Raw genomic sequence first — 1,153,433 nt, forward strand, 5'->3', positions numbered from 1 at the left:
GAAAATACAAATGTGGCCAGTGTAATTTGGAAAAAGGTGTGTTGCCAGGGGAGTCAGAAAGGAGGTTCAAGTTCTCATTCAGGTAGTAATTCTGGTTTCATCATGGGCATGCCATCCCTCTCTGAGCCTATTATTTCTCAAACTAAGGAGTTTGATGAGCTGATACCCAAAATTACTTAGTGTCCTGTGACTATGTGAATGTCTGCCCTCCTAATCCCACCTACTAGCCAGATTCCATTAGTATTAGTGTATTCTGAAAGAAATAAGCCACATGGGTAAGATAGCATTGTCACTGTATCTCCACCCCTGTGTGAGGAAGAGTCAAAAAGAAGAGAAACACACACACACACACACACACACACACACACACAAGGAATTAAGCATAAAGAGGAAAGAAATCTTAACCGAAGAAATATCTTCTTTATCTATGTCCATTTCCTCCAAAAAGGAAAAATGGCAGTGTCAGTTGTACATTACATATATCTCTCTTTCTCTTTAGTGTTTTTAATCTTAGCACCTGCACAGCAGAGATCTTTACAATTCATTGCATATGCTTTCTCCCTTCTCCCCCCCATACAGCACCTGAGGCCTAAGAAGCAACTCCCTCAAAGCTCCATAGAAGGCTGAGACCCTTCTTCATGACATAGTATAGAAATAACAAACATGCCCAACGGTTTTATACAGTTGCTAGAACATTTTCATTTCCAACAAATGAAGATTTTTCCTCCTTTTCTTGGAATATTAATTACATTTTACAAATTTGTGTGGTTTTTTTGTTTTGTTCTGTTTTGCTTCATTTTGTTCTGTTGCGTTTGCACAACAGGAAAGTCCATGGCAAGGAGTCCCGGGTTAGCAGAGTTTGGCTGTCATCTGGTCCGACTGTTTGAGGATCTCCGTGTTGTACAGGTCCAAGGCGTGGTTCACCCTGATGATCTCGCTGTTGGTCAGTTTCAGGCGGTGTTTCAGCATACAGGAGAACAAGTCCAGCTGGGGTTTCCCTGGGGCCACAGGAGGGGCCAGGCGATTAATTCGGTCCCGAATATCCAACAAGAGGAGCATCACCGACGAAGAGGAATAGAACTGGCCGCCCTGTGTGTAGGACTGGTTGACCTGCTGCACCGCGCTGCGCAGGAGGTCTGCATTGAACCTCAGGCTGTACCCGAACACCTGCACATCCGAGATCTTGATGTAGAACTGCCTCTTGGAGGGATCGGACAGGTCCACGGGGCCCTGGCCGGTCTCATTTCGTAGCAGGGTAGGTAGCCGAGTCCGACTACGTAGGTAGATGTGGACCGTCTCGAAAAATGTTTTCCACCGATTGCCCAGCAAGAGAGTCCAGTTGTAGCACTGGCTGTTTTGGAGACGGATCTTCTCCCAGCGTGGGTAGCCAAATTCCCCGAAGGGCATGTTCCAGCCCTCCGAATGGCTGCCGCTGAAGGGGTTGACATAGACAAAGAACATGGGGTCCAGGCTGCTGTTGCGCATCTGGCAGATGCGCATGGACATGCCGATCACCATGTGGATAAAGTCCATACGGTTCTTGTTGCTCTTGAGAGTGAGGGACATGCGCTTGCGCCACCGAGGGTCAAAGAAGGTGTCGAGGCGGATCTCGTTGCTGATGAAGGTGGTGTGGACGTAGAGGCGTGAGTCCATCTTCTGCAGCAGGTACTTCAGCTCCAGGTCCTGGAAGTCCAGGTCGGTCTCAAAGCTGATGAACTGCTCGCTCCGCTCCGAGTCCACATTCTGTGGTTCGCAGCGGCCTCGGTACAGCTTGTAGCCCTTGTTGCAGGAGCCGCAGAGGGAGATGTTGGCCAGGCTGCACATGGCGCAGCTGTTGTTCCCGCCGATCACGCAGGGGATGGGGCGCTGGCACAGCGTGGTGCTGCCGTGGCACACGCAGCTCCGCTGGCTCTCCAGGAAGGTCCCCCAAAACCCATTCTCATTACAGTAGAGGAGTGACTGGACCCTTGCAAGCCACTGCTGAATTGTCCTGGGAGATAGAGGAAAAATGGAAAAGGTTAACCACCACGGGTGGGTCTGTGAATTACAGTTATCCAACTGATAATGCAAACCAGAGCTGCCCAAAGGATGAAAGGACTGGATGGAGCAGTGACATTTACAGGAAGAATATCGAATAGAAACTAAGAACTACACTGTAGCTCTCTGGAATGCCACAAACCAGCTGCATGACATTGTACTTTACCTTTCTAATGCTCAATGTCCTCATCTGCAAAGCGAAGGGGTTGGTGTACCTGTTCCTTGGGGTCCTTGCAGCTCTGTGATTCCATCATACACTAGTCGCAAAAAAGTGATTCAGGAAATGAAAGTGTCTAGACTCAAATACCCCTTCTGGATGGCAACATATTGTAAACAGTCAGCAATGAAAAGGACCTAGAGGTTATCCCATTTAACTTAAAACACAAATCCCTCCCATGAAGGTGTATAACATCTAACAACTTCAATGAAAATATATTTTATCATACTCTAGAAATCATGTAGTGCTTCCCTGTTGATGATCTTATATGATCCTCTTACATGATCCTCTTTTTACAACCTGTTAGAAACTGGTTACTTCTCTGCATTTTTTTCAGAGCTCCGAACTCTCCATTCAGCTGCATTTCTGTTGCAACCTCTGGGCTCCCTCCCCAGGCCCCCAACACTATAAATGATACCAAAGTCTCTCACCAGATTTCAGCCACTGAAACATTCTAATGAAGACAGATACTCCATCAGATAAGTGGCATCAGAGGAGGAACAAATACGCAAGTCAGTCAGCTTAGAGGCCTCTCATCTTGCCTTTTTTCTGTGCAAGTCACCTCTTGGCTGAGTTCCATGCTACCAATAATCCCTTACGTGTGTCTAGCACTTTTTACCCTGCACCGGTTATATTCTTTCCCATTTTCTCACTGGAGCCTCACAGCAACACTCTAAAAATACCCTGGGACTTGAGGTCTGTCAGAGATAGATGAAAATCTCCTGGCTCCTCCATCTGCAAGCTAAGGTAATACTGGGCAGTTTTCTTCAACTTCCTCATCATGCCTGCCACACAATGCTATGTGAAGATTATATACATTTTTATGTGAAGGCTTAGCCCCAAACTTGGTAGTTATTAAGAGCTCAATAAAAGTTAGCTTTTGTTATTTCTGCAAAGAGACCCTCAGCAATATTTTATAGGCATGGCAATGGAAGCCCGGAGGTGACCTGATGCACTCAAAGTCGAACAATCAGAGAGTAGTCTCCTGGCTGAGAGCCATGGCTTTTTGCATTGTCTGTCAAGTGAGAGTCAAGAGCACCCCTCTTAAGGCTGTCGTGTGCTGTGGTGGTGATGATGATGATGCTCTCAGTGGTTCCTGATCTCCATTTTATAAAGCTAGAAACAGAAGCTAATTCGCATTGTACTCTCTGTGGTAGGAAGTGTTAACAATCCATCTATTATTCTGTCACTTGCACTGATGAAGCGCAATCCCCAGACCACAAACACCAAGAGCCTAATTAGGCAGTAAAGCCTAATGTTGAAAAGCATAGGTGTTGGCTCAAAAGAGCTGAGTTCAAAGCTGCATTCTATAACCAGGATCAAGTCACTTCATCTCTTTAAGCCACAGTATCCATTATCTAAAATGAGGATATTAAAGCCCATCCTATGAAGCTGGTGAGAGGATTCAGTGAGATAATATATTTAAAGGGCTTAAAAGAGCCTGGCACAGAGCAATTATGAAAAAGGTAATAATAAAAAGTACTCTTATCCCAGAGAATAAGCTCTTCCTTTGAAGGTATTGAGACACTCTCGGGGATTTCCCTATCGCTCTGGAGTTTGAGGAAAACCATTTTGTTATAGCCATTTGAAAATGGATACTGTTGAAATGGCTTCCCAGCATGCTTTGCTTTCAATGAGTTGCTTATCGGCTGGAAGAAAATGGCGGAATAATTAGTGGGCTCCTTGAAACCCTCACCTTTTTAAATCCACAGAACCACCGGCCCTGGCAATAAAACCTCCCTCACAGCATCCAAAACATTGTATTGAAACCCCTCGTTTCCCTGTCAGTTTCCCCTCCAGGCTCTTAGGCTTGAGAGGGGAGATCCCTCCTTTTCCCAGCACCTAGCCCAGAGCCTGGCTCTATAAACTACTTACTGAGTGAATCTATGTTTGCTGAATGAATGCATAAAGAATATTCATATGTTTCTCATTATTTTTTCATTTAAAAAAAGAAAAACAAACTTCTCCCTCTCCCCTTAGGACTGCAGTATTTGTTTTCCATACCATCCACCCACACAGCTCCAGGCCTCCCCAGTTTCTGCTTCGTGCGACCAATCCTATTACAGCCTGGAGAACAGCAGCAGGCCCAGCCTTCAGGAAACGGAGCTGGAATAATGATGAGCTATGCGGCTCCCACCTCCCAAACCAGAACATTGACTGAATATTGGGTATGAGTCATCTGATATTTCTGTGAGCTGCAGGGGCCCTCCACACGGCCCTGATTGCGTGGTTCCATCTGACGAGAGCGTCATTTCAAAATGCCTCTTTCACATGGCCCACACTTGCCCCTGTCACTCCCTCTCCAAGTGACAGGACAGTACCCCATTTAGAGCTCCTCTGTTCCCATCTGCAAGGCATTCTATAACCCCGTAGAGCGCCCCCTTTCTCGTGTCTCATCATTGGGACCCTTTGTAAGAACCACAGCCCCCACTCCTTGAATCAATGCTTCATTGTGGCTGAACTCTCAGAATCCTTGGTGAGGGAAATAAAAAGATGAAAGTTCCTGGTGATACTGCAATAAGCAATGGGGCTAGTGGCAAATTAGGATTCCGGCCCTGTCGGGCAGGAGGGATTGGGGACAGAGGGCCTCTGAGACACATTCCCGAGCTGCATGGCACCTGCATCTCCTGACCTCAGAATAATCATGAGGTTGTGGGCTGTATCAAAGAAGGCATTAATGATACAGCAAGAGGACTTGGAAAGCAGGTGGTGTTGGGGAGCAGGGAGCACAAGGCCGAGGGAAAGAGGAAAGAAGACAGAGGGGAAAGGTGGAGAGTGGGGAAGGGTGATAAGTGGGAAAAAGGACTTGGTGTTGGAGATGGAGAAATATGGAACAAATGAGTAGGCAGAGGCTACGGAGGAGATACTGGGCAGGGAGGATGAGATGGAATGAAGTTAGAGTGGGTAGGACAGAAACAAAGAGACGAAGCCAAGGCATCATCCATGTTAATGCACAGATTTGGGGAAGGTGGACATTGGATAGGCCATTTGAGGGCGGGCTAGTTGTTCATTCTCCTCCTTTTCTAGAGAGGCCAATTACGGGTATAGTAGGGGCATAGAGGGAAAGCAATTGTTTCCAGTGAGTCCTGATGCACAAGGTCAATGAACTTTCTTTTGCTTTTCAGTATTTCATTCTGAGATTAGAACCAAAGAAAGCTCATTTCATTTTGTGTGTGTGTTTCTTTTGAATACAAGCAAATTGCAATAATGAGGAAGAAGCCTCAATCAAATCAATCCCCTATGCCTTCTCCATCGCCAGCCAGTTCTCTGACTAGTTGTCATGGATAGTCATAAACTCTACAAGGTTCAATTGTAGGCAGCGCCCTAAACCAGCCAAAAGCATCTGTGACTTACAACTATGGAGTACTCACTGTACACCAGGCATAGTGCTGGAGGCTCTTCATACTGTCTTCCTGAACAGCACATGAAACCACCTCCGTGTTACAAAGAAAAAGGAGTCCTTGAGAAATGAGAGAACTTGTCTGAGATCACAAAGGTACTCCACATTCAAACACCAAACTCTCTACCTCTGGCATCAGTGCATCTTCTTTTAGGTACCATAATGTAATGATGAGGTGAGGAATAAGAAGAAAGCAAGAGACGAGAAGAGAAGAGAAATAAATGGAAATAATGGAAAAATACTGAAAGTTTGAGCTTGTCAAGGGCCTATTATCACATTCCTTGCTTCCTCTGGACCTGCCAGGGTCCCTCTCCACCACTCACAGATAATTGGGGCTCCAGACAAGTGCATAGGGAGATGCTGGGGATCAGGGATAGGAGGGAATGCAATCTATAAATACCATTTCCCAGGCTAGTTGGTGACAGCCTGCCTCAACCCTGGCAACAGAGAAGCAGCTTAATAGGCTGCTCCAGAGGGGAGGGTCTCACAAAGGCTGACACAGCCCTGCTGAAAGCCAGTCAGTGTGAGGCAGGGAGGAGCAGGTTTTAAAGTGCTTTTCTCTGTCCCTAAGGACCCAAAGCATCTTCCATCTGCAGCCAAAGCTGAGATGCAATACATCCAAATCAGCATCTTTCTGTTGGATGGGATTTCAATTCATTCTGATAGGGGGCTGAGAGGAAGGAGGGAAGGAAGAAGGAGGAGAGAGAAGTTTCACTTCTAAACTGGAACACCCTGGAGCCGGATTGACAGGTACCCACGCTGGCTCCAAATGAAGCAGTTTGGACCATTAGAAGCAGGGAACCTTCAAGAAGAAACCTTGGAAATGTTCATCTTCCTCAAGTTTAGGCCTGAACACAGAGATGGTTGCTGAGGTCAAAAAAAATCACTGTTTCTTAAGTGTTTTCTACATCATAGCAGTTACCACTTTATCCTCACATCAGCCCCACGAGATAGGATTCCCTTGTGATTTTTATCCCACCGATGAGGGCATTGAAGGCCACAGAGAGACTGTGCCTCATCTTGGTCACACAGCATGGGCATAGCAGAGCAAAGTTCAGGGTTCCTGGGTCCAAATCCAATACTCCCTCAATGCCCATGCTCTGCATTTCCTCCCCTCTAAACCCCAGACTGGAGGAGAAAGAGGCTTTGGACCATGGAAACACCTCAGCTGCCCCCCTGCAGGCTCTGTCTTTGCCTCAGGCAGGATTTTCTGGCGACCTGACAGGTCTCCTTGTGACACAGCGTGGAGTCGCTCGTCATTTCGAGGACAGTCTCTGCCACCCAGGGCTTCCCATCAGTGCTTTCAAAGGTACACATCTCCCTTTCAGAACCCCCTGGCTGGGGAGCCCAGGCTGGGTTTCCTAAATCAAGCAAACTCCCTGCTGATTTTAATTGGAGGTTTTGCCTAAGATGGGAATACAGTGTGGGGCCAGTGGCATTTTAGGGGAGATCATACAAATTGAGTGCCAAGGAGAGAGGGAGAAAAACAGATCTAGGCTAAAATAGAAATCCATAACTCCCATTTGCCGACCAGGAGCGTATATTTAAAAGTGCCGAGGAAATGAAAAAAAGATGAAATTGGAGTTCTGTATTATTCTTTTATTTATGCCCCTTGCTTTTTCCTTGGCATTTATTTGACATTGTAATGGGTGTCTGAGTAATTCTGTGACTCCACAAAATGCGTATTCCACAGACTAAACTGAGAAGACAGGTTTTTTTTTTTTTTAGAATTCTGATGATGTAGCACATCTCTAGTTATGTGATAGCACAACTGTTCTTTAGTTGTGCTGTGTACGACGCTGTGTGTGTGTGTGTGTGTGTGTGTGTGTAAAGAAGTGGCATTTATAAGAGATGAATACATCAAGTCAATGGTGTCAGAATGCTTGAGGTTCCACTGAAAGCAGCCTTCAGAAATGCTATAGATGTGCTAGTATGAATTATAACTGGCCATCAGACCCACTCTGTTCACTATTTCTCCCAGATAAATATTTAGCTTTTAATCATTACCCTGTTTGAGTTTCTGACATTGCTTTAATAACCTGTTTTTCCTTCTCTCAGTTCTTCACATGGTGTCACAGCCTTACTGAGTAGCTCATAATAATAAGAAAGAAAGACCAAAAGAAAATGTTATGGTCCCTTGTCAGGCTGAAGCCATTTTCTAATTTTCAGTTGTGGAGTGAAGGTAATAGGCCTTGCTGGAGATGGCAGAGGCAGAGGGAAGAAGGACGAAGGAGAAGAGCATCAGTGTAAAAAAATCCAATAGGGTCTTTAAAATTAGGTTGTCAGGAGCCTAATTGGGGAGGATCATGAATCAATTTTTGCAATTAGACAGTTCGGTGTCTCGAAGGCGACAGGCAACATCAGCTGCATATTCAAATTCAGCATTTTGCTCTGGGGCATGGATGTGCTGAAGACAGGTGAAGGAAGGTGCCTGGAGCCTCTCAAGAGTGACAGAAAGGCTAAAAACAGCCCTGGAGGAGGGCTACGAGAGTAGTTTATTCTTCCCAGGCAGTAGGCAGGCTGGATAATAACAGACTCCAACCAAAAAGCTATGAAATAGTAGGGGAGGAACAGGGTCTAATGGGCCTGAAGTACAATAATGGTCATGTAGATCTATGATCTTGGCAGTGAGTAAGGGTGATCATAGGTGAGGGAGTAAGTTAAATAAGTGCTGGGCCCTGCTCTACCACTATTTGACCTTGGATATTTGGTCTTGCAATTTGACCTTAAAGAAGTTGCCTGACCTCTTTGACCTTCAGTATTCTTAACTGTTAAATAGGGAAGGTAATATCTACTTTACACTTTGTCTTAAGAGCTAGAATGGAACGTGCAAACCTACGGAGAGACTTCCAGAGAAAAGAAGTAACGACTGGCCATTACTAACCACAATCATTACTGAGGGCAAGGAATAACTAGGCCTTATAAATGTCTCCAGTAAAACTATTCCTCTTGGTTACTAAAACAGCCCAGTTGATTATAGCCTAGTTTCTTCAACTCACTGGTTATTCAGTCTCCGCAGTTCTAATGAATGTTGTCACCATGATACTCAAAGAAGAAAGAGCCAACATGAGTTTTGGAATCAAAAAAAAAAAGGAAGAAAGAAATTGAGTCATAGCTCTGCTACTCATTATTTAACCTTGAGTTAATTGCTTGTTCTTTCTAAGCTTCAGTTTTCTCAACTATAGAATGGAATAATAATACAGTCCTGGCAAGGCTGTTCCGAGGCTCAGGTAAGATGAAGTGCATAAAGTTTCTAACATATAGTAGGTACATACTGTCTCTCATACAAACAAACTGTTTCTCTTGAGCTCACATAGTGAATGATCCCTCTGAAATCAGTAATTATAATTTAAAAACTCAGAGAGGGAAAGAATTCAACAAATGCTGCTAAATCGGTTGATTATCCATATTAAACAAAATGAATCTTGACACTTAACTTCCTCTGTACTCCTAAATCAAAACAGATGGTTTGCGGATCTAAATGAAAAAAGTAAAACAACAACAGCAACGAAACAACTTTTAGGAGAAAATGTAGGGGAGCATCTTGATGACAGTAGGCAAAGATTTCTTAAAAGTCTTCACCATAAAAGAAGATAATTGATTAATAGGACTGTACAAATATTAAAACAAATTCCTCAAAAGATACCATAGACTGAAAAGACAACTTTCAATGACAGAATATACTTGTAATACTTTTAGTCCACAAGAGATTGTATTTATAAGACATGCTAAGGTCTGAAAGTTTGTGTATCTTCTTCCTCAAATTTGTATGTTGAAATTTCTATTTCCAAGGTGATGATATTAGAAGGTGGTGCCTTTGGGAGCTAATTAGTTCATGAAAGTGGAGCTGTCATGAATGGAATTAGTGTTCTCATAAATGAGACATAAGTGACACTCCTTGTCTCTTCCAACATGTGAAGACACAGGTAGAAGGTGAACCCAACAGCCCTACTCTACCAAATCTACCAATGCCTTGATCTCAGACTTCCCAACTTTCAGAGCTGTGAGAAATAAATTTATGTTACTTACATGCTAGCCAGTCTTTGGTATTTCTTTATAGCAGCCTGAACAGACTAAGATAATACATAAACAACTACAAATCAATGAGAAATATTCAGATAACCAAAAGAGAAAATAGGTGAATGATATGGACAGGCACTTCATCAAAAAGAATATTCAAAAGGCCAATATGTAATGAATCTCCCCTTCATTTACTATTAGAAAAATGCAAATTAAAATTGCAATGATATACTACTCAGCAGAATGGTAAAATAAAATTAGAATATAAAATAAAAAAGAAGGTAAGTGCTAAATCATCAAGGCTGTGAAACCATAGAAACTCTCCTAGGCCACTGCTAGGAACAAAGCTTGCTTCAACAAATTTAGAAAACTGGAAGTATGTATTAAAGTATCCAGTAAGCTGAACATATGAATATAGTATACAGTATGTTCTAACAATTCCACACCTAATATGTACCCAACAAAAAGGCATATATAAGTCCACCAAAAGACAGGAAAGGCAGGTATAATATTGCAGTACTGCTTGGAATAATGCCAAACGAGTCAGATGACCATCAGCAGTAGAAGAGAATTCTACACAGATAATGAAATATTTTTGAGGATGAATGAGCCACAACTATACAAAACAAAACAAAATGGAGGAATATCTCATAGAAAGATGAAAAGGTGAAAGAAACCAGACACAAAGAGTTCATTTCATATATAAAGCAAAGCTGACCTACACTGGATAAATCAGTGAAAAAAGTAATTCCCTTGGGGAGAAGGTTGATGAGGCTCAGAAGACACGGGGGGTCTGTACAGTGCAGAGAATACCTTAGTTTTTGATCTTGTGGTGGTTATATGTGTGAATTCACTTTGTGAAGAATCATCTTATAGTACATTTATGTAGTTTCCACTTTCTGTATCTACGTAAAACTTCAGTAAAACATTTACCGAAAAGACTGTCCTTTGAAACAATCAGAGTGATACTAATAAGGCAGCGAAACATGACATTTTTATATCACTTTCAAACTTTCTAAAGCTCTTTTGTTTGTTCTCTAATTTTGATCCTCACAATATATCTGTGTCCCAGGCTGGGTTGAGAGAGTATAATTAATCTGATTTTAATGATATGAAAAAACTGAGGCTCAGAGAAGAGAAATCACTTCTTGATGGTTACTAGTGATTTGTCACATAAAAAGACAATTTTCAATGACAGAATATATTTTCAATACCTCTAGCCCACAAGAGATTGTATTTATAAGACAGGCTAAGGTCTGAAAGTTTGTGTACCCTCTCCCCCAAATTTGTATGTTGAAATTTCAAATGGGACTGGGATTAAAACTCATCCATGCATGAGTTTGCTGACAGCACGTGGAGGGTGGAGGTAGGGAGGAGAATTTGGTGATGGCTTTGACAGAGGATTAAAAAGAGCCATCCATAGAAATTATTAAGACTTATGTCTATTTTTGACTTAATCCCCCAAGCTTACAGATTCTATTCCAAACAGGAAGCTACTTCTGAGCCACAGGGGGAAAGAAAAAAAAAAAAGAAAGAAAAAACCAAAAACAACGGAAAGGAACTGGAGATGCTTATTTTCTTGCCTTGCGTCAGCCAAGTGAGTCAATTGCCCTACTTGCTACAAACTCAGAATGACAAGCACAGATGAAAATGGAGAGATTCCTACTAGTGTTGTCTTAAACCCAGGACACTTGCAGTGAAGCTCAGCCACTGCCACACATCTCCCTGCCCCTCATCTAGATTGTACACTCTCGGTTGCCATCATTTTGGACCTCATTACCTTTTTTCCTGCCCATAAATAGAAAAAAAATTCCAAAGATATTCTCAGCTAAAAGATATTCTTCACTGCCACTGTTAATCCTGGTCAACATGGTGAAACCCTGTCTCTACTAAAAAAAAAAAAAAAATACAAAAAATTAGCTGGGCATGGTGGCGCGGGCCTGTAATCCCAGCTACTCAGGAGGCTGAGGCAGGAGAATTGCCTGAACCCAGGAGGCGGAGGTTGCAGTGAGCCAAGATCGCGCCATAGCACTCTAGCCTGGGTAACAAGAGCGAAACTCTGTCTGCCCCCCCAAAAAAGAAAGATACTTGTAAGTACTTGTGATTGACAGCAAGATGCCTTGGGCTAGCTTGACTTCACATGAGGGCTCGTACCTCTTATTTATAGGACAATTTAATACATACTTAGAATAAGTCTTTGTTGCCCAAATTATGCCCCCTGCCCCCCACTCCCCACATGCATGCACACAAAAATCAGTAGTCAGGGACTATCAAAGTAGCAACTTCTCCTGGGGGGAGCTGCCTATGAGTTTATAGTGACAATTCCAGAACCTCAAAGCTAAATAATACTTAGCCAAGGCCTGGTCCATGTGGCAGATGAGAAACAGAGTCCAGAGTCATTAAGTAACTTGCTTGTGGTCACACAAGTAGTACCTGAAAGCCCAGAATCAGAATTTCCCCTTGAGGAAGGAGCCTGCACACTTCCCAAAATTTATGGTGTTAATCTCCCTCCTAGCCACAAAGAGACCCACAATGTGTTACCTGGGTGACTGTTCATTGAGTGATAAAAGGAAATAATAATGCTTTCCAAAGACTTTCGCACACTGGCTCTAATTCCGGGAGATGCAAAATATCACTGTGGTCTATCAGTCAGAATAAGAGTTTAAGGATGTCAGGTGAGGAATGGAGCTTTAGCTCAGGTCCATCTCACAGTGGGTCCAGTGAATACCTGTGGTAGTTCCTCAGTCCTAGAATTAACTGACATTAATTACAGGAGATGCAAAATATCACTGTGGTCTACCAGTTAGAATAAGAGTTTACGGATGCCAGGTGAGGAATGGAGTTTTAGCTCAGGTCCACGTCACAGTGGGTCCAGTGGATACTTCCTGTGGTAGTTTCTCAGTCCTAGAACGCACACTGGGAATTATATCGTAAATGGAATACTCCCCTCCCTTCCCTTATTTGGTACCCACACTATCTATACACCTCTCCAAATAATAGAATAATAGTATTTTATGGGACATTTGCCCCCCATTTAAACCAGCTTTCAAGAAGACCAAAAAAACAATAACAAAAACAATGGCAACACGCAAAAACAAAATACGCACCTAAAGAGAAACATGCAGCAAGGGGCTGAAACCTTAAGATAAATCCACTAAACAGCAATCTTGATTCACTGGATTGGAGTTGGGGAGAGACAGCATGGGGAGAAATGCCAGGTATAGGTGATGGGGAGGAAGGCAGCACATCACACTGCCATGTGTGTACCTATGCAACAAACTTGCATGTTCTTCACATGTACCCCAAAACCTAAAATGCAATGAAAAAAATAAAATAAAAATAAAGGACAATCTTGCATCACAAAATGTTTCCTCGGGACATCCTGAAGAGTGTACTCCCGTTCGTACTAAAACGTATCATAGGCTTGTGGTCAGCAAAATGACTGCCTAGAGGTGGCTAACACTCATTGCCAGACACAATAAAGGACCAAAACAATGAACAAACAACTACATTTTAACCGCAGTGACTAATGGAGAGCACTGAAGTACAGCAGCAGGTGGTGAAAACCCTGTGAGGCACAGAAAAGTAGGATGACTATATAGAGAAGGAAAGAAAACACCTTGTCCCTGCTACCTCCTCTCCCTAGTCAGGATTAGCTCAGAACCAAGTGAGTCCTCTCCCTGCAGGGAAACGTCTTCATGGGCCCTGAGCCCGGTTTAGGGAACTGCCTGGAGTTCGCACAGCTGTACCACTCCAGAAAAGAAGCCCACGTTGTATCCCACCCCCGACCCTTTTAGTCAACCTGCTACTGCATTGTGCCATTTTTAAACCAGAGCTCCTGCTGGAGTGTGTTTTTCCCCAGTGGCCAGTAGCCACTGCCCTTCTCCATCGTGAGGTGCTGACATCATTGCACTGTGATCATACACAGTAGTGTACCATTCCCCAACCAAGCTGCTGCAGTTCCTTACCCACAGGGAACAAGCTGCCTGGGAGTCACTCCATCTCCCCCATTTCATTTGCTGCTGTGCTGTGCTCCTGCCACCTGAGCCTAGGGCACCACATGGGCTCTGATGCCAGGGTCACAGCTTAGGTTCAGTGGAGCAGCTGTGACCCTGGCACCCAAGCTGTGAACAGGGCACCCAAGTGACCTACCCCCTGAGGAAGAGACAGTCTGTCCCAACAGAGAAGCTATGTCTGGGAAGGTGAGGCAGCTGTTTCCCCTTACTGTCTAAACCAGCCTGCTGCCCAGCTGCAGGGAAATGAAGCTTTGCCCAGGTAACAACTGCAATTTGGCACCCTGCCCCTCCACAACCAGGTCCTCTGGCCCAGGAGAGAAGCTACACCCAAGTCAGGAGAGAAGCCTCACTTTCTAGATGTCTGAATCAACCTGTACCTCAGCCCCAGGAAACTGAAGCTGTGACACATGGGAACAGCCAGAACCCCAGTGCCTAAGCCCTGGTTATGGTCTATCCCTTGGAGATCAGGTGCTCCAGCCCAGCCGAAAAGCCATGCCCAAGCTGGCAAAGCAGCCTTGCACACTTAGCACCTGAACCAACTAGTCTCAGGTAATTGGAGCTTTGGCCCAGGGAGTAGCCACAACCCTCATGCTTGAGTCCACATGGCAACGTACCCCCAGGGAAGCACCGCCTTGGCTGATCTGTATCACCTTTTCCACTATGTCAAACTGCCGCAGCGCCCCCACTTCCCTGGATCTGGATTAGCCCTCTGGAGCATGCACTACTGAGGTGCCCTGCCTCCAATGCATAGTAAAACCAACACTGCACTGCTATTTGAACCCTAGAGCCCAAGTCATAGCCATGCCCTGCCATTCCCAGTTCTTGCTTCTACAGCACCCAGCCTCACAGGATTTGAGTAACTGCTACATCCCACCATTCTAGGGTCCAGAGTCACCACTAAGCAGTACCCTCTTTCCTGATGCCTGAGTTGTCTTTATGCCCTGTTGGCTCTACAACCCAAATTGCAATTGTATCCTGCTCCCCAGAGCCTGAGACACTGGAACATCCCTTCCTTCCTGGAGTCATATCAGTGCTGTGTCCTGACATCCAGGATCAGAGTCACAGTGACATCCCTGCCACCTGGGCCTGAGCTACTGAAGTGCCTTGGAATCACAATGCTATGCTTGATGGGAGAGCTAAGAAAGCAAACCTGTACCCATGTCACATGGGCCACAGTATTCAACAAGACTCTATTCCTAGGACCCCAGTTCCACTGCCACTCTAAGCACCTGTGCCCTGGAACACAGTGCCACTATGGCTGCCTGTTACCTATATTATACCCAACTCCAAAAGGAGTTCCATTCAGCTAAGTCTTTGCACTGTGGGGAAAATGAGAACTGGATCCCTGAAGCCCTTGTTGCCAACAACCTTAACAATCTACCTTGCTGCCACCACTGCCACAAAGTCTTGTAGACTAGGCTATTAAGGTACTCACAGAAATTGCTGACACTGATTACAACTGAAGAAGTTGCATGAAGGCTACACCAGTGGGCACGTTATAATCAAAATATCTAAGACACCATAGAAACAATTTTAAAAGGCCAGAAAACAATATGATGATATAGTTGAAGTGCTGAAAAAAAAAAATCTTTCAATCAAGAATATTATACCTAGCAAAGAAATAAAGAGGAAATAAAGTATTTTCCAGACAAAGAAAAGCTGAGAAATTTCATTGCCACTAGAACAGCCTAACAAAAAATGTTTACAGCCAGGCATAGTGTAAAATAACCAATAACCCCTGGAGACTGTGGAGGCTGAGAGGGGAGGATCACTTGAGGCCAAGAATTTAAGACCAGCCTGGCCAATATAGTGAGACCCCATCTCTACAAAAATTTTAAAAGTAATAATAATAAAAATGATTAGCCAAGCATTGTGATAAGTGCCTGTCATCCTACCAACTTGAGAGGCTGAGATGGGAGTATCAGTTGAACCCAGGAGTTTGAGGCTGTAATGAGCTATGATCATGCCACTGCACTTCAGCCAGGGAAACAGAGTAAGATCCCCATCTTTTAAAAAAAGTAAAATGGGGAGTGCTTCAACTGAAAGTAAAAGGATGATAATTACTACCAAGAAAATATATGAAAGCATAAAACTCACTGGTAGAGGTAAATTCATAATTAAATTCAGACTATCCCATTACTGTAACGGTGATGTATAAATCTATCAAATCTCTAGTATAAAAGTTAAAAGTTAAAATGACAAAAAATGACTGTAACCACCGTAAGTTCTTAAGGAATGCACAAAAATGACCCAAAATGACTGTAACCACCGTAAGTTCTTAAGGAATGCACAGTATGAAAGATATAAATTGTGGCAACAAAAATGTAAGTTGTTGAGGGGAGGGTAAAGGTCTAGAGTATTTATATGCAACCAAACTTAAGTTCTTATCAGCTTAAAATGGTCTATTATAATCATAAAATACTTTATGTAAGCTTCACAGCAACAACAAAGCCAAAAGAAACAAACAAAAAACGCTACAGAGATACACAAAAGAAACTAAAGATCAGCACTACAGAAAATCACCAAACTACAAATGTAAGCAGGAAAGAAAGAAAAAAAGGATCTACTAAACCACCAGAAAACAATTAAGGAATAGCAGGAGTAAATCCTTCTCTATCAATAATAACATTGACTGTAAGTATCCAATCAAAAGACATAAAGGGGCTGAGCAGATGGACAAAAGAAAAGATTCAACTATAGGCTATCTATAAGCAACCCATTTTAGCTTAAAGGACACACAGCTGAAAGTGAAGGGATGTAAGAAGATATTTCTTGCAAATAGTAGTTAAAAGAGAACAGGGGTTGTTATGCTTACATTAGACAAAATAGACTTCAGGTCAAAATTTCTTTCAAGAGACAAAATTGGTCATTGTATAACAGTAAAAGCATCAGTTCATCAAGAGGACGTAACAAATAGAAATATATATGCACCCAACATTGGAGCACTTAAATATATAAAGTAAATACTGATGAACCTGAAGGAATAAATAAATATCTATATAATAACAGTAGAGGACTTCAATACCCTGCTGTCAGCAACGACTAGATCAAGACAGAAAAATAACCAAAATATACTGGACATGAACTGCACTTTAGACCAAATGGACCTAACAGACGTATATAAAAGATTTCATTCAACATCAGGAGACTATACATTCATTTCTAGAGCACATAGTACATTCTCCAGGATAGATCAGATGTTAGGCCACAAAACAAGTTTTAGCAAATTCAATAATATTAAAATCATATCCAGTATTATTTCCAACCTCAATGGTATGAAACCAGAAATCAGTAACAAGAGAAATCTCAGAACATTCACAAGTATGTGGAAATAAGACAGAGTGCTCCTCAACGACCAATGAGTCAAAGAAGAAATCAAAAGGAAAACTGAAAAATATCTTGAGACAAATAACAGAAACATGACATATGAAAACCTATGGGATACATCAAAAGAAGTGATCAGAGGGAAGTTTATAGCAATAAATAATAAACAAGAAGAAGATCTTGAATAAATTAAGGAGTTAGAAAAAGAAGAGCAAACTAAGCCTTAAATTAGCAGAAGGAAGAAAATAATGATGCTCAGATAGAAATAAATAAAGAACACAAAATTCATGGAAAACAATCAATAAAACCAAGAGTTGGTTCATTGAAAAACTACACAAAATCAACAAACCCCTAGCTAGAATTAAAAAAAAAAAAAAAAAAATGAAACTCAAATAAAATCAGAAATGAAAGTGGAGACATTACAACAGATGTCTCAGAAATAAAAAAGATCGTAAGGGACCATTACAAACGATTATATGCCAACATATTGGATAACATAGAGGAAATTGATAAATTCCTGGAAAATACGACCTATGAAGGTTGGATCCAGAAGAAAAAGAAAACCTGAACAGATCATTAACAAAGAGATTGAAGTGAAGTAGTCATTTAAAACCTTCTAACAAGGAAAAGCCCAGAACCAGATGGATTCATGGCTGAATTCCATCAAATATTCAAAAATAATTGTTACCAATACTTCTTAAACTTTCCAGAAAAATAGAGCTAGAGGGAATACTTCCAAACACATTATGAGACTAATATTACCTTGATACCTAAGCAAGGCAAAGACACTGCAAAAGAGAAAACTACAGGCCAATGTCTCTAATGAACATTGATGCAAAAATCCTCAATAAAACATCAGCAAGCTGAATTTAACAACACACTTAAAAGATTATTCATCATGACCAAGTGGAATTTATCCCAGGAGCACAAGGCTGGTTTAACATATACAAATCAATAAATGTCATATGTCACATTAACAGAATAAAAGATTAAAATCATAAGATCACCTCCATTGGTGCAGAAAACATTATTTGACAAAGTTAAAAATTTTTTCTTGTTAAAACTCATAAGTTTAGCTATAGAATAAGTTTATCAATATAATAAAGGTCATTTATGAAAATCCCACAGCTAACATCATAATCAACAGGAAACAATTGAAAGCTTTTCCACTAACATTTGGTTCAAGGCAAGAATGTCCACTCTTACCACTTCTATTCAATACAGTACTGGAAATACTAGCAAGAGCAACCAGACAATAAAAGGAAATTAAAAAGCGACCAAATCAGAAAGGAAGAAAATAAAATCTATTTGCAAGTGTCATCATTCTATATGCAGAAAACCCCAAAGATCCTCCCCACAGAAAAAACTATTAGAACTAATAAATGAATTAAGTAAAGTTAAATAATACAAAATTAAGATACAAAAATGAGTAGCATTTCTACACACAAATAACTTAGTTGAAAAAGAAATTTTAAAAAGAATCTCATTTACAAAAAAGTACTTAGGAATAAATTTGCCAAGGAAATTAAAGATTTGTACAATGAAAACTATAAAACATTAAAGAAAGGAATTAAAGAAGACACAAATAAATGAAAGAATACTCTGTGTTCATGGATGGGGAAAATTAATATTATCAATATAGTCACATTATTCAAAGCAATATAATGATTTAACATAATCCCTATAAAAATGTCAATGTCAATCTTCACAGAAATAGAAAAAGCAATCCAAAAAAAAAAACAAAAAACAAAAACAAAACCCACATAGCCAAAGCAATACTGAGAACAAAGTAGGAGGCATCATGCTTCCTGATTTAAAATTATACTACAAAATTATAGTAATCAAAACAATACAGAACTGGCATCAAAAACAGAAACATAGACCAATTCAACAGAATAGATCACCCAGAAATAAATCCAATCATAAACGGTGAACTAATTTTCAACAAGGGCACTGAGAGGATACTATGGGAAAAGGATAGTCTCTTCAGTACATGGTGCTGAGAGAACTAGATTTCCATATGCAGAATAACGAAATTGAAGTCTTATCTTACACCATACACAAAAATCAATTCAAAAGGGATAAAAGCCCTCATTGGAAGACCTGAAACCTGAAAATTTCCTGGAAGAGAACATAGGTGGAAAGCTCCTCAACATTGGCCTTAGCAATGATTTTTTTTTTTTTTTTACATCATACCAAAAGCTCAGGCTACAAAAACAGACATAAATGAGACCATAGTAAACTAAAAAGCTTCTTCAAACCAGAGGAAATATTTAACAAACTGAAAAGGCAACCTACAGACTGGGAAAAAGTATTTGCAAACCACATATTTGATAAGAGATTAATATTCAAAATTTATAAAGAACTCTTACAACTCAATAGCAGAAAAACAAACAATCCAATTTAAAAAAAGGACCTGAATAGACATTTCTCCAAAGAAGACATAAAAATGGCTAACAGGAATATGGAAAATTACTCAACATCATTAATCATCAGAGAAGTACAAATCAAAACCACTTACACAGTATCACCTTGCTCCCATAAAGATGGCTATTATAAAAAACACAAGAGATAGCAAATGTTGGTGAGCTTGTGAAGAAAAGGAAACCTTTGTATACTGTTGGTGGGAATGTAGATTGGTAAAGCCATTATGGAAAATAGTATAGAGATTCCTAAAGAAATTAAAAATAGAACTACCATACAACACAGAAATCCCTCTTCTGGGTGTATTTCCCAAGGAGATAAAATCAGCACAGATAAAAATATCTGCACTCCCATATTAACTGCAGTATTATTCACAATAGCCAAGATATGGAAAGAATCTAAATACCTATCAACAAATAAATGTATAAAGAAAATGTGGTATGCAGTTGTTTCTCAGAATCTATTGAGAACTGGTTCCTCAACTCCCCCAAGATACTAAAATCTGGTGATGTACAAGTCTCTTTATAACATAGTATTTGCATACAACCTGCACACATCTTCCTGAAGACTTTAAATCTTTTATAGATTACCTATATTACCTAATGCAATGTAAATACTATGAAATGCTTATAATGCTATATTTTTAAAAATTGTATTATATAAAAAAGAAAATGTGATACATATACACCATGGAATACTATATAGCCATAAAAAGAATGAAACCATATCCTTTGCAGCGACAGGGATGGAACTGGAAGCCATGATGCTAAGCAAATAAATACCAGAACAGAAAAACAAACATTGCATCTTCTCAATAATAATCGGGAGCTAAACGTGGAGCACACGTGGACATAAATATGGAAAAAATAGACTCCAGGACTATTAGAGGATGGAAGGAAAGGAAGAGTGGGTTAAAAACTATTTCTTGGGTACTATGCTTACTACCTGGGTCATGAGATCTGTACTTTAAACCTCAGCATTACACACTATTCCCATGTAACAAATCTGCACATGAATCTCCTGTATCTAAAATCAATGCTAAAGTTTTTCAAAATTAAAAATTGTATTATTCGTATTATTGCATTATTTTATTTTTTTAATTTTTTATCCATAGTTTGTTGAATTCATGGTTGTGGAACCCACAGATATGGAAAGCTGACTATATATACACACACGTGTGCGCGTGCACACACACACACACACACAATATATATTTTTCAGCTTCAAAAGAATGATATTCTACTGTTTGTTACAACATAGATAGATCTACACAACATCATTCTAAGCAAAATAATCCAGACACAGAAATAAAAACATTACATGATTTCACTCAAATCCAGAAGGAAAAAGAGCTCAAATACACAGAGATAGAGAAATAGAGAATGGAAACAGTGATTACTGTGCTTGTGGTGGGTAGAAGAAATGCAGAAATGTAGGTCAAAGTATACAAAATAGCAGATAAGTAGGATGAACAAATTTACAGAATTAATACAGTATTGGGGATTGCTGTTAAATAGATTTTAGCTGCTCTTGTAACAAAAAAGTAACAGGGTGAAATGATAGCCATGTTAATCTGCTTCACTATAGTAACCATTTTTCTGTCTATATGTATGTCCTAACAGCATGTTGTAAACCTCAAATATACACAATAAAATTGTTTTCAAAAAATAAAGTGCTTGCAAAATATTTAATGTTTTACGCTGGAAAAATGAACAAGTGGAAAACCTACTATATGTGTCAGGTGGCCACAAATTCTGTAATATTCCTCCCATAAAGACAGGAGGTCTATGTACTCTCCCCTTGAATCTGGAAAGACCCTACCATGGCTTTGGCCAATGTAATAAGGCAGAAGTGATTCACACAGTTTATAGGTGCAGACCTGAAGAAACTGGTAGCTTTCACCTTGGAAAACTCCCTCTTGTACCTCTGAGATCCATTCTAAGCAATCTGGCCACTCTATTGTAGGACTACACAGAGAGACCTTGGAAAGGAAGAACTGCCCAGCTGAGGCCAGCCTTCTGACCATCTCTGCTTCAGACATGTGCAGGAAGCCTTCTGGGAACCTCCAGCCCAGCCTCACTGATGGCTAAACACCAATATGACTGCAATCAACTTCACATAGAACATAATTGCCCAGCAACTTCCAGCATAAATTTCTGACCCACAGATCATGGGCAAAATATAACAATTGGTATTTTAAGCCCCTAAATTTGCATCAATTTGTTATACAGCAATATATATTCAGAACATTATATTTTATGAGCTCCAAAGAGAACCCAGGTTATCTCTTTTTCATTCTATGATTCCTGAACTGTGCTACTGTACTAGGGAGCATTCTAAAAATGCCTCTTCTTTCCTGTGGTTCCAGGCTCTAATCCCCAGGACCAGTAACTGTGATAAGATAGCACTCTGGTGATTGTGTTCTTTTACATAACACAGTTGACCTACAGAGGAAGATTATCTTAATGGACCTGATCCAATCAGATGTGTTCCTTTAGAAGCAGAGAGTTTTCTCTGGCTGTTGGCAAAATTCAGAAGTCTGAAATGTGAGAAGGATTCCATGCACCTTTATTCTTTTGAAGATGAAGAAGACCTTGTGCAAGGCCTGAAGAAGGGCCCTAGGCATTCACAGAGAATCCCGCCCAACAACCAGCAAGGTAACAGTGACCTCAGTCCTACAACCACAAGGAACTGAATTCTGCCAACACCTTAAAGGAGCTTGGGCTTGTTTCTTCCCCAGAGCCCACGGGTAAGAGGCTGGTCTGTCCAACACCTTGATTTCAGCCTGTGAAGCATAAAGTGAAGACCCAGCTATACCATACCTAAACTCCTGAACCCTGGAAACTATGACATAATAAATCTGCATTGTTTTCAGTTTCTTAATTCATGGTAATTTGCTATATAGCAATATAAAAATTAATAGTTATTCTGGACAAAACTGTTTCATTTTACTCCTTAATAAAATGATAAAGTAGATTAGACAATATTTTAAGTTTCTGTCAGGCACAAAATTTTCTAATTTCATAATATTTATTAAGTCATTTAGCCTTCCCAAGCCTCAGGTTTCTAAAGTAAAATATGGATGCAAAACCAATTCTGAGCCAGTTTTATCTTCTAGATAGTCTATCTTGTAGATCTCAAGCACTCTGTGAACAGGGGCACTTACTATCTTGCTTGTGTACTGCCTGGCACTTAGTGGGTATTCACTAAATATTTGTTGAATGAATTAATGAATGAATTAATAAGTGAAGATTTAGTATAAATGGTGGCAAGAAAAAAGGTCTATGCCTACATAGGATGACAACAGAATAATGAGTATTACTTTATAATCTTGGGCAAGTCATTCATTTCTGTGAGTCTTAGTTTTCTCACCTGTAAATGGGGAGAGGGATCCTCACTCCTCACTCTACCTCACCCACTGGTTATTCCGATCACATAGCATCATCAGTGTGAAAGCCCTTTACAGACTTTAAAATAACCTATACATAAGGTATTTGTTTTGGTAATAGTTTACTTTTTAAGGTTAGGACTGTCTCTAAACCACATGGGGTAAATTTATTTTCTAATTGTACCAGAAAAGAAGCACCTTCCTGCTGTTACTTGTGCAGCTGCTGGTTAGCAGTGGTGCCACCTCTCAGCAGGGGCAGTACCTGCAGGGAGACAAAGCCATTAGCATCTGCTTAAGCAGAAGGTGTTGGAAACTCAACTCAAAGAAGACTTACTGAAAGATCTCTACTAACAAGAAGGGAATGACAACCTGTGGTATCACACCAAATAATCTGAGTAATTGCTTCTTAATCTGGTGTAAACTTTTTCTCCAAAGCTGTGTTTTGAGGAGCCCAATCTCTTGAAAAACTTCAAAAAGAAAGATTCTATGGCCAAATAAATTGAAAAATATGCAAATCTGACCTCTGTTTTATTTAGCTTTTTTTTCTTAATTCAACATTTTCTAAACTCATTCAAACACAGACACGACTTACTTATTTTCCTCTTTTTCAAAGTCCTATAGGATTCACTTAGTGGAACTCATTTTTGCTTAGTTTTTACCAAGTGCATAGAAAGAGGTGCGACCATATTCAAGGCAGTGAAGAGAGACTTAATCCAAGTCTGGTGTGGCCCTTAGACTAGTGGCATCAGTATCACCCAGGACACAGGACCCACCTCAGTTCTACTGAATCAAAAACCCTAGACACAAGGCCCAGAAATCTATGTTCAGAAAGCCTTCTGGCTGACTGTGATGCTAATTCCAGTTTGGAAAGCAGTGCTTTCATCCACAGATCATGTCAGCACAGGGAAGAAATACTGAATTCTCTTATACCCAACAGAGAGATCCCATTGATTCTCCAGTTCATCTTTCTAATGGCTACCAGAAAACCTTTACTAAGCCACAGCGTCCCTTCTATTATTTTTCCTGCTGGCTTCACATCACCTTAATGATAAGATATAAACTCCATCACTAGGTATTCAATCCCTCCATAATTTCCCAACATACAGGCCTAACCTTATCCAATAACAATATGGACAACTGCACTAAGTGCTAATATTTATTGACCACTTATTACATGCTAGGAATAGTGAATATGTATCTTGGGTGATCCTCACAACAACCCTGTGGAGGAGACATTATCCTCATTTTACAGATGAGGACACTTAAGGCCAGAGGACACTGAGCACATTGCTTGCCAAGATTTGACCTCAGTCTTCTCTGTTTCCAAAGCCCAGGTACTGAATCCTGACTTATATCCTGTTTCTGATTTGACATTTCTGGATAAAATTAATCCCACCCTCTATTCTTCATAGGTACATATTGTTTTAGTGAATGGAAAATCATTCTTTTCACTGCAAGTACAAAGCATAATCATCCCTCAGCTCCCATGTGAAATGTCCCCTCACTTCAGCGCACCAAAGGCTATGCTGTGGTGTTCCGGGCACTTTACCGATCACTGAGGATACACTGGTTAGCAAGGAAAACACATTACCTGCCTTCACCGAATTTGTGGTCAAGGAGGGGAAGTCTGGGCTTAAACACAGCATTGGAAATATGGCAAGTGCTAGAAAAAAATGAAGCACAAGCTGCAGTAAAGGCATATAATAGAAGGGCGTAACTTTGTCCACTGAGTCAGGCCAAATATTCCTAAGAAATCAGGGACCAACCTGAAAATTCAAGGATGAATAAGTAATCCAGACAGAGGAAAGCATTTTTTCCAGTCTCCCCAGCAGGAATGCATTTCTCTCACTCTCCTCTTCTCTTGCAGCATTTCCCTTTGCTACTCAAACTCTCTGTCTATAATATGGGAAGCATAGTAGAACCTTTTTTATGGGGTTGGTATAAAGATTACATACATTAATATATATAAGGCACTGACAACTGTGTCTGGTACATAATAAATGGTCAGTGTGTGTCAACCATTATCATCATTTTTTTCTTACTATAATATGTGATCTTGAGCAGGTCATTTCAGTAAGAGTGGCAAGTTACTAGGAATCAGAGTTTCTCTGTCAAGTGGGATAAGCTCTCATAATTGACCTTGTGAAGTAATTGTGGGAAAACGACTCTTCCTCCCACTGGATAGATGTGGTGTGTGAAGCTGATGGTGCATTAAATGCTCCTGTCTGGTTGGTTACACATCCACATGCTTCTATTTCCACTAAGTAACAGGTATACGAGCTGAAAGTCAGTTTTCTATATTCCCAAACTGTTTACGCCCATTGTATTTGCTACTATTATATCTTAGAGCTAGAAAGTTATAAAATAAATAAATTAAAACTAAAACAAATCAATGAAATGTGAACTGCTCTTTTTCTCTGGAAACTAATTTGAATTCTATAAAGACCAGTTATTGACAAAAATGACCATCGATTTAAATAAAGGGGAAGTAACAAAAAATCTACAAACATTTAAGTAGTTTTTTAAGAATCTAAGCTGTTGCTCCACTTTATGCAATTATGGTATGGTTTATGGAAGAACACCAGTAAAACGTTAAGTAGAATATATCACTACCTTCAAAAAAGATTTTGGCTTTACTTCAAGAGGCTGGCCAAGAAATGAGCATTTATATGTTTTTAAGTTAAAATAAAATGGTTCAGATATGCATAGCATGTATACATTTTAGGATTTCCTAGTTTAACTTCACTTTTTAAATTAACCAATAAACTATCGATCTCCAGTTTTGTCCAATAAAAAGCCATATTTTACTATGTGCTAACCCTCACATCTATGTTTTTTTAATTGCATTTTAGATTTTGGGGTACATGTGAAGAACATACAAGATAGTTGCATAGGTACACACATGGCAGTGTGATTTGCTGCCTTCCTCCCCTTCACCTACATCTGGCATTTCTACCCATGCTATCTCTCCCCAACTCCCCACCCCCCACTGTCCCTCCCCTATTGCCCCCAACAGACCCCAGTGTGTAGTGCTCCCCTCCCTGTGTCCATGTGTTCTCATTGTTCAACACCCGCCTATGAGTGAGAATATGCGGTATTTCATTTTCTGTTCTTGTGTCAGTTTGCTGAGAATGATGTTCTCCAGGTTCATCCAAATCCCTACAAAGGACACAAACTCATGGTTTTTGATTGCTGCATAATATTCCATGGTGTATATGTGCCACATTTTCCCTGTCCAGTCTATCATCGATCTCCAGGTTCATCCAAGTCCCTACAAAGGACACAAACTCATGGTTTCTGATTGCTGCATAATATTCCATGGTGTATGTGCCACATTTTCCCTGTCCAGTCTATCATCAATGGGCATTTGGGTTGATTCTAGGCCTTTGCTATTGTAAACAGTGCTGCAATGAACATTCGTGTGCATGTGTCCTTATAGTAGAACCATTTATAGTCCTTTGGATATATACCCAGTAATGGGATTGCTGGGTCAAATGGAATTTCTATTTCTAGGTCCTTGAGGAATTGCCACACTGTCTTCCACAATGGTTGAACTAGTTTACACTGCCACCAGCAGTGTAAAATTATTGGCTCTCCAAGGCTGGCTACTATTTTTCTCTCCATCACGCTAAGTAGAAAAACTGAAGCTTGAATGCCTTAATACTATGCCAAGTATTATCAGTAGTAAATGATAGTCACACGTTTTGGTCTGTCAGACTATAGAGTCTGAAGTCCTGAGCTTCTTATTTCGTTTATTATACGATGACATTTTGTTTGTTAGGCTCATGCTCTATTTTACTCAACAGGAGCATCCATTTCTTGGAAATAGAAAGTGTTGGGTCAAATATCTAGGGTCTACTACTGCTGTGCTCTTGAATATATTAAGTTTTTTTTTTTTTTTGAGAAAACGTCTTGCTCTGTTGCCCAGGCTCAAGTGTAGCAATGTGTTCTTGGTTCATTGTAACCTCCGCCTCCAAGGCTCAAGCAACTCTCATGCCTCAGCCTCCCAAGTAGCTAGGATTACGGGAGTGCACCAACATGCTGGGCTAATTTTCATATTTTTTTTAGTAGAGACAGGGTTTCTCCATGTTGCCCAGGCTGGTTTTTAACTCCTAGCCTCAAGTGATCCACCTCCCTTGGCCTCCCAAAGTGTTGGGATTATAGGCATGAGACACTGCACCCGGCTTTGAATATATTAATATTATATCTGTGTATTTCTTTACAAGTTACGAAGAATTTTCACATATACACTACAAATTGACTATGGCAACAACTCTGTGGGGTAGCCGTTCTTATTATCCTAACCATACAGTTGGGGAAACAGGGCTCTGGTAGGTTTGGAGACTTTTGGAGGTCAGACATCTAATGAATGACAAAGACGGGACTGTCAGTCTAATAAACTGAAACTGACTTGAGTTCAATAAAGTATAGGAAGCCATATCCCTCTGCCCCACTGCAGGAGCCTATGGAGATTAAATCCAGAGGCAAGTAAGTACAGGGTTCAGAGAGAAGAATCAAAGTCAGTGTGAATATTGAGGGTCGTCAGAATAGAGATAATGATTATCTTGGTAGCCAGAGTCTTTCTATAGACACCAATTAAACACCGTATGGAGAAGGAAATATGTTAAAAGCTGACATGGGTTCAGAAGCTACGGCCCCAGCTTCGGAGCCTGAGGTTGATGCCCTCAAGAGATTTTCATCTCAACAATGCATAATTACATTGTACTTGGCTAAGGCTCAGACTGCTGGGTCAAGGCCATGTGAATTTGAGAAGTAAAAATAAATCAAAGACCAAGCATCATCAGAATAATTCTACTGTCTGCCCTCAAGTTAAGCTTCTATGGATCTTGTTTGCCTCACAATACTCTAATCTTTAAAAAAAAAAAAAAACAAAAACAGACGATAGCCAGATGTAAGGAAGAAATATTAAATCACACTGACCTTAAGTACCTACTTGATGCTAGGAGTTTTACTTCATTTCATTACATTGATTAGTATCTGTTTTTCTTTCTTTCTTTTTTTTTTTTCCAGTAGAGAACATTTCCCAAAGTAATAGAATTAACAAGTAGTAACTTTAGGTTTTGGATTCAGGTCAGTTGAAGACAATTGCCATTTGCAGTTTCGATTTTACCAAACTGTCCGGACTGTCAGTCTACTGGCCTGAAGTTTAATTATGGTCTGTTCATGAATTCACTGAGTGACCCTGGAAAAGCCACTTAACTCCCTTTGACCTTAGTTTCTTCATTTGTGAATGAGGACGATAATCTAAATATATTCAACATATATAGAAAGTACATATACTTTATATATAATCGGGAAACTCAATTTGCAGGAGATTACGTCAACATACCTTGTGGCACATTCTAAGAAGCAAATAAGGTATGCGTCTGTTCACTGAACAAAGTTTTTTGAATAGCTACTGTGTGTCAGGTAGTGTGGTAGAAAGTTATAAGAACAAAGTTATGAAGAATATAAAAAAGTATGAATGAGCTAATAGTCTCATGGGAGAGATAGGCACTAATAGATAGATTTAAAAAGGGAAAAGGGTAGTCAGGTGCAGTAGCTCAGAGAGACTAAGGAGGGAATATTGCTTGAGTCCAGAAGTTCGAGACAAACATGGACAACATAGTGAGGTTTTGCCTATACAAAAAATTAGAAAAACTAGCCAGGTATGGTTGTGTGCACCTGTAGTCCCCGATTCCTGGGAGGTTGAGGCAGAGGATCATTTAAGCCCAGGAGTTTGAGGCTACAGTGAGCTATGATCGTACCACTGTGCTTCAGCCTGGGTGACAAGGCATGACTCTGTATAAAAAAAAAAAAAAAAGATATACTTGTAAACTAAAATTTGGGTTCAATTAGAAAATTAGAATAATAAGGAAGCATATAAACAAGTCCTAAAACAGCCTTTCAATGTGGGGACTATGTTCTTGAGGAATATTTGAGCTGAGGTCTGAAGGGCAGGTAGGTAAAAGCTACCACAGTGAAGAACAAAAAACAAAAAAGGAAGGCACGTTCAAGCAGAAGGAACAGCCCAGGTGAAGCCTTTGAAATGAAAGGCTGAGGGGAGAGGTGGAATTAGGCATTTAGAGAACTCAAAGAAAAAAAGCAGAACCGTCCTGTCACTGAGAGAGCCAGGAAATGCTGTGGAACCCAGCCAAGGGCGAGGCAGGAAGCAGAGCATAGCAGATCTGTTGGATTTTGTTTTTTCTCCTAAAAGCAGTAAGCAGTAACCAAGGAGTTTTGAACAGGGATGTGATAAGACTGAATTTGCTTCTTAAGTGATAATTCTGACTGCCATGGAACACAGATTGCAAAGTGACCAAACAGACTTAGTCAAAAGGCCACTATAATTTCAGGCAAAAGAAGATTTGAGTTTGAACTTTAGCCTACTTATTAAAATGGACTAATTAGCATCATCTGAAAGCAATGCTGCTCAAAGACTGAATTACTGACCTATCAACATTCTTGAATTGAACTATTACTCTCTTTCTCTGTAACTGTTATGTCTCTTAGAGTTGGGAAGAACCTCAGAGATAATTCAGCCTTGTTGTTTTTATTTTAGCAAAAAAGAAATAAAGAAAGAAAAAAATCACCTTGGGTTCTCGAATGAATTTTAATTCAGAATTTTCCATAAAGAAAACCACTGAAGAGCTGCCCCAGTTAAAGGTGAGGTACAATTGTTCATTATTCAACTTGCACCCCACCTCTGCAAGGCAGGATTTCTATACCCAGTGCTCTCACAGGGCAGAATAAGACTTGAACTCAGGTCTCTGTCTTCACAAAACAATGCCTTTTCACTTTTCAGCACACCCAGAGGCTAGATAATGATGGTTTGAGGACCAAGGCACAGTGGTTTGTATCTTTAAATGCCTTCCAGCGGCTGACACCAGACTGGAAGATCAGGTGGTTAGTAAACATTCAGGTTATTGCACAGGAAGCAGCTAAATTCAGCTTTGCCCAAGATGACTTTGTGCTTCTTTTCTACCTCCCTCCCTTCCTTTCTACCTTATTCCCTCTCTATTCTTTTTTTTCTTCCTCTTCTCTCCTGCCTCCCTCCCTTCCTTCATCTCCCTTTTGCAATGACAGGCAATTTCCACCACTATGCAATGCAGTTTTTAGTCTTGGCAGGTCATCTAAACCCCTTGGATCATCTTGCCTTGGGGATAGGTAGAATAGCAGAGGAGTAACAAGAAGGGATTCTGCTGGGCTTGAACCTGTCTTCTACCTGCTATTCAATCATCAGCAAGTCATTTAACATCTCTATACCTTAATTTCTCTATTCATAAAGTGGGATAAATTAGTGGTACCTCACAGAGTTGTTATAGTGATTAAATAAGATGAAAGCCATATGACAGTGGCCGGTGCATGGTAAATGTTTTAGAAGTGTTAACTATGAAATGTCGCCATGAACCTGAACTCAGCCCCATTCCCTTCTTGATGAGTTTGGCTTCAAGTTCACCTCGATTGCATAGTTCCCTTTCTAGAGCTCACATTCAGAGTTCACAAATGTATACACCACCCCTGGTGAGCCCCCTAGTGGCCCTCTGAGGCAGGCAGTCAGAAATTATTATACCCATTTTATAGGTGGTAAAGCCAAGGCTTAAAAAGTCTCAGTGTACAGTAACAGCTGAGACCAAACTTAAAGTCCATCTTTCCCTTTGAAACTCTACATAGTGTAAGGATCTCCTGGTGACAAGACAATCCACAGGAATCTTACTGTGGGTCCCTGCCTTCCTTTGATATGTCCAGCTGCAGTCTGACACTAAGGCCAGCTCTCCTGTGGGCTAACAGAAATCCATCACAGTATCCCCAGACCCTCAAACAGAACCTAATACATAATGATTACCCAATAAACATTTGGTAGAGTGTTGAACTCCCATCTATGGATATGGTCTGGAGTTATCGTGCTGCTCTCCTCTCAGCAAGCACTGGGCCTTGGAGTGGGATGAATCTTACTTATGTTTGTGCTTCTAAAGCCTGCCACATAGTACGCTCTCAGGAAATGTATGCTGAGTTGGACTGCACTGAACCAGGCCTCTTCTAGTTACCTACAGGGAATATGTCCTCCTGGGTTTCTGCTTGGGCTTGAGAGAGTTAATTCAGGGCTCCATGTTCAGGGACATTTCCTGCATCTCAGCACACTACAGTCTATTTATTTCAATCCTCATCTACTACCCTCAACCTTGATGAGCAAACTCTGCCTTTTACCACACATTCAACCAGGTGCCCCAAACACAACACAGCCACCTCTCTGCCACCTTGTACTGCTTAAATAACACGGGTTCTTTCTGCTCTGCACAGTGATCGTGACCATCAAGCCCAACAGTAAAATCAGCAAAATAAGTCTAATCCATCGTGACCTGTCCATGTGACCTTGGATGAATTAATCACACCTGCCTCATCAGTTCCCTAATCTATAAATGATCCAATAGCATCTACTTCACAGAGATGGGATGAGTATTAGATTAAAAAATACATGTGACCAATGCTCAGTCTCACTGGGTAACTAACTACTGAGTGCCAAAAAATTTATGTGCCAAATATCAGTGCTTGGGGGAAAAAACTAAGAACAATACCTAACATGTATTGAGTGCTGTCCATGTGCTAATCACTGTCCTAAGGACGTATGTTAAAGCATTTAATCCTGAACACAACCTTCTGATGTAGGCACTATTATCAGCTCCATTTTACAGCTAGGAAAATTGAGGCCCAAAGCTTTCAGTAACTTCCTCCAGACTTACAACGTAACCAGGTGACAAAAGTGGGATTTGAACCAAGGTGGTGTAACGCCAGAATCTTTAGCCGACTTATTGCTTGTTAGACTAGCTGCTCAGTAAGTAGCTGTTACTGCTTCATTATTGTTATTATTAATCTTATGTCCCCTATGTCCAAGATGGTCACCTCTAGCTCTAATTCTACTCAATTTCTATTGAACCTCATCTCCAAAAGATATATCCCCAGCCCCCATAATGAACTGCACCTCCAAATATTCACACCCTTGAACCTAGGTTAGGCTTTTGGCCAACAGAACGTGGTGGAAATGACGCTCTGCACCTTCCAAGGCTAAGCTGTTGAACAAGTCTTACGGCTTGCTTTCATCTCTGAACACTCCCTCTCTGAACCCGGCTGCCATGCTGCGAGAAGTCCAGTCCTCGTGGAGAGGTCCTGTGTGGGCACTCCAGCCACAGCCCCAGCTGAGCCCCCAGCTGACAGCCAACATCAATTGGCTCTAAGAGCTTGTCATTTTGGAGATGCAGTCCAGTCAAGCCCCCAGATGACAAGAGACCCAGCCAGCTTGAGACAGCTCAGCTGTACCAAGTCAAGATACACATTCATAAGAGAAAATAACATAGTGTTATTTTGAGCCACTACATTTTGGGGTGAATTGTTTTACACCAATAGATAGCCAAAATACCACTTTTGCCTTCCAGCCAATATTACGTTTTTAGCAAGCATTGAAGCCAAGTTTTAATTAGCAATAGTTGACCTCTCAATAAATCTAAATCTTAACATTTCTTTGAAGTAACAATAAATTAATTAACATTCATTGACCCTGTGTACATTATTAACCTTTCTGTGCCTCAGTTCCTTTATCTGTAAAATAGGAATAGTAACAGGACCACTTCATAAGACTGTAGTGAGGAGGAAATTAGTTAATCTCATATAAGATGCTAAAGAACAGTGCCTGACCTTTAGAATACATATACTAAGTGACAGCTCCTTCCCTTCTGTCTCTTACTGTCTCCCTTCCTCCCTTCCTTTTAACTGATTCGGGTACTTTACCGAGGCTATTTAAATTTTAAAATCTTAATCATCATACTTAACCTGAAGGCAAGTGTTATTATTCCCTTTCACAAATGAGGTGCAGGGCCTTACATAAAGCTCCGTGTCTGGGAAGTGATGGAGCCAGGAGTTGGACCAGTCCATGTGTGGCTAAGGCCCTGTGCTTGTTCCCTCTTTCTCTCTCCCACCTTACTTTAACAATGCCACCTGTTCATGAGACAAGTAAACATCTCTGTGGTATCTGCTGCAGTAACAGCACCTGCTCAGCATGCACATCTTCCACAGACTTCAGCAAGCAGACATATTGAAACCAAGCAATCAGTTCATTTGCAAATACCAGCTTGCTCAGCTAGAGGTGGCCCAAGGTTCCCAGTGTTAGCACCTCTGTCTGACACTGCTCCATGGCAGAGAGGTGCCCTGCGGTGTGAGAAATGCTCATTAAAGCCTCAGATTCAGATGTCAGGAAGCAGCCCACAGCCAGGCCAAGGCAGTTCATCTCTCCTGGGAAGGCTTCAGAGGAATTGGCCATAGAGCCTAGTGTCTGTGTGCTCCTACCCCTCAGTACCTAGCATTCAATACTCTTCAAACTAGTATAATTGAGTGACCTGCCAATGGTGGAATGCCTGACATCCTCTCCAAGTGAGAATAACATTAAGATTAGGGCAGGTTTTCTCCTCTTAGGAGGAGAGAGGGCAGCACTGTGAGCTCTGTCCTTGAAGGTCCCAGTGATGGTAGAGCATTTTTAGCTATCTACACCTGACAGTTTGCAAAAGGAGAACAGAGACTTATTCAAAGATGCAGACACCTACACTGAGCATGGTGAAGTGACTTGCCCAAGGCCACACAGCTTACTAATGGTGGGATGTAAATCCAGACTCCTTGACTTTTCCCAATCTTACTCCTATTATCCAGTGCTGCCCTCCTTCCTTCCTCATAATGCCTATCCAGCTACCCTCCTTTGAAAATCCTCTTGAGTCTTCCCTGAACCTGGCATATCTGATGTTGCTCAGTCCCTGAGTTTACTCATCTTTAACAAATATGCCTTCCCAGTGTCTTCGGAACTTGGATCTTACTCTCCATTGTCTGAGGTGACAATCATCACCATAACGGAAAGAGGTATTTGTTTGAATTCTTATAATGGTTAAGCGTTGCCCTCCTCAACCAGGTTTGCATGGAGCTTGGTTGCTCCTTAGGAGGCACAGTTTCTTCACCTAAAGATCTGATCAAAAGCTACCTCCTATAATATTATGGGCTGAAGTATATACCCCTCCAAACTTATGTGTTAAAGTCCTAGACCCTAGGACATCAAAATGTGACTGTGTTTGGAGATAAGTCTTTAAAGTGGTAATTAAGTTAACATGAGATCATCGAGATCAGCTCTAATTCAACATGACTGGCATCCTCTTAAGAGAGGATATTAGGGCAGGGTGTGGTGGCTCATGCCTATAATTCCAGCACTTTGGGAGGCTGAGGTGGGTGGATCACCTGAGGTCAAGAGTTCAAGATCAGCTTGGCCAACACTGCAAAACCCTGTCTCTACTAAAATACAAAAATTAGCTGAGTGTGTGGTACACACCTGTAATCCGAGCTACTCCAGAGGCTGAGGCAGGAGAATAGCTTGAACCTGGGAGGCAGAGGTTGCAGTGAGCCAAGACAGTGCCACTGCACCCAGCCTGGGCCACAAAGTGAGACTCTGTCTCAAAATAAATTTATAAAAAGAAAAAAGAGAGAGAAGCTATTAGGACGCAGACGCACACAGAGGAAAGACCGCGTGGAGACACAGGAAGAAAACAGCCATTCACAAGCCAGAAAGAGGGGCCTCAGAAGAAAACAAGCCTGCTGACAGCTTGATCTTGGGCTTCCAGCCTCCAGAACAACGAGAAAATAAATTTCCATTGTTGAAGCAACTGGGTCCATGGTACTTAGTTACGGCAACTCCCACACACTAATACATATGGGGTCTGATTGACAGAAGAACCCCTCCCCACTTCTGCTGTACAAGACATCTTTCACAGCATTGTTCCCTGGGTGTGTTTCTGAATTTCCCACAGTGCTCGATGTGGGTCTTATGGCAGACGTGCGATGGATCTAAAAGGAAGCTTCTTCAGAGACTTGCTCGTGGTAGCAGTCTGTGCATCTGTTGCACTTGACAAGAAAGCAAGTTTGTGACCTTTTCTAGTCCTTGGTTCAGCAGCATTGCAACAAGAAACTGGCATAAGAAATTATATTTAATCCACAAAGTAATAAAATTATTACAAGCTAGATGCAAAGCAGTGGGCTCAAATTTAGAAGGAATGGGGAAAACTGAGATAAGCATGAATGTCTATGCAAGGAGGATGTTTCATAAGGGAGGTAAAGAAAGAAATACACTGACTAAGGAAAGGATTTTAGATTAGTGGGAATCTAGAATAGGAAGCTTTCTATATTGGCTAGTACAATCGGGAAAGACTTTATGGAGGGAAGAGCAGCATTAGCTCTGACTCAAGAAAAATGAGAGAAAAAAGAATGCACCAATGGGCTAATTAGGTGGAGGGACTGCTTTAGAAGACTGCAGTTGTTAAATCTTGAGTGCCAGTAGAACGGGCTGGTTAGGGGGAGAAGATTTTGCTTTATAGATTTATTTAGGTTGGTGTAAAAGTCATCGTGATTTTTGCCATTAGCAAAACCAGTAATTTTAAATTTAAATGGTAATTTTAAAGTTAAATAGAAATTTTAAAAATTAAATAGAAATTTAATTAAATAGGATTTAATTTAAATTTAATTAGAAATTTCAGTAATTTAAAAATTAAACAGTAAATATATTTTAAACAGCTAGGATGATGGCACATAGCTATCTGAGCTAGTGCTAATTCCCCACCTCAATCAGGTGAATCAGACAGAATACAGAGGCTGAATGAACCATTAGCAAAAAACATGATGACTTTTGCACCAACCTAAAACAGGTGGCATCTTGTGTCTCTTACATCAGAATTGCTAAGCCTGAACACCACTAACTTTTGAAGTCAGATATTTCTTTGTTGTGAGAACTGCCTGGGCAATAATACCCCTTACCCCTGTTATAATAAAAAATTGTCTTCAGATATTTTCAAATGTCCCCTGGGGAAAACACTGCCTGCAAGCCAGAACCACTGATTTACATTGTAGGTTTGGACCAACTACTTGACCTCTCTCAGCTTCCATTTCCTGATTTGTACGACAGAGTAACAACCATATATATATATAAATATGTGACTGACACAGAGCATGCTACGGGAACGTGAATGGGCTTATTCTTTTTAAGAGCAGATTTTTCTTAGAACAAAATAGAAGATAGAACCCCCAAACACGCAAGAAATAATAGCAGAGCTGCTCTGTCTGAAGCAGGATGGAGAGTCCCACCCTGCCCGTTTAGCTGTCCTGTGATGCCCTTTCAGAAACTCTAGAGGCACCTCTAAAGATCAGCTTCAGATCAGAAACGCCCTGGAAAAGTAGAGTCCGAAAAACCTGGATTCAAATTCTGGCTCCTTCCCTGTGTGCCCCTGAGAGAGTTAGGAAACCCTAACTCTGTGGCGGTGTGGGCCCTGTCTGTCTTGTCCATCTCTGTATTCTCTGCCATCTGGCAGATACCCAGTACATCCAGGGCAGGGCTGGGACTAAAGGAAGACTTTACGGAGGAAACAGCAGCATTAGCTCTGACTCAGCAGCAGCAAGATAGCCTGGCACTGAAGGTGACACTCTCAGGTGAGGACCCTGCACTCAATGACCTGGCAAGTGAGTGTCTCCTGACATTTTGTACTAAGGTAACTTTTGTGTGTCACTCACTCCAGGCTCCGATCAAGGGACCTCAATAAATAAGGCAGTGATTGATTAATTAGTTAATCCAGTTTCTTCACCATTAAGGTGGAGATGCTAAAATCGGCTTTGCTCAGTAATTTAAAAATTAAATAGAAAATATATTTTAAACAGCAGGTTAATGCCATATAGCTATCAGAGCTAGTGTTAATTCCCCTCCTCAGTAAGATGAATCAGACCGAACACAAAGGCTGAAAATTTATGGTATATTCAGGAAAGAGTGTGGAGTCTGTTGCAGCCAGAGCCAGTAGGTGAGAAGCCAGACACGATCCAGAAACTTGTTGGTCTGGACCATGCAAGGTCCTGCTTGCCACCCCGCAAATGCACCATCTGCACTGCATTTCACTCGGCATCAAGATAATCTACACTAATGCCAGGGCGGGGCCTGTAGATGTGGAGGTGGTGGCAGCACTTACCTCTCTCTAGGCAGCTGGTGGTTGGGATTGTGGCGACAGCGTACACTGAGGCCGAAAAGCTTGCGGGCAGTGCGTTGGATCTTTTGTCTCTGTGCCTCTGTGGCACTCTGCAGGAGCTTGTAGCGGTTCTGCAGGTCCCAGTCATTGCCCCAGTGCTGATGGATGCTCCCGATGGTCAGGAAGTGGTTGCTGGGGAGGCGCTTCATAAACGATTTAAACTCATCTAGTGAGAGACAAAGGCCGAGAGAGAAGGGCTAAGCATGACAGTAGCCATGTGATCTTGCCTGGAATGCTTAGACTCACCTTCCAATAAGCCAGGCCTGCAAACATAATTTTTCTTTCTGCGGGCCATAGAACATGGGATTAGCCTGTCCTTCCCCTACTAGAAAGGGCGAAAGCCACTATGCTTTCTTATGAAGGAAATCTGCATAGTGCATCCTTGCTTAAGACAGGGCTTCCCACAATTCTGACATCAGAAAACCAACTTTATAGTAATATTCATATATTATTATATCTACTTAACATGTTATTTGAATGAAATTGTTATTTTTAACTGAAAAACAGAAAACAAGCCTGGGTGTGGTGGCTCACATCTGTAATGCCAGCACTTTGGGAGGTTGAGGCAGGTGGATTACAGGTCAGGAGTTTGAAACCAGCCTGGCCAACATGGCGAAACCCCATCTCTGCTAAAAATACAAAAATTAGCTGAGTGTGGTGGTGGGTGCCTGTAATCCCAGCTATTCAGGAGGATGAGGCAGAAGAATTGCTTGAACCCAGGAGACGAAGGTTGCAGTGAGCCGAGATTACACCACTGCACTGCAGCCTGGGCAACAGAGGGAGATTCCATCTCAAAAAAAAAAAAAAAAAAGAAATTGAAAACTAAATGTTTCTCAAATTCTCCAGAGAAAATCACTATTGCATGCCTCCAGAAGAATGGTAGCTGTAAAAATAAATATGAAAAAAACATTGTTAATAAATTCTAGTCAGACACTGTTGCCTGCTAAATGATCAAACCTCCATGCCTGCTCTCATGTTGAAATACAAGAAATTAGCAAATGTTAGAGAGGTGTAAAAGGCATGCTAGCACCAAACTGAAACTTTCTCTTTGATGTAATCTGCAGGTTTGACAGAGAACTGAAATGGATCAACTTCCCCACTCCGTGATCCAGTGTGCTTTGAAGTTGTACATGTGTCCCATCTGGCATCATCTCACATTTCGAAAAACTTCAGCTTAAGAGAGGGTGACAAACTCTTGAGTCTCTGGGGTAAAGGTTTCTGCCTCAGTTTGTGATGCTGAGTTTCAGAGTGTCAACTTGGCACAGCCATTAAAATTATCTCGTTCAGCTTTCTTGTTCTACAAGTAGGAAAACCGAAGCCCAAAATGGGAAAATGATTTTCTAAAGAGAATGTGGCTGATAAATGACAAGATCCAGGTCTGTGTCCAAAGTTTTTATTTTCTAATTTAATAATCCAATCTGTTGTAATTCTAATCCCTATCACCCCATCCCTGGAAAATTAAAAATCAAGGGGTTGATCATTTTGTAGGGGAAAAAAAAGGTAATGGTTGGATTTATATAAATATCATAAATCTTCAGCCTAACACTTTCACTTCATATGATAAAACCTCCAAGGACATTTTAGGTATACTATGCATTTATGCTTTCATTTTATTTTTAAAAATGCTTACATAGCTCTTGATGGGCACCAGGCACAGTCATAATCACCTAACATATATAACCACATTTTACAGCAAACCTATGAGGTAGGTATTTTAGAGCCTCATTCTAAAACTAGGGCACAGAGTAGTTAGCTAACTTGCCCAAGGTCAAATGGCCAGTAGATAGGAGAATTAAGACCCGAGTCTAGCTCCAAATCCTGTGTTCTTAGTATATTTCCTCTCAACACATAAAAAAAGGGCAATCCCTAGGCTCAGTACATTAGGAGAAAACAGTAAATAAAAGACAATAAAAAAACAGAAGCTCTGACTCCTAGAAAAACCTCAGGCACTTCATTACAGAGAGACAGGCAAGAGTTGGAGTCACATCTGAGTCACTGCACAGCTGTGGGACCCTTATTCTCTCAAGACCTCGGTTTCCCCATCTGCTAACAGGAATAATAGTATCTAATCCAAATGTTGAGAGTGACATAGTGGCCCAGGACTACATCTACCTAACTAGTTTCTGATACCTAGAAAGCACTCCATTGATGGTAGCGTAAGACTGAAAGGATGACACAAGCCTCTACACTGATTGATTGATTCGGTGAGCTGGCTGAAGGCAGGAGACGGGCCCTGATGACTCTGTTTTGCTTGGGGCAGCTGGGCTCTCCCGCCATGGAAAACATAAAGCTTATCTTGCAGACGGCTCTGTTGGTGTCAAAGGGAAACACAGGCCTTCCAGTGACCCAAATTTGGGTCTTAAAAGAAAATGGAATTTAAGGGTTAAATGCATTAAGTTCCTTGAATAAAAGTAGAAGTCCTTCAACCAATCCACCAGCAAGGAGATGCAGATCACCACTCATGTATAGAAACTAGGTCCTATTTGCCACCTACACTCTGGAGCCATCAAGGAACCAATGCCTTTTACTTTGGGCTGGTCATTAATCCCTCCAAATCACCTGGGCTGAGTAGTGAAGGTTAGAGGCTAAAAATGAACCAAAGGAAAACTCATATGCACAAGCCTCTGATGCACATATGGATGAATGCATTTATCTTAAAGGGTAAAACCATTTCAAATACAGATGCACAGGAAATCTAGAGGGAGTGTATGCCTCATGGAGAGAAAGCGTGACATAAATCATTTTCTTGGCCTGTTCAGCTTATTCAGTGACATCTCAGTTTTCTGTGTTTCCTCACCCACCCACTCAAAGTGGTTTCTTTTCCTTGGAAATAAGGATTGTATACTAAGGAGTCTTATTCCTTATACATATAGCCTAAATTCCCTCTGTTTTTTTTAGCAATCGGTGAAATCTTTTTGCAAAAGCATTTTATCAAATGCTTTCTTTGTTCAAGGCCAAATAATCATCATGGTACATTTTCATCATGAACTTCTCTTTTATGGGTTCCCAGGATGGTCAATGGACTAATGGGTGTCGTTAAAAGGCATCCACAGCTCCATTTGAGCTGCACAGCATGACAGGAGCAGAATCCCTGATGCATTCTGGGCTCCCAGAGCTGGTTTACAGCTTAGAGTTCATGGAAACCAGTTATTTTCAAATACTGTTCCATAGAACTCTGCTTTTATCTGTGGTACACGGTGGTTCCAAGGTAAGATTTTGCTTGATCAAAGAATGTCTTGTCTAAAGACTTGAATAAATTCAAATATTAAAAACACAAACATGTCCTCTCATTTATCAGATGAGGGAACCTCAGGCCTGGAGGGCAAGTAAAATTAAGTAACCAAAGCTGCTGTGAGCACTAACTTTGGAATCAGGAATTCCATTACCAATCCTGCCATTTACTAACTATGCAACCCCAGGGAAAACACTAGGTCTTAAAGGAGGATTATAGAGGAGGCGTTCCCTTCTCTGTAATACAGAAATGTTACTACTTCCTTTAAGGTGGCTATCATAACAGATTTAAGAAGTATAATGTTTTAAAGACAGTAATGCCCTATGCATAAGCCCATTTATTTAACAGGTACTCGAGTACATATTAAATGCTAAGTGCTTGCTTGGCATCTGGGAAGTCTCCAGGATTCTCAGGCTTACCCTATATAAAAGTGAGCACATGGTGTTCTTCCCAAATCTTTCAGGGTGCCCCAGCTCAATGAAGAGTACCAGCATCTATCCAGTTGTCTAACATGCCTATGAAGGAGGTTCATGAATATCACCTCAATACCCCCTTTCTCTTCAACTCTTGTAGGCAATCCAACATCAAGCTCTGCCATTGCTTCCTTCTAAATATCTTGGCATCACGGCCCATTTCCTGTTTTTACAACTTGTACCACCTCCCTAACCCACCTCATGGTCATCTCCCTCCTAGGCCCCTTGTGCCTCCCATTGGTCTACCTGCACCCACCTTCTGATACCTGCACCATAGTCAGATACTTCAATTTCTGCTCTTTTTTAAGGTAGCCTTACTTGACCACATTGACCTCCAGCTCTACATCATTTTTTCACAGCAGCTCATCCTTCTTTGCAGTTGTATCCTTGCCATTTCCTAATCACTAGCATGGTTGCATAATTAATGCCTGACTTTCCAACAAAACTCAAAAGTCCACGAAGCCAGAGATCCTACTTTGGACTTCATCTGCTTTAGTAGCTTGGGTGACTCTCTTTCCTCCCCTGAAACTCATTTTTCTGAACTATGATATGCATAAAATAACTAAGTTACCAGAAAAGTGACTTTGAGCTTTGATAATCTGTAGATTCTTTGGATATCTATATATCTATGTATGTGCACACACATATATACACATAGAGATATGTGTTTATTTATAGAGACAGACAGAAGCATCCAAATACACACACACACACACACACACACACACACACACACACACACACACACAGTCCAAGGAATCGATACAACTACCTCTGTCTCTTCCCTCTCCAGAGGTTTCCTATTCAGATTTATTCTTCCTGTCTTCTGGGTACAACAGAAACAATACATCATATGACCACAAACTGGATTATGCTATTCATTAATTTTCTTCAGTGGAGATTTATTGAGTGTCTGCTCTGTGACAGCTATTATACTTGCATCTGGACCCTCGAAAGTGGAAGAGTCAGGGTCACTGAACTTTGCCTCGCAGCGGTCCTAATTCCAGTTAGATTAGCTCCCTTTCAGACTTGGCTCAAGGCCACTTATGCAGTGGCACTGAGTTAGACCCTCTACCTGAATTCTCCAGGTCCTTATAAGCTTCGGCCCAAGACTTGGCCATGTTGGCCAGCGTGTACTCCATGATCTGGATGTCCGTGATGGGGCAGTTGCACTGCGGATACTCCTCGGCACATTGGCATTGACACTGGCTGTTCTGGCACAGGTACTCCCCCTCCCCATTGCACATGATGTAGCTCAAGGCCGACTGGACAAACTTCTCTTGGAGATACTGAGGAAAGATTATCTGAAGACCTGTTTGAGAATAGCAACAAGGGAAAACAGAAAGGTTAAAAAAAGGTGTTTCATTAACAGTTTCCAGAGGTGACACATAGGAATCTGAAGCTGTTACATTTCTCCCTGGGTACTGGAACCAATATCTTTCTGGGCCAACCTAGATCCAGACAGGGCATTATCGGTGAGCCTTCTAGTCGCATCAGTTTTACTTAAACTTCCCAGGTCATGGCCTTGGCCGTCTCTGAAAGGCATAGTCTATTCTGTGGTGGTAGGACTGACGCTAGAGCCACATATGGCATATACCTTTTCCATTTGTGGTGAAAACTCATATTGAAAATATAACATCATTGTTTATCATTATTTCCTTAATTGCTTTCCTTAAATATTTGTAAACCCTATTTATGAGACACAAGACCTGAGGTAGGCACTAGGCCCACAGAGATTTAAAAAAAAAAATACAATCCTTGCCCTTGGGGAGTTTATAATGTAATCAGCAGGCACAGACATGGACACACATCATCATAACATGGCTTTATAGACCTATAGCAGAGACCGTCATAATAGCATTATTTAGATAGCAGAGAAACCTTCATAGAGGGGATAGAATTTGGGCTGGTTGAAAACCACGTAAGAGATCATCAGGTTAAAAGAAGAATAGGAAGGACATTCTTGAGAGGAAACACATCGTTTGTCTGAAAATTCCTACTGAAGGAATGAACTTGGATGAATGGAGTTGCTCATGCTGTAGAAAGGGTCACAGGCCAGTGTGCAAAGGGCTTTATTATATGCTAGGGAATTTGAAGATTATTCTGTGGATCACAGGTACACATTGGTAGTTTTGAAGTGTATGAGTAACACAATTAGAGTGATATAACCTAATAGGATCACTGTAATATAAAAACTAACACATCACTAGACATAAGCATCACTAGGTAATTAATTTTCTCTTCTTTGCTCTAACAATGAAAAAGCCATAGTCCACCAATAGGAAGTGACCAGCCCATGGTGGTAGGATGAGCACTCTGGACTACATTTTATGATCTTCTCTCTAGACTAAGTCTTAATACAGTGGGCCAACGACAGAGAAGGATTTACCTGTGTATGAGCACTACTCTGGTACCTATGAAAAGTCAGCAGACTAGTCTATTGTCTACAGTGCCCAGAGAGAAGGAGAGATCTGGGCTACCTTAAGCTTAGGACATTTCTCTCCACCTCATTTGGAGCTGCAAACAGTTTCAGCTTCCAATATAAAGTAATGGTTCTACTACTCACTGTGTAAAACAGAACTGTATTCTAATTTGGATTTTTTTTTTTCTCATTTATGCTTCACGGACACTTTTTAATCCTACTCATCAGGGATTTGCTGAATGAGGTCAGTATTTCTTCCCCTTTCTATTTCACAGTTGTTTCTAGATTTTTATCTTTTTTCTATTTTCTTCAAGTTTTGTATACATTTAAATAAGCCCCGTCCTTTCAACCTGTCTTCATACGGCAGCTAAAGAAGAATATTCTCAGAGGGACGTTGTGGGAAAGAAGATGGTTCCTCCACCATTATGCCAGGAAATCACACACTGCAGTCAAAACCCTGGGCAGGGCTGCTGCACTGGCTCCTCTACTTACCATCTAAGTCATTTCAAAAAAAAAATTCAGTCTGTCTCCAAGGTTCCAGTTAGTACCTACATGCAAGGATCACTGAGAAGACTACGTGAAAGAATGCCTGCAAATCATCTGGAAAGGTTCCTGGCACATAGCAAGCAAACAACAAATGTTGTCTATTCTTATTTTTGACGTGATGATGATGATGATATTGCCACTCCTCTGATTAAAGTGGTTAAAGGTTTAACAGAACCATCAGGATTCATGAAGGAAAAACAGGTGTGGGTGTATCATCAGAAGGCAGTCTTCAGATATTTGCAGAGCTCTGATAAGGAGGAGGGTTTAGAATTCTGTGTCTGTTGAAGCAGCATTGAGGGCAGGGCTGTTGAGGAAGGTGTATACATCAATATGCATGGACAGGATTCTAGCAGATTAAGCTATACAGTTGAATTACAGGCTTCTGTGAGACTGAGTGAGTGAGCTCTACATTGATGAGCAAGGGGTCCATATGGGTTTGAGTGACTGTTTGGGAAGGATACTGTACAAGGGCATAACATACACATCAAAACATGAGGTAAAACAAATTAAGTGATGAAGCCCCTCCTGCACTGAGTCTACAATTCTTTCAGAGTGTGCATTATTGAGTCGTTTTATCTATATCACCATTTTCTCTTCCAGAGCCAAATTTATTTTTAGCTGATCCCAATCCCCCATAGGCAACTGGGTATATGGATCGGGGTTAAGTTTCTGTTGCTTAAAGGAACTCTACAGACTATATTCTCAGTTCTAGTTTTCTAGCTTGCTCATCATTTTCTTTCTCCCTTCTGTAGGGGATAAAATATTCTATTCTTGGTCCCAGCCCAAAAGGAATTTGGGGAGAACATTTTTAGAAAATTGCGTCAAATCATTTTTCCATTTGGCAAGGATACAAAAGGCAGTATTACCTACCCAACTTAATGCAACTGACAACAGATGAAGTTTGGGGTTGGGGGTTTTCTGGGAGCAGCTAAAACACAAAACTGGCTGCTTTTTAAAAATGGAAACTCAGAACATGCCAAGCTGTCTTGGAGGCAGAATCTCCTGGGCAAATTCGAAAGAGAATAATGAAGACGTAGCAATTAAAAAGCACTTTTCTGCAAAATGTCATTACTGTTTAAAGTTACATAACCATTTCTACGGCAGCAGAGGTTCACACAGCAGTCACAGCCAGAGTCGTCTCCTGATGGCCTGCGTCCAACAAAGAGGCCCAGTGCTGACCTCCTACGTGGGCTCCTGAATCCTGCCTGCTTCAATGGGAGCCATAAATAATTTGGAGGGGGATTTGGCCTGTGAAACCACTGTTTGAAAGATATACAGCTGCCGGCTGGGGTGAAAGATTCTGTCCCCACAGTTCTCAAAGACACAACACACACACACACACATACACAAATACACACACACAGAGAAAAGAAAACTGAGAAAATCAGAGAGAAAAGGGCTACTGTTATTGCCAAGCATATAAACTTTGCCTCAAAAAACCCAGGCAGGCAATAGTTGAGAGTTTTATTTGAATGTCAGCTCACCCACACTGAACATATGGAATATTTTTCCCCAATCTTTTTATATATTTTTAAAAATCTTGTTATAATTTGAAACGGAATGTTTCAGCATTCTGCAGAGCGAGTGGGCAATGTATATGTGGGAACACCCAAGATGTCTTCCTTCTCTTTTCCTGATTTCTACCTCATTCTTTTTCCTTTCAATTCACCTTCGACACGTGCATCTCACAATATTTTTGGTAGTTTGTATACAGTCTTTGTGTGCTGAGATATTATTTCTCTGTGTCACATGATGGGATGTCTCTATTTCCTTGCCTCCCTCCTTCCTCTTACCTCCTAACATTCTCTTCCATACTCAGAACACATCAGAAAAATGATGCCCTTTTTTCAGTACCTGCAATACATCAATATTGTTCCACCCGTAATCTTTGCATTTGCCTTTCCCTGTGCACCAAATATTCTCTCTTCTGATCTCTGCTTGATCTCTTGTCCTGTAATCCAGACCTTCCCAGGCCCACGTTAAAAGGCATCTTCAATTTTCTTCATAGGATTAATTCCTGGCTGAAATGATCTTTTGCATTTGTTTTATTTTTAATATTCCCTAGAGTGGGCTCTAGGGAAGAAAGGGCCTATCTGCCCTCTATGGGCACCCAGAGTATAAATTAAGGTCAAGCCCAGGGTAGGCTCCAGGCACTCATTTGTGGATCAAAGGAACTTTGAACTTTGAGCACTTCCTCCTCCAAGATGAAAAGAAAGATGGCTCATGAAGCTTGTGGAGTGTTAGAATGTAAAAATCAGATGACCTGGGAAAAGTCTCACAACTAAGGTAACAGAATCAGGACTCTAATCTAGGAATTCAACTTGAGTTCTGAAACACTCAAGGGTGACCTGGCTTAGAACTGCTGTGGTGGCTGTAGTACAGAGCAACCTCTGGCAATGTTTTATCTTCCCTGAAACTCAGGGGTTCTTTGCCGGTGACGCTGAAACCCCAAACTCCTAGTATACTAACAAAGAGAGAAAAGGCAAAACTTAAGCCATAACCCAGCTGCCACGGACGGAATGTTTGTGCTCTCTAACTCCCATACACACATTCATATGCTGAAAACCTCACTTGCAATGCCATGGTATAAGGAGGTGGAAACTCTGGAAGGTTTAGATGAGGCCATATGTGTGGTACCCTTGTGATGGGACTAGTGCCCTTATAAGTAGAGGAAGAGACAGGACAAGAGACAGCTTGTAGCTATCTACAAGCCAGAAAGCAGTCCGTCCCTCCCTCACCAGACACCATATCTGCTGGCACTTGATCTTGGACTTCCCAGCATCCAGACCTGTGACAAATAATTTCCTTTTGTGTAAGCCACCCAGTCTAGGGTATTTTGTTACAGCAGCCTGAGCAGACCAAGACACTGTCATAATTAAGTGTTCAACAAATGTTAAGTTCCCTCCATTTAACCAGATATCAGATCATATTCATTACCTGGACCAAACTTGAACCCTTCTAGAAAAATCCTCCTTGAATAGCATCATTTGAGCCAGTATAAAACATGCCAAGAATGCATTTTCTCATATCAGCATTAAAATAATTATTACTGGCCTTTGTTTTTAATCACTTTATAAATTTACCTTCCTTCCTTCCTTCCTTCCTTCCTTCCTTCCTTCCTTCCTTCCTTCCTTTCTTCCTTCCTCCCTCCCTCCTTTTCTTCTCTCCTTCCTTCTTCCAATTTATCTTTTCTTCTTTTCTTCCCATCTTCCTGCTTCCCTTCTTTGACATACATTCCTGAAGCCCTACTATGTGCCAGGCACCTGTGCTGTGGATACTAGGGGGAATGAGGCAGACAACTCCCTCTTGCTGTAGGTCTTATAATTTAGTGAGTGAGTGAAAGAGAAAGAGAGAGAAAAGTGTAAACTAGCTCTTGGGATGCAATAAAACCAGTATTGTATGAGAAGTACATGTTTTTCAGGGAACACAGGGAAGGAACAACTAACCCAGCATGGAATGGATTAAGAGTGTTAAAGGCACTCTCTTCTCTCCTAGGGGATAGCATTTAAGCTCAGACCTCATGGATACATGGGCACTAGGCAATGAGGGATCCACGGAAAGAGTAGTCTATTCAGCGGGAAGGGCATGGAAAAGGCTTCAGGCATAAAACTCCTCCCAACTGAGAATCAACTTGGCCCTCACATTTTTTCTGATTAAGATTTGCCTTCTTTTGCTTGTTTGTTTTCTTTTAAGTTCCCTAGAAAAGAAGAGAAACGGTTCTTGCGACCGAGAGATCAAAATTCTGAAGGGAAGAGTGACACAGAGCAGAGATCTGTGGGTTCTTTAGAGGAAACAGCATTTCTTATAGTATAAGAAAGATCTTTATTCAACACAGGAAGGAATTCTGAGGCTCATGAAAAAAATGGGGCTCACTGTGTTGTTGAGTTTCAACCACTAGGAGTACCCAAGTAACAGAAGAACTTTCAGGGGACCCTCAGATTGGATCCCTGGAGACCCTCAACAACATTGATGATATTGCTAGCACAAGCACTTGGTTCAATTGACCATGCTCTGTGAGGCTGGGGAACATTTAATATCTGGAAAAGAAGATCCAATCAACAGAAGCTGAAGGTGAACCTAAGACATGAAGATTATAGCCCAGTCTTCATCACTGGCTTTGATTCTGCTCTTTTATTGATAGGAACTCAGCCTCTTTCTCCTTCTTTTAACAAGTAGTACACTAGGAATTGTTGGAGGAAATCAAGAAGAGGTTTAATGCATGCTTCCCACCTCCTAAGGAAACAGAGGGGTTACTTGAATATTCAAAACTAAAGCAAATAAAATACAATTCAAGAACAAGAAAGAAAGATCTTGATTGATGGTTAAAACCTTAAAAGTAGTATTGTGTCTGGCACATAGTAGGTGCTCATAAACATATTTCAAGTATTGAATAAGTCAGTGATCTATTATGAAGATGAAAGAAAACAGGCCTGGAAACAATGAATATGGAAGACTTTGTAATGACTGTGGGATGTAGGTTGAATCTTGAAACATGAGCACGGTATGAATAGATAAAGAAAGGCAATGCAGTATGCCGTAGCAGAGGGCATAATTTGGGTCAATCTAAGCCTTTCTTATTCAAGGCAAAGACCATGCATTGTCATAGGATGTTTTTGCTAAGCTTTATTTTATTTTATTCTATATCATAATTACCTAATACAGTGGTATTTTTGATGGATTTGCTCTTTTTTGACCTATTTCATTAGGTATTAAATACACGATTCCTTAGAGTGCCAAAGGAAGACAGAAAGAACACAGGTTATACTTTGGTTGAATATAAATATTTTTCTGTCCTGTTCTTTTATCCGAATATGCCCCCTGTAGATATCTCTGAGCTTTATAGGAGCCCCAGCTGTTGTCTTGTACCGCTAAGTTCTGCTTGTCAAATTCTGTTCATTTCTGAAATGCACAAGGTGGGAAGAACAATAACAAGGACTGTACCTTTTGCAAAAAGTCAGCCTGATCCCCTTCCTTGTGAAAGCCCAGGGATTTCAGACTGGCAGATAAAGGACTTTATGGCTCCAACAGCCATGCTGAACTCCAGTGTAATGAAGGCATACAGGTCAATTACCCATCTGTTTGTGTTTCTATTGCTGTGAATTACAGTATCCATCGCTGACAGCTCATTGGAGTGGAATGAAAATAAGACAATAATTCACCGGGTGAAACTGTGCAGAAAGGGCGAAAAGGCTATGATCTCATTCAGAAGTTCAGCCCTGTCTCCATGATGGGTCATTTACACTCTGGAAAATGAAGAAAGGCAGCTACCTGGGGGTTGAGGTGTGGGTTCCTGCTTCCTTGATATAAGAATTAGGAAATGGCTCCTCCTGGTTAGAGTAATCTTTTGTGTTTGTAAATAAAATCATCTGCTCTGCAGGATCTTAAGAAGATTTGGAATCCTTAGGTGAAAGACATGGGTATATGGAATTCAGCACAATAAAGTCACCCTTTTTAGCAATCAGACTTTTTAAAGGATGAAGCAGGTTGCTTTGGTAGCAGAAGACTCCCCATCACTGGAAGTGTGGAAGTGAAGTTTGAAAGGTAACGTGGCATAAACTAATATTTGTTTTAACAAAGATTCAAATGACAGGTTGTAGGATGGATTATCATTAACCCACATTCAGTGCTCCTTCTTGTAATATATCCTTTTAGAGATAACTATCCACCCCACTCTCCAAACTTAAACAGGTTCATATGACATGTTTCAGCCAATGAAATGTGGGTGTGAGTGATGTGTATCTTTTCCAAACAAAGCCATAGAAAACAACATACAAGCTCATCAATCTCTCTTTGTATTAGTCCAAGAATATTCCAGATGGGGAGCCACCAGAGGAGCATAATCACAGTAGAACTGTGACCACCATGTAGCATAAGGAAGAAATAAGCATTCACTTTGGCAAACCACTGAGATTCAGGAATTGCTTGCTAGCACAACATAACCTAGCTTATCCTAACAGATACAGGAGTTGACAAACTATGGCCAATGGGCCAGATTGACCTGCACTCTATTTTTATGAACAAATTTCACTGGAACCCAGCCATGCAGATAAGAGTTGAGTAGTTGCGACAGAGAACATGTGGCCCACGATGCATAAAATATGTATTATCTGCCTTCTAACAGAAAAAGTTTGCCAACCCTTTTACTAGATGACCATCAAGATTTTTCTAACCTTGACTTTTCTATGATTCTGCTCTGTGCTGTTGTTTATTCATTTGTCAGGCAGAGATCAATAAGGCATATATCATATGCAGACACTATTATAGGTTCTAAAGAAAAGGCAAGGAACTAGCAAAGGCAAGGACACAATCCTTGCTATCATGGAACCTACCTTGTAGTGAGGGTGATAGGCAACAAATAAATAAATAAAAACAGAAAATAATTCATACCAATTACAGGGGTTGGGGCAGGGTGACTTCTAAATGAGAATTTTAACTTGAAAAAACATAATGTCTGTTAATTTATGAAATCACCAAGGATAAGGAGGCCGGCATACTTTTTTTTTTCAATCTCATAAAACTTCAACATGAACATGTTCTTGAAGCTTTAAGAAGAGGTTGGTTCAATTTAAATATAAGCTTCTTCACAGAATTATGATAGAAACCAAATTTGATACCTGTAAGACTCTGTGCTATCTGATCCTTGGATCAGTTGATGTCTCCAAATTCCTGTCTTACCCAGCTCCCTTCTTTTTCTTGCTACATTCAGCCATATCATTGTCTCTGTTCTCTAAGTATGCCAAGTTCTCTCCTATTCACATTTTGCCTTCAGCTCTCACTGACAGTTTGACCTTGGAGAAGCTAAGAGACTTAACTTCTTTGAGCCTCAGTTTTCTTATCAAAGCTTCCTTCATAGGGCTACTCTAAGAATTAAATGAACTATTTGATATCTTGATTGTGGTAGTAGTTATATAACTGAATATGCTTGTCAATTTCATGGAAGAGGCCACCTCAAAAGGGTATCTTTGGCTGTATGTAAATTATAGGTCAATGACTCTGAAAATAAAAATCACATAAATAACACATGTGTTCTTAGTACAGGGTAGTTGTTTAAGTGACATCATTTTCTGACCTTGCCGTGCTTTCTATTGCTTCCTCTGAAGTCTTATGTAGTCAGGTAGCCCCTCTGCTGGCAACCACAAACATCTTGCACATATTTCAAATCTCAGTGGGACACTTATAGTATCACATGCGTGCTCATGTTCACGTCTCCCCTACTCTATAAGCTTCTCAAATGCAAAACACAGCTCATTCCTCTACTATTTACCCGTCATCTAGCACATTATTGAGTACCCAGAGTACGTGTTTGAATGAAGACAAATTTAGACAGAATGTGTTTCAGAGAGGACTGTGGTTCTGTATTCTATGTTTAGCATGCCCATCTCTACAGCCACCCCTCATGAGCAAAACCTGTATCTTCTTTCACAATATTATAGCTTGAGATCTGAGGCTTTTTTAACTTCATCTCAGTAGTTACAGACATGTGCTCAGAAAGATCTGAGTAAAAAAGTACACAGACACAAAAATATTCTTAAGGGAACAATAGAGCTAAAAGACTTGGACACTCCTGACTGTTAGAAGGAAAACTAAGAAGCAGAAAGAAATAGTTTCAACATCAACAAAAAGGATGTGCACACAGAGACCCCATCCGAAAGTTACCAACTACAAAGACCACAGGTACATAAAGCCACTAAGATGGGAAGAAACCAGCACAAAAAGGATGAAAACACCAAAACCAGAACGCCTCTCCTCCTCCAAGGGATCACAACGCCTCACCAGCTAGGAATCAAAGATGGATGGAGAATGAATATGATGAATTGACAGAAACAGGCTTCATAAGGTGGGTAATAACAAACTTTTCAGAGCTAAAAGAACGTGTTCTAACCCAATGCAAAGAAACTAAGAACCTAGAAAAAGGTTAGATGAGATGCTAACTAGAATAAATAGCTTAGAGAAGAATATAAATTACTTGATGGAGCTGGAAAACACAGCATGAGAACTTCACGAAACATACACAAGTTTCAATAGCCAAATTGACCAAGCAGAAGAAAGGATATCAGAGATTGAAGATCAACTCAATGAAATAAAATGAGAAGGCAAGAATAGAGAAAAAAGAGTGAAAAGAAATGAACAAATCCTCCAAGAAATATGGGATTATGTGAAAAGACCTAACCTACATTTGATAGGTGTACCTGAATGTGACGGAGAAAATGAATCCAAGCTGGAAAACCCCCTTCAGGATATTATCCAGGAGAACTTCCCCAATCTAGCAAGGCAGGCTAACATTCAAGTCCAGGAAATACAGAGAACACCACAAAGATATTCCTCAACAAGAGCAACCCCAAGGCACATAATAGTCAGACTCACCAGGGTTGAAATGAAGGAAAAAATGCTAAGGGCAACCAGAGGGAAAGGTTGGGTTATCCACAAAGGGAAGCCCATCAGACTCACAGCAGACCTCTCAGCAGAAACCCTGCAAGCCAGAAGAGAGTGGGGGCCAATATTCAACATCCTTAAAGAAAAGAACTTTCAACTTTCAACCTAGAATTTCATATCCATCCAAACTAAGCTTCATAAGCGAAGGAGAAAGAAAATTCATTATGGACAGGCAATTGCTGTGAGATTTTGTCACCAGCAGGCCAACTTACAAGAAGAGCTCCTGAAAGAAGCACTAAACAAGGAAAGGAACAACCAGTACCAGCCACTCCAAAAACGTACCAACTGGTAAAGACCATCAACACAATGTAGAAAATGTGTCAACTAACGGGCAAAAGATCCAGCTAGCATCAAATGGCAGGATCAAATTTAAACATAACAATATTAAGCTTAAATGTAAATAGGCTAAATGCCCCAATCAAAAGACACAGACTGGCAAATTGGATAAAAAGTAAAAATCCATTGGTGTGCTGTATTCAGGAAACCCGTCTCACGTGCAAGGACACACATATGTGAAAAATAAAGGGATGGAGGAAGATTTATCAAGCAATTGGAGAGCAAAAAAAAAGCAGGAGTTGCAATCCTAGTCTCTGACAAAATGGACTTTAAACCAACAAAGATAAAAAGAGACAAAGAAGGGCATTACATAATGATAAAAGAATCAAGGCATCAAGAAAAACTAACAATCCTAAATACATATGCACCCAATACAGGAGTACCAAGATACATAAAGCAAGTTTTTAACCACCTACAAAGAGACTTAGACTCCCACACAATAATAGCAGGAGACTTTAACACTCCACTGTCAATATTAGACAGATCAGTAAGAGAGAAAATTAACAAGGATATCCAGGACTTGAACTCAGATCTCGACCAAGCAGACCTAATGGACATCTGCAGAACTCTCCACCCCAAATCCACAGAATATACATTCTTCTCATCACCACATCACACCTACTCTAAAATTGACCACATAATTGGAAGTAAATCACTCCTCAGCAAATGCAAAAGAATGGAAATTATAACAGTCTCTCAGACCACAGTACAATCATATCAGAACTCAGAATTAAGAAACTAACTCAGAACCGTACAACTTCATGGAAACTGAACAACTGGCTCCTGAATACCAGCTGGATAAACAATGAAATGAGGGCAGAAATAAAGATGTTCTTTGAAACCAATGAGAATGAAGACACAATGTACCAGAATCTCTGGAACACATTTAAAGTAGTGTCTATATGGAAATTTATAGCAATAAACCCACAAAAGAAGGGAGGAAAGATCTAAAACTGACACCCTATTGTCAAAATTGAAAGAGCTAGAGAAGCAAGATCAGAAAAAAACAAAAGCTAGCAGAAGACAAGAAATAACTAAGATCAGATCAGAACTGAGGGTGATAGAGACAAAAATTCCCTCAAAAAATCAATAAATCCAGGGGCTGGTTTTTTGAAAAGATCAACAAAATAGACAGACAGCTAGCCAGATTAATAAAGAAGAAAAAGGGAGAAGAATCAGATAGATGCCATAAAAAACAATAAAGGCGATATCACCACTGATGCCACAGAAATGCAAACTACAATCAGAGATTACTACAAACAACTCTATGCACATAAACCAGTAAACTTGGTAAGAAATGGATAAATTCCTGGACACTTGCACCCTCCCAAGTCTAAACCAGGAAGAAGTTGAAAACTTGAATATACCAATAACAAGGTCTGAAGTTGAGGCAGCAATTAAGAGCTTACCACACAAAAAAAGCCCAGGTCCAGATGGGTTCACAGCCTAATTCTACCAGACGTACAAAGAGGAGCTGGTACCATTCCTTCTGAGACTATTCCAAACAATACAAAAAGAGGGACTCCTTCCCAAATCATTTTATGAGACCAATATCATCTTGATACCAAAACCCAGCAGAGACTCAACAAGAAAATAAAACTTCAGGCCAATATCCATGATGAACACAGATGCAAAAATCTTCAATAAAATTCTGGCAAACCAGTTGCAACAGCACATCAAAAAGCTTATGCATCATGATCAAGTAGGCCTCATTCCACGGATGCAAGGCTGGTTTAACATATGCAAGTCTATAAACGTAATCCACCACATAAACAGAACCAAAGACAAAAACCACATGATTATCCAATAGATGGCAGAGAAGGTTTTTGATAAAATTCAACAGGCCTTTATGCTAAAAACTGTCAATAAACTAGGTATCAAAGGAACATATCTCAAAACAATAAAAGCTATTTACAACAAACCTACAGCCAATATCATACTGAAAGGGCAAAAACTGGAAGCATTTCCTCTGAAATCTGGCACTAGACAAGGATGCCCTCTGTCACCACACCTATTCTATAGTATTGGAAATTCTAGCCAGAGCAATTAGGCAAGAAAAAAAAAAATAAAGGGTATTCAATTAGAAAAAGAGGATGTCAAATTGTCTCTATATGCAGACGACACGATTGTATATTTAGAAGACCCTATCATCTCAGCGCAAAATCTCCTTAAACTGATAAGCAACTTCAGCAGTCTCAGGATACAAAATCAATGTGCAAAAATCACAAGCATTCCTATACCAATAACAGACTAACAGAGAGCCAAATCATGAGCCAACTCCCATTCACAATTGCTACAAAGAGAATAAAATACCTAGGAATACAACTAACAAATGATATAAAGCACCTCTTCAAGGAGAACTACAAACCACTGATCAAGGAAATGGGAGAGGACACAAACAAATGGAAAAACATTCCATGCTCATGGTCAGGAAGAATCAATATCGTGAAAATGGCCATACTGCCCAAAGTAATTTATAGATTCAACACTATTCCCAATAAGCTACCAATGACCTTCTTCACAGAACTGGAAAAAGTCACCTTAAACTTCATATGGAACCAAAAGAGAGCCCACATAGCCAAGACAATCCTAAACCAAAAGAACAAAGCTGGAGGCATCATACTACCTGATTTCAAACTATACTACAAGGCTACAGTAATCAAAACAGCATAGTACTGATACCAAAACAGAGAATATAGACCAATGGAACAGAACAGAGGCCTTGGAGACAATGTCATACATTTACAACCATCTGATCTTTGACAAACCTGACAAAAACAATAATGGGGAAAGGATTCCATTTAATAAACAGTGTTGGGAAAACTGGCTAGCAGTGTGCAGAAAGCAGAAACTGGACCCTTTCCTGACACTGTACACTAAAATTAACTACAGATGGATTAAAGACTTAAACATAAGACCTAACACTGTAAAAACCCTAGAATAAAACCTAGGCAAAACCATTCAGGACATAGGCATAGGCAAGGACTTCATGACTAAAACACCAAAAGCATTGGCAACAAAAGCCAAAATAGACAAATAGGACCTAATTAAACTCCAGAGCTTCTGTACAGCAAAAGAAACAATCATTAGTGTGAACCAGCAACAAACAGAATGGAAAAAATTTTTTGCAATCCACACATCTGACAAAGGGCTAACATCCAGAATCTACAAAGAACTAAACCAGATTTACAAGAAAAAAAAAAACAAAGAAACCCATTCAAAAGTGAGTGAAGGATATGAATAGACAGTTTTCAAAAGAAGATATATATGAGGCCAAGAAACATAAAAAAATGCTCATCATCACTGATTATTAGAGAAATGCAAATCAAACCCACATTGAGATACCATCTCATGCCAGTTAGAATGGCAATCATTAAAAATTCTGGAGACAACAGATGCTGGAGAGGATGTGGAGAAATAGGAACACTTTTACACTGTTGGTGGGAGTGTAAACTAGTTCAACCATTGTGGAAGACAGTGTGGAACTTCCTCAAGAACCTAGAAATAGAAATTCCATTTGACCCATCAATCCCATTACTGGGTATATACCTAAAGGATTATAAATCATTCTATTATAAAGACACATGCACACATATGCTCATAGCGGCACCACTGTTTACAATAGCAAAGACGTGGAACCAACCCAAATGTCCATGGACCATAGACTGGAGAAGGAAAATGTGGCACATATACACCATGGAATACTATGCAGCCATAAAAATGATGAGTTCATGTCCTTTGTAGGGACATGGATGAATCTGGAAACCACCATTCTCACTCAGCAAACCGACACAAGAACAGAAAATCAAACACCACATGTTCTCACTCATAGGCAGGTGTGAAACAATGAGAACACATGGACACAGGGAGGGGAGCATCACACACTGGGGTCTGTTGAGGGGTGCCAAGGGAGGGACAGTGGGGGGCTGAGGAGGTCAGGGAGGGATAACATGGTGAGAAATGCCAGATAAGGTGACTTGGGGATGGAGACAGCAAACTGCATTGCCATATGTGTACCTATGCAACAATCCTGCATGATCTGCAGATGTGTACCTCAGAACCTAAAGTACAATAAAAAAATAAAAATGAAAGACTTGGCCACTAACTTCAGCATATAATCTGTTTTGGATCCATTACTATAAATTACGATTCTTGAGGATGTATCTTTATTTTTATTTTTTTTTTTTTTGCATTCTTTCCAAGGTAACAAGCCCAGTGCTAGATCATACTAGGTATGCAAAATAAAAGTACTAAATTCAGCATCCATTAATAAACTCCTTTCTTTTACCAGTTTATTGAATCAGTTCTATACTGAATGCTAGAGACATATATATTTATATATCTATATATCTATATATATATTTATATATCTAAAATGCTATAATACCAAAAATAACGATGACATGGTTTATGGCCTCTTGGGGCTCTACTTGGGAGCTACAAAAAGATTTATAAATGTACAATGACAATCAAACATATGCATACATATACACGAGTTTGCATAGGAACAGAAAAGAAAAAGAAGACCTCCCTAACTTTTATAAGAGTAGAGGCATTTGGGAAAGTTATTTTGTACAGGATTGAACCTGAATAGTATATATGGTCCAGCATTTGCCAAGTTGTATGCCACAGAATCACAAATCTGCAAGTATGTCCACACCCAAATACAATCAGAAAACTGTGTAATTAATTGACCTCTTTAGACTCGTAATACACATTAGCACAGTCAAGGCACTGAGAAGTCTTGCAGTAAACAAATGTGGTTTATGTTATTTAATCCAGTGTTTTAATATTACGGAGCTTTTGCTAAATTACTGTGCGGTAACAAATAACCTCAAAATCCCAGTGGCTTATAACCACAAAGGTTGATTTGTTGCTCACATTTCGTGTGAGCTGTGCTTTGGCTCTGCTCCAGATGTCTTCTTCATTTCAAATCTAGGCTAAAGGAACAGCCTTTTTTCAGGAATATGCCATCCTCATGATAAAAAGAAAAGAGCAAAAGTCAGGCCAGACAATGTTTCCTAAAGTGTCTTGCCCAAATATGGCATGTAACATGTCCTCTCACATTCCATTGTCCAAAGTAAATCACATGACCAAGGCCAATGTCACTAAAATGGAAAGTCATCAAGCCTCCCGCAGTGCAGTGCTGCCAGTCACATGGTAACACATCATATGTGTATAATCCTCTTAGAGGAAGTGAACAATCATGTAATAATGAAATCTGCCACAAAATACACTTATTTTTACACCAAGCATTTTTTTAATTTAATTACCATATGATTCAGCAATTTTACACCTAGGTATACAGTCAAAAGAACTGTAGACAAGGATTCAAACAAAAACTCGTAAAGGAATGTTCACAGCACTATTCATAGTAGTCAAAGGTGGACTGATGAATGAAAAACCAAAATGTATATTCCTCCAATGGAATATTAATTCTGCCATAAAACCAAATGACATATTCATACATGCCACAACATGGATGAACCTTGAAAATGTGAAATGGAAGAAGCCAGACACAAAATACCACATATTGTATGATGCCATTGATTGAAATACAGTTATCCCTTGGTATCTGCAGGGGATTGGTCCTAGATCCCACCCTCCCACCACCCACTGATACCAAAATCCATGAATACTCAAGTCCCTTTTACAAAATGGCATAGTGTTTGCATATACCCTCCACATATCCTTTTTTATGCTTTAAATAATCCCTAGAATACTTATGTGAACTGCTATGTAACTGTGGTTACACTATACTTATTTTTTGTACTTTTTATTGTTGTATTATTATTAATTTTTGAAATTTTCTCTATGTGGTTGGTCAAAGCAGAGATCCAGAGCCCACAGAACTCAAGAGTATAAAGGGCAAACTGCACCCAGAATAGGCAAATCTATAGAGGCAGAAAGCAGATTAGTAGTTATCAGGGGGTGAAGGGAAGGGGAAGAGAGAATAACTGCCTAGGGAGTATAGAATTTGTTTTGGGGGTTGTAAAAAAGTAGAAATAGTAATAATAGTTGCACAACATTGTGAATATGCTGTCACTAAACTGTATATATTAAAATGATTAAAGTGTTAGATTTTATGTTGTGTATACTTTGCAACAATAAACAAATAAGATTCAAAAGAAATTGAGTTGACAGTATAAATAACTGTAAGCCAGTAAACATTTATTGAGCACCTACTCTGAGCTAAACACTATAGGAAAGAGAAGCAAATAATGAACAAATGAAAAAGCATATGGTTTCTCCTCTCAGGGATCTTAGTTACAATTTAGTGGCAGATGACAGAAGGTATCTGGAATATAATAGAGGCACATTAAAAATGCTTTGTTAGCCATGCAAAAGGAGAGCTTAATTCTAAGGTTGTTAGGAAAAAGTTAAGTATTGACCCAACCGTCTTAAAAAATAAACAGGCACCATATCTCCATAGAGTCAATAAACTAATTATCATGGATGACTTATTTAGGTTTTGGCCATCCTGATGCCTCATTTCTGTACAATCAATGACATTGACAAGGAATCTAATGGGACATGGTGGTTAAATAGACCAAATTGCCACATTGACCATTTATCTGTCATGATTTCCATGCAGCATACTTGGCCAGAAGTTCATTGGAAAGGTATCGCCTCACGTGGCTACATACCAAAATGTAACCCCCTCATACTCCTTCTCTCAGGATCTGTCTATAACCCATCAGTTTGCACTTGCTTAGAGTTCTTTGCTCCTTCCTGCACAAGTCTGAGCCTTTAAGTTTCCTCCAGATTCCATGTTTCTGTAGGTCAGAAGCAGCTCTTTTCATAGTCATATATTTCTGGACAGCTGCAAGGCCTAGTATCATCTATTCTAGGGGGTTTTGGTCTTTTCTGGTTATAGATCCATTTGAGACTACAAGAATAATTATAGAAATCAGTCACACCTACACAAGTTGGCAAGTAATTTTAGGAAAATCACAGACTGTCTAAAGTAAACAGCAGAACGTAGAAAGGTTATGGTGCTAGCACATGGAAAGGGATACATAAATTCTGTCTCTAGTAAAAACCACGACTATTATAAATATGCCCCAGCTTGGGAAGCAATATAACGTAGAGTTTAAGAGTACCAGCATTGAGTGTATATGGCTTCAAATTCCTGCTCTACAAGAAAGTTACTTAACTTTTGTGAGCTTCAACTGTCAAATCTGAAAAATGGGACTGTGATGAGGTTTACATGAAATATTGATATAAAGAAATGAGCTCTATACCTGGCACATAATAATCATTCACAAATAATAGCCTTGATTAATAGTATTCTTATTTTATGAGCCTTCTTGTTTTTTAGGTCAGATGCTTTCTATATGTTTTTCAAATACATGAAGAACAATAGCTCTGAGGTAGATGTGTTCTTATTCCCATTTTACAGATGAAAAGACCTAAGGAAAAGTTCAGAGGCCTAATTAACTAGTCCAAGGTCTTTAAAACTAGCAAATCTTCTCTGCCCATCCTCCTCATTCTCTTCGATTTCTGATTGAGTCTTTGATTGACATCTTCAATTTCTTTCTTCTTGTGAAGAATCCTTCTTCTCCTCTGACAAGCATAGAACAAGGTACTCCTATGTTCGTAAAGTAAAACCAGTATTTGGATACAGCTAGCTCGGTAGAAATCTGTAATCTCATTTGTCATGAAGACACTGAAGGCACTGCTCTTTCACTGAAAGGTCCTCATTGGCAGAGCCGCCTCCAGGTCCCTGCTAACTGGACAAGAGAGGCTGTAGGCATAAGCCACTGCTTGTGACTCTAAATGAGTTCTTAACGAAGACCATTCACCCTAAAGCTGCTGCTGAGACCAAGTACTGGCAACAATTACTTAGTGTATCACCCTGAGGTTATAAGTCCACACAAGTTAATGGGTGTGTGGGAAAGGAGAGGGCTTTAGAAAAAGGAGACCTATTCACTCTCTGACTCCTCATCCTTTTTAAGCCTCAATTTCTTCATCTGTATAATGGGGAGCATGACCCCTAACTCTTAGTTGATGGGATGGATAAATGAGCTAATGGTTATAAGCTCAATGTCTAAGAAGGATAGCATCTAAACAAAATGTTATTTTATTTTCTGTGTTTTTGTCATACATGGCCCTAACAATGGAGATGCTTCTACAAAATGTTATTTTTAAACATTGATCTTACATTTTCTTTTTATACTACTTGTTGAAAGTTGATTGAAAATACCTATCTTTACTCCATCTGTGATGTCTGGCTACTGAGAAATAGGATTATCGACACTACTCTTCATCGGACTGCTCCTCTTGCTCTGCCCTCTCCTCTCCCTCTACCCGCTTCTTTATTTCCCCTCCTCTTTTCTCTCTTTTTAATCTTCTTTCTCTTCTCTTCCTTTCCTCTTCCTCATAATCTTCATTCTATTATCTTCCACTGTCACTCTAGCACAAATCATATTCAAAAATTCAATTCAGCAATACATGTACGTAAATCATGTATACACACACACAGATATATATACATAATTCCTATGCCTATGGCACTACATTAAATACTAAAAAATACAAAGTTAGCAAGGAAAAATATTTGCCTTTAAAGAGGTCTATATTCTAATCTAACAGAAAAGATAAAAACCTAAACATAAATGAGTATGTTGCAAGGTGAGTAAAAAAAAGAGTAAAATGAGTAAATGAGTAAAAATGAGTAAAATGAACAAATGAGCAAAAAAAAATTATGCTGTAAATGAGGGGTAATCAAAGAGCTATAAAGGGGTGAGAGGAGGGAAATTTTTATCCAGTCCTATGTATGTGCATGGGAGCATGAAGAATACCAAGTTAAATGGTTCCTAAAGACTAAGTAGAATGGCAGTGGGTTGAGATGGGAAAGCAAGGCATCCATGACAGAAGATACGGCTGAGCAAAGACAAATGGGAAAGAAGAGGGTGAGTTGGAGGAAAGATGATCTGCATGATTGGGCATGTTGGTTATTATCATTGCTTCTTACAGGAAACTCCACCTCCATTCTTCCAATGGGCATTAGGACCGAAGCTAGAAAGGGAATTTGGGACCCCATGAATATGGGGGAACCATTGAGTGATTTCAGGCAAGTGTCATCTCCTAATAGGCTGTGACTTAGGATGATTAATACAAAGGGATGAATTAATATATACTGAATAAAGATCCATTGAGAAAAAATATTAATTACTTGATTGATTCATAAATAAACTGATTCAAACTGAGATTGTCTTTAAAGTTACCAAGTACGTGTTTTTTGTATATGTATTTGGTTTAATCCCCTAGACTGTGATCCTCCACTGTGACTCACACTGTGGTTCTTCTTAATATTTGGCACACCATAAATACTTGCTGTGGTTTTTGTAGATGGATTTGCTGAGTTCCTAACTATGTAAGGAACACTGCATTTATTCATTCAGCATGTATTTAATGAGCACTTGATATTGGCCAAGCACATATGCCATGGAGGATGCAAATATAAATAAAGCCAATATTTTGCAAATAACACAGTGATAGAGGTGGTAAAAATAATACCTAACATTTTTTGAATGCTTAAGCTAAGCCAGGAATAATGTATATTCTTATATGCATAATACAACAACCTGAGGAAGTAAGTGAGTAATAGAGGCTCAGAGGCTGCTGTCACTTACCTGAGACCTCTCCGTCAGCAAATGGTAGAACTAGTACTGGAACTAAGGTCTCTTTGACTCCAGGGCCTTTTCTTGAAATCACTATTCTACATTGTATCTCCTTATATAAGAAAGAGAATAACAGTGGTCATAATGTAGGTCAGAGAAGCAAAAGAAGCCAGGAGGCTTCTCAGAAGAGGTGGCATTTGGAAGATTCAATGGTATGACCCCTGCCTGGAAGATGTAACATCTAAAGCAATAGCAAAAGCACATACCTTTTTGAAGAATGCTGTGAAACACAGCACAGAGAATGGCATGGAAATAGGCCCTCGGGTCATTAGGTTGAACTAAAGTCAGTATCATGTGGGATAAGAAGTATAAGGGTTCAAAGAAAACAACAGAAGTCACTATGGGCTGGGTGATTCATTCACACATTCATTCATACAGTTGTACAGCAAATATCTTTTGAGCAGTGTCTATGTATCAGTTTCTATGTATTGTGACGGAGAGAGAGGTGGTTCTTACCAAACAAGAATCTAGGCCAATTGGAGATTCAGATTAATAACAGAACGGTGATACTATTGTGTGGCAACTCCTAGAGAAGAAGTGTGCAGACCATCTAAAAGCCTGAGGAGGGGTTTAAAAAGATGCCTGCAGTGAAATATAAGAAATGCATTGGCCTGGAGCATGGATGTGGTATATGCTGGGTGATAGCATAAGGCAAAGCCAAGAAGACCGGCAAGGCATTTGAACAGCCTGATGTTAAGAAATCTAAACTGTATACTAAAATCTTCATGGAGGTTGTGAAGGGCTATGAGCAGGGAAGCAAGAATCTGATTTGGTTTTAAGAAGACCACACCAGCTGCTGTGAGGCAACAGATCAGCAGGAGTGAGATCTGAACAAGAAGGCTGCTTTGGCTGTCATTGTACAGATTTGGGGAAGGTAGAAATGATGAGAAGAGGAGCTGAACCAATGCAGAGAGTGGAGAAGAAATGATTCTGATGAGGGGACATTTGTGCTTGGCATTGAGAGATGGGCCTCACTCAGTAGAAGAGAGTGAGGATGCCATTTTAGGCATGAGGAGAGTCTGGGTGCATGAGAGATGGGAAATACAGCCTAGTCTAGAAAGAGCTGAGGTTTCAAGCAAAGACACAAGAAAAAAAAAGGTCAAAGAGGAGGAAGAAGGTTGGGAGAAGAAGGAAAAAAGAGGTGAATGAAGAGAAGGCACAGGATGATTTAAGACGAAATCAGACCATTTGAATGTGAAGATCTGAAGAAGGCTCTCAGCATACAAGTCTCAGTGGCCCTGCTGGAGGTTCAGACAGAGGGTAGATGATTCCTCAGGTTAATGGTCTTTGATCCCGTCTCCCTTCCCTGACCTCGCCTCCCATCTCCCAGTGATCTTCATCCTCCTTGCATTCATCTTTACCTTTTGGAAATTGGGAATAAGCTAATAACTTCACTCAATATTTCGGGAAAAATACCTTACGACATTGAGTCTAACAATCTAAGATGATATTTACTGTAAAACATAACACTGTTTTGTATATACTAAGAAAATGATACCTTGCCAATTAAACTACAACACATCATCAATTACAAAAAGCATTCTAATTTCAGAGGTATGAAAATCCAAAAAATGATACAATTTAAAATCTATATTAGGTAATCAAGAAATAAAGATAAAGAAAATGTCCCTATTACCACATCTATAAATTGTACTAGCCTCTCTGGTCTCAGATAGTCTCCTTTCCTTCTCTGCCAAGGATACATGCATCCATCTAAGGCAAATAATTTCCATTATACACAAGACCCTATTTACTCTTACCTGCCCACTTTGATTGTAAAACCACCCCACCCTTGCTTGTAGTATCAATTTTTGCCTCTCTACAGAAAAATTCTCAAGGTTGGACAAAAGTTTTGTTGTTGCTATGTTAAAAAAGAAAATTAAAAAGTCACTTTACTCCTGGTCACCTTAAGCTGTTGTGCCATTTACTGTAATACTACTCTGTAGTGTTTGCTCTTCAATGTATTCTACATTCTACCCAGAATTTCACCCCTAGAATTCCAATGAAAACATCCTTTGTCATCAGTGACCCACGTGTTGCTAAATATCATATTCAGTTTTCAGTCCTCACTTTAATTATACTATCCACAGTATTTGATGTAGTTACTGCTATCTCTGTTTTGAAAAACATTCTTTATCTAACATCCAAGATACTAGACTCTCTTTTCTCTCTTCCTACTTCTCTGGACACTCTCCAGCTTCCTTTTCCTGTTCTTCATCATCATTCTATCATCAGGACCTTTTAATATTAATTTCTCCATGACTCAATAACTGAATTTTTTTCTCATCTACACTCTCTCCCAAAGTAATCTTGTTCAATCTCAGATGATTGAAGTTTTTCTATCCTAATTTATATTTTCAGTTTTCTCTTCTTACCTTTCAAATGTCTTCCACTCAACATCTACATTTGGATATCAAACAGATTTGGTCAAACTTAGGTTCAAACTGAACTAGGTTCAAACCCAATTCCACATGTCCCATCAAAGCTGGTCCTTACCAGTATCATCATAGCAATGTGACAATTGTATCATTGCAGTTGCTCAGGCAAAACCTTAGGGTCATCCTTGACTTCTCTCTCACACAAACATTTTTGAGTTCATTACCAAATCATGGCAGGACAACCTTAAAAATACATCCATAAATTCAGGCACCTCTCACCACCTTCATTGCAACTATCATGATCTAAGCCATGATGTTCTCTCACCTGGATAAACATGACAGCCTCCTAACAACTGATATCCTATAATTGTTCTTGCCCTCTATAGTCCTTCTTACTCAATCACCATAGTGATCTATTTAAAATATGTTAGGTCAAGTTACTTCTCTGCCCAAATTTTCACTTGCTTCTCATTGCATCCAGAGTAAAATCCAATCTAAAGTCTTTGCCATGGTTTACAAGTTTCTGCATAACCTGCTTCTTCATTATTTCTCTGATTATAAAGAAATTTTATTTATTATCTGCTTTTGCCATATGCACACATCAATTATAAGCTCCAAAATGATTCAGTTATCTGATTCACTGCTGTATATCTGGCTTTAAAAACATACTGACCATAGAGTTGGTGCTCAGTAAATATTGCTAAACAAATAAATGAGTAAATGTATGAAAGAATACATTTCTGTATCATCCATAGATTTCAGGAAAATATTCTCTCTGCATCCCTTTCCACATCAGTGAGCTACTGAGGCACAGCTTTGCTCCCTGTATACCTCGCCATATGGATACTAGATTAAATTACATGACAATGTCGGTAAAACATTCAATGGGCTTCTTGGAAAGAGAAGTATGAAAATAAGTTATCATTATGCCATTAGTGTTATTACTACTATTTGAGCTGTTGCTGCTATGACTACTAATAGCCTCTGATCATTCTCATGATGCTTTCTTTCTCATTTCTAATCTCCAACAATCCTCTTCTCTTTTTCTATTTTGTTTTACCTTTGCCTTGTTTTAATAAACATTTCATAAAACATCACAAGGTGAAAGTCATTAGAGTGCCATTGATATTGTTCTTAATCCACCAAAATAACCTCCTGCAGAATCTGCCCTCCCAGCCTCATTCAAAGGAATGAGAAGAGGAATAGAGAAATATAGAACAAACTCATTTGAAGAAGACTGAAGTTAGGCTGAGTTAAAATTCCAGCTCAACCACTTATTAAATAACCTCTCTTGGCCCTGGTTTCTTCACCTGCAAAATGGGAATGTTATTTATTCCTTCCTCATGGGAATCATGTTGAGGATTAAAAATATAATAAAAACAATTAAACAATTTAAAAGTTAAAATAAACATATAAATAAATAAGCCAAAATAAATCTAACAAAAATAAATTAGCACAATCTCGGCATTTAGGGATGCACTGAAAAAATAGTATCTACTGTCATTTCTGGCTTCTCCAACCTCAGTTTATGCAGCCTGTCCTCCAGCTTGGCTGAACCACATCCCATTTTCCCATGCCTCTCTGCTTTATTCACGTTCTCACTTTGCAGAGGATGTCAACATAGGACATGTTATTAAATAAAGCTTTAATAGATACGTATTGCATATACAGAAATGCACACATAAAAATAAAGCATGTACAGCTTTTTGAATTTTCACAAAGCAAACACAGCCATGTGCTGCCACCCAGATTAAAACAAACCAAAAAAAGAAAAAAAAATAACAGAACATTACCAATATCCCCAGAAATAGCTCTCACCCCTTCAGCCACTGCCTCATTCCTCTCCCTAAAGGTTAACACTCTCTGGACTTCTAAAACCATACATTTGTTTTTACTTTTTTTTCACTCATCTAGATATAGAATCCCACAGGCTGCCCTTGTTTATGTCTGACTTATTTCACTCAATGCTGTGTTTGTTGCATGAAACAGTGGTTTATTCTTTCTTATTTCTGTATGATAGCTCGTTGTATGAGTGTATGACAATTTATTTATCCATTGTCTTGTTGATGGACATTTAAGTTGTTTCCGATTGGAGTTATTTGAAATAGAGCTGCCGTGAACATTTATGTCTTCTGGTAAGCATGTTTTCATAGAAGTTGGAATTGATGGGTCATAGGACAAGAACATGTACAGTCTTTTCTAGATACTGCCAAGAGTTTTCTGAAATGGTTGTACCAATTTGTGTTCCTAGAAGCTATGTGCCTAAGATGCCATTGCTTCACATTGTCCCCCCTTGACATTGTTAGTCTTTTTTCACCCGAGTCATGCTCATTGCTGTATTATGATAGTAAATTGTGACCTTAATTTACACAGGTTTTTTTTTTTTTTGACTAGGAGAGTTGAACATCTAAGTGTTGGCATTTTGACATCCTTATTTGTGAAGTGCTTGTTCATGTCGTTCATTTTCTTTTCTTACCAGACCATTTGCTTTTTTCTTATTAACTTCAGGAGTTTAAAAATATATATATTCTATAAGTGTTCTTTTTCAGGCACATGTATTACAAATATTTTCTTCCACTCTATGGCTTGTATTCTTATAGTATTAATACTATTTCGATAAACACAAATTTTAATTTTAATGTATCCAATGTATCAGCCTTTTTTTGCCTTATATGTAGTGTATCTTTGCATCCTGCTAAATAAATATGAGCTTACTCCAAAATCATGACATAATCTGTCTTATATTTTAGAAGCCCTTTTGTTTTGTCTTCCACTAGGAGAATATGATACTTCCCCAGAACTTTTTTTCCTATGACTACTCTACCTGAACAGACAGAATGAATCACTCCCTTTTCTGAATCCCCATAATTCTATGCCTTATTTTATTATTGCTATTAGGTTATGTCTTATCTTGAAACATAGATACTTGCCCATCTATCCTTTCTATCTCATCCCCATACTCCAGTCACTCAATCATCTAAATTCTTTAGTCTTTTCACTAAATCCTCATCATAATACCTCCTAAGAGGCTGGGCATGGTGGCTCATGCCTATAATCTCAACACTTTGGGAGGCCTAGGTGGGTGGATCACGAAGTCAGGAGTTCAAGACCAGCCTGACCAACATGGTAAAACCCCATCTCCACCAAAAATACAAAAAAAAAAAAAAAATAGCTGGGTGTGGTGGCTCATGCCTTTAATCCCAGCTACTCAGGAGGCTGAGGCAGAAGAATTGCTTGAACACGGGAGGCAGTGAACTGAGGTCATGCCTCTGCACTCCAGTCTGGGCAACAGAGCAAGACTCTGTCTAAAAATAATAATAATAATAATGCCTCCTAAGTAACTCTGGAATTGCTCCTAACTGTCACCAACCTCTAATCCACTGCCCCTAATTAACTGCCCACATAAGAGTCAGAATGGTCTTCTAAATCAATCTCTTCATGCTACTTCTATTTAAAAACAATTGCATTGTATCTACTGCTCTCAAATTAACTTTCAACTCAGTAATGTGCTGCAGGAGCCTTCTAGGACTTGAAGGATTATCTTGTCTTTCTCACCATTGATGTCCTGGTTTAATCTCACAAGAGTTTCTTATTTCTTTGAATATCCCTTCATAAAGATCCTCTGTATGCCTCTCGATCCATGCCTTTGTCCTCCTATTTATCCTTTAGGTCTTATCCTATATATCTTTTTGGCAGAAAACTTTCCTGACTCCCTGATATGTTAAGTCCCCATACTGTCTAATGCCATATAAACCTTATTCTTTTTCTCCATTAAAATTTATGACACCTACTATTATTTGTTTGAAGTTCATCTTCTCTAATAGAATTTATGTTTCCTTGGGGCAGAAACAATGTCTGCCTTGTTCACCACTTTATTTTTTTGTCTATCTCATTACCAACATGACTTCTTTAAAAATACATTTGTTGAATTGAACTGATTTATGATGATATGCCTGGGGTCTAGTGTATTGGTTTTGGCATGTAGTTAGTCTCAATAAAGGTTATGTAATTCATCATTTTCATAATATCCTAGAATCAGTGTTGAGAAGAACTTAAAACTACCTACTTCAATCACCCAAACTGACACTTAAATAATCTCTATTATAACATTTGTACCAAAATATAACCTACTTATAGTCACCTGGTAATAGAGAGTCACTGCATCCTTTAGCAGATCATTCCCGGTTTGGTCATAAATGTGTACTAGAAAGATCCATCTTACGCTGAGTTAAAAACTGGGATCCTTGTAATTTCCCCCTTCCTACTAGATTGGGATTGGTCCATTTTATTAATATTACTGGGGCTGATTCTCTTTTCTGCAAGATAGCCTTTTAGGTATCTGCAGCAAGTCATTTTGTTTCAATTTAACCTTCTATTACTATTTATCATAGTAAAACACTTTCTCAAGAAAAACTGCAGTTTCTCAACGTCCCTCCTGGGGCATGCATGATGCTCAAACACAGATCCAATCCTCCAGGTGTACTCTTACCCATCTAGGGCAGGGCAGTAGGCCTTCCACCACCCTTTCTATTCATAGCATACTTATAATGTTCTCATGGAAGATCTAGATTTTGGAGAACATAAGTCTTATACAATAGTTGTTGTTTTAAAAAAAATATGAATTCAAAATTAGATATAAACCAAGTATGTATTTAGAAGGAGAAAAGGTGGACACTTGGAAGGTGTGAAATCCTTGAACCTTAAGCTGCATTGGCTTCAGGTAAATCAACCTCTAAATGTCCCTAAGATCTCAATAATTTCCTTGGTAGGAATATCTCATTAACCCCTTCTATTTTTGTTCCATTTATAACTCACAGATCTTTCCACCCTCAGTATGCACAGCAGGGTGATTAAACACAGACTGGAGCTCCATTGTCTGGATTCAAATCCTGGCTCACACTTCACAAGGTCTCTATAGGTATCCCATGAACTAACACATTGAAAATCCTGGCACACACAAGGAAAATCTGTCTGTCTTGTCTACTTTCTTAACAGGCATTAGCAAATCTTTCTGTCTACTCTTTTTTCTACTAAAGATGGTAGGGTTATGCTCCATGTATTTAAGATTCTAGTGTGTTGTGTTTTGTTATTTAATAGTAAATCACTTTCTTGGCCTGAATTTTCCTGAGGGATTTTTATTTACTGGTATCAAGTGACTCTACCAAGCCCCCCATGCAGGTTAGAAAACAGAAGATGTAGCCAGGTACGGTGGTTCATGCCTGTAATCCCAGCACTTTGGGATGAGTGCTGAGGCAGACTGATTACTGAGAACAGGAGTTCGAAACCAGTCTGGCCAACAAGATGAAATCCTGTCTCTACTAAAAGTACAAAAATTAGCCAGGCCTGTTGGTGTGCTCCTGTAATCCTAGCTACTCAGGAAGCTGAGGCAGGAGAATCACTTGAACCTGGGTGGTGGAAGTTACAGTGAGCCAAGATTGCGCTACTGCACTCCAGCCTGGGTGATACAGTGAGACTCCATTTCAAAATAAATAAATAAGAAAGAAAAAGAAAACAGATGATGTTTTCTAACCATCTTATGTAACAGGAGCATGAATCAAAGAGTTGCCAAGGAACCCAAATACAAAAATCATATTAGCTCTTCACAGCTTTACCTGCCAATCTCAACCCAACTTTCTCCCACTGACATTCAGAATCACCTTTATCATGCACCTTTATAGAAGGTCACATTTTTAGTCTGTTCAAAGTTAAAGCATGCCATTTTTTTTCTGACTATAAAGTTAATATATGATCATTGTAGAGAAGTTAGAAAAGAAACTAGATGCCTAAAATACACCATCTATAACCTAGCGATCCAGAGGTAAGCTCTTCTAATACCTGGGCTTATTTCCTTGCTACATTATTTTTATTTGTCTCTTTAAATTATTAAGATCATGCCATCCATTCAATCAGAAACCTTTCATTTAATAAATAACAATATATCAAATTATTTTCACATATTATTGGAAATTCTTTATAAACATCAGTACCAGCTTAATATTATGTTGTATTAACATAATATAATTCACTTAGTCTTCTCATGTAAAAATTAAAATCCTAAATTTTTTGATATAATACATAATGGTTTTTAAAAACAGTGCTCTGTGTACTTAAAGCCTTCTCCAACTCTTCACTGCAATCTCCTCTCCTCTTTATAATGTGAATTAATAAAGACACAATTACTATTTTAAAGAATATATTTTCTTTAAAATAATAAATATATATGAATAACCTAACAAAAACTTGACATATACAGACACCAAAGAAATACAGATATTTATAAACATCAACAGATTAATCCCTATACTGGTTGCATTTTCACTAGTCACGTCTGAAAGTATCTTTCTCTCTAGAGCCCAGCAAGCATTGAAAATGATTATTTGTAATCTCTGCAAAAGCATGTGAGTGTATGTATATATTTAAGACTATGAATGATTAGCAAACAAAAGAAAAAAAATTACAGAGAATCAAAAATTTCCATAAATGTCCTATTTTGTGAGGATTAAAATAATACCCATTGAAAATCAAAAACAATAATGCAGAAAATTCAGACAATGTGATATGAAACTTTAATAATATATTAGGTCTGAGGCATCTATAAATAAAACCATTTAGACATTTTCATGAAAATGATCAGATACATACAGCTTACATTTCCTTACTTTCTATCTGAAAACTAATTAATAATCATAAATTTAATGCCCTGCATATGTTAAAATTCTAAATGTATATGTATATACCATATCATAGTGGTCTAATTTCCATATTTGCAGTTTTTATTAGATTTTCTATGCTCCATCTTCTTTATTCTCCCTTCACACCATCCCTCCTGATCCCCTCCCCACCATATCACGTCCATGCTGCCTCTTCCAACACTGACCCCACTTTTTCCACTGGCTTCCTACCTTGAAGGTGCAGTTTGCTCTCCGTGCTTTGCAGAAGGACAGAACTCACAGAGTCCAGATTGTCATAGCTGTTACAGCCCAGAGGCCCAGTGCGTGTCTCTGTGACCTGCAGCAGATATCAAATGAGACAGGTGTGAGACAGGAGTCCTTGTCTAGGACATACCCCGAAGAGTCATATCCAAGCAGAGTAAAGCAAGCAGAGAAGGCCTCCTGGTTCGAGTCAATGGTTTGAGTCCTGAGCTCTGTGCCTGTGTCTGGGACCAAGCACAGCTATGACTGAGTAGACAGGCTAGCAGGGTGGTCAAGCACACAGACTGCATGGCTGTTTCTACCAGTGGTTCTCAATTCACATGGTGACTGGAACCCTGTGACCTAGGGAAGCCAATTGACTTCTCTGAGCATCTGCAAACCAAAGCTAGTAACTCTCTTCCAGAAAGGTTGTGAGACCAGGTATGATGGGTCTAAATGACTGGCACATGGCATGTGTTCTGTAATGGGTAACTTATTATCAAATGGCTCTATAAATTGTAACGAGTACATATACACCATTATTAGGCAAGAACAAGAAAATGATACCTATTTTCCTAAAGAAGTTTTAGCAAGAAACATAATTGTGCTGCCACTGGAGAAACTGACCCAATCCTGTGGCTGTGCATTTCCAGAATATTGTCTTAGAAAGACTTAAGGTAGTGGATAAGAGAGGAGTAGCTCTTCGAAAAGATAACCTTGAAACAAGAATGGCTTAGTATGAAAAGAAGCCTCTTCATTTATTTAGCCTTTGCTTCCCATTCTTTAGGGTTATTTTGAAGTTTTCATCCAACTAAAAAAACACAGCATCCACTGTAGGGAATAATGACTGGGGAGGCAGTCACAAGCACCTTCTCTGCCCTTTTCTAGCTGTGAAACCTTGGATCAGTAACTTTCTCTTTCTAAGCCTCACCTTCCCCATCTATAAAATGTCAGTAATGCTCTTAATAGCAAAATAAGTTTAAGAGATTATATTTTTGAAGTATTTAGTGGGTAGGGTGCAGTAATATTTAGTAAATGGCAAATAATTAGGTTTGGTTGTGTTTTCTAAATAACTTATTTTTATATACAAAATAATAACGTATTTATTATTAAGTGAGAGTTAAACTTACCTATTTATTTTCCTAAAGATACCTATGGTGGGAAGAAGGGTGAATGAGCAAAACTTCTCCACCCGGGTTAGTGGCTGGTCTTAATCAAACCCACCAGTGAGACAAGTTTTAGACAGCTTGGTCTTGAGGTAGTGGTAATAAATGGCATGAAAAATCCAAGGGCCAAATTAAGTGCAGAAGACAGTGCCTACTCTAAGAAATGGTTTCTTGAGTGGCCTCTGTGCAATTTCTCTGAGAAATTCCTCCTACATAGGCAGACTGCACTTCCAGGATACACAAAAGAGGATTATTTTCTGACAGAGCTTCAATATCTCAATTTCACATCCCATCCAGGGTGGAGAGAAACATTTGGTGATAATGAAAACCAGGCCTTTGAGGCACTCTGACTCCAATGGCTTCATAAAGATTCATCTCTCTGCACCAAGTTCCCTAACAACATAATCCCCCAAATATAGGCAATTCTTCTCAGATAAACCGGCCCTTTGTTTGTCAGTCTGATTTATTTCTCTCCTTACTGCCTCCCTCCTCAGTACCTCTCCTCTTCCACATTTTTCTCTCTCCTTAGTCAATTTCTGACTCATCTGCCAGCCTTGACAGGGTAAGACCCCTTGGCCTTATCCTCACCCTTTTTCCCTACAGATATCTTGGAAAGGCTTAATATAAAGCTAGGTCCGCATTTTATTTCAAAGAAATTAAAGACTGAGATGTAAAATGCAGGCATAATCTGGTAAAAGAACATTTGAGATGGAAACATCTGCACTAAAACCCTCAGAAGAACAAACACTTTATGTGGAGAACGTCCTCCCACACTCTCTTTATGGAGGCTGTCTCTGAATCTGCTGCGTGTAAAATGAAATCTTGTTATAAAATTCCTGTGCTCTAAGGCACTCAATTGAAAGTCCATGGCTGCTTTTCTCAATGTGACCATTTAATTTTTAATTAGCTAGAACTGAATAAACTTAAACAATGAGCTCCTCAGTAGCCACATTTTAGGTGTGTTCAATAACCCCATGTGACTAGGGGCTACTATCTCGGCTAACACAGATACAGGGCCTTTCCATCACCTTAGAAGGTTCTACTGGACAGCACTGGTGTAGACAGGCATAGGTCAGCAAACAACAGAGCACCTGTTTTGATAACCTCATATTGGAACACAACCATGCCCATTTGTTTATATATCATCTATGGCTGCTTTTACACTACAACAGCACAGATGAGTAATAGCAACACAGGCCATGCAGTCCACCAACCCCCAAATAATTACTGTTTGGTCCTCTACAGAAAAGTTTTGCTGACCCCTGGTCTAAAGAGCAGAGTTCTAGTCCCTGTTAAGTTATTCTCTAACTGTGTAACCCTCAGAATAAGGCTTTAAACTTTTAACCTCAGTTTTTCCATCTGTAAAATGGGAGTGGAAAGGAAAGAATAAAAAACATAGATGTTTCAAATATTGCTGAGCTAGGCGTCAGTAATGTCATTGTTGCTAGCTCTGAAACCTCAGGAAAATCATTCACCTCTTCATAGTCTGTGTTTCTTCTTCTAGAAAGGAGATTTGATAATCTCCATACACAAGACTGAATGAGAGAACTGTTGATAATTCTGCCATGACTATAGCCAGGATACTCTAGCAAATCAGTCCCTATGGCTACTGGAATGACAATGCACATTGATATTACAGGGCATGTGAGAATATCAGTCAGAGCAGCTGGCAGAGGGCACCATGAGCTACATGGTTATGAACCTAGAAATTGTATTTGCCCATCCACTCTCAGAATGCCTGTATTGCAGTGCTGTTGTATTGAGAGCCTGCCACCCAAATCCACCCTCAAGCTGTACCTTGATTGCTCCAGTTGATATCTGGATCTCATGAAGCCTCCTCATGGTGCCATCGCGGTCAACAAAGTAGGATGATGCGAGCTGGTGCAGAGCTTCAACGCTTTGAGTGGCATTCCCTGACTTCCTGTCGAGGCGGCTTTTGTCCATGTACATGGTCAAAGCCTCCTCTCCTGGATGGGAAAGAAAAGTAGGTAAGAAGTTTGTCAAGCTTTCATGTGGGAGGACAGGCATGGCAACCTGGATATTGAAAACAGCCTTAAATCTCCAACCAGTTTGGCCCACATTTCCTTCTGCCTCTAAAAATCAAGAGCACGATGAAAATAAACTGTCCAGACGTGGCTGTAAACACCAGGCTCCATTAGGACAAGGATCATTAAAAATCCCCCAGCAACAAAGTCCAACCCCTAATAATTGACTTCATGCTTCTCACCAGCATCATCTTACAACCAAAGCCTCTTCTCCTCTTCCAAGAAAGTTCAGCCTCTTCTATACGATGGCAAATGTGGCATAGATACTCTTCTTCTTTTTTCCTCCTCCTCTGGCTCCTCATTGTCATTCAGTTCCTCCTTTCCTTCTGCTCTCCCATCTCCCCTTATTTCATTTCTTCCTTCTTTCCTTTTCTCTTTACCCTTCCCCTCCCCTGATCTTTTCTTAATAGATAAATGAATAGATGGATAAACAGATATTTGGTTGGATGCAAATGGATGAATGGTAGACATGTTAAAATAAATGTAGATGTAAATTTAAAAATATACATTTTCTTCTGTGAATTTTTTCTTAGATATGCTCACGTAGAATAAAACACTGTTAAACTAGTTGACTTATAATTTGGATAAAAAACTGTTTATTCAGAACTCCAGAAAGAAAGTTACAGGAAGCTACCTCTACTCTCTATCAACTTCATGAACAAGGGCATGTTTCTCTTTTTATTCATTCTAAGATGCTTTCTTTGGTAAATAGTTGAAAACCTAAAACCACATTATCACAAACTAGTGCAAATTTTTTTTTCAGTTTTAGGGTACATATGCAGAATGTGCAGTTTTGTTACATAAACAAACGTGTGCCATGGTGGTTTACTGCACCCGTTAGCTATTTTTCCTAATGCTCTCCCTCCCTCATCCCAACCCCCAATAGTCCCAGTGTGTGTTTTTGCCCTCACTGTGTTCCCATCGTTCAGCAATAAGTGAGAACATGTGGTGTTTGGTTCTCTGTTCCTGCCTTAGTTTGCTGAGGATAATGGCTTCCAGCTCCATATATGTCCCTGCAAAGGATATAATCTCATTCCTTTTTATGGCTGTATAGTATTCCATGGTGTATATGTACCATATTATCTTTATCCAGTCTATGATTGCTAGGCATTTGAGTTGATTCCATGTCTTTGTTATAGTGAATAGTGCTACAATGAACATATGCATGCATGGATCTTTGTAATAGGATTTATATTCCTTTTGGAATGGGATTCCCATTCCCAATCCCAGTAATGGGATTGCTGGTATAAATGGTATTTCTGGTTCTAGATCTTTGAGGAATCACCACACTTTCTTCCACAATGGTTGAACAAATTTACACTCCCACCAACAGTGTAAAGGTGTTTGTTCAATTGATTGATCCTTTTTTTTTCTCAATTGATTTCTCCTTTTTGTCTTTTTCAACGTAGTTGCCAGAAGATTTAAAAGAGGCCTATGTGGCTCACACTTGAGGCCATATCATATATCTGTTGGCGAATGCTAGTCTAGAGATAGAGAGTCATAGGACATTATTTCAATATACCAGGTGAACAGCCAAGGCAGAGGAATACACAGAATGCAACACAGACCAGAGAAAGGGTAGGCAGCTGTATCCTGCAGATAATGCAGACTACAAGGCCTGGACCATACGGCAGGATACAGCATCAGTTTTAAGCCAAATCTATTCAGGGTCCTGGGGTGGCCAATCTGTACAGCAACCTGAATAGATTATACTTTGAATTCCAGGGGCCATGGGAAGTGCGGCCGAGGAACAAGGACTCCATCCAATATATCTTTCTATTGTTCCAATGCTTATCTTAGGGTCTCATAAAGAATAGACGTTCAGTTATCAGATATAATATGGGCTCTCTAGCTATATCTTTTGCTGCTCTCTGGGTTTGCTCTACCCTGTACAAATGTGTCCCATTATCCCTCATTGTTAGGACTTCTATTTTTCTGTTTTACTACTGGCTAACATATATACATCCCTCAGGTATCACCTAAGACACATCACTTCTCCTAAGATGCCTTCCCTCAGTACTTCACTCCTTACCTGAACTAGATTAGTAACTCTCAGGTTTCACAGGCCAAGGCTTGAGTTGAGTTCATGGTAAAGTGCTCATGTTTGCAGTTTCCCCAGAAACTTTACTATTATGTAGTAACATGTGATTGTCTATCCTTTGGCCCCCACAGCAACCTGAATAGATTTAACTTAAAACTGATGCTACATCTAATTATTGAGTTCTGGGGCCATGGGAAGTGGGGCAGGGGAACAAGGCCTCCATCCAATTCATCTTTTGAATGTTCCAAAGCTTATCCTAGGGTCTGATGAAGAACAGATGTTCAGTTATCAGTTGATGGATAAATGGATAGATAGTTGAATGGATGGGTATATAGATGAACAGGCAGCTGGGTGGAAAGGTAAAAGTTAAATAAGTGAATATGCTAAGAATTTGAGCCATGAAGCAGAAGAAATAAATGTTCCAAGTATCAGCTCAGGCTCTCTTAGGCACCCGTGAAAAAGAAGGTGAATCAAGCCCAGTTCCCTCTGGACTGAGAACTGGCAGGAGCAAACCTTAGATCAAGAGGGGTTAATGGGCTTCTTGCTGCATTATTAAGGCTTAACTTCTTGTTTATTAAGAGAATGTTCTGTTTAGAGTTGCTTTCCCCCTTGGGCATTCCTGCAAATTGCCTCTTCACCCCACATAGGCCTTTCCTGAGTATTTCTGTTCTCCAGGAGACTTGGCCTCACTCTCTGCAGCACCTTGTCTCAGAGGTGAAGAAAATGGAGCTCTCAGAGGAAATGAGGAAGAGTGGGAGCTGATCCTGTTATCTTTTGAGTCAATAGGATATTTTGTTCCCAGATAGAGGTTGAGGTGTATGGATTTTAGACCTCTGGGACATAACTCTCCCTTTCCTTCAGAGCCCCTGTGATTTTATTCTCAGTCTTCCTGTAGGTCAAGGGAGCCTCTCCAAAAATGCAGGCAGGAAAATAATAAATACACACATAAACAGAAAAGATGAGCCTTCCTGTATAAAAAGACATCCATGCAACACACACACTCACATGCATGGGCCATCTCACATTCACACACACATATATCCATGTTGCAACCATATATATGTGAGCAATGTGTACACATGTGTGCAGTATGCATGAATACATGCTCATGGATAAATTAACTCAATTCTAAGCAGGAATAGGCTTGGTGGACATCGTCTATACATGTAGGCATTTGTGCACATCTGTTTACACAGATGTACTTTCATGCATGCATAGTCATACATGCAAGTTTAATTACACGTGTCATACAGGCACCCAGTCTCCAAGGTGGTTCCATCAGCCCAAGACATGGTCATCAGGGGGACTAAGAAAAATTTCTATGCCTGTTTTCTTGTGTGTCCTTCCAGATGCACACTTTTTCCCTTTGCCACCCTTCATAAGAAAACATGTTGTGTTTTATGACTTTAATACATTCACCAAAAATCTGAAGGTCCCATGGAAATCTCTTATTTGTTGGCCCTCCTATCAGCTCTACTTCTCCATTCTCATAGCCTTTTCTTCCTCTCCCCCTCCCTAAAGAGCCAAACAAACACATGTATTTGTCTTATAGGTGACAGGTTAAGAAGCATCTTTTAGTATTTGATTATGCCCTTGTGAACTTACCTGACATGTCAAAGAGCTAATAAAGCTCAATGAATACAGTGGTCTTAGAAAAAAATTATAGTAAATAAAATTGTTTTCACCTCCTTGTTTATAGATAAAGAAATTGATATTCAGACAGAAAAGTGAGTTTCTCAGTATCTCCCACTCATCTAGTAAGTAGCAGAATTGGGCCTTAATCTGGATTTGCAAGTTTCTTAGCCCCATTAAGTAATAATAGTAATAGTAAGAACAAGAATAGTAACGTAGCAACAATTTGTTAAGTGTCAGACAGTGTGCTAAGCACTTTAAATTGATCATTTTATTTAATTTTTGCAATATGTATGAAGGACTATTATTGTTACTTACAAAAGAGGAAACTGAGACTTTGAGGATTGAACTACTTGCCAAGGTGACTGTGATGGTTAATAATGTCAACTTGATTGGAATGAGGGACGCAAAGTATTGTTCCTGGGTGTGTCTCTGAGGGTGTTGCCAAAGGAGATTAACATTTGAGTCAGTGGGCTGGGAAAGGCAGACCCACCCTCAGTCTGGGTGGGCACCATCTAATCAGCTGCCACTGTGGCTAGAGTAAAAGCACACAGAACGTGAAAAGACTAGACTGGCTTAGCCTGCCAGCCTACATCTTTCCACCATGCTAGATGCTTCCTGTCCTTGAGGTCTTCAGCTTTGGGACTTGGACTGGCTTCCTTGCTCCTCGGCTAGCAGACGGCCTATTGTGGGACCTTGTGATCATGTGAGTCAATAATCCTTCATAAAATCTCTTTTATCTGTACATCTACCTTATTAGTTCTGTCACTCTGGATAACCCTGACTAATGCAGTGACCCTAAGCTGGTGAACAGCAAGAGTCAGGACTGGAAGCCAGGGGATCAAACTCCAGAGCCTGCCCTTTCATTCCCTGCAATCCCCCCCCTCCCTTCTCTCACATTGCAGAGGAGGCTCTTAAAAAATATGTTTTCCGTAAGTGAATGAATGAAGTGATGATGTAAGAAAAGCTTCACATCATTTCTGGCACACACTGTTCCATCAACAGTAAATCTCTTTGCCTTCCCTCTCTCTACTCCTCCACACTGAGGGCTGAGGGAACATTTAGGGCCTGCTGTCCAACACTAGATCTCCATCCAAAGCTTTGCATATTTTAAAATGTTGTGTTGTAAAAACAGGAGAGGAATAACTCACCACCTCGCCTTAGAGAAATTAAAAATATATTTCATTGTGGAAGAAAAATCTTAGTTACTTGGGGTTTCCAGGAACTCAGACGAGAGCACAGCTTTTAATTTAAGAATTGAATTGGTCTCAATGCTTTTCTTTTCCCCCCAAGTGAAATGGGAGGCGAGAGATGTCCAAAGAAAAGGGCTCAGGTAATGCTATACTTAATGTAGAAATGAAGTCACTTTCACTTTAACATTTGAGTCAATGGATTGGGAAAGGCAGGCCCACCCTTCCTCTGGGTGGGTACCATCTAATCAGCTGTCAGCATGGCTAGAATAAAAGCAGATAGATCGTGAAAAGACTGGACCAGCTTAGCCTCCCAGTCTACATCTTTTCCCAGTGCTGGATGCTTCCTGTCCTTGCACACTGGGCTCCAAGTTCTTTAGCTTTGGAACTCAGACTGGCTTAGTGGATAATATCATTCTAAGAATGAATAAATTTACCTAACCAATCTCCCCACCACATTCCCCACATTATCACATTATGAATTGGGTCTCCCTCAAATTGTACACAGTATGCCAAGCCTAGAAAGCTTTGCCACCTCCCTTTACTTAATCAGCTCCTTGTAAGCAAAACTGTCACTTCCTCCAAGAAATCTACTGACCAGTTCAGTTGGTAGTGCTCAACACTTCTCTGAAGGAGAAGATCCCCTGTTACAAGTATACCTCAGTCTACTGTGCTTGTATCAATATGCCAATCTCTCTTAGCGGGGCATGGGCCATACCTAAATGCAGCTGGCAGCTTTGTAAGTAAGTTGCACAGTGATCTATCACTAAAGGGGCTTTCTCAAAGTTCAGTGAACCCAGTCACTGTGGCAAAACTGGTACCTAAGGGATTGCTCATAATATGAAATGATCCTTTCAGACAAGACCCACAAGCATCTGAAGGCACTAGTCTGTACCGTTTTCCATTCATCGTCTTTGCATTTATTTCCTTCCTCTTACCCTTGCTCTCTCAAACACGGACTGGCCCTGATGGGGAGGGATGGGTAAGGCTGAGCAAGGTGGAACAATTAGTCTGCTTTCCTATAAAACCTACTTTAAGCCCACAGGAGATACAAATTATAGCCTGTTTGTAAAATGATAACCTCGAGTTATCAGTCTCTGAAGTAGACTTAAATAAACAAAGCAGATTCCCTAAACAATACCTGAAATTTAATTATTTTCCCCGATTAAACCAAAGGAACCGAGACAATTATCAGATTTGGCATTTCTAATAAATGGAGCCAATTCCAAGGGTAAGCCATATTTTCAGAAAATTTAGTAAACTCTCAAATTAGACTGTCCCATAGAACTGAATCATCTCCTCCTAGGATATGATCACAACAGCCAAGACCATTTGGCTTATCTGGGTGTATATGCTTTTGTTTGATGTCTAATGGCAGAAAGGCTAAGAAGGCTTTGCTGTCAAGACATCCCACTCTCCCTTCCATCCCAGACCCAAAGTCATGGCAAGGCTCTGGCCCAGTGGCTGTGGACCTACCTCCCAATGTGGCTGAGATGAGCAGGTGGGTGCCGTACTTTTTGATGATGGTATCGATGAACTGCTGAGTGGTGGGTCTCCTGCCAAGCAGGCGGATGCTCCTTTGAAACTCCGGCATGAGGGGCACTGGATGGCGGACCAGATCTCTCCTCTCGATGGCTGTGTTTCTCACCTTCCAACGGGCAAACTCCCTGGGCAGGAGAAATGAGCAACACTCCTCAACTTACCACCACTGCCCTCAAGCCAAAGTCCACCCAACCATCCATCCAAGCATCTCTCCTTAAGTGGGAAAATGGCTACAATTTTAATATGTATCCAGTGATGCTTTGGTCTGCAGTTTCCAATCATCTTCAACCAACAAATATTTATTGAGTACTACTCTCGTCACAGGAATATTGAACCAGATAGACAACATCCTTGTCCTCAAGTTGCTTACAGAGCACCAGGGAGATAAATACCAGGAGTTACTTTTATTAGCGGATAGGTGGAGAAATGAGGAAAAAGAAAAGATAATAAAAATAATAATCTGATGATATGGATGATGATGATATTCTGATAAAAATTTTCATGGTATTTTACAGTCCCCAGGAAAATCATGTCTAAGCTCTCATATAATAATCATGCTAGCCCTGTTCCAGAGAATTATTATCCATTTCTGATACCTATCACAAGACCGAGTCCTCCATTGTCCTCTAGTTGCTTGTCCATCTCTCTCACTAGACTGTAAATGACACCACAAGAATAGAATCTTCTTAGGCACTCCCTAACCCAGCCCTGTAAATAGCTCAGTGCCTGTTACATGCCAGGATTCAAGATAAAGCCAGATGGAGAAATGAATAAGCAAATGGAAATCAAGAGGGAGGGAGGGAGGGAGGGAGGGAGGGAGGGAGGGAGGGGGGGAGGGGAGGGGAGGGGAGGGGAGGGGAGGGGAGGGGAGGGGAGGGGAGGGGAGGGGAGGGGAGGGGAGGGGAGGGGAGGGGAGGGGAGGGGAGGGGAGGGAGGGAAGGGAAGGGAAGGGAAGGGAAGGGAAGGGAAGGGAAGGGAAGGGAAGGGAAGGGAAGGGAAGGGAAGGGAAGGGAAGGGAAGGGAAGGAAAGGAAAGGAAAGGAAAGGAAAGGAAAGGAAAGGAAAGGAAAGGAGGAAGAAAGGAAGGGAAGGGGAGGAAAGAGGGGAGGAGGAAAGGGGGGAAGAAAACATGGAAGGATATATAACAGTAGACAGGACCTAAGGCACAAAGCAACCTGAGGCCTGTTCTAAAATAATCCAAAAATCAAATACTGAGCCCAGAGCTCACTTTAATCCAAAATGTTAACATGTATTCATTGAGCACCTAGTACTTGAAAGCAATTAAGCTATGTTCCAAAGACATTGTGGGAAAATTTCCATTTTTGCCTTCTCTAATAACGAAGTATCTCAAGACCAAACAGCACCAAATTTGGAAGCCAAGACTCACTCTGCCTCTTGCAAATTATGTGTTGTGATCTTGTCCCCTCTCTAGACCTACATTTCTTCATCTGTAAAATTCAATTAATGGCATCTATTTGCTACTGCTGACGCAGGAATTACATGAAACATAGAGTGCAAAACACCTTTGGAAACTGCAAGGTGATGATGCAATGTGAAACATTGTTTTATAACTTTATTTTCTCACAAGTTCCCAGACATGTACACGTAAATCATTAGCATGAAAACTGAGTACAGGCAAAAACTTAAAGGGACTCAGTTGAGGTTGCTCTTGCTCAGTAACACTCGCAGCTCCTACCAGAGACTGAGCTCCCCAAGAATTACCAGCTCTCCAACCTGCCTGAGTTACATGCTTTCGGTCCTTGAGGAAAACAGACTAGACAAGAGGACTGTAAGGTCAGTGGAGATAAATGATGGGAACCAGAGTTTAATGAAAAGGTCTCTCTCTCCTGCCACAAGATGGGAGAGATGAATGAGGAAAGGGACACAGGGCAAGAAGAAAGAGAACGGCGAGGGGATGTCCAGCCAGAATGTGCCCTGGTAATTTAGCGGTGGTGTCTTGACCCCTGATTCACAAAAAACTAAGTCCAAAAAAAGCTTTCACATTAGAATATGTTTCCAGGATTCAGAGCTCATGGTCTGTGTCTGCTGAATAAATCTCTGTCCATAATTCATGACATAGTTCAAATTTGGAGTCAACTGAGTCCCTTGTACGTTGTTGTAAGTACTTAAGTCAATCAAGTGCACTCAATGAACTCTGCAAGACACCTACTAAGGGCAACATATCATGTCCATAGAAGGGGGATGCATGTGTCACAGTCCCTGTCCTTAAGAAGCTCACAGTCTGGAAGACTTTTCAGTTTATTATAAATCAAGGACTACAGGACACAGGAGGAGGAACCTGAACTTCTCGGGCCTCTAGGGAAAGCTTCAGAGAGGAGGTCAGGTTTGAACTATAGTTTTTAAGTGTGCAGGGAATTTAGGTCAATGAAATGTGGTTAAAAACAAAAATGGCTGGAATGCTAGTGCACGCCTGTAGTCCCAGCCACTCAGGTGGCCAAGGCAGGAGGATCACTTGAACTCAGGAGTTTGAAACCAGCCTGAGCAACATAGCAAGACCTTGTCTCTAAAAGCAAAGTAGACACAAACACCACCACCACAACAACAACAACAACATAACCACAGGGAAGAAAAGTCAGGAGCAGTGAGCAGGGTCACAATATGTTATGCGAATGGGCAGAATTAAATAGGAGGAGTATAAAAAGAGGGTGTCAGAGGCAACAAGATGGAACAAGTAGCTGATGGGATGTTGAGAGGAGGGAAAGAACTTGACAGCCAGCTGAGACAAATGCTACAGGTGTGACAGGCAGCTTGAGTCCTAATGACCTCAGGCCCAGGGACTTGTTTCTAATAGGATATGAAAGCGATGGAGTGTCACTTTCATGATTCAGTTACAAGATTTTTCGATGTCTATTTTGTGTTCTCTCTCTGTCTCTGGTTCTCTAAGTCCCTCTATGTCTCTCTCTGTCTCTTTCTGTCCCACTCACTGGCTCTCTGTTCCCTTTCTCTTTCTCACATTGGCTCTCCTGCTCTCTCCATCACTGCGTCCGTCTTTCGTCTTTCCCCACTCCCCTGCTGCCATGCTGTGAGATGCTCTAGAGAGACACACACACCGGAAGGAGCCGAGGGAATCCTTTGGCCAACAGCTGCCAAGGAAATGAGGCCTCACAAGGAACTGAATCCTGGCAGTAACCATGGGTGTAAACGAGGAAACAGACCCTTCCCAAGCCAGCCTGACAAGAAACCCAGAGACAGGGTGTCCAGATTCCTGACTCACAGAAACTGTCAGATAATATTGTTTCAAGTCACTACGTTGTGAGGTAATTTGCTAACCAGAAATTGATCAATGCACAGTAATGAGAAATGCCAAATATCTCTGAGGAAAAGAGTATTTCCTCTTGAGCTAATCCAAGAAATTTATAAAATTATAAATACATAAAATTATGAGGTTATATATATGCATATAAACATACTCATATATCAGTATATAGAAATATATATAGAAAAAAGAATATATAGAGAGATATACATATGTGTGTGTCTATATATATATATATATATCAGTTTTATTCATGACTTACTGTCTTCGGTTGCTTTTTTTCATATGAACATGCCCATATTCCTTAAAATTAATATTTATTTACACACAGAGAAGTTAAGTAACTTGTTAAAGATCATGTAGCTCATGGGTGGTAGAACTGAGTGTAGAAAACTGGCATCCTGACTCTTAAATCACCCTTTTAATGTAATATTGAGAGGCAGACTATAAGCATAGTAGAACCAGTACCAATACAGAAGAATAATGCCACCCCCACCACCAAATTACAAGGCATGACTCGATTCCTTTTTTTGAAACAGCCATCACAGTCTGTGATGTTCACCAGCAACAGACCAGGGCCTGACATCTGTGTTGCTTCCTGTAAAAGAAACTCAGAAAGAAGCCAATGCCAAGTACCCAGTCCATCACTCACTGGGTGGACGTAAGGCTTAAGTATGTGACCTGCTGAGCACAGTCAGGCACTGGGGAGAGCTTACTAACTGGGGATGTTACCCTAAAGCACCACCCACCTCCTCAGCACCACGGATAGAGTTTCTCATCCCAAGGAATTGGTCCATTGGAGGAAGGGGGACAAATGGTTGTTTAGGGAAGGTATTAAACTATAATGTACAATATGCAAGTTCCTCCAAAAACTTAAAATAGGACTACCATATGATTCAGCAATTCCACTACTAGGCATATACTCAAAAGCAAGGAAATATATATTAAAGAGATATCTATATGCCCATGTTTTATCACAGCACTATTACAACAGGCAAAATGTGGAATGAACCCACATGCCCATCAATGGATGATTGGATAAATAAAATGTGGTATACATATACAATGGAGTATTATTCAGCCATAAAAGAGAATAAAATCCTGTCATTTGCAGCAGCATGGACGGAATTGGAGGCCATTATGTTAAGTGAAATAGTCCAAGCACAGAAAGATAAATATCACATATCCCACTCATTTGTGGGAAATGAAAAATGGATCTCATGAAGACAGAGTGAAATGATCATTACCAGAGACTGGGAAGGATAGGGAGGAACAAAGGGAAAAACAAAACAATATAAATGCATTTATTACCACAGAACTGAACACTTAAAAATGGTAAAGAACAATGAGCTCTGTGTAAAAAAATGGAGGTGAATGAGAGGAGACAGGACAGTTAGAAAGAAAGGGATGAGTGTGTCTCTGTGCATGTGTAATATATAAATGATAAGAGCTAAAGGCAGAGAGGTTGTCAGGGACCACAGGATGAATGACTGTGTCAAACTATGTTACTACATTTCAGTCTATAAACTCTGTTCTCACTGGCCAACAATCCAGGCTAAAAGCATTTTGAGGATGGGTTTATGTGACTCTGTAACCATTACAGCCACGTTGGAGCAAAGACTGTAATAATTGCAGGATTCTGTGATTTTTACAGTCTTTACTAAAATACACTTAAGTAAAAGGACTCAGTAGCACCTAGATCTATTCAGAGCTAGATTTAAGCAACATTGGAGATGAAAAGTTTGATTACATATTCAAAATTTGAACATCCACCATTTTTCCAGCTCTAAAGATAGCACAGTAAACAAAACTAATGAAAGTCTTGCTCTCAAGGGGCATACATGCTGGTGACAGTGGACAGATAACAAAGAAACAAATATGTAAGGTGTCAGGAGAGATAAGTGTTACAAAAACAAATAAATCACGGGGAGAAGGCTGGGATGTCCAGAAGTTGGTGAGGCTATCTCTTGTTATAAGTCTTCAGAAAAGGCCTTCCTGATTTAATGACATTTGAGGACACACCTGAGGGAAATGAAAGCGAGATCATCAGGCCACCTGGTGAAATAATGTTCTAGGAAAAAGTAACAGCAAATGCAAAGGTCCTGGGGTGGAAATGTATTTGCCACATTTGAGGAACATCAAAGGGCAGGTCTAGATGAGTCAAGGGGTGATATGGGAAGAAAAATAAGATCAAAAGATGGAGTAGGGTGAACCTAGACCTCAAAAGGCTTTGTCAACCTTAGTAAAACTTTTAAAAATATTCCAAGTAACATGAAAAGTCAAAAGAAGGTTTCGAGTCTACCCAATCTGATTTATGTTCTAAAGGAAGGGTAGGCAAACATTTTCTGTAAAGGTCCATGTAGTAAATATTTTAGACTTTTCAACCACAAGGTACTTGCTGCAACCACTCAACTGTGTCCTTGTAGAGTGAAATAGTCATAGACAATACAGCTGAGTGTGGATGTGCTCCAATAAAACCTTATTTACAAAAGCAAGTGCCAGGCTATATTTGGCCCATGGGTAACATGTCCTAAAAGCTTCACTCTTAACTCCATTCATAGAAGTCATCAAATCCAACTCATAGAATCCACTGATGGGAAAATTGAACGTCAAAAAGATGAAGTTATTTGATCAAGATCCCACAGCAAATGACCGGGAAGGATAAAATCAGAGCCTAGGGCTCATGACTTCAAGTGCAGTGTCCTTTCCACAGCAACATGCCACCTTAAAAAAACAAAGTAAAAGAAAATACATAAGAAAGCAAGCCTTGCTTGCCATGTTATCTAACTGCTTTGCTGGCCCAGGAACAATTTCATGTCAGTTCTCAGGGAATTGAACACAACATAAAATATATCTTTCCTTCTGAGTGCACAGAACAAGCAAATTCCCCTTGGAGGAGAAGGCAGAACTCACAATGGCATAGGTTCTGCAGAATATGCTTATGCCCAATTAAGCATCCCAGCAGGGTGGGCAAACCAATTAGACTGAGATTAAAAAAGGATCCTGGATGGAAGTCATGGGGTGTCTGCAGCAAGGCCCATCCCACTAGGGGAGCTGGAGGTGGGAGGGCAGATGATGACAGGGCCTGGGGACAGATGAAGACTGCAGCCAGGGTTGCTAGATTTAAGATGAGGCTAGAGAGAAAATTGTAAGTCCAAATGTTTCTTTTAGAGCAAAACGTTTCCTGTATAGGAATCCTCCTTCATCCTCTGTTAGTCCTCTGCTTTCTTATGTATGTGCACACAGATACACATACATACACCCAGTGACACATTGCACAGAAGGAGACATGATTTACGAGACAGGAAGGAGAAGGCCAAGTGTGGTGGCTCACACCTGTAATCCCAGCACTTTGGGAAGCTGAGGCAGGTGGATTGCCTGAGCTCAAGAGTTCAAGACCAGCCTGGGCAACACGGTAATACCCCTTCTCTACTACAAATACAAAAAAAAAATTAGCTGGGTATTACTGGCATACACCTGTAGTCCCAGCTACTTGGGAGGCTGAGGTAGGAGAATTGCTTGAGCCTGGGAGGCAGAGGCTGCAGTGAGCTGGGATCATACCACTGCACTCCAGCCTAGGCAACAGAGCAAGACTTCAGCAATAAATAAAATAAAATAAAAACGAGACAGGAAGGAGAACTGGCTCTGTGCTCTTGGGAAGGTGTATCCTTTCCTGAATATCTGTGTCTTCACCTGTGAAATAAATTGGTGGAATTGGATCATCTTTAACCCCTGTATCCTCCATTCTGGGCTCTAGGGGTAAAAATGTGAGTTATGATTCTACCACCTATTGGTTAATACTTTGTAAAATGTAAATAGTAGTACCTCACAAGGACAGGCTTAGGATTATCCATACACTATTCATACAATAAAGCAACTCCATGAAACCATCAATCAAATATGAAAGTTATTATCAATATTATCCTTGTTGTTATGATTACATGAGCAGCTACATTGGAAAGTTGGGTGGTCATGGATAGATCGGTGGGGGAGAAGGGAAAGGACACAGTCATGTTCTTTTAAAATTACTAGTAGATAAATTTAGGGAAAGGTGGGATCTGATTCTTATGAAGTATACTGAAAGTAGCAAGGGTGAGTTTAAGAAATAGACCAATAGTTTATAAACTCCATCTAAGTCTATTTTTTCACATATGTGATGAGGACTAAAAGCATCTCCTCAAATTGTGCTGGGAGAGTTAAACGAAATAATCGATGACTTCTTTACAGTTGGCAGCAGGGTATGAACAAATGTTAGCTGCTGCTGGCATAAGCATTATTTTTTACAACTATTTGTACCGGACACCCTTATGATGTTTCTATTGCTTAAAAGGTCCTATTTTAGTTTCTTCATCTGTAAAATGGGGGCGGGGAGTGACAATTTCTACCTCTAAGAGTTGTAAGGGGAATGCCTCTAGCAGTTTTGTGTCTTTAGGGAGCGCTGGATAAATGTGTTTCCTCTGTTGTTTTTAGGTAATCGAGCTCCCTCCTAATGACCTCTGAATAAGTGAAGGGTTCTTCTTCTCTTTGCAGGCATGCTTCATGACTTCTTCGTTTACATGAATCTGATCTCAGATGTAGCTGGAGGTTACTTTAAAAAACATACACATCTTACAGGCTTTAAAATATACATAAAATAAGAAAAATAAAAGGGAGAATAGAAAATAAAGTTTGGATTAAAATAAAACATGAAGTTTGGAAAGTTAATTCTATGAAGCCCTGAACGCTTGATGTAAGTGAACTGTAAGCGTCTCCGAGCTTCCTTGCAGCTAAAGGAAAAAGGGTAATGATAGCCAAAAGCCATACAGTCAGAAAGACAGCAGAGTAGTTGTTCAAAGTTGTTTGAGAAATAGATTCCCTGGATGCTACAATAAGACACAAACATTTCCCATAGTTTCCCATAAAGAGATCAATATAGTTGACTCTGGTGGGTGATGTTCTCAACAATATTCCTGTGAGTTTTATGGGCTCAAGGTAGCCTACTGCATACAATAAAGCACTATTCATACACTATTCATGCAATAAAGCAACTCCACGAGAGACAAACATATTACAATCTAAATATAGAGCTTTCTGGTGGTCTGGCTTAATCCAAGAATACATTTTGGAATACCGTAATGACATTGTACCCCGAATAAATGTTTGTTGAAAGCATGATTGATCACAGTGATGGGATATTTGCATCTGTTTATTACTGGGTGGCTTATCCCATTGGTCACGTTAACTAATCATTTGGAAATGGATAAAGAGAAGCTTCTGAGTATGGGAGTGATAGACGAGAACTCTGGGACAGCTTCTACTATTGTTAGCAGCAAATTATCCCCAGAGAGGAACAAGGGGAATCACAAAGGAGAAGAGTGAGATGAAATCATTGAGCTGGGAGAGGTAAGAGGGCATTTCTCTTGCCTGCTGCTCCCAGCCGCTCCCCACACAATCCTCAGCCAGCTCAGGGAAAGGTGAACCCAAGGGCATATGTGAGGCAGAAATGATGCATCTTAACGAGAGGGTGTCAGCTCCAAATCCCCTGCCTGCCTTCATGCCCCAGAACACAACCAGCAAAGCAGCCGAGAAACAGCCGCATCCATGCGGATCTCGCAGAGCATTTTGGCCCCAGAGGGTTGAAGTGAGGAAAAGCAGAAAAAGGAGGAGGAGGAGAAAAGAACTATCTCTGAATATGTAATTACAAATAGTACTATTTTAATTACAAGTAAAGATATCAACTTAACTTCAGAGAATAAAGTAATCCTTGCTTACAATCCGTATAGAGGTTTATTTTCCAAAGGTGTTCACTTAAGTAATGACGTTTTCACTCTAATGCCAGCCCCATAGCAGTTCTGAAGGCTCTTATGGGGCTAACGTCAGAGCAATGGGGGAAAATAATCTAAGGGGAGAGCACTGTAAGGGCACTGTGTTTCTCATTGCATAGAAACTTGAGAGGGAAAAATAGAAAACACAAGCACACTCGGAATGGCCCAACTTTTATATAAATGGACCATTTCCAGAAAAGCAAGTGGAATTCTTCCTGAAGCACCGTTATTGAGTTCAGGGAGTCACAATGGTGGTTATGAGAATTAATCATGGGAAAGAAGCTTAGAATCCACTTGTTTTATTTTACTCCAAAGGGCCCAGTGTTTCCTAGACATACTCCATGCACTGGAACTCACTGCCTTGTCATACTAATCTAAAACGTCAGGATAGAGGGGCATTAGGTGCTCATGGCCATCACTGCCATTTCACAGGTGAGAAAACGGAGGCCCGTAGAGAGAAAGGGACTTTCTAAGGCCACAGCATCACTGGTGGCAAGTGGGACTAGGAAATAAGTTCCTCATCTTAGATTCAGGGTTCTCAACGTGGATCCACTGTCTTATTCCATTTTCTTGACTTTGTGGAGTCTGCAGTGCACTTGGTCGTTTACAAATCTGTCACCACATACATTATTCTCCCAATAACCTGAAAATAGAGAGTATCACCATCCCCATCACAAGTGGAGAGAACTGAGGCCCAGGGCAGTAAAGACTGTGTGGAAAATCTGCACCAGAGCTGGGACAGAAACTCAGATTCTGTGGTTCTCAATCTGGCTTCTTCTTTGTTTCTTCCTATTCTCTACTCCCCTGTCCCTTCTGGTGTCCCATGTGAATAGGGAAAGTCACTGACTCTCCCAACCCACCTTGCCAGGAGTCCCTGCAATGCCCCACAGAAAAGCAAAATAGAGGATATCGAGGAAGGCAAATGCTCATTCCTTTGAGCACCTGGAAAGAGGGTGCAAAACAGGTCCTTTCCCAAAAACATTCTGGCATCGTGGGATGAGCACAGACTGTACGGTCAGACTGGTCTGGCTCTGAATCCTACAATAAACCCACTCATTAGCCGAGTGAACATTTGCAAATCCCTCAGCATCTCTGAGCTTTTTTGTCAGTGCAATAGGAATATTAGTATTTACCTTTCAGCATTGCTGGAAGGATTAAATGTAATGAATGCAATTAATCTGGCAGTAGTAGCTACTCAATAAATGTTAGCTACGTATCCTTCGGCAAGGCATTCTAAAAGGAGAGTTTGTTTTGTAACACATAACTTTTAATGGGTATTTTAAATGTTCTTAATACGCCTGTGGGCTCCAGAGATTATACAAACTGCATATAAATAAAATATTTAAAATTCTGTTGACTCAATTTGTCTCTTTGTTTATTTCCAAAGCATCTATTGTGAAAGCATGACTCATAACTAAATATAGATTAATAAAACTTTGGAATGGCAATTATTTTCCAATTATCATAAATCCTATTAAACATTGCAATTATGTGAGTTTTTTTCTTTCAGATCACAAAATCTGAAAGCTCCAAGGAACCACAAAGAGTGTCTTTGTCATTGCCTTAAATTTTAGATGGAAACACAGGGACTCTGAGAGAGGAAATGATTCTCTCAAAGACACACAGTTGTCAGCACGAGAGCTGGTTTTTAAATCCAGGTCTTGCACACCAGGTCTCTGCTGAATTCCCTCTGCCACAGTGCACTGTTTAAGAAGAAAAATGAACTATTTTTTTCCCGGCAAGTAATACTGCATTTAATTGCCAATTTCTTTCTTGTTAAGATATTTTAGGATTAGTGAGCATGCTGCCATCTCTGAGCCACCCCCAATACACGTTATCAGCTAGACCTTTCATCATTTTCCTGTAAAGAAATATTCCCTGTCCCTGTTTTCAACTGGTTAAGAAATATTTTTTCCTTCTGCTAATTCATTCAGTTATATTAATTGAATGTCTGGCTTTATATCAAGAACCAGGGACCTAAAACCATACTTAACCAAAATGCACTAAAATCATTAAAGATTAACTCACAAGGCATCAGACTACAGGCCAAAGATGAAATGTGTCCCACTGTCTGTTTTGCAAATAAATTTTTATTGGAAAACTATCACAATCATCTATTTATGTGCTGTATATTCTGTGGCCTCTCTTGTACTACAGCGGCAGAGTTGAGTAGCTGCAACAGAGACCAGAAGTCCCACAAAGTCTAAAATATTTACTATCTGACTCTTTTTTTTTCTTGAGACAGAGTCTTGCTCTGTTGCCAGGCACCAGGCTGGAGTGCAGTGGTGCGATCTCGGCTCACTGTAACCTCCGCCTCCCTGGTTCAAGCAATTCTCCTGCCCCAACCTCCCAAGTAGCTGGGACCACAGGTGCGTGCCACCACTCCCAGCTAATTTTTGCATTTTTTAGTAGAAATGGGGTTTCACCGTGGCCTCAATCTCTTGACCTCATCATCTGCCTGCCTCAGCCTCCCAAAGTGCTGGGAGTACAGGCGTGAGCCACCATGCCTGGCCTATCTGACTCTTTATGGAAAGTTTGCTGATCCTGTTAAACTCATTGACCTGGACATCAAATAATATATTTTATGGAAATAATCAAGGATGATCAAAGATTTCTATATTATTCTACCACTGACAGAGATAGATAGATCTGTAATCTGTTTGTTTTGCTTTGACAGAAGTATTCTCTTGCTCCCAACATGTTTGAAAATGACTGGGCTGAAGCAACTTAGAAAACAGAGATGTTTTCCCACATAGCCTTCTTGGAGAACTTTTAAATCTGAATAACACACTCATTATTTAAATATACATCAGAAGAAACTAATAAAAACTACCCAGATCACATCTGAGGTAAGAAAATAAACGTTTTAAGTGGAGTTTATGATTTTATGATTAAACAAGGTAACTGAGTTAGTACAATCAATGATAATAGAAAAATGATAGGTGTAGGGGGGATGTGTAAAGTATTCTTAGAGATATTTGATTTGATTACCAAAGCATAAGAAGAAGGAAGACATCACCAATTTTCCTTGTTGGTAGGATCTGATGAGTTGTGAATGTCATGGAAACATGGCTCTGAGAGGTAAAACTGGAATGACTAGGAATAATTGACAGCAATTATTAAATAATAATTTAATTTATTCTCAAATTCTCAAAATTACACTCAATAAAGCAAGTCCTTGCTGACTGTCAGAACTGACCACAATAGAACAAGCTGCTCTGGGAAGCAGAGAGGTTCCGGTTCTTGAAGAAACTGAAGGAGAGTTTGTATAACTGATTGACAGGGAAGTTTATGGGAAGGATTCAGAATCCAGCAGGTGGTTGGAAAATGTTATTGTTGTCCTTACTTACTAGAAAATGCTATGAATCTCAGAGAAGTAAAAATGTATATGGAACATTAGGAACTGTCTTCTGGATACCCAGGTGAATAGGGACTGTCTTCTGGATACCCCGGTGAATTGGGCATGTTTCAGTCAAAAATTAGTCATTGCTGTGGCCACAGACATGTGTCAGTGTCACATAGGCATCAAGATGATAAATAAGTTATCGTAGGGATTGCCTACTTAGGGTTTCTCCACTCTGAGTTAGTTGGACAGTACTCCAAAACACACTGAGAAATGCCAGTTTCCTGTTTTACCCCAGAGCTACCCCCAAAGTCCAAATTTTAATTCTGTTCATTCTTCTAAACCACACAAAAATAGGTGTTTCTCTCCACCAAATTGTCTTCAGTTTCTCTTTCTTCATGTCTCCACACATGACTGCCATTCTTCTTGAGCATAAAGGTATTTGATGGCCATATCTTACAAAAGCTACTGCAGACAACCAACACGATACCTCTGCAAGCTCACATGGTATTTTCCAGGGGAAGAATAGTACTCTTTCTTTTCTACTTTCTTTTCTTTCTTTCTTTTCCTTCCTTCCTCCCTTCATTCCTTTCCTTCCTTTCCTTTCCCATTCCTTCCTTCTTCCCTCCCTTCCTCCCTCCCTACCCCTCTCCCTCGCTCTCTTCCTTCCTTTCCTTTCTCTTCCCCTTCCTTCCTTCCTTTCTCCCTCTCCCACTTCCTTCCTTCCTTCTGTCTTTCCCTCCTCTTTTCTCTTTTTCTCCTCTCTCTCCCTTCTCCTTCTCTTCCTCTCTCTCTCTTTATCTCTCTCTCCCTTCTGCATGTACTTACTACCTAAAACCCTATAGACTCAGAGATAAACAAAATCTCTTTTCCCATATTGGACATGTTTGATTTTCCAGATCCATATGCTTAAGCATAAATAAATGTTGGTCACCTATTTATGGGCCAGGCACTTTGTATGAATACTCACAAGCACGCTGGAAGCTGGTTGTGATTATTTTCATTTTATAGATGAAGAAACTCAGGCTCTAAGATTCTGGGTTTAAGTATCTCTATGACGCTATGAGCATGCCAGATGTGGTTTAGGATTGCTTTCAACCCAAGACTATCTCTAGCAAGCTAATTGCCCACTATAAGCCTCAAGTCTATGAATTTATACAAATTGTTCTTAAACTGCATCATCTTTCTTACTTCCTCTACTTTCAGCAAGATTCTGCCAATATTTTGTCCTCCTTGAAAGCTTAGGCCAGGCGCAATGGCTCAAGCCTGCAATTTCAGCACTTTTGGAGGTCGAGGTGGGCAGATCAGGAGGTCAGGAGTTTGAGGCCAGCCTGGACAATATGGTGTAAGTTCTCTCTGCTAAAAATACCAAAAAAAAAAAAAATTTAGCCGGGCTTGGTGGCAGATGCCTATAATCACAGCTACTTGGGAGGCTGATGTAGGAGAATTGCTTGAACCCAAGAGGTGGAGGTTGCAGTGAGCCACGATAGTGCCATTGCACTCCATCTTGGGCAACAGAGCAAGACTCTGACTAAAAATAAATAAATAAAAGCTGAAATTGGACCTGGAAGAACCAACACTGGGCTCTGGGCACAGGCATTGTAAGTCAGCCCTCTACTCTAACATAATAAGCTGGACAACCTTAGACAAGTAATAATTCCTCTTTGAGTTTCAGTTTACTCATTTATAGGTGAATAGTTGGACTGAATTAGTGGCCTTCATGCTTTTACTTACACTTGAAACATTTGACTTATTAATATACTCTTTCAAATAATTTTGGGGGAAGATTTTGTCTCTGTATTAGGTGCTAGGACTAAACATGATACACAAAGACTGTTTTTTTTGCTGGAGGAAGTACAAATACTAACATTCCAATCAATATTTTGCAAAATAAGTAAACCTCATATAAGTAGAATTTCTCAGGGGATAGGGATGCGGCAGACCCCTGTCTCTCCTCTCACGATCCTACCCTTCGGGCCAGGGGCACAATTTGAAAACTATCAAACACAGATTCCATCTGTGTTACTTTGAAGTGAGGTCAGCCACCTGCATCAGACTTTGGTGAGAATCCATGTTAAAATACACAGACGAGAACTTAGTCAACACTTAGCAGGCCAGAGTCTTTGCCTCTGCCTTTTTAACAAGCTCCCAAGTGACTCATCTATGGAATGGAACCAAGAACTTCAGGTCTGAAGTGCTTCTGAGGTCTCCTCTACTTTGGACAACCTTCTCCGCATTCTCACCTGATAAACTCCTTCTCAAAGTACTGGGCCTGGGCCTGGAGGTCACTTCTACAGGGCACTTTAGTTGACTCCCCCAACTAGCTCAGGCTCAGGATCCCCAGACCAGCTGGCAATGATTTTACTGTCCTCACTCTCCACTAGAAGGTAACCTCCATTGGACAGGAACTGTATCTACTTTTCTCAGCTCTCAATACATTGCCTGGAACTTATAAAATACCCAGTAAACAATTCTTAAATGAATGAAGGCAGTGCAAACAGGCTTATGAATGGATCTTCTCTCTTTCCAACACTAAGAAACTCATGTTCTTAGGCACTTCCCGCAATCAGATTGTTTCACTGCCAGTACGGAGCCCCTGGAATCTGGCAGCTTACCTTAGGACTCTGTTTCCAAATTGCCTAAGTCTTCATTGACTTCCTGTTTCTATTTATTAGTTCACCCTGTTTCATGCATAGGTAGAGATGGCAATTAAATCCTCAGAAGTGAGGAATTTTGGAATTAATCCTTAACACCTTAGTGCATTCATTTTTTCCCCTTTCCAGTCAGCAGCATGCCTGGTAAGACCAGAGAGCTTCAGGAAAGAAGCCTTAATGGGATTAAACAAAACCAGGTTCTTTGCCAAGACACACAGAAGTACAAATGCCACCCACCTGGTCGCCCTGCTTCTACCTTGACAACCTTACAATTCTTCTTAAATATGACAGCCAGAATTATCTTCTCAAAGTGTGAATCAGCTCATGCCACCTCCTCCACCTTTTTGGGAAGCAGTCAATGAACCCTACTGTCTAGGAGACAAATAGGAAACTCTCTCGATTTATATTCGAGACGCCTTATGTTCAAATTCCCAGCTCCTTCCTCATTGCCCTGTCCTCCTCCCAGTCACTTTATGCTGCTCCGTGAAACTATTCACAATTAGCCTTACCCACATTCATTTTTTCCTTACATTTATATAAACTTTCAGAAACTAACCACTATCTGAAATGTAGCCCCGCTATCTTAACACTGACTAGGACACTGTCTGTCCAGTCTCCTTTTTTTTTTGTTTTGTGTCCATGTTTCATCCAAGTGTACAAACACACTGTAACTTCCAAGCTGTCTCACTTACATGCAGTTTTCTGGACTGGAAAAACTCATTCCCTACTCTCTCAGCTTCATGCTTACTCACCAATATCACCTTGCACTTCCTCAAAGTGTGTTTCATCCTGAACTAAAATTGCCCATTAACTTCTCTCTGTCACTGCTACAGGTTGTGTTCTGTATGAGAATGGGAAAGGGGTAGCTTCTTTGGGATATTCTTAACATCTCACTCAGGACTTGCATAATAGTCAGTCCTCAAGGCCAGGCATGGTGGCTCACTCCCGTAATCCCAACGCTTCAGGAGGCCACGCGGGGTGCGGGGGATCACTTGAGGTCAGCAGTTCGAGACCAGCCTGGTCAATATGGTGAAACCCGGTCTCTACTAAAAACAAATTTTAAAAAATTTAGCTGGGTGTGGTGGGGGGTAGGGACACCTGTAATCCTAGCTACTCAGGAGGCTGAGGTGGAAGAATTGCTTGAACCCAGGAGGTGGAGGTTGCAGTGAGCCGAGATTGTGCCATTACACTCCAGCCTGGGCAACAGGGCGAGACTCCATCTCAATTACAAAAAAAAAAAAAAATTCAGTCCTCAAATTATTGAGGAAAAAATAACCATGTCTCTCTCAAACTCAATTGACTAGTTGACTTCCTATTCATTCTTTTAATCAGTACTTTTTTTTTAACTTTTTAGCTTTTATTTTAGGTTCAAGGGTACCTGCACAGGTTTGTTTATATAGGCAAATTGTGTGTCACAAGCGTTTGGTGTACAGATTATTTTGCCACTCAGATAATAAGCATACTAGTACCCCACAGGCAGTTTTCAATCCTTACCCTGCTCCCTCCCTACCTCCTCCTTCAAGTAGAGCCCAGTGTCTGCTGTTCCCTTCTTTTCAACCAGTATTTTTTGAGCTAGTTTATGAGACTCTTCTAAATGCGGGCGATCAGACAGTGAAAAGGATAGACAAACTGTTGTTCTTTTTGAATATACCTTCTAGTGAGAGAACCAGATGATATACATGTCAATGCAGATATAATGAAATGCCAGACATGGTAAGTCTCATGGTAAAAACAGAGCAAACTCAGGAGACAGACAGTGGTAGGGAAGAGTGGTCCCATGTTCTTCAAGGAGGAGAAATATAACCAGAGACCTGACGGAGGTAACGGAAACTTGGAGGCAGACATCTGTTCCAGGCAAAGGGAGGAGCAATTGTAACATGTCCCATACTGTGAGTGAACTTCGAATGTTTAACAAATGACAAGAAGGCCAGTTTGCAGAGGTAGAGAGAGGGAGCAGAAGCCATGTAAAGGAGGTCCTGGTAGGCCACGATGAGGACTTTTTTGCTATTATCATATATTGACAAATTATAGGGTACAAATGATAGGACAGAAAGTGAAGTTATGATTATTTAATACAAAGTGAAATGCTCAAATCAAGCTAATGAACACACCCAAACCTCGAATATTTAACTTTCTTTTTGTGATAAGAACATTTTAAGTTTACTCCCTTAGCAGTATTAAAATATAGAGTACTCAACCATTAATGATATTCACCACACTGTGAAACAGATTTCAACATTTAAGCCTTAGATCTAAAGCTTTGCATCCTTTGCCCATCATCTCATTTCTCCTGCCCTCAGCCTCTGGGAACCACCATTCAACACTCCGCTTCCATGAGTTCCATTGTTCTAGCTTCCACATGTAAGTGAAAATATGCAATACTCGTCATCCTGTGCCCGGCTTATTTCACTTAGCATAACATTCTCCAGTTCCATCCACATTGTTGCAAATGAAAGAATCTCTTTCTCTTTTAAGGCTGAATTGGAGGACTTTAGATTTTATATTAAGTGAGATAAAAAGTCACTAGAGAGGTTGGACACAAGTGCCAGGATCTGAGTTGGGTTTCGGAAAGGTCCCTCTGGCTGCTGTGTAGAGAAGACCCAAAGGCTGGGGAGGACAGAATCAGAAGCGGGGATGCCACTAGGTGGTCACTGCAGTGATCTAGATAAAAGCAGGGAGTGGCCTGGATGAAGGCCTTAAGTAGATATACCAGAAATGCATTTTATTCTCTTTTGTTTTTCAGTGACACATAATAATTGTGCATATTTATGGGGTACAGTATAATGTTTCTAAGGAGAGTTTATAGGATGCGCTGCTGTGGGAGATGAAAGAAAAAGAATCATGGATACTACTTGCTAGGGGTTCAAATATCTGTATCAACATCCTATTTCCTAATGCTGTTCAATGAAAATGGAAACATTAGTAGAGCAGCACATTTGAAAAAAGCTGCCAAGAATCTAGACTTTGACATGACACATTTAAGAAGGCTCTTAAAGGCCGGGCGCAGTGGCTCATGCCTGTAATTCCAGAACTTTGGGAGGCCGAGGCAGGTGGATCACCTGAAATCAGGAGTTTGAGACAAGCCTGGTCAACATAGTAAAAACCTGTCTTTACTGAAAATACAAAAATTAGGCCAGGCACAGTGGCTGGTCTGGCACAGTGACTCATGCCTGTAATCTCAACACTTTGGGTGGCCACAGCAGGTGGATCACCTGAGGTCAGGAGTTCGAGACTAGCCTGACCAACATGGTGAAACCCCGTCTCTACTAAAAAAAACAAAAATTAGCTGGGTGTGGTGGCACATGCCTGTAATCCCAGCTACTCAGGAGGCTGAGACAGGAGAATCACTTGAACCCTGGAGGCGGAGGTTGCAGTGAGCCAAGATTGCAACACTGTACTCCAGCCTGGGCAACAGAGTATACTCTGTCTCAAAAATAGAGAGAGGGAGAGAGAGAGAGAGAGAGAGAGAGAGAGAGAGAGAGAGAGAGAGAGAGACAGACAGACAAAAGTGCTTTAGTCTCAATGAGGCAGGATTCAGTTGGCCCTCATACCTCGGAAGCCTGCAGGGAACACACAGCACTAAGACCTCTACCATGCTGCCTTGCACCATGAACACTCAAGGCAACCAGCTTAGAGAAGCAGTCTTTGGACACCAAAGTTAAACTAGACATCATCCTATTACCTAATTTTTACTTATCTATGGCAATTGTGTCACTGCCTAGAATTATTTTATTCATTTGTTTATACCTTATTTCTTTTCTTCACCCATTCTCCAGGCCTCAGCCCTTTTTTCCACTATAATACAAATCCCAGTAGGACAAGGATGTTGTTGTATTTATTGCACTGTTCATGACAAAAACCTATTAACTGTGCCCAGCACTTAGTAGGTGCTCGATAAATATTTGTTGAACACATAAAAAAAGAAATTACCTGTCCAACTCCCATCCAACAAGACCAAAATAAAATCCTACTTCATGTACGGAAACTACCATAAGACTTCCATCTCAACACAAAACATGAAAGGCACTAAAAGAAAGTCAGAAAAGGGTATGCCTGGAAATCAAGTCAGAATTAGGTTCAAGTCCTAAATCTGCTTCTCACAGCTGTGTGACTTGGCAGTGGTGACATAAATTCTCTGAACTTGTTTCCTGCAGAGTGAGGACTCTAAAGATTCTTTCTCCACAGGCTTCCTGTTAGAGATAATGTGTAAAGTGCTGGTTACATAGAGGTGCTCAAAAATGGTGAGACCTACTTTATAATCATTATCCCTCCCTCCTTGGCAGTCCCGAAGCAGGCATCTGAACTTCTCACGACCCTGAATTACTATTATTTTTACACATGGGCTTTGTCCTCTTCAAACACTGTGAAATTATCAATACCAGTTCAACTCTCTCTGAGTAAAGGAACTTGCAATTTCCAGATTCCTTGTAGATGCTCATAGAATGAGTCACCCTCCCCTTCCTCAGGGACATGCAGCATTTTTAGCCTGAATTTCTTCCACTTCATTTTTACCAATGTCTTATCCCCTCCAGTGCTTGCACTGGGATTGTGAGAGTTTGCCCATTTAATCCCCAGCTGGTCACTCTCACTCCATGGTTTCTTTCTTTTCTTTCTGTCTTCCTTCCCCCGCCCCTGTTTAAAACTAACATTTATTCAGTGCCTTCTGGTTTACAAAGCACATGTCAAATACCTTAGTTTAATCCTCAAGGATGCCTTCTGTGGTAGAGATTGTTATTTATCTGTTTTTAAAATGTAGAAACTAAAGCTCCACAGGTGACATGACTTGAACAAGGACACAGAGCCAAAAATCAGAGAAGCCAGGAGGGAACTCCAGGTTTATATAAATTTTGATCTTGCTTTCACATGATTCATTCATTCATTCATTCATTCATTCAATATTTCATTCCTTCCTTCATTCATGCACATGTTCTTCAGCAAATATTTATTTAGCACTGGACACTATTCTAAACATGAGATATATTAATAAACAAAACATTTGCAGATCCTTCTTTATGAGACTTCTAGCAGAAAGTGATAATAAGTATTTTAAGCAAGTAATTTAGAAAATGATACATATTATGGCAAAAAGAAAAGATGGAACAGAGAAGAGGAGATTGGAAGTACTGGCAGAAGGGGATGCAGTTTTAAGTGGGATAGTCAGGGTTGGTCTCATGGAGAAGGTGACATTTGAGCAGACACCCGGAGGAGATAGGGGAGCTGTGTTGACAATTGGGAGGAGAGTGAGCTATGTTAACACTTGGTGAAAGAGGTTTCTAAGCAGAGGAGACACCAGGAGACCAGACAACTAGAGAGTAGTGAGGGAGGGGCAGGGACTAGTAGTGGGTAATGTCAGAGAGAAAACAAGTGACTGACCATGTTGGACCTCACTGACTACTGTAAAGAGATGGGTTTTGCTATGAAATAAATGGAAGCCATTTGCAGGGCATCTAGTTAAATGAGACAGTCTGATGTTTATAAAGGTCACCCTGTGTGGAGACTAGAATGTGGACAGGCATGCTTAAAAGCAGTAAGATTATACAAGAGGCTATTCTGGTAATCCAAGAGAGAAAGGACAGTACCTTGAATGAGGGGAGTACCAAGAGAGGAGAAACGAGGTGGTCAGATTCTGGGTTTGCATTTTCAAGGGAGTAAAATTAGAGTTTTCTAATGAATTAAACATGAAGTATGAGGGAAAAATGGGGAATCAAGGAAGAGTAAAAGATTTTGACTTGAGCTACTGGAAATAAGAATCTTCCATTAGCAGAGATGGGGAAGGCAGTAGATAAGATAGAATTGGCTGATAATGTAAAGGATAGTCAGATATACAGGTTTATACACAACATACTTGAGAAGTCAGACAGCCAAGTGGACATGTCCAGTATGCAGCTGAATTTACAAATCTAGATTTGGGAAGAAAGATGTAAAGAAGAAATATTATTGACATTCCCATTCACTTTCCAAAAAGATTTGTTCATCCAATGAATATAATATACCTACTATTCACCAGAATCTGAACCAGAGACCGTGTTGATATGGATGGGGGAAAATGGACATAGTTTCTGCCTCAGCGTATTTACAGTCTAGCAGGAAAACAGAGTAAGTATAAAAAATAAGTAATTATGAGAAATAGATTATATTACAATATAATAAGGTTTTTGATTCCAAAATATAGAGGGAAACGGGAGTACACAGCTGTAGCATCTGCCCTAAACTGATGAAATGGTTAAGCCAGGAGCACAGAAGGAAAGAAAATATTTTAGGCAAAGGGAATATCTCATAGGTGAAAGGAAGCTTGAGGGAATAAGAAAAATTCCAAAACCATCAAGATGAGTACAGGGTAAAAGAATGAGTGTAAATTGTGAGAGGGAATGCTGGAAAGAGGGACACTTGGCAGAAGAGACCAGAAGGACAAAAAAAAAAAAAAAACCTATATGTGACCTTTGATCTGACCCTGGAAAGGAAAAACAGTAATGAAAGAGTTTTAGAGAATATTGAGGATACTAAGTACTAGATCATCTTATGCAACTATTATTAATTATTTTTCTTAGGGATTTTAATGGTTTGATTATGTATTTATTGTGAAATGTATTTATAATTTATAGGATAATGTATTATTTATATTAATAAATTCATTTATTTATTGTTTATACATGTCCTCATTCTTAGAAGAAACATGCCAAAATATTACAGGGAAAGTGACAGGATTCTGCAACACATTTTTCATTTTTTTTCCAGAAAAAGACAGAAAAAAGGAGAGATGGAAAAAAGAGAGAAAGAGGGAGAACGCAGATGTGGCAAAACATTCATGATTGGCAAATCTAGGTAAAAAGTACATAAGTATGAATTTGCCACTTCTTTGTCTTTTTCCCTTTTTTTTGAAAACACACAAATATGTGCAAATTTATTTCTGGAGAGACTTTGAGAGGATACTGAAATGACCTTTTTTTTTTCTTTTTAATACATAGAGACAAGGGTCTTGCCATGTTGCCCAGCTGGACCCAAGCTCCTAGCCTCAAGCAACCTTCCTGTTCCAGCCTCCCAAAGTGGTAGGATGACAGGCGTAAGCCTTTTTCTCCTTTTTAAAGTTGTTTGAAAATATTTTGAAATGCTTTTCAGCAAAAAGTGAGAGAAAATTATTTTTTAAAGATGATGAACTTCAAAATGCCTGGTTGAGGTAGGTTACCTGCACATCCATATTGAAATGAAAGCAACAGAGACCCAAGCTGAATGTATAAGAGCATACCAAACTGCTATCCCACAGAATGCTGGGAAGAATGCCTCAGGGGCACCAACTGCAAGTCCTGACAAGCTAGCTCCAAAGAGAAGGAAAGCCAGCTACCCAGGTACAACCTGGACAGTAGGGGCAGGAGAAGGGGAACGTGGACTCTGTGTGTTGAACTTGCTACTTCCAGGCATTTTCTTTCCACACCATTTCCTGCTGCTGCAGCAAACATGAAAGACCAGTTTCCCTGGTGGCCAGCAGCCACATCGTGGGGGCTGACACTTTTCCAGGAAACTTTTTCCTGTACTAGTCTCACTGTCATCCATTCGATAACTCAGGGAGCCTGCCTTTGTGTTCTATATTGATTGAAAGTAATTTGACCTAAGTCTTGTGTAGATCCTTGTCCTTAGAGATAGTTCTTAGACCAGAGAATGTGAGCCTGGGAGAAAGTACACATGGAATTCCTGCAGAGCTAAAAGCTGTTCTCCTGGTCCCCTCCAATAAGCAGGTGCTGAAATCAGGCCAGCAGCCAGAGCTTCAGAGCCCTGATGTTTCCAGCGCACAGTTCCGGGCGCTGCCATAACCCACTGCACAGGAATAAGAAACCAATAGCACTGAATTCTAAAATGTATTATCTGCATCAGGAGACAAAACTCGAAAAAAAACAGGAAACAGAATAAACCCGGGTCCTATTTCTGGCTCTGTCACCAAAGTGGTTTTTTTTTTTCAATTTGGTCAAGCTGTTTCACCTCCCTGGGCCTTGGATTCTCCATCTATATAATCAAAAGTTCGAATATCCCTGAAGTCCTTTACAGGACACACTATAATTTTGGGAAGAATTAGAGAACAACTGACTGTGAACCCTGAGTGATTCTCAGTCTGAATCCAAAATAACGCCAGAGGCCCTCAGATGGGCAGAATCCTGGCTGGGTTTTAGGAGTTGTGAGGATATGAGTCAGTAAAGAAAAAGGATTTTAAAGAATTCTTTAGGTGAGAGCAATGTGAGCAAGAGAGGGAGGCTGGCTCAAAACCCCATGGAGTAGGGGTGAGGAGGGGTGAAGAAAGCATGCAACCATCAGCTCACTCAGTCCAATTCAAACTGCAAAGCCCAGCACAATGCTACTTCCCTCCTGGAAGCCTTCCAGATTTCCAATATTTACACTGCCTCTGTAGCCCGAATCATTCCTTTATGATGATATCATTAGTAGACACCAATTGTTGAGTACCTACTCTGAGCCACGGGTTTTTATTACTATCTCACTCAACCATTTCAACCATAAGGGTTGGGACAGGTATGAGTAAAGCCAAGATAAAGATGCAAAAATTTTCAGGCTCAGAGAGGTTATGTTCCTTGTCCACTTTCACCCAGCTACACCAACTCTCTTTACAACTACTTCATTCTGTTTAGCCTTGGCTGATTTTCCTAGTAAATATTGAGCTTCTCAAGGACAGGTCACCTCTACCTCTGTATTTTCAGAGCCTGGCATAGAGTTGAAGCTGATTATAAAAATGCAAACTCAAATGATAGGATACTGAATGCCTAGACCAAGATACAGATTGTAGCAGGTTAGGAGGCTAAACCTGGAGAGGAAATGCAATTGGCAGCCTTACCCCCACTGACTCAATCCTATTTTGTTTATCCTGAGTCATTCTCCAGGTTGCCCAGCCAAGGAAACCTTTGTTCTCCTCCTCTCCTCCCACCCACCAGCTGTGCCCTCTAAATGACAGTTGTTTCCTAGCTCAGTGAAATAGTGTCCATCACAGGAATGGAGAGTAGGGCAGAACCCAGCATCCCTCTGCTGGCCTTCAGTTATCCAACCCTGGAAAACAGGACCCTGGGGTTTGAGGACCTATGAGGGAGAAGCAAACTGTAGTAGAAAAAAAAAATTAAGAGTGAACAGAGTTACATGATTCCCCTAGGATGACTAACAAACGGATTTGATTGAGATTACAGAGAACCTTTGAGAGCCTGTACACTTCTGCCAGTGAATCTGAATTCATTACTGGACTAAACCCTGGTTGGCCCTGATTTGTAAGAGACCATCAGAAGAGCTGGAGGAATGCACATTCTTTTGCTGGGCAACCCTCGGAAAGTCTCTCTAACGTGCTGTGTAGCAGTGTCCTCTTCTGTAGAATGAAAGTGACTCTAACAGCTCTGTTTACTTCACAGGTCAGCCCCAGAGACAAAATAAGAAAATATGGAGCCAGGCATGATGGCTCACACTTGTAATCCCAGCACTTTGGGAGGCTGAGGACGGTGAAACATGAACTCAGGAGTTTGAGACCAGCCTGACCAACATGATGAAACCCCGTCTCTACTAAAAATACAAAAATTAAGCCTGGCATGGTGGTATGTGCCTATAATCACAGCTACTCAGGAGGACGAGGCAGGAGAATTGCTTGAACCTGGGAGGTGGAGACTGCAGTGAGCTGAGATCGCACCACTGCACTCCAGCCTGGGCAACAGAGTGAGACTCCATCAAGAAAGAAAAGAAAAAGAGAGAAAGAGAAAGAAAGAGAGAGAGAGAAGGAGGGAAGGAGGGAGGGAGGGAGGAAGGGAGGGAGGGAGGAAGGGAGGGAGGGAAAGAAAATGTACACAGAATCAGTTTCATGCCCATTCTAAAAATTAGAAAACTGAGGCTCAAAGAGATAAGTGACATTATCAGAATCCTAAAGCATCAGGGGATGGTTTCAAGTCACAGCGAGTAAATGCAGCACTTAGCTTGGAAGATCTTCTAAGATATTGTTATATGTGTATATACACGTACATGATATACACAATAGATATATCCAATATATATACTATATATGTAGAGTGTGTGTGTATATATGCATTATTTACTGTACAATGTTAACATTATTTAATGCTTGTAATAACCCTGTGGACTAAATCACATCTCCATTTATAAATTAAGAAACTGAGGCTTACCTAGGAATGTGACTTGCCACAGGTCAACTGTAAGTAAAACGAGAGCTTGGATTTAAGCCCAATTCTGTCTGACTCTAGACTTTAGGTACCTAAACTATTAACTTACTTGATTCCCAATGGTTGGAGTTCATAATGTATATCTAAGAGAGAAAATTGATCTATTTTTCTTTTAATATATATTTAGGCTTATAAAAGCCCATCTTCAAATGAATAAGAATCTTTGTAATCAACAAGGAAGCACTGCAGTTTCTTAACATCAAATCCTCTCTAAATTCCTTGCTATTTTGCCCCACCTTGTACATATATATTCCCAACTCCCACAACACTATGAGCTTGAACCTTTAGGGTTATAACCTTATCCTGTTTATCTCTTCCCTTTTGACACTGTCCATCACAGTGACCAGCACACAGTAGATGCTCATGAAATGTGTGCTGAGTCCAATAGGACCGTATGGGTCCTCTGTCCTAACTGATTACCTTCAGTGACTTCAAGGTTCTAAGGAGACAGCTGAGGAGGTTTCATGTACACTCTTAACACGATAGACTCTCCAAGATTAATCCTGAAATGGACACACTGTTGGGTAACTCCAATTCAACTGGATGCTTGGGACCAACTTCATTCATACTATAAGCTCTCCTACAACCTCAAAAGGAGAAAGTCTCCAGTCATCCCTATGGTGCTGTTTTCACTAGTTTCTGCTGGACACATTAATCCCAAAGCATGAGGTATGAGTCTCTGGTAGCTATTATCTTGACAAAACATGCTCTACTAATGGCTCATATGCTATATGATATAGGCATATCAAATCAAGCCTATTAACTGGGAAAGGGTGCCAGGTAACCCTGGATTCCTTAAAAGAGAACCCCCACAGAGCAGAAAAGAGTGGTATCTTCCCTCTGTCCTCCCCATCTGATCACTCACTCACTTCTGCCCTTTGTTCCTCTCCTCTCCCATCCTTTCCTCGCTCCTCCAGTTTCTCTGTTCTTTTCATTGTTTCCTTTCTTCCTTGTCTCCTTCATTTTCTTTTCTTCTTCACTCTCTTCCCCTTTCCTTCTCTTTCACGCTTTTGCCCTTCATGGCAACCAGACAAAACATCTTTACTTGACAACTCGCTTTCCTGAAATATTTATAACAGCCATCTGAATTGGATACCTTCTTAAGTATTTAATACATCCAAAATAAAGTCCATAAGTGAGTATCATAACGTTTCCCAATGACAATTTATGTTTAACTATCCGAGCAATACATGAATACAGTGCCTTGTGGGTTTTTTTTTAATCTAAATGATAGGTAATTGCCATTATAATGAGAACACTGTCGAGATTTTTCTTTTCACATTTATATGTGTATAAATGTACTCTTAGAAAATATAAACTATTTTTGTGGGTATGTTTCATATATATGTGAAATGCTACCATATGGATCTTTTTGTATTTTTTAACAAAATCTTTTAGAGAAACTTTAAGATCAATACAATGAGTTGTTTTATTATTTTTAATTACTGCACAGGGTTCTACACTATCAATAAACCACAACTTACTTATGCATTAACCCACTGGCAGGTATGCAAGCTGCTTCCAATATTTTCACTCTTGTGTTACAAATCATCTGGCAATGAGAACCTTTATCCACACTTCCCACCATACAGGTGCATGTTTTCTCCAGGGTAGATACTGAGAGATGGCATAGCTGAGTCAAAAGATTTGTTCATTTTAAATGATGTAGATAATCCATGATTTCCTTTCAAAGCAGATTTAAATTCTTTGTCTTAATTTCCTTTATCTTCCCTCTACTTCTAGTAGTAGTATATTATTGTTATTATTATTCACATACAATGAAACTGACTTAAATTTTTAGTGTACAGGTCCATGAGTTTTTGACAAATGCGTAGTGTTATTAACAACCATCAGACTAAATAACTGTTCGATCATCCCCAAATCTACTTTTTCACTAAAACCCTCCTCCTTAGTCTTGGAAACCACGATTCTGTTCTCCATCCTTATAGTTTTGCCTTTTTCAGCAAGTCATATAAATGAAATCATAGAGTTTGTAGCCTTTTGAGTCTGGCTTCTTTCACCTACCATAATGCCTTTGAGATTCACTCAAGCTGTTGAATGTATCATTAGTTCTCTCACTTTGTAATAGTCTATGCGTAGATGCATCACAGTTGTTTTATCCAGTCACTTGTTGAAGGATATTTGAAGTTTCTGTCTTTATTTTTCCCTTCTGTCCATATCCTTTTATCCACTTCTCCTTCCCTCTTTCGTCCAATGAATTAGCTTTGAAATCTCCATGAAGGAAGCAGAGAACACAACTCCAGGTTTATCAAAGTCAGCTTCCAGGGATTCACAGAAGTTTAATGTATTCCTCACTTCCTAATTCTACATGTAGGAACATCAAGTTGGTAGCTTGACAGTGGGAATGTTTACACCATGGAAATCAGCAAACACTAACAATCAGAGCTTTATTTGGGGGAGGGAGGGTGAACATCATTAATGATTATTAAATATTGGAAATAGTTGCTAAGCATATACCAGCATACTACTGATTACAAGAGAGAAGCCTACTAGGACAGAATTAGAAATAAACTCCAAAGCTATTTATGAGGGCTTGATTAAGTAACGCAGATTAATACAGGTGAACACCGAGGGAAAACGTGCCTGTTGATGAAAAGTTAGTGCCTAACGTCTTGAACTAGCACAAAATATGACATAACATTTTAGAAAAAGAAAAGACTCCTTGAGATGTAACCATGTCTAGTAATCTCTCCAGGCAGTAAGTATGGCATCTAGGAAGAAGGAATTGAGGAATGTTGGGAAGGCAATCCTATCTTCTACTCTTTTCTTATTCCTCATGAAAAAGTGGTTACCCTACCACTGCTTAAAAACTTTCCATTAGCTGGCAACTCTCTACAGCATCAGAATTTTTCTTTATCTATATTGAATCATATTCTTTATATGGATTATTCCGTATATTGAATATTATATAGATATTCCTTATCTATACTGAATCAAGCTCCACCCTATATCTTTGGCGCACTGTTTTTCTTTCCAGCTCTTGGATGAAGCAGAAAAATCTTGTTTCTTGTTTTTTCCCTTCTCTGGGACTCTTCTGTATTTACAACTCAGCATTTGTGCTGGATGATATCTCAGGTGCCTTTCAGAACCTCTGATTTCCTGGTGTCTCCACTCCAGCCCTCCCATGGATCCCCTCTTCGCCTCCCTGCGTCTCTCCCACAGCCCTGCTGCACTGAGGGCACTGGCAGCATTTGGAGCCTTAATCTTTCTGAGCAGTGAACCATTCCCTACACAGTCAGAGGCAGGGCTGCCTCGCTGACTGATTGTTGGCTGATTTTATTTGGCACTGTTTTTCTGGCCTCATATAGAGCTTATTAGAGAACCATTTTCATGTTCCATAGATTCTATTTGTGATTCTGCTCCAATGAAGAGCTTCAAACAAAGAGACGGATTAGGGGGCCTCAGGAACTAAGGGATGTCCTGTAAGAAGTGAGTAAATAAGACAAATTCATTATCTTGCATCTTTTTGAAAACAACTTAAAGCGATTTTCTATCAGTTGATTTTTATACCCAAAATACATCCCAACAAAGAAAGCAGATATAATGCATTACTTCCATTTTATTGGTAAGAAAACTGAAGTACATACAGAGATGAGATATACATTGATTTACCAGTGCTCAGAGCAAAAAAGTACAGAGGCAAGTTCAGAACTCTGATATCCTCAGGTACTTCCCAGTGCTCTGTGCAGAGGAGAGAAAGAAAACAACATGAACTCAGCTATTTGGAGAAAGTTCAGTCTGAATAAATTAAAAGGATGAGTAATTTAATATTTAAAAACAAATATCACCTAATGGATGTATTAACTGAAAACTGTGTCCCTATCTAAACTGTGTGTTTGGTAAACTTCCACTCCTTTAGAACTCAGTTCAGCTATATTATTAACCATGGGGACTTTGCCAGGGCACCTGCCCATGCAGGGTTCCCCTCTGAGGTGCCTCCAGATCATCCTGACCATCCATCCACCATCTCCCTGATGCACATATTCACAGACCAGTCTCCCTTAAGAGAGTTGAGCTCCTTGAGAGAAAGGGTTGAATCTTATTTACCTCTGTATCCTTAGCACCTAAAATAATACCCAGCAAATAATAAGTGCTTCAAACATGTGTCTCAAATGAAACCCATGAAAAACCCTTCAGAGGTAGCCAAAGCCTCATTCACGTTAATTGCGTAGAAAAAGGTGGAAATTAGTTGAACAAGTGTTGATCACTGAAGGCCTGCACTAATGAACTGATGAAAATAAATCATAATTAGCATATCAATTCTGTATGCAAGAAAAAGATGCCTACAAAAAATGCTTTAAATGTTTGCATGAAATATTGTCAGAGGAACCCTGGAAATTGCATTCATGCCAATTTATTATTTAACAATTTCCTTTCATAGAGAGAGCAAATAAAGCTCACTACCTCCCAAATCAGTGTACATTCTGAATTACTGGGGTCAAAATTAATGAGGCTTATAAGAATGATCATATACTTTGACCTAATAACCTTCTCCTGGAATCTATCCTAAGGAAATACCTCAAAAGAAAAAAAATGCTATATGCATAAAAGCATAACATATTTTGTTATAATTTGAAAAAAATGGGAACAAAATAAAATGTTCAGCATAAGAAAAATTGTAGATGATTTTGGGAGAAGCTTTCTGGGACACAGATACCTGTTTACAGAATTAGCTTTCATGAGAAATGCAGGAAATTAATGTTAGATATATGGATGTATGGTAACATACAAAGAAATGATGTAGTTGGTTTTAGAAATGAGAACAGAAGTGAAATATCTAGGTTTTTTTAAATGCTATTGAATCAAATCGAATTGAGATGCAACAATCATTATTTAATAGGGCTAACTGAACCAGGAATCTACTCAGTTTGTCACCTAATAATGTCACCCCTCATTCATCCTTTATTTCATTCATTGAACATCTACTGTATATGAGACACTTGGAATACAAAGGAAAAGATATGATCCCTGCCTTCAATAACACTCTAGTGTGAAGAACTGCCCCCGGGTCAGTTCAATACAAAGCAACATTAAATAATTGCTCTAGTAATAGAGCAAGTGAGATGTATTTAATTTGGAAAGAGCAGGGTTGTATGAAAGAAGACTTCTGAGAGAAGGAACCTTAAGGACTGCTTAGAACTTGGACAGTTGGAGGAACAATGGTTAAAGCCACAGAGGTTTGACTGTACTCAATGTGCCCAGGAAATGGAAACATTCTCTGCACCACCCAGAGGTGCAGGAAAGGCAGGTGCTGGAGATAATGAAGGTTTTAGGCTGGATGGTGGAGGAACCTGGAGGGCAAAGCCAAGGAGTCCAGCCAACACTACTGACACTGGCTCCGAGAGTGTAGAAATGTGACAGGCTGTGGATGGGTCAGGAATTACACACAGTTCTCACTGCTCACTGCCTTTCATTCCTGGCCTGGTAGAGACACTTCTCTGAATATGGGATATTTTATTCTGCTTTTAAGAGCTCTTCATTTGTCATTTGGGACAGAAAGTTGGACCTGGTTGCAATCTGCAATCAATCAGCCTGCTTTGCGGAAGAACTACCAGGAAACCCGTTTTCTTCCTCTGTGGATTTTTTTAGAATTGATGTAAGCATTCAAAAATCGCTTAGGCAGTGTGTATGAGAAAGAAGAGAGGGAGGGTGGGAGAGACAGAGAGAGTAAAAGTAAAACGGGAAGCAGGGAGAGGGAGGGAAGAGCAGGGAAGGAAGCAAGAGAGGTGTCACAGGGTAGTATGGGATCCTCTATGGGTGAGTGAGAACAAGCCAGCATTATCAGGGAATATGAAGGGTGTGTTCGCTTTGGAAAAATATTCAAAATTACTCATTATTCTGCTAGTTCATAAAACATCCTTATACATTTACTTATGCTTATATAAATCTAGCACTTATGCATATATATCTATAAACATTTTTAAGCAAAAAAAGGTCACTATGTTTGTTTATGTGTATGCAACTTGCTTTATTTTTCATTTCAACAATATATCATGGTTTTTTTCCAGATCAGTACACATAGATTGTTTTTTTTTTTTAAATGGCTTTGTGGTAACACAAGAATGCACCGTAATTTCTTTGAGCAATCCCTTATTGATAGGTATTCAGGTTGTTTCCATATTTTGTTCCTCTTGGCTAGTTACAAACGGTATTGCATTAAATATTGTTAAGTACACCTCTGCACACACTGTGTGTCTTTCTTGGAAATGATTCCTAAAGTGGAATTATGGAGTCACAGCTCATAGGCATCTTGAATTTTCAAAAACACAAATTTATACTTCCATCAACAAAGTCTGAAAATACTGATTTCTCCACACCCTCCGAGGGTTTGGATAGTTTTGACAAGGCCCTTCACCCTACCTAAGTGATTTTTGTCTCACACCCACCCCCATCATTTCCCTGTGAATTACTGTGTGTAGATGAGATGTCACTGCTGGGGAGAGTGCTGAACTTGAGAATAGTGCTTAGACAGAAAGTAGATGAAATCCACAGAAGAAAAGAGCTGAGGTACTGGTACTTGGGTTGTAGCTGTGGCCCTGCAACTGAGTATCACAAAGTCCCTTTCGTAAGATCCAGCAAAATGCGTAAGGCTTTCTGGACCTTGTTTTCCCGTCTGGAAAACAGTAAGTTGCGTCTGATCATTGAAGGTCTCTTTTGGCTCCAACATCCAGTGATGAAAGGAGAACTGAAGGAGAAGAAGGATAGAGGGAGGAGAAGAAGAACATAAAAGAGAAGAGTAATAAGGAAGAAAACCAAAAATGAGTGATAAAAGAAATTAAAGAAGAGTAGCAATGAAAAATAAGCCCATCTCCACTGTTACTGTTACAGAAGGGTACTTAAAAATTTCAATATGCAGCAATGCCAGGAGCTATAACCTTTGAAAGAAAGAGAAAGGGATTCTGAAAGGGGACTGGGGAACAAGAATGTTGTTCTTTTATTTTCAAAAAACCCCAAATTTAATTTTGCCCAGAACTAATGTTTTTCATGTTGAGTGAAACCAAGGGGAGAGTAATAGCTGGTCTCGGTGGAGAGAGAGCGGTGATAGATTACCTCTCACGGTCGCGCTTTTCCGTGTGTACCACAAACACAAAAGCTCTCTGCCCCTGGGAGGAAGGTAGGTTCTTTTTCTCTTCAATGTTATATTAATCACAGCTGCCAAAGTTATCGCCCTCACTGACCACCACTTCTTAGATTCCTTTTAAACCTTTTCAGAGCAGAAACTGATGACAGGACTTGACCAAGGATACAGAGCCATGGAGAGGCAGAAAGAGGACTAGACTAGCAGTTTACAGAGCTTGGAGCCTGGATCTGCATTCTCACCTGTTCTGTGGTTGTAAACGAGATCACTCTTCCTTGCTGGGTTTCCTTGGGTGTTTCTTTAAAAGGAAGGGATGGAAACACACAGTGGTCCTCGATGTCCCTGGAATTGAAGCCTCAGGTGCCTCAGTATCACCTGGGAACTTGGTAGAAATGCAAAATCTCTGGCCCAGCCCAGTGACACAGACCCAGTGACTCAGATATTGTGGGTGGGGTCCCACGGTCTGCTTTAGCAAGCTCTCTAGATGATTATGATGCAGGTTAAAGTTTGAGAATGACTGACCCAAAAGATCACTAAAATCCTTGCCACTTTCACAGGACACAGTTTTGCCCTAAGGATTTTTTAAAGCGGTGGGAGTGCGAGGGTGAAATTAAACAACATTAAACAACCTTTTCTACTCTCAGATCTTTTTGACATGAGTCTCCTTCTGTCGCCCAGGCTGGAGCACAGTGGCATGATCTCGGCTCACGGCAACCTCCGCCTTCCAGGTTCAAGCAATTCTCCTGCCTCAGCCTCCCCAGTAGTTGGTATTACAGGCACCCACCACCACACCCGGCTAATTTTTGTATTTGTAGTAGAGATGAGGTTTCACCATGTTGGCCAGACTAATCTTGAACTCCTGGCAGGGGGGTGATCCGCCTGCCTCGGCCTCACAAAGTGCTGGGACGACAGGCATGAGCCACCGTACCTGGCCTACTCTCAGATCTTTTAAGACAAGTACCACAGGGTCACCTGATGCTATCATTTCTTATTTTTCTCCTTAGGCCTGTTTCATATCACCCTGCTCCTTGAATTACAGCTCTTGGACCACCACCAGCTGCATGTGGTGAGTTTCAGAATCCTCTGGGGAATTGCACGATCCCAGGTCCCAGCCGAGACCGAATGAATCCAAATCTATAGGTTTGATGAGATCCTCAGCTGATTCAAATACACATTAACTTTGAAGGGACCTGCCACCAGTCCTCTGACTTTTCTCTACTCCTCTCCCATCTAGGTTTCTCTTTTTGCTCCTTTCTGTACCACTTTCTTTTCACTTTAGTTCTCTCTGGGAAAGCCCATGCTTTCTAGGAGCATGGCATACACCAAGGTGGATGCTCAGATTTTACAAATTGCATAATATCCAGAGACTTGAATATCCAATTTCACACTCAGAGCCAGAATCTGATAAAGCTGCACTTTTCTCTTGCCCCTGTGGGAGGCAATGTGGTACAGGCAAGAGGCCCTAACTTAGCCAACTTCTGAGTTACAATACCAGCTGTGCCCTAGCTCTGTGTTTGGCAAAGATGTTGAAGCTTTAGGAGCCTCGTTTTAAAAATGGAAATAGTTTCGCATTTGGGGGAGGGGTGGCTGTCAGGCTCAAATGAGATGATAGAAATGGCTGTAAAAGCCCCAATTTAAATACAAGGAATTATAATGACTCTTATCAAAGCAACTCTTTCTCTCCCCCTTTTCTTAGGGCTTTTCCAAGAGCAGATCTCAATCACTTGCCTCCTCACCCCGTGCTGCTGAAAATGGGGACCAATTTCCATTCTTTCAAGCCTGTCCCCGGGGTTTTTATTAGGGAAGCAAATAAATGATTGCTCCACTCCCTCTTTCTCAATAAATGTGTTTATCGCCCTGTAAATTCCAACATATCAGTAGCTTGTTACAGAGAGGAAAGGTCGCTGCCAAGAAAGATGTGTCATTCCACAGGAAATTTGGGTTTAATATATACAAGGGAGCCGGCTCATGGAAATCTCTTTGGAAATGATAAAGTCCTATAATGAAAAATACCACTACAATACTGGGCTTATTTCAGCAGATAAATATTTAATATAGATCAGCCAAGATTAATTGCCTACTGAAACACGCCTGTCCTCTGGCTGGTGAGGAAAAAGAGCATCTTTACGTTAATTTATGACTGAGGTTTTGAAACAAGCAAAGCTTAGCTCGTCCCGGGTTCATTTTGCCTGCCACTGAGAAATGCATCGCACGGTTCTCAAGGCCTTCTGCTCAGCTCTGGGCTCCTGCTGCAGTGTGGAGTGGACTGGCCACTCCTTCGCATACTAATCAAGTTCTTGCAGGCATCAAAAAAAAAAAAAAAAAGGTTGTAGAGAATCGCTGAAATCAGGACATGGAACAAGCCAGTGAGAAAGGCCATCCTGGGCTCAGGGGGCTGGTGCAGAATGGATTGGCACATTCAAAAGGGATGGCAGAGGTGGATCAAGAAAATGAGGGATTTACATGCATGTGTCAGCAGTGAGTAATTTGATTCAATCATTTCTATCCATTTCACTCTTACCATCAAAACAATTAAGTAGATGTGTTCCCATTTTATAGACGAGAGCACACTGAAGCTGAGGGTAGTTGACTGACCGGCTAAAGGTCCACATAAATAATAAGAGTTAGAATGTGATTTCAGTTTAAGCATTTCTGACTCCAGAGTCTATCATCATAACCCTTCATCTAATTACTTATCTAATTGTCAAAGTCTCGTACTTAGGGATTAATAGCAAAGAGGGAACTTCGAGTTCAGCCCTTTCGGCTCCCAGATAACTTTGTAGCTCCTCATTCTTTCTCTTTTCCCATTTTCTTTCTTTCCCTTCTCATCTAATTATCCGTTAGGTTTTCTTGTATCCCCAGAGGATTTCTGGTGCCTCAGTAATGGTACGTATCTAGTATCAGTCAGGAAGAAACACACTTTATCAGAGACTCCACTGGGGCTCTTTTCCTGGTTTGCAGTTGTTACATGCTACTAACTCATTCTTTTCTTAGGAGAACAACTGTGCAACCTGGAAATCGATTCATACTCATCATTCTCCCCCAGTTATCAGCATCTTCAAAATCATCATGGCTGTCAACTTTATCATCATTAATATGAACATCAGCATTGATACCAGTTGGAGATATTATAATTATCCCCATAAAAATTGTCTCCACCAATCTCTGTCATTGCCAACATCAATATTACCAGCAACTTTTTCCACCGTGAACCATACATGCTCTGCATAGCTGAGGGCATCAAGAGTGTTATCACCATCATCATCAGAATGGATGGAGTGCAGTGGCACGATCTCGGCAACATAATTTAAATCCACGATTTTGGTCAAGTTGCCTGACCACCTGACTTCAGTTATTCAATAAAAAATGATAAGCAACTGCTAGATAGACTTTAAACGCTTTTCCAGACCTAAAGATCCTTGGAACACTTGAATTGAACAGCATGTAGTTGGCTGCATTTGTATTTTCCAAATCCCCAAATAGTCTAGTTGATTTCACCTTGAGGAATCAAAGGTAGAGAGAAATTTGAGAAAGGAGGAGAGTAAAAACAAAAACCAGCAGACCTCAGAGATGTCATCTGATTTCTCTCTTCTCTAAAGGTGTCCCATCTTGGATTACCCCAGACACTTAGTTTGCAGGACACACAGCACTTTGGTTTTAAATAATCCACATGGTGCTTTAAGCCCTCCCTTCTTAGAGTGCACCATCATAGGAGAGAACTGGTTCCAAGGAACAGTTCTTGAATAACTTCTTAAATATATCACTGCAAGATGAAATGTCCTCATTATCTCTGCTCCAAGATGGTTCACATTTTTAACTTTTATTCCACATACTCTCCTGGGAATAGACAGTGCAAGTTTGAATCCAGCTCTTCTCATACCGGCTGTGTTATCTGGAACAGATTTATTAATGTCTCTGAACCTCAAATCGGTAGGAACAGTATAATCACATCTCTACAGTAGAGTACTTAGGATAACTCAATTGGTGAGATATATCAGAATACAGAGCCTACTACATTGGACTTGCTCCCCGATGAACAAAGAAACAAACACAGAAGTAAGACAATATAAAGGACCCATGGAACCAAGATTTCAAAGGCTTCCAGGTTCATGAATAGTCAACTGCAAATGTAGCTACACCACCATCTGAATGGTCAAGCCTGACAGTATTCACATCTGAAGGTAGCATCCCTGACACAGATCCAGCCCATTGTTGATCTCACAAATAATGGCTAAGCTTTAGCAGACATAAATTTTACAATATAAAAACCTCAGATAGGCCGGGTGCAGTTGCTCACTCCTGTAATCCCAGTACTTTGGGAGGCTGAGGCAGGCGGATCACCTGAAGTCAGGAGTTTGAGACCGACCTGATCAACATGGAGAAATCCCATCTCTACTGAAAATACAAGAAGTTAGCTGGGTGTGGTGGCACATGCCTGTAATCCCAGATACTTGGGAGGCTGAGGCAGGAGAATCAGTTGAACCCAGGAGGCGGAGGCTGCCGTAAGCCAAGATCAGGCCATTGCAATCCAGCCTGGGCAACAAGAGTGAAACTTTGTCTCAAAAAATAAAATAGAATAAAATAAATAAAAAACCTCAGATATCTGGATTTTTTCTTGAAATATCCCTTTCTAAAAAATCAAAGACCTGGGTGGTAGGAGTAAGAGGATCAGAAAAAAATCTTTAACGGGTACTAGGCTTAATACCTGGATGATAAAATAATCTGTACAACAAGCCCCCATAAGACATGTTTATCTATATAACAAAACTGCATATGTACCACTGAACTTAAAAGTCTAAAAAAAAAACCCAAAAACTCAGAAACACACAGTTACTTTTAAAAACTTTTTGTGGGTCAAGCAAAAACATGCCTTTGGAGGAAGGTTTAGATATCATATTATAGGATGGGAACAGATGGGTGGGAAGCTGTTAAATGTCTGGTTTATTTGCATGTAAAAGGATTCCTTTCCATTGTCCTTCTTTTTAATCCCTTCATCTGAAGAGACTCATTTAAGGAGGACAAATAATTTCAACCTCACAGTAGCTTTCTGTAAATAATTCACTGTGAATGATGTTGTCAGTATGTGACTCTTGGAAGCCAGATATGTAAACAGCAACAGTCACAACTTGGTACTTATTTTTTCTTTTTAAATTTTTTTTAACCATATTCTAAAGATAGGTTTATGGTGTAATGTATGCAAGATACAATGCTAGGTGATTTTGGGAAACAATGGACGACTAGACCTGGGCCTTGACCTCATTAGCCAACAGACTCCTTGTGGTAATGAGAAAAAGTGGGAAAGAGTAGCAAAAATACAATACAGAAAGCAAAATGAGGTCTTTCAGCAGTCAGTTAATTAATAAACAACCACTGAGTGTCTACTATGTTTAAAACAAAAGCTAGAAGTAATGGGCTTTGCTAAATCTTAAAAAAGGGCCACATCATTTAGGGGTGATCCTTTTAGCAAGAGGTGGGAAAATGCTTCTTACTCAACTTCATAGCCTTTGGATATAGTGACTGGCACATAGTAGTTACTCAATAAAAATATCTGAATTAAATGGAAATAGGTGAATGCACCTAAGAAGAGGTATCATTTAAGCCAATTCCTTTTTTTTTTTTTTTTTGAGATGGAATTTTGCTTTTGTTGCCCAGGTTGGAGGGCAATAGCGAAATCTCAGCCCACTACAACTTCCGCCTCCTGGGTTCAAAGGTTTCTCCTGCCTCAGCCTCCCAAGTAGCTGGGATTATAGGCATGCATCACCACACCCGGCTAATTGTTTGTATTTAGTAGAGATAGGATTTCACCATGTTGGTCAGGCTGGTCTTGAACTTCTGACCTCAGATAATCTGCCTGCCTCAGCCTCCCAAAGTGCTGTGATTACAGGCATGAGCCACCTGGCCCGGCCCATTTAAGCCAATTCTTGAAGTCTGAGAATACTGTTTTAAAAGGAGAGCATGGAGGTCAAGGAGAAAAAGCATTCTAAGCAAAAGAACAGAATGAGAAAAATCACAGAGGCAGGGCAAAGTGAATGAAATTCTGGAATTGAAAAGTAATTGGGTGTGGCCTTGCCAACCTAAAGAAATGCAATAGTCAGAAAATGACTGGAATACTAAGCTAGAGGATTGATATTCTCTACCCATAAGCCCTGGGAACCAATGAAGATGATGGAAAAGAGGCAAAGCATGGTCTCCTTTTTATTTTAGGAGATAAGTTAACTCTGGCTGTTCTGTGTAAGGAGGAGGCCTGATTGGGAAACTACTGCAATTATGGGATTGAATGAAGCTGATGGCATGAGACAGAGGTAGAAAATGAAAAGAAGGTAGAAAGGTAAGTTAGAAGCAATAGGGTTGATGACTCATTTATATGCAGAAAGTGAGAAAACACATGTCTAAGGTTCTTCCATTAATCTCTCTGAGAAATATCCCAAAGGATATAACCTCACGCAGAACCCCAGCTACTACAGAAAGCATTTTAAGCATGCTGCAGGTCCCACCAGTTACTCATTCTGAGTTCTCCTCAACTCAGCAATCTAGAACCCATGCATTGATCAATAATTCGTTGACGTAAGTCAGAAGGCTAGGCTGTTTTGATTCTGAACTGATCACATGGATTGATACAATCCTGACATCTTAAGCCTCTTGAATGTGATAATTTCTCAGAAGATCCATGACAGCCTCTAGTCCAAGCCATTATTATCTCTTGACTGGGCAATTCTGCCAACTTATTGATTGGTTCGAGCTTACACTCTTGCTCCCCCTACTGGCTGATTGACCTGGAGTGATCCTTCAATAATTAAATCCGGAACTGGTCAGATCTGCAGGATCAAGTGGTCAAGCAAAATCTTTCATGGTAAGTAATTATAAATACTGAATACATTTAAAAGAACAACAACAACAATTTAAAGACTATGGAAAGAACCTAAAAGAGACAGAAGCCATAGGAGAGTTTATTCTTGAAAAACTGCAACTGAAAAAGGTTAAGAATTGCATGTCTATGGCTTCCTGGCCTAAGGGTGCTTCCCAACCCTAAGACAATAAACAGTGGTGAATTATGCAATTTTTCACAGGCTCAGAGCAATGGAGAGGTCAGGAACAAACAGACATAGAGGGTGAAATATGGTAAACATTCAATAAATGTTAGTGGTTACTATAAAATTTATGATTATTAAATGAGCAAGAAAAATCATGAAGAATAGTGGCTAATCTTCTGGTTTAACCCCCTGACCAATGATTGTGTCACTACTGGGAACAGAGAACTCAGAAGGAGAAATAAACTGGTAGGGGAGGACAATGAGGATTCTGAGCTGTCATTAAAAATCCCAGCACTTTGGGAGGCCGAGGTGGGTGGAGCACAAGGTCAAGAGATCGAGACCACCCTGGTCAACATGGTGAAACACCGTCTCTACTAAAAATACAAAAAATTAGCTGGGCACAGTGGCGCGTGCCTGTAATCCCAGCTACTCAGGAGGCTGAGGCAGGAGAATTGCCTGAAACCCAGGAGGTGGAGTTTGCGGTGAGCCGAGATTGCGCCATTGCACTCCAGCCTGGGTAACAAGAGCGAAACTCCATCTCAAAAAAAAAAAAAAGAAGCCTAATGGAAATGCATTTGGCAGTTAGGTGTAAAAATTCTGGAGTTTGAAGGAGAGATGAAAACTGAATACAGATATTTGGGAGTTGTTGGAATGTAGATGATAATGGAAGAGAAGGGAGCAAGTGTGATTACCCAGGGAAAATGGAGGGAAGGGCAGCAGCATTTGATTGATATCCAGAAGAGAAGCCCATATGGAAGACTTCAATAAATTATCTCGAAACAGTTAGTGTATACACTGCATTGTAATCAGACTGTCAGGGCCTCCATTCATACACAGATGCCATATAAAAATTAGAAAAAATTGCTCCCTCTAGGCAGACAAATTGCAAAAACAGTGCTCCTTTCAGATATAAGTATGCATTCCCATGCCAGGATGGGGCCTCCATTGGGCTTCTCCATCAGGATTCCCTGTGCAGCAGACAAACTGTGCAATGCTACTTGGCTACCCAGAAAACTAACTTTAGGTTGTGAAGGGTATCTGACAAGGTCACTGAAGCCAACTTCCCACTTGTGCTTACATACTTACTTGGTCAGACTATGCTAATTAGAATCCCTTCGGTGACAGAACAGTGACCGCCCACTCAGTTCTATTCAGGTGTTTCCTCTGTCTTCTGACAAATCTGACTATTAAATACTTTGTCTTACTTTGAAGACTGTCTTCCAGTAACCACCATCAATTTTCTCTCTGGAGCTACCCCATTAGAAACTTTCCATTCCCCAGTACAGGTTCTGTATACATGTTTACAAGTTTCCCGCACATAATAGATACTGGTCCAGTGTCAGTGGCTACTTTTTCTAGTTCTCTTTGAGAAACAAGCTCCCAAGTCACTGCTGAAAATCCAGCACCCAGTGGCAGATGGACGAGGAAGCAGATGAGGCGTCTGAGGATGTCTTTCACACAGCCTTGTCTCCCAGAAGTAGGTGGGTGGTACTCAGCAAAAGAATAGGATTCAAAAAAAAAAAAAAGAAAAGCAGAGAATTATAGAGTAGGCTGAAATAGAACAGCATAATAGGTACAGCCATGACCTTCTCTCTAACATCCTCCACGAGCAACAGACAAAAGAATCTCTACTCTGAAGCCTGGTGAGTTGGTTGTTTTTAATAATACAACATCAGTCTTCTAATTTTAAGAAAACAATCTTAGAAAAAAAAAATACTTTATTCCCAGAGTCAGAAAATGACACTCAATGAGAGTTAATTTTCTGAAATCTTTGAGAAGGCGAAGGATTCACAGAACCGTAGCATGTAAGAGCTGAAAAGAAGCTCAGAAAATATTCGGCCCTAATACCTATTTTTAGAGATGGAAAAACAAAGGCCCACAAAGGTCACTGGACTTGACCAAGTCCACTTAACAAGTGAGATATAAAGCTAGAATTAGAACTGAGATCCACTCCATGTTTTTCTACCCAGTGTTCACACACTAACCTCTGTTCAAGTTGACTGCTTAAACGGAGTAAAAAATATGATGGACATAGGATAGACACAAAAGAGAAATAATGACCTAAGTTATATATGATTTTATTATAGCTTTATAGCATTATCTTATCTTGGTTCGCTTGTCTGTCATTAATACCACACAATTAGCCCCTTCATTTAGAACGTTATGTCACTATTCATATTTATATTCACTAGTGGAGTGCTTGGTACAAAATAGAGGTTAAATATCTACATGATAATGAAATATGTAAATGAACGAATAAAAAAATAGGGACTAAGACAGTGTCCTTCATCTATCGTTTACTTAAGTTCAGCCTTTCATAGACTCTGCCAATGCAGAAAAATCCAACTTCCACTATGAAACGTATGTATATTGGTGTCTTTCATACAATAACTGAAGTCCCAGAAAAACAGTACTTATCATATGAAGTGATACCAGAGGCAATGGACGAAAGTCTTACACTCAAAGGTCTGAACGATGTACCCTCAATGGTGAGGGTTTTCTGTTGTTGTTACTGCTCCTGCTTGGATGTTTGTATTTTACAATGGTGACTAGATGAAAGATCAGGTGTTTAGATGAGGTCAAGGACCATAGGAATGGGAGTTTAGAACCAAGGTTAATAGCAAGAGTTCTCCCTGAGAAGATTAAGTGTATTTATTGATTTAGTCACAGATTCCACAGAGACCTGTTGAATGGCTGCTATATATCAGGCACTTTTTCTGACTCTGAGTACACAACAGTGATTAAAATGAACAAAAATCCATGACTCAATAGAATGTACATTCTGAATTAAAGTTTACCAAAAGGTGATATGGCTTCTTATGAAAGCTCCCACTGTGTGGCATAAATGATCAGTAAATTGAGAAAGTAAATTCTTCCCAGGAATATTACATGTTATAAGAATGCTCGGTGGGGTAAAGGTGCTAAAATATATATTTATTGGGATTATGTTCTGCTCCAAGAATTAGTACATGGAAAAAATCTAAGTTTCTTTTTCCTTTTTTTTTCCCTAGAGGCTAACTATTCCTCATTCTTTCTTCTTGTAAATGTCACTTCTAGAATCCTTATGCATGGATAAGGATTATCCTTATCCATGAATAAGGTGAGATATATTTGCATATTTGCAAGACTCTTCTTCATTCTCTTTTGAAAAGTGTTGCAGAAAGCACCAGCGATGTCCCTAAACCGAGAACCAATGCTAAGAACGGACCCATGAAACAAAAAGGCAGTTGTAGAAAGTTACAATGAATAACAAAAGTCACATTAGAAGACCTAGATAGATGCCAATGCTTCATTACTTACCAGGTATATCATACTGGACAAATACCAGAATCTTCACTACCTCATCTGTAAAATGAGATATTATTACCTACCTCATATGAGAAATCATCTTGTGAATTTTAAGGTATTGCATATAGATAGCATATTTGAAAAGGAGGTAGAAGAGTGAGAAAAGGAAAAAAAAAGAGAAAATGAAGAAGATGGAAAAATAAGAAGTGTGGAGTATTGTAAACAGAAACTAAAAGCTTTTCCTCTAAGATTCAGTACAAGGCTAGGATGCCTTCTCATCACTTCTAATCAACATAGTACTGGAAGTCATAGCCAGAACAATTAGACAAAAATAGGATAAATACATACATACATACATACATACATAAGTGGAATTCAAATTTTAAAAAAGTAAAATTATCTCTGTTTGCAGATGATATGATGATATAGAAAATCCTAAAGACTCAGCAACAACAAAAATGTTACAACTTATAAATTTAATAAAGTTGAAGATGCAAAATAAACATACAAAAGTCTGTGAACTATCCAAAAAATAATGCTAACAATGAAATATCTTTAAAATGATAAAAAACAATCCCATTTACAATAGTAAGAAAAAGTATAAAACACTTAGGAATAAAGTTAAGAAGCTGAAAGTTATAAAACAGTTATGAGGCCAGGCACCATGGCTCATGCCTGTAATCCCAGTACTTTGGGAGGCCAATGTGGGCAGATCATCTGAGGTCAGAAGTTTGAGACCAGCCTGGCCAACATAGTGAAATCCCATCTCTACAAAAAACACAAAAATTAAAAAATTAGCCGGGCATGGTGGCACATGCTTGTAATCTCAGCTACCTGGGAGGTTGAGACAGGAGAATCACTTGAACCTCAGAGGTAGAGGCTGCAGTGAGCCAAGATCACACCACTGTACTCTAGCCTAAGCAACAGAGCAAGACTATATCTCAAAAAAAAAAAAAAAAAGACACAGAGAAAATGGAAAGGTAGCACATGTTCATAAATTGGATTAATATTAAAATGTCCATAATACCCAACCGATCTACATATCCAATGCAATCTCTATCAAAACTTTTCATTCTTTATAGAAACAGAAAAAAAAATCTTAAAATATATGTGGAACTACAAAAGACCCCAAATAGCCAAAGAAATCTTGTATAGGAACAAAAATAAATGCATCCCACTTCCTGATTTTAAAATATACTGGCATGTATCACTTAATGATAGGAATGCATTCTTTTTTATTGCTTTTAATTTTAATTATTATTTTTTAATTATTTATTTTTTAAGACTGAGTAATGAGACCGGCTAATTTTTGTATTTTTGGTAGAAACAGGATTGCATTTATATTTCCTAGGCTGGTCTCGAGCTCCTGGCTCAAGCAATCCACCCACCTCGGCCTCTGAAAGTGGACAGGAAAAGGCTGGGCAAGGTGGCTCACACCTGTAATTCTAGCACTTTGGAAGGCTGAGGCAGGTGAATCACAAGGTCAAGAGATCAAGACCATCCTGGCCAACATGGTGAAACCCCATCTCTACTACAAATATAGAAATTAGCTGGGCATGGTGGTACACACCTGTAGTCCCAGCTACTCAGGAGGCTGAGGCAAGAGAATTGCTTGAACCCAGGAGGTGGAGGTTACAGTGAGCCAAGATTGTGCCACCACTGCACCCCAGCCTGGCAACAGAGTGAGACTTCATCACCGAAAAAAAAAAAAAGAAAGAAAGAAAACAGAAAATGGACAGGAACACTTTTTGAGAAATACATCAGTACATCATTTTGTCATTGTGTAAATATCACAGAGTGTACTTGCACAAACCTAGATGGTATACCCTACTACATACCTAGGCTCTATAGCATAGCTTATTGCTCTTCAGCTACAAATCTGTACAACATGTTACTTTACTGACTACTGTAAGCAATTGTAATAGAATGGTAAATATTCATGTATCAAATATATCTGAACATAGAAAAGACACAGTAAAACTGAGTTATTATAATCATGTAGGACCACTGTCACATACAGTCTGTTTTTGACTGAAACATCATCATGCAGTACGTCATTGCATTGCAAAGGTACAAAATTCAAGAGTATGGAACTGGCATAAAGATGAACATACAGACAGATAGAAAAGAATAGACCAGAAATAAACCTAGGCATGTACTGTCAACTGATCTTCAACAAGGGTTCCAACAACACACAATGAGGGAAGGATTCTCTCTTCAATAAATGTAGTTAGAAAAACAAGAGTCCAGCCAGGCAAGGTTCCTCATGCTTGTAATCCCAGCACTTTGGAAGGCCGAGGAGGGTGGATCATGAGGTCAGGAGTTTAAGACCAGCCTGGCCAATATGGGGCAACCCTGGCTCTACTAAAAATACAGAAATTATCCATGTATGATGGGCACCTGTAGTCCCAGCTACTCGGGAAGGTGAAGCAGGAGAAACGTTTGAACCCTGGAGGCAGTGGTTGCAGTGAGCCGAGATTGCACCACTGCATTCCAGACTGGGTGACAGAGTGAAACTCCATCTCAAAAAAAAAAAAAAAAAAAGAACTTAAAGGTAAAACCAGGAACCATAAACCCACTCAAGAAAACAGGGATAAATAAACCTTCTTAACATTGGTCTGGGCAATGATTTTTTTTGGATATGACCCTCAAAGTAGAGGAAACCAAAGCAAAAATAGACAAATGGGATTCCATCAGACTAAACAGTATCTCAGTATCTGTATGTCAAAAGAAACTATCGACAAAGTGAAGAAAACAACCAGTTAGAGAAAGTCTTTGCAAACCATATATCTAACGAGTGATTAATGTTCAAAATATATAAAAAATTCAAATAAATGAACAGCAAAAGAAACAAATAATTCAATTTAAAAGTGGGCTAACGACCTGAATAGGCATTTTTCTCAAGAAGACATACACATGGCCAACAAGTACCCAAAAGAGTACTCAATATCACTAATCATCAGGAAAACATAAATCAAAACCACAATGAGGCATTACCTTGCGCCAGTTAGAATAGTTATTATAAAAATATGAAAATAACAAGTGTTAGCAACAATGTGGAGAAAAGGGAATGTTCATACACTATTGGCGGGAATACAAATTTATACAGCCATTTTAAAAAGCAGTATGGAGGTTCTTCAAAAAATTACAGCTAGAACTAGTATATGATCAGCAGTCCCACTTAGGTATTTATCCAAAGGAAATGAAATCAGCATGTTGAAGAGCTACCTGCGTTCCCATGTCTACTGCAGAGTTATTCACAATAACCAAGATATGGTATCCACATAACAGATGAATGGATAAAGAAGACAAAATACACACACACACTCACCCACTCACAAAGTGAAATATTAGCCTTTAAAAAGAAAGGAATACTGCCATTTGTAACATGTATGGGCCTTTATGGCCAAATGCAACATGCCAGACACAGACAAAAATACTGCATGCTCTCTCTTGTCTGTGGAATCAAAAAGAATCAAACTTACAGAAGCAGACAGTAGAATGATGGTTGCCAGAAATGAGGGGAAGGGAGAAATAGGGGGACTTTGGTTAAAGGGTACAGAGTTTCTGTTATGCAAAATAAGTAAGTTCTGGAGAGCTAATATGCAGCATGGTGACTATAATTAACCATGCTGTATTGTATTCTTGAAATTTGCTAAGTGAATAATCTCAAGTGTTCTCATCACAAAAAAAAGAGACAGAAAATAGTCACTGTGTGGGCGATGGATACCTTAATTAGCTTGATTGTGGTGGTAATTTCACAATGTATACATATGTCAAAACATCTAGTTGCATACCTTAAGCATATACAATTCCTATTTGTCAATTACACCTCAATAAGGCTTTTTAAAAAGTGGATAATACTTTAGCAATCATTCTGTCCAAAACACGAATGTTATAGAGGAAATCGAGGTTCAGGTCACAGGATGGATGATACAGTGTTAAAGACAGAGGAGGACATGGGCTCTTTGATTCCCAAAAGTGCTCTCCTTTCACTTTCTCAGCACCCTGTGTAGCCAGTGGTAACAAGCACAGACTGTGGAACCAGATTGCCTGGATTCAGATCACAGTCATGTGACTTCCCAGCTGTGTGACCCTGGCCATATTACTTCTCCGAGTCTCAATTTCCTCATCTGTAAAATGGGGTTAAAGGCTATAGCTGTCACAAGGGTTGCACTCAAGTATAAGTGACTTAATAGGGCTATATATGCTTTCGCAATTAATAGCATATTCTGTATCATATCAGACAAGTGTATTCATTCCATTCTTTTTGTTTTATTTTTCAACTTCCTTCTTGGTTCTGAAATGAACTCTAACTGGATTCTATTTTGGACTTTGTCTCATTATCATGCTCATTTAGGCTCAGCTGGCAGGATCAGGGGTGGGCCAATTACATGATAAGACACTTCTGCTTCCTGAAATCCTTGGTCTTTAGTAGTTTTCTTTTTCCTTTTTTTTTTTTTTTCTGAGACAAGAGTTTTGCTCTTGTTGCCCAGGCTGGAGAGTACAATGGCGCCATCTCAGCTAATTGCAACCTCTGCCTCCCCGATTCAAGTGATTCTCCTGCCTCAGCCTCTCTAGTAGCTGGGATTACAGGCATGCATCACCATGCCCAGCTACCTTTGTACTTTCAGTAGAGACAGGGTTTTTCCATGTTGGTAGGGACTGGTCTTGAACTCCAGACCTCAGGTGACTGGCCTGCCTCCACCTCCTAAAGTGCTGGGATTACAGGCGTGAGCAACTGTGCCCAGCATCCTTTGCCTTTCTAATAATTAATAATAATAATATAAATGCAGGTTGAGCTGAAATGGAGAAAGAATTTTGTTCTGTCTGCAGGAAGTGCAATGCAATCTCCATTTTCTTTTTGCTGACAAGCGGGTCTGGGTGCCCCAGTGCCTTTTTGTAAATCAAAAGAATATTGAATTAATTATATTGAAGCACAAGTTATCCTTTCATTGGTCAATTTGTCGGGGTCAACTATTCTCACACATTTATTCTGGACATCTAAAAGATAGGACGTCTAAAAGTCTATCTCTAATAATACAGCTGCGGCTCATTTTGTTACCCTAAAGTGATAATCTGAAATCAGGCCATTTGAATGCAATTATTAGGTACCAAAGCACTATCTTCCATCAGAGCCCTGAAAGGAATCGAAACTCCGTCCCTCAAGTAAACAGGAACAATGGGTCCCATATTTACATGACAGTGCATGGTTTATCAAGCACATTTACTTTCACTTCTTATTTTGAGTATCACATTCTACAGCTCTGTTGGGTGTGAGGGGGGCAGGTAAAGATAAATTCCTCTTTTAGGAGAAGGAATTTGAGGCTCAGATCACTACTCAAAGATCTAACATAGAACGAAACAAGACTTGAATGCTTAAATTCTTTTATAGATTGAAATCTCCCCCACCCCTTCCCTTCTTCCTTGTGTTCGATAACCAACTTTCAGAGTATCCTCTCAAGTTATTTGAATGTGTCAGCACATGACTCAGACTTCGTCTTCACTCCAAGTTCTATCTTTATTCCATGTACCTAGTGTCAAATACCCACAGCCTCTCAGCCCCTTGATCTATTCCATCTCAATGACCTTCACTCCATCCTCTTCCAGGCCCCTGCTTCCTCCCACGATTATTCTAGAACTTGCCATCTCCCAAAGCCCTTCTAACTTTGACATATTGAATTAAAACATTCCAGTCCTAACTAGTCTTTCACAACACCAGCTTTTCCACCTTTTTAAGACCTCTAGGCCCATAACCCTCTCCTTTCCCTTTATGTACTATCTACTACCTGCTTTCTTTTGTATCCAACTTAGTTCTAGTGATCCACCTATGCACTTACTTTGAGTCAGTACTCTTTTTTTGAGGTTAAGTATTTATTTTAACTGAGAAGTAAAAATTGTATGTATTTTTGGTATACAATCTGATGTTTTGACTTATGTATACATTGAGGAATGGCTCAATCAAATTTACATATGCCTTACCTCACATACTTCTTTCTGGTGGTAAGAACACTTAAAATCCATTATCACATTGATTTTTGAGTATACAATCCATTATTATTAATTATAGTTGTTAATTATAGTTATCATATTGAACAATAGATCTCAAATTTGTTCCTCCTATCTAACTGAAATTTTGTATCCTTTGACAAACATCTTTCCAATTCCCCCACTCCTCATCCCTAGATCCTGGTAACCACCAAACTACTCTTTGCTTCTATGAATTTCACTTATTTAAATTCCACATGTAAGTGAGTACATGTTGTTATATATCTTTCTGTGCCTGGCTTATTTCTTTAACATAATGTCATCTAAGTTCATTCATGTTGTTGCAAATGACAAGATTTCCTTTTTTTAAAAAGACTAAACAGTATTCCATCATGCATGTATACCACATTTTCTTTTTTTCCTCTTTTAATTTATTTATTATACTTTAAGTTCTGGGGTACATGTGCAGAACGTGCAAGTTTGTTACATAGGTATACATGTGCCATGGTGGTTTGTTGCATCCATCACCCTGTTATCTACATTAGGTATTTCTCCTAATGCTATCCCTCCCCAATTCCCCCACCCCCTGCTGTCTCTCCCCTAACCCTCCACCCGCTGACAGGCCCCAGTGCGTGATGTTTCCCTCCATGTGTCCCTGTGTTCTCATTGTTCAATACCCACTTATGAATGAGAACATGTGGTGTTTGGTTTTCTGTTCTTGTGTCAGTTTGCTGAGAATGAGGTTTCCAGCTTCATCCATGTCCCTGCAAAGGACATGAACTCATCCTTTTAATGGCTGCATAGTATTCCATGGTGCCACATTTTCTTTTTCCAGTCTATCATTGATGGCATTTGGGTTGGTTCCAAGTCTTTGCTACTGTAAACAGTGCCACAATAAACATATGTGTGCATGTGTCTTTATAAATAATTCTAGTATACTACATTTTCTTTATTCAATTGTCCACTGATGGACTCAAGTTGATTCCATCTCTTGGCCATTGTGAAAAATATTTCCATGAATATGGGAATACAGATATCCCAACTGCATTATAGCCATTATAAATCAATCATCACCAATCTTATCAAAGTGCTGTTTCTTAATGACCCTTCTCTATTTCCTTAATCATATCCTTCTAAAATTCTTTAATTATTTCTAAGTTTTCCCACACACTATAAAAACTTTTGACACTCCACAGTACCCCCTTGCTCAGCAACTGGCTTTACACCCCACTTCACAAAGAGAAGAGAAGCCATCAGAAGTCCTTTCAAATCTTCACAAGTGAAATCAATAGACATATCTGCACCCGACATTTCTTTCCCTTCTTTCCTCCTATTTTGACAAAAGGTATCTCTCCTTTACCACCACCTATGCTCTTATTCTTTCCCTTCCTGCTACTTCAGGAATTGCTTCATGAAAAATAACCCAATTGTGATGGTTCATGAGTATAAAAAATAAAAAATAAATAAAAAGACCTACTATTTGTTAACACAATGAGACTATAGTAAAAAATAATTTAATTGTATCTATAAAAATAACGAAAACAGAAAACCTGAACTCTTCAAAACACAAAGGATAAATGCTGGAGGTGATGGAAACCCCATTTACCCTGAATGATGTAATTACTACACATTGAATGCCTGTATCAAAATATCTCATGTAACTCATAAGTATATACCTACTATATGTACACACAAGAATTAAAAACAAAATTGTAATAAATAAAAAACAATAACCCCACTGTGTCCCACAGTGTCAGCAGTGTCAGTCTCTTCCCTCTCTTAAATGTCCCCTCCCTCTTGAGGCCAATGAACATAAATAAAACTTCATTTCACATCTCTGCTTCTTTTCATAGCCGTGCTTCTTTAAAAATAAAACTAAATAAATAATAAAATGTCTACTCCCTTTTTACTCACTTCTCAACCCAATGCACTCTGGTTTATATCCCTAACCCTTTGCTTAAACAGCTCCTGCCAAGGTCAAGACTTTATAAAAGACTATTTGCGGTTCTCGCCTTATGTGCTATATCAGAAACTACAGCTATTGATTACCTATATCTTCCTTCTTAAGACATTCATTTATTTCTGCTTCCATGGTACCCGTCATCCCTGATTTTCATCCTGTACCAGCAGCCATTCCTCCATTTCTCTCTGCTTTCCTCAGCACCTACAAAACAGTTTCCTTTGTGAGTGAGCACAGCCCCGAGGGTTATCATCGGTAACCTGATAACCCCAAATACTATAACTTTTTATTCCAGCTGTCTCTCTTAAGGGTTGGAACCATTTGTACAACTGCCTACCAAGTCTCTATTTGAATGTTCCAGGAAGTTTCAATTCAACATTTTCAAAGCTGGCTCATCATCTTCAAACATAGATAACCTCAAAAAGTCCCCTTGTCTTCCAGGGCTCCCTACATTAATGAAAAGCACTATCACCCACCCAGTTGACCAAGTTAAAAATGCTCCCCCGCTCTTTTCCTTACTTAACCTAGACCCAGTGGATTTATTACTTAAGGTATGGTTTTGCCAGTCCCCTTACTTCTTGAGTATTTCTTCCCTGTCAACTTTCATATTCAAACATTCACCAAATACTGAGTCTTCTGTATTTTTTTAAGTATCTCAGGTTATGACCATTTACATAATATTTTGAAAGAATAAAATCATAGAGATGGAGAACAAGCAAATTAGTGATTGCCAAGGGTTAGAGATCATGGATGTCAGAGGATGAGAGAGAGGTTTGACTGTAAAGAGCTAGCACAAGAAACATCTTTGTGGTGAGAGAGCTGTTCTGTCTCTTGATTGCAGTGGTGGTTACATGAATCCACACATAGGGTAAAATGGCATAGAACTATACATACACATTAGACCCATGTCAGTCTCTTGGTTCTGATATTGTGCTACAGTCACATAAGATGTAACCATTGAAGAAAACCATGTAAAGGGTACATAAGACCTTTCTGTACTATCTATCTTAGCAACTTCTTGGGAGTCCATAATTATTTCAAAATTACAGCCTAAATAAATATATGTCTCAAATATCCACCGATGCTACTTTAGTCTGAGAGTTTCCTCTCTCACCTGGATGACATACTTTGCACCCTCTCCCATCTTTTCCCCATTAATCTATTCTTTCAATTATAACAGAAGTAATCTTTCTAAGATGACAACCTGATCATGTTCTACCACTGGGCAAAACTCCTAGAGCTCCCTATTGTCATTAGGATGTAGTTCGCAAATTGCAGGCTGAGAAGCCACGGAGTGCCACAGCAAACTCACAGGAGCACAGCAGGATATTTTAAGTTTTCAAGGGAAATGAAGGATACTTGACATTTATTGGGCATCACGAGAACTTCTAACTCGAGGTCGTTCACAGTTTTAACCTTAGAACACAAAACCTTCCTTTCAATGTTAGTGTATCTTTGGGAAGCTGGGTTTTTGGCAGTTGGTACAATTTCAAAGTACTGCAAAAATTAATGAGGAACAGAAAATGAGAATGATTTTATCTAACTGCAAAGTTTGAGAAGTAGTCACTGATGATTTAAGAATAAAATAAAAATATTGCCTTTTGTTTAGATTTTCATGTACTGCTTTTTTCAAACAGCTACTAAATGTGTTACAACAAAAATACTTCACTAATTTGTTTAGATCTAACTACTTAATAAACAGTGGTGTTAGTATTTTTTTTCAACTATGGGAATCATAAAAAAAAATCATTAAAACCTTAAGAACATCTTGAAATGAGAAAGCGTAGGATCCACCACCTTAGAATAAAGTCTGACGTCCTTTATAAAACATGCACAGAGCTTCGTGACCCGACCTCCCTACTGAATTTTCTGGCCTGCATGCTAGCATCTTCTCTGCCCACTACTTACGGTGAATTACTTGCAAGCTCCAGAACAAGTATGCCTTCCTCTAAACACTGCTTCAAAACACACACACAAACCTACTTAAAGTATTTTATTGGAATCTTCCTTAATATTGCAAGACCAATTCAATGACCTTTTTTGCACTAGTACTCAATTTTTCTTTCTTTTTTTTTTTTTTTTTTTTTTGAAACAGAGTTTCACTGTTGTTGCCCAGGCTGGAGAGCAATGGTGCAATCTTGGCTTGGCTCACTGCAACCTCTGCCTCCTAGGTTCAAGTGATTTTCCTGCCTCAGCCTCCCGAGTAGCTGGGATTACAGGCATGCGCCTCCACGCCCAGCTAATTTTGTATTTGTAGTAGAGATGGGGTTTCTCCACATTGGTCAGGCTGGTCTCGAACCCCAGACCTCAGGTGATCTACCCGCCTTGACTGCTGGGATTACAGGTGTAAACCACCATGCCCGGCCTATTACTCCATTTTATACTTGTTTTTTTCCAGCACTCCTCATACTAGATGTCAATTCGACCTTTTTTTGTCTGTCCCTCCCCCACTACCCTACGAGTGCTCCTGCAGGGCAAAGGTGAACAATCCCTTGGCGTCATCAGAGGTTAACACAGTGCATGCACATTAGTAGGGACTCAATAAATACTTGTTGAATTAATGCCCAGGTGAGCACTTTTATCTCAAACTGTTTACCAGCAAGGAGACATATTTTTTTCATATCATTTGTATTTATCTCCTTCTTTCTCATACAAACCATACTCCCCCACGAATGTGATATAGAACTAGGTGAGCTGGGTGTCAAGCTAGAGTTGCAGAGAGACCGTCACAGTGTTCAGCGATGAATGCTGCCCCTTGCTGACTTCCTATGAACAACAAACCAGCAATTTGAGAAAAAGCAAAGTTACCTGCACCCCCCCACCACACACATACACACACACACACACACACACACACACACACACACACAGAGCCTGCCTTAAAATGCTGCTGATTGCCATGGAGGTGCTTATGTAAGAATCAATCCCTGAGGGACCAATGTCCCCTGAGCATTACACATCAAAGACACCCTGGTGAGCACGGTGCAGTAGGAACTAGAAAATGAGATGTCACAGACTGCTCCCATCACCTGGGCTGATGAATAAATTAGACTCTTGCTAATCATGGGACGTGTACTGTGTATATGAATCAATGTATGCTGATAGCTTAAAGAGATCGTGCCAGTATGATGGTAGTGTGTGCCTCAGGTCATCAAAAATCTTTTTCTCTGGTCTTCTTTCTCTGGCTTCCTCCTAAAAAGCATCCTCCTTGGGAGGCCGAAGCAGGCGGATCAGGAGGTCAGGAGTTCAAGACCAGCCTGGCCAACACAGTGAAACCCTGTCTCTACTAAAAATTCAAAAATTAGCCAGGTGTAATGGCACATCCCTATAGTCCTAGCTACTCGGGAGGCTGAAGCGGGAGAATCACTTGAACCCAGGAGGAAGAGGCTGCAGTGAGCGGAGACCACACCATTGCACTCTAGCCTCAAAACAAAACAAAACAAACAAAGGGTCTTCCTAGTTTAAGAATAGAGCAAACGCTACTTTTATAGCGTACCTATGTCAAAAGCACATCCACCAATCATCCACACAGCAGTTGTTGGAATTCCAGTAAGACATCTCAGAGTCCCTGTTGCTGAATTTACAGGGGTGAATACTTCAGATATTTGTTTTAGCTACTAGTCCTGGAGCATTTGCTCTGTGCTAAAGGCTTTTTTTTTTTTTGAGATAGAGTCTTGCTCTGTCAACCAGGCTGGAGTGCAGTGGCTTGATTTCAGCTCACTGCAACCTCTGCCTCCTGGTTCAAGGGATTCTCCTGTCTCAGCCTCCAAAGTAGCTGGAATGACAGGTGCCCACCATCGCAACAGGCTAATTTTTGTACTTAAAACTAGTAGAGACAAGGTTTCACCATGTTGGCCAGTCTGGTCTCAGACTCCTGACCTCAAGTGATCTGCCCGCCTCAGCCTCCCCAAGTGCTGGGATTACAGGTGTGAGCCACAGCATCTGGCCACTAATGGCTATCTTATATTCTCTTCTTAAATCTTCACAACAATCTTGGAATTTATCCTCATTTTGCAGATGGAGAAATTGAGGCTCATATGGCTTAAGTAATGTGACTAAGATTTCATGGGCAGGAAGTAACAGAGTCAGGATTCAAATTAAGGTCTCCCAGAGTCCAAAGACTTGCCAAGCTATAGCAACCATTGTAGGGTTCGCATAAGCTTAGACACTAACTTGCTGCTGGAAGTTTCCATCCAGGTGAGTGGGGAAGAGTCAGGTACAGATAAAGGGTGTAATGGTGTAATGCAAAGCCTTCCTCCAAGCCAGTCTGGGAATCCATAGCTAATGAGACCCAGTAATTCTTGTGCCCAGGAGGAAGGCCTTGAAAGATAAAGAAATTGACCACAGGCAGAAGTCTGAGCCTCCTGGCTCCTTTTATTAGAGACACAAAGGTATCCAGTAGCTGTAGAACTCTGCTTACAAGAATGCATCCTGCCACAGGGTGCTGAGGATGGAACTGGAATAGGTAAGCCTGGATGCTGCACAGAAAAAGGCTGCCTGGCCAGTAGGTCTGCAGCAGCTGTTGGTGGCACTGATTGGTACTTGAGGGTTAATGAACCCCACCTTCACTGCCTTTGTCTTGGTTCTAGCACTCCCTTTCTCTCTTTAAAATTGCTGCCACAATTTTCTAACCCATCTCTCTTTCTCCCTTTCTCTCATTCCTCAGGCTGCTGCCAGGGCAATTCTAGATGTATATCTGTGCACGTTAGCCTCATGTTTCAAAGACTTCATTGTTTTCTTTTTGCCCCCATCAGGCAAGGCACAGGTTCTAACCTGCTTAACACGAACCCATGGCAATCTCTGCTAATCACACATGGTACAATTTTCCTGTGGGCCAAAACATGACCACATTAGTGCATCAGCATTTTAAAAAAAATGAATTGTAAAGGAGCACATTACATTTGAAAGAAATAGCATAGAAGATATATTGATATTTAAGATGCATCACATGTAATAAGGTTAAGTTTTTTTATGGATTCTTATTTCATTCATATATTTTTATTTATATTTCTGGCTAGGTTTATTGAGTGAGTGTCAAACTAAAATGTATTTGTTCAGGTGCATTAAGGTCGAAAATGTAAAAAAAACAACAAAGAAAAAACACTATTCTAAATGGCTAGCTAATAATATTCTGCCAATTAACTAGACTTTAAAAATTGGTTGAAATCCATGTGCTATCTCAAATTTTTTTCATTGTTGGATTGAAGCTGCTCTCCAAACTTCTGCCCTACTATCAGTACTATTCAAAATACACCCAGCCAGGCGTATTTGGTGGCTCACACCTGTAATACCAGCATTTGGGGAGGCTGAGGCAGGTGGATTGCCTGAGGTCAGGAGTTCAAGACCTGATTGGCTAACACGGTGAAACTCATCTCTACTAAAAGTACAAAAATTAGCCAGGCCTGGTTGTGCACACCTGTAGTCACAGCTGCTAGGGAGGCTGAGGCAGGAGAATCGCTTGAACCCAGGAGGAGGAAGAATTGCAATGAGCCAAGATCATGCCACTGCCCTCCAGCCTCAGCAACAGAGTGAGACTCCATTTCAAAGAAAAAAAAAGAAAAAGCCACCCAAAACACATGAAGATGTCTAGTTCCAGGCTTTCTCCTGTCTTCTGACTTCGCAGGTGCTACTCCGTCTGCCTAAGGTGCTTCGCTCCTTCCTGCCTTCTCATGAATCCTCCTTGAAGCCTATGTTCAACACCTCTTCCTCCAGCATGCCTTTCCAAGCATGGCTTTTCCTCCTCTCCTTTCCCACCTTGGCCAGGTCAATGTAATGTAAGCTCCCCTTCCCTACACTCATGGAGCACCCGTGGCATTTCTTAAGGCACACGTCACTGTGGTTATTTGCCTTTCGGTCAGTCTCCCTCAAAGATACTGTGAATTCCTTGAGGGAAGGGATCAATACTGCCCTCCCTCTATCCCCAGGAAACAGTGCAGGGCCTAACTGGTAGGAGTTTAGAGATCAGTAAACATTTTTTTGAATGAATAAGCTGCAGGTGCCCCAGATCACAGATCCAGTCTCCCTTTCTTCCCTGGCCAAGATTTGGAGCACAATATTTGAAGTCCTAAAGGCTTTTTCTCCATTTATCCTTCTAATCTACCCAGTCATAACAATTGCTATCTTTACATCAGTTGAAAGATACTGTGTCAGTCTGTCCATAGGAGTGGGTGAGCAAGTAGGCCCATTTTCAGACACTGCTCCTGACAAAAGCTGGACAATTGCTCTGTAGAAATGGTTTGTAACTCACAGAAGTCAGTTCAGTAATGGCATGGGAGCAAAGAGGTAAAATACTGTAAACGTACCAGTTTGATAGCAATAAAGCTATCATTTTTAGAATTGGAAGATCAATTTTAAGTAATCAACACTAAAGATGATATTTGAATTGGCACCAAATGGCCTAGAAAAAAAAAAATAGTTTGCTGAATATCCTTCCCCACTTCTATCTATTCAGGGAGACCTTGATCAAAAATTTGGATTAAGCAAGTAATGTACGTGGGCTGGGGGGTAAGGGGAGGTGCAGGTTCATGCCTCTCACCAATGCTTTCAGCCTTTAAATGGTTGAAACTGACAAACATGAATATGGGGCATCATCCTATTCTCATCTTTTGAGCCAACCAGGAATGTTCTGAAAGGAAGAAAAGCTATCTTTTAACACACTTGGTCTAAGCTGGTTTTTAATAACCTTAGGTCATGTATATCTGGACCTAACAATGAAGGGTGAATATCTTACTTCATAAGGAATACTGTAGGCAGAGTAAAAAGCCACTAGAATTCCCAGAAGAAAAATTTTTTTTGACTGGAGAACTAGTTTGCCTTAACCACTCCCTCTGTGCAGCAGAAAGCAAAAACGGATCCACCTCTCTTCATGCATTGAACTGCCATCCTGGTCTCTGGCCATGTCTAAAACCATGGATGAGGCCGGATGTGGTGGCTCATGCCTGAAATCCCAGCATTTTGAGAGGGCGAGGAGGGCAGATCTCGATGTCAAGAGATCGAGATCATCCTGGCCAACATGGTGAAATCCCATCTCTACTAAAAATACAAAAATTAGCTGGGCATGGTGGTGCATGCCTGTAGTCCTAGCTACTTGGGAGGCTGAAGCAGGAGAATCACTTTAAACCCAGGAAGCAGGTTGCAGTGAGCCAAGAACCTGCCACTGCCCTCACTCCAGCCTGGGCAACAGAGAGAGACTCTGTCTCAAAAATAAATTAATTGATTAATTAAAATAAAAACATGGACGATTCTTTCCCCATTTTATCCCCCACACTCTGGGAATGCAGTCATTACAGTGGTACCTATATTTAAGCCAACCCAATTCAAATTCATGAAGACCAAAATCTAAGACCATTTATTTAAATATTCTTCCCATCACCTTTTTTTTTTCTTCTTCCCCAGAAATACTAGAGCAGGATTTCTCAACCTCTACACAACTGAAAGTACACTGGATAATTATTTATTGGAGAAGGCTGTCCTAATCATCGTAAGGTATTTAACAGCATCTCAGATCCCTGGCTACCACCCACTAGATGCCAGAAACACCCCCAATAAACACCACCACCAGTTGGACACCAAAAATCTCCCCAAACATAACGGCTATGTGTCCCCTTAGGAAGCAATATTATCCTTGACTGAAAATAATTTTTCTAGCCCCTGTCTATCCTAGACCAACTAAATCTAAATACCTGGAGAAACATCCAAGCATTGGTATTTTTTTTTAACTCTGCATGTAATTCTAATATCCAGCCATGTCTTTGCATATTGGAGCAGCACTGTACCTAACTCAACTGCGGTTCTGCTCTCTGTTGAGATTTGTATATCTATGCCACAGGGTGGAATGCCAAACTTGGGAATTGGAAATAAAAAGGGGAAAGAAAAATAAGAGGTTTGTGATGAGAAAACTGAAACTGCTAATTTTTTCCACCATAAACCAGGAGGTAGATTTAGACCAAATAACTAAAAGCAAAAGCTTAACAGGAAGGCTGGCTTCCTCAGCCAGTTACCCAGTTACTCAAAACGAAGTGGTATCCCTTTAGAGTGCTCTGACGTAGGCTGGAATCCAAAGAAGCAATCCCCAAGCTGTCAAATTTAGGCAAAGCCCCCAATTTCCGGAGCCTGTTCACCAGAATTCCAATTCCTCTAAGAAAAAGAGGTTGTATGGTTAAAAAGGTATGGTTAAATAGTGTAATATTAATAAAGGTCTGTGGTAAGGAGTCCTGTGTAACTTCGGACTTTCCATACGCAGGTCTATATCATTTGGGAAGCAGGTGGGCAAAGTCAAGGACACAGCCTCTAGAATCACACTTGCCTGTGACAGGTCCTACTCTATTACAAATTAACTCTTTCATCATGCACAAGCTGTGTAAATGGAGAGATAATAGCAATGCCTACTGCACAGGATTCCTGTAAGGATCAGTTGGAAGAACTTCTATAACAGATACAATGCAATGCTAATCATTTAAGATTTCAATGTTAGCAATTAACTTATCACTGTTGTGATTATTATTGCTTCTTTGACTGTGGGAGTCATCATAGGAAAAAAAATAGGCTTTCTTTTTTTCCAGACAACTTCTTTTAATATTACATTGAACTAGAGTTCTCTGTAATATACATTTAAAAATGCTGATTTAGGCCTGGCGCAGTGGCTCACACCTGTAATCCCAGCAGTTTGGGAGGCCGAGGCAGGTAGATCACAAGGTCAAGAGATAGAGACAATCCTAGCCAGCATGGTGAAACCCCGTCTCTACTAAAAAATACAAAAATTAGCTCAGCGTGGTGGCGCACGCCTGTAGTACCAGATACTCAGGAGGCTGAGGCAGGAGAATTGCTTGACTCTGGGAGGCGGAGGTTGCAGTGAGCCGAGATCGTGCCACTGTGCTTCCAGCCTGACACATGGCGATGGGGCAAGACTCTGTCTCAAAAAAAAAAAAAAAAATGCTGATTTATACTAATTTATGCCATACTAATAGAAATCTAGTCCTTGTATGGCACGATGTCAAGATTATACCTGGAATCAAAAGGCTGAAGGCTTCTCTCAAGTTCAAACACAAGCCCCTGGGGTGGGGCAAGGGTGGGCTTCTCTCTAAACTCCACTTGTCTGTAAGCTCCTTGAGGGCAGGAATGTTGTTCATCACAAGATAAACTTCCCATGTACAATATCTGGCACATCTAGATGCCTAATACATACTCTTGAATGACTGCTGCATAAAGACCACGTCTCATTCATCCTCGTGGAACCATTCACCCATCTCCAGCACCATCCATTTAGCCAAGTAGCTTTACCACAAAACTTATTATTTGTGTGAAACACATAGAGGAATTATCGGGACAGCAGAGGAGGGCTGAGATCTCTACAGCTCTCAAATAAATATGCAAGGCAGCCAGGCAATTAGACTTGGCTTACCAAGATTTGATTTACACTCAACTTTCAGGTACATATTTAGAGCTCAAAGGGAGATGCAACGTAAGCCACAAACCACGTGTTCTGCAACCAGCAGGGAAAACCACTCAATATGGAACCACCTCTTGTGACATAGTGACCACCGTTACCAGAATTTCCCCTTTGGCCTTACTCTTCAGATCCAACAAATACCATAATTATCCTATTAAAAGCACCTTTGAAGTAACTGCTAAATTTACTTACAGCAGCTCCTGATGATCTCACAATTAGGAAAAAATAAACAGAAAATAAAACACAAAAAAGGCATGGAAAACACAGGAAAAACCTTTGGACTAACTGGCTTTGAAATTACCATGAGAATAAAAAAAATAATTCCTAGTAAACAACCAGCATCTGAAGTGGAGGAGGCAACCAACATTCTGAAGTGCCTTTAGGAAGCTCCTGCAACATTCTAAGCTCTATATACTTGATATCTAAGTTATTTCTCACAACAATTGCATGAGGCGTTTAATGTCATCTCAGTTTTACAGATGAGAAAACTGAGTCTCAAAGAGATTGAAACCTGCCCATGGTCAAAGGAAGTCCGTTGGCATTTGGTAATAAATCAGGTAACTAGGCTGGGCACGGTCGCTCGCACCTGTTATCCCAGCACTTTGGGAGGCCAAGGCAGGTGGATCACAAGGTCAGGGGATCTAGACCATCCGGGCTAACATGGTGAAACCTTATCTCTACTAAAAACGCAAAAAATTAGCCGGGTGTGGTGGCGCACGCCTAGATACTTGGGAGGCTGAGGCAGGAGACTTGCTTGAACCTGGGAGGCAGAGGTTACAGTGAGCCACTGCACTCCAGCCTGGGTGACAGGGCAAGACTCTGTCTCAAAAAAGAAAGAGAGAGAGATCTTAAAAAAAAAAGAAAAAAATCAGGTAACTAAGAACCAGGGAGAGTCAGGACAACATAGAGTTAGGGCTCAGGTTAGGAAGTCCCAGAGACCAGCTTTTGAATCCCAGCTGTGCCACTTCCCAGTCCTGTAATGCGAACAATATGGGCTTAGTGCCCTTCTCATTTGTGACATGGGACAATAATATTTCCCCTAAGAGTGTAGCTATGACTAGTTAATGACTAATATATGTATAGTCTTAACAGAAAGTGAAAATAAATTACTTTGTTAGAATGATGATTTAGACCTCTAATGAAAAAAATTCAAGCCTAAGATAACTTAAATTTTACAAGGCATTCTCACAAAAACTGTATCTCATTGACCTAGTAGGTAGGGCAGACATCATTATCCCTTTCTACAGAGGAGGAAATTGAATATCTGAGAGGTCATTTCTATACATGGAAAGATCACTGATTATTCACTTTTTACACCCTCTATCCTTCACCCCTAACTCTGAGCGGGGTGGAGGAGAGGGTGTGGGTTATATGGGAGCAGGAGGATTTATGTGTGCAATCTATTGGGGTTTTTGGTCATCTCTATATCACCAAATAATTGTACAGTTTATGGATAATGATTGGTATTAAATTCTTTTTGTTCTTTTCCTTTTTTTTTTTTTTTTGTTGAGATGGAGTTTCACTCTTGTTGCCCAGGCTGGAGTGCAATGGTGCAATCTCAGCTCACCACAACCTCCACCTCCTGGCTTCAAGTGATTCTCACGCCTCAGCCTCCTGGATAGCTGGGATTACAGACATGTGCTACCATGCCCAGCTAATTTTTGTATTATTAGTAGAGACAGGGTTTCTCCATGTTGGCCAGGCTGGTCTCGAACTCTTGACCTCAGGTAATCAGACCACCTCAGCCTCCCAAAGTGCTGGGATTACAGGCATGAGCCACAGCACCCAGCCATGATTGGTGTTAAATTCTAAACCAATAAATGTATGAGTGACTGAATGTGGCGTACATGAATTTGCCCAAAATGAGAAAGCTAGAAAGAAGTTCCAGAACAAACAAAACCTGAATCTCTAGACTCCAGACCCCAAATCCTTTCCACTACCGCATGCCGTATTTTCAAATGACAATATTTCACAGAATCATAGAATTTCAGAGGTAAGAAGGATCTTGGACCACTTCAGGCAGCACTCCCATTTCACAGATGAAGAACCAAAGGTTCAAAGAAGTTCCATTAGTTGACCAAAGTCACACAATTAGATAAGAGAGCTGGGTCAGCACCTGAGTTCCCTGACTCTGAGGTCAAAAGTGCTCCCACTGCACCCTGGCAGATTCAAGAGTGGAAAACTCCCCCAAGCCTTCAGGTGGCAACTGAAGTTTGTGAGTGACAGAGTGTTCATGTCATGCACCCAAACCATTGCATGTGCACACACTTGCTTGGCTTATAAACCAACATAAGAAGAGGCATCAGCTGGGTTTTAATTAAAAAGGTTATCACTGTTGTCACTAGCAGTGACTTGACCATGACTCTGTGAGCAGAAGCCAGCCTCTGTGTGCAAATGCATGAGAAAAAAGATGGCCTTAACCTAGTAAAGTAAGGAGAGAACACTTTGGGAGGCCCAGGTAGGAGGATCACGAGGTCAAGAGTTCGAGACAAGCCTGACCAATATGGTGAAACCCTGTTGCTACTAAAAATACAAAAATTAGTCGGGTGTGGTGCTGTGCACCTGTAGTCCCAAATACTCTGGAGGCTGGGGCAGGAGAATCACTTGGACCCAGCAGGCAGAGGATGCAGTGAACTGAGATTGTGCCACTGCACTCCAGCCTGGGCAACAGAGCAAGACTCTGTCTCAAAAAAAAAAAAAAAAAAAAAAAAGGAGAGAACCGGTTTCTTTCGGAAGCTTCCAAATCATCCTGGGTTCCAGCCAGGAGGAGGAAACTGGTAGAAACTTGAGGTCTGGGCAGATCAGTAAGGCTGGCTCTCCAGCATCAAAAAAAAAAATGTAGCACTATGGTAGTCAGGCTTTTTTTAATGATGAAAATGTCAAGTTTGTAATGTGCTGTGTCCATGTTAGCATAGAGGAAGACAGGCACACTGGAAATTGGCTATGGACATGCTTTGTTGAAACATCAGTGTTTCAACCAAGTGACATACAGGAATGAAAAAGAATCAATTCACAACTGCCCCAGTGAGCATGTCCTAGTTGGCGTTTGCTCTGATTAGCATCTGGATGAGAACACGTCTCTGGATGCATATTTGTATATGGGTTCATATGCACATTATGACAAGAGTGCCACCTAATTCTTATATATTATAGGTGCCAAATCAATGCTTGTGGTATTTATGATTTCTCAGTTATACCCATCCTGCACATTTTTCTTTATAGCACTTATTATACATGGAAATGTGCATGTGTTTAATTAATGTCAGTCTCTCCGATGACAGCAACTACTATATTTATTTTACTCATGATTGTATAACATAGTGTTTATCTGTAGTTGGTGCTTAATAATTATTTGAGGATTAAATAAAAGAAGGAAGGAATAATTAGATGACAGGGGCCTGACTTCTGGGTTGAACTCCATCGCTTAATTAACCATTTGACTTTGGTTAACTCTTAAATGTAATTTTGGAGCTAGAAAGGATCTTAGAAGTCAACTTATTAGATGATTGCAAACTTTGTTTTAGGAGTAGAATCCAAGGTAAAACATACATGAAATCTAACCTTCTCTAGTGTAAGGGAGGTGTAGGGCTCAGAATCCTGCACAATCACCTCTTTGCTACTCCCCCCACATTGCAATCGTTTCTATGGCTACTTAATTAATCCTCAGGTTTTCAAATAACACAGGCTGAAAATTGCTGATCTACACCAACTCTATCATTTGATAAATGAGGAAAGTAGAAAGCAAAAGACGAGGGAGCCTACCTAAGGTCACAAGACTAGTGCATGAAGAACTAAAATCAGTATCTAGAGGTCGTAATCCCCCATCCTCATTAGCAACCTTTTACTTCTCAACATGTCTAAAACAACCTCCCAGATGTTTACAAATGACTGTAAGGAAAAATGTTTGGAAAAACGTTTTTAGAGCTCTGCAACACTCTACATTTGGAAGCTATACCAGGGAAGGCATCCAACAGACTGTTTGGAAGGAAAGCACTGGGGTCAGGTAAATCAGTGTGTGGACTCCAGCTCCACTCCTTACTGGATGGATGAGTTATAGAAATGCATTCAACTTCCAGATTTTCCCATCTGTAGAAGCTACTGTCCATCTCAGGGAGGAGGTTATGAGGATTGAACATCCTCCCTTTGTGGCACATGATAAGTGCTCACTAAAAGGATGCTACTGTTGTATATTCTCAATCTGTGGTTCCACTGATGGTACCTGATATTTCAACAGCAATAGCAAACAAATACGGATTATCTAACATGAACCAGAGATGTCAAACTGCATTATTGCCACCACCCTGTGGTATTATGACAGGCTATCCTCCAAAGACTACACCTGACTATACCTGAGAGTTTTTTGCGTTCTCCAATTCATTTAAGTCCACAAATTCATTGTGTGTTTATGATAACAAGGCAGAGCAAAAATCACTCTAGGGATCTAGAAATGAATTCTGTATGTCATTCCCTGAAAGAGTTTCCAGTTAGGTGAGAAAAATATGCAAGAATGCATTCTACTTCCAAATGATTTTAAATTAAAGAGGTGTTAGTGTAGAGAGCTGTGGCTATATCAAGGACATAAGACCTTAAGATAGTTTCAAAGAGGAAAGATTTGGACTAAGTCTTTTTTCCGATGAGCAGAATGTCAATAGTCCAAGAACCAGTATGGACCTGCTCAAGAAAAGGTTACTTTTTTGCCCAAATGTTTGAATGTATTTGAGTAGGATATTGGGTACATTTGCAGCATTTTCAAAACAATGTTACTTATACTTGTGGTTAATTAAAATTATGACTATGGATGCAGATAAACCAGATTTTGAATCCCAGTCTAACTACTTCTAATTGTATGACATGGACAAGTAACTCAACCTAGCTGAGGCTTGATTACCTAACTGGTAAAGTGGGAAAAACAATCAAAACCTATATCTGATGGTTATCAGAAGGTTTAAATGAGATAATTAATGCATAGTAAGTATTAAGCCCCATGACCAGCGTATAAATAAGTACTCAATAAATATTATTTGATCCTCTCCTTCACATTGCTAATCTCTTGTGCAAAGAAAAAAAAAATAAAGTCAAAAACAACTTGTGGAATGAATACAGACTCTTGACTCAGACACTTTTGCATATAGCAAGGGTTGTACCAACCAATGCCTGACTCCACAAAGCACAATGTGAACGAAAGGCAAGGACTATTTAGCCCAGATCTTACCTGTATATTTTATATCTGGTTGTAAATCCTTGACGGTGTCTTTCCACAAAGGATAGGTAGCTCCTGGAGTGGTGGAAAGGCCCCCTGTCTGAAATAAGCCAATCAAATTCCTTGGAGACATGTTGGTCTGTCCCAGCTGGTTCCTGGTGGGAGGGCTGCACTGAGATACGGCCCCATATAAACAGGAAGTAGAGGAGCTCAACAAACCTCCAGTTCATGCTTTTCTGCCGGCCTTTTTCCTCTCATTCTTGCTCCATTCTGTGGAGTCCTATAGAAGAAATAATAAAAGAGAGAGAGAGGGAAAAAAAAGAGAGAAAGCAAAAGAGAGAGGAGGAGGTGGGAGAGGAGTAAAAGAAAGAAACACAGGAAAAGACAAAATGTTATTAACACATCTTCACAATAATACCTTATATCAGTAGCATGCTTTAAGTTTACAAAACTCAGTACAGTTTGGGGTAAAAACATAGAATCTATGGATATCTGGGCCCACGTTCCTGTTTTGCTGCTTACATGTTGTCTAAACACGGACAAACTGTTTGGTCTATTACAGATGCAGTTTCCTCATATATAAAACTGAGGGAGCGCTTTCATGCCTATATCTTGGCAATTAGCACACTATAGATGCTCAAGGAAGATGTGTTGAAAAAATGAATAAAATGAATTAATGCAGAACCAGAGCCTCATACACCCAGTAAGAGACATGGAGACACAATTCAAGTAACTGTACCATGTACTGTCTTTACTAACAACTTGCCTCTCATAAAGAGGAATCAATAAACAAGAGTTCCTTTTTCTTCTCTCACCAGGCATGTATCCACTGAGCACAAACTTTGCTTTTTCATGATCAGATGAATGCACAAAGTCTTATAATGGATTATTATCATGACGATCTAGGTTGAATACTTTAGAGATGAAGAGTTCATGGAGATTGTTTACAGTTCAGTTCTGCAATGCTCAGTGGCATATCTCCCAAACCCAAAGAAACGTGGCCAGAGAATTTGTCTCTTGATAACTCAGTCTCACATGTGGCCAGGGTTCAGAAGGAAAACTGAAGGTGATCAGGTTGGCAGGGGGTTTTGCATGCTTCTTTCATTAGGTGGTATCATGGTGCAGTGTTGCTGCAATGGCAATATGCTTAGGACTGAGGGGTAGCTTAGGTAGAAGGTCCTTGCGGAGAGGATAGACCAGAAATCACAAAGCCATGCCAATTTTGTACATAAAATTTACACTCTGTCACCCAGGCTGGAGTACAGTGGTATGACCTCGACTCACTGCAACCTCCGCCTCCTGGGTTGAAGGGATTCTTCTGCCTCAGCCTTCCGAGTAGCTGGGACTAGAAGCACATGCTATCAAACCTGGCTAATTTTTGTACTTTTTGTAAAGACTGGGTTTCACTATGTTGGCCAGGCTGGTCTCGAACGCCTGACCTTGTGATCTGCCCTCATTGTCAATCTACTTAACTCACTTAACTGTTTATGACCCCACCCTACTTATTCTAAGGCAGCTTTAAATCTAGTTTGCATCTGTAAGAAACAGTATTATTTCAGGTCCTGTATTTAACTTCTCTGACTTTGTTTCCTCATCTGCAAAATGCGGTTAACAATAGCACCTACACTCAAAACCAGGGTGACAATTAAATGACATAATTCATGTACAGTGCTCCCTCTTGTGCCTGGCATACAGTAAGTGCTCAATAAGTGGCATGTACGATGATGAGAATAATGATGATGAATGTTGATACTGGTGTCAACTTATTCCCTAGGAGAGAGTGTTTTTGTTCACCTTGTCCTCACTTCCTGGCCAAATCCTATTTATCCTTCAGTAGCCAGCTGAGGTCTTGTCCTCAAAGGTCATTTTCTTTTTTTATTCATTTAAAAAAGTGTTAGTTGTTTATTCCTCTGAGCTCTGGTTGGTCATTTTCTGTAACTGCATTTTAGCCCTGACCACCTCGTATTACACTTAACAGGCGTACTTCATTTATTGTACTTTGCTTTACTGAGATTTGCAAATATTAAAGTTTTTACAAACTGAAGGCTTGTGGCAACCCTCAGCCTAGCAAGTCTGTTAGCGCCAATTTTCCAACAGTATGTGCTTACTTCATGTCTTGGTGTCACATTTGGTAATTATCAAAATATTTCAAACTTTTTTTTTATCATTCTATCTGTTATGGTGGTCTGTGGTCAGTAAACTTTGATGTTGTTATTGTAATTATGTGGGGGTACCATGAACTGCACGCATATAAGATAACAAACTTAATCTATAAACATGTGTGTTCTGACTGCTCCACTGACTAGCTATTCCCTTTCTTTCCCTTTCCTCAGGCCTCTCTACGCCCTGAGAAATAATAATGCTGAAATTAGGCCAATTAATAACCCTACAATGACCTCTGATTGTTTAAGTGAAAGGAAGATTCCCACGTCTCTCACTTTAAATCAAAAGCTAGAAAGCACAGCAAAAGGCAAGACAGGCTGAAAACTAGGCCTCTTGCACCAGTTAGCCACGTTGTGAATGCAGAGGAAAAGTTCTTCAAGGAAATTCAATGCGCTGTTCCAGTGAACACATGAATGATAAGAAAGCAAAACAGCCTGGTGCTGAATGAAGAGAGTTTTAGTGGTCTGGATAGCAGATCGAACCAGCCACGATGTTCCGTTAAGCCAAAGCCTAATCCAAGGTAATGTCCTAACTCTCTTTAATTCCATGAAGGATGAGAGAGGTGAGAATGCTGCAGAAGGAAAGTCTGAAGCTAGCAGGGGTTGCATCCTGAGGTTTAAAGAAACATGCAAGTACAAGGTGAAGAAGCTAGTGCTGATGGAGAAGATGCAGCAAGTTACTCAGAACATTTAGCTAAGATTATTGATGAAGATGGCCACCCTAAACAACCTATTTTCTTTCTTGTTTTGGTGACAGAGTCTTGATCTGTCGCCCAGGCTAGAGTGCAGTGGTGTGACCTCAGCTCACTGTAATCTCCCCATCTCAGATTCAAGTGATTCTCATGCCTCAGCCTCCCCAGTAGCTGAGATTACAGGTGTATGTCACCATGCCCAACTCATTTTTTGTTTATTTAGTAGAAACAGGGTTTTGCCATGTTGGTCAGGCTGGTCTCGAACTCCTGGCCTCAAGTGCCTGTCTTCCTCAGTCTCCCAGCATGCTGGGATTACAGGCATAAGTCTCCATGCCTGGCCAACAACCTATTATCAGTGTATACAAAATAGCTTTATATTGGAAGAAGTCAATAATTTTCATAGCTAGAGAGAAGTCAATGCCTGGCTTCAAAGCTTCAAAGGACAGACTGACTGACTCTCTCTCATTAGGGGCTAATGCAGCTGGTGACTAAGTTGATGCCAATGCTCACCTACCATTCCAAAAATCCTAGGGCCCTTAAGATTAGGCTTAGTCTACTCTGCTTCTGCTCCAAAGCCTGAATAACAGCTCATTTGTTTACAATATAGTTTACTGAATATTTTAAGGTCATTATCAAGAACTACTGTACAAAAAAAAAATTCCTTTCAAAATATTATTGCTGTTGACAATGCATTTAGTCACCTAAAAGCTGTGATGGAGATATACAATGAGATTAATGGTGTTTTCATGCCTGCTGAAGCAACATGCATTCTGCAGCCAATAGATCAAGGCATGATTTTGACTTTCAAGACTTATTAAGAAATACATTTTATATTGCTATAGCCGCCATAAAGAGGGATTCCTCTGATGGATCTGGGCATTGTAAATTGGAAACCATCTGGAAAGGAGTCACCATTCTAGATGCCATTAACAACATTTGTGATTCATGGGAAGAAGTCAAAATATCAACAGTAACAAGAATTTGGAAGAAGCTGATTTCAAACCTCATGAATGATCATAAGGGGTTCAAGACTTCAGTGGAGTAAATCACTGTAGATGTGACAGAAATAGCAAGAGAACTAGAATTACAAGTAGAGCCTGACGATGTGACTGAATTGCTGCAATTTCATGATAAAATTTGAATGGATGAGGAGTTGCTTCTTATGGGTGAGCAAAGAAAGCAGTTTCTTGAGATGGAGTCTACTCTTGATGAAGATGCTTTAACACTGTTGAAATGACAACCAAGGATTTAGAATACTACATAAACCTTGATAAAACAGTGGCAGGATCTGAGAGTATTGACTCTGGTGTTTAAAGCAGTTCTATCTTATATAAAATACTATCAAACAGCATCACGTACTACAAAATTATTTCATGAAAGGAAGAGTCAATTGAGGTGGCAAACCTCATTGTTGTGTTATTTTAAGAAATGGCCACAGTCACCCAGCCTTCGGCAACCACCACCCTGATCAGTCAGCAGCCAACAACATTGAAGCAAGACCTTCCACCAGCAAAAAGATTCTAACTCGCTGAAAGTTCAGATGATCATTAGCACTTTTTTAGTAATCAAGTGTTTTTAATAACGGCATACACATTATTTTCTGAGACACACTGCTATCATACACTTAATAGACTACAGGATATTGTAAACATCAGAATATCAGTTTATTTTGCACTGGAAGGCCCAAAAATTGAGGTGATTCCATTTATTGCAATATTTGCTTTATTGCGGTCGTCTAGAACCCAATCTATGATATCTCTGAGAGACGCCTGTATTTGTTTCTATGTCTGTCTTGTTCATTGGGCTGTGAGCCTTTAATTGGAAATAATCTTTAGAAAACTGTGGCTACTCTCACTCAGCTGTATGACCCTGGACAGTTATGTCTCCTCTCTAGACCTCAGATTTTTATGCCTTCCACATGAAAATATGGTGAGGACACAATTTGTCAACTGTAAACCCATCTCTATACAGGATTAAATATGACACCTCATTTGTCTACTTTTCCAGCTGAATATGAAAGATAAAGCAAAGCTAAGAAAGAGAAAAAAAATTAAAAGAGATGTGAAATTTCTTGTCCAATTGGTTTTTTCTCTCTGTTGCCCATTGCACCGGTTTTTCATGAGTTGCTACGAAAACGCGCTTGGCACTGCAAGTCTCAGCTGTCAGGGGCAAAGGAGAGAGACACGTGAGCAGAGGAGTGAGCTGGCCAAAGCTGTGGCCTGTGGTCTCGTTCAGAGCCTAAAACAAAGCCGTACATATTGAGTGCAGAACGGTAACGACAGCTGCCAAACTGTCTGCCAGAGCCCCCAAGTGGCAAGCAGAGGATGGAAGCGATTGTTGGGAGATCCTGATAGTGACACAACACAGTGAGGTCACAGTGTGTCACCTACAAAGCCCTTCTACATGGCTGCTATTGTAAGTTGGTGCAGGGTAGGAGCCTGTGAGAGAATACTTAAATGTTAGACTGCAAAGAAACATGGCTCAGAACACTGAAGCTCTCAAAAGTGGAATGAGGTCACACTCGGAAGAGCCATGTGGAGTGTGTGTGTGTGTGTGTGTGTGTGTGTAGGAGAGTGAGACCTGAACCATGTGGATGTGTGTGTGTGTATAGGAGAGTGAGATCTCAGCTCATAGTCCCAGAATTAGCTGCAATTTGAAAGATTTAATTCAGTATTTCCCAAGTGTGGATTTTTTGCCCCCCAGGGAACATCTTTGATTGTCATGACTGAGGGGATGCTGCTGGTAGCTGGTAGGTGGAGGTCAGGGATGCTGCTGCTCAACATCTTACACTGCACAAGACAGCCCCCACAACAAAGAATATGGGACCCCACATGTCAATGATGCAAAAGTTGAGAAACCCTGCTCTAATTGAACTCCTTTTTACAGATGACAACCTGAGTGGCAAATTGGGCTAGACTCCTGTCTTCTAGCTCTCAGTTACAAGTCCTCCTCATTCTGCCACATTATCTTGGCCAGGCCCTGGGCATGCATAGCTGTGTTTCAACCTGCTTTGTTATTGGGGTCTGTGATACAATCTACACTTCCTCAAGTAGAGATGAATACTTCATGGAAAATGTCAGAATATATCTCTGTTGATTTAGAAAATCACAATGATCTGCAGAGCACCAGAAATGAAAATGAAAGGTTCTATGCAGTCCTTGACTCTATTAATAAAAATGGTTATTTTTTGGGCTTGAACAAGGATGGATACATATGTTGTCCAAATATATATATATAAGTTATGATGCAAGGCAATGACTCCCATTGTGTAAATAAGACCATATCAGCACCAACTGTGCTGGAGACTCGAGATAATACGAGCGTCACATTACTGGTATTTATTGGGCATCTACTATATGCTGGCCTTAAAATGGATTTTCTTGGTAGTTGCCAAAGCATACAGTCTAGAGCAGTTATTAATAAAGATGTATTCCACAAGATGGGTACGGTTATCCCATTTAACAAATGAGCACCTTAGGACATGGAGACATTGAATAGCTTTCTCAAACTCACAATTCCCAAGTGTTGGACTCAGGATTCTAACCTGCATATATCTCATTACACAATCTGTACAATTTCCAGGATTCCCCAGCCCCACCTCGCTCCAGCTGAAATAAGATGCTGCCCTCCAGAGATTCGAAATATAATGGGGGAGTCACAGCCATGTGTGAACAATCCTAATATGAAATATGCTGCCATAAATACTATAATAAAGAAATGAAGTCCAATGGAGGAATGGAGGCCAGAGAAATTGTTTTTAGCAAGAGGTCTGGAAGAGCCCTGTAGAAGAGGAAGGTAGTACTTGAGAAGCGTTTCAAATAGCATGTAAGGTTTTAGTGAGCACAGATGGGGAAAAGAAAATTTCAGCCGAACAAATAGCCCACACAAAGCCTTGGGTGGGTGGGAGAAGGCAGCAGAGTGAGGAGATGTGCGCTGGGGATAGCACACCGGGTGGCAGAGGGCTTAGGGTGAACCGGGCCCCTGAGGCAGCTGATCACCCATCTCTCACTCTCTCACTCTCTCCCCGTCATCAAATGAACAGTGGATTTCACTTCTGTACTGCCCACTAAGTTCAAAAAGTATTGTGGATGTTCACTAAAATTATCTATTCATTCATTGCCATACTGAACAACTATTATATGTCAGGTACTCTTCCAGAAGACAGAAATGTAATAGTGCACAGAACAGCCAGGGCCCTCAAAGAGCTTATTTTCGGTTAGCGGGGAGAGAGGAAGAAACAAATGAGCACCGACTCTATGTATGGTGGTTGCGGAGTGCTCTGAACAAAATCAAAGCAGGTCAGACGGATGAGAGTGCAGGTGCTGCTTTCTATGCAGCAGTGCTCAGGGAAAGCATCTCTGAGAAAGGGGCCTCCAGGTGGAGACCTAAAGAAAGGAAAGGGATGAGTGGTGCAGACTCCCCAGGGAAAAGCAATGTCAGTGGAAAAAAGGAAAAGAGACAGGGACAGGGCAGGTTCATGTTCAGCCATAATCAGAAGTCAGGTTGCATTTCAGTCTCCCACAGAGAGCTTATACTTTAGTTGCTATAAAAGTCATTTAGAGGAAGGGACCACATGTTAAATGAACATTTACTATGTGCCAGAAACTGCACTTGTTTCTTTAACGTGACCTGTGGAAATAACAGGAGGGCGAGGGGTGATGGTCCCCATTTTATACATGGTGGAGACAGAAGACCAAGGTTCAGAAAGATGAAGTAATTGGCCTCATACCACAAAGCTGGCAAACAGCAGATTTAGAACTGTAGGCTGTGCTGTTCTCTGAATTTGGAAGCCCCTGAACATGTGTGTTTATCAAGAGCTTTCAATGTGGCTAGTCCAAATGCAGGTGTGCTATTGATAAAAATAAATACTAGCATTTCAGAGACTTAGCAAGAATAATCGAATTTATTTATTTTTTTGAGACAGGGCCTCGTTCTTATTTCCCAGGCTGGAGTGCAGTGGCACAAATACAACTCACTGCAGCACTGACCTCCAGGGCTCAAGTGATCCTCCTGCATCAGCCTCCCCTGTAGCTGGGACTACAAGCACATGTCGCCATGCCAGCTACTTTTGTTATTTTTTATAGAGAATAATTTTATTCTGGGGGGGGCTCAAGCCAAGCCATCCTCCCACCTTGGCCTTCCAAAGTGCTGTGATTATAGGTGTGAGCCACCATGCCTGGCCAACAGAATTTTAAATAGCTCACTAATGTTTCATACTGATTACATGTTGAAATATTATGATCTGCGAAATACTGTATTAAATAAAAAATTAAGGTGGCTGCTAGAGACTTTAAAATTACACATGTGGCTGGTATTCTACTTCTATTGGGCAGCGGGGGCCAGGATGAACCCTCATACTCTCTGACACTGCTCCAGAAGGTCATTCATCCAGCTCTACATTTTTTGTTTTAGAAGGAGTTTCACTCTTGTTGCCCAGCCTGGGATGCAATGGCGCAGTCTTGGCTCACTGCAACCTCTGCCTACCGGGGTTAAGCAATTCTCCTGCCTCAGCCTCCCGAGTAGCTAGGATTACAGGCATGTGCCACCACACCTGGCTAATTTTGTATTTTTTTAGTAGAGATGGGGTTTCTCCATGTTGATCAGGCTGGTCTCGAACTCCCAACCTCAGGCGATCCACCCACCTTGGCCTCCCAAAGTGCTGGGATTCCAGGCCTGAGCCACCATGCCTGGCTTCATCTCCACATTTTTATCAACAGCATAGAACCCAACTTACTCTCCCTTAGAGCCTTGGGGTTGAACCACTCCCACTTGCCTCTTCCCTCTAAAATCACCAAACTAACAAACAATAAATATACTGGAAATATAAATTCCCATTCACAAGGGCCACATCTCCCCAATCCCCATGCCCTAGCAACAGTCTAGAATATCTACCACTATGCATTTCAGAACTGTTCTTCTTCCAAAAGATTCACAAAGGGAATTTCCTAGCACTGGAGTTTAGAGCCTGTGAAATGAGACTGGTTCTATTCTGAGTGCTGCCCTTGACCTCCTGTGACCTCCGGTGAGTCACAGGCCCATTGCTGCACAGGGCTCTGGTCCACCCAGAGCTGCCAACACTGGGCTGTGGTGTGGCGAGCACGTGGGGGCCTTGGTTGAACTGTGCTATATATAAGCCTGCAGTGTTATTAAGGGAATCGGGTTCATCCCACACAGACTGCATTCTCTAATTGTTGCTATTGTAAATTATTTACATCCGAGGCACGCACTCAGGAGGAGGAGATGAGAGAGAATGACCTTCCAGTAGCGCTGTTACCAAGCTCATCCTCTGGAGATTTCCGCATGGATTGCTGGGCCATGACCCATATTCTGGGCCAGAGGTAGAAGAGAATGCCTCCTCCCTCTCTCCGCCCAGGTCCCTGAGAAACTGGGCTGATGATGGGATCTGGCAAGTTAACCCACAATACCTCCTCTTAAATCTGAGTCAACTGGATAATCTCATATAGGCTTAACTCCCAAATCTGCTTCTCCAGAGAAGACTTCCCACCAGCAATACAGACCTTCAAAGTTGAGTGACCTTGGGCATATCATTAACCCCCTCTGTGCCTCAGTTTCCTCATCTGTAAAATGTGGCCAGTAATGGGAGATGCACATCTCTCAGAGTTCAGATCCAAATTAAACATAATTTTAAAATGTAACTATTTGTCTTGGTTTAAACTGAAGCCTGAAACTATAGCTACCATATTCCAAACACAGGTGCATGACTGTCATATAGAACTTATAAAATCAGGCAACCAAAATGCACTTTTCGGGGGTTCTTAACTTCTTACCCACATCATAGCATTAAAAAGTAAGATTCCAGGACTAGGAGTGGAGTTTAAGTGGCCTCTGACAGTGTTAAGACCTCCTTTCTACCCTTTAAACTTCCCAGGGGCAGAACTGGGTATAGAGGTCCCTCACCTCAGGCTTCCATGGGACAACTCAAAGAGCATGGCAAATGTCTCCTGGAGCTTGGGGGAGCAGGGATGATTGGTGTCTAACTCACATCAGAGAAATCTCAATCAAAAATTCCAGAGAGAGAAATCTAAAGAGAGGCAGGCTGAACCCCAGCAGCAAAGAACGGGCTGCAATTTGGGAAGTAACCACCTAATTCAAGGGTGAAAGGAATGTATCCCCTCCCCTCCCCATAGATCAGAGTTGGGCAACCTGCAAGGGAAAACCAGGTGATGATGCCTTCAATCCTAATGCAGAGGGAGAGGTGATGCCAGAGACAGGAAACTGGAATCTCCCTGCCATGTGCCAAGAGTCCAAAGGATGAGTGACAGGCAAGCAGCTGAAGATGCATTTTCCTACCTCAAAGGAATCATAAGTAAGAAATCCCAGAGAAAAAGGAAAACTCCAAAAATACCCAGAAAGAAATGTTGCCAGTAGGAAAAGGTTAGCATTAAACATCTGCCAAGGCTGCAAAACACCGATACCAAATCATCGGAAAATACTCATCAAGGAAGATTCCTTCTATCTCCTTACTTCTCCATTGTTGGCCAAGACTTGTGACTTGAAGAAGTCAGAGGTCAAGGTTAGCAAGATGGAGGAGGCATGATAAAATTGTAACTTAGAGAAAGAGGCAAATCTGGAGCAAGAGGGAAGTTTTCATTTTAAATATTTGTTGTAATAGAGTGAACTAGACGCATTGATTACTGAGCAGAGACTATGTATAGAGAATAGAGGCGAACCCCCGAAATTTTAGAAATCACCTGAAAAAAAATCATAATTTTTTACAATGCTCAATCAAAAGTGAGATTTAATCAGATTTCTCAAGAATTGAGATATTCAGGATAATCATGAAGACTGAAGGATGGATTTATGTCTAGTATCATTAATGCTGACCCTTGCTCTAAGTGGATTTTGAACACTGGGGAATTGAGATATTACCTAGTAAAGCTAATGTGTGTAAATAATTTATACACATACAATCATAGGAAGGAATATTGCCAAAAATGTGTACTGATTGTTCCATGTGTATTTTATGAAAACATTCAAGAAAACCCTGGAATGAGTGTTCATTATAATTTGTATATTTTACATTATTATTTTTAATCATGTAATCAACATCTGTAGGAAATTCCACAGGCTTCTCAAACTCAAAATATCACCAACTAAACTCATCATGACCCTCTCAAACTTTCCTTTCTCCTAATATTCCCCATCCAAGTTAACCACATAATCTCCCAAATCATGCCTGTGAGAAGCATGGGACTTTTCCTAACTTTCTCCTCCGTCCTATTCAGCCATTGTCGCTGCCGCCACCACCATCTCCACATCCTTTCGGTTTCCTTTGCTTTCACATCCGTCTGCTTCCTTTGCCAGTCTTATCCTTCTCCCTTCTCTGTAAACCTCAGAACAATCTTACATCTTCCCTTTGCCTTTCACACTTCTCTTTTCTAAGCCTATCCTTGCTTGACACCTGTCATTCCACTTGGAACATGGCTAAGTCTCACTTGGATTATCACAACCATCTTCCTACTGGTCTTCTCGCTTCACGTCTCTCCACCACCTCCATCCTAAGCACTTGTTGTCAAAGTGATCTTTCAAAATACAGACATGACACTCATTTAATTTAACAGATCCAACCATTCCCTATTGATTGTTTTATGCCTTAGTCTTGCATTCAACAATAAGCTGAATCATTTTCCTACTTCCATGATTCCATACCACATTCTCAACTCATCCTGTTCTCCAGATTCTCTCCCCAATTACACCAACTGAACACACTGTAAATCTTCATGCCTCAGTGCCTTTGTTTAGGCTGTTCTCTCTCCCTGCAAATGCCCATCCCTGTTTCCCAACTTCATCATAGGAAATTCATGGTTAGGAGTGAATGAAAGATTATTGAGCATGTATTACTTGCTACACACTATGCCAGACTCTCATGCCCCACAGCATTAAATCAACAGAACCATCTGATAAGATTAAATTGCATTATTTCAATTTTTGCAGACAATAAAGCTAAGGCCCTTTTAAAAAGCTGATTATTTTTCCAGTGTCTTCATATCTAAAAATGGCAGAATTGATCTTAAACCTAAACCAATTCTAAGTGCTATGACTCAGGGTTTTAAAACAGCAAGCTAAGAAACCACATCATCCCCAATTGTAGTAGTTTTTCTTATTTTGACCAGTGTGAACTACCACAAATAAACAGTAAAAATGTTAATAAAGAGAATTTCTGTTATGTCATCTTGAAGCATGAACCTCCTGGAAACAGTGAATCTAGAGAAGTTCATAGAAATCTGGATAAAAATTAAAATATATAGAATAATTTTTTTGAATTTTTTTCTGTGATCCTATTATTTTTTATTAACAATATAAACATAAGTCATGTCTAGTATCTTTTTCTCTTTAAATATTTCATTTGGACCCACATTTAGGAATGTGAAGATCTAAGTTCAGGGAAACTGCCTTTGGAATTTTCTCCCCAAATTATCAGCAGTCGATGCAAGAGATCTTTCAAAAGGGAAGTGAAATAAACATCTTAGAGTGTTTACTCTAGGCCAGTTTACTGAAATTCAATAGATATTTATTGAGCTTCTATTTTAATTGGCTCTCACAGTCCAGAATGCAAGACAGACACAGAAAAAGGTAATCACGATGTAGTGTAATAACAGAGCAAAGACAGGATACGTCCAGGGTTCTGTGGAACATAGACCTGTAAACTAGGGTTTCTGGCAATGCTTCCTGGAGACGACATCTACATGAGGCCTTAGAAGACAGAGAGACATTTGTGAGATAACAAAAAGTTTGGCCTGCATTTTAGGCCAAAAGAGACACGTGAAATAGCATGAAGCAGTATGTTGTGAACATAGAATCTACAAATATTTCCCAGTTGCTGCAGTGGAAATTTTGAGGCAGTGAGTAGTGGAGGATGAAGCAAAACCTCAATGGGATCACTTATTACATAATCATATCATTACCCACAAGTGGTAGTTTCTTGGGGACCAAGATTCTTTTATATTTTTATTTTAGTGCTAGAGTACATGTGCAGAATGTGCAGGTTTGTTACATAGGTAAACATGTGCCATGGTGGTTGGCTATACCTACTGACTCATCACCTAAGTATTAAGCCCAGTATGGATTAGTTATTTTTCCTGATGCTCTCTCCCACCCTGCCTTTCCCTGGCAGGCCCCAGCGCATGTTGTTCCCCTCCCTGTGAAGGATTGAGATTCCTTTTTCCCCTTCTATGTATGTCCAGCATCTGCAACCAATTATTGGGTAGTTACTGAATCAATATTTATTGAATGGGTGAACTATACAAATTGAGATCTAGGATTCACTCCACAGGATCACAGGGAACAATGGGAGGCTTCTAAACAAAGTAGCTCTATATCAGAGTTTCATTTTAGGTGAATTACTCCAACTGCAGCGGTTAGTGGATAGATTTAAGGTAGGATAAGGAAGCAATTGAGGACACTATAGATTATATATGGTCTGAACAAGACATCTTGCATTAGATGGAAAGCAAAAATAGAGAAGCAAAATTAGCAAGATTTGGTGACTAGGTGGGTGAAGTGAGAAAAGGAAGGTGTATACAATGACTTCTAGGTCTGTTTTGGTAACCAGGTTAATAATGGTGCTATTAATGATAATAAACAATACTGAAAAAACAATGTGTTTTGAGTAAATGATGACAAGTTTCCTCTTAGATCTGTTGAATTTGAGGTGTCTGTTGACATTCAAGTTAGGATTTCTGGTAGGTTAAGAATCCTTGAGCCAAAAATAAAAGGAAGGAAGAGGAGGAGGAAGAGGAGGAGGAGAAGAAGAGGAGGAAAAGGAGGAAGAGAGGCCAGGGCTAGAGTTAAATGTTTGTAAATCACTATGAACCAGTGGTGATGAGAACTCCTGGTGGCGAGAACTCAGTGAACACATGAGTCAAGAGCAATGCACATAAACAATAATCAATGCTCCTTTTTAATCAACATGAAGAGGAAGAGACTCCACGAAGTAGACTGAGAAGAGATAGTACAATGAGAGAAGGGGAATTATGACAGAAGAATGACAACAAAGCAAGGGGAGCAGGGGTGTGTAGGAAGAAAAAGGGTCTCAAATTTCAAAAGCTGCAGAGTGCTACAATGAGATAAAGATGCAAGATATCTACTAGACTTAAGAATACAGAGATACCTGACAGTTGTCAACAGCTTGATGGTAACAGAAGATTCACTGAAAGGGATTAAGACATGAATGGGGTGTGAGTCAATGGAGACATGGAGTGTGGAGTACTTGGCTAAGATGGAAAAAGCAGAGGAGCAATATCCAATGTCTCTTCTTTCTCCTTACCAGAGAGGGAAGCCAATAGTCAATGGAAGATTTTTTTTTTCTTTAGGGAAAGGCTTTAGTATATTTAATCATAGGATAGACCTAAAAGTAAAGAATAAAATATGGGAGAGAAAGATAATTAGCACTTACTGAGAGAGCAGAATGGAGTCTGGGATAGGGTGGTCAAAACTCTGGACCAGCCAGTCGGTAATTAAATAGAAATTGTCTATGGCTTTAGGGAGACATAAGCTGATAAGGGAGATAAATCTTTTTTTGTAATTTGTAAAACCCAAATTACAAACAATAGATTAAGTATCAGAGATCTGAACAATATTGTTGGAACAAAGGAAGGGAGAAGTAACTCAAACAGAGCCAGTTTAAAAAGACTTCTCAGGGGAGCTGAGATTTGACTTGAGCTCTAATGGTTCAAATAGGGATGTGCTAGCTGAAAGGAAAAAAAAAAAAACCTAAGAGAAAGTTTTCCAGGTCATGAGACCAGTGTGAGCAAAAGCATGAAATCATAACCCACCTACTATGTGCAAAAAAAAAAAAAAAAAAACAAAACCAACACTCTAAGAGAAGTTTTTTCAGGTCATGAGACTAGTGTGAGAAAATGCATGGAATCATAAAAACCCACCACTAAGATGAATAAGAAAAAATCAGTAAGAAATATAAAGAGTAAGAGGTTTGCCCTTCCCACAGAGGCAAACTGAAGAGCTCGGAGGCAGAAACAGATGTCAAAGATAGAATCTGGCACTACACGGGTGCTCAAGATACAGTGGATCAATAAAGGAAACAGACGGTTCTGGTGAATTAATGGCTCTGAATTCTTCCCTGGGGTTAATTATTCTTAATATTCAGTGAAGAAAATAGATTAAACACTTAACTTTCGTGTTTGAATCCAACTTCCAATATTTACTCATCCAAAGTTCTCACCCTTGGCTGATATTTTCAGTAGGTCCCTATTGAAATCATCTGAAAAGTTCTTGGTAGATTCATTGGTATAGAAGCTACCTGGGTTCAGCTAATTCTTCTGCAATGTTGTCTTTCTTTTATAAAATAACTAATAAATGATGTACTAAAAGTACAGCAATAGCTAACACTTGTCCATGACAATCATAGAATCCAAGAAAGAAGGCGGGGGGGATGCATGAGTATTTAAGCAGGTGCTGGATGTGCCTGGGTCAGCAATCACAGGTTCGGTTTGGAGACTGGGCACTCTCTGCTTCTTCCCACTTTCTCAAGGCTCTCTCCTCACACCACCCTTGCATTCCAGTAAAACTTCATGCTGCGAAGGGATTAAGCTCCCATTTGATCCCTCGGCCACTTTTAACATACACAGGGCAAAGACTTATACTCCTTATTCCAGTGATGAAAAAATGAACAGTCAGGGAGGTAATGCCAGTAAATAATTTTTAATAAAATATGCATAATTAACTTAGCCCTAAAAACAAGGAACTGAAGAAGATGTGATTATCATTCTCATTTCATAGGTGAGAAAAAAGCTGGAAAGTTTTAGAAATTTACCCATGATCTCAAAGCTAGCATAAGGCAGCAGCAGGATCCACATCTATGTAATCTGGTTTCTGAATCCACTAGCCATTGATACCCATTTAATATTCTACTTGGAAGAGAAGTAGACTTGGATTTAAACTCTTGTCATAGGCCCTGAGCTGGGCTTCCAGTCTTATACTTTCTCATAATTCTTCCCTTTGATAAAGAACAAATTATTTCCCACACAGACGCACATCCAGGATCCACCAGTGAGGGATGCGAACATATTACAGTTCGCATTGTAACCTTTTTTTAACCTTTCCACATGTCTCGGAATCAGAGAAGACACTAGGAATCCTCAGCATTTTTTTTCTCTGCCTTTTGCTAAACCAGAGCTATTTGATTTTCCTGTTAAGATGGATCTTTGCCTCCTCATCACCTGCAGGATACAGTCCAAATTCTTGAACAAGCATTTTATCTCTACCCTGCCTACTTTCCAGACTCACCTCACCACCTTCCACTCCCCCATGCTCTTTCCTACAGTATACCAAACACTTGTTACCTCAAGGTTTTGCAAATTCTATGAAACGCCTCCACATCTCTAGGAACTAAAGAGCAAATTCTCACTGTCCCTTGACAATTCATCTCCAGCATCTCCTCTGGAGGCCTTTATTAATGGAAAAGGACACTGGCAGGAGTAAACTCTCCCATATTTGGGACCTTGCTGGCACTTGTTCCTTCTTTGTGTTTCTATCTCATTCCATGGTTGACATTTATGTTTCTGAGTCTGAATGATGAGCATCCTAAAGGTAAGGCCCAGGTTCTAATACAAACCTATATCCTTACATTTAACATAAAAACTGGCAATGCAATAAATGTGATTGACCTTTTCTATTTGCCTCTCAGGGCCTGTTTTCCCTTCTTAACAGTCATCAATTTTTACTCGGAGTTCTATTGCTTTCCCACATTCAGTTCTTCTAGTGTGATGGATAGTTTCAAAATCAGTCCATGATTTGACTTAAAGAAGTAAAATGTAAAAGACCCTCAGGACTAAGAAAGCAAGGCTTTGCTACCAGACCTGATCCTAAAGGGATGAGAAGCTGGAGTGTTGGTGGCCATTTTATCCCTATGAAGAGGAGCCTTGGAAAGGCAGGACCAAGACTTGTTCTCAGATGAGACTAGAGGAACTAGCAACCTGCTTCCCAGCTTTGCTCACAAGCTTTAGTTACATAAGATAATCACGTGGTTTTGCTGTTTTGGGTTTTGGATTTTTCTTACTTTCAAACAATTTCAGTTTGGTTCTCTATTGCTAGCAACACACAGAGTCCAAACAAATAGCAATTTGTCAACAACATCTGCATCCATATGTAAAATTGGGGGATTCCAATGTAATTTAAATGGCTCCCTCTATGGTACTGGTTTGGAGGTGTTTCTGCCACCATGAGTGTTTCTTGGTAAATATGGAACATAATGAAGTCTGTCTTAATCATTTACCGCTCTCTCTTCCTAGTTTTTTCTAGGCCTCCACTGATTGCATAGCTGCCATTCTGCCCAAGACCTCCAGCTTTACTCATGTGAATCAACCAAAGATGCAGAGATACAAGGAATTCACTATTTCCATCACCTTGACACTATCTGAGGTTTCACAAAGAGTAGTCCACAGACCACCTTGGTCAAAATAACCAGGGATGCTTAATAAATGCTCAACCTCTTAGGCCCTTCACCAGACCTACTGAATCTCAATCTCTCTAGTAAGAAGGGTACAGGGATCTGCATTTTTAGTAAATTTTCCAGGCGAATGCTGTACACTAAAGGGTAAGAGCCACTATCCTAGCTGAGGAGGAAGGGTCAGCTGAGGCCATTGCTGAACTCTAAGAACTACCTTACTATATTGCTGCAGGGCTGAGCCTCCTGATGAGCTAGAACCAGTGTCCTTCCTGTTATCCTCAAACCTGAATAAAAAAGCCCTGCCCTATCTAATATCTAAGTCCCAACCAGCCATCTGTGTGATTTTCAGAAGCCTATGTCACCACTACAAGGATCTATCTTCCTATCTGTGTTTCTAGATTCAGAAACTCTGGATGTAATAATTCTAACCACCATTTTTAGTCCTCACTATATTATTAAAAATGTACTAATGACAAAAATAAATTGCAAACATTTAATGTATAGACAGGAGCTGTGTCAAGAGCTTTGAAGACATTAGTTCAATTGATCTCCACAACAACCTATGGGATAGTTGTGGTAGATTACTTTAATGGCTCCAACACGTCACCCCTCCCTAACATTGGGCATTCTGTCATGCACTTTTTCAGCCCTTCTACTAAGGAGGTGGGGCCTATTCCCCTTTCCTTGAATTTGGGCTCATCTTCATAACTCTCTTTGGTCAGTAAGATGAGGCAGAAGTGATGGTGTGTCAGTTCTGAGCCTGTACGAAAGAGAACTTGTGAGTTTCCACTTCACCTCTGTGCTCCTGCTACTGACACAAGGATATGCCTGATGTTTGAGAGAGAGGATAAAAGACATGCAGAGCAGACTGTCCAGCTAACATGCCTCAGCCAAGCCAAGCTGAGCGTAGAGCCCCCCGACCCCCACTGGACTGCAGGAGCTAGAACAGCCCAGCCTAGATCAGTGAGCCTGGGTTAGGTCAGCTGGCCCTAGCTGCCCCACGGATGCATGAGCTTCAACTGCCAGCTGTTTAAAGCCCGTGAGTTGGGTGGGATGGTGGGAAAAGAGAGGTTGTTATATAACAAGTCTGTGGTACTAGCTAACAGATCCACTAGGTAATATTATTATTCCCATTTTATAGATAAGAAAACTGGGGGTCTGTGAAGCAAAGTCACTTGTTCAAAGTCACATCATTAATAGTAAGAGCCAAAGTTGGGATTTGATGCTAGATCTATCCAAAGCATAGGCTCTTAACTCATTGAACTGTCAGCTACTGGGTTGAGGACTCTGGTCCTCAAGCAACGTGCCTTTAATCTATTGTGGCTTCTGAGTCTCAAGCAGTCTCTGACTTTAAAGTGAATTTCTCATAGGGCATGGTGACTCATGCCTGTAATCCCAGGACTTTAGGAGGCTGAGGCAGGTGGATTGTCTGAACTCAGGAATTTGAGACCAGCCTGGGCAACATGACAAAACCCTGTCTCTACCAAAAATACAAAAAAATTAGCCAGGCATGGTGGCACATGCCTGTGGTCCCAGCTACTTGGGAGGCTGAGGTGGGAGGATCATTTGACCCTGGGAGGCAGCGGTTGCAGTGAGTTGAGATCATGCCCCTGCACTCCAACCTGGGTGACTGAGTGAGACCCCAGTCTCAAAAAAAAGTTCTTGAAATGTTTTTAATCTTAAAATGAAATAAAATAAATTTCTTCCTCCAGATTTCATTCAGAATTCCGGAGGTGAGGTCCCAAAATCTGTAGTCTTAAAACGTTCCTGTATTATTTTAATGCATTCATGGGGATGAATGGCCTATATTTGGAGGAGGAGAGAAGGACTTGTCCTAAACAAGGGGGCACTGAGTATTCACTGAAGTTCTTTCCATCTCAAAGGCTATGAATGTGCAGTCCAACTTAATCCATCTATGCATAAGAAAGGAAGCTTGCAGGTTTTAAGCCAGAAAGGAACAAGGTGTTTCACTGGGAGCCTAAGGAAAGAAAAAAATACATATTGCATCTTTTGGATGAAAGGACCCTTAATCTTCAAAACACAAACCATTTTCCATACCAAAGCCCCTTCAAGTCTAGGAAGTCTGCTGAGGCCTCAAGTCAGGCAAACAGCTTGTGTTTTGCAGATTAAGGGGCCTTTGACCCAAAGGATCCATTTTTGTGAAACTCCAAAGGAAATGCCTGGTCTATTTCTAGCCCATACACTCTCTGACAGAGGCAGCTCTAAATGCAGTCTGAGAAGAAGGCTGCTTCCCTGCTGGGAGTGGGGCCCAGCACACAGTAGGTAGTCAGATGAATAGAAGGTTTCCTGAAAGAAATCCTTTGCCTCAAAATATCATACCTGCTTCCTTGCCAGGATGCCCCAAATGCTTTATAGAATAAACACAACTCTGAAATAATGAAAATTCCTGCTCAAGGAAGAAGGCCAATCGTGCCAACCAGCAGGCGCAGGCATAGTTCTGGCACCTTCGAACTGAGGAGCGCATCACCTCATTCGAGTCTCACAACACTGTGTCGCTGGCATAATGGGAAAATGGAGTCATCACTCCACAGGCCAGGAACCTGAGAGCCGAAGCAGTGTTCCTAAGTTGACCCAAACAGGCTCTCGTGCTCCTTCCTCATCAGACCCCAGCCCTAGGAATTCAACAAGGGCAAGATAAAGTTGGAAGCAGGGTTATTTGTGGAGGATAAACTGGAGCATGCCATGAGGGTTAGCTGACACTGAACTAAGCTAAGTGAAAATACCCCAGTTCTAGCCTCCTCTACCACTACAGAGGCAAGACTTGGAGCAACTGATATCCCTCACTCTGTCAAACTTCATCTCTGCATCTGCTCAACCAGGAAGGTCGACTTCAGTGTTTTCTTATTTTCCTTCCAAGAATCACAGTATTTATCTTGGACTATAATTCTGTACTGTTGAAATAAGGAATAGGCCGGGTGCTGTCGCTCACACCTGTAATCCCAGCACTTTGGGAGGCCAAGGCAGACAGATCACGAGGTCAGGAGATTGAGACTATCCTGGCCAATGTGGTAAAATCTGGCCTCTACTAAAACACAAAAAATCAGCTGAGTGTTGTGGTGTGTGCCTGTAATCCCAGCTACTCAGGAGGCTGAGGCAGGAGAAAGGCTTGAACCTGGGAGGTGGAGATTGCAGTGAGATGAGATCATGCCACTGTACTCCAGCCTGGTGACAGAGCAAGACACTGTCTCAAAGAGAAAAAAAAATAAGGAAGAAACTTACACTTTATGGAGGGGTGGGGAAAGGAGAATAGAGAGAGAAAGAATCATGCTCCATCTTGGCTTGCCTTGGATGAGGGGACATTGTGCCAGACAAGAGAGATGGAGTCTGAGGAAGTGAATGGATTTGATTTGTCTAAGCCTTAGGAAAGCAAATATTATTGAAATGTTGGCTGACCGCCACTGACTTCCAAACAGAAAATGGCTTCCAGATATACTGTGGGAGCTCAGCAGGGTCTGTTAGAGTGAGTGATGGGGTGGCCGTGCGCCGCTGGAGAGCAGGGAGAAACATCATAATATTCTCCTGACTGAGACCAACAGAACAGCCAGCTCAGGAGGAGGAGAGAAGGCACCAACTAAGTGTCCCCTAAAAGGCTCAGATAATTTACAGAAAACCCAAAACGGCCTTTGAAAACCATTAACCTAAGGCTACTCGAGTCAAGTTACGTGGTTAGATGCCAAGAGAGTTGGTGAGTGCAGCAAGCACTGACCTGGGAGTCAGGAGGCCTGAGCTCAGGGCCTAGCTAGGTTTCTAATTCATCATGTGATCTGAGTCAAGGCTCATCCCATCCACAGGCCTCAGTTAGTCTGTGCAGAAAGTTGGAAGTTTTAAATTATCTCTAAGGGCCCTTCTAACTCAGGCATTCTATGACGCACTCTATCAGTGACTTTCACTCAACAGGTCCTTAATGGATAACTTTCCAGTATCAGTGATTGGTTCAACAGGACTTAATGGACACCTTTCAAGTGCCAGGCAGTGTGCTCAGACTTCTCTAAACCTAAAATCTGCTTTCTGTGATATTATCAACACTTTCCTCGGGGGAGCACTGGCCTAAAGTTATCATCCAAACCAGGCTTCTACCTTCAGGAGGTCCAGAATCAGAGCATGGTTTGATGTTCCTCTTATTCTTGATGACCCATAGAGAAGAGAAAGGGCTTTCCTTAAGAACACTAAGATTTGATGTAGTCAGGATGTTCTTCTTTTGGGTCTTCCCTGAGACTTGCTTGCTCTCCAGGGAGGTAGTTCTTGCTAAGGCTGACATAGATGGGTACAAGTCTCTTGGTCTGCACAATTTCTATGTGCTATCGGCATCACCATATACATGTCAGGCATATATTGAAAAGAAAACCCATCAGGAATATCAGGATGATGTTTCCCTCTAGTGCTCTGGAATATCTTAAATTAAGTGGTCCTTAAAGAGAATAAAATGCAGCTGCTTTATTTTATAAAAAAAGGAAATCAAGGCTTGCCCAAGGTCCCACAGCTAGTTAATGACAGCAAACCAAAAGTATAAACCCCATCTTCACGCTTCCTCCTGTATACTGTTTTTACTACTCGAAGCATCCTCTCCTGTTCCTATAGACATTGATTTTTTGTGTGTGTGTGTGTTTCGTTTTCCTTTGTTTTAATGTAAGAACCATTTTCCTGGGAAGTCAACTTCCCAAATTCAGCTTCTCATTACTTTGAGAGCAATCACGCTGTAATGTGTGTGTGAAGGATGGAGAGACATGTGGGAACACACTGGAGAGGTGATAGAGGGTGGTAGTGAAACACGGGAGAGAGAGAGTGTGCTGGGGAGCAGAGGGAGCAAGAATGCTGCAGTCAAATGCAGAGATGGAAACAAAGCTGTCGTATTGATTTGAAAAGGCGGTTCACTGAGCTGACGCTGCCAGCCCAGCTCTTCCTGGTCTGCTCTCAGCAAGTCTGTGAAGGCACACACCCACCCTCAGAGGTTCAGAACCACCCATTCTGTATGCAGAGGGTGAATTGTGGGGAATGGGGACCAGATGGGGTGTGTTCGCTTGACAGAATGGGAGAGAGAAGAGAAAAAAAGATAAAATAGGGTAATGAAAGAGGACAGATCCCGTTTAGATGAATACAGTATAAAAGCAACCAGGTGAATGGGTCTAAAAGGACAGGCATCTGATTCTACAGAAATGGGATAGGGAAGCCTTTTCTTTAAGAAAAGAATTAATGGGAGAGTGGGAGATGGGGCCAACCTCTTCTCCATCTTGATGGTTCTATTTCTAAGCAGATTTCATCCTCTCTCATCCGACTGGGTCAGCCTCCTAATTCAGCTCCTGAACTCAAATCTCCCCTTTCTAAAACCTTGCAAGAAAGAGATGCTCAATAAATGTTTAATGAGCAAATAAACAGCCCCGAATATTGATTTCATCTTGTCAATGATGACGAATTTTTAGCACATCACCACTTCTGCAGGCAATGCAAACTCAAAAACCCACTGAGTCCAGGCAGTAAACAAAAAGGAATGACGTGGCCAGAAACAGAGTTTAAAAAGGGAGTATAGTGACAAATGGTAGGACAGGTCCCAGTCTGGAAGGAGAGCAGACAGCTTCCATGTAGGAATGAGATCTTTAGGCTGCTGGGTCACTTGGTTTCTCAGGATAAGCCAGGAGGAAATACAGCTATATGAAATCTCTCCTATTTAAAGCACTGGCCAACTTTCTTTCCTCCACCCCAGCCCTGTGAAGGTCCAATACAAGAAATATCCATGTGTTGGCAGGCACACCTGTTTTTGACTATAGGTTTACAGGATCAAGTCGAAACATCTTAATTAAAAGCCCAAGATTCTACTTTAACTAGATCTAACCTATTTCCCTAGTATTGTTTTTGCTTTCTATCCAGAATTAAAACTGTGATCACAGTCAGTCCTATTTTGACAGGTTGGGAAACTTAAGGCTGTCTTTACAGACACAGAGCAGTTTCTCTGTCTGTTTCTGCCTCTTGAACTTAGTTCAAGTCCCTCCTAAGCCCTGCCTCTTCTAGGAAGCTTTTCCTGATGACATCAGCCTCCTCTCAAATCCTATAGCTTGGAGGGAATACAAGTATCTTTTGTCCTTCAAAAAGATATGCCACATTTCCATGGTTACCAGAGTCTTTGACTGGGAACCTAGGATGCCTGGGTTCTAATCCTGGCTTCCCCACATCTTCCCCTGTCCTTGCTGGGTAGGTAGTCTTGGGCAAGTTGCGTCTTCTCTGGGACTCAATTTCTACCACATTTGAAATGAAGATACTGGCTTAAGTCAGCAGTTTTTAAAGTGGGCTCAGAGGTAGCTATGATGCAGGGAAGGGTGCTGAGTTACAGGACAGGTTACCTAGGCCAGTGCTGCTGCTTCCTTGAAAAACACCAATCTCCAATTGCTAAGGCTCTGATTAGTTTCTGGTATTCAGATTATGAGGTTTTTTGTGTTTTGTTTTGTTTTGTTGAGATGGAGTCTCGTGGCTCTATCACCCAGGCTGGAGTGCAGTGGGGCGATCTTGGCTCACTGCAGCCTCTGCCTCCCGGGTTCAAGCGATTCTCCTGCCTCAGCCTCCCGGGTAGCTGGGATTGCAGGCCTGTGCCACCACTCCCGGCTAACATATTTTTGGATTTTTAGTAGAGACAGGGTTTCTCCATGTTGGTCAGGCTGGTCTTGAACTCCTGACCTTGTGACCCGCCCACCTCAGCCTCCCAAAGTGACTGGGATTGATTACAGGCAAGAGCCAATGTGCCCAGCGGAGTATCTCATTTTTGGGGGGCCAAGGGGGCTCTGCAACTAGATTGGGCTTTTTCTTTTTTTAAACTCAGCTAAATTTCATTGACCATTTATTATGTGCCAGGCACTGTACTAGATGTTCTTCCTGTTTTTCTTATCTCTTGTCTACTCTTATCCCCTAACAACGTGCTAGGTACTTGGTGAAAACTGCAGGGAGAGAAACACCAACTAGAAGGTGGTTTTTCCCTCACGGCCACTTCCAGGCCACCTTATTCTGGCAGTCCCTTGCAGTTTCTGGAATTCAGTATTCTCCCCGTAAGTGGAAAAGACTGAAATAGAAGGAATCTTTCAGATCAAAACACAGGGGAGCGGGGAGAAAGAAGGAAGGGAGAAAGAGAGGAGAGTAGAAGGAAGAAGAAATAAGAGAGCGAAAAAATGAGGCACTAAACCAAGGCGGAAGATAAAGAAAACCTTAGCTTCTCTTTCACCTGGACCGCAGCTCCTCCTAGCCCTGTTTTCCTCTAGATCAAGAGTAGAATATGTTTTCTATAAAACTCTGGGTAGTAAATATTTTAGGCTTTATGGGCCACAGTGTCTTTATTGCAATTACTCAGCTCTATCACTGTAGCCAGAAAGTAGCCATGGACAATCGATAAACAAACGAGCACGGTTTTGTGCCAATGAAACTTCATTTGCAAAAACTGGGAGTGGGCCAGATTTGGCCCACAGATCGTAGTTTGCCAACTTCTGAGCTAGACATTAATATACTTTCTTTTCTCCCTATAAACTTGCAACTACTTCATGTTATATTTTATGTTTCATTTGATTAATTATTGTTAGTCTTCTCAATTGGAATATCAGCAGCAAGAGGTCAGGTGGAAACTTATCTGTTTGGGTTAACCATGTATCAATTCCTAGAACAATGCCTAGCACATAGTGTAAGCTCAATACATATCTCTAGAATGAATGTATGAATGAATAAATGAATTTAATCACTTATCCCCTAGCAAGTGCCAGGCACTGGACTTTGCTGTCTTTTTAAATTTTCTACAGAAATTATTTCTTCTATTTTACAGATGAGGAAACAAGCTCAGAGAGGTTAAGTGATTCACCCAGAGTCACATAAGTCATTCATTATTTAAAAGGAAAGGATTCAAATCTGGGGCTCTCCCACTATAGCACAGCAGATGTAACTTTCTTTGCAACCTCTTCCTTTAGAATATAGGCCATTCTACATGGTCCCAGAATCCTGGGTGGGTTCTGGCTCCCCAGTGAGTTCTTATGAACAGTTTTATTCCACTATTGGACTATACGCATTAACCCATATGGATAGGGTCTGTCTGCCCAGCTAATCCCACACTTATTCCCTCTCCCTGACCCTCCCCAAGTGCCCCTTGTGTTTCAGTAAGGATTCACCTTCCCAAAACACTGTCTCAGGAATAACCTCAGCTTCCATCCAGAGGAGGATCCACAAGCTGTTCTTTCTCTCCAGAGATGACACCTAAAGTGATTTCACTTATTTATTTAGAATTCATACCCCACCTACCCCCATGACACAGTTAAAGTGATATTACAAAGTTAAATAAGATAAATCAGGACAATTAAAAATAAAAATGGAACAAAGAATGGTTAAAATGAGTGAAGGGACAGAAATTACCAGGCACCTGGGATAAGCTAATTGATCTGGATTTAGTTGTGAGGTTCCTGGCAGCTGAAGTAAAGTAAAGTTAATTGGCCCCCAAAAGGCTAAAATCCATGAGTAGGGTCTCATTAGCATCATATTCCAACCTCTAAAGAAAAAAAAAAAAGGCTGAGCCAAAAGGTATGACAGTGAGCCCCACCCCCAGGATGCAGGGACAGATCCAGGAGCTGCCCCCATCTAAGAACTTACTCTTTGCTAGTCCAGCTAATCTTCAGTGTATCACAACTACTGAAAGAGGATACAGGATTTAGAGACAGTCCCATTCTATAAAGGGCCCAGAAGTCATGCTACTCAAAAGAGTCACTGATACTTTCCAAACCTCATTTTCTGATGTGTAAAGTAAGACCCTAACTCATTTTTACATCACTGAGTTGTTGGGAGAAGTGAAATGCCAAATGCTCAACCTATGATGGGGAGAGTAAACTTAGGATTCATGTTCATTCCTCCTAAAGAACTGTCACAAGGCAAATCCTCCTTAGACACAGCTTTTTAAATTTATCAGTCCTTGGAGAACAAAGGAAGGGCAACTAGGAAAGAATCATATGAAGGTCTGCAGAGTAGGGAGCTAGTGGGCATTAACAACAAAAGGGAAAGAACGGAAAGGCAAGAATAGGAAGATGTGTCACTGGACACAAATGTCCAGCACTGGGTATTTCATCAGTTCCAATCCCTGCCTCTCTTCTAGGTTTTAAGATAGCTGAGCACAGCAACAACTCTCTTTTGGCCTCCTTCTTCCATATCACAGTCTAGACTCATATCTTCACTTTTATCTCTCAACAAGTCTACTTCTGTCAAACTGGATCTCTAAGTATGTGGAGGCCCCTAAAAGGTTCTTAAAGTTAAGGAATGCAAAAGCAGAGAAGACACAAAAGATCCCCGCATCCAGCATTTCAAAAACACGACAGCTGCCTACACTGGGAAAAGCAGACATGGCCTTAAATGGAGACTCAATTTTTCATAACGTAACTTTAACCCACATAATGAGAAAGAAAAATCCCTTTCCAATTCTCTCTTAATCCTGAGTATATCAAGGAAAAAGGTTCATTTGGGTGTTATAATGTCTTGAGCTTTTCTCTAACATTTAACCAAGTGGTTTGACTTGGAGACTTTAGGATGGTGTATAAAGGATACGCATTCAGTAGAAAGCAGGATTCTCTCCTGCAATGCCCAGCAACAGCAGCAGTGAGCCGCAGCTCCCAATCAGCCACGACTTATGAGAATAAACAACTGACACTCTGCAGTGTGTGGTGATGTCAGATAATTTTGCCCAACTATAGGCAAAGGTAAGTGTTCTAAGCACGTGAAAGGTAGGCTAGGCTAAACTATGATGTTTGGTAGATTAGGTGTATTGAATGCATTTTTGGCTTATGATAGGTTTATTGGTAGGTAACCCCATTATAAGTCCACGAGTATCTGTTTTTGTTTTTTTTTTTTTTTGAGACAGAGTCTCACTCTATTGCCCAGGCTGGAGTGCAATGGCATGATCTTGACTCACTGTAACCTCCACCTCCCAGGTTCAAGTGATGCTCCTGCCTCAGCCTCTGGAGTAGCTGGGATTACAAGCACAGACCACCACGCCTGGCTAATTTTTGTATTTTTAGTAGAGACAGGTTTCACCATGTTGGCCAGACTGGTCTTGAACTCCTGACCTCATGATCCACGTACTTTGGCCTCCCAAAGTCCTGGTATTACAGGCATGAGCTACTGCATCTGGCCTGCATCTGTATTTTTTTTTTTTTTAACACAAAGAAGTAATTTGTGAAGATCAGAGGCTTGGATAGGCAAGAATATAGCTAAATATGCGTGCTAGACTATAAATAAAAATGTGATTGTATTATCTTTTGGTTTTCACTGAATTTATTCATATGGTTACCATCTATTTAGTGTAAATAATACTTTTTCAGTTGTGGTAATGGTATGTAACTTCCTATGGAAATACGTGAATTTAAGTAAGAAGTGGACTGATTTAAAGAGAAATATTAAGTAGTGCAGATGGATTGAAAAGACAATAGAAATTGCAAAATGGTGCCTGAAAGACTAACATTTCAGAAACATAGATCTAATCCAATCTGTTTGTTTCATGGAAAAAGAAACAGACAAAAAGAAGGAAAACGGCCTTCAGAAAGTCTCATATAAGAACAAGAAATCTGGAGCCACAGATTAGCCTCAATTTTAATTCCAAACCTGCCAATTACATACAAGTACCTTCTGACTATGACCTCATCTGCCTAAGCCTCCATTTATGTCTCCACAAAAATGGGAGCCTTCATGCATTTGCATCATGGTTTGGAGCTAGACCCAAGGTTTATATATCCAGCACCTGGCAGACAGGTGTGCCTGGTCCTGAGTATGTAGGACCTGTAGGACTACCCCCGTGAAAGGGGTGATTTGTAAGCAAAATTAACTCAGTGGCATTTGTGATGGCCAGATATTACTTTCATTCCTGTTCTTAAGACATAATTACTATTTTTAACACTGCCCCAACTGAGCTTACACTTGTGCTAGAAAATCCACGCACAGCATAAAGCAAGCAACCGTGCTAGAGAGGTTAAGCACAGGCTCTGGAAATGAGGCATCTCCCAGTTTAAATCCTAGGCGTTCTGCTGTAATATTAAAGAACTGTTCAACCTTGGCAAGTTGCTTTATTTCTCTCTGCCTCAGTTTATAGATTTATAAAATAGAGATGAGTTTAATACACTGGGTGAATGCCTGGGTAAAGTCAAGTAACACATGTAAAGCAGTCAGCAGAGTCCCTGCAACATGGGAAGCACGCACTAAATGCTTCCATCGTTATTAGAACACAGTGTCAAGCTGAGCTTCCTCCAGGTCATTCAGCAGAATGGTACTTTGGCTGCTGTGCTCTGTCCAAGATGTGACCCACCAGGTGTGACGGGAGAAGGACCCACAGCTGTATAAAGTGCAGATGCAAACAGATTGCTCCGCACCGCCTACGGGGAATGAGATACGGAGTCAGCGAAGGGTGATTTTTAGAAGAACAACCGATTAAAAACACATCAGTAAAAGAAATCTGGCTATATGGGTCACGTTCTTCAAGTCATAAACCTTGAACTTAACAACTGCTCCATTCCCCACCTGGCACCACGCAACACTTCTCCCCTACTCACCACTTGAATTTACTACTTTAACTACATTTACATTTCGCTTTATGAAACTGACTTCTTCAACAGGTTTGCTCTTCCTGCACGGCACCAGGACCCTGTTTGAAAGCCCATTCCTGCCTCCCAAAGGAGTTCTTATACCTAGAAGCCTATTTTTCTACATGTAATACCTGCTTCTTCATTCTTTGTCTACATCTCTGTAGGGTGTTTCCTAATCAGGTCAGTGAATCATTCCTCCCTCACTCAGTCCCCAAGAAGTAAGTGATCCTTGACAGACACTGAAATCTGAGATGTACTATCTGCCTGAGGCTGCGCTATACAGAGGAAATAGAATGTCCCTCTCCCACCTCAACTCCCTGGCTGACCCCAACACACCTCCTCAGAGTTCATTGAGCCACTCAAAAACATATGATTGTTCAGACCCCCACGTGTTTTCATATGTTGTTCTCAAGGCCTGAAATGCTCTTCCCATGATGTCCTCCTGATGATCTCTTACTAGACCTAAGGTACCCAATTTACACCTTTCCCTCCTCTGTCTTCATCCTTCCCCATCCTCATTTGCAATCCTTTTAGTTGTTAATTCCTCCAGAGCCCCTACATCGTGTTGGGGAGATGGTACAGATGGCAAGAAGCTCAGGGGAGGATGCTGGAGTCAGGGGACCTCAGGTTGTCTCCCACTCTGCTGTGATTCTTTTAGTTTCTCTAAGTAATTGGTTTAACAGCTCTTAATCTGTTTCTTGATTGGTAAAATCTGGATAATGACTGCATGCTGCCTACTTCAGAAGACAGCAGGGAGAATTCTTTGGGACAGAGCATATAAAATGTTTTAGTGCAGTGGTAAACGCTCAATAAATATACATTATGATTATTATTTGGGAAAATACATATAAATAAATATGTGTATACACATACACATAGTCTAGCACTCTCATGTTATATTCCATTTGCCTACTATTACTTTCTCCCAAATTGTAAGCTCCTTAAAAGTAAAGGTCATACTGTCTCACTCACTCTTATGTTAACAGCATTTAGAACACAATCGGTGAACAACATATTTATCAACTAATTAAACTCTTCTGGAGCAGGAACAGATCTACTTTCTCATTTTAACCACAGCTTCTAGTACAAGGAAGAGCATTTCCACACAATCTCATTGCATGAATAGATGAATGTCTGGGTGGATAGATGGATTTCCAAGATGCTCTAGTTGAAATGCTTATCTGATACCCATGGCTGAAGTTACCAACCTACCTCCACTTCCCAGTTTCTGACACCACACATTCAATCTCAAATGCCACAGCCACCACCTAAATATGCAAATAGCTTTATTTCACTATTTCAAGTATAAAGAGGTACTCATTCAGATTATCCATTTACCATCCTCTACTCGTGCCTGATATCTTTTTTAACGTAGCCCCTGCAATGGCTTAGAAAAATCCCATAAGCACATAAAAAAATACAGCCCCAGACTCCCTGCTCTCCTCCCAACATGAACAGTTCTCTCTCTCATAACTTTAATGCTCCAGCGCTTACTTCTTCTCTGCACGAAGACAAATAAAAGACATTGTTGACAAACTTCTGAAAATCAGCAAGAATGCATGTAACATCTTGGATGCAGGTAGCATCCAGATGGCAGCCTAATCTCTGGGAACAAGCAAAATCCAGAGAGCCGGAAGCACTCACAACCCCTGTCTCATTGAATATTCACACACACATCTGATTCCACCCACGTCGTGTAGAAACCCTTTCCTGATTAATCTCGTCTTAAGTACATTTGATAACAATTCCAGATTCTGAACAACAACACTCTAACAACTTATGTTCTCTTAATTCCATGTTAAACTTCAGTTTCATTTTTTCATCAACTCCCTTATGATAAAAAGGTCTTCATCATGGTAGCGAATTTCTCAGAAGAAAAAAAAAAATCTATTTCTGAATGTCTCTACGGAAAAGAAAGCTCTATTAGCTGTAATAGTTTCAATCTCTTCCATCCCAAAAGAAATGACTGAGCTCACTAATTCCTCAAAGAACATTTCAGAAAGAGGAAAGTAAGTGGCTCCAAATATTTTCTACAAGTGATTTCACTTCTTTGCTCCCTATCTTACTGTCTGTTTCATAGCAATACCCTACTCATCCTTTAAGGTTCCATCTCATGGTAGCTTTTTCAACTTCCCCATTCCATGCACATCAGCCTTCTCTAAAGTTGTACTATTAGTTCTAAATGCAGGTTTATACTAGGAGGTCAAGTGACTCTTCCAAGTTTACTCAACTAGTAAGTAACAGAGCAGAAACTTGCACCCAGGTCTTCTGACCAAAATCAACATGGACTCCCTACTACACCATTTCTAATGTGTAAGCTTTGAGGAGGAGAGTTTATAACTACTGAGTACATAGCATGTGTCAAGCACTGATCTAACATGTTTAAATTCATGCAATCTTCACAGCAACTCTATGTTGTTTTTTTAATCACACCTACTTTACAAACAGTGGTGAGATGCTATATTTCTAAATGACCTGTTTGAGATTGCACAGCTAGTAAGAGGGGAAGCCTGAGCTCACACCCAGGCAGTCTAGTTCTAGACCTTGAGCTTTTATCCACAAAACATACTCAACTCGGATACTTTGACAGTAGGCTTTATATCAGATTAAAATTTACTTATTAAATACATGCTTTACCACATTGACCAGGCCAGAATATAAAAAAGGTACTCTGTGTTTTTGATTACCTGGAGACTCATTTACATATAACATATTTAATGATGACCTACTATGGGCAAGACATTACCAAGGGATTACAGGAGACAATAACGTACAAAGATACAACAGCAGTCTGCAGTCAAATGTAAAACGTGAAACAGACTGCTTCTGGTCTATAACATCAACATGAACCTTTTTTATCTCAAGGCCAAATCAAATTTGTAAACCCAATTTTTTGGACTAAGGTGAAATTATCAGCATTTTCTAGTTCTAGGAAAGGTCATTTAATAAAGCAGAAGTTGCTGTTACCATTACCAGAATTTTATAAGTGAAAGTACATTTTAATCACCCACATGAAGCACGGAGGGCATAATATCAAAATAAAATATTATCTTCAAATTTTGACACCAAATTTTAGACCAGCTCTTAAGAGCCACCAACCTGCCAGAGTTGGCAAAAGGTGGATGATGACACAGAGAGGTACATACATGAAAAAACACTCCCAACAGACAGAGATTGCAACAATAGAATCGCAACGTAGAATTGAGGGGTTCTGACAGTGATATTCACACATTTAAAAAGAGAATGAAAATCTCAAAGGCATTTCAGACCACAGAGCTTGTGATTCTATGGCTCTTTTTTCAAGGAATGTAAAACACTACCAAAATATACTTATACAAGGAATAAAATAGAGGCTTTGGATTGGTTTATGGTCTTTTCACTTTGGAGTTCTGCCTCTGGTGGATTGTCAAGAAAGGCAGCTTCCATGATATTCACCAGACATGTGAGACATCTCTACAGAACTCACAAAACCGAATGTGGAGGTTGTTAACTAGCAAAAGCCAGAAAGCCCAGCTCCTTCACAGATTCCCACCTCTTCCTCAGGTACAGCAGAGAGTTGCCCATATAGACTTACTTCTTGGAAGCTCTCTCTCTTGCCCCAAAACATCAATCACTGTGAAAAGGCTTGGAATTTTGCCTGCAAGTCTACCAGCAGAGTGACTTCATTTTTACAATTCCAAGGATTTTCTTACCCTCAAGAATAACCGCAATCTGCTACTTGCACAGGCTCTCCCTTTACTAGCTCCTTCCCCAAGCTATCCAGTTATTCCTGAAATGCTAATGTGGGCAGTGAGGAGATTAAGAGCAGAGTCTTTAAACAGACAGACTTGCCTTTGGCTCAAGCTATGGGGCCCACCATCTATGTGGGCAAGCCACATAAACACGTGTAACCTCAGTTCCCACACCAGTTAAATCATACCTCTTTCACAGGGTCTTACTTTCTTTGTGCTTTCAATGAAATGAATATAAATCATTAACACCATGTCCTACACATACCATTCAGTAAAAGGCAACTATCATTATTATTATTGGGCTACTTCCTTGATTTCACCTTGATCAATGGCTTCCTCCTACGTCTAAATGTAAACAATTATTCATTGTCACTTCACCCCCTTATTCCCCACATCTCACTGTCCACTCCCTCCCCAATATCTCTGCCTCTGCTTCCTAGATTCCCTGCAGATATTTTCTGCAAGCCCCAATCTGTTTTACCCAGTAGCCACTTTTTCCCAAGCTGTTCCTTCTGCCTAGAATGTTCTCCTGACCCTATCCTCATTCCCATCCCTAAAAAACCTTTTATTTTTCTCTAAGACATTATTTAAGAAAAATGTTAGGTTCACAGCGAAACTGAGAAGACACAGAGCTATCCCATATACATTTATCCAGTCATATGCATAGCATCCTCCATTATCAACACATCCTATCAGAATTGTACATTTACTACAAACCATGAACCTACATTGATGTATCATCACCCGAAGTCCACAGTTTACATTAGAGGTCAACCCCTGGTGTTGTACATTCTATGGATTTGGACAAATGGGTGATGATATGCATTCATCATTATATATTATACATATTATACAGAATAGATACACCACCCTAAAAATCCTCCATGTTCTGCCTACTTATCTCCCCTGCCTCATTCTCTCTTGATAACTGCTGATCTTATTAATATCTCCGTAGTTTTGCCTTTTCTAGCATATGTTGGAATCCTACAGTAGATGTCCTTTTCAGATTTACTTCTTTCACTTAGTAACACACATTTAAGTTTCCTCCATGTCTTCTCATGGCTTGATAGCTCATTTCTTCTTAGCTCTGAATAATACCCCCTTGTTTAGATATTGCAGTTTATCGGTTCACCTACTGAAGGATATCTTGGTCGCTTCCAAGTTGTGGCAACTATGAATAAAGCTGCTATAAACATTTGTGTGCAGGTATTTGTGTGGACATAAGTTTTAAACATCTTTGGTAAATGTCATGGACCCTGATGGCTGGATTCTATGGCAAAAGTATGTTTCGTTTTGTAGCTGTGGCTGTATCATTTTGCATTTCCATTACAATCAGTGAGAATTACCATTGCTCCTTATTTTTGCCAGCATTTGGCTTTGTCACTGTTCTGGATTTGAGAACCTTTTATTCTTTAATATTCAGTTCAAGGTCATTCACTCTTTAAAGAATCTCCTGATCCCACAGGAAGAGGAAACAACAGCCTATTTACGACGCTAGGTCAACACGTACTATGCTGTCATACGTGTTGATTTTTTGAGGATTTGGACTTTGCCTTATTCATCCTGGTATCACGCACAGTGAAGCCAGGCCTGGTGCGTAGCATCCATCCAGCAAATGACCCATTAATAAATAAAGAAGCAAACAAATCAAATGAACTGACAAATGAATGCTCTGGCTGCGTATGTGTGGTATAAGTGTAGCATTTCACAATTTGCAAATCATTTGTGCTTCAATTAAACCATATGATCCTCACAGGCTCCTAGGGCTTTTGCAGAAAATCCAGGCTCAAAGAGTTTGCATGATTTGCCAGGTTGAAACATGGCAAAGAAAAGACTTGAACCCAAGTCTTCTAAGGTCCCTCACACACAAAAATATGGTCCTTACTGATTAAAACTAAGGACAGTTTATTAGGGAAAAAATCCCATGTAGGAGCTTGCTAAGGATAGGGGCAGGCAAAAATAAGAACAAAATTGTTTGCTCCATTGTAAGGGAGAGTGTAAAAACCTAAATGTGTGGTGCCTGGAGTCCTCCTAGATACACACAGGGCAACACAATTGCACTAGCTACATACATGAGACAACTGTTAGTGTGAAGAAACAATTATCAAAAACATACTGGAAACAGATTTTACCAGTCTCCCGACTTCACCAGTGGCCAGCCCCACTCCCTGCACTGCATTCCTTGCTACAACTTAAGTTTCAGCTCTTGGAGAAAAGCCGAGAGATTTCTGCAAATGTTTTCTCTTCAGCAGATGGAGCAGAAACCGAGAAGCATTACAAGGAAGATGGATCGGTGCGGCACACTTGCAACAATAAAAATACAGCAACGGTTAAAAGCAGTCTCAGTTAAATAGAACTGGGAACCCAGGGTTGGCCTAAATCTTTTTTTAATTAAAAGTGAAGGAGCATTTCAAAGTTCTATTTCAGCCCCTCCAAGCATCAGTGCAGCGAATGTGGAATGTTTCTGTGCTTGGCTGGGTGTCAGACTGCTTGAGATTGATTTGGTTTGGGGTTGTAGTCAGAGAAAAGCCCCCAGCAGAGGAATCTCTGAAGGGGAAGTGCAGAGGGGAAAACACGTAGGCAGGAAAATTCGGATCCCAGCTGTGTTCCTGCGTGACACTGAGAAAATTATTTTCCTCTTCCTTCGCACTTCTCTACTCCCAGTTCCACACTTCTTTCTCCTCCTTAAGCTTCTGTATCGTGAATACCCTCTGGCATTTGCTTCCTTTTTCTCCCTCTTCTTCCATCTTTGAAGTCTGCTTTCACGTCTAGATGCACAGTTCACAAACTGCAGTCTCAGGATCACTCAAAACATACATGGTTGGGGGCTTTCTAGACGATTTGGGGTCCTGACCACGGACTTACTGAGTAAGGTTTCAGGACTGTGAAGTCTGGAATCCTGCCTGTCAATCAATATCCAATGTGTGGTGGAAACAAAACACACCAGCGTTTGGGAACAGCTGCTCTGGATGAAGGCTGCTAGAGCAGAGGATCTTAGGCTGAGATGCTTTTTAGAACAGGGGAACTTTCACAAAACACTCAAGTCAGAGCCCTAACTGAGAAAATCTGACTCATTGGGTCTGGACAGGGCCTAGATGTACCTTGAAAACAAGCTCTTGAGGATGAATAACTTACGGTATAGAACCCCTGAAAAACACACAGCCACATCACTGACATGGATGAATTTATAAAAAGTTGCCACTCCCTGTCTCTTGGATACGTTCCACTACAGCTCACACAGTTCACGTTCTCCTGGTCCCGAAGATCAGACACATGCGTTTGATTGCTGGATGACTCCGGTTTCAGATGGTGCATACATATTTATGACATGCACATTCATATAATATCTAGAGATATATCTTTCCACATGTATTAAGAAATAGACATGGAAAAAGATTACACACACTCACATGTCCACACACACACCCCTGCTCTCACACACCAGCACATTCAAACACAGAAACTCCATTTCAAGTACCAGCCCTGGCCGGCTCGGTTCTAAGAGTGTTAGTTGACACGTCTTCAAAATAAAACTGTAATACTTGCTTCAGGGTTGTGAAACCAAGTATATATATATAGATGCACATGCTTTATTATCAGAAACACAGTAGCTGTTCAACAAATGTATGTCAAGAACCACTCACGTATTGTCTTTTTTTTCTTTTTACTTTAAGTTCTGGGACCTGTGTACAGAACTTGCAAGTTTGATACAAAGATACACATGTGCCTTGGTGGTTTGCTGCACCTATCAACCCATCATCTCTGTTTTAAGCCCTGCATGCATTAGGTATTTGTCCTAATACTCTCTCTCCCCAACCCCCTACAGGCCCAGGCATGTGATGTCTCCCTCCCTGTGTCCAGGTGTTCTCATCTTTCATAAACACATTATTTCCACAAAAGTTTATCCACTTATGAACGCACTTAGAAATCCATGAACACATTCAAACTCAATTGCACGTGAAAAGCATCCAAGCTAACATTTTTATGTGAGTAGCACACACACTTGGACACACACTCACACACAGAGCTGCCCTGATATAAAACAAAGAGCTCTACTCACTCTAAACACTTCATTAAGCCAGGTTCTTCCTGTATCTATCAAGCTATGCTGTTGGATCTGAGGTCCTATGGAAGAAGGTGGAATGTGAATCAAACAACGACCACACACGAAATGGATACCAGGTTTAAAAAGGAAAAACCAGTCTTGGCAATACAAGCCAATGCTTTTAAGGAAGCACAGGGATGGAGATCAACAATAGTTCATCATGTGTACACAAGAGGAAGTGCTGAAGGAGAGCTAGACTGAATGCCCAAAGCTTCTAACTATGCAAAGCACTTTTCTACAGATCCCATAGAAAACAGGCACATATCATTCCTGCCTTCCTGAAGCTTACGGTCCTAGGAAAGACCGATGTTTAGGGGATTATTTTCTGATATGACAGCAATAATAAGATTGGACAACATGAATAATTATAGTGGGATAGTCAGTGAGCAAAGTCATTATTCCTATTTTACTTCCAGTTTTTTTTTCTTTTTCTTTTTCTTTTTTTTTGAGACAGAGTCTCACTCCATCAACTAGGCTGAAGTACAGTGGTGCAATCTCAGCTCACTGAAACCTCTACCTCCTGAGTTCAAGCAATTCCCCTGCCTCAGCCTCCTGAGTAGCTGAGATTACAGGTACCCACCACCACGTCTGGCTAATTTTTTGTTGAGATGAGGTTTCACCATGTTGGCCAGACTGGTCTCAAACTCCCACCCTCAGGTGATCCTTTTGCCTCGGCCTCCCAAAGTGCTGGGATTACAGGCCTGAGCCATGGCTCCCAGCCTGCCTCAAGTTTTCTATTACTCAAGACAAATGTTTGTCTTAGGTGTCAGTAAAGTCAACAACCATCCCAACGAGATCTTCTACGATGTTCAGAAGTTCCATCTATCTTTACTATCAGTGCCCTCGGTCAGTATGATTAATATCGTGTTATAAGCATGATAGCTCCTTCATAGACATTTTTCTAATATAATTATAATCAAGAATATTTATATTTTAGTGCTATATGTGTAGTTTTTTGAATTGGGAAAGAGGGTGGGCCAGATAACCTCGAAATGCTGTTATCTTTTTAAAGGCTCTCATTTCATGATTCTATAATGTCTTTTCTGTTGTTTGTTTGTTGGTTTTTGTTTCTGAGACAGAGTCTCACACTGTCAGGTGCAGTGGCATGATCTCATCTCACTAAAACTTCCGCCTCCCGGGATCAAGGGATTCTCCTGCTTCAGCCTCCTGAGTAGCTGGGATTACAGGCACATGTCACCACACCAAGCTAATTTTTGTATTTTTAGTAGAGATAGGGTTTTACCATGTTGGTCAGGCTGGTCTTGAACTCCTAACCTCATGATCCACACACCTTAGCCTCCCAAAGTGCTGGGATTACAGTCGTAAGCCACCGCACCTGGAGATTCTATGATTTCTAAAATGTGACTTTTATTAAGATGGAGTCTCACTATGTCACCCAGGCTGGAGTACAGTGGCACGATCTCAGGTCACTTCAACCTCCCAAGTAGCTGTGATTACATATGTGCTCCACCATGCCCGGCTACTTTTTGTATTTTTTGTAGAGATGTGGTTTCACCATGTTGGTCAGGCTGTTCTCTAATTCCTGACCTCAGGTGATCTACCTGCTTTGGCCTCCCCAAGTGCTGGGATTATAGGTGTAAGCCACCATACCTAGCCAGATTTGATTTTTATATTCCATAAATATTATACTTTATGAGTCTATTCTGACCCTGAATTTTTATTGTTCTAAGATTCTCTGATTCCAACATTTGACAGCTTATGAAAGTCTACAACTTATGATTCAAAGATGCCAATAGTCTAAGAGTCTAACACTGTAACTTAAATTCTAAATCACTATCAACTTCGTACAAATGAGGTTTCCAGACTCTTTTCTATGAAACATAGGCACCTTAGTCAAGGCCAAAGTGTCTGTATTTGAATGGGGAAGGCAGAGTCCGCATGCAAATAAAGAATGATCACTAAAAAGAAGAGCTCTTAAAGCATGCCTCAAGGCTACTCAAACACCTCCTGTAGCTCCAGTTTCCTCCTTGACTTCATTTTACGGCCTAAAGATTCAGAATGCTTATTGGTAGAATTTAGATGCACTGAGGCAAGCCTTGGCTATTTCCTGTCCTTTTATTCTCAGCATCTAGCACAGGCCTGGAACATAGAAGACTCTCAATAAATGTTGAGCTTAAATGAGTTAGTTGAACTCATTACGGTGCCCTCTTTCTTATTTTTCATTGCCTCCCTCTAACCTTCCTCCACTCTTCCCTCCTTTTCCTCTTTATCCTCCTCTATCACCTCTTAACAGTACTGTAAAGCTTCCATGTGTATTAACTATTCCATCATCATAGGAATCCATGAATTATTATCCCCATTTTACAGATGAGGAACCTGAGGCTAAGAAACAACACTTACCAAAGATCACATAACACCAGTATTGGAAAAAGACAGAATCTCCAACACTCTGGCTTCATGCTGGAGCTCCTTCCTTTATCCCACAACTGCTTTACAGTGTTCTTAATAATAATAAAAATATCATGAGAAATTAAGAAAACTGTTGCTTGGAGGAGGCCCACATTTTCTGTTCCTGAATTTAACTCTGAATTTATTTTCTCAATCAATACCAGTTCCCATTTCAGAGTATTCAACAATTAAGGGCCTTCTACACCCAACTGTTCATTTCATTTTCTAGCCCTTTCTCCTTCTATTGAGAGTGCTGTACATGGCATGTGTTTATTTTTCAATTAAAGCAAATTAAACTTAATTTTGTTTTGAGAACTTTTTTTTTTTAGAATTTCACAGCCCACGGTGAGATAATTGAGACCCTGCTGTTCCTGGAAGCACTATTTAGAAAGAGCAGGCCTCGGTAGATCTGGAACAATCTTGGAGGAAGTCATCTTTAACAGCTTCGTCTCCCTTGACCCACCAGTGAGAGAGTGAGGGAGAGAGAAAGAGGTGAAACTTACATTAAACTTCCCTTCTTACCATTGGGAAACTTCCCTTCCTATTATTCTTTGGTAATTTTCTAAAAAATCATTATCATTTCTGAAATAATATGGATCATCAGAATTGCTTATATACATTTTTTGACATGCATAATATTCTGATTTTTATAGAAAATAAATCTATCTAGTGGAGAGTTTCCTAAAGAATACTACATAGAATATTAGGAAAAATTAAATGGAAAATCTGGGACAAAATGTGTCACTCATAATCCACTTTAGAGATGATTTAAAGTTTAAACCAATGATTTCAAGTCATGTTTTAAAGCCTGGGAACCCCTTATTCAAAGCTTATACAAAAATGTGATGAAGCTAAGTGGAAAACATGGAGCTGCTCTGGTGCAGGTGGTGAGGTGGGGATGATCTCCGATCCCGGCTCACCTGCTCAAAGCCTCCCTGCTTTCGTGGTGGGCTTCAGCGGTTTTCTCCAGGCTCACCTGCTCAAAGCCTCCCTGCTTTTGTGGTAGGCTTCAGCGGTTTTCTTAGAACCTCTGCTGAACCTCAGGCTTCATTTTGCAGTTGAGAAAACTTAGGGGATGTGAGGGTCCAGAGAAGGGATGTGATTTACCCAAAATTAAATATTAAGATTGCATGAAAGCAAAAGCATTAAGCCACCAAAGTAGCAGTTGCAAATCCAAAGTTTCCAGCGTGTGGTACACAAAGTACTACCAGGACATGAAATGATTCCAAGTGAAACAAAGGTAGTACAGCTTTTCTTTTCTGGATTTGATAGCTATTTTAGTAAGCCTTAGAAAGTATACATCAGGCCAGGCACAGTGGCTCACACCTGTAATCCCAGCACTTTGGGAGGTCAAAGCAGGAGGATCGCTTGAGGCCAGCAGTTCAAGATCAGCCTGGGCAACACAGCAAAACCCCCATCTCTCAAAAAAGAAAAAACCTTCCCAGGTGTGATGGCATGTGCCTTTAGTCACATCTACTTGGGTGGCTGAAGCAGGAGGATTGCTTGAGCCCAGGAATCCAAGGCTACAGTGAACTATGATCATGTTACTGCACTCCAGCATGGACAAAAGAGTGAGACCCTGTCTCAGAGAAAAAAAGTAAGTATAAATCATTTAACAAATCTCCAGTTTTTATGAGCATTACTGTTCAGGCCGAGGTGGAGCAAAACAGAGGAAAAAAAAACTGAGTCTATTTAAATTTTATTTAGGATGGATGAATGGCTTAGAAATTGAGAAAACAGAATTAAAGCTTTCTCCTCTGCTTTGGGTCCTGTTCCTACCACACATTGCTCACTGATCCCCCACATCCCACTAATTAAAATGTTAATTATACAAGTAATACACATTTATTAAAGAAATATTAGAAAATACAGGTAAGAAAGAATGAAATTCACTATACCTCATCACCCAAAGATGACTATTCAAATACTAGGATACATCTTAAAAAATAATCATGCTCTATATGATATTTTTCACCCTATGCTTTTTAAAATTGGTAATTCACAAAAAAACATGTCGATGTTGATAAATGTCATAAGCGCCATTTATTACTGTATGCGAGGCATGTTGCTAAGTGCTTTGTACATGCGACATTCATTCTCAACAGCATAACTAGAAGGAAGGTACTATTGTTGTCAGCCCTGTTTAAAAATGAAACACGCTACCTTCATCCCACCTTCTAATGTACAAGTGTGCTTGCCTAATACCATTCTTAACGACCACAGAGTATTCCATTCTATGCTTTGTTTTCCTTCTTTTCTCCAAACATTCTGATAACGTTTCCTCTTCACAGACTTGTACACATCTAATTAACTGACTTCTTAGAAGGGGACTTTTTTTTCCCACAGAAATATTTGCACCTTTTTTTCTTTTTACAAAATAGGTGTAGAGATAAAGATAGAGACAGAAATCGAGAAAGAAATTATAAAGATCAAGATAGAGATCAAACCCATGCTTTCTCAACAGTGTATTTCTTCTTTCTCCCCCTACTTCCTATTGGGTACTCCACTTCAGTCACACTGGTCTCCGTATACACTGAAAATCCCATCTCAAAAATGTAATGCTTGCTGTCTCCACCTGGAAAGATCTTCCCCCAGATATCCACCTGACTCTATCCCTGACTTCCTAGAGATCTCTGCTCCAATGTCAGCATCACAGTGACGGCTTTTCTTAGCCACCTACATGAAACAGCAAGTCCTCTCTCACCAAGCCATCTGTTCCATGTGTGTTACCTCTCTATGTTCTGTTTTTCTCCATCACACTTTACTATCTAATACACCGTATGTTTACTTCTTTATTTATAAATTATCTTCTTTCTCAATTAAATGTTAGCTCGAAGATGGTGAGGACTTGGTCAGTTTGACTCCCTCCTGTATTCATAGCACATAGAAAAGCATCTGGCAAAGAATAAGTGCTCAATAACAATGTTTGGCCGAACATGGTGGCCTATAATACTAGCACTTTGGGAGGCTGAGACAGGTGGATAACCTGAGGTCAAGAGTTCAAGACCAGCCTGGGCAACATGATGAAACCCTAACTCCACTAAAAGTACAAAAATTATTCAGGCATGGTGGCGCATGCCTGTAATCCCAGCTACACGGGAGGTCAGCACTAGAATCGCTTGTAAACCCAGAAGGCAGAGGTTGCACCATTGCACTCCAGCCTGGGCAACAGAGTGAGACTCTGTCTCAAAAACCAAAACAAAACAAAACAAAAACACATAATGTCTGTCTGTTTATGAAAGAATGATGAAAGTCATATTTCATAAAAGGCTATATTCAATATAGATTTCCACCAGTGCTGTGTGAGAGTGTTCTTTTCCCTGCATTGTTGCCAATACTAGATGCTGCCATTAAATTAAAAAGCCATTTCGATGATAGCATCACATTGCTATTTTCATTTATTTGATTACCGGAGAACTAAATATCCTGTATTGTATACATTTATTGGCCACATGAGTTCCTCATTCCATTTTTAGATAGAAGTCCCACCCCAAGATTATCTTCTGATAGTAGGTGATCTTAATACCATATCTGGGCTTACCTTCTATTACTAGAGAAGGAGAAATCTGCTTTGGACATTTTCTGGAGTATCAACTGCTCTTCTTCCTACCTATTCTCAACTATGCTCAATATTCCTTTCTTTATACATGTGTGTGTGTGTGTGTGTGTGTGTGTGTGTGTGTGTGTACGTGAAGCAGAGAAAAAGAAACAGAGACAGACAGAGAGATTGCAACATCTGGCTGTCACAATTCATGCTAACTCCACCCTGCTATTTACTGGCTTGAAAAACTGTTACTGTTATCACTGGTGGCTTTGGTGGTTCTACTCCTAGGAAATGTAAGATCCTGGCTCTTGGCTCCAGCCCAGAGTTAGAAAGTAGCTCATTCTATAACTACTGGTCCTGGTGTCAGCAGCATTTGAACTAAGGATACAGATAAACATGCTAAGCTAAGGTTTCCTGCCGAGGCATTGTGAAGTTAAATTACTATTTTAAGAGGTTATGAAGTTGGCAGCCAGAAAGCACTGGAAGAGTGGAAGATATTCATGATGCTGACAGATAAAGGAGAGAAAGCAAAATGCAGAATGTTAAGGAGATTTAAGAAAGCTCCTTCCAGTGGCACCATTTATAACATCTCCTGCAACATGAAAGATGGATGCATTTCACATTTAGGCATGTACAGGATCAGGATTGAGGGCAGAGTCTGCATGACAGAGAGGCTGAAGATTTGCAATGATCAACCTAGACCAAGACTGTAGAGATTAGGCAGCAATATTCAACCTTGTCTTTGAGAGGCCACCAAGCTGCTGAAAGCTGGACAATGCCTTCAGCTGTGGATGAAGGAATGGCAATTCAAAGACAAAATATCACATACAGTTGCTGATATCATACACTGAGCTTGGAAACTTATGCTGTCACCTATTGTAGATCTTGGGGTAAATCCTTTTACCTCTGACCTACAATGTTCTCATCTGGAAAATGGGGAGACTAGTTACAACTTCAGAGTGCTACTGTAAAGGTTAAATGAGAGATCATGTGTGACAACATGCAAGCACTCAATAAAATAAATGAGAATAAAGATGAAGAGGGGAATCATAAGAAGGAGGATGATAAACACAGTTCACACAAGAGCATCTAGCATACTGTCAATCATCTACTTTCTCATATGCATCTGATGAATACCCTGTCTTATAGATTAGAAAAACAAAGCAAAAGTGATGCTGCATATAGTAGCTCATGCCTGTAATCCCAGCACATTGGGAGGCTAAGGCGGCAGATCATGAGGTCAGGAGTTTGAGACCAGCCTGGACAACATAGCAAAACCCCATCTCTACTAAAAATACAAAAAATTAGCCAGGTGTGGTGGCGGGCATCTATAATCCCAGCTGAGGCAGGAGAATTGCCTGAACCCAGGAGGCGGAGGTTGCAGCGAGCTGAGATCACAGGCCACTGAACACCAGCCAGGGTAACAGTGTGAAACTCCATCTCAAAAAAAGAAAGTGAGATGGGCTGCACAAGGCTAGGGTTCTAAAACCAACTCAGATACTAATTGATCTGTTTTTTGTTTTTTTTTTGTTTGTTTTTTATTGAGACAGAGTCTTGTTCTGTCACCAGGCATCAGACTGGAGTACAGTGGTGCAATCTCGGCTCACTGCAATCTCCGCCTCCTGGGTTCAAGCAATTCTCCTACCTCAGCTGGGACTACAGGTGCATGCCACCATGCCCAGCTAATTTTTGTATTTTTTAGAGATGGGGTTTCACCATGTTGGCCAGGATGGTCTTGATCTCTTTGACCTCATGATCTGCCTGCCTCAGCCTCCAAAAGTGCTGGGATTATAGGCATGAGCCACCATGCCCAGCTACGAATTGATCTGAAAAAGAGTTTACATGTATAAAAAAAGAAGTGAGACTGGAATTTGAGCTGGAGTATTTTGAGGATGACTTCCTGCCTTGATGGTGGATGATCCTATGTCTTTATCTGGTCTTTACATCTATATTTCGTTTCTGGTCTGTTGTAACAGAGAGAATTAAAAAATCTGCCTCTATCATTTTGCATTCTCCAATGCCTTTTCCTACTTTCTTTCTCTCTCCTCTAATCACTGCTATCCCCCTGCCACATGGTGGGGAGGTTAGTAGTACCTTGAACCTAATGATACTTTTTCCCCTACATGTTATTTCCAGTTTGAGCACATACCTGAGCGTATGAGCAATGCTTAATCTAAGAGGGTGTGGGAACCATACAAAGCAGTAACAGTTAATGTTTATATAGTGTTGATGACCTGCCGGGCACTGTCTGAGGCACCTATCACATCAACTAATGAAATTCACACATACCTCTATGAAGTTACTATTATTGTTGTTATTTTTGAGATATAATCTCACTCTGCCACCCACACTGAATTGCAGTGGCATGATCACAGCTCACTGCAGCCTTGAACTTCTTGGCTTAAGTGACCCTCCTGCCTCAGCACCCCTGAAGTAGCTAGAACTACAGGCACAGGTCACCACACCTAATTAAATTTTAAAAATTTTTTGTAGAGACAGGGTCTTGCTAAATATTCTCAAGACTAGTCTCAAACAGCCAGCCTCAAGCAATCTTCCTCCCTTAGCCTCTCAGAGTGCTGGGATTACAGGTATGAGCGAGCCATCATGCCCAACCAGGAGTTACTATTATTATAATACTCATCTTACAGATGAGAAAACTAGTGCAGAAACATCAGGTAATCTGTCCCATGTCAAATAGGTAGTGAGTGGCAGAGCAGGTATTCAAACTTCAGCATACCCATGCTTTCAACCTTGATACTTTCAAGTCAGAAGGACATAGATTCAAATCCACAACAAAACACAACCGACTCAGTATACAGCCTTGGGCAAGTGGTATTACTGCTCTAAGCTCAGTGTCATCATCTCTAGAATGGGGCACAATACTACCTATGCATGAGCTTGTTGAGAATATTCAGTAGGATATCTAAATCAAGTATCCATTGCAGCACAAAGAATATGTCATGTGCCTGGCACATCCACTTTTCCACTTCAAGAATGGCTTTATGGCAGTGACTTTTCAGCGATCTCTAAACGTTATAGATCAAGATCCTTCCAGAGACCCCTCAAATTCCAGTCCATGCTGTGCCTACATGTATCATTCCCACTGTCAGGGAAGAGAGAGAGGTAAGCAACACTGGAGCTGACTTGGTAATATTTTCAGGAATCATTTGCAAGCCTTCACTGGACTTTCAATGTTGCTGTCCTATGGATATACATTCAGAATAAAATTCTTTATAACCCCTCTCAGCCCTCCCCAGCCTTGGTTACTCTGGCAATGGCATTGGATGTGCACCACTTCACCTATAAGAACTATATCTCCAAAATGTGTCCCAGCAGCAAAACCATATTACCAACCCCTGCCAAGTAATCTATTTTTCAATCTCTCCTAAACATACCAAAGTGCTGATTTTCTTTTTTGATGGCCCCTGTGCTTGTGAAAATGTTATTATCGTGCCAGCCAAGGCTTCCTGTAGGTCCTTCCTTTATCATGTCCCTATAAACTCAGAACCCATCAAATTCCATAAGAAATTTAGCTTAGCCACTACCATGTAAAGGGAAATGTACTTACAGAGGCGGCTGTCTCTGTCACAGTTCTCTGTTTGCTCTTCTAGGTTTATCTTGGAGCTCCTGGGGACTCGAGGACATCCACAGCCTACTAGAGTTTCATCTACTTTCGCGGATTGCTAAATCTTAGAATGGAGACTTGAGAATTCACCACTTTTTCCCCAAAAAAGCAATCATATCCTGGATGTCTGCCTCTCCTCTATTTGAATCAGCTTGTAATCTGTAACGCGACTGTTCTCTATTATCCCCAAGATCCATTATTTCTCACAGAGGTTCCCACTGGCTCATTTGCAGGACCTTTGCAAGGCTAGATAAATTATATCTTAGAAACCTCTGAGGGCCAGTACTGGGTTAACCCTTACAAAGGGTTCTAGCTGTTCACATAGGCCATTTACTCGGAGCCCTGCCGCTCTGACCTTTGCAGTTTACACAAAAATGGTTGCATGTTGCTTTTGTTAATTGCCTTATCAATCTACCTCCCACCCTTGGGGGAATACAGTCTCCCAGCTATCCCAAGATGGCCTCAACTTCCTTGTATACAACTCTGCACCCTGTGAGAAAACCCCTGCAAACTGCGAACAAAATTTGTTCAGAATGATGTATTTTGTGTCCTCACCAGGCTCTCCACTCCTGTGTAGGGATAGCAGGAAGCCCAGGTAATTTATGACTCTTAACTTTCTCATACCCAGTCTTATTCAGGCTATTCTCCTTAAGGCCACTTGCAATCTCCAAAAGATAGTTCCCTCAGGAGACAAAGATCCCCTTCACCCTCATATGAAAAAAAAAATTAATTTCACTTTTTCTCAGCCTCATTATCTCCTTAATTGTCTTCTTTGCCCCCTCAGTAGCAAGGACTGTTGAGGGATCTCTAGGCAGTCTTTCCAGGCTGCTGTGTTCCATGAGGACAGTGGATTTCATGTTAACACTTAATCACTTTGATATCAGGAGTTGCCACCACGGCACAGAATTGCTATCTCACCACCATTCAGCCACACTGTCTCGAAACAGAGTCTGTGTATGACCTGCTTTAAATTTGCTTTTTTTTTAGAATACATCTAAATCTTATGAGGAAGCACAGGTACTCTGTGTGTGTCTCTCTACTTGTACAAGATCTTTGTCATGCAATATATTATTATTCTTTTTGTCAGAGTCTCACTCTGTCACCCAGGCTGGAGTGCAGTGGTACAATCTTGGCTCACTGCAACTTCTACTTCCCAGTCTCAAGTGATCCTCCCACTTCAGCCTCCCAGGTAGCTGGGACCATAGGTGTGCACCATGATGCCCGGCTACATTTTTTGCATTTTTTTTTCTGAGATGGAGTCTCACTCTGTCACCCAGGCTGGAGTCCAGAGGCATAATCTCAGCTCACTGCAACCTATGGGTCCTGGGTTCAAGCAATTCTCCTGCCTCAGCCTCCTGCGTAGCTGGATTACAGATGCATGCCACCACCCCCAGCTAATTTTTGTATTTTTAGTAGAGACAGGATTGTACCATGTCAGTCAGGCTGGTCTCAAACTCCTGACATTGTGATGTGCCCACCTCAGCCTCCCAAAGTGCTAGGATTACAGGTATAAGCCACTGCACCTGACCGCAACATTTTCATAGAGTCAGGCAATATACTTTCAATGAAGAAGGACCACAGCCGGGTCCTTCTAAATTTACAGAAGGCAAGCCTGGAGAGAGAAAGATATGCTCTTAAGGAGGTCTAGATACATAGTGATATGAGCCAGAACTGGAATCAAGTACCCTGAGTCCCTGTGCTCTAATTGTATGAAATTCTGAATTAATGGGGATATACAACAAAAAGATACAGCCTGTGAGCTTGAGACTTATAGTTACCGTCGACATTCTCCTCACCACTATCACTACTGGTGTGTCTTCCTTTAGACTTTCCCTTACCCAAAATTCTCCCCAACCTTCTGAAGTGGCAATTATCAATTTATCATGAATAATTATTTATAAATTTGCAGATCTGTACTATTAGATTGCCAGCCCCTAGCAAGATTGATCTCCATACCGCCCAAGTCACTTTGTCCAAAGCCTTTCCAAGACAAGAGATTGCAATAACTATTTGCCAATTCAAAGTGAACACTTCCAGCTTTCATCCTTTTTCACAAGACGCCATTTAAATTACTTTATCCCCACATATTCATTCTCTTCTTCCTTTTCTATCCATTTCCCCTACTCTTGTTTCTCTTCCACCCTTTACACTGATGTATCTCGAGGGTATGACATTCAGAGTAGGACTAGAAATTAAAATGAGAACACTTGTTGAAATTTCTGATTTAAAATGGACATCATAAAAACCCACCAAGAGTACCTGATAATGACCTTCTGTCAATTGTCAAACTCTCCTTAGTCCTCAAACTACCTTCCTTACAACCAGAGACAACAAGGAAAAGATGTCAAAACTTCTCACTCTCTTGTACAGGCCATTGTGATCTGCCCTGCCCACCTTCCTAATTCCCTTTCGTGTCAATTTCCCAATTTGAAAGCTTCGGCCACACTGGCAGCTAGTCCATCTCTTAGACTTCCTCAGCTTGTCCCAATGAGGTGACACTGTGGTTTTGTTTTGTTTTTTGAAACAGGGTCTTACTTTGCTGCCCAGCTGCAGTGTGGCAGTGTAGTCACAGATCACTGCAGCCTCAATCTCTCAGGCTCAAGTGATCTCAACCTCAGCCTACTGAATAGCTATGACTATAGGTGCCCAGCTGGTTTTATTATTATTACTATGTTTGTAGAAATGGGGTCTTGCTATGTTTCCCAGGCTGGTCTCAAACACCTGGGCTCAAGTGATCCTCCCACCTCAGCCCCCTAAAGTGCTGGGCTTACAGGCATGAGCTACCAAACCTGGCCAACCCCATTTTATTCTTCTCTCTGCCTCTAATGCTCCTTACCCACAAAAATCACATAGCTGGTTCCTTCTCATTTAAACCTCAGTTCCAATATCACTTTCTCAGAGAAGGTTTCTTCTGGCTACTCTATCTAAAATTATACCATCCACATTCCTTTCTAGCATATTACCATAATCGGTGGTGCGACATTTAATATTATATAAAATTATTTTGCTTATCTATTTGTTTACTCATTGATTATCCATCTCTCTCCACTAGAGTGGGAGCTTAATGGAAACGACCACATTTGTGCTATATTTCCAAAGTCCAGATCTATGCTATTTGATACAGTAGCCATGAACCACATATAGCTATATAAATCAAAATAAAAATTAATATAAGTTAAATACAATTAAATATTCAGTTCATCAGCAACACTGGCGACATTCCAAGTGTTCAGTAATCATACATGGTTAGTGGCTACCATATTGGACAGACCAGAAAACATGTCCATCATCACTGACAGTTCTATTTGACAGCTTGTCTACAGCAATGTTTGGCAAACAGCAAGCACCTAATAAATATTTGTTGAATAAATCCTCACTCAATTTCAGGTCATCCTTCCCTTTTGTAGTGGCATGTAAGCCCTAAAAGTGAGGTAAACTAGACAATTCCCCTAGGAGAGTATTGAGGGTGCCAAGAGGCCTCCAAGCAGAGGCTACGGAAGACAGGGCTGTGAAGACAATCCCCTCTATTCTCAAAGAAAATAGTTGTGAAATAATTATGTTTTCATAATAATTGAAGAACTGATAACTGGAAGTGAATTACACTTGCACAATTTCAGAGACACATTGATAGAAGGATGATTTAGGGGCAAAGTAAGAAAATATTCCAACAAATCTCTTCAAATATGACATAGGCTGGTTTGTGTGGTAATGAACTTGCTGTCACTAAAAGTACTAAAACTAAGACTGAACGGTCATGCATTATTGGTATCACAAAAAGGACTTGTCATTCCTGAAAATGAAGAAAAGTTTGGTTATTGAGAAACCTTCAGAGGTGTTCTTTGATCCAGTGGCTCCATGACACCTTCCTACCATCAATTTCAAAGAGTTCATAATACGTCCCAGCTATTCCTAGCATCTATTGAACAACCCGATGTTGCCGGTCATTCATAAGAGTTACCATTAACTCAGTGGTCCAGTGAAAACAGCAGAGATGATGCAGGGAAGAGGACAGATTCAAATGCTAGCTGTGATGGTTGTGTGACCTTGGTCAAGGAGTCTGTCCAGCCGGGGCTTCATTTTCCTCTTCTGTGGAAAGGAAAGGACTTGGTGGAAAGAAGGACTTGGTGGAAACCACTTGGTGGAAAGAAGGACTATGTGAGAGAACAAAATTAAAGACCCTGGATTACAGGAAGTCAATGTTCACTTCCAAGTAGGGTCTAATTTTTGTGTGTCTGTATTATCATTGGAATCGCCATATTCTTGATATAGGCAAAAATGCCACAACAGCATTGCTTTAAATGAATATGAAGCAATTGTCAGCTAGAAAGTGTGAGAGACAGAGAGAGGACAGCTGCTATTGAGATGTGACATGAAATGTAAGGGCAAATATTTACAAAGCAACTACTCTGTGTCAGTCCCTGGAATACAAAGATGCTTCTTAGATCATCCAGAAGAGGGTAAGATAGACCTATACCCCAGGCGCTATAAAGCAGGGCAAACGGAGACACAAGCTAAAATAGAGTTTCAGATAAAATGGTACACAAACATCAAGTGATAAAGAGATTAATTCCAAAATAAGGTATTGAGACGATTTCTTAGAAGGGTCATTTGAGCTAGATGTTGAAATATGGGTAGAATTTTGTTAAAAGTCATGGCCAAATGTGGGGCATGGAGGAAAAAATAATAAAGATGGTCTTTGCAGAAGGGAGCACTACTAGAGAAATTATTTGAAGAATGACATTTAAGGACTTGTCTTTTTCACATGACCTCCATCTTGTCTTTAACATGGTTTCCAGTAGTTCAGTAGCCAATTTGTGAAGCTTTGTATTTCAGCAAGGGAAAAGCAGGAAAAAGGGTAGGGCATGTCTAACCTTGATGGTCTGTTCAAGTGATAATGTACTATGATTTCCTCTAAGGAATTGGGAGGGGGAAAGAAAGAGGTTGCAAAGCAAAAGATGTCTCCTTGCACAACTGAAGGGCCTTTGGGCAAAGACCTTTACAGAAAAAATAGAGGACTTTATGATCAATAACATAAACTCTTGCACGCACTAAGAAAGAGATGTTGAATTTGAACTGATCAGGGGCGGGTATTTTTACAGTCCCTGCCTGTACCAGCAGCGAAGACATTCATTGCAGCCAGAGCTGGGTCTTCTAAACTCAACGGGGGCCCAACAGCTGATTTGGAATCTCTGAGCTGTTTCTCCTTGGTTGAAATGGAGTCACAGCTCCCCCTTCTGGGAGCTAAAGTGCCATCTAGCCCCGGAAAATCCTGCATGGAAAAGGCTCTATTGCGGATGGGCCTAAAACCCCCATGTTTTTCACTACTTGCCAGCACCCAGAAAGAGGCATCTAGACGTCTAAGAGCACACTTTTGAGTGAACTCAATTCTGACTTCTCCAGGGTCTCTCTTTCATAGGGTTTTACATTTCTCCTTCCCTGGAGTTCATGAGTCCTAGTCTTCACATGGGAGATGCTTTATATGAGAGAACACAATTTGGTGCGGAGGTTCTCTTTTTTGGAAATGTAGTAAGTAGAAAAGGTTTCTGGATCTTTGTGTGCACATGTGTGTGTAAGCACACCTATGCATGTGTGCTTTTCTGTGCTCTTGTGCCTATAACATGTAGAAATGTATAGGGGTGAGATTCTAATTAATATAAAGAAATTAATTTGCCTGAAGTATTTGCATTGGTGGATGGGTGTACATTTTGCTCTCTGGAAAGCAGTGCATTCCTTAATAAAAAGCTCAGATACAGACCAGACACTTTGCTGGGTTCTGCCAACTAGTCATAGTCAGTAATGAGTCCTCACCTGGGTAATTCTCTAAAGATATTGGAGAAGGAATCTCTCTCTCTCTCTCTCTCTCTCTCTCTCTCTCTCTCTCGCTTGCTTTCTCTCTTTCCCCCTCCCCACCCAGCCCATGTGTCTGCGTGTGTGTGTGTGTGTGTGTGTGTGTATGTGTGTGTGTGTGCATGCACATTGGACCTTTTCTCTTTGGGGTCATGTTTCCAGATAGAAAAACCTTGAACTCCATCTCTGAAATGTGAAGTTTAATGAGGGAAGACAAGCGATTGTCTGGCTTGGGATCATGGTGGCAGGGTGGCAGGACAGGGTTGTGAGCAGTATATGGTCCCAGGCAGTATGGGAAGTGTTGTAAGGGTATTGATCTAGCTGATAAGCCTAGAATCTAGTCCTGGGCATGCCACTAACTCACTACAAATGTTGGGGAATTCTCATTCCCTCTTTAGGCCCCAGAGTCCTGCCTTTCTGCTCTTTATTATTCCTTCCAGCTTCAATTGTCTACGAATTTGGAAAGAGAGAAAAGGAGGCAGTTCTTCAAAAGGGGTCTCCTCCTTGGCCCTAATAACTCCTACCCAAGAGAATCAAGGGAGCTCTGCTCTGACATGAGTTTCCTAAAGGAGATTTTCTGTGGCTGTGTGAAGGCTTCAGCCTGAGGTATCAGCCTTTGGACAGAGAATGGTATGTCTGCAAGTGCCTGCAGGTAGAGCCCACCCTCCAGGGCAGGTTCCTACAAACGTGTTTGCTTTTATCTCTCCCAGAAAATATATATACATATATATGTTGTGTATATATGTAGATATATAGATTTTTTGCTAGAATATATATGTGTAAATTTTTACTCCAAGTGTATTTCTACTTTTTCCCCCTAAGGTTTTCAGTGGCCCCTCCAAGCTGTGCTAAATGCGAAGCTGTGTCCCAGCGTCACAGCCTCGTCTTCTCCTAGCCTCCCTGCCTGAGAGCAGAACGGCTGCCGCTTACCTTGAGAAAGTAACAGCTGCCGAGTCTGGAAGCCATGCTAACAGCAGTAAAACTCAGCATTTTTGCTGAGTAGGGCAAGCCTTTAAGAGGCAGCTGGGAATCAAATCAATGGCTGGCCCCAGAGCCCAAGCCCAACAGTACCAAGGCAGGGTGGCCAAGGGACCTACCTAGAGAGTCTCCCAGGAGGTGGAGGAAACAAGAAAGAAGGCCTTGACCCAAACTGCTTTTCTGGCTGAGATTCTTCCACCGCCCCCCTGCCCTTGGCAGTATTTTGGTGCCAAGTGAGAGATGCAATGTGCAAACCGACAGCAGTTTAAGTCAATTACTGCCACATTCTGTTGTGGGTTCCCCACTCACAGCCCCTTTTCAAATTGTAGATCTCCCTCAGTACTGAAATAATTCATTCTCTCTCTCTCTCCCTCCCCCCCTCCCACCGTCTCCCCCGACCTCTCTCCACCTCTCTCCACCTCTCTGCCTTCTCCCAATATCCTTCTAACTCCAGTGGAGCCATGGAGAGGCATATGTAGACAGAGATTCTCTGGGGGCTTCCCTGACTGAAATGGGGGAAGATGAATCTATCTTAGGAAAGTGCCCCATCCATCTCCTTCCATATCATCCAGAGCTGCCCCCAAATGAAATTTCCTCTGAGACCCTTTGCAACTGTGATGGATAAGCAAGTCCCTGAGGATGCTTTCTCCTTTTCCCTAAGGGGGATCCATGCAAACTTGCCCAGATCCTCCCCCAAAGCACCAGAAGCCTAAGGGGCTGTATTGATTGCCAACAGGGAGGCAGGGTAGATCCCTATCCCAGACTTGCCAAGCCCCAGATGAGGAGCCCACCGCCTACTTCCCCCTTTCTCTGTCACCCACTATCCAGTGTCTCCAAATTCCCATCAGAATCCTGGAGTCTGCCCAGTGTGGAATTTAAAGTGGTAGCGTCTCATTTGTCTCCGGGCTTGGCCATGTCTCTTTCATACTAAGCGGTGGGTCCCAGTGTAGCAGGATTCCACCGTTTGGAGGAATTTTCCTTCAAGGGTACCAACACCGGGCTAAATAAGGTGCCATCTATATACAGCCCCATAATTCTCCCTAAACCCCAAGCCCAGAGCCCCTAGAGGAAGTCCACAGTGGGTTTCCCGATGACTACGTGATCTTATAGTAAAGGGGTCCCATTCCGTGTAAGCTGGAGAGATCTCATTAAAAAGACACACGAGTGCACACATACAAACACATACGTACAAACATGCACACACACATCGCGCCGTAAGTAGGTTATAGGACATCTCTCTCTTCACCCCTCCCATACACACACACACAGACACACGCACACCACAAACACACGCATCAAACGCAAACGACGCCGCACACGCACACTCACAGTAGCACCACACCAAGTTCCCACCATGGTGCACACGTCGGGAGCGCGCGGGGACACACACGCCACTCACTCCAACCCGCAGTTAACCCTTTCAGCCCTGGGCGCAGGAACCCCCTCCCTAGAGCCGGAGAAGACTTGGAGGCAGCGGGGAGGCCAGGTGACTAGCAAACGAGGGTGCCGGGAGGGGGAGGGGTGGGGCGCACGGGAGGTGCCCCGAATGCGGTCCAGGGACGGGTCCAAGGGCAGTGGGGCTGCGGGGCGCTGTACCCCGGTGCCGCCTTACCTGGAGTCAATGTCCGTCTTTGGCGGAGAGCTGCGGGCGGACGCTTTTTATTCGGCTCGGTGGGAACTTGGGAGAGCCCTGCGTCCAGCTCGCATTCCGGGGACGGCGCGGGGACTGCAGGCGTGGGGGTACCTGGCTCCTAGCAGCCTGGCTCATACTCAGCCGTCAAGTCCCCTTCGCTGGTCCCGAGGACAGGCATGAATCCCGGCTCCGGAAGGCGGTCCCCACTCCCTCTGCCTCCCGGCTCTGGCGCTCTCTCTCTGGCTCGCTCTTGCTAGCTCTCTCCCTCTATCGCTGTTCGCTCGCCTGCGCTCTCCTCCTCCCCCCCCACACCGGATCAGTTTGCAGCCGTGGGGACCCGGAGCGCGGCGGCTGGCGAATGGAGAGGGAAGTCCAAGTGCGCCGCGGTCTCCGGGCGGGGAGCAGCAGAGGCCGGGCTACGCGGGGGGAGGGACTTAGCCAGCGACGGCTGAAAATGAATGGGGGAGCGGCGGCCGGGGGGGCGGGGAGGGAGGAGCCGAGCGCAGGCTTGCTTCCCAGTAGTGTTTTGTACATCTTTAGGCGGAGGAGGAGGATAAGCGAGAGGAGGAGAGTCGCAAGGCCGCCTCGAGGGAAGGGCGGCCCGGGGGGGGGGGGGGGGGTGTGGAGGCTGAGGGCTGAGCCGTGGGGAGTTTCGTGGGTCTGGGGGGTGTCGGGTGTTGTGTCTATGTGCACGAGCATCCGAAGGGATGTGTATCTGCGCAACCCCGGGATCCTGGTGCTCTTGAGCGTGACTGTACTGTGTGCGCCGCGAGTACCTGAGTGTTTCTGGGGCCCGGGGTGTTCCCATGGCCTCGTGTATCCATCGAGTGTGGGTTTTGTCTCGGGAGGTGCCCGTGTGGGTCCGCTTGTGTCTGCGCGTCTCTCTGTGAGTGTTTGGCACTGTTTGTTTCCCTCGGTGTGTAGGCGAGAGCCCACGTAACCTCCCAGAATGAAGCAAGAGCTTCTCTACGTAGGCAGGATGTAGGAGTGAGAAGCTGAGGGGACGCGAAGTTCTCTGGAGACCACCAAAGGCGGAGAAGGGGCGAGGGTACAGGGACTGAGACAAGAAAAAAAAAAAAAAGACTCCGCAATCAGCGTGAGAGGTCCCTAACGTGGGGCCTCTCCCTGAAGCGGAAAATAAAGCCCTCGTATGATCTAAATTCCCACACAGTGCACATTCTGTATGTTTGTTTACTTTGCTTCCCTTCTGATTTAAACCAAATCAGCAATGCAGATTCCTAGTCCCTTGAAAATGAGGCAAGAATAGAAAGCATTAAAGCGACCACACAGAAGGGCAGGAAGGCATAGGAAAAGATGATGGAAAATATAAAGAGCCAGATTCAGTAGACGTGCAGGCTGGAGAGAGGTTGGAATCTTTGACTGTGTGGTCTTGGCCAAAATACTTTACCTTAAGCCTCAATTCCTTGTCTGTTTAATAGAGTAATAATATATCTACCTATCTAACAGGGTTGATGTGGAATTGTAATCAGTTAATGTTTGCAAAGGCACTTAGACTGCTCAAGAGTTAATATATGCAAAGGCACTCAGACTGCTCCCTGACACCTAGTGAGTACTCAGTGAATGTTGTCTGCTTTTATGATTGCCATCGTATGTTTTTTTTTGTTTGTTTGTTTATTAATTGAAAGGATGGTAGGAGGGAGATGTGATCACCAGGGAGGCCTAGAACAATCTAGGAGCCAGTGAACTAATTGGAAGAAGAGGAGTCTTGAAACAAAATAGAAGAGAAATGTTTGAGTGATGAACTGGGAACCTGAGAAAAATTATTTATTAGACAAAGAGGAATGGAGAAAGAGAGAAGACATAGGTCTAGCAAGAATGATCCTGGGTCTCAGGAGGTCAGGACTGAGACTAGAGGAAAGAGAGGAGCAGCAGATGGTGCAGAGCTCCTCTAAGTCTCCACTGGAATCCAAATGAGGAGGAGTCAGCACCACGGACAGCTCTCTAGCCACTGACCCACCTAGCGATTTCTCTTTCTGCCTGGTGGAAACTTCTCCCTTTTTGCTTGGGCAACTTTCTTTCCCTTGGCTTCTGGCCCAGGTTCAGGTCTTGCAAACAGGTTCCCCAGGGGAGGTCTGAATTTGGTTCTGACCACGAAGAAATATGCCCACCACACGCACTGCTTCTCCCACCCACCGCAGTATGAAATACCAGATCACCATCTCTCGCCTCTCCCTGCTCTTTCTTTTTTCTCCCTCTCTTTCTGCCTCCTTGTGCCCCAATCCTTCCTTTATTCGTACCTATCTTTCTACTTGTCTCCCCATCATCCCCCAGCTGAGGTCTGCTTCCATGACCGTTAGTAAGCAACAACAGCCCTGCTGATAATGCAGTTCTGAAATCAACCTGAGACACGGTAGTCTGGCAACTTCCGATGAAGACCAAAGTTCTGATTATTATTCTTTCTTCTTTCTTTCTTCTTCCTCCTCCTCTTCCTCCTTCCTTCTTCTTCCTCTTCTTTCTTCTTCTTCCTCTTCGTCCTTTTTCTTTCCCCTCCTCCTTCTTCCTTTCTTCTTAAACTTCTTTCTTTTCCTCATTTCAAGTTTTAATTAAAGCTTGTATATAAGATTACTTTATTCCTGCATGTTCTCAATTGTTTCTTTCTCGTATTTGCCCTTTTCTATAACTACTTGGTGAGATTTGGCTTTCCATTCAAGGATCTTTTTGCAGTCTTTGTCCAGTTTTAGTCCAGTGATAGCCACCTTGCTGGGGTGAATGCCTACGTGGATAGTTGTGCCATTAGCCTTTTCGTGCTGCACACATTCAATGTAGATAACATATTTCTTCCTATAAACCTGGACTACTTTGCCAATTTGTAGACCTTTATAGTGTCCTCATACAAAATGAACTTCATCATCCTTTCGGATGGGCATGGACGCACGTTGTACTTCTGTCTCAGCTCTTTGGAAAGAGGGGAAGACATAATCTTCCTGCGAATGTGGGAAGGGGCATTGAAACACCTTTTGTGGTTCTTGCTTTGGTAGGAATCACAACGGGATTGAACTTTATTTTGGCTGCTCCTGCTTCAGTGATGGCCACAAAAGGGCCTGACTCATTCTTCTTAACCCTTTCTTTGTAATCAGTTTCCCAAGATGGGCTGTGGTCTATATACCTTAGGAAGAGAGGACTTAATGCTTTGGAACACTGTCCAGTCTTTCTCTTTCTCACCCACACCGTCAATATTTCCCTAAAGAAACAAAGAACTCTTCCTAGTTCCAACTGCTATTACACAGAGAGAAAGAGGAAAGATAATTTTTGAACTTTGACCATGCACCAAGCATCTTATGTGCAATGTTCTGAATATTATTGCTTACAATTCTGAAAATTCTTTGCAGTGTAAGATAGATAATACTACTCTATCTTTATGTGATAGGAAATTGAACCTTGAAAAACTTGAGTAGCATGCCAAAATATAGCTAGTAGGTGATGGAGTGAGAAATTCTACACCCAAGTCCAAGTCCAAAATCTTTACCCACTGGGAATAATGAGGAAGCCCTGGGATGATTGGAAGTTCTTGGAATTTTATGGGGTCACTGAACCATATCCTAAATATAAACTTCAATGTCTGAAGCCATTGCATTATCTGTGCCAATGGATGATTTAGTGTATCTTGTCCCTGGAGAAGGAGGTGATGACTTAGCATGGACAGATTTCAGGCTCACTTGAGCCTTATGGTTTCTGAGTTTTGAATAAAACTCCAACCTTCCCAGGTCTTAGTTCATTTGCATTTGGCTCTGTTTAGCTTTCCCGTTTCTATGAAGAAAGGCTAAGAGGGCCATTTTAAAATGTCTCCAAAGACTCCTTGGTCATCAGAAAAGTTCTCAGTGCAAAGCATTTCTAATGACTTATGGAGAATGCAATCAAAACCATATGGATAACATTTTTGCAGAAATACACACGGGTGGGAAAAGGTTTAGGGGCCAAAAATATACTCCTTTTTTTCTTCTTTGCCAAAGAAAGAACATTTAAGGCAGCTTGAGATATGTGAGAAATGTCTTGTTCTTTCTTTGGGGTGGGTGTTGGTGAGCAGCTGTTTGCTATTTCCACTGAACTTACTAAGGGCTTCCATGGGGAGGCGTTGCCAACCGATTAGGGTAGACTTAAGAAAGAACTTCCTATCTGTAGATTTTGGGGTGATGCTAAAATAGGACCTTTTGTACAAGGACATTTAATAAGAAAATGGAATGTTTCCCAGAGTGTCATTCATAGTGTGATAGATTTGAAAAACAATGGACAACATTTTTAATATCACAGACTGTTTTAAGAACCTCACAATTGCTATAGTCCCTGTATGTTGTGGAAAAATGTACTTATAAAAAAGCCCACAAAATTTTACATGGAGTTTGGCTGTATTTGTCTCTGATAATCTCATTTGTGAATGTCTGTCCCTGGATACCAGCTTCAGGACTCTAGAGTAGGTGACTTTTCTGGTATGTAATCTGACCTTAGATTTTATAGGTTGCTTTATTTAGATTTAAGCTTAAGAAATCAGAAAGGGAAATCCAGTGAATAAATTAACAAAAAGGTAAGCAGCATTTTTTTTCTAGAAATAGACAATAAATATAGATAAATGTTCAGTGATGAAATGGAGGTTTCACTTCTCCCTCTTTAAATAAAGATAAGATTTTGTCCTGTTTGTGCAGGACTCTCAGCCACCTGCTGCTGTCTCAAAAGCTTAAATTCACTACTCCTGTCAAATCTCAAAGGAGTTAAAATCCCTTAATCTGGGGTACTTTGGGTTCAGAATAGGCGAACAACTGCCAAAAGAAGTCTGTATTTCTTAAGTGCCTAGTGACTGTGAGGTAGTATAAATGATTTCAAGATAAATGTCTTGCCTGGTCTCTGTCTTCTAGGAGTCTGCAATCCATTGCAGAGCCGTACTCACGCCTAAATAATCCCAACACCCCATGGAATGTAGCAGGCTGCTCAGCGTCGATGGGAACTATTGAAAAGCTAAAAGAAGGAAAATTTTGCCTTCATATTAGGTATAATATTCTACACTTACAAACAGCTATTTTTCATTTTTAAAACCATTGAATTAACAATAACTGATATTTATTGAGGGGTTAATATGTGTGAGCAACATTTAAGCCTTCCATGTCGGTCATCTAGGCTGTTATGAGCATGTCTTCACTGAATAAAAATGTTATGCTGGACTGGCACAGTGGCTTATGCCTGTAATCCTAGCACTTCAGGAGAACAAAGCAGGTAGATTACTTGAGCTCAGGAATTTGAGACCAGCCTGGGCACCACGGAGAAACACTCTCTCTACAAATAAACAAATGAATGAATGAATAAATAGCTGGGCATGATGGTGTGCCCTAGGGAGGCTGAGGTGAAAGGACACCTTGAGCTCGGGAGGCAGAGATTGCAGTGAGCCAAGATTGCACCACTGCACTCCAGGCTAAGCTACAGACCCAGACTGTGTTTCAAAATAAAAAATGCTATGCTTCTTAATGTCAGTGTCTGTCTGTCTGTCTCTCTCTCTCTCTCTCTCTCTCTCTCTCTCTCTCTCTCTCTCTCACTCTGTGTCTCTCTCTCCCTATCTCTCTTCCTCCCTCCCTCCCTCCCTCCTTCTCTATCTTTCTGCTTGGGCAATGTGCTTAGAACACAATTCTTATCCATCATTCTGCTTATCTAAAACCTGGTAGACTTTTAACTGTATACCAAAGTCAAAACCATTTTATCCAGAATTTAATGCCCTCTGTCATTTGGTCCCGGTGCTTTTTGCAAACTTAGTTATAACCTAGTTAACCGCCGGTACCTTCTATGCCAGCGAAAATGAACTGCTCACTGGTTCTTCATTCCCAACTTCCTTTTTTCTGTGCAGGCTGGTCCCTTTATTCCCAGGTCTTCTTCTCCCTAGCAACCCATCATTTCTGCATGACCAAATCTTAACCTTCCTTAAACATTTAGTTCATATGCCTTATCCTTTACCATCTCAGTTAGGATAAAACACATTTTTCCACGAAGTATACAAAGCTGTGCATGATCTGGCCTTAACTTCCCCTCTAAAATCATGTCCCCCTCTCTCCACTCCAGTCACACTAGCTCTCTTCCAGTTACTAGAATTTACCAAGTTCCTTTTCTGCCTCTAGGCTTTTGTGCTTGCTTTCCCCTCCTAGCCAAGTCCTACTTACCCTTTGAGTATCTGTGTAAATGTCACTTCTCTGACCTCCAGACCAAGGCTATCATCTCTCTTACAACCCTGGATGTCTCTGTCACAACATATATCATCATTGTAATTAAACATTTATCAATGATGTTATTTGTTTTATATATGTTACCCCAGCTAGAACTAAAACTAAAAGGCATAAAAAGTTTCTTCATGGTGAGAGCTTGAACTAAAACTGAAAGACATAAAACATATTTTCATGGTGAGAGCTTGGTACATAAAGACACAGTGTATTTGTATTAACTATGCCCTATGTTCCAGGAACTGCTCTATGTACTTCATAAATGTTAATTCACCTAATCCTTTTAACACACCTATGATGTTGGTATTGTCATTATGACTATTACCCCCATATTCAGATGAAGAAAGCTGAGGCACAGAGAGGCTGAACAAATTACCCACTATCACATATCAGAACCAAAATTAGAACTGAGGCCAACCTGCCGTAGAAGACAAATGTTGCCGCTAAGCTACGTAGCCCTTTACATGGGAAAAGCCCCATACAAATTTATTCAATAAACAGAAGTTCTTTCTCAAGTCTTCAGTCTTTAAGCATATCCATTCTCCTCTGACTCTGTGGCATTCTTCACTTTCTTTCATGGTGATTATTTGCGTATGTGAACCTTGCTCTTGGTATTCCCAGCTATTGGCTCTGATTCCTCAGCAAACATAGTGAACCTCTGGAGGCATGCTATTACTTACTGACTCCTTGATCAGAATTTGGACCCTTCTTAGTCTCCTGTCAGTTTCTCCCAGCTGTGGAAATGGATGTGTTTGGACACAAGAGTATGCAAAATGATTTTGCTAGACACGTCCAGCTTTCTCTCTCCTCCCTCTCCTTTCCATGTTGCTAAACTTCCAGGTTCCTTAAGCCTAAGCCTGCCCAGGCCTCTGCCTTGGTGACACACAACTTCTAAAAGAAGTTTTAGGAAAGGTGTTTAGAAAAATATCCTGCTGGCTGAAGCTCAAGGAACATCCCTATTGCAAATTCCTTCAACATTCTACATGAATTACTAGTTCAGTATATCAGTATATGCAAGTTCTCTTGAAATCTCACAGAGTATCTTCTTTGTTTTGCTGTTTTTTGGTGGTTTCGAGTTTTTTTTTTCAATCTCACTTTTTGTGATGACTGAAAGATGAGGTAGGCACACCAGGTAGCCCCATTTTACAGAAAAAAAATAGAAGCTTGGTGACATAGAATGACTCATAGAAGGATTGTTATCTTGGATGGGGCAGCTAAACCATGTTTGCTTTGAAAAGCAGTATGCTTTCACTGGCTATAAGAAAGGAAGTCTGAGAGTTGTGATCCAGATAGCCTAAAAGGAAGCCGACAACTAGACTGTAAACTCTCTATGGAGGATATGTAGCAAGGCTCCATGAGTGACTTCTAGACACTGACAGGTGTCCCTGCTGACAGCTAGCAGGAAAACAGAAACCCCAGTTCTAGGACCACAAGAAAATAAATTCTACCAACAACCAATGAGCTTAGAAAAAGACACTAAGCCCCAAATGACAACCACAGCCCTAGATGACCCCTTAATTTCAGTCTGATGAGATCCTGAGTGAAGTATCCAGTCACTCCATTCCTGGACATCTACAGAAACAGTGAGACAATAAATATGTATATTTTAAGCTACTAAATGTGTGGGAATTTGTTGCATAGCAATAGAAAATTAATATACTCTATAAATAAAATATTTTCATCAAAATGTCTCTATAGTCTTCCCTTTCAAATCTAATATCACTTTCTCAGGTGGCCATAACTGCTAGTGCTAAGTTATCTGGGGATTCCTATTATACATCCCAATCCCTGATAATCTACCTCATGTCTATTCATAAACACCTTCTGAGCTAGAGAGGGAAAGAAACACCTTCCCACTCGACTTGCAAAGCTATTCCATCCAGCGACTTATTTTCTATATAAAGCCTTATCCTGTTGATGCAGTACATTCCATCTGGATAAACATAATTATTGGGGGTGGGGATATGAAAATGAGTTTCCTTTGCCCCCACAGCTTGCTCCCAGTAAAATGGTCTTCTGATCCAGTGACATCATTTTTTGAGGTGTGAATATACATTAATTATTTTCAAGTCAGTGATCTTAGTGGATGTGAAAAATAAACTTTGGAGTCAAGTAAATTAGAGCCCAAACCTGATATCACACATTCCAGGAAGACATCCAGTAAGCCTTACCAGGAACCTCACATGGACCATTCTCAGTGTCTGAGCCTCAGTGTCCTCATTTGGCAAATGGGGATCCAACAGTTTATTCAGAACTCATGTTTTGAGCATCTTCTCTGAACCAAATATCTGGTCTAATGACAGTGAGTCGGTCACTCTCTTTCGGAACACATAATCTCATTAGGAAGTAATACTTACACTAATAAGATTTTTGCAATGATTAAATGAGATAAGCATTTAGAATGGAGCCTGACATGTAGTTAGCCTCATTCAGTGGGAGCCATGCTTAGAGGAGGGTTATGCCTCCCAAAAGGAGTTATATAATTATTAATAACAATATTTATTGAGTACTTACATCAGGTCAGGCATTTATCAAAATTATTTCCCATGTATTAATTCATGTAACCATCACAAAACATCCTAAAAGGTAGATACGATTATCATCCCCAATGAGAAAAGAATTAGTAAGTATCAGACTGAGCTATAAATACAGATTGTTAGGCTCACAGGTCAATGCATTTTACTACGATTTCTTACTAATTCTCTTCAGATGCCTTTAAAGCAAAAGGGATGACATGATATAGAGAGTTTTTGGAATGTAAAAGTTTCCCAACATACCAAATGCATAAGCCACTCCATACCGTGAATACCCCACAGACAACAAATTCTATTCAAGTTACCACTGTTGATCAAGGGTTAGACAAACTGACATTAGTGGTAGTGCTTTTTGTTTTCATTTCAATTTTTCATGCTTATAGTGTTCTAGAAAGTTTGCTAAATATGTCACAATTGGTATTTAGTTTAATAAATTAATTAAAATAAACTTTAGAAAAGTCCATGAGTTACAGCATATGTCTTTATTATCATGGATGAAAAAACTGAGGATCTAAGGGGTAAAATAATTTGCTTAAGAACACACAGCTTTTATGTGATGTGATCATTATGCATTGCATGTCTGTATCAAACCATCTCATGAGCCTCATAAATATATACACCTACTATGTACCCACAAAAAATAAAATAAAATAAAGCTTAAGAGCACAAAGCTAGACCAGACTTGGTGACTCATGCCTATACTACTAACACTTTGGAAGGCCAAGAATTGCTTGAGGCTAGAAGTTCCAGACCAGTTTGCCCAGCATAGTAAAACCCCTATCTCTACAAAAACAATTTGTTTTAATTGGCTAGCCATGGTGATGTGTACTGTAGTCCCAGGAAGACTGCTTGAGCCCAGGACTTCTAGGTTGCAATGAGCCATGATCACACCACTGCACTCTAGCTTGGGTAACAGAGCAAGACTGTATCTTTAAAATAAAGAAAAAAATCACAGATAGCAAGATAGCAAGAGCTCGAAACCCAACCCTGTAATCTGTGTTCTTAATTGTTATGCTAGTCTGTGCTCAGCTAGGTTGCACTCTCTTAAACTATCCTAAGTAACACAGAGACTGCAGTCTCTTCTACTTGAGTGCTAAGTGATACCACACTGGCATATAATCACATTTTCTTTACAGTTTCATTTTCAGGCTTCCTATTTTGAGGAGGTATGATTGACTTGTTATTTTATAACAAATATACGTTTTAATCAGTGTTCTAATTTACATCGATTATAGTTAGCTTGAATTCATCAAGCTAGCCTTTATTTTGTTTCAAACTCTCACATATTTGTTAGTTTTCAACATCTCTTGGTTGCTTTCTCCCTGGTATTGCCTCTTGCCCACCTCTTGCCTGGACCATTACTAATCCATCATGGAACTCTCCGTTGCAAAACCCAAAACAGAAATCTCAAGCAAAAACTACCAATCAATTAGATGTGGCAAAGGGGATGAAAGCTAAGTGTCAGTCCAGCATGTTCTCCACATAACATAGTTGAAGGCCTTCTGTAGATTTTAGAGATAAAAGCATGTCTGTCCAATGGCAAGATGAAATTGAAAAAAATATCCAAATTGTGAATTAAGGATATCTTTACCTTTCTACCCTGAAGGTCAAGTGCTGCATAGCCTGTATCATTTTCTGTGTTTTATAACAGATGTCAGCAAAGAATATTATGTACAGAGTCTGAGTCCCTGCTGCTGCCTGTGTGAAATACATTTATGCAATTCCCGCATTGTAGATATCAAATCCTCTTATGTTAATATGTGGTCACTGAAAGCATTACTAGGGACAGGTTATACCAAGAATGTCTGTTTGATTTAACAATGAGAGGGTAAACAAAGCCATAGTTAATGAATTTAGTCATTGTTCTATACTAGGACATGTGCTTGTATTAGATTTTGCTTATAATGACACTATTAAATAATCAGACTGGCGGGGTATGGTGGCTCATGCCTATAATCCCAGCATTTTGGGGGGCCAAGGTGGGTAAATCACAAGGTCAGTAATTCAAGACCAGCGTGACCAATATGGTGAAACCCTGTCAAAAATTAGCCAGGTGCGGTAGCGCAAGCCTGTAATCCTAGCTACTTGGGAGGCTGAGGCAGGAGAATCGCTTCAACTCAGGGGGTGGAGTTTGCAGTGAGCCAAGATTATGCCACTGCACTCCAACCAGGGTGACAGAGTGAGACTCCATCATCATCATCATCATAATTAGACCATGGTACAACCAAGCCATATACTTTTTCATGCTAATAATCTTTCAGGATCACTACACACTCCAGGAGACAACAGCAACTTCAGACAGACTTTGAGAGGGAGTAATCAAACTTGCCATATCAATTAGCACTCTCTTGCCTGTAAATGACAGAAATCTCTTATGAAACTGAATGGAGCAATACAAACAAACAAAAAAGGCATGTCTTGGTTGATGTAAGTGAAAAGTCAAAAGACGGAACATTCTTCAGGTTTGGCTCCATGTCACCAGGATACATCCTGCCTCTCTCGGCTCTTTCTCTCCTGGGGTGGCTGGTTCTCGGGTTGATTTTCTCCATATGTAGCTGAAATGCCAATATTAACTGCTCCTAGTAGTCCCAAACAAAATCTTAAAAATTCATCCTACAGGCTGTGATAATGCTGTGTTCCCATCACTGATTCCCCATCATGTTCCTCTCACACTTCAAATCCAGGGAATATCTCAACATTATTTCAACCAGACTAAGAAAAAAAAGTGACTCTTCCAAAGAAGTGTGGTGCTATTACCAAAAATATGGAAAAGAGATAATTGCTATACATGTCAATGTCAATGACAAGCAACAAATGTCAACACCACTGGCTTCTTTGACCCTAATCAAATCTTTCCACTAGTTGTTCCTAGGGAAAGATATAAACAAATAATTTTAAATTTTAAATATGTTCCTTAAAACTTTCACCTTAAAAACATTAGGTGAAGGTTGGGACAGTCGCCTTCACTCCTAGTTGCTGACTCTCCGCAATGTCGTAAACCAGTATCTTCATCTTCAACATGGAGATAATATTTTTCTTACATCTTTCTCAAGGTTGTTTCAGAATCCCAGACACTTTATCAAAAAGATTCTTAAATACTGCTGAACCTTACACATTTTACAATTCAATGGTCACAGTTAATATTGAAATATTTTAATGATGTTATTAAACACTACCAAAGATAGTGAAAAACTGATTCTACTTTTTTTAACTTTACATGTCTAAACTCACAAGCATCACAAAGAACAGGAGAAAGTGAATGTGATTAGGAAGGGAATGCTTAAATGTTTTTTAATTGCCTCTTTTTCCTGGCTCAAGTAGACTACAGAGCATATTTCAGGTATCTATCTATTAAAAATACCAATAAAACACTTAGCAGTAATCTGTATATGCCATTTCCCCACTCCTTGATCTAGAAAGCAATTGGTTTTGTTAATGTACCCAAGTGGCTATTTTTAATCAATACGTCATGAGATCTATGATATCAGTGTGTAAAAGAAAAGAATCCAAAAATTTAATCCAAAGGCTTGTGTTCTCTTCATGGCTTTTTCCTTCATTCAACAGTGTGACTCCAGGATGGTTAGTTTTATGCATCAACTTGACTGGGCTATGGGGTGCCCAGATATTTGTTCAGACATTACTCTGGGTATTTCTCTGAGAGTATTTTTGAACAAGATTAACACTAAAAATTATTAGACTGAATAAAACAAACTCTTGTTCCTAAGATGGATACCTTCAATCAAGGCATTCAACTGGTATTCTGTCAGTTCAATACCAAAATACAACAAAAAGGCTGACCCTCTTCCCTGCTCTTTCCTCAACAGGAAAGGATTTTTCCTGCCTGAATGCTTTACAACAGAAACATTGCTTCTTTCTGCCTTCAGAGTTGAACTGAAACATCAGCTCTCCTAGTTCTCAACCTTTAGACTCAGACTGCAGCTACATTTTCAGCCCTTCTGGGTCCCAAGTTTGTCAATTTATTCTGCAGAATCTTGGGACTTCTTAGCATCCATAATCACATGAGCCAATTTTTTATGAAATCTCTCTATCCATCTGTCAATCAGTAATATCTCTAGCCATCTTATTAACTCTGTTTCTCTGGAGAATTCTCACCCAGACCTAAGAAAGCTATTTAATCTCTGTAGGCCTCTGTTTTGAGAAAATTCAGTGAAAGTGTCTTGAAAGTACATTTTATCTCAGATGGCTGGTGAGTCCATGAGCTCTAGTGTGTGCTTAGGACCTAATTGCAGGATAGCTTTCTGCTCTATTACATCCATGAGGTATAGATTCAGGACTGAGTCCAGCACCAACTCTGCTGCTCAGGTCTCAGCTAAAGCAGCAAAATCCCAGCTGAAATGTTGGTCTATCTGATGCACTGGACCTAAGAAGCACAGTGATCTACTTTCTGTCCTGCCAGATTATCTCCCATCTTCTAAAAGCTGACAGGTAAAAGCAATCACAAAGCTCCTAAGATTCTACAGAGATATTTGGGATTTGTACATGAAATTAGCTATATCAAAACATTACAAAATAGCTCTATGTGATTATAAGACTTCCATATTTATGAAAAGTATAACTAAGAGCATAATTTTTGAAGCCAGATGAACTTGGATTTAAATCCCTCCTCTACCATTAGTTCAATTGGTCTAGGTTATTTCATTTCTCCGAGTTGCATATGTAAAATCAGCCTCTTATATAAAATTGTCCCAATGATACTTAGAGAATTGAGTAAGGATTAAAAATATTACTGCTTGGCATAGCAACTGACACACTTCATTCTTCATTCAGTGTATGACTAAAGCAGGTCGTGTATTATCTCATTGTCAAGGAGATTACGGTTCTTGTCAAGGAAAGTACCCTAGACTTCATGGTTTATATGTGGTAGATTTAGGATTAACACCTAGAACCTAAGGCATCATCTAGCATGGGGCATGGATTCAGTCAATGTCTGCTGAGTGAAGGAATGAAAACCATCAACACACCTAAGCTCACAAACACCTAATCTAGTTTTTTAAAACTCTCTTTCTTTCTGCATGCAGAGATACTAGAAAAAACTAACACATAGTGAGCAACTAGAATACACTTTCAGCTTGCTGCATTAACATGTATTATGACAACAACTCAAACAATGAAAAATACTCACCGATTATATACAATGTTGTAATTATTGTAATTTTTTTTTCAAGAGATGGAGTCTTGCTCCATTGCCCAGGCTGGAGTGCAGTGGCACAATCTTGGCTCACTTATCATACACTATACCAGCTAATTTTTATCACATGCTATAAAGAAGGTCAAGGAGTCACTTTTTAAAAATTCACTCTAAAAACCACAACAACAAACCTGGTAGGTGAAATGCACATAGGAGCTAGAAAATGGCCCAGCAAGTGCTTTCTCCCTGGCTCATTTCCGAAATCCTTAAAAAATTACCCAGGATGAGGCAACATAGATCCCACTTGCTCTTCAAAGCCAAGGAGTTTCCTAAGCAAGGGATCCTTCATTTCTTCCCATTGATATTCTATAGACAAGACTTGCTACAAAGTCCCATGATCAATGAGTTAGGATCAGACCTGGTTCCTTGCTCCTCTTACTGTGCTCACAAAATGCAGCTTGTCAGCTGGGAAAAGGCAGAGAGATGGGTTTTTTATCAACCCATTTTCAGGCACTAGCAGCATGTATTATTACCAAGTGAGAACAGTTATTCCTGTTCGTCGCTAGTTTAAACCTGGTTGAATATGCTCCTGGAGAGCTATGTTGATATTCTGCAGCTCTCTAGGTCTCTTGTGGAATGCGAATGCATTTCTCTTCTGCAAACAAATACCCCTCAAGCCGTGAGCCTATTTAACTCTGCCCAAAATTCCTTGCACAAACGTCTGTCTCCTGGGAAGGTGCCATCTACCTTAGATAAGACCAATAGGTCTCAACTGCCTAATAAATGATCATAGGTCTAGACCTCTCCCACAGACCTCTACCGAAATGTAGGGAAACCTAAACCCCTTCCAGGGCATCTGAGCTTTTACAAATATAAGAAAACCTTTCCACATAATTGCCTTAAAATTTCAGGATTAACAGATTCAGTTGGGACTATCTGGTTCTAGGAGATCTTTTGTCTAGTCTAAAGACTTGGGATAAAATGTTATTTTATTAGTGAATGAGGGGGTCTCCATTTTAGTTTTGTTTTTGATTTGTGTTGTTGTTGACATTAATTTTTAACAACCATCACCATTCTCATTCAATTTAAACTGAATAATCCTCCATGCTTTAGTGAGCTTGACAAATTTATGATATGGTAGACTGAGCAAGGGTCTTATACACTTGGGCACATCTGCATTCATGCTGCACAAACAGAATCCCTTGAAATCCAACGGCATTCTCACTCAAACGTTGATGATAGGAAAAGAAGGGCACTGGGATTTTAATCTGGTCTGGCCAAGTCTTTTCTCAGCTTTATTTATCTGAACAACAGGAGACGCCTTTAGAAGTTCATGGGGCACTGAATCAGGAATCAGAGCTAAAATGATCTTTAAAGGTCAGGTTCTAAAATACACTCCATCCCAATTTCAACCTGATGTTTGAATCTCAAATATCAGAAATAAAACGGTTAAACTGATTAAAACTCTAAAATTTAGCCAGTATTACAGAGTATTCCCCAGGTCACTGACATGGTTCTTTGCCAGCCAAGAGTAACCTTAGGAAAATAACTCATCCACAAAAATGGAGAAAGCTGTCTCCTCTTGGACCAGCTCTTAGAAGTGGCGGCATCTAGCCCCATGTGGCTATTGAGCAACTGAAATGTGGTGAGTCTGAATTCAAATATGCTGTATATGTGAAACCACAACTGGTACTGAAGACAGAGTATGGAAAAGGAATGTTAAATGTCTATAATAATTTTCATATTGGTGATATGTTGTCATGATGGTATTTTTGATATATGGGCTTTAATAAAATGTAATTATAATTAATTTTATCCATTTCATTTTACTTTTCTTAATGGGCTAAGACAAGCTCTTCCAACATTTTCAGGAAGAGGAATAGCCACATAGATGAAAGTTGTGGAGAGTAGAAGGAAAGAGTCTTAGTCGTGATGCTAGAGAATGAGTAGAAGGTAAATGATAAACACTAAATAAACACTCTCATGTTTACTCTCACATTAATATCCAGAATGACTCTATGTTGACATCAAAAACTGCATTCCCATTTGCAATGTCATCTCACTGAGGCCAGCAATGTAGATGTGCTGTGCTATAAATCCAGCCACAGGAGACGGTAAAATGGGGAGCGTAAACACAGTTATTTCCACTGTCAAGCTATGTTCTTTCTCCACTACCGAGCTGCACCTGTCTAAAACGTATTTACTTTACTATAGCCAGTGGGCTGAAGATTTTCAGTTCTGATTCTTCATCTTCTCTTCTTATCTTCTTTTACCTATCACTCCCAGGACTGCAAACAGGATTTAATATTGTTATTTTATTTGCAACAACTATTTCTGGTCCCTGCACTCTGCTTGATGCAGTACAAAAATAGTTTGCCCTTTGGGAAGAGAATGCTTGGGTTTGTTCACCTCCATGCCTATATCTGTGTTTATGAACCAGGCAGGGTGGAGGGAGATAGCAAGTTGGCTAAATATGGCTCCAGGGGGAGTAAATTTCTGGCTGAGTTGATAATGGAAAATGGAGAATTTCATCTCCAGGTCAGTGACTGAATCTGGTCCAGTCTTTCACTTTCTGCTGTATGTGATTACTTGGTGGATAACAGTTGGGATTTGGGACTTCCCCCAAAGATTCCTTTATTCTCCAAGTGCTCTGCCTCCCTCCTTCTAGCCCATTTCCATGCCATTTTTTAGGCCTACTTTAAACCAAAAATCTCACCTCATTAATTGGAAATGAAAAGTTAATTCCCACTGACCTCACTTCTTCCCATACCTGAAATAAGAGAAAGAATGAAGTGCAAATCATGTAGAAACGTGGGATTAAATGTCATCTCCTCTATATTATATTCTAATATGATTACTAATGTCATCATTAAATTGTATTAATTTAAAAACGTATCTTTTGTGATTTGTTTTGCAAACTAAGATTTTATCATATCTTGAAACATTTTTGTTGTTGTTGTTTGAGATGGAGTCTCACTCTGTCGCCAGGCTGGAGTGCAGTGGTGCAATCTCGGCTCACTGCAACCTCCGCCTCCTGGGTTCAAGCAATTCTCCTGCCTCAGCCTCCTGAGAGAAGTTGGAACTACAGAGGAGGGCCACCATGACCAGCAATTAGCTAAATTTTGTATTTTTAATAGAAACGGGGTTTCACTACATTGGCCAGGATGGTCTCCATCTCTTGACCTGGTGATCTGCCTGCCTTAGCCTCCCAAAATGCTGGGATTACAGGCATGAGCCACTGCGCCTGGCCTATCTTGAAAGTTATTTTACTTAATAGTAGTAGGCTGCTTGGACATATTGTTCTTATATATCAGTTATGAAGTATCATTTTTCAAAGGGTGAGACACAGTTGTAAAAAGGCAAGTTAATTGAATTCAGAATGAGGAGACTTGCATTTAAATTGAACACTCCTGTTTACCTTATATAAAATTTTAGGTGTTTTTAACCCATCTCAACCTGAGGTTCCTTATGTATAAAATGTGAATAATAACTTGTGCTTTATTGAGATGTCATATGTCAACTTAAGAAGTCAGTAACCTATCCTGGCATTCGTTTATTTTATTCCATTTTATATTTGAGGAAAAAGGGTCTCCAAGATGGGTAAACACATATCATAGAGATGGAAATTTGATCTACTACGGGTTTTGAGGAGAAAATATTAGAATTCTATTTCTGTATACTTTTCACCCTTCAAAGTTTATTTTTCTTATATATGTATGTGATGACAAACATACTGTATGTATACAATAATGTCTAACATTTATGAATAAGTTACATATATAGAGAATATAGACTTAGGATATTTTTAGTTCTATGGATGTGCTATCAGGAGTACCACCAAGACTACTGTTTTAAAATGACCCTTCACAATTTTTCCAACTTATAATAGTTGAAGATGAGGAAGGTGAAGAAAACCAAACTAAATTAATTATAATGCAAGGGCCCACCTTAGAAGATAAATTTGAAAATTAATCATACAATTTTTATATATCTCTTTCTTATAGCAAGAAAGACAGAAGTATCTTTGCTCAAGATTCTGATCGAAAGAGGCCAGTAGATAAAATTCCAACTTCGCTGGCATTTTTGCAACTGTGTATTAAATATCTCTGTTCCAAATCTCTTGATCAAGTTGGTCAAATAATCTAGGTTTTGGTAAACAATGCTCTGATGAAGCTTTCTTTTTTTTTTTTTTTTTTTTAACTAGTTCTGTACTCTGACTAGAGGCAGTAAAAGTTTAGTTTTTTTAATTTTTAAATTTTGTTTTTAAGGTACACAAATATCAATGATACTGTTTTTGGTAATGAAATGACTTATATGTACAACTATAAACTATTGATTAAATGAACTCATACACTACTCAACAGCTTTTAAAATTGAGTTGCTGAAGAACATTTAGTGTTTTAGGAAAAGCGTTCATAGTAAGTGGATAAACAAAATAATCTATAAGACAGCAGGTGTAATATGATCCCTTTCACAATGTATGTATGAGATCTCCACTCTGCCCATGAGGGATTAACTGCTATGGGAATTCACTTTTATAACTAGAAGTCTAAACAAAATTAAAGAAAAACAAATTGAATACAAGACTGAACAACAGGCAGTACAGGATTATGAGGTGTGCACTGACTAACTCTGGTTACTCTGAGAGGCACTTTTGAGGTAGTAGCACAAGGAGATGGAACAGAATTGAAACCCAGAAGTATCCCAACTTGGGATGAAGGTTGTAGTTTAGGGAGGCCAAGATAACTAGAGTTTTTAGGGCAGAGTACTAGAGATAAAGGGGCCACAAAAAGAAAGATCTCTAGAGATCTGTATAGGACTCCTCACAGGTGTGCAGCTGAGTATGACCTATATAAGTGTGAGATAAAATTAACTAAGACCAAAGAAAGGATTTCCAGTAGCAGTAGGCTGATCAATTTCTAGAGCTCATAGAGGGCTAGAAATAGTGCCTGTTCTCACAAGCTACAGCATAAAGGACTTCTAATATGTGAAGCAGTGGGCCAAATTCTGAGAATGGTATTGCCCTTAGAGTAAGATTAAATTAGTCTCAGCATAAATGCTGCTCTGGACCAGTCATAACAAAACGTTTAAAAGCCAATATTGAAATAAACTGTTTCCCAAGTATAGTAATTTGGGCCAAAACAAAGAAACATAAGACTGATATGTTATACAGAATGTTCAGCATATAATGATACATATTTATAATATCTAACATCCAATAAAAAAATTACTAGCATCCAAAAAAGCTAGCAACTATGATAATAACCAGAAAATAAATTAATAGAATCAGATTTATAATGTAGATAAGGAAATTTGAATGCAAGGAAACTTAACTCCTATAAATATATTCAATATGTTCAAAAAAATAGAAGAAATATGCACATGATGAGAGGAGAAATGCAATTTTCAAAGATGAAAACAGAAGTTATAGATACAAAAATACAGTCTCTAAAATAAAAAATAGATAGTATTAGTTACTGCCAAAGAAAAGATCAATGAACTTGAGACATAGTAATGAGAATGCTCCAAAATGAAGCAGAGGGGGAAAAAAAAGGCAGAAGAAAAGTTAAATAGACTTCAGTAAGATCTGGAAAAAAATCAAGCAGACGAATGTGTGCATAATCAGAATATAAGGAACAGGGTGATAGAAAAGAAAAAGAAATTTAAAAAAAAATAGCTCATTTTTTCCAAATATGAATAAAACAGCACACTCAAAGACCCCAAATGATCAACAAACCCAAAGCAGAAAAAATTAAAGAACACTGCACCTAGGCACACCATAATGCAACTGCGGAAAACCAGTATAAGAAAATGTATTAAAAACGTTTAGAGAAAGTCACATTTCTTGTAAAGGAACAAAGGTAAAAATTACAGCATATAGCTTGTGAGAAATCATGAGGATCAGAAGACAATGGAATCACATTTTTAAAGTGCTAGAGTAGAAATCACCTTCAAGTAGGAATTCTATACCCAATAATAATATACTTTAAAATTTTAAGACAAATTAAGTATTTTCAAATCAAGGAAAACTGACATAATTTGTTGTCAAGAGACCTGCATTATGAAGAATGTTAAAGGAAATCTTTCTGATGTAAGGAACGCAATACCAAATATAAATTTGGGTCCCCACAAAGGAATTAAGAGTATCCAAAAAAAATATGGCTAGCCCCCTGAAAATATAAATAAAGTTAAAATGATTGAATGTGTACAGAATATGTTCTCTGATACAAATTGAATTAAAATTAGAAGCCAGAAAACACCAATGTACTTGAGAAAACTCCAATATTTGATATTAAACAACACACTTCTTAATAAGTCATGGGTATAATAAGAAATAACAAAGGAGCATAGAAAACTATTTGAATTGAATGAAGATAAAAACACAGCATGAAAAAACAATAAAATGCAGGTAAACCAGTGCTGAAAGTGAAATTTATAGTATTACATACAGACACTTAAATCTATGTTCTAAGTTCTATATGAAAAGTAGAAAAAGAAAAAAAAGTGAAATCTAATGTAAGTAGTCAAAGACACTAATGATAAAAATGGAGACTGAAAAGCTGAAAGCAAGAAAAAAACTGAGAAAATCAATGAAATAAAATCTGAATCTTGGAAATGATCAATAAAACTCGAGAAAGCTCTAAACAGATTTAGCAAGGGGAAAAAGACACCATCATGAATAATAAAGACACTCTTATCAATCAAGAAATTACAAGAGTTTAGAAGATCCAGGGGTAATGATGACACAAAGTTTTTATTACATAAAAATATTCAAAAATCTATTAATGTTATTGACCATATTTTTAGACTAACAAGACAGCCCATGTGAATATATCAATCAATATAGAACATACATTTGAAAAAATTCAATACTTGTTCATAAAAAACTTTCAGTAAACTAAAAAAAAAAGAAAAGGAAGAAGAAACTTTAATCTGATAAAGAACATTTATTTGAAAAATCTATTAGCTTAATTAATGGTAAAAAAAAAAAAAAACAAAAACAGAAAAGATTTTTCATAAGGCCAAAAATAAGGCAATGATTTGTTTTACAGGTCATTATTGCGCAGGCAATCTTACAATAATCAGACGAGAGCAATAGTAATAAGAAAAGAACAAACCAAAACAGAAAAAAAAAGATATACAGATTAAAAAAAAGTACAATTGCCTTTGTTTGTGGATAACATGATTACCTATGTCCCAATTTTTCCCAAAATTTATTTCAAAGTTACTAGAACTAAGAGGTGAGTTTAGCAAGATTGTATAATACCAGATCAATGTATAAAAATAGTTTCCCCATATACCGTCATTGAACAATTACTAGTTAAAATTTTTTAAAATATTATTTACCATGGCATCAAAAAGCATGAACACTTAAAGACAATATAATAAAACATCTGATTACTGAACATTAAAAAATATTGCTGAAAAAAAAGGATGAATAAATGGAGATACATACCACATTCATGATTCACAAAACTTAATAGTTTAAGTTATCAATTCTCCCCAAACTAATCTATACATTCACATAAATACCAGTCAACATTCTTCTAACCGTTTTTCGTGGAAATTTAAAAGCTGATTGTAAAATGTATATAAAAATTCAAAGAACCTAAAATAACCAAAATAATTTTTATAAAGAATAAGTTGGAGGATTCAAATTACCTGACTGGAAGACTTATTTATTATATAAAGCTGTGGAATTATGAAACAGTTATTTTGGCTTAAGAATAACATACAGATCAATGAAACAGACTGTTAGAAATGGATTTAACTTTGGGAGGCCGAGGCGGGTGGATCCCGAGGTCAAGAGCTCGAGACCATCCTGGTCAACATGGTGAAACCACGTCTCTACTAAAAATACAGAAATTAGCTGGGCATGGTGGTGCGTGCCTGTAATCCCAGCTACTCAGGAGGCTGAGGCAGGAGAATTGCCTGACCCCAGGAGGCGGAGGTTGTGGTGAGCCGAGATCGCGCCATTGCACTCCAGCCTGGATAACAAGAGTGAAACTCTGTCCCAAAAAATAAAAGGATTTAAACATAACTGATCAATTTATTTGTGGCAAAGGAGCCAAGATAACATAAGGCAGAAAGGTATTGTTCTTTTGAACAAATGGTGCTGGCAGAATGAAATAGCCATATATGTATAAATGAATTTCAATCTTTACCTTACACCAGCCACCAAATTAAACTCCAGGTGGATTATATAATTAAATATAAAAGCTACAAACAACTCTAGACAATAATATATAAGAAAGTCCTTGGGTTAGGGAAAGAAGATTCCATTCCTAGGATACCTAAAGCACCAATTATAAAGAATTTTCAAATAGGACCTCATCAACATTAAAATCCTTCCTTTGTCAAAGGCATTGTAATGAAAATAAAAAGGCAAATTACAGATTAGGGAAATATACATGATAAGTATATATCTGATAAAGATCTTGTAAATAGTACATACAAATAACCCATTATAAACTCCCCAACAAAAAATTAAACAACTAGATTATTTTAAAACAAAAAAAGAGGAACAAATAAAGGAAGAATTCAAACAGACACATCCCCAGAGATGAGTATATAGATGGCAAATCAATAGAGGAAAAGCAGGTCAACATCATTAATCATTAAGTAAATACTAATTACAACCACCACGATGTACTTTACTCACCCATTTAGAATGACTGCAGTTGAAAAGAATGACAACAGCAAGTGTTGTTGAGAATATGGAGCAAACAGAACTTTCCTACATTGCTAGTAGGAATGCAAAATGATATAATCACTTTGGAAAACAACTGGCAATTTCTTATATAGTTAAAATTTAACTCAGCATTTCTACTCCTATTTACTCGACAGAAAGAAAAACATAGGTCCACAGAAAGCCTTGTACAGGCATGTCAGTAATAGCTTCATAACAATAACCAAAATTGGAGACAACTGAAATATCTAACTGGTGAATGCATAAACAAATTGTATAACCATAAAGAAATGATCAGGAACCGACTACTGACATGTAATGACATAAACATACCTTAAAAGCTTTTTGCTATATGAAAGAAGCCAGGCACAAATAAGAATATACTGTTTGATTTCATTAACTCAAAATTCAGGAAACAGCAAACTTACGATGAGAGAAATCAGATTAGTGATTAATTTGGGTAAGGGATGCGGAGAGACTTACTACAAAGGGTCACGGGAATATTGGGGCAAAAAAAATGTTCTATATCTTGACTGTGGTTGTTATGTGTACATATATTTGTCAAAACTCATCGAACTGCATACTTAAAACTGATGACAATTATTGTATATAAATTACACCTCAATAAAGCTGGTTTTAAAAGATAAGCATGTATATGTTTGCCCCATTGAAAAGTCTAGGTGGAAATATGCTACTTGTTAATACTAGTTATCTCTGTGTTTCAGAATTAGCTGTGATTTTTTTTTTACTTCTTGTTATTATTCATTTACTTATTCATACATTCAGAATATATTTTTAATTAGTTCCAGACACTCTACAAATCATTGACAACACAATGGTTGGTAAGATAAACATAATTCCTGCTATCAAATACTATAAACACAAGCTATTTCCTCCTCTCCATTCCCTAATCTTTCTATAATGAACATGTTTTATTTTGTCATAGAAAGGAAGAAAATTCTTCATGACTATATAAATTACAGTGTCTTTTGATCCTCTTTTCCTACAAGTTTGCTTCTGTGGTTCTCTACTCAGTGACTTTCATGATCATCAGCATATGTTCAGTAAACAGAGTGCATTGTGTAGGTCAAGTGCTGTCACCATGAAAAATAAGAAGAAATGAGAACCTGACTGCTTCCCAATATGTGCTAGAATAAACATATGACATACTTCAGATTTAACACTAAATGAGTTGATGTGGATATTTTAAATAGTTACATTATTTACATAAGTAAACATCCTGTATTCATAATCTACTTGAGTGAAAAAGAGAAGAAAAAAATGTGCTGGTATATCAGAATGGAGTGTGGCACTATATGAGTATGCTTGTTCTAATAATACAGTCATTATAAACCTCTTATAAAATCATAGACTATTTCATCTAGAAAGCCTTATCAATCATCTACTCCAATGTTCTGATTTTATAGACTCATAATAATGTTTGAGAAGTTAGTGACCTTTGAAGACCACTCTACTCATTATTGGAGAAGTCAGAAATAGAATTCAGGTATCTCAGTAACTCAAAATTTAGACTGCATTGATGGCTCAGACTTTGGAACTTTGGATTTATCAAGGTTCTAAATTACATGGCATGCCCACTACCCTATAACCACAACTGCTCCCATGTCTCTGACAGACATGATTAATCAATAAGCCTACTTTCTGGCCAAATTTTGACACAGCTTTAGAATCCTTCCTAGCATTTCTTCTTCCACATACTACCAAGAGAGCTCAAATACCTGAATTGAAACCCAAGTGAAACACATAAACACACAAGGGAACACACTCTTTATGATACTTATACAACACATCAGTTCGCCCAAGCAAGTTGTCCCTTTCCTGTCTGCATCTTGGGAGCCGCAGTGGCTCCAGCCAGTTGTCCTGGCATCTCAGTCTTTATATGGAAAATGCAGATGATAACTCCTATTCTAGCTTTAGTTAAATACTAAATGAAACAATACATGTGAAAGGACTTTGGAAGTTCTGACATTAAACAAGGGTAAGTTTTCTCCTCTTTTCCCTGTCCTCCATCTCCCTCTGTTCCAAAATGTGTGTGGCTGTAGTGTAGTACAAACTCATTTCTTTTGCTAAAATTCAGCTTGAGATTTGATTTAGGATTAAAGAATAACAAAAGGAATTTATCTTGGTTCCTTTTCATTTTAGGGTTCCCTTCCATTACATACCATTAAAAAAATTACCTATAAATATGAGAGCTGAATAAGATGCTCTCAAAGAGAATAGTAACTGGAAAAAAATAATGTCAGGTAGCTGGATGAAAAAGGTAATAATTCAAAATCCCCCTGGCCATATCCCCCTTGCCAATCTGACCAGGTAAACAATAATTTCATCCAGCCACGAGCTGGAAGACACATGGATAGAGTTGCTGCTCTTTAAGTTGCTCTCCTCCAACATGGATGATAGATTTTAAAATCACTCTTGGATCCTACACACAGATATTTGTTGTAATTAAAGACTATCAAGTGAGCATACTCCAACCCCCTTTTTTGCAAAGGTGAAGCATCTGAGAACGGTCTTCTGGGGCTACCACTACACACACAGTTTTATGGCTAAAATAGAACTTTGATGGGGAGGACCACACACTAAACAATTAAACAAATTCACAAAACAACATAAGAGGCATATAGTGAGGAGTTGCAAGAGGAACAATACTGCTGTAAAATATGACAAAAATTGGCAGGTGGGCAGAGCAGGCCCATTTGAGAAGATGCTGTTGAGCCAGGACAGAGGAGATTTGAAGGAGTCAGCTGATAGAAGAGCATAAGAAGAGGTTCTGGAAGCTGGAAGGAGCTTCATCTAGACAAAATCCCCAGTGTGGCCTCAGGCAGAAAGCACAGGCAGCAAAGGGGGTTAGGTTGGGCAGTGTGGGTGAGAGATACTCACTATTTGAGATGAGGCAGGGCCTCACACAAGATGGCAGGCATTTGGGTTTTATTCTTCTAAATTGTTAAAGGCAGATTTCACACAATATGTAAAAGAAACATGGACTTCACCACCTTGGAAAGAAGGGATAGGAGAGGTGAGCTTTACAATAGTTGCAAACTCTTGGTTTGTCTGGGAAACTGCAGTGAGAGTACAAACTCCTCTTCCAACATTGCACGTTTGAACCCAGAAGATCTGTGTGGGCTCCCAGTAATCACATGGAAATGTAGACACATAAATAAACATCATTCCCCTTCTCTTAAGGTCTATGCTACCTTTAGCAAAAGGCCTGGCTTAGCTTGGCGACGATTAATTGTAGCTGTTCAGAGGACGGGGCATGTTGTGAGTGAATTAATGTGCTTCGAGGGCCCTGTGTGTCTGACTTTTCATGTTGTCTAAATTTGTAACCTGTTAGACTGCATTTCCATAAGTTTTGAAATGCAATGTGTTCTCTGGTGCTCGGAATTCGATCAGGATGAAAAGAGCTTTAGAAAGTAAGATGTTATTATTGTATTTGCCTTCACATGAGAAAATAGTCAAAGGAAGACAAACAGAAGAGGGAGAAAAAAAAAGATCCTATATAGATTAGCACTCCCACACACCCTGCAACCTGGGGCAGGGGAGCCGGTGGGAGAGAAAAGAGAAGAAAACCCAGAAAAGCTGGCATAAGAATAAACCTTATCAAAGACTGAACATGACAATCAGGCCTCTATGTGGGAAAAGTTTTACCTTTATGAACCCCAGAGAAGAAAATTATACTCACTAGAGGAAGAAAAAGAGTTATTAACAAATCAGTTATCTGATGCTTAAATAATACAGCTGCTAAAATGAGCCTTCTAAGTAAACCTACAGCGGAGCTAATTAGTTCAGCATTTTGCCAATAACCTTGTCTCCCTTCCTTTCAAGTTTAAAAAAATGATGGGCTCAAACTATTAACGCGTAACACTAAGTGTGTGATGAAATGAGTATTTTAAAGGAATAAATCTGATGGATTAGTCTTCAAATCTAACTGCTCTTTAAATGGTAGGCAAGCTAAAAATTTTCACTAAGGATGCTGAGCAAAGGCTTGTTCAAGAAATAGCAACCCCGAGTTCTGGCCTGCCTCTACCATTTCCTACCTGTGTGACCCTAGACTAGTCATTTAACTTCCCTAAGCACTAGTTTTGCCATCTCTATTAGGAGAATATTAATTTCTATCCAGCTTGTCTTATGGTATCTTGTGATGATCAGATAAACCAGCACAAGCACAAATATTTTAAAGATGTTTCAGTTCAACATACGTTCAATAACTATTTTACAAGACAGGAAATACAAAAACAAACAAGGTTAATGCCAGAATTACGTTGTCATATATGGTAGCTGCAAGAATCATGCGGTTATTGCGAGCTTCAAATATGACCAGTATGATAAGGAATTTGATGTTTAATTTTATTTGATTTTAGATGCAGTTGCTCCTCAGTATCTGAAGGGGATTGTACTCTGAGGATACCAAAATCCTCGGATGCTCAAGTCACTTAAATGTAATGGTGCAGTATTTGCATATAACCTACATACATCCTCCTGTATACTTTAAATCACCTCCAGATTCCTTATACCTAATACAATGCAAATGCTGTGTAGTCATTGTACTGTATTATGTCTGTACTTTTATTGTTGCATTTTTATGCTATTGTTTTTCAAATATTTTGATCTGAATATTTTTAAAGTTAAAAGCTGATAATTCAGTTAATGGAACAATTTTAAATATGTTTGGAAATCTCAGGTGTATGAATCTACATTTTCAATTGTATAAATTTTATGAAATCTAAATTCTGGTCAAGTTATTTCATGAAAAACCAGTTTGAATTGAGATATGCTTTAAGTATAAAATACACACCAGGTTTTGCAAATTTAATGTTACAAAAGGAAACTGTTTTATTCATAATTTTTATATTGATTTCATATTGAAATAAGACTCTTTGGGATATAATGGGTTAAATAAAATATTGTGTAATAATTTCACCTGTTTTTTACTCATTTTTAAAATGTCACAATAAAATTTAAATGACCTATGTGGCTTATTTCATATTTCTATTGGACAGCGGCTGGCAAGTCTATGGAATGAAAACCTTAGTGAGCCAGGCTAAAATTGTAAATGTTTCCACAAGTCCAGATAATACATTATCCTTACTGCCTAAAGGGAAATAGACTGGAGAGGATTAACCATAAACTTGGCAGAAACTTGTGTAGTGACAACGTACAGCTGGAATTCGAACCTATGACTTGAAAGCCCCTCTTTTCTTGTAACATCAGACTGATGCACGGAGCACACGATTGGCTGCTGCAACTGGAGAAGAATATGCTGATAGAGTTGTGGTCTGAGAACCAGCAGGACTGAGTGCCAAACCAGCCTTCCACCAAACCACTATTAATACCAGCCTGGGGACAGAGCCTGCCTCCCCCTGAGCTTCAGTTCCAGGCTCTGTCTAATGAAGGTGATGCCCTGGAAAAATTTTTTAAATTTTTGTATTTTTTTATATTTTTTAAAAGATATATGTATCACTGGTAGAAGCATAGTTGGTTTTAGGAGGTGCACAGAGAGGCTGTTTAGCTATATATAGCTATAAATAATAAGTATATTATGATTATAGCAGAATAGCTATATGTTTCTTTTATACGGAGACAATATATAACATACGTCTTAGGCTCATGTTTTCAAAGATATTGCTTTCCTTCAAAAATACACTGATTTAACCATAGAAAGCAGAACGATGGAAAGAAAATGATTCACTACGAATGTAACAATAGCTATGACAAAGACTGTGAATAGGGTGTGGTGGCTCATGCCTGTAATCCCAGCAATTTAGGAGGCCAAGGCAGGAGGATGGCTTGAGCTCAGCCATTCAAGACCAGCCTGGGCACCACGGCAAGACCCCATCTCCACAAAAATTAAAAATTAGCTGGGTGTGGTGGCATGAACCTGTAGTCTCAGTTACTCGGGAGTCTGAGGTGGGAGGATCACTTGAGTCCAGGAGGAGGTAGAGGCTGCAGTGAACTGTGTTCAAGCCACTGCACTTCAGCCTGGATGACATAGTGAGACCTGTCTCCAAAAACAAAGAAAAGAGATTGTGAGATAGTATGCAAGTACCTGAAGTTTGGGAAACTGCTTTGGCAGATGTACAATATTTCCTTAAGCTCAGATATTTTATAGTTACTTGGTTCTGAGAGACAACTTCTCCCTTGGAAACAGTCACTATTAGACAAGGTGAAAAGCAATGGAACCTTTGCTTTGTCAGCCAAAGGAGCAAAAAGGTGTTCCTGGATGCACCAGCTGATGCAAGCAGGCATCCTGGATGTTACTTTTGGCTGGACCCTGAAGAACAGGGAGAACATAGATCATTACAAAGCAGGAGAGAATGTTGGAAGTATGCTGTCCCAGCTCTGACACCCTGTGGCTTAAGAGTGAAGGTTCTGGAGTCCAGCGAGCCCCAGGCACATCTGAAAGCATATGTTTGTTTAAAAAGAACCAGGGTAGCCGGTGCTGGTCTTCTGCTATGTTAATGACATCCAGCATTCCTACTGCAAGCAGATTCAGATCCCGATACAATGAGTTCCAACTGTGACTACTGGACACCTATTCACAAAGAAATTTAAATAGTAATCAGTGCCTCAGCATATGCACCCTACTAGCATGTCCTTGATGATCCAATTGTTATGTACTCTTCCAGGTCCTGAATATAAATCAATTTTCATGACAGCAGGATATAGTGAAAAGAGCCCTGAGCAGGAGGCAGGAATACCAGGTCTTCTTACCCTGCTTTCTTACCAATTAGTGAAGTGACCTTTCCCTTCACAGACATTCACTGGGCACATGTTACATGTCAGGTGTTATACTGAGCCCTGGATTAACCCTGATCAAGGGTGGGCTGGGCCTGCTCCCTGGCTGGGTGCTACGCTTAATTTCTAATCTGGAAGGAAAACAATTTAATGGACCACTACAGAGTCAGTCACTGTCATATTCTGGCCTTATTTCCCTTCCTCTGATACTGATAGGCTGTATTAGGTATTCTATGAAGTAGATTCTGTTAGTTCAGTCATTCATTCATAAATACTTTTTTTGAGGTCCTACTATGAGCTAGACATTTTTCCAAGTTCTAGAGTTGAATTGTCCAATATGATAGCCACTAGCCACTGTAGCCACAGTTTGATACACTGAAATAGAGCTACCTTATACTGAATTGTACTGTAAATATGAAACTAACACTGGATTTCAAAAACTTTGTATGAACAATGTCATATAAAATAGTTTATTAATACTATTTACTATTGATTGGATGTTGAAATGTTCATTTAAATAAAATGTTCAAAATTATGTACATGTGTTTCTGTTTTTTAAATGTGGCTACTAGAAAACTTAAAATTAAATGTGTGAATCACATTCTATGTCTATTGGACAGAGATGCTATAGAGTTGTAGCAGTGAACAAAAAAGACAGAAATTCCTCAAGGATGGAAGCTCATATATGCAGATGAGAAAAAGTACCAGAAATCATAGCCCCGATTATGCTTATAAAGTCAGGCTGAATTTAATCCCTTTGAAGCCAAAAGCAGTGCTTTGCTTATTTTGATGTGTCTGGCCCATTGAGACAAACTGAAGTTGTCCCTGGCAGGGCCTCTTGTCAATAAGCACACAGTTGCATCTGAGGGTCATGAGAAGATGTGGGAGTCAGAAACTTGATTTTTGTTCCCTCTGAGGCACTGACTGCCTTTGTGGTCTTAACCAAGTCACCCCAGCTCTGGGCAATACCCTCTATCCATACAATAAAGGAATTCAACAACAGTGACTTCTAAGACACTTCATAGATCTGGAATTTTATGACAGGTCAGGAGTTCAAGACCAGCCTAGCCAACATGGTGAAGCCTCATCTCTACTAAAAATACAAAAATTAGCCAGGTATGGTGGCACACACCTCTAGTCCCAGCTACTTGGGAGGCTAAGGCAGAAGGATCCCTTGAACCTAGGAGCTGGAGGTTACAGTGGCCTAAGATCATGCAGCTGCCCTCCAGCCTGGGCTAGAGTGAGACTCTATCTCAAAAAATGAAAACTAAATACCAGCCTTGAATTATCTTCTGATTTATTAGACATTATTAGGCAACATTTCAACAAACTCCTCCTCCTACCCAGAAGGGTATTTTAGGGAAAATTAGAATAATTGAGAATTATCTAAATCTATTGTGTCAGCCTTTAAAATATGAGCTCCCAGAGAAGAGGGAAAGAGACATTCTTCAAGTAAAGACAAGAATTGCTGGTCTGCCATCAAAGCTGCCTGGTGGTCTCCTACTGACATTCCTTACGATATTGTAATTAGGATGATCTCTCAGAGATCACAGATAAAAGACAAGCAAAAGTTCAGTCCTCAAGAAAATAATTTTGGGTATAAACTGCAACCAAAGTATGGCTTTGGGAAACCAGGTGGCAGCCTGCAAGGCATGGTGTAAGGACTCCAAGGCAGGGCAGGTTCCTGGGGCCAAATGGGCCATTCAGCAAGTAGCTTCATGTTCATGGAAGGCCTCATGTTTTGACATTTTCTATGAATAAAATTATATATAAAGGTGTGTGTGTGTGTGTGTGTGTGTGTGTGAGAAAAACTAATTTTGCCAGCCAGTAAGTAAGTTTACACTTACTAGATAGGTTTCTATTTTGGTTTAGCACCATGTGAACCTTTATTACTTTGGAATATGGTCTCAGCCCCCTAGTATATCTCAGAGGTGCTAGTCCTTGAAGGATGACTTTTTCTACTCTTTGGGGTACCCACAGGCTTATAGAGTCCTTCCAGGTATGATCAAGACAATTACATTCAAATACCATTGAAGGAGGAGCACAATGGTGAGCCTGCGTGATTGACATTCACGGTAGGCTGCAAAGAAGAGACAGAAATGGTGAGACTCCAGGAACCTGGGTTGTTTTTTTGTGACCCTAAATGAATTTCTGACTCTAAGCCTTGGTTTAGTCATTTAAAAAATAAGGGTTGGATTAAGTCTAAATTCCTTTTTGTGTATTCAACCTTGAATACACATTAGAATCACTGTAGGTAAAGTATTTAAAGCAGAACCAATTAGGGTTAGGTCACCAGTTCCTCTGGTGATTCAAATGTTAGGAACCCCTGCTCCAGGCAAACCAACATTTTCTGATGGATTAGTTGACTAATATTAATAGCCAGGAGGTCATTCTAAGAAGAGGAAGCAGGGAACATAGGTTTCAGAGTAGAAAAGTGCACTGTCTTAAAGAAACAGTGAGCAAATTAAGCAGAGAGACAGTTCAGGGCAGTGTAATTTGGTAAAGAGATAATGAGAGTCACATAGGTAATTTTACATTTTCTAGCACCCACACTTTTAAAAGTAAAAACAAGCAGGTAGAATTAATTATAATAATATATTTCATTTAAACCAATATACAGGTAAGCCCATAATCAATAGATGTGATTGAATTTTGTAGGCATATTCAAAAAGTAAAAGCAGGTTAATTTCATTTTAATGCTCTATTGTATTTAATCTAATATATACAAAATATTATTTCAATGTAAAAACAATTTAATAGAAATTTTTACATTTTCTTTTCTATTTAGGTCTTCAGAATCGAATTTGGACTTAATACTTACATTACATTTCAATTGGAAACAACCACATATCAATTGCTCAATTAGCCACATGCATTCGGTGGTGAGCACGCTGGACAGCACGGGTCTAGATCTTGTTATTGCAGTGTGGTGCATGGACCACGCCTTGGGTATCACCTGAGAGCTTGTTAGAAAGGCAAAATCTCAGTCTCCATCCCAGGCTTACTGAATCTGAATCTGCATTTTAACAAGATCTCTAGGTAATTTGTTTACACATTCAATCTTGACAAAGTCCTATTCTTTCCCATAGCCACTGTCAACTTTCACCTGTATTAGCATAACAGCCTCTTAACTCCGTGCCTTAACCCCTTGGAGATCTGGCCACTGCCTACTTTGCTGGCCAATTTACAACCAATTTACCCTCCAGTCATAATAACCCGCTCTCATGTCCTTTTTTCCTTCTGAGCACTTGTACATGTGGTTTCTTCAAGGAATTCCCTCCATCTGCACACTCCACCCACCTTGTCATGATTGAGCCCTGCTCGAATTTCAGCTTTGATGTCATTGTCTGAGGGCAATTTACATAACCCATCCTTCCAGATACCCTCAAGTTTTCCATCCCTTTGTATTTTTCTGTTTCATCATTTTCTGTTATGATTTAGAAATGTTAGTCCATTTGTTCTGCTAGAGGGAATATCCATTATGATAGGGACATCATATGTCTTAGTCACTGCTCCATTCCAAGCACTTGGCACAGAGCTGGCACATAGGAGGTGGTGGGGTTCAATATGGTTTTGTTGGAAGGGACTGACAAAAGAAGAAAGGCAGGAGGGCAAGAAGTGAGCAAAGGAAGGAAAGTAGTTTCTTTCCCAATGTGAAGCTGAAATCATAATTTCCCTTTAGGAAATTCTCTACTTAACACTGAGCATCTGAGTCAGAGGATGTGGAAGAAAAGGGAACCAAGATGGATTAAAGACTACTGCACTATGTACTCGCAGACCACATCTGCTTGGGAGTCAGACCAGGCAGATTTAAGTGCCAATCATCTGGACAAGTCACGTCACACCTCTAAGCTTCAGTTCTCTCTCCTACAAACAGGGATGATAATGCCTACATCAGGTAGCATTTGTGAAAATTAAGCGAAAGAGACATCTACAAGGCATAGTAAACCTAAATTGCTATAACACAAGAAAGAACTGCGGTTCCGTTCCCAGACATTGCAGCCCCTCACCATCTTCTCTCCAGGCACTGAGTTTCATTTTCCACTTGAGTTTAGAAGTCAAATATTTAGCTGTGCTAATGGGGTATTGGATCTTTTTATTACGGCCCCACCACTCAGTGTGTGCAGCTTTGCCGAGATAATAAAAGATGTTAGACCTGGTCTCGCAGCTGCTTAATGCAGAAATGCTACGGGAACACACCTGGGGTGCAACTTCGAATGGAATCAATGGCGAAGTCAGCCATGTACCCAGCAGAGATAAAAGCATTAATATGCTATTTCACCCTCAGCCCACACTAGCATGACGTTGATTAAAATTATTTTCTGCAGTTTGACTTCTTGTTTTACAGAGAAAATTTGTAAAGGTGTGTAGGGGTGTGTGTGTGTGTGTGTGTCTGTGTGTCTGTGTGTCTGGCTGGGAGAGAGAGATTTTAATAGGAGTTAGAGTTCATACTTCTGCTTGATGTCTGGTCTCAGATCTAGTTTTGATGGTACACATTTTAGAGTCCCATGGCTAGGATGCGTCACAGGGAGGTAAAGTGCACGGCCCCTACCTCCCCACATCATTTTCTGTACTAGCATGTGTGTGTATTTGTGTGTGTGCATGCCTGTTGGTTTCAGCCTGTTTTATGTGAGATAAAACAGAAAGCCTCTGCTGCCTAGTTGATGTGTGTGACAGGAAGAGGTGCAGGTACAAGTGAGTGTGCCAGACCTCTATGTGGGTACACCTACATACAAAAACATATGTAGGAGGGTGCTGGATGCAAACGGACATAGGTGGTAACTGCTAAGGAGCCTTACTTGATGAGGAAGAGGTGAATTACACATTAGGTTGTAGGAGGTGGGTGCATATATGGCATACTTTAGGTATGAATCACAGTACTAAGGTGAGAGATCCCATATGTGAAAAAAGTGATCATTGAAAGGGATGCATAAGCATGGATTTAAGCATAAGACCATGACCAGATTCTTATCTAACATCATCTACAAATCAGTCAAGGCGCTTGTGGCCCAATGCAGGATATAAGGTTATGAACAAGACAGCCAAGGTCTCTATCCACATAAAGCTTACAATCTATGACAGGGTTTTTCAACAGTGGCACTATTGAATTTTGGATCGAATAATTCTTTATTGAGGGGACTGTTCTGTGCACCATAGGACATTCAGCAACATCCTTGGTCTCTCCTAGGGATAGCATCTCTCAGTTGTGACAACGAAAAATGTCTCCAGTCATTGCCAAATGTCCCTTGGGAGCAAAATAACACCATATGTTGACAATCACTGGTCCATGGGGAAAGATAGAAATTAAACAAAAACAATCACACAATATATTATATAAGCAACTTTGTGTGGTGAGAGAGGTGTGCAGGGAACTAACAGTGTATAACTGGGATAAGCTGGTCAGACCATTGCGGGTGAGGGGTTAGGAAAGGCCTCTGGAAGTATGGGATGAATACATGGGGCATAAAAAATGAGTGTGACTCAGCCGGGTGAAGTGAACGGGAACAAATGTTCTGGAGAGAGAGAGCAGTAAGTGAAGAAAGGCCCTGATGGAGGAAGGAAGGAGCATGTCATTCAAAACAAAACCAGGCAAAACACTAGGGGAGCCCTGCAGGGGTGGAGTGAATAGGAGCAGCCAAGGGGGATGAGACAGGCTCTTGCGGTGGGATGTGAGCTCCCTGTCACCAGAATAAGCCAGCAGGAAGTGGGTCAGAGGATGTGGGCATTGGATGGTGGCATGCTGCAAATCATGGCAGTTCTGAGGAGACTCTGAATCTCTGAAAGAATGTGCGATTATGGAAACAGAAATGCCAATGAAGCCTACAGGCCCTGCTTACATCTGAGGGGAAGTTAAGGCAGAATGGAGTCAGCCCCAGCTGGTCTACAAGATCTTTTTAAGAGAGCAGGTGGTTGCAGTTTTACGGCAGAGAATATTTCCACTTACCTTTGAGATACACCTGGGGCTCCAACCATTTCTCAGGCTCAGCCAGAGAAGTGCACAACTCCCCCACCACCTACATATGCACGCTCAGTTACCCAACTTCACCTGCTTACAATTAACCAATAAATAATGGACAGCATAAAATACGTCAAGTTTTGCAGTTGATATTCCCAAGGCTGCTTCTTTGACTTACAGGTGAGGCAGTGGAAGCTCTGAGACGTGACAAAGCCTGCCCATAGCCACAGGGTCAGGCCATGGCAAGGTGGGGATTTTAGCCAAGGACTGGCTGTCCTCAAGGTCACATGAGGTCACATGCCTCTGCCTCCCTGGGAAGAAGTGTACATAAGCCAACTGCCATCGAGTCAGTCCCCTCTTTGTAAACTTGCGGCCATGTCACAGAGCTTTACCAGGGTCCTGGCTATGAAGTGTCCTTCACCCCAATCCAGGCTCCATGACATCACCAGATTAGCCAGCTGCCTCCGTGCTTAAAGATCAGCCCTCCTTCAATCGTGCTCAGGAAAATAAGGTTCCCTGAGGCTCTCTTCTGCCATCTTTGCAGCCTCATTTCTGCAGCCCCCTCTTGGCTGCTCTCAGAGCAACCACACTCCCTTGCAACTTCCAGTCTTTGTATATGCTGTTTTCATCTCTATGAATGTGCTGGCCCCCTTTCCTTTTCTTCTTTTGCCTTGAAAACCCCTTTTTCTTTTAAAAATTTAGCTCATCTATCACCTCCTGCAGAACTTTCATTGACCAACCCTGAGACATGCACACACACAGACTATCCTTCCTCTCCAGGTCAAGTGAGTCGACTCTCACTGCCTGCCCAGTACCTAGTGCTTGCTCCACCCAAGCCCCTTGCATCCCAGATTCTAACTGTGCATTTACAAGGCTGCTTCTCTCATAACCCTAGGACGTTCCCCAGGGCAGCCGTTTTTTTCTCCGTATCCATAGCCCACAGTAGATGTTCAAGAGATTTTGTGTTCTGCTGCTACACATCCCTCTGAAAAGTGTCCTGTCTTTATAATCATGAACCTCCAAAGTAAATCATGCCAGGCCAATCCCTTGCTGAAATCATTAGGCCCAATTCAACAGAAAGCATGGCATGGTGGTTGAGGGTTGGGGCAGCAGCAGAAGGTATAAAGTGCGTGTTGTGTCGGGGGGGGACAGCATTCAGCAACACGTGATCAACAAAGCTTATCAGGAGGAGTCTGTTGACATTTGCCTCCTTTGATTTGTCCCCACACACTAGAACTGAAAGGGGTGTAAGCCCGTTCATCAATTATGATTTACAGGGAGAGGTAGCCACTGAAGCTTGTGCAAGTCTGGGGAATATCTTCAGGAATCCACAGTGGGAGCCCAGGGACTGTCAAATATCCCAGCTCAGAGACGGCAGAAAATACGGTGATGCAGACTACTCAGCCTTCTGAGGGGCACTCAAGTACTCTTCTATTAAATTGTTTATTTAGTATGTTTCTCTGTTTGCTTCCAACAAACCAAATTCTTTCTGTCCTTCTGGTTTTAGTTCTCAGAGAAGAAATCTGATGGATTCAGCTGACCCTACCAGGACAAGCTATTTCATGCTTCACTACCAGCCAACGAATTGATTCTTCCTATATCAAGTGACTATGCATGGTCCAATTAGTAAGTACATCTACCCACAAACAGTAGGGCACTGTTTGTAGCACAGTTTCATTTAGAAGGGGAGATTGGGCATAGCAGATACCATAACCAATCTATTCCACAGAAGCCTGGTTAACCACATCAGTTAAGGCAACTTCAGTGAGTTGGAGCCTGGAATAGTCTCAACCATTGGAGTAGACCAGACACTGAGGACCGAAATCCTCATTTGGAAGGACATTTCTTCTAAAAGATACAGTAACTAGGGGCTGTGGTAATATGCAGTGGGATCAACACAGTGGGCTTTGGGTTTATATTGTGAGGAATTTAGTGTTAAAAGATCATGTGGCATTTGGTATGTTTGTTACAAAACTGACTATGGCCTGATACTCTGTGAGTATCTTGAAAGTCTGAATCATGTCTTACCCATTTTTATTTACCAAGGGCCTGGAACAGAATCAATGGTAAAAAAGAGTCTATTAAATGGAACTAAATTCCTTAATATCTATTTAGGTCTACCCCTCCTCCTTTTCTCCCCGTCACCCACGCTGGAATGCAGTGGTGCAATCTTGGCTCACTGCAACCTCTACCTCCTGGGTTCAAGTGATTCCTGTGCCTCAGCTTCCTGAGTAGCTAGAATTACAGGCATGCACTGCCATGGCCAGCTAATTTTTGTATTTTTAGTAGAAACGGAGTTTTACCATGTTGGCCAGGCTGGTCTTGAATTCCTGAACTCAAATGACCTGCCCGCCTCAGCCTCCCAAAGCACCAGGATTATAGACATGAGCCACGGTGCCCAGCCTTGGTCTACCCATTTTTCCCAGCTGGCAAGCTCCTTGAAAGGAGGGCTATGCCCTATTTATCCTGTTGTCACCCAGTTGACCTAGCACAGGGTGTGACAAGTAGTGGGTGCTCAATAAATGCCCGTTGAATATGTTTTTATAAAGCACACCAAACACACCTCTCTCAGTTATTTATTTTCTTTGAAGCTCAGTATCCTTGTCTCTCTCTTTTTAACTTTTATTTTAAGTTCAAGGGTACAAGTGCAGATTTGTTACACAGGTCAACTTTTATCCTGGGGGTCTGTTGCAGAGATTATTTCATCACATAGGTATTAAGCCTGGTACCCATTACTTTTCCTGATCCTCTCCCTCTGCCAACCCTATACCCTCTGAAAGGCCCAGTATGTTTTCAGTTATTTTGAATACCCCAAGACCTCTTACATACTCATGAGAATATCAATTCTGGAGTCAACTACCCAGATACAAATCCAGGTCTACTACTTACTAGCCATGTGACCTTTAACAAGTTATTCACTGTACCTGAGTCTCATTTTTAAAGTAGGAATAATAATATCTACCTTATAGGGCTGTGGTGTCTACTAAGGGAGTCAATACACAGTAAAGTGTTTACCCCAGTGCCTGACAGATAATAAATGCACACCTAAATTTATATTGTGCATATTTTCTCTCATGTACAAACATACTCTACAAATAGTTCCAAATATGCATGCACCAATTCAATAATTATTTTTAACTCCTGATTTGTTTATCTGGAGTGGCTGCAAAACGTTTTTTGTTTCAAAACTCTCCTTTGTTTCAAAACTCTAATGATAATTTCCTCAGAAGAACCAGCAGGTCCCAAGACAACTGCTCATGAGCTGACGCAGACCCTCTTTTCTCATGAGTAAAGGTCTTCTTTGTTTTCTTATTTCTTTAACAGCTTCTGAATGTTACTGTCTGTGGCAGCCAGTGGACAATCTTCCAGAGACTCCTGCCATACTCTGCAATTATATATGTCATTTGGGCACTAAATCTGACCACATGACTGCTCCTGCATCTGGCATGCCCCTGTACATCCTGACCCTAGTGATATCCAAATATTGGCCACGCTAGGCATGGCTATAATGAAGAGAAGAAAGAAAATGATGACAGAGAAGAAAAATAACCTGTTCTGAATTTTAACCTGAGTTCCAGGTCCTGTGCTAATGGCTTCATAGAGATGAATGAGACATGGAGCCTCCTGTGCGGAGCTCACAACACGATCATGATGTGGTAAGGGTTTTGGAAAAGAGCCACAACACAGAAGCCGAGACATTTTGTTCTACTGATAGGATCAGCTAAGACTTCACGGGACAGATGGCAGTTGATCTGGGCCTTCAAGGGTGACCCATGCATGTGACCAGTCATTCACTTTGTCATTCATTCATTCATCCATAGTTCAAGTACCAATTTTGTGTTGGGCTTTTGTCTAAGCACTGGGCATACAGAGATAATTAAACTTTATATATCCATTCACACAGCCTGATGGTGGGGAGGGGAACACACAAATGACTATTATAAACAGTATCACATAATGATGGCAGAAATTAGTTATATTCAAGGTGCAATTGGATCATTCATGGAAAACATATCCAAGTCTGCATGTGAGGATTAAGAGACTTGTCATGGTAAAACATGAGTTAAATTAATATTAAAATAAGTCATTCACCAATGTGCCAGGCATTGTGCTCCATGCTTTACATGTATTAACTGACTGAATCTCCATAATAACCGGAAAAGGTAGGGAACACTCTCTCCTCCGTAAAGAGAAAACAACTGGAAACTAACAAAGGAGTTAAGTAATTTGTCAAAGACTGTGGGCAGATGGGAAAAGTCAGTATTCAGTGTATCGAGAAGCCAGTATCAGGTCTATTTGATGCCAAAATTTTCACTCTTAGCTGTTGTCGATACTGACTGTGTTTCCCTGAAACCTGGGGGAGACCCAGAGTAAAGAGAATTCTAGGCAGAAGGAATGTCACATACAAAGGCAGAGAGAGGTGGAGAAGCCCATGGATTTGGAAACCAACCAATGAATGCTGCTGGTGGAGAAGGGTTTGGGTGGGAATGAAAGCTGAAGGACATAATGCAGGAGATGACGCGGGTAATCTGGTAGAGGGTAATTTTTGCTACACTTAAGAGTTTAGGTTTTATACTGTATACAGGGTGGTAGGGAAAGGTTTCCAGCAAGAACAAGCTAAAACCAGATCTGACCATGGAAAGATGCACTGGGGCAGAGGCTAGGACCTTTGAATGCCAAGCACAGGAGTGTTTGCAGTTAGGCGTAAAAGTATTGGCAAGAGTTAAAAGAAACCCTCTTTTGCCTCCCTCTCTCTGCCTGTCAATCTAACCTGCTGAAATGGAAGTTTTTTGAGTTTATTTGATTTTGGGAAATGATATATTCTTTATTTTTTTTTTTTTCCTCTCTATCTTCATTTTCCCCCTGGACTGCATATCAGTGCATGCAGTGGCCTGCAGGTTCTCAGTTTTCACTGAGAAATGTACGTTTGGGGTTGTTGGGCCTGTAAAACATGAAATTAACCAGTGTCGTATCTTTCACGCCCTCCTCCCTGCTCACCCAGGAGCCCAAATTAAATTTCACACTGAACAATCTGAGCAGCTGCCATACTCCACCAGCACACAGTTTTGATGGCCACAAGGTGGACAACCAGCACACAGTTTTGATGGCCACAAGGTGGATGTCTCTGTCACCAGGCTCTATGTCAACTCTGGAGCCTCCGTTATGGTGGCAACATATAGCTGATACTGCACTTAGTTTAAAGCTGCCATAAACTCCCCAGGACCAACACAATTTGTCCCTGAGTGCCTGAGTGTTTGCATAGACATTCACAGCTTGCAAAGCAGCATCCGTGCAAGCCCGTAGAGCAGGGAATGTTTTATACACATCTTGAAGCCTGGGAAACCAAGGCTTGGAGAAGTAGTGAAGGCCACACAGTGAGGTCAACACACTCTCCACCAGGCCAGTGGTCTTTCAGGCACATGGCAACTCACTGTGACATGTTCAAACAGGAGGCTTGTAAAGCTAGCAAGGAAAAACCCTAATAAAAAGTCTGTGACTTGGTAATTTCCTAAAAATGAAAATTGTCACTATTTTCTCTTTCAACTTCCCCCTTGTTTTGGTCCCCATCTTCTTTTTCAAATTTTTAAGAGTCCTAAAATTATTAATCCCATGGCCTTTATAGTATCTTTGTCCTTCACTGTCTCTAGGTCTGACTCAGCAACACTTCTGAGACCCTGACTCTACCAACCTGTACTCTTCATCCATAATTTGTTTATCCAGAACATCCATCTGTTCAAGTCTTTTCCATCTCAGCCCCTGCTAAAATTTCTCATCTACAAAAATGTGTTTTCTTGTCCTCATCATAATCTCTCCCTATGCCACAGTCCTATAATCTTCTTATAATACGTCTGCTAAAGGTTTCCATGTATCTCACTCTGTAACAGCAGCCCAAGGCCAGGGGCTTTCCTAGTTCATGTTGGATCTCTATGCACAGCAATGTTCTGCATACAGCAGTTATGGGTGTATGCTTTACTTGACATACTAAATCAAATAATATTACTGTGCTTCATCTTTCAGTGTCTGAGTGAGAGCATCTAAACTGGTTTAAGAGATTACCTTGGTATGGACAGTTAATCTCATAAAGCACCCCGGAAAATGCATCTGATAGGTGCTAATTAGTAATGTTTCTCCCAGGCTTTGTTTACATTTTATGTTGCCTACAGCACAGTAAGTTGACAAACTTTGGGTGAAGGGAGGTTCCAGAGGAAGAAAAGAAGAAAAGCCTTTCCAGCAGTGAAGAATAATGGCATCGAAAGGCATTTTTTTTTAGTTTATCTAGTACAAAATGTAATGCCTTCTACATTTTTCTCCGCCAAATAAATGTGTTTTCAATTGCTGTTTGAGCATCTTCTGAGGCAAAGCAGTCAGTACATAATAAAGCATGCCCTCTCATGATGGAATCTCATTGTGAGACAAACTTCTTTAATCAAGCTTAAATTTGCTTGCTTGCTTGCTTTCTCTCTCTCTCTCTCTCTCTTTTATTAAGAGGAGGTCTCATTCTGTTGCCTAGGCTGGAGTGCAACCTCTGCCCCCCAGGTTCAAGCGATCTCTTCCCTCACCCTCCCGAGTAGCTGAGATTACAAGCACCTGCCACCACACCTGGCTAGTTTTTGTATTTTTTTAGTAGAGACGGGGTTCCGTCATGTTGACCAGGTTGGTCTCCAACTCCTGACCTCAAGTGATCCACTTGCCTCAGCCTCCCAAAGTGCTGAGATTACAGGCATGAGCCACCACACCCAGCTTGCATTTATTCTTCCAAACAATTGTCCAGGTTCTTCCCTTAGATATTCCACAGAACAAGCCTACGTAGTCCTTCCAGGACACACGCTTTTAAATATCTAAAGACAACTCTCATGTTTTTCTTATTTTTTTAACTTTCTTTAACTATTCTACAGAACTTTATACTGACTTTCAGAAAGAAGAAGGAACTCCCCCAAGTGCTGTGGTCTGAATGTCAGTGGCTCCCCCAAATTCATATGTTGGAACCTAATATCCAATGTGATAGAGTTAGGAGGTGGGACCTTTGGGAAAAGATTAAGTCATCATGACTCTCCCCCAATGAATAGGCTTAGTGCCCTTATGAAATAAGATGAAGTGAACTCCCTTGCTCTCCTATCACATGAGGACTCAGTGAAAAGGTGCCATCTCTGAGGAATAGGCCCTCACCAGATGCTGAGTCTATGGATATCTTGATGTTGGACTTCTCAGTTTCTGAATTGTGAGCAATAAAGTTACATTGTTTTTAAACTTCCCAGTCTAAAGTATATTGTTATAGCCATAGAAACAAACTAAGACACCAAGATAACAGAAAGTTAGAGCCAGAACCATTATTCTGGTAGCCTTTCCATTATACTATGAAGAGTGTGATGTTTTATGTGCCACGTGCTCACATGGCTAGGCTATATTACTCAGTTATAAAATTAAACATTAATGTAAGTGCTTCTATGAATCCAGGTATTTAGTAGACATGGTTAACATGTGCTATCAATTGATTTCAAATGCGAGTATTCTCCAAAACCTGAGCCTCATGCAATTAGTTGAGAACCTTAAGAGCAAGACTAAGGTTTTTTCAGAGAAAGAAGAAACCCCAACAATGGACTGTAATTTCTGTACAAGACTTTCCAGTCTGCTGGCTTTTCCAATAGTGAGAGAGAAAGAGAGATTTGTGTGTGTGAGAGAGAGAGTGTGTGTGTCCTACCGACTCTGCTTCTTTAGTTTGCTTTTGCTGCTTCTGTACTTGAACCCTGGTCGATACAAGGAGCTTCACTGAAAGACTTTAGTCTATGGGGGGAGGATTTCAGACCCCAAGACAGGACTGAAAGTGGAGACATTTACAGAAAGAGAGCCTTTGACTCCTCTTACCTGCTGCTATGGAAGAAGCTGCTCCCTCTAAGCCCAAGGCCGACCATAGCCACATGGCTGGGATAGTGGCTGCCTTGCCTCAGAACTGAGTCCATGCACTCATAAGAGTGTGAGCATAGGAGGAGCCATGCCCTTCCCATGCTCTCAGGAGAGAAGCCACTCTAGCGCCCGCACAGCAGGCTTTTGGCTCTTCCTTCTGGTGCCCCAGACTGCATCTGGGAGAAAGAGAAGGCCAGACTGCGTTTCTCCCCTAGGCTAATGAGATATATCAGATGCAGGTGACACTTGGATCAGGCAAGCACCTGCTCTTCTGTGCCCTGAGGCTTCCTACTAACCTGGGAAGGAATTTGCTGCTGCAGCTCATGCTGGAAAGGTTAGCTGAGAATTCCTTATAGTGGTTAAGAGTTGGAATGCTTTTTAAACTGCCCCAGGACACCAGTAAGTGCAGAATTCACTGGGGATGGGGATGAAGAGAGGAGGATATCAGGATTCTGAAACCAGCTCTCTTGTGGCTGGGAGGCAGTTGAGTGGAGTAATAAGAGCATTTTTGTGTGTGTGTTGGGCTTCATAAGATATAATTCTGGATCTCTTACTCATTACTTTTGTGACTTCTCTAAGACTCAGTTTCCTTATTTGTGAAACAGGGATAAAACGTGCAATTTCTTCATATGATTTCTGTAAGGGTTAATTAACACATGCAAACATGCATAATACCAGTAAACACATATAACATATAAATTTCCTGAAACATAAGTGCTCAATAAATGAGTATTATTGTTACTGCTGTTTTTTCATTCCTAAAACATTTGACTGAGGTTTCATTTGTTCTCAGCCATGATTAGAAATTACTGCCTTTAGCAGATAGGATAGTGATGAAGAGCTGAAGTGTTATCTTCAAGCAAAATAGGGTCTCTCCCTCTGTATTAGGCCATTTGTGCACTGCTATAAAGAAATACCTGAGGCTGTGTCATTTATAAGAAAAAAGGCTTATTGGGCTCATGGTTCTGCAGGCTGCACAGAAAGCATAGCAGCAACTGCTTCTGGGGAGGCCTTAGGCATCTTCCCTTTGTGGTAGAAGGCAAAGAGGGAGCAGACATGTCAGTCACATGGTGAAAGCAGGGGCAAGAGAGAGTGGGGGAGATGCCATGCACTTAGAAACAACCAGATCTCACAGGGACTCACTCTCTTGACAGCATCAAGGGGCTGGTGCTTGTGATGGTTAATACTGAGTGTCAACTTGATTGGACTGAAAGATGCAAAGCATTGATCCTGAGTGTGTCTGTGAGGGTGTTGCCAGAGGAGATTAACATTTGAGTCAGTGGGCTGGGAAAGGGAGACTCACCCTCAATCTGGGTAGGCACCATCTAATCAGCTGCCAGCATGGCCAGAATAAAAAGCCAGCAGAGCATGGAAAGACTAGACTGGCTTAGCCTCGCAGCATACATCTTTCTCCTGTGCTGGATGCTCCCTGCTCTCAAACATCAGACTCCAAGTTCTTCAGCTTTGGGATTCAGACCGGCTTCCTTTCTTCTCAGCTTGCAGATGGCCTATTGTGGGACGCTGTGATCATGTGAGTTAATACTCCTTAATAAATTCCCCATTATATATACATCCATCCTATTAGTTCTGTCCCTCTAGGGAACCCTGACTAATACAATGTTAAACGATTCAGGAGAAATCCACCCCCAAAATCCAATCACCTTCCACTAGGTCCCACCTCAACTTTGGGGATTATAATTCAACATGAGATGTGGGTGGGGAAAATAGCCCAACTATATCACCCTCTTTGTGACTTTGAGCAAGTAATTTGACTGTTGTTTCTGTTAGTTCATAAGAATATAAGCATAATAATACCTAGGATGTTGACATAACATAATGTGTATAAGGATGGGCACTAGAGTTGAGCTGCCAGAGTTTGAATCCCAGCTTTGTTTCTCGATAGCAGTATGGCCTCTCTTTGCTGCAGTATCTTCATTTATGAACTGGAGATAATGATAGTACCTATCTCACTGGGCTGTCATAGCAACTAAATGCATTAATATGTATAAAATGCTTAGAAGAGTACCTAGAACTTAGTAAGAACCTAGTAAATGTCAACTATTGCCCTTGTCCTTTATGTAAGGATTAGATGAGACAGTACCTTTAAATATCTGGTACCCAGCAGATGCATAAATAATAGTGATTGCAATGGTTGTTATTGCTTATAATATTGATAATAATAATAGGAACATCACCATATTCTGACTTCTGCAGACCTGAGACACTTTCTATAGGTAAAGTTACCTCCAAGTCTTCTGTCTGTAAAAGAACTTTCAACCCAGAATCTCTTTTAACTTTGTAGAAGACTGATCTGGCTGAGTTTCAGCTTCATGTGACTTCTCTGTTAAAATATAAAGTCCTCAGCACCAAGATGGCTGAATAGGAACAACTCCAGAGCACAGTTTCCAGTGAGAGTGATGCAGAAGGCAAGTGATCTCTGCACTTCCAACCAAGATACCCAGGTTTTCTCAATGGGACTGGTTGGACATGGGGTGTAGCCCAAGGAGGGCAAACTGAGGCAGGGTGGGCACTGCCTCACCCAGGAAGTGCAACTGGCCAGAATACTCCCCTCCTACCAATCCTTCAAGGGATCACAACTCCCCACCAGCAAAGAAACAAAACAGGATGGGGAATGAGTTAGACAAATTGACAGAAACAGATTTCAGAAGGTGGGTAATAACAAACTTCTCTGAGCTAAAAGAACAAGTTCTAATGCAATGCAAAGAAATGAAATACCTTGAAAAACAGGTTAGACAAAATGCTAACTAGAATAGCCAACTTAGAGAAGTACATAAACTACTTAATGGAGCTGAAAAACACAGCATGAGAACTTCATGAAGCATACACAAGTTTCAATAGCCTAATTGATCAAGACAAAGAAAGGATATCAGAGATTGAAGATCAACTCAATGAAATAAAACAAGAAGGCAAGATAAGAGAAAAAAGAATAAAAATAAATGAACAAAGCCTCCAAGAAATATGGGATTATGTGAAAAGACCTAATCTCCATTTGATCGGCATACCTGAATGTGACCAGGAGAATGAATCCAAGCTGGAAAACACTCTTTGGTATATTACCCAGGAGAATGTCCCCAACCTAGCAAGACAGGCCAACATTCGAATCCAGGAAATACAGAGAACACCACAAGATATTTCTCAAGAACAGCAACCCCAAGGTACATAATCATCAGATTCACCAGGGTTGAAATGAAGGAAAAATTGCTAAGGGCAGCAAGAGAGAACGGTCAGGTTACCCACAAAGGGAAGTCCATCAGACTCACAGTGGATCTCTTGACAGAAACCCTACAAGCCAGAAGAGAGTGGGGGCCAACATTCAACATCCTTAGAGAAAAGAACTTTGAACCCAGAATTTCACATCCAGCCAAACTGAGCTTCATAAGTGAAGGATAAATAAAATCCTTTATGGACAAGCAATTGCTGAGAGATTTCTCCACCTCCAGATCTGCATTACAAGAGCTCCTGAAGAAAGCACTAAACACTAAGTGCTGTATTCAGGAAACCCATCTCTCATGCGAAGACACACATAGACTCAAAATAATAGGATGGAAGATTTACCAAGCCAATGGAAAGCAAAAGAAACCGGGGTTGCAATCCTAGTCTCTCATAAAACAGATGTTAAACCAACAAAGATCAAAAGAGACAAAGAAGGGCATCACTTAATGGTAAAAGAATCATTACAACAAGAAGAGCTAACTATCCTAAATATATATGTACCCAATACAAGAGCACCCCGATACATAAAGCAAGTTCTTAATGACCTACAAAGAGCCTTAGACTCCCACACAATAATAGTGGGAGACTTTAACAACCCACCGTCAATATTAGACAGATCAATGATACAGAAAATCAACGAGGATATCCAGGACTTGAACACAGATCTGTACCAAGCACACCTATACACATCTACAGAACTCTCCCCCGCAAATCCACAGAATATACATTCTTCTCAGCACCACATCGCACGTACTCTAAAATTGACCACATAATTGAAAATAAATCACTCCTCAGCAAAAGAACAGAAATCATAACAAACAGTCTCTCAGACCACAGTGCAATCAAATTAGAACTGAGGATTAAGATACTTACTCAAAACTACACAAGTACATGGAGACTGAACAACCTGCTCCCGAATGACAACTGGATAAGCAATGAAATGAAGGCAGAAATGAAGATGTTCTTCAAAATCAATGAGAATGAAGACACAATGTACCAGAATCTCTGGGACACATTTAAAGCAGTGTCTAGAGGGAAATTTACAGCACTAAATGCCCACAGAAGTGAGGAGAGACCTAAAATTGATACTCTAGTATCAAAATTTAAAGAGCTAGAGGAGCAAGATCAAACAAATTCAAAAGCTATAAGAAAAAAAGAAATAACTAATATAAGAGCAGAACTGAAGGAGATAGAGACAGAAAAAAACCTTCAAAAATAAATAATTCCAGCAGCTGTTTTTTCTGAAAAGATCAACAAAACAGACTGCTAGCCAGAAATAAAAAAAAAGAGAGAAGAATCAAATAGATGCAATAAAAAATGATAAAGGGGAGATCACCACTGATTCCACAGAAGGACAAACTACCATCTGAGATTAATACAAACCACTCTATACACATAAACCAGTAAATCTAGAAGAAATGGATAAATTCCTGGACATTTACACCTTCCCAAGACTAAACCAGGAAGAAGTTGAGTCCCTGAATAGATCAATAACAAGATCTGAAGTTGAGGCAGCAATTAATAGCCTACCAACCATAAAAAGTCCAGGTCCAGACTGGTTCACAGACAAATTCTAGCAGATGTGCAAAGAGAAGCTGGTACCACTCCTTCTGAAACTATTCCAAACAATACATAAAAAAGGAAATCCTCCCTAACTCATTTTATGAGACCAACATCATCCTGATACCAAAACCTGACAGAGACACAACTAAAAAAGAAAACTTCAGGCCAATATCCATGATGAACATAGATGCAAAAAATCTTCAATAAAATACTAGAAAACCAATTGCAACAGCACATCAAAAAGCTTATCCATCATGATCAAGTAGGTTTCATCCCAGGGATGCAAGGTTGTTTCAACATATGCAAATCTACAAATGTAATCCATCACAGAAACAGAACCAAAGACAAAAAACACATGATCATCTCAATAGATGCAGAGAAGGCCTTTGACAAAATTCAACAGCTCTTTATGCTAAAAACTCTCAATAAACTAGGTATCAATAGAACATATCTCAAAATAATAAAAGCTATTTATGACAAACCCACAGCCAATATCATATTGAATAGGCAAAAACTGGAAGCATTCCCTTTAAAAACTGCCACTAGACAAGGATGCCCTCTCTCACCATTCCTAGTCACCATAGTATTGGAAGTTCTAGCCAGAGAAATCAAGCAAGAAAAATAAATAAAGGGTATTCAATTAGGAAAAGAGAAAGTCAAATTGTCTCCATTTATAGATAACACGATTGTATATTTAGAAGACCCCATCGTCTCAGCCCAAAATCTCCTTAGGATGATAAGAAACTTCAGCAAAGTCTCAGGATGCATAATAAATGTGCAAAAATCACAAGCATTCCTATACACCAATAACAGACAAACAGAGCCAAATCAAGAGTGAACTCTCATTCACAATTGCTACAAGAAGAATAGAATACTTAGGAATACAACTAACAAAGGATGTAAAGGACCTCTTCGAGAGGAACTGCAAACCACTGCTCAAGGAAATAAGAGAGGATGCAAACACATGGAAAAACATTCCATGTTCATGGTTAGGAATAATCAATATTATGAAAATGGCCATACTGCCCAAAACATTTCATAGATTCAAGGCTATCCCCATCAAGCTACCACTGAGCTTCTTCACAGAACTGGAAGAAACTACCTTCAACTTCATATGGAACCAAAAAAGAGCCCACATAGCCAAGATAATCCTCAGAAAAAAGAATAAAGCTGGAGGCATCACACTATCTTGCTATCTGACTTCAAACTATACTACAAGGCTACAGTAATCAAAACAGCATGGTACTGGTACCAAAACAGAGATATAGATCAGTGGAACAGAACAGAGGCCTTGGAAGTAATGCCCCACATCTACAACCATCTGATCTTTGACAAACCTGACAAAAACAAGCAATGAGGAAAGGATTCCCTGTTTAATAAATGATGTTGGGAAAACTGGCTAGCCATGTGCAGAAAACTGAAACTAGGCCCCTTCCATTCACCTTACACAAAAATTAACTCCAGATAGATTAAAGATTTAAACATAAGACATAACACCATAAAAACCCTAGAAGAAAACCTTGGCAATACCATTCAGGACATAGGCATAGCCAAGGACTTCATGACTAAAACACCAAAAGCATTGGCAACAAAAGCCAAAATAGACAAATCATATCTTAAGAGCTTCTGCACAACAAAAGAAACAATCATTAGAGTGAACTGGCAACCAACAGAATGGGAAAAAATTTTTGCAAGCTGCCCATCTGAAAAAGGGCCAAAATCCAGAATTTACAAAGAACTAAAGCAGATTTACAAGAAAAAAAAAAAAAAAAAAGAAAACAGAAAATCCCATCCAAAACTGGGCAAAGGATGTGAACAGACACTTTTCAAAAGAAGACATTTATGCAGCCAATAAACGTATGAAAAAATGCTTATCACTGGTCACTAGAGAAATACAAATCAAAACCACATTGAGATACCATCTCATGCCAGCTAGAATGGCAATCATTAAAAAATCTGGAGACAAAAGATGCTGAAGAGGATGTGGAGAAATAGGAATGCTTTTACACTGCTGGTGGGAGTATAAATTAGTTCAACCATTGTAGAAGACAGTGTGGCAATTCCTCAAGGATCTAGAAATAGAAATACCAGTTGACCCAGTAATCCCATTACTTGGTATATACCCAGAGGATTGTAAATTGTTCTATTATAAAGACACATGCACATGTAGGTTTATTGCAGCACTGTTTACATTAGCAAAGACTTGGAACCAACCCAAATGCCCATCAATGATAGACTGGATAAAGAAAATGTGGCACATATACACCATGGAATACTATGCAGCCATAAAAAAGAGGAGTTCATGTCCTTTGTAGGAACTTGGATGAATCTGGAAACCATCATTCTCAGCAAACTGACACAAGAACAGAAAACCAAACACCACATGTTCTCACTCATAGGTGGATGTTGAACAGTGAGGACACATGGACACAGGGAGGAGAACATCACATATGGAGGTCTGTTGGGGGGTAGGGGGGGTTGGGGAGGGATAGTAGGGGGTGGGGAGGTTAAGGAGAGATAACATTGGAAGAAATACCTCAGGTAGGTGATGGGGAGATGGAGGCAGCAAATCACCATAGCAGGTATGTACCTATGCAACAATCCTGCAAGATCTGCACATGTACTCCAGAATTTAAAGTGTCATATGTGCAAATACATATAAATATATTTATATATAAATACATATGCATATATAAATATATATTTATATGTTTATTTATATATATTTATACATACAAATATATATACATATACAAATATTTATACATATATAAAATATATATACATTTCTGTTTATATATAAATATATATTTCCATTTATATATAAATATAAATTTATATTTATACTTATATATATATATAAAGTCCATATATTTATACATATATATATATATATAAAGTCCTCAGTAACTCCCATCTACAGAATAAAATCCAACTTCTGTGCTTTTTAAACCTCAATGGTCTCTTTCTCAATGAGCTTCTCCAGCTCTGTTTTCTGGTCTTATGCTGCTCCTCATCTCTTCTCTGCTTTCATTGCACAGTCTGGGTGCCCCGTCTGCACCCAGGAAGTGTGTGTCTTTTGTTGGACCCGAGACTACAATCGACATCAGACCATCCAGTCTGAAATGGTGCAAGCCTGGAGAATATAAGAATCATAATCATAACAGCAGCCAGGCATTAGGTGCCTGCTGTGTACCAGACACTATGCTAAGTACTTTACATGTAATCATTCCTTTCAATATAATAGTCATAGTGACTCCAAGAGGCAAGGATCATTAGGGTCTTTTTACAGATGAGGCATCCAACACTCAGCCTCCTAAAATGACTTGCCCAAGGTGCTATGATTAGTTTGGGGCTAAGTTGCTTATTAGTTTTATTGTCTTATATCCCTTGCTCCATCTGCATTTAAAAAATTTTAATGTAAATATTGCATACATAGACAAGTGGAAATTTCATAAATGCATAGCTTGATAGATTTTTATAAACTGAATATATCTGTGCACTGAAATCAAGAAAGAGAACATGAATGGCACCCTAAAAATCTGTGTTATGATCCCTTCTAGTTACTACTTTTATGATGGTAACCACATTTGCAATGTCTAATGATGAATTATTTTTTCTGTTTTTGTACATTTCTGTATTTTTTTCTGTTTTTGTACATTACATATATGTAATGAAATCATTCTGCATGCATTATTTTCTGCCTAAATTCTTTAGCTAAACATATATGTGTAAGACTTATCCATACTTTTGCTTTCAGTTGTAGGTCATTTATTCTCAATCTTGCAAAGTGTTTCACATACAGGGACTACAAATTCAGTGTTGGATAGGTCTGACTATGTACAAAGTATCGACAGAGAAAACCTATGAATGTGAACATCGTAATACTTTACAAATGAAAAAACAGGATTGATACTATGAGTATAAGCAAGTTATAGAGGTGTTAATAAGTAAAAAGGGAAGGGACAAGCTAAAACCCTTTAAGTTCAATACTTGATACATGTAGCATCACTTTTAAATTTTACTATAACCCTTGATGTGAGATCTGTGATCTTAACGAATTTTAAGTGCACAATACATTAGTGTTAACATTTTGAGCTACTGAGTTGTGCAGCAGATCTCCAGAGCTTATGCATCTTGCTTAACTGAAGCTTTGTATCCATCAGTTGGTAACTCCCATTTCTCTAGAAACCACCACTTCACTCTTTGATTCTATGAGTTTCACTATTTTAAATACATTGTATAAATGTATTATATTAAAGACTGTCTCTAATTTGGAGCCCAGCAGCTCCTGCACATGAATATGAATCCTGAACTATTTCAGAGAACTTCCTTAGAAAGATATGGACCCCAAATTAGGCATGGAGTCTAAGAGTCAAAGATCACCACCCCTGCTTTCTAACCTCCATGATCTGAACACTACCTATTTCCTTCTGAGCTGTACAGAAGACCATGGGCTTCTGAACACTACCTATTTCTTTCTGAGCTGGACATGAGACCATGGGCTTCTGAACGCTACCTATTTCCTTCTGAGCTCGACATAAGACCATGGGCTTCTGAACACTACCTATTTCCTTCTGAGCTGGACATGAGACCATGGGCTGCCTAACCACTAGCTCATTTTACAAACATCGTGTTCCATGGACTTTAAGTATCCATTAAACTCTTTTGGTGTATTAGTGCAGTTTCCAATGTTCCAGATCGCGCTGCTAAAAGCATCCTAGTACCCACGAATGTATTTCTGGCCTTACACCAACTATAGCTCTGTATTCCATTTGATCTAAATGTTGGGGCTTATGGAGACTAGGCTACCTGCACATTCTCCTTCTAGCAAGCAGGAAAATGGGCATACACTTGCATACAATTTGTATTCCTTTATTGCCTCTGGCAAGGAACAATCTCCTGAAGAAGTTAAACCTGGTGGCTAGTTACCGTCAGTCACTAGGACCCCCTCAGAGTCAATTAGATTAAGCAGAAAGAGTCTGTTTTGGCAAGCATTTGCCTACCTCTTAGAGTCCTAAATTATTCCCATTCAACAGGTTAATTTAAGGGACCTTTTTTTCTCTGTTTACTCAACTGCAGGCCTATCCAAATGTACTTTGATTCAATAATAATGATAACATTTCTCTTTTACAGAGTAGTTTACATTTAGTAGGTACTTGCACAAGTGTTTATAAATGTAATATGCATATTTTTAGCAGTACTCCCATGCTGATTTTTACAGACCAGAAAACATGCTTAGAGGTGCAGCTATTGTCCAAGATTACAAGGTAGCCATTTTACATAGCTCCATTGGCCATAAGTGTCCTTTTAAACACTAAAGCAAGGTATTTTGGGGTGCCTTTTGCAGATAATAAGATATTTATCTGGGCACCTAGATAATTCTCTGGACAAAGAGATTATCTGGTAACTCTCACCCTAAAGAAAAAAATGGGGCTCAAGTCATCTCTCTCATGCTACACAGAAATGTGGGTTCTTCATCAGCCACCCAATTATCTCTCAGTAGCTATCTGTATGCCAGGATTGCCTAATGACACCCTTTAAGAGCAAGTTAAGTGAAAACTCCAAGTAGACAAGCTATAGTACATCAAAAATAGGCTGGATTAGCTTATCCTACATCCTTCATTCCCCAAGTCTCATTACTTCTGGTTTCTAGTTTTAGAAACCACATTTCTCAACTTGAGCTTTCTTTCTTTTCTAAATCTTAGTAATTGATCCAGCTTCACTCTTCACCGTGCCTATGTCTCCCAAGGGATATCCCACTTCTCTGGTAAATATCCAGAGTTTTGCTATCCTCTACTTTTCTGCCTGTTCAAAGGCTGGGAAAGATTTATGTCTCTTCCATGTGAGAGCATTTTGGTTCTGCTTACATCTATCCCTTCCGTCTACACCTTTGATGAAGTGAGTTGCCTTTCTGTTTGATGAGAGTAAAAGTTCAATTTTCTACTTTTTCCAATGGAATGACTGTGGTCTCCTTTCCATCTGGTATCTAAAACACAAGACATTCTTTTTGACCAAAAACTGGATTATTGGTATCAAGACTGGCAACGTTTTAAAATAAAAGACACAAATAGCAAATGTTTTAGGTTTTTTTTTTTGAGCCATTTGGTGTCTGTTACAACTCTGCCATTGTATCATAAAAGCAATTACATACAATATGTAAATGAATGAGTATGTCTGTGTCCCAATGAGATTTACAAAAACAGGGAATGGGCCAGTCTTGGCTTGCAGGCCATTGTTTTCAGACCCCTACTCTACAGGTCCAACTCTGGTTAGAGAGTCTTCTTACCAATTTGCTGAAAGCCAGAATATTTCAACGATTAGTTAGGACGTCTGACATTTGACAGCAGTGTCAAATGGCCATACTAATTTCCCTTCCTCTCACTCTCTCACATGATAGGTAGCAGGCTGGGTCAATAAAGCTTCAGCATGATTTTTCTACATTGATTTTAAAGGGGAAGAAATGCTTCAGGGCAAAAGAGGGTAAGGAGAAAGTTAAGATGCTTTGAGCTGGAATGAGAGATCTTGACTAAGTGACTTACCCAAAAAGACTTTTATGATTCATATAATCAGACTAGGATCAGTTGACCTCAGGACTGGTCGAGTAGCTCTAAACTTGTCTTCAAGGACACAGGAATTTGTTTGCTCTGCCACCCTCACCATACTGGCTTCTCATTGGCTTCTCATCTGTCACCTCCTAGTTGCAGGATTGAGGTAGATCCTCCAAGTGTCATATACTCACATATCTAGGTCCAAAGTATAAAGGGAGGCAATTTACCAAGGGACCATTCCCCTATATAGATTTATCTTTTATGAGAAATTAAAAATTTTCCCCAAAAGACTTTTTCTAATATTAGCCAGAATTAAGTGATATTCTTACCTCTAACCAGTCACTGGAAGAAAGAAGAGAGATGGCTCAATGGTCTTGAACAATCATGATTCATCCTTTATGGCGAAGTACATTCTCCTGAATGAAACTGGGAGTTGTATTCAAGGAAGTAGGAGAAGAGCAGGAAGGGGTGTGGGGATGGCTGATGTGTAGACACCTAAGAGTTCAGACTACAAAGAATGAGGAAAATACCAAAACCCTCTGTGAGGGTTGTGGCATGCAGAGCCCACTGGGTGGTGTGAGGGTGAGGTATTACCTTGAATTTGTGCTCTGTATAAAACATGATTCTTTCTCACAGTGGTTCTCAAATACTGGTAACCCCAAGAGTCACCAGGAGCCCTTGTTGAAATGCAGTGTCCTGGGCCCCTTCTCTAAGAATTCAGATTAAATAGTGCTGGAGTGGGCCAGAAATATGTTTTTGAACAAGTCCTCCAGGGGACGTTGATCTCCAGGAGATGAAGCAAGTAGTCTGCTGCTCACATTGTGGGAATCAATCACTGAATCTTGAACCTTGAATGTGATGCACAAGACAGAAACAGCAGTCATTTTAAACTTCCAGTTTTTCTTAAGAGCAAAGATGCACATATGTAAGTACTAGGGGCACAGAGCTTCCCTCTGTGCTGAAACAAATAGCATTTGGCCTCTTTGACCACAAGACTAGTAAGCAAAGATGCCTTGTATCTCCTGGTATTCATATATAGAGCTACAAGGCTTAATAAGAAATCAAGAGATTCTATGTAAACGTAGTTTCTAAGCTATCTGATATTTCACATAGACTCCAGAGAAGCTTGAGTTTGATCCTTAATATTATGAATTTGCACAATAGCCTAAACTTCTTAGCTTCAGTGTCTACTTAAGTGAAATAGAGAAAAATATTTTCTGTGTCATACCATAGGGTGATATATTAAAAATGATTAAGAAAAAAATTATTCATGTAAATCATTTATCATGGTGCTTGGAACCCCTATATATTCAATAAATGCCAGCAGTCATTACCATCTGTGTCCCACTACCATTATGTTGGTAGTAGTGGTGATGGTTTTATTAATATGTGTACATGTTTATGGCTATTAAGGTTGCCTTAGCAATTTTCTCATTTACAGATGTGAAATGGGTCCCAACTATGCAAAATAACTTGCCAAATTTACTAAATTAGTTGGATCAATTGGGTCTTGAGCCCAACTTGATTCTTGATTTTGTAATCAAGTTTTCTAATAATCTAGATGATAAATTCATAATGAGCAAATGTGAATCAGTTTCCTGACACAAGTTAAAAGTACCCCACTCTAGGGAAGGCTGTTTTATTTCAGTCCCCACATGTTCCTTCTCTCTCTCTCTCTCTCTCTCTCTCTCTCTCTCTCTGTCTCTCTCTCTTTCTCTGCTTGTCTCTCTCATCAACTTGTGCCCTGGCCATTATGCGGAAGGCCTACTAGGTTAATTAAAAAGGGGAGTCAAGGTGCTTATTGGTGGGACCAGAAGACAAGTCGATGTGGCTCAATCTGCTGGGAATTGACTGCAATCAGTTTCTCCAATGGCTTGTCCAAAGCTGTAGCTGTAAAGCATTCAGTGGGCTGATCAATGGCAGCCTTGAGTGCAGCTGGAGGGAAGACAAAGCAGTGGCGGCAGCCAGGGCAGTCTTGCAATCAGCAGGCCAGCCCAAGACCAAGGTCAGCCCCAGATCCCCTTCCCCTCTCTATACAGCTCATGGGCAGAAGTGTCAAAACAAGATGCAGCAGCTGAAAACACATGGGAAACATTCCTGGAAGCTCTGGAGAAAAGAAAGAAAACTCATTTGCTAAAGATAATAAAAATAATAATAATCTCATATTCATCATCATAACCATAATGGCCGTGGTTGTAATAATGAAAGGGCACCTGATTTTATCTTCTGCTCTCTGAATGTGAAAGTACATCTCTATATCCAAATGAAAGTCATTTAAGGGCCATAGTTTTGTAGCAAATGGAATTCATCACATTTAATAAAGTGCTAATTAATGTGGAGGAAGGAAGCCTGATCCTTCCAGTTTTGTACATTTGTTCATTCAATAAAGAAATAGTCAAGCATTATGATATTATAGCTATTAGTATGAATAGCATCTTGCATATAGTAGGTCCTATTTTTTTAAATGTGCGAGGCACTGTGTAATATATAGTTTATAAATGAGGAATAAATAAAATATGCCCTTTGCTCTCAAGAGATTCTTATTCTAAAAGTAGCATGTGTTTAAATTGGGGGTTATGATGATAAAGATATGAACCAAATTATTAAGGAGCAAGAGGAAGTATGGATTAATTCTTATGGAGCCAGGAAGTGAAATGGATGAGGAGGTACCTTGAGCTCTGATTTGAAAATTAGATATAATTTCTCTTGGTAGAAAAGAAGCATTCAAAGAAGAGAGAAAAGCACAAAGCTAAGAGAGTATACAGCAAGTTTTCTGGGTGGCAAGTAACCTGGTGTGCTTAGAATATTGGGTGCTTAAAGAAAAAGGTACCAAGAAATCTGGAAATGTGGGTAGGAGCTTAAAAGAGAGGGTTTCTTATTTTATGAAAAAAAATTATGTCTTATCTTGGTTCATGCACTAACCAATGGAAACAGCTAAATGTTCTTAATAGACTAATGTCAAGTTCTTATCTGAAGTTGTATCTTTGTAACAAAAGAGAAAGAAGTGAACACATTATAAAGAACAGACAGTAAGACTGAGGCTCAAAGACCTTAACTAAAATGCTTAGAACCCAGCAGGAAATGGTAGGTCTTGTACCCAAGTGTATTGACTCAAATTCCATTGTTCTTTCTAATACCTTATACCAGATTAGCAGGTAAGAGCACTGATTTTGGAATCAGAGAGATCTGGCTTAAATCCTTGTTCTGTCACGTTCAAGCTAAGTGACAATGGCAGGTCAATTAACTTTCTTGAGGCTCAATTTCTTCCTCTATAAAATGGGGACAAAATGCCTGTCTCCGGGGTAGTTGTGAGAGTTCAATACAATAGTATATATAAGGATTTTAGCAGAGTTCTTGGCATAGTATAAGACTTTGATAGATGTTACATGCCATTATTATTAATATTAACTTCAAATGCCTTCTCCATGTTTCCTTTCTGAACCTTTCTTCCACTTCTTTTGACATCTCTTTCAATACTTTAGCACCTTGAATTAATTTTAGACATAATGATGGACTATTATAAGAGCTATTTTGGTTTGGAGGGACTTTCCCCTCACCTTTCTGAATACACCACCAGCTGAATATCATATATCATATGAAGAAAGGTTAAGGGAGATGAGAAAATGTGGAAGAGCATGCAAACTATCTTCGTGTATTTTAAAAGCTGCCATTCTTCAAACAAATGAAACTTAATCCTGTTTGGCTTTTACTTGTAAGTGTTTGGCCAGTAGGAAAAGTCACAGAGAAGTTTGCTTTATTTTAATAAAGATGAGTCTAATGACTGAGGCTATCTGCCAATCAAATGAGAGTGAGTTTCCCATCACTGGAAGAATTCAAGTTGATATTGATGACTGCAAATGGTACTTTTTTAGCTGGAGACTAAGTTAAAGTCTCCCGGCCTCTTCTATTTAAACCATGAAGTCATTTACTCAATATAAATAATGTAGCCCATCTTTAAATGTGTTGGAGTTTCTAAATGAGAGGTTTGATATAGTAGGGTATGCATACGGAAAGCTAGGGGACAAATCCTGTCTGAAGATGTATGTGTCTTTTCCAGAAGAGTGGCAGACCATGTTATTTCCAGTTCATTCCAGTCAAGTCATTCCCTATTGTCTTACCCTGGTGAATATTATCTATTTGCTTTAACTGCCTAATCTTGTATGATAAGACCCTCAAGTCAAGAGACTCAGTTCTGTTCCCTGGCTCTGCTAGTGTTTTGCTCTGTTACTTTGGGTTAACAACTTCCCATCTAAGCATGAGTGCCTTGTCTGTATAATAAGGGAGTTGGACTCAGTATCTATATTTTTCCTTCTCTACATTCTAAATTTTATTATTATTAGAAGAAAAACTCACTCTGAAGACCTTTTTTTCTTCTGAAAAAGCAATAACTTTCTCTGAACTCCATAGAGAGCTGTGAATGCATATGTTGTCATTTCTAAGAAATGTAATTTGTAATCATTAATAAAAACTGATGAATCGGCCATCAGTCTTCTTGGCTTTTCCTGTTTCCCAAGTTATTCCAAATAATTAAAATGAGATGAAAACATCCAAAAATTGCAAATTGTGTTCTCTGATGAGATGAACGCTTTGTGAGGTTTGGACTCAAAATAGCAAGTCTCCCTCGCCCCCAACCCCCACTTTTTTTTAACTAAACAAATTTAATCAGTCAAGGTTGGTTTGTTGGCTGTTACCACTTTTGTTACTGTTGTTCCCCTAGAGATACTAATTGTTAAAAAATATGAGGGAAATTACCAAAAAAAGAGACAAATCTCTCTGGGAACATGGGGCATAGTCATTGTGAAGCTTTATGTGTGAGGTTATGTTGCTTTGAAGAGCAACTTCATGAACTGTGTATATGGAGTCTGTTTACTAATGGTTTGACATTGGGTGCTCACCCTGCCCTCATTACAGTGAAGTCCTTCTTATCTGATGAGATCGAGATCTGTAATTGTAGGTTAATGAAAATTCAGTTAAAGCAGAAGTGGGCCGGAACACTCAAGGCCAGTATATCAACTAAGAGTCTAACTTACAGCGGACGTTATTTATGTTTCCGAAGGAAATGGAAAGCATCCTCAACGAATCAGTTTCTGAAGTCAGAGATGATCATGTTAAAACAATTTTAAAAAATAGAAAATCAAATAAATAAAGACATATGCCTAAATCCATTCAGAGACAAATAGTATTTTGGTATAAATCTATACATTTTGGTATAAGTACTTGTGGTACAAATACTTCTAAACCTTTCTCTTTGCAAATACTTTTACATATACAATTTACATATGTAGTATATGTAAAGTAATGTAACATATATAATACAGTTGATATTTGAACAACATGGGGGTTGGGGTACATCACCACTGTGAAATCAAAAGTTAATGTATAACTTTGACTTCACCAAAACTTAACTACTAATAGCCTACTGTTTACCAGAGGCCTTAGCAATAACAAAAACAATCAACTAACATGTTTTGTATGTTATATGTGTTATATACTGTATTGTTACAATACAGTAAGCTACAGAAAAGCAATGTTATTAAGAAAATCAAAAGGAAGAGAAAATATGTTTACTACGCCCTACATGGAAGTAGATCATCATAAAAATCTTCATTTTTATAGTTTCACATTAAGTAGGCTAAGGAGGAGGAAGAGACGAAGTTGATCTTGCTGTCTCAGTGGTGGCAGAGATGGAATAGGTAGAGGAGTTGTAAGGGGAAGCAGGAGAGGCAAGCACACTCAATGTAACTTTTATTGAAAAAAATCCACATAAAAGTGGACCTGCACAGTTCAAACTCATGATGTTCCAGGATCAACTGTATATATAATGAGCTAATACAATTCAATTGCTTTATAACCTACATTTTACTATGTCATAAGCATCCTTTAATAGTATTAAATATAAATACATGCTAAAATTTTATCAGCAATGTTATTTCCCCATTTCAGACCCCTGGTTATTCCCAGTGTCACCTATGGCACGCTTTTATTTTTTCAGGATTTCTACAAAAGACCTGCATTCATTTTATACTTTTAAGTACACAATTAGTTACATAATGATGTACTTAAAATATAAAAACAGAAAAACTAAAAATGCAAATGTACTAGTAAATAAAAAGCATAATTAGAGATTAACAGTGTGTATTTGGAAATCAGCCATTCCTGGCTTTCAAATTTCAGACTGCCCCTATGGACTGTGTGATACTGGACAAGTTAACTAACCCATCTGACTGAGCTTCAGTCACTCCATCAAAAATAAGGAAAACAAAATAAATCTGAGGGTTATTGGAAAGAGTACAGAAACTAATATTGTGCAGTGCTTTGCCTAGACTGGTTACATAATAAGTAGTTAACATATGGTAATATCATCATCATCATCATCAAGTTCAATGCTTTATCTGATTTTGAAAAAATATATATGTTAAAGCAGAAAAGCAGGCAAAAAAATTTCACTATGCATTCGGAAATTCCTGATAACAATATTTAAGAATGTCCCTTCACTCTTAGATATCATGTGTAGGGATGTTCCCTACCATTTAGAGAATACAATTCTTTACGAATATTAGTACCTATGACACTTTGAGTCCACGGTTGCTTAAGAACTATTAAGGATGATGTACAACAATAACACGAATTCAAACAAATAGCTGCACACCCAATTTTGCTAATGGTCCTGCAAGAGAAGAATTGTTTCCCCTGTATTTTTTGAAAAATAAAAAAAAAACACATTTATTGAGATATCATTAACAATATTATTCCACCATTCACCCAATTTAAGTACAAACTTTAATGGTTTTCAGTATATCCACAGGGTTGTGCAACCATTATCATGATCAATTTAAGAACATTTTCATCACCCCTAAAGAAAGACTATCCCTATTAGAAGTCACTCCTCATTTTGTCCATCATTTCACGGAACTGTCAGACTGTTTCCCAAAGTGTGACTGGACTATGGTACATTTTCAAAAGCAGGGCATGACGATTTCAATTTCTCCACATATTTGCTGGCATTTATTATCCTTTTTTTACTATAACTATCCTAGAGTATGTAAAATGATATCTCATTTTGGTTTTAATTTGCATTTATTTAATGGTTAATGATGCCGAGCATCTTTCTTGTGCTCATTGGCCATTTGTAAATATCCATTAGAGAAGTGTTGATTTATATCTTTCTCTCACAATTGGGTTGTCTTTTAATAATTGAGTTGTAAGAGTTCTTTATGTATTACAGATACAAATCCCTTATCAAATGTATGATTTGCAAATATTTTCTCCAGTCTGCCAATTGTCTTTTCGAATTCTTCATGGTGTCCTTGGAGGCATAAAATGTTTTGGTTTTGATGAAGTACACTTTACATTGTCACTTGTGCCTTTGATGTTGGGTTTAAGAAATTATTGACTAAAGTCGCGAAGATTTGCTACTATGTTTTTTTTTCTATGAGTTTTGTGGTTTTAGTGCTTATATTATGGCTATGACCTATTTTGATAATTTTTTGTTTACGGTGAGAGGAAGGGGTTCAACATTTTTTTTTTTTTTTTTTTTGAGATCGAGTTTTGCTCTTGTTACCCAGGCTGGAGTGCCATGGTGTGATCTCGGCTCACTGCAGCCTCCTGGGGTCAGGCAATTCTCTTGCCTCAGCCTCCTGAGTAGCTGGGACTACAGGCACACGCCACCATGCCCAGCTGATTTTTTGTATTTTTAGTAGAGACGGGGTTTCACCATGTTGACCAGGATAATCTCGATCTCTTGACCTCGTGATCCACCCACCTTGGCCCCTCAAGTCCTGGGATTACAGGCGTGAGCCACCGCACCCGGCCGGGGTCCAACTTTATTTGAAAGGAATAAAGTTGTAGATACCCAGTCGTCTTAGCATCATTTGTTGAAAGAACTATTGTTTTCCCCCATTGAGTTGTCCTTTCACCTTTGTCAAACATCAACTTTCCAAAACCCGAGGGTTTATTTCTGGGCTCTCTATCCTTTTATCTATATTCGTATACTTACACCAGTACTAGGCTATCCTGATTACTGTCAGTTTGTGTTAAGTTTTAAAATTTAGAACATTGAGTTCTCTAGATTTTTTTCTTTCAAGATTATTTTGCTATGCTGAGTCCCTTGCATTTTGATATGAATTTTAAGATCAGCTTGTCAATTTCTGTAAAAAAAGTCCTATGAAAGTTTGATAAGGATTGCCTTAAATCTTCATCTACAGATCAGTCTTAACAATACTAAATCTTTGAACTGAAAGCATATTGTGTCTTTTCATTTGTTTTTAATTTTTCCATTTGTTAATGTGTCATCATTTACTTATTTATGTCCATATGAGTTTTGTTTTCATATCTCATTTTGGTCTTTTTATCCTCCCATTTAAATATAAGATCTATGAGATCAGAAAATGTACCCATCTTGTTCATTGTCTTATTCTCAGCTTTCTTCATAGATCCTGGTTCATAAAGCATGTTCAATAGGCATTTGTAAATTCAATTATTCAGTAAGACAAGAGATACGTAAAGTTTAGTCAGATAAAAAGTTATATAATTCTCTTGCAGTTGCTTTCCAGGAATAAAATTTTACTCAGAGAAATTCCAGAAAATGGAAGGCAGAAACTCTCATGAACTCAACTTCCAGACCTCACAGGAACTAGAATATTATCAGATGTCTGCTTCCTCTCTCCTGCTCTTTGGGGTTGCCTGGCTTCCCATTCCTGCTTCTATGTATCCTATCCATATGTGCTAGTATCTTGTCTAAGACCCGGTTTCTTTAGATTAACATCACAACTACTCCAAAATGGTCGTTTTGACCCTTGAGATCATTGGCTCTTACAGCTTCAGTGCCCACAGCTGAGTCCCTTTTCCTGGTTAGTGATTTTAAATTCTAGAGGAGGAAGTTTGATTGCTCCAAATAGTCAGTGGTACTTCTCTGGGCCAGTTCTGACCAACAGGGCAGGGCTAGATAATACATAGAGAAGCTCTTTGTCTACTCTTGGTCTATAAACAGCCAAAGTTGGGAGATGATTGGCAGTTCTGTGACATGTTTTAAATTTGGGGTTTGAAATGTAAAGTTTTTTATTTAATAATCCATGTGAGTGAATGAACTCCCATCCGTAATTGCTACACAGAGAATAAAATACCTAGGAACACAGCTAACAAGGAAGTAAAGGACCTCTTCAAGGGAAATTATAAACCACTGCTCAAGGAAATAAGAGAGAAACAAACAAATGGAAAAACATTCCATCCTCATGGATAGGAAGAATCAATATTGCAAAAATGGCCATACTGTTCAAAGTAATTTATAGATTCAATGCTATCCCCATTAGACTACCATTGACACTCTTCACAGAATTAGAAAAAAACACTTTAAAATTTATATGGAACCAAAAAAGAGCCCACATAGCCGAGACAATGCTAAGCAAAAAGAAGAAAGCGGGAGGCATCACACTACCTGACTTCAACCTATACTGTAAGGCTACAGTAACCAATACAGCATGGTACTGGTATCATAACCGACATATAGACCAATGGAACAGAACAGAGGCCTCAGAAATAAGACCACATGTCTACAGCCATATGATGTTTGACAAACCTGACAAAGACAAGCAATAGGGAAAGGATTCCCTATTGAATAAACAGTGCAGAAAACAAAAACTGAAGCTCTTTCTTAAACCTTACACAAAAATTAAGATAAATTAAATAATTAAATATAAAACCCCAAACCATAAAAAGCCTAGAAGAAAACCTACCATTCAGGACATAGACATGGGCAAAGATTTTATGATGAAATCACCCACCAAAAGTAATTGCAACAAAAGCTAAAATTGACAAATGGGATCTAATTAAACTAAAGTGCTTCTGCACAGCAAAAGAAACTGTAATTGAAGTGAACAGGCAACCTACAGAAAGGGAGAAAAGTTTTGCAATCTCCCTATCTGACAAAAGTCTTATATCCAGATTTTACAAGGGATTTAAACAAATTTACAAGAAAAAAAGAAAGAACCCCATCAAAAAGTGGCAAAGGATATGAACAGACACTTCTCAAAAGAAGAAATTTATACAGCCAACAAACATATTTAAAAAACTCAACATCATTGATGATTAGACAAATGTAAATCACAACCATACCAGTCAGAATGGCAATTATTAAAAAGTCAAGAAACAACAGAGGCTGGTGAGGCTGTGGAGAAATAGGAACACTTTTACATTGTTGGTGAGAATGTAAATTAGTTCAACTATGGTGGAAGATGATGTAGCGACTTCTCAAGGATCTAGAATCAGAAATACTATTTGACCCAGCAATTCCATTACAGTTATCTACCCAAAGGAATATAAATCATTCTATCATAAAGATACATGCACACATATGTTTATTGCAGCACCATTCACAGTAGGAAAGACATGGGACCAACCCAAATACCATCAATTATAGACTGGATAAAGAAAATGGGAGATATATCTATATATCTATATCTATATATCTCATGGAATACTAGGCAGCCACAAAAAGGGATAAGAGCCTGTCCTTTGCAGGGACATGGATGAAGCCACCATCCTCAGCAATCTAACAGAGGAACAGAAAACCAAACATTCCATGTTCTTACTCACAAGTGGGGGTTGAAGAATTAGAACACATGAACACAGGAGGGAAACAACACATACCAGGACCTGTTGGGGGATGGTGAGGGAAGGGGGAGCATCAGGACAAACAGCTAATGCATGTGGGGCTTAAAACCTAGGTGACGAGTTGATAGATGCAGCAAACCACCATGGCCCATGTCTACCTATGTAACGAACCAGCACATTCTGCACATGTATCCTGGGACTTACAGTAAAAAATAGTTAAATAAATAAACAAATAAATAATCCATGTGAATGGCCAAGTTCACATGGATAGCAAGTGAGATTACATTGCCAGGTTTTCTTGCTCCCAATACACGTAGTTACTTTGGGCAGAAAGGGCATTCAGAATATCCTGTCCTGGGCCCTCAAGGTAGCACCCCTTTTATAAAGGAGTTTAATGTACTGGGAATGTATTTGTTTCATGAACTTCTGTTTCATGTACTGGGAATCTGGCTACCATCCAGTTATGGGACATTCAGCTTAGAGAAGGTCTCTTGTCTCCTGCTGCTAAGGAAATTGCATTATTGGATTTTTAAATAAACCATTGGCCAGAATATCTAAGAGCCTTTCATGCAGACCTTGACAGGTTTATTTATTTATTTTTTTTAAATTAAAAATCCTGGCCTAGGGCTAAATGAAAATGTCTTCAGATTTGCAATCAGTGCTTATGTTTCATATTTGAAATGCACATTGGAAGAGTTTAATATGACCCGATCCTGGGACTCCATTCAGCAGATTGCTGACTTCTTTTGATTTAGGTGTTTTTGATGGGAACTGTCCTTGGTCATCACCAGGAGGCTGGGAAGACACCCAATTACCCCAGTGTGATGATCATGGTCATTTTCTTTCTTCTTTCTCACACACTGATTGCAGCTAGTCAGTCAAAATGCCCTACATAATTAAGAACACAAAAGGCATATGAAATATCCATAACTGTGTGTAAAACCTGCTTGCCAACTGATCTATATCAGAAGAGAATATGAATGGGTACACACACACTCCTATCACCAGGGTCACCAAGAAATGTCAGCACCAAGCAGCATCTTCAGAAAATGCATGAATTAGGAGTCCAGTTTACATTTTCAAATGTGATAAATTATTAGAATAAGGCTGTTAGTTCACATTAAAATAACAGGCACACACAGGAATGCTTTGTTAGGATTTTTCACAAAAATGTTTCGATTTCACACATGTACCTCACAAGCTGTCAAGAAGGTAATGCCTCAGGGCTTGAACTAACAAATGATTATCTTCCACTGTAAGATGGAAATAAAACCTAATGCATGTATTTACTTTATTTACTTGTTTATTAATACCAACAAGGATTAACACAGGATTCTGAACAGTATTTTTTTTTCTTTCCAGGTAAAAATGCAGACTTTTTTATTTAAGCTTAAATTAGAATATTAAAACATGATAAAGGTTTTGGAGGTTCCTCTCCACATATCCAATCCCAAACTTCATCACTATACAAATTTAAGAAGCGAAATATAGAATGAAACAACTTACCTAAATCCCTCCAATTAGTAAATAATGAAGTGAATACTCAAACTCTCATCCTCTACCTCCATATCCATCCTTGTTTTTATTGTCTCTGCCATCTCTGATTTCCATCATTTCAACTCAATACAACTTAAGGGCTTGCTCAAGGCCAGGCCCAGGGCTGGAAACTGGGCACAAAAAGATACATAAAACATGGTTCTGGCTGTCCAGCAGATCATGAACTAGCAAAGAAATAGAGAAATACTCATGCCCTGACTGGAGCAATAACTATGGGAGAAATTGAAAGGGTTGTCAAAGAATTACTTGCCTGAAAACTGCTGGTTTCAAACAGGTTTCTTTTTCCTTCTAGGTAATGTCTTTCCAACTTTCAAGGAAAAGATAATTCTTATATTTTATAAACTCCTGCAAGAACAGAGAAGAAGTGGAACAGCTATTTCATTCATGGTATGAAACCGTCAACACTTGCCAAAAACACTAGCAACAGACCTGAGGAGAAAGCCTTTACAGGCTGTGTTTTTATCACACAAGCCAGCCCCAATCTGGGCAGTGCTGAACAGACAAGATGTGGAGCCCTGAACCAAGGTCAGCCAATCTATTGCCTGGCAATAATGCTCAGTCTCTCTTGAGCAGTTAGACATAAAACCAGAGAGAAGGCAGTGGGTGTAATGTTGGATGTTAGCACTGAGAAGACAGGTATATGTTTACCAGCTATTTGGCAGAAGAAAAATTCTTCCAAGAAAAAGAGGACAGAGACAAGGAGAGATTAGAGACTGAAGAAATGGAGGGAAACAAAATATCATAGAGTATCATATAGCTCCTAAGAGCCAGAGAGAGGGGCTTTGATTTGTAGTGGCTCCCTAGCTCCAGTTCTCATGAAACTACACTGTATCAGATTCCCGCTTCTATAGCATTGCCTGACTGTGTGCTTTCAGCAACAGCCCCTCTGCCACCCCCACCAGATGCAATTGTTTTTCCTGTGCTGTATTACAGAGGTCTCTATTCTTTGCAACAAAGATGGCTTTGCTTGAATGATAATGGCTGAAAATGAGAAGACAAAATTATCATTCTTTATAAAATATATATTTTGATACCTAGAACACTCAAGAGAATCAAATGAAAAACTATTAAAATTAATAAGTGAGTGCAGCAAAGAGACTGGTTACAGAATAAATACACCAAAATAATAGCATTTTTCTTCACTGGCAATAAGTAGTTGGGAAGTATGATTTTAAAATATCTTATTCACAACAGCAACAGAAAACATAAAATGCCTATGAATAGCTTTAACAAGAAATATGTAAGATGCTTATGAAGAAAACCACAAAACTTTACAGTGAAATATAAAAAATACTTGACTAGGAAGATAAGCAGTGTTCCTGGGCAGAAGGCCCAATTATGTAAAGAGAATAGTTTCTTCTACATTAACTTATAGATTTATCTTATTTTCCAACCATCTTAACAGGACATTTTTAAAACATAACAAGGCAATTCTGAAATTCATCCACAATAATGATAGGTAAAAATAGCTGTCAGTTATAAAAATAAGTATTAGAAAGATTTACCCTCACGTATTACACAGCATAAATAATTTTAAAATAACATGATGTTTTTGGTATAAAAATAGAAATTTAATACAACTTTGAGATAATATCACAAATCTGTTGAAGAAATATTATTATACTGTTTTATTTATTTTTTTGAGACAGAATTTTGCCATGTTGCACAGGCTGGAGTGCAGAGGTATAATCTTAGCTCACTGCAACCTCTGCTTCCTGGGCTCAAGCAATCCTCCCACATCAGCCTCCTGAGTAGCTGAAACTACAGGCACCATCACCCTGCCTGGCTAATTTCTGTGTTTTTCCTAGAGACAGGGTTTCGCCATTCTGCCCAGGCTAAAAATATTATTTTTAATATGTGGTTATGAGCCCTTTTACCCAAAGGTTAAGCCTTGGGTTGCTGGAAAACATTCCCCAATACTGTCTACTTAAAAGAATTACAGATTTATTAAAGAATTAAATGTAATATTTAAATGCAAGAAGTAATACTGATAATTGATGATATTGATGGGCAATTGGAAAGAGGGTATTTTTAATTTTAAAAAGTAAGAAATTATATAAAAAAGAAAGATTAGATATTACTGTATGAAAAAATAAAGTAGCTTTACCTAAACGTCAAAGGTAAGATAGAAATACTTTGGAGAAAAACTGGAAAATTTTTAAACAAATGTAACAGAATAGGAGTTATTCTTAACATATGAAGAAAATTTATGCAACACATTCAGATTCCAACTGATAAACGGGCTATAAAATGCCATGAAGAGGCATTCACAAAAGAGGAAATACAAATGCTGAATAAACATATGCTTTAAAAAGGCAACCTAGCTAGCAATTAAATAAATGCAAATTAAAACAATGAGCTATTATTCTCACCTCTCAAATTAGCAAAACTAGGGGAAAAAAATCTCCAAATAGGGATCTGTGAGATAAGCACTTCTCTCTGCTGCTGGAAATATAAATTTCTGTATCATTTGAGATAGCAACTTAACAATTGCATCTAAAGACAAATGCATTCAACTATTTTAAAACAGCATTTCTATTTATAAGATGCAAAGAGGCCAGGTGCGGTGGCTCACACCTGTAATCCCAGCACTTTGGGAGGCCGAGGTGGGTGGATCACCTGAGTCTAGGAGTTGGAGACCAACCTGGTGAACACAACGAAACCCCATCTCTCATAAAAACACAAAAATTAGCTGGGCATGGTGGCACATGCCTATAATCCCAGTTATTCAGGAGGCTGAGGCAGGAGAATCACTTGAACCCAGGAGGGCGGAGGTTGCAGTGAGCTGAGATGCTGTTATGCCACTGCACTGCAGCCTGAGCAACAAACAGTGAGTCTCCATCTCAAAAAATAAATAAACAAATAAAATATGCAAAGAAAATAACTTATAACATAGATAAAATACTCAAATATATACACTGCAGAGGTGTGTGCACCACATGTGCACATGTTTTAATAACAGCATAATCAGAAGAAAAACTATACTCAAATAGAGGATTAATTAATTAAAATGGTGGTACATTTATATGACGGATATTAGAGTACTCATTGTAAATTAGATTTGGGGAGTTTTTTAATTATAATACCTTTATTGAGGTAAATTTTTGTAACATAAAATCTACCCATTATAAGTGTGAAATTCAATATTTTCAGTAAATTTATGGAGTTGAGCTACCACCAACACGATCTAGTTTTATCATATTTATATCAACCGAAATATTTTCTTGTGAACTTTTGCAGTTAATCCCTCTTGGACCCTCAACCAACTGATTTGTTTCTTGTTTCTGTAGAGTTGCCACTCTGGATATTTCATACAAATGGAATTATATTCTATATGGTCTTGAAGAATTCTTAGTTTTAAAAGATGTCGGCATCAATACTGTATTTCCAAAATTATGAATATTCCTCCATATAAGTTATGATCTCAACTAAGTTAACACAGCAACAAAAATTGCTCAAACACTAAACCATCATCAGTGACTTTTGTCTGGGAGACAGAATTACGAAGGATTTTCAGTTTTATTTAAAACACCTATTTCTTATTTTGAAATGTAGAAATTATCTGTGTAAGAAAATACATACATATTACTTTTATGATAAGAAACAAGTGAGAGAGAAATAGGAAAAATCGTTTTGCTGTAATGGAATAAGTGCTTTGACAGAGGTCACTGCTTTGAGAGAACCAAATCTGTCCTGAGAAGTCAGGAAGGAAACAGACTGGAGCTTGCCGAAGCTGGTTTTGTGGACGAAGAGTGTGGAAGGGCATTCTGAGCAGCGCCAACTTCTCTAACAAGAATGCAAATTTAGAGAATTAAACACTACTATGAAAGTTGCAAAGATAAATTATTTTCTAACTGGGGAGAGAAATATGCAAGAAAACAAACAAAAACCTGGTAGTTCATGCTAAGGGAGAAATGAGTAATTAAGCAGTAAGCCATGAGATCTGGGGATAGATTTGAGACTCTGGAGGAACACAGCAAAACCAGACTCAGGAAATAACACCGACCTCTTACTTTAATACTCCCCTCCCAGACTTCCAATCTATCCATTCGTGTAATACCATCCATATTTTAATGTGTGTTCCTTTGTCTGACCCCTTCTCCAGTTCCTCTGTATTTCTCATTCTCCACAAGCCGTTCCAACAGGGAAAACAAGAATAAAATCACCATCTATCCAACTCTAGTTAACTCTGGGATCACCTGTTCTCTCAACAGAACACCCAACGACTACATTTAGGATAAAAATGCTACTATGATTTCATGGCATGTGCCTTTGTTGAAACCTTGTTATCTGAGAAGGGAAGGCGATTTTATATAAAAGGTACCTGAGAAACTCATCAGCTCAGTTAGATGCTGCTTTAATTCACCAGCAATCATGTACCGAACCTGTTTCCCTATGTAAGACATTGTGCTTGATGATACAGGTTAAAGGAATGGATGGATAACAGAGAATCATCACTTTAATAAATTTATAATATAAATGACTGGGTCTCAAATTTGCCTGCCTGTGTAATCATCAGGGAAGCTTTAAAAAATACTGATGCTCAGATCATACTTCCTGGTGATTATGATTAATTTGGTTAAGGGTGTGGTCTGGGCATCAGGAATTTTTAAAAATCCCCAGGTGGTTCTAATGGACAGTCAAGTTTGGAAACTCCTATATAAAGGAAGTGGAAGACAAAACGTTTAATTATAAAATAGCCTTGATCACATCACTTTCTGGATCAAATCCCTAAGAGCTTCTCTATTGCCTATGGACATGAGTCCAAACTCCTATTTGGCATTCAAGGCCCTATTCAAGCCTATGTAATCTAGCACCTTCTAAATCTTATTCCCCTAAGACAACTCCACTGGAAGGTCAGAGCATTCCCAACTCAGCTCCAGAGACAGGAAATAGGCTGATTTCTGCCAACAAGCTGATTGCTACCAGCTACCTGGGTAAGTGTGTTTTAAAAGATCCTCAGACTCCTACAATGTTTAACAGAAAAAAAGAAACTGCCATGATCTATTAGTAATGTCTGCCATGGTTAGGGAATGGAAAAGGGCAGTCTGAGTGTTAGACATTGACCATGTTGGCATTATTCCTTTGCTTCTCTGTGTGCTGGGTCTAGGAGTATCCTCTAGTTCATCCTTTAAAGCATTGCACAACAACCTTCCTCCTTGAAGCCTTCCTGCTGTCCTCCAAATTCTCCCTAGCTTGGCTGAGAGGGTTCATCAAGCATTCCTCTGAACTTCCGTTAGCACTCTGTTGTCACATTTTCTGTAGAAATCAATATCAGCTTTTGTGTATGTGTCTCAAATACTTTAGAATATGGTTTTCAAACTATCATTTGCATTTGACTCACCTGAGAATTTTGTTAAAAGACCTCCAGAGTTCCTGATTCAGTACCATGGGGAAGGGCTCAAAACTTTGCATCCCTAACAAGATCTCAGATGATGCTGAAGCTGCTGGCCTGAGTACCACACTTTGAGAACGACCATTCTTTTAAACTGTAATATTTCAGAAGGCCTGATGCAAATTTATCTTTATCTATACATTCCCTTTAGCAACATTGAATTAAACCACAGTAATCTAAGACAGATGATAAGTGTGAAGTGATTGGTGTGGACACACAATAGAAGTCATGCTGGTTTGGAATAACAATACAAAAATTATCGTAGATGACATTGTGTGTTGGACAGGAGTGGAATAGGGATTATTCCTGGCTCAGTATCTGGACCTGGGGTCACAGAGAAGAGAGAGCATTTTAGAAAGATGCCAGAGCTAATCACCTAGAGACACACTTAGTTATTGTCTTCATCATTATCAAGCAAGCAGTCCCTGAACTGACGGTGAATTTAGTAAGCAGGAAGAGAGCCCTGAAATTGTGATCAAAGGTGAAAGGAGGCAAATGGGTAGCCAAAGGCAGGAGAAGCAATGAAGGCAGGCTCCAGGAGGATATTTTTATTTCATGTCTCTAGAAATATGTCTCCATTGGCTTTACTGAAAGCCACCCCAAGGCTGGAGGGGGAGGTGGGAACTGCTAGAAGATGAATGAGAGATAGCTCACTGGGAAAATTTCCCCAGCTCTCACCGGCCAGCTGGGTTTTAAAAGCCATTTCAGCAATTGTTCGGAGCTGTCAGATGTCTCTGTCAGATCGATAGGTTACTGTGGAATTTGCCCAGACCGTTGGCCAATCAAAATGTAAATTCCAGATAAATTTAATACATAAACCAACTTGTCTTCTTCAAGCCATTTTGAAAGTCATGAAAAGTAATTTGACTTTTCCTCATGACTGTCATACAGGAGACACATTTTCTGCCAGTGTTAAGCATTTATTTTGCTTCAAAACTCATTGTGAGTCCAGTGGAGGTAAGGAAGGTGTGGCGTATATATGCGAGTATAGTCTCATCATTCATGTGCTTCATGGAGAGCTGGAAAGCTCAATTATTTGGGTGTCCTTTATGAGAAGTGTATTAATTAATATGAAGATGTATAGTGTCTATAGGTGCATGAAGCTGATAGATTTGCTAGTGGAATGTGTGATTGAAAAGTCATGAACTCCATATTTATGTCTCTCACGGGCAGTCTCATTTTCTAGAACATGCAAGATGTGTCTAGATGCATGACTGTGTATGTGCATGTTGCAACTGATCTTTCCCACAAGAACCATAAATCTTTACATTGAAAGAAAAGATTTATAGCTCAGCCAGGATAGCCCTGGGCCGCATGGGGAAGTATGCTTTAGAGTCATGTCCTAATTTTTCACATTGAAAATAGTCATAATGGGCAAAAGCATGTAGGCAAGAGGTAAGTCTTTGAACTCAGGAATGTCTAAAGTGGGGATTTTTCATTGAATCATTTATCCTGTGGTCATTATATTGCAGATGTCTCAGATGCCTTACCTCTATGCAATGTTAGTTTATAAAACACTTTCACATCCATCCTGTCATTTAATCCCCACAGTGATTCATTAAAGTGGCTGGATGGCCCTCATTTTACAGATGAAGAAACTAAGGCCCCACAAGCAAAGTGTCTTGACCAAAGCCATAGAGTAAGGACAGACCCAAGACTTGAACTCAGGTAAATACTCTCCATTGTACCAAAGATATCTTCTATTTTTTTTTTCTTTTCAGACAGAGTCTTGCTCTGTCACCCAGGCTGGAGTACAGTGGCACCATCTCAGCTCACTGCAATCTCTATCTCCCAGGTTCAAGCAATTTCTTGCCTCAGCCTCCCGAATAGCTGGGACTACAGATATGCACCAGCATGCTTGGCTAATCTTTTTGTATTTTTAGTAGAGATGGGGTTTCACCATATTGGCCAGGCTGGTCTCAAAGTCCTGACCTTGTGATCCACCTGCCTCAGCCTCCCAAAGTGCTGGGATTATAGGCGTGAGTCACCGTGCCTAGCACAAAGATACCTTTTCTACTCTTCTCCACTATACTTTGTACTTTTATGGAATGTATTAACTGGGATTTGTATTAGCTTTCTATGGCTGCCGTAACAAAGTACAAACTTGGCAGCTGAAAACAAAAGTGTATTCCCTTACAGTTCTGGAGGATGGAATTCTGATATGAGTCTCACCACGCTGAAGTCAAGATGTTGATAGGGCTTTGTTCCTTCTGGAGGCCCTAGGGTAGAATCTGTTTCTTTGCTTCTAGTTTCCAGAGGCTACTTGCATTCCCTGATTTGTGGCCCCCTTCCAAGCCTACAATGTCAGGTAGTCTTTCTCATGTGGTCATCTCTTTAGTTTTCTTCTGCCTCCTCAATTTGAATGGGTACTTCAGATTACAAGGTGGCCTGTCAGATAATATATGATCATCTTCTTATCTTATGCCGATCATCAACCTGAATTCCATGTTCTGCCCTAGTTCCCTTTTGCTATTTAACCCAAGTATTCAAAAATTCTGGAGATTAAGATGTAGGCACCTTTGAAGACCTGGTATTCTACCTACCACAGAGATATTGTTTCCTAGCATTTAGTAGGTTCAGCAATGAAAGACTGGCAGAAGATCAAAACGAGAAGAGACAGAGACTCAGGTGTTCATTCCCCCCACCCCTGGTTCTCTCCTTGTTGATCTGCATTTGTGCAGAAGCTTCATCATTCTGTTAAAGCCACAGCTCTGTTAAGGGCCCTTTCCTACAGAGATGTTTCTTGAAGGCTCCCTGCAATCACTCCCTCCCTTGTCCCATCAGGCCTGGAATGGCAACAGCATCCCTTTGTCTTTATCCTTAAGTTGCTTTATCATCTCTTGGTGGTTCCTTAGTTCTCTCCACACTTTTGTCAACAGCTCTTCCACATTGACATCTCTAGTCACTCCTTTAAGTATGGCATCAGTTGCTAGCCAGGCCCCTGGCTGACGAATGAAAGAAACATCTCCCTAGTCCAGGTCTTTTCCCTACACCACAGTTGGCTAAATCAATGAGCCTCCATTGCTACAGAGCAATGAAGGTCATGGTTATGCTTGAGTGATAATTTCTATTTTTCTCCCCTGTCCAGAGTACAAAATAAGGGCAAAACTGACCTCACTGGTTACGAATATTCTCACTTTTATTAGTAAAAGGGGCCCATTTTGGAAAGCAAAAGATACCTCCTGGTCCAAAGTCGCCCAAAAAATAATTAGGAAAATACATTCCCTCCTCAGGTCTGGTAAATTTTTAAACTCAGAAATAGCCAAGCCTTCTGTTGTTCACTTCAATTCTCATTTCTCATTCAACTCTGCAACTAGCTGACTGTGTGATGTGTAAGAAATGCCAAATCCCTTACTCTATGGTGCAGGTTGTACCTCATACGCTCTCATCATCCTCTTCGATCTAATCTCTGACCGGTCTCCCTACCCCCAACCACTCCGCCTCAACCAGCCTGGCCTCTTTTCCATTCCTCTACCTGGAAGGACCGTCCTCACCCGAGGCCTTTGCCCTTGCTGTCTCTCTTCCTAGAAATTTCTGTATCTAGATCTTCAAATGGCTAATCCTTCTCAATGTTGGAGTCTCAGCTCAAATACCACCTCTACAACAAGGCTGTTCCAGACCATGCTAAACAACCACTCCAACACAGCACGAATATTCAACATCATCTGAAATCACCTTTAAATATTTTCTTCATTTTCTATGTTTCCCCAATAGAACACGTATTCCAAAAGATCGGTGGCCTTGTGGGTCTTGTTCATTGTGATATCTCCAGCCCCTAGAACTGTGCCTGGCACATAGTCAGAGTTGTTATTAAATTCTTAAATTTAATGATGTTGGCTAACATTTATTCAAAACTTATATGCCAGATATTCCTTTAACTGCTTTATGTGTGTGCACTCATTTTTATTCTCTGTGGCAACATGATGAGGTTGATATCATAATTTTCCCCCTCTTGCAGATTAAAAAACTGCAGCTTTCAAGAATCATGGGTTTGGACATCCCCAGTTATAGATTACACAGCTGGTAAATAGCAGAGGAGGGTTTTGAACGCAGACAGTTGGCTGTAGGGCCTGTGTATTAATCAGTATACTCCACTCTCTGTCCCCTGTACAAGGATGTGCCTTGGGTTTTCTGTGTATGTTTTCTTGTCATTCTCAATCGCTCTCCACCCTTTGAGGTCAAATCAAATGTGACCTCTTGCGTAAATTTCTGTATCAACTTCCCTTTGCTTTCTTCTGATTTCACACTATACGCATGCCTGTTAAGTATCAAATCATGCTATAAACATGAGCTAATTTTCTATCTAATTGTTGACATTTTTTTTTTGAGATGCAGTTTCACTCTTGTTGCCCAGGCTAGAGTGCAATGGCACAATCTCAGCTCACTGCAACCTCCATGACCCAGGTTCAAGCGATTCTCCTGCCTCGGCCTCCCGAGTAGCTGGGATTACAGGTGCCCACCACCACACCCATCTAATTTTTATATTTTTAATGGACAGGGTTTTACCATGTTGGCCAGGCTGTTCTTCAACTCCTGACCTTAGGTGACCCACCTACCTCGGCTTCCCAAAGGACTGGGATTACAGGCATGAGCCACTGCACCTAGACTAATTGTTGATTCTTAAAGCCAGAAACTCCCATTTCATACCTCTAGTATTCAACAGAGTGCACATTAGGCACTCCATAACTGGTGTGTGTTAGACATGCTATATAAAAATGTATGGTTTCATCCAAAGTTTTAGCCCCTTTGTCCCAAAATTCTAAAGAATATTGAAATCCATTCATTTAACAAGAAAAAGACGAGATGCCACAGGAGCTCCATCAGGAAGACTGACTCTGACGTCAGAACCCACAGGAGTAAGGGAGACGAACATAGGTCCAGAAAATCAGCTGCACTGGGATCTCTTGGCAGAGAGGAGAGTCATGGTATGCAAGCAGTGAAAGGGATTGAGATGTTGCTATGAACTCAACAGCTGCTCAAAGCCAAGAGGTGATCCCAAGCTGCAGCGGCAAGACGCACCCACCACTTCATCCTGGCTTTCTGAAGCCCATTGTGTGTGTGTCCATTCCCCACCTCCCAGCATTTGCTCCTACTGCTCCCACTGCCTGGTGTACCCTTTCTTCTCCAGGTCACCTAACCAAATACAGTTATTAATCTTTTGGGTTTTTCAAAAAGAAAATCAAATGTGTTCTGGATTAATTAGTGCAATTCAGAAATAATAGAGATGAAGAATAAGAACATTAGAAAGAAAAAAGAGGAAGCCGCTAAATTGGGTGGTTCACATCGCTTCTTAGTGAGAGGGAGTTTATTTTGTTTATCTAAGCAGTGTGTGATAAAAGCAACAGGGACAAGAAACCTGCAGGAGTCATAGGGTTTGAGGTGCTACTACAAACAAGTGAATCAAATCAAACACAGGATTTGCTCAGAGATATTTAGGTTTTATAACCATTTTAATCATCTAATTTAATAACAATAATCCTAATCATAACTATATGCAACACATGTTATTGAAATTATTGCAAGAAAAATATCTGTTATTTTGAGCATAAAACTATCTAGTCCTAGGAATGGGATTTCCCCATCACTGATAAATAAGTGTTTATTTGAAACTAGGAGGTTTCTCAAGAGCCCAATTGCCTTGTTTTTGCAGATCAGGCTGAGGTACTCATTCTGCACGGTTCAGCTAAAATTCTTCCTTCGGCAGGCTATTCCCATTCTTTTCCACCACTTTCCTGTCTCCAGAGGAGGCAACTTTGGCATCGAACATCTAAATTACTGATTTGGAGTATTTTCTAAATATTTACTGTGCACTTTTCTTTTCCACCAAGATTATAAACTTGCAGAAAGGCAGAACAACTTCTCTTGCCAGCCCTGGAAGTCCAGCAGCCATAGGGATAGGTACAGACCTGACCTTCAATGAATGTAGGTTGAGTTGAATTAGAATGAACTTTGCCAAAAGGCTTTGCAGAATGTTGACAGATGTTGTGCAGGTGTGTGAGGCAGGAGAGAAGGGGTGGTGGGTCTCTCTGGTCAAATCCGTTTGGAAAACACTGGGTTAAACAAAGTTTAACAGGTTTTCTCCCCGGAAGGCTCCTCTGTCCCTTTAACATGTAAATGTGCATTGTATAGCTCAAAAAGGGGGCTTTCTTGGGCAGTATTTCCAAAACATGTTTGCAGCAGGAAGTCTTTATTTTACAGGGAAACTTACAAAATTAGTGTTCCACTGAACACACTTGGAAAACACTGAATTTAATTAAATAAATTATAGATTGAGAAGAAACCTTCAAGATTAATTTTTGTTTGTTTTGTGGGTTTTTTTTTTTTTTTTTTTTTTGATAGAGTTTTGCTGTTGTAACCCAGACTGGAGTGCAATGGCACGATCTCGGCTCACCACAACCTCCACCTTCTTGGTTCTAGCAATTCTCCTGCCTCAGCCTCCCGAGTAGCTGGGACTACAAGCACATGCCACCGTGCCCAGCTAATTTTTGTATTTTTAGTAGAGACGGGGTTTTACCATGTTGACCAGGGTGGTCTCGATCTCTTGACCTCGTGATCCACCCGCCTCGGCCTCCCAAAGTGCTGGGATTACAGGCGTGAGCCATCGCACCCGGCCGGATTAATTTTGTTAATACCCTCAGTTTCCTCATATGAAAAATTGTGATGATAAAGCCACCTGCCCCAGAAAGTTGCTATGAAGATTAAATACATGCATATATTTAGAGTACTTAACATATCAATAGATGTTTACTGTCATCATTCTATAGATGAAAATATAAGTTCCCACTGCATGGGGGTTCAGGGCTTCAGAGTCAAGGCTTTGGAGTAAGACCAGGGTGAAGCTGGTTTGCATGACCTTGGGCAGGTGATACAACTCTTACCTTATCCTCCACTTTCTCATCTGTAAAATGGGCTGATGATAACTAACTTTATGGTATTGTTATGAGGAGTAAAGGGGACATTGCAGATAAAAGGCTTGGCTTGGGAACTGGTACCAAGGCCTACCCAGTAGGCATAGCTCTTAGTTATAACAAGCAATATTCATGCAGAGTTTCCTTAAATGCAAGAGCTGCTAGGCCTTGATATACATTAATGTGTGATTGCGATCTTATTAAACATAACAGGTAGGCGCATTTTGAATTCCATTTAACAGAAGGTAAATTGAGGCTCCAAAAGGTAAAACAACTCACGAAGCTCACCTAGTTAAGACATGAGGATGTCAAAATTCAAACCTCAGCAGGCTGACTCCAGAGCCAGTGTTCTCAAACACTGTCATTCTTCCTCTGTTGCATCCCACCCTGCTCATCATTTATGGTAAACAACACTGGTTGAACCTAGAACTTTTTCCCTGCTTATTACTGCTGGCATGCTAAAGACAGGATGTGTTCTGTCAGGTGGCACCTTAAATACTCAGGGGTTTTGATTATGGTTTCCCCATGTCTGTGCAGCTCAGATCCTGGCCCTGCCCCAGTCTAAGAAGGTGACAGGCAAATACTAAGGCCCTGTCTTTATTACTGTCTCTGAGCCTAACCAGGCAGGTAGAATCCAAAGTTAGGGATTCTGCAGTTCCTCTCTGGAAGGGACCAGTGATGCAGTGAGGGTTGGAGATCTGGAGGACAGTGATCTCCTTTCCCTGCCCAGGGAGGTTTGAGAGCCTGGACATTCACAGAGTCGAGCCAACTTTGGTACCTTCAAGAAAAAGACACACAAGAGGGAGAACAGCATATTTATCATCTCTTCTAAAGGAGGCTTGAGGCTGATTCTGACTTAAACCCATGACAAAAGCAATCATTCTGCCTCTCTGGATAAACTGAGGCTGAATTTGCCTTTAGGGTAATTTGTCTTTGGTCACTGAACCAGCAAGTGGCAAAGCAAGACTCGAACTTGAATATCTTCACTCCAAACCCTGCTCTTTCCACCTATCTCTGAACATGCCCAACATACAAAGAGGGGAGAGATGGAAAGAACTACAGGTGGACCGAAGGGCATATCCATGCAGAACAAGCTTTTATCTGCAGATGGGATGTCATGTACCTTAGGTTTAACTAACACCTGTGAGTCCAGAGATGCCCAGGTATGAAGCTGGGCTTGTGGCCAGTTCTCTCTAGAGTTATAGACTGAGACCAAAACATCCATTTCTTTTCCTCCAAATGTGTAATCTGATGGTAACTGGGGTCATGTCAGCATTTCCAGGAGTCATATTTATGTAGTGCTTTTATCAAGCAAGGCCAGTGGCCACGATCCCACAGCAGGCCTGGGTCAGGCAATTGAAGCATTACATCATCTCAGTTGAGTTGTTTTGGAAAGTAGAGCCAGAAGAAAAGGAGAAAGGGGCCAGGATGGTGGGAAGGAAAAAGCTCATGTATTGAGCCAGCCAGTAGATGCTAGATTCTGGGCCAAGTGCCGCACAGACATTATCTGATTTAATCTTTACAAGTGTACTAAAAAGCAGGCATTAAGCTCTAATTGTACAGATGAGGAAACCAGTCAGAAGAGCTTTGTCTGAGGCCTGTGGTTCTGCATGTGTATGATACAGATACAGATCCCTCTGACTTTGGAATCTGACCTCACTGCCCTATTTCTCTCTGCCTCTGTGTTTTCAGAGTCTAGTCTTGATCCTCGCATTTCACATATATAGGCAAGCTTCTTCTTTTCTCCGAGCCTCTTATTTCTTATCCTAGAACAAGGATAGTGCTTTCCTATGCTCGAGACTGGCAGGACATAAGGATAAGACATTTGAAAAACATTTTCATCAATTAAACATGAGTATATACTATTTTTATAAGTATAAATAAAAGCAGTTAAAAGGCGGAATATATACACACATACACATACATATGCACATATACAAACATATATATATACACACATAAATATATAAATAAAATTATTACAGCCAATTCTTTCCTGAAGTTATTTATAAAACCCACATCATTGCATGGTCTTTTTTTTCCTGCCATATTGGTGCTCCCTGTGTTTGCCTTTTTAGGGAAAATAATATAACTTTAGTCATGTAAAACTTTACCTTGAAAAAAACCTATTTAACATCTCTTTCAGCATTCCAGTCTCTAATTGCATAATTGAAAGATTTATCTTCATAGTTTTGTGCAAAATGTAGAGTATTTCATGTGCTTTTTGAGTTTTCTTCTTCCAAAATCAAAGCCAAGGTCCTTAAGACCGTAGTTCTCTACTGGCAGGGGTAGGAACATGGCCATTAGAGGAAGCCTGGGTTGAAATTCTGGCTCTACCACTTACCTGCTTTGAGACCTTAGTTTCTTACTTATAGTTCCTTCCAGATGTAAAATGGAACAATGTCAAAACTTACCTCTCAAGTAATAAGAATGTGTATGCAAAATGCTTAGAAAAGGTCCTGGAACATAGTAAGTGCCCAGTAAATATTTTCATGATTATTTCATTTCAGCTCATGGCACATAGAAGAGATTATATTAACGTATCTGTGACCATAGTCTGTTTGAACTTGCTTTCCAGTATCACTAACAGGGTCAGTTTGGACATGCAGCTGACCTGGTAAATCATTATTAAGGGACTGTTCAGGTGAAGACAAATATGCATATGGTTACAAACTGTAAATAATGCATTGAGGGAAAATTAGCAGGGCATTCTGAGAGAGTAAAACAGATGAGCATATTTTATAGAGCAGGTTTAAGAGGACCTCCTTAATGAAGCAACATTTAAGGGGAAGCCTGAAGGACAGTGAAAGGCTGGCCAGACTAAGGGTAATGTAAGGGGCAGATTTCCAAGCAGATAGGACCACATTATGAATGCCCTGCTCCATAGAAGAGCCTGGGATTCTTGAGCAGAAACAGTGTGGCTAGATTGAGGGAAGCAAGAGGGAGAGAGAGAAGGGATTAAAGTGCAGAGAAAGACAGGAGCACATTCCCATGGAGGCTCTGAAGCATGATGAAGAGTTTCCATGTTAGTCTAAGAAATGAGATGCTATTGAAGAGCCATTCACAGACACATTACGTGATCATGTTAGCTTTTGTATCAGACCAGTCAGGTGGCCATGTGCCAGAGGCAGATGTAGAAGCCGATTAGGAGACTCTTGCTATAACCAGGGCTAAAGGGGATCAGGGCTTAACCAGGACGGCGGTGTTGAAAATAGAGAAGAGAAAATGGTTTCAAGACATTTCAAAGGTAGAATCAATGCAACTTGAATGGCTTGGATTTGGGGATGACTGGTGTCCCAGGGAACATGCTCTGGTATTGAAAAAATTTGCATGATTACAGGGATAGAACCTAGTCATTTCATGGGATTCACTGGAAGTTTCATTTAGATTAAACATGAAGAGACCCCCAATAATTAAAGCCATCCATGGTGAAATAATCCGTCTAGGTAGGTAATTGATTATTTGACTTTGGAAATGTTCAAAAAGGGTCTAAGTCACCATTTCTATGAAATCTTACGAAGATGGATTGAGTATCATCTTTAAGAAAAACATGTTTCAACATTTTAGGGAAGAATATGCATAATAATTACAGCTGATTCATCAACATAATAACTAACACTTATGAGGTGTCTATTATGTGCCAGTTTCAAATGCTTAACATGGGTAAATTTGTTTAATGTTCATATCTACTGTATATGGTGATACGCATATTATACCCATTTTACCAAAAAGGAAGTTGAGAAACAGAAACATTAAGGTACTTATTCAAGGTCATATTGCTGATAAGTGGGTAGACACAAGATTGTAACTTAGGCAGTGGCTCCACCAGACACAACTTAAAATCTCAATAGCTGAAGGAAAAGAGTTCAGCTTGTTGTAGCACAGTCATTTTCTTTCTCTTTCTTTTTCTTTTTCTTTTCTTTTCTTTTTTTTTTTTTTTTTTTTTGAGACAGGGTCTTGCTCTGTCACCCAGGCTGGAGTGCAGTGGGACAATCTCAGTTCACTGTGGCCTCCACCTCCCATCCTGGTTTCAAGGAATTCTCATGCCTCAGCCTCCTGAGTACCTGGGTCACAGATGCACACCACCACACCTGGCTATTTTTTGTATTTTTAGTAGAGACAGGGTTTTGCCATATTGGCCAGGCTGGTCTCAAACTCCTGACCTCAAGTGATTTGCCTACATCAGACTCCCAAAATGCTGAGATTACAGGCGTGAGCCACCATGCCCAGCCAGCACAGACATTTTCTAGAACAGTATTATGTTATTAAGCCTGGCAATCATGAAAATTATGTAGCCACAATGAAGAAGAAGGTTTAGAAATAACTTACCCAAATACCACAATTACCACTAAGTACAAAACTCACAGATACACAGAAAACGAAATGGAAGGGAATGTTATAGTGAAAGGAATATAGATAATCTGTTTTCTTTTTGGAATTTTCCTCAAAATGGTAACACTACATTTATTCAGAAAATATAGTTGCGATTCAAAGTAGATGAATGCAGTTACACAAACAAATGCTGGAAGGAGATTGGACTTCTAAGAACTTTTCCAACATAGAAATTCTATGATTCTGTTAGAGTGGGCTTTTTTTTATGGGCAAATTGGGTATCCAATATGAGTATATGGATGAAGACAAATCTGTCATGAATGAAATGTGAAACCTCAAGTGAAAACTTTATTCTGATTTAACAGTCAATAATCCAAACTAAACACCAGTCGATTAAAACAAATATGTTTGGAGGCCTCACAATTCTGTATTATTAGTCACACATCCTCAACAAAATTGCTAAACTTCCATAAATATGTTTTTAATGATCAGACGATATTTATCTAATGCATGCTATCTCTCACATTAAGTTGAAATTAAATGCACCGTTTACTGTGTCATGTGCCTTCATGGTTTCAACAGTCCTCTATTTTCTTCCCATTTGAGCTCAGATAACAATTTGCAATGCAGCTGTGTAACATCTGGTAGCCAAGAAATGCTGCCAGAGAGGTTTTCAGTCTCAGAGTTTGATAGGTCCTGATACATAAGCCATTTTTCATCAACTTTTCCTGGATGCCAAAATGCATCTCAAGAAAATGTGTTTGGGAAATATTCACATGTCTGACATTTTCCCCACATCTTAGCTGAGGAATACCCAACAATAAGTCTATATACTTCATTGCAGAAGAAAATAAGAGACTACATCAAGGTCTCATCGACTTTTTTCACTTATCAGCAACTACCAGACCCCAGAATAGTTCATCCAGGAGGGTCTATTCAATTATGGTGAGATGAATAATAATATCATTCTGCCTTGATTTGAAAACATTTCCAATTATAAGACATGCTACTGATTTAATAAGAGCTCCTTGGGAAAAAGCGAGAAGCACTACATTAATGTACATGTCAATTGTAAGATATCCCAATTTTGGAAATGTTAAATAATAAAAAAGTATATGTCAAAATTTAGAAAATATCATAGCTGATATATCTAAATTGGCAAAATGTGTTTGTGTTTTTTTTTAAGTTTCTTTAACATTTTGATCTTTCTTTTTTAGATGAGGAAATTGAGTCTCAGAGGCTGAGTTGGTGGCAGAGGAGGCACTCAAACTAGCTCTTCCCAAGAATGTCTTTGCATCAAAGAGAAATTCTTCCTTTCGAGCACTAGAACCTGGGGGGAGGTGGAAGGACACTAAACTTGGAGGTACAACAAGCTGAGTTTCCTCTCAAGATTTGCCCCTAAAAGAGGCAGTGTTTGGGCTAGAAGCTAGCGTGCATGATTCCATAGTTATCCACAGGGGCTGATATTTAAATTACATCCAGTGTTCAAAGTTCATAAATCACTGATAAAAACAACCTGTTGAAGAAATTTTATTGAATAATTGTCAGCTTAGTTCTCTGTCACTGCTCTCAAAGACTCATGAAAGCCACCAAGTGCCTAACATGTCCTGTGTGCTACATTCTTACACTTTATACACATTGTAGCAGGTTACCGTCACAGTGGACCCATGGGTCAGTTGAAATGTTATAAGGATGAGGAACTTGAGGCACAAAGAAACTTTGCACAAGATTCAGAATTCAAATCCAGATTTTTCTAATGCCACAGCTGGGTTTTTAATGACGAAATTAGTCCACTTTCAGGACACAGAAGGAAAAAAAAATATCAAGGGCAAAAACCTCTACTCCTAGAGATTTGAAATCTATTTCATGGGGTAAGATTAAAACATATATAACAATGATAAGAAAATGCCACTCATAAATGTGATTACCCCATTTTGCAGATGAGTAAATAGAACCTAAGGCTATAACATTCACTGAGATAGAATTCGGATCCAGGATTTTCAAGCCCTGCTCCAATTCTATTTCTACCTGTACATTGCATCAGCCATCCCATTTCATTTTTGAGAAGGAAGCCAGGTCCAAATGATATTCAGTAACTGTCCCAGTATGAAAGATTTATCAAACTTTGATGATGTGACTGCGCCCTGTGATTTATGTCTGAAATTCCCAGGATGAGTTCTGACAACTGAACGGCTCTGTCCTTTAGATCCTCATCTTTCCTCCGTCCTCATTGCTTCCTGTCTGGCACTCACTCACCCCTGATCATAAATATTGCCTGCCACTTTTATGATTATTGGTGGTTAGATATGATGAATTCTGATACTAGTCAACTGTGGAGGAGATATTAAATACATTAGCTAAATTTCCCTTAATGCCTCATCCAATATGAATCAATATTGGTTTAATAATTAACATGTTTAAACATTTTTATGTATATTTCATGATGAGATGATGTATGTTTATTTTATGAAGATGAAATATTTAGCTCCCTGCCACCGATAGTAAAGCCATTCCAACTTAGAGCTTTCTCTTTAGCTTGCTCTGGGGCCATCTTTTCACATTCTGGGAGAACCGGCTGGTTCTCTCCAACTGTGACCCTGTAGAGGATGCTGAGTTTTTAATGAGAAGTTGAGAGCATTTGGAAAAAGGAACGGCTTAATGCTGAATAGGGAGCTCCAAGAGGAGCCTCCTGGAATGGTGGTAGCAGCTCTGACCCCTGCCTCAGCTCTGTCTCAATCCTACTGCCCCAGCTTTGCCTCAATCCTCCTCTCCAGTCGGAAGGCATATATTGAGTGTTGACTGTAAATAGGATTCCACTCCCTCACTCAAGGAGAGGCAGTATTGGAAGGTGGAGTAGAAATCATGATTTAGAACAGTGGTTCTCAATCAGGGGCCATTTCTGGTCTCTCCCACCAGTCCTTGGAGACATTTGGCAATGTCTGGAGATACTTTAGTTGTTACAACTGGAAGATTGTTACTGAGTTCCAGTGAGCAGAGGCCAAGGATGCTGCTAAACATCTTACACTGCACAAGACAGTCCCCCACAGCAAAGAACAATCTAGTTTAAAATGCTGGTAGTGCCAAGGCTGAGAAACTCTGATTTACAAACTGACATCAGTAGGCTTGACCCCTAGTTCTGCCATGTGTTGTGTAAACTTGAAAAGTTCCTGGTCCTTGCTTTTCGCATCTCTAAATTGGAGATAATATTTATCAAAGTGCCTTTTTATGAAATTAGGTAAAAACTAAGTGAAAGACAAATATTAGAAGTCTAGCAAGTCAGCACTATTATGGACTGAAGGTTGTATCAGCCCAAAATTCAGGTTGAAACCTAAGCCTCAATGTGATAAGGTTAGGAGCTTGGGCCTTTGTGGGGCTGTTAGGTCATGAGAGTACAGCCTCATGAATGAGATTAGTGCCTTAAAAATAATAATAATAATACAAAAGAGGATTGCTCTCTCATCCTCTTTTCTGCCTCATGTGAATACAAGGAGGAGACAACTGTCTGTAATCTGGAAGGGGGTTCTCACTAGCACCCAACCATACTGGCATTGTGATCTCAGACTCCCAGCATCCAAAACCGTGAGAAATAAATTTCTGTTGTTTATAAGACACCTAGTCCATGGCACTTTGTTATGTCAGCCTGAACTAAGACAGGCACATAGATTCAACTACAGGATACTGGTAAACTACAATAGGTGAAAAGTAGATTTTTAGAAACATTCACAATTTTTTTTTATTTCTTCCTGTATTTTATCTTGATTATGTAGTTTTGAAGTTCCTTAGAATCTCAGTTCGAGACTAAGTAAGCTTCAAGAGGCCTTGGGAGCTTTCATGTGTTCTCCTGGGAATCTGCAACCAGTACATGAACAAAGTGGCCTGCTGGGGAATGAGAGACCATGTAGGGCAGAGATGAATTATCCTAGCTGAGATCATTTTAACCGGCCCACTAATAGACAAGAGACACGTGACTGTTCCCAGGAAAGGCCAGAAGAACTATCTGCTGAGCCCACCCCAAACTGCCAAATGGCAGAAATATCACTGGTTATTGTTTTGAACTGCTGAGTTTAGAGGTAATTTCTTATACAGCAAAGACTAACAGATGCAGGAAGCCAGCACCAAGCATTAAGAGGTCAGAAAAAAGTTTACCCAGAAAGAAGGAGTGCATGAAATAACTGAAGGAAAGAGAGAGCAGAATTCCTATCAATCTCTAGCTGAGACACTAATTTCCTTTAAGAAGACTATGGGTTTTCTCCTTAGAGGATTAATAGCTTCTTTATATTTGCATTCAAAACACTTTCCCCCTTCTTTTCATATCAATTGGACACCCTGTTGTGGTCCCCATGTTTTAGAGCTGTGCTACTTAATATAGGAGTCACTAGCCACATATGGATATTTAAATTTAAATTAACTAATTAAAATACAATACAAAAAAATCAATTCTGAAGTTAACTAGCCACGTTTGAAGTGCTCCATAGTTAGAAATGCCAGGTCAGATAGAGAGTACTCCCATCATCACAGAAAGATTTACTCATTGAGCTGCTTTAGAGAACCTCTCTGTGGTTCTTCTTCAGGGGAAGGAGGTGAGAACTATATGGGAATAAAGGGATAGCCAAACTTCCAGCCCCTGCAGCATGCCCAGTACTATCCACTTAGACTGCTCCGAGTCCATTTGCAGGGTCCCATCCATGGATCTGTCCCCTTGAGAATGGGCTCAGATGCTGATGTACACATCTCTAGGTCTGAAGGGTGCCTGAAGGGCATGTCTTAGATGGAAGGGTGAATTTGAGGCCTGGTGTTTCCACACATACACACATGAAGGTCCTCTTGATAGAAGAAACAGCTGGAGAGAAAAGATAAGGTAGGTGGACTGCAGGCCAGGAACTTCTATTTCTAATCGTCTATTTCCATGTCTCACAAATGTGAGGAGCAGGTCTGTTATCATCTGTATTATAGGCATTGATTAGTGATTATCTTTGTTTGCTGTTGCTGTTTTAGCAAATTACCGCAATCTTAATGGCTTCAACAATACAAATTATTATCTTAACATTCTGGAAGTCAGAAGTCTGAAATGGGTGTCATTGGGCTAAAATCAAGGAGTCAGCAGGGTTACATTTCTTTCTAGACATTCTAGAGAACAGTCTCTTTCTTTGATCTTTCTAATTTCTAAAGGCCACCCACATACCTTGGTTTATGGCCCCTTCCTCTACCTTTAAAGACAGCAATGCCAGGTGAGTCTTTCTCATGCTATCATCTCTCTGGTTCTTTGCTTTTGCCTTTCTGTTCCTTTTAAGGACATTTGGGATTACACTGGCACCATCCAAGAATCCAGGATAATTTCTCTATTTTAAAGTAAGCAGATTAGCAACCTGAAGTCCTCTTTGCCATATAACCTAACTATTCACAAGTTTTGGAGACTAGGATGAAGTCTTTCTGAGGGCCATTGTTCTTCCTGCCAGTGATTTAAGAGTGGCCTATACTGTCAAGCACTTGTGGGTCAAGAATATATTTTCCTGACTTTAGCAATTCTACCCTCTGTGCCAAGCACTTTTATATGCAGACCTCATTTGAGCCTCACAGTATTGCATCTCTATCAAGCACCTGTGATATGTCAGCATGATTTTATTACCTGTGCAAGTAGGATACTATTATTTTTATTCTACAGATGAAAAATCTGAAACCAAGAAGAGGTTAAGTAACTTGTCTGAAGTCCATTTCCTTGTAAAGTACAGAATTGAAATTTGAACTCAGTTGTACAACCAAAAACTTGGACTGTTGCCAGTATGCCAAGACCTCTGCATACATTATTCCAGTTAATCCACACAATATTAATAATAACACATGCTCTTCATCGTACTCTTGCTACATGCCATGCATTTCATATATCTTATCTTTGATCTTTATGGCAATTTTACAAAATAGGCAATATTACCTTAATTTCTAGAATTAAAGCTAGACTTAGCAAAGTTGAATGAATTATCTGAAGCTATTGATTCACTTATTTACCCCATAATTTTTGAGTTTCTATGATATGGCAGGTACTATTCTAGGGGCTGGGGATACAACAAAGTAGTATGCTTTCATCCTCCTAGGAAAGATAGATCATAATCCAATCAATAAATAAAGAAATTGATTATATGAGAGGTAATGAGTGCCATGGGAAAATTATAAACTATGGTTGAAAGACTGTGCATTTGGAATGTGCTGCTTTTATATAGGATGGTTGACAAAGACCTCTCTGAAAGTCATTGTTGAGAAGAGGCCTAGAAGAAATAAAAAACCAATATATACTAAGCCATCCAGATGACAGCATGGTAAGCAGAGAGAATGGTACAAGCAAAAGTTCTAAAGAGAGAATGAGCTTGGTGGGATCAAGGAACAGCAAGAAAGTGAATCTGGTGTGAGCTTCATGCAAGTGGGGAAAATATTTTTCCCCAATGAAGCCCCAAGGAGTCTAGATGACACAGGCCGCCTAAGTTAATGTTCAGAGTCACTTGTACTCTGAATAAGATGGGAAGCTACTAATCAGAGGAAGGTTTTGAGTAGGGAATGACAATGATGGTTCATATTGTAAAAGAATTACTAGGGTGCTAGGAGAGGACACTAGACTGAGGGGGCAAGGGTGGTGGCAGGGAGACCAGAGAGGAGGCTGCTGCTATTTGCCTGGAGAACTAATGACAGAAGTAGTCAAGAGAAGTGTGAGAGAAAGAGAAAAAAGAGCCAAAGACGAGCCCAGAGTTCTGGTCTGAGGAACTGGAAGAATAGAGCTGGTATTTACTGCAAATGGGGCTGTCTCCATGAGCCTGGAGTCTAGGGTACATTTTTTTTTAACCATGGGAGGCACTGCATTATGTTTCTATGCTAATTGAGAAGTTATCTGGAGAGGGAAAAAATATGATTTAGGCAAGCCAGTATGATTTCTAGATTACCAAAGCAGTGACCTTGAGAGGAGGTTTGGCTGGAACGGAAAAAGGTAGAGATATCTATGGGCATGAAGAATAATCTATAGAAACAGAAGGGAAAGAAAGTATAGAGGCCCCAATCCCAGAAGTCTGGCAATAGTGACAGTGTTTGTAGATGTTCTCAGTAATTTTCTTGTGAAATAGGTAGCAATGTCTGAGCAAATAGTGAGAGGTGGAGGAGAGGTATTGGTTAGGTGAGTGAAACACAGAAGAAATGAAATAGTCATGGTGAAGGGATGATGAAAATGTGGTAGAATTTGAATCCAGGTTCTTTAGGCTCCAACATCAGCAAACTCCTCATATATCACATGGTTTTAAATTTTCCTGTAAATATATATGCTACTTCCAATCTGACAGATGAACAAAATGATTATTTCAAGACTTTACATGGCCTAAGTCTACTCAGCTTGTTAAATTGCAACATCAGATTTCAAGCTAAAGGTTCAGATCATTAATTCACAGCCTAATGAACCTATTCACAATTCCTGCTACAGGGAAATGGAAAACCATGGCAGATGATTCTTTGAAGGGGTGATGAGGTACTGGGTCCCTATCCCAAGCAGCCCCGAAAAGTGGCAAATGAAAATCATTTTGGGCGGGTTTCCTTGGATTTTCTCAGCTGCATTTTCCCCTAATGCCATTGCCTGATCTCTTGTGTATTCAGCTCTCCTCTATGCTCAGGTTAAGTGAAAGCAACAAATATAAGACTAGTTTTGACCTGCCCCTGTGAGTCAGTGACATAAGGCAGAATATTTTTTTGCTGAGGGCTTTTGAAAAAAGGCTGAACTTTCCTGGAAAAGATCAGTTCAAGATAGGACATCTGCTTTTACTTTTTTTTTCTTGCTCAGGATTCTATCCTTCCCTTTCTTTCCTTTCTTGATCCTGTGGTTATGCTTCATAGCTAAATGTGCCACTTAATAAAAATTTGGGGGCTGGGCACAGTGACTCATGCCTGTAATCACAACACTTTGGGAGGCCAAGGCAGGAGGATCACTTGAGCCTAGGAGTTTGAGACCAGCCTGGGAAACATAGTGAGATCCCCATTTCTAATAAAAATTTGAAAATTAGCTGGATGTGGTGGCAGTTGTAGCTTCTAGGGAGACTGAGGCAGGAGGAGGATTGCTTGAGCCCAGGAAGTTGAGGCTGCAGTGAATCATAATCATGCCACTACCCTCCAGTCTGGGTAACCCTATCTAAAACCCCTATCTAAAGCCCCCACCTACCCCCACCAAAAACAACTTTGGGTTCTGTGTTGGGCTGTTCTTGCATTGCTATAAAGAAATACCTGAGGTTGCGTAACTCATAAAGAAAAGAAATTTAATTCGCTCACAGTTCTGCAGGCTGTACAAGCATGGCACCAATATCTGCTGTTTCTGGGAGGCCTCAGAGAGGTCATGGCGGAAGGTAAAGCAGGAACAGGCGTATCATGTGGCAAAAGCTGGAGCAAGAGGGGATGAGGGAGGTGCCACACACTTCTACACAACCAGATCTCCTGTAAATTTAGAGTGAGAGCTCATTCATCACCAAGGGGATGGACCAAGCCATTCAGGAGTGATTCGCCTCCTTGATCGAAACACTTCCTACCAGGCCCCACCTCCAACACTGGGGATTTCAACATGAGAAATGGGCACGGACACTATCCAAGCTATATCAGGTTCCAAGCAATTTTCTCAAGTAAGAATCTTTCTCAGGGTTGAAAGAGACCTTGCATATCACCATGCCCAGAACCACTTTCTTCAAATGAAGAGACCGAGACTAAAGAAAGGAAGTGACAGCAACTGCAGAACAGAAATCGTTTTTTTTTTTTACTTCCAACAAGGTCTGAAAGAAGGTTCTAGAATGTTGTATATTATTCAGACTCCAGAGTAACCCACAGAAAATGATACAGGATTCACGGTTTCCCAACCAGACTCGTCGACCCTAAAATGACATTTGCAAATAACATCAGAAAAAACATTTTTCCCCTTGTTTTTGATGTCTAATGTTTAAACTTTCTTTAAAGGTTGTATTCTAAAAAGGTTAAGTTCATGGAGAGCCAGTGAGTCAGAGACAGACTTCAGCGCTATTTAAAACCAGACCTGTGGCTGTTAGGGCTTCTACAAAGAGAATGGAGGGGTGGGCCCCACAGGAAACTGGCTGCAGTGCAGAGGACAGAACCTCCAGATATTTGGAAAACCTCAGGATTTCAGGTATAGCCCCTGAACTCACTGCCTCCATGACCCACCTACCAACTTAACTGCATCTACATTTGTTTCCTGCTTTCTCTCCTTACAGACTGTGCGCTACCTAAGATTCTTTCTTCTGCTCCATGTCTTTGAACTCACCTCTCTACGTCTCCTGTAAAACTTCATTTTTATCAAGAGGGTCTTTTATTTCTGAGATGTGTAACTCTTCTTTTCTACCTCTGCCTTCCTATCAATAATCATATCTGTCTCCCATCGCAGCTCCCCTGGTATGCTATGTTCGCCCTGCACCTTACTTTTCCTTAGCCCTTCGGTGCTAAGCATGCTGAAGGCTTTCTCTGCCTTGACCATCTCCATATCCTTACTTTCCATTCATTCCCCGAGCCAATGAAATTGGAACTCCTCTTCCAAAATTTCACTCAATCTTCTCTTGCTGAGGTCACCATTAATATCCTGTTTCTTACTTTCTTATTTTCTAAATAGGATATCTGTGCTATTTGATATTGGTTACTTCTTTCAAAATGGATTTCTTCCTAGGATTCTCAGGCTCCTACAAAAATTCTGACTTTGTAAATACTAAGATTTCCCAGAATTCTCCTTAATTCTTTTGAATTATATCTTTTCCTTCAACTTACTTTTATTTCCCCTCCCTTCTTTCTTTCCCTTCTCTGTCCTTCTTTTTCCTCCTTTTTCCTTTCCCCCTACTCTCTTTTCTTCTTATTCTACATTCTCTCCTGTGGCAATGTCACTCAAACTTAAGGCTTAATCTACACTCACAGTCTACCAATTCTAAGCTTATCATCTTCTTAACCTTCTTCAGAGTAATAAGCACAATTTTATGACCATCTATTAACAATCTCCACTGTGCACCAGGAGATTTTTATCAATCTCCTTAGGCCTTCAACGTCACTGCTAACCTCATCTTTAGCACATGATATGGTCTGGCTCTGTGTCCCCATCCAAATCTCACCTTGAGTTGTAATCTGAAATGTAATCCCACATGTTGCAGGGAGGACCTTGTGTGAAGTGATTAGATCACAAAAGCAGTTCCCCCATGCTGCTCTTGTAATAGTGAGTGAGTTTTCATGAGATCTGATGGTTTCGTAAGGGGCTTTTCCTCCCTTCCGTCTGCACTTCTCCTTCCTGCTGCCATGTGAAGAAGGATGTATTTGCTTTTTTTCTGCCATGATTGTAAGTTTCCTGAGGCCTCCCCAGCCATGCTGAAGTATGAATCAATTAAACTTCTTTCCTTTATAAATTACCTAGTCTCGGGTATGTCTTTATTAGCAGTGTGAGAATGAACTAGTACAGCACACGTGATTGTTTACCAAGCACAGCTCTTGCAACCTCCTGATAGCAGTGTAGGCTGGTGGAACTATTAGGGAACTGCTCTGGAGACAGCTTTCCAGGCTTCTAGATTGCAGGGAAGATATCCGATATGGAGAGTACCCACTGGAAATGATCCAAAAGAAAGGAGAACTAGGAGTAAATAAAGTCACCTAAGAAAGACACAGAACAAGAATTCAAAATCTAGGGGTCCATGGATGGTTCCTCAAATTATAAATTGTACATATTGGGTACATATGTACATTGTTTTAGATAATTCATAACTTTCATCAGATTTTCAAAGGTATCAGTGGACCACAGAATTCCTAATAAGCCCTACTTTAGGGCAAAGTTAATTTTTGTTTAATTACATATGTGTATATAAATATATATATTTGCAGTAATTAAATTATTTAAGTTACATGAAGTGAAAAAGTATATATGTATATATTTGCACTTTGTGTATTGGGGATCTGCATAACTGATTCAATGTCTGTCATCTCCACTACGTGGCAAGCTCCAAGAGGGCAGGGTCTACATTACCCACTATCGTACACTGCAACAGTGCACACAAAAAGGTGCTTTTCCCTAATTTCCTTCAGACCATCAATTCTCTTTCCTAAAATTCAGTGACTCCATCTATAATGTCAGGGATTCATTTTTCACATTTCATTTTTCTAAGCTTGAACACTCTGGTATGGTATTGGTCTTCACCACCATTATATATCCACAGAGTATTCTGAGCCTGAGTGCTGGATCTTCTGGTCACACAGAACAGGTGGGAAAAGATGGGTGTAATTATAATCAATTTTGATGTGTGTTGCAATAATGGCATTAGATGATGCTAAGGGAGCAGGGTGGGGGAACAACCACATCTGGAGATGCAGGCATAAACTATCTCTAGAAAAGTCCTTTGCCAAGTTCACATTGGCTCATCAGAGCAGAATGGACATTGCCTCCTCCAGGTAACCCCCAGAAATAATCACAGTGGCCATATTCAGGCAAGCTCATAGAACTCCTTTCTAATCATTTTAGATGCCCTTTTTTCCCTCTCAGTTTCAACTCAGGTCTCACAATTTATAAAAAAATAAATTACCTGCCACCATAGTGTGTAATTTTCAAAACTACCTGTTCACCACAGCAAAGCAATAATGCCCAGCTCCCAAAGGAACCATCATTCTCTCCTACATCCCGTTCCTTCCAGCTTCATTGTGTGCCATGCTGCATCAAGGCCAGGAAGAAACAAACACACCAGAATTCAGCCCGCCTTGTGACTTTACTACCTCGTCTGAACAGCAGCCATTTGAATGTCTATAAACTTCTTTCATTTCTCCTCCTCATGGCTTCTCAGCTTTTCTTTCTTGAAATGATACTTTTTCATTTTTATTAAAAACAAGACTTGCAACTTCTTATATTTTTGCCTGCACTGCATTTAAAGTAATAACGTCTCTACTTCTCCAGCTTATTCCCTTCCTTTGTCCCCTATTAGTGTGATGTAGTTAAAACAAAAACAAAATCAAAACAAAGAATTTGTAATAAAAAACCTGGCCTTTGAAACCTGGCTCTATATCCTGGCCAATCCATTTTTTGATCTGTACCTTAGTTACCTCACAGGAGTGCTAATATATCTTTTCCTTCCTTCCTCCCTCACTCCCTCCTTCCCTCCCTCCCTCCCTCTCTCTTTCTCTCTCTCTCTTTCTCTTTCTCTCTTTCTCTCTCTCTCTCTTTCCCTTTCTCTCTTTCTCTCTTTCTTTCTCAGAGTCTTGTTCTGTTGCTAGGCTGGAGAGCAGTGGCACGATCTTGGCTCACTGCAACTTCTGCTTCCTGGGTTCAAGCAATTCTCGTGCCTCAGCCTCCCGAGTAGCTGGGATTACAGGCATGCACCACCACACCCAGCTAATTTTTGTATCTTTTTTTTTTTTTTTTTTCTTTTTTGAGACAGAGTTTCCCTCTTGTTACCCAGGCTGGAGTGCAATGGCGCGATCTCGGCTCACTGCAACCTCCGCCTCCTGGGTTCAGGCAATTCTCCTGTCTCAGCCTCCTGAGTAGCTGGGACTACAGGCACGTGCCACCATGCCCAGCTAATTTTTTGTATCTTTAGTAGAGACAGGGTTTCACCGTTTTGACCAGGATGGTCTTGATCTGTTGACCTCGTGATCCACCCGCCTCAGCCTCCCAAAGTGCTGGGATTACAGGCTTGAGCCAACGTACCCGGCCCAATTTTTGTATCTTTAAAAGAGATGAGGTTTCACCATGTTGGCCAGGCTAGTCTCAAACTCCTGACCTCATGATCTTCCCACCTCAGCCTCCCAAAGTGCTGGGATTACAGGCGTGAGCCACCATGCCTGGCCTCAGATTTTCATATCACTTTTTTTTGGGTGAGATTTAGATAAAAAATCATGGGGCCAAGTGTTCTATAAACTCAGATTCTTTATGTGAGTCAGTAATAAGTATTATTTCTTTTAAATTTTATGGTACATTTTATACCTTCAACTTTGGTGAGCACCTACCTTTTTTAAGTCTTCATACCTTTTCCAATTTTAGAATTTTAATCAAGCTTCTCAAAATTTATTTCTCATATATGTCTTCTTTCGAATCATATGAAAAAATGCTCATCGTCACTGGTCATCAGAGAGATGCAAATCAAAACCACATTGAGATACCCTCTCACGCCAGTTAGAATGGCGATCATTAAAAAATCTGGAGACAACAGATGCTGGAGAGGATGTGGAGAAAAAGGAACACTTTTACACTGTTGGTGGGAGTGTAAATTAGTTCAACCATTGTGGAAGACAGTATGGCGATTCCTCAAGGCCTTAGAAATAGAAATTCCATTTGACCCAGCAATCCCATTACTGGGTATATATCCAAAAGACTATAAATCATTCTACTATAAGGACACATGTACACGAATGTTCATTGCAGCACTGTTTACAATAGCAAAGACCTGGAATCAACCCAAATGCCCATTGATAATAGACTGGATTGGAAAAATGCGGCACATATACACCATGGAATATTATGCAGCAATCAGAAATGATGAGTTTGTGTCATTTGTAGGGACATGGATGAATCTGGAGAACGTCATCCTCAGCAAACTGACACAAGAACAGAAAATGAAACACCGCATATTCTCACTCATAGGCGGGTGATGAAAAATGAGAACACATGGACACAGAAAGGGGAGTACTAAACATTGGGGTCTATTGGGGGGAAAAGGGGAGGGCCAGTGGGAGGGGGAGGTGGGGAGGGATAGCCTGGGGAGAAATGCCAAATGTGGGTGAAGGGGAGAAGGAAAGAAAAGCACACTGCCATGTGTGTTCCTACGCAACTGTCTTGCATGCTCTGCTCATGTACCCCAAAACCTAAAATCCAATAAAAAATTAAAAAAATAAAAATAAAAAAATAAAATAAAATTAATTTCTAAAATTCAAAGTTAAAAAAAAATTTATTTCTCCATGTAGTGAAAATTTGTTTTTTAGTTAATCACATTTGTTATTCAAGGAAGCAATTCTATCCAGCTAACTCTTTATTCAACAAATATTTATTGTGCATATAAAATGTGTAAGTTATGATCTTTGACTTGATACAATGCAGTTCCACCTCTTTCTATAACAGCGCCACCTGATGGTTATGATGGTTACCCCACCTGTGAGTGCTCAAAGTAGTGGGTAAACCTACACGTCAGCTAATTTCTTGAGGAGGCAGTTTTAATTTTTAGGAAGCGATTCTTCATGTTGAGCTAATCCATATCTTCCTGCAATTTCAATCTATTGCACTAGTTTAACATTCCATGTTTACCTCTACAAGTGTTTGGATGTTTGCAGATACCGAGACACTTCTCCCAATATTTTCTTTCCCCAGGCTAGGAATAAGAAGCTTCCCAACCATTCTTTGTTTCTGATTTGCTCTTCTTTTTCTTCTAGCCTCATGATGGTTTGTCCTCATCACGCTTACATTGTGTTTGAACCCTGAATTGTAGATGTGGTTGGACCAAGATGAACTAGAGTAGGGTTACGATTTCCCCCCACAGAGCATGAAGCAACTTAGTTCAGCCTGTGATAGCATTAGCACTTTTTGTTCCAGTCAGAGTTCATTGTTGACTCATGCTACTGCCACACTTAAATAGAAATACAACCTCAGAGTGTAAACCTGTCTTTTCTCCAAACCATATTTTCCTCATCTTTTATTTATAGAGTTGGGGTTTTAAATCCAAGTGAACACTTGATATTTGTCCATATTCAATTTTATCTTTTTAGATTTGATCCAGTGTTCTTATTAGTCAAAAGGTTGTTGAATCCTGATTACTATTCAGTGTACTGGCTATTTTCTGAACTTCATGTCCTAGAAAATGTAATTAATAAACCGTCCGTGTACTCCTACTGTTAGTTAGCATGTTGCAAATTATGGTTCAGAATGAAGTTTATATACAATGTAGCTGCACCCTGGGTTATTTTGTTACCTTTGTTACTTCTTTTTTAATCTTCAAAAATCACTACAGTGTATGAAGATTTAGTACTATGAAATATACAAAAGATATCACATCTAGCACATAACAGGTGTTCAATAAATGCCTCTCAGGTGAAGAAAACCAAGGAAGAGGTTTACCAAACCTAATTTAGAAAAAATATCAAAGAAACTACACACACACACACATACACACACACACACACACACACACACACACACACACACACACACACACACTAGAGTATCCTCCATATAAAAGTTGATGAAAGGGAACACAAAGTTGTAAAGGTAAATTGAATTCTGAATGGAAGTCAAAAACCAGAAGGTGTAGCTGTATTCAAAATGAGACTAAGCACTTTAAACTGAGAAGGTACATAAAGCACTTTCCCTGAAGACAGGCGCAAGCTGATGGCTGATACTGATGGTCTTCTGAGGATGTTTTCATGAGCATGAGGAAGCAGCACACAGAAATAAAGCATCCATCCCCTGAACATACCCATGCATGCGCGCGCACACACACACACACACACACACACACACACACACACACAGAGAGAGAGAGAGAGAGAGAGATTAACTAATTCCCCAGAGAACATCCACTGTGGGGCAGGCATTATGCTAAGTATCAGTAAAGTCTCCCAAAAACCTGTAAGAATGCTGGGGGAAAAACAAGAAAATAAAGAAAAGATAAAAATAAAAAATAAAGTCTCCCCCAAACTCATTGAGGTTGATACTATGGTCATGTCCACTACATAAATGATAAAACTGAAACTTATACAGATTACATAAATTGCTCTAGGACATACCCACAGTAAAAACCAGATGTAGGACTTAAGCTTTGTTCTGTCACTGCTATGACTATACGCCAATGTCTGCAGGTACTCTTACATAGTTTGAACAACTGGCTACAGTTAATCCATAGTCATTATAAGAGAAAGTACTGTCAGAGTAAGACTCAAAGTACAATTTCTTAAAGACCAATAAAGAACCCCTGTGGGGGCTGGGTCTAGAGTCCTCAGATCCCTCTCCAAAGAGCCTATATACGTTTTCCATATACATAAAGTATCTAGTTCCCCTCATCATGTTTGTTTTTTCTTGATGGCCAATTCTGGCATTTTCATCTGTAGTCTCTACACCAATGTTTAAATTGAAAAATTAGGTTGACAACATCAAGTACATACCCTTAGTCCTCCCCCAATCCCATGTTCATTCAACTCTTAGCCAAGTTAAGTGATACACTTATGACCTTTCATCTCACTGCCTTATCTCCTTTGGTTCTCTTCAGTGTTCAGGTCAGAGTCTAACGTCTGTATCACAGAAAGGATGCTAGAATTGGGAGAAATAAAGAAGCAATGGGCTGGCAGGACTGGAAAGCAAGCATTCAAGCAATGAGAATCTAAACATTCAATTCCCAGGCAATCAATAACCTCAGGCACCTTGAGGAAAAAGAAAGTGATAGCTTTCCAGGAGGATGTTCCTGAAAGCCCTGCAGACACATCGTTTATTCACAGAGCATTAATGGAGGACCCACTATGTGTCCAGCACTGTGCTAATTACTGAGGGTACAAGAGTGTGCAAGTCAGAACCAATAGTTTACTATGAATGAAAGGGAAACCTAGACACCTAAATCTTAGCACTAACTTTGCTATTAACACATGTTATTGAGACATCTCACCTTCTTGCAACCTAGTTTCCCATCTACATAAAGTGTGGGTAAAAAAATGCTGGGCAATGCAACAGTTAAGGTCCCTTTCAAGTGTGGTGACTGTTTTCCTGAAACATTCAGTATCCTTTGTTGGTGGCTTTTCTCATTTGCCACTTGGAGAGGGGGTGGGGAGGCTTCCTGCTGGAAAAGTTCTTTACCATTTTCATAATTGAGTTATGCACTCCCCTCTGTGGGTCTTTAATCTTCCAGCATTTATCCCATCAGTTCTGTCTCTAGTGAGCCCTTATCCCAAGATGTTTGTCTATTAAATTAAGAGTTTTGCAGAGGGGTAGAGCCATTTAAAGGCTGTAAATCACTGGGCAGTCTTTCAGCTTCTCTCTGCTCAGAGCCCCACTGCATCATCCAGCACTCATCCTGCCACTGCCTCCCCTCAGGCCTTGGCTCTCAGAGACAGACAGCTCTGGAGCGTGCAACTGGCACAGACCTGCCTACTCCAAAACCTGCTCCAGTCTATGAGGCCAGCCTGTCCTAGAGGTGAGTTGATGGGGGAATTTACATGAGTCATTGATTAACCCTCAGGAACCTCAAGGGCAACTCTACACGCTCACTGGTTTTTCTTACACTTTTTTCCCTTGTGTTTTTCATGCAGCCAGATCTCTGCTTGATATCCTAGTTTTAATAACTGTATCCCTTGATTATGTTCCTGATCCTGACTTGAGAATCAAACCAGTAAAACAGAAAACTAACAGTCCTGGGACCCTGATTTATTAGGAGCTAGATTCTGTATATAGCTTCTGTCATTTATATTTTTACTTTTTACCTGAAAGGTAAATGATATTATTATTCCCATTTTACTGATACAGAGACTGAGGCCAAGGCAGATTACATCAAGTGCTAAGTTTTTATGATGTCTTAATGATGTAGATGACACTTTGAATCTTTGAATCTGAAGTTCTTTTACACCAAAGCCTGGAATATGCATTCGTGCATTCACAGGGGCTTTTTGTTTGTTTGTTTTATTTTTCAGATGTAGTCTCGCTCTGTTGCCCAGGCTGGAATTCAGTGGCCTGATCTCGGCTTGCTGCAACCTCCGCCTCCTGGGTTCAAGCAATTCTCCTGCCTCAGCCTCCCGAGTAGCTGGGATCAAAGGAGCCCACTGACAAGCCCAGCTAATTTTTGTATTTTTAGTAGAGACATGGTTTCACCATGTTGGGCAGGCTGGTTTTGAACTTGTGACCTCAGGTGATTTGCCCGCCTGGGCCTCCCGAAGTGCTGGGATTATAGATGTGAGCCACCACGCCCGGCCCATAGGTGCTTTTTGAATGACTACTGTCATGTGTCATGCAGGGTGCCAGGCTAGTGTTGTCATGGTAACCAGAATACTTAAGATATCCACATCCTCTTGGAGGATACAGTCTGCCCTGCAGTGGTAAGCATCCCCTCCAGGACATCAGAAGTGCTGGTACCAGTTCTTTCTTCCTCTCTCTCCACTTGGTGATGAAATTCTATTCTGGAACCTTCATGCTGTTGCCAGAAAGTTCCGAAATCTTCATTTTCTAACTCTTGTCCTGTCCATCAATCTGGCTCTCAAGAAATTACCATAGACTCCCCAAGCCACATTCTTTGGGAGCACTTGTTAAGGCATTTTGCAGGCTTGTGGTAGACTGCCCAGTGTCTGCTGTGCACTGTCTCTTTCCTGTTGCTCCAGATTGTCCTCTTTTGTCCTTCCTCTCTAGTGCTTCCCCACTCTTAGGGAGGTCTCCAGGTCTTACCCCAACATCTGCCTGATTGTTTCAGTCTGTGGCATTCCACCTGCCTGCCTGTTTCACAAGGTTTATCAGGCAAAATAAATGAAACCGCACACAGTAATGAAACACAGGAACAAACCCAAGGGTGTTTTCTCCATATATATGTCAGGACCTCCTGATCTCAGGCTGTCCCATGACACCTGCTTTCCTGGATTTCACCTACGTTGACCTTTCTTTAAATGCCTCATGCCTCTCAATGACCCTTCCCTGCTCCCACTTATGATGAATCTCTCCAGCTTCAGGAGAAGCTGTCATCATAGGTAAAAAATAACATGAAAGATGTATTTATAATATATAGAAAGGGGAATCACACAGGGGCCAGAAATCAGACAGCTTGATTTAAGTTCCAATTCTACCAGTTACCAGCTATGAGATATTGGTTATGTCCCACGTGGTCTCTGGGGATACTTTTTCTTTACCTATTAAATTGGAATATTAGAAGCTATAATGACTTTATAACGAGGCTCCATAGGTAGGTTGAACTACATTTCCCAGAACTCCCTATTTTTTTTAAATGTTTTTTTGTTAGGTTGCACCACAAGGGATAGCCCTGCAAAGTTCTGGAGGGTGGATCAGCAGCCATTTAATAGCTCACATATGTTATTACTGACCTGCTGGCTCACCTCATTGACTTGAAGTAGCAACTGGGCCTGAAATTGCTCTATTTTCCCCTGGGTCCTCCTTCAGCTTATACCACTGCTAGGCCAGGTGGCCAGGTGCTATGTTTACCTCTATGACAAGGGATACATATGGTGTCTGTAGAATACCTATATCACCAAGGCCAGAAGCAACAGGTTTCAGTCCATCCTCATGGGATTCCAGATGATGCCTGTGGGTTGAGTTTGCCCTCAATCTCCCAACTTTACATCTATCTTACCTTTCCAACTTCCATCCTTTTGAGCTTTGAGCTCCATCTAGCATTTGATGCCAAGGCAATGGCTTTACAGACACACCTAAGCAGCTCTCATAATTGCAAAAGGCCAAAAACAGTAACAGGAACTTGCATTTATAGGCAAATGTTTGTGTGATTAGCCTGTATTTGTTTGTGTACATCTGTGTAATCAGTAGTTCTGCTTCTCTGGTTGAACCCTGACTACTGAAAAGGGCATTTATAAAACTTTCAAGAAAAGTACAAAATTCAGGAGCATAAAAGAATCACCATCAGCTCATGGACCTGCAGTTCAGCTGAGGGACTCTTCTTCAGGCAGCAAGTCTGTGATTAATTGAAGTGCCTCTGTTCCACTCATGTTTATTCTGGAGCCCAGGGACAGCAGTTACTTGAGGAAAACTCTGCTCCAAAAGATAATAGAAGCTTAAGGGAACAAAACCCATTGAACAAGCATATTTTAAGCCCCTGCTTATAACATGTTTACTGACATCCCATTGGCCAAATCAAATCACATGGCCAAGTTCAAGGTCAAGAGGCAGAGATGTACACTTGTCTTTTGTGAGAGAAAGTGCAAATGTGTATGGGGAAGGACACAGTTACAAAATGAAGAACTGGGGGCTACACTTACAAGACAGTGGTTCAGAAAAGTATCCAGAAACCTGCTTCTGCCCCTTACCGGCTATGCTATAACTAGATATGGCTATAAATGAACTGAGAGATGGCTCTTCCAATTCTGATTTTGCTACTAAGTAGCTGTGGGTTATTTAAAAAGCTAATTCGTAACACTTTGTCTGAAAAATTGGAATAATAATGCTTATCCCTGGAGTAAGATCAACTGGATTCAATCTTTTGATGATTCATTGATTTAGGAAGAATATGTAATTATAGAGTTGTCAAATGAATGGGAATAAATGGGTTTATTTTTCTTTTATTCAGTCATTTTAAATTATTTCACTTTAAATACATTTTATGATACAATTTTAAAATTATAAGTAAAAATAAAAGACAACCTTCAAAGCCCTCACACCCAAGTCTATATCAATGACCAATCATTGTTAAAATTTTTCTTATATTTTTCCAAATATTTTTATGACTTTATATATAGGCATGATCAGGTTCTTTTGTACTGTAGCTTGCTCTTTTACTTTGCTATGTCTTCGTTATCTTCTTATTTTAGTCTATGTAGATCTACGTCATCCTTTTAAAATCTGTCTCATATTCCAAAGTGTGAATCTACCAGAATATGTTTAACATTTGCTCTGCTAATGATCATGGAAATTCTTCCAAATATGCCTTAACACACCCAGTGTTGAAGTTTGTACCTGTCTTCGTGCAATGTGAGAACGCTTTCTGTAGGATAGACACCTAAGACATTGCTGGCTTGAAGAGTATTCATGTTTTTGAAATTTTGATAGATAACTGCCACGCTGCCTTCAAAAACATTAAAAAGAAGAAAGAAAAAAGTCAATCCAAATTACAAGCTCACCAACATTACAGAGAAGTACCATGCCTTCACATCTTTCACAATACACAATGTCATCAATTTTTGAGATTGTTTTCTTTTCTTTTCTTTTCTTTTTTTTTTTTTTCAGAGATGGAGTTTTGCTCGTTACCCAGGCTGGAGTGCAATGGCGCGATTTCAGCTCACCGCAACCTCCACCTCCTGGGTTCAGGCAATTCTCCTGCCTCAGCCTCCCGAGTAGCTGGGATTACAGGCACACGTCACCATGCCCAGCTAATTTTTTGTATTTTTAGTAGAGATGGGGTTTCGCCATGTTGACCAGGATGGTCTCGATCTCTTGACCTCATGATCCACCCGCCTTGGCCTCCCAAAGTGCTGGGATTACAGGCTTGAGCCACTGCGCCCAGCTGATTTGTTTTTTCTAATTTAATGGATTGGATGGTTGTCACAGGACTATTATGATGAATGATGCCAGTAGGCACCAGCAAAGAATATGAGTTCTTTTAATTTAGTAAAGAATACCATATTAGTCTGTTCTCACACTGCTATAAAGACATACCTGAGACTCAGCAATTTATGAAGAAAAGAGGCTTAATTTACTTACAATTCCATAGGCCAAGCAGGAAGTATGGGTGGGAGGCCTTAGGAAACTTACCATAGTGGTAGAAAGCAACGGGTAAAAACGGATGCATTTTCTCATGGCCAAGAGGTGCGAGTGAGCAAAGGAAGAAGTGCTACACACTTTTAAACTACCAGATCTGCTGAGAACTCACTCACTATCACGAGAACAACAAAGGGGACGTCCACATCCCTGATCCACTCACTTCCCACTAGGAATATCCTCCAATGATGGGAATGACAGTTTTCCATGAGATTTAGGCGGGGATACAGAACCAAACCATATCAAATAATAAACTTATTTTTGTGAAGACTTAACAGTGTTCTCTTCACTACAGGGGCAAATTTTGCTGGTCTTAAATCCTTCACAAAGAAGTCTTTTCGTAGGTGATACCACCCAAACAGAGTAGAAACCCTACTGAGCCTGCAGGTAGCTCAGCTGTGGTAGGCAGAATGATGGTTCCCAGACTGTTTAAAGCAAAATTTATGATGCTGCTATGTGGAGATTGTAATATATGTTGCTTAATGTATGTGATGACTGCAGTACAAAAGATGGAAGGGGAAATAATAAAGACAGATCTTTAGAATTTCAAGTTTTCTGTATTTTATGTAAAGCGGTACAACATTAGTACTATGTAGACTGTGAAAAGTTTAGAAAAAATATTTTAATCCCTAGAGCTACCATTAGAAAAAAATTAATGCAAAGAAGTATAGCTGGAAACACAATGGATAAATTAAAATGAAGGTCTGCAAACCTTCAAATGATTCAATAAAGATCAGGGAAAGAGATAGAGAATCAAAATCATAGGGGACAAACAAAAACAAATAATAAAAGTGACAGATTTAAATCTCACATTATTCCTCTTAAATGTTAATGGAACAATTACTTCCACTAAAAGATGGAGATTACCAAAATGGCTAAAAAAGGTAAGACTCAATTATACATTACCTATAAGAGATATACAACAAATATAAATATATAGATAACTTGAAAGTAAGTGGATTAAAACGTTATACCATGCAAACAGTAACCATCAGAAAATGAGTAAGTTTTCATGAATGTCAGGTAGAAATAAACTTCAGGAAAAAAATACTTCCAGAGGTAAATAGGAACATTTCAGAAGGACAAAAAGATCAATTCATCAGAAAGACATCACGATCACAAATGACTATTTGCCCTATAATAGATATTCATATTACATGAAGCAAAAATTAACAGAAATCAAGAGAGAAATAAAAAAATTCACAATCATAGCTGGAAATTGTAATACACTTCTGTCACCAATGCTAGAACAACTAGTCAAAATACCACCAGTAAGGGTATAGATGATCTGAAGAACAGTATCATCTTTCTTGACCTACTTGATATTTAAACAACATTATACCCAACAGTTGTAGAACACACAGCTGTCATATTCTTTCCCAGTGCACAAGACAAACCACATGCTTGGCCCAAAAGCAGACTTAATACATTTAAAAGAGTTAAATAATACAGAGAATATTCTCTATAGGCGATGGAATTAGTTTATACATTAGTAACAATTAAGTTATCTAGAAGAAAAATGGAAACCACAAAATAGAATAGTAAATAAGCTATGGATCATAAAAAAAGTCAAAAGGCAAATTAGAAAACATTTTCTACTGAATAAAAAGAAGACTACATATCAAAATTTGTAAGATGCAGCTAAAGCAATACTCAGAGGATAATTTATAGTTTTAAACACTTATACCAAAAAGGGACAAATGTCTAAAATTAATGATCTAAAGTACCATCTTAAAAAGCCAGAAAAAAAAACAGCAGTATAAATCCAATGTAAACGGAAGAAAGAAAATATTAAATAGTAGAAGAAAATGAAATACAAAAATAAAGAAAATTAACAAAGCCAAAAGTTGGTTCTTTTAAAAGATTTAAAAAATTGATAAACTCTCAACTAGACTGAGTAAAAAAAAAAACTCCAAATCAAAAAAGAACAAGAGCACAAATCACTAACATGAAGAATGAAGAAGAGACTATTTGTCACAGATAAAATATAAAAATATTATATTTTAAAATTATTTAATAAAGATATTTTTTAAAATAACAGAATATTATAAATCACTTAATACCAACAAATTTGACAATTTCAAATATATGGACAAATTCTTTTAATAATACAAGAGACCTAAACTGACAGAGATAAAACAGAAATATAAACTTTCCAATTTTCAAGATTAAATCTGTTAACGGAGAACTTGCCACAAAGAAACCCTTGCCTCAGAAATGTTTCCTTGGGGAATTCAGCCAAATATTTAAGAAAGAAAGAACAACAATATTACACAAAATATTCAAAAGTATAAAGGAAGAAGAAATATATCCCAATGCATTTTATAAGACCAACATACATCTTATACCAAAATTCACAGTGACATTATCAAAAGAGAAAATTTTACACCAATTTCTTTCATAAGCATTTACATTAAAATATTTCACAAAGTATTAGCAAATCAAATGCAGTATCTTAAAAGATTATTTATTTATTTATTTATTTTTGAGACAGAGTCTTACATTGTCACCCAGGCTGGAGTGCAGTGGTGCCAACTTGGCTCACAGCAGCCACCACCTCCTGGTTCAAGTGAATCTCCCACCTCAGCCTCCAAAGTAGCTTGGACTATAGCCATACATCACCATATCTGGCTTAGTTTTGTATTTTTAGTAGAGATGGGGTTTCACAATGATAGCCAGGCTAACTCCTTGAACTCCTAACCTCAGGTGATCCACTCATCTCTGCCTCTTAAATTGCTGGGATTACAGGCATGAGCCACTGTGCCTGGCCTTAAAAGACAGCTTATTACTGAAATGGGAGACATTCCCTTACCTCAGTGCATGTGACAGGGGTGTGGCTCACTTCTTTAATGCCCTCCTGCTCAAATCCCTATGGGGAGCATGTAGGTTGGGGGAGTGTTTTTGGGCTCTGATGCCACAGAAGCATCTAGAATTGAGTCTTTATAGCTCCTGAAGCCCCAGTGGGCATGTGTTGCAGTGCCATTTTTCAGCTTTGCCATCTGTAGGTAGTTTGTGTTAATCAGTTCAATTAGAACCTAGGCCTTATTTTAAGGACAGAAAGATTTCTGTATCTCAGGTTCTTGCCCTAGTATACCAGAAGATCAGATCACATGTAGGCTTAGAGGATGAGTGCAAGATTTTACTGAGTGGTGGAGGTAGCTCCCAATGAAATGGATGGGGAGTCAGAAGGGGAATGGAGTGGGAAGGTGGTCTTTCTCTAGAGAGGGGGTACCCAGTGGCTGGACTCTCCTCTGACTGCTCTCAGTTGAATCCCCCTCAGAGTCCATGTTATTCTGCTGTTGATGACCTGCCAGTGTCTGCTAGTGTCTGTTGGTGTGTTCTGCTCCTCTCTACATCCAGCTGCTTGTGTGTGGTCCACTACAGTCCCGGGTTTTTATGGGCACAGGACAGGGGACACTGCAGACCAAAAGGAAACTTTTGGGCATAAAAACAGATATGCCTGTTCTCATTTAGGTTCGGGGGCACAGGCCCGACGTGGAGCCTTCACCGAGGACCCCCCACTTCTCTACCAAGCACTTCCCTACCCCCCTCTTATATCATTATGACCATATAAGAGCTCATCCCATGAATGCAATTTGGTTTTATATTCTCTGACTGTTCATTTTAAAATGTTAATTTTATAGTATGCAAATTTTACTTCAACAAAAAATGCATGTAATTTATCATATTAACAAAATTAAAACAATATAATTATCTCAATAGATGCAGAAAAAACATTTACACAAAATCCAGCACCAAATAATGATAAAACTTCTCAGCAAATGTGGAATACAGGGAAATATTTTCAAACCAATAAGGGGAATCTGTAAAACTTACAGATAACATCATCCTTTGTGGTATCATATTGAACACTTTTCTCCTAAGATCACGAACAAGGCAAGGATTCCCACTTTCATCACTTCTACTCAACATCATACTGAAAATCCTAACCATTTGCAGTAATAAGAAAAAGTTGTTAGTGGCATAAAAATCAGAAAAAAAAGGAAGCAAGGCTGTCTATGTGAAAATGATGTAATTCTTTACAAAAAAAATCATGGATAATCTAAAAAGCTACACAAGATTTTGTTTGAAAAATCAACCACAACCACTGCATATCTATTAGCATGGCCAAAATCCAGAGCATAAACAGCACCAAATGTTGGCAAGGATATGGAGCAATGGGAGCTCTCATTTACTTCTGATGGGAATAAAATGATATAGCCACTTTGGAGGAAAATTTGGTGTTTTGTTTCAAAAATAAACATACTATTATTACACTATCCAGCAGTTATACTCCTTTGTATTTACTCAAAGTTAAAAACTTATGTCTGGGGGATCCTAAGATGGCTGAAGAAGAGGCAGCTCCAGAAAGCAGCTCCCAGAGAGAGAGAGACACACAGAAGCCGAGTGGTCTCCACAATTCCAAATGAGGTACCAGGTTCATTTTGTGGGTCTGGTTGGACAGTGGGTATAAACCAAATAGGACAAGCTGAGGCAAGGCAGGGCACTGCCCCACCCAGGAGGTGCATGCAACTGACTGGAGGACCAGGGGATCTCCCCCTCTGGGACTTCAGTTCGGATACAGTCCTCCACCTAAGCCCTCTACAACCCACAGAACAGGAGATCTTCACCAGTCTGAAAAGCCTCAGTGAGCTGCCTGAATAGGGCAGAACAGCAACTTCAGTGCCAGGGCTGTCAGCATATATCTAGACAGAAGCACTGGCTGACGGGAAAGCCAGAAAGCTGGCTGGCTGGAGCTACCTGCCCCCAAGAAAGAAGGGGAAATGAAAGCAGGGAAACAACCCATACAGCAGGACGGGTCTCCCCCTGAAACTGGCACAAAGCCCAACAGGCTAAAAACCTCTAACTCCAGAGTTTTCCACCCAGAACATCAGTTAGAGAGTGACCAGGAATGATTGAGCTTGGTGGGGGTAAGAGCAGTCACCATTGCAGAAGCCAGCCCAATTTTCCTGAGTAAATAAAAGACGCAGCTCCACTGAATTGGTGGCAGCCCAGCAGCACCTCTGCCAGCAGACAAAGGAAAGGCCACCTCCCCAAGCAGCTACCTGAGATCAAAACTATATAAATACAACAAGATGAGAAGAAACCAGAGCAGGAAGAATGAAACTATCAAAAACCAGAATGCCTCTCCCCTACCATGAGATCACAACTCCTCACCAGCAAGGGAACAAAGCTGGATAGAGAACGAATTTGACGAACTGACCGAGGCAGGCTTCAGAAGGTGGGTAATAACAAACTTCTCTGACTTAAAGGAACATGTTCTACCCCAATGCAAAGAAACTAAAAACCTTGAAAAAAGGTTAAACAAAATGCTAACTAGAATAACCAGCTTAGAGAAGAACATAAACTACTTGATGGAGCTAAAAAACACAGCAGAAGAACTTTGTGAAACATATACAAGTTTATATAGCTGAACAGATCAAGCAGAAGAAAGGATATCAGAGATTGAAGATCAACTCAATGAAATCAAATGAGAAGGCAAGAAAAGAGAACGAAGAGTGTAAAGAAACAAACAAAACCTTCAAGAAATACGGTATTATGTGAAAAGACCTAATCTGCGCTTGATCAGTGTACCAGAAGGTGACAAGGAGAATGAATCCAAGCTGGAAAACACTCTTCAGGATATTATCCAGGAGAACTTCTCCAACCTAGCAAGGCAGACCAACATTCAAATACGGGAAATATAGAGAACACCACAACTATACTACTCTAGAAGAGCACATAATCAACCCCAAGGCACATAATCGGCAGAATTCACCAGGGGTGAAACGAAGGAAAAAATGCTAAGGGCAGCCAGAGAGAAAGGTCAGGTCACCCAAAAAGGGAAGCACATCAGACTAACAGCATATCTGTTGGCAAAAACCCTACAAGCCAGAAAAGAGTAGGGGGCAATATTCAACAACCTTAAAGAAAAGAACTTTCAACCTAGAATTTCACATCCAGCCAAACCAAGCTTCATAAGTGATGGAGAAATAAAATCCTTTACAGACAAGCAATTGCTGAGAGATTTTGTCACCACCAGACCTGCCCTACAAGAGCTTCTGAAGGGAGCACTAAACACAGAAGGGAAAAACCAGTACTAGCCACTGCAAAAAAGAACCAAATGGAAAGACCTATGACACAAAGAAGAAATTACACCAACCAAAGGGCAAAACAACTAACAAGTAATAAAATGGCAGGATCAAATTCATACATAACAATATTAACATTAAACATAAATGGACTAAATGCCCCTATCAAAAGACACAGACTGGCATAGTGGATAAAAAGCCAAGAACGATCGGTGTGCAGTATTCAGGAGACCCATCTCATTTGCAAAGACATGCATAGACTCAAAATAAAGGGATGGAAGAAGATTTACCAAACAAATGGAGAGCAGAAAAAAGCAGGGGTGGTGATCCTAGTCTTTGATAAAATGGACTTTAAACCAACAAAGATAAAAATAGACAAAGAAGGGCATTACATAATGGTAAAAGGATCAATATACCAAGAAGAGCTAACTATTCTAAATATATATTCACCCAATACAGGGGCACCTAGATACATAAAGCAAGTCCTTAATGACCTACAAAGAGACTTAGACTCCTGCACAATAATAGTGGGAGACTTTAACACTCCACTGTCAATATTAGACAGATCAACGAGACAGAAAATCAACAAGGATATTCAGGACTTGAATGCAGATCTGGACAAGGGAACTTAATAGACATTTACAGAACTCTCAACCCCCAGTCCACAGAATATACATTCTTCTCAGCACCACATTACACTTACTCTAAAATCGACCACATAATTGGAAGTAAATCACTCCTAAGCAAATGCAAAAGAACAGAAATCATAACAAACAGTCTCACAGACAACAGTGCAATCAAGTTAGAATTCAGGATTAAGAAACTAACTCAAAACCATACAACTACATGGAAAATGAACAACTGGCTCCTGAATGTCAGCTGGATAAACAATGAAATGAAGGCAGAAATAAAGATGTTCTTCAAAACCAACAAGAACGAAGACACAATATTACCAGAATCTCTGGAACACATTTAAAGCAGTGTCCAGAGGGAAATTCATAGAAATAAATGCCCACAATGAGGAGCAAGGAAAGGTCTAAAATCGACACCCTATCATCAAAATTGAAAGAGTTAGAGGAGCAACATCAAAAAAACTCAAAAGCTAGCAGAAAACAAGAAATAACTAAGATCAGAGCAGAACTGAAGGAGATAGAGACACAAAAAACCCTTCAAAAAATCAATAAATCCAGAAGCTGTTTTTTGAAAAGAACAACAAAATACACTGCTAGCCAGACTAATAAAAATGAAACGAGAGAATAATCAAATAGATGCAATAAAAAGCAGTAATGGTTTTTTATTGCACCAACCCCACAGAAATACATACTACCATCAGAGATTACTTCAAGCAACTCTATGCACATAAACCAGTAAAATTGGAAGAAATGAATAAATTCCTGACAACTTGTACTCTCCCAAGACTAAACCAGGAAGAAGTTGAAGCCCTGAATAGACCAATAACAAGGGCTGAAGTTGAAGCAGCAATTAATAGCCTACCAACCAAAAAAAGCCCAGGTCCAGATGTGTTTACAGCCAAATTCTACCAGACTTACAAAGAGGAGCTGGTACCATTCCTTCTGAAACTATTCCAAACAATTATAAAAAAAGGGAATCCTCCTCAACTCATTTTATGAGACCAACATCATCCTAATACCAAAACTGGGCAGAGACACAATTAAAGAAGAAAACTTCAGGCCAATATCCATGATGAACATCGATGCAAAAATCTTCAATAAAATACTGGCAAACAGAATGCAACAGCAAATCAAAAAGCTTATTTATTACGATCAAGTAGGCTTCATCCTGGGGATGCAAGGCTGGTTCAACATATACAAGTCTATAAATGTAATCCATCACATAAACAGAACCAAAGACAAAAACCACAGGATCATCTCAATAGATGCAGAGAAAGCCTCTGACAACAATCAACAGCCCTTTCTGCTAAAAACCTTCAATAAACTAGGTATCAATGGAACATATCACAAAATAATAAAAGCTATTTATGACAAACACACAGCCAATATCATACTGAACAGGCAAAAACTGGAAGCATTCCCTTTGAAATCTGACACAAGACAAGGATGCCCTCTTTCACCACTCCTATTCAATATAGTATTGGAAGTTCTAGCCAGAGCAATCAGGCAAGAAAAGGAAATAAAGGGTATTCAATTAGGAAAAGAGGAAGCCAAATTGTCTCTATTTGCAGATGACATGATTGTATATTTAGAAGACCCCATTGTCTCAGCCCAAAATCTCCTGAAACTGGTAAGCAACTTCAGCAAAGTCTCAGGATACAAAATCAATGTGCAGAGATCACAAGCATTCCTATATACCAATAACAGACAAACAAAGAGCCAAATCAAAAGTGAACTCCCATTCACAATTGCTACAAAGAGAATAAAATACCTAGGAATACAACTAACAAAGGATATAAAGCACCTCTTCAAGGAGAACTAGGAACCACTGCTCAATGAAATAAGAGACGACACAAATAGATGGAAAAACATTCCATGCTGATGGTTGCGAAGAATCAACATCATGAAAATGGCCATACTGCCCAAAGTAATTTATAGATTCAAAGCTATCCTCATCAAACTACCAATGCCCCTCTTCACAGAACTGGTAAAAACCACTTTGAACTTCATATGGAACCAAAAGAGAGGCTGCATAGCCAAAGCAATCCTAAGCAAAAAGAATAAAGCTGGAGGCATCATGCTGCCTGACTTCAAACTACACTACAAGGCCACAGTAATCAAAACAGCATGGTACTAGTACCAAAACAGGATATAGACCAATGGAACAGAACAAAGGCCTCAGAAGCAACACCACACATCTACAATCATATGATCTTTGAAAAACCTGAGAAAAACAAGCAATGGGGAAAGGATTCCCTGTTTAATAAACCATTGATGGTGTTGGAAAAACTGGCTAACAATGTGCAGAGAGCAGAAACTGGATGCCTTCCTGACACCTTACACTAAAATTAACTACACATGGATTAAAGATCTAAACGTAAGATCCAACACCATAAAAACCCTAGAACAAAACCTAGGCAAAACCATTCAGGACATAGGCATAGTCAAGGACTTCATGGTTAAAACATCAAAAGCAATGGCAGCAAAAGCCTAAATAGACAAATGGGATCTAATTAAACTCCAGAGCTTCTGTAGAGCACAGGAAACAATCATTAGAGTGAACCAGCAACCAACAGAATGCGAAAAAATTTTTGCAATCTACCCATCTGACAAAGGGCTAATATCCAGAATCTACAAGGAACTAAAACAGAATTACAAGAAAAAAACAAAACTATTAAAAAGTGGGCAAAGGATACAAACTGACACTTTACAAAAGAAGACATCGATGAGGCCAACAAACATAAGAAAAAATGCTCATTATCACTGGTCATTAGAGAAATGCAAATCAAAACCACACTGAGATACCATCTTATACCAGTTATAATGGTGATCATTAAAAAATCAGGGCATAACAGATTCTGGGGAGGATGAGGAGAAATAGGAACACTTTTACACTGTTGGTGGGAGTGCAAATAATTGCAACCATTGTGGAAGACCGTGTGGCAATTCCTCAAGGACCTAGAAATAGAAATACCATTCGACCCAGCAATCCCATTACTGGGTATATACCCAAAAAATTATAAATTGCTCTATTATAAAGACACATGCACACATATGTCCATTGTGGCACTGTTTATCATAGCAAAGACCTGGTACCAAACCAAATGTCCATCAACGATAGACTGGGTAAAGAAAATGTGGCACATATACACCATGGAATGCTACACAGACATAAAAAACAATGAGTTTGTGACCGGTGTAGGGACATGGATGAATCTGGAAACCATCATTCTCAGCAAACTGACACAAGAACAGAAAAACCAAATACCGCATGTTCTCACTCATAGATGGTGTTGAACAATTAGAACATGTGGACAGAGGGAGGGGAGCATCACACACTGTGGTCAGTTGAGGGGGCTAGGGAAGGGACAGTGGTAGGTGGGGAGGGATAATGTGGGGAGAAATACCAGATATAGGTGATAGGAGGTGAAGGCAGCAAACCACTTTGCCATGTATGTACCTATGTAACAATCCTGCATAATCTACACATGTACCCCAGAACCTAAAGTACAATTTAAAAAAAACCCATTATGTTTGCACAAAAACCAACACACGGAATAAAGCTGTTTATAGCAGCTTTATTCACAATTGTCCAAACTTAGAAGTGACCAAGATGTTCTTCAGTAGGTGAAAGGATAAAAAAACTGGTACTTCTAAACACTGGAATATCACTCAGTGTAAAGAAAACCAGAGCTATCAAGCCATGGAAAGACATGGAGGAATCTTAAATGCATATAAGTAAGTGAAAGAAGGCAATCTGAAAAGGCTGCATACTGTATTATTCTAACTGACATTCTGGAAAAGACAGAGCTATGGTGACAGCATAAAGATCAGTGGTTGTCAGGGATGAAGAGGTGAAACATAGAGAATTTTTGCGCAGTGAAAAAACTCTGTATGATACTATAATTGTAGATACATGCCCTTATACATTTGTCTATACCCATAAAATGTACAACACCAAGAATGAACCTAAGTAAACTATGAACTCTGTGTGATAATAGTCAATACAGATTCATGAATTGCCACAAATGTATCACTATGTTTGGGAATGTTGATAATGGAAAAGGCTTTCCAAGTATGAGGCCAAGGGGTATATGGGAAGTCTCTGTACCATTTGCTCAATTTTGCTGTGAACATAAGACTGCTCTAAAAAATAGAATCTACTTTTAAAAGTAGTTTATATGTTGTGAAAATTTATAGAGCTATACATTTATAATTTTTGCAGTTTCCATACATGTATACTTCATTTTAGAAATCAATTATATTGTTATACACACAATTATGCAAACAATAAAGAAATGAAATTCAAAGCAATTCCCTTTATAGTAGCATCAGTGTGTAAAATACTTAGAAAAAGTTTTCAATATGTATGCAAGACTTCTACACTCAAAATTACAAAATATTGCTGAGAAAAAATTTAGAAAATCGAAATTATCCAGACCCTGTGACATTGACACTGTAATTGACAAATAGATCAATACAATAGAGAGTTCAGAAATAGACCCATACTTAAAAGTGCCCTTTGTTTTTTTTTTTTTTTAACAAAAGCATCAGAGCAATTTAATGTTACCCCCCAAAAGCTTTTTCTACAAAAGGTGGTGAAGTAACTGGATGTTCATATGGAAAAAAAAAATGAACTTCAACCCTTACCCAAAATTCATTTGAGATGAATTATAGACTTAAATACAGAAGCTAAAACCATAAAACTTTTATGATTTAGAAGCATAGCTGATGATCTTCATTATTGGGGATAAATATAGAGAACTTAAACAGCTCATAGAAAGCATAACTATAAAATACAAAACCTGTTAATATGGCCTCCTCAAAATTAAAAAAAAAACTATTTTCATCAAAAGACACCGTTAAGAAAATGAATAGACATGTTATAGGCTGTGAGAAAATATTAATAAATATTCAATAAAGTACTATTTACCTTGGGTATATAAATAATTCCTATAACTCAAACATAAAAAGTCAAACAACTCAATAAATAGAAGGCAAAATATTTGTACACTCTTCACAAAAGAAATATACAAATGATCCATGAGCAAATCATAAAGTGCTTAATATTATTAGTAATCATATAAGTGCAAATTAAAACATAATAAGACATAACTACATGCCTAAGAAAATGGCCAAAATTAAATATACTGGTAACATTATAAGTTGACAAGGATGTGGAACTACTGCAGGGAAAGTTCTGACAGATTATGATAAATATAAATAAATACCTACTTTGATCCAGCAAATCCAATCATATGAGAAATAAAAATATACATCCACGCAACAATTTGTACATGAATGTTCATGGAGGTCTCCTCCTCCTTCTTCTTCTCTTCTTTCTTCTTCTTACTAATAACAACAGACATTTATTGCTCACAGTTTTGGAGGCTGGGAAGTGGAAACGACCTACATGTCCACCAATTGATAACTGAAAAAATACAATGTTGGCTGGGTGTGGTGGTGGCTCATGACTGTAATTACAGCAGTTTGGGAGGCCCAGGTGGGTGGATCACTTGAGATCAGGAGTTCAAGACCAGCCTGGCCAACATAGCAAAACTATTAGTTTATGCTAAATAGATATATTTAAAAAATTAGCTGGGCCTGGTTGTGGGCACCTGTAATCCCAGATACTCAGGAGGTTGAGGCAGGAGAATTCCTTGAACCCAGTAGGTGAAGGTTGCAGTGAGATGAGATCATGCTGCTGTACTCCAGCCTGGGTGACAGAGTGAGACTCCATCTCAAAAAAAAAAAAAAGGAAGTGTATGCATGGACATATTTCTGGGGTTTCTGATACATGCTACAACATGGATGAACCTTGAAGATATTATGCTAGGTGAAAGAAGACCCAGTAATAAAAGGTCACATATTGTATGATTTCATTTGTATGAAATGTCTAGAATAGGCAAGTCTGTACAGACAGAAAGTAGATCATTGGTTTCCTAGCACTAGGGCATGGTGGAAAGAACATGGGGAGTGAGGGTGGGAAGGAAAGTGACTGATAATGGGAATGGTTCAATCAGTTTGGAGGAGTGGCAAAAATATATAATCAATTATGGTGATGGTTTCACAGTTCTGTGAGTACAACATTCTGGAAAAACAATGAATTGGGCACCTTAAATAGTTGAATTTTATGGCAAATCTCAATAAAGTTGCAATTATAAAAGCTGTCAAGGATAACATCTATGTGGTGGGCATATGGTGCTTACTGCAGTTATTTCAATTTTACTGTATATTTGAAAACTTTTAAAATAAAGAAAATCCTACAGTAAATGTTGATTGCAATTATGTGAATTTTAGAGATTAATATGCAGAAAACTGATATCTGTAGTGAGTCTTTGCACTTAGAAATAGATTACTCACTGTCTGAGCACCTCTTCAGCATCATCAATAGCTATCTCAGGCTACTTCTGCTGAGTGTGTGCCAGGATCCACAATGCCCTCGTTGCACAGCTCTGGAATTTCTAACGGTCTTCCTTACAAACAATTGAGACAAAAATCCTCATGATGGCCTCACTAGAACTGATTGAAACTTTCTTCAGGTTTCATTCCATCATATGGGAGGATAACAGTCATAAGTCTATCAGTTTCCAGTTTTTCAAGCTTTAAATGCCTGATCCTTCCAGCTGTGTTTTTATTATTATTATAATTTGAATGATTCTGAGACCCTTCGCAATCTGGATGACCTCTCTTTGAAAGTCTTTGATTTCTCCTAAACCCCCAAGTACAACAGGAATGGAACAGTATGGTCCAGGTAAGTTCTGATCAGCATGAGAGATAAATTGTCTCCTTCCTTATCCGCTATCTTTTACTTCTGTTAACACAATCTAGAATTACAATAGCTTTTCTAGGCAACCATAGCTTACTGCTATTGAACTTAAAGCCTTTCAGTCTGTTTCTCTGCATTACTGAGTACAGTATGCTTCTTCTGTCTATACCTAAAATGACCTTTTGTTTAAAACTCAAGGACATTCCTCAGCAAGTGTTTTCAGAATGCTAAGTGTCTCAATGCCTGGTTTAGTGGCCACCTACCTTTGAGAGAGCTGCTTTTCTGAATTTGCGTCATTTTCACGATGAATAAAGCATGGAGAATCACTCTCAGCTGGTAGTGATATTCATAGACTTCCCAGATTGGAAGAGACCTTAAAAGACTGTCTCATCCCTCCTCCTGTCACCAAGCATGATGACATCTACACTAATTCTTTTCAGAGAGAGGGCAGCAGCTGCCACTAGTCTACTCAGATCTCTAGGCTGTCCCTCTATGACCCAGTCTCAGGGTAGCATATTCCTGTTGATTAAGAGTTTTGAGAGCCTTGGATGAATGCAGTACTGAAATTAGCAGGAAGTAGTGGAAATAATTCGCCTGCACTCAGCGTCTTCTGCCGACAGCATCTGCCAAACGAGGGGAATTGCGGGCAGGCAGAGATGCTGTGCACTCCATGGGTGATGAGGGGACTTGGAGCTCCCTGCACCATGGGCAGATAATTACTTACTCCCAGCCATCCACTAGGAGATAATTCTATGTATAGAACTCCACCTCACCACGTGGTGTCCATAGCCTACAGAGGAAAAGATTTTTCAAGGAAAGTAGGTCAGTGCAGTTCCTGGATAGAGGGTCACTTCACCTATTGTCTGGGTCAGTTCCAAGTCCTAGAGTCTCTTACTGATAAGAGGCTGAGATCTACAGTGCAGGGAGATTTAACGTGCCCTCGTGCCCTTAGTATTATACTCATGTTAAGTTCTAAGGTTTTGTAGCATTTTTGCCAGACACAGGATAACAGAACCGAAGGTAAGATGTGGGTCATGAAATTCTGAAATTGGCCCATGAGTTACAAGATTCAAAATGCATTAGCGACCCCAAAATGTATATTAATAACTGCGATCATTTTAACATAGCCCCACCAATTTTTTGAGACTCCTCCCTCTAGGACATGAGGTTTCATTCGCCTCGTCTTGAGTATAGGCTGGAATCAGCAATCTGCTTCTTACAAATGGAGTGTGGCAAGAGAAAACTGGGAACTTTATGATGGAGGAACCTGGCAGACACTGCCTTGACCAAACAATTAAGGTTAACAGCAACGGTAACATTGATACCTTGTACACAGCACTGTCTTCACAAATGTGTCACCTGTGCAGCCAGATGGCTCCAACCTTGGTAGGGCCTTTACACTTGGTACAATGCTCTGCTTTTGGCATCTTGAAATTCTTAATAGTTTTATCTTTGGATTTATGTTCTATGCGTGAAGTGTGATGGGAAAATGAAGCTTGTCTATGAGCAGACAGGATAATGTACAATTCGAATGTCTACTAATCTTTGCCACTGATTTACAAATAGGTAGGATGCCCATGAGCACAGGACTTCAGGGAGCCCATGGTGCATGGAAGTTCAGCCTGGAGCAAGCACCAGGCAAATGTTAATACATCTGCTAACGTCTATGACTTCGGAAGCGGGGGCACGGACAGCACTTAGAAACCATACTTCCTGTAAAGCAAGAACTCGCTTTGAACAGAGAAGGAAAGCAGGGGTGTTCTCTGAAACATGAATCCCCATGAAATCCTATCATATCCTTTTTTGCCCACGTTACTTCCATGTTTCAGCTAATTATGCTGAAAATGATAACAAAAGGAAAGTGAAATGTAGGGTAACCAATATTTCTTTGCTTTTCAGTCCTTTGCTATTCATCAATCAACTGCAGGCGGAGTGTTGGTAGAACATGTGCGTATCAAGGTGCAAAATAAAAACGGTTCAGTTGGTTTTGTGCATGGTCTCTGTTGTTTGGGTAAAAATGAAACACATGCATGTGCAAGCTTCAAAATACTAACTGTGCAGTTTTGGTGATTCTACATATGAGTCAAATGCTCTTATATGTGTACTTAAGTCTGGCATTGCATTATATAAAGACAAATAATAAAATGTTAATAATTTAAAATGTTATTTTTATTTAGAATGATATTAATAGCAAATAAGAAACATCATGACAAGTTGAGAGATAAAGGCTTTATATGTTATTATCTTTAATACAGTTTTCCTGCTTTTTTAAACAAATTGCTTTACATTTTTGCTTTTACTGGTCCCTGCAAATTATGCAGCCTGCCCTACCTATACACCTAACAGGATGCCATCTCCTCTCTGACAGACATCCTCAAAATACTTAACTCTAGTATAACCATAAATGTCTGACGAACCCAAATTGAGGGACAGTCTCAAAATACCTGAACAATATCCTTCAAATGTGTTATGGTCATGAGAGGCAAAGGAAATACCAAAAAACCATCACAGATTGTAGGAGTTTAAGGAGATAAAATGAACTACTATACCAGGGCATTAGATTATGAAACAGAAAAGTGACATTAGTAAAAGAAAAACTTGAAATCCAAATAAAAGTCTTTGTTTTAGTTAATAGTATTGTACTCATGTTAGTTTCTTAGTTTTAATAAATGAATCATGTTAACATGGGAAGAAGTTGAGTGGCAAGCATACAGAAACTCTATGTACTATCATCACAACTCCTCTGTAAATCTAAAGCTATTTTTAAAATAACTTTTTTAAAATGTTATTTTTGGGTCTACTGTGTGCAGAAAACCACTATAAATGTGTTCGTGTGTGTATTCTCTTTTTATCCTGGGAACAGCACTATGCTGTATATGCATAAGCTCCATTTCACAGTCAGGAGGAAACAAACTCAGAATGTCAAAGGAACCATCGGAAACTGTCACTATCTAAAGCAATGCGGTCTTAATCCCAAGTCTAATGAGCTCTTTGTGCTCTGAACTTATTATTTATTCCTCATTGTCTCCCAAGCAAAATCTAAAGTCATGGGTCTTGTAAACTCAGGTTTCTTTTATCTTGCTTTAGTTCCAGACTTAAATTATTTTCCACTGTATTGCTTCACACATGCAGCTTCCCAGCAAATTTAGCTTCTCTCTGATCAGTAGACACAGCCTGTATTTTCCCTGCTTTATGTTTACATTCACATTCTTCCTTCCGTCTGTCTTTCCCTTTCTTCTCTACCTGAAATGTCCACAAGTCCAAATCTCACTTGACCTTTATGATGCAGCTCTAGAGCTTCTTTCTCCCTTAAATCTTCCTTTCTCTTTCCTCTGGAATTGGTCTCTCTCTCTCTCTCCTTAAATTTAATACCATGGTGTGAATTCCAGATGATTAAGAATAACAAAAACGATCACAACACGTGACATTATTAAGCATTTACTAAGATCCTGTGTGTATAATCTCACTGAATCCTCACAACTGTCCTCAAAAGTAGATGTTATGGTTATATCTACTTTACAGATTAAAAACAGAGGTTTGTAGAATTGAAGTAAATTTCACAAGACCACAGAGCTACCAATGATAACACAAAATTGTATAATTTATGGATGAAATATTTTTATTTAAAAAAATATATTTGACAAATAAAAACCGTATAGTCAAGGTGTATAGTTATGATTAGGCATACATGTATATTGTGTAATCGTGACCACAATGAAATTAATTAACACATCCATTGATACCCATAGTTACCATTTTTATTTTCTATGTGTTTGTGGTAAGGATACTTAAAATCTTCCCTTATCAAATTTCAAATAAACAATACATCATTATTATTAACAATAATCACCAAGTTTTACATTAAATCCTTATAACTTATTCATGTTACAATTGAATCTTTGTATCCTTTGACCAACATTTCACCAGTTTCCTCACCTTCTAGCAACTACTTTTTTTTTTTTTTTTTTTTTTTTTTTTGGAGATGGAGCCTCTAATTGTCTTTCAGGCTAGAGTGCAATGGTGCGACCGAAGCTCGCTGCAATCTCCACCTCCCGGGTTCAAGCAATTCTCCTGCCTCAGCCTCCTGAGTAGCTGGGACTACAGGCATACACACTATGCCTGGCTAATTTTTGTATTTTTCGTAGAAACAGGGTTTCACCATGTTGATCAGGCTGGTCTCGAACTTCTGACCTCATGATCCACCTGCCTCAACCTCCCAAAGTGCTGGGATTACAGGCATGAGCCACTGCTCTGACCCTTGGCAACTACTGTTCAACTCTCTGTTTCTATTAGTTCAACGTTTTGAGATTCCTTAAAGGCCAACTCATTGAACAGCCAGCTAATGCTTGGATTTTTGTTTGTTTGTTTGAGACTTGTCTCCCTCTGTTGCCAGGCTGGAGTGCAGTGGCGTGATCTCGGCTTACTGCAGCCTCTGTGTCCCGAGTTCAAGTGATTCTCCTGTCTCAGCCTCCTGAGTAGCTGGGACTACAGGCAGGCACCAACATGCCCAGCTACTTTTTGTATTTTTAATAGAGACAGGGTTTCACCATGTTGACCTTGTGATCCACCTGCCTCAGCCCTGCAAAGTGCTGGGATTACAGGTGTGAGCTACCATGCTTGGATTTTCTTTAGGGTATCAGAAGTCTGAGACCCTGACTGATGAAAATGGCTTCTCCAAAGTTGCAAGGCAAGTCAATAGTAAAGATGAATTAGAACCCAACAATTCCAATGCAGGGCTCTCTCTGACATACCAGGCTGCAGTTTCATTCACAGACATTTTTGTCTATGAATATCTTGAGCCCATAAGAAGTGCTAGCAGATTATCACAGCAATTCAACAATGAAGGCTTCCCACTATCCTCAGGAGAGGGGAAACTGTCTGCGCTTTAGAGAATTTGTGACCTATGGCAATGGTCTTCAGTTGTAGTACACAGGCCGGCAGCAGAAGCATCACCTGGGCACTTGTTTGAAATGCCAATTATTGAGTCCCACCCAAGACTCACTAAATTACAAACTCTGGGATTTAGGGCCTGGGACTCTGCTTAATAAGCTTTCTGGGTAATTACATTATTTGCTAAAGTTTGAGAACTACTGTACTAGGGCAGATTCCATGGCACAAATAGAGACGTATGTTACTAACAGCAACAATTCTGTGAGCTGTCTGAGCTACTGTAGTTGCATTGTTAGTTTCATGAGGCACCTGGTTTTCCTTTTTCTTAATAGACTCACTTGTCTATTAGCATCCGAATTGAGAGAAACAGGTGAGAGGAACATTTCCAGCTGGAGCAGGGTCAGCATCTTGGCTTTAGCTGCCTCAAATCTATTCTTTCCCTTCCTCCCGGGTGAGACTTGCCATATGGGTGCTCAGTATAAAGAGGTTAATGCAGAAAATGTAAAGGATTCTTTTTATAGGTATGAGAAACAGTGCATTTTTTTAAGGATCTTGTTAATGCAGTCATACCTTGATCTTCCTATCCTGAAAGGGAAGACTGAATTATGTTTTTAAATACTTTCTTCTTCTGTAATAAAATTACATCCATACTTTGCTTTTGCAGTGTCTCCCTCTGTTGGTGGAGTCTCCTTCCTGCCCCACTGATGTTGACATTGTCTTAATAAATTGTCTCAACTGATGGGATGTAACATGAGCAGAGGCTTTAAATTTGTTTGTATATCATTTTTGTCTTCTTCAGTTTAGGCTGCTATGACAAATATAGTATAGGTGGCTTAACTAACAGACCTTTATTTTTCATAGTTCTGGAAGCTGGAAAGCTCAAGATCAAGGTACCAGCACATCTGGTGTTTGGTAATGCACTCTTCCTGGTTTTCAGATGCTGTCTTCTTGTATGCTCACATGACAGAGATAACAGAGAAGAAGCAAGGACTCTCATGCCTATTCTTATAAGGGCACTAATTTTATCATGCGGTTCCACCCTCATTCTGTAATTACTTCTTAAAGGCCCCATCTTTAGACACCCTCACATTAGAGATTAGAGTTAAACATATGAATTTTAGAAGAACACAAACATTCAGTCCATAAGGTATATCATAATCCTATTAATCTCATAGAGCCATCATAAGAAGAGTATGTCCTAGATAGCCAAAGAGAGGTATGGGGCATGTGGATCATAACTGAACCCAACTCTTGTTATAAAGCTAAGCCCAAATGATCCCAGGGCCAACTCAAATCTTCATGAGCAAGAAAATAAATGTTTGTTGCAAGCCATTGAGATTTTTACCAGCAGAAACTAGTACGCTGAGTTAGTCTCAGGACCTACCAAAGAAATCTACTGCAGCCAACCCTCACAAAAGAAGACAAACATAAGCAGTTCCAGGCCCTCCATAAGGAAGTCTTAGAATATGATCATAATGATTACCAAAGAGAATTCTGCTTCTGCTTAGGATGTGCAAGACAGATCACTGTGCCTACAACTAAAGCTATCAGAAAATAGACCAAGTGCGGTGGCTCATTTCTGTAATCCCAGCACTTTGGAAGGGTGAGGCGGGCAGATCACTGGAGGTCAGGAGTTCAAGACCAGCCTGGCCAACAGGGCAGAACCCCATCTCCATCAAAAACTACAAAAATTAGCCAGGTGTGGTGGTACATGCCTGTAATCCCAGCTCCTCGGGAGGCTGAGGCATGAGAATTCCCTGAATCTGGGAGGCAGAGGTTGCAGTGAGCTGACATTGTGCCACCGCACTCCAGCCTGGGAAAAAAAGCAAGACCCTGTCTAAGCAAACAAACAAATAAAGCCAAAAAAAAAAAAAAACCTAACAGAAAATAGTATATATGTTTCAAAGACATTAGTCATTACAGAAAGAAGTCTAAAAGAAGTAAATTCATGTGAGAGTTGAGCCTTTCTATGTGAACAGAGAATAGTGTCTGCTTTCTTCTCTGGCAGTTTCTACCATGTCTACTCCTGAAAGGGTGGAAGACTATACTTTCCTTCTGCAGACAGTCCTGTAGGGGTTAAGGATAAGCCAGCAAATCTTTTCAATCCACTGTGCCATGCCACATGAAAATGAAATCTGTGAGACTCCAACTCCAACAACACAACACTATTTCTCACCACCCGCTCATTCTTCCCCACTGGACTTTGGCTGAGTGCATGGTCAAATTTTGGGAGGTAGAGGGCTGGGATGGAAAGAGAGCAATTTCCCTTTATCTTAGGGTCCTCAGAGCTCAAAGTCCTCCTAAAGATGGGGGCTGGTAATAATTGTAAGACCTTATCCCGACCATTTACATTTGAAACAACAGGTGAACTAAAAGTAAATAAAGCTGCAATCCAGATGTGACCTAACTCAGCCCATGATTGAATCTAATTGAAGTCATCATTCCTTTACTCTGGTTTTCTGACTTAGTAAAGAGTCTGCCCCTCTGGGATAAAGTAATATTTTCTCCATTCCCTGGAGTTGTTTAAATCATAATATATGGCATGCAATAAAATTTCAAGTTATGCAAAGGAGCAGGAAAATGTTACCCATAAACAAGAGGAGAAAATAGCCAAAACAGCAGACCCAAGCATGTCTCAGATATTAGAATTAGCAGATAATAGCCTCCAAAAAGCTATTATAAATATTAAAAGAACTTAAAAGAATGAAAAATGGATTTAAAAATATATTTTAAATCTAAAAAGTAAATTTAAAAGTATATTTTAAATCTAAAAAAAATTTAAAAATATATTTTAAATCTAAAAAATAGATTAAAAAATTAAAAATAAATTTAAAATATCTTTATTTGATAGAGAAAGAGAATCTCTTATAACAGATCCAAATAAACACACTAAAACTGAAAGGTGCAACATCTAAAACTAAGAATTATATTGGATATGTCTAACAGCAGACCTGACACAGCTAAATAAAGGAACAATGAATTCAAAGAGAAATAGATAGAAATTATTCAACCTGAAGCACACAGAGAAATAATAATGAAAAAGACACATGTATGACAATAACAGATGGTATAATTGGAGTCCCAGAAGGAGAGAATAGAACAGAAGAAATATTAAAAGAGATAATGGCAAATTATTTCCCAAACTTTAGGAAGCAGGCCAAACTATAGGTTCAAGAATATTTTGGAAACTAAATCAAATTGACAAAAATCCTAGCCAATCTCAAGGTGCCAGAGATGATCACTGGGTATGTTAATTTCCCCTTGCATTGGAATCTGTCTTCCCTCCAGTAATTCTTGTGGTCTGGCATCCAGACTTCGCTGCCTACTCTAGTGGAACCCTCACTGTACTGAAGAGATTCAGCGTGGGAGGTACCAGTGCCTCTGTGTTAGTTCATTTTGCATTGTTATAAAGGAATACCAGAGGCTGAGTAATTTATAAAGCAAAGAGATTTATTTGGCTCATGGTTCTGCATGTACCAGTGATGTACAAGCATGACACCAGCATCTGATCCTGGTGAGGCCTCAGGAAGTTGCCAGTCATAATGGAAGATGAAGAGGGAGCCAGCATATCACATAGAGAGGGAGCAAGAGAGAGAGGGAAGAGGTGCTGGGCTCTTTTAAACAATCAGATCCTTTGTGAACTCATAGAGTAAGAACTCATTCATTACCATGAGGATAGCACCAAGCCATTCATGGGGAATCAACCCCCATGACTCAAACACATCCCACTAGGCCCCACCTCCAGCATTGGAGGTCACAATTCAACAAGAAATTTGAAGGAGACAAAGCATCCAAAACATAGCAGCCTCTATCGCTGTCTAAATCAGACTAATCTGAGCCCACATAAAGTCATCAAAGGAAGCCGTGTTTGGTTTTTCTTTGCATAAAAATGCCACTTGTGTAGTAAACTGGATTCAAAGGCAATCCCTTCATAAATGGCCAATGACACCTAATTGGCCATGAAGCCAAGTTTTTGCCCAGTAGGAATACTTTTAATTAGCTAACTAAACTACCAAGTTTTTTTTTTTTTTAAATGAAAGACTAGTAGTTAATTCAAAACAAGGGAAAAATAAAGCATTAGATTTAGAGATGAAAAAACTACATGATAAAGAGACCATTTAAGAAAAGCCTAGAAGAAAAAGCTCATGGAGACATCCCAGATTATTAATTCATTGAATCTGTGCAAGATATAGAGCATGCAAGTCTGTGCAAGACAGAGAGCATGGAAGTTACATTTGCAAGCCTACAACAAATGCTTCTTGAGTTTCTCTTGTCTTTGCCACCATAAGCAAAGCTATGGTCTGGCTGGAACAAGTCCTTCTGTTGGCCCCATGGATAGTCTCTTTCTGGGACCCAATTCTGCCATACATAGTCCACTGCAATGATCCTAAGGTTTCTATACCATCAGGAAACTGCCCTGGAGTACTCTTCTTCCCTTAGCCCATGCTGCAGTCCCTAACGACTGTGGAGACACACACACACACACACACACACACACACACACACCCCCAACCTCCTAGGCCCTTTTTAAGCATTCCTGTTAGGCATTAATTCAAATAAACAAATATTAACTGAACACCCATGCTGCACAAAGCACTGTACTACTTGAGGTAAGTAGATACAACAAATAAATACTTTTTGTATGAAAATTTAGATTAGTCAATAGAGAAAGTCCAGGGGGCTTTGTTATAAAGGATTCTGAGGTCTTTTCCAAACATTTTGGTAAGAAATGCTGTGATTGATTATCAATGTCTGCCTGGAGCAAGAAATGAGGGAGAGGCAAGCAGAACATTGCATACTTGCCATCCTAACTAAAGGAGAAATAAATGCATAGTAAGGGATTTCTTATCCCAAAGAATCTCTCAGTCTAGTGGGAAAGACAGACAAATACATAAATAGCTAAACCACAAGGCACACAAGCCCATGGTGAAATATTAACAAACTTCTATGATGATATTTTAAAGAGAAAAAAATGTACTTGACAGTGAGAATTGAGAAAAGTCTTGGAGAAGCAGTGAAATTTGAGCTGAGCTTTAAGTGGAATTAAATCATCTGTGAATTGAAGTGAAAGTTACAACTGCAAGTGGTTTTTGGATGTTTGGTTTTGTGATTTTTTTTCTGTTTCAAATCTAGCATTTCATTTTGGACTTTATGTGCTTTACACCCTTGTGTTATTAGAGTTGAAGAAGCTAATGTAAGTGTCACTCCTGACTTCCTTCTCTAATTATTTTAGGACATTTTGTGGCCCTCCAGCCATGCCAGTGTTTCCACTTTCAACCTATCCTTGAGCACATTGAGGGTCTGAGATCCATTTCCAGGATTCATGGACAGAAGAAGATTCCCACTGACTCACAGTGTAGCCACCACTCACACCATTGTATGTCAATCACCTTCCTTCAAACGTTAAGATTTTACTTCCTACAAAACACATGAATACTTTTGAACTAAAATGGTATTTATGAATTTAATTTGTCATTTTTTTGCATCAGAGGCTGTCTTTCTCATGGGATACAGGTGTGGGAGCCAAAACAAGTTAAACTGTCCACTGTGTGCACAGGAGCAGGTCATCCTTGAAACTGCGTAGGGTAAAGAGACTAAGAGGATCTGTGTTCAGATTCTGTCTTCACTTTGATCTGAGACATTCAGAAAAATCACGAGTTATTATTTTATCATGTGCCAATTGAAAAGATTAGAGAAGATGATCTATATGTGCTGCTCTGACATACATTTATGTGATGTCTATAAAAGGAATAATTCTATCAGATAGTGAAGGGTATGGATAGGGGTTAAAATCACTCATTGCGAAGCTGCTTCAAGTCCCCTTCCTTGTGATGGTCAGGAATTCTCTTATTCCTGTTAGAACGGTTGAAGACCTAAGCCATTCGTTCTGTTCTGATCAGGGAACCCAAGATCTGCAGAGTGTGTGCCACCCAACTACTCATCCGGTTGTAGGCAGGAGGGAGATGAAATAGAAAGATGTGGCTGGCTCTGCACAGATGGCAGTCCCTGAATTAGCCACCTGTGATGGTAAGCATATGACTGACCGTACAACAAAGAAAGGGCAAAAGGGAGCACTGTGCCCAAGCACAGAATAAGTGACACGGTAACCCTTCTCACTGGTAAAAAAAAGTATTGCAATGAATGTTCCGGGCAGAGCTAGCAAAGAAGTGAGCAGATGGGCAGAGGCACAGGAAGTCAGTTTTAAAACTTTCCCCCAAACTCATGAGATCCAGCCAGCAACTGCCTGAGAACTTGGCATGTCAGGGCAACACTGAGCAGTCATTTTCATTTTGAAAGCACAGAATAAAATATAAGAAAAGCAATAACAACAACCAAAGCAAAGTAATATATGAATCATTTGAGAATAATTAAGTAGTCGTTTTCTTTTGACTAATTATAAATGTATTTAGAGTTTAGAGAAGAAAGGCCAAATGCACTGGAGAGATTAATGAAAGCCTCCTGGATGAGAGTGGATTTAAAGTGATCTTGAAGAATAGGAGGGGATATTAGAAAAAGTGGTAATAAACTTTACGAGAGTAGGGGATAAGATCTGAAAACATATATACGCTACAACAACGGGCACATACCAAGAGAACGCATTTCAGGAAAGGTAAGAACATAAGCAAAAGCACAGAACTGGGGCTCAACCTGACTTGTTTGAGATGAGAAAAATAATTCTGAGGTGACTGGCGAGCAGGGGACAGAGGGAGGCGTCCGGATGGGTGGGGTAAAGTTAGATTTTGGAGAGCCTTTCAATTAGACAGTGAAGTTTGGACTTACCTAGAAGCCAATAGTATGATTTATTGATAGGCAATAGGAAACAGGGGAGTGACAGTGTAAGAGCAGGATTTTAAGAAAATAATGCTTATGGCTCATGAAAGAGGAATTGGCATTGAGGGGCTGGCTTGGAGACTGCTGCAGAAATCCAGCCAGAGGTATTGAAGACCTACAACACATGGTTAGATGCTCAAAAAATATCCATAAACTGAATAGTTGAAGCCTGGATTGAGGAATGGCTGCAGAAATGGAAATAAAATGTCAACTCAGAGAGGCAATTTAAACAAATAGGTGTCACGTCTCAATGACTAATTGGATACACAAGTGAATAATTTCAAGAAATATCTCTCTAGATGTATATGTGTACCTTAAATGACTTCCTATATACTTTTCTCAAGGAAATGATGTATAATTCCAATTTGGATCTAGATTTCACTTTAGGTCTAATTCAGGCAGCAAGGATCAAAAGACTGACTTCCTAATGCAAATTTTTGCTCCAACCAATGGCAGGAACTCCAACATAACCAGTGAGGAAATTGTTTATAATAGGTCTCATCCAGTTTGGCAGGCTCCATAACCTCAAAGTTTCCCAAGGAACTCACCAAATCTGAGTTATGTGAGAAGAGAATTTGGAAAGGGGCTGACCTTTTCAAGGGCCTCCTAGATATTGTATTGTCACACTGAAACCTCATATCAACCCTATTGATATGGCACACAGATCTTCCTGTTTAATGGAAAAGAAACAGTCACAGAAAGAAAGTGAGAATGAAGCAGAGCCAGCCAGCCAGGTTGTGGATGCACAGAGGCTCCAGTCTGCCTTTCTCTAAACACATACTTTTCCCTCTATTCAATTCAGGGACTATGCTTTCAAACCCAGGGGCGTATTCATTCTTTGATTCAAAGGGGTATGCTGTAAATAACTCTCTTTCCAAGTGCCCAGACGCTAGTCTTTATAAATAAAAAGAAAAAAAAAGACATGACTAGGGAGTTCCCTATAGGACAAAAGTCCTCTCTCTAGTGTGACTTGATCCAAAAAGTCTAAAAAGGAGCTTTTGTTCCAAAGGATGCTGTTCGGAATATTGCATCTTTTTTCTTCCAAGCTGCATATGTACCTGTTCCGTAGTCACCTTTGTGCATTTATTTCCTCAATGGATGCATGTTCTGAACTTTGCCTTGATTGATTCCAGAGGATTTTATGTTTAGACTCAGCTCATGGCTGGGTTCAGGGGACCTTGTCTTACTTCTTTTCTAGGGCATCATCTATTGACCTGTATCACCTGAAAGGCAGCAAATATGGTGATGTTTTGAATGCAGGAGACCATCTTTGCTTTCTCCATAATTTGCTTCAGCTGCCTATTTCCCCTTCCAATGAATCCTAGGATGTAATTGCCATGATGCGGAGGGAGGAAGCAGACAAAGTGGGCACAGAGACGTGGGCTACAGCACATGGCCAGTGCACTGACGAAGAGTGGAGCTGAATAAGAAAGCATATCTAAGTTCCCCAGGACTTATGAATGCTGAGCTTCTAACAGAACATGTGTCAGCTACAGTTTGCAGGCTGAGGGGCAAAATTGCAATGACTACTCTCTAAATGTAGATTCAAAAGGAAAATGTACACACCTTTGCTGGTGAGTGTGCGTGGTGTGGGGGCTTGAATGAGAACAGGGTTTGGGGAAAAGTTAGGATTTCACCAACAAATAGTCATCAATACGTTTGTTTTTGTCAGGATAATATGCTAGTTGGAAAGGATATAGCAAAGAAGACAGAATCCATGTTGGAGACTGGCACTAATCGTGTGATCACACAAATATCATAAACTGTATTTAATGAAGGAAAAAAATTCTATGAAGCTATGAGTGTATAAAAGGAAGTTCTGATTTAGCTTGAGTAGGGAGCCATTGCAGGCAGGAGGCAGGGGCAAGGCATGTGAAGTCCTGAGGAGAAAGTGAGTGTTCCCATGTGTCCTAAGCCCAATGTGCAGAATAAGGCCAGTGTGGCTGGGGGGCAGAGGGGAATAAGCCAGGTCTGGAGAGGTGGGTGAGAATCAACTCGGGCAGGAATCGGTGGGCTACACTGAGTGTTCTGATACCTGATAGATGGAAAATTTGCTTAGATCACTAATTGCTGGGATCCTTGATGGGTTTTAATGAATAGGTAAAGTGACCAGATTTGTAGTCTTTAAAGATTATCCTGGTCATACGTAAGGAATTAGAAAGCTGAAAGCTCACAAATGGATAATCAGTACCTAGTAAGATATAGTGAAGTTGTCACCTTGTGGGCAAGATGGATAGACAAAGGAGAGGGGTCAGTTTTTGTTCAGCATCTGTCATATACCAAGGACTGTGACAAGGATTTAGAGATTCTCATTATATTTCATCTCCATAACCTCTCTATGATGTAGGTGGTATTTCTGTCCGTTGACAGATTGGGGAGTGTTATTTTTGTCCTTTGATAGATTAGAGAATATTTACTTTAGACAAATTCACCCATTTATGCATCTATCTAAGCATCCATGTATCCATGCATCCATGCATCCATCCATCCATCAATTCATCTATCCATCCATCCATCCATCCATCCATCAATCCATGTATCTACCAGCTTGTTAAGTCACCCACCTAATACTTTACTGAGCACTACAGTGAAGGTATATTGTTAGGCACTGAGATTACATTGGTAAACAAGGCATGGTCCATGCCCTCAATGAGCTCATTGTCTAATGGAGATGGAAATAAGTAAATGGATAATTACAGTTCAGTGGAGACAGTTCCATAATGTGGGTAAGCCCATAGTGCTTGGAAGAGCAAGGTCAAAGCACCCAGCCCCATGATGGTGGGGCAGAAATCTTGCCCAAGGTCTCACAACCAGTGCCTGTCAGAACCAAATCTCAAATCCATGAGGGGCTGCTTAATCTGAAACCAAAATGGCTTTCATTTTACCATATTATGCAAAGAATTACTTTGGATTTTTTGTAAACTCTCTGAAAACATGTGACCCATTTTGACTAAATCCCACTGGAGTTTGGCTGTTATGAGCAGTGTGAATAAGTGCCACCAAGGCTGGCAGACCTTGGCTACCCTCACCCCACCAATGGATTTGGCTGGAGCCAGACCACTCTGGAAGCCTTGAGCACTCAGGCCTCCATAAGCACCTGCCCAGGACAGGCCGTGCGTTTAATGAGCTCTGCTATGGCAGAGGGGCACCTGGCACCTCAGCCGATGGAAATGGCCCCTCTGGCCACACAAAAATGAAGTGCACAGGCTGCCAGGGTTTTGGAGCATGAGAGAAAGAAATCTGGGTTGAGTGAGGAAGAGCTATTAATTATAATCTCAGCTCGGGCCTTAGAGTAGTGAGAAGTGCTTCTGGAAATCACTTGTCTCAGAGAGATTGAGAGTGCTATCCCTTATTCTGTTCCAACCGAAGGGGCCACGGGACCTTGCAGGGCTTCATGAACACACACACACACACACACACACACACACACACACACACACACACACACACACAAATGTTTTACTGAGCACTAATTACATGCCAAGTATGACACTCAGTGTTTGCCTACGTTATCTTAGCTCCTTCCTGCAACAGCTCCATATTATTTCTTACTCATTATATGTTCCTGGAGTAAAAATACAGACTCCCCCCACTTTTCACACCACTTAGCTTTTCCAAACTGTGTTTTTTAATTTTCATGGATATATAATAAGTGTACATATTTAGGGGCTATATGTGATATTTTCATATGTATACAATGTGTAATGATTAAATCTGGGTGATTGTGATATTCATCACCTCAGACGTTCATCATTTCTTTGGTTGGGAATATTCTAAATCTTCTCTTCTAGCTATTTTGAAATGTACAATAAATCAGTGTTAACTATAGTTGCCCTATTGCGTTTTTGAACACTAGAACTTGTTTTTTCTATCTAACCACATTTTTGTACCTATTAACCGACACTTCTCCATCCGCCATCTTCCCACTACCCTTCCTTGCTTCTATTAGATCAATTTTTCCAGCTCCAGACTCTTTTCTGACTTTCAACAAGTTTATGAGAAAGGGCGAGTTACTTAGAAAATATATTCTTTTGCATTGACATCTTTTTTCCTTCTGTAATCCAAGGAAGGGAGCCAATATTTATGACTTGGGCCTTTGAAGAGAATTATGCGGCACTATCCCAGATGACCATAGGAAGGAGAAACATGGTCTTTTATTTTGTTTGTTTTTTGAGGGAGTGATAGAGTTTTACATGAGTGGAAGAGATTGAGGGTCCTCTGCCTAGAGAGGAGATGTATCTGAGGAGTAGACACTGGCCTGGGAAATGAGAGTGCACTGCCACATCTGTGTACAGTGAGAAAACCACAATACAAAGCATCTCAGTGCCTTATGGGGTAGCTGCGACTTGAAAGGGCAGGATGGATCAACATCTCTCATGTAGTCAAAGGACTAAGCATATAGGGGGAAATTGTATTCACTGCCATGAAATAAGGACCTGTTTTCTATCTTATTCCTAAAATTTACGCCACCTTCAAGGAATAGAGAGGCAGTACTAGAAGAAGGAAGCTCACATACTTCATAAATATTCCCATAGATACTGCTCATAAACCCGCAAAACAAGCCCTTCCCTCATATACACAAATTCCCAATCATATGAACTCAGTAATATACACAGTGCTTCTATCATTCACTTTTTTTAGTGACTGCAAATGTATGCATATATGGGTGTATGTGCATGTATGTATGTGCAGGTACATGTGTGCATCTATGTGTGTGCATTAATTCAGGAGCAGGGATGCCAGGGGCCATTTGAATGAGCGATTTAGAGTTGCACATGAAAGTAATAGACTTCTTAAAGACACACATTAACATTATTGAGTGGCATAGAAAAAGGGAGTGAGAGGGTGAGAAAGAGAGATGGCCAGTAAGAGAAGCCTCCTTGATTAAAGGACAGGATGTCTTTCATCATATGCAAAATCAAGGCCAGGCAAAAGGGTGGCTGCCTGCCTGGCATGCTGGAAATCTCTTCTCCACCCCAAAGTCTCCCATTAGTAATTCTTCAGCACCCTGGATCATCTCCCACAACTCACTCTTTGAGCTTAAGGAAAAGTGCTTACGTTATGTCAGGGGAGGGAGGGGAAATGTTTATGTATTAATTATGTATTCATATAGTGAGTTAGTTATGATCTTGGCCTAGAGATAAGGTTGAATCCTGTTTGCACTACTAATGATCTTAATGACTTTGGCAACCTCTTGTACCTCTCTTGGCTGCCATCTTCTCATGTACAAAATGTGTTTTTTCTTTTTTGTTTGTTTTTATTATTGGTATCATTTTTAAACTATAGCATGGTGGAAAGGATTAAATGAGGAGAGGCAAATGAGGTGGATGACTCATTGTCTTCACAAGCCACTGATACCTTAGGTAAGATGTAGTGGCAGATTGACCAGCTCTGTGACTGAAAATCACAGAGGATGAGCAATAGGATGAATATCTTTTGATGTGGAAGATGGAGTAAGGAACTGCCAAGGGTGAGGGGATGTACATCAGGAAGAGCAGAGCTGAGTAGGGTCCAGTTGATGGTGATGGGAGGGCAAACTCTCATGCGTGTGTAGATGTGGGATGATGGCCCTGTCATAGCAACAGTTCCTTTAGTCTCTTCAAGCTTGGTAGGAGGACAGTTAAATGTCCTCTGTCACCAGGACTTCCCTATTCTAAGCTCCTGCCAGAGTCCTGTGTCCTGCAACCAGGGAGTGTGAACAGACATGAGACATTTGCTAGACCAATCGTCTCATAATCCAGAAGAAAGCAGTGCAGGTCAGAGAGGAAGGAAATTTGTCCAAAGTCACACAGCAGGCCAGCTCTAGAGTTAGGACTGCAACTCAGGTCACTGGATGCCCATTAGAGCACCTTCCAATGCTTGCACCATCTCAAATCAAATTCCAAGACCAGTCTGTGAGAGAGGTATTTATCACCCCCGCTCCCTTGTAGGTCACCCTACCTGCCCCTGCCCCTAGCTAACTATGGCCTCAAGGGCACCTTTTACTCAATCTGTTTGTAAATTGGGTGCTGATCTGGATGGCTTCTAAGGTCCCTTTAGCTTTAATGGTCTATGCTTCCCTTGCTCACGTGTTGTGGAAGCTGTCAGATGTCCGAGTAGGAGGAGGACGCAGCATGACAGGTGGTGTCCCTGACTCTGGAGGGGGACTTGGCAGAGCTGCCTTCTCTGATGGGGATGGGGAGGGTGGGAGTTGGCAGGAGGATTCACCCACTTTGGACAAAAGCTATGATTCACCAAGTGGAGGAAGGAAAGAGGGAGGCACATCAACCAGTAGCATGGGACTCTACAAAAGGTGTCTGTGATCTTCTAAGCACTGAACCCCCAGGGCTTTACTGTGCACAAAAGGCTTGGAGCTGACTCAGGCAAACCCCAAAACTTTAATCCACAATGTTCTCATTGAGATTCAAAGAGAACACTATTTTTGTGATAAAGATATTTCAGGATTACTCAGCGAAATTTTCGTGACTCAGTTCTCCATGGCCTAGCCAGAGAAGTCTTTCTAAAATAAAAATTGGGTCATGGCATTTTCTCACTGAAAGCCTTACAGGGACTTCCTCAATCCTTGCTGTGGCCTCCAGAGTCTGGTGAGATGTGGCCTTTGCCCGCCTCTCTGGACTCCTTGCCCACACCTTCCCACTCATTGGCACAGCCCACTCAGTCATCCCATTCTTTTCTCAAAGGACCTAACTCATTCCCACCTCACTGCTTTTGTATGGCAGGAGCCACCAGGAATTTTGTTCTCCCCACTCTTTGACCATCTACCACTGATTTTTCTTCAGTCTTTGATTATATATCACTTTATCAGGAGAGCTCTTCTTACCTTTTCCCACTCCAAATGATGATCCTGTCTGTTATTCTCGTTCACACTATTTTAAGATCATCTTTGTCCTCTTAACACTTACCTCAATTTGTAATTCTATATATATTTGGGCTTATTTATTACACGCTCTCTATCTCCCTCCCTAGTATTGCCAAGCCTTCTAAGACCAAGAATCATGTTTATTCTTCTCATCCCTGAAATGTCAGTCCCTAGCACAGTGCCTGGAAAGTAGTGAACACTGTGGAAGAGTTTTTTTGTTCATTTTTTAAAAAATGTACCATCATTGAGTCCAAACATCAGGAATGACTGCCATAAAGTGCAGAATGTGCATGGTCTTTTTTAAAGGACCTTCAGGGAAACTTGTGAATTTAAGTAAGTCAGTGCTTTTGTCACCCCTCCTGGGGAAGAGTCACTTTAGAACCATGCAATGTCCAGACTGGGCAGAGTGCTAAAAAAGCATCCAACTTAGTGGTTTCAATTTCTCTTTTAGTCATGAGCCTGTTCCTCAGCCAAAGCTGTGTCCAAACCCCAGTATATAAACCACATGAAATCAAAGGTCTCTGGCCAATGTAGGGGCTGGGGCAGACGGGAAGGAATTCTTACAATCTTTATTCTTGCCTAGCAGTGTATCAGGGTGGAGCAGGAGGGTGGTTCATTTTTGGGTGTAGGCAATGGGGTTATATTGTCTAGAGAATTTTAAAACAATAATGCAATCAATAAACAACAACAACAAAATAAATAACTGAAATTTGGTCTGTTTTTCAATAGGCAATCCTAGGCAGTATCAATGATAAAATGCTCTTCCCTGTCCCCCATCCCCTCCCAACACACATAGATTATTTGCATGCTTCAGATCCCCTGGCTTTTCTCCATGAAATTCTTATCCAAAGCCCTCATTATAGAAGAAACTGACTTGGTCAGACTGTAGGAACTCCCATGTGGGGCAAGCCCAGAATGAGGGCATGCAAAGGGAAGTAAGTCAACATGTGCTAAGCATGAGTTCAAAGGGTCTTAGTGTTACCTTCGGGGTGTTCCCAGGACAGAGGATTGTGTCTTTGAAAGACAAGATTGGATTGAGGTTAAGGGCAAGGACTGTGCAGCCAGCCAGCCTGGATTCAAATCTTGGCGGTGTCCTTTACTAGTTTATTGCACTTAGGTAACTTACTTGAGCTCTTTAAGCTTAAGTCTTTATTTAGAAAACATAGACAGAAAAGTGACCTACCTCCGAGTATTACTTTGAGGATCAGAAGAGGTAATCAAGGTTAATTGTTTAGCAAAAGAGTAATCACTAGTATATGTGAACTATAGTCCTTGCTTGGGATTTACATATCCGGTGTCCTCTTTATCCTGATGCCTGGTAGCTAGCTGTTGTATAAAACTCACATGGTACCAGGGTATCTTGGATTCCAATATTTTAGAAGAACCTCTCTCCATATGGAGATACTACTTGGAAGGGGATGAATATACAAGATGTTGAGATCCACATGAATCCCAGAAACATCTGATGCAAACCCTAAAAAAAATGAAAATGTTCATCTTTCTGCCTAGACTTGATGATCTAATGACTGAGTTGAAGGAGAATTGGGACTGTTGCTATGCTCTTGACAGAGCCAGAAGTGCTATCATTAAAATAATAGTAATGAAAAGTAGCTCTCTAGATTCCTACTCTCTGGGCAGGGCATCTCTGAAAGAAAGGCAGCAGCCCCAGTCAGGGGCTTATAGATAAAACTCCAATCTCCCTTGAACAGAGCACCTGGGTTAAGGGGTGGCTCTGGGTGCAGCTTCAGTAGACTTAAATGTTCTTGCCTGCCAGCTCTGAGGAGAACAGCAGATCTCCCAGCAGAGCTTGAGCTCTGCTAAAAGATAGACTGTCCCCTCAAGTGGGTCCGTGAGCCCCATGCCCCCTGATGGGGAGACACCTCCCAACAGGGATTGACAAACACCTCATACAGGAGAGCTCCAGTTGGCATCTGGTGGGTGCCCCTCTGGGACAAATCTTCCAGAGGAAGGAAAAGACAGCAATCTTTGGTGTTCTGTAGCCCCATCTGCTGATACCCAGGCAAACAGTGTCTGGAGTGGACCTCCAGCAAACTCCAGCAGAACTGCAGCAAAGGGGCCTGACTGTTGGAAGGAAAACTAACAAACAGAAAGGAATAGCAACAATATCAACAAAAAGGACATCCCACACAAAAATCCCACCTGAAGGTCACCAACATCAAAGACCAAAGGAAGATAAATCCACAAAGATGAGGAAAAACTAGTGCAAAAATGCTGAAAATTCAAAAAACCAGAACACCTCTTATCCTCCAAAGGATCACAACTCCTCAACAGCAAAGGAACAAAACTCAACAGAGAATGAGTTTGATGAATTGACAGAAGTAGGCTTCAGAAGGTGGGCAATAACAAAGTATTCTGAGCCGAAGGAGCATGTTCTAACCCAATGCAAAGAAGCTAAGAACCATGAAAAATGGTTATAGGAATTGCTAACTAGAATAACCAGTTTAGAGAAGAACATAAACGACCTAATGGAGGTGAAAAACATAGCATGAGAACTTCTTGAAGCATACACAAGTATCAGTAGCCAAATTGATCAAGCAGAAGAAAGGATATCAGAGATTGAAGATCAACTAACGAAATAAAATATGAAGACAAGATTAGAAAAAAAAAAAGAGAATGAAAAGAAATGAACAAAGCTTCCAAGAAATATGGGACTATGTGAAAAGACCAAACCTACATTTGATTGGTATACCTGAAAGTGATCAGGAGAAAGGAACCAAGTTGGAAAACGTTCTTCATAATATTATCCAGGAGAACTTCCCCAACATAGCAAAACAGGTCAACACAGAAAAGACCACAAAGATACTTCTCAAGAAGAGCAACCCCAAGACACATAATTATCAGATTTACCAAGGTTGAAATTAAGGAAAAAATGTTAAGGGTAGCCAGAGAGAAAGGTTAGCTTACCCACAAAGGGAAGCCCATGAGACTAACAGCAGATCTCTGCAGAAACCCTACAAGCCAGAAGAGAGTGGGGGGCAATATTCAACATTCTTAAAGAATTTTCAACCCAGAATTATATATCCAGCCAAACTAAGCTTCGTAAGAGAGGGGAAATAAAAACATTTATAGACAAGGAAATGCTGAGAGATTTTGTCTTTACCAGGCCTGCCTCACAAGAGCTCCTGAAGGAATCACTCAATATGGAAAGGAAAAGCCAGTACCAGCCACTACAAAAACATACCAAATTGTAAAGACCATTGACACTATGAAGAAACTGCATCAACGAATGTGCAAAATAACCAATTAACATCATAATGACAGAATCAAATTTACACATAACTATATTAACCTTAAATGTAAATGGCCTAAATGTCTGAATTAAAAGACACAGAGTGGCAAATTGGATAAAGAGTTAAGACCCATTGGTGTGCTGTATTCAGGAGACTCATCTCACATGCAAAGACACAAATAGGCTCAAAATACAGGGAGAGAGAAATATTTACCAAGCAAATGGAAAGCAAAAAAAGCAGGGGTTGAAATCCTAGTCTCCAATAAAACAGACTTTAAACCAATAAAGATCAATAAAGACAAAGAAAGACATTACATAATGGTAAAGGGATCAATGCAATGAGAAGAGCTAACTATTCTAAATATATATATATATATATATATATATATATATATATATATACACCCAATACAGAAGCACCCAGATTCATAAAGCAAGTCCTTAGAGACCTACAAAGAAACTTAATCTCACACACAATAACAGTGGGAGATTTTAACATCCCACTGTCAATATTAGACAGATCAACTATACAGAAAACTAAAAAGGATATTCAGGACTTGAACTCAGCTCTGGACCAAGCAGACATAATAGACATCTACAGAACTCTCCACCCAAATCAACAGAATATAAATTCTTCTCAGCACCACATCATATTTACTCTAAAATTGACCACATAATTGGAAGTAGAACGCTCCTCAGCAAATGCAAAAGAATGGAAATCATAACAAACAGTCTCTCAGACCACAGTGCAATCAAATTAGAACTCAAGATTAAGAAACTCACTCAAAATGGCACGACTACATGGAAACTGAACAATCTGCTTCTGAATGACTACTGGGTAAATAACAAAACTAAGGCAGAAATAAATATGTTCTTTGAAACCAATGAGAACAAAGACACAGCATACCAGAATCTCTGGGACACAGCTAAAGCAGTGTGCAGAGTGAAATGTATAGCACTAAATGCCCACAGGAGAAGCAGAAAGACCTAAAATTGACACCCTAACATCACAATTAAAAGAACTAGAGAAGCAAGAGCAAACAAATTCAACAGCTAACAGGAGACAAGAAATAACTAAGATCAGAGTAGAACTGAAGGAGACACAGACACAAAAAGTCCTTCAGAAAAAAATCAATGAATCCAGCAGCTGTATTTTTTTAAAGATTAACAAAATAGATAGACTGCTAGCCAGACTAATGAAGAAGAAAAGAGAGAAGAATCAAATAGACACAATTAAAAAAATGATAAAGGGGAGATAACCACTAATCCCACAGAAATACATGCTACCATCAGAGAATACTATAAACACCTCCATATAAATAAACTAAAAATCTAGAAGAAATGGATAAATTCCTGGACATATACACCCTCCCAAGACTAAACCAGGAGGAAGTCAAATCTCTGAATGTACCAATAACAAATACTAAAATTGAGGCAGTAATTAATAGCCTAGCAACCAAAAAGAGCCCAGGACCAGATGGATTCATAGCCGAATTCTATCAGAGGTACAAAGATGAGCTGGTACCATTCCTTCTGAAACTATACCAAACAATAGAGGGGGAGTGGCTCCTCCCTAACTCATTTTATGAGGCCAGTATCATCCTGATATCATAACTTGGCAAAGACAAAACCAAAAAAGAAAAATTCAGGCCAATATCCCTGATGATGAACATCAATGCAAAAATCCTCAATAAAATACTGGCAAACTGAATCCCGCAGCACATTGAAAAGCTTATCCACCACAATCAAGTTGGCTTCATCCCTGGGATGCAAGGCTGGTTCAACATATGCAAATCAATAAACCTAATCCATCACATAAAGAGAACCAACGACAAAAACCACATAATTATCTCAAAAGATGCAGAAAAGGCCTAAATTTCATTAAAATGAAATTTAACACTCCTTCATGCTGAAAACTCTCAATAAACTAGTTAGTGATAGAATGAACATATCTCAAAATGATATGAGCTAGTTATGCCAAACCCACAGCCAATATCCTACTGAATGGGCAAAAGCTGGAAACATTTCCTTTGAAAACTGGCACAAGGCAAGATACCCTCTCTTGCTACTCCTATTCAACATAGTATTGAAAGTTCTGGCCAGGGCAATCAGGTAAGAGAAAGAAATAAAGGGCATTTGAATAGGAAGACCGGAGGTCAAATTGTCTCTGTTTACAGATGACATGATTGTATATTTAGAAAACCCCATCATCTCAGCCCAAATCTCCTTAAGCTGATAAGCAACTTCAACAAAGTCTCAGTATACAAAATCAATGTGCAAACATCACAAGCATTTCTATACACCAATAATAGACAGAGAGCCAAATCATGAGTGAACTCCCATTTACAATTGCTACAAAAAGAATAAAATACCTAGGAATACAATCCACAAGGGATGTGAAGAACCTCTTCAAGGAGAACTACAAATCACTGCTCAAGGAAATAAGAGAGGACACAAACACATGGAATGGTTAGGGAGAATCAATATCATGAAAATGGCCTTGCTGCCCAAAGTAATTTACAGATTCAATGCTATCCCCATCAAGCTACCATTGACTTCCGCCACAGAATTAGAATGAAATACTTTAAATTTCATACAGAACCAAAAAAGAGTCCATATAGCCAAAGACAATCCTAAGCAAAAGGAACAAAGCTGGAGGCATCACCCTACCTGACTTCAAACTATACTACAAGGTTATGGTAACCAAAACAGCATGGTACTACTGGTACCAAAACAGATATATAGACCAGTGGAACAGAACAGAGGTCTCAGAAATAATACCACACATCTACAACCATCTAATCTTTGACAAACCTGACAAAAACAAGCAGTGAGAAAAGGATTCCCTATTTAATAAATGGTATTGGGAAAACTGACTAGCCACATGTAGAAAACTAAAACTGGACCCCTTCCTTACACCTTATACAAAAATTAACCCAAGATGGATTAAAGAAGTAAAGATAAGACCTAAAACTATACCATTCAGGACATAGGCATGGGCAAAGACTTCATGACTAAAACATCAAAAGCAATGGCAAAAAAGGCCAAAATTGACAAATGAAATCTAATTAAACTAAAGAACTTCTGCACAACAAAAGAAACTATCATCAGAGTGAATAGGCATCCTACAGAATGGGAGAAAATTTTTACAATCTATCCATCTGATAAAGGGCTAATATTCAGAATCTACAAGGAACTTAAATAAATTTACAAGAGAAAAACAATCCTATCAAAAACTGAGTGAAGAATATGAATAGACACTTCTAGAAAGAAGACATTTATATAGCCAACAAACATATGAAACAAGCTCATCATCACTGGTCATTAGCAAAATGCAAATCAAAACCACAATGAGTTACCATTTCATGGCAGTTAGAATGGTGATCACTAAAAAGTCAGGAAACAACAGATGCTGAAGAGGATGTGGAGAAATAGGAATGCTTTTACACCATTGGTGGGAGTGTAAATTAGTTCAACCATTGTGGAAGACAGTGTGACAATTCCTTAAGGATCTAGAAATAGAAATACCATTTGACCTAGCAACCCCATTTCTGGGTATATATCCAAAGGATTTTAAATCATTCTACTATAATGACACATGCACATATATGTTTCCTGCAGCACTATTCACAATACCAAAAACTTGGAACTAACCCAAATGCCCATCAATGATAGACTGGATAAAGAAAATGTGGCACATATACACCATGGAATACTATGCAGCCACAAAAAAGATGAGTTCATGTCCTTTGTAAGGACATGGAAGAAGCTGGAAATGATAATTCTCAACAAACTAACACAGAAACAGAAACCAAACATCTCATGTTCTCACTCATAAGTGGGAGTTGAACAATGAGAACAAAGGGATAGAAACATCACACACTGGGGCCTGTTGGCAGGTGGGGGTTAGGGGAAAGATAGTATTAGGGGAAATACCTAATGTAGATGATGGGTTGATGGGTGCAGCAAACCACCCTGGCATGTGTATACCTAGGTAACAAACCTGCATGTCCTGCACATGTATCTCAGAACTTAAAGTGTAATTTTAAAAAGTGCCCAACAAAACCCTTATTCAAATCTATGTCACTAGTTCTTGAAATGTGGTGACTGCTGATTTCAATAAAGGCATTTTATCCATCCTGAAAAAAATAATAATGAAAAGTGAAAGTTTTTTTAGAGTTAGGCTTGAGATACTGGTTTCTCTTCTTCCACAATCCTGGCAGGCCTCATGGGTTCCCTTGGATAAGACTAATTTCCTCTTGTCTGTCTTACTTTAAAACTCCCAGTAAAGCCAGAGCACACTCAACCTTTTAGAAGGAGAAACACTACATTGCACAGTACATCTTACTGATACATTTATGAGTTATATTTGAAAGAGAGAAAAGGAGCCAGAAAACATTTACTGAATACTACCATGTGCTTGGTGCACTTGTAAGATACTTCTTGTAGGGCATCTCATTTAATCCCTATAATAATCTTTCAAGATATTTTCATTTGTCCAATTGGAAAATTGATGCTCAAAAAGTAAAATAACGTGTCCAGGGTTATGCAGCTCAGAGGGAATAGAGCAAGTATCAGAACCCAGGTCCAAGAGACTCTGAAGTCTACTGTTTCCTCTATTTTACTCTGTTGTCCTTTTCAAATTTTCTCAAGAATTAATTTACTCATTATTAAAACAGTTTTGGGAGGTAGATGGCATTGTGTCCATTTTAGAGAAGAAATCAGAACTTGAAAAGGATAACGAGGGTCCCTTGTCACATAACAGTTCTGAGGGCACAGCTGAGTAGAAGAGATGCAGTGTTTGTTGATGAAAACCTCCCTCCACTGTGCCTGGGAGGATCTCAAATCCTCTATAACCCCCTAGCATCTTTTCTAAGGGACATAGAGAAAGGACCAGGGAAGGTAAATAATTTTGAGAAGACCATACAGTAAAATGTTTCTCAGTCTTGCATCTGTAGGGCTTCGGAGAACCTCCTCCCAAGGGCTCTGCCTCAATGTTTTTAGAAACAAAAGATTTGTTCTGGATCCCTGTGGCATCAGACCTTGGATGTAATGGAATTTTCCACTGATCGAGTGAAATCAACTTCTTTTTTTTTTTTATTGAGATGGAGTTTTGCTCTTGTTACCCAGGCTGGAGGGCAATGGCGCGATCTCGGCTCACCGCAACCTCCACCTCCTGGGTTCAGGCAATTCTCCTGCCTCAGCCTCCTGAGTAGCTGGGATTACAGGCACGCGCCACCATGCCCAGCTAATTTTTTTGTATTTTTAGTAGAGACGGGGTTTCACCATGTTGACCAGGATGGTCTCGATCTCTTGACCTCATGATCCACCCACCTCAGCCTCCCAAAGTGCTGGGATTACAGGCTTGAGCCGCCACCCCCGGCCAACATCCTCCTACCTCCTACCTGAATCCAGTCCAGTATTCATGTTCCAGGCACTGCCATGAAATTCATGAGCCCTTGTCTCTGGGGACCAGACTGTCCACACAGTGTGGGCACCTGCCCACACTGAAGCCCATCTCTGAGAGCTGAAGGGTGCTTTCTGCTCTGATAGCACAAAGGCGCACATAGAGAAACCCATCCATTCTGCAGGTCCTAGAACATATTAGTCATGGTGTTGACTTCTGATGACTCTAAGCAATGCAAGATATAGCACAAAATGGTGGAGGGAAGAGAGCCTCTGAGATAGTCCAGGACAGCTTCAAAAGTTTCCTGATGGGAAAACTGAGGCCCAGAAGGCAGTAGTATCTCTTGGAGCTGAGTGGTGTACCTCTGACTTGTGCATGTGTGGGTGTAGCTGTTTTACAACAAAGCCAGCCTTGCTCCTAACTGTCGCATGTACTTGTCACCTGGCCATTGCAATTGTATTTATTCATTCATTAGACAAATATGTAGAAAGTGCTTACACAGGCCAACACTGTCCTGAATTCAGGTATGCAATAGCAAATTTAAAAAAAGACCCTGCTTTCCTGGAGCCTGGGCTTCACAGATTCTTCTCAAATATCACCTCCTTAGTGAAGCCAATTCAGGTCACTCCAGACATCAATGGTCCATCTTCCCATAATTTTTTACAGCATAGAACACCAGAAACTTAGTAATGCCTGACAAATATTTCTTGAATTATTTAATTAACTCAGCTAGTTAGCCATCCACAAACACTTCTTCAGCATTTTCTATGTGCAAGGTCCTACTTTGGGGTTTATCATATGCTGATTAGTATTACGATTCTCTGTATGTATGACTTGTCTTCTCAAATCTAACGCAGACTCCTTGACAATGTTGGAGACCGTCACATGTCTATGTCTATTGTACCTGAAGTTTACTGGGAGTGAAATATCTACTTAGTATATTTTATTAGAAGGAGAAAGGAAGATGGCCAGCCCTGTCAATTTTTTAAAGCTCGGTAATTAGAGAACATATTATCATGGCCATTTCAAAGGCAAAGAAACCATAGATTTTGTAGGTAGGTCATACTAAGAACCAGAATTAGAACCAGGGACTTCTGAATATGGATCTGAGACCTTTATTCTCTTTAGGTAAGACATAGGTTGTTAGGGTAAATTCAGGAGAAACAGCTTTCAAATATTACCTGTAGAGTGAGGAAGCCTAGCCACCTTCTGCGAGGGTCATGGCAATCTTCCCTTTATGCATCAATGCTCTTAGCAACCCATTCTAGAACTGAAAAACCTTAATTTCCAGGAAGTCCCTCTTTACAGCCAGCCAGAATCTCCCCTTCTTGCTTTGAATTAGTTCTGACCTCCAGAGAAATGGAGGGTAATGATCTTAGAGAATTTGTCTAACATAATAGTTGAGAGCACAGACTTTGGTATTAGACTGAACATGGTTAGCGTTCTTACCTTTTTAAGTTTTTTTAAGTTTTTTTCCTCTGTAAATTGCATCAGTGACAGCACCGACTCCTAGGTTGTTGTGAAGATTAAATAACATAATCGGCGTAAGTTTCCTACCCCAGGACTAAGCCCATGGGAATCCTCAACAAATGTTAGTTCCTGTAACTGTTTGCTGACATGATGATAATCTGTTACTTAGCAAACCTTTTCTGAGGGCTGGTCCTATGCCAGGCCGTGCACAGTGCTGGAGATTTGAGAATAACTAAGATCAAAATCCCTGTTCCCCAAAACCTGATGCTGTCACTGGGACCTGACATGCTCACAAGTTATACTCATCGAGGCAGAATTAAACACAGCATAAATGGAACCCTGGTGTTGAACACAGGGAAGGGCAGATTTGAAGAGGGTGTGGCATTAGAGCTTCATTCTGAAGAATGAACAATGAAGAAGAGGAAGAAGATCGAGGGAATGGGATGGGCAATGCTGAAGAAGAGCCGAAGAGCTGAGCATTTTCGAGGAACGCCATGTTATCTGATGCAGCTAGAGCGCAGGAAGGGTAAACAGGTGTAACACAGTAGGACTGGAAAACATAGGCTTCTATCTGCTACTAGGATGTTTCACTACCATGAAGAGTAACCTGAACTTAGTTTTTTGAGTATCAGGCAGACAGCCATTGTGCAGTCTGAAAATGGATATGGTATAATCTGACCCCAAAATTGGATGGAGATTTCAAAGTCAGATACACAAGGATGACTGAAGAGAAAAGACCCTGGCAGCAGGAAGGGCAGTGAAAAGCTCTGCAGGTACTCTAGACAGGAGTTGTCAATTTATCACAGGGAACACCCACCATTCCTTACCTGGGCCAGCAGTGCCCTGAATAATTTAACCTCTGACTACCTTCTCACCTCCTTTCCTGCTGCTGTACCCCTTACTCACTGTCCTCTAGACAGACTGGCCTCTGCTCTGATCCTATTAGGATGGTGCAAAAGTAATCTTTTTTGCCGAAAGGCAAAAACCTAATAGAATGCCTCAGAGTACCTAAATCTCAGGGTCTTTGCACTCACTTTTCTTTCTGCCTGCAATATTTCTCTCCTAATCACTCATATGGCTCAGTTCCTTATTACAACACAAGAGAGGTGTCCCAGTGTGGTGAAATTAAGCACATGCAGCCAGAGCTTCTTAGGGCCAAAGGAAAGGTTGAGAATAAGATTTGTGGACAGAGACCACACCAACCTACATGGGACCTAGCATACTACTGGCAAATATTAGGTATTCAATCAACATTTGATGCATTAGTACATGAATGGCACATTTTGTTGAGTTATTTCTAATGTTTTCATGCCTATTTTAAGAGGCAAGATGGAAAACAAGGAAAAATACTGGACCAGAGGCCAGAGCAGAGCTGGGGGCAGTGAGAGGAGGAGTGAAGCAAGCACACGCTATTATTTATGAAGCCTCATGTAGACCATTTTCCTCTCGCAATGAGTAGTGCTCATATTATGTGGTGTTACAAATGCTGGAACAATACCTTGTATTTATAGAGTGGCTGCCTCTGAGGGGCTCAGACCGTTTTATAGACAGGATCTCATTCATGCTGTCTCAGGTCTTCTATTCAATTACAGAATGGTTCATTGTTCCAAACGATGCAAACTATTTCTTTCAGATGCACTCTTAGAATTATCCATTCTCCTGTTACAGGTTCAAAGATTTACAAATCATCACCAAATGGCTCCAGAATTGCTACCGCAGGAAAGGAGGTGGGTGGAAATGGGAATGTTCTGAATTTGCAATTTATGAACCCTTCAAATATTAGGAAGTCACTTTCTGCATACCCATCTTAAAAACAAGGGAAAAGATACGCTATGGCTTTGTGGCCGCCATATAATGTGATAATAAAGGGAGGGGGAAAAGGATATTAATTTTTTATAATAGTAGCTAAAACTATAAAAATAAGAGTTAACCAGTGTGGCTAAGAGGCAGAATAATCATAATCATAATAAGCACAAAAGCCGAAAGTAATGTGGACATATTCCTGAGCTAAGGGTCACAAGAAGCAGGATCTTCATTTGCTCTGCTGTGAATTACTCTGTGACTTTAAACAAACGCTTAACTTCTCTGTGCCTTGGTTACCTTATCTGACAATGAGAATTGTTGAATTAGGTGCTCTCCAAGTTCCATTAAGGAGATTCCATGAGTCTGTGTGGTTCTGTTACCACCACAATCACCAGTACCCACATTACTGCTGCCTGATGTTTAACGTGGAACATAATGGATACCCAAAGTATTTACTGCATAGTAGATGGGTTTGTGTCTGTTAGTTTGCAAACTGAATTTGACTTAGTAAGCATTTGTTGAGTGTCTACTATGTCCTAGGCATAGACGTGATGCTGGGATATAGAAAAATATGAAAAACATAATCATCAAAATGTATGAAAAGCATGAAAGAAGTCAAAATGCTTGGCTCTGTGTCTTCCAGAGGCTTCCTGGAAGAGACGATATGATCTGAGTTTAAATGGATAACGTTCACCAGACCAGCTAGGAAAGGAAATAAGGGAAAGCCATTACAATCAGAGGGAAGAACATGTGAAAAGACACATAAGAATGAAAGAGACAGAGGAAATGTGGATAAATGTGAGGATGGATCAGTAAGAAGCCAGGATGGGAAAACAAATATAAATCACATGATTAAGATCAAAACCTGGCTTTGGGTCTCAGGTTTTGTCTTGCAGGCTATAGTTGCAGAGTTGATAGTATCAGACACTCGTGTTTGATTTTCAAAAGGAACATTGTAAGTTACCATATTTTTCGCTTCAAAAAAATGTGAATTACATGTTATTCTTGTTTCACAAATGGAGAAGTTGAGGTTCAGGCAAGATAAGGAACCTGTGCAGAACCAAATCGGTCTTATGCACTTCTAACAAACTCTTGAAATACAAGTTCACCAAAATCTACTCTCTTCTACCTATGTTATTTAACTTATTTTTTCTCTTTACACAGACCCCTTGTTCCAGCTGGTAAGTCACTTACCTATTCCTTGAGCACACAATGACATATTCCTTTTCTGCTCTTCCATCCATGCTGTTATTTTGATCTAGGATGTGCTACTCCTGTTCTTGTCCAGTTCGAATCCTACACATACTTTAACTCAAGCTCCACCTGCACTGGGAAACCATCCCTGGCTCTTTCAGAAGGACTACTGAACGGTATATTCAACAACCTCAAATGGAACACAGCTTCCATGTACTTTACATCATGCCAGGCAGTGGTCATTGTATGGTGAGCAAAAGACAATTCTTACCCTCAAATATATTTAGTCTAGTTTGAAAAGTGCTGTGTTTGAAATGTGTTTAGTTTAGTTTGAAATGTCTGCATTCTCCCAAAATTTATGTGTTGGAATGAATCCCCAATGCAATAGTATTAAGAGGTGGGGCCTTTCAAAGGTGACTAGGTCATAGGGGAGTCTTCTCTCATGAATGGTGTTAATGCCTTCATAAAAATGGTCTGAGGGAGCTTATTTATCACTTTCACTATGTGAAGACACAGCCAGAAGGCACCAGCGCTCAGCAATCAACAAACTGGCTGGTATGTTAGTCTTCAATTTTCCAGCCTCTGGAACTGTGAGTAATAATTTATTATTTATAAATTACCCAGTCTAAGGTATTTTGTTATAGTAACCCAAATGAACTAAGACAAGAAGATAGAAAGCAATCAATAGTCAGGTGTTAACCGAGTACCATGGCTCACACCTATAATCCCAGCAGCTCAGGAAGCTGAGGCAGGAGGCTCACTTGAGACTAGGAGGTCAAGAGCAGCCTGAGAAACAGAACAAGGCTTGATTTCTATTTTTTTTTATTAGCCAGATGTGGCATGCACCTGTAGCCCCAGCTACTCAGGAAACTGAGAGGGAAGAATCACTTAAACTCAGGAGTTTGAGGCTGCAGAGAGCTATGATTGCACCACTGCATTCTAGCCTAGGCAACAGAGAAAGACCCTAACTCACACAGCAAAAAAAAAAAAAAAAAAGTCATGTGTTCACAAATATGGGAACTGTTTTGAAAGAAGAGTTCAGGGTGGCAAGAATGGATAAGGAGAAAAGCACCCCAATGGCTCAAGTAAGGCTGCTGCTATGTGGAAATGATGTCCAAGCTAGGATCTGAAGGGTTAGAGAGTGAGTAGGGGTTAACTACATGGAGAGAGAGAGACAGAGAGAGAGAGAGAGAGAGAAGAGAGAGAGAGAGAGAGAGAAAGGGTAAAAGAGTGGCTTAGGCAGAGGACATACTCTGCCCAAAGCTCTCAGTGGAAGAGAACAGGATACTGAGGTTCTGTTCATCCATCAGGACACACAGGGGCAAGCAACCAGAAACTGACTCTGATTAAGTTTAAGCCACATGGAAAACCATTGGAAATATTTAGTTTCCAGCATCACTAGACAGGCCCAGCAAAGAAGGGTGCTCACAGCCAAAACCCATCAAGCCACATAAACGATCTGGTGAGGATACTACTGGCTCCATTGTTTTAACTTTGAACTCTATAGTTAGCACCATCGGTGCCCTCAGCACAGGGCTTGTGGTGCCACCTCCAACTTCTGTGTCACTAGCGCCCTGGAAAATAGGCAAATGTCATTGATGCCGTCATATTGGATTTTTTTTTTTCAGTTTTCTTTTCTTCTGTTCCTTGTACCATCAATCCTGGTCAGGTAATTCTAATTGGCCAAGAATTCTCTCATTCTTTGGATACCTGGGAAAGTTTATATGTGTTTTTTATTATTATTTGTTTTCAGCTTCTATAGTGGGAAGTGGGCTGTTTCCTATCAAGATTCATAAGGTGGAAAACTCCCGAGACATAGAAAGAGGATTCAGATGTGGGCACATGGCAACGCTGCTGGAGGATGAGAGTGCCCGTAAAATTCTCTAACTGTTTTAGTTGTGTTCATCTCATCCACTTCATTGACTTGTGATCTCCTTTGGGGAAGTGTTCGTGCTTTCTTCCTTCCTCGTAAGCTCAGCCATGACTGACGGTCCTGGCCACACACTCCCTGCTCAATAAATTCTTGTTGACTTCCATCTAGTTCATTCTGCAAAGGTCATTTCATTTGGCCTTAGCTGGGAGATGATTTTCAAATGTATAATATGAATAACTTGGCCCTGGAGTCAGTAACATCTGCAGATAATCATGTCATCTGGCCATGCAGAACCTCTGGGCATGGGGAAGTTTTCTGGGATATGAGCAGATATGAAATGGAAACTGCCACCTGATGTATCCTCATCACTTCTCAGGGGCTGATTCCCTCTAGGGCAGTAGAGGAGCTTGTGTCTTGAAAATACATTTGGACAATCTGCTATTAGGTAATGGTTACTTATGTGGAAAAGTTCCTTGAAAAATGTACAGTCTACACAGTCAGGTACAATGCCTTGCAGAAGGTAGTTTCTTCTCTCATTTTATTTTACAATGCTCTAGTGGAAGGAGTGCTGGATTAGAAACCAGAATATCTGAATTCAAGACCTGGTTTTGGGATAATAAGACATTAAACCTTGGTCTAGTCCCATTATATTGCAGATCCTCAGATTCCCTATCTATAAAGTGAGCAGGCTGATTTATTAGGTGTAAGCTGTGGTAAGCATCTGTTGTTTCCATTTTCTCAACTTTTCTATTTTTCTGGAAATAGTTCGTGCCTCTTCCTCTAGAATGATTTTTCTCAAACTTAAGCATATATCACAATTACATGGAGGGCTTGTTAAACCAGATTCCTGTATCCTCTTCCAAGGGTTTCTGATTTTGTAGGTTTGGGATAGGTCTTGAGAATTTGTACTTCAAGCTATTTCCCAGGGGATGTTGATATTACTGACTAGGGCCCACACTTTGAGAACCACTGCACTAGAAATCCACCCCTTCTTATTCTCAGTCCATGAGGTTCAGAGGCTAATTTCAGCCCTTGGCTTCAAGAGTGAGAACATGGCTGGGCATGGTGGCTCATACCTGTAATCTCAACACTTTGGAAGGCCAAGGCAGGTGGATCAGTTAAGATCAGGAGTTTGAGACCAGCCTGGCCAACATGGTGAAACCCTGACTCTATCAAAAATACAAAATTAGCCAGGCATGGTCACAGCACCTCTAATCTCAGCCTCTGTAGGCTGAGGAAGGAGAATCACTTGAACGCAGGAGGTGGAGGTTGCAGTGATTGCACCACTGTACTCCAGCCTGGGTGACAGAGCAGAACTCCATCTCAAAAACAAACAAACAAAAATACAAGAGTGAGAACATGAACCAGGCCCAGCTAATTAGTTTATTTCAACCACCCCTGGTCACCTGGTCACAGAGGATTACTGGGGAGGGTAGAAGACTCATATCAGACCCATTAACTTCAATATTTTAGCTGAAACATATCTTCCTGCTTGGGTTGCTTGGTGGGTAGAATGAAAACATGAAGCCACTGTGGACCAATCTACATCTACTGATGATTATACCAACAGAAGAAAACAGAGCTGAGACATTCAAGGCAGAAATTCCTGAAACTCCACTTGATCTCCTCCAGTCATCTTGAAGCATGTTCTGTGGGATCACACATTCTCTTTTTCACTTGAACTACTTGAGTTTCTTGTCACTGGTCACTTGCAACCAGATAATCCTAAATAATATGTATGCTTTTCAAAAACAGAGTCTGAATTTACTTCTTGAAAAAAAAAAAAAAACAAAACAAAAACTTCCGGCCGGGCGCGGTGGCTCACGCCTTTAATCCCAGCACTTTGGGAGGCCGAGGCGGGTGGATCACGAGGTCAGGAGATTGAGACCATCTTGGTCAACATGCTGAAACCCCATCTCTACTAAAAATACAAAAAATTAGCTGGACATGGTGGTGCGTGCCTGTAATCCCAGCTACCCAGGAGGCTGAGGCAGGAGAATTGCCTGAACCCAGGAGGCAGAGGTTGCAGTGAGCCGAGATCGCGCCATTGCACTCCAGTCTGGGTAACAAGAGCTAAACTCCGTCTCAAAAAAAAACCTTCCAAGAAGTTATACTCTGAGGCAATGAGCAGATAGAAAAATTTTGAAATAGAAATATAGTTCTTTCAAGAACTAGCTGGCTAGACAAGTTGAGAACAGCATTCCAAGAATGACCATGACAATTAGAGAAAGAATAGTAACTTTTACTGAGTATTTAATGAATACCAGAGCCTCTAATTAATTATTCACATTAATTATTTAACTTAATCCACGTAATGACCCTTGGAGGCAAATACAATCATAATCTCAGCTCATGATGAGGATACTCACCCTCACAGAAACTTGTCCATGGTTATTCAGTGAGTAACAGGCCAAGAAAGAGAGAGAGAGACAGAGAGAGTCAGAGAGCAGAGAGTCAGAGAGGAGAGAGAGAGGGGAGGGGAGAGAGAGAGAGAGAGAGAGAGAGAGAGAGAGAGAGAGAGAGTCAATCCAAAAGGCCTGACTTTAGAAGCCATATTCTGTCATCCTTGTGAGATCAGAAACCTTGATCTTTCATTTAAATTCAGACACTACACCATCTTGAGGACATGAGGATGATTCTTAGTTTAAACTAAGGAACAAATATAAAAGTGGGGGGCTCCTTTGAAAAAAAAAAGAATAAGACACCATTTTCCTTGGTCTCAGAGGATTGCAAAAGCCTCTAGTTGACTCCAAAATGGTAGAATAGTGCCAGAATAGTGCCAGTAGAGCTGTCGAGGGTCTAGCAGCAACTGTGTCTGTCTCTATGACTGACTGACTGTCTCCTCCTGCCTTAAACTCGGTGCAGCACCAGCTTTAGAAACTTCTGACGAGGGCACCCAATGGCAGCATGCCTGGGTCCTTGCCTGCCCTGATCTCAACAAACCCTGAAACTGCCCATTCATTGCAGTCCTCTTGTTATACTGAGAGCTGCCCCAGTGAATGCCTACCCAACTATCAGTATCCCTGGCAAGCCGGCCTTAAAGTTCCTGTGTCCCAAACAGAATTTTGTACGTCCTTCAAAGACATACCCAATGAATATTTTATTGGTTACCAATTTTTCAATCTCAAAAATATAGACTTAGATGGGTTGATTATATAGAAATTGATTTGTTTTGGTTTTTATAGCTTTTAGATCTTTTTAGTAATTCCCTTCAACTGCTCTACTCTTCCATTTTTATTCATTTGTATTTGCTCCAAGGTACAATGACATGTTAGTTTTCCTGTGTGCATGCATTGCAGGTGGTGGGGTTCAATCTGATATTGTCTGATCAATTCTTCTTTATTGCCTGATAGAAGAATCTCACTAACTTCCTAACTTGAATTTTTACCTCCATTCTACCCCACACACCTATACCATGTTTCATTCAGCTGCACTATCTTTCTGAAGCAAAGATTCCTATTATTCATTTGCTAAAATCCTGTCATCTACTCAGTTTCTTGAGTGTGACATATACATGCCCTTGCAAACTCTTTCTAAACTGCTCTTCCAGATTTGCTTCCTTGAAGCCACACCCTAACTGCACATTCAGCCTCAACTACACCATCCCTGGCCCATCCTGGGTAGACCACTGTTCTCTAGATTCAGTCTCTGTACCTCTGCTGAGGATTATTCCCTTAAGCCATTACAACCATCCTCCTAAATCTTTTCTTATCCAAACATGACCAATCCTTCAAGTTCCAGCCAAAAATCTTCTTCCTCCATGACATGTCCTCACATCCCCTTGGCTGGAGACAATACCACCTCCTCTGGACTTCCATAGCACTTTATTGCTCCTATCTTACAGCTCTGAGTCCTGTCTCTATTATAGTTATTTATAGATAGAAATCTTATCTCCTCCACTAGTCTATAAAACCTCTGAGTGCAGAATCCCTTTGTCATTCGTCAATATATTCCACACTGGACCTGGCTTAGTACCTTGTACATATTGGAAATTCATGTATCTAATAAGTAAGTAAAATGGGGAGTTCTGGAATGGGATCCTACCCCAAAGTGTCCCTCTCATTAGTTTGTCATATTGATGGAACTCTTACAGTGGGATCCTACCCCAAAGTGTCCCTCTCATTAGTTTGTCATATTGATGGAACTCTTACAGTGTAAGAACAGTTACCCTGGGAAGGCACCATGTGCCCATAGGGGGAGTATTTCATTAGATCATATTTATCAAATATCTCCATGGATGTGGCCAGTGACCAGGTGCTCTTGGAACAGTTAGGGACCCAGGCTGAAGCAGCCTCACATAGCAAGATTTCTTTTTAAACATAATGATTTATCTTTTAAAATCCATGTGCATTTTGAATTCTCTTCCACAAGATATAAATATTTAGTTTACGTATTTTATCCCAATGGTTAAATAAAATTGAACCTCATGCGTCTGCACCAGATCATATCCTGTGGCACTGAGCACCCTCTGGCTCCCCAATATAGATGATGTTATTCCTGACTGCAAGACACAGCTTTAAAGGATCTTTGTCATTAATGTATTTGTGTGAAGTAATGATTCAGCTCTTTTCTAGCTGAGGGAAGTGGGAAGACAATATGAGGCATGGGGGAAATAATAGAGGACAACTAGCATTGTGTTTCCTTGTGGGACAGAGTAAAACAGGTCTGGGGGAGACAAGCAGAGAAAATGCCCTTGGCATTTAAGACTAGCCATGGGGCCCTGAGATTGAAGGAGAGGAAAAGTGTCTGATTTGGTCAACAGTTATTCAGGGAAGGGTCCAGTTCTGTCTGCTTCTCTCCCTGTTGAAGTTGGCGGCACGATATAGGGAGGTCATCAATTCACTTTCTTATTGGAAGCTGAGCTAGCTTATCCAGAGCCTGGGGGCTGTCAGCACAAGATTGTTAATGAACATGTTTCCTGTAGATAATTATAGGAAAGGGAATATTGAAAGCACTTAAAACATTTCATTCTTTTTAATTCATTAATTATATTGCAATTATCCCATGCTCAGGAGCTGTTCAGGAGGCTGGATTCCAGCTATTCCTACAAGACTCCATGGGCAGAAAAGAGGGCTGAGGGCTTGGGGAGTGAGAGCCTGAAGAGAAAAGCTCAGAAAAGGTTAACTGTGCAAATACAGGAAGCTAATTGGAAACCTTGTAAACAAAATCCAGGTTAATAAGAGTTGAAAAGAACAACACATCTCTTTTATAATGATTATTACAATTATAATTGTTTTCCCACCTCCATCAAAATTGCTTGCATTTTGATAGTTTCACCATAAGCAACACACCATCTCCTGAAAACACCTGGCCTTGAAGTTGAATCAGAGGATTAGATTCAAGATGTGTCACATCTTATGGATGATTGTGGAATAATGGGGGCACAGGTCTAAATACCCCATCCTGTTCTGTCATATCCTAAACCTGCTATTGTTAGTAAGTAAATTGACATACCAGACCCCTACTGTGTGCCAGGAGTACAAGAATGACAGTGGTACAGATGAGGTCTCTGCCCTCATAGAACTTTCCATAAAAAATATGGTCCACTGAATAGGGAATAAAGATACAGGTGATGGGGAAAGTACAAGGAGCAGAGGAGTTCCCAGCATGGTCAGGAGGAGAGACAGTTAGAAGGGTCTCTGTGTGCTCTCTCTTCTGTACACAGACATCATATAAGTTGCAATACCCCCATGGACACAGGGAGGGGAGTACTAAACACTGGGGTCTATTGGGGGGAAAAGGGGAGGGCCAGTGGGAGGGGAGGGGGGGAGGGATAGCCAGGGGAGAAATGCCAAATGTGGGTGAAGGGGAGAAAGGAAGCAAAGCACACTGCCATGTGTGTACCTACGCAACTGTCTTGCATGTTCTGCTCATGTACCCCAAAACCTAAAATGCAATAAAAAATTTAAAAAAAAAAAGTTGCAATACCTCAAATCTTGATACTGTCAGACTTCATCCTCTGGCTTTTGGGAATATCAAGCTGCTTTTTCCCCAGTGATTCCATCTAGAAAATACTGATGGTGAGAGTGGAGAGGGGGGAAAGTTGCCCTCACATATAATTGAAGATATAGCCTGAACACTTTTTTAATCAGTTCACTATTTTTCCACCCTCTATTCCTGTCCCTCTGCTATTCATTGGTTCCTTCTTGTTCCAGTGGCCAATACCACTGCTAACTTCTTCCAAATTGCTAACCTCCATGCCACCCATTGATAATATGACCTCTGAATGCAAGGCATAGTATGAAAGGATCTGAGTCATTAATATATTTGTGTGAATTAATGACTCAGCTCTTTTCTAGCTGAGAGGAAAGGAAAGGCAATATGAGACATGGGGGACTTAACGGGGCCAATGAGTATTTCATTTCCATGTAGGACAGAGGAAGACAGGCAGACAAAGTATCCTTGGCATTTGAAACTAACCAGATTGCCCTAAGCCTGAAAGTATGTTTCTCACTGTCTCTATCATAGGACCTAGCTCACGGCACCCTTATGGTAGATGATAGACAATGTGGACCAGAGATGAGTCCATTCACTTATCTAGGCAAGGCCTGAAATGTGTTAGAAAGTCCAGCCAATATCAGCAAAAACACTTACAGCTGGCTCACAGTTGACGACAGTCACATGATAGAACCCAGCTGAGACCAAAGAAACCACGCAGCAAACCCTAGTTTAAATTGCTAATTTGTATAACCAGAAGCTAAATAAATGGCTGTTGTTTAGGCCATTACATGTTGGGGTGGTTTGTTATGCAGCAATAGCTAACTCATACAACACTTAACTATATTATAGATCAGTTCTATTTGAGCAAATCACTTTGAATACCTACTATGTTCCAAGTTACTGGAGACATCATAATAAGACACAGTACCTGTTTAGGGAAACTTATAAGCCAATACTTCTTAAGTGTACCTAAGCAATTAAAAAAAACACATAAGATTTTAACCTTTAATCTATGCAACACTACGGTGTCTACATTTAGGTCTCGGCATGGTCTCTAGAGTCCCTGAAAAATGTATTAAAATTTTGCATGTATGCGCCTACGTACATTTTTTGAAGAAAGAGCCCTTGGTTTTACATCATGTTCTCAAAAAGAATGAGGGCCCCAGAAGATGTTGAGACCCACTGTATGACAATGCTATCTAAACCTATTCACACTGCCCAAGACTCACACAGGAGTTCAATCTATTAAGGGGTACATTTCCTTGCTGACTCATCCTATCAGGAAGATGTCCTCAAAATGACATGCTGCCAGAGGCCACTGAGGTTTATATGTTGGATGATCAGAGTGCTATAAAAAGCTTACAACAGATAATGTTATCACTTTTTGTCTTATGGAGCAGAACCTTTGTATGATCCAAAGCACATTTGCTTTGAAAAATGACAAGCTTATCTGTGTCCTTCTTTTGCTCAGACCTACCTTAGGTTTGGTAAATCTTTTTCCCAGGGCAAGCATACACGTCCATCATTCCCCTAAGCCTCCTGCTTCTGATAACAAATGCCTCTCGCTTTAGCCAACAATGTAGAATATCTACACCACACCTTCTTGTTCAAGGATTTTATTGAAATCTATTTGACATTAAGAATCATACTAAACTTTGATATAACAGCTGATGTTTGGGGGGACAGTCCAATTGGTAGATGAATCCTCCCTTTCTCTAAATTATTGAAGTTTTCTGCATCATTATGTTAGATAAACAGAAGGAAAGAAAGAAATAGAGTGAAGGACAGCAGGTACCTTGGATATCTAGAACCATCTCTCATTCCCAGTTCTTTCATAATCTTGCAACTTTGATCAAAGCAATTCTCTCTCTGAGCTTAGGTTTTCTTATTTGTAAAGTTGCAACTCTAACTCATCTCCTGCTGTCATCACAAAGGTGCAGCTTAAGCAAAAAAATATGTGTGAAAATCCTTTAAAAATTTTAAAGTACCCCCAAATTTAAGGTTGGTCTCTTCTATACTGGGTTTCCGTGATTCACTTCAAGTCTTAGGCCTGATCCTATGTAATTCTACCAAAGTTTCACCTCCAGAGTGAATGATACCATATGTCATTTTAAATATCCTGTGGACAACATCACTTATAAAACCAACTCGTCTGAAGCCTTCCTTGACTGTCACTTAACAAATGGGGCGGCCCAGTGTTCAACTCCCACCACTCCCGTGCTTCTTTAGATTGTTGTGCTATAATCATCAGTTTTATTTCTACATTAATAGATTATATGAATTAGTGGTTCACAGTGTGACTTTGGAAAAACACTGCATGGGGTCAAATCCTGTAACAACCACTTCCTGACGATGTACATTTGTGCAAATCTTTTAACCTCCCTGTGCTTCAGTTTTTCTCATAGTAAAACTGGGAAGGTAATAGTATCAGTATTTCACACGGTTTGTAGAGGATTAAATAATTTAGTATGTAAAATAGTTAAAGTAGTTCCTAACACTTGGTGGAATGTGAATAGACCTCAATAATGAGTATTATTAGTTTTTAGATAGCTAATATTATTAGCTCATGCTGTGCCAACATGGGACCACCTTTGGTTGTGATAGTGGTGGAGATATTTGCTTGTTCGTTTCCATATCTTCAATACCTGCTGTTCGATAGGTTCTCAACAAATATTAAAAACAGGCATAGATAGTATGAATGAATGAATGATGTTGAGAAAAACCCTGGTTTAAGGCAGTATACATATTCCTAAGTTGGACTTTATTCAATCTCTAACTTCACCTGACACCTCTGAAACACACTGTTTACCTCTGTAATTCTCAATTTCCTCATCTATTAAATGACAGCAGTGGACTAGATAATAAGTAATAACCATTTCACATCCATAGACCTATAAAATGAGACTACAGGGTGAGAAGAAGATAGTTATTTTACCCAAAGTCTACTGATGGGACAGACAATTTACATATAGTATCATGTCAGATCTTTTCAGTGCATTATCAGATAAATGAGATTGCCTTTATTTTACAAACAGAAAAACTGATGAGGCCAGAGAGGTTAAGTAACTTTCCCAAGATCACATAGTCAGTAAGTTGTGAAGTAAGAACTCAACCCAGTTCTGACTAAAGTTAAAGGTCAATCATTTCCACTATTATCTTGAGATGCAAAATATAGAAGCAAAAATCTAGATATGTGTAACTCACACACATACTCCTCTTCCTGTCAAAGGGAAGCGGAGGCAGTATATGAGTACCTGCAGCGGACAGGTATCCTCAGAACAGGTGTCAGGAGAGCTGTCACTTGACAGACACATTTAGACATGTCAGCATCTGTGTTGGGATCCAGATGGGGAGACATTAAGCAGGAGAGACAGTAGCAGCTATAACATTAGGCTTGAGTTAATTGCTATTTTGGTGTCCTTATGGAAAGAAACAACCACTGTACATATTCATGCAGCAAATAGAATTTATAACAATTTCTTTGAGTTGGGAACCACTTGTCCCCTCCTCCCTGGAGCGAAGCCAATGTCTATATTTAACCCAGTGGGCTGGGTGGCATTGCATTTGGGTGATTATTTATAGATACCCTCATGCACAGTCTGCTGAAAAGCCACAGGGATTCTGCCGAGGCAAGGGAAAAGAATAGCTCCAGATGTGTGTGACTGCACGTGAATTCACGTCTGGTCCTTTGTTGGATAGGGATGTGTGGGAGCTCAAACATGCATGAGATCTTGGATGTCTCTGCCTGTCATTTTTATTCATAACTCTCAATATGAGGGATTTTATTTGAACATGTGGGTAGCTAGATCATAAAATCTTACAGTTGGAAGGAAATTTGGAGTCATTAGTCCAATCTCTAATCTGATATTTGAAGCTTCTGTATAGTATTCCCATTCAATAAATACTTATTGATTCCAATTCTAATTTTACTGTTCATCATTTCAGCAGAGTGATTAGAAACTTACACTGAGATCCACTCTAGGACTGCAAAGAGGACTGAACATCATTTCTGCCCTTACGTCCTGATTTTTAGTTGCAAAGATGACAAGTAGATAGAGATTTATAAGATAAAACAACTTAGAAGACAAATGATGTAATGGAAGAAATCACAGACCATGCATGATTGCTTGGCATACAGTATTTGGCACAGATAAGAGCTAACTAGTAGTCAATAGCAGCCAAGGTTAACATTCCCATTTTATTGATGTGGTTGATGAAAGCCTTACACCTGAGTCTTGAATATTAAGTTGGATTTCTCAAGACAGAAAAGAAGGTAAATAGAATAGCATGGAAGAATGAAACAATAGAATATTGTCAGGAAATGGTGAGAAAACCAGAGTAACTGAAATGTATTCTTCATGATTTAGATGCGACTAGAAAGCTAGATGAGGATTGTATTTGAGGGCCTTAAATATCATACTAAATAGTAATAAATTATTCACAATGATTTGATGAGCAAGGGAGTAATGACCTTTTTGTGTCTTAAAATATGCAAAAATGTCTTTATCAGTTGATATTATTCAAATTTTAGGATTTCATGGGGATGGTAAAGTTGCAGTCTGGAGCATTAGTGTGTCTGAGCCTCAGTTTTCATAACTGCAATGTAATTTGGGGCAGATATGCCCCCAAACAGTTTATAGTTTAGAAAGGATAAGACTACTAATATGGTTATAATGAAAGGCAAGTTAAAATTAATACAGTTAGATGCTGTAGAGGTCTTGTTTCACTAACATGTTGGTTAAATACTATAATTACAAAGGTATCTGCTATTATTATTAGCTACTTTTTATTGATCACTATATGAAAATTACTTGTCCAAAACACTTTACTAAGTGTTCACCGTTAATTTAATGTTAAAAACAATCCTATCATGCAAGTGTAGTTAATATTCATTTTGCAAATGAGATACAGTTCAGAAGAGCTAATTAACTGGCTCAAAGTTATACAGCTAGTAGAGTAGAGCCCAAGTGTTTCTGATTCCAAAGCCAGTATTTGCCACCAGTCACTATGCATATGGTGCACCTTTAAAGAGCAGAATGTTTCTCTGTATGGGCTGGGCAAGTTAGGAAAGGTGATAGGGATTGCTTACCTGTTCTCCTGTGGTCTCAAGTCTAAAGGTTCTTCACCCTTCCTGGAGCCTACCCTCCAGGTCATCAAAAGACTCAATTTTTCTCACTATGTCCCAGTCACTTTTTATTTATGCTGCTTGGGGAAGTTGTAGCCATGAATTTTATAGCCTATTTTTTTGAGTAAAGCAATGTTTACATGGTCACAGTAAAATATATACATATACCAACCTAATATTCAGGTTTATCGTAATGAAATCGAGTTAGCACACTTTTCAGTTACCTTAAAGTCACAAATGTGAAACATATCCGTCTCTGATGCCCATTGTTTTCTTTTTTAATATCTGAGGCTATATAGTTTTTCTTAGAACTCCATCTTCAAGTAACTGTGCAATTTTAAACCATTAACTTTAGTGAAATTAGTAGGTTTAATCGTTCTCTCTTTAAGCATTAAAGCATTACAATTTTAAGCATTTAAGCATTAATTTAAATTTCAGTAATTCTATATTCTGGCCCTGGACTAGGTGCCAGAAAGCATGGAAACCTGGAGAGATCATAGTCTCACTTTTCAAGGAATGCAGAAGCTACAGCAATAAACAAAATCTATCTGAGTTAAAATTTTAAGCAAACAATAACACAATACTGCACAAGTTAAATTCTCCAAAAATTCCTTAGTCAGCAGTTGCTGACCATGTGGAAGAAAGGATATCATTTAGCTAGGGTGGGTAGTTCAGAATGAGGTCAGGGAGGAGTTAGGGCTATGACCCTGATAAAAAACTTTGACCAACTTCATGGTTCTCTAGAATTATCCTTGATGATAAATCTATGTGCATAATAGTTGTTATATTTGCATACATTTCTATGGCCTCTGAAATTATATAGTATATATCAACACTTGCAGAAATACATAAACACATTAACAAGAAGTCAGAAGAATTTGATTCTATCACCAACATTGCCATTAATTCTGGTGACCATGAGCAAACAGCTAGACCTCTTTCTAAATTTCCTCACCTATAAGATAAAGACATCAAAGTGGAAATTCTCAAGTTTCCTTCTAGTTCAATATAATCATATGATTCTATATTTGAATAGCAAAGAAGGAAAATTGCACAAGAAAAAAATTCTACACCTCTACTAGCTGTATCTTTCTAGTGTAAAACCTTTTTGCTATAGCACAAACACAATGTTTTCATTCTGTCAAAAAAGAAAATCAATTTTTGAAATATGTCCTAAATGTTCATTAGGTTTCAATGAAAATATTATAAACGAATATCTAATGACAGTCTTGTCACCTATAAATAGCTTATAATTTCAGACAGGTGGAATTCTGGGATTTATGCAAATGAAAGGTAGGATCCTCTGTTATACTTTCTTGGTAAACCTCCAATATGCTGACTTAATAGCTACGTTGTACTGGAAAAAAAGAGAAGACACTCACATATATTATAAGAGATAATGAATTATTATTCTAAAAGGAGACTTGTTGTACTCATTTGCATATAATGTTTAATTTTTACCCAATGCTTCATTTTAATACATGAAAAAAGTGATCAAAAACTATCAAAATATGCTAATGAACTTTCTATCGCAAATATATTGTTGCCCTTGATTCTGGAGGTTTATTATTTAAAAAATTGAAATTTTTAATGATTAAGTGATTATTTTAATTAAAATAATATTGAAAATATTTATATACTTCTGAATTGGAAAAGACCTTAGGGATCATCTATCTAGTTAAAACTCCTTATTGCATAAAGGGCTATTGGGCCTCAGAGAGATGGATCAATTTACTAAGGGCCACAGCTAACTAGAAGCAAATACCAGAAGAGAACTCAGGATTCCTGCTATACAGTGTAGTGTATTTTTTTACTGGGCCACATTATCTCAGACAACCAGGTTTAGTGCTTATGTTTCAAATACTCAGAACTCTATTCAGTTTGGTGGTAGTTAACTACTTATAAGTTATTATAGGAATAATATAAAGGTTGAGGAATAGGGGATAAGACAGAGGCTACCAGATATGTAGACTAAAATAAAATGCAAAACTCTTTCATAAAAGAGTATTTCATAAACAACTATCATTCAATGATCATCTTCATGATTTGTGCTATTTTTAAATTATACTATTTGTTTTTCTTAGTTAAGTATATGCATGTTATAGAAGTACTTGACCATAGTAAGTGGAAACCCAAAAATAAAACACAATGGAAAAAAGTAATAATAATGAAAACATATTTGTTCATAATGGACCTTGCTGTGTCTTTGTTTTTAAAAAGAGTGGAGAAGTGGGGAGATTAGCTAGTATTAGAAATCGTAAAGATGTTAGCACCCAACTAAGATTTTTTTCCCTTGACATTTAAAAATAATTGAAAAGGAAATGACTTTCTCACAATATGATTCAGTGTCTTCAGTGTCCTGTCCCATCTAAATCACCTCCTAGCCCATCGGTGGTATGCATCTCACACTTTGGGAAATGCTGAGCTAGAATAAGACATCTCAGTTATTGAGGCCTCTAACATATTTCCGACCAAGGAACCATGCACCAGGGAAACTGAAAGAAATTTCAGCAATCATCCAAATAACATAATACAGTAATAAAGTTACAAATGCTGGAAATAGCAGCCTGGTCTGTACCTTGCCATTTAACTGTAAGGAAAGTGAATTAATTGCTCTGAGTCTCAGTTTCCTTATCTGTAAAATAGTGATAATAATGTAACCTGTCTCAAAGCGTTGCTGTAAAATTATCCGAGAAAACATGTAACAAAAATGTAAACATTTACTGAATATATTGTGTCAAGGTTTACATTTATGATATACTGAATCCTTGCAAAGTCTGTTAAAGATAGACATTATTAATCTCATTTTACACTTTAGAAAACTGCAGCATAGGACATTTTGATTACCCCAAGCTGGTATGTGGCTGAACAGGAATTAAATCTTATGTTTTCTTATCTCTAGTTTATACTTTCTTAGCAATTATGCTTTAGACATGCAGATACAATGGTTAGGGAAAAAGAGGATATCTCAGATGGATGGGACACCACAAGCAAAAATGTCTACATATAAGACTGAGAGAGGTAGCAGAGGTTCTTTAGTTTGATCATTGCATTAGTTAGCTACTGCTGCAAACATAATGCATAGCAAAACATTTCGAAATTCAGTGTCTTACAACAACAGCTTTTTCCTTTCCATTCACACTCCAGATTTTGTGTTTGGTGCATGTCAATGCTACATGTGTTGGCATTCTCCTTGGGTTACCAGCTACTCAGATCTGTTCTCAGGGTGGGTGACAGAAGCTCGAGAACAAACCAAATTGCACGTGCACATTTAAGATCTCACCTTCCACTAGCTACAGCAAAGCACACAGCCAACCTCAAAATGGAGCTGGATATGATACTTTACCCCATTGGGAAAAGAGAGGAGAATAAATATTTTGGAAAATATTTTAGTCTATCACCCTTATGATGGAGACTCTATCAAGAGGAGTAATGAAAAAGATCCCTCAAAAAACAAATTGGTGTCTGATTGTGGAGTACCTACATGCCAAAACATATGAATATAATTCTATAAGCCACACGGAGCCACTGAAGTTTTCAGCAGGAAGTTTGACTCTCACATATTCTATTTCATTTCCTTAGAGATCCTTTGTTAACCTGTGTTAATACAGTGTTAGTAATGGCAATTGTAAACTAATGGTAATGCATAGACAGAGAACATTGGAACCTGAAGCACCTTAACTGGAAATGTTCAACAATGGTGGAGAGGTCAAATATGGTAGCAAGTTTTCAGGGTATAAATAGAAAGGGAGATACCTCTCAAAGTTCATGGGCTGGTGACTATCTGTCTATGCAGTTAGGTAACAGAACTATGAGACTAGGGAATGGGGAAGGGGATATGTTTTTTACTATATAAGACCATTGAGAGCCTTTGAATGTTGCGCCACATGCATACATTGCTCAATAAAAGATGAATTTAAAGTGATTTCCCCAAAAGTAGAATTTTTTAAAAAGATTCAATAGCCTACCATGGAATACATGATTGGGCTGCTTAATCTTTTTTCCCATATGTCAGGTATTGTAAGCAGGGTAAAGAAATGCTTTTCTTCCTTCTGCTTAGAAAGAGAAAGGTAGAACCCCCCATTTACATGTTATGGTATCTTCCCTTTCCACATGAGAAGAGTCTCTGGATACATAGCAGCTACAAGAGATTTTATTAGTATCCCCAATTAGTCACCTTCCTTGAATACATACCTTTTGCCAAATGATTTTTTTTCTTACATCTTTCCACTAAAGGCAGAGTACACTCTGCCACCCCTTAAATTTGGGCCAAGCCTTATGACTGGTTTGGACAATGGACTAGGGGTGGAAACGACAGGGTGCCAGCTCTGAGTCTAGGCTTTAAGATTTGTCTCATGTTTCCATTTGCTTTGCAGCACCCCTGCCAGTTTCATGAGAAGAATACACCTACACCTGGCTAACCTGTTGGTCCAAGGCAAGAAGTACATGGAGCCGACCTTACCCAACTTGTAGCTTTGAACCACCTAGATGGGCCCAGCTGAGATCAGCAGAGCTATTAATATATGATAAATAAGTGGTTATTGCATGGTTTCTGAAATGTGTGGTTTCTTGAAATGCAGCAATTGGTGACTGTTACAACAATAAAATTGGATACATATTTGATGCAGGTACTGCTTTCCAAATTGTATGGCCTGGGTGACTTCTTGTCCTCTCCTAAAGGAAGAAAACATGCTGACCCCTACTACGATCCTATACTATGTCACACACAGAGCTAAAGGCTTGATATGTATTTTATCTTTTGATGCTCACAAAATCCTATAAGAGAAGCACCAATATGTCCCCTTTTACAAGAGAGGAAATAGAGACTCAAACAAATAAACAATTTTCTGAAGTTTATAAAGATGGTGAATGTCAAAATTTGGATTTTAAACTATACTGAATGCCCCTCTCTCACAGAAAACAAAATGCTATTTTTTTCTTCTAGCAGACGCAGTCTAAAACATACCTCTTACCAGGAGCTCTTGTCCTTCTCTAGCCAAGTCACATGGTTTACTTTAGGACTATCCTAGGGCAGAGCTAAAAATGGAGCTTCTGGGAGAGTGTCAGGGGACAAACAGAGTTTTCATATTCATCTCTGGAGAGTCCTTCCCAGGAGAGGCAAGAATCTCTTCTGGAGACAGGGGCCTGGGCAGTGTGCAAACTTGGAGCTCAGAGCAGCCCCAGCTAATAAATCATTTGTGAGACAATAGCCTGTGGTATCAAGTTAGTCCAAGCCCAATTTTGCCATCTCTGGATAAAAAATTGTGCTCTGCACTGCAGGCTGAGAGCGGGGAACAACCTGCTGCTTTAAAGTGCTCAGGCTTCTTGTGATACCCTTTGTTTCCAAAGCTCTGTATCAGGCTTCTTTTGGGAAGGATAATAGGACCCACTCCCGTTTGGCAGAAGAGGTTTATACGCCTGCTTACTTCAAATGGTTAGGAAGAAGCATCATCCATCCGGGAGTCATTTTGAAATTCATGACTGGCTCTCCCAATGATAGTCTCACTTGTTCCTCCCTATACCTCAGTCAGCTTTATCATCCCTCCTTTTGGATAAGGAAATGGAGGCCCTAAGACTGTGAGGGAGTAGCCCCTGATTCTACATCTGACAAGGAGCAAACACAGATTTGACATTCAGACTTCTACAACCAAGTCTGGGGCTTGTTCCTGACGACTGGCTCACCTAGTGTCACCAAGCCTGAGTTGCCATCAGAATGTGGCTTTCTTCGGGGAAAAGCTTTGTCCTCTCCTACTGACTCTCTATGAAAAGGCAAATTATTTGCCAAAAATAATTTTGATTCAGCCTTTTATACCTTGGTGTAGGTGAGTTGATCAAGAAATAATATGGAAATGATACACCTTTCTTAGAGGCATATCTGGCCTAACTGCTTCATTTTGTACCTGGAGAAACAGATCCAGAAAATGAGACCCACATTCCCAAGACCATGGAGGTAAGTGTCAGTATTACAAATCCAAAAAATATTTCACATCCTGAAAGTAGACCACTGTTCTCCTTTCAGAGCCAGTATGAAACAAAAAGCACTAAAAAGAGTTTGTTGGCAGGCGTGGTAGTCTGTCATCCCAGCACTTTGGTAGGCTGAGGTGGGCAGATCACAAGTTCAGGAGTTCAAGACCAGCCTGGCCAAGATAGTGAAACCCCGTTTCTACTAAAAATGCAAAAAATTAGCCAGGCATGGTGGTGGGGCACCTATAATCCCAGATACTTACGAGGCTGATGCAGGAGCATTGCTTGAACCCAGGAGGCAGAGGTTGCAGTGAGCCGATATGGCACCATTGTACTCGAGCTCAGCAACAGTGCAAGACTCTGTCTCAAAAGGACAAAACAAACAAAAGAGTTTGTTACATGTTTACAGAGCTTCACCAAGCCCTTTTTGGCCCACTCTCTCATCAGGCCCCCTCTGTGAAATAAGCAAGGCAGATTTTTATTTTCTCATTTCTCAGGCAGGGCTGTGGGCATCCAAAGAGATGCAGTACCTTGGTTGAAATACTCTAGAGCTGAGTGGGTTGCTAGAGATCATGGAGAAAACAACTTCTTCATTTTCCAAGGAAGCTTAGCTAGATTGATTTATTTTTATTCCACGCACACTTACTGCAGAGGGATTATGCTGTATGCCGACTCTGGTGCTAGTGCTAGAATGGTAAGGCACACAAGACTTGATGCCTGCCCTCATGGAGGTCACACTCTAATCATGAAAGCAGACATGAAGTCAGTAATTGCACAAATAATTATATCTTTTAAATGTTGATGAATGGAATAAAAGAAACATAGGCAGTCATACGTGAGTTTTTAGTGTTCTTGGTGGGAAGGAGGATTTGTTTGAACTAATAGGTGAGGAGAGGGTTCTCTTAGGGGGGCACTGGTAAGACACGGGCATTCCCAAAAGGGAAGAAGAGACCAGAAGGTGCAGAGATCCCAAGATGGGAAGGAGCATGTTGTGTTAGATTAACGTTCAAAATGCCAGAGTGAGCTGAGCACGGAGAATAAGAGGAGAGTGAAGGGAGTGAGATGGGAGGCTCCAGAGGGTCAGAGTATGCAGTCTTTGCAGGCTAAGAGAAGGATTGTGACTTTTAAACTAGGAGTAAAGGGAAGCCACTGAAAATTTGAAGCGATGGAGCAAAATGATCAGATCTGTGATTTAAAATGGAAACAAAACATGCTGCCTACAGTGTTGGGAACAGATAAGAGAGGCGCCATATGAAGGCATGGCTGCCTCTGACTATTATGGTGGCTGTGAGAAGTGAAAAGTGGATAGATTTGTCCAACATTTGGGACATAAACTTAGTAAGATTTGGAGACTGATGGTTTATGATAGCAGAAGAAAGAGAGAATGAAAGCGATCAAAAATGATCCCTAAGTTTTTGGGGTAAGAAATTAGGCAATTAACAGAGATGGAAAACACCAGAGTATAATACATAGAAGGGAATGTGTCTGAGGCTGGGCAAAGAGTGAAAATTTCAGATTGGGACATGTGGCAATGTTAGGTCAATGACTGTTCATGAGCTCAGACCTCAGAAGACAATTCAGGCTGAGGAGTATATTTGGGAACCATTGCATACAGAGAATAGTCAACATAGTGGAAATGGTTGGGATTCTTCATTTCTCAAGGAGAAAGTGGCCAGTGAAAAGGGCAGAGCACAATAGAGCCATACAGAGAACTCAGGAAAAAAGGAGACCCACTATCCAGCTCTGGAAATGTTTCAATCCAATATTTTAGGTCAAAAAGGAGGGACTCACATTAGAAACTGGGAATAAGTGAGCAGCCTAGTGGGAGGAGAATCAAGACAGGATTTCAATAATGGCTAATGTTGTCCTTGTGGCACAGACATCAAATAAACTGAATACTTCAGAATGTAGCTTCCCTTTGGTAACATGAAAATAGCTGGGGTGGGATGGGGTGATGAGGGAGAAATTTGTTTGAAGTGAGTTGAAGACTGAATGATGTAGAGAGGAATAGAAACTCTATGACCATGTTCTCACTGGTAAGTGGGAGTTGAACAATGAGAACACATGTACACAGGGAGGGGAATATCACACACTGGGGCCAGTTGGGGGGTGGGGTGTAGGGGAGGGATAGCATTAGGAGAAATACCTAATGTTGATGACAGGTTGATGCATGCAGCAAACCACCATGGCATGTATATACCCATGTAACAAACCTGGATGTTCTGCACATGTATCCCAGAACTTAAAGTATAATAAATTTTAAAAAAAGAAACTCCATGCCCAGCAATGTTTTTGAGAAGTATGGATGTGAAGAAAAGCAGAAAAATTTGTCAGTAGCTGGAGGGAAATAATTTGCTGCCTAATTGTTATGGATATATATGCTGTGTTACCTTAGACAAGTTAATTAACAATTAACTTCTCTGTTTATACAATATAAAAGGAAAATAAGACATATTTGTCAACTGCTGAGAAAACCAAAATGGAGAAGGAGATTTTGATGATGAAGAACAGAGGTCGGATGACAAACAGAGCTGGCTGGAGGGAATGGGAGTACAGAGCACAGGCAGAGGGAGTGGTCACTGGCAAGGTGAGAGGCTACCTCTGCTGCACTGGAGGGAAGAAGTGATACACTGAAGCAGGCACAGGTAAGGCGCCCATGTAAGCTAGAGGAAACCTGACCTGAAGGCCAGTTGTGATTCAAAACCCAGTGAATATGAGGAATCAAGAAATGAGGTATGGAAGGACTGAAGACAAATGGGACTGATGTGAGTGACTTCTGAGTCACTCCTCTGGTCTATGTGGTGGGTAAGACCATACTCTTTGTGAGTGGAAGCCCCAGGTCAGACCCCAAAGGTTTGAGACACAGGTGAGAGCACTGTCAGTTCACTGAGATCGGAGACAAGATTGCATCAAATCAGGTTCAGATGGGTCACAGTGCACAGTGGGGCCTCAGAGGCAAGGCACATCAGTGTTCAAGTGATTAATCTCTTGTCTCCGTTACTCTAAATGAACTAAACAAATCCCTTGCTGGGCTTGTCACACTGATGTTCCGCATGAAAATTATTCCTAATGAGCAGGGCATGGGTCTGGTCCCCTGGTTGGTAAATCCATTCATTTCACAACATATTGTCTTGTTCACATATTTCTGTGACATGATCCACTGGCAGATGAGCTGTGAAGTGAAACACTGGCCACTCAGAACTGCTTTAGAAATGTGCTGTCTTATTCATAAGGAAGATGCCTTTAGTGCAGTGGACTCAGGATTAGAGTACCTTGGGTGCTTGTTCTGATTTTGACAGTTTTCCCTTCTCTGAGTTTCTAATTCTTACATGCACAAAATGAGGCATTTGGGCTAGATTTGGTGTTTCCAAAGTGCTTGCTGACATATTTGTAGTTTACAAAACACATTTTAAAAGGGTTCCATAATGAAGTATAGTGGGAAAAGAGAGGGTTGAGGAACTCAACAAGTTTTGTTTTGTTTTCTATCATGAGACATCTCAGAACCATCAATATGTTAACTTGAATTGTGAGTATTTGATCAACAAGCGTGTCTTAAAACAGATCTTTTTGATCAAATCTGGGAACTGCTGGACAGGACGAATACTGGAGATCCCTTCAAATCTATAACTGCTAGAGCAGTTAGAAACCAGTGGAGATTAGAGACACAGGGAAAACTGCAAAAAGCTGAATGAGGGGTCGGATTAACTGATTTCAGGGACCATGGCTGGGCCTCTGCTCTATGCCAGCCATTGTCTCTCTAGTTTCTCCTTCACTTTTCCTGGACTCAAAGCAAGTAAACCTGGAAAAGAAAGGATATTCAAACCACGTAATTAATTTTATTGTACTTGGCTCTATTGTGAATTAGATTTGTGGTATTGTATTGTGTTTCTCTCAGTGTTGGCACCAGATCTTAGGGAAATCCACATGATCCCTAAGTCTCCTCACCCATCTCTCTATTATCTGATGTTCAGACTCTGCTAGAATACTTCCCGGTGTGTGGAACTCTAGACCTTCCAAAATTTCCCACTTCCTCTCTGGGCATCATTTCCTTAGGGAGTGCCAAAAGTTTCTCCCCAATGTTCCTAAGTTGACCAACTGTGACCAGGATGTCATTTTCTCTTTCTGCATCTTAATAGAAAACGGAATCTACCTAACTTGCCTCTAAGTAACCTCATCACTTGGCCTTTTTGGGTTCCAGAGGTGGGACAAGTCATAGGGTATAAAATTGGGGACATTGTTGCACAGTAACTGTCCCAGTATAGGAACTATTGAAAAACACAGTCTACCTTTATCCATTGAGGCTGATCAGACAATACCGTATCCAAAAGGAGCTGGAAATTCTCATGATAATAAGGAAACTAAAAGAAGGGCAGTCATTCTAGATTTTAAGCTCTTCTCTCACCAATTAACTGTGTGACTCGTAGCAAACCAGTCTTCCTTTCTGAGCTTGTTCACACACTGTAAAATGACGGTGTTACACCAAAGAACCACTAAAGGTTCCTTTTTTTTTTGTGAGGCAGAGTCTCACTCTGTCACCCAGGCTTTAGTGCAGTGGCATGATCTCAGCTCACTACAACTTCCACCTCCTGGGTTCATGTAATTCTCCTGCCTCAGCCTCCTGAATAGTTGGGACTACAGGTGAATGCCACTGTGCCTGGCTGATTTTTTGGTATTTTTAGTAGAGATGGGGGTTCACTGTGTTAGCTAGGACAGTCTCAACCTCCTGACCTTGTGATCTGCCCACCTTGGCCTCCTAAAATTCTGGGATTACAAGCAGGAGCCACACTGCCCCTGGCCAATATTCCTTTTAGCATTCACATGATATATATCCCTAACATGAGTCCAGCACTCCTTCTTGAAGGAATTTGGCAAAGAAGGAGAAAGAGAAATGTTTTTACAAGCAAAACAAACATCAGAAGTCTCCAGAATTGTCACATGAGCAACCCTTTATGATGGACAGTAGAAAAACCTGTTATGAAATATTAAGAGTGAGATCTAATAACAGTTAATGATTTATTCCATGATTACTGTAGATCATTTACCCTCACTTATTTGATGAATATATTTAAGACTTTGCTTTCTGACAAGCACTGCACTGAACTCTCTGGATATTGCAGTAAACAAGACAGAAACAATTTCTGTTCTCATAGAACTTACATTTGTGCAAGTGTGTTGGAGAAGTGGGAATAGACATTAATCAAGTAAATAAACAAGCGAGATGACTTCAGATAGGATATCGGTGAGCAAATGGACTTGATGGTGGTAATAGCAACTGCATTTAACATTAGCTCATACATGATAAAAAGTTTGTTTTTAATCATATAAAAGCCTAGACATAACAAATCCAGGGCTTGTATAATGATTCCATAATATCAGGAAAGCTGGTTCCTCCTCATTGCTTTATCAACTCAAAGATGCTTCCCTTACCTGCTTAAAGATGTAACCATTATGTTTACCTTCTAGCCAGTAGGGAGGAAAGAGAATATCTTTCTTTACCAGAGTCATGGTGAGAAGTGCCAAATTTTACTTCTGCTTGCATCTCCTTGGCTGGAGCTTGTCGCATGGTTATACCACCAGCCAGAGGTCTGGAAAATGTGCCCTTTACTCTGTGTAACCATTCCTTAGCTAAAAATTAAGGGTTCTGTAATGACTGAAGAAAGAAATACTAGATATTATGGAAAAACAATCATTTTAATAGATAATAATAAGTAATGACAAGAGCATATCAGCCAGATTAGGCTAGGTGATGCTGCAATAACAAATAATGCCAGAGTCTTAGTGGCTTAAGATTCAGTGTTACTTATCTTAAGTCATAGGGGTGGGGCAAAGGAATCTCTTCTCATCTTAATCACTTAGGGACCCAACTCCAGAGCTGCCAGTCATCCTGCCAAAGCAAAGAGAGATCTCTGGAAGTTCTTGTACTGGAAATACAATGCTCAGCATAATTAATGTTATTTTCCCTCATAATTCATTGACCAAAACTGGGCATACATTCCCACCTAACGACAAGAAACCAAGCCAGTAATCCTACTTAGTCTACGGAAAAAGATAGAACTGAGAATATTTGGTAAACAACACTGCCTACTACCCCCAAGAGGTAATGGGACAGAGTGGCTTGGATAGAGAGTGGGTGTATGTAAAATGGCATGACTGCTGGAAGCGTTTCTGAGCAGTTAGTGGAGCTGAGATTTGAATGATGAGGAAGAGGTCGTAAGCAAGTGAAAAATCTCTGGAAAGAACACTGTTGTTGTTGTTCAACTCACTGTGGTTGCGATTATACATAGATGGATACAAGGATAAGCAAGGAGATGAATTGGCAGTTATTGTCAACTTAAGGCAATGTTCGTAGGTAAGCATTATTACTATCTCAGCTTTAGAGATGAGTAAACAGAGGCATCAAAGGGTTAAATAATTTGCTGCAAATCATATAACTAGGGTAGCTAGGAAATGACAGCCCCAGAATTTGAACTGGAGCAGCATAACTCTGCAGCCAAATTTCAAACCACTAAGTTACTCAGCCAATCCAAGCCCTTTAGGTAAACAGACCCACTCTAGTGAGGATGAAAAGTTTAGGATTAGTCAATTGGGGTATCACATAAATTCAGAGAAGAGGCACAGGAGTCAAAGGAGCCCACCAGAGGCCAGCGTGCCTGCCTGAGGAATATCAGGAGGCTTCTCCAAAAAAGCTCTCTTGTGAGTAGATATTTGTTAAGTGGAGAGGGAGTAGGGAATACATAATCCCAGCAAAGGAAACAGGATCTGCAAGTGCTCAGAGACTTCAAATGTGGTTGGGGAGAAAGGGCTACAGAGAGAAAGTGGCAGGGAATGAGCTTGAAAGGTTAGTAGGGGCCAGTTTCCCCCACCAAGAATAATGAAGAAAATGCATCAATTATTCAAACTTCTTTATAGTTACAATCTCATTACGAAGTGCTTTTGTTTTACTATAGGAAAGCCAGCTCCCCACATACTTCTGGGGCTTATCAGTGAAAACAACAATCGTCGCACAGACCCACCGAGGAAAAAAGAGTCATAAGCAGGGACCCGACTAGAGCTAAAATGGAATTGGGCTCAGTATAGGGGGAAAGAAATAAATCCAGGAGTAAAATACAGGGCTCTGTGAGTCTACATTGTGACACTCAGCCTTATTAACTGTCACTCCTGGCTTGCACAGTGAGGCCTGGAGAAAGAAGTTCACAGTTGGAGCCAGACAACATCGAGACCACTGAGCAAGAGCACAGAAGGAACCATCATCAGGCCACAGGCAGCTGTCACATCAGGAGGCCACCAACATCAGAGGGATCTGACAGAATACAGGCAGGACCAAGGACTCCAACATGCTTACCCTGGCCTCCGGGGCTCTATCACAGGGCCAGCCCAGCTCCCTAATGGATTTAATGTCTCACCCCTCTTCTCTGCCCTCATTGCACTGCAGCCTTGCTGGTCTTCTAGTGACACCCACATGCCCCATCTTGGTGCCTGGAACACACTGCCCCTACCAGACAGGCAGAGGACTGACTTTTCCACTGCACAGGTCTCTGTTCAAGTGCCACATCTTCTGAGAGGCCCTATCTGACACCCTTGTTAATCTAAATTGGCACCTTTGATGCTTTTCCTTTGTGTATTTGTCTTGTTAATATTCACCACTGCATACTGCAGTGCACTTTCATTGCTGTTTTGCTTGCTTGCCTCCCTGTGGAAGACAATCTCTATGAAGTCATGGTCTACCTTTTTCACCACTGTATCCCTAGTTAGAACACTACCTGGTATGTAAACAGTGCTTGTTAAATACTCGTGAAATAAATTGATGACTGGACTCAAGCGGCAGAAACTGGTACACAATGCAGGGGCTTGATCACATGGACATTATAAAAAAAGAAAGAAAAAACACACACAAAAAAACAAGAAAACCCAGTTACTAGAACTAGGGTAAAAACAGAAACTAGAATTAAGTCAAAGCAATGGAAACTCACTTAGCGGCTAGCCTGAAGCTCCTTCCACAGATTTTACTAGGATATCAGGGCAGGGTCAAGCCCAGAGTGGGCCCTATTGAATGCAGGATTGGAGATGCGTGAGTCTAAGGTGGGTGACTAGGACTCTCCTTTGCTGTCTTTCCTGATTCCAGTTCACTTTCATCTAGAATGTCTGGGGAGTCGAGTGAGAACCTACTGAGCCCAAAATTGTGGTGCAAACCTCTAGTGCCCTATCCATGTATTCCTAAACAGCCCTTACTTCTGGTTTTAGGGCCTGATGGTAAGAAGAGGTGGCCATGATCATAAACATTAGAGGAATTTGGAGTCAGCACAGCTGGCAGCATCCCTCACTGTGTCATTTTGCCTGGCCTGCAGTTTGCTAAGAGCCTGTCGGCCAGTTTGCCATTCCTGTGGCAGGGCCAATTATCTCCATATCACAGCAACAAGCATCCGGACCACATACCTTGACAAGCGCCACGGCTCATTAGGACGATTACACACTCCGGAGGCTGCCCCCATCAGCGGCTCAAGTCTGTGAAATGGACTAGAGCCACCTTTAGCTTTCTGAGGCCCCCACCCCATGATTTCTACCACCCCCACGCTGCACAAACAAGGGACGAGGGTGTGAAAATCGATTTCAGTTGTAAAGTTGTCAGCATATAATACCAAAAGAGTTCTGGATTTGGTGAGCTGAGAATAGAGATCTGCTCCTTGCTTTGCTTCTGATTTACTGCACAACCTAAGGTGAATTGTTGAAGTTCTCTGGGCTCAGTTCCTCCTCTGTAAAATGAGGTCAAGGGTGCCTGCCTTACTTTCCAGAGTTGTTGTGAAGATTATTTATGAAACTGTGTGTTCTCCTGAGCAATGGTTATCATTTGTGACCATTCGTGGGGAGGGAAGGGCAAGAGAGGTCAATGGGCTACCATTTGCCTTTTTGTTAGGAATCCAGACTCTCATTAATACCCAACACTTTCATTGTAAGAATAATGCCTGTTCATTATAGAGACTTGCAGATTTAAATCTCTGGGTAAAGCAATTTATACCAACTTTTAAAAATAACATTGGCCACAGATCCAACTTTTCTCTTTCAAGCTATTTCTTTCCACTATGCCCCACCACAAGCCTTCACTAAGGTGTTACATAGGCTGTTGGATAAGATTATCATATTATTAGGTGGATATTAAACATGCTATCTCTCCCAGTTAGCATATGTGTGGTTTTTTGTTTGTTTGTTTGTTTGTTTGAGATGGAGTCTTGCTCTCTCACCCAGGCTGGAGTGCAGTAGCTTAATCTCGGCTCACTGCAACTCTGCCTCCTGGGTTCTAACAATTCCCTGCCTCAGTCTCCTGAGTAGCTAAGATTACAGGTACCTGCCACCAATGCCCGGCTAATTTTTGTATTTTTAGTAGAGATGGGGTTTACCACCTTGGCCAGGCTGGTCTTAAACTCCTGACCTTATGATCCAACTGCCTCATCCTCCCAAAGTGCTGGGATTACAGACGTGAGCCACTGCACCTGGCCAGCGCATGTATGTTTTAATACTTTTTTTAAACATTACCCAAGGAATGGCATTAACATAGACTTTCAGGCACAATGATCTTATAATTGAGAATTCAAGAAGTGTCATCAGCTACATTATATCCTTGTTCCTTGAAGTAAATGCACAGAGGATCAGCTCACAGACTTTTCTTTTATCCTTCTGCCACCACTAGGCTCAGAGTCTTCAGGTATCTTATTCTTCATGTACCCACCACAGCCCAGGGCCTGATGGCAAAGGATATTTAAAAAAAAAAAAAAAAACAGTTACTGGAACAAGGCTAAAAATGGAAACTGAGATTAAGCCAAAGTAATGGAAAGTCACTTAGTGGCTGGCCTGAAGCTGCTTCCATGGATCCATGGATTTCACCAGGACATCAGGGTAGGCTCAAGCCTGGAGTGGGCAGAAAGAATGCAATGGAAAGGCAAACTCAGAGGACAGAAGACAGGCTGGGTTGCTTATTAGCAGGTCAAGAATATTATTAAAGTTGGATGTTAATTATTTCCTCAAGTCTTCTTCACCTGCTGATTTCTATCAATCATCTCCTGGCCTTTTGTTTGGAAATGTAATCTTAGACCCCGCCAATTCTGGAAGTATACATGGTGGGCTAGGTGCTAGCCTGGGAGGCAGATAGCCTGGCTTTGAGGCCTGGCTCTGTCACTATCTTGACCTTGTCAAAGTCATTGACCCTCCATTATACCCTTCCCCACCCTTCCTGAGCTTTAGTTGCCTCACTGTGCAATGATTAGGGTTGAGGAGGCAACATCTAAACCTTTTCCAGTACCATGATTCAATACATTTTCAATTGATTTCATTTCAATTAATCTCGATTCAATCCAATTTGCTATATTTCAATTCAATTATTTTCATTTAGTTTAGTAATTCCATTTCATTCAGTTGAAGTCAATTCAAATAAACTAAATTCCACTGACTCCAATCAGATCCCTGTTTTCCTGGTGTCTGAAGCAATTTCTAGGGCTTGAGAATCCAGGACTGATCAATCCCTCTCAGCACATCACAGCCCTGCAATCAGGGCTCCACCTGCTCACCTGCTGCTCTATTCTTGGGGAAGCCACCAGAGCCAGTCGTGGGGAGGAAAAGGGCAGAAGGAACTCCTCCATGACCCCATCTGGATTTGAGTAAGTTACCACTGGAATCCTTGCATCTGTAAAGGAGAAAGCCTGATGCATTGGAAAGAGTACAGGATGAAGAATTAAATGTGGCTGCATGTGGCGTTAGAGGTCTTGAACCCATAATAGGCAATGAATAAATACTATTGAATAAATAGATGAATAAATGAATAAATTTAAATACTAAGTGAATGAATTTAAATACAGTACGTATTGAGTCTATTGAAATACTTATTGAGCCAATGAATAAATTTAAATGGGCTAATTCCTAATGGTGATTGTCCCCTCCCTCCACTCTGGCTTTCTAGGTGTCCTTGGTCAAGTCATATCAGCTCCTTATTGTCACAAGAGAACTGAAGGGGTTGCACTAGGCAGTCAAGCTCTAAAACCCCAGGTCTGGGATTCTGTGAATCCTCTTCTTCTGCTCCCTTTTTCCCTGTCCAGGCTGTTCCTGTGGGCCAGAGAGCTCCTCTAAGGAGCAGAGCTGGAAGAACAATGCCCTATGATTGGCTCTGGTGGCTTCCCCAAGAATAGGGCAGCAGGTGATGAGCAGGTGGAGCCCTGATTGCAAGACCCATGACGAGCTGAGAGGGATTGATTAGTTCAAGCCTCTTAAGTCAAGTGGTTCTGAAATTTCCCAGTGAGCATGTCTCTCCCCTCAGCTCCTGGCCCTGGAGCTGCATGTTTGCCTCCCACAGCAGCCACCCTCCTCCATTTGATGATTTCCTTTGTGTTCTGTTAAACTTCTTAGAATTTAAAGAGTTAAAAACAAAGAAGAAAATATCTAGTGCTTACTATATGCCAGATGGAGTGCTCTGATCTCCACAAAATCCTTAGGATGGCCTCTGTGAGATGATGTCATTACCACTTCCAGTTTACTAATGAAATAACAGAAGCAGCTCAGAAAGGGAAATCACTGCACAAAGTCACACAGCCAGTAACTGGTGAAACTTCAAAGCCAAAAGGGATGATATGCAAGCAACAGGGTAATAAGCATGCTGTTCACATCAGCTCCCTGCCCTGCCTTCCTCAGGCCCTGGTGTGCCCTGTGAGACCTGAACCCACCATCTATTTCCATGGCCTTTAGATGCTGGTAAGCCTGATGCCCTAGGCTCCCTCCCAGGTTTGGAAGCTGGATCTTTCATCCCAACCCAGAGCCAATTGGCTCACAAAGCAAACTCCAGTTTTGAACCTTCATCATCCTCCTGGCATTGAGGCTATGCCTCCTTTGGTCAAGAGCTAGGCCACCTTCCAAGGGTGAGAGTCAGTCAGGCCAGGCCAAAGTCAAATTGAACAGAAGGTGGAGTCTGTAGGCAGGTTGCTTTGATTCCTACACCGCAGGCACCCAGTTTTGAGATGTCAATGTCTAAGAGACTCCTTGTATCAGAGCATACCAGCCAAGAGCCTATCCCCCATGGCCTTTCTATCTCTGTAACAGAGGGTGGGGGCTAATGGTAAGCCAGACACATGTGTCCATCCTAGAGCTGCTCACTCTATTATCTCCCCTAGGTAATTTGGTTCTTTAAGCAAATTTAACAAAAAAACAAAAAGTCTAATAAATAGAAACATTGAACCATGGTTATCAGAGGTGGGGAGAAGGGAAGGAAATAGGTGAAAGGGTACAAATTTACAGTTGGATAAAACAAATACATCTAGTGATCAAACGCATGGCATGAGGACTATAGTTAGTAATGGGTAATTATGGAAGGTGATGGATATGTTCATTTGTTTGCCTGTAGTAATTTCACTGTGTATATCAATACATCAGGTTGCATACCTAAATATATACAATAAACAATAAATTTTGAGAAAAGACCCTGAAGGAGGAAGGAAGGGGCAGAAACAACCAAAGTTGGTTAAGGTGGTTCTCAAACTGGGAGGTGTATAAGAATCCCCTGTCGTGACTATGATAAGATTAATCTGAAGAATCACTTTCAGAGATCCTCACTCACTCATTTATTCATTCATTTGTTATTTTATTCCTATCGAGTACTGTTCTAGAGACTGGAGACACAGCAGCAGTAAAGTTCCTACCTTCCTGGAGTTCACGGGACAGAAGCAGAAAAACCAGAAAATAAAAAATAAGTAAATATCAGATAGTAATTGCTCTGGGAAATTTTGAAGCAAAATAAAGGAGTGGAGAGGCCCTAACAGGAGCAGATCTGGGGTTTCTATTTTTTATAAGTACATCAGGGGATTCTAACACAGGAATCCCTAGACACGTTTAAAAAAAAAGGGTGGCTGGGTTGAATGGTAATTCTGTTTTTGGGTCTTTGAAGAATGGACATAGAGAGGAACAACAGACACTGGGGCCTATCAGAGAATGGAGGTTTGGAGGAAGGAGAGGATCAGGAAAAATAACTAGTGGGTACTAGGCTTAATAGCTGGGTGACAAAATAATTTGTACCAAAAAACCCCTGCAATATGGTTTGACTATGTCCCCACCCAAATCTCACCTTGAATGGTAATAATCCCCATATGCCAAAGGTGGGGCCAGGTGGAGGTAATTGAATCATGGGGGCAGGTCTTTCCTGTGCTGTTCTTGTGATAGTGAATAAGTCTCACGAGAGCTGATGGTTTTATAGAGAGGAGTTCCTCTGCACATGCTCTCTCTCTTGCCTGCTGCCATCAAAGAGGTGCCTTGCTCTTTTGCCATGATTGTGGGACCTCCCCCGCCATGTGGAGCTGTGAGTCAGTTAAATCTCCTTCCTTTATAAATCACCCAGTCTCGGATATGTCTTTATTAGCAGCATGAGAACAGACTAATACACCCTGTGATATGAGCTTACTTATATAACAAACCTGCGTATTATCTCTAAACTTAAAAGTTAAAAAAAAAAAGGTGGCTTACTCTATGTCAGAGTAAGTGCAGTTTCATAGAGGATCAGCCCAGAGAACTTTCTTTCCATTGTTCTTCCACTAGGCTTAGAGTCTTCTGGTTTCTCTTTTTTGTGAGTGTACAGACAGAGAATACAATGGAAAGCCAGCATCAGAGGTGAGAGGACAAGCTGGGTTGTTTATGGAAGATCCAGAAGGTTATCAAAGCTGGGTGCCTAATTGTTTACCCAAGCCCTCTTCATCCATTGATTTCTATTGACTCCTGGCCTCCTTTTGAGAAATCCAGCCTCACACACTACCAATTCTGGAAGATTTATGTGGCAATTTTATTTAAGGCTTATACCAGTGAAGGTAGTTATTGTTATCATTATTCACATCTAATAGATGGAAAATCCAAAGCTTAGAGAAAATAAAAATTTTCCAAAGTTATCACAGCTAATAGAAAGCAACATCTGACTTCAGAGCCTGCTTATTTCCCTATGTAACACATTAAGGAACAGTGAAAACTACCACTAGCATATAGCTGGCTTCAGAGCCTTTGTGTCTTTCCCATTGCCCTTCTAATGCTGTCAAAACCTTCCCTGTTCGCAAAGCTCATGCTAACACTTTGTTTCATTTGAGGTTCACAACTCTGAGGAGGAAAGCTTGCCCCTGTCCCCTGCCTCCCTACCTATCAGTCACACAGTGGTAGGCAATGACAACTGTCACTACAGATACACGAAAACCACAATCCAAGTCCATCCAGATTAGGTCCATCTACCCCAGAATTGGGAAATGGTCTTGCTGATACACTTGAGGAGACTCCTGGGCACCCATGTGCCCAAACAGAGCTTTGGGCTTTCCCTACCTCACAGGGTTACCAGTCTATAAAACTGGCTGTCAGTCTTGGTTCCCTGAACCTCAGCCTCTTTTTCCTACTTCCGTTTCAGCGTAACCTTTCTTCTGAACTCTCAACTTCTGTCTAAAGAACTGCTCCAAACATTCTTTCAGACAATGGCTGAGACAATAACAACAGCCACGATAATAATAAGCACTTGGTTGACATATAGTAAGTCCTCAACACGTATTTGTGTAACAAGGGGTTGAATGAATGACTAATTGCAACTAATATTTTTAAGTGCTTACGATGGTACAGGTGCCATGTTAAGCACTTTTGCACTTAATTCTCACAAGAGCCCTATGAGACGGGTACTCTTTTCATTACTCTATTTCACACAAAAGGTGACCGAAACTTGGAAAGGTCAAGTTATTCGCTCAGGTTCACAAAGCTAGGAAATAGTCACACTTGCATTTGCACCTGTGTCTGTCTGCTTCCAAAGCTCACGCTCTCAACCATGATCTATAATCAGAAAACAAGATTATATCATAATCTTCTTCCTGGTTAGCTTTGCCCATCACCACTGCCTGGAAACTGCCACGACATTATAGGATCCACTGGGTTAGGTCATCACAAATAACAGCCCAGACCAAGACTGAGTTTTCTCCACTTTTTTGGCCACTATACTTCGGACTCTCAGAAAGCTCATATTTAGGCCAACCTGATACCTAATGATTTCTCTTTAGCCTTGGTCCCATCAGCTTCTTCAGTCTTCAGCAACCTACCCTGATGCCCCAGCATAGCTCACAGCTGGTCTAACTGATGGTGCTTTGGTAACATGGCCAAAGCAATTAAAAATAAAAACAAAAACTCAGTCCATTGAGAAGTAAGTCTATCTCCCTACCTGTGGACTTCTAGCTGCTTTGACCAACAGAGTAGAAAGATGTGTTACCATGTGACTCCTGAGACTAGCTCATTAAAGTTCATGTGGCTACTATTTTATTTTTTAACTGGAATTCTCACTCTTAGAGTTTCTGAATAAACATGTAAAACGTTAGAATACCTGGGAGGTCATCATGCTGTGGGGAAGCCTAATTCCTATATAGAGGACAGGGCAGGCACTCTGGTCAACCTTTCTAGAAGGAGCCCATCCTTAGAGTCATCCCAGCCCTGCTGTCAGAGAAAAGGCCTCCAAATGCTTTGAATCCTCCCAGCTGAGGCTCCAGGCATTGTAAGGTAGAGATAAGACATCCGCACCATGCGACATCTGACTTCTTTATCTACAGAATCCACAAGCATAATATAATGGTTGTTGTCGATGTTACAAAGTTTTGGGATGATGTGTTTCATAGCAATAGATAACTGAAACATCATCTACCCAGTATAAGTCAGTAGTATAGTGTAATTGTTAAGTGTAAAGGCTCTAGGGTCACATAGAACTCTGTTTGTATTACAGATTATGACATTTCCTAGATTGGGCAAATAATTTCATTTTTCTGACCTTCGCTTTTCTCATCTCTAAAATATTAGTAACAATATTTCAATCCAGGAACAATGATAAGGATTAAATGAGATGATGCATAAAGATCTACTCACCTAGTGTCTTGTATATAGTAAGCACTCAGTATATACTGGCAGAGATTATAACTTAATATCTTAGTAAGTACAGTTACTACTTTACTTTACGAAAGAGGCAATCAAAGCTCTGAGAAGAGAAATGAATTCACCAAGGGCATATGGCCAATCAGATTTTCTAACCCCTTGTCCTGAATGTCAAGGCCTCTCCAACATGGACATGGCTAGGCTCTGGAGGGAGCCAAATCATTTTCAAGGGGCACAGAAGATGACAAAATACTTCTCAAGCATTAGGCAACCACCAAAGGAGACAGAAGAAATACTGCAACTTCTTTCCCTCTGTCCCCACATTCATGGAGTTCCAAGCACCAAATTAGGGACATCTTCCAAACACATTCCCAGATCAGCTTCCCTTTAAAGCAAAGCTAAAAAAAGACATGGCACTCTAAATGCCATCCATTCCTATGCTGGTAAGCAGCTTATTGAGCCCAGTGTGTGGCCATCTTACGAGCCCAGAGAAGAGAGCCTACTGCTGGGAATTATCTCTAAGAGTGTTGGGGGTGAGTGAGTCACCGTGATGATGAGGAGAGAGACGCAGAGGAGTGGCAGGGAACAGTTCAGGTGACTGTACAGGGACAGGAAATCCCAAAGGAGTAGGGTGAGGGATAACGTGGGAAAGGCAATTGTTGAACATGAATTTTCATGGACATAGAAACTAGAGGCTTGGCACGTGCAGTGGCTTGCAATAATCCCAGCAACTTGGGAGGCCAAGGCAGGATGATCACTTGAGGTGATGAGTTTGAGACCAGCCTGGATAACATAGCAAGACTCCATTTACACACACACACACACACACACACACACACATACACTTTTTTAAAAATTAGCTGTCCATGCTGGTTCATACCTGTAGTCCCAGCTACTAAGGAGGCTGAGGTGGGAGGGTCACTTGGGCCAGGAGTCAGAGCTCCAGTAAGCTATGATGACACGACTGCATTCCAGCCTGAGTGACAGAACAAGCTTCCATTTCTTAAAAAATAAAATAGAAATAAAATTAAAATAAAATAAAGAAACTAGAGGCTTAGAATTTGAGAGGTGGAAGGAGGCCAAAGGAGGAAGGAGGCAAAGTTTAGTCCAACTTCTATCATTTCACAGATAAGAAAACCAAGGACTTGGAAGAACATGGAAGGGGGAAGCATTTAAATCTGAAAGTTCACTTATATGAACAGTTTTTTACAAATATTCCTCAGCTGCCAAACTACAGAGTCCATGGAGCTATGAAGTAAGGTAGTATTTTGTTTTCAGTAGATGAGGATACTGAGGAAGACGAGAAGAGAAGAGGAAGCCGCTTACCAACATTTACACAAGAGATTAACCTGGGAGCTACACTAGGAGCCTGGTCTTTAGATCCTGTTTTTTTTTTTTTTTTTTTTTTTTTTTTTTTACATCAGACCCATACTCCTTCTAACCCCCATAAACCCAGAGTTGAGAGATTAGCCCACTACCCCCACCCCCAGAAATTCACAGGACAAGAATACACTTCCTCTGTAATAATAGGGAATGTGTCCATTAACAGAGAGTTAAAGTCATAGATGTCTTCTGAGACTGGGGGGAAAAAAAGTGTGAAAACTAAATTAGGAAAGATGAATTTTTAAATTGGAAAAGATCTAATTTCATAGAAGGAGCCAGTGCCCAAAAGGGTAAAGCCACTTTCTAGCTTTTGGAAGGTTACATCGTGTAAAGAAAGGAGCAAGGACTCAGGAGCCCAGATGACCCAGATTCTCATTTCTCTTCCCAGGCTAGACCTTCACCAGCCATGCATCCTTGGGTAGGTTAGTTAACCTCGCTAAACCTCTATTTCTTTGCGTGTAAGATGGGAGTAAAAATAACCACTTCATATGGTTGCTTTGAGAATTAAATATAAAACAACTAGCCTGTAGGAGGTCTCCCATAATTTTGCTTCCTAAAAGGAGGACCCAAGACTCGAAACAGGCTTCCTTAGTCCCAGATTCTATTAAAAAATTTTGATATTTCTGGGTGGGGAGCATGTAACAACCTCCCTGGGCCCCATTTCTCATCTTTTTCAGTGGATACCACCTGAAGGAGCCACAAACCTCACTACCTCTCTCTCACTTTGGGAATGTCCTCGGTACACAGAGGTGGGATGCTGGTGGTTGTGCTTGGCCCTAGCCTCAAGCCATAGCTAACTGGCCCAGAAGTAAGCATTGTACATAAGCCAGGTCACTCAGAGTTCTTCCCTGGGATTTTCTTAACAGAACTAAAGGAAGAGAAAGAAAGAGTCTCAGTGTCTCTCAGGTGGTAGTTATGAAATATGAATGGTAGGAACCACAGCCTTAACGAGAAAGCCAGAAGTTTTTCTAACAGAACTGTCATGCAGAAATGAAAGACACAAAGAGAGGTACAATTCTGTTAAGTGAAGTCCCTGATTCCAAGTGTCCCTACAACCCAGATACACCGTTTACACAAGGCTTGCAAGATGCTCCAGTGTTTTCTAGTGAATGAATCTCTTCTTGCTTAAGGTAATATTTTGTCTAAGGATTTCTCTCCATTGGGTTGAACTGGATGATCATTAAGGCTTTTTCATCCCTTAATCGTCTGTGGTTCTTAAATGTGGACCGAAATACCTACCTTACTCTTATCCTGGGATGCTAAGACTTAAGGAAGAAGAGATTTTCAAGACTCCAGGATAGTAACTCAGGGATAAAAAATTTCTAATATATTCTTCCTATACACCTTCCTATGATTTATCCCCACTAGGAAAGCTAGCAGCATAAATTATATACATATGTATATATCATCTCTATATATGTGTGTGTGTGTATGTGTGTATATATATATATATATATATATATGCAATTAAATAGCATTTCATATCTTACAGTGTTCTTTATCATATAGGAAACTTATAACACTCCTACATAGAGATGTCACTGTTTTTGCTATTGTTATAGAAACTGGTCTCTTGGTCTTTCCTGGTTTAAACCTCCAGTCTTCTCAGGGAGCCCGACCCTGGAAAACCCTGTCACATTTCCACCACTCCTTGGTCAACCAAGCCTTCGAGTAAGAGTTTTCAATTCTGAGGTCCCGACACATCCTTTGCTCCTGAGTCAATGTATTAGTCTTTTCTCACAAAGCTATAAAATTCCCTGAGACTGGGTAGTTTATGAAGAAAAGATGTTTAATTGACTCACCATGCTACAGGCTATACAGAAAGCGTGGCTGGCAGATCTCAGGAAACTTACAATCGTGGCAGAAGAATGAAGGGAAAGCAAGGCACATAGTCACATCATGGCAGGAGAGAGAGCAAAGGAGGAAGTGCCACACACTTTTAAGCCATCACATCTTGTGAGACTCACTATCGTGAGAACAGCAAACGGAAAATCTCCCCCCGTGATCCAATCACCTCCCACCAGGTTCCTCCTCCAACACTGGGAATTACAATTCAACATGAGATTTGGGTGGGGACACAGAACCAAACAATATTAGTCAACAACCCCTATTGTAGGCTCACACTGTCAACGTATTCCTAAAATAGTCACTAGGGTCACCTCCAAGAAGCCCTGCAAATTGATTAACTTCAATGGTGTTTTCAGCACCCATAGCACTGGGTCCTGGGGATATGTGCTGGGGAGCATGTCAGAAATGCAAAATATAGGACTCCTAGCTCCAGCAGGTCACCACCTGGGTGGGAAGGAGGCCACTGACACAGACAGTGGCAATTTTCTAGGAATTACATTATAATCCAGGTAGGTACTACATTATTAAAGGAAAGAAAATAGCAAACCACCTCCAGAAGTTCTGAGAAGGCTTTCCAGGAAACAGCATAGTTGGGTCTTAAATCATCTCAGCCACTTCACAATTCTGTAACTTTGGGCAAGTAACCTTATCTCTGGCATGTTAGGTTTTTTTGTTTTCTGTAAAACAGAAATAATAATTACGCTCCCTCATAGGCTTATTGAATGGATTAAATGAATTAACGCATGTAAGGTACTTAAAACAGTGACTGGCACACAGTAAGTATTTAACACTCGTTATCAATTGTCATCATCATTATCAACATTATTAAAAAGTAAGAGTTTATCACAGAGGCAGGCGGGGTCAGGTGTCAGTCAGAGGGAATGACAGAGGTGTGTAGTAGCATGTTATACTTGGAGTTTGGCAAAGTGTGCCAACTGGATGCAAAGTCAAGTGTGTAGGGATGTTAGGAGCTGATTCTCCAGGTGTCACCAAACTTTTTCAGTAGAGTCAGGTAGTAAACGTTTTAGGTTTTGTGGGCCAAGAGGCAGTGTCCTTAACTTTATAAGCAACCATTCTCTCCAAAAGTATAATGGTTTGTTTAGCATTTTAGGATTAAAAATGTGAAAACCATTTTTTTAGTTGTTCATGCAACATATAGGTTGTGGGTTTTATTTGGCTCAGGAGCCACAGTCTGCCAGCCTCTGCAGCAGAAGGCAGCCAGGGGCTGAGCCATTAAAGATATCATAGACCTTGCTAAGGAGGATGAGCTTCTCTAGTCAGGGGAAAGGCAAAACGTTTAAACGGAACTTCAAGATCAGATTGTGACAAAGTAACAGAGATAGTAGATTGGGGTGAAGAGGGAGGGGCAAGCTAAAGCTAGCAGTCTAATTAGAAAATGACTATAATTGCAATGGAAGTGATATTTGTACAGGGGCAGTACTGATGAGGATGCTGAGACATATTTAGGGGTGAAATTAACATAACTGGTTGTCTGAATTTAGGCAGTAAGAGGGAAAAAGAGACAGAACACTCAATGTATCTGCTTATCTAATGACAGATTGACCTCTGCTTAGGGTGGAAGTGAGTGCCCCATCCCCAGAAGCATTCAAATAGAGCACAGATTCCCACTGACAGGTATTCTGCAGACAGGTATGGATGGAAGTAGGAGAAGATAAAGTCTCTCCTAGCTCTGAGGGCTAGAACAATGCTATGGTTCTGTGATCGTCTTTATCCATCTAAGAGGCACAAACGATTTGTTTAGTCAATGAGAGATATAGACAAACTTCACCCCTCAATACAAATCACCTTAATTTTGCAGAAAGCTGTCTATTTTCTAAAGTGCTCACATCCATTATCTCTCTGAGGATCCTGAAAAAGGACTCAGACCTGAAACACACTGGACAAACATGAGATGGTTATCATTATTATTTTTAAAATATGCTTCATTTGAATATAAAACTTCTTTACATTATTTCAAATTTAGTGCAGTTATTCTGACTTGGGAACAGCAAATTACTCACTTCTATATCCCTCTCATTTTTTGGACAACACTTGGCACATTGCAATATTACACAAATATTTGTTAAATCCTAGCAATCCATCAGAAGCCAGCTTGGAAAGCATTTCCTCCATGTGGCCTTCCACCACGATGCTGTAGAGAAGACCCACTCATGTCATCGCTGGCCCCCACCGCAATGAGAACAGCATCACTGTTGATAATAACAGACACCTCTTTTGGGGGGTATTTCTTGTGTGGCAGGCACTGGGTGAGGCTCTTTACAGGCATTCTCCACTAAGCCTCTCCAGAACCTAACGTGTTTCCTTTCTTTTTTCTTTCTTTTTTTTTTTTTCTTTCTGAGACAGAGTCTCACTCTGTCACCCAGGCTGAATTGCAGTGGCATGATCACAGCCTACTGCAGCCTTGACCTCCTGGGCTCAAGCAACCCTCCCATTTCAGCCTCCCAAGACTTCAGGCACACCACCTGGGACTTCAGGTACACCATCCCACCAGTTCATGTTTTTGCTTTGTTTTGTTTTGTATTGTTTTGTTTTGAGATGGAGTCTCGCCCTGTGGACCAAACTGGGGTGCAGTGGTGCTGTCTTGGCTCACTGACACCTCCGCCTCCTAGGTTCAAGGGGTTGTCTGTAATCCCGGCTACTCCTGCCTCAGCCTCTGGAGTAGCTGGGATTACAGGCACTGGCCACCACACCCAGATAATTTTTTTATTTTTAGTAGAGACAGGGTTTCGCCATGCTGGCCAGGCTGGTCTAGATCTCCTGACCTCAGGTGATCTGCCCACTTTGGCCTCCCAAAGTGCTGGGATTACAGGCACGAGCCACTGTGCCTGGTTAAGGACCTAATGTGATAGATGCCATTGCACTGCCCATTTTACAGATGATCAAGTTGCAGCCCAGAGAAGTGAAAGGCTTATTTTATTTTATTTTATTTTTTAGATACGAGGTCTTGCTATGTTGCCCAAGCTGGCCTTGAACTCCTGGTCTCCTGCGATCCTCCTGTTTCAGCCTCCAGAGTAGCTGGAATTACAGGCACCTGTCACCGCACCCAGTTCACACAGGCTAATCATTGTGTCTGCTGCCTTCCCAGCAGACACAATGAGGTCATTTTTGTATCTATTTATTCAAGGAGGAAGAAAGTGGGGCCGATAGGCGTGCCAGGACTGGTAACAAGGTTTTTTCTCATAACGGTACCAAAGTCTCAGGGCGGCTCTTGCCAACACGGGCCTCCAGGCCCCCAGGCTCTGAGGCGGAAACCACAGCTCCAGGTCCCCAGGCTCCAGCCGCCAATGCAGCTACCGACCAGCAGAGGGCAGCTGCGGGAAGCCGTCCAAGGGCGGCCTCCGCCCCCATTAGCGCTAATTAAGCCGCGAGAGGCCAGAGGCGAGCGCGCGGTGAAAGAAAACACGTCTGCTTCTGGGTTGAGCGACGCTGGAGGATCTGCGGGGAGGGCTGGATGGTGCCGTGGTGGCTGCCTGCAAAGGAACACCGGCCTATGGGAACCAGAACCGGTGGGGGCTTCCCGCGAGCTTCTCCTCCACCAGCCAGCAAAACAGGAAAAGCCTGGCCCTGGGTGGAGATGCTGTGGAGCACACGAACTGGCTGGAGCCAAAGGGCAGCCTGTTTGGCGCAGATAAACAAACCCAGGCACACCAAGAGATGCGCAGGAGGTCCACAAAGCGCGTGCTCACGAAAGAGGGTGAAACACACACACACACATTTAGAGTGACCACCAGTCCCAGCCTGACTGATAAAATCCGGACAACCTCAAGCAAAGTGTGGTAGTTGGTTACAGATCAGTTGAATACACATGCATGTTGTGCCCACCCACAGGCACGACTGTATAGTTGCAGCACAAACATCCTCCTCCCCAAATAAATGCAAATGTTTATCCACTCAGGCATAGATATATCGAGGCAGGAGGCTGCATTGGTTTGAATTCAGGTCTGGATTCCAGTCCCAGCTCTGCCCCAAATCTGCACCACCTTGAACAAGTTACCAAACCATTTTGAGCCTCAGTTTCCTCATCTGTATCATGAAGGAGTCAAACCCCATCAGGTTTCTTAAAATTATGCAGCTTAAAAAATCTGGAGACAACAGATGCTGGGGAGGATTTGGAGAAATAGGAACACTTTTACACTGTTGGTGGGAGTGTAAATTAGCTTAACCATTGTGGAAGACAGTGCAGCGATTCCTCATGGACCTAGAAATAGAAATTCCATTTGACAAAGCAATCCCTGGGTATATATGCAAAGGATTATAAATCGTTCTATTATAAAGACACCTCATACATATGTTCATTGTAGCACTGTTTACAATAGCAAAGACCTGGAACCAACCCAAATGTGCATCGATGATAGACTGGACAAGGAAAATGTGGCATATATACACCATGGAATACTATGCAGCCACAAAAAATTACGAGTTTGTGTCTTTTGTAAGGACATGGATGAATCTGGAAACCAACATTCTCAGCAAACTGACACAAGAAGAGAAAAACAAACACCACATGTTCTCACTCATAGGCGGGTGTTAAACAATAACACATGGACACAGGGAGGGGAGCATCACACACTGGGATCTGTTGTGGGGGAATAGTGGAGGGACAGCAGAGGTGTAGGGAGGTTGGGGAGGGATAACATGGCGAGAAATGCCAGATATAGGTGACGGGGGATGGAGGCAGCAAACCACATTGCCATGTATGCACCTATGCAACAATTCTGCATGTTTTGCACATGTACCCCAGAACCTAAAATACAGTAAGATATATATATATAAGATATATCTTACTGTATTTATATATATATTTATTTATATATATATTTGTATATATATAATGTATATATAAAATAAAAAATATATATAGCTTAAAGGCATTAAGTTCTCACACTGAAGTCAGGGAATAAGCCGAGTTCCCCAAGGAAACTTCTCATTTCTTCACTAAATCTCCAACCTTAGGGGAGGAACCAGCAAGATGGCCCAGTCCAAGTCCCTGTCCCCAAACCAGTTAGTTCATGCAACACCACTAGGGATGTTCCTATCTGACAACCTGGACATCTTTAAGTCAATGTGCGTATGATCATCTCCCTGTGAACAGGATCGTACTGAATATGCAATTTCTTTTTCTGTCCTCCTTTTTTGCTTAACTTTAGTACAGAGCATAAGAATTTCACAAACATGTTTTTAAGTGGCCATGGAATGTTTCCTTATATGGGTAACTGTACCCCTCAGCTCGCTTTTTTGTGGTGCACCCCCCCACAAACCCTGCTTTGGCTTCTATAAATAATACTCTAGAAAAAAAAATCTTCATGCATATATCTTTTTTTTTCTATTTTTGGAATTTTTCTTTAGGAAAAAAAAGTTCCAGAAATTAAATTACTAAAATTAAATTATATTTTAAGACTCTTCATGCACATTGCCAAATTGTTTTCCAAAACGGGCGCCCTAGTTGACATGTCTACCAGAAATCCACGAGATTCTTCATATCATCTCATTCTCAAAAGCATTGACATCTTCTTGTTTTTGTTTAAACTGTGCTAATTCAATAGGCAAAAAAAAAAAAAAGGTTATCTCATGGTTTTAATAAGCCTTTCTTTGATTATTAAAGAGTGAACATTTATTTTTCTTGTGTTTGTGAACCAGTTGTATGTATTTCCTCTTTTGAGAATTGTCTGTTCTTGCCCTCTGCTGACTTATCTGCTGGGGTCTTAGTGAATTTAATTGATTCGCATGTGCTCTTTACATAATAAAGATAGTAATCCTTTGTCATATTTGCTGTGGGTATTTTTCCAGTTTGCTTTATGTCTTTTCCTTTGTGATTTCTTCTATCACTTCTAAGCTTATACAGCCACCCCATCCTCCAGAGACGTGATAAATATTCATTTCTAATTCCTAGTAGTTTTTTTCTTCTGGGATGATTTGATTCTATAAGCTTAAGATTCCATGAGACCATACATGTATGATTTTGTGCTTCCAAGATGAGCACTTTAAGTGTCGATTTTCTATCAAGACATAGAATCCCCAATTTATTTCATATTTCCTTTTTACACCTCCTCAACCCTTTGGATTATAAACTCCACGAAGGCAGGGACTATGTCTGCCTTGTTCCACCTGTATCCTAGGAGCCCAGCACAGTGCCAGGCACACAGTAGGAGCACACAAAATACCTATGGCTTGCTTATCTTCCTGACCTGTTTCAATCCCTTGAGAAAGCCCCCAGTTCTGGCCCCACATCCCAGCATGTAGCCTGGGTGGTCAGATGCATGATGTGACAGCCCCTGGGCAGCAGGAGGGCATTACCAGAAGAGAAGACAGCCACAGTTGAATTAAAAAGCGTGCAGGAGCACGGCATGTAGAAAACAATATTGAGTTGAACATGTCAACAGCACAGTGTCTTTGCTTGTGATGGGAGATACAGCTGGATATGTAAAGTTGGACGCAACTGGTGAAAGGCTCCGAGACAGTTTTGAAATTTCAGCCACAAAAATTCCCATTTTCCACAGTGCACCCAGAGTGATCTTTTTAAGAAGTAAATCTGATCACAGCATTTTCCTGCCTCACACCTGGCAAAAACTTCCCTTTGCAGTTAGGACACAGTTGAGAATCTTATTACAGTCTTCAGCGTCCTAGCTTTCCCATTCACCATGCCTCTTGCCACTCTCCCTTTGCTCATCTCACAATTCGTTGCTGTTCTTCGGCTCTGCCAGGCCTATCCTGTAACCAAGCTTCTGTGACTGCTGATTTCTTCCCGTTAACCCTCTCACCCCGGGGCCTACACGTCTGCTGCTTCTATTATTAGAATCGAGTTCAAACATGCAAGGCTTCCCACTTTCCTACCACCCTTCTCCTTGTTTTACTATCTTCATCCAATGTCTCACTATCTAAAGGGACTTCTTTATCTGTTTATTTTTTCTATCTTCTTCTTGAATGTAAACTTCAGGAGGGCAGAGGCCTTCCCTGTTTTATTTACTGCTATAGTTCCATCACCTACAACAGTGCCTGGCAGGCATAGTAGGAGATGGCTAAATTTTGCTTGAATGCATCAGATAAACCCATGGGCAGCTGGAGCCACAGGGAAAGGCGGGGTGTGAGTAGGATGGTGTGTCTGTTTCACAGAGATAATCCTGCTGGTACGATGGAGAATGGTTTGGAGCTGGAGACACCAGAGACAGGAAGAAGGAATCATGTTACCCGTAAATGACTGATTTCAGAAACTTTTCTGAGAGGAGGATTTGATCCAGGGAGAGCTACATATGGAAGAATGTTGTGTACTGGGTACTAGACAGGATTTTTTAAAGTGCAGAATGAGCAATGTGCTGGCAACCAATCTAAAAAAGATCCATACTTACAACAAATAATTATGTGGTGTTTTAGCCCCCAAAGGATTTGATACTATCTCATGATATCCTCACTATCACCATTCGAAGTAGGCAAGGCATAGGCTGCTGTCTTCATTTTATAGATGGGAAAAATGAGGCCCTGGAAAGTGAACCCAAAGTCACACAGCTTGTAAGCAGTGGCTGTAGAAAGAAACTGAGGTTCTGAGGCTCAGCCCCGCCTGAGCTCTGCCTGGCATCACAGTTTTCCCACAGTAGCTGCCCTCTACGGAATGCTGCTGTGGGTAAAATCATATTTTAGGGTTAATGATCCAGATGAATAATGTTCCCCTGCCTTTGGGCCAGGCAGGAGAAGAGAACTGCAGTGCTACTCTTTTCCTTAAGAGAGTTCAAATATCACAAGTCAGAGAGGAGGCCATTTGCCGCCACATTAACAGTAAATGCCATTTGTTCCCAGTGATATCTCCACATCTGACTTTTTTCTCCCTCCCCCGTGGCTGAAATTACAACAAAATGAAGCAAGGGCCAAGAGAAGGAAAAGATAAACAAGGGTTGGAAAAAGACAAGGAGTGACGCCTCTGTTTGACTAGGCAGACAGGCTGAGAGCCCCAGATCTCCTTATCCTTTCTAAACTGGAGCCAGTAACATCTTTATTGAGGTAGTAATTACTGGTGGCTCAGCAGGAAGCCGGGGGCAAGTCTGGTGGAGAAGTCTCTGGATACATGAGCTGGAAAGGGAGAAAGAAGAGCTTGGAATGTCCTATGACTCTCCAGAATAGAATATCTCCCCACCCTCCGATTTGGCATGCCAGACCCCTACCTATTGTTCAAATGTCATCTGCTTCATGGAGCTTACATAGGTCACACAAATCATCTTAATTCAGAGCTTGCACATATCAGTCATGTTTCTTTAGACTGCAAGAAAGATGTGGAAAGAAACAGGGTTGTAGAGAACTGCACCCATCCTTGAGCCTGAGAAAAAAGCATGAGGTGAGGGCACAGCACAGACATGGGTTCTCATCTGGACAGTTCCAGAAGGTGCTAGAGCAGCACCTCTCATGTTTTTAAGTCTTTCCAGCAATGTGCACCCAAATGCAAGAGGGACCATTTGAAAAGCCTTATCCCTAGATGCCGACAGTGGCTCAAGAATCCTGTGGCTAAAAGCAGAGATGGTGTTTATAGGGAAGTATGCTCTGGTTGAGGAATGAGGTCCCGTAGCCCATGTTCTCAGAGCCCACCAAGCAAGTAATCTGTCTTGACAGGAGCAAATCAATGAATGCCTTTTTTTTTCCCTTTCTTCCTCCTTTCCTTTTTTCCCTCCACTGTTTCTTTCTTCTTTCTTGTTTCAAATTTTTAACATCACTCATTCCTTTCTCATCTTTTCTTTCTTGAGCACTCTCTCTTCTGTTTCCTTGAACCCAAATTCATATTTTCAGATATCTTTCCTGTGTTATTAAAACAATTTTCTTCTTTACCACTCAGTTCAAGACATACTGCCTACAAATTATTAGAAGGAAACTGATTTTTTTTTTGCATAGTTCAGTGTATTTTTGTCCACAGATAAACAGAGACATCATTGTCAGGTAAAAAGCAGTTTGTGTGTGCGCATGTGTGTGTGCGTGTGTATGTGTGTGCACAGGTGTGTATGTCTGTGTGTGTCTGTATGTGTATGTGTGTGTGCATCTGATGATCTGATGGCTCCTGGGAAAACAAGGAATAAAAGGCAGAAAACATAAATCAGATTCATTCATTCGTTCACTCGATCAAGAAGTATTTGTTGAGAGCTTACAGTAATCCAGGTCCTGTACTCATCCCAGCCTCATGGAGTCCCCAGCCTGGGACAGGAGTGAAGAGAAACCAGGAACTTGTAAGCCAGTGAGCTCAGCCTGTGGTAGTGGGCATATGAGGAGTGCAGATGAAGGACACAATGGAAGCAGTGGCCTTGGGATCATTTCTTGGAACAACTGAAGCAGCTCAGGCAAAAGAAAGAATATGTGTAAGCTATGTCTAAGAAGGAAAGCAGAGGGTAAAATTCAAAAAGCTTTGCTAGCCAGTACATATGAGAAGGGTGTACAGGGTCCAGCCTAGGGGCAAAAACTAAGAGCTAGGGCAGTAAATGAGGAACAGGAGCAGGATATGTGTTCGTGTGTGCTGGGGGAGGGGGGATGTGAGAGTACATGCTTATAGCTTTAGTTGAAAAAAAAAAAAAAGTGTTAGCTATTCAAAATGTGTATGTCCACACCCTTCTCAGGCTCTCCTAGGAGAACAAATCCTAGGAAGCAGGTCAGGTTTCGGTTTTGTTGAATGCAATAATTGTTGAAAATGCAGAGAGGCTAAACTCTGAGAAAGCAATGGCTTTTAAAAATATGTTTTCCTATTGTTCAGGTGTGCTGAGGCTAACAGATCAGGAGATGATTGTCATTGGATAATTCATTAAACTCACAAGTCTGAAGAGGAGGGGACACACCATACCGTAGTGGTCTATGGGGGAAGCCCCAGGACTGGTCAGGAGGCAGAAGCGGGCAGAGGAAAACATGGACTAAAGTCTTTATTGTTGTTTCCGTGGGAAGAAATGGGCAAGGCCCTGGGCAAGGCAGGCTAATCAGGTTTACGATTGGGCAGTTTAAGTAATTTCAGTGCATAGGGGCTGTCCCGAGTGCGATTAGAGCAGGAGAATAGTGGCCCCGAGTATAAGAGCCAAGTAAAGGAAGTGCTTTGGGGTATGGGCTCTGGATTGACTGGTTTGTACATGAAAGAAACACTTACGGGGGGTCCTTTATTATCTCTAGGAGTTGGCTAGCCCTCGGAGGGTCAGTCCCTTCAGGATCAGCAAGGCCCAAAGATGTCAAAATATTAAAAATATAGAAAATGAAAAAGCATGATTAATACAGACACCTAGCTCATTAGGGTGAGAAACAGAGGAGAGAGGCAGGGAGTAGGGAAGAAGCAAAGGTTTAGAGGCAGGTGAGAGGAACACAGACAGACAGGAAGGAGAACTGTATTTCCAAGTGGAAGTGTGTGTTTTTATGTTTCAAAGAAAGAGAGAGGCCAGACACAGTGGCTCATGCCTGTAATCCCAGCACTTTGAGAGGCTGAGGTGAGCAGATCACCTGAGCTCAAGGGTGTGAGACCAGCCTGGCCAATATGGAGAAACACCATCTCTACTGAAAATACAAGAATTAGCCAGGTGTGGTGGTGCACCTGTAATGCCAGCTACTTAGGAGGCTGAGGTAGGAGAATCACTCGAACCTGGGAGGTAGAGGTGGCGGTGAATCAAGATTGCGCCATTGCACTCCCAGCTGAGTGACAGAGTGAAACTCTGTCTCAAAAAAAAAAAAAAAAAAAAAAAAAAGAAGAAGAAAAAGAGAGAGACAGAGAGATGGCAGCTGCAACAAGGAAGGAAACACTGGAGAAAGAACCTGGACATGTTGAGGAAACAGGACACATTGCTTCATGACTGACATGTAAGCTCCTCCTTTATTAAATCAATATTGTTCATTAACGCTTTCAATGTTGAACTTGGGAAAAGCTGGTATTACGTTAGACTGATCTATTATATCAGATAGCCCATTCATATTTAGATTTTTATCTTGATATTCTAATCCAGTGCCATAATTTTCAAACTTTTATGAGCTATGGAATCTTTTCTCCAATTGAGAGCTTATACCAAAGTCCAGTACATTTATATATAGAAAAGTACTCTGGCTGATGTCGGGGTTTTCAGGCTCTACCAGTAGCCCCTGGGAACCTTCTAACCAAAGTGCAAAGCTCCTCTGAACATATTTTGAAAATCTTTGCTCTTGGGCAGTGACAACCCTATGAACTGAAGTCAAACATGAGGGCAGATTTGAGCCAAGCCTGGGGGACTGGTTTGAGATGGAATACAGGTCTAAAGTTTGAGATGAAATACAGATCTAAGGAGGTCCCACTCTGGAGAGGACCCCCATACATGCATATATGCACTAGAAGGAAGAAGGTAAGAGAATGCACTTTTTCAATTATATGAATCTAGGTTTGGAACCCACCTCCAATCTTTGGGCAAATCACTGGAACTTTCTGGGTCTCAGTTTCCTAATCCATAAAATGGGATGCATAACATGTATTCTAAAGCACAATAATCAGAATTAAGCCAGAACATGTACTTAATAGACTGTTTAATTGGTAGTCAGTGCTCAGGAAACATAGACTATTGTGAGCATCCTTATTACTATAATTCCCCAACGAAACTAGGCAAATTATACTAGCTTGGCCTCAATAAGGCCTTTATACCTCTCAAAGTTGTACAAAAATAGAATGGGATATCTACTGGTGGTGAGCTGCCCAATTTGAGAGATGTTTAAAAGGAAGCTCAAGACTATATACAGGGATACTGCCAGGTGAATTAACTGATTGAGTGAGGAAAGGACTATATGACTTTCCGAGGTCTATTCCAATCTTGCAAATCCAAGCGTTGTGGCTACATAACTCTAATCTCACTTGGTTATAAGATCCTCAGACATCGAGATTCCATCAGTGTTCAATTTTGTTAAACCAGTTCTGCCTTAGTCCAGAACAGACCAAGGCTCAGACTCAGATTCCTTGAAGAGATGTGGAAAGAGAGGAAGGCTGGGCAATGGGGGTGTCAGTTTGGGAGCCTATCAGCCTGGCCCTTTGCAATGCTGCCAGCTCTCACAGCACTCAGGTGGAGGAAACTTCCTGAAATATTAACAGGTCACAGGCAATCGCTGGTTCCCAACCCAATTAGAACCTAATTTGGGGGAGTTTGCTTTTCTGAAGAGGTTCATTAGCCACATGCCACCCCACCTCAATTCTGTCATGCCAAAAAGATGAATGGGCCCAATATGTTGGCACTTGGCTGATGCCTGGGGTGAAAAGACAGATGCATTAAACTTGATGGGAACACAAATCACTTTCCATCTTTGGAGCAGCTAGTCATCATTAACTCCGCCCATCACCTAGCACATGAGGGCCTTCAGGACACCTTTGGGAATTGCACCTCCTCTCCCTCCACATAATCCTATAACATTCAAAAAGACCTTAGAGGTCATTAGTCCAAGTAACCTCTCAACTTAGAAAGTAGTCCCCTTGGCAAAGACCCCAACCATGAAGGCTGAGCATAGGAAGGGGTAAGAACTACCTCCTTCCCTACAAAACCCATACCCCTCTAATAATAAAAAATGGTTTTTAAGACATACTCTCTCCATCTCTCTGTCCACTCCTAAATGAAGCTTTGCTTTGTGCAGTCAGGACAAAACAGCTTTCTTGTATTTGCCTTTCAGTTCCTTTGATGTTGTCTTTCAGCTTCTCTTCTCAAGAGAAAACGCTCTCAGTTTCTTCAAACACATTTAACTGTACTTCAAAGCCACTCACCCTCCTGCTCCTACGTGCCTCTATTCACCTTTGAACACATTCCCTTTGGTCTACAAGTCTCCTAAAGTATGGTGCCCAGAACTGGAGACAATTCTTCAAGTGTCAGCTAGAAATTACAGAATATGACTGACCTAGGTTCCTTTATTCTGGATACTATATAATGATACTTCAAACAATAGATGCCTTTCACTGCATATCACCATGTGCCAGGCATATGCTAAATGTTTTCATCATTAATACAAAGCTGTGAGGACAGTATTATCCCCATATGCAGAAGCCAATGCATGATATGATTAAATAATTTGCTCAAGATCACACAACTATCTGCTGTAACGTCAGGACTAGAATCTGGGACTCTCAGACTTGGAACTACTGTTCTGTTCTGCCTCTGCTTGAGATCACCTGTAGCATCATTCTCACTTTACAGTAACTCTTACATTTAACAGTTGATACAAAGTGTTTTCATATAAAACTTATTTTATTCTCAAAAAGATGCTGTTTCTCTAGTTCCCTAAAACCTCAATGTCTATGCCTCATGAGTGGTTCTCAGGTTAGGTTTACCCCATCTGGTACCATATTAATTGTTTTTAAATATAAATAAAGTGAAAGAATTTAAGTCTCCCTTTAAATTTCACTGTGGTTTTTTTCTCCTGACGTTTCCACCCATCAAGATAATTTTTAGCTTTTATTTTGTTTTCCAGTGTGTCTGCAACATCTATACACCTGACCAGCATCCCTTCCATGTCTTCAGCCAAATCATGCAGACGTGTCGACAAACACAGTCCAGGGACACAAACCTGCATCTTACCCTGGTAAGTAACCCTGATAATTACCACTGACTGATCCATTTGGTTATTCTAGCCCACTGGTTTCCAAAACAAGATGATCTTCAGAATCAGCTAGAAGTTGTTATGATTACCAGATACTACCCGGGACTATCTCAATCAAAATTTCTGAGAAATATACATGTTGAAATAACTTCCTGGGAATTCTGGTTGTCTCTCAAGAACACATACTTAACACTGATCTAGTCTGTGTGTTTCCAACTTGTCCAGAGTGGTGTAACGGAAAACGTGATCAAGTCATCTGCTGAAATTGAAACATTTCAATTTCAATTTCAGTTTACCTGAAAACATTTCAATTTCAATTTTCAGTTTATCTGATACACCCATAAGAGAAAATTAGGTTACTTTAACATGTAACTTAATCTTGATAAAATGCAGAATTACTTTATAACACTTAATGAGGTTGAGGATAACTTTTTTAGGTTCACCAATGAGAATTATAATATGTTTACTGAATTAGTGATTAATTTCTGATTACCAGGCACTATAACTAACTTTATCAAAGAAAAAACAGAAACCTATGGGAACAAAGTGACTTTCCCAAGGTCATGCAGTGAGTCAGGAGTCGAGTCTAAACTAGACTCCAAATTGCCTGATTTGAGCTCATTGCTCCTTCCTGCACATCATGCTGTGTCTTAAAATTTATACTTGGCTTTGAAATTCATTGTGGTTTTGTTTGATTTACTACATATCAGATGGCCTTCCTTATTCAATTTTGCTTTTGCTGATATAAAAATGAATTTGCATTCACAGAGCACATGCCAACTAATAGCAGAACTAAGGGGAGGGGAAAGAAAGGAAGCATTTCAACCATCTTCCAAAGGATATGAAGTGAGATTCAAATGCAAATATGTTTGAAGAAAATACACGGAGACCACGTTAAGTTCGAAAAATTGAGAGGACAGTGGAAAGTGATCTTGATTGAAGATCTTGCTTGGTACTTTGGATAAATTGATAAACTTTTGACAGAATCCAGGAGTCTTGAGAACCTCACTTTGCTAGAGAAAAGTGCAGTTCTAATAAGATAGGTGATTTTATTCATTTGTTTATTCTAGATCTAAACATTAGTTATTCTATGGCATATTTTTGAAGAGAAACTAGAGCAGAGCCACTTTACAAGGACACAATATTAAAACAGATCCATTTACATTGTTTAGAGAAATATTTCAATAAAAAATCAGAAAAATATTTGAAAAGGATAAAGAAAACACTTTATTTACTCATTATTATAATAATGAGGACAGTCACAATAATTAGTCACTGAATCTTTGCTCTGTGTTGGACACTAAGCTAAGCCCTTTTCAAACATTTCCTTATTTAGTGTTTATACCACACCTAGTAAACAGGCTGCAGCTGAATGTTGCATGGCACTATGGTTTGGGACCGCATTTATTTTGACTTGAGACCTAACTTAAAAAAGAGACCATCTTGGCCAATATGGTGAAACCCATCTCTACTAAAAATTCAAAAATTAGCTAGGCATGGTGATGCCCGCCTGTAGTTCCAGCTACTCAGAAGGCTGAGGCAGGAGAATCACTTGAACTCAAAAGGTGGAGGTTACAGTGAGCTGAGATGTGTCACTTCACTCCAGCCTGGTGACAGAGCATGACTCTGTCTCAAAACAAACAAACAAACAAACAAAAAACATACCTTAAAGGGATAATTAAGTTGAATAACCCAGAAATAATAAAAGCTAAATATATATAGAAATTTTTTAAATCTAAATTTAGGACCATAACACACAATGATTGGGTACTACACCTCTGAAATTATCAGAAGAGACATTGATGGCAAGGTATTATTTTATTTATTTATTTACCTACTTAGAGATTGAGTCTCACTCTGTGGCCCAAGCTGGAGTGCAGTGGCATGATCTCAGCTCGCTGTAATCTCTGCCTCCCAGGCTCAAGCAATTCTCCTGCCTCAGCCTCCCAAGTAGCTGTGACTACAGGCATGCACCACCACACCCGGCTAATTTTTGTATTTTAGTAGGGACGAGGTTTCAAACTCCTGAGCTCAGGTGATCCACCTGTCTTGACCTTCCAAAGTGCCGGAATTACAGGCATGAGCCACTGTGCTCAGCCACAAACTATTATTTTTAACTACACCATTCCAAACCTTACTAAGACAAACACAAACATTCTCATATTTGGCATTACAATGAGATTGAATGACTCCATCTCACAGAAATACAAAACTATAAAATTACTACAAAATTAGTCATTGTATCAGTATATATTGGCATGCAGTTTCACTTAGTTTTTACCAGCTTTAAAAAAAAAATGACAGTTCACTCTTATTGGCACTTAAAAAAAATATTACCCGATTCTATTAACCACAGCAAGGAGGGGAGGACTAACATGCATTGAAAACCTGCTAAGTTTGAAGCACTTGCCTTCTATCCCCATCACCACCCTACAAGGAAGGACATCATTTTCCTTCTTTGACAGGAAGAGAAGGCCTGTGTAGTTAGGAACGGCTAAACAACTTGCCCAAGGTCACACCACTGGTGAATAGCAAGATCGTGCTTTAAATCCCATAGCTCGGGCTCCCTCCCTACTGCAAGCTCCCTCCCAAAGGTAAGCCTGAAGCACAGAAAAACCATACAGTTTATTCAAGTCCACACAGCAAGTCCATGATAGTTTCAAGCTGAAAGCCAAATCTGAATCCTCCTGGGTTGGGTACTATGCAATATTGATATTTCTCTTTCATAGGAGGCCTAGATGAGTTTTAATTGAAATGATGGATTCCTGAGCTCATAGCTTTTTGAAATATAAATACCACAGGAGACAGTGTCAATAACACAGTCCTTCTCTAGATCATTTCAGAAAGTGAATATTTCGGCCCACCTCTGGGAACATATATGCGGGGAACAATGAGTATGATATTCGACGTATTGGTCTCTGGGGAACTAATTTATGTAGGGGCTGGGAAAATGCCCAGAAGGTCTGCAAATAAATCAGGGCACATCCATGTAGTTGGAATCCTAGTTATTGAAGCTAAAAAGCCTGCCTCCTGTTCTCTGTCCCTCCCTGCTCTTTTCCTACAAGACATACTAAGTTCAACAGAGAAAAGAAAGCAGAGAAGAACCAAGAAGTAAAGGTAAAGGAAAAGCTACTCCCTCCAAGCACGTGAAGTCAGTCCATTTCCATCGCACTGGCTGTGGTTTCTATCTCCCTGTTCTCTATACTAGCCTTCCTCCGTGGTCTTCTTGCCTCAGTCACAGTCCTTCCAACAAGTTCTCTATAGCACAGCTAGTAGTCAGAGTATTGCTCTCTAACACTCAAAGCATAATCTGTTTCCTCTCTTGCTCAAAACCTCTCCATTCCCCTTCGTTCACTGGAAAAACTGAACCCTCAGCATGGTACTTAGGACCCTGTATATCTGACTCATGGCTCTCTCTCCACTGTATCTTCCCTTCCAAAGGCTAGCTCCCACTTATAAGGGAGAACATGTGATGCTTGGCTTTCTGTTCCTGTGTTAGTTTGCTGAGGATAATTGCTTCCAGCTCCATCAAAAGACTTGATCGTGTTCCTTTTTATGGCTGCATAGTATTCAATGGTGTATATCTTGGAGCTGAGCAATGAGAACCCATGGATACAGGGAGGGGAACAACACACGCTGTGACCTCTTGGGGGCAGGGGGAGAGGGAGCATCAGAATAAATAGCTATGGCATGCATGCATGTCTGGCTTAATACCTACGTGATGGGTTGACAGATGCAGCAAACATCCATGGCACGCCTTTACCTATGTAACCAACCTGCATGTCCTGCACATGTATCCCAGAACTTAAAACAAAATAAAACAAAAATTTTTTGAAAAGCTCGCGGCTCTGATCAGGGCTGGGACTAGTGTGGGGTGAATGAGACACTTGCATTGGGAGCAAAATGGAAGGGGATGCCACAATACCCAGTAATCAAGATACATAACATGCTAATTCAGTATTTTAAGAAATCACAGTCAATGCAAGTAAACCTAGGATGAGCAAAATATCAAAAATTTAAATAAAAATTGCTGTGCCAAAGCATACTGAAGCCTGAGGCAAAAAGAAAAATCAGTAATACTGATTCTGTTTTTATTTAAACTTTTGGCATTTTGTTCATCATGGATTTTTGGCATTGATTTTGATTTTTTTAAATATTCATATTAAATATCAGCCCCAGTCCTGCCTGTTAGATCTGTTACATCCAAAATGTGACAGTCACAGATTACAAAAGACCCAGAAGAACATGCAAAATAAAGGGGGGGGTATTTTTAAGTTCTTTTTATGGCCAGGAAAGAGAGTCAGAATTTGGAGGAGGAGAATGGAGTCATTTAGCCAGTCAGATAATTCTGGAAACAGAGGGCTGGCCTTGAGATGACAATGGAAAACAGGATCATTAGTTATTCTTTGCTTTATCATTAGTAAAGTTAGCACCTTACTAGGAAAAAGAGCATATTGGAAAATAGAATATACCCAATCACTGTACTCCTGGAACTTAAAATGACTGAGGCAGACATTAATAAAAAAAACACTGCATAGATAATTTTAACAGTATATTGTAATAATTTCTTATGAAGGCAAAGTACAGGGTATAATAGCAGGAACTAACTTGATCTGGAACATTAGTGAAACCTTCCCTGGGAAAGGTATACTTGAGCTGAGATCTGAGGGTTAGGTAGGATTTAATTAGATAAATAGAGTGAAAAGAGGACTTTTTTTTTGGGACAGGATTAATATGCATGAAATGATCCTGAGGTAGGAGGAGATACGGTCGGCTAGAAGGGAGGGGAGAAAGCACTGTTACTGAAACTTAGAGAAGGAGGATGGGAATGACAAAGGCTGGGGGCATGGGCTGGGGCCAAGACAAATGAAGCCTTGTAGTTCATTTTCAGAATGTTGGGCTTTGTTCTAGAAAAAGGGAAAATCGCTGAGGGGTTTTAGATGAGATTGAAATGACTAAAGCTGACTTGTCAACAGATTGCCCAGTGAGGGGTGGAGAGTTTAAGACCCAGGAGGAAGCAGCAAATCTGTTAGGGACCTCTGCAGTAGTGCAGGTGGGAATGATAGAGCCTTGGACCAAGGTGCTAGCCGAGGGTTAGGTGAGAGAACATTTGAATGCATTGTCCTTCCCATTACCTCAGTCCATAAGGCAAGAGATGACATTAGTGATCATGAAAACGGAAAGGAAAGGATCAATGCAAGATGACCATAAAAGTTAAATTGACAGGGCTAGTTCAATAAGTGCTTCTTGAGTGACTGACTAGAAATTAATGTCTGACGCCTTCTGTGGAAAGAAAAAAAAAGCACGCACATTACGCAACTGTTTAAAAATTGCTCCTTTCTGTTCTCTTAGCTCTTTTAATGTCATCAAATGTCACCTCTTCTGATTGTGTGCATGTAATACGACATGTAATTAATCCTGCAGGTAGCAGGATGTGTAATTAAGCATACATGCATGGTGACTTGTAATTAAGCACACATTTATTGTGATGTGTGCATTGGTGGATGCTTCCTGGTGTGTATAATTATGCATATGTCAGATGACATGAAATCACAACTCGTTCGGTGAACTGGCTGAGGTCTCAACTCCTATCTCGACCTGTTAATTGGTATTAATCTACCTCTTTTAGAAAAGCATCTTTGGTAATTGAACCTGCTCTACTCTGAAGCATAAGCTATGGAAACATTCATGGATGCCAAAATGAGGGCTCTATTTTCTTTCAATGTGTATGCAATTGATATACATCAATAATTCAAAAGAGAATATTAGGGGCAATTGCCAAACATTCTATGTATAATAAAATATTCTTACAAAGTCAACAAAACAATACAAGTTCCTCAATCATCTCTCCTGTCAAAGAAGACAGGCTGAAATGGTGAAAGAGCATATTCTGTAGCCCTTAGTAATCTTCAGAGAGCACTTAAGCCATCCTATCTACCAACGAGGCCTACTTAGGATTAGTTTTTGGGGTCAGACTGAACTTAGTTCAAGTCCTACACAATTATTTATTAGTGTGTCCAATTTCATTGGACAAACTACTTGACCACTTTAAGCCTCAGGTTTCTAACTTGTAAAATAAGAATAATAATGATAGCAACTTGCTCAAGGTTATTAGGATCAAGTGAGAGTACATCAAAAGGCTTAGCATGAAGACACAACACTTGTTAACTATGTATACTTTTATATAGTATCATTTTCAGCCCTCACCATAATTCCACAACACAGATATTATTCCATGTTATAAATGGGGATGTTGAAGTTCAGAGGAGTTTATAGTCTCACACAGCTATTAGGAAAGGAAGAAGTTCAAATCCAGCCTATCAGTGCTATATATTGTGCTTCTTCCCTTTGGTTATAATAAGACTTTGTTTTATTATGGGCTCTCTATATAAGGGTGGCATATATATAATTTTCCAGCCTGCTGGACTCGTTGGAGAAAATAGAACATAGATGTAGAAGTGCTGGAACCAAAGAAACCTAAATAAAAGTTCCATATCTACTACTCATCAGTGGTGGGAGCTTAGCAAACTATTTCCCCTCTCAGATCTTCAGCTTCTTTATCTGTAATATGGAGCTATTAATAGCTTGCTGATAGTATTACTAAGATGATTAAATGTAAATTTGTATGCTGTAGTAACCAGAGAACCTGGCACATAATGTGTGCTCAAGGGGAGCTGCCATTATATATTTTTTCTTTCTCTCCTTTTTCTTGTTCTTCTCCCTTTTTTTGGCCTCTCAGCATCAAACCCTGTTGCATGGCACCAAGTAAGATCTCAGGAAATGTGTGTTCAAGTGAGTTGAACCAGATGTTTTACTGGAAACCCTTAGGTCTGGAGATGAAACTATGTACCTTGAGACTCTTTGAACAATGGAATGAGGTTCTCCTAGACCAAGAGGGCTTGTTGCTGCTGCGGCAGCCTGGTAAGCAGGAGATGGGCAGAGAGGCTAGATCTTCCCAGGGCCTCAGCTTCCCAGGTTTCCCAGCCCTAACCTGCCTCCTTCATCTCAGCCTTGTGATTCCACTACAAAGCCTTCAGCATCAGACAAACACTGTCCATCTCACATACTCAGTTATCATGTCAGCAGTGAGACACAGGGTGTCAGAGTGACAGGGGTTTGTCATGAGGCTGAAATGTCTGTTGTCTGTACAGGAGAATGGTTTTGCTGGACATAAGGAGAGCAAGAACACAGATGCCTGATGGGGCTTGGCAGCTGATTTTATTTCTTTGTCAGAAATAATCTTCACTCTTATGCTAAGGATAGAGCAGCTTAGGGAACTGTGGAGGGAAAGAAAGCTTAGATATCCCACCCAGATGGCACGGCAGACCCCCTGAGATGGATGAGAACAGGAGCCAATGAGAGGCAGATTAGCTCAAGCCAAGGTCCCCCTCACCCATCAACTCAGAACATCATGACTTTCTGTGAGTTCTAGACTTGCCAATGACCTTGATATACTGGTTTGAAAGATGACAAGGCAAATTTGACTGCTGATTGTAGCAAATACCTAGAACCTTCTCTTCCTTACTCACCAGCTACCATTTTATTCCAAGACTACATGTCTTCTGATTCTTAGCTTGATTTCCTTACCTTAACACTTAATATGCCCATCAAGAAACTTTATCTCAGACCATTGCTCTGGAATTCTTTACTCTTAAGAGTCACTTTAAATGTATTCAAGTGAGAGAAGAAACTTTCTTCTCTCTGCCTAGTATTTCAACCAGAAAAGAATACCCCACCTTATAGGTGTGTGCACACACTCGCAAACACACACCCTCCAGAAGAGAAGTTGCTAGTCTGGATAGGACACACTGACATTCACTGGGCTTTATTTTACTAGTGGGCAGGGTTACTGCTTTAAAGAAGCTGCCTCTACATTACTGACTACCATCCTGCTGAATGACAGTCCTTTTTGTCCCAGAGCCTGTAGACTCAAAGTCTGTTCCCTACTGTTTAAATTTAATAGAATATAGAACACTTAAGTTTGTGATCACAGGCCTTGTATACCAGCATCTCTTATGAAAGATGATTGGCCATCTGGAAAGTGCTTTGTGGGCCCAGATATTTTAGTCAAAAAATCTGTACTTTAGTTCTCCCATTTTACCATTTCCAGTATGAGCATTATTTCCTCTTCAGTGAGTTTCAGAGATTAGCGATGAAATACCAGACCCTTACCCAGAACACTTTGGAGATGCAGCACCTTGGCTTTGAAGTCCCAGGACTCACCTGGTCAGTCCTTGAACAATTCAGACAGAAACACATTACTTTTACCTTTATCTAACAGAGATTTAATTTGATTTGACATCTTAGTTAGTTCGCTCTTGATTTGGTTCTCTTTTAGTCTGTTAGTGGTGTATAGGAATGTTTGTGATTTCTGCACATTGACTTTGTATCCTGAGACTTTGCTGAAGTTGCTTATCAGTGTCAGGAGATTTTGGGCTGAGACGATGGGTTCTTCTAAATATACAATCATGTCATCTGCAAATAGAGACAATTTGACTTACTCTCTTCCTATCTGAATATGCTTTATTTCTTTTTCTTGCCTAATTGCTCTAGCTAGACCTTCCAATACTATATTGAATAGGAGTGGTGAGAGAGGGCATCCTCTTCTAGTGCCAGATTTGACTTCCTCCTTTCCTATTTGAATATCCTTTATTTCTTTTTCTTGCCTGATTGCTCTGGCTAGAACTTTCAATACTATATTGAATAGCAGTAGTGAGAGAGGGCATCCTTGTCTAGTGCCAGATTTCAAAGGGAATGCTTCCAGGTTTTGCCCATTCAGTATGACATTGCCTGTGGGTTTATCGTAAATAGCTTTTACATTACGTCCACACCTAGTTTTTTGAGAGTTTTTAGCAAAAAGAGCTGTTGAGTTTTGTCAAAGGCCTCTGCATCTATTGAGATAATCATGTGGTTTTTGTCTTTGGTTCTGTTTATGTGATGGATTACATTTATAGACTTGTGTATGTTGAACCAGCCTTGCATCCCTGCGATGAAGCCTACTTACCATGATGGATAAACTTTTTGATGTGCTGTTACAATTGGTTTGCCAGTATTTTATTGAGGATTTTTGCATCTATGTGCAATCATGGATATTGGCCTGAAGTTTTCTTTTCTGGTCAAGTCTCTGCCAGGTTTTGGTATCAGGATGATGTTGGTCTCATAAAATGATTTGGGAAGCATTCCCTCTTTTTGGGTTGTTTGGAATATTTTCAGGAGTGGTAGCAGCTCCTCTTCATATGTCTAGTAGAATTCAGCCATAAACCCATCTAGATCTGGGCTTTTTTGGGTTGGTAGGCTATTAATTGCTATCTCAACTTCAGCCCTTGTTATTGGTCTATTCAGGGTCTCAACTTCTTCCTGGTTTAGGCTTGGGGGGGTACAAGTGTCCAGGAATTTATCCATTTCTTCCAGATTTACTGGTTTCTGTGCATAGAGTTGTTTGTAGTAATCTCTGATGGTAGTTTGTATTTCTGTGGAATTGGTGGTGATATCTCCTTTATCATTTTTTATTGCATCTATTTGATTCTCTGCTATTTTCTTTTTCATTAGTGTGGCTAGCAGTCTATTTTGTTGATTTTTTTCAAAAAACCAGCTGCTGGATGTATTGATTTTTTGAAGTGTTTTTTGTGTCTCTGTCTCCTTCAGTTCTGCTCTGATCTTAGTTATTTCTTCTCTTCTGCTAGCTTTTGAGATTTTTTTTATCTTACTCCTCTAGCTCTTTCAGTTTTGAGGATAGGGTGTCATTTTTAGATATTTCCTGGCTTCTCATGTGGGCCTTTATTGGTATTAATTTTCCTCTAGACACTGCTATAAATGTGTCCCAGAGATTCTAGTACATTGTGTATTCATTCTCGTTGGTTTCAAAGAACATCTTTATTTCTGTCTTCATTTCATTGTTTATTCAGTCAACATTCAAGAGCTAATTGTTCAGTTTCCATGAAGTTGTGCAGTTCTAAGTTAGTTTTTCAATCCTAAGTTCTAATTTGATTGCACTGTGGTCTAAGAGACTGTTATGATTTCCATTCTTTTGCATTTGCTGAGGAGTGATTTACTTCCAATTACGTGGTCATTTTTATAGTAGGTGTGATGTGGTGCTGAGAAGAATGTATATTCTGTGGATTTGGGGTGAAGTATTCTGTAGATGTCTATTAGGTTGGCTTGGTCCCGATCTCAGTTCAAGTCCTGGATATCCCTGTTAATTTTCTGTCTTGTTGATCTATCTAATATTGACAGTGGAGTGTTAAAATCTCTCAGTATTATTGTGTAGGAGTCTAAGTCTCTTTGTAGGTCATTAAGAACTTGCTTTATGTATCTGGGTCTCATGTATTGGGTGCATATATATTTAGGATCATTAGCTCTTCTTGTTGCATTGATCCTTTTACCATTATGTAATGTCCTTCTTTGTCTCTTCTGATCTTTGTTGATTTAAACTCTATTTTATCAGAGACTAGGATTGCAACTCCTGCTTTTTTTTGCTTTCCATTTATTTGTTAAATCTTCCTCCATCCCTTTATTTTGAGCCTATGTTGTCCTTGCATGTGAGATTTCCTGGATACGGCACACCAATGGGTTTTGACTTTTTATCCAATTTGCCAGTCTGTGTCTTTTGATTGGGACATTTAGTTCATTTACATTTAAGGTTAATATTTTTATGTGTGAATTTGATCCTGCCATTTTGATGCTAGCTGGTTGTTTTGCCCATTAGTTGTCACAGTTTTTTCACTGTGTCAAAGCTATTTACCATTTGGTACTTTTTGGGAGTGGCTGGTTCTGGTTGTTCCTTTCTACGTTTAGTGCTTCTTTCAGGAGCTCTTGTAAAGCAGGCCTGGTGGTGATGAAATCTCTGAGCAATTGCTTGCTTGTAAAGGATTTTATTTCTCCTTCACTTAAGAAGCTTAGTTTGGCTGGATATGAAATTCTAGGTTGAAAGTTCTTTTCTTTAAGGATATTGATTTTTGGCCCCCACTCTCTTCTGGCTTATAGGGTTTCTGCCAGGAGATCTTCTGTGAGTCTTATGGGCTTCCCTTTGTGGGTAACCTGAACTTTCTCTCTGGCTGCCCTTAGCATTTTTTTCTTCATTTCAACCCTGGTGAATCTGACGATTATGTGCCTTGGGGTTGCTCCTCTTGAGGAATATCTTTGTGGTGTTTTCTGTATTTCCTGGACTTGAATGTTAGCCTGCCTTGCTAGGTTGGGGAAGTTCTCCTGGATAATATCCTGAAGAGTGTTTTCCAGCTTGGATTCATTTTCTCCATCACATTCAGGTACACCTATCAAATGTAGATTAGGTCTTTTCACATAATCCCATATTTCTTGGAGGCTTTATTCATTTCTTTTCACTCTTTTTTTCTCTATTCTTGCCTTGTCATTTTATTTCATTGAGTTGATCTTCAATCACTGATATCCTTTCTTCAGCTTGGTCAATTCAGCTATTGAAACCTGTGTATGATTTGTGAAGTTCTCGTGTTGTGTTTTTCAGTTCCATCAAGTCACTTTTATTCTTCTCTAAGCTCTTTATTCTCATTAGCTTTCAGTCAAACCTTTTGTCAAGGTTCTTAGTTTCTTTGCATTGGGTTAGAACATGGTTTTTTAGCTCAGAGAAGTTTGTTATTACCCAGCTTCTGAAGCCTGTTTCTGTCAATGCATCAGACTCATTCTCCATCCAGCTTTGTTCCCTTCCTCATGTGGAGTTATGATCCATTGGAGGTGGAGAGGCCTTCACTTTTTGGTGTATTCATCCTTTTTGTGCTGGTTTCTTCCCATCTTTGTGGATTTATCTACCTGTGGTCTTTATAGTTGGTGATTTTTGGATGGTGTCTCTGAGTGGATGTCCTTTTTGTTGATGTTGAAGTTATTTCTTTCTGTTTTTTAGTTTTCCTTCTAACCATTAGGATCCTCTGCTGTAGGCCTGTTGGAGGTCCACTCAAGATCCTGCTTGCCTGGAGATCATGCAGATGGACTGAAGAATAGTAAGGGTTGCTGCCAGTCTCTTCTTCTGTTATCTTCATCCCAGAAGGGTACCCGCTACATGTCAGCCTGAGCTCTCCTTTATGAAGTATCTCTTTGGCTATATGGGGGTGAGGGAGCTGCTTGAGGAGACAGTCTGTCCCTTACGGGAGCTCAAGTGCTGAGCTGGGAGCTCCATTGTTCAGTTCAGAGCTTCTGCACAGTATGTTTAAGTCTGCTGCAGCAGAACTAATAACTGCCTTTTCCCCCAGGTGCTCTGTCCTAGGAAGGTAGGGCTTTATTTATAAGTTTCTGATGTGTCACTGCCTTTTTTTCAGAGATGCCCTGCCCAGAAAGGTGGTAGTCTAGCCACAGTCTGTCAGCAGAGGCGTTCCTGAGCTGCTGTGGGCTCTACCGAGCTGCTGTCTGAACTCCTGTTAGAACTTCCTTGGTAATGTTGGTCTACCTCAGTAATGGTAGACTGCCTCAGTAATGGCAGACTGCCTCGGTAAAGGCAGACTGCCTCGGTAATGCCGGACTGCCTCGGTAATGCCGGACAGCCTCAGTAATGGCAGACTGCCTCTGTAGTGGTGGACTGCCTCGGTAATAGCTGACACACTTCCACCCACCGAGTGGGACTGTTCTAGGTCCAGCTGCACTTGCTGCAAAACTCTCAATCCAGAGTGTTTCAGATTGCTGGTCTTTGTGGAGGGTGGGACCCGCTGAGCCAGATCACTTGGCTCCCTGTTTCAGCCCGCTTTTTTTTCAGTTGAATGGGCAGCTCTGTATCCCAGGCATTCCAGGTGCCTGTTGAAACAGCTGTCTGGATTTACGTGTTTTTGTGCGAGACCCACAGTGCTAGCTGAAACAGCCATGCTGGAGACTCACGACGCTTTTCAGCCTGGGAGTCTCCTGGTCTGTGGGCAGTAAAAACTCATTTGAAAATGCAGTGATCACTCACCCTCTACGTTCCTCTCTGGGAACTGCACTCCAGAGGTGTTCCTGTTCAGCCATCTTGAATCTCTCTGTTAGAGCATTTCTTAGATGCTAAGAAATAAGATCTGAACTCTACCCTTAAAGAGTTTGACAGGCCAGTTGCAGAAGCTCATACCTGTAATCATAGCACTTTGGGAGTCTGAGATAGAAGGATTGTTTGAGCCCAGCAGTTCCAGATCAGCCTGGGGAACATAGGGAGACCCCTATTTCTACAAAAAATACAAAACTTAGCTGGGTATGGTGGCACACACCTGTGGTACCAGCTACTTGGGAGGCTGAGGTGGGAGGATGATTTGAGCCTGGGAGGTCAAGGCTGCAGTAAGCCGTGATTTCACCACTGCACTCCAGTCTAGGTGACAGAGCAAGGCCCTGTTTCAAAAAAAAAGTTTGTTATCCATAAAGAAAAGACAGTTACAACAGAGGGGGATTAATGTGGCCATGTGGCAAGAGAGTGGGTGGTGATGAGGAAGCTCAGAGAAAGGCTGGGAGCTGGAAGGACTAAGGGAGATTTTCCAGAGGAGATGAGGGTAGGGAGAAGTCCTGAAGGAAGTGACCCAGCTGCAATGTGGGGTTCGGGAAAAAGGACAAGCTGTGAAGGGAGGGAAGCGAAGCACTGCTCAGGCATATGGTGCAGGTAGAAACCATTTCTAGTATATCAGGACAGGAAGAACTGCCATGTTCTAGCCAAAAGTTCTAGATACCTAGGAAGTGGGTAGAGAAAAGCATCATGGTTTTGTTATCTTCCCCTTGCTGTGCAGGTTCTTTGGGAAGCATTTTCATATATTCTCTCACTTAAACTTTCTTATTCCCTGAAAGGTATGAAATCCCCCTTTTATAGAGGTGGCTCCATGAGATCAAATGATTTACCCAAGATAATAAAGGTAAGTGGTGGAACAGGGCTGTGAAGCCCAAGTTCATCTGATTTCAATGCCTGGACAGGCAAGCATTAATTTCAGATATCCAACCTTCAGGTAAGATGCATTCGTGAATATGTTTTTCTGGAAGACAAGGAAGCAAATGCTCTAGATGAGAACCCAAGGGAAGTCCATAGAGCCAGAGAGTCCTCTTAAAACTTGAGTTCAGTTAAGTGACACTAGGACATGAAGCAATTCTTAGTGTACTAGCATGTGTGTATGGATGTGTGCACACACATGTTGGTGCATGTACAGGTACATTACCAAGGATATGACCCTTTTGCTATTGGTTAGTTTTCTTTGCTCAATATACATACATTGGAGATAGGTTGGTAGAGAGACAAACAGACTTACATATATGCAGATGGACAGATTAAGGGGGAAGGGGTAAAAAAGCCATCTCAACAACCCTGGTGGTTGACTCTAATAAAACAGCTCTGTTGGAATAATGCAGTGCCTGAGAGATGGGGTGTAATATGGTTAAATGCTTTTATAGTTCCCCATTAAAGTAAGTGGATGGAAATTCATAAAATATTGATAGCATTTGAAATGTGTTCATTCACAGCTCTGCCCAGAATATCAAGTGGTGGCAGGGTGGTTGGCCCAGGCAGATGGCATAACTGAACCAGCACAGCCCCCCGATGCTCAAATATCTAGGATGTCATCTAGCCACCTGAGCCTAGAATGAGAGTACATTTAGCGGGAAGGTGGTGGGGTGGGGAAGGAGGGCTCATTGTTTAGTTCCTATGCCCAGCAAAAAAAGAATAGACAGAAGAGGTATATCCACCACTTATGCAAAGTTGTAAAGTCAGTTCTGCAAAGTCAACAGGTCTCCAAGTAAATTCATCATTTTTGTAATGCTTCTTCTATCACTCCAACTATGAGAAAGAATGAGGATTTGATTCCACTCTCCACCCACTGGATGCAATTGAGTGTGCCAGGAGTGAATGCCTGGACACAAGGGACTGACTAGAATCTTTTCCTGGAAAATCTTCAATGGTGCTCCAGGGAACCTGTGTTAGTTGGTAAAGCTGAAGGCCCAGCCATAAACTACTTGTAACCCTACTCCTCATCATGAAGACCAAACCTTCCAAGAGGACAAAACTTGAACAAAGAGAAAAGCCATTTTAAATGTTTAAATGCTACTAGCTTGCTAGATAATCTTCAGAGAAAACACATTTCAAAGCAAAGATGGAAACAGGCATTATGACACTCAGAACCTTGGTTTAGTCATGCCAGGGGAGGAACCGAAACACTGTTTTCATTGAAAAAAAACAAAATAAAAAAATGTTCTAGTTTTATCTAAGCAAATTTGACTTCTGTAAAATGTTACCTTCAAATCCATTTTACTTTATGTCATCCATATGTTATCGGTAATTAATAATGATATGTAATGCTGACTGACCATTTTCCATGCACTGATCATTTTCCTAAATTTCTTTGTGAATTTTCCTATGGAATCCTCCAAGCAATCCTATGAAGTTGCTGTTTTGTCTTTACCATTTTATAGATAAAGAAACAGACAATGAGAGGAGGCATCGCTTCATAATTTTGTATGTTTATTAAACAGCAGATCCAATAGTCAAATGAGATCAAGTTTTATGCCAACCTTGAGTTATTAACCAGTATCCTCTACTTCCTCCTAAAGTACTCCTGAAAATCTAGACTGACCATCTCAGAGTAGCGTTTAACTGCTCCCTGGCTCTTGTTTCCTCCAGACAATCTCGCCATAGTCTATGTGTTCTCACAACCAAACGTGTTGATACTGTCCCTGTCCTAAGTCAGGATCTCATCACCCCTCACCTGGCCTAGAGCCTTCTACTTGATCTCTTAGGCCCTAGTCTTTGTCAAAGAAAATCTGTCCTTTGGAAGTGCCCTTTTTCTTTTTATCAATTGCTACTTTGATCATGCTACTAGTTTGCTAGAGACTCTTCAGAGAAAAACATTTTAAACTAGACTAAGGTCAAATTCTTTTTTTTTTTTAATTGCATTTTAGGTTTTGGGGTACATGTGCAGAACATGCAAGATAGTTGCATAGGTACACACATGGCAGTGTGATTTTCTGCCTTCCTCCCCTTCACCCACATTTGGCATTTCTCCCCAGGCTATCCCTCCCCCATCTCCCTGCCCTGCTGTCCCTCCCCTATTCCCCCCAATAGACCCCAGTGTGTAGTGCTCCCCTCCCTGTGTCCATGTGTTCTCATTGTTCATCTCGCCTATGAGTGAGAACATGTGGTATTTCATTTTCTGTTCTTGTGTCAGTTTCCTGAGAATGATGTTCTCCAGATTCATCCATGTCCCTACAAAGTACATGAACTCATCGTTTTTGATTGCTGCATAATATTTCATGGTGTATATGTGCCACATTTTCCCAGTCCAGTCTATCATCGATGGGCATTTGGGTTGGTTCCAGGTCTTTGCTATTGTAAACAGTGCTGCAATGATCATTCATGTGCATGTGTCCTTATAGTAGAACAATTTATAGTCCTTTGGATATATACCCAGTAATGGGATTGCTGGGTCAAATGGAATTTCTATTTCTAGGTCCTTGAGGAATCGCCACACTGTCTTCCACAATGGTTGAACTAATTTACACTCCCACCAGCAGTGTAAAAGTGCTCCTATTTCCCACATCCTCTCCAGCATCTGTTGTCTCCAGATTTTTTAATGATCACCATTCTAACTGGCATGAGATGGTATCTCAACATAGTTTTGAGTTGCATTTCTCTAATGACCAGTGATGATGAGCATTTTTTCATATGTTTGTTGGCCTCATGTATGTCTTCTTTTGTAAAGTGTCTGTTCATATCCTTTGCCCATTTTTGAATGGGTTTGTTTTTTTCTTGTAAATCTGTTTGAGTTCTTTGTAAATTCTGGATATCAGCCCTTTGTCAGATGGGTAAACTGCAAAAAATTTTTCCCATTCTGTTGGTTGCCGATTAACTCTAATGACTGTTTCTTTTGCCATGCAGAAGCTGTGGAGTTTCATTAGGTCCCATTTGTCTATTTTGGCTTTTGTTGCCAATGCTTTTGGTGTTTTGGTCATGTTTAGGTCATGCCTACTCCTATGTCCTGAATGGTTTTGCCTAGATTTTCTTCTAGGGTTTTTATGGTGCCAGGTCTTATGTTTAAGTCTTTAATCCATCTGGAGTTAATTTTAGTGTAAGGTGTCAGGAAGGGGTCCAGTTTCTGCTTTCTGCACATGGCTAGCCAGTTTTCCCAACACCATTTATTAAACAGGGAATCCTTTCCCCATTCCTTGTTTTTGTCAGGTTTATCAAAGATTGTATGGTTGTAGATATGTTGTATTGCCTCCGATGCCTCTGTTCTGTTCCATTGGTCTATATCTCTGTTTTGGTACCAGTGCCGTGCTGTTTTGATTACTGTAGCCTTATAGTATAGTTTGAAGTCCAGTAGTGTGATGCCTCCTGCTGTGTTCTTTTTGCTTAGAATTGACTTGGCTATGTGGGTTCTCTTTTGGCTCCATATGAAGTTTAGGATAGTTTTTTCCAGTTCTGTGAAGGTCATTGGTAGCTTGATGGGGATAGTGTTTAGTCTGTAAATTACTTTGGGCAGTATGGCCATTTTCACGATATTGATTCTTCCTAACCATGAACATGGAATGCTCCTCCATCTATTTATGTCCTCTCTTATTTCGTTGAGCAGTGGTTTGTAGTTCTCCTTAAAGAGGTCCTTTACGTTCCTTGTTAGTTGTATTCCTAGGTATTTTATGCTCTTTGTAGCAATTGTGAATGGCAGTTCGGTCTTGATTTTGCTCTCTTTCAGTCTGTTATTGGTGTATTCTTTATGAAACATTTAAGATTTTTTACAGGCTGCCGCAAACCGCCTAGCAGGTCTCCACACACCTCTTATTCTCCATCCACACTGGAAGGATTTCTCATTTCTAACATAATGCTTGTGTGTATGTTTGTGTGTGTGTGTGTGTGTGTGTGTGTGTGTGTCTTCCTGTCCTTTTCCTGTTCTTTGGCAGATCTGGTCTCTTCACAAGATGACACAGTTTCTGAGATGGAGATCTAGAGCTGAAACCTAGGTTTCCTTTCTCACTCCCGGTGTCTACTTGCTGTGATAATTCACTTAATGTTTTTTTCCCATGTCTTCAATGAGGACATTGAGCCATTCAAATTCTAAAATTACGTGCTTCTGTCTTTAGCAATGAAGTCATTAAAGATCTCTGTTATCATACAATCCCTGGGAAAAAAATATTATCCTTATTTTTGATTTATGAGATCATAATTTGTCATACACTAGTGCATTTAAAGACTTTCAGGTGATGTGGCATAGGATATACACATTCTAATACATAAAAGAGAAATGTCTAAAGTCTATGATCATTTCTAGAATTACAGGAATTTATGAAACACATTCTAATTGTGAAAGGTCCTAGGCTGGATCCAGGAAACTCTGGATAAAGATCAGAATGAGACTATTTGGAGGGAAGACAAAATGGATAAGAGACAACAAAAATATAGCTGTTTTTGTCTTTTGGCCAGTCAGTCCAAAAATAAAATAATTATTAGGATAGAAATTTTTCAAAAGGACTTTTAGTCCTTAACTTCCTAACTAGTATAAAACTTCCCTGAACAACATATTTGACAGCTGAGAATCCAGTCGCTCCTACAACTCCTCTAGAACAGACAGGAATTGGTCTGTTTGGACTTTGTCTCTACTGAGGTCAGTTTTGCTGAGTTTTGATTGTCTTTAAAAACTATCAGTTTCCATGTGCTTTTCAAATGCATTCCATAGGATCATGCAAAGCAGTCTCTTAAATTGTTTTCATTTTAGTAGTTATTTCTACCTTATTTTAAGTTTTATATGTCTATATTTTCCTCACTTCTGTTTTTTTTTTTTTTTTTATTCTTGGTTTGCTATTAGCTTATTTTATTGATTTTTTTTTCCAAAGTACCACTTTGGGATTTATTTATTAGTTCTTTTTTTCTTCTATTTAATTAATATCTATCATTGTTAATGGCTTCTTTATACTTTCTTTTAATTTACTTTCTTGCAGTTTTACTAGCTTTCCTGAGTTACGTGTTTTTATTTTTATTTTTTAAAATGTACAAGTATAGGAATTTCATGGTATGATATTTTTCTCTATAAAATGCTTTGGCTTTATTCCATGGATTTTGTGTTATATTTTCATCATTATTAACTTTTTCAAATAATTTTATAATTTTGTTTTTCTTTCCTGAATGTTTGTTTAGTAAGCATGTTGCTAAATTTTTGGTAGAGAAATATTTTTTAAAAAATGTATGTATTTCTACTTGTTTTGAATATCATCATAAATTTTTACTATATTTTATGAAATTTATGGGGGTGCATTTGTGTGTGTGGACATGAATATAAGTATCCTAAAATATACATATGCATGGATGCTCTATGCACATTAGAAAATAACTTTTATTCTGGGTTGTTAACATTTGGATACTTATTTTGTTGATTATCTGGTTTAGGCCTTCTAAATATTAGCAAATATTGTCCACTTGAGTCTTGGCTTGAGCTAGATATGTTGGATACTGCTCTGAATTTAATTCCATCTAGCAGTTTTTGTAGTTGGATTTTCAGTGGTAAAACCAGGGAAACTGGACAAGTTAGCCATCCTATCTAAATTCTACCTTTTCTCAGATTATGAACCCTGATTTATTTAATTTATTTTTTTGGTTACAGCTTCACTAAGTTATAATACGCCCAGTTAATGTATGGAATTCAATGCTTTTAGTATATTCACAGAATTGTACAACCAATGAATGAAATAAATTATCCACACAATGGAATATTATTTGACAATAAAAAGTACTGAGGCATTAATACACATTATAACATGGATAAATCTTGGAAGCATTATGCTAACTGCAAAAAAGGCAGTCACAAAAGAGCTCACATTATATGCTTCTGCTGCTGTGAATTGTGCAGAATAGGCAAATCCATAGAAACAAAAAGATTGGTGGTTGCTTAGGACTGGGAGTTGGAGGGAAATTCAAGTTGGCTGCAAATGGGTGTAGGTTTCCAAGTTATAAAATGATGAAATAACATCCATGTCCCTGCAAACAAAATGAACCCATCCTTTTTTATGGCTGCATAATTTTCCATGGTGTATATATGCCACATTTTCTGTATCCAGTCTATCATTGATGGGTATTTGGGTTAGTTCCAAGTCTTTGCTATCGTGGATAGTGCTGCTATAAACATACATGTGCATGTATCTTTGTAGTAGAATGATTTATAATTCTTTGGGTATATAACCAGTAATGGAATTGCTGGGTCAAATGGTAATTCTGTTTCTAGTTCCTTGAGGAATTGCCACACTGTCTTCCACAGTGGTTGAACTAATTTACACTCCCACCAACAGTGTGAAAGTGTTCCTGTTTCTCCGCATCCTATCCAGGATCTGTTGTTTCCTGACTTTTAAATCATCACCATTCTCACTGGTGTGAGATGGCATATCATTGTGGGTATAACTTGCATTTCTCTAATGACCAGTGATGATGAGCTTGTTTTCATGTCTTTTGGCCACATAAATGTCTTCTTTGGAGATGTGTCTGTTCATCTCCGTCACTCACTTTTTGATGTTTTTTTTTTTCTTGTAAATTTGTTTAAGTTCCTTCAGATTCTGGATGTTAGCCCTTTGTCAGATGGATAATTGCAAAAAATGTTCTTTCATTACGTAGGTTGCCTGTTCACTCTGATGATAGTTTCTTTTGCTGTGCAGAATCTCTTTAGTTTAATTGGATCCCATTTGTCAATTTTGGCTTTTGTTGCCAGTGCTTTTGGTGTTTTAGTCATGAAGTCTTTGCCCATGCCTATTTCATAAATGGTATTGCCTAGGTTTTTCTCTAGGATTTTTGTGATTTTAGGTCTTATGTTTAAGTCTTTAATCCATCTTGAGTTAATTTTTGTATAAGGTGTAAGGAAAGGGTCCAGTTTTAGTTTTCTGCACATGACTAGCCCATTTTCCTAACACCATTTATTAAATAGGTAATCCTTTCCCCATTGCCTGTTTTGGTCAGGTTTGCTATTTATGACAAACCCACAGGCAATATACTGAATGGGCAAAAGCTGGAAGCTTTCCCTTTAAAAACCAGCACAAGACAAGGATGCCCTATCTCACCACCCTTATTCAACATAGTATTGGAAGCTCTGGCCAGGACAGTCAGGGAAGAAAAAGAAATAAAAGATATTCAAATAGGAAGAGAAGAAGTTCAATTGTCTGTGTTTGTAGATGACATGATTGTATATTTAGAAAACCCCATTGTCTCAGCCCAAAATCTCCCTAAGCTGACAAGCAACTTCAGCAAAGTCTCAGAATACAAAATCAATGTGCAAAAATTATAAGCATTCCTATATACCAATAATAGACAAACAGAGAGTCAAATCATAAGTAAACTTTCATTCACAATTGCTACAAAGAGAATAAAATACCTAGGATTACAACTCACAAGGAATATGAAGGACCTTTTCAAAGAGAACTACCAACTACTGCTCAGGGAAATAAAAAAGGACACAAATGAATGGAAAAATATTCCATGTTTATGGATAGGAAGAATCAATATCATAAAAATGGTTATACTGTCCAAAGTAATGTATAGATTCAATGCTATCCCCATCAAGCTACCATTGACTTTCTTCACAGAATAATAAAAACTACTTTAAATTTCATATGGAACCAAAAAAGCGCCCATAGAGCCAAGACAATCCTAAGCCAAAAGAACAAAGCTAGAGGCATCACAATACCTGACCTCAAACTATATTGCAAGGCTACAGTAACAAAAAGCATGGTACTGGTGCCAAAACAGACATATAGACCAATGGAACAGAACAGAGGCCTCAGAAATAATGCCACACATCTACAACCATCTGATCTTTGATTTACTTTATTTTCATTTGGCTTATATTCTTTTCTTTTTATTTTAATTTTAAAACTATTTTTGACTTGTCTATATCTCTTAGTCTTAGGTTGCTATATCTCTTGTTCATAGTATAAAATTTGTTTTTGTTAGAGAAGCTAGATTTTTTTTTTTTTGAAACAGAGTTTTGCTCTTGTTACACAGGCTGGAGTGCAATGGCACGATCTCGGCTCACCACAACCTCTGCTTCCTGGGTTCAGGCAATTCTCCTGCCTCAGCCTCCTGAGTAGCTGGGATTACAGGCACACACCACCATGCCCAGCTAATTTTTTGTATTTTTAGTAGAGACGGGGTTTCACCATGTTAACCAGGATGGCCTCGATCTCTTGACCGTGTGATCCACCCACCTTGGCCTCCCAAAGTGCTGGGATTACAGGTGTGAAGCTAGATTTTTTTAAGTAGGTGAATTAAGCCCTGACATTTATTGATATGGTTATATTTTTCCTCTGCTGTGTCATATTATCTAGTGTTATGAGTATACTGTGTTTCAGGAAACTGGTTTTTTACAATGCAAATATATTTATATATTTTTAAGGCTTTTTGGGGGGAGGGAGTGGAGCACTTAGGAAGGTTTATATTTTTTTCCTAATTACCTTTATACCTTTATATAACACTTTATATACCTTTCCTGTATACCTTCATATAACACTTCTTTTCTCCCCCATTGCCAATTTACAATTTACTACTATGAATAATATTGAAATTTGCTAGAAACCTCTTCTTCACCTTTTTGTATTCCAGCAACTAATTTGAAACAAGATCCTTTTACTTATTTACTTATCGTGAATAACTATAAAGACCTCATAAGCTTCATATATTTTTCATATGCTCTATTCTTTATCTCCCTTTTAAAAATGCATGCACTGTTCCTACAGTTTCAGGGCATATAGCTGTTATAGTTTATACTTTCTTCCTTGTAACCATTATTTATACTCAGTTCTACAGGCAGGCATATACTTAATGCTTACCACCAGGCCTTCTGTCAGTGTCTCTCTAGTCATTTTCATTCTCTGGTAGTTTGTTCGGGAAAGGCTCCTGGGAATAATATTTCCTAAGTTCTTGCTTGTTGACAGCAGTTTGTCTGCAGTCTTTTTACTTGAAGGTAAGTTTGGCTGGCTTTATAATATATGGCTCATATTTTCCTTCCTTGAGTATCTTAAAAATGTCACTCCATTGTTTCCTGGCATAAAGCGTTGCTGTCAAAAAGTCTGATGACAATCGAATTTTCTTCCCTTTTCAAAGCAACTTACTTCTTTTGCCTCAGAGCCCAGAATATGTTTTAGGTTGTTTTAGTATTGGTCATTCTGGATCATTTTTCTCAAGTACTTTATGGTGTTCCTTTTTGTTTGTTATTAATTTTAGGAAAGTTGCTTTAAACTGATATTTTTATTCATTCTTCTTCGCTTTTCTTCTCTTTGAACTCTTATTACATATATGTGTGTGTGTGTGTTGCTCTTTACCTATTTCTGTCACTTTCAAATATTTTCAAATCTCATCTCTCATCTGTTTTGATATTTAAAATTTTACTCCTTCTCACTTTCATTTCATGAAGCATTGTCTGCTGTATTTATTCACTTGTGTTTTTTCTAGTTTAATATTTATTTCAGAAATGACATTTTTATTTCCAATTATTTCTTGAATTCTGTAACTTCATACTAACTTTGTTTTTCTGATATATGTTTTTTCATCTCTTCATAATTTTCTTCATTTTGAAGTTTTAGGCTACAGTTTTCATCTGCTTTGTAGGAATTTTTGTGGTGTTTAATTGTTAGTACATTGCCAATAGAGATTTTATTCTCAATCTTCTTTATTAATACATTTGTATGGGACTCCAACCTGGTCCTTTTCTGCTGCCTGTTCTTATGTGAAACTAATTTTCTTGAGCTCTTGCAAGGAAGAAGTGGGTCAACACAGATTTTCTAGCTTTGCAGTACTAGAACATTCTCTTCTCTTGTTTCCTAATACAGTCTTGTGCTTTGTGAGCTCTCCCACTGTGATCTTCTCTTTCTTTTGTCCTTTTGTCTCTATCCAGCTTAATTTGGATTCTGTTTCCTGAAGTTTCTCATCTATGTGGGAGTTTGTCCTAGAATGGAGCTTAGGTAGATCCTTTTGAGAGCTCATTGAACTCAGGCTAGTCCAGCCCCTTTAGACCTTTTTGGGGTTGTCTGCCGTGCAATGCATATGAGAGTGTCCAAAACCCCAGCAGATAAAGATGCTGCTCGCAAATTCTTCTGCCTGCTTTCCATTGAATACCCAATGGAGATTTGGCTCTTCTGCTTTTAGAGCCATCAGAGACTCTGCTTCTGTGTTTCCCCTTGCAGATTCTAACACTATATGGATCTGAAAGTGATGTCATGCTGTCCTCAACCCATCACTTTCAGATCTGCATAGTATCAGAATAATTTTAATGTTTAGAAGCTACATTGATAATGTGGTTATTTTACATAGGTATTATCAGTAGGGTTTTGGATTTGACACTCCAGTTCTGATTTTAGTAGTGATTTAAGGAGATGCAAAAGTCATCTCATCAATGTCATCTTCCCAGAATTTGCTGTATTGCCTTTGGAGTGATCTTTAAAAGACTCGTTTACATGACATCCAACATGTGCAACTGCCAACTCACCATGAATAATCACTGAATCCATGTTAAAGGTCTTTGCCTCATTTGTTACTGATTCTGTCACATGGCCTCTCTAAACCTCTACAAACATGTACAATTCAAGTTACTTGAGGTTATTTTAGACAAATGTGTCTTACTCAAACGTTAATTCATTATTCAAAATAAACGATTGAGAGAATCTTTGTAAAGACAAAGAAATAAGTAGACTTCCTCTTTTGGGGGTATCTCACTTAGAAAAATAAAAGTCTTACCCTGTATGCATTGTACTTACTGAAAACAAGGCTGGGATGTTAGACTGAAGTTAGGACAGAGAGGGAGACAACAGAGTATTAGCTCCATGACAGTCAGATGGGTTATCTAAAAACCATCAGTTCTGTAGCTGCTTAGAGAACTGAAACCTTGGTGAGAGCTTTGTATCTAAGACATCCTTTATGGGGAAGGGACTTTAAAGAAGTTCTGAGAAATTGAATATATTTAGATAGACAGGGCATTATGGCTACATAGGTATATTGTATATTGTTGGCAGTAGATGGAGAAGTTCATGCCAATTTTAGGGTCTCTGAAAAGCATAAATCCCTTCCTTTACCTCCTGCCTGGCTTATAAGAGAAGTCAAGTCTGATTTGGAGCTCCAGAAGCAAAAGTAATATTTCCAACCTCTTCTTTGTTTACCAGCTCTAGAGATACTAGGTTTAATAAAATAGTAAAATGTAGCAGAGATACAGGTTTTGCTGAGCTGTGGGCAGAGGACTCTGCTGCCACCAACATGGTTATCTCTCTTAGTTCCTTTTCTTGTCACTGCTGGATGAGACTCACACTTTCAGAGTCCCTCCAGGTAAGTTGTCAAAGGCTAGAGTTCTGCCGATCTAGTAGTATGTGCCTCTAAACCAACTGCAATCCAAATTCCTGCGGTCCAGTCTCTGCAGTTCTCATATCCAGACACACACTTGCAACCCCATTTTCCCAAGGATTGATGACAAAATAGACTTTGCTGATTATGGAGAGGAAGAGGTGGTGGTTACACTGCATACTGCACATCAAAACTTCCTAATCTGTTTCCTGGTGATTTTCTCAGTAGCAGTTGTCACCTCCCCTTTCCTTCCAGCTATTAGCACCATCACCCTTCCATTCAGCCTATCCCCCGTAGCTTTTCTGGCTGCCTTCTCCCTCCCTGTGTGTGTTCCCCTCCAGTCTCACCACTTCTTCCTTATGAGAATGTATTTAGTCCTCCCTCATCTTGACTTCTCTATTTTGCAGTCCTACCTGTAATGGTTTGTATTTGTCCACTCGATTGGGCCAAGGGATGTCCCAGATAGCTACTTAAACATTACTTCTGGGTGTGCCTGTAAGAGTGTTTCCAGAAGAGATTAGCATTTGAATTGGTGGACTGAGTAAAACAGATGGCCCTCCCCAGCAAGTTGGGCATCATCAAATCCATGGATGAACTGAATATAAAAAGAAGGGGGAATTAACCCAGCCTGACCTGACCACTTGCACTTGAACATAGTTCTTCTCTTGTCCCCAGTGCTTCTGGTTCTTGGGCTTTCAGATCCACAACCTATATCATTGCTTCTCTTACTTTCAGCCTTCCAAACTATGCTACCCCTGAACATTCCTGGGTCTTCAGCTTGCAACAGAGTGGTACTTTTCAGCCTTCATAAATGAGTGAGCCAATACCTTATAACGAACCTCTTCTTATTTATACAGATTTATTCTACTGGTTCTATTTCTTTGTAGAGCCCTAACTAATATACTGCTGACACCTCTAATTAGACTATTAGAGGCTCTTGCCTGGAATCTATTTTGCTTATTTAAAAAAGAGAGAGAGAGAGAGAGAGAAAGGGATGATTATGAACACGTAAATAGCACTCAAAAATAGTCCCAACTTGGTGAGTTCGTAGTTTCTTTCTGATTCAGTTTTAGAGTTCTTGTAAAACTAAGACTTTGCTTCATGATACTTGCTATTTTTTCCTTCTGAGCCAATCAGAACAAATGCAACAAATAAAATCGATTATCTAATTGCTATTAATGCTGTTGGCTTTTCACTGCACTGAAGGCAGGGGATAAAACATGCTGTTAATTGCTGTCATTGCAACCTTGGCATTGTGACCAGATGGTCATGGAAACATGGGGTGCCAGGAGACATAAGGAATCAGGAATATCACAGTACCCTTATTTGGAATTATAATTCTGAGAATCAGAGCTACTTTACTGGTTTAAAGAATGGATAGACATGCCACAAGTGGTAATCAGAAGAAAAATACTATTTTCTGTGTGTGTGTGCACATGTGTGTGCATGTGTGTGTGCATGTGTGTGTGTGTGCATGTGTGTGTGCGCGCATGTGTGTGTGTGTGCATGTGTGTGTGTGTGTATGAATGTGTCTGAGAAACAGAGAAAGAGAGAAAAGAGAGAAAGAGAGAGAACATGTACTAATGAGGATATGCCAGTGAACACTGGATACGTTTATTATACAGGCATTTGTGACCCCACTACAACAAAGCATAGTATAGTGCAGTGATGTAAGTCAAAACTTAAGTGTCAGACAGAATAGTCTAATCAAGAAAGAAAAAGCAGCATTTATTAAGACACATTTAACTATGTCTATAATGACTTCCTCCAACAATCCATTATCAGCTCCTTTGTGCAGATGACTAAAACGGGGCTCAGAGAAATTAGATAATCTGCCCAAGGTTATACAACTAATAAAATCCCCTTGACCCTTCACCTCATGCTCTTCTGCTTTCCAGCACTACCAGAAGTCCTCCCTATCCACTGACAGCTTTGAATTTCTTTAAGGGTATCAGCTTGGGAATGAGAAGGGAGTAGACATTGACACTAGCTTCCCTGCAAATCTTTCCCCTAACCAGGGGTCCACCAGTCTTCACCTCTCAGAGTTGATAGATCCAAGGCTGGCGACATTGGCTCAGCCCAACCAGTTGGAAGGGGCAAGCAAAAGGCCAGCTCATACTTTCTCTTGAGCCAGCCTCTGCAGCCTAATCCTCTTCCGTCCTTCTAATGCTGGGATCAAGGCCCTCCCTTTTCCCCCGCCAGCCTTGCTGCTGAGGAAAGCAGCACAGCTGGAAAAATAGATAGGTCTTTCTAACCCTCTCATGCATGTGCCGTGGGGCCAGGTAGCTCTATAAATATGGTAATGGCTTCTCAAGCATGCCCAGACTGGAAATGAGAGGTTGGAGAGAAGCTGTTCCCACCGATAACCGCTGTGGCAGCTTTGCTGGAGGAGACAGTACATATGAGCTTCAGGTCAAATTAACTCTCCCCCCTACAACCTTGAGTAGATCCTCTCTCCTCCTCCCCCTTCCTACCCTATTAATCGCCTGACCCACCTGTTCCCTGATTACATTGATGAAATCCACAGAGGGAAGGAGGCAAGCAGCAGCTCATGTTTCGTCTATTACCAGGAGGCCCAGACTTGTGATTAAAAAAAAATACACCAGCAACAACACAGCTACATTGATGTGTACAATAGGGAACCAGCTTGACAGTTCCCTGCCGCGGCCCCACTGAGAAAAACGACAGCTACAATAAAAAGCCAAACGCCTGCTCAGCCTAAACAACCACATGCTCAAAGATGCTCTGTCTATAGCCAGCCTCTCCCCAGCTTTCCCTTCTGCTAAGAGTGGACAGTGACACCACCACCCCCCCCCTCACACACACACCAAATGCCCTGGAAATACTGTCTATGGGAAATGGTGACTGGGGTTCTAGAGTGACTTCAGACAAAGCTCCTAACATTGCTCTAAAACTCAGTCCCTTCCTTTTCTGTCAGATGAAAATGATAATGCCTTACTTCAGGTGGTTAGATAAGGATTTTGAAGTCTTACCAATGCTTCTCCTTCTTCTACCTGCCCCAAGCTCCCTCCCCTGCCCACCCCCGTTCTATTTCTTCCCAGTGTGACCATTCCCTCTCACAAGAAGTAACAGGACCATGTGGCTTGCATTGCTTTGGCAAAGGGATAGTAGTACTGCAGAAGAAAAGAAAAGGTTTTTGAATGTCCTAAGTCTAGGGTCCAGATGGTACTCAGGGGGACTAAAATCTGGGTGACTTAGATTTTCTTTGTTCCATGAACCCCTCTGGCTTTGCAGTGATGCCTATGGATACCTTCTCAGAATAATGTTTTTACATGCGTAAACCATCTTAAAATAATTTTAAGGGTTAAAATCATGACTCTTATACAAATATAAAGTGAACATGTTTCAAAGATTTTATTTAACTTGTTAATGAATGAAGAAACTCAGTTAGGTGTTACAAACCGGTTCAAAGGGGAATTCAAAGGGCAGAAACGTAGGCATTCAGTGATGCTGAAATGAACGCATTAATACATGCAAAATTTGCTTGTAAGTGGGAAAGTTCATAAGTGGAGAGGTTGGGGAAATCAATTGTACCTCTAACAAGCAAATTTCACCTCTATGGAAAAGAATTATTTGCATTGCTCTCAGTTTTTCTCAAGTTCAGAGTTATAAAATAGCTCAAAGGCAATGAAAGATGAACACCACTATAGAGTTAGACAATCAACGGAGGCACTAGAGGTTGTCCAGCATCTGATAGGAAACTAATATTCATTTTGTTGCCATTTCAAAGTTCTGTGCTTTTCTTACAATTTTTTCCTGACAAAATAAATACAGAGAAGAAACTAATTATTCTGCAATACGCTCATTATAATGATGTAAAATTCTGTGATATAGTAATATATCTACTTATTTACTAACATATAAAAACAGTATCACAATAAATACTATAATTTTAGTGGAATAATGTAAATCAACTGTATCTCAGAATATTGGCAATGACTATAATTGGATATGAAAATATGTGCCATTTCTCTGTGTGACAAAGCCACAGGTATTCCCAAAACCAACATGCTGTGTTGCCTACATTTATAATGGAAGGAAGGAAATAACACATTTCCATTCAAAATTAGTAAAGATAAAGGGGAATTTTTTTTCATTTAAGTTCTTGGATATTCAGAATCTCTAAGACTTCATATTAGGAACCTCTAAGTTAGAAAGATTTCCCTCTAACTCCTAATGATGAAATTAACAATGATAACCCAAGTGGAAGAAAGAGGAAAGATGAAAATTGAAACAAATTAAATGACTTGGATATTACTGAAGAAGCTGTGCTTGGCTCTGTCTTCTCGGAGGTAACCAAGGAATTAGAGGAACCCATCATAGGCATAGGGACTCTGAAAACAGAGGGAAAACATCTAAGCTTCTACGCAAAATCCTAGAAGCTTACAAGACCCCAGAGCCTAGGGAAATGGCACCAAGACAGTCTAACAGAGTTGCCCAAAAATCATGACAGTGCTTCTGGGTGGTGACACAGGTATGAAGTGAGAAGATGATCAACCCAAAGAGACCTGTGGTCAAAAAGATGGGGGGATTCAGCAGGGATGTGATAAACTCTTGTCCTGTAGTAGAGTGGTGGATTGAAGTAGAATTTACATCCACTTATAAGAGGGAAAAAAATCCTATTCCTTGCACACTCAGGTTTGTGAACTAAATACTGCCTACTGCTTATTCCTCTTGAAAATATCTTCTAAATCTAACTCTTCCTATCCCACCTGGCCACATCATTGATTCAAACGCCTTACACTGGGTTTCAAGGCCCTTCACAACATAGTCCCATATTTTTATCTGTCTCCTCTTTCCCCACATGTCCCAGCACCCCCAGCTGCTAACTGCTTTACAAGTAACTCTGTTCTCTGTCAGGTCTATGGTTTGAACTGCACTGTATTCTTGGCATTGAATGCCGCCCCAACTATTATCAACCCTTAAAACTCTTCCCTGAGGAAGGCTTCATTTTCCTTTGCATACACCATTTGCTTTCACCCAAAATACTCTCTATTCCCTAAATGCCCCTCCTCATCTACTAAATTTCTATTTATTCTTCAGGACCATACCCCTTCAGCACAAATGCCTCTTTATGTTATGAAAATATCTGTCATTTCTCTGTGTGACAAAGCCACAGGTATTCCCCAAACCAATTGATTTGTTGCTTATATTTATAATGGAAGGAAGAAAATAATAAATTTCCATTCACAATTAGTAAAGATAAAGGATGTCAGGATTCTGTACAGTGCTTAGTAAAGTAAACCAGTCGAGACTGCAGCTCCTCCATCATCAAGACAAAGCTCAGGTCAAGATGATGTAAAGACCTCCAGAGCATCTTCTCTCAAGGTGTTTATCTCCCTCTGGGTCCTACAATAAACATTATCCAATAGATAAAAAGGATAGGGCCAAAGAAGAGGGGAAGGAGATGAAATAATCTTATTAGGTCCTATCATGCATTAAGTACCAACTTGCTCAGGTCTCAGTGCTATTAGTGAGCAGTGCCAGAATTCAACCTTGGGCTATGATTTTAAAGCCCCATGTTGTTGATGATGATGTGACAATGACCCCTCCTTTATAGCACTTACCTAATATACCTACCTACCTATTCATCTCTTATTTAGCATCAAGAGCAGAGACAGTGTCTTTTGTATAGTTAGTGTCTAATAACATTTCTAAACAGTCACAGAACTTTTAACAGCAAAATTCACCAATCACCTATGAATCCCTACTGGGTGGTCCAGTTTTGACTTGGCATCTCAAATAGCTCAGAATGATCCCTGCCCTCCTGAAATGTATATTATAATGAGGATAGAGACACCAATCAAATGAAGACAAAAATAAACATGTAATTACAGATTGTGATATGTTTTGTTAAGTAATAGAACAGACAAAAAAAATGGGATGGCCCAATTTCTATGTGGAGAGATGTGTCTAGGCCTGGCCTCTTTGAGAAAGTTACATTTTGGTTGAGGCATAAGGAGGAGCAGGAGCCACTGACCGAAAGACAAGTCCAGCAATAGCATTTTAGATGGAGTGGACAGGCTATGCAAAGTCCCTGAGCTAAGAAGGCATTTGCAGATAGAGAAAAGAAAAGACCTGTACATCTGCAGTAGGGTAAGAGAGTGATGAGGCTGAGGGGGTAGGCAATATCCAGATAATGTGAGCTCTGCATTCATTCATTTATTCCAGATATATTTATAAAATGCCTACTGGGCATCTCCACTCTTACAGAGCTATAATGGCTATCTAAACAGGCATAACTCCTGCCTCATAATCTTGCAGTCTAGAGGAGAGGCAGACATTACACTAATAATAACACAGGTTAATATATAAGTAGATGTGATGAGTCTATGGGGAGAGAGGAGGCCACAAAAAGTGTGTGGGTTAGATTGTACCCCCAAAAAAGATATGTTAAAGTCCTAACCTCCCAGTTCTTGTGAATGTGACCTTATTTGGGCAGATGCAATCACGTTAAGATGAGTTTATTAGGTGAATTCATATCTGATATGACTGGTATCCTTGTGGGAAGAGGAGAAGAGACACGGGAACACAGACATACAAGAGGAGAACTTCATGTGAAAACAGAGGCAGAGATTAAATCAATGAGGCTACAAGCTGAGGATTGCTGCAGATCATCAGTGAATTACCAGAATCTAGGAAGAGGCAAGGGAGGATTCCTCTACAGGTGTCAAAAGGAACACGGCCCTACCAATACCTTCATTTTAGACTTTGAGTCTCCAGAACTATGAGAGAATAAATTTTTGTTCTTTTAAGTCTCTCTATTGGTGGTAGCTCTAGCAAACTAATCTCAAAGACTTCCTGGAAGAAGTGACATTTGAATAAATTCTGTATTTCCAACCAAAAACACTAGGGACTTATTTGGCCAAGAGATGTTGGGTTGTCTTGACCAGAGGGCTTTTTTTCTGTATTTCTGATTTTTTAATATTTCTAAATCTGCAAATTTCATGAAAACATCCTGACATCCAGCTTCTACAAAATGATGAAAAGAACCATACATAACCATGAGCTTAAGTGGAGACTACCCCTTCAGAAAGAGCATGTGTTCTCAGGTTGCCCCACTTTCCTGTACTCTCATACCTGGCCCACTTTATAGAACTCTCGTACCTGGCCTCTGCACTCCTTACATTGCCTGCCTGACACCTGTGGCATAATAAATGCATGAATAGGGTCTAAAGTTTTAGCCAGAAAAGAGTTCAGACAAGAAGTTTCTGCAAATCTCTCCAGTAGCCCTAGTGACTAGCACTGCATTGTCACCTGTCCTCCAGATCCCTGGCCACTTTCCTGTGTCAGGAACAGAGTGGGAATGAAGCCTATCCCACTATCTGTAATTAAATCACCACTATTCAGACAGTCCCTTGGTCTGCAACTTATTACCACACCCTGGATCTCTTACCCTTACTGCTGAATTCCAATGTGATGGATCTCAAGTCCCCTATGTGCTCCACATTTGCTATTTAAGTGGAAACGTTTACATTTTAATTGCCTAATATGTTCCTATCATATTCCATCCAGTAGGATGTCAGGACTCTGCACAGTGCTTAGTAAAGTAAACCAGTCTAGACTGCAGCTCCTCCATCATCAAGATGAAGCTCAGGTCAAACCCAATGTATCCAAGAAAACTTCCAGGACAATATAATGTGAATATTCCTATTAACTAAGGAACCCAAATCAGAAAAGCCTGGATATGAATTTTAGTTTTACTGCTTCTTAGCTGTTTGACCATGGGAAAATTACTTGACCTCTCTGAGTTTTATTTTTTATTTTTTCAATATTTTATTTTTTATTAACAAATAATTTTACATATTCATGTTGTACATATTTTGATATGCACAATGTATAGTGATCAGATAAAGGTAATTAGATCAGATAAAGGTAATGTCCATCATCTCAAACATTTGGTACATAAAAATGGTCTGTTGCACAGGGTATAATGATTAAGTGAGATAATCATATAGCCATTTCTTAATACAATAATTGGTAGGCATGTAACATGCACACTTTAAAGCTGACTGTTGCTGTTACTATAATCTTTTTTTTTTTTTTGAAGACAGTCTCACTCTGTCACCTAGGCTGGAGTGCAGTGTCAGTGCAACCTCCACTTCACAGGTTCAAGCGATTCTCCTGCCTCATCCTCCCGAGTAGCTGGGACTACAGGCACACACCACTGCATCCAGCTAATTTCTGTATTTTTTTTCTTTAGAGACAGGATTTCCCCATGTTGGCCAGGCTGATCTCAAACTCCTGACCCTGTAATCCGCCCACCTCAGGTGTGACCCACTGCACCCAGACTATAATCTTTATTATTATCAGTTTCATTGCCGTTTTTATTGTTACTATTATTATTATTGTTAGTAATATTCCACTATAGCACTTCATGTGGAATCTAAAAATTTAATGGCATAAAATGTGGGATCATATTATTGAAATATTTAAGAAAAAATTAGAATAAAGCTGTTATGGAAGGAGGTGAAATTGCCTATTATGTTACATCTGAATTAGTGTCATCCCGATATGTGCTGTTTACAGAGTTCTTCTGCAGTGCATTTATGCTATGGAGAAACTAGACTTGTTTGGCACCAGTTAGAGTCACAAAGAAGATCAAATAGCACAGAAGAGTTCTCCATGGCCAGAGTGTGTTTGGAGAAGCCAAGAGCTGTGCAGAGCTATGATCAATAACTTGAATCAAAGATTATAAGGAAACAACAAGCCAAATGGAGTCTACAAGACAACATGATAGGCAGTCTGCATTTGGGATGCCACTGTAAGCTGATGGAGATACAGAGAGATAGCATATCTGAATAATAACAAAGTTGGCGATACCCTCCCCCTGGGAGTTTGGGCAACCTATCTTCTCATTTAGTTGGAAAGAAAACAAAGTAGTTTTGTTTTTACGTTCTTTTACAGTCAAAATTTTCAAACAAGGATTGCACTTTATCCATGCAAAAGATGAGGTCATGTAACCACAGTGAAGAGTCTTAGACATGAACAGACCAAAATGACACAAGGCAGAGTCATCTGTTTTACTTCACTACGAACTATGTAATCTTCCTAAGGAACAATTTGTTTCATGTCACTCCTCTGATCAATAAGCTTCAAGGGCCCCCTGTTACTGAAAGAGCAATGTCTAAATTTCTAGGATGCCTGCATGCTGCCCACATATGGGGAAGACAAGTGTTTAACGAAACGCTGCAGTGGCTAAGAGAACCTAAATTTTGTATTTTCTCTGTCAGTGAAAACACCACCATCCAATCAGTCACTCTAGTCAACAACATGGGAATATTCTTGATCTATCTCTTTCCTTTTTCTTATACATACATTTCATTAAATGATTAATTTTCACAATCAATCAGTAAGTTAGCTCTTATCAGTGTAACTGCTAAAAGCTCTTGAATTGTCCAGTTTGTCCATTCCCACAACTTCTATCACCATTCAGGCCTGAATTATTGCAATATCCCAAATTGGAATACCCCATTTTTTCCCCAAATTCATCCTTCATATGCATTTTCATGAGTGAGGGAAAAAACCTCTGATATATGTGTATTAGGGAGAGAGAGAGAGGAGGGGCAGAAGAGGTAATGGCCACGAGGAAGGTTTGGCTAGAGAAAAGACAACTAGTAATTACAGCTAACCTTTTATTGACTGATTATTACATATCAAGTGTTATGCTAATTGCTTTCTGTTCATTCTCTCATTTAGTTCTCCAAAAGTTCCAAGAGGTACACAGTGAAGGCTTAAAGGGTGTGGTGAGTTAGATATGGTTACAAATTCCTTGCTGTTCCTCCCATTGAGACCTTGAATCTAATTCCAATCCTGGAATCTGGGCGATCTTAATGACTTGTTCAGTGAGAAGAATGCAGCATAAGGGATATAACTTTTGATGAAATTTGAAGGTAAGTCATAAGAAGTCTTTCCTGGAACAGTTTCTATTTTAAAACCTTGAAAAACTGCATAAAAATCCCACAACTCTGAAGGTGTCATTTTGTAAGAAGCCCAGACCATGGGGTCTGGAGGCCCTGAAGCATAAGCTGCCATATGAAGATACATACAGGTTAAGGAGCACTGAGACACCAGGCATGTGCATGAACAAGTCCTCTTGGAAGCTACTCCTCCACCCCAGGCACTCCAGTTGATGCCATGTGGATTCAGGATGAACTGCCCAGTGACTCCTGAGTACTTTATCCACAAAATTGTGATCAAAATTAAATGGTTATTACAAACTGCTAAATCTGGGGAGTTTCTAATGCCACAACAGATAAACAGAGAGGTTAACTCACTTGATCAAAGTCACATAATAGATGTTAGAATAGAGGTTCAAATCCAGGCAACATGATTTCAGAGTCTACACTCTTAAGCATGGGTCCATACTCTGTCCTTGAGTGGACAATGTTGGTTAATAAGGTTAGGAATGTCAGATGTTTGCAAAGAACATGGTGTATGAGACAGGGTGAGGGTGGGAGGAGGAGAAGAGGGTCAAGCTTCATCGAGGAGTTTCTATGCTAGAAATACTTTATCTGATTTAATTTTTGAAAAAAACTTTGAAAACAGGCAAGATTACCTTCATTTTATTAAAAAAGAAAACTGTCTGGGAACAACTGGCCAAACCCCAACATGAACAAAGTCATAGATTTGGGTTTTAAACTCAAGTCAGGATCCAAAGCCATTGTAACCATTACCCTGGGTGTCCTGCCAATGGAGTGAATTTAGGGAGCAGGTCTCAAGGCTAGATTTCCCAGAAGGATGACATCTGAGTCCACAATGGCAGTCTTCAGCTCCAGGTAGGGCCTGAGCTTGCTAAGGTCGGGAGTGATTTATTCCACTTCTACATCAGAAGACAAAAACTTTTAATTAAAAGAAGGGAGAAAAAACTGCCAGAGACTGAGCAGGGAGTCCACACCATCTGACAGTTTCAATTTTCACTTACAGCTTACTTTCACCGATTGATATCCTTCTTGTGCCTGCTGATGAGAACCATGGGCTTCTATAAATCACCTTCTGGAGTTACAGGCAACTGCCTTTTTAACCCTCACTTTGACAGAAACATTGGCAACAACAATAATAACAATTACTTTTCATTGATCACTACCTGTGTGTCAGAATTTATGAAAAGTGCTTGCATCTATACCTTCATTTAACTCCCACAAAACCCTATGAAGAATGGACTGTTAGTATCCTTAATTAAAAGATGACTGAATTGAGTCTTGGGAAGTTAGCTTGACTTAAAATCACAAGGCAAATATGTGTCAGAGTTGGGATTAGAATCTCTAGTTAACATCTGAACCCAAACTCATTTTTGTAGACTAAACATCCTTGTTGGAACAGACGTACGTTCTGTACGTTTTACTTTCCTATCTTTTTTAAAACTTGTATAGCCCAGTGTGGTGGCCGGTACCTATAATCTCAGCTACTCAGGAGGCTGAGGCAGGAGAATCACTTGAACCTGGGAGGCAGAGGTTGCAATGAGCCAAGATCACGCCACTGCATTCCATCCTGGGTGACAATGGGACTCTGCCTCAAAATGATAATAACAATAATAAATAAAATAAATTTTTAGATACATCATAATACTATAAATTTTGGACATGAGTATTTTCCCCTCTATTTTATAAAAACAACAAAAAAGACATTAGCACAGAATCATGAAGCAAGTCAAGCAACCATAATAACAACTAACATTTATATTATGCTTCTATGAGCTCATGTTTTAACTACTTTAAATATTAGTTAACTTTTACAACATAATATGATAACAATAATACATAATTATGACTCCTGTTTTAGAGATGATGAAATTGACACACAATGGAATTGATGTCCCTGAAATCACACTATTAAAAGGAAGCACAGAAATAAAATTCATTTTTTCTTGCCTCCTAGTCTAGAGTTTTTCCCCACTGTATCTATCACATATTTTCAGATATTTATCCTTTCCTTAAGGAAATGGAAGAATGCAGCCATTTCAGTGGTTGGAATATTAGGCTGAGGCTCTTGAGAATTTGATATCAAAGCTCTGGGACATAGAATAGTTTAATTAACAAGAGAGCCTATCAAGGCAGGGACTAAAGCACTGAATTTAAGGAAATACTCAAGGGTAGCACTTGCACCACTCAGAGCATGAGAGTGAGCATCTCCTTAAATTTTGCCTCCCAGAGTGCCTTACTGCCTTCATTCTACTCCTGGCTTTAGAGCGTATTAGTGTTGGTCTTATTAGAATTGTGGAACGTCTTCTGCGGGGACTGTGATGGGAGATAAAGTTAAATATATTAATTTATCATTTCTTAGCATCTAATACATGCATAACTCTATGGGAGACTCTGAAGAGGAGTCTTTCATTCAGCCATTCAAAACTGATTAATTGAGTACCACTAATTTCCCCAGCACCAAGAGAAACCTAGTCCTTTCTCTTGAAGTGGAAGGTGGAGAAGCTCTTCACAGAATCACACGCAGATCACCATGTGAGTGCCAGAGTAGAGGTGCATATGCAAAGTGTCTGGGGCACAGAGGAGTGCCTACCTACCTCCTGGAGGCTGGAGAGACTTTGGAAAGCACAGACAATTTGAGCTGGGGCCTGCATGTTGTTTGGGTTCTTTGGTTGCAAACAACAGAAATAGGCTCTAGCTAACTCAAAAAGATAACAAACAAAACAAGGAAACAAAAATTATTGAAAGGATGGTTTCTCCGGAAACAGAGGCTGCTCCAGGGACCTAGGGAGAAGGAACACATGAGCAGTCTCTTCAGAACAAAGCCAAAATGAGAACTTAGCTCCAGTTATTCATCCATTGGGTGTCACTCTGCTTTTAAGATTCAGATTTCCAAGAGGGAGTGCCTGAATGATGTCACAGGTCACTAATCTACTCTTTGGCTGAAATAGGGCAGGGTCAGTTTCACAAAGGGAATTTAGGCACTTTGATCCCCAGGATAAAAGGAGATGCTGAGCAGACAAAAAATGACAGCTGTCCACTAGGGAGAAAAAGAAAAGCAACTATAATAGTTTCCTGGGGCTGCTGATACAAAATACCACAAACCAGGTGGCTTAATACAACAGAAATTTATTCTCCCACAGTTCTGACGGCTAGACATCTGAAATCAAGGTGTTAGCAAGGCCATGCCCCCTTCAAAGGCTCTAGGGAAGAATCCTCCCTTGTCTCTTCCTAGCAGCTAATGGCTGCAAGCAATTCTTGGTGTTCCTTGGCTTTTAGCTGCATCACTCTAATTAAGCTCTGCCTCCATCACTGCATGGCTTTCTTCCCTGTGAATGTGTCTCCTCTTTTCTCTCTCCTTATAAGAATGCCAGCCATTGCTGTAGCCTATACTAATCCAGTATGTCCTCATCTTGACTTTATTACATCTTCCAATAGTCTATTTCTGAATAAGACCACATCCACAGACACCGTGGGTTAGGACCTCAACATATCTTTTTAAGGGGCATGGTCAAGCCATAACAGCAACCAAGTAGAGAAATAGGATTATTTGTCCAGAAAGAAAACTTCAGGGGTATTGGAAGATGCAAAATGTTCAGGAAGCATCCAGGTACACTATGTGGTCAGGGACAACTATCACAGGGAGATGAGACAGCTAGAGGCCAGATCATAAAGCATCTTTGGTGCCCAACTAAGGGAATGTAGACCTTATGTTTTAGACAGTAGGGAGCCTACATGTGTCCAAGAATCACCCCTCTGGCTGCATGGTGGAGATGGATAAGAGGGAGTCCAGGAGAAGGAAGACTTCCAGGAGCAGCTCCCATTCCAGGTGGTTATCTCTCCTGATGAACTTTGAGGACCTGTATCTAATCACTCCAGCTCCTCCCATCTACCTCTTTACAACTCCCCACCCTGTCCCCATTAACCTATCCCTCTTCTATCTCCCTAGTTGTAATTTGATTTTCCAGGTTAACCTTCTTTTGTCTGCTCACATTAACCTTAAAAGTAACATGGATCGTTTTTTTTTCTCTAATCTAATCTCTCTGGCCATCTGTTCAGCCTCTTCCTCTCAATGGTTCTACTCATCACATTTTTTTGAAATATACTTGGGAAAATTGGATGGGCAAGGCAAGAAGGACAAAGAGAAAAATTTCTCCCAGAGTACACATCTAATCATCTTTGCCTTTTTTCACCCAGATGGGTATCTGATTGAACTCAAATCAAGATTGAGTCTTCAGTGCCCAAAGATGACAGAGTGTGTAAAGATCAAACATATGCAGCATATTGAAAATAATCAGAGAGAGGCTTCCACCAAACCAGAGAACTAAAGGGGCACTAGTACTTAGAGAAAATGTTCTTCATTTTATAGGTGAGGAAATAGGAGCTTGGAGAGATTTGAAAGGTTGACCCAGGTTTACTCTGTGAGCTCATGGCTGAACTGAACTTGAGGTGCTGGTCATTTGTTTCCTGAGATGCATTCCTCAGCAAAGGCAAAAGAACAGAATTCATAAGAAACAGTCTGTCAGACCACAGCACAATTGGACTAGAACTCAGGATTAAGAAACACACTCAAACCCATACAACCACTTGGAAACTGAACAACTAGCTTTTTCAGCATCAGTGCTCCAGCCACACTGAACCTCTCTCAGTCCCTGGAGCACATTCTGCTCTCTCTCTCCCATGTTTCTCCCAACTATCCGGTACCTGACAGCTCCTCATCCTTCAGATTTCAGGTTGGAGGTGACATCCTCTAAGAAGCCCACCTGAACTCATCATGCAGGAAGAGAGAGGCCTCCCTCCTCTGGGCAGCCCAGGGCTGCTCCTCTCCCAGCCCTTCTAGTAACTCTTACCAGTCCAGGGTTTCAGCTGCCTCAGCCAGAGATACACAGGCACACTAGTACTGCTGTGGCCCTATGAGCAAAACCTAAGACACAATCACCTTTGTCAACCTAAGACACAATCACCTTTCCCTTCCTGGGCCTCAGTTTTTCCATCTCTAAAATGAGTGGCTTGGGTTTGAACATTTTCTGAGGTATTGACAGATACTGGAAAAGAGAAAAAAATTCCAATTTGAGAATGCTGATTGGGCTTCTGTGTCATAAAGGGTCTCACTGCACTTCTGGGTCTCACTGCACTTCTGAAAACTTGGACCATGCTACTACCTCGGAAGCTCTAAGAGGGAGTTTTTATTATTGTCGTCATTATTGGTCTTAGTATTAGTAGTAGCAGCAGTATTTTCCTTTTTCCATCACATCATATGAACTTTCACTTTCTTGTCACTTACTGTGCACCAGACACTATTCTAAGTGTCTTGCAAGCATTGATTCACTTAATGACATTAACAACTTGAATTATGGATATAGTTTTATAGATGAGGATTTTAAGGCATGGAGAGGTTAAGAGAGCTGCCTAAGGCCACACAACTGGGAAGTGGGAGAAACAGAATTCAAATGCAGGCAGGATGAGTTTTAAGATGGTGCTTTTAACCACTCGGTTATTAGAGGCATCTCAAAGGATTAGGGCTCCACAAGCCCATACAGTAGAAAAAGGTTTTCAGAATCCATGAAGTTCCTTGAGATTTCACCCAAAGTTCTCCATCACTGACGTGGGAACTGCTGTATTCGCCTGATCAGCCAGCATCACCCACCCATTGCCACTCCTCCTACCAGCCTCCTACCCCACCTCTAAGACTGGACCCCCTTGGTAGCAAAAAGCTGCCAAAACAAAGCACTAATCAATAGTAGGCTGACCACCACAAAAAGCTCCTCTCTGGAAAGGCCAGTTCAGCCGGATTTTGCCCTATCCACTGGTCTCCCAAGTCCGCTACACCACGGGTTGTTGTCTCCTGCCTGATCACATCACCTGGGTTAGGACACAGAGATGTGATGCCAGGATGGTCTCAGTGAGGGAAAGGAGATGCCTGTTATCTGCCTCGAACATTTTCATGCTCAGCTTGTGAGAGCAGAAGACAGATATCACCATCCCCAGCAGGATGCCGATCATCCCAGGAAATGGCGGCCAACAGCTGAGGCTTCCAGGAGCTCCATCTTTGTGTCTTCCGTCAGTGTCTTCCTCTGAATGTTTGCTCAGCTGCCACTGTGGCGTCACTGACCCTAAGAGAAGGAGCTGAGTAGTTTTATAAACTTCAGGGTTCCAAGCTGCAAGAATCTTGGGGATTATTTTAATCTGTTTCATCATGCATACACAGAGAAACTCAGGCACACCAGGTGGAAAGGGCCTTTTCAGGTTCACACTGTTAACTGGTGGCAGAGTTAGGACAACAATTGGAATTTTCTGCTTTCTAGTTCAGCATTCTTTTTAACAGCACTGTTGTTTATTAGATAGCTAGAGGAGGGAGACATTTCTAGGGGCAATTGTTACAATTGTCTCATATTGTAGATGGGGAACTGAGGTCCAGAAAGAGGAAAAGATTTGCCCCAGATCACAAAATACTGTGGTTATTTGGAGTTCTTTGTGTTTATATCATACTTCCCACCTAAGCCTGTGAGTATCATGAAAACTGAGTCCCTCCTGGATTCAACTCTGTACCTAGGAAATGCCAGGCACGGAGCAAGTGCTCAATAAATAATGGTTAAATGGATGCTAGATCTAAGAACAAATGAATAAACACAAATGGATGAATTAATGAATTAATTTATCTAGCTTAAGGTTTTGGTCGCTCTTGGGAAGAAACTCCTAAGGAAGTAATGCTTGGAGTTATCACTCATGGATACCAGAATTTTAATCAGCCTTGTATGTTTTTCTGAGCATGCAATTTGATGAACAGGGAACAAGCAATCCATATCAGCCAGGAAAGTTGCTGGGTGGGAGGAAAAGCTTAGATCTGGTAGGGTGAGACTGCCAGACAGATAACATGTTTACATTTCTCTCCAGGTTATAAAATTTTCTTCATACCCATTATCTCATTAATCTTCAAGACAGCTCAGTATGGCAGATAAATTGTGCCTGTTTCACAGATGAAGAGACTGAGGGTCATGGATAGAAAAGAACTAGCCCATGGCCCTTCTGATCTTGGGTGCAGAGTCAGGCTTGGAATCCAAGCCCTCCCATTCCCTTCTCTGTCTGGCTATTTTGGAGATTTTGTTGAGAGGGCTAGATGGGGTTCTAAGGGTATCTCCTATACTTTTAAACCAAAAACAACTTGGCTTTTCCAGAAAGGAATCTGAAAACAGCTGGTCTCACTGCACTGGGACCCTGTGGGCTCAGGAAGGATTAAATTCCAGCTCCACAGATCAAGCTCATTTCTCACTCTGTCTCATTAGGAGTGGCCGTCAGCGCCTACAGCAGGGAGCTTGCCCATCATCCACTCACACTTCCTGCTCACAGGTGACAGCCCTACCCGCTGCTCCAGCCCACATCAGATGTCAATTTCTTGGAGAAAAATGGTGAGGCTTTTTCTAAGAAACTAAAATGTGTTCTTTGTTCAATCTGTGTTTATTGAGCACCCTACTATGTGTATCCCTATGTGCTACGTGTTCTAGGGAAAAAGAATGAACAGTCCCACTAATTGTTAAGCATGATACTAGATATTATATATACTTGTCTTATTAATTATTATTATTGTTGTTATTGTTGTTATTAAAGGCTACTTCTTATTGAGCACTTATGCTTTGCTAGAATTTATGAGGCACTTTTTATTTCATCTTCTATAATGATGATGATGATGACAATAATGATAATGCTGATGATTATACAGGGCTGAAAATATCCTCCCAAAGTTAAGGCCCGCTTGGAATCTCAGATGTGCTCTTATTTGGAAATAGGGTCTTTGTAGGTATAATCAAGTTAACATGAAGACATACTGGGTTAAGGTGGTCATGCCTGCCCTCAACGAGCATAACATCTTGGAAGGGTGATAAATTATTTAGAAAGAAAAGTATACTACAAGATAACATCTCAAGTTGCCTTAAAATTAGATGTAGACTGGATTATAGTAATGGTTGCATAATTCTATAAATTTACTAAAAATCATTGAATTGTACAATTCAATGTCAAATCTGTAAAATCATTGACTTTTATGGCATGTAAATTATGCCTCAGTGAAGCTATTAAAAACAATAGAATTGAGAGAATAAAAGGAAAGGGTGACATTTAAGTTGCTAGGAGCCAGCCTATTTTGTCTACAAGGGCCTATAGATATAAGCAAGAAGCCTGTGAGACGGAAATAGTAGGTTCAAAACACACACACGAATGCAAGCTATAAAATAAAAATCAAGCGTTGAATGAAGTATCTCTAAAATGTAACACTATGTTAACTATGTCAACTGTAGTCCATTTTAAGTCTTAAGGAAACATATGTAATGTGAGATGTAAAGGTATTTCACAAGGTTTCCCAAAATAAGATTGTCCAGGGTCTAGAAAACCTTTAAAGTGACCTTAGTTATGAACACTATTCCTGTCCTCCTGTACCATGAACTTGTTGGGCTTAATGCAGAAGTCACCAAACTTTTCTGAAAATATTCAGCTTGTACATATTTTGGGCTTTGTGAGTCATCTCATCTTTGGAGCAGTTACCCAACTCTGCCACTGTAGCCTGAAAACAGCTATCGGCAATGTATCAACAAAAGAGTGTAGTTATGCTATCATAAAAATTTATTTACAAATGGAGCAGCTAGTTAGATTTGGTCTGTGGGCTGCAGTTTGCTGACCTGAACCCAGCTTGGTGGTGGGGCACTGGGCTGGTTTCAGAAAATTGGAGTCCTCGTGGCTCCACAATGGACCCATTCTTCGATTTTAGCCAAGTCACTTCTTTGAACATGGCTTCTTAAACCCAATTCTATCAGGAAGTAGAGAATAAGGTTACTTTCAAAGGGTGCATCTCCTTAGACCTGCAGGAAATGCTGAAACACTAGGTTTCAGGAGGAACAGCTGGGAGCTGCAGCTGCAGGCTGGCCACCTCTCTCTCTCCTCTCTCCTCTCTCTTCTCCTCCCCTCTCCCATCCCCTCTCTTCCCCTCTCCCCTCTCCTCTCTCCTCTATTCTGTCTTTCTCTTTCACCTAGATCCCCCTACCACATAGGCATGGACAACCTTTTTCTCTCTTTTTTGCTCACTCTATCTCCTCCTCCTTCATTCTCCAAGCTTTTTATTTCTTCTAAAAAAAGGGTGTGGGTGAAATACATGTACAGAACATGCAGGCTTATTATATAGGTATATGTGTGCCATGATGGTTTTCTGTACCTATTAAACTATCTTCTAAGTCCTCTCCCTTCACGCCTCACCCCGCAACAAGCCCTGGTGCATGTTGTTCCTCTGTCTGTGTCCATGTGTTCTCAATGTTCAACTCCCACTTATGAGTGAGAACACGAGGTGTTTGGTTTTCTGTTCCTGTGTTAGTTTGTGAGGATAATTGCTTCCAGCTTCATCCATGTCCCTGCAAAGAACATGATCTTATTCCTTTCTGTGGCTGCATAGTATTCCGTGGGGGGTATATGTACCACATTTTCTTTATCCAGTCTATCACTGATGGGGACATTTGGGTTGGTTCCACTTCTTTGCTATTGTAAAGAGTGCAGCAATAAACATACATGTGCATTTGTCTTCATAGTAGAATGATTTATACTCCTTTGGGTATATACTCAGTAGTGGGATTGCTGGGTCAAATGGTATTTCTGGTTCTAGATCCTTGAGAAATCTCCATACTGTCTTCCACAATGGTTGAACTAATTTACATTCCCACCAGCATTGTAAAAGTACTCCTATTTCTCCACAGCCTCACCAGCATCCAGTGTTTACTGACTTTTTAATAATTGCCATTCTGACTGGCATGAGATGGTATCTCATTGTGGTTTTGATTTGCATTTCTCTGATGGTCAGTGATGTTGAGCATTTTTTCATGTTTGCTGGTTGAGTAAATGTCATCCTTTGAGAAGTGTCTGTCCATATCCTTTACTCACTTTTTGATTTTTTTTGTAAATATGTTTAAGTTCCTTGTAAATTCTGTATTAGACCTTCATCAGATGGGTAGATTGCAATAATTTCCCCCCCATTCTTTAGGTTGCCTATTTACACTGATGATAGTTTCTTTTGCTGTGCAGAAGCTCTTTATTTTAATTAGACCCAATTTGCCCATTTTGGCTTTTGTTGGCATTGCTTTGGATGTTTTTGTCATGAAGTCTTTGCCCATGCCTATGTCCTGAATGGTATTGCCTAGGTTTTCTTCTAGGGTTTTAATGGTTTGGGGTTTTACAATTAAGTTTTTAAACTATCTTGAATTAATTTTTGTATAAGGTGTAAGGAAGGGGTCCAGTTTCAATTTTCTGCATGGGGCTAGCCAGTTTTCCCAGCACCGTTTACTGAATAGGAGAGCCTTTATTCATTGCTTGTTTTTGTCAGGTTTGTCAAAATTCAGATGGTTGCAGATGTGTGGTATTATTTCTGAGGTCTCTGTTCTGCTCCATTCGTCTAAATGTTTGTTTTGGTACCAGTACCATGCTGTTTTGGTTACTGCAGCCTTGTAGTATAATTTGAAGTCAGGTAAGGTGATGCCTTTAGCTTTGTTCTTTTTGCTCAGGATTGTTTTGGTTATACAGTGTCTTCTTTGATTCCATATGAAATTTTAAATAGTTTTTTCGAATTTTGTGAAGAATGTCAATGGTAGTTTGACGGGAAGAGCATTGAATATATAAATTACTCTGGGTAGTATCTCCAAACTGTTTCTGTCTTATCCTAAGCATTGACAATGAGGGCTATCCCAGCCACAGTGTTTGTAAGACTTTCTAGCACCTGAAGTGGCTACCAACTTGTTCATTCCCTGTGTTTCCCAAGTCCAAACTCTTAAGGAAGGAACCCAGTGGCCTGCTGTATCTTGAGTTGGAGCACAGCTCATGGGCCACTGTAGAGCCTAAGAGTTTGTGGCCCTCCATTGAAGGGTGCACACTGCTTAATCCAGTCTTTGTTGTCTGGTGCTATGGTCTGAATGTTTGTGCTCCCCCAAAATGTAAGCACCCAAATCTAATCACTAATGTGATGGTAATAGGAGGGACCTTCAGGAGGTAATTAGGTCACGAGGGCAAGCCCCTTATGAATAGAATTAGTGCCCTTATAAAAAAGGCTCCAGAGAGCTGCCTTGCCTCCTCCACCAGGCGGAAATACAATTAGAAGGCCATATCTATGAAACAGAAAGCAGACCCTCACTAGATGCTGAATCATCCTTGATCATGGACTTCCTAATCTCCAGAATTGCAAGAAATAAATTTGTGTTGTTTATAAGCTAATCAGTTTATGGTATTTTGTTACAGCAGCCCAAATGGACTAAGACATCTGAGAATGGGGAAAGAACAAGGGAAAAGATCTAAAGCATGGCTGTGTAGGAGATCAGCACTAAGTCCCTCTGGATTATATCATTCCCTAAGACAAGAGAGCCTGACAGTTAGTAGGGAAAATGTGGGCTTTATCCAGAAAAGGGGACGCTTCTATACCAATTGTGCTTCCACAGTGACCTTGGGCAAGTCATACCAACTCTGAGCTTCAGTTTATCTATAAAATGGGGTGATAATTATTTCCTTAGATAAATATTCTGAAAAAATGACAAAACTAGTATTAATACTGAGAAACACAGTAGACAATGCATAGCAGCTTCTTTTACTATTATAGGGATAATGGTGTTTACTCTCTTTGGGTGCTGCATTTAACAATTTGAAGCAATTTAGTTGACCATTTATTGGGTATAACTATGTATGAGTGTCATTATGCATGAAAGGCCTCTGAGAAATACTCAGTCATGGACACGTGAGTGGGTTCTGCTCCTAATATTATTATTATTATCATTCTGCATCTGGTGGATTGGCTCCAGAGAGCTGGGCCGACGCTGCACAAGACAATCTGAGTTAGGGATTCTTGGCAGGCAGGCAGGCAGAGACAGAGTCCTGCAATGAAGGCAATATAGCTCTAAACAGATAGCCAGGGGACTTTTTTTTTCTATATTAAACTATTGATTTTTCATAAACTAAGAGCACAAAAGGTCAGTGAAAACAATTGAATCCCAAAGCAGGACGCCAAAAAAATTAGAGAGCTCTTTGTCCCTTGTTGACCACTTTCATGAAGTGACTTCCTTTAGAGAAAAGATAAAACTTCTTTATTTCTAGGAAACAAATAGAAGAAAGGAACAAAGGAAGAGAAGGAAAGAGGGGGAAACAAGGAAGGGAGGGAGGGCACAGTGTGAGAAAGGCATTCTGGACAGAGTACAGGAAACTTCAGCTCTAGCCTGACCCAGCCACTGGGCAAATTTCATTCTCCTTTCTTTCTTTCCTTCTTTCTTTCTCTTTTTTCTCTCTCCTTTCTTTCCTCCTTTCTTCCTTCCTTCCCTTCCTTTCTTTCCTTTCCTTTCTCTCTTTTTCATTTCTCTTTCTTCTATTTCCTTTCTTCCTTCCTTTTCCCCTTTCTTCCCTCCTTTTTCTTCCTTTTCTTTCTTTTTCTCTCTCTTCTTTATTTCCTTTCTTCCCTCTTTTTTCCTCCCTTCCCTCTCCTTCCCTTCCCTTCTCTCTCTCTCTCTATTTCTTCCTTCCTTCCAACAGAGAAGTAAAATTTACTGCTCTCTCTGCTTGAACATTCTGTGACTCTGTTATGCAAGAATGGTATGGAGGAGAAAATGATGAAGGAAGAGGAGACCAAAAGAAACCCCAGTGGACCTATGAGGATGATTCTGGTGGGATTCACTCTTTAGTTTCACCTGCACTCCAAGGTGAGCCCAGAGAATGCCCCCATCAAGAACCTTTGCTCCCAGTCAGAAGTGAATTCAGGTAGTAGAGACCAAATCTTTTCCAGCAGGAAGAGGGAACACTAACAACAACAAAAAAAAAGGTATCAATACAAAATTCTGGGCTTTGTGGAGCCCTGAAGTGCAAGTTAATTAGCTTCAGGACTAATCTTCCTTCACCCTGGAGCTGTGTCCTTGGGTAAAATGAGTAGGGAGAGGTGACTCAGAAAAAGATGTGGTCAATTTCTCTCCAAGTCTGGTCCTCCCCACATGTCTTTAGGCTGTGATTTAATGGTACTTACTGAGCATCAGTTCGGCACTCCACATGTGTCAGCTCATAAAACTCTTTACCTTAAGAAGTAGAGATCATGAGATCATGGTCTCCATTTTATGGTTTTGACATAGCGGGGCAGGTCATTCCTCCAAGATCCAAGCCTAGGGACCAAGTACAAGATCACCCTTCTGCCACTACCCACAGCAGTCCCGTGATGTAGGTATTATTACTCACAAGCAACGGCTGCTCACAAAGGTAGTCATATTTGGTGCATCATCAATCCAGTTTATCTCTTTGGAATCGGCATAAAGAAATTGCTCCTGGAGCCACTATATTTTCCAGACAGTACTGCCCACCCTGGCCCTGGCAAGGAGCTTAGAGACACTCAGGAATCTGGGTCTGCCTGTCAGTTATCATCAGAAGAGCTGGCCACACAATTTATTTGATTTCTTTCAAGTTCTTGAAAGGAGGAGGCCTGGCTTGTAGAGTCGTGGTATTGTGAAAAGAAGCTAAGTTTCCAGGCAGATTCAATCTGTCCACCTTGGGCCATGGCTTACATCCTGGACCTGCTCGCCTTGACCAGCGTCCCGACTGTGTTCCTTCTGCAACCATAACAATTCAGCCACAGCTTTGTGCTATGCAACTAAAGGGACACCACCTCAACTCTAACTCATGGTTAAATCCTGAACTCAATTCTCACCACTTCTAGAAAGCCTTTCCTCTGCACTGCAACTCTCCATGAACTCTCTTCCTTTTGACATTTAGGACATTATTCCTAGGTTTTAAAGAATTTAATTCAATCCCACATGAGGTCTCTGAGCTTCCTTTGAGAACAGGTTCTCATGATTCTTACTACAGTAACTCTTCAAGGTGCCATTGTGGCTCCCAGTTTGGGTTACTTTAGATGCAGACCACAGGAGGTAAGGATTGGAGTATAAGTAGTTTATAGGGGGAAGCAACCACCACATTATAATACAAGGGAGGTTAGAAAGATGAAAGGAAGGCAGCTAGTAAAGGGTGGGTGTTTGAGGAGTAAACTCCCTATGGGAATTCTGGAAGCTGGTCGAGAGTATAGATTTCAGAGTTATCTCACCCATAAGGCCAGGGAGCTGGGAGATTTGCATACCTGCTTCTGTTAATCATTGCACAATGGGGCTACTTTCATTATGCTGCATATTTGGGAAAAGTAGGTTTTAACAGAGGAAGAGCTCAGGAAGCTGGAAGTCAGGCCAAGAGCACTGAAGTGGTCAGAGTGAAAGGAAAGGGGAAGGATACCAACCACATCTACTGTGTGCCAGCCTCTCTAGCACATGGGGTTGTCTAGGAAATGGAACAGGCACTCATCACACCTGTGAATTGTTAGCACAGTAGGTGGCACATGATAAGCATCTTTAAAATATTGACAATTATTACATCTCTTAAAACAAACACTGAATATGATTCTGGGGAACCAAGGCTCTCGTACTTCCTAGGGGTGGGGAGACTGAAGCCCAGAAATATGCAGTGTCACATTTGGAGAAATTAGACAGTGTAGCAGTGACATGTATGTGACTTCTCCAAGGGTAGAATGCAAGGTCACAGAGTTTCTCAAATGAAAATGCCTTTCTCCTCCCAGAGGTCTGGCCCTATCCAGATCACAGTTTGCAAGACTGTCACCAGTGCACAAACTCTGAAGGGTGGTGGTGTCATCATTGGATTCTCATAATTATTGTTCCTTCTCAGAAACAGTGGCTAATGAGGTTTCTTTGCTTCTAGGGTAGGACAATTTTTTTTTTCCTTAGCATCTGAATAAACAACGATTATACTAAGAACAGGGTGCTAAGTGCAAGTTAAATCTGTATAAATAACTTCCTGGGAGATTTTTAGCAGGCTCACAAGCCTCTGGTCCATAATCAGTTTCTCACTTTTTCTTTTAAAGTGTGATTTTAAAGTATGATTTGATTAAATATAATTTATATTCAGTAGAATTTACCATTTGCGGGTGTACGGTTCGGTGAGTCTTGACAAACAAAAAGTCATGAAAACACCACACCATTAAGGTACAGACATTTCCATCATCATCCACCGGAGCTCCCTTATGTACCTCTGCATCCACTCCCCTCCCCTAGCCCCAGTGCCAGGCAACCACTGATCTCATTTCTGTTCCCATAGTTTTGCTTTTTCCAGAATGTTATATAAATGGAATCATACAGCATGTAGCTTGTTGTGTCTAACTTCTTTGACTTAACATAATGCTTTCAAGATTCATTTATGTCGTTCCTTACATTAATCGTTTTTCTTTTCATGATTGAGTAGAATTTCATATTATAGGTGCATTGCATCTTGTTTATCCATTCGTTACTTGATGGACACCAGGGTTGTTTCCAGTTTTTGATGATGGATGAAGGCACTATAATCATTCTGATACACGTCTTTGTATGAACATACGTTTTTATTCATGTAGGATAAATACCCAAGTCAAGTATCTGGATCGTATGGTGTTAGAGGCCCACTTGCGTTCCCACTAGGAGTTAGGCTGAAGCCCTAACCCCTAGTGCCTCATAATGTGAACGTATTTATAGATAGAATTTGTATTGAAGATGTATTTTGAAAGAGGCCACAGGAAAAATCAAACCTGCTAATGCCTTGATCTTGGATTTCTAAACTCCAGAATTATGAGAAAAATTAATTTTTGTTGTTTAAGCCAATGACATACCAATCTGTAGTATTTTATTAAGGCCACCCTAGCAAACTAAGACATATAATAAGTGCATGTTTAACTTTATAAAAATCAAAACGTTTTCCAAATTTCTGGTACCATTTTATATTCCAATAAACAATGTAAGAAATGTCTCCATTTCCCCATCTCCCCTACTATTGATATCATTAGACCCCCAACCATTTTAATTGGTATACGGTAACAACTCATTGTAATTTTAATTTGTATTTCTTTAATGACTAATGACGTTGAGCATTTATTCAAGTGCTTATTTGCTACCATCTCTTCTTTGGTGAAATATCTGTTGAAAATTTTTGCCCATTTCTTAACTAGTTTGTTTATTTTCTTATTAATGAGTTGTGAGAGTTCTTTTTATAGTCTAGTATAAACTATCAGCTGTATCTTTGCAACTATTGTCTCCTGTCTATGCCTTGCTTTTTCATTTTTTACTGGTGTTTTTTTGAAGAGTGGTAGTTCTATGAAGTACAACTTATTATTTATTTTCTTTTATGACTTGTGCTTTTTGTGTCCAATCGAAGAAATTGTTGCCTACCCACAGATTTCAAAGATTTTCTGCTCTGCTCCTCCATGCCCTAGCTTTCAAAGGGAAAATTCCCCATTGTGGAAGACACGTGGTCACTCAGTTCTACCGAGAATGTGAGTGGATGACTCCACGTAATTTAGGGGTGAAGAATTAGAAGCCCCTTTGGCAAATGGGGTCCTAATGTCACATGTTTCTTTTACAGCATCATTAGTTAGAAGGGTGATATTCTAATAGCCTATGTCGATTTCATCTTCCTCCAGAGCCAGGCACGAAATAAAGGAATAAAATGTACTGAATTCCCTCAACCACCACCATTAGAGAGAGTTGGGAGGGATTGGAAGAACTAGGTGAAATTTAAAGCGTCCGACACAGAGAATGAGGAGGGGTGGAGTGAGAGAGAAGAAAATGCCCAGCTTTGAATACATACAAAGTCTGGTCTTTATTCTAACATGATCGAAGGGCTACTGAAGGCCTTGAAGAGAACATATCTGATTTGTATTTTGGAGAGATTATTCTGGCTGCAGTGAAGAGAATAAATTAAAGGGAGCAGGACTGGAGGGAGGGAGACCAGTTAATTGCTCTTAATAAGAGATGGATTGATGGCTGAGACTAGGCACTCTCGATGGGAGTGGAGAAAAGTGGATTAGTTATCTGTAAGTCTCCTTAATATTTGAGAATTCTCTGAGTGCCTCTTTAAGTCTTTAGCAAAACAAGAAAAATACTAATTGTTTCTTTTATTGTTAAACCATCCTGGATTCTTCCTTCTTCAACATGTTTACCACAATAGCCACTTACACTCCAAATAATACTGCTCCCAAAGAGAGATGCAGGGGTGAATGGTCAACAAACAGCGCATTTCTACTCCCACTGTAACCACTTTGGACAGAGGTTGGTCTTTCCACTTTGAAGAGTTGCAAATTGAGCAGAGGCTGTGTAAAGTGTAATATATTATAACTTTCAACAGTGACTGAGGCCTTTGTGCCAAACATGTTTCCACATCTCAGTTCATTTAGTCCCCACAGCAACCCTGTCAATATAGCTATGATTGTCCCAACATAGAGGCTAAGTAAACCAAGGGGCAGAGGTGGAGATACATGCTTCCTACCAAACTGCCATACTCACATAGAGGCAAATAATATTTCAGAGTCAGAAAACTGAAATAGCTTAACAGAATTCACATTCTTAATGTGTCTTGGTGTTTGGATTTTTTAAAATGTCTTTATTAGAATCACTCTTTTTAGGGAAATGTTATTTTTAAACTGATAAAGAAAATGCATGGGTATAAAGAAATAGCGTCTTGTCTGAAAGTCACCAAAAATTAATCCATAAAGTTTTTAAAAAGATTTGAGAAATGACTTGGGTCTGGGAATTATGTTTCTTCAATGAACTATACCATTCCCTGGACTAAGAAGGGAAGAATATGATTTCCATTATTATCAGTGTTTCGTAAACAGGTAGAATGTTATGAATCCCTTTTAAAATATGAGGAACCATTATAGATTATGTCTTCCACAAAATGCACAAAACATAAAACTTAGTACATAATTTCAACTATTTTAAAGAATTCCTTCCTGATTCTTCTCTGTAAATTCCACATTCTAACTCCAGATCCTGAAGTATTATGCAAATATAAATACCAGCCTTTAGTTTCTGTTGCTTTGCACTAAAATATGGTGCAGGTGAAAATTCACTGGCTAAGAGTCAGAAGACTGCCAGATACCCATTGAATCACACTGATCCACATTCAGTGGCATACAACAATAATAGCATATGTATCTCGAATATCTGCAGGTCCATTGGGAAATGACCAGTCTAGGATGGACTTATGGGAAATATCTCTCCATGTTTCTCTACCTCTTTCTGAAACCAGTGAGTTAGCCTAGCATGTGTTTCTCCCAACAAAGACAAAAACTTATGACAGTGAGCAAAAACAGATGAAACCTCTTAATGGTCATGCATGGGACTGGCACAATGGTATTTCTGCCAAATTCTATGAGACAAAGCAGAACCCAAAGTGAAGAGTAAGAAAATATGCCACATTAGTTTTCTAATCTGTATAGCATAAGACCACAAACAGCAACTTATACCAAAACACACTTGTCATCTCATAGCTTTTGCAGGTCAAGTGTTTGGACAAGGCTTTGTTGCATTCTCTGCAAGACTGCAATTCAGGTGTCAGCCAAGGCTCTGTTCTCATCTGGAGACTCAACTGGCGATGGACCTACCTCCAGACTCACTCAGATTATTGGCCAAATTAATTTCCTCCTGGCTGTAAATCCAAGGACGTCAGTTTCTTGCTTGGCTTCTAGATGCTGCTGGTAGTCCTTGCACATGGGCTTTTCCCACAAGGTCATGCTTCATAGCAGCTTGCTTCTTCACTGCCAGCAATGGAGAGTGAGTCTGACAGCAAGATGGTGTCTTCCGACAAAATGTAGTCACATAATTGCATTCACATTGTAATCCTGCCCTATCACCTTTGCCATCTTCTATTGGTTGGAAACAAGATGCAGGTCCTGCCCACATTCCAAGGGAGAAAATTACACACAGGCATGATACCAGGAGGTGGGGTCTTGGGAATAATACCTTACAACCTTACAGTCTGTCTGCCACATCCCCTTTAGAGTGAGAAAATGCCAGATGACATGGCAAAGGATATAGATACAAAAAGAGGTTAGGACTTGAGGCCAGTAGTCAGTCCACCACCATATTGCAGAGTCACAGGAAGCAACGGAGGTCCACAAAAAACAAGACCATCAAGAAGACCTCTCTGCAGAGGTAATGCTTGGACACAGACATGTACACACGAAGGGACCAGTGGTGCCACAACAATTTAGAAGAGTTTGGGAACTGTGAAAAATATGCAGAAACTGAAAGCTGGAATATGCTTTAAAATGGACCATTGCTCAGTCTATTCTCAAATGATTGCCGAGACACCAGGTCTTTCCTAATCTTCCAATTAAACTGACTGCTTAAATTGCCGTCAGAAACCCATCTTCCAGACAAAGGGTACCAAGTGGCTAATGAGGTGAGGGGGCAATCATAAGTGGAAATGGCAAGACTTTACACCCAACAGAACCTTTCTCTGTGATGTACACTGGGGCAGAGGAGAGAACACATGAAAGACATAGAGCCTGAGGAAGCCTTCTGAGAGACACCAAGGGCTGGAGATCAGGGCAGGTCATGCTATGAAGGAGGAGGCTTTGCTCAGCCTGTGGTGGATGACTTGGTGGAAGGCTGAGGCACCAGGTTAATTGACTGAACTGGAGAATGTGATGGCTGCTAAATGGAAGAGGTGATTTTATATAAAAGCCGGGGCACTCAGACAGATGCAAGGAGTATCCGTAAGCCATGTCACCTTTCTGAGCATCAGATTCTTAATCTGTGAAATGGGAAGGTTGAGCTTAAGTCAGAGGCTCAAGCAGCTGACAGTGGGGTCTGCCGTCAATCTTTTGTGAGACAATAAAGATTACGATTTTTCTATTTCTATTAAATTTGTCTTATTCTTAGTTGCACTGACTCTTAAAATATGATTAAGGTTAAAAAAAATGATCAAATATGCATTGATTTGTGGCCTCTTATAAGCAGTCTTATAAACAAAAGTTATTTTCAGCTCTAGGTAAAGCGCTTAGCCCAGCACTTGGCACACTGTAAAATTTTCATAAAATGATTGCTATTATTATTATCAATTATATTATTTCATGATTTTCTTCAAGATGTTAAATGCAAATCTACTTGGAGAGGTACTACATTAAAATGTCATCAGCCACTAATTTTACAGCCAGTTTAGTGAATCCCTATCCAGAGTCCAAGAGAGATAAAGGACTCTAACTTTTGGACGGTAGGTGCTCCAGTAATGTATTTTTAAATTAGTAAGTCCTAAATACTGGTTAATACCTAATAACAATGATTTATAATTTGTATAGAGAAATGTAAAGTATACCAAGCACACGACTATTGATTCTCTCATATTCTTCTCACATCAGCCCTTGGAGATAGGAAGGAGAGACATATTTCTCACTTTGTAGATGAACAAACTGAGGGTCAGGTAGGTTGAGAGACTTCCCCCAGGTCCCAAAGTAAGTTATAGAATTGGGAATCATACATATGTCATTCCCTCTGACATAACTCTGTGATTCATCCAAAGGGGCAGTCCCAGAATCACACAGGAGTACTTGCTACTCCCCAGTCCCCATTATGAATACTTATTAATCAATAGGATAGAAATGTGGTCCTGGGAGTAATATTTTTTTAAAGTTCCCATGGTAAATCTGGTGGAGGAGCTATGACATTAGATTGTAAGCTTTGAGAGAGAAGGAACCATGTCTATCTTTCTCACTTGGGTGCAATATCTAGCATGACCAGCTAATACCAATTAAATTAATGAATGAATGACCACATTGCTTTAGCATCCCCTGAGAAATCAAAATTAATTAAAGTTAGTCAGCTTTGTGGGGAGGTACAAAAACTGTACAGCCACAGAGACAAACACTGAGTTTAAATTTAAATTCGGCGTTAAGCCATACACTTACTATGTAAGATTGCACTAGGCTTTGGGATTATATGGTGAATAAAAAGCACTCCTTCTCTCAAGGTGCTCTCACCTGGTAGGGAGATAAGTCCAGTAGGAAGGAAACCAATACCCAGAATGTAAGGCAAGCAACACCAATAATGATGAGTGGTTTTAGCTGAGCACCCGCTAACTACCAGAGCCTTGTGTATGTAATCTTATTTAAAAGTTCCAAATAAGAGGGAAAAAAGCTGTAGACTTGCAGAGAGGAGGAGATATACTTCACTTCCTTCTCAGATTTGCTTTGCTCACCTGCATAAATAGCCACTTCCTCTGGGAGTGGATGGCTGTTTGCAGATGTGAGAGGGAGGGGCTCCCTTGATCTCTTTCAGAGAAGCTTGTGATGGAAACATCAGAGGTTGAGGCAATGTGTGTCTTCAGGCAGAGAAACCGAGGCAAGGAATTTACAATATGCCTGTCTTTCAAATTTTCTAGTGCCGAAGAAAGGGAATTTCTTGGATCTGTAATTCTTTACTTAATCATACAAATCTTCTGAGGACACCACCCCCATTCTACTTCCTACACTTTTTATAGGTCCCTGAAATCCAGCAAAAACATTTCTTTATCCCTAAAGACTCTATGACCCAAATCCTGTTTTGTCACAATAGTTTCCTAAATGCAGTTAGTATCTCCTTCCTACCTTTACAACTCTCTATTGACTAGTGGACTAATAAAGTACAAAGTGAAAATGTCAAATACCTAGAGGACAACTTTCCATGATTCCATCAGGCCCAGAGGATTAAACCAGGAGTTTATTACCTGACCCCTGCTCCACCTGGCCCCCTCATATTTAGCTCTTCTTCTTTCCAATAGACATTAAAATTTCTATTTATTTAAACTTTTATTATTTATTTATTTTGAGACAGAGTCTTGCTCTGTCTCCAGGTGCCAGGCTGGAGTGCAGTGGTGTGATCTCAGCTCACTGCAACCTCTGCCTCCCAAGTTCAAGCAATTCTCCTGCCTCAGCCTCCCAAGTAGCTAGGACCACAGGCACGCACCAACACAACCAGCTAATTTTTGTATTTTTTAGTAGAGACAGGGTTTCACCATGGTCTCGATCTCTTGACCTCGTCATCCACCTGGCTCAGCCTCCCAAAGTGCTGGGATTACAGGTGTCAGCCACCGCACCTGGCCATAACCTTTATTTTAAGTTCAAAGGTACACGTGCAGGTTTATAATATAGGTAAACCCATGTCATGGGGGTTTATTGTACAGATTATTTTGACACCCAGGTATTAAGTCTAGTGCTCATTAGTTATTTTTCCTGATCCTCTCCCTCCTCCCACCCTCCACCCTTTTGTTGGCCCCAGTGAGTGGAAAGAACATGATCTTATTTTTTAATGGCTGCATATTATTTCATCGTACAAAAATGTATCACAATTTTTTATCCAGTCTATCATTGAAGGACATTTAGGTTGATTCCATGTTTTTGCTATTGTGAACTGTGCTGCAGTGAACATTTGCATGTATGTGTCTTTATTATAGAATAATTTCTATTACTTTGGGTATTTGAATAGTTCTTGCTGGGTCAAATCGTAGGTCTGCTTTTAGCTCCTTGAGGAATTGCTACACTGCTTTCCACAATGGTTGAACTGACTTACACTCCTAGCAACAGTGTATAAGTTCTTTCCTTTTTCTCCAAAAACTTGCAAGCATCTGTTATTTTTAAATTTTTTAATAATAGCCATTCTGACTGGTGTGAGATGGTATCACATTGTGGCTTTGATTTGCATTTTTCTAATGATCAATAATGTTGAGCTTTTGTTCATATGCTTGTTGGCTGCATGTACGTCTTCTTTTGAGAAGTGTCAGTTCATCTATTTTGACCATTTTTTAATGGGCTTGTTTGGGATTTTTTTTTGTAAATTTGTTGAAGTTCGTATAGATGCTGGGTATTAGAACTTTGTCAGACACACAGTTCACAAAAATTTTCTTCCATTCTGTAGCTTGTCTGTTTACTCTATTGATAGCTTCTTTTGCTGTGCAGAAGCTCTTTAGTCTAATTAGATTCCATTTGTTAATGATAAACAACTTCAGTGAAGTCTCAGGATACAAAATCAACACACAAAGATCACTAGCATTTCTATACAACAGTCAAGCCGAGAGCCAAATCAGGAATGCAATCCCATTCACAACTGTCCAAAAAGAATAAAATATCTAGGAATCCAGCTATCCAGAGAAATTAAAGACCTCTACAAGAAGAATTACAAAATGGTGCTCAAAGAAATCAGAGACAACACAAACAAATGAAAATATAGTCCATGCTCTTGGATAGGAAGAACCAATGTCATTAAAATGACCATACTGCCCAAAGCAATTCATAGATTCAACACTATTCCTATTAAACTACTGCTGCAATTCTAGAAACTAGAAGCTAGAACTAGAGAAAACTATTTTAAATTTCATGTGGAACCAAATAAAAGTCCAACAGACAAGGCAATCTAAGCATAAAGAACAAAGCTGGAGGCATTACATTAACCAACTTCAAACTATACTACAGGGCTACAGTAACCAAAACCGCATAGTATTGGTACAAAAACAGACATACAAACCAATAGAACAGAACAGAGAGCCTAGAAATAAGGCCACATACCTACAACGATCTGATCTTCAACAAAGGTGACAAAAACAAGCAATGGGGAAAAGACTCCCTATTCAATAAATGGCGCTGAAATAACTGGCTAGCCACATGCAGAAGAATGAAACTCTACCCCTTTCTTACACCATTGTAGTCTCCCTGCCTGCACTCTTGTGCCCATGTTTGATTGTCTATTCTGTAGTCTGCATGATATTTTTAAAACCTAATACTGCCTCTATAAGCAAAACAAACAAAAACAAAATCAAATCAAGATAAATTAAAGACTTAAGGGTAAAACAAAAAACTATATAAACCCTGGAAGACAACCTAGGCAATACCCATTTTGGACATAAAAACAGGCAAATATTTCATGACCAAGACCCCAAAAGCATTGCAACAAAAGCAAAAATTGACACTTAGATTCTTAACTTTCAGTCCAAGGCAGGTTTTTCATAACTACAGTTCTCCAAGGGTGAAGATTCAGGTGCCATTAATAAATCAGTTGATATGGAGGAGATTCACAAAATGAAGATCACCACATAAACTTGACAGATGAGGGACAAATAGTTGTGGTTACATTTATTTTCTTATAGCATAGAAAAGAAGACCTAGCAAAATATGCTTTGGGGTTAATGAATTTATAAGTGTATCTGCAAGACAGTTTGTTATTCCTAAGTTTAGCAACAATCTTCACTATGCCAAATTCAGGGCTTAGTTTTTAGCTCCTCTTACTAAAACACTCTCATCCAGTTATTCACTCTTGCTTCTTTAAGCCCTTTCTTACCATGGCTCCTAGAACTGTGAACTCTCCTGATTTTCTTCCTACCTCCCTGGATATTCCTTCTCAGTCTTCATGCATGGCTCCTCTTCCTCTTACTGATCTCTAAATATGGCATTCTTTAACCTTCAAATCTGCCCCTACTACCACCAGTGGTCAACAATACCACTGTTGACCCTTACCTCCACAAAAGACATCTTTTCCTCCCAGTTTCTGATATTTAAAAAAAAAAAAACCTTGAATTCACCTTGGCTTTTTACTTTCTCAAATGTCACACCCAACCTATCAGAAAATTCCATTGATTGAACCATTCAAACAGAGCCTGAAAGACCACGCTACTATCACATTTTACATGGATAAACCACATAGATACCTAACAGGTCTCCCTGCCTGTGCTCTTGTGTCCACGTTTGGTTGTCTATTCAGTGGTCTAGATGATATTTTAAAAACATAATGCTGCCTCTGTGAGCAAAATCCTTGAATGATTTTCCATCAGTTCAGAATAAATTCAAATTCCTTATCAAAAAGTACAAGCTGTATATGATATTAACACATGCTCCCTCTCTAACCTAATTCTCAGCATTCCTCCAAAGCTCACTTTCTTCTAGACTCACCGCCTGCCTGTACTTACCATCCATTGCTACATAACAAATTATTGCAAAACTTAGTGAATCAAAACAGTAAATATTTAGAATCTCTCACGGTTTCTGTGGGTCAGGAGTTTGGAGGCAGCTTAGCTGAACTGTTCTAATTCAAGATCTCTCTTGAATGAGGTTGCAGTCAAGTTGTCCACTGAGGCTGCTTTCATCTGAAGTGTTGATGGGAGGTGGCATATCCACTCGTAGGGTGCCTCACTCACATGATCAGCAAGCTGATACAAGCTGTTGGAAAAAGGCCTCAGTTATTCTCCATAAGGACCCCTCTTCAGAACTCCTGTGTGTTCTCATGAACAGCACTGACTACTCCCAAAATGAGTGATCTAAGAGACCTAGGCAGAATCACCAATGCCTCTTCTCACCTATCAGAGGAAGTTACGCTGTCACCTCTGCTATACTCTATTGATCACACAGACTAACTCTGTATCAAGGTGGATGGGAAGAGACTATACAGGGGAATACATGCCCTGAAGCAAGGAACACTGGGGGCCCTGTCAGAGCCTGGCTATCACACATCTTACTGTCTTGCAGACCTGTATGTGGTAGCTCATCATACTTACTGCTTATTCCTTCTGAATGAAAAGCTCTCTCCTTTGATTTGACCAAGTCTTGTTCCCCACTTTCATTCAATTAATTACTTAAGGTTATTTCTTCAAACTAGGCTTTTCACACCACCTTATCTAAAATAGTCTCCCTCTGTTGTCCAAAGGGTAGAAAGTTTCAGCTATACAGCAAGAACAAGTTCTGGAGATCCAATTTACATCATGGTGACTATAGTTGAAAAGACTGTATTGCATACTTATAATTTACTAAAAGAGTAGATGTTAAATACACACACACACACACACACACACAAATGTAACTATGTAAGGTAATGAATATGCTAATTAGCTTGACTGTAGTAATCATTTCACAATGTGAATGTGTGTGTGTATACAGGATAAAGAGGGCCCTGTCAAGACCCCCAGTGGAATAGAGGTTGGTTCGGTGGGCCTGCCACTAGAGGCATGGAAGAGCGAATCCCCCAAGGGTCCCTGAGCAGGCAGAACTGCCCTTAGAATGCAACTGAGAGGGGCTGGAGCCAACAAGCCCATGTTCGTTGCTTCACTATTCACAATAGCCAAGATAAAGAATCAACCTTAGTGTCCATTGACAAACAAGTAGGTAAAGTGTGGTATATACATAAAATGAAATATTATTCAACTTTAAAAAAGAAGAAAATTCTGCTGTTTGTGACAACATGGATGAATCTGAAACATTATGCTAACGGAAATAAAGGCAGACACAGAAAGACAAATACTGTATGATCTTATGTATCTGTGGATTCTAAAAATGTTACACTCATAGAAGCAGAGAATAGAATGGTGGTTGTCAGGGAACGGGGGTGAGGAAAATGGGGAGATGTTGGTCACAGGTTACAAACTTTTGCAGTTATAACATGAGTAAGTTCTGGGTATCTAATGTACAGCATGGTGACTCTAGTTAATACTGTATTGTTTATTTGAAATATGCTAAGAGAGCAGATCTTAGGTGTCCTTCCCCCACCACATACCCACACACAATGATAATTACATGTAGGGAGGATGTGTTAATCAATTTAATTGTGGTAATTAGTACATATTGCATATGTATGTCAAACTATCATATTGTATGCCTTGAACATACATAATTTTCTTATTTGTATAAAATAGCCGGGAAAAGCCACATTGCATGCCTTAAATGTATATAATTTTTGTCAATTATACCTCAATAAAGTTGAAAATAAACAAACAAATAATTCTCCTCATCACTATCCATTACCTTACTCTATCATTTTTCTTAGTAGTTACTAATATGCTCCATGAAGGAAGAGTTTTAGCCTACTTTATCCACTGCTAAATCTCAAGTGTATAAAATAGTGTGCCGTACAAAGTAGATGCTCAGTAAATATCTGTTGAATAAATAAGTGAAAGAACAAAACCCAAGTCTTGAGACATGAAGAGAAGCAGCACTTATCCAAGAGGCAGAGTACAGAGAAGTAAACTAATTCATTTCAAAAATATTTATTGAGCCTAATGAGCAAATTGCTGAATATTCAAAAAGGTCAAAAACTAAATTTCTGCCTTTCAGGAGCCCCTGGCCAAGCGAGTTTTAAATGTTAAGACTCTGAAGGTCAACAAGTTTTTAAGTTGTGTTTCATTGCCTATTGCACTCAACATCTTTACACACATTGCCCGTCTTATAGCTGCACAGTTTGTATATCAGATGAAGAAACCCTCTTCTAGCTACAGCAGATTGTGCTGGAGTTAGGCCCCTAACACAGAGGATACCCTCCCATATGCCAGTGATTCAGTCTGTGATTCAAGTGGCTAGCACTAAACAATTAATTGAGCCAATAAGATGCGCTGGGAAGTTGGAACGAAGAGTATCAGAAGAAAATTGCAAATATATAGAGACACTAGAATTCCAGAAACCCTCAGATTAGATTGAGATAGATTTAAGGACATGGCAAGCCAAAGGCCTGTGGGAGCTGAAGTTCCAAGGTAGAGACTGTGAGTACAGAGAGAAATCTGGAAAAGAGAGGGAAGCAAGGAGCAGCAGCATCAACAGATAAAGAGGACCCATGACATACAGAGAATGTGAGAGAGGTGGAGAGAGACAAAAAGATAGATGGTCAGAGCCGAAAGCAAACACAGATATCAAAGGACCAAAGAGATGGACCCATTCACTCCTTGAGTCAGAGGCTTGGTGATGGGTTTTCCCCTGGGCTCCTGAGCTCGCAGAAATGTTCAACCAAAATATTGTCTACCCTTGTCTTCCTGAACCAAATTGAGTTATTCTTTTATTTAAGACTAGAAGCAATCTGATGAAAGCGGGAGGTTTCTGAGTGAGCAGATCTATGTATGCAGATTCCTTCAGGCATGAAAGAAAACTCACGGCCCATGCTTAGCAGGTATTCATTTTTCCACATTCCAGGATCAGTGGGGAAAAACTTCCTCTGAATCATCTATCATTTTAAGCATGCTTCTCTACCACATAGGGCACCCATGGACAGAATGAGCTGAGATGCAGTTCAAGACAAGAAGTAGAGTGAAATCAAGTTGGAGTTGACTCTCTCCTTCTAGACAATGGTAGGCCATGAGGCACCTTCAAGACAGGTTGGTTGCTTCCTCCCTGAATTCATGGTGCCATATGCAGATTCTGGTATTCGTGTGAGTATTCAGAAATGACTGAGCACGTCTGCTTCATGAAGAAAAACCACAGCTCTGGCATATTTTCACTTCTGTGGCTGCTACTGATAATAGCAATAATCATAATCATAATTACAACACCATTTACTGAATGCCAGCCTCTGTATTAAGCACTTTGTGTGTTTATTATCTCTTCTAACACCATTGGTTCCTTTCATGGGTCTTCAATGACTAAGATTTTTGTGCCAAAATGATACTATTAGATTTATGCTCTCCTTTGCAATGGCAAAAGTCTTCTTTTTTCCAAGAATAAAAGGCACAAGCTTCCAGTCCCTTTTTCTTCCAGGACTAGCCAAGCTTGGTGGCTTAGACATTAAAAAGTTAGGAAGCCCTGGTTCAGGGATATGAGACTTAGGATTAGAGTGAGCAGAAGGACCTCTCTTTAGTAAGATAATACAATGTTCTATCCAGAACTTTAGTATGACTTTATTATGTTGTTCCAGAAAGCAACGCCAGTTAAATTCTAAATAAAGGAACTGGTACAGGCTTATGCATGATTTTTTCAACCCTCACTGTGCATTAGAATTACCTGGGAACTTTTGAAAGAACACTCTCCTGGATTCACTAAGGCTGAACATAATTTTATCACTTGTGACCCAACAATTCCAATCCTAGATAGACACTCAACAGAAAAGAAAACACTTTTGATAACCAAAATATTGATACAAGAATGTTAGTAGAAGCATAATTTATAATAGTATTTATAATAGTCAAGAATGGGAAAGATGTCCATCAACAGCAGACTGGCTAAATGCATTGTAACAGATTCACACAATGAAATGTTCTACAGCAACAAGAAGGAACAAATCCCTAATATAGTCCATGATACTGATGAATTCCATAAATACATGAAGCTAGACACTGAAGCATGCTGATCATATGACTTCATTTATATAAAGTTCAAAAACAGGAAAAATAAAGCTTTGCTATTTTTTTTTCTACTTTCAACTCTTTAATCATTGTTGTTGATATTTTGGCCACCCCTTTGGCTCCACCCATTGGTAGTCTCAAGTAGGACCAGGATAAAGGAATAACTTTAAGGCGTATGATTCGATAATTCTGAAATCCTTTGACCCGTCATTCAGCTACTTGTGGGAATCATTTCCTAGAAGCGGTGAGGAGAGAGCAGCACCTCTGGCCCAGAAGGAACAGCTTCTGCTCATTCTTGGGCTCTGAGACCCTTGTCTCTCACACCTGTAATTCCAGAACTTTGGGAGGCCAAGGTGGGTGGATCACTTGAGGCCGAGGGTTTGAGACCAGCCTGGCCAACATGGCAAAAACCCATCTCTACTAAAAACACAGCAAAAAAATTAGCAGGACATCATGGTGTAATTCCAGCTATTGGAAGACTGAGGCAGGAGAATCACTTGAAACCAAGAAGCAGAGGTTGCAGTGAGCCAGGATCGGGCCACTGCACCCCAGCCAGGGCAACAGAGTGAGACTCTGTCTCAAAAATAATAATCATCGTCATAATAATAATCTCTGCTGTTTTAAGTCAGGATGATTATCCTTGGGGCAGAATGGGGTGGTAGTAAGTGGAAAAGGGTACAAGAGGCCCCCAGCATGCTTTTGGTGCTGATGATGTTGTTTCTTCAACTGTGTGCTACATACATGGGTGTGTGTTCACTTTGGGACAATATGCTGTGCCACATATCATTGTGCACTTTTCTCTATGTCTGCCACAACTTATCAAAATGTTTGCTTAAAATAATACATGCTGAATCCCCACCCTCAAAGGGTTATGATTCAGGTGTTGTAAGGTAGGTGGAGACCAGATAGTGGTTATTTAAAAAATCTCCCCAGGTGATTCTAATGTCCAACCAACATAAAAACTGCTAAAGCTTTGGTAAGACAGAACTGGATTTGAGTACTGGTTCTGTCAATTGCTGTGAATGTCACCTTAAGTAACTAAGCCCATCTCTGAGATTTGGTTTCCTCATTGTAAAGAAGATATACTGATGCATACCCCACACATATGTTATTGGAATTAAATGCAACAGAATAGATGAAGTTCTTAGCATACTGCAGGCTACCAAGAAAAAGTGTACAGTGAGTGTTAATTATTATTTATTATATAATTATGTTCAATATTGAGAGAAAGTGTTTATAGTGCCATACCCAGGCTTACTTAACACTAAACCCTATTTTTTTTATGTTTGTTTCTGCATTTTGTACAATCTCAAGGACTCCAGGCCAACCCTTTCAAGGGATTATGACACTGTGAGCAAAGAAAAGAGGCCCTGCTCTTTCATCACAGGGTGTTGATTAGTTTGATTTCATGTTCCATGGTTATTATTGATCTGGGGAATGACTGATGGTCACTGGTTGTCACTGTCTCATCTTTGCTATAATTGCATGAAATATTTGCTGGGGTTGAGCACCTCTTACTCAGATGCATTAACAATAATTTCCTCAAATGTGTTTCCTTAAAAGAGATTGAATTATTTCCAAAGGTCCTGTGCATCCCCTTTGCAGTGCAGGAAAAAGTGCATCCATAAATTACTCAATTGACACAGATGGGGACCTGAATGGCAGAGCAGTCGGCTGCAAATTCTTCTTCCCAGACACGTCCTGTCTGATGGCGGGGCTGGCAGAGGCTCTGGGGGTGCTACCCTGGTCACGCACAAGCATGACTGGTAGTTCCTCTCAGAGGAGGAAGTGGACAGGCTGCTAATCCATGTCAGGGCTTTCGAGTTTGACAGCAATGACTAAGGCAACTTGAAATTAATTTCTCTGCTGTGATAGCGCTCTATTGCTTTGCCTATCTCCTCATAGCTGGAAAAAACCTGTGAAAAGAGTCAGAGGAGAAAGAGCACCTCCTAATGCTCACACAAAATGGGATACAAATTCTTGCTGCACTATTTACTGCTCGTCTGCTGTTTTCTCTCTGACCCTCAGTTTCCTCATCCCTAAAATGGGAACATGCTTGCAGGTCATGTATGTAAAGTCCCTGGCATGTGTGTAATAAACTCCTGTCTGTGGAGTCTGATGCAACCTAAATCACTGGTGCTGGAAGATTTTTTAGAGTTCTGCCTCTGCTATTTCCAAACAGCTTAGGTTTCCTAAACAGCACTTATTTCCAAAATATATTATATTCCCTTCAAATAAGGAAACCCCTTTCAAAATGTTTTCTTTGTTGTTCTACCTCCCAATGATTAAAAAAAACTGAGTGAATGAATAAGTTAATAGCTGAAATAGCCATAGAAAACTATTTTAAATTTTTTTTGAGTTAATAAATCAATTATGCTGATTTTACTAGAAGTCAATTTGAATTTTTAAAGTGTTTAATAGTGAAATACTTCCTGGTTACTTTAACAAGCACACTAAAATCAGACCAAAGACGAAATACCATGTATAAGCAAAAATTATATCATCCAGTGCCAATAGACTGTATCACGGAAAAAAAGTAAGGCATTATGCTAAAGCCTGCATTTTCAATCATTTGTATAACGTTTAAATTTGGGGGTGATTATTGGATCAAGCATTATGTTAACCATTATGCAGTTATTATGTAACACAGTCTTTAAGAAGACTCCATAAGCTATATATTATCATTCCTACTTTACAGACAGAGAAATTAGGAAGGTCAAAAATGTTAAATAAATCCCCTAAATTCACACTGTAAGTAAACATAGAAATTTAAGCCCAAGTCTTCCAGAAGACAAAGTCAAGGCCATTTTCACTCTATTAGACTGACCTGGAGCCTTTAGCATGCTTGGTCAATATGCAGGAGGGAATAAATGAGAACAACAATTGCTGAAAAATCTTTACATTTTGACATCATTAAGCAAGTGCAATTTCCCCATGAACTGACTTCTTCAATAGGCTCAACTCCCTAACAACAAGTTCGGGCACTGATTTATTTAACAAAAATGTATTAATCACCTACTATGTGCCAAGAACTGTACTTGGCACTGGGGAAAAATATTGAGAAACAGAAGCTCAGACCCTGCTCCCCTGAAGCTTACATCCACACATGGGGAAGAGAAGAAATGGAGATTAACTCAGGAATAGTACAAGATCATAATTTGAAACTTTGACAAATACTGTTAGGAAAGAAAACTGAGGAGATCTGATTTAGTTTCTGTGTGTAGGTTTGAAAGGGGGGTATCAAGAAATATTTCCCCTGAGGACATGAAAGGAGTGATATTGTGGCGAAAACTTGCAGTGGAATTTAAATATAACTAGACAAGGATTTGGAAAGAAGCCATTCCAGGCAGAAGTAACAGTGTTTGCAAAGATCCTGAACATCATGTATTTGTGATAACAAAGTCATACTAGTGTAGCTGGAAAACAGAAAGGAAGGGGAAACATGACAGATTGTATTTTCAAAGACGGCCACAGCAATATCTCCCATCCCACATGCTCTTCCATAATACAATGTTGCCCCCTCCTCATTAAGAGATGGAGACTATTGTCACACATCTCTAAAATCCCAGTGGGTCCCATGATTGATCTGACTAATTAAATGTGATGGATATGGCTGTGGACCATTTTAGATGTAGCTCTTAGCTGGCTTGGCAGCATATGCTTCTTGTTGCTTGGAAGCCAGCTTCCATGCAGGAAGTGTGGCAGCCTTAGAATATCACATGTTAGGGACCTGAAGAATGAGACATCATGGAGTGAGACAAAAGACAAAGTGCACTGAATTACCAGACATGCCTCTACCCATGACCAAGAAGAAGCCACAGTGGAAATTGATCCTTCAGGCCCAGCTTGTCCCACTGATATCAGATGGCTCAGAGAGAAGCCACCTAGCTGACCTCTTCTTAAATTCTTGACATCAAAATTATGAGCAAAATGAGTATTTTAAGCTGCTACATTTGGGGATGGTTGGTTGCTGCAGTAGATACCTAGACCATACATGTGGAAATAAATGATGACAACCCAGATGAGAATAGGCAGGGGTTCTTTACTCGGAACTTTCTAGAGCAAGGAAGTCAGTCAACCTCATTAGTGTTTGACAGACTCAAAGCAGGCAGGGGAGGGGGAGAGGCTTATAACAGAAAAAATGAAGGGTTCAGGTGCTCTGAGTGGAAGTTGTTGGCTCAAGAAGGTGGAAACAGGCACGCTATATGATTGGTTTATGAAGAGTGCTTGACTTTTTCCAGTTGGTCTTGACTTAGAAGTGGGGGCAAAGATTAAGGAAGTGGCAAGGATTAACCAAGTTCTGACCATTTTGGGCCGATTGCTGCAGAGGTTGTGGGTCAGAGTTCTACTGCTGATACGGTTTGGTTGTGTCCCCAGCCAAATCTCATCTCAAATTGTAGCTCCTATAATTCCCATGTGTTGTGGGAAGGACCTTATGGGAGATTATTGAATCATGGGGCGGTTTCACCCCATACAGTTCTTGTGGTACTAAATAAGTCTCATGAGATCTGATGGTTTTATGAGTTTTCTTCTTTAGTTTGGCTCTCATTCTCTCTCTTGGCTGCCACTATGCAAGACATGCCTTTCATCTTCCACCATGATTGTGAGGCCTCCTCAGCCACATGGAACTGTGAGTATCTTAAAACTCTTTTTCTTTATAAATTACCCAGTCTCAGGTATGTCTTTATCAGTAGCATGAAAATGGACTAATACAATTGCCAAATGTAATCTGGCCACTTGCCATTTATATATTCAGTATCTAAGGCATCATGAGGCAGGGTGAGGCTACAGGGGTAAACAAGAAGCAAATACCTTTTCCTTCAGAATTTTAGGCTTCATTAAGAACATTGTTCCAGGCGTGCCGATTGGAATTGACTTTGTGTTTGGCATACAGACACTTATGTGCAAAAGAGGTGAAGAAGTTAAAGAGAGCGCACAAAACATGGTATTCAGGAACCATGATGCCAAATACCTGGAAATTAATTAGTGAGGTGGTAGGGACTTGGAAGATCCAAAAAGAAGTGGGATGTGTCTGAGCCAAGCAGGCAACATGGGATCCAGAAGTGAAGAACAATGTATGACCCAAGAAAATGTCATCAGAAAAAGGCATCAGGCCCTAGGCTTGGGCCTGTTAATTTATTCATTTGACAAATGCTAAATTTCCCTTTTGTACAGGTGGGGGGCTTTTTTAGTGCTGGAGACAGACCGTAAAACAGAACTAACCAAGTCTCTCCTCTCATGAAGTCTGTAATTTAATGGCGAGGGAACAGATAATAAATATGTAACAAATCAATAACAAGTGAACTATGAAGAAAATAGTGAGTCTGAATAGAGAGTGACTGGAGGGTGGGGTGGCAGCTGCAAATTAATTTAGGAAGGGTAATCCAGGAAGGCTTTCCAAGGAGATGGCACTAAATGGTGAGAGAGAGCTATGGATGCTAAGGTCTAGGGGAAGACCCAGGGAAAGAGCACCCCAGGCAGACAAAACAGCAGTGCAAAAGTCCTGAGGCTGGAAGAATCTGAGTATATTTAAGGGCCTGAAAATAAAGCTGTTGTGTCCTGAGAATTGTGAGGCAGAAGTCAATAAATACAAAATGAGGTTAGGTGAGGGCCAGATCATAGTGGGCATTTCAGTCTACCGTGAGGAGTCTGGATTTTATTTAAATACTATGGAAGGCCATTGGAGAGCTTTATGCTTGGGAATAAATTGGATTAAGGAATGTGATTAGATCTAACTTACAATTTTAAAAGCCCACTTTCCTAGTCTTCCAAGAATAACCTTTAAAACATGCTACAGTGGTAGTGAAATTCGGAGAAGACCATAGATTCCAACAAGAGAACAGACAGGGCATAATCCTAGAGGTGGTGTGGCACTTACAGATATTATCAAGGTAAGGGAAGATGGTGCCTCAGTGTCTAGATATAGGACACAGGTGTTAGAGGAGAAATTTAAAGACCCAGTGGATGGACACTATGACTCACACCTGTAATCTGAGCACTTTGGGAGGCTAAAGTGGGAGAACTGTTTGAGGCCAGAAGTTGGAGACCAGCCTGAAAAATGCAGTGAGACCCCCATCTCAACTAAAAAATTAAAAATAACTGAGCATGGTGGCACATGTCTATAGTCCTAGCTACTGGGGCAGCTGAGGCAGGAGGATCCCTTGAGCCCAGGGAATGAAGACTGCAGTAAGCCATGGCCATGTCACTGCACACCAGCCTGGGTGTCTTAAAAAAAAAGGAAAAAGGTCCAGCCACCAAACCACAGCCTAAATTCAAAGTGACTCTCGATTATATCATTAGAAACATAGCTATTATTCATTCAATACACTATGAGCCAGAAAATGAAATATGCTGCCTTGTTGAATCTTCACAATGAGGTTAATACTATTATCTCCATTTTACAGATGAGAAAACTGAAGAGTTATAAAGACATGTTCAAGTTTTCAGTTTGTACATTGCTGTGCTGAGATGCAGATACAACGTCTGCAGCCCATATTCTTAACTACTGTGCATATTATTTTCTTAATCAAGTTAGGCTTTCATATTAGTTACCTGAATACTGAAAACAGCTTCAGTAAATGCCCCTAGTCACAGGACTAAGGCCATGCTCTGCCCTCAAACCTGAGACAGGTCCATGGTGCTGGTCAGAAGACCCAGCTATAAAGGGAGGATGCATGTGGTGAACAGGAATTGGGCAGGTCCCAACTATCCGGCTCTTGTCTAACTTAAAAAATCATCACCAACAATACATAAAGAATCCAAATTTGGAAACGATTGAATTTCTCAGCTGCAGCCATTGCCCGTCTGTAGCCCCCGCATGTGCACATGCATACAGATATGCACATATCCGCCTCTGCATATGCCCAGAGATAGGTACGGCACGTGTGCATTCTTTTCAGTTTTGCAGAAGCAGCAGATGGATAATTGCAGCCCCTAAGTGCCTAATCTGCTCTCCGGGACACGGGCAGATTTCTGAGCCAACAAACTTAATTGAACTTTCTATTCCAGCTGGAAAAGGTTACAGAGTTGCTGTGCACACAGCACAGGCAGAATGAAAAGGTCAGCAGCTCAGTCCTCTTTGTAATGGATTGACCAAAGGCATATTGTTTTCTTTTTCTTTCTTTTTTTGCTTTCTTTCTATTTTTTTTTTCAAAAATATTTCTCACAACCACTGGATTGTAAAACTTAATTAGCCACGTGGTGTTTCCCTTCCCCAGCATTTAATGATGTTCATATAATGCTGGCACTGTCTCTGGTCCTCAGAAAGGTTGCTTAAGCCTGTATTTGAGAGAAAGCAAAGCATTTATTTAAAGGTAAGTACCTGGTCTTTTAAAAGCTCCTTAAACACATGCTCAAAGACCCTCTACAGCAGTACATCTCAAACTTTAGCATGTGTAAGAATTACTCAAACTTTAGCATGTGTAAGAATTACACAGAGTCCTGGGCCCATCCCCCAGAGATTCTGAATCAGATCAGGGAAGAGCCTGAGAATTTGCATTTTTAATAAGCTCTGAGATGATGCTGATGCTGCTGGTTCCAGCACCAGATGTGAGCACTCCTGCTCTACAATCCTATCTCAACTGAACCTTCTGGCCTTTTGTATCATTAAGTGCATTAGTAACAGCACTGTATCCTAAAAGATGGAAGAGAAGAGAGCCTGTTCAAATAAATGTGTGCTGGTTAGACCACTCAGAAAATGAGGTTCCATGGTGAGTGCTACATTTTAAGAAGCCCATTGGAAGTTGGAGTCTGTCCACAGATACATGACACAGAGGCAATGTGGTGACATTGAAGACAGACTTTAAACAATGGGTGCCATTTGAACATGTTGTGTTCTGGAGGCAGGTGGAGGATGCATTGAATTCTGCAAAAAAAAATAAATAAATAACTTTTTTAGCTAAAAAGGAGAGAAATTTTGAGAAACATGATTCCTGTCATCAAATACCTGCAATGCTGTTATGCAAAACAGGGATTAAGTTTTGTCACTGCAACTTGAGGACAAAAACAGAAACTTGGGGGAGAGGAGGGATACATTTTCATTCAATGTAAGGAAGCAATATAAGAAAGCAATTCATAATAACTAAAGTTGAGAATTGACTATGGCACAAGAGAGTTAGCTCCCTGCCACTGGGAGTATCCAATCAGAGACTGAGGAACCACATACTGGGAATTGAGGCATTACGTAGAAAGTTGTACTAGACAGTTAATTTCTCCCATAGTATTCCACACACAATTAGTGTTCGATAAATGTCCAAATAATATATCTCTTGATTTGCTGGTCTTGCTTCCTATAGTATTTCTCAAATGAGTCCCTCATGACCTCTTACTTGGATTCTTGCAGTAACTTTTGATATGGTTTCCTTGCTTCCAGTTTTGCCTGCCATTAAATTCAGCCTTTACATAGCTGCCAGATAATCTATTAAAAATGCAAACATGACCATGTCATCTTGTGGATAAATTCATCCTCTGCTTAATACCCATAGCTGTTTAGCTGTTTGGATAAATTCATCTTCTGCTTAATATCCTTAACTGTTTTTCCATTGTCTATAAAATAATTGTCACTTTTCCTCACATGACATACAGGGCCTCTGTGACCTAGACACCATTTATGTGCCAGCTCTCAATTCTTGCTACTTTTTCCTCAGGTGAAAGTAGCTGACTTGGATTTCATCTTATACACAGTCTGTTGCTAGTCACTCTGCTTTTTCTTAGCATATATTGTCTGCCTGGAATGTCTTTGCCTTTTGTTCTTCACACAGCTAACTCTTATGTACCTCCCAAGACCTAGTTCAGGAGGTGTCCTGATATGGTTTGGCTGTGTGTCCCCATCCAAACCTCATGTTGAAGTGTAATTCCCAATGCTGGGGGAGGGAACTGGTGGGAGGTGACTGGATCATGGGGGTGGATTTCCCTTTTGCTGTTCTTGTTGAGAGTGACTGAGTTCTTACAAGATCTGATGGTTGAAAAGTGTCTGGCACTTCCCTCTTCACTCTCTTTCTCTCCTGCTTCATCATGATAAGATGTGCTTGCTTCCCCTTTGCCTTCTGCCATGATTGTAAGCTTCCTGAGGCCTCCCAGCCATGCTTCCTGTAACAGCCTGGAGAACTGCAAGTCAATTAAACCTCTTTTCTTCATAAATTACCTGGCATCGGGTAGTTTTTTGGGTTTTTGTTTTGTTTCTGAGATGGAGTCTCACTGTTGCCGGTGTGGTGTGACATGATCTCGGTATGCAGTGGCACTATCTCAGCTCACTGCAACCTCTGCCTCCTGGGTTCAAGTGATCCTTATGCCTCAGCCTCCCAAGTAGCTGGGACTAGAAGCATGTGCCACCACACCTGGCTAATTTTTGTATTATCAGTAGAGGTGGGGTTTCACCATGTTAGCTAGGCTGGTCTCAAACTTTTGACCTCAAGTGATCCACCCACCATGGCCTCCCAAAGTGCCACTGTTACAGGCATCAGCCACCATGCCCAGCCTCAGGTAGTACTTTATAGCAATGCAAGAACAGACTAATATGTGTCTCTTAGAGGAAGCCTTCCAAATACCTGAGATTGGAATCAAAATTAGGAAGCATGCAGCCTGTGATTCAGAGGTGAGTTAATTTGCTCTGATAATTATCATATTAAGGTGGAAGGAAAAGTTCTCAACTGCAGAATAAGGAAATATATTCCTACAAAAATATAATGGAATTTCAAGAGGTGATTTTGTGTGTGCGTGTGTGTGTGTGCGCGTGTGTGTGTGTATGTGTAAGTATCACTTGCTAAAGTGGCTGTAAATATAAATGCCTATGGGGAACAGGGTGAACCTGGCCAGATGGAGATTGTGGGAATTACAGAAGGAATGGCCATCCCAAAGTCTGCCTTTTCTGCACTCTGATGTGTTGTTACCATACATATAGGAATGTGAGTGAGCCCAGTATTTCTAGATTTCATCTTTCAAAAGAATACAAAATCCAGGTTTTTATAGAAAACCTCGTAATTTTAAAATGCTTTTAAAGTATTTGTTTTTCAGCACTGCATGATTCAGATACACTATCAGCAGGGAAGGTATGGCTCATAGATTGCTATTTTGCAACCTCTCGTTTGAAGGCTTTTCTATGCGGGTGTTTTAACCTGCCTGTTATTCACCTGGCTGCCTCCACAGGCACAAGAACAAGTGAGAACTGGTCATTTTTTCTATCCCCAGGTGATGTGGGTCAGAGAAAAAAAAACAAACTAGTTTTTAAATTCACAAGTTGCTTCTATTCAGATCATCTCTAACCTACAATATTGGGACTCTCCTTTCTTTTTCCATGTCTCAGTTTCCTTGACTGTTGAGGGGAATCTTAATTTCCATTCTGTGTATATTGAAGAGTGTTTGTAAAATTAAATGAGATCAGTGAAGTGAAATTGTCTTTATAAAAACAAAACATCTGCATACGAGGCACCAAAACCCTGTGTTTCCCATGGCAGAGGCACCTATGCTTCTCACACTGTACTTCCTAATGGCTAGTTGCACCGTAAGAAAAGAATGAGGCCACTTTCCAGCAATAGTGTCTTCTGTTTCTCTTAAATACTTTGGTGTAAGACAGGCTGGTTCACCAGGTGAAGTTAAAGATTGATTGGTAATTGGAATCCCAATTCAGAGATCAACTGAAAGGACACATGTACCTTTGCTTCCCACGCTGATGACTGAATCCTGCTTTAATATGTCACATGTCCTCCCACACAGAGCCCTGCCAGACTACAGGGATTCTTGTCAATTGTTTTTGTTTTTGTTTTCTTACTTTGGAAAAATAAAGACACAGAGGAGACTCTATCAGTGTAAGCAAGTTGCTTATACTAGAGTAGCTGCAGCTGACAGTTAACCCCCTCCTCCATGGTTGAAATAAAAAACTGAGACAAAGCCTCCCTAGAAAACAGGGCTGCCAGCAATTCCAATACTAATTACAAATGTGTTGAATCTACACAGCTGATTGGTTAAAAGCATGGGCTCTGAAGTAACGTTAGTCAGGGATTAATTCTTACTTTCTTTTTTTTTTTTTTTTGAGACGGAGTTTCGCTCTTGTTACCCAGGCTGGAGTGCAATGGCGCGATCTCGGCTCACTGCAACCTCCGCCTCCTGGGTTCAGGCAATTCTCCTGCCTCAGCCTCCTGAGTAGCTGGGATTACAGGCACGCACCACCATGAACTCTTACTTTCTTGATAGAAACTTGTGTTTGACAGATTACCAAAACAAACAAACAAACAAAAAGGCTGCAAGTCTTCACTTCTCACTATATTCATGCCCTTGTAATGTGACTTTATAGCTCCTCTCATCAATAGGAAGCGTCTGTTTCCCCACTTGCTTGAATCTGGACTTACCAATAGAATGTGGTAGAAGTGACACTGCACCAGTTCCAAGCCTAGGGCTCAGGAGAACTTGAAGGGGATGATGGCTGCTCTCCTGCCGCTCCTCCTCCTCCTCCTCTTTTTCCTTCTCCTTTTCCTCTGTCCAGCTTTCTCTCTGCACACAGGTGCACTGAATCCTGCTACTGCCATAAGGACAAGCCTAGGCTCACCTGCTAGGTAATGACAGCTGTGAGACGGTCACCTTCATCACCCAGCTGACAGCGAGACAATAAAAGACATGTGAGTGGGATCATCCTAGACCAGCCAGTTCCCAGCTGACTTGCCATCTTACTGAAGAGGCATGAGTGAGTGCAGCCAAGATTAGTAGAGCCTTGCTTGGAGCAGCAGAGCCACCCAACTGAGAAGACTTAGGAGAGATAATAAATGTGTATTGCTTAAGCCATTGAGATCTGGAGGTGGTTTTACATGCAGCAATATGTAGCTAACACGGACCCTAAGTAAGTTAGAGATTTTCCTGAGTCTTGATTCCTTTGCTCGCACCACAAAGAACTATAATAAGTATTCCGTTAATGGTTATTCTCACTATGGAATTTTATTTGGAAAAATTTTATTGAAGTTGCATGTTTAAAAGCATCGCACCTTCTGAATCCCTCCTCCAAAAACTACACTCCCCATACTACACACACAAGACCAAATTAGTGAAGCGTCACTGTAAATGTAAAGTTTCATCAAGTACTTAGGAATAACTGTACTTAAGTTAACTCTAACACCATCAGCAAGTGACAAATAAGAATTATAATTCCCATTTCCTTGAAAGAAAATGGGACAAAATAAAACACACCACTGTTCCTGCCGCAGAACTAGGATTGGAGTTTTAAGCTCTACACTGTAACCAGTTTGGTAATTAGTGACTTGAGAGGCTAAATCTTTTCAATCTTTGGGATATAAAAAGGCTTTGTCAAAAACAAGGCCTTGTAGTGGGCTCCAATATAGTTTTGAAATTTCCAGAAAGGCCTGTGGATGCAACCATTTCTACCATATTGTCTGCTCCAAAAGGTTTCTCTCTGTGCAGCCCTGCCTTGCATGCCATATATTCCCACGTGTAATTCAAGACCACTGAAGGAAGGAAGGAAGGAAGGAAGGAAGGAAGGAAGGAAGGAAGGAAGGAGTATAGGGGAAGAAAGAAGGAAGGCAGGAAGGAAGGCAGGAAGGCAGGAAGGCAGGAAGGAAGGAAGGAAGGAAGGAAGGAAGGAAGGAAGGAAGAAGGAAGGAAGGAAGGAAGGAAGGAAGGAAGGAAGGAAGGAAGGAAGGACCTCCTTCTCTGCCTCTCCCTCATGAGTCTGATTCCAATCTCTCAACTGATTCTAATCTCCTCCAATGAAGCCAGATTTTTGCATAGCAGGTTACAATGTTTCTTCTCCAGAGATAATAACCTACCCAATGACCTACTGGTAACACTTTCCTGTTTCAATTACATATGTAGCCATTTTCTCTTCCAGGTCTTTGTTAGACATAGCTAGCCAATCACAGTGTTTCCTTCTCTTCAATTCAGAATTGACCTCAGAATCCTTCAAAATAGAAGAAGCAGCAACAACAATGTAATAACAAACAAACACTTCCATAGCACTCACTCCTTGTGAGACACCTGGGGCTTTTAATAGATTAATTTGGTTAGTCCTCACAGCAATCTTATGAGGTAAGTATTCATATTATTCGTATTTTGCAGATAAGGAAACTTAAGCACAACAAGATTGAGTAAGTTGCTTAAGGCCATACGTGGTAAATAAACTAGAAAACTGGGATGAAGACTTAAGCAATTTGGATGCAGAATCTGTGCTTTTAGTCATTATGCTGTTCTAAGAAAACATCCCAGAAAACTGACTTATCAATTGTTGGTGTTTACAGAAGTGATGAATGCAATGAAACCCCTTTGCTTTCATGAGTATAGAACACTTTTCCTAAAAGGTGTACTTTTGGAGAACACTTCATTTATCTCCTCATTTTTACAGATGGAGGAACAGAAATCTAGAAGAGTAAAATGGTTTGTCTCAGATAAACATATTTTGAAACTATATTTAGTAGGAAAAGAGTCATTCTGGTGACTTGTGAATCTGATGCTATTGGCTATTAACTCTTATAATACCTGTCATTTATTGCGAGCCAGCATTGTGCTAAATGCTTTACATTCACTTTCTCATTTAATTCATAAAAACTCTAGGCTGAGAAAACTGGAGCTCAGAGAGGTAAAGGAATGGCCCAAGGTCATGTAGCTAGTAATGAGAGGCATATAGATTGTGGTCTTCTTCTGGCTGACTCCAAACCTCCTGGATTTAACTACTTTGCAAGGTTAGATAATAAGGTTATCTGATGGAAATAATGCTACTACTTCTGATGGAGACAAAACCAGATGTTTGTTGTTACGTTATAAATTATTTTATTATTGTTGATACCCTGAAAAGTCTAAGGGTTCACCCACTGATCTTTACAGAATGGAATAGAATATCATTTTAAATCATGCGTAATTAGATGTCATGTGCAGGAAAACATTCATAGAAATGTATCAATTGCATATCTCAAAAGAATTGCAGAGGATTAGAGGAGAATAATTTCCAGGCAATCCAGAAATATGGAAATAGAATTCAAGGTCAAATAAAATCCTTTTGAATCCCATAGGCAGAAATCAATGGACAGAAATGTTCCCGGGAAATTAAAGTACAACTCCATGAAGTCAAGAATCCTGTTCTTAAGTTCTGTTTTCTGACTTCCTGTCAGACAACTGGTACACTATAGGTGCTAACAAAGTTCAGAACTTAAAGAGCCTCATTGGTATCAAAGCCAACACTCTCATTCTACAGTTACAGGAATAAGTCCTAGAAAGATAAAGTGACATTCCAAACAAACATCTCTATATTCCAAGCTCGAAGCACAGCCACTAGAATGAAGGTGAGATAAAAGAGGAAACAAGAAGGAACTATTTCCAATCATAATAATTGGGTTAGGGTGCATTAGAGGTCATCTTATCTGACTCCTCAACTGATGCTTAATTCCTTGTCATATTTTCAGCCAAAAAGTTATCCAAACTCTAGATAAACTCTGGGAATTGTTGGGGATGGTTCTAGGTAAACTTGGGTAAAAGTAAACAGTGAATAGCAAAACCTCTCAAAAGCATTAGTTTTTTTCTCAACTATGGCTCTCACTTTTATTTTGTGAAGCAATTAAAATATATTCTCTATTACAATAGGCTGAGCTGATTTTAAAATATATCCTGTAAAATGCCTAATTCTTTAGTTTGAGTTCTTTCACATCGATGGTTCAGTGTTTTCCACCCAGTATTCTTCTCCTAGCTGGAGACCATTATTGTTGATGGAAGAAAAGCTTACGAGAGAAGTTCATTCCAGATTCCACAGACCATTGAGTCCTTGGCTTCTACCATAAGCCTGCTAATTTCAGAGCTAAGAATTGCTCAGGAGGCATTGAGCCATGACTACCTAGTATCTTTAGAATTACAAGAACATAGCCAGTTAGTGTTGGAATGAACCTTGGAGATAATTTGGTTCTGGCCTCTCATCTTGCAGATGGGGAGACAGAGGGTTAAGTGCGTTGCCCAAGGTCACACAGCTGGTTAATGGCAGAGTTGGACTAAGATCTTAGCTCTCCAGACTCCTGGTTACATTGTCTGTACACTCCCTCCTGCTGCCTCCTCAGGCTGCTCAGCTGTCACCAAAGCAGCTGTAGCATTTGCTGCTCCCTAACCAGCTCCTGGAAACAGAAAGGGAAGCCTTTCTTCCTTGTCTCTCATAGCTCTAATTTGTCATTCCCTTCCATCTACTGCATGGGGTTCTTTCTGGTCTGATTGCATCTGTGAAACCAAGGATAGCTTTTGATTATTCCTCTGTAACAGTTGCTTATACCTAGTTGGGTTTTTTGTATAATGCAGTAGGCAGATCTTTCCTATTTAAGAACAATTTTAACAGATAAAGTCATGAGTTTCACATAAATATGAAATGTACACATGTCAAATTTTTATTTAACTCATGAATTAATGAGGGAACCAATAAGATGTTGCAAACCACTAAAAGGAGAATTTGAGAAACACACATAGGCAACCAGGAGGCTGACACAGATTTGCAAATAGATGCAAAAGTGATCGATATCCAGAGAACAATAATCAATTGCATTTTCCACTGGACAAATTTACATTCCTAGGGGATAACAATCATTTGCATTAATATTAGTTTTCCTCAATTTATGAAGTGGTAAAATAGCTCAAAGACAATGAAATATGACCCAACATAAAGACAATATCTATAACCCAGAATAGACCAGGAAAAACCTTCAATAACCTTTTTGCTCTTTGAAAAGTATTTCACAAATTTTCTGACAGTCCCAAATGATGATAACTTTTCCCTTGATTACGATATCACTGAATCTCTCCAAGTAGAAAATAAAGTGGGCCACTGTCATTCTTACATGTCCTATTCCCGTGCCTCATTCACTCACTCCTCTGGAAGCACATCACATGGCCGGATCTCATGAGTCTTCCAGTTTTTCTCTCAATCAGCTGTCAAGATGGTAAAGGGTCTGAACAACTGGACATAAGCCTTCCTTTCAGCTTTCTATGGCTGAAAGACCTTAGAGTGACCTTAGAGAAGTCACTCGACCGCTTTGAGTCTCAAATTCCTTGTCTGTAAAATGGTTATGGTTTTGGCTTCACATGATTCTAATGGAGTTATGGAATTAGACCATGTTTTCTTAAGCTGGGTTTTCAGGGACATATGGTAGACATGTCCTTGAAACATATGAGTAACATATTTGTTATTTATAGATAAATAACATTTATTAAAATGAAAGTTTATTAGAAGAAATATAAAAGCATATGTGAATATTTATTAAAAAGAGAACATCTTAGCAGCACAATAACTAGCATAAGTAAAACAAGAAAGCAATGGAAGGTGTTGGAAAGATTGGTAGGGTTCTTTCCTTTGCTCAGGAACATGAATTGCATCTGACTCTCAAAAAACCAGAGCCAGAAACTAGGACATGTATTTTCTCTTTTTCTATCCAAGGCCACACGCTTCTTCATGTCTGTTTCTTCCTGCTTGTTTGCTCCACACTTCTCTCCATTAGTCCATATTCCTTGGCCAAATCTTTCACTTATGCCACATTCGTCATGAACTTAGCACAGATGGTGGTCTGAGTTGCTCAGGGGACAAGAGCCTGCTGATCCTTATCTTATTGGCTCACTTGTATCCCAGTTTCAAATTTCCAGGAGAGAGAATTGCAATGGCACAGCCCACCCTTTGGGTTGGTTTTCTCATTGTATTCCTATGAGGTCCAATCAGCTTTGACCACAGGCTGCCAGGTCATATAGTACTAGCTAGGTAGAGAAGACAACTTCTGTGCGAGAAGAGAACGTTTCAGGTACTCCAAGTAAGGTAAAGTACCGTATATTTTCATATGCCAACTTAGACCACTCGATATTCTTCAAATCACCATAAAAGAAATGGTTTTGAGGTGGAGAACAAGGTGGGGGGCAGTCCCCACAAGAAAAGTAAATTCTCTTTGTAATTCTTTAATATCCCAATTATTTATAGCATGTCCATTTTAGAGCTCAGGGGGATTTCTCCAGGTAAATGATTATGTTCTTCCATCCAGGAAACAGAATTTACATGTACTGTTGCCAACAGCTGTCTAGCTGAGATGCTCTACCCAGCCACTGCCTTGGAGGCTTTGGGGTGAATTTTTATATATCAGGATTTGATTATGTCTGGGCTACACCCTCTGACATCACTGTAAACCAGTGAGTAATCTTGGTTTAATAGCATTTGACTGGAGGCTGGACACAAAGGAGATTTGTGATATAAATATCTAGGGGCATCACTATTAACTCCATCCACTGAATGGTATTGAAAAAAATATATACTATAACTCTTCTCCCAGAGCATATGCACTGGAGAAGCATTCTGTGTGAAGTCATGCGAGTGCCTTTATTTAGCTTATACCAAGCTAACTTGAAGGTTGGTGCTGTATGCTGAGTTTAAGAGGGTCATTGGCAGTTTAAAAATAATTTAGGAGATAATTTAGTATTCAGACTTTTCCAAAAATGATTGCATGGGATGGTAGATTAAACATGGCAAAAATCTTGTGGGGGAAGAGCTTCTGTTTGGAGTGGTGGGGAAAGCGCTGAGCTAGTTAACAGAAGACCTGTGCTCAAGTGTTGGCTCTGACACTTCCCAGACTCAGGGCCTTGAGAAAGTCACTTCTCTAAGTCTGAGTTCTATTATGTGTAAAATGAAGGCAATGCTTCTTGTGGATTATTGGATTATTATGGATTATTGTGGGAATCAAAGCCAACAGGTCAACAGGTGTAAAAGAACAAACAGACAAGTTCTATAAAAACATAAAAGTTTTAAATTCATCATCTAATTGTACTGTCGGGACAAGTGAAGACCTAGAGAAATCAAGTGACTTGAAGAATGTCAAATAACCAGTTGGTGCTGTCTGGTTGTATAATTCACATCTCTTGGCTCTCAAGTCAAAGTCAACAAAGTGCTACCTTTGTGACCCTCAAGACCTGCCAGCTACCTAATCCCATTTATGGTAGCATAAAGTAGTGCCTAAATGACTTGAAATCATACCTTGACTTGGGTGTTAGTACTTACTAGTTGAGGTAATAGTAGGTCAGCTGGATTATCTTTATGAACATCTATCTGAAAATAGGTACAATGATAACAGAAAACTCATACAGATTTTCCCCAATCTCTAATCTTTCCCTGTACTTTGCTGAATCAAACTTGGTCCAGATTATCTCTTAACCTGGAACCCTTTCCCAATATTTTTGCCTATCAAAACCTTACTTTCCCCTAACTCATAGAGTCATCTATTATTCACATGTGAATAGTTAAGTACAGTGTTTCAAATAAAGTTAATGCTCAATAAATGTTAATTATTATGATGGAGGAGAAAGAAGAAAGAGAAGTTTTGGAGAGAGAAAAAAAGAAACTTTTTTTGTAACTTTAAGTTAACATATTTTCTTCTGGGAAGCAAGAGGAAAGTAAGGTTGCCACATCTTTCTAAGCTGAGTCTGCTGATGTAGAGAGAGCATTAGGGATTATGTAGCATCTTGTGTCCTCGAGCCTAAGTCAGCCCAGAAACAAGTATTGAAGAGGTCAGGACATGGACTAGTTTTCTTAAAAACAATTTTTTTAACTTCCTACGGAGTTTTGTTAAAACTCTCTTGCCTGTATTTCTCACCTGCCAGAATGATTTCACTCTGATCAATGCAGCATCATGGATGTCACAGGCCTCCCCTTCTCTTTCCAAATCAACAAACTCATTCTACAATCACAATAGATTTCTCCCGTTCTCTAATCCTCCCCTGTACTTTGTTGAATCTAAATTTGGTCCAGATTATTTCCCAACTTGAAACCCTTTCTCAGTATTTTTTGCCTATAAAAATCTTATTTTTCCCCCAAGGCTAAGTTTGCATGTCACTGTTTCATTAAAATCCACCCTAACCAAGACAATTGAATCCTTGTCTTGTATTACCATCCATCATATTCCTTTATTTAGAATGTCTTATTATGCATACTTGTCTTTCCCTATAATGCTACAAGATCCTTAAGGACAAAACCTACCTATACTTCATCTCTGTGTTACTTGAAATGCGCAATATGAGGTTTTGCACCTAATAGATGTTAAATATAAATTAAATTGAGTTAAAATTTATTTCTGAGTGTTTCAAAGAAATGTGAGTTGTAGGAAAGTTACATGCATATGACTTAGTCTCTGCCCAAACTTCAGATGATATCACCCGAGAAAAACAAAGCTCTACACTAGTTGCTCAAAAGTGAGTATTTTTTCTAGCAATTAAGTTAGCTACTACCTGTTGACGACTTATCAAGCACCAGTTGCCATTCCACCATCTCTCAGTTAGCTCTAAAAGCAATTCAGGGAGGTAGTTTCTACTATTGCCTCATATTCCTTTATTTAGAATGTCTTATTATACATACTTGTCTTTCCCTATAATGCTACAAGTCTTATTCTAGACTAATAAACTGAGATCTGGATAGGTTGTATAACTTTCCCGAAGTCCCATGAGTGATATAAAATGGAGTCTGGATTTGTTTCCAGATTTCACATTTTAAAACACTATTAATACTAATTTGGAGCCAGACTACCCATCATCCCACCTCAAATGTCTAAGGAGGATTCAGAACCAAGGAAGGCACAGATCAGACACTTTCCTTCCTTCTTGTTGGAATGTACCCTTCCCTGGCTTGCTTTCTAATCTCTATGTCCACCATCCCATAATCCCTAGCGAATCAGCCAAAAACTGCATAGACCAGCCTGAGGGGAGCTTAATCAGGAGTGCCAGGTCTAGAACAATATGAATGGTGATGCTACGCCGAAATTTCCCTGCTATTTTGTCCTCATGCTAGAGCATTAAGAAGGGCTGCAGAGACAGTAAAACAGTTCCCACTGCCCATTTTCTCCCTCTCTGTAATGTAGCCAGAGACTTAAATATGATTGAGTTAATCTTTGAAGAAAACAGAAAATACTGTAACAATAAAGGCTGTAACATGGTTACAAATGAGAGCTACTGCTCCCTTCTGCATTCTAAATTCCGAGGATAATTCTGCAGAGCTTCATTACCAGAGTATAATTGTGTTATAGAACTCTAAATCACCCTGCTACACTTAACTGGCAATAACATTAAGATAGCGCAGATATTCATTTTAATTAAAACATAGCCTCAAACTATTTCCCTGCTATAAGAGGCAAAACTTTCTTTTTTCCCCTTATACAGAAACTTTCATTTGTTAGCACATCTATGACCAGCAGTAGATAGGAGATTTAAACACAATTAGGAAATCCCACCTTATAAGCCAGAAGCAGTTAATGCGCGACTGAGGAAAATGAATAACAGGAAAGCTGGATTTGGTTTTAATTTTTTCTGATATGTGACACACTGGCAGTAGTTGTTTCAGAAAGAATTGGATTCCTAGATGATCAATACAAGAGCCATGCAAAAAATTAAAACATTAAATTATAGTAGTCTCAATTTTTTTTTTAGAAAAATACCTTAGTAGCTCAGCAGTCTTCAAGAGTTCCTAATTGCCTGAAACACAGACATTCATCTATTTAACAAATACTATATTTATTTAACATATATTTTGTGCTGACTGCTGAGAATGCATATGTAAGTAGAACTTGGCTTTTTCCCTCAAATATAGAGCAATCCAGTGGCGGGGTGGGGGACTGACATGTGAATAAGAAATTGCATTACAAAATGTTTTCTATGGAAGATGTGGCCCATATTCCTGTATTCCCTCAGAGATAGAAAATTTAGTGTGAATTTGGGAGTGCATGCAATAGATTTCCATACAGACAGGTGAATGACAAAAGTAGAGGAATGGCATGTCCCAAAGCAGAGTTGTATGAAATAGTATAGGCTATTCAAGAGATTCTAAGTGGTTCAAGATGGCTAGACTGTAGTATGTGAAGTGTTATGGGAAAATGATGTTGGTGAAGTCCAAGATGTGGAGAGTCTTAAGTTGACTGGGAAGTAGTTTAGGTTTTAATCAACAGTTGAGGTGGAGTTGATGAAGGGTTGAGGAGCAGTTTAGCATTGATAGAAACATGACTGTGGAAGCGTTAGCACATGAAGACCAGAACCTGCAGCTTCACACTGAAGGCTTCAGACTCCCCTTTCATTCACATAGTAACATTAGTAAAATAACAATGACAGTTGGATCAGCAACGTGGTTAACATTGCTAAATCCATGCTATATGTTGAATGCTTTGCCTGTGATAGCTTCTTTAATCCTTAAATGTTTAAAGATTAACATTTTTTATTTTATACATAAGAAAACTCAGGCACAGACAGATTGAATACATTGCCCACCAAGACCACACAGATGGAGTTGGGATTCAAACTTAGACCTGATTCCAAATTCCCTGCTCAGAATGACAATCATTCAGCAAAATTTTCCATGTCAATCAATTACAAGCAGCTAATTATAGATAAATGTAAAGCATCCTGCCCATACATCCTCATACAAAAGATGATCCTATATATTGTTTTTTAAATATGAACAAGGTCATTTGTCATTAATCTTGCTCATGCCCCTTAAACTTCTAAATCTGCCCTCTGCCTCCTCTATGCATGTCTGAATCTAACTCACACTTCAAGATTAGGCTGAAAGCTTACCTGTTCCAGGATGCTCACCATGAGCATTGGTTGTAATTGATATCTTCCACTGCACTGGCTGTCACTGTTACAGAGGTGTTTGGGTTACAGAGTTATATAAAGCAGATGAGGTCCCTTTTCTAGTGGAGCTTAATTTCTAGGTTAAATACTTAGTGAGGATCAGAGATAGGATGAAAGCCAGGCAGTCTTACTCTGTAGCTGGACTGTCAATGTGATAGCTACTGACTACATCTGACTATACTTCGCTAATGGCTAGTCCAAATGGATGTATGATTTAAGTGTCAAATCATACAACATTCTTAAGGCTTAGCATGAAAAAGATGTACATTTCATATTGATTTTCTGTATATATTGATTACATGTTGAAATAATACTATTTTGTATTTAAGGAGTTTTTTTAAATTACATTATCAAAATTAATTTTACCTATTTTTACTTTTTAAAAATATGAGCACAAGAAAATTTTAAGTTGCATGTAACTTGCATTACATGTCTATTAGACAGCACTGGTCTATACTTTGCACTCCTAAAGATTATATTACCCTCTAATAAAGGGGAAAATGTAAAAAGAAAATTGAGAAGAGTGCTGGACATTCGGGTATTAAAAACACAGTGATATAATAGGACATGTGAATAAGTGGGTGGGGGTGGACCTGACATTAGCTATGGTGGGCTGGAAGTTCTGCCTGAGAATGTGATATTTCAACAGAAAGCTGGAAAACAGCCATGCAAGCTGCAAGCCAGGCATATAGTGCAAGATAGGCAGAGAGTGTCTTGCTTTTAACACTGATTTGATAGTTAAAATCTATGGTTAAATATTTTTGCTTATATATTTTTTTAACTTACAGAGGACACTGAATATAGCAGGAAGCATATGGCTTTAAAAATTACTCTAATTTTTAATTTGAACTTCAAGCTTAGACATTCACTTAATATCTGTTGACTTTATTTGCATCTTTAAAATAGAAAAAAATCCCTAATTTATTACAACGTTTATGTGAAGTTTAGTATGAAGAACATCTACCACAGTTCAAGCATTTAAATATGACCTTACCTTCTCTTCTTCTCCAATTTGATTCTGAACTTGCACAGAACATGAAACATCAACATTCCGTATTTTACCAGCTATCATGGGCACTATCATAAAGACTTGCACATGGTAGATTTGCAATAAAAGAGTTGAGTCAACATTCTTTATTGAGTGCATGTATTTACAATACCAGAGGATTCTGGGATATATTTGGGCCAGTCCTCATAAATTCAACATTGTCTTTAAGAAGTCTCTGCTACCGGATTCTTTTGACTTATTTAATTACAATTCTGGAGTGCTTTTCCAATCATCCCCTTTAGTTACATTGGTAAAGCTTTCAACAGTTGACAAAGTGCCTCAACATTTATTTCATCTTCACAATTACACCTCAAAGTTAGAAGAGCAGGAATCATTAGAAAACTGAATCAAGAGACAAAGTGGCCTGTCTGCCACTGGACAACGAGAAGCTGACCCTCTAAGTCTGGGCTCAGGACTTTTTACCACATTCTGTTGATCCCTCTAAGAAAGAGTTTTTGGTAAGATGTTGCAATTTGAGATGCTTTTTACAATTTTTCTATAGTGTCAGCCTGAACTATGTTCCTATGTTAGCTTCCCTATGTCGAGATATTTTCTTGTGGCATCTGCTGGCAGTATAGCACTCAAACATGCACTGAGTGATTGGACACATTCCTTCAACCTTTGGGCAGTTCAGGGGCTTTTTACTCCCTTTTGATTGCTTTACTCAATCTAAGTTCTAAAGTGCTGGTAGGGTTTGAAACTCTTCGACTTGCAAGAAAAGTACTTGCTATCTTCCTAGAGCTTGCCTGTGGATGCTCTAAAAAAAAAAATAGGCAAGGTTACAATGCCTCCAGGCTTCCAACTAGAGATTTCAAATATTTCTAATTTCTTCAATTTAGCTTCATTTAAATTTTACTGAGAGGTAATTGCACTGAATTAATATAGTTACAATTATGCTGAAATCAATCCATTAACATCTTGAAAATTCTTATTAATCTGGCAGCAATGTTACGGATAAAAACAGAAATACATCCTCTATTTGGAGTGTAGATTAATATAATAAGAATGCTGGAGTTAATTTCTCCGGGATACGAGTTCCTTGAGACAAGAGACCGTGACTTAATTTTTTGTTTTCTGGTTTTAAAGTGCTGCTTTTAGTACATGAAGATAATATTTGCATGCCAAAGTACCTGGATCCACTTGTCCTCATTTCTATTTCATCAAAGGGAACCTGATTTAAAGTCCAACTCACAGAGACACATTTCTGTATGTACTTGTGTGGCTTTTAATGCCTCTCTATTTTCTCTTTCATAAATGTTCTCGAGACAAGGAATGTGTCACTCCTTTTATTCAACTTTATACCTAGCATCATTCTTAGAATTCAGTAAATATGCTCCATAAACTGCTGATGATTGTGATGGTAACCACAACAATGACAGTGATGATGATTATACTAAACCACCAGTAATCATGTTTGTCCTTTTAATATGTTAGGTGGCTTAAAGTATGTGTGTGGCATGAAACTTAGATTAACTCAAAATATGTTTTGAGGTTACACAAAGTACAGTCTAAACATTGATTTTTCTGGGCATCAAATTTGTCACTTATCTACTTCTATATCTTATTATTATTCTCCATCAACAGTTTACTCACTCAATGATTATTTATAAAATAGCAACTGCCCCTCTGCTGGGACGTCTTAGTGACAAAAATAAACATAAACCCTGCAGTCATGGAGCTTACAATTTAATGAGAGGGAAAACCTGAAGGAGATAAACAAATGTTTAATTTGATATTGTAACTTGCAAGTACTATGATGAAAATGAACAAAGATTAATGAAGAGGAATAACAAAATAGTTCACCTTTGCCAGATAGGCACCCTACAGTTTATTCTGGGGCCCAGGCCTTTCTCTGTGGTCTTGAAGTGAGAGGAAATGCACAAGATTATGTGAGATAAGTCAGTGAAGGCCAGAATACGTAGGGTAAGGTGCTGAGCTTTATTTTAAGTATGAAGAGAGGCCACTGGAGCATTAGTAGAAGACTGACTTTGTATGCTTCTGTATCTAAAGCATTCCTCTGACCATTCTATGAGGAAGATACTATGTAAAGGTCAAAGTAGGAGGGTCCATTGCAGTGGTTCGAGAGCAAGCTGATGGAGGCCTGGGATAGCATGGGGGAAAGATCTGAAATCCTTTTATAAGTAGAAATGACAGAAAACTTGGTACGTATTTGAGTGTTAAGGAGAAAGCAGAGTCAAGCATAACTTTAAGGTTCTGGCTTTCAGCAACTGAATGGTGGTAGTGACATTTAATGAAATGGGAGGACAGAGAAAGAACAAGATTTTTCAGTTTGGGGGTATGTACAAAAGACACATCAGGTAAACAGATAAATAAATCTGGAGTTAAAGAGGCAATTTGTGTTGGCAGTTTATGTTTAGGAGTTATTAGCATACAGATGGCATTTAAAGCAATGAAAATGGATAGCTTTTTCAAAGGCAGGTATATGGAGAAGGAAGGAGGATGGACCGTGAGAAGTTCCAGCATTTACATATCAGGTAGAAGGAATAAACCATATAAAGAAAATCAAGAATGAACAGTCAGAAAGAAAGAAAAGGCATTATTTTGAGGACAAAGTGAACAACTTTGATTAAAGCTGCTAAGACATTGAATGAGATGTGACAGAAAAAAATGACCATTGGATTTGACAAAATTGAGGTCTTTATTATTGACCTTGATGAGAGCAGGTTTGGCAGAGTGCTGGGGAAATCCCAGATTGGAGTGGATTGAGGAATGCCTGGGAGTGCAAGGAGAGTTCACATGAGTAGAAACGTTTGTATCAAGTTGGCTGTAATGGTCAGATATGAAGTAAGGTGGTAAGTGGTGAGAGATACAGAATTCAGGAAGAATGTGAACTGAGAGAGGAAATGGCAGAGTACGTTTGTGTGGAGAGAGAAACGATCTCTAGGAAGGAGAGGCTGTTAATATAGGAACGAAGTGGGTAAAGGGACAGCAGAAAGTGTGGAAATGAGAGGAGATTGAATCAGAGACCTTTGTGGAAGGATGTGCCTTTGACGTGAAAAAAGAAAAGCCTTCCTTGGTTGTAGCAGGAGGCAAGGAGGAAAAGACAAATGTAGGCTTGTATATTTGGTGGAGGTTGTGTACTTAATTAATGAAGCATTGATGAAGTTGAGATACAGTGGAGAGTGACCATATCTCAAAGAATAGAAGGTTGAATATAGTGATCTCCATGTCTTCAGAAGCAAGACACCCAGAGAAACATAGAAGGGTTGTGATATAGGATTTGTGGCATCTTTGAGGTTTGAGGACTGTGGTTTATTTTAGAATTTGTCAGATGTCTGTGCACAAGCACTGAAGAGGTATCTATGATCAGTTCCATCTAGATGTGAAATAGTACAAAGGAATGAGGAGCACCAGCATTGAGTAATTTTATGATATGTTGGGTATAACAATGACCTGCAGAATCCAAGTGGGATGAGAAAGGAGCAAAGGTGGAAGTGTTGGTAGAAAATTAAAGTGGTGGGGTCGATGAATTGAGAGTCATAGAAACTGGATGTTTGCATGGGAGGGTGTGAGGATGGTGTGGTTTTAAATGACGTGGATCTAAAATATGGCCATGGAAGTAAGTGGCTGAGGTGGAATGGAAGAAAAGTTCATGTGAAGTAAGGAGGTCAAGAAACAGAGATCATTGTGAATGCTGGATGAGTTGACCATGTGGCTTTTTGACATTTCCAAGAATGAGGATAGACAAGGGCATAGACAGCTAGACTGTTACCCAAGAACTAAGTTGAAGAATGATGAGAATGTTGGTGGACAGCAACAATAAGAAAGCAGAAAGCAGTTTGTGTATCTTGAACACAAACTGTTGCAAAAGGCAGGGAAAGAGCAATAGGTGGAAGGAATCAAGCTGCTCCAACTACTGGTCTGGGAGTATGTGACACAGAAGAGAAAACCTGTGCTCCCCATAGGGCTCTAAGACATACAACATCTTCAGGACAGACACGTTTCAGGTAAGGCAAGGGGGTGAAAGCAATATGCTTCAAAATGAAATAATAGATATATCACCACAAATAAATGGTAAATGCATGCAATGATAGATATACTAAATATCCTAATTTGATCATGATACAATATGCATATGCTTTGAAACATCAAGTTATACCCAATAAACATGTATAATTACAGAGTGTCAGTAAAATAGATAATATATATAAAGGAGATTGTGAAGCATAGGTAAGGAATACTAGATGGCCTTGGGGAGGAATTTGAAAGGGCAATTTTGGGGGCAAGAGGATTAGATCAGCTTGAGACACATAAAGAATTCAAGAGGAGTGACTGGCACAAAATAAATACCCTGCATGTGTCATCTATTGTTCCTATTGAATGGGCATAGGATCTGCTGGTAATGGGATTACTAGATGGGATTGGAATGCTGGTAGTCACGGCTAGACCACGAACGATGTGACTCCCTAAAGTATCTACTTCCAATCTACTAACTCCGTTTCCCTGGACAGAAACAGATTAGAAGTTAATATCATAAATATAAAGGACTATTTGATCTTCACAAATAAAGCATGGAGAAAATTTACCCTGCTGCTAATTCCCAAGAACAAGGTATTCAAAACTGAAATACCAGTGTCATTACACATTTGTATTCACATTGGCATTGCCTATCGATTTGTTGATATTTGAAGCTTATTAGGATAGTGTTTATTATTCTCATTATTTGCATCCCTTTTGAATGGTTACTTCATCTCTATGAGCCTTGGTTTCTTTGTGCATAAAATAAAAATACTATATTATAATCATTGTGAAAGAGAGCAATGCCTGAAAAAAAATCATCCAAAAATACTACACTGATATGAAGGATAGTTGATTAATATTATTATACATCTCCCTCATATCCAGAGTATTGCCTGAAGAGAAAGCCTGCCTTTTTAATGTTATTCATAGATAAATTATCCATATCTGTGTTTCCAGCAGTAGTTGGCAGTAGCTAAATGTCAGCACTTTTCCGTTTCTACTCTTACGTGAGGTGGGACAGTCACTATGTATGCTATGTGACAGATACGTTTGAGGGATGCTCCAATTCAAAATCCCTTTTCTGAGAAGTAGTCCCTTCCCTATATCACTGAGAAAGGCTCCTGATGCCAATTTTGGTCCCATGTGACTCCACTGTTCTGAAATGAGAATGCTGCAGATGAGTTGGTGGAAGTTTGTAGAAGAAGCAGGCATGATACCAAGGTAGCCCACGAAAACTATGAAGATAAATTTCCACTGGCCTTCACAAAGGATTGTACTCACAGATTGAAAACAGGAATTAGGGCTGCTTCTCTCCCTGAGGTCACGGCTTCAGATTAGCTTTACTTTCCTCTTTTATTGCAGACTACTTTCATCTCCTTGGCTTCTCAATGACCCCTGCACAGCCATCCAGCCCCAGCTTCACAAGATTGTCCATTTATTACTGTAAGCTCATCGAAGTCAACTATTCCAAAAGCAGAAACATGAGCGATAATAAATATTGTTCTCATAAGCTTCTAAAATCAAGAAATTAGCTGGCAACGCAAATGTTAATACAAATGTGTGATGAGATGTCGTTGCCATTTCGGTTTTAAATGTTTTGTTGCATAGTGGTTATCAGCACTGTAGTGTGGTGTGAAGAGTGAATAAGGCTGGATTATTCCAACTACCTAGGTGCAAATTCTGGCACCACCATGTAGTCACAGTTTCACATTGGGCAGATTGGTAATGCCTTAGTATCCACATTAGAAAGTGGGTAAATAATAATATCTACTTCATAGGTGGTTATGGGAATTATATGCGTTAATCTCAGCTAAAAGTAGTTCAGTGACTGGAACATTTAAAGCACTACAAAATATTGATGATCATTGTTACTTCCCAAGGACTCTGCTCATACTCTCCCCAAAGGGTTCGGTGGCTCATCTAAAACTTCCCCACACAAGAAAGTAGAGAATAGTTTGAAAGCTATGTACTTTGAGCTTAAAGGTGGGTGACAAAGTAGAGTGGCAGTAAATTTCCCAAAGATTATTTAGCCAGAATTATTATTCCATGGTCCCAGATAGACGAAGGATGGACAGCTGTCCCAAGTGGGGCCTACCACACATTGCCTTTCCCAGGAATTGTGGCTGGGAGGAAGACTCAAGTGAATCTTACCTGAGCCTCCATAGTTGCATTTGCCTGCACCAATCGTGTCAAGACTCTGAACCCCAACTATAAAATAAAGAGATTGGACTAGACTGTTCTCAGTGATCACCTGCAGCTCCGACACTCTGTAATCCCACGTTGAGTGCTCTGTTACGCAGTGATACAATACGGAAATTGCCAGTTTGGGTAAGTGAAACCTCAACATGAACTGTGCAGATAGCTGGTGATTACACAATGGGAAATGTCGAGAAAATAACCTTATGGAGTGGAAAGTATTGGATTGTCTGATGATGACTTACTCTCCAATATGAAGATATAACTATGCTTGGCCGCTCAAGGGTGAAAATGTGGTAATGTGTTAAAATGCTAATGAAATTGGAATCCTATAATAGATGTTTGGAACAGTTTAGGTTACCAAGACATAGGAAGTTAGGGAGCATAGCTCATAAATCCTGATGATAAGGCCAAACTTCTCAGAACACTCAAAGCCTTTTATAGTCTGATTCTAACTTGCCTTTGCAAGCTCCTCTCCCCTCACACACCCGCATAGACCCTGTGCTCAATCCATAATGAGCCATTTGACATTCTCCATACACAGCAGGCTCTTCTGTGCCATATGCACACAAATTCTGTTGCTTTCACCTCCATATTTCATGTTGTTCCTTCTCACTGTTGTCATCTATTCCATTTCCCCATCACTCACCTCATAGGATTACTCAGAGGATTTCTTGCCGGGTCAACCCACCCCTAGTTTCTATTCACTCTGATCCATTGTCCTTACAACCACAGTATTTTTCTTAATCATGTATCTTTGATCATATCTGTCTTGCTTAAAATTCTTTAATGATTTTTAATTGCCTTTAACACAAAATCCAAACTATTCAATACGGTTTGCAAGACCTTTCATGATCTAGCATTTAGCTACTGTTCTCAGCTCATCCTACATCATTCACTTTCCTGCACAGCATACTTCAGGCTAGCTGACAGAATTTCTCTTCCTTAGACAAGATGACTTCTCCTTTATCCTTGAGACCCCATCTGCTGCTTCCTCTGACTGCAATCTAACTTTCCCTCCACTCCTTGCCTGACTTACTTTTACAAAGGAAGGTCTCCCCTTACCACCAAGATGAGATTAAGTTTCTTAACTGTGTTCACTCAGGTTCTTTTCCTATTGTAACACCCTCATCTTTTTGCAACTGTCTGTTAGATAATGCTATTTCCTTTACTTAAATGTCTTTTAGTCCCCTTTGCTGGGCAAACTTCTACTTGTTGTCAAAGCCCAGCTCCAATGTTACCACCTTGGGGAAAGTCCTCCTAATTCCACCAGGTTACTTCTCCCTCCCTCCTCAGGGCTGTCATGGAAATTCCTGCAGAGTCCTGCTGGTCACAACACTTTTTATTGCTAAAACTTAGAACTTTGTTCCAGAAAGCATTTCACAATGTACCCCAGGCAGATATACTATTTTTGTGGTGATGCAGAGAATGATAGAAAAACTCAGGTTCCAGAATAATTTGGTACTAAAATAAATGTCAAGCTCTAACTCCAGAGTAGGGCAGAATGGGACTACTTTATACACACGCTCATAGGCATGTACACACTCACATATCTCTCTTAAGATTCCTGATCATTCTTGAAGATGGCTATTTCATTCTTCTAAATGCATGTGAGCATTTGAACTATCATTCTTCTTATCAAGTAGCAATAATTCTACATGTTCTGTGTTTAAAGCCCTCAGTAAGATGTGGCCAAGAACATAAATGTTACTTCCCTTTCTTTCATAACCTAATGATCTTCTTGTTGCAATATTAGTCAATAACTAATTTCATAGTTGGACAACTGTTTTTAATGACCTACTAATTTGGAGGGATTGTTACACAAGTCTTTAGATCACTCCTTGAAGGATTTGTCACCAAAAGGGCAGATTCACTTTACTTGTCATAAAGCAGAAGCTAAAAGCCTCATTATACTAACCAGGGAAAGACAGATCTTTGTTGGTTAAAGCTCAAAAGATTCATGTCTGGGCGTGAAAATGGAATCAAATGGACTCATCCCATCAAAGACATCTGCAATAATATTAAAAGGGCCACAGATCATGTTCATTGTGGAGTCATGAGCCCTTGGGTGCCAGCCTAATTTTGGTTATTTCAAAAAGAACTATACCTGCCTGCTTAGTCTTGGCTGTGTAGACATAACCAAGATATTTGCCAGGCCTCTTCTTCCCATTAGTTTATTTGCTTTCAGTAACTCTATCTTCCTTTAGGTGGTCTTTTTGATGGAATATTTTCAGTCTCTGAAGAATTAAAATCAACACTTCATCTTCAATTAGTTTGCAGAGAATAAATGGAATGAATGTGATGCTGAATAATTCTTGTGTAACTGTTATTAATGCTGACATTCTTGATGTCTAAACTTTAAGCATCTAATATTTAAACTGGGATTAAGCAAAATGTATTAATTACCTATTATGGGTTTCATCCTTTAACTTATACCAAAATTCTCAAAATAACCCTAAGAAATCATTTTTTTTTAAATCCTTATTTTGTTAATGAGAAAACGAAACCTCAAGAAGTTAAAGTGAACTGTAATTTTATACATAAGTTTCCTCAAGTCACAGCTTTTTCTGCTACACTATAGCAAAGCATTTTTCTCAATATTCTACCTCTCCATGTTGTAATTGACTATCTGTATATCTATGAATCTATCTATTCATCATCTCCTCATTATCTGAAGTAATTCACTTAGATTCATCTTGGTTTCCAGATGCATATGTTGGCTGGAGCTAAAGAAGACTTTCCAACATACAGTTCTTATCCTGTCACTCTTCTGAGAAAAAAGTCATTCAGAATAGCTTCTGCCCTTCAAACAGTCATATTACAACATTTTAAACATATTTTACACTTTTCATAGTTCATGCATTAGCTCGTGCTGTTGCCTTCACCTAGAATGCCCTTTTCACCAATAATCACTTATTTCAATCTCTTTTACTCCCCTAAGTCTATTTAAATGCTTCCTTTCTGAACTCCCTTCTCAATATCCCTCTCTACCCTCTGAAGATTTGAGGCCCCTCTTCCCCTTCTTGGAATCTCCGTAGTAGACTATTTCAGTTTTTTTCTATGACTCTTATCTCTTCCTACCTTGAATTACATATGTGCCTGGCTACTTTTCTGCTAAACTTTAAACTATTTAAGCACAAATCCAGCCTCTAAATTTCCCGTCTCTTCACTGTGAGATCCCTGAATTTTCTCCCCCATTTGCTTCATTATTAATGACTCTACAAGTGAATTCTGCCTATTTGCAGCTCCACAACAATGTGCCATTCCCATGTCCCCGCAAAGCAAACAGATTAACTGGACTCTACAGGGCCAGGTTTGTGGTGCAGTGTCCCTTCAACAGTCTCTCATTTAGCCCTGCATGGAAGGGGGTGCATTGCCAACCTAAAAATGAGGTATCTGGGCCAGTCCATGTTAGCCAAGGGCTATGATGTTGAAAATATTATTTGGGAAAAAACACTACCTTGTAACAGACCGAAAACCTCCTAGATTCTGAGAGGAATACCAATATTCTGTCTCTCGGAGAAAACAAGATTTATTTTTTCCCCACTACAAATTTTATTGTTTTCCAAAATCAGACTTGGCTTAGTGACTGTTCGAACACTCTCAGATGGCATCCGCATTTCAGTCTGTTCATGAGATCACGCCTGACAGATGACTTCCTTCTTCAACCTTTCTTTTCCTTCCTATTTTCCTTCCTTCCTTTCTTTCTTTGTTTCTTTAATATATATTATTCTGTGTCAGATACTGGGGTAATTTTGGGTGCTATTAAGGTAGTGTGAAACTGGTATTATGACCAGGTAACTTGAGAACCTTCAATGCAGTACCAAATCCACGATCACAAAATGTTTGATAAAATATAAAGCAAAGTGACACTATTGCTAACTCTGGGTCTGGCCCAAAACATCAATGTTAAAAACTGTAGGAATCTAAACCCAGTAATTTCTTTTTTTCTAATCTTGTCAGTCTTAAAGAGTTTTAGATAAAAGCAGTTTATGGGGTCCACTCTATTTCATTACCTGTAACAGCCAAAGCTAATCCTTGGATCTTACCACTAAGAGGTAAGGAAAAATTGGTCCAACCCACCCCTGCCAGGACTAGGAAGATGAATTAAACAGTAAGCTATCACTATAATAACTCATTTAAAAAAATCATATTGGCTGGGTGTGATGGCTCATGCCTGTAATCCCAGCACTTTGGAAGGCTGAGGCAGGTAGATCACCTCAGGAGTTCGAGACCAGCCTGGCCAACATGGTGAAACCCCGTCTGTACTAAAAATACAAAAATTAGCCAGACAAGGTGGTTCATGCCTGTAGTTCCAGCTACTCTGGAGTGTGAGGCAGGATAATCTCTTGAACCCAGGAGGTGGAAGTTGCAGTGAGCCAAGATAGTGCCACTGTACTCCAGTCTGGGTGACAGAGTGAGACCCTGTCTCAAAAAAAAAGAAAAAAAATCATAGCAAAACAAAAGTCTACTCAACACAAAACAAAACAAACAACAACAAAAACAATTTCAGCACAATCAGTGAGTTTATATATGACCAATAGTGTTCAGGGCTCCTTCCCTGCTGGGGTGGAGGGTAATGCTTTTTCTCTTAACTCATTAGGGAAAGCCTTTAAGTTCTTCTCCGAGATCAATAGGGCTGCTCCATGCCAGGCGCCATGCTAGGCTCTAGAGACACAAAGATAAATAAGACACAAAGTTTCTGTCCTGGCCTAATGGGGAAGGCAGACAAGTAAATAATTCTAAATCTATGTGATGAGTAACAGCAGAAGCAGAGCTGATATTGAGCTAGTGAGCACTGGTATGACCATAAAAGTTGATAAAATACTGCAACGCTTTTATAAATACCTGCCTTCTGGAGCCCATCAGTAGCCTCCAGCCTCACCCCTACTGTCCCTGCCAACCCTGCCCTCTCCCCACCTCAGACTTCAGGGTCCAGCAGAGGTCACCAGGACCCTTTTCTAGATCAACAGTTGGTAACCATTCCGATTAGTCAGAGCTTGGGATGACCTCTGAGTGGAAATATGTACAAAGTACTGTAGTGGGATGAAGAAGAGAAAATCCCCTGTAGCTGGAAGAGTATGAGTCTCACAAAATACATATAACTTCAAGAAAGAGGAGGGGCACTTGAGCAAAGTCTTCAAGACTGAGGAGGAGTTTGCCAGATGAGCTGTATTAGTCATGGTTCTCTAGAGGGACAGGACTAATAGGTTAGATGTACATATGAAAAGGAGTTTATTAAGGAGTATTGACTCACACAGCCACGAGGTGAGGTTACATAATAGGCCATCTGCAAGCCGAGGAACAAGAAAGCCAGTCCAAGTCCCAAAACCTCAAAAGTAGGGCAGCTGACCGTGCAGCCTTCAGTCTGAGGCTGAAGGCCCTAGATCACCTAGCAAACCATTGGTGTAAGTCCAAGAGTCTAAAAGCTGAAGAACTTGAAGTCCAAAGCCTCCAGCACAAGAGAAAGATGGAGGCCAGTCTTATCCAGTGTAGTCCTTACACTTTCCTCTGCCAGCTTTTATCCTAGCTGTGCTGGGGGCTGATAAGATGGTGCCCATCCAGATTGAGGGTGGGTCTGCCTCTCCTAGTCCACTGACTCAAATGTTAATCTCCTCTGACAACATGCTCACAGACACACCCAGGAACAATACTTTGCATCCTTCAAGCCAAGTGGACACTCAATATTAACTATCACATGGGCTTTACAGGCAAAGCATACACCATTCATTAAGACAAAGAAGAGATCCCCTTGTAATGAAAATAAAGTTAACTCAATGCATCTTGGATGCACAGAGAGTTGCAAAAAGCAGAGGAGACAGGAGGTGGTTCCGAGAATTAAGTGAGGAGTCTTGCATGTGTTTTACTTATGGGTAACAGGAAGTTTTAATGAGGGTATATCATTACAATTGCTTACATTGTTAAACAAATAGTGGGAAGAACATACATCTTGTTCCATGTTTTCTTTATTTTAGGATTCGTTTTTGAGGAGTCCACAAAGAGAGAATAATAGGTTAGTTCTGATATGATTGCAAAATATCAGAACTCTTTTCCCAAATCCTATCTGCTGTGAACTGCCAGTGAACTCCTTTTTTCTCAGTCTATTTGTTGGGAAATAAAGTCAATGTGTGTATTACACATGTTGGCAGTTATTTCTTTTATTAAATCAAAGCTTTTGTTTCAGGCAAATTTATGCGGGTACTATAAGATAAGATTTGGAGCATGATTCTCTGTTCATCTTGACAGTCTTATAGACACTGGGCAGCACATGAGATAGAGAATGGAGGAACTCAAACATTCATCTAGTTATTGCTCCCCATGCTTCACACAAAGGAGGCACTCAGTGCTGTCCAAATTCATTAATGATTATTTCCTATAAATCTTTACCTTTCTGAAACAAAGTGTTATTCTCCCTCCAGAAGATGTAATTAATTCCTTCCTTCCCTTTGACCATTTTAATCACTGTTCTCTAAAATAAATCCATTTTGCTATTGTTTGAGGAGAAGCAGCCAGAGCTCAGGAAACACACCTACCCCCTGGGCTGAAGAGGACTTCACGGTCTCTGTCTCATGACCAGTGCTTACCAGACTCATCTCAAGTTCTATTGTATACCTATGGTTTATCAGGTGCTGTGAGCTAGATTCTGCAATTCCCAACATAAAGAGGATAGCGTGCAGCCCTGGCTCTATGGGAAGAATACAAACAGGTGAAACTGCCATTCTATCACTTTTCCAGGTACAAGTGGCTGTTTCCTAAGGGTATTAATTTAGATCAATGACTCCAGGATATAGTTTGTTTGCCAAAGTGTGTTCAGTGGATTTAACCAGTTCTGCAGATTATTAATAGGTGGTAAATACGCAAAGGGTTTCACTGACTGATCACGTTTGAAAATCACTGGGTAGGGAAAAGTCTTAACTGCAGTACTTCTATAAGCTTCTATTAAGCACGCGCACATGTTGTGGTTATCCAATGTGAGGAGGGTCTCCCAAGTACGATCAACCCGAGATTCCTTTGCTGCAGATTATTTCAAGAATGAGCTTCTCTCAGGAATATACTTAGGGACAATACCGATCTGCTCTGTCCTGGGTAAAGAGTGAGCCCATCACCTCAAGAATGTCCCTGGGAGGGTTTCCTCTAGTTTTATTTATTTACTTATACTTACACTGGTGCCTGTCTGACTTCTAGAGCAAATTCTTCTCATCTCATAGGGCCTTCCTGCAGTGGGTCCCAAAACCTTGGTATCTCACTAACTAGAAGGGCTCGGTGGCATCACAACTGGAGACTCCACTATGAATGGACATAATTTCTAAGTTGTTCAACAAGATCAATTCCAGCAGCTATCTCTTCTAAAAAAAAAAAAAAAAAAAAAAAAAAAAAAAAAAAAAAGGGGTGTGTGTGTGTGTGTGTGTGTGTGTTGGATACTTTATTTTAAACTCCTTAAGCTATGAAAGTTTCAATTTATTTCTACTCATTTCCTCTCTTTAAAGTATGAGAGATTACATTTTCTAAACAATTGTGCTCCTGGTGAACCAAAAAATCATTCTGATAACAGAACCTATAGTTCTTTGTTAAATTCTTCATTTTGATAAAATTACAGCTATCACTATGAAAGTACTAAAGTAAAACATTGGGAAAGCTCTCCAGAACATTGGCCTAGGCAAAGATTTCTTGAGTAAAACCTCAAAAGCACAAGCAACCAAAGCAAAAAAGCACAAATATTTTTTGTCTATCACATCAAATTAAATTACATCAAGTTAAAAAGCTTCTACACAGAAAGAAAACAATCAGCAGAGTTAAGAGACAACCCACAGAATGGGAGAAAATATTTGCAAACTATCCATCTGACAAGGGATTAAAAACCAGAATATATAAGGAGCTCAAACATCTCAAAAGGAAAAAAAAATCTAATATTCAATTTAAAAATGAATAAAAGATCTGAGTAGACATTTCTCAAAAGAGAATTGCCAACAAGTATATGAAAAAATGTTCAAAGTCACTAACCATTAGGGAAATGCAATCAAAACCACAGTGAGATATTATCTTATCCCAGTTAGAATGGCTTTTATCCAAAAGACAGGCAATGACAAATGCTGATGAGGATGTGGAGAAAGGGGAACCCTCATACACTGTTGTTGGGAATTCAAATTAGTACAACTACTATGAAGAACAGTCTGGAAGTCTTCAAAAAACTAAAAGTAGAGCTACCATATGATCCAGCACTACCTCTACTGGCTACATACCCAAAAGATGGGAAATCAGTATAGCAAAGATAGATCTGCACTCCCATGTTTATTGCAGCATGATTTACAATAGTCAGGATTTGGAATCAACCTAAGTGCTTATCAACAGACTGATGAATAAGCAAAATGGGGTACACATACACAATGGAATATTAGCCATAAAATGAATAAAACTCTGTCATTTGCAACAACATGGATAGAAATGGATAACATTATGTTAAGTGAAATAAGTCAAGCACAAAAAGACAAATGTCATGTATTCTCATACATTCATGGGATCTAAACTTTTTAAAAATTAATCCATGGAAATAGGGAATAGAAGTGTGGTTTACCAGAGGCTGGGAAGGGTGACGTGGAGGAGAGGGAAAGATGAAGATGGTTAATGGGTACAAAAATATAGTTAGACAATATTTAATAGCACAACAGAGTGATTAAATGAACAATAATTGATTTTATATATATATATAAAATTGCACTTTAGGTTATGGAGTACATGTGCAGAACATGCAGGATTGTTGCATAGGTACCTATATGGTAATGTGGTTTGCTGCTTCCTATACATGGCATTGCTCCCCATGTCATCCATTCCCCAACCTCCCTACCCCCTGCTGTCCCTCTCCTATTCCCCCCAACAGACCCCAATGTGTGATGCTCCCCTCCCTGTGTCCATGTGTTCTCATTGTTCAATACCCACCAACAGTGTAAAAGTGTTCCTATTTCTCCACATCCTCTCCAGCATCTGTTGTCTCCATATTTTTTAATGATTGCCAGTATAACTGGTGTGAGATGGTATCTCAATGTGGTTCTGATTTGCATTTCTCTAATGACCAGTGATGATGAGCATCTTTTCATGTTTGTTGGCCTCGTAAATGTCTTCTCTTGCAGTGTCTGTTCATATCCTTTGCCCACTTTTTAATGGGTTTGCTTGCTTTTTTCTTGTAAATCTGTTTTAGTTTTTTGTAGATTCTGGATATTAGCCCTGTGTCAGATGGGTAGACTGCAAAAGTTTTTTCCCATTCTGTTAGTTGCTGGGTCACTCTAATGATTGTTTCTTTTGCTGTACAGAAGCTCTGAAGTTTAATTAGCTCACATTTGTCTATTTTGGCTTTTGTTGCCAATGCTTTTGGTGTTTTAGTCATGAAGTCCTTGCCTATGCCTATGTCCTGAATGGTTTTCCCTAGGTTTTCTTCTAGGGCTTTCATGGTGTTAGGTCTTATGGTTAAGTCTTTAATCCATGTGGAGTTAATTTTAGTGTAAGGTCCAGATCTGAGTTCAAGTCCTGGGTATCCTTGTTAATTTTGTCTTGTTAATCTGTCTAATATTCACAGTGGAGTGTTAAAGTCTCCCACTATTATTGTGTGGGAGTCTAAGTCTCTTTGTAAGTTGTTAAGAACTTGCTTTATGTGTCTGGGTGCTCTTGTATTGGGTGTGTATATATTTAGGTTCGTTAGCTCTTCTTGTTGCATTGATCCTTTTACCATTATGTAATGCCCTTCTTTGTCTCTTTTGATCTTTGTTGGTTTATAGTCTATTTTACCAGAGACTAGGATTGCAACTACTTCATTTTTTTGCTCTCCATTTACTCAGTAAATCTTCCTCCATCCCTTTTTTTTGAGCCTATGTGTGTCCTTGCATGTGAGATGGGTTTTTTGGATACAGCACATCAATGGGTTTTGACTTTTTATCCAATTTGCCAGTCTGTGCCTTTTGACTGGGGCATTTAGCCCATTTATATTTAAGGTTAATATTGTTATGTGTGAGTTTGATCCTGCCATTTTGATGCTAGCTGGTTGTTTTGCCCATTAGTTGACACAGTTTTTTCATTGTGTCAATGCTATTTACCATTTGGTACATTTTTGGAGTGCCTGGTACTGATTGTTCCTTTCTATGTTTAGTGCTTCTTTTAGGAGCTCTTGTAAGGCAGGCCTGGTGGTGATGAAATCTCTGAGCAATTGCTTGTTTGTAAAGGATTTTATTTCTCCTTCACTTATGAAGCTTAGTTTGGCTAGATATGAAATTCCAAGTTGACAGTTCTTTTCTTTAAGGATGTTGAATATTGGCCCCCACTCTCTTCTGGCTTGCAGGGTTTCTGCTAAGAGATCTGCCATGAATCTGATGGGCTTCCCTTTGTGGGTGACCTGACCTTTCTCTCTGGCTGCACTTAACATTTTTTCCTTCATTTCAACCCTGGTGAATCTGATGATTATGTGCCTTGGGGTTGCTCTTCTTGAGGAGTATCTTTGTGGTGTTTTCTGTATTTCCTAGACTTGAATGTTAGCCTGCCTTGCTAGGTTGGAGAATTTCTCCTGCATAATATCCTGAAGAGTGTTTTCCAGCTTGGATTCATTATCTCTGTCATCTTCTGGTACACCAATCAAGCATAGATTAGGTCTTTCCACATAATCCCATATTTCTTGGAGGCTTTGTTCATTTCTTTTCACTCTTTTTTCTCTATTCTTGCCTTCTCATTTTATTTCATTGAGTGGATCTTCAGTCTCTGATATCCTTTCTTCTGCTTGGTCGATTTGGCTATTGAAACTTGTGTATGCTTCACAAAGTTCTTGTGTTGTGTTTTTCAGCTCCATCAGGTCATTTATATTCTTCTCTAAGCTGTTTATTCTTGTTAGCATTTCATCAAACCTTTTTTCAAAGTTCTTAGTTTCTTTGCATTGGGTTAGAACATGTTCTTTTAGCAGAGAAGTTTGTTATTACCCACCTTCTAAAGCCTGTTTCTGTCAATTCATCAGACTCATTCTTCATCCAGCTTTGTTTCCTTGCTGATAAGGAGTTGTGATCCCTTGGAAGAGGAGAGTCATTCTAGTTTTTGGTGTTTTCATCCTTTTTGCGCTGGTTTCTTCCCATCTTTGTGGGTTTATCTTCCTGTAGTCTTCTTAGTTGGTGACTTTTGGATGGTGAATTTCGGATGGATGTCCTTTTTGTTGATGATGAAGTTATTTCTTTCTGTTTTTTAGTTTTCCTTCTAACAGTCAGGCCCCTCTGTTGTAGGCCTGTTGGAGGTCCACTCCAGACCCTGCTTGCCTGGGGATCACCTGCAGTGGCTGCAGAACAGTAAGGGTTTCTGCCACTTTCTTCTTCTGTTATCTTTGTCCCAGAAGGATATCCGCCAGATGTCAGCCTGAGCTCTGCTTTATGAGGTGTTTCTTTGGATATACAGGGGTCAGGGAGCTGCTTTTGGAGATAGTCTCACCTTTATAGGAGCTCAAGTGCTGAGCTGTGAGCTTCATTGTTCTGTTCAGAGCTGCTGGGCTGGTACATATAAGTCTCCTGCAGCAGAACTCATAATGCCTTTTTCCCCAGGTGCTCTGTCCTGGGAAGGTGGGGCTTTATTTGTAAGTTCCTGATGTGCTGCTGCCTTTTTTCAGAGATGTCATACCCAGCTAAGAGGTAGCCTAGTCACAGTCTGCCAACAGAGGCATTGCTGAGCAGTGATGGGCTCTGCCCAGCTGCCATGTGAATTTCCTTGCAGTTTTGTTTATAGAGGTGTAGTCAGAACTGCCTCGGTAATGGCGGTCTGCCTCAGTAATGGTGATTTGCCTCTGTAATGGTGGACTGCCTTGGTAATGGCAGATGCTGTTCCCCTTGCAGAGCTGGACCGTCCGGGATCCAGCTGCACTTGTGAAACTCTCAAACCAGAGTGTTTCAGATTGCTAGTCTTTGTGGGGGTGGGACTTGCTGAGCCAGATCATCTGGCTCCCTGTTTCAGCCCCCTTTTTCTCAGTTGAATGGGCAACTCTGTCTTCCAGGCATTCGAGGTGCCAGTTGAAATGGCCACCCAGATTTGTGTGAGTTTTTGTGTGCAGAGACCCGCTGTGCCGGCTGAAACAGCCATGCTGGAAACTCGTGGTGCTTTTCAGCCTGGGAATCTCCTGGTCTGTGGGCAGTAATAACTCATTTGGAAATGTGGTGATCACTCACCCTCTGTGTTGTTCTCACTGGGAACTGCACTTTAAAGCTATTCCTATTTGGCTATGTTGGATCCCTCCTGATTATATATTTTAAAGTAACTAAAAGTAGAATTGGAGTGATCTTAACATAAGGAAATGATAAATGAGGTGACAGACACCCCATTTACCCTGATGTGATGGCTACTCATTGTATGCTTGTATCAGAATATCACATGTACTCCATATACACCTACTATGTACCCCTAAAAATAATAATAAAAATAATATATTTTTAAAAAGATTGCCCCTATCAGAATGAAGGTACACTAAGTTATATAAATCAACATTTGGCAAATGGAATTCTATGCTGACATTTCTGTTCAGGAATTGGTATTTTATTTGGAGGATAGACATCTGCTCGATTTATTAAAAGCAATTGACTTGTTTTAAGAGGTCAGCTACTGGTGATGAATTTCTCTGTTCTCAAAAGATTATAGGCAGTGGCTTGCACCTGCAATCCCAGCACCTTGAGAGGCCGAAGTGAGGGAATCACTTGAGTCCAAAAGTTTGAGACCAGCCTAGGCAACATAGTGAGCCCCCGACTTTCCCTACCAAAAAATAAATTAGCCAGGCATGGTGGCACATTCTTGTAGTCTCAACTACTCAGGAGGCTGAGGAGGAAGGATCATTTGAGCTTGGGAGGTCAAGAATGCAGTGAGTTGGGATCATGCCATTGCACTCCAGCCTGGGTGACACAGTAAAACCTTGTCTGAGAAATAAAAAATAAAAAATAAATTTTCCAGCTTCTTGATGTGCTTCTGGTCTTTTCTTGAAGACAATTAAAAAGTATAGCATAATTCATTTATTCGAAAGTATTTATTGAGCACTGACTATGTGCCTGACACCATGCTAGAGGCAAGGGGTACAAATGGCAATCAGGACAATGCATAGATATCTGTGTGTTGAGATGAGAGGGTTATTTATAATGAAACATGGCTGAAGAGTGTGCCTGAGGAGTTACCCAAATTTGACTGCATACAAAGAGGCTCTTTCTCTGACTTCTCCTCTCCTCGTCTCCTGACTCCAAGTCCCAAGAAAAGTAAATAGTATTAAAATTGCAGTTCATATTTTTGTGGGGTCAGAGGAGCTAATGAAAACACTATAGGTCTGAGTGATAACTGCCTCCTTAGAAGACTGTAGGAGAGAAAAGAACAATGGGTTGACAGGTGGTCCTGAATGCTATGAACTGCTCTCTTACATGTAATCATGGAGAAGCAGCCTTCATGACTTCAGTGCCTTCTAGCAGCCTCTGCAGAGCACAGTAACGTTACTGCCAGTTTGTTTTTAAGGTGTTTTAGTAGTTGACATGGGAAGGGGGAAAAAGGGTGCACTAAAAAGACCCATTTTTAAAGGGGCACAGTGTACATTATCTGAGTGATGGCTACACTAAAAGCCCAGACATTACCACTACCCAATATATCAATGTAACAAAACTGTACCTGTATCCCATAATTTTTACAACTTTTTAAGTTTGGGGTACATGTGCAAGATGTGCAGGTTTGTCACATAGGTAAACATGTGCCATGGTAGTTTGGGGACTACCATGCCCCTGTCAACCCATCACATAGGTAGTAAGCCCATTATGCATTAACTATTTTTCCTAATGCTCTCCCTTCCCCAACCCCACCCCCCAACAGGCCCCAGCATGTGTTGTTCCCCTCCCTGTGTCCATGTGTTCTCATTGTTCAGCCCCCTCTTCTAAGTGAGAACATGCAGTGTTTGACTAACATATCCTATAACTTTAAAATATATACAAAAGAAAGAACGGGTTTCTCATAATGTAGATCAGTAGTTGCCTACCTTGAATATGCACCAAAATTTCCTGGCAGGCTTATTATAACAGTTTCCTGGGCTGCTTCACCCTCAGAGTTTCTGATTCAGTAAGTCTGGAGTTGGGCCCTAAAATTTACATTTTTAATAAGGTCCCAGGTGTTTCTAATGCTGATCCAAGGACATGTCTTCTCCCTGGATGTGAAAGTTCTCAGTTTCTCAAGTTGCTCCAACTTCAGGGCAACTAGAAAGTAAAAATATTTAGGACATGGATTTCAGGGTGGGAGGATGGAGGTGTTGGCTAGATTAAATAGAACTTGTATTTTTGAGAACTTACTCATAGTGCCAGGAGTTTTATATACATCCTCTCATTTATCCCACTGTGCACCTGGCAGGTTAGCATGTGTCAAAGTAAAAATCAACTCATTTACCAAGGAACCAAAAAAAATGTTTTCTTCTCTAAAGAGTTAAATATCATATGCTCACTATCCATTTATGCAAGAATACATAATATCCTCCTGTTTATAACGCAGGTATATATTAAATGCTTCCTGAGATTTAACACTAAGTAGTGAAAGGAGGCTGGGTTTCCTCTCTTGCGAGATAAGTCACCACATACAACTTTGCTTTTGAATGAGGATTAATACTTCTGAAGTTCCTCTACAGATTCCTACTCACAGTGGATGCCATGATTATTACAATCTAAGATTCCACAACTAAAAACTTTTTTATACTATAACTTTACATGTGATTTGATAGGAATCACATGTGATTTTGTAGCCTCAACTGTACACACTCAATAAATTTTCCTGAGTAAATTAATCCTTCACATACTCAAAGTAGGGCAAAGATCCCCCACACAAAAGATTATCTTTATGCTTAAGCAGCCCTCTTTAAAACCTAACATAGCACTGGTGAGGAATCCTGCTACTTCCTCAATATCCTTATAGCAATTACTCTAAAATCAGATGGGCTTCAGGGTACAGGATCTATTTCTGTCTGGAAGGGCTTTGCCTTATTAGAAATGGGGGTGTGAGGGTAGATTCCTGGATAAGGAATGCTAGGGAAGGTAGAGCTAGTTAGGACAGAAAAGGACAGTCCTGGGTCAGAAAAGGGCAACTTTAATGCTCAGATGAGCCTTAGTGGAAGAGGAGGAGAAGAGGTCTCTGGAGCCAGACTTCCTCCTTGGAGTACTGCCTTTGCTGGAGGAGACCCAAGGTAAAATGACTTACATGCTATTTTACTTTCCTAGGGCTTCATTCTTAGAATCAGAGAGCTATGAGCCTGAGGGATCTTAAAGTTCCCCTGATTAATACTTAAGTATCTTTTACCAAACTTCCATCAATTACTGTGACTAGCTTGATTGTAGCCTTCCCGAACAAGTTCAAAGCTCGGGAATCCATTTCATCAAGGGGCAAATCACTCAATTAAAACACTATTATTATACCAGTGATGATTTATACTACTAGCACCAGCAAGCATTTCTTGGGAACTCTGCCTCAGCTGTGGGGTGAACTGTGGCAAGTACAACATCTCATTCAACCCTCACAACCATAAGGTGGGTATGAGTTCCTCGACTTTCAGATCAGCAGACTCAGGCTCAGAGTTTGGTTGACATGGGAGATCTGGAATCAGAGTGCGTTAGATTCAAACTTCAGCTCTGCCTCTGATGAACTGCTTGGCCTTGGGGAGAGTCCTATAAATTCTAAGTATCTGCTTTGTCATCTGTGAAACAGAGATAAGAGACATCTCATTGTGAAGATTCCACAAGATAATATAAGTGAAGTGATCATTGGAGTGCCCAGCACATAGTAAGCCCCCAATCTGTAGGTCAGAGAATGTCAATAGCATGACAGAGGTCACAGGGTCAGTAAAGCAGAAAAGTAGGTTCCCAACCCAGCATCTTTGACCCTGAATGCAGACTACAAATGTCCTCATGATCCTACCTCCGTTCCCAATGCACAGCCCACAGTGCTATTGTGGTACACACAGAAGAGGATTTTGTCCAGGTCACCTCTTTCCATGTAACCTAGAAGGGCTTTATGAAGTAACAAAGGCTTGGGAGAAAAGGTGATGTGAAGATTGAGTCCCTTAACCCTCTAATTGGAATAATGACTTCCCGTCCATTCTGGTCCTTATAGAGACTCAAAAGCCTTCTGTTGAGAGAAATTCTTTTTGTTTCCCAGTAATGTCCATCCATGGACATACCAATATTTTACTTTCTTGGGCTACTCTCCCCCCAAAAAAGTCCCCTCTGCCTTTGGATTCTGTCCTTAAATGTCACAGAATTCAGTGCATGCTCAGATCATATATCTCACTTAAAAAGGGAGCTCACCCCCAGCCTTTCCCAGAGGACACCTGGGATCGCACTGTAGGCTATCTGCCCATTCCAACACTCCACCTTGGAGAAGAAACCAATCTGCCTTTGTTGAAGAATCCACAGGTGGCAGGAATCACCTGGCAAAGAGGAACAGCAGGGACAGGTAGTCAAATGGCTTTGTGAATGACAGGTCAGATTTCTGAAGATAGGACAGAAAGAAAACAAAATAGGCTGCCTTGAAACTCTTGGACTTCAGATTTTATTATCAGAAAATTGCTGGAGAAGGAAATATATATTGCCTGATACAGGTTCACAAGCTGATAAATATTTAATGGACAAATAATGAATCTTGGCATAAATATTTAATGGGGCAATATCAATGTATACAGGGTGAGGGCTGTGCTGAGAGAAGGAGGCTTTAGACAATAAGGCAATTGAGTTGGAACCTTAGTGGAGAGAAGTCCAAGAATAACAGTTTCTCTAAGGTGTACTGGATCGCCTTCGAAACCAGGTTGGTTGCTTCAAAAACAGAATAGATGAGCTTCTTCTAAAAATGTGAACTGCTGTGGAAATGATTGGAGGTAGTATTTTATTATCACTTTAATTATCTATTTGAGAGATAGCATTAGATTATTTACTTGGAAGATGATAACCATTGAGGGAATTAATACAAACAAAATGAAAACGTAAGAAGGATCAGATGAACATTCTTTGGAGAGGTCAGTTATTTTTGTAGGTATTCTGACTTGGGAGAGGGGTGACTAAAAAGAGAAGTAGTTGGTGCAGCTCTTGGGAGAGTTCTCTTTTTTTTTTTTTTTTTGGAAACAGGGTCTCACTCTGTTGCCTAGGCTGAAATTCAGTGGCACAATCATGGCTCCCTGCAGTCTTGACATGCCCAGGCTCAAGTGATCCTTCCACCTTACCCTCCTGAGTATCTGGGACTATAGGTATGTGCTACCACACCCAGTTAAGTTTTTTAGAGGCAGAATTTTGCCATGTTGCCAAAACTGGTCTCAAATTCCTGGGCTCAAACGATCACTTGCCTTGGCCTCCCAAAATGCTACAATTGCAGGGATCAGCCACTGTGCTCAGCAGGATAGCCTAAGAACAGATTTCATTTATCTAGAACCCATGATGTGACCAAGATTATATCAATGCTAGGACCACGAAGTGAATAAGGATAGATGTGGCCCTGCAATTACAGAGCTTACCATTGGCCAGTAGAGATTATAACAAATTACCGTACAGCATAGTATCAGTATCACAGGGCCAGGAGAGAGCTATGGAAACATGAAGATAAACCACAGATGACTTCCTGGAGGGAACGGCTTCTGGGTCATGTCCTGAAGAGTGGTTTGCCAGTATTGTCATCACTTATTTATTTGTCTGGCTCTTCTCATTCAATGGAAAGCCTTATGAATAGAGAGACCCAGGGGCATTAGGAAGAAATCCACAAGGTGACAATTCAAAGGGTCTTGAATGTCAAGATAACAGATTTTAATCTGAATTAATAATGATAATTAGAGCCAACATACACGTGTGTTGGGAAATGCTATGGGTGAATGTATGTGCACATGTGTTTCTAGCACTTGGGAATGTACATCTTTGAAGTTGTGTGAAATATAGAGCAAGTAGAAAGCAGAGCAGAGAGTGCTGTTCCTGAAGTTCCTTGAAGAACTTAAAATGAGGAACCAAAAATAGACTTAAGCCCCCTTTGCTCCCTATTTCTTTCCACCATCTGTCAGTCCCACTCCCCTAGAGAGAAGTTAAGGCTGACAGTGGCAGAGTGAGGAAACAGGGATGTGGGTGGGAGAGTTTTATTTTTTCTACCAGGCTGAGTTATTAATTAGCTTCCTGGAAGGTAGAGGAACACCGTGCTTTAGTCTTCTCGGTTGACAAATATTGCATCAGAGAAGGATAACAGCCCACCCAAGGTCACCTAGCACCTTCATAACAGAGGCAGAGGCAGATTCCAAGACCATCTGGAATTCTCTGCACAGACTCTAACAATACCACTGTCCAACACTCCTCTCCCGAAGGGATGAGATGATGTCTGTCTTGGAGAGGTAAACTAGGGAAGATCTTTGTGGTGGGTATCCCCAGCTTCTCGGTAAGCCACATATTTCCTAACCTCCTTCCCAAGGACGAGCTACAGTCCTCACACGAACTCGGCAACAGATGCTGTTTACTTCAAGCATTACAATTCCTTCCAACCTCTCATGCATAATAGGCAACTGAGCCTTTCATCTCTGGGACCTCAGGACCCCAGAGAAGCAGGTGGACAGATGGATGCCCTGCCTCATCCTCTGGAGGCCCATTATCATCTAATTGTTTTCACCCAGTCTTGAGCCTGAGCTAGAACATGGTGAGAGGTGGTGTGGATCAGTTTCAGGGGTACTCTCCCTGGACCAGAACCCTGATCCTCTCACCCCACCCCTGAGGACTGTCAGCACCAGCACCACAGGCTATGTCTGGGTTCCACTCACTTCCTTCATCTGGTGAGGATGGAGTGAAGCTCCCAGTTTTTCCTTCGATGTTGTTTAGCTTCACTCCAACTTAACAGTGTCAATAAAACACCCAAGACTTATCCATACTCACTAGAGTCCACACTGTCCTGGAGGATTTGAAGCTGAGAAGGACCCCACACATCATGGCAAAACCCCTCCTTTTACATGAATCCTCAACCAATACCGATTGAGCAGCTAAGTGTGGGCCCTGCACAGGATGACAGGACAGCCAGGCCGCCCTCCCCCTCATGGGACTTAACGTCTAGGAGAGGAAGAGATGCATTAAATGGAACTACTATAATAACTAATTAAATGTGATGTTGCTGAAACCCAAAGTGACAGCATGATGTCTTTGGTGTCCTCGAGTAAATTTGTAACAGAGCCAGGATTCAGGGCTGTTGTCTGCGACTACATCTTTGATAATTTAGGCTAATATCTGGAGGAAGACTTCTATGCCAACGGCAGGAATTCCCTGAGTCCAGCCCTCCTCCATCTGCAGTGCAGTACTATGAAACAGTTCAAAATCCACTCCCTGCTTACCTACCATTTTTTAAACAATGAAACCACAGATGTTAGGTGTTTCTCCCCTGCCACCTCTCAGAGAGGAACAATGACCTAGGGAGCTGGTGCTGATGAAGAGGCCCAAGAAATGTTTATGGACTCTCAGCAGTGAAGAGCTTACAGGGACCTGAATCAGTTGAAATGTTCATACATTTTTCTTCTTTTAACAACAGCAAGCTGTTTTTCAAGGGAAGTCATAAATAAAACACTAATATGTAAAGTTGAAAAAAGTTGAGCTGCCCTGACTTACTTGAAGAATGGGGATTTTAAGGGACACATGTATCCAGCCCTCTTTCCCTGGGGGCAACTCTTTAATGTACTTTAGGACCTAAGAATCACAGTTTGAAAATAGCTGATCTGATCTAACACCTCATTTTACAGAAGCAGTTGTGCCATGTGTCTAGGCCTCTTGCAAATGTCTTTTCTTCTCTGGGCCTACAGATCCATCTGTGAAATGATGATGGATATACTCACACCCATTCTACAGGATTCTTGTTGAGGGCCCTGAAGTCCCAAATACCAAAGCACTCAAACTACCATGCATATTTGTGAGAGAGCACACTGGTGTTTAAACCTCAGTTCTGCTGCTCTGTAGCTAAGTGAATGCATCTCTCTAGGCCAGTTTCCGTATTTATAAAATGAGAATAGAAATGGCACCTATCTCCCAGCCTTATTGTGAGGCTTAGGTCAGATAACATGTATAACACATTTCATCTAATTGCCTGGCTGTAGGAAGTGCTCAAAAATGATTGCTTTAATCTCATCTTCTCCATTGTCTCCATCACCACCATCATATGTATTTCAATTGTTATTCATTTTGAGAAAACAGACCTAGCTCCTCACCCTTCCCCTGGACATGAACCTGCAATAAAGCAGCCCCAAAATGTAATGGAAGCCACCTGTGAATACAAGGGGACATTCAATCTGTAAAGGAAGTCAACACAAAATAAGCCTAGTTGAGCGATAAAGAGAGAGATTCTGATGATATTTTGGAGACAACTGTACTACCCACATAAAAAAATGTTTAGCTTCTAGATGTTTCCATTATCCATCCCCTCAGTTTTTTGTGTTTACACAAACACACACACACAAACACACAAAGAGGCCCAGAGAGGGGAGGTACTTGCTGCGACCTCATACGCTGTTAGAGGAGAGCTCAGAGAGCCTGCCTCTCATGGCGATGGTTTTCTTCAATGCCTCACAGACTGCATCCTCCAAACAGCCCCCTTCTTCCTCAGTCCCACTCAGAGAAGCCAGCAATCTCATGTGTGGCCATTTCTTCTTTCTCCAAACCCAGGGCATAAAACCAATTCCATGGGAAGGGGCTTTGGAGAGGGAAACAGTCCAATTACTAATCTAATGAGCCACTTTTCCTCTCATCTTCTCAAAAAGGCATGTGTGGCCCCAGTGTTCCCCTGCCCTGCTCCGATGATGACAGCGAGATGGAGAAAGAGCTCTGTTAGGCAGTTCAAACCCACTTACTGCACAGGCTAGAAAATGAAATGACTGATACCATGTAATTAGGCCTTAATTATTTATCATTTTTGGTTAATTACTGCCACTTGCAAGTTAACAGGTTGTAAAACTCTTGGGCTGTGTTTATTAAATGTTAGGCAATCATTAGCAAGGAAGTGCCATCTTCCAGTGTTAATGAAATATCGGTAAAAATCCATGACTGCGAGCAATGCAGGACTGGAGGCCACTTGGGAGACAGTTACATAGATTTATGGCTAATTATATATTTTTTGCAATCAGTATTGCCATGTTTGAGAAGATGGCTTGAATAAAAGGCTTCAAAGCCTCTGTGGACTCTCCTATCACTCCTTTGGTGCACAAGGGAGGCGAATGGAGGGTGGGGGATAGAAAAGAGTAGAAACAGAAGAAAAAGTGGTAAAGGACAACTGCTGCCTAAAAATGCCTCTCCTCAGGGTCACAGGGTCTAGCTGGCTGCCATTAGAAAGCCATTCCTTGGAGGAAAATGTTAGCCAAACAATGCAGATGTCCCTCTGAAAGCAAACAACCCTGGGAGAAGTTCCTACAGCGAAATGGAAAAATTCAACTTTGTAATAGCCTTATGAAAAAGAGCTGGCAGTTTTAGCCACCAGTTCAACATGAGTTCATAGACGAACAAAGTGTGGGCAGCAGGCAGTAATAATATGTCATAAGGACCAGAACGAAGGAAGTAAAACCACAGGCACATCTCAACTGTAGTCAGTTCTGGTGATCATACTTCGAAAGGAACATTGAAAGGGTAGACTGAGCTCTGGAAACGTACACTGGATCATGAAAGGTTAGAACCCATGTCACTGGAAGATCTTTTGAAAGAAATGTGTTGAGCCTGGAAAAGCGACAACTAAGTAGCTTGACAGTTGTCTTCAAATACTGTGAAAGTTTCCATGTGGATAGGAAGCAAATTTATTTTGTGTGTCCAATAGAAAGAAGCCTTTTGGTGAATTTCAACTTTAAAATTTTTTGTTTTTTTAAGTTCAGAGGTAGAAGTGCAGGTTTTTTACAAAGGTAAACTTGTATCATGGGTGGTGGTGGTGTTGTTTTGAGATGGAGTCTCACTCTGTCACCCAGGCTGGAGTGCAGTGGTGCAACTCGGCTCACTGCAACCTCCACCTCCCCAGTTCAAATGATTCTTCTGCCTCCCCAGTAGCTGGGACTACAAGTGTGGGCCATCACGTCCAGCTAATTTTGTATTTTTTTTAGTAGAGACAGGGTTTCACCATGTTGTCCAGGCTGGTCTCGAACTCATGACCTCAGGTGATCTGTCTACCTCGCTCTCCCAAAGTGCTGGGATTATAGATGTGAGCCGTCATGGCCTCATGGGAGTTTATTGTACAGATTATTTCATCGCCCAGGAATTAAGCCTAGTACTCATTGTTATTTTGCCTGATCCTCTCCCTCCTCCTAACCTCCACCCTCTGAAAGGCCTCAGTTTCTGTTGTTCCCCCCATGTGTCCATCAAAAGATAAAAGTTGACCATGAATGAAATGGGCTGACTCAAAAGGTAGTGAGTTCACCATCTTAGAGGTAAGCAAGCAGAATCTGGATGATCACCTGTTAAAGATATAGTGAATAAATCCCTTCACTAGGTGCAAGGCTGAGTGAAAGAGTTTGAGATGTTTAAAGTCTATAAATTTGAAGTCATTCACACTTTAATATCAATCACTCAATTCCATGTCTTTCCCTGGCACTAGAAACTGGGCCAATCAGAGACCCCATGGGACCTGGAAGTGAGGAGAAGGATAAATACCTGTACAGAAAGTAGAGGTGTAGGTAACTAAAACCATGGGCAAATAAAGTGACTAACTTCTGGTTGTTGAGTGGGAAGGGTGTGGAGTGAGATTTTCTTGATGACCGGGAAAGAAGAAACAGCTTCAGTCCTAAACCTTTTACTAACTCACTCTGGATATTGAGTTATTTTATCATCCTGGCCCTAGTTTCCCAATCTGTAAATAGGGAGCTATGCTTGATGGTCTTTCAGGACCTTTCTAGATCTACCATGAAATAATTCTGGATTCTAAAGCAAAAGTAGCTCTGTGACCTCAGTCCACTACCAGATCTACCTGCACTTCTGTTTCTTCACTTAGGAAGCATAGAAAATGATGCCTGTCTCTAAACCTCCTCTCCAAGATGCCATAAGGAATAATGAGGCTATTTGTCGCTCCTCCGAGCTCAGCGTTGAATGTTCAATCACCATTGAGAGGTACTTGTATGCAGACATTTCAGGTACATAATATAATATTATAGGCATAGAAAAGCATAAAAAGATTTGTAATTAAGATAAAGAATCAATCAACCTACCCTTTCTGTTTTATAAGCTCAGCTCAAGCAAGTGGCAAGTGGCTGCATTCAAGGTCACAGAGTATATATTTGTGCATTTATATGTTTAATGTGAAATAAAACCCTCAATTGAAATAAAAAGGCCTTGCTATTAGTCATTTATTTAGTCCATACATAAGGAGTTGACACTGTGCTTGGGGCACTGTGGAAGGCACCAAGAGACACCAAGGGTTTGAGGCAGGTATATGGTTTCTCTCTTCAAAGATCTTACAGTCTAGAGTGAGAGGATGAAGTTGTATAAAAGCAGCTTTAGGACATTAGCAAAGGTTGGCCAGTCAACTCTGGATCCCCAGCACCCAGTACTTTGTAGGGTACACAGTAAGAATTTGCTAATTGTTTCATGAATAAATTTGTGAATGAAAGTTTTCTGGACCCTATGAAAAGCTGTGCAGTTAAAACACCAGGAGTCCAGAGGAGGAAGAAACGTATGTTAGCTGAGAAACTCAGAGAATTCTTCATGGATAAGGTTGACCCATAGAGTTTTGGAAGGGGGAGAAGATAAGAATAGGACATTCCAGCAAGGCCAATGCCACAGAGGAAGGAAGGTGTAAGTCAAGTGCACAGACCTCTTCCTGATAGCCTCATCCTTTCTTCCAGCCTGTTTACCTAAGCTAGACTCACTCATAACTAATGTCACTGCCTTTGGTTTCCCCTGAGCTGATCTGTTCTACCCACTACCACTGGCCTTACCTTCCTACAGCACAGTTATAATCCTGGCATTGCTCTTGTCAGAAGCATATGCTGACTCTTCAATATCAGCTGAATAAAGTTCAAGCCCCAAAGCTAAGCCACCTAAGCCTTTGTGATCTGGCTACAATGTTTCTGAATGAATGAACTTATCACTGTTCTGTATCACTAAGCTCCTGCTAGGTAGACTTCGCCTCCCTCCATCATGAGTAATTCTTTGCTGCTTCCATGTCTAGCTTGTGGTCATCTTTCCATACAAAAATCCTTCTCCTAATATCTTCATATACAAATTATACCTGTACCTCAAGGTATTTTGTTTGTTTTTATGACAGTCTCACTCTGTTACCCTGGCTGGAGTACAGTGGTGCAATCTTGGCTCACTGCAGCCAGTGCCTCCTGGGTTCAAGAAATTCTTGTGCCTCAGCCTCCCCAGTATCTGGGGCTACAGGTATGCACCATCATGCCTGGTTAATTTTTGTATTTTTAGGAAAGACTGGGTTTTGCTGTGTTGGCCAGGATGGTCTCAAACTCCTGATGTTAAGTGATCCACCCACCTTGGCCTCCCAAAGTGCTGGGATTACAGGTGTGAGCCACAGCAACCGGCCCCAAGGTCTTAATTTGGTACCATTTCTTTTTTTTTTTTTTTTTTTTTTTTTGAGACAGAGTTTTGCTCTTGTTACCCAGGCTGGAGTGCAATGGCACGACCTCAGCTCACCGCAACCTCCGCCTCCTGGGTTCAGGCAATTCTCATGCCTCAGCCTCCTGAGTAGCTGGGATTACAGGAACACGTCACCGTGCCCAGCTAATTTTTTTTGCATTTTTAGTAGAGACGGGGTTTCACCATGTTGACCAGGATGGTCTTGATCTCTTGACTTCGTGATCCACCTGCCTCGGCCTCCCAAAGTGCTGGGATTATAGGCTTGAGCCACCGCGCCCAGCCCGGTACCATTTCTTAATAAAACTTTGACTTGAACTCCTGTAAAAGTCATCTGTGAACTCCTCTTCCTATGCCTGCATCACGTATAGATGATAGTTCCATTACTATCTAGTTACATGTATACATATTTTGTCTCTTCCTTCAGACACAGACAAAAGAAAATTTCCTTGAGAACAGTTTTCCTAGAACTCAGCTCAGACCTAGGCTGTGTGTGTGCCACTCCATCCTGTACTGGCCAAGGTTAATTGATACAAAAGCAGAGACCCTGGACTAAAGTTAGGCCCTTCAGGATTTTACTGTGGGGATAACAGTGAAGACACATAAAGACAGAAGACAGTGGGAGCTGAGTCCTTTCATGGTGAGCTCTGCAAGTAAGAGCTCCATGAGCTCTATAAGGAAGATCAGAGGCCTAATTGCTGAGGTTCCTGGAGGTGTCCTGTTTGTTTCATGGGTTTGGGGTTTGTTTGCTTGCTTTTGCTAATTCTTATACATGTGGCATTTGGTTGCTTTGCTAAGGATTCCGTAACAAAGTTCCACAAAGTAGGTAGCTCAAACAACAGAAGTTTATTGATTGTGGTACTTCCAAGATCAAGGTGTTGGCAGTGTTGTTTTCTTCTGAGGATTGTGAGGAAAGGATATGATCTGGACCTCTCCTGTGCTTATAGATGACCCTCTTATTCCTGTGTCTCTTCACATAACTTCTCTCTATGCATATCCTAATTTCCCCCTTGTTCAAAGGACAGCAGTCATAATTGATTAGGGGCCCAGCAGACTTCAGTATAACTGCATCTTAACTAATCACATCTGCAATGATACTCTTTCCAAATAAGATTGCATAAATGTGGAGCAAGGGGGACAAAATCCAACCCATATCCATCATTTTAGCTTTTACAGACTATGAGCTGTTTCAGCATCCCTTCAATAGACCCCCTTTAGTCTTCTTAAATTATTCAAAGTGGGGTTGCTTGTAACCAAAGCACCTTGACAGATAAAGTGAGTGACTAAATGAGTAAATAAATGAATAGGTGAGTTTGTAAAACAAAACAAAAGAATGATGAATAAGCAGGTGGATAGGTGAGTGATGGGTGGGTGAGAAAGTGAGTGAGTGAATGAACAAGGCCACAGCCTGGCTTCCCTCCCCATCCATCTTCTTTCCTTCATTTACCCTCTCTAACTAGGAGCTTCCAGTGTTGGAAGTTCAGGCTTGGTAAGCATAAGGTACACTGGGCCCCATCCTAACCACTCTTCCTTTAAAAGTCATCAGCCTATCTGGGGATATTTTGTTAGAGCCAATAGCAAGGAAGATGAGACACCATCTCCCTTGCTAAGCCTGCACTGCTTTGGAGATTGAGACAGAACATCAGTTAGTTAGGAGAAAAGTCACATTTTATTCAGCCATGGAACATGATGGGGTGGGGGGGTGGGTAGAGAGATGAATGCAGATGTGAGATTCTCATGGTCTCTATTGGGAAAAAGAAGGCTGCCCATCGGCTAATTTTAACAAATGCCACCAAGTAATGACAGTTTCCCCAGAGGAGTGTGTCTATTTTCTCTTCCTAGCATATTAATTGGAAACCAGAATCATTGTTAGAGGAAATTAGAGTCTCCCCCTCACAACTTTGTCTGTAGACTATAAAACCACAGATAATTTAAGGTGACAGAGGAGACAACACTTAACCTCTTCACCTCCCCTGCAGCATTCCCTTTGGGCCTCCCATCACCCATGTGCAATCCGGGTTCCCCGTGGAACACAGGAAGAACACTTCTATGGGGACACACTGAAAACCTGCTCCCTAGCTCCATTCACAGGGACTCTATTGCATCCCACTGTCACTCCGCTGCAGAAACACATTTTGTAGAAGCAGAAATAGGACATCCTTGCTTGACAATATGTGCTCTCAAAGATACCTCTGGCACTGATATAGCACTTGTTTCCCACCCCCCCTCTCTCTCCCCTTCTTTTCTTCCCTCTACCACTACCTGTTATGGTTTCCCCTCTCATTCAGATTCTAGTAACATTTATTAATCACATACTATTCACAAAAAAATATAGATGAAGAACTTTCATGTGGCCTGTTGCATTCAATGCAATCTTGTATTATTTTTATTAAACAGATACGAAACCTGGGCAGACATAGACCTTACTTGATCAATCTATCTAAAGTATTCTTACAGGAACTCCCTTTCATGGCACACTCCACCTCCCTGATGTATCACTGTCTGATATTATCTAGCTTATTTGTTTGCATATTAATGATCAGTTTTATAATAAATTCTCTGGGGGCAGCAATGATGTCTGTTTCCTTCACTGCTAAATCTCGAGCACATAAAACATGGCACCATGCAGGCACTTGATATATAATGAAGTGGCTGTGGGCCCTGATGATTGCAAAACCCACCCCTAAAGATGCACAATTTATTTTATCTGAGCTTTGAAGTATAAGCAGAATTAGAATAAACATCCTGGGCAGTGAAACCAGCATGATCAAAGGTATAATAATGGTGATACTCCCCTTCATTCATATCCCACTTACAGAAAACACATAAGAGGACTCAAAAATATATTCATGATTTTTTTTCTAAAACAGTGGGTTTTTTTCCTAAAATATCAGTTACAACTTGGTAACAAGAATCCCCCTGTATGGCTTAGGATAGGTAAGAGGGTGAAATTAGCTCATCAGAACCATATCTGGTTTATTGGAAGGGAAAGCACATGAGACCACAATGCAAAATAACTGAATTTCAATCCTTGCTTGATCATGTATTGCTTGTGAAAACATAGAGAAATTTAGGACTTGCAGGGACCACAACTCTTATTATTCACATAGGCTCAATCCTTTATACAGGCACAGCCTCTGAAGACTGTTTCTTTCAAGAGCTATCACTCTTACCCCTTTACAATGAATGTCCCACTATCCAACAGCAGCCAGAGTGGTGTTTCTAAAAGCTGTATCTGATCATGTCACCCCCTTCTCAAATCCCTCTGATGGCTTCCTATCACCCTAGTGCATAATCCAACCCTAGCCTGCTAGACTTACATGATCTCCTCTGCCACACTGATCTCCTTGCTGTTTGAAGAGCATGTCAAGCACATGCCTACCTCAGGACCTTTGAACTTGTGGTTTATTGAGGCTGAAATTATTTTCATTGGGTCTATGTATGGCTCATCCATTGTCTTGATTCAGTTCTCTGTTAAAAATTATCTCTTCAGAGACACAACTTCTTATCACTATATCAAAGATAGAGCTCTCTAGTTTAATGTCTTATGACCATGCTTTATGATTTCCATTGTACCTATATGTCTGTGTTGTGTACTTACTTTTTTAATTTATTCCTTGTCTAACTCCCTTGCTAAAATGTATGCTCCATGGGGATAGTTCTTTTTCTTTTACTTCTGTTTATAACAATTTCTGGCACAAAGAGGGTACTCAATAAATTGATGTTAAATGAATGAATAAAATGAAAGTCCTTTATTTTGCAGTCTTAGAATAAATGTATGCTCTCATTTTAACAATATTTCTCAGTTAGTTGATATCTAAGTCAGGACAGGAACTTAGGTACCCTTTTTCCCAATCCAGTCCTCTTTCTGTTGTCTCCAGTGACCACATATGTTTGTTTTCTTCATTTATTAAATTGGTATTCCTAAATTGCCTTCCCTGAGAAGCTATTTAATATGGATAAGAAAGTTTCTTGTAAAATGAACAAATTCCAATGTTTATATAAGAATTTAAAGATGCAATGATGGTGATAGTTTTAATTGATTAGCTGGAGGGATGATTGCATTCATGCTTAAGGAAAAAAATCCTATATATTTCATCATATAATGCATCTCAAATTCCTGAGACTGTAATGCATCTATCAAGGAAACTCTGATGGAACAGCTAACTAGGGCGCTGCTTGTGGAAACCAGAATAAATTCAATTTGAATGAGACATATAGCACATTTTGGGAAACATCTCAAGAATAGTTTTCAAGTGGGATGGTGACCAGCTGTTCTCCCTTTCTACCCAGAAAGGGGGAGAACTACCATGGGGATTTAGGGACTAGGTATAGGAGAGATTATATCAATGCTAAGGAGATGTGACTTTTAAGAGGCATGGAAGAAAGAAAGAGACATGCGCTTAGCACCAGGATGACTCTCTAGTTACCTTTATAAAACCAATCTGGCCAAGTATCCCTGTGCTTACAACCCTTCAGTGGCTTCTCATTACCTTTGTTATAAATTACAAACTAATTAGCTTAATTGTAAAGACCCTTTATGAAATGACTCCCAGCATCCTCTTCAAACTCATTTCTTGCCATTTCTGAACTATATAGTAGTGTCCAATATGACAGAGCTCTTTGTATTTTGCACAGACACTCACATACAACATATACCTCACTGCTCCCTTCCTCTGTCACTTTACTTTTGTACTTCCTGCTTCGTGAAGCAACTTTGACCCCCTCTTCACCTGTATGACTTTTTATCCCTTAAGATTCAGCTCTGCCTTCACTTCCCAGCAAGGCTTTTCTGCAAACATGTACTCCTACACATAAAATTGACACATGCTTCATGATGTCTTGTGCAGAACTCAGAATTCTCATAAAATTGTTTTACTTTAATGATAATATTATATGTGGTAGAAATTAGATCTCTTTGGCTTTTGAGCTTCCTGTATATAGTCCCTGGCCCAGAATATGGTCTGGAGATGCTAAATAAATGACAGGTGACACTAAAAATGCTGACTCTCGATTACTGTAAGAATCATCTTTTTCAAAGTCACTGAGATCTGGGGTGCCTTTGGGATTCCCTTTCATAGCCAGGAGCTGTTCTGTCCATCAGACTTTCAGAAGCATGAAATAAAACCATCTTTTGAAAACCCTGGCTGTAACTTCCAACATTGATCCCTTTTCCCAGACCTTCTCCTATGCCCATTCAACAGCCTAGAGAACTGAAATACACCATAGGCATACAATAATGTAGGCAGCACAGAATGTCCAAATGCCAAAACAATATTTGGTACCAGGATGAAGTGGAAGGACTGACTCTGTGTATCTGAACATTGCAGGAGCGGGGATGCTCAGAATAAAACTAAGCAACTAGGAAGTGGGAGTTTCAGCCATTTAGAGATAAACATTGCATCCTTGGAGTGTAGAAGGAATCTCATAAAAACATATATAACCTCATAAGAAAACGTGGATTACAGAAATAAAAGCTGTAGATGGGGATCAATGCAAACATTACTATAGGAACCTCAGCTCTTCTGCATAGTCCATTAAAGAATGCAATGTCGGAGATCAATTTAAGATGGTACGGTAAGAACAACTCAAGATTACAGCTCTCAGTGAAGGCACAGAGGGTGAGTCAAAGCTGCTTTTCCAGATGGATCTTTGTTGCCCACAGAACAGGGAAATTCCCAGGTGTAGGAGAGACACGGGATGCCAGCACAGCTGTTTTGGCTGGCAGGGCCACTTCAGCCGGTGCCACAGCGCAGCAGCACTCTGCCCACACCGCACAAAATGCACTGGTCTGGGTGTCCTGTTAAACCAGCCATCTGAGACTTGGGAGGGCAGATTAGCATATCCATCTGATTAAACGGGACTTGGACAGTGAGCCAGACCAGGAGATTCCTGGGAAGTGGCGTTTGAGCCAGTGCAGTGGGTTGCTGCACGGGAAATCACACAGATCCTGGTGCCCTATCAGCAGGTGATTGAAACACCTGGGAGAGAGTCAACCGTACAACTTAAAAAAGAAAAGTGCCTGAGGCATGGAGCCAGGTGATCAGGCTCGGAGGGTTTCACCCCCACAGGGACAAACAAAATGGTGATTCAAAACACTCGGGGTTGAAAGTTTCACTGCAGGCACAGCTGAACCCAGGACGGTGCAGCTCAGTGGGGGAGGGGTGTCCGCCATTACCAAGGCAATCCGCCCCTACTGAGGTACACTCCCATTGCTGACGCAGCCTGCCATTGCTGAGGCAACCCGCCATAACAGAGAGACTCCACCACAGGGTGGAGCCCACAGCAGCAGAGCAGAACCACGCCAGCAGGGCAGAGCCTCGGCAGGCAAATAGTGACTAGACTGCCTTCTAGCTGGGCAGAACAGTGCAATGGATACTCATAATGATAGCCCTAACCCCCCAAGACAGAGCATCTGAGGAAAAAAATGGGTTTTATGAGTTCTGCTGCAGCAGACTTAAACGTATCAGCCTAACAGCCCTGAATGAACAACAGAGCTCACAGCTCAGCACTTGAGCTCCTATAAAGTTCAGACCATCTCCTCAAGCAGCTCCCTGAACCCTGTACATCCAAAGAGTCACCTCAAAAAGGACTGATCAGACTGACATTTGGACAAAAATAGCAAAAGAAGAAACTGGTAGCATCCCTCACTGTTCTGCAGCTGCTACAGGTGTGCCCCAGACAAGCAGGGCCTGGAGGGAACATCAGCAGTCATACAGCAGAGGGGCTAGACCGGTAGAAGGAAAACCAAGAAACAGAAATACTTCATCATCAACATTCTGGGCATCCACTCAGAGACCCAATCGAAGTCAGCAACTAATCAGACAACAGGGGGATAAATCCACAGAGATGGGAAGAAACCAGCACAAAAATTAGGAAAACACCCAAAACAAAAACACCTCGCCTCCTACAAAGGACCAAAACTCCTCACCAGCAAGGGAACAAAGCTGGACGGAGAATGAGTGTGACAAAATGATGGAATCAAACTTCAGAAGGTGGGTAATGAGAAACTTCCATGAGCTAAAAGAACATGTTCTAAATCAATTCAAAAAAACTAAGAAACTAGAAAAAAGATTTGAAAAAGATTTGAGGAAATGATAACAAGAAAGAACAATTTAGAGAGGAATATGAATGAATTGAAGGAGCTGAAAAACACAACACTAGAATTTTGCGAAGCATGCACAAGTTTCAACAGCTGAATTGACCAAGCAGAAGACAGAATATCAGAAGTCGAAGATGAAATAAAACAAGAAACCAAGATTAGAAAAAAAAAACGCAAAAAGGAATAAACAAAGTCTCCAAGAAATGTGGGACTATGTGAAGAGACCTAACCTACGTTTGATAGGTGTACCAGAATGTGATGAAGAGAATCAATCCAAGCTGGAAAATACTCTTCAGGAAATTATCCAGGAAAATTTCCCCCACCTAGCAAGACAGGCCAATATTCAAGTCCAGGAAATATAGAGAACACCACAAAGATATTCCGCAAGAAGAACAACCACACGGCACATAATCGTCAGATTCACCAGGGTTGAAATGAAGGAGAAAATACTAAGGGCAGCCAGAAAGAATGGTCGGGTCACCCACAAAGGGAAGCCCATCAGACTCACAGCAGATCTCTTGGCAGAAACCCTACAACCCAGAAGATAGTGGGGGCCAATATTCAACATCCTTAAAGAAAAGCACTTTCAACCCAGAATTTCATATCCAGCCAAACTGAGCTTCATAAGTGAAGGAAAAATAAAATCCTTTGCGAACAAGCAAGTACTCAGAGATTTTGTCACCACCAGGCCTGCTTTACAAGAGCTCCTGAAAGAGGCACTATACATAGAAAGGAACAAGCAGTACCGGCCATTCCAAAAACACACCAAATGCTAAAGAGCATCAACAAAATGAAGAATCTGCATCAACTAATGGGCAAAATAGCCAGCTAGCATCAAAATGGCAGTATCAAATTCACACATAACAATATTAACTCTAAATGTAAATGGGCTAAATACACCAATCAAAAGACACAGACTGGCAAATTGGATAAAAAGCCAAAACCCATCAGTGTGCTGTATCCAGGAAACCCATCTCACATGCAAGGATACACAAAGGCTCAAAATAAAGGGATGGAGGAAGATTTACCAAGCAAATGGAGAGCAAAAAAAAAAAGCAGGAGTTGCAATTCTTGGCTTTGATAAAATAGACATTAAAGCAACAAAGATCAAAAGAGACAAAGAAGGCCATTACATAATGGTAAAAGGATCGATACAACAAGAAGAGCTAACGAAACTAAATATATATGGACCCAATACAGGAGCACCCAGATATATAAGGCAAGTTCTTAACGACTTACAAAGAGACTTAGACTCCCACACAATAGTAGTGGGAGACTTTAACACTCAACTGTCAATATTAGACAGATCAACCAGACAGAAAATGAACAAGGATATCCAGGGCTTGAACTCAGACATGGAACAAGCAAACCTGATAGACATTTACAGAACTCTCCACCCCAAATCCACAGAATACACATTCTTCTCAGCATCATATCACACCTACTCAAAAATTGACCACATAATTGGAAGTAAAGCACTCCTCAGCAAATGCAAAACAACTGACATAATAACAAACAGTCTCTCAGATCATAGTGCAATCAAGTTAGAACTCAGAATTCAGAAACTAAACCAGGACCACACAGCTTCATGGAAACTGAACAACTGGCTCCTGAATGATGATTGGATAAACAGTAAAATGAAAGCAGAAATAAAGAAGTTCTTCGAAACCAACGAAAATTATGACACAACATTCCAGAATCTCTGGGACACATTTAAAGCAGTCTCTAGAGGAAAATATATAGCAATAAGTGCCCACATGAGAAGAGTGGAGAGATCCAAAATTGACACCCTATCATCAAAATTGAAAGAGCTAGAGGAGCAAGATCAAAAAAAAAACTCAAAACCTAGCAGAAGACAAGAAATGACTAAGATCAGAGCAGAACTGAAGGAGATAGAGACACAAAAAAACCCTTCAAAAAATCAATAAATCCAAGAGCTGGTTTTTTGAAAAGGTCAACAAAATAGACAGACCACTAACCAGACTGACAAAAAAGAAAAGAGAGAACAACCAAATAGATGCAATAAAAAACGATAAAGGGGAAATCACCACAGATTCCACAGAAATTCAAACCATCATCAGAGAATATTACAAACAACTCTATGCACATAAACTAGTAAACCTGGAAGAAATGGATAAATTCCTGGACACCTGTGTCCTCCCAAGCCTAAACCAGGAGGAAGCTGAAACTATGAATAGACCAATAACAAGGTCTGAAGTTGAGGCAGCAATTAAGAGCCTACCACACAAAAAAAGCCCAGGTCCAGATGGGTTCACAGCCAAATTCTACCAGACACACAAAGAGGAGCTGGTACCATTCCTTCTGAAACTATTCAAAATAATCCAAAAAGAGGGAATCCTTTCCAAATCATTTTATGAGACCAACATCATCCTGATACCAAAACCCGGCAGAGACTCAACAAGAAAAGAAAACTTCAGGCCAATATCCATGATGAACATAGATGCAAACATCTTCAATAAAATACTGGCAAGCGAATTGCAACAGCACATCAAAAAACTTATCCATTATGATCAAGTAGGATTCATCCCCGAGATGCAAGGCTGGTTCAACATATGCAAGTCTATAAAAGCAAATCTATACACTGCAAAATTTTTGCAGTTTACCCATCTGACAAAGGGCTGATATCCAGAATTTACAAGAACTCAAACAGAACTAAAAACAAAAACCACATGATTATCTTAATTGACGCAGAGAAGGCATTTGACAAAATTCAACAGCCCTTTATGCTAAAAATCCTCAATAAACTCGGTATTGATAGAACGTATCTCAAAGTAATAAAAGCTATTTACAACAAACCAACAGCCAATATCATACTGAATGGGCAAAAACTGGAAGCATTCCCTTTGAAATCCGGCACTAGACAAGGATGCCCTCTTTCACCACTCCTATTCAATATAGTACTGGAAGTTCTAGCCAGAGCAATCAGGCAAGAAAAATAAATAAAGGGTATTCAAATAGGAAAGGAGGAAGCCAAATTGTCCCCATTTGCAGACGACATCATAGCATACCTAGAAGACCCCATCACCTCGGCCCAAAAACTCCTGAAACTGATAAGCAACTTCAGCAAAGTCTCAGGATATAAAATCAATGTGCAAAAATCACAGGCATTTCTATACACCAATAACAGACTTAAAGAGAGCCAAATCAAGAATGAACTGCCATTCACAATTGCTACAAAAAGAATAAAATACCTAGGAATACAACTCACAAGGAACGTAAGGAACCTCTTCAAGGAAAACTACAAATCACTGCTCAATGAAATTAAGAGAGGACACAAACAGATGGAGAAACATTCCATGTTCATGGTTAGGAAGAATTAATATCATGAAAATGGCTATACTGCCCAAAGTAATTTACAGAATCAATGCTATCCTCATCAAGCTACCATTGACTTTCTTCACAGAATTGGAAAAAAACACCATGAACTTCATATGGAACCAAAAGAGAGCCCACATAGCCAAGTCATTTCTAAGCAAAAAGAACACAGCGGGGGGTATCACACTACCAGACTTCAGACTATACTACAAGGCTACAGTAATCAAAATAGCATGGTACTGGTACCAAAACAGAGATATAGACCAATGGAACAGAACAGAGGCATTGGAGGCAACACAACATATCTACAACCATACAATCTTTGATAAACCTGACAAAACATGCAATGGGGAAAGGATTCCCTGTTTAATAAATGGTGTTGGGAAAACTGGCTAGCCATGTGCAGAAAGCAGAAGCTGGACCCCTTCCTGACACCTTACACTACAATTAAATCCAGATGGATTAAAGACATAAACATAAGACCTGGCACCATAAAAACCCTAGAAGAAAATCTAGGCAAAACCATTCAGGACATAGGAGTAGGCAAGGACTTCATGACCAAAACACCAAAAGCATTGGCAACAAAAGCCAGAATAGACAAATGGGACCTAATGAAACTCCACAGCTTCTGCGCGGCAAAAGAAACAGTGACTAGAGTGAATCAGCAACCAACAGAATGGGAAAAAATTTTTGCAGTCTACCCATCTGACAAAGGGCTGATATCCAGAATTTACAAAGAACTCAAACAGATTTATAGGAAAAAAACAAACAAGCCCATTCAAAAATGGGCAAAGGATATGAACAGACACTTTACAAAAGAAGACATACATGAGGCCAACAAACATAGGAAAAAATGCTCATCATCACTGGTCATTAGAGAGATGCAAATCAAAACCACACTGAGATACCATCTCACGCCAGTTAGAATGGCAATCATTAAAAAATCTGGAGACAACAGATGCTGGAGAGGATGCGGAGAAATAAGAACACTTTTACACTGCTGGTGGGAGTGTAAATTAGTTCAAACATTGTGGAATACAGTGTGGCAATTCCTCAAGGCCTTAGAAACAAAAATTCCATTTGACCCAGCAATCCCATTACTGGGTATATATCCAAAAGTCTATAAATCGTTCTACTGTAAGGACACATGCACACGAATGTTCATTGCAGCACTGTTTACAATAGCAAAGACCTGGAACCAACCCAAATGCCCATCGATGATAGACTGGATTGGGAAAACGTGGCACATATATACACCGTGGAATATTATGCAGCAATCAAAAATGATGAGTTCGTGTCCTTTGTAGGGACATGGTTGAATCTGGAGAACACCATTCTCAGAAAACTGACACAAGAACAGAAAATGAAATACCGCATATTCTCACTCATAGGCGGGCGAGGAAAAATGAGAACACATGGACACAGGGAAGGGAGTACTACACACTGGGGTCTATTGGGGGGAATAAGGGAGGGACAGCGAGGGGGAGCTGGGGAGGGATAGCCTGGGGAGAAATGCCAAATGTTGGTGAAGGGGAGGAAGGCAGCAAAACACACTGCCATGTATGTACCTATGTAACTATCTTGCATGTTCTGCACATGCACCCCAAAACCTAAAATGCAATTAAGAAAAAAAAAGTCACTTGTAGCAAAGAAGCCACAAAGGAAAAAAAAAAAAAAAAAAAAAAAAAGCAATGATGTCGCTGTTCGTGGTGCTGAATTTTCGTCCTGAGCTGAAACACAACCCACTCACCATTCTCCTTCTCCTTCCTGAGAAGCTGCCAGGTACATGCTGGCCTTCAATTTATTTAGGCTCCATTGTAGCACTTATCACAATGTATTATAATTATCCTGCTTAAATTCTGCTTCTCCCACTAGATATGAACTTCCTAAAGCAGAGGATATGTCTTATCATATTTGCTTTGTTAGGATAGCACAGAAACCCCTATTCATCTGTTAAGTAAATGTTTTAAGCACATACTATTTACAGGTAGGGTATTCAATCTAAGCATACCAGGAAAAAACAAAAATTGATTACTATCCTTATGAATCTGGCAGTCTAATGGGAGAGAATAGCAAGCAAACAGAAATTATAATATTTTGTGGTTGTTATAAAACAAAGAAAAATAACTGGGGCTATATGAATACAAAGGAGGAGCCACTACCCCAGTTAATGGACTCAGTAAAGGCTTTGTAAAGGATTTGTCAGATAGGTTGAAAGAAAAGTGTAGGATTCAGCCATAAGAATGGTGAAACTGGAGAGAGATGGGGTGAAAATAATTGGGGGAAGGAGAAATGTCAGATGCATTAGCTTACAGTCAAGAAGATATGAGAGTAGAGAGTTGTCTATGGTGAATTATAGTGAAGGCAATGTGTCTACTATTGGAGAGGTGGCAAGAAAAAGAAATTTTAATTTCATCCTGGAGACAATCCAAAGATACCAAATGGCTTTATTCAGAAAAATGCAGGGTAAAATATTTAATAATCACACGGTATGTGTTCAATTAATATTTACTGAATGTAAGAATAAGTAAATGAATCTCTAAGAATTGAGGGTCCAGGAATTTTTTTCTTCTAATAAAGTATGTTTGATGTTATTATCTACTTACTGGGACAGGAAGGAAAGGGGAGAATGGATGGCGCTGCTTAAGTTCTAGAAGGTAAATAGGACTGGGCCATTTTTCAGGGATAGCTTTATTGCTGCTTAGGCTAGAGGCCAGAGGATAAATTAAAAAGCCTCATGTGCTACCTTATAATTCAATCATTAGGAAGCAGTATTCTAGGTATATGGCACACAAAAATGGTAAAAAAAAAAAAAATGGGGTGTAAAACCCCTACAGGATAGTTCATTTGGGATCTGCCAAAAAAGTCCCAGACAATTTGATGATTCATATTAAATTATCCTGTAAAAACTGGAAAGATCTTGAATCTATTTCAACCCTTTAATGTGGTGATCCTAAAAAAAAAAATACATACTTTTTACAGCTAGTTGTTAGAGTAGACCTGGCATGGACTATCTTATAGATTAGGTCCCTATGAGAGCAGAGAATGGCATTTAACTTAAGTATTTCCTGAACACCTCAAAGATTCCATGTTAGGCACCATGGAGGAGAGAGATAAATAAGAAGTGGTTCTATTTGAGGAGTTTACAATCCAATAATGATAGACTTTTAAGAAATACAATTATACAAGTACAAGTCCAGGTTGAACAGGATAAGAGAAAAAATAATAACAGGGAATTACTTTCTATTAGAGGAAATGAGAATGTTTTATAGTGAGGACATGACATTTTCCTGAGTCTTTTATGTAGGATTTTGATAGACTTAAATGGTAAGGTCTAGGGAGGGCATTCTGAGTTGAGGAAATTAGGTTTGCAAAGGCATGTGGTCGAGAACGCAAAGGGCACATGTTAGTGTAAGAAAGGGGTCTGATTTGACTATAACATAGGAAGAACAGAAGCTAAAGGCAAATGAGGTTGGAAGAAAAGTTTGCAGTCAAACACGAAGGTTCTTGCAGCTTATGCTCCATAGTGCAGATTTTATTCTTTGGAGAGTATGAGGAGCCACCATATTTTTTTTGTTTCTTTTTTATTTCAATAGCTTTAAAGGTACAAGTGGTTTTTAGTGACATAAATGAATAGTAAAGTGGCAAAGTCTAGGCTTTTAGTGTACCTGTCACCCAGGTAGTGTACATTATATGCAATAGGTAATTTTTTTCCTTCACTCCCTACTTACCCTATCCTTTTCTGAATCCCTGGTTTTCATTATACTATTGTGTATACCTTTGCATACCCATAGCTCAGCTCCCACATATAATTGAGAACACGCAACATTTGGTTTTCCATTCTTGAGTTATTTCACCTAGGATAATGGCCTCCACTTTTATCCAAGTTGGTGCAGAGGACAATATTTCATTCTTTTTTATGGCTGGGTAGTATTCCATGACATGTGTGCATATGTGTGTGCATGTGTGTATGTATATATGTACGTGTGTGTGTATATATATACATATACCACATTTTTATGACAGATACAATATATATATGTGTACATATATATATATGTGTGTGTGTATGTATATATATACATACACACATACACACACACACACATATATTTCCATTATCCACTCACTGCTCACTGGTTGGTGGTCACTCTTTACAGTTGTGAAAATTGTGCCATGATAAACATGTGCATGAAAGTATATTTTTGATATAACTACTACTTTTCCTTCTAGGTAGATACTCAGCAGCAGAATTGCTGAAGATCCACCAGATGTTTCCAAGTATTGGACTGACATGTTAGAGAAAAGCATGGTGGAAGTATCCACTTCTGGAAGTCTAGTGTACATAATTCTGAGAAAGGTGGTGTTTGGACCCTTCAGTTCAATCTCCATTTCACTGAGACAGCTAAACCTTGAGGAGTGGAGGGAGGTTCTGTCTATTCTCTGTTCTTTGCCTAGGTATTATGAGACCTCAAAGATTCACCCTTAATTGTGGAATGGCTAATGCACCAAATGAAACATCGTCTAATGATGGTCTGGCTGCATCTGGCATTTGCCATCAAGCAAATTAATGAGCAGATGTAGTGGGGGCTTTTGGCTCTACTGCCTCACACATTTGGGCAACAGATACGCAGCAGTGGCAGCTAGAAACCAGGAGGCTGCAGTGAAGATAGAGGTGGGAAGAGAGGAAAAGGCCCAAAGGGAGACATCCTGCAGAGTTTATGATGTGGTGAGGTTTCTGCAAAATGAGAAGAAAAGGGAGGGAGAAGAGAACACTTGATGTACTTCCATCCTTCAGTCCTCATTTGGGAAAAACCACACACATTATGGGTGAACCCATGAGACTTTATTGGGCAAGAGTGGCCTGAACATTCAGCTGGGAACAATTTTCTCCAGAATAGGGATGCAGGCCAGGTGCTGTTTGTCATTCTTACTTCCCTGACTCCACTTCTTTTTCCAAAGACCCAAGGGGAAAAGTGAAAATAGGTGACAGATGATCTCTTTCTCTGGGAGTAATTCAGGGTTTGGCCACTATTTCCTACACAGACTGTTTCCTCTGAGGCTTAAAGATGGGACAAAAATAAAAGAATGCAAAGCAGTCTCCTTCTTGAAGGGAATGGTCATCCAATCCTGCTAACGTTCCACTCCATTTCAACTAACGTTTTATATTTGAGGACCTATCATATGCCAGCTATCAAGCTAGACATCATCACATACCTTCTCATCCATAAAGAAAAAGATAACCAAGTACAAGGAACTTAGAAAAAGATCCCGAGATCTCAGCGAATCTGAAGTTGAGCTCAAATAGAATAAGTTCCAATTCTAGAATATATTAATTTAAAACATTATAAAATGCAATGAAAATAACTTTACATGCTGATAGACCCTGTTAGACTATCGGGATCTGTTTCAGTCCTTTTATTTTAATAAAGAACCTGGGCCAGTTTCTAATCACAGAGTACAAGAGTCAAGAATTCTTTATCCAAAAGATGCAAAGAGCTTGTGGTTTAACTGGAACAAAGAAAGATCAAGAGCTGACAATATTTTCCCACACATGATAATACATTTTCTCAATGGTAGAATACGAAATAAGCAATGAAAACCAATAGCTTCTAATTTTTTTACCTGGTCCATAAAAGTCTCTACACTAGTACTGTGAGCCAACCCTATGGATTTCATTATGCCTCAGCCCATATCAGAATTCCTTATTCATGGTAGTAAAGAGGGTTTGAGGGGGCCTTTAACTTCTGGGATATTTTACTTTGTTTCAGAATAATCTGAGGATTTTACAGAATACATATTCCTGGGACCCAGCTTTAGATGTTATAAAACATATAGGAAGTTGGTAGCAGAGTCACCTAGGACCCCTTGTCCCAGTTCTCCACTATCCAGCACTTCCTGCAGCCCAGACCTGGCCATCCTGCATCTTTGTTCTCTGGGTGTGCATCCCAATGACTCCTCTCTCCTTTACCTTCTCATTTCTCTCAACAAGCCAGCTTAGAAAGTGAAATCGGCTCCTAGAAATCAAGCCAGGGAATAACCTGACTATTTCTTGCCGAGAAGTAATAATTATGGCCCTGGAAGGATGCAATCTGCATACATTATTGCAAGTTATGCCAACAGAATGTCAACATTTGTGTCAGGAGGAATCTTGAGCGGCAATTACTTCAGGTCCTGGCCTGGCTTTTAAGACAGAGTTGGCGGTGCTAATTGCAGGGGACGCAAACTGGTGGGTGGGCAGGTTACAGGGAAGGAAAGCAGACAGGGAATCACAACCTTAAAGGTCAGTGTGTAGTGGGATAGAAATGAACTTAGGGCTGGATAGGTCCTGGGAATAGTGAGGGTGGAATTGTTCTTTACTAAGATGACAGGGAGGCAAGTCACAGGCACATTCACTTTTTAGTCTCAGTTTTTCCCCTACTGTTAAGGGTCTATTTCCTCATAGGCACTGAGGAGAAGTTGACTTTAATTTCTCCCTTGAAGGGAACAAAGTGATAAACTCTGTTAATTTATCTGTTCATGCATTCATCTGTTTATTGGGCACCTACACACCCCAAACACAATGCTGGGGCAGAGATTCAGAAGAAAAGTGGGCTCCGTCCCTGCTCTTTGCAAGCTCATAGTCAGGTGGGGAGATAGACCCAGAAGGTATCACTACAACACAACGTGTTAAAGCAGACAAACTTACAAAATGCTCTGAGAAGGAGTGTGATGATCGGAAGTTGGGGCAGGGGAGAAAGAGGAGGTACATTTTGTAAGGAAGTTAGAATGTGAGCTGCAATTTAAAGGATGAACGAGCAGAAGTCTACCAGTGTTAGAATTCTTAGGAGGGAATTAGTTTATGTGGAAAATCAAAATGGAAACTCTACCACCTCTGACAATCAGTAAAACTAAATGTAAGAATAAGCAGTAATATGTAAAAATATAGAAAAATGTATCCAGTAAGTTGACTTATTGAAAGAAAAAGTAAGACTTAAAGAGCTCAGTTGTAGTCTTGCCTCTGCCACACAGGGAAGGTATCTAGCATTTATTGGGAAACTTCTAAGTGTTAGATATTGTACATGCAATATCTTTTTTTTTTTAATTTTTTATTGGATTTTAGGTTTTGGGGTACATGAGCAGAGCATGCAAGACAGTTGCGTAGGAACACACATGGCAGTGTGCTTTTCTTTCCTTCTCCCCTTCACCCACATTTGGCATTTCTCCCCAGGCTATCCCTCCCCAACTCCCCCTCCCACTGGCCCTCCCCTTTCCCCCCCAATAGACCCCAGTGTTTAGTACTCCCCTTTCTGTGTCCATGTGTTCTCATTTTTCATCACCCGCCTATGAGTGAGAATATGCGGTGTTTCATTTTCTGTTCTTGTGTCAGTTTGCTGAGGATGATGTTCTCCAGATTCATCCATGTCCCTACAAACGACACAAACTCATCATTTCTGATTGCTGCATAATATTCCATGGTGTATATGTGCCATATTTTTCCAATCCAGTCTATTATCAATGGGCATTTTGGTTGATTCCAGGTCTTTGCTATTGTAAACAGTGCTGCAATGAACATACATGCAATATCTTAATCAGTATCTACACTATCTTGTCTTAAGCCATGCATGCAATATCTTAATCAATATCTACACTATCTTGTCTTAAGCCATTTTATAGTTTCAGAATCTATCTAGAAGAGGTTTCAAACTTTGCCCAGTCACTCAGTAGAAAAAGGCACAAGTTAAAAGCATTCTTCTGGATCCCCAAACCCAAGCTTTCCCCAGTATCTGATGCAGCTTCCAAGACAAGTCAACTAAACTGCAAGTCTCTGGTTCCTCATCTGTAAACAGAATGACTATATCAGTCTAAGGATTTCACTTTTTTCCTGCAGAGCAGCTGAACTGCAGAGAATAAGTGAATTGGAGCTCTGAGGAGGGGCTTAGCAAACAAAGTGGCCTGCCACAGATACTTCTTTGAAGTCACATGTTTTATGTTTAAAATTCTTGCAGTCTTCTTTGTACTATATTCTTGCTTTAATATACAAGTCTTAAATTGCATGTTAGCTAAATTATTTACTTTTTCTTCCTAAAGCACTGAATAAAATTAATGTTTCAGGCAGGAAGTAGTAACCAGGATCTATAAAGGTGAGGAGAAGGAACAGCAAAATCATTTCATGTTTGACTTCAAGTTCCAGGGAGCCTCAAATTGTGGTTACAGGGTAGAAGCAAATTTGTGTAAGGGAGTCAGGTGACTCCTCATCTCAAGAGTGTCTTCTAAAGGAAATTCATCAATCCTTGGAACCACTTGAATCATAGCATGGAAGACTAGGACGGCCCCAAGAGAGGGCTTTAAAAAACACAAATCCTTATAAGTGAGAAGATGGAACACTTGACTTTCTGTGTCTGTCTTGTTTCATTTAAGATAGTGGCCTCCAATCTCACCACATGCTGCAAAATGTATCATTTCATTCTTTTTATGGCTAAATAGTATTTCATTGTGTATATATGCCACATTTTCTTTATCCAATCATCTATTTACCTAAATAATGTGTACACAGGGACATGAAGTATGGAATGATAGGCAATGGAGACTCAAAAGAATGAAGAGGTGGGAGAAGGGCAGAAGATAAATTACTTAATGGGTACAGTAGATCTTATTTAGGTGATGGATGGCCTAAAAGCCTTGACTTCATCACTACACGATCTATGCATGCAGTAAAACTGTATTGTACCCCATACATTTATACAAATTTTGAAAATTAAAAAGTAAAAACATGCACTTTGGGAGGCCAAGGTGGGCAGATTGCAAAGTCAAGAGATCGAGGACATCCTGGCCAACATGGTGAAACCCCATCTCTACTAAAAGTACAAAAATTAGCTGGACATGGTGGCGCACACCTGTAGTCCCAGCTACTTGGGAGGCTGAGGCAAGAGAAATCGCTTAAATCTGGGAGGCTGACATTGTAGTGAGCCAAGATCGCACCACTGTACTCCAGCCTGATGACAGAGCAGGACTCTGTCTCAATGAAAAAAAAAAGTAAAAATATAAAACCTTTTCAGGTCTCACTGAAGCTCCCAGAAGCCCAAGCAGAAGGTGAACATCCTATGGCTCTGCTTATACCCTGGGGCATCACATGGACTCCTACTGGGAGCACACCTCCTGGCTGGAGGAGCTTGACCCCAGATGTTCTTAAACATTCCTTAAAGTGTTTGGATTGCCCATCACTGTGAAAGCCTTTCACTCTTCAAAATCCCCAAGCTAACAAAAACTGTCTTATTCCTGGGGGAGCAGTTACACTTCAGCTTACTGGGATAAAGAAGCATAAAAAAGGAGACAAATGATTTCACCACTGACTGGCTGTGTGACCTTCGTTCTCAGAGTTTCAGCCTCTCTCCTACAAGGAACTCAAGCCACCTTGTATGTGTATTAGTCCGTTCTCACACTGCTATAAGGATACTACCTGAGACTGGATAACTTATAAACAAAAGTGGTGTAATTGACTCACAGTTCGACATAGCTGGAGTAGCCTCAGGAAACTTACAATCATGGCAGACGGTGACGAGGAAACAAGGCACGTCTTCATGGCAGCAGGAGAGGAAGAGAGCATGCAAGGAAGTGCCACACTTTAAAACTATCAGCTCTTGTGAGAACTCACTCACTGTCAGGAGAACAGCATGGGGGAAACTGCCCCCATGATCCAATCATCTCCCACCAGGTCCCTTCCTCAACACATGGGGACTGCAATTCAAGATGAGATTTGTGGGAGACATAAATGGAGCCAAACCATATCAATATGGAATGTTCTTTTCCAGCTATGGAAACAGATGATCAGACATCAAATCTACCAACTAAGCTCTGATTCTAAGCTAGAAAAGTGGATTTGTATGGGAGGTGGGGGCATTTAGGAGGCTAAAGTGATTTCACATGGGTGGCTATGCCTGTCAAAGTTTATCTCTGGAGTCACAGCTCAGAGTCGGCATCAGATAATGCTGCCACACCTGTCTCAGATTCGGGATTGTGTGAAGTTTATGGGAGAGAATGAACAGCAGGACACAAGGGGATCCACAGGACAAACAATCATGCCCTTGAAACCAGTGGGAGGTAAAGAAAGGAGGCTTAATTAATGACCCATCAGCACTGATGAGCAGAGGAGCTAAAGGGGCAGCTGCAGCTTCCTGGCTGTGACATGCTCACACCAGGCAGGGGCCAACAGCCTCTGAACTGGCAGTAGATGTCTGTGACACAGTGTGCCTCCTGCCTCCGCTGACACATCTTGATTAGTTTCTGTCCCTTGGATTTGGGTACTTTTCTCCCTGAGATGTGTGTCTTACTCCTTCAAAGGAGCTGCAAGTGGTGAGGAAAGGCTTTATCATGATCAGTAGCTGACTCAAGTGGGGTCAGGATGTTGACTTAGAAAATTACTGTTTTCCTAGAGTCTGAATAAATCCTGTACCAGACCCAGACCTTTCAGGTTTAGAGAATTTAATTTAGAGCAATTGATTTATCCATTGTGGACAGATGGACTCTATAAAATATTTTTGGACAGGATTTACAGCAGGTTTTCCCCACCTAACATAGTTTAAAAAAAAAATCAGCAGTTGCTGACAAACTCCCCTGATCTTTGCAGGATCCATTCCCCATTAGACGGTGCTCATGTCAAGAGATAAAAAGATGGAAAGTGGCATCCTAATTGTAGTGTGAAACTGATGTCATGGATAAAGAAGAAACAGGGAGTGGCAGCTATCAGCAGCTACCCCCATGGGGGATCAGAGATTTGATGCTGGAGGAAGTTTGCTGTTTAGCTTTCAATGCTCACATCATAGCCAGCGCCATTGAAAAGAGAAGAAAACTGAGAACTACAGGATGAATTTGAGCTCCTCACTGATTTCTTTCTCTTTTAATTACACAGGGAGACAACATGAAAATACAGTTAGGATTAAGACAAGGGTGTGGACTGCAGGTTAAAACATTATATTATGTTTAATTAAGGAGAGAATTAAAAGTATTTCAGAAAAGGGAAGTTTGAATGATGCATAGGTTTGGGGATGGGGCAGGGGAGGCAATTAGAAAAATCATCTAATGCAGCAGTCAGCAACATTTCTCAGTAAAGGACCTGATAGTAAATATCTTGTATTTTGCAGGCCAAATGGCCTCTGCTGGATATACTCAGTTCTGCCATTGTGTGTGAAAAGTAGGTACAGATAATACATAAATGAATGGTCATGAATGTGTTCCAATAAAACTTCAGTTACAGAAACAAGTACCAGCCAGGTCCGGCCTACAGGGCAATGATTTGTTGATCCCTGATCTAAAGTGTGTGATGACTCCATCCCTCCCTCCTACCATGCTAGGCTGTTCCATCATATTTAGACCATCACAGTACCCAATATGAAGCTCTCTGGAAGAGATCCCACAGAGGAACAGCACCAGGAATTCAATCATAACGATTCATTGAGCATAAATTACGTCAGACGTGGCATAGGCATTTTGCACATATCACCTTTGCCACCCTATGGGTTAAAAATGTATCATGGTCACTATTTCATGAAATCTGGAACTCCTTGTCTTCCAGTGAATAAGAAGCCTCTACCCAGTCCCTCGGTTAGGAGTGGCCATGTGACTTGCCTTACAACATAGAATGTGAGCACATGTGATGGATTTCATTCCTGGGAGGAAAGTTTTCATCATGGTGACAAACTGCACAGCTAGTAGTGGGAGCACATACTGAACTGGAGGTGCCACAGGTGGAAGCATCTGGAACGCTGGGCCAATACACAGAGGAGCCTGCCCTGAATAGCTGTGTGAAGTCTGCAGAAGACTTTAAGCAAAAATGGATTTCGGTTGTATTAAACCATTGAGATGCTTGGAATTTGCTTGCTGTTGGCACTTCAGCCTTACTTAGCCTGACCTCCCTAATGAGAAAACTGAGGCTCAGCAGGGAATGAGTAACTCACCAAGGATCTATAGCTAATAAGTGGCTAAGGCAGGATGAAACCCAGATCGTTCTGACTCCAAAGTCCAGTATTTTCTCCACTTTGAAATTTAAAATATAAAGAAATTTATATTCATCCTGAGAAAAGGAGCCAGAGTAATCTTTTTTCAAAATGTAATTTACATTTACTTTGAAGTAGAATCCCAGTCCTTGTCATGTTCTCCGGGACCCTACATCACTTTCTCCTTGCACGTCTTTCCACCCTCCCTCATCTCATCCCACTCAGTCCTTCTCTTACTGAGCCTCAGCCACCATGGCCTCATTTCAGTTCCTTGAACTTTGCAAATTCTTCCTCTTCTTGGGAAATTCACATATACAGTTCTGTAAGTCTGGCATGTTTTAACCTCCAATCTCTGCTAGGCTGGCTCCTCTTATGTGTTATGTCTCAGCTTAAATGTTCTTTTACTTAGAAATGTTTTCTCCAACTGTACGTAAGAAAACCTCCCCCATTATTCCCTGCACCCTCCTTTGTTGCTTCTCAGTCTTGATTTCAACTTGGATTTGTATATGTGTTTGGTTCCTTGCTTTTTGTTTATCTTTCCAAGCAGGGTCCAAACTCTGCCAAATTCCTTTAGGGCTGTATACCAAACTCTGGCATGGTGCCTGACATACAACAGACTCTCTACAACTACTTATTGACTGAGTGAAGGTCAACATGGAGTCTTATATTTATTTCAGATATAGGTAAGTGGAAATATAATTGATTCGGGTGCCCCACTTGGCCATTTGCTATGTGTGTGGTTCTGAACAAGTAGGTTTATGTCAACAGATAATGATTCACTCATGGCAAAGGAGAAGTAACTTTTCTGATGAGTTAGAGATGACCACGGGCTGACCTCTACACCAGGAATCAGGTAACAGGGTTTCGTGTACAAAAAGCGTACATGTTGGATACAGCCAGTGTTACTGGGAGGGGAACAAATAAAATATCACTTCTGTGATAAATAATGTAAGACTTGTACTCATTCAATATCTATTAAAGGCATCACTAACCATTTATTGATTTTTTTAAAAAACTGTACTAGTTGAATAAAAATTCTAGGCCAAGGGAAACAGCAAGCCATGGTGGAAAAAAACAAACAAACAAAACTAGGCTTGGAAGCATTGTCCACCACTCTCTGGAATTATGAACAGGGAAAAGGGGTGGGGCCTGTCTGAATCTGGAGTGTGTATGTGTGCAGTGGCACATGTATGGGTGTTTAGTCTACAAAACGGAGGTAATATCCATCCACATCATAAGATTATATACAGTAAGTACTGGTGAAGACACTAGGTAATTGGTGAACTTCAGACAGCATTGTGGTGTGGTGGACCACTCATGGGCCTTGCAATTCCACATATTTTGGGTGGAAAAATAAACTACCCCACTCACTAGTTGTATGACACTGATTAAATTACCTATCTTTTCTAAACCTTATTTTTCTTATCTGTAAAATGGAAATAATAGTCCCTACCTCATCTGGCTCTCATAAAAGTTAAAGGTTATGGACATAACGTATATAGCAATTATAGAAAACTTGACAGAAGGTTGTCCCGATAATGCAAGACACTCATTATACAAGGACTGCTGAATAACATGGCATTGAGTTAGGTTCAGGCTCTGGATTTGTTGGGACCCACAAGGAACCCACTTTCTAGATGCTTTGGAGGCCTGTCTGATGCTTATCTGGATCTGCAGTGCTTCCTCCCTTGCTGCATATGAGGCGGTTCAATGTGGCGGAGACATATGCTACCTCCAAGCCTCTCCTCCAGGTCTCCAGAGAAGCAGCAACACAGCAGTGCGGGGAGCTGGACAGCTTCTTCGACAGAGCCCTGGAAAAGAGCTCTGTGTTCCTTCTGCCTGAGAGGTGTTATGTAAATAGGAAGCTTTAATTACTATAATTAGCTCAGGCTCTGGCTCTGGCTCCTTAACAAGAGTGGTCACACCTGACTCTCTGTGGCAACTGACTCTAATTCTGGCCATCTGAGCCTTGGAGAAAAAAATAGGGTGGTGGAGGGGGGAAGTGGGTTGGTCAGAGCATGTCAACCAAGTGGGCAAGGAAGCAAAATAGCTGCCTCCAGCTGGGGTAGGCACAATAGGGTGGAAAGTCAAAGCCCACCACTCAGTGGTTGTTGATAGTTCCTCATGGCAGGGAACACCTGATAATTTGTAAGACATCTGGATGATGGGCATCACAATTTTCATGCCACAGGAAATGCCCAGAAGTAGTTAAAGGCTTTGCTCCAGATTTGAGTACAAAGTGCTGCCACTTACTAGCTGTGTTTCCTTGAACACATGCTGTCACCTCTCTGAACATGTTTCCACTGCATAAGAGCAGCGTGAAGATTTAATGAAATGTAATTAAGAATGAGTGTAAAGTGCTGAGCATGGCACCTGGTATCTGGAAACCATTCGTGCATCACCTTACTTAATCCTCACAGCAACCCTCTCAGTAGGAATGCTCATCCCATTTTACAGACTAGGAAGCAGGCTCAGAGAAAGTTGTAAATTCCCTTGCCTTGGTTTGGGCAAGGTTCTAGGCTACAGAATAAAGGCAGAGCATGCTGAAGGCTGGGGAGGAAAAGGACTGAACAATGACTGCAACAGAAACATTAATGATGACAGTAGTTATAAAAACCACCACTTCTGGAGAACCCTCTCTGTACCAGCCTGTCATGGATGCTATACATAACTGTAACATTTTACCTTTCCAACCACTCTATGAGAATCTAAGAATTAGAGAGCTTAAGCCAATGCTCCTCAAACTTCAATGTGCAAATGTCTCCCTCTGTTGCCCAGGCTGGAGTGCAATGGCACAATCTTGGCTCACTGCAACCTGCGCCTCCTGGGCTCAAGCAATTATCCTGCCTCAGTCTCCCAAGTAGCTGGGATTATAGGCATGCACTATGTGCCCAGCTAATTTTTATATTAGAGATGGGGTTTCACCATGTTGCCCAGATTGGTCTTGAACTCCTGACCTCAGGTGATCCACCTGCTTCAGCCTCCCAAAGTGCTGGGATTACAGGCATGAGCCACCATGCCCAACCAGGATCTTTTTTTAAATGCAGCCGGTCTATGGGACCTAAGGCTCAAAGTCTCTCACAATCTTCCAGACGATGCTAATGGTCTGAGGTCCATATTTTGGGTAAAAAGGGCTTAAATAATTTACCCAAACTCACTCAATTATCAAGGAGGAGAGAGGGGATTTAACCCAGTTCTGATTCCAGAGTCTGCGTTCTGTTCTGTACTCTTAATTCTTGGGGTAGATTTTACAGAGGAGGTGGCATTAGAGAAAGCCCTTGAAGGATTGCCTGAGAAGACAGCATCCCTAGCCCCACGTCTGTTTTAATGAATAGATGTAGCTCATTTTTCAGAAAGAGCATCTGCTTACTTTCCAACCGTGTATTCAATTTCTTAAAAGCTATTGGTTTAGGTAAATAGGTAAACTGTCTCCCTTGCTGCTGCTTTATACATTTGTTTAGCAAGTCCTTTCACTCATAAGGAGTGTAAGGAAATTATAAATTCTGAGTTACCAATGTGAAAACTAAAGAAACTGTATCATATCAATGGCAAGCCTGTTGTTTGTAACACTGATATTGGATCCCCTGCCCTACTTGAGGATTGCAGGTAAGATCTAAAGGTCCAACCTAAAATAAGGAATTTTATACCTAATAAATGCAGATGACTATATTCTCAGTCAAATTCAGGGTGATTCTGCATACAGAATGAATCTCCGTCATACTTCAGCACTTGTGATTGTATGCCCAGCAGGCCTGCTGCTTCTAGTCTTAAAATAAGAGAATGTTAAACCAAGAAAGGGCTTTAAAAAATAGGCCATCTATCAGATATATATGGTAAGCCCTAGAGCAAACACTAAAAAAAAAAAAAAAAAAACAGAAATATACATCAGGAAAAAAATTAAAGGAGCTAAAATGTTACACTAGAAAATATCCACTTACTATGAAAGAACGTAGTAAAGGAGGCATAGAGAAAAAAGACGTGAGGCATATAAGAAGTGAATTTGACTATGGCAGTGCCTGCATGAGTCTTGTTTTGCAGCAACTAGTTGAAAACGCTATCATGGTTTGTTTTCTTTTGATTTTTCAAGGAAAGTTTAAGTATGCATGCAAGTCCTACTGAGATAGCGAATGTTACACTTCATGATGAAACTGTAAGAATCACAGTTCTTAAGCTTAGGGGCACCCCGAATGTTCAACATTATCATAAAAGATATGAACCAATGCACAAATATAAGAAATAGAATAAGAGTCATATATTGGAAAGGCAACAAAATAGTAATGGAGAGGCCAGTGACTTCATGGCAAAGAGAACAGATGATGAAGCCACGCACAGGTTTAAACTCTGGCTTTCACACTATCTGAGAAATCCTGGGCAAGTTTCTTAATCGCTATGCTTCCATTGCTCCACCTACAAAATTAAGATTTCAGTGATTATAATGATAATAGTAATAAGCTATTGTTGTGAAGATTATATGAGTTAATATCTGCAAAATGCTTTGAAAATGTAAGTTCTACATAATCATTTGCTGTTACTCAGACAATATAATTTTTCATGAAGTTATCATAATTTATGTGAAAAACTCAAAGATTTAATAGTCTAGCCACTGGAACTAATAACAAAACAACTCTGCAAAGTTTCTTAACACATCAACCTAGAGGGATAAACAGTGTTTCTTCATTCTTGCAGTAATGGATGTGATCACGTAACAAAAAGGAGAAAAGAAGAGAAACTGGCCTGTCCATGTCAGAAAGATGCTGGAAGACTCTCTGTCTACAAAGTTAGAGAAGGAGTCGAACTTGGAGGTGGAGAGAGAGAAAGGATAATGTCTGAAAGCTAGCTGCTCTACCTTACTCAGTAGAGATAGAAAAGGGAGGTTCAGACGGGCTCACATGGCACCTCACTCCCAAGGTTGTTTTCAGGCAAGCAGAGTCTGCAAGCCCCACCCCTGATAGGGAAACTGTCCTGACCATCCCCAGTGCAGAAATCATTAAAAAAAAAAAAAGTACACATTTTATCCCAATGCTTTTTCTATCCTCTAATCTCATCCTGTCCATCCTACACATATCCAATGTCCCCTTTCATACCATGATTTTTTTTTTCTCTGAAAGGAATACCTTTACTTCTCCACTATATGGGAAAATCTTCTTTATCTTTCAAGCTCTATCTCAAATGACACCTTCTCTGCAAAGCCTTCCCTGGCTCCATCATGCAGAGTCAAAAACTGCCTGCCTTGTTCTTTGTCCATATTATGTTTATATTTAGCTGAAAGGGGAATTATAGACTGAAAAACTCAAACAGACATTTCTATTCACCAACTAATTGCTCGATTTACTCCCTGACTTTCTTTTTTCAGATTAAGCCAAAGAGATGCAGAGTGCTTCTCCTATTTCTTCCAGAGAAGGCATAAGTATTTGGGATGAGGCCAAACTCTCAACACCCCAGACAGATTTTTTTACCCTGAACTCCTTCTACAACCAACTCCCAGACGAGGATTTGCAGAATGTTTGTAGCTTCATGGGAACTCAAGGGAAAAAGTCTTCAGAGAGGAAATGAGATAAACACAGAAATAGAGACACAATGTTGTCTTAAATCCTGTTTCCCTAGGAATTTGGACTCAGAGCAGATGTTTGCAAAGCAATGTTCAACTATGAGAGCAGGAAAATGATGAACTATTCCTGGGCAATCCAAGGAAGATATGAAATGCCGAGCGATGTGCTTAGTTTATTCTGATGCTGCAGACGCTTAGACTGTGTTTGGTAGATCCAAAATAAAAACTGCTTTGGCTTCAATAGAGAGAGATGAAGGGAGTACAAGATGATGTTTTCAGCATCAAAAGCTGGTATCACCTTTCCCCTTAAATTAAATAACTAATATATAAAGATAGTGGTCCCAGTATTTCACTGTTCAAAAAGTCTATCTTGTTCCTTCATTTACTCATTCAAAAAATTCCTAACAACCCTAAAATGTCATGTGAGGTGATGGAGATGTAGCACTTGACCTCGCTTTTCTTACAGTTTAGTGTAAGGAAACTGTTGATCTTAAAAATAACTATGGAATGAAATAGTGGGATGAAATAGAGGTATAGGGGGCAATAATATTATATAACTAGGGGGTTAACCTAGTTCAGAGGAGGGGAGAGAGAAACAGGAACAGCCTCCCTGGGAAACGATATTGAAACAGATTGAACCATGAATAGATTCATGCAGATAAAGAGCAAGGCAAGAGCATTTTGGGCCACAACAGACACTTCCAGACAAACTCTAAGGTAGAAAGGAGTTTGATAACTTCAAGAAATAAGAGAAAGTCAGCATAGCAATAACAGCAGGTGTTGGTAGAGTGATGCGAGCTGAGGTTGGTAGTGGGGTAGAGACCATATCCCTCAAGGCCTTATGGACCATGTTCATGATTATGGACTTTATCCTGAGAGCACTTAGAGCAATGAAGCTGGAAGATGATGTGCTCATAATTTGCATTTCAGATTTTCTACCTAACAAGGTCCTATCGATACACAAATGCTCAACTTGAATTCCACCTCCTTACTGAATCCCTGAAGCTTGTGTCATACACATAGCTCAGCTCTCTCACTTTCCATGGTATCTACCTCTTCTCTTTTTTTTTGCTTCACAGCCCAACGCTTTAAATTATTCTATATTTTTTCAATGTGATAGCCTTACTTGTTTGTGAGATGTGAAATTGCCTTAAGAACAGGAATCACGGGCTCAAAGTTAGAAATCAACCTAGCAATCACTTAGCCCAAATATCCATGCAACTAAAAAATGACCTTGAAGCATCTGTGAGAGGACGTTATCTTTTTTATGCTTGAATACCTCTCAGTGATGGGACACTTCCTATCTCTGATACCTCTGACTGAAACACTCCACCTAAGACTATTTCTGCCATATGACAGAATAGAAGACTACTGTCACACAATGCCATTCTAATTCCTTGTCCCATTGGAAGATGAAGATACCCACTTTTGACTCATTCTGACCCTTTCTTCATACTGTCCATAGTGTAATCTTTCTTACAGTAAGCTCTGATAACAACATACTTCTTTTTAAACCAAGCTTGTCCAACCCATGGCCTGCAGACTGCATGTGGCTCAGAATGGCTTTGTAGCCCAACAGAAATTTGAATACTTTCTTAAAACATTCTGAGATTTTTTTGCAATTTTTTCTTTTTTTAATTTATCAGCTATACTTAGTGTTAATGTATTTTACGTGTAGTCTAAGACAATTCTTCTTCTTCCAATGTGGCCCAGGCAAGCCAAAGATTGGACACCTCTGTGTTAAGCCCTTTAGTAGCACATGCATATTATACCAGCTTAACTGGCAAATTGGCACTATAGTTTCCAGAATATGTTTTACTGAATACTTTAGAATGAGTAGAGCCCGAAGATGTGTTTTGTACAGTTTGGAAGGCAGAACTGAAGCAGCATTCATATTCATTTTACATTTGGAAGGTGATTACAGGGCCCAAGGTACTCTTGCAGCTTATGGTGCTTAATTTTATGCGTTGACTTGACTTGGAGCATAGGTCGTCCAGACATTTGGCCAAACATTATTCTAGATGATTCTGTGAGGGTGACTCTGGGTGAGATTAACATTTTAATCAGTAGACTAAGTAAAGCCGATGGTCCGCTTTAATGTGGGTGGGCTCCACCGAATCAGTTGAAGGCCTGAATAGAACAGACAGGCTGACCCTCCCTCTAGTAACAGGAAACTCCTCCTACCCAAATGCCTTCAGGCTGGGGCATTTTTTCTTTCCTGCTATCAGACTCTAACTGATGCTTCAGCTATTCCTGGATCTCCAGCTTGCCAGCCTTCAGATTGAAACTACACCATCAGCTCCCTCAGTCTCCAGCTTTCTCACTGCAGATCCTGGCCCTTGTCAGCCTCCATAATCACATGAGCCAATTTCTTATAATAAATCTCTTTCTATATATACATATTCATCTTGTTGGTTCTGTTTCCTTAAAGAAGTTGGACCAAAACACAGCTCATGTATGTTGTGCTTGTCTGTTGACTCACTTAGTTGTTGCGGGGTCACAGCCAGGCCTACAAGCTCCTCCAGCTTTCATAAATCTCCTCCTTTAGCTTCTCCCATGCCTGGGACAGGTGTGCTTGGCCAGAACAAAGGATGCCAGCTTTTCTTGTCAGACACTCGCTTGTCAAAGTTGAAGACTGGAGGTAGTGAGAGACGGATATGATTCTCAGCCAGTACTCATGGATGGCAGTTCATCCTCACAGGTTCCAGTTTATTCTTGCTTTCTCCATCCTATCTCCATCTTCCCTTCCCACCTGCCCACCCTCCTGACTCCAGGCTTCATCTGTAGTCACAGAAGCAAGACCTCACTGTATATGGCTATATAACTCGCTCCCACAATTGTATAAGGTCAAGTCCCTATAATAAATACTCTGCTTCTCTGACCAAACCATGAGCGACGTACTCTTCAATGGTTTCCTTTAATGCATAAAGACCAATGCCTTATGTGCATAAATGTGGTCTAGAGAAGGGGCTGCGTGGCAGGATCCACTTGTCCTTTTTGAATTATTACAGACTTCTCTCCTTCTCACACTCTCCTCTCAGCCACAATGACATTTTATTTTCTTTTTCCTTAAGTGTATGTAAGCTTCCATATTTACACATGTGATTTTCTTTCTGTCCAAAATATTATTTTTGTCAGTTTGTGAATTCTTCAGGTCTTAATGTAGACATTACTTCTCAGAGAAGTCTCCCAGTAATCTGTGGAATTAGGTAATTATCTCTTCATATGCTCCCATAGCACCCCATAGTATACCACCTTATCATTATAATGATTTATATAAACATTTACAATATTAAGTACTTATCTTTCTAAATGGCCATGTCTAGTTTTTCTTACTGTAGTTCTTCACAGCATCTAAACACCCAATTCCCAGTACTTACTGAACAACTGTAGATGATTAAACCATCCCTAAAAGTCTTCTCATTTCCTGAACAAACCAAAATGCATCACTCAGCTCTTCATAGTGAGTTCTATTTATCCTTTCTCTATTGTGATACATTGTGGACTTACTGATTCCATTTGGTTGAATACTAATTTCATGATGAGAGCCCGACCTTTTGTTTCCTAATTAATTTGGTCTTTCAATCAGTCAAGTTACTAAATATTTGAGCACAAAAATCATGTTTTGGTAATTTACTCAGTCCAAGCTCACAAATTCATTGGCCACTCTCCCAAGTTCTTCCTACCTATGTGACCTTGAATAGAAGCTATGCTGTCTTCATCGGGAGTGTTATGGAAATAATATTGCTGTATTGCCTTTTTTCCTGATGATTTAAAAATGCATTTTCACGAGGAATATGAAAGAAATACGACTGTGGCTCCCTTATCAACCGCTTTAGTACTTTATAATTATTCATAGCATCCATACTTTATTTCTTCTATTTCACTTTTTAATTGTGATCTTCAATAGAATGCCTAAATTCCAAATAGCTTTAGTTAGAGCATTTCTGGGAGGGGTAGAATTGAGTAGAGAGTTCATGATTTCAGATATTTTGAAAGAAATTGTATAACCTTTTCAACATGTCTTCTATTTTCTGTTTTTCTCTCTTCTCGACTTCTTAAATTCATGTTTCAAGGGATTTCTTTAAAAAAGAAAAAAAAAAGCAATTGCTTTCTAGATGTTAACCATTGGGGAATTTGAAAAAACCTTCCAGATGGGATATATATATGAAAAATCTCATCTCAATGAAAAATAAATCCCCCAAATAGAGGCATGTAATGAAACACCTAATTCACTCCAACTATACTGGTCATATTGCTGCAATATTATAATGCCAGATGACTTTTTAGCACCATGGACAACAGCTGGCCTTCCATCAGGAATGTCTAAAAATGAATGCAATGCTATCTCTTTCCAATAGAAATTTGGCTAGTATTTGAGGTCCATTGAATGGCACACTCCTCATATTTGTGCTAAGCAATTAGGGATTTTTAATAAGAAGTTTTAAAAAGTATTTTATTCTGTTTACCCTCCAGAAATCTGGATTGCTACATTGCTACATGATGTCATTGAACAATGAAAATGATCTTTCAAGCATCATCCAATTGCAACACCAACAATCAATTTCTCAGTCTTTAGGTTCTGCGACTTCTCTGAAAATTTGTATCTAGTAATTATGTCCCATAGGGCAGAATTTTTTCCCTTTTTCTTTTTTCCCCCACTGTCATAACATATTGTTATTAATCCATAGCCTCTTCCCAACTTTTCCTCTTATCCTTTAATTCCCTTTTGCTTGCTTACCTTCCTTCCTTCCTTCCTTCCTTCCTTTTCTTTTCTCTCTCTCTCTCTTTCTTTCATTTATTTATTTATTTTGAGACAAGATCTCACTCTGTTGCCCAGGCTGGAGTGGAGTGGCATGATCTCAGCTCTCTGCAAGCTCTGCCTCCCAGGCTCAAGTAATTCTTCTACCTCAGCCTTCCAAGTAGCTGAGTTTACAGACATGTACCACCATACCTAGCTAATTTTTGCATTTTTAGTGGAAGGGGTTTCACCATGTTGGTCAGGCTGGTCTCAAACCCCTGAACCCAAGTGATCCACCTGCCTCAGCCTCTCAGAGTGCTGGAATTACAGGCATGAGCCACCGTGCTCAGCCCTGTTTTGCTTCTTTTTATCTTTTAAATGCATTTGTCTTCCAGAAAGCACACCATTTTCATTAATTTCTTCAAATTACACTAATAGTATATTCTTTGAAACTACCTTCATTATGTTAAGTGAAATAAGCCAGGCACAGAATGACAAACATCACATGCTCTCACTTATCCATGAGAGCTAAAAATCATAACAATTGAATTCATGGAGATAGAGAGTAGCAGCGTGGTTATCTGAAGCTGGGAAGCATAGTTAGGGATGGGAGAGCATGGGAAAGAGGGGATAGTTAATGGGTACAAAAATAGTAAAAGAATAAATAAGACACAGCATTTGTTGGCACAACAGGGTAACTACAGTAAAAAAAAGAATTTAATTGTTCATTTTTAAAAAAGTATAATTGGATTATTTGAAACACAAAGAATAAATTCTTGAGGTGATAGGTACCCTATTTTCCCTGATACAATTATTATGCATTGCATGCCTGTATCAAAATATCTCATGTAACCTACAAATATATACACCTACTATGTACTCACACACACAGAAAAAATTTTTTTAGGAAAATCCCTTTCAGGATGTTACCTCTATAGACATGACACTGAAATCTCTTTTTCTATTTCTGACAATCCTCCTAAGCTAGAAGTTTTCATATTTCCAACAACCTGCTACATCCTTTAAATCATGTGTGGCTGATACCTCAAATATGTCTGAAATGAAACTTATTCATATTCCCTTTAACATTCTGCACCTTTTTGTCTCTTAAATTTTTTGGTGCTTTTCTCCTTTATATAGACTCATTTTAGCACCTAGAAGTTATTCTTGACTTCTTTCTCTCACAACTAAACAAATGTCAAGTCCTTTTCATATGACCCCATAACAAGACTGTCTGTGCTAACCAAAACAATTCATTACTTACCCAGATTTTAGTTGCCATAACCACACTGTTGTATCTGGCTCCAAGGCTGGAAAACATCTCTATTTCACAAAAGAAGTTCCATACACCCATTTCAGTGCTTCTACCCTAGCAGGTAGGTAGTGGCACTACCTAGTCAGGGTTCAGTTTCTCTCACCTTTTGCCTGGTCTCTTGAAGTAAATCAGCATAATAGAAAGAACTCAAGCCAAGAAGCCCCGCAAGCACGAGTTTTAACTTTGCCTCTTACAGTAACTACCACTGTGTGAATTCTGATGACATCTAAGTTGTCCTAGATATAAAAATGAGGGTGAGTATAAAACTGTCACAGATTTGCTGTGAGAATACAATGACACGTGCAAAGTAATTAGGCATGCTCCTAGCACAGAGTAGGACTTCAACAAATATTAGTTACCTCCTTTTTGCATCCTAACATGGATCTCTATTTCCAGTCCTTTATTCTAATCCATATTAAATAGTATTGCTTAATTGATCTTTTCATACTGCTCATCTAATAGTTCTCTTATTGTCCTACTGACTGCAGAAAGCTCAAATTCCTTAACTCAGCACTCAAAGCTGTCATTTAACTGCCCTCAATCTACACTTCCACCATAATTTCCCATTCTACTTTATTCAAACTACAGGGAATACTACCCTAAACATTGCATTTCCTGACAGCAGGCCTGTTCAAGCTGTTTTGGTCTGTTTCTCTGTTTGTTTTTTAAGGAAGGATACCTTTCACATCTCCAAACACATGTTTTAAGTTCTAGCTAAAAACTACCTCTTTTATCATTATATCGATGATTCCTCAGCTAAATGAGATTTCCTTTAATTCCAAATTTCCCCGAGTGACTTAAATATATCTTTCATACAGTATCAATTACACTTTAGTTTGTTAACTGCATATTTACAGTATTTGTTTTATATTCCTTGCTGAACTGTTTTTTTTAAATAGGAAGCACATGAAAGCCATATTCATATTACCAACAGTACCTAACATGTTTTCTGCATTATAAGCATTCAATAAATATTTGTTTTAACATGAATATTCTGTCAGCTATCATCACATTTGCATAGCTACCTCATTAGCAAGAAACCCTTGCAATCAAGAAATGATCCAAACGGTGACACATTTGAGGTATAATATCTGTTATACCTGTAAAGACTCATATTCATATAAAGAAGTTCAGTAATGAAAGCACTGAAGTTTTGACTGCTGCCATTCTGAAGTCAGGATGGTCCTGACTCTGACTGGTTTTACGTTTGTATATATGAAAATATGCATGTATATGACCTTCCTTCTGCTCCTTCCTTTCCCCAGCAATTGAATTAGACTTATTATGTTAAATAGATATGTTCCCTAATCTAGGAGCCAGATGTAAACCCTAGTGCATGATTAAAATGTCATAAAGGGGAAGCATGTTTACTTTCCCCTATGCAGAATGAAATATAGGTAAATAATGAATTGCTTTGCTTAGCATGGGCAGTCTTATTATTGCTTTTATTTTTGAAATGTCATCAGACACAATGGAATCAAAAGCTCCATAGATGGAAGTATCAAGTTATTAAACTCATAATTCCAACTCTCCTAGTAATATTCCTTCTCCACACGTATCCCCTTGTCATAAAGGTGGTGATAGTATTTTGTGGGAAGAAGATTGAATTGAGAAAGGGGACTGGTAAGTTTTATTTATGAAATTTTCGTAAGGCAATCTCTCTTGAGACAAAGTTGGACTGAAACTTGGTCTGGCTCTATAGAAAGGCTCTATTCTATAAGCAATAAATCTCCTAGGATTTTGGTTGGTCCATATTCATGTAACTCCATGACATCCAAAGGTCCACAGGCATGGACATGAGGGTTTAGTTGCTATAGCAGAAGGTACTAAGAAAGGTACAAGTATATATTAAGTCAGTGCAGTGTGTGGTTTAAAGTTGGAGAAAGAGAAGGAAGAGAAAATTACCTCACCCTTGAAATAAGGCTTGGCCAATCTTGTTTTCCTTTCTGCTGATGTACAGATCACAATGACTAATAGTCAAGGCCTATGGGACAGTGACTGACAGCATGAGAAATTCAGAAGTGTGTGAGAAGTTTGAAAACACTTTTGTTGAGACATTTTTCACTTTTTATTTTAATTTTTATTTAACTTTTATTAGGTCTGGGGGTATGTGTGAAGGTTTGTTACATAGGTAAACATGTGTCACAGGAATCTGTTGTACAGATTATTTCATCACCAATGTATTAAGCTCCTCTCCCTCCTCCCACCCTCCTGCTTCAAGTAGATCTCAGTGTCCTTCTTTGCATAAGTTCTTAGCATTTAGCTCTTATGTGTAAACAGGAGCCAGCTCAATATTCCATGGCTCCTACAGGTCGCTGGACTATCAAACAAGTCTTTTCTTTTTCTTTGTGGTGCCTTATTTTGGTCCAGAAAGTATCTTCCGTTTAGGATACGCATTTAACTCAGTCATGGGTAGAGACTATACAGGCTTGGTTAGAGAAGATCTGCACACTGGACTTCAGTGGGCCAAAGATAGAGAAGACCACGTTATTAGACTTTTTCTAGGTGGCCCAGGCCTATCCATAGGGCAGGAAATGAAGCCAGAATTAAGGCAGATCCTCCGACAAGAACTATCAATGTTTCATTTTTCTAGAAGTTACCTATCAGTATAGATTAATGGTTAATAGATAGGTTCAAAAGAAGTCCTACCATGTGTTTTGAATCCTGAGTCTTCCACTAAATAGTTGTGTGGCCTTAAGTCATTTAACCTCTCCGAGCTTCAGTTTCTTCAGCTGAAGCATGGAAATAATACTAGCCATCTACTTCTGTGAGTTATTGTGAGGATTAAATCAGTTAATTCATACAAATTACCAGGAACAATGTCTAATTCTCAGGAAGTTCCACTAAATGTTTACTTTTTGGGTTATTTCCTTGCTCATTGGTCCTTAATAGTAGTTGGCTGGAGTGCACAAGGACAAGGGTACCTGATTTCCAAACGTATTATAAAGCAATTATAATCAAAACAGCATGATACTGGTGTAAAAACAGATACATTGACCAATAGGATAGAATAGATTGCCCAGAAATAAATCTTTGATCAGTTGATTTTCAACAAAGGTGCCAAGAACACACAATTTGGAAAAGATAGTCTCTTCAATAAATGACGCTGGGAAAACTGGATATCTACATGTATAATAATGAAATTCAATCCTCTCTCACAGCAAGCAAAATAATCACCTCAAAATGGATTAAAGAATTCAATGTAAGGTCTGAAACTGTGAAATTACTAGAAATAAAAATAGGGAAAAGATTCACAACATTGATTTGGGCAAAATTTTTTTCTGATATGAGCACAAGCAACAAAGGCAAAAATAGACAAATGGGATGGCATTAAACTAAAAGGCTTCTGCACAACAAAGGAAACAATTAGCAAAGTGGAGAGACAGCCCATGGAATGGGAGGAAATATCTGCAAAACAGAAACCTGATAAGGAGTTAATATTCAAAATATAAAAAGCCCAGACAACTCAATGGCAAGAAAACAAATTACCCTAGCAAAGAACTTGAATAGATATTTTTCCAAAACAGGTATACGAGAGTGCAGCAGGTACATGAACAAATGCTCAGCACCACCAATCATTAGAGAAATGCAAATGAAAACCACAATGAGATATCCTACATCTGCTAAAGTGGCATTTATAAAAAAGATGAGGCTGGGCACAGTGGCTCATGCCTGTAATCCCAACACTTTAAGAGGCCAAGGCAGGAGGATTGCTTGAGGGTAGGAGTTCAAGACCAGCCTGGGCACCATAGCAAGACCCCACCTCTACAAAAAAATTTGTAAAAAGAGCTTGACATCATGATGTGTGCCTGTAGTCTTAGCTACTCAGAAGGCTGAGGCAGAAGAATTACTTGAGCCAAGAGGGCAAGGCTGCAGTGAGCCATCATCATCCCATTGTACTTTAGCCTGGGTGACAGAGTGAGACCTTGTCTCAAAAATTAAAATTAAAAAAAGGAAGTTATAACTTTTTGGCAGTAATGTAAACTAGTATAGCCATTATGGAAAATGGTATGGAAGCTTCTCAGAAAACCAAAAACAGAACTATCACATGATTCCATAATCCCACTTCTTGGTGTATATTTAAAGGAATTGAAATCTGTATGTCAAAGAGATACCTGCACTCCCATATTTATTGAAGCATTTTTCTCAATAACCAAGACATACAATAAACCTATGTCTACCAACAGATGAATGGATGAAGAAAATGTGGTAAACATGCCCAGTGAAATACTATTCAGCCTTTAAAAAGAAGGAAGTTTTTTACTTTGGGACAATGTGGATGAACCTGGAGGACATTACGCTAAGTAAAATAACCCAGGCACAGAAAGATGAATTTCACATGATCTCACGTACATGCGGAGTCTAAAAGAAGTTGCAATCATGGAAGTAGAAAGGAGAATGACATGTACCAGAGGCAGGGCTGGTGGGGAGGGAGGGAAAGGAGATTTGTTGGGCAAAGAGTACAACATTTCAGGCTAAGAAAAACCAAGTTTTGAGTTTGATTGTATAGGACGGTGACTACAGTCAATAATAGTGGATTATATATTCCAGAATAACTAAGAGTAAATTTCAAATGTCTCACCATAAAAATTTATGTAAATGACATAATGGATATGTTAATTAGCCTGAGTTAATCACTCCATATCATATACATGTATCAAAATACCACATTGTACTCCATATATGTATACAATTATGATCTGTCAATTAAAAATAGTAGTAATTTTAAGAATTGTAAAAAGACCAGAGAACATAATCCTCCAGCAAAAATCTTTATTACACTTGAATTATTCTTACTACCCTTTGTGTGAATATGAATTTCCTATAGGTTTCTTAAATCAGAAAATCAAGATCTATAAAGCAGGATCTGATTTTTTTTTTTTTAGATGGAGTTTCACTCAGTCACCCAGGCTGAAGTACAGGGGTGCGATCTCAGCTCACTGCAACCTCTGCCTCTTGACTTCAAGTGATTCTGCTGCCTCAGCCTTCTAAGTAGCTAGGACTACAGGTGGGCATCACCACACCCAGCTAATTTTTTGCATTTTTTCCGTAGAGATGAGATTTCACCATGTTGGCCAGGGTGGTCTAGAACTCCTGATATCAAGTAACCCACCCACCTCAGCCTCCCAAAGTACTGGGATGATAGGCATGAGCCACTGTGCCCAGCCTAGTTGCTAATTTTAGACTCCTCATATCTTGCTTTTTACTCAAGGGACATGTTGATGTGCTCTCCCTTGTAATCAACACCAGCTAAATGAAGATCCTTGGAAACAGAAGCATAAACAGGACACTAATGCATAAATTGGTAACAGTCCATTCATTCTGTGGACATATGGGCTTTAGTTGCAATCTAGCTCTTGGAAAGTGATTTATAATTAAACCATTTTACTTTCCTAGAAAATACTTCAACTAGTGTTGACTCAAGTCACAATATTTGGAAAACACTACTGAAAAATTGTGTGCAAGTGAAACTAAGTCTACCTGGCATTAAAACAACAGAGGGACAGACAATTGATCAAAGCGTGTGGTCAGCTGTAGCCTTAGTATGGCCTTTGAGGTACCTGAATCCACATTTCCTTAATTATCATGATAATTAGGCTAGTCTCTGGATTTAGGCTGAATGACGTGGGTAATGGTGGCGGAAGCCGTTTCCTGAGGGCAGATTTACACTCTCATCTTGGCAGAATAAACTATTTGCTTTGTGATTGTGGAAACATTTGGAGAGAAACATTAATTTTCCATCCATTAACTTTGGTGGATATGAACACCCCAGAGGGAAAAATGTGTGAAGCTGCTTAACAACCTTTTGGCTGTAAGGAAGGTAAAAATGTTTTGAAAATATTTTCCTTTGTAATGAAAAAAGATAGAGAAAAACCTCAACTATTCAATCAGGGAATATTCTGTCTTTCAGAGGTTTTGTAAATGTTTGCACCTTCTCAATATGCAGCACTTTTCTGGAGGCATGACCTATTTGATTTATTCCCTACCTAGGCATAAATTAACCTGATAGTCAGTCCAGATACTTACTAACAGGACTGCTTTTCTTTTTTAATCATACATTGTTTTTTCTCCATAGGCCAGATACATTATACTAACGGTGATTCAGTAAAGGAGAATATTGTGGATTGAAAATGGAGAAAGAAAGTAAGTGGATGAAAAACTAAAAGTGATTATACTTTTGCATTGCCACCTTTAGGAGAACTAAAGCTAAGTTCAAATCAATAGAGTCTTGGAACTGAATGTGTATATACTGGAAAAGAAGAAGCTATGGTGAGCAAAGATGGGGCAATAGAGGCAGGTCAGATGATCTCTGTGTGCTGGGATGGAATTAATCAACTCGAAGGTAAAGCTGCATAATCCTGAGTCCTTGTTTATTCCGCCAACAGATAAATGCAGCATCATCAAATAGCTAGTGTATGCTAAGCCCTGTGCCAGACACACAAAGGATACCTAGCTGAAGAAGAAAAATGTGGTCCCTTGTTGCCCTAGAACTTATAGTTTAGAGAGGATCACAGAAATTAAACAAGTAACTAAATACACAATAAAATAATTAAATGTATGATGAATGATTCAGAGAAGAAAGAAACTGTATAAGAACCTAGATCAGAGTGGTCTGGTCCAATCATGGAGATTAGGAATAACTCCTTGATGAAGGGATGTGAAATTTGAGCTTGAGAGGTTCTTAGGTATGACTGAGTGAATGGGTATATGCGTGGAGGTTGAAGGTTAAAAGCATTGGAAAGGGTTGTGGTTAAAAAGGGAAAGAGAATCTGAAAGCTCCAGGGAGAGAGAGATCCATGCAATGGCACTGGGGCAGAAAGGAACTTTGAATATGGAAAATTCAGAAGATGGAAAAAAGAAAGTGAAGGGAGAGAGTGGGATGAGAAGTGGTCTAACAGGGAGGTAGGGCTGAAGATTGCAAGTCCCTATAGGTCAGTCATAAATAAGGATTTGGGCCAGCATTGGGGAGATTTGGAGGGATTTAAGCAGGAGATAGAGGAGATCATGTTTGTATTTTGAAAAGAGCTCTTTGGTTACAGTGAAAATAATGCATCAAAGGGGGCAATAGCTGCTATAGAAAAGCTGATTAGGAGGCTGTTGCATGGTTCAGGAAAGAGACAATGGGGACCTGGCCAGAGAAGATGGCAGTGGGGAAGGAAACAAGTAGAAGGATGGGAGAGAGTGATGTGGGGCCTGATGCTAGAGAAGGCGACTAAATCCCCTACCTCCACACCTGCTCCATTCTCCCAAAAATACAAGTAAGTTTTCCTTCCAATTTGGCTAAACTAAGTGTATTCATGAATTTTACCCAAGCTTTTCCCTAACTTATTCTGCATGTCTGGAACCACAACATACCAGTAGGCAGACACTCAACACACTGAATACTAATGCACTTTCAATTTTCTTTTGCCTTTACCCATTGTTACAAAATTAAAAGTAAGCTCTCTGCTATCAGGAACGGCCAAGAAACAAAAAATGTTCTGGTTATTAGAGAAATGTAAAGCACGCCATATGACTCTTACTGCTTTTCGAAGACTTAGCACACAATATGTAAGAGAGAGCACAATGTGTTAACTAAGATGGCAAACAGTAAGAACAGACAGAGTAACTGGGTTTGAATTTAACTTCTGCCATGGTACTGGATGTGAAGCCTCGGATAAGTCACCAGACAGGGTAAGAAAGTAGTTAAGAACATGAATTAACAGAATCAAAGGATGCCTCATGCGAAACCCTGCTCTGATATTAGTAAACTGTAAACTGTGAGCTTGAGCCTTCTTCTTAACCCCTTTGAGACTTTCCAGCCTCATCTGTGAAACTGAGATAAAAATGCCAACTTCACCCGATCATGATAGCAATTAAATGAAATCACACATGTAAAGTGTCAAACAACTTACCTCTAGCAATTGTTTTACTCTAAAGTTTTGTTTCCTCATTTGCATGTTAAAGATAGTAATGCTTTTCCCACTTCAGGGAGTCGTTATAACAGTCCCCAAAGTGAATATACATAAATTATTTAAAAATAATTTTTAAAGAAATGATGAAATCTTGACCCTAATTTTTATGTTATTATTTTGTGGATACACACTAGAGCTGAGCCTTTTTACTTTTTCATGGTGAATAAACAGCCCTCCAGAATTTTCTAGTTCTTTTAGTCAATTTCTATAGCATTGCTATACTATAGAAGTGACTAGTGAAAGTGTACAGAATTGAATTAAATATATACTGACCCCAGGACATATCAAGGAATATATTTTCTCAAGATAAATTCAGGATATCAGCTTGGTGACTCATAATTTTTTCTTTTCACTTTTGCATGAAAGCAAAATGTAGACAGGGCATATTCAAACTTTCCAGATAATAAAGGGTTTTAGTAATAGAATGGCAGGTGAACTAGCTTTTACCATATTGCCCATGTGCAATTATGGTCTATAAAACATCTCTATTTAATATGTACCTCTGGATATGGACCTGTCTAATTTATGATTCAGTCTATTCAAAGACTGGTTGAAGGGCCCTTCTTGACAATTAGGCAGAGTTGGTGGTCACCAAGTAGACTGATTTGAAAGGCACTGACCATGCCCCCAATTATCCCTCCCACAGCCACACAGTGCCTGAAATTCAATTGTTAAAATTAATTCCTTTAGGCCTTGACAGGATTTCAGCAATACAAGTAATAAAATGCAAGTGCTGAAAGTACCTTAAAGATTGTTTGATTCAACAACATTATTTTGTAGGTGCCCAACAGGAAGACCCTGTTTCCTCCAAGGTCAAATGCTAAATTAGCCTAAACATCCAGGCACTTGGCAACCTGTCTAGCCAGCATCCTCCTGACTAGACAACTTTCCTGATGTTCAGAAGTCTCAGGAAACAGGAGTCCTCCTCCTGCCTTCACCCCTGGAAAGTCAGAACTTCAGCTTATTCCTTGACTATTTTTGGTGCTCCAACTGTCCTCAGGACTGAGATGCTGATGTTTTATGTTTCTTTAAAAGAGAGAGCCCAACTTGCTGAAACATAAAAATTAAAAAATCACAAATATAACAGCTTTTATAAAAGAGACTATCTGGCAGAAAATGCATTCCCCTGAAGGGGAAATGGGATTAAACAAGTGATGAGGCAAAGGCATGAATCAGCAGTGATCATTTTTAAACTGGGAAGTGGATGGGTTTATGCTCTGCAGAACGAAACGGCAGGTTAACTGCTCTCAAATGTAAAAACACATTCCTCTGTGAGTGCAGAAATGTAGTCTTGTCTGCCTGTCTAAGATGAAGTGGAGAAATACAGAGAATCTGTCAGTAATTGAGTGGGGAAGTAAGGTCTACCAAATAATAACAGCTAAGGTATTGAACACCTACTATGTGCTAAGAACTCTGTGTACAGGACCTTTAATTGTTGCAACAATTCTATGAAGCCTACATTCTTATTATTTCCATTTCAAAGATGAGGAAACTAGGTCAGAAGCTTGACCAAAGTCACTAATAGATGCCAGAAAAGGATCTGAAACCAGATCAATTTCCAAAACCCAGTAATTTGAATGGCTTCCATATCAAGTCATGCACTCTCTGGTCTTCTAGCTCTAAGTCTTATTTGAACAAATTATTCCATTCTTGGCTATGCCTCACAAACTCTGTGTCTCAGTTTCTTCATCTCTTAAATGGATATTATAAAGATAAAATGAGACCATGGGTGTTAAAACATTTATAGGTAGATGGAGTGTGGTACATATATGACCTTTAATAACTATTGTTTTCATAACTGCAATATTTGTGGGCATAGCTCATTAAGAAAATGATTGGCATATGAAAAGTGTGTGTGTGTGTATATACATTTTGAGGATAAATTAGAAAGCACCTTGAAAAGGTTTTTATAATAATCATTAAGTAATATGAGTGAGTAATGGCTTCTGTAAGAAGAGAAGCATTTAGGTGTTTAATAAATAATATTTTTCTGGGTGCTGATTTTCTATTAGTCTTATAAGTAAAACTACGTAATATTCAGTGTTTATCCAAAGAATATCTCTTGGAAAGTCTATCATCATTTAATAAAAACAGGTTTCGAATAGTGAGGAAAACAGAAATAACATTTATTGAGAACCTATGCTATGACAATGACACCAGTAACTAGCAAGGGACAGAAATGTGACTAAAGTCAGTTTAAGCCAAAGAGGAAATACATGGATTCACGTAACTGAGAAATCCAGTGACAGTTATGAGTGACTTCAGGAACAACTGCATCCAGGGCCTTGGTGATGCCATCAGGACTTCATCTTGCTCCTTCACTCGCTTAAAACAGCAGACATGTTTGCCAGCTAGTGCAGAAGACTCACAATGCATTGACTCAGTGATTCTGGGGTGGAGGAACTTTGTCAACGGTTGCTGACAAAGGAAAGAACAAACGGTAGACACCAATCACTTAGCTTGGTCGCATGCTTGTGTCCCAGTGAATTGATGTTGCTAATGAGATGGCATCCTCTGATTATCAAGACTGGGTGTTTCATAAATAAATTTAGAAAACATTTAACCCACAGGAAAATATTCAATTTATAAGTGAGATATAGCTGCTTTAAGGGAAGGAATTTTTACTTTTATTAGTATACAGACTAATCAACAAAATTCAAGGGAGATGAGTGTGTCAGAGAAAGAGCCCTATGCTGGGGATCACTTGGCTCTGATCCCAACCAGCTGTGTGACTTCGAGCAAATCCCTTCGCCTTTCTGAACCTTATGTTTTTATCTTTTATTGGGTTAAGCGCTTGCTCGGGTCTTCTCAAGTCAAAGTTCTACAAAATGACCAGCACATTCTGCTTTTCTCTACTTAGCCTGAAAAGGTAGAAGGTAAGTGGTCCCATTCATATGACAAATATCTGTTTGTCACCACTGCAAAAAAGGCACCATACCCAGCTCTGAAGGGGTCTCCAAGATAAAAAAAGATGATGTCTGGTTGTGCTGATTGCTGGTGCAGAGGAATTGTAAAGCCTCACAAAGCAGCCATTGACATGGAAAAGTTTTCTGTCCATGGTCATTTTCAGTAAAAATATAAAAGAGTCTCTATTCATCTTCTCCTTTATTTTCTTTCTTCACAAACAATTGAAAGGCAAGAACAAGCAGCAGCATTTCCAGGAGTGAGTCGTTAGGCAAGGAAGAAAGAAGGATCTCTGTACTGTTCCAACCTGCAGAGAGCATTGCTGTCTTCCCAGCAGGTACAGCAGGAAGCAGGCAGGTTAGCGGAGCACAGCTGGCTCCCCTTGCTTTAAAAAATCATTGCTGAAGTCATCAGTCAAAGTGGACCAGGCAAATCACAGACCTGCTTATTGTGAGCATCAGTCTGGAAAAAAAAATCCTGGTCCCCTTTCCTCATATTTTCTTTCTCTTCCCATTCTTCTTCTTTCCAAGGGTCTCCTTTAAGTCCCTGCTTTGCCTTCTTGCTGTTCTCCTCCCCACTGTCCGTTCCTCTCTCTTCCTCCTTCCCTCTCTTTTCTCCCTCCTCTCTTCCCTCCCACTCTCTTCTCTCATTCTCCCTGAACTTTCCATTTTCAATATTTTCCTCTATCTTTTTCCCACACCTTAGTTTCTTCATTTTGTACTCACCATCCTTGTTTTCTCATTCTATTCATCCCTTACATATAATTGCTGCTATCTATTATGTCACTGCATTTCTTAAAGTGGTGCTTAACCTAAGACACTTATCGCTGATGGCAATCAGTGAGTTAATATGGGAATTTGGTAGAAGGAATTTTCTTTAATCAATACCCTTTATGTTTTCTAAGATATTTGCATTCCTTACAGTTTCACAAAGCCAAAACCTCTTTACTCTCCTTTACTTACAAGGAGCCTTTCTCATGCTCAGTGTGTGTATATTACACTTTGTAAATGCAGACACTACATGTGAGTCTTATCAGGCAGGGGGAATTCTGGGGGTTCCAAAACCAGAAAATATTAATCTGATCTACAATTACTACTTTAATAGTGGGTAATGGCACACAAATGTGTACATGAATTTGCTATTTCCTTTGTGGAAAATCAGTTGGGGTAAATTTTCTTTGTGGATTTTGCCCACAGAAAAGGAAAGCAATAATCCAAAGATCTTTTATGACAACTTTCATTCATTGACAAGACTCTGATTTAGACATTGACAAGTAAGCCTCACATACATTATCTTATGTAGTTCTCACAATTATCCTATGAATAGGTATATTTATTATCCCCATCTTATAGAAAAGGAAACGTAGACTTGATGAGTTTAGGAATCTGAGTTTAGGAATCTGTTCAATTTCAGGCAATTAGAATATGGTAGAACAAAAAGATAATCACTCATCTATATTGTCTTTTTAATTGACTTTTAACTTCAAATTAAAATGGAAAGAAAAAAAGACTGAATGACCAAATCAGAAAGCGGTTCTGGGTCGAGGGACATGATTCAAATGACCCTACCTGGTGTGTGAGGCTGAAGTCATGTGTTCTCAGGCTCTAGAGGGTAGCAGTAAGGCATGAGCTTTGGACACATGGAATCTGGCTTCTGACCGAAATTCAACCACATTCCGGCCATGAGATCCTGAGCAAGTCAATTCTCCGCTCCTCCCCTACGCAATGGTCATACAATGTCATGCAGAGTATCTACGGGGCTTTTGAATTTGAATGCTTCTGGGGGCATCAAAACATTTCACAATCTTTTCAGTAGTTACTTGTGCTACTATACAAATAACCAAACTGAGGGGTACAAAAATGTAGAGGATGTTCTCCCGGGAGTTAGTGATGGAATCAAGACTGAAATTCAGGTCTCTGACCACTTTTCCAGAGACCAATCCTCACTCTGCCATTCTGATAAAAGACAGGATATGTGCAATTTGGCAGAGAAAAAAATGCATATCCAGCATTGAGTCCCGCACTCTTTTGGCCCTTACTAGTCACCAATGACCTCATCTTTTCCAAGTCCGATGATTGTATTGTTTTTCATCTTACAAAAGCACTATTGTATTTGATGCTGAATCAATCTTCCTTTTGACACTCTTCACCTCAGCTTCTGTAACCCAGTACTTCCTTTGTTCTCCTCTTATTTCTTGGACACCTCCTTTTCTGTGTTCCTCAGGGATCCAGTTTCTCTGCCTACCACTTACACATCAGCTGCCTGAGTTTTGCTCTTGATTTCTTGTTCATTTCTTCTTGCTGCCATCCTCCTGGCTGATCTTATCCATTTACACTGTGTCAACTCCCAAATAACATCCTGATGAACCCCCAACTTTTAGTCTCAATCTACATTTTCTCCTCCACCCCAGAATTATATGCCAGATGCCTCAAACTCAACATGTCCCAAGGTGGACTTAACTTATTCTCCATTCCCTGCCCCTATTCCTGGTTTTTCTCCATCTTCTCTCTCACACCTGAAGGCATTGATTTCTGTACTGTCACCCAAGCAGAACACAAAAGTATCCCTTGACACTGCCCACTTTTTTTTTTTTTTGTGATGGAGTTTCGCTCTTGTTACCCAGGCTGGAGTGCAATGGCGCGATCTCGGCTCACCGCAACCTCCACCTCCTGGGTTCAGGCAATTCTCCTGCCTCAGCCTCCTGAGTAGCTGGGATTACAGGCACGTGCCACTGTGCCCAGCTAATTTTTTGTATTTTTAGTAGATACAGGGTTTCACCATGTTGACCAGGATGGTCTTGATCTCTTGACCTTGTGATTCACCTGCCTTGGCCTCCCAAAGTGCTGGGATTACAGACGTGAGCCACCGCACCCAGCTGACACTGCCCACTTCTTTTCCTGGCTGCTCATACCCAAACTATGTCAGTTTTTAAACATTTGCTTCTTGAATCCCTTTCTTGTCACCACACCCTCCGTGTCCCTAATCCAAGCCCTCTTACATAATGCATCCTTGCATCAGCCTCCACAGCAGCCTCTAACATGCAAAGCACACCTTGGATTCTCCTCCTTCTAGTTCTTTAGTGGCCTCTGTTTGACTATAAGACAATGTCCGAATTCCTTGGCATGGCTCACCCGACATTATCAAGGCTCTGCTCGTCCCTTCACTCACTTCACTACATCTCACTCTGTTTTCCACTGTAATCTCCTGCAGCAACATGCTTTCACACCTCAAAGCTTTTGTTTTGTCTGCAAATATTCTCTCCCTATCCTCATTCTCCTGATACCTGGAGATATGGAAGGTGTTTGTGAACCTCCCTCCACCACCTTCCCCCAGGCTTGGTTAGGTGCTCTTCCTCCATGGTTGTTTGCCATCTTGTACACAAGTCCATTGTTACCCTCTTTGCATTTTATTATAACTGTCTGTTCACATCCATCTCTTTCGTTAGAGTGTAAACTCCCAGAAGAAAGAGACTGTGCCTTTACAACTTGAAGCTCTGGAGCTACAATAGTGCCAAGCACACAGGATAGATGATACATGCTTCATATATACGTGGACAAACTGATCCTGGCTCTGTTCTCACTGCTTGTGTGTGGTGTGGCCTCAAGCCAGTTGCTAAGCCTCAGTTTTCTCCTCTGTAAAATGAGGATAATGAATTTGATCACTTGAGGTTATATGAATGAAATGAGAACAGTAGTATACACAGCTCATTTTTATTGGGACCTTACTGTTGACCAAGCATTGTCTTAAATGTTTTACAAGTATTTAAATTGTCATAGCAACCTTGTAAGGTAGATATTTTATTATTATCCCAATAGCATAGGAGAGGAAACTGGGCCCAGAAAAATAAATCAACTTGCCCATGGATACAATGCCAGTGATTGGTGGAGCTCAGGTAATCTGCTCTAATGCCCTCACGCCTAACCAATGGTCCCCACTACTTAAGACACCTGTGTGTAGTGTTTATCAAAGTGCCTGGCACGTGATAGCACTAAATAAATAAATAAATGGACAGGCTCTAGCCACTTATACTTTCTTTTCTACCTGACAGCACTCAGCAGATACATTTGCCTCCTATACCAGCCCAGGTTCTCTAGAAAATAGCACTTACATCACAGGTCAGATGCCTAAATTAGGGGAAAAAAAGGAAGTAAGCAAAAAAAGAGAAACAGCAAATTCAAGATGCTATGTGGTTGGTGACAACTTCTCGAGAAAGTGTTGTCAAATGCTCAGTCATGTTGTGACAGCTCCCATCAGAGTGCATGCTATGGAGGGTGAGTCAGAGGAGATGAAGGAGATGGTGCCAGCAGGTGAGGAGAAACAGGTGACAGCAAGGCTCACCAGTGAGCAAGCAGATACCATAGACCAAGCTCACCTGGAGCAGCATTTAAAATGAGTCTAATGCCCACCCTCCCCCTGCGCCCCACCCCACCACTGCCCATGCATCCTGTACCTAAGAGTTCGTACAACAACTTAACACTGTGTTTTACCTCCACTGTGGAGCCAATTGCTCTTTCCGCTCTTCAGTTTTTTCACTGGTAACATGGGGTAAGAGATCTTGTCTTATACCATAACATGGAGTATTTGCTGTTGACACCTGGCCTGCAATTGCTAGAAGTTCCTTCCTTTGTCCACACAAGACCCGCATGTGGGCTTAGATTATACCAACCCTAGCTGACTGAGCCAACAACTGAAGAACTCTTCCATGGAAACAGCCCAACCCAAAAACATTGGCCTGCAGACTGAATCCTCTCTTTTCTCTTTTTGTGTGTGTGCACGTTGTCTGTAGAAAGACTGAGAGAGAATCTGGTATCTTGACCTCCAAATAGAAATATTATCATTTTTAATGACATGGGCTAAGAACGCTGCTAAGGATTTTTTAAAGCCATTATTATATTTTACTATGATGATGACCCTGCAAAAGAAGATTTATTCTCCCCATTCTATAAATGAGAAAAACTGAGGGTTAGAGAGGTAAAGGGACTTTCTGCAGGCCAAGGATGTAATCAGTGAGTCCTAGGGAGAGCCACTCTTCTCCCCTGGCTCACAGACAGCTCTATTTAATAATTCAGATTAGGATACCACTGTTGTAACCCTCTTTAACCCATGGGTGTTCTTGCCCTTATTTCAGTCTAGCATTTTGGGATTCAGACAGGTTGACTGAGTTGCAGAAGATCATGCAGCAGGCCTGAGCCAGTTTAACCACCACCCAGCCACCCAACATCCATGATACTATTTTGATTTCCTGGCATTGCAAACAAAGTAGAAAGAGATTGAAATCAAGCCTTGGTCATTTTTAATTTATCATCTTTGTCTGAGAATTTTTACTTAACATTGAAATAGCATTTTCCCTCTTCTCTACACCTAGAATTGCAAAGCAAGAGCAGGGGAATGGGAGAAAATCTATAAAAACAAGATCCTTGCTACTTTATGGTAATTAAAAGCAATAAATATTCTTGCCCACAATGCTGAAAATCTCAAATAGCCAGTGGGTCAATACTGTTTCCCTGGTTAGGATGGTAATAAATCTCTATTCTTTTCGAGTCAAAATAAGGATGGAGTTTTATTCATGAATTCCATGACCTGGTACTGCGACATTTTCAAAAACAAACACGCCTGGAATGAAGAGTTTCTCCACCGAGTGTGTTTGTGTGCCCTCTTCCAACCTGCTTCTTTCACCCACAAAGCGTCTGTGCTGGTGTGGTCTTCTTACTGATGCAACAGCAATATTATTCTCCTGAACCATAGTGGCAAAATCACGTGGGGCATCCACTCTTCCTTCTCACCATCACCGTAGCTCAGCACATTCTATGCTGGTGGAAAACAGAATGATTTAACAGTGTACTTTTCAAGCTCATCATCTTTCTCAGAGGCTGTTGCTTGACATTGTTATTACCTATTAAGTCAGTTTTCCCTTCTTTTCAATCCAGGTCCACATCCTTTATTAATATCTTTTTGAAAATGGCTGTTTTCCCAAGCTTGAATGTAGCATTGGCTTCCTGTTCATCTGTGATTGACACTGCTCATTTAGGAAGCTCACTGGTATTACCCATTAAGTCAGTTTTCCCTTCTTTTCAATCCAGGTCCACATCCTTTATTAACATCTTTTTTAATATGGCTGTTTTCCCAAGCTTGAATGTAGGTAACATTGGTTTCATGTTCATCTGTGATCAACATTGCTCATTTAGGAAGCTGGATTGTCTCCGGCCTCTTTGTGAGTAATGGTGTAAAGTCAGACTGCCACAGAAACCCAGGGGAAGGTGAAGCTCCTGTGCTGAGAGACTTTCCTTCCTGTTGGGGGCTCATTCAAAGGAATCTGTGTATGCCCTTCAGGACATCTTTCATTCTCTGAGCCTAAATTTTCTTTCTTTCTTTCTTTCTTTCTTTTTTTTTTTTTGAGACGGAGTTTTGCTGTTGTTACCCAGACTGGAGTGCAATGGCACAATCTCAGCTCACCACAACCTCTGCCTTCTGGGTTCAAGCAATTCTCCTGCCTCAGCCTCCCGAGTAGCTGGGACTACAGGTACGCACCATCATGCCCAGGTAATTTTTGTATTTTTAGTAGAGACAGGGTTTCACCTTGTTGACCAGGATGGTCTCGATCTCTTGACTTCATGATCCACCTGCCTCGGCCTCCCAAAGTGCTGGAATTATAGGCATGAGCCACTGTGACCAGCCCCTAAATTTTCTTATCTACAAATGAATGAGGTTTCATGTACTTTTTAAAGTTCCTTCACATTCATTGTGCTATGATCCTATGAAACATGTGTCCTCTGTTTCAACTCCTGCTTGGTAATCAGTCCTTGGGGGAGAGTAGAGATTTGACAAAAGCAGCAGCTTCCCTCAAGTGGAGCTGCTCTGATAAACCTACTCTCCTCCCTTTGGCATGAAGCATAGATCTGCCTCTGCCTCCTTAGGATTGATTGTATATGTAAAGCTTATGCTAAGTTCAAGTCGCCTCAAAAATATCACTTTTGTTGGGGTGACTCAGGGTGATTTTAACATTTAGCCAACACAGCACAATGGGTATCAGGCTAGCTTAAAGGTAACCACATGAATGTTCATAAGACACGCACAAAGACAGCAACATTCCAAAAGGCTTCTGGTCCAATTTATGCCTATGCAACAATGCATGTTTTATTTTCTATGGGAGAGAAACACTTTGGAGAATAGGTTTGCTGAATAAGACAGACTTTTTTCATGCCTATTTATTGAATCTCAGGTAAGCTATGGGATGCTTTATGCTAAAGAGGGCTCAGGTAAATAGTGAGGAATGTCAAGAGCAACTGCATATCTGTGAATAACACTGTAGAAAAATTGCTGGCTAAAGTGAAGACTATCTAGCAAACCTCATAGCTTGTATGTCACCATTTTCCCAATTCATTATTCAGTGCCACACTTGTAAATTTGTACCACTTTGCATTATTTTTCTTTGAGAAACCTAGACTGATTGAGAAGGAGATGGGGTTACACTGGGTTAGGGAGCCAGGAACAATGGCAGGTCTTAACAATGGATAGAGGGCCACATTGAAACTCAGAAGCAAGTCGGGGTCCCTGCGCTGGTTTCAAGTAAAAAAATGCACCTGGGTCAGAGAGTTCAGGATCAGTGGCCAACATTGGCATTGGATCACAGGGCTTCTGGGCAATAATGTGACTCAGCACCTGTAAATAGATCTTGGCCAGAGATCTGAGTACCTGAAACAAATCCTCAGTGCTTCTATTCATGGAACATGGGCGAGAAGAAACAGGTGAGGGAAAAATAGGTAGGAGAAGTGAGCACCATGGCACAATTCCACTTCACCCTGCTTTTGGTTCTGTAATCCCATTCTGATAGGAAGGATCCCTAATTTGCCAGCTGGCCTTAGCTACTAAGAGAACTTACTCTATTATAAAGGTCAAGAAAGGTATACATGGCTATATATTTTTTTAAAGATTCATTTCAGTCTCTGCTTGGGCTTGTAAGACAAGAAACTAGCATTTAAAGAGATTACAGTACAGCTGAAGCACATAGGTGGCTAGTTTTCTAGCGTTATTTCAATAAAACTTTATAACATCCCATAAGATATGTAATATTAGGGCACCTGACTTCAATCCTGTGACTTTTTAAATACACTGTGCATTCTCTGTGCCCTGAGCTCTGCTGAGGTGGTAGTAAGATTTAAAGTGAGACCCTGCCTCTGGACTGGGAAAAGTAAGATCAGAACTATCAAGGACTGTAATCCCAGCACTTTGGGAGGCCGAGGTGGGTGGATCGCCTCAGGTCAGGAGTTTGAGACCAGCCTGGCCAACATGGTGAAACCCTGTCTCTACTAAAAATACAAAAATTTGCTTGTCATGGTGGCACATACCTGTAATCCCAAGGCTGAGACAGAAGAATTCCTTGAACCCAGGAGGCGGAGGTTGCAATGAGCCAAGATCACACCATTGCACCCCAGCCTCAGCAACAACAGCAAAACTGCATCTCAAAACAAACAAAAAAAGGAGAGGGAGAACTATGAAGGACTGAAAGGCAAGACAAAGAGGCACCAAAGGTGAGGAATAATAATTGCTCTAGACTCTGAAGGCTAAGAGGAGTTTAGATTTTTGCTCCCTCGTCAGTATAAGTCATTATCCTATTCTGAGGGATAGAATGAAATTCCTCTATCACTTCTGTTCTGTGAGTATTGTGTTCTTAATGACTTCAGTAAAGATTTTCTCAACATTCAAGGTGTAAGAGATGCCATTGGTGCCCTGTCCACACCCTTCTGCACCTTATTATCTGAGTGCACACATCTCAACTTCCAAACGCTAGCATCATCGTCTCTTTGCTAAAGGCTTTCTCTGGCCACAGATGACCACTACAGCAATGTGCACGGCAGACCAAATGTGTAGGAAATCAACCCCTGCTCCCAACCCTGGAACATGACTTGACCAAGGGCCAAGAGAAGTTCATGTAAATACTCCAGCTTACTTCTTTCCCAAATGAGATTACTTTGAATCCTGTGCCCTACACAGGCTCCCAAATTTGCTCATCAGGATTAAGCTCAAGTTTCCAACAGTGGTAACTTACTTCATAATCACCCTTTAGTAGCTGCTTTCCCTTCCTTGTCTCATCCCTCACTGCTTTGCTAGTGCTTCCTGGAATCACCTCCCAAGAAAACCACTTGCACAGTGCTTCCTGGAATCACCTCCCAAGAAAACCACTTGCACTGTCTTGAAGTCTGCTTCTGGGAAGGCCCACACTAAGGCACCAGAAAAGCCTGTGAGTGTTGCTCACTAGACAGTGAAAGCAATAATAGTTACACTCTTGGGGGAACTGGCTGCCCAAGGAAGTGCTAGGACAATAATTCCCAAACCTAGATGATCATCAGAGCCACCTTGGATGCTTTTTTAAAAAAAATACATATTCTCAACCCTTATCTCAGAAAATGTTTCAATTGGATATGGCTACAACTTGAGCTAAATATTTAAAGAGCTCTGCAAGTGACTCTAATGCTCAGCCTACTTGGAGAGTGTTTGAGACAGAATAATGACCTTCCAATAGATAACACATCCTAATCCCTGGAACCTGTGAATATGTTACCTTGCATGGGAAACGGACGTTAAGGTAGCATATGGATAGACTTCCTAATCAACAGACCATAAAATAAAGAGAATAGCCTGGGCTATACAGATGGGCCCAATGAAGTCACATTTAAGGATCCTTAGATGTGCATGAGGGAGGAAGAAAAGCTAGACCCAAAGAGATACAAGTATGGGAAAAACTTGGCTAAATGACACTGCCTTTGAAGATAGAAGGGGACCATGAGCCAAAGAATTCAGGCAGCCTCTAAAAGCTGTAAAGGGCAAGGAGATGGATTCTCACCTAGAGCCGGGAGCACAGACACATGGCCTTGTTAGTGCCTTAACTGTAAATCAGTGAGACCCACTTCCGAATTTTTTTTTTTTAATTTTTTATTGGATTATAGGTTTTGGGGTACATAAGCAGAGCATGCAAGACAGTTGCATAGGTACACACATGGCAGTGTGCTTTGCTTTTCTTCTCCCCTTCACCCACATTTGGCATTTCTCCCCAGGCTATCCCTCCCCACCTCCCCCTCCCACTGGCCCTCCCCTTTTCCCCCCAATAGACCCCAGTGTTTAGTACTCCCCTTTCTGCCACTTCCGAATTTTAACCTCCAGAACTGTAATTGTAAAAACTCATGTCACTTGAATCCACTAAATTTGTGATTTTTTTTATAGGAGCAATAAGAAACCCATACAAGGAGTAATTATCCCAGGGTAGTACTTCTCGAATTTTAATGTACATATGAATTGTCTGGGAATTTTGTAAACTATAGAATCAGCTATAGTAGGTCTAGGGCGAGACCTGAGATTCTGCGGTTCTAACAAGCTCACAGGCAATGAGGATGTGGCTGGTGTGCCGAACACACAAGGAGGAGCAAGGCCAGAGCAGTATTTCTCCACCTCTGCACTACTGACATTTTAACCCAGATCACTCTTTGTTGTAGAGGTTGGCCTGTGCATTGTAATATGTTGAGCAACATCTGCAGCCTCCACCTCTTAAATGCCAATAGCACCCCTACTTTAGTTGTGACAATCAAAAATGTCTCCAGACATTGCCAAATGTCCCCTGGGCTGGGAGCAAAAGTGAGAGTGGCTGAGAACCATAGTTCTAGAAAACCAAACCATCAACTAGGAATAAGGAATTGGATAGAGATCAGGGCATAAAGTTAGAAAATCCATATGAAAAGCTGTGTGTTGTTTTTGTTTCACATATTTTAGGATATCGACCTCTGTTAAGGAGAGTAACAGTTTTTGCCTCAAAAACAAAAATGAAAATTGACAACTTAGAATAAATGGATGAGTTCATCAAAAACCATAAACCAGCAAAACTAAGCCAAGCTGAAATAATTTAAATCATCCTATAACTATTAAAGAAATTTAATTTATATTTTAAAAGAACCCCAAGGAAATATTTATCACTAGATGGTTTCACTTTAGAATTATTACAAAAATTTTGAAAAGAATTAACATCAACTTCACTTAATATCTTGCAGAAAATAGCAGAGGGAAGGTATTTTAAGAGGCTAGTATTATTCTGGTTACAAAACCAAAGATTGTACAAGAAAAGAAAACTGCAAGATCAGTGTCTCTTATAAGCATATACACAAAATCCACAAGTTATTAGCAAATTGTATCTGGAAATGTATGAAAGAGACTATAAAGCATGACCAAATGGAATTTATTCCATATAAGCAAGATTCAAAAATCAATCAGTGTAACCCACCATACTGACAGGCTAAAGAAGAAATATCACATGAGCATATCAACTGCTACAGAAAAAGCATTTGGTAAAATCCCTGACTCATTACTGATTAAAAAAAAAAAACTCCCAGAAAACTAGGAAGATGGGGATGTACTCTCGACTTCATAAAGGAATGTCTACAAAATCCTGTAGAAACCATACATAATGGTGACATACTGAATGCTTTCCCTCTAAGATGGGAATAAGAAAACGCCTACTTCCACAACCCTTTCTCAAACAGAACTGAAAGTTTTAGCCAGTGTAATAATGCAAGAAAAAAAAGATAAAAGGCATATAAATTTGAAATAAATAAAACTATTCCTATTTTTAAATGACATGACTGTACATAAAAAATCTTAAGGAATCCACAAAACCTTGAGATAATAAGTGAATTCAGTAACATCACAGGTGATAAGATCACAAAATCATTCATCTTTTTATATATAAACAAGGAATATATGCATGCAAATTAAGAATACAATACTATTTACAATTTTCTAAAGAAAATAAAATAGGTATAAATTTAATAAAAAATATACAGAATCTATATGCTTAAAATTACAAAATACTGGCCCAGTGTGGTGGCTCATGCCTGTAATCCCAGCACTTTGGGAGGGGGAGGTGGGCAGATCATGAGGTCAAGAGATTGAGACCATCCTGGCCAACATGGTGAAATCCTGTCTCTACTAAAAATACAAAAAAATTAGCTGGGTGTGGTGGTGTGCACCTGTAGCCCCAGCTACTCGGGAGGCTGAGGCAGGAGAATTGCTTAAACCCAGGAGGTGGAGGTTGCAGTGAGCCAAGATCACACCACTGCACTTCAGCCTGGCGCCTGGCGCAAGACTCTGTCTCAAAAAAAAAAAAAGAAGAAAATTACAAAATGCTGCTGAAAGAAATCAAAGAAGATCAAAATAAAGAGAGATATACTGTGTTCTCCTGAAAAACTCAGCATAGTAAAATGTCAATTTTCCCCAACTTGATATGCAGATTTAAGGCAATTCCTATCAAGATCTCAGCAAGCCTTTTTGTAGATATAAACAAGCTTATCCTAAGATTTATATGGAAAGGCACAGCCCCTAGAATAACTAAAACATTCTTAACAAAGAATAAAGTGAGATATCACTCTATTCCATGTTAAGACTTACTAGCTATGGTAATTCAGACAATGTGGTGGTGGTGGAGGAAGAGACATATAGAAAACAGAACAGAGGACTCACAAATAAATTACCCAAATATATCCAACAGATTTTTTACAAGTTGCAAAAGCAGTTTAATGGGGTATGAACAGGATTTTCAACAAATAGTGTTAGAGCAAACAGATATCCACGGGGAGGCGGGGGTGGGGATGGGGGTGGGGGTGGGGACAGTCGGTAATAAACCTTAACCTAAAACTCACGTCTCATACAGAAATTAACCCAAAATGGATCAGTCGAGACCAGTCTGACCAGCATGGTAAAAACTCATCTCATGGTGGCGCATGCCTGTAGTTCCAGCTACTTGGGAGGCTGAGGCAGGAGAATCACCTGAACCTGGGAGGCAGAGGTTGCAGTGAGCTGAAATCATGCCACTGAACTCCAGCCTAGGCAACAGAGTGAGACTTTGTCTCAGTAAAAAACAAAAAACAAAAAAAACACTATACAATTTTCATAAATAAATAGGAAAAAAAATCTTTGTGACCTACAGCTAGGCAAGCATGTAATCTTAGACTAGATAGAAAAAAAGCATGATACAGAAAAAGGCTGGATCTTAATTTTTTTTTCAATTTGCTGGGTAAAAGACTGGGAGAAAATATTTGCAAATCATGCATCTGACAAAGGATTTGTATCTAGAACATATAAAGAACTCTTAAAATAGTTAAGACCAAATGAGACACATTCAATTACAAAATAGACAAGGGATATAGACTCTTTAGTGAAATGTCTATGAAAAGCACATGAAAAGACACTTAGTATCATTAACTATTAAGGAAATGTAAATTAAATCCATGATGAGATAACCCTACGCACTTAAAATAAGGACTATAATAAAAAATAGTGATTACATAAAATGCTGGCAAGGAGGTGAAGGAACTGGAGCACCCGTACTTTGCTGTTCAGAATGAAAATTGTACGGCCACTTTGGAAACCAGTATGGTACCGTCCTATAAAATTCATCATGCACTTACCATGCAACTTAGCAACTGAACTCGAACATTTATCTCAAAGGAAGGAACAACTTAAATTTACATTAAAACCTGGGCATGAATGTTCATAGCAGCTTTATTCATAATAGACCAAATCCTAAAAACAACACAAATGGGGTCCTTTTAATAACTCCTTTAAGCAAATTGTGTGCCTGGGTGCAGTGGCTCACACCTATAATCCTAGCACTTTAGAAGGCTAAGGCGGGTGGATCACTTGAGCCCAGGAGTTCCAGACCAGCCTAGGCAACATGGCAAAATCCTGTCTCTACAAAAAATACAAATAAATAAATAAATAAATGTGTAGTACAGCCATACCATAGAATACTACTTAGCAATGAAAAGGATCAATTGATTCACACAATTTGAACAGCTATCAAGAGATTTACGCTAAGAAAAAAACCTCTAAATTACCTATTTTATGATTCCATTTATATAATACAAACTGACAAAAATTTTAAAATAAAAAGTAGTGGGCCAAGCATGGTGGCTCACGTCTGTAATCCCAGCACTTTGGGAGGCCGAGGCAGGTAGATCACCTGAGGTCAGGAGTTCAAAACCAGCCTGACCAACATGGAAAAACCCTGTCACTACTAAAAATACAAAATTAGCCGGACATGGTGGCACATGCCTATAATGCCAGCCGCTCCAGAGGCTGAGGCAGGAGAATTGTTTGAACCCAGGAGGCGGAGGGTGTGGTGTGCCGAGATCATGCCATTGCACTCTAGCCTGCTATTGCACTCCAGCTTCAAAACTCCATCTCGAAAGAAAAAAAAAAGTGGTAGCTAGAGGTTAGGGATGAGGGCAGGAGGTAGAGAGGAAGGTAGGGGAAGGGAAGGAGAGAGAGAGAAGGTGAGGAGTGGAGAGATGAGGCTGGCTCTTTAAAACGATTTTTCTTAGACAGCTGGAATGTTTCGCTGGTGACAGCAGAATTTGGGCTTGAGAAAAAGACAGAATTCTGTGGGCCAAATGGGACAGCGGGGCATACACTAAGAGGCAACAGATGGCCTCCACAGAGAGCAAACGAAGGTCACATAACCAGATGTGTGAACCTTGAAGACTGGAGAGGGCACTGCAGAGCAAAACAGAATCCAGCCCTGTCTCTCATGTTATGAAAGGCAGGCCATGTTCGATTAAATAAGAGCATTGTTTCCCAAATGGCAAGAACTTCTACGCCATCATCAAGTTATTTGCTCTATCTATATTCTACCTGTACTATTATAGATTCAGTGTCTTTGTCTAAATTGACTCAGTCCTCACATAATAAATATTTGCATAAAATAAGAATTCTGTCTACTACCTAACACTGTTTAGCACCCCATCAGTTACACATAACACACTTTGTAAAAGAGAGAGAAAAAGGGCATTCTGAGCACAGGGAACTGTCTGAGCCAGAGCACAAACCCATGAAGGAGCATGATATATTCAGAGCCAGGAGTGACTGGTACAGAGGGTGCATGCAGGAGGGGAGGGGGGCAGATGGGGTGAGTGATGGGGCTGCAAAAGGAAGCAGATTGTAAAGGAAGGGATTGGGATAATCAAAGTCCACTCCACTCTTTGCATTATCTCTTGCTCAGGCAGGACTGGGCAAGTGTCCTGGGGACTACATGTTCTCATTCTCTCCCTCAGCTGCAGAAGTGTGGGCAGTCATGTGTGGCTGTGTTAACACTACATGACTAAAACCAATCCCCCGGTCCCTTCCGGCTGCACACCTCGCCGCCTCCACTGCCTCCGTGTGCTGATTTGCATCCAGGCAGGTTGTGTAAACAAGGCTGTTAGGGGAATATAAATAACCACAGCCTGGATTGTGGTTCAATAGTCTGGTCTGGGGAAATCAGAATTTCCACTTATCTCCCATTGCAAGGTAGAGCCTCTTAACTGCTCACAAGGTCCCTGGTTCTCACCCTCTCCCTCCCAAGATGCTGGTGCTGATTCACGGTGCAGGGACGGCTGCCTTCAGCCCAGCTCCTGCTCCACTCCTGCCTTTATAGCCACAAATGCTAACTTGCTGAGTTGTCAAACAGAACCAAGCTCTGTTCTCACTGCCTGGGCAGGTGAATAGAGGCTGAGCTCCCTTCAGAGAGACTTGCCCTTCTAAACAGGGACCTTTTCAAGGTCATAAACTCAATCTTATTCCTTCACAGGGCCTCCAGTGGCTGACCCAGTTCATGTAGTGGAGGTAAACAATCAGAGTTGTCCAACCTCCAGTTTATATTAATTCCAGCTCCCTGCTATGTGACCTTGGGCAAGTCACTTAAACTTTCTGATCAGTCATTTTATTGTCATTTGTAAAGTGAAGGTGATAATAATGCCTACTTCTTAGGATTATTGGGCAGAGGAAATTTAATGGTATACTCCAAGTGCTTAGCATGTTTATTTAAAAAGTAGGTGCTAAATATACCGTAACTATCGTTAATACTATTCTGGTGGTAATGGTGATGACAGTGACGTCAGTGCATAGTTAATGAATTTAATCAAAGTATTGATACCTACTCCCCATGTTTCGGACACCCACACATAAGATTGGTTTAAAGTGATAGAAGAGGTCTCCAAAGAATTGAGAGGTATCTTTGATGCTGTGGAGGAAACCCAGTGCCCTGGAATAAGAAGGCCAACACAAATTCTAAGATAACAACTTGAAATCTACAATGCATTTGTCAAATTCTCTAAATTGTAGATGAGTCACTCATAAAGCAAGAATCCCAATAACTTGCTTCCCAAGGTTAATTTGAAAACCAAGTTAGATGATGTTTTGAAATTTGTATTGGGAGTTATTTCTTTCAAGATTTAACAGTAGCCATCATGTAGGAAAGTCTCTGGATATAGGAGGTATAGGAAGCATCGTGAAGATTAGAACTTGGCTCTGCCCTGAGGAACTCCTTTGAGCAGCATAATCTCTTTCTTGGTGTTTATGGAGTTTCCTTCCTAGACCAGCTCTGGGTTCTGGTCTCAGCTGATCCCACTCCCCTTCTCCTTACCATGTAACCACCATCCAGGCTATCTGCCTAGTCTCTGAACACTTACTCAGCCTCAAGGTCTTCATCCTTGGTCTTTCCCTGTCTGGAACACTCTCCCCTGGATGGTAGCACTGCTGGTTCCCTTGCACCATACTCAAAGCTTCATCCATTTCCTATCTCCTTGAATATCATTCCCTGATCCATAAATCAGTGAACTCCCAGTTGTTTTCTGTCACTTGGCTTTTAATTTTCTGCATAATACTTATTATCTGAACCTGTCATGTTTATTCATTTGGTCGCTTGTTGTATCTCACTGAAAGCTGAGCTTCATGAGGACAGGAACTTTGCTTGTTCATTGCTCTGCCTCAGGGCCTAGAACGCTCTGGGCTGCTTCAAATACGAGTGTTGGAGGAATTGAGTTGGGCATTAGAGGGGACAGAAGAGAAGTCACTCTTATTTCCCTGTAGAAACTTGCAATCTAAATGAGGGCTTAAGATTTACTCAAATTATATCAGGCAGGACACCACACAGTGGGAAATAGGTAAAAGCATATTTGTGTTACCCTTTTGGTCAGGTGCAACTACTGAAGTCACACAGTCTGTTTGTATTCAGAGGAGACAGGGCCCCAGAGAAAAATAAACAAACAAAAATCCTTAATTATCATTGGTGTATTCACACCTTATTCTTTAACAGGGTATAAACAAGTGAGGGGAGAGAGACAATGCAAGCAGAGAGGGGCTGGACCCTGGACCAAAGTTGCCTATGTCCCTAGCATGCAGTTAGACCCCCCCTGATTTGGGGTTGCTGCTTCTTCTGTTGCCTGCCAGCGTGCAGTGGCACAATTTTTGCTCATTGCAACCTCCGCCTCCCAGGTTCAAATGATTCTCCTGTCTCAGCCTCCTGAGTAGCTGGAATACAGATAGCGGGAGCTACCACACCCGGCTAATTTTTGTATTTTTAGTAGAGATGATGTTTCACCATGTTGGTCAGGCTGGTCTTGAACTCCTGACCTCATAATCAGCCCTCCTCAGCCTCCCAAAGTGCTGGGATTACAGGTGTGAGCCACCATGCCCAGCCAGCTGTCACTTCTTAAATGCTTGCTCTGTGGCAGTGTTTTAGAAGTGATAGTCCTTCAACTTGCCATGCCAAGCACATTTATATTATTACCTTCCTTAATCCTCGCAGTATCCATGTGAAGTAGATATTATTTATTATTATTATTACTAACTCCATTTCACAGGAAAAGAAGTGAGTTCCTCACTGCTAAAGCCCATTGTATTAACCATCAGTCTACACTGCTTCTCCTGCCCTACTGACCCCTCCTACCCTGATGATTCTACATCCCTGCTTTGATTACACCCAAAATTTTAAGCACATAAAAACAAAAATACACACAAATCAAACAAATGTGTTGGAGGAAGGAGCAGGAGAGGGAATTAACATTATTTATTTTAAGATTTCTTATTCAAACGTTCATTAAACCAAATTCCTTACTGAATTCTTTGCTACGCCAAAAGCTTGTCCATTGGGATAAATATATCGTTAGTCACATGATGTGGCTATAAACTTATATTTACATTTTAATATTATATTCTATGTTTTTCTTTTCCCTTTGGTTATGAGGAAACTCTGAATCAAATTCAATTCCTTATCCTAGCAGGTGTGTCAATTCATTCATTTGTTCAGTAATGAAAATAAAATCAACAATCACATTTAGATGTATAAAGATATATAGGTATATAGCATAAATAATTTGTTATGCACTGTGTTAGCAAATTAGCCAATCAGAAGACATGTTTATTATCTGCTCATGTCAATTTGTTTAAATCTGTCTTTACATTTAATTTACCTTTTCTCTATTTCTTAATTTGTCACTACAATATTTTGGAGAAGTTGGTAGAACATAAACCTTAAATAAAGAAAGTCATAATGTTATGTTGTAAAGACAAAACATAAAATTAATCTGGCCTCATAAGTACTAGTGTGACAGAAGCAGCACACATATAGAATCGTATGTATGCAGTTTTATTCTTTCACATCAATAACTCTATCTCAAGACTGATTTTATAAGTTAGAGAAGCCCAGGAACTCATGCTTCTTCAGAGATGAAGCCAATTCATATTTCTTGGTAAAGTGAGGATGTTAAGTAAATACCGACCAATCATTGAAAGTGTATTTGCTGAGATGAAGTCTGTGGCTGGGAAGGTAGGGATGTGTATTTCATCATTAAGTGACAACAGGCAGCTCTTTCCCTACCAGTCAGTTGCCAAGTCCTATCCATTTTACCTTAAAACGACTCTCCAGTCCATCTCCATCACCACAGCCTTGGTTCAGGCTCCCTGAACTCTGTAATGCTGCAGATTTCTGCATCTGGTAACCCCCGGTTGCCGCTCTCTGTCCCTTTGTTCTCTTGTATGCCATTCAAACAACCCGTCTGCTTCCACTTTCTTTCTTTTTTGTAATTGCCATTTTCCCCTTCTTTATTTTTGTTTCCTTCCAATTTTGATTTTAGGTTTGGGGGTACACGTGCAGGTTTACTACATGGGTAAATTGTATGTGGTTGGGGTTTGGTGTACAAATTATTTCATCACCCAGTTAATAAGCATAGTACCAGATATGTAGTTTTTTATTCTCACCCTCCTCCTACTCTTCACCCTCAAGTAGGCCTCGGTGTCTATTGTTCCCTTCTTTGTGTCCGTGTGCACTCAATGTTTAGCTGTCAATTATAATTGAAAACATGCAGTATTCAGTTTTCTGTTCCTGTTAATTCCCTTAGGATAATGGCCTCCAGCTGCATCCATGTTGCTGCAGAGGAAAAAATTTTACTCTTTTTTGTGGCTGCATAGTATTCCATGGTATATATGTACTACATTTTCTTTATCCAGTCTCCACTGTTGATGGGCATCTATGTCTTTATGTCTTTACTATTGTGAGTAGTACTGCAATTAACTATCAATGGAATTGATGGGTCAAATGGTAGTTCTAAGCTCTTTAAGAAATTTCTAAACTACTATCCGTAGTGCACAAACTAATTTACATTCCCACCAGCAGATTATAAGCATTTCCTTATCTCTGCAACCTCGCTAGCATCTGTTATTTTAAATAATACTCATTCTGACTGATATAGAATATCTCACTGGTTTTGATTTGCATTTCTCTAATGATTAGTAATGAGCATTTTTTAATATGCTGTTGGCCACATGTATGTCTTTTGAGAAGTGTCTATTCATGTACTTTGCCCAGTTTTTAATTGGGATATTATTTGTTTTTTGTTTGTTGGTTTACTTTCTTCATAGATTCTAGCTATTAGACTTTTGTCAGAGGCATAGTTTGCAAATATTTTCTCCCATTCTGTAGGTTGTCTGTTTATTCTGTTGATAGTTTCTTTTGCTGTGTAGAAACTCATCCATTGAACTTGTCAATTTTTGTTTTTGTTGTAATTGTTTTTAGAGTCATTGTCATTAAATCTTTACCAGGGCCTAGTTCCACAATTGTATTTCCTAGATTTTTATTTTAGGGTTTTTATAGTGTTAGGTTTCACATTTTAGTCTTTAATGTATCTTGAATTAATTTGTATATGGTAAAAGGAAGGGGTCTAGTTTCAATCTTCCGTATACGGCTAGCCAGTTATCTTAGCACTTTTATTAAATAGGGAGTCTTTCCCCATTGCTTGTTATTGTCAAGTTTGTTGAAGATCAGATGGTTGTAGATGTGTGGCTTTAGTTCTTGGTTCTCTAACCTGTTCCATTCATCTTTGTGTGTGTTTTTGTACCAGCGCCATGGATCTATTTTCTCAAGAGTGAAATGCAGATTTCTTAGCTTATCACTCAAAATCCTCTACATCAAATCCTAAAAATTGTACCCCCCTCAACTCACCCACCCTCTGTGAACCAATTGGTGATATTGTTTCTCAGGTCTAGAGAGAGAAGAAAATGTGGCTGGGGTCTCAAACCCAGAATCTTCAAGTGATTGCCTAATGTTCCATAGATAGATATGTAGTACGCTAAACAATCATACTAAGAAGCTCAATGGATTGGAAGGAGAAAGTAGGACCCAACTCAAGAGGTGGGACTGGACTCCAGAGACAGGGCTCAGATATTGGACCAAATTGAGGACTAGCTAAAAGCAGAACAGGGTGGCATCAACTTTCCGTAAGACATGCCCACCAGTGTGCCATGTTAGTTTACCATTGCCATGGCAGCACTCAAAAGTTACTGCTCCTTTCTGTGGGAATGACCTAATGATCCAGAAGTTACCCTTTTTCTAGAGATGTTAGTATAATCTGCCCTTTAATTGGCATATAATTAAAAGTGGGTATACATATGACTACAGAACTGCCTCTAAGCTGCTACTTGGCACACTGCCTATGCACAAGGAGGAGTACTTCTGCTGCTGTACACTACAACATAAATAAAAGTTGCTATCTAACACCACTGGCTAGCCTTTGAATTCTTTCCTAGGTGAAGCCAAGAACCCTCCTAAGATAAGCTCTAATTTTAGGACTCGTCTGCCCTGCATCAGTTTTATTACTCTCAGTGTGTGGAAGCCTAATGATGTGGTTTGGCTGTGTCCACACCCAAATCTCATCTTGAATTATATCTACCACGATTCCCATGTGTTATGGGAGGAATCCAGTGGGAGGTGATTAAATTATGGGGGCAGATCTTTTTTACACTGTTCTCATGATAGTGAATGAGTCTCATGAGATCTGACGGTTTTAAAAACAGGAGTGTTCCTACACAAGCTATCTGTCCTTTGCCTACCACCATCCATATAGAACATGGCTTGCTCCTCCTTGCATTCTGCCACGATTGAGGGACCTCCCAGCCATATCAAATTATAGGTTCATTAAACCTCTTTTTCTTCCCAGTCTCGGCTATGTCTTTATCAGCAGTGTGAAAATGAACTGATAAATCTAACTTACACAATCTCATCTCACAAAGCCTAACTTTTCTCCTCAACAAAACAAATAATAATAGGACCTATATCACAGGATATTATTGCCAGGATTTAATTATAATATGCATATATAGTGCTTAGCACAGTGCCTAACATACAATTAGAGCTATGATTATCCTTCTAAGAATTTGCTCCCAGATCCTACATGGTCTCCTAGTCCTGGTGAGTTATGCTGGACTTGATGTAAAACATGAAGGTTTCTAGTCCACTTTGGCCTAAGATGTTAACTCAGAGTAGGCTCATGTCTGTTCTGGTCCCTTATCCCAGGTTCATTGAGGTCTTATCATTCCCATGGCACTGGGAAGCTCAGAAAGGCAAACTCAAGGAAAATTACATCTAGTAGGTATGGGGTGGGGAAGGTTGTTCTTAAGATGTAGAACTATCTCTCCAGAATTAAGATGGCTCTCTGTAAGAGGAAAGCTCATATAGGCATTTTATATTAGTTGCATGAATCAAAAGGGTGAATCCAAAAATCAAATATGCTGTCAAGAGCTAGGAATCTATTACCTCTGTTTGCCTCAATAAATGTTTCACCTTTTTGTATGTACCCTAGCAATGCCTTTATCTTTACCCACATTGAGCTTCTCCCCTTCCTGGATAGACAGGGTCTGGATTCTCCTTACAGCTCAGAACCTGCCACTAACACACACACTATTCAGGTTGATGTCATTGAGCCTTTGCTCAAGATTCTCATTCAGTTTTAGATGCCCCACTTGGTTTCATTCACTCACTTAACAAATGGTTACTAAGCCCCTATTGAGAGCAAGGCACTGAAAGAAACACCGATTAAAACAAACCCGGTTACTGATCATATGAAGGTTCCAAAACCCTGTGGAAAAGAGATAAACAAAAATGTAAAAAAGATAGAAGTAAAAAACATATGACAGCAGCCAAAAGTTAAATCATCAAAATGTGATGAGAAAGAACAATGTAGGGGACGTAACATATATTGGGAGAAGGAGTAACAGAGAAGGCCTCTCTGAGAAGTAACATTTAACCAGAGACTGGAAAGGCGAGTAGAGTTAGCCAGATGAAGAAGAGGAGGCAGGGGTTTACAGCCATGAAAACAGCATATGCAAAGGCCCTGAGGAGGGAGCCTGAGAGAAAGCCAGAAAGAGAAAGCATGAGAGAATGCTAAAAAGCAAGTAGAGTGGCAGAAGATGATACTGGGGCAGTGGCACCAGAGATTTCCCATTCACCTTTAAATAGCAACAGGAATGTCACTTCTTCTTAGAGGCATTTCCAGGCCACCACTCCGTAAGACTTTATTGTCTCTCTTCCGTGGTTGATATCTGTTTGTTTGCTTTATAGAGTATATGGGCACTGTTGTGCATGCCTATCTCTCCGTTACCAGAGCACAAGAGACTTAAGCAAGAAATTAATCTTTCTCATCTCTGCCTCCTTCACTCCTCCAGCACAATGCCTAGGACAAAATAATTGTTCAATGAATGCTACATTTCTTTTGGAGATACAATGTCACAGTCCAAGTGACTTAGAAAGGAGATTTTTAAAATGGAGATCAAAGTTTTGCCACTCTTATGAGTTGAACTGTGTCCCATGTTTTCTTGTCAATGCTCATCTCTTTTTCTGTTTTCTCTCCAACTTTGTTGCCTGATTAATTTTCTATTCACATTTGTCAATCTGAGCAGCTTCTAATAACCACTGTACCACAAAAAACTTGATTCCAAGATGGCCATTTTGTCAGCGGGAGCCACTGAGGGCACCGAAGTCTGATAAATAATGAATGACCACCGGACATTTAGAAGCTTGTGATATAAAAAGAAAATGTAGGCCTTATGATAGATGGAATCACCTTGGCTCATTATCCCTGGATATTACTCTAAAAACTAACTTTTGTGAACATTAAAATCATTTTCCTCACTGAACCTGGTGAGAGGATAGGTCTGGTGTGGCATCCTGTAGCCAATATGGACAAATGTTTCCAGCCACTCACAAGCCTTGCCTAAAAACTCCCAATGGTGGCGTGACAGTCTCCAGAGAAGATACATTTTGATTCTGCTAGGTCAAGGGTCAGAATATGGGATGAGTTAATGTTTTCCCAGTGTTTTATAAAATATGGGTATCACATTTTATATAAATGGCCACTACATACTGATAAATAATCCATCTATGATCAAAAAATGTGAAAATTCTGAGTCAACCCAAAAGCTAGAGATTATTTCTATAAGCCTTTTAAAAGTCTTTAATATTTTAATATGCTTTATCAATTGCATAGATGGGGATATGGCATTTAATGATTCCCAGATATATTGGAACCACAGATTATTTTTATGTATATCTATTACAAAGACTTATAATAATAACGAGCAAGTCTAAGTAAGATCTTAGTAATTTAGTCCCTTAACCACATAAATTGGAAACATCCCATGCTTCAGAATTAGAAGGCTTGGGTTCAAGTCTCTAGTGAGGCATTAAAAATTATGTCCTTGATCATGTCACTTAACCTTGAAACCTCAATTTCCTTACCTATAAAGGAAAGTGAAATCATCAGTTCCAACTTTACCGGTTTAATGGGATGATTAAATATGTTAATAGATATTAAAATCCTTCTAAGAAGTATAAGCACAATATAATTTTTGTTTTTATTATTAATAAAGTTCAATATGAAGACTAAGCACCCAGAGAAGGATAATGGCAAACTTTTCAAAGTGGGGAGATTTAAGGTAGAAACTAAGAAATCAACAAGGTAGTGTTGGGGCCATCAGCAAATAGACTCATCATGGCTATAAGTATCAGAACCATGGAGAGCTTCATTTGGTGCTGTTGCTCATCTCAATCTACCTGCTGAGTAGTGTCCTAAGACAGTCAACACCGGCAGGCTGCGGTGGCTCACGCCTATAATTCCTGCAATTTCGGAGGCCGAGGCAGGTGGATCACCTGAGGTCAGGAGTTCGAGACCAACCTGGCCAACATGGTAAGACCCCATTTCTACTAAAAATACAAAAAATTAGTTGGGCGTGGGGGCAGGTGCCTGTCATCTCAGCTACTCAGGAGGCTGAGGCAGGAGAATTGCATGGACCCAGGAGGCAGAGGTTGCAGTGAGCTGAGCCGAGATTACACCACTGCACTCCAGCCTGGGCGACAAGAGCGAGACTGTCTCAGAAAAAAAAAAAAAAAAAAAAAAAAAAGATAGCCCACTCCTACCTAGTGGTTCAATTCTCCTGGCCTTAATGGGAGCTAAGATTCATCCAACAAGGAACTCCCATGGTTTGCATGGAAGGTCAAATCTTCCAAAAAGATGCAAAGTTCAGAAGGTTTGTCAGGTATGATTGAGTGCAGTGATTTTATTTTCCAGATCAAGTGTGTGGATCTCTGGGCATATTTATCACTAGTACATCTGCTTCCCTTACAGTCTTTTTGGTATGAGAGTTGTTAAAAAATTACTTATTCTTTGGACTCATCTTGAATTTCCAGATTCTTTTTTTCCTTTTTCTTACTTAGAACACTTTACCCTCCCATCTTCATCTTGACCACATAAATACCTGAAATACGTACTTCAACTCAGTGCTCACATTCTTTGCAAAGCCAGCCAGAATGATACCCTCCCGATCCCTAAGTTCCATTAGACCACCTAAGCAGTAGCACTTAACCTGACATCGATTATTAAGAAGCTGTCTGGAAACACACATATGATTTTAGTGGGTTTCTGTTTGTTTTGATGTATGTGCATTCCACTTTCTCTGAAATAACAGGATCCCTGATACACCATTTCAAGCATGCTGAGTAGGTCCTTCCAAACATATAAAGGAATTCCTGCTACTTACACTACATAGACAACATTAAAATGCAAAGCAGGAAAGTTATCAAAATCTACTTTTAAATACTCTAGAGTCTCTGCAAACTACCTTTTCCAAACTGCTTTGTCATCTGGCTTTCTTATAGGTTATACTAATAGGAAATGCTGGAGAGAGATTAGAATGAATAAGGAGAAGAGGGATGCTTTTCCTATTTGTGCTGTGGTCAAAGTCACCTCAATGGTAGTCTGCTCCAGCATCAAGCTGTGTTCAGTACTTCCAGAAGCAGTATTACCAAGCCTCTTCAGAGAGTGTGCGGTGCCTCTGTTTTCAGAGATCTGACCACCAGCCCTACAGAGTCCCTCCTATAAGCTCCAAGGTCTGGAGATACTGACTCTCTCCTTTGGTTCCCCATGCCTAGGAATAATACTTCTCTAAGCATTTTTTGTTTTTTGGTCTCAGAAATATTTTTGATGTTTTCTTTCTGTCTCTCTTATAGCTCTTTAAAACCAATGTAGTGTGGTTTCTGCTTTCCCAACTGGATCTTGATAGATGAAGTATATGGAATTACCAGTCTCTTCAAACCCTAAGCCCAATATCCAATGCTATCTGATTGTAGAACTGATTCTCAGGGCTTTCTAAATATCGTTGTAGTCATGGACCCATCTTGGGAGTCTGTCAAACATTGTGGATCCTCTTCCCAGAAATCACATATTCACAAAATTTTGAATGCAATATCAAGGGGTTCATGGCTCCCTAAAGTGTCCCCCATTAATTTCCATACTACTCTCAATCTATGGAGATATAATGTTCCCATGAGGCCATGAAAATTTCAAAAACACTTATCCTGTTTTCAATTTAACAGTTTTTAGATACATAACAAAAACTTCCCTATTCAATAAAAATGAGTACCTTTATAAATGAGTCACAACAATAATTCCATGTTTTGCTTTTTAAAAAAATTCTCAACTGGATATATCCATGTTTATTGGTATATTTCTAATTTAATTTTTGTTAAACCTAATTCCTCTAAAATATTTAATTTTACCTGATCTTAAATGGAATTAATGGGTAGCCTAACTTCATTGTTTACTTCCTTATTTTTAATGAACAAATTAAAAAATGTATTTATCATGTATAGCATAATGTTTTGAAATATGCATACATTATGGAATGGACTGATCAAGTTAATTAACATATGCATTACTTCACATACCTATGATTGTTTTGGTGAGAACACTTAAAACCTATTCTCTTAGCAATTCTCAAGAATACAATGCATTGTGATTAACTATAGTCACCATGTTGTACAATAGATCTCTTAAGCTTATCCCTCCTATCTAATTGAAATTTTGTATCCTTTGACCAATATTTATCCAACCCCGTTATACTCCTAACCTTTGGTAACCACCTTTCTACTCTTTACTTCTATGAGTTCAACTTTTTTAGATTCCACATCTGAGTGAGATGCTGTGGTATTTGTCTTTCTGTGCCTAGCCAATTTCTGTGCATGACTGATAATGTCCTCCAGCTTCATCTATGTTGTTGTCCCCAGTGACAGGATTCCTTTCTTTGCAAGACTAAATAGTAACTTTTTGTGAGTGTATACCATATTGTCTTTACCCATTCATCTACTGATGGACACATAGATTGATTCCATGTCTTGGCTATTACAAATAATGCTGCAATGAATGTGGGAGTGCAGATATCTTTTCAATATGCTGATTTAATTTTTGGATATATATCCCAAAGTGGGATTGCCAAATCATACAGTAGTTCTATTTTTAGTTTTTGAGGAACTATCAAACTACTTCCCATAATGGCTGTACTAATTTACATTCCCACTTATCAGTATATAAGTGATATACTTTTCTCCACATCCTCACTAGGACTTATCTTTCATCTTTTTGATAATAGCTATTCTAACAGATGTGAACTAATATCTCATTGTGGTTTTAATTTGCATTTCCCTGGTGATTAGTGATGTTAAGTATTTTTTCATATATCTGTTGATCATTTATATGTCTCCTTTTGAGAAATATCAATCAAACTCCTGTGCCCATTTTCTAATTAGGTTATTTGTGGAATTTTTTGGCCATTGGATTGTTTGGGTTTCTTATGTATTTTGGATATTAACCTTTTATCAGATGTATAGTTTGCAAATATTTTCTCCCTTTCTGTGGGTTATCTCTTCACTCTGCTGATTATTTCCTTGGCTGTGCAGAAGCTTTTGAGCTTAATGTAGTCTATATATCTACTTTTGCCTTTGTTGCCTATGCTTTTGGAGGGATATCTAAAAAATAGTTATGTCCAGACCAATGGCATAAAGCTTTTTCCTTATGCTTTCTCCTAGTACTTTTACAGTTACAAGTCTTACGTTTAAGTCCTGAATCCATTTCAAGTTTACTTTTGTGTATGATGTGAGAGAAGGTTCTAATTTCATTCTTCTGCAGTTGCCCCAACACTATTTACTGAAGAGACTGCCCTTTCCTCACTATGTGTTCTTGGCACCTTGGTCAAAGCTCACTTGATTGTAAACACATAGAATTATTTCTGCACTCTCTATTCTGTTCCATTGGTCTATGTATCCATTTTTATGCAGTACCATGCTGCTTTGATTACTAAACTTTGTAGTACGTCTTGTAGTCAGGTAGTAGGATGCCTCCAGCTTTGCTATTCTGTTCAAGATTGCTTTAGCTATTCAGGATCTAGTAACTCCACATTACTACACATTGCACACTCTATTCAAGGTCTATAAGATCCACATCTTGGTTAATTACTTTGCACTCATATTTGATCTTCATGACAATTACATAAGTAAATGACAGCCAAGTGTTACTACATTTTACAGTTCATGAAATTTTGTCTGGAAATGTTATGTGAACTTCTCAAACTTATGAAACTGGAAAAAACTTGACCAGTTTTAGAATTAAAAACCACTGGATGCTAACCCAGAGCTTCTTTATTCTTTATGTAAAAAAAAAAACCCTACAGTTGAGGAAAGAGGTAGGAAGTCTGCTACTCTATAAAACTATTAGAGATTTCCAAGTCTTACTTTATGTAATCTGATATCTATACAAGGTATTAAAGACACTGGTCTACAACTCTGCTGGAACGAAGTAGGCTGCATATAGAAAGACTTAAAGTTAGAGTGATGTATAGATTTTCAAAAAATAGGAGAATCCTTTATGTGATTTTCTTTCTCAGCATGGGCTTTGGAATTAAGTAGACTTGAATTCAAATCAAGGTACTGCCATTTGTTAGCTTTTTGACCTTATACTATTTATTCAACACCATTATCTTCAATTTCTAATTCGTAAAACAGATACAATAATGTTTTACAATAGTTAATACTAAGATAAGAAAATGTATGTAAAAATTTAGTCCAGTGACAGGAAATCAACAGGTTTTCAAAGCTCACCTCTCTTCCCTTGCCCTAGCCTTTCTAAATCGTTCTATTGATAATTTGGGAAAGGGGGTCAGTATATCTTAACCTTAATAACTGTTTCTTCAACTCCAAACTGTACCTCGTTCTTCCTTTATCAAATCAGATGGATGATTCTTTTCCTGTGGTAGTCATTGCAATGCAGACTGCAATCTTCATATTTTAGACACTTTCTTTCAGTGTTTTGCTGATAACTCTGGATTCTTTTCCAGGAGAGTGACTAATGCAACTCAATGCAATATGGAAACACTTCCGCAATTTTCTCATTTCCCTGATGAGATTCTTACTCAGCTTTTCCTTCCCACCCCATTTAAAAGAACCTCCAAGGGGCCTTCCTTAATGGAGTCCCTGCAGATGTGCTGTTCTTCCAGAGGCTCTTCCAAGCACTTCACAAGTAACTCAGAACTGGGTGAACAGCTCAGCTTTTCCAGGTTGTTAAACATTGCTTAACTATTTTTCAAATATTTTGGCATCAATACAATTCTCAAATGCTTTTGGGGCCAAGCACAGGTCCCATTAATATTTTACACCCTAAATGTTTTAATAGATTTATTCTAAAGTCACCTGTTGACTTTGCTATAAGAGCTTTTTGATGTCCCACCAGCTCCCCCAAGCTCTCTGTGAAAATTACTAAACATCTTCATCCATTCCCACCTATCCCCTGGCTTCAGACACTGTGGATGACCCCAAGAGATAGATGTCCAGATATAGAAACAACAAAAAAAAAAAACCTTCAGAGAAGCATTTGCTCTTGGCAATATTGCTAACAATATTATTGAGATATTTACAAATGGAGAGTTGTAAATTTTGCATGATTTCTCAGGATAAGGGGTTGGAGTAAGTGAATGATTTATCTAGTAAGATAATTAATTTTTTAAGGTAGGGATGTGCTTTTTTAATACTAGCAAGGTTTTGAATCCCAGCCCAGAAGATTCTACTTCTAAGGGCTCCACAGAGTAAGCAAGTCTAAAAGTTGGAACCAACAGGGTCTTCCTAGGCAATAATTTCAAGAATCTTTTAGTGGAAAGATTATTTATTCCTGTTGAGTATGTAAATTTTGCTTATATTGCATGTGGGCTCTGAGTATAGGCTTTTTATTCAAATATCTAATATAAGAGCTGTCCAGAAGACCATGTGCAGGCAAAAGTGGCCAATTACATATGCAATATTTTTCATTTTGTTCAATTCTTGGTGTGTAATTAGCTTGAAAAAACCTGGGGTTGGGGAAGGCTTCCACTTCTATAGCAGCCTCCCCTTAAAGGAGAACTACGTTCTTACACACATACAGCTGTCTGGGGGTGTGCTCAGCCAGAACTCAACTTTCATTCTCTCTCAAATTCTTAACCCAGTAAGTACATGTGTCCAGAAAGCTGATCAGGATGTAATGCTACTATTAGAAATTTCAGAAAAAAGTGGTAGGATGCTAAAGAAAACTTTTTTGATAGGACAATGTTCTTTTCTAAATTATACAATATGGAAATATCACCCCAAGAAAAGCACTTTACTAAAGACCAACAAACCTAGATTCTAACTCCAACTCTATTATTTGCTAGCTATGTGACCTTGAGCATGTCTTTGAAACACACTAAGCCTTGGCATTTTCATGAAGAAGTTGGGAAGACAATTTCTGAACGAAATTAGATGGTGGAGCCTTTTTAAATGTCATATTCCCATTTTTCAGGTTGAAGAAGTTGTAGGTCAGAAAGATATGATTACTTATTTAATGAATCAGAACTAGCAAGAAGCAGAACTGAGACTTGTATCCACACATCCTGAATCTGTTTTGAAGATCCTTGCAATATAGCATGCTGCCTTTCTCCCTCAAAAGAAATAAACTAATTTCAATGTGTTTCACAGCTTTCTTATTTTGGTTGATGTTAGTGTTTATATTTTACTGTGGTAAGTACATTTAACATAAGATCTATCCTCTTAACAAGTTTTAGTGTGCAATACAATATTATAAAATATAGGCCATAATATTACACAGATTTCCTAAACTTATTTTTCCTGTATGATGGAAATTTCATACACATTAAACTACTTCCCATTTCCTCTTTTCCCCATCTTCTGACAATCACCATTCTACTTTCTGCTTCCAGGAGATTGAATATTTCAGATACTTCATGTAAATAAAGTTATGCAGTATAGTTTCTTCTGTGACTGGCTTATTTCATTTAGCATTATGTCCTCAAGATTTGTCTATATTGTCACATATGACAGGATTTCCTTGTTTTTCAAGGTAAATAATATTCCATTCCATTCCATACCACATTTTCTTTATCTACCTATTTGTCAATAGACATTTAGGTCATTTTCACATCTTGGCTATTGTGAATAATGCTGCAATGAACATCATTACAGATATCTTCTCAAGATCCTGATTTTAATTTTTTTGAATACCAAAAATAGAATTGCTGAAACATATGGCAGTCTATTTTTAATTTTTTGAGGAACCTCTATGTTGTTTTCTATAGGGGAAGCACCATTTCACATTTTCACCAAGAGTGTACATGATTCCCTCTTCTTTATAACCTCAATAGCATTTTTTTCATTCATTTATTTATTTATTTATTGCATTTTAGGTTTTGGGGTACACATGCAGAACGTGCAAGATAGTTGCATAGGTACATACATGGCAGTGTGTTTTGCTGCCTTCTGCCCCTTCACCCACATTTGGCATTTCTCCCAGGCTATCCCTCCCCAGCTCCCCCCCACTGTCCCTCCCCTATTCCCCCCAACAGACCCCAGTGTGTAGTGCTCCCTTCCCTGTGTCCATGTGTTCTCATTGTTCATCACCTGCCTACGAGTGAGAATATGTGGTATTTCATTTTCTGTTCTTGTGTCAGTTTCCTGAGAATGATGTTCTCCAGATTCATCCATGTCCCTACAAAGGACACGAACTCATCATTTTTGATTGCTGCATAATATTCCATGGTGTATATGTGCCACATTTTCCCAGTCCAGTCTATCATCGATGGGCATTTGGGTTGGTTCCAGGTCTTTGCTATTGTAAACAGTGCTGCAAAGAACATTCATGTGACTGTGTCCTTACAGTAGAATGATTTATAGTCCTTTGGATATATACCCAGTAATGGGATTGCTGGGTCAAATGGAATTTCTATTTCAAGGTCCTTGAGGAATCGCCACACTGTCTTCCACAATGTTTGAACTAATTTACACTCCCACCAGCAGTGTAAAAGTGTTCCTATGTCTCCACATCCTCTCCAGCATCTGTTGTCTCCAGATTTTTAAATGATCGCCATTCTAACTGGCGTGAGATGGTATCTCAATGTGGTTTTGATTTGCATCTCTCTAATGACCAGTGATGATCAGCATTTTTTCCTATGTTTGTTGGCCTCATGTATGTCTTCTTTTGTAAAGTGTCTGTTCGTATCCTTTGCCCATTTTTGAATGGGCTTGTTTGGGTTTTTTTTTTCCTGTAAATCTGTTTGAGTTCTTTGTAAATTCTGGATATCAGCCCTTTGTCAGATGGGTAAACTGCAAAAATTTTTTCCCATTCTGTTGGTTGCTGATTCACTCTAGTCACTGTTTCTTTTGCTGTGCAGAAGCTGTGGAGTATAGTTAGGTCTGATTTGTCAATTTTGGGTTTTGTTGCCAATGCTTTTGGTGTTTTGGTCATGAAGTCCTTGCCTACTCCTATGTCCTGAATGGTTTTGCCTAGATTTTCTTCTAGGTTTTTATGGTGCCAAGTCTTACATTTAAGTCTTTAATCCATCTGGAGTTAATTTTAGTGTAAGGTGTCAGGAAGGGGTCCAGTTTCTGCTTTCTGCACATGGCTAGCCAGTTTTCCCAACACCATTTATTTAAGAGGGAGTCCTTTCCCCATTGCTTGTTTTTGTCAGGTTTACCAAAGATTGTATGGTTGTAGATATGTTGTGTTGACTCCAATGCCTCTGTTCTGTTCCATTGGTCTATATCTCTGTTTTGGTACCAGTACCATGCTGTTTTGATTACTGTAGCCTTGTAGTATAGTTTGAAGTCTGGTAGTGTGATGCCTCCTGCTGTGTTCTTTTTTGCTTAGAATTGACTTGGCTATGTGGGCTTTCTTTTGGTTCCATATGAAGTTCAAGGTGGTTTTTTCCAGTTCTGTGAAGAAAGTCAATGGTAGCTTGATGGGGATAGCATTTAGTCTGTAAATTACTTAGGGCAGTATGGCCATTTTCACAATATTGATTCTTCCTAACCATGAACATGGAATGTTTCTCCATCTGTTGTGTCCTCTCTTATTTTGTTGAGCAGTGGTTTGTAGTTTTCCTTGAAGAGGTCCCTTACGTTCCTTGTAAGTTGTATTCCTAGGTATTTTATGCTCTTTGTGAATGGAAGTATGTTCTTGATTTGGCTCTCTTTAAGTCTGTTATTGGTGTATAGGAATGCTTGTGATCTCTGCACATTGATTTTATATCCTGAGACTTTGCTGAAGTTGCTTATCAGTTTCAGGAGTTTTTGGGCTGCGATGATGGGGTCGTCTAGATATACTATCATGTCATCTGCAAATAGAGACAATTTGGCTTCCTCCTTTCCTATTTGAATACCCTTTATTTCTTTTTCTTGCCTGATTGCTCTGGCTAGAAATTCCAGTACTATATTGAATAGGAGTGGTGAGAGAGGGCATCCTTGTCTAGTGCCAGATTTCAAAGGGAATGCTTCCAGTTTTTGCCCATTCAGTATGATACTGGCTGTTGGTTTGTCGCAAATGGCTTTTATTATTTTGAGATACATTCCATCAATAAAGAAGTTCTTTGAAACCAATGAAAATTAAGACACAACATACCAGAATCTCTGGGACACATTTAAAGCAGTCTCTAAAGGAAAATATATAGCAATAAGTGCCCACATGAGAAGAGTGGAGAGATCCAAAATTGACACCCTATCGTCAAAATTGAAGGAGCTAGAGGAGCAAGATAAAAAAAAAACTCAAAACCTAGCAGAAGACAAGAAATAACTAAGATCAGAGCAGAACTGATGGAGATACAGACACAAAAAACCCTTCAAAAAATCAATAAATCCAAGAGCTGGTTTTTTGAAAAGATCAACAAAATAAACAGACCATTAGCCAGACTGATAAAAAAGAAAAGAGAGAATAACCAAATAGATGCAATAAAAAACGATAAAGGGGAAATCACCACAGATTCCACAGAAATTCAAACCATCATCAGAGAATATTACAAACAACTCTCTGCACATAAACTAGTAAACCTGGAAGAAATGGATAAATTCCTGGACACTCGTGTCCTCCCAAGCCTAAACCAGGAGGAAGCTATAACTATGAATAGGCCAATAACAAGGTCTGAAGTCAAGGTAGCAATTAAGAGCCCACCACACACAAAAAAGCCCAGGTCCAGATGGGTTCACAGCCGAATTCTATGAGACACACAAAGAGGAGCTGGTACCATTCCTTCTGAAACTATTCCAAATAATCTAAGAATCCTTCCCAAATCATTTTATGAGACCAACATCATCCTGATACCAAAACCCGGTAGAGACTCAACAAGAAAAGAAAACTTCAGGCCAATATCCATGATGAACATAGATGCAAAAATCTTAAATAAAATACTGGCAAGGCAATTGCAACAGCACATCAAAAAGCTTCTCCATCATGATCAAGTAGGATTCATCCCAGGGATGCAAGGTTGTTTCAACATATGCAAGTCTATAAACGTAATTCACCACATAAACAGAACCAAAAACAAAACCCACATGATTATCTCAATTCACGCAGAGAAGGCCTTTGACAACATTCAACAGCCCTTTATGCATTTGTTATTTGGGAGTTTGTTCTGTTTCTTTTCTGCTTACTTTAATCATCCTAACAAATTGAGGCAATATCTCATTGGGATTTTGATTTGCATTCCTCTGATGACTGGTCATGTTGAGCATCTTTTAATATACCTGTGGCTATTTGTCAATCTTCTTCAGAGAAATGTCCATTCAAGTCCCTTGCCCATTTTTAAAGTTGGTTTTCTTTTTTTTTTTTTTGAGACGGAGTTTCGCTCTTGTTACCCAGGCTGGAGTGCAATGGCATGATCTCGGGTCACTGCAACCTCTGCCTCCTGGGTTCCGACAATTCTCCTGCCTCAGCCTCCTGAGTAGCTGGGATTACAGGCACACACCACCACGCCCAGCTAATTTTTTGTATTTTGAGTAGAGAAGGGGTTTCACCATGTTGACCAGGATGGTCTTGATCTCTTGACCTCATGATCCACCCGCCTCGGCCTCCCAAAGTGCTAGGATTACAGGCTTGAGCCACCGTGCCCGGCCTAACTGGGTTATTTTTCTTGTTGTCATTGTTATTGCTGAATTGGAGGTGTTCTTTACATATTTTTGATATTAATCCCTCATCAAATATATGTTTTGAAAATGTTTCTATTCCGTAGTAAGCTGTCACTGTGATGTTTGCTTCACCATGAAGCAGCTTTTAGTTTAATGGAGTCCCACTGATCTGTTAATATTTTGTGTTTCTACCTGTGGTTTTGATGACAAATCTAAGAAATTATTTATTACTAAGACCAATGTCATCATGGTTTTCTCAAATTTTCCTAGAAGTTTTATAGTTTCAGGTCTTATATTTAATCCTTTAATTACTTTGAATTAATTTTGGTATATAAGTTAAGTGACCATTTTTTTTTTTCATGTAACATCCAGTTTTCACAATACCATTTGTCAGTCTATTTTTATCTGCTGTTTATTCTTAGTACTCTTGTTGAAAATCAGAACTATATACAAGGTTTCTAGTCTCTTCCTTTGGTCTACATGTCTGTCTTCTTCCTGCCAATACCATGCTAATCACTGTACCTTGTAACATATTTTTAAAATCAAAAAGTATGATGGATCTCCAGCTTTGTCCTTTCTTAAGATTTTTTTTTTTCTCTTCAGAATCCATTGTGGTACCATGTGAATTTTAGGATTTTTTTCTACTTCTGTAAAAACAGTGCCATTGAGATTTTGATAGAAACCATACTGATTTTGTACATTAGCTTTCAGTAGTATGGACATTTTAACAATGTTAAATCATCTAATCTATGAACACAGAATATCTTTTCATTTATTTGTGTCTTTTATTTCTTTCATCAATGTTTTATAGTGTTTAATGTACAAGTCTTTCACCTTCTTAGTTAAGTGTATTCCTAAGTATTTTATTATTTCTGATGCTATTGAAAATTGGCATTGTTTTCTTGTTTTGCTTTCTTAATTTCCTTTTAGGATAGTTCAAATTGTTAGCATACAAATGCAACTGATTTTTATATATTGATTTTGTATCTTGTAACTTTACTGAATATAGTTATAAATTCTAATAACTTTCCTTTATGGAGTCTTTAGTGTCATCTGCACATAAAACAATGCTATCTGCAAATATGGATAATTTTACTTCTTCCTTTCTGATTTGGATGCCTATTATTTATTTTTCCTGTCCAAATTGCTCTGGCTAGGACATCAAGCATTATGTTGAACAGAAATGGTCAGTGTGGGGATCTTTAACTTGTTCTCGATCTTAGTGGAAGGCTTTCAGTTTTTCATCATTGAATGTAATATTGGCTGTGGCCTTTTCATATATGGTCTTTATTATATTGAGGTAGTATTCTTCTATTTCTACTTTGTTAAGCTTTATTTTCCCCTAAAATTATGTCAAATTTTGTCAAATTATTTTTCTGCATCTATTGAGATCATATGATTTTTATCCTTCATTCTGTTAATATGTTATATCATGTTAATAGATTTTTATGTGTTGAACCATCCTTGCATCTCAAGGATAAATCCCAATTGGTCATGGATCCCACTTGGTCCTAGTATATGATCATTTTAACATGCTGTTAAATTTGGTGTGCTGGTATTTATTTGAGGATTTTTGCATGTATGTTCATCAAGAATATTTGCCTGCAATATTCTTTTCTTGTAGTATCTTTGTCTGGCTTTGGTATCAGGCTGATTCTCACCTTACAAAATGAGTTTGGAAGTGTTTCTTCCTCTACAATTTTTAGAATAATTTGAGAGGAATTGACATTATTTTTTTTTAAATGTTTGGTAGAATTCCCTATAAAAGCCAATCTAATCCTGGGCTTTGTTGATGGTGTTGGAAGATTTTTAAACACTGACTTCATCTCCTTACTGGTTGTAAGTCTGTTCATATTTTCTATTTTTTCATTATTCAGTCTTGGTAGGTGTATGTTTCTATGAATTCATCCAGTTCTTTTAGAATATTCAATTTATCAGCATGTACTTATTTGTAGCAGTTTCTTTTTCTTATGGCCCTTTCTATTTTTGTGGCATCAGTTGTAATATCTTCTCTTTCATTTATGATTTTAAGTAATCTCTCTTTTTTATCTAGTCCAGCTAAAGATTTCTCAATTTGAGTTTTTGTTTTGTTTTGTTTTTTAATAAAAAACACCCCTCGGTTTTGTTGATTTTTTAAATTATTTTTCTATTCTCCATCTTATTTATATTTGTTATCATCTTTATTACTTTCTTTCTTCTGATAATTTTGCACTTGGTTTGTTCTTTTCCTAATTCCTTGAGATGTAAAGTTAGGTTGTTTATTTGAGATTTTTATTTTCCATAAATGTGGACATTTATCCCTAAAAATTTCCTCTGAACTTCTGCTGCTGACTTCAGTATGCTGTGTTTATAGACTTTAGTATGCAGTATTTTTGTTTATCTCAATATATTTTCTAATTTTTCTTGTAATTTCTTTTTTGACCCATTGGTTGTTCAGAAATATGTTGTTTAATATCTGTGTACTTGTGAATTTTCCAGTTTTCTTTCTGTTACTGATTTTTAGTTTTATTCCATTGTGCTTGGAAGAGACACTTGGTATAATTTTAACCTTCTTAAATCTGTTAACATTTGTACTGCGACCTAAAATATGATTTATCCTGGAGAGCATTTAATATGCACTTGAGAAGAATGCATATTCTGTTACTGTTGGGTGAAATGTTCTGTGTGTTTGTAAGAACCTTCTGATCTATAGCAATGTTCAAGTCTTTTATTTTCCTATTGATTTTCTGTCTGAATGTTCAATCTATTATTAAAAGTGGAATATTGATGATTCCTACTATTACTGTATTGCTGGCTATTTCTTCCTTCAATTATTTCAGTGTTTGCTTTATATATTTACATGATCTGATGTTTGGTGCATATATATTTACAATTCTTATATCTTCCTGGTAAATTGACATGTTTGTCACTTTACAATGTCCTTTATGTTCTGTGAAGTTATTAGTTTAAAATACACTTGTAACTATTATATAAGATGTTTATATAAGCCTCATGTAACTTCATGTAACTTCAAAATACATGTAACTTCATGTAACTTCAAAAATACACCTATAGAACATATACAAAAGAAAAAAAGAAAGGAATCAAAGTGTATTAATACAAAAAGATTCAATGAAATACAAAAGATGACAGGAAGAGAGAAAAAGAGAGGCAAAAGAACTGTAAGACAGAAAACAGTTAACCAAATGGCAACCATAAGTCCTTCCCTATCAATAATTACTTTAAGTGTAAATGGTTTAAGCTCCCCAGTCAAAGAGAGTGACTTAGTGGGGGAAAAAAAAGGAAAAAAGAAACACAACAAAAAATCCAAGTATATGTTATCAATAGGAGCCTTACTTTAGAATTAAGGACACATGTAGGCTGAAAATGAAAGAATAGAAAAAGATATTCCATGTAAACAGTAACCAAAAATAAGCAGGAGTGGCTATACTTGTATCAGACAAAATAGACTTTAATTCAAAAATTGTCACAGCTTTCTTGTTACTGTCTCCCTTGCAAGACTCCTTACGACAAGAGATACAAAATAACTTGGTTGCTCAGGTAGACAAATGCCTGTTTAACATACTCAAGTTCAATGTGACCATGAAAGAACTCTCTCTACTCACGCAGGTGTTACTCCATAAGAAGGACTGTTGGATACAACCAGTTGGAGGTTTGGCAGCCAGAGGCTTAGGGATGAACCACGACACAGGGATAGAAAGACAGCATGCAAGGACAGCATGAAAAGGAGAATCAATCTCATGCATGGGTTCAGGCTTAAGGACAAGATCAGGGAGGGACTGGGGATGTCTTCTGCTCACATTACTTTACAATAGAAATAAAAATGGAAGGTTTAAAGGTTTCTGTTTTAGGTCACATTAAAATGCCTGCAAACTCATAACATCAAAATAGTCACATCAAAGTGTCCTATTTCCATTTTTCAACCCTCCTCTCTAGTATGTGGGATTTTATAGCTCTCAATAGATCTTACTGCTCCACCAGTCCCCTTTTCATACCCCTACGCTTCTCCAGAACCACCCCACACCCTCTGGAACTTGCAAATATAGCCTGGACATTCTGTGCTGCTGCTGTTTACTTTCTTTCCTGAATATCATTGCAAAATCTATTTCTCTTACCTCTATTTTCTTCATTCCCTGATTTCTCTGCCCAGTCCCAAGTATCCCTATTAAATCTAATATAAAGAGAGCTACAAAATATTCATGCTATTTTAAAAAATCAGTGCGATCTAAGCACGTAGTAGGCAGTTAGCTGATACTAAGGTGGAACAAAATGTAAATAAATCATAAGATGCTCTCTCCATGAAAACACCTCTGCAATTGGAACACCTGCCTGGGTCTCTCCTGGATGCCACAGCTCTTTTTTGCACCAGAATTGCATACAAACTCATACCACGTACTCCATTAGGAGAACACACGCTGTGTGTGTGTGTCTGTGAGGGAAAATTTATTTTCACAACAAGCAGAACATCAAAATAGCTTCAGAGCCCATTGAAGCAAGGGCTTCAGCTGCAAGATAAAGGATCAGCAAGCAGGGATGTGAATGGGAAGAGAAAAACAGATCCAGAGAAGATTCAACACAAATGAAAGAAGAGACCCTCAGTTGGGCAGGAAGATGGAAGGAGAGAAAAAGATATGAGGCTTTCTGGGTTTCCACATCTGAGCAAGCCACAGAGGTTGCTGAAGAAAAAAAGAGAAGGCAGTTCAAATTCATGAATCAAAATCACAAGTTGGAGAGCTTATGTTCAAAAGTGATTAATGTGAATTTTTTTAAAAGTTGATGAAACTTTCTTTCCTTTAAAAATCTAGGGAGGAAGGCCACAGCTGATACCGACATAACCTCACCTGTCAAGGTGTGAATGGTAGAGAGGCTGGTAGCGACTGTAGAAACATAAGAAGTATCAGCTCAGGCTCTCTTCTCAGGCAAATCTATGTACAAGTTGTAGCTACGTGCCCTCAGGCACATTACTGGCCGCTCACCTCACCTGTCTGCCTCAGCACCCCTAGCCCTAAAACAAAAATGTCTTTCCTATAGCACTGATACAAGCGTAAAATGAGATCTTGCAGAGTTTGCTACTCAGAAAATACTCAATATACATAAAGCAAATCTTAGGACAATTTTGGAAAAGATCTCAGAGTCTTCTGCTGAAAAGAAGAGAAAATAACAATCCTCTTCATTCATGTAGTTTTCTGAGTTTTAAAAGGCTCTTTGATATCTAATGCTTACATCAGCCTTGAAAAGTGGGAGACACAGGGATTATGAGCATAAGTGAACGTCATGATTATGAGCCATGAGTCCAGAGCTGAACTCCACCTGAGCTCAAAACCTGTACCTGAGACCTGTTGGCTGTGGGGCCTTGAGCATCTCCTCATCTGTTTAGCTCCCCATTGTGAAGCGTGAGTAACAGTGCTTCCCATCCCCTAAGACTGTTAAGGGGATTAGCTGAATTAACATATATGCTTAGAACAGTGCATGGAATATATTAAGGACTCAATAAACATTAACTATTATTATGTTTTCCATTTCATAGAAGAACAACAAAAGACTCTCTCCAGAGATAATTATATACTTGACCTAGGATTCCCAGGGAAGAAGTGGGGATCTGGGCACAAAAGACACTGGACTCCAAGTCCAAGAGTCTTTCTGCCTGTAGGCAACTCCCTGGAGTTCCTACTGACCGGCTTGTCCATGGGACACTCTAAACCTACAGAGCCTGGAGTTGCATCAAGGTAGCTGCAGGTAGATAAGTAGAGGAGATCCTAAGGCACTCCAAAAACATGCTATTGGAGCTACCAATGGCATACAATGAGAAATGGTAAGCATGACTTTCTCATAGGCTGTTCCTTCTGCCTGGAATACATTTCCCCAATTTCTTCTCTTCACTTTTTACCTGACTTTAGATGTTATAGCGTCATTTGGTATCTACAGCACCAATAGGAAATCATGAGTGTGTATGCCTGTGTGTGTGTGTGTGTGTGTGTGTGTGTGTGTGTATTTATGTGTCTACACAAAATCTATCTATCAATCTGTCTGTCCGTTTGTCCATCCATCCATCCATCCATCCATCCATCCATCCATCCATCCATCCATTTAATGATAAATTGGTTCACACAACTGTGGAACTGGCAAGCCTGAAATCTGGAGGAAAGGCCAGCAGACTGGACACTTGATGGAGTTAATATTGCAGAATTTGGCCAGGCTTGGTGACTCATGCCTGTAATCCCAGCACTTTGGGAAGCTGAAGCGGGTGGATCATTTGAGGTCAGGAGTTCGAAATCAGCCTGGCCATCTCTACTGAAAATACAAAAATTAGCCAAGCAGTAGTGGCATGCACCTGTAATGCCAGCTACTCAGGAGGCTGAGGCAGGAGAATCCCTTGAGTCTGAGAGGTGAATGTTGTGGTGAGCCAGGATCAGGCCACTGCATTCCAGTCTGGGTGCCAGAGTAAGACCCTGTCTGAATGGAAAAAAAAAAAATTGCAGAATTTATTCTTCTCTCTGGGAAAACTCAGTTTTAGTCTTAAAACTTTCACCTTATTGGATGAGACCCACCCACATTATTCAAAGGTAACATCTTTTAACTTAAAGTCTAGTACATGTTAATCACAACTACAAAATATCCTGATAGCAACACCTACAGTAGTGTTTGGTTTAATGACTGAGTACTACATAGCGAAGCCAAGTTGAAACATAAACCATCACAGATGTCAATTTAATTGTTCCTTTCTCAAGCACTGATTGATCACTGATTCCTCAAAATAGATCAAGGCCTCCTTTAATTCGTTAGTCATAGCCTATAGTGATTGTTCATAATATGCATTAAAAAACCATAATAAAATAGTTGACATAATTATTTGCTTAAGGTGCAAGCACCAGGATGGCAGAGATTATTTCTGTTTCCTAGATTCAAGGAGCCTAATACAGTGTGTGGCTTTCAATGCTGATGTGCATTTTTTTCTTTTTTGAGATGGAGTTCGACTCCATCACCCATGTTGGAGTGCAATGGTGTGATCTGAGCTCACTGCAACCTCTGTCTCCCGAGTTCAAGTGATTCTCCTGCCTCGGCCTCCTGAGTAGCTGGGATTACAGGCACCTGCCACTATACCCAGCTAATTTTTTAATATTTTTAATAGCAACGGGGTTTCACCATGTTGGTCAGGCTAGTCTCGAACACCTGACCTCAAATGATCTGCCCTTCTTGGCCTCCCAAAGTGCTGGGATTACAGGAGTGAGCCACTGCAGTGGCCCTGATTTGCATTTAGCTGAATGTATGAAAGTTCACCTCTTTGAAGAATTATTCTTTCGCTAGGGAAGGTGGTGGCAACTTAGCAATGGATGCATGGGGCTCTTTTTTTCTAAACCCTTTATAATTAAAAAAATTTTTTTCTCATCACTTTTCAAAATTGCCATAAATGAGATTAGGGAAAATCTTGTCTCCTTTTTAGGAAAAAAAAAAAAAAAAAAAGCCAGTTGTTTTCTCTCTTGCATGCACAGGGAGCTTGGCCTTTGGGGAGTTATCAGAGCATGATAAGAGGGGTGATGTCAAAGTCTAGAAAGAAATGTTCAGACTGGTTTTTTCTTCCTTTTTTCTCTGCACTTGGATGACTCCTCTTCATGTATTTATTGCCTGATTGGTTCCTTTGTTCCTTGAACATTTTTAGATCCTCCATTCAGAGCAAGTCCCCTTGTTATCAATGTCAGCTGGGCCTGAGTCAGGGTTTAGTGCAAGATTGGATGACATGTATCCTGGCTTCCAAAGGAAAATGGCTGAACTCTGCTATGCTTTCAGTGCTTCTGTTCCATTCTTCAGGGAACAGAATTTATCTCACCAGGTAAAAGGGTGAAAGTGGGAGTGAGGGAGAAAGAGCTATTAAATTGAAAGTGAATATGGGTGAATTAACATGTATTGAAGACCTAGTCAAATTTTACACACTTACCTGTGGATTTTGGAGATGTCATGAAAGGGGCTGTATTTATTTGAAAAAAAAAAAAAATTCTTAATAAATGCTTAGAATGGAAGCCAAGACTTCACACTTGAATATCAGCTGGTACAAAAACATCTGAGGAGATCGATACTCCTTATAAAAGAAAGAATAATTTGGAGTTTCCTCGACAATCTGGATGTTAAGAAATAAAAAGAAGATAGCAGAAGAAGGCTCTATATGGGAGGAGGCTGGGAGGTGCGGATGTAGCTTTTCCCTGTTCCCACAACACACACTCCCACACACACACGCGAGCACCCACACTCATTCACTACAAGTCATCAGTAGTGTCTACCTAATTTAAGAGTACCTGGAGAAGGACTATTTGTGGTTATTATAAAAACCAAAGAAGAGGCAGAACTTTACATCACAGTCAACATGATGCAAGAGAAAGTCAATTTCAACAGGACAGGAGCTCTAAGTCCCAGGTGGTGCTAGGGATGTTAAGTGCTCCAAAAATTCACATGTATTTTGGGAAAGGTTTGTCTATTCACAGGAGGCACAATGAGCAGGGTTCCAACCGGATTATCTGAATCTCAGAGATGTTGACAATTAGCTAAGAAACAGGATTACGTATTTATCTCATTTGATATAACCACTCTGTACAATACATTTTTATTCCCATACTAATGATGACTTGGTAAAATGCACATGGAGATCAAATCATACAGTTAGTTAGAGGCAGACCAGGGCTGGAACCTAGGCTGTTTGACCAGCAATCCCTTTGGAAAGATAACGTATGCTCCATGCACTGTTCTGGGAGCTTTTCAGGCATACATTAATTCATTTAATCTATACTCCTACATAAGGAAACCAATGAGAGACAGATTAGGGGGTTTGCCCAGGGTCATGCAGCTATAAGTAATAGAGCCAGGTTTCAAATGCATGCCATCTGTGCCAGCATGCATAAGCTTAGCCACGAGGGTGTTCCACCTCTGCCTGCCTCCCATACTACTGCTTCCAACTAATCATTCTGTTGCTTCTTCCTTTCCAATATGAAGCAACATCCCTGTTTCCCCCTGACTTAGCTGTTATCTTTCTGCAGCCAGTTATCAGTTTATATGTCCCTGCTGCTGACTGTTCCATATATTATTACACTTTCATATCTCGCATCTTCTTGCATTCAGTTATGATATGCATCTATTTTATGAGAGGCCAGGCCCATGGCTTGTGCTTTGTATTTCAAAAATATTTGCATTAGGAATTCCAAAACCCCAACCAGAGGAAAACAAATTAACAACTAAAAACACCTTGGGTGTCAGGTCAATAGCTTCTGAAAGATACTAGACAGAGCTGTTTGAAGCTTTTATTAGAAACTCATCCAACCATTCACCCACTGATTTATTCATTCAACAATCTTTTATTGAGCTTCTGCTACAATGGGATGAGACATAGGAATGATAAGAATGCCCAGCTTTTCCTTAAAGAGTTTGTACTCTCCCAGAGACAGCAGAAACAAGTCTACAATGGAGAATTTTAGACAAAGGTGTCCTAAGAAAACATGCTACTTCAAGAAGTGGTGAGGTCCCTGTCAATAGAAGTCTTTAAGGAGTCTGGACAATTTCTTGCAAGGGATAGTATAGATGGAATTCAAGCACCAGATGTCTGTTTGGACAAGACTAACTTGAAGTTTCTTAGAAGTGTTGAGATTCTATGAAAACAATGCAGAACAAGTCAAGCACTATCATAACAGGATAAGACAGATGTCCTAGAACACAGATCATGAAAAAATGAATTTCAACCAGTGAAAACAGGGAAGGCTTGCAGGGTGTAGGAGTGGGGGGCAGTGAACAAAGGGCTTATTAATTTGAAGGCAACATAATCATATTTTTCAGGGTCCTTTGGTTTTCTGAGTTATTTAACCTTTCTGAGCTTGTCTCCTAATCTCTAAGACAGGGTTAATTAAGCCTTCCCTGCTCAATTCTCCCTGCTGCTGTGAGGATGAAATGAGATCTTTAAAGTAGTTTGTAAACTAAAAAAGTGTTATGCAAATGTAATGTTGAATTAGAAACTTAGTGCAAAGGGACTCAACATTAGAGGTGAAATCACAGACATCAATAGCCGGGATGCATCTTTTGGTCGCTGAATATCAAACTGCACCACACAACACTGGTAACAGCATCCATCTGTAGTTAACTGAAATTCTCATCTAGGGGTGCTGCGTCCTCAGTAACCCCAGGCAAGATCATTCAGTTCTGTGCTTCGGTTTATCCTATCAGGATTAATGGATGGTAATTGTTGGTCTTTACAAAACCCTATCTGTTATCTTGCCACACAACAAGAAATATTTCCACATCCCTAAAGATTAAACAGCAAGAACTCTCATTGCTTTACATTTCTGTATTACCTGAGGCAGATTCGGTGAAAAGAACAGGTGTGAAAAATAAATATATTTTGATATATACAAAGATGAACTAAGGATAAAATAGACACAGGGATGTTAAGTACCAGGGACACCCACATGAGTTTAGTTCAGCCAGTGTTCACTGAGCACTTAGTATGTACCAGACGCTCTGGTAGGCAATGCTGGGGACAAATATGAAAAGAACACAGCTTCTGCCCTCAAAGAGGCCACATATTTATAAACATGCTTTGAAAGTGATAAAAAGAATGGACACAATTAAATGGACTGTAAATCAAGATCATGACCCCCAGTCCTCCTGCTGATTTGCTGGTTGACCTCTGTTAAGGCATCTTACCATTCCTTCATCAGCACTAAATGAAACCACCCCCCAAAACACTATTTAAAACGTGGAAATGTTTTCACCCTAGCAACCAGCCACTGGAAAGTCTTAACAAAAACTAAATTTTAAAGAGAACCAACATTCAACCTCTCAGATGACTAATTTGTGAACTAATTATACAGCAACTTTGCTTTGTATCTTACCCAGTAAAAAGGAAATACTTAAATAAATTGTATTATTTTATCACAAATTAACTAATTTCTTCTTATTGACCTTGTTTGGATTTGAAATAATTGTCTTACTGGAACTACCAAATGGAGAGATACAGAGATTTGTGACTAATGACTTTCTGGTGGGATTTTAATTTTATTTACAATAAGTAAATATTATACTGTTGTCACTGTAGGGCTCAAGTATGTTCATGTAATAGGCTTAACAATTATTTTGTTTTCTCCCTCTTTCCCTCCCCAGCCCTTTCTCCCTTCCTCTGTGTTTGTTATAATGTCTCTCTCTCTCTCTCTCTCTCTCACACACACACACACACACACACACACACACACACACACAGGCTCTAACAAAATTGAAAGGCTCCTAGGGGAAGATTGTAATAACCTAGTAATGGTCTCTCATGCTGGTTCAGAGAAGGATGCAGTGGTCTGGAACAGGTGGATGTGAGCTGTCCACAGAAATTCACCTATACACTTACTGCTCATTGCCTACCCGTTATCATAATCCCACTTCCCACATCTTAACAGAATCCACCATACAACTACGTGCTTCATGGGAAATTGAATGCATCCCAGTCCTAGTTGTTGTATCCTGATTAGCATTAGCCATTCAAGGGTATGGTTTTGTTTTTGTGTTTTTGAGACGGAGTTTCGCTCTTGTTACCCAGGCTGGAGTGCAATGGTGAGATCTTGGCTCACCGCAACCTCCGCCTCCTGGTTTCAGGCAATTCTCCCGCCTCAGCCTCCTGAGTAGCTGGGATTACAGGCACGTGCCACCATGCCCAGCTAATTTTTTGTATTTTTAGTAGAGACGGGGTTTCACCATGTTGACCAGGATGGTCTCGATCTCTTGACCTCATGATCCACCTGCCTCGGCCTCCCAAAGTGCTGGGATTACAGGCTTGAGCACCGCGCCCGGCCTGAAGGGTATTTTATTTCCATGGCTCATAAGTAGTTGAGCAATAGGCTCAACTGATCCAGTACTAGTCATACAATGATGCACTAAGGATATATACAAAGAGGTGAGGGATACTCTGCTTTGGGGGTTCTACACAGGCTGTCTTACTCTAAGAAGGAAACAGCAAATGATGGCACCTTTAGGTCTCTGGGTATGTTGCACCTCAAAGTGAAACCTAGAACATCTAGAGTATTTTGTGAACATTCTGAGAATAAAGCCTATAGAGACAGAGCCAGGAGCACCACAGAAAAGCAGGCCAGGAGCACTGACACACAGCACCTGCAACTCACGCCACCACTGGACTTTTCACATTGTGAGATAAGATGTTTTCTTTGGACTTATTTGTGTTCTTTTGGGCTTCATTTGTGTTCTCTGTTACTTGAGGCCCAAACTTTTCCAATCAATAAATCTATCATATACTCATAATGAGTTTGGCTCTTGTTATTTTGAATCTTGATTATCAATAGCAACACAGGCAGAAGCATCTCACTAGCTTTGTAATAGAGCCTACAAGGGTCCACATAAGGGATCGTTTGAAATGTTGAAGTGCACTTTGTCCTATTTGTGAGTGTTTTTAAAAACCTATGCATATGTGTGCACTCACAGAACTGTACACTAAAGTACAGAGTACTACTGCATTTCAAAAAAAAAGATCCCGGCCAGGCGCAGTGGCTCAAGCCTGTAATCCCAGCACTTTGGGAAGCCGAGGCGGGTGGATCATGAGGTCAAGATATCGAGACCATCCTGGTCAACATGGTGAAACCCCGTCTCTACTAAAGATACAAAAAATTAGCTGGGCATGGTGGCGCATGCCTGTAATCCCAGCTACTCAGGAGGCTGAGGCAGGAGAATTGCCTGAACCCAGGAGGCGGAGGTTGCGGTGAGCCGAGATCGCGCCATTGCACTCCAGCCTGGGTAACAAGAGCGAAACTCCATCTCAAAAAAAAAAAAAAAAAATCCCACGGGGGTGGAGATTGGATTGAAGCCCACATTTATCTGACCCCAATGTCACACCACTTCTGAGTGTTTGTCAAATCCAGTATAAATAGCTTAGTACTTGCAGTCATGAGGCGGACATTTAAATCCGAGACCTGCCTCTTGATAGCTATGTGACCTTATGCATTTTGCTTTACCCATCTAAGTTTATTTTTGCAAATGCCAAATGAAGATGATAATAATCTTTGCCTGTTCCATCTTTTTTGAGGAGAGAGATCAAATAAGAAAATGATTTAAGAAGCTTCTTTATAATGTAGAAGAAAGCACAAATATTTGTCATTGTTATGGTATGAAAATACCTACTCTTCCAACGCCACACTGAAATCCCATCATCCTCGAGTTAAACTGAGAATACCAAACCCTTGGGGTGCCTGCTGTCACCCACATCCAATCTACGCCAGTGACGGATACTCAACAGTCAAAGTACTCTGATCCCTGGTCCAGGGCCCTTATGTATGGCTCTAGTATTCCACCTGACTCTTCATTCCAGGGAGTCTATAAATCAGTTGGAGTTGGTCCCATGGATTGAAATCTCTTAGGAACTTCTGGGTTATACTTCCAGGATCTTTCAGTCTTGTTCACCATCTCACCCCAGCATGCCTCCTCTTATTGCTTTTTAATAATAAAAACACAACTTTTTTTAGTTCAGAACATTGACACCCACAATAAAGGCCTGCATTTCTTAGATGCCTTTACAGCTAGATGAAGCCATATGATCAAATTCTAGACAATGAGATGCAAGAGAGTAGTATGTAGAACTTCCAAGAAGGCTGCTTATTGGGAGCTGATTCATCTTGCAGGGTGTCCTTTCAGCTCTCTGCCCTTCTCTGTTTTCCAGCCTGCGTTTGTGGAAGATCCAGACACCATATCTGACCAGAGAGTGGCCTGATGATGAAATTAATACCCTAACATGGTAAAGTACAATAACTGAAGTCTGTGTTCTTGGTAACATCTTGGGAGTCATTATACCACCTATCCCCGGACTTCTTTTACATGAAAGAGAATAAACAATTTAATTTAAGCCATAACTTCTGGGATCTCTGCTACTCATAGCTAAGCCTAATACCTAGCTCATATATAACCCAACTTAGCCTGTTTTCCTTGGGGAATAAACAAATGGAGCTATGTAAAGGGGAGCATATACAGACATTCATATTAAAGCACTCATATCATGGAATAATTCTGAAACCTTTTGAAGATATTGTGCCCAAAACTCTGTGTGATATTTTATGGCCTAAACTGTATAAGATTTAGTCATCTCAGCATCCCACACTATAAGATCTTAATGGAAGAAGAAAAAGGTATGTTTGTATTTATATACATGTATAAATTTGTACATAGAAAAAACATAGCATATAGTATCACCGTTTGAGTGCCTGTCAGGTGCCAGTCACTTTATATTACTTATATCCAAATTTCACAAAAATCTAACAACATGTGTATAATTCCTCCCATTCTATAGACAGTAACACTGAGGCTGAGTTAAAATAAATAAACCCATTTAGGGGATGGGTTGTATATTCCAAGTAAGTCTGTCTTATGCCAGAAGTTATATTTTTTCCATGACCCCATAGAAACTGCATTAATTGCAACTTTGGTTGGATGGCTAGCAAAACATCTCAGTTTTTGAGATGAGAGCATTGAGATAATACACAACAAATATTATTGCTGGATTCAATTAGTAGGTGAGGGGTTTCTTCTAACAACTTTGCATAGTTAATGACTTTTTAAGCACCAGATTTGAAGAGCATGAAATGCATGAGTCATGGCTCTTAGAGAACAGATGGTTAGTGGTATGTGTTATTTCAGGGACAAAGTTTTGAGCCCACTAAGGATAACAATAAAACTTCATCTCAGGGTGTTTGTCATTTTCTCCTCCTGATTCCTTATAACTGCTCTTACAGCTTCTCTTTCAAGATGGATGGTCATTCAATCAAAACTGTCCTTTCATCAGATTGACTTTATAAAAGGCACTCCAGGTGATTTTTTCAAATTCACTACGATTCCATATATTTCTTACAGCTTATATTCTAAAATTATTTCATCAGAACTGTGGGGGAAACATTAAAGCCATTTCTCAGGATTGTTAGCTCTGGGTTTTGAAAATCATCAATAATGGATTCTCATGGTTGGTGTAATATTACATGGTAATGAAAGCTGACATTTATCTTGTGCTCACTCTGATCCATGCATTTTGCATGGGTTATCTAATTTAATCCTCAATCAACATTGTAAACTAAAGGACAGCGTTATCACCAATTGGAAAAATGGGGAAATCAAGACATGGGGGGGGGTTGGGTTGGGGGCCCTAAGTGACTTATTAGAGAAGTGGAAAGTGATAGATCAGGGGTTTGAACCCAGATACTTTTGAAAGAGATCCTGAAAGCTGAGATATAATGATTTAAGGTAGCTAACAGCTGGCTAGCAGCTATACAAACCACCTTCAAATCTCACCAGCTTAATATAATAAAATGTACTACTCATTTCTCTCATAATTCACTGATAGTTGAAAATCTGGGCTCCATACAATCATTCTAGTATTCGAGCCCCTTCTATTTAATGACATGTCCATATTCCACTGTCTTAAAATTCCCTTCTGCATTATCTGCATCCAGACAATAGACAAGGGAGCAAATTTAATGAAAACTGCAAAGAATATTTAAGGGATCTGGCTTGTATAGCAAATATTACTTGAACTTACATTCCCTTAGCTAAAATTAAATCTCACGACCCCACTTAAATGCAGAGGAGGGCGGGAGATGTAGTCTCTAGAATAAAATGGAATGGAGTGCAGTGAACCATCATATTTTCTCTATCACAGTAAATATTTTGTCTGCAAGGAAATAGTAAAGGCAAGGGATAAGAAAATTGCAAGGAAAGGGGCAAACTTGAGCAAAAGCCTAATTGTCTTGAAATACTAGTCAAATTTGGGGAACCACAAATAATTTGATCTGACAGAAGCTTAGGTTGGCAGTCTCGGTAACAATTTGAAGGGTTACATCATCCAGGGACTTGGAACATGCACAGAGGAGTTTGGACTTTATTGTACAGCTAAAGGGGAGCTGTTGGAGGATTTTTAACCAGTAGGAAATATGATTATATTTCTAATTTTGAAAAATCATTTTGTGAGCCATGTAGATGGTGGTTGACAAAAGCAGGACAAGAGGAAAAGAGAACAGTCAGGGTAGAATTGAAATATAGATGTAAAATGTGATAAGGCTGGTTGCAATGCAGTCAGAAACGAGAAGGTAGATTAATGAGTTTAAGGAAGTAAAATTAGAAAATTATTAGCATTGACAAGTAATCATACTCTCCTTATTTTCAGCCTTGCAATGGAGGCATTATTATCTCCATTTTATAGATGAAAAGACTGAACTTGGGACAGTTGAAGGACTCACTAAGCTCATACAATTCATGCCTGTGGCAGAAGCCAGCCATGTCCCACTCTAAAACCCATATCTTTCCACTTGACCATTTATAAATGTCAACCATACCTTACCTACAAGAGCCATTGTGTGTTTTTGAACAGTTATTCTCATCATCTCTACATCTTCTATTTTTCAGAATCAAATATTCCAAATTTCCCCCACAGTAACTTATACCACCTACTAAGTTTCTTTAGCCTTCTGGTCACATTTTTCCAGAGGCATTTCAAATAACCCACTTAGGTTAAAGAATTCCTCCCCAAAACCATTACTTTTCATTGCAAGGTAACATGCTGAAGCAAAACCTGTTTCACTCTTTTTCGAACTCATCAAAAATACATAAAATCCAAATCATTCACCAGTATTTTCTAAAGCATTTTTATTATTTTGTTTATTCTACTGCCCAAAGGTGCAAGTGATCTCACTTATAAAATCTGATGAACCAAACCATTAGTTGTTTCAAAATGTTACTAATGCTTTGCTAGAATTGGGAAACCCTGTCAATCAATCTGTGGATAGATTCAAAGTTGTATAAATGGGCTCTTTTGTACCTATGGAACCTAAATTTTTTATATAGTGTGCTCTGTATATTGGCTGGTATATTAAGGAAATAAGTGGTCACAGTCCTAACAAATGGTTTTGAATCAGGAAAAAAATATATAACTTAGATTCCAACTCATGAAATCCCTGACATTAAAAATCTGCTCCTCCTCCTGTTTTTCCAATATCAATGAATAGTATCTATCAATTTTCACCTTGCTGTCAGGCCAGAAACCTGGGAGTCACATTTAATTCATCTCTCTCACTCATCTCTCACATTTAATTAATCAACAAGTTAATTCAGCTTCTAATTTGATTCAACTTCCTTAAAAAGTCTCAAAGCCAAACAGTGGGAAGCTCCTGATTAAGCTCCTTGAATTCTGTTTTGTTTTGACCTATCCTTGTGCTAAAGGTGCCAGTTTGGTCTCATCATATACCTGCTTGAAGCCCTCTGGTTCTCCCAGCCCATTGCCCACAGGTGCACTCAGGTGTGGCATGCAATTCATTTTATTATCCATTCACGCTTATAACTTCAGCCATCTCATTCTCACCTCCTCCCTCACATGATCTACTCCAGCTGATAGAGAATATCTTCCATCTCATTCTCACCTCCTCCCTCACATGATCTACTCCAGAAGATAGAGAATATCTTCCAGTTTTCCAAATGTAGCTCGTTTTTTCTCATGTTCAATGTTTTTAACCTGCTCTTCCTTCTGTCTGCAACACCTCACTTATCCTTTTCTTCTCTTGCTGACTCTTACATATTCTTCAGTTCTCAGTTTAGCTTTCATTTCCTCCATAAATCCTTCGCTGACTTCCAAACACTGAACTAGACACATCTGTTCTGAATTCTAGCACCTTCTCCTTCCTCTATTTAGTTCACAAATCACCATATCTCCTGTAACTAGTTTTTATTTTCTGATACAATGTCATCCCACCAGAAATATTTTTGTATGGCTTCAATTAGTTAAAAACAGAAACAAATAAATTCTTCCTTAGAAAGGAAGGAGACACACCAAGAAAGAGATCTTAGGATCCTCAGGATCGATGTGTTGTGTTAATGGATGAGATCTCCAAGGTAATATATGTCCCCAGGTAAAGTTTAAAACAAAACTGAGACCAGGAGCAGTGGCTCATGCCTGTAATCCCAGCACTTTGGGAGGCCAAGGTGGGTGGATCACCTGAGTTTGGGAGTTCGAGACCAGTCTGACCAACATGGAGAAATCCTGTCTCTACTAAAAATACAAAATTAGCCGGGTATGGTGGTGAATGCCTGTAATCCCAGCTACTTGGGAGGCTGAGGCAGGAGAATCACTTTAACCTGGGAGGCGGAGGTTGCAGTGAGCCGAGATCACACCATTGCACTCCAGCCTGGGCAACAAGAGTGAAACTCCAACTCAAAACAAAACAAACTGAAAATAACCGGAGATTGTGGGATCCAGAAGTAAAAGTGGTCAGTTTGGGTTTACAGTCTCTGGTTACCTTCCTTCAATCCTGTCACATTCCACCAGTAACAGTGGAGACATGGGTTTAAAATGTTTTGTTTCAATTAGCATTGATTGATTCATTCATTTGCTCACTCATTCATTATTTCACTCATCCAGTTTCAGAGTGATGCTGAGCAGCAACTCTGTGCCAGACACTATGTTAAAAACATTGAATTATAAAGGGATTTCTAAAGAAGAAGATATAGATTTAAAACAGATAATTTTAGGCTGGGTGCAGTGGCTCACACCTGTAATTCCAGCACTTTGGGAGGCCAAGGTAGGTGGATCACCTAAGGTCAGGAGTTCAAAACCAACCTGGCCAACATGGTGAAACCCTGTCTCTACTAAAAATACAAAAATTAGCTAGGTGTGGTGGTGCATACCTGTAATCCCAGCTACTTGGGAGGCTGAGGCAGGAGAATCACTTTGAATCCGAGAGGTGGAGGTTGCAGTGAGCCGAGATCACACCATTGCACTCTAGTCTGGATGAGAAGAGCAAAATTCTATCTCAAAAAAAAAAAACCACATACATAATTTAAAAAGAAAATTCTATAAGAGTTCTAATAGAGATATGTGCACAAAAACTCCCCCTAACTCAACCCGGGGGTGTGAGGCGGTCAGAAAAGCCTGATGTGGACACACAGTGCTGCCTCCCTTTTTATCCTGCCATCCTTCCCTAATCCTACTCTGTTTTTCACGATTGGATTCCTCCATGAAGGCTCTTGAAGAAACTTGGGACCTATTAGACATTTGAGAACAGTTTTAAACGTAAATGTGGCCATGTGGAATAGATGGGACATGTGATTTTGCAATGTTGGTAGGATATATGTTGCCATAAAAGGGACCCATATAGAGGATGTAACTACCTGTTCATATGCCTTGTTAATTTGGTTATTTGCTCTCTGTGGGTTCAGGTTTTCTCATCTGTAGGAGAGAAATAGTGATGCACAAACAATAAATATTAGATTTGAAAGAGTTTTTTGAGATCATCTTGTCTAACAGCTGCCAAAGGGTATGTTACAAAATATCTAAAGCATGTCAACGGACATTTTGCAGAAACAGATTTAAGTCACATTCATCTTGGTAGGAATAACTTGAAGTTCCACAGATTTTCTTGCCTCAGGACTTCTCAAAGCCTTTACCATAATGGAGTGTGCTGCCCATCTTAGGATGGGTATGGATCGCATTCTTATCCAATCATACTTAGCTATGGTAAGAATGGCTACTTTTATTAAGAAGTATCTTATGGGACCAGCACTGAGTGAAATATATTGAATCTAGTCTGATCTGCTCTTCAAATAAGGAAACTGGGGACCAGTGCAAAGAAGGGATTTGCCCAACATCACCCAGTTAAGTGCATGCAAAGTCAGAACTAGATGTCTAATGTTCTGGAATGAAGAACATTCCCTCCCAAGTCCCGTTGTTCTTGGAGGATCCTAATGAGATATAAATGAGAATGATTAGCAAAGTCTCAAGGAGAAGGTGTCTATGTGAATCTTTCTGCTATTAAAGAGTTCCCAATAAAATGTGCTTGTATATCCTAAGGCTTGCAGAACCTAGACTGTATCAGCATTTATTATATGGTCATAATGCACATATGCCTGGTCAGACGGAATACATAAACATAAGGGAGGGTTGCTCTCCACCTTCCAGAAGCTACACCAGCCCTGGCAGACTCAGGCAGGAACTGGAGGAGCCTTCAATTTGTTGTATAACTCCAGTTTACTTCTCCTCCCTGGGCTCTGGATTCTTTTGCTGGTCATTTGTTGGACAATCCTTCCACTTAACTTTCTCAAAGGCGTTGACTAATAATTCAAAACACTAACAAAAGAAGAGCTAAACAAAACCAGTGCTAAACATCATCCCTGTGATCTACCAGTTAATATGGAATTAGAAGTGAAATGCAGCCCATTTTAGGCCAGGAAACTCACGTCAAACCAATGAACTGGGAGAAGAGAAGTTTCACAAATTAAAAAGCAGAATTTGAAATCTAATCAGATATTCTCTCAATTTACACACTACCCCGGTGGTGCTATCTAGCTTTATTAGGATTTTATTCTGTATTCTCTTTTAAAGTGACATTTATGTTAATTTACAGTACTAACACAATATTCTATTAAAAAGAAAAGAAATTTTATAACTTTATTATTTTTTCCTGGTTACTGTCCATAAGTTTTGAACCCACTAATAAGGATTCTTTTGTTTTATTTCATGTGTGGGAGAGAAGTTGTGAAGTCTCTTCAAGGCTATTTCCTGCTGGGTTGTTAAACACAGTGGGGACACCCAACTTGGAGGGTATGTGCTGTAATTGGCTGTAAGGGCCAGGAAGTTGAACTTTCTCATTCTTGTTCAGTCTCCTTTTATCCTGGGTGTCTTGCAAGTTTATAATCATTTTCTAGTTTGGCTCTGACTTCAAAAGAACAATGAGAACTCAGCTATGAGGAAGTGGAAATGCTAGGTCATCTCCACCTCCCAACTTTGATGACCTCGTGTTCCATTTTCCCAAAAACGGAAATTGCACCTCTCCACATCTCTTATCTGACAGTTCTCCCATTTCTTAGAGCCATCTGGGCATCCAAAGATGAGTCATGGTATATGTGAGATAGATGGAAGAAAATGTATGAATTATCACAGCTCCTTCATTTTACATGCAAGGAAACTGAGGCCCAGGGAGAGAAAGTGATTTACTCAAGGTCACAGGGAAAGAATGTGGCCAAGTCAAGACTGAAATCCAAATCTTTTAGCTTCACCTTAGTGTTGACTTTTTCCTCCACCGTGTAAAGCTCAGGAATTCTTTGAAGAACAGAACTCAGCCCAGGTAATATTTCTGAGCCAGGGCAAGTACCAATTCTATCTACTGACCCATGCTTATGAAGATCATTTTCAGAATGTTTTCTGCTTCTTCTATCATTTTTTAAAAATGTCTAATTAACACAGACAATGAATTACATATGCCCTCATGTTTACTTCTCTGCGTGAATTCTATGGCAGCTGTATCGTTTATCAGCTCAATATGTTTTAGACAGATGCTAGTTCTGTAGATAAATCAGCCAGTCCTTTTGTTTAATCTTTTACCTCAAACATTCCTGAGCAGCTCATTCTGATAGCAAGCCAGCCTTGTTCCTGACACTCAACTGCCAGGTGCCAAAAGGTAAATTTTTAAGAGAGTCTCTTTCATAGAAACCATGCATTCCCCTTAACCATATATAAACATTCTTTTTGAAATATATCAATGATATTTTGATCTATTAATCCCACAAAGATCTATTATGCATTTACTGTATTCCATAGGATACTGGGTACAGGGATACAAAGATGAGGATGCAAACTCTGGCCTTGTGTGGATCATGCCCTGATGAATAAAACCAGCCTCTGAGCATACAATAACAGCCATATGAGAAATGACATTCCATGAATGGCAGAGAGAGAAGGTCCACACCTACTTAAGAAACCAAAACATGTTTCCTGGGAAGGTGATTATTCAGGCAAGTCTAGTGGCTATTAGAATAGGAAAGAACTTCATTAGAAAACTCAGTGTGGTCTTCTGTCTTCAAAGCAATTGGCAAACATGACCCCATTTTGCCAACAAAGAACATGAAACTCAAGAATGAGACAAGGTCACCTTTCTAGTCAGGTAATTTCTTCTGATTTTCCCAGGTTCTCCTGATCCTCTTCAATCAAGAAAGAAAGTATATTCCAAATGTGCCAAAAAGGTAAATAAAAAAAAAAAAACACAGTAGAAATCCTCCAGTAGCCAAGATTTATTGAGATCATAAGTAACCCTTGCTCAGTAAAAGAATCTACCGCTCCACTCAGCTGCATTCCCATCAGCAACCAGAAATTGTTGCAATCTAATGCATTTATATGTTTTGGTTTTCTTAATTTATTTCAGGCACCTCATTTTCCTGGAACAAGTGTTGTTATTTATGACACAGCAGAAAACACTTTACATTTATAGAGGTTATGAATTTTTGTAATGGTTTTGGTGGCAATTTAATCTGTCCTAACTATGAGGCATTTTACAATGACAATTAAATTATTATTAAAAAATAAACCTCAAATGACATCCTTATCACTTATCAACATATCAAAAGTTTCAGTGAGTTGCATTCTGGATTGGTCGTAAATATCCCAATGTAGTCTTAGTGAATCTGTGTAATAAACTTGAGTGAACTTAATTAACTTCTACAGTATATTTAAAAGAAAACTCCTCATACATTTTGATGTCGGAGAATGAAACATTATTTGAAAAGTGGGTTTATTACATCTCATGGTGCACACTGATATTTATTATTTAAAGACTCTTAAATTTGATGTACTATACTGATAGCTGAAGGGTTTAGTCCTGCAGTGTGGGAGGGTGAGATGGTGAATTTCTCTCTCCATCTCATTGAGGTTTTTATTTTACTGGCCAAGCCCCCCATACACTGATCTATTAAAATCTACGCTCACAGAAGTGTCAAGAATGTTAATGTATACTTTATCAAATTAATTTTAATGTAGGCTTGCTGAATAGCTAATTCCCAAGCTATGTTCTAAATTATTGCAAACAGCTCTACTCCAAATTAGCCAGGGTGCTGCATTGATTTTAGCAGATAACATGTCAGCAAAGTATCATCTGATACAGATTTAAAATGAGGGGTTTTATTTTTTCTCCATAGAGAATCTAATAAAGAAAAAGTCAGTCTTAACCCACTTGCTCATCTCAACTTATAGGGCACTGGCTGAAATACAATTACTTTGTTCAAATCCACATTCTGATAATTACTTCAGACAGCAATGAGGGCTTCCATTTCAAAAATTAGACGTGACATTTGACTTAAATACAGTCTTCTCTTTTAAGCCTAAGTTTTTGTGCACTTAACTGCCAATGGCCAAATGTTGATAACAGATGATTCTGTCTTGAAAGGTAGAGATAGAGACTATTTGACCAAAACAGTGGAAGGCAATCGTTCACTAGGAAAACACAGGTTTAACTGTACTAAATCATTTTAGCCAATGTACTCAAACCCACTGCGGGGGGGCGGGGGGAAGTGTAGAAGAATCAGCTCCTGTAATCTTTCCAAGATACCATAGGATGTAGCTCACTTTTTTTCCTGGGTGATTTACTCAAAGTTTCCTTTGATAACTTTCAATTTCCCTTCATTGAACTTCTTAGTCAAAATTATTTGCATAAGGCTGGGTGCAGTGGCTCACACAATCTCAGCACTTTGGGAGGCCAAGGCAGGTGGATTGCATGAGCCCGGGAGCTTAAGACCAACCTGGGCAACATGATTAAACCTCATCTTTCCAGAAAGTTCAAAAGATTAGCCAGGTATAGTGGTGAATGTCTGTAGTCCTAGCTACCCAGCTGAGGTAGCTGGATCACCTGAGCCCAGGAGGTTGAGGCTGCAGCAAGCCATGATCGTGCCACTGCACTCCAGCCTGGGTGACAGAGTGACCCAGAAAAAAAGTCATTTGCATGGGCATGTGTTTGTGTTTTTGTATGTTTGTACATATGGAATATGTGTACATATTTTTATACTTGCAACTTTGTCCCAATTCCTATTCTAAACTTTTTTTTTTCTTTTTCAGGTTCTGGGTTTTTTGTTTACAATTCTTACTCTGCTTTTAACCCAACAAATAAGAACCTCTTATTTCACTGGTAAAATCAGAGGGTTAAACTAGGTTATGCACAGAGTTCCTAATTCCAGCTTTAAAAAAAGAGAAAAAAAAAGACACTATAGTGTTCTAAGTTTCAATCACTGTTTCTTATGAAAGTACGTCTAGAACATCTACCAAGCTAGCACTAGATAGAAGTTGTGAAAAAAAAGTAGCCAAAATCCATGCTCTCAGAGACCTTGTAGACTAGGCTTTATTTCCTCAGATTTGTACTGTTATGAAAGTGATGCTACCATTTATTTGTACTAAAATGCCTTATGTGTCACACTTTAATTTCTAAGTCCAGAGGGTAGCAACCAAGGTAAAACTTTCCTTCACCTATTACTCCATCTCCCATCCCTTTAAATTCCAAAATGATATATTTCTTTTTTTTTTTTTCCAGATGGAGTTTCCCTCTTGTTACCCAAGCTAGAGTGCAACGGTGCAATCTTGGCTCACCGCAACCTCTGCCTCCTGGGTTCAGGCAATTCTCCTGCCTCAGCCTCCTGAGTAGCTGGGATTACAGGCATGCACCACCATGCCCAGCCAATTTTTTGTATTTTTAGTAGAGACAGGGTTTCACCATGTTGACCAGGATGGTCTCGATCTCTTGACCTTGTGATCCACCCACCTCGGCCTCCAAAAGTGCTGGGATTACAGGAGTGAGCCACCGCGCCCGGCTGATATATTTCTTAATGTATGTTTCCTGTCTCCTTTACCAAATAAAAAGGCAGCTCATCTCTCCTTGACTAAATAGGGGAATGGTTTCTAAGTAGAAAATGGAAGAACATCTGGCAGATGGAGGCTGGCGCAAAACTCCAATATTGAGCTCGTGATTTTCTCTCTCCCATTCCTCAGTTCACTTTGTTTCCCAAGATCTGAAACATTTTTCAGAACTATGGTATGTTCCTGTAGTTTTAAAGGCCAGATACATTCCCTCAATTATACCAATATTCAGAAATTCTATTCTGGGGCCATAACTGCTCAATTCTGCATGAAGATACACATTTAAATTTAAATGCAGTTAGAGACTCTGCAAAAGAAAATGACTGAATGAAAGAAGCCTAAAGATTTTACCAGAAAGTGCTTACAAGGGGAATTCTGCTTCTGGCTACAGTGGACTAGTTTGTTTCAGACCAACAGTTCCATGGAGAACAACTAGAAAGTTCTATCAATTAAATCCATGCTAAAAACAGTAATCCTTCTGAGGACATATGAGAACAACGAAGACTTGAGAGGCTACCACTCCAGGGAGAAGAAAAGTCCAGAGAAATGAATGCAGCATTTGGTGCTACTTAATCCCTAGAACCATCTGATGTTTCTAAAAAGGTGCCTGAGTGGATTAAAGACTAATCAAGCTAGTCATAAAATAGTAGTTTAGAGGGGAAAAAAGCTAAACAGAGTAATCTTAAATGACTGGAGTAATTTAAATTTAAATTCAGAGTCTCCCAAAGAGGAGAAGCCTGCTCTAGGGGTATCTAAGAGACCCTATCCCAAGAATATGAGAAACAAGAACTAAAGATGTGCTTAAAAATACTAAAAACCATATTCAAATTAGTACAATCTGATTCAATTTTTAAAATCTACCCCTAATCTGACAGTCTATTAGAAGCAAATATAAATCTTCTCCAGAGTTCCAATACATTTAAAAAAAAATTGTTGCCAAGATAGATCATTTCACCAAAAAACTAGAATCTGTAAAAGAGATTCAAATGAAAATTCCAGGATGAAAAAATGCAATAAATGCAAGATTAAATTAGAACATTTATTTAGATGAGTGGGTTAACAGAAGATTAGATAGAGCACAAGAAGAAATTAATAAACTGGAAGTTAAGTCAAAAGAAAATATACAGTCTAAAGCACAAGGAAAAATAATTTAAAATATAGAAAAAAAAGTATGACACAATGAGGCAGTGTCAAAAGGTCTGTGTGTGTATGTGTGTATATATATATATATGTATCTCTCTGTGTGTGCATATATACATACACACACTATATATATACATATATATTTATATTTATATAAAAACTTCTGAATACTAGAGGGAGAAGAGAGAGATAACAGGCAAAAATAATATTTGAAGGAATAATGACCAAGAATTTTTCAAAACTGATTAATGGCATCAAGCCACAGATTCAAAAAGCACTACAAACCCCATCAGCATATACACAAAGAAAACTATATAGACAAGAAATCCAGAAAAAAAAATGAAAAATTTCAAAGTAGTTGGAGGAAAGAAAATGTATATTATCTTGAATGGAGCAACAATAAAAATTGGAGCTGACCTCTCAACAGAAGTCATGAGACTAGAAGAAAAATTTAATGATATTTTCAAAGATTGAAAGAAAATAACTGTCAACCTAAAATTCTATACCAATTGAAAGAAACAAAAGCAAAATAAAGATAATTTCAGAAAAAATAAACTCAGACACTTCATCAACAATAGATCTTGACTATAGCAAATATTAAAAAGATACTTCAGACTGAAAGAAAAATATATCGATTGAAGTGCATGTAAGCAGAGATGTGGCAAACCAACAGAAATATTAACTGTATAAAACAATAATAAAATAATGTCTATGAGCTTTCATATTTACAGAATTCTAGTTTTATAAATTAGAGCACAATGAAATAATACAAAGAGGTGACGTGAGTAAAAGGGAATTAAAAGTGTTCTAAAGTCCTTGTATTTTCCAGGAAATGGAAAAGTACAAATTCATATTAATCTTTAAATAAGACAAACAATACTACTTATTCTTAATTTCTTGAGTAACCACTGAAAACACAGAAAAACAACGTATAGCTAGCAAGAAAAGCAAAATAATATAAGAATATGGTTAGAAGAATTTTGTTTTTCTTAATTTGGAAATGTCATTGGCTCTAAAATTCTGATAGTCAAATTCCTCCTATCTTTAGAATATAGATAATATAAAATTAGCCATCTTGGATGTCCTGACTGGCTTTGCCATCTGCTAACTTCGTGCCAGTCTGCAGAGAGTATTGTGAGTGAGCCCTAGAGTTAAAGACCGGAAGCCAGAGTTTGGAATTTGGATAAGAACACTGACCCCCCTCCCGGAGCTATTTTGGACAATCTTCTTTAAGTCAAGCCCCCAAAAATCTATAAATCGGGCATGATGACAATTTTTCTGATTTTCCCCATAGGATACTGGAAGGATCAAAGGAGAGTGGAGAGATGTGAAGCTTTCTTTGTGAGGTGCTATACAAATGCTTACAGTTCAAGGAATCAATCCTTCTTTCCAACAGGCAATAATCATTCTCAGCAAACTGACACAAGAACAGAAAACGAAATCCCGCATATTCTCACTCATAGGTGGGTGATGAACAATGAGAACTCATGGACACAGGGAGGGGAGCACTACACACTGAGGTCTACTGGGGGGAATAGGGGAAGGACAGCGGGGCGGGAGGAGCTGGGGAGGAATAGCATGGGGAGAAATACCAGATGTGGGTGAAGGGGAGGAAGACAGCAAATCACACTGCCACGTGTGTACCTATGCAACTATCTTGCATGTTCTACACATGTACCCCAAAACCTAAAATGCAATAAAAAATACATTAGGGAAAATTAAAGTGACATGCTATTTGTATTCATCAGAATAGACTCAGCTAGGCTGAAGTAAGCAATAGATCCTGGAATCTCAATAGTTGCAAATGTTTGTTTCTTGTTGAGCCACAGTGTATAGACTTGGTAGATCTCTTTGTGATTGTCCTCCAGTGGCAACTCAGAAACTTCCACCAGCATTGGCCCTATCTTTAACACCAGACCTTCATGGTCACCAAGAAGAGAAAGGGAGGGAAGAAAACATTTATTCAGGAGATTTTAGGACCAACACTGGAAATTGAGTGCAATCACTTCAACCCACATCTATTGGCCAGAACCAAGTTACATGGTCTTAAATTAAGTTTAAATGAGGTTTAAAAATGTAGTCATCTTTCATTTCCAAGAAGAGGTAGGATTGGTCAGCATCAAGCTTGTCTCTGACAAATATTGATATCCAAGTTGTGTTCACTGCAGTGTTTTTGGAGTTAGAGAAGAAGGTGGTGACCTTCCTGTTATGCCTTCATTTTCATAAAGAAGAAACTATTTTGGCTCCTTCCCTGGACTTTAATTAAAACACAATTAACCAACATATCACTCTGATAAACTATCAGATCAATATCTCATCCTCTGAAAGAATACTCTGTTTGGACAAAGCAGCAACTACTATTAGATTTCTACAAATGCAAGATGCAGATAAAGAAACAGAAGAGACAAAAATAAAACCCTCACTCTTCAAGACATTTTATAACAAGAAAGCTCCAGTGCATACTGGTTACTTAGAGAGAGAAAAACTCTCCAGCGACTCATATAGTCATAATTGATAGATAGCTATGCTCTTGTGGGTCCTGATACTCTCCCAAATCTATCTTTATAATGGAGATCCAAGCCAGGAGACTCGGAATATTTTTACAAAAATGAGAACATCCAGACATTGAACTTGGATTCTAGTCAGAGCTCTAGCAGTAACTACTTCTGTATCTCTAGCAAACTCACAGATCTTATCTGATTATTAGAAGACTGGATGGATCAGAATGTCCCAAAGTGGGAAGTGGAAAAGTTTTCTGTTTTCTTTTAAATGGTACTTTTGTTGTCCATTAATTTTGGGAAATGTTGGTTTTCTGTTTGTTTGTTGCTACTTTTGTTTTCCTGCAGAGCCCTTAATATTCCAATGTGACTTTTGACTGGCCAAAGTAAAAATGTTTGTGCATGTGTATACAGGCACTTGCACACTCCATGTGTGTTGACAGAGAGATTTATTATAGGAGTTGGCTCTCATGATTATAGAGGCTGAGAAGTCCCATAATCGCCTCTGCATCCTAAAGATCTAGGAAAGCCTGTGGTGTAATTCAGTCCAAGTTTAAAAACTTGAGAACCAGGAGTGCCAATGGCCAGGAGCATGGATGTCCTAGGACAGGAAAAAATGGATGTCCTAGCTCAAACAGAAAATTCTCCCTTCCTTTGCCTTTTTGTTCAATTTGGGACCTCAACAGATTAGATGATGCCCTCACACGTTGATGAGAATGATCTTCTTTACTCAGTCTACAATTCAAATGCCAACCTTTCCAGAAACACCCTAACAGACACAGCCAGAAATAATGTTTAACCCGCTATTTGGGCATCTCTTAGCCCAGTCAATTTGCTACATTAAAATTAACTGTAAGATTCCTCAACCTCATTCAACCAGGTATTTTCTTATGGTATAGTAATATGTTGAGCTATATGGGTTCTCATGCTTTTTATTACATCTAACAGTGGATGATCCATGAGTGTGATTTGCCCCTGAGCAGCCAGATGACTTACAAGACATATCAGAGCTTCTGATTCACAGGTGTGTGGAGTTAGAGGCCCAGAGAAAAATGTGTAAGGATTACTGTTGTTACCCAACTTATTACATGAGAATTTGGAATTAGAGGTCTCTAAGGCCCCATTAAAGTCTACATTTCTATAAATTTATAAATCTAAGCCCTTTGGTTTTGGAAAGACATTGCATTTTCAGATCTGCACTTGCAAACTTTATGCTTCAGGCTTAGAATGAAACAGACCCTTGGAAAATTCAAAGTAAAGTCAAAAGTGAGAAAAAGAAAACATGTTCTTTTTTAGAGAACATTCCAGGATAAGCCAGGAATATTGCTCCTGTGTTAGAAAGATTCATCTTCAATCCACCCCATGTGCTCCCAATCAGTACAATTTTTCTGAAACATGGATCAGATAAAATTGCTCCTTGTTCTTAAAAAAAAAGACATGCATCATTTATATGGTTTATCATAAAAGTACAAACCTACTGTCATGGACTCCAAAACCTTTACAATTTAATCTTTGTCATGCTAGTTCACCTTGTCAGTACCCCCACCAACACCTCAGCCACCAGGTACTGTATACCTGCACGCCTATCACCACCTCAACCAACAGGTATCCTGTGCCATCACTGTGCCATATCCCATCAATGACCACAACCACAGACATCTCATAATATATCAAATCTACATATCTGCCATCACGTCCACTACTACGTACCCTCCACCAACTCCCTAACCAAGTTGTTTTCCTTTCCTTAAAGACAGAAAATAGGTTCACTACCACTGTGCTTTGGGCCAAAGAGTTTTGCTCCCTGATATTTTCTTTCATCTTTCTCTGCTTGGAAAAATTTATATTCACCAGTCAAAGTTCAGCCCCTAGGCCTCAGAGAAGGCTTTCCCAATTCCCCAGCTGCATAAAGGGGATCTAATATATATCTTCTTTATTCTCTCTTTGCGCACGATGCTTCCACAGCCTATACCTTGTTATACTCAGTAGAAGCTTATTGTCACTTTTTTTTTTCCAGAGGGAGTCTCACTCTGTCACCCAGGCTAGAGTGCTTTGGCACTATCTCAGCTCACTGCAACCTCTGCCTCCTGGGTTCAAGCAATTCTCCTGCCTCAGCCTCCCAAGTAGCTGGGATTACAGGCACTCGCCACCATGTCCAGTTAATTTTTGTATTTTAGTAGAGATGGGGTTTCACCATGTTAGCCAGGCTGGTCTCAAACTCCTGACCTCAAGTGATCTGCCTGCCTCGGCCTCCCAAAGTGCTGTGATTACAGGCATGAGCCACTGTGCCTGGCCTCTTTCTTTATAATAATAATAGCATTACCTACCACAGGCCACACAGTTACACTGTGTGCTTTCTGTGAATTAACTCAGTTAATATTCTTATGAGTTCTAATGAGGTTGGTACTATTTTTATCTTTATTTTAAAGATTAGAAAAATAATGATCCTAGAGGCCGAATGACTTGATTACGATCACACAGGTAATATAGATTGGAGCTAGGGTGTAAATGAGGGTATAAAAGAATCCAGAGTCTCTGCCTAAAATGAACAGAGAGCTGGGTTTGATCCCAGCTCTGCCACTGAGCTAGTTTTCCAGGGCAGACCAGTTAGCTTCACAGAGACACAGACTCCTTGTCTGAAACTCTGGATAACCCCTGACTTGTTCCTCACTGGGGTGTTGTGATCATAAAATGAAATAATGAATCTGAAAGGGCTTTGCAAATGCTAAAGTACCATGCAAATGCAAGCTAATTAATTAATGAACTCATTAACATGTTCTCCTGCTGGGCTGCAGTTAGGGCCAAATTATAAATTATCCTCATCTTGCTGGAAATTTAACCAAGAAATTTAGGGTAGTAAGACGGGTAAAGAAGACTGTGGATCTGTAGTCTAAAACTCTGCACATACTAATAGAAGCAGTTTAACTCAGAATCATTCTTGCTGCTAGCCACAGAGCAATTTTTTTCTAACAAAAAAGAGATGGGATGTTTCACAGGATGAGAAATCTCTCTAATACACTCATTAATAGAGGCGATCCAGTGTGTCATCATTTTGCCCTAAATCCACTGAGCTTGTGGAATGAGCCCCATAATTAACATCTAGATCTTCATTACTTATTTATATTTAGCAAACATTTTTACTATGTGCCCAGGGTCCGCTTTAAGTGCTTCACAAATATTAACTTGTTTAATCCTCATAAAGATTCTATGAGTAGTTACTGTTTCTATCCCCATTTTACAGATGGAGACAGTAACATGCATAGAGGTTAAGTAAATTGTCCAGGGTCATGCAACCAGGAATGGTGGAGCCAGGATTTATACCCAGACCATCTAGTTTCTAAGTTCACGCCCTCAACCCCATGCCACATGAGGTTGGCCATGGGGCCACATGTGGCCACACTGGTATGGCAATTCATCCACGAAGGCATCCAGAAGAGTCTTTTACCTAGGAAGCTGGTAGATGAACAGTAGCAGTCCCTACTTATTGAACACTATTTACATGCCAGGTACTGTATAAAAACAATGTGTGCAATCCCACTGAGTCTCAGGGGTATGTTTAGGAGAGGGAACTGGATCTTTGAGTCTTGCTTCTCTTGGCTGCATTCTGCTCACCCTTCCTGTGAGCTTACAGGAGCCTGTTCTCCCTGAGGAGGAAATTTCTATGGTTGTACAGTGCTGTATATAGCTGACAAAAAAAAAAAAAAAAAAAAAAAAACAGGCTTAGGGGATACATCTATGCTGTGCACCCATGTTACATTTTCAAAATGGTTTTAAAGGAATAAAGGTAATTTTCTGATCTCCATATCTGTGACTCAGATGTCTCTTTCTCAGCTGATTCTGAATTCAGGCAACAAAAAGAGGACTGCTGCCTACTACCCAGTTCACACCTCAACAGACGAGGAAATTGAAGCTCAGAAGAGTCCCTTGCCAAGGACATGTATGCAGTTAGGACATGGGCATTTTGGAGCTCAAATGGAGAACCATGATGCTATAGTGTCTCCTACTAATTCTAGAACAAGACAGTCTTAAATAGGGGTCAGCATGAATCAGCAAAGGTCAAACACTGGCTTATTATAAAGCTAAATAATTTTACTATAATATGGAAGTTCCCTTTAATTTGATTTGATTTGATTTTACAAGAAAAAAAGAACTTACTTTCCACACACCAGCTATATGGGAATAAGATATTTGCCCAAAATCCTACGTAAAGATGTAACAAAAATCAGGATCTAAATCTAGATTTGTCTGATTCTAAAGTCAGTTATTCCACCATATATAACACGATTCCCCATATCTTATACGTTGAATAAACATTTGTTACAGCTTACAGAAACTGACAGAAAAAACAATTTTATCCATAATCCCACTACCTTAACAAATCAATCATGTTTATTCATCCACATTCCTCTTCAATCTTATGCGTAGGCAGGCAGTTGTGGAGTTTATGTAGTCATAGCCATAGAACTCCCCTAAAGTTCCATGTCAAATTCAGGGCTAAAATCTAAATAACTGCATAAAATTATCATTCTATTATACTTTACTTATATGTGTTCTCGATGTTGTACCGTAAGTGTACTTTTAATATTGCATTCTTAAAAATGACATGACAACAATGTCTTCAAACAAGTAACTGATTTCTTTGTGATAATTTCCTAAACATCAATCAAAGTGGTGGGTTTTCCAGGTTAGATTGCTTCCACTTGGACAAAGTAGAAATTGAATTGACACGAGCCTTAAGCATCTCCCATAAGCCTCATCCCTCTGCTCCCATCCCACTGCAGAAGATGCGGAGAGAGTGAGGGATGCACATCAGCCCATAATTAGACCACTCGAATATGTTTAAACAAAAAAGAAGTTTCGAATATTTAACAGGAGAAAAGATGAAAGATTACAGAGATTTGAAGCCTTTTAATAAATATTAAAGATACATGTCCCCACTCCACTCCTGGCTGCATCAAGCATGGAAAATAATCAGACAGACACAAAATTCAAAAGTCAGGAAACTTTGTCTTTGTAGTAGCATAGCATGACAGGTAAGGAAGAAACATACATTACCTTTACTTGAGGGGAGAAAAAAGTATAGTTACTTACTAAAAATGGGAATCAGCAAATCTAAGAGCTGTCCAAGAGATGGAGTAGTGAGATGTTAGAAGCTGAAGAGGACTTTGATAACTAGCCCATACCCTTCACTACAAAGACAGGCAAAGCAAAGGGCAAAAAACAACCTCCAGTTACTAAGCATCCCAGGTAGAGTCCCTCTGGATCTCTATCTAATGTTCCTTTCAATAAGCTATGCTGCTACTACTCAAAATAAAATAGAGCCTAGCAAAAATCTACCATGGACAGATTTGAGGCATCCTAACCTCTACTTACAGGTTAGGAAAGGGGTTACATCAGAGACAGACAAAAGTTTATTATCAACCCATGAACTCTGGACATCCCCAAAAAGCACTTCTAGGAAATTGGCTTCCTCCTTCCCCTAGAACAGTTGGACATCTTAGCTTCTCTTCAGAACCTGCAATGTTCATATCCCAGAAGCCGTGATAGCCATGAGGCCCAACGTCCTGCAGGTGGTATTCCCATCAATACATATTGGTATGTCCACACCAGTGTTGGCTCATGCTCATTCTGTTTCGAGTGCGACCCATTATGATCAGCCAATTAGGCTGTAATAGTTGTTAAATATTATGAATGTCACCCCTGGCATTTGCCAAAGTTTTCTTTTGGAGTACTAGATTCACAAGATTGTCATTAAACAAAGAAAAGAAAGCTTGCAAACTGGATGAATAGTCTAGGCTCTGAGAAGTCCTGCAAGAAAGATTTTGCTTTTATCTGTGTTAACTCAACATATGCCAAAATGGTAGGGGGAACATACAAAAAGTTCCCCCTTACCCTTCTACCTTTTACAGTATTTCAGTTTCCAGAAATACTGTACCTACCACCATTCTGTGGAACTAGTGTTCTGGGAAACAGTGTCTTAGAAAGGAAATGAACTTCTACTAACCACATTGTGCCTGTGTCTGAAGGTTCCATCTTTTTCCAGATAAAGATGCTGATGAAGATTGACTTTAAAAAGAACATCAGCCCTTTGGGAGACCAAGGCAGGTGGATCACGAGGTCAAGAGATTGAGACCATCCTGGTCAACATGGCGAAACCCCGTCTCTACTAAAAATACAAAAAATTAGCTGGGCATGGTGGCGCGTGCCTGTAATCCCAGCTACTCAGGAGGCTGAGGCGGGAGAATTGCCTGAACCCAGGAGACAGAGGTTGCGGTGAGCCGAGATCACGCCATTGCACTCCACCTGGGTAAGGAGCAAAACTCCATCTCAAAAAAAAAAAAAAGAACCTCAGAAAGTGCCCATATTTGGTAAACAGATTGATTTATATTGAAACTCTGGTTTCTCCACTTAACCTTCAGCAAATTATTTAAACTGTCATATGCTCAGTTTCTTTATCTGGAAGACAGGTTTAGCATTACCTCCTTTGCAGGATTGCTGTGAGGATTCTAGAGGTAAAAGATGTAAAATATTTTATCACAGTGCCTGGCAGATGGCAAACACTTAAGAATAGTTAGATGTTAGCATCCTGTGTTACAGGAATCCTGAGCATCATAGAAGGTGCCCGTAAGGCTACCTGTTCTCATGGATATAATAGCCTGGATTTTGGATAGACAGATGACACGGAACTGGGAAACTATAGCCACCACAGAAGAAAAGAATAAACTTAGGCTGGAAGAAAACAATGTCATTGGAATGGTTAGAAGTCACTTTACAAAATTGGTGTGAGTTGCTGAGTCCTGACACAAACACCTTTACTTCCTTTTATCCTTTTAAAAATAAGTGCTTTCTATTGAATGGTGGTTACCAGGAACTAGGAGGAAGGGGATTAGAAAGTTATTGTTTAATGGATGTGGAATTTTAGTTTGGGAAGATAAGAAAACTTCTGAAGATGGAGGATGGTGTTGATTACATAACATTGTGAATGTATGTACTGCCACTAAACTGTATACTTAAAAATGGTTAAAATGATGAATTTTCTGATACATCTGTACCATAATTTTCAAAAAAATTAAATAATAATTACCTTATCAAAAAGGGCTAAGCTAACTAGCTCACCCCCTTCGCTCTGTACAAATGTGCATCATTGGTTAAGACTACATCTCCCGGAACATGCTGGTCCCTTTTCAGCTTAGGTGTTCCATTTCTTCTTCCTTCTAGGGTTTCTCTTCTTTACCAGCCAAGCCACCAGATGGTATTTCAGTCACTCAGCCAAACACCTTCATCACTGTCTTTTCCCCCTTCTCCCCCAGTTCACTTAAAAATAAATTGTCTTTTTTTGTAATTCCAGACAGAACATGAAGCGTTCTCTCTCCCTCTTTTACACTGCCACTGAATTCTAAGTACACAATTATGCAGGGAATGTCTTTAGATTCACCAGCTTGAGAACTTTTAAACACTAAGCTCTGAATCAGATAACAGCTTTCATCTCAAGAACAGCTTTGCACTGTACCTAAGTAAAAGCTTAACTTATATAAAAAAAAAATTGTTACCAGGGGTATAAAAATGTCAAGGTAATAAAATAGGTGAATGCAAAACCCTCCCAAATAAAACATGCCACAAAAAAAATGTAAAAGAATGTTTCCAAGGCAGCTGATGGCTTCTTTGGCTTATTAGTTTCGCTGTCCACCTTTGCATATGCCACTTTGAAATAAAATTTCAAATGGCCCAAGCAAACTTGTGTCCCCTTCCTCATCTACCTATTAATAAGACTTCACCATGTAAAACAAGCTAGACAATTACTATGCCCTAGTTGGCTGTGGTTAAGACTTAATTGGATGGCTGTGTTCAATTCTAAGCATCATGTTTCCAGAAAGAAAAGAAAAAAGTGATAAATTGGATGTAGTACAAAGGAAAACAAGACAGCAGATGAAAGTGGCTTGGAAAATAAGGCCCAGTTGGGAATGTTAAGGTAATTCTGTGCATTTTCAGCTCCGTGAAAAGATGGCTGGGAGATAACGGAAAACTTCCAATGAGTCAGTTCCAGTTTAGTCTCCCAGGGCATCACTATAGGAAGGGAAAGAGAAAGAGAAAGAGAGTCTTATCTAGTTCTTTCTCTGCAGCTCACCATACCAGGTCAGGTCTATAGTAGGTGTTCAGTAAAAATGCTCTTGTTGAATGCCCCTTGAAGGAAAAAGTCTGAAATGAGATTGTAAACCCACTCATGCAGATGCTTACAAATTTCTTTTTCCAGAAAGAGTTGAATTGTTGGGTTTGATCTCCCAGCAAGTATAACTTGTAAATGGTAAAATCAATTTCCTCATTAGGCCAGTTGTGAATTAAATGACTTACCCTAAGGCTCCTGTCAACCCTGCTAACTCTTGATTCTCTGTACTTTTTAGCCATATGTATCATGTCATTCAAAAATTCATGACTCCCTATATCCCTCAAGGTAAAACAAAATCTGGTGGTATACTAGCAGCCAAATTCTAGCCCAAACATGCCTTTATAATCTATCTACCTCTTCTCTTTCCAAGTCCACCAGCCAGACTTGTCTATATACTGTGCTCCCTACTCCCTTTTTTTCCAGCAGTCAATATCTCAGACAAACCCCCTTTTAAATCTCAGCACTACCATCTACTATCAATGTGACCTTGAGCTAATTGCTTACCTACTCTGAACCTTGTCCCATCATATGCAAAGTAAGGAGAGCAATAGTTCCTATGAGTTTTAAATAAGACCGTGCATGTAAAGTCCTCAGCACCTTGCCTGACACATGATAGTCCTCCCCATCTTCCTGTCTTTGATGATGCTATCTTCCTTTTCTAGAATGTCCTGCATATTTTTCACCAGCTCATCGAATTCTGCCCATTCAAGCCAGGGCCAGCTAAATTCTAAGCATATTCACAAAGTTCTCCCTGAATGCAGTAGTCTACAATTATTTTATGCAAGTTCTGAGTATATAACATCTTCTGGGCTGCCTCACTGGACACTGGATCACATTCCCCACTGAAACATCTGCTGCCCTCTCTCTAACTTGTCCCTCGGGCTCAGCTCCATGCACAATAGGAAAATGCATAATAGAGTTCCAACCCCAAGAGGAAGAAACAAGAGGCAGTGTTTATATACATTTATAGAGCACCAGCATGTACCAGCTACTCTACCAGGCACTTCCATGCATCATTTTCCTTTTAATCAAAAAGATAACAGCAGTGGGCTCTGAACCATGACACAGCACATTAGAATAGCTGAGAGAGAATATTAAATATATGGTTGTTCCAGGGCCTAGCCCTGACCGATTTAAACAGAATTTCTGTTTGCGGATTTGCAGTATGTAATATAAACTCACCAGGTGATGCTCATGAGCACCCAAGAGTGAGAACTTCTGACTTGTAATTTAGTTATGGAACACACACACACACACACACACACACACACACACACACATAAACACATCCTCAATAACTTATTCTCGTAATACTAAACAGTTTCATAACAGTCATCTACCCACATGCTCATCTATTTTTTCACTCATTCATTTACCCAATACACATTTCAATGCCTTACATGAACAAAATACAAACGGTTCTCAACTTGAGATGATTCGACTTACAATTCTTCAACTTGGTGCGAAAATGATACTCAGCTGAAACCATGTTTTGAGTATCCATGCAACCATTCTGTTTTTCACTTTCAGGACTAGGTTCAATAAATTACATGAGATATTCAACTCTGTATTATAAAAAACATTGTGTTAAATGACTTTGCCTAACTGTAGGCTGATGCCAGTATTCTGGGCACATTTAAGGCAGGCTAGGCTAAACTGTAATGTTTAGTTGGTTAGGTGTATTAAATGCTTGTTTGACTTAACAATATTTTCAATTTATGATGGGCTTATCTTGACATAAGCCAAGAAGTATCTGTACTGCTAGGGGCAGAGAAAGACATGAAGATAAATCAGATACAGATTCTGCCCCTTGAGGGACTTATATATCAGTAGAAGAGAACAATTTTATATACTTACCTATGATACAGCTACAGAATGACCAGCTGCCATGAGGTATCTTCTAGCAGGGGGATTAGGTGAGGCATCATCAAAAAGCATTAAAATGGGAAGGATTTGAATATGTAGTTTTAAAAAAAGGACCATGTTCTAGGCAGGAAGAACTTGCCTAAGCAAAGGCAAGCAGGTAAGAAAGCAGCAGGTGATCACCAGGAATGGGGCTAGAAAGCCCTGGCTGAGTTCCTCATCCTACACCTATGCAAAAATGATGAAAACATTCTTCACTCACAGCGATCAGCTTCCCCACAAAACCCTGAGCTTATGCCTCTGTAGTTCTTATAGACCAGACTCAGAACTTGAGTACACTCTGTGATCTCACCTTCCCAGTGTCAGTCCCTCTGAGGGACAGAGAGTGAGTAAGCAAGCCCTTTGGGAGACTTCTTTTCTTCCATTTGAGCATCCCTGTGGCCTCAATCCCTGACCAAGACATCCATTTACTAGCTGTTACACTCAGCAGGTGGGAGAACACATGCTCTCCCTGGGGCACTGGCATCTTGAAAAGCCTCTTCAGGGAACCTAGTAAAAATGGGTTTCCAAGAGGCTGGAAAAGGCACAGAAGGAGTGGGACATTTGAAGACATGTGGTCATCATGAGCAGTTAGTGCGGCTTCTAAAAAACAGGACATTTCAGAGGTGGCCTGGAGTACTAGAATGTATCTGAAGTTTGGATTCTGGCCACAAACTCTGCTTATGACTAGAGTGACCTCTGGTGAACTTCTTCCCTTTCAGTGGCTCTTAGTTTCCTGTCTTTAAAGTGAAGAATATGAATTATATAATATTTCACAATCTTTATTATGAAAGCTTTCATTTATTGAGGATCCATATGTAACCATCATTCTACTCGGTCCTCACAACAATCAGATGAGAAAAATAATGGTATTATTTTACAGATGAGAAAACTGAGGCTGGAAGGCTAGGCCCAGTACCCCAGAGTTGTAACTGGAATCCACACTAAAATAGTGTTTTACAAACTGCAGACTGTAAAAACAATGTTGTGAGTTGCAACTAGCACATTTTTCAATGAGAAGCAATAAAATGGAATAAATTGAAATTGATTAGAATAGAAAAATAAGAGCAAATCACACACACTTAAGAGTCAGTATTGTTTTGTGAATTTTTGTTGTTACATGCACATACATATATGTTTTACAGATATATTTCAACTACTTGAAATATATGTTCAATTATATGAAGTATATATTTTATATATGCATATATACTTATGGCCACACTGGGTCACAGTATAAAATGTACATTTTTCTGGAAGTTGTGGTCAAAAACATTTGAAAACATTACTGTAAACCACTGAGCATAGCCCTTTCCTGGATGACTTCTACAGAACTGTTTCTACCTTTTAGAGCTAATGGTTTGTGAATATAAAACTTTGGAGGATGCATGTGGCTGTGATTATTCTAATGCCGAATGTGTCCATTGAGGAATGACCAAGGAAAATGTCAAGCAAGGGACCCTGTTGACCTGGAGACCTCCCTCTCATTCTGTGGAAACCATGTAATTCCAGTCGGAGCCATGGAAGACCTATGTCTGGTGGTGAAGCTGCAGCTTAGGGTGCTACTGCTGGAATCCTGCTAGAAGAGATGGGTCCCCTGGGATCTCCAATCCAGCTGGAGAACTGAATTGCCATCTGGTAAATCACAAGACGATTTTTGTTCTTGCCAGACGCACCCTATCAGCATGGAAGATACAGACAGTCTTCAACACATAAACAGGTTATGCTGCCAAAAGTGCCTTCGTAACTCAGATGTTTGGAGTTTGGAACACATCATCCCATAGAAACAAGGATATAAATGGAGGTTAGGTTTCCATGTTTTAAAACTCAGAGGGTGTGTGACATGCTGTATATTTTGTGTGGTGAACTGGGTAAGAACACATTTGCTAGCTGTGGGAACTTATGTATAAGTTCCTTATGCTTCATAAGTGCTAGTTCACTTTCAAAGGGGGTGCCTTTTTGTAGCAATGTCGGGGTCATTGTGTCATATGTGTGCAGGGTGTCCAACACTAGGTCGCTGTTCTATTGCTATTACCACATTGTGACAGAGAAACCACTTGCGACCTTGACCAAGCACATAAGCGCTCTGAGCCTCAGTTTCCACCTGGGTGAAATAATATTCACCTCGCAGTGTTATTGTAAACACAAACAAGATCATGTACACACAACACTTAGTACAAAGTCTAACATGAGAAGAGTGTTTAATAAAAACCAGGGATGTCTTGCCCTTCTTAGGAATGCCTAGCCAAATCTGCATACAATTCTGGATTGACCTAAATCATTATTAATAATCCTATGGACCAGAAAAATTAAAATGGGTAAGGTCTATGGCCTGAACATTTGTGGCTTCTCAAAATTCAGCTGTTTAAACATAATCGCCAATGTGATAGTATTAGGAGCTGGGGCTCTTGTTTAGTAATGGGGCTATGAGGGCAGAGCCCTCATTAATGGGATGTGTGCCCTTATAAAAACAGCTCCAGAAAGCTAGATCACCCCTTTGTCCGCGTGAGAACATAGTGAGGAGGTGCCATCTATGAACCAGAAAGCAGGACCTCACTAGAAACTGATCTGCTGGCACCTTAATCTTGGATTCCCCAGCCTCCAGAATTATGAGAAATAAATTTATGCTGTTTATAAGCTACCCAGTTTATGGTATTTAGTTATAGCAGCCCAAACGGACTAAGACAAGAATTTAGCAAATGTCTCTTAGTGTTCAATCCCATGCTTGGCTTCATATGACATAATGAGAGGTACATGCTAAGGTCTCTCAAGGTAAGAATGTGATGTGGAAATATTGCAAAGGTCTGCACTGAAATGGGATCAGAGAACACTCCAAAGATGATAAAGACACCAGAGAAAAGGAGGGTCATGGGCATGTTTCAGGTTGACCGTGCAGCTCACTGGTCCAGCTGAATTGCATACCTACCAGAGAGATGGTGATACAGATGAAAAAGGGAGCATGATAGCATTTATCCTTCACCCATCATTAATAGTCCCCAGGGAAAACCCCAGGCCAGATGCTTAGCAGAGCAAGTGTTCTTGGGCCAGTGGCTGAATTTTGCAAAGGAGGAAGAGACCAATTGCCATAATAACAAAGTTCCATGTAAGGTCTCAAGTTTCACACAATCTTTACAATACTCAAGATGATCTCTCTGGGGAAGGTGAAAAGAATTATAATTACATCTGTGAAGAAGGCTTGAGAGGGGGAAAAAAAATCCTGCCATATGGAGTGTGGAAAATGTTTTGGAACTGAATAAATAACATGGCGGGTGTTTTTCTCCTCCCATTTTTGTTTATACATCTACATTATGCAGGCTGACTAGGGAACATGGATCAGTTTTTCTTTTGGAAAAGAAATGCACTGGGTAATTTAATTTTATGACGATTAATAATATGGGTCTTTCTCAGCAAGCAAAGACATTTACAAACTTGTAATCAGATTTTGTGATTTAGGTGTAAACCAATCATCCGCAGGAGGCTGGGAGATATTTCCAACCAGCTTTCCCATTGCAGTGGGATTTCATGAAATGCAAAAAGGGCATATAGTAAAAGGTTCAGGATCCCAGATGGAAGTAGGGAGAGGGCTACTGGTGTTACGGACAGTCTATCCTCTGAAAAGAATTTTAATAGCCAAGAGACAGGCATTAATAGGTATGAACCATCAAGTGTCTTCTAGACACTGTCCAAGTGGGATCTTGTTGAATGTTCCTATCAGCTCTGTGCTGCAGATGTTGCCATGCCCATTTATCAGATGAGGAAGTGGAGGTCACAGAAGTGAAGGGAAGTTGTTGTTCCTACTCACACAGCTACCCAGTAGCAAAGTTCAGATTTGATTCATCACCTGCCTAACTTCTGCCTTTCACTCTTACCACCCTACTCATCTGTCATAAACATATCCTACATAAGGAATGCAACTTAGAAAGAAGATTAATATGCAAGCATTTGTGGCAACAAGACAAACTGAGTCAAGCATTAAAAAGGAGGTACTAGAATCATGCAATAAGACGGTATATAAAGGTTTTTAAATCTACACATAATTAATGATTGACATTCATTAAGTGCTTAATGTACCAAGTGTTTTATAATGCATTACCTTACTAAATCCTCACACCAAGCTAATAAGAGGAACACTATTGTTCAATTCTGTTTAAAGGTGAGGAAACCAAAATTTAAAGAAGTTAAGCTAGTTAACCACACTCACAAAGGCAGTAAATGACAGTGCTAAGTTTGGTAAGTCCTAGTTCATTTTCAAAGGGAGTCACTAAGAGCTGCCTTTATATAGCAATGCTGGGGTCATTGTGTCATATGTGTGCAGGGGTTCCAATATTAGGTCACCATATTGGTTTTCTTTTTCTTTTCTTTTTTTGAGATGGGGTCTCACTCTGTCATCCAGGCTGGAAAGCAATCATTGCTCACCGCAGCCTTGACTTCCCAGGCTCAAGCAATCTACTTCAGCCTCCCAAGCAGCTGGGACCACAGGTGCACACCAACATACCCAGCTATTCTCTAAACTTTTTTGTAAAGACAAGGTCTTGCTATGTTTCCCAGACTGATCTTATACTCCTGGGCTCAAGCAACCCTCCCATCTCAGCCCCACAAAGTGCTGAGATCACAGGTATGAGCCACTGCATCCAGCTAGTACTAGGTTTTGAAGCCGCATCTATTTTGCTGCAGAATTCATCTTTTTAGTATCTCAATGCATCACTACAGATGAGTGAATGCTATTAGAGAGAGAATTTGAAATCCATTTTTTTTTTTTGCATAGAATAGTTAAAAGGTCTCAGGAAATGTGGACATTCTCAAGATTATTGAGAAACCCAGTTTGGCTGGATTGTAGGGAGCCACACTGAGCAGATTAATTCATTCAACAAGACTTTACAGGACATCTTCCATGTACTACACATCATCCTATATCTGGGATACATAAATGGATAAGATGCTGTCATTCCCCTGAAATGTCTGATAGTCAAGTGGCAGATAGATTGTAAGTTCCATGAGGATAGAGACTTAGCACATTAGTATGAGCTCAGTAAATATCTGTGAAACAAATGTCAATGTGAAAGACATTCTAATGGGTGTCAGACACTGTCAAAGGTGCCAGGATACTGCAGTAAATAAAACAACAAAAATACTTGTCCTGTTAGGGTATGTGTTCTAGGGAAAATATAGTAAAATAGAAAGTTAGGGAGTTATTGTTAGGGGGGAGATTAAATAGAAATGTCAAAACAGACCCCACTGTGGTGACTTTGAATAAAGAATTAATGATAAAACTTGAAAGATAAGCTGTAAAATAAGTAGGTTGTCTTGTGAACAGTGGTAAACCAGTGAAAGTGATGTTTTGGGGGTCAGAAGAGAGAAAATTCAGTGAAAGTATGTGAGTTCAAATAGACTATTTTTGCTAGAACTAAGATTATCAGGAGTTTCAAGGTAACTGACTTTGGATTTTTAGTGTTGTGGGCAGAGTGAATCATGGGGAAAAGGAGGAGGTTGTATCCTCTTTTCAGGCTGGGCAGAGGCAAGCCATATGACTTCTTCAGGCTGGTCTGAACATAGATGCTATCCTTAATCTGGTTCCCAGTGACTGATCCTAGGCCAGCCACAGTACTCTTTTTGTGCCCTGGAAGAAGTAAGGGGAAAAGAGCCCCTTCCCTGGCCTCATTGAAGCTCCACTGATCATGAGCACAGATCCTACCCTGGGGAGAAAGCTAAGACTTTTAGCAAGGTCAGTGCAAAGCCAAGAACACTAGCATGAGGACCTACGACCCTCATTCTGGTGCACCATCTTATTCCTCTTTGGCATATTTTCTTTGCCATACTTGCCTGATGTCCTGTTTCAACTTACTATCTTATCATCTAATTTCCTCAAATATACATTCATTCTCCCTAACTGGAGCTTATCTATGATACTTGGAGCAAAGACCCCTGCTCAAGAGGTTCCCGCTCCTTGGAGAACACTTCTCTACCTTCATCTGAAAACAAACAAAAACTCCCAAAAAACCTTTATCATCTTTTAAGATATACTTCAAACCACTTACTCTTTTTTTTAATATAGTTTAAGTTCTGTGGTATACCTGCAGATCATGCAGGACTATTACATAGGTATGCACATGCCATCAAGCCACCTACTCTCAAAAAAAATCCTACCTGAATTAACAGTCCTCCAAGGCAGGGATTTGTATCCTTAGATTCATGTAATTTATCAATCCATGTTATACATGGAGCAAATTATGATGCTTACATGTTTATCTATGTGTCTCACAATGACCCGACTCCCCAACTGTGAACTCACTACAGGCAGAGATCCTATATTTTTCAGCCCAGTAATTGAAGCCTCTAATACATAGATCCTAGAGCGTTAACAGGCCCATCAGGTATTTTAAAGGTTGAACTAAATTGAGGGAAGAGCATAGCTCTTACAGTCATTGTCCTCTCAGCACCCAGCAGGGGCATGACACACCCCTAGGACATGAGATGACCGAGGGTTGTGGCCTTTGGGTACTGTGTCCTGAGATCCCTGGCACTCAATCCTCGGCTGCTCTTCTGGGCTCCCATTTGCCAACCAAGATCCAAAGAGAAGAGAGACATGTACGTAGACCGAGGCCAAGCCTGACCATAGAACCTCAGTGTGTCAGAGAGATCACAGCTCTTAGAGATCAGCATCTTACATGTTGGACCAGCATCTTAAGCAGGTGGTCATAGACCCTATTCAGTCCATAGAAACCATCCATTTGGTCTTCATAAGGTTAAAAGAATTTTTTCATTCCATGGTCAGTATTTAAAAATTGGGATTTTTTTTCACATAAAACTCCAGATTTCTATTTTCTTTTGAAAAAGCAGATCTATTACAACACTTTGCCTATACACCCACCCATATGTTTCTAGCCTGGGATTTCATGTTTATAACCCTACATGAATAAGCATATACTTTATATGTTATTATTTATTTATTATTTATGCATTTGGGAAACAAGTAGTTTATTAAAATGGTCCTTCTTTTTCCTAGAGAATTCCCCTGAGTCATTGATTTTTCTAACACTTTGTATATTTCTGAGTACAGGAAATTCTAAGAGTAGAAAGGAGAAAGTTCCAAAAAATTGTTTTCCAGTTTCTTTCAGCCTTCCATCTAGAAACCTCAGACATTTCATGGCAATTGCTCTGACGTTTTGGGGGGGAAATCTCGTTACTTTCTTGTTCTTAGGAACCTAGTCCAGATCAAAGAACATGCTTACATATCCCCAAACAGAGGAACTTAATCCAGATCTTAGGGTTCTAGGATCAGCTCTCCCCTTAACCAGGAGTGACTGGACAAGTTCATTAACCTTCAAGAATTAGGTGGGAAAATGAGGCCATGATAAGGGGGTCTGCCTTTTATCCTAAGTGTAACAAGAAGCTATTGAGGGTCTTAAGCACACAAGGGACATTAGCAAGTTTCAGTTTTAAGTGATTCTCCCTACAAAATCTGTATGGAGAATAGATTTTGTATGTTGGGGTGGGCAAAGTAGAAAGACAGAGACCAGTGTGGAGTTAGATGAAGTTGTCCAGGCAAGAGGGGATGGCGGTGTATTAGTTACTAATGGCTACTGTAAAAACATTAGGACAAACTTAGTGGCTTAAAACAACACAAAAGTATTATTTTGAAACTCTGGAGGCCAGAAGTCTGATATTGATCATATTGGCTAAAACCAAGGTATGGGGCAGGCTGCATTCCTCCTAGAGGTTCTAGGAGAGAATCCATTTCTTTCCCTTTCCCAGTTTCTAGAGGCTGCCCATATTTCCTGGCTCATGACCCCTTCCTCTATTTTCAAATCCAGAGGCACAGTATCTTTATATATCTCTCTAACTCTAACCCTTCAGCCTCCCTCTTATAAAGACTCTTGTGATTATACTAAGCCTACATAGATAACTGAGGATAATCTCCTCATTTTAAGATCTTTACAACTTAATCACATCTGCAAAAAGCCTTTTGCCCAGTAGGGTAACATATTCATAGGTTCCAGGGCATAGACATTTTTAGGGGGTGATCATTCTGTTCACCACAGATGGAAACAATGAAAATGGAAAGGAATTTTTAAGAATATATTTTAGAATATAGTCTCCATGTGTTATAGATTCCAGGCACTTTTCCAGAGCATCCTTTGTAAAACTTCCAAGCCTTTCTTATACTCTCATCCCCCAATGGCAAATAATCCTCTTTTAAAAGAGAGAAGCAGACACTGAATGACAAACAAGGAGGGGAAATTGAAATTATATGCATGTGTGTATGTATGTGTATGTGTATCTACTTGAATGCTTGAATTTTCATCCTGGTTCCAACATTCTTTACCTGAGTATTCTTGGACAAGTCATTCATCCTCTCTGAGCTTCAGCCTTCTGGCCTCCCAAGTGTGCCAACAATGTTAGTCCCCTTATTCGTGGGGTTGTCAACAGATCAGACTGGATCATGCACACAGAAGAATGTAATGCAGACCCTACGACTAGATGAAGGTAAGAATTAGTGAAGAATTATCTCTGAATTTGAGATTTAAATCATCTCTTATTCTGATCCTTCCAGCTTCCTTGTCATGGTTCCTTCCTGCAGAAAGATTCAGTTCATTCAGGTTTCATAATGCTAATAGCTGGGAAGGTGGCAGGGAGGGACACAAGGTCAAAAAGCCCTGGAAGGTTAAGGGGATTATATTATTTCATAAGAAAAATGATCAAAAGACTCATAAGCTGAGTGTGGTAGCTAACACCTGTAATCCCAGCACTTTGGGAGGCCAAGGCAGGCAGATCACCAGGCCAAGAGATTGAGACCATCCTGGCCAACATGGTGAAACCCTGTCTTTACTAAAAATACAAAAATTAGCTGGGTATGGTGGCACATGCCTGCAGTCCCAGCTACTCGGGAGGCTGAGGCAGGAGAATCACTTGAACCTAGGAGACAGAGGCTGCAGTAAGCTGAGATCTGGCCACGGCACTCCAGACTGATGACAGAGCAAGACTCTGTCTCAAAAAAAAAAAAAAAAAAAACCTCAGATCTTCTAGGTTTTCTGTGTTGCCTTAACCTTGAAGCCTTAGGTGAGAAAATGAGGCCATGATAAGGGGTCTGCCTTTTATCCTAAGTGTGACAAAAAGGTGTTGAGGTCTTAAGCACACAAGTGACATTAGCAAGTTTCAATTTTAAATGATCCCTCTGGCTGCTGTATGGAGAATAGATCACAGGTTGCCCCATATGCCACCATGCTAAATATTCTCTCATTTACTAATGCTGACCAAGCGCCTGCTGGTGTGTGTCAGGCCCTATGCTAAATGCCTTGCAGGTATTATTATCCCATGTCATTTTCACACCAACACCATGGGGTTGCCCCACTATGATTTCCATTCACAGAGGACAATAAGGCTTGCATAGGCTTATTGGGCAACACACTATGATTTCCATTCTAATACTTGCCATACTAGCAATATCACCAGTATGTGATGGAGAACATAGGTCTGTCTAATTCTGTAGTCCTTGCTTGTAATTACTCTTCAATACTCCTCCACCAGTCAGTCGTGTCTTAGATGTGAGCATAAGAATATAAATATTTTTAAAGCTAGCTGTTGACATGGTTAACATAATTTTTTAAAGATTTTAGTCTGACTGCAATCTTTTTTGTTTTAATCTTACTTTAGGTTCTGGGGAACATGTGCAGGTCATGCAGGGTTGTTGCATAGGTACATACATAACGAGGTGGTTTGCTGCCTCTGTTCCTGCTTTGACTATATCTGGCATTTCTCCCCGTTTTATCCCTCTCCACACTCCCCACCTCCCACTGTCCCTCCGCTATCCCCCTGCAACTGCCCCCAGTGTGTGACGCTCCTCTCCCCAAGTCCACGTGTTCTCACTGTTCAACACCCACCTATGAGTAAGAACATGCAGTGTTTGGTTTTCTGTTCTTGTGTCAGTTCGCTGAGAATGATGGTTTCCAGATTCATCCAAGTCCCTAATCTAATTAAAATTCAGAGCTTCTGTACAGCAAAAGAAACCATCATTAGAGCAAACCAGCAACCAACAGAATGGAAAAAAATTTTTGCAGTCTACCCAACTGACAAAGGGCTAATATCCAGAATCTACAAAGAACTAAAATAGATTTGCACGAAAACAAACAAACCCAGTAAAAAGTGGGCAAAGGATATGAACAGACACTTTTCAAGAGAAGACATATATGAGGCCAATAAACATAAGAAAACATGCTCATCATCACTGGTCATTAGAGAAACACAAATCAAAACCACATTGAGATACCATCTCATGCCAGTTAGAATGGTGATCATTAAAAATCTGGAGACAACAGAGGCTGAAGAGGATGTGGAGAAATAGAAACACTTTTACACTGCTAGTGGGAGTGTAAATTAGTTCAACCATTGTGGAAGACAATGTGGTGATTTCTCAAGGATCTAGAAATAGAAATTCCATTTGACCCAGCTATCCCATTACTGGGTATATATCCAAAGGACTATAAATCGTTCTACTGTAGAGACACATGCACACGTATGTTCATTGCAGCCCTGTGTACAATAGCAAAGACTGGAACTAACCCAAATGCCCATCAATGATAGACTGGACAAAGAAAATGTGGCACATATACACCATGGACTACTACACAGCCATAAAAAATAAGTTTGTGTCCTTTGCAATCATTTTTAATGAATAAAAATAAGCCCATACCTGTACAAAACACTTAATTGTATTATCTCATTTGATTTTTAGGTAAAGATTTTATCCCCATTTTACAGATTTAGAAACTGAGGCTCAGAAGTATTGAACAATTTGCCCAAGACTACATAACTTGCAAAGTAATTCTGGGTCTCAAGATCAGTCTTCCGAATCCAAGTTCATTTTAGTTTTGCAAGAAACATTATATAGATCAATTTCCTTATTTCACTCTGAGGAAACCGAGACCTGATGGGAAGTGGTCAGTCTAAGAAAATACAATAAGCCAGTACATTGGCTAAGAGGAGAGGCAGGCATCAGTCACACATGCTCAAATTCCAATTCTCTATTTTCTTGGCTCATGTCCTTAGGAGACTTTCTTGAATTTCTTTATTAAACGGTACAGTATGTTCCTCTGTCAAACGAGGAGAATACTGTCCAGAGATTTTTGTGAAGGTTTAAGTTATGATTGAAAGTTTCCATTATATAGTAAATGGTGGCTCTAAGTACTACACCTGAACCAGGTGTGGAGACCAGGACTGTGATCTCCCAGCCTGATGTGTGTTCCACCAAGACTCCCAGGTCTCTTTGCAATTTTTGGTAGTATTTGCAAACATAACGACATCATGTGATGAACAGAGTGTTCTCTAAGTCTAAGCAGTGTGACTTTTGAAGCAGATTAAACATACCAACTATATTCTCTCAGAGCTTCAATTGCCTTGGCCAATCTCTTCCTGTTTTAACAGATAGGGCAAGGGTTACCCTTTGCAAGCCCAAATCTAATGATACCATCATTCAAGTGAGAGTAGATTCCTGTTGTTATCAGTTTTATAAGGCTGAAAGAAATTGATTGCATGTGGCATGTCTGTGATACAGGGAGATGTTATTATCTTATTTTTTTATAAAGTTTTCAGAAAAAAAAACCTCATATTTGAATGTTTTATTATTTATATTAAGCTCTCTAAACTGCCCAGCAGTTCTTGTTTCATTTAAGAAATCTTAAATTTGAGACATAAACTTCCTGACAGTGTGGGTCTTTTTAAAGGTGATATATGATCTGACAGCAGAGAAATAAGGCCAGTTGAGTGGTCTGACCACAGGATGGTAAAAGTCATGGTCAGGTTAGAAGAATCAATTAGAGTGGGAATGAGGCTGTGTAAATTTCAGGACTCAAATGGCAAAATATGAAGACAGGGCTGAACTTAAAGCCTTGCCTGATGTGATTTTATTTCATTTCCTGATTGGCAAGACAACTCTAAATGGGGTATTAAATTGGGTTTTAAAAAAAAGCAGGGTTTTTTTCTGTTTAAAAACAATACAAAGCAGGAAAAAATAGATGCAAGTTAAAGTAACAACAGACTTGAGGATTTATATGGGTATTTGAGGAAAGACAGAAAGCCTGGGGAGAAAAATGTATTTGAAGTCAGAATTCTGGAAGGGAAGACTTTACGTCTCTGGCTGCATCAGCTGAAAGGGCTGTATTTATAGCAGGCACGCAACTGCCTGGCTGGGTCCTGGCCCCAACCTGGTGCAGCCAGCTCTGTGACACGCTGTGAGTCTGTGCCGTGTGTTACATCAGCTGCAGATCTGATGTTTATAAGCAAACAACAGCTATGGAATCTTAAAATAGATATCAAAAGGGTGTCCATGGTTTCTAGCTCCATCTGACAGTGGAGTTCACAGAGGCAGAGGAGCACGCTGGATGAAGGAGCTAGCTCCGGAACCCCGTGCATTCTGATCCTAGCTCAGAAACTTCCCAGCTGGGGCAAATAGTAAACCCTGCCAAGACTCAGTTTTGTCATCTTTAAAATGGGGCCTCATTTGCAGGACTGTATTTATGATTAAATTATATCAGCCAGGCAAGCCATTTAGCACACTGCCCAGCTTAGAGTAAGTACCTAAAAATATTAGTTATTGTCATACTATCGTTATATAGGAAAGAATTGTTGGCTGCGAAGAGAAGGAGGGGTACTGAAATGTTTTCCTCTCTAAACTTTACTCCTTCCCTACCATGCCCATTACATCTCACCCAAATTGTTAGGTTGGTGCAAAAGTAGGTTGATACAAAAGTAATTGCAGTTTTTGCCATTAAAAGCAATGATCAAAACCACAATTAATTTTGCACCAACATAATATATCTTCAGGACTAACTTCACTTCTATCTTGGTCTTACCCCAACTCTCTGAGCATAGCTACAATGACGACTAGACCAGACTAGGATAAGTATTTGTGTAGTAGCAAGGTCACTGGATTTGAAGGCTGAAGACCTGTGTTTAAACCTGTGAGTGTTACTCAGAAACCATGTGAGGGCCTGAAGGGGTCACTGTGTCTCCTTGAGCCTCAGTCTCCTTACCTTTAAAGTGGGAGAATAAACCATATGCTACCTACCTTGCTAGCCTGTTGTGGGGGTCAACTAACTCTACAGGATATGATAGTGCCCTTAAATGGTAGTAAATGTCAAGGTGTTGTTAGGTAGCATTATAATTTATTTATTCTTAAATAAAAACTACTCTCGTAATGATTCTAACCTGGCTGTTCCCCTGCAAACTATCCATTTGATACTTTGAAATTTGGAAAAATAAAAAAGGGGAAACGAGAAAACAAGACAGGTGCCTCAGAACAGTGGATGAGCTAAGCCAAAATAGCAATGACAGCACACACGCCTGTGTTCTCCATCCCCAGGGCAGACATCACCAGACCTGAATATCACTCTTTCGCACTGAGCCCAGATAGAGCTCCAGGATCCTTCTTAACACAATGCTCCAAATAAGCACCATCATTTATACTTACAACCTCCCAGCACCATCAAATGGAAGAGCCCATTTAAATATAGCAAGAAGGAAAAAAAATGGCATAAAATTCTGAACTCTAAAGTCAGACTTGGTATCTAATCCCAAATTTAGCACTTATTAGCTGGAAAGTCACTCAAAGCCTCCATTATCTTATCTGTGCAATGGTAATATAAAAATCCCCTTTATAAGAAAGTTGTGAATCTTTCAGCCAGAAATGTCTGCCAAATGGTAAAAACACAATTATTATTGGCTAGTGTGACTATCATTAATAACTTGCTTTCCCTTATCTGATATTCCATGTGAGGTTAACATAGGAGAGTAGCAAGTTATTAATGAGAATTAATAATAATTTTCCTTCTTCCTTCCAAAAAACAAACTAATAAGCCAAAGGCATCCAGAGTAATCTGGGTGAATCATGAGTTTAAGAGATAGACAGCCCTAGAATTGAATACCATTACCATCATTACTGAATTTGTAATATTGTGCAAGTTGCTTCACCTCTCTTAGCCTCAGTTTTCTCATTTATAAAAGGGGGAAACATTTTAGGGCATGGGAAAGATTAAATGGGATAATATACATAATGTACTTGGCCCACAGTGGGCTCCAGATCAATGTTTGAATATTAGTTGGAGAAGAATGAATAAATATAGAGCATAATAGGATCAACTCAAATCCATTGGAAACATTACAGAGGAAACATTTTCCGGAGAAGGTTAAAATGAAATAAAATGTCTGAGGTAGATTAAACTTTTCTCTCTCTCTCTCCTCATGTCAGATTTGTTTCCCCAGAATTTCATCTGCATAATGGAATTTGCTGATTGTGAATAGATGGTGCAATGTGCACAGAAGCATTCTCTGGAGGATAAAGCGCTGAAGGTTATTTATAAGTCATTTGGAGGGCCATCTTCTCTTATTTCTCAGTATCTTAGCATTCCCTCAGAATTCCACATTCCAGACACCCATGCCTTCCCCTTCATTTGAACATGATATGCTCTATGACCTGAAGGTTCTGAAAACTAAAGGGAATGTTGTTTGCTCCACACCTTTCCTTGGAGATCCCTAATGCGCATTCGCCCAATGAAGGCACTGAGTCCTACAACTTAAATACAGTAACAATAAACAAGTGACAATGCTTGTTTACCAGAGTGTTGTTTCAATGTATCTGACCACAGAAACCTTCTTCCAGGGTAATACTTTCTTAGCATCCTGCCTAATTACTACCTGAAAATTGCTGTTACCTTGAATTTCCCCAGATGACTAATGAAGGGAGAATTAAAAGCTGAATATTCATTATGATTATCACGCAGTGCTGCCAGAAGATATAAAATACAGAGTCAACCAGAAACTGCTACTACCTTCTGTTGTGGGTTTAATCATGTCCCACGAAAGTTCGGTTGAAGTCCTAATCCCCAGTATCTGTGAATGTGACCTTATGTGGAAACAGGATCTTTGCAGATGGAGCCTAGTTAAGGTGAGATTGCATTGGATTAGGGTGGACCATACATTCAATGTCTGGGGTACTTTTAGAGACAGATTTAAAGACACATAGAGCGTCTAGACACAGGGAAGAAGAACATGTTAAGACAGAGCAGAGACTGGAGTTGTGCTGCCGTAAACAAAGGAACACCAAAGATTGCCAGCAACCGCCAGCAGCCGGAAGAAAGAAGAAAGGATCTTACCCTAGAGGCTTTAGAAGGAGCTGGCACTGCCGATTTCCAGCACCACAACTCTGAGAGAATAAACTTCCACTGTTTTCAGCAGGCAACCCTAGGAAACAAGTATACTTGATGACCAGGTATTTCTCCTTCATTCCCGGTTTCCCATTGTCAGTCTCCTTTCCTAGTTCCTACCAATTTTCCTTACTATTAAATATGGGAGTATTCCAGGTGGAAGACTCTGAACCATTTTTAACTCTACTGTAGCATACTTGCTACATATTTATTAGATCCAGGACCTCAGCTTCAACAGCATCTACGCGGTGATGCATCCTCATTGTAAATTTAAGGCATACTTATTATGGCCAAAATGAAAGCTCTGATCCTATCCTAAAAAACAATTTAAAAAAGAAAACAATGGCCCTTTTCTTTCTTTTTTTTTTTTTTTTTTTATTGGATTATAGGTTTTGGGGTACATGAGCAGAGCATGAAAGACAGTTGCGTAGGTACACACATGACAGTGTGCTTTCTTTACTTCTCCCCTTCATTCACATTTGGCTTTTCTCCCCAGGCTATCCCTCCCCACCTCCCCCTCCCACTGGCCCTCCCCTTTTCCCCCCAATAGACCCCAGTGTTTAGTACTCCCCTTTCTGTGTGGCCCTTTTCTTTCATTTGGCCTTCTCCATCTCTGGAATGAATGCATTGCCCCAGTTGCTTAGGTCAAATACCTTGGAGGCATCCTTGAGTCCTTTCACTTCCCCAGTACCCCACAAATCCTGTTGAATCTGCCTTTAAACCAAGTCCAGAATTTTATCACTTTTACTAACTCCAACTCCCCCACACCTGTTGTTGAGGTCACTGTCATCTCGCTTACATGAATGCACCATGATAGCCTCCAATCTGGTCTCTCTGTTTCTCTTCTCTGCCTTTACGATCTATTCTTGACACAGGAACCATAGGCATATTAAAACCTAAATCTGACCCTCCCCTTCCCACAGTCCAGTCTCTGGCTGTCACTCTGACCTTGGTTCCTCCCACTCTTCCCCTCACTCAGCTCCAGCTATGCTGGTCTTCTTCAGACTCTCTAATGAGCCAGCGTGTCACTCCCTCCCTGATACCCAAATGCGTATTTCCTTGCTTCAAACAAGTTTCTCAACCAGCACCTCCTCATAAAGTCCTTCCCTTACCACTGTGTCAAAATTGGAACACGATCCCCTTCCTGCTTTGTCTCTGTGTCCCTAATTCACTATTGGACATCATGTGGTAGGGGGCAGGGGGTGTCGGTGGCTCATTAGAATATGCACATGAGAAGTAGAGAAAGAGACTTAACCGACTTATTCACTGCTATGCCTCTCAGTCCTAGTACAGCACCTGGTACATAATAGGTGCTCAAAAGCATTTCTTTACTAATTTATTAATTTACTTGCTAATTAATAATTAAATCTTTCCAGGATTGACTAGGGGGAGGAAACGCATATGAAAAATAATTTGACCACTCAATCTGAGCCATGAAATCTGAAGAAAAAACAAGACAGTTCTGTAAACAGTAAATTTTCTTGCAAGCAGAAATGAAGTCTTCTGAAATATAAGAGCTCTTCCTTGATTGGTGGAAAAAAACAATTTCCAAAGTCACTCCCTATGTAAGTCATTTAAATCTTCTTTTCCTTGTTTTTCTCCCACAAAATGTGGATAAAGTTGTTGTTTTTCTTATCCACAGGATATTTCTTTCTTGGTGTACAAGTATCACATATTTTGAAAAATTAAAAAGAATTGACTACTCTGTCCTTCAAAGCAGGCTTTCAAATGAAACTCTTAAAACAATCTTGTAATAATGACAATGAACATTATTGAGAGCTTGCTGTACACCAGCTACTGTTCAGGCATCCTCTTATTTAAATGTCAATATTCCCAGGAGGAAGGTACTAACAGGAACCTCATTCTTCAGATGGGAGGACCAAGGCTTGGAAAGACTGAATAACATTTTCAAGGGCTTATTGCTGGTCAGTGGTGAAGCAGGAATTCCAACCCACGCATTTTGATTTCACAGTCACTGTCTTGACCTAAATGCTATTTTATACGACAAGGTAATCCAGCAGAGTAAGGTTGCATAAGCAATACTAGATATTATTACTTCTATTTTACAGGATAATAAGCCTCAGGGAAGGGAAAGGGCTCATTCAAGGTCACAAAGTCAACCTTCACCCAGGCCCATATTTCAAGAGGGATCTTTTAGTAACAAAATGTATCCAGTGATAGAGTAGCATCCATGTGACAGGAACAGCATACAATGCAGAAGACATTTAAGTGCCAGATGGGAACCTGGATTATGTGCACATCAGAGCTAAAGACCAGAGAAGGAGACTGACCTGTCAAAGGTCACACAAAGAGTCAGCTCTTCAGCCTGCTTCTCAGGGCCAACATAGACCAATTTTCCTATATTACCTAATACCTTGGATATGTAATACAAACCATCAGGTCACACACATAATACCCAAAACTACTACAAATGGTGGGACACCTTGTGTTGTCCCACCACACGTAAATTGTGTGTTAATATGTGTCCACGAATACAGTTCAGAGGAGTGAAAGGTTTGTTTTCTGTGGCTTGTTTTTGTATGTGTGTAATTACTTGGTGGCTATTTTGGAAACATCTTTTGAAGATTAAGACCAATTAGGAAACAGGTGGCACCAAAATATTGTCAAACATTTTGGATCAGCAGCAAATCACTGACTTAATTAAGTAAATAATTAAACTGTATATTTATACCTGATCAAACAACAGTAAATAGACAAATTTCAGGATTGGTTATGAGCCCTGGCCAAGAGTCAAGTCAAGAATAAGTCATGTCCAAGTCACTGCTTCAGTGCCTCTTCCACATCATATCTTGGAGGGCATTTGGGAGGCAGAGTCAAGAACCAAATCACAATAACAACAACAACAACAGTCTTCTGAGCATGCCAGGATTATGGTGCATCAAGCAAAGGAAGGAGCTTGCTGAAAGGAGACAAGCGGCTTACATTTCTATGGCTCTATTGCTTCCTTTCCTATTCTAAGAGCACCTGAGGTCTCTCTATTACCCAAGAGAGAGATGGGCATATTTCCTCTTCCAAATTCACTATCAAATTCATCTATCTTTGTAGCCTTAATTTTGTCTACTCCCTCTCCTTTTGCCAAAAGAATGACTTATTGTATTACAATAGTTAAGAGAAGAGGTTTTGGGAAAAGAATCATGTTCAAGCCTTGGCTTTGCCACCCATCACAGTTTTACCATCTGTAAAATGGGGATAAGAGTTACTCAAAATTGTGTCAAGTGCTCCTTACAGGCCAAGTGTTCTGCCACGTACATTATACACATGCATTGTTTACTGTTCACATCTCTAGGTAATTGTCTCTGTTTTGTACAGGAGGAGACTGAGGTTTAGGGTAAGTAAGCAACTTGCCAATACTAGCTCAAATTAGGCTTGCCTATTTTGTGATAATAAAAGTGGAAGTGACAGTGACTTAAATGCAAAAGAAGCTCATTTCTCTCTTGTTCATCTCCGGTGGTCCAGAGCATTCTCCATAGCTCTATGATCATCAGGGGTCCAGCTCCTTCTATTTGTTCTTCTGATATCTTCAACATACAGCGTCCACCTCACATTCCAAGGTAGCCATGGTGTTCACATTCCAGCCACCAGGATGGAGGGAAAAGGAGGAGAAAGGCATGCTCCTCACTTTGAGGACCAGTCTTAGAAGGTACACACACTTCCTGAGCTTACTTCCCATTCGTCAAAATTTGGTCACATGCCATACCTAACTACAAAGAATGCTGGGAGTCTTTATTCTGGGTAGGCTTGTGTCTAGTTGCAGAAGCCAGCCTCCAAAATAGCTTCCAATGATCTTCACTTCCTGATGTTTATGGCCTTGTGTAGTCCATTCCTATACTGACCAACAGACTACAATAGAGAGGGTACTATGTGGCTTCCAGGACTAGGCATAGGAAGTATTGAAGTTTCTGCCTTGATTTCTTACACTGTTAGCTTTGGACAGAGCTCACCACCATGCCATGAAGACAGTCAAACAGCCTTCTGAAGACGTCCACATGTAGAGGAATTGAACCTCAACTTGTCTGCCATATGACTGAGCCAGCTTGAAAGTGTCTGGCCTGCAGAGAAAGGCAACCTTTAGATGCTGCAGCTCCAATGGATATAGTGAACCCTGAACCAGACAAGCCGCTCTCTAATTTCTGGTGCACAGAAACTATGAAAAATAATAGTTGTTGGTGTTTTAAGCCATTAAGTTTGGGGGTTATTCACAACACGATAGGTAACTAACTTACTAGTTCATATTTGGGAGTTCCATTGTGGAGGAGGGAGGAGAACACAGACACCAGGAGACAAGCAGCCATCTCTGTCCTACTTCACACACATTGAAATGTAATGAAGACAGGATTCAGACCTACATATTTTGACTTAGGATCCTATATTTTTAACTAACACTAGATTTCTAATGCTTTTTCTCTAGATTGCTGTAGTGTATTTTGTCCTTAGCAACTAATCTTAAATTTTGGCTGGTTTGTCCCATTCTCCATAATATTCATGCATGAAAATATTTTCTTCCTTCCCTCTCCTGAAAGTGAGATTCCTTCTCTGTCCCTATCTTCTTTTCCTCTTCCTCTCTTTCCTTCCTTTTTCTTTCATCACTTGCTTCCCCCCTTTCCTCCCTCAGTTTCTTGCCATATGGCTTCTCTATAGGGCATCTCAGTGTGACAATTTGCTCCACTAAAGCAAGCAAGTAAGAGAGCAAGAAAGTGGAGCCAGAGAAATAGCAAAGTCTTCTGTAACCTGAGCTCAGGAGGGATATCCTCTTATATCTGCTATGTTTTGTTTCTTAGAAACAAGTGACTAAGGAAGCCCACCCTCAAGGAGATTACACATGGACAGGGAGGTGAGGATCATTGTGGGCTTTTTTAGAAACTGCCTTCTTTATTTCCTTCTTTCCTTCCTTTCTTACTTCCTCCCTTTCTCTTTTCCTTTCTTACCTTCCTAGCTGCTATTTTCCTGTGTATTCAAATTAATCCATTTATTCACTGAGGGCCCTATCATGGTCCATGCCACACTCAAAGCTTTTAATAGCCCCCCCCCCCAGTCACTGCCTGGACAAATCCATTCTTCTCCGTGGGATATTAAAGACTCTTCATGGTCTCCCTTTCTCTTGCTGTTCAGCCTTACCTTTTACAATTTCACCTGTTTTTCTTTTTCTTTGATGGCCTTTGTTTCCCAACTAAATCTGTCACCTTTCTACTTCTGTCCCTTTCTCCATGACCTTCCTTCCAACTAGAAAGTTTCTTGCTCCAAATCCTTTATCTTTGTGTAAGCTGAGGGCGAGGACTCCAAGCTTTAGAGCCAGCAGCCTCAGAATCCAACCAAAAGTTGTCACTTAGCAGCTTGGGTGAGTTAATTAACCCCTCACCTGTGAGATGGGGAGAAGGATCCTCATGGGATTGCTGGATGAATTAAATAAAATATGTAATCTACATAATATGTGAATATGGCATCTGGAACATAAATGGCAAGTATTGCAATTATCATTAGCCTCTCTTTTAAATCCTGGGTAGAAAAACTACCACACATCTGTGCTTCACTCTATAGCTCTTGTACCCCAATTGCATTTGCTGTTCCCTGTGAGGTTAGAAGTATGTTATCACCAGTTTACAAATGAATACACAGACTCACAGCATTGAAGTGATGAGGCCAGGATCACACAGTCAGCTGAGAGTAAAACCTGAACTAGAATTCAGTTTCCAACTCCAATCACTGTGTTCCTTTCTCCTATATGAACATTTGCTCCCCCAGCTTAATTAAGGGACAGAATCACGTGGGCCAGAATTTCTTTCTGGGGCCCTCTGAAACTGATTGATTCCCTTGTCCTCAAAGGCAAATTGAACTGTTACAGGAAGGCATGGCCTTTGGAAGACACACAGAGCTTGAGGATTGCTGGAGCTGCTGACAGAACCACCACCTTCCACACCCTCCCTGATCATGGACAGGCTCTAGAGAGTTTAGATCTGCTGCCAGGCCTGAGAGCTCATCCCATTTCCTGGATTGCGGAGGGACAACATGGAAGGTTAACCAAAATAAGATCCAATGACATACTGCCCTTCATTCTGGCCTTTCCTTTTTAAACTTGCCTATAGTCAAGGTTCAACCAACCAGATAATATTTTCTGGAAGGCATGAATTCCAAAGGGCCATGAAAGATACTAAAAGGTTTAGAGTTAGGACAGCCTTAAGAGTAACAAGAACTTTCTAATCATCAGAATGGTTTTAAGAGGAATGGGCTTCAGGAAGAGAATGAAATCAGCATCAGAGAAAGTACTCACCAAAGGGTATGCACCAAGAAGCTCCCCAAATCTGGCTGTAGCATTGAATTATTAATATATGGTGAGAATTTTTTTTTTTTTGAGACAAAGTTTCACTCTTGTTACCCAGGCTGGAGTGCAATGGCGCAACCTCAGCTCACCACAACCTCCACCTCCTGGGTTCAGGCAATTCTCCTGCCTCAGCCTCCTGAGTAGCTCGGACTACAGGCACGTGCCACCATGCCCAGCTAATTTTTTTTGTATTTTTAGTAGAGACGGGGTTTCGCCATGTTGACCAGGATGGTCTCAATCTATTGACCTCGTGATCCACCCGCCTCAGCCTCCCAAAGTGCTGGGATTACAGGCATGCGCCACCATGCCCAGCTAATTTTTTGTATTTTTAGTAGAGGCGGGGTTTCACCATGTTGACCAGGATGGTCTCAATCTCTTAACCTTGTGATTCACCTGCCTCAGCCTCCCAAAGTGCTGGGATTATAGACTTGAGAGAATTTTTTTTTTAACCTAACACTTCTAACTTACAATTTTCCTGGAATTGATTTTTATGTTTGGTGTAAGGTAAGGGTCAAGATTTTTAAAAAGCATTTTTACTGTATATGTTTAAGGCGTACATGATGTTTTCACATATATATACATAATGAAGTGATTGCTGCAGTCAAGCAAATTGACATGTCCATCACCCAGTGAGATTATTTCACATGCATACTCTCAGACTCAGCCTCAGACTTTTCAAATCAGAATCTTTAGCCATAGGGTCTGTGAAGCAGTACTTTTCACTCTTTCAGGTGATTTTAATGGACAATCAGATTTAAGAATCATGAGCCTAACTGGCAATAATTCAAGTATCAAATGGAGGTTGGACCAGATTGGTGCTTTTAAAGCTAAGCTCTGTCCTGGAGCTCCTCTGGGACCGCTGCAGGATGGTGGTGAGGGTAAAGGGCAGAGGTCATGGGAAGAGAGCCGTGATGGGAAGGAAGTGGAGTGTCCACATCCCATCTCCCAGTTTTAAACATCTCCCTCTGCTTTTATCTCTTTTGTTCATTTATGCTTCTATGCAAGATGCATTTCCACAAAGGATGCGCTAGCTTTAAAAAAGCTTGAAAGCAGCTGAATCAGATGACCTTTAATTTATTTAATCAATAAATAGTTGCTGAGTGTGTGCTCCCCGCCAGCCTCTGTGCAAAATCAAAGCTGAGTCATACATGTTCCGTCTTCCCTAGGACCTCACGGTTGAGAGGGAAGCAAGAACGAGTGAGTTGTTCAGAGGCACAAGATGACTGCATTAATGGAGAAATGAGAACACAGCATCCGCCATAGGAAGGTCGCGTAGGAATTCTCTCATTGGAGGAGAAAAGGGAGAAAGTGGAATGAACGGTACATGCCAAAGCATAAAGGCCTGAAAAAAATGGAGACGGTTTGAGCATTTGGGTGTGGTTCGAGCTTAGGAGGCCAGGGCAATGATGCCACAAACTGGCTGAGTCCTTGAGCCAACCCTAACTTCTCTCTGGGCTTCAGTTTCCTTAAGGCCAAAATGAGTGGGTGTGAATAAATGACCCAGAGAATCAGAGAACCTCAGGGTTGGAAGAAAAGGGATGTTGACTCATTAGAATGGTAATTTTGCCTCCCTGGGGAACAGTTGGTAATTCTGGAGACATTTGCTTGTTACAGTTTTTCCGGATCATGAATCCAGAGTTCACCTTTCCTGAATCCCAAAGTTTGACACCACCTCATCTCTGTCTCTGGCCTCTGCCAGGGCCTCACAGGCACTTTGTCTTTCTCCTCTATTTAGACTGGGCCACACCAGGCCCTCTCCCTTGTCTTAGCGTCTTTCCCACAAATGAATACTGGAAAGCTGGGCTACATCCCCGTGTAATCTACATTTGTCTCCCTCTCCTCTCCCAGGGCTGATTTGCAAAGCTCTTTGCCCCTGGTTAGCCATCAGCTTTATAGCCCTTCTCTCCTCCCAATCCCCAATTTGCCCTTTCTAGCCATTACCCATTGTAACACAAATTAATAGTCCTCATACTTAACACACTTTCATCTAGCCCCAGAAGGAATGTTACAAAGAAAAACCTTCCAGCCTATTATTCCCAAATTCCAAATTCATTCCATTAAAAAAAAAAATCAGTTTATAAAGTCTTAACCATAAACATACCAGGCCCCATGCTAGACACTGAAGATACAGGAATCAACAAGCAAACAAGGCCCCTGCCCTCAGGGTGCTTGTTACTGCTACTACAAAGAGGGAAGTACCTAAAACAGATACCCACAGGAGACTTGGAGTGTGATGGCAGAGGTAGGAGGGCTTCACAAAGTAGACTGTTAAACAGGCATCATTGAGATGAGCAGAAATCAGGCAAGTGAATTAGAAAAAAGGGCAAGGCAGAAGGCAAAGTACATGCAAAGTTCCAGACTGAAGAGCAACAGTTGAGTGGATGGAATGAAAGGGAGTTCAGGTTTGCGGGAATGGAGAGAAAGAGAGAGGGAAGGTGTGAAAGAGGATGCAGGAGAAGGAAGCAAGAAGCAGACCGCAAAGGTCTCATAATATATCATTTTAATGTGGGAGCTTTTTCCTGAGCTCAATAGGTAGTCATTGCATTCCTATGCCTAGAACAACCATTCAATCTGACACTCATTTATTGATTGTTTTTGATGTGATCAACCCTTCCCTACACTATGGGTTGGGGAGGGGAACGAATACAAACATAGCATAAAAGTGGACCTGTGATCTCTCCACGGGCAGGACAAGGCTTTAAGCAGAGCTTCAAACTATGTGCCAATTTCAGGACCCTGGAAATCAGGGACACATTTTGTTTTGCCTGGAGAGGGTCCTCTAGTGCAATACTCAGCAGAGGGGTGCCCAATAAGTAGTAGGTAAATGAGAGCAAAAAGTATGGTCATACAACAGAGGCACTAGCACATGCAAAGAGTGGCAGAGTGCAGCCACCCCACACAACAGAGTGGTACCCATTAAGCAGCAGATGAATGAGAGCAAAAAGTGTGGTCATATGACAGAGAAACCAGCACATGCAAAGAGCAGTAGGGCAGAGCAGAGGCCAAGGAAGGTAAACAGTGGTCATGGAATCTTCCAGAAGGAGAGGAGACTTGAGAAATAAGCAATAGAAAGGAGAGGGCTTTCAGAGGAGAACTGACCAGACACAGCCCGAATACAGGGGAAGATTACTGCTCATCCTATCCCCTTTCCAGCTCCCCTCTCAACTGAGAGCCATCTTCATGGCTCAATAAAATGCTGCACATCCACCATCCTTCAATTCGTCAATGTGACCTCTTTCTTCTTGGCACCAAACAAGAACTTGAGACCTGCAGAGTGCAAGTACCCAAAAACGACTGTCCCACTGGCCTTTTGTTCTTACTGGCAAAGGGCAGCTGCCCCACACAACAAGGCAAAGGGCCCACTGAACTGTCCATGGACAACAGAGCTAAGAAGAGCATTGTAAAACACCCTCTAGGGATTCAGCAGTCAAAGGCACCCCCACCTGAGTGCTGCTGCGGGGCCTGCACAAAGTTTGCTCTTGCCAGAGTCCAAAGAGTCCAGCCAGATCCCTCACTTACTGGCTCACACGCTCCCTCCCTCAGTGAAGACTTGCAATGCGGATGCCCTGTCTACTCAGCAAGGCAAGGCAACCTGAGTAGGTGGGCACCCCTACTACTCAGATTGCCTTCATTGAAGTTCAATGAAGGGGTTGAGAGAATTCTTGCATCACTGGAGAGTCACTGTAGATTCTGGAGAAAGGAAGGACCACAGGGAACAGCATGTTTAGGAAGCTGTGTGCTGAGTGCTAGGACACTTAAGAGAAAGAAAGGAAGGGGCCCACAGAAATGATGGTTGTCATCTAAATGGGATGTTGAGGGAGCCAAGAGCAGATCGAAAAGGGCAAGGCTGACGTTAGGTACAGGGCGGGGCAGGAGACCGGGACTGCAAAGTAGCTGAAGATGCAATCAAAGAGCCCAGTGTGTCATAGGCCCTCATGCCAATCCCAAACTGCAGGGAAAGATAGCTTCTAATTTGATTTTTTAGATTCCAGGACACCAAATGGGCCATTATTACCAGTAGGTGGGTCCCTTCACATTAAAAAGGTCTAGACCAGTGTCAGCAAGTTACTGCCTGCAGGCCAAATCCAGCTGCCAAAGAACAGTTTTCACATTTTTCAAACGGTTGAAAAAAATCAAAAGAAAAATATTTCATGATGCATGAAATTTAAATCTCAAGGTCCATAAATAAAGTTTTATTGGAACACAGCCACACCACGCCCATTTGACTAGGTGTTGGCTACAGCTGCTTTCCAACTATAAGGGCAGAGTTGAGGAGCTGCCAGGAGACAACGTGGCCCATCCAGCCTAAAACATGTGCTCTCTGGCCCTTTAAAGGAAAAAAAAAAAAAGTTTACTCACCCTAACCTAGATCTGTCTCTTGAATCCAGGGCTTTTCTCTTTGCTTGTTTCCACTTTTCCCCTCTGGCCAGGCCCATGTATGTAAAAATCTCCAAATTCAGGTTTGAGCTAAGAGGAAATTCTAGGTACCAGAATTCTAACAATTCTGCTTCCCCATTCACCACTCTAGACTGCATTATGTCTCACTTAGACTCCTTGTAGGTCAAAGTGGGCCAGGTTTGAGACAAGGATTAGAAGTTTCTAGGTTCTTCTTTCCTCTCTGTTCAAACAAACTATAACAAAGGGCTTTCATTGAGTGAGAATTGAATGAGTAGCCAGGTGAGGTTTGCATATGACGAACATGCTCCGTGTGAGAGGGACTGGGGAGGGGTGAGATAGTGGCCTGTTTCCAGCCCAGTGGGGCTGGGGGATTTCCTTTAGGAGAGATATGAGTAATGTGTCGGATTCTCCATAGGATGCTGACCTGAGGGAGTTAACCTGCTGGGAGAGGTAAGGAACACTCCTGGTCAGTGTGGCCTGGGAAGCCTGGTGCCAGTTCAATCCTCACAGCAGCCCACCTCCATCAGAATGAAAAATCTTTTCTTAAAGCCATTATTAAACCCTAATCTTAATCATATTCATCATTATTAGGTCTTGAAATTGTCTGGAATATTTAAATAGGCCAAACTGAAAGTCGGAGGGATAGATTTAAAGGGACAGTTTGAATTATCTTCAGAAGTCCACCAAATAATCTCTGGAGATTCAACCCTGATAGAAACCCAGGCTTCTGAACCAAGAGAATTCAACAATGGTGCAGGGAGGCGGGGACTGCCAATTACATTTGGCCAGGATAATATTAGTCTTTCTTTTAAACTCCCCTCAAAAACTTATCAGGGAAAGGAAGAGGCCTAAATAGAAGATGAATTAAGGGCTTAAATGTACAGAAGGACTTGGAGGGATATTGAAAGCAAAGAGCTCAATAGGCCTCCCCTATGGTCTCCCTCCTTTCAGCCCCAAAACAATGTCTATTAAATAACTCCAGTGCCTTGGTCACTGTTGCTGAGGAGCTAATTTCTAGCAGTCTCCGAGTGGTCAGATGACCTGGCCCAGGTGTTATCTTCTGATACACAGCAGGAAGTCATCAGGGCCTTTAGAACTATGTTCTGAGAAAGAAATAATGGCCCTTTTATACTTTTTTCTAAACGAAAAATTTAATTTAAGATGACGGGCTCTCATTTTTGCTCCCTTGTCATCGTAAGGAAGCGGGTGAATATGAATTTATCATGGATTAACTTTGTGACCCCCACCCCCAACTGCACTAGACTCATTATTACATTGTCCCACTTAGTCCCGGCAGGAGCCCTACAGGGGATGTCGCAGGTGCAACCAGCTGGGACCTGTGTAGAGGGTAGTAAAGGAATTTACCAAGATAGTTGTAGGTAACGAAAGGCAGATTTGTTAAAGTAGGGAAATATATTTGCAAAGGTGCAACGGGCAGCCTAGTAGAGAAAGGGCTGTCTGCCAAGATGAAGGGGCTGGAGGAAAGTTTTATAGGGTAGTGCTGGAGGGGGCTGCAGAAGGAGGTTGTGCTGCTGGGGCTACATGCAGGTGGAGGTCGGGGTCACTGTGCCAAGGCCTGCTTGTGATTAGCCATGTGTCAGAATTATCATTCATTGTTCCCCCCTCACCTGAGGCCTGCCCCCACCTGGGACCCCTTCCTCATTATTGCTTACTTACCTCATCAGGAATCCGCAGGGTAGGTCTTATGGTCTCTGTTTTACAAATTAGGCATTTTACAGAGAGGAAAACACCTTAACACTTGTCAACCTACTCGATTTGAACTCAGGCTTCTGAGGATTCAGCCCATGTCCTTTCCTCTGTCCTCCACTGGCTTCTTCACACTCCCACTGTCACTCAGCCTGAGAATGACTTAGGAGGGGTAACAGATATGGTGTAGGTGAGGTGGGGTCTTCTATAGCAAGGAATATTTTTATATTATTATTATCAGGTTTTAATCCCGAATGTTGAAGCAATCTATTTAAACTTTACTCAGGCTAATGCATACATTAGGTGGGGTAACCTATATGCCATCATAAAAATGTGGGAAATTGAAACCTGCTGACATAAAATCAAATAGCCCAGCCATAAAAGATGTTGCTTTTATGTGATAATCTTGCCAATATCTTCGTGTTGCTAAACTAAATCAAACTACAATTTTCCCCACATGCCCTGAATTTAATGGGAACCATTAATGGGTGTGATTCCTTATAGATCTCCTTGTAATAGGAACACGGCCTCCTATGCCCTGGCCGATTAAAATGAAGCCACTAGGCTGTCATTTGTTATGCTGCTTTGAGCATATGGAAGAGTGGCCCTGCTTAAAATACCAAAGCTGTTGACACTCGAACTGGCATTCAAGGCCTTCCTAAAATATCTGGCATCATCATATCTTTCTAGAATTTTCTTTCTTTACTCCCAGAAATGATATTTTGTAGAATCTAAGAATATCAGAAGTGGAAGAGGTTTTTGAGGTCATCTATTCCAGGAATGGCAAGTAGAATTGGAACCATATGTCAACTCTGATTGACATCTTGAAGTACTGCGTGGGAGTAGAATTCAAAAGCCAGCGCCAGACACACTGGGTAGAGAATGCTATGATTGATTAATCATGTCTGCCATGGGTTGGTTGGTGGAGTGTGAGCACATGCCAAAGCTATTCCTCCATGTTTTAATCCAACCCCTTCATTTTATGAATGCAGAAATGAAGGCTCACAGAGGGAAAGTGACGTTTTCAAGGTCACACAATGCATAAACCAAAGAGTGGAGACCAGAACACATTCCTTCTGGTTCCTGGTCCAGTTCTCCTTCCAATGTGGAGGAACTCTGATGAAAGAAGGAAAGACATATTGGTAAGATCAAGGAGTTAATGGTTTGGAGAAGGCAGAAGGCAGCTCCACCCCAGAGATAAAGAAGCAAACTCTCACAGATTCCCAAAGACTCCTAATAAAGAAGCTTTAGTCAGTCTCAGGAAGTTATTGTCCCTTCTCTTTTCTTTCCCAGTTTTTGTCTTCCTCCCTTTCCCAGGGTAGGAGATTGTTCTACTAGTCTCAAATCTTCCCCAAACAAGGTTATCTACAATTAGTGAACTCTGGGTTCTTTTAATAAGTTTGAACCTTTCTCAGTAAGGCTCCCACACCCTTTCTTTTGACCATCATCCATTAGGATTCCTTGATCACTGACTTTACATCCTGCCAGAAATCACAGTAGAGTAAGGCAGAACAGAAGGACAACTGACCCCACTAATCCCTCCATGGTCCCATCATCCCCCTCTCAGCCTCTACAAACTTCCCCGAATCACCATGACCTACACAACAGAGCCTCCAGTTCTTACCATGGCCTTAGCAGCTGCTTTCCAGCCAACCTTTCCAGCCTCAAAAGGCAGCAGGGCACTGACTCCCACTCCCTCCCCAGACATTGCCAATGAATCATCAGTAATGTGCACCTTTCCTTCTTTGCTTAGACACTACTTCTAAAAGTTTGTTTTGTGTGACTGGTAATGCCTTCCTCAGATATGACAGTGTATCTCATGGGATCTGGGCTGCTTTGCTTGCCCTTCCTGATTTAGCCACAATTTTATCAGTTTCTTGGTGAATACATTCTGCTCAAGTCCATCTCCATGCCTTTGATTATACATAGTTCTCATGATGGTTAATATTAGGTGTCAACTTGGTTGAAGGATCCCTACATAGCTGGTAATATATTGTTTCTGGGTGTGTCTGAGAGTATTGCCAGAAGAGATTGACATTTGAGTCAAAGGACTGGGAGAGGAACACCCACCCTCAATGTGGGTGGGTACCATCCAATCAGCTGCCAGGCGGCTAGAACAAAGCAGGCAGAGGAAGTCGAGATAAGCTGGCTTGCTGAGTCTTCTGGCTTTCATCTTTCTCCTGTGTTGGATGCTTCCTGCTGTTCTTCCTGCCCTTGGACATCAGACTCCAGGTTCTTTAGCCTCTGGACTCTGGGACTTTTACAACTGTCTCGCCAGGGCCTCTTGGGCTTTCGGCCACAGACTGAAGGCTACACTGTCGCTGTTCCTGCTTTTGAGGCCTTTGGACTCAGACTGAGCCATTACTGGTTTCTTTCCTCCCCAGCTTGTGGATGGCTTATCATGGGACCTTGCCTTGTGATCATGTGAGCCAATTCTCCCTAATAAATTCCCTTTGATATATACATACGAGCTATTAGTTCCATTCCTCTGGAGAACCCTAATACAGTTCCTTATACACCTTGTTCACCTGGTGACCCAGGTTACCACCCTTGAGAAGTTGTCCCCAACCCTTCCTAGACTGAATGAATCCCAGAGAAAACTGCATGGATTATTAGACCAACAGTATAGCAGGAGGGTTGAGGGCACGGATAATGGAAACAGATGGCCTGGGTGCAAAGCCATCCTCTGCAATCCACCAGCTATGTGATCTTGGGCAAAATACCAAGACTCTCTGTAATTCCATTTTCTCACCTGAGGAATGGGAGTAACCTAGCACCAACCTAATAAGATTATTGTGAATACAAAAATAAATAATGTGCTCAAAGTATATAACGTAGTGTATGGCACAGACTGAGGGCTCAGGAAGTGTTTGTTATTATCTAGAGCTTGAAGTTTTGTAACTTAATAATGGTTTCTCTACCTGTCTTCTACACTGCATTGTAATTTTCTTGAGGTCTGGGATTTGATCTTAGTCATCTTTGAATTCCCTGCCCACCTACCTAATGCAGTGTTGGTTACATAGGTGCTGATGAATATTTAATGGATGACTAAATGAATGAATAAATCTGTCTGAAGCCTTCCAAAGTCAGAAGGGAGAGTCATTTTCCTCCATTCTCTGCTGCTGGTGGTTTATCCTGGTTCTGAAGTACTCGAGTAAAGTGTTCAGTGGCTGTCACTCTGAGTCAGAAGAGACACAGTATCTCAGTGACATCCAACCTTGTGTTTACCTTGTACTGCTTTAATAACCTCTCACTAACTCAAAAAATTAAAATTCCTTCCTCTCTTGATGTTATCTCTGAGTGGCAAACATTGATAGATATCCCCCCCACCTTCCCCTCGAGTTTCTAATGAAGCAGAAGCCAGCATGACTGTTTTATGTACCTATTTGTCTGCACTAATGGTGTCAGCAGAGACAGGCACACCTCTCCAAAGACCGTTTGCTTGGGAACTGGTGCAGAACAGCACAGGCAAGGTACACAGTGTCTAGAAGCATACCCACAAGGCATCAACTTTTTATTATGATTATGGAGTTGATGTTGGTGCTGAGAGCATATGTCACTATTGTCTTCTTACAGACATGTTCATTCTTGAACAGCCTTCATACATTCATTCACAAATAGGTACTGAAATCAACAATGCAGCCATAACATGTTATGCAACTCCAATATGATTATTCATATCACAGTCTGTGGAACCACAGAGAATATGCTGCAAGACATGGTAGCCCTACAAGGGTCAGTGCTATATAGATACAGAAATGAAGAAGGTACAGGCCCTTCCCCTCAAGGAACTCATAGGCAAGGAGGAGAATCAGGCTGCAAACACATAAATTAGCAATCCATGTATCCCTGTGGCAGGAATAGAAATAGGAACACATTCAGGGCAGAAGGGTATTCCACAGCCATGCCTGTTTGTGAAAGGGTCAGGGAAGCTTTCTTGAAGGTAGTGATCCCTAATTTTAGTTTTGAAAGATGCACAGGAATCTGTTAGGCAGATTAGAATAGGAAAGCTGGGGTAGGGGTTGTGCCTTTCCAAGAAAAGAAAAGATTATTGGGCAAATATATGTATGCATAAAACAGCATAGTCTTTTGGGGGGCAATAAGCCATAATCACATTATTAGAGCTTTAGTTCTGAAGGTCTGTGTGGCAGGGATCGAAGCTAGAGAGAGAGGCAGCTTCAAAGGACCTTGAATGCCATGGTAAGAAGCCACTGTGGACTTCACAGAGGCTGAGACGGGAAGTAGGAGTGAGGTACCATCACACTTAGAGGAGATGACCAGGATTCTTTGCCTTTATGTGTCCATTTTTAAACTGTTCTGCACTGAACATCTCACTTTGTTCTGCTATGGCTTAGGACTAGACTGGACATGACCCAGTTCTCTGGAGTGAGGTGTGGCCAACCCTAAAAAGAAACCAGGATTCAACCTCTAGTATCTTGCAGGTGTAGAAAAAAAAACAGTATTGCCTGTCTAGTCCAAGAGAGGAACAAAAGGTTCCACTGGCAGACTGTCAAATAGATGGCAACCTTAAACCAGCCAGCATTTTATGATATACGAGAGTGGGTATACTCCATGCAAGCAGAACACAGACCTGGGAAGCACAGGCTGGCGTGACTCCATCTAGGCAGGTAGCCTGCATTAAGGAGCCCTTTTGGTACTTACTGTATTCCAAAATAGTTCCTTTTATCCTTCCTTTCAAAACCCTCCTCATCCTTTATTTTATTACCCATGTACTAGTCTATCTTCCCTTAGGCAAGTCTCCTTGAGTCAGGGACCATGTCTGTCTCATTGACTACCATGTTCCCAGACACCTGGCACATAGTGACAGGCTAAATGATGAAACTCCAAAGATGGCCACACCTTAATCCATGGAACCTGTGACTATGTCTGATGTCTACATGGCAAAAAGGACTTTGCAGATGTGATTAAGAGTCTTGAGATGGAGATTATTCTGGATTATCAGGGTAAACTCAGTGTGATTTCCATGGTCCTTATAAGGGAGAGGCAGAAAGATAAGAGTTAGAGGAGGAGACAGGACAATGAAAGCAAAGGTTAATGATGTGCTTTGAAGATAGTGGAAGTGGCCATAAACCAAAGAATTCAGGGGACCTCTGAAAGCTCAGAAGACAGGAAAACAGATTCTCCCCTAGAACCTTCATAAGGAATACAGCTTTGTCAACAGCTTCATTTTAGCCATAAGACCCATTTCAGACTTACAACCTTCAGAACTGTAAGATAATAAACCTGTGTTGTTTTAAGTCACTACGTTTGTGATTATTTTCTGTTATAGTAATAGGAAACTAATACAATGATGATTTAAGCACTATTCTGAGTTTGGTGAGGAGAGTAATTATAGAGACAGCATGATGAGAAACAGGTCTCAGGCTTATAGGAATGTGGGTAATAACACAAAAAATTAAATATTACGGTTTGAAGTGTCCTTTTATATATATTATTCAGGGAGTATCAAGCTCGAAGATGTCGGCAATGCACACAAAGGCAAATGGCCACACAGCACATACCCTAGATCTTCTAAAATCGCATTTGTTGGGGGAAAATTCATGGTGACAGGGACAGTAGCAGGTCGCCCATTTAAAATTGAGCCATAAGACATTGCACAGCTATCTGGTAGAGCCAAATGTCAGACTCCAGATGTAAGACCCCAATATGATTTGCCTTGTCCCCAAACAAATCTCAACTTGAATTGTATCTCCCAGAATTCCCAGATGTCTTGGGAGGGACCCAGGGAGAGGTACTTGAATCAGGGGGGCCAGTCTTAAAAATTGCGATTTGGGAACCTCCGCCTAGATTTCAGACAATGTATGGAAATGCCTGAATGCCAGGGAAAACGTTTGCTGCAGGGATGGGGCCCTCATGGAGAACCTCTGCTAGGGCAGTGGGGAAGAGAAATGTGGGGTCAGAGCCCACAAACAGAGTCCCCACTGGGGCATTGCCTAGTGGAGTTGTGAGAGGAGGGCCACTGTCCTCCAGACCCCCAGAATGTAGATCCACCAACAGCTTGCGCCGTGCACAGGGAAAAGCCACAGACATTCAATGCCAGCCCATGAAAGCAGCAAGGAGGTAGGCCATACCCAGCAAACCCACAGGGGTGGAGCTGCCCAAGACCATGGGAACCCACCTCTTGCATCAGCATGACCTGGATGTGAGACCTGAAGTCAAACGAGGTCATGCTGAAGCTTTAAGACTTGACTTTCCCACTGGATTTTGGACTTGCATGGGCCTTGTAACCCCTTAGTTTTGGCCAATTTCTCCTATTTGAAATGGCCATAGTTATCCAATATCTGTACCCCCATTTCATTGAACCTCTCTAGCTTGCTTTTGATTTTACAGGCTCATAGATGGAAGGGATTTGCCTTGTCTCAGATGAAACTTTGGACTATGGTGGACCTTTAGGTTAATACTGAAATAATTTAAGACTTTGAGGAACTGTTGGGAAGGCACAATTGGTTTTAAAATGTAGGACATGAGATTTGGATGGGCCAGAGTGGAAACATATGATTTGTCTGTATCCCCACACAAATCTCAACTTTAATTGTGTCTTCCAGAATTCCCGCATGTTGTAGGAGGGACCCAGGGGGAGGTAACTGAATTATGGGGGCTGGTCTTTCTTGCACTATTCTCGTGATAGTGAATAAGTCTCACAAGATCTGATGGGTTTATCAGGAGTCTGCTTTTCCTTCTTTCTTTTCTCTTGCTGCCACCATGTAAGAAGTGCCTTTCACCTCTCTCCATGATTCTGAGGCCTCCCCAGCCATATGGAACTGTAAGTCCAATGAAACCTCTTTTCCTTCCCAGTCTCAAGTATGTCTTTATCAACAGCATGAAAATGGACTAATGCAGACCCCAAACTATGGGTTTTTTAATTCTGTGATTGGAAAAACACACCAGCCTATTTGCTGGTGTAGTCATCGGCTGGGACAAAGTAGGCAGATCCACATTTGTGGCTAGAGAGGGAACCAGCCCATCTCCAGTTGTGATTGGGAATCTCAGGCCTTGCAGTTGAGCTGAAGTGATTGACAGGCATCAAGCCATAAATGGCTCCCCAGGAACTTTACCACCTCCTTCTCTGAGAGGACAGCCTGCAAAGGATCTGTCTTAAGACAAGCTTACATATACTATACAAACAATGAGAAAGCTAGTGCTACATGATCACCCAGTACAATGATATTCAAAATGTGTCCAGAGACAGCATGTCAGAATTTCCTCAAGAGCTAGCAAAATTCCAGATTAAAGGTCCACACCCTATCCTATTAATAGGAGTGGTGCCTAGGCATATGCATTTTCAACCACCTCCCCAGTGTACTCTCATATGTACTAAAATTTAAAAACTGTCTATCAGATTCAAAATTATAATTGTACCGATAGGGAAACTGAGGCATTCAGAAAGAAAGAAACTTTTACAGGATCACATAGAAAGTCAGCGAAAGAAGATTTGGTCCTTGGCCACATGAATCTAACAATATAATTTAGAAAGACCAGCCATATCCACAAGGAAAAAATAATATTGGAAAACTTACGGAGTGTTCAGCAATTCCTTAAAAATACTAATATCCATTAATGTAATCATCACAACAACTCTAAAGGATAGGTCTTATTATTTTGCCCATAATTTTTTCTGATGAAGAAAGAGAGGTTCAATGAAATGAAGTAGGATAGTTAGCTTGATTCAAAACCCAGGCTTCTTTAATTTACAGAGAAGATCGAACAAGAGACATTCAGTCAAATGCAAATTATCACAATAAGAGGAGCTGCAAATGTATGTTGGAGGTTCTGTGCAGCAGGAAGGTGACTGGAGCTTTCTAGGGAAGTAAGGGTTACCTACAGAAGGGATCTTAGTCAAGGAAAAGTTTTGAACCAGGACTTGAAAGAAGTTTTAAGTTAGCTAAAAGGAGTCATAGATTTCAGGGTCTTTGCCATAATGAATCCTAAAAAGAGTGACATTAGGGTATTGAAAACATGATTGTAATGTTTCTGGGGAAAAATTAACAGTCTAATCCTGCGGAGGATGGATATTGGTGATTCTGACTTATGTGCACACCGCAGAGCTTCCCTAATCAGCTTTTCCTCTTAGTGCAGCTCAGGGTGAAGGCTGAGGGCTGAAAATAGTCCACTCCAAATTCTTTTGATTGCAAAGTGTTTCAAGAGTGAAAACGTGGGTAACAGACTAATAAAACCCAGGAATAGCTTGTGTTTATGTTTTCCCACAAAGCCTGTTCCACCCCAAACTTCCCAATAACTGATAGAAGAGCCTCCCTGGGGCTCCACCTCCACCGCCCTTTCAATCAGTTCATTCCAGGGGCATTTGTTGCACACCTTCTAGTTGGCAGCAATTGCAGTCATGACAAACATTGCTTGATTCTCACCTAGACCTGAGAGGTAGGTTTAGATTGAGGAAATCTTTAACATAAGCTACAAATTAAAAGTAACAGGTTCAGTCATCATTTCTTGGGTGCCTACTATGTGCAAAAAGTACACGGGTGGAAGCTCATGTTCTTTCTGTGATGTAGACTCAAATGATTTCTCCCACCCATTTGTAAATGAGACGTTACAAATCTCCAGTTTATGCTGATGTTTATCTACAGTCAGTAAGATGGCTTAAAAGTGATACCTACAAGTTTGAACAAGATTTATTTTATTAGAAAGTGATGTATGTCTTCTGTGATCACACTCTGCCTTTACTAGTGTTCCTAGTCTAGGAGGAGTGAGGAAGAAAGTTCACAGTCAATAACTCAGTTCATTGTGTCATAACAGAAGGTGACAAGGGCTATAACAAAGGTACCTACAAGTGTCGTGGATGTTCAGAGATGGAAACAATGCTCTGCTACAGTCTCTTGCAACAGGGTCTTTGCACATGTGCTGTTCTCTAGAGTCACCAACATCCTCTCAAGCAGCCCTTTCCTGACCTTACCATCTATGTTGGCGGTGTGTTTTTCTCTATTTTGGCATCCTGTTCCCCTTTTTTTTTACAGGACTGTTTGCAACTTGTACAAAGTAATTATTTTACCTGCTTATTGTCTTTCTGCTTCAATAGCATAAAAGCTCTATGGGGACAGGATGTATCTGCCCTGGTCACTATTGTATTAGTATCTTCAGAGCTGGTACCAATAGATGTTAATAATTGTTGAATAAGGGAAAAAGTAAATGAATGAATGAATGAATGAATTCTGACTTAGTCTTCAGAACGCACTGCAACATAAACATTATCATCCTTCTTCCTAAGTGAATAAACAGAAGCTACCAAGAGCAAAGAATAGGATAAATGGGGCTGAGGGAAGTCAGCCTCGGTTATTCTGGATCTAGCTCCAGGAAACATCTTATTACATCAAACAACACCCACTTGAATTACAGATTCTAAGGACTGTGGATTCACAGATGACTAACAGAAAGCCCCAGAGAAGGGAAAAGGCAAGGAGACAAAAAGGTACAAAAAGAGAAGCTGAGACTTCTCCAAAGACAGACACACTTTAGTGACTTCCTGTCTATGGATGAGTCAGACTTCATGAAGTGGATATTAATGAATAATAACAAAAATTAACATTTATTATGTATTTAAATGTTTTACCTGTGTCGTGAGAGAGAAAATTTTACTCATCAGGATTCTGGAGAGGTGAGAACCCTGTATTCATTAAGAATAAAGCTTTTAATGCATGGTCTGCACCAGAAACACAAGTTTTCTGCTACATTGCTGCGCATCAGACAGAAAGAGAAGGTTCAGGGAAGGAGAGAATAAGGAGAAGGAGCCAAGTGGGTGCTGGAAGCCCATGTTCTTTTTGTGATATGATTCTTCCCTACGACTTCCAAGCCAGCAGTGCAATCTATGACCTACAGCATGGTTAGCACCTGTGTATTTCTTACCAAATCCTGTGTAGGAGCAAACCTAACATGAAGCCCAGAAAGTACAGGAGGTCAGTGGAAAGTAAGTATGGTGGTCTGCTGGGCTGAGGGGCTTAGAAATGCCCTGCCCAGATCCCCACTAGAAGAAAGACTTATTGCTCGAAAGCTGGGGACAACTGTCATTAGTTAGCCCTTTCAGGGACTGTTTCAGCTGCAGACCGAGGCCACACCCTTTCTGGGTAGCCCACATTCAATGCCTAATGGAATCAGGATTATAAAGGCCAAATCATCTGGGACCCAGAGTGGAACAGCTCTGAGAGCTCTTTTAGCTGTAAGAGCGCACAGGGCTAGCTGAGGCTGTCTGTCCCTGGGGCTGCTTCACAGCTCAGCTTCTCTCTCTGACCAATTCTGCCTCCTTCCCCATCCTTGTGCAGGTGTTGTGGATGCCAAGGACAATTCCCAGGAAACATCCTACATGCTAACTCTGTCTCAGAATCTGCTTCCTGGAGAACCCAATCTGCAACACCAGCAGACCTGGAGACTTTGACTGGCTGTGGAATTAATGGGCTTACAGGCTAATTATAATTAGATGTCTCAATATTTAGAACTCTAATGGAGTAGACATTATATTTCCCATTTAGCAAGTGGGGAAATTGAGGCACTGAGTTGTTATCTAACTCATCTGTAGTTACCATGCAGTAAATATAAGGCCCCGATTTGATCTCAGAGGTGACCAAATGCCAACCACCTCTTTCACAGAATGTAACAAAAGAGCCTATTTCTTTGTTCTCTTTTCTATCAAACCTAGTCTCATAATTGTTCCCCTCCTCTCATTCCCATGGCACATGATTCTTTTTTTTTTTGGTGTTTTGCTTTGTATTTTTCATTTTTTACGGCTCTTGTCACATTGAATATTTATTCACAGTCTGTGTCCCATAATGAACCATGTTCTTTTTGAGAACTAGAGCTATGTTTGACTCATCTATATATGCCTACAGATGAAAAAAAAAAAAAAGAAAAACTAAATAAATGCGAACTGAATTAAAGTAATTCTACATTGATTTATCTCTAATTACGGAATAAAAGCCTTTGTTCTAATACAAAATAATCGAAGGAGTAGTTATTTTTCATGGCGGGGGCAGGGGTTATCGGAGACCCCTCAACACTTTTGAAAACAGCCCTATTTCACCCTTCCTGTGGCTGTCCCTGATGGGAAATCCAGCAGGATGAAGATAACAAGTGCGTTTTTTAGGCTTCCCTCTGAAAACTAAGGCCCAAGGGGCGTAAAAAAAAAAAAAAAAAAAACAAAGAGACAAAAGCAAATATTATTTAGAAATTTGACAACAAAAATTTAAATTAAGAAATTAAATGGAGGAAAAGAAATTAAATGGCGTAGGAGTTTCTACCCATAGATTCCGGCGCTGTGAAATGGCATCTCTTGCTCTTGTTCCTCTGCAAACAATTCTGAGTGTAAATGTATTTTTGGCACAAATGGCTCTGTCCTAAGATTCTTGATTATAATTATAATAATGGGTTTCTGAAAGCCTGCAAGTGGTTCTGGGAATGATAATAAGGATTGAGAAAAGACATGTTGTTTATGTGGTGAGTGTTTGTGGAATATTAAATGAGGGTGGGAGAAAAGCTCATGTATACTTTCCACAAACTCCAAAATATACAATTACACCCAAGCAGCCCAGCACTGCCTGCCTCTCCTCCAAGGACACACTTACCATCAGTTCCATTACCCTGACAGTCTGGGACTGAGGCAGAGTTGGGGAAGAAGGCATTATTCCATGGTTTTCATTGCAGAGTGGTTCATCTCCTATAACACCCCCTAGCTTTTCCACCACGAAAGGGAGCACCCTGAGCTACAAGGTCTACTAAAGGCTGGCCGTAGTCCCAGTTCCTTCTCTCACCTAGAGTTAGTTCTTAGCAAGTTATTCAGAGTCCCTGAGCCACCTTCCTTTAGCCACAACCCTGAGGTGAATCATTTAAATGATGACCAACGGCCCTCCTTTTTTACTTCATAAGCTCCTTGGGAATGTGGAAACTGTCTGATTCATTGTTTTGTTTCTTTTTCTGGTAAAACACAAAACATAAAATTTATTACTAAAGTGTACAAGTCAGTGGCATTGAGTACATTCACATTGTTGTGTAATCTTTACCACTAGCTAGCTGGTTCTGGAACTTTATCATCGTCCTGCAGGTGACCCGTATCCATTAAGCAACTATTCTCCATTCCTCCTTTTTCTCCAGCCCCTGGAAGACCCTTTGTCTTTGTTTTAACTATTACAATGTCTACTCCTGCCTTGTAAATACTAGGTCTTGATGAATATTTATTAAACCTAATAATTGCCCACTTAACTAATTAACAGTATCTTGCATGGTTATTATATTCTAGGCTGATACTTGTAAAATTATTTTATAGGACAATAGTCGGGACCACACAATAGTAACTGTCACTTACTGAGTGTTTACTGTGTGTCTGCGCTGCGCTGCTGACAAATTCATTTACCCATCTGATCCTTCCAATCACTCTCTGAGGGAGGCATTATCATCCCCATTCGACAGGTGGAGAAACTGAGATACACGGACCTTAAGGACTAAAAACCAAATTTGTCTGACTCCAAAGTTTAATGTAAAAAGTGAAAGCAGTAGCAAGTAAGATTGTTTTTGCTAATAAGATGATACAGTGGGGTTTTAGGGAAGTCTTCTTAGCTTTCTGTTGCTATGATTCCCAGGTTCTGTGTGACTCCCCAGTATACCCAGATCTGTATCTGCCAATTTGTGTTGCCTTTTGCCTAAGACATGACTTGACAATCACATCTCTTAGGAAAAGTCCCCACTGACTTTCTGAGAATGTGCATCTCTATTCAGCCCCCACTGGTTGCTGTGTCTTCATGCACATTTTCTCACCCACTCTTGTAAGGTAACTGACACCTTTCCCCTATCAGGGTTAAGCCAACTGCAAAACAGATGCAGGACACAGATGGCAACTAAAATGTCAGCTTTATTACAGGCAAAGCTGAATTGGGTGATGCCACTTAGACCTATAGCCAAAATAATCCTTTATGACTTCCACAAGGTCATACCTGGGGACAGTCCATGGGAAGAACTGGATTTGGTAGAGTTGACACTTCTGCAGTACTCTCTATGGAGGCCACTATCCTGACCCATACTCAAGGCAGAGCCCAAGAGAGCCCTTGCTTGCTTGTTGGCTCATTAGGAGGACAATGGACAATGGCTCTGAGCTACTACATCACTGTGCAAGTTCATTTGAGCTTTGTAATAATTTGAGTAGGTAAGTTTGACTCACCTACAGAATCTGCCCCGATTCTGCAGATAAGAAAAACAAAATTCACAAAGGTCAAGTGACCCGGCCAATATTTCCCAGCTGAGTAGCTGGAAAGAGAGTCTGGGACCCACTTTGCTTCTCAGTCTACTGTATCGGTTTTCTCCTGGTGATCAGTGGATGGCTCTGAGTCACCGAAAACTTGCTGTTCTCATCCAGAACTCTGGTGCTCATTTCATGGGACACTCAGAAGTCTTTTGCCCCTGGGAACCCAATTTTGTTTGGAGGAGGCTCTGGAGAGAAAACCCTTCAAAGGCATGGTCTTGGATCTTGGGGCATCACATGCCAGTGTTCTCACTCCGACAGGGACCGTGAGTCATTCTCAATTCCTTTGCCATCTAAACCTCACTCCCTGGAGGCATTGTTTTTATTCAGCAGCCTGTTCTCTCAGTTACACCCTTTCTGTCCATTAACAGCACAAAGCGGAAAATATGCATTAACAGGCTTTACATTCTGAAATCAGCTCCAACTCAATACTATTATATGATTAAAGAGCAACCATTTATGACTCATAACTAAGCCATACTTTCTTACATACGCTTTATGTTAAATGATATAGAGGAATAAATGCACATCAGTAGTTTATAACACCACTTACGGGGCACTTAATAGATGCACGCATCATGCTAAGCACTTTCTATTCAATATCTCATTTAATCTTCTTTTTGCCAGCGTCATCAACCCCAGATAACTGTAGGTTTCCTGATGGCAAGATCAGAAGCTGGCCCTACACAGGCAAGTAATAAGTGTTCAGGATTTATTCCAGAGCATCGACATTCATTAAACACCTACTATGTTCCAGGTACTTTAAACCAACTCATTGGCAGCCCCACAGACCTTGAGATGGGTGTTACTATTTTGGTTTTTCTGAAGAGGATACCAGGCTCTGAGGCATTCAATAACTTTCCCAAGTTTCCTAGCCAGTAAGTAAAAAGCCAAGCACTACCCACATTCTCAGGCTCTAAAAGCAGAGCTCTTTACACTATACAGAATGAATGAAATTGAAAGAGTGTAGAGTCTGGTTTGCAACCTCAGTGTGCTTCTCTAGTTAATAAACCTGTCTAATACTCCAGGAAAGGATAATCAAGTTGATAGTGATAAGCAAAAATCACTGCTACCTGGGGTTACAGGAAGATAAGTGTACCTGAAACAGGTAGAAAAAGTGCTAGGGAGAAAATGGAGAATGGACTCTGCTCTCGAAAGCTAGCAAGATTTAAATGGTGAACTGGACAAGTAAGGGACTGGATGAGCAAAAATGCAGAGGCAGAAACATGAAGACCATGAACACAGGGGTGGGGAGAAAGTTAATCAGAGAATAGTGTTGTGGGCATCAGTGATAGGATTACAGGGAGCTCTGACCACCAGTGGACAATACTGCAGATTCCTGAGCTAAGGAAAGTCCTGGTGAGAAACATATTAGGGACATGGATAAATCTGGAAACCATCATTCTCAGCAAACAGACACAAGAACAGAAAACCAAACACCGCATGTTCTCACTCACAAGTGGGTGTCGAACAATGAGAACACATGGACGCAGAGAGGGGAGTATCACACACTGGGGTCAATTTGGGGCGGAGGCGCTAAGGGAGAGACAGCAGCGGATGGGGAGGTTGGGAAAGGATAACATGGGGAGAAATGCCAGATGTAGGTGACAGGGTGAGAGAGGCAGCAAACCACCTTGCCATGAAACAATCCTTCATGATCTGCACATGTACCCCAGAACCTAAAGTACAAAAAATTTTTTTTTAGAAAAGAAGAATCTGTATACAGAACACAGAAGGAGTTTGTAGGGGGGAGCCCCAGCACTTGCAATGGGCTTGAAATGTACTGTGTGTAACTGAGTGAATTAATTCATAAGTAGTCAAATAAACAAATGAATGAAGAAAACAAGAGATATTGGGGTACCACTGGTTTCTATGAGGTGTAAGGCCTGAGCTGAGTGATGTGAGGGAAGATTTGGCTGAACTTAGAAGTACTGCATGAAGTGGGTAATGAAAGAGACAATGCCAATGCCTTCTCTTTAATCTACTTGCTTTTTCTTACTACCCAGAAAACCTGAAAAAGTTCCTAGGGAGGTAATGAAAACCAGGACAAGAGGCATGAAGGACGTCTTTCAAAAAGCAATGTGTTTATTAACAAAAGAGGCTGCATACCAGTGACACGCATTGGTGTTACTTTCTTACCAGAGATAGAAATCACGCAGGATGTCTAGGTGTGCATTTCAGAAGGGTGTTATGGAACAATAACCTCATCAATAGAGACTAAAATAAGATGTGAGAGATACAAGGCTCTTAACAATGTGAGCAGCAGCCCTTTGATGAGCGCTTTGTTTGTTGACTCATTTGCATTAGGAATCACACTTAACATGACCTTACGGAGCTGAGCTGAAGCTTCCTCCCTCCTGTATTTGGCTTTTTAATGGTACAAAAATTGATAATTCAGCAACTCTCAGGTATGCAAAATCTACTACACTTGTTTTCCTAGTAAATGTAGATCTGTTTTTAGCCCCATGGGCTTGCAACTCACAGATTAAACAAGATAATATTCAAAAGAACCTAATACATATGAGAAACTTGAAATTTTAGGTCTGTTCAGACTAATTTATCTTGCCGTAATATGCAGATCTGCTCTCGTTCTTCTTAGGTCCCAACTCTTACCTGCAGAACTGAGAATGCTGCCCATGAAACCAAGTTTGATATTAAGTAGCTGCCATATGCCAACTAACTTCCCTGATGCTGTCTATCTTCATTTATCCATCTGACCATCCACCCTTTATTTCTACTCTTCATTATCTACCCATCCAGCCAGCCATTTATTCATCCATCCATCCATCCATCCATCCATCCATCCATCCATCTTTCCATCTAACCATCCTTCCATCCATCCATCCTTCCATCCATTCATCTGTCTCTCCATCCATTCATTTATCCATCCAGTCAGCCAGCCAGCCAGCCATCCACCCATCCCTCAGTCCAGCCAGCCAGCCAGCCAGCCAGCTAGCCAGCCAGCCATCTTTCTACCCTTCCCATGCATAGATATAAGGTGTATTCCAGGTATCATTCCCTGTGCTAGGGCTGAGGATGTGGCAGTTACCAATACAGGCAGGGCTCATGACTGCTCTATGTGAGATGTCCTCCATTCCCCTTTGCTTGTGTTTTTTCTCTAATGAACTTCAGCCCTAATAGCCTTACTGAGGTCTAACTTTCCTCAAGACTAGAATGATGAATTGGGAAAAACATAGCACCTGTAACTTAATGAAATTGTTTGCCTACTCTAAGTCTCAGTCTCCTCCTTGTTAAGTACAGATAAAAATGTAAATATCACAGAATTACTGGGGCAGTATAAAGGGGGGGATAATTTCTTGGTACAGAGTAGGTACTCTATATTGGTAATCATCAATACCAACATATGTAAAATCAGAATACTGGTAGTTTCCATTTGTTAAGACCTCTGTGTTCACAAAATTTCAACAGCTGCCCAATGCTTTTAATATAACAAATCTCTACAATAGCCTGGGAGACCTCACAGGATCAGACCCCTGTCTGCCTGTCCCTCATTCCTGCTGTCCTGGCACACTGGCCATCTTACCATATTCCCTGTATAATCATCAGAGCTGCTCACCAAGTATTTCTAGTTCTGCTTCCTCACAGCAACTTGCAAACTTCCTGATGATATAAGCGCCATCAGTCTGTATCGCTGAAACAGAGATTTATGCTAACTAATGATGGACATGGAGTAGAAATAAGACTCAAATCTTCATTGTTGTTATAAACTAAATGTTTGTGCCTCCTCCCCAAAATTTGTATATTGAAATCTAAACCCCCAAGGGGATGATAGTAGGAAGTAGGGTCCTTGGGAGGAAATAAGGTCATGATTGCAGTGCTCATGCATGGGATTAGCAACCTTATGAGAAGAGATACTAGAGAGATGGTTTTTCTCCAGGTTGCGTGAGAATATAACCAGAAGATAACCACCTGCAACCAGAAAGCAGGCCCTTCCCAGGCAATAGATTTGCCAATTCCTTGATCTTGGACTTCCCAGACTCCAGAGTTGTGAGAAATAAATTTTTGTTGTTTAAACCACCTGGTCTATGATATGTTATAGCAGCCTGAGCTCACTAAGACAATTATGTTCACCTTCTAATAACTGGGGGCTTTTTGTCTCTATAGCAAAAGCTAGCCTAATCTGAGTAATACACTGACACCATCCTCCCTCTGGTTAGCAGGGTCTTCACTCCAGCTGGTCCCTCTGTCTGGAAATCTCTTCCCTCCCTATTTTAAAAACTCCTTCAGAGCTCAGAACTCAAGCATTTCTTCTTCAGGGAAGTGTACCCTAACCATGTCATTCTCCCCTGTCAGACGCTCTCATCTTATCAAGTATCTCTCCTTCATAGCTCTTCTCCAAGTGGCAATTTGCCTTTATTTATTTGATGATTTTATTAATTTTCATCTCTTCCAATAGACTGTAAATTCCATGGGAGCATGATCCAGATTAGGTACAGTTCATCATCTTATCCTTACTACACACAACAATCTGGCATGTTGTAAGGCCCTAACAAAATTTTATAAATAAAAATTTGTTGAATGAATGAAGAAAAATAGGGAAAGAAAAAAAGGAAAAAAGGGAAAGGAAAGGAAAGAAAGGAAAAAAAAAGGAGAAGATGAATAGTAAATACCTAGAACAAGTGCACTTTGCCTTCACTTTCTAAGTCTGCCCCAACTGCTACAGTTAAGTTGGCTGGGAAATGAGTTATTGCTGCAGAAGGAATCAGAGCACATTGCCTACTTTATGCCATTTGCCATTGAAAAAATGCAAAAAGGTTAATAGAATTCAGGTCAGACCCTATGACCCACCCCTTACCAACCAATACGTGCTGGTACCTCAACTCAGTTCCTCTCCCCTTGTGCCTAGGAAAGGCTATTGCAGGATCCCAGCAGCCGCATCTTCCCCACCAGAATCTGCCAAGGCCCTGAGTGCTTCAGTATCCCCAGTCTGGGACCTAGGGACCGAGACCTCTCTGCCTCCAGATGCTGTGCCTATGCATTGATGGTGCCATTCTGCTTTGTTAACCTAGCTGCCGTCGCCTCTCCATAAATCAGAGTTACAGCACACAGTGCATTTTGGAAGCCCTGGGACATCTCCGGGGCCTCGCAGTTCAATGGAGCTCATTATGGAAATCAACTAAATACTGAGGAGCAAGATAAGTGTGAACTGTTTACCAGGCCCTTCCACTAGAGACATGCACACAGAGCTAATGGGAGCTCATCTGTGGCCTCCCTAACTCACTCAACCCTCTTTATCTGCTACTGTGACTAATCTTCAGGGAGAGGGGTGTGTGTCTGCATGAAAGAGCTCTCCAAGGGGCTTGGGGTGATTGGTGAAGGGGGACAGGAACAGACAGAGGGGGGCCAAGCCCAGAGCCTTAGAGCCAGCTAGGCCAAATTTACCAACCCACCACAGAAGAAGCTCCTTCCTATCTTCCAAGGCAATAGATTCTTAGATCAGCCATTTAAAAAAAAAAATCAACTTTTATTTTAGATACAGGAGATACATGTGCAGGATTTTTACATGGGGATATTACACCCAGGTAGTGGGCATAGTACCTAACAGGGAATTTTTCAAACCATGCCTCCCTCCCCCTTCCTCCTATAATAATCCTCAGTGTGTATTGTCTTCAGGTTTCTATCCATGGTGTTCAATGTTTAGCTCTCGTTATACACGAGAAAATGTTAATTCAGTTAGGATTATGACCTCCAAAGAACTTACAACAGACCTACCATTGGACCCAGCACTACCATTACTACTAGACACATACCCAAGGGGAAATAAATCATTATACCAAAAAGACACATGCACTTATATGTTTATCACTGAGCTATTCACAATAGCAGAGATATGGGATCAAGTTAGAAACTCACCAACAATGTTTTGTATAAAGGAAATGTGTGGCCAGGCATGGTGGCTCATGTCTGTAATCCTAGCACTTTGGGAAGTCAAGGAGGGCATATCACCTGAGGTCCGGAGTTCAGACCAGCCTGGCCAACATGGTGAAACCTGGTCTCTATTAAAAATACAAAAATTAGCTTGGTGTGGTGGCACATGTCTGTAATCCCAGTTGCTGGGGAGGCTGAGACAGGAAAATCACTTGAACCTGGGAGGCAGAGGTTGTAGTAAGCTGAGCTCATACCACTGCACTCCAGCCTGAGCAACAAGAGTGAGACTCCATCTCAAAAAAAAAAAAAAAAAAGTGATACATATACCCTCACAGAATACTACACAGCCATGAAAAAGAATAAAATAAGGTCCAGCCAACTTTATCTAAAGATCCACTGAAATAAGAATAATGGTTAAACTAGACATCCCCCCTGAGAGGAAAGCATTTCACAGTTTATGTTGTATTTTGACTTTTATTAACTTGTTTGAGCGTCATAGTATTCTGAGCAGGCAGATGTATTGCTTCTACCCCTGTTTTCCAGCTGAGGAAACAGGTTCAGGGAGTAAAGTGACCTGCTCAGATTGTTATTGGTAAATTCTGTTTTTCTCTGTCCAAATACAATGCACTTTTCCCTTCACCAAAGCTCTTTAAGTGAGGTTTATTAGAATCCAATTTACGGGGTTCAGGATACCCTCAGGTTTGTTGAACTTGTGTACAGATGTTTTATGAGTTCATGCAGGGGCATTGTTTTTCCTGGGTAACAAGTTCAGCATCTTTATGACTCTCAGGTGAAATGAAAACCCTAAAAGTTAAGACCACTAGGACTACTGTACTCTCTGAAGGCACAGGGTATTTACCTTGTTGTCCAGGGAGGCTAGACATTTTTGTTCATCTACGCATTATTCCAAGGAAGAAAGGTACATATTGAGTGCCATTAGGTCTCCAAGTTCATGTCTTCCCATTCCTATCCATCACCCTCCATTGGCAGCCTATGCCAAATCAACTCAGAAATCCAACCTTCTGCAGCCAGGGCTGTCTCTTCTCTGGTCACAGACAGAGGGACCCTCCCTCCCCAACACAGGCCACAGGAGTTCATGATCAGCAGCCAGACCTTGGAGCACAAGCCCACCTCCTATGCTGAACCAGGGCTAAGGGGAAGCAAGAGAAATAAGTTATTAAGTACAGGGTCTGATTCTCTCTTCAATAATCTGGGTATTTTTCACATCGATTTCAAGGGCTTTTTAAATGTTAAATTAGATATTATTTATCTTAATGACTGAGGTATTTTGGTGCCCCCTTAAATTCTGCTTCTGAAGTGAGTGCTTCACTTGCTTCTCCCTAGCTAGAGAGTTCAGAGAATGTTGCATCTTTTGAGGAGTTCAGCCCTGTCCAGACTCTTTTTGTTTGTTTTTGGATTTTTTGAGATAGGATCTCTTTCTGTCACCCAGGCTGGAGTGCAGTGAGGTGACCACGACTCGACCTCCTGGGCTGCAACCTCAACCTCGTAGGCTCAGGCAATCCTCCCACCTCAGTTCCCTGAGTAGCTGAGGCCACAGGCCCACACCAACATGCCTGGCTAATTTTTGTATATTTTGTAGAGATGGGTTTTCTCCATGTTGCTCAGACTAGTCTCAAACTCCTGGGCTCAAGTGATCCACCAGCCTCAGCTTCCCAAAGTGTTGGGATTACAGGTGTGTCCAGACTCTTACGTATACTATGCTCGCCTGCTGGTCATGCAATGTCACCCAGAGGACCTTAGTTCTCTGGCTCAACTCCCTTATTTTAAAGCACAGGGTATGGAGTAAACAAAATAACCTCTAGGGTAAGACAGACACAGGTTTGTATCTTGGCTGTCCTATGAAACCTTGAGGGAAGTCCCTTAACTTATTTGAGCCTCTGTGTTCTTATCTGTAAAACATAGACAACACTAGAATCAACTGTTATGCCAATCAAATGGTATAACTCCCAGATCATTAAAATAATCTGAGTATGTGTCTGAATGTCCCCAGTGCTCTGCTGGAATTTGGATAAGAAGGTGAGCAATGAGGATGAGTCATTTGGGGACCCAAAGCCTCCATAATGGTTCATGAGCTCTAGCTTTGAAGACGTGCAGCCCTGGGTTTAAGATCTTGGCACTCTTGCTTGCTCTGAGATCTTGGACAGCCTCTCTGAGCCTCACCATTGGTGTTTCTAGGTGAAAATAATAATGCCTGCCATTTAAAATTGTTGTGAGGATGAAACATAGTCAAGGTATCTGTGCCTAGTACATACATGTACAAGTGTTCAATAAACATCAATATTAAAATACTAAATATTATTAAAGGTGAAGAAACTGAGAGTGACATATTCAAGAACACACAGCATGTTGGCAGTGGCACTGAAACTGAAATGCAGATCCCTGGGCTGAATTCAGTGGATTCTGACCCCACTGAACTAACTTCCTCTGACTCACATAAGGTAGACCTACAGATTGGAAGTATTTGAGCAGCAAGAAAACTAGAGCCTGACACCTGCATTTGGTGGCACCAGGTGATACTGGGTAATCTTAACTCAAGACCTGGCTCTCTTGCCCCTTCTCCCATCAGAAGAGCTGTCCAACCAAGCTGACGCTGTATTTCCCAACTTAGAGTAAGGCTGCTGACCATGGCTGGTGGGGGAGGCTGGCTGTGTGGCTCTGTCTGTGTGTGCGAGTGGGCTGTGTGTCTGACCCAAAGCTAGTTATAAACTGCCTCTTACTAGGGCCTTTTACAGCAGACTCCTGCATTTCCCAGAATAATCTTGCTCATTATGATGCCGGCAGACTTTTCAAGCCAGCTCATTTTTCTTCCCTTTGTCTCAAATTCCAATACCCTGCCCTTTTCACAAGATTTCCGAGAGAGCAGTTCACAGCGCCCATTTTGTGGGGAGAGAGGGGGTGGAAATGTCCCCAGAGGGTGAGCGGTATCTCAGCCTTAGTTTAAAAAAAGAAAAAAAAGATAAAGGAAAGAGCTTTGTCTGCTAAATCTCCCCATTTTGGAATCAAATGTTGTTTAAAATTCAGGACAAATTCTCGGCTCCCTTGCTGACAAATTCCACAGAAGCACAGAGGAGAGGCGAGAGGGAGGTGAGAGCGTCAACGTGGGAGGTGCCTAAGCCATCTTCATTAAAAGGCTAACAAGTGAGTGCCTACTGTGTACCAGACCCTGTACTAGATTCTGTGGTTAACATGGCAAGCAAAACAGACTCTTTCTCTCTCCTGGGATTTAAAGTCTAGAAAAGGAGACAGACATGACCAAATAACCAAGCACATGCAGAATTATGACCAGGGCACCTGCTTCAGAAGGAGAATAGGTGCTATAGAAAAGCATATAACTGAGGTGTGACCTATGTGGGAGTCAGAGGACACTCCCCAAGGAGGTGACATTAGTTCTGAAACCTGAAGGATGATGAATAGGGGTCAAACAGGTGAGGATGGAAGAAAAGCCTTCTAGGAAAAAGCAGCAGCATGAAAAAAATCTCTGGGGCCAGAGAGGGCACCAGCATTTCAAGAGCTGGAAGGACACCAGAATTTCTGGACCCCAGAGAGCAAGGAGGAAGGTGGGCTGGGGCGTTCGGTGAGGGAACAAGCTTGATGATGCAGGCAGGGGAAGATCATGCAGGCTTACTGACACTGTAAGTCCATCGGTCTTTTTTATTTTTTATTTCTTTCATTTTTTGAGATGGAGTTTCACTCTTATTGCTCAGGCAATCTTGCGATCTTGGCTCACTGTAATCTCTGCCTCCTGGGTTAAAGGGATTCTCCTGCCTCAGCCTCCTGAGTAGCTGGGATTACCAGCATGCACCACCACACCCAACTAGTTTTGTATTTTTAGTAGAGAGGGGGTTTCTCCATGTTGATCATGCTGGTCTAGAACTCCTAACCTCAGGTGATCCACCCACCTCAGCTTCCCAAAGTGCTGAGATTACAGGCATGAGCCACTGCGCCCAGCCCATTAGTCTTTATCCTTAGAACAAGAGGTGGCCATTGAGGGGTTTCAAGCAGAGGAATGACATGCAAGGCTTATGATCTGCAAAGGCTACTCTAACCACTGAGTTGAGAATAGGCTGGATCAAAGCAGGGGAAGAAACAGGGAGCTAGACAAAATAATATGGCAGATTGGGTTCCAGGGGAGGTGGTGGGGACAACAGAGAGAAGCGACAGGTTTTAGGAAATATCCTTGATAATGTCATCAATAGAACTGCAAAAACAGACCCAAATCCTTCCTCTCCCCTCCCCATTCCCATATCTGTACTCATGGGTAGCCCCCTGTCACAATGATTCTGAGCATGGCCATGAGGTTTTCCTTGGCCAATAGGACAATAGCAGACATGACGCTAACAGAGACTTGGACAGTGTTTGCACGTTGGAACTTGCTTTTTCTTGTTGCTTTTGGGACAGTGGGATCACTGTCTGAAGAAACCCAGGCTAGCCTGCTGGAGGATGAGAGACACATGACCCAGTCAGCCTGACTCCCCAGACAACATTGCACAAATTGTCAGGCATGTGTGATGCCATCCTCGGTCATTCAGCTGCCAGCCAACTGGCCAGCCGACCAGGTATGCATAAGTAGACCCAGCAGAGCTCCTAGACCAGAAGTTCTCAGTCAACCCACAAAAAAATAAATGGATGTCATTTAAGTCATTAAATTTTGGGAATGGTTTGGCCAACTAATATATGCCTATTGTGTCCATTTTCATTCAACAGACCATAAGTTTGAGGAGTAGGACCTTTTCTGTCTTCTTGACCACCACTATATTCCAGGGCCAGACAAATACTAGCCACTTAATGAATATGTGTTGAATGTGTGAATAAATACATGAATGAATGACTATTATCCATTTGATTACCTCTGGGAAAAACTTTCTGCACCAGTCCAGGACTTTTTTCCCCTCTCCACCAGCATTTGAGAGGTACACACTTCTGGGTAGAAACCAAATTTACATTCAGTCCTTACAGATGGCTACCATGTACTAGGTTGGCACTCTCATTTGCTTGCTATGAGATCTTGAACGGCCTCTCTGTGCCTTACTATTGGTGTTTATAAGTGAATATAATAATGCCTACCATTTAAAATTGTTGTGAGGATGAAACATAGTTAAGTTACCTGTGCCTAGCATGCACACGTACAAGAGTTCAATAAACATCATATTAAAATACTAAATATTATTAAATATTACCCCAATTGGCAATCAACACAGGCCAAGTTGATGAGATAATGACTCATATGAAACATTGAGGACGGAGGGGAAAAGGCACATTCCCTACCTTGAAAGTGTTCACTGCCTGGCAGAAGAGATGAACACAGACAACAGCAGCCTCTCCTCCTTATTGTGCATTTACTATGTTCCAGGCACTTGACACAGAGTGTTTTCCTTCATCCTCACAACAACCATAGGAGGAAGATACAGTTAAAACTGTAAATTAAAGTACCCCCTTTGTATGGATGAGAAAACTGAGGCAGAGAGAAGTTAAATGGCTTGCCTAAGGGGACAGAGCCACTCAAACCTAGCCTAACCACTTTGCTGCTCTATGATATTGGTACCACAGAATTGTACAAAGAGGGTATTCATTCTGCCTGGGGTGGAAGAGCAAGAACAGCAGTGTTAGAAAGGGTTCTGCAGATGAGCTGATTCTAGAACAAAGAACGAGGATTCCCCATATGTGCAAAGCCAAGAATAGCATTCCAGACTGAAGACATAGCAGGAACAAGAGCTGGAGGCATGGAGCATGTGGTCTGCCTAGGAACACTAAGCATCAAGAATGACCATAAGGAAGAGCACATGAGGATAATGGTGAGATCAGTGCAGGTGGGGTCATAGGAGCCAATGAAGGCTTAAAGGGTGGCCATGCCACCTCCCAGGACCCTTCTGCTAGTCATCTCTGCAGAGGTAAACTCTCAGCTGCTCCTGATAGAGTAATATCACCCTAGATGGAGTTATGACCTGGATTCCTATCCCAGCTTTGATTCCTTGCTATAGGGTTTGGGGAAGTTAGATCACTTGCCTTCTCTGGGCCTCAGTTTCTGCCTCTGGAAAATGAAAACATAGGATAAGATCAAAGGAATTTCTATATATTGAGTACCTATCATACACTAAGAGGTATTTACCTCACTGATTTAGCCTGCGGATCAAACAGGTTAATGCATATAAAGTGAGTAGCCTGGTACTTGAACATAGTCAGTGCTCAAAAGCTCTAGTCATGCCTATTGCTGGTGTCATTTCCATTGATTGCTAGAGTTATCATATGGGTTATAGTCAGTATCAATGACTCTGCCTGGATTAAAATCCCAGCTCTGCCACTCACTTGCTGTGTGACATTGAGCAAGTTAATTAGCCACTCTGGGTCTCAGTTTCCTTGTCCCTAACCTGGAGTTCCTAATGGTGTCTATTTCCTGGAGTTGCTATAAGGGTAAAAATAAATGATGTATATAAAACATTTAACTGCTATAACCAGGTACCTACTATGTATCTAAAAAATGTTAGCTGCTACTAGACATCCCATTTTGCAGATAACAAAGTCAAGGCTCAGAATAGTGATAAAACTTGCTCCAGTTAACACATCTAATAAATGATAATGCTGTGACGTAAGCTGGCAAAATTCTATTTCCTTATCCTGTGCTCTTAATGGTGCTCCAGATGCCTCCGAAATGCCTTCCAGTAGCTATAATCCTGCTAAGCATTATTGCTTCTGTCTAAAGTCATTGAAAAACTCTAGAATAAAGAATGGCTTTTCCGGAAAAACTTTTAAATCCCCCGAGTGGCTGGAATTAATGTATGTTCCTGATATACAAGCATACCACATTCCAAGTTGGTTTTACGAGGGGAAGCTCTAAACTTCTATGATTCGAAGGTGGTAAATGGTAATGACAAGGTATTAAACTTTGTGGGGGAGTGACAGGCCTCAAATCCTCTCTGCAATGAGGCAAAGTGTAAATAAGTGAATACCTAAGAAAGGGTACCCGGGGAGGAGGGAGGCTTGGCCTGGGAGTAAGAGCAATGGTTCCCATCCCAGCTGTCACCAACCTACTTTGTGCCTCGAACAGAACATTTAACCCTTTCTGTACCCAGGTTTACCAATCAATACAGGGACCCATACATTATGATCCAAGCTGCAATACTACTGAAAGCAAAGAGGGGTACTATGAATTAAGGAGACACCAGGACCACAGGCGTAAACTTTGTCCCAGGAGCCCTGAGACACGGAATCCTACTTACCAGCAAAATGCTAAGGCCACGCCATTATTTGTAAGGGCCTTTTTCTACTCTGTGTTTAACGACAAGATCTGTTGCTGAGAACTGATCCTGATCAGGTATTGGAGAAGCTTAGGCATGCTAGAACCTCATGAAGAACATATGCAATTAAAGGGAGTGGGTCAGGGAGGAAGCTGGGCCACTTTTAGGGGCAGGAAACATTTATCTGTTACCTGTGATAGATTAATGAAAACAAAAGTGAGAAACACTAAGTGATAGTTCCTTGTACCTCCAAGCTACTTCATGAACTGATTATGGGGCCCACCTGCCTTTTCAATCCACCCCCCAAGCAAGTAAAACAGAACAAAAGCCGAACTGTGTCTGTACAAGAAGAGAAACTCACTGCCTTGCTCTCTCGCCATCTCATGTCCGAAGTGTCCTCACTTAGCTAATCTTATCATCTTTGATGCCCTGTACTTACCTTCCAGACATTTCTTGGCCCACTGATCTACCAGACATGACTTGAATCCTAATCCTGAGTTACCCCAATTGGCAGTCAACACAGGCCAAATTGATGAGATAATGACTCAGCTGTCTTGGCTCTTAGAATCGGGTTGCAGGGAGAATCCTGGAAAGAACTATTTCCAAACTTACCTGCCATCTGTTTGACTTGAATGTGAGATGCTTCCTGAGAAGCCAATGGCTTCTGGTGACTCTAATTATCAAGACAGTTTGGAGGCTGCTCACCTAGGAGATCTGTTCTTTGGGATATTCTCATTCACTATGGTACAAGAAGCCCCTTGTACTTGGCACTAACTTGGAAGAATGGGGAGCTCTCAACCAGAAACACTTCATCTCTTGCTATGCTTCTGCTCCACAATGTGATGGAATCATTCTTTAATATAGCTGCATTTCTACCCCACATCAGAGATGATTGAAAGCAGGGGAAAATGTTCGTATGAAAAAATGGGGGGTTTTCAGTCAAGCAAATAGAAATCTGAAGGGTGATTTGATTAGAGTAGCGGCTTGGTCTAGTGAATAGAGCAATGAATTTTGAGTCAGGGCCCCAGACTGCATAAGACATGTAAGGTATCAAACCTCTCTGAGTCTTTTGCTCCTAATCTATCTCACTAGACTTCTGGGTGGCTCAACAGGATAATGGGCACGAAGTGCTCAGAAACTCCAAAGTGCCAGTTCATATGTAAATGATGAGTATCTTTTAGGATGTGAAATGTTTTTAAGAGAGGTTGTCACTGATCAATTATTCTCTTTGCTCATACAGGACTGACAAGGCTCCTAAATTCCAGATTCTGCATACATTGACAGTTTTAGATTGCATTTATTTACAGTATAGAATAATCCTACAGCAATTCTACCTCCCTCAAAAGACGGCTGATTCCCTGGGGACTGGGGGATAGTGAAGGCTCAAACATCAATTGGGGGACCAATGCAGAAGAGGTGAAGTATGAAAGGAACAGTCAAGGTCTTTTTGATGTTCTGAGTACAGAGCTGACATTCATACCCTTGTGACATAAGCAAAAAAGAAAAAAATGATGGGGATGATGAGGAAGGAGGACATTTGGTTTTTCTTTTGCTCACTTTCCTAACTGAAACAGGAGTAATAGTTAACTCTCCTCCTGTGCTTCTTGAGGGCAAAATCTGTACCCAGTTCATCTCTTTGTAGGGTTAGTAAATACTTAATTAATAAATGATTCATTAACTAGAAACCATTAGAATCATATGAAGAATTTATGAATAATCTAGGCCCCTAAAGGCATTTCAGGTGGTGAAATGGAGGTGACTCTTGAACCCTTACAAGAGAAGCCATCCTTATTACATTCATCTCTGATCAACAGAAAGTGTATAGAGGCTGCCTTCCCTTCCCCCATTCCCCTTCTCCAGGTGCCCAGATGGGTGCTGCAGCTATCTGCATTTCGAGAACTGCAAGAAGGAAGGCAATAAATTGTCTCTCTTTGGTTACCACCTCTGGGTGGGGATGGTCTATGGCATTATTTTGAGTGGCATCAACTTGCGAGAGAAGTTATGTTCTCCCTGCAGAAGTCAGATTTATCCAGCTCTTACCATCTGCCTTTGATTAGCTCCCTCTCTCTCTTCCACCTTCAGGCTGTGTGTCTTTGGAAAAGTCACTTTGCCTCTCTAAACCTAGCAACTTCTCCAGTAAAATAGGGATCCTAATTCCCATCCTGGAAGGCTTCTGTGAGCAATGCATGAAAGGTGCCTTGCTTCATACCTGGCACATTTTAAAGGCACAATATAAAGTAGCTGTTACTATTTTCTCAATTTAGCAGCCGATGAAAAGGAGGTTAGAGGATTAGGTAAGATAATGTATGTAAAGTACTTCACATAGTGTCTGGCACCTAATGAGCACTCTGTAAGTAGTGACTATTATTAGTGGAAATAAAGACATGTATATTGCAAAAATAATAATGCAAAGAGAAATGGATGAAACAGAAGAATACAAAAAGTGCTCAGCTACATCAAAGGAGAAAGACAGCAGCTTCCAGCTAGGAAACAGGGTCAGTTTCCCCAGCTTCACTGATGATGAGAATCACTCAAGAGGCTTGTTAATACAAATTCATCAACCATAACCCACATTCTATCTCCAAGAAAGGGGTCAGGGAAGGAGCTGGGGAAGCTGCATGTTTGACAAGCACCCCAGGATTTATATCATGAAGGAAATTTAGAAAACTTCCAAATTCCCCAGAGTGAATGCTATCCAAGCTGGGACTTGGCTGCTAGGTGACAATAGTGATAGTAGTCTCCAGCTTCTTTGAGAACCAGACATTGTACATGCACTTCACATCAATCATCATAAACTTCTCCATGAGGTAAGTATCAGTAGACCCATTTGCAGATGAGGAAACTGATATTCAGGGAGTTGAAAGGCATTGCACTCTGGAAAGTTTCAGAGCCAGGATTCAAATTCATTCCTGTCTAATCGCAAAGCCCATGTGCTTTTCTTTAGGCAACACTCTTGAGACATTTATATGTGTATTGAAGAGACATTTCCATGTGGAAACAGCATGAGCAAAAGCCTGGAGGAAGAAAAGCCAATGCTAAAAGAAACAGCAATAACAGTAGTGTAATAGTAGTATGGCCAGGGCACAGAGTAAGTAAAAGGCAGTCATAAGAGAGGAAAGGTAGGTAGGGCTGTATCAGTTGTCTTCAGGTTAAGCTACTGTTACAAAGAGACTTCCAAAATGCAGGCTTATGTAAGGGAGCAGTCTGTTCCTTCCACAAAGGAGTAATCTGTAGTGAGTGTCCCAGGATTTCAGCAGGTGGGGGAAGGAGCAGCTCTGATATACATGGTCACCTAATGACTCAGGCTTCTAGATCAGCTCTACAGTCAACATGGGGCTTCTGTCCCTACCCCAAGGCAGCTGTCCCAATTGTTGCCATATCTAAGCCAGAGAAAAATAAGAACACAGAGTCCAGAGCAGGCAGGTTTGCCTTTTAGGAAATGGACTGGAATCTTCTAGAAATGAGAAAGACACTCACCTTCCTCCCATGTACCCTCCATTGACCTGAACCTAGTCATATGTCCACACCTAGCTGCAAGGGAAGCTGGGAAACATAGTGACTGCTCAGGTGGCCATGTACCCAACCAAACTTGGCAGGAAGGGTTGTTGTGTTATCAGAAGAAGAGAGGAGAATGGATACTGGGGATCCCTGTTATTGGGCCATGTAGGGTGAGAACATACCAGAAGCAAAGACTTACATAGTGTTTCGTCTATTCCAGGCACTTTCTAAATATTTTATCTGTATTAACCCAGTTAATCCTTATAAGCAATTTGAATGCCAGAAGTGAGGGCATCCTCAAAGAATAAAGTCTTTAATTGGATTACAGTAAGTATTGAGGGGTTTTGAATAAGAGGGTTGCAATTGGTAGCTCTTCATTACATTCTCTTCATCTATCAAAGGGTACATAGCAGCAGAAGCAATGAAGAGGACCTAGGCCTAAAAAGTTGTAAGCCATCCTGTGGCTCCCCCACTTTGGGGTCATCAGTCACAGATCTCTTTATCTCTTTATAAAATGATGGTGGTGGAATAGTTGCTGCCTGAGGTATTCCTCACTCCGCAATTCTGTGCCCTTGCCAGACGCCCTCTTGTGAGCCCAGAACCACAGAGGACACTAGAAAGGAGAAGAAATATAGGTAGAGAGACACAACAAATTCCCACAGGACAGCTACAGAGTAAGAAAAGTCTGTCTCAACGAGACTGGTAAATGGCATTCTCTAATCCTCTATGTTTAAAGCGTCAGTAAACGCTGCCACTAGTCTTCTGACAGGAAGCAAGCTTGGGTGTCATCCTCAATACTTTCTTCTCCTTCATTGCCACCTCAGTGTCTATTCCAACACTGCCAATTTTATCTCCTAAATATATGCTGAAGCCATCCTTTTCTTTCTAGCTTTACCACTATGGCCATAGGTGGAACCATTTTTCTTTCCCCTGGACTAGCACAATTACCTCCCACAATCTCCATCTTCCCTACTTGCTCTGAGCCAATCTCTTCTCAGCTGCAAAAGAGATCCTAGTATAAAGCAAATAGAAGCTTGCCATTTCCCTGCTTAAAACCCATCAAATGTGTCCCACAGCTCTTAACGAAAAGGCCAAAATCCTACAATGTCTTGCAAAGTGCTGCCTGATCTAGCCCCCACCTATCTCTCCAGCCTCTACCTCTCCAGCCTTATTCCATACAACTTTTTTCCTTCATCCCAGGCTCTACCCATCCTCGCCCTTTTTATTAATGGGCCATGCTCCCTTTTGCCTCATGAAGACTTCTGTAGATCTTGTTTACTCTGCCCAGAATGAGTCCCTACCCCTTTAGTGTCTCAGCACCACTGCTGCTGCTTCAAGAAAACCTTTCTCAATTTCTCCCCATCTACATCAGCCCCTCCTTATCTTAAATGCTACCAATTTATATATTTATTTGTGTGATTATATAATTACATCTGTTGCACATTAAAAATTCTAAGCTCCAAAAGTACATGAATCTAATTTACTTTATTCATCATTATCTTTCCCATGAATAGACGTTGAATGAAATAATTCATGAGTGAGTGAATATCATTCCCCATCATCTATAGAATGTAATTCTAAACTTCCTATCCTTTCCTTCAAAGCCCTGCACAGTCTGGCTCCAGATGCAGCTTCAGAAACATGAGCCTGGACATAAAAATCCTGACCCAGCTCCTCTCACTTAATTCTCACAATGACCCACTCAGGTGAATGTTGTCCCAATTTTTACAGATAAAGAAACTGAGACTTAGAGGGAAACTGAGATTCAGAGAAAGACAGTGATGTTCTCTAGGTCTTCTTCATAGCATCCAGTATGATGTCTATTTTTTTGTTGTTGTTTTTGAGACGAATCTTGCTCTGTCACCCAGGCTGGAGTGCAGTAGTATGATCTTGGCTCACTGCAGCTTCCACCTTCTGGGTTCAAGAGATTCTTCTGCCTTAGCCTCCAGAATAGCTGGGATTACAAGCACCTGCAACCATACCCTGGCTACTTTTTGTATTTTTAGTAGACATAAGGTTTCACCATGTTGGCCAAGCTGGTCTTGAACTCCTGACCTCAAGTGATCCACCTGCCTCAGCCTTCCAAGGTGCTGGAATTACAGGCATGAGCCATTGCACCCAGTCTGATGTCTATTTTTTAATAATCCTTATGTCAATTTGTTTAGATATCTTAATATTCTTAACTTCTCCAAGGTGGTCTTAGGGTAGCTGAAACTTGAGACAATGGGCATCTCCCTGCGTACAAGAGTTTCTAAGAAGTTGGAGTTCAACATAAAAGGGTCTGTGACAAAAACATGAGCTGTGGAGCTGATATCAAGAAAACGGGAAAGATAAGAATTAAATTTGACAGTAAGCAATCTATTTATGATCCTGGAAATCTCACATTTCTTAACTCTTGCATACCATCCTGGGGTGGGCAGACATTGGTTTACCTCTTTTGAGGCAAAACCTATGAGTGTAAGCCCTCTTGGGTTTTTAATATTGGACTTTTTTGACCTACAGTATATATGTACACACACACACACACACGCATACACACACGCGCGCGCATGTACACAAACACACACAATCTGAAGTTGTTCCCGTGGCAATGGTGCCCACATACTCTTGCCAGACCACATTGCTTCTTGCTAAAGATCAGGATAGTACAGTGAATGACTGAGAGTACAGCGAATTTTCCACCAAAGCTACACTTGGATAAGATCTAATGTGATCAAAGCAACATATCTAGGTTTCTAAATCTTTGGATTACACAGTAATTTAAACACAAGTTTTGTTGTGACAAAATGCAACATGATCTATCAAAGCTGGTGGGGAGGATTTTGTAAATGAAAGAGAAGAGAAATTGGTAACTCAGAAAAAGCAAAGAGAATAGAAACTGAAGCTCTTTGATTGGAGCAAGGTGAAAAACGACTTCAGGAAGCATAATTAATTGGGAAACAGCAGCATTTGTTCAGGTATCTGAAAGGTTCCTGTGTACCTTGTCATTAAAATTAACCATGCCACCTCTGGTGTCACATGTCTATCACGAGAGGTAGGCAAATGTGCACCTCTGATGTCTACATTTACCTCATTGCCCTCAACCAAAAAGAGTCAGGACAGCTCTGCAGAGGATAGCTTGTAATGAATCCGGACACAGAGAAAGCCAAGGGAAGCCTGGGACATCCTGTTATTTTCAGAACATTAGCTATCAGGGATGGTAATCAAGGAAGCCAAGACCCAAACATGAAGAAGTTGAAATGTAAAACAAAGAGCATAGTCAGATTGAAACAGCATAAAAAGCTGCAGGCCTGTATTGATGATGATGAGAGCTAACGTTTACATGCCAGATCCCATTTTAAGCACTTTACAAATATTAACTCATTTAGAATATACAACCACTTCCAAAAGTCTCCGTACTGTGAATAAACCCATTACATGTCAAAATAAGCTGGGATACACAAAAGTGAAGTAATATGTTCAAGGTTACCTAGAGGACCAGGGCCAGGATCTGAACCCAGAAAGCCTGACTCTAAACTCTTGTTTCTCAGTCACAGCCATGCTGCTGTGTAGAATATAAAATGGCAATATTAAATGCCTAAAAAGGAGTCTTAATACTCACACTAACCTCCAACATTATTCACAGAAACACTGCATATCGATCAACCCACAGTTTCTAATCACAGATAACAGAGAGTGGCAAGAAAGGACATAACTAGAGAATGACTTGCCACCTGTTATTCTTTTGATGCGATATATTGACCAATTCATGACCCTAGAGACAGATAAGGTTATAGATGGAGAAGGTAGGGCTTAAGAAGGTTGAAAGTATGCTACAAACTTGAATAAAGACTGTGTGTTAAATGAGAGGTAAGAAACACCCGGGATGAGGCTTAAAACCATGATGTCTAGCTCCTGAGTCACAATGGGGAACATACCAGAATAAGAGGGCTCTTCTTACCATCACCCTGGGTTCTGACATCAAGCCGACTTTACCTACTAACTTAGAGCTTTATGATCAGCTTTCGCGGGGAATGGGGAGAGGGACAGCATTCTACACCACTACAGAGTAGGTTTAAATCTTGGTTCCAAAACTTACCACCTTGGAAGATCTTGAGCAAGTAAATCTCTTGACCAAACTGCACCTCAATGTCCTCATCTGTAAAATGGGAATAATAACAGAATGCACTGTAAAGGGCTGCGGTGAAGATTAAATTGGATGATACAGGTAAATCACTTGGCACAGGATCTGATACTTAACAAAGACTCAGTGAACATAATGGAATAATCTACAGCCTCTTCTTTGTGGACAAGCCCAGTTGCACTAGCTACTCATGCCATGCAGAAGTTTTTGTGGGGATGGAGAAAAGACAAGTGAGGGGTCAAACTAAAAACAGATGCATTTGTTGGAGTGTCATTGGTGGGTTCATCTCCTCTTCTTCATATTCTTAGAAATATGAGGAGGTCAAGTCCACAATTCACATTTGGATTAGATCCTACAGTTTATCTATCATATCCCTATGAGGTAGGTTCATACCCATTTAACAGATGAAGAAACTGAGGTTTGGAAATGGGGAACAACACCTCCCAGGTCACACAGTAGGTAAGTATCAGATCACAGAGCCACAACCCAGATGACCTGATGCTGAGGCCAGCACCATCTCAACAGCCTTTTAAGAGCCCTGGCTTCTCTCTCCTTCCCTCCTCCCATAGCCAGAAGAGAGCAAGAACAAGTCCCACCTCAGCCATGCTAAACGCTGATTTTCTGCCTGTAGCAAGGATGAAGCAATATCCATAAAGGTCAAAGAGAGTCGCATGACACATTAGTTTTCTTTACATGGTGATGTTCTTTAACCTGACAGTTGTAGAGTTCGTAGATTGTGTTGATTTGCTGTTGTTGGAATTGCCACTCTTGTTGGAGCAGGGACCTGAAAGTTCATTTTTAAAAGCAGTTGTTAGCAAAGGATGAACACATGTATCTATATGGTGTTTGTCTCTTAAGGGTGTGTATCTCTTAGAGGGGTGTGTGTGTGTGTGTGTGTGTGTGTGTGTATGTTCCGTGACTTGTATGTGTACTTTTAAAGATGTGTGTATTTTAGTGGAGTGTATGTATGTTTGCACGTTATACTTGTGTTTATATCTGTGTTAGGTGGACCTACATTTGCATACACACATCTCTGAATATTACATGTATAATATTCCATGTGTCTGTATGTATCTGTGCATTGTGGTTACTTGTATACAAGGTGCAAGAATGCATATTGTTTCTATGAATGAGTTGTGTGCATGTGTGAGTTATATATGTGTGTCCATCTATTGCATGAGCTGGTTGTGTTTGGTGCGTTTCGTATGCCTTTGCAGTATGGGTGTGTCTCTGTTGTTGCTGGGTGCTGCATGGGGACGCATGGTGCATCTAGGAAGGGTGTGTTCTGCCTAAGTGTATACTGTGTGCCTGTGTGTACTTATGTGTGCAGTCTGCGCCCCGTAGGGTAAAATATGGAGTACCTGGATATGCTCCGTGTTTCTGGGATATGTTCTATGTTTGTGTGTGGGGTGTTTGTGCTGCATATCTGAATGTCTGTGTTGCATATATGCACATGTATGTGCCTGATGTGAATTCCTCATCAGGCCTCTCTGTCTCTGAGTGAATTATGCCCCCTCTGTCTCCCTTACTTCTCTTTCTCTGACCCCTGTTTTGGAGCCAGTGTCTGGTAGTTATTAGCTGGTCAGACATTTTTATCTCCTCAAAATATCCTATCGCTCATATCCAGCTCAGTAATCACAGGAATGGGCCTCAGAGACATCATTTATGCCACAGCCTCCACGGACGAGGAGAACTCACCTCACTTTTACCTATTAGTCACTGAAAATAAAGACTCACGAGAAAAATAGCTGCTGTCTCAGGCAGGATTAACTATTTCTGAGCCAGTTTGAGTTTTCTTCAGTGAAGCTATAAATATTGCACAGGCCAGGGCTGAAATATAAGGGGCTGGGAGCTTAGAAATACCTGGAAACCCCAGCTTCCCACAACTATGATATACAATGATTAGGCTCAACTGTTGTTTCTCACAAGGAATGCAGCTGACATTTGCTAGGAAAGGTGTGCAGGGGACGACGTGTTGTCTAACAGGACGATTCTGCACACTGTCGGCTCTTCGGCCTGCCCAGACCCACCCACCTGATGCTGATGCCCCGAGTGTCTCCAGAGCCATTTTAACTGCAGAACATCGCCACATGTTCAAATTCCCCCAGAGATGGGGAGAGCTGGACCGCCCTCTTGTGAATCACTAATCTAAACAACTATAAAAGTATGAGTTCATTGGATTAGAAGGGACTTAAATGACAGCTTTCAGGCATTATCCTCCTGGAACACTCTGCTGTGTTTAATTTATTCATTCATCTATCCATTCTTAGTCATTATTTCAACAAAAAAATATTTGCTGAGCACCTCTGTGCCAAGTACTTTTCTAACCATCTTGGATATAAACAGGGTGAGCAAGGCCCTTGTTCTCCAGGACCTTATGGTCTAGTAGGGAAGACAATCAGTAAACAAATAAACAAGAAATGATGGGGAAGGAATAAGAGTTTGATAGTCATGAAACAAGAGTATTTGCTAGTGTGAAGGGGTGGGGCTTCTTTAGCTTGAGGGAGGGCAAGGAAAGGCTTTCCCGAGAGGAAACAGGTGAGCTTAGGTCTAAATGTTACAAAGAACCAAGGTAAAAGCTGGGCACAGTGGCTCATGCCTGTAATCTCAGCACATTGGGAGGGTGACACAGGAGGATCACGTGAGGCCAGGAGTTCAAGACCAGCCTGCCCAACATGGGGAGACCTCTGTCCCCACAAAAAATAAATTAGCTGGATGTGGTGGTATATGCCTGTAGTTCTAACCACTTGGGAGGCTGAGGTGTAAGCCCAGGAGGTCAAGACTACAGTGAGCCATGATCATGCCTCTGCACTCAAGCCTGAGTGACAGAGACACATAGCCAGGAAGGGCAAAGGTGTGGGAGGGGACAGTGATCAGAGGAGGGAAGGGACAGAGGAAGTTGGAGAGACGGCAGAATCCATATCACAAAGGGCCTTTGGGCTGTGACTACAGTCTGGGTTTTATTCTAAGAGCAATGGGAAACTATTGTAGGATGCTTAAAAAGAAAGCTATGTACAGGATAGATTCCAGGGGAAAGGAGAGAAGCCAGATCAAAAGGGTCATCATGTACCACAAGGAAGCAGAGGCTATGAGGGGATGAACTGGAGGTAATGAGCAGCCTCAACGTAGGGCCATGATTCTCAAACCTCAGTGTGCAGCCAAATCCCCAAGAAGGCTTGCTAAAATACACATTGCTGAGCCTCCCCCAGAGTTTCTATTCTGATAGGACAGAGGGTGGAGCCTGAGAATTTGGACAGAATGCTGCATAGCCAGAATAGGACATAAGGGTGATGGATGCATTGGAGGGTGCTCAAAGCCCTGCCTTTCGCAAGGAGAGGACCTCCACCTATGACTTTTTCTCAGGTGATGCTCACCCTGTTGGTCCAGAGAACACTTGGAAACCACTGCTGTTTAGAGGAGATACAGAGCAAAGATGAGGAAAATAGGTATGTCCAATTAAGGTCATCTTAATTGCATCCAAAAAGGAAGAAAACAAGGACAATGGCAACAATACAAATTCTTACTATATACTGGGCACTATGCTGAGTGTTCCACGTGCATCATCCTATGCAACACCATTCTGTGAGAGATATTATTAATTCTTCTCATCTTGGGGAAGATAAAATGGTTTTAGAGAAACCGGGGATCTGTCCAAGCTCCTACAGCCAGGAGCCTCATTTCTAGGTGAAGCCATCTGACTCCAGAGTCTGCAAGTTCAATCAAATCTGTTGCCAAAGAGCCTGGAACTTCTTCGGATTCTAAGTCATTGTATCAGTCTTTTCTCATGCTGCTAATAAAGACATACCTGAGACTGGGTAATTCATAAAGAAAAAGAGGTTTAATGGACTCATACTTCCACATGGCTGGGGAAGCTTCACAATCATGGCGGAAAGCAAAGGAGGAGAAAAGGCATATTTTACATGGTGGCAGGCAGGAGAGTATGCACAGGAGAACTGCCCTTTATAAAACCCCCTCACTGGAACATATTCATCTAGATAATAAACTGTTCTCCTCCTAGTTAACCTGAGGGAGTCTCTGTTTCTTGCCTCCTATATAGTAAATCAGACAATTGGCACAGCAGGGGCCAGACCAGAGGGCACCTGACTGTAGTCCATGGAATGGTTCTTTCCACTTTACCTACCATCTCCCCACCTACAGGCAGAGAAAGGAGGCAAAACTCTTTCCCCTCTCTCTCCTCCACTCAAATACACACACAGACACACACACTTATTCATGTATGCACAATTTCTCATTCCATCAGTGTATCAGCATGCCGGGGCTCCCTGTCTGTAAATATTTACTCCCAGCTTTTTTATCTACAAAACATAAACAATTCCAGCATATGTTCAGCATGGGCTACCTGTATTGGTTCCAGGGCCTCTCTGCCTTTGCTGTAGGAGCTGATGATGATGGAGGGTTATGGGCTGCTCTTTTGTGGCTTCCTTCCTGATCACTGTCTCGTCCATCCTGATAGGACATAAAGGTAATCAATGCATTGGGGGTTCCCAAAGCCCTGTCTTTCTTAAGGAAAGGACCTCCAAATCTACTGGCCACAAAGTGTGGAGGTCTTGGACAATGCTGGTCAGAGCTTTTATTGACGGGCAGTTTTAAAGGTACACAAAAGATATTTCCAGAAGAAACGCAAAGAAGAATTTGCAACTGCTCTCAAAAAAATGGATTACCATCATGCAAAGTGTAAAATCCTCTTTAGAAGACTTCATGAAGCCTCAAAAGCAAAAGAATTGTCTAATTACTGAGCACCTAAAGTTGGACAGATGTTTTGCTTCTAACTTCTCACTTATACTCACTACAATCCTATAAAGTAGATACCATTACTATTTGTTTTGTAAATGAGAAAATCAAGGCACAGAGAGGTTGAGTCATTTGCTTCAAGGTCACACAGCTGGGAAATGGCTGATATGGGATACTATCCAGCAATTGTCTAACTACAGAGCCCAGGAGTCCATAGTGCTGGGCTGCTTCCTGAGGCCATGGAATCACACTCAGCATGAAGAGTTGCACATTTGCCTAGGGAAAGGCAGGCAGTTTGGTGCAAAAACTGTCTATCAGACTCATTTTGGAAAATTATTTGGGCCATCTCTTCTCATCAGCGTCACTACTGCTTTTATGTGTGTGTGCTGGTGGCTTTTTGTCTAGAGTGGAACTTAAAGTCCAAACACTTGAGCACTTATTATTGGCACAGAGCAGGCAAGAAGGTGGGAGAAATATGAATAAAAGATGAGTTTGGCCATCAAAAAACTTAAAAGCAATATGATGAAGAACTGTAGTACAGCAGTGTATGAGAGTTCCAGTTGCTCCAGATGCCTGACAACTCTAGGTATTATTAGTCCTTTTAATTTCAGCCTTTCTGGTGGGCGTGGGATAGCATTTCATTGACATTTGATTTGTATTCCTCTGGTGGCTAATATGCTGAGCAGCTTTCACATGACTTTTGGCCATTGTGATACCTCTTTTATACTCCAGTTCTTGCCTTTTCAAGTCTTTGCTAGCTTTCTGTGGCATAAAATTACGGAGTACAAGTGCAATATTGTTATATCCATAGATGGAATAATGGTCAATTCAAAGCTTTAGAATATTCATCACCCAGACAACATGCATTGTACCCATTAAGTAATTCTCATTACCTTTCCCCCAACCCGTTCCCCCTTCGAAGTCTCCATTGTCTGTCTTCCACTGTCATTGACTTGTCTTTTTCCTATTAATAATTCTTTACATATTCCTAATATGAACCCTATTCAGATTTATGTGTTGCAAATGTCTTTCTCCATCTGTGACTTTTACTATCGGTGTCTTTCAATAAACAAATGTTCTTAATTTTAATAATATTTCATTTATCAAACTGTAAAATTCCCTTTAGAGAACTTCATGAAATCCCAACAGAAAAAGAATGGCCTAATTACTGAGCACCATAAATTTTCTTTTCTGGCTGGTGATTTTTTTAATGTCTTATTTAAGAGTTGTTTCCCTCAACGTCATGATTTTTTCTATGTCTTCTTCTAGAGTCCCTATTATTTTACCTTTCTCATCTGTGTCTATAATCTATCTTTAATTAACTTTTGCATATGGTATGAAAGAAGGGTCAAGGCTGATTTTTGTCCATATGGATATTCAGTTGACCAAACAAAAATCTTTCTTTTCCCTTTAAATGTCAGTTATGTTTTTGTGGTAAATAAGATCATAAAATATATGTGGGTCAGCGTCTGGACAGATAGTACTTTTAACCTATTTTTAAAAAAGTAATCTTAAGAATGGTGGAATAGAAGATGAAAAACCAAAATTTTAATTTTTATCCTGACATTAATTTCCTGGGCAACTTTAGAGAAGTATTTCCCTTCTCTGAGCATCCATTTTTAATTTAAAAATATATATCTGAGGGAATAGGACAAGATGCCTATATTACTCCTTATGTCCAAACACACAATGGCTTACCAAATTCAAAGTTTTTTTATAGTTAATCTCTCTATGGAGCTAACTTTTTTCTCAATGTTGAGTTCAAAATGAGCCTAAAGCTTAGCTGCAAGTGACTTCATAGAAATCTTTCTGAAGGAAAGGAAGGATATGAGAATGAATGGGTATGAAATATTGTTAGGATTTAGATGCCTGTAGTATTCACTTCCTATTGTGGTTGTAACAAGTTGCCACAAATGTAAGTTTAAAATAGCACAAATGTGTTATCTTGTCATTCTTTCTGTAGATCAGTTCAACCTGGAGCTCACTGGGCTAAAACTAGGTGTTGGCAAGCCAGTGTTCCTTTCTGGAGGCTATAGGTGAGAAGCTGCTTCCTTGCCCTCTCCAGCTTCTGCAGTTTTGCTGGTCACATTACCTTGACTCATGGTTCCCTTCCTTCATCTTCAAAGTAGCAACGTTACATCTCTCTGACCCTTCTTCCATTGCCACATCTCTCCCTCTCTGACCTTGAAAACGTCTTCACTTTAAGGACCCATGTGATTTGGTTGAGCCCACCCAGACATATTCGTCTGTCCTCATGCTGCTAATAAAGACATGCCTGAGTCTGGGTAATTTATAAAGGAAAGAGGTTTAAGGGACTCACGGTTCCACATGGCTGAGGAGGCCTCACAATTGTGGTGGAAGATGAAGGAAGAGCAAAGCTGTGTCTTACATGGTGGCAAACAAGAGGGCTTGTGTAGACGAACTGCCATATATAAAACCATCAGACCCCACGAGACTTATTAACTACCACGATAACAGTATGGGGGAAAACCCATCCCATGATTTAATTACCTCCCACGGGGTCCCTCCCATAACACGTGGTAATTATGAAAGCTACAATTCAAGATGAGATTTTGGTGAGAACACAGCCAAACCATATCACCAGATAATCCAGAATAATCTCTCCAGTTGAAGATCCTTAATTAAATTACATTTGCAAAATTATTTACAGGTTTCTGGGATTAGGATATGGACATCCTCAGGGGCCATTATTCTGACTACCACAGGCTTACCAATGCACAACTAGATGTGCATTGCACAAAGAGATGCTGACTATTGGCCCAAAAAAAAATCAATATTCAGTTTTCAAATTCCTCTAATCTCCAATGGATAAGAAATTAAGAATCTCCAAAGTGAGAAAGGGCCCAAAAGCTGAACCATTGGGATAGCCTGTTTGTAATAATGCCACTCACCAGCTGTGTGACTTTTAATGAGACTCTTGACCTCTCTGGGGAAGTTTCCTCATCTTTCCACCAAGGATTCTGAAAGATGTCCAGAGAAATCATCTTATATTTCTCCAGGGACCAGACACACAATGAAAATGTGTAAAGCAGCCAGGTAAAACTTTAAAAAGGTATAGTAGGATCTCTGGCAAACTGGAGAACAATGCCCTATGTAAAAACACTCAAATGACATATTTGTGCTTGCCAAATAAAACACTGACCACAGACCCCTATACCAGCTTAACTCTAATGATGCTTCTGGCTCCAACATCTGTTGGTCTTTGCAGAGCTTCATCTCGTATGCATGTGTGTGTTTTTATTTTCTCACCTTTGGCAGCAGAAGGGGAGGTATGAAGCTGAACTGGAGTGCTCATATAAAAAGATGGAGAAAAAAAGGAGCTGGAGAGAAAAGATCAGAACCTTTCTTCCCCTCTCCCTAGATGGCAAATACACTGCTCTGAGAAGGCAGCATCCCAGCTGTGCAGAGTTCAGCTTGGCCAAGGCTGGAAGGAGACCCAGAGCAACCCAGGCCTCATTTACGAAGGGTGTTATTTCACCCCTGCTTCCCAGATAATGTAACTGAGTCACTCAATTGAGCATAAAATAGAAATTTGGCTTCTTATCTGCCTCAGACCTGACTTTACTATTTTCTTTCTGCAAAATACATTTTTCACTATCTTATCTTCTAATAAACAATCCTGGCTCGGCAGCCTTGTGGCAATGGCGCTGAATGCATTTAAGAGACATATTTTTCCTCTCTCACTCCCTGCTTAAAGACTTCTGTTTAAAAGCCTGCGTGTTTTCCCCCTCCCTTTTGGAAAAAAAATATATCCCATTTGTATGCTGTCTTCCTTTAAAGAACGTACATATTTTTCATGAGCTGTTCTGATGGTTTCCTCCTTATTTCCCCTTTTGCTCACTTGATCAGAATTAAAAGAAGGACTAACTTCCACAGCAATGGTGTATGAATTGGATGGATTTCAGTACTGGGTAGGGGAGGTCAGGTGGCTCCTTTAAGAAAGGGGCAATCTCTAGAGCGGTCAGATGCCAATGGGTTCTCCAAGATTGTGTGGTGGGCAGGACACATTTGATGAAAAGCCAGCTATGAATTTTTAATGCCTTCTCTCAAATGCAGACTGGCATCAGAAGCACCAGACAGTGAAGCTTAAGCCACAGAGAAAAGAAGAGGCATAGGGAGTCAACACTTACTGGAGTTTTTCTCAGAACAACCTTCTGAGAAAACAGCTGCGTTAGTAAAGAGGAAGACACAGCCCCATTATTAGCAAGAAGGAAACTGAGGCTCAAAGCACTGATGCATATCCAGACGATGAAATTCAAGGAAAGGGCTGTTGGCTTCCAAATGCACTTTGGGAATTCAGATTACACAGACACACTGACACACACATTTTCTGCCATAAGATTGTAGTTTTTAGGCAATCGTTTTATTCTGAGTGCAAACTTCAAAGGGCATGGAGGTGAATTCACTCCTTACCTGGTCTCCATGCAATTAACTCCAACTCCTAGTTTTTATGCTGGAAAATATATTAAGTTACAGACATGTGGATTTTACACTTTATAAAAGCATTTACCTTTTCTATTGCTTTTGCAGTTTATACTCAGAATAGGACTCATCCTCTGTCTGGTTTATTTTCTGCTAACCCTGTCACCTCATTTATAGGCTCAAACTCTCCACACCCTTTTTCCCCTTAAGGTAAGATCTGTAGGTATGTTTTGCCTTTACCTGCAATATTTACTCCTACCCATCCTTCATAGGGGAGCTCAACACCTCCCTCTTCAGGGAAGCTTTCTGTGGCCACCCCACCTGTATTACTCCGTTCTCATGCTGCTGATAAAGACATACCTGAGACTGGGTAATTTATAAAGTAAAGAGGTTTAAAGGACTTACAATTCCGCATGGCTGGGGAGGCCTCACAATCATGTTGGAAGATGAAGGAAGAGCAAAGGGTCATCTTATATGGTGGCAGGCGAGAGCATGTGCAGGGGAACTCCTCTTTATAAAATCATCGGATCTTGTGAGACTTATTCACTATCACAAGAACAGCACGGGAAAGACCCACCCCCATGATTCAATTACCTTCCACTAGGTCCCTCCCATGACAAGTGGGGATTACTACAATTCAAGGTGAGATTCGGGTGGGAACACAGCCAAACCATATCACCACCTGAGGCAGCCTGCCCTCTTATGCTCTCAGTAGCACACCACCCTTTTCCTTCAAAGCACTGTTACAACAAATTTGCGCATTTCTGCCTGTGCTTTTATGCATTTAATATATCTCTCCCCCACCAGTCTGTTAGTTCTGGGGAGTACAGAATGATTGATTTCATTTTGTTTTTAACACAGCATCCCTGTGACTCATATATTATTTGTCACATAGTGGGTGCTCAGTATGTATTTGTTGAACAAATGAATGAGTGGATTTGACCTTCACAACAACCCTGTCAAACAGGTACGTTCATCCCCATTTTCTAATAAATAGTGAGATCAGTAATTAGCTAACATTTCTTCAGTATTTACTGTCTGCCTAGTAGTATTCCAAGAGTTCTAATACTCACTCTAACTATCTGAGGTGGGTAATATTCTTATTCCTATTTTACTGATGAAGAAACTGAGGTACAGACAGCACACAGCCAGCGAGAGCACAGGATTTCCAATGTAAATCTCCTGCTTTCCTACTGAACCATGAACCATAGGGCCTTGTTTCTTAGTCACCAATACTAAGAAGAAAAGAATCTCATGGAAATCACAATCAGTCCAGGTTACTGTTTGTCTCAGAAAATTATCTGATAAGAGGTTGCAGTTTCCTCCAGTATTTGCCAATCTTCAGCCAAAGACATCTATGCAAAAGTACAGGGCATATTACATAATCTGGTGTGGACGCTGGGGCAGCCCTAGTGAGAGCCCTTCTGGAGCAAGAATGGCTACCTGCTTCCTGTGTTTCCCCCGGGGGCTCATGCCTCAGGTCCAGCTGTGCCTACCCGCACGGAGGCTTCTGCCAGTCTGAGAACCCCATTTCTCACTTGCAGCCTGGAGAACAGGATGAGGTCAATAGGTCCTTTTGTTCCTGCAGGAAGCCAGAGAAGATTAATCTGAGGACAGAGAGATGATGCAGGGCAGTGGAGGAGATTTATGAGGGAGCAAAATCCAGGCCAAGGTCCCTGGTTTTTGTTTCTCTCTATCTTTCTTCTGACTACCACAAAGCCCTGTGGTTGGAAGAAACTTCCAGAGGTCATCTGGTTCAGCCTCCTGCCTCCCAAAAACCCTCAGGCAAGAAGAGCATGACCATCTGATGCTCACAACACTCAGGCTTTCTACAGCTCTGGCTCTCTCCTCTCCATTTCTGCCTTGCATGAGAGATCCACAATGATCTGGTTCCATACTACCTCAACTCCTCTAATCCCCAACATAAACTCCACTGCAGCCAAACTGGTTTAACGCACTTGGCTCCCAGCCTCCATCCATTCGCCCACGGCTATAAATCCCGCTTTGAATGACTTTCCTTCTGCTCTTCAGCAACATGAATTTTATAAGGCACAGTGCAAATTTCTATCCCCTAGGAGCCTTCTTTGCTATCACAGGTCATGAATTAATATTAACAAGGAAAGGTATTTTATTTGCTAAATATTTATAATCTCATCACTTTTTGGTGGCTTTAAGGCATGGTAATGATATATTTCTATTTCTTGTGCATCCATACGTAAGTCTCATAATTTGGTACTTGCCCCCCTAACGAGCTTCCACAAAACCCAAAATGCACTGCTTTATCTCAAAATAATTCAGTTCCCTCCACTACAAATGCCCTTTCTCTTCTTCTTAGCCTAACAAACTTCTTATCCATCAAGGCTGAAGAACTGTTGACTGTCATATGTTAGGTACTGTGCTAGGCTGGGCTTTGTATACCTAATCTCAACTAATCTTTACCAAAACCCAGGATATGGCTAGCACTATGCCCACTCTATAGCTAATGATACCAAGGTTTAAAGAGCTTAAGTTCATCTATATATTTATCTATTCAATCAACAATTATTTATTTTACATCTACAGTGTACCAGCCACTCGACTGAAAGGTGAAGATAATAGGGCTGAAATTGATATTCATTCCCTGCACTCTTGAAGCTTATTAACAGGAGATACAGAGATTGAACAAGGTATAACAAATGCCACAAGGGCTTAAGAATAGAAGCACCAGGATTTTGCAGAGATTGGCCAGCCTGGGAGACAGAAAAAAAAAATACTCCCTGGATGTGACATTTTCAGAGACCAGAAGGTTGAGCAGGTTGAATTTAGGCAAAGAGTAGGGGTAAGCTAATTACCTGAAGTTGAAAAACTCATTATTAGAGGCACTAGACTTCTACCCCAAGTCTATGTGACCTCAGTCTTTGCTGTTTCTACCACATTTCCACCTCCTCTGGGAAGACTTCCTAAAACACCTACTCTGGGTCAAACCAGTCAAGCCTGAGTTTATGCTTCCAGGGCACCCTGAGTCTATGCCATACCCATATATTGTCTTATAATTCAGAGAAAGAGGAAACTTCTTCTCAGGGGTTACAGGCACAAAATTGCAGAACTCTGGTATGTTAGTCAAGGTATGTCAACTGCTATGACACCAAAATAATAGTGGCTTAACTCAAGGGGGTGAGAGAGCCTTGGCAGAATTAGCACTGCTAACAAAATCATTCAGGGACTTGGGATTTTTTAATCTACTGGCTTGTTCATCCTCTAAGGCCATAGAGTCTTCAAATGGATCCTCTTTATATGGTGTCTGATGAACATGAGAAAAGCGTGGGACCCAACTTAGAGAGTTAGATAGATCATCAAGGCAGAAAATTAACAAAGAAATTTGGGACTTAAATTCAACATTTGACCATTGGAACTAAACAAATCTAGAGTACTACACCCAACAACTAGAGAATATACATTCTCATGTGCATATGGAAAATATTCTAAGATTGGCCACACACTTGGCCATAAAGCAAGTCTCGATAAATTCAAAAAAATTGAAATTATACCAAATATACTCTCAGACCATAAAGGAACAAAAATAGAAATCAGTACCAAGAAGATCTCTCAACACCACATAATTATGTGGAAATTAAACAATTTGCTCTTGAATAACTTTTGGGTAAATGATAAATTAAGGCAGAAATCAAAAATTCTTTGAAATTAATGAAAACAGAGACACAACATAGCAAGATCTCTGGGATGCAGCAAAAGCAGTGTTAAGAGGAAAGTTTATAGCACTAAATACCTACATCAGAATTTAGAAAGATCTCAAATTAACAATCTAATATTGCACCTAGAGAAACTAGAAAAACAAGAATTAACCCCAGAGATAGCAGAAGAAAAAAATAACTGAAATCAGAGCAGTACTGAGCAAAACTGAGACCCAAAAATCCATACAAAGGATCAACAAAACCAAGGTTGGTTATTTGAAAGAATGGATCAGATTGATAGACCACTAGCTAGCTCAACAAAGTAGAAAGGAAAGAAGACCCAAATAATCACAATTGAAAATGACAAAGGTAACAGTACAATTGATATAAAAGATCCTCAGAGACTATTATTAACATCACTATACACATAAACTAGAAGATATAGAGTAAGTAGATACTTCCTGGAGAAACACAACTTCCCAAGATTTGATCAGGAAGAAATTTGAAACACTGAAAGACCTATAATTAGTAACAAAACTGAATCCAATATAAAAACCCCACCAAACACAAAGAGCCCTGAACCAAATGGATTCATAGTTGAATTCTACCAGACGTACAAAGAAGAGCTGGTACCAACCCTATTGAAACTAGTTTAAAAAATTGAGGAGAAAGGGCTCTTCCACAACTCATTCTAAGAAGCCAGAATCATCCTGATATCAAAACCTGGCAAAGACATGATGAAAAAAAGAAAACTACAGCCCAAAATCCCCAATGAACATAGATGCAAAAATCTTTAACAAAATACTAACAAGCCAAATGCAGCAACACATCAAAAAGTTACTTCACCATGATGAAGTAGGCTTTATTCCTGGGATGCAAGTTTGGTTTAACATACACAAATCAATAAATAAAATTTGCCACCTAAATATAATTAAAATCAAAAAGCATATGATCCTCTCAATAGAGGCAGAGAAAGATATTTGATAAAATCCAATATCCCTTCATGATAAAAATCCTCAAGAAACTAAGCATTGAAGAAACATACCTCAAAATAATAACAACCACCTATCACGAACTCACAGCCAACATCATACTGAATGGACAAAAGCTGGAAGCATTCCCCTTGAATACTGGAACAAGACAAGAATGCCCATTCTCACCAATCCTCTTTAACATAGTACTGGAAGTCCTAGCCAGTGCAATCAGGCAAGAGAGTGAAATTAAAGGCATCCAAAAAGAGGAAGAAGAAATTCTCCTCACTACGATTCCAAACCTAAAAAACTAAATACTCTCCCAAAAAGCTCCTGAAACTGATAAATCACTTCAGCAAACTTTCAGGATACAAAATCAATGTACAAAAACCAGTAGCATTTCTATACACCAGTAACATTCAAGCTAAGAGCCAAATCAAAAACTCAATCCCATGTATAGTAACTACACACACACAAACAAAATATCTAGGAATACATCTAACCAAGGAGGTGAAAGGTCTCTACAAGAAGAGCTACAAAACACTGCCTAAAGGAATCATAGAGAGAAACAAATGAAAATGACACAAACGAATGATAAAAAACATTTGATGGTCATGGATTGGAAGAATCACTATTATCAAAATGGCAAATTACTCAAAGCAATCTACAGATTCAATGCTCTTCCTATCAAACTCCCAATGTCATTTTTCACAAAATTAGGAAAAACTATTCTAAAATTCATATGGAACCAGAAAAAAAAGGCCAAATAGCCAAAGCAATCCTGAGCAAAAAGAACGAAGCTGGCAGCATCACATTACCTGACTTCAAACTATACTACAGGGCTACAGTAACCAAAAGAGCATGGCACTAGTGCAAAAATAGACACATAATTCAGTGTAATAGAATAGAGAACCCCAAAATAAAGCCACACACCTATAGTCATCTGATTGTCAATACAGTCGACAAACATAAGTAATGAAGAAAGGACTTCCTATTTAATAAACGGTGCTGGGATAATTGGCTAGTCATATGTAGAAGATTAAAGCTGGACAAGTACCTCTCACCATATACAAAAATTAGCTTAAGATGGATTAAAGGTTTTAAGGTAAGACCTCAAACTATAACAATCCTAGAAGAAAACCTGGGAAATAACCTTCTTGACATCAGCGTTGGCAAAGAATGTATAGCTAAGTCCTGAAAAAGCAATTGCAATAAAAAACAAAAATTGACAAATGGAACCTCATTAAACTAAAGAGCATCTGCATAGCAAAAGAAACTCGCAACAGAGTAAACAGACAATCTAAAAACTAGGATAAAATATTTGCAAACTATACATCTAACAAAGGTTTAATATCCAGAATCTATAAAGAAGTTAAACAATTCAGCAAGCAAAAAGCAAATGCAAAGGACATGAACAGACACTTTTCAAAAGAAGATACACAATGGTTGACAAAGATATAAAAACATGCTCATCATCACTAATCATCGAGAAATTCAATTCAAAACCACAATGAGATACCATCTCAACCAGTCAAAATGTCTCTTCTTCCTTTTTACTTTTTTTGAGACAGGGTCTCACTTTCACATAGAACAGCTGTCTACTATTATTAAAAGTCAAGCTGGGCATGGTGGCTCATGCCTGTAATCCTAGCACTTTGGGAGGCTGAGGCGTGTGGATCACCTCAGGTCAAGAGTTCGAGACCAGCCTGGCCAACATGGTGAAACCCCATCTCTACTAAAAATACAAAAAAATTAGCCAGGTTGGTGGTGGGCACCTGTAGTCCCAGATACTCAGGAGGCTGAGGGAGGAAAATCAGTTGAACCCCAGTGGGGTGGGGGTGGGGGGTGGAGTTTGCAGTGAGCCAAGATTGCACCACTGCACTCCAGCCTGGGCTACAGAGTGAAACTCCATTTCAAAAATAAAAAATAGCAGATGTTAGCAAGACTGTGGAGAAAAGGGAATGCTTATACACTATTGATAGGAATGTAAATTTGTTCAGCAACTGTGGAAAGCAGTTTGAAAATTTCTCAAAAAATTTAAAACAGAACTACCATTCCTCTCAGCAATGCCTTTACTTTGGGTATATATCCAAACAGACACATGCATTCATGCATTCTACCAAAAAGACACATGCACCTGTATGTTCATCATAGCACTATTTACAATAGCCAAGATATGGAATCAACCCAGGTGCCCAAGCATGGTGGATTGCATAACGAAAATGTGGCATATACACGCCATGGAATACTATGTAACCATAAAAAAAGAATGAAATCACTTCCTTTGCAGCAACATGGTTGTAGCTGGAGGCCATTATCATAAGTGAATTAATGCAGAAACAGAAAACCAAATACCACATGTTCTCACATATAAGAGGAAGCTACACATTGAGCACACATGGATACAAAGATGGGAACAGTAGCCACTGGGAACTACAAGAGGAGGGAGAGAGGGAGCAAGGAGTTGAGTGACTACCTATTGGGTACTTGATCACTACCTGGATGTGGAGTTCAATCATAACCCAGACTTAGTATCACACAATATACCCTGTGGCAAACCTGCATATATAACCCCAAATCTACAATAAAAGTTAAAAAAAGAAAAGTGCAGGAGGAGGATGGGGGAGAGGAGGCAGGGAGGGGAAGAGAGAGGAGGGAAGGGAAGGGAAAGAAAGGTGGATAAGGGAAGGCAAAAGGAGAGAACATGGAGGTCTATAAGAGGTTTTCAGGGCCTAGACGCAGTGTGCATCATTGCAGCCTACATTCTATTGGCTACAACTCAATCGTATGGCCTAACTTGGTTTCAAATATTGGAATCAGGACCAGAACTCCTGTCCCTGAAGCTGGTCCAGGTGCTGGTCACACACAATATGACACCTGATCTGGGAGCTCCATGCCCTCTCCTCTCACCCACCCCACACACTTGCCTTACCATATACACCATGCAGATGAACTGCCACAGTTCCCACCTCAGTCACCTCTGTAAGAATGCCTTGATTTTGCCAAATGTTCAAGCTTTGGCATGAGGAGCTATAACATCCAGGTGGAGGTATCTTTGCTCGAAATTCATAGAGGCAGAGAAAGTCATGACTCTAGACCAAACTCTTCATTTCACCAGTGAAGAAACTGAGGACAAAGCAGGATGGGATCAGCCCAAGGAGACATGCCTACAAAGCAACAGTGCTGGTCAGGCTCACCACTGGGACCACCCATCAGGAGGCATATGACCAGTCAAGTTCTTAGAGCAAACCAGCTCAAAGAGACTTTTAGGCCTTCGGGAAGGACTTATTTGGGAGAAAGAAGCCTTCAAAAAGCCCTTAAATAATTATGCATGGTCTGCTCTGTTAGTTCAATGGTTTTCAGTCCTTCTGCCTCTGTTGTAGCACTCTCATGATGAGGCACAATTCTGGATCAGCTAAAATCCAGGAAGATCTTTCTTATGCAAGAAAGCAAATGAAATATAATAAGGGTGAAATTAGCACAATGACTTTGAACCTACCCTAAACTATATTTTTAAGTGAAAAATTTTCAATTTTTTTATTTCTCTCTCTCTCTCTCTCTCTCTTTTTTTTTTTTCCTTTAACAAATTAGTTCCATCTCTCACCCTGGTCCAAGCCCCTAAGTGGAGTGGGAGCTTGGCTCAGCATCTCTGTTGTGTGAATCCACATCCAGCCCACCCTCAGGAAGTTTCACCCCTGCAGGGAAGCCAGACTTGGGAGGCTCATGCCCACCTCTCAAGCCCCTGTTCCACTTGGCAGGGGCTCCCTGGGCTGCCTCTGTTCTGAGATGGCACCACGATAATGGAGAAACCAGCACAATGCTTGACAGCCTGCCCCATGTTTACAGTACATCTCAGCAATGTTCCCTAATGCTTGTGTAAACAGACCCCATGGTCCAGACTCTGTGGCTCCAAACACTCTGGCATAGGCCCAGCAGGACTGCCACGTAAAACCCACTCCTCACATCTGGGCTTCTTGACTAGCTGAGGGCAACTCCTCAGAGAATAGGCTTTTTAGAGCTGAAAGACACCCCGCAAATTTCATAGCTATACAAACATGCAGCCAGTGTGTAATTATCAGAACGCTATCATAGGCTATGCTTGAGCTGAACAAAAAGACACACTTGGTTTTAGTCTTCATGGAGCATCCAGTCTGGTAGGGAAAACAGGCCACTGCCATGCAGGTTACGCCATGGTGGCCACGTCAGGGCTGGGCAGAGGACGCCATCCTCAATATTAAATGAGAAGGCAGTTTCCAAACCCTGGACCCTCCATTTGCTAAACTCCCCCTATGAACCCAGCATGGAGCTATACACTGGAAACAGCCCAGTAAATAAGACAGGTCACCTGACGTGTCTTCTTGTTTTTTCTACTAACAATGCTCCCGTCTGTGTTAGTTGGCTAGGGCTACCATGACAAAATACCATAGACTGGGTGGTTTAAACGGAAATGTATTTTCTCACAGTTTTGGAGTCTGGAAGTCCAAGATTAAAGTATCAGCAGCCTTGGATTCTTCTGAGACCTTTCTCCCTGGCTGGTAGATGTCCACCTGTTCACTGTGTCCTCACATGCCCTTTTCTCTTTGCCCGAGTACTTTAGGTACTTCTTCCTCTTCTTAAAGGAACATCAGTCAGATTGGATTGTGGCCCACTCTGGCAGCCTCATTTCAACTGTATTGCATCTTTAACTGCCCTATCTCCAAATGTAATCACCTTGAGGAGTGAATTTGAGGGAAAGATAATTCTGTCCATAACACCTTCCATGTACAGAATGTGTTGCATTCTGAAGTTAAGAGAACATGTAACAACTTGTAAGAACATGGGCTTTGGGGACAGGCAAACATGAAACTTTTAGATCTGTCACTTACCTTCTGCCTGATTTTGGACGAGTACCATACAGAGGCCCGTTTTACTCATCTGTAAATTGAAGTCATAGGGTGTGCATTACAAGTGTCTTGATGGGATTAGAGGTTGGATTGTAGAGAGCACCTAATGAATGCTGCTAATGCTGCTGTATTTGTTAATGGCGGGAATGGTAGTTTGGGGGAAGACCAGTCTAGATTTAGACTCAGATAACAGCAGCCATCATTTATAGAGCATATATATGCCAGGCATTGTTCTAAGTGGATTTACTCATTTAATTTTTAAAACAACCCCAGGAGGCAGAAACAATTGTTATCCCCATTTTACAAATAGGGAAAGTGAAGTACAAGGTTAAGTAAAGGTCACATACAGCTAATATAGAAAAGAACTGGAATTTGAACCCAGGCCTCCTGGCTCCAGCACCTACACAGTCAGTGCTACTATAATTAATTCATCTAGGACTTTAAACAATGTACTGAATCTCTCTAAACTAAGGCAATATTGCAATATTCTCATGGCCTATAGTTATCAAAATATTATCAAATATTAATAATAGTTATCAAAAATTACCTCCTTAATTTTGAGATGCTCAAGAAAGGTTAGTTTTCTTTTTGCTTGAACTTCAGAGATTCTTATTAGGAAAACAAGAGTAGCAATACTTTTCGGATGGGGGAACAAAGATAAAAAATGAGACCCATCTATAAATTAAACCCTTGCCCACACCCCAAATAGAGAACATAGCTTGAATCCATTTTTTAAAGCCCAGAATGTTGATTAAAATGCTTTTATAAAGTAGAAAAAAAAGCTAATATTAAAAAATCCTGTTTTATTAATCCCCAAAGGAAGGATTTTATTAATTCCTTTAGAATCCAATAAAAGTGTGTTTTTTTAATCAAGTTTGTTTTTCAACTCATGCCCAAGTGTCAAATCATAGCAGGAGAGCCCACATTTCCCGAGAAGCTTCCACGTACAGGGCCTGGACCTGAAATATGGGGGACAGACATGGACCCAGGCCTTTTAGACAATTCAGCCGGATAAAAACAAACATGAAATATTAAATACTACCAAGATGATAGGAAAAGCAGTGCTTATGAGGGTGAGTGTGCCTATTTTATTATTTGATTCCCATACAAACAAGAACTGTTTGTTCCAGAACAGTGTCTGGCACATATTATATTAGACCTTGAATAATACTTGTTGATAAGTAGGCAAAAGTATAATCATGAAGTGTCTTACTGATGCAGTAAGAAGTTTGCTTTTAATTCCAAAACAACATCTGTACGGGTTTTAAGCAGGAAAGTAATATGGTCTAATGGAATATTTTTTTCTTTCTGGTAAATCACCTTGATGGCATTAGGAGAAGGGATACATGTATGTGGAAGAAAATAAAACAAGGAGACCAAGTAGGAGGTCACTATATAGCAGGGGTGAAGCTGGCCTAGACTAGGGGTACAGCAGTGCAAGTGGGAAGAACTGGATGGATCCAGGACATATTTGGGACATGGAGTTCACAGGAGACTTCATGGATTCGATGTGAGAGGTAAAGGACAGAAGGACATCAGTATGAGCTCTCGTCATTTCACTTGAGCATCTGGGTGGATGGTTATGGCATTTACTGAGATGGAAGTAATTTAAGAAGGAATGGATTTGGGGCTTGGGGAGAGCAGAAATTAAGAATTCTGTGTTGTGTATATTAAGGATAAGGTTTAGACATCTCACGAAGCATCACATGGTTGTTGGGTGGGTAACACAGAAGTTCAGAAAGACATCAGATTGTCAGTATATTGAGGCATGGAGGTGGAAATGCTGGGTGTTCTAGCAGAATCACTTGAAGCAAAGGTAAAGACCTACTCGTTCATGACAGCATCAAATTCATGCCTTAGCCAAACTGGAAATCATGGGGTGCTTAAAAGTGTTGATTCATACTATCTATGTTATTCTTCCTGCAGAAAATCCAAGACATCCAAATGGGCTGCCACATCCTTTGAGGAGCTTCTCCAAGCCTTTCTAGTCCTCTCCCACACTCAGCAAGTTTTAGGTGAGACTCACTGGTACCCACACATAGTTAAAGACCACCCTGCAATTCGGGTTTCATCAGATGCCTGGCTTCATCGCTAGGGCTTAATGAGGTAAACCAGACCTCCAGTAATATCGCCTGCATAATTGACATGGTTCTCTGGGAAACATTACGCTTTATAATGAAAATACTGTATATAATTAGAATCTAATAGGAAGAAAATAGTAATTAGCCAGAATTAACTGAACAGACGCAATCAGGCAAATAAAGGTTATCCTCAGGAGAGGACCCTTCAGAGTTCAAATGCACGTCCTATAATTGTAGAGAAGCCCCAGTAATTAAGGGTAATTTTTTCCCTGCATCGTGGTGGAAGAGTTCTTTTTTAATATATATTTTTGTTCTTTTGTTTGTGTGTGTGTGTGCATGCATGTGTGTGCCTACTGAGTGGCAGAATGAATTTGGCCAAGACATAAAAAGGATCTGGAAGGTCGCACATACAAAGCCATGAAAGTAGGGAAGGTCAACTGCAAGGGCAGGGGACCAAGAGCCCAAAGTTCCAGGTGCAAATGCTAGGTCTGCTCTGTCATGAACTAGCTGTGTGGCTTTGGGTGAGTCACTCCCCATCTCTGATCTTAATGATAATAGTGGTTACTATTTATTGAGTATCCACTTGCTATGACCTATAATGCTAAGCACTTTCCATATATTATCAATATAATTTTTGTATTCCTAACCACTGGATAAACATTCTCCCTTCTTTATTTGCTTTAAAGCAAAGACTTCTCTTTTCTCCTACCTAAGATTAAGCGAGACGATTTTAAAAAACTAATGATGACAATAAAAATTCTCCCCAGGGAGAATCCACTAAGATCATGCCCTTTTTTCAAGCTGTAAGGAGGAAGAAAATCAGAATTTATGAACCATTTGTTTACACCAATAATTTTATGAGAATCGGGAGCTAGCCAGGCACGGTGGCTCATGCCTATAATCCCAGCCCTTTGGGAGGCTGAGGTAGGCGGATCACCTGAAGTTGGGAGTTCGAGACCAGCCTGACCAAAATGGAGAAACTCTGTCTCTACTAAAAATACAAAAATAGCTGGGCGTGGTGGTACATGCCTGTAATTCCAGCTGCTCGGGAGGCTGAGGCAGAAGAACTGCTTGAACCCAGGAGGTGGAGGTTGTGGTGAGTCGAGATCATGCCATTGCACACCAGCCTGGGCAAAAAGAGTGAAACTCTGTCTCAAAAAAAAAAAAAATGATCTGGAACTATCAGGCCCCAAATATGAGTTCCCTTCCTGCAACATCCACCCAGCAATCATGGCCTCTCCCACTGGTGTTATGATTAGGATGTAAGCTGGCACTATAAGGCTACAGTCACAAGAATACTCTCTAGAAGATAAGGAGTCACTACTTACCTGCTTCATCTGTGGGAAGAAAAGGGGGTGTTTTGCTGGAGGAGAGTTAGCCCTAAGTGAAGCCAGAGAAATTGCTGTGTGGACCACCATGGAGCAGGTCTTCTCTTGCCAGGCAGCGCAATAGCCTCTCCAGCACCATGGGGTCCAGTTCTAAATGCAGGAATATGAATGCCAACAAAGAATGTTGTCCATGTTTAGCCCGGAGTTAGACATCCCATTACTTGCCCCTGTACCATCATAGAGCCAGTTCTCTGAGCAGATCCAATCAACATTCATGAGCACCAACCCTGTGCTGGGCTCAAGGTGGGCTCTAGAGGTATGGGGGCTGTCCTTCATAGAAACTGCCAAGCAGGGAGCAGGGATGGAAATGCAGGAGGGAAAAGAGATACATTGCATGTCTCCAGAACACAAGCTACAGTAAGTGCTGTGATCAAGGCATCACCAAAGCTAATAGAAAACCTAAGGGAGCTATTGAATTCCACCTGTGAAGAATGGAGACAGAGTGGGGAAGACTTCTGGGTGAGATGGCATTTGAGTAGGACCTTGTCAGGTAGAAACAGGAGAGAGGGACACTCGGGGGGAAAGGACCAGGTGAGCAAAGGCATGATGGCAGGTGGATACACAATGCATATCATGGGAGAATCACTTGCAGCCTCTGATGTCACAGATCTATTGAGAAGTAGAGGTTTCTAGTCCTCCCCTGAACTAGGGATTTCTCAAGTATCTCTATCTACCCTCTTATTCACCCCTCCCCGCAAGAGGAGTAATAGATTTGATAGGTAAGGCTGAAGAGCTCATCTCATCGTTCAAAGGACGTACATGGGGAAGAGCAAGAAAGAATGGTGACTTCCAGGCCTGAGTAAAGATATCTTTCATGGGGATCCCTTCACCTACCTCTGCCCAGGTTGGTGGGCTCTGGGCAGAGGGGCTTGCTCCTACAAGCTCAAGCAGGCCTCTGTTTGCCAGCTTCTCCATCAGTCTCAGGAGAAAAGAAAAGTGGGTTCCACAGTCCCAATTCAGGAAAGAACGCCCCAGTACAGGCACATTCCTTAATCAAGCTCTACCATTAGTGAATCTGATTCTGGTTTTATCTCTTACCCATGCTTTTGTGTTTGTTTTTAAATTGACCCGATCTGGAGAAGAGTAGTAGCCAGGTATCGGCAGGCTTAAGACTCTCATCATGTGCTACTGGGTCAGTGCATGGCTTGGTGTGTTTAGATCACAGGGCAAGGTGTGGAATGTGGTAGGTAAGGTTGGAAAGGCTGACTTGCTTCTTAAGAAATGGGAGAGTAACTCTTCAAATTACGTAATTTCAGTACCCTTCCTCCATACCAAATATCAAATCTATCTGAAGTCTGAAATGCACCCTCCCTTTAGAGAAATGGGGCTCCACTCTTAAGATTCTTACCTATCAATCTGTGTGTTGAGACATAACATCTCATGCCTCCCTCCTCAGTGTGCATCAATACCATATTGATATTGGGAATATGCATGAGAGTGGAGAAAGGTTTTTATAAGAGCTACTAGAGGGAGAGAATGAATAGATAGATAGATGGCTAAGGGACATGAATCTCTAGCTGTATTATCTGTCTCTAAACTGATAATCATGTATACAGTATGTATTTATTAAACACAACATGTAAAGCTCTGTAATAGGAGCCACAGATGCTATACAAAGGGGTTAAACGTAATCCCTCCCTTTGAAGAATGTACCTTATAGCAAGAGAGAAGAGATTTGTATAAAATAATGATAATGCAAGGTGAGAGGATATAGGATAATTAGTTTAAGTGCTATAAAGTGTTGTGGGTATGCAAAAGAGAGAGAGAGATTTCTTTGGCAAGAGAATTTAGAGAAATTTTCCAGGAAGAGGTGGTGTTGGAACTGAGGCTTGAACCCTAGAGTGGATATGAAAATGCAGACATAAAAGGGGGCTCTTCTTCATAGAGAAGTGTCTTAAGCAAGAACAATTGAGTAACGAATATAGGAGGAACAGAAAGTCATGAGGACCACTAGCTCATGTAAAGAAGCATTCTGAAAAATATATGGAAGATAGATTTTGCAGGATCTTGGATGCCAAATCAAGGTGGACTTTGCCTGGCATTTTGAGTTAAAGGCATGGCCCAAGCAGAGCAATATCCCAGTGCAGTTGATCAAAACAGAGTCCCCTAGAGGATCGGAAAAGAGGTGGTACCTCGGCATGGTCTCCTATCTGGAACAAGTCTCTGCCTGTGCTGAGTGCTGAGTGATGGGAAGGGAAGTCACGGATGGTTTTGAAGATTACCATGTGCCTCAGCTCCATTCCTTTTCGCTGCCATAAGAGGGATACAAGGCAGCTCTGACGATCATAGGTGAAACCCTCTTGCCTGAGCCTCCTATTTCTATTATTAAAGCCATTTAATGCCTAATTACTCAACCAGCCACAAGGCCTTCATTCAGAGAGCTCCTTGCCAGAGAGCAGTCGGATTTGTCAGACATTTCAAAAAGCACACAACTCTCTTGGAGGTCTCAGAATAGCTATGTCAGTGGCCCTAATGGAACATAATTTCCTGTAAAAGAAAACTAATTTAATATTTTCAGGTATTATGTAACCAAGTGCCCACAGAGAGAGGGAAGACAACTGCTAACGAGAAACAATCAGAGCTCAGTACCCCTGTGGAATCGAAAGCCTGCAGGTCTATTTAATGCTGCAAATGGGACCCAGGGGAGTGGCTGATTGCAGACAGGGGTATGGTATCGTAATGGTGAAGCGTGTGGGCTTTCAGCCAGGCTAGACTGAAGTCTGCTGCTCACTAGCTGTGAGACCTTGGACATACTACCTAACGTCTCTGAACCATGCTGAAGTTTCATCATCATCAAAATGAGAATGATAAAATAATCCTAACTCATTTGGTCGTTATGAGAACTAAATAGAATAATGTATGTAAGGTGCATAGCACTGTGCCTGGCACTTTAAAAGACATTAAATAAATGGCTGTTACTACAGCTGCTGTTATATATCAGAGCAGAGTTAAGGAAAACTTACTTTCCTCTCACTCCTCATTTTGGAAGAAGGGTTGTAGTCAGGATATCAAGCACCAAAACCTTGTGGAGTAAACATCATATAGTAATGGGACCATCCTACAATTTCCACTCCACTACCTCCCTCATTCCTCATCACTTGGACAATTATTAAAAGGACAAGCATATCCTTCATCTCTTGCCTGGATTGTGAATTGCAATGGCCTCCTTACTTCCCCACCAAGTTCCATAATCACCTCCTTCAGGCTACCTTCCTTACCACAGTTAAAAGCTATTTCCCAGCCAGGCGCAATAGCTCACACCTGTAATCCCAACACTTTGGAAGGCTGAGACAGGTGGATCACGAGGTGAGGAGTTTGAGATTAGCCTGGCCAATATGGTGAAACCCCCATCTCTACTAAAAATACAAAAATTAGCTGGGCATGGTGGCAGGTGCCTATAATCCAAGCTACTCGGGAGGCTGAGGCAGGAGAATTGCTTGAATCCAAGAGGTGGAGGTTGCAGTGAGCTGAGATAGAGCCACTGTACTCCAGCCTGGCAAACAGAGTGAGACCCCATCTCAAAAAAAAAAAAAAAAAAAAAAAAACCCAGGCCATTTCCCAGACTTCCACCTGATAACATTAGCCCTCTGTTTAAAGGGCATAATAGAATTTCTCAGATCTAAAAAATTCAAATCCAAACTCTTATCCTAGCACTCAAGGCCTTGCAAAATTTGGCCCCAGCCTTGTCTCCCGAGAGCTCCTGTCATGTCTCCCAGTCTTCCAACATGCCATCTTCTTGCCATTTCTCTGATCGGCACTCTCCCTCTCTCATACGTGCAGCCAAAACCTCAAGAATCATGGCACTTTTTCCTAGCAAGTCAGACACGACCTCAGAATCTTTCTCAACAGAGCATCCAGGCAGCCACAACCAACTGGTCATATTCGGGACAAAACATTAATTCCATTTGTCATCCTAGTCTAGAATAGCCTGGGTCTTGGCCAAACTGATTCAATTGAGGCCTGAGTCTCAGAGACCCCTGAAAACTGACTTAGCCAAGCTCTCCAAATTGATCACATGCCTTTGGGCCTCTCCTGGGGCAGAGAAGCCTCCTTCTCATTGAAGGCTCCTCTGTACCTCTACCTATACCAGACCCTAGGGCCCTAAGCCCTCCCTCCTATGACACAGCTTCACTCTAGGGCAGGTAACTGATCCCTTGAACCCAGAAGCATAGTTTTAGCTGTCCTTTCCCTGCTAGTCAGCTGGACCCAGATGTTTCTCATGGCCTTAGAGATCTCTTGTACTGGCTCTCTCCAGGGTCCAAGGAGTTGCATTTTCCTCAATCTCTGAAAACCCAAGGAAGGCTGCTCTACCAGCAGCAACAGGTTTAGGCTCTAAAGATAGATACCTTCAACTCAGGATCCCCCACCCCCAGGACAAAATCCTTAACTTCTTAAAGTTGTATGAACTAGTATACTTTCCTGAAACACCAAGATCCAATGTCAGATTATTTCTACAGCCTTCTCAGCTGAGAAGATTGGAAGCTGTTGTAGCTGAACTTCCACAGCATACATGCCCGAGGCTGCCCAGAAACCCGCCAAGAAAAAAAACTCAGGGTCCAGTGGAGCAAGGCTAAGCCACAGCCTCCAGAGCAGGAGCTCTCCAACCCCAGGGAGGTTTTAAAAGATGCCAGTGCTGAACCCATCCAAAAGAAATTCTAATTTATTTGCTCTCATGTGGACAATATACATCAGCTTTAAGAAAGAGAGAAAAAAAAAAACATAAAACTCCCAAGTTGCTTCTAATGTGTAGGCTTTTCTGTAAACAGTCACATTCATTCAGAAATTTTGAGAACTGGCAACTATAGATGACAGTGGGAAAGTCCTATATGAAAATCCTCTGGACAATGGCCCCAGCATTCCTTCTAGTCTGAACAGAGTGGAAAGGATCAAATTACTGTCCTGAAACAACTTAGGAAACGTTAGAGATGGCACCAAAAGACGTGGAAGGCAGGACTTCAGCCCAATGGGGAGTCCTAACTGGAGCTGATGCCTAAGCCTGTATTCATTCACGCATGCAGTCTTCATTCATTCATAAATATTCAGCTCTTATTATGTTTCAGGCATGGTACTAGGACTCAGGTGATGGCTCCAGCTCAAAGAACCCCTGATTCCAAACCATGATCCCAAGTTAGCATCTACTGGAGGTGGTTTCTGAACCTCAGCTGAGAACTCCAGCAACTTCCGCTAAACTTTGATATCTCAAAGGCAATGATTGACCAATAACACTTATTTTTATTTTCTCTAGGCTTTTGAATAAGAAATTATTGAGTGTTTACATTTGTAGCAATCATAACATGTTTCATTTACCAGCCACCATTTTGCAAGGTGAGAAGATAAAGAAGTTGTAAGAGGGAAAATAATTTGCCCAGGGTTGCACAGCTCTTAGAGAGTTGAGCTGAGATCTTATCCCACATCCGTCTTTACCCATTCTGGTATATTATGGGAGTCATACATATTTCTTAATTCAACCAAACACCATCAACATGTCTTGAGCACCTTCTCATTCCAGACACCAAAGGAATGAATGTTCAAAACAAACCTGTTTAATGGTCATCACTTTTATCAGTCAGATCAAGAGTCATCAAACCTCTTCTGTAGAGTCATATTGAGTAGTGATTTTGAGCTTTGTGGTCTTTAGGGTCTCTAACACCATTTACTTTCCTCATATAATGCAAAAACAAGCATTAACAATACAAAATGTCAAATAAAACTTTATTTAAAAAAAAGAAAAACAGGGCGGGTCACGCCTGTAATCCCAGCACTTTGGAAGGCTGAGGCAGGCGGATCACCTGAGGTCAGGAGTTTGAAACCAGTCTAACCAACATGGCAAAACCCGTCTCTACTAAAAATACAAAAATTAGCTGGGTGTGGTGGTGGGCACCTGTAATACCAGCTACTTGGGAGGCTGATGCAGGGAGAATCACTTGAATCCAGGAGGTGGAGGTTGCAATGAGCCAAGATAGCGTCATTGCACTCCAGCCTGGGCGACAGAGCAAGACTCTGTCTTAAAAAAAAAAAAAAAAAAAAACAGGTGGTGAGCTGAATTTGGCCCATCATCACTAGTTTTTCTGCCTCTATTCTACAAAAAAGGAAACTGGGACTAAGAGAAGGAAAAAGACTTGCCCAAGGTCAACCAGTTTCTAAGCAGTAAGCCAGGCTTCGATCCACATCTGCAGGATTCCCCTGCTCATTCTCTCCTTTTCACTACACTGCCTCCCCCAAGAAACCTCAGGGACTCATTCTTTCATCATTTAATCTCCCTCAATCCTCTAAGCTTTATTTGTTCCGATTAAGGCGAGCTTATTGTGCTTGAGATGGGTTATTGCTTTTCACAGTTCTCTCTCAAGAACATAAGAACAAATCAATCTTTCTGTCTTAATAAGTTGGTAATCATTGTGAAATATTTAATGTGCTCAGTGCCATCCTTGATCTTCAGGCTTCAGTCAGAAAACTATTCCCTGCATTTCCTCTCTGAAACATTATGCCCTGCATTTGTGTTTTCTTTGCTCTTATTGTGTGTGAGGAAGTTTTTGTTTTTTGTGGATTTTTTGTTTGTTTTTATGGTTTAATAACCCATTCATTCTTCTCCTTTTGCAATCCATTTTCTTTAACTTTGAATTTTGTCCTTGATAACAGGTGATTCCTTTCTGCTTATTTGGCTTTTTTGTTTTTTTGTTTTGTTTTGTTTTGTTTTTTGCCAATATTTGCACTTGTCCATCACTCTGCATCCCTATATTTGCTTTGTTAAAGATCCCAGGGCTCTGAGATCTCAGAAGATAGCTATCTGACCCCATCCCACTTCCCCAGGCAAAACTTCATTTATTTATTTATTTACTCATTCAGTAACTACTGATTGAGCATAACCAGGTGTGGGTAATAGAATGATGGTCAAAACACACATGGTCCTAGCTCTCATGGAGCCTACAATCTAGTAGGAGAGATCAACATTAATGAAATAATTACAAAATATACAGTCTCAATCTGTATTAACAGAAGAGACATTAACAAACATAATAACAGAAGAGACCCAGTTTGTCTCATTGTGAGAGTCATCAGGCCGTGGTTGGAGAAAGAACCCACTAAGATGTATGAGCTAAATAGAGATAGGAGATTGGAAGGGGACTCCTTAGGAGGACAAAGAGGAGGAAGGCTTTTCACCCGAAACCAGCTCCTCCTACCTGCTGTTTAAGGCTTTATAGGGGAAAAGCATCTACATTCTCCAATTTATGTGATCAGTGAATAGCCTCTAGAATTTGAAATGCTTCCTCTTGCTTTTGTAGCAGCCTCTTAAGAGAAGACTTAGAACTGGGAGAGCCCTTAGGTATCAACTGGGGCAACTTCTTCACTTTATCATTGGACAGCTTGGTTCCTAGACAAGATGGGAGATGTGCCTAAGAGCATACAATGACTCACTGGCAGAGCTAGGGCTCAGGCCAGAGCCCGCTGACTCCTGCTCTAGTGTTCTGTCTTCAGATTAGGGGTTAAGTTTCCTTACCATGAAGGTTTATAAAGACAATCAGATGAATTGACAGAAACAGGTTTCAGAAGGTGGGTAACAACAAACTTCTCAGAGCTGAAAGACATGTACTAAACCAATGCAAAGAAGCTAAGAATCTAGAAAAAAGGTTAGATGAGATGCTAACTAGAATAAACAGCTTAGAGAAGAATATAAACAACTTGATGGAGCTGAAAAAACACATCATGAGAACTTCATAAAGCATACACAAGTTTCAATAGCCAAATCGACCAACTCAGAAGAGGGAATCCTTCCCAACTCATTTTCTGAAACCAACATCATCCTGATACAAAACCCGGCAGAGACTCAACAAAAAAAGAAACTTCAGGCCAATGTCCATGATGAACATAGATGCAAAAATCTTCAATAAAATACTGGCAAACGGATTGAAACAGCAAGCCAAAAAGCTTATCCATCATGATCAAATAGGCTTCATCCTGGGGATGCAAGGTTGGTTCAACATATGCAAGTCTATAAATGTAATCCACCATATAAACAGAACCAAACACAAAAACCATGATTATCTCAATGGATGCAGAGAAGGCCTTCAACAAAATTCAACAGCCCCTTATGCTAAAAACTCTCAATAAACTAGGTATCGAAGGAATATATCTCAAAATAATAAAAGCTATTTATGACAAACCCACAGTCAATATCATACTGAATAGGCAAAAACGGGAAGCATTCCCTCTGCAATCTGACACTAGACAAGGATACCCTCTGTCATCACTCCTATTCAATATAGTACTGGAGGTTCTAGCCAGAACAATTAGGCAAGAAAAAAATAATAATAAAGTATATTCAATTAGGAAAAGAGGAACTCAAATTGTCCCTATTTGTAGACAACATGATTGTATATTTAGAAGAACCTTATCATCTCAGCCCCAAATCTCCTTAAACTGATAAGCAACTTCAGCAAAGTCTCAGGATACAAAATCAACTTGCAGAAATCACAAGCATTTCTATGCACCAGTAACAGACTAACAGAGAGCCAAATCATGAGCAAACTCCCATTCACAATTGCTACAAAGAGAATAAAATACCTAGGAATACAACTAACAAAGGAAGTAAAGGACCTCTTCAAGGAGAACTACAAACCACTGCTCAAGGAAATAAGAGAGGACACAAACAAATGGAGAAACATTCCATGCTTATGGTTAGGGAGAATCAATATTGTCAAAACAGCCATACTGCCTAAAGTAATTTATAGATTAAATGCTATCGCCATCAAGCTACCAATGACCTTCTTCACAGAACTGGAAAAAACCACCTTAAACTTCATATGGAACCAAAAGAGAGCCTGCATAGCAAAGGTAATCCTAAGCAAAAAGAACAAAGCCAGAGGATTCACACTACCTGATTTGAAATAAAACTACAAAGCCACAGTAATCAAAACAGCATGGTACTGGTACCAAAACAGAAATACAGACCAATGGAACAGAACAGAGGCCTCGGAGGCAATGCCACACATCTACAACCATCTGATCTTTGACAAACCTCACAAAAACAAGGAATGGGGAAAGGAGTCTCTATTTAATAAATGGTGATGGGAAAACTGGCTAGCCACGTGCAGAAAGCAGAAATTGGACCCCTTCCTGACACCTTACACTGAAATTAACTCCAGATGGATTAAAGACTTAAACATAAGACCTAACACCATAAAAACCCTAGAAGAAAACCTAGGCAAAACCATTCAGGACATAGGCATAGGCAAGGACATCATGACTAAAACACCAAAAGCAATGGCAACAAAAGCCAAAATAGACAAATGGGTTCTAATTAAACTCCAGAGCTTCTGTACAGCAAAGGAAACAATCATTAGAGTGAACCAGCAACCAACAGAATGGAAAAATATTTTTGCAATTGACCCATCTGACAAAGGGCTAATATCCAGAATTTAAAAAGAACTAAAACAATTTTACAAGAAAAAAACAAACCCATCCAAAAGTGGGAGAAGGATATGAATAAACACTTCACAAAAGAAGACATATATGAGGCCAACAAACATATGAAAAAATGCTCATGATCACTGGTCATCAGAGAAATGCAAATCAAAACCACATTGAGATATCATCTCACATCAGTTAGAATGGCGATCATTATAAAATCTGAAGACAACAGATGCTGGAGAGGATGTGGAGAAATAGGAACACTTTTACACTGTTGGTGGGAGTGTAAATTAGTTCAACTATTTTGGAAGACAGTCTGGCGATTCCTCAAGGACCTAGAAATAGAAATTCCATTTGACCCAGCAATCCCATTACTGGGTATATATCCAAAGGATTATAAATCATTCTATTATAAGGACACATGCAACACATATGTTCATTGTTGCACTGTTTACAATAACAAAGACCTGGAACCAACCCAAATGCCCATCGACAATAGACTGGACAAGGAAAATGTGGCACATATACACCATGGGATACTATGCAGCCATAGAAAATGATGAGTTTGTGTCCTTCATAGGGACATGGATGAATCTGGAAACCATCATTCTCAGCAAACTGACACAAGGACAGAAAATCAAACACAGCATGTTCTCACTCATGGGCAGGTGTTCAACAATGACAACACATGGATACAGGGAGGGAAGCATCACACACTAGGGTCTGTTTGGAGGGGCAAAGGGAGGGACAGCGGCAGGGTGGGGAGTTCAGGGAGGAATAACCTGGGGAGAAATGACAGATGTAGGTGACGGGGGGATGGAGGCAGCAAACCACATTGCCATGTGTGTACCTATGCAACAATCCTGCATGATCTGCACATGTACCCCAGAACCTAAAGTACAATTAAAAAAAGACAGTCTGTGCATGTCTTTATTATAGAGTACTCTTATAAGAGTAAGCACAATAGCTACCTTTTGTGAAGGTTTGTTGATATTCCAAATACAGTTAACATTTTACACTCAGCTTTCATAGCATTGTCCCAGTAACCCAGTAGCACAGGGCTTGATAATGGTTCCTTGTTTCTCCCTGTTTCGTCTCAGCTGACTGAGCCCTCTATTCAGCTGGGAACTGCAGGCCAGAAAACCTAAGGGAATTCACACACCCTGCCTGACTACCCTGTCTGCACCACAGCAGGCAGAACACGATTGGCCATTTAGACTGTGTAGGCCTGTGGGCCCCACTGCATACTAATCAGTCACTAGAAATAGATGCATTAGGGGCGAAAACATTTACTGGCAACACTATCTGGCTTCAATCTTTCACCTTCACTGGGTAATGAGATGAGCTAGAACATTAAAACCAACAAACAGCCCTTGGTGTTTACAGCAAATGTTTGCGAGAGCGTGGGAGCCAGAGGTGCTCTGGGGAACATCTGGATTTTTGAAAACTGTGTGATTACACAGATGTGTTAGATTCATCAAGCTATAAAAATATCCTGTGATGTATGTCATGGAAGAAAAACAACCTCCCAAAATGGATTTGGTACAAATTATCAATCATAGCAAAGACACAGAAGGAGGAGTGACGTGACTCCAGGCTCCGGGGAGGCTCTCAAAGCCAGGGTGAAGGAGACGCTTTCGAGAGTGATCCTGGTTGACAACAGGTGGTGGGGTCTGAAGACGTCAGGAACATTATTTATCTATTGATAATTTCTCTCTGACTGTGAATACCCATTGCATTGCTTGCATTGAGTTCCTGCTTTTTTTTTATGTACTCCAGAGTTTCTATTTTGCTCACAGATATCTTTCAGCCACCACTACTACCAAAATAGGCACCTTTCTATTTCCCCAAGCATGCCATTTGCCTTCATTCAAACCCACAGCACCCTGCCTGACTTAGTCCCCTCAAATATTGTTTGTTTGCTTGTTTGTCTTTAATGGTTAGCAAATGAATCAGTGAATGAGTGACCTCTGGACCTTTGCCCAGACCCATGCCCATGCCTGCACACTCCCTGAGCTCATTCAGGAGCTTCTCTTCTTCCCAACCCTAAGTCCAGGGGGCATCTCTTCCAGACAGCTTCCCTCCCCTCCTTCCCCAGACCTTCATCATCCCTGCTAATGACCACACCCCCACACATGTTGCACAAACCTTTAGTTTATCCCATAGACTTCTTTTTTCTTTTAGTTGTGTCTGTCTTTCTTACTGTTGTATAAGCTTGGAAAAGCTGGAGACACCACCCTGTTCATTTTTGCAGCCCTGATGTGGTAAAGAGAAGAGTAGTGGTACTAGGTGAGCTGCCACTGGTAACCCCTTCAAGAATGCAGAACTCTTAACATGAAGTTTCAACGGCTTGTGATTCTAAAATGAACTCCACCATGGTTAGTAATGAACACCCCTTAGAGAAGTTTCATTTTCAAGGAAAGCTTCACGGGGAGTTATTTCTCTTCATTTAGGAGCCAAGATTGGATGAACTGTTCATTGCAGTGGTTAAGGGTTAGATCTTGTAAAAGGGGTTAACAATGTGCCCAGGTGTTTATTGAAATCTGACTGTATTTTATGACTATAGTTTTGCCACACTTAATAGTTTGAGTAAAAAATGTATGAGGCCAGATGCAGTGGCTCACGCCTATAATCCCTGCACTTTGGGAGGCCAAGGCGGGCAGATCACTTGAGCCCAGGAGTTTTAGACCAGCCTGACCAACATGGCGAAACCTGACTCTACTAAAACTACAAAAATTAGCCAGGCATGGTGGTGCCCAGTTGCAGTCCCAGCTAAACTAGGGAGGCTGAGGTGGAAAGATCACCTGAGCCCAGGAAGTGAAGGTTGCAGTGAGCCAAAATTGCACCACTGCATTGCAGCCTAGGCAACAGAGTGAGACCCTGCCTCAAAAATAAATAAATAAATAAATAAATAATTGTATGAGTAGAAAAATAAATAGTAAATAAACAAACAAACATTATGAATAGAAAATAGTATGATTAGAAAATTAGGTGTATGTTACCTTTTCCTGCATGTCGATAGAAACCAGTTGCACTACCAGTTGTAATGTTTGGGCAGACCCAGGTTTCCTGACTCTGTGTTTGATCCATTTTGCCTCCTGCTGCAGAAACGAACCAATGGAATTGTATGCTTCACCCTGGATAGTCCCCAAAACAGTCCCCACCCCAGCAGAGAGTATTACCTGGGCAGAGCATACTTTCATCTGAAGGTCACAGGGCAAAGCCGAGAGCCCCATCTGAACTGCCTCCCTGCATGAGGATTTATGCAGAAGGAATTAGGAATCAGAAAAAAGCAATAGAAATTCAGTTGGTGACCTGAGAATTTCTCGCATTTAGCATAACAACTGACATTCTTTTGAAGTTAGGTATTTGTCTTTCTCTTCCACCAAGGAAGAAATAGAAGTTCCAAGAAGTTAATCATGAATCCAGGATGAATCTGCACAGAGTGTAAATGCAAGCCACACAGATCACAAGCACAAAAAATATATAGAGCAATAATGTCTATGAGGACAAAACCCACATTGTAATGATAGCAGCCACTGTTTATTTTGCGACCCATATGTGCCAGGTCCTTAAGGCATCTCCTGCAAACTTAAGAAAAAAGCCAGGGATATAATGTTATCTTGGGACAGCATTTCTCAAGGGGTGTTCTGAGAGTACTGGCATCAGAATCATCCAAGGATTTTGTTAAGAATACTGATTCCCACTCCTAACCTTGGACCTACTAAATTAGAATCACTGGAGGTGGGGTCCAGGAATCTGCATTTTAACATAGTCCCTCAAGTAATTCCTAAATACAGTGAAGTGTAAGCATTACTGTGTGCATCAAAATCTTACTAAGACAGAATTAACAATTAACCCAGTGTTTTACTCATTTTATGCCTGAATATTACGCAGAGTTGTAAATGTAGCTATTTAGGTTTAAGTTCACAGAGCACAGTGTAGTTTATTCCACAGTGGGGGCTCAATTATTCTCCATATGCCCTTCCATAGCCCTTGCAAAGACCAGAGTTAAAAGAAATCCCTTTGACCAACGACCAGGAGCATCTGCCTCTGTGTGGAAAATATTTTACAACACAAATCCACAGAAGAAAGGAGCAGGTCACCTTCCAGCCCCTTCAATTTCCTACCCATGCCAGAAAACCCCCCCACCACCATTTCTACAAATGAGACCCTGGAGGGCCGGTGGAGATGAGAAATTGCTTTACCAAGAGCGACTCAGGGAAATTAGGGCCTCCCTATCTTGGAGGCATCGAGAGACAGTGGACAAGAGTGGAGAGAAAGATACAAAACGTCCATTCCAATAAGGAAACGGCTTTAATCTATCAAAGTAATTCTTCTTCTTTCAGAGAGAGAGAACATGAAATTGCACAAAATGACTTACAGAATGGCACCCAGTCTGATTAGCGTGAGGCCCAGAGCTGTCTGTACTTAGTAAGTAAGGTAGAAAGCCCATTTGAATATTCATTTTAAAAATTCCCACATGAAAAGGAAGAAGAATGGGTTTGTCTCTTCAAAGGACAGAAGCTTTGGTGAAAGCACATATTTGGGGAACATTACAGAGGAGATGGTGCTTAATGGGGACACGGTGGGCCCATGATAATCAGAAAGGGTGGCATTTTTATTCCTGACACCACTGTTTCCCCGGCTCTGTATCTCCCTGTGGGATACAGGTTGAATCTAATCACTGGTTAGATCTAGGTCATTTTAGGATCTAGACCATGGACCAGCAAAACGTTTTCTGCAAAGGGCAAGAGAGTGAATATTTGAAGCTCTGCATGCCCTATGATCTCTGACTCAACTGTTTAACTCTGCCTTCGTCACCCAAAAGTAGCCATAAATACTTTATTTCACATCAACAAATGGGAGTGGCTGTGTTTCAATGTCTTTATTTGTAGACACTAAATTTGTATTTTATATCATTTTCATGAATAGTAAATTCTTCTTTTAATTTTTTCAACCATATGAAAATGAAAAAAAATGTTTTCAGCTTACAGGCTTTATAAAAACAGGAGACCCTCCTGGCTTACAGGCCAGCATGACCCTCAGCCATGGTTTGCCAACCCCTGGCTAGACTCAGTTTGCATTTCTTTTTATCCTATCTTTTATTCCTTTTCTGGATCCCTCAAAAGAAAGGGCTGTCTTTCCGTGTGCAAGTTCTTTCATTTCCAGTTTCTGTACTATTTGCCTATTTTTTCTGCCTGGATTTTTTTCCCCTTCCTAAGCATCCTCCCAGTTCTTCAAACCTCCAACTCATCACCACTTCCCTAGTAGCCCCTGAAAGACATGACCTTCCGACAGACTTTATGGGTCTTATCTCCTGTACCAGTCTCCAAGCTTCTTATAAATAAAACAACACCTAACATTTGCATTCATTTTCCAATTAATTCCCCACCACAAACCTCTGAGATAGGCCCTGTTATTATTCCCAATGTACAGACCTGGAAATTGTATCTTAAAAAGGAAGGGTAACCTGCTTGAGGTCCCCCAAGTGAAAGAAAGAAAAAAATAATGACCGTTCTTCATGCATCAGGTACAACCCACATACCTTGAGGAGACCTCATAGCTTCCTAACTGCAGCCTGCACAGTGTCTTAAAAACAGGGGTGCTCACTAGATGGTCTGTGTGCTTGAATGTTAAGGCTTATTTATCTTGTTTGTGAAACACCAAGAGATTATTCATAGAAAAAGACTCTGCTAGTGAGAAATGACAAAAATATAATAGCTGACAATCTGACTTCAAGAGAGGACAGTGAAACAAAGCTGAGGATGGTTAATATCAGCCCAATTAAAACATAAAGCGCAGTGCCCTCATACCATTCAGTGCAGGGTCTGGTGGCTCTGTACAAACCAGTGTCCCTGAGAGCTGTATGCTGGGACCATGCAGCATGGGACAATTGTGCAACTCTGAGTCCTCACAAAATGGGAGAGTGAATGCTCTGCTTAAAAAGTCAGGGAGTGCATGATCTGCTTAGTCACCCAATCTGGTGGTCTTTTTTTTAATTTGTCTTTTTGAAAGGAATTCTCTGTTTGAAGAGATTGGCTCTTATAAATATTCCTACTTGGTGGAATCACCTGTTCCCTGAGAATGATGGAGACCCAGCCTTCTTCACTATCTCATAATGCTGCAGCGAGACCTGTCCCTTTTATTGACTACTATATGTCTTCTAACTTTGCTCCAAATAGTCTTCCCTGTTCCTTGCAGGTTTGTGTGTGCACATTCAGTACCAATCAACTAACGTTTACCGAATCGCTGCTGTCTGCCACGTCCTGTGCTAGGTAAAACTGATGTGGAATCACGGATAAATAAGATTGTTCTTACCCTCAAGGAGTTTACAGTCTGGGAGTAAAGGAGTGAAGCAGATGCCAACACAACTCATGAGCTCTGCTTTTTTGCTATGACTATGCCAAAAGAATACAGTTTCTTCAAAAATGAAAAGAAAATAATTGGGCAAGTTAAAAAATAATAATAAGCCCCTCTCCCCAAATAGCTCAGGTTTTCATATATAACTTGGTTCCCTTGATCTCATCCTACATATACTTTTTTTAAACAGATGGGGTCTCACTCTGTTCCCCAAAATGAAATGCAGTGGCACAATCCTAGCTCACTGCAGCCTTGATCTCTTAGGCTCAGCTTTCTGAGAAGCTGGGACTACAGGCATGTATCACCATGCTTGGCTAATTTCATTCATTTTATGTAGAGGTGGGAATTGCTATGTTGCCCAGGCTGATCTTGAACTCCTGGGCTCAAACTGTCCTCCCACATTGGCCTCCCGAAGTGCTGGGATTACAAGCATGTGCCACCACACTTGGCCCTCCTTATTCTTTACTGTCTCTAAACTTGGGACAGCAAACTGATTTCCAACAAAAGCCCCATTCATTCTTGGAATCTTTTGTTATTCAGTTGGATTCCTACCAGGCTTGTCCAAGACTTTCCTTTTGCTCAAGGCTGGCATGTGCTCTCTAACCTTTTTCTAGAATATGATCTCAGTGCATTCCGCATATCCAGGTTTGCTGCTCTGGTCTTGGTATTAACAAATGGTGTCCAACCAGGTAGAAAGAAATGATAGGCATCACTGTGAGCAGATATCATATATTGATAATTCTATATGAATCCTTTGTTAACTACTTAGTAAACGTCTACTCAATGTCAGGCATGGAACCAGGGGCTGGGGGTACAGAGACAATGATAATTCATGCCCTAGAAATGTTCGCCATTGATATGAACAATTGGCACTATGCAATACACTCTAAGATCCATTGAACACATTCTCTCAATGCTTCTCCTTTGTAGTAGCCCCTGTGCGTGGTGTCAGAGTCCTGTGGATGAATAAGACAGTCTTTGTTTCATGGAGTTTACTGTGTCACAGTAAATGTTATGGTGTTTTCCTTCCAATCACATAGCAGTATTGTACTTCCCCACCTGCTTGAACTCCAGCACAGTGATTTGACTCACATTAGCCAAATAACCATGGGTGAAAATGACATTTGTCACCTCCAGGCAAACACCTTTAAGGGCTACTATTAATTCCCATTGTTCCCTTCTGCCTAACTTCATTGATTGTGGAACTAGAATTCAAGATGGTGCCTCCACTGACCTACCTCCTTGAGTGACTTGAATGCACATATCCCACTCAGTGGACCCTAACTGGGCATGTAACATGTGCTAGAAATACGTTTTTGTTACGTTTAGCCACTGATATTTGGGGGGGCTGTAGGGTAGTACCATATAACTTGGGGCCTATCCTGACAAGTTCAGGGTGGATCCTCAAAATGAAATGAGAGAAGAGAAGAGAGGTCCAACTCACCATAAAAGATTCAGGGAAGGCTTCCCAGAGGAAGCAATTCTGAAGCTGCCTGGACTAAAATAGAAACATAGAGGCTGTTAAGACAATAGCAGGGTGGTGGGAGGCAGTGGGCATGACCTTGGGCAAGTTACTTCACCTCACCTTTCTGAGCTTCAGTTTCCCAGTTGAAAAGTGGAATAATAACATCCACCTCAGAAGACTAATGTTAATACAATAGAGGTTAAGTGATTAACATTGTATTATTGCAACTTCGGGACTTTGTGTTACAGTTAACAACATAACAACTTAAAATACCTTAAGCTAAAAAAAAAAAACACAGGAATAAATTGGCTTAAATAGCTTGGAAGTCTGAGGAATAGATCTGACTTCCAGAATGACTAGATCCAAGGATTATGTCATTAGGTCTCTCTCTCTCTCTCTCTCTCTCTCTCTCTCTCTCTCTCTCTCTCTCTCTGTGTGTGTGTGTGTGTGTGTGTGTGTGTGTGTGTGCATGTGTCTCTCTCTCTGTCTCTCTCTCTCAATCTCTGTCTCTCTAGCTTCACTACTGTTGGCTTCATTTGCAAACAGGTATCTTCCACAAGGCTGAGTGATAACTCTGGCAAGCTCCAAGCTAAGATGACTCCAGAGCCCTAGAGCAAGAACGAAGTTCCCCTTCAACATCTACATTAGGGTTCAAAACAAAAAGACTCTCCAGCCCCAAACCAATCCCTACATACATCTTCAGAGGGAGGGAACTGGAGCACTCTGTTAGGTATCTCAAGTCATCTTGTCAGGCTATAGGATTGATAGCTTCACCAGTTTTACATAGAGTTGGAGGGGGGGTCTGTTCCCCAAAGGAAGAAGTGCTGTACAGAAGAAAATTGAGAGATGTCCACTAGGTTGAATGCTCTGGGATATAGGAGATATAGGAATAGCATACAGAATGGGATGGCTTGATGCAGCATGGCATGTACAGAGTAGAAAAAGAAATCTACTCTTGCTAGAACATAAAGTGGTGTGTGTGTTTGTGCACATACACACATATGCTTGTGTGTGCATATATGTTCATGCTTATGCATGTGTGCTCACATGTGTGCATGCATGCACATGAATTGCATGTGTGGATGTGTATGTATGTGTGGTGTGTGTGTTTGAGCATGTGTGCATATATATGTGTGTGCATGCATGTGTATGTGTGTTTGTGTGTCTGGTGGAAGGAGATGGAAGATGACAAGGCTGGACAGGTAACCTTGGGCCAGAGGATTCACTGACATATCCTGTAGGGCTACATCTTTAAGCCACAAGACTGGTGATGGAGGAGGCATTCTGGGATTCTAAAACATTCAAAGCCTGTCAGCAGGTATAATGATACCTTAGGACTCATTGTAATCTGCAGAAATAAAAATGACTAAGGAACATCGAGGATGCAGAGGAAACTGAGGGGACTGAGTAACACAGACACCTCCCAGGGCGGCGCCTGCTTCCCATGGGCATGCTGCTCTGGAGCCTATTTTAGACAGTGACACAAGATTTCCAACCTGACAAGTTGGCCTCAATTTTTATTACTTTTCATTAAAATTATCAGTGGGTGGCCCACACCCCCATACATTACCTGAAGGTACAGACACAGAGAGCCACTGGGAAATAGACTCAAGATAACACTCTGGGCTCTAGTCTTTTTATAGCAGGATAGAACACTGCCCAAGGCAGATGGGAGTCTATAGCACAAAGAAACAAAACAGCATAGTTATCAAGCAGGTGGCCATTTGGCCAGGAGTGGGATAGAGGGGAGAACTTGAGTTGGGATCTAGGCAGACTCAAGTTCAAATATAACTCCTACCCCAATCTGTGTTGCCACAAAGAAGCCACTTCACCTCTGACTTTCAGTTTTGTCAGCTGTACAATGGGGACATTAATATCTTTTTCTCACAGGATTACTTTGAAGATTAAATGAGAGCAATGTACCTGAAATACACATGACAACCCCTAGTGATGGCTGGGATCTATGTATGTTAAGTGTCCTCCCACTAGTCAATCTTAACCCCTAACCTCCTCTGGCCAGACACACAGACCACTCTGTATAGAAGGAAGGAAGTATCTCTTTCCACTAAGTCTCTCCAAGATTTCCCTGAGTAGATGGGAGCCCTCTAGTAGTCCATCCTCTCTCTGCAGCCCTTCAAGTCTCCACTCAATTTTGGAATGTCATTGTTCTTTGGAGTGTCACTTTTGCTTTCTGTAAGATGAGATTTGGACTAAATGGGGATCTCAAACTCATGATCTAAGGGCCTATATGCTTTGTTTATCTGCACAGGATTTTATAACAAACCACTGGGAATGTTTTCAGATAAATATACTCTACCAGAGACCACAGTCCTTACTTATGCCTCCCCAACAATCTTAACTCATGTATGTCACCCATCTAGCCCCTGTGTGTGTTTGATCCTGACCTCTGGATTAAAGCCATCATCTCAATGGCTTCCCCAACCCCAGAGTTCTAGATTCAGGGATCCCCTTATCTCCTAAACAAACCGTATTTATTTTCATCCTCACACTTAAGCTCAATTTGACCTCTCATCCTAGAATGTCAGACTCTTCTCCCTTTCTACTCAGATTTTATTAATCTTTGACAGTTTTCATCATTCCAAAACTAACTCAATCTATATTTATTGAGAAACCCTTATGAAGCCAAACCTAAGTTAGAGTTTTCGGAGAATGCACATAGCAAATCTTTCAGGAAGCTGTCTTTAATGAACCCTATCCTGGGTTTATCAATCAAGTAATAATTATCATCCTCGCTTTATACTGTCTTAACCAGCTGGCATACGTTTTCTCATATGATAAAAATGCCCTGCTAGAAAAGTGCTACTATTCCCACTTTCAAGACGAAACAATAGAGTTTCAGAGAAGTGAAGTACTTGCCCAGAGACACACAACTAGTAAATATAAAAGCTAAGGATGCAAAATCAGGCCCATTTGAGACTCAAGTCACTGATTTTCTTTTCTATTACAGCATATAATGTAGTAATAATACCAAACGAATAGTTCATTATATAGTTCATGAATCTGTCACATCTCAGTTTGTAAAGGGCTTTCTCAAACATTCTTTGAATTTTCACAACCTTGAGACAGAGATGACATGGGTAATTCTCTCCATTTTGCAGATGAAGAAAGAATGCATGGAAACTGAGTTTTGTTTCCACCCAGAAGCAGCACTAGCTGTTCTCTAAGGTAGAGGGAGGGAGGGAAAGAAGCAAGGAAGGAAGGAAGGAAGGAAGGAAGGAAGGAAGGAAGGAAGGAAGGAAGGAAGGAAGGAAGGAAGGAAGGAAGGAAGGCAGGCAGCGAGGGAGTGAAGGAAGGAAGGGAGGCAGGGAGGGAAATCCCCCTTTCTCCTCCTCCTCCTCCCCTTCAGCTTGTGTCTGGCATTAGGGGCAAGATTGAATTTATACCGATCTGCAAATATTTTCCTCTTAAGTGTCTATTTTCACTGGACATAAATTGAACTGAATTGCCTTTACCTGCCGGAGCTGGAAAACCCGTCTCTATAAATGGATCCCTTAACTCAGCCATCCTCCTGAAACAATTAGCTGCTCTGACATCTCCCACCTCTCTGGGCATGCAGCAGCCCCAGGTCACTAACACCTGTAATTTTCTCAAGAGTATCCCACTTATTTCTCCGTGCCCTTTTCTGGTCCCAGAGCAGGACGTCATTCCATTTCTCTTCATTCATCAACCTGGATCTCTTCTCTCCCCACATCCAGCTATTGCATCCTGAACCAGTCCTTGATTCTGCCCCTTCATCCTCATCCTTGCTATCTCTGTGTTTTCCGGGCTGAGATTTGCTTCCTAGCTGCTTTTCACCTTCCCTCCAGTCTGCCCTTCTCCAATCTTCACACTTAGCCAGAGTGGTCTGTGTGACTGCCCAGGGGTAAGATGACAATTACCCATCCTCTTTTCAAGGAGGAGGACATTCATGTCTATTCCTCATATGAAATGGAAAATCTCTATTCTCAAGATGAGGTAGGGAGAAGGCTTCAACTTCCACTTGAGACAAGACAATCATGCATTCCCCTTCTTTTGTGAGGGTGTGGAGAAGATGCAGACAAACTTTGGTAGCCATCATTTACCAAACACTTACTGTGTGCCATCTGGTGGGAAGCAGCATAGCAGGAGGTGAAGGTGGGCTCGGGCCTCAGACTGCCCCAGGTCACCTCCTGCCTCTATCACCCTCCAGTCAGAGAGAACTGGATATTTTTGCTTTGCTTCTTTGTATCCTTTCTGCCTTTCTCCAACCTGCTCTGTGCCATGAGAGTTGATTTGTATGGTCCACTTGGGTTCAGCTAATGCACTGGAGGAGAGTAAGGGCTGCAGTATCACACCCTGTCCCCTGTTCTTTGCCCACTTGGATGGGACCACAGCCCCTTTAGGGAAGTCCTCTCTTAGGTCACAGCTACTCTCTCCAAGTTCTGGTAACTGCTCCATCCCCTGCCTTTTAGCCTAGGGAGATTCACTAAACACCTTCCTGGCCCACCCCTTTTTAAGTAGGCGCTTCCTCAACTCTCCTGAGTTACCTTAGCTGAGAGTGTCACCTGATGCCTGCTATGCACTGACTTCTAGAATGGGATCCTGGGTAAGTCGCCCCTCCTCTGAGCCTGAGTCTCTTCATCTGCCAAGGGAGGGTAATCAGAGGGCAGGATGATGAAAGGAAAGGGGATAACCGCATGGCTTTTGTGAGAATTAAGTAAGGAAAAGCACTTAACCAGTCTGGCTTCTAGAATACACCCAATAAATACTAGTTGTTCTTCATATTTTTAAGCACCCAATGACACAGTGCTATCTCCATTTTACAAGCAAATAAACTAATTCAAATGGAGGTCAAGTGACTCCCTGAGGGTCGCCCTGCACTTAACAGCGCCAGAATTCAAATCTAGGGCCATATAACTCCAGAGACTGAATTTTAGCCACAGTGCAGTAAAGCATTCAATCCAATGTGCTGAGCCCCTCCCCTGAGATGCTGATACTGGGGCTACTTTGTTTGGTGCCTTAGCCTTAGAGGAAACCCGTGCTGTCTGAGAGGGCCCACAATGCACCTGAATAATCACTCTGTGGATGCTGTACTGGGGAGGGGGGTGGTCCTCCTTGACCCCTGCAGGCAATCAGCTTAGCCCATGAAGCATGAGATTTAATTACCCTTATCTAAGCTTAAATAACTGTAAATGTTATTGTTGGTCACACGGAATTATCTCGCCCTTCGAAAACACTCAGCCATTTCCCTGACTCTGTGCTTTCCACAGGCAGGGAAACAATGCTGCTAATATCCCACCGCTATTTGAACCCCAGTGTTCTGCAGACTGTTCATGTGACATTTTGGGGCATCCAAGATGTGGCTTCCTGTTTGTCTGCTGTTGGCAAAGGGAAGGAGTTGGCTTAGTAGCTGCTACTCTGGAGAAGCGAGGGGGCGAGAGAGAGAGAGAGAGAGAGAGAGAGAGAGAGAGAGAGAGAGAGAGAGAGAGAGAGAGAGAGAGCTGACATCCCAAATTCTCCACTTGGTACTGGAAGAGGCTGGGAAAGTTGCTTAACCTCTCTGGTTTTCATTCTGTGATGTGTCCTCATCCAGTCTCTGTGTTGGTGGTTTCTGGAGGGAAGTAGAAAGTTTGGAGACAAGCACATGGCAAAATGGGAAAAGCTGGGACAAGGATTTGGACTCACCAATGGGATGCAGAGGAGTCGCTCCTCTTATGCCGAGGAGCAAGGGTGGGAAGGAAGTCCAGGCCATTGGGTACAGTGTTAGGAGGCAGTATAGACATAGACAGATGTAAGTGCAGACTTGGAGAGACTCTGGTACAAGTCAGAGCAGGACCAGCTGGCAGCTCTATGAATTGAGCTGGTTGCACTTCTTCCCTAAGCCTCTTTATTTTCTTTCTAGTAAAATAAGGATGATAACACCTACCTCATAGTGGTGTTGTGCATTATAGATAGATGGAAGATAAAAAATATAAACTGATTAATAGATAGATAATACATAGGTAGACAAGTGATATTTATGTAAAACACTGACATATAGCAAAAATTCAACAGTTGAAAGAATTACCATTTTGCTATTAATATTTATAACCATCTCTAGAAGATATGAACAGGCAAGCAGCTTGGTTCCCAAGATGATGTTAATGATGATAACGATACATGATAAAAGTAGTTTTTAATTGGTTATCACTATCAGTAGAGTAACTAACATTTCTGAATCAATTATCATATATTAACCTGGTAGTAAGTATATTAAGTACCTGATTTCAAAGAATCTTTACAATGCTACTTAAGAGAGGTACTATTATTCTATTACTGTCCCCATTTGACAGGTGAGAAAACTGAGACTCAGCTAAATGAATTGATTTGTTCACGGTTGTCCAGCTAGTGAGTGGCTGGGTCCAGAAACTCGTTCAATATGACCTGAGAGCTTATGTTCTTATTGAAGTGGTGTGGGGGCATGGTGATGGAGTGACCAAGAACAGGCAATATTGAAAGAACCAGAAAGCAAACAGCAACAGGGAAGTGTGGTACCAAGGAGCAATATTCAATATAGCAGCAAGGAAGTTCCTGGCAGTCATAGAAAGAGGGAAAAGAAAGAAAAAGATAGAGCTCAATCCAGGAAGGGAAGCCAGCTGTTAGAACTGTCAATGCTGATGATGCAGCCTAAGGTATCCTGCAGACCAAGTTAGAAGCCAGAACTCAGTTCATCACAGTCACAGTTCAGAACAGCAGGGCCCTCTAGAATTTCTGAGTTATAAAACAGGAAAACCAGGGACAGCCAGACTTTGTTTGAATTATGGATTTACTACTTACTAACCATGAGCTATAATTGTGTTCTTTGTCCTTTCTGGTCTCAGTTTCCCAATATGTAATATTAAGTGAGTACTAACAGACAGGCAAGTGGCATGTGTAGATGGCAGAAACACCATCATTCTCCACCTCTGCACTCTCTGCAGACATCACTAATGGATCTCTGCACTCTTTCCAACTGTGTCATAACTGCAGAATTCTCTCAGAGTGCTCCAGAGATAGCCTCCCAATCAATCAATCAATCAGTGTAGGCACTGGACTGAATTGCATGATAACGAAGAATTCTTTCAGATCTAATGAACTATGATTCTGATATTTTGTTGATTGACTTGTGCTATCCTTGTCTTTCCTTCTTCGTCTTAAAAATGGTAGATGGTTGATGTATTCTCTAATGATCACAGCAGTGAATAATCACAAAATTAAAAGTCAGACAAATGCCTTAGAATTTGTCTTATCCAGTTGTTTTCAAACTGCAGTCCCCAAGACTCCCTGTAAGTGGTTCAGGGTGTCTTGGGGAGACATCATGGACCCCACCTCTGTCTGACTCAGAATCTCAATATATTAAAATTTCAAGTGAATCATCCTTTCACTCATTCATTCATCCAATACTGATTTAGAAAAAAAAGTGTTATATTCTACACAAAGGAAAGAAGGAGGAAAGGATGAAGGGAGATAAAGGAAGGGAAGGAGGGAAGAAAGCTGGTAAGGAAGGAAAGAAGGAGGGAAGGAGGAAAGGCAGGAAGGAGTGGGGGAGGGAAAGAAGGAAGGGAGGGAGGGAGGGAGTAAGGAGGGAATGAGGGAGGGACAGAGGGAAGGAAGAAAGGAAAGAAGGAAGGAAGAGTTGTAAAACCAGTGATCTAATGGATTCTAGATATAGAAAGCCTGAAACCCAAGCATTGAACAAGAGTGGGCCAAGACCTTACAGAAAGTTAACATAGCTGAGATTTGAACTCAATTCTCCTAACTCCCAGCCAACTCAAAGCTCTTTTTCACGTGCCCCAGTCCTTTTTGTCCATAAGGTAGTTTAGAATAAGTGGAGAGGGGGAATTCAGACTCCTCCGGCAAGAAGAACTCACTAAGGGGCTAAGTCAGAAATGGAACATTGAAGCTGAAACCTCCAATAGATGCTGCCTTCCAGGGAAATTCAAGCCAGAATAGCAGCATCCAATCTGTATGAAGCCCCAGCCAAGATATAAAGCAAGAAGCCTGGGTTGTGCATGCAGGTCAGGCAGGCATACATCTAACTCCCTAGCTGTATAGACAGAGCTCATCCCCACTGGCAGGCCTTCCACTGGGCCATTTTATGATTGTTGCAAATCGAACTGGAGCCATCTGCTTCTTGACACCTATGGGTTCCCACTGGTCTTTCTACTGGCTTAAACGTCAGCTCCTGCTCAGATCAGAGATGCTTCCAGAGGTTTATGGTACATCTGGCATCTAATTAAAGGCAGTCCTATTCCCTGTGGACAGATTCTTCCTCCTCTCCAAAGTTCAGGCACTCCTTTTTCATGCATGCAATAATTTCTCCTCTCCCTTAATCAACAAACTTTTTAAATGTATACCAAACACCATGCTGAGCCCAGGAAGACACTCACAGCTGACGGTTCTTCACCTGAGAAGCTATTGTCTCATTGAGCAGCTGAGCTAGGTGAAGGGGAGGTGGCTTCTTTCTCTGCCACCAAGAGGGTTCTGAAAGGAACCTTCTCAAGGTCACAAAGTGCATCTGGTATAAAGACAGTTCCTGTATCACATGTTATCTCCTAGGGCTATAAAAAAGACAAGTCAAGGGTTGTCCAGGCCTCCCAGTAGGTAAGCATGAGATTGCTGCAGTGGTGATATACAAATTCCTGGAACTTTTCTCCCAAACACAGTCCTCTTTTGGATGTTCATACATAGCAAGCTCTTTCTCATCTCAAAGCCTGGAACACTCACGCCCATGTTCACATCTACCCACCCACTCACCCAAAACACCCTCCACTCCCATTCTTCCATTCTTTTCTTGGCTAGTTCTCCATTCTACAGGTCTCAGCTGAAATGTCACTTCCTCAAAGAGGCTTTCCAAGAGACCCAGATCTAAATTTTTCTTTCAAGTAATTTTCTTTCATAGGACCTTGTACTTTTACTTCATGGAACTGATCAAAATTTGACATTTTTATGTACTTACAGATTTATTTGTTCAATGGATGACTCCTCTAGAGAACAGAAAATCACTTGTTACTTGAGTGGGTGAGTGAGTGATGTTACCAGTACTAGGACCCTCCGAAAAGATGTCTTGATTTTTGACTAACGCAAGGAAGGTAGCAATTACTCCAGCTTGCTGAATCTTAGCAGATTTTATTGATATCAGAGGGAATGTCACATTCTCATCTTAAAGGAATACATTTTGGTCAATTCTTGTATACGTCAAAACCACAATAACATCAACTACAAAAACATTTTCTAATTTCAGTGTTGCATAACTCTTCTCTGTTCAGTAGCCCAACTCCATCTCCATGACAACCCACATCCCAGTACCAGCAGAGAGGATGTTATTACAGGAAACAGGAGGAAAGGTCTTCCTAGAGCCACCTTGACTGCACTCTGAGGTGTTTGTCATCAGCCAGTCCCGCTAGGCACTGTGCTTTTCCTGATGGCTTTTGGCATCTTTTGGCACACACCACCGGTCTATGAGAGCCCTGGGAAACAGTCTGGATAGATCTGAGCCCTCCTGGCATTTGGCTCCAAAGACATCCCCTGGTCCTCTCTCATAACCAGCATGGATGATGAGTCAGATGGATTGCTGTAAATCTTACATGTCAATGAGAGAAAGGTAAAATGTTTTTTTTTTCACCATCTTCAAAAGCCTTTTTATTTTGTTATTTTTAGCTTTTAAAAATTTTTATATATTTAAGGGGTGCAAAAGCACATGTCTTACATGCGTATATTGTGTAGTGAAGTCTGGGGTTTTAGTGTACCCATCACCCAATAGCAAATACTGTATCTAACAGGTAGTTTTCCAGTCCACATCCAACCTCCCTCTCTCCCACTTTGTGGAGCCTCCAATGTCTATTATTTCACTCTGTATGTCCATACGTATCCATTGGTTAGCCCCCACTTCTAAGTGAGAACATGCAGTGCTTGACCTTCTGTTTCTGAGTTGTTTCACTTACATGAGAATAATAGTCTCCATTTCCATTCATGTTACTGTGGAAGACATGATTTCATTCTTTTTCATGGCTGAGTAGTATTCCATAGTGTATATGTAACACTATTTTTTTATCCAGTCCTCCATTGGTGGACATTTGGGTTGATTCACATCCTTGCCATCGTGAACAGTGCTGCAATAACATATGAGTCCAGATGTCTTTTTGATATGATGATTTGGAAAGGTAAGAAATTCTAAGACAAAAGGAGGTCCAGGGTATTACTAAGAGGGCTTGTTAAACAGGAAAGAAAACATGATTTGGGAGATGCCTATAATAGTAAATGGCCCCAGAAAAAGCACAAGAGGGCACAATATTATCAAAAGTGAATTAGACTCTAAGGAATCTTTCTACCTAAATGGAGAGCCCTCCCTCAATCCTGGGAGAAAGCCCCTTAGCAGTCATGATGGTGACAATGCCAGAATACTGTTTATAGTTTTACAGCTTTGTACTGAGCATTCTATTAAATCCTTTCCATAACCCACCTCATTTACTCTTCCTAACACCTTCATCAGCTAGATCTGATTATCCCATTTACTAATGGAACAATGAGGATTCAGAAAAGGGAAGTGACTTGCTCAAGCCACATGGCTATGTGAGATGTGAAACTTAGTTTAGAACTCATTCAACGTTACCTAATTTCAAGATACATTCATTTATTCATGCCACAAACGTATTTATTTATTAAGCTCCTAATTTTATGATTAGAACACTATTCTAGGCCTTGGGATTATGTTATACAAAACAGAAGACAGACATGTCTATCTTCATCAAGCTCATGTCTGGTAACTAGTGACAGAGTTCATGTATCTATCTACATGGCTCCCATGTTACAAAGTAACAAGTGAGTCTGAGAGGGAGACAACACCTTATTTGGACTCCTGGTTTCCATATTAAAAATTTTTTTTAATTATACTTTAAGTTCTGGGATACATGTGCAGAACATGCAGGTTTGTTACATAGGTATGCATGTGCCATGGTGGTTTGCTTCACCCATCAACCCGTTACCTACTTTAGGTATTTCTCCTAATGCTATCCCTCCCCTTGCCCCCTATCCCCCAACAGGCCCTGGTGTGTGATGTTCCCCTCCCTGTGCCCATATGTTCTCATTGTTCAACTCCCACTTATGAGTGAGAATATGTAGTGTTTGGATTTTTGTTCCTGTATTAGTTTGCTTTGAATTATGGTTTCCAGCTTCATCCATGTCCCTGCAAAGGACATGAACTCATTCTTTTTTTATGGCACATAGTATTCTTTGGTGTATATGTGCCACGTTTTCTTTATTCAGTCTATCATTGATGGGCATTTGGGTTGGTTCCAAGTCTTTGCTATTATGAATAGTTCTGCAATAAACATATGTGTGCATGTGTCTTTACAGTAGAATGATTTATAATCCCTTAGGTATATACTCAATAATGGGAGTGCTGGGTCAAAATGTATTACTGGTTTTAGATCCTAGAGGAATGGCCACACTGTCTTCCACAATGGTTGAAATAATTTACACTCCCACCAGTAGTGTAAAAGTGTTCCTATTTCTCCACATTCTCTTCAGCATCTGTTGTTTCCTGACTTTTTAATGATCATCATTCTAACTGGCATGAGATGGTACCTCATTGTGGTTTTGATTTGCATTTCTCTAATGACCAGTGATTATGAGCTTTTTATTATATGTTTCTTGGTCACATAAATGTCTTCTTTTGAAAAGCTTCTGTTCCATTTGAACCAGCAATCCCATTACTGGGTATATACACAAAGAATTATAAATTGTTCTATTATAAAGACACACGCACACATATGTTTGTTGCAGCACTGTTTACAATAGCAAAGACCTGGAACCAACCCAAATGTCCATCAACAATAGACTGGATAAAGAAAATGTGGCACATATACACCATGGAATACTATGCAGCTATAAAAAATGATGAGTTTGTATGTCCTTCACAGGGACATGGATGAATCTGGAAACCATCATTCTCAGCAAGCTGACACAAGAACAGAAAACCAAACACCACATGTTCTCACTCATAGGCGGGTGTTCAACAATTAGAGCACGTGGACACAGGGAGGAGAACATCACACACTGCAGACAGTTGAGGGGGTCTAGTGAAGGGACAGCAGAGGATGGGGAGGGTGGGAAGGGATAATGAGGGGACAAATACCAGATGTGGGTGATGGGAGGATGAAAGCAGCAAACCACCCTGCCATGTGTGTACCTATGTAACAGTCCTGCATGATCTGCACATGTACCCCAGAACCTAGAGTACAATAAAAATAAGAATGAGGAAGAGATAAAAGAAAAAAAAGAAAAGTGTCTGTTCATATCGTTTGCCCACTTATTGATGGGATTGTTTGTTTTCTTGTAAATTTGTTTAAGTTCCTTGTAGATTCTGGATATTAGCCCTTTGTCAGATGGATAGATTGCAAAAATTTTCTCCCATTCTGTAGGAAGCCTGTTCACTCTGATGATTTTTTGTTTTTTTTTTTTTTGCTGTGCAGAAGCTCTTTAGTTTAATTAGATCCTATTTGTCAAGTTTGGCTTTTGTTGCCATTGGTTTTGGTGTTTTAGCCATGAAGTCTTTGCCCATGCCTATGTCCTGAATGGTATTGCCTAGGCTTTCTTCTAAGGTTTTTATGGTTTTAAGTCTTGTGGTTAAGTCTTTAATCCATCTTGAGTTAATTTTTATGTAAGGTGTAAGGAAAGGGTCCAGTTTCAGTTTTCTGCATACGGCTAACCAGTTTTCCAAACACCATTTATTAAACAGGGAATCCTTTCTCCATTACTTGTTTTTGTCAGGTTTGTCAAAGATCAGATGATTGTAGATATGTGGCATTGCCTCTGAGGTCTCTGTTCGGGTCTATATCTCTGTTTTGGTACCTGTCCCATGCTGTTTTGGTTGCTGTAGCCTTGTAGTTTAGTTTGAAGTCAGGTAGCATGCCTCCAGCTTTGTTCTTTTTGCTTAGGATTATCTTGGCTATACAGGCTCTTTTTTTGGTCCCATATGAAATTTAAAGTAGCTTGTCTAATTCTGTGAAGAAAGTCAATGGTAGCTTGATGGGAATAGCATTAAATCTATAAATTACTTTGGGCAGCATGACCATTTTCACCATATTGATTCTTTCTATCCATGAGCATGGAATGTTTTCCATTTGTTTGTGTCCTCTTATTTCCTTGAACAACCGTTTTTAGTTCTCCTTGAGGAGGTCATTCACATCCTTTGTAAGTTGTATTCCTCATATTTTATTCTCTTTGTAGCAATTGTGAATGGGAGTTCACTCATAATTTGGCCGTCTATTATTGGTGCACAATGCTTGTGATTTTTCCACATTGATTTTATATCCTGAGAATTTGCTGAAGTTGCTTATCAGCTTAAGGAGTTTGGGGGCTGAAAAATGGGGTTTTTGACACTATGAAGATGGGCAAAATAACAAGCTAACACCAATTTTAAATTTTCTATCTTCCTCTCCCACCCTCCACCATCACTCTGCTAGTCCCATTTCTAAAAGTGGGATGTACACAGAAGCCAGAGGATTTAGCCACATTTCAAATACCAGAACCCTGGTACAGTCTTGAGTTATCATCTCAGGCTGTTTGCAACTGCAGCCAGCTGGGCCAGGCTTGCTTCAGTGCTGCAGGTTTTTTTAAAGCATTTGAGGGACTTCATTTGTCTCCCACAATTCTAAGGGTGAGGTATTGAGTTTGCAGGAGTACCCAGGGACCTGCCAGGAACTATGTATTTCAAACATGTCTTAGGCAAAGCTCATCCATTCTAAGTATGTGCTTTCTCAAACCAGAGATGACTGATACCTCGCTGATGCCCAGTCCTGCTGGCATTCACCTGCTGACTTACTGCCTTCCTGATCCTGCTCAGGCATTCAGGAATACATGAACTGCTGCCATCTGACCTCATTCTGTGACCTAAGCAGGTCAAGCTCCTCACTGAGCTTCTGCATTTGCATCTGTACAATGGGCAACTTCCAGGTTCATTTAGAATCCTAGCTCTAATAGCCTAAAATTATTCAAAGGAGTGGTGAGCAGCAGCTTGACTGGCTTGACCAAAGAGCTTTGAGCAATCTGCCCTGCTCCTTCTTCCTGCTCCCTGATCCCCTCTGTACACCTCTCCCGCCACCCACCACCACCACCCCCCATACCCATCAATTCAAGCCACACCGTATGTTGCTTTGTTTCTTCTGATAATCAATCCTAAGGTGGCAGCTCTAACACCCTCCACTCCTGCAGCCTATCTTAACTCGCCGGGCAGCTTGACACCTGGGTGGCAGGCGTGAGGAGCACAGCTCGGCCTCTGCTTTTCTTCCTCCAGGGCTCCAAAACACCCCTCTTGCAACTCAGGTCAGCTTGAATGTGTTCTCTGGGGTCTTTAGCCAGAGGACCTATCCCCTAAGGGTCTCCTGCAGGTGGCAGGAAGAGCTTCACGCAAACTAAAAAGGGAGGGAATGAACAAAGAGGAATGAAAGAGGAAGGGAGAGAGAGAAAAAGAAGGAAAACAGGCATAAAGGAGGAAAGAAGTCCTCAAAGACCATCTACCATGCCCAAGCTCTCTGCCACATATTTTAAATTCATCATTCTCCCTTTCATTCATTCAGGAACTATTTATGAGAATGTATTACGCACCAGGGACTATAATAGGCACTAGGAATACAGTGGTGGAGAAAAATAAACACATCCCTGACCTCATAGTGAGGGAGATCAAATGCATGACTTAATCCTCACAACAAATTTACCAAGTTTTAAAATTCCCATTTTTCAGATAGAATTGAGCTGTTGAGAGGTCAAGGTACATACCTAAGACACAGCAAGAAAATTGGCAGAGCTGAGATTTAAATTCATCCCTGCCTGAGTCCTAAGCCCTCATTCTGTATCCTGGCTTCCATCCTTATTTCAGGGTTCTGCTGAACCTGGGAAAAACTAACAGTTATCTGACCTGTTATAGTATGAAAGAACTTTCCAGATAATCTCACCTGTTGCTTGTGGTGACTCATTGGGCCTGGTGGCATGTGCCATAAAGAAACTTACTAAGACAGTTGTAGGTAAAGAAAGGCAGATTTATTAGGGAGAGTATGAAAATATGTTACAAGGGTGCAACAGGCAGGTCAGCAAGAGAACTAACTGCAAGGATACAAAGGTTTGCTGGTTTTATAAGATGGTGCTTATACTGGAGAAGGCTACATGTAGTACTGATAAAGCCAAGGTTGCTGTGAGCTAACTTGCATTTTTCTATTAGCCAAGGGTCTGATGATAAATCAGGTGCAGGAAGATTGTAAGTTATTTGAGCAGGAGGGGTCAGTATTCTGAACCATGAAGCAATGCAGACTTATAGCTTATCTGCTTTTTCTTTTTGCTTTCCCCTGCTTCTGCCAGCCTGAATCCTTTTCCCTTATTAAGACTCCACATCACCCAATGGTGTCATTGAACCAGAGGGAAAACTGAGGACCAGAAAGATTATTTGACTTGTTGACAGCTACAAAGCTCAGTAGGGTCGGGGGTCAGGACTGGAACTGGGGTATCCTGAGTCCCAGACATTTGCTCTTTATACCACACTGTACACTGTACCATATTTCTCTTCTTCTCCTTTATTCTCCATATAAAATATATAGAATTTTTGATAATGCAAAGCAATGTATTTTCCATTCCTCTCAATTCATAACACATTGTCAATTCCCTAGTTACTGAATCCATAACTAGTTATGTGTTGCACGTGGTGCTTCACAGAGAGGACATTACTAGCTAAAATAATAAAGTTACAACTCAACTTAGATGATTAAGTTAGACTTTTTTTTTAAAGTAAAACAACAGTCTTCATACTTTGTTTAGAGAGAAAAGGAATTTCTAAATTCTAAAAGCTCCCATTAGACATCAAGAGCCCAGCCACCACAATTTAGCATTAAATTTTATTCCATGTCATAGGTAAACAAACAAATTCTCAGCATAGGACATAACTCAAGCTTCCATCAGATGGGAAGAGGAAGAGGTACATATTTTGCTAGAGCTGAAGATTTTGAAGGGATAAGACACAGTGGAGATGAGGCCTGGGTCCTTAGAAAGAGACTCAGAACCCTACCAATCCCAAGTGACTCAACCCAAAGAAGGATCAGGGAGAGGACATAATACAATAAAATCTCCATTACAACCCCTAGATATGGAAACAAAATAAGAAGACACCCGGCTGCTGCTTGACTTCTCCACTGAATGCACTAAGACACAAGAAGGCAGGGACAACCCAGCACAGGTAAAGTGAGTTCGGCTGACTGCCATAGCCTATCTGTGCTCTGAGCGGGGCTGGAATGTCCTCCCTTTGTACCCCAGGAAAAGGACCAGTGGGTCAAAAAAGAGCTGAGTTCACAAGAGACCTCCCAGTTGAATATTTTTGACAGATACTCTAAGGTTGATGCCAGCCCAGGACCCAAGGCCCTGCAGGACACTGAGATTTGAGCAAAGACAGAAGCCAAGTACCAGAAACAAGTGGGGCGGACTCCCGACCCACCAAAACCAGAGTCTGTCTGGTGGCTCCAAGACCTCCTCCCTCTACTGGCACAAAGAAAATCCCACTTTTCCTTTAACCCTGCCACTTTCATTTTGCTAAATTTCAACGTCTTCTTTTCGCCCAGTTAGAAGCTGGAGACTAGTGTGATATGAGAGTTAAAGAGCAATTAAGGAAACACTTTTTGGATCATTTTTAAAACATTGTGCCTTGGTTTATAAATTATTCAGTCCAGGATATTTGTTTTGAAAGCTTCTGATGGGAGAGAGTGATGTCAGAGATTAAAATCCAGATTTCTGGGCTCCCTGCCTTTTAGAGTCCAAATTCTCTCAGCCTCTCATTGTCTTGCTTTGTGCTGCCTTTACTTACTCCAAGAAAGCCAAGAGTTAGAAGAGACCTGAGAGCTTTAATCAACATCCCCACCACATCCCCAACACACATGTCTCATTTGGAAATCCAAACCGTGAGGTGCATACCTGGGAATGTCCTTCCCAGGGCAACAAGGCTCAGAAGTGACTGTTCTCCAATGTCTCCTGGTTTCCTGCCTTCAAGCCCAGCACCCCACCAGAGCACAGAGCACTGACTATACACATATCTAGCTTTCTCACATTAGCAATGCTTTATTTTTATTTATCTCCTTTATTTGGGCCAGGACTTGTTTTTCTGACTAGGTGATTGCTAAGAACCCCTCCAACTGGAACATTCTATGACTCATCCTTTGCTTCTTGCATACCCTTGATTCGCTCCATGTAAAGTGAGCAAACACTTTGCTTGCTTTGCTTGAGCATCTGACTTCCAGGGACAGAATTAAGCCTGAAGGTGGGGTGAGTGTCAATTTGATGAAGTTGTTGTCAAAGCCCTGCCTGCTGCCCTTCCTGACAGAGCCCATGACTGATGTCCCTGTCCAGTGAACTGCTACACCACACAACTCCCATGGGCTGCCTTGGAATTCTTGGCTAGGATACTCTGTCCCTATAAAACATTGCATCATATCTAAGCCAATCTCCAGTATCCCAAGAAAAATCCAACTTCAGGATTTCAGCTCAATTAATTTAGCTTTATAAAAATTCAACTAGGGCTTTAAAAGTTTTGGTAAGCAGGACAGGAAAGAAGGCTAGTTAACTACCTTAACTGAGCCACCTGCACTGTGGCATTGGAACCATAGCAGTGGTGTGTCATGAAGGTGAAGGCTTAAGGCTGGATTCAGACCTCCATTCATGTAGAGTCACCTGGCTAATTACAAAATAATTCTCATAAATTTACTTTTAAAGGATCTCAGAAGAGCTATCCTATATACAATTGTATTAGCTTAGTTTGAGTTGTGATGTGAAATTGTGAATTGATGACAACAATTTTAATCATTAAATTATAATTGAGACTTTGGTAATACACAACAGTGTCTTCCTAATTTTTTAAAAGAACAAATCTTCCACCTAGCTTGCTGTGTACAAGCATTGTGGAGTGGTTTGAACAGTTCCAGGAAGGAACTCAGAATACCTGAGTTCTCATTATCATGACCCCTAACTTGCTCAATGAATTAGGATATGCAATTAACCTCACCAGTCCTCTCTCATCCAGAAAATATAGATACTCCTAGACATTATAGTGACCTCGTAAGCCTTTTGGGTGATAGAATGAAATCAAAGAAGCAGCCAATGAACACATTATACACTGAATATCTGCAATGTACAAGACCTCTGAGAGGATATAGAAAGGTATCATGAATTCATTCATTCAATGAATATGAGTAGTATGCTTCCTATATCCCCAGCAAGGAGCTAGTCATTCAAGACCCAGTGAAGAGAACATGTCAGATTTGGTTCTTACATTCATTGAGTTTAGATTCTAGTGAAGGAACTTGATAATTAACAAAAAAAAAAAATAAGTACAGAAAACAATGGCACATTATAAGTTCCTGGGAGGGAAAAAACATTGTGATAGAGAACAACAAAGTTGAGAAAGATGTACATGATTTACTGTGAGTAGTCTGGGGAGGCCTCTAGTAGAAAGCGACCTTTAACTGAAATGTGAAAGATGCAAAGAAGCCAGCCATGAGAAGAATGGGAAATGCCTGGGGGAAAGTGTCTCCATCAAAAGGAACAGTAAGGGTCAAAAACCAAGGCAGGCTATAATGATGCATTCCAGGAACTGTTAGAAAAGCAATGTGGTTGGATCTTAGAGAGCAAGGTGGAGTATGATTTAGGCACAAATCTCAATCTCATTCTCAAGATGTTTGCCATCTGGTAGACGAGATGAGATAAAATAAGCAAAGATAATTTAGGTAAAAGTATCAAAAAGGGCTAAATTCTGTGAATGAGGAACAGATTAAGGGTTGCATATCCAGGCATGCAATAGAACCCAGTTGAAGCCAATGGGAGAAACGGGGCTAAGTTGAGTCTAAGAGGATTATTCTGTCAGTTAGTTCTTGTACATAATAAACCACCCTATAACTTAGCAATTCAAAGTAACAACTGTTTATTTATCACACAATTCTGGGTTGACATTTTAGGCTCGAATCAGGTGGGCAGTTCCTTTGGTCTTGGCTTGGGTGTCAGCCAAGATGCCTCTACTCTCCATATGTCTCAGCCTCCAAATGTCTCTCACATTCCTTAATCAGGTTCTTGGAGGGTCAAGGCCATAGAATAAGCATGAGAAAACCAATTATGAAAGAGATTAAGTGGAAGTAGGCAAGGTTTCCTGAGAACTAAGCTCAGAATCAGCACACTGTCATTTCTGCTGTATTATATTGGCTAAATCAAATCACACAATCATGCCAGAGCCAAAGAGAGTTGAAACTGAAGTTATAATGGTAAAGGCTGCAGATTCAAAGAGGCCATTAATCAGTGTTATTAGTGTGATTAGTGCACCAAAGTTGCTTAACTAGAACAGCCTAAAGAATTTTAAGTGAATGGAGAATTTGAATGGTGGTTGACAGGAGGCAAGACTGCAGCAGAGGAGACAAAACATGTATTAAACTTGAAGACTGCAATGAAGAGAGAAATGGAAGATTCAGCAATGGAAGTAGAAGCCAGAAGAGAAAAAAGCACATGTGGTTTAAGGAATGTGTTAAACAAGAGGCAGAATTAAATTTATGCATAGCCAAAGGAAAAATATTTCTGATCCCCTTATTGAGAAGTGCCTGAAGTGGCACTATATGCAGCCAGTTTCACATTTTATCTCTGGGTCTCTTTTGCAACCCCCCTCTTGGTACTATTTCTACACTGTGGAAAAGCTTGGTCTGGAAAAAGAACTCATCAGGGAGTTGTGTTTTGTTAGTTAGGTCTTAAAATATGTGTAGTTGCCGGGCGCGGTGGCTCACGCCTGTAATCCCAGCACTTTGGGAGGCCAAGGCGGGTGGATCACGACGAGGTCAAGAGATCAAGACCATCCTGGCCAACATGGTGAAACCCGATCTCTACTAAAAATACAAAAAATTAGCTGGTCATGGTGGCGCATGCCTGTAATCCCAGCTACTCAGGAGGCTGAGGCAAGAGAATTGCCTGAACCCAGGAGGCAGAGGTTGCGGTGAGCCGAGATCGCGCCATTGCACTCCAGCCCAGGTAACAAGAGTGAAACTCCATTTCCAAAAAAAAGGGTAGATTTTATGTATAAAAATCCACTTTAGGCATTTATGGTATGATTAACATTATACGTACTTTTAGACACTGAATTAACTGAAATCTTTTATTTGTTTTTTGTTGTTGTTTTTAGAGACAGAGTTTTACTCTTGCTACCGAGACTGGAGTGGAATGGTGCAATCTCAGCTCACTGCAACCTTCACTTCCTGGGTTCAAGCAATTCTCCTGCCTCTGCCTCCTGAGTAGCTGGGACTACAGGTGTGTGCCTCCATGCCTGGCTAATTTTTTGTATTTTTAGTAGAGATGAGCCTTCACCATGTTGTCCAGGCTGGTCTGGAATTTCTGACCTCAGATGATCCACCCACCTCAGCCTCCCAAAGTGCTGGGATTACAGGCATGAGCCACCTGAAATCTTTTCGATCAAAGGAATCAAATTTGTGGAAATCCCAAATTTTTTTAGCTCAATGATTTTCAACTTGCTTTAATAGAACTCTTTTTATAAAAATGGAAGTTTTTATAGAAAAAAACCACATGATTATCTCAATTGACGCAGAGAAGGCATTTGACAAAATTCAACAGCCCTTTATGCTAAAAACCCTCAATAAACTCGGGATTGATGGAACGTATATCAAAGTAATAAAAGCTATTTATGACAAACCAACAGCCAATATCATACTGAATGGGCAAAAACTGGAAGCATTCCCTTTGAAATCTGGCACTAGACAAGGATGCCCTCTCTCACCATTCCTATTCAATATAGTTCTGGAAGTTCTAGCCAGAGCAATCAGGCAAGAAAAAGAAATAAAGGGTATTCAAATAGGAAAGGTGGAAGCCAAATTGTCTCTATTTGCAGATGACATGATAGTATACCTAGAAGACCCCATCGCCTCAGCCCAAAAACTCCTGAAACTGATAAGCAACTTCAGCAAAGTCTCAGGATATAAAATCAATGTGCAAAAATCACAGGCATTCATCTACACCAATAACAGACTTAAAGAAAGCCAAATCAAGAACGAACTGCCATTCACAATTGCTACAAAAAGAATAAAATACCTTGGAATACAACTCACAAGGAACGTAAGGGACTCTTCAAGGAGAACTACAAACCACTGCTCAACGAAATCAGAGAGGACACAAACAGATGGAGAAACATTCCATGTTCATGGTTAGGAAGAATTAATATTGTGAAAATGGCTATACTGCCCAAAGTAATTTACAGAATCAATGCTATCCCCATCAAGCTACCATTGACTTTCTTCACAGAATTGGAAAAAAACACCATGAACTTCATATGGAACCAAAAGAGAGCCTGCATAGCCAAATCAATTCTAAGCAAAAAGAACACAGCGGGGGGCATCACACTACCGGATTTCAAACTATACTACAAGGTTACAGTAATCAAAACAGAATGGTACTGGTACCAAAACAGAGATATAGACCAACAAAACAGAGGCACTGGAGGCAACACAACATATCTATAACCATACAATCTTTGATAAACCTGACAAAAACAAGCAATGGAGAAAGGATTCCCTATTTAACAAATGGTGTTGGGAAAACTGGCTAGCCATGTGCAGAAAGCAGAAACTGGACCCCTTCCTGACACCTTACACTAAAATTAACTCCAGCTGGATTAAAGACTTAAACATAAGACTTGGCACGATAAAAACCCTAGAAGGAAATGTAGGCAAAACTATCCAGGACATAGGAGTAGGCAAGGACTTCATGAACAAAACACCAAAAGCACTGGCAACAAAAGCCAGAATAGACAAATGGGACCTAATGAAACTCCACAGCTTCTGCACGGCAAAAGAAACAGTCACTAGAGTGAATCGGCAACCAACAGAATGGGAAAAAATTTTTGCAGTTTACCCATCTGAAAAAGGGCTGATACCCAGAATTTACAAAGAACTCAAACAGATTTACAGGAAAAAAACAAACAAGCCCATTCAAAAGTGGGCAAAGGATGTGAACTGACACTTTATGAAAGAAGACATATATGAGGCCAACAATCATATGAAAAAATGCTCATCGTCACTGGTCATCAGAGAGATGCAAATCAAAACCACATTGAGATACCATCTCACGCCAGTTAGAATGGCGATCATTAAAAAATCTGGAGACAACAGATGCTGGAGAGGATGTGGAGAAAAAGGAACACTTTTACACTGTTGGTGGGAGTGTAAATTAGTCCAACCATTGTGGAAGACGGTGTGGCGATTCCTCAAGGCCTTAGAAATAGAAATTCCATTTGACCCAGCAATTCCATTACTGGGTATATACCCAAAGGACTATAAATCGTTCTACTATAAGGACACATGCACACGAATGTTCATTGCAGCACTGTTTACAATAGCAAAGACCTGGAATCAACCCAAATGCCCATTGATGATAGACTGGATTGGGAAAATATTATGCAGCAATCAGAAATGATGAGTTCGTGTCGTTTGTAGGGACATGGATGAATCTGGAGAACATCATTCTCAGCAAACTGACACAAGAACAGAAAATGAAGCACCACATATTCTCACTCATAGGCGGGTGATGAAAAATGAGAACACATGGACACAGAGAGGGGAGTACTAAACACTGGGGTCTATTGGGGGGGCCAGTGGGAGGGGGAGGTGGGGAGGGATAGCCTGGGGAGAAATGCCAAATGTGGGTGAAGGGGAGAAAGCAAACAAAACACACTGCCATGTGTGTACCTATGCAACTGTATTGCATGCTCTGCACATGTACCCCAAAACCTATAATCCAATAAAAAATTAAAAAAAAAAAAAAAAGAAAATGTAATGTTTTAATATGTAAAGCAGATGAAAGTACATCTTCATGATATGCATTTATTTACTAAGTTCCATTTTTCAACACTTACTTTAACACCCCTCATTAAAACAATGTTTTGTTCAATAAAACAATAATGCAAGAATTTTGGATAAGACTTACGGTCTTAAATAGCTTGAGAATCTAATATGTTTTGGTATTTTCTTTGAGTTGCACATATTGATAAAAATATTTCTCACAGATAAGTAGTAGTACTTACAGAGTTTTGCATGAGTGAAATCACTTCTCTTGGTTAAAATAAAATCCAACTACAGGGTTACAGGCTTCTAAATAACAACACACATTTCTAAGATGGACAGATAGATAGATGATAGACAGATGATAGATAGATAGATGATAGAAAGATAGATGATAGATAGATAGATAGGCAGACCTGAATGGATGGATGGATGGACATGCAGACTACAAGAGAAAGTTTAATTTCATTTATTCCAAAGTCTGCATGCATACTCCAATGTCTGTATGCACATACACACACAAAATAAGTTTGCTCATTGGTAGTCATTGTGGTATGTAAATCAGTCATTCAATGTAATGGAATGTGTACATCATTTTTTAATTGTAATTTGTGAGGTGAATTTTTCCTTTAAGTTATTCACTTTTTAGTCACAATTGCACTTCTGCAGAAGCACTCATCATTCCCTGCAACAAAGCTTTGAAAAAACTACTCTAAAAGGACAGAGAAGGTAGAAACAGGCTATAGACCTGGGGGAAAAAAATGTAAAAGAAAAAATTGGAATTTTGGGCCATATTTGCATCCAAATTCCGCTTCTTGTGTTACATACTTACTAGTTTGTAACCTTTGTTATGTTTTTGTTTTTTTGTTTTCTTTTTTTGAGATGAAGTCACACTCTAGGGCCGGTCGTGGTGGCTCACGCCTATAATCCCAGCACTTTGGGAGGCCGAGGCTGGTGGATCACGAGGTCAAGAGATCGAAACCATTCTGGTCAACATGGTGAAACCCTGTCTCTACTAAAAATGCAAAAAAAATTAGCTGGGCATGGTGGCGCGTGCCTGTAATCCCAGCTACTCAGGAGGCTGAGGCAGGAGAATTGCCTGAACCCAGGAGGTGGAGGCTGTGGTGAGCCGAGATCGCGCCATTGAACTCCAGCCTGGATAACAAGAACGAAACTCCATCTCAAAAAAAAAAAAAAAAGTCTCACTCTGTCACCCAGGCTAGAGTGCAGTGGTGCAATCTCAGCTCACTGCAGCCTCCGTCTCCCAGGTTTAAGTGATTCTGTGCCTCAGCCTCCAGAGTAGCTGGGATTACAGGTGCACACCACTACATCCAGTTAATTTTTGTAATTTTAATAGACAGGGTCTTACTATGTTGGCTAGGCTGGTCTCAAACTTCTGCCTTCAAGTTATCTGCCCGCCTGAGCTTCCCAAAGTGCTGGGATTACAGGTATGAGCCACTGCACCTGGCCCAATTATGTTCTTTGATCTGTTTGAGACTTTATTCTCCTTTCTTTAATATTAGGATTATAACTCTTATTTCTTCAAGTATTCTGAGAATTGAAACAAGATGATGTCCATGTAGTTCTGAGTACTTTGTATAACACATAGTAAATCCTTAATAAATGTTACTTCTTTTATCTCAACCCTGTTCAATTTCTTCCTATATCAGGAGTGAAAGAGAGATCAGATCTTTGGTTTGCTCAAATGTTTCGATAGATGCCCCCATGTTCTAATAACATCAGCCTGTCAGGTTGCATCTACGATGTTTGTAATTCAGGTAGCAAATTGATTTTTGAAAGCACTCTGGGCCTGCTCTGTCCATGTCAGAGAAGCTCCAAGCATTAATTATGCACCAATATTGATGTTTTTGTCTGACAAGGTCTAATGTCACCATATTCAAATCTGGCTGCTTCCTTGTTAGAAAACCCTTCAAAATGTGGCCTTGGAAGAGACAGCATGTGTCACCTACAATATTTGAAATGTCCTAGGATTGAAGCCTTCAATTAGAATTAAAGACAATGTGTATCCTTGTCATGGGTCCTGAAGAGAATGAGCTGGTGCAATTCACGAAAGCAGCTAGAGGTATCGCTACATCAGGCACTGCTCAAAGGAAGGCAATCCAATCTTCTGGTAAACTGCATACAGTGGTGTTGTGAACAATTTGAATACATTTGGGTTTGCTGCTATATACAGAAGTCAGGTATCATGGTTTGTGTTTGGAAGCTCATCCATTTGCTAATTAGGAAGGTCAATCATAAATATCCAGCCACGTCTGCCTGATCTCACAGAATCATTAGGAGAATTGGGATCAACTTATTTTTAAAGGAGACTTATAATCATGCAAATGCAAGTGCCTCTGACTTGAACTGAATAAATAAACCACAGGCACTCTCATTCAAAGGTTCTTACTGGATCCATTTAATTCATTCGACAAATAATCACCGTGCTCTGACTACATGCCAGGCACAATTCTAGGCGCTGGGAGCTCATCAGAGCACGAACAGGCAAGGTCTGCTCTTGTGGAGCATTTATTCTAATGAAGCCTCTTTTAGATGTTATGATTTCCAAGATTTTGGCTAAGATGATTTTGTAAGACAGAGCAAGGCAGCTGAATGAGTCTTTTCAATGAGTTCAGGATTTTCATTAATTTAAAGGAGTTTGCTAATTCCATCTCAAGCAACTCCTAAGACATAAACTCAGGAGTTTTAAATATAATTAATGATTCTCCCAGTTTGCACTGTACTATGAATGTTTTTATGATGTCATAGAAATTGTAGCAGGATTCTTACAGGGGAATATAACTCTACTTATTCTACATTCTGCATTTTCTGAAAAGGAATTGGGTAAGAGACGATTGCTAGTACCTATTTGTTCATTAAACTAAAAATAAAGGACGCTCACTTCTGATAAAGGGTAGTTAATATAAGTTATATTATAGGTATGTGAAAAATTGGGGGGAGGGAATTTTGCATACCCTAATATTTTCCTTTCTTTCTTTCTTTTTTTTATATTTTCAAAATTATTTTGAGTATGAGCCCTTTCCTAGGTATTTCATGAAATTCAAAGAATACAGATAAAATATAACACAGTCCTAGCATTTAAGAAATTCACAGTCTCATTTTTAAAATTTAAAAGATGAGTAAGGTAAATCAATATAGTGTAGGGCTTAGACTTTATTTATTTTGGAAGTCACAGTGTAATGAAATGAATGGTAAACCAGACAGCCAAAAAAATCTATTTTTGTGTCTTTTCCCTGTCGTGTGGAAAGGCCATTAAACTCCTCTTTGTTTCAGTTTCCTTATCTGAAGAAGGATTTCACAGAATTGGTGTGAGGTTCATTTTAAATTGTTAATGATGAAAGTAGTAAGGTCCCAAATAAAAGTGATGGATCATGATGGTTATAATTCATGCTAATTCCTGTAAGCCTTCTGCTGTGAGATGGTTAAGTAATGGCAATAGTAATAATAGCTAACTTTTACCAACTTTTACTGCATATTTATTTATACCAAGCACTAGCAAAATGAATTTTAAAAGACTAACGAATTTAATATTCAAATTAGCCCCATGAGCTACATATTTTTCTCACCTCCATTTTTAAGTTGGGGGTACTGAAGTGCAGGTATTTTGAATGCTTTTTCCAAAACCTCATAGTAAGTGGTACATAGTAGATCTAAACTGGCAGTTTATTTCCAAAAGCCTACTCCAATATTTTGAATATCTACTATGTACCAAACATTGCATATCGACTATAAAGATGGATGAACTATAGTTCCTGCCTTAAGGGGTTAAAAGTCAACCGAGAGAAACATACACTCAGTTATATAAGGGCACTGTGCAGGAGGAGCATGGATTGAATTGACAGTTCTGTGAATGGGAAGGATAGGTGAAGTCAGTGTGTGGTGGTCAAGAGCAGCAGTCCCCAACTTTTTGCCACCAGGGACCAGTTTTGTGGAAGACCGTTTTTCCATGGCCCCATGAAAGATGAGGGGAGGGTTTCAGGACAATTCAAGCACATTTATTATACACTTTATTTCTATTATTATTACACCATAATATATAATGAAATAATTATACATATTACCATAATGTAAAAGTCGTGGGAGGCCTGAGCTTCTTTTCCTGCAACTAGACAGCCCCATCTGGGAGTTATGGGAGATAGCCACAGTTCATAAGGCATTAGATTCTCATAAGGAGCATGCAACCTAGATCCCTTGCGTGTGCAGTTCACAACAGGGTTTCTGTTCCTATGAGAGTCTAATGCTGCAGCTGATCAACAGGAGGCAGAGCTCAGGTGGCTATGCAACCAATGAGGAACTGCTGTAAATACAGATGAAGCTTCGCTGGCTTGCACACTGCTGACCTCCTGCTGTGCAGCTTGGTTCCCAATAGGCCATGGAGCAGTACCCAAGGGTTAGGGTGTCCTGGTCTAGATGATAATCCTAAGAGATGTGACTTTTAGTCTGCAGCCAGTGATGGTTTTTGATCTGGGAGTGTATTTCAAGAAAGCCATAGGTAGCCATGAGAAGAGTGAACTGGAGAAAGTCAGAGAAGCTGGAAGTCAGAAAGTGTGGCATCAGATTCAGGGATAGGTAACCAGAGCCTGATGTAGAGGCTCAACATGGAGTTGGATGGGAGGGAAGGTGAAATCCACACACAAGGACTACCTTGAAAGGGAAAATAATATCCAAAAACAAGCCTAAAGGATTCCCTTGGGAATATATGGAGTGTGGGGACAGGGCATACCTTCCTTTCCATATCAGATTTTTTTTTCTGGCAGCCCCCACACTTACGTTAATAAGTAAACATACTATTTCCTTATATTCTTTCAATAACTTGATAAGGTAGGCTCCAACACAATCTTCTTTTCTAAGTAAAAACCAGAGGTCAGGGGGATCCCAAGATGGCTGAATAAGATGCATCGCCTCTCGGGAAAGCAGCTCCCAGTGAGAGAGACACAGAAGCCGAGTGGTCTCCACAATTCCAAACGAGGTACCAGGTTCATTTTGTGGGTCTGGTTGGACAGTGGGTATACACCAAATAGGGCAAGTTGAGGCAACGTGGGGCACTGCTCTACCCAAGTGGTGCATGCAACTTACCAGAGGATCAGGGGATCTCCCCCTCTGGGACTTCGGTTTGGATACAGTGCTCCACCCAAGCCCTCTACAACCCACAGAACAGGAGATCTTCGCTGGACTGAAAAGCCTCAGCGAGCTGCCTGAACAGGGCAGAACAGCAACTTTGGCTGGCACCAGGGCTGTCAGCATAGCTCAAGGCAGAAGCACTGGCTGATACAAAAGCCAGAAAGCCAGCTGGACAGAGCCATCTGCCCCACAGAAAGAAGGGGAACTGAAAGCAGGGAAACAGCCCATATGGCAGGATGGGTCCTCCCTGCACAAGCCCAGCAGGCTAAAAAACTCTCTCACTCCAGAGTTTCGCACCCAGAACTGCAGTTAGAGAGCAACCAGGAAAAATTAAGCTCGGCAGGGGGAAGGGCAGCCACCATTGCAGAAGCTGGCCTAATTTTCCTGAGTAAATAAAAGATGCACCAGCTCCACTGAATCCATGGCAGCCCAGCAGCACCTCTGCAGGCAGACAAAGGAAAGTCCGCCTCCCCAAGCAGCTACCTGAGAACAAAACTATATAAATCCAACAAGATGGGAAGAAGCCAGTGCAAGAAGAATGAAATCATCAAAAACCAGAATGCCTCTCCCCCACCATGAGATCACAACTCCTCACCAGCAAGTGAATAAAGCTGGACAGAGAATGAATTTGACTAATTGACAGAAGCAGGTTTCAGAAGGTGGGTAATAACAAACTTCTCTGAGTTAAAGGAACATGTTCTATCCCAATGCAAAGAAACTAAAAACCTTGAAAAAAGGTTATACAAAATGCTAACTACAATAACCAGCTTAGAGAAGAATATAAATGACTTGTTGGAGCTGAAAAACACAGCACAAGAACTTCATGAAGCATATACAAGTTTCAAATGCTGAATGGATCATGCAGAAGAAAGGATATCAGAGATTGAAGATCAACTCAATGAAATAAGAAGGCAAAAAAAGAGAACAAAGAGTGAAAAGAAATGAAGAAAGCCTTGAAGAAATATGGGATTATGTGAAAAAACCTAACCTACACTTGGTCAGTCTACCCGAAGATGACAGGGAGAATGAATCCAAGCTGGAAAACACTCTTCAGGATATTATCCAGGAGAACTTCCCCAACCTAGCAAAGCAGGCCAACATTCAAACACAGGAAATACAGAGAACACCACAATGATACTCCTCTAGAAGAGCAACCCCAAGACACATAATTGCCAGATTCACCAGGGTTGAAATGAAGTAAAAAATGCTAAGAGCACCAGACAGAAAGGTCAGGTCACCTACAAAGGAAAGCACATCAGACTCACAGCAGATCTCTCAGCAGAAACTCTACAAGCCAGAAGAGAGTGGGGGCCAATATTCAACATCCTTAAAGAAAAGAACTTTCAACCCAGAATTTCATATCCAGCCAAACTAAGCTTCATACTTGATGGAGAAATAAAATCCTTTACAGAAAAGCAATTGCTGAGAGATTCTGTCACTACCAGACCTGCCCTACAAGAGCTCCTGGAGGAAGCACTAAACACAGAAAGGAAAAATCAGTACCACCCACTGCAAAAAAGAACCAAATAGTAAAGACCAACAATGCAATGAAAAAGTTACACCAACCAAAAGGCAAAACAACAAACCAATAATAAAATGGCAGGATCAAATTCACACATAACAATGTTAACATTAAATGTAAATGGACTAAATGCCCCAATCAAAAGACACAGACTGGCAAATTGGATAAAAACCCAAGAACTATGTGTTGTATTCAGGAGACACATCTCATGTTCAAAGACACACATAGACTCAAAATAAAGAGATGGAATGAAGAGCAAAAATAAGCAGGGGTGGCAATCCTAGTCTCCGATAAAATGCACTTTAAACCAAAAAATCAAAAGAGACAAAGAAGGGCATTACATAATGGTAAAAGGATCAATACAACAAGATAACTATTCTAAACATATATGCACCCAATAGAGGAGCACCCAGATACATAAAGCAAGTCCTTAATGACCTACAAAGAGATTTAGACTCCCACACAATAATAGTAGGAGACTTTAACACTCCACTGTCAATATTAGACAGATAAATGAGACAGAAAATAAACAAGGAAATTCAGGACTTGAATGCAGATCTGGACCAAGTGAAGTTAATAGACGTTTACAGAACTCTCAACCCCAAATCCACAGAATATACATTCTTCTCAGCACCACATCATACCTACTCTAAAATCGACCACATAATTGGAAGTAAATCACTTCTCAGCAAATGCAAAAGAAAGGAAATCATAACAAACAGTCTCTCAGACCACTGTGCAATCAAATTAGAACTCAGGATTTAGAAACTAACTCAAAACCATACAAGGTCATGGAAAAGGAACAACTGGCTCATGAATGTCATCTGGATAAACAATGAAATGAAGGCAGAAATAAAGGTGTTCTTTGAAACCAACAAGAATGAAGACACAACATACCAGAATATCTGGGACACCTTTAAAGCAGTGTCTAGAGGGAAATTCATAGCGATAAAGGCCCATATGAGGAGCAAGGAAAGGTCTAAAATCGACACCCTATCATCAAAACTGAAAGAGTTAGAGGAGCAAGATTTTAAAAACTCAAAAGCTGGTAGAAGACAAGAAATAATTAAGATCAGAGCAGAACTGAAGGAGATAGAGACACAAAAAAAAAAACCTTCAAAAAATCAACAAATCCAGGAGCTGGTTTTTTGAAAAGATCAACAAAATAAAAAGAGAGAAGAATCAAATATATGCAATAAAAAATGATAAATGGAACATCACCACCGATTCCACAGAAATACAAACTACCATCAGAGATTACTACAAACAACTTGATGCACACAAACCAGTAAATCTGGAAGAAATGGATAAATTCCTGGACACTTGCACACTCCCAAGACTAAACCAGGAAAAAGTTGAATTCCTGAATAGACCAATAATAAGGGCTGAAGTTAAGGCAGCAATTAGTAGCCTACCAACTAAAAAAAGCCCAGGTCCAGATGTCTTTACAACCTAATTCTACCAGACATACAAAGAGAAGCTGGTACCATTCCTTCTCAACTATTCTAAACAATACAAAAGGAGGGAATCCTCCCCAACTCATTTTATGAGACCAACATCATCCTAATACCAAAACCGGGTGGAGATGCAACTAAAAAAGAAAACTTCAGGCCAATATCCATGATGAACATCAACACAAAAATCTTCGATAAAATACTGGCAAACAGAATGCAACAGCAAATCAAAAAACTTATTCATCATGATCAAGTAGGCTTCATCCCCAGGATGCAAGGCTGGTTCAACATACACAAGTTAATAAATGTAATCCATCACATAGGCAGAACCAAACACAAAAACCACATGATTATCTCAATAGATGAAAAGAAAGCTTCCAACAAAATTCAACAGCCCTTAATCCTAAAAACCCTCAATAAACTAGGTATCAATGGAACATATCTCAAAATAGCAAAAGCTATTTATGACAAACCCACAGCCAATATCATACTGAATAGGCAGAAACTAGAAGCATTCCCTTTGAAATCTGGCACTAGACAAGGATGCCCTCTCTCACCACTCCTATTCAATATAGTATTGGAACTCGTAGCCAGAGCAATTAGGCAGGAAAAAAAAATAAAGGGCATTAAATTAGGAAAAGATGAAGCCAAATTGTCTCTATTTGCAGATGACATGACTGTATATTTAGAAGACCCCATCATCTCAGCCCAAAATCTCCTGAAACTGATAAGCAACTTCAGCAAAGTCTCAGGATACAAAGTCAATGTGCAGAAATCACAAGCATTTCTATACACAAATAACAGACAAACAGACAAATCAAAAGTGAACTCCCATTCACAATTGCTACAAAGAAAATAAAATATCTAGGAATACAACTAACAAAGGAAGTAAAGGACCTGTTCAAGGAGAACTACAAACCATTGCTCAAGGAAGTAAGAGAGGACACAAACAGATGGAAAAACATTCCATGCTCAGGGTTAGGAAGAATCAATATTGTGAAAATGGCCATACTGCTCAAAGTAATTTATAGATTCAACACTATCCCCATCAAGCTACCAATGACCTTCTTCACAGAACTGGAAAAAATCACTTCAAACTTCATATGAAACCCAAAGAGAGCACACATAGCCAAAACAATCCTAAGCAAAAAGAACAAAGCTGGAGGCATCATGCTGCCTGACTTCAAACTACACTACAAGGCCACAGTAATCAAAACAGCATGGTACTGGCACCAAAACAGAGACATAGACCAATGGAACAGAAGAGAGGCCTCAGAAGCAACACCACACATCTACAATCATATGATCTTTGACAAACCTCACAAAAACAAGCAATGGAGAAAGGGGCCCCTGTTTAATAAATGGTATTGGGAAAGCTGGCTAGCAGTGTGCAGAAAGCAAAAACTGGACCCCTTCCTGACACCTTACACTAAGATTAACTCCACATGGATTAAAGATCTAAACATAAGACCTAACACGATAAAAAACCTAGAAGAAAACCTAGGCAAAGCCATTCAGGACATAGGCATAGGCAAAGACTTCATGACTAAAACACCAAAAGCATTGGCAACAAAAGCCAAAATAGACAAATGGGGTCTAATTAAACTCCAGAGCTTCTGTACAGCAAAGGAAACAATCATTAGAGTGAACTGGCAACCAACAGAATGGGAAAAATTGTTTGCAATCTACCCATTTGACAAAGGGCTAATATCCAGAAACTACAAAGAACTAAAACATATTTACAAACACACACACACCCATTCAAAAGTGGACAAAGGATATGAACAGACACTCTTCAAAAGAAGACATCTATGAGGCCAACAAACATATAAAAAAATGCTCATTATCACTGGTCATTAGAGAAATGCAAATCAAAACCACATTGAGATAACGTCTCACACCAGTCATAATGGCGATCATTAAAAAATATGAAGACAACAGATGCTGGAGAGGATGTGGAGAAATAGGAACACTTTTACACTGTTGGTGGAAGTGCAACTTAGTGCCACCATTGTGGAAGACAGTGTGGCGATTTCTTAAGGACCTAGAAATAGAAATATCATTTAATCCAGCAATCCCATTACTTGGTATATACCCAAAGAATTATAAAATGTTCTATTATAAAGACATATACACACATATGTTCATTGCAGCACTGTTTACAATAGCAAAGACCTGGAACCAACCCAAATACCCATCGATGATAGACTGGACTGGGAAAATGTGTCACATATACACCATGGAATACTATGCAGCCATAAAAAATGATGAGTTTGTGTCCTTCATAGGGACATGGATGAATCTGGAAACCATCATTCTCAGCAAACTGACACAAGAACAGAAAACCAAACACCACATGTTCTCACTCATAGGCAAGTGTTGAACAATTAGAACACATGGACACATGGAGGGGAGCATCACACACTGCAGTCAGTTGTGGGGGGCTAGGGGAGGGACAGCAGGGGACGAGGAGGGTGGGGGGGATAACATAGAGAGAAATACCAGACATAGGTGATGAAAGTTAAAAGCAGCAAACCACCTTGCCATGTATGTACCTATGCAACAATCCTGCATGATCTGCACATGTACCCCAACACCTAAAGTACAATAAAATAAATAAATAAAATCTAAAAAAAGAAGAGGTGAAAAATGGTAAATAAACTACCTAAAAGCCACACAGGAAAAACTAGGATTTGAACTCAGTACCTACCTCGTGGATTTATTATAAAGATAAAAAACATGCAAAAGTGCACAGAATGACACACACAATTGATTGGTGTCCATCAGGACTGTTGGGGCTGTTCTCCTCCTCCCCTCCTCCTACTCTTCCTCCTCCTCGTCTTGCTCAGATGATTGCCTTTGAGGGCTGTGGAATGGTCATGGAATCTAGTCTAATAGTTCCATTCCCATTGTCAATACATCTGCCAGAAGTACCCTGTAGCTTCAGAGGGTGTGAGTACATTTGGAGGTTGTCTCTAGTTTCTAAGCAATTGCTTCTATCTCTGCTGTTGCTTTGGATATCAGTCACCAATGTTGCTAAGGCCTGCAGTTGACCCCTGATTCTACAGAAATCCATCCATGGGAGTGAAATGGATCCAAAGATGCAAACAGCTTCTGTAAGAGGAAGGCCAGGTGTTCAACTGGACTCAAGGGAACTAGACAGCATTCACACTTCCCTGGCATTTCTATCTTACTGCTGTAGGGGTTCCCAAAGCAAGAAGTCAAGACACTAACAGAAAAAGTCATGTGTATACTCAGCAAGGGAAAAATGCATAGCAGAGTTGAGCAGAGAGGATCCCAAACCCCTTTGAAACTACCCACCCCTGTCCATTTTACAGCAAATGACTTTCACAAGGTAGCACAAGAAGTGGAATGCTCTCCCCATGGAGGACCACTGTAATACACAACTCCTGCGGGCACCATTTACAAAGACTACCAAGCAAATGATGCCCCTAGAGTAAAGCACCAAGCAGCTCTACCGCTGTCACTTTCTACCTTCTCTTCCTCCCTCAAAGTATGTACGTACCGCTTGAAAACTGGAAATATTGGCAGGGCGCAGTGGCTCATGCCTATAATCCCAGAACTTTGGGAGGCTGAGATGGGTGGATCACCTGAGGTCAGGAGTTCCATACCAACCTGACCAACATGGAGAAACCCTGTCTCTACTAAAAATACAAAATTAGCCATGCATGGTGGTACATGCCTGTAATCTCAGCTACTCAGGAGGCTGAGGCAGGAAAATAGCTTGAATTCGAGAGACGGAAGTTGCGGTGAGCCAAGATCGTGCCATTGCACTCCAGCCTGAACAACAAGAGTGAAACTCCATCTCAAAAAAAAAAAAAACCACTCTGGAAATATTATAACTTTACTTCCTGGTAAGAACAGTTTCCTCTGCCTTGACAATATGCTCTGCAAGATGGAAGAAGGGGCAAGACCTCTTCCCTGCAACACTTACAGCCTCATCATCAAGTCTGCCTTGATGACCTTCTGGAGGAATCCTGTCATGTACTGCATCTCTGTTTCTATCAATCACTACAAAATCCCAAACTTTGAAGTTATCTCTCATAACCAGACTCTCATCCCTACATTGCTTTGGGCATCATCAAATTCTACTCCTCTTCCCGACTCCCCAGTCTTTCCACAGTGCCCTCTGCATATCAGCAAGACCCCATCTCTTCAACCACTGCCCTCGAGGTTCCATCCATGGTATTGGTCTACCTGAAATCTAGCTGATTCCTGAGGTAATTTATTTTCCAAAGGCCATCTCTTTCCCTGTGCCTGAAGAAGCTAAGGATTGAACACGCAGAATTGAACTGATTTGAGAGAGATCCTGTGGTCTCGATTATGATGGGGAATTATATTTGTGGTGGACACTGGAGTAAAATCACTAGATTTGAGTCTTCACTCCTCCACTACTAACAAAAAAAAAAAAAAAGATAAACGAGCAAGGGTTTTTAAACTGCTTTGAAGCTCCTGGCAGATGTAATGGGTATAACAGTAACTACTTCATGGGTTTATTATAAAGAGAAAAGGTCTCCTTTTTTCTCATCACCTTTTCTAGATCATTCTTCTTTTCTCCTACATACACACACACTAGAATTGAAGCTCATACCATTAGACTATGCCCTCTCCTTTTTCGTGTCATCTGCAAGCCCTCTGGTCCCACTCCTTATTCCTTGAAGTTCTGAGCTCCTGGATTGCTTTCACTCTCTTCGACAGTATTTCCAGTATAGCTCTTTTTTAAAAATCACATCTTTATTGAGATGGTATTCACACACCATAAAATTACCCATCTAAAATATATGATTTAAAGGTTTTTAGTATATTCACAGGGCTGTACAACTGTACAACCATCATGATTTAATTTTGGAACATTTTCATCACCCCCCAAAAAAAACCCTGTATCCATTAGCAGTCCTCAGTGCTAAGGAACCACTAATCTTTCTGTCTCTACAGATTTGTCCTATTCTGGACATTATATATATATGGAATCAGACAACAAGCAACTTTTTGTGCCTGGCTTCTTTTACTTAATGTTTTCAAAGCTCATGCATGTTCTAACATGTATTCATAACTCATTTATTTTTATTGCTGAATGATATTTCATTTTATGGATATACCACACTATATTTATACATTTATCAGTTAATGGGCATTTGGCTTGTGTCCACTTTTTCACAATTATCAATAATTACACTATTCATATTTGTGTACAGGTTTTTGTGTGGACATATGTTTTTATTTGAATATATGTTTAGGAGTAGAATGGTAACTCTATATTTAACAATTTGAGCACCTGCAAACTGGTTTCCTAAGTGGCTGCATCATTTTACATTCCCACCAGCAATGTGCAAGGGTTGCATTTCTCCACATACTCTCCAACACTGGTTATTGTCTGTCATTTTCATTACAACCATCTTATTGGTCTCAAACTGTGGTTTTGATTTGCATTTTCCTGGTAAATAATGATGTTTAATAATAATCTTAATAAAACCATGGGCTAAGTGGCCATGTTAGGATAGTCGTTCCTGACCATGATACCTACTGAAGTTATCTTCTCATACCCTGAGTTCTAACTTCCTTGGCCTTACTTCCCTCAGGGATAGCGTCCTCTGCCACACCTTCATCATTCATTCCCACAGCCATATACATTAACCTAATCACTGAAAACAAGTTCAACACCTCCATGATCTCAACTGCAGGAATCCCACCCTCCTACAACCACTTCTTACCTTTCTAGTTCATAATAGCTCCCATACTCCTAAAATTCTTTGGCCCCACTGTAGCGTACCATTCATTGATCCAACAGATTGTCACTGTGTCTCACTCTTTCACACTCACTTTTGGTTGTAGCTAACTGTACTTATATGATCCATAGTTACAATAGTACTTGTATGTCTCAACTCTCTTACTTTTTACATGCCATTACATTTGCTTGGCAAGATTACAGCCCTAGTTAAACCCAACCTTTCCTCATCCCCGCTTGTACCCACACAATTTAACTGGGTAGGAGAAGAAGATACAACCTCAGTGATTTGCTCTTACTTTCGATTCCTGGCCACTAAGCTCATGGACTGCTATGAATTCCTAGGACAGTTCCTTAGTCCAATCAGTCTCCCACTATCCTAGGTAAATTATTTCATAACCTTCTCCTCTCCTCAAACTTCTAACACCGTCTTTTTCACTGTCTGCTTCAGGCTGTCTTCTGTTTCAATGAGAAAATATCCATAGAGAACTTTCCACTTGCTTTATCAACATCATATCTACTAAACCTTCTGTACCTGACCATACCTTCCACCTTCATCCTTGCTACCATTAATGAACTCTTCCTGTTCCCATTCAAAGCACAAGTTGCTGTACCCTCTAATATTCTCAAGGGTATCACCTCAACAATGGTTTCCACATTTTCTCCTGCACTCTCAAATTTTCCCTCCCTGCTGGATCATTCCCATTAGCAAACAAACATGCTTTATAATATGTTCTCTCTTAAAATCACCCCTTCCTAAGTGGCTGCTTCATTTTACATTCCCACACCCTTCTCCTACTATTGACTCATTTGCAATTTCCCTTTACAGCAAATTTCCTTGAGAGAATTAGTCATTAGCTATATTCATTGTCTTCATATCATCTTCTCCCCTTGTCTCTTAAGCCAGACTAGAATCACACTGTTTAATCTTCATTATTTCAGCAAAACTGTTCTTGTGAAGGTTAACGATGATCTTCATGTTGTTAACCCGCATCGTCAATCCTCAGTACTTAACTTACTTAAACTCCCTCTCTCTTGAAATGCTTCTCTTAGTTGAACACCACCACCCTCCATTGTTTCACCTTTTACCTTTTACCTTTAATTTCCTTTACCAAATCTTTGCCTTTTCCCGACTTCTTGGACTTTGAGTATCCCAGAGCTCTGTTCTCAGGTTTCCTTTGTTCCCCAGCAACACTCACTCTCCAGGTCACCTCATTCAGCATCATGGCTATAAATACCATCTACAGGCCAATGACTCCCATGTTTGTATTCCCCACCTGACCTCTCTCCTGAAATCCCGTTTAGATAGCCAACTTTCTACTGGCCATAAACTCTTGAATATCTAATAAGTATCTCAGACCTATCATGTCCCAAACCAAATTCCTGATGTCCCTCTCCCCAGCATATTCCTTCACCCTCCTCTCTAACCCAATAAGCAGTGATGCATATATCCATTCTGTCTGATGCACAGGTAAAATCCAGAGACTGGCCCCTTCATTCTACTTCTACTACTACTACAGCCTTGTTTCAGCTTCTCAGCATGCCTAAATCATTGCAGTGGCACTCTAGTCTCCAGCTTCCATCTTTATCCTTCATTTCCTACATAGCAGTCAGAGAGACTGTTTTAAAATACAATTCAAATGCTTTCTCATCTCGCTTTGTGTGAAAGTCGTGTCTTTAAAGGATCAGTTTGACAGACTGGGCTCTACTTAACAGTCTGACCCCCCATCCTTATGGTCTTTTGCCCTCACTCTGTGTGCTCTACCGCACTGACTTCCTCGCCATGCATCTTCTTGCCTCAGAGTCTTTGCACTTGCTTAAAAGATTCCTTGCCTCCACTCAGAATGTATATTTTCATGGATCACCTTTTTATATCTTTCAGCTCTCTGCCATGTAAATGGCATCATGCTTCTATCTCTATCCCTTTGCCCTGCTTTATTTTTCTATATGGCATTCATCACCATCTCAAATAGCAGGTATCTGTTTGTTTGTTTGTTTGTTCGTTTGTTTGCTTGTTATTTATTTTGCATATGCCCCCACCAGAAAGCGAGTTACATGAAAAAAAGGGTCTTCATCCACTTTATTTTGTGGTATACCAACATGTAATGTCTGGCACATAGTAAGCTCAATGAATGTTCATGAATAAAATAATAAATACTGGGTGGGGCAGCTGTTCCATGCGCACATGAGTTAATTTATTATTGGCTTTGTGACCAAGACCTATGTGTCATGTTTGGCCAAGGAAATATTCAGAGACCCTTCTTTTTCTTAATTGACAAATAATAATTGTGTAGATTTATGAGGAATAATGTGATGTTTTGATCTATGTATACATTATAAAAAGATTTAATCAAGCTATTTAACTTATCCATCACCACACAAATTTATCATTTTTGTGGTGAGAACATTAAAAATCTATTTTAGTAATTATGAAATATACAATGCATAATTATTAACTATCACCATCATATACTGCAATAGATTATTAAAACATATTCCTCCAGTGTAACTGAAATTTCATACACTTTGATCAACATCTTCTCTTTCCCCATTGTTCTCCCTCTCCCCACTACCTCAGCCTCTGGTAACCATGTTTTTACTCTCTGCTTTTGTGATATCAACTCTTTGGGATTCCATGTATAAATGAAATTGTACAGTATTTGTCTTTCTGTGCCTGGCTTATTCACTTAGCATAATGCCATCCATTTCCATCTGTGTTGTCACAAATGACAGAATTTCCTTTTTAAAGGCTGTATAATATTCCATTATATATTTGTACCACCTTTACTCATTCATCTTTTGATGGACACTTAGGTTGATTCCATAACTTGATCATTGGGAATAGTGCTGCAATGAACATGGGAGTATAACCATCTCTTTGACATATCAGTTTTTACACTAATTTATGTCCTCACCAACTGTGTACAAGGTTTCCTTTCCTCCATATCCTCACCAACACTTGTTATTATTCATCTTTTTTATAATAGGCATTCTAACAGGCATGAAGTGATATCTCATTTTGGTTTTAGCTTGAATTTCCCCAATGATTATAACATTTGAGCATTTTTTTTCATAGACCTGTTGGCTATGTATATCTCTCTTTTGGGTATATATCCAAAATAATTGAAATTGGTGAGTCAAAGACACTTCTTGCAAAATCATTCTAGTTCCTGGGAAATGAGGCAGCATGGTGTACTGGGAGGAGAGTCATCTTGGGAATCAAAAGACTAGGATCTATTTCCAACTTTGTTCCTACCTGGCTGCTATATAACTTTGGTAAGTGAGATACCCTTTCCGGATCTCCATTTCTTTAGCCACATTAAAACTCTTTTAAATAAAATAATATTTGATAATTATGTCCCCCAGAATTTTAAACTTCCTTCATGCTAAATCAGACACTGGCCATCCTTCCTTGCATAACCGGATGTGGCATGTGGCTGAATGATAAGTCTTCCTGCTTTCAGAGTTCAGTATTAAGAACCCCAGTTTCTACCAATATAAATTTCATTTCCCCCATCTGCCTACTTGAGCAATTCTATTTCCCATTCAGTTCAAACTTAGAAAAGAAAATTAATCGCTGGTTATCAGGCCATCTCAAATCCCCTAATTTGGCACTTTACATGCATTGCCTCACTTAATCCTCACCACAGCTTTGCAATGTAGGTATTAACCTAACTTTACAAATGAGGAAGATGAAGCTAAAATAACTTGATTAAAGCCACCCAGCTAGAAACATGATAGAAGATTTGAGCCCATGTCTGCATGTCCGAGAAAGTCTTAATATTTTTATTCTTCAAACCACAGACGGACAAAGATTTTAATAGAATTTCAGCATTTGCCCTCATCAGCTGTATGACATTCAAGACATCAATGTACCATCATAGGCCTCAATTTTATCTTCTGTAAAATTGAACCAATAATACTAACCTCCCTGCATCAAAAGGGATATACAATGCTTGTCATGATGATTATATGAGATGATGCAAGTGAAAGTATCTTAAAAATATAGAAAAGTATAAACTACCATTCACCTAAAGATTTTATTTTTCAGACCATAGAAGACATTCTCTCAATCCCCACTGTGGAGGAAAAATTGAGAAATAGTCATAAACTGAAAACATCTTTTGCAAATGTGTCTGTCTCAAAGGGAAGACAAGATCCTGCTTCTTTCAGCTGACTTTCCAGTCTAATGACCTAGAATTCACTGCTATGCTTTTATTTCCATCCCAATGTGCTACAGCCCACGTGAAAATGTCTGATAAACTGGGAGCTTCTTTTGATGCATGGGAAAAGAAAATGTTTTTTATTCCAAGCACCCATATCTTTTCTGAATATTTTTCTTCATATTCTTCTGGGGGTTTTGATCTCATATTATTTTTCTTTTGATTTGAAGGATGGGGAAAAAAAGAACCTACAGGATTTTTCAATTATTTATCACAGAAGGCATTTAAGGCCTGGTTTTAAAGTTGATTTCTGGATTTCTACACTCACTCATGCACATTGGGAAGTTGGTTGACCTCCTGGGAGGACAGTTCAGTGAAGGTCGAAGGATGTGTCTGACTGACATGTGGGCCCTCAGATGTTCTGACCCAGACCTCTGCCTCCAAGCTAGGGGCAGCAGCATCTGTGTAATGGAAGGAGCTGCTGAGAAACTCTCCCAGGCACCTGACTCTTCAGTTTGGTCTCTGACCTCTACTACTTTTCTGCCAGAAAATAGAAAATCATGCCTTTATTTAAAAATATTAGAATTTGATTTCACTGCAATGTGATAGACATCCATTGAGTACCTATGACTATTTTGTACCACATATAGTGTGAGAAGCTGTAAAGACAATAATTATTCATTATTCACGAGAAAGATGGTTAAGAGTATCTAGGACTCAGACAGCCTGGGTTCAAATCCCAGCTCTACCACTTTCACTTACTGAATGTGAAATGTTAGACAAGTCTTTAAAGCTGTCTAAGCCTGAATTTCTTCGTGTATAAAATGAGGATAGTAACAATAAGACCAGCCTTATGACACATATCCATGTACAGCGCATACACAGTATCTGGTCCATGGCTGTTCATTAATATCATGAGAATGAAGATGGTGTTCTAAATGCAAGTAAGCCAAAGTACTATGGTTCCTGCCTTCATATTCTAATGGAAAGCATAGATTTTAATTAGATAGTCATATAAACCAATAGCTACAAAAGTGCTAGAATAGATTATGTTGCTGCCTTTCCATTGTGCAGTAGCCATGCACATTTGGGGTGGGGACAGGAACTGGGCCCAATCTTGGCTCTTTAAATGTGGTCTAAACAGCTTAGTATAATCTGTGTAAATTCTGTCTTGTCACCACTGTGATTATGTGACCTAAATCAATCTTATCAAAGGGAAGTCTAGAACTTTTATAATGGGAAGGAAAACTCCCTTTCTCTGCCAGTGGATATGGCAGGGAAAGTATTTAACCCAGCAGTGGTTAGCAGCCATTGTTCAACCATCAAGGGAACCAAACAGGAGGAAGTCAACATCTGTGGATGGCAGAATAAGATGTGTAAAGAAAATGGAGTTTTGGTAATATTGTTGAGCCATTGGATCTACTTTTATATAAAACCTACATTATGTTGGGAATATCTATACACACAAAAATTCAATAATAAAAAAAGACAACCAACTTAATATTAAAAGGGGCAAATGGTCTAAAGAGTCATTTCTCCAGGGAAAATATGCAAATGGCCAGCCAATAAGCACATGAAAAAATGCTCAACATCATTATTCATCAGGGAAATGCAAATCAAAACTATTATAAGATACCACTTCACACCTACTAAGATGACTGGAATCAAAAAGTCAGATACTAACAACTGTTGGTGAGCATGTGAAGAAATCAACCCACATACACTGCTGGTGGGAATAAAAAAAGGATGCAGCTGCTTTGGAAAATAGTCTGGTAGTTCCTCAGACAATTAAAGACAGAGCTACCATATGACTTACCAATTCCATTTTTGCTATATAGCCAAGAGAAATAAAAACATAGTCACACAAAAACTTGTAACTTAATCTTTACAGAAGCATCATTGATAATAATTAAGAGATGGAAAACACTCAGGTTGAATGGATAAAAAAATGTGATATATCCATACCATAGAATATGATTCAGCTATAAAAAGAAATGAAGTATTTATGCCACAAGGTAGATAAACCTCAAAAGCATTATGCTAAACAAAAGAAACTAGTCATTTAAAAATTATATTGTGATTCCATTCATATGGGATATCCAGAACAGGAAAATCTCTAGAGATGGAAAGTCAATTAGTGGTTGGTTAGGTCAGAGTGGTTGGTTAGGCACTGATAGCTAAAAGGTAGGGGATTTCTTTCTGAAGTGACGAAAATGTTCTAAAATTGACAATGGTGATGTTTGCACATATCTGTGAATATACTAAAAACCACTTAATTGAATTGTATATATATTTTAAATTAGTGAATTGTATGGTTGTGAATTATATACCAATAAAACTTTAAAAATAAATATATTTTCTTTATTCTTTAAGCTGACTTTAAATTGAGTTACTTGCAATTGAACAATTTCTAATACAAGTGCCATGAATTAAAACCACCGGGGCTTCAAGAGTATGCATCGCAGTTACCTGATCCCATGTGGACATGGGGGACATTCAGAGTAGAAATCAAGAACAGTGGTCCTGGTGGGTCAACTGTATGGCTCTGTTCCTCTATGCCAAGCCTCTAGGTTTCCAGTCTTCACCTTTCTCCTCTGTCTGTAGAAGGCACCATTGGCCCTCACCTGCAGAGGGCTCTAAGATCAATATGAACATGATGCAGGGAAGGAGGGCTCTCAGCACTTCAGCTGATCATCCATCATATCACCCATTTTCAGCCTTGATGAGTGACTAAATGCACACTTTTCATCAGTGCCACTCCTTTCTCCTTCCTAAAGCCCCATTCTTTTTCTCCAGCCCTGTGTGACTGAGTTTCTAGAAATTTAGCTCAGTGTTTTTCTGATATGACCAGGATCCCAAGACCTACTTTCTCTTGTAATTGTCCACTGTAAAGACTACAATAATAATAATAATAGTAAACATGCATAGAAGACAATGAGCATAATGTCTTCCCTAGCAGTACATGCCTAGCAAATGTTAGTTTCCTTCCGTCTCCTCCAACAGACCTTCCGTCTGCAGGCAGACTACCTGAACTTTAAGTTTCTCCCATCTTCCAATTTGACCACTCTAGTCCACCTTTTGGATTTTTAGGGGGTAGGCTGCTCATTGAATCACTCTAAGTTTCATTTTGCTCATTGGATTTTCAATGCATTGACCCCAGTAGGAAAGTCAGTTCCCCATTGGCACCACCTGCCTCATAGCTACCGCATCTGAAAATAATTAAAACTAGTGAGGCCTAGTAAAATAATCAGATATATCTGTCAGACAGTAAGCAAGAGTATAAGTCCCACAGGAATAAGAGGACTCATCTTATACCCACATAAAATAGTACAAAGGCTGGGACATGTATAACTCTGGAAAATATTTGTTCAAAGGATCAATGGCCTTCATTATACTGAAATTATTATCTAAATGTGTCTCGTCTTCTACAATGGAACCTGCCACTGAGCAGTGCCTCTGTCTGATCACCTCTGTAAGCCCAAAAACTTTCACATAGTCTACATTAGAGTAAGGCACTCAGTACATATTTGTAGATTTCTTGGCTTCTTCCAAGAAGTCAATTACCCCAACTAAATAAGATTTCAGTTCCCTCTGAACACTTACAGCTTCTCCAGTAAAACTCTTCTGACACATTTACCTAATTCTGCCTTGTGCTGTAATGATTTACAAGAATGGCTTTTTGCTCCCGTGAGGGTATGAGCTTTTCTAAAGGTGGGGTTCCCATCTGATTCATCTTCCGGGGCTCCTACACAGAATAAAAAGCATAATAGACGATCGGGAAACATATTTGTTGCATAAGCAAGTGGATGATTGAATAAGTGCATATGAGAAGACTGAGAATTACTTAGCAGAGAAAATGACGTAATGGTACCTTGAAGGCAGCAACATGGTCTGATCCATGCTCAGTTTTCACTAAATTGAAATGACACTGTAATCAAGATTTATTAGTAGATATCTTGTTTGCTTTATCATCTTCTTCTCCCATAAGACTGAAGGTTCTCACAGAACGGCACCCATATCTGACGAGCTTACCATTGCATCCTCACCATTTAACACATGATAAGTACTCAATAAAAGAGTTAATAACTGGACATTAACCCTCCCAGCAAGTCCCCAAGGTCCCAGCTCTCACATCCACCTCTCTTGCTTTCAATACTGCAATAAGCAGTAGAAGCCGTTTGCCTTCTAAGTTGATGAGGATACAATAGTGGTGGTGATCATCCTCCTTCAGTAACCCCCCAAACCTCACTCCCCATTGTACTTTACCAATTGGCTTTGAATTATTTAATTTGCAGTTAATTCAGAGGCATCCGAACCAGGCTCTGATATACTGGATGATCAAGACAAACGGCTGGAGTATTTTTACGAGTAAAATCTCTCCAGATTTCAGTACATAAATCATTTGTTGTGAAATCGCTCATTGTCTTTAGGCAAGGCTGTAACGTGAGGGAAAATTCTATCTATTTATGAGCCAAAAGTCAGGGGATTAGGAACAGTTTGAAGGAAAGAGACTACAACATAAGATTTATCTCTTAATATTCTCCTTACATATATTCCTCCACCCTTTTCTCTTACTTACTTTTCAGCATGGAATAGGAATTCAATTTCATGTTTGTTCCACAGAATCACAGGGGGGAAAACAGATCTTAAGGGGCAGAATTCAGAGAATTTTTTAGCTCCATACCAATTCAACCAATCCCTTTCTGATCTCAGGTTGAAAGCCACTTCCTCAGAGAAGCCTTCCTTGATGACCTAGTCTAAATTAGATCATTCCCATTAGTCACTCTCACAGCTCCTGTTGATATTCCTTTTTGACTCTTACTACAGTTGTAATGATACATTTATTTGTGTGTCTGCTTGCTTAATGCCTCTGTCTCTCAGAAGACTGTAAATTTCTTTATGTAGGGATTACTATAATAAAAGGAATTTGTTTTCCACTGTATCTTCAACACCTAACACAGTGCCTGGCATAAAGTAGGCACTGGGAAAACATCTGTTGTAAATAAATACATAATAAGAATTTCCCCAGCTCCTTTTCAGAGTTAATCTAGAAAGCCCACTACAGAAAAGAAAGCACTATTTAATTCCCAAGTATTTTGCATTTGTTGATGAGACATGAAATGTTACTCTTTTATAAAATAAATGTGTTTATTCTATGCAAATTATTGCACATGTTACCACTTATAACACTCTTTTAAAAATGTGGTTAAAATAGCTATTATCCTCATCCTAGTGATAAGCAATTTGTAGCTTGAGAAGCTTTGATGACTTGTCCAAGACGTGTCAGCCGCTACTGGTACAGAAGGGATTAGAACTCACATATTTTGACTCTCAAATTCAAATTCTTGCCACCATGCTCTGTACCCTCCTCCTGAAAATCCAGGGAGGCAGAAGGAATTTATTCCTGATGAAAACTTTTTTTCTCTTTTTTGGATCTCCATCACTAGAAGGAACAAAAGAAGTGAAAACAACTGAAGACCAAAGAGAGGATTATGTTTTCCTTTTCTCTTTAAAAGTGGCAGAAAATCTGCCAGGTGCAGTGGCTCATGTCTGTGATCCCCAGCACTTTGGGAGACTGAGGTGGGTGGATCACCTGAGGTCAGGAGTTTCAGACCAGCCTGACCAACACGGTGAAACCCCATCTCCACTAAAAATACAAAAATTAGCCAGGTGTGGTGGCAGGCACCTGTAATCCCAGCTACTCGGGAGGCTGAACCAGGAGAATTGCTGGGACCTGGGAGGCAGAGGTTACAGTGAGCCAAAATCACACCATTGCACTCCAGCCTAGGTGACAACAGCAAGACTCCATCTCCAAAAAAAAAAAAAAAGGGCAGAAAATCACGGCAGTCATGATTCTGAACGTGGTCAATGTTTTTCAGACTGTGCTAGCATCTTCCTGCTAAAGAGTTTTTCAGACAACCTTGCAGGATGCTCCTGCTCTATACAAGATACATCTTTCAGTGCATTGATCCACAAGGGAGGGCTTCATTTCCAACAAGCTGTAACAGAGGCACTCAGACACAGAGGCACATCCACAGCTGCACACTCACACATATGTTTGAACTATGCCCACCAGGGCTCACAAATGGACTCCCGCATATGTTTTCACAAACAAGTAATACATCATCCTCCTTCACCGTCGCAGCAAGCACAGGATCAGATGAATGCATTAATTCACTCATGCCTCTACACAAATGCATCCTCATAAACATTTAATAACATTTAATAAGATCTCATGTCAATACACCATCTTACAACACACAAAGCCCTTTCATGTCCATTTTCCCATTTTACTCTTACAATAACCCATGTTTTATTTTATTTTTTTTTAATGCCAACCTAATAGTTTAATATGGGTCTTTACCTGAGCCTCATTAGATGGATTTCAGAGGATCACTGGCTTACTCCGGAATAAAATGCAAAACTTGGTTTATGTACATTTTCGAGGGGGGTGTTAGGGTTCATGGTTTTCCTGCCTATTTCCCTACCCACAAAAAATGGTTTTGGGCCACCAAGTCATGGAAATGATCTCATTGACCTGAAACGATACTAAAGTTTATAAAAGTGCCTTTTCCTCCATTTCCTCATTTAAGTCACACATGTACAACCTTGTGAAGTTAACCTTACAATTATGACTTTTTGATAGATGAGAATACTGGGCTCAGATACCTCCAAGCTCATGTTTACTAACACCCACTTATCTTTTTTTCTTCTGCCTGCCACACTACTGAGATGAAAAAGAAGAGAAACTAACAGCTGAGCTCGTTGCCCTTGATAGAGAATTATACTTTTTCTCCATTCATGTGAGCCAAGAGGCCACATACAGGTGTTTTCATAGGAAACCAACTCAGGCAACAGAAAAGTGACTATTTTAATAAAAACATTAGTTTCTTACTACCACATCAAGTCAATGTAATATTTTGGACAATCAGATAATAAAGATTCTGTAAGAGAGTAACCAAATCATTTTTAACAGCTCTATAAACACATGCCTGAAGAAGCAAGCTGTTTCCTCTTTTTGCTTGGGGGGTGCTCTTTGTCCAGATAGCCACATGTCTCCTTCACTCACTTCCTTCAAATCTGTTCAAATGTCATGTTATATGAATATTGGCTACATGTATGTCTTCTTTTCAGAAAAGTGTCTGTTCATGTGCTTTGCCCACTTTTTAATGGGGTTGCTTTTTCTTGTAAATTTTTTTAAGTTCTTTATAGATGCTGGATATTAGAACTTTGTCAGATGCATAGTTTGCAAAAATGTTCTCCCATTCTGTAGGCTGTCTGTTTATTCTGTTGATAGTTTATTTTGCTATGCAAAAGCTCTTTAGTTTAATTAGATCCCATTTGACAATTATTGCTTTTGTTGCAATTGCTTTTGGTGTCTTTGTCATGAAATCTTTCCCATACCTATGTCCTGAATGATAACAACAACTCCCATGACACACATTTACCTATGTAACAAATCTACACATGAACTCTGAACTTAAACGTATTTTAAAATGTCATATTACAATTCATACCTTCCTTGACCATGCAATAAAATATCAGCCATCACCCTCCTACCCCACAACACTCTAATACTTGTTCTTTCAGTATTGTTTTAGTATATTTCTCTTTTACTATTATTTTATAATGTATCATATTGCTTATAATACAATACAATGTATTGTTTATTTAATTGGTTATGTATTTAAGGTATGTCTTCATGTGCTAGAATGAAACGTCTATAAGGTGGAGACTTTATTTTTTTAACTTGCTGTTTCAAAACCCAAATAAGAGACTCAGTTTTTGTTTCATGGATGAAGCCTTATCACACAAATTTCAGAACTCAGTAGCCTCTTTAGAAAGATAAATAACTTGCTTAAGATCACCCAGCTATGAAAGAGCTTCAAGTTTAAGTACTTCCAAGTACTGTGTACTTCTCTTACATCATCACTGCCACCCACAAATGAGTTTCATAAAATTTATCTGCAGTTTGCCTCCCAGAGGCATGAATGAGAACTTTCCCTCTAACAGAAAAGGAAAATCTATTGATAGTTCATGCCACTTAAACAATAAGAAAATATATTGGCTTATGCGATTAGGACGTACAGAGATAGAAGGAACACTCGAGTTGGTTTGACCCAAGGTTCAGCAAGGTCATAATGGACCTGAATTATTTTGCATCTTTTTGCTCTACTTTCTATAGTGTTCACTTTATTCTAAGGCTATGTGTATTGACTGGGTCCAGTCAGGAAAACAAAAACCAAATACTCTGTGTTTTTAATCGAAATGTCCATTAAGATCATTGTAGATTCATTTGCACCTCGCACCTTTGCCCATTTTCCACTAATGGTAATGTTTTCTAAAACTATAGTGTAACATCACAACCAGGATACTGACATTGATTCAACCCACTAAACTTACTCTGATTTATCCCATTTTATTTGTGTGTGTGTTGTGTGTGTGTGTAAGCTGTATTTATATAAATTTTATATAACTTTTATATAAAACTTTTCTTAAAAGTTTGCTGAAAGCTTTTATTACAAATCAGTTTGGGATTTTTTTTCAAAGGCTCTTCCTGTGTCAATTGATGTGATTATAGGATTTCTCTTTGGTTTATTGACATAATGGATTTCATTGGTTGATTTTCTAATTTGAACCAGTCTTCCCCCACATTGAGTAAATCTTACTTTTCATGTTTTATACGTTGACAAACATGACAAAGAACTAGTGTGGTAGTGCTTCTTTTCTTATACCTGGGGTCTCAAGTCTGACTAACATCAGAATCACTTTTGATGAGAGTTAAAAATGGATTCCCACTAACCCTCTTTAGACCTATAGGAGCTAAGTCTCCTTGGGTGGGGCCCTTGTATTAGGTTGGTGCAAAAGTAATTTCAGTTTTTGCCATTACTCTTTTAAAAGGCAAAAAAACTCAATTAATTTTACAGCAACCTAATATTTTCAAATACTACCTCCAAGTAATTCTAATGATAAGCTAGGTTTGGAACTTCTGTACTGTATTCCACTTTCACACTGTCCCCAAAATACTTGGCATCATTGCAGCTCAGTCCTCTTAACAAAAACTGTACCTGGAGAACACCATCTTCTGCCTTTGAAAGGATTCTGAGATTTCAAAAGATGCTTAGAAAATAGACTTCATATTCATACACAGCGACCTCTCTTTCTCACAAGGGAGGGGCAGCGCTAATGCTGGGCCTCTCTTTCTTTTTGCACCTCAAACAAAATGGGTTGACCAAAGAACTGAGGAGCAGAAACGCAGCAGCTAAGGACCTAAGAATTGCCCTAAAACTATTTGTAAAGAAACAAATTGCCACCTTTTTTACTGACTATTCAAATCAGTAAGCATTCAAATAGGATAATCTATATTTGGCTTGGGACTGACTGGCCCAAGAAATAACTCCTTCCATGAAGACATCGACTTTTCTCTTAGTAATTTCGGTCTTCCATGGGCTGTGGGACCCTGAGAATATACACATATTTTTATCCATATTCACTGCCTTTTATGGTTTCTGATCATTTCAACTGTACAGAATGCTCTTTCTTCCAACAAAGAACATCAGCACAACAGGAAAAAAGGAGTAAGAAAGTGAGGTCATTAGACCTGGGGTTAAGTTGACTCTGTCATAAGCCTAGCTAGGTGACCTTGTTACCCCATTTGACCTCCCTGAGCTTCAGACTTATCCTCAAGGGAATAAAATGAGTTTTCTAAATGCTCTCAAGTAATTACTAAAAGAATAATATGATGATGTATATAGATATGCCACAGATATAGAAAATACTATTAATGCTTACCAAGACGGTTTGCAGAACTTTTTTTAATGAATAAGTATGAGTTTTTTCCATTGCTTAACAATAAAACTCAATCTATTTAACCCAGCTTTTAAGAAGGTTCAAGAATTGTTACTCACCTGCCTGTTGAATGCTATTCTTGTCGTTCTTCAATGAATAATAATGGAGTACCTACTCTGTTCCAGTATCCATGCTGGGCACTGTAGAAACAGTGGTGAACACAAGAGATATCCTCTCTGATGAGAAGAGAAGGTTCTAGGCATAAGGATCAGCATAAGCGAGATGTAAAAGTGGAGATTAGCCTGGGACATCTAGGAACTGAAAAGCCAATGAAACTAGAGGTAAGAAGAAGCTCTAGGGATGAGAGGGCTGAATGAGCTGGAGAGGTCTGAAGGTTTCTAGTCAGCAGAGTAGAAACAAGGACAGCTTCACGCTTAGCTCCAGGCAAAGCAGCAGAGAGAACAAACTCACTGTTCATTAGGTACTGGGCATAATCTCCTACCTTCTTGCTTTTCTTCATGCAGATGCCCTGATTGGTTTTAATTTCTGTCCCCTCCAAATCTCATGTGGAAATATGAACCCCTGTGTTGGAGATGGGGTATTCTGGGAGGTATCTGGGTCATGAGGGCAGATCCCACTTAAATGGCTTAGTGTCATGCCCTTGTTGATGAATGAGTTCTTGCTCTGGTAGTTCACATGACAGTCGGTTGTTTGAAAGAGGGTGGCACCTCCTCCCCCCTCTCTCGCCCATTTTGCTCTTGTTCCTTCTCTCACCATGTGATGTGCCTGCTCGCCCTTAGCTTTCTGAGGTTCTCACCAGAAGCAGATGCTAGTGCCATGCTTTTTGTACAGCCTGTAGAACCATGAGCCAAATAAACCTCTTTTCTTTATACATTTCCCAGCCTCAGATATGTCTTTATAACGGTGCAAAAACAGGCAAATATACCTCGGGTTCTTGATTGCCAACTATGGCATCCCCACTTTGGGTGTAGTCTTTACTTCAACGTCCAAAACTAATGCCAATACCTCTGCAAAACCTGCTGCATTAGGCCATTTCTAACCTTGCAGTGAAGAAATACTTGTAACTGGGCAATTGATAAAGAAAAGAGGTTTAATGTCTCAGGGTTCTGCAAGCTGCACAGGAAGCATAGAATCAGCATCAGCTTTTGGGGACGCCTCAGGAAGCTTACAATCATAGTAGAAGGCGAAGTAGGAGCAGGCATGTCACACGGTGGAAACAGGAGCAAGAGAGAAAATGTAGGGGAGGGGCTGCCACACACTTCAAGCAATCAGATCTCATGAGAATTCACTCCCTATCACGAGACAGCACCAAGCCATAAGGAATCTGCATCAGTCCCATGATTAGGCACCCTTCTTTGTCACACATTAGGCTCGCTGAGGGTGGGGCTCTGACATCTTCATCTTCATCTCCTTACTCCTTGGCTTACTGCATGCTTGTTCCTCTGATCTTGTTCCTTTGAATCATCAACTTTGCTGTCTTTGATTTACAAGGACCTAGTAAATGTCTGTTGGGTTAATTAAGTAATAGGAAAGAGAAAAATATCATTTAAGAAACAGGGGCTGCCCCAAGAACATGACCTCAGCTCGAAAGCTTAGGTAAGCCCAAAAGATCTAGCAGCTGGATGCCATCACTTAACCCAGTCCTTGCACTGGACCACAAGCTCTTTCTCGAAGGAGAATCTGATCAGCAACAGTGGTCATTTGCCAGTACTGGGCATCTATCAGCCAATGCCATCTATAAATTTATGGACATTAGCCAGACACCCAGCAGAGCATGACTGTCTCTCTGCAGCAGTGTCCCAGGAAATTTGATTATGTTCATGGGCATTTCCAAGCCCAGGCCCCTAGTGAGAGCCACAGCTGCTGTCATAGGGCTTCACCCTGTTATCAGCCGTCAGCCCAGCACTTCCTGACAATGGCAGCTGTTGGCACCCTGTGGACAGCCAAGTCCAAGGAATGTCTGCTTTGTTTCTAATCTTGTCAGGGAATAACCCTACCCTGACCCCACCAGTCCAGGGGGTCGGGCTGATGTCACAGGTGTTCCATAGCTTCTGTCATCACTGAAGATTGCTTCAAATGCTGTGAGAGAGATGAATAGTACCAGCTCCCAGGACCTGCTTCCCCACATCAGACACATTCCATGTGCTGAAAAGGAGTTCATCCCCTTTTCTAATATAAGCATTTAGTTTCTCGATGTAAAACTTAAAGACAGAAACTTCCATGTATGATGTGTTCTGAGTTGGAATGTGGGTAAAAGTTGGCATCTATGAGTCAGAAGATTCAGACTTGAGTTAGAGCTCTGAAAATCATACTAGCCTTGTGACCACAGGCAAGTCACTCTCCACTCTTTGGCCTTCATTTCTGTTTGTAAAAAGAAAGGAAAAGAACCAATGATTTCTAAGTCTTCTCCTGGATCTACATTTTCAGGATTCTTTATTGCAGGGTCAACAAAGGCACCAATTCTGTGTCAGAGACTGTACTGGGGCTTTACACATACAGTATCTATTTTATCCTCACATTTCTACAGGTTGTATTTTAACACTTCCAATAGTTCTATGTTTCCTACAAGCAAACTGCAAGGTGGCAGTGGGCAGGGGTTTGTGATTTTTCTGAAGTCGTGTAGATATAAAAGTCATCAATAGATTTAAACCCAGGCAGCCTGATTCTCACATGTGCTCTGGACTCAAAATTACTTCTATATTCATATGAAAAACCACAGCCAGTCACAAGAGCCCATGCAGTGTCCAGTGTCTTGTCACTAGCAGAAGGAATGAAAGGGAATTAATCCGCAGAATGGGGGATTACAACTGGAGTAAAAAGAGAATGGTCTGAAGGTTTCTATGAAGCAGAGTGGAAACAAGGACAGCTTCATGCTTAAAGACACAGATGTCCATAGCCCAAAATGTTTGATTCTGGTCCAGGTTAGACTTGAAGGCATAGATTAGAAGAGCTGGAAGTTACTTTTCATGTTTGAAGAAAATAATAAAGTTAGGAAATGAATATCTACAGAGTGAGAAGCCCAAACCATTCATGATGGTCTTTATCTTTGTAAAGATTTTCTTGATAAATTTAAGAAAAAAAAATCCCTTAATTTCAGATTGTATATTTTATTAAAGAAGCTGTTTCATAACTATATCTCACATACTTGCAAGAAAATTATTTCCACTAGATAGAAACATTATTAACCACATTATGGCTATGAGAAAACTGAGGCCAAGTAAGGAGAGATGAAATTAGAAACATTACCTCCTCATGCCCAGATTCATAGACTCCATACCTCACTGATATGGCAAAGACTACTGGATGCCTACCCAATGGCTTGTTCCCTTAATAGAAGAGCCTAATTTTATTTGAAGCAGCAAAGCATCAAGCAAAAAGATTATATTTCCAAGCCTCCCTTCCAACTAGAGTTGATCATGCAACCAAGTTCTGGACAGACAGTGAGTGCTTTTGTGGGAGAATTCCAAGAAGTTCTTTTAAAGAGATCTGAGGCAATGAAGGTGGCTTATTTGTTCCCTTCTTCTTTTCTTCTTCCTGTTCCCTGCCCATGAAAAACTGAAGCTCCATTCACTATCGTGCACTAACAGTGACCTTGAGTAAAGAGCGGTGCATCAGGATGAAGAAGATGAAATATAATGGGAGTCTGGGCTCCTGAGCATCTCAAGGCTGCTACACCAACCCTGGCTTGCCTTCTGAAATTCTCATATGTGAGAAAGAAAGAAATAATTTTTATAAAGCCACATTATTTGCAGGGCTTCTTTTTTATGCTGCTAAGCCTAATCCTAAAGGTTACAACCAGATGGCTATATTTGAGAAGTGACACAGAAAGACACTATCTGCTATCAGAACTGGTTCCTTCCCTTGGCCCACATGGTCATAAGAAGAAGGAAGGAATAATGAGTGAAACACTGTTCATCAGATTGGGATGCCGCCAACTGCATGACATACTATAATTTTGTGTATCACCAACAAAGAAAAAATGTTGCAAATTAAACTATGACATGCCATTGATTGTGAGATGCAAATCAATTTCAGAAATGTTAAAATGTGAGGGAAAAAAGCCAACCTGTGAAATATGGTGTGCTGAGGATTTAGCAAAGCACAGTTTGGATTTAAAGTTCATCAAATCAATGCATCCTCCCATCCCTATTTTAAAGAACAGGACGCCAACACCAAGGTCCAGCAAGGGGCAGTGATTTGTCCTATAAATTCAGGGACAGAGCCCAGATGAGGATCTTGACAGCAAATTGAGAGCTCTTTAATAGGTCCCAATAGATACCAAATTTTTGTTTGTGTTACCTTGACCACTAGCAACATGTTTATTTAATCATCCACCTGTTCCTGTTTTTCCCTCTAAAATATGCGGTGCTGAATAGCAAAGACAAAGGCCCTCACCCCTTCCACACACAAATGGATTCAGCAGTCACAGGAGATGATGGAGACAGATTTCACAGTAAATTCATGCTCACACAGGGCATACACCTGAGTCAGCAGCTCTGAAGGAGATGAAGAACACCAGGTGGCTATGAAGAACTGCAGATAGGACACTGAAACACAGGAAATTGAGACGGCACAGCAGTAGCTGATGGCTGGAGCCTGAAGAATATTCAGCTCAAATCTCACCTTTCTCTTATACAGGGAAGAAACACTATGGTAAATGGCGCCCTCCCAAGGAATATCAAGAACCTAGACTCCCAGTTTATCAGAGATGGAGGGCCCAGAGAGATCATGCACCAGTCAAGTCTACATTAAAGACAAAAATGGTTCTAATCTCTCATAAACTGATGCGGGTTTTAAAAAGACCATGCTGGTGACAGTACTGTTGATTCTGGAGATAAGGAGGACACTGCAGCCATCCAGGTGAAGGACAGCAAGTCCTGGACTAACGCAATAAAGATAAAGAGGGTAAGAAAGATGGTCCAATCAAACGTGAACAAAGCTTCAAAAACATCAAGCTTCTGAAGTCATTTTCCTGTTCTTGCTACTGTTTCCTCCTCTGTTCCCAAATATACCCTATGCCCTCAGTCTCAACATCCTTCATTCCGATTCATCTTTTTTTAGACGATGCATAAATAAGGTATGAATGACTAATAACAGTGTAGGTTGCCAAGGACAGCTGTGTTCATATAGGGAATCCAAGCCATAAGCTAAATGATGTAGTTCTGATGGCAGAATTTCAAACGTCAACCTGGGGATGAAGAGGTATTTGAGTCACTGGGGCCTCCCATTGCTATAGATATCCTCAGCTCCCTTTCCTCCTCTAAGGATGCTTGCATGAAAAACAAGCTAGACTTTCTTATTTTTCTCTAGCAAAAAATTTAAAATTTCAATGGGCATCTTTCTATGTGTTTATGTATATGTGTGTATAGAGAAGATTTAAATGAGTGAAACATTTGCACAATAAAGCAATATAGAGAAATATGGGAGGTTACTTTTTAAAGTATACAGTAGCATGGATTAGACTCATACAGCATGGCGGCACAGCACAGGAATGTCTATGGGGCTTGTTTTCATAAATACATAGAAATGGTTTATAATTAGCAGAAGCCTTGAAGATGGGTTTTCTTCTGATACTTAGATAAAATAAGGCGGCTTTATGAAAAATGTTTTAAAAACTGGAAGTACTATAGATATGTTTTCCTTAACATGACATGACTATTTGGAATGGATTTGTTCTTAGAGTGCATTGATTATATTGCCATGCAGTTTTTACCACAATCAGAGCCAGAATTATCTTTATTTTACAGATGAGGAAATAAAGTCTCAAAAAAGTAGCCAAAGCCATTGTCCTTCCCAACATTGTGTTATCTCTCAAAATGGGGGTCAGTCTGCAAAGTGTTGGGTTCCAAAACTAAAAAATAAATAAATAAAAGTCTTCGCTGTAAATGATCCCAAGGAAAGGGAGACACAACAGAAATTTGCTGAGCGTTTTCCCTGGTCCAGTGAAACTTTTAGGTATCATCTAATAGAAACCCCAGAATAAACCTAGGAAGTAAGTATCATTATTATCCCCACTATGCTGGTTCAGAGAGGTTAGGAGCCTGCTGTCCAAGTTCACAGAGCAAGAAGGCAGGACCAAATCTCACACCTAGGGCTGGCAGGCACCAAGGATATGGCCAGCTTTTCCCAGTCCAGAGTTTTTCTACTCCATAGGTGTGAACATACATTTGGTTTATTGGAATAACAGGGCCTCATAGCTCCCCTGGGGAAAAGAGGACCTGAGGATACTTTCAATCTGGATGGATATTGCCTTGCCAAGAATTCATTTATGGAGAAAGCAAATGGTCTCCCTCTCTCCGTAAGCCTGCATTCCACCAAATGAATATATAATGAGGCCTTCAGAACACTGAGGCATTATTTTCCCTGCAAATCCTGGACCATTTAGAAGGATATCAGACCTTGCTTTGCTTGGCAGGAAAACTATGTTAGTGATTCATTCCAAAGCATAAAAGGACAATACAGAAACAGTCACGGAAAAAGGTGTAAGAGCAGAGAAGAGAAGGCAAGGTCAGGGGTGAGAAGGGAAGGAGGGGGTGGAAGAAGGAGGAGACATGAGGAAGGAGGAAGGAAGGAGGAGGCTGCTGCTGTGAGCACTGGGCCGGGGATGCTTTTGAAATGCAGACACCAGGTCAGATCTCAATATAGCAGCTGATCCTAAGCTTCTACAAAAGATACTGAAGTTAGCACTTCTGTCTGGTCAGAAAGGCAGCTGGAAGATGGAGATAAAAGAACAGCCACTCATTCCACCCCACCCCCTACCTCTAATCACACATAACTTTGAATGCAGGGGAGAGAAAGGGTGCTGGGCCCAAAAACAGGGGTGGGCCGGAAGGAGGGAGCAGCCTGCCAGCTGATCAAAAACACTTTCAAGTCAAGATTAAACTCCAGAGATTGCAGGAGGCCAATTTAATGGGAAATGTTCCCTGTCCTCCCTGTCCCCTTCCTTGGCTTCCCATGGGAGGGGACAGGGTTGTGATGTTGCTCATCACAGAAACCCCAGGATACCAGATCTTATCCAAATGAGCAGCTGGAAATGGCTAAAATGTTAGGAAAAAATAGTTTACAACGTGTTGAAAGGAACACAAAGGTAGGAAAGATAGATTTTAATTATCTTGCATCCTTCCTGTGGAGGGGCAGAACACCCAGGAACATTTAAAGGCCATTAGCTCTGAAAAATGAAGCTGGCAAAGGGAAAACCTACTGGCCTGGGAAACAGGACACCTGAGTTCCAGATTCAATCCAGCCACTTCACTTTTCCAGGCCTCAGTTTCTCCATATGGAAAATGGAGACTGCGCCATAGGGAGCCAGTATGCACAGTGGTTAAGTCTTTGGCGTCTGCTCAAATTTCTCCTCTCCCACCCATAAGCTGTGTGACCTTTACAAGTGCCTTAACCTCCCTGAGCCTCAGTTTCCTTTCTGTGAAGTGCCAGTGATGATCATTTCTACTCGTCAGGATTATGGTGAGGATTAAATGAGCTAGTCCATAGAAAGTGCAAAAAACAGCATGTGCTCCACAACAAACAAGCAATATAAGCTCCTACTATCTTTATCACTAGATGTTCAGATGGTGGGATGGAGAGAAGGTTGACCCTAAAGCTATGGATTTCAGACCTGGTTCTATAAATCACTTAGCTCATCCCTAAGGCTCAGCTTTGGCATTCAAAATATGGGGCTTGTGAGGTGTGTGACTGCCAAGTGCTCTGTAAACATGAGGTCAATATCAGTTGTCACCTCTCATCAGTGGAAATGAGGAGTTGCTTTCAGTGGATATGAAGTCTCAGTTATACAAGATGAATGTGTTCTAGATATCTGCCATACAAAAAATGCCTAGAGTCAATAATAGTGTATTGTGCACTTAAAAAAATTCAGAAGGGTAGATCCCATGTTAAGTGCTCTCACTGCATGAAACAAAAAACAAATGCACAGAAAACAAAGGACATAAGGAAACTTCTAGAGATGATGGATATGTCTACTGTCTTGATCATGGTGATTGTTTCATGGGTATATAAATATATATATTTAAATTTATCAAATTACATGCAAGAAAATTTTAGTTTTGTATATCAATTATAGTTCAATAAAAAGACGTTTTTTAACAAGCAAAGCTTTTCTACAAAGACAATTCTGTATTATAAATAAATTACATTTTAGCAGGAAAAGTATAATAATACAGAAAATTGTTAAGCCCCATACCTCTTTGAAAAGAATAAATTGAATTTTTCTTGGCCATCAATACTACATTACTATGTTTTTTAAATAAATGAATGAATAAACAGATAGATTGATAACATTTCTGTTAGTTCTAAAGCACTTCCCACACTCTTCAATTCAAGGATGATATTCTGCACCTTTTAGGGCTGTGTGTACACACACTCCCAACTGACAAGCTTCTGCATGTGGTTGAATATCACCTCACAGTGTTCCAGAAGCAAGAAAGATGCCATGTCTTCAGCTGGTCAGCTGAGAAATTGGAAGCAGAACCAACTGTGGCTAGAGATCCTGCTGGGCCTCTGAAAGCCAGCCTCCAACTTGCCTGGGAAGCCCCCAGGCCATTAATGGCCACAATCAGCAGGGCATTTTCTGCCTGTCTTCTTGCCAAGACCAGGACACAAGATGCTTGACCAATGAAAGAGACCCATTCAAAGCCATTGCACCCCTAAAGAGGGCCGATTTGCCATCAGCTTTTTCTCCCAGTCTACAGAATTTCATGACCTTTTCTGTGTGGATAACAAAGTTAATTGCTTCAATTTCACTACTTGCTGTTGGAGCTGGTGGAATGTAGAGTGGGGAGTTTCACATTCCAACCCCACTGCTGACACTCCATGTGACATCTTTGCAGTCCCATTCCCTCCTCTGGGTGCTATCGTCTGAATGTGTGTGCCCTCCTGCACAAATTCATATGTTGAAATCCTAACCCCCAAGGTGATGGTATTAGGCGGGAGGAGGTGATTAGATCAGGAAGGCAGATCCCTCATGAATGGGATTCGTGCCCTTAAAAAATATACCCAAGGGAGCTCATTCACCCCTTCCACTATGTGAAATTACAGTTGGAAGGAGCCATCATGAGCCAAAACACGGGCGCTCACTAGACACAGAATCTACCAGTACCTTGATATTGACATCACAGCTTCCAGAGCTGTGAGAAATAAATGACTGTTGTTTAAAAACAACCCAGTCTATAGCATTTTGTTATAGCCACCCGAATGGATGAAGACACTGGACCTCAGTTTCCTTGTGGGGTAACTGAAGCCAATGATTCCTGATATAATTTCTTATATCTGGAACATATGGTGGCCCATGTCTATAGTCGCAGCTCCAAAGTAAGCATTTTATCATGTGGTGGCCGGATGCTCAAGAGCCACCCATGTCACCTCACATTCACTCCCTCATGTGGTTCCCTCCCCTTGCATGTAGTCAGAGCCTGTTACTTGCTTTTACCCAATAGGACAGAGGTGATGGGATGTTATTTCTCCTATTTGTTCCATGAGATTGTAACATCGGTCTTGCCAGAAGACTCTCCCCCTTGCTGCCTTTGATAAAACAAGTGGCCATGTTGGGAGGCTCACGTGGCAAGGCACCATCCAGAGCCAGCAGAAATCTGTCCTCAGTATCACAGCTGCAAGGAACTAAATCCTGCCAAAACCAAGTAAGCACAACCACCTACAACTAACTACCCAATCAACAAGCGCAACAAGCAGACAGCCCCAACCAACACCTTGATTTCAGCCTTATGAGCCCCTACAGCAAAGGACACAGATAAGTCATGCCTGAACTCCTGGCCCACAGAAACTGTGAATTAACAAATGTCTGTTGCTTTAGAACACCAATAGATAACTAATACAATAGGATACAATGTTTAATACTACTGTGAAAATACACAATAAATACACGTGAATTCTAACAACAACTGCAGTAGTCAAAATATAACAGATGTTCTACAATGCCCCCTTTTAAAGGAAGCTTCCCTAAACACAGCTCCTGCCGTTCAGGTGGCCCCTGTTTTACAACACATAATCTGGTTCCCTATCCCACTCTCTAGGAATGACTACTTCAACACCGTCCAATGAAAATATAACACGAGTCACATATGTCACTTAGATTTTGCAGTAGACACATTAAAAAAGGTAAAAGACAAGGAAAATTAATTTTAATAACAAATTTCATTTAACTACTATGTAGAAATGGGATCACTTCTGCCTGTGACACTAGCCACATTTCAAGTGTTTAATAGCCCCATGTGGCCAGTGATTATGTGGACCATACAAGGTTATGTGGGGTTATGTGGACACCTGCCCCAAAGGCAACTGATCTATAGACTGGCTGTTCATCACAGAATCAACCCTATGATCTCATCTGACAAGGTGAGCTGGACCAGTCACAGTTTTTCTCTAGGTAATTTGAACTAAGTAACATAAAAAGATTGCCAGTTGGTGTTAAAAGCTGCAGCTGAAAGGTGGGGAAGGGAGTTTTGGAGGCTGTGAGGGGCCAGCAGCAAATTTCAGTATGGAAGAAAACAACCCAGAAAGTCAAGAAGCAGCGAAAAACAAATAGTAGCAGAATGCAGCTCATAAGTGGAGTGCAGCTTGAGGCGTATGAATGGCAGGTTATTGGAGTAAAGAAATGGCCCTTTCTTCATTCATTCAATAAATATTTATGGACCACCTCCCATTGCCAAGCACTGTGCCAGGCACTGGGGTACAGTAAATAGCAAAACAGATCAGTCCTTGTCATCACATAATTGGCAGTCTAGTGGGAAGTGACAGATGTTGAACAAACAGTTACACCAGTAAATATGTAGCTACAGAAAGAGTGCCTTGAGAGAGAGAATCATAGGCTACTTAAATTGTACTAGGAGGCCAGGGAGGCCTCATGAATAAAATGACAATGAAACCAGCATTGAAAAAAGGGGACAGGGGTTCTCCTGGTAACAAGAGGAGACAAGAATGTCCAGGCAGGGACACAAATGCAGGAAACAGAAGCAGAAGAGCTGGGCATTCAGGGACTACAGGGCGGCTGTGGGCAGGGGCAGAATCTGATGAAGAACAGGAGTCAGATTTGAGGCTGGGGAAGCAGGCGGGAGAGGAACATGTTCTGCAGGACCTTGGAAGCCACACTAAGGGAGCCCTGAACTCCTGCAAGACTTCCAGGAGCCACTGCACATCCTCCACTGGCCCTCCATTCCAGGCTCCTGCAACCTGGCCCCATTCTTGGGTCCTGGTTCTTTGATGATTCTCATGAGACCCCATTCCCCCATTTTAGCTCCACGTATGTTTTTAAAATAAATTCCCTTTTTTTTTGAAATCTCTTGAGTGAGTTTCCACTTCTCACACACACATAACCCCAGCCAAAAGCTATGTTCACTTAGTGCCTGATTCTGGGATCCCCAGTTTACATTGGTGGGTACATTTGGTGCTCACCATCAAGACAAGTACCAACCCTGGCCACACTCAATAATCCTGGAAAGGAGGCCTGATTACCCTCACTCTGTGGATGAGGTGCTCAGGTCAGCAGCAATACTTCCCCCTGTCCCTGAGGACCTGGCCATCTGATTGGCAGGAGGCCTGGTTCAGTTCACAGGCATGAAACAAGTGCATGCCCCAGAAGGAAAAGGAAAAGAAATCGATATTGACAAAGCCAACCGTGTTCCAGACACTTCACAAACATTATCTCATGTGATTCTCACAACCACCCAATGAGTTAGGTATTATCACCTTATTTTATAGAACAGGAAACTGGGATTCACAGAGAGTGAGTGACACACAGGTCTTCATTAGAGAAACTGGGTTTTAGAGTCTAGCTGACTCTAAAAACAATACCCTGTTATCTCTGAACGGACCCCTGAGATAAGACCATCTTTTTCTTCTTGAGACCTGTTTACTATTGTCTGTTGAGAACACCTCTCCCTATAGTTCAGGAGCTTCTAAAGATTACACCTTAGCCACCTAGCACAGGCACTGTCATATAGTAGCTGCCAGATGAATATGTGCTGTTCAAATAAATGACACAACGGTCAAAGATGTCCACATCCATTTCTCCTCGGAACTTGGCCCTCTGAGCTTTTGCAAATGCCCTATTTAACTCAAGAAGTTAATTAATACCAGGGGATGCTATACTCCCTGAATCTGAGACAAGTGGCCCCAAGTCCCTGAGAGTGGTGGTGGTGCCGTCTTGTCTTCTCGCAGCACTCAGGAAGAGAAAATATTTCACCAAGTCATGGGCAAAGGACTCTATTAAGGCTTGATTGGCAGATGGGGACACATGGTGAAAATCCCAACCAATTTCTGTCTACCTGGCCTGATGTTCACATGAGACAAAGAAATGGAAAGGGCTAGAAAGAATAACAGTCCTTGGTAGAAAAACAAAAAGTGAAAATAAAATAAAAAGAAACATGAGCTGTCATTGCTGCTTGTTGGTCTCAATCCTGTTCCCTTCACACGGAGTGCTTGATGCCCACTACAGAACCATTAATACATAGTGATTAAATAAATGAATAGTTGAATGGCTGAATGAATGAATGATGGCTGAGACGAACAATGGACCAGGGATCAGAAGACAGAAGTTCTAATCCCAGTTCTGCCAAACCAGTAACTTACCTATCGATTACAGGAAGTTTCATTCCTTCCAGATTCTATGTCTTCATCACTAAACCTGGACCCTGCCACTCAGCTGGAAGGGCCCTATGGCAGACCCAAAGCACTTGAGTTGCTTTGTCATGTGATGCAAGGAGAGACTGGGAACCCTGTGGAGCCTCTCTGTATATTCACCCCTTCTCCTCACTCACAGGATGCAAACATCCAAAGCTCTTATTCCAATTTAATCTGTCAATTTTTCTAAGTCTTTATCACATGTTATCAAAATGTGTATCAGCATGAGAAAGTGATCATCTGCCACCCCTCTCCCCTTAGGCAAATACAAAATTAAAATCTGCAAAGACGGCAGCATGTTTCATACCTTAATTATTTTTGCATCTTCCTTTGCTGGTCTCTGTTTTTTGATGTCTCTTTGACACTCTATTCTAGAAGCAGGCTCCATTTCCTCCCCGGGTAGAAAATATGTTTGTCTCCAGCGAAGTAGGAAATGTTTTGTTATATCAAGATGTCGATTGGAGAAATAGTGTGAGGAAAGGGTCTGCTCTCTTAGAGGTGCTGAAAGAAAGTAACTAAAGCAAAGAGCATGTCTCAAAACTTCGGGGGTGTTCTAAAGAGCAATGAACTTGGAGGTGAACTTGGACCCAAATTTTGACGAGCTTGCTAACTAGTCAGATGACCTTGAGTCTGCCATGTTTATTTACTCTGCATCAGAACCTGTTCTGAGCTCTTCACAAGTCTTGGCTCATTTAGTCCCTGCAACAGCTCTGTGAAAGAAAAGCTATTATTATCTCTGTTAACTTTTCAGGGGAGAAATAGACGCATATGCATGCTTTGTCTCAGATTCCCTAGGAGTTGGGGATAGAGCTAGAATAGGAACCTGAGCAGTCTGTCTCCAGAATTCCTACTTTTACCACTGTGCTTGACTTCCTTGGTACAGTAAAAATGTGATTCTTCTTATAAATATGCAGACACCTAAGGCATGGAGAAGCTGATCACTTGCCAAATTCCACAGAGCTAGTAAGTAGCAGGGTTGGGATTTGAACTCAGGAAGTCTGGCTTCAGAGCCTTGCTCTTATCCACCGTGTGGCTACCTTTGAAGTTGGTCATGCCTCTGCAAGCCGGGATTTCATTCATTGCTTCAGTGAGGAATTCCAAAGTGCACTTGTCATAGAGAGGAATAAAATAAGCATAGTTCCTGTCTTCCCCAAGATAGTGGTCTAGAGGCAAGACAGCTGTCAAGTAAATAAATAAATGGCAGCAAACACTATGTAGGGAAATATCAGGGTTCTCTGTCTGTTGGGATGAGCTTGAAATAAAGTAATGATATACAAGATCTAGTTCAGGATCCGTCTTGTAGTAGAAACCCAGTAAGTGAAAGAGATTCCCTCTTTCTTGCTCACGAACATGGAAGTGATGGTGATAGAAATGGGGGGTGGGGTTGGGAGGGATCTGGAAAGGGTAGGAAGGGGCTGGGGAGGTATGTCAGAGTGGAGAAGAAACCATAGTGGTCACTAGTAGGTTCCACTGCCCAGTACACTCCTAAAAAGTATCGGTACACCCCTAAAAAGCATTCTTCCAGACCTAATTCAAATGCCTTCTATGACAGAGAACTCACTATTTCAAATAAGGAAGGATTCACTCTATGCAATAAAAATGCTGAGGTTGGGGAAAGATTACAGTTTATTAAAATCCTCTAAAAATGTGGGGAAATTACCTTCCTTCCAGGTTTCTTTGTGAGGATTAAGTAAGTTAGTCCACAAGAACTCTTAGAACAAGGCTTAACCCTAAAGGAATTGATCAAATTTAGTTATGAATAGTCACGGTATGGTTACTGCAGGTGCTATTGCTTCTCTTATTGTTATTATTAATATGCAGTTCCTATGAACATTCGTTACAGAGCAAACAAATCTGAGTTCAAAGATCACCTCCACCACTGACCAGCTGCAAGATCATGGCCAAGTTAGTCACTATCTCCAAGATTGAGTTTTCCCATTAGCAAAATTAGACTAATAATAATGCCTATCTCAGATCACCCACCTGACATCCTTAGCACTGTGTCTGCCTCCTAGTATGTGCTCAGTGTAATTATTATAAAAAGTGGGTGGTTGGGCCTGCTTATGAGGTGTGCATGCCATAATCCACTTATCCCAGAAGAGAAGAATCTGAGGGCAAACATGTCAGCTATTTCTTTGGTAGAAGGATGACCAGAAACCGTGTCTTTCCCACCATCTTCTGCCCCATTCTTCTGCTATATGCCTGAGCTCCCCAGCAAATAAGGAATCATTGTCTAACCACCAGAGCTTTCCAAAGTGGAACTCGCTGTCTTAGAAGAGAGGGAGCTCCCTGTGACGGAGGTGTTCAAGCTGAGAAAGTGTGACAGAGATGCTGTAGAGAGAATTCAAAGATTTCATCAGGGAGAAAAAGAAGGGAAAGAAATGAGACCCAGACAGATGGTATGGAATTGAGCAATGGTTTGTCAAAATGTGTTCCATGGAACCTGGTACTAACATATGGCCTCGCAGCCAGCCACAGAGTATGCGGGAGGACCAGTGGCTCAGACTCCAGGCTTCCCTCCCACTGCTTCAGTAAGAGAAGCTCCATTCTCATTGTTTTTTGGGTGGAGGTTTGTATCAGTTAACTACTGCCACAAAGTTGCTATTTTACAAAATCCCACAAACCTCAGTGACTTCAGCAATGAACACTTGTCTCTCACATCGGCATGGGTCAGTTGACCTGGAATGCACAGTTTGTCTTGGCCACAGACACTCATCATCATAGGGTAAAGCTGGTAGAGAAGAAGGGAATTAAATAATAGCGGTAATAGTAAAAACAAAACCTTATAATTTGTAGTTCCTATATAATAAAGTAAATTTTGCAGTGTTGTGTGCTGTTTAATATAAAACCTAACCCCCAGCTCTGCTTAAAATTAACTAATTCCCTGTAAAACCTACCTTATCTATTCTTACCACATTCTCAGCAAAGTTCCCAGGCATCTCAAGACTCCTGTTTTTCTTGCTAATCAGCTGCAAGGTCACAGGGCAAAATAACACCCAAAAAATGTACGATGCATTTCTCAAAATACTATTTTTCAAATGTAACATACACCACAAGACACGTTGCAAATTAATTAACTGTTCTTTATTCTGAATTCTGTAAACCTGTTAGCTGCTACATCATCCTGAATGTATAAAAGTACCCCAATGTCTTTCTCAGGTGCTCAGACTTGGAATGCTAATCCTCTGAGCCAGTGGCCACCTTAATAAAATCCTGTTTCACCCATTGGTCTCTCCAGTCCCCTGAATATTCTGTAACAGTAGGATGGAGTCAACTGGCCTGAGCTGGGTTTGGCTGGAACAGTTTGGTCCTGCCCATGTGTCTCCCATCCTCCTCCTGGAACCATCGGGAGTGGGCAGGCACCATCCTTCCCACAGCAATGGCAGACGCATGAAAGTGCAAGCCCAACGGTGCAAGCACTTTTGTCTGTGTTGCTTCTGCGAACATCCTATTGGCAAACCATGTGGCTCTGGGAAACTCAGGGTCAAGGGATAGGATTAGTCACCCATGGTGGAAGGGAACAGCACGGGTGCATGGACCAAGGACCCAGGTATGCAGAGGACATGTAAAGACTGAGACCAGGAGCACTTGTGACCACAAGCTTCTGTGTGAAATTGTACTTATGAAAAGAATTGAGCAGTTCATTAAAATAAGTTTGAAAACAACTGAACTAGATGTTCCCTAAGATTCCCTCACAGTCCAGAAATGCTACGAGGCAGATATGAGTTCTTGATTTGCCAGACAATAGTTGTGGGACCTTGGCACATCACTTAACTTCTCTCCGCCTCTGTATCTCACCTGCATGCTAGGAAGAATAATAATACCATGTAAGAGCATTACGACAAATGGAAAAATGTCTAAAAACACTTCCTTGGTTGCACAAGGATGTGAATGTACTTATTGCCACAGAACCATGCAGTTAAAAATGGTTAAAATGGCAAATTCTATGTCATGTGTATTTTACAGCAACAAAAAAAAAGTGTCTCCCACATCACATGCATGCAGTAAGTAAGTGCTCAATGAATGGAGGCAGTAGAGATGCTAATGCTAGCTCCGCGTGCACTCACATTTGTGGTAGGATACTGATCTGAAAAAGCAAGCAGCCAATTTTCCTTGTAACTCTCTCATACTCATCATGGCCTCTTACCTCTCCCATAGTTCAGACTATTTGGAAAAATAGAGACTGTACTTCTCTGGATACAATGACCTCCAAAGAAAAGCAGATACTACCAAGAACACAAAGTCATTTGTCTCTCTCAATGGATTTGTTTTTTTACCACAAAACTGAGACTGTAGATTCAAAAGCCAATGTATATAAAAACTAGGCCTTTTGAGAGAGGGAATAGGACTTCTTGATGTCCATAAACATCACTTTACCCCTCAAAACCTAAAACATCAAATTGACCTGGAACATCACATTGAAAGCATAAATCATAGTCAAGGAAAGAAAAATAGATGGCATTTAAAGAGAAGTTTTCCCTCCATCGAGAAGGGAGATCAAAGTTTGATAAGAGAAGGAACAGCAGAGGAGAAATACCAGATCTTAGGGCCCCGGGTTTCCAGTGTCGTGAGCTAAGTTCTGGGTGTTGGAGTGTATCAGCTACTTTTCGCCATAAAAATGCTACATAACAAAGTCTTAATGACATATACTATAATAAGCTTGTATTCTCATCCATCTACAAGTCAGCTGGGAGTACATTTGTTTAGTCTGGGCTTGGCTGGGTTCTACTCTGTGTATCTCTTTTCCGCCTTGGACCAGAGGAGAAGCTAAGGAATGTTTTCTTGGTGATGACAGAGGAACAGACAGCAAAAGAAAATGGAGAAAGCCTATGAAGACCTCAGCTTGGAAATGACCTGCCATGTTGCCTTGCTCTATTGACCAAAGCAAATCATACGGTTGAGCTCAAAGTCAAGCGGGATGAGAGTCGGTAGCAGTGAGGAGGCAATACGTTCTGCCTTTGTAGAAAGAATTTCAAAGTCTCATGCAAATTACAGGTATATCAGGAGGGACAAAACCTTGGGGCAAGTCACACAATCTACTCAGGGTAGGATGACTGGAACCCAAGTGAGTTTGAGAGATTACAGAGCAGGGGGATGGTTGCCTGGGAAATGGTGTCCCTGCAGAAGTCAGCAGCCATGGCTCAGAGACACATCTAGATGGATGAGCCAGGGACAGACTCATAAACCCCACATAACCCCAGGGGATGCTGAGAGGAGCTGATGGAGCAGAGGATGTACACAGCTGAAGAGACGTTAAATCAGGATGCAGGAAAGGAGGTATGAGGATCTGACAACCATGGGCTAGGGAGAAGCCACCAACAGCCATCAATGCTTCTAGAGAGAGCCCAATGACCTGTGAAAGGACGGGTCACCTCGTGGAGCTGCACAAGGACCGAATGCCCTTCTGACAATACCAGGTTGACAAAGTCAAGGCCACTGGAAATTAGTTCACCCCTTCCATTTTGGGAAGAAGAGCAAAAGGAAGGAAATAGAATTTTAACCTGCCTACATTTAAATCCCAAATCAGTCACATTTAAAGCTGAAGGTTGCTGAGTTATTTGAATGTACAAGATTAAGTTTCCCACCCCTGGCAGAGATGGAGACTCATGAACTAAGAACAGGTACAAAGAAATAATGAAAGTTTGATCTAAGCATGGTTTATAGATGGCTGTGACAGTAAACATTAAACCTGCTACTTAATATGTGTCTACTTTTGTACATTGTAATCACATAGTTTTTTGTTGCAGGATTTCTTATTGCTTCCCATCAGAAGATCAATTACATTGCTAATGGAAGCTTTTTAAAGGCTTGTGTCACAGCCCCACACGAAGGACAGAGGAGACACCCTTATGCAGTTTCCAGCTAGAAATTGACCCCACTGGCTCTCTCGGCCCCCTCCTCTTGCTTGGGCGTTTGCAAATACTGATGGATGCTTTTTTGCATCAGCTAATGTGAAGGGAGTCTCGTTGTCCAGTGTTCTCCAGAGGAAGTTTTAACTTGTGGCTTGGTGCATTTATTATGTCAATTTTTTTTCTTTTCATTCTGTTTCTCTGCAAGTTTATGAGAGGGGGTAGGGAGTGGGGGAGGAGACCAGATTGGAGCCAGGCTGTCCTCATTTGACTTACCAGTATTTGGAAGGCATTTAAGTTTTTCTTTCTTCTATTGGAATGAGAGTGAAATCCAAAATTCCTAGCTGTCTCTAAATACCAACTGACTAAGCTTAAAGACTCCCAAAATAAACAGCTTAGCATTCCGGAAAGTTACCAGAGACCTGGGGGTTTGCTAAATGAAGCACACACCTTTTGCCCCCTCACTTAGATTTTGCTCAAGCGGTCCCTGCATTGCCAAGGAAGAGGACATACGTTTGTTTTTTCAGTCAGTCAATAAGGCATGCGTTTCTAAAACTTTGGTTTGTATTGCTAGGGCCCCAAAATAGAATATTATATTGCCAACAAAATGAAACTCAAATTCATCTTTGTAAGATTGTTTCTCCCTCCTCTCTACTTATCCCCTGTACCATCCTTAAGGGGCTAACTCAAGTCTCACATCTTGTGCATGTATTCCTCCCACAACACATTGATCTACACAGAGACCTCCTAGCTCTTAAACAATATTTATTTTAGGGTTGACAATACTTGGCATGGAGGCCATCACTCCCATTGCCTCCCCTGCTTAGGCATTATTAATTGATCACAGCACTTCTTCCTGCTGATCTCATACACAACCTCACATGACATCTCAGCACAATTCTCTGCTCTAGGCAGGCAGTACTGATCAATGAGAATTGACATTTAAGGTGAAACAGCTTTGCCATACCTGACTTAGGTTCTATTTTCAACCTTTAGGCCCTGAGAACTTTTTTTAAAGCGTAATAATAGTGGTTGTTTATTGAATAAGCACTGTGCTAGATGCTTTTCAATTGCCATCTCATTTATTCCCTTTCATAACATTATGAATTAAACAAAATTTCCCCCCATTTCATGAATGAGAAAACTAGGGTTTAGAGAGATCAGGTAACTCGCACAAGCTCACATGGCTAGGATGGCAGAAATGGAATACAAGTCTAGTTGTATCACAAAGTAAGGCCCTGAGGTTTCAGTCTCTCCAACACGCCACCATGTCCTACAGTCCTTTTGTCCTTATTATACCATGCTTTTCCATTCTCTGAGGCTATGCTTACATATCCCCCTTTTTTCAGAATGCCTGATGTCCTTTCCCACTGGTGGGTATCTGCTTACCTTCAGAGAATCAGAAATACAGGTAGAATTTCCAATGGAAAACCCTTTCAAGTTTTGATACAACTATCCTCATGCTTTTTTGTGACCCCCCTCCTCCAATGTCACAACATGTTACTAGACTCTAATCTTTAAAAGTCCTCTTGATGTAAGAGACTAAGCACTATTGATTCTTCTATACCAGGAAGGAAGGAAGGAAGGAAGGAAGGAAGGAAGGAAGGAAGGAAGGAAGGGAGGGAGGGAGGGAGGGAGGGAGGGAGGGAGGGAGGGAGGGAGGGAGGGAAGGGGGAAGGGAAGGGGGAAGGAGGGAGGGAAGGGGGGAGGGAGGGAGGGAAGGGGGGAGGGAGGGGAAGGCAGGCCCGCCCAGGACCTGAGATCCTCAAGGATAGGTTGCTGATTTTTCAGTCCTCCAGGAACTCAGCTGGTTTCTTGAAGGTGGTTCCACAATCCTCAAGAGGATTTTCCAGGGCACAGGGCATTTTGTCTGGTTTCTCTCCTTGCCCAGGCAGAAAGACCCAGGAATCCATTCGCATATGACATAATTAGCTATGGCCACCCAAGGAAATACACAGAGTTGAGACCCAGAACTTTTGACCAACAGAGTTAATTTCTTATCTAGAAACCATGGTGCCAAGTGTCAGATCTAAAGGGCCAGGCCTGGGAATCACGGATGGATGGGGCAGCCTTCTCACTGGTCTCTACCCTATGTCCATCCCTCTCCTTGTGCTACACACTGCCCTAGGGAACTCTTTCCTAGACATTTGGTCACATCACACACACACATACACACACATTTACATCCTCTCTCTCTCTCTGTCTCAAACCCTTTTAGGGCTCCCCATTGCCCCCAGGAAGAAAGCCCAAGTTTTATAACATGGTACAGAAGGCCCCCATAATCTGAATCCAAATGTATTCTCCGAAGCCTTTTCTCAACTGTCTCCAACCCATTCTTTACATCTCACTCACCTCAGATGGCTCGAATCTCTACAGTAGCCAAGTGATTGATTCCCCGGGCCTTGCTTCATTATTCCCTCTTCCTGGAATGACCTCCTCTTTCCTTTAATCCCACATGGCTCTTACTCATTCTCTATGAGCAAACCCAGACATCACCTTCTTCTGGCTTCCAGACTAGGTTAAGGATTCCCCTGTGTCTTACCTGCGCACCTTTAAGAGTAGTGGGTATCAGTGCTCAGGCATGCTTGATGAATGAAGAAATGAAGGATAACAGCCAAGAGGGCTGAATTCAGAATAGATGTCTCTGTCAAGGAATGGGTTGTGGCTAGTGGTTTGGAACAAACCGTGGTGGCGATTTGGGGCAGCTTGTTTTTATGGGATGCCAGCACATATCACAGGGGCTAGCATGCAGGGTGAGTGATCCAACTTAATCCTCCAGCCACTCTGTGCAGGAAGGGAGCTAGAATTTGTACCCAAATTTGAAAAGAAAGCTTTAGGTGTCACTCTCTACCTATGGCTATCTACTTTCCCCCACCCTTCCTGAATCTCTGGGCTGCTCCTCCCTGCAGAGACACACACTGTCTCTCTATTTCCAGACCTCACTGATGATGACATTAAACCTGGACTACGCTCTTTCGCCCTTCTCTCTCCTCTCCTGTTAACATGCTTGACTTGCTTGGCTACTCCGTGTCTTCCCCTGTTTAGCTTCTGAGACTCAACTCCTTTCCTTCTTTTATTTTTCACTAACTGTAACAGTAATCATATCCAGTAACTACACATGACACAGTAATGGAGAGCCGGGGTCCACCTTTTACCTACATCGTGACATTGGATCCTCACAACATTGTTCTGCTGCTCAGAGAAGAAAAGAAACTCGTCTGATGACACACTAATAGGTTTAATTACCAACACCCCAACCTGGTTCTCCCTGGCTCCAAAGCCCTAAGAAATTCCTCCTTTTATTCTAAAGAATCTTCTCCTCCAGGGGCATCCTCTTTCCCCGCCACTCACCATGAACTTTCAACAGAAAAGAAAAAGCCACTTCTAATGTGTTCTCTCTACCCTAGTCCTTTCCCTTTCTCAATAAATCCACTTAAGAGTAAAGCATTTGATGGACAGTTTAATAGAGCTCTCCTTAAACCTGGCCACATTAATGATTTCTGGCTGGCTAAATGTCAACTTCCATAGCTCAATAGCTATTTTCCTTCTTCAATAGTGTTTCACTTGGGGTTATTTGGCAGACAGGGTATAGTGCTTTAATGGGTCATCCCTAAGTCAGTGGGCCTGAGGTTTAAGCTAGACTTACTGTGTGACCTTAAGCAAGTCATTTAACCTCTCTAGACCTACAACTATAAAATGATGATAGTGATGTACAGACCTGCCTACATGTTATTAGAGAGTATTTCATTGTATCTGTAATGTTTGATAATCCCCTTAAAGAAGGGGCCAGGGTATATACATTAGCATGTTAGCCACACTGTGTTCTTATTCTTAGATCTAAAAATACAAAGTTCCTCTTAAAAAAGTTTAGTTTGCTACCTTAATGCCACTTGAATAATGCAAACATGTTCTGTCCACAAAACTTGTAGTGATCTATAATTTTTTGGAAACTTGAGATTTTGTTTTTCTTTGAGAGACCTTTTCATCTCTTTTTTGGCTCATGTAAACTAATATAAACTGAGCTATCCCCTATCAGAAATGAAAAAAGGAGGAGGTTTATCCTGATTCTCCCATACACTGTATGCCATATATATTATCAGTCCTGCATTATAGAAAGAGAGATTGAGTCTTAGAAATGTTAAGTGATTTCTCCAAGATCACACAGCAAGCAAGTACCAGAGTTGGGACCCAATTCTATGTAAGAAATAGTGACTCCAAATGGATGGGCCATGGGTCTAGGGGAGGTCAGGGCAATGTGACTTGGAGGACATCTGAGCAATAGGGGCGGCTTTGCTACCAGGTTGCAGAGTGAATTGGAATGGTTAAAGCTGTGGAGTCTATGTAAAAACCCATAAGCAACAATCACTTCTACTTTTTTCAAAAATATTTTCTTACTTTTAAATTCCCTGACTCTGGCCCAATTCCAAAGCCTCCGGTTATATGTTTAGATAATAAAAGTTGTCGTCCTGGGTCCTGCTTGTGTGAAATCACTGCTGCAGCTCAGCCCAACGTCCTATGGGGAAAAGCCAGGGCAGAGAGTTTGGTGTAAGAAGGATAGTCATTATTAGATAATTTCCCAAGACTCCCAACATATCTTTTGATATGGTGACTCCTCACCTATTTGGGAATTAGGTAATCTCACAGTCTCACCTGTTCACAACATGATCCAGATAATGCGGTGACGCTACCTCCAAAGAGAGATCCACCCGAGGACTCAAATGCTTCATCCCATTAAATCCTCACAACCAATCTCTTTTTTTGCCAAGAAGGAAACAGAAGCTCAGAAAGCCTGAGTAACTTGCTTAAGGAAACACAGCTGATGCATCTACCCCAGACCCATGATCTTAATCACTACATTAGATGGAAAACAAGGAAAACAGCCACAGCTGCACAACCCACAGAGATCATTACCAGCTCAGGTGTTTAAGGCCAAGGCAGGTGCTTCCTACTCTTGCTTGGAGTGTCGTTACACTGACTTTGCCACAGAAGTCTAACCTGCGTTGTCTTCTAGAATGCACAAGGCTTGCAGGAGGGTGCAGACACAAGCAGGACGAGAACTTAACAGAAAGAGCAGTCAGAGGACTGGAGATGAGGAGACCTGGGTTTTCCTTCTGGCCGGTCCACTAACTCCCAGCACTTGGGTTTTCAGCAGGGAAGTGAAAAGTTTGACTAAGTGGTCTCTGAGGATGCTTTGGGCCACAGAGGATATAAGGAAAAATAAAATAAGACACAATCCTCGTTTTTGAGGAACATACAGTCTCTTAAAGGAAACAGATGAAGTATACAACTATAAAACAAGACAGACAAAAATTAGTGTTTTGTAGAGGAAGAGGTGGAGTGTTTTTCATGGGAGCCAAGAATGTAAGAATTCATTCCAAACCAAAATAGATCATAGCGCACTTTCTATTGCAAGAACAGTGTGTGTTCTTTTATTTTTTAAAATGCTGAATGATAGTCATTACTCTCAGATTAATGATATAGGATAGACTAGACAATTGGATAGACAATTTTGTTAAGTGCAAAGTGCTTAATACCTCAGTTATATAGACAATTCATCTATCCAGAAAGTCTCCTTCCTGGCCCTTTCCAGGCAGTCAAGGTTTATAGCCCAATAGCTCAATGCTCCTACAAAAGGGGCTTGTACTCAGTAATGGCTCTGGCTTGTTCTGTTATGGAAGCCAATTTATTTTATCCTTGTGAAATAAAATCCAGTTGTCTTTGATTCCCCCTCCTGAATCACATCTAATTTGATTCTTTATTGGAATTGGGTTTTTTTTTTTTGTCTGATGTTTTATGAATGGCCCAGAACCAATATAGAAGTGAGTTAATGTAATTGGAAGGGGCTTCTGAAACTAAGTGAAAACCCAAGAGCCCTTGGAGAACTGGGGGACCTTAAGGTTTTACTCCTGTCCCAACAGGGGATCAGGCAGAGACTAAAGACACTGCCCCCAGATCTTGAAATGCTCGCTGTAATCTATAATTTGTAATCCTGACCCAACCTCTCAGGACAGACCGAAATTATTTGTTCTATTTTTTGCCAAGGTTTCATATCCTGTGCCCTCTGACTGGCAGACACATCCAATCCACCTGCTCCACCCCACGGCCCTCAAAATTGTACTGATAATTCATCATTATTTTCTACTGATATGTCACTCTCTCTAGAGTGTCTTCCCTGATGCCCCTAAGTCTGGGTGAGGCGCTCCTCTGGTCCATCAGCACATCTATAGCCTGATCAACCTGCTGTCCTGACCATCTGCTTCTCTGTCTCCCTTGGTAGACTCTAATTCCCCCGAGGGCAGGGATGACTGCTGCCTCATTCACCCACACTCTGCCACTTACAGCTATGTGACCTCAAGAAAGTCATTTAACCTCTCTGCATCTGCTTCCTCATCTGTAAACTCGGGATAATAACATAGGAATTTAGAACAAATTAAATATTAACACATACATGCAAAAAGCTCATCACTGAGCCTGGCACACCGCGAGTAGACAATAAATACCAGTTCCTGTCATTACTTGCCATTGTTTAGCCAATGCTCATCACAGTGCTTGTTACAGAATTCTCGCTCAATAAATATTTTCAGCGAATAATTAATAAATGTTGTGCTCTACAGTAGACGCTGTCCATCTTATACCAGATGGGACCTCAGAAATCAGCTGATATGTTTCCTTTTGGTTTGCTTTTAATTTAATTTTACTTTTTAACTCTGGAAAGTACACAGGTTCATAAAAATCAAAGAGGCTTGCACCCCTGCTTACCTTAAATGGAACCACCCAGTCTTAAAATGTTCTCATACGGGGGAAACACCAAAGCCCAGAGAAGGGAGGTGACTTCCTTAAACACAGATGATCAGGGTATGGGGAAAGGGTTAGATGAAATAACGCACAGGAAGCTGTTAGCACGATGCCTGTTGCTCCTGCAGTGAGACTGGACACTTGCTATCTATCACCCTCCTTGAAGCATCCCCACTCTCTCATCCCCTCTGCTAGGTGGCCCCGGGAAGCATTAGGCTTTGAAACCCACAGCCCTTTCCATTCCTTTCTCTTTGACACTTGTAGAAATGTGGGAACAGATCCAGGTTAGACACATAGTAGGAACGCAGTGACATTTCGGGGCTTAGCTTGTGCTCAACCTTGCCTTGGACAAGTAAGTGCACTGGATTTCTTTTGGTCAGACAGTAGAAAAGCCTTGCCTTTGGATATCCTCAAATTAGAGAAAACTTAGGCCTGCAATCACATATGAAAACCGGTAATGGAAACTGCAAGCCTGCTACGTACGACATTCTCTGTGTGCTCAGCACCCCCTCCATCTACCTAACACCATCTCCATCCTCACGCTGCAGATGAGGGAATGGAAAGCTGAGTGGTTGCAGGCTTTGACTGCAGCTGCCTAGCTTCTAAGGGCTTAAACCCACATGGGTGGGTCTAGGTCAGAGTTCACAGTGTCATGCTCAGCTGCTGCTTGCAGGGTTTTCCCCCTCATTCCCCTCCCCTCCGGGACTTTAGGAATCCCAGGCCCCCATGCCTCCATGGTTTCAGACTTTGTGTCTCATTATAACTTTGTGATCTGAATCTCTAATGTAAGCATATTTTTTCATCCTTATTCTTGACCCTAAACATAATAATTATTGTTCGAATTCCTTGTAATAATAGACTCCTGGGAAGCGGAAAAGGATCTAGCAGTTACCCTAGTCAATTCCACCCTTACTTAATGAGCATGGCTCATACCCTGGTTATACATCAAGATCTGCTGGGTGTTTTTAAAAATAGAGATGTGTGGGCTCCATCCCTGACTCCCCCTACCAGACTAAATCAGAAATTTGCTGCGGTCAGGGTCACATATCTCTATTTTTAAAAATCCCCTGTGCCTCCAAAGAGTAAGAGTTCTCTACTCTAAGGAGCAGAGTTAGCCTTCAGAGTCAGATATCCTTGGACTCAGTGTTACTCCTCTGTTTATCAGTCCTGTGACCTTGAGGGAAATGTGTGACCTCTCCAAGTAGCCAATCTATAAAATGAGAAGAAAAAAATATTGGGTTGTAGAGATGCCAACTTCCCTTAACTTGGCAGAGCACAGGACATACAACAGACATTCAGTAAATCCAAGGCCCCTTCCATGCCCACAGTAATTGTATTAGTACAGGCTACTTGGTCTTTCACTCATATAAGTCATGCTACACAGGTCAAGAACTAGTAGATTGATGTTAAAGTGAGAGCTTTAGGTGCAAGTCCTGGCTTCCCTTCCTAATGCCTTTATGAACGTGGGTGAGTTTCTGAGCCTCAGTTTCCTTATTTGTGAAATGAGACTAATGTCACATACCCCAGAGGGCCCCAGGACACATTAAAAGAGACTGGGTGTATAATGTATTTAGCACAGAATCTTGTCCATAAAATGTGCTAAGTACATGGTAACCAAAACAGACAGTATTCACATCCATTTCTGTTGCCTACATTTTATACTTCAGTAAAATCAAACCAACCACTTCCATTGACTCGGACCATGAGTATTTAGAGACTAGACCAGAATTTCAAGGACTTGCAGTCTTCCAGGTGCCAAGTTAACAGATTTTTGTTTTTAAACTATAGGGATTTAGGACTTAATCCACAGGAAATGGGTTTGGCAAGGCACCATAAGAACCAACACAACTTCTAACCCAATTTCTGCCCAGGCCTTTATTCACTGATGCAAAATTAATTTAACAGTCATCTCTGGCTGGGGCAGCTCCAGAAAAAAGGGTGGTCAGTTCCAAAGCAAAAGATAGAGGGAACGAGCACATTAGACAAAAGTATCGAGATCCAAAAAGATCGGAGCAGGTCTGAGAGACGAGCCAAATCTAACAGGGGGTATTTAACAGGGACAGATGCACAGTAAATGCTGCTTTGGGACAATGGTAAATCCCGTTTCTAGGTCCTGAAAACCAGGCCCATAAATGCAGGGCAGGGGAATTATGGCATTACTGGCTTCAATGCTCAGTCAGCCAATGACTGTCAGATCTTCATGTCCCAGTTACTGTGGAGTCATGGTTGAAATTTGAATTGTGGGGCCAGCCTGCTTTCACCATTTACTAAAAAATTATTTAACTCTCTGTGCCTCTGTGTTCTCATCCTGAAAGTAGGGATATAACTGTTTCTAACTTACAGTATTGCTGGAAAAATTAAATGACACAATGCATGGGTCTGGTCCTAGAGATACAAAGAACCATAAAGCAATCCTCATTAAGGAAGGCACGGTCTAACAGGAGAGACTGACACATAAGCTAACAGGTGCTATTCAGTGTGCTGAGTCTTCGCCCAAGATGTCATAGAGCAGAGGTTGGAAAATGACAGCCCACTGGCCAAATCCAGCCCACTACCTGTCTTTATAAATAAAGTTTTATTGGAGCACAGCCACACTTAGTCATTTACATATTGTCTATGGTGGCTTTCACACTACAAAGGTAGACTTGTGTTGTTGTAACAAGACCTTATAGCCCACAGTGCCTAAGTGTTTATCACCTGGCTCCTTACAGAAAAATTTTGCCAACCCCAGGTATAGAAAAAGAAGTTAACTCTGTCTTAGATGCCAAGAAATGAGACAATTTTTGATCTTCTAATATGTATCGAGTTCTCTAAATAGGTAAACACGGCTGGAGGCTAAGGGGATTGATTGGGAAGACATTGGTCAAAGGACACAAAATTTCAGTCAGACAAGAGGAATATGTTTGAGATCTATTACACCATAGCAACTATTGTTAATAACAATGTATTGTACTCTTGAAAATCACCGAGAATAGACTTTAAGTGGTCTCACCACAAAAAAATGTTAAGTATGTGAGGTAATGCATATGATAATTAGTTGGATTTAGCTATTCCACAATGTATACATATTTCAAAACACCATGTACACGATACAAGTATGTACATGACAAATACATACAATTTTTATGTGTAGATTTAAAATCAATCAATTAAATAAGTAAACACATATTAATGAATTTGAGGTTCTATAAGGCTTGATGACTGGCTCAAAGTCACAGATAAGTGTTAGGAGCAAAACTCAAACCTGGACTCCAGACTGCACACTCTTTTCACTGTCCTAGGAGAATTAAAGTAATCAGACAGGATACTTATGAAGGGTATTGGAGGGCAAATAGAAGTCTCCCAGGCAGAGATGATGTCTAAAGAATGAAGGAGGTGTCCACAATGGTTAAATGAGCAAGAACAAAGTGTCCAGGACGTGAACATATTTTTAAAATACAAATCGTTGGGTGTGAAGAGACTCTAGAATATGACAGCTGGGGAGGGAGATGGGAAAGAAGAAAAGAGTCTGCAGGGTGGGCAGTGATTGAAGGAAAGCAAAGAACTGTCCACTTGCTGTCAATGATCCCTGGCAAGGTCTCAGGAACAGCACTCCCACAAAAGTGGATTGGGGAGCAATATGCCCCATCACAGACAGTCTGACATCATGGAGCCTAGTTATTTCATTGTGCAGATGGCAAAACAGAGGCCCAGGGAAAGAGGAAACCTTGCCCCAGGCCACACTGCACATCAGTAATAGAGAATCCAGGATCGCAAGACTGAGTCCCGAGATCTTTCCCATCACAGCCACGGACCAGGTGGATTCTGCCAGCAGGCAGCGCTGTGGCCAGCACACCTACGGACTAGGATTCTTGTGCATCTGCAGACAGTTGATGAAGCTCTTCTGTTTCTCTGGGACTGATTAGGTTCAATTGAATTATCCATCTTGTGCCATGGCGTCCCAGACCCATTTCTGCGGGGTCACCACGCTGTTTAGGATGAGCGATGCCGGCTGGAGGCCCGCCAATGCACCTGTGGTATTTTGATAACTTCACATATTGCCAACTTCTTATATTTAATATACAACTTACAAGCAGGGCAAAGTTTAACTCACTCTAATCAACTGTAAAATGAACCAGGGACTTGCTGTTCCCTTCTGAAGACCTGCGTCTGCATCGTGCTCATCATTAATGGTCGTGGAGCTCTCTGCTTGCTGAGATTGGTTATTAATGATGGCTGGAATTACGGATTTCAATTAAGCACTTTGCACTGGTCCTAAAATGCAGTGGGATCCACTCTGGGGAAATATAAATGCTGAGATGAAATACAATCCTGCCTCCCAACCCCCTGTATCCCCCGGTACCATCTTCTCAGCTCCACCTCTGTCTATAAATCTGTGGCAGCACCCTGAAGGGAAAAGAGGATGGGCATTGGGTCCAAACCTGAACCACACCATCTGTACCCTTTCCCTGGAGTCTAGCCTTCCTCAACTGCAACTTGAGTTTATGGAGGGCTCAGTATGTGTCAGCAGGTTTATTTGTAAGAATGGCTGGCTGGGCGTGGTGGCTCACGCCTATAATCCCAGCACTTTGGGAGGTCAAGACAGGTGGATCACGAGGTCAAGAGATCGAGACCATCCTGGTCAACATGGTGAAACCCCGTCTCTACTAAAAATACAAAAATTAGGTGGGCATGGTGTTGCACACCTGTAGTCCCAGCTACTTGGGAGGCTGAGGCAGGAGAATTGCTTGAACCCAGAAGGCGGAGGTTGCAGTGAGCTGAGATCGTGCCATTGCACTCCAGTCTGGGTAACAACAGTGAAACTCTGTCTCAAAAAAAAAACAACAAAAAAAAAAGCAAAAAATGGTTATAAAGGTCAACGTTGCTTAGTAGACACTGATTAAGCACCTACTATGTGCAAGGCATTGTTCTTAAACTGATACCTAGGAAATTCTCCTGGAAAATACTTCGAAATCCAACAGAACTGAGTTTAACTTGATTCCGCCCTGTTCAAACCATGAGGCCTTACCCAAGTTTCTTAGCCTCTCTGACACTAAGTTTTTCCCCCTCTAAAGTGGGAATAATAGCATTTTCATTACATGATCCTAAAGATTAACTATGACAGCATGAATGAGGCACCTGGTTTTTCCTGAATGCTCTTTCTTAGACCCGTGGGAGGTTATTCACAACAAGGAGGCAGTTCTTTGCTTGACTTCAACTATTGCCCCTTCTCTGGAGTCTTTCTTGCATCTTAGCATCTGTCTTCCCTGCTGCTATAAGCATGTAATAAAAAGCCATTCCTATTATTGCCCATCTCCAGATCTTTACTGATCATCTACCATGTTCTCAGACATAAACTAGGTATGTTGGGAAAATGCCTCATCACATGATTAGATAAGAATCTGTTCTCAGGCAATTGAATCTCTAGTTTCGAAAGCAGGAATAACACAAGTTGAGAAAAATTCTGTATCTGTATCTACTTAAGATGGTTGGTGCCTGGTGGAGAGAAGGGGAGGGGTGGCTAACACAGGCTGGGAAACTCAGGACACTGATCTGGATAGAGAGGCGAAGCGGACGACCATAAAGCAGGCTCCTGGGCCACGAGGCTGGGTGTGGTGCAGGACAAGGAAGCCTACTCTTGATTGGCTTGCAGGACACCCACAGGAAGGCCACGGGGCTGTGGCATAATCTGTGGTGTGGCGAAGAAAGCTCTGGATACTCTCAGCTCTGCTATGTGACTTGAGTAAGGCCCTCTTCATGCAGGGTCTCAGTTTCTCCATCTACAAAATGGGGAGAATTAAGCCAACTTCCTGTGGGCTTATTGTGAGAATTACATGAAATAAGGAGTGTGAAAATGTTTTAAAAACTCTCAAACCTGCGGGCACATGAAGAAGCAGAGAAGCATCCCAGGAATCAAGATGAGATCTGACAAGGCAGTGAACACACACACAGTCAGTGACGTGAGATCTTCTGCCTTGAGTGTGTGACCCCAAGAACATTCACGTTGGTCCTGGCTGCTGGCTGCAGCTTCAGACCCTGGCTGCCTCCCCTAGGGCTGAGCAGCATTTGGATCGCTGCTCACAGCCTCAGGCTGCTTCATATTCCAGACGTGCCACTTCCTCCCTCACGCTGTGATGAAGAAAACCTCAAACAGATTTCCCATTAACTCACGACAGCCTTGCTGCCTGGAAAGCAAAGCCTCCTGCTAGTCCTTAGCACTTTCCCAGGAGAGTATTGGAGAAGGCAGGTGTGGGAGACAAGGGCTCACAGAAAGAGCACAATGTCAGCTCAGTTGTCATACTTGGAGGGGACAAACAGCCAAGACCAAAAACCCAAGAAAAAAAACAGGAGGCAGCATGATTCTCCTGTGCCAATTAAGTGCTGTGCCACCTTAATATAATGACTTAACCTCTCTGAGCCTCACATCCTAAAAAACAAATTGTGCAAGAATACACTTCAAAAAAAAGTAAAAGCCATTTTTCTCCTGTTTTAACATTTACAACTCACACACAGAGAAGAATCTTGAAGTTATTAAAACTCATCTATGTCTATTCTCATAATCAATCTTCACAGCAAACTTGAGGGGAAAATAACAGAAGTTCATTTGCACACTTTAGAGATTAGAAAATCCAGGCTCAGAGAGACAGTCCACCTCTTAAGTGGGATAACTGGGTCACCTGACATCTCAGCACCATATTCCTCAACATCTTTCCCTCTGTCCTCCAAAAGGAGACTCTTTCTTGATGATAACATGCATAATGGTATGAACAACATTTAATTTTCAGCACAAAGACTGAGGTTCTTCCCCGCCGCCCCCTACACCGTGCACCCACCAACCACACAGACAAAGTCTAGCTCTATTGCCCAGGCCAGAGTGCAGTGGCACAATTTTGATTCACTGCAACCTCTGCCACCCAGGTTCAAGCAATTCTCCTGCCTCATCCTCCCAAGTAGCTGGGATTACAGGTGTGTGCCACCAAACCCAGCTAATTTTTTTCGTATTTTTAGTAAAGACAGGGTTTCACCATGTTGGCCAGGCTGGTCTCGAACTTCAGACCAGCCTCTCAAAGTGCTGGGATTATAGGCATGAGCCACCACGCCCAGCAAGGCTGAGATTCTTAGAGGCCAATCATGCCCCCACCTCCACACCACCTCAGGTAAAAGACCTGGAAACTTAGAGAAATCTCAGCTACCAGGCTGATGACTTTAATGCTAGGAAGATACATTGTCAATGGACATCTCTTTGGAATTGCCCTTCCTGGTTTCTTTCATGGGCAAAGAATTTGGGATTACTTTTTATTGATAACCCAGAAAGTGGGCTTGTGAGAAAATGAAAAGTCTGTGCACTTGCTCAGGGCCAAATGGATTGAGCCTGATTTTGAAAATGCTTAGGATCCCTTACTAGGATGGGAGAAGAGCAAGAAAAAGAAGGACATTCACACCTCTTTAACCCCATCAGTGCCATAGCTGTTGTGGGTGGAATTGTGTTCCTATAAAAGATATGTTGAAGCCCTAATCCCTGATATTTGTGAATGTGATCTTATTTGGAACCAGTATTTCTGCAAATGCAATCAGGCTAAGTAAGAAGAGGTCATACTGGAGCAGGTTAGGCTCCACTCCATTAACTGGTGTCCTTATAAAAAGAGGAAAATTTCATCACAGAGATATGCACAGAAAGAATGGTGATGGGGGCAGAGATTACAGCAACATGTTTTAAACCAAAGAACACCAAGTATTGCCAGCAACCACCAAGGCTAGAAAGAGGCAAGGAAAGCTTGTCCCCTAGAGCCCTCAGGAGGAGCACGGCCCCACAGACACCCTGGTTTTGGACTTCTAACCTTTAGAACTATGAGAATTCATTTCTGCTGTTTTGAGCCACCCAGTTTGTACTCCATTATAGCAGCCCCAGGAAAGTAATGCAGTAGCACTGGCAGAACAGAAAATGAGTGGTATATGTTACAACCACCAGAATACACCTCCCCATGAAGCTCTGACCCTCCTGACTGGCAAAGCCTTTGTGGCCTTTATTGCCATGTGGTCTATCCCATGTCTTAGAAATCATACTAAGGCTCATCCCAGTCCATTGCAGAAAACGTTTACATAAACATTGTATAAGTATTAATTTTAGTGACTTCTAAATCTCTTCCTGATTGTTAGTGACTTCTAAATCTCTTCCCGATTTTTCTACCTTCCACCTTTCCAATCTCTTCCCGATTTTTCCACCTTTCCACATTCCAAACAACTATCTTGACCACCCACATTCATCCAAACATCCACCCATATGTTAATCATATATTAATATAATATGCCCTACACAGCAGGACACCAAAGTGAAGGTGAGAACAGATCCTGTTATTATATGAAGCATAGATTCTTAGCAGCAGAAGCTATGGGAAGAAACATGAAAAAAACATGTAATCTGATGAAGAAACAAGAGAAGTTCAAATATTGAAAAGTGCTACCTATCAAGCAAAACCAGGTAAGAGGACAAGAAGAAGAAACAGGGGTGGGGGAGTCTACTTTGGATTGGATGGTCATAAAAAGCTATGCTGAAGAAGAGTCTTTGAGACAGGTGGACAGAACTTATGTATATTTCTAAAAGTCAGTGGACGTTATTACTCATGAGGCTCTCCATCCTATGAGGACTGATATTCCGAATATCTTATGTCTTGACTCCACATTCTTCTACCTTTCCACTGGCCCAAACATTAAAAAGAATCCTGAATTCTAGATTTTATATTCCTTAGAGTCAAATATAAACCACCATTCCCCTTCTCTTCCGGTATGCTACACTGTTTATAGACAGGTGACTATACAATTTGTCATTCAAACTGGGACACTTTTGGGGGGGGGGCATTCTGGATCATTACACAGGACAATAGGCATAAACAAGGATGGTCCCAGATGAGCCAGAATGCAAAGTGACCCAATTTACAGGCTGTAACTAGCTCTAAGATCTGTAAACTCAGTTATTTAACACAAGCGCAGTATCCCAGATCAATTATCTAAGACGGAGAGGATGGAAGAAAGGTAGATATGCGAATAGCTGTCTAATCAAAGTGGCTCAGACTTAAAGGAAAGGTCTTTGCTTTCCTCCAGAGTCACGGCATTCCTGTTACTACTAAACTTCTTTAGGATGGGTCATGATACATCAAAGAAGCCAGCATCTCCCTCTTGGCCTTCTTAATCCTTGGAAAATTAAAGCTTATGGCAGAGGCTACTAGAGGGCCCCCCAATATCCATGCTCCCCTTGTTTCATAGCAATAGAATCTAGCTGCCCAGAATAGAGGTATATTCCCCAGCTTCCCTTGCATCTAGGTGTGGCTATGTGGCTTAATTCTAGTGAATGGATGCAAACATGGATGTTGAGTGGAAACTTTCACAAACCTCTCTGAAGATGCAGTTGTTTGTTGGGTATCCTTTGTCCTTTCCTGCCTGCCTTCCTCCATCATTCTGTGACAAACATGGATATGATGGCTAGAGTTTCTCCTTGGACCTTGAAGTCAAAGGGCACATCATAGAGACGGTGGCACACGACCAATTGTATGACCACCACTTGATTGGCAGGTAAGGGTTGAGATTCTTAGACATCAATCTAATCATCCCTTGCCTCCATACCACCTCAGGTAAAAGATCTGGAAACTCTGAAAGATCTTAGCTACCAGGCTGATGACTTTAATGCTGAAAGGATGACAGTTTGTTATTGAATATCTCTTTAGAATTGCTCTTCCTAGTTTATTTCATGGGCAGAGTCCAGCCCCTACCAGCCTTGGACTTTCATATAAACAAGAAATAAGCTTCCACCCCATTAAAGCTACTCTGTAAGCACTCTCAGCTGTGCCTAGTCATAACTGAGACCAAGTTCCTCTACCTCCTGACATCAACTCTACAGGGTGGGAGAACTGAGTCCCAGAATGAGGATCTCCAAAATTGGTAATTAAATTTAAAAATAAATTAAAATATAGGAGGCCTCCCAAATTCTAGCTTTCACTATATTCCTTCTCCTGTTCAATAAACTTTTCTTGAACACGAACACGGTGTCAGGCAGTAAACAGGTACAGAGTAAACAGAGCTGAGTAGATCAGCTTGCTCTTGTCAGGAGCTCATGATCAAGAGAACAAATAGTAAAATCAGAGTCTGAGAAGTGTTACACATACAAACACATGCACATGCACACACAAGGTAATGTAGGACACAAAAGAGGGAGGAGCATCTAACTGCCCTCAGGAAAGAATTCACAAGGGAGGTAATGTTGGAGCTAAATCCTAAAGAAAGAATAGGAGTTTTCCAATTGTGGAAGGGGAAATGGCATTTTAGGCAAAAGCATGGGGGCCAAAGAGGACATGGAATATGTGACAGGCATAGTAATGTCCCCCTAGAGATGTCCAAGTCCTAATTACCAGAAGCTGTGAATATATTGCCGTCCATGGCAAGAGGGGATTAAAGGTTGTAGATAGAATCAGGGTTGCTAATCAGCTGGCCCTGAAATAGGGAGATTAGCCTCAATGATTCTGGCAGTGGTGGTGGGGAGGCGTCTAATATCTAATCACAAGTCTCCTTAAAGCAAAGGAGGGGGGCAGGAGAGGCAGAGTGATACAATGTAAGAGACTCCATAGGCAGTTACTAGTTTTGAGGATAGAAGGACAAGGCCATGAGCAGAGGAATGCGGGGAGCCTCGAAGAGCTTTAAATAAGGTGAGAAAGCAGGTTTTCCCTGAAAGGAATGCTGCCCTGCTGACACCCTGACTCCAGTGCAGTGAGACCCACTTCAGACTTCTGACCTTTAAAACTGTAAGGTAATAATTTGTGTTAAGCCGCTAAGTTTGCAGCAATTTGTTACAGTGGCAATAAGAAACGAATACAAAGGTGAAAGCTGATCATGGCTGAAGAATAGATAAAGTGTATGATTAGAAAGGAGGTAGCAGATATGGGCTAGAGGAGGTCAATGACCATAGAGGCTTAAATTTCAAGGCAGAGATTTTGAAATGCATAGGCAATGGGAAACTGCTGAAGGATTCTAAAAAATGAGTGATGCGGTCAGATTTGTATCACAAAGAGGTCACCAACTGGTGCAGAGGAGGAACTGGAAGAGTGAGCCAGAAGGCAGAGAGACTCCTGGAGAGGAGGTTGCAGCGGTCCTGGTGAGCTCCCCCGCGGTGAGCTGGGGCCACAGGGGGGCTGCCTCCTCTGAGCCCTTGGGACCCACGGGACCTCCACACCGCAGTACTGGCAGCCAGGGGCTGTGTTACATACGCCACTCCCTTCCTAGTGTCCTTGTGGAGGCAGCCTCTTCAGTGAAAACCTGGACTAGGAGAGAGGTGAGCTTGAGACCTGCGCTTTACCATTTACTGACTCTGGCGCCTGAACCAAGTCACCACACCTCCCTATGCCCCGTTTCCTCCTTTGCAAAGCAGTGATGACAATCCCTCTTTCAGGGTGCTTGTTTGGCATGACACTTACCAAGCCTCTCCGTGGTTCCTATGAATGCTTGCATCATCCCGAAATGCTCCCTGCTAAGCACAAGTATTCTCCCCATGCTTTTTTTTTAAAAATTGCATTTTAGGTTTGGGGGTACATGTGCAGAACATGCAAGATAGTTCCTCCCCATGCTTTTAAGACGTCCACCTTGATTTCAGGAGGAAGCAACCCAACTGCAGACTTGGCCCTGGAAGCTCTCAGCAGTGCAGTCTCCGGACCGGTGTCCTGCACTATTGCGCAGAGGGCTGGGCGCCATCTAGAGGGCAACAGCGGTAACAGCCGGAAGGAAAGGAAAGCCGCAGTGATTCCCAAACATCACCAAAGGGGACGCGGGGAAGCCTGCTTCTGGCTCTGTGGGCGGATTCTATAATAAAATGAAGTGTGAGATCACAGAATCTTTTAATTCTAGCATGTGGAAATTATGAAATTATAGAAAAATTAACTCTCTAAGCTATGGGGGGTGGAGTCAGAATCGTACATCCTTTGACTTTTAGATATGGAGAATGTGGTATTTCTAGTGTCTTTAGTTCTTATACCCCTGGGGTGCCCCTGGCCTCAATAGAGTACAAATTCAGACTTTTAACAGTGACACCCGGACCTCAGTCTCCAACACCTCACCTGCTTGACCCCGGCTCTGCCTCTTCTGACCAGTTACCCGCAGAAACCTCCAAGGGTGGCCCACTACCAGCCTCTACTGCCAGAATAAAAGTCTCTTGATGTCAAGGAACGTGCCCTTCACCTCCTATCACCAGCGCGGAGCCAGTCTCACAGTGAGGCAAGAAGGCAGCGTGATGCCGCAGTCCTCAGCAGCAGAAGCATAGGTTCAGACCCCAGCTCCACCACTGGCTAGCTGGAGCCCTAATTTAACTTCTCTGGGCCTTTTGTTACTGATCGGTAAAATTGGAAATACTATAGTACCCACCTCCTGGGGAAATGGTGAGGCTAAATTAACGTAATCTATAGAAAGCACTGAGACAGATTTCTGATATGTGATAAATGCTCGATAAATGTTAATGATTAATTATCATTAAAGTTGGGTTGAACTCCATGGGCAATGTGGCAGCAAGGTGCCGTCATTCAGAGAGACCTGAGCAAACAGTGAGGGCAGTGAGCAAGCAGGAAGAGAGGACCATTGGATACTGAACACCCGTGTGTGACAAGCGCATGCAAGGTGCCTTGCATGTGGCTTATTAACTTCTGAAGGTGGGGCTACGCTGTCTGCCAGCAGCTCAGGGCCTGCTCTTGGATATGCTCAGGCACCTTCCCTTCTTCCTTTCTGTCATCTTCTGCCTCTCCATAGAACTTTCTTCCATCCCTCAGGCTCTGGTAGTTGAGGGATTATCTCATCTCTCATTAACATAAAGGGAGTTAATGTCCAGCAATTAGCTAAAGCAAAGATAAAGAAAGCTTTCCATTCCTGTGCTGATTCCAATTAGTTTTGGCTGCCTGGAGTTCTAATCCGAAGTTATCCACTGCCATGTTGGTGTCCATGTGTAAGAGTGCTGAAATAAATTGGTGAGGTCTGCCTTGAGATTGGTGGAAGAGGGTAGCAGCACATGTGCCTTATACCTACCAGACCTCTTTGTGAAGAAGTGGGAAGATAAACAAGGTGTTGCCACTTACTATATCACAAGTGTTTTAGTTTTATGCATTAATCACATTTAATCTTCATAACAATGTTATAAAGTAGGTGCAGTTATCCCTATTATATAGATAAAGCCACTGAGGACCTAAGAGGTCGCTGAAGAACTCATGTGAGTAAATCAAAAGTGTCTGCATTTTAAAGGAAACATTAAATGGCTTTACTCAAAGATATGGGGAAATTTAGGCATCCTAGCCAGTTGGTGAAAAGAAATGTTGATGCAGAAAGCGTTTTCAATGCCCTGTAGATCACAAGGCATATAGTGTTATCCTCAGTCCCTTACACACCTTTGCTGTGAATGATTAGACAATAGGGGGGAAAAAGCAATATGTGAAAATGCAGATGAATCTCACTTTAATAGTATATGGTACAGAAGCCCAGAACTCACACTGCTCAGGTTAAGGGCTGAACCTTCATCGAGCAAAAGGATCTCTCCATAGACCAGGTTTTGAAGACATTTGCAGAAGGACCAACTTTGCAGGAGAGAGGCCAGTGGGACAGCATCAGGTTGACAGACATGAGACCTGGATTCCAACCTTCTCTACCAGGAACAAGTTCATCCCCTTCTTTGCTTTCTCTGTCTCCATCCAAACCATGAAGAGGTTAAATAAGAACTATTGATCTCAGTGTGGGCAACTCTACCTCTAAAGAATGATTTCGATAGTTCCGGGCAGTTTTGGTTGTCACAATAGATGGAAGGAATTCCACTGGCATTTGGATGCTAGATAGCCTGCAGCACAAGGGAAAACCCAGCCAGTGAAGAACTCGACCACACCCCACTGAATTTTGGGTTGTTTCACCCAACATATGCATGAAAAATCTGTGTTGTAATTATCTGGGTCTAGCTTCTAGTTCCATTTCACATACAGAGAAAGCATTCTTGCTTGATTATCATATACATTTATATACACTAAATTTTCCTGGATGCAGGTACTATGCAAATCAAGGAGAAAGGGTGCTTTGTTTGTTCAGATAGCTATTGTTTCAGAAAATCACAACTCTAAAGGCCATGCTGTTCACATATTTGAGTGGCCAATTCCACACATCCATTTCGGTAACTATCAAGCAATCATCTGTCTGCTATTATGTCTTCCAGTCTAGTCACATCCACTCATTCACTTATCAACATACATATTATTTTATTATAAATTACTTTGCTTTTTATTTTTCATTGACTTTGCTGTTTGGGCATTATATAGATTTTTAAAATGAGATGTCTAGGTGGGTTATATAATTTATGAATCCCATTTCAGTATAATAAAGGTAGCATCACAAAATATTAGTCTGGAAGGGTTGAGAATTACTAGGTCACATGACCCTTGGATTCCTTCCAGCCCAGGCAAAGCAGAGTTATTATGCAAAGAGAGACATGCCAGAATCACGTGCTGTACATTACAGGTAGCAAATGAGGGTAAATTATCTTGTTTTCTACAAATTGTCCTCACCCACTAAATATCCCTTAGCCATTCCAGAATGTACAGTAATCTGCACCACTGAATGCATCCTGTCTAATCTCCAAAAAAATTAAATTGCCTGGAACTGAGTTTGGGCACATTTGGCTCAAGAATGCTGCAGCTTCACTAGGTTAGAGCTGAGCACGTGCTCTTCTAAAATTTATAGTGTGATTGATTTCTTTATAAGCCATTCAGGCCTTATTATTTATTAATCCACCTGTCAAGTTTAATTTAAACTACCTCTCAATAAGGCAGTTTGACAATACCTTTGTTTACCAGATTGACAGCCCTGGTGAATAAAGAGATGGCACAGTGATTCCTCTGCCCTGAACAGACTCCTCTGGGAAGGAGCCTCCAGCAGGACAGTGCGTCGCCTGAGCCCTCATTAGGAAATGCAAGAGGCCTCCCATCCCACTGAGTGGAGACAGAATCCAAAGGTTACCCTTTGTTTCCAGACAGGTTGTAGGCCCCAGGACTTGCACCAGCCACCAAGTGACAACTGAGTTCTATAGTCTCTGCAGCTTCAACTGGCTTAGATCTTCCCTTCCTTACATTCCTATGGTCATGATCTTTATGGTTACTGCCTCCCAAGCCCATGGCAACAGTCCCCTAACTGGTTTCCTTGACTCTACTTTTGTGTCCCCCCATTCATCCCAGGTGTTCTTTCCAAAATGCAAGTCTGAACATGCTATACCTCTGAACAAAGCCCTTCAGTGGTTCCCACAGAACCACTGAATGGTTTCAAGCATGTGGGCTTGAAATGCACAGTCAGGTTCAAAGCCCTCCATACCCTGGCCCCTGCCTACTGCTTCAGCCTCATCTCCCATCACCCTTTCCCTGTCACCTTATACTCTATGCTCCAACAATATCACTCAGCGTGCTGATCCTTGCCATCTGTGCCTCTGTAATACTGTTCCCTCTTCCTAGATCCTGATCATCATCAAAACCCCAGTATGAATGCAGTCACTGCCATTTGCTATCCTGACTACTCCCAAGAGGTGCATCATGTTCTGCCTCAGATTTATGTTCCTTAAATCCATGTATATTGAGCTGGTAAGCAACAAATACTTATCAAGTGGACTATGAGACACATATAGTGCTGAGACCTAAGGATACAACAGAGAACTAGAGAAACCTTGTACCTGACACCCCACAGCTTACGTCCACACTGTGAGCTCCTTCAGGATAGTTGTTCTAATGCACTTCCCAGCATGGTGCTCACAGAAGTACAAGGAGATGAGACCAACATTTACTGAGCACAAGCCACCCCGTTATACTTCTTTATTTCATATCAGAGGCAAGAAAGTTAGCATTTTTGTGTCACCCTTTGGAGATGAGCAAACTGGAGTTCAAAGAGGTGAAACAGCTTGCCAATGTTTTACCCAACCCATTTCTGGTGAATCCAGTGTCCGAACCCAAGACTGATTCCAAAGCCTCAGCTCCAATTCCACAATGTACTGCTCTCCTGGCACAGAGTTCAGACCTGTTGAATAAGTCCGTGATGTGCACCAAGTCAAATGCTCTTATTGTGTTTCTTCAGGTTCTTTCACAGCAACAGTGTAGCATAGAATGACTTGGATTTTAATGACACGAAATGGCTGAGTCCACATTCCTGGGTAGATCCATGATACACGGAATGTCAGACCCATGGAGTCTGGATCTGGCCTGCCTTGGTAACAAGGCCCTGTGGGAGCTCAGTGCATGAAATTCCCTGAGAAACTTTTTTTTTTTTTTTTTTTTTTTTTTTGGAAACAGAGTCTCGATCTGTCTCCCAGGCTGAAGTGCAGAGGTGCAATCTTGGCTCACTGCAACCTCTGCCTCCTGGGTTCAAGCGATTCTTCTGCCTCAGCCCTGAGTTGCTGGGATTACAGGCACACGCCACCATTCCCAGCTAATTTTGTATTTCTAGTAGAGAAAGAGTTTCACCATGTGGCCAAGCTGGTCATAAACTCCTGGGCTCAAGTAATCTGCCCACCTCAGCCTCCCAAAGTGCTGAGATTATAGGCATGAGTCACTGTACCCAGCCTCCCTGAGAGACTTTGGCACTGATGCTGCAATTGACATTGAGTGGGACATTGCCTTAACAATGAGTGAGTAGAATGCTGATCTGATCCAAATCCTCACTTCTCACCTCAAGTTCAAAAAATATAAACTTGGTCAGACATTTCACAGGAGAAATTTCTCAAAGCCAGCATGATCTCCATGGGCTGAAAGTATAACTAGCAACTGTGCCATAGGCCTAGGGAAAGGCAGATTCACTGCCCCGTCTGACCCATCGGCCAGAGCAATGCAGTTGAAATGGGAGAATCCAGGACCATAACTTTAAGGAGTCAGTGAAGATATAAAAAGAGGATAGGATTTTCACTGCTATTCTATTTCCATTTATAAAAAGTAACTGTTGGATATATAAATAAACCCGATTTAAAAATAGGAAACATATTTTGAATCATGTGGGCTTGAAATGCGCTGCTAGATTTCACACCTCTCTCATCCAGGCCTTGAGGTGGGACCAAAATACATAAGTGGAGCAGTTACCTAACCAGCCCTCACAGCCCAGGGCCTGGCTTCTCACCATCTTTTTAGACTTGGGCACAGAAGTCAATGGTAATAGAGATGAAAAAGAGGGGGTCAGTAGAAGAGTGGATCTTGAGCATGTTTTTTCAGAAAGGGGGTTGTCACATTCTCTCTGTCACCTTGACAGGTCAGTTATGTCATGAACAGGACATCAGCCTAGGCTGCCAGGTCTGGTAATGAAGGAGCATGAATGGGCTCCCCACCACCCTTTGCTAACTCAACCCAAAGGAGGAGGACTGATGCATTCATCTGAGCGGCAGGACATGAAGTTCTGCGCCACGTTTCATTAATGACTGGCGTGGGTCCCAGCATGTTAAAGGCCTGCTCTCTTCTCTAATATTTTTCTTGCATTCACAGGCAGGAGGCCTGTTTCCTATTTAATCTTACTTCCTGCTTTGTGGACCGGTGATAGCACCAAGGCACTGAAAAACACAAAATCCCCAGTCATCTCCTTACTGTGGCCTTTTCTTCTTCTCCTCCTTCTCCTTCTCCTCCTCCTCCTCCTCCTCCTCCTCCTCCTCCTCCTCCTCCTCCTCCTCCTCCTTCTTCTCCTTCTTTCTTTCTTTCTTTCTTCTCCTCCTCCTTCTCCTCCTTCTTCTTCTTATTTATTATACTTTAAGTTCTGGGGTACCTGTGCAGATCGTACAGGTTTGTTACATAGGTATACATGTGTCATGGTGGTGGTTTGCTGCATTCATCACCCCATCATCTACATTAGGTATTTCTCCTAAGGCTATCCCTCCCCAATCCATCCTTAGCCCACTATTCTTCCCCTAGCTCCCAACCCCCAGGCCCCAGTGTATGATGTTCCCCTCCCTATGTTCGTGTATTTTCATTGTTCAACACCCACTTATGAGTGAGAATATGTAGTGTTTGGTTTTCTGTTCTTGTGTCAGTTTGCTGAAAATGATGGTTTCCAGTTTCATCCATGACCCTGCAAAGGACATGAACTCATCCTTTTCATGGCTGTGTAGTATTCCATGGTGTATATGTGTGCTGTGGCGTTTTCTTCTGTGTTGGCAGCCTTGCCAGGGTTACTGCCCCAGGCAAGGGCTAGGCAGCTGGACCAGCACAGCACATCCACACTTTAGGGGAAATATGCTCATGCGTCTTATGCTTCCAACTGGCCTTTCTTCCCTAACTCTAACCCCAGTCATCAATTTTCTGGATGCAGATAGTGGGGTATAATAGAAATAGAGATCCAGGGCAATTGGGGGAAGCCTTCCTCAAGCCTCTTGTATGAGGACCTCTTCCACGTTCTTCTGCTTTTATCAGAGCTTTGCACCAGGGTATGGAGAATCACTTCACTTTGTGAAAAGCCAAACTTGACTTCTCATTTGTCTGTTGATCTTGGTACTAACTTCCCTCAGAATTCCAGAGAGAAAGAGGGTGAATTTCAAATCCTTGCCGTGCTTTAGGTTGCCAGATTAGAATGGGCATGACGATGTCTGACTTTCTACCACCATAGTTTTGGTGGCAACCCCTAAGAACATGGTAAGTTCTAAACAGCCTCTGAAGGTGTAACATCAGTATTCTTTCAGTTGCCATAAAGATCTAAGGCTCCTTCTCCTCTCCATGCGAGAGACGTTGAAGCCTTTTGTGGGTTGGCTCTGAAAGTGCTTCCTATCAATGTCTCAGGTCCAGACAGTGCCTTGATTTAACTTAGAAAGGTGGCAGAGGCTGTGTGCGTTTGTTTGCTACAGCTACCATGACAAAGTACCACAGGCTGAGTGTCTTAAGCAACATACACTTTTTTCACAGTCCTGGGATTGAAGGTGTTGGCATCATTGTTTTCATTCTGAGGCCTCTCTCCTTGGTTTATAGATGGTCATCCTCTCCCAGCGTCTTCACATGGTCTTCCTGCTATGTCGGGTGAATGGTAGGGGTCCTAATCTTCACTGAAGATCCAGATGGCTTAGACCCAGAACTGAACCCAAGTCTATTAAACTCCAGTGTCCAACTCCTGCTTAGGCTGAGACTTGTAGGGTGAGTGGCAGTCAAGAAGAATCTCCCCTTTGTCTAAGGGCGTTAGTCAACTTAGATTATAACCCACCTTAATCACCCCATTTTAACTTAACCTCTTTAAAGGCTCTATATCCAAACATGGCCACATTCTAGGTACTGAGAACTTCAGCATATAAATTTTGGGAGGACACAGTTTGGCCCATAACACTGGGAGTAAAGAATATGAGATCCTAGACCCAGTTCTGACATGAGGATAAATTCTAAAATGCATTTAATGGCAAAGCCCTCTACTACCTTAGTCCTGCCTGGGTCTACACACTCGCTTCGTTTCTCTCTCACTCCTCTGTCCACTCCGCAGACAGGGCCTTCTTCTCATCTCTGAATTGGACCAGACTTTGGTCCAGACTTCTTTCCATCTCTGAATTGAGCTTTTGTCTCTTGAGTTTCAAACACATTGATTCCCTCTGCCCAGCTTCTCTCTCAGCTCAGCTTCTCCCTCACCTGGCTAACTGCTACTCACCCCTCATGTCCGAGCCTAAATCCCCTCCTCAGAGGTTGAGCATTGGAGTTCAAAAAACCTGGTTTCAGCTCAGGGCCTAAGTCACTGGGATCCTCCATGTAGATTAAGGCCCCTGCCTTCCAGTCCCATAGCCCGTCACCTCCCCTCAGTAACACTCATAACACCCGAAGTTGGGCAGTGAGCATTCCTGCAAAGATGTCTTCATCTGGCTCACTGATGATCACTGCCAATTCAGCAAGGAGAGTGAAGGATATGCTGCAGAGACAAGCATCACCAAAAATGCAGGGGTTTAACAGAAAAATGGCTTATGTCTCCTTGTATCCCAGGCTGATGAAAGCTGCATTTTGATGTGTGCTTCCATGATCACACACCAGGAGAGCAGAGTTCTGGAGGGTCACATGCTGGCAATAAAATGTTCCAGTGGGAGCATGTCACACATTGCTTCCATACACAACTCTTTTGGCTGGTCTCATGACTGCACCAGGGATCCAAAAACTGCAGACTTCCAAATATTGGCGAACAGCACTCACAGTTACCACCATGGCAACTTCAGAGCACAATGATGTTTCATCAAGATATGTTGAACGGTAATAATAACCTTCAGTGTTCAAACACTTATTGTTTTTGTGCACTGGTGGGAATTGTTTTTACTGAATATGAATTCATTCTTCTTTACACTGGCATACATGTGTCATAATATCATCTAGCTTCATAAAATCCCGTGACTCCATAGCCACTTTCTGCTATTACCCCATTTCTCAGCAAATTACCTGGAAGATCAGCCTATCCTTGTTATGCCCACTTTCTCACCTCCCTCTCCAATTTCATCCCCCTCCAATCAGGCTTATACCCCCACCACTCCATTGAGATGACTCTTATCAAAGCCATCTCTGGCCCACCCACCTCCAGCCAAACCAGTAGTGAGTTCTCTGTCTTCCTCTTGATATTTTGTACTTTCACATGGTTCACTCTCCTTGTTTGAGATATTTTCTTCTCCAGATATCCATGGCACCTCACCCTCACTGTGTTCCTCTCACCTCCCTGGCTATACCTGCTCAGCCTCCTCTGCTGGCTCCCACACTCAGCCCAACCTCAGAATGCTGCCTGTCTCTAGGATTCTTCCCCATCCTCTTTGTGAGCCTGACTCTCTGGAGTTTCCATCACTCCCATATTTTCATGTGATCTTTGTATATGTTAATGACTCTCATGTACGTTCCAGGATGTTTTCCTGATTCACTGCCCTTCTTGCCTCACCATTTGGGTAACTAATAAACATCCAAAATGTAACATGCTCAAATAAGAATTGGATTCCTACACACTCCCACCACCCCAGGTTGTTCCCATATTAATAAAGGTAGTGCTATCCACTCATTGCCCAAGACCAACACCTAGAAGTCATCTTAAATTGTTATCTTGCCCTTAGACCCCATATCCAACCTAAGAGTAACTTTCTTGGCTCTGTCCCCACTGTATAGGCTGAATCCAACCATTTGTCATTATTTCTCTTTTCCAAGCCACAACCAGCCCTTATCTGGAAAATTATCACAACCTCCTGACTTGCCTCAGAACTCTTGAATGACAACTATAGCATCCTGAATGAAATCTTCCCTTGCTGACATCCACAGGGTGCTAACCAACCTGGTCCATGCCCCTGAGCAATCTCACTCTTTCCACTCATACCTCGTTCCTCCCACTACAGCCTCCATAACCTATCTGTCTTTCCAGCAGCAGGTTCTCCCATCCCTAGGCCCTTTCACTGGCTGTGCCTTCTGCTCAGAATACTCTTGTCCCAGAGCTTTCTGTGGCAGCTCAAAGCTGCCAAGGAGCTAGCTCAGTGTCATACATCTAGAAAGTGTTAGAGCCAAGGTTAGGAAAAGTTTTGTTCAATTTCCATGCCTCTTTTCTTACTACTGCACTGCCTTCCACTAGATAGTAGCGGTGAAGTGCATTAGCTTTGCTTCTCTGAGTTCCTTTCAGCATTAAAATTCCATTTTATTCTAAGTGTATCTTTGCAAAGGCCATTAAAAAGGTCATCTGGCATCAAATCTCCTTTCTTAACTTTGGAAATAAGAAAGTCCTCTGGTGCTTTCTCAGCTGTAAAACAAAGATAATACCTGCCCGTGAGACTTAAAAAAGATGCTCGACAACATGACTAGCACACAGTAGGGACTCTATATATGCAATCTTCATTTTTCCCTGAGCTTGTTCACTTATTCTGCAAATATCTATAGAGCAATGCTCTGTGCCACATGCTATGGGGTTACAAATGTGAGCTGGGATAGGATTCTGCTCTCTAGAGACTGAAATTGTCATGGGGACAGAAAGCATTTACTCAAATATCTTTAACACAAAGTAGTAAGTGCAAGGTGCTTGGACACAGAAGTTCAACAGAACTATGTTCAGTTCCCAGTCCGCTCTGCCCTGCTGTGTGATGTCAGGGAAGTCACTCAACTTCACTGAGACTCATTTTCCTCATCTGTCAAATGGAGTCAACACCTAGACTCAGTATTGTTTATAGGAATTAAACAAGTTGAGATCCATAAAACATATACCATGTGCTGAATAAATGAACGCTGTTAGGCTTGTGTTAACTGACATTTACTGAGCATCTACTATGTGCTGAGCATGTTCTTGGTGGTTTATATGTAACAACTCACTCCTCACAGCAACCCTAATGTTAATGTGTATACACTTACTTCCCTCACTACAGGATGAAGGAATGAAAGCACAGAGAGGTTAAGTGCCTTGGCCAAGGTCTCACAGCAAGTCAGTCGCCTGCAGTGAGGCTATGGAGTCATGAACCTAACCACTGGACAAACCTGCCTCCCTGAGAGGAATTCTGTAGATTGCAGAGCCAGCAGAGACAGGTGAATTCTAACCTCGAATACAATCAGGAAAAGCTTCTTGAAGCAGATGGGGTTGTGCAGCTCCCAAGCTCTCCTCAGCCCTCGCACCCATTCCTTCAACTCTACATCCATCACAGCCTGGAAGCCTTGACCTCCCCAACCCCCAAAGTCCGGCAGGACTGAGGTATAATGTTCGAAAATTGCCTAGTAAAGTGTGAGATCAATCCAGGCAGAATGCTAAAAGACCGGAAAACATAAAATGTAAAAACAGCCTCTGACAGTGCAAAAATCAAGGAAGGACTTTAGCAAAAAAAAAAAAAAAAAAAAGACTTCATTTCCAGCAAAAAGGAACTTTAATCCACCTGGTAATTTAGTGTGTCTGCACTTCCTCCCTCTGAAATAGGGCCACTCCACCCTGGGCATGGGTAATAAGGTGAGGCTGGGATGGCCTTTCTGTTATGAAGGCATTTCTTCTCCTTGGTGGTGGGGGATGTGGCATGATGAAGGGACAGAGGGAGTCAAGGGCAATTTGGGGTTCAAATTCCTTTGTCCTGCACAGTCATTCTGGGTCCATGGGATCGGGAGGATCCTGAAGGCTAAAGTAAAGGAGACCCTGGGAAGCTGGGCTCCCATCAGTGGGGAAAGAAAAGATTGGGAACCTGAGGCCATGCAGAGAGCTCAGCACAGGTTTGCTTCAAAGGTCTTGGAAGCTTTTATCAGAAGAAACCTTGAGTTGTCACGTGGGTATACACTACAGGCAAAAGCACAGACACCAGAGTCGGACAGGTCTGGTCCCAGCCTCAACCCTGTGTGACCTTGGGAAAGTCCATTTGCCTCTCTGAATCTTGTTCTTGTATTCCATGAAACAGAAATCAGAATATCTGCGAAAGGGGGTTAAGTGACACACCATCATCAGCAAGAGACAAGGCACCAAGCACAAAGTAGGAGTTCAAACGGCGAGTTCCTTCACCCTTCTTAGCCTGGGAAGGTAAGACCTGGAGCCTGCACCTTTGTCCCTACAAATGGCCTACATGACCTTCTCCCTGATTCTAAGCAGCCCTCAACTGATGCTGCAGAAAGGGAAGTCAGATTGCTTCCCAGAACACCCTTGCAGAAATGCTCGGCTCAGAACAAAATGCCTGTGATGTGATAAGTTTAGAGAATGCTCCCTGCTCTGTCTCCCTGTCAGCACATTAAAGGCTATGAAAAGGCCTGCAGTGGAGAGACTTGCTCAACTTTTCTTGGCCCAAAGTTCTCCTTGCCCATGGAACTTTTTATTTTTTGAAGAATATCATATATTAATGGCCTCCCAAAACCATACACCATGAAAATATATTTCAGGCAATATTTCCAGATGATATTAAAGGCAAGGGTCAGTTTTATGTGAAAGGGGAAAATGAATTTAAATGTTATTCTTACCAAAGCAGATTACTTCTCCTTCCCACAACTGCTCCTGGGACTTTATGCCTCCATCTCCACATCCTGCCCGTGCTGCAAGCATCAGCTCACTGCCCTCTCAGCCATGGGCCCTTCTCTGATTCCTCCTTCGCCAGAAGGATGTGGCCTTGCCCTTCCCCCAGATCATAGGCATTCTCTCTGCCCCCTCCTCAGGCACTGAACACACCCCATCAGGTACTCAGGTGATACTGTATGCATGAACTTGTCTGTATCCTATCAAAATCTAAACTCTCTAAGATCAGGGACATCAGTGCATCTCCAGGGCTTCGCACAGTGCCCAGAACTTGGGAGATGCTCAAAAATGTCACATGAAGCATGATTCCCCAAATCCCCAGTAAGTCTAAGAATTGCAAATCTATATGTGATTCTAGCTGGAAAAGGACACTGGGGATTGATGTGACCTAACTCGGAATCCACTGCCTTTCTTTTATTAGACAAGAATTTAAAAGCACCTATTCTGTGATAGGCATTAGACTAGATGCTCACAGCACAAAGACGAATCAAACACAGTCCTTGCCTTTACTAGCAGGACCATTGGATGTGGTAGTTCAGAGCCTGGCACATTCTAGATCTACAACAAATATATGTTGAATGATTGAATGAATGAATGTTAAAGATATATACAACAAGGGATGGAACACAAGGAGAGGTAACATTTGATCTGGATCTGGAAGAATGAGGATATTTCCCAAGTAATGAAAAGAAGGGATAGAAGGGGGAGTGACACATGCAATGCACAGAAGGAGGGAAGGACATGATAGGATCCACAAGAAGTTCTTGGAGGGTGAGGGATTGAGTGCCTAAGGAAGAAGGAATAATGTGGCAGGATATGAAGAGGCCAAAGTCAGTGATAAAGAGAAGCATATGCCCTGCTGAGGAATTTGACTCTAGTCTGCTTTTAAGGATGGTTAGTAGGAGGCCCCAGATATGGCCCCGTTGTTATTTCTTTGTCCTGGTCTGTCATAAGGGCCATGCTGAGCCACACTGATCCTCCTCAGGAAGGAAGGACTTATTCCATCAGCTGCTGGACGTGTTGGTGGAAGACAGCACTCGGCTGGCAGTTCTTTCTGAAACTGCCTTCTGCTGAAGAAAAGTGCATTTCACTCTACCTACCAAGAAGCTCTGAATTTGGCTGATTATTGTTCAATGTCCTATACTCTGCAAGTCTTGGGACAATATTGCCATCTCTTGTCAGTGGATGTATAACTAGTAAGCTGAAGGACTCTTCTTAGCTGGAGGACTCTGCTGAAGAGGGCCTGTCTTGTCCTAGGTCATGACTCCTTCCCAGGCACAGCCTGCATCCAGTGACTATGGGGAAGGAAGGTCTATTTCCCTTAGCCTACCGCAGGAGCACTCTAATGGGCCACCAAGATCCAGAGTGCCCTGTGGATCCGCTGAGGCTTTCATTGGGCCTGTAACACGCTTCAGCTTCTCCCTTTGCCCACTCCTTTATCCTTCCCCGTAGCATTTACCAGTAAACATTTTGCAAGCTAATCTCTCCCAGCATCTACTTTCCAGGGAAGTCAACCAAAGACATGATCCCTGGACTTTCCTCTGCCAGAACATTGCACCCCTCTTCCTGAGCTTAGTTCATAACCATTGGGAAGTAGCTGAATGCCTCACTGCCCAGTGCTAAGACGAGTCCTTCAGCCTACTAGTTATATATCCACCTACAAGAGATGGTAATATTGTCCCAAGACTTGCAGAGTATAGGACATCGAACAAATAATCACAGCCAAATTCAGAGGTTCCTGGTAGTAGAGTGAAATGCACACTTCCTCACAGAATGTATGCATATATTTGTATGTTTATACATGTACTAATCACTCACATTTATTGACCACTCACTGCATGCTAGATTCTATTCACTCATTTAAACTGAACCAGACAGGTATTACTGTCATCCCCTTTTTACAGATGAAGAAGCTGATTGAGAGAGAGGTGACATGACCTCCTCAAGATCATAAAGCTAGTGTGTGGCATGGGTGAATCTCAAACCCTGGCTCCTGAGCCACACTCTCCAGCACCATCCTACTGCTAAAGACCTTCTTGCATTGTCTGGGAAAAGAGGAAATCTGTGTGGACAGAACCCAAGGGGGTGAGGAAAGATAAGGCAGCAGAGGGTAACATGGTGTCCAGCACCCACATCTTCAGAAAGATTAGGGTTTCAGTGGAGAGAGGGGCAGACTCAGGTCCCTGAGGGACTAGATGAAGTGTGGGGGCACAAGGAATATGGTTCTGGGTTTCAGGTGACAAGGTGAGGTAAAGAATTGGGAAGAGGACATCCTTGCCCTCCATACATGGACGGTGGCTTTTGGGATGCTGGGCTGCAGCATCCCTGGTCAGATACTGGAGTTTCAGTGCAAAAGCAGTGGCGAGACTCAGGGTACAGCAGCAAAACACACACACACATGCTTATTTATGAGGCAACACACACCCAGACACACACACAGGCTATTTATGAGGCAGTAGGGGATATTCCCAATCTGCGGACTCCTTCAAGCTGAGGAAGATTCTGTTGGGGCTAAAGTCTTAATGCCGAGTTAGTGAAGCCTTGGAGCGGTCAAGCTCTCTTTGCCACAGCTTGATGAGTCCTGCCTGTGTGGATTATACGAATGTTCCTATTTTACTGATGAAGTCAGAGTCTCAGAGTGATAAAGTAATTTGCCCAGAGCCGTGCATCCGCCACCATCCACCTCTCCACTAGCTGTTCGATGGGCTCCAGAGCATCTCATCTCCTCTTCCACTGAAAAGCCTGGCTTCAACCCTGCAATTACATCAGATATACCTATCTTCATGGTTCCCAAAATGCAAGAAGAAAGCCTGAAAAATGGTGGTAGCATACTTTACTAAGTTTTTCTCTTCCCAGCCATCTTTTTCCTATCTCAGGCTCTAGCATATGCCTGGTTTCAAAATAAATAAAACAATAAATCTTTACAATGAATAATTGAAAAGGTAGCAATTTATTAGCAGACAGAAGACACGAGTTCTGGTCCTGGTTCTTTCTCTAACTTGTTTTAAGACTTTGAGAAACTTTCTTCCTCTAGCTAGACTAAAGAGTCCCCAGTACTAAAACAGCTGGGTTGTTCTGGGTCATCTGTGCAGACATCTCCAACTTGAACACCTTGTAAATTAAGACTTGTTCATACTGAGGTGTAAATGACTACTGACAACTGAAACCATCAACTTCTGTCAAGAGAATTGTAACCTAACAAAAATCACCATCTTGAGTTAAAGGTGACTAGAGAAAGGATACTCTTATGGTAGTATTTTAGCTACAGCAAACACTGGTCATCGGGTTCATAAGTGACAGGGGAGAGAAGTCAGCACTGACTGGGCAACATTTTTCTCAAAGCATTATAATGCTCACATCATGAGAAGATGACCACCCCATTTTCAGACAAGGAACCGATGACTCAGAGGTATTTATGAATTCGATCAAGGTTGTCTAACTACTGAGTGGCAGAGGACTGGGTTGGCTCCACCACGGCCCACCGTACCCTGCCTCCTGCCCTGTGCGTCCGCCCTATGGGAAAGGGGATTAATGGAGACCTCCTGCCGTCTTTACTTTTCAGCCCAGAAAGGTCTTTGTCTAGTTTGCATTGATTTTCGTGTGTTTGTTTGTTCTTGATGCATTTGCAGAATCTGAGATCCCAGCTGAAAATAAGGCAGATAAAAAGAGAGGTCAAGGGAATGAGAGAGGAGGACTCCTTTCAGCAGCTCCGGTATTGAAAATATTTCCTGCTGTCTCCACTCTCTTATTTGTTGCCTCCTTATTTCCTCCACAATAATGTTCCAGATGTATCTCCAGCCCATCCATTTGCAGACCCCTGGCTGGTGGTGGGTAATGAAGGTGACCACAGAAATTGGTAAATTCTGAGATATTAATTTCCAGCCCTCCTGCCCTAGTGCAATAGCCGCTTAACTAATCTTCCTGCATCCAGTCACACTGCCCCTCCCAACACAGCCTATAAAATGTTACAATATTAAATGCCCCAAAGCACAGCCTGAAATTCTTCAGTGGCTCCCTATCCCTTCAGAAGAAAGTCCCCACGGTGTGCATGGTTCAGCCACAAGCTGCTTTTCAAATCTTAGATCCCACTGCCTCATTTATTCTCCCACCTCAGAGTATGGGCCTATCCCATTTGCTGTAAATGTGCAGTGATTTCCTACTCCATGCTTGCTTCATTCTCCATGTTCCCAGTTTCCAACCCCACCTCTTCTGCAGGTCCTGAACCTGCTGCGGCAGCATCTCACAGGACAGCGTTAAAAACTGTGTGCCTCCTATTTTGTGCCAGCGACTTTATCTCTGTCTCACCTACTCTGCCTCTCTACTCTTCCCACCCCTCCCCCTAATCCTGACCTCATTAAATATTAAGTTCTGCAAAGGTGATGACCTTGTTTAGTTCGTCTCTGTGTCCCCCAAACTCCAGAAACAACTTGGAACATAGTAGGTCTCAGTAAATGCTTGTAAATGAAGGAAGACAATTAATTACAGTCCCTTACATTAAAACAGCAGTTTGCATGAATGTTCTGTTCCTTAGCAGAGCCCTATAAAGACCCTGAGGTGGAGGGATTGCCTGCCCCATGAGCAGAGAAACAAGGTGAAGCCCTGAGAGGTGGATCAGTTTGCTCCAGGTTGCACAGCCCCTCTGCAGTGAGGTTAGCACTGCAACTTTACTCTCCTGTCCAAGTGCCATGTCTAGTGATTTTTAATTTACAAAATTGCTTTTGTGCCTCCCAGTGATCCCAGCTGCCAGCCTGGACCACTCCCAGTCACAGGCCCTGGAAGGATTTAGAGACTTCATTGATGCCACTGCAAAGCTGAGGACTCACTGATGCCATCTGCAGGCTCATCTGAGAGGGGCTGGCCAGCTGTGCCTCCTGGGTTCTGCTGATGAATGCCACCCACTGCTGCAGAGGGCACGAGAGGGAGAGCAGAGCAAGACAGCAAGGGCCACAGCAGCTGATGCCTGCCTTGCATTCTTGGCATCCGCCAAGCTGACTTCATTTTCAGATTTTGCACCTGCAGATATTGAGGAGATTTCTTGGCCTCTTGGAATAACAGGATCAGGTTTATTAATTTGCAGCTTCAAATCCCTCTTGACTGCTACCCTCAGCCCCAGGGTCAGTACCAGGCACCCATCTGGTAACTCCTTTGAAAGGTCCTTTGACGCATGTCTCCTTCTCAAATTTGCTTCATTCCTCCCGGTAAGCAAAGAAGCCAACGCTCATCGAAAAAGGTCAAACACCCGCACTGTGTTTGTTCATGAGGGTGATATTTCACCAAAGAGCAGATGCTTCCTAAATGATAAATAAGAGCAGCCGCTCCCCGCAGGTCTCAGGGGAGGGAAAGGTCTCCACTCCATATGCAGCACAAGCTCCAGCAAAGACTAGGAAGGAGGGAAGAGCAGAGTTTAATTCATCATGGCACATAACCTTGGAACAGAGAGTGCACATTGCACATAGCACATAGTGTGTCCCCCATTAATGCTTATTGAAAGGACAGATAACTTCATTAGCAACCACTCATTGAACACCTGCTATATTCTTAAGCAGACACTCTGCTTAATTCTTAAATATACTTTCTTATTTAATCCCCATCACATCTCTTTGAGAAAACAGGCTCAGAAAAGTTGAGCTACCTGTCCAAGTTTACTTAGCTAATACAGGATGCATCTCAGGTGTGTCTGGCTGCAGGCTCTGAATTTTTAACCACCAGGATGGAAGTGCATGGAACCTAATAGACCTGGGCTCCACCTTGAGACAATAGCTACAGGGTAAGAACACAGAAATAATACTAGAGGCAGAGGAGATCAGCTGCCTATTTAGCATGGAAGGAACATTGCACACCTTGGAGTCCAACAGACTTGGGTTTGGATATTACTCCCTCCACTTGCTAACAGTATGACCACCACAGAAGTTACTGAGTTTCTGGTCTCTGTTTTCCTCCTCTGTAAAATGGGCTAAGTAAGAACCATATTGCAGAATTGTCATGAGCATTAAATAGGGCAATTTATGTAAAGGATGAGTACGTACAAGATGTTTAGTAAATATAAGTGCTTATCATCATGTCTCTGGGTAGGGGTAAACAAGGAGCATCTAGAATGAATAACAGATGAGTAGATTGAGATGACAAACAGGCTTGTTTTTGTTGTTGGTGACAGTCTCACTCTTATCATCCAGGCTGGACTGTAGTGGCACAATCTCGGCTCACAGCAATCTCTGCCTCCTGGGTTCAAGCAATTCTCCTACCTCAGCCTCCTGAGTAGCTGGGGCTACAGGCATCTGCCACCACACCTGGCTAATTTTTGTATTTTTAGTAGAGACAGGGTTTCACTATGTTGGCCAGGTTGGTTTCGAACTCTTGACCTCAGGTGATCTGCCCACCTCAGCCTCCCAAAATGCTGGGATTACAGGCATCAGCCACCATGCCCTTGATCTTAGAAACAGGCTTTTAAGATTAAGAAGTATCATAAATTGTGAGACCAAGAACATCTTAACATCCTCCCCATTGCCAAAGACAATGCAACACCTATAGAATAGAAGCATCTATCACAGAATATCCTTAAATTCTAAAAACAAACATACAAATTCAAAACCCTTTGCTCAGATCTCCTCTTTCACGCCTGTAGGATAACCATCCGTCCACTGAGAAACTGGCATTGGCCAGGGGTTTTGATCTCCCCACTTGCCTTCCCTGTCACCTGTTATTCCCTGCTCTATCCTTGACTCAACAAGCTTCAAAACTACATGATATTTATTCAAAGAGCAGTGGAAATTCATTAAACAGTTTTATACAGAAATCAACTCTGTGCATTTAAAAAGACTTCCCACGCTGCGGTATGGAGGACTGTTTAGAGTATATCAAGTGGATTTGGGGGCACCAACCAGGAAGCTACTGAAATCATCCAAGCAAGACACTGATTTCTCAGACTGGTGGTGAGGATAGAGCCTGGAGAAGTACTGAAATGAGAGACATGGAGGACATAAAATTGTCAGCTTTCAGAGATGGACTGGAGTGTGGGATAAGAAGGATATGGTAAAAAGTAAATTTGGGACTTGTGGCTTGCATAACCAGACAGATGATCTTCCCCTTCACTGAGACAGGGAAGGACAGATGAGCCATACACTTGAGAGGGAAGCAAGACCATGAGTTCTATTTGGAGCATAACCATTTTCTGAGTGATCAGAAAATTGCCAAGAAGGCTTCTCACTAGAGTCTGTGATATATCTCGGAGTATAGCATCAGTGGGGAAAGGGCCAGTGTTCTACTCATAACAGCCTGGTCACCAAGGGCTAGGCTGGAAAGACAGAACCAAAAACTATCACCCTAGTATCCTGAGAGCTTGCCGTTTACACAAACTTGATAGAGCCTACAGATGTAATCAGCCGTCAGCACCATGGCCAGAACCAGAAGATGACATTGGGTGGGAGTACAGGAGACAGAGGGCAGCTGTCACACGGCAGAAAGCTGGCAGATGAGATACCTAGGAGTGTGGATGAACTTGCAAGGAGTTCTTTGATAAGTTTCCTAGTGGCAGGTAACCCAGGAGACTCCTGTATTTCTTACTCATGTACTATGACAGACCCCAGTTACAATCCTATGGTCCTGGGGAAGCTCTCCATGCCTGTGAGCTGCAAGGCTCTTATATGTAAGGGTTTAATCTGATATGTAAGAGATTGATCTTATCGGATCATTTTGAAAATTAAATAAGGCAAAGTGTATTAAGTGTAACAAATAGCACATAGTAGAGAATCAATAAATGTTGGTTTACATCTCCATCAGCCATCTTGGAGAGCTGAATTCAATTTGGTTTCATCAATTAATCAACATTGACAGAGCCTTTGGTATGTGTTAAGTGCAAAGAAGGATCAAAAGAAGTGACCGACAGGACTTATGCCCTCAAGGTGCTGACAATCCATCAGGAAGGAACATGTAAACAACCAATTCCAATATAGGTAACAAAGGGAAAGTCATACTATTAACTGACTACAGCAGCCACTCTGCCTCTAAAAAGGGGCATCATTTCCTCAAGCATGGATAGCTTTTCTTTCTTTCTTTCTTTTTTTTTTTTTTTTTAAGAAAATGAGGCCAGGCGCAGTGGCTGAAGCCTGTAATCCCAGCACTTTGGGAGGCCAAGGCGGGTGGATCACGAGGTCAAGAGATCGAGACCATTCTGGTCAAAATGGTGAAACCCCATCTCTACTAAAAATTTAAAAAAAATTAGCTGGGCGTGGTGGTGCATGCCTGTAATCCCAGCTACTCAGGAGGCTGAGGCAGGAGAACTGCCTGAACCCAGGAGACGGAGGTTGCAGTGAGCCGAGATCGCGCCATTGCACTCCAGCCTGCGTAACAAGAGCGAAACTCCATCTCAAAAAAGAAAAGAAAACAAAACAAAATACCTGGAAAGGTACATTTTGGGTAGGAAAAGTAACCCCAGTATATCCACCTAGTGTGTGTCTGGGAAAAGAATGTGAAACACAGTACAGTAAAAAGTCATCAAGGGCACATGCATTGACCTTGCATTACAGTGTTCTGCATTGCATAAGAAACACACAAGAAATAAGTATTTTAAATGTTCCTTGGATATTAGAAAGAGCTGCAGAAGAAATTAACAGAACATATGAGGGGTGAGGGGAGCTTAGATGGGAAAAGACCAAGGAGAAGCTGTTCCATATGCTGACAGTAAGGTCTAGGTAGTGGCTAGTACTCCTGCAGGGAGACTTTTCTAGAAATTCGGTACCTAGTGTTCACTTTAAGTTAACGTTCATGTCACCCTGCAACATTTTCCCCTGATCCTCATCCCCGAAACTTCCTGCCACCATGCATGGTCTTGGTTGCTGGCTCTGGGGGAGGTGAAAACACTCCCCCAGAGTGTGTGTGTGTCCCATGAGGGTCTCCTCAGCTTAGGAAAGAAATGAAAAATGGGAGAAGATGAGAGGACCCAGATAACTGCAGAAGCAAAACAGAACCACAATTGGCACAGAGGGACTAAAGCCCCTAAAAATCTCCAGAGATACCAAAAGGAAGACTGGCTTTCCTACCAGATGTGCAATAAGGATTTCAAAGGTCAAAGTGGGCAAAGGACTTGTTCCATAATGACTTTTGTTTGGAAACAGAGCTGTGAGTGATGACTGGATGGTAACCAGCCTGTTCAGCGTGGGGATGCTGCCACTATTACCTAAGTCTCGATAGGGCTGAGATTTACAGACAAGGCCCAGACTACTTCAGCTCCTGCCCTCAGTATCTCTAAAATTTTGCCTTAGATTTTTTAATGTGTCCACAAACCAACATGAGGGTTTAGCCTACATGTTAGGCACATGGCCTCTGGATCCAGACAACCTGGATTCCACTCCTGACTCTGCCACATGCAAGCTGTGTGGTCTCGAACAAGTTGCTTCCCCGCTCCATGCCTCAGTCTACTCATTTATGAAATAAGGATAATAAGAGCACCTATTCAATAGGATTGTTACGAAGCTTGGAACAAATTAGCAGCACAGCAAAGCGAACGGAACAGTGTTTGGCTTATAGTAAACGCTCATTTACCGCAGTCCTCCCCTCATTCGCGGTTTCACTTCCTGCAGTTTGTTGCCCACTGGAAAGTAAAACAGATGTCTTGAGAGAGACCACATTCACGTAACTTGCACTGCGGTATATTGTTACACTTTTCTCTTTTGTTGTAATTGTTGTTCATCTCTTACTGCGCTAACTTATAAAGTCAGCTTTATCATAGGCATGTATACATAGGAAAATACAGAGTACTATTCAGAGTTTCAGACACCTGCTGGGCATCTGGGAACATATGCCCCACAGATAATGGCGGACTGCTGTCGTATTACCTAGAGGTAGTAGTAAGAGTAGCAGCAGAAAGAGCAATCACGGTAGAGCTAGAGGACAGCCACCGATATATTGACCTGAATCCAAGCTCCTCAAGTCCAGGCATTAGCAGCACTACTGCAGCCCTGTTGTGGGGGTAGCTTGTACCCCCAAAGAGATTTGTTGAAGTTCTAACCTCTGGTACCTCAGAAGGTGAATTTGTTTGGAAATAGAGCTGCTACCATTGTTATCTACGTAATTAGTTGAGATCATACTGGAGAATGGCGGGCCCTTAATTCAATATGATTGTGTCCTTATAAGAAGAGGTAAGAGAGGCACGGGAAAGAGAAAGCTGTGTGTGGACAGAGACGCCCAGGGAGAAGAACGCCACATGGCAACAGAGGCAGAGCTCCGAGTGACGCAGCTGCAAGCCAAAAAACACCAAGGATTGGCGGTGGCATCAGAAGCTAAGAGAAAGGCATGGAGCAGATTCTCCAGAACCTTTGAGAGGGCATGGGACTGCCAACACCTGGATTTTGGACTTCTGTCCGCTAGAGCTGTGAAAGAGTAAATTCCTGTTGTTTTAGCTGTCCTGCTTGTGGTAGTTGCTATGGAAGCCCTAGGAAGCTACTAGGGACACCCTCAGATACCTCTAACACTCTAAACTCCTGGCCTTTCCAGCCAGGAGCTCCCCAGCAGGAAAGCCAGAAGCACCCTGGCTCTCAGTCACAGCTCTCCCACTGGGGTTCTGGACCCTCTCAAATACTACCACTTGGGTAGATTTTCTGCTCTAGACTCCTCTCCTTGAGGCACCTCACCACCACTGCTGGTGCTTCCAGAGGTCACTGCTCTAGCGGCAACAGCTAACTCTGCTCAGGGGCCAAGGTGCTCCAGGTGTCTGGGGCTGAGAGGGTAAGGGCAGGAGACATCGTTTTGCACCTCTAGGTCTCACTGTGCCCTGGACAGGGCTGCATCTGCCCTGAGGTCTCACACAGGTGGGATCCAACCTCTCTGCTCCAACTGACATCCCTCCATCAATGCCCAAAATCCATTTCTTCTGCTGACAGCAGAGCTCAGAGGCCACTGAATCCTGTCATTCTTCTCTTCCCCTCTCCTCCCTCCCAGTCAGACACCTAGTCACACACACATACACACATACACACAAACAAACAACACAGCCACACAAACACACAACATCTGCATATCCATCATCTCTTTCCTTTTCCTTCCTAAAAAAAAAAAAATACTAAAGCCATGGATTTACTGGATGGAGCAGTGTGGTGATATTGTCTGCACCCCTGATGTACCCACATCTCAGCTCCCACCCAGTTAGGATGTGGGAGCACAAAGGAAGAAGGGAGCCATTTGCACCAAAGAATCACAGAGGGCATCACAAAGGAGATGACATCTAGACTGTAGTATCCAGATAATAACACTTGGGCTTTCAACTGACTGGCCTGAAACACGTGTGTGGTGGAGCCTGGCAGGACAGAAGCTGGAAAATTAGATTAGGACTAGTCCTAGAAAACCATGGCAAGATCTAAGTAGTATCCTTCAACACGGCGTTTCTTAGCCAGGCTGGTGTGTCAGATCCCCAGAAAGACCTTTTAAAATACATATACTTTCCCTCTCCACCTCCCTCCTCACTCCTCACTCCACATTACTTTCAACAGTTTATATCTGGGGTAAAACTTAGAAATATGACTTTGATCATGTGCCCCGTGTAATTCTGGCATGTGCCTTTTATCCTCCATTATTGCAAAGCTCTGTCACAGAAACGGGTCACCACTGAAAGTGTTGTAGGGAGGAAGTGGCATGATCCAACCTGTATCAAAGGTATCTTGGGAAGGTGCCTGCGATATTGCAGCAAATCATGGCCCATAGAGAGCCCCACGCATTCACATTAGTCCACATGTCCACAGCTACCTATACCTCACCTTTGTGCAAATCAAGAAAAGATGCCCTAGCTCCAGCAACATTTTGTATAGTTGGTATATTAACCTGCATATGTCTCAGCGGTCTGGCTTTGGCAGAGCAGGGATGTGGGCAGATGGCTCCTCCGGCTATGTTAGTGTCCCTGGCATGGCCCTCCTGTAAAGGAGGAGGTGGAGAAGGAGAAGTCAGAGGATAGGGCAGTGGGGGAAGCTCTAACCCTCACTTTAATCTGTTCCATCAGCTAAAATTCACCAGTGCAGACATTCAGTATCTCCAGCTTCTTTTCAAATGGGTGGCCAGGGTGTATGTGTGCCACAGGAATCGTGTGGTGCTGCTGCTGTGTGGATGTGCCCCCTTGGTTTGGCCTGCCTCTGCTCTGGGGAAGTTTTCAGAGGTCAGTGGCCAAACCCCATAGACCCCACACCTTGTCCACTCCCACATTTGCCCAGCACAGGGACACACACCATTTGCAGAACACACTCTCTCAGACTCCAGTCTCACCCCTCAGATGAAGCAACGGTGTCAGATTCAGAGAGAGGGAAGGTGGAATCAGGTCTCCAAGAGCAATAGGCAGGTGAGCTCAGGAGTCATCCAAAGTGTGTTCGGGACAGGGCAGCCATGCGCATGTGCATTTACCATTGAGCGTGTTGTACAATTGAATCCCTGGGTGTATGCGTAGCCCTGCATGCCAGCTAGAAGGCGTGACTTCTCCATGACTGTGTACACCATCTCATGTAAGTTAGTCTATATTTCTAATTTGAAAGGTGTTTCCTCAGATGTGCCACACTTGAGCAGTGCACAACCTGAACATCTGCACACAGTGGCTCTGATGGTCCACTGAAAAGTCTTGTGTATCTGATTCTCTCCCCATAGGGCTGTTGGAAAGATCAAATGAGATGAGAGATGGAAAAGCACTTTGATCCTAGATTTTATTATTATTGTTATTTCTACGGCCTTCAACGAATGTCCCTCCTGGGTCTTTGAATTACCTCCTAGACCATTCTTTTTCTATTGACTTTGGATCCCCAAGAGAGAATCACATTTCAACAAGTTTTAGCTGCTGCAGATTTGTGAAATGATAGAATGACAGAGCTGGAAGGCACCCTAGGGACCATGTACTCTCACTTTTATATAGATGGGGAAACTAAAAACACGGAGGTACGGTACCTGGCATGAAGACACACAGCAGGCTAGCTGAAGCATTTCACCTCATTTTCAAGCATTTGCATGGTGCTGTTCTGTGTCTAAAATAGGAATATTATTCACAGGGGTCACAGAAGATGCTGCTTCCCCATCAGCTATGAGACCTCAGGCATCCTCTCATCTCCAAGGCTGTTTCTGGGGGAGCCTTTGGGAGCTGAGCAGGACCATGGGCCCCCTCTCCATGTCTGCAGCTGGATCAGCAGGCTCAGAGCTTGCCAGAATGGAAGTAAACAGGCATTGGAACAAGAGTGTCCCTGCACACCATCTCAGCTGCCTCCTGTGTTCAAAAGACAGTTAACACTTCACATGGAACTCTTGACAGAAATACACCATTTTGTACAGAGTTCCTGACAGGCTGGCAGGAAAGTCTCAAGAGAAACAAAAAGAGATTTATTGGAAAGAAAAGAGAAGGCAGTTGGTATTGTATGAGGAGTGGAAGCAAAAAGAAAAAAAGAAAACGGTTCTGGTGAAAAGGTATGCTGGTCAACCGGCAAACAAAACACAGACACTTTCGATCCATCTTGCTCAACAAACTACACCTCAGTGATGCTTTTCTAAACAGAATGATTTAATTCTCCCACTTTAAAGCCTCCTTGCAGGCGGAGTGCGGTGGTTCATGCCTATAATCCTAGCACTTTGGGAGGCTGAGGTGGGCAGATTGCCTGAGCTCAGGAGTTCAAGACCAGCCTGGGCAACATGGCAAAACCCCATCTCTACTAAAATGCAAAAAATTAGTCTGGTATGGCAGGCGCCTGTAGTCTCATCTACTCAGGAGGCCGAGGCAAGAGAATTGCTTGAACCCGAGAGGCGGAGGTGGCAGTGAGCCAAGATCGCCTCACTGCACTCCAACCTGGGCAGTCAACAGAGCAAGACTCTTTCTCAAAATAAAAACAGAAAAACTTGTTAGCACCAACTAACTAGCTAAGAAGAAGAGCACAAGCATAGTCGTAGCTCTATTACTATAGAGGTTGGCTTTTGATGACCAATTTCATGATCAGAAATGTCATTATTAGGCACACCCTGCTTTACACTCGTCTGTTTGTCCCATAAGCAGGTGGTGAACACTTTCCCATGCAGGAGCCACGCAGCTTCAGGTACCCTTCCTAGCACCTAAGCAGGGCTGAGGATACAGTACACATTTAATGTGTTTTCGAAGAAACTTTCATTAAAAACAAAATATTGGAGCACCTGATCTGAGAAGTCTAAATGTTCTTCCAGGGACTGAAAAACAGGATATCTGAAATATGAACTTGCCTGAGCACCTGAGCCAGGTGGGCAGAGTATATGTGTTATTTGACAGGTGAGAAATAATAGCAACTAAGACAATCATGATAACCATGGCAGGTATCTTCTCACCCAATAGATGATAAGACTGCCTTCTCTAATTTCCAACTTCTCTAATATTTATGTAGCAATTCAACACATATTTAATGAGCACCTGCTGTGGGCTAAACCTTTGCAGAAGGGAATATAGAACAAAGAAAATGTGATCACTGCCTTCAAAGGATCAGAGTTCAGGGGGCAAATGATGAATGAAAGATGCAGTCAACACCTAAACAATGCAAAGGTACACAATGCAGTCTACCCTTAAACAACGCACTGGCCCTGTGCAGCTGGAAATTCATACATAACCTTTGACTTTCCCAAAACTTAACTACTATTAAACCAGAAGTCTTAACAACAACATAAACAGTTGATTAACACATTTTTGTTTATATTTTCATTTTACTTATTTTTTAATGGAGTTTTGCTCACTACTCAGACTGGAGTGCAATGGCATGATCTCAGCTCACTGCAACCTCCGCCTCCTGGATTCAAACAATTCTCCTGCCTCAGCCTCCCGAGTAGCTGGGATTATAGGCATGCGCCACTACACCCAGATAATTTTTTTTTTTTAGTAGAGATGGGGTTTCTCCATGTTGATTAGGCTGATCTTGAACTCCCAATCACAAGTGATCTGCTCACCATGGCTTTTCAAAGTGCTGGGATTACAGGTGTGAGCCATCGTGCCCAGCACATTTTTGTTTGTTTGTTTGTTTGTTTGTTGTTTGTTTTTGAGACTGAGTTTCACTCTTGTTGCCCAGGCTGGAGTGCAATGGTGCGATCTCAGCTCACTGCAACCTGTGTCTCTGGGGTTCAAGCAATTCTTGTCTCGGGTTCCCAAGTAGCTGGGACTACAGGCTCATGCTACCACACCCAGGTATTTTTTGTATTTTTAGTAGAGATGGGGTTTTACCACGTTGGTTAGGCTGATCACAAACTCCTGCTCAGGTGAGTTTCACCTACCTCATCCTTCAAAAGTCCTGGCATGACCAGCGTGAGCCACTGCGTCCAGTCCATTTTCTGTTATATGTACTATATACTGTACCCTTACAATAAAGTAAGCTAGAGAGAAAATGGTATTAAGAAAACCACAAGGAAGAGAAAATATATTTACTATTCATTAAGTGGAAGTAGATCATCACAAAGATCTTCATCCTCATCGTCTTCATGTTGAATGGGCTGAGGAAGAAGAGGAACCGGAGGGGTTGATCTTGCTGTCTCAGAGGTGACAGAGGTAGAAAATCTGTGTGGAAGTGGACCCAGGCAGCTCAGACCTCTGTTCTTCCAGGGTCACCTGTATATCATACGATAGGACTACTGTTATCATCAAGGTGCAAGCAAAGTGCTGTTGAAGCAAAGAGGAGGTCCCCCAACATTTCAAAAGAAGAAACAGGGTTGACTTCATAGGGGAGGACAATTTTGAGTTGGGCCTTGAGGGTTGAAAGAGTAAGGGAGCTGGAAGAAGCCTCTCAACAGGAGAAGTATAGGAAAGCCTCGAAGGGCCGGGTGTTTTTGAGCCACAAAGGGAAGTTCAATGGAGCTGGTGTAGGCTGGGTAGTGGTGAGGAATAAGGCTGTGAATGTGACTGGAGAGGTTAGGCTCTGACCTTAGGCCCAACTTAGGGAGGTTTGTGAAAAGGAGAACAGGACTCTTGCGGGAGTACTGGGAAAAGACTGGGTTGGTAAAGACCCCAGGCAGAAACCACAGGCCAGAAGCTGTTTCCTCCAAGAGATTTTGAGGGCTGCTGCCATAACAAAGGGACTGTAGGTAGATTCGAGAGACATTCCTGAAGATAAATGACAAGACTTAGTAACCATTTGGATGGAGGAAAAAGAACACACTCACAAAAGACAGGGTTTCCAGCTCACATAACAGAAGCTAATGGGGCTGTTAGCTCAATTTGGAAATAAGATTGAGAATCCAATCCAGGGAAAGAAACAGTGAGTGTAGAACGGCCCCCTTCCCTTGGTTAGAGCTTCCCTTTGCAGTTTTTCCCCTTTCCTTGCCCAACATCTAGAGGATATTTCTTTATTAATTACTGCTACCTACCCACTCACCTGGGGATGTAGACATGTACATAAATGTTGTCATGTAAGAGAAACTGGTACCTTCCAAAATAGAGATCTCTGGAAGGTAGAATAAAGATGATACTTATTGAAGAAATCATAAAAGGCTTCCCAGATGAGGTGGCACTGCAGTTCAGCCTTGAAGGATGAATAAACCCACAGAAATGGGGTACAGAGAGCATGAGCCAAGGCAATGATGGACAGGGAGCTGAGGCAGTCTGGCAATATTGAGAGAATAGAGGGGAATTGTGAGAGGGAAAGTAGGAAATATAGGAAAATCCAGTGGGAATTGGTGTTAGTTTAGGGGCACGGTGGAAAGCCATGAAATGTTTCTGAGCAGGAAAATGACCTTGCACTTCAGAAGGTTACAGCCACCAATGGCAGAGGCCTGGATGGAGCCGTGGAGGGAGCTTGAAATAAGGAAGAAGAAAACAACTTTCTGAGCCACCTATGCAGCCTCACTAGGTCATCAATTCCTAGCCTCATGATAGCCCTCTTCTGGGACCAGCTCAAGAAAAGCTCTCAGAGCTAATAATTTTATGTTGAGTCTTGTGTAAAACCAGGTTGGATTAATTATTGATGCAAACTTAGGCAAATGAAAGCTCCCTCTAGCTTGGCAAGGTTCCCCTCAGCAAAATTAGCTTAAGCAGCTCTGGCTGCTTCCTGGGGAAAGGCACGCGTCTGTCAGCAGCTCGTGACCCACCCACGGGGACACGCACATGCAGGGGATTTGAACCTCTGACTTCAGATCTGTGCCCAGAATCTCAGCCACCCCCTCATGACATCTGGGCTGGGGGTGGGGAATAGGCCCAGAATGAGCAAGAAGCTCACACCCAGGTCTCTGTGGATTCCCTTGCAGAACGGCCCTGCGCGGAAAACAGTATAGGCGGTAACAACCTCGCAGATTCAATTCCATCCCATTTAATTAAATGGCTTCGGTGCTCAAAAACTGCAGTGATGAATGCAAGCTCATGCCAGACATGCAGCTGCAGACTTGCAGCACAGCACACTTTGGAAGGTGCAGCAAAGGGCAGTCACCACCACGGGGAGGGCCCAGCACCAGGCAATGCAAATGAGCAACAGGAACAGGCTCCAGTCCATGCCGCCTCCCGGAATGGACAAGCTTCATTCCACCACTTCTTTCACAGACATTTATTGCGGTTCTACTACGCACCTGGCCCTGTGTGAGTGGTGGAGGTAAAGAGGTGAAAGAGATGGCTTTACCCTCAAGGAACCCTGAATCTCCTGGGAACATGGAGGAAAAAATAGACCATGATTCTTTTTTTACTTGGTGTTTACATTCTGAGGGTACCAGGGAAGGCCTGGAGGGCAAATTGAATGCAAGAAGTGAGGATGCCCTCTCAGCTGTACATTTGCATTCCTTGCCTTATAAGGCATGCCAAGGGTTTGGACATTATCCTGAGTAGATGGCAGCCACCGGAGGAGGAGGAAGATTAAGCAGGGAGTGTATTTATCAAACACACTCCATGTCACAGACACCATGCACGTGCGGAGAATACTGCAGGAAACGAGACATTTATAGTCTCCTCTCCCACTCACAGCTTCTCCCCTGCCTTCCAGGCAAACATCAAGCCTATAAAATTTCTAAGGAGTGGCACTCCAGACAGGCCAATATGGGGGACAGAACCTGAAGCAGGTCAATTGAGGGAGAAAGTATGAATGCAGCATTAGAGGCTCAATGAGTTTGCCCATACAACTGCCTGAGGCATTTCCCCGCTCCCGAGAAAGGGGCATAAAACAACATGTGCTCTCAAGCCATCAGGCAGGTCACGAGATTCGACTGTGAAAGGCCAAGACCACAGTAGACACTCAGCACATGTCTTGAATGAATGAAACATGATGGAAGTTCTCGGTCCACTGAAAAACACTGTACAATATAAGAGATGAGGAGCCGGGCGCGGTGGCTCACACCTGTAATCCCAGCACTTTGGGAGGCAGAGGCGGGTGGATCACGAGATCAAGAGATCGAGACCATCCTGGTCAAAATGGTGAAACCCCATCTCTACTAAAAATACAAAAAATTAGCTGCACCATGTAATTCCAGCACTTTGAGAGGCTGAGGTGAGAGGATCGCTTGAGCCCAAGATGTTGAGGCTGCAGTGAGCCATGATTGTGCTACCACACTGCAGCCTGGATGATAAAGTCAGACCCTGTCTCAAAATATTTCTGAATATATGTATTCATATATAGACAGATAGATATTCATGACTGACGTGACTTCAAACGTCACCAGAGAGAATAAATAAGTCTATTGAAAGCTTCAGAGCCTCTTCTTTCTTAGATTGGTTAAAGCGCTCCTGTGCTTAGCACCCGTGTGACTGCCTAATGTCTTCTGTGTAACCTCAAATAACAAAGTGAAGTCTGGTAAAACAAACCAAAGGTTAAAGAACAGCAATACACACTGCCATGTGCGTACCTATGCAACTATTTTCCACGTTCTGCACATGTACCCCAAAACCTAAAATGCAATAAAAAAGAAAAAATTTTTAAAAAAGAACAAACTGATACGGGCTCACATTTTGACTCTCCCTTTTACAGTTTGCTGGAATCTGAAGAGGTTACTCAGCCTCTGAGTCTTAATTTCTTCATCTATACTTTGTGGGGTTGCTGAGAGTCTAAAATGGAACTATATAACATTGTGGTACACAATATCACCTAGCTGTGCTTGACTGCTTGACACATAGTAGGTGCTCCATATTCATCTCCCAAATTCATCCCTAATTTTCTTAATGGTGAAATCCACCCTTGCTGAGCCTTGGTTTCGCAGTCCCTAATGCTAGAGTAGCCAATTTTTTTCTAACTTAGTTATACCCTCCAAGAAAGTGCCTCATGGTGCATGCACTAAATTAAAACATTAATTAAAATAAAGCATGAGCTCAGCAACAATTAAAACCAGAGAAGAAATAAATAATAAAATAATTCATATATGCATATATACACACACACACACACACACACACACACACACACACACTCAGTCTATGCAAAGTGCTCAGTCTTAAAGTCCTCAGGATCAAAAGATGGCTTGAAGGCTGACTACCAGAAACTTGTTCCCAGAATCATGTAGGACATCCGGGAGCCACAAACTTCCAAAGGATATGCCCTTTGAGTCTCTTAAGTCGATGTTGTGAAATGTTAGCAGAATTCAGCTTTTGTCCATTTGCTCATTCAAAGTTATCTGGTGAATTGCAGCTACACATTGGGGACTCAGAGAAATCCCTGTTATTAAATGAATATTTGCTATGTGCTACTCCATGTCAGTCCCTGTGCTGGGATCTGGGAATGCAGAGGGGACAGTATGGACCCTGTTCCCTAGAGGAGCTCTGAGCCCAGTAGCCAGGCAAAGTGATGCTCAGATAAAGCAGAGGCCCAGAACACCCAGTGGCCTTGGTCTTGCTCCTACTCCTGCTGACTCTTCACTGTTTCTAGAAAACCCAGGGCACTGTCTTTCCTTTAGCCTTTTCTGGACCACTTCCTCTCCTATGATCATCTTTTATCTAACAAAACCTTGCTTATGTTCAGGGCCCAGCTCAAACTCACCTCTCCCAGGAAGCCCACCGTGACCAGCTTACCCCCAGCCAATTGCTCCCTTTGCCAAGCTTCTTTCGTCCTAACTGACTGCTTCATTGCCTGGACATAACACTTATTGCTTGCTTGTTGATACCCGTGTCTTGTGAGGACACATCACACAATGGGAAACATTCAGAACCTCTGAGTTCCAAAGGAGGGACCCAAGAGACAATCTGTTCCACTGTCTTTATTTCACACATGTAGGGCCTGAGAGCCCCAGAGAAGAGCCCACAATCCCACAGTGACACATGATGAAGAGCACAACCCACCTTTCAGCTCCCAGATCATGCTCTTTCTGTTTCTGTTACCAAGATGCCCTGACTCCATCACTGATAATCTTGTTCCTTCAGGTTTCTGGATAATAAAAAGAAAGACTAATCTCTCAGGCAGGATCTTAAGATTTGGGTGACCAGATTTGACCCCAACATCACTGCAGCAACAAACTATGGCCATCCCTGGCTCACAATCTCAATGGAAGATATTTTACAAATATCACCCCTCCTCAAGGAAGCCTTCCTGATTAGCCCAGTTCATCCCGAACTCCCCTATATGAGGCCTGTCACATGGTTCAGCATCTCCTAGAGGAGACAGCTGATAACTTCTTAAATTGCCAGGCTCCAGAGCTCAGCTAATCCCAAGAGAGTTCCTTATGAATCATTTTCCTTAGCATTTGTGATAAATGAGACTTTGAGGGGGGAAAAAATGGGTTCCACATTTGCTCATTAGTTCTCCAATCTATAAAGCCATAAAAGAAAGAGCAGTCACCTTGGAGCCTAGCTGTCTGGGTTTGAGCCTCATTTTGGTACCTCTTTCCTGAGCTTCTCTCAGCTTTTCCCAATTTCCTCATGGTTTGGGCTTCTTTGTCCATCATTGCAACAGCCCCAGTGTCCCCTGGCAAATGCGGTTAGAGCATTCTTGGGGGATGTTGGAGGAGCAAGCCCTCCAATGTGGCATGTGCTCCCAATTTCAGTCCCAGAGGGCTCCCTTTATCTTCTTGTGGCCTCCTGAAGGCGTGCCAGTAATCTGTCCATAAATACTGAACTAAGAACTGTATGAAACCAGACTTTATTTCACATCATGGCAGGTTGAGAAAGGACTCGAATAAGTTTGGATAACTACTCTGGCCTTTACACTTCAGCAGTGGGGGCTCTGGATCCAATCACTTCGGTTAATGTGGCTTTCTTTAGTTATTTGGAATTAGGCAAAATCACAACCAGCACATTCCTACCCACTCAGCATGCACTTTGGTGATAACCTCCATGCACTTTTTCTCTTAGAACACCTTGCCCTGCCAGACGCAGTGGCTCACGCCTGTAATGCCAGCACTTTGGGAGGCCAAGGCGGGTGGATCATGAGGTCAAGAGATCGAGACCATCCTGGTCAACATGGTGAAACCCCATCTCTACTCAAAATACAAAAAATTAGCTGGGCATGGTAGCACATGCCTGTAATCCCAGCTACTCAGGAGGCTGAGGCAGGAGAATTGCCTGAACCCAGGAGGCGGAGGTTGCGGTGAGCCGAGATTGCGCCATTGCACTCCAGCCTGGGTAACAAGAGCAAAACTCCGTCTCAAAAAAAAAAAAAGAACACCTTGCCCTTATCCTCAATGACTTTGAAAGTTAACGTAGACTAGTCTGACCATTTCTTGTGCCCTCCTAGCCAAGCAAACAGTACGGGGTTGTGAAACAGGATAAGTGTTAGCATAGAGCAGACCTGAAATCAAGACTTCGTTCTGTCTCTTTTTACTTATGGGATCCAAGGCAAACATCTTAACATTTCTGGGCCTCAGTTTTTCCATCTGTAAGATGTACATAATAATAATACCTACCTCATGCATTGTAGTGAAGATTAAATGAGAAAATTCTATGTAAAACATTTAGCAGGGTGCCTGGCATATAGTAAGTACTCCATAAATTACCTACTGTCACTGCTATATTACCATTAGTATCTATATTGTTATAATCATTAGTAGTAATGAAAGTAGTATTAATCATTCTTATTAATTCAGCTCTGCTCCTGTCAAAGAGAGAGCTGCTAGCAGAGATATTCACCAAAGTCTGGGTGTTCGTTCCATATAACTCTCAGCATATCCAGTCTTCCATGGTTATGGAGCAGTGACTAGAGCTCATTTCAGATTTGAATTTTATTTAACAACAATTATTAGACACTTACCAAGTGTGCCAAGCTCTGTGATAGCCACCTATAAAGATATATAAGACAGCCCCTGCCCACTGGGGACCAGACAAGGACATAATTCAGAGTGACATATTCTGACAGAGATAGTCATTCATCCCTTATGGTATCACCCCCCACTCCAACACCACCTCCTCCAGAAAGCCTTCCCAGATTACCCTACTCTCTTGGATTCTCTCCTGTGAAGTCTCCAATGCCACATAGTTTGGCATCTCCTTGAGAAGAAATGACCATTCTTTCCCCTCCTATGAACTCAGCCCTGCTGATCTCAAATGGGTAATACTCTGTGAATCCATTCCTTTTCCTTTGTGGTAAATAAACGTTCAACAGAAACTGGATCCAGCTTCTGTTTCTCCGTTTCCTGGCCTCATAATGTAAAATAAAGAATTCTCAAACTAGAGCCCACCAGCTTGGTTTAGTCTTACTTTTGAGGACTAGCTAAGTCACTTCTCTTTCTGACCCCAAGGGTATTCATCTACAAATGGGGCTATTGTGCTGACTACGCATCACGAACCACAGTGGCAGGCACATAATAGGACTTTCAGCAACTCATTTCCCTTCTTTCCTTGTCCTTCCCCTTGAGAAGCCACTGACTGGTCACACATCCCTGCAAAGCCGGGAACCCAGGCAGGGCTGGACAAGTCGTATGTGATTAAAATGTCATTACCCTTACCAAGTAGAATACAGTACATTTGCTAATGTAATTACACTGCAATTTTTGCAGTCAGTGAACAACATGCATTTATGAGGTAGTGTCCTTCATAATTATAGCCCTTTCCCACTTTCTAATCCAGAGTATCACCTACTGAGGATGTCCTAGCACTCAGAGAAATAAACTGACTTTCTCGGAAGAAATATGAGGGTGGGTGCTAGAGTTTGAATGTTCATGTTACCTCCAAAATTCATGTTGAAACTTAATACCCAGTGCAACAGTATGAAGAGGTAAGGCATTTCAGAGGTCATTAGACCACGAGGACTTTATCCTCCTGGACAGGATTAGTCCCTTATGAAAGGTCTGGAGAAAGTTCGGGAGGCCCCTTTTTGCCTTCTATCCCTTCTAACATGTGAGGATACAGAGTTTGTCTTCTCCAGAGGATGCAGCAACAAGGTACCATCTTGCAAGCAGAAAGTAGCCCTCACCAGACACTGAACCTGCTGATTCCTTGTTCTTGGACTTCCCAGCCTCCAGAACTGTCAGAAATAAATTTCTGTTCCTTATACGTTATATAGTCTGTGGCTGGTACAGCACAGCTGCTTTGTTATAGCAGCACAACAGACTAAGACAGTGGATGCTTTTATTTTTTCTTTTTTGACTGTTCTAGACACATTGACAGAGGAGAGGGGAGGAGAGAAGGTCAAGATACCCCTTACTTCCCTTCTGAGTGTTACCATCATGAAACTTGCCTTATCTTGTTGGGGAGACAGCTTAAGATACAGACACCTAGGTTTCTGATGCTCTTGCTCCACACACTCCTCACCTGAGCAAACTCCTTCTCTGTGTCCTCTCTGCAGGGCTGTTGGCATTCAAGGACAAGACTTTGATCTTCAGATTCTATGAAACCTGAAGCAAAGCAAGAAGTTGGCCCTGCCCAGAACTGTTTCCCCAGCAAAGCTGTAACAGTATTGAAATCCCAGTATGACACTATCATTTGACTCAAGCAGTGCAAGACCCTCGTTTATGCAATCATATCCATTAATACAACACGCAAAGCACTTTTGATTTTCAAGCTTTTCTCCTGAGCTATCTCATCTGATTCTCATGCTGGCTCAGTGAGGTGAATATTCCATTTTTCAAGATAGGAGCAGAGGTTCAAAACAGTGAAGTGGCTGGCCCAAGAATACTCAACTAGACAGTTATAGGGCTGGGATTCAAATCAAGTCACCTCTGAAGCTTGTTTCTATCTGCTGGGAAGTGGGAAAAGCCAAGGCTTTCCCAGCTCTGAGTGTTTCAAAGGGGGCTTCAGCTTCCAACTCCGACACTTCCGATACCACGGGTCCTCCTGTAAGTCACTTAACTAGACCCCTCTTGTTCTCACTCAAAGAACCATTCATAGTCCCCAAATCATAATGATATGTTTATGGTGTGATTATTGTTTATTTTCTGCCTTCTGCATTAGACCATCATCTCCTTGATTGCATTGATTTTTTTTTTTTTCACCAATATGTCCTCAGTACCTAGCAGAGTGCTGGACTCACAGAGGTGTTTAATGAGAACTGATCTGCCGACTGAAAGAATGAATAAATAAATGACCAAATAAATAGCCCTCATTAGCTGTGTGAGATTGGGAAATGTGCATTCTGTTCCTCATTTCCCCCTTGCAAAATGGCAACTATCACATCTACTCTGTAGAGTTTTTAGGAGACATAAAGTATCGAAAGCCCTTCCCTTCATGCCTGCCACATAATAGGTACTTAATAAACAGGAGCTGTTATGATTACCATCTAATGAATTTATAGTTCAAGGCAGTCTCCCTCTCCCTCACACCCATGACACCTCTGCCCACATGAAAACGAGGGCTTCTGAAGCAGAGTTGATGGGATATGTGCTGTGCCACTGATATTTTCATATGGACAAGAAAAGTCCATTAGTGCCATCCCCTGCAAATTGGGAGCTGAGCTGGTAAATTGCTTTCTCACTGTGCTGCACTCACCAATACCACTGTGATGGTCAGTCAGGCTCAAACTCCGCTCCTGGTTCCCCAGCACTTACAGCGGACAGGATGGGAAGAACTCTGTCCACCACTGGGCTTGATTGACAAGGAAGAATGCAAATGTTATCTTTAAAGCTCGAGAGATCTGACAGGAGCACTGTCCTGGGAGACTGGGAGCCCAAGCAGCCGTCTCTCAACTTGCTGACTGCCCTTAGGTAAAATGTTCCCCTTTCTAGGCTTGGTGTGTCCATCTGTAAAATGCAGAAGATAACACTCAACTCATTCAACTGTGATGGCTGCCTAAGATACTATTAAAAACAATAATGTCAATCACAGCTACCAGCGATGGAAGGTTTATTGTGTGTCACAAATTGTGTTAAATACTTGGCCTCATTACCATGTCTTCCCAATAATTCTTTTAAAATTAGATTATAATCATCCCTTTATTCAGATGAGAAAATGGAAGCTTAGAGAGGCAAAGAAACATCCCGAAGTAAGGAGCATGTAAGTGGTAGAACAAGGATCCCAGTCCAGGATCTTAACCACCAGGCTATCCTGCATCTCGGGCAAGGCAGAATGAGATGAGGTTAGCTCCAGGAGACAGGTGGCCCTGTTGTTCTGTGACACTGGTTCTAACTCTCTAACTCAACAAAATTACACTTGGAAACTTCTGTTTCCCATATGTGAAATCAGCATGTTGAATTAGATGATATGCAAAGCTTGCTTTTTTCATGTCAACTTCATAGACTAAGATGTTAGAAGTATGGGGACAGCCAGGAGTGCTGGCTCATATCTGTAATCCCAGCACTGTGGGAGGCTTAGGCAGGTGGATGACCTGAGGTCAGGAGTTTGAGACCAGCCTGACTAACATGGAGAAACCCCATCTCTACTAAAAATACAAAATTAGGCAGGCACGGTGGTTCATACCTATAATCCCAGCTACTTGGGAGGCTGAGGCAGGAGACTCACTCGAACCCAGGAGGCAGAGGTTGCAGTGAGCAAAGATGGTGCCATTGTACTCCAGCCTGGGCAACAAGAGCAAAACTCCAACTCAAAAAAGACAAATTATGGGGACATGTTTGGACAGAGATGACTGACCTGCCTTCCTTAGGCTCCACTTGAAAGCAGAGCAATGCAGCACACTGGAGAGAATCAGACAGGCCTGGGTTGGAAGCCTCGACTTCTCCCCAGTGAGGGAGCCTCCCTGTATCTTGGTTTCTCCATCTGTGAGGGGGAGAACATATATACAACCTCACTTGTAAGAATGAAAGCCAAAGTCCTCACATTGGACTGTGAGGTCCTAGAACCCACCTACCCCATCTCCCAGAACTCACCTCCTTGGAGGCTTATTCTCTCACTAACTCTGTTCAGCCCATATGTTCCTGCCCCAGGGTCTTTGCACTTGCTCTCTCTCCTCCTGGGCAAACTTCTTTCAGAGGGCTCCTGGCTCACTCCCTTATCTCCTCCAATCCTTTGCTTAAACACCACCTTCTCTTGGGGCTTTAGCTGCCAAGCCCTCTCCAGCCCCTGAAGCTGCTATATTTTTCTCTGTAACTCTTATTGCCATCTGACATGATATATATCATCTGTCCCTTCTCATTATAATGGTGACTTCATGAGAGCAGCAATTTTTGTTTTACTGACTTATCCCCAATAACTGAAACCATTCCTAGTACATTATTAGTGCTTACTAAATAATTGAATTAACAAAAGAATGGGCAATATTACTCAAGGAATGAATATTCCTTCTATTTATTTTTCTCCTTCATAATAAGTTCTGCTATTAATTGAGCACCTATTATAATCCAAGTCCCATGCCAAGCATTCTGCTAACAATATCTGCAAGTGATATCATTCTCAATACCGAGAACTTCAAACTACTAATCTCTCAGGATTCAGAGATGTCCTCTCTCTACCTGTCATTTTATTTTTGCATCCCTGGTTCTTCCAGAACCAGTCTCCCAGATGTTGTCAAAGAATCAGTGAGTCTCTTAATTAAAACAGTCTGCTATGATGAATCTGTTATTACAGAGCTTTACCTATGTAAAACATTAATAATACAAATTTCATTTGTTTATGTCAGTGCCAAGCATTAATTTTTAATAGCAAAATGTATGAGTTATGAAAGGCATTAATGCAAACCAAATCACCAGCTGAGGATGAAAAGGAAATCTATTTTTTAGGGTAAGCAGTGGTAATGAAATATTATTGTGGCTTCCAAGCAAAAGGGAAAAAAATATTTCTTCACCCTTCAGCAGAAATTAAAAAAAAAAAGACTCAGATGAAGAAAGAACTTTATCATCACCTTAACATCAGTGCTAAATTGGAGCAGAGAGCTGTCCCTTTAATCCTGCTGAATCTCTGGTGGCAATTTCAAAGCAAGTAGTTTATGCAAAATTGTCCTAATTACCCACCCCAGTCACATTAATACTTCTAGGATAAAATATTAATAAAAATTTGTTATGTTTATAAAGCATGATACAGTTTACAAAGCACTTTCATAGCTTTCTCAACTAATTCATGCAATTCTGCAAGGAAGGAGAATTTCTTCCCATTTTATAGATGAGCTCACTGAAGCACCAAAAGGTGCTGGGACTGCAGTTAAGCATTTAGTGAATGAAGGAAGGAATGTGAGAAGTCAAAAAGGCAAGGAAAGAAAAAGAGAGGAAGGAAGGGAGAAAGGAAGACTGGCCAGCAGCCAAGGAGGATTTAGGGAGGAGGGAGGGGGAAGAACATGGAGACAGGAAGCCCAATGTCCAGGTGATTCTCCCTCTGCCTCTGTCCCTTTCTCCAAATCCATTTTCAGTCCTTCTCTGTGTTCCTTTATAGCCCAGGAAGCTCACACCTGATGATGACATCACCAGCCTTCCTCTTCTGGCCAATGAAAGGCCCAGTGTGAAATCAGCAAGTGGGAATACAGAAGGGCATGGGCATTTCTGCTGCCCATGCTGCAGTCCTGCCCAGCACCATTTCACTGGCAATGGCCTCACCCATCACAATCCTAGCTCCCACCCAGAGACCCAGTCTCCATGATTACCTCTCATTGAGCCCCCACAAGAACCCTCTGTCCTCTCCTTGTTCCTTCAGCCCTAGAGAGGGTAAAACAACATCCCACTAATGCTGGACTCTCATGCCTCCTCCTCCCTTGTTTGCTCCCTTAACCCTGCTCACCGCATTATAAGTGGTCCTTTAGCTAAATACTCTTTAGCTGAACCATCCAGAATTCATCAAAGGGACTTCTCTTTCCTGCCTAGAACCTGACTTAGACACCAGTCCAGCAAATCCACTATGTTAGATGGAATTGAATTACCAATATAGAAGTTTATCAAAAACAGACATCAGCTATCATCTCCCTGGAGCTTCCCCGCTATTAAAGAGCATCTCCTGGCCAATTAACTCAAAACTCATATTTGAACTTTTGGCCTCTGCTTTCAGTTCCTGTCACATTCTTATGGTTTACCAGGAACAATTGGAGGCAGGTGTTGACCTTATTGAGAAGACAATAACAATATGAGAGTTCAGTAAGGACTTTGCAGACAAAGAGGTTGGCAAATGTATTACTGTCTGGACACTGTATGTTCAACGCCTCAAATATTTCATAAATGCATATATGTATCCCACTGTACAGCATTTATATGTTTGCATATCTACCTGTTAAATAGGTATTGTTATCCTAATTTGTAGAAGAGAAAATTGAAGCTCAGGAGCTGTGACATGCTTGTTTGCCTAAGGTCAGGCAGTTTTTGTCATTATTATCAAAATTTGCCTCCCATGGAATGCTGACTCCTGAGCAACATGCTGAGTAATATATATCATCCCATTTAATCCTCAACAACCCGATAGCATATTCATACTTCGTATTGCCATTTCACAGATGAGGAGACTGGGCATTAGTTCAAAGGGGGAATGAGTCCACTTGAGCACAGGTTCGGTGGCTCTGAAGCACAACCCCTTTCTGTGTTGCTGCAGTAATTCCTACTAGACAAGGCCACTGCATTATCCCTCTTTTTTTCATGCATAGCTGCTGCCATGAAATAGGCAGCACTAATTCATTCTCAGATACTCTGATGCTGCAGCATGTTGGTTAGAACCATTTCCAAGGATCACATGGAATGCCATGCCTTTCCCCCTCACTTACCATATCCCTTCTGTTACGCTCATGTCCTTTTGTTTGAAACAGTCTTGCTGTCACCCAGGCTGGAGTGCAGTGGCATGATCACAGCTCACTATACTTGGGACTCTTGGGCTCCAAGATCCTCCCACCTCAGCCTCCTGAGTAGCTAGGACTACAGGCACATGCCACTATGCCTAGTGTACTGTTTTTTCAGAAATAGGGTCTCACTATGTTGCCCAGGCTGTTCTTGAACTCTTGACCTTAAGTGACTCTCCTATCTTGGCCTCCTCAAGTGCTGGGATTATAGGCATGAGTCACCATGCCCAGTCTCATGTTTATCTTTCATCTCACTGAATACCGAAGTAAAAAAAATAAAATCCTGAAATGATCAGAATAATTATTCCTGTGAAAAATTAGTCCTGTGTCCCCCTGAACCTGATATATTTTTAATTTTAAAAGCAATGCACTATTGTTGTTATACTATCAGGAGTGAATGAAGTGAAAAGTGAACATATCCCCTCTTCCCATCTGCCTCCCAAAGCCCTTTGTCAGAGATAAACACTCTATATTATTTATGCCTTACCCCCATCAGAATTTTTAATATATTTTATATAAATGGGATTAGCTAGATCAACCGTTGTGCAGCTTGCCTTATTTCCTCCAACAGTATATCTTAGACACCCTTCTGTGCCAATGCATACACTGCATTCAGTCATTCCCCAAATATTTGTTGAGCACTGCACTTTGGCAGGAGTGACATGAGGTACCACTTTCATCACTTTGATTCTGATGTGTACTGAAGGCACATCATGTGCCAGGAATATTGAGTGTCTTCTACACAGACCTTCTGTTATTATTAGAATAGCCTATGGCATAGGCACCATTAACAACTTTATTTTCAGAATAGGAAATAAAGATGTAAAGAAGTTTAGCAACTTGCACAAAATCACCCTGTTTAGGTCCTGGTGGGCCTGAGATTTGAATCCAGGCAGTCTGACTCCAGAGCCACAGTTCTCATGCAAACCCACAATGCCTCATGGGTCTTGTTGAGTTCACAGTCTGGGAGGTATAGGCAGGGGGAACATATGACAAATGCACATGGCAAGTGCTGGGTAAAGAAAACTAACAGGGCTTATGATATTCCATGGTACATTATATCATACTTTAACCATTTCCTGGCTGATGGAAATTTGGATCACTTCCAGTATTTTATGATTACAAACATCAGTAAACATTCTGGTCCAACTGGCATGGGGCAACAATGTCTGTAAGGTAAATTCTTAAAAGTGGAATTACAGAGGGAAACTGCATTTTCATTTGTTATTTTGATGGCATCAAATCTAAATAACAGGCAGAGAGGGAGACTAAAAGAAAGTGACATCTGTTTGGGAATGGGCATTCTGACGGGAATACACTGTGGGTATATTGAGGGAGGTCAAGGAAAACAAGGGTTTTTAAAGCAGACCCTTTAGGGAGGAAGGCTGTGAAAGTTGTTTTAAGACAATTATCCTTAGCTACAAGTATCAAAAACAAGAGTGGCATCAGTCCAAGGCTGGACAGGCAGTTGCTGGGCAGATGTACTCATAGAAGTAGTTTTTTTATAAGGTTATGGTGTCCTTTGCGCAAGTCTGTGGTTTTTGCTGAATCTTTTGTGATAGTTCTTGTTATCAGGCAAACACGTGAGAGAGAACCCTCCCTTCACAGCCTCCCCCAGCTCCGTTTGTCAGGGTTTGACACAAGTGACTCTATTTTGATTCTGACAACTCTCAAAATAGATATTCCAAATTGCTAAAGTGATGTCAATACGAGCTTCTGCACACAGTGTATGTGACTGCCCATTTCTACATACTCCACGGGACTGCTTATTAGGAACCACCTTAATCTGTGAAAACTGGAATTCTTTTTGTTATTTTCATGTTTTCCTTTGCGCATACTTCTATATATTTATTAACTGTGGTCACTCCTTGAGTTTGACTCATCATCTTAGAAGAGAGGGTGATTTAATGAAAAGAACTTGAGATCAGGGGTTTAATCCTGCCAACAAGACTTACCAGCTGGGTGGGCAGAGCTGGGTGATCATGAGTATGTAACACTGCGGTCCAGGATCAGAAAGAGATTAGGATCTGGGACCACCATGAGGAGGTGCTAAGAGGAACTCCCATCTGAGCGCTCTGGGACTAAGCTGCCTGAAGACGATCAGCTGCAGGATTTAGCCTTGCCACACAGGGAACTTCCAAAGCCTAGAGGATGTGATTGGGACTGAGTCACTCAACACTGGTACCTCAGGTACTACTCAGGTTACCCAAGTCCACTCTGAGCTTACAGCCCACAAACCAGATCACTAATAACCAATTAAAGTGAAGAAACTTGATTTTTGTGGCAACCAAGTGAGAAAACATGCTCTTCCCACTTTTCTCCTCCCCCCGCCCCCCAATGCCAGAGAGGTCCATCCAGGGAAGAGGGTACAGGTTTGCAAGAGACAGGGGACCTCTTCTCCCAAACCCCACTCAGCCACTGACATCAACCCTAGACTTAGTAGGCTGGTAAAGGGACCTTTGAATCTAATATGAGATTGGAGCTTTATAAATAAACAGACTTGACTCTTAAAAACCAAAATAAAACTCTTTTAATAACCCAAAGTAACCGACTGTCCCGGAATGAGCCTGAGCTATTGTTAAGAGAACCCTCCACTCAGCGAGAAAGGGGGTGCAGCAGGCACAGCTGGAGCAGTTATGAGAGAAAAAGAAATAAAGGATTTCGTGTTTACATCCCAACCAGTTAAGACTCTTCATTATTAGTAAATAATGAGAGGATTGACTCAGCTGATCTTTTCAACATCTCAAATTCTGAGATTACATGATTTATTCATCCATTCAACAAACATTTGAGAAACACGTAGGTACAGAGAGCTATACTAAACTGTGAGGGTGGCCAGGTGCATGCCTTATGCCTGTAATCCCAGCACTTTGGGAGGCAGAGGCAGGCAGATCACTTAATCAGAGGAGTTCGAGACCAGCCTAGCCTGGCTAACAGAGTGAACCCCATCTCTGCTAAAAATACAAAACTTAGTTGTAATCCCAGCTACTTGGGAGGCTGAGGTACGAGAATCACTTGAACCTGGGAGATGGAGATGGCAGTGAGCCGAGATTGCACCACTGCACTCCAGCCTGGGTGACAGATTGCGCCACTGCACTCCAGCGAGGCTGTGTCTCAAAAAACATAAAAAATAAAAACAATACATTGTGAGGCTCCAGAAAGGAAAAAGTATCATCTCTGTCCTCTGTGAACCTCCCACTTATGGGGAAGACAGGGGTGCAAAGAAAGCACTTGCCATTCTGAGTCATAAGTGCAGCATATGAGCATGCGCAGGACACCCTCAGCAACACGCAGCATTTCCATGTGACAAATCTGCACATATAGCCCCTGTCTTTAAAATAAAAGTTGAAATTAGAAAAAGAAGCTTGTACAGGATCCACTAAAAGGAAGGGAAAAAGAGGAGACAAGGAGACGTCCTGAGAAAGGGGAAGTGAGTCTTGTATGATGAGGAGGACTTTGCTGGGAAAGACACGAGCAGAGACTATTCCAGGCAGAGAATAGAGAGCTTGGTGCTTAGAGGGACTGCGAAGAGTTCAAGTTGGTTAAAGCAGGTGCAAGCAGCTGGGGGAAGTTCAGGAGTGTGATAGATAATATTAAGTATCAACTTGATTAGATTGAAGGATGCAAAGTCTTGTTCCTGGGTGTGTCTGTGAGGGTGTTGCCGAAGGATATTAACATTCAAGGCAGTGAACTGGGAGACACAGACCCACCCTCAATCTAGATGGGCACCATCTAATCATCTGCCAGTGCAGCTAGGAGAAAAAAGCAGGCAGAGGAACATAGAAAGACTAGGCTTACTGGGTCTTCTTTGCCTCCATCCCATGCTGGATGCTTCCTGCCCTCAAATATCAGACTCCAAGTTCTTCAGCTTTTGGACTCTTGGACCTACACCAGTGGTTTTCCAGGGACTCTCGGGCCTTTGACCACAAACTGAAGGCTGCACTGTCGGCTTCCCTACTTTTGAGGTTTTGGGTCTCAGACTGGCTTCGTTGCTTCTCAGCTCTCAGGTGGCCTATTGTGGGACTTCACCTAGTGATCATGTGAGTCAATACTTCTTAATAAATTTCTCCTTAATAAACTGCATCTATCCTTTGAGTCATGTCCCTCTAGAGAAACTTGACTAATACAAGGAGGAAGATTAGCCACCAGAGAGCACGGTGGGAAACAGGACAAGGAGCTTCGGCTTTGAGCGCAAGGTAATAAGGAGTCATAGAAGGATTGGGGCAGTGGAGATAATTCTCAGAATTGTGCTTTAGGCAGATGACTCTGGGTCCAGTCTGGAGAATGGTTGTCAGGGCTGGGGAAAGAATGGAGGTACAACCAATCTCTGCTGCCAACATCTTCTGGGTCTCTGAGTGCCCCAAAGAGGTGAGGCTGAGAAAGCACTCCTATCTACTCTTACTCCTGTCTCCACAAGCTTAGTAATAGCACAATGATTTCCTCTCCTTTGGCAGACGTACTATCCCAACAGCATGGGGTCCTGAATAGAAGAGACAGTAGAGGACCGTAAGGACAGAGTCACATGGGTTTTATAGCTGGGACTTTTGTCCTATTGAATAGAAATTTAGAACATAACACACAGTAGTGCTGATTAGGCCCCTACACACCACATAGGCCCTAGATTGGCTAAGCAGTCATGCTGGAGTCTTCCATGAGGAATTATACCCAGCAGGACACAGGAGAGGTCAGTGCCAACCTTGGAGCTCACAGCAAAACCCTCAGAGAAAAGCATCACCCCTTTGTGAACATCTTGCAAATTGGTATCATCAATGACAACTCTTAAATATCCCCAACAATCTTGCAAGGTGGAAAGCATTATCCCTACTTTCCTTATTAATATACAAAGATTCTGAGAGCTTGGCTGGCATGCCCAAATCATTTCACAGGAACAGAGACACTTGCCCAGTTTGCAACCCAGGCTGGTTTTATCCCAAAGCCAGCTGCCTCCACTCAACACCTTGAAGACCACTCGAGGGATAGAGACAAGCTGCCACAGGCTGTGGCTGTCACTGCACATTAGGCAAGATGGCAAAAAAAAAGCTGCAGTTTTCCAGACTCCATCACTTGAAGCATCTCAGCACGGAGCCAAGCCTTATCATCCACTGGGCTAAACAGGCATCCTGGGTAGTGCACATATTCATTCAACACTTACTTACAGAGAGGCAGGAGAAGGCAGCAGTTAGAAGTGCTGCCTGTTAAGCCAGATGGCCTGGGTTTGAATCTTGGCTCTATTACTTCCTAGCTGTGTTTCCTTGTGTTTATTTAACCTCCTTTGTAAAATGGAAATAAGAATGACATCATCTCAAAGGTTGCCCTGGGCAGGTATTAAATGAATTAATATATGTAAAGAGCTTGAAAGAGCACCTGACCCATGCTGAGCTCCCAGTAAACATTGGCTACCATGACTTATGGTATGCCTGCTGGGTGCATTGTGCCAGGTGCTGAGAGGACACAGAAGTGAGTGGGACAATCACAGTGAGGTCTGAGGCAAGAAAGACTGTGGCGTGTTCTAGAGCCTAAAGGGCAAGGCAGCAGAGGGAGCCTAGAGCTTCATGATGTGTAGAGAAAGTCACATGAAGTGGGTTGGGGGTGGGCCTCGGAGGGGCTTTGGAACTTATTCCAAGTATAACAGAAAGGCAGTGATGACTTTTAACAGGTAGTGATCTGACTTAAGTGTAAACTAAGTACTCTGCATGTTGAGAGGAGAATGAATTGTTGGGGGAGACACAGGTCGAAGTAGAAACACCAGTCAGGCAACGTATAGTGGAATCCACATGAGGGAAGACAGGGACCAGGAAGCAGCAGTGCTCATCGGCACCTCGGAGGTGCTTGATTAGCAACTTCTCACTTCACCATGACCGAGACGTCTCCCACCCACCTCCCACCCACCAGGGTGCCGGGTGCTGAGTACTGGCACTCTCAAACAGATAAAACAAATAAGACATGAAACCAGTCTTCCTCATATATGGACTGAACCTTTTTAGACAGAATCCAAGAAGATACCCATTTATTTAGCAAACTCTAGCCAGAATCAACCCAGCTATAGAAAAAGCCAGTAAGTGCAACCACTTTATAATAAAACTTAATGTCTACCTGTCCATAATACAGATGAGCAAGTCCAAGTTCAGAGAGGCTGCAAGCTACTAAACATGAGGATTGTACCTAAAACCTACATCTCCTAACTCCAAATCCACACCTGGATTACAGGCAGTAGCTTCCAGTCAATTGCAACTCACATTGTAAAGGCAGCCATCCTTGGTTTTTGTGTACAGAGACACGGCATTCATCTGTTTTCACACTGCTATAAAGACCTACCCGAGACTGGGTAATTTATGAAGAAAAGAGGTTTACTTGACTCACAGTTTCATACACTTAACAGGAAGCAAGACTGGGAAGCCTCAGGAAACTTACGATCATGGCGGAAAGCAAAGGGGAAGCAAGCATGTCCTACCATGGCAAAGCAGGAGAGAGAGAGAGAGAGAGAGAGAACAAAGGGTGAAGTGCCACACACTTTCAAACAGCCAGCTCTCATGAGAATTCACTCACTGTCATGAGAACAGCAAGGGGGAATTCTGCCCTCATGATTCAATTACCTCCCACCAGGCCCCTCTCTCAACAGATAGGGATTACAATTTCACATGAGATTTCGGTGTGGACACAGAGCCAAATCATGCTAGTCACCAATGTGGATTTTCCAGTGACAGCGAGAAGGAGGAAGCAGGTTTCATTCTCCAAACTGTGTTTAACATCCTCCGGCTCATTTCACATGTAGCCTCGGCACAAAACCCTCCATGGGGAAAGGAATGGGTGCTATTTTCTGCAACAAAGTTGTTTTATTGTTTGCTAATATGGAGATAGACAGAGAGAGACAGAAAGAAATCTGGGGAAAATCTGGGAACTATTGAATGTGGTCTTATCCTTCAGGCTTAATCAGTTGAACAACTCATAGAGAGCTTACAGGATTCCAGGAGTCTGTATGTGCTTCCATAACATCTTTGAACCATGCCCCCAACTCTGTTCTTGGGTATGAGGCCATGTCCTAGAGCTCTGAGAACTCCATGTGGTCACCTCCCTCACTTTGCACATACTCAATTCTTGCATCATCTGTTTCTCCTTGGTCCTTTTAATCTACTTTCCTCAATGCTCTCTTCCAACCCCAAATAATTCCTGCTTCATCTTTGTGTCTACAAAGTGTCACGTATTTTTTAACCACGTCTGGTTCTTTTGTAAGACATGGTGTTGGATCATGAGGGCAGAAGAGAAAGGGTGTATTTGTTTTCTAGGGCTGCCATAACAGATTACCACAAACTAGGTGACTTAAAGCAACAGAAATTTATTCTCTCATGGTTCAGAAGGCTAGAAGTCTGAAATCAAGATGTCAGCAGGGCTATGCACCCTCTGAAGGTTCTAGGGAAGCATCCTCCCTTTCCTCTCCCTAGCTTCTGGTGGCTCCTGGCAATCCTTGGTGTTTCCTGGCTTATAGCTACATCAATCCCAACTCTGCCTTGGTCTTTACATAGCATCTTCCTTCTGTGAGTGAGCGTGTATGTGTGTGTGTCCATCCCCTCTCCTTTACTTTTAAGGATACCAGTCATTGTATTTAGTGTCCACCCTCATCTAGTATAACCTTATCTTAAGTTTATGCTACATCTAACTAATTACATCTGCAAATATTTTCTTTCTAAATAAAATCACATTCTGAAGTTCCAGGTAGATATGAATTTTGAGAGACATTATTTAACACAGCACAAGGGGCAAGAGCCTTTGGAGAGACACATGTAAAACAAAATCAGGCTGTTTGCACCATGAAAATTAAGCTCTTGCTAGAATGTCTCCAGTACCTAATAATGCTAAACTATACTTTCTCCTACCTGACTTTGAGTGACCTCATCACGGGATATTTTCTTTTAACTTCACTACAAGGAGTAGAGAGGTAGAAAATAGAGAGAGAGGATGAAAACCTGTACTGCTACCTATAGGTGAAGGAATGGCCCCAGAGAGAAGAGAGTGCAGCATATCAAAGGGACCTGGAAGCCAGGTCTCCTGACCCCATGTGGGTTCTCATCAACTTCACCACATTGCCACTGCCTTGCAAAAACAGGGTGTGTCCACATGGCTGAACATCAGGCCCCTGAGGGAACAGAGCCAATGACTCAAAGAGAATGAGACAGGCAGGGTTTGGGTTTCTCAGTGAAACTGATGCCCCAGAACTGGTGCTGGCGTTCCTAGGGGCAGAGCTGAGTGCTAGCCATGGCCAGGAGACACCACACAGGTTTTGCTCGGCTTCCAGACTATTTTTCTTCCTATCAGGGAGCCTGGAAATGAGTCATACCCCTGTTCTCGAACTGGAAAGAGGAAAGTGGTCTCCTATGGCATGTATCAAACCTTTTCTAAACAAGACACACTTTCTGATTCTTGCCTCTGCATGGGTTCTGATTCTTTCCTCTGTCCACTGGTGAAGAAAAGAAGTCAAGTCATTTCCAGGACTTCAGAATGTCAAAGATGTTACCAGCTCAACATCTTTGCTGACTGGATTTAGTCCAGGTCAGCAAAGATAATGACAGCTCCAGGGTTCCACTCAGCCCCTTCCAGATGAGAGTCTGTATGAGTCCAAAAAGAAGATGAAAGAGAGAGAATGAAATTAGAGAGACGTGGATATAGAAATGGCAAATTTACTCCCACGTTCTACAGCCCCCAAGACAGATGCACGCAGGTGAGCTCGGATAGAGAATGAGTTAGGAGAGATACAGAAAGACTGCCTGGTGCCTAGAGTATGCATTCATTCAGGATGGTCTAGCTGGCTAGCCTGAGATTTTATCCTAAGCCTGCAATTATCCACCATGAAATCTCCAGCGATGCCTTCTCCTGTTAGCTTTACTTTCCTTACCTTCACTGGGATGCTGCCCAGGTGGCTGTGAGGATTGAACGAGATCATGTATTTTTAGAATGTATTTATACACCCACCTTGTTCCAGAAAGGATTTGACACACCTATGAGATAATCTAGATACAGCCCTTAGCATACTGCTTAGCATGTAATAGGTCCTCAATCAATGCCGGCCTTCCTTTCTAAAGAAAACCTCAGTGATTCCATCTAATTCAATGTGGAGAGAATGCAGAGGCCAGAATGAATGAGGGAAATGTAGCTATTTTTAGAGAAAGATGTTCTTAATAAGTAGATCACCATTAAGTTATTATCTACTTAACAGTAGATCACCTATTCTTCTAATAAAAAAAGATAATTTTGAAAACCCGATAGCAATATGAAGTGTCCTGATGTAAGGGAAAAGGCAGTGAATAACAGTGCATATGCATGTGCATCCATAGAATATGTGTCAATCTAACCAAAACGGAGAAATTTTTACCTTACCTCCCCTCCCCTTACCTCCCACTCCCCAAATTCCTTTTGGTAAAAGAATGGTATTTGTTTGGGTAAGTTCTTGGGGAAGAAGAGCACTAAATGTGGAAACTAATTTGAGTGACAGAAGGTAGAGACTTTTTCTTGTGACTCCAGAAAGGGATGGTCATGGAGTAGAAATTGAGAGGGAAGAAAAAGCTGATGAAGCAGGATAAAAAGGCAGAAGATCTCACACTATAGGATGCCTAGAACCATCTATGAGACCCCACACTTCAGTCAGGTTATTAACTTATGCACAATTGGCATTAAGGAGCCTGCTAGGGCATGGAGGAAAGTGGCTGGACTTTGTTTTCAGACCAATGCAAAGAAAAATAAAAATCATATGGACAGACACAAGACCATGAACCAGGGAAAAGCACAGGAGTGGTGGACCTCAGAAATGCTAAAAAAATTGTGAGAAGAAATCTATACACTTTTGCAGCCCAGAGTCAGAGAATCAGGGGCCTCATCTAAGTTACATTTTTTTTTCTTTCTCTTATTTGTTTTGGAGATGGAGTCTTGCTCTGTCATCCAGGCTGGCACGATCTCAGCTCACTGCAACCTCCACCTCCCGGGTTCAAGCAATTCTCCCGCCTCAGCCTACTGAGTAGCTGGAACTACAGGTGTGAACCACCATGCCAAGCTAATTTTTGTATTTTTGTAGAGCTGCCCTCAAACTCCTGACCTCAAGTGATCTGCCCACCTCAGCCTCCCAAATTACATAAGCCACCATGCCCAGCCCAGGTTACATTTCTATACATGAACAGAGATGTAAAGAAAAAGATGAAAATGGGTAATACATTAAGATGAAAATATTGTGGTGATTTGCTAAGTACCTTTTTCTGATTACAAAGTCAAACAAGTGCATTTTGAAAAATTTGAAAATATACAGAAAAGTTTAAGGAAGAAAAAGCACGTCAGTATTTTGGTTAGTACACGTCCCTTGAGTGCTCTTCGCCCATGTGTACATGCTGGCATGCTACTTTCATGCCACCCACATTTGCACATATGAGATCACATCCCTCGTTTTTTCTGACCTCCACTTTTTTTTACTCAATCGCTCAATATGGGCATTTCACATGCCACTGAATTTCTTCTTCCATATCTTTTTAAATGGCTGTATAGTATTCCATACCATGTGATATGGTTTGACTCTGTGTCCCCACCCAAATCTCATCTTGAATTGTTTTCCATAATTCCCACATGTCGTGGGAAGGACCCAGAGAGACATAATTTGAATCATGGGGGCGGATTCCCCCATACTGTTTTCATGGTAGTGAATAAGTCTCATGAGATCTGATGGTTTCAACAGGAGTTTCTGCTTTTGCTTCCCCCGCATTTTTCTCTTGTTGCTGCCATGTAAGAAGCATCTTTTGCCTCCCACCATGATTCTGAGGCCTCCTATGCCATGTGGAACTGAAAGTCCAATTAAACCTCTTTTTCTTCCCAGTCTCAGGTGTATCTTTATCACCAGCATGAGAATGGACTAATACACCATAGGAGTACACAATTTAACCAGTCTCCTGATTTTGGAACTCATTATTCTAAATAATCCCCTAATATATGTTCTTACACATAAACCTTTGTGCATGTACATGGCTATTTCTTCAGCATCCATTTCTAGAAATAGAACTGCTGGGTCAAAGATATGCACATATTTTAAACTTTTGTCACATTTAGCCAAGCTACCTTCCATACATATTGTACATATTATCTTCTTTCCAGCTTTTATTTTAGGTTCGAGGGTACATGTGCAGGTTCGATATATGGGTAAATTGTGTATTACAGGTGTTTCATATAAAAATTATTTTGCCACTCAGGTAATAAACACAGTACCTGACAGGTGATTTATTTATTCTCACCCTTCTCCCATGCTCCACCTTCAAGGAGGCCCCAGTGTTTATTGTTTCCTTCTTTGTGTCTATGTGTACTCAGTGTTTATCTCCAACTTATGAAACTGGAGCCCTTCCTTTCACCATATTGTACATATTTTACACACCACCAATCATGCATAAAAATGCCCATTTTCTCCACATGCTTACTTCACATTCAGGATGGTAATTTTCTTTTCCTTTGGCCAGTTTAATGGATGATGGCACATCAGTGTTGCTTAAATTTTTATTTCTTTGATCACCAATAAGATTGATAATGTTCTCTTGTTTGTCAAGCATTAGACCTTTATATTTCATCTTTTCGGAATTACATACTCATATCCTTTGCTCATTTTCTTATTGGAGTGTCTTTGTTTTCCTGTATACCTAAATTTTAACTGTTTGCCATATATGCTGCAAATATTCCCGTGGATTAAATTATTTAACTTTTAAAACTTTCTTTTGGTTGTTTGTTTTTTGCTTTTGTTTGTTGTTTAGTTTGGTTTGGTCTTCTTTTTCTTTTTTTTTTTTTAAGATAAGTTCTCCCTATGTTGCCCAGGCAGGTCTTAATCTCCTTGGCTCAAGTGATCCTTCTACTTCAGCTTCCTAAGTAGCTGAGGTTACAGGAACACACCACACTGGGCTAACATTTTTATGGGGTTTTTAAAGCATAATATTTTATTTTCATTTTATTAAAGCTATCAATATTTTTCTTTATGATGTTTTAATACTTATGTTTTTCTCATTTTGCAATTGTGTAACTATGTATTACTTGTTTTCATTTTAATACACCTTCTTTTTAAAAAAAATTTCTTTAGTCAACCTAGAATTGAGCAATTTATATAAGATAGTGATCTAAATCCATTTATCCTACAAATAGTCAATCATCCCATCACTAGTTACTGACTGACTCATTCTTTCCCACTAACATAAAATATTGCCCTTATTATGGCATAGAGTCTACATAGCCAAGAAGGTTTTTTGATGATACAATTGGCTGGGTATAAAAATCTTGAATCACAACTTTTTCCCAATATTCTGCATAAAATCTTACATTATCTTCTAATATATAGTTCTCTTTTACATATTTTCTGTACCTTGAACAATTTTATATAGAAAATGAGTTATTTATTTTATGAAGTTTAGAAGAATTTGTCTACTAAACCACATAAGATTTCACCATTTTTGAAGTTAGTTCCTTGAAATTTCCACCAATCTCTCTCATATATATTGATATATTGTATTATGTCCACTTAGATTATCTTTGCTTGCTAACAAATAATTCAGCTTGTGTAGATTTTCAAATTTATTAACTGGAAGTTTTACATATTTTACTTTAATTTCCACTTTATGCTTAGATTACGTTTGTCTTATCCAATGCTGAATGTTTATGTTTTATCCCTTTTAATTGTTAAGATATTCAAAGATTGTTCTGTATCCTTCTTTAAAGTGAATCTCTAATTTATTTATCAATTCTACTACTCTTTCCTAATTTATCAATTTCTGGTCTTAAATGGATTTTATTCTTCTTTCTACTTACCTCGAGCTAACTTCATGGTTCTTTCTCTCACGTCTTAAGTTGAATGCCTATTTGTATATTTTTTCTCTTTCTTGCCCAATAAAATTATTAAAGCCTATAAATATTTCTTTGGGTATGTCTCTAGCAATTCAACTTCCATCATTGTTGATAAGTTGTATTCTCACTGTTACAGTCTTCTACATAGCCTACTATATAGTTTGTTTTGATTCAATCTTGACTAAAGAGTAATTGAAATTCTTCCTATCTCATCCAATATCCTTCTCAGCTCAACTTGTTTCCTTTTGGCTTTATGTTTCTTTTTCAAACAGATCATGTCTTCTTAATGTTTTCCAAGGATACAAAATAGTTTCCTGAGTTTTTTTTTTCTGAACTCTAAAGAGATGCACCTTCATCATAGGTCTTTTCTCTTGATCTATAATACTTTTTCATAGACTTTTTATTTGCTTTTTTTCCTATTTTTTATCTTCAAGAAAGAGTCTATCCAAACTCCATAAAAATACAGAATGTAAGAATGTACTACTTCACTCTCTGTTCTCATGGGTGATGGCTAAGTCTTCAGATCTTCTTAAGGAGGATAGACTTAAGTATACAGCTAACAGCTCAGTTTCTACCAGATAACTCAGCTTGATGAAGAGGACCTCTTCTCCTACACTTATGACTACTTCTCCAACCCTCTGAACAGGTAAGATACATGGAAAAACTACAATTCCCAGCATGCAGTGGCATTACTTTCATCCTGTGTTTGGTCTTCTGCCTACAGCATCTCATTTGTGGGGCTTGAACATCACAGTGTAATATGGTACTATTAATGTGCACATGCACGTGCACGCTCTCTCTCTCTCTCTCTCTCTCTCTTTCCTTGTGGATTCTAAGAGTTACTGTCTCTGACTGAATATAGATAGCAGGCTGGGAGGAGAAAAGCAAGTAGGAGTAGAGAAGGGAAGGGAAAGGAGCAATGCTCTGGTTGCTCACAGCAGGATGGCTGCTCTGTTTTCTGATGATTATGGTTCCAGATTATCAGAGACAAGGAAAGCAGTTCAAAGTACCCTCTCACTTTTCTTCAGGCAGTCTCAGTTTCATAAGACAAAGATAAAACAGGTTTCTCTCAGTCCAACTCCATCTGCTTTAGAGTTTACGGAAATCTCTCTCTGACCATGTATTCAGCAGGTTACCAATTGTAGTTTTGGATGATTCTGTGGGTTTTTGTCTCATGCTTCACAGACAGTCAGCAGAGAATTTAAAGAGGATACATCAGGATCTGCAAGCTAGATGCCATTTTAATGAGCATTTTTCATTCACTGTAATAATTTTGCTTGTACAATAAATTCCAGTCTTGCTTCCACTACAATTCAGTGCCTTCATTTCTTGTTAGACATACTGGAAACATTTCTTGACTATTCTCTCTGCCTCTAGTCCTATCCCTTCCATCCCATCCTCCACCCCGGTCACCAAGAGTGATTTTTCTAATCCAAAGTTATTAAGTCCATCCTTCCTTCCCTAAATCTCCAGTTCAGTCATTCAAACACTCACGGAGCCCTTACACAGCTCCAGGCACTGTGTTAAGCCCCAAGACCTAACACAAGCCACCAAGAAGCACTCAGCCTTTGTGGAAGAGAGAGAAAGCAGAACTTATAATTCAGCAAGATGAAGGCTGTGTAAGGGGGAAATTCAGTGTGCCACGAGATGGAGCAGGAATATTACTAATCTGGGAAAAGTTCCCAAGAAGAGAAGATGTTGGAAGGACAAGGGAGAGTCAGTTGGGGAAGAACAATGTTCTAGAATCTAGGGTACAAAAGAAAGGCATGATAAGAGAGAAGCCCTTCAAGCAGCAAAGCAGGGCTGGAAGACAGAGGCAAGAACAAGAGCAACAAGAGATAGGCCTGATAAACAGCAAAGCCTGGGCCATGGATGACCCTGAGTCCAAGCTGAGGAGTTGGTTATTCTTCTCTTTAGGGCACTGAGAAGCTACTGGAACTTTTTATCCAGAGAACAACATGACCAGGGGGACTTGCAGCACATGAGGAGGGGTTAGGGAAGGAGAGATGCTAAGTAGGAAGCCAGTCAAGAAACTGTTGCAATGGCTCAGTGAGAGACTCTGAAAAGAACAGTTTGAAGTCCAGAGATGTTTGGAAGCAAATCTAGACGATGGGTTGACCAAGCAACATCCATACTTCTTTTCCACATTCAAGGCTTCTTTCTAATGTCTATAGAAGAGCTGGGAAAGAGCAGGCCAAGTTGGGGAAAAAAAACAACTGGGGGTGGCTATGGTCTCCACCCATCAAGGACCACTTCAGTCTACCACTTAGGCCAGAAAGATGATAAAACAAAGAGAACTGCACAAAGTCAATGGGTTCGCAAGCACACAAAAGGAGCAACTACGTCCCCATTATTGATCTAGTTAATCACGGGAGAGCAGGAAACTGCAAATAACCTACCAATAACAAGCAGCAAATTATAGTAACATGTTTAGAACCTTGCAGAGGGACGCATTTAGAACACAGATGGAAGGAAGGGCTGTTTCGTTATTGCTGTTGTTGCTTTTAGGAAATTCTCAGTTTAAACAGATAAATTTGATAAATCATCATTGATAAACATGGCAAATCTCAACCAATATAACCCTATAAACAAAATCCCTTTGGGGCCAGAGTAAATGTTAAGACTGTAAGGGAATTCTGATGTCCAAAAGTTAGAAAACCATTGCACTAAATGATAGATCACTAATCCAGCAAGGGTCAGAAATAGAAACACCACATCTTCATCTGATACCAAAAATGGATTTGTGCTCCATTGTTGCTGCAATGAATTAGCACAATCTTAGTGGCTTAAAATGATACACATCTATCATCTCACAGTTACCACTGGTTAGAGGTCTTAGCACAGGTCAGCTGGATTCTATGCACAGGTCTCACAGGCTGAAATGAAAGTCTGACCTGGGTCTTCTATCCCCTGAGGCTTGGCCATTCAATCAAAGTTGAATGGTTGTTGGCTGAATTCAGTTCCTTGCAAACACAGCACTAGGTCTCCATTCTTTGTGTTGGCCATCAGTGGGGATTGCCTTCAGCTCCTAGATGCCACTCTCTGGTCCTTTCATAGGACCCCCAAGAAGGGGCTGTGATTGATCCTCTGTCTTGTTGCATGTGACCTGTTCAATGCAATGGCCAAGGAGGCTGGGCTGGGATGAACTTGGTCTGTGGTGTTGAGGGGGACACAAAAGACTCTTCTATCAGGCTTAAGTGGGGCCAGCAGGTCAGTCACAAAGAGCCACTGAAGTGGGAAATTCAAAGGATAGAAAAGCCCATTAGGAAATGACTTGAAGAATGAAATGAACAGGTATAGCAAAGGGCTCCCAGTTCCTCTGGGGTCATGGGGAGGACAGGGGTCAGCCCAGTGCTTTCCTCTTGGGCTGCTATTTGGCTAGGATGATGCAGCATAAAGCAGGTTTGTCCTTCAACTTCTTCAGCTTTATCCCCTTAAGAATAGTGTTTTCAAAATCAGCCACATAATCTGTAGAGCCCAGTGCAAAATGAAAATGCAGGGCCCCTTGTTCAAAAATTAAAATTGTTAAAATGACAACAGCAGAGTGTTACAAGCATGAGGCTTTTCTAAGTGTGGGGGCCTGAAGGACTGCACACCCTGGCTATTGTGCTTAGACTAACAATCACTTATCAGATGGCTGTAGCTCAAAATGTTGACAGAGATCATTTCGTCCAAATCTAGCTCCCATACTGTTCACTGGGAGAGCTGGATTGGAGAAGGAGAGACCTTGGCCAAGATCCTAGAGTAGGTCAGGGATGGAGTTTATTTCTCCAGATGAAGGACTCTTTATTCTTCTTTGCTGCCTCCAAAGCTATCTTTCATCCATCAAACTATAGTAGACACAGGTGGAAAGCCTATGACATGCCAAGCACTGAGCTTGCTGACTATCTTCACCCACTCATAGCACAGAGGCAGTCAGACATAGGGAGAGACCATCCTGGGCTTGGAGCAAGGATTCAATTCCTTACTCCACCAAAAACCTGCACGTCACCTGGGCAGGTTATTGTTTCTCCCGGAGCTTTAGTTTCTTCCTTTGCAATAGGAAGAACCAGCTTGTCGCAAAGGTCCTTCTCAGGTGTCACTTGTATGGAAACAATAGGGAGGAAGGTCTTCCAGTGGTGAATCAAGGGGGCCTTCCACCCCCATCAAGAGGTAGCTCTGGGCTAAGCAGTCCTCGGGTGAAATTAAACTCTGCTTTCAACTGAATGTGCCAGTTTTTCAGCCAAAAAATAATAATAATAAGTATCACAACTACAAGCTGCTCCAAGCCAAGCTGCCCTTAAACAGATAATCGGATTTGCATAATTGGGTGCTGCTAAGGTTTAAATAATTCATCAACATGGCAGGCTCTTTTTAATAGCCAAATAGAACCACAGACTTCAGGAAAGGATCAATGGCAATCCATGTCCCAGGGATGTGAGCTGCATCCCCAGGGCAGCCAGAGCTGCTGGGTGAGGTTTAGAGCCTGGACTCTCTGCAGCCTGGTTCTCTACTCTAAGGTGGATTTGAACAAAGGGTTTACTTTTCTTCTTCTGCAGTACTGACAGGTTAGGCAATGCTTGTTCACAGAATTGGGGAAAAGGGAAATGCCTGAGTCCCTTTGCAAAAAGACAAACTATGTGGAGAGATTTAGATTCCAGCAGAATTGTTTCGGCAAGACCCAAAGTCAGGGCCAATAGGGACCTACTTGGAAAGAGATCATGTTATGCTAATGAGAGAGGCAATTTCTGGCCATCCCTTGATCACTTGTGTTACTTCACTTGTCAATGTTTCCCAGCCAAAAGGTCACCAGGAACATACTTGTAGTCAAACAAAGTTGGCTTCAGCATTCATAACAAAGGAAAATGCATACCACAGGAAACCATAAGGAGTCTCAATGAGAGAGTGCTGGGAATGAATTATCATGGGATTTGAACCTCTGTTAGGTAATATATGGAGAGTGCAAGGAAGTGGGGTTTACTGCATTGGATACTGTCAGGAAGTGGGGGTAATGCTACAACAGGGCACCTCAATAAATCTTATGTAAAGGGATGGGAAATATAGCAAGTCTAAAACTGGAATAGGTAGAGGAGAACAGTCACTCATATTAGCTGGAAGAGGGTGTTGGCCCTTTTGTGATTTGCACAGTGACCTTGTTTCTGTCTATGTCCAGACAAGATTATGAAGGGGTTTTGTGACCTCATCACCATCTCAGACTGACCTCGTCTGATGCTGGTGTCCTCTGAGGTTATTTATGTCCGACAGGAGAACACCACAGGATAGGTCCTAAGAACACTGATGAGGTCTGACTGTGAATGCCAGGCTGGATCCCAGATATCAGAGGCTGCTTTTCTCTGTTTCATCGTCATACAAGAAAAGCAGTTTTATTACTTCACTACCTATGGACGCTGGCTCAGAATGTTCAATGCCAAATTTTTGTCTTCCCCTTGGCTCCCTTTTATAAGGACCCCTTTGATTGTAATTAGAACCTACCATATAATGTCCCGATCTTAAAATCTTTAACTTGGTCATCCTCAAAACTTGTTCCTTCTCCCATGCTCTCCCACTTTGATCAATAGTGTCACCATCCACATGAGAACCCTGGTGAGATTGCTAGCATCATCCTAGCCTCTTTTCTCCTCCTTACCTTCTATATTTAATCCCATCACCAATCCTGCTGATTCTGCCTCAAGCTTAAACTCAGACTTCTAGAGGTTTTGTTGTGCTCGTTGGACTTTGACTGCCCAGATCAGCAGGAGGCTGTGCAGATGAGAGCAATGGAAGTGATGGGAAACATAAGGGTGATGGCATGCTCTCTGTCCCCTTCTCCACCTGTGCCTTGGATGAATGTAGTCTCCCAAGAAAACGAGAGAGAAGCCATAGAAGATGCCAGTGCTCAGGCTGTGTGGAAATTAGGGTCCAAGCAGTCTGGCTTTGTTATCCTGGTAATTGTGGTGGCACAGAATCAGAAGAGAGCATTCATTCTCCAACTCCACCAAAGGCTGCCATGTTCCTCTACTGTTCTTTTGGTGTAGGGTTGCCAGAAGGTAAGAGCATGCCAAGAGAGTTGAAATCTCAAGAAGAGCACAGAAAACAATAGGAAAGACCTTTGTAGTGGAAGCCAAAGCAGATAAACAAGGGCAGAATTTTTATGGGCATCTACAAGCCAGGGGAGAGACTCTGTCGGAAGGATTCAAATCCACAAAATATAAATATTAAAATGATTCTGTTAACAGCTATAGGCTGGTAAAATGCTTGAGATATTTGGATTTTACGAAGTCTGTACCCATACAATCTGAGAGCCCTAGACCAGGGATTCTCAAACTTTCTATAGTGAAGGAAGAGTTGTCAGTGGTGACACTATTGTTGTTAATTTCCAATTCATCACAGACCATTGCATGGATAACTGCATGTGACCAAGACATGGTTCATGCCACGTGAAACTCATCACCCACATTTAACAGCACCCAAACTTGTCTGTACCCTGTTCAACAAGGCAAGTCCTTGAATAGCATGATTGGATGGCTCAGTAATGCCAAATTGCTATAAAACGTTTTGAACACCTACTGCAGCACATTTTCTGAACTTATTACTCCTCCCAGGAGGTAGAGTTAGTGATGGGGTAGGGCAGGACAGTTGCTTTCAGTTCACAGACCAGCACCAGAGTGTGTACCATACTTTGCTTAACATTGTCCTTGACCACCAAAGGTCAAAGTGATCATTTAACAGTCACTTAGTCTCATCCTCATTTCTGAAGAGTGAAGCATTTGACTTAATTAATTCATCAGCCCAATAAAGGCCAAGAGAGGCTTATTCCCTAAGGAAAGCCAGCAAGATGTGATGATGAAGGTACATCTCCTATGTAAGATGGCGTATGTATTAGATTCCTGTGGCTCCTGTGACTATAAATAAACACAAACGTAGTGGCCGTAAACAACACAAATTAATTTTCTTACAGTTCTGGAGGTCAGAAATCCAGAAAGAATCTCAAGGGGCTAAAATCAAGTTGTTGGTAGAGCTGATTTCTTCTGGAAGCTCCAGGAGAGAATTTATTCCCTGCCTCCTCCTTTCAGCTTCTAGAGGTTGCAGCATTCCTTGGCTTCTGGCCACATCACTCCCACGTTCTGCTTCCATCATCCTATGACTTTCTCTAGCCTTTGACCTTCCTGGCTCCCTTTTATAAGGACGTTTTTTATTGTAATCAGGGCCTACCATGTAATGTCCCAATCTTAAAATCTTCAACTTGGTCATCTTCAATATCCCTTTTGCTACATAAGGTAAAATTCGCAGGTCCAGAGATTAGGCCACGGATGTCTTTGGGCTGGCCATTATTCAACCTACTACAATGTGGAGAACACATTTTCCTTAAAGTCTTCCCACGTCAGGCCTGAGTCAGTGAAAAGAGGACTGGCTTTAGCACCTCACAGACTTGTATTCAAACTCCAGTTCAGACATTTCTTTGATGGGGGAACTGTGACTCACAATTTCACATTTTCTGTATTTCAATTAGTCCATCTGTAAAATGGGGCCACCACCCTACCTCTAGCAGGGTTGCTGCGAGGATAAAAATGAATGTGTATTTAAAGGGCCAAACGCTCAGTAAATGTTACTCTGCTTTTCCTGGATATAGTGTGGTTTCTTTCTTGTTTGCCCACAAAGAACATTGGTGAACCAGGGTTTCCTTCTTGCTAGCATTCAGGGGATCCTTGTCATTGTGACTTGACATGCATCTCCTGCTGCCTGTCTTTTATCTCTGTGAAATCTCCCCCTGCACCCCGCCTCTGCTTCTAGCCAAGGCTCATGGCAGCAAGGCATTTTTCCAGCCTTGGACCAAGCAGAGCAGAGACGATGAACAGCACACCGGAGGATGGCCACACAAAGCTCTGCAGCCAGACCTGCCTCCTCCCTGTCTGCTTTGAGGCCAGACATGAAAGGCCTTTTTTAAAGAAATGCAGGGAATTATCATTAGAGCCTTTCTTCTCTTGATAATGGTCCTGCCAGAATCCGCAGAAAAAAAAAACAAAAACATGTTGATATGCTATTTATTATAATATGTGGACTGCAGGGTATATATAATCATGAAAATCATTCTTTGACCAAAACTACAACTGTATTTGTGCCAGTTTAAATACTGTGTACTATCTAAAATTTTTCTATTAGTGGTCTCATAGAAAAAGTATAGAATGTTAGCATTTTATGGAAACTCAATGCCATTTAATCCATCAGTTTTTTTAAAAGGCCAATATATCCTAATTCAGTCTCTACTTACACATCTCTACTGACAGTAAGCTCACTACCGCCTTCCTCCAAAGATCTTTCTTTGGGATGTTGAGTGTGATAAATAATCACACCTTGTCCCCTCCTATTTTAAATCAATTACAAAAGAAACAGCAGAGTCAGCAGGGGATAATATATGAGCTTTCTTGCTGGAAAAGAGGGGAATGGAGTGGGCAAATTAGACATGAGATCAGAATAGGCTTTCTATGCCTCCCCAGGTCTAGAACCAGCTTACAGGGTGAGGTAGGTTTGCAGGGCAGCCTCCCACACACCCACCCAGCCCCTTGGTGGTTGCCTCATACCCCACTGGAGTCCAGAGGGCACAGGAATGCAGCACTGTGCTGCCTTATGAACAAATGGCATGTGGCCCCTTATCCCACCTGACATTCAGGGACAAACAGATGTCACGGTCTCACCATCCACCAACAGGATAAATCACTCCTCTTCCTAAAGTTTGGAGCCAGTGACAGGCTAGAGCCAGGCAGAAGCTTTTTCATCTGAACTGGTGAGAGTTTCCGTTATGTCTTGTCAGAGTAAGTAGCATAGTATGGGAGGATGAACTTCCACTTTCCATGATTGTCTTGAGGCTTCCTTTATCAAGCCCAAATCTGCTTCTATTCCAATCCATTCACTCTTCCCTGTCCATTCTTCCCAGAGACAGATTGCTTTCATTCCAATCTGTCAACTCTTCCAGACTGGGCAACAGAGTGAGACTCCTTATCAAAAAAAAAAAAAAAAAAAAACAAGAAAGAAAGAAAGGAAAGAAAAGAAAATGTGGTACGTATATACCATGTATAGCTCTCAGTTGCTATACAAGACAGGAAGTCAAGAACAATCAGCACCACCATGGACTTGATATCCAGGCAAAGCTCAGCTCAAACCCTGGCCCTTGCCACTGACTCAGCATGTCTTCTCAGGCAAATTATTCTACTTTTCTTATAGTAGAATGATTTATAATCCTTGGATATATACCCAGTAATGGGATTGCTGGGTCAAATGGAATTTCTATTTCTAGGTCCTTGAGGAATCACCACACTGTCTTCCACAATGGTTGAACTAATTTACACTCCCACCAACAGTGTAAAAGTGTTCCTATTTCTCCACCTCTCCAGCATCTGTTGTCACCAGATTTTTTAATGATTGCCATTCTAACTGGCATGAGGTGGTATCTCAATGTAGTTCTGATTTGCATTTCTCTAATGACCAATGATGATGAACATTTTCTCATATGTTTGTTGGCCTCATATATGTTTTCTTTTGTAAAGTGTCTGTTCATATCCTTTGCCCACTTGTGAATGGATTTGTTGGTTTTTTTCTTGTAAATCTGTTTTAGTTCTTTGTAAATTCTAGATATTAGCCCTTTGTCAGATGGGTAGATTGCAAAAATTTTTTCCCATTCTGTTGGTTGCCAGTTCACTCTAATGATTGTTTCTTTTGCTTCACAGAAGTGCTGGAGTTTAATTAGATCCCATTTGTCTATTTTGGCTTTGTTGCCAATACTTTTGGTGTTTTAGCCATGAAGTACTTGCCTATGCCTATGTCCTGAATGGTTTTGCCTAGGTTTTCTTCTAGGGTTTTTATGGTGTTAGGTCTTATGTTTAAGTATTTAATCCATCTGGAGTTAATTTTAGTGTAAGGTGTCAGGAAGGGATCCAGTTTCTGCTTTCTGCACATGGCTAGCCAGTTTTCCCAACACCATTTATTAAACAGGGAATCCTTTTCCCATTGCTTGTTTTTGTGAGGTTTGTCAAAGATCAGATGGTTGCAGATGTGTGGCGTTGCCTCCAAGGCCTCTGTTCTGTTCCATGGGTCTATATCTCTGTTTTGGTACCAGTATCATGCTGTTTTGATTACTGCAGCCTTGTAGTATAGTTTGAAGTCAGGTAGCATGATGCCTCTTTTTGCTTAGAATTGACTTGGCTATGTGGGTTCTCTTTTGGTTCACATGAAATTTAAGGTGGTTTTTTCCAGTTCTGTGAAGAAGGTCATTGGTAGCTTGATGGGGATAGCATTGAATCTATAAATTATTTTGGGCAGTATGGCCAATTTCACGATATTGATTCTTCCTAACCATGAGCATAAAATGTTTCTCCATCTGTTTGTGTCCTCTTTTATTTCTTGGAGCAGTCGTTTGTAGTTCTCCTTTAAGAGGTCCTTTACGTTCCTTGTTAGTTGTATTCCTAGGTATTTTCTTCTCTTTGTAGCAATTGTGAATGGCAGTTTGTTCTTGATTTAGCTCTCTTTAAGTATGTTATTGGTGTATAGGAATGCTTGTGATTTTTGCACATTGATTTTGTATCCTGAGACTTTGCTCAAGTTGCTTATCAGTTTCAGGAGATATAAGGACACAGGCACACAAATGTTCACTGCAGCACTGTGAAATGGCAAAGACTTGGAACCAATCCAAATGCCCATCGATGATAGACTGGACATGGAAAATGTGGCACATATACATATGGAATACTATGCAGTTATAAAAAACGATGAGTTCATGTCCTTTGTAGGGACATGGATGAACCTGAAAACCATCATTCTCAGCAAACTGACACAAGAACAGAAAATCAGACCACAGGTTCTCACTCATAGGTGGGTGCTGAACAATGAGAACACATGGACACAGCAAGGGGAGCATCACACACTGGGGTCTGTGGGGGAGAACTGGGGGGGGAGTTGGGGAGGGATAACATGCGGAGAAATGTCAGATATAGATAATGAGAAGGAAGGCAGCAAACCATATTGCCATGTATGTACCTATACAACAATCCTGCATGTTCTTCACATGTACCCCAAAACCTAAAATGCAAAAACATATTTAAAAAAAAATTAAATAGACCCCCCCCCAAAAAATTACTCTACTTTTCTGAGTCTCCACTTCCTCATCTGTAAAATGGGGTAATGGTGTCCCTCCTTCACGAGGGTTTTGCTGATTCACTGAGATAACCCATGTGAAGCATTTAGCCAGGCATATGGTAATAGCTGCATTAACAGTAGTTGCTAGTATTACTGCCACATGGAGTTAGTAAAAACATCATATAATTCAATACTCCAAGAACTCGGCCTACTCTATGGGACTCCTCCTGGTGGCTGCTCTGAGAAATGCAAGAGGAAGGCTGGGCGTGGGACTCATGCCTGTAATCGCAGCACTTTGGGAGGCCGAGGCAGGAGGATCACTGAGGTCAGGAGTTTGAAACCAGCCTGGCCAACATGGTGAAAGCCTGTCACTACTAAAAATACAAAAATTAGCTGGGTGTGGTGGCATGCGCCTGTAATCCCTGGTATTCGGGAGGCTGAGGCAGGAGAATTGCTTGAATCAGAGATGCAGAGGTTGCAGTTAGCCGAGATCATGCCACTATACTCCAGCCTGGGTGACAGAGTGAGATTCCATCTAAAAAATAAAATTCAAGAGGAAATACAAGACTCCATCCTTTACCATCTACCTTGCTGGAGGAGAGGTTGCCAAAGAGAACCACAGCACGCATTCCTGTGCTCACACACTCTCATCTATAGGACATGCTAACTCGTTTATCAAACACTTTTTGTTACTGTTCACTCTGCTTCGAACTCTGCTAGGACCTGAAGCCAAAGAGGTTAGATCTTCACAGATTCTCATGGAACCCACAGACCTGGCAAAGGCTTCAGTGTGTATCATACAAAATAGGCCCTCAAGAGTCTCAAAAGGAAATACAGATAGTGGTCCCTGGAATATTTCCTGCCTGAATTTTTTTACAGATTTACTGAGGTATAACAGACAAATGAAAATTGTACATATTTACAGTATAAACTGTGATGTTTTGATACATGTATACACAATGAAATGATTACCACAATCAATCTAATTAATATATCTATCACTTCACATATGTATCTCTGTACCTCACATATTTATCTGTGTGTGTGTGTGTGTGTGTGTGTGTGTGTGTGTGTGTGTACTGAGAACATTTAAGATCTATTCTCTATTTTCAGATAAAGAAAATGTGGGATGGATGCAGTGGCCCACACCTGTAATCCCAGCACTTTGGGAGGCTGAGGTGGGTGGATTGCCTGAGGTCAGGAGTTCGAGACCAGTCTGACCAACATGGTGAAATCCATCTCTACTAAAAATACAAAAACTAGCTGGGTGTGGTGGCAGGCACCTGTAATCCCAGCTACTCAGGAGGCTGAGGCAGGAGAATCGCTTCAACCTAGCAGGCAGAGATTGCAGTGATCCAAGATTATGCCACTGTACTTCAGCCTGGATAACAGAGCAAGAGTCTGTCTCAAAAAGAGAAAAAAAGAAAAGAAAGTAAATGTGGTACATTTACACCATGGAATACTAGGCAGGCATAAAAAGAAATGAGATCATGTCCTTTGCAGGGATATAGATGAAGCTGGAAACCATCATCCTCAGCAAACTAACACGGGAACAAAAAAAACACTGCATGATCTCAGAGTGGAAGCTGAAAAATGAGAACACATGGACATAGGGAGGGGAACAACATACACTGGGGCCTTGGGTAGGGTGAGGGGAAGGAAAGCATCAGGACAAACAGCTAGTGTATGTGGGGTTTAATACCTAGGTGATGGTTTAATAGGCACAGCAAACCACCATGGCCCACATTTGCCTATGTAACAAACCTGCATGTCCTGCACATGTATTCCAGAACTTTTTATTTTTTGAGATGGAGTCTCATGCTGTCACCCAGGCTGAAATGCAATGGTGCGATCTCGGCTCACTGCAACTTCTGCCTCCTGGGTTCAAGCAGTTCTCCTGCTTCAGCCTCCCGAGTATCTGAGATTACAGGTGCCCAACACCATGCCCATCTAACTTTATTTATTTATTTATTTATTTATTTATTTATTTATTTATTTTGTATTTTTAGTAGAGACGGGGTTTCACCATGTTGGCCAGGCTGGTCTCAAACTCCCAACCTCAGGTGATCTGCCTGCCTTGGTTTCCCAAAGTACTGGGATTACAGGTGTGACTCACCACTCCCAGCCTGTATCCTGAAACTTAAAGTAAAATTAAAAAAAAAAAAATTTTAAGACTGATTCTCTATTTTCAAGTATGTAATACATGGTGACTATATTAACTTCAGGCACCATGCAGTTCTCCGGAATGTATTTATCCTGTCTAACTGAAAATTTGTATCCTATTATCAATATCTCCCCATTTTTCTCTACCCCTAGCCCCTGGAAACCATCACTCTACTCTCTGCTTCTAGGAGTTTGGCTTTTTTAGATTCCACATATAAGTGAGATCATGCTGTATTTGTCTTTCTGCGTCTGGCCTATTTTGTTTAGCATAATGTCCTCCAGGTTTAACCATGTTGCTGCAAAGACAGGATTGCCTTCTTTTTAAAGGCTGTTATATACATTTCGCATTTTCACATTTTCTTTATCCATTCATCCATCACTGCTAGACACTTATGTTGATTCTCTATCTTGGCTAGGAGTGGGAATTTGAACTGAGCTTTGAAAGGTAGCTAGAACTTGGATGTGTGCTATATCCATTATTTATGCCACAAATAGTGCTGTGCTGTGTAACAAGCCACTCCAAAACTCATTGGCTTTAAAAAAATAAGCATATATGGTAGCTCCTAAATCTGTACCTTGATTGGGTAGCTCCACTGATCTTGGCTGTCATTTTCACATACCGTGGTGATGGCCAGCAGTCAGACAGTGTAGGATGGCCTTGACTGGGATGTTCTGAATAACGCAACACTTACCCACCTGCTTTTCAACCTCCAGCAGGATCATGTGGAGATGGTTTTCAGGGAATCACAGAGGAACAATAGGGACAGCAAGCTGTAATATGCAAGCATTTTTCAAAACTCTGCTTATGTCACATTTGCTAATAACCTGTTGCTGTCCAGAATTATGTGGCCACACCCAGCATCAAAAGAGAAGACCCTGCAAAGTTGCAGAGCACAGGGAAAGGAAAAGAATGGAGGCTGTCAATAAAATTAGTCTGCACAACAGGAATCAAGAGAACAGCCACAGAAGGCTGAATGAGAAATGAGAGCAGGGAGAAAGAGCACTTCCTCTCCCATCTCAACCAGAGCATGCATCAACCAACACAACAGTGGCCATTTCCTGAGCATCCATAGTGTTCCAAGCATGGCAGCAGACACCCAGTAACATTGTCTCGTTTCAGCTACACAATAGCCCTATAAGTAAATATTCCCATTTCACAGATGAGAAGTCAAGGTGCAGACCAAATCAATTGCAAGCTTAAGGAATGGAAGAGCCAGGATTCAAACCCTGGGCTGCCTGGCACAGTGGTTCAAGCCTATAATCCGAGCACTTTGGGAGGTCAAGGTGGTTTGAGCCCAGGAGTTCAAGACCAGCCTGAGCATTTTTTGTAGAGACTTCGTCTCTACAAAAAATGCAAAAATTAGCTGGGTGTAGTCCCAGCTACTTGGAAGGCTGAGGTGGGAGGATCATTTGAGCCCAGGAGGCAGAGGTTGGAATGAGCCAAAATCACATGACTGCACTCCAGCCTGGGCAAAAGAGCAAGACTTAGAGAGAGAGAGAGAGAAAGGAGGAAGAAGGGAAGGGAAGGGAAGAGAAGCGGAGGGGAGGGGAGGGGAGGGCAGGGGAGGGGAGGGGAGGGGAGGAAAAAAGAAACCTAACCTGACAGACATAAAACTTATGTACTTTCAACCACCTCCCACTATCTTTCACGCCATTAGGAATCGATGGGGGGATTAAAGATTGGACCCAGATGTCAAGACTAAAAGATTACCCTTTTTTCCAGCTTTTATAGAGGCTTATCACCTTGATATCAAGCCTTGCTTTGTTCCAGAGCTTGCTTTTCTCACCACAACCACAATCCTCCCTGTACTTATTCTCTTCACTTAGGCATCCCTATTTGAGCTTAATTAGGTTTGCGCTAAGTTCATGAGTTTCTGTAAACTTAATGGGCTCTAAAGAGAAAATAGAGATCTTTCTCACCAGGTGTTTATCTCCTTCCCAAGTTGTCCCCATTGCACTTTCAGATTCATTTTAAGTTCCATCTGGTTAATGGGTGCAGGTGAGATTGAGCAACTGCATGCCCTCCCACCACACCCCCAATTTCGCCCTACCCACAGCACACCCAGATGTTCCCTAGTCCCCTGGCAAGAAGATGGGAATGAAATGAAAAACTTTTAGAAACCACCCTAGGCCCCAAATGAGCTGAATCTATCTCAAGATATCTCACCCTAGGTATCTTTGCGGAGGGCAGGAAGAAAACGATGTTTCTTGAGTACCTACTGTGTGCTAAGCACTGCACCTACACTCCCACTCATTCCATTGAGCAAGGTGATAGTGCATGAGTTCTGGAGTCAGTTCACCTAGCCAGGCTCCTCACGAAGGATGCCTCTGAGCATCAGTTTCCTCATCTGAAGCTGGAGGTAAACATTGTACTCCCCACCTCAAAAGTCATTGTGAAGATTAAATGCATTTATATTTGTTAAGCCTTTAGAACAGTTCCTGGTTCCAGAAAGGACTCAATAAATGTCTGTCACTATTATTAGGACTGTTATTTCTATTATCTTCATGACAATTTTGGGAAATGGGCATATGCCTCACTAAAAGCTAAGAAAATAAATTTTTAGATTTAAAGAAGTCGCCCAATGAGAAAAATAATCACTAACAATAAAGGTTTAAACTTTCTCTGCCAGCAAAGTCCCTTCTCTGTCTATCATGTTACCACCCACCTCCCTCTCAATGGAATAGGCCAACATAAAAAGAGTGGTCTTTACTGGAGCAACCCTTCTAAGGCAAAGGCAGAAAAAAGCTCCCAGGAAGTGGCCTCTGGAGGGCAGAGATGCTGACAGTCTTTGCTCCCTTCCCCTTCATCCTCTGTCCCCAAGGAGGCCACTCAGTGCCCATTTTCAGGACACGCAAGTCTCCTTTCTCCTCAGTGTGAGCATGAACAAAAAGGACCCCTAACCTGGGATGCTCTTCATAAGCAGAGGTGTAGCCAGTTCTTCCTGAGGCTCAGAGAAGGCTTTGTGAATAACGGGCTTCCAAAGATGGGGAAAGTTCACAGAGAAATGGAGAAGAACAGAAAGCCACAAAGCACCAAATGCAAAGGACAAGAAACATGAGAGCTTTCGGCTTATCCCCAAGTGGATAAAGAAACTGACTAGCCCAGAGAGAGAATAAAACGGTTAGGGCTGTGGAAATGGTGGGCAATTTTGAAGGGTTTCTAATGCCAAGAAAAGGCATTTGGACTTCATTCTGCACACAGCAGGGATCCATTTGAGATTTTTAAGCAGACAGGTGACATTATCACAGCTGGGATTTAGAAAGCTCAGTCCATGGAGACTGATTGAAGAATGGCAATATTAACAGGAAAATTAACTTTGGGGGCACCTCTTACAGGGGAGGTAACAAACCCAGCACTTCACACCTGTGACCCCACTGAGCTTTCTCGATGATATTAGAACAGGAGTCCACAAACTATGGCCCATGGGCCAAATGCTGCCTGCTGTCTGCTTTTGTAAATGATAATTTTTAAAACTATAGCCACTGTCATTTGTTTATGTAGTGTCGACAGTGACATTCATACTACAACAGCAGAGCTGAATAATTGCAATGAAGACTGTCTGGCCTATAAATCCTGAAATATTTATGAATTGGCCACGTGTGGAAAAGGTTTTTGCAATACCTTTGTTAGAGGAAACTACTATCCCCATCCAATGCAGGAGAAAACTGAGGCTTTGAGAGGGAAGGTGACTTGTCCAAGGTCACACAGCTTAAAAGTAGAAGCCGTGAAGTGGACCAGGAAGCATGTAATGGTCCTGTGGTAAAACCAGGCAGGTATCTGGGATGCCTGACCCCTAATCCATTGCAGCAGGCATTGGCAGCATCCCCTTCCCTCCCACACCGCCCACGACTGCAGCCAGCCAGGAGGACTCAGGCGCCTGCTTGTCAGCCAGAGCCCTTGCTCTGGTCCCCAAACCCACATCAAACGACTAATTTAAAACTTAATGCTTCCACCATGTCCACCCAGGCTGCCCCTTCTTCAGCTTATCACATCCTATTCAAATCTAAAGTAAATTATTTTAGCTCTGCAGCCTTTGGATAAAGAAAAAAATGAAATTAAAAATAAAAAAGGAAGAAGGAAAAGCTTTGAAGGGACAGCCTGCCTCCCTCCCTCGCCCATAGTTCCAGGCCTCTTTTCTAAGCCCATACTGATAACCTCCAAGGGATACTGAGCCCCGGAGGCTGTGAGGACAGAACCACACATTTTTTTTTTAGAACCTAGGCTTCCCATAGGTGACAGAACATAGAGATGCAGAGGTTTTAGGCAAGAAGTTGTACTATATCTCCCTCCAGTTGGAGAGAGTATTGGATAACTCTGTGGGTAGGAATCCCATGTCTTTAGGGAGTAGAATTGCTGGGGAGGGGACGGGGTCCCTGGTCTCTCTTATGCATACTCTGATTCAAGAGGGATGGTTGTCAAGAGGGAAACCTGGAGACATAAATCCAAATGTGCTGCAAGTGGCCTCAGCATCTTACAGTGACTTCAGGAATCTGACAGCCAATGAGTATCCTTGAAAGATGTGTTTGAGGGAATCACTAGGACTTCAGATTTTCAGGGGCACACATGGTAGATGCTGGCTGACTGGACCCCAACGGCCACCAAGGATGTCTTCTCCACTCTGGCTTTTGCTTTGAGCTGCTGTGATCTCCACTCCCACATGGGTGGGCCAGGCTCAGAAGCCTCTGCAGTCCAGGTGGAAAGAATGCCTAAGACACACCTATGGGCTTTTGCCATTGCAGCCTGTCTGCAGCCAAGATTCGGTGCAAAGACAGTTTGAGATCCAGCAGTGACATAATGAGGATAAGAGGTCCAATGCATTCACCTCTCCAGCCTCACTTTCCTTATGCCTTAGGTGCTCAGCATTGCTCCTGGTGCAGATTCACTGATCCCTAAGTTGTGGCTTTTGCATTATTTCATTTCTCAACTCCCTCGGGATACCCTGAAAGTCCTGAGAGGAATCCTTCTTCTGAAGATAAGCCCTCAGGATGGGCCCTCCCCACAGCCTGAGGTCTAAACAGGATAGCCGCCATCCTCTCCTCTCAGGGGGACGATGGGCATGACTGAGGCCTCCTGGCTGGGTAAATCCCAGCTGCGTCCAGCTTTGCCTCTGTGGATCACAGGAAGGAAAAAAGGCCTTTTGGAGTCTGACCTCCCAGGGTGAGATCTCAGTTCTGCCACCCCTCATCCATGTGACCTTGAGCAAGTTCATAAAACTCTCTGAAGCTCAGTCCCCTCCTCTGCACAACGGAGATAACAAACCCTACAATACACGCTTGTAAGGATTGAAAACCACAGGTTGGTTAGTTGTTGGGGAGGGGTGTTGTTTCTGTTTTTCTTTTTTGCTTGCTTATCATGTGTGAGGCAGCATACTAAAGCATCAAATGTATTCGCTAATTTAATCCCTGCCTCGCCTCGGGAGGGTGGTCCCTTTGTCTTTGTTTCATATGGCAAGATTACTAAGGCCCCCTGGGAACCAGGGACTTGCCCTGGGTCACTTGGCTAAGGAGGGACATGTCAAGCCCAGCTTTGGAAACAAACCTCGGCTCAGACACTCTGCTCTTTGGCTTCCTGTTTGAATGCGCTTTCTTCATGCCAGGCCCAAAATGGTAGGGATTATCATCGCTGCCTTACAACCAGGGCCTCTGGAACCCAGGGAGGTGAAGCGCCAACTCAAGGCCACACAGCACAACTCCTGCGTGTCCCTGCTGGAGGTGGAGCAGTCTGGCTGACCCCAGTGCCTGGGCTCTGCATGACCTTCACCTGCCTCTCCTTGTAATGCTCAGTTATTAAAACTTCACTGAATGGGTTTAGCAGAGATGAAACTGATTGAAGACGTGGTCTTGGCATTAAATGATGAGTCCAGCAGGACTGGCAGTCCTCTCTCCCCCTGCCACACTCTGGCCTCCTTACCTGCCTCTGGGCCAGCCTCTGACAGCTTGTCAGGAAAGGCTTTCCGCACTGGGGGCAACTTGCTAGTGGGTTGATTATGCAGCGAGTGTGACAGAAGAGGCAGTGAGGAGGCACCTGGGCTCCAATTCCAAACCTCTAGCAGTAGCTCTCACCCTAAACCAGGCATGGGCTGGGCCCTCCAGTAGCGGGCGGGGTGGGGGTCTAGGTGACCTTCTCTCACCTGCACTGTTTTGCAATTGGCACTGTCACATAAGGCAGGCAGCTTGGTAATGGGAAAGGACCTAAGCTTAAGCGCGAAGAGGCCCAAATTTAATCCCAGCTCTGACACTTTACTAGCTGTGTGACCTTAGGCAAGTCACTTGCCTTCTCTGAGCCCTGATTTTCTCCTCTGTAATGCAAGACTAATCATGGTACTTACTACATAAGGCTGTGACAAAACATAAGTGGGCTTAGGAACAAAGATTGACTTCAGACATCTTGAGTCTAATGTGTTGGTAGAGATTTAGAGAGGCCAGGTGTGGTGGCTCACACCTGTAGTCCCAGCACTTTGGGAGGCCGAGGCAGGCGGATCACCTGAGGTTGAGAGTTTGAGACCAGCCTGACCAACATGGAGAAACCCCATCTCTACTAAAAATACAAAATTAGCCAGCATAGTGGTGCATGCCTATAATCCCAGCTACTCGGGAGGCTGAGGCAGGAGAATCTCTTGAACCCAGGAGGCAGAGGTAGAGGTGAGCCCAGATGGCACCACTGCACTCCAGTCTGGGCAACAAAAATGAAACTCTGTCTCAAAAATAAAAAGGAATTAAAAAATTTTTAAAGGCTGGGCGTGGGGCGCACACCTATAATCCCGGCACTTTGGGAGCCTGAGGTGGGTGGATCATTTGAGCCCAGGAGTTCGAGACCAGCACGGACAACATAATGAAACCCTGTCTCTACTAAAAATACAAAAATTTGCCAGGCATGGTGATGTACACTTGTAGTCCCAGCTACTCGGGAGGCTGAGGGAGGAGAATCGCCTGAACCCAGGAGGTGGAGGTTGCAGTGAGCCAAGATGGCGCCACTGCACTCCAGCCTGGACCACAGAGTTAAACTCTATCTTAAATAAATTTTAAAAAAACCAATAAAATGGTAGCTCTGAAGTAAATTTAGACAGGAAAATTAGGTGAATTGACGGGTGATGTCCTCAGCTTTCCTTTCTGAGGGTCAAGCCATTGGCCTCTGACTGTGGCCAAATGCAGGGAAGGTGGGAAGAAGCTGCATAAGGAGCTGGCTTTCACCAGATGCTTACTCCAAGCCGAGCATTCTGTGGATGATACCACTGGACACTCAATGCCCTTCACAGCCTGGGAAGCAGGTTTTATCATCCCCATTTTGCAGATGAGGCAAGTAAACATCAGAGAAGAGGAGTGTTCCACTGAGACAACATCATTAGACCATAACACCACGATTCCAACCCAAGTCTACCTGCCCCTAAATCCCAGCCTTCTCCACACTCTGTCTCATGACTCCATGGGCCACCAAGCCAGCTGCCTTCAGGACCCCAGGGTGGGAACCCAATTCTGAGGCAGACAAAGATACCTGCTGTCATGGATGCCTGCCGACAAGCCGGGAAGGGGGTGATCAGGGTGGAGGTGAGGACAAAAGGGCCAGGCAGGCAAAAGAAAGGGGCCTCTGTTGCCTGAAGACAATAGGGGGAAAGGGATAGTGAATGTAACCTTTAGAGACCCTTGGGGAGGGGGTCAGCAAACTGAGTGTCTTCCCCTCTCTGAGCCTCACTTTCCTCCTCTTATACCAGGTGCTCACCTCATCAGCATTAAATGAGATGGTGCCTGGTGCTCTGCACGCAGCCTGGTACACACACAGCACTCAGTCATTGTCAGCTGTCCTCCATGGCAGCATGCCATCACTGCCTCCGTGAGAGCACCCACCCCAAGGAGCTCGTGTGTGCAGTGCGTGGGAGTCTGAATGTCATGTGTGAGCGTGGGATGCCATTGCCCTCACGTGTGTTGAGGTGAATGTGTCATCTGCCCTCACAATGCCTTAGGGCAAAAAAGAAAAAGTACAAAGGGGACTAGGAAGAGAAAAGGGAAAGTTGAGAGAGTGACAGAAAAAGAAATGGAAAACATCCACAAACTCCCTGCCTCTCTCCCTGACCCTGTCACTGTGTGTGTGTTCACATCTTTGTCTTTCTCTCCCTGCCTTTTTCTCTTTCTTTGTCTTTGAATCTCTCTCCCTGTATCCTCTTCCTGTTTCTCTGTCTCTTTCTGTATGTCTCTTTGTCTCTCCATCTCTCTCTCACCTTCCTGCCCTCTCTCTCTTGCTATTTCTGTCTCTCCCTCTGTCTCTGTGTCTGTCTGTGTCTCTGACTCTCTCTCTCACACACACACACACACACTCACCCTCACATCCACGCAGCACACAGTCTCCTTTGTACACCCATGTGCACAGCCCTGATGCTTAAAGGCACAGCCTCTCAAACACTCCTTGATTTCTCCAAATATTCACACTCCTGCCCCAGATGTCATCAAACCCATACATCACTCAATTACCTGTCCACTTTGGGAACACCGGTCCATCTACAGCCCATCATTCTCTTGCACCGCACACAATGGAGCACCTGCAGGGGCTCAGGTGCCATACTGCGAGGACAGCAGTGATGGAGCTCACAGTCTGCTCATATGAAAACAGGGAGCACTTCTGGCCCCTGAAGTTCCCTCTCAATGATAAGGGTGCAATTAGTGTAACTCCTGGCTTCTCTATTTCTTGCCTCTGTCTGCCCAGAGGTCCTGCAGAGACTCTTGATAGTTGATTTGTGAACTAGAGAAGAGAAACTGAGCACACTCAGATCAGCTTGGATAAGCTCAGCCTTCCTTCTTGAGAATAAGGTTAAGCTGAGAGTGTAGTTCTGTGTGCCTTCCTGCCCAAAATCCTGCCTGAGTGGGCTGCCATGTTGAAAGGCATGTGCTCCACCTACCATATGAGTTGCCTCTGAGACCCCAACAACATACACGTCAATCCATTCATCCATCCAAACAATGTATGCCCATCCACCACCTCACACACACATATCTCTGTTCTCATCTAAGACCCATTCTCGTGTATAATCCATCCCACTTATCAGCCTCATGCCTATACATATGTCTGCCATCCTCCATGCACCCAAGCCCACACACCTCTCTCTATATCCCCTTCCCTTCCTGTCTTCCCATGCCCTCCCCAACAAGCCTATCCCCCTGGGAACTCACTGCAAGTCATCTATCTGCCAGTGCAGGCAAAACGAGGTCATGTCACAAAGCAATTTTGCCCGACCCTTCAAGATGTTTTACTCTGCTCACAGATAACTAACAGGACCATCTTCCCAGCTAATCGGGAAAGAAATCTGGTGGGTTCAATTGCTGCCGATATGCATTTAAATGGCTGCATCTAAGAGGGAAATCTAAATGAGAGCTGAAGGGAGGCTGGGACACTGGGGGAAATCACACTGTAATAACTGTGTGAGGCGAAGCAAATCAACAGAAAGCTGTACACTTGCTTGGGGAGAGAGAGAAGATGACTGTAATGCGTGTGCTCAGAAACTTATTGGAATCTTTGCACTTTTAATATAATGACATTAGTGTCACAGTTCTTTATGTCTAACTTCACCCGCCACATAAATGAAGCAGGATTTCCCAGCGTGTGCAAGCTTGGATGTGGGTACAGGGGGAGGCTATGTGCTCAATGATCTCTTTCTGAATCTGAGTGATAGCATGCAGCCCTGTAGTGCAGAGGGAGCCTGCACTTGGAGGCAGGACAGATCTAGTTCAAAGCCTGACTTTGCACTTACACACTAGGTGACCTTGGGTCAATTACGTAAATCTGGAAATGTCCATGTCCTCATCATCAAAATGGAGACAAGGGCTGAACTGAGGATTTAATAAGTTATAAAAAATGTGGCTAATAATATGCACTTTATTTAATAAATATCATTAATTGGCTTGGGTTTGGATCCTGCCTTCAATATTTAATCACTGAGTATCATTGAGTTCATTGCCTAACCTCCCTGCTCCTCAGTTTCCTCGTTGTAAGGTGGAGATAACAGTTCTTTTCTCAATGAATGCATGCAAAGTGCTTAGACCAGCACCTGCACTTTGTACATGCTCGATTCGTGTTCATTTTCTTCATCATCACCACCATTGAAAGTTAAAGGTGCTGAAGTTTATTGAGCATCTAATATATGTTGCCTGAGGGATAGAAGAAAGGAAACTGTTGATTTGATTCTGCATCTTATTCCTTAGGCAAAGCTAACTATAATTCAACCTTTGAGAGGTAAAATGGAATCTTGTCTCAGTAGTGTCACCTCCTCCTCTAAGCATGGAGTGACCTCAGAACCAAAGGTGCACTAGTCTTGCACTGGGCTTAAGACACACAGTGTGCATCAGGAAAGTATCTAGGAAAAATCCTTCCAGGCAGAAGAAGGAACAGCAGCGCAAAGGCCACAGGAGGGAAAAGAAAAGCGTTTCTTTGCATCTGGGGTATAATGCATAGGCAGGAAGCAGCAGGAAATGAGGCAGAGGCAAGCAAGAGGCCAGATCACAAAAGGTCTTAGAGGCAATCCTCAGGAATGGAAACCCATTGTGGGGTGAATTGAGGGGAGAAGTGCTGAGACCTGATTTACATTTTTTAACTGATACTAAATATTTATACAAATTTATGGGACACATGTGATACTTGGATGCATGTATAGAATGTGTAATGATCAAATCAGGGTATTTAGGATATCCATCCCCCCTAACATTTATCATTTCTTTGTTTTGAGAGCATTTCAAATTTTTTCTAGCTATTTTGAAATATACAGTACATCATTGTTAACAATAGTCATCCTGCTGTGCTTTTGAATCCTGGAAATGAGAAATACATCATTAGGTGATTTCATAGTTCTGTGAACATCACAGAAGGAGCTCACATAAGCCTAGGTGGTTTCACCTACTACATACCTAGGTTACATGGCATGGCCTTTTGCTCCTAGGCTATAAACCTGTACATCATGTTACTGTGCTGAATATTATAGGCAATGATGACAAAATGGTAAGTATTTGTATATTTAAACATAGAAAAGGTACAGTAAAGAATATTGTATGGTATATACTTAAAGGATTATAAATCATTCTATTATAAAGACACACTCACTTGTATGTTCATAGTGGCACTGTTTACAATAGCAAAGACTTGGAACCAACCCAAATGCCCATCCATGATAGACTGGATAAAGAAAATGTGTCACATGTACAACGTGGAATACTATGCAGCCATAAAATACGATGAGTTTGTGTCCTTTGCAGGGACATGGATGAAACTGGAAACCATCATTCTCAGCAAACTGACACAAGAACAGAAAACCAAACACCGCATGTTCTCACTCATAAATGGGTGTTGAACAATGAGAACGCGTGGACACAGGGAGGGGAACATCACAAACCTGGGCCTGTCGGGGGATAGGGGGGCTAGGGGAGGGATAGCAGGGGTGGGGGGATTGGGGAGGGATAACATTAGGAGAATACCTAAGGTAGACAACAGAGGGATGGGTGCAGCAAACCACCATGGCATGTGTATTCCTATGTAACAAACCTGCATGTTCTGTACATGTACCCCAGAACTTCTGAACATTCACCCCAGTATAAAAATAAATAAATAAACATTATAAAAACACACACACAAAAATATAGTATGAAAGATAAAAAATGGTACACCTGTCCAGGCTCTTATTATGAATGCAGCTTACAGGACTGTAAGCTGCTCTGAGTGGGTCAGTGGTGACTGAATGTGAAGGCCCAGGACATGATTGTATACTACTGTAGACTTTGTACACGCTGTACACTTAAGCTATGCTAAATTATTAAAATCTCTTTTTCTGTCTAAGAAGATATATTTTTTCTTAGAAAATATATTTTCCAAGCTGCATACAAAAAGATTTCCTTTAAACCCTGATTCTCTAAGCTTTTTTCTACTTTTAAAATGTACTTATTTATTTTTACTTTTTACACTTTTCTGTTAAAAACTAAGACACAAACACACATTTTAGCCCAGGCCTACACAGGATCAGGACCATTAGCCTCACTGTCTTCCACCTCCATATCCCACTGGAAGGACTTTGGGGGAATAACATGCATGGAGCCGTCCTCTCCTATGATAACAATGCCTTCTTCTGAAATACATCCTGAAGGACCTCCCTGAGGCTGTTTTATAGTCAACTTTATTTTAATAAGGAGAAGGGTTATAATCTAAAATAAAAATAAAAATATACCATAGTAAATACATCAACCAGTTACAGTCATTTATTATCATTAGCAAGTATTATGTGCTGTACATAATTGTATGTGCTATACTTATATAGGTTTGATTATAAAATGACACCGTCATCACCACAAACATGTGAGTAATGCATTGCACAACAACATTATGGCTACATCCATTGTTAATCAAAACTTCGTTATGTGGTACGTGACTGCATTTTAAAAGTAGAGCTAATGGGATGTACCGATCAAACATGGGTTGTGAGATAGAGAGAGATGTCAAGGATGGCTCCAAGGCTTGTGGCTTGAGCAACTTGGTGCATGAGGGAATATTAACTTATGGAGAATACTAAGGGAGGAGTAAGTAACTGTGAGTTTGGAGGGGAGGAACAAGAAAGTTGATACCTATCTGGGCACTATTCACATGGCCGGTGAAACCCTTGTGACAGTGTGGCTGCTAAGGTTTGAATGGTTTTACTCCAAAATTCAGGTGCTGCCACTGTGAAGGCATTAAGAAGTGGCGCCTTTAAGAGGTAATTAAACCATAAGGTCTCCCTTGTTAATAAGATTGAGGCCCTTACATAATAGAAGAGAGAGTCTGCATGCTGCATGCAGGTAACTCGCTAGCTTGCCCTTCCACCTTCTGCCACGTGAGAACACAGCAAGAAGGACCTCACCACATCTAAGCCAGTACCTTGATCTTGGACTTCCCAACCTCCAGACCTGTGAGAAATAAATGCTTATTTTTTTTATAAATTACCCAGTCTCAACTATTTTTCTGTAGCAGCACAAAACAACCTAAGACAGTGGCCGAAAGCATTTAATAAGAACAAGCGGATCTGAAGTATGCTTTCCGGTTGTTTGCTGGCTGCAGTGCAATGAGACTCCTCCCTGCTATCCACAGTCCTTCAGGAAAAGTTCTGTGTGCCGCAGCCTTGTGTGTATATTTGCAATGGAAGGGACAACTAAGAAAGAACCATCGTCATCTCCATGCATGACAGGGACACTTCTTGGACATAAAAAGCAAAAAGAACTCCAAGAACAAGAACTTGTGAGAGACAAGAAATCTAAGCCAGAGGTGGCGGTCAAAATATAAGTTCCTGAGATATCTGCACAATCTTGAGGAGATGTTTGAACTTCTATCAATTATGGAATGAGAGTCTGAGCCAAATTTATCCACATTTCAAGGGACCAAGAAATCTCAGCTCACACCTGCAATATGTGTATGTATATAAGAAACTACAGAGAAGAAAATATGCCAAACTATTAAGAGGCGGTTGTACAATTATGGATTATCTCCTTTTCTGTCCTCGTTTTTACTCTACATTTTCTAAATTGGCAACAGTGAATACATTTTATAATCAGAAGAAATGTATTAGAAGTAAAAGTCACTAAGTGGAATTTCATAAATAACTGAATTTTTCCTGGCACGCATTGAATGCATAGAAGGACAAAGCAGCCTTCTCCCTGTTCTAGGCAACACGTTCCTAATAGCACAGCTTCAGGTGTATATAACAGAGCATATAACAGAGTTGGGGGCACTTAAGTAGCATATAACAGAGTTGGGGGCACTATCAGTGCAAATATCTGTGTACAGGGTCTTAGGTGTATTTCTTCACCATCCTAAGACTGTGCTGCTGAAGTTTAGACATCAGCACAGGGTTTGCAGTTATCCCCATGATGTTTTATTTTATAGGATTCAATCTCAAATCATAAGCTACTGAGACCTTTTGTGCAGCCTGAGACTCTCTTCCAGAACATTCCCTGGCATTTCCAGAATCTTGTCCCTGGAAAACTATATATCCACGCCATCCACGCCTCCTTTTCTTCATTCAGGTATAATGCTTAAACTCACTGAGCATGTTCCATGGGTCAGGCAGTGTTTTAAGAGCTTTACATGTATTAGCTAATTTAATCTTCACAACTACCCTACAAGATAGGTAGGGTTCATCATCCCTACTTGACAATGAAGAAAATGAAGCATCAATGGTTAAATATCTTGTCTAAAATCTCAAAAACTAAAGTGTCAGGGACAGGATTTGGCTCCATGCTCTTCCATACCACACTATCCAGCCTCTCATGTAGTCTTTAGGGGCCAGGATCTCTGATAATTGGTGCAGACAGAGAGGAGTAAGGACCTCCCTTCAGAGAGCTCAGCGGGTTCTATGGTTAAAAGTAGTTGGACATGATAGGTACTGTGCTGGCTTTCCTGCTGAGGGACCTTGGGCAAGCTACTCACTCTGTTATTTGGTTTCCTCATCTCTAAAAGAAAGGAAATAATGCCTACCTTATGGAGCTGTTGGGAGGATTAAGTGAGCTAACACAAGGAAGGCACTTAGAAGAGCACCTGGCATGTAATTAGGAGTAGGTAAATGTTAACAATTAATTATTATTATTATTATTATTATTATGGTAGAATATACGGAGGTACAAAGAAAGGAATGAATACTCAATACTCACTGAGCAGTCAAGAGAACTCTAGAGGCCAGGTTCAGAGGCTCTTGCCTGTAATCCCAGCAATTTGGGAGGCCACGGTGGGTGGATCACCTGAGGTCAAGAGTTCGAGACCTGCCTGGCCAACATGGCAAAACCCCATCTCTACTAAGAATACAAAAATTAGCCAGGTGTGGTGGTGTGTGTCTGTAATCACAGCTATTTGGGAGGCTGAAGCAGGAAAATCGCTTGAACCCGGGAGGTGGAGGTTCCAGTGAGCTGAGACTGTGCCCCTGCACTCCAGCCTGGGCTACAGAGCGAAACTCCAAAAATAAATAATAAAAGAGGATTTTAGAGAGGTGCAGAAATCTGAGTATTGAAGGAGATGGCCTTTTCTATAAGTAAGCAATGCGGGGGAGCTCAGGCTTTGCAGGCAATAGGCCAGGCCTCGAGGCATGAGGGCATAATACAGTGGTTATGTCCTCATTCCCCATGAGCATTTAACCATATTGTGTTGTTTTCTTTCCACTCAGGAAATGAGAGCAGCCTCCACTGCTTACGTGTACAAACCACCTTAATTTGTGGCCTCTGGGGTGGAAGGTAATGGAAGACTTTTTAGGTTTTAGCTCTGTTTAGCGCTAGAAGAGCACAAACTTTGGCTTCAAAGAGAAAAGGCATTTGAAAGGCTTATGAAAAGGCTTATGAGCCTTCTTGTACATCAAACGTGCCTTACAAAGCAACATTTTGATGAGTTAAGTGCAAATGATCAGAAACACAAGGATTAAATTTCCCTTGAAATACACCTAGGTTTAAAGATTAAGGGGAAATTGCCTGGCAAAACGCATTTTGGGTTAAGCACTAGAAAGTAGTTCACGTTGGTTCTTGTCTGATACTCCCCCTCGATTATTAGTGTAAGTAACAACAATAATAGTATCAACATTGATTGATATACTTTTAGCTCTTTCACGGCTTATGGGACTCTTCTGTGGAGGTGTATAAAAAATTAAAATACAACAATGAAAATAGAAACCCATTCAAGGAGCTAGGATGCAGCCGCAGAGAATGGCTATCTGTCCATTAAACCAGCCTCCCTTTCCTCCTCAGCTCACAGCTGGGCTACATCTCCTAGGCTGTGTTTCAGTCAATGGAACATGGCCAGAAGTAGGGAATGCCCCTTCCAGGCCTGGCCTATAAAAATCCCCCATGCGTTCCTCTGTTCTCTCTTTCTCCACCTGCCAGCTGGACATTGATGCTCAAGACAATCTTGGAGGTCATGTGTTGAAGATGACAGCGTCTTTGCCAATCCCACAGCCAGTGGACTTTATGTGAACACCAAATAAACTTCTATTATGTGAAGCCACGGAGGTCTCAGGACGTCTCTGTGACAGCAGGCAGTGCCACTATAATCCAGATACATCACTTGAAGCCCACATGGATAGGAAGAAATTTGGATCGTAAATCAAGACCCCTGAGTTCCAGTCTCTGCCTCAAACATGCTGTGTGGCGCTCTGTGTGGAGCAAGTCCTTGTCCACCCTGTGGGTGTCAGTTTATTCAGTGGTCAAATGAGAGATTAAATTAGGTAATTGCTAAAGTCTAGCTTTAATGTTTAAAATTAAATGATTCTAAATAACAACTTGCAACTTGAGTTCTATTTTAATCAACAAAGCTTTATTTTTTAAAAAAATAAAAACCTACTAATTGCCAGGCATTGGGGCTACCGAGTTAAATAAATCCAGGCATTTAGAATATAGGCTTGAAGATAAATGACTGTAATAAAAATAGCAAAAAGCAAATCAATAAATGAATCAATCAGTCACAAAGAACAACAGGCTCTGCTTGAAGGCGGGTGGAAATGTAACTAAAAGCTACTGAGAAACAATGGCATTTGAACTAGGCTCGGAGGACAGAAGGTGAGCAAGGTGGGAAGCCTACTCCAGACAGACCCAGAGATGTCAGAGCTGAAAGGGTCCTTATTTCACACCTAAGACCCAGAGGAGTTCTTACTGGTTGCAAACTAGGAGGTGATTAACCGATTTCAGAGAGTCTCAGTCCTTGTGTAGATTCTTTAAAAAGTAAAATCCTCTAGGAGATAATATATGAGATTCAAAAGACTGGGTCTAGGCCACCCAACTGATGCTTCTGTCCTTTCTGGCCCACCCACCAAATGGCCCTCCATTCACAAAACCATCCTCCCCACCCTACTGACTACTGACAAAGTCACAATCTCCCATTTTATTTGACACAGGTATGGGACTTCACAATTGCTCCTGTTTCTTTCATAGTTTAAAAATTCAAACCCATAGTTTTAGTCTGACCATGATCCAACAGCCTGCTCTTCCTTCAGGTCTCACAGCACCCCTACATTGGACCATAATACCATCAGTAACCTCATCAAGTGATTAATACAAATACTAGGCAGGACAAGCTCAAAGACAAGGCCCAGAACCTGACACTGGAGGCTTTCCTCCAGGTGAGCATGTCTGACACATATCAGAGAATGCATCTTTAAGGTAAGCAAGGTATCCTTCTGAAGCATGAGGTCAGAGGAGGTGTATTAGTTATCTATGGCTGACGTAAATTACCACCGACTCAGTGGCTTTATGCAACACAAACTTATTTGTCTTAAGGTTGTTTTTTGTTTTTAGATGGAGTCTCACTCTGTAACCCAGGCTGGAGTAGGAACACAATCTCAGCTTACTGCAACCTCTGCCTCCCAGGTTCAATTCTCCTTCCTCAGCCTCCCAGGTGGCTGGGATTGTAGGCACCTGCCATCACACCTGGCTAGTTTTTGTATTTTTAGTAGAGACAGGGTCTCACCATGTTGGCCAGGCCACTCCTGACCTCAGGTGATCCTCCTGCCTTGGCCTCCCAGAGTGTTGGGATTACAGGCGTGAGCCACCGTACCCAGCCAACTTGTCTTAGAGTTCTGTAGGTAAAACGTCCAACATGGATCTCACTGGGCTAAAATCAAGGCATTGCCAGGGCTGCATTCCTTTCTGGGGACCCCAGAAAAGGATCTGTGTCCTTGCTTCTAGGAGCTACCTGCTTACTTTGTTGTGTCTTTGGTTCCTCAAACAACACCCAGTGTAGATCTCTACAAGTTTCTAGAGGCCACCTGCATTGCTTGGCTTATGGTAACATTCCACCATATTCAAAGACAAAAACGGCAGGTCGAGACCTTCTCACATTGCATCACTCTGACCTCCTCTTCTTCCTCTTTCATTTCTAAGAATGCTCATGATTACATGGAGTCCACCAGGATAATCCTGGATTATATTTCTATGTGAAAGTCAGCCAATTATCATCCTTAATTCCACCCACCACCTTAATTCCTCTTTGCCATGTACTTTAACATATTCACAGATTCCAAGAATTAGGATATGGACATCTTTGGGGGATCATTATTATGCCATTACAGGTGGGATGATGTTAGTTCATTATTTCATTCTTTATTAGGCACCTGTTGTGTGCCATACTCAGTGTGCACCAGACTCACTGCACTAGATCTGAGAAGACAGTGAGTAATAACTTTCCTGCCTTTGTAGATAGAACTCACAGTCTAGTGAAGAAGACATTGAAGAGGGCACCAGCTAAGAGTGATGGATAATGAGTTCATGTTTAGGAAAATCTCTCTGAACGTGATGACTTTGTATCTGTTTGCCTTGTTTCATACCTAAAGCCTCAGATTAACAGTCAGGAAGAAACTCCCAAAATGGTTAATTTCTCTATCAAAAAAAAAAAAAAGAAAGAAAAAGAAACTGGGTTAATTTTTAATGAACTTGCCATGGCTCTGAATGATCACTATTTTATGTTCTAGTTTTCCTTTATTGAGGCTTGGTCTCTGAACTCTTGCTTGGGTGAAACAACTACTATGTACCAAAAGCACAGAGCCTGCAATAAGATGAAGATTGGTGCCTGCCCTGGAAGGTCGTAGAGCCTAGTGGGAGGTGAAGACAGGTCATCAGGCAATCACAAGAGTGCAGCAGATAAAATCTTTACTTGTCAATGTGGGGTCATGGGTAGCAGGACATGGTGGCTCAGAGTTCTGTGGAAAATATTGCGACATGAACAAGAAGCCATAGCCAGGACAGAGGTCAGTGTCTTAGGTAGGCATGTCTGAGGATGGTGACACCAGAGTGAGGCTGAGGACTTTTCCACTTCAATCTGCCATGCTAAGGAAGAGAAGAAGGGCACAGCAAGGGTCACCTAGGATCAGTAGTGCATCTGCTTTGAAATGCCAGGAGGTCCATGCTAAAGAGAGTCTGAGACCAGAGGAAGGGACTAGATTCCCAAGAAAGGCACTAGGAATGGGATTCTTGGAGCCAGTCCCTGGAATGTATTTCTGCCTTATAATATGAGCCTTATGATGAGGTTCAACCAGGAAAGGTCTTCTTTGTCTTCCATGGTATGTAATTGCTGTCAGATGTGGGGAAAGGTGCTGGCTCAACTCAAGGCAGCCCTATGGGTTCTGCTAAAAAATTTTTGACTCAAATTCATCTCTCTCTCCTCTCTGAGGTTTCATCCATGTATCACTGGATTTCCAGACATCACATTTTCACCAGGTGGTGATGACACATCAGGAAATCAGAGGTCATTGCCATCAAGGCCATCACAGGTGATCAAGTGCTGCTTCTTCATACTGCTCCTTTCTAATTTAAAATCCGGAGTGAATGTGAGCACTTGAGTCATGGGCCCATGACTTTGCTGCAAGGGAGACTTGGAAAGCAAGCGAGTCCAGCATCTGCCATAGCATTGGATCTCTGCTCATACAGTGGGAGACTTGCAAAACAGAGAGGAGAGAAGCCTCAATCCATGGACTGCCATAGCAGTAGGGCATGCTTTTAGCTGCAAGTCAGTGAACATTCAATCTTTTTAAAGTGACTTTCACAGTGAGAAAAATAAATTGTCTCACATAACAAGATATCCACAGGTAGATGACTCCAGGGTTGGTCTAGATGGTCAATTATATCATCAAGAACTGACTTCCAACTTTCTCCTTTTTTCCCCCATTAAATTGGCTTGGTCATTAGGCTTGACCCTTTGTGGTTCCAAGGCAGCCACCACATGCAAAGCATCACATTGTCTAGGGTCAGGTCATATACTATGATTGATTGATGGTATAATTGTCCCAATTCTTTATTTCTTTCTGAATTTTCTCTCTTTACCATGAGACATTTTTTGTCACCTAAGGAGTATAGTATATTCCCCCACCTCTTAAATCAAGGCTGTACTTGTGACTTACTTTGGCCTATTAAATATAGACAGAGCAACAATGTGCTAGCTCTAAGGCTTGACCTCAAGAGAGCATGTGTATCTCTACTTCTTACCCTCTGCAATTATGATGAGAACATGCCTGAGCTTTCCCTGATGGAGGATGAGAGGCATGTGGCTCAGTCACATGCCTCTTTCTCTTCATGAAAGTCATCCAACATCAGACATGTGAGTGTGCCTAGAGAAACCAAGCCAGAAGAACCACACAGGTGAGCTCCACTAAATCGACAATCACTGACTCATGAGCTAAATAAATGTTTGTTGCATGAAGACACTAAGGTTTGTTAGACAACATTATTGTGGCAATAGATAATTCACATATTATACACATTCCATGCTGCAAAGAAGGCTGGGAAAACAATATCTGGTGTTTTCAGCCTCAATAATGAGACAGAATAATAGCTACTGAATAGGCAATAAACAAAGTCTACCACAGCAGCCAAGAGGAGTGACAAATATCCACAAGGCCAGGAAAAGGTAGAGACAATGCCAAATGCTTCTCGGTCATCCTTCAAAAGTACTGGCCAGTGGGTAAAGGGTTAGATGGGGAACTAGATGGAAGTAGCCAAGTCCTTACGTAGCCAAGATTTATCAGGTCTTTCTGCTTGAGTTGTGATGATAAACACATCAGGGACTGCATGATCAGCAAGACAACTGCAGAATCATGGGATGACTGGCTGTGATACAGAATTCATGAGCTTCTGCAAATAGTCTGTTTTAAGTCTCTTCTCCCAGGTCACTTCAGCAGAGTTTGAACATTCACATTTTAATACATGGCCCACCTTGGAGCCGAGTCCTCATGCCTGGCAAATCCCCCAAGAGTGCTCACACAATTCACCTTAGGCAACTGTCCAAACCAAATACCACAGCAAAAGGTAGAATTAACTCTGTTCCTTGGCTACATCTTCCACAATCTCTTGCATTTCTTCTGCATTCTCTATTTCAAAATAACCTCCATGATCCCTTGAAACCCCAGAGATGGACCTTTCAACTCTAATCTCAGATGAAAACACTGAAGGTTGGAAGGTTCCCTCTTGCCTGAGCTCACAAGAAAGATAGGGAAAACTCTTACTCATTCTTCCTGGGATCTCCCAATATCTTTTCCTATCACTTAATTCAAGTATCTGCTCAGACATCCCCTCCTCAAAGACTCCTGAAACACCCTCCCTAAATTGCCACCCCTGTGTGTTTCCCCTCACCCTGCCTTTTTTTTTTTTTTTTTGAAACGGAGTCTTGCTCTGTCACCCAGGCTGGAGTGCAATGGTGTGATCTCAGCTTGCTGCAACCTCCGTCTCCCCGATTCAATCAATTCTCCTGCCTCAGCTTCCCAAGTAGATAAAACTACAGGCACACACTACCATGCCCAGCTAATTTTCCTATTTTTAATAGAGACAGGGGTTTTGCCATGTTGGCCAGGCTGATCTCGAACTGCTGACCTCAGGCGATCCACCTGCCTCGACCTTCCAAAGTGCTGGGATTACAGGCATGAGCCACTGCGACCAGCCACCCTGCTTTATTTTTGTTAACAACTCTTATCCTTACCTGACATGGTATCACACATTTCTCTATTTTTAGTCAGTATTCTCAATACGGATGCCAGCTCTCTGAGGACAGGAACTTTGTTTTGCTTTATACTCAGTGTCTGTGACAGTGATTGGCACACGGTAGGACATCAATAAATAGGTATTGAATGAGTGAGTGAATGAATGAAGATGATAATCAACTTGATCTTCCATTCCATGCCTGTGGAAGCACAGAGGCCTCCAGAGTCATCCTAATTCTGGCCCTCAGCTTCTGTAAGATTTTCTCTGTTAATGGGGCATCACCTTTCTGCTCATGTTCTACTTCTATTCCACACCACTTAGACCCAATGAGAAACTCAAATCCTTCTACAGTTGTCACCAGAAACATTTCATGCACACAAATTATCCTTAGACATAGTCATCTTTACTGATCAGAGAAGGAATTTACTCAGGTCCTAGCACCATCAAAGAGTTTTCACCAACCACTTCTCCTAATCTCCAATTCCTCTCACCACCTCAAGCTCTGTCTCCCTTCTCACCTCCTTCCCCTTATTTCCCTCTCTTTCTCTCCCCTCCTCTCTTTTCCTCTCCTCTTCCTTTCCATATCAGTCTGTTCTCATGCTGCTAACAAAGACATACCTAAGACTGGATACTTTATAAAGGAAAGACGTTTAATGAACTCACATTTCCACATGGCTGGGGAGGCCTCACAATCATGGCAGAAGGTGAAGGAAAACCACAGGCATGTCTTATATGGTGGCAGGAAAGAGAGCTTGTGCAGAAGAACTCCCACTATAAAACCATCAGATTTCATGAGATTTATTCACTACCATGAGAACAATATGGGGGAAACCACCCCCATGATTCAATTACCTCCACTTGGCCCCACCCTTGGCATATGGGGATTGTTATAATTCAAGATGAGATTTGGGTGGGGACACAGCCAAGCCTTATCACCTCCTATCTCTCCTTTCTCAGAAAAACAGAGCACTTTACCCATCTCTTTCGAATGCTTTACCTCCTGTGGTATCCACAAAGGTATTTTTATAAGCAAAGATGTCACATTTCCTGAAAGAAATTCAGGTCCCAATTCTTAAGCATTTTGCTCCACCACACTGGAAGAGCATAGTCAATTAGGGCAGAAACACAAAGAATATTGAGAACTACACTTTCTGCTACACCTGCTACACGTGTTACTTTATTTAAGCCTCCCAGACACTACATAATTTAGACCTTATTTTCTTCATTACAGAAATTTGATAATTGAAGCTCAAAAAGGACATACATGCCTCGAGTCACCAAACAAATAAGTAAATAAATAGGATTCAAATTCAGTTCTAAGTCCTAATGATGGCAAGTCTTATTCTACCCTTTATGTGACTGGGAAATTAAATCCATAAAACAGTTTCTTAATGAGGTTAGAAAGGAAGAGAAGATACTCCCGGTCTCTCTTCCAAACTTTTACATCTGTTTCTAGATGTCCCAGTAGCATCTCAATCTTCATAAAACTGGCTGGGCATGGTGGTTCACACCTGTAATCCCAGAACTTTGGGAGGCTAAGGCAGGAGGATCATTTGAGGCCAGGAGTTCAAGACCAACCTGGCCAACATGGCAAAATCCCATCTCTACTAAAAATACAAATATTAGTCAGGCATTTTGGCACATGCCTGAAATCCCAGCTACTTAGGAGTCTGAGGCACGAGAATGTCTTGAACCAGGGAGAAGGAAGCTGCAGTGAGCTGAGGTCACACCACTGCACTCCAGACTGGGCAGTAGAGTGAGACTCCATCTCAAAATAGAAAAAAAATCTGCACAAAACTATTGGTCTTCACCCCACCTGCTCTTCTTCTGATTTTAGCAAATGACCTTTAAGCCAGGAACTGAGGAATCTTCCTGGAGTCAGAATTCTTGCTAAAACTGGATCTTACAAGGAAGTACACAGATGGGCCTTGGAAAAAGGTTATGAGCTTGACTAATTTTGGTCAAAGAATTTTTGTCACTATGTACCTAATCACATTCTTTGATAAAATTATCAGTCTTCTAGTTCATTTTCTTCAGGTTGGCTATCCACCTAATAACATTCTTTAATAAATTATCTTCTACTTTGTTTTCTTCAGGTTGGCTTGGTTTATTTGAAAAAGGGAAATATAAAATCTCTCCACCAAAATCACCTATTTTCCTGAGGAATTTAATTCCCCAAACCCAGTAGAGAACCAGGTGTCCGAAGCCCTCAAGAATCCATGGCCTCTTCTTATTGTTGATGAGGTGACAGGTGAGCAAACTGGTACAAAAAGAGATGCTTCCGTCTACCTCTCTCTGTGAGGTAACAGACAAACCTCCCTTTGAAGAACTGCTTCATAGGATCCTCCAACCTAAAACCTTTCCCATAGCCAAATAAATGTCTTTACTCTCACCTCCTTTAGTCATTCATTTAATCCTTCAACAAGCATTAACTGCATGCGTAATGTAAGCCAAGGTCCTCTTGAGCCAGGAAAATGAGTCTCAGAGAGAGAAAGCAACTTATTCAAGATTGCAGAGTCCAGAAATAACTACAATAAAATGATTCATTTTATTTTAATTCCCCGGATTCTTGGAAGCAGTTTGTTTTAGAGAGAAGATCCTGTGTGAAACCGGTCAACGGATCTGAAGGGAGACATACACTTTAAAATAATAAACCAGACATACACTTTAAAATAATAATAAGGAAAGGAGCATTGAAGGGCAGAAAGTAATGAATCACCATTGCAAGTCGGCACAAAAAGAAAAATTAGTTTATAAAAACGCAGTTGGATAAATAATAGGTTATTTCATCATGTAAATAAAACCCAAAATAACTTTACTGAAATGAAAACATCTATCGCAGCCTAAACTATTCATCACACTAACATATATCTAGAATCCTAACAAATTTATGAAAATGTTATATTCTGTAATCTTCCCAATCCAATGCAAATAAATAGTTGTGCTTCGACTGTCTTGTTACAAAATGATTAATCACAGCTGCCAAAAGCAGAAGCCAAGAAGCTAATTTTGATTTCTCACTTTGTGGGTGGCATTTGGGGGGGAATCTCTGAAGACTTATCTCTGAGCATTGGACCTTCTAGAATGAAGATCTCATTCCTCTGTCTTCCCCAATCTGGGCCAACCTGAGAAAGAATCATCATTCTCTCTTAAGCTGGGTAAAGCTTTTTCCAGTTAAAGATAATCCAGAGCTTCTTATTGGACAGAATAAATCAGGACCAGGAAGGAGGGAAATTAATATCCCCGCTATTATTTTGTTTTATTCCCACTACGCTCCCAGAGAAGAATTATAATTAAGACCACAGATGAGGAAACTGAGGCTGGAATTTCCCCAAATCAGCTAGAGATTGGCTACCAGGAGGGTGGCCTACCTGTGAAGATTTGCCCAGGACTTTCCCAGTTTGGGCTTTGAAAGTCCCATGTCCTAGAAAACCCTCTTAGACCAAGGCCATGGGGAGAACTGGTCACCACACCCAGCAATTCTAATGTGGGTTTACCTGGTTTCAAAGCCCTGTGCTTTTTATATGTGTACATGACCTTCCCTAGGAAAGCTGAGAGGCAACATTCTGGAGGCAAAAACTCTTCCAGATTGGAGACAAAGGATAGGGTTTGGATTTAAGCATAGCCTCTAATCCTACAAGCTGTGTGCCCCTGGGTAAGGCAGCTGAATGTCAGGCTTTCTGTTTCTTCAACTATAAAACAGAGGGAGAAAGCGGAGATTAGACTAAATTGTCTCTACACTTTCTTTTGGCTCTAACATCCTGTCATTCTAATTGGATTCTACCTGCCATGTATAAACCATCCTGTAAGGAAAGAGTGAAGGCAATAAAACCTCTTCCATCTCCGTGTAAAATCCTGTCCAATTACCTTTATAATTAAAGAAATTTTTTTTTTTTTACTTTAGAAATCCTGTTCCATTTTTTCATTTTTTTAAAGAGTTTGTTTTGGAAGAGAATCTGGCTCCTGTAGAAAAAACACACACACACAAAGTTTCTGGATGAAACTGAATTTTGTAACTGCAAGCTCTTTCAAAGGCAAGAAGGCAGACAGTGAAAGGATGGTTGCTAAGGAAACAATTGTATTTAAATTATCAACTCACAATAGACACAGCAAAGATATTGATTGGATGTGAGAGGGTAAAATTATTTTTTTCAAACTAGAGAAAAACGAAGGGTCTGACAAAGGTCCTAGGGTAGGAAGAGACTTGTGGTGTGATTATGCTGTTTTTCTTTGTTTAATTGGAGTTGTTAAGAATGGAAGAAAAGATGCTTGCTTTATATTCTCCTTAATAGTCTCTCCCTTCAGTTCACTGAAACTGAGAGAAACGAATACACAGAGAAGAGAAATTTGCTGTGCCCACTAAGAAAACCAATGGTTTTCCAACAGTCCTGAAACCAGCACACAGGAGAAACTAATTATAGTAGAAATGATCACACACTTCTTTCTCCACAAGAGAGCATTCTTCTAAGGAATTCCCTGGTTAGCCCATTTAAACCTCACGTAACCCATGAGGTTACTGTTATTAGTATTCCCATTTTAAAGACAAGGAAACTGAGAAGGATTAAATAAGCTATTCGAGGTCACACAACTGGTAACTGTGGAGCTGGGATTTGAATCCACACAGCCTGGCACCAGCATCTACACTCTCATCTCTCCATCTACCTGCCTTTCCAAGATTTTTAGGCCACATAAACACAAAAGCCCTATATTTGGATAAACTTCAGGAAAAAAAATGTCTTCAGCTAAAGGCATCAAATGGAGAGAGAAAGATATGTATTACTCAAGCCTGTGGAGGAAATCAGGATCTGATTAAGAAATAACTAACCCTATTTAAGGACTAGTGACAAAATAAACACATTGTATCTAGATGTGATTCCAGTCTCCTTAAATCTCATGGTAGAGGAATATCATCTTTATCTACTGTTGGACTTAGAGCTATTTGGTGGCAAAGGAACAGACACACTCCCTGATTTAGCTCAGATGAAGAGAGTGTTCCACAGGCTGCAGGGATCTGGGGAAGGAAGGTACCAGGAACCAGGGTCACCAGCCCCTCCTGGCCACATGGTTTCTGCTTCTCTCTGTGCCTGCTTTTTCTCAACCAAGTTCCTCAGTTTCCCTGGATCCAACATGACTGGCAGTTCCCATGTTTTACAAGATTCATCCAGTAGTGCCCACTACTGGTTCTCTTTGTTCAGTTTGTCTCATTTGTCGCAAGAAAGAGTTGTCATAGGTAAGCCACCTCATGGACTGGAAGGTCATAATTATGATCTAAGCACCTGTGAAGGCTTGGTTAGGGGTGAGGGATGGAAGAGGAAGGAACCTGTGTGCACCCTTTAATTGCCTGTTACTTAATGTGTACGTTCAGGAGTGTTAATACTTATTCTCTCCCTGCAACAGTAGTGAGTCAAGTGAGGATACCTGCGACACTGAGATTTGATGTGTGTATTTTTTAATAAATTATTTCTGATCATTTTAAGTCCTCACTGGCAATAAAGAAAAAATAACATAAAAATAAGGGGGGGATCAAATACTCCTCAAACCACCAATAAAGATCAAGTATGCCAACAGATCCTAGCTTAAGAAACAGAAAATTTGATATATAAAGTTTTATAGGTAACCAACAGAAGAACTCATTGCTTATGGTAGCAAGATATAGGGAACAACTTAATGTTCATTAAAAGGGAACAGTTGGAGGCCAGGCCTGGTGGCTTACACTGAGGTCCCAGCACTTCGGGAGCATGAAGTGGGTGAATCGCTTGAGTCCAAGAGTTCAAACCCTGCCACTACAAAAAAATACAAAAATTAACTGGACATGACAGCACACACCTGGAAGGCTGAGGCAGGAAAATCGCTTGAACCAGGGAAGTCAAGGCTGCAGGTGAGACAAGATTGCACCACTGCACTCCAGCCTGGGTGACAAAGTGAGTCCCTGTCTCAGGAAAAAAAAGGTTGAGGGAGGTGGTTACATAAGTTAAGATACATCCACATGATAAAATACCATCCAACCATTAAAAATAAGGGCCAGGAGCAGTGGCTCACACCTGTAATTCCAGCACTTTGGGAGGTTGAGGTGGGTGGATCACAAGGTCGAGAGATGGAGACCATCCTGGCCAAGATGGTGAAACCCTGTCTCTACTAAAAATTCAAAAATTAGCTGAGCGTAGTGGCGCATGCCTATGATCCCAGCTACTAGGGAGGCTGAGGCAGGAGAATCGCTTGAACCAGGGAAGTCAAGGCTGCAGGTGAGACAAGATTGCACCACTGCACTCCAGCCTGGTGACAGAGCAAGACTCCATCTCAAAAAAAGAAAAAAAAATTTTGGGGGATCTAAAGTAAGATGTTAGATCCCAAGTTATGCACTTGGACCACTTTCCAGGATGCAATACATGAAAAGTAGAAGTGCACAACAGTATGCATCAGAGAAAAGAAAGGACTTATAAAACTGTGTTATTTGAACAAGATGCCTCAGAAGGATGCAGAAGAAACAACTCACAGAAGTTGCTTCTGGAGACTTTGCAACGGGGGTTAGGGTGAGAAGCTTACTTTTCACTGCTTCAAATTTATTTTACTGTTAACATGTATCATCTCTTAAAAATAAATTTTCTGATAGATGATAGAGATATATTCATGTAGGCCTATATGTGCATATACATATGTAGATATATACACACATAGATGATGCAGATAGAGACAGATGTAGATACAGATAGATGGAGATAGAGATATACGCCAAGTGTTCCTGGAATGTCCCTTTTCCTTCTAGATCCCTTGGGAAGGTCAAGCATCTCTGGTACCCCTGGTCTCATCTCCAGTCTTCTGCTCAGATCTTATATCTGCTTGTGTGAAACCTTTTGTGCCTTACAAAAGGTTTGTAAACATATACCAACCCTATTTGATCCCTATACCAACCCTTTGAGAGGAGAAATGTGAGTGTCATTCTTTCATTTTATAGATGAGAGGACAAGTAGGTTCTGATTCAACCACAAGACTGGAGAGTCTAGGTCTTCCAATTCCCATTCCCATGCTCCTTCCACTTGATGAGTCTACCAGTCAAGCCAGCTCTGCATTTGACTCATCCATGCAGCTTCAGCCACCGCCACTTCCAAACAGTTCACAGATCCCTCCTCTCTATTCCAGCATCACCCTAGCCCCACCACATGCCCTGTACTCCCTAACCACAGCGCTTAACCAGACAGGTGGAAACTGTCTACTGGCTTGTCTGATCTGCCATCCTACTCGAAATGTGAGCCCCACAGTCCATCACTCCTCATTCCCCTGTCTACCCCATGCCCAGCGCCATGCCTGGCACATAGAAAATGCTCAGTAAATGTTTGTCAAATAAATGATTCAGAGAATTATCATTCTAGAGCTGGTAGCTTCACAGGATTTGAGTTATGGCATTTTTTTCCTATCTATAAAGAAAAGCTCCCAGACGACCCCTCAGCTGTGTTCAGATATTGTAAATAATTGATCATAAAGATGAAACGCATAGCCTGGACAGAGACCAGGGAACCTGTCAATATCATGGGAATAAATCTCTGCTCACAGCAGCCCAACGCCTGAGCTGACTCTCCAAGGCCATTAAACTATCACTGCAGCTCAGGCATTAGTTGGAATAAAGTGTTTGTCTTTGTTTGTTTGTTATCATTTCTTAGTAAAACTAATTAAGGAACTAATTGATTGTTTTGTTGTTCTACTAATTAACTCCATATGGTGCCCATTTCCATGGAGATAGACTATGAGTTATGGGAAGGACTCTGATTTTACAAGTTGTTTCTGGGTTTGGGGACAATCCTTTAGAATTAAGGATCCTTTCCAATCTCATTTCCCCTCATTGCTGCAGCCATGTTCTTGACCTCTTCAGCTCCTTGAGGGTGAGGATATCAGGCCTGCCAAGACCAACCAGGAAAGAGCTCTGATGAGCCAAGAAAACCCAAGGCTAGAATAGATCATAAAGAAAGCCCCAAGCTAAGAGAGTAGCAATTATTGCAGAAGCTACCACTTTGAGCACCTGCTATGTAGCTGCCATAACATTGAGCACGGTGCATGCATTAACTCAAAATCTGCCAATGACCAACACCAACATCAGTGGTCCTATTTTGCAGAAAAAGAAACTGAGTCCTCAGAGTCATTTGCCTATGGTTAGCCCACTCATTTTTTTTTGTTCATTCATTTGTTCATTCATTCATTCATTCAACAAATATTTATTCAGCACCCACTGCATGCCAGGCACAGTTCTAACCTCTGGGAATAGCTCTGAACCAGACAAAGTCAATCCTTTCTCTCACAAAACTTATATTCTAGAAGGGCAAGATAAGTAATAAATAAGAAAACAAATAAATGAGGTCATTTTATATAATGACAAGGGCAATAGAAAAATGTCTAGGTGGTGAGAGAGAGAACACAATGCAGGTGCTATTTGAAATCAGTTGGCCCCAAAGCCCAAGTCAGTGTTTCTTGAAGGCCCAGGTCACAGTGTTCAGTAAATATTCACTCCCCCTCTCCTTCCTATGGTGGGAGGATGTTGGCCAGATAATGTGATTTGCTTTGGCCAATGGAAGCCAGCAAATGTTATACGAGTAGGGGCCTTACATGTCCTATGTAGACTGTCTGGACCCTTGTGCTCATTTGACCTCTCATGAGTTGTCTTCCCAGGTAGCTTCCGTCCTTCAGCCTGGTCCTCAAAACAGTCCCCAAGTCTGGAGCCATATCCTGCTGGCCACAGCCTGAAACAGAGACACCAGCCTAGATCAGCTGAACCACCCACAGTCAATCCACAGACCTGGAAACCTAAGAACGAAGGCATGTTGCTCTAAGCTACTGAGATTCAGGGATGTCTGTTAAGTGATAGTATTGTGGCAATCACTAATTAGTATGCCTACTATGTGCCAGCCCTCGACTAGATGTTGGGATGCAGAAATGAGTAGTAAGGTTAAGGAATTGTCTCTGCCCTTGAGGAACTGACAGTCTACTATGATATGACTCATTTTTTTTAAGTCATTATTAACTCAATTCAGAAACATTGGACTTTCACACTGATTAGATGCTCTGATTGGCAGTTGCATAATTAAAAATTTGAAAAGGACAAGATGAACTAATTATAACTTAATATGTACAAAGGCTTCTAGCAGTAGTCAGACTAATAAAGTGAAGTCACAGTGTGGTAGAAGAATGCAGTTTCTGAAGCCAGAACTACTGGCTTCAAATCCCGTTTCTGCTGTTTAGTAGCTGGATGACTTTAGAAAAGAGACTCAGCCTCTCTGAGCTCCAGTATTTACAACTCTATAATGCAGAAAATGATGCCCATTTCCCATGAAGTTTTCAGGATTATGCAAGAAATTATATGTAAAATGTTCAATATGTTGTCTATTAGGACAAGTTCCTTTTTAACTGTAGATGCTTTTTTTTGCAATTTGATTGTGGTAAAAACACTTAATATGAGATCTACCCTCTTAATAGACTTTCAAGTGAGCAACACAGCATTGTTATCTACAGGCATAAAGTTGTGCCACACATAGATCTCTAGAACTTATTCATCTTGCATACCTGTGATCAGTAACCCCCTAGTTTCCCCACCTCTCTGCTGCTGGCAGCCACATTCTACTTTCCACTTCTATGATTTTGATATATCTATTTCTCTCTCTTTTTTTTTTACTTTGAGACAGAGTCTCATTCTATTTCCCAGGCTGGAATGCAGTGGCATGATCTTAGCTCCCTGCAACCTCCATCTCCTGGGTTCAAGCGACTCTCCTGCCTCAGCCTCCCAAGCAGCTGAGACTACAGGCCTACAGCACCACACTCAGCTAATTTTTGTATTTTTAGTAGAGATGGGTTCACCAAGTTGGCCAGGCTGGTCTCAAACTTCTGACCTCAAGTGACCCTCCCTCCTTGGCCTCCCAAAGTTCTGGGATTGCAGGCATGAGGCACCTTGCCTGGCCCTATATATCTCATATAAGTGGAATCACGCAGTATTTGTCCTTCTGTGCCCAGCTCGCTTCACTTGGCATAATGTCCTCAAGGTTCATTCATGTTGTCACCTATGACAGGATTTCCTTCTTTTTAAAGGCTAAATCACTTTTCATTGTATGTATATGCCACATTGTCTTTATCTAGTCATTCATAGATGGACATTTAGGTTGTTTCCACATCTTAGTTATTATAAATGATACTGCTGCCAAGAATATACATTGAGGAGAAGACATTTTCTTCCACAAATGGTGTTGGAAAACCAGATATCTACATGCAGAAGTTTCAAATTGGACCTTCTCTTACACCATACCCCAAAATCAACCCCAAATGGATTAAATACTTAAACCTAAGACATGAAACTCCTACACCTCCTAGAGGAAAACACAGAGAAGCTTTATATGATTGTTCTTGGCAATGACTTCATGGATAGGACACAAAAAACACAGGCAACAAAAGAAAAATAGGTAAATGTGACGACATCAGGCTAAAAGTGTCTGTGCAGAACAGGAAGCAATGAACAGAGTGAAAAGGCAAACTATGCAATGAAGAAAAACATCAGCAAACAATATATCTCATAAGGCATTAATTTCTAGAATATATAAAACATTTCTACAATTCAGTAGCAAAAAAATCCCCAGAATCTCACTTATTGTATACACTGAAACAGCTAGATTTGTAATATTCTCAACACAAAGAAAAATAAACGTTTGAGGTGATAGATAACTCAATTATCCTGATCTCATTCTTACACATTATATACCAGTATCAAAATATCACAAGTACGCCCAAAATATGTACAACAATTATATATTAACTTTTTAAATGGGCTAAAGGGTTGAAGACATTTCTTCAAAGAAGACACACAAATTGCCGACACATATGAAAAAGTAGTCAGTGTCACTAATCATCAGGGAAATGCAAATCAAACCACAATGAGATATTGCCTCACATCTGTCAAGATAGTTATTACCAAAAAACAAGACACCAAGTGTTGGTGAGGGTATGAAAAGAAAGGGAACTTTTGTACATTGCTGGTAGCAATATAAAATGATGTCTCCTGCCCTGGAAAACAGTATAGAGATTCTTCAAAAAATTAAATATAGAACTACCATATGATCCAGCAGTCTCACTTCTGGGTATTCATCCAAAAGAATTGAAATCAGGCCAGGCAGGTGGCTCATGCCTGTAATCCCAGTATTTTGGGAGGCTGAGGCAGTGGGATCACTTGAGACCAGGAGTTTGAGACAAGCCTGGGTGACAGAGTGAGACCACATCTCTGAAAAGAAAAAAAAAGAAATAATTGAAATTAAGATCTTGAAAAGACATCTGCACTCTCATACCTTTAAATCCATTTTAGAGATGACAGGAGATCTGACTTCAATCCTGTCTTTGCCACCCACTCTGCAAAGTCAACCCCTTCCCGTCTCAGTTTTTTCACGTGTAAAGTGAGAACATGGGGCCAGGAAATTCCAGAAGACCCCAGTGAATTCCAAAAAGCAGCAAATCTGCTGTCTACTGCATCACTTCAGATTCCAACAATCATGAATGCTTCATAAGAACCATAGAGAGCTTAGGACGGGAAGGGGCTTCTCTCCGCCTTTCCTCCTCACGAGTGCTCAAGACATCTTCCTGCTCACCCCATTTCTCAAATGTCCTCCCTGACTTTTTTCCTTCAGTCCCTGTCTCTAACCTTTCCAAACTGTTTATTTCCTCTGATGTCTGAAGCTCCAGGATAATTGTTGCAGGAGAAGCAATCAGCTTAGCCTTCGACAAGTCATCGAGACAACAGGCAAGCAGGGGTATTAGGCTGTCAATTTCTGGGCCCTTCCAAATGTTACAACAATTTTGGTGAATTACAAGCAATAGAAAATCACTCTGGGTGCTCATTAGGCAGGAGACAGGAGTGATGATGAATGCTTGGAAGTGAAGGCAGAAGCAGGCTTTCCCAGAGACAAAAGCCCACCTTCCAGCATCTTTAGGGACGGCTCACTTAAACCTTCCTAATCTGGAGAAAGTCCAAGGAGACAAGTCCTCCAGGGATTTGTCAATTCACTGAGGATTTATAGAGTACCCACTGTCCTTATTGGGTCCTATATTGTTCAGTCCAGTGAAAGAAAGGCACTTAGAAATACAAAAAAAAAAAAATACAACAGATAAAGGACTGTGGGAGTAAGGTAGAGAGAGAGTGAAAGAGAGAGAGAGAGACTGATTCTGACCAGGGGCGTTAAGGGCAGCTTCATGGAAGAGGTGGCATTTTAGTGGGGTCTTGAAGAATAAGTAGAACATTAAAATATGCTTTTCTTCTGCCATTGATGATGATGATCATGACAATGGCCAACATTTATGTGATGTTTGCATAATTCTTGTATATTCAAGTCTTGTAACTAAATGCTTTGTATATATGTAACATTTATGTAACAATTCACAATAACCCTTAGGTAGATATTATTATCCCTTATTATCCCCATTTTATAGATGAAACTGAGGCACAGAGTGTTTAAGTAATTACCTGAAGAGTTATAGCCAAGGACTGTCTAAGCAGAAATACATAAGAAATGTATGGATGGGTCATTTGAAGCAGACATGGGATGGTTCTCATATCTTTTTAGGAAAAAAAAAACAAGAGGTGATTGATGAAAGGTAGGAATGTCAGTGAGGAAGAGCTGAGTTCAATTCCAGGCTCTACCATGTACTACTCATGTTATTGCTCAGGTGGCTCAGGGGAGTTACTTACATGTCCTGAGCCTCAAGCTCCTTAAAGGAGTTACCATGGTCCCTGGCATCCAGTAGCAACATCCAGAAATAAGGGCAGCTGGAAATCAGCAACAGAAAACTACATCTGCATTCATTCCAACATTCATAGCATTCATTGAGCACCTGCTGTGGGCCCGGCACCAGGTAAAGTGTTGTGGGGAGAATGATAAATGAGACCAAATCCTTGCTCTTGTGGGAAATGCAGTGTGGTAGGGAATGCTTGTAACTATCAATCTATGTGCTTGCTCCTAAACTCTGAGGTCATGGAATTCTTTCAAGTGTACCCCAAGGGTCTCTTCTCTTCCCACCTCCCCAGGCTGCTCATGAAGGTATAAGTCATCTATTGTGGAATGTAAAAAACAAAGGTTGTTATGAATATTTTCAGATTCACAAAGTCAGAGAGAGATTTTGTGATTGCAGAAACCAAGTGAAGGGTATAAAATGAAAAAAGGGAGAGAAAAAATTGAAAAGGGACCCTGGGGACCAAAAAGGGTCAGGTGGAGATTTGCTTAGAGGAAGAAAATGACCTTGTACCCAAGTGTCAGTGTATACAGGAATGCAAACTGACTCAACAGCATCTGAAGGGGACCTCATCAGCCAGGAGTCAAGACCTTCAGCCATTGGTCATTCAGCCTTCCATGGTGTGGGACATTTCATGGGATGATTGTGGCATGAAGGAAAATCCTTAACCCCTGACAAATATAGCACTAGAAGGAATTGAAATTGCCTCATTTCACTGCCTGGGGAAAGGTGTCAGAGAAATGAAGGCTTTGGAGATGCTAGTGCTGAGATATAACCTGTCCACAGTCCCAGATTATGAAGGAGAGTAAGGTCAATTCTACCAGTGGAGACAAGGGGAGGGTTAGAAAACCTTAGTACATTCAGTTGACCTTTAAGCCAAGTCCTGGCCTAACCACCATGTCTAGAGGTGGAACAAGGCAGTCATGTTGCCAATGGTAGCAAGACTAAGGCTTCAATTGAAGGGCCTGGGAAAGCAGGAGGTAACAAAATAGAAACATGACTTGGGACAGAAAACAGGACCCCTCAGATCTGGGACAGATTGGAGGCTGGGGGAGGAGAACTCAATGATGATTCCAGAGCATGAGGCTGGAGGCCCTCTGGCCTCAAGTCAGTGACAGTCCCAGCCCCAGTGGCAAGATGAAGTCACAGAGAGGTCCAAGTCCTCAGTCTAGGGATCTGGTGCAGATTGAGGCAGGGTCTGGAAGCCAGGCTGCACTCGACACATAAAGATGTACGTAAAATGTTTGCATTTTGATCCAAAGGTCAACTGCCTAAGCCCAAAAATGGAAGAAATACATGTTAAGAGAAGTTTCTATGAAAAAGATTTAAAAGTAAGAGACAACTGCAAGCTCTGTAGAAGCCAGCCCTAAATTAAACCTAGATTTTTTACAGTAGTCCCAAATGCATGACAGTCAAATGTACAGTCGGAATTTAACTGAGGCATCTGTTAAAGCTGGCAAAGGGAATGGAAAACAAAGATGCATGAGCTAGTGACCCAATAAAAAGCACTGAGGCTATGAAGTCAGACAAATATGGGTTCAAATCCTGACTAGAGTGTTGAGTAGCTGTGCAACCTTAAGGAAGCTCTTTTGCTTTGCCAAGCCCTAATCTCCTCCACTGGTTTTTTGAAAGATTAGAGAAAACAGATGTGATGCAATTGACAGAATGCCTGGTATAAAATAGGTGCTCAAAATATGGTAGATTCAATGATCTGAAGGTGATGATGATGGTGGTGGTGGGCGGTGATGACAAATGAAATGATGATGTTGCCCTTTAATTAAGCCAGGCTGTGATGACACTCTCACCAGACCCCACGAGGTGGGCTGCTCTTAAAACCTCAAGAGATGGAAAATAAACATCCAAGTGGATAGTGAAAGAGTCATTGCAGCTGTGGGCCTCTGAAGAGAGAAAACTTCATTTCGCATCAATTGAAGCTGGAACTCTGAATGTGCAATAAATATAGCTGTCATTTGCAAGGCTCTCCCTGGGGGCTCCAAGATGTGTGGGACTTTCACATTCATCTACCCATTTCAGCCCAACAGCACTCTGTGAGAAAGGCAGGAATGGTGTTCCCTCCCAGCAGAGGGAACAGCCCATGCAAAAGCCCTGAGAGGGAGAAGATAGACAGCTGGAGAGTGGAAAACAAAGAGCAGAAGGGGCAAGAGGACACTGAAAGCAGTAAACGGGAGGCACGCCTGTAAAGCTTCTGGAACAGTGCCTAGCACACAGTAAGTGCTCAGTAAACTCGGACTCTGTGTCAGCACTGTCACCAGAACCAAGAGGGAAAGGTGCTGCTGCAAAAGGTAAACAGCTCCCGGTCGTGGGAGGCATCCCAGTGGTAGTCATCAGACCTTGCAGGGAGCTGCAGAAAGTACACTGAAGCATTGGACTGGGGCAAGCCTTGGCTCTACCAGGTCTTTGAACCATTTTGACCATTGCTCCCTGTGAGCTGGGGCCCTGGTAAGATGGGGGCACAGGGGGCATGGAGATATCTGGGATACCCTGAAAGCCCCCTGTGTAGGTGGACCCCACTGCCCCACCCACTGCAGGCATCTGGCCATTACCAACTGCTTGGGCTACAGGTAAATTTTGCCAGAGGCATCCAGCTGTCCCTAGGCATAACTGCCCCAGAAAGGCAGCCTTTCCCTTTGGGCCTTAATTGCATTTGAACTTGTCCTACCACCTTTGTTCTCCCATTTTAATGATTCCATTCTCTCTACCGCCCCCCTCGACAGCCACCCTGGATCAGCCCCCACAGCAGGTAGCCCTTTAATTGGCAGCGATGTTGCCAACGCTCAGCTGCGCAGGTGGAGAGGCATTTAGTGGTGTTTGTTCTGTGCAGGGGGAAGAAGGGGGAGTTCTTCAAAACCAAGTCGCTACAGTAGCTTGTTCAACACGATTTGAAGGTGATAAATTGGACCGGATTTTTTTGTCATTTTTTTCCCCCTGCCGGTTCTTCTGACAAGTGGCCACTGCTGAGCTTGCCGAAGGAGACAGAATTGCTTTCCCAGCAGCAACTGCCTTCCTGCTGCCTCCCTTCCTTCCTTCCTTCAGGGGCCACCACACCACCCACCACAAGGCCAGCTTCAGGGCAGTACCTGACAGACCCAGGGCAGCATCTCTGAGGATCTAAGTGCCCAGGCTGCTGAGCTCTGTTAAGATCTATCCAGAGGCCAGGCGCAGTGGCTCATGCCTGTAATCCCAGCACTTTGGGAGGCTGAGACAGGCAGATCATTTGAGCTCAGAAGTTCAAGACCAACGTGACCAACATGGTGAAACACCGTCTCTACTAAAAATACAAAAAAATCAGCAGGACACAGTGGTGCATGCCTGTAGTCCCAGCTACTCGGGAGGCCGAGTCATGAAAATCACTTAAAACCAGGAGGCGGAGGTTGTAGTGAGCAGAGGTCATGCCACTGCACTCCAGCCTGGGCGACAGAGAGAGACCCTGTCTCAAATAAATAAATAAATAAAAATTAAAAAGGAATATTAGAAAGAAGGCCAGGTGTATACATTCACTGGAGTGTGAGAATTGGGACCAGAAGCCCAGGCTCTGAGAATGCTCTTCTCCCTCTTCTCCACCCATTCCTTACTCAACATCTCATGTAATTTATTTAATCCACAAGCATCTGTTAAATACCTACTACGTGCCAGAGCCCTGTAAGTCAGTGAGCAAAACTGAAAAAAATCCCTGTCCCGGCAGATAAGAGGGAGGATACAAACAATTCCTGGTACATTTAATAAATCAGCACATTACATGTACTCAGAGGGTGTTCAAGGCAAAGGAAAAAACAGCATAGGAGGAAAAAAGTGATTGAGAGTCTGGGTTAGGAGTGGGGAGTTTGCAATTTTTGATAAGGTGATCAAGATAGCCCTTACTGAAACAGTGACGTGAGGGTGGTGCCCTGAATGCATGCACTTGATCACTCATTACCACATACATTTATGACACCATTCATTCATTCATTCATTCACTCCTTCAGCCATGCAGCTATCCATTCATTCACTCAATCACTCATTTCTCATTTACTCATTCTTTATTCATTGCCCCATTTTCTTGCTCACTCATTCATACATTCATTCATGAGCTCACTCACCCACCAGAGTCTCAGGCAGTGAGCCCTTTTCATTTCTTTCCACAAACATGGCTCATGCCCCTCTCTCTTGTGGGCCTTTGCATCAATTGTTCTCATAGCCTGAAATGTTACCTCTGCTCTTCTCCAGCTACAGTGCTTGGTTTAGAATTACCTGCTCCAGGAAGCCTCTCTGACTTGCAGTCTAGGTTAAGGGCTCAGCTCAGGGTTTCCATATTCACCCTGTTTATCTCTAACACAACGTTGTTCCAGCAAACAGTTTCTTAGCCTGACTCCCCTACAAGATCATGAGTTCCTTGAATTTTTGGACGGCGACTTATCCCCACAACTGACATTGCAGTTGGCACACAATAGATATTTAGTAAATACTTATAAAGTCAATCAATTTTCAGGTACAGTCTGTGCAGAGGATTGGAAGGAGAATCACTGACCAGCCAGAGACACATACTACAGGGAAGAGAAAGAGATAGTTTATGTTGAACACCTCTATGCACCTTTATACATATACCTGATTAAGCTCACACTGACCCCATAAGGCAGGCATCTTTAACTCAACCTTTTAGATGAGGACATTGAGGTACAGAAAGGTTAAATGCATTGCCAAAGATGCCATGAACAAGAGGTGGCCCAGCTGGAATTCCCCCCAGTCTGTCTGATCCCCTAAACCTGTGCTTGCCACACCCCTGAACTGGCTCCCTCAAGATAAGTAAAGTCCACCTGGTCAATTTGAGAATGAGCCTAGACCTCTGGAGACACATCCATGGGGTCCTGGGCCCCCCATCTTAGCTACCTGCTGCTGGCTAATAGAACATTATTCTCCTGACTCTGCATTTAAATGGGGCCAGACCTCCCCAAGACCACAGAGCCCTGGCCTCAGACCTTTTAACTGGTAATTACTCTGCAGCCACAGTGTGAGATCATCCATTAACCTGAGGCCAAAGTGCACCCTGCTAATCAGTCAGTTCTGATTCCATCAAGCGGCTGGGCTGATTGCGGACCTTAATCACAGAGGGACGGGCACAATCAGACTGTCTAGCCCTCCTCCTAGCCCAAAGGGCAAAGAAAGTTTTATTATATAGGGGCTGACATTTGGCAGCCTCTGCAAGGAGAGGTTGCCATGGGTTGCCATAGGTGATGTCTCAGCCAAGATCCACTTAATAACCATGCAAGACCAAAAGGAGGAGGAGCTTGGGCCAAGCAGACAGGATGGTGCCTGAGACAAAGAACAAGAGTGAGAAAAGGAAGAGAACCTTTTGAGCACTTGCTATGGGGCAAACAGTGCACTGGGTCCTTCGATTCTATCACAAATAATGTTGCAATGGAAGTATTCTTGAGCCCCCATTTACAATGGGGAAGGTGAGGCTCAAGGAAAGCAAGAAACCATTCAAGGTCAGACTGCTGGTAAGTGTCAAAGCCAAGACTCGAAGGTGAATCTTCCTGGCTTTAAAGTCTGTGCTCTTTCTGCCACTCCCAGATATCTAACTTTCAGCTGGTCTGATTTCTCTCTGTTAGGGACGACAAAACAGTTGATATGTAGGTGGAGATTAATGTACAATGCCCATTCTAGCGTCATTTGCATTTGAAGAGAACTGTGATTAGCCTGAAGGAGATGCTCAATGACAGTGGAATTTCAGGCACTGTGTTAGATTACCAGGGAGCTCTGTCAGCCAGGACTCCTCAGTTCTCTTAAAATAATCCCTGTCCTCCCCATTTTCTTTAATCACTGCTGCCGTGAAAGAACAACAGGGAGAGTTTGAAACACTGTAGGTATTTCAGTCAAATTCTTTGGGAAAAGAAAATAAATAAGTAGTAAGATGTTCTTGGGAGCAAAGGTAAGAGATGTCTGCCTCAGAGCAAGCTGGCCCAGTCCTCGGAAGGTTCTTCAACCTTGAGTGGAAGGAAGCCTTCTTGAGAGGCAGTGCTACCCCATGCCCCATAGGAAACAAGCAGATAATCCCATTCCATTTCTTACACTGAGCAATGTTCTGAGAACCTAAGAGGTATGAAAAGACAAAATGCAAAGGGCTTCAGACAGGTGACTCCAGCAGCTTGTCCACGACCAAGAAGATTTCTTACTTTCCCCCATAATCCCACTTGTCTCATCTACCTTCTGTAACACATACACCTGCCCCCTAGGTTTGCTCATTTCTCCATTCCTGTGGCACCACCATTGCCAAAGTCAATATCATCTCCCACTTAGACTGACACAAGAGCCTCAGGAGTGGCTTCCCTGCATCTGCCCCTGACAGGATCCCTACAACCTATTCTTGCTACAACACCAAAAGTGCTCTTTCCAAAGAATAAATCAGTTCATCACTCCCCTGTGTACAATCCTAAAATAAAATCAAAACTCCTTGCCAAAGTCTGAACAGACATGTGTGCTCAGGCCACAGAGGCTTCTCTAACGTTGTCCCCCAGCTACGATCCAGCACCTACCTTTCAGTTCCTGAGTGCACTCTCTCTCCCTCCTGGGAATGATCCCCCTAACCCCTGCCTCCCACTCTCTCCATCCCCCACGTTCATGTCCCCACAGAGACATCTCCCTAGAGACATCACTCCATCTAGAACTGCCCCACCCAGTCACTCCTTGTCACATTCCCCTAGTTTATTTACTGTTTCATAGCTTTTGTCTCTGAAATTGTCATCTTTCATTTGTCTTCCTATTAAAATGTTAGCATCCAGGAGGGTAGAGATTTTGTCTGACTTGTACACTGCTGTAGATTCAAAGCAACTACAATAATACCTGATATATAGTTGGTACTCAAAGCATATTTTTGGAATGATTAATGCTGAAGTAAGGTTCACAGGATGGGTAAAGGATGAGTCCCTCAGAGGAGAGGGAACAGAGGTAGAATGAATAGGAGGATCAGGTTCATTTTCTGAACTTGCTCCAACCACATTCCTCTTCTTGCTGCACTGAACTTCTCTAATTTCCTCAAGTTCATCAGCCTCCTTCTGGCTTGTGTAAATTCTCTTTTTACTGGTACTTACATCCTGAACTCAGGTCTCAGCTTAAATGTTGCTTCTTTGAGGCCACTTCTAGAAGAGCAGATTTAGATACTTTTCCTTTCTTTTTAAGAGATGAGTGTTCTCTATGTCATCCAGGTTGGACTGCAGTGGCTATTCACAGGAACTGTCATAGTGCACTACAGCCTCCAACTCTTGGCCTCAAGTAATCCCCCACCTCAGCCTCTCGAGTAGCTGGGATTACAGGCATGCATTCATTCAGGGTATGAGGACATGGAAACCACAATGAGACAACTAGTTCCAAACGGCGGTTCTTGACTAATCCTCCTCTACCAGCTTCCTGTCCAATAACTTCTACCTTCTAAAATCTCTCAGACCTGTCCACTTCCTCCGTCACTTCTCCCGTACCAGTCTAGACTGGCATCATCATTGACCCAAACATCCATGAAAGCTTCCTGTGGGCTCTCCTGCCTCAGTACTACCCCTTTCAAGCAGTCCTCCACCAGGCAGCCATAGCCAGCCTCCAGTTCTCATCAAGGCTGATCAAGAACCTTCAGTGGCTCCCAGGTGCCTATAGAATAGTTCGCACTCCTCAACACTTCCCCCAAAGGCCTCCAAAATCTGGCCTCTGGGAAGCCCTCCTACCTCATCTCTCCCCCTCCACTTGCTCCAACCACATTCCTATTCTTGCTGCACTGAACTTCTCTAATTTCCTCAAGTTCATCAGCCTCCTTCTGGCTTTTGTAAATTCCCTTTCCACTGGTACTTACATCCTGAACTCAGGTCTCACCTTAAATGTTGCTTCTTTGAAGCCACTTCTAGAAGAGCAGATTTAGATACTTTTGCTTTCTTTTTAAGAGATGAGTGTTCTCTATGTCACCCAGGTTGGACTGCAGTGGCTATTCACAGGAACTGCCATAGTGCACTACAGCCTCCAACTCCTGGCCTCAAGTAATCCCCCACCTCAGCATGCACCACCCATCTGGCTAGACACTTTTCTAAATAGCCACAGACAGCAAATTGAAACCGAAGTTAACAACAGTTTTAGTGTTATGTGTAAATCTCAGCTGTGTGTCTTTCTAGCTGTATGACCTTGGATGAATCACTTTATCTCTCTGAACCCTTGTTTTACCACCTGTGAAGAGGGCTGATCATATCTTCCTTACACCATTGTAAAAACTGAGACAAGCTTGAGAAGTGCACCTGGCCATAGTAAGTGCTCAGTAGGTGAACGCCGTCACTGGTGAATGGGTCACAAGCTTTAAGCTTTCTCTGTCCCTCCTGGCTGTGTGGCCTTGCATAGGTAGCTTTCCTTCTCTGAGCCCTTGCCACCCCCCTCATCTCCAGAATCTCCACTAGAGTGCTGCCCATACATGTCACATGGGTCACCAGCCTCCCCAGTGAGCCTTCCATAAAGCCAACAAGACCCTGAGGTTGAGACTGCATGACTAAATCACATCCACACCTTCTGCCACATAGCAAACTGTCCCTAAGACACTCACAGTCATTAGCATATACTGGCAAGCTCAGGGAAAAGGAGCTCCCTGATCCAACTTTCCTATCTTAACTCCAAATCCCATTATTTCAGGTCAACAAACATTCACCAAGCACCTACTCTGTGCCAGGTGCTATAGTGAGGAATCAGAATAAACAAAGCATGGTCCTGACAACCCAGCATTTTACCCTTTTTTCTGGGCTCCTGAAGATCTGCTGCATCAGAAGCCCAGCAGGAAACCAGAGGCGTGCTCAAACGTGGCAACTGGAGGAGTTTAACAAAGTGTCTTACTTACAAAGGCCAGAGCAAGGCTGGGGCAAACCAGAGGGTCAGTGCAGTATTCCAGAGCCACCACTTCCAGGTGAGTGTTGGGGATAGAATGGAGACAGGCAGCAGTTGCCAAATCCAGACAGGGTTGCTGTAGCTTAGAAGGGGCCTGTCTGAGGAGGGAGAAAGGGAAAGAAAATTAGTCTGACCTCTGTCTCCTCCCACCCTTTCATCTCCTGCTCTTGCTTTCCATTGGCTGAATCTAATAGGAATTTAAAATGCAAGGAAAATGCATTGATGTGCTTCATAAGTGTTGGCCTCCCAGGACACAGAGCCACAGGGAGGAGGACAGAGAGAGGATCTAGAGGAGCAAACAGAGCACACCCAGCACACCTGCCCACTACAGAGAACTGGGTATGACTTTGGAAAGGGTATACCCTTCACCCCTGCCACTCATGAAATTCCCTCCCATTAGCCTGGATTGTTGTTTCCAGGAATGCACCACAATGGGGAGTTCAAGTCACAAAGCGCAGTTATTGAAACGCCCTGAGTGTCTCCAAGGCCCAATTGAAATTCTCTCCATCTCCCCAACTCTCCTGGTAGCATTGCAGGATTACTGCAGCTCATATTCATCTGTCTCCAAAAGATTAAACCATCCCCTGGAAAAGGCCACCATTTCCCGAAGGAGGAGAGCCCATTTATGCTCATTCCTGCAAGAAACTGACTTTTCAGAAAAAAAAATAATAATAATACAGGTTGATTTCTTCCCCGGCTTGGGAGGAAGCTGCTTTTTTTTTATTGGAGTTGGTGGGAGTGCACGATCGGGTGTATGCAAAGGAATTTTCTCAGCAGAGTCAACCCACACCTGTTAGAGAAAGCTAACAACAATAAGAGCAATAATAATGACAGATATTTATTTATTGAACTCACTCTATACTTGGCACTATCTTGTCACTACATGAATTATCTCATTTGATGGTCACATCCGCATGTTGTGTCTCCTACTAGTAATCCCATTTTATAGTTGAGGAAACAGACTCAAAGAGGTTAAGCAACCTACGAAAGATGACACAACCACAGACAGGCAGAGTTGGGACTGAACTCAGGTCTGGGTCTCTCCCTTAAGCAGCGATTCTCAACTGGGTGTTATTCTGCCCTCAGCGGGGGATGGCAATGTCTGGAGAGATTGTACGTTATCACAACTGGGGTAGGAGAGGGCGGTGATAATGGTATCTAATGGGTAGAACCCAGGGGCGTTTCTAAACCTCCTACAAGGCACAAGAAAACGCCCCACAACAAAGAATTTTTCTGGCCAAAAATGCCAACAGTGCTGAGGTTGAGGAAACTCTGCTCTATCTAAAGTCTCCCACTACCTCCTCCCTGTGGTGTGGATATGGTTTGTTTGTGCCCAACTAAGCTCATGCTGAAATGTGTCCTCTGTGTGGTGACATGGCGAGGTGGGGTCTAGTGGGCAGTCTTTGAGTCATGTGGGTGGATCCCTCATGAATGGCTTGATGCCACTTTCAGGGTAGTGAATTCTCACTGTGGCAAGGCTAAATGAGTTCTTAAGGAAATGAATTAGTTCCCGTGAGAATGAGTTTTTAGAAAGCTGGGACACCCATCAGGTTTCGTCTCCTCTTCACATATGTCTGCTTCCTCTTTGACCTTCTTGGCCATGTTATGATGCAGCATGAAAGCTCTCAACAGAAGCCAGAGCCATGCCCTTAGACTTCTCAGCCTGCAGGACTGTGAGCTGAACAACTTCTGTTCTTTATAAACTAGCCAACATCAGGTATTCTGCTTAACAACATAAAATGGACTAAGACACTCCTACTGCACCCATCCAGTCACAACTGCTCCTTAGTAAGAGAAAAGCTCAACAGGAGAACAGGGTCATAGAATGTCCAATGCCTGGGCTAACCTTTGTTGAAATGTTGATCATTGGCCTGAGAACATTGGGAAGCCCTAAAGAATTCTCAATGGGGAAGCCATGTAGTGAATTTGAATTTAAAGAAGATAACTCTGGCAGTTGTGTGAAGAGTGAATGGGAAGGCATCCAGGGAGACTAGTGGGACGTCTGTTGAGATAATCCAGACAAAATATCATGGTAGACTGGATGGGATGGTGACAGGTGAGACAGAGACAAGCAGGTTAATTTAAGATATATTTAGGAGAAGGCAAATTTGCCAGGACTTGGGGAAAAGAAGTGTGAGAGACAAATTGGATATGGGACCATTCACTTTGATTTTATAAGCTCATGCTCTTGCTCTTTCTCTCCCTCACTTTATTTCTATCTCTAACTCTGTGTATTGATATTTTCCACAACTATCTGTCTATCTAACAAGCAACTGGGTGTTTCTGAGGAACCAGCATCTACATAGTTGCTGAGAAGAGGTTGAGGCCCATTCTCACGGCCGCCAGGGACAGTTGTGCAGGATGTCTACAATACAAATGGTGCCTCCTAAGATTGAACAGACTACATAGCAGCCTTTACATTCTGGTATGTTAGACTCTCTGGCCTTAGCTCCTGACTCTGGATTGATCATTCCCCAGCTTTGGGAACAAAATGACCAAAAGCAAGTTCAGTCTAAACAAGACAGGACTCAAGTGAACATGGGAAGCTATTACCTCCAAGTTTCTAGCAAGGTTCTCCTATGCACAGGGAGGAGAGAAAGTCAATGTGGTACCCACAAGATTGGAGCCCATGAGCCAAAGTGATGGGGAGGCGTATTTAAGCTCCATAAAAGAACTGCTTAACAATGAAAACTGTTGAACCATTAAATGATGTACTTTGTAAAGAAATGAGCTCTTTACCACCAGAAGAATTCAACTTCAAGTATGACAACCTCTAGCCAGATGGATCCCAGCATCTACCAAATAGGATGTTAGACCAGACCCCATCAAGGATTCCTTCTGCTCTGAGAGTGGGGAGTGCTAACAAGGCATGCTGATATCTCCATGTTAGTCTTTATAAAGACCAAATGAATTTCTCCAACAAACTCTTAGAGTGTCTGCAGCACCAGCTGAGAAAAATTACACCGACACTTCTGACCACATCACTTATTAAAAAACACTCCCTGCAGGGCAAGGAAAATCTTCCAGACATTTTTTCCGAAATGTATCAGTGATTTGCTTGCAGCCGCTGACAGAACTTCAATAAATACTCCCTTAATGTAAACGTGCTTTCTCTCTCTTTTCTCTAACAAGCACTTTCTCAGCTTCCACCCACCTAAACACCTTAATATTCTTTCCTTCCATTTGGGTAGGAGTTGAAGGGAAAAGATCAGACATGAATAAGGAGATGGATTCCCACACCCACCCCTTGAGGTGAGTCATGAACTCTCCTAAAGATCCTAACACAGGCTCTCCCCAACCCAGAACTTTCTCCTGAGTTCCAGCCCCACAGAACCAAACTCAGGTGAATTGTCTTCTCTAAGATGTCCCACAGGCATCTCAATTCACCAGTTTCTGAGTGTAGCTCATCACCCGCTCCTCAAAGGCACCCCTGCCCCAGAGTTCCAGATTTCAGAGAACATCATTCAAGCTGGACACATAATCTTTCAGGAGTATCTTTGACTCTAACCTCTTATTCACTCCCCATAACCACTTACCTGTGCCTTATGTATTCTACTGTGGGTAAGACAGGATGTAAGTGCGGGGAATTAATACCCCCCAGCAGTACCCTCAACCCATAAATGATGTTATCATACTGAGGCTTTTTCTATACCATTTCCTAAAGTTTCCAGGTGGGTTTGGATTACCCAGAAGAAGACTTTGAGCCAAGGATTTAAATACAAATCGTTTTTGAGGGGATCGCAGAAAACCTGGGATAAGGGAGTAGGAACGTGAGACAGGGAAGAGAATGAAGTCAGCCCATGATACACGTATCAAGGCAGCTGTGCTGTGGGCAGTTGAAGCTTAATACCCACCTGGAAACTTGAGGAAATGGTATAGAAAAAGCCTCAGTATGATAACATCATTTATAGGTTGAGGGTACTGCTAGGGGGGTATTAATTCCCCACACTTACATCCTGTCTTATCCACAGGCAGTTTCCCAGCTTCAGAGAAAGGCATCAGACAAAGAGATGCAGACATTGCAGCTGGATGTAAGCTGGGAAGCGATGGGACTCTCAGGAGGCAGGCAGGGCATCCACAGAGTCGGCTACAACATACACAGGGGTGGTCCTGTGGTGTCCATCACCTAAATAACTCTCTGATAATCTATATTCTCCCCATTCTAGATTCCTCTATATCTGTCCAGGTCACCATCTGACTTTTGCAATCATCATTGACTGGTCTTCCTGCCTTCAGCCTGGCATCCTACAATCCTTCTCCAAGCTACAGCCTAAGTAAGATGGCATGCATAATGGTTACAGTGCAGGCTCTGATTTGGGACTTCTTGTCTTCTTCTAGGTACACAACTTCAGGCAAAACACTTATCTCTGCACTTAGTTGTTGTTTTTCCAAGTAAAAACCTGGCATGGAAATTGTACATATCTCATAGGATTACCAAAACGATTAAATGTGTTGATATATGTAAAAGGCATATAACAGCACCTGGCACATGTGGGTGTCCAATAAATATTAGCTATTATAATTTCTGTAGCAAAAACTTGATTGTGTAACTCCTTCAAAGCTCCCCTCTGAGAACCAGACTCTGGAAGGGCAAGCTTTGGTAACTGCTGAAATATTTATAAGAGAGGAAACCCTAGTGATGTTCTTGGAGGACAACTCTTTACCCAAGGATCAAAGATCAAAGAGTTTATTGATTTGATGAGTGCCTTGGGGGAAAGGGGCCAGACAAAGATGACTGCTTCATGAGTTTTCTCATCACGGGGGATGAATCTAAGAACCCAGGGACGTGGAAAATTCCTAAAACTAGGTCCTCCCCAAACAAGAGAGAATTTGTGGTCCAAAAGGCAAAATTAAAGAAGGAAAGCATTCTGCGTCCTGCCAGTACAGCAGACCTAGTCCTGCCAGCAAAGCAGAGACAGGCTGATCCACAGTTAAAATCTGTCTCCAATATTAACTTACAACGTGTCCTTGGGGTGGTGATTTTCTCTCTCTGAATCTCAGTTTCCCAATCTATAAAATGAAAACAGTGCCACCTACCTTATAGAAATGTTGGGAGGATTGAATATTGTCACATACACCAAAACCCCATCGCATCATAGGCTCTCACTAGAAATTAGATTTCGCCTTTCTCTTCACCTATAACTACCAGCTCTCCCAGCCTTGATCTTCCCATAAATACAATGGGAATTATAGCATCATCTTAAATATTTCAAATGCCCCATCTCACATCCTCTCAACCCATCTTTTTACTCTAGTCCTTTCTTTTGCAACTACCTGTGTAGTTACAAATATCTCTGAGTGCAGCCTGACTGCATCAGCTCTCTCTCAACTTGCACCCATGACCTCATGAGAACTTTCTTATGACCAACTAAACTGAGGCCTGGTTCACAGATATTTCAGTGTTTTTCAAAGAAAAAAAAAAGTAATGAATGGCTGTTGCAATACAGCCTTCCCCAGGGTACCTCTGAAGAACAGAGGTGAGGGGATTCTTCACAGTTAGCAGAATTTTGAGGAGTACATTTGGTTGCCCTCCTTGTATGGAGAGAGAAAGGGGCTAAGGTATGACTATGGATAGATTCCTGGGCAATGACAAATGGCTTGGCTCGTGGATCAGAGGTCTGGAAAGACCATAGTCGGTGATTAGCGGCAGGGAAACTTGGAGCAGATGCATGTGAACGTAGCTATGAACATGGATACAATACACACAGATCTTTGTGTCTCACTCTATTTCATGCAAAAGATCATCCAAGCAGAAGAAGCATTCAACAACTAGACAGATAGGGTCAGCCAACCAGTAGATGTCAGCCAGTGTCCTTCCTTGACCACCTGAGCCTGAATGTTAGGTGAGAGGCCCATAAACAGAGCAACCATGATAGCAGAGATGGAGGATATGCATAGTCTTAGCAGCATGGGCTCCTCCTCACTAAGGCTAATCTAGCTACCGCCACCAATGAACACCAAAACTAACAGCAATACAGACTGAAAATGGGCCTTCAAAATGGCACCATGAGGAGATCCACTAACCACTTAGTGGCAGATTAACTATATCAGGCTTCTCTTATTGAACACAGGGCAGCAATTGTCTGTATAAGAATAGTTACCCACTCCAGCTATGGTGTTATCCTCTTTCTTCTTTGCCTGTGGCCAGCACCACCAATTATGGACTTAAACAATATGTAACTTGCTAAAATGCTATCTACATAATATCACCTTGGACTAAGAGACTCATGAAAGAGCTGTAACAATGAGTGCATGACTTCAGGACATGTGAACATGTAAATGGTTTACTAAAGGCTTAATTAAAGGAGTCAACTCTGAAACAATGACCTGTAGAGCTAGGACTCTGTCCTACAGGATGAGGTATATGAAGCTGAGTCACTGATAGCTAGAATTTAAAGGTCTGAGAATCCAGAGTACAAGTAGGGATTGGTCTTTCTGACTCTCGCTCCGTGATACACTTATGATATTTATGTTCCCATTCCTGCATTCTGGTTCCCATGAGATGGAGGAGGAAATCTTACTCTGAAGATGGGGGCAAACAACCCACCAATATTGTCAGTGATAGTTGACCCTGATACTTCTGCTACATAATGGTTGCAGAAAGAAGCATATCTGGAACACAGGGGACACACTGGCGGGGAGGCATCATCTCTTGGTGGTTTCATGGTGTGTGATCACTGTAAATGGCAGCTGAAACAAACACCAGTGACAACAGTAAGGCAATTAAGAGGTCTGACTTTTCAGGAGAAAGGTTTATGTTTCAGCACAAGGTAAGAAACCTAAATCTGCTGAACTATTTGCCAAACATAAAGGAAATCTAGAATGCTTGCTTGAGGTAAGAAATGATAAAGATCAATTATGGCCTTAGGACCTGCTGTAGCAGCAGGAATTGTAATTTGATCTACTAATGTATCTTTCTTTTTTTTTTTGAGAATTTTTTAGAGACAGAGTCTCGCTCTGTCGCCAGGTTGGAGTGCAGTGGTGCAATCTTGGCTCACTGCAACCTCTGTGTCCAGGTTCAAGCAATTCTTCTGCCTCAGCCTACCAATTAGCTGGGACTACAGGCATGTGCCACCACACCTGGATAATTTTTGTATTTTTAGTAGAGACAGGGTTTCACCATGTTGGCAAGGCTGGTCCCGAACTCCTAACTTCAGGTGATCTGCCCTCCTCGGCCTCCTAAAGTGCTGGGATTACAAGAGTGAGCCACTGCGCCCAGCCAATCTACTAATCTATCTCTATAGATTGTTTTGCAGAAATTTCAGTCAACTACTCCCTGAAGACTGTGATATACTAAAGTTCACATTGAGCACAGCACATGCAAGGGGTGGACTGGGTCAGACATTTTTTTATGACCTGTCTTATTTCCTCTTGGTGTACTTTTTTGCCCCGGCTGTTGTGGTGGCAACCTACAGCCAGTTATATCCAGACAGAACTTTTTTTCAGCTACGTTATCTTTTGCTTTGCATCGTGGGCTTTCTCTGTCCCCATAGAATGCTTTGGAAGCCCATTCAGCCATTATGTTAGTCATGGTTCTCCAGAGAAACAGAACCAATACAAGATACATATACATATAAAAAGATTTATTATAAGAAATAGGCTCACATTGTTATGGAGGCTGAGAAGTCCCACAGTCTGCCATTTACAAGCTGGAGGCCCAGGAAAGCTAATAGTGTAGTTCCACTCCAAGTCCAAAGATCCGAGAACCAGGAAAGTCGATGGTAAGTCCCAGTAAGGGCGGAAGATCAAAGTTCTAGCTCAAGCAGTCAGGCAGAGAGAGAAAATTCTTCCTTCCTCCACTCTTTTGTTCTATTCAAGGTCGATCCGATGGATTGGATGACGCCTGTGTACGTAGAGGAAGGCCACTGGCTTTACTCAGTCTTCCTATTCAAATGCTAATCACTTATGGAAACACCTACACAAACACAAAGAAATAATGTTTAGCCAAATATCTGGGACCTGTGACTCAGTCAAGTTGAAAAAAACAGAAAACCTTAATATTCACAATGCACAAACCTGGAAATGTAAGGCCAAAAGGGGACAGAAACTAGAACATAGGTATTCCTCCTTCTGCACTTTCAGTAGACAATTTTGAAGCCTAATCTACATCACTTCTCAGAAAACCTCCAAAAGAATTGAGCCCTAGTTGCCCAAGTGCTAACCAGCTCAGTAACATACCACACCCTTGGCTGGGCCTCTCCCACCTTCCTTATTTCATTCTTTTCAGCCCTCCGCCATCCTCTATTCCTTAAGAATCACTCTCCAATGTGGGGAGGGGAGGGATAACATGGGGAGAAATGCCAGATATAGTATGCACCTAAAGTAAAATAAATTTTTTTAAAAATCACTCTCCAAAATAAACTACCTCTCCGTATACTGGCTTGGAAAAATAACCTGCCTTCCCTGAATCTAGTTTCCTCTTCTGTAAAATGGGAATAATAATCATCCCTCCCTCCCAAGGTTGCTGTAAGCATTAACTGTGAAGCGCTCCACCTGGTGCCAGCAGACAGTGAAGGCTCAGAGACGTGAAAGAATCAGGAGAATGGACAGAACAATGTTTGACAACTTCGTTAAACCATTGAAGTGGCTCATTTTTTTCTTCTTCCACGTTTCCTTCTACTGCAGTCCCACTGGGTACCTTTCATCTATATATACCAACTGGTACATTTTTCTCTCCAGTGACAACTGGGGGCCCTGGCATTCCTCAGCTGAGGCAGTGGGGGATGAGGATTCAATTATTCATCAGCTCTTTTCCAAGGGAGGACCCTCAAATGAAGATTCAGTTGCAGATGCAGCCCAGGAAAAAGCTGGAGAAGAGTTCCCATAAGACTGGATCCAGCAGCAACTTCTTTTTTTTTTTTTTCAGAGTCACCTGGTTGTGCCTCTGAATTCTTTAGGGATAGGATTTTGTGTTTCATTGGTTCTGGCATCTCTTTATCCAGAGCCTTGGAAGCTACATTCGCAAGGGGTTCATGAATAATGCATGGTGACCTAAAAAACTCCAGGCGGGTAAATTAAAGATGAGCATGAAAAACCTGGATGCTCAAGCTGAATTCAGCTGTGACCACAGCAGGCAGTTCTGCTATATATGATCCATCTAGTGGTTCTCCATGCTCCGCCTCAGATGCATGCCCCGCCTTCCCTAGGTTCTGCAATGTAGCATCCTCCACATCGGCCCGCCAAACTTCTGCAATGCCTCAGTTCTGACCTTGTTCCTCAGCAGCCTTCAAACGTTACCCCTCTTATGCTCCATTTCCTCTACTGCTTATTAGGAAATTAAACTTAAACCTAACAACTACTTCATGCAATGCAGGTAATGATGAATAATGCAATGTCACCAGACTACAGTTTTGTGAGTTTTCCTAAAGACTATGCTTGGACAAAGGTATCATCAGACACCACTGAGGTAGAGAAAGAAGAGGTACTATTTATTTATACTATCATCCTGCTGGTCTTGCAGCATCTCACACGGTATGAAGATACAGGGGAGGTCTCGCCTTAGTCTGTTCTCCTTGTTATCATTGCCTGACTGAATAACCCAGATCAAGGGATTCTCCTCTCTAGTTTCAGTTTCCCATTTCAAAGATGGAAGAACTGAGGCCCAGAGTAGAGAAATGATTCTAGCAGTCAGTAAATGTCACATGATCAACCAATAATAAAGCCAGAAAGAGAACCAAAATTTGTTTTTTCCCTCCCAACGCAACCTTTTTCCCACCACTCTAAAATGCCCACCACTCTGTTCCCAAGTGAGCCATCCAGAGAAAAGGAGGGAGGGAAATATATTTGCAGGTGATTTAAAGCAGGGATGCTTCCAGGACGCCCCGCTCCCTCTGGGTAATTTATGGATGTGTGAACAGGATGATGGGCTCATTGCTTACACCGTGTAATTCAAAAAATGCAGCTGCCCTAGAAAGATGGGTGAGAGGTATAAAAATATGTACATTTGATGGAGCATATATATGTGTTTGTAAATACAGTCTGTTATTGCTCAGTGTTATTATATATCCATCATCTTTCTTTGGGTTATTGGAAACATAAAAATCTTAAAGCACTAAAAACACAAAGAACGATAAGTCACCCAGGAAAGTATATCTTCTCGGGGATGATTTTATGTCGGGAACAGTTTGTGCCTTCGGAAAATAAAGTCCTTGCACTGCCAGGGAGGGAAAAAAAGATAGACGGTGGGGTGGGAAGATGGTACCTGCAAGCCCATAGAGGCAGAAATAGATCCTTGAAACGGCAGGATGGCCAGTGGAACAAGGGGGAAAAGCAGTGGACCAGGAATCCAACTCAGTCTAGGTTCCACCATTTGCAACTCCCTGAATTGCATGAGTGAGTCATGACCTTGACACCTATTTCCTCATCTGTAAACTAGGGATGAGAATGCCCATTGGGGCACAGTAGGGTTCCACAAATATTAGTTCCCTCCTCCTCAAACTACCCTGTTCTGAGCAAGCATCAAATGTGGCTGCACAAAAAAATGACATTGATATATCAGCTCCTCACTTCTGGATTTCCTCCTCGCAGCCCAGGCATCCAAACCACAAAGTGGAAGCATAAACTAAATTCCAAGCAGCCGACATAGTCAATAGCACAGACGTGATTTTTAAGTGAAATTAATGATTTTTTGAATATAGATTTCCTCTCCAGGCCCTTCCCTCCTCAATTTCGGAGATTCATGCTTCTACACACGTTTGGTAATGTTACTGAAGCCTGGGATTCCGTTATAAGTCAAATGCTAAGGAAGCCTCCAGGGGAGCATGGGGGTGGTAGGCTAGTGGCGTGGGGGGTCATGTGTGGAGAGGGTCCTTTTACAATCACAATGGAAGACACAATTGCATAGTTGGAGAACAACCAGCTGGAGTGAACTGGAGGTCAGAAGTCCTGGGGTTTGATTGAAGCCCAGTCCCTAACTCACTCTGTGCCCAGCCACATAACCCCGACACTATCCTGGGCTTCAGTTTGTGCATCTGAAAATAAGGGAGCTGGAATGGAAGTTCTTGGAGGTTCCCTTTAGGACTTCATTCAACATGAGCTTGGGATGATACACATAATCTTTTGTTTGCCTCTGAATCCCCAGATTGTAAAATAGTAGAAAAGTGTTGGGTACATAGTAGAGGTTCAGTTAATGTTTGTTACATTAATTAATTTTGCTGGTGTTCTTCAGAAGTTCATGTACATGGCTTTGAGGGTAATAGATTGACTGCTTATTGGCCCCAGATAATGCCCTCCCTGTGTCCTCAGCCTTTGCAGTTTCCTCCTACTTGCAGGCTGGACCTGGCCATGTGACCTGTTTCCACCAATGGGAGAGTAGTGACCTGATGCAAGCAGAGGCTGGAAAAAGCACCTGCGTTTTTCCACCTCTCTCGCTTGGATGCAGCCACTTGCCATGGCCTGGCAGCTGGAGGATGTGAGAAGCGTGTGGAAGAAAGATGAGGCATCACAGCCACAGCCATGCCAGACCAGACAGCAGACTAACATGCCAATAGCCCACAGACATGCAAGCAAGCCCAGCGCCGCCCGGACAACCCTGGAAACATGTGAGAAATAATGTGCTGTTTGTTATGCTGCAGTAGCTAACTGAAACACTAAGTTTTAGGTGATTTCAAGTAAAACTCAGATACCTGGAAAATAAAATAAAACAGCCAGGCCTCGGATAGAGAGGTAAACAAGCAGAGACAGCCTGGGGGCCAAGGTGGGCTTTGACTGTCAACCAAGAAGTCTGGATCTTTGCTCTCAGCTCTCAGTTTGCAGGGGTTTGGCTGTTCTCTGTTCTCTTGCATTTGCTTATTCCTCACCTCTCATTCCTCCTGCCAACTTCCACACCCTCTACCCAGATATAGATTTCTTCCTCTCTCATTCCATTAGCTTACACCACGGGCAAAGGACTCAACATCCTCATCCTGGCCTTTCTTTCCACACAAGGGCCTTTCTGTCTCTGCCCTGCCACTAACTTCCTGAGAAAGCCTCAGTGTCACAGCCTCACTACACTCCTATACTCACTGCTTGACTAAATTTACAAATGGGACACCACAGAGATACTATCTGTGTATATGCATTTGTAGATATGTGTATATGCATATACACATATGTATATGTATGTATATATGTGCACATGTATATATGTATGTGTATGTGTGTATATGCATACACACACACACACACACACACACACGTATATACCCAGAAAGAGAGAAGAAAGAGAGGGAGAAGATATGCAAGCCTCAGAAAAAGGATTAAACTAGATCACCTATAGGAGTCCAAGATTCTTAAACACTCTCCTCTGAGAGAAGCACAGAGGGGAATAGTGGCTTTGCCAAGGTCACCCTACAAGACTTGAATTCAGTTCTTCTGCATCTTACCCCAACGTCTTTTCCAATACACTGTATTATGTTTCGTCATGATTCCATTTCTAGTGAAATGTGGGAGCAGCTTCAAATAAAGCCACAGCATTTATGCAAGAGAACCACCCATAGCCCCTCACATTCCCACGTGGACATGCCTGGGGCTCACAGGCTGGAATGAGTTCCAGGCGGTGTCATATTATTTACCAGATCTTCCACACAGCTCCCAGCCTCAGGTCTGCTAGTGATAATAAACTCCATTCTGACACAGCAACAGCTCAGAAATTTCCTGTCACAATTTTCAGGACAAAATGAGAGATCCTATAGGCGTGGGAACTCTGAGGCTGTTCAGAGAGGCCTATTTCAAAGAGTTTATCAATAGCAGAGAAAAGATGCAAAGGGAACAGGGGAATTTTTACACCCTGCAGAGAACCAGCTGGACCAATACACACTCGATGGGCTCAGTAAACAGAGAGACCAGATGAAATCTGAATCCGGGTGGCCAATTTTCACTGGGTCCCTACGCAGTAACCAACACTTGCTGGCCACTAAAGTTGCAAAAATGACTCAGACAGTCTCTGAAGAAGACTCTCACATTTGCTAACCATGGGACCTCAGGAAAGGTACCTTACTTCTGTCTCTGCCTACATGTTCCTCATCTGTAAAATGGGAATAAGAATTGTGTTTGTCTCTAGGGATTCTTGTGGAGCTCAAATAGAAAAATTCATGTTAATTGCTAGCCCAGGGTCTGGCACATATAGAAGATGCTCAATAAAAGCCAACTACCATTAAGATTCTTTTGTAGAAGAACATTTAGAACATGGAGGAGGGTGGTATGAAAAGGACAGGGAGACAGGGAAGCTTTTCTGAAAGAGGACATTCATCTGCACTAAATTTGGTAGATAAATTTGGCAACCTGGTAGATATGGAGGAAGGGCATTTCAGGTAGATGGTGTAAGCAAAGTCAAGGAGGTACGAAAGATTTTCATATGTAAAGAAGAAAAAACTGGTTGATGTATTTGAATTATAAAGTTCAAAGTGGGGGCAAAATGGCAAGAAGTAATGTCAAGAGGCAAACGGAGTCCAGAATGTGAAAAAATCTTGCATTTCACATTAAGGAGCTTGGGATTGTTCCTTTGGGTACATGGGAGCCATAGAAAGATTTTGAGCTCAGAGACAGCATCATGGATAGATTCATACATACTAAGTATGAATGGATAGACATTCATACTAAGATGAGAGTGACTCATATGTCTTCAGATATGACCTGCCACTTTCTTAGGAATATTTGCTACTTTATGAAGGCCAATCCCTTTGGTGATCACAACAAAAAGTGACATTTAGAAAATTCTTAGAGTGTGAAAAGGACACTTTGTTTCTATTAATTCCTTTAGGCTTACAACAACCCTCTGTGGTGGATTCATATCTTACTACCTTCCTCCTCTTTCTCCCCAATTTACAGATAGGAAAACTGATGTACTACAAAAATTAACTAACTAAGCAGCAGTGGATCTGGATTTTTAAGCCCAGGAAATCTGGCTCCCAAGTCCATGCACCTCAGCAGTGCACCACAGTGCTCTTGATAAAAGAATTCAGTCTTTATTTTTTTTTAATTGCATTTTAGGTTCTGGGGTACATGTGCAGAACATGCAAGATAGTTGCATAGGTACACACGTGGCAGTGTGATTTGCTGCCTTCCTCCCCTTCACCCGCATCTGGCATTTCTCCCCATGCTATCCCTCCCCAGCTGCCCCCACACTGTCCCTCCCCTATACTCCCCAATAGACCCCAGTGTGTAGTCCCTGTCTCCATGTGTTCTCATTGTTCATCACCCGCCTACAAGTGAGAACATGCAGTATTTCATTTTCTGTTCTTGTGTCAGTTTGCTGAGAATGATGTTCTCCAGATTCATCCATGTCCCTACAAAGGACACGAACTCATCGTTTTTGATTGCTGCATAATATTCCATGGTGTATATGTGCCACATTTTCCCAGTCCAGTCTATCATCAATGGGCATTTAGGTTGATTTCAGGTCTTTGCTATTGTAAACAGTGCTGCAATGAACATTCGTGTGCATGTGTCCTTATAGTAGAATGATTTATAGTCCTTTGGATATATACCCAGTAATGGGATTGCTGGGTCAAATGGAATTTCTATTTCTAGGTCCTTGAGGAATTGCCACACTGTCTTCCACAATGGTTGAACTAATTTACACTCCCACCAGCAGTGTAAAAGTGTTCCTATTTCTCCACATCCTCTCCAGCCTCTGTTGTCTTGTGAGATGGTATCTCAATGTAGTTTTGATTTGCATTTCTCTAATGACCAGTGATGATGAGCATTTTTTCATGTTTGTTGGCCTCATGTATGTCTTCTTTTGTAAAGTGTCTGTTCATATCCTTTGCCCATTTTTGAATGGGCTTGTTTTTTTCTTGTAAATCTGTTTGAGTTCTTTGTAAATTCTGGATATCAACCCTTTTTCAGATGGGTAAACTGCAAAAATGTTTTCCCATTCTGTTGGTTTCTGATTCACTCTAATGACTGTTTCTTTTGCCGTGCAGAAGCTGTGGAGTTTGATTAGGTCCCATTTGTCTATTTTGGCTTTTGTTGCCAATGCTTTTGGTGTTTTGTTCATGAAGTCCTTGCCTACTCCTATGTCCTGAATGGTTTTGCCTAGATTTCCTTCTAGGGTTTTATGGTGCCAGAAGTCTTTAATCCATCTGGAGTCAATTTTAGTGTAAGGTGTCAGGAAGGGGTCAGTCTTTAATGATGAGCCTCGGGCATGAGCTAGACTCCAAACTGGCAATAAAGGATGCTTGATGATATGGCAGAAAGAACTCTGGGTTGAAGTAAACGAGGCCTGAATTCTAGACTCATCTTGACTTCTGAATCTCTGTGTGGCATGGAGCAAGTTGCTTTCCCTCCCTGGACCTGCACTCCCCATCTGAACCACAAAGTCCTTCCAGCTTCGATGTGCTCTGGTTCTGGGGCTTTCTAGGAGTGCTGGGAATAAATGTTCATGTTGGTAAATTACACAAATGAGAACTAATGCTCAAAGTTTAGGCAGGAAGGTATGGGATAGAAAGAAAAGGGAGGAGTCAGAATCCTCCAGAGACCGAATCTAAAGCCAATGTCAAAAGAACTGAGTAAGTCACAGGCCAGGGGAAATGCAGATATCTTTACTGGAACCCTAGCTGAATTATGTAATGGCCAGCATAGCTTCAGACAATACCAAAGCAGGAAGATCTCTCAGAGGTTATGATGTAATCCAATGGTTTCTGCACTTATTTTAGGCTGTCTTTAAAATCTTTCATAGAGTGCAACATATCAAGCTGATTTTTAAAGCAATATCTTATTTGCATGAATTTATTTTATACATACAAATTATAACCTTTACTTATTATAAAGTCAATCAATAAGAACAAGGCTCTTTTGATTAAATAAATTGGATGCTCAGGCTGATACAAAACTGCAATTGTCACCCGTAACACCCAGACTTCACATTTTTTGTGTTTATCAAAACAGCCTGATAATTTTCATTAGTTTTGGTCGCACAGTATCCTGAAAACACTATTTACACAGATGAGTAGCTGCAAATGCTGACAGGTTAAAAAAAAAAAAGGAAGAGAAGAATAAAAAGTAAAGGCAGTTTTACAATCTTCTAATATTTGTCAAAGTGACTCACAGGTATTAAAAGGAAGCCAAAGAGACCTGCTTGAATTATACAAACTATCCAATTCCAGATCATATCCACAATGAAGAGGTGCATTCATTCACCCATTTATTCACCAGATACCTCCTGAGTGCTTGTGATGGGTCATGTACTGCTGTAAGTGCCGGGGGATACGGCAGGGAGGAAAACAAAAGCACTCCTCTCCTTTGAAGCTTAAAGCTTTGGCATGTGAGAGGCAGAAAAATCAGTAAAATAAATACACTAAGTAAAATCTATAGGATGATACTGATGAGTGTTATGGGAACAAATAAAGCAGAAATGGAGGCTAAGGACTCCAGGGTCAAGAGCGGGTCAATCTGAAATAGGTCAAGGAGCCTTCACTTAGACAGTTTAATGCAAAAGTCTGGAGGAGTGAGGGAGCCAGCCCTGAGGCTGGGGCAAGAGCAATCCAGCCAGTGCCAAGGCCCCAGAGAAATAGAGAGATGCCTGCTGGGCCAGCCCAAGGAAGAGTAAGAAAGCTGAGCAGATAGGGGAGGCTGAGCAAGAGGGAGAGCTGTAGAAAATGAGATCAGAAAGGAGGAGGGTCAATGCTAACAGGACAAATAAGGAGTGGCCTGAGACCAGACTGCAGGCTTTAGCCATGCAGAAGTTATGGGTGGTGGGTGACCTTGGTAAGTCCGGTTTTGATGGAGTAGTAAGAGCAGAAGCCTAACCAGGTAATTGCGAGAGGGAAATGGAGGAGAGGGACTGGGATGGTAGCAAGGATGGAACTTTCCAGGATTTTCGTTATAAAGGGGAACAGAGAAATGAAATGGCAGCTGAAGTGGGAAGTGGGATGGGAATGTTTGTTTGTTGTCTGTTTCAGCGTAGCGGAAATCTTGGCATGTTTGTACATGATGTCAAGGATCCAGGAGAGAGAGAACCTGTTATGATGTAGGTGGGAGGGGGACAATTGCTGAAACAGTGCCCTTGGATGTGTGCAGAGAGGGAGGTTGGCCTCTAGGGTAGGGACAGTGCATCTGCAGTAACAGGAAAGAAGGCAAGGCACAACACACTGAGGCAAAGCGGCAGCGGATGGTGGGGACCCATGGTAGCTCTCCCGGTTGCTTTTATTATCTCTGTGAAATGAGAAACTGGTCATCAGATACAAGTGGGGGTGGGGGAGGTGTTGAAGGTTCAAGAAGGAAGGAGAAGTTGTGAAAAAAAATCATCTGGATGAGAGGGAGGGTGAATGAACCAGGGAAATGAATCATGGTTGCCAGGCAGTGTAACAGCCCACAGAAGACGAGGTCTCATGAATCAGAAGGGAGGCAGCCAGCCTGCTATGCCCTCTTCTCTAGCCTGTTTGACTGCTCTGGGGCAGGTACCCAGTAGGCAGAGCATTGGTTATAACAGCGTTGTGGTTCCGCCGTGTAACTATGAGAAGAACAGGAGGCAAGGGTGTGGATTCTGGAGGCAAGATACCTGGTTAAATATCCTTGACCCACAACTCACTAGCTATGTGACCTTGAGCAAGCCAGCTACCCTCTCTGTGCTTCAGTTCTTTTGCTAGGTTCTTGAGTCAGGATTAAATGAGCTGTGTACATACAGTATTTAGAATAGTACCTCGCACGTTAAACGCTCTCAGTAAATGTTAACTTTAATTATTACCAGTATTGTTTGAAAGAGTCAGCAGATGGGTTTCCCAGCCAGTCAGAATCCTCAGTGTTTGGCAGAAAACCCTTGTGAAAATATCTTGTAACATTAGGAGCTATTAAACAAAATCATGTTTTAAATCTCATCTTACCCATTTCCACTGGATACACCTTCAAAATTTCCAGTCTAATTTATCTGTTTTATTGTAATGTTAAGGCTGAACATTAAGTTTCAATTTTCCTGCTGACACTTTATCTGCTGTCAGTACTACGACAACTAAAAGTCAGTCAAGAAGCACCTGAAATGTACAGTAACATGATATTATCACAACATGAAGTGATGCGCACGGCACAACTATTACACTGTGAAGAAAGCAGGTGACTGAGACACACCCGAGCCTTGCCAGGAACTTCAGTTGAACTTAGAAAAATATTCTTTCTTAGCCCTTGACTGCTGCACTAGAAGATATATAGATAAACTTTCACATGAGCAGACATGCACAGGAGCAGTTTTTAAAGAGACATTGACAGCTGCAATTTCACTAACTATATACTCATTTACAAAGGTCCTAGTATGTTGACAGAGTAAATAATCCCCAGTGCAGGTCGGAGGTAAAGTGGGGAAGATGTGAAAGTTCTTTTGGGAGTGCTTCCATTTTCTCCAAAGAATAGGCAGGCAATCATCAGCATCATCAACTGACCGCATGGGTGGGGAAAAGGAGCAGAAGACAGAAGCCCTAATGGAAGCTGAGCTAACACCCTAGGGGCCTACAAAATGTTTTAATGTTCAGAAAACAACACAAGTGAATGTGTATGCTATTTTGTACAGAGATTAAGAGCACCATCTCTGAACCAGCTATGGGACCCTGGGTCTGTCCCTCCATTTCTTCATCTGAAAAATGGGGAATTATTACAGTCCCTATTTCATAGGGTGGGTGTGAGAATTAAATATGTAAACCATGCGCGGCCGGTAGAACGTAGCCTGGAAACAGAATATGATTGAAGTGCTCGCTATGACTCTTACTGTGTTTTTTAGTTGTTTTTTGTTTTGTTTTGCTTTTTGAGACGGAGTCTTGCTCTGTCGCCAGGCTGGAGCATAGTGGCGTGGTCTTGGCTCACTGCAACCTCCACCTCCATGGTTCAAGTGATTCTCCTGCCTCAGCCTCCTAAGTAGCTGGGAATATGGGCATGTGACACCTCCTCAGTAGCTGGGACTATGGGCATATGCCACCATGCCCAGCTAATTTTTGCATTTTTAGTAGAGATGGGGTTTCACCATGTTGGTCAGGATCATCTGGATCTCTTGACCTGGTGATCCGCCCACCTTGGCCTCCCAAAGTGCTGGGATTACAGGAGTGAGCCACCTCATCTGGCCTACTGTATTTTTTAAGTACTTAAATTATATTTTTATCCTGAGTTAGATTTCTGGAGCTCCCAAAACACCTTGCGCTCTTAGGAATCCTCTGAAAATAGTTTGACAGCCAGTGATCAAATCTAACCCTCTCTTGTTATAAATGAGAAAACTGGGACCCAAACAGATGAGTACACCTATCCCAGTTACACAGCAATGAACATAGATCCCATGAGGCTGGACTTCAGGGCTGTTCTTCTGCACTAGGGCGGGTTTTTTGAGCCCATCCCTAGCTCTGGCATCCCTGTGCCTGTACCAGGAAGAGTAGCCAGAGAATCTTATAACTAATACATCAGAAAGAAGAGGGAGTAATACCTTGGAGAAACTTCTGGGAAGCTGAGTTCTAAGGCTCTGACCTCCCCATACACCTAGCCTCACTCCCATGACCAAACAAATTGAGCCCGGGGGAGTTTGCTAGCAGGGCTTCAGGGAAAAAGAAAGAAGTTCAGGTGGGAAGGTTAGGTGGGGCAGATTGGAGGATGGGTCTTTCCTGGAGACTCATTCAGAAACAAAATATTCAGGAAGGTTCCAATGGACCAGCAAAGGGGAAAGGGAGGAAAAACATAGTTGGTGGAATGTATTCAAGAAGCAGTTCATGAACCAGCAGCATCAGTATCACATGGGAGATTGTTCAAACTGCAGACTCCCAGGCCCCACTCCAGACCTATTGAACCAGAATCTGCTTTTTGACCAAATCTCTAGGCAATTCCTATGTACCTTAAACTTTGAGAAGCAGCTAGTGCATCACATCATCTCGTTTCTTCTTCACAATGACTGCCTCAGGCTAGACCCTGTTATTATCCCCATTTTACAGAAAAGGAAACTCAGAGGCTTAGAAAGGCTAACCCCCTGCTCAGTGACACAATGATGGTGCACAGCACAGGGTGTGTCTGAACCCAGACTGTCCGACTCCAAAGCCTATGCTGTTTCTATAACCTTCAGCTGCCACCTTCTTGGCAGGACCAGACATTGCATGAGCTTAGTTTGGGAAAGCAGGGAGAAAGGGGAAACACTGGACAGGAATCCTATGGAAACTTCTCATAACATAGTACAGGAACCCAGCAGCACTGCCTAATTTCATTCCCTTATTAATTTAGCAAACATTTCCCAAGAGCATGTGCTAGGAAGTGGGGGACAGAAAAGAATGTCACCATGCTTGTCTTGTAGAAACTTAGACCCAGTTGGAAAGACAGCAGTCAACCAGAGATTCCTGTGTCCCACACAAACTTCCTCTTTGATAGCTCAGCAGTCCCTCACTTCTCCTTTTCCCCTTTCCTTCTTGTTCTCTCCTCCTATTCTGTTTTTTCTCTTTTATGAGGACCCCACTGGACACCTCCAAAATAGAAGCAGCAAAAATTGTCACCCCTATGATGGCTATGATGGGGGAAAAAAACTTGGTCAGAAACAGTGTTTCTAAGCCCTCTCTAAAGGCTGGGCATCTGGCATTCCTGTTGGTTTCAGAGAGCTTAGCCTCTAACTCTTGGTACCGCAAAGGTCATTATCAGATGAGTCTCTTCCAGCTGGTTTCAATGTCCTTTTTTTGGCTGAGACTTCCCTGCTCCCAGGAAGCAAGTGAAGGCCTGTTTCCAATACAGAGCCCCCTACTGAAGCTCAGGTGCAATTCAGATCATTGGATCAATTCAGACCCAGCCAACACAGAGTAAGGCTGGATTCTAAGTTCCAAAAGCAATGACAATATCATTTGGAGGGACGCAGGGTGGGAGGATTTAGGGGTTGGAATAAAAGAGGTTAAATTTATGACAACACTGAAAGTATTATTTTTGAAGCACAGCATCAAGAGACAGCAAGAAAAATGAATCCAAAGAGAGCAGGGCCATGTTTAACCATAGAGTTAAGTGAAAAAAAATAGTTTGCAAAGCAGAATGATTCCACATTAAAAATACAGTGAGAATCTGTGTACATACGTGTGTATAAAACATGGAAACGTCTGCAAGGAAATAAGTGCTCATCTGTGTTGAGGATAGAGTGCCTTGGTACTAATTCAGAACAGAATGTGGCTCCAGGCAGGCAGGGGAAAGGATAGCTCTTCCCATTCACCACCAGTGACACAACATTGGCAGTGAACCTGACTAGGCAGACATCTGCCCATGGACTTTACCTTTACTTTTAGCCTGTTGCCTAAGAAATTCCCGTTTCTTTCTATCACTCTCTTCCCTGTGCTTTTTATGACTTCTAACAAGATCGTAAACTTCCTCCCCATGCAATTCAAGCTCCTAACTTAACAGACCATTTCTAGCTACTAAAACAGGACTGTCTTGGAGCCGGAAGGTGGTGATCTGAAACGTCGGAAAACAGTTCTGCCGCACTGTTTTGACCAGCTCAAAGAAAATAAGACCCTGGAGGCATGAATCTAAAAAGCCTCCCATTCTGCTATAAATTTATGGAGAAGAAATATTGAAATTTACATAAAACTGAGCAGGTGGGGATGATTACAGGTTGGTTGATGAGTACAAATATACAGTTTGATCAGAGATATGAGACCTAGTGTTCTGTGGATCAGTAGGATGACTACAGTTTACAATAATCTGTGTATATTTTAAAATTGCTAGAAGAAAATAATTAGAATGTTTCTAGGATAAAGAAAAGAAAAATATTTAAGGTAATGAATATCCCCCGTTACAACGATTTTATGCCCCTCAGCCCTCTAAGCCTGTTAATGAAGGTGACTCAAAATACATTTCCACCCGAAGCACCCAATTGTGTTTTCAGACTCATAACCACTTCATGAAGCAAGAGTCAGCAAGTTATTTTTGATTGACTGAAAGTGTTTCTCGATACCATCATTTCTGTTAAGCCATCAAAGTATGTTTTCAAAGGAGCTGCATCTCTGGTGAGGCCCTGAGGGGGCCTTTTCTCTCCTAGGGAAAGCCCAGGACTGGCAGGTGACTTTGCTGCATGTGCACACCACTCTCTAGCTGCTGTCTCTCCCTAGCTTGAAGGATCAGCACGGGGAGGGGGAGGGGGATGGAAAGTCCCCCTGGCGCTGTGTGGCTGACACTGCAGTATACGGGGGCAGAGCAGGTTAAAATAAGCACTCTGTGACTGTTTCACAGCATCCTTGGATGGTTCATCATGTCACCAGGTTGAGCAAAGGAAAGCCTTCAGGCCCTCAACCTTGCTGGCTACAAAATGACTACAAGTCTCCAACTCTGGCCAAAGCATCGAAGATCCAGAAAGACAGCAGACAGTGACCAGTGGGAAAGCTGCCCTTGGCTGGCACCAGAGTAGGTGTCTCCCCTGCCTGTGTTCTAGGCAGGAGACTTAAAGCTGACCTAGGGAAACTGAGCATTTACATCTGCTGCTGGTTGAATACCAGGTGAAAGGTGCATGCTAGGCAGCATTCAAGAGTTGATGGCCCTAACAGAGGTTACCGCCCTTTAGCCAATGATTTTCAAGGTTAAGCATTGCCCTCAGTGCTCTCACAGGTCATCCACTACATATGGGGCTTTACACCGGGCAGTACAATGGCACCATCAGAGCAGCAATATATGTGTCTTTGTGTGGTCTCGTTCTCCTGAAGATCTTGGGCCATCCAGCCAGCTTGCTATTTGCATACATCAGGTTAATATTCAGCAGAGGCAGATCAGACCTCTCTTGATTGGCTTAACCTGATTAAAATCCCACTAAGAAAAAGAGGAATCTAGAAGAAGGGAAATACACTTAAAGAACTCCAAAATCTTGAAGATCATCTCCTATTCTGCAAGCACTGCAGACCTCTCTGACCTAGCATCAAATTCCTTCCCACTGAGCTCAAATCTGGCTTCATTGTCTCATCAATATCCCAAGTCAGGCTGCAATCATTATCCATTTGGAGTTGGCATGCAAGATAAAATTTATTTGACATCACTGATAAAATCTAAACCTATCATTTTAGATGAGAAAACCAGGTTTAGAGGAGGAGAGTGACTTGGCCAGAATCATATAAGAAGTCCCACCTGTGGCAGCTAAAATCTGACTCCTGTTCCAGTGTTCTTTATACTACACCAGAATCAGTGTTCTAAAATCTTAGAATCAAGGTCAACAGAAAGTAAGGGGAAGATGACATGAAAGCTCATCCGATGGAAAGAAGAGCAGATTAGCATGAGATGACATAGGTTCAAATCCTAGCTCCAACACTTAAAAGCTGTGTGTCTTTGGGTAGGTGACTTTACTCGCTGGTCCTCGGCTTTCCCACCTACAAAATGGAGATAATAATGCTCAAATGAGATGATGCCTGGCACAGTGCCCAACACAGACTAACTAACAGCATATGCAGAGATTTACCCATGCCGATACCAGCCTTCTCATGTCAGCCACTTCCCCCGCTTCCTCGTTCCCAGCCAAACCACCTCCTATTGGCTTGATTGCCATCAGTGATGAATGAGGCTTCAGTTTCCATGGTTGCCCGGACCTATTTGTTGGACAGATGACTTTCATAGCCTGCAGGTCTCTGCTTGGAGTTGGCAAGAGCTGGGCCACTGAAGCTGCATTTCCAAAACACCTGAGCTCTCTCCACTCTTGAGAGTGCCTGGGGATGCTCCCAGGATGGTAAGACTCCCTCTGTGGATTCCTGGGTAAAGGTAGTGACATTTTCAGGAGGCTTCACATGGAATTCGTGTCAAGCGCCAACTGAGCACATTATTACTTGGACTCCAAAAGGCTGTTCTGGTTCTCCCATTAGCTCATCAGCTTTCCTAGGGCAAGGCCAAGGTCATACTCAGCTCTGCATCTCCCATGTCCGTGTCTCCTAGCATGCAGTTAGTGCACATGGTGAATTGCATTCTTGACCCCAATTCTCCACCCTTCCCTTCCTCCACACCCTTTATCTTGTAGCTTCGCAAGCTATCTCTCTACATACAAAGCACAATCCCCACCCCAGACCTGGCCATGCAACTTGCTTTGGCCAAAGGAATGTACATTAGTTATCTATTGCTGTGTAACAAATTACCCCCAAACTTAAAAGCCTAACACAACACACATTTATTATCTCATAGTTCCTGGGGACAAGGATCTCAGTATGGTTTACTTGGGTCCTCTACTTCAGGGTCTCTCATTTCACAGGACTGCCATAAAGGGGTCAGCTGACCTGTAGTCATGTCAAGGCTCCACTGGGAAAGGTTCCATATCCAAGCTTATGTGCTTTATTGACAGGACTCTGTTCCATCCAGGCTGTTGGCCAGAGGCTGCCCTCCATTCTTGCTGTGTGGGCCACTTCATCAAAGCACATTGGTGCTTTTGATATGGTAGCGAGACAGAAGTCATAATCTCTTGTGACTGAATCAAAAAAGTGACAGCCTATCACTTTTGCTGTATTCCTGTATCCTACCAATTCAAAGCAAGTCACAGGCCCTGCCCCACTCAAAGGGAGGGGATTACCCAAGGGTATGAATGGCAAGAGGCAGGGATCATTGAGGACCATCTTTGAAGTCTGCCTACCACAGGATGTTTGCAGATGTAGCAAGCAGTGCCTTGAGAAACACATGAACAATTGGGCTTTCTTGCTCTTATGAGAATGTGCCTTGAGTAACCCACTAGTCCAAGAAGGAGGATGAGGGACACATGGCAAGAACTAAACCCCCAGGAAAACCCAACCTAGAGCAGAGTCCCCAGTAACAGCATAGGTATATGAGTGAGCCCAGATGAGACCAGCACAACTGCCCAGTACAGTCCAACCCACATCAGTTGGCTCTGGCAGAAGTCACTGAAGTTTTGAAGTTGTTTGTGAGCGAAAGCTAACTGATACCATGAGCAAGAAGTATTAGCACAATGCATAATTATTTATTTCACTTCTCAGTTTCCTCATCTATAGAAAGGGCATAATAATATTTAGCCCTCAATGCGTCATTATAAAAACTAAATAAGTTAGTTTTTACAAACTTTTAGAACAGTGTCTGATGCATAGTAATGAGGCATAAGTGTTTGTTAAAATAAATCCATCAGTAACAGATAACCTGTTTTTGAGTGTTTATCACACATTAAAAATTTTGTGCACATTGTCTCATTTACTCTTCACAATAATCCTATGAGGTTGGTACAATTATTATTTTCATTTTTTAAATGGGGATTAGACCCCATTTAAAATGGCAAGACATGAACAGACACTTTTCAGTAGAAAACATACAAGCAGCCAACAAAAAAAAAATGAAAAAAATGCTGATCATCACTAATCATCAGAGAAATGCAAATTAAAATCACAATGAGATACCATCTCATCTCATAATAATTATTATTATTATTAAAAAGTCAAAAATCAACAGATGTTGGTGAGGATGTAGAGGAAATCCTTATACACTGTTGGTGGGAAAATTAATTAGTTCAACCACTATAAAAAGGAGTTTTGGAGATTTCTCAAAGAATTTAAAACAGAACTACCATTAGACCCACCAATCCTATTACTGGATATATATCCCAAATCTTTCTTCCAAAAAAAATGCATGCACTCACATGTTCAGCACTGCACTATTCACAATAGCAAAAACATGGAATCAACTCAGGTGCCCTTCAACAGTGGATTGAGTAAGGAAAATGTGGTACATATAAGCCATGGAATACTATGCACCATAAAAAAGAAGAGAATCATGTCCTTTGCAGCAATATGGATGCCACTGAAGTTCATTATCCTAAGACAGTTAATGCAAGAACAGAAAATCAAATATGGCATGTCCTCACTTTTGAGTAGGAGCTAAACATTGGGTACTTATGGACAGGAAGATGGCAACAATACACAGTGGGGACTATTGGAGGGGGGCCAGTGTTGAAAAATTAGCTGATAGGCACTATGCTCACTTACTGGGTGGCGGGATTATTTGTATCCCAAATCTCAGCAATATATTAATACTGTGTAACAAACTTGCACATGTACCCCCTGAATCTAAGATGTAAGGTGAAATTATAAAACTAAAATAAAATAAAATGAGGCTTACAAAGTTTGAAACATTTGCCCAGGTCACACAGCTAGATGTGGGGAAGCCAAGGTTCAAATTAATAATCAGTTAAGTAAAGACCAAGATCAGAAAGATGAGAGAACAGAGTCAGCAATAAAAAGATCGAAAGAGTAATAAGAGGTATGAGCAAGTGACTTGATTCAGAACGAAGTCCATAGCAACTGGGCTGGTGCCAGGGTACTCTTTTAGTTTGTGTCCTTATGTGCCTCATGGGGGCTAAAAGAATGACCTGAGGATGACAGAACAGAGATGCGTAACAAGAAAAGAGAAGTCTGAAGAGGTAACGTGAGAGATGTTTTCAAACAAGAAAAGCCACTGGAAAGGGGAGTTGCTGGTTCATGTGCCTCCAGGGTACAAACATGAGTCGTTTCAGTAGAAGTTCAGAAAGAGGTCAATGTAAGGAAGAATTAGGTAAGAGTTCTAAGTACTAAATCATAAATAGAATGCCCAGGGTTGGCAATGAGCTTCCGTAAGTGCTCCAGCAGATTCTTGAGGACCACGTGCCAAGGATGTCATAAACATTTCTGCTTTGGATAAGCAGCCAAATGATTTACCTTGCAAGACCTCTTCCAGCTCAGAGTCTGAGCTTCCAAGAAAACAATTGCATAGATGGATCCATAGCCAAAACCTTGCTGATTGGGGAACTGTCACCTGGTTCGTTTCTGATGCCATGGCAGGAAACAAAGAAAATCTACAACAAAGCTCTCTTTTTCCAAACAACAAAGAAATGAGTGAATAATGAATTATAATTCCAATGATTGAAGGTGCTCAGTAAAGTTGCTCATCATTATGGTCCTCAACAGGCAGCATGGCCATCATTAGCCCTCACTTGGATTGATCATGTTCAGAGACACTGCTCAAGCCCCTACTTAGCCTTAACCAAACTCTACTCCCTGATTTAACCTTCTTTCCTTTCCTTCCCTGCTCTACCTGGCTTCTCCAAAACTCATTCTTCTTGCAACTGAAAGCTGCATTTTTTTTTCTGGCAGCTCCTTTCTCTCCTGGTGCTCTGCTGTATCTCCTTCTTTTCCTTCTTGGGGTTCTTCAATGGCCTCTTACATGTTAGTAAATCCTAAAACTCCACCACCACCTTCCTTTCTTACCAATCCTCACAATTACCCATTGGTAATCTCAGCCACCCCTCTGGGGTTTTGGCCACCCAAATGCCAGCAACCCTTTGATCTCAGGCTCTAGCCCAGATGACTCTGCTGAGCTAAAACCTGTATGTCCAACTGCTGCTGGACATCTCCACCTGAATGTCTCCCAGGCATCTCTGACTCAACCTTTGCAAAATTTACTCTTCACTTTTCACCAAAATCAGTTTGTCTTCTTTTTAATGGCACCAGACTGTGTCATTGGGTATCCTTCTTTCCCTGTCTGGGCTTCAGTTTTTCCATCTGTAAAGTAAGGAAGTGGGAGTAATTTATTTCTAATGCCCCTTTCTTTCCATTATGACATCTTGAGATTTACCTTAAGATCCCATGACTTCAAATGATGCTGTGTTCTATTGGCTTGGAAGACAATATAATGGCAAAACAACATTAATAATAGCTGAATTTTATTGAGCAATTACATGTGCCAGAAATTTCTGTAATCATTACTGCCAAGGCATCTCCATGAGGTGGTCCCACCACTTTTATCATCATTTTGAAGATAACAAAACAAGGCTAAGGGAGGTTAAGGGATTTGCCCAAAGATACACTGCTGGGAAGTGGCCACAGTAAGAATCATGGTCTTACTCACATTCCTGGACTCTAGACCTGGGAAGGAGTCTTTAGTTTCTGTCTGGCCTCCACATTTTGTTAACACTGTGTCCTTGGACAAATCTTTTGCTCTTTTATGGCTCTGTGTCTCCATCTTTCAAATTAATATTAGTAGCTAATATTAACTCTTGCAGAAATGCAAGATTAAATGAAATAATACTGTGAATTACAATCTAAGGATATTTCCACCCATATTCCTTTGTTCTCCATGGTGCTTAGCCCTTCCCACCCAAGCAGAAAGGTAGCTACTCTCCCAGGCTCTCATTGCTGCAGGGAGGGTATATCAAGTAAGAATGCAAAGAAAAGATCCGAAAGCTTAGACCTTATGGGAGCTAGGACATTAATACTGATTTGAGGGAAACAATATGGAGTCAGAACAAGGCTTCCTGTCCCCCAAGCAGAAGAAAAGATCTCTGAGAAGCGAAGAGTAAGTAACTGCTAAGGCTTTTGAAGAAGGAAGTCCCATCCTCCCCAGCAGCCCACATCTCTGTGTATGAAGGGAGGGTGACAGATGTTCTAGATAGATTCAGGAATCTGAAAGCAAAGAGGGCTTCTGTCCCCAACCACAACTCAGAAATCTCTGTAGAAGTAGGTGAGCCTCAAATATATGCAGAAGATCCTGAGACTACCTCCCAGCATTCATGCTCCTAGGGCAGTTCAGGCACCACAGAAAGATCCTGTGGGCCAGAGCAGTGAGGACACAACAAGGTATCAGAGGATACTTGCAATCAGGGTAAAAGAACCCAGCAGCAAACCACAGGGCCCATGGGCTGAGAACCAGGATGTCCCAGCAGCTGGCGTCATGGATAGATGATAACATACTTGATACTAGATGCCCATACTCTCTTCTAATACCCAAATGCCTCAATCTCCTTTGAGACCCCTGGAACCAGCCAGGATCACACCTGGAATTCCATAACTTTAAGAGGTCAAGGTGGGAGAATCACTTGAGCCCAGGAGTTCAAGACCAGCCTGAGGAATAATGCAAGACCCCATCTCTACAAAAATTAAAATTAGCCAGTAATGTAATTTGGATCTATGTCCCCACCCAAATCTCATGTTGAATTGTAATCCCCAGTTTTGAAGGTAGAGCCTGGTGGGAGGTGACTGCATCATGTGGTTGGAGTTCTCATAAATGGTTTATTATCACCCCCCTTGCTACTGTACAGTGAGTGAATTCTCACAAGATCTACCTGTTTGGAAGCGTGTAACATCATCTGTCGCTCTTCCTCATGCTCCAGTCTTATAAGATGTGCCTGCTTCCCCTTTGCCCTCCACCATGATTGTAAGTCTCCTGAGGCCTCCCCAGAAGCCGAAGCCATTATGCTGCTTGTACAGTTTGCAGAACTGTGATCCAATTAAACCTCTTTTAATAAATTACTCAGTCTCAGGTTTTTCTTTACAGCAGTATGGGAACAAACTAATACAGAAAATTGGTACTGAGGAGTGGGGCATTGCTATAAAGATACAAAAAAATGTGGAAGCGACTTTGGAACTGGGTAACAGGCACAGATTGGAGTAGTGTGGAGGGCTCAGAAGAAGACAGCAAGATGAGGGAGATTTTGGACCTTCCTAGAGACTTGTTAAATGGTTGTGACCAAAATGCTGACAGTAATAGGGACAGCGAAGGCCAGACTGATGAGATCTCTGATGGAGATGAGGAACTTACTGGGAACCGGAGCAAATGTCACTTTTGTTACATTTAGGCAAAAAAAAACTTTGAGGCATTGTACCCTTGCCCAAGGAATCTGTGAACTTTAAACTTGAGAGTGATGATTTAGGGTATCTGGTGGAAGAAATTTCTAGGCAGCAAAGTGTTCAGGATTTGGCCCAGCTGCATGCTTACGTGTGAGCAAATAAACGACCTGAAAATGGAACTTATATTTAAAAGGGAAGCAGAATATAAATGTTTGGAAATTTTGCGGCACAGCCATGTGCTAGAAAAGAAAAGCCCATATTCAGGGCAGCAATTCAAGCAGGCTGCAGAAGTTCACATAACTAAAAGGAAAGTAAATGCTGATAGCCAAGACAATGGGAGAACGTCCTTGGAGGAATTCCAGAGACTTTCATGGCAGCTCCTCCCATCACAAACCCAGAGGCCTAGGAGTGGTTTTGTGGGCCAGATCCAGAGCCCCACTGTCCTGCACAGCCTCAGGACACTGTTTCCTGCATCCTGGCCTCTCCACCTCCAGCTGTGACTCAAATGAGCAAAGGTACACCTTGGGCAACTGCTCCAGAGGGTGCAAGCTGTAAGCCTCTGCAGCTTCCATGCAGTGTTAAGCCTGCAGGTGCACACAGTGCAAGAGTTGAGGCTTGGGAGCCTCAACCTAGATTTCAAAGGAGGTATTGAAAAGCCTGGACGTTCAAGCAGAAGCCTGCTGCAGGAGGGATCCCTCACGGAGAACCTCTACTAGGGCAGTGTGGATGGTAAATGTGGACTTGGAGCCCCTATACAGAGTTCTCACTGAGCCACTGCATAGTGGAGCCGTGAGAAGACAGCCACCATCCTCCAGACCCCAGAATGATAGATCTTCAACAGCTTTCACCCTGCACCTGGAAAAACCACAAGCACTCAATGCCAGCCTTTGAAAGCAATGGCAGGGACTGAACCCTGCAAAGCCATAGGGACAGGGCTGCCTAAGGCCTTGGGAGCCCACTGCTCATACCAGTGTATCCTGGATGGGGGACACAGAGCCAAAGGAGACTTTTTTTTTTTAACTTTAAGGTTTAATGAATGTCCTTCTGCGTTTGAGACTTGCATGGGGCCTGTACCCCTTTCTTTTGGCTGACTTCTCTCTTTTGGAATGGAAATATTACCCAATGCCTATAACCCCATTGTATCTTGGAAGTAACTAATTTGTTATCATTTTACAGGCTCATAGGTGAAAAGGACTAGCCTTGTCTCAGATGAGACTTGAGATTTTTGACTTTTAAGTAATTCTAGAATAAGTTAAGACTTTGGAGGACTGTTGGGAAAGTATGATTGTACTTTGAAATGTGAGAAGGACATGAGATTTTTGAGGGATCACGGTGGAATAATATAATTTGAATCTATGCTTGATTGAAGGCAAAGATGGCCGAATAGGAATAGCTCTGGAGTGCAGTTCCCAGCAAGAACAATGCCGAGGGTGAGTGATCACTGCATTTCCAAACGAGTTTTTGCTGCCCACAGACCAGGAGATTCCCAGGCTGAAAAGTGCCATGAGTTTCTAGCATGGCTATTTCAGATGGCACAGTGGGACTCCACAAAAAAACTCACACAAATCTGGGTGGCCATTTCAACTGGCACCTGGAATGCCTGGGAAACACAGCTGCTCATTCAACTGAAAAAAAGGGGGCTGAAACAGGGAGCCAGCTGATCTGGCTCAGTGGTTCCCACCCCCACAAAGACCAGCAATCTGAAATGCTCTGGATTGAGAGTTTTGCAGCAAAAGCAGCTGGACCCAGGAAGGTCCAGCTCTGTGAGGGGAAGGGTGTCCACCATTACCAAGGCAGTCCACCACTACCAAGGTAGTCCACCATTACAGAGGCAGTCCTCCATTACTGAGGAGGTCCGTCATTACTGAGGAAGTCCACCGTTAGTGAGGCAGACTGCCATTACCGAGGCAGTTCTAACTATACCCTGTAAACAAAACCTCAAGGAAGGTCACACAGCTATTCAGCAATGCCTCTGCTGGCAGACTGTGAGTAGGCTACCTCCTGGCTGGGCAGGGTATCTCTGAAAAAAGGCAGCAGCACATCAGGAACTTATAAATAAAGCCCCACCTTCCCAGGGCAGAGCACCTGGGGAAAAAGGTGGTTATTAGTTCTGCTGCAGCAGACTTAAACGTACCTGCCCAGAAGCTCTAAATGGAACAATGGAGCTCCCAGCTCAGCACTTGAGCTCCTGTAAGGGAGCTTGAGACTGCCTCCTCAAGCTGCTCCCCAACCCCCATATATCCAAAGAGATACCTGATAAAGGAGAGCTCAGGCTGACATCTGGCAGGTATCTTTTTGGGACAAAGATAACAGAAGAAGAAACTGGCAGCAACCCTTACTGTTCTGCAGCCACATCAGGTAATTCCCAGGTAAGCAGGGTCTGGATATCCAGCAGTGCTAAAGCAGAGGGGCCTGACTGTTGTAATCCCAGCACTTTGGGAAGCCAAGGTGGGTGGATCATGAGATCAAGAGATCGAGACCATCCTTGTCAACATGGCTAAACCCTGTCTCTACTAAAAATACAAAAAATTAGCTGGGCATGGTAGCACATGCCTGTAATCCCAGCTACTCAGGAGGCTGAGGCAGGAGAATTTCCTGAACCCAGGAGGCAGAGGTTGTGGTGAGCCGAGATCGCACCATTGCACTCCAGCCTGGGTAACAAGAGTGAAACTCCGTCTCAAAAAAAAAAAAAAGAAGAAGGAAAACTAAGAAACAGAAAGAAATAACTTCAACATCAACAAAAAGGATGTCCACTCAGAGACCCCATTCAAAAGTCACCAACTACAAAGACCACAGGAAGATATATCCACAAAGATGGGAAGAAACCAGCTAAAAACAGATGAAAATCCCCAAAACCAGAATGCCACTCCTCCTCTAAGTGATCACAACTCCCCACCGGCAAGGGAACAAAGCTGGATGGAGAGTGAGTCTGATGACTTGACAGAAACAGGCTTGAGAAGGTGGGTAATAAAAAACTTCTCTGAGCTAAAAGAACATGTTCTAACCCAATGCATAGAAACTAAGAACCTTGAAAAAAGGTTTGATGAAATGTTAACAAGAACAGACAGCTTGGAGAAGAATATAAATGACTTGAGGGAGCTTAAAAACACAACACAACAACTTCATGAAGCATACACAAGTTTCAACAGTTAAATCGACCAGGCAGAAGAAAGGATATCAGAGATTGAAGATCAACTCAATGAAATAAAAGGAGAAGGCAAGATTAGAGAAAAAAGTTGAAAGAAATGAGCAAAGCCTCCAAGAAATATGGGATTATGTGAAAAGACCTAATCTACATTTGATAGGTGTACCTGAATGTGACAGAGAGAATGAATCCAAGCTGGAAAACGCTCTTCAGGATATTATCCAGAATAACTTCCCCAACCTAGCAAGGCAGGCCAACATTCAAATCCAGGAAATACAGAGAACACCACAAAGATATTCCACAAGAAGAGTAACCCTAAGGCACATAATCGTCAGATTCACCAGGGTTGAAATGAAGGAATAATGCTAAGGGCAGCCAGAGAGAAAGATCGGGTTCACAAAGGGAAGCCCATCAGACTCACAGCAGATCTCTCAGCAGAAACCCTACAAGCCAGAAGAGAGTGGGAGCCAATATTCAACATCCTTAAAGAAAAGAACTTTTAACCTATAATTTCATATCCAGCCAAACTAAGCTTCATAAGCGAAGGAGAAATAAAATCCTTTTGAACAAGCAATTGTTGAGAGATTTCATCACCACCAGGCCTGCCTTGCAAGAGATCCTGAAAGAAGCACTAAACATAGAAAGGAACAATCAGTACCAGACACTCCAAAAATGTACCAAATGGTAAAGAGCATTGACACAACAAAGAAACTGCATCAACTAATGGGCAAAACAACCAGCTAGCATCAAAATGGCAGGATAAAATTCACACATAACAATATTAACCGTAAATGTAAATGGGCTAAATGCCCCAATCAAAAGACACAGACTGGCAAATTGGATAAAATGTCAAAACCCACTGGTGTGCTGTATCCAGAAAACTCATCTCACGTGCAAGGACAAACATAGGCTAAAAATCAAGGGATGGAGGAAGATTTACCAAGCAAATGGAGAGCAAAAATAAAGCAGGAGTTGCAATCCTAGTCTCTGACAAAATAGACTTTAAACCAACAAAGATCAAAAGAGACAAAGAAGGGCATTACATAATAGTAAAAGAATCAATGCAACAAGAAGAACTAATCCTAAATATATATGCACCCAGTACAGGAATACCCAGATACATAAAGCAAGTTCTTAATGACCTGCAAAGAGACTTAGACTCCCACATAATAATAGTGGGAGACTTTAATACTCCATTGTCAATATTAGACAGATCAATGAGACAGAAAATTAACAAAGATATCCAGGACTTAACTCAGATCTGGACCAAGAGGACCTAATAGACATCTACAGACCTCTCCACCCCAAATCCACAGAATATACATTCTTCTCAGCACCACATCACACTTACTCTAAAATTGACCACTTAATTAGAAGTAAATCACTCATCAGCAAATGCAAAATAATGGAAATCATAAAAAACAGTCTCTCAGACCACAGTGCAATCAAATTAGAACTCAGGATTAAGAAACTAACTCAGAACTGCACGACTTCAGGGAAATAGAACAGCTGGCTCTTGAATGTTGACTGGATAAACAACAAAATGAAGGCAGAAATAAAGATGTTCTTCAAAACCAATGAGAACAAATACACAATGTACCAGAATCTCTTGGACACATTATTGTCTAGAGGGAAACTTTTAGCAATAAATGCCCATATGAGAAGCAAGGAAAGATTTAAAATTGACACCCTATCATCAAAATTGAAAGAGCAAGAGGAGCAGGATAAAAAAAAAAACTCAAAAGCTAGCAGAAGACAAGGAATAACTAAGATCAGAGCAGAACTGAAGGAGACAGAGACACAAAAAACCCTTCCAAAAAAAAATCGATAAATCCAGGAACTTGTTTTTTTAAAAGATCAGCAAAATAGACAGACCAATAGCCAGATTAATAAAAAAGAAAAGAGAAGAATCAAACAGATGCAATAAAAATCAATAAAGAGGATATCACCACCAATTACACAGAAATACAAACTACCATCAGAGATTACTACAAACAACTCTATTCACATAAACCAGTAAACCTGGAATAAATGGATAAATTCCTGGACACTAACACCCTCCCAAGCCTAAACCAGGAAGAAGTCGAAACCCTGAATAGACCCATAACAAGGGCCAAAGTTGAGGCAGCAATTAATAGCCCACCAACCAAAAAAAGCCCAGGTCCAGTTGGGTTCACAGCCGAATTCTACCAGATGTACAAAGAGGAGCTGGTACCACTCCTTCTGAAACTATTCCAAACAATCCAAAAAGAGGAATCCTTCCCAAATCATTTTATGAGACCAACATCATCCTGATACCAAAACCCGGCAGAGACTCAACAAGAAAAGAAAACTTCAGGCCAATATCCATGATGAACATTGATGCAAAAATCTTCAATCAAATACTGGCAAACTGATAGCAACAGCACATCAAAAAGCTTCTCCATCACGATCAAGTAGGCTTCATCCTGGGGATGCAAGGCTAGTTCAACATAGGCAACTATATATACGTAATTCATCACATAAATAGAACCAAAGACAAAAACCACATGATTATCTCAATAGATGCAGAGAAGACCTCTGGCAAAATTGAATGGCCCTTTATGCTAAAAACTCTCAATAAATTAGGTACTGAGAGAATGTATCTCAAAATAATAAAAAACTATTTACAACAATCCCACAGGCAATATCATACTGAATGGACAGAAACTAGAAGCATTCCCTTTGAAATCTGGCACTAGACAAGGATGCCCTCTCTCACTGCTCCTATTCAATACAGTATTGAAAGTTCTAGCCAGAGCAATCAGGCAAGAAAAAAAAATAAAGGGTATTCGATTGGGAAAGGAGGAAGTCAAATTGTCTCTATTTGCAGACAACATAATTGTATATTTAGAAGACTCTATCATCTCATCCCAAAATCTCCTGAAACTGATAAACAACTTCAGCAAAATCTCAGGATACAAAATCAACAGGCAAAAATCACAAGCATTCCTATACAGCAATAACAGACTTAAAGAGAGCCAAATCAAGAATGAACTGCCATTCACAATTGCTACAAAGAGAATAAAATACCTAGGAATACAACTTACAAAGAATGTAAAAGATCTCTTCAAGGAGAACTACAAACCACTGCTCAAGGAAATAAGAGAGGACACAAACAGATGGAAAAACATTCCATGCTCTTCCATGGTTAGGAAGAATCAATATTGTGAAAATGGCCATACTGCCCAAAATAATTTATAGAATCAATGCTATCCCCATCAAGCTACCTATGACTTTCTTCACAGAACTGGATAAAACCACTTTAAACTTCACATGGAATCAAAAGAGAGACTACATAGCCAAGACAATCCTAAGCAAAAAGAACAAAGCTGGAAAATCCGGATCCAAGATGGCCGACCACTAACAGCTCAGGATTGTAGCTCCCAGTGAAAGCTCAGAGAACGAGACGACGCCACATCTTCAGACGAATTTTCATCACTCACCGATTAGCCGATTCCCAGTGGAGGAGCCTCATGGGTCGCCAGCACAACTCTTGTGGCCACCGCAGTGGTTTTGCTGGCGTCTCAGCGCAGCAGCTCTTCATGCAGAGCCAGCGGGACTGCTTCCCCTACTGACTGGAGTTTGGAGCTCCAGGAAGTCAGAGCCGCTTGTTGCGGACTCAAGAGGGAAGCCAGACCAGAGATTCCCGGGCAGAAGAGCACCATCAGTCTTATCGCTGCTATTTAGGCTACCACAGTGGGTTGCTCAGATCCCAGCACTGGGAATCAATAAGTCGGATGTCGACTCAGAAACCTAATTAGAAAGGCGGTTCATCTACAATGAAGGGGAAAAAACAGCCTAAGAAGGCTGAGTATACTCAAAATCAGAACCCATCAGCAATGGAACAAGCCCTGATGGAAAAGGACTCATCAGCAACCGAACAAGCCCTGATGGAAAAGGACTCATCAGTAACGGAACAAGCCCTGATGGAAAAGGACTGTGTTCCATTATCTGAAGTAGGCTTTAAAAGGTGGATGATAAGAAACTTCTGGGAGTTAAAGGAACTTGTTCTAACCCAATGTAAAGACTAAGAACTTGGAAAAAAGGTTAGATGAAATGTTGAAAAGAATAGACAATATAGAGAGGAATACAAATGAACTTATGGAGTTGAAAAATACAACACGAGAACTTAGTGAAATATGTACAAGCTTAAACAGCCGAATTGATCAAGCAGAAGAAAGGGTATCAGAGGTCGAAGACCAATTTAATGAAACAAAACGACAAGACAAGAATAGAGAAAAAAGGATAAAAAGGAATGAGCAAAGTCTCCAAGCAATATGGGACTATGTGAAAAGACCTAATATACGCTTGATTGGTGTACCTGAATGTGACGGAGAGAATGAAGTCAAGCTCGAAAATACTCTCCAGGACATTATCCAGGAAAATTTTCCTAATTTAGCAAAGCAGGACACTATTCAACCCCAGGCAATACAGAGAACACCACAAAGATATTCCTCAAGAAGACCAACCCCAAGGCACATAATCGTTAGATTCACCAAGATCAAAACGAAGGAGAAAATATTAAGGGCAGCCAGAGAGAAAGATCAAGTTACCCATAAAGGTAAGCCTATTAGGCTTACAGCAGATCTCTCAATGGAAACCCTACAAGCTAGAAGAGAGTGGGGGCCAATATTCAATATACTTAATCAACAGAACTTTCAGCCCAGAATTTCATATCCTGCCAATTTAAGCTTTACATTTGAGGGAAAAATAAAATCTTTTAGGAACAAGCAAGTACTCAGAGATTTTATTACCACCAAGCCTGCTTTACAAGAACTTCTAAAAGAAGCATTATACACAGAAAGGAACAACCAGTATGACCCTTTCTAAAAATACACCAAAAAGTAAAGAGCATTAACATAAAGAAGAATTTTTATCAACGAAAGGCCAAAAGAGCCAGTTAATATCAAATGGCAGCAACCCTAAATTTAAATCAACCAAATCTCCCAATCAAAAGATACAGACAAAATTTAACGGTATATCCAAAGATATACATAGACTCAAAATAAAGGGTTGGGAAAAAAAAAAAAAACATACCAACCAAATGGAGAGCAAAAATAAATAAATAAAAAGCAGGAGTTGCAATTTTCACATTTGACAAAATAGATTTCAAAGCTACAAGGATACAAGGGTAAAAGGATTAATGTAATAATAAGAGATCTTAACACCCAGATACATAAGACACATAATGAGATTTAGATTCAACAAGACAGAAAATTGATAATGATATCCGGGACTGGAACTAAGATCCAGAACAAATAAACTCAATAGAGCTCTCCATTTTAAACACACAAAATATACATTATCCACAAAATCTAACAATATATCTAAAGATATACAAAGACTCAAAACAAGGGGATGGAAAAAAACTCACCAACCAAATGGAGAGCAAAAATAAATAAATAAAAAGCAGGAGTTGCAATTCTCACACTTAATAAAATAGATTTCAAAGCTACAAGGATGCAAGGGTAAAAGGATTAATGTAACAATAAGAGATCTTAACACCCAGATACATAAGACACATAATGAGATTTAGATTCAACGAGACAACAAATTGATAACGATATCCAGGACTTGAAATCAGAGCCAGAACAAATAAACACAATAGAGATCTCCATTTTAAACACATAAAATATGCATTAACCACTTTAAACACTCAAAATATTGATCAGCCATTATTGAAACCCATTTTAGGAATGAAGTAACATTCCTTTTTCCCTCTTTTTCTTTTTTCCCCCTTCTTTTTCTCTTTTTCCCTCTAAAAAAAAAAAAAAAAGAAAATCCATGGAAAATAGTAAGAATGACCAAACTGGTCTGTTCATTAAGGGTGGGTCTTCACATTTGCCAGTTTTACTATTGAGGGCATTGAAATGAGCCATGGCAGATAAAGTTACTTGCCAGGCTTTTTAAAGAAAGTTGAAATGGATGGTAGAAAATCAGCAGTTTAAATTTAGGTTTGGCAGTTGTAAAAATGAAGTTCCACAGCTGCCCTAACATGACAGATAATAAAGAATACAAGAAATACTAGGAAGAAAAACAAAAAAAAGAACAAAGCTGGAGGCATCATCCTATCTGACTTCAAACTACTACAAAGCTACAGTAATCAAACCAGTATGGTACTGGTACCAAAACAGAGATATAGACCAATGGAACAGAACAGAGGCCTTGGAGGCAATGCTACACATCTACAACCATCTGATCTTTGACAAACCTCACAAAAACAAGCAATGGGGAAAGGATTCTCTGTTTAATAAATGGTGTTGGGAAAACTGGCTAGCCATGTGCAGAAAGCAGAAACTGGACCCCTTCCTGACACCGTACACTAAAATCAACTCCAGATGGATTAAAGACTTAAACATAAGACCTAACACTATAAAAATCCTAGAAGAAAACCTAGGCAAAACCATTCAGGACATAGGTATAGGCAAGGACTTCGTGACTAAAACACCAAAAGCATTGGCAACAAAAGCCAAAATAGACAAATGGGATCTAATTAAACTCCAGAGCTTCTGTATAGCAACAGAAACAATCAGTAGAGTGAACTGGCAACCAACAGAATGGGAAAAAATATTTGCAATCTACCCATCTGACAAAGGGCTAATATCTAGAATCTACAAAGAACTAAAACAGATTTACAAAGAACTAAAACGGATTTACAAGAAAAAAACAACCCCACTCAAAAGCGGGTAATGGATATGAACAGACACTTTTCAAAAGAAAACATATATAAGGCAAATAAACATAATGAAAAATGCTCATCATCACTGGCCATTAGACAAATGCAAATGAAAACCACATGAGATACCATCTCACACCAGTTAGAATGGTGATCATCAAAAAATTTGGAGACAGCAGATGCTAGAGAGGATGTGGAGAAATAGGAACACTTTTCCACATTGGTGGGAGTGTAAATTAGTTCAACCATTGTGGAAGACAGTGTGGTGATTCCTCAAGGACCTAGAAATAGAAATTCTGTTTGGCCCAGCAATCCCCTTACCGGGTATATACCCAAAGGAGTATAAATCATTCTATTATAAAGACACATGCACACATATGTTCATTGTGGCACTGTTTACAATAGCAAAGACCTGGAACCAACCCAAATGCCCATTGGTGATAGACTGGACAAGGAAAATGTGGCACATATATACTATGGAATGCCATGCAAAAACGATGAGTTCATGTCCTTTGTAGAGACATGGATGAATCTGGAAACCATTATTCTCAGCAAACTGACACAAGAACAGAAAATAAAACACCACATGTTCTCACTCATAGGTGGGTGTTGAACAATGACAACACATGGACACAGGGAGGGGAACATCACACACTGGGGTCTGTTGGGGGGGCTACAGTAGGAACAGCAGTGGGTAGGGAGGTTGGGGAGGGATAACATGGGGAGAATTGCCAGATATCAGTGATGGGGGGATGGAGGCAGCAAAGCACGTTACCATGTATGTACCTATGCAACAATCCTGCATGATCTGCATATGTACCCCAGAATCTAAAGCACAATTACATATATATATGTAATTATATTTAATTACATATATATAATTAATTACATATATATTTAATTACATATATATTACATATATACATATGTATGTAATTAAATATATAATATATATATACACATATATAAAAAATAATTTGAATCTGTGTCCCCACCCAAATCTCATGTTGAATTGCAGTCCCCAGTTTTGGAAGTGGGCCTGATGGGAGGTGACTGAATCATGGGGGAGGAGTTTGTATGAATGGTTTAGTATTATCCCCTTTGGTACACTATAGTGAGTGAGTTCTCACTAGATCTGACTGTTTAAAAGTGTGTGGCATATGTCCCCTCTCTCTCTTTCTTCTGGCCATGTAATATGATCTTGCTTCACCATTGCCTTCTGCCAAGATTGAAAGTTTCCTGAGGCCACCTCAAAAACAGAAGCTGCCATGCTTCCCTGTACAGCCTGCAGAACCATGAGCCAATTAAACCTCTTTTAATTATAAATTATCCACTCTCAGATATTTCTTTATACTAGTGCAAGAATGGACTAATGTAGCCAGGCACAGTGCCACATGCTTATAGTCCCAGCTACTCAGGAGGCTGAGACAGGAGGATCACTTGAGTCCAAGAGTTCTAGAGAGGAGGATCGCTTGAGTCCAGAGTTCATGATGAACTCTGATCATGCCATTGCACCAGCCTGGACCACAGAGTGAGACCCTGTCTCTAAAACATTTAATTTTATATTTTAAAAAGACCCCTGAAACTTAGGCATATTCTGAGGCAAGGTAGGACCCAAATGAACCAAGACTAGGTTTCTGCTCTTCAGCAAACTGGGGTCCCAAAATGTATGAAAAAGGAAAGGGAGTTTTATTTCAGTCCTTGTTCATCTGGGTTTATAGACTGGAAACACAGCTATTGCATATGTGAAGCACTCAGACCAGTGCCTGGCACAAAGTAGACTCTTAATGATTCTAACCGGTTCTATTACCACCTCCTGGAAGAACCTCCTCTCTACACAGGCTCTCTCCTGTCCCAATCCTTCGGGTCCCACTGATATCTGAGTTCCCTAAGAAAGAAACAAAATGGGGAGATGAAGTAGATTTACTCGTCACTCTTTGCACCCTCCATGATCTTTTCTCTAACTCAAGGTGAAGAAATCATTTTCCTCTCCTCGTGACTACAGATGCTTATTGATACTACTGTAAAAATTAAATGCTTTGCTGAAGATTACTCTTTAACCCTGGAATTCAAGTTGGTATCTGTTTGTTCATTAGTTAATTAGTTAATCAGTTTGTTTATTTAGTGACAGCCAGATTCTATGAAACACAGCTATAAGAAAGCAAATCCTTTACATTCACACTTACCAAGCTTTCAGGTGCCCACATATCATCTGTGGATCTTGTTAAAACAGAGATTCTAATCAGAAGTATGGAAAAGGGGCCTGAGTTCTACATTTCTAATGAGCTCCCAGATGATACAAATCTTGCTGACCCATGGTCCACACCTAGAGGCTCTAGAGTCAGACCCACTGGGCTCAAATGCCAACTCTGGTTGTTTGTAGCTGTGTGACTTTAGGCAACTTAAATAATATCTCTGAGCCTTCATGTCATGTTTTACTACCGGGACTATATATAACTTCTTGCTGAAAGTTTGTATAAGTAAAGATTAAAGATAATTCAACAGACCCTTTGCATATCCTGGCCATTCTGCAAGTAGCAATGAGAGTTATTAGGATAGTGTGGCCCCATTTTTGCTAAATGTGGGGATGCATCTTTCTACTAGAGGCTTAGGATCCCTCCTGTCCTGACATTCTGCTATTCTGGGAGGACCGAATAGCTCTGGAATGAATAAGACTGTCACTGCCTATATGGAAGGGCAGCATCTTGTCTCTACTATCACAGTGTGGTCAATATTCCAGACAAGCTATGGTGCATCATGCTCTTGAGACAGGCTGAGAATCAGGATGTTCCAGCAGCCAGCAGCATGAATAGATGATGACATACCTGGTACTAAATGCCCACCTAGTCCCCAAATGCTTCGATGTCCTATAACGCCCCTTGAACTGGCTGGGTATGGTGGTTCACACCTGGATTCCAGCACTTTGGGAGGCCAAGGTGGGAAGATCACTTGAGCTCAGGAGTTCGAGGCCAACCTGGGCAACATAGAGAGTTCCGATCCCTACAAAAATAAAAATCAGCTGGGCATGGTGGCATGTGCCTGTAGAGCCTGCCCATTGCTGAGGCTAGACCCCTTTTCTGCTCCCCTCTTCAAGGGTATTGATCCCAGCCAATTGTACATGCATCTTTATTATTTGTGTGCCATAAACAGCACAGACATTAGGGCAGTTCCCTGGCCTGGATTGATTTGTCTCCCCATGCCAGCCTGAGTCTCTCTCTGAGATCCCCAGAGCCAGTGACAAGCTTTGTGGGACCCAACTCTGGAAATAAAACTTCAATTACATCTACTGGAAATTAGATTAGATTTTATTACTGGAAGGAAAAAGGAAAGATGACAACAACCAAAGGCTCAGAGGGAAAAGGCATGTGTACACCAACACACAAATATGAAATGAAAAAGCCATTTTGCAGCCTCACTCACCAGCCCAAAGGAGTCAAACAGCATCTGTCCTGCCTGGGGCAACAAGGAGGCTGCCTGAGCTCCAGCAATGGCCCTGTCAAAACAGAGGTGGCTGTCACCTCTGAGAGGCAAGGCAAGGCTCTGAAAACATTCTGGTTCTCAAGGCAGACCACCAGGGCTCACTCAAATCCAGGTTCTCTCACTCCTGAGCTGCATGGACTTGGAGACATGACTTCCTCACTACTGTAAGCCCGCACTCTCGCCTGCATTATGGGATGATGCTAATACCAATACATAGTTCAGAGGAAAGTGATATCAAACAGTAAGTAATGTACCATACAAAGAAGCATAAACTGGGTGATCACAATAAGAAATACAAAACTTGCCAGGCACGGTGGCTCACGCCTGGATCAGCACATTGGGAAGCCAAGGCAGGTAGATCACCTGAGCTCAGAAGTTCAAGACCAGCCTGGTCAACAGGGTGAAACCCCATCCCTACTAACTACACAAAAATTAACCAGGTGTGGTGGCAGGCACCTGTAATCTCAGCTACTCAGGAGCCTGAGGCTGGAGAATCGCTTGAATCCAGGAGGCAGAGGTTGCCATGAGCCGAGACCATACCATTGCACTCCAGCCTGGGCAACAAGACTGAAATTTAGTCTCAAAAAAAAAAAAAGAAGAAAGAAAGAAATACACAACTCATACTAAGAGCTGTGTTTTATATCATAGTCCTGTATATGTCTACATGAGTAGACAAAAATGCTAAGTATTACAAAATGAATCCTGTTCTAGGCTCTACCCTAAACCCTTAATAAATATTAACCCATCCTTATGAAGTAACTACTATTATTATGCCCATTTGTAAGTGAAGGAAGTGAGGCTCAAATTCCCTTGAGTAACTTGCCTATGGACCCACAGCCAGAATACGGCAAGGCCAAGATTCAAACCTAACCAGTCGGCCTCATCCACTGTCCTGTCACATCTGGTAATTCCTCTTCTGTTCTGGTCAGAGATCCCCTCCACTGATTTCATGACCACTAAAAAATCCCAGTCTGAAATTTGAAAAATGTAGCTCTAGTATGTCCTTTAACTTTGGAATTTCTTTTCTGAAGAAGTGTTTAGTCAAGTCTTTTGTGCATTTTTAACTGGATTGTTTGTTTTGCTGTTGTTGAACTGTAGGAGCACTTTATATATTCTGAGTATTAATTGCTCATCACATATATGATTTGTAAATATTTATTCTATTCTGCTTTTCTTCTGTTGATAGTGTCTTAATCCACACATTTTTAATTTGATGAAGTACAATTTATTTTTTCTTTTGTTATGTGTGCATTGTCATATCCAAGAAATCATTGTTAAATCCAATATGAATATTTTCTTTTCTTTTCTTCCAAGACTTCTATAGCTTTAGTTCTTACATTTAGGTCTTTCATCTATTTTGGGTTAATTTTTGTACATAATGCAAAGTACAGTTTCAACTGCCTTCTTTTGCATGTGGATATCCATTTTCCTAGTATCATTTTTTGAAAAGACTGTCCTTTCCCCATTGAATGGCCTTGGCATCCTTGTTGCCAAAAATCATTTGGCCATATATGTGAGTGTTTATTTCTGGGCCCTCTATCCTATTCCATTGGTCTATATGTCTTTCCTTATGCCATTACCACACTGTTTTGATTATCATATCTTTTCAGTAAGTTTTGAAATCAGGAAGTGTGAGTTCTCTGACTTTGTTTTTTCTCAAACTTTTTGGTTGTTTGGGTCCCTAGTGATTCCATATGAATTTTAGGATGAATTTTTTCACATCTGCAAAAGTCATCACTGGAGTTTTGATAGAAGTTGTAATGAACCTGTAGGTCATGTTGGGCAATATTTACATCTTAACAATATTAAGTCTTATAATCCAAGAACAGGGATTTCTTTCCATTTTTAGTGTCTTCTTTAATTACTTTCAGCAACATTTTGTAGACTTCAGTGTACAAGTCTTTTACTTCTTGGTTAAATTTATTCCTATGTATTTTATTCTTTTTGATGTGATTATATATAAAATTGTTTTCTTAATTTCATTTTCAGATTTTTCATTGTTAGTGTACAGAAACACAGCTGATTTTTGTGTGTTGGTTTCCTATCCTACAGCTTTGGTAAATTTGCTTACTTGTTCTAACAGGTTTTTTTGTGTGGAACCTTTAAGGTTTTCTATATATAAGATTATGTCCTTGGAGAATGGATAATTTTACTTCTTCCTTTCCAATGTGAAAGGCTTTTTTTCTGTCTTTTTTTTTTTCTTCAATTATTTAGGGCTGGAATGTCCAGTACAATGTTGAATACAAGTGGGTAAGTGTTCCTGACCTTAGAGGACAGGCTTCCAGTCTTTCACCACTGAGTATGACACTAAAAGTGGGACAATAAAGATGTTTTAGAAACAAGTGTATTTTGTAAAACTGTTGATATGGTTTGGCTGTGTCCCCACCCATCTCATCTTGAATTGTAGTTTCCATAATCCCCAAGTGTCATGGAAGGGATCCAGTGGGAGGTAATTGAATCAGGGTGGTTACCTCCCGTGGGAGGTAAAGGAATATAATAAAAACCACTACATAAGTTTGCCCAGAGCAAAGGAGTTTCCCATGCTGTTCTCATGATACGGAGTGAGTTCTCATGAGATCTGATGGTTTTATAAGGGGCTTTTCCCCTCTTTGCTCAGCACTTCTCTCTCTGCTGCTGTGTGAAGGACAGGTTTGCTTCTTCCATCATGATTGTAAGTTTCCTGAGGCCTCCTCAGCCATGTGGAACTGTGAGTCAATTAAACCTTTTATCTTTATAAATTACCCAGCCTCAGGTATGTTTTCATAGCAGTAGGACAAACTAATACACTGGTTTATAGTAATAATGAAAGCAGTTGCTAAACTGCCCCTATGTGTCAGGATAGAGTTGACTGTTTCCATTTATCAAATTATAGAATCCTCACAGTGACCTGTGAGAGACATATTTGAGTCCCCTTATCACCAACGCAAGGCTTAGAGAAATGTAGTGACTTCCCCAGGCTCACAGTGACAGCAAATGGTTGCACTAATATTCAAGCCCAGGGCTGGGTGTGGCAGCTCACACCTGTAATTCCAATACTCTGGGAGGCCAGGTGGGTGAATTACTTGAGCTCAGGAGTTCAAGGCCATCCTGGGCAACATAGCAAAACCCCATCCCCACAAGAATTATAAAAATTAGCCAGGCATGGTGGAGCATGCCTGTAGTCCCAGCTACTTGGGGTCTGAGGCGGGAGGATCGCTTGAGCCCGGGGATTTGAGGCTGCAGTGAGCCATGATAGCACAACTGTACTCAAGCCTAAAAAACAAAATGAGACTCATCTCAAAGAATACAAATAAAGAATACTCAAGCGCAAAACTGTCAGCTCCAACATGCTTGAACTCTCAAATTTCCACAACTTAGTATATGGGTCCTATAACCCTCCTTGTTACAGGACGGTCTTCTCATCCTTGGAGGCTGATGGGCAAAGATTCCTTCTTTGGCATCAAAGACCTGGCCTTGAGTCCTGGCTCTACCACTCTGTGATGGGGTAACTGGACAAGTCACTGAAATTTTCTGAGCCAATGTCCTCAGTTGCAAATCAGGAATCATAATAAAAACCACTACATAAGTTTGCCCACGGCAAAGGGGTTTCCCAGGATTTAGAACTTTGAGTGCTAAATGCCAAAGTCCCGAGCAAACCCGGTCAGGTTTGGTTTGTCACCAGACATGACAGTTAATACCACCATTCATTCCATTGTTCATTCATTCAACAAATATTGATCGAGTGCCCATTGTATGCCAGGCAGTGTTCTTGATGCTGGAGATAGAGGGAAAAAAAGAAAAAAACATTGGCCTTCATGGAGCTTATATCCTAGCTAGGGGAGAACAGCACAAATCAAGAAGTAAGACACTTAGTATGTCAAGTAATGATAAATACAGTGAAGAAAAAAAGAAGCAACAAATTATTCAAATAGCCCCAAACTGGAAGCCACCCGAAGTATCCATCAGCAGAACAGTGAATAAACTGAGATCTATTCATGCAATAGATCTCAACAACAAAAACAATGAATTACTGATATGTAAAATTTGGATGAATCTCAGGCATTATGCAGAGAAAAATGAAACAGTACATGCTGAAAGCATCTATTTATATGAGGTTTAAAAACAGGCAAAACTAAAAGATGGTGTTTAAAGTCAGAAGAGTTATTACCTGAGGGTGACGCTAACTGGAAAGGGCCCAAGTAAACTTTTGGGACACTGAAAATATTCAGTGTCTTGGCCTGGGTGCTGATCAGATGGAGAACACATACGTAACATTCATTGAAGTGTACACTTAACATAGATCCAATAAGTGGACTTTGTCGTGCATAAGCTATACCTCAATTATGAAAAAAAATCTTAAATGGATAAATAAAGCAACAAAGGTGAAATGGAGGCATGGAAGAGGTGGAATTAGGTTAGCATAGTTTGTAGCATGCAAGAAGAATTCATTACATGTTAGTTTATTTTTATCTAGTGACTGTGAGGAGCCTATGGCCTGTGCTTCAAAGAACAGAAGTCCCTCTGTTGTCTCTTTGGGTGTCTCTGTTTCCTTCAGCTAATCTCAGGACCCTCAGCTAATCTCCAGGAGCCCATTATGGAAGGCTGTGCTTCAAACGCCTTAACACTGATTTCTAAACCCAGCTCATCAACAGGTCTGGAAAGTTTCTGTCAGGGCCATACTGGTTTTCTCTATACCTGTACATCCTAATCTCATGCTCCTGAGATTGTAGTGACAAAGATTTAAAACATTTTCCTATGCAACGGGTTTGAATTATCCCAGGGATAATGGAAAGGTATTTTTCATCTTTAGGGTGTTAATGAATATAAATGGGATTTACAGCCCATTTCTCTGCTTTTTGTTCCCTCTGGGAAATGAGATCATAGAAAGAAAACTTACAGTGGCAAAAAGAGAGTGAGAGACGCTTTGCTCAAATCTCCCTCCCAGAACACCCCCAAGAATGGAAAAGACTTCAAAAACCCCAACTCCTTCCCTTCCTTCCCAACTGTTCAAAAATCCTTCCAAGTAAAAAATAATTAATTCATCATGTTACAAGTATTTTTAGCTACAAGGAGTTGCTAACCAGCAAACTTCCGAGTGAACCTGGACCCAGGGAAGTCAAGATGTAAACCTCTTTTCTAGATGGAATACTCTCTCTGATCATGGCTTTCTGCTGGGAAGTAGGGAAGGTTTCATCTTGGTCCATATTAGTCCCTAAGAGGGAATAATTCTGTCATCTCCCCACCTCTAATGCTCTGTTCTATGCTGGATTAATTATAGTACCCAGAAAGATCTTCTTCCCCTCAGGTAATTTACATGTTATTCTTTGTGCCTAGAGTATGTCTCGCTTCTCTTAGCCAGGGAGAGTTGGGGTTGGCTAAAAAAGGGGACATCGAGGACAAAGACAAAATGGCATATATACACAATGGAATAGTATTCAGCCTTTAAAAAGAAGAAAATCCTGTCATAAGCAACTACATCGATGAACCTGCTAAGTGACATAAGCGAGGCACAAACTGATGAATACCACATGACCTCACTTACATTTGCAATCTAAAAAAGACTCATAGAAGCAGAGAGTAGGATGGTGGTCACAGAGGCTGGGAGGTGGAGGAATTGGGAAGATGTTGGTCAAAGGGTACAAAGTTTCATTTAGATGGAGGAGTAAGTTCAAAAGATCTCTGTAAAACATGGTACTACAGTTAATAACAACGTATTATATACTGAAAATTGCCAAGATAATAGATTTTAAGGGTTCTCATCATAGAAAAATATAAATATGAGAGGTAATGCATGTTCTAATTAGATTGATTTGGCCATTCCACAATGTATAAATGTATCAGAACATCATATTAAGCACCCTATTTGTCAAAGGCAATAAATTTAAAAGGAAGGATCCCTTTGGGGATGGAACTGTTCTACATCTGACTATATCAATGCTGATATTCTACTTGTGATCTTTTCCTAATGTGTTACAAAATGTTACCATTGGGGGAAACTGGGTAAAGAATATGCAGGATCTCTCTGTATTATTTCTTATAACTTTATGAGAATCTATAATCATCTCAAATTAAGATCTTTAATTTAAAAGAAAAATCTCTTTGGACAGTCTAACATGCAATCAGAGTTCAGAATGATTACTGCAGCTCGACAGTAGCAAAGAGAAACTTCTGTGGTGATGGAACTGTTTCCTATCTTCGTTTTAATACAGTCACCACTGGCTGCATGCAGCTATTGAGCTCCTGAAAGATAACTGGTAGAATTGAGGACCTAAATTTTTAATGCTGATTAATTTAAATTTAAATAGCCACATGTGGTATAGTAGTTTTCCAGGGCTGCCTTAACAAAGTACCACTCACTAGATAGCTGACACAACAGAAATCTGTTGTCTCCCAGTTCTGGAGGCTCGAAGTTCGAGATCAAAGTGTTGGTAGGGCAGCTTCCTTCTAAGGTCTGTAAGAGACTGTCTGTTCCATGCCTCTCACCCAGCTTCCTTCTGAGGTCTGTGAGAGACAATCTGTGTGTTCCATGCCTCTCACCCAGCTTCCTTCTAAGGTCTGTGAGAGACTGTCTGTTCCATGCCTCTCACCCAGCTTCTGGTGAGTTGCTGGAAATCTTCAGCATTCTTTGGCTTGTTGAAACATTACCCTGATCTCTGTCTTCATCTTCACATGACGTTCTACCTATGTGTGTGTATGTCTGTCTCCAAATTTCCCCTTTTTATAAGGTCACCAGTCCTGTGGGACTGCAGATAAAATCATATTCTGAGGAAGTGGAGGTTAGGATTTCAATATATGGATTTTGGGGGAAGATAATTCAACCTATAACTTGTGGCTAGTGGCTACCATATTGAACAGTGCAGGTGTAGCTGACCCCTATTCCTCAGTTCTGGCCCCTTAAATACAGACAGGCTGCCCTGATAACAACTCCTAGCTACCTTCATTCACCATCCCTTGTTCCAGCAAATATTTATTGAACACTTACTGTAAGTCAGTCATAGTGCTAGGATCTGAGAAAGAGTGAATGTGCACAGCCCTGCTCTCTCAAAACCTGCAGTCTCCTGGGGCACACCAGACAAGAGGCCAACCTTTTTTTACGTCCAGTTACACATAGTTAATTAGTGAATTTGCACAACCCTCTGGAGTAAACAGAAGAGGTTACTTGCTACTAAGGAAGCCGATGGACCCAGGGCCCACCTGGCCAGTCCAAGGGCTAAGAAACCCAATATCTCAGCCTTCAGTTATTCACTCAGAGGCTGCTGGTTGACATGCTCTAAGGGAGTCAGTCAGTTGCTACAAAGTGAGAGCAGTGCTGGCTTGCAAGGAGGCAGGGGTGTCAGAGAAGTCCAGGAAACGGAAAGAGGATAGAAGAGGAGCCCCAACTTAGCTTTCACAGGAGACTCAAAGTCTTTCCTGGATGGAGGAGAAGGGATCTGTGGTAGTTATTAATTTGCCATTACATTACTTGAACTCCTGACCTCAGGTGATCCACCCACCTCAGACTCCCAAAGTGCTGGGATTACAGGTGTGAGCCACCACACCCGGCCAGCCATTATATTACTTAACAATACCCTATTCCTCTCTCTTTCTAAATACCAGACACAGCACTTCCCATACCCTTTGAAATAGTTTACCAATTAGCTTTTGTTATGTAACAAACCACTCCAAAACACAGTAGCCTAACAGCAACCATCACTGCTCTGTGAATTGGCAGTTTGGGTTTGGCTCACTTGGGCTGTTCTTTGCTGGTCTCACCTACATTCTCATGTGACTTCCATTGACTGGCATGCTGATCGAGGATGGTGGGCTCTAAATATGGTCTCACACACCTGGTGGCTGGTGCTGGTTGTTGGCTGGAGTGATTGTGGGTGATGTGTCTCTGGCAATCTAGACTGGGCTTATTTACATATTGGTGATTATGGGGTTTCCAAGCACTTTTCAAGTCTCTGCTTGCATCACATTTGTTATTTTCCCATTGCCCAAAGCAAACCACAGAGCTACCCAGAGTCAGTGTGGGTGAGGACCACCCAAAGGTACAGATACAGGGAGGAAATAACAGGTCACAGGCCATTGCTGCAGCCATCTATGACAGTTAGTGAGGAATGGCTGTGTAGAATGCTCAGGTGAAATGTGATCAGAAGTGGTACATGTCACTTTTGGGCAAAAATCTTTGAGAGCCAATAAGCTACTCACCATATCTTCTTTTCTTCCCTCAGAGATTATAGAAGTCTTGGGTTTCTATATATCTGGGTTCCCGTATGACATAATGAACAGAGACCTCCTGCCTACCCGCATCAAACATGTCACAGAGTGAGAAGCAAGCTTTTGCCATTGTAAGCTACAAAGATATGGGGTATGTTTGTTACCACAGAATAAACTAGTCTATCCTGACTAATACATCATCCAATGCTGAGTTCTAAAGGATTACAAGAGTTAGCAACATGAAGAGTAAGAAGACAAAAAAACACATTGGACATAGATAATAACATATGCTAAATCATGGAAGCAAAAGAGGGCAAGAAGAGCCTGGTAAATTCAAGGAGCTGGGAGGGAGTTTGATCTGGTTGGAGCATAAAAGGAGAGAAGTGAAGAAGTTGTTTTAGTTAGCTTGTGTTTCCATAGAAAAATACCATAGAGTGGGTGTCTTAACCAAGAGAAATTTTATATATATATATAATTCTGAAGGCTGGAAGATCAGAGTGCCAGCATGGTCATTTCTGATGAGGACTCTCTTCCTGGCTTGCAAATAGTCACATTCTTGCTATGTCCTCACATAGCTGAGAGGGAAAAAGAAACCTCTCTCTTACTCTTCTTATAAGTTCATAATCCTATCTGTTTAGGGCCCACCTTAATTACTCCTAAAATCTCAGTCTCATGATAGAATCCCATTCAGGGTTAGAGCTTCAACACATGGATATTAGGGGGAAATAATTCAGTCCATAGCAGTAATAAAAGAAGAGGCTGGGAAGATAGAGAGGCCAGGTCATGGCAGGCCTAAGAGGTTGTGGTCAGCCCTTAAGATTTTATCCTGAGCAGAAGGGGAGCCTCTGACAGGTTTTAAGGCAATGGACAGCTCTGTTTCTAGAAAGGTCACTCTGACTGCTGCCCTCACTTCTCACGTTCATTAGACTCTCAAGCAGTACTGCTTTGTGGACCCCTGTATTAGTCTGTTCTCAAGCCGCTGATAAAAATATACCCAAGGGCCGGGCGCGGTGGCTCACGCCTATAATCCCAGCACTTTGGAAGGCCAAGGTGGGTGGATTACTAGGTCAAGAAATCGAGACCATCCTGGTCAACATGGGGAAACCCCGTCTCTACTAAAAATACAAAAATTAGCTGAGCATGGTGGCACAGCCTGTAGTCCCAGCTACTCGGGAGGCTGAGGTAGGAGAATTGCCTGAACCCAGGAGGTGAAGGTTGCAGTGAGCCGAGATCACACCATTGCACTCCAGCCTGGGTAATAGAGCAAAACCCCATCTCAAAAAAAAAGAAAAAAAAAACATACCCAAGACTGGTAATTTATAAAGGAAAGAAGTTTAATTGACTCACAGTTTCACATGGCTAGAGAGGCCTCATAATCATGGCAAAGGCAAATAAAGAACAAAGTCACATCTTCCAGGGTGGTGGACAAGAGAGCATGTACCTGGGAATTCCCCTTTATAAAACCATCAGATCCCATGAGATTTATTCCCTATCATGAGAACAGCACATGAAAGACTCTTCCCTGTGATTCAGTTACCTCCTACCAGGTCCTTCCTACAACATATGTGAATTATGGGAATTACAATTCAAGATGAGACTTGGATCAGGACACAGCCAAACCATATCAACTCCCATAACTGGTCTGTAGCTTTAACATGATTTCTGAGTTCTACCTGTGTGTCCCAGTGACAGGCAGTCCCAGCTCTTACCTCAGAGCACCTGCCAAGCCCCTCTTCCTGCCTCTAAGCATGATGTCTCCAAGTAGAAGTGGGGCAAAAGCTCCATTCTCAGTCCAGTGGAAAGCCACCTCTAATACAGCCACTTTAAATCACAGCTTCTCTTGTGCTCTGTGACAGACTGAGTCACTAGAGGTCTGGAGAAGAAAAATCTGAGCACACTTTTGCTTTAATTAGCTACTTATCCTGTGGGGGACTTTATTATTGGATCTCAGTTCAAATCTTGGCTGTCGCACTTCAAGCTGGTTTTCTTGAGCAAGCTACTTCACATCACAGGCTCTCAGTTTCCTCCTCTATACATGGCCATAATAATAACAATGCTACAGGGCTGTTGAAAGAATTAATTCTAAGATAGATGTAAAGTACAGAGTACAGTGCCTACCTGTCACATTATCTGTTCCCAGCATGCAATCCACTATTATTATTACTATTATTAACAACAAATCAAAACTTTTTACCAACCATTTCCTATAGATCCAGCTTTATGCCAAACTAAAAGATACAAAGACATGAACCATTGTGAATAATGGAGAATCATTATCCAAGTCTGTCTCCTCCTGCTGAATGAAGTCTGGGTCAATTCTGAAACTTCAGGGTAGGTCATTGGTCAGGGGAAAGCTGCCAGAAATAAGTAAAAGGAGTACAGGGCGTGTATTCATCAGTTTTCATGCTGCTGATAAAGACATACCCAAGACTGGGAAGAAAAAGAGGTTTAATGGACTTACAGTACCACATTGCTGTGGAGGTCTCACAATCATGGCAGAAATCAAGGAGGAGCAAGTCACATCTAACATGGATGGCAGCAGGCGAAGAGAAGAGAGAGTTCATGCATGGAAACTCCCATTTTTAAAACCATCAGATCTCATGAGACATATTCACTATCATGAGAATAGTACAAGAAAGATCTGCCCCCATAATTCAATCACCTCCCACTAGGTCCCTCCCATGACATGTGGGAATTGCAGGAGTTACAATTCAAGATGAGATTTAGGTGAGGACACAGCTAAGCCATATCATTCCTCCCCTGACCCCTCCAAATCTCAAGTCCTCCCATTTCAAAACCAGTATTGCCTTCCCAACAATTCCCCAAACTCTTAGCTTTTTTCAGCATTAACTCAAAAGTCCACAGTTCAAAGTCTAATCTGAGACAAGGCAAGTCCCTTCCAACTATGAGCCTGTAAAATCAAGAGCAAGCTAGTTACTTCCTGGCTACAATGGGGTGTACAGGAATTGAATAAATAAAGCCACTCCAAATGGGAGAAATTGGCCAAAATAAAAGGGCTATAAGTCCTATGCAAGTCCAAAATTCAGCAGGGAAGCCAAATCTTAAAGCTCCAAAATGATCTCTTTTGACTCTGTGTCTCACATCTAGGTCACGCTGATTCAAGAGGTGGATTCCCACAGCCTTGGGCAGTTCTTCCCCTGTGGCTTTGCAGGGCATGGTCCCACTCCTTCCTGCTTTCCCTGGCTGGCATTGAGTGTCTGAAACTTTTCCAGGCACACAGTGCAAGCTGTCAGTGAATCTACCATTCTGGGGTCTTGAGGATGGTGACCCTCTTCTCATAGCTCCACTAGGTGATGCCCCCAATAGGGACTCTATCTATGTGGGGGCTCTAACCCTACATTTCCCTTCTGCACTGCCCTTGCAGAGGTTCTTCATGAGGCCCCACTCTTGTAGCAAACTTTGCCTGGACATCTAAGAGTTTCCATTCATCTTCTGAAATCTAGGTAGAGGTTCCCAAACCTCAATTATTGACTTCTGGGTACTTGAAGGCTCAATACCATGTGGAAGCTGCCAAGACTTGGGGTTTGCACCCTCTGAATCCACAGATCAAGGTCTCTATTGGTTCCTTTCAGCCACAGCTGGAGATGCAGGGCACCAAGTCCCTAGACTGCACACAGCACGGAGACTCTCAGTCTGGCCCACAAAACCACTTTTTCCTCCTAGGCCTCTGGGCCTGTGATGGAAGTGGCTGTTGTAAAGACCTCTGACATGCCCTGAAGACATTTTCCCTATTGTCTTGGTGATTAACATTTGGCTCCCTGTTAGTTACGCAAAATTTCTACAGCCAACTTGAGTTTCTCCCCAGACAATGGGATATTCTTTTCTATTGCATTGTCAGGCTTTAAATTCTCCAAGCTTTAATTCTGTTTCCCTTTTGAAACCGAAATGCCTTTAACAGCACCCAAGTCACCTCTTGAATACCTTACTGCTTAGAAATGTCTTCTGCCAGATACCCTAACAAAGTTCCATAAATCTCTAGGGCAGCCAGTCTCTTTGTTAAAACAAAAATGCTGCCAGTCTCTTTGTTAAAACATAACAAGAGTCACCTTTACTCCAGTTCCTAACAAGTTCCTCATCTCTATCTGAGACTACCTCAGCCTGGATTTCATTGTCCATATTATTATCAGCATTTTGGCCATAGCCATTCAACAAGTATTCAGAGAATTCCAAATTTTCCCACATTTTCCTCTCTTCTGAGCCCTCCAAACTGTTCCAACCTCTGCCTGTTACCCAGCCCCAAAGTTGCTTTCACATTTTCAGGTATCTTTTCAGGAGCATCCCACTCTACTGGTACCAATTTGCTATATTAGTCCATTTTCACACTGCTAATAAAGACATACCCAAGATTGGGAATAAAAAGAGGTTTAATAGACTTACATTTCCACATGGCTGGGAGGCCTCACAATCATGGCAAAAGGCAAGGAAAAGTAAGTCACCTCTTACATGGAGAGCAGCAGGCAAAGAGAGAGCTTGTGCAGGGAAACTCTCATTTTTTAAAATTATCAGATCTCTTGAGACTCATTCACTGTCAAAAGAACAGCACAGGAAACACTCACCCCATAATTCAGTCACCTCCCACTAAGTCCCTCCCACAACATGTGGGAATTATGAGACTTGCAGTTCAAGATGAAATTTGGGTGGAGACACGGCCAAACCATATCTGGGCATGAGAGAGGAACAAGAGATTTGACCCAAACAGGCTTCTGTCTGTGATCAAATGCTCCATGTTGTGGTCCCTGCCTCATTCCCCTGGTATCTGTCTGTTGAAGCTGACTTTTAGCATTGGCATCCCAATTCATCCATATCTTCTCCTCATTCCCATTCCCTGCTGTCCATCTTCCAGCCCCCTCTATGATAGGGTTGAAGATGCCCCTTACAGCAGCCATCTCTGGCTCTGCATTTAGACTCTCTCTCCAGTGCATAGCCTTGGTGAATGAAGCCTATGACCCTGGCTCCATATCCTCCATGACTCCATCCTGGGTGGGAAAGGTCTAGAATATGTGTCTGGTGAAGGACTCTAGGCAAGTTATTGGAGCTCAGTGGGGTGGGAGGAAAGCCCCATGGAAGGATTTCGGAAGACTTGCTGAATGATATGGGTGGGGTTGGTCTTGAAGGATTAGCTAAGGAGACAAAAAAAGGCTGGGGTACTGTTTTCCCAAGAACTTTATAAATAACACTTGTTATCTGGAATATCAATATATAAGAATTACATAAGAAAGGGGTTCTCAAGTCAAAAAAGATTTTGGAAATATGCATTAGACAAAATGAAATAGGTACAATAATATACGATGTCTCAGAACCTTTCCTATGCTAACACACACTGTGCTTCTCCCAGAGAAGGGCAAAATGTACAGCATTCCCCAAATGCGTGGGACCTTGCAAGATTTTCTCATTGCAGAGCATCTCTGTTGATCAATGTGCCACAAAACGCATTATTTATAGGTATTTTGTAAGAGCAAAGACTAGAGATTGGACTTGGAAATAAGTTTTTGAAGAAGGCAAGCAAACTACTCTAGAGCAGAGGGTGAGGAGATGTGAGAAGAGATAAAACTGGAAAGGTAAATTGAGGTTAGACTATTGATCATGCAGGAAGTTGCCTAAAAGATGTCTCTTTTATATGTGTCATGTGCCACCCTGAACCTAGATTCAAGTGAGATTCACTATCACCATCATCATTGTCATCATCATCAATAACACCATCATCTTCACCTTCATCATTATCACTTCATAATTGTCATCATTATCATTATCATGATGGCCATCAACATCATCTTCATCATCATCATCATCATGGTCGTCATAGCACAAGTCTCTTTTGTAGAGCTCTGTGGCTCTAGAAGCTGTACTTAAGAAAATAACATGGGGCTTAGAGTCAAACATAAATTTGAGTCCCAACTTTATCATTAACTGTTTGTGTATGTTTGTGTAATTTCCATAAGCCATTTAGTCTCTAGGAGTCTTAGTTTCCTCACCTGGATAATGATGTGTGAAGTTTAAATTGAAAGAATCAATGAGAAAATGCTTTATCGATACTAAATAGTAAGGAGATTCTGTTCTCATTAATATTATTTTGTATCTTGCTTGATCTATCTTGTGCCTGATTTCCCCAGAATATTACCCTAAACTCAGACCTCGGCTCCTATGGCATGGTTGTTTCATGTTAATTTGGTTACATTTGTAAAGTCCCTATCTCCAATATGAGGTCACGTTCTGAGGAATGGGGATTAATTCAACGTATCAATTTTGGTGGACACAATTTAACACATAACATGTGGCTAGTGGCTATCATCTCAACATCTTACCTAATGAGGTGGGGAAAATATGGTCTTAAATCCTCCCAAGTGCTGTGACTTCAAGTGAGTCAGCTTCCCTCTCTAAGCCTGTTTCCTTGTATGGAAAAATGAATCATAATGTTTTGTACGTGTTCTATGAGATAATAAATATTAAGTGTTTGACACATAGACAGTACTTCACAGATGTTCATTCTTCTTCCCCCATTACTCTAGGATAGGATAGGGACAGCCAATATAGTGACAGGGGGAGAGAGAGAGAGAGAGAAAGAAGTAGGGGGGAGGGATGATAGAGATAGTCATGACAGTTAATCCCTTTGTTTTCCAGGTGGGAATACTACAACTGACCCATACTGGCTTGCTCAGTGAGGCCCTGGACAAATTTAGACTGAGTGGGATACAGGTCCTCTGACTTCAGATCAGGTCCTCTGACCTTTGAATTTGACCACAGCAGTCCAAGAGGAGAGTAACCCTCCCTTTCCTCATTTCCAGCGTGTGAATGACTAAGAATTCCTGAAAGAAAGCAACTAGTGAAGACAGCTCTAAAATGGGAGAAGGACTGCCAATAGCTGGAGACATGAGGAGGGGAAGAATTAGTGTTATCTACTCAAATACACATAAGAAAGCATCATTTCATCTGCTGTTGCCTCATTTACAAATAGAACTCTCCTCTCCAGCCACAGTTACTTCAATAGCCAGCCTAATGTCCTATGGAAGGGACGTGTGCCTTGCATGCATGAGCTGTTATTGATTTCCCCACAAAGGCCTATTTGGGGACATCAGACAGCATGCATAGAAAAGTTAAAGCAAAATGCTAGCTAAACTGCTGCACACAAAGGGAGCACGTCCCATTCATTGGTGAGTAAATGGGAGGCTGGTTAATCTCAGGCAGAGAGACAGGGTTCCAAGCCAGCCATGTAAATTGTGACTCTGGAAGGGCACAGTGGAAGATGGTGCTATGAGCAGGGCAGACCACCAGACTAGAAATGGGGAGATCCAAATTTTAGTCCCAGATCTGCCAATGGCTCACCCAAATCCTTTAAATCAATCCAATTTCCCAAGGCATAGTGCAAAGGGCAAAGGAAGGTGTATAGGATAAAAGTGATCAGAATCACTGCTATTTATTAGCACTTGTTTTGACCCGTCCATTCATCTCCTACTATGTTCCAGGCACTGTGCTAGACACAGACATTGTCCCAGCCCTCTCAATATATAGAAACTGGTGGAGGTGATTTGGAGCAAACATTTAATTATACCTCCAGAAACTGTACTTTTATGTCACTTCAAATTTCTATAAATGTTATAAAGGAGAAGTGGTTTTATTCTGGAGTGGGAAAGTGGCAGTAAAGGAAGGCTTCTATCAGGAAACGTTATCTCATATGAATTATGAAGAATAAATAAGAGAACAAGAGAAAAAAAAAGAGATAATTTTCAAGTAAAAGGAGCATCAGTCAGGACCTGTGCTGAGCTTACATAATCACATTTCATTCCTGAATGAATCTTTTGAGGTTGGTTTTATGATTACCCCAAATTCATAAGAAAATAGTTGGGTAAAAACAGCTTGACCAATCTTCCCCAAATCATACAATGCATATGTGGTAGACATGGAAAGCTAGGATGAATCCATGTCTTGGATGAATCCAAAAGCCTCACTGTCTTGGCTGCTGTAAGTCACTACTCCCAGACTACTCAGATCATCTTCCCACTCTCCCTTATCTTCATATTCAAACTCTCTGCCACCCTGTATTAGTCAGCTATTGTGGCAATAATGCTGTATAACAAACAACCTCAAAGTCCTGGTGACTTACAATCCTTGCAGGTTCTCAGGGGTTCATATGGGATCACTGGCCTCAGCTGGGGGATCACTGGCCTCAGCTGGGCTTGACTGCAGGCTGTGGGTAAAGTTCGAGTATGCTCCATATGTCTTTATTCATTCAGGAACCAGAGGCTACCCAGGCCATGTTCTTCCCCACAGTGAACTACAGGAGTACAAGAAACCATCCTAAATCACACAAGCACACTTAAAATCTCTGCTCATATCATGTCTTCTAGCATTTCATTGGCCAATGCAAGTCACATGGACAAGACTAAAACTACTGGGATAAAGAAATATGCTCTGAAAATTCTAGTGGGAGGTACTACTGCAAGGTCAGATGGCAAAAGACACGCATGCAAAATTAGTTAAAGTTACCCATTCCACCACACTCTCTGACACCTTGGCCCCAGCTTCTACCTCAGATGGTCTATGGAAACATTGCTCACTCAATTATTCCTTTTCCTCCTGGGGAGACTACTGAACTACAATTTTCAAGCTTCCTTTCTTCTAGGAGGGACCATGTGACCTGCTCTGGCCAATGGGCTGTGGCAGAAATGATGCTTACTTCTTCCAGGCCTGGCCGTAAAATCTGCCAAGATATCCTCTCCTTTCTTTCTCCTCACTGTCAGTTGTCTAGAGGCAAATGATCTGATAGAAGACTCCTAGGTTCAGGTGGAAGAATCTTGAATCTTTATTTTTTTTTTTATTTGAGACAGGGTCTCACTCTGTCACCCAGACTGGAGTGATCATGGCACATGCAGCCTCAACCTCCCAGGCTCAGGTGATTCTCCCATCTCAGCCTCCCAAGCTGGGACTACACACATACACCACCATATTGAGCTAACTTTGGCATGTTTTGTAGAGGGAAGGTTTCACTATGTTTCCCAGGTTATTCTTGAACTCCTGGGCTACAGCAATCCACCCACTTTGGCCTCCATTTTGCTTGAAGGAGAGGGCTCAGCAGAGCCCAAGTTACTAACACAAGTCACACTCAGCTTTATGCAAACAAGAAATAAACTTTTTGCATTAAGCCTCTGAGATCTAAGGATTAATTTTGTATTAGTCTGTTTTCACACTGCTGATAAAGACATACCTAAGGCTGGGTAATTTATAAAGAAAAAGAGGTTTAATAGACTCATAGTTCCACATGGCTGGGGAAGCCTCACAATCATGGCAGAAGGTGAAAGGCACTTCTTACATGGTGGCAGCAATGAGGGAATGACAGAGCCAAGTAAAAGGGGAAACCCCTTATAAAATCATCAGATGTTGTGAGACTTATTCGCCACCACAAGAACAGCATGGAGGAAACTTCCCCCATGATTCAATAATCTCTCTCCTACAACATGTGGGAATTATGGGAGCTACAATTCAAGATGAGATTTGGGTGGGGACACAGCTAAACCACATCAGATCTCATAGTAGGCAATTCTAATACATCCTTCTCCTTTCTGAGTAGACTGAACCAGACTCTGGTTTCAACTTTCCCAGCTTCTTTTCTTGGCTCCCATACTGTGAACCATCAGCTCTCAACTGTGACTGGAGATTCCTCAGCATCCACATCAGAGAAGAGATGAGAACTATTCCTACTCCAGCTTTAGCCTCAGTTTCCCCATCTTTGTAGACACTAAATGACTCCTTTGGGCCTCTATTACTCTCATATTTGCCCTTTATCAGACCAAAGTAGATGTGTATACTTAATTAAATGAGTTTGAGGACTGAAGAGAGATCAATGTGTAAGGCTGGAAACTGGAGAGACTCCTGGGAGAGAGAGGACCCATCCTAGAGGAAGAAGGAGGGGGATCATCAATGAAACAAAACCTTAATTTTCCCTGAGGAAGACTGAGTCTGCATATACCCTGATGGCTGTAGTCTGCCCAGACCAGCCCCTGAGTACATGTTTAAATTCTAAGGTTGTTAAGGACCGTGCTTTGTTAAACACAAATAAAAATCCGAAGAGGTGCTCCCTAAACTCTGTGGTACACTGGAACCTAAACAGCACTGCCTTGCCCTCCTTCCCCCGCTCAGCATGTAACCCCCATGAAGAGCAACGTTCCCCCTCTCCCACCTCACCATAGTCCACTACTAGGATGTCAAGTCTTCTTTTAAAGTTGTTTTGTCCAAGCTCCTTTAAGGAAACCTCTCAAAAGGAGTGAAGAACACTGACCAGTGTCCCTGATCATCATAACTCATGTCATTTCCTAATGGAAATTGTTTTGGTTCCTCTCCACTGACCAGCAGTGAGAGAGAGTTAGAGAGTGGGGATTTGGGAATATAGACAAGCTATTCTCCCAAGGAAGGCAGAGAAGCCCAAGCAAGGAGAGAAAGAAGTAGAGCACCCAGGCCAGGCATAAAAGAACAGGGTGGTATAGGGAGCCCTTCTGGATGTGAGAAGGAAGTCAGCCATACATAGAGAGCATCTCCTGGAGGTCATCAGAAGAGCTTTCTTTGGGGACCCAGTTGAGCCTGTTTCAGGTAAGGATCTTAACTTTGTTGAATGTCCTGGCACTTCCTTGAACCCTTGTATCTTTGTTTACAAAATAACACATATAAACCAGCCTTACTGCAGTATTCTGTAGAATGAGATATGCTGGAGGTGAAGCACCTGACATAGAGTAAGTTATCAATAAATTGCAGCAAGAACAAGGATGGTGATGATGATGGTGGTGGTGGTGCTGGTAGCAGTGAGTCATGGTTAACTCCATAGTGCCCACCTGCTCCCATGAAGATACTTGTGTGTTAGGCCTCATCTATCTTTATGGAATGAAATCTTATTGACCCCTGTTGAAGTGAGCCGTGTTATCAGGAGCTAAGCAGAAGGAATTTGTATTTTGACTTTGACCCTTGTACACCTTGAAAGCCTGGTGTGCAGACTGCTCTTATAGAGCAGATATATGAATATATATTAATACAGATAAATAAGCCATGTAATTAGCACATAGCACACAGCAGTTTAGATTCATCTTACACATCACAATAGATTGTGTTAAGAGCCCCAATTTTTACCCCTCTCTACATCCACACACACTGATATGCATCTTTGAAACACCTCTCGCTAAAGAGGTAGACTCTATTTTCCACCTTTTGAATTTGGGCCCAGCGGTATGAATTACTAGAAAGCAGTTGTTGTAACAGTGGGCCAGGTGCAAGCTTAGGCCACAAGAAGCCTTGCATGTTTTTTCTCCTTGTTGGGCTTCTGCCATACCCATGAGAACATACCCAGACAAGCCCACTGGTCCCACAAGGTGGATTAGAGATCCTGCAAGCAGCCCTGCACCAGCTAAGATGACTCAGCCCAGGCCAGCTAGAGCAGAGCCCCCAGTCAGCCACAGATGCTTGAGAGAGTCCAGCCAGTGCCAGCCAAGTCCAACCAAGGCCAGCCAAGCCCCAACCATCCTGGCACATAAGCAATAATATCTTATATACGACTGAGGTTTCACAGTTGCCCATTATGCAGCACTATTGCCATAGCAATAAATAACAAGATATGAACTACTATAGATCCATTGGCCATGATTATCTGGAGTTTTACGTTAGTTAAGATTCAGGGTCTATATCCAGGCCAGGCAGTGATGGGTATAATAATGAATTAGTGCTAGTAGCCATGAGCAGAGAAATGCCAAAGAACAGCATAGAGAAAATATATCTGCAGTCTCTGATTGGCATATACAAAGCAGATACTTTGGTTGGAGAAGATTTTACCTTTCTATGGGACCAACCTCACAATAAGAATTACAATAAAAATAAAATGTAAAGAATCTATTTGTTTATTTGCGAAGACCCTTGCCTGGAGTTGATTTTCAGATGCATCAATCACACTCTGAGTATCACTAGAAACCAACTGCAGCAACTGTTGGTCTCTGTGGCCACAATTTTATTCATTATCTTTATCCTTAATCAATCTCTCTCTATCTGTCTCTTTCCATCTCTGTCTATCCATCACTCTCTCTTTCCCCACTCAAACCCTTACAACTCGAGTGTTGTTTCATGCTATGATCCGCATTTTGTAACAGACTGAACAAATAGAAGTCGTGCAGGTGAGAGTGGCCAAGACTGCTCAAGACCCCATAGTCACATCCTGTTAAAATCAAAGAAAAAAATTGATGCCAAAAACCTAGCCACTGACTTCAAATCACTGAAGAGTTTTCTCAGGAAAGAGCAGACCAAAATTGTGTGGCTCCAGAGGGTTTAACCAAGAGGATCAAAGTTATAGGATGACACATTCTGTTCAACAAAGGAAGACTTTTCTAACAACTGCAGTACTTTGAAACTGGATTGGGTAACCTTGTGTGACAGGGAGCTCTTTTTATGATGCTCATTTGCCCTCCTGAACCATTACTTGTCTCTGGCCCCATTTGTCTGCTGGCCCCATTTGGGTTGTTTGGCTTGTTCTTGTGTGGGAAAATGCAGAGTTGAGTTGAGTTTCCACTCCTGAAGAAGACTGTATATTATGAAACCCTACACTTGGAGGCTCAGCCCCTCATGGTGCTCATGCTACCACCTTTCCCACAGCTCTGTCCATCAGAACAAGATGAGCTTCTTCCAGACAAGGTCCCAAGGCTCTTATACCCAAAGTCAGGACCATCTACTATTGACTTGTTCCTTTTACTTGGGGAAAGACAGTTTGATTCGTAGTAGAAATCCAAACATCACTCTGACCATAATGTGTTGACCAGCACAAGGTTGCCTCATTCAACGGATACTCTAAGCCACAAACATGCTTAGTCCTGAGCCATAAACATGGGTAGTATAGCTGTTCCTTCCTGTACTCCAAGGAATGAAAATGATGACTCCCAAGTTAAAGCTCCAGTTCAGCCTTCTCCTCCAAGACATAGATCCCCATCTCTAGGTGCCTGCTCCAGGTTTCCATTGGGAAATCTTAATGGCACAATATAGTCAACATGTTCAAAGTCTGGTACACCGTCTTGTCAAGAAATATTTGTCCTTTTTTGATGTTTTTATCCACTGAGGGGCATCATTATAAAAATAATAATCACTGAGTGTTAATTATATTCCAGACAGTACTCCAAGTATCAACCTGTGCCAAGTCATTTAATCCATGTCACATGCTTATGGGGCAGGTATTAGAAATGGCTCCATTTTTTTCATAAAGGAAATAAGTGCATTGCCCAAGATCACTCAGCTAGTAAGTGGTAAGACTTGTCTCAGAGCCTGTATGCATAACTACTATGCCCTAGTGCCACCTTCTGCCTATGATACAAGCCAGAGATCTATGAGGCATCTTGAAACCTCTCCCTCACCCCACAACAGGCAGTCTATCACAAGACCTGCCCATTTACTTCCTTTGATCCATGCATTTCTCAACATGTTCACTGTCAACACCCAAGTTTAAGTTAGCACCATCTGGCATTTGCCAAAGCCTCTACACTGACCTCCCGAGATCCACACCTGCTTCCCCCACCTGTTGTTCATGCTGCAACTAGAGGGCCTTTGCAGAATGCCCATATGATTATGTTTACTACCATCCTGCTTAAACCCCTTCAATACTTATGCACTGGGCTTAAAAGTAACAATCTTTTTGCTGCACTGCAGGACTCCTCTGTGCACATCTCAGCCTGGTTCTCACCACTCAGCTCCAGGTAAACTGAAATGCTTTCATGCCTTGCAATACACTATGTACTTTGATACAGAGCCTTAACACATGTTGTTTCCACTCACTGAAATGCTTTTTCCCAGGCTCCCTACCATCCTCAACCACTTAACCTCTACTCACCCTTCATGTTCCACTCAAAGGAAACTTCCTCAAGGAAAACTTTATTGAAAGACCCAGGCCAAATCACAATTTTTGCAACTGTACATTAGTACATTTATTAGATTAACATCTGTCTACTCATTAGACTGGAGACCCAGGGCAGAGATCATTTCTGTTTTGCTAGTCACTGGGTCCCCAGCACCAAGCATAGTGTCTGGCATGCAGACAGCACTCAAACAGTCTTTGAGAACAGGACAAATGAATGTATCTATGTGCATATGAGTGAAAAACCATATTTCAAGGGAAAATTCATACTACACAGTCTAACAACTGCTTTACCTTTCCGTGTTCTTGAAGAAATCAATCATCATGAAGAAAACGACGTGAGCTTTGCTACCCAAGGCACTGGCAGCCTTCCTGGAGAGGCAGACAGCTATACAATGGGAGTTTAGAGTGTTCACTCTGACACTGGCATTATGTACCAATGTACAAAGAGCACAGGGGATCTGCCTGAGCAACCAGAGCAGGCTTCACAGAGGAGGTGACAACATCAAGCTCAGTCTTAGAGATGGATTAAGCACTGTCCATGTGCATTGGTAGAAAGGAGAGATAAGAGAAGGACATCTGTGGCCAAAGGAATATTACAAGTAAAAGTATGGAGTGAAAAAGCTCCAAGTACTTTGGGAGGCTGAGGCAGGCAGATCACGAGGTCAGGAGAGTGAGATCATCCTGGCCAACGTGGTGAAACCCCATCTCTACTAAAAATACAAAAATTAGCCAGGCGTGATGGTGCACACCTGTAGTCCCAGCTACTCAGGAAACTGAGGAATGAGAATCGCTTGAACCTGGCAGGTGGAGGCTGCAGTGAGCAGAAATCGTGCCACTGCACTGCAGCCTGGCCGACAGAGTGAGACTCTGTCTAAAAAACAAACAATAAAAAAATCCTCCAAAGTTCCAAGTAACTGAGGTGGAAAGTGAAAGACAGGAGCTAGATATGGGCCAGAACAGCTTCTGTTGTCTATGTGGCTGTACATTCTATCATTTTGTGACTTGTAACAGCATCTTTATAAGAGTCCAATCACTAATAGAGTTGTTGCACTAAGTGTGTCACCTGGAGTCTGAAGAGATAGTTAGCAAGAAAATCTATACGACCCCAGCGAAGTCACATGCAGAATATTGCATTTTGTTTCGGGGGTACCTCATTACCAGGCCAAAGCAGACACATTGGAGGGAGTTCAAAAGTGAACAAGAAAAAATGATTAGGGGAATGGAGACATTGATCTAGGCAGAAAGATTAAAGGAAATAAGTGGGGTGTGTGTGTGTGTGTGTGTGTGTGTGTGTGTGTGTCTGTTGTAAGTGGAAGCCAGGACAGCAGTCTGCAACACACGTGCAGGGGAGGATGGCTAAGGGTGGAATGGGGAGGCTGGGACACAGCATGGAGGCTGGACTGGGGCCCACACAGGGAGCAGGGAGCAGAGTAAAAAAGTGGGCCTGGAGCTTGAGGGTGCTGGAGCTGGGGCACCTGTGCTTGTAGCAGAGGATCCCTCCATTGCAGACTGCCAGGGTCTGCCTGGAGATTTTCCCCTGTGCTAAAGGGCCTGATGTGGCTCCTTTAAGAGATTCTTCAGTTATTGGAGATATGCTAAAACATGGAGCTCTAGAGAACAGGCTTACAGGTCAAACAGCCCTGGATTTTAAGCTACCTGTTGCCATGTTCTAGCCCAGAATGAGGCTCTCCTAGAATCTGATAAGAGGTCTTCATTCTTTTCACTGACTTCACCTCTCTTGACTGCCATATGAGACCTGGATATGAAGCGTATTATATGCTCCATACACACAACAGCCTTCAGGCCCTGGATGGCCCCAGGATGGCCCAGCTCCCTGAGGAGGACTTTGAATTGGGGCCTGGAATCCCTTCAAGTATCTACCATCCACTAACTATGGGAACACAGGCATATTGCTTAACTTCTCTGTGCCTCAGTTTTGTATCTGTACAATGGGCTCAGTAAGATTTACTTATCTGGAGATCCCCTAGTGTAGAGGAAAACTGTAAAGACTAAATACAGTAATGCATGTGGGGCATTGAGCACAGCGCCTGATGCATAGATAATGCTCTGTAATGCTAACTGCTATTATGTTCTTATGAGGTCTCTGTTCCCTTTCTCAACTAATGGCTCACCCAGCCCACCAGGCTCAGGCTAGAAACCTCTGAGGCACCTGAATCCTCCTCTGTGTGCATTAACATCAGTCATGTTATTTTTCCCCACCATCTGAGGACTGCATCTCCACACCCATCTCCAGGGCCTGCACCACTGTTGTAACTCTGTGGCACATTTCCACTCAATTTCACCTCTATGATCACTGCATGTCCACAGGCCAGTCTTCCTAGAGCACAAGGTCCAACCACGTCAAATTATTTCAATGGCTCCTCGTTGACAGCAAAAATGTGAATGCTTCAGCCTGGCACTCATTAGCCCTTACTAGGTCCTATGGCCCCTTTGTTTCTGTGTCCTTCCATCTGCTCCTCCACCCCCTGCCTACCCCCTACACATACACATGGCCAGTACCCCAGCCACACTAATTTCCCAGTGTTCCCCGAGCATGCCTTGTGCCCTTCTACTTTCTGGCTTTAGTTCACACTATTCCCATTGCCTGGAATGCTCCAACTCCTCAGGCAGCTGTAGTCATTTATTTTTCTCACTCAGCAAAACTTACAGAATATCTACCTTGTGCCAGGTATTTACTATACCATTTGGAGGTTGGAAGTTACACATTTTCAACTAAGTTGGGAGCAACTTGAGATCAGGAGTTGATGCATTCTTTTCCTTTTTGTGCCCTAGGATGAACATATGATAAAATAAACTAAGTCATGCTTCACTGATGCAAGAGAGAAGGAGACGCAATGCAGGAACTTCACAGAATCCAGTGTGGCTGTGTTACGGTGAGATGTCAGGAAGTGGCCAGAGGTGAACCTGGAGCAGAACTTGTAGGACCTTGAATGTTTTACTCAGGAGTTTCATTTTTATCTTATAAGCAACAGGGAACCTCACTGAGCTACTTTCTATAAACCAATGGTGCCATTTTCTCTCTAGGTCTTTGCGTGTGCTGTTCCCTCTGGTCGGAATATTTTTCCCATATCTCTTCACCTGGATAATTCCTCGACATCTCACAGACTCGAAGAAGCATCATTTCTGCAGGAAGCCCTTCCTGGATCTTCCTCTGAAATAGCTCCAATGCTCCTGTCTGATCATGGACTGCTGCCATTGTGTGTTTCATGCTGGTGCTGCTGACACCGTAAGATCCAATGATCTTACAGTATCTTGTTTCCTTTTGGACTTTCTGTCTACTCAATGCCTGGTCCATGATAAAGGGGAAAAGAAAAGGAATAATGGAAGAAAGGATGAAAAGAAAGAGGTATTGTTAAATCTGTTTTGAAAAAAGTTGAAAGCTATAGAAGGATGGATTTAAGCACGGTTAAGACAGAGCCTATTAAGGGACATTTGCAGTAATCCAGAATAGACATATGTCTGTGGTTATGAGTTGAACTGTGTACCCCCAAAATTATATGTTGAAGTCCTAACTCTCAATACTTCAAAATGTGACCTTATTCAGAAATAGAGTCGTTGCAGATGTAGTTAGCTAAGATGAGGTCTTACTGGAGTAGGGCGGGCACCAAATCTAATATGACTGATATCCTTATAAAAGGAGAAATTTGGACACACACGCACACATGGAGAGTGCCATGTGAAGATGAAGAGAGGGGTCGGGCTGATGCTTCTAAAAGTCAAGAAATTGCAAAACTTGCCAGCACCAGAAACGAGGGGATAGGCACAGAGAAGATTCTCCTCTAGGCCTTCAGGAGAAAACAACCCTGCTAACACCTTGATCTCAGAACTTCCAGCCTCCAGAACTGTGAGGCAATACAGCTGTGTTGTTTAAGCCACTCTCTTGGTGGCTGTGTTGTGGTAGTAACCAAGTTACAGCAGCTTTAGCAAACTAATAAAGGGGTGCAGCCTGCTTTTTAGGACTGAATCCATAACCTGACTTCCTCCCAGGAAAACGTCATGCCTAGCAGGCCTGTGGCTGGTTTTTAACCTGATGCCTTCATCATGGAGAGAGAGCAGAGTCGGCAAGGCCGCCTTGGGCAGCTGCCGTGGCTAAGAGGTTAGAGCCTCCATCTGTTTGGGAGACAAGTCCCGCGTGGGTTGTTTGAGCCTTGGCCTCCCTGTGCAGTTTGCCTTTGTGTCCTGAGCTTTGTCAGAGAGAAGGAAAACCCGTCATGGGCAAACTGGCTTTTTCCCATAGGGAATTGGTGGCATCACCTGAAGCATTCTTTCTATCATTCACGATATTCTAAAGATGCATTTTTTTTCCTTCTAACTCGAATGTCTCCTCCTCTCAGGGGAAGCAGTGGGGAGAGATGGCACTACGCCAGGCTGGAAATGCACTTTCGAAATCAGCATATCAATGAGACCATCCAGTTGCCTGCTCAGAGCAGAGCCTGGTCCTGGGAACTGTGGCTCACGTGATTTAGCAGAAAAAGGAAAGGCGGAGGATGTGGTTTGATTCCTGGCTCTGCAACTTTCCAGTTGTATGTAGTTGTGTGACTTATGGTTTTCAAGTCATGCCACTTCTCTGAGCCTTGGTTCCTAACTGTAAAATATCCAATAATCAGCTTTTTTTTTTTTGGAGACAGAGTCTCAGTCTGTCACCCAGGCTGGAATGCAGTGGTGCGATCTCGGCTTACGGCAAACTTCGCCTCATGGGTTCAAGTGATTCTCCTGCCTCAGCTTCCCAAGTAAGTAACTGGGATTATACCATCCCCAGCTGTGTGTATGTGTGTGTATGTATGTGTGTGTGTGTGTGTGTGTGTGTGTGTGTATTTTTAGTACAGACAGGGTTTCACCATGATGGCCAGGCTGGTCTCAAACTCCTGGCCTCAAGTGATCTGCCTGCCGTGGCCTCCCAAAGTGCTGGGATTACAGGCATGAGCCACCCTGCCCAGCCAAATATTTAGTAATAAGGCGGGGATAGGAGTACCACCCTGGCAAACTGTTGCAAGGTAACAGGATGTATAGAAAAGGTGGGAAGAACATGGGCATAGAGGCAGACAGACCCAGACTCAGATTCTGTCTCTGTTCCCTTTTAGGCTGTGTGACCTTGAGTTGAGGATGCAATGTAAAAGCAAATTTCACCTTCTACCCAAAAGAGACCTACCTCAAAGTCCAGAGTGAGCATGGGAGATGCTGCATGTCATGTACTGGCGTGGTACCTATCTGTATCCAGCATTCTGCCAGTTTTCATTGAACACTTACTACATCCTGTACCTGTTACTGGTTGGGGGGGAGATATGCTAGTATCTGCCCTTGACCAGGAGGAGCTCACAGTCTGTCTGGGGAGACCCACAAGCTCAAATGATTACAAAGCCAGCTGATAAGGTCTCCTCCTTCTCACGGTGGAAGCACAAGATCAGAGAGCAGCAGTACCTCCCCCAAGTGCAGGATGAGGAAAGGATCCTTAGAAAAAGGGCATGTAGGATGATCAGGAGCTAACCAGGCAGCAAGGGAGGGGCAGCCCCTGCCACACAGATGTAATCTCTTCCTGGAGACAGTAAAGGAACTCAGGAGACTCAGTGTGGGTGAAGGGAATGCACGCTTGAGTAGGAAAAATGGGGTGTCTCAAGGAAAGGAGCCGGAAGACAAGAGAAACCTGGAGGACCATTAGCAGAAATTAGGACTTTATCCTGAGCACTTCTGGAGTATTTTAAAAGGAGGGTGATAGGATCCAGCTTGAGGAGGTAGGCTGGTCCCATGTGGAGCAATCCAGCTGAGCAATAATGGAGTCTGGACTCAGGAGGTTTCTGCCATCTCAAGTATGAGCTGGAGCATCCCCCTCCCTCCATCTGGCTCTGGCAGTAGGGAAGGATTCAGGATGGATTCTACGGACTGGTGCCTGAGTATGAATAGCAAGGGAGACATCAAGAACTGAGCACAGGTTCCAAGCCTGGGCAGCAGGGGGAATTGAAGAGGGGAATGTTCAGTGGCTGTTGATGGTCCTAATTTTAGTTGTCGATATAAAACATTCTGGAGAAACAAAGGCAGGTCCAGCCTTCAGAGAATTCTCTGTGCATGAGGTTCAGCAGTGCTCCCTTGCATTGCAGTGACCAAAGGTTGGGGTCTGGCTGCTCAGATGCAGACTTTCAGACCTGGAGGGACTCTGAAAGAGCAGCAAAGTCCACTGTTTCATGGCATTGATGAGGGAACTGAGGCCCAGAGAGGGGAAAGGACTTTACCAGGACCAAACAGCCAGGCAGTCTGTACTCCAGCTACCCCAAACCAGGTCCCTTCTCAACCCAGAGCCCAAGAGAGACCAGGCCTTCAGTCCAGCCATTGTCTGGGTTTCAGCTTATCTCTCCTGCATCACAAGACAAAAGCCCCTACAGTGAGGCAGATGTCCAGCACCTCCCTGCAGATGCCATCCTGAATGTTTATCCCTCCCAACTCTCAGACTCGCCATCCAAAAAAACCATTACAGGAATCCCACTGGCCCCCATTACCTGTTAGTACAGGGGTGGGCCAGCTACAGCCTGCAGGCCAAACTCAACCCATCCCTTATCTTGATAAAGTTTTATCGGAACACAGAACGCCCATGTGCTTATGTAGTGTACGTACGTGGATGTTTTCATGCTGAGTGACAGAGCTGAATACTTACAACAGAGACTGTATGGGCACAAGGAGCCCAAACTATTTACTCCTTGGCCCTTGATAGAAAAGTTTTGCTGAGCTCCAACCTAGGAGAAAGAAGGCAGCTTGGATTTTGGGGTCAGACCAAGCTTTGAACCCCATCTCTGTCACCTGCCAGCAATCCAGACAAACCAGTCACATGTATAATGTGCAGAGAATAGCAGTGTCTACCTCACAGGGCTGTTGTGGAGATTAAATGAAACAACACAGGTAAAGTGCTTAGCTCAGTGCCCAGCAGAGAAAAAGAGTGACGGAGACACAGAAACAGAGCGAGATGAAAGGGAGGAATGAAGAGATCAGTGCATGCCAGGCGCCATTGCCTCACAAGTCTATCTTAGCCAGCTCCGTGCTGTAAGGCCCTGAGGGCTGCCACTTTCTTTAGGCTGTCTTTCCTTTTCTTAAGCAGGCACCAGTGCCTCTTCCATCTATTCCCACACCCTCTAATATCAGCTCATAACCCTGTAGCCATTACTAACACAGCTGCCTCTCCTCAGCCCATCCACAAAAGGTTGAAAGCAGCAGCCGCCACATGGAGCTACGGCTGCCAGGGCTGGGAGCGAGATCTTCTGTCAGCACGTCCTGAAATTCTTTTGGAAGTTTGACAGGATTAAGGGGATTAATACATTAAAGCATTATTACAGCATTCACAGGGGATTTTCAAAAGACTTTACACTGTGATCTATTTGTCCTGTTACATAAAACTCGCGTTAATAGGCTGATGGTGAGGGCCAAACAAAATATCTGTGGAATCAATAACCTTATTTTTTGGTAAACACGTTTAGCAGCAGAGCTGGTCATTAAGGCCTGCAGACCCTCCCACGGCGCGCATCAACGAAATTACCCTTGGAGAATCCATTTGCCAATTAAGCTGAGGACTTGTCTGAGTCCTCCAGCCTGCTGATGGCAGGGGGCAGGAGAGAGAGTGTCTGCCTTCCGCCCTTCCTGGCTAACCCCCAAGTCCTGCTAAGCCAGCACACACATCCCTGAGTCCCTGTCGCTGGGCAGAGGGGACAGAGCTGCAGGCAGTGGGCATGGGATTGGCCCTGTGCTGCAGTGCATTCTGGGTCTCCTGGACAATAGGAGGGGTGGCTTTAGTGTGGGTTGGGTGGGACACAGCTTAGATCACTCTACATAAACACAAAGGGCTCTTTCTTTGTGCTGCTATCCTCTAAGGGTTGATAAATAGCCTCCATTCTGCTCCCTCAACAACATGGCCAATTTCTCCTGCTGATGCCTGTCCAACACCCTCTTTCAAACTGCAAAGAATAAGGTAGCATTGTAAAAAATAATACACTTATGTAGCCCTTGTTGAGTGCTAGGCATTATTCTGAGCACTCCACATATACTAGTGTGTTTAACAAACACAGCAAACTGTTAAGTTAGGTTCCCCTATTACTCCCACTTTGCATATGAGGAAATGGAGAGGCAGCAAGAAATTAAATTCTTGCCCAAGATAATAGAGCTGTTAAGTAACAGCATCTGGGCTTGAACCCAGCAACCAGGCTTCAGAGTCCCAGCATGTAACCAGAATGCTATATGCACCAAGTTCTCCTGCTAACAAATAGTCACAAAGATTGCTTCCAACTACTGAGCAGTTACCAAATGTCTAAAAACTTACGTTATGGTACTCAATCCTTACAGAAACCTGTTAGATTTTATTATAATATTCCCTTTTTTTATATAAAGAAACAGAGGCTTACAGAGATGATGAATCAAGTGGCCTAAAGTCATCTAACTGGTAAATGCTGAAGGAGAGATTAAAAGCCTGGAAGTCTGTTGTCAGAGCCCAAGACTGGTAACCAGACTCAAAGCAGAGTCCTTCTGAACTCAAAGCGAAGCCATTAGGTCATGCTCAGCCATATAAACAATACCCTCAGTAGTCTGTGCTAGGCCTTGGAGATGAGAAGAGGAAGAAGACATAGCTCCAGAAGAATGCTGCTGCAGATCAAGGACATGACACACATTTGAACCACCCTCATTTCTATACTCCTGGGGAGCAAGATTTGCTGTCTGGTGAACATTATTGTACTCCCCGACTTAGCCCAAAACCTGGATGTAGTAGATCTTTGTTAAATATACTGTCAAATGGATTCTCATTTTACAAAGAAGGAGCTATGAAGCTCAGAGAGGTGATGTGACCTGTCCAAAATCACACACCTATGACATGGTAGGCAAAGACTTGAATTTGTATTTCTCTGCTTCCTCCTGCTTTTTCTCGTCACAGTACTCTATGCCTACCTTTCTCCCCTCCATGCACATATGCAAGTATGTAAACACACACGCATGCCTAAGCTTTGACTACACCTAACCGATTTATATCCTGGGAGGCAATGAACTCCCACTCACAGGGCTTTTGCATGAGCAGTTCTCTCTGCCTGGTGTACAAGATCTTCCCCATGCTTCATCTTCATCCAGCTGGTTCTTACTCATCCTTAGAGTCTCACAATAGCTGTCCTCACCTCTAAGAAACCTTCCCTGGACACAAGCTAGGTTGAGTCATGGGCCCCTTTTCCTTGGCTGCCACAGCCATCTGGGTTCTCTTGTCCATCATTGTTCTGTATTATTATGTCTATTCCCTCTAAACTGAGCCTCCTAGACACTGAGTCTGTGATTTGCCCATGTTCACCTACCCTATGCCTGGCTATGGGGCTTTAATAAATAGGTGCTAAATGAGTGAACACAGTCTACCATTTTTGCAGACTCACACACACACATTGAGGGTTACTTATTGAAATATCAATTCATGTTTTGTTTTCACTGTTAATTATATTAATTACCTACTGCTGTATAGTATGTTATTCTCAAAACTTAGTGACTTAAAACAACAGCAAACATTTTTATTAGCTCATATAGGTTTTGAGAATCAGGAATTAGAAATGGCTTAGCTGAGTGGTTATGACTTGGGGTCTCTCTTGAAGTTACACTCAAGATGCTGGCCTGGGCTGCAGTCATCTGAAGACTGGACTGGTGCTGGAGGATCTGCCTCCAAGATGGCATACTGCATGGCTATTGGTAGAAGACCTCAGTTCCTCACCATGAGGGCCTCTCCAGAGGGCTACGAGTGTCCTCCTAACATGGAAGCTGGCCTCCCCCACAGAGTCAGTGCTTCAGAGAGAGCAAGGAGAAAGTCACATACATTTTATGATCCACACCATCACACACCACTGCTTCTGTCACATATTCTTCATTAGAATCAAGTCATTAAGTGCAGCTCACATTAAGGAGGGAGGGGGAACTTAGGCCTCACCTGTTGGAGGGAGGGGTGTCCACAAACTTTTGAACATATTTTAAAACTCTCACACTACTCTAGGAAGGAAGGAAGGAAGGCAGAAAGGGAGGGAGGGAAGGAGGGAGGGAGGAAGGCCGGCCTTTTCCCCTTGTTGCCATCTTAATAGGTAGTCAAACCCTAGCTTTCTGTGTCTTAATGCCATTGCCAGAGGGTATTTTTAAGAGTGTCTATATTTTAGAGCATGAAACCAAAATCACTTAGAAGATAATAACCCTTAGTCCTTCCCCCTCACCAACCCCAACTCTTGCTTGGAATGGAGGAAACAGAAGTAGCTGACTCTGAGAGACAGAGGAGCTCCCCAGAATTGAATAGGCGACAGGGATGGGGGTATGGATTCTTCCCTTCTAAATTCCAACTCCAAAGAATGGCAGAGTTCTGCCTACAGATACCCACATGCCCTCCAGCAGGGGAAACTATGGGATTCCTGTGAGGTGGTCATAGGACTGAGGCCTCAAATGTAGCAAAGGGTCTCTGTGGCCCACCATCTACTGAGAGGCCCCCACAGGGCCCTGAAGGGCCTCCTGGGAGCCTCAAGGACCACCAGACAGCAAGACCAGGCTGATCACAGCATCTTAAAACCAAAGCTGTGCCAGTACCTTAGATGTAGTCAGAGACTGAAGCCTCTTCCCCATTTTTAGGTGTCCAGGACCCATCCCAGCACCCTCCTCCCCACACGTTCTAACATGCCCATAAGGAAGATTAGGAGGACCCCATGTAGGCTGACCTGGGGATGAAATTCTCCCCACCTCGAAGAGTGAGTCTCAGAAAATATATGACCTGCTTTAGAAATATCTGAACAACTCACTCAGTTCTACAGTCTTTGTTCCTAAGCTCTCTTGAAAGTCAGGCAGCATTTTAATCAAACCACAACAAACAAGGATGAGAAGGGAAATACCTGCTATGTATGTTAGCCCTACTGTGTGTCAGGAAACTGATGCTTGTAATTTCATTTAGCCCTCATGGTGGGAATTCTTACTCTCATTTTATAGCTGGAAAAAAGACGGCATATCTGTGGAATGCCTTCACGTGTCAGTCATTTGCCTGCCGCTTTAGAATCTTCCAACACCTCTGCAATGAGCTATTATTACCACGTCTTACAAATGAGGAATTGGAGACTCAGAGAATCTAGAAAAGAAGCCCAAGACCACACAGCAAGAGATAGAGTCAGCCGTCCAGAGCTGAGTCTCTCCTTGCTGAGAAAGAATCAAGAATCTTTGCTTAAAGTATGCATCATCATCTGTCTTTAAAAGAATCAATATTTATCTCCTTCCAAAGGTCTTCAGTTGCCATCCTGTCCTTGCAGCCCCTGAGAGCTTCCTGAGGAGTGTTGAGCAGGAAAGGGTGGCCAGAGAGGAGCGCCTGGAGCCTCACAGACAGCAGTGCCCACCACAGGGACAGGGAGAGCCACTGTCAGCTCTGCAGAGTGCTTCTGTGGTAATTTGACAGGATTAAGGGGATTAATACATTAATGCATTATTAGCACTTTTATAGGAGATTTTCAACAAGTTGAGCACTGTGATCCCTATTTCCTGTTATATAAACCAGTAGTAATTGTCTTAATTGGCCCATTGTTGCTGATGGGAGCAGACAGAGAACAGGCCTGATTATCTCCTGGCCTGTGGTCTCAGTCTGGCCGCAGCTCCAGGTCAAGCCAGGAAGGCTTGGGGAAACTGAGTCTGAATGTGGCTTTCAAAACATCCAGCTCTGGGAGGTGCAATGCAGAGTCTCTGCTCTAAGAAGTGGAGCAGAAAGTTACCCTAGGAGTGGAACCCAAAGGCCTGGATTCCAGCTCCCACTATATGGTTCCCTGAGTGGTGACCTGCCCTCCCTGAACCTTCATTTCCATGACTGCAGATGTGGCTGGTGATTAAAGCCTCTCCGTGCATTACTGAAAGGATGCAGTGAGCCACTGTCAGTGAACATGCTTTGTCAATGGGGCAGGCCTGTGCTCGTGGGAGGGAGGGTTATCATTTACTTGGATGAACTGAATTAGGGATTTTGCCTTTTGAGGTCGTCCACTGGGAGAGAAGAATAACATCCCCTGAGGGAGAGTGGGTGGAATATGCAGCAGGGCCTGAAAGACATCCCTGGGGACAAGGCAGCCGGGCAAGGTAAGGCCATTGGGTTGTGAAGGGTCCATCATGCTCTAACACCAAGGCCCAGACACCTCACGTCCCTCCCACCAGCTGAGCAGCAGGTCACACAAGAAGCCATCCAGCAACTGTAGAACCCAGTTCCTTGGCGTTTAATTTTCTTTGCTAATTAAGTGTCTGAGTTGGACCCCCTACAGGAGGTGTATGTCTGCAGCTTCCTGGATGAGAATAATAATTGAGCCCTAGAATCACAGCTGCAGAAGATCCTGAAAGAACTTTTCCTACAAACAGACAAACATATCTTTTATCTTCCTCTCTCTACAAATCTAGGCTGGATTGCAGGAATGATGGTGTCAGAAGGCCCCAAGCTTTGTTATCTGGAAGAGAACGACCTGGTGGACTAGGAGGTCTGGGTGATCACTCCGACCGAGAAGCCAAGGATGAAATACAAGGTGAAGAGTGGCAAAGAGACAAGATTGGGGTGGATGCAATCGTTAGGGGAGAAGCCTAACTGGTGTGAAGCCTGAGCTGAAGCAGGCATAGCCATGGAGCAAAGGGAATGAGACTTTTGTTTGTTTGTTTATGATGAGACTTGAATCACCTTGACTTGGTAACCCGTCCAGAAAGCATGAGGAATAGAAATAAGATGCTGTGCACAAACCTTTCTGGTTCCCCCCATTCTGGGCACACAGTAGGTTTGCAGGTTGTGCTCCCCTTGTGGTTGATGGAGTTATATGGCCAGCTCTGGCAGATGTGTTGGGAGTGTAAGTGCCAGATGTCACTTCTAGACTGAACAGTTAATTATCAGTGTGAGATCCTTCTTCTCCTCCAGGCCCAACAACTGGTAAAGTTTGCAGTAATGGCTCTTCCATTGGCCTAGGACCCTGAGTGGTTACAGTAAGCATGGGACACCTGGCAAACTACACTAGACCTGTAGCATGAACAAGAAATAAACCCTTGTTGTTTTAACCCCCTGAGAAATCAGGGTTATTTGTTATCAGTATATAACGTAGGCTGTCCTGACATTTTACCTAAAAGGTGAACTTTACAGCCAAGGGCCAATGAACACTGTCAGGATAGTAACATCCATATTAAATAATAAATAAATAAATCCCAGTCCCAACAAAGGGCTCCTTTGCTTTAAGCCAGATTCACTGCCTCCAAACTTGAAAAGCAGTGAAGACTTTGGAGAGTCCGCCTGAAATTTCTTTGTAGCTAACTTTTGCTTTGGGGTCCAGATGCTGGGAGAGAGGAGGCTTGTGTGTGTTTTACATACATTAGTCACAGTGTACATGGTCCTGGATGCTGGCCATTGGAACTGGCCTCATATTTTAGCACATGCATCTGGACTAGGCAGATAGAAACCTAGCTATAATGAGTTTGCCCCTTGTCCATGACATTTGTGCTTCGTAGGGGGGAAAATGAGGGAAAATTTTTAATCCTAAAGTCTGTCTGCTTTCAGCACAGTAACTGGGATGAGGTCTAGGAGTCTGACTTGGATTTTAACCTAACTTCCCAACAAAGCCTGGGAAAGAAGTCAGAAATGAATCAGCCACATTTTAGAATCTTTTGTGGTTTTACTCAAATTTGCATTTTTCCCTTTCCATTGATGAAGGTGGAATGCTCAGGATAAATATTGACATCTTTGTTTAAAAAAAAAAATGACGTATTTGCCTGAGGACCCACTATGTGCAGGCATTGGGTTACCTGCTTTATACACTATCTCCTTCGGTCCTCATATTACCTATTTGAAGTAAGTATGTTAATTCCGTTTTGAGAGAAAAGTATGCAGAGATGTTTAATACTGGAAAATGTCAATGCCAGGACATGAAACTAGGCCTGCCAACTGGATAATTCATACTTTTTCCCCTATACCACCCTGCCTTGGGATTCATGATCAAAGTTATGTCCTGATAAAACAAGCACATCCCTCTAGTTATTGCTGGGTCTAGAGAACAGTGTAGTAAAGAGGAAACTATCTTTGGCAGAATCTGTCAGACCTGTTCAAACCCTGGGACCACTATTCAGTGGCGATGTGACCTCTGGTGAGTTACAGTACCTTTCCGAGTTTCTGTTTCCTTAAATGAAGCAGAGACCAAAGGGAGGCATGTGGGGATGATAACTGAGTGAACAGGTAAATGGACAAGATAATTTCAAGTAATGGCAAAGGCCATTAAGGATGTAAATCATGAAGCTGTGATAGAGGTTGGATGATGGTTGATGGTGAGTTGGAGTCAACTGCATTTGACTGGGTGGTCAGGAAAGACCTCACTGGAGAGGGATTGTTTGACATAGAATTTGGTTAACAAGAAAAAAGACAGCCTTAGAAGATCTAGGGCTGGAGCAATCCAAGAGGAGACCATAGCAGGTACAGAGGCTCTAAAATAGGAGTATGGCTAATGTGTTTGAGGAGCAGAATAAAAGACCAAAGGTAGCTTAGTTTAGCCATTCCACAATGCATAAAACAACATGTTATATGACATAAATATATACAATTTTTATTTGTCAACTGACAGGGTTTGGATATCTGTCCCCTGAAAATCTCATGTTGAAGTGTAATCCCCAGTGTTGGAGGTGGGGACTAAGTGGGAGGTGTTTGGATCATGGGGGTGGATCCCTCATGAATGGCCTGGGTCATTCTTTTGATGATGAGTATGAGCTCTCCCTCTGAGTTCACATGAGATCTGCTTGTTGAAAAGTGTGTGGCACCTCCTTTCTTCCCCTCCACTTCCCCCTCTCCTTCCCCCCTCCCTCTCCCTCTCCCTCTCTTGCTAAGTGACTGCCTGCTTCCCTTTCATCTTCTGTCATGATTGTGAGCTTCCTGAGGCCCTCATCAAAAGCAGATCCCAGCACCATGCTTCCTGTACAGCCTACAGAACCATGAGCCAATTAAACCTCTTCTCTTTATAAATTTTTCAGCCTCAGATATTATTTTATAGCAACACACAGCCTCATATAGCTATTTTAAAAATAAAAAGTTAATAATCATTATTAAATAAATAATAATTTTTTAAAAGACTAGTGGTGCAGCAAAATAATGACAAAGGGAAAGTTGGAGGGATAGGTGAGAGCTCAAGGTAGCCAGGAGAGCACAGAGGACCATGAGAGCCATGGTCAGGCAGTGATGCATCAGTCCCACCTCTGTCATGTACTTTTCTCTGAAATTTGGCAATGTAGAAGATTCCAGGATAGGGCCTCTTCATCAAAGATAGGCAAATGAGAATGACTATACCTTAGAAAGCAGATTTGGTGAGTCCCTATAAGTATATAACCTACGGCCAACACTGCATTTTTTAGGGAGATGCCAGCTGCTATAACAAATAAATCCCTTCTTCCCCAGGTAACAGGTCAATGTGGGTGCTCCTGGTTGGCAGGTGGCTCTCTGTATGATTCAGTGACCCAAGCTCCTTCTGTCTTGTGGCTCTGCCATCCCCTAAGACCTTGGAGTCCCCTGCATCTGGCTCACAAGAAAGGAAAATACGTGTATGAATCAGGTACAACCTCTTCTTAAACACTTTCATCTAGACATGACATACATTGCTTCCACTCACAATCCAATGGCAAGAACTAATTACATATTCCCCCCTAGATCCAAAGGATGCTGGGAAATGTAGTTTATGATTGGGCAGCCATTCCCTAGAAACAACGCTGCCCAAGGAAGAAAAACATAAATTCTGGTAAACATGATGCCATAAATACTGAAGGAAGAGAGTTGCTATGGTGCATCTGTGTTACCACAGAGGAGTGAAGTCAGGCCACATGCAAACCAGAAGACCACTGCCTACCCTGTGCCTTGAAGCCCTGGACAGGAACTTCGCATGCCATTGCTTCTTTGGGATGAAGAGCTCTCATCTGGGAAAAAGAAATTGGTAACAGTTGAATCTCAAGAGGTTTTTTCACCCATGGAAGCCCATGAGCCCATGAAACAGAGGGTTTTCCTTGCCCTCTGGCTGCTTACAGTTTAACTTGGACTATCAGGAGCTTGTGGCTCCTGCCTGGGTAGGGCCATGTGGTTTAGGATGAGAAGAAGAAAAGGAGGTGCCTGGTACCCAGAATAATGTGGTGCCCCATGCTTACGTCTCTAGTGGCCTCATCTCTGCCTCCATCATGATGAGCGGAAAGACAGACTTCCTTTCTTGCCTGAATTCCCTTCCACAGATTACTTGAGTCTAATCCACATGGTTAGGAATTTGCAAAACCTTATGCCATTCTACTGAATAGACTTTGGAGCAGTCTGTTTCCAGAGAATGTCTCGAAAAGGTGGAGAGAAAGAGAGTGAAAGAGGTGAACAATCAGAGGGACTAAGGTGAGAAGAGACAGGCAGACAGACATTCAGACAGGGAGTTCAAGGTAAGGAAAGAAAGAGCAAGTCAGGCCAAAAGTCCAAGGTGGAAAGGAGAAGGGAAGGGGAAGGAGGAGATGCTGGATGGGCAGGCCCAGGCTGGAGGTAGGGGTGCAAAGAAGATGGACAGACAGAGAGACAGACTGCTTGTCCAGGGTACAAACAGAAGCTTCCCACACCCAGTCATGAGATAGAGATGCAGAGGCACCCACCGAGACAATGGCATAGGGAGACAGATGGTAGTAAGTTCCAGGGAGACATGATTCCAATCAAGCCCATTGAAATGGATTGGGAAGTTCAGGAGGCAGCAAAGCGTGGGATTGGGAGGAGGTGGGAGGGGAGGGTCATGACAGAACAGGTTGAGTGAGCTTCTGCCAGGGACAGGGCTAGGGCAGCTGCTGACGAGATCGCAGCAGCATGGCCTCGGCAGGAAGAGCCCTCTGCTCACCCTTCCACTGCAATTGGACTCACCTGACAGTGGAATGAGTAATGAGTTCATTAAAACCTCAGTACCCTTTCCTGAAAAGAAGATGAATGTGGTTGAGAAAGGGAAGGCGTGTGCCTGCATGCGTGTGGTGCCCACAGCAGCCCTGACACCCTGCTTAAGGCAATCATATCCTTCTCCTGCTTAGAAGTCTCCCAAGGCTCCCCATCCATCGTGAGGGTCAAGTCTAACCCCTTGGCCTGGCATTCAAGGCCTTTCCAGAGCTGGTCCCTGCTGCCCTCTTTGACCTCAGTTTGTACCACTTCCCTTTCTTACAGGGAAGCCAGTCTTTCCAACCTGCTGGTAGCTCCCCACAAAGGCACGACTATAGCACAAGGCTCTCATTCCCCAGGAGGTACTCTGCCTGGAATGCCCTTCCCCTGCTCACAGGTGTGTTTGTGTAGTAAGCTCCTAGTCATCATTCTGAACCTTGTTCCAGGTCACTTTCTCTGCGAGGCTTCCCCTGTCCAGCAGAGCTGGTCATGCCTCCTCTATGATACGTAGGCTCCAAGAAGCCCTGTTACAGAATTCATCATTGTGAATTTCCCTAGATGCCCACTCCTCTGTATCTCTGTATTTCATTAATGTCTGTATCCAGGAGGCATGCACAGCACGGTGAGGTTAAGAGCAGAATTTTACAATCAGGGAGCCACGGATTCAAATCCCTGGTTGCACCACATCAGAGGGGTTGGGACCCTGGGCAAGCCGCCTTGCTAAACCCTGGTTTTCTGGAACTCTGAAGTGGGGATGAATATACCTACCTCCAGGGCTGCTCTAAGGAGAAAATGAGATGATGTTTGCTTGATGGAGTCAAAAAATGAAACCTTGTGTCAATAATGGCACCAGATTTCAGGTGGGAAGAAGGGGGCTCTGATCTTTCAGATTTCTGAGTGTGGAAAAACCTTTTCCCATCCCACTCCACGCTCTGCCCCTCACCAGCCTGAACCTTGGAGGATTGACTTCTTCCCTCCCAGCTTCAGTTTCCTCACATAGAAGATGAGGATAATAGTCTTCCCTATGTTACAGGGTCATTACAAGGATTAAAGAAGATTTTGCAGATTGGAAACCTGAAGTGCCTGAAATGGAGGCATAAAGTTCAAAGTAAACATGAGTGTGAGTTTTGGAAAATGCCTTGATAAACTATTTGGGTGGAAGGAAACCAGAAGGCAGGTCTGGAGTTCAGGGCCAAGGGAGTGCAGAATTGCTCTGCATTGGTAAAGAAGAGGCTACTTTTTTCTCTTTTGTCTCCTTCCTTCTCTCCTTCCTTTCTGTCTATATGGTTTTTTTTTTTTAAGTTTGATACGGCATGTCATATGGTGACTTTTTAAAAAAATGATGTCAAGAGCCAGGCATGGTGGCACAATTCTGCAGTCCCAGCTACTCTGGAGACTGAGGCAGGAAAAGCACTTGAGCCCAGGAGTTCAAATCCAACCTGGGCAACTAAAAATAGATAGATAAATAAACAAACAGTGATAGGCTTATGATTGGCAGGCTGGGTAGTTGGTTGGTTTGCTGGCTGGCTAGGTGACTGGTTAGTCTGTGGATTGGATGGTGCATTGGCTGGTTGCTTGACAGGGAAGGGAGAAAAGAGAGAAGGGAAGAAAGAAGCCAGAGAGCTGAGTAAGTGACCAGACTCTATGTAAGGTGGGATGGCCAGGGCAGAATACCCAAGAGTGTGGCAGTGAAAAGAGTCCTTTAAGAACTGGGGTGGCTGATATCCCTGCTGCTTGCATCACCACAGCTTCAAACATGTCTCTTTTTTTCCCCTTAAAGACCAACGTGACAGTAAACTTAGATTATCTCTGCAGCTGCAAACCTTCCAGACAGTCCATGCCAAGTCCACCAGTGACTCTTTGTGGAAATCAAGGAATGAGACTAAGTTCCAAATCTTGTAACAGGAACATGTGCAGAAAGAAAGACCTTCCAGAAAGTAAACTGACTCAGTGGAAACAGAAACTCAGAATTAGAGATGCCTTTGAATGAACCCCCTCCTCATAAAACACACACACACTGCCCTGGAAATACAGAAAACACAAGGGGGGGGTTTAGGCTTTCTATAAATCATGAAGTAAGGATCCAAGTTGATCTTATCTAGCTCTTAAGGAGCAAAGTATGCCCTGCTGGTACTTTAGTTGAATCAGAAAATTGCTTAGCACAGTATTTGTCACTTAAAATGTGCCCAATAAGCAGAAGTGGTCGTGGTAAGCCTCTGCTATACACAATAGGATGAAGTTGGGATGAACTTCACGAGGTGACCTAGTCAAGCCCTCAGATGTTTGAGTTACCTCCTACTCTGCCCCCTCAGCACCTGGTAAGCAGTCCTTGGATACTTCTAGGAACTGGGACCTCGCTCCCTCTCCAGATGCCTGTTGGATGACTTGGACAGCTGGGGGTCTTCTTTATATGGATTTAAAGCCGGAATCCTGTGATTTCTACCCACTGGTTTTCCACAGATGTTCTCATCGCTTACGTGTAGGTTTTTTGTTGTTTCAGGCTTTGCTTTTTTATGTCACAAGAAATGTTGAAACAGTTTTTTCCAGCTGTGTAATCTTCCTTGTCATTTTTGCAGGCTTTTAGCAGGCCCTGCTGGCATCTTTCAAGCTTATCTCTAATTCCAAATACATTAAAGAGGAAAAAAAAGGAAAGAGAGTAAAGTATTTGGAGTCAAATAAAGTTACCTATACATTTTGTTCTAACTTGTAGGGCAGTCGACATGCTTTTACTCTGGTACCAACTCTTTCTTTTTATAAACCTCCATCACCCCAAAGGCAGTGAAGCAATGGAAACCAGTCAGGACCTAGTAGTGGGAGGTCTGGGTTCTAATCCCAGCACTGCCCCTCACGAGCTGGGTGACCTGAGCAAACCACCCATCCCCTCTGAGTCCAGGAATAACAATACTTACCTTGAAGTTATGGGTGGATTAAAGTATTCAGAGTGCTTAAGCCAATATCTGACACATGCTGTGTGCTCAATGAATGGCAAGATTTAAACAGAAATCTCTCCCTGGCTGATTTCATGGGGCTCTTAGCCTAGGGGAATGCAAGCAAAGAGACATCTGGTTCCTATAACCAAGAAGCCTGAAATCTCCTCGAGGTGGTTGGGTGGAAGCATTTATCCATTTGTTGGTTTAGTCAATGTACAGTAAGAACATGAAGAGCCCCATGCTCAAACAAATTAGGGGCATGGATGAAAAACACAGGGCAGTAATGTACACTAGAGAAAACACCCTTGACAGCAGATATATCTGATTTTGAACCCTTGCCCTGTGTGTTAGTCAGGGTTCTCCAGAGAAACAGAACCAATAGGATACATAGAGAGATAAATAAGAGGGAATTTATTATGGGAATTTGCTCATGCAATTATGGAAGCCAAGAAGTCCCACAACATGTCAGTCTGCAAGCGGGAGAATGAGGGAAGCTGGTGGTATAAATCGGTCTGGTTCTGAAGGCTGGAGAAGCGAGTCCCTGTGTCTGAGGGCAGGAGAAGCTGGATGTCCCAGCTCAAGAACAGAAAGTGAATTCTTCCCTCCTGAACCTTTTGGTTCTATCTTGGCCATCAATGGACTGGATGATGCCCACTCACACTGGTGAGGGCAGATTTTCTTTTTCTCTTTTCTTATTTATTTTGTTTTATTTTATTTTTTGAGACAGAGTCTCACTCTGTCACCCAGGCTGGAGTGCTGTGGCATAATCTCGGCTCATTGCAACCTCCACCTCCTGGGTTCAAGTGATTCCCCTGCCTCAGCCTCCTGACTAACAGATTACAGGCACCCGCCACCATGCCGGCTAATTTTTGTATTTTTAGTAGAGCTGGGGTTTCACCATTTGGCCAGGCTGGTCTCAAACTTCTGAGCTCAAATGAGCTGCCCACCTTGGCCTCCCACAGTGCTAGAATTACAGGTGAGAGTGCCACGCCCAGCCAAGGGTAGATTTTCTTTATTCAGTCTATCAGGAGATTACAAATGCTGATCTCTTCTGGAAACACCTTCAACAGACACACAGAAACATGCTTTACCAGCCTAGCTGGATATCGCCTAATCCTTTTCATCCGTGCTGCTAATTTGTTTCAGCAAGGAACTCTTCAGGTTCTGGCCGCCTACTGACCTAAACCAATAAATGGATAAACGTTTACACCCGACTATTCTCAGGGAGATTCCAGGCTTCTTGGTTATAGGGACCAAAGATCTCTTTGTTCATACACTGTGACCTTGGCCAAGTCACCCTGCTTCTCTGAGCCTTGGTTTTCTCATCTGAGAAATGGACAAGGCAGGAATTCCCACCACGTAGAGTCATCACGAGGGTTCCTGAGGTAACTTACATAGAGCACTGAAAAGAGTAGGTGCTCACTAAAAGGTTGGTCCAAAAGTAGTCGCGGTTTTTGCCATTACTTTTAATGCTGAACAAAAACCACATTTTTTTGCCACTATGGCAAAAACCAAAACTGTTTTTTCACCAACCTAATAGTAGCCCCTTATCTTCATCTACCTATCTCTAGGACACATAAAAGTACACATAAAATTAAAGAAATGTAAGGATTACCCTTAACATGGCAGTTTAATGCCGTGGTTATGCAAGAGACTCAGAGTCAGAAAGCCTGAATTCAAAGCCTGACACCCAACTTTCCTCTGGAGAACCTTGGGCAAGTTACTTAACTCAAGTGACCAAGCCTCAATTTCCACATCTGTGAAATGGCCACAATGGCAGTCAATCCAATCTCCTGGGATAGTTGTGAAAATGAAATGAGGTCTTGCATATAAAGGCATTCAGCGCGAACCCTGGCTCAGAACAAGTGTACAGTAAACATTTGCTCTAGTCTGATTCATAATCAAAGTAACTGCTATCCCTGGTGTTTGCTGGTTATAATGGAAAGATCTCATCTCAAATCCCAGCTTTACCTTTTTCACTTACTGTGTGACCTTGTGGAAATTGCTTTCTCCCTAAGCCTCAGTTTCCTCATCAGTAAAATGGAAATAAAAACTTCTACCTTGAAGTACTTTCATGAGGGTCACAGGCAACAGATAGTGTGTGTCTGGTGTATAGAAGGTACTCGGTGAGAATCCACAAATATATCTGCATGATTTCAAACAAGCCGTCTCTGGGCTCTGGTCTTCACCATGTGCCATGTCCCTTAGTGAAATGGAAATGTTACACATCCTTCCAGGGCGACAATGTGAAGGGGAACAGACATCTGCAAGAAGCTTTGGGACAAAACTCTGCAGGCAGCCCTCCTCTCCCACCAGCTGGATACATACAGTAGAGCCATTTGGCCCCAATTAGCTTTCATACATCAAGGGTCTGAGTTCAAGAGACGCTGCCCCCACCACTAGGAGGAGAGTTAGGAGCCTTTCATGTGAAGGTAATTAACCTGGGCAGTAACTCACAGGTCTGCGTGATCCGCAGTGTGTGTGTGTGTGTGTGTGTGTGTGTGTGTGTGTGTGTGTAAAGTGAGAAAAATAGACTCATAAAGTCAAATTTACACTGGATCTCCAGGCGGGCAGCAACCCTGGTTTATAAATCGCCCTCAGCAGCCTTCTCTGCATAACCACTGCTGATCAGAAACTGGTCTGATGGAGAATTGTTACACACAGGTTGAACCACCTGGCCTGGATTCCAAATTCTTATCTTGAGCAGGACTTGGGGAGCAAAAGGAGGGAGAAAGTTTAGCTCTGTAGGTGGAGGTCCATGAAAGGAATCTCTTCCACTGTCCCAACACAACAGGCTCAGTCCCATTTCCACACCACTGCCTCCACTATTCCCTCTGCCAAGGATGCTCTCAGCAGCCCTCTTCTCTGCGCACCCACCCTGTACCTTCGACCCACCCAACCACCAGAAATTCTACTTCTCCATGAAGTCTTTGCTGAATAATAGTGATTATCAGATTGAACAGTTTTCTTCTGAATTCTTCATGTAAAGTCATGCATCACTTAAGGACAGAGGTACATCCTGAGAAATGTATCACCACTGTGCAAACATCATAGATTGTACTAGTAGCAATGGAAATATACCATATAGCCTAGGTGTGTGGTAGGCTACATCATCAGGGCTGATGATGGGATAGCCTATTACAAGCCTAGTTGTAATTTTAATTGCTGTGTATTAAAATCCTGTATGATATGGTACTGTAGTGAATACTGTAGGCAACTGTAAAGCAATGATGAGTATTGATGTAACTGAACATATCTAAACATCGAAAAGAAACAGTAGAAACACGGTACTATGATCTTATGAGACCATCATTGTATCTGCTGTCCATCCTTGACTGAAATGTCGTTGTGCAGTGCATGACTGTATATTATCTCCCTTACAATGTCAGCCATGCTGTGATGTGGACAGAATTAGCCCTCATTTTAACAATGAAAGAAACCAAAATTTCCCAGCTGGTCAACTTGCCCAAAGTCACACAGGGATGGTCTCCTACCTAAGTAAATAAACCTTTTTGTGCCACACAGTGGCTGTTCCATTTGCACTATCATTTCTTTCTTCTTTGAATCCAGTTTGCATTATTGATATAATCCCTATCATCTAGCACTTGATTATTCCCTAATGGGTTGGTAGGCGCAAGCATATTGAGAGTCAACACTGTGTCCTCTCCATCATACATGTCCATCCCTCAGGCCACCCAGCTGGGTGTCGGACACTTCAGTCGTAGTGGTCAGCAGCTACATTGGTCTGCTCAGCACGGTTTTCCTCCTTCCAGGAAACGGATCCTCTCTCACTTGAGTCATGTGGCTGAGGTTGGGAGATGTCATTCTGAGTATGTGGAAACTCTTGTGCAGGAGCTACAGGCATGACTCAAAACAAGCCAAATACAGTCTTTTCCAGATTGTTTGATTGGACCCCTACATGTTGCAGCCACACATGGAGCAGAGACTGGGAGAACTCCCCAACCCCCACCATCTCCAAATTCTCACCATTCTCAGAGCTCACTGACAAACTATAGTAATCAGCTTGCCCTCGCATCTTGATGGAGCCATGAGTCTTCATTAATAGAAGGTGAACATAAGTGATATGTGTGGCACCATCTGGCCCAGACAGCAAAGAGTGGCTGCGTCTTTGCCATTATCTATTTCTGTGGGTAAATGGAGAGAAGTCCGTGGACATAGAGAAAAGCAGAGCTACAAAGTGGGAGGAGCCTGCATGCCTGGATGACTCTATGGAGCAGAGCAACCCCCATCCCATGCTGTACTGTGGCATGGAAAAGAAGCAAGCTTTAATTCCAGGCTAAGCCCCTGAAATGTCTGGGTTGTTTCAATCATTAGCCTTCACAGACCAGTAAAATGTACACACATAACAATTTCTGTCTTTGTGATACTTATACAGAAAAGTACTAAACAGATATGTTAGGGCCAGATAATGGAAGGCCTTGTTTGCCAGTGTTTGCCAGTGTTCATAAAGCCAGTCAAGAAATTAAAGGAGGCAGAGTGATTTCTAGAAGGAAGGAAAAGAAGATGGTTTAAAATAGTAACAACTATATATTGAATGCTTCAAAGCACAAATACTATATGCCAGCACTTCATTAACACTCTCTCATTTCATCTGCCCAAAACCACATTCCGCATTTTAATGACAAGGAAACTCAGTCCCATGGTACACAATAGTTAAACAGCAGAACATGGAGTCAGACCCACTCCTGCCTATCTCCAAAGCTTGAGCTCTTTTTATTAAACTATTTTGTTAAGATTAGTTTGACCCAATGTCTTTTCATATAGTGTCAATTTTTTTTTTTTTTTAGTTTTTCAGCAGTGGCTACATATTACTTTTATAATAGTAAAAAGCATACTTAAATATACACCAAGACAAGAATAAATAAAAGTTAATCTGGCCACAGAAGAAGCAGCAAAATCCAAGAGCTCAGTCACCATGGGATTCATCCTGACCAACACTTACATGTTCGGGAGAGCTTCTTCCAAGGACGCGCCTTGTGTACCCAAGGCTTGTGTGCATTCTTAGAAGAAGCTCTCCTGAACACCTAAGTGATGATCCAGCTGAAGAAAAGTGACAGCATTCTGTACTGCAATTTCCAATCATTCCGGGAAAATGAAGATTTCACAAGAGTCTTGTAATTGCTGATTTGCAAACAGTTTATCTATGTAAACTCTGATTCCCATCACTTGCTAATCAGGTTGGGTTTAGAGAACAAAGTAAGGTTTCTTGTTATGTTTCCTGCAAGAATTCCTCTCTTCTGCTACCCACAGTCTCTCCGCACCCCCCCCACCCCGAGCCCCTGTTTCTCCTCTGCGTCTGTTTATGTCTTCCTGGTTTTCAATTTCTTAATGATGTTTTAACGAGATGCCAGTTACACATGCAAATTGGAAAGAGGCGACATTGAGAGATTGCTACCTGGTGGTAAATTTATTAAAATCAAGGCAGTTTTAATAACTTCCTTGCATATGCATCCGCCTCCATGTCTGTAATAGTTTTGGGGTTTTTTTAACCTTCTTATTAGAACAAGTATGTTAGGAAAGTGTAAGATGAAGTCATGAGGAGAAAATCTAATTGTTTCATGAGTGCTTGTCTCGTTCCTCAGAATAGATTGTACAGGAGTAAACTGTTCTCTTCTACTTTTTTAGACCTTGTCCAGCTTGATCTTCCTATTTCTTGCAACACCTGCAACCACTTCCTTCAATCTTCATCATCATCATTGTCACCATTTTCTTCATAGCTACCATTTATTAACCACCTAACTCAATAACTCACAGAAAGGAAATGACAGAAATACATTTCAAATCCAAGTTACTCAGGATCGAAGGCTCCTACTCTGTTCTTCCCCTTTGTAAAACTTTCTTTTTCTTTGCCTTTGCTGATCTCATGCCATCCTGTTTTTCCTTTATCTTTTATCTACATTTTCTCAATCTCCTTCAAAGGCTATTTTTTTTCTCATTCGCATTCTGCCCTCTGCCTTCTTCTCTTCTTTTTCAACAAAGCTGTTCCTCACCCTGGCTACCCTTATTTATTACCATGACTCCAAATACTATTGTCTGTTGACAGCTTCTACATCAATCTCTCCTGAGCTTTGCACTCTACAGAGCCAGCTAGCCACCTGCCAGCCATCTCCACTGGGTGATACACAAGATCCTTACAAACCCAAAACCAAGCTCATCAACTTCTCCCCAAACCTCCCTCTATTCTGTGTTTGCCACCTAAATAAAGGGCACAAATCAGAAACCCAAAGTTTTCCCACTCCCAGTGTTTGCTGCCATGAGAGGGAAGCCCAGCATCTCTCCACCCATCACTCACTCCTGCTCTGGGGCACAGAGTGTAGGAGTAGCCCAGACTCCTCTCTCCTTTCTCTTGGAAGCAACACCCTCCAGGGACAAACTGTCCCATCCATGCTGCAAGATAGAGATCTCTTCCTGATTCCGAGGTTCAGTATTAGGAAGCACCCATGGATGAGATGTAAGCCACATTCTCCTGCCTCTGCTATAGCTGTAATAAAATTGTTATTTGTCTCTATGTTGCTTATCCCTTGATTTATTTCCCAGTTGGTTAAAAACTTGGGCAGGAGGAAGTTGCTATTTACTGAGCCTACGCAAACCCCCTGCATCTGACAGTCACCTCAAATGTTCCCTCTCCTCCCATCAAATACATCAGTAAGTCTCATCGGGTTGAACTTGGGAATAGCCATGAGTCCTCTCCCTCCTCTCCACCTTAATTAATATCCCACCTGGATTATTGAAACTGCATCCCACCGGCTTCCTGACCTCTGTATGTTCTTCTCCTTCCCCAAGCTTCCACTCCACACTGCCCAGATTGGTCTTCCCAAAGCAGAACTGTAGACATGGCCACTCATTTCCTAACATGAAGCCACAACTCCCAATGGTAACTTAGAAGAAATTTGAGGGAGGTGGAGCACGTTTGGGATTAGATAGCAAGAGTCAACTTATTTGCTGAAAATACTTGTGCAAACTTACTGAAAGTAGCACCTCTGTATATCATCTGGAATCTAAGATAAATGTCCAGCCTGTAGTAGGCACTCAATAAAACTTTGTTAGACAAATAAGCCCAAATGCCTATCAATCAACAAGTGGATAAAGAAACTATGGTATATACATATGACGGAATACTACTCAGCTGCGGAAAAGGAATGAATTAATGGCAATCACAGCAACCTGGCTGGAATTAGCGAAGTAATTCAGGAATGAAAAACCAAACATTGTATGTTCTCACTCATAAATGAGAGCTAAGCTATGAGGATGCAAAGGCATAAGAATGATACAATGGACTCTGGAGACTTGAGGGGAAAGGGTGGGAAGGGGGTGAGGGATAGAAAGACTACAAATTGGGTTCAGTGTATAATGCTGGGGTGATGAGTGCACCAAAGTCTCACAAATCACTGCTAAAGAACTTACTCACGTAAACAAATGCCACCTGTTCCCCAAAACCTATGGAAATATAATTTTTTAAAGTTGTTAGACAAATAATTGTTTCTTTTGAAAGAATATTGAATTTGGAGTCAGAAGCCCTTGAGTCAAGTCTCAGATTTGCCAGTCACTAGCTTTTTAACCCCAGAGAACTCCCTTTTCCTTTGGGAGCCTTACCTCATCTGTAGAATGGGAACTACATTACCTCCTTGATAAGGTCGTGAAGCTTGATTGAGACACAGAAAAGCACTTTAGAAACTAATTTTATATAATATGAAACTTAAAGCTCTGCCTCTACCTCTGGGGTCTTTCTAGACCATTCACATTTGTCATTGACACATTCGATTCAGAAATTTCAATATGAGCTTAAACATCAAAACTCATGTTTCTAAAGAACTTATTTCACTTAAACCAAAAGCCATCATCCTCTCTCATTTTAATCATAGGAGAGGCATGAAGAAAATCCATTTTTATATGAAAATTGCCTTTGAAACTGTTGCAGCTTTGTTCTCAATCAGGAGTTTATAATGATGCAGCTCAACTTCTGTTTGTGTACTTGATTTGATGCTGGCGTGTGTATGCGTAGCATATATTTGACTTTTATGGTATTTTTTATGTTTGCAAATAGCACTCTTTAACCCAAAATATCTCTCAGTTTAAATGCCAGTTGTTAAATACACAAGATGGCCAATCAATTTTTTCTGTACTTACAGTCAATTCTTGGTTTTGTATGAACACTGAGAGCAGTCAAAGAGAAATCAAAGAAGCAAGAGAATCAGATCTGAGGGAGAAGTAGCCTCACAGGGCATCTCCAGTGTAGCCCCTTCATTTAACAGATGGGAAACTGATGGCCAAGTGTGGTGGGTAGTTCATGCCTGTAATCCTGGCACTTTGGGAGGCTGAGGCAGGCGGATCACTTGAGGTCAGGAGTTCAAGACCAGTCTGGCAAACACTGTGAAACCCCATTTCTACAAAAAAATACAAAAATTAGCCAGGTGTGCTGGTTCATGCCTGTAATTCCAGGTACTCAGGAGGCTGAGACATGAGAATTGCTTGAACCCGGGAAGGCAGAGTTTGCAATCAGGTAAGATCGCACTACTGTACTCCAGCGTGGGCAACAGAGCAAGACTCCGTCCGCCCCCAAAAAAAAAGATGGGAAACTGAGGTGAGGTTGCAAAACTGCACTCCAGCATGGGGGACAGAGAGAGACTCTGCCTTAAAAAAAAAAAATGTGAAACTGAGGAAAAGGGACTTAGCCAAGATCACGCAGCACATAAGAGAGGCAAAACCTGGATGAAAATACAGCACTACTTCTTCTCCCACCTGCCCCAACCCATGTCCCCTTACTTCCCCAGAGACATGAGCTAGTGTTTGGTGTGAGTCACAAAGATCAAAGCACTTATCACCAACTTAGAGACAGAAATGGGGAGGTTCAAAGCAGGCAGCCACCATGCCAGCGGGACCAGGCACCCACAAAGCAACATCTTTGTTTGATTTTGAGAGAATTCATAGGCAATTGACATTTCTATATTTGAGTATAGGAACATGATCTCATCCAAAAGAGAAACAGAAAGTCAATCTTGTCTTTATCTGAGGCTTTGAATTATTTTTACCATTGCTTTCCATCCTGATAATGAAGCTAGCTAAGTGCAGGCCTTGGAGTCAGACAGACTCAGCTCCAGGACCTTGAGCAAGTGGCTTCAGGTCTCTGAGTCCCAAGTTCTCTGTCTTTAAATAAAGATAAAAATACTTCCTTCAAAAGGTAGTTAGTTGTAAGAATTTAAAAGTTTCTCCTTTAGCAACCAGCTCAGCATAAGGACTCGGTAAATGTTGGCCACCTTTTCTGCCTGACTCCCCCACATTTGTAAAGTTTGGAAAAGAAAGTACCTTATACCTTGCAAAAAAGTGATGCCACATGGCAAGCCAATGGTGGGGAGAGAACAATAGCTCCTGGCAGGCACGGTGCTAGTAATGGACCACCGCACCCATAATATTCTGCAAGTGCTCCCCTACCCCATTCTTGCATTTAAAAAAAAAAAATTAATTCCATTTATTGGTCAACTTTTCCCATGAGGACACATCTTTAATTTAATCATGTAAATCAATGAGAAAATCTAATTCACTTTAGAGAAATCTGCTTCAAGGCTAGCCTTATGGGAATGAATCTGTTCCTTAAGTGTATCCATAGCAAGTGACGTGTGTCTTTATCACAGTTACAAAGGAATATAAATTAATCTCTAGCCCATTTTAGAAAATAGAGAGTTGATTAAATAAATGGTGGCTCTAGTGATCCAAATGATCTGTCATTTTTAAACATTTCAAGCACTGGTTTTAATGTTAAATTTGAGCTTTTTACAATTGTAAATGCCATTTGCTTCTTTAACATCCAATTTGCCTGATTATCACCATATTAGCTCCAAATATGTAATTTATTATTGTTCCTCTTTTTATTTGCGTAATGCTTGTTCCAAAGTTTGTCTGGCTTCGGTTTGTGGAGTGCACCCTGAACAGGAAAAGGATGGCAACCTCTCTTCCAACCCTGAGTATCTCACTCTTCGGATGGGCAACACTCATGCTGTGTCCTCCTAGGAAAGCCAGCACCTGCCTAGTCTGTAGATTCACTGTGTGGATCAACTAAGAGGATGGACGTAAAAGGGTGGTGCAGTAACCCATATATATTGTTCTTATACCCAACAGTGAAGGATGAGTAAGTGAATAATTAATTCCATCCATCAACCTCTACTGAGGACCCTGTGAGGGTCAGGCACTCTAGAATTAACAAAACAGGGACCACTAAGATTCATTCTTAGCCTTAAGGAGCTCATCATCTACTGCAGCAGATAGGCAAGTGAACAGATGCTTGTCACCCAGCATCACCACATATGCTCTGATCACAGGATCCCAGAGGAGATGCCTTTGACCCACACTTGGAATGAAGGAGGGCTTCTTGGAGGAGGTGAGTCTTAAGGGGCATGTAGGAGTTAACCAGCCAGAATAATGTATCAATTAAAGGCAAGATATTTGATGATACATTCCATCTATTATGCACCTGGCCATGAGGAATGCTAGGAAACCAAAACAGACATTTTCACTACTGTGTCAGTCTGAAGTCCTATCAGGAAAATGGACCTATCAGGAGTATGACAGGAATAAAGGGTTTAATGTGGGAAGTAGGGCTTACACACATGTGCAAGGAGCCGGGAAAATGGAGGGGTAGAAGGCAAAGAGCTGGAAGATCTGAGTAATAGTCCCATAAGATTTCAGCCCCCAATGCTGGAATAGGTAGAGGAGCCAGAGCTCACAGGGATGTCTAAGAGGCCACTACATTCAGTGGCAAAAGTGAGGTCCCAAAGTGGGAACCCCAGAAGAGGAGCTCCCATAACAGGACCATCGTGAGAATAATTGCTTCTGTTTCACCATCTAAAGCTCCTGCAGGTTTCTCTCATTGGCAGACTCTAACCTGGAAACCCATAGAGAAAGAGATTCTAGGAAACAAGGTTCTCAGCAGTGGCTGAGAATGGGAATGTTGCCAGGCTCCCACACACTACTCTCAGGGAGTCCCAGTCCAAGGTACAGGGACTAGTCAAATCATCATAGCAACATACATACAAGCTGTGAAAAGTATTGGGAGAGTACAGAATGGGGGTCTGATCCATCTGGGGAATGTGGGAAGCCTTCCTCTGGAAACTCACAATTGAGCTTGGGTCTGATGGATGAAGAGATGATGCAAAATGGACTCCAAACATCACATCATTTCTCTCAGCTCGTCCACTAAGGCAGATGATTCTTACTTCCATCATGGTTCAAGGAAAGATCTGTCCAAGACTCCCCTTCAACAGTCCAAGGAAAGGTTTATTGCTCTGGGGACAAAGAGTGAACCCAGCTTAAAGAAATATCCTGACCTTGGGAGTCATAAATAAAAGCCCTGAGCCAGGGCTTAAAGGGACAGAGAGAGGGTTTCAACCAGTGAGGACTTCATCATGAAGTACACACACCTGAACTAAAGAATAGTTTGGGGCTCTGAGCTGACCTGGCCCTGGGGCCCCTCCTCTCCCAGTGCTGCAGCAAATGGATGAAAAATTGTATCATTAAACTCTTTGATGTTCTCCTGTCTAATTGAACCTGTGAAATTTCCTAAGGTTCTCCAGCCCCCAAAAATTCAATTTTCCATGTAATGCATGGTGACATGTCAATAAATCATGCTGTAAAATAAATGCGCGGATTCTTTTGTGCAGGAGCAAGTGAGGAATAAACCTTTCGTAATTGATAAATAATGTCATTGGAATCAATAGCTGGCAGAGGAGTTGGAGGAGTAAGCCTGAATCATGTATGAGTGCTCGGGGGTGATCAATGCCTTTGAAACAGCCAGGAGCTCAGGAGCCAAGTGTATAAATTACTGCCTTAATATTAGAGCAGGGCCCAAAATTTAAAAGACTGGTACGTTGCTAAGTGCTGTTGAGATGGGAAGATGAGTCTGGGATGTGGGTAGTGTAAGTTCTCTGATGGGCACCCTTCAGAGGGCCCGTAGGGTCCCTACAGTATGGAGATGAGAGCAGATTGTGCAATCTGGGACTTTGGATGGAGACAGCATGAATCAAGCTCTGGCCAGTCCTGCCAGCATCCCATGTTGGCAGCAAAGGAAATGAGCTGCCATGGACACTACTTAGGAAAATGGCCCAGCTGCCCTCAGAGGCCTTGATACCAGGAGCCAGTACTGACATACAGGGTGAAGGACAAGACTGGGATTTGCTGGATCAAGTTCCAAGTGGCAACCACAGACCCTGCTAGACCAAGAAGAAGGGTCCCTACACAGTGGTCAGGAGCACCAGCTTGAGCCAGACTGCTCAGCTCTGCCACCAGCTGTGTGACTCGAAGCAAATTACTTAACCTTCCTGTACCCCATTCTTCTCCTCTGTAAAACAGAAGGCAATAATGCCAACTTAGATCCCATTGTCAATTTGGCTTTTGTTGCAGTTGCTTTTGGCATTTTTTCATGAAGTCTTTGCCCATGCCTATGTCATGAATGGTATTGCTTAGGCTTTCTTCTAGGATTTTATGGTTTGGGGTTTTATATTTAAGTCCTTAATCCATTTAGAGTTAATTTCTGTATAAGCTGTAAGGAAGGGGTCCAGTTTCAGTTTTCTGGATATGGCCAGCCTGTTTTCTAGCACCATTTGCTGAATAGGAAATACTTTCTTCATTGCTTGCTTTTGTCCAGTTTGTCAAAGATCAGATGGTTATAAATGTGTGGTGTTATTTCTGAGGTCTCTATTCTGCTCCTTTGGTCTATACGTTTGTTTTGGTGCCAGTACTAAATATGGAAAGGTAAAATCAGTACCAGCCACTGTAAAAACACACCAAAATACAAAGACCAATGACACTATGAAGAAACTGCATCAACTAGTGTGCAGAATAACCAAGTAGCATCATGATGACAGGATCAAATTCACACAAAATACTACTAACCTTAAATGTAAATAAGCTAAATGCCCCACTTAAAAGACAAAGACTGGGCCGGGCGCGGTGGCTCAAGCCTGTAATCCCAGCACTTTGGGAGGCCGAGGCGGGTGGATCACGAGATCGAAACCATCCTGGTCAACATGGTGAAACCCCATCTCTACTAAAAATACAAAAAATTAGCTGGGCATGGTGGTGCGTGCCTATAATCCCAGCTACTCGGGAGGCTGAGGCAGGAGAATTGCCTGAACCCAGGAGGCGGAGGTTGCGGTGAGCCAAGATCGCGCCATTGCACTCCAGCCTGGGTAACGAGAGCGAAACTACGTCTCAAAAAAAAAAAAAGACAAAGACTGAGTCAAGGTCCATCAGTGTGCTGTATTCAGGAGACCCATCTTATGTGCAAAGACACATGCAGGCTCAAAATAAAGGGATGGAGGAAAATTTACCAAGAAAATGAAAAGCAAAAAGCAATCCTAGTCTCTGACAAAACAGACTTTAAACTACCAAAGATCAAACAAGACAAAGGGCATTACATAATGGTAAGGGAAACAATTCAACAAAAGAGCTAACTATTCTAAAGATATATGCATCCAATACAGGAGCACCCAGATTCATAAAACAAGTCTTTGAAGACCTACAAAGACAAACAGTAATAGTGGGAGGCTTTAATACCCCACTGTCAGATTAATGAGACAGAAAACTAACAAGAATATTCAGGACTTTAACTCAGCTCTGGATCAAGTAGACCTAGTAGATGTCTACAGCATTCTGTACCCCAAATAAACAGAATATACATTCTTCTCAGTGCCACATGGCACTTATTCTAAAATCCACCACATAACTGGAAGTAAAACACTCCTCAGTAAATGCAAAAGAACTGAAATCATAACAAACAGTCTCTCAGACCATAGTGCAAATTAGAACTCAGAATTAAGAAACTCACTCAAAAGCACACAATTTCATTGAAATTGAACAACCTGCTCCTGAATGACTCCTGGGTAAATAATACAATTAAGGCAGAAATCAAGAAGTTCTTTGAAACCCATGAGAAAAAAAAGAAACAACATAACAGAATCTCTGGGACATAGCTAAAGCAGTGTTAAGAGGGAAATTTATAGCACTAAACTTCCACAGCAGAAAGCTAGAAATATCTCAAATCGACACCCTAACATTACAATTAAAAGAGAGAGGCAATAGCAAACTAGTTCAAAAGCTAGCAGAAGATGAGAAATAATTAAGATAAGAGAAGAATTAAAGAAGATACAGACATACACACACACAAAAAAAAAGCCCTCCAAAAATCAACAAATCCAGAAGCTATTTTTTTGGAAAAAAAAAAAAAAGACAAAATAGGTAGACCAGTAACTAGACTAATAAAGAAGTAGAGAGAGAATAATCAAATAGACACAATAAGATAAAGTGATGTAACCACTCAAAACATTCCTTTACACAAACAATAGACAAGTAGAGAGCCCAATCATGAATGAACTCCCATTCACAATCATTACAAAGAGAATAAACAGATAACCACTGGCTCCAGAGAAATACAAACTACCATTAGAGAGTACTATAAACACCTCTACACAAATAAACTAGAAAATCTAGGAGAAATGGATAACTTCGTGGATACATACACCCTACAAAGACTAAACCAGGAAGAAGTTGAATCCCTGAATAGGCCAATAACAAGCTTTGAAATTGAGGCTGTAATTAATAATCTATCAACCAAAAAAAGTCCAGGATCAGATGGATTCACAGCTGAATTCTACCAGAAACAAAAGAAGGGCTGGTACCGTTCCTTCCAAAACTATTCCAAACAATTGAAAAGGAGGGAACCCTTCCTAACTCATTTTATGAAGACAGCATCATCTTGATATCAAAACCAGGAAGAGACACAACAGAAAAAGAAAACTTCAGGCAAGTATCCCTGATGAACTTGGATGCAAAACTCCTCAATAAAATACTGACAAACTGAATCCAGCAGCACATCAAAAACTTATCCACCACAATCAAGTCAACTTCATCCCAGGGATGCAAGGCTGGTTAAAGATATGCAAATCAATAAACATAACCCATCACATAAACAGAACCAAAGACAAAAACCACATGATTATCTCAATAGATGCAGAAAAGCATTTGATAAAATTCAACCTCCTTTAATGTTAAAAACTCTCAATAAACTACATGTTGATGGAAAATATCTCAAAATAATGAGAGCTATTTATGACAAACCCACAGCCAATATCACATTGAATGGGCAAAAGCTGGAAGCATTCCCTTTGAAAACTTGTACAAGACAGGATGCCCTCTCTGACCACTCCTATTCAACATAGTACTGAAAGTGCTGGCCAGGGCAATCAGGCAAGAGAAAAATATAAAGAGTATTCAAATAGGAAGAGAGAAAGCCAAGTTGTCTCTGTTTGCTGATGACATAATTTTATATTTAGAAACCCCATCATCTCAGCCCAAAAACTTCTTGAACTGATAAGCAGCATCAGCAAAGTCACAGGATACAAAATCAATGTGCAAAAATCACAAGCATTCCTTTACACAAACAATAGACAAGTAGAGAGCCCAATCATGAATGAACTCCCATTCACAATCACTACAAAGAGAATAAACAGATAACAAGGTATGTGAAGGACATCTTCCAAAGAGAACTACAAACCACTGCTCAAGGAAATAAGAGAGGAAAGAAAACAATTGGGAAAACATTCCATCCTCATGGATAGGAAGAATCAATATCGTGAAAATGGCCATACTTCCCAAAGTAATTTATAGATTCAATGCTATTCCCATTAAACTACCATTGATACTCATCACAGAATTAGAAAAAAATCTATTTTAAATTTCATATGGAATCAAAGAAGACCCTGTATAGCCTAGACAATCCTATGCAAAAACAACAAACCTAGAGGCATCATGCTGCTTGACTTCGAACTATACTATAAGGCTACAGAAACCAAAACTCACTGACTCTTGAGAATGAAATGGAATCATGTTTCTAAGTATCTCAACTCAGTGTCCATTCCTACAAAACATTAAACAAGTTGACTCTATAGTGCTTTATGGATTGTATATTGTTTTGGCACTATCTGGAGGACTTGCCTTCTATTTATTCACACAGCAACCCCATGAGGTTGTTACTATTATTATCCCCATCTCATGGATGACAAAATTGAGGTTCAGAGAAGGTAAATGCCTTGCCTAAATCATATCACTCTAATTTATGGAACCAAGATTTGCATACAGGTAGTACAAGTCCAGAGCTGTTTCTTAAACATGACACTGTATCGTAGCGCCATCCTTTCCCTGGAGCCTCCCTGGCCCCACGGAGGGCTGTGCTTGGTGGGCACTTCCCATAGTGGTCTCCAGGGGCATCCCACCTGGTTCACAGGCAGCTTGAGAGGGAGGAGAGAGTGGAGGAGCAGTCAGGCAGTGGTGGTTTCTGATTCCAGCTCACCACAGTGTGCCTCTGTGGCCATCACTCCTTCTGGCTGAACCACGGTACTTGCTTCATCAGTAACATCAGAGTGATAATTCCCACCTCACAGTCATCTCCAAAGCACATTGTGTGCTCTTGGGCAAGAAGGACCTATCTGAGTCTGTTTCCTTGTCTCTAAAATGTAAATCATGACTCCAAGATGTACCTGAAAATTAGATGAGATGGCCAACATAAATCACCTTCCCGGCTGGTCCCTGCAACTGGTTCTCACTAATCCCCCTTTCCTTTCAAAGGAATTCAGAAGGAATCCTAGTAGAGTGTGCTACACTACTCCAGGGGTGGGAGGCTATTCAGACCTATTGTTGCATAACAAGGTATGGTAGATAGAAGATATCTGTATTAGTTCATTCTCACACTGCTGTAAAGAAATACCTGATATTGGGTAATTTAAAAAGTTTAAGTGGCTCACAGTTCCCCATGGTTGTGGAGGCCTCAGGAAACTTACAATCATGGCAGAAGACATCACTTCACAGGGTGGCAGGAGAGATACTGAGTGTCAAGCAAAGCGAAAAAAGCCCCTTATAAAACTACTGGGTTTCGTCAGATCTTACTATCATGAGAACAGCATGGGAGTAACCTCCCCCATGATTCAATTACCTCCCACCAGTTGCCTCGCACACCCCGTGGGGATTATTAGATCTACAATTCAGTATGAGATTTTGGTGAGGACACAACCAAACCATATCAATATCCAAAGGAAAAAATTGAGAAAATTTATGTATTCAGCTTAAAGTCACTTCCTGCAAAATACTTTCCCTGGACCCATGCTGTGAGCTCCTCTGGCTCCTGTATCTTCCTTATTATAGCATCTACTCTCCCGTCATATAACTAAGCATCAAACTTTCTTGTTAGAGGATCAACTTTGTGATGACAGATATCTAGTGTCTTAGGTTGGTTGAGTTCCCCCCAGAAGAAAACCTTGAGACCAGAATTTAAGTGCATGTAGTTGATGTAGGAGGCAGTCCCAGGAAGGATGGGGAAATGATTCAGGGACAGAAATACAGGACAGGTGCACTGATGAGCAGGTTTCCACTGTGGGCCACCAGACTCAAAGCCCTGGGGACTTCAGGGAGATAGTGTCAGGCATACCCCAGCATGGCCCCACGTGATGCACAAGGCAGCTGAAATATTTATTCACCATCTCCCACCTGCCACTGGTTGACTCCTAGTATTGCCAGGCCATGCCACACATGGGTAAGTGCTCCAACAGCCAGAGAAAGCCCTCAGGTAGAATTTCACAGGTTCTGGCAGTAGAAATCTGTTGTAGCTGTGAGTAGTGAGAGCCACAGTGGGTAGAGAATCTGCTGCAACTTACTGATCTCTAAAGCCCTAACGCCCTCCCAGTGCCTGGCCCAGTGCTTGCTTTATGAAATGGAATGAACGAATGAATGAATGAGGAGCAGTCATCTGGGTCAGAGCTCTTGCACATTGGTAAAGGGCAGATTCTGAAGCTCCTACTTCAAAAGCTTAGAAGCAGCAGGCTGTCCTAGCAACACATGAGAGTGTGCTTTCCTCTGCCTGGGCTGGACCTCCCCTGGTGTAGCAACCTGTATGTGAGGAGCCAGTCAGGTTCATGGACACACACAGAGCCAGTGGGAAGTCACTGAACAAGAACTCTTCTTTCTTCCCTGGTGGGCTATTATGACAGAGTCTGGTAAGCTCCAGAGGGTGGAGGAGGGGGGCTTCTTTGTCTTTATATCCCACCTTCTGCAATGTAACACAGAGCCTTGAATATCACAAGCACCCAATAAATGTCTGAGAATCAAAGTTGGATTGGTGAGCGGTAAAAAGAAATGGATTTCAGTTCAACTACAGAATGGCTTCCAATCTCTTTGTAACAAAATGGACTTATGTGTTGTTCATTCGGGTGGCAAACATTTGTTTAGAACTTCATGTACCAGGCTGCATTAGGTGGTATGAGCATAGGAATGAGTTTTAAAAGTCCTTGACCTTGAAGTCAAGTGGAGTGTCAAATACATCAAATAGTAATTAGAGCACAGCATCATATGTACTATAATAGAATTATGTAAGGGAAGATTATGAGACCCCAAGGAAACAATGGATCATCAAATTGCTTGGGGGTTGGTGGAGAAATCTTTACACACTTGTTTATTTATTTCTCTTTGCACCAGTCTCTGAACAAAACGCGTATCCTCCTGTTTTATGAACATCTTGGTCCTATGGGAGTTTATCACAAAAGCGCCTATTTTTTAGTCTTCAGACTCATGCAAAACACCGTCTGTGCCCTGGCTCTGGGTCAATGACTAGAACCACCCCCTCCCACCATCACCTCTGGCAACTGGTCAACTTCCACTCATTCTTCACATCTCAGTTCAGGTATCATCAGCTCCACAAAGCCCTCCCTGAGCCCTGAGGAGGGAGCAACTGCTCCTCCTTTGTGTTTACTCAGTCTCAGCACCCATCGTCTGGTATTGTTTGCTTTCCTACCTCTCAGTTTATTGGAATTAGATTGTAAACAGCATAACAGAGGCTTAGAAAAGGTAGACATTTTTGTCTGTCCTACATAAGCCAAGCCCAAAGGCAAAGATGTCCAAGGTGGACATGTTGGTGCCCCAATATCCTGGACCCAAGCTCCTGCCAAGCCACCACCCTGCCTTCCCCAGAGTGTGGCCTTCATTTTTGCAGTCTCTGAAAAAGGCTGCTCAGCCATTCTCCAAATTCTATCTAGTGTCTTCACAAATGCACATCTAAACGACATTTCCCACTGGCCAAGTTCTGGCCAATGAAAAGTGCACAGAAGCTCCCTGCCAGGCCTGGCCCACAGAGCTTCACAAACAGTCCTACCTTCTCTTTCCCCTCTGCCTGTTGAACCAAGAGGATTCTGAGGACCTAGAAGAGGGCAGAGTCACCAGATGGAAGGAGGCTGTGTCCCTGAGTCACCCACCACCAGACCAGGAATCCATGTGATAGGCTGTCACATGAGTGAAGAATAAACTTTTTTGTGTTGCCCCATTTATAGCAGTGACTTACTCAGATGGACATGAAGTGGCACCTCCACATTTCCTCCTCAAAAAAGGCTTATTGTCCCAGTTGCTGCCAGCACACAGCCCCCAACTATCCCTTCAAAGATTGCCTCTGCTACAGAGGTACCTTCTGGAGTCATGTCCCTCCTAAAGCAGTTCACATCCCCGGATTGAAGCAGAGAAATAGGAGTATAGAGGCCCACCCCCAACACTACTGTATCACAACTGGCCCCTTTCTTTGCCCAATCCTGCTTCCTCCCACTTCCTGCCTCGGGTTTAGATTCCAATGGCACTCCCTGATAAACCTCCTGCATACCAACTCCATCTCAGGGTCTGCCTCCTGGGAGACCCAACCTGCAACATCTACCCTGACTAAAGCATGGCTTTGCAGAGCTTCTGTGACTCCAGCCATCACATCCATGTTCCAGATAGCAGGTCGGAGAAACAGGTGAAGAAGGCATCCCCTTCTTAAGTAGACTTTCTAGAAGTCTCATTGGCCATAGCTGAGCCACACTGACCACACCAGATCACAAAAGAGGCTAGAAAATGTGTCTTCATTTTGTGCAGCCATGTAGCCCACTAAAATACCACTCAGGGAGAAGGGGAAAATAGACATGGGAGGCAATAGGCAATCTCTGTCTTATCATCCAGATGATACCTAAAAAAAGACTTGCATTTGTCAGGCTTCTACTCTGCTCAGGCTTTGTGATAAGCAGTTTACATGAATTATTGTCTTTGAATCTTACAACAACACCCCCGATGGGGTAGAATATGTTATTACTGTTCTCATTTTACAATTGAAGAAAATGAAGCTTAAGAGCCCAGTATCAGGCAGCAAATCCAGAGCTGGGATTTGACCTTGGATCTTCCCGAATTTGAATCCTTAGGCTCTTAACTGTTGAGTAATTCTGCCTCCTCATGGAACTATGAGCTCCTTAAGAACAGGGAACGTGTTTTAGGTCACCTTTACACACACAGAGTCTAGGTGAGTGCCTGGCATCTGGTAGTAGCTCAGTAAATATCTGCAGACTTGGTTAAAGGAGAGGGAGGATTCTGGAGCAACCCTTGCCCGAGACCATGAGGTGTCCTGTGGAGTTGTCAACTGAGGAAGCGGAGTCAGAGAGAATATAACTCAGATTTATACCGGCAGAGTGTAGGTGCTTGTGGAACATGCAAGGGAAGATGTCCAGTTGGCAGTAGCATCTACACATCTGAAGGGTTAGTGGGAGGTCTAGGCTGGAGCCATGGGCAGGAGCCGCCTATGTGTGGGCAGCAGTCCAGCCATGAGCGTGGCCAAACACACCCAGAGAGAGGGTGTGAAGAATCCCCAGTTATGTCCAAAAACCCGAGCAGAGTTTCCAATTAACAGCATCACTTTTGCTTTGCATTTCCCCTCCTGGGTTAATTTCCCTGTTTGCTCTTCTGCCCATTTTGAAGGATGATTGCTTTTCTGGGCAAAGAGCCGATTTTGTGTGTGTGTGATTTTAAGGTCTTGCACCATCCCAAACACTTACTCAGATATGGGCAATAGATAAATATATGTGTACAACAGATTTATATGCATACACCCAGCTGCCTTGATATACATACAACCGGGGCATTAGAATGGCCATAAAATGGATGCACATCTGTGTGAAAGCAGCTTCATGGCTGCCAGTACTACCTGGCAGTTGTCATAAAAACACCAATAAGAGGCAACAGAAGTGTGTTTGACTGGGAGAATGATTCTTGTTTCCTTTTCATTATTCTTAATAAAAGGAGATGGTGCCGAAAAATTGTGTTTCCTGTGTTATTTTCCCCAAGAGATCTTTTATAAAACATGGAATACATAACAGACCGTGTTGCAGGCAAATGCCTCATTAAGGGAATATAGTTAGAAAGAAATAGTAACCAAACTGAACAGTTATTTTCTTTATTTTTTATCCTCTGTAAAATGGAAAAATTGGATGTGATATGGATTTAGTAACAGCTCTCAGATAATATTGTGAGAACATGATACTTGCACCTTGAGATGGAGGTGTCTTCTAACGTTGCTCTGTAAAGAGGCTACAGAATTGTAAAACACTTTACATGCCCCAGGAAAAGAATTCTGTCTTCCAAAGAGCTTTTTTACCTTTTTATGGCTTGATTCACCCAGGTGGGTCTAGGTTTCCTTGTCTCTTTTTCTCTCTTTGCATATACTTCCAAATCATGTCAATCTCTCTCAGTATGGGAGCTAGTGATCCAAATCTCCTCTCCTAACTTAGAGGCTGAGGCCCATGTAGCCAAGAGTTTGATGGATGTCTCCACTTGAATACCCCACCATCCCCCCACTACCAGCCCTTTAATCCTAGCGTGTCCCACACGGAGCTCATCCTCAGCCATACAGCCCTGCTCCTCCAGGATTCCCGGCCTGGGGAAAGGCATCACTACCCACTCCATTGCCCAAATCAGAAAAATCCTGAAATTGTTACTGAGGAAAAGGGGCTTACTGCCTGTGGTAAGAGGCAATACTATAACACAGGGGTTTCTTGGGAAAAGAAAATATTTTTATTGCAAGTCAGTCAATGAGGAGACAGGAGTCCAGCTCCAATCTGTCTCCCTGTGTTGGCTTCATGGCAGTAATTTTACTAGAAAATGTTTAGAGTTTGGATTCTTAGATTAGAAGAAAAGGGGTGGGCTGGAAAGTCCTTGAGCAAGCGCAGTTATCTCTTCATGCTCCTTCATGGATCGCAAGTGCAAATAGGAGGAGAAATTAGTATGAAACGTGGTAGAAACTCAGGTTGTGATGTCAGCAAGCTGGTTCTGTGCAGACTAGTTGGCCATATTGGTTCTAACTGATTTCAGCTAGTGTTGTTACTTTACAAGCTGAGGGAGTTTTCAGCATATCAGCAAATGATTTCTTTTCTTATCTGCCATCGTGTACACTCAAGAATTTCTATTAGTTACTGGTTTCTTTCACTTTTGGGAGCATGGTTTCAAAATCATACTGGACTCCACAGCCAGCAGCCACAATATCCTAGAGATTCAAGCCCTCAAACATATTAAATGCACCTCCCTGACTCCAACCCCACTGCCACCACTCTGGTCCAAACTCCATCATCTCTCTCCAGGGTCACCTCCCCAGCCTTCTCCCTGGGCTCTTGCTCCAGCATAGTGTCCATGGAACTCCTTTAATAATCTTTTCCAAATTCTGCTTTAGACTTCTCAGTGACCCCAAGTTCCAGCCACTTAGCTCCCTTGTTTCAGAACACCATGGCCTCTCTTCACTGCCATCTCATTAACCTGCCCCCTTGTTCCTCCTCCAGTCATCTGAACTGCTGCTATTCCTCCAAATGCCCCATGTCCTTCCTTACCCTTATACCTTTCCACATAATGTTTCTCTGCTTTTTCAGGTCCCCCTGGCCAACTCTTTTTCTCTCCTGTCTTTGACTATCACTCATTTACCCTTTAGTCTAAGCCTGAGGCCCATCTCCAACTGGAAGCCTTCCAGGCTTTTCTGTGCTCCCAGAACCCCTCTTTCATAATAGTTTCCATTCTGCAAGATTGTTTTCTAATGCGTGCATGTTTCTTTTATTAAATTGTGAGCTCCTTGAGGGCAGAGATTGTGTCTCATTGATTCCCTTGTACCCAACAAGCAATATAGTAACTGCTACAGGTAAGTGGTTCAGTTATTCAGTGATTGCAAGTAATTGGATTCATTGGGACCACTGGAACCAGTGACACCATACCAAGACAAGGTCAAGATCAGCTTTCTGCGTCTTGAAGGAATTTCAAAGCAATGTGAATGTACAGCCTACTGAGAGGAAGAAAGTAGATATAACAACCCTCCAAGTTCTTTTCCAGGCCAAGGATCTGGACCCGTTTGTCAAAAAGATTCTGACAAACATGGTTTGTTTCAGTGCTTCCCAACCACAGCAGAGAAAGGTGGTTAAAAGAGTTTCAGGTGCTTAGTACAGAATCAAGAACCTAATAATCTTTGAAGTCAAGCAAACCTGAGTTCAAATCTTGAAGCTGTTTTTAGATTCTCCTCTTCAAACCCTACTTGGCAGATAATTACCACAGCCCCTCTCCTGCTGAGTGGTTGTGAAGAACAGAGATAGGGATTCACTTGAAACTGGAAGGCAGATTTTCAGTGAGCCAAGATCACACCACCACTGCACTCCAGTCTGGGCAACAAGAGCAAAACTCTTATCACACACACACACACACACACACACACACACACACACAAAAGGGGGGGCAGGGGAACTCATATGTCTTAAGTGATCAAGAAATGATTAGCATTATATTATTACTGTTTCCAAGGATTAAAATGCATGTGATTGCATTGAATCAGAGAAGTACATGCATATGGGAAGCAATAACTGAGTGTTATTTTGCCCTTTTTTTCCTTTCTGAGACAAAGTCTTGCTCTGTCACCCAGGCTGGAGTACCATGGCATGATCTCAGATCACTGCAACCTTCACCTCCTGGGTTCAAGCAATTCTCCTGTCTCAGCTGCCTGAGTCGCTGGAATTACAGGCATGTACCACCACACCCGGCTAATTTTTGTATTTTTTTTAGTAGAGGTGGGGTTTCACCATGTTATTCAGGCTGGTCTTGAACTCCTGACCTCATGATCCACCCACCTCAGCCTCCCAAGTACTGGGATATTTTGCCCATTTTAAAGAGATGAGGAAACTGAGTCTCAGAAAAGTGAAGAGAATTGTCCAAGATCACACAGCTAGAAAATATCTGAGCTGGGATTCAAACCAGAGAGTCTGTGCACTTAACCACCCACAGGAGCTAGGTTGCCTCTACCTGTAATTTAGCTAGAGAGGAAGATTCTGGACAAAAGGCAGTGAAACTCAGGCATTAAGAAATTAGTTCTCAGTGAAGAGCCATCAGATCAGCCACTTTCTCAGATGCAGCTGAATTTATCCATCAGACCACCTTGAGCCTTCTTTTCCTTTTGCCACTTCCCCATGCCCCATCTCCTCATCTGTTACTGAGAACTCTAAAATACTAGTTGAGTCCACCTAGCTTGGCAGTTTTCAAACTATGCTCCCCAGAGCCTCAGTGTTGCTGACCGTGCCCCAGAGGTCCAGGTAGAGAACAAGGAGGCTAGATGGGGAGCCTCCCACCCCAACCCCATTCCAAATGAAGCCATTCCTTTCCATGGTTTACACATTGTCGTATACACAAGATTTTCTGTAATTAAAGCATTCCATGGCTTTAAACAATTTGCTTTAAACCTCAGACCCACCACAACAGTCACCTTAAAGATGAGGAAACTAAGGCTGGGAGAGCAGCGGCTGGTCCAAGGTCCTGCAGCCTGTCAGATATTGACAACCTGTCCCAGATTTTCCCCAGCTTAGCTCTAGTCTCAGGCTCTGCTTCTAGGTAATTCAGACTGGAAGACCAGTCTTCCCACCCACCCACCCCCAGCTGTCCAATGTAAAGCAGATTTAACAACCACAAACAGGAGGCATTTACCTCCAAAGTAACTGTCGTGGTAGAGAATAGGAAAATCGATGCTTTCCTTAGCATGTGCTGGGCGTACGAGGCAGGATGCAGATGGCACTGGTTTCAGGCATTTGTAGCAGAGGCGCATTGAGTCTGAGGAGCCTTGGTGGGTAATGGGACATCATCAGGACCACTGGCTGGACTCAGACCAAGCTGAATATGTGTGGGGAGCCCCCACCTTCTTCTCTGTCCAGGTTTGATTCAATTGCATTGACTGTGACGATGTTGAAATTATATCTGGTAAAAGCAGTTTGCTTTAATTCCAGTCCCCAGAGAAAATAAGGGAAGGTGATGATTAGAGAAATATTGATGGCCATGAAAATCAGACAGCCTGTCTGAAAGGAAGACTCAGTCCTTGAGACATGGAGCTGGCAGAGAGCTTTAGAGGTCACCCGGCCCAGTGCCCTTGCTTTAGAAATGGGAAAACAAGCCCAGAGTATGGCAGACCTTGTCTGAGTGCATGCAGCTCATTAGGGACAAACCCAGTCTTACAACCCAGATATCTGGGAGCTTCCAAAAGCAGAGATCATATTTTGAATGGTCGCTAGGACCCAGCTCCAAGTCCAGCACACAGTGATTACTCAGGAAATGTTAGCCAAATAAATAAACAAGTTATTCTTAAAAGTTGTGAAACCAGAGCCCTTTCCAGAATATCTCATGTCTCAGAATTATTAATGGCACATGTCTCAAATCTTCTGCCCTTTCCCTTCACATTTTAAGTACACACACACACACAGAAATCCAAAGTAAAGTGGTATGAAATCTCACTCTCATTGACCTTATCTTGACAGTGAGTAAAATTCTTTTAGAGCTGAGAATCAGAAGAACTCATTCCTGGATCCTTTTAGCCTGACTACTCTGGAACATTCTGAGTTCTTGTCCTCCCATGCAGAGAGCTTTTTGCTGTGATCCCAACTCTGCAGTAGGACCTAGGGACAAAGCCGCAGGTACAAATGACACAGACGGGCTCTTAGGGAGATTGCATTGCACAGGAGAGAGACAGACAACAAACAAATAAATGCAAGATGCAATGTCTGGCAGAATTGGGGCCATGACACAAAAATGAAGCAGGATGACAGGGCTCAAGAGTGACCACAGGTGGTTCTAGCTGGAGTTGGTCTTAGCTGAATTCCCTAGAAGCAGAGCCTGAGACTGGGACTTGGGTACATACAGTCACACCTGGAAGGGAGGGAGGCAGAATAAGGCTGGACAAGGAGCTGAGATGGCATTAAAGATACGGATCTGCTTAAGTCAAGCTTCAGCCGAGTGAGGAATAAGGGAGACTGAGGGGCATAATCTGCTAGGTGAGAAGACTTTCATCAGCCAAGGTCAGCCTTCTGGAGAAAGAAGGCAACTGTGCCCACTAGCAGCCAACACTCACAGCAATGTGGGATCTGGATGGGGCACCTATGGCTCTTTCTGCATTCCATCAGGAGTGGCCTTGGGGGAAATGACATTTGAACAAGTGCATAAATGAAATGAAAGAGCAGGACATGGAGAATACATCTGAAGAAAAGGCGTTCCGGGTAGAGGGACTCACAAATGCATGGCCCTTGGTCTGGGAGTGCACCTGGAATGTTTCCAGACTAGTAAAACTTAGCAATGCTTCTCCTGTCTTCCCAACAAATAGCAGGGAGCATAGCAGATCTGGAAGTGATTCCCTCCACTGGAAAATTTGCTTGGGGCGCACCTTGTTAAACATAGACATGGTCAGAAGACTACTAACCATCCCATTCACGGACGCAGCAATTTCTGGTTTATGGAGACCCTTTCTGTTCACTTGTATCTCATTGCAACAGGTGTAAAATCTCTAGTGGAGGCCTCAAAACACTTCCTTCTTGTTGCTGACCACAACCAACACTATTCTCCCCCACATACACTCTCCCCTGAGTTATAAATAGAATAATTCAACTCCAGGATTTGGACTCAGTCACACTTCCTAGCAGGGAGGGGTACTGCGCATGAAAGGCCTTGCACACGGACACAGTTCTCCTTTCTGCTGGTAATCGGGCCCAGGGCCCTATCTTTGTATGAGGGGAAGCCCAGAAATCTTGCCCTCCCTAGCCCTTTCCATCCCTTTCATCTGTGCTGTAGAACTTTTAGATGGACCCAGAAGATTCCCCAGGATAAGCAAGGCTCCTTCTCATTCTTTCTCCCTCTCTCCTTTTGAGTCTCACATTCTTGGGTGCTGCAATAAAATCCTGAGACCTTGGGTAATAGCACTAACTCATGGTATTATTGAAATACTTGAATATAGGCTGATTGGAAGGACACATAGTAGGTCTTCAAACCAGGGTGGCTATCGTCTTAGCTGTCATTTCACTGTCCTTTTCACTGAATGGGGTAAAGGCATTTTCAGGCTCAGAATAAGATGGGGGTTGAACTGATTACCCCTTTAAGATCCCATCCCACCAAGGGCTTAGGCTTCTATGACCTGCCCAAAGTCACACAGTAGGTGGCAGCGCTGGGACTAGACCAGGTCTGGTCTGTTGCTGAATCCATGGTTCTTCCCGCCACAAATGAAGGGCCTCTTCTCAATGCAGGTGATAACTCACCAAAGCTCATAACCTACTGGAAAATCATCCAAGGCACTCTAACTGCCATGGCGAAGGTGCTTCTGCACCAAGCCATGTAATTCCTAAACTCCCATTCTGCCTTTCTTCTTTATAATTTTTGAAAATTATTATTTCACTCTATGAACCACCTGGAGAGTTTAGGTATGCTGGTAAACGCATCCTGTGTTTGATTTCTCTACATCAGATCTTCCTTGCCTCCCACCCAGCCTGAATATACTCTAAGGCACTTTTGGTTGAGCTGCTCGAATTACAAACCTCATTCTCTCATCTCTAGCCCCAAATAGATCCTCAAGAAATACGTGGTGGTTTAATTCATTAATAGATACAAATGGTATTAGCGGTTAACGACACTCTGTACTAACAAAAATGGAAATTTTTAGATTTGCCATAACTGACTATACCTAGTTTAATCAGTTTGTTTCCCAGACCTTCCCACTTTTAAGGGAAAAAAATACACACAATAAAAAATTAGGTCAGGCTGGGTGCGGTGGCTCACGCCTATAATCCTAGCACTTTAGGAGGCCGAGGCAAGCAAATCACTTGAGCCCAGGAGTTTGAAACCAGTCTGAGAAACCTGGCAAAATCCCATCTCTACCAAAAATACAAAGATTAGTCAGGGGTGATGGTGCACACCTGTAGTCCCAGCTACTTGGGAGGCTGAGGCAGGAGGATCGCTTAAACGTAGGAGGCTTAGGCTGTGGTGAGCTAAGATTGTGCCACTAGACTCCAGCCTGGGCAACAGAGTGAGATCCTGTCTCAAAAAAATAATAATAATGAGAAGGTCATAACAATGATTTCCTAATCCACTTTTAAAACCCAAACGTAAAAGCAAATCTCTGATACCTTTTTCAACTCCATCTCCAGACAATGAGTATGTATTCTCCTACTGACTGGTGAACCTGAAGTCTCTGTGAAGTCAAAAGGCAACTGTACCAAATTAACTGGGTCTCAGATCTCTAGAGATGGAAAGGAGGAAGGAGTGAATGAGGACCAGGCTATAATGGGCCTCACAGGCTAAAGTCATGATGGGCCAAGAAAATAAAATGTGAGGTGGGATGAAACAACTGGACCTTTTCTCCACCACTTGCTGGCTGTTAGCCTTGTATGAGCCATTTCGTTGCTCTGAATCTGACGTTCAATGTCCTCAAAATGATGTCAGTGATAGAACCAACCCCAAAGAGTGGTGATCAACAGAATGCATAACAATATATCTGATACTGAGGGCTAAATAAACATAGATTTGAAAAGTATCAGAGCTGGGAGACTCAGATTAAGCCACTTCCTCATCCCTCCATTTTCCAGAAGTGAACCTGAAACCCCAGGCATACAAAGTGGTGTAAAACCCCATCCACACCACATCCAGGCTCTCCAGTTGCCTCTTGCTCAAGTATCTGAATCTTACAAAACCCACCCACCACTCCACCAGCCTGCTTTAAGCCAGTATCGAAATACAAGCTCCAGCGATAAGAGGAAGCATCAACAATATTTAAATCAAGTTTTGACAAAACTAAATAATAATCCTCTCTCTGAATTCCATTCACTCAACCATAATTGTTTGGCTTTCCATGTATTGAGTATTTATTCTAGGTTTGGATGCATGCTATACTGCTGCAGACTTGATGCTCTGCATTTTGCACTTTGCATCCTATCAGAAATGTATTCTGCATTCCCACAGTCTTCAAAATTATCATTTTAATGGTGCCGTAATACTCCTTCATGTTGATGCACCATAATTTATGGAACTGTTCACCAATCATTGGACATTTAGCTTTTATACAGAGTTTGTTGTTGTAGATAACATTATAATGAGCATCTTCATTACACACAGCTCTAGTGAATTATATCCCCAGAATAAAAAAAGGAAATTCCCAGACGTAAGTGTTTGGAGTCAAAGGGCATAAACCTCTTTAGAACATTTATCTATTATTGTGTTTTTTCTCCAAAAAGATTGCACCAACTCATGCAACACCAGTGGAGTATACCAATACTATTTTCACCATGAAGCCATACCACTTTTTAAGTTCTAACTTTGTTTTTCTCAATCTATTTTCTGTTTGTAACAGAAAAAAAAATATTATAAAAATCCAAATAGAAATAAGGATAAACTAATCATCATAACCCCTCTAACCAAAATAATCAGTATAAAAAGTTAAACATTTCTTTTCAATCTTTTTTCTATGCATATGGGAGAATGTTTTTCCCAAAAACTTAGATTATATTCTATATTCGATTCTATTTTGTTCTGTTTTACTTTTACTTATTACTTTTCTCACGTCACTGGAAACAATCAGCTTTAATGAATACATAATATTTCATCACATAGACATCTCTCTTAATCTATTTCCATATCAGATCCCTTGACATCGAATGTTTATTTCCAGCATCACTATCTAAGAAACAAAGTTGCCTTGAACATCCTTCTGTGTAAATCTGTTTCATAGTCTTTATTTCCACACCACAAGAAATTTGAAGTAGAAAAACTGGATCAAAGGGTAGAAATATTTTTTAGAAATCCTTGGATTTTGAAAATTGAGAAAGAAACTTGGGGGGAATTATATCCCCCTGTGTCCTCAGAAAGGCACTCTGGGTCCTGTTAGGAGCAGGGACTGTATGAGCTTTTTTGTCAACTCCAAGACTTGGAGCAGAATATTTCACCTCCATGTCTGTTAAATGGGATAACACCTTCTGCCGTCTGCCATTTGAGGAGGCAGAATATCCAAATCCCTCCCTACTGGGTCAATTCCAAGTTAAGAAAGAAAAGAAGCCGTCTTCCCATTCTGGAAACCAAAGGGTCCAATCCCTTCTCTCCCCAACTTCAAAGGCACACGGAGCTGAGAGCACAGCATGGGACCTGAGGAGAACCCAACTTTCTGCCCAGGACCCTGCAGAGCACAGGGTCAGAGATCACGTATAGACTTCAGCAGAGTGGAGAGGGCTGAGGCATGCCAGACGTGCTTGTGGGCAGCTCGCGGGCAGAGGTGGCCAGATCTTTGGCTGAATTTGCTTCCCTGTATTGGTGCACACCTGCAGCTGGGACTGCACGTGTGCGCCACCACACCCAGCTTGGTTCTTGCTTCTTGGTTCTCCAACCTTCATATCAATTTTGTGAGCTCCCACATACTATCCCAAGAAATTTTTATTTCTAAGTGGATCAGAGTGGCTTCCATTACTGTCATCAAGAACCAACTAGGTTATGTGATTCAAGCCAGGCACAGAAAAACACATAATGCATGATCTCACATGCAGGAATCTAAAACAGTTGAACTCATAGAAGTTGAGAACAGAATAGTGGTTACCAGGGGCTTAGGGATATATTGCTTAAAGGATGCAAAATTTCAGCTAGATAAGAAGAATAATTTCAGAGATCCATTATATAGAGGGTGACTACAGTTAATAGCAATTTATTGTTTCCAAACTCTTGGAAATTGTTAAGAGAGATTTTAAAATGTTCTCACCACAAAAAATAAGTATGTAAGATAATGCCTATGTTAATTAGCTCAATTTAGTCATTCCATGATGTACAATTTTTTTTTCCACAATGGAATCTCGCTCTGTCACCAGGCTGGAGTGCAGTGGTGCAATCTCTACTCACTGCAACCTCTGCCTCCTGGGTTCAAGTTATTCTCCTGCCTCAGCCTCCCGAATAGCTGGGACTACAGGTGTGTGCCACCACACCCAGCTAATTTTTGTATTTATTTATTATTATTGTTTTTTAATGAGATGGAGTTTCGCTCTTGTTACCCAGGCTGAAGCGCAATGGCGCAATCTCGGCTCACTGCAACCTCTGCCTCCTGGGTTCAGGTAATTCTCCTGCCTCAGCCTCCTGAGTAGCTGGGACCAGGCCCAGCTAATTTTTTGATTTTTAGTAGAGATAGGGTTTTGCCATGTTGGCCAGGATGGTCTCCCTCTCTTGACCTCATGATCTACCTGCCTTGGCCTCCCAAAGTGCTGAGATTATAGGTGTGAGCCACCACATCTGGTCGATGTACACATATTTTAAATCCACATGTTGTACATAATAAATATATGTAATTTTTATCAATTAAAATAATTTTTTAAAGAACCAACGAGAAGCCAGTACCCACAGATCTGTGTGGACTTTAGAAAACATGGGTAGATATTCCAAAGCAGCATCCACCACAGTGTAGGCACTGAATAAGGATGGCTGTTATTATCATGACTGTTACAGTGTTGGGCAGCATAGAATAGTGGTCACAAGACAGGACTCTAGAGTCAGACTGCCTGGCTGCTATTTCTGACTCTCCCTCTTACCACCTGAATAAACTGGGACAAGTTACTTAACCTCCCTGTTAAGTCCAAATTGACTTATACACAGTAGGAGCATAATAATAATAACCTGCCTCTTAGGTAGTTAATGTAAGGCTGGTTGCCTCACCAGGAGCTCAGACACGCCCATCCCTCTCCCAGCCTGAAAATTGTCACCAGAATATGCCCGTCATCTAGCTCCACCTTTGAAATCCCCTCTGCACTCAGCACTCAACCCGCCCTTGGAAATCCCCTCTGCACTCAGCACTCAACCCCGCCCTTGGAAAGCCCCTTCAAAACCTGCCCAATAGCACGCTGCACCATCTGGAAATCCCGCCTACCTACCTATAGCAGCTTGCCACGTTCACGTCCTATTTCTCCACAGCCAATCAAATGCCTTCACTCCCTATGAAACCCCATGCCCAGAGGAGTGGGGCGTGACTTCCCTGGCCTCTTTCCCCGGGACCACTGAACCTCACCCGGAAGCTGAATAAATTGGCATTTAATCTTTTTTTTTTTTTTTTTTTTTTTTTTTGAGACGGAGTTTCGCTCTTGTTACCCAGGCTGGAGTGCAATGGCGCAATCTCGGCTCACCGCAACCTCCGCCCCCTGGGTTCAGGCAATTCTCCTGCCTCAGCCTCCTGCGTAGCTGGGATTACAGGCACGCGCCACCGTGCCCAGCTAATTTTTTTTTTGTAATTTTTAGTAGAGACGGGGTTTCACCATGTTGACCAGGATGGTCTCGATCTGTTGACCTCGTGATCCACCCGCCTCGGCCTCCCAAAGTGCTGGGATTACAGGCTTGAGCCACCGCGCCCGGCCCGGCATTTAATCTTTTTGTGCTGGCCTCAGTTTCCTCATTTTTAACTCAGCAATAAATCTCGCAAGACAATAACCCTTACAGTTAAAAAGATAAAGTAAGTTAAATACATGCTAGATGCTTAGAAGAGGGCCTGTTAAGTGTGCGCCATTATCATTATGCTAATGATTAACCCAAGTAGCCCACCTGTCATTTCTATGGCACCTTCACAGTCTCTATTCCATCTGATCCCAGTAACAATGACATGAGATGTGAAATCCTTATTTGACAAATGTAGAAGCTGAGGCTCAGAAAGATTTCTTCCTGTAGGTCCTATAACTGGTAAGTGGGAGAACTAGAGCTCAAACCCAGGACTCTAATTGTGAAGGTTAAGCTCTTTCAGGTACACAACTGCCACTTTGGGCGGGGAGGTGTGAGTGTAGCTGCATGCTGTGTTCTCAGTAATTATTCGTGGACTCCACGTGATGAATGAATGAGTGAAGGAGTGAAGTTCATTGAAACCAGATTCCATGGAGGAAAATAGAACATCGTATCTGCTAAGTACCTCCTAGGTGGCAGGCCTTGTGCTCATCCACAACATGCATCATGTAATTCTTAAAACACGATGGTGCAGATAGTATCATCCCTTTTCTGACAGTGAGGAAACTGAGGCTCAGAGGGGCTTAGTTCCTTGCTTAAGGCCACACAGCTGGTGAGCAGCTGGTCCTGCACTGCCCCTCAACCTCTGCCCCCTTACCCCTGTTTAGACTTGAAAGGGGATACTTTCTGCACTGCATCTGCCAGCCACTTCCCTCTTCCCATTATCTCCCTGATAAAGTGTGCGAAAAGGTTATTTTCACTAGCAAATTGGCCCTTAGAAGCTGGAGATTAAATAAACAAACATGTGACCACTTTATTGCGAGGTTTGCATGCTGCCAGCCTGGGCCTCAGCCGGCCTCCCGATGGGGGCCATTTGATTTTGGGGCTGCTTGACAATGGCTATGCTCAGTGCCCTGTTTACACAATAAATCTATAATGCAATTTCACAAGGTTCCAAAATGCACCGAGAATCTTGTGAGGACTCCGTGCCTCGGCCTAATCCATATGAAACAGTCTGGAAATGCACCTGGTGACCACACAGAGATGGCGCAGAGCTGTGGCAAGGACCCACCCTTGCTTAAAAAGGATTATCATAAAGTGAGTGGGCAAGGCAGGGCCCTGGGGTGAAGTGGATGCAAATCCCATGGAAGTGGATGGACAGGATTCATGGACAATTCGTGGGCATCTCAAAACCCACCCTTCCTGCAGGAACTGGATGCTAGTGGCTGTGGCCACGGGTGTCAACAAATGACAATGGAGGTTAAAGAACAAAAGATGGGTATGTTTGCTAAAGCAAATTTTAATAAAACCCCAAGTAGTCACAGACACCAAAAGAAAAAGGATTCTCCCTCAGGCAAAACTGGGTTTTGTTTTCTGTTTCTGCATCTTGTGGGTCTGTGCTTGCATGCATGCATATTCATTCATCCATCGGTTCAGCAAACATGTGGAACCACCTCCTCTTGGTCAGCCTCTAAGCTAGTTGTTTGAGGTAGGGTGATCCATAAGATTTACTCATTCATTTATTGAAACTATTGACTAAGCAGATATTGTGGTCCAGGCACTGTTTTGGTGCCAAGGATACAGCACCAAATAGAATTCGCAAAAGCCCTTGCTCACGTTCCAGTGAGGGAGACAGACAATAGGCAGAATAAGCAACATATATAGTGATCAGCACTAAGAATAAAGATGGGGATTAGGGGGTGCACGTTTATATAGGATGGCCCCAGAGAGGTCACCCTCAAGAGACCACTTGATAGAAATGGAAACTGAGGCTAGGAAAGGCCAAGTAAAAGAGTGATAATTCTTAATAGCCTTCATTTCTATACATAAAGCACTGCTGAGCTATCAAAGCACTTCCAAGTAGGGCAGCTCCTTTAACCCACTCAAAGCTCTTAAAGGGCATATGTGTCAGTCCCTCTGCCTGGAGCACAAGGAAAGTCCTCCGCACTCAGCAGTCTCAGGGCCATGTCATAACCAGAGACTCATCATCAGAAAGACTCGAGTCTTTCTCAGTATGAGATGACCACATGCATGTCATTTCCCACTCACAAAAGCCCAGGGAAGCCAACTATATTGCTCCTCCCAGGCTCTGGGAGTTTTGGCTTTTCTCTCCAAGGTCCTGAGATGGAGGGCAGGAGGGAAGGAATCCCAGGCAGGGTTACAACTGAGCAAAAGCAGAGAAGAAAGATGTTCACGCGGTATATTATGAAGACAGCAATTGACCCAAGTGACTGAAGGGAGACTCCTCACGTCGGCAGGCAAAAGGAATTAATAATAATATGACTCAAGTTTATTGAACACATAGAGTGTGCAAGATACAAGCTGACCAGTCCTACGTTTACTTCCTGTGTGGTTTCTCAATCCTTCCATGCACACCCCATCCCAATTTGCCAGTCTGTTCTACTCAGAGCAACCAGGTAGCTCAACATATGATGGGAATCAGATACAGCCTCTCCCTGCTCAAAACCCTCCAGTGGCTTCATAGACATTTTTCTGTGGTCTACAAGTGCCTGCCTAATGTTCCATGTCTCCTCTCTCCCCAGCTTCACTTCTTAAGCCTCTCACCCACCCCTGCTCCAGCCTCTTGACCACTTGCCCCAGTTCCCTGACAGTTTGCCCCAGGCTCAGGAACTCTGGGCATCATTCCTGCTTCCTAAAGGTCTCATCTCAAATGTCTACACAGCACTTGGGTCTCTGCCCCAATGTCTTCCCTGAGCCCTTTTTGGCATGCCTTTCTCTGCCATGTTCTGGCCTGCTTTATCCCGCTTTACTTTTCTTCTAACATTTATATCTTATATTCTTAACACTAATATACTTTTTGATATATATATATATCAATATACTAATATATTTATGTACAACCTACATAAAGCAAAACTCATTTATTTTGTTGTAAGTTCTGTGAGTTTTGACAGATGCAGAGTCATGTAACCACGACTACAATCAAGAAGAGTTTCCATTAACTCAAAAGATTCCTTTTGTAGCCAACCCCTCCCTTGACCCCAGCCCCTGGCAACCACTGATCTCTCTACTGTTCCTTTAGCTTTGCTTTTTGAGGTTGTCATATGAATGGTATCACACAGCGTGTAGCTCTGCGAGTCTGGATCCTTTCATTTGGCGTAATGTGCTGGTGCATACTGCAGTTGTCTACTCCTTTTTAGTGCCAAATAGTATTCCATTCCAGGGATGTATTATGGTTTGTATATCCATTCCCCGGTAGAGAACATGTGCAATTTCCAGTTTGGGGTGATTATAAATGAAGATTTTCATGCAGATTTTTGTGTGAACCAATGATTTTATTTTCTCTTAAACAAATGCATAGGAAGGAGATGATGGGGTCTATGGTAAAGATACATTAATTTTATAAGAAGCAGGCCAAAATGTTTGCCAAAGTGGCTGTATCATTTTCATTCCCACTAATCACCTGACACATCATGTGTGTAGTGAGGAGGGTGGCATGTTCTGTCTGCCCAAAGTAGAAGGCAGTCTGCCCGAGAGTAGGGATTTTGTTTTGCTCACTGCTCTATCCTTACACCTGGCACACAGTAGGCACATAGTAAATATCTGTTGGTTTAAGAAATGAACTCATTACGTTTCACAACTCAACGCAATCTCATAATGGAAGCACTGTCATTCTGCCTGTGTTACAGATAAGAAAACCAAGACCCAGAGCCATGAGAGCACACACTTACAGTTTTCCTTGTAGTAAGTAACAGAAGAAATATTTGAACCCAGCCATCTACCTTGAAATAAGCACATTAATCACATCCTGCTCCAGGAAAATGGGAGTAATGCTTTGCTTCCTGAGCTATGGGGAGTCACTAGTAGGTTTTAATTGAGTGACAGAGTCACAGAAGTTGAGGAAGACTCATGAGGAAATAAATGAGTGGTGAGTAAAATGGGGCAATGAGACTCCCCAGGGGCTCATGCAATAGTTCATCTCCAAATGAAGGCTGTCCTGGGCTAGAGAATGGATTTGCAGGGCTGGAGAGTGTGGAAATAAACAAAGACCACCTACATGAGAACAAATAGAGGCTATTTATTCAGAGCTTCCATAGCAAGGGAGTCAGCCACCATCACTGGCATTTGGTTCAGACTCAAGAGAAGGCAGGAAAATGGGAAAGATTTTAATGGGGAAAGAGATGGAGGCTTCAGGTGTACTCAGATTGGAGACTGTTGGAATGAGAAAGAGGCAGGCTGACTATAAGTGGGCAATTGGTCTGGGGAGTATATATATTTACTTTCTCTGGCTGGTGAGATATGTGAACAAAGTGAACCTAAAAAAGCCAGTCCTTCAAGATGGATCCCAAGTGGTTAACTGGGACTAAATTTAAAATAGAGCCAAGCAGCCATGTGCTGACTGAAGGTAATGCACATACTCTGAGCTCCCCTCAAAACCTGTACCTTTTTCACTCTGAGACTTTTTTATTTGTATTTGTATTTGTATTTTTTTGAGACCGTCTCACCCTGTTGCCCATGCTGGAGTGCAGTGACACGATCTTGGCTCACTGCAAACTCCCTCTTCCAGGTTCAAGTAATTCTCATGGCTCAGCCTCCCAAGTAGATGGGCGCCTGCCCCACCAGACCCAACTAATTTTTGTATTTTTGGTAGAGACAGGGTTTCACCACGTTGGCCAGGCTGGTCATGAATTCTTAATTCTGGGACTTTCAGTGCCAGAATTAAGTGCCATCTGAACCAACTGATCAGAGCTCACCCGCCCTGGCCAATTAGGGCTCTGCTCTATCAGCCAATCAGAACTAAGTGAATTTCAATCCTTTATTTGCATAAATGGATCTGATTGGGAACCCAGGCAGGAGTTTTGCTACAAAACTGGAAGCTTCCCTTTGTTCTCTGGAACAGAATGCACCTTCCTTTTACATCATGCAGGAGGTTGCTGGAGGCTGCGTCTACCAGGTTTGCAAACTCTTCACTGGAATAAAGTCTCTTTCCTCTGAGTTCCTTTTCAGAGAACTTTTGCTCACAGGTTGAAGCAGGGACAAAGAGAAGCTGGCAGTCATTGGCCAAGTCCTGACCATTTGGGACCATTTGCTGCAAAAGTTATGGCCTAGAGCTCTATTGTCATAGATGGTCTGGTCATCGTCCACTTGTATATTCAGTCTGAAGAGATTGAGACAAGAAGAAGTGAGGCAGTATGTGTGGGAGAAAGAGAACTCCTTTGGGGACAAAAACCAGGGCTTGCCTTCCAGTTCTGCATCTTGCAACCCCAAGCCTGGGTCTCACATAAATGCCTGGGCCTCAGCTTCCTTACAACTTACCCTAAGTGTGTGTATGTGGTGTTGTGTGCATGTGTGTGTGGCGGGGGGGGGATTCCTCATCTTCCTTTTCTTTTAAGACAGAGTCTTGTTCTGCCTCCCAGGCTGGAGTGCAGTGGCGCAATCTCAGCTCACTGCAACCTCCACCTCCCGGCTTCAAGCAATTCTCCTGCCTTGGCCTCCCAAGTAGCTGGAACTACAGGCTCCTGCCACCACACCTAGCTAATTTTTGCATTTGGGGTTTCACCATGTTGGCCAGGATTGTCTCACTCTCTTGACCTTGCGATCCACCCACCTCAGCCTCCCAAAGTGCTGGGATTACAGGCATGAGCCACTGTGCCTGGCCTGTTTTCTTAGATTAATTTGGGTAAGTGTGATGGGACAGGCCTGTGACTTGGATTTCTTCCCATTTGGGAACAAACAGTTGCAGCTCCAGAGTTCAAGCAGGTGGGATGGGGAAGACAGTGGTGGAGGAAGCAAGTGGAAGGAGGCTGGCTGCAAAGAGAAAGAGCAGAAACCAGGCCCTCAGTACCCGCTCCCACAACTCCACAGTCCCCCACCAGGCCATCACCCAGCAACTGCACAACCCAGCCCCTTGGAAATAAATGGCCTTTGCTAATTAGGTGCCTGGTTTAGCTTCCCAGAGAAGGCGTGTGAGAAATGTCACATACAAGTATAATAACCGAATCTGAGAATTACAGACTCAGGAGAGGTTGGAAGGTCCTTACTCTAACACCCCTCCTACTTCCTTCATCAGTACAGCAACTTGGTAATTTATTGAATGCTGTGCCTTCTTATTTGCAATGACAATGAAAGTGAGCAATGATTTAGCAGTTAGTTACTCTCAGCCAGGCGCTGTGCCTTGTCTCATTTTACTCCTCACGCTCTGAAGTTGGTACAGTCTATTATCTCCCATTTTACAGTTGAAAAATGAGTTGCTCAGAGAGGCTACATAATCTGCCTGAGGTCACACAGCTAATAAGAAGCAGAGCATAGATTCACATGCAGCCTGAACTATGTGAAGGCCCTGAACTGGAATAACCCATTGGGGCGGGTGAAGCTGATGGTGGGCATTCTTTAGCCTAGAGTTCAGGCATAGAGTTTAAAAACGCTTGTTTTGTGGTTCAGCAGGAAAGTCTCAGGCTCTGGCATCTCTGGAGCTGATTACCTACACAGTCTTGTGCAGGGCACTCAGCCTCTCTGGGCCTCAGTTCTGCATCTTCTAAATGGAGAGAATACACTGTATTGTGTAGGGCATGCCAAACATGGGAATCCTACTCTCTCCAAAGGCTGCCACCCTCCGGGGCTCTGATCAGTCTCCTGCAAGAATGACAGAGGCAGTGTCCTCAGTGAGGACACGCCTATATTTGGGGGTCAAACAGACATGAGTTTAAATCCTGTCTTTGCCACTACGTGTTGCATGAACTTTGTTAAGTTACTTCATCTCTTTGAGCCTTGGTTTCTTCAACCGTAAAATGGAATGACAGTATCCACTCAAAGAACTGGTGTGAGAATTGAATGGAATCAGGCTTGCAAGCACTTAGAAGAGTTCCTGGAAGATAGTAAAGGCTCATAAACAGTAGTTTGTTGTCATTATTCTCTTTGTCATGAAGTTTTCTTGGCATGGACACTGGGGATAGTCCCAGACTCATGAAAGCTCTTCAAAACCCAAATTAGTTTGCCTCTTTGGCAAGACCTTTCCTGCCCTTCCTGGGCCCCAGCCTTAGTACCGATCACATCCTGCCATTGACTGTCACTGGCCAGGCCATTTCCTGGAAATCTCCCTTCCCACAACATCTGGCACGAGGTCAGCCCCTCATGGGAGTTTCGTGTTTGTTGAATGAACGGCTGAATAGCCCAACGGGCTTTCATTCCAGGGAGAGGCTTAAGGGGTGTACTAATCAACAACCCCTAATAATCTCCTCTTCCAAACCACAATTTGCCTGAGGCTCTCATTCCATTCAGTCATTCCTTACATCTCTGAGGCTTGAAGAAACAGCTTGGAGTAAGAAGGGTAAGGCATAGTGTTGCAGTTAAGAGCAAGGGATCCCTGGGGTCTTACCCTGGGTTCTGCCACCCATGGTCTTAACTAGGCTACTCAGCCTCCCTGAGCTTCAGTTCTAACTGCTTTTAAAATTAAAATAATAATAATACTTAGCTCCTAGAGTTTTATGAGATAATGTAAAGAGCATAAGATTCATTATTTAAAAAGCACTTAATAAATGGTCCTCATTATTGTCATTGTTATCATAATTATTAGGCCACAGATCATTTTGAGAACCTAAAATTGACAAATACACAGCATTTTGCATTTAATTTCAAGTAATTCATGGATTTCTCATCCAAGAACCCTATCAATGGATCCCATCAGGACCCACGAATTCCTCAAACTAGTTATTTTCCTCCTCATTTTATAGGCAAAGAACCAGAGGCCCAGAGATGCTACGGGATTTAAATTCATATGGCAGAGCTGGACCCAGATGTCCTCACTCAGGTCAAGGTTACACCCAAACTGACTCTGTCATAGGTTATTTTTCACTAACTGTAAAACATTTCGGAGTTTGTTAGCCCTCTGCAGAAAGTGGAACTACACAAAGAAATAAGCCAAACAAGTGTGCATATTTCCTGCCTGCTCTTTAGTCTATACCCTCTTTCTGGGTAGCAAAAGCTCGATCCCATCCAATTGTCCCCAGAGAAGCAGCCAGCCCAGCCCTGCTGCTTACCTGCTAGGAAGACTTGAGCAAGCCACTGCATACCTGTGAGCCTCATTTTCTTCATACATCAAATGGGATAATAATACCTACCTCACCAGGTTATTGTGAAGATTTAACTATAGAACATGCATCAAAAAGCGCTCAGTAAATGGTACCTGTTACTGTCACCATGTTGAAAATGCTAAAGGAGTGAATATTGTCCCTTTGGAGGAACAGGAACCCACAGAACCCAGTGAACACAGGTTTGCCAAGTCCTGCAGGTACTTGTTTTAATGAATAAATGAGAATGCTTCGGTAATGAGTGTAGTGATTGTTTTATGTAAATGATGCTCCCATGGAGCTTGTAAACAATTTCTTTTCACGAGAAAACATTGCCCTGGAGAGCTTGTTTACAACACCAGCTTGCTTCTCCAACTTTCTCTTCCATGGCCTGCACAGAGGAGCACTTGGCCCAGGTATGAGAGAATCATGACAAATTCATAACTGCCGCCTCCAGTCTCAGTGGTGACAGATGGGATCTCAAGAGCTTTTAGAGGGAGCCCACCTTAAAAGAAATGTTTTCCTTTTTTTTTTTTTTTCTATATTCTGTTCTTAGTCCAAGCTGGACAGACCAAATGATATTTGATAGAGTAAATGTTTGGATAGGAACAGATGTGATGAGTTTTAGAAAAAATAAAAAGCACAAGAGTGAAAGAATATCACCATCAACTAGAAGAATTAGCCGTGTCTCTGATTCACTCTGGAACCATGGAAACTAGAATAAGCAATGGGTCAAATGGACAGCTGCTCAGGATACCAGTGGATAAGAGGTGCTAGATAAAGTCTGGCTGAAATCCACCTGAAATGTGTTGCTTATCTTAGAGCAATAACTCAGGTTCTCACCTGCAACTCCTCACATAAGGGAAAAGAGTCATCTGGTTCTACTCCCTTGTCATAGAAAGTCCTGCAATCACCAGCCTAAATCTGTACAAAGAGTACAATGCAGCTGCACACCATACCACCAGCTCTGTGCCAGCCATCTAATTGGTTAGGATGCCTTCAAGAGGCTCTATAACCTGGAAAATCTGGTAACAAGTACTTTGGTTTTTAATCAAATGAAGAGGTACATATTTTTAATAAATTGGAAACCATCATTTTCCTGTCCCTCCCAAATCAATACTAAATTAATATTTAAAGACCATAAGTTTGATGGGTTGTTAAATTATTTGTCTTCCAAGTGGACACACATGTCTCTGATTGCCCCTGGCCACGAGTAATCAATCATCTGACCTTCAAGAGTCAACTTCTTGTGAAGGACATGATCTCATTCTTTTTTTAGCTGCATCATACTCCATGGTATATATGTACCACATTTTCTTTATCTAGGCTACTATTGATGGGCATTTAGGTTGATTCCATGTCTTTGACAGCACTGTGCTGCAATGAACATGGACGCAACTGAAGGCCGTTATCCTTAGCAAACCAATGCAAGAGCAGAAAACCAAATGCCACATGTTTTCACTGATAAGTGGGAGCTAAATGGTGAGAACACATTGACACAGAGAGAAGCAATAAACACCAGGACCTACTGGAGGATGATGGGTGGGAGAAGGGAGAGGATCAGGAAAAATAATTAATGGGTACTAGACTTAATACCTGGGTGATGAAATAATCTGTATGACAAACCTGCATGATACAAGTTTACCTATATAACAAACCTGCACAAATACCCCTGAACTTGAAATAAAAGTTTAAAAAAAGGTTCAACTTCCTGACTGCCAGATGGTGATGTGAGTGGCCACACTACCAGTGCAGTTTTATGCTTGTGCACCATTGACTTGCTGTTCCTTCTGCCTAGCATTTCCAGCTCCTGTTCACTCCTGCCTCCTTCTTAGTCACCTGGATGACTCATAGTCACCTAGTGAGGTCCCTTCTGTGTTAGGCCTTCCCTTTTTCCCCAGAAGTGTCAGTTGCATAGCTGGGACTCTACATGGCATCTTAACACTATGATTAGCATTATCAGCCCACATGTCTGCTTCCCTTATGAAACAGTGAGGTTTTTGAAGCTCAGGGTTAATGTCCATGTGTGTTCCCAACACGTGGCACCATGAGTGTCACTAAGTGAAAGGTCAATAAATGCACCTGGATATACAAAGATGTCACCATGACCCTTTATCTCCTTCAATGGCCCAAATGGAATACGTACCCTTCATATCAAAAGTTCCTCCCTGAGAAGAAGAGAAGCATGCCTGGTGTCCAACAGGCAATAGAAGCTGGGAGACAGTGAATCCTGCTGATCCTAGAAGCAGTCAGTATGATCTGATTGAGAGGTTGGTTAAATACAAGGGCATTAGCAAGTAAGCAAATATGTTGAGAATAATAAGAACTGGTTGCTCACTGTCAGAGAAGGGATTTAAAAATACAGGAGGGAGGAGACTAGAATGAACACTGTGCTGTCCAATTGTAATTGGAAGTATCACTATGAACTTATGATTTAGAGAGATATATAAAGACACAGAGACATAGAGGTGTATGTGTATGCATATATACATATAAATATTTCCTAGCTCTGTCCAGTGAGATGGTCTAGAAATAATAATGCTCCTTTAAGCTCTGGGGTACATATGCAGATCTTGCAGGATTGTTACACATGTACACACATGCCATGGTGGTTTGCTGCCTTCATTCCCCCATCACCTACATTAGATATTTTTCCTAATGTCATCCCTTCCCAATCTCCCCACCCCCTGCTATCCCTCCCCTAGCCCCCAACCCCCAACAGACCCCAGTATGTGATGTTCCCCTCCCTGTGTCCATGTGCTCTCATTGTTCAAAAAAAATGAAAATGCAAAAGAAATAAGTTGTTAAAATGAGTTTAAAAGAAACTTTACATACCTTCATTAAGTAACATTTAAAACCAAAAAAGACAGAAAGAAAAAGAAATATCCCACATTTTGGTTCTACCTTATAATTCCATACCACAAGTCTCATATAAAATGAGACAAATCATTTCCTCAACTTAGGGAGCAAAGACCATTTGTTGCAACTCTGGGATCAAACAGAACAGACAAAATTATCAGCTTACTATATTCCTATAGGATTTATGCTCTTTTAGGATTTATATATGCTTGTACTGCTATGTATGTATGCACAACATACAACTAAAAATAAAATATGCATAAAAAATAATGATGCTCCAGTAGAAATGAGCACTCAGTCCACCCACTTCTTGGTTTCTAAATAACATCCTTCACTAACAGAAACCAGGAACCTTTGAAGAAATGACCGACTCCAGGACCAGGGCAGGGTAGTAAAGTATAAGATAAACCTGGAACATCTTGGGCCAGAAAGTAAAGACGTGCTCAAGAGCACGTGAGAGCCAGCTTGAAGGTGCTTCCACTAGGAAAATCTGGGAAAATTTTCTAAGTAATTAATGACAGCAATAGATTATATCCCACTAAAAAATATAGGACTTTATGACTTCTGCACTGATATTAATTGATTAGCAAATGAAGTAGAATAAAAAATTCTTCTTTACATAGAATGTCAACCAGTAAATGTGCAAGGAATGATGAAAACAGAAACTCACCATTTGGCAACCATCATGGTAGAGGTTATTTAGGCAGGAATTGGCAATGGATGCTAAGGTTGGTGGGTGGAGGTTTTATAAGTAATGGGATATTGACATAATCTAGGAGTATTTCACCACATAATGCCAATGATAAAGGGGAAAATGACAACTTTTTAGATGAGAAATCTGGAAGACATTGATTCTCACAAAAACCCAATGAGGGAGTAGAATTCTGACTGGTTTGTCAAACCCCAGCTATGAAAACTACTAGCTGGATGACCTTCAGCACATCGTCTCTCTGTGCCTCAGTTTTCTCTCCTCAAAAATGAGAATATTAATGGTGCCTACCCAACAAGGGTTATATTGAAAATTGATGCATTAGCCCACATAAAATATGCCAGGCTTTGCATAGCACAGAGTAAGCTCTCAATGAGTCTTAGCTATTATAAATACTATACATGAGGAAATTCAGCTCAGAGTAGTGAAAAGAATATTCAAACCCACATCCACCAAACTCCAAATCACCACTCTAAGTTGTCACCCAGAAATCAGTCTCATTTGTCAAGCACCTGGCAGTTTTCCAAAGTGCTGTTTCATTCACATTTTCCTTGAGAGTGGCAAAAATCCACAGAGGTGAACAGAAGTTAGATTTCTCATAGGCCCTATTTTGCAGGGGAGGAAGGATCTTGGCTCACCCAAAATGACAGCACTAATAAACTATAGGAGGAATTGGAGCCCATATGTCTGCTTCTAAAGCCCTGTTGTTTTCAGGGCCTGATTTTACTTCAGGAATTCCAGCCTCATTGCCACAGGTCCACGAAGTAACCTAGGGATGGTGACTGTTCGGAAAACGCAACCAAAACTGAGAGGGCTCTTCTGAATTTGAAATTTATTGTGAAGCCCTAACATCTCTCTCCCTTCCAAACACATTACACCACCGGATTAGGATAGGCAAGAAAAATTTCTGACAGGGAATCAGGGAGCTTAAGAGCAAGGATTAGAGGCAAGTACTGACATCAGCTAGTAAGCCTTCAAGGTCAAGTCTAGGAAGATGCCAGCCCCATTGAGGCAAGTAAGAGAATGCACCCTATTTTTGTCTTGCAATTTGCCATTCGTCATAATCTCATTGTGTCATCTGGGGTGGACTTAGCTACAAGGGAAATTGGGGTTAAATGACAGATCCTCCTCTGAGCCTAAACGGAAAGTTGCCCCTTTTTTTAATCCCACTGGCTCTCGGCATCTCTGTAAGTACACAAGCAGCAGCCATAGTCAACACAACACATTTTGCCAAAGAATGGACTGAATAGAGGCCCTCATCAACACAGGAAAATGGAAGTTTACAATCACGCCACAAGAAGATGGAAGAGCCTGCTGCTGCTCAAGTCAAAAGACCAATATGCACCATCCCACCCCACCTCGGCCCTGCCAGTACAGATTTAATCTCTCTCTCACTCTCTCTCTGTCTCTCTTTCTCTCTCTCCTGCTCCCTGGGAAAACTAAAACTCATCTTTCTGCAGTTAGACAGAAGCCTGGAGTAACTGGATTCGTGGCTGGAACAAAAGATATATGTGACGTTAACAGTTCATTGAGCTGTGAGATGAACAAGATGGGTGTTGAAAAGAAAACCTGAGCTGAGAGTACATTTCCAGTGTTAATAAAGCTTCCTTTTTGTTGTATGTTTCCAAACACTGACTCCAGGATGGGCACCATCCATTTCCTTCTAGAATTAGACAGGCCTGCAGATTTAAGGCATGGAGGAGCATTGTCCAGCCCTATTAATGGACAGCATAAGGTGCTGCGTCAGGAACTTGCCGCCGTCTTTAGCTCTGGCTGCAATTATTTTGCTGGCTTGGCAAAGCGTGTGCCTCCTGTTCACCCAGAGAAGGTGCACATGGATAGCAGCCCACCAGGGAAACCACCAGATTTCAAAACTCAGACTTGCAGATGTTTGTACAGTAACACAATCAGGTGGGCAAAAGTAGATGCAGAATATGTGCCGGACAATTGGTGATTGGTTAACCTAAACTATGGAAGAGACGTGCATGATGAAGTTATCTATGGCCCTTAAAAAGCCTGTGGCAGAAATATATTTGTTGACATGGAAAGATGTTCATTATTTATTAAGAAGTATTTTAGAAAGCAAGATATATAACCATAGGGATCCCATTTGTACACTATGTATAATAAGAAAGAAAAAGAAGGGGGCTGTGGTCTAGCTTCTAGGAAAGATGGGCTCTGCATAATTGAAAGCCATAGTCATCTTGGTCACCTTAGATAAGCTGAGAATAGGCATTGGCTATAGGTCCCCAGGAAGGATAAAGGGCTCTGCATGATAGAGAAAGAAGTGGAGTTCTGGGGGCCTTCCAAGAGGAGCAAGGTGAGGAGGTACAGAGATGAAATAAAAAAAAACGAAGACTGAATGTCCATCAATGATAGACTGGATAAAGAAAATGTGGCACATACACATGGAATACTATGCAGCCCTAAAAAGGACAAGTTCATGTCCTTTTCAGGGACATGGATGAAACTGGAAACATCATTCTCAACAAACTGACACAAAAACAGAAAACCAAACACCACATGTTCTCATTCATAAGTGAGTGTTGAACAATGAGAACACACGGACACAGGGAGGGAAACATCACACACCAGGGCCTGGGAGATGGGGTACTAGGGGAGGAATAGCAGGGAGTGGGGGGATTGGGGAGGGATAGCATTAGGAGAAAGGCCTAATGTAGGTCATGGGGTGATGAATGAAGCAAACCACCACCATGGCACGTGTATACCTGTGTAACAAACCTGCATGATCTGTACCTGTACCCCAGAACTTAAAGTATAAGAAATAAATTTTTTTTAAATAAATAAATAAAAGAAGACTGTTGTGGGTTGAATTGTGTCCCCACAAAAAGAACTCTATTGAAGTCATATTCCCAGGTACTTGTGAATATGACCTTTTTTGAAAATAAGTTCTTTGCAGATGTAATTAAGCCAAGATGACATTATAATTAGTTACACTGGGCCCTGATCCAATGTGACTGGTGACCTTAGAAGAAAACAGAGGCACAGGGAGGAGAATGCCATATGAAGACAGAGACACATAGACACAGAGGGAAGACAGCACAGCAAGATGAGATTGGGACTGGAGTTGTGAGTTGCATAGCCCAAGCCAGGGAATGCCTGGTGCCACCAGGAGCTCAAAGAGGCAAGGACTCTCCTCTCGAAGTCTTGGAGGGAGCATTGCCCTGCCAACACCTTGATTTTACATTTCCAGCCTCCAGAACTGTGAGAGAATAAATTTCTATTGTTTTAAGACATCTGGTTTGTCCCACTCTGTTATGGCAGCCCTGGGAAACCAATACAAGAACCCAGCAAGATGGAATGAGGCTGAGAGGGGTACAAGAACTGAAGGAACCAATGGGTGAAGGGCAGATAACCAACATTTTAAGGATGGGGATGCCTGGAGTCCACTTTAAAGTCTTTGGATCCCTGTGATAGAAACATCTTCTCCAGCTCCATCCTAGATCTTCACAACTGGGGGCCAAGTGTTTTGTGTTAGGAGGAGGTTGGGGAAGTTGAGGACTTTCCCATCTAAATCACCATACAACATATACCAGTGTTTGGAAACATACAACAAAAGGGAAGCTTTATTAACACTGGAAATGTACTCAGCTCAGGTTTCCTTTCAACACCCGTCTTGTTCATCTCACAGCTCAATGAACTGTTACCATACAAAATCAATGCAAGGCAGAGCCAGGGGTCCGGGAGACCTTGGGGTTAGAATTCCCCACCCCACCCCACCCTGACCCAGGGAATTCTCAGACGCCCTCAGGTGACTTTAGATCAGACTTCAGCAGTGATTCATGGATATAAGGGTTGAGTCTTGGAAAGTTTGAATGACATGTTCTGGTCATACCCATATCTGTGAGATTCCAGAGCCTATGCTGTCCCTGAAACAGGAGCCAGTCCTGCCACCAGTCCAGCTGCTCCAGTGGCCCTGCTAAATATGGAACAGATGTCACACATAATCATTGCATGCGTCTGCCATCTCCTGGGTCAACCAGTGGCCAAAGAAAACAAAAGCCTTTCTTTTTTGTCCATTTATAGAGCCACATGGGGCCTCCTTTCCCAAGTTCTCATGGCGACATGCAAACAGCAAATGGCCAAGGATCTATCATCCTTCTTTCCTCTCCCCTGATAATATATCTCATTTATTCAGAAACAGATTATTTCAGAGGATTTCGGGGTAGGTTAAAATAGTTGACCTCTGGGGTTCCTTTCAACCCTGAGATTAATGGGGGGATTCATTCATTGGCTGAGTCAGGAGAGAAAACAGGCTGTGGGAAAGGATGTGAGAGAAACAGTGAAGCTTCTCTTAGCCTAATGGGCAGGGAATGCTCTAGGTACTAAATGTCCCTGCTTGACTTTGTGGGAAACAAAGTTCCTGGTTGAGAGACCAGAGGAGGCCACTTGGGATTTGATCTCAGAAGGGAGTTTTTGCTCATACAGAGATGCAGATGAAGAGGGAACAGAGTTGGCAGAGGTTCCAATGTAGAGAGGCAGCAGGTATGCATGGGAACAATCCACAGGCATTTGACTTCAGTGTAGGATGACTGATGATGGAAGGAGGAGTAAGAGAGGGTGGCGCCAGGTAGCACAAGGTCTCAGGTTTCAAATGTCATTCCAAAGGTAAGAGGAGGCCACAGGAGGAGGCCACAGGAGGATTCCGATTGGGGGCATCTCATGGCCAGAGCTATGCTTCAGGAATTTTAGTCTGAATGAAGGTAGGATGGATTGCAGATGTCAGCCCAGAGGCAAGGAACCTGTCAGAAAAATGTAGCAAAGTCCAGGAAAGAGAAGATGGGGCTTCAGCACAGGCAGAGAAAATGGATGTGGATTGCAGGGAGTAGGGCTGAGATTTAGGAGGTAAAGATGTACAACCTGGTGACAGACAGTATATGTGGAGTGGAGGACAGGGAGAAGTCACAGATGATGCCAAGTGTCTGGTCTGGGGATGGGGATGATGCTGAACACTGAGATGAGGCATCCTGCAGGAGGATCGGTTTCAGAAGAAGTGATGAACTACAGTTTGGATGAGGATAGTTTGGGTACAATGGACTGTCAGGTAGAGGAGAACAGAGGTGGCTGGAAGTAATAGATGACCTGGAGGTCAGGACCACCTCCCTCTGATGTTATGCTGGGGTAAGCCAGGGGAAAGACCGGCACATGCAAAAGCTTGGGGTGAAGCAGAAACAAGGCACCAGAATCTCCTCCGGAGGAGGCAGCTCCAGGGGACTTCGCTCGGACCTTGCTCCCCATGAGCGGTGCTGCTGCATCATTCAGGAGATTCATGAGCACGCCCATGGCCATCATCTGTCCGTAGGGCACTTTACAGTGTGTCAGGCACCACCTCACCTGTGACTCCCTCCACTCTTCACCACAGCATTGTGGGAGACCCACTGTTCTTATCTCCCTACTCAGACAAGAGAAAAGGGGGGGCGGGAGAAGGGTGTTCAGTTGGCAAGAATAGTGGGACAGGCATTTGGAAGCATACGTCACCACCTCCAGGGTCCACCCTCATTTCCAGATGCTGTGAAGCTCCTTACTACATATCATGAAGTAAAGGAGGAAGCCAGGATTTGAACCAGGTCCCAAGACCACACTCCTGTCCCCCACCAACCATCCACCACACACCCTCTCCTGGAGAACCCAGCACATCACAGCAGCCTCGCTAAATCTCCCTGCAGTTTCACTTCTGAGTGGGGTTTTCTCCTGGGTTTGCCATGCTTGTGCTCTGTGACCCCCTCCCTGTGTGTCCTCCACCTCTTGCCTCAGTTTACCTACCTTGAGCACATCACATTTTTCTAGACAAAGGCAACAGTAGCACCACTCCCTCCTAGAAAACAAAAGAAAACAAAAAGAAGAAAAGGAGGGGTCAGGAAAGGAAAACAGAATGAGAAAGAAAAAGAGAGGGAATGAAAAAGAAAAACGACAGTCCTCTGAAACACAGGGAAAGTTACATATGAGGACAATTACTCCCTGAGCCGCTGTTCAGCGAAGTGCTTCAAGCGAGCTTCCCCAGGTGCCATGAGGAGGCTTTATGGAGTTAGGTGATAAACGATGTCCGCCACGTGCCTGGTGATCTATGGCTCAGGCCCGGGATATGCTCCCACTTCAGGATAGCTCTGTGATTTAGGCCTGCTCCTGAGACTTCCAGCTGGCATGGGGGTCAGTGTGATCTAATGTTGAGTTTGGGATGAGGTGTGCATGCCAGGAAGAAGGGCATGACATCCAGTTTTCTGAATAGCCCTGGGAGGGAGATGTGCAGACTCCCTGCCTTCCAGGTCAGCCTCTCTGTGTCTGGTATAGAGGCCTCTTCATCCAAATGGAATGATTTACATTTTTGTGTGTCATGGTTCTGGGGTGGGTCAGCACTGCTTCAGTAATAAAGGATTTCTAAACACAAAGGCTCTTAGAGATAGAGACAAGTGCAGAGATCTCCTCTGACCCTCTGATTAATTTAGCAATCATAGATTCATTCCACAAATATGTATTGAGCTCCGAATATATCCCAGGGCCTGTTTCTGGGCCCTCAGGCTACAGGAGGGAACAAGGCAGAAGTCATTTTTGTCCTCATATTGCTCATCTTCTAGAAAGGAAGACACTTTACACAAAGAAGCAGGCTACTGTGCTGGCAGATTGTGTCAGACTTATGCAAAGAACCACAAAATTGAAAAGGGAACACTTCTACACTGCTGGTGGGAATGTAAATTAGTACAACCACTATGGAAAACAGTATGGAGATTCCTTAAAGAACTAAAAGTAGAACTACCATTCGATCCAGCCATCCCACTACTGGGTATCTACCCAAAGGAAAAGAAGTCATTATATGAAAAAGACACATGCACACGCATATTTATAGCAGTACAATTTGCAATTGCAAAGATATGGAACCAATCTAAGTGCCCATCAACTAGCGAGCAGATAAAGAAAAGGTGGCATATATATATACACCATGAAATACTACTCAGCCATAAAAAGGAATGAAATAATGTCTTTTGTAGCAACTTGGATGGAGCTGGAGGCCATTGTTCTAAGTGAAGTAACTCAGGAATGGAAAACCAAATATTTTATGTTCCCTTTCATAAGCGGAAGCTAAGCTATGAGGACGCAAAGACATAAGAATGGTATAGTGGACTTTGGGGACTTGCAGGGAAGGTTGGGAGGGGGATGAGGCATAAAAGACTACTATTGGGTATAGTGTACACTGCTTGGGTGACAGGTGTACTAAAATCTCAGAAATCACAACTAAAGAATTTATCCACGTAACCAAAAACCACCTGCACCCCAAAACTATCTAAATTTAGGGAAAAAAACACAAAAATTGAGATGGCAAATGACAAGGGGAAGACCTATTTCAGTTGAGCTGATTAGGGCAAACCACCCAGAGCATGGGTGCAGAGCTGACACTCAGAGGGAAAAGAGCCAGTCATGTGAGAAGTGAGGAGAAGGGCTTTCCAGGAAGAAGGAACATCGTGTGCAAAGGCCCTGGGGCTGGAAAGAGTGTAGCAAGCATGAAAGACTGGAATAATAGCAAGTGGACTGACTATAGCAAGAACAGGAGAGAGTAGTGGGTACTGAAACTAGACAGTGAGGTGGGAATCATGTCCTGCACGGCCATCTTCAAAGGTCATTTAAAGATCTAAGTCTCTATCCTAATTACAGTGGGACCCACTGTAAGAAAGTCCACTGAAATAGACAATAGGAAGATACTGTCTTATGAATCAGGCTCTGACCTACCAGATTAGCACCTTCTCCTCTGCTTGCTCAAAAGTCAAGGCATTCATAAGACAATTGTTCTGTTCTTTTTCCATTTAGGAGCAGAACAGCCTAGAGATGGGGAAGACGACAGAGCATGGGAAGAAGGAGCAGATGTTTCCTTCCCATTATTCACCTTCCTATGTCCAAGGAACATGTGTAAGTGTAAGTGAAGATGGAGAGAGAAGCGGGGGAGAGAAGACAGTTAGGGAGGGTGACTCTTGTACCTATAATCCAAGGAATATTTTCACAAGGGTCCAAAAAACAAAAACTTTCTGTGCTTCTAAATGGCACTAAGAACATGTTCCCCTAAAGCAGAAGGGTTGGGGCTAAGAAGAGTTCTTGCTGCCTTTTGCATCTCTGACACTTCCTTGCCAGGCCAGCATTGTTTGCATCACTGAAGCACTGAGATAACCAGGAGAGAGGTTTTTTCCAGGATTAACCTTTGCCTTAATCCCCCTGTCCAAGGTTCTGAAATTTTCCTCTGGGTGATTGATGTTATCTGTCTCATTTTCTGTTTTGCCACATGGGGTAAACCACCCTGACCCAGGCTTTCAGAGACAGACACTGGCAACATGAACTATCGGAGTCAAGAGTTCACCAAGGATCTTTCGAATGCTAGGCAAATCCGGGGTCACCACTGCCATCCCAGCTTGGGCCTCCTTGCTGGGTTCCCTGCTACCACTCTGACGGGACTCCATCCACTATGCACACAGCAGCCAGCGTTTGTTGCCACTTTTAATACAAATCAGACCTGTGACCTCTGTGTTAAAATGATCCACTGTTTTCCCCAGGACATCTGAAATGAAATCTAAACTTCTCCCCATGGTCTGGTAGGCCTTCTATTGGACCTCGGCTATAGCCTGTCTTTACTCCCCAGTAGAGCTCTGGCCACACTGGCCTTGACCACTCTGTGCCAGACCCCAAGGCCTTTCCATTTACTCTTCCTTTCCCAGGACACTCTGTCCAGACCTTTGCACAACTCAGCCCTTATCATTCAGGTCTTGACTCAAATGTCTGTCTTCATAGGGTTCTTCCTAGACCACTATGTCGAATAGAGCCTACCCCCATCTCATCCTTCTCTATCACAGCACCACAGTTCATTGTTTCAGAGAACTTACATGCATTTGGAATGACCTTGCTCAAGTACTTGTTTATCCCCTTATGTTTACTTATCTCTGCACTAAACTCTCTGTTTCTGGAAAGCAGGCTGTTTCCTATTTTATTCCCAGCTCTGCCCCCAGTGCCTGGAACAGGGCCTAAAACAAGAGGTGCCAAATAAATACTTGATGAATAAATGAAAGAATGAGCAAATTAATGAATGAATATAATCTGTGTTATGAGATCGATTCATCAAATACATCTTAAAACACACACCATTATAATCTTACCTCTAGTCAAATCACCTTTATTTCAGAGGAATAAACCAGATGTCAAGGAAGAGTTAACTTCTCAAGGTCATACTGTGAGGAAATGGCCAGAACTCCAGTATCTGAGATATAAAGACCTCCAAATGCATAACTCCTTCCTGGCTTCTCTTAAGCCCTAAACCTCTTGGCTCTTGCCTTTGGAGGGCCCACAGGTACCTCCAGCCAATGTGTCCAAGCCTGAACTCCACGTATCCAGGGGGAATCGGTCCCTCCTGTGGGTGTCATGTTGAAGAAGATGCTCTCCTCCTCTCTCATTCAGCATCCTTTCTCTGGATAGTCTCATCCCTCCCATGGCTTCAGTTCTGACCCACAAGTCCAAGGTTCCCAAATCAGTTCTCTAGCTGGGCTCTCTCCTGAGTCCCAAGTCCACAGAGCCACTAGTTGATGGGCATCTCTCCCATGGACTGGCAGCCCCTCCTCCTCAAAAGGTTCCCAGTAGAGTTCATCATCTCCCTCCACTCCCATATCACTCCTCCTCTGCTAAGCTGCCCATTACCTCCCTGCCAGTGGTCAACCCGGAACCTAGATATCATCCTCCACTCCCTCTTCCCAGCCACTCCTATACCCAACAACCAAGTTCTGTCTATTTTCTCTTGCTGCAGCTCTGTGTCCTGTGTGAAGGTTGTGTCCTCCCAGGGGCACCTCAGTCTGGAGCCGAGTGGGGACTCCTGGCCAACCCTGAGCCCTGACACAGGGCTGCAACTATCTGGAGAAAGGGATGCCTTTTTCTTATTTGTATAAAGACACTGTGCCCCTCATCCTGTGTGTCAATAGGGTTGAAGTCCTGGGAAGAGGTGCCAAACAAATACTTGATGAATAAATGAAAGAATGAACAAATGAATGAATGCGTATAATCTGTGTTGTAAGGTCGATTCATCAAATACATCTTAAAACACACACCATTAGAATCTTACCTAATGGTGAGATTGAAGGGGACTTTCTTGGCCGTTCCTTTCATCACTACTACTTAATCAAGTGTCATAATTTCACACCCAGACCATGGTCTATTGAGTGGCTTAGATTGGTACCTTCTGACTGGTCTTCTAGCCTCTAGCCTAGCCTACCACAAGAGCAGGCAGCCAGAGTGCTTTTCCTAATGTGCGAATCTGACTGGAGCCCTCCCTTCCTTAAAACCCTGCACCCAACCTACCAGTGCCACACCTCCAGTCTTGAGTTATCCCTAAGGATGGAGAGACCTTTTACCCAATCCACACTCTGGATTACACCCTTCATCCCTGCATCTCCCACTACAGTGATTTCCTATTTACCTGGCTACCTCCTCATCTAGATTCTAAAACCCTTGAAAAGCAAAAAGAGGGTCTCTCCTCCACCTCCCCAGTGTCCAGGGAAGTACCTTGCACAGGGTATGGAGTGAATAAACTAATGAATGAATAAATCAGTGATGAAGCTTCATCACTGATTGAATATGTTGATGGCTGCCATTCCTTGATGGCTGCTGATGAGAGGGAAGGAAGCAAGTTATGCCAGTGGGCACGAGCTTGGGGAAGGAGAATGGATCAGCTACCTACAGCAACATTCCCTAGCCAGCCTACCTAGGGGTCTAGAGGATGTGAAGGGCTATTTCGTGAAGAGGGGGTTACACCCAACTAAAGAGCCTTCCTCCTGATGCCACCCCTCAGAGCTGTAATATGCTAAGGAGAATTGCCAGTTTCACAAAGTGCAAACACATGAATTTTCTCAATTCTAAAACATTGATATCAGACATCTCTGAAATCAGCATACCTCCTACAATGGCTGTACATATTTTTTTTCTCTTTGTTTCCAAAAGGCTGTTATTAAGTTAATAATGTATCGTGTGACTCATGGGCTCTTGGAATCAAGGAAAAGTGGTACTGTGCATAGGACCACTCTATGCCCTGATCTCCCTACAGTCCTGGTTTGTGTCTGTCATCCCAGAGTAATTATTAATAGCTGCTCCCTGTACTCTCAAGTGTCCCAGTTCGAATGATAGATGACATGATCACCCCATTGATACAGCACTAAAAAACGTCTGCCTTTAGGAGCCCCAACTTCTCACCAACGGATGACCAGGATGCTTTACTTAGGAACCATCTGTCCTATAATCTTTGCACATTTTTCTTATACCCATCTGTCAAAACAAGCCATCATATTTCAAAAGTTCTTTTCAGCTCCTTGACACAACTTTCCTGATTCTCCCCTGGAAGGCACGTGATAATGACAAAATGACCAAAGGTCTTTCTGCCAGCTTCTAAGCAGTGCTTCCAAACCCTTCCCCAGAATCATAAGTCCCTAAACCCCGAAGAGCAGAAAGTTGTGGCCCCAGGAGGCCCACAGGCACTGCCCTCAGCTCTCACAAGAGGTTCTGAATTATGAATTTTCAAATGAGACACATAGAATTTTCCATCTATATTACAGTATATGCATATTTATGTTAACTTGAAAACTATGCTTTAAATTAGTTGCCAAGGTATAAAACTGAACCACCTGGAAGATGTTCTATGTTTATTCTGGGGCTCCGGATACCCCCTGGCAAGCTTCTCAGAAAGACAATCCCAGAGGCCTTTGCTATTATCAGATGGGAGCTGCTTGCTGAGAGTGGAAAGATAAATTTTCACCCAAAAACTCTGCATAGCAAGCAACCTGAACAGAAAAGAAACTACCACTGGGCATCTATGATACGTTGCATCATTTCATCAAATCACAATTCTGGAGTAAGCATCATTGTCCTCATATTACAGATGAGGAAATAAAGTGCCAGTGAGGTTAAGTAACTTACATAAGGTCTCACAAACATAAGAAGAGTGGAGGAAACGCGAAATCCAGGACCCTAAGATTCTAAGAAAGGATTTCTTCTGTCTCAGGAGCCCCACAAGGCTGAAGTCTCTCTTGTCTGTCTCCTTTGCAGTTTATTGAAGTACTCTTAGTACAAGATGTATCTCCCACCTTGGGTTTCTCATCATCTTCACTGTCACTTTGAGTTTCTCTCTTTAAATTGACTTCCCAGGGCTCTCCTGAGAGATTTGAAGAAAGAAAAATTTTAAAGCCTCCATGTCTATTTGTAGCTCTAAAAGCTGGTTTGTATTTAAAGGAGATTATTTTGTGAGATTAAAAAAAGTTGCTGAAAATGTGGAAAACTACTATAGATAAAATGCATTTATTCTGAGATATGATCTGTTGGATTCTCTACTACCAAAGGGAGGGAAAAACAGGTGGTACTCCAGAAAAATACTCACAGATGGAAAATGTATAAATGGTAATTCACCAAAAACAACTGCAATCGTGACTTTTAAAATATGATGCTGGTTTCTTTTTTAGGGCCAATGCATTACATTGAAAACTTTGGAACTCCCTGGATAACGAATGTTTGGCTAATTAGATGCTAAATCCTAGGGAATAGGCATGGATGGAGAAAAAGGGCTCACCGTGATGTGTTAATCTATCTCTTTAGTGATTTGGGCTTGGATTTTACTGAAGAGCAATACAGTGCAGCAGGAGACATCTGAGCTAAACCAAACCAATTATACATAAAGCACATTCCTCTCTCTAGGTCTCCTTGTTACTGCCATGAAAGCCTGAGGTTAGCAGAAACTGAGTCATACCATTCCCAAAGCTACTCAAAATCTTCTGTATTTCCTTCCACTCAATCTTTGTTGGTTGCAATGAAAATATAAAACAGCATTTCTTGTCCTGGATTGAAATGAGTGCAATGATACTAGGAAAAGAACTGTTTTTTCCTGCCTACTTGGCAAACTCCTACTTGTACTTCAAAGTCCTATTCAAATATACCTCCTACAAGATACCACTCCCCAGGCAGTCATTCTCTTCTTACTAGGAGTCCCCTCTGCTCTTTATACATTCCTCTTTTGAAGCTCCTATCTCGCCACAGGAATTATTTTTGTCCCTAGATTATAAGGTCCTCAGTATCTAGCATCAAGAGTGCTTAGTATAAGGCTTACAAAACAGAAGCTGCTCAATAAATGCTAAGTGGATGAATGAGTAAATGAATGAATGAAATAAAACAATAATACATGTGGACTAGAAATGAAACTGAAACACTTGGATTTCTCTTCCTCTCATGGGGCAGCTGCATCCTTCAGAATAATTCTTCAATATCACTTCACTTCACCTTCCTACTTTTACATTCATTCATTTATGTTTTAAAAAAAAAGATTCTAGGATCTGTGGGGCTAAATTAACCTGAAAGATAAACCAGACTGGGATCTTGCCCTATGAGCCTCACATTCCTGTAAGTGCCCTCCCAGATGGATGGTAGATTTGCCAAGAATGCCTCCCCACCTTCTTCACTGCTATAGAGGACACTGTTGTTTGCCTCCCAGATGCCCCTCTGGCACCCAGACACTCAATCCCCTAGCTTCCTCTGGGAGCACTGGGCTTTTGGTGGCTCACAAAGCATCCTTCTCTAGGAATTGCCCTTAGTAAAAAGGGCAGCCTTATGCACAGCCATTCCCCCTCCTCAGGGGCAGCTCACTTCCATGAGAGAGTGTGAAGACCTAGCCACTTTACCTTGATTAAGAGCAACTCTGAAGGACCATCCCAGCTTCAGGGTTTTCTACGGGATCAGCGGAGGTCTCTGCTGCACACACATTGTAGCTCAAGTCTTTCCTCTGCCCAGTCCTGCTTCCCTTTTTCTCTTGTGGGAGTCATGCCAAAATCTAAATTGGTACAACCTCATGATTGAACCAATACTTCCTGCTTGCAAATCTCCTTCTCAGAGTCCATCTTCAGGAACCCTAATATAAGACAGCTACCTCCCCCTGCCGCCACCAACTGGATCCATTTCCAAACCGTGTGGGCATCTTTTCGGGTAAAATCTGGTAGTTTCAAGATGATTTTGCTAAGGATTTGTCAGCATCACCGTTATCACTATGGGAACCATGGGGGGAAGGGCAGAATCTTCTTTCAAGAGTTGTTTTTAAGTTGTCAGTTATATTAAACATTTTTTTTTTCTAAAGTCCTTTCCTTCTTTTTTCTCTTTCTTTATCGTATGTTGTAAGAATTCAAATTTTTTGTTTATCTGTTTTTAGGTCTCATACACATATCACCAAAACAATAAGAAATAACAAACAACAACAAACCTATTTAGCTCCTTTAAAGAAGCATGAAGCTTTGGGTCCTATCACTTTGCACCTGTTAGAATGGCTATTATCCTCCCAAAAAAAATGGTACTGGCAAGGATGTGGAGCAACTGGAACCTTTGTACACTGCTGTTGGAATGCAAAATGATGCAACTGCTGTGGAAGACAGTACGAACATTCCTCAAAAAAATTAAAAATAGAAATACCATATGATTCAGCAACCCCACTCCTGGAAATTTATCCAAATGACTTGAAATTGGGATCTCAATGAGATATTAGCACTCCCATGATTATTGCAGCATTATTCACAATAGCCAAGATATGAAAACAAACTAAATGTCCATTGATGGATAAATGGGTAAAGAAAATGTAGTCTATACATAGAGTGGAATATCAATCAGCCTTTTATAAAAGGAAATATTGCAATATGAGACAACATGGATGAACATGGAGGACATTATGCTAAGTGAATAAACTGGTCACAGAAGGACAAATACTGCATGATTCCACTTATATGAGGGATCTAAAATAGTCAATCTCATAGAAGCAGAGAGTAGAATAGTGGTTGCCAGGAACAAGGGGAAGGAGAAATGGGGAGCTGCTAATCAGTGGGCATGAAGTTTCAGTTATGTAAGATGGATAGGTTCTAGAGACCTGCTGTACGACATCGTGACTATGGTCAACGATACCATATCATGCACTTAAAAATCTGTTAAGAGAGCAGATCTCGTCACTAGAGTGGATCGGCAACCAACAGAATGGGAAAAAATTTTTGCAGTTTACCCATCTGACAAAGGGCTGATATCCAGAATTTACAAAGAACTCAAACAGATTTACAAGAAAAAAACAAACAAGCCCATTCAAAAGTGGGCAAAGGATATGAACAGACACTTTACGAAAGAAGACATATATGAGGCCAACAATCATGAAAAAATGCTCATCGTCACTGATCATCAGAGAGATGCAAATCAAAACCACATTGAGATACCATCTCACGCCAGTTAGAATGGCGATCATTAAAAAATCTGGAGACAACAGATGCTGGAGAGGACGTGGAGAAAAAGGAACACTTTTACACTGTTGGTGGGAGTGTAAATTAGTCCAACCATTGTGGAAGACAGTCTGGCGATTCCTCAAGGCCTTAGAAATAGAAATCCCATTTGACCCAGCAATCCCATTACTGGGTATATATCCAAAGGACTATAAATTGTTCTACTATAAGGACACATGCACATGAATGTTCATTGCAGCACTGTTTACAATAGCAAAGACCTGGAATCAACCCAAATGCCCATTGATGATAGACTGGATTGGGAAAATGTGGCACATATACACCATGGAATATTATGCAGCAATCAGAAATGATGAGCTCGTGTCGTTTGTAGGGACATGGATGAATCTGGAGAACATCATTCTCAGCAAACTGACACAAAAACAGAAAAATGAAACACCGCATATTCTCACTCATAGGCGGGTGATGAAAAATGAGAACACATGGACACAGAGAGGGGAGTACTAAACACTGGGGTCTATTGGGGGGAAAAGGGGAGGGCCAGTGGGAGGGGGAGGTGGGGAGGGATAGCCTGGGGAGAAACGCCAAATGTGGGTGAAGGGGTGAAAGCAAACAGAACACACTGCCATGTGTGTACCTATGCAACTGTATTGCATGCTCTGCACATGTACCCCAAAACCTAATATGCAATAAAAAAATAAGAAAAAATAAAAATAAATAAAAATTTAAAAATTTTAAAAAAAAAAGAGAGCAGATCTCATGTTAAGTGTTTTACATAATAAAATTAAATAAATGTGTGGAGTCTCTGGGAAGTTTTTTACTTTTACAGTAATCTATAAAAAATAGAGCTTTATCAAGTTAGAGGGTAGGTTTTTCCTTCACAAAAGAATTTTTTACTTTTTTGAAATCTTGGAATGACACATTTATTTTGTAGAAAGGGAAACAGAAGTCCAAAGAAGACTTTCCCAGGGTCACACAGTGAGTGAGTTATTAGAAAAGGCAGAACTTGATGGCTGGTTTCCAAACTCATCCAGAGTGTTTGTCCCATCGCTAGCTCTTTCTTGATATCATGAGAGTCTGAAACCTCAGGATTTGCAAGAGTCACAGAGAAACTGTTAAAATGCATATTTCTGTACTACTCCAATAGAGAGTCTTATTCAGAAGCCTGAAGTGGACCTTGGAATCTTCATTTTAAATATGCACATTATACTTCCAAGGTCATTTGGGGAAACTCCCTTTGAGAAACATTGATTTTGAATAATGAAACTTTACTACTGGAAAAGCCTTAGAAGCTGCTTACCCAACTCCATCAAGGCAGAGGTTCCTTCAGCAACACTAGCATGTTTCCAAAGATGATAAGCTGGCTACCTAGCAAAGAAGTCCTCTCCGTGGGAGAGGCCTCTGTTTATTAGGAAGTGCCTCCTGACAACTGAGTTGACCTCTGCCTCCAAGAAGTTGAAAAACTCTCCTGTGAGTTCTACCTCTTCCCCATTTATGAGACGTATCTCTTCAGCCTTATCTGGTCCAACCTCAAGAAGCATAGTAGACACTCACTAGATACTTGAATTAAAGAGAGAGGAAAGTGACATAAGCATGAACAAATGTGAATAAATCAGGCATTTTAATGTAGCCCTGTGCTTGCCATAAAGGAGGATTGCAATAGCATTTTAACTATTTATTGTTGAATAACACAGGTCTATCATAAAATAGGCTAGCATTGTAGCTAAGAGCCAGATCTCTTGAGTCAAGTTTCCTGGGTTTGAATCCTCACTCTAAAACTTTCTCCACATGGCAAGTTACTTAGACTCTATGAGCCTGTGCTTTGGCATCTGAAAAATGGGAATAAAAATAGTATCTGCCTCATACTTCAGCAAAGTGCTTGACAAAAAAGAAGTATTCCATGAGGTTTAGCTGTGAATATTACTTTTCCTTAGGCTAAACATTACCCTGGTTCCGAGGTACTAAGCTCCAACACCCTCCCCACCAAGTCCTCCAGTGTGTCAACCCTCCAACCGAGTGAGTTATAAAGTTAAACACAATTTCACTATGGCTGAGACCTTCTCATTCACTCAACAAGAAGGGGTGGAGAAAATACGGTTCCAGAGACTGCTGGGTAGACCAGTTATACCAGAACAAATGCTGCATAAGAGCAGAGGAAAAAGTTGTTATTACATTATCAAAGTCTCGAAGATAGAAATGAATGGTTTAGATTGATCCTGAGAGCCGTAGAATACCCTGAAGTTTCAGGAGTGGACTCCATATAGTCCAGCCAGGATGAATATGAGGGGCAGGTTGGAGGAAAAGAGACTGGTGGCTAGGCTGATCACATGTTTGCCACGTTCCCTCTCTTTCCCTTTGACTTCTTCACACTAGAATCTTTACAGTTCTTTGATTACACTGGGCACTTTGCTACCTCTGAGCCTTTGCACATTCTCTTTCCTCTGCCTGAAACACTTTCCTCTACCCATTCATCTCACCCCTAGCTATCCCTCTTCCCTCGGGTCTTGACACTTACTCAGAGAGGCCTTCCCTGACCACCACATCTAACAAAACTCTCCCCACACCATCGTCATCATTCTGCATCTCAGAATGCCATATCTTTCAAAGCATTTGCTAAAATATATAAATTTTCTATTTATTTATGCATTATTATCTCTCTCCCCCACTAGATCATGAGATCTATGAAAGCAGAAAACTTATCTTTCTGATTCACGGCTCCAGCCCCCTGCACAGTGCCTAATACATAGTAGACAATCAATAAATACATTTTATTTCTTTTTATGGAATGAATAAATAAAGTCAAGTTTCATAGTCTGGAAAAGCAGTAATGATTCATTCTTTAAATTAAGGCAGGTAGAGTAGAAAAGCCAAGCAATACAGACAGATAGTTAAATTGCTAGATGGGTAGATAGATGGTAAAAAGGTTGTAGACCAGAGAGAAATTTGTGATTGGTGTGGAGAAAGAGAAGAGATGAAAGTATTCTTGGACTTTCAGCCTGAGTAACTGATTCACATATTTAGAATATAATTCACACATTTAAGCTACAAACATTCTTAAAATTCATCTATAAAAATGTGACAGACTGGATCACTGTTCACATGTCTTTACTCTCTCTCTGTTATGGAACTGCAGCCACACCCTTTGCCATGCGGTTCTGCAGTGCCACCCAGTAAAGTAACTGTAATATATCCCTCCATCCAATTAATGTTGGGCTTGCTATGTGACTTGCTGGAGCCAGTGGAAGGTTAGTGGCCATGCTTATATGGCTTGGCTTGACCTCTTACCCTAGCAAGAAAAGAGTACAACCCAGGGAGCTACTGATTTTTTACCCTAGATCTTGGAATCAATTCATGTGGAGCATACCTAAACCCAACCAGAAGTCTAGAGTGAGTCAACAAGCCCAGCCTGGATCAGTCAAACCACAGCCGATCATCAGACCCAAGAGTATATAAATGAACATGTGAGGTAAGCCTCTGAACTTTCAGAGCTATTTATTACTCAGCCTTATGGCAGCTGAAACTTATTAATATAAGTGGTCAGTAAATGTGGCCATTTTAAAAACATGTCTGCAGATTCTTTGATACCTGTTTGACCTCTTCACTGAGAGGTGGAGTCTTTGTCCTCTTTCCTTGAGTTTGGGCTTAAAACTGACAGAATGTCACAGAAGTGACAGTGCCTGACTTTAGAGATTAGGTGAGCAAAGGCCATGCAAGCTTTTGGATGGTTATTTTGGGGTGTTCCCTTTCCTGACATCAGCCAGGGTGCTTCCACTCAGAATCCAGCTGCCATGATAGGAGAGAAGCCCAAGCCACTTGGGGAGGCAAGTGCACATGTTCTGATCAACCGTCCAAGCAGAGCCCAACCTTTAAGCAAGCCCAGCCCAGTGCCAGTCATATGAGTGAAGAAGCCCCGAGATGATCTCAGTTCCTACCCATCAGTCACCTCCAGCCTTCATGTGTTCTCAGCTGAGGCCTTGGATGACATTAAACAGAGACAAACCATCCCTGCTGCCATCTCCCATCCAAACTCCTGGCTCACAAAATCTGTGAGTATAAACTGGTTGTTTTACTCCACTACATTTTAGGGTGGTTGGCTAACAGTACTAGTAACTTGGACCACAAATAATGGCCTCATAGGCAAACAATTGCTTTCCCTTACCATGCAGACCTCACTACGCAATCCTGCCACTCTTTATCACCAAACCTGAATAGAATCTCTGAATCCTTCTCAACGGAGTACTCCTGAGCAAACTCCATCATTAATAGATCAAAATATCACCTACTTGCCATCCCAGAGTCTAACTGACTGTTTTTTGTTGTTGTTGTTGTTGTTGTTGAAGTATTTGAGAAGACCCAAGCCATCACTCTTTTCTCTCTGCCTGTATCAGTTGAGAGAGAGTTAAAGATGCTCTAGCCTGAGCCCTTTCTCTCAGCTTCCTATCCCATTCATTGGCCGCATTTTACCTTTGCTGGCCTTCTTGGTGCGGCCATCTCTGAGCCTTTGCAACCACTATTCCCTCTGCGTGTTGCACTCTTTACCCTACCTCGCTATCCCCTGTGTGCCCCCAGTCTCATCTCAAACATCACGTCCTCAAACGAGCCTGCCCTAAAACCCATCATTCTCTCTCACCACCCTGAACTTTCCTTTCATGGCATTCATCATAACTCTGATTAAATAATCATTTTATAATTTGCTGTGTGATATCTGTATCCCTCAATAAATAAACTATAAGCTCCATGAGGGAGCTGTGTCGTTTTGATCTCTGTGATCATGGCAGGGACTATAGTAATATTTATTGAGTGGGTGAATGAGGGTAAGTAGGTCTCAAGCCGTTAGCCAGAAAGGCTCCCACAGTCAGCTTGTTCCAGCCCCATGATCTTCCTTTTTCATCTCCCTAAGGATCAGACATCTAGTTATTGCTCCCCACAACATCTCCAGTCACCTACTCACCTGCAGGTCTCTGCATCACTTTTGTGACTGACTGGCCTTTAAAGTCAAAAAATGTCAGCTTCTGGGGGGAATTCTATATAGGACATGTTTCTCAAGGCAACAAGAACTAATGATTGCACCGTGTGGGGATGAACACAAACAAGCATTTTTGTAATGACAGTTTAATATCTTCATTTTCTGTGTGGAGCTCCAGTCAATTAATATGCAGTCGATAAGAAAATACTCCAGAAGAATAGTAAATTATCCATAATTAAGTCCAGCCTGCAACCAACAAACAAAGGGCTTTCTTGCTGCTTTGTGGGGGGAGTAGTAATTGGATTAGTGCTATAAATAAATGATGCAGGTACCCAGTGTCTGGGGCCACAGAAGTCTATGGGGCCAGTGTAGCCCAGGGACCTAACTCATATCTTGATTCTGGCTCATACTGGGTTAATAGGAATTAACACATGGCCAGACTTCTGACTTGTTGAGCTTATGGCCAATTTTATACAGTGACTACAATATGGGAGACACTCAATAAATATTAGTTAATAATTCAGTTGTGCTAAGAGCCTCTGACCTAGTCTCCTTAGTTTCCACCACACATTTTCTAGATTGCAACTTCAGTGACTCTAAGTCACAACACTGGCCGCAGCCTTCAACTGCACATGCCCTTCCATGGCTCCCAGTTGCCTTTGGGACAAAGTGAGAGCAACTCAGGGCTGCGCCTGAGGATCATGGTATGTATCACCACAGAGACTGCCTCCTCCCTACCAGAAGCGTCCTCTCTTACCATCTCCATTCACACTCCGGGCTCCAAACATAGCGAACAGCATGCTGAACTCCAGGCCTGTCGTGGTAATTCCTGCCACCTGCATTGCCTCCTTTCTTCTTCTATCTGCCTGACCTGTACCCACTTGTCAAGATGGAGCTCAGATACCGATCCATCAGAAATCTATCCTGAAAACAGTCGTCTCTCCCTCTGGAACAGGGTTAGACAACCCATCCTCTGGGTGCTGCAGCTCCTATGCTTGCCCCATGAACTCACAGATCACCCTGGACTTTAAATACCCATTTACTCATCTGTGTTCTCCACTGGCCCCGAGCCTCACTGGAACCTGGATCTGCGGCTGCAAGAGAGAGCTAATAAATGCCTGCTCTGCAGAGTACCATGAGGATTAAATGAGAAAATGTACACAAAGTGCCCAGCAACATGCCTGGCACATGAATGGTCATATATATGTTCAATGAATATATGAATGGGTTGGGATCACATACCAAGAGGTTATTCCAGGATCAAAGCAGAAAAAACAGGAGAGTTTTCATCCAGAAGACAGAATTTAAAAGCTACTGCCAAATCAGATGTGTGTCCCTGGAAGGGAAAGATCAGGACTTCTTATCCTCAGATTCAAAGCCCCCTTTGTTATAGAATTATTTTGTAGCATCCCTTTTAGTATGATGAAATAAAATCCATGGATAGTATAGCCTACCTACATACTTTTTAACAATCAATAAAATGTATTATAAAGATAAATAAAAGGAGACAACTTATAACAAAATATGTATTTCAATAAGTAAAATTTCAGACATGATTACAGAGAAGACACCCTAAGTAATCAGGTGTTTGCACCTGTTTCTAATGAGTAGGTTGGGACTGAAGAGACAGAAACCAATATTTAACTGAATATTTTTGACACTTTTTCCTCTCTATCTGACATTTTGAAATAAGGGCTAAATAAGTACCTTCCTATATTTGTCACAACAAAGGCAGGTTGAGACAGGGAGATTGTATTGGTGACTTCAATTCCACAGTGGCCTTGCCAACCTCTGCATGATTTTCTGAAATGGTGAACAATTCTTGATAAAATTCTGAACAAAACAAATTACACTCTTTGCTTGTTCTACTCAGTAGTTGCATTCCTGAAAAGCTAAATGAATTTTAAAACTATGCAGAAAATGCTTGGTTTATATACATTCATTGATAGATTGGATAGATAGACAGACAGACAGAGAGATAGACAGACAGAGGTAGGTAGGCAGGCAGATAGATAGATAGATAGATAGACACAGGCAGATAGATAGATAGATAGATAGATAGATAGATAGAAGATAGATGATAGATAGATAGATAGATAGATAGATAGATAGATAGATAGATAGAGACAGAGAAAGTTTTCACTCACACACATGTCTGCTAAGACATGTGAAAGTCTCACAGGGTGCAAGTTGATTCTTTGTGACAGGGAACTTACCAGCACAAAGCAGTATGAAGGGCATCCCTCATCCCCACCTACCAACTGCTAAGAGCTCTCTCAAATATTGAGACAATCATAAATACCCAGTCGATAAGCAAAATACCCAATAGGAGGTAGCACTTCTCTCTTTGAGAACCACTAGAAGACTCATCAGCCTAGGTAGGGCCATCAGGGACTCAGCCCTGTCCCCTTTCTCCTGGTAGAAAGCTCAGCTAAAACCTTCCAAATAAAGAGGCTTCAGAGGAGGCTGTGGGGCATGCAAGCTGGCACATTGGACAGACACCTGGGTGTACCATCCCAGCTGAGGCTGTCTCCAAGGATAATGTTTGTAGATGACGGTATGAGAAAGAGAGGTTCACACACTCCTAATGGCTTCCAGCTGCTGCCATCCACACTCTGCCTGTGAGCACAGCCAAACCATACTGAACCACGGGCTTCCTTCCCAGGCTGAATCCAAACTGAGCTCAGACACTGGCTCCCTGCAACCAATGTCGTAGTGCAGAGTCAAGAGACTTCAATTCTAGTCTCAACTCTGCTGCTCGCCTGCTGTGTGACCCAGGCAAGGCATTTTACTTCTCTGGGCCCCACTTCCCTCTCTGTTATGAGAGTTAGACAAGATTCTCTTCCCTGCTCTGTAAGTTTATGTTACCAGAAAAGAAGCATCAAAACAGAAAATAAATGCTCAACTCAAGTGATTTTTGAAAGCATATCCTAGTAAAACTACTGCCAGGACCCTTTAAGGAATGTAAATGGGTCATTTCGTAATCAGCACATTAATGGCCCGCACGCTAATGATCCAGCACTCGGTGCGTTAAAAGAAGGTTGAAACTGGACTGCAAAGGATGAGGTAGACAACAGCCTGAGCAGAGTAAAAGGGCAGCTAAAAGCCCAGAGGCATAAAATCGGACAGATACAATGAAACCTGTATTTAAAGAGCCTTGAGTGCTAGGCTTAAATTAGAAGGTTGAGCATTATGAAGCAGACCTTGGAAGGAACAAGGGTGCTGGGAGAGGAGTGGCAACAGGGGTAGGGTTACAGTCTGGGACTCAGTAAGTAAGGTGGAAAACAGGGACAAGTTCAAGGCTAGGAGACCAGGTAGGCACGTGGAAGATAGGTGCTTCTTTGTCCTTCCCCTTGGCCAGACTTCCAGGTGGCAGTCCTGAGAGAGGGTGGTCGTCCCTGATCCTCCTACCTCGGGTGGAATCCAGGTCTGGAAAACCAGGAAAGAAAGGGACCTGATTTTTCTTTTTCCTTTGGAACTGGGTTTAATTAACTACCTTCTGGATGCAAGTACTGTGCTAAAAGTTTCACGTAATTACTGCATTGGTGCCACATGGCACTCTTAGGGTAAATATCACGGTCCCTACTCTACACACAAGGCCCCAGGTTGTGAACTAACCTTTTCAGTTACTCGGCCTGTGGGTGGTAGAGCCAGATGTCAAACCCACGTGTTCCTGATTTACTCATTCATTTATTTATTCATTCATTCATTCCATAACTATGTCTTAGGAGTTTCCTACATGCCTGGCACTGGAACAAGCTTTCTGCTCTTTCAAAACTCACATTTCCATGATGGAAATCAGAAGGTCCACAAGCAAACTAATACATTCATGAGATTATTTCAAATGGCAGGAAGTAATAACAGAAAATAAAACCGGATAAAGTCACAGAGAGTGACTAAGGTGGGGAAGGGATGTAACTCTAATTGGGGGCTAAAAGGGCAGGGCCAGTGAGACCTAAAAAGTAATGATGCACAGATGTGGGAAGAGGATTCCAGGCAAAGGGAGCAGCAGGAGCAGCAGCCTTGAGATTAAAAGGATCCATTTAAGGAAGAGAGAGACAGTGTGGCCCTTGTTCACTGCAGGTCAGAGGTGAGCAGACATGGATGGTGTATGGTCTCTTGGGTTGAATAGAGTTGGATTTTATCCTAACAAGCAGCCTTTGGAGGATTTTTTTTTTTTTTCAGACAGAGTCTCTCTCTGTCACCCAGGCTGGAGTGCAGTGGTGCTATCTCAGCTCACTGCAACCTCCACCTCCCAGGTTCAAATGATTTTTCTGCCTCAGCCTTCCAAGTGGCTTACTACAGGCATGCACCACCACACCCGGCTAATTTTTGTATTTTTTTAGTAGAGACGGTGTTTCACCATATTGGCCATGCTGGTCTCAAACTCCTGACCTTGCGAGCCACCCGCCTTGGCTTCCCAAAGTGCTGGGATTACAGGTGTGAGCCAAAGAGCCTGGCCAGAGGACTTTTTTAATAAAGAGAGCCATGATCTAATTACATTTTATAAGACAGTAGACATAGAGCAGTAACAGTTGAGGCCAGGAGACCAGTTAAGGGGTTATTGCAGCTGTCCAAAGAGAGGAGAAAATGGCTTGGACTGGGATGCTAGCAGCTAAGCTGGAAGCCACAGATTGGATGGATGTAATTGGGCTCTGACACCAAAAGGACTGGCCCATGGGTTGTATATGGGAGGAGAGGGAAAAGGAGATCCCTGAGTTCACTCTGTTTCCCTCTCTGCCCCACATGGCCCTTGGAGGTCATCTGGCCATGTAGTGTTGGCTGGTCCTCACATGAGGGTCCACACTTTGTGGGTACTAGAGCTCATGCCCCACAGCAGCCCACTAGAGACTCCCAACATGATAGGAAATGCCTTTCCAGAGTGTGCTGCTTTTTGTCTTTCAGAGACATCTAGTCCATGTAGTTCCAGTCCTCTGCTCTGGAGGCACAAGGAGAATCACTTCCTTTCCTCAGCACTCCCTCCACAGACTTTGAGACTTCATCCCCTGCCTGCTTTTTTGTGCTCCAAAAAAATGGATTCTATTCTCACATTGCTATAAAGAACTACCTGAGACTGGGTAATTTATTTTTAAAAAGAGGCTTAATTGGCTCACAGTTCCACAAGCTGTACAGGAAGCATGGCTGGAGAGGCCTCAGGAAACTTACAATCATGGCAGAAGGTGAAGAGGAAGCAGGCATGTCTTCCATGGCTGGAGCAGGAGGAAGAGAGAGAAAGGGAAGGTGCTACCTTCTTTTAAGCAACCAGATCTCATGAGAGCTCATTAATTATCACAAGAGCAGCAAGGGCAATGTCCTCCCCTATGATCCAATCACCTCCCACGAGGTCCCTCCTCCAACAATAAGGATTACAATTCAACATGAGATTTGGGCAGGGACACGAATCCAAACCATATCATGAATGTTCTCTCTTGAGGCCAGTGGAAGGACTCTCACATCCTGACATTTGCTGGTGTTCCTGCTTCTCTGTCTTTTGTCTTTATCTCTCTCTCTTCTCTTATAGCCACACCCCCACCCATTCAGTAAACATGCATGCACACACGCACACCCTCCACCTGCACATACACATACATGCACTCATGGATCGCTATAATGGTGGGATTGATGTTTCCTTTTTGTGCTTATCTCTAGCTGTGACCCTGATGCCTATCCAAGCTTTGAAGTTTCCAGGAGGGAAAATTGAGGAATGGAGCCCATTGTGTCTGAGCTGATCACAAAGCAGGAACTCACCAGTACTGGAGCACTAAGGCCCCGGCTGACAGCATCCCAGAAGGGAGTCTGTGAACAAGAGGATGGCATTGGACCATGGGATTCTCTCCTCCCCCTCCTCAAATTTTTTGCATGGGTTGACAAGATGTGCTTCTTTTCCTAAATGGGTTAATCTCAGCTTGTCAGCTTCAGATGTGAACCACTCCAATTAAGGACTATTTCCAGCCAATTACATCCCCTTCACCATAAAGCACTAGAGAAATTAACAGGCTAATGGACTTAAGCAACCTCCAATGCCAAGACCAAAGCAGATGACAAGGAAGCTCCAGAACTACCCGCCTTTTCCCCTATTTTTTCTCCTGTCAGTAATTTCTTCTGTTAGCTGAAAATCCCTATTTAGCCAGCCTGCAATTCCTATTTTAGTAGGGCCAGCCAAGGGCACCCCAGGGAAAATCACCAGTGGGAGAAAAGGGCCTTTTGAAGATTAAACATGAGCAAAAAGAGAGAGGCTTTGAACATTGATGGAGGTTCTGTGCTTCCAACTCCAGCTGGAGCTGCAGATCTCACTGAAAAATAAATGGGCAAAGGGGAGAGAGATGGAAGAAGTAACCACTACAAGGATTAGAGGAGTTTAGTTACTGCATGAGTGCAAAGAAAAACTGAGCATCAGGAGTCCAAATGATTTATGCAGGCTCTGTTTTTCCTGTATGACCTTGGATTGGTCAGTACATCCCTCTGGGCCTTTTTCTTTCAATATATGCTGGTTGGTAAATATTTTAGGCTGAGCACAATTCTGGGTACTGGGGATAGATTCCAAGACAATAAGATGAAGACTCTACTCTCCAGGGTCACATCCTGTGGGGAAGCCAGGAAAACAGATAATTACAACACAATGTGACAAGTGCAATGATGCCCATTCCCCATCTACAAAATCAGCAGCTTACCCTGAAAAATGATGGCAATTATTACAATAACTAATGTCTGTTGAGCTCCTAGTCCTCTTGGATGACTGGCATCTCCCCTGGCCTCCCACTGCCATGAGCAGGAGTAAAGCAGGAGCCCCAGAGCTCTGGGATTCCTGGCAAGGTATTACCCCTTTCTCCCTCCTCCCTCCTCCTTCAATGCCTCAGGGCCTAGATGCACCATTACTGTCTGCCTTAGGAACACGAAATCTAATTCCATCATGCCCTGCATCATGGTTCACATCACTCACCCCAAGAAGCCAAGGGTTGCCAGAACATTGCCCCTTTTGGGGACTTTTGTCCCTACTGGGCTCTATATCCCTATCCCCTCCAACTCCTCAAAATCCACCACCATGCCCTCTGCAATCCCTTCTACTCTCAACTACACTTCTTCAGTGAACATTTGCTTTCTGGCTTCAAATGAAATCTGGCTCTCCTTGGTGATCCTCTGCTCCCTTGGCTCCCTTAAGAGCACCTGTTTTCTCTCCCACTCGCCTGCTGTCGTTCAGACTGCTCCTCCCTGCTCCTCCCTGATGCTCTCAGGACATTGTTCCCCTCTCCAAAACTTCGAGGTTTGAAGCTCATCCCATCACGTTAGAGCAATTGTTCCCCTCTCCTTTTCATGGCTACATCTTCAGGCCTGCAGGAGGTCACTGACCCTCAGCCCATAGGGATTCTCTCTCCTGGATCACTGTCACTCTCTTCAACACACACTTTGTTTCAATAGCTACATAGGTGCCCTCCCAAAAGCCTAGTCTATCATTCTTTGAATTCCTCTTGTCCAAAAGCCACACCTCAGTCACTCGCCTCTGTGGTCATGCTGTGTAACTTATCATTACAAGAACTGTTTTCATTCCATAACTCAGTTTCAAGCATCCCACTCTCTCACCTCTGTTCACTCAGAGGTCAATGATTCTTCCACCTCACTGGGTCCTAGGGTCCATTTAATCTGCCATATTTTCACTGCCCTTTATTCCATATGTTCCTGCTTCCCTCTTTACCCAACTAAGAGGTCACAGTCCCTCATCACTACAACCACTGCCACCACCATCATTATCTTCATGTTGTGTTATCCTGTTGGCAGGTTATATTTCCTAAGACCTGGCCACAACAGTCTCTCCCATCTCACATGCACTTCTTATGCATGTGCATCTCACATTGCCTTCTTATGTGACTTTGACACCCCTCCTGCTGAGATATGAGTCTGTGCTTCCTCCCTTTCATTCTAGATGGGGCTATGAGTATGGCATGGATGATGCCAAGGCAAGTCACAAAAGGCAAGAGAGCTTCTGCCCCTCTCTTAGAGTCCAGCCACCACACCAGGAGAGGCCCATGTGGAGGAGAATGAAAGCCCTCAGCCCTGAGCTCCAGCTTGCAGATGCCAGACAGAACTAACCTGCCAACCATGCGATTCACCATCTGCATTAGTCCCCTAGGGCTGCTGCATTAAATTACAGCAAACTGGGGTGGAGATGGGGGCGGGTAGCCCTTAAAACAACACAAATTTATTCTGCCACAGTTCTGGAGGCTGAGTCCAAAATCAAAGTGCCACACTCCTTTAGAAGCTCTAGAGGAGAATATGTTCTTTGTGTCTTCCAGCTTCTGGTCCTAAAGGCATTCCTTAACTTGTAGCTACATGACTCCTGTCTTCTCCCCTGTGGCCACATTGCCTCTACCTCTTCTATATGTTAAATCTGTTAAGTCTTCCTCTGCTTGTTTCTTACAGGACACTTGTGATTGCATGTAGTGGTCACATGGATAATCCAGGATAACTGCCCCATCTCAATATCCCTAACTTAATTGCATCTGCATAGCCCCCTTTCCTAAATAAAGATGTATTTACAAGTTCTAGGGATTAAGATCCTGTATCTTTGGGGGCCATTATCAACCTACTAGACTGTCTTAAAAGTGGATCCTCCATTTTCCAGTTAAACCATCCCAGACGAGCTGAGACAAGCTGTTCCTACCAAAGCCCTGCCAAAAATTAAAGATTCACAACCAAAATGAACAATTATTGTTATTTTAAGCCACCAAATGCTAGGGTGGTTTGTTACACCGCAATAGATAACAGATACAACCCTCACCTTCCTCGTTCCTTTCTTGCTTCATTATCCTTGCTGGCTCTATCCAGCTCTCCCGCTGCTCTCAACCTGGACCCAGCAGCTGAGTATGATAAGAGAGAAACACACAACCCCACTGACTCTGCCCAGTCTGAATTCACAGCCGCTAAGCTCAGGTGGGCCCTGTGATCTCCAAACCAGCCAACTACATTGTCCCAGTGAGAATCACTCCCCTGTTCTCCCAGTTGGCCATTTTGCCCCTTCTTTCTGCTCATATCTTCACTGCCTCCTCCCCAGCCTGTCTCAGATGATAACTTTGATTCTTATTTCATGAAGAGCATAGAAGCAATCAGAAGAGAACTCTCACAGTTCCTCCACCACATTTTCCAACCAGACCCATCCACACTTACTGCTCTCCCTCCTGTTCCCATGGATGACCTTCCCATGCTCCAGCCTCCCGCCGTGTCCGCTGATCCCATTTTCAAGGACACCACTCAGTCTCTCCGTCACCTGCATCATCATTCATTTCTCACTTCTCTGCTGGATAATTCTTTTTTTTTTTTTTTTTTTTTTGAGATGAACTTTCTCTCTTGTTACCCAAGCTGGAGTGCAATGGCACAATCTCAGCTCACTGCAACCTCCGCCTCTTGGGTTCAGGCAATTATCCTGCCTCAGCCTCCTGAGTAGCTGGGATTACAGGCACGCACCACCATGCCCAGCTAATTTTTTTGTATTTTTAGTAGAGACGGGGTTTCACCATGTTGACCAGGATGGTCTCTATGTCTTGACCTCATGATCCACCTGCCTCGGCCTCCCAAAGTGCTAGGATTACAGGCGTGAGCCACTACGCCCAGCTGCTGAATCATTCTTATCAATGCTAGACATGTTTTAGCTCTCCCATTCCGGTCTAGTTACCACCCATTTTTCCTCCTTTAAAATAAAACAATGGTTCATACTCAGTCTCTAAGGCCTTTCTTCCCATTTTCTCTTGAACCCACTCTAATCAGACTTCACACTCCCTCCCCATTTTACTGAGAACAACACTTTTCAAGGTCACCCATGATACTCTCCACCTACAACATTGCCAAATCTGAGATCTTTCATCGGTTCTGATCTTCCTTAACCCATCGGCAATGGATATTAGTTTCCTAGGGCTGCTGTAACAAATTACTTTGTTGAAGGTAACTTTGACAAAAGAAAATTTTTGGTAACAGTTCTGGAGGCTAGAAATCCAAAATCTAGGTGTCAGCAGGACCATGCTGCCTCTGAAGGCCCTGGGGAAGAATTTTCCCTCGCATCTTCCAGCTTCTAGTAGGTCCTGGCCTTTCTTGGCCTTTGTTGGCTTGTAGCTGAGTCACCCGAATCTCTCCACCTGCCTCTGTCCTTGCTCGGCCTTCTTCCATTTGTGTCTCTGCAGGCCCTCTCTTCTTCTTATAAGAAAAATAGTTGTTGGAGTTAGCATCCACCCTAATCTGGTATGACCTTATCTTAACTAATTACATCTGCAAAGATTCTGTTTCTAAAAACGATTATATTGTGAGGCTCCTAGCAGACATGATTTTAGGGGAAACACTGTTCAACCTACTACAGTGACAGTTAGCAGAGTTGATTATTCCTTTTAAGAAACACTTTCTTCTCTTGCTCCCAGGACACCACATTCTCTGGGCTTTCCTCCCATACCAGTGACCACTCCTTCTCAGTCTCCTTTGCTGGTGGCTCCTCATTTCAACCCTCAGAGGCCTTCTCTTCTCTGCGCTCTTTTTCTCCATGTGATCTTGTCTAACCTCATGTCTTCAAATCCCATCCACATGCTGACAACTCCAAAATTCCTTCCTCCAGCCTCAAGCTCTCTCCTGACATCTATCTTGGATGTTTAGGGCCAGCTCAAACACAGTAAGTCTCAAACCAAACTTCTAATCCTCTCTACACCTTTAAAAAATAATGATAAAACCCTGTTCCATCCATAGACCCTCTCTTCTCAGTAATTGGCAACTCTGACCTTCTTTTCCTCAGGTCATAAAACTTAAAGTCATTCTTGATTGTTCTTTCTCACACATTACCTCCAGTTTGACACAAATCCTGTTGATATTTACCTTCAAAATGTATCCCATATTCAACCACTTCTCACAGCCCCACTGATGGCCCAACTCACCATCATCTTGCTCGGAGCAGGGATCAGCTAAATTCAGCCTGCCACCTATTTTTTGAAAATAAAGTTTTATTGGAACACAGCCACATTCTTTGTTTACATGTCATCTGTGGCTACTTTTACATTCCAAGGGCAGAACTGAGTCATTGCAACAAAGACCATATGGCCCTCAACGCTGAAAATATTTACTCTCTGGTCCTTCACAAAAAAATGTTTGCCAATCCTTGGCCTAGATCGTTACAATCATAGGTCCTTCTCTTTCACCCTTGTCTCCACTGTAGCTGATTCTCAACCCAGCAGGCAGAGTGATGGGTTTTAAACAATGAGTCAGACTCTCACTTCCATTCTCAGAACTCTTCAGTGCCCGCTGAGCTCACTCACCCCAGCTCACCTGATATCACAGCGCTAACCCCCAGCTACCCCTCCGTCCTTACCTTCAGCTACTTTCTGCCTCGAATTACTGCAGCCACCCCAGACATGTTCCTATTTTTAGGACACTCCAGGCATTCTTTCCCTTCATGGTCACTGCCTTTTCTATTCTTTCACCCTCACCAGGCTCACTTGCACAACTCTCCTGTCCTCGGGAGACCCCCCCACCAACTCACCCTGTATGGAATAGAGCCATCACCACAAGCACTCACTACCCTTCTTAATCTGCTCCCATTTCTCTCCAGAGAACTTATTACCATCTGCCATAATATACATTCTCTTATTTATTTGATCATGACTTGTCTTGCCTTCTTGCCATCAGGCATTCTACAAGATACACACTGTTCTATCCTGAGCACTGAGCTGTGTTTGGAACATAGTAGGTGCTCAGTAAAAATGTGTTGAATGAATAACTAAAAGAATGAATGCTCAAATCCCAGTCTCTGTGCTAAGCCAACGACATACCTTGGATTGCTGACCTCACAACAGCCCCACGCAATGGGCAGGGAGGCTCAGAGCTCAAGGACACCCATCCAGGTCTCAAAGTCAAGTGCAGCACCAAAGCCCACTGCCCTCACCACCTCCACCTCCTGAAATTTTACGGGTCTTTATATCTTAGAAAATATTTTCACATGTACGCTCATTTTTCTAGCAACTTGAGTGTTCACTGGTGAATATATAAGCAAGATGTGGCCCATGCCTATAAGGCAACGTTATTTGGCCTTAAAAGGAAGGAAATTCCAACATATACTATAAGATGAATAAAACTGAAGGACATAATTACACAAAAGATAAATACTATGTGAGCCCACTTATAAACGGTCCGTAGAGTAGACAAATTCATAGAGACAGGAAGGCGAATGGTGGTTGCCAGGGGTTAGGGGAGGGAGAAATGGGGAGTTATTGTTTAATGGGTGTAGAGGTTCAGCTTTGCAAGATGAAGCATTCTGGAGATGGATGGTGGTGATGGTTTCTCAACGACGTGAATGTGCTGAATGCCACTGAACTGTGCACTGAGAAATGGGAAGGATGGCGAATTTTACGTTACTTGTACTTCACCATAATTTTTAAAAATTCAAAAAGAATTCATATGTCTTTCTTGTTACAAACTGCCAAAGGGGGACAGGTTCTCCAGTTTTCAGAAGAGAAATGACAGTGAGGTAGGCCAGGCCCAGGAGGTTCAGAGAGTGAGGTGGGTGAGGCCAGGGCTGCTGGACACAGGGCCTTGAACCCAGGTCCTTCCTGTCTCTTGTTTCCATAGTGCCCCTTGCTTCACACCAGCCTGCCCTCTCTCTCCTAAGGCAGCACGAAGATTTCCCTCGATGTATTTACTGTGTCTTAAATGTCCGAAAATTTATTTCTTCCATTGCTTGGGTGGATTAGGAACTCCTGGGAACTTCTTTCTTCCTCGCCCAGATCTGGTCCTAGTTGGTGTGGGACAAGTGAACACCAACTACAGAAAATGCCTCTGAAGAGCCAGCAGGAGGGGGGCCAATGGGAGCCATTAGCACATTAGCATATGCAAATTGGCAAGGGTAAAGAAAACTGGGAAATCTGCTATTTTATCATTTGTGGTAATTATAGTAATTTAGAGTGGTGAATCAATGGGTTCCTGGAGGTAAAAGCATCTCGGAAGGATAATGTGGTGTGATTAAGAAGTTCTGATTAAGAACTGCTGTCATTTTCACTTGGAAAAGGTGAAGAAAGAGGCTGGGATCAAAAGTTCAGTAACAAAAGTCATGAAGGTAAGGGACTTCAGCCTGCCAGGCTTTGTCCCCAGTACTAGGGACACAGAGAAGAATCAGTATCTCCCTGCCTTGCAACACTTACAAAGGAAAGACAGCCACAGAAAATGACTATTGAAACACTGATTCGTTCAGTAATCATGCTTACAAAGGAGCATGGAGAAATGAAGAACTTTGTCTCAGGGAAAGACAGTGGTCTGGAAAAGCTTCAGATATTAAAGGTGACACCAGAATAGGGTTTTGCAGGATCAATAGGAGTTTGCAGGTGGAAGTAACTGTGTCTACAAAGTGTGGAGTTAAAGTGCTTTTGGAAAATTCCAAAGGAAAAGTGGAAAGTGGAGAATTGTTGTTTATAAAGCTGGAGATACTAGGAAGGCCTGAAACTGGAGCCGTGAGGGCCACTCTAGGGAGCCTGGATACACACCAGCAACTGCTGGGAGCCAAAAAGAGAGGAGCAGGGAGTGACTTGGTCAGAACGGAATTCTTTTTTAAAACCTGGTGAAGGGAGCCAAAGAGTTAGTGCAACAAACTAAAACTATGACAGGGTCGGGGGCAGGAGCAGGGGACAGGAGTCAGCAGACAGAGACAGGAACAAGTCCCTGAAATAGAAGCAGGAGGTTCAGAGACAAGCAACATGGAACTCCATGAGTCACAACTGAAAGAGGCCTTAATAATCATCGATTTCAATCCCCATTATACACGTGAACAAGCCAACGTTCAGAGAGGTTAAGGCACTTGTTTGATGTCTTACAGCTAGTAAACAGCAGAGCAGGTGTCTGACACCAGGTCTATTTGACTTCAAAGTCCAAGGTCTGTCTACCACTCCAAAATCTTCTGGGATATAATACAAAACGGTCAGTTATCCCAAAACCCTATCATATCACAGGGGTCTCAGAGACCAGTCAGTAGATTCTGCCTTCCATATTGTCTTTGAGGATGACAAGTTCAGGGAGGTCCTAGGTGCTGTTGTCAAGTCCCTGAAGGACTTCTCTGTGGTGGGACATGGGAGAAGATTTTATTTCTATGCCTATTATGAAAGTCTGATCACAGTCCAGTCCAGAGAACAGTGGAACAGTCAGATCTATCAGTAGGGTATCTATCTTAGGAGACAGTGAGTTTCCTATCCCTGGGACTATGCAAGACAAGGCTAAGTATTCAGTTCACCAGGATGCACAAGAGAGGATCTGTGAACTCTGAGAGATTCTTAAGATCCCTTTCAATTCCAAGGTTCTAGGATCTTTGCAGGTTGAGACACATCTTGGAACAAGCCAAAAACCTTTTCATAAGCTGTTACTGGAAAATCATTTATTAATTCATTTACAGGCAAAGCATATTTTGAAAAACACTTAACTGGGAGAAGCACAAGAAACAGAGAGAAAACTCTAAAGGGGTATCTCATACAGCGGCCTTGAAGGATGAGAAGGAGGGACGTCACAACAGCAGGAACAGCAAACTCCAGGGCCCAGAATCAAGACAGACCACAGCAGGTCAGCATGGCTGCTGGCAGGGCCAGGCATGCAGAGAGCTAGAGCATGCAGTGAGAAGAGGCTAGAGACACTGGCAGGGACAGCCCTGCCTTGAGGGATACGGGGGCCTATGACAAGTCTCCGGCAGCAAAGTGATGTGTGTTTTAGAAAGTTCACACTGACAGCCATGTGGAGTTGATGTAACTCATTCCTTAAGACTATTTTAGGTATGAAGGAAAATAAAACCCTGCCTTGGCTCTGAAACAGGAATGGGGGGCAGGAGTGTTTCCCTTGTGGTCTGGGGCAGAGGTCTCCACGAGCATCAGAACCCAGAAATCCTGGAGCTCTTCCCGGTGCTGGGGGCCACATCCCCAGGATACCTGCAGTGGCCAGAACCTCTGAGCTCTGGCCCACGCCAGCCCTCTGAACACCAGCTCCTTGCACAAGGCCTCGGCCGGGCCTTACCACCGACAGATGGAGCGTTTGTTGACACTCCGGTGACAGCTTGGAAACTCATCTCCTCCCTCCAAGCCGGCCCGTTCCACCTCATCCTCCCATCTGCCACCTCATTTTAAAACTAGCAGAACAACTCGGCTAGAGCAATTCCGACTTTTTCCATCTGTGCCGAGTTAATTAAGAGGGTAATGAGAGCTGGGAATGAACGAGTCCTGCATTAATTCAAGATATGATTAAGAGAAACATTTCTAAAATGTATATATGTGAGTGCAGAGAACAAGGCCCAATAGGCTGGGTGTGCACCCCAGGCCACGGGCCTCAGCTGTGTCTGCAAACACACAGGGCCTCTGCAGGAAGGCCCCAGGGAAGCAAGGAGATGGGAAACCAGCCTGCTTGGAGCAGGTGCCACCAAGAATTTGAGCTCCAGGAAAGAGGCCTGTGTGGTCATGGGAAGGAAGACAAAGTCCACCTTAGAATCTACTCCCAATATGGGCACTCCACAAACACATATGCATCACCCAGGGTGTGGCTGCCCCAGTGAATAACAGAGACAGGAGATAGCTAGGGCTTCTCTTTACTGAAAATTTCATATTATTACCTAACCACTTATTCAAAAGAGTCCCAGATACATCCAAAATTTTGCTAAAGATAAGCAGAATAAAAAGGTGAGACCAGAATCCAGGTCTTCGAACTCCCAGTCCAACAAGTAAAAATGGCAGTGATTCTGAATGGCAATGCACAAATAGCGACTGTTCACTGAGCACTTATTATGTGTCAAGCATCATTCTAAGGACTGCGTTTGTGTATTATCATTTAATTATCACAAAGACCCTAAGAGATAGGTATCATCGGTACCATTTCCCTTTTGTAAATGAGAAAACTGAGGCTAAGAGATATTAAGACTTGTCCCATATGCCACAAATAAGAAGTGGCGGAAATAGGATTTGAACTCAGATCTCTAAGATGCCAGAACTAAACTATCCTGCCAAATGCCAGCCCCTGTGCTCAAACAGACAGACAGTGAGGATAGCCCAATACAGTGCTTTGGGGGCACAGAGGAAGGTGATCTTACCTGACCTTGTGTGATTAAGGGAGAGAACCAGAGAAGCTTTCCTGGAGGAGGTGATGGCCAGGCTGACTCTGAAATGACCCAACTTCAACACTGGTTACTGAGTGTTCACAGGTGCCAAACAACCTGCCAGCCCTCTAATATGTCTTATGCCATTAAACCAGCCCACCCTGGGATAGAGGCATCAGTGTCTCCATGTGATCAATGAGGAAAGTGAAGTTAAGGAGAGTGACATTCAGGACAAAGATCACCATCCTGAGCCTTCCAACTTGTGAGCGGAGATGGGACTCGAACTCAGGGCACTCTGACTCTAAAGTAGACATGGGACCTCATCCACAATGGTGTGCTCAGAAGTAGGGTGGGAGTATGAGAGGATGGGAGTGCCCTGAGGACATCAGGAAGGGCTCAGGGATGCAGAAGACACTGGCCCTTCCCATCCCAGGAGTCAGGATGCCCACATTCCAGACCCCCGCTCTCCCGCCAACCCTTGCAAGACCTTGGCTTCCCCATCTGCACCATGGAATGATCGGATGAAGGTCCCTTCAGACTTAAGATTACATGTTCATGTCCACCTCCAGTGGCCTGGCCCAGCGCAGAGCTGTGTTTTCTCACCCTGCACCTCACCATGCACCTTCTGGCTCTCCATCCCAGAGAATCAAGCTCACACACCAAAGCCGGCCTCCAAGACCCATTACAATTCAACCTCCAACTTTCCCTTCCCCGCTCACACTCCCCCAAATCCAGGCTCCTGCCTTACTGAACACAACTGGAAGCTCAGGCAGCCTATAGGGTCCCGAAGGGCTAACTGGAAGTCAACACTATTCCCTCTGTTCTATTCCCTGACTCTCCACCTCTCTCTCCATGAAGCCAGAAAAATGGGATTCATTCTTGCCGGCTCCTCGTCCCTTTGGCCTGACCAGTGACTGTGCATCACGTCCTGCAGATGGCCTCTGAAATGTCTCTCGACTTCCCTCCCCATGAGTCCTCACTGCCACCACCCTAGCCAGGCTGCATCTCTTCCCTCAGCTCATTGCAACACCTTCCCAAAAGGGCTCTCCCTCCTACACTGCCCCTCCAGTTCCCTCCCAACCGCCAGTGTATAAACAGATTTTGGGGGCACAAATAGTATTTTATTACAGAAGACTATCTAATTTACAAATCAATACAGTAGATATTTCAAGGAAAACATTTAAGCATCATAGAAGATTGCATGAATATAAAAAAACTCAATGTGCAAGATTCAACAAGGAAATGCACAGAAAAACTTATTTTTGAATTATGTGGTTGTTACTATGCCACTGAGAAGGCAAAACAGAACTCCTCTTCCAGAGGCCAAAAATGGAAGGAGACCTTAAGAATGTGGCAGAAGCATTTCCACACGCTGGCTTCAATAGTCTGGTGTGTGTGCAGAAATGTTTTCTTTAGATTTAGGGAGTGTTTGCTCTTTGGAAGGAAAGGAGTGAAGACGTTTTATTTGGCTGCCCTTTGGGGTTTTCTGCTGCTTTTTGGTGGGCTGCTGTTATTGGTTGATTCTCAGGAGCTTCTGAGGTTCATTGGAATCCACAGCCTCTCAAGGTGCCGGGTTTTGGGTTTGTTTTTTTCCAATCAATGGTTACATCAGTTTTCTAACAGAAGGAACAGCAACCCTCTCCTAAATATTAGGATGGCTACTATTTTAAAAACACACACAGAGAGAAAATAACAGATCAGAATCTTTGTGCAGTTTTCATGGGAATGGAAAATGGTGCAGCCACTATGGCAAACAGTACAGTCATCCCTCAAAAAATTAAACATAGAATTACCATAGGATCCAGCAATTGCACTTCTGGGTATATGCCCAAAAAAATTGAAAGCACGGACTCGAACCTGGAAATCCATGTTCATGACAGCATTATTCACAATCACCAAGAGGCAGAAGCAACCCAAATGCCCAGCGTCCATCAGTGGATGAGCAGATGAGCAAATGTGGTTTATACCTTCAATGGGATCTTGTTTGGAAAAGGTAGGAAATTCTGGTGCATGTTACAATGCAAGAGGAATCTTAGGGACATTCTGTTAAGTGAAATAAGCCTGTTATAATATGGCAAATGCTAAATGATTCCACTTATATAAGGTACCTAGGGTAGTCAAACTCATAGAAACAAAGTAAAATGCTGGTCGTCAGAAGGTAGGGAGAGGGGGAATGGGGGGTGATTGTTTAATGTGTATGGAGTTTCAGTTTGGGAAAATGAAAAGAGTTCTGGAGATGGATGGTGGTAATGGCTGCACATGTGATTGTACTTAAAGACACTGAACTGCACACTTAAAAATGGTTAAGATGGTAAATTTTACGTTATGTGTATTTTGCCAAAAACGTTTTAAAACTTTAAATGTATTTTTTAAAAAGGAATGGACAGTGAAAGATGGGGCTCTAGCCACTAAAAAGTTACACTCCCCCAAACCCAGGCTTCTGCCTTACTGAACACAGCTGGAAGTTCAGGCAGCCTACAGGGTTGAAATGAGTTCCTTCTTTTCAGGTGTATAAAAACACATTCAGTAATCACTAATCATTACAGAAATCCAAATCAAAACCACAAGGAAATACTATCCCACACCAGTCAGAATGGCTATTATTGATCACTTAAAATATAACATTTTGAAATATTCTGGAAAAAAGAGTGTAGATAAAACAAGTTTAATCAGGAGTTAATCACTGTTAAAGCCAGACAATGAGGCCGTGGGCTTTCATTAGGCCATCTTCTCTAACATTGTATATGCTTGAAGATTCCCATCTTAAAAGGGATTTTTGTAAAAAAAAAAAAAAAAAAAAAAAAAGTTTGAAAAATAACATGGTGGTGAGGTTGCCAAGAAACAGGAATGCTTATGCACTGCTGGCTAGAGTGTAAATTAGTTCAACCATTGTGGAAAGCAAAGTGGTGATTCCTCAAAGAACCAAAAATGGAACTATCTGTCGACCCAGCAATCCCACTGCTGGATATATACCCAAAAGAACATAAACGATTCTACCCTAAAAATACATACACACATATGTTCATTGTGGCACTATTCACAAGAGCAGAGACATGGAATCAAGTTTCTTCTTCTTGGTGGGGTTCTGGAGTTGGGAGGACCCTGAGGCTGGCCTCACTGCAAACCTGGTGGATGGAGGTAGTGGAAGGGAGATGCTGAAAATCAGATATGATCAGGTGATGAAAATGCCCTCCTGCTCATTATCTTCCCCAACTCCCCAGCTCTTGAAGCCTCCCCAAAGCTTCTTTCAGGGCAAATCACTGATTCTTCACAAATACAGACAAACTCACCATTTCACAATTATGCCCTGTGCTCTGCACACGGGTTTGCCCATGTCGTTCCTTCTGCATGGAGGTTGCTAGCCCCTAGCTTGTTAAAACCCAAAACATCCTTCTCTAGGAGATGTCCCTAGTCCCTGCAGCTCAAGCATTGCACCCCACATCCAGACACTCACAGCTCTCTCAGCACTCACTGACTTCTCTCTGCTCTTATCCTGTCCTGTCTTGCATTCTTGTCTCATCTCTTCTACTAGACAAGGAGCTTTCTGTGCATGGACTTTCCATGACAGATTCATCCTGTATCTCCCATGGTGTCTACAACCATTCTCTCTACACCATAGGTATAGCCATTAAGCTCGGGTTTAACTACTTATCACTGAAAATCCACTGTAACAGTAGTTTCAACAAGGACATTCATTCCTCTCTCAAATAAAAGAAGCAGTCATTGGGGATCCAAACTTCTATGGTTTTTCCCACCATATTTAGTGTGGCTTCCATTTGCAAATCTACCTCACTATCCAGGGTGGCTGCTGGCATTCTGGCTGTGATGCCCAGGGCAGGGGGTGGGCAGGAAGGAGGAGAGTGCAAAGAAGGATGATCATTTGGGATGAGCTTCCTTTAAGAAGATGCCTTCGTGAAAGCTTCACACAATCTGTTTAGATCTCATTGGGCAGAACTCAGTCACTTGGGCACATCGAAAAGGACGCTGGGAAATATAATCTTTCAGCTGGGCATTTTGTCATTGCAAATAAGATTGAGACTCTGCTGCAAAGAAAGAAAGGATGGACATTACATGGAAACTAGCAAACTCTCCAACAGTCGATGCTGATGGATAGTGAAAAGCTGAGGGTGCAAGTGAACAAACGAATCCTGGAATCATGTGGACCAAGCCTCCTGGCAAAGCTTTGATAAACAGAAGTTGGACACTAATTACTCCTCTGGTAACTGTTATATCTCTCCTTTTCATTATCTCCATGGAATGATGAAGTCACAAATTTATTTTTGGGGTCACCCACTTCACCCTTATCATTTTCCTTTCTATAAGACAGAAGGAGACCTGAAAAAATGAGTCATTTTGGAGTTAGGTCAAATCCTAGATCCAGAAATTACCAGCTTTAGGATCCAGGCAAGTTATTTCTCTAAGTTTCAGTTTCTTCATCTGCAAAATGGGAATAATGTTCCACCTCTCAGAATCACTAGGAGAGGTCACTGAAATAACAAAAACAAGGTGCCTGGTGCAGTGCCTAGCATCTAGCAGGCTTCCATCCTGCCATCCCCATGCCTGCCTCAGTGCCACCATTTCTCATTCTCTTGAGATCCGAAGTTCCGCTGGCTACTTGCAGTGAAAACTGGACATACCATGTGTAAAATTTCTGGTACAGAGCTGGCCCAGAGTAGAGCTGATGGACAAGTAGGGGTCCCAGCATTAATGGGTGCTTATTTAAGTATTTCCATCTTAATCCTTTAAAAAAATGCATTTGAGGCCCAAAGAAATAACTGTCAAAATGGTAATGCATTCTCCAGCATCTGTCTGTAACAGAGCCAGAGAAACACTAGAGAAAGGTCATTTGGTGGTTCACCCCAAAGGATGTCATCAAAGCAGCCATTCATTGCAGCTACAGGTGAGATCAACTTGTCCTCTAGGAGCTAACCTTATCCCTCCCCAAACTGCTGCTTTGTTTTAGTTTGTATTGTTTTATTTTATTATTTTATGGGAACCAGCCTTTCTAGGGGCAATGTGACAGTGCCTGAATAAGCTCTTAGACATTTTCTTGGAAAAAACCTTAGAAAAATAGCAATGGCTAACATTTGTTGAAGACTTATGTTTCGGGCACCATGCTAAGCACTTTCAATCTGTGATCTCAGGCCTTCTTAACCAGACCTCTTGAGATTGTTATTAGCAAATCCATTTCACAGAAAAGGAAACCGGGGCACAGAGAGGTTTGGTCATTTATTCCTGGTCACGCCACTAGCAGGAGGAGGAGCCAAGACTAGAAGGTAGGCCTCTGGCTCCAGCATATACCAGACAAAATGCAGAAATGCAGGCATAGGGGTTTAAGTCTTAGCTCTGCTCAGATGACCTTTGTCCTCTTTAGAGGTTAAGTTTTCTCAGCTGAGAAATGGCAGAGGCAAGGGCAGCTGCAAACAGGGTTGCTGCTTCTAGCTCTAGCCATCTATAAACTAAATCTTGGTTTTCTTTTTGGATCATTGAGCTAAACAAGGAAACTACTGTATCCATTAGCAATTCTTATTAGACTTTCCCAGTCTGAAACCTGACTTCCTAGACTGGAAACTATGTCAAAAATCCCTGAAGACAACAGCTGTCATTAGCTCAAGTCACCTGGCAGTACACCTGTGTTCACATCAGCACCCTGAAGACACAGAGCATCAGCAGTGACAGCTGGGTGGGAACTGAAGCTTGTGATTGAATGGCACTTGAAATCCATCCTCCTTCTAAGTACCCTTCTCTACTACTGCAAGGTGCAGACACTAACTACAGTGCCCAGATGCACTTGCAGCTAAAGTTTTGGAAGCAAATCTGATTCCACCAATGAGATGCATTCATGTGAGATTCAGATGGCAGAAGGAAGGCACTGGCCATCTTCATACCTCGATTGCTACTGGAAAACAGCAATATGGATGTTGCTGCAGCTAGGCTCAGTATTCCACAGTCTAGCCACCAGCTTCATGGATGAGGGGAGAGGGTGAGGCATCAGCAGCAGCTTCCTAACCTCTGGACCATAGCTACGCTTCTGTATCCTTTCAATCAATAGACCATTGGTAGTCCCATGACTTTCTCATCCCAATCCTTTCAACCATTTGGAAGGCCTGATGCCCGATATTTTTTTGTTGTTGTTGCTTCAAATCCTTAGGATTCTGTTACTACACTTCATCCTAATATCAACACTAATAATATGAGTATTGGTTCACCTTATCCAGGCTTTACAGAAGATTCCAAGTGAAATCTTAGTGGAAACTTAGTTTCTGACCCATATCTTTCGAATCCAGCAGCTGCATATTTTTGTGACCAGCAGAGTCTGAGACAGGCCCATTATTTTCCCCTTTTAAACAGCCAAGCTGCAGACTTCCTCCAATGCAGGGAAACACAGTGAGGAATAGAACATAATTATTGGTGTTCATTATGACAGACAGCCCAAACTAGCCAAAATGTGAGGCAGAAGGAAAGAATGCATCGAACTAAACAGTAGGGTGCTACAAAGACATGATTTTGGAAAACAGGAATCTTCTGATCTAAAAGAGGAGGAAGGCATGTACAAAGCTAACTCTAAGATAAAACCCAATGACAAATATTTTTTTTTACTGCATGCCTACTATGATGCCAGAGTCTGGAAGCACCAAATGGAGGAAGATGCCACATACCATAAATGCTGAAGCTGACCACTAGAATCAAGAAAAATGTCACAGAAGAGGTATCATAGGGGCAGGCCTCAAATGCTGGGAAGGGTTTTACATGGAAGAAAATGAGATCTGTCGTAGTGAGCTCAGCCAGTAGACCAGTGAGGCTACAGCAAGGTGCACATGAGAGAGAACCAACCACAGAGGCCTTGACTGCCACATTCCTCAGACAGACTTCATTCTATAGTCACATTTCCTTTCTTTATTCATTCAACAAACATCTGTCAAATACATACTGTGCACCAGCCATCGTGCTGTTCACTGGGGATATGGTAGCGATTAAGAGTCACTGCCCTGACAACATTTTTCTTCCGAAAGTGTTTTGATAAAAGAAATTACTCTATGTGACTTCGTTTGGAGGAAAAAGACCAGGGTTAGGAGAATGGTAGGCACCTCTTGTTTTGCTTTCCTAGTAACTCCCTTTCTCCCTTTCTTCTGGGAATTCCCCTCACTCTATCCATGTCCTGTCACTTTCCTATATGTCCCAATGTCTTGGCCACAACTACTTACACTGAGAAAATCACCTGAGTGGGTCAGCTATAGCATATGGCACTTAAAGAGAGCCAGGAAGCCCCACTTTGGTGCTTAGACCCATAAGGTCTGAAGCTTTGGTCAAGGTATGTGTGGAGGTGAGATGTAAAGATAGATGATATGGCAGGAATGGGGATTAGGAGGCAGAGAAAGAAAAATAACATGAGCAAAGAAGACATCCTTATGGAAGGAACTGGAAGCACTTGAAGCCCTGGTACCAGCTATTCCGAAGACCCAGCCACACTCCTGCTCTTGGATTCCAGGAGGTACTGAGTATCCTTCCAGTAAATTCCATTTTCTGCCTATGTCAGGCCAACCTGGGTTTCTGTCCCTTAGAGCCCACAGTGCTCTGTGTAATACAGCCAGTTAGGCAGCTCTTGCAAGAGTCTGACTGACAGATGTTAAATCCCTGGCTAGATGCAGAAGTGGACACAATTATGTTGGGGGTGAAAGGGAGTGAAAGCCAAGAGAAAGAAGCAGTCACAATCACTACCCTCAAGGACTTGAGATCAAAGAGAAAAAATACAACATTAAGAAATCTCATATTTTCACAGTGCTTTGCTGATTCCAAAGGAGAATTATGAACAGACTCTCATTCATTGACTTATTCATTCAACAAATATTTAATGTGCTGGAGGTTGGTTTGCCAGGCGCTGTCCAAGGTGCTGGCCATCCTGTGTGAACGAACAATACAGACTGCATTTCCCGGCTCACAGAGCTTGCGATGCAGAGGGGAAGAGAGACAATAAATGATTCAACAAATGTATGATTTAAAGTTGTGGTAGGAGCGCCATGAAGGAGCACAACACTGTGCTTTGGGAGAGAATAACAGGAAGCCTATTGTAGATGGAGAAGCCCTTGGTGGAGAACAATGCATGAACCAAGATAATGAGAAAGAAACAATTGTGTGAAGACTATGAGAGGGTGCATCAAGAAGAGCAACAGATTGTGCAAAGGTCCTGAGGTAGGAACGAACTTCCCACTGAGGCCAAGAGAATCCCAGTGCAGCTGGAAGGGAGTCAGCAATAGCAAAAGGGTGGTGGGAGAGGAGCTGAAGAGGTGGCTTGGAAGCCCAGAGAGGGATCTCCTGGACCATGGAAGAAATATGGACTTTGTTCTCAGTACCTAGGGGGAAATACCTGATATTGGATTATCTTCCCCACTCTCTAGGAGCAGAAACTTGGGCTGATAGATGAGAAGTGACTTGCTCAAGGTTAGCAAACAAATTAACGCTAAACTTCTAATATAATGCAGCAAGTTTGAGGAGGGAGAAAAAGGAGAGTTCTTTGGAGAGAAAGCCCAACAGCAGTGAAAGGGATGATACAGAAACACTTCATGGAGTAAGAGGCATGAAGTGGGACCATGGGGGAGAGACTCACTGGACTGTGGGATACCACGTGGATTATTTTTGACTTGCTTCTGAGGACCACTAGACCAGTGTCAGTCAAAGTCAGCATCAACTGGGAACTTTTAAGTAAAGCAAGACTCTCAGATCCCACCTCAGACTCAGTGATTCCAGAACTCCAGGGATGGAGTCCAGGAATCTGTGCACTAGCATACTCTCTAGGTGATTCCCATGCATGTTGCAGAGTGCCTTATGGTGGGTCCCCAACCCTGAGAGTAGCTGACATCTTCCATTTGAACCTCAGTTACTAACTAATATGTACAAATACTCCAGAGTCCACTACTATCTAATTTTGTGTTAATATTTATAGTTTCCTTATTCACATTGTCAGTAACTTACATACAATGACATGCAGTGCTCTTAAGGGTACAATTTGATAAATTTTTCCATTTGTAGATACCTGTAAAACCATCATCCAAATTAAGATGTACAATATCCCTCCCCCCATAGAACATATTTATGCCCCCTTCCTCAAAGGAAACGACTATTCTGAGCACTATCTCCATAGAATACTTTTGCCTGTTCTTAAGCGTCATATAAATGGGTTACACTGTAAGCACTCTTTAGTGTCTGACTTCCGTCCTTCAGTATTTTATCTGTGGCATTATCTGTATTATTGTATGTAGTATCTACCTGTTCTTTTGTATTACTATGTAGTATTTCATTATCTAAACATATTACACTCTATTTATCCATTCTACTGCTGATGGGCATTTGGATTGTTTCCAGTTTGGAACTATCATGAATAAAGTTGCTGGGAATATTTCTGTACTTGTCCCTTTGGAAGATAGATAGATAATCAGGAATGGACAGAGTTGCTCATGTTCAGCTTTTGTAGACACTGCAGATCCTTCATTCAATAGAAATGTCTGTGAGTTTGTAATAATTCATTTAATCCATGCAGCTCAGCAAGGACTATGGGGACTATGGATCAACTCCTGGCATGCCCTGTCAACATAGATAACTTGTTTATTCTATCTGAGCCTCAGTCTCCTCATCTGTAAAATGGGTAGGAAGACTGGCCAAATGGTTTAAATATGGAATTCTTTCAAATCTTGTGCAAAAGTCCAACATGTGTCAGGGAAATAAACAAAATAAAACAGGGGCTTCATTTAGCTGGAAGGGGGCATAGAATCCTCCCACCCCAGCCTTTCCCTCAATATCAATTCCTGGGGTTCCTTGGAGCCACATTTGTCTCTCAGGGGCCCAAGTTAACTCACAAGGAGTTTCTAATCTATTCTGTGTATCTAGGAATCTTCTCAACTCTCCCAAGGTGTTTAGTTTGCCTATCTGACCTCACCACCCTCAACCTACAGAAGAGTCCATGCCAGCCCAGGACAGATGCTGGGGAGGCAGAAGGAATCAGAACAAGGCTGGTACTGCTGCTGCTAAGAAATGCCCTTTGTGAGTAAGTTTCTATTTGACCAGTCCTTTTTATGTCCCCTGCTGAGCTTTAAGCTCTAAAAAAAAATGCTGACGGTATCTTAACTAGAGATGATTGAATGAAATGAGAGCATAGTTTGTCCCAGGTAATACATTGGTGATTTTGAATGTGTATAATGTCAAGATGCTATAGGTAAAGTTTTGAAGAAGAAAAACCTTTTTTTCAAGACTATTGATTTGAGAAGGGGGGAAGTAATCTACTTATTCCTGTAGCCACTTCAAGCCATGCTGATAGAAAATAAAATGTGGAAGAAAGAATAAAGGATAAGAAAGTCAGGAGAGGAGAATAAAAGAGGAAGAAGTTTCCACCAGTGTGTTAGTCCGTTTTCACACTGCCAGAAAGAACTTCCCTGAGACTGGGTAATTTACAAAGGAAAGAGGATTAATTGACTCACAGTTCTGCATGGCTGGGGAGACCACAGGAAACACAACCATGAGGGAAGGGGAAGCAAGAACCTTCTTCACAAGGCAGCAGAAGGGAGAAGGAGAGACTATTAGACATTTATAAAACCATCAGATCTCATGAGAACTCACTCACTATCATGAGAACAGCATGAGGGAAGCCACCGCCATCATCCAATCACCTCCCTCCCTCAACACATGGGGATTACAATTTGAGATGAGATTTGGGTAAAGACACAGAGCCAAACCTTATCAACCAGGAACCATTGTATTCACCCATGTGAACTGCACATGAAGTGTTTGCTGGGGAAGATTCTGAGTGACAAAGTGACCTGCCACGCATTCTTACTCCTCCTTCCTTCTCTAATTTTAACACCTCAGCTCCCATCAACCTGAAGAATTCCTTGTTTCCTCCCCTCTCGCCTTCTCTGGAGCATTCACCAAATATTTACTGAGCACTAAGTGCCAGGCAATGTGAATTCACCAATAAGCAGCAAACTAGGTGACTATGCCAGGGAGCTTATACTCTCCCAGAATGGTGTCCCTCTCCAACGGTAACCAAAGCAGGCTTTCCTTCTAACTGCTGTCATTATCAGATGCAGCAGAGCCTTCCACAATCTCCCCAGTGATCTTCTTCCCATGGTCTCCCCTTTTCAGCTCTTCCTCTTCCCATACCTTCTCCCCAGTTCTTAGGTTCTCAGCATAAATGTGCATTCTAATTTATCTGGTCATAGACCAGGTGTCTGAGATACAAACTGTAAGACAGATGTCTACATTCAAGTGGTTTACTGGGGTTGCTGTCAGAATTAACAGCTGTCAGGGAGTGAAGGAAGCAAGGTTGGGCAGATGCAGAAATTATACTGTGATACAGTTGCAACAGAGGTCTCAGCCAATTCAAAAAAGAAAAAGCTCTAAATTACAGAGATGACACTGCAAAGTTGTCCCAAGTATTGCCCTAGGGAGGGGGTGTAAACTTGGGTGCGGCGGCTCCCTTCAGCCAAGGGCAATTGCTGAAAGGGACTCAGATGTGAGTCAACAGCAGTCAGTACTTCCAGCAGCTCGGGGAGCCTGGGTCCTTAGACATATCTGTGTGGCATGCCACAGCTCCCACTACAATCTCTACCTTCTCCCAAGAACCCAGCCCAGTGCCTGGCACCTAGAAGATACTCAGTGGTTTGTGGGTTGTGAAATTGGTTCTCAAATTTGTATGACAATATTTTATGATTTCTTCTTTCTGGTGTGGTTCTCTCTCATGATGCTTGGTGCAGGTGTTTATGTCATCCCGGCCATGTGGAAGGCACAGTAGGGAGCCTGGCAGATGGTTTTAGGTACAAAAAAACGGAATCTCTGCCATCTATGGTTTCAAAATTCAGTGGGGGCAGGCGAGACAGATTTAGAAAGATATGTAAGATTTGATGAAATATGATGAGGGCACATAGTAGACCCTATGCACATATCTGTGAAAATTAAATTAAATCTTTTTGAGGAGATCAGAAAAGGCTCCATTTTTTGCTTCTTTTAACTCACTAGGAAATTAAAAGGAGATGGTGACGTCCATACTATGGAAGAGTTGTAAGAATTGAAGACCATGAAATGACCAAATGATCATGTGATCTGTGTGTTCTCAAAGGGATGGAAAAAGTAGGGGGAGCTGAAAAAGAAGTGTCAGAAAGAAATACAATGAGATACACGGTCTTTGGTTTTCTGGGCATTTCCAGGCAATCACATGGCTGCCTGTGGCTTCCAGGCCTGATGTTCATTCCTCCTCCTCCTAGTTCTGGCCCTGCTTGGTCTTCACCTGTCTGCCTAGCCTATCTGCCTTTGGGCTTCATTGTTGGCCACCTTCAAGACTGAGCTGCACCTGCTTCCACCACAGAGTAACCACCCCCAAGGATGGATCCCAGAATCCCTAAAGGGAGAAAGACCTTAGATGTTACCCAATTTGACCCTTGACTTTATCAGAGAAAATTGAGGCCCAGCAAGGTGAAGGGAGCTGCTCAAGGCAACCCAACCAGGTGAGTGAGCGACCTGGGGCCACAGTCTCAGTCTTGGTACTTCCTGTGTGGTATAATTTCCATACTACTGTCTCCTGCCCTGCCCACCATAGCCTCATTACTTACATACATTGATTGCACCCTTAGCTTCCATTTTCCTCTCCAGGCCTTTTCCTTATTAAGTTCATATGTGTGAGGTAGAATTTGGCACATAAATGATGAACAGTTACTTTTAAGTAAACTAGATTTGCTTCTTCCCCTGTAAATGGCTTTAAATGCTTTGACGCTCAAAAATGATGATCTTATTAAGATGGCTTTGAAGCCCCTCACCTTCTCTGATAATCTGAAATAAAGGAAAAGGAATTACCCATAATTGGGAGTGTTAAACTCAGCATGTCAACTCACTGGGTCCCCACCCAAACTCTATGAGATGGGCAGGAGATGGGCAGGAACAGCCTCATGCTACATGACAAAGCCTTAGCTCAGAGATGTGGAGAGAACTTGCGTAGCAAGCTTAAAGCCAGTCCATGTGATCTCTGAGACCTGGCTCTCCTGTTGTGACTATGATGATGTGGAATGAAAGTCAGACTGGCTACTTCCAGTTGAAGCCCTTTCTCTGGACATCGCCGGAGGTACTTGCCTCCAGGAGCCAGCCCAGGTGGCTGATCTGTGACTCAGAAATGAGAGGCTTGTGGTCTAGGAGCAGAGTTGAGTCCTCTGGCAGGCACAGTGCCACAAGCAGGGTTTGTGTTAGAGGTACTCATCCAGTGCAGCAGGAGAGGAGATTATTCTAAATAATGTACAGTCTGATGTGACATTATGATTCTTAGACTATAAATCAATAACCAAAATAAAGAAAATTGTTAGGTCTGGGTAGCATAAAACATGGGCACAGACAAAGAGACTTAGGGGTACAATTTGCTCTAAATCTGTTTAACCACCTTGTAGCTTCTCGCATTACAGTCTTAATCCAGCACATTAGCAAGATTAGTATGTGGTTTTTACAATTAAATCACATATTTTATCATGTCTCCTTCTTTCATGCTATGTAAACTTCCAGGAAATTACAGACTCATAAACTTTGGCATAAAGCAGGAGGCAATAGGAAGTGGAGAAACCAGAAAGATGTTTAGGGGCAGCTCTGAATTCCACATTCCATATATTAATGTGATATTAAAAAGTCCTCCATTAATACTCCCATTAGGGTAAAGAAATTTCAATGAATAGATTAAAGATGAGTCTCTTGATGCATATAACTGGGGTCCCTGGGGATTACAGGGCTTTTTTTTTTAATTGCTAAGAGGGAAAGTTTAAGGTTTTAATATAGATGAGTTGGGACGGTGAGTTATTCTGGTCTAAGAGCAAGAAAAATGCATTTTCTTCTGAGTTGCTGGCTTCACCATGGCTCCAATATACATGATTTGAGATCAGGATCCGTTTTTAGTAAACCAGAGAGTGAAAATCCATTTGATAAGGGCATGTCTAATGAGCTGTTTCCTGTAACTTTGTGATTTGTGAGAAACTCATCCTCCCACATGTAGATCCATGATGCATATATGCACTCACACACACACACACACACACACACACACACCACATACACATGCACAGATACACAAAAACAACCTTTTATAAACAGACCAACTAGCTCCCCTGGAATGTAACTCTATTACACCACAGATTAGAAGGCCCAAGTTCAAGGCTTCTACTAGAACACATTTACATATTTCATGGGCTCATAGAAGGCTGGACGTAGAAGGATCTTCCAGCTCATCTCTTAGAACCCTCTCCTGTAAAAACTGAAGCAGAAAAGGCTGAAGATTTACCCAACATCTCAAAGCAAAGTACTAGCAGAAATGCAACTTCTGTTTAGCAGAAGTGAAAGTATTGTGCAGCTCCAGGGCTTCTTCGGACTCTACTGGAGGCAGAGAGTGTGGTACCCAAGATCAGGGGCATCAGACAGACCTGAATCCAGTCCTGACTGTACCTCTTTGACCTCATCTATAAAATAAGAAACACTGGAGAATCTATCTCCCTGAGTGGTTGTAAAGGGTAACTAAAATTATGCCTGCCATGTAGCAAGCTCCCAGTAAATGTCAGCTGGTACTCTTGATATTAACATTAGTCTTCTTGCCTGTGTGCTAGAAGCATGGTGGTGCTAGGAATTTGGTGTTCAGCTCAGTTCATCAAATGCTTGCCAGGTGTCTGCTAAGGACCAGATCTTGAGCTGCCTGTGAGGGACTATAGACATGAGTCAGACTAGGTCACTTCATGCTAAGCATCAGAGTCTGATGGTGGAGATGACTACACAAGCCAGTAAGTAACAGTCTGAGGCAGGTATGCTAACAGGGAGCTCTCATGGACTGCAAGGTTGCAGTGATTGGTTACAGAGAGGGGAGGTAGAATGGCTATCCCAGCTTGCAGTCCATAGAGGTTAGGCATGCAAAGGCCAGGATCCAAGCCTCAGCATGCCCACTGCTTACAGCTGTGAGATCTTGCCAGGGCCTCCCTCAGACTCCCTGGATCTCAGTCCTAATATCTGTGAGATGGGAAAGAAGGAATCGTGGAGCAGACACTGTGTACATCCCATCTACAGCTCTGACTAGCAGTGGAGCTAAGAATGGAGTTCAGGTTCCCAGCAGGACACTGGGTTTTCAGGACATCTCAGCAATGAGGGTAGATTAATTAGGATCTTTGATCGCTGAGTTTCTTTGTCCTCCTCCAACAAATGAAGCTCACATACTTAAATGCCCCCTGTAGATGGGAGACAGAAAGGGGGTGGGCTTAGAGTCCTCTCGTGGATGATGCCAGAGCTGTTTTTCACTTTCGTAGATTTCTTTTTAACTCATCTGGGCAGTCAAACCCTGCAATTCCCTGCCCTATCTCCCTCTACCTCCTTCTCTCCCCAGGCCCTAGTTTGATCAGAAAGGCAGAGCCTCACGTCTTCTGAATTGCTATGGGGAAAAATATCTCATTGACTTGCTCCCACTGAGATAAAACAAAAGTGCCCCAGAATAAAAGGCAAGGTTGAATGAATGAAGACGAGATACTTCTTTAATTACTAAGTGATTAGGTGATAATAACTAAATGAATAAAGGAATGAATGAGCAAGGGGGCTAAATCATGGCCCACCCATGATGGTGGCTCTAGCTTCTGTCCCCCCAGCACCCCCCACAACACACACACATTTCTTTTTCTTTGCCCATTCTTTTTCTTATTGATATTAATGTTCGGCATACGTTATGCATCACTGTGAGACACTTTACCTTCTTTCTGGATTAAGGTAAGTCATAGATCAATTAATCAATAATGTCTAGTCCCAGTGTCCAACCCCAGGACCTAACAAGGGGATGCATATTGAGTTGAATTCATAGAGTGGCCTTGCAAGTAGACACCAGCCAGCCTGAGACCAGGTTAGTCCTAGCTTGACCCTGGGAGTGGTCTCAGAAAGGACCTACTACAGCCTATTCCATGCTCCACCTTCAGTACCAGGAACCCGCTCCTGGGCCTGAGATCTGAACCTGGAAAAAGCAGAAATTGATCCTGGTCCAAGGACAAAGAGAGGTGACAGAATGAAAATGAGAGGCAGGGTGGCAACATGGGACAGAGGAGAACCCCTGGTGTGGGAATCTAGGATGTGGATGCTCAAGGCTATCCCGCAGAGCTGCTCTATGCCCACAAGCAGGTCTATCCCCCTCTGTCAGCTGCAGTTTCCTTGTCTAAGAGACCTAGGTCCTAAGACTTCTCTACTCTGCAGCTGTGACTCCTAGGGCACCCCTCGAGAGGGAGAAGGCAGAAGGCAGTGGGACCAATAACAAAACAGCCGCAGAGTCAGGGGAAGCCTTGTCTGTCGGTGGGACTGCTTCATCTTGTCTCCTAGCTAAGTATTTACAGAGCACTATGCTTGGTCCTCTGTGGGCTGGGTGGGGGTAGAAAGGCCCTAAATGGAAACTAGGGATGCTGTGTGCTCCCAGTTTGCTGTGTGACCCTGAACAACGTCTTTCTTGTCTCAAAGTCCTCATTTATAAAATGAAAGCTGCTGATGATCTCTAATATCCCTTTTTACTAGAAGTCTAAGATAAAGACCCTGCCATTAAGAAGTTTTCTTAAGAAACACACACACACACACATAAATGCACTCATTCACAAAGCTCCTTGCCCCAAAAGATACTGAGGAAAATGTTTAGCTAAATTAAGTGTTCTCAGGCATGGATCTACATTGCAGTCATCTCAGATGCTCTTAAAAAATATCAATGGCTGGGTCCACCCACCACAAGTCTGCTCTCATTGGTCTGGGGTGTGGCCTGGGTCTGATTTTTGAAAGCACTCCAGGTGATTCTGATGAGTATCCAAGGTTTCGAACCCTTGTCCTAAATCCACTACAATTGGGTAAACTTCACTTCCTCTCCTGCTTTTGACCTCATCCATTCTGGGAAGTTGCCAGGTTCAGAGTGTACCTACCTGTGGTCCAGCCAGTCTGACTATCCTGGAACCCATCCCTGCTGGCCATTTAAGCCATCCTTGGACTAACCAATGCCCAGATGGCCAGAGGCCATATTGAGTTAAGGCCTCAGTCCTGCAGAAAACTATAAACCAGAGATAAAGAAGCTGACAGAAATTCTGAGTGCAGTGACTCATGCCTGTAATCCCAACACTTTGGGAGGCTGAGGTAGGCAGATTACTTGAGGTCAGGAGTTTGAGACCGGCCCGGCCAACATGGTGAAATCCCATCTCTACTAAAAATACAAAAATTAGTGGAGCGTGATGGCAGGCACTTACAATGCCAGCTACTCGGGAGGCTGAGGCATGAGAATCACTTGAGCCCAGGAGGCAAAGGTTGCAGTGAGCCAAGATTGTGCCACTGTACTCCAGCCTGGGTGATAGAGTGAGACCCTGTTTCAAAAAGGAAGAAGAAGAAGAAGAAACTGGTGGAAGTAAATACATCTGTAGTCATGCTGATAAAAGCAAAGAGTTCATCTACGCCCAGGCTGTTCTAAGCTTCTTTCATATAAGTCATTTCTTCCTCAGAACAGTCACTACTGGAGGATAGCTGCTATTATCTTCCTTATTTAATCAATAGTGAAACGAAGGCACAGAGAGTTAAATTGTTTGTCCAAAGTCACACGGCTGAGTAGCAGAAGCAGGATGCTTCCCAGGCAGTTTGAATTTACCACCATGTTGTGCTGCTTCCCAGAACCCATGCACATAGGTCTTGACTCCATCTGAACACCAGCCCCAGGGTGCCCCACTGGCTGTGCTCTGAGAGAAGTATGCTGCCCTTCAAAAATGGCACAGCAAAAGCAAAGTGCAGGCTATGCAAGGTGAGACACAAACCATGGCCAAAAGCTCCTCATCCTGGAACCCATCCCTGCTAGCCATTTAATATTCCTGCCACAGCAGGCGTTCTGTTGGCTAAGGGCAGTAAGCTCCCTTTTATTTGAGGGTGATTGTTGGGTGGAATCACTGCTTTTGCCTTCTAAAAACGCTTAAAAGAAAAGCACATCTACATATCAGGGTGGAAGGGAATTAATCAGCTATGAAGTGTTACCTGGCTACACATTAGCATCATCTGGGGAGCTGTGAAAATTCCTGATGCCCAGGCAGCACCCCGAACAAATTACATCAGAATCTTTGGGGTAGGACAAGGTATCACTATTTTTTAAAGCCCCCTAGCCACTTCCAACATGCAGCCAAGTCTGAGAACCACTACTCCAGACCCAATTTCTTAGCAGGCAGACTGAGATTGGAGAGACTGGTGAAAAGTTAAATCACTATTTGGCTATTTGTGCTCAGTGCCCAGATTAAGGAGAAAACCACAAAGCCTTCCCAGAGGAAGCAGCACTCGATTTGGGCTATGAAGCCAAACTAAATCTGGAGAGGCAGAGGGGGGTCAGGAGGACCTCTCCTAGGCCCTGAAGTCTGCTCCCCTCTTCAGGAACCCAGCCTCCCCCTCTAATGTCTTCCTTCCTCTTCCCTGCTTCCCATGTCCCCCAGGAATAAGCAGAGCACTCCAGACAAATGTGATATTGAATGAAGAACATATGTACTTCGTGCATTTAAAGAGCATTTCTCTTCCTCCTCACCAGCCTCATCAGGAAATAAGTTCCCTCTGCTTTCACATTTTAGGGATGAGCAGATGGCAAAAGTTTTGATTCAGGAATAATGTCCATTTGAATGGCCCACGCTCAAGGGCCCCTGACTGTAATCAAAGGACCATCACAGACGTGCAATCTGGACTCTTTGAAAGTCCTTATTTCATCCAAAACTGAAATCTTTTCCTATCCCCACCCCCAGCCCAGCTTCTCCTGTGTCCCCAGCTCAGGAAATGAAGCCCTCATCCACCCAGCCAGAAATCTGGGCAGCAGCCCCGGCTCTCCCCATCACCCCATCGATTTTTCCTCCCACATGCGTGTGTGTTTTTTAATAGCTTTAGGGGCACAAGTGATTCTGGGTCCCATGGGTAAATTGTAAAATGATGAAATCTGGGCTTTTAGTGTACCCATCACCCAAAAAGTGTGCATTGTACCCAAGAGGTGATTTTTTTATCCCTTGCCCTCCTCCTACCCTTCCCTCTTCTGAGTGTCCAACATCCGTTATACTATTCTGTATGCCTTTGCATACCCACAGCTTAGTCCCACTTAGAAGCGAGAACATCACATGTGTCTTGACTCATCCTCTGCTCTCCAGCCCCCACCACCACAATGGCTGGAGCTCAGGCCTCCCCATGTATCCCAAGGATGATACCCTGGGCTCCTCACAGCTCTTTTTTCCTCTAGGTCTCTCTTCCACCAGCACCGGTTGCACACTGTGGCCTCAGAGCTTTCAATTAATTGAAGGCACAACTGACCAAGACATGTCCCTGCTTAACAACCTCTGATGACTTGATACTGCTACAGCCATGCTTCCAGCTGCATCACTTCACAGCTCACACTGAAAATGGCAGCATTTGTCCAGCACACTGGAGAAAACAATTGAGCTGTTCATTGCTTGTAGCCAGCCCCAGGCCCAAGGGATATAGAATCGCAGCACCTTGACAAGCCATTCACAACTGAGCACAGGCCTACAGCCATGGATTCTGAAGACATGTGACCACAAAAATTGTCTGGGACTTTTTTGAAAATACAGATCTCCAGGCCTCCCCAACCACCACTCCTCTGCCATCCACCATCTAGTTCAGAGTCTCATAGAGCCAGGCTTATTTCCTTAAGAGCACTTATCTCATTGGTAATTATACACACATATGTATCAGCATTTACATGCATTCTGCCTCACTTACTAAGCCAGAAGCTGCAATAGCCCTGTATCCACAATCTTCCTAGCCCAGATCAAATGCTGCTTCTTTCAGGAAGACTTCAGGGATCTCATTGTTCTGGTATATGATCACCTTCGTCAGACATATGTGAATACTAAGCATATGTGACAATGCCTGGCATATAGTGTATGCTCAAAAGATATCTTGGAAGGATAGATGGATGGATGGATGGAAAATGGAGCAAAGGTGAATGGATTGATGAATGAATGCATGCATGTATGCATGTATGCATGTATTTCTGGATGCATGATGGATAGATGGATGGATGGATGGGTAGATGGATGGACAATTCGATGTCTCACTGAATGGATAAAAGATTAGATGAAGGATGGATGCTAGATGAATCTTGGCCCTGCTGACCCCTCCAGATTCATCTCCCACTATATCCCCAGATATGCTAAAACCTTGCAAAATTGAAAAATGGCATGACTGTGTTTCGGTATGGCTTTGTCCTTTTAGAAAAGGAGCTGTTTCACCATTTGAACAGGGGTTTCTGCTCAAAGGAAACACAAGCTTCTGGAGAGAACAGAAAAAGGTGTGTCAAAAAAGTCATTTCCCTAAGAGGTAGCACTGATGCCAAGAATAGCAGCTGTGTAGGCTTACACACTCTCCCGCAGCTGCCCGGGGAAATGGCATCAACACCCAGGGAGAAGATCAAGAATAGCTCTATTATTAAGCACGTTTCATCGTCAAACATGGGATGCCAAGCCGAGAGAAGGGTTGTGAGTCCACTCCAATAACTCTGGCTGGACACAGTGAAGGCTCAAGGAGAGCTATGCGGAACCCAGGATAACTGCAGTAACAATAGCTACATTCCTGCTGAGTATTCACTACGTAGGAGGTGCCTTGCTGAGAACTTTATGCAGAGCATCTCCTTTAATCCTCACCAAATCTAGGCTATAGGAGCCACATTGACGCCATGTTGCCTGGGTTAAAATCCTACCTACACAACCTACAGGCTATAAAGTGTGTTGGACAGGATATGTAAGATATATAATCTCTCCCTTTCTCTGTTTGTCTGTCTCTCTCTCTCTCTTTTTTTTTTTTTTTTTTTTTTTTTTGAGATAGAGTTTTGCTCTTGTCACCCAGTCTGGAGTTCAGTGGCACTATCTCAGCACACTGCAACCTCCACCTTCCTGATTTAAGCAATTCTCTTGCCTCAGCCTTCTGAGTAGGATTACAGGCATGCACCACCATGCCTAGCTAATTTTTGTAGATTTTTAGTAGAGACGGGGTTCCACCATGTTGGCCAAGCTGGTCTCAAACTCCTGACCTCAGGTGATCCACCCGTCTCAGCTTCCCAAAGTGCTGGGATTACAGGAGTGAGCCACCACAACTGGCCTCTATGCTTCTTACCCATAAAGTGGGCATGATGCCATTGCCTGATTCATGGAGTTATGAGGATAAAAATGAATCAATATAAGACATGTAAATGCTTAAAACACAGTCCATGCACATAGTAAGCATTCATTAGTTGTTAATTATTATCATTATTATTAACTCCATTTAACAAATGAAAAAACTGAGGCTCAGATACATTGCATGGGAACAAAGTAGCAAAGTTGGGATCTAAACCTGTCTCTATTTAGTCAAAGCCTGCAAATGACCACTAGGCCATTGCTGATGCCCTGGATATGTGATTTCACCTCAGGTGCCTTCCAGCTCTGCAATACCAAAATGCTGCATCTTGTTCCTCTAGGTTCAGGTCTTCCATTCAGTAAATATTTCCAGAACGACTGTGGCATGCCGGCATCAGGAGGATGTGTACGTGGATCAGACGCAGTCTCCACCTTCAGACTGCTACTGCCTATGGTAGAAAGACCTGCATAGAAGTATTAAGGTAGAGAGTAGAAAAGGAGCTGCTTTGATTGGGTACCTGCTATGTGCTGAGCCAAGGTCTTCCTCATTTCCATCTAGCTCTGTGAGGCAGTGTTATTATCCCCATTTTACAGATGTGGACACTGCTGCTCAGAGAGGTTAAATAGCCTGCTCAAGGTTGCATAGTGAGGTTTTCCATTCCTGAGTTACTTCACTTGAAATAATAGTCTCTAATCTCATCCAGGTCATTGCAAATGCTGTTAATTCATTCCTTTTCATGGCTGAGTAGTATTCCATTGTGTATATATATATATACCAGAGTTTCTTTTCCACTCGTTGATTGATGGGTATTTGGGTTGGTTCCACTATTATGAATTGTGCCGCCATAAACATGCATGTGCTGATATGTGAAAGCTAAGCTATGAGAACACAAAGGCATAAGAATGATACAATGGACTTGGGAGACTTGGGGGGAAGAGTGGGAGGAGAGCAAGGAATAAAAGACAACAAATATGGTGCAGTGTATACTACTTGGGTGATGGGTGCACCAGGTTCTCACAAATCTCCACTAAAGAATTTTCTCATGTAACCAATACCACCTGAACCCCAATAACTTATAGAAAAATAAAATGTAAAAAAAGCTTGCATAATAAGGAAGAAATTTGGTGTGGCTTTTTTTTGTTTGTTTGTTTGTTTTCTGATTTCAAACTTTATTTCAAAGCTATAGCAATCAACATGTATGATACTGGCATAAAAACAGACACAGAGACAAATGAAACAGAATTAAGAGCCCAGAAATAAAGCCATGTCTATGTGATCAATTAACATTTGACAAATGTGCCAAGAATACACATTGGGAAAGGATAGTACCTTCAATAAACGGTGTTGGGGAAACTGCATATCCATATGCAAAAGAATGAAACTGGTCCCTCGCACCACCACACAAATCCACTTTAAATGAATTAAAGACCCAAATGGAGGAAGCAATTTGGAATAAGGTCTGTCTGATTCTGATGCATTCAGATCACTCTGCGCTAAAGGGTGACTCACACTAGCATGGATGAGGGTAGCTGTGCTGGGATGTGTGGATCCCAGGGACTCTGTAATTTAGGAATTGCAGAGCCTCGGGCTGAGAGGAACTACATGGGAGGGCTCAGATGGTAATGACAATAACCAAAATTGTTAATTTTCTAGAAACATAACTTATCAAAGTTGACTTAAAAAGAAATTTAGAAGCTAAAGAGATTTATAACCATTACAGAAACTGAATCCATAATTGAATGTCTACCCACCAAAAAGCATGTGTGCATGCACACGCACACACACACGTACCAGATAAACTGCAGAAATCTGATTAAGATTTATTGCATCTTATTTATTTATATTATATAAATATATAAATCAGAATAAGATGGATTATATCAATGTTCATATAGCTTGGTTGTGATCTTACACCATTATTTAACAAAATGCTGCCATTGTGGGAAACAGGACAATGTGTTCTGAAGATCTTTCTGTGTTATTTCTTATAATTTCGTATGAATCAAGTTATGCCAAGAACATTTTCAACTAAAAAAAAATCAACTAAAAATTTTTCAACTAAAAGAAGTCAATGAGAAAAGAAAATTTCAATAGAAAAGTGGGCAAAGTAGAGTAACAGGCAATTCAGGGATGAGAAAACAGAAATTGCCAATAAACACACAGAGAGACAATCGAATTGAAGCAGTGAGGTACTATTTCACACCAAGTTTGCCAATTTGTTTTTACAAATCTGATAACATGAAGTATTAGCAAAGACCTAAGGGAAAAGGTGTTCATTCATTCACTGCTGTTGAGAATATAAATTTTTACAAACACTGGGGAGAGAAATTTGGCAGTATCTAGTAAGCTGCAGATGTGCAAATTCTACCCTCATCAACTCTGCTTCTAGTTTTCTTCCTTTGAAACATATATATGGTATATGTTTGTATATATGCTATATTAATTTATTTCTACAGTAGAAACTATATATATGATATATATGCACATATACACAGAGACAGCAACTCTGTTTCTAGTTTCCTACCTTAGAAACATATTAATACAACATATATTATATATATACACACACATACACAGAGATACATACAAAGAGGTTTATTGCAGCACGATTTATATAGCAGAATAACCCAACTTCAATAGCAGGCTAAATAAGCAATGATTTGTTAGTACAATGAAATGCAATGTAGAAGTTAAAGTGGCTGATCTTCACACATCAACATAGATAAACTCAACAACAAAATGTGAAGTGGAAACAGCTGCAAAATAATCTATTTTAATAGTATTTATTTCAAAAAATTAGACCTAACACAATACTATATGTTGTTCAAGGAAACATATATATGTAATAAAAGTTTGAATATATGTATGAAAACATGTATGGAAAGGATACACATTAGGACAGTGGATGCTTCTAGCAATAGACTGGAAAAAAGGACCAAGGTGAGCCTGACATGTTGCTGTGACATTGTACTTCTTTAAAAGAAAGATTTGAAGCAAATATGGCAAAAATGTATTATATGTGTATGTGTGTGTGTGTGTGTGTGTACATATATATATATAATGTTGAGTATATGTGACAGCAGTTATTTCATTTTTAATATTTCAAAATTATGTATGTATATATGGTATATGGCTATATATTTTTTAATTACATATATAATTTTGGGAATATATATGTGATGGCATTTACTTTATTTTTAATATTTTTGAAATGCTTCAAAGGTAAAAAGAAAAATAATGATTATGAGAGATTATAATTCCTGACCTAGCAACTCAACTTTTAAAAATTTAGCTGATTTTTTTTGCATATATTCATGAACCAATATGATTATTGTAGCTCTGTAATAGCAGAAGCCTGGAAGCAACCTAAAAATTCATTCATTCATTACCAATTGATATGATTTGGCTGCATCCCTACCCAAATCTCACCTTGAATTCCCATGTGTCATGGGAGGGAGCTGGTAGTGGGTAATTGAATCATGGGGACAGGTCTTTCCCATGTTGTTCTGCTGACAGTGAATAAGTCTCATGAGATCTGATGGTTTTAAAAAGGGGAGTTTCCCTGCACAAGCTCTCTTCTCTTGTCTGCCACTATGTGAGATGTGCCTTTCACCTTCCACCATGATTGTGAGGCCTCCCTAGCCACATGGAACTGTAAGTCCAATAAAGCTCTTTCTTTTGTAAATTGCCCAGTCTCAGGTATGTCTTTATGAATGAAAATGGACTAATATGCTGATGATGCAAATTATAAAACACCCATAAAATGAAATACCATGTCGTCATTTAAATGAATGGCAGAACCCCAAGCATGCTGATTTGGAAGTCCGTAAGGTATAAGATATGGGAAAAAGCAAGGTGCATGATATTATGCATAGCATGAGCCTCTGTGTGTTTACACATGCACAACATGTGTGTGTTAAAGAGGTGATGAAAAAATTCTTGTACATACGTAACTCAGGGAACACAAGGAATCAAGGAATAAAATAAGAGAAATTTTAGTTTTCATTTTATAGTCTAATGTCTTAGTTGAAATTTTTTTACTGGGTACATACACATTCTTAAGTTTTTTAAAAACTACTTTGAACAAGAGAATCAAATTATAGTCAGATTCTAAAACAGCTTTCTATTAGCCAAACCATATGTTACCAAATAATCCAATTTTGTAAATTGTAATTGAATCTACCTTTGTTCAAGTAACATTTTATCTTCTGAGCTTAAAAAAAATGGCGCTCATGAAGCAGCTACTGTGTAATAGTTTGTGGATATGCAAAGATGGCAATCCCTGGAGGGGCAGGTAACTTAAAAGACAGACAATAACAGACAATAAGGACTACAGTGAAGGTAAACACAACTGGCTGTGGAAGCAATGAGAGGGTCACCCAATGAAGGCTTCCTGGAAAAGGTGTCTATTAAACAACTCTCAAAAGATGAGTAGACATTCCCAGGTAGAGGGAGGCCAATGTGAAAATGCAAGAGGATGATTCAGCACAATGCCTGCGGGAAATTGTGAGTAGTTGAGTAGGGCTGGAATCTGAGGAGGAGAAGATGCTAAATACTTTTATCTCTAGTACGTGGTGTTCCATTTTATAGGTGAATAAATTGAGGCACAGAGAGGTTACGTAACTTGTTCATGATCTCGAGGGCAGTGTGCGGCAGAACCGGAATTTGAATTGGCATGCAGAGCCTCAACTTCTAACCAATCCAGCATTTGCATTGGGCCTGGGGGAGTGGTGGGAGATAAGGCTGAAGGGTAAGCCCAGGACAGACTCCAGGAGATTTTGGATGGGGAGCTAGAAGGATTTTTAAGCAGGAAAGTGACATGGTCAGATATAAGTCTGTCCCTAAGATTTCTTGACTCAAGATCTCAGGAAATATTCGCTGAATAAATGAATGAATTCATTTATGGAGCCTCAAAGCAGAGACAGAATTAAGAGCCAGCTATCGTTAGTTTAAGCAAAATTGTGACATTAGGACACTTGTTATTGGCAGACTTCTGCTTCCCTTTCAGACGCCCTCTCCTGTGAGTCCCTTCTAATCCCAGCACCTAACCCATATGCCATCAAGTTATCCTCACTGTTCCCTTAACTGTAACAAGTTTCAGGCAGAGTGCAATGGCTAATTCCCAAAATCCTAAGATTTTGGGAGGCTGAGGCAGGAGAATTGCTTGAACCCAGGAGCTTGAAACCAGCCTGGGCAACATGGTAAAACCCTGGCTCTACAAAAAATTAGCTGGGTATGGTGGCATGTGCCTCTAATCCCAGCTACAAGGGAGGCTGAGGTAGGAGGATCACCTAAGCCTGGGAGGTCAAGGCTGCAGTGAGCCATGATTGCCCACTGCACTCTAGCCTATATGACAGAGTAAGATCCTGTCTCAAGGAAAAAAAAAAGTTTCAACAAGTCTCACACTGTTTCTCTGCCAAGTGTCTTTCCCTTTTAATAGGGACTTCTTAACAGAAAAGACTACAAGACACCAGAATGATGTTGTTTCAGACACTGTGTCAAGTTAAGGGAGATTTCAGGACATTTGCTTAAAGAACAAGACAACCCTATTCTGGCTGGCTGGTCCTTGAATTTGGCTCAAGGTGGCATTTCTTATACATGAGTTAAAAGAAGTATAATGAAAATGGTAAATAATAATATTGATGAAAATCAGATGTGACAGGGCAAGAAGATACTTATCTCAGAGCCACTTGATGGGTACAAAATCGCAGCTCTACCACTGTGTCAGTCAGCTTCTCTGGAAGCAATGCTGCATAACAAATAACCCCGCTATCTCAGAGGCCTGGAGTAATAAAAATCAGTCACTCTTGTTACATGTCATCTGCAGTTCAGCTATACAGTTCTTTAACTCTGTTCCCAGCTGCCTATGGACTTGATCTATCTTCTCATTCTGTGACCCATTCTGTGAGACTGGAAGAATAGCCTCCACTGGGTGTATGACATTCCCATGACAGAGGGCAGGATGTCCAGAGAGGTGATGGAAATATATGGTGCTTCTTAAAGCATCTGTTCAGCACTGATACACTGCCCTTCCACTCAGATTTCATTGGCAAATGCAGATCATACAGCTAAGCCCAAAATCAATGAGGTGGGGACACACACTCTACCCACCAGAGGCAGACAAGTTACATGATAAAGGATGTAATTCTCTAATCTGGTGAAGAAAGAGTTAGTGATGAATAGTTGCAAGAATAATAAAATTGATTATAGCCACTTACTATGTAACTATAAATAAATTAACCTCTCAGAGTCTCAGCTTTCTCACCTATATAATGGAAATAATAATTTCTCCCTTGCAAAGTCATGATGAGAGTTAAATGAGATCATAATGGTAGAGGACCCTAATACAACTCCTGAGATACAGCCAATAGGTTCTTGTTTATTCCATTCCCAGTGGCTGCTATGAAATGGAGGTTTCCTAGACCAGTGCTTCTTAAACTATTTTTGATGAAGGACTAGTGTTTTATTTTTTTTCTCTCACTCCCATCTCATTGCAGACCAGTGCTTTTGTAAAACACAATAAAAATGAATTGCTAGGAAAAATGAAACAAAAATAAAAAAATACAAATTGCTAACCCCAAATGTTTATCATTTGAGTCAACAGATCTATCAAATTGCTAGAAAAGTTATTTTCTTCCAATTTCTGTTGGGAATAAACACGCCAATTTCTGTTCTTATCACAGACAAGTAATGAGCAGTTATAGACTGGCACTAGTCCATCAACCCTTTAGGAACACCATCCGGCAGGAAGAACATTGTCTAGGAACTCCAGCTAGGGCTGCAAAGCCAAGAACAAAGGGTGACTGGGACCTCTCATTCTGTAAGAGATGCTACCATCCCACACAGGACTTAATAAAGAGAGTCAGAAGGTTCCAAGACAAGCCCCCTTCCCAACTACAGGTCCTAAACCACAGGTGACTTCTGAGCTGGGAGCAAAGAGAAGCCCTGAATCAGATGGGAAATTGACGCTTTGATTTGGACCTGGACTTTTTAATTCCCTAAAGTAGGGCTATGGTTAATACCTAAAAGTAATTGAATAATAATGTATCAACATTGCTTCATTAATTTTAATTAATGTATCATACTAAGGTAGGATGTTGATAATCTCAGAAAACTGGGACTGTGGAAACTGTCTGTAGTATCTTCTCCATTTTTCTCTAAAAGTGTTCTAAGAAATAAAGTCAAGATAAAAACATTTTTTAAAGTGATTGAAAACCTCTGAGATCTGCCTGAGATGCCTTGAAGGGCTGAAGGAGGGAGAGCCAACAGAACATGTTTGAAGGCAGTGGAGGGAGAAAAGTAAAGCTGTTTCTTGTTTGTACCCTAAAAGGCCAGTACATTCAATAACAGGTGATATTAGAGACACTTACAGATGGAATGATTTTGAGAGTATGACAAAATTCTGATATTTTCTCCTAAACCAAATGTCGTAAAATGTGTTGACCTCTCTCCCATATCAAGCACCATGATACAGAGATGACTATGGCACGGGATGGGATTCCCTTTGGGTTTTGCTGCCCCAGCACACATTTCTCCTGTTTCTTGGATCCGCTCCTTCATGTTCCTTTAGGAAAATATCCCTCCCTGACTCACACAATCCAGGTGACCCAGGTAGAACTGATTCCAATCTCCTCCACACCCTTAATCAAAGGTGGGACATGACTCAGGTCTGGCCAATCCTTCAGGTCATAGATTTCCATTCCGGAATGCACAGACAATCCAAATTTGTCCAGTGAGTCATAATCCCCAGATTTAAGAGAAGCAGCTGGCTTTCCACTGCCAGGCCCACCCAATACAGAGAACTCCCTGGGAATAAAACTGATGTGAAGAAAAAAGGAAAGTAAGCCCTAAATCCTGATGACATCATTTGAGCAGCTAGATCCAGCCCTATCTCACACTAAGTATCCCTAGAACCTTTCAATTATGTAACACAATAGTTTCTTTTTTCACTTAAAGTCAACTCAAGATGGCTTTCTATTCCTTGCAGGGATAAGATTCCTGATAAATTCTGCGCAAGTTCCACCCCTGAGCTAATCTAATGTGGGAGACAAACACAGAAAGGAACATAACCAAGATGCCAGCTGGGCCCTCCTGACCCAGGGAGATGCAGGTGCCTGGCACAGACATCTTCATTCCAAGAGCACAAAGCCCTTCCCATGACTTCTTATTCCCAGAGATGTGCAGCTTCCTGGGCCCATTGGATCTGCACCTGGGTCTGAGACTCCTCTCTTTGTTTTTACTCTACATCTACTCAAAAGCAGAACCTGAACTTTGTCAACTTCACCATATAGTTGAAAGCATCCATGAGCGATGCGGACTTTCCTGAATGACAGATAAGGGAGGCACAGTGCACCTCCTACAGTGATCAGCCCAAAACCTCCATCTCAGGCATTCCTTGTGCTCCCTAAGTGCCTTCTCAGCTGCCCTTCTGATGAAGGGAAGGAAGAACACTTTCGACTGGCTCCTCTATCCCCAGAAGAGAAGAGTCACCCCAAGTGCCTTTCCTGCTCCCCAACTCTACTCCTAGATCTTTAACTCCTCTACCTCCATTATGCACAGTGGCTCAACTCTGGCTCTCACCCCAAAGTTGTTTACATACAAATACACCAAGGTGCTTGGCAGAACAAAGCCTTACCTGTTAACTTAATCCACTCTCTTTAGAAGCAAATTGGGTAAATAGAAAAACAAAATCTTACTAAATGAAAAAAAGATTATAACACTGTGCAGTAAATACTGCAGTAGAGAAAGCTATACAGGGAGTATGGAAGGGATTGGGGGGGGCGGGGATTTGTGAACTCTGCCCAAGGCGACTTTAGGAAGGCTTCCCCGTGGAGGTGACACATGAGCTGATTGCAAAGCATGGGGAAGTTTTTGACAGGTAGAGAATAGAGGAAGGTCATGACCAGCATAAGGAAGAGCATATACTAAAATGCAGAGACCGGAGGGGTCCTAGTCAATGGGGGGAGCAGCTTGTGGAGAGTATGGAGGACAAATGGTAAGGAAGGAGGGGCTGAGGAAGTGAGTCAGGTGAGGTTGGCAGGAACCCAGTCATTGAGGGTCTTGATGCCAGTGAGCAGATGGACTCCATCCAGCAGGTGAAAGGAAGCCATTAACAGATTTTAGCAGGACAGTGACATAGCCAGATTTTGTTTAGAAAGGACAGGCCAGTTTGGAGGAGGTCACCAGTTTGGAGGAGAAATTGGAAGGCTGATGGAAAAGGGTAGAATTGAGGGAAGAGGAGGTCAGGAAGCTGTTGCAATGATTCAGGCTGAAAATGATGGTGCTCTAATGGGATTGAGAGGGGATGGATGCACATTGCAGAGCTTGGTGGCCACTTTAATGTGGAAGGAAACAGGGAGGGAGGAACAATTATGTTTTCCTTTGGAGTGTGAACTGCTTGATAATGGGTCTATGACTGTTCTGTGAATTCTCAGCACAGGATCTCACTCAGGGTTAGTGCTCATTGCTGCACACCTGTATAAACAAATAAGAGCTGATTAATGAATGAGTGTGCCAGGAAGGCTGTGTAGCCTACTCAGAGGTGAAGAGGGAAGTGGGGATCACAGCCAGACATCCTTTTCTAAGAAGAAAAGTGAAACTGTACGCTAGAAAATAGGTCACAAGATGAGCAACCTGAGAATGGGATGCAAGGAAGCCCAAGAACAGATCAGGGCAGGGCAGGAAGTTCAGGGCTCGGCTGGTGAATGATTCTCAGAGATCTACTTTCCAGTGGCAAAAAAAGGCCTTGAAGAACCAAGCAGGAGAGAAACTTCAGGAAATATGCCCTTTGTACCATGTATGAGGAAGTTAATGCCGTCTAACAAATCTCCCCGAAACTCAGTGGCTTTACAACATCAGGCATTTTTTCTCATGCTCATGGATCTGCAGGTCACTGTGGCTTGGCAGATCAAGGATGGACTCGGCTGGACTTGGCAGGGCAGCTTTGCTTCAGCCTGCACATTGGCTGAGCATGGCTGAGCTTGGCTGGGCTTGGCTTCAACTATAGGTTTGCCTCAGGGCCACTCCACATGTCTCTCAACCCCCTTGGACTAGAGGCACATTCTTCTCACGGCAAATGGCAGAGGGCCAAGAGGTCAAATCAAATTGCACAAGCATATTGAAGGCCCTTGCTCAAGTCTTACACACTCTCATTCCATTGGCCAAAGCGACACACATGGACAAGCCCAACACATACTCTGCAAAGAGCAAAGCAGTGGCAAAAGGTGAGAATCTTCTATCTTATTCCAGTGGAGTTTTGGGACCAATGTTCCAAGCTATTACATGCCATCTTACTTATCCAGAATCTGCAGGCTCCCTCAGACCCTGCCAGTGAGGCGCAATTGTAACGCAAAATGCTCCCACCTACAGGGGCGTGCAAAATTCATGGAAAGCCACAGCTAATGGAGTTCTAGTTAGCCATATCATCTGGGTTCCTCACCCCCTTATTCATACAACCCATGAGTCTAAAGCAATTAGAAGTCTTTTAAGGAAGGTTAAGTTGGAGGATCTAAGAAATCTAACAACATTCTTATGAAAAATCTTCCTCCCATCTTCTTGGGAAGATTAGAGTGGAGACTTCCTTAGCAAATTCCATCCACGTAAGTCATAGCCACCAAGGTTAGCTATAATGTCACCCACTCCTTTGTCAGTGAGCTCCTCCCTGCACACCACTTCATGCATCTTTTATCACCACCTTAACGCCTTTATAAAATATTGATTGCTCATTCCCATGGCCGAGCCAAGGGCCCCAAAATGAGCTTGTGTGCTGATGTCTGGAGTTTGGGGCACTTTGCTGATGACAGAACCCACTTGGGGGACTAGGAAGACCTTCTAGCCCCAGCATGGAAAAGATACTGGGAAGTGAAATTAACATCATGTTTGCTAATGAGAAAATGAGGATCTAGAGGAGGGTTCACGAGAAGGGTGATGAAAGGAAATAAAAAGGTCGGGAGGAAGGAAAAGGAAGCACATGAGTTGACGGTGGGACCAAGCTGAAGCCTGATCATCAGCCGAGTTTGTTGTTAAATTTAATGGGCTGTAGGTGTTGATTGCTCAATCTATAAAATGAGCTATTAATTTGCTGTTCTAACAGGATAGGGCCTATCTTATGCAAATTGATTTGAAAGCCAGCATCAGCTCTAAGAGAACAGTTCAGACCTCTCCCAGCCAGAAGTGTCCGAGAATTTCCTACTGAAGGGCACTTAGCCAGCTTGTGACTGTGCCAAGTGAGGGCTTCCCTGGTGGAGGGTCCCTGAAATCGGGGGACCTGCGTGTCCTTTCCATCTCCCTCACAAGACACGAGCTCCTTGAGGGAAGGTCTGTGACTATCCTGTTCACTTCTGCATTCCCAGCATTTACCACGGCTCTGCATTTGATTTTGGACAAGTTACTCAATTCTCTCAGTCTCTAGTTCCACCATACATATAGAAGAGTTTTCAACTGAGTGTTATGAAACTTCCATTATCCAGGTCATCAATTAACTCTGAGTACCCTGAATGCTGAGACACTCTGAGAGATGAGAGAGTAGGTGGAGAGACTGGGAGACTCTTGGTAGCCCTGGATCTCACCTGCCTCCATGGACCTACTCTTCAAGACACAGGCCTTGCTGATCTAGGTTTCAGGGAGCTCTGGCCTGAAAAACCTTCATTCCAGTCTCACTGTAGCGCTGACTTGCTATGGGACAGTCACTTTTCTATGGGATTCAGCTGACAATGCCAAAGATAATGATGACTTTGACCTCACAGGACTGTTGCGAAACTGAAGCTGAAAAGAAAGGTGCTTTAAAACGAAAACGTTCTGTGAACATGTCAAATGAACATTGGCTTTGAAGACAACGTAATCAGGGTTCAAATCCCAGCTCCACCACATGCCAGCTTTGTGGCTTTGGACAAATCACTTAACCTCTCTCAGCTTCACTTTCCAAAGCAATAAGGCTAGAATAATCATTCCTTCCTCACTGGGTTTTCAGGAAAAGTAAATGAAATAAGGTCTGTAAAGTGCCTAGTACTATAACGCTTAGCACTACAAGACTGGCTATCTAATTTGTAAGACCCAGTGCAACATAAAAATACAGGGTCTCTTGTTTAAAATTTATTCGGACTATTGGCCAGGGACAGTAGCTCACATCTGTAATCCCAGCACTTTTGGAAGCCAAGGCGGGCAGATCACCTAAGGTCAGGAGTTCGAGACCAGCCTGGCCAACATGGTGAAACCCTGTCTCTACTAAAAATACAAAAAAAAAATTGCCGGGCATGGTGGCAGGTGCCTCTAATCCCAGCTACTTGAAGGTGCTGAGACAGGAGAACTGCTTGAACTGGGGAGGCAGAGGTTGTAGTGAGCAGAGATTGTGCAATTGCACTCCAGCCTGGGCAACAAGACTGAGACAGCGTTGGTGGAGAGGGGGGGAAGGAGGGGAGAGAAAGAAAGAAAGACAGAAAGCGAGAAAGAGAGAGGGAGAGAGAGGGGGAGAGAAGGAAGGAAGGAAGGAAGGAGGAAGGGAGGGAGGGCGGGAGGGAAGAGCATTGCATCCAAGTCCAGGGCCCCTCTCAGTGCAGGGCTCTGTGTAAGTCTACAGATCACATCCATGTGAATGCAGTCCTGCTGGCACATAGCAGCTGCAGAGGTATACTGGGCCCTTCTCTTTCCTCTGCCTTAGACCTTGCCCTGCTCAGCACATACACATAGAATTTGGATTTTTTAAGCAAATCACTATTATTATTCCTAAGGCAGCTTTGTTTTTCCTCCCTGAACAGAACTGAGTCATTCATCCTGATAGACACCAGATAAAGGAAGAAAGAAATCAACTTTCTGGCTGCTGACAAATGCTATAGCTAGAGTAACAGGTTTACAGGATAAGCAAGGAATTATAAAAGGACATACGTGACCAGCGATGTTTTTCCACACGTGGAAAGAAACCACGAGGAGGTTCCTGAGAGCACCGTGTTCCTTGCTCACAAACTGTCAGTGGCTCCCTGTCCAGAACCTTCAAAAGAATGTCTATTACCCCTGAAAAATCGTTCAGTGACCTACTATGGGCGTCAATAAAGCTGTTTTCTCATTGACTCCCTATATTACAATGCATCTTCACCCTCTGTGCCTTCGTTCTCTCAGCTTCTGCCTCCTATAATGTACTTTCCCCATTTCTCAGCCTAATAAAACAATTTCCAATCTGAATTTACATTGTTTCCTCTAGGAGGCAATGCAAAATAGTCTCCATGAGGGGAAGACTGTATTAGTTAGCTTCTATGGCAGTAACAAGCATTTTCAAAAATCTCAATGTCAGCTGGGCACAGTGGCTCATGCCTGTAATCCCGGCACTTTGGGAGGCCGAGGCAGGGGGATCACTTGAGGTCAGAAGTTCGAGACCAGCCTGGCCAACATTGTGAAACCCTGTCTCCACTAAAAACACAAAACTTAGCTAAGTGTGGTGGTGGGTACCTGTAATCCCAGCACTCTGGAGGCTGAGGTAGGACAATCATTTGAATCTAGGGGGTGGAGGTTGCAGTGAGCCAAGATCATGCCACTACACTCCAGCCTGGGTGACAGAGTGCAACTCAGTCTCAGGGAAAACAAAACAAAACTCAATGCCTTATAGTACAAACAATTGTCCTTTGTGCACATTACTGAGGAGTTGCTTGCTGACCGTGGGTCAGTTCTGTGTCTGTCCGCTTAGCTCTGCTTAATTTTGCTACATGTGTTTTCTCATCCTGGGACCCAGAATGAAGGAGCAGCACTTGCCAGGGATGTGCTATTCTCATGGCAGAGGAAAGGAACTCATAGGAAACACAGCCAAACCACGAGTCTTTAAAGCCCCTGCTCAATGTGCAATGTTGTAGGGGGCGGGGAAGGACACACCTCCTGCAGGAAAACAGCAAGGGAAGGAAGTGCACAATGGTGAACAAATAATACAACATACTCAGCATTCAGAGAGTGCTTTGAGGTCTAATACTCTGTTTAGGATCCCAGTGACTTCAATTATTTGTTGAGTGTGTGCAGGTAAGCTCTTAAACCTTCTGTATCTTGATTTCTATATCTGGAATAACAAAGTAATAGTACTTATTGTTAAGGTGCCTAGGAGATATTAAGTGAGGTAATATCTGTAAAGTGTGTGGCACATGAGAAGTACTCATAAATATTTTTGTCAATGGTTTTTTTCTTTTTTTTTTGAGATGGAGTCTCGCTCTCTTGCCCAGGCTGGAGGGCAGTGGCGCAATCTCAGCTTACTGCAACCTCCACCTCACGGGTTCAAGAGATTCTCCTGCCTCAGCCTCCCAAGTAGCTGAGACTACAGGCATATGCCACCATGCCCAGCTAATTTTTTGTATTTTTAGTAGAGATGGTGTTTCACTGTGTTAGCCAGGATAGTCCCAATCTCCTGATCTCGTGATCTGCCTGCCCCGGTCTCCCAAATGGTAATAGTATTTTTTAAATTATGACTAGTGATAATTCCCCCTTCTGGTGTCCACTTACTTATTCAACAAACATTTTCTCTGTATTTTCTCAGTCAGGCACATGCCTAACTTTCCATCACACCGTCTTAGTTCTGAGGAGCTTGGGTTCCATCAGTAAGTCCTATGATTCCAAAACCAAGAGTTGGCTGACATCCTGAGTCACCACACCAATGTGCACACCACCTCACATTTGTAAAAAAAAAAAAGTCCTAGAGACATTTCCCTCTTGGCCTGGTTCCATTTCAATCTAAGGAATCTACAATCAGTCCAGTGAAGGAACATAGGCACATAAAACTTTAATTAGTTTCATGAAGTTAAAATTGCTTTCATGGGTGGAAGGAATAAGGTGGGGGAGGCTGAGGCTAAAACAAAAAAAAGAAAAGAAGAGAAAAAATAATAAAGGTTGTAGGGGCAGGAGAAAATTCTCACATGAGGCCGAAAATGAATCGTCTGCATTTGGCTGGAAATGCTGAAAACGTCATCTGACTCTGCCAAGGAATTGTCTTTGTAAATTACTCAGCTTTTCAAGTGAATGACAAGAATCCTGGAAGTAGGCGGGGGACCCTGAGCTAGAAGGGTGATTTAGGTCTCAGGACCAAACAAGAAAGCAGACAGTTCTCTTAAGGACTGATGGGAAAACAAACAAAAAATTTGCTCTCCCACAAATTTCTCCAGCATCACCCAGACAGTTGATATAACAGAAACCCCACAAATCCCAGGTCTGCCTTTGCCATCTGTGTAGCCTTGGGCAAGCTGCTCTGCTTCTGAGAGTCAGTCCCTCCACTGATAAGAGGCAGCAGCAGGACCAGCCTCTCAGGGTTGTTAGATTAGTTGAGATACTGTGTGTGCCTGGCACAGAGTGGCCACAGAGAACCTGACAGTTCTGTTCCCTTCCTGCATCGAGAAGGAAACCCTGCTGGCTTCAAAGTTGGATGATTCCTATACTAGTCAGGTTCTTCAGGAAAACAGAACCAATGGGATGTGGATATGTATAGAAACAGATTTATTATAAGGAATTGGCTCATGCAATTATAGAGGCTGACAAGTCCCAAGATCTGCAGTTGGCTGGAGACCCAGAAGAGCCGATTGTGTAGCTCCAGTCTGAAGGCCGGCACGCATGAGACTCGGAAATTGCCGATGTTTCAGTTTGAGTCTGAAGGCAAGAAAAAAAAAAAACTGATGTCTCAGCTCAAAAGCAGTCAGGCAGGAGTAATTTCTTTTAATTTGAGGGGGAAGTAGGCGAGGTCAGCCTTTTGTCTTATCTAGTTCAACTGATTGGAGGAGGCCCACCCACATTGAGGAGTGCAATCTGCTTTACTCAGTTTATTGATTTAAATATTAAACTCATCCAAAAACACCCTCAGGGGAACACTCGAAATAATGTTTGACCAAATATCTGGGCATCCCATAGTCTAGCCAAGTTGACACATAAAATTAACCAACACAATGCCTAAGACTTCTGCCAATGCTAAGATCTTCAAAGAGGAAAGTGTCATGTGTTGCGTGGAAGCACTAATTTAAATTCTTTCTATTTCCAACATTACATGGAGAACTACAGCAACTAAAACCCAGGAGGCATGACCACAATCATGTGCCATGAAAGAAATCACTCACTGAACCTGTTTCTCACTCTGGTAAAAGGAGACAACAGCACCTTCAGTACCACCAAGACACTGCAGAGGGTTAAAAGGAAGAATGCTGTGTGTGTTTGTGAATAGTGTATTGCAGGGCACATATGTGTACAGGAGAAATCAGGGCATGACCCCTGTACCAGTTGTACCTGGTTGGTGTGCAATCAGCTGCAAGTAACAGAATAAACCAAAAAACAATTCCTTGAGCAATAAAGATATACAATCATCTCACATGAGAAGAATCCTGGATTTAGGGCCAGAATTCATTTATTCCACAAATCAATGTTGTCACAGCACTGGGTCAGCCCCTCCCAGGTTCTCCTGGACTTTTTGTCAGAGTTTTAGGCTAAAGTAGCTCACATTCCTCAGAGGACAGTGGTCACCACTGGAAAGGAGGGAAGGATTTGGGAAAGGGCTTTCTCCTTCTTTATCTCACTCGCTTAAGAACGGACAAACTTTCTGGGACTCCCCAGCCGACTTTCCCTACATCTCATTTATATGACCTTTACTAAGAAGAACAGTATCACTATGACTATCTTGGTAAATAAATCCTGATTTATTTCCTGGTGCCAGGCACATTGGCCCCAATCAAAATCAATATTCAATCAAAAAGAAAAGAATTGGATATGCGACCAACAGCATCCATCATTGCTTTCTACAAGGGCTTATCCATCAAGAGCAGTAGGTCGGGGCCAGGTGCAATGGCTCACACCTGTAATCCCAGCACTTTGGGAGGCCAAGCTGGGCAGATCACTTGACCTCAGGAGTTCAAGATTAGCTTGGGCAACATGGCAAAACCTCATCTCTACAAAAAATTCAATAATTAGCAAGTGTGGTGGCATACGACTGTAGTCCCAGCTACTCAGGATGCTGAGATGGGAAGATCACTTGAGTGCAGGAGGCAAAGGTAGCAATGAACCATGATGGTGCCACTGTGCTCCAGCTTGCGTGACAGAGTCACACCCTGTCTCAAAAAAAAAGAGCAGTAAGTCAGTTTAAAGTAGTATTAACATGGCTCTGAAAGTAAAGAAGACTTGAGGAAAAGAAAAAGTTTATCCCTAGAAGAAACAGGCCATTTTTTATTTAAGAACTATACCTCTCTCTTAAGCCAAGAGGATCTCAAAATACATGAGTAGAAATAAAGGTAGAATAAACTGAAGAGAATCTGATTTTAGCAACCACAGCCACCTCTTAAGCAACACTATAAACTAACATTATGTGATCACCAAACAGGGTGTTAGGAGGGTTGAATTCTCAGTAGTAAATAGTAGTTTATTATTAATTCCTTTACTTTGTTCTAAAAGGTATGTCTTATTAATTTTGTATTATGCTTACTTAGTTTTCCTATTTGCTCATGAATAGTTTATCCTTTGTTCATAAACTTGGAGAATCTGGAGTTCTTGTTTCCTTTGTTTCTGAATCAAAGATCTACATTTTCACAGCTACATTGCCAGACTCTTAACTCATCACCTGTCCAGCACCTGATACGTGTTTCCTGTTTGCCCCGGGGCCATCTGACACCTGTTTGCCCTGGGGAAGTAGCATCACAGAATAGAGGGAAAACTCTCTGGCAGAAAATCTGTAAGACTGAGTCAAAAAGACACTGCTCATAGAAGGTGCTCAAAAATGTTTGTTGAATTAACTAATTTTCAAGTGAATTAAGTAAACTATGGCAATATGACATCTTGCCCAGCTCTCTCCTGGAATGGGTTATGTAGCTGGTTGATGGGTGGGTTGGTGGGTTGGTTGGTTGATGGCTGATTGGTTGGTGGGTGGGTGGGTTGCTGGATTGATTTGTTGGTTGGTGAGTTGGTTAGTTGGTGGGTGGGTGGGTGGGTAGGTTGGTAGCTTGGCTGGTTGGTTGGTTCCTGCTATGTGTAAAGGACTCTGCTCAGTGCTGATCCTCAAAAGGCATCTGGGGTGAGTGGGACATGCAGACTACTCCACCCATTCCTTCATCTTCTTCAAGCCAGAATCTATGCTAGGCTCTAGAGAAAGAAAGAAAAAAAAAAAACTCAGTCCCAGCTGAACAGGAGAGACAGTGAGGGAAACAACCATGACCCAGAGAAGGAAATGCTAGGACCAAGAGATGGAAATGACTTGTGAAAAGGAAGCAACAGGTAGAGTGCTTAGGCACATGAGCTCTGGCCTTTTGAATTTCTATGCCACCACTGACTTATTGGGTAGAATTCTGCAAGTCACTCAACCTCTCTCTGCTAGGGTCCTGATGAAAATTAAATGGGAAATAAATGGAAAGTGTTTAGCATAGAACCTGGTCAAAAGCGAGAGCTCAAGAAATGTCCATTTTTACTGTTATTAACAAGAAAGTCAGAGGAGACTCGATGGGAGGGGTGGGTTATTTAAGCAGGGCTGCAAAGTATGAGTAGGTGTTGCAAGAAAGAGCCTGGAAAGGACATTTGGAGATGCAGCAGAAAGAGCGTGGGCAATAGCAGAAGGGTGGGAAAGGACAAGTGTTCAGAAAACTGTAAGAGGTTTGGGATAGACGGAGATGAGGCTGTGTGGAAAGGATGACAGACTAAAATGCTGCGCTAGCACCCTTCTGGCTCCCTCTCCCAAGGTCAGCACTGAGGAGCTGGACAGGGAAGACACTAAGAAACCATAGAATGGAGAGAAACCCCTTGGGGAGGGGTCTTTTTTGAACAGGAATGAAGGAGTATCTTTGACCTGAGTAAGGAGTCAACCCAGCTAGATTGTGAGCAGGCAAAGGAGGAGAGGAAGAGGCGAAGTCCTTTATTTCTTTCTCAGCTACCACTGTCTTGGAACAAACAGTGCCTCTCCTATACCTGCAGGAGTCACATTTGTGGCCTAGGAAACCTCAGGAATAAAATCATAAAGATACAGGAGCTCTGCACTTGAGAAAGGCTAATAAAATAGGTGGGACTGACTTTAAGCAGCCCTTTCCCCATTTCTTCCCCTCCACACACTCAAGATTTCCCCTCCATCCTCTCAAGCAGTCTAAGAAGGAGCTCGCTCAAATGCTGCTTTTTACTGGGCAATAGGTACCCCCAACCTCAACCTGAGGACCCGTTTAGTGAAGTGAGGAGTAACTGGCTATGATTTTATGATACCACAACTTGTCCACTTTCTCAGGCTGACCTCCCTGCATACACATTGCCGGATGGTAGCCCACAACCTTGGGGAAAGTTTATAGGAAAACATAACTAGACATTTAAGCAGCACAGCTAAGGCAAAAGAAAACAAAAGCAAAACCTCAACAGCAGCATGCTAGAATAGAAATTCCATCAGAAGAAGAAATATTAGACCAAAGGCAACAAGAATTTTAAATTAACCTAATCAACATATGAAAGAAGATAAAGGAAGATCGTAGCAATATGAAGCAGGAAAAACAAAAATACCCAGGAGAAATATTGCATATGGGAAATGGAATCATTACACAACGAACAGAACAGTTGGAATGGATGGCTGAAGAATGAAATAATCAATGGGAAAAATAGATCAAGGAAATTCCTCCAAAGGAAGAATTAGTTAACAAATAAACTAATTAAGTAAAAGAAAAGCTACATAAGATGGATCATAGTGTTAACATCCAGATAGGGGATTCAGAAAGAAATCAAAATGGAGATGAAGAAAACATTTGCGATAATAATGGAGATAAATATCCTGTAAAAATTGAAAGGACTGAAAGAGTGAAGAGAAGACATAAGGAAAAGCTATACTCAGAGATCTCATGGGGAAACATGAGGCATGTTCAAGACACAGGAGAAAACAGGATAAAGCCGACAAGAGTTGGAGGGAGAGGAAGTAAAAACTTTAGGTCCTAAACCTAAACCTGATCTGAGGCCCCCACCAGTTCCCAGACTAGAGATCATCGCCCTAACTCCATTCAATTGTCTCATTTCCCCTCTGGTTTTCCTTCAAGTTGCAGTTTGTCAGGCTGATTTCTTAGTGTCATTATTAGATTCATGTTTCCTCCTCTACTGCAAGCATCATGAGGGCAGTGGCTCCATCTCTTTGCTCCCAGGCATATATAGAACACGTAGAGTTACCACTAAGTAGCTATTTATTGGATGGATTAATTCATATTCCAATTTGAGTGTGTTACTGCCCAGTCACCATTCCTTTGCCCCAGTGTCCCACCATGGAGACATGGCCTGCTTGGCTGGGATGCTGACATCCTGCCTAACAGTGGTCAGCCACCTCCCCCAACCCAAAGGACTGGATCCAGGCTCCCTTACTCTCCCATGCCAATCACAGATTGGGGTCTAACAGAATCAAACCAAAGGTCCAACATGGGAATCCACTCTTCCTCATGCCATCCTTGTCCCCAGTCTGCCTGCTCAGTCCCAGTATCAAATTTAGAAAGGAAGAGATTGCCATGGTCACACAGCACCAAGATGAGAACCCCAAACCTCCTGACTCTCAAAACAGGATGTTCTGTCCCACTGTACATTGCACTCAGAAGACACCCATGAATGCAAGTTTTCCAAAGTGGGTCACTTTTTAGCTCTAGATTTGAGGAAATGATGAAACACAGCTATTTGTAAAGTCAGAAAGTCACTGCTGTCCTCTTCCTATCACTGCTGTAGTGTTAGCTCTGGAGTCAGACAGATCAGGGTTCCACGCCAGCTCTGAAACTGGCTAGCTGGGTGCCTTTCTGCAATCACCTCTCTTTCTGAGTCTCAGCTTCCTCCCCTCTAAAAGATGAGTATTAACTCCTGAGTCCGCAGTGTGAGGATGAAAATGATCAAGTGCATAAAGTACTTAGCACCATCCATGGTACACAATAGGTACTCAATAAATCTGCTTTCCCAACCCACTTTCTTCCTGTGGCTCAGTGACGCAACGAATTTTTCATGAGCACTAGGGTTATGTCTCTCTTGCTCATCTGTGTGCCTCCGCACAGTATTGGAAGTGATCCATGGATATTTGTTGACTGAGAGGATGAGTATGAATAAATGAATTAATGAGTGAATGAGAAGTTTTCCATTCTGATTATGCTGGGAATTAATGGGAGATTTTAGGGTTGTATTACGGCCTTTGTTTGTGTAGAATAAGTCAGTGAAATGGAGAAAAGGAATCTTTCTGTCATATTACCAAATCCAAGACAATCCTCATCCAGGAATTTACCGGGCCAACCTCACTGTTGGGAAAATGCCTAAATTTTAGGAGATGAGCAGTCTGCTATGCCACGTGATCTCAGCCTCTAATGCTTAACATTATAAGCTCTGGTAATAACTCCAGGTCACTTGTCTAGGAAAGAGAGATGAGGATTTGAAAATTTTGCATATTAGCATGTATAATCTACCGCCCAATGTTGTCAACTCTGAGACCTGGATATTTCAGTTCACTTCCCTCTTGCTTGCCCTCTGAGAACACAGTTATTTCAGGGCATATAAATGGAGAGTGATAATTGCTATATGGTTTCATTCTGGATCTTTTATGTCATTCCACACAGAGCCAGTTTCCACAAACACTGCCAAGACAAGTCCCTCCCCTGAAGGAAGGAATGTGTCTGGAACTAAACCTGAGCAATGATATACTTAAGTTTGAGTCTGACTCTCCTCGTGATCTTCTGTGACTTTCTGCAAATTGTATAAATTCTCAGTGTTCATTCATTTACTCCCTGCCTTCTTCCACTCTCTTAATTCATGCTAATTTAATACTGAATCATGGAGGTACTCTTTTGTGGCAGATTAAAGATGGCTGCTAATTCTTTGACACCACCTTCCAGTCAAGAGGTGAGCTGTATGTGCTCTCTCTTTGAATCTGCGCATGCTTTGTGGCTGCCTGGACCAACAGAACACAGCAGCAACAATATTGTGCCAGTTTCTAGTCCCAGGATTTAAGAAACCAGAAGCTTCTACTTCCTGTATTTGGGACCACTCTCTCCGGGAATTCTGAATCTCCTTGAAAGAAGTTCAACTTCCCCGAGGCTACCATGTTGGAGAAGATACATATAAACACTCTGGACAATAAACTACACAAGCCCAGCCTTCCAGCCGCTCTCCCAACCAGGGCACCAGACATGTGAGTGAAGGAGATACCATGCAGGTAGATTCTCCAGGCCATGCTGTCCCAGCAGAAGGCTCACTGGTCAGCAATTAACTCCCCACTTGAGCCTTTTCCAAATTCCTGACCCGAAAATCATGATCAAAATAAAGTGGTTGCTTCAAGCCACTCAGTCATGGAGCAACGTACTAAATGGCAATAGATGACCAAAACATCTTTCTACAGGGAGCATCAGAGCACATTGTGATTGAATCTAAAGGCGTGTTTGCTCTTGAGTTCTTCTCGTTTGTTGTTAGAATTCATGTCTGTAAACAATAATCTAGAGAGAAGACAGCACCTAGAAAGAAAGGGAAGATCAAACACAAACAGGCCATTTAAAAAAGAGGCAATGAGTAGCCAGGTGTTGTGGCTCACGCCTGTAATCTCAACACTTTGGGAGGCTGAGGCGCGTGGATCACCTGAGGTCAGGGGTTCAAGACCAGCCTGGCCAGCAGGGTGAAATCCCATCTCTACTAAAAAAAATATATATATATACCAAAAAATTAGCCAGGCATGGTGGGGCACACCTATACTCGGAAGGCTGAGGTAGGAGAATTGCTTGAACCTGGGAGACAGAAGTTGAAGTGAGCTGAGATTGCATCCCTATGCTCCAGCCTGGGTGACAGAGTGAGACTCTCTCTCAAGAAAAAGGAAAAAAAATTAAAATTAAAATAGGTAACAAAAATAGCTAATAAACATTATAGTATTTATTTGACCAAACTACAATGAAGGAAATGCAGTTTGAAACAAGAATGAATGTTCTTTCACCTGCAAAATAGCAAAGATTTTTTTTAATAACAATTGTCTATGCTGGTGAAAGGAAGTGGAGTACTGAGTACCCTCAGAGACAGCCAAAGGGAGTACAAATGGGTACAATAGTTCTGGAAAGCAAATTGACTGGTAAATTTCAGATCTGAGTATCTCTCCTAGAAAAATAATCCAACATGTGGACAAAGATTTATGCAGAAAATGTGTTCATCACAGTGTCATTCATAATAGTAAAATATGATGGTTAAAAAATACTTAAGTGTTGGATTTCAGGGAATGGCTAAGTAAATTGAACTGCCTCCACAAGATGGAATATTGTGCCACCATTATAAATGATGCTTATGAAGTGTTCTTAACGACATGGAAAAATGCTTAATGATATAACATTAAGTAAAAGAGCAAGATAGAAAAAGGTTATAAAGTATGATTTCAACTACTCTGAAAACCATAAAAAGACTGGAAGGAAATACAATAAAATGTTACTAGTGTTTATCTGTGGGAGGTGGGATCATGCGTGGTTGTTTTTCTTATTTATTCTTTGCTGTATTTTCAACATTGGGGATGCATTATTTCTGCAATTTAAAGTGTTTTCTTTTAACAAGAAAATGGATGGTCAACAGTGGTAAATCTTATGTCCAAGTTAGAAGGTATTGGGAGATTTTTAAGAGTCTCTGGGATTGAAAACGTGGTAATACAGACCTCCCAGGATGAAGTTTAGTTTTATCCCCTCTATGATAGGAACAACATTTTCGGAGTGCATGAATGGTGCAAACACAGACTCTACTTCCACTGCAGGGCTTGATGTGATTTAAAAAAAAAAAAACTCACCTCACTCCAAGGATATAGTTCTGGGCTCACCATATGAGACTTGTTTGGGACTGAGAAACTTAAAACCACTAAGGCAAACGAAAACACGTCAGAATCCAGGCAAATTGTCTTTAGATTCAAAATGACCAAGTCTTTGAATTTCAGACACCAGGAATTGCTTCTGTGGCTTCTAGGGCACCTGTTTTTGTGGCAATTTCATACGATCTTACTTATGAAGAAATGAGAGGGAAAGCAGAACTCCTCCAGTATACAGATTTATAGAATTTGGGAGCTACAAGAGACTTTCAGAATTATATCTCTAGTCCAAAGTTCTGTTTTACCAGTGAGAAACAGCTCGAATAGGTGACGGGCTTTGCACAAGGTCAGCCAATGAGTCAGTGCAGAGCTGGAACTAAAACCCAGGTCTCCTTACTGTTGATGCACCGTTCAGTGCTGCCTTCATCTGAGCCTGACTGGCATCAACTCACTCGGTGATATTCAGCTTATTTCTTTTGTTTATAGTCAGTATTTCCCATGAGGGTATGGACCTTGTCTACCAAGTACATGGTAGGTGCTCAATAAATATTTATTGAATGGAAAAATGGATAAATAGATGGATGGATGAATAAACAGATGGATAGATGGTTGATGGAAGGATGGATGGATGAATGGATGGATGAATGAATGAGCGGAAAGATGATAAATAGATGGATGGGTGGGTGGGTGGATGGGTGGGTGGGTGGATGGGTGAATGAGGTCGTGGATGGGTAAGTAAATAAATAAATGGATGGATGGACAACCTGAGGCAGAATGGTATAATAAAAAAGCTATGAAGTTTAGACCACAGGTTGACCTGGGACCAAATCTCAGCTTGCCACTTGTCAGCTGTATAACCTCAAGCAAACAACTAAACTTTTTTGAGCCTCAGGAAATTTTCTTGTAAAATGGTGGTCATGACACCTCAAAAGTGTTTTGGGAGGTAAACGAGATGAGATAATATATAGTATATAAAAGATTTCACTAAATTCCTGCCACCACAATAATTGATGATTAAATGTTATCTTCTCTTCTCCTCCAATGAAAGCAAGTCTAAAGCATGACTACTGTCATTGAGTCTTGACATGGAGGTACTACTTTTACACTAGTTCTGGCTTCAGATGTTGTGTGAGATGGACTCACGTGCATACTCTGGGACAACGTCTTCTCATATAGTGTCCACCAAAATAAGTGTCAGGTCAATTCAATAGTAGTTATTAAGGACCTAAGTTGATGCTAAGACCTAGAGAGGTCACAGAGAAAAACAAAGGATGGTATTTGTCTTCAAGTTTTTGTAGAGAAAGAACTACTATATTTTCAGACAGTGAAGAAGTCTCTGTATCCATGATACCTCAGCTCAGAAGAGGGATAATAATGTCCCTAGACCAGGGACAGATGGCAACAAGACAAGAGCTCCAGACCTGCTCAAAATCTTCTCTTATACAGGAATCCCTAGGAGATATGTCCCATTAACTCGAACTTTTAAACATCTTGGCTGAGATGTAGCACCTGCCATTTCCTCCTCACTCTGAGTACTGATCTGTGGATTCACCTTCCTCTAAGTTCAGTGGTGATGTCAATACTTACAAGGCCTCAAAGAAAGGAGAGTTCACTGTGTGCTGAGCAGCTAAGGATATGTCCTGGAAGAGGTGGCCCTGGGCTTACAACAGGGATGGCACATACTCACCACTTGTACCTCCACTCCCCTACCTCATCCAGTCAATTACGGCACACCTTATGCTGAGCTCAGAACTCTTCTCAAATCCAGGGTTATTCCAATAGAAATTCCAAAAAACATTACTAGAAAAGTCTCTATATTTCATGGTAAAGAAATAGATTTTTAAACAACTCTTTGATTAAAGAATAAATAACATTTAAAATTAGCCAGGCTTGGCGGCTCATGGCTATAATCCCAGCACTTTGGGAAGCTAAAGCAGGCGTGCTTGAGGCCAGGAGTTTGCCTGGGCAAAAGAGCTAGACCTCAACTCCACTTAAAAAAATAATAATAATTTTTAAAAACCAGCTGGGTGTGGTGGTTCACACCTTTAATTCCAGCACTTTGGAAAACTGAGATGGAAGGATTGCTTGAGCTCAAGGGTTCAACTGAGGCTGCAGTGAGCTATGATTGCACCACTGTACTCCAGTCTGGGCAACAAAGCAACACCCTGCTTCTAAAAGATAAAAATAGAGTTAAAAAAATGAAAAGTAGAAAATATTTAACTGAATGATAATGAAAATAGTACATATCAAAACTTATGTGTTTTAGCTAAAACTGTGCACAGTGGGAAAATTATAGCCTTAATTGTGTATATTAGAAGGAAAATACTGTTGCTTTTATCTCTTGGTTCTTGAAAACAAATTTTTTACAAAGAAAGGAAAAAGTCTGAACCTCAGTGGCCTAAGCCTCCATCTCAAAAAGTTGGAAAAAAGGCAGTAAAATAAAGCCAAAAGAAGTAGGAGAAAGGAAATAAAAAAAACAGAAATTAATGAAAAAGGAAACAACAACAGAGTTGATAAAGCCAAAAGCTTATTCTCTGAAGACTAATAATATTGATAATCTCTTGGCAAAAATCAAGAGAAAAAGAGAGAACGAGCATTAATAACCAATATCTAGCATCAGTAATGACAAAGGACATCATTACAGGATCCTATCAAAATTTAAAATATAATAAGAGAATTTTACGAACAACTTTATGCCGACAGATTTGAAAATAAAATTGAAATTAACAAATCCCTAAGAAAACACAAACTAATAAAATTTTGACACGGGAGGACACAAAAAATTTATCTGTTACAGAACTTAAATTCATAATGGAAACCTTCCCACAAAGAAAATCCTCAGAGCTGCACAAGCGGCTTCACTAGTGAATGTCACTGAATACTTAAGGAATAAGGCCAATCTCATACCAACTCTTCCAGAGAACGTAAACTCTTCCCAACTCATTTTATTTTATAAGGCCAACATAGTCTTGATACCAAAACCTGACAAATAAATTATAAGAAAAGAAAATTACAGACTGGTTTCTCTCATGAATCCAGATGCAAAAATTCTCAACAAAATACTAACAATTTAAAGAGTTGATCCATTTCTCCAATTCAAGACAGTTTAGAAAATAAAGATGTTCATAGAATCCTAAACTTAGAATTAGGGGTAAACTGAGGTTCTCTCTTTCTAGCAGGAAGCTGAGGATCCTGTAAGGTCAAGGATGCCATCACTAATATTTTCGAGTAAACGAAGAAGGAAAGAAGTCAAATGAATGAGAAGAGAAACATTGCAATTTTACGGGAAAAAGAAAATAGAGGGAGGATGTTGCAGGCAAAATCATCTGAGATTGATCAAATTCCGCCTTAGAGCAGAGCCCAGCATGCCTGGGAAGGATGGGCAGAGTGAAGCTGATTGCACAGGCTTTCTGGGAGCCTCGACATCATTGCATCTTAAAAGGATGGGGAGCAGGAGTAAGGGAGGAGCAAAGACACTTTAGGACTCAGCATTTTCATATCAGATAATGGATTTTAAGAGCATTTGGTTTATGACTGAATCTGATACCCTACACTCCCCCCACCTCTATTCTCTCCACTGAACAAGTAAAAGTGCCTCTTAGCACAGCGGAATCAAGAGCAGAGATTCTTTTGAGATAACTGTACCACGGTGTGCTCATCCCTGACTAGAGTGAAATGGTCTCGTCTCCTTTGAGTTGGGTCAGCTGCTGAGATGATCAGGGCCCTGCTGGAAAGAAGCAGGGGAACAGAGGCTGATCCACATCCCACACCTCTGCTCTGAGCTCTCAGGGAGACTGACATGAGATCCATCACCATCACCACAAGAGTTCACAGAAACAGTCAGCATAAAGGAGAGAAAGCTAGTGGAAGGGGAGCTTCGAAGATGGAGACTCCAGCCTTCTCTTTCCCCATGGGGGTGCTAGGCCCGAGGTTACCAAACAACAAAAGGCCTTCTCTCCTCCTGCCACTCTCACCTGGGCTGTGTTGGGTGGAATATGGGCAGAACCCAGTTCATCACCGACTTCATTTATTGAACAGATTTTCTCCCCAAATTCCTCACCTACCTCCTTTCCAATCCTGAAACGAGTGAGGCAATAAATGCTCTTCTGAGCCTCCCCTATTCTCCAACTTTCCGTTCATTCATTCACTCATTCAACAAGCACTTACCCAGCTGGTTGAAGTGGAAAGGGCACAAGCTTTAGAATTCTGCTATTTATGATTAAGTCATTTCAGTGAGTCACTTCCCTTCCTCTGAGCCTCAGCATTTATACCTGTAAATGGGGCTAACTTGAAAGACCAAGCCTGAAAGAGTCAAGGATTAACTGTGAACTTACTCATAAAGCTTACAATGCAGTGATTGGCATTTCATCAGTTCAATAATTGTTCATTTTTTTCCTCCCTATGTGCAGACTCTGGGACTACAAAAGCAAATCAGATGTTTTTGCCTGACAAGAAGCTCGTAATATAATAAAGAAGACAAAAATATACATGAGAAATCATAATGCTTGGATGAAAGACAGTGCAGTTTCACATAAATGTACCCAAATGCTCTGAGGGTGTACAGGAGAAAGGGAAGAGCTGAGATGCCCGGAACAAGTCCTCAGAGTGCCTGGCATTTGAACTGGTCCTAAGGGTTTTTGTGGGGAGAGGAAACATGGATTTTGCCATTCAGAGATAGGATGGGGGTACCACTCTGGCAGACAGTGTGGACAGATCACTGCAGCAAAACTGTGGAAGCGGGAATTCCCAGGGCATGAACCAGGGTGGAGCAGTGTGTGGTCTGCATGGCAGAGGGTCTCAATGAAGAAGGGCAGTGGAGATGAAGCTGGGGAGATAAAGCGCAGTCTTTACACTGACTCTGTAGGCCCTGAGTGCCAAGTTCAGAGTTTGGGCCATGTTCTGGGTAAACCATGACATTAAACATGGACAGTGAGGTCACTTAGGATCTGCGGCTAAGGTAATGTTTGGGTCCATGCCTTCCATTCTCTTTGGATGGACACTCTAAAGACCAAAGTGTCAGGAGGAATTCCATGTGCCCCACTGTCACTGCACATCATTAACCCACCATCCTTCCCAGCCTCCAGACTTCTGACTCCTGTTTCCCAGGGAAAAACTGACTCTCAGCCATCTGTCACCCACAAAAGGGGACCAAGTCTGGGAGGTAATATGGATCATAGGTGTGCTCACAACTCAGTGTCAGACTCTTCCTGGGGCCCCAGGCACTGATGGCCACACCAGCAACCAGACAAAACAGAAACTGTCCCTCACCTGCCAATCCATCAGTAAGCCCTGCTGCGTCTCCTTCTTAAATATCTGTGAAACCCATCGGCTTCTGCAACACTACCTCCCTGCTGGTTCAGGCCCCCATATTCCCAGCCAAAGGGTTCTATCCAAACACAGAATGTGACACACCCTGTGTGAAACCTACACTGCCTCCCATCGTCCAAGGATGAACTGCAGACTCCTGTGCATGGACTTCAAGATGCTCCCAGATCGGGCACCTACTAAAGGCTGCAGCCTCACTCCTGCTATTCCCCAGCCCACCCCCAATCCCATCTGGTCAGACTGAATTCCTGGAGCCCGCTATATCCTCTCTCACTGCTAGACTTTGTGTATCTTTTTCCCCACACCTGGAATTTCTTTCCCTCCCTCTAAATTCTTACCCCATAACATTTCTTTAGCCCAGTGTGACAGGTTTGTGTCCCCTCAAAATGCACACGCTGAAGTTCTAGACCCCAGTATTTGTGAAGATGACATTATTTGAAGATAAAAACTTTAAAAAGATATATTTAAATGAGGTCATTCGTGGGTTCTTAATCCAACACAACTGGTATCCTCATGAAAGGGGAAATTTGAAGAAAGGTAAACAAACAGGAAGAATGGCATGTGAATCATGCCATTGGGGCAGAGACCAGCATTATGAGTCTACAAGCCAAAGTGTGCCAAAAATTGCAGACAAACCACCAAAAGGGAAAAGACATTTGGAACAGAGTCTTCCTCACAGTCCTCAGAAGGAACCAGCCCTGCTGACACCTTGATTTTGGACATCTAGCCTCCAAAACTATGAGACTATACATCTCTGTAGTTTAAGCCATGCAATTTGT

The 1,153,433-nt window shown here is 41.3% G+C and overlaps 2 protein-coding genes and 3 long non-coding RNA genes across 11 annotated transcripts; 3 read left to right on the forward strand and 2 right to left on the reverse strand.

The window, feature by feature from the left end:
* Nucleotides 1–400: 400 nt before the first annotated feature.
* BRINP1 (BMP/retinoic acid inducible neural specific 1) lies at nt 401–201,373 on the reverse strand. Of its 2 annotated transcripts, none has more exons than XM_002743254.7 (8): nt 200,973–201,373; nt 146,258–146,525; nt 80,881–81,071; nt 74,294–74,463; nt 71,322–71,427; nt 41,694–41,930; nt 36,857–37,079; nt 401–1,990 (listed from the first exon to the last, which is right to left on the reverse strand). In XM_002743254.7, exons 2-8 carry the CDS (start codon nt 146,473–146,475, stop codon nt 850–852), a joined length of 2,286 nt encoding a protein of 761 aa, XP_002743300.1. In that variant the 5' UTR covers nt 146,476–146,525; nt 200,973–201,373; the 3' UTR covers nt 401–849. The 2 variants fall into 2 exon arrangements, with proteins under 2 accessions (XP_002743300.1, XP_078231477.1); XM_078375351.1 differs by having other exon boundaries at nt 80,881–81,094.
* LOC108593074 (uncharacterized) lies at nt 200,682–242,690 on the forward strand. The gene is made up of 3 exons (XR_001913432.4): nt 200,682–200,846; nt 237,797–237,915; nt 239,614–242,690. It is a non-coding gene; the product is annotated as an uncharacterized LOC108593074 (long non-coding RNA).
* A 107,440-nt stretch (nt 242,691–350,130) lies between these two features.
* On the forward strand, nt 350,131–368,516 carry LOC144579503 (uncharacterized). Of its 2 annotated transcripts, none has more exons than XR_013527211.1 (3): nt 350,131–350,214; nt 351,029–351,209; nt 368,275–368,516. It is a non-coding gene; the product is annotated as an uncharacterized LOC144579503 (long non-coding RNA). The 2 variants fall into 2 exon arrangements; XR_013527214.1 differs by having other exon boundaries at nt 350,148–350,236.
* Nucleotides 368,517–388,533: 20,017 nt separating this feature from the next.
* On the reverse strand, nt 388,534–945,177 carry LOC128928182 (uncharacterized). Of its 5 annotated transcripts, XM_078350496.1 has the most exons (8): nt 710,419–712,466; nt 707,445–707,513; nt 706,853–706,954; nt 704,141–704,247; nt 700,377–700,564; nt 699,736–699,795; nt 462,583–462,761; nt 388,534–390,884 (listed from the first exon to the last, which is right to left on the reverse strand). In XM_078350496.1, the coding sequence occupies exons 1-5, from the start codon at nt 710,446–710,448 to the stop codon at nt 700,438–700,440; spliced, it is 435 nt and encodes a 144-aa protein (XP_078206622.1). In that variant the 5' UTR covers nt 710,449–712,466; the 3' UTR covers nt 388,534–390,884; nt 462,583–462,761; nt 699,736–699,795; nt 700,377–700,437. The 5 variants fall into 5 exon arrangements, 4 of the variants coding, with proteins under 4 accessions (XP_078206622.1, XP_078206613.1, XP_078206632.1 ...); XM_078350487.1 differs by lacking the exon at nt 388,534–390,884 and having other exon boundaries at nt 450,064–462,761; XM_078350502.1 differs by lacking the exons at nt 388,534–390,884; nt 462,583–462,761 and adding an exon at nt 639,354–653,360.
* A 68,201-nt stretch (nt 945,178–1,013,378) lies between these two features.
* On the forward strand, nt 1,013,379–1,017,107 carry LOC128928184 (uncharacterized). The gene is made up of 3 exons (XR_008472975.2): nt 1,013,379–1,013,537; nt 1,014,114–1,014,214; nt 1,014,527–1,017,107. It is a non-coding gene; the product is annotated as an uncharacterized LOC128928184 (long non-coding RNA).
* The last annotated feature ends 136,326 nt before the right edge of the window (nt 1,017,108–1,153,433 follow it).

Source organism: Callithrix jacchus, chromosome 1 (genome assembly GCF_049354715.1).
Source record: "Callithrix jacchus isolate 240 chromosome 1, calJac240_pri, whole genome shotgun sequence".
Classification (NCBI taxonomy): Eukaryota; Metazoa; Chordata; class Mammalia; order Primates; family Cebidae; genus Callithrix; species Callithrix jacchus.

Coding starts and splice junctions, on each gene's coding strand:
- BRINP1 (XM_002743254.7), bottom strand. CDS start 146,475: ATGAACTGGAGGTTTGTTGAGCTCCTCTACTTCCTGTTTATATGGGGC. Junction 81,072..146,257: donor ACCAGATATAAAATATACAG/GTAAGATCTGGG, acceptor TCTCCTGCCCAG/GGAGTTTGCCCGTTGGAAGG. Junction 71,428..74,293: donor TATCAACTGGAGCAATCAAG/GTACAGCTTGAG, acceptor TATCTGCTGCAG/GTCACAGAGACACGCACTGG.
- LOC128928182 (XM_078350496.1), bottom strand. CDS start 710,448: ATGAGCCCCCGGGGGAAACACAGGAAGCAG. Junction 706,955..707,444: donor CATTAAAAGTCACACAGCTG/GTGAGTGGCATT, acceptor TATATATGGCAG/TTCGTCTACACAAGCCCTCT. Junction 700,565..704,140: donor AGGCCCTGGAACCAATACAG/GTAGCCCATGCT, acceptor ATGAACTTTCAG/GTCCCTGCTCCAACAAGAGT.